This window comes from Callithrix jacchus, chromosome 3 (assembly GCF_049354715.1).
Source record: "Callithrix jacchus isolate 240 chromosome 3, calJac240_pri, whole genome shotgun sequence".
NCBI classification, from domain to species: Eukaryota; Metazoa; Chordata; class Mammalia; order Primates; family Cebidae; genus Callithrix; species Callithrix jacchus.
This window is the reverse complement of record NC_133504.1, coordinates 143,025,041-144,178,473: the sequence shown is the minus strand read 5'-3', so window position 1 is coordinate 144,178,473 and position 1,153,433 is coordinate 143,025,041. Positions and strand designations below refer to the sequence as shown.

Below are 1,153,433 nucleotides of genomic sequence, written 5' to 3'. Positions count from 1 at the left end.
CTTCAAAACAGTCAAGGTTATCAAAAACAAGGTAAATCTGAGAAACTGCTATAGTCAAGAAAAGCCTGAAGAGACAATGCAATTACATGTAATGTGGTAGCTTGCGTAGGGTCCTGGTCAAGAAAAAGAACAGTAGGTAAGAGCTAAGGACATCTAAATAAACTATGGGCTTTGGTTACTAATAATGTATCAGTATAGGTTTATCAATTGTGACCAATGTCACATACTAATGTAAAATGTTACTAATAAAAGAAATGGGGCACATGGTATATGGGAACTCTCTGTACTGTCTTTTCAATGTTTTGATAAATCTAAAACTGTTCAAAAAAATAAAGTCTGTTTTAAAAATGTGATTACAGAATTCAGAAAGTTGATAGACAAGCTGAAAGATAAAGCTGAGAAATTTTTCCAAACCATAGAACGAGAAGCGGAGGAATAAGGAGATAGCAGTGAAAAGGTCAGCAATAGAAATGATTAATTTAGTTGATTCGCCTTTCCACTAAGATAGGTTCTAAGAAAGCAAAAATAAGAAAAAATTGAGGGGAAGAAATTGTCAGAGAAAGACTACAGGAACATGTATGAAATAAGTCTTCAAAGTAAAAGTCTATTCACAAGAAGAAAAAATGAAAAAAAGATTAATAACCAGAATGTCCAGTTGCATTGTTTGAAAAGATGCATTTCTGCTACAGGAGAAAAGAAAACAAATGGGATGGGAATGAACCACTTAAGAGATCTTAAGTACAGATTATGTAGTAAGTGAAGTATGTCTACGTTAAACACAGAAGGGGTGGAAGAACCAAAAGATAACTAATATTCATGAGGCATTAAATATACATAAGGCATTAAATATACATGAAATAGTCATGATATGTTGAATATTCATCATGCTCAGTGAATACTCAGAATATTCTGAATATACATGAGACAAGATTTACGTAGTATTCAGAGGCCTAATCCAACCACCCATTAGCAATATCATTTTGGCTCCATGTGTCCTCTGCTCAAGAAACAGTACTAAAACCCACAGCTACTAAGCGGGCTAATTGGCTAGCGATAGCTGTGGCCAGGTGCACCTGTCTTGCATGTCTCCAACAGGACAAGTCTGTGCCATGGCCCTGGCGGGGGGACTTCCATCTATGGGCCCCCTGGCCTAAACACTATCCAACTTTGGTCCTGCTAACCTACCATCAGTGGGGAAGGCTGACGTGGTAGAGAGGGAGAGACAGAGAAGAGACACATGTAGATTGTGTACCCAGGGCGAGTAGTGTGGTTCTTCTACCCTGCTTGCAACTTTTCTTAAGGATTAACTTACATAATTGCTTTCCCTTAGCTTTAGTCTTTATGCATTATGTTTTAATTGATTTTATAAGCTGTGTGATCTGCACATTTTTATTTGGTCTGCAAGTCTATCTGTTCTGTGAGCTGTGGAAGAAGAAATACTCTGATGCTCCCTCTGGTAGGAAGTATGTTTGGAGGCTACATTGCATCTGAGCAGTTATTGACGGGACAACCCCCAGGCACATCATTGTGGAGTTTCAGAACATTAGACATAAAGGAAAAATTGTAATGCTTTCAGAAAGATGAAAGAGTTTGCTTACAAATGAACAAGAATTAGGCAAAAGGCTTCTCATTAACTACAACTGAGGCTAAAAGACAAATGAGAAATGCCTCCAAAGAACTGAAATAAAATCATTTACAATCTGAAATTTTATACGCTACCAAAATATCAGTAAAGTGACATAATAAAATTATTGTCAGGTATGCAAGAATCCTTAAAGTTTGCCTCCTCCACATTCTTGATCAGACTATACTTGAGGAATGCGTTCCAGCAAAATGGAGTAAATAAAAAGTCAGGAAGACATGGGGCACAGGAAACCAGAAAACAAAAGGGGCAAGGTTGCTTCCAGAGATGTGATACTAGGTATGAGGCTTAAAAAAGGCCATAAACCCAAAAAGCAGGGGGAGAAAAGGCAATCAGAACAACAGAAAAAATAAAACCTATGTAATGTAGAAAAATGTAATCCAAGCAAACTATTTGACCCTGTAATGAACAATCTTTATGTACTCATAACAATGTAATGATGATTTACTAACGTTGTATGGTTAGAATGAATCCACAGACAAACCTTCATTATGCTCAAAGAAAGCAACCTAAATGTTTTGGCCATGATGCAAAACTACAAATGACAAAGGTAGGTGTGGGAAGTAAAAAATTTCCTCTTCAAAGTTTCCTCTTGTTAAAGAATAAATTTACTAATAACTCTTTGTTAAGCTCTTTCCTATGTAGCCATGCTTACAGGCATGTAGTATATTCTATGTCCTTGTACTTTAACCAAAATATCTTTGCTGGACGTGCTCACAGGCATGTCCCAGCTCACAGCCTATGCCCCTTACCTGTTTAAAAAAGTTTTAAGTTATTAGCCAATCGGGTTTTAGTTTAGATTGTGAGGTCTGGCTCCAACCAACGAAAGTCAGACACGGCAGTAAGGACAACGGCAAATGCATAAGGGATAAATATGTCTGCTTTTTCTTTGTTCCTTGTACTCTCGTGACAAGATGTTTAGTGAGGGTGCCCCTCCTGCAGTGCAAGAAGTAAAAATTGCTTTGCTAAGAGATCCTTTGTCTCAGTGCTAATTTTTCTTTGTGCCACCAAGAATCGGTTTCCAAACGTAGGGGATAAAGTGAGAGATAGATCCTGCAGTAAGGAGTGAGGAGACTAATATTTTCATCTTATAAAGAGCAAAGTTGAGAAACAATTCCTGTACTTGATAACTCAAAAATAATGACATAAAGCTTCAAAGGTAACCAACATAGGAAAGAAAAAAGAATATTGTAACTATTTGGGAATGAATGGCAGAAGAACTGTATCAGGTGAGCTATCACTCATCTGTCAGAGCAGAATATTAGTAGATAATTTCTAAAATTGATAAGGAGTATAGTCGTATACTTACTGACATGGAGGAACCATGAGAAGAATTCAAAACAGATACTGTTAAATAAGTTACAAATAATTATCTTGTCTTCCCAAGCGGAACTTGGGAAGATGTTGGCCAGAAACTGGTTCATTGTATTCCAAGTCCTTGTATATGATATTTCTTTTCTTTCTTTTCTTTTTCTTGGGGACAGAGTTTTGTTCTATCACCCAGGTTGGAGAGAGGGGTGCAATCACAGCTCACTGCAGCCTCAACCTCCCAGGCTCAAGTGATTCTCCCACCCCAGCCTCCTGAGTAATTGGGATTATAGGCATATGCCACCAGGCCTTGCTAATTTTTGTATTTTTGTAGAGATGGAATCTCATCATGTTGCCAAGGCTGGACTCAAACTCCTGTGCTCAAGTGATCCACCCACCTAGGCCTCCCAAGGTGCTGAGATTATAGGCGTGAGTCACTGCATCCAACCCCTTGTATATGATTTTTATGCAGCAATGTGCTCATGTTGCTTTGTTAAATATTTGTATCTTCCTTCCTCTAGGCTTGTACCAGACACCTCACTCAGCATCTTCCCATTAAGCCAGTCACAAGGACTGGAGCTTAGATATGGTGCATGCCCTCACATATTAAGCAAGCCTTGCTTAAGTTTAAACGCATAGCACAAAAACAATTTTCTAGCTGTCAGGATTTTACACTTATAACTTCAGTCCCACAAGACACCAAAAAATAAAATAGAAAAAATTAATCTTGTTCAACCCCTTCATCACACATCACAAGTTCTTTCCTCTCCTGAATGTCCTCTTCTATCCACACCCAGCCCCACCACCTCCACTACCTCAGACACACACACAGTCAATCTGTTCACCTTTCCAAACCTTTTCACACTGTTCTCCCTCTCCAAGGGCTTTCTCACACTCATGCCCACCAAACTCTCACACATACACACTCACATACACACACACATACACTTACGAACTTCTAGTCCTCTTACCAGCGTTCTTATGGCAATTGGCCCATGATAGAGTCATGAAAAAACGTTTATTGTATAAATGTGTCAGGGCATGCCCTGGTGTACATGTCTGTTTCCCCACCACGAGTGACCTCCTCAAAGCAGGGCCTGTGTCTTTTCAGCTGGGACTGCATGGCAGAGTGATGTAAGACTCACTAGCAATGAATGAAAATCTGAAAATACATTTATTACATTGAAAACTGGTAAATATTAAATGCAATTACGTAAATCAAAAAGATTTAGAGTTCAACAAAAATTTCATAAATGCCAACTTCTAACCCACTATTAATTCATCCATTTTGAGTGTCATTGAGTCTTAAGTCAAATTTAATACTTCTGAATGGAAAACAATTTTTTTTCAAAATTACCTTTGCCACATTTACACTTTGAAATAAGTTTGCTTCCTCCATAATTTAATCAGGGTGTATGTGTGTGTGTGTGCATTTTTGGTTTGATGGTGTAAGCCCAAGCAAAACTACAGAGTTGCTAAGAACTTGGGGTCTTGACTGAGATGACCTGGGATCAAATCCTTACTTTGACCATTTAATAACGAATGTTTGGGGGTAGATGACTTGCCCTCCTTGTGCCTCCATTTTCTGTCTTTTAAATGGGAATGACATTTATAAGACCTAATGTGATTATTGAGTAGATTAAATTAACTAGCGTGTGTATTAGTCTTCTCAGGATGCCATAAAAAACATCATAACAGAAAATGACTGGGTAGCTTAAATGATAGAAATTTATTCTCTCATAGTCCTTGAGACAGGAAGTCCAAACTTAAGGTGCCAGTAGGGTGGGTGTCTGGTGAGTGTTCTGCCCTAGGTTTGCAGATAGCCACCTGCTTGCTTTTCTTGGTGTCTATCTCTTCATATAAGGACACTAATCCTGTGGGATCAGAATCCTCTTCCTTATGGTGTCATTTAACCTTAATTACTTCCTTAGAAGCCCCACCTCCAAATATAGCCACATTGGGCACCAGAGCTTCAACATATGAATCCTGAGGAAACACAGACTCTCATTCCATAATGCATGTAAGGCAGCTGGCAGAATACCTGGTGTACAGAGCCAATACCTGTTAACTGTTTTTGTAAGCTACTTTCTATCCATGTAAACATTCATGCTTGAAGCTCTTAGGAACAGAATATGACAGCAGAGCCAGTAGGAACCAGAAAAAGTAGAGACTTGGCGTGGCTTCTGCCTGACCTGAGAAGGCTCAGGAAACCGAGTAGGGTACATGCTGCACCTGTGCGGACCAGCCTCCAGCTGAGGGTCAGCCTCCATGTGCAGGTCAGCCTCTAGGAGAGAGTCAGCCTCCAAGTGCAGGTTAGCCACCAAGTGAGGGCCAGCCTTCAGGTGAGACCAGTCTCTGGGTGAAGGCCAGCCTGCAAGAAAGGGCCAGCCTCCAGATGCAGGTCAGCCTCTGGGTGAGGTCCAGCTTCTGGGTGGTGGCCAGCCTCTAGGTAAGTCTTGGGGAGTCCTGAGGCACGCTCTGGAGCACCACACCTACTGCTTGACCTCTCAGGTTCCGTCCTGCAAATATTTGTTGTGTGTCTCACCTTGTTGCTGCCTTAAATTGGACTTGTAGTCTGGAAAAAAACATTGGAAGTTGAAGCAAGGAGGTGGTGCAAGATGATGATGGTGAGGGAAAAGCAGGAGACAGGAGCCATGCAGTACAGCAAAACAGAGCAAAGCCGAGAACCTGAAAAGAGCCGAGAGAGAAAGGAAAGAACCAGATGACAGGGAGAGTGGTAAGCACTGACAGGTCAGTGGACAGAGAGAGGAGAACAGGCTCTCTGCTATCTCAGAAGGGCCTTGTGCCTCTCTTGGTGTTTCCCATCAGAAAATGTACTCAGCAAGCAAAATATCAGGTCAAAGAATGGTCTAGAAGTGTATTTCACAAGGAAGCGCAGTGGGATTACAGAACAGTCCTCACTTACTTCCAGCATACTCAGAATGTTCCTGTAGGGTTTCTTCCTCACTTTTCTTGCTCATCGTCTCTCAGGCAGAAGAACTAAGGCTCTACATCTAATAAAATGGAAAGTGTGCTTCAGTCTCCTGGAGGTAAGACCAGATAGGCATTTTTAAAAAGTCAGAATCCTGTCTAGAGATTTTTAAAGGAATGAAAGGAATCAGCGTATATTTACATATATATGTCTTAAGCACTCTGCTGTGTGTTTAAAGTATTTTATATTTAATTCTGACAATACAATTTATAATCCTCTAATTTTTAGATGAGGAAGTTAAGCTCATAGACATTGTTTGTGACCTTAGCAAGACCACACATTAGGACGGAATTTTAAAGTAGGTCTAACTGTGAAACATAATAGTTGGAGACTTCTGCACACAAAGATGTGCAAATATTAAAATCCCTCTGTCACCATGGGAATTTTGTGTTTGCAGCATGTATAGATGGAATAGACTTATCTGCATTTTAACAAATATTATTAATAATCATGGACTCCAATTTTAGTGCAGTCTTGAAGTTTCTTATATTTGAACTCTGAGATGTAATGAAAACCTCAGTGATTTGCCATAAGGCAAAAGGCAGTTATGATTTAAAGATTATTAATAATGTAGACTGTGTCTCTGTGATAAAGTTAAGGGGACTCAGCTGATTCAAAATAGATGTCTTCTAATTAAAAACAAATGCTACTCTGACAAACATGATTAGTACAAGTTACACTCAATAGAAAAAAAGATAGTCCAAGATTCTGTAATGGCAAACATCTGGATTTGGGAGAATGGATGACTGACTGAGTTGAGTTGCCCGTGTTTGGACAGCTGGATTACATCATATTTAAAGCAGTGTCTTCTCACCAGCCTTGCCCTCTTTCCCACCAAAGAAAAACAACTTATTTCTCCAAACCAGTCCCGGACAGGCCTCTAATCTCCACTGGTGTACAGATATTTGGGGCTAGAGGCTGTCACTTCATCAGGCCATTGACCTGCAGCCTGAGGTTGCTGGGGTTATGCAGGAAGCTGAAAGACTTCCAATCACAATTTCGGCATTTGTGAGACTTGGGCAATAAATATCTCTGTTAGCCTCTGTAAGGGCAAAGCCATGTCATCTTGCTGCTGTTCTTCTCTTTGCTCAGAACATGAAGTAAGATCATCAGATCCAAAGACATTTTGTTATTTTCAGCAGTTCAAGATTCTTGTTTAAACGGACATTTCAGAATGTCCTTGTTTCCCCTTAAGCTTTACTTAATCAGTAATTATTTGTTTGGCTTCCTGCAAGATAAGGAAGTAAGAAAGAGATAAAAGGTGTGATCCTTGTTTATATACAATAATGTTCACGGTAGCATTGTTCATTATAATGAGAAGATGAAAATAGTGAAAATATCCAATAGTAAAGGGTTAAACAGATTGTAGAACATTCATACTTCAGAGCTATTCAAAATTGTGCTTTTAGAGAAACAGTTAATGGCATAGAAAAATGTTCACAAGAAAATTATGGTGACCTAAATGAGCAAGGGGAGTCATTCTAGAGAGAAAACAGAAGAGAGATGGGGGAGCTGTGAAAGGTAGGCAGAAGAATTTAGATTTGATTAAGTAGTTCAGTGGGAAGGACTGTCAGTTCCACAGTAAGAAACCAGTGGAATGAAAGGGGGATTGTATGTATGTATGGGTGAGCTGGAAGTAAGAAAGACTGAAGTATGGACCCAGGCAGGGGGTTGCTGCAGCAACAGAGGCTTGTGGTTGTAAGAACCTGGGCTATAGCAGTGTGGGGGACAGAGGGATGGTGAGAAAGGTGGTAAGATGTTGACACAGTACATAGTTGAATGTAGATGATAATGGAGGCGGGTGATGGAGGTGATGATGGACGGACTGGTGATGGTCATGGTGATGAGGATGATAATGGTGGTGAGTATCGGTGGAAAAGAAAGAGGAATAAATGGCTTCCGTGTTTGCTACCTGTCCAGAGTAGCACCCATCTGCCTTCCTGCCATGTTTTGCATCTGTCAATGGCCTTGAACTAACAGACCAACTTCAGCCATCTAAGTACCACCCTTGCAGTTTTAACATATTCGGGTACTACCCGTACTATCGTTTGCTTCTTCAAGTCACCTACTTTTTGAATTCAAGGAATATTATTTTAAAAGGAGATTTCCATTTATTATTACTAATGAGAAATTTATTTTTGAAAGGGAGCTCAATTTTTTTTCCCATTTTCAAGTCTTATTATTTCAGAAATATATCTCCTAATGCCATAGCTGCCATAGATAGTGATTCCTTTGATGTACTGGAGCAAAGTAAATTGAAAACTGTAGAAAATTTTCACCACTCTCGATGCCATTAAGAACATTCATGATTCACCTGGCACTGTGGCTCACACCTGTAATCCCAGCAAATTGATTTTCTTTTTTTTGAGACAGAATCTCGCTCTATCTCCCAGGCTGGAGTACAGTGACATCATGATCTCGGCTCACTGCAACCCCCGCCTCCCAGGTTCAAGCGATTCTCCTGTCTCAGCCTCCCAAGTAGCTGGGACTACAGGCACACACCACCACGCCCGGCCAATTTTTGGGGAGCTCAATTGTTTATTATAGTAAATGGAAAATGATATATCACGTGGCATACATTGAAAATGCTAGTAAAAATTTAAAACAGTAAAAACAAAACTTCATTTTGAAATTCTTCTGTGCTGAAGACTCTGATGCTGACATCTGCTCTTTCTTTGTTAAAAGTGAAGATTGAGAGTGTTAGAGAAGCATTCATGGCATAATAGTACTAAACCAAAACTTTCCCTTTCATGAAATCTAAAGGACTAGAAGAAAACTAAAAGGGAATGGCTTTTTCAGTATGCAGCAAAATGCCATCTAAAGGCACATTTGTGTCACCTAAAATCAACTAGAATCATGTACCATGGTTGGGAAACACTCTTCTAGGGAAAGATTGTTTTCTCTATCTGGAACCTTGGGGACTCCTTTATCTTAGGACTGATGAACCCATGAGGGAAGAGTCCATGGGCAGAGAAAGGAGTGGAAAGAGGGAGACTGGGAGAGAAGAGGGCAGGCTTTGTCCAAGAAGCAAAGGCACTGGGAGCCAGTAAACATGTCCCTGTTTATAATTTTTATATCACAAAAAATTAGCAAGAAAGAAACCATAAATAATCACATAAGTATGTTAAGGAACTTAAAGAGAAAAAGAATTTCAATACCACAACCTTTGTGAGATGCCCACATAAATAGATGAATGGGCACAGGCAGGCTCACAGAAGGCCATCTGGAAGTGGTGGCGTGGCTGAGATGTTGTCATTTGTGGAAATGTAAAAGTGTGGTATTTCTTTTCAATCTGGAAAAAAAAATGCTGAAAAAACAAAACCAAAATCTTGACACATGTCTCCCAAATTATGTGGTCAATTTCCTACACTCTCAAAAATGTTTGTCCTCTGGGAAGTTGGTAAAAGCATGCTCCAGTCTTTTAGCATCCTCCCTACTCTCCACAGATGTTTACATAAACTCACTTTTATCCTCACAACAGCTCTAAGACTTGGGAATACTATCCCACTCTTACAGAGATCTGAGGCTCTTAGAGATAAAGTAACACAGCCAGTGAGCACTTCTCTGAGATTCAACTGTGACACCACATTTCTTTTTATTTTTTAAGTTCCAGGATACATGTGCAGAATGTGCAGGTTTGTTACATAGATATGTATGTACCATGGTGGTTTGCTACACCTGTCAACCTGTCATCTAGGTTTTAAGCCCTGCATGCATTAGGTATTTGTCTTAATGCTCTCCCTCTCCTCTCTCCCCGCTATCCCCGACAGGCCCCGGTGTGATGTTCCCCTCCCTGGGTCCATGTGTTCTCATTGTTCAACTCCCACTTAGCAGTGAGAACATGCAGTGTTTGGTTTTCTGTTCCTGTGTTAGTTTGCTAAGAATGATGGCTTCCAGCTTCATCCATGTCCCTTCAAAGGACATGAACTCATTCTGTTTTACGGTTGCGTAGTATTCCACGGTATATGTGCCACAGTTGTTTATCCAGTCTATCATTGATGGACATTTGGGTTGGTTCCAAGTCTTTGCTATTTATAAATAGTGCTTCAATATGACACCCCATTTCATGCCTTCACCATTATCCCTCTTGCTCCTAGGTAGAGTAGAATGAACTTTGGAGTTTTAAAAAAAACTTTTTTCCCTACTTTGTACTCACAAAACTCCTATTCTTTGCTCAGCATTACCATCAGGTGAAAAGAAAAAGCAGCCCTCTTCAATGTAGTGGTTATGCTGTACCCAGTTATGAAGCTGCCATGGACTCTGCTCAGCACACAATCTTGGATAAGTGGAAAGAAAGCACATGCCCACTACCAGGTCCAAATAAGATCCAGAAAACCTACTGAGCCCTTGGCTTCTTAGTACTAGAGTTTCCACACTCAATATACACTTTTCTGTAAAGAAGTTGTTATTCAGGAACTGGAAAATGTTTTTTTGGTTTGATAGATATTAGCATCCTCTGATCACATTTATCAAGTGCCCACACAAGCCTATGAAAACTGCAGTACTGTTTAATATGCATGAAATTAATTAGTGGCTTAAATGTTAATAAATACTTTAGGAGTGCCTCAAAAGAATATGCCAAATTAATGTCTGGGGTTGATTCAAGAGGAAGTCCTTTCAGCTCAGAGGGATTCAGCCGCTTCCTGTGTGGCAGAGTAATTTTTACTCTCCCAGGAGCCCTATTTAAAATACTCATGAAGCAACTCTAATGTCACAGAATGATCCGCCTGCTGTCCATCCACACAGCCCTACTAGAAGACTTTTCCTCTTACTCCTGAAGGTACCACACAACGTGAGGGTTCAGTCGATGAGCCAATGTTTAGGGACATTTAGTCAGTCAGTGAGTCAAGGTTCAAGGACTGGCCATGTGCCCAGATCTGTTTTCACAGAGGCTCCAGCTTTCCCAGTTTGGATGAATGAGTAGATGATCACAGATGATTATTCGGGGTGCTGTGTGAATGGGGACCAAGAGGAAAGATTTCTTTTTCCACTTTTGCTAACATGCTGGGTCTTATGAGGTCTTACAGTTTTCCTCTATCAAATGAGAAAGTTGGTTAGGGTCCCTCCGCTTAGAATGCAAACTATCAACCTTTTTTTAAAAAAAACAACTTTTGAGTCTGTTTTCTGGAGCTTGAATGTTGATATAGAAAGATCTGTAAAGTGCATTGTTTTTCCATGTGAACTACCATAGTGAAGCTGAAATGATACAGAGACTTTGAGACTCATCTGATCTACAGTAAGCTGGAGAAATGTCATTGCCAAGCATTCACTGAGCATGGTCATTGCCTGTTTCACTACAAGGTTCATAGAAGTAGGAGGAGCTAAGTGGCAAGTTCCTCACTGGATTCTGGTCCCTCCAACTCCACCTTAGACTCAGCCTCATGGAGTCATCTTAGGTTTACTTCATGAGCTGATCTGTTGGTCAGTTTACAAATGAGCCTTGGGAAGCAGGTTATCTTATAAACTGATGCTCCCTGCTGAATTTGGAGTTATGAAAACATGTTCCTGAATCAGCACATCCTCACCAGACTGCGGTGTCCACCACCATTGTTAAGCTGGACACCAAGATTAAGTTCTATCTAGGTGTCAAATATATGAGGACAGAAGGGTATTCATTAGAACTAGGTGTGGTCAAAAGACACCACACACACACACACACACACACACACACACGTGTTGCCTTAAACAAGATTAAAGTACATTTCTCTATCAGGTAAATAGACAGTCCATGTGCAGAAGAGTTAACATAGCAAGCCTCAGGCTGCTCTCCTTAGAGAGGGTAGCTTGTAAGGCCAGCCTTGACTGGCATCTGGGAATATAGCTCCTGGGTGATCCTAGTCAACAATTAGCTGGTACTGGGAAACAACTAGCAGTCTGCCACAACATACACTCTTTCCTAATAGACAAGGTGATTTTTAAAAAAATTGAGATCAAAGATCTTGTAACATTAAACCCAGTACCGAGACTGTCTGCTTTCTTTGCGGCAGTCTGGAATTTTGGTACATGGCTAGACAGAGGGTATCTAACATGACCCCAGCTCCTGCCTGGGTTTCCTGCACAGAAACATCACACACAAGCTGCTGCATTTTTGTTACCAGTGAAAGAGTGAGCTCCTCACGGGAGTCAGTATAAGAAATCCTGCACATGGATTTCTCCAGACCCTGCTTACGTGTGTCTTCCCCGGTGATCTAGCCATATATCCTTACCACATTGCTGTATAAATCTTAGGCATGAGCGCAATGAACTGCTGAGTCCTTCTAACAAAACCTTGAATGCGGGGTGGTCTTGGGGAGCCTAAAACAGTTTAGGACCAATGTGGCAGCTCCACCATGACAGGTACCCAGGTTCCTGCCACCTTTTGGTCTGCTATCTTCAAATGCATTTGGACCTTATAATCTAGGATGAATCATTTTTATACTCTATATTCTCACTAACAGAGACAAGGGAAGGAAGAAGAAAAGGGAAGCCCTCTTTCCGCACCCTGTTTAAGTACAATTCCTAATTTTTTTTTTTTTTGAGACGGAGTTTCACTCTTGTTACCCAGGTTGGAGTGCAATGGTGCAATCTTGGCTCACCACAACCTCCGCCTCCTGGGTTCAGGCAATTCTCCTGCCTCAGCCTCCTGAGTAGCTGGGATTACAGGCACGCGCCACCATGCCCAGCTAATTTTTTGTATATTTTTTAGTAGAGACGGGGTTTCACCATGTTGACCAGGATGGTCTCGATCTCTTGACCGCGTGATCCACCGGCCTCAGCCTCCCAAAGTGCTGGGATTACAGGCTTGAGCCACCGCGCCTGGCCAATTCTTAATTTTTATTCAAAACAATTGCGTCCTATTGGCCAGAATTTAGTCAGATGACCACACCAAGCTGCAAGGGAGGCTGGGAAATGTCTTTATTCTGGGCAATCCTGTGTCCAGTCAACATCCTGGAGATCTCTACTGAGAAAGGAGAAAACAGGTCCTGGAGAACAACTAATAGTCTCTGCCAGAGAAGGCAGAAAATGGTGGGGAGTTATTTTTTTAACAGAATCAAGTTAAGGATCTTTGTGCCAGAAAGCAAAATTAATTAAACAGTATTACATCAGTTTTAGGCTGAATCTCCTAAATAGTGTAAAAGAGGCAGGCTTTTTGCCTATAAAAAGATTTATTCTGGGACCAGTGATGAACAGCTAAACCATTTACAAGCTGTTAAATGATTTACATATGGATGGAATTGAGAATTCCCGGACATCGAGTTCCTACCACTTTTCTCACTCTCCCTCTCACCTCATTTTCTAAATATTTCTAAAAATAAAGAATTTGAATGGAAATATTTAGGCCAAATGGAAAAATCAAGACTATGAGACTTAATTTTCTATCTGTCTCCTAAAACACCTTCTACACAGAACTGTACCAAGTTGACATACTATAACTCTTGTCCTCAAGGAATTTTTGACTTAGTTCATGATAATATTAAATATTGTGACATATTTTTATGCAAATACAATAGTTCCAACTAGACGCAGATGCACTGGTTATTAATCTGAAGATTTGTGGATGGGCTTCATGAAGTTGTGTAGACATTCCTGTAATAGTGTACAAAAATTGTGTAAACACTTTTTTTTGTCAATTTCATCAGTTGCTCAAAGGACTCTGGGACTCTTCAATGATTATAAATGTTTTGCATTCATAGTTTAACTTCTGATTATCTAGAGATAATATATATGCTATGATCCATTCATGCTGACTTCCCAGTGTCCTGGAAACTAATGGTGAGGGGAAATTTACCAGTCAGCCAGAGCCAGAGGGATAAGCTGGACAAAAAGCAGATCAAAATAGCAGGCGTCAGAGGGTTAGAATGAACTGAGTCTTAATTATAGAGTAGTTCTACCAAACAACACATTCTCTTAGAACAAGTCATACCTGAATAACATATCTTACTTTCATCCAAGATGGAAGTCACCCAAATCAGCAGTCAGTGCCAATCCGGGAACATCCATTTTCCATATAAATCCAATGCGTCTTTGCAGAGACCTCCTGTAGCAGTCTCATACCCTAAGTGTGACTTCTGCTGTGTCCTGGTGAGGGCTACAATGAATGATAGGGGCAATTAGAGCAAAATTCAGAAGCCCAAGTTCAAACAGGTAGTATACTACATCTACTTGGGTATCTTTCAGTAGCCAAGGTCAATGAGCCCCGATAACAAATAGTAAAATGTTGGTGTGTTTGGGAATATGGGTGATGAGATTTCTCACATTTGTTTTGCATATTTCCTTCACTTGATTGGAAGTTTGCAGGGCACATGTCATGGTGATAGGAGCCACTTTGCTCAGCCATGGGAAAACAGACTTCTTCTCAGAGATTAGCAGTTTGGATGTAAGAGTGATTAGGGACTCTAACAATGATGCTAGGTATATGCAGAATGCAGTCCGCATCTGAAGGATGCAGCAGACTTTCAAAGCAGCAGAGACAGCCGGGATCACACTGTTTAGAGATTAAACTTCATAATGCAGGAAGGCAAATAGGCTTTTTTCAAGAGGGCTATAGGAGGCAACCCATCACAATGTGCAGTTTTTATGTATCTGGAATTAGACAGCTCTGACACTCTAGGAAATGTTGACTAGTGCTCTTGAATTCTGGAAATTATATTAGTTAGTAAATAATTTGGGACTCCAAAAAATAACAGTGACTCCAATTGAGATAGCAGTTTTTCTCTCACTAACTGCTCAGTGGTAGATGGCTGGTCCAAACAGCATTCCACCAAATTATCCAAGGATCCAGGCTCTTTCTCCCTTGTTGCTCCATAATATCAGGGAAGACCACCAGCAGCAGCACCTTGTTCCAGCCTCCAGGAAGGGGAAAGGAGAGAAGGTAGAGAGTAGGCACTCTCTCTTTAAGGATGTGATGCCCAGGCAGCTCACAGCTACTCTGCTCACAGTCCATCCTGGAGAACAGCACAAGGTCACACCTAGCTGCAAAACAAGCTTAGAGATGGAAGCCATAGCCATGTGCTCTGCTGAAACCGTCCAGGGGTAAGAGGGAGTCTGCTCTGTTATTAGACTTTTTAAAAGGAGAGTGGATTCTGGGGAAGAAGGATCGAGGTTGATATGAGATGGTTAAATAACAAACATGCCAAAACTGCTCACGCCAGTTAATGCCAGGAAAAAAATCACCAACACAGTACTAGTGTTTCTTTGATCCTGTTGTATGCATTCTCCCAGGCAGAGCCTTCACCTTCAGGGAGTCACTCTGCCGCAGCATGATTCTCTTTCATAGAATGACCCTGAGGCAGCAGAGCATCCTAAAAAGAGCATGGATTTTTGAGTGAACCAGAAACCTCTCATTCCTGTGTCACTCATTTAGTATCTGTGTGATTTTGAACGTATTACTCTAACCTCAATAAACTTCAGTTTTCCTATTAAATAGGAATAATAATACCATAGGCCCATGGAGATTAAATCATTGTTACATATGTTCACAGTGCCTGATACATAGGGGAAAAAAAGTGTATGTGTGTGTCTGTATATGACTTTTACCAGTTTATACAGAAAGGAAGGAGACAGAAAAGATTAATGATCAAGGTTGCCTTGACCCTGAAAATTGAAATGAAAAATAACTTTCCCTTGTAAAAATTCCACTGTAAAAATTCCATTTGGTCTGTGACCTTAACTAGAGGACACACTCATTTCAGAGAAGGAAAAGACAAAATGCTTCCCTTCTATTAACAAGGCAGTGAACAGAAGGCCAAGGTGGGCAAATCCCTTGAGCTCAGGAGTTCAAGGCCAGCCTGGGCAACATGGCAAACCCCATCTCTAGAAAAGAGACACAAATTAGTCAGGCATGGTGGTGTGTGCTTGTAGTCCCAGCTACTCAGGATCCTGAAGTGGATCACATTTAATAGTTAGGAAAACTGAAGGTCAAGGCTTCAATGAGCCATGATCACACCACTGTACTCCCAGCCTGGGCAACAGAATGAGACTGTCTCATAAAGCACAAGAAAATGGCTGCAGTTCTGCCATCTAAGATGCTGTTTAATAAGGAATTGAGAGCACCTACGTTGATATTACACTGAAAACTTTGGCCGAGCTTCACTAGGAATATTAAGAGTCTGAGGTGAATGTTTCCTTCTTCTCTGTGATAAACTTCATCTTTTCAGTTTCTCCGATCCCTGCTCCTTCCAGGCTTGGTTTGTATGAAGATTCCCCCTCCGTGAAGACTTCTCCGTTCCCTCACAGGCAGAAGAAACTGCTTCTCTCACTGCAGTTCCCAAACTGTGTCTTCTGCTCTTTTCAAGCCCTGCTGCCTTATGTGACTGTTGGTGGCTTACCTGTGTCCTCTAAAAGATTATAAGCAATTTGAGAGCAGAGATCACATTTTATATCCTGTTCATCACTATCTCCCTTCCCTTCAACCTCAGTAAAACTTCACACACAGCACATGCCAAATAATCAGGTCGCTTAATGAATAGATGAAAGAATTCCTACCTAGCCACTCCAGCTCAAAGTTCCAGTGACTGTATATTCTGACTAAAAAGACTGACTCATTATCTGACAAAGGAACATATTGAGGATAAACAACAGATAGTTTTAAATCTTAATTGTCCTGGGGAAATCAGAAACATTTGGTTATATTCAAAAGTCATGCATCTCTCAGCGAATTAATATATCTCTAAGTTTTGTTAATGTTAAGTCACTTAACCTTTATAGCTTTGCATTCTTCCTTACCCCAATGTGGGCAATAATACTTGATCTGCCCGCTACACAGGGTCGCTGTGATGAGGGGCAAATGAAATCACAACGTGGGTGAAATCTCTCTGGGAAATTCTAAATCACTGTGAGATCTCAGGTCATAGTTACAGAAGTTGCTTTCCATGTCATGGAGCATAAAATGAAGCTCCCAGTTTTGACCTTCTGACACCACAACTACATAACCTTTCATGGCCCAGGCTAGCATTGCTTATTTGGAGCAGTAACCTCTCATCTCTAATGACTTAAAAGTTTCAAGACTTGGAGGTCATTTAATAAACAATTCCGAGTTAATCCAGCAAATCATAGAATTAGATGATCTGACTCGACCTCTCATTTCACCTCATAGAGATCAAACCTGCTATTTTTCCTTTTCTATCAGGGACAGACTCTGCTCTCTCACTTTCCGCCCCAGAATGTACGATCATCTACCCTCTTGAAAGGAAATTCTGCAAAAATAAAGTTTAACCGGAATGACAAATGAGGGCCACCCTCATTGTTAAGACGTTAGGTTTCCGGAAAAGCAGAGCCGACTGTAAATTTCAGCCTTAACAGGGGTAGCATCAATTTGAGATATGGTCTGGTTTCCTGAGGCTACAGTTTACTAACATTACAAAGAGAGTTTGACTAAGGACTGGTTATGTAGCTTTAGAATTATGCCAAAGAGGAGGGAGGAGGGAGAGCAAAGTTTTTCAAGAAATAGGCAGAGGCCTGGAAGATCAAAGGGTCTTGTCCCTGAAGTAAGCTTCATTATTCATACAGTCCTTCTTAAAAAAACCAAAAGGGTCCAGAGGAAGCACAGTAGATAAGTGATATCTGAGCAAGGGAGACCTCCTCTTGTGTCTAAGCAACACAGAATGCAAGAGAGTAATTTAGCAGGAGGATGTAGGATTGCTGCTGGTGGGGGAAGGAGGGCTGGGATCCTCCAACGCTGTGAAAGTCTATGGGTGTAATGCGTTTGTGGTGTTTTCACTTTTTTGGTGCAGGATTGTCAGCCTCAGCACTCTTGACATTTCCAGTTAGGTCATTCCTTGTAGTGGGGAGCTGCCCTGTGCATTATAAGCACCCCGGCTTCTGCCTGCTAGATGCGACATCTTCCAAGATGTAACAATAAAAAATGTTTCCAGACAGTGTCAAATGTCCTCTGGCAGCAAAATGTCCCCTCTTTTGAATCAGAGTTGAAAACTATATATATTGGCTGGGTGGCTCACACCTGTAATCCCAGCACTTTGGGAGGCCAAGGTGAGTGGATCATGAGGCCAAGAGTGCAAGACCATCCTGGTCAACATGGTGAATCCCCGTCTCTACAAAAAAAAAATAATGATACTATTACTCGGACGTGATGGCATGTGCTTGTAGTCCCAGCTACTCTGGAGGCTGAGGCCAGAGAACTGCTTGAAGCCAGGAGGCAGAGGCTACAGTGAGCTGAGATCGTGCCACTGCACTCCAACCTGGGTGACAGACCCAGACTTGATCTCAAAAAAAAGAAGAAGAATACATCTATTTGGCACTTGTTGGGTACAGTCTCCTATGCGTGCCAGTTAGGTATGGAAGATGATTCAGTTATTCAGATCTTTTATGTCTTTTTTGACTTCCCCCCAACTTTTCTATCAGTTGCTAAGAAAGCGGTGTTAAAATCTCTAACTGTGGAATTATCTGACTTGTCAAATTTTGGTTGACACATTTTTAAACTTTTTTTTTTTTTGAGACAGAGTCTCATTCTATCACCCAGGCTGGAGTGCAGTGGTGTAATCTCAGCTCACTGCAATCTCCACCTCCCAGGTTCAAGCGATTCTTGTGCCTCAGCGTCCCAAATAGCTGGGATTACAGGCATGTGCCACCACACCCAGGTAATTTTTGTATTTTTAGTAGAGATGGGGTTTCACCATGTTGGCCAGACTGGTCTTGAACTCCTGACCTCAGGTGATTCACCTGCCTCGGCCTCCCAAAGTACTGAGATTATAGGCTTGAGCCACTACACCCAGACTTAACTTTTTAAAAACAATATTGTTGAGGTATAATTTACTTTTTAGGATGCTAAGCAGCCTCTCTTAGAGTCTCCCTGTGAAATCAGTAGCATCCCCCAATTGTGACAAGCCAAAATATCTCCAGACATTGCCACATCTCCTCTTGGGAACAAAAGGCCCCTCCCTATAAGAATCATTGTTCCAGAGCCTGTGACTCCTGGGAGGTATGAGGGTCAGTTTGCAGCTCCTCATACTCGTGAAATGTGGCTCAAGAACGTAATAGGCCTCCTTAGTTTTACACAGACATAAGTAGAGTAGGCAAAGCGGAGCATATGGAATTGGGAGAAGGGCACCACTGTTCTGGAATCAACTATAGCAGATGAGGATGAAATTCTGGGGCAGGGTGGGCTGGGGGTGGGAGAGAAGAGGTCCCACTGGTTACTCTGCAGAGAAGTGCTTGGGCAGGGAAGATTGCTTAGGTGAAGTCAGCTCAGGTAGGAAGGATTTGATCATTACTCTAGGCCAAGACAGGCAAGATTCAACAGGAGTCTCAAAACTAACAGCTGGGCATAGTGGCATGCACCTGTAGTCCCAGCTACTCGGGAGGCTGAGGCAGGAGCATCGCTTGAACCCAGGAGGTCAAGGCTGCAATGAGCCATAATGGCACCAGAGTATTCCAGCCTGGGTGACAGAGTGAGACTCCACCCCAAAAAGGAAGAGCCCTGAGGGTGAGAGAACCAATACCAGTGACAGTAATGAGCAATAGCCAATGAAACCAATTTCTGGCCCAGGAGCTGGCACGAGAGCTGTGTCTCCTGCCTCCACATCTTATTCATTGTCCCCGGCTCTGCTTTACAATTACATCTTTACTATACACTAACTGCTTTCTGTGCTGGCAATCCCAGAGGGATGCTTTGGGCTGCAAAGTTACCGAAAACCCGACTTAGACTGACCTAGACAACAAGGACATGTATTATCTCAGATTACAAAAAGTCCAAAGGAAAACCGGCTTCAGGTTTGGCTAATTCAGGCACTAACTGATGTCGCTGGGCATGCAGATTCTCCTCTCCTTTCTGCTCTGCTGTGCTTGGCAGGTGGGCTTGCTTCTGCCCAATTCCGTTTATGGCTCTAGAATGTCTACCACAGCTCCCATCAGCACACATGGAGACAACATCTGGCAACAGCAGAAGGAATGAGTTCCTGTATATCTCTAGCAAAAGAAGGGACCTCCTGTAATTGACCTCCCTGGGCCTGGAGCTGGAGCTCAGCTACCCTGAGCTTGGGTTCTGCAGATCTCCAAACAAAAATATGTCCGTCAGCAAGGAACAAATGTAGAACTGCTATTGTGTAGGCATCCAAGGATGTGACTAAATTTAATTTAAACACTACAGTTCTATGGGGAGGTACTATTTTTTCCTTTTTTATTATACTTAAGTTCTGGGATACATTTTCAGAACGTTCAGGTTTGTTACATAAGTATACACATGCCATGGCGGTTTGCTGCACCCATCAACCTGCCATCTACATTAGGTATTTCTCCTAATCCTATTCCTTTCCTAGCCCTCCACCCCCCAACAGGCGCCAGTGTATGATGTTCCCCTCCCTCTGTCCATGCGTTCCCATTGTTCTCACCCACTTATGAGTGAGAACATGTGGTGTTTGGTTTTCTGTTTCTGTGTTAGTTTGCTGAGAACGATGGTTTCCAGCTTCATCCATGTCCCTGCAGAAAACATGAACTCATTCTTTTTTATGGCTGCATAGTATTCCATAGTGTATATGTGCCACATTTTCTCTATCCAGTCTATCATTGAAAGGCATTTGGGTTGGGTCCAAGTCTTTGCTACTGTGAATAGTGCTGCAATAAATGTATATGAGCATGTGTCTTTATAGAATTATTTATTATCCTTTGGGTAAATGCCCAGTAATGGGATTGCTGGGTCAAATGGTATTTCTGGTTCTGGATCCTTGAGGAATCTCCCCACTGTCTTCACAATGGTTGAACTAATTTACATTCATGGAGAGGTACTATTATTAACTTTGTTTTATAGACAAAAAATGTTGGCTAACTTAGATGTCTCACCCATGGTCAAGGTCAGCAGGCAAGTGGTAAGATAAAGATTCAGATAAGTGGTCTGACTTCAGACCCCTGTCTCATAGGAGTCATTCTGGCTGGGCACGGTGGCTCATGCCTGTAATCCCAGCACTTTGGGAGGTCAAGATGGGTGGATCGCCTGAGGTCAGGAGTTCGAGACTAGCCTAACCAACATAGTGAAAGCCCATCTTTACTAAAAATACAAAAAATTAGCTGGGCGTGGTGGCAGGCACCTGTAATCCCAGCTACTCAGGAGGCTGAGACAGGAGAATCACTTGAACCTGGAAGGCGGAGGTTGTGGTGAGCCGAGATTACACCATTACAGTCCAGCCTGGGCAACAAGAGTGAGACTCGTCTCAAAAAAAAAAAGAGAGAGACATTCTATGCAATAATGATTTACTCCCAACCGCCTCATCACATTATTTGTACCAGACTGGGCTATGCTAGCACCCTGTCCCATTAGTTTCCAGAAATAAACCATACTTCAAGGTCCTATCTGAATAAGTTTTCACAAGTTTTTAAAAAAATAAACACAAAAGCTACCAGAGAGTTTTTCCTTTTTTCTTTCTTTCTTCCCTGTCTCCCTACATGTCTCCTGACTTACTCCTTCTTGTACTCTCTTTCCTTAAGCACCTAAGTCAACAAAACAGATCATTATGAGGATATCACTTCTCTTGTCTTAACCCCCCACACAGAAATCTGTGGAAATAACTCCTAGACCACCCAAGAAACTGATTCCATTTCTCCAAGGTGCAAATAGTTTGATCATGATGTGTTAAAAAGGAGTTGCATTAAGCAAAAAAGAAAACCCAATAGACATATATTCTGCAAACAACACAGTAATGTAAAATCCTGCTGTCCTTGATATTATTTATTTATTTAAAAAGAGCTTTAGTTTCTGCACATTTAAAAAAGAAGCAGACCAATTCAACAAAGCCGATTCAACAGAAGCCAATTCATTGAGTTTACTTGCTTCCGTGAAGTTTACAGAATGTGCAATGCCATTTCTTAATCTGAGGCAGCTTTGGACAAATTAAGTTTTTAAGGCTTGTCTTTCCTGTCTGAACTCAACAACAACGATGCCTAGCCCTGTGACCAAAGCTCATGTTCGATGCTAAAGGAGATTATGCAAACTGAGTATGTACACAGACTATATGGGCCAGACTGTCTGTATACATTGCATATGCAGTATAGTCTACTGTGCAACAATGGGGCCCTTGCATAGTGCATATGCCATGTGTGTAGTGCTGTCTAGCCCATGTAGAAATTCAGTTTGCTTCAGTTCTCGTCATTCTCCAGGTTGGTAATAAGTTACCCATCAGGGATTCTCTTCTCTTGAGTTTCACCTCTACCTCTGTCCCTGATTTATGCTGCAGATGTCTGGGAATACCAGCTTTCAGTTCTGCCATACTTCTTCCTGAAAGCCTGTGATCATGCTACCCTTTGTGTGTGGACCGCCTTCCCACCACTCACTCCTAAGTCCCTTTCTCTTAAACAACTTTTGCTTATCCTCCATGTTTGGCTTAAATCACCTTTTTTTTTTTTGAGATGGAATCTCACTTTGTCACCCAGGCTGGAGTACAGTGGTGTGGTCTCAGCTCACTGCAACCTCCACCTCCCAGGTTCAAGCAATTCTGCCTTAGCCTCCCAAGGGGCTAGGATGACAGGCACCCGCCACCACGCCTGGCTAATTTTTGTGTGTGTGTGTATTCCTAGTAGAGAGAAGGGACTATGTCTGTCTTGTTTGCAGTTGTATTGGCAGCATATACAACAACTCAATGACTGAGCCCCATGGAGTGCCCTGCCAACTCTGTCATTTCTGTAAGATGTGAGCTTCAGTTTAAAATACATGAGCATTCTTGTAAAACTGCCTTGGGCCAGGTATGAGGGCGCTATGCTTAGAGCGCCCTGCTCTGACCAACATCTGGTTGCATCCCTGCCCACTAGGCAAGGAATCTGTGGGCCAAGAGGATGTGCCTCCAGGAGTCTGTGCTCTCAGAAGGGACTAAGCTGCAGTATCCATGCAGCCCTAGACTGGGGAACCATCAAGGAGCAGCTGCTTGCAGTGTGGTGATTGGAGCTTGGACAGAAAGGCTGGGGTTGTAGGGTAAGATTGGGGCTGGAGAAAAAGCAGGTTAGACTTCAGTATGTGGCTAGGAATTGATCTTCCTGTGCTGCCATGTCCAGGTTCAACCCTCCGGGGAGTCCAGAAATTCTAATTCACACCTGGCCTTCCAGACCTTAATACAAATCTATCTGTCAAGGTCAGAGGATGTGACCTTTTATTTAATAGTTCGTTAGGTTGATTTGTAACTTTTAAATTTGTAACTTTTAGACTGAAGGTATACAAACTTCCACCTGTACCTTGCCCTAGTCCTGCAAATGTTGAAGCATGCCTGTCTAGCAGGAGATGGAAGGTTTCTGGGTCCCTTTCTTATGTCCCCATTGATCTGGATGGTCCTCTGTTGGCCCCATGCTTGCTTGGGCAGTGGTTGGCAACGTCCCCAATGTCTGTGTACGGTTGCCTCTGAGGTGAAGGGTCCCCTTTCAGAGCCAGGTTGCGATGGAAAGCCTCTATCTTTCCTAAACCAGGTCTTCATTAGTAGCTAAAGTCCTCACCATGGCAGTGGGATAGGAAGGTGGGAGGAGGTAGGAGGCTATTTCAGTGAACACCAGGAGGCAGGAACCGCTGCTCAGAATCCTCAGCTGCAATAGAGCTCAGGGGTCTAATAGAGCCCTCTGTCTTGCCTTGACACAGAAAAAGGCAAGACCTTATTTGTATAAATTAAGACAAATATAAATTAAGTTAGATCAAACACAGGATTAGCAAAATGGACACCAAGACGATTTGCATTCTCAAGGCTTCTTAAATATTTTCTCATAAAAGTAGACTTATTCTGATGTGTTCAGAATGCCAAGGGACCAAATTAACTAATTCCTCATCACATGGCCACTTGGTTGTTATATTTTGTTAGTGGGAGTGCTAAGAGCTTTACTCTCTCTGGCACTTGGATTTCTAGAAATTACTAGAAATAGCCTGTGATAGCCTTTCACTTACTGGGGAGGTAATTGGCTGGTTAGTGAATTATCCAGCCTGCGGAGATGACAGGCAGGCCAGCTGAAGAACTTCTGTCTTTGTAGATTAAAAGCTCTCTTCCACTTCTTCTGCCTTTGTCAAGATTTAACTACAGGGAGAGACAGAAGGAGAGAGATAGAGAGAGGTGACCCAATACAGGAGCACCCAGATATATAAGGCAAGTTCTTAATGACTTACAAAGAGACATAGACTCCCACACAATAATAGTGGGAGACTTTAATACTCCACTGTCAATATTAGACAGATCAACCAGACAGAAAATTAACAAGAATATCCAGGGCTTGAACTCAGACCTGGAACAAGCAAATCTGATAGACATTTACAGAACTCTCCACCCCAAATCCACAGAATATGCATTCTTCTCAGCACCACATCACACCTACTCTAAAATTGACCACATAATTGGAAGTAAAGCACTCCTCAGCAAATGCAAAACAACTGAAATCATAACAAACAGTCTCTCAGACCATAGTGCAATCAAGTTAGAACTCAGAATTCAGAAACTAACTCAGAACCACACAGCTTCATGGAAACTGAACAACTGGCTCTTGAATGTTGACTGGATAAACAATGAAATGAAGGCAGAAATAAAGAAGTTCTTCAAAACCAACGAGAATGAAGACACAACATACCAGAAAGGGACACAGTTAAAGCAGTCTCCAGAGGAAAATATATAGCAATAGGTGCCCATATTCGAAGAGTAGAGAGATCCAAAATTGACACCCTATCATCAAAACTGAAAGAGCTAGAGGAGCAAGATAAAAAAACTCAAAACCTAGCAGAAGACAAAAAATAACTAAGATCAGAGAAGAACTGAAGGAGAGAGAGACACGAAAAACCCTTCAAAAAATCAATAAATCCAAGAGTTGGTTTTTTGAAAAGATCAACAAAATAGACAGACCACTAGCCAGACTGATAAAAAAGAAAAGAGAGAACAACCAAATAGATACAATAAAAAACGATAAAGGGGAAATCACCGCAGATTCCACAGAAATTCAAATCATCATCAGAGAATATTACAAACAACTCTATGCACATAAACTAGTAAACCTGGAAGAAATGGAAAAATTCCTGGACACCTGTGCCCTCCCAAGCCTTAAACAGGAGGAAGCCAAAACTATGAATAGACCAATAACAAGGTCTGAAGTCGAGGCAGCAATTAAGAGCCTACCACACAAAAAAAGCCCAGGTCCAGATGGGTTCACAGCCGAATTCTACCAGACACAAAAAGAGGAGCTGGTACCATTCCTTCTGAAACTATTCCAAATAATCCAAAAAGAGGGAATCCTTCCCAAATCATTTTATGAGACCAAAATCATCCTGATACCAAAACCCGGCAAAAACTCAACAAGAAAAGAAAACTTCAGGCCAATATCCATGATGAACATAGATTCAAAAATCTTCAATAAAATACTGGCAAACCGATTGCAACAGCACATCAAAAACCTTATCCATCATGATCAAGTAGGATTCATCCCGGGGATGCAAGGCTGGTTCAACATATGCAAGTCTATAAACGTAATTCACCACATAAACAGAACCAAAAACAAAAACCACATGATTATCTCAATTGGCGCAGAGAAGGCCTTTGACAAAATTCAACAGCCCTTTTTGCTAAAAACCCTCAATAAACTCAGTATTGATGGAACGTATCTCAAAATAATAAAGCTATTTACGACAAACCAACAGCTGATATCATACCGAATGGGCAAAAACTGGAAGCATTCCCTTTGAAATCTGGCACTAGACAAGGATGAGAGAGAGGCATTCAAACAGTCACTGTATTTGAATAGTCACTATATTCAAAATAGTACTGGAAGTTCTAGCCAAAGCAATCAGGCAAGAAAAAGAAATAAAGCATATTCAAATAGGAAAGGAGGAAGCCAAGTTGTCTCTATTTGCAGACAATATGATAGTATATCTAGAAGACCCCATCATCTCAGACCAAAAACTCCTGAAACTGATAACCAACTTCAGCAAAGTCTCAGGATATAAAATCGATGTCCAAAAATCACAAGCATTCCTGTACACCAATAACAGACTTAAAGAGAGCAAATCAAGAATGAACTGCCATTCACAATTGCTATGAAGAGAATAAAATACCTAGGAATACAACTTACAAGGAACATAAGGGACCTCTTCAAGGAAAACTACAAACCACTGCTCAACGAAATAAGAGAGGACAAACAGATGGAGAAACATTCCATGCTCATGGTTAGGAAGAATCAATATCGTGAAAATGGCCATACTGCCCAAAGTAATTTACAGAATCAATGCTATCCCCATCAAGCTACCATTGACTTTCTTCACAGAACTGGAAAAAACCACCTTGAACTTCGTATGGAACCAAAAGAGAGCCCGCATAACCAAGTCAATTCTAAGCAAAAAAAAACACAGAAGGAGGCATCGCATTACCAGACTTCAAACTATACTACAAGGCTACAGTAATCAAAACAGCATGGTACTGGTACCAAAACAGAGATATGGACCAATGGAACAGAACAGAGGCATTGGAGGCAACACAACATATCTACAACCATACAATCTTTGATAAACCTGAAAAAAACAAGCAATGGGGAAAGGATTCCCTGTTTAATAAGTGGTATTGGGAAAACTGGCTAGCCATGTGCAGAAGGCAGAAACTGGATCCCTTCCTGACACCTTACACTAAAATTAACTCTAGATGGATTAAAGACTTAAACATAAGACCTGGCACCATAAAAACCCTAGAAGAAAATCTAGGCAAAGCCATTCAGGACATAGGAGTAGGCAAGGAATTCATGACCAAAACACCAAAAGCATTGGCAACAAAAGCCAAAATAGACAAATGGGACCTAATCAAACTCCACAGCTTCTGCACGGCAAAAGAAACAGTCACTAGAGTGAATTAGCAACCAACAGAATGGGAAAAAATGTTTGCAGTTTATCCATCTGACAAAGGGCTGATATCCAGAATTTACAAAGAACTCAAACAGATTTACAAGAAAAAAAAACAAACAAGCCCATTCAAAAATGGGCAAAGGATATGAATAAACACTTTACAAAAGAAGACATACATGAGGCCAACAAACATATGAAATAATGCTCATCATCACTGGTCATTAGAGAAATGCAAATCAAAACCACATTGAGATACCATCTCATGCCAGCTAGAATGGTGATCATTAAAAAATCTGGAGACAACAGATGCTGGAGAGGATGTGGAGAAATAGGAACACTTTTACTCTGTTGGTGGGAGTGTAAATTAGTTCAACCATTGTGGAAGACAGTGTGGCGATTCCTCAAGGACATAGAAACAGAAATTCCATTTGACCCAGAAATCCCATTACTGGGTATATATCCAAAGGACTATAAATCATTCTACTATAAGGACACATGCACACGAATGTTCATGGCAGCCCTGTTTACAATAGCAAAGATTTGGAACCAACCCAAATGCCCATTGATGATATACTGGACTGGGAAAATGTGGCACATATATACCATGGAATATTATGCAGCAATCAAAAACGATGAGTTTGTGTCCTTGGTAGGGACATAGATGAATCTAGAGAACATCATTCTCAGCAAACTGACACAAGAACAGAAAATGAAATACCGCATATTCTCACTCATAGGCGGGTGATGAACAATGAGAACACATGGACACAGGGAAGGGAGCACTACACACTGGGGTCTGTTGGGGGGAATAGGGGCGGGACAGCGGTGGGGGGAAGCTGGGGAGGGATAGCCTGGGGAGAAATGCCAAATGTGGGTGAACGGGAGGAAGGCAGCAAAACACACTGCCACGTGTGTACCTATGCAACTATCTTGCATGTTCTGCTCATGTACCCCAAAACCTAAAATGCAATTTTAAAAAATGGGTAGTGATTTCACACCTTTGAATGATGTCCTCAAAGTTACAGTATTGTGTAATATCTTAAAAGCAAGAATTGCTGTAGCAGTAATGTTTCATCTTATATACACAGTTGTCTTATATTAGTAACCTGTATAGATTTCCAAAATAGTAGCCTCAAGAATGTAAATCCAGAGAAGTGACGGCCTACATTTCTTCATACATTTCCTTTTCCAATATCTAGCCTGCTTTTAATACTTTAATATTTTAAAGCTTATATTAAATTAAGATTTATAATCATTTATCATTTTATTATTAAATTTATTATATGTCTGTGAAAGATGAAGACTTTATAGACAAACCACCTTATATTTTTTATTTCATTAGCATGATTCTTTCAATTCTCTCAGCCTAAAAATCATAATAATCTAAATTCAACTGAGACATATAAAAGGGAAATTATTTTCAATTCCCCACACGCTTTCAAAGTAAAACTTAAGACATAGAAAAACTAAAAACGATACTATGTGCTCAGCAAAATGAATTTCTATTTTATTAAATAAATAATTACTCAATTTTTTTTCTTAAGATGGTCTTAAATTAATTCAGTGGCCTATTGAAAGTTTGATTAATGGGGTGAAAAACAAACACTTAAAAATAAAAGAATATATTTTCTTTGGCTCACAGTTATTAAGATAGAATGGATGTATTTTTTTAAATAACCAAGGCCATTTCCTCCTCCATTTTAAAAATATGTCTTTTGCTCATTGAAAGAAAGATTCGGACTTGACAATTTTGTCTGGTGAAGAGAAAATTACACCTATTGAAAAATTTGATTCAATTAATTTAGCCAAGAAGAGTTAGTCAACTAAAACAATACCTCCTTCTCACAGTGTCTGTATCTTTAAGTGAATAGCTTTAGAATACTGAGGAGTTTGAGAAAGAGTTCATATGAGAATGGAAGCAGACCCAACACATGCACATATAAAAAATCACATGTGTATCTTGAGGGCACTACATGCATCCTGAGAAAGGGAGTATATACAGCCTGCAGATTAGCACTAATCTAATGTTAATTCATACACTGTGCAGACACTAAGTACATACAAATTAATAAAAGTGATATAACAGGAAAAGAGATTTGTTGTTTAATACTTGTTCCATCTTTATAGCATGAAAGCAGTTCAATCAAAAGGGTTTTTTTCTTTTTTGCAGTAAGCCCTTATCAATGATTCAGAATTTCTATGAAGGGCATAAAAATGGCTTGCATTTCTACTCGTCATTCAACTGGCTCTAACAGGTACTTTGCCTGAAGTTCAGTTTCCTTGGCTTTGACATTCACTACAAATGCAGACCTTTCCTGCTTTTCATATTGCCTCATGCTCTCCGAGGAAGTTTTACCTGAAAATAGGTGAAGTTCCTTCTCCGAGGAAGTTTTACCTGAAAATAGGTGAAGTTAAGAGCACAAAGTAGGCTTGGTGCTTATGAGACCTCCAGGAACACAGCTAGTCTTCCATCCATGATTAAAACCACATCTTCCAACAGAAGGGCACTTGCAGAGAGAGCATTCTGTGAGTGTCATCCTGCCCATGATGAGGCTAGGGCTGTTTCTCTTCCTCCGAGTAGAAGACTAAGAGCTGTTGACCTCTAGGAAAGACTTTACAGATGCTGTGCATGTGGCCACTCAGGATCAGGTGAGACTGAAACCACCCAGTAACTTCTGTAAAGCCTCGAGAAAGCACATCACAGTTATCCTTAAGCCATCGGAATCTTCCCCACAACATTGTCACTTCTCCAATACAGTGGGTCAGGCTGCAGGACTGGGCTGCAGCTAGCAGTTATGGCTTATGTCAACACTGGCTGAAATGTTCCTGCTGGTGGGAAAAATTCAGTGTGTGAGAAATTTCAAGTTCAGCTAATATGTCAGAGCAGTTGCTGCAACCATCCCCTTCCAGTACAAGGCTTGTCATTATGGCATAGCCCTTTATGAGAAAACAGCATTTTAGAGTTGAAAACATTCTCAAATCATCTTACTTTGCACGTCTTCCTCTGATAGTGGAAGCCAATGTCATGGCTGCCAGTAGCTACCTGGAGCTGCACATGTGGTAAATGGTTGAACACTGTGACATCATGCCACATCATCTGTCAACATGGCGGAAACACCATCTTCCTGCTTCCACGGCAACTCTTGCAGTAAAGACCCTTTCAGGCTGCAGCCATGAATAATATCGAAGACTCTTTCCATTTGCCATGTTCTTCATAATCTGTCCATGCAGCCACTTCATTTTGCTGTCAGCCGGAAACATGACCTTCAGCACAGGTTCTAGACACCCCTGTTCTCAGACCCACTGTGTTGAAAAATCACTAAGTAATGATTAGCCATTCACAAAATGGAAGAGCTGAAAAGAGAACATCTATGAGGTTCAGTTGCAAATAGCTCTTCAACAGAAAAAAAAGTGTTAAAAGTTCTGCCTTCTATGTTCTAATCTGATTGGAGCTTTCCTCCTGCCTGTGTCTTCCAATGGTAACCTACTAAATGCAGTAAGAGCTTGCCATGAGAAATACTTGGAAATGCCAAGCAAGATGGATATGTCCAGGTCTCAGCTAAATACCCAGTACATAGACTCCAAGTTGGCACATATGCACCAGAAAAGACTATGTTTACATATGCTTTATATTTCTTCAATTGTCAAATGTTTTACCATTTTTCATTTTTAAAAACTGTTTCTATCTTCTTTGGTTTTAGCAATACCTTCTTTCTTCTTTGGTCACTTATTATGGAAGACACAGAAAGTTTCTTTTACTTCTTGTTCTTGAACAAGAAGGTAAAAAACAAAGAAATTGGGAACGCAGCTTGAATTTCACATTTATGGGACAGCCTGGAATTGGCTTAGAGATTATTTCAGGGTTTAATTGTCAAAACCAGACTTAGAGATCCTTTGGCAGGAGTGTTCCCTCAAAACTTCATCACTGTCTGCTCTGTTTCTATCAAAGTGCTTTGTAGTCATCACAGCCAGTGATTCTTGTCTTTTACTTTAATAAATTTAAAAGAATAATTTTTGAAATTTATTTTGTTAATTTAAATATAGTAAAATTAACTTTTTTCTGTACAACTCTGTGAGTTTTGAAAAATGCATAGATTTATGAAACCACCTCCACAATCTGGATACAGACTACTTCCCTCACCTGAAGAGATCTGCATATGCTGTTCCCTGGTGGTCAAAAGTTCTCACCTCTAACCCCTGACAAACAGCTCAGCTGATCTGTTTTTCATCTCTATAGTTTTGCATTTTCTAGAACAGAATGCAAATGAAATAACACTGTATATATTTTGAGTCTGGCTTCTTTCACTTAGCATAGTGCATTTGAGATTCATCTATGCTGTTGCAAGTTCATTCTGTTTCATGGTTGAATAGTATTCCATTGTATGGATGTACTGCATTCTGTTTATCCATTTCCCAATTAAAGAATGTTCATATTACTTTCAGTTTTTAGTGAAAGTGTGAGAAGCATCACCATGAACATTTGCTTACAGATTTTTGTGAACATAAGTTTCCAATTTTCCTTGCTGGGTCATAGGTGTATGTTTAAATTTTTAAGAAGCTGCCAAACACTTTTCCAGAGTAGCAATACTATTTTGCATTCTCAGTAGCTATGTACAAGAGTTCTGGTTGTCTCACCCCTGCCAGTGCCTCCTAGTCTCAGTTTGTTCTTATTTGTGCCATTTTGATAAGTATACCTTGATGTCTCATTATGGATTCAGTTGTATTCCCCTAATGACTAATCACATCAAGCATCTCTTTGCATGTTATTTGCCGTCCACATATCTTCTTTGGTGAAATGAATGTTCAAATATTTTGCTCTTTTTAGAAATTGGGTTGTTTGACTTTTTCTTCTCAATTTTGAGTTTTGTTTTGGATACAAGTCCTTTGTCAGATACTTGATTTGCAAATATTTCCCCCAGTCTTGTCTTTTTGTTCTCCAACAATATCTTTTGCAGAGAATATCTGAATTTTGATTACATCAATTTATCTTTTTTAATTTTATAGATTGTGCTTGCCATGTCATATCTAAAAATGTTTTGCTTACCTGGGGTCAAGAACAACTTATCCTATGTTTTCCTCTAAAAATTTTAGTTTTGCATTCTACATTTAACTGACAATCCATTTTAAAAATTGTTGTATAAAGTGTGAGAGATATAGATTAAGATTTATTGTTTTATTTATGTTTGTCCAATGATTCAAGAATTAGTCACAGAAAAGGGCAATTCTCCAGTGAATTGCTTTTACGCCTCTGTCAAAAATCAGTTGACTATATATCACCATTTCTGGACTCTCTATTCTGTTCTATTGAGATCTGTGTGGATCCCTTCGCCAGTACCACAATCTTGATTCCTGTAGCTTTACAAAATTAGTTGGAATCCTCTAACTTCCTTCTTCTTTCCTAAAATTATTGTAGCTATTCTGATTACTTTGTATTATGTATACATTTTAGAAAAGCTTTGATATCTCAAAAATAAAAGTCTGCTGAGATTTTTATTGGGATTGCAATAAATCTATAGCTCAATTTGGGACGAACTGACATCTTAATAATACTGAGTCTGCAAATCCATGAACACAATGTATTTCTTCATTTATTTAGGTCTTCTTTGATTTCTCTCATCAGAATTTTGTATTTTTTAGCATATAAAGCCTGGATGTTCTCCTGGATTTGTACCTAAGCACTTCATTGAGGGAATTATTACAAAGGATACTTAGAAAAATTTCTGTTACTTTAGAAAAAATTCAATGCTATATGGAAAGAAATACATTTGATTTTTGTGTATTAATCTAGTATCCAGCAACCATGCTAAATTTACTTAGGTCTAAAAGCTTTTTTGTAGAATGCTTGGGATTGTCTATGTAGACAATCAGGTCATGCACATAGAGAAAGTTTTATTTATTTCTTCCTAGTCTATTTTTTTAAATGTATTTTTCTTGTCGTATTACACTAGCTAGGATGTCTGCTGTGATATTAAATAGAAATGGTAAAAAAAAGATAAGTTTACCTTGTTCCCAATCTGTGAGGGAAATCATTTAGTCTTTCACCATTAAATATGATGCTAGCTGAGTTTTCTGTAGATGCTCTTTACCCATTTATCAATGAATGTACATTGAATTTTGTAAAAAAAAAATTGCATCTACTGAAACAATTTTGGGTTTTTTTCCTTTTTTAGTGTGTTAACATAATAAGGTAAGTTACACTGATTGATTTTAGAATGCTGAACCAGCCTTACATTGCTGGGATAACCCACTTCCCTTTGGTAGTAATATACTTTTAACATTTTTTTGCCATTTAATGAATTTGCACCATTAATATTTTATTGGAGGTTTTGGAGCCTATGTTGCGATGTTTATGAGAGATTTTGAACTGTTCCATTGATGTCTGTGTCTATTCTTTCACCAATATCATACTCTTTTGACTATTGTAGCTTTACAGTAAGTCTTAAAATCAGGTATTCTGAGTCCTCCAACATTTTTCTTCTTTTTAAAAATTATTTTAGCTATTCTAATTACTTTATATTTCATACAAAAACTTCTCTTCCTTTTCTTCCTCCTTTTTCTTCTTCTTTCCTATTTCCCTAATTTTGCATACACATTATGCTGGTCTCATAGGATAAGTAGAGATCATGTAGAACTGGCATTATGTCCTCCTTATGTATTTGGTAGAACTCACATGTAAAGACACTTAGGTTTGAAGTTCTCCTTGCTGGAAGGTTTTCAACTATAAATTCTGTTTCTTTGATAAAGATAAAAGTACTCAGGCTTTCTATTTCTTTTTGTGTAACTTTTAGCAACTTGTATCTTTCAAATAATTGGTCTATTTAATCTAAAGTGTAAATTTATTGGCATAGAGTTTTTTATTGCATTCCCTTGTTAAATTTTTAATGTCTGTGGAGTCTATTGAGATATCTTCTCTTTTGTTCCTGTTACTGGTAATTCTTGTGGGTTTTCACTCTCTCTCTCTCTCTCTCTCTCTCTCTCTCTCTCTCTCTCTCTCTCTCTCTCTCTCTCTCTCTCTCTCTCTCTCTCTCTCTCTCTCTTCTTTCTCTCTCCCCTCTCTCCTCAGTCTGGATATTACTGGTCTTTCCGATGAACCAGCTTTTGGGTTTTATTATTTTTTCATTATTTTTCTGTTTTAAATTTCATTGATTTCTGCCCTTTATTGTTTCCTTCATTCTACATACTTTGGGTTTAACTCTTTCTGGCTTCTTAAGGTATAATATTATATTTTGATTTGAGACCTTCTTTTCTAATATGAGCATTTAATGTTCCAAATTTTCCTATTAGCATTGCCTTGGTTGCATCCCACAAATTTTGATATGTTCAAAATGTTTTAAAATTTTCCTTGGGTAATTTCCATTTATCTATTTTCTTTTTCTTTTATTTTATTTTATTGCATTTTAGGTTTTGGGGTACCTTACACTAAAATTAACTCCATTTATCTATTTTCAAGCTTCTCAACTCCTCTGATATCTCCATTCTGCTACTGAATAATTCCAGGGAACTTTTTGTTTCAGTTGTTGTAAAGTTTGAGGTCTAAAATACTCATTTGGTTCTCTCTTTTAGTTTATATTTATTTGCTGAAAATGTGTATCTTTCCCTTCAAGAGTATGTGCCTTTACTTTGTGAAACATAGCTGCAATAATTGCTTTATAGTCTTTGTCTGATAACTCCAACATCTGGGTCATCTGGGGTTGGAATCTGTTGATTCTTATTTTTTCATGAGAATTACAGAGATTTTGTTCTGGTCCTTTGTATGTTGAGTAATTTCAGGTTATTTCCTAGATATTTTAAATTTTGTTTTGAGTCTCTGACTCCTGTTTAAGTGCTCTGGTAAATATCTATTTTTATTTTAATAATCAATCTGATTAGGTTTGGAGGACAAGTTACCACCCACCTTTTGCATGTTTTTGTTTCAATGTTGGTTTTGTTTTCAAAACTTTTGCTTTGATATGTGGGTCTGCTCCATGTGAGCACCACTCAGGTCTAGGACATAGGAAGTGTTCTACACTGTGGTTCAGTTCTCCAAGCCTTTGCTGTGCTGCTTCAGATCAGTTTTATGCATGTGTAACTCAGAGTTTAAGATTTGATACACAGATTCAAGGGATTTTTTTGTCAATTCCCTTCTCTCTGTGATATTTTCCCCACACTTTCCAGCACCCAGAGCCCCTTTTTCCTGTTACTATAACTTAAAAATTGGGTTTTTATCCGCCCTGCACTGTTACACACATCAAGGACTGAGTCCATCTTAAGGGCAGAGCAACAAGACCACTGGGTCCACCGATCAGAGAAAAAGACTTTCAGAGAGTGAAGTGCCCTTACATCCTCCACTGCTGCTACAGAAGTACAGCTTCATGACTGGGGCTTGCCTCAAAGCAGGACTGGGAGAGTAAAAAGAGAGAAAATAAAGACAGGAGGTATTTCTACGGAACAATTTATCCTGTAAGAAACCCACTTCCTGCTCTTTCCTCTGTCCAAAGAGTAAGAGTTTTTCCTGGAGCTTTTTCTATCCATAACTGCTGCAGAGTTCCAACATTCAGGCTCTTGAGTATAAGCCAGAATAGATGTTAAATTTTTTTAAAGGTGGGGGAGCAGGAGGGATGGGGAGTAGGCATGGTAGCTCGTGCTTGAAATCCTAGCACTTTAGGATGCTGCTGTGGGAGAATTGCTTGAAGTTTGAAAACAACTTGGGTAACAAAGTGAGACCTCCATCTCTACTTTTTTAAATAAAAATAAAAGTAATGTGAAACTTACTCCTTATCAGTCACTATCATCAGGATTTTATTTCCCTCCTCAATATGCCTACTATTACTTACTCTTCAAAGTTCTCAGATAGTTGCTTTATGTATTCTGTCTGGTTTTTAGTTGTAAGCAAAGAGATGGGTAGACTGTGCTTAGTCTATCACAGCTACTCAGAATTATTTTTGTCTATTTTCATTTTATTCACTAACTTTAGAATCTAAATCTTAGTTTAAGATGTTTACTGTCTTTGTTTTCAGAATCTCTTACCATAGCAACTTTGATCAAAGTATCATCAGATTTTGCAAGTTATTCTTGCTCATATGAAAGCACTTAAAGCTGTAAAGGGACTCACAAATTATAGGAACATTGTGTTATGTTACCTGCGTGTGATTTGGTGTCAGAAGTGCTTGGGTCAGGTCCAGTTCTGTCCTTATCAGCTAGAAGATCTCGAATCAGTTATCAAAACTCTCTGATCTGCAGTTTCCCCCATCTTTAAAATAAAGATCATCATACAAACCTTGCAAGGTTGTTGTAAGAATTAAATAGGACATTAGGAGTGCTAAGTCTGCCTATACTAGGTACTCAATAAATGGTAACTATTTTTTATCATTAGGAAGAGTTTGTATTGTTGATGTTTATTTGACCAGTTTTATGCAAAGAATACTTTTCTTTGCTTTATATCCTTGTTTCAGTGTTATGGTAACAGTAATCATTAGATTTCAATCAAGATAATTGCAAACTATGGATGAAATCAGTCAGAAGTATCTCAATAATGAAGATCCATAGGGGATCTGTTTGCTTGTACAGTAGCCCCCTTTGTCCTTCATTCCACCTTCCTTGGGTTCAGTTACCTGTGGTCAACCACAGTCTAAGAATATTATGTACAGTAAGACATTCTGAGAGAGAGACCATAGTCACATATTATAGGGTACTAGTTATTGGTGTTAATCTCTTACTATGCTGATTATGAATTAAACACCATCATAGGTATATATGTATCAGAAAAAAACATGGTATATATAGGCTTCTGTACTATCTACAGTTTCAGTCATTCACTTGGGATTTTGGAATGTATTCTCCATGGATAAGGGAATACTATTTTACTCTTGGTAAAAATAGTATATTTTGGCTAGGTGCGGTGGCTAACACCTGTAATCTCAGCACTTTGGGAGGCAGAGGCAGGTGAATCAAGAGGTCAGGAATTGAGACCAGCCTGGCCAACATGGTGAAACCCCATCTCTACGAAAAATCCAAAAAATTAGGTGTGCATGGTGGCAGGCACCTGTAATCTCTGCTACTCAGGAAGCTGAGGCAGGAGAATCACTTGAACCCAGGAGGTGGAGACTGCAGTGAGCCGAGATCACACCACTGCACTGCAGCTCGGGTAGCAGTACAAGACTCTGGCTCAAAAAAAAAGTGTATTTTTTGAAGAGATGATTATAGAAGATGGCAGTGCCCAATGACCAGAAAAAAACAGCACCTTCTGGAGAAACATTTCTCAGGAATCTGACAATACAGAAAATAAGAATCAGGTGGTTGTAGAAACACAAAGAAGAATATGAGAGGATAGTAATATATCCTGTCTTTGGTAGAAAACTTCCTTCAGTACCTTTTTTTTCTTTAAACTGTAGCTTCAACTCATGTATTTCTTTATTTCCTGAAATATCCTGGTACCAATTCTCTTCTATTCATCAATCCTCATGATAAATTCAAAATCTTGTCACTGCCTGGAATTTCTTTGTTGAAATGGAGGTCACATTTTTAATAATCCAGCTTCCCTGTGGCCCTCTGATTATCTTTTTCCATATGGTAATTAATGGTCATGCTTTTTTCTCTTTCTGATTCTCTATTGTCTTTCTCACGTCTGGCAGGTTATAACTTGTTTCAAGATTTGCTTCTTGGTTTTTTTCTTCTTGCTAGCTCTCCTGTTTATGAGCTTATAATGCTTGCCTGGGACTTTTTAATTGCATTCTATTTGAACACAAATGGCTTCTGAACTTTTTATGCTTCACACTTCTAGAATGATAATAAGTAATAGAGTCAAATTTAACTAAAGAATATCAAAGTTCGCTAGAGCAGAACACAGAATAATACAGCATTTCATTAGTTTTCAACACCCACACTAGAAAGCTCACTAGTGATCATTTTTTCCCATGCTGCTGCCGTTGCTCCTGCATTCACAGTGTCTGCTATCACTTCAAAAGTGCCAAAATACAGTGAAGATTTCTTCCACAGGGCAATGTAGGACTGAAAATGAGCTGGTCATTATTAAAGGGAAAGTGTCAGTTCTGCTGAATATGAAATCCCACATCAACTAATAACCAAGTATCTATAAAGTGCCTACTGTACACCTAGCAGTGAATGAACATGACCTATGTCAAAAGCTCCTTCTTTTTCTATTCCACCTCCTTTGATGCTCCCTGGTGGTCTTCAGTGCTCTCCCTGTATACCCTCCTGTTCCCCTCATTCTAATCAGCAATTTTTATCCCAAGTATTCTTTCTTGAAAAACATAAACCTTAAAAACTTCACAGGTTTGACTTGCCAGCCCCTCAGATCATATGGGTGCAAAAACTACTGACAGTCTGCTATAGACTGAATGTTTGTGTGCCCTTAAAATTCATAGATTGAATCCTAACCCCAAGGTGATGGTATGAGGAGGTGAAGCCATTGAGAGGTATTAGGTCTTGAAGGCGGAGCCCTCATGAATGGGATTAGTGCCCTTATAAAGAAGCCTGAGAGAGCTCCATTGCCACTTCTATGCGAAGACACAACAAGAAGACAATGATCTTTGAAATAGGAAGTGACTCCTCACCATTCACCGAATCTGCCGGCACCTTGATCTAGACCTTGCAGCCTCCAGAACTGTAAAAAAAAAAATGTTTGTAATTTAAACCACCCAGTCTATGTTATTTTTGTTATAGCAGCCCAAATGGACTGAGACACAGTCCAAAGGTGGAGGTAACAGGAGCACCCACTATTACAAATATGGTAATGCCACTCGGGTTTGGGAGGGTTCCTGCTGAAATGGCCCAGGAGTAGAGCTGAATTGCAAAGGGAGGTAGAGTGGGGCTCTTCTGTTTTGGCTGAGGACTCTGGAAACCTGCCATTAAGAAGTGCTTTTGTGATTAATTTTATTTTTAAAAAAGGAATATGGTTATGGTGACAGGTGAGGAGAATGGACATCTGAGAAGGAGTCTACATTAGCAAAATAATCTAAGCTAAGAGTTTTAAAACTCTTCTAGTCAGCTAAAGAAAAATCTGTCTTAAAATTATAATGCTCTCTCAAAAATGAATTCCTAATAAAGTTAATAAAAATAAATGTCTACATAACTGGCTGACAAAAGCTGAACTAAGATTTTTTTCTTTCCACCATGATGGAGTAATTAGTCCTGGACCAGCCCTTCTATTGAAAACAACTATAAAACTGAAATATATGAAATGATATATGAAAAGACTACTTTTTCAGTATAGACAGCACAGAACTATGATCCATGAGTGAAGTGAAGCAAATATGAGACCTACAGCCAGTGCAGATCTTTCGGGACTTCGGCATGGAAAGGGAGAACCCTCTTGATAATTGGCTATCTTGGTGAGCTGAGAGACAGAGATTAGAACTCAGATACTAAGTTCACTAAGATTGGTGGCGCCACCTCCACTACAGAGTGCTGTCTCCTCCATTGTCACAGGCTTTCTGAAGTGACTCACATGTAAGGACTGAGCATGGCAAACTGTGAAGGCTGTACCTGATTCTACTGGGCAATACTTACTCCAGAGTACCCTGCTGGGTTGGCCCACACTCATTGGGCCTTCACTGAAGTTTATTTTCTACCTTTACACAATCTTCTTTCCTTTCCCTTCATACCTGTTGATTCCTTCTTTTTTTTTTTTTTTTTTTTTTTGAGACGGAGTTTCACTCTTCTTACCGAGGCTGGAGTGCAATGACGGCGCTATCTCAGCTCACCACAACCTCTGCCTCCTGGGTTCAGGCAATTCTCCTGCCTCAGCATCCTTAGTAGCTGGAATTACAGGCACGCACCACCGTGCCCAGCTAATTTTTGTATTTTTAGTAGAGACAGGGTTTCACCATATTGACCAGGATGGTCTCAATCTCTTGACCTCATGATCCACCCGCCTCGGCCTCCCAAAGTGCTGGGATTACAGGCTTAAGCCACCGCGCCCGGCCCTGTTGATTCCTAATAAACATCTTTCACCCTTAAATTCTACCTCAGCCTTTGCTTCTAGAGAATCCAACTTGCTGTACTGGTTCTGCTGTATTGAATTCTATCAAACATTGAAGGAAAAATTAATACCATTTAATACATACTCAGAAAACAGAGGAGACAAGAATACTCCTAACTCATATTATATGACAGAATAATCTAATACCAACATCTGAAAAGGACATTACAAGAAAACTAAAGATCAATATCGTTTATAAACATAGATATAAAAAGGCTTAACAAAATCATTGGTAAAACAAATCCAACAATTTGTAAAAATGAAAATATTGAAATGTCATGACAAATGAGGGTTTATACTAGGAATGCAAGATAGAATTACCTGAAGATCAATCAGTGTAATTTACTGCATTAACAAAATAGAAGAGGAAAGTAATATGATTATCGCAATGGATACAGAAAAGGTATTTAACAAATTTCAGCATTCCTTCATGATTATAAACTCTCAACAAAATGAAAATAGAAAGCAATATTCTCAATTTGATAAAGGGCATCTATAAAAACTCTACAGATAATGTGATATTTAATGGTAAAAGAATGAATATTTTCTTCCTAAAGTCAGGAATGAGGCAAGGATACCTAATCTCACTACCTCTATTCAACATCATACTGCATGTTCTAGCCATGGTATAAGCAACAAAAATAAATAAAAAGCAAAATGACCAGAAGGACAAAAGTATATTTGTCTTTATTCACAGACAACATGTTTAAATGTGTAGAAAATCATAATATAATTAAGTGAATTTAGCAAATTTGTAGGATATAAGTTCAATATGTTTAAATCAAATATATCTATATCAGCAACAAAAAGTGAAAGATAAATATAAAAATATTATTTATAATAACATTTAAGAAAACAAAATACATGAGGATAGATGTAATAAAAAATACATTATCTCTATATTGAAAACAGATAAATTAGAAGAGACTGAAATAATTGGTAAGTTATTCCATGTTCATGGATTGGAAGATTTTACACTGTTAAGATCTTATTTCTCTCCAAGTTGATCTGTAGATTGAAAGCAATCTCAATCAGAATCCCAGAAGGTTTCTTTTGTAGTAACTGATGAGATAATTCTAAAATTTATATATAAATACTAAAAGCACAGAATATCCAGAGCATTGTTGAAAACTTATATCAAAGTTTGAAGACTTTACTTGATTTTATGGCTTACTATAAAACTTCAGAAACCAAGACAATAGGCTATTGGTGAAAGGCTAAGCAGATAGATCAATATAGATCAATGGAAGAGTATAGAGAATTCAGAAATAGACATATATGGCCAGTGTATTTTGATTAAATTGTCAAGGAAATTAAGTGAGGAAATAATAGTTTTCGTGTAGTTTTGAAACAATTGGATATGTGTGGGGATAAAAATCTCAACTTTTAACTCATACCATGCAGAAAAGTTAACTTGAAATGCATCATGAACTTACACATGAAAGCCAAAACTCTTAAGCCTCTAAAAAAAAAAAGTAGGGATGTTTTCACTACCTTGGAATAGAAAAACATAGCATAGACAAAACATCAAAACTACAAATCATTTTAAAAAATTATAAATTAAACTTGCATCAAAATTTAAATTTCTTTCTCTTTGAAAGACATCATTAAGAAAATTTAAAAAGCAAGCTACATACTGCAATAAATGTGTAACATCTGACAAAGAAATTATTTAAAGAACCTCAGAATTCAGTATTTTATTTTATTTTCTCATTTATTTTTATTAATATAGTAAGTTACATTAATTGGTTTTCAAATATTAAACCAAACTTGCATTCCTAGAATAAATTTCTTTTTATATATACATATATATATTATTGTACTTTAATGTGTATATATATATTTTTTTTTAATTATACTTTAGGTTCTGGGGTACATGTGCAGATCATGCAGGATTGCTGCACAGATACATCCATGGCAAGCTGGTTTGTGTTTTCCATCCCCCCATCACCTATATCTGATATTTCTCCCCATTTTATCCCTTTCTAACATCCTCACACCCCACTATCCCTAGCCTATTCCACCCCCAATGATCCCAGTGTGTGATGCTCCCCTTCCTGTGTCCATGTGTTCTCATTGTTCAACACCCACCTATGAGTCAGAACATGCAGTGTTTGATTTTCTGTTCTTGTGTCAGTTTGCTGAGAATGATGGTTTTCAGATTCATCTATGTCCCTACAAAGGACACGAACTCATCATTTCTTATGGCTGCATAGTATTCCATGGTGTATATATTCCACATTTTCCTTGTCCAGTCTATCATCAATGGGCATTTGGGTTGGTTCCAGGTCTATGCTATTGTAAACAGTGCTGCAACGAACATGTGTTTGCCTATGTCTTTATAATAGGATGATTTATAATCCTTTGGATATATACCCTGTAATGGGATTGCTGGGTCAAATGGAATTTCTATTTCTAGGTCCTTGAGGAATTGCCACACTGTCTTCCACAATGGTTGAACTCATTTACACTCCCACCAACTGTGTAAAAGTGTTCCTATTTCTCCACAACCTCTCTAGCATCTGTTGTCTCCTGATTTTTTAATGATAGCCATTCTAACTGGCATGAGATGGCATCTCAATGTGGTTTTGATTTGCATTTCTCTAATGACCAGTATTTTTTCATATGTTTGTAGGCTGCATAAATGTCTTCTTTTGAAAAGTGTCTGTTCATATCCTTCACCCACTTTTTAACGGGTTTGTTTGTTTTGTTCTTGTAAATCTGTTTTAGTTCTTTGTAGATTCTGGATATTAGCCCTTTGTCAGATGGGTAGATTGCAAAAATTTTTCCCCATTCTGTTGGTTGCTGTTTCATTCTAATGATTATTTCTTTTGCAGTACAGAAGCTGTGTAGTTTAATTAGGTCCCATTTGTCTATTTTGGCTTTTGTTGCCAAAGCTTTTGATGTTTTAGTCATGAAGTCCTTCCTTATGCCTATGTCCTGAATGGTTTTGCCTAGGTTTTCTTCTAGGGTTTGTATGGTGTTAGGTCTTGTGTTTAAGTCTTTAATCCATTTGGAGTTAATTTTAGTGTAAGGTGTCAGGAAGGGGTCCAGTTTATGCTTTCTGCACATGGCTAGCAAGTTTTCCCAACATCATTTATTTAACAGGAAATCCTTTCCCCATTGCTTGTTTTTTTCAGGTTTCTCAAAGATCAGATAGTTGTAGATGTGTGGCATTGCCTCTGAGGCCTCTGTTCTGTTCCATTGTTCTATATATCTGTTTTGATACCAGTAGCCTTGTAGTATAGTTTGAAGTCAGGTAGCATGATGCCTCCAGCTTTGTTATTTTTGCTTAGGATTGTCTTGGCTATGTGGGCTCTCTTTTGGTTCCATATGAAGTTTAAGGCGATTTTTTCCAGTTCCGTGAAGAGTCATAGGTAGCTTGATGGGGATAGTGTTGAATCTGTAAATTACTTTGGGCAGTATGGCCATTTTCATGATATTGATTCTTCCTAACCATGAACATGGAATATTTTTCCATCTGTTTGTGTCCTCTCTTATTTCCTTGAGCAGTGGTTCATAGTTCTCCTCGAAGAGGTCCTTTACATCCTTTATTAGTTGTATTCCTAGATATTTCATTCTCTTTGTAGCAATTGTGAATGGGAGTTTGCTCTTTATTTGGCTCTCTTTTAGTCTATTACTGGTGTATAAGAATGCCTGTGATTTCTGCACATTGATTTTGTATCCTGAGACTTTGCTGAAGTTGCTTATCAGTTAAAAGAGATTTTGGGCTGAGATGATGGAGTCTTCTAAATATACAATCATGTCATCTACAAATAGAAACAATTTGAGTTCCTTCTTTCCTAATTGAATACTCTTTATTTCTTTTTCTTGCCTGATTGCTCTGGCTAGAACTTCTAATACTATATTTAATCGGAGTGGTGAGAGAGGGCATCCTTGTCTAGTGCCAGATTTCAAAGGGAATGCTTCTAGTTTTTGCCCACTCAGTATGATACTGACTGTGGGTTTGTCGTAAATGGCTTTTATTATTTTGAGATACATTCCATTGATACCTAGTTTATTGAGAGTTTTTAGCATAAAGGGTTGTTGAATTTTGTTGAAGGCCTTCTCTGCATCTATTGAGATAATCATGTGGTTTTTGTCTTTGGTTCTGTTTATGTGGTGAATTACGTTTATAGACTTGAGTATGTTGGACCAGCCTTGCATCCCCAGGATGAAGCCTACTTTATCATGAGGGATAAGCTTTTTGATGTACTGTTGCAATTGGTTTGCCAGTATTTCGTTGAAGATTTTTGCATCTGTGTTCACCATGAATATTGGCCTGAAGTTTTCTTTTTTTGTTGAGTCTCTGACAGGTTTTGGTATCAGGATGGTTTTGGTCTCATAAAATGATTTGGGAAGGATTCCCTCTTTTTGGATTGTTTGGAATCGTTTCAGAAGGAGTGGTACCAGCTCCTGTTTTTATGTCTGGTAGAATTCGACTGTGAGCCCATCTGGACCTGGGATTTTTTGGTTGGTAAGCGATCAATTGCTACCTCAACTTCAGCCTTTGTTTTTTGTCTATTCAGGGTTTCAAATTCTTCCTGGTTTAGGCTTGGGAGGGTGCAAGTATCCAGGAATTTATCCATTTCTTGCAGGTTTACTAGTTTATGTGCATAGAGTTGTTTGTAGTAATCTCTCATGGTAGTTTGTATTTCTGTGGAATCAGTGGTGATATCTCCTTTATCGTTTTTTATTGCATCTATTTGATTCTTTTCTCTTTTCTTTTTTGTTAATCTGGCTAGTGGTCTATTTTGTTGATCTTTTCAAAAACTATCTCCCATGTTTATTGATTTTTTGAAGGGTTTTTCGTGTCTCTATCTCCTTCAGTTCTGCTCTGATCTTAGTTATTTCTTGTCTTCTGCTAGTTATTGAGTTTATTTTTATCTTGCTCCACTAGCTCTTTCAATTTTCATGATAGGGTGTCGATTTTAGATCTTTCCTTGCTTCTCATGTGGGCATTTATTGCTATAAATTTCCCTCTAGATACTGCTTTAAATGTGTCCCAGAGATTCTGGTACATTGTGCATTAGTTCTCGTAGGTTTCGAAGAACATCTTTATTTCTGCCTTTATTTCCTTGTTTATCCAGTCAACATTCAAGAGCCAGTTGTTCAGTTTCCATGAAGTTGTGCAGTTCTGAGTTAGTTTCTTAATCCTGAGTTTTAATTTGATTGCGCTGTGGTCTGAGAGACTGTTTATTATGATTTCCATTCTTTTGCATTTGCTGACAAGTGATTTACTTCCAATTATGTGGTCAATTTTAGAGTAGGTGTGATGTGGTACTAAGAATGTATATTCTGTGGATTTGGGGTGGAGAGTTCTATAGATGTCTATTAGGTTTGCTTGATCTGGATCTGAGTTTAAGCCCTGGATATCCTTATTAATTTTCTCTCTCATTGATCTGCCTAATATTGACAGTGGAGCATTAAAGTCTCCCACTATTACTGTGTGGGAGTCTAAGTCTCTTTGTACATCATTAAGAACTTGCTTTATGTATCTGGGTGCTCCTGTATTGGATGTGTATATATTTAGGATCATTAGCTCTTCTTGTTGCACTGATCCTTTTACCATTATGTAATGCCTTTGTCTCTTTTGATCTTTGTTGATTTAAAGTCTATTTTATCAGAGACTAGGATTGCAACTCCTGCCTTTTCTTTGCTCTCCATTTGCTTGGTAAATCTTCCTCCATGCCTTTATTTTGAGCCTATGTGTGTCCTTGCACATGAGATGGGTTTCCTGGATACAGCATACCAATGAGTTTTGACTTTTTATCCAATTTTCCAGTCTGTGTCTTTTGATTGGGGCATTTAGCCCATTTACATTCAAGGTTAATATTGTTATGTGTGAATTTGATCCTGCCATTTTGATGCTGGCTGGTTGTTTTGCCCATTAGTTGATGCAGTTTCTTCATTGTGTCAATGGTCTTTACCATTTGGTACATTTTTGTCGTGGCTGGTTCTGGTTGTTCCTTTCTATGTTTAGAGCTTCTTTCAGGAGCTCTTTCTTGTAAGGCAGGCCTGGTGGTGACAAAGGAACAAGCAATTGCTTGTTTGTAAAAGATTTTCTTTCTCCTTCACTTATGAAGCTTAGTTTGGCTGGATATGAAATTCTAGGTTAAAAGTTCTTTTCTTTAAGGATGTTGAATATTGGCTGCCACTCTCTTCTGGCTTTTAGGGTTTCTGCTGAGAGATCCACTATAAGTCTGATGGGCTTCCCTTTGTAGGTAACCCGACTTTTCTCTCTGGACACTCTTAGCATTTTTTCCTTAATTTCAACCCTGATTAATCTGATGATTAGTGCCTTGGGGTTGCTCTTTTTGAGGAATATCTTTGTGGTGTTCTCTGTATTTCCTGGACTTGAATGTTGGGCTGCATTGCTAGGTTGGGGAAGTTCTCTTGGATCATATCCTGAAGAGTGTTTTCCAGCTTGGATTCATTCTGTCCATCACATTCAGGTACACCTGTCAAATGTTGATTAGGTCTTTTCACATAATTCCATATTTCTTGGGGGCTTTGTTCATTTCTTTTCCCTCTTTTTTCTCTGATCTTGCCTTCTCACTTTATTTCATTTAGTTGATCTTCAACATCTGATATCCTTTCTTCCACTTGATCAATTTGGCTACTGAAACTTGTGTATGCTTTGCGAAGTTCTTGTGTTGTGTTTTTCAGCTCCATCAAGTCATTTGTATTCTTCTCTAAGCTGATTATTCTCATTAGCAATTTGTCTAACCTTTTTTCAAGGTTCTTAGTTTCTTTGCATTTGGTTAGAACATGCTCTTTTAGCTCAGAGAAGTTTGTTATTACCCCCCTTCTGAAGCCTTTTTCTGTCAGTTCATCAGATTCATTCTCCATCCAGCTTTGTTCCCTTGCTGGTGAGTTTTTGTGATCCCTTGGAGGAGGAGAAGCATTTGGTTTTTGGTGTTTTCATCCTTTTTCACTGGTTTCTTCCCATCTTCATGTATTTATCTACCTGTGGTCTTTGTAGTTGGTGACTTTTTGATGGGGTCTCTCAGTGAACATGTTTTTGTTGATGTTGAAGTTATTTCTTTTTGTTTTTTAGTTTTCCTTTTAACAGTCAGTCTCCTCTGCTGCAGGACTGCTGGAGGTCCTCTCCAGACTCTGCTTGCCTCAGGATCACCTGTGGTGGCTGCAGAACAATAAGGGCTGCTACTGGTTTCTTATTCTGTTACATCCCAGAAAGGTACCTGCCAGATGTCAGCCTGAATTCTATGAGGTATCTCTTTTGATATATGAGGGCCGGGGAGCTGGTTCAGGAGACAGTCTGTCCCTTATAGGAGCTCAAATGCTGAGCTGGGAGCTCCACTGTTCTGTTCAGAGCTGCTGGGCAGGTAAGTTTAAGTCTGCTGCAGCAGAACTCATAACCACCTTTTTTCCAAGGTGCTCTGTCCTGGGAAGGTGAGGCTTTATTTATAAGTTCCTGATGTGCTGCTGCCTTTCTTCGGAGATGCCCTGCCCAGCAAGGAGGTAGTCTCATCACTGTTTGCCAGCAGAGGTATTGCTAAGCTGCCATAGGTTCTACCCAGCTGCTGTGTGAACTTAATTGTGGCTTTGTTTACAAAGGTACATTTAGAACTGCCTCAGTAATGGTGGTCTGCCTCACTAACGGCAGACTGCCTTGGTAATGGCAGACTGCGCTGGTAGTGGCGAACCACCCTGGTAGTGGCAGACTGCCTTGGTAATGGCTGATGCCCTTCCCCCCACCAAGCTGGACCCTGCCAGGTCCAGCTGTACTTGCTGCCACACTCTCAATCCAGAGCATTTCTGATTGCTGGTCTTTGTTGGGGTGGGACCCGCTGAGCCAGATCACCTGGCTCCCTGTTTCAGCACGCTTTTTTTCAATTGAATGGGTGGCTCTGTCTCCCAGTCATTCCAGGTGCCTGTTGTAATGGTCACCCAGATTTGTGTGAATTTTTGTGTGGTGATCCACAGCACTGGCTGAAACAGCTATGCTGGAAACTCATAGCGCTTTCATCCCAGGGATCTCCTGGTCTGTGGGCCATAAAATCTCATTTGGAAATGCCATGATCACTCGCCCTCTGCGTTGTTCTCTCTGGGAACTGCACTCCAGAGCTGTTCCTATTTGGCCATCTTGGATCTTCTCCAAGAATTCAGTATTTTAAAAGGCAGACAATGCATTTTTTTTAAAAGGACAAAATAATTGAACAGGCACTTCATAAGGGGATGGGAAAATGGTCAGGAAACAAGTTAAAAGATACTTGATATTATGAATGATAAGAGAAATAAAAAATAAAACCACAAGATATGGCTCATGTTTGTAATCCCAGCACTTTGGGAGACCAAGGCAGGGGATCACCTGAGGTCAGGAGTTTGAGACCAGCCTGGCCAACATAATGAAACCCTGTCTGTACAAAAAATACCAAAAAAAAATTAGCCAGGCATGTTGGCAGGTACCTGTAATCCCACCTACTCAGGAGGCTGAGGCAGTAGCATCGCTTGAACCCAGAAGGCAGTGGTTACAGTGAGCTGAGATCATGCCATTGCACTCCAGCCTGAATGACAGAGTGAGACTCTGCCTCACAAAAAAAAAAAAAAAAATACAAAAGAACAAAAACAAAAACCCACAAGATACTACTTCATGTGCACTAGGATAGCTATGATCAGACACACAATAACAAGTATTGGCAAGAATGTGGAGAATTGGAACCTTCACACATTGATGATGGGAATGTAAAATGAGGAAAAGTAATTTAACAGTCCTACAAATCTTAAACATACAGTTACTCTAGGACCCAGAAATTCTACTACTGGACATATACCCAAGAGAATTGAAAGTATATGCCCACACAAAAAATTGTGCATTAATGTTACCTTAAATAGCCAAAAAGTGGAAACAATTCAAATCATCAATTCATCATCTGGTGAATGGAGAAATAAAATGTGGTATAACCATGCAATGGAAGATAAAGTAGCCATAAAAAAGAATTCTCCTCTGATACATGCTGCAACATGGATGAACCTTGAAGACATTGTGACTTGCATGGTTTTGCTATTCTAGTGATCAGTTCACTAAAAGCCCTGATTTCATCATCATGCAAAATACCCATGTAACAAAATTACACTTATACCCCATAAATTTATACAAATAAATAATTCTTAGAGGAAATATGGTGTTAAGTGAAAGAAGCTAGTCAGAAAAGGTCACATATTATAAGTTACCATTTCTATGAAAAGTCCAGAATAGACAAATCCATATAGACAGAAAGTTGGTTATTTCCAGGGACTAGGGAGGGAGGGAAACGGGAATCCATGCTAATAAGTAAGGGACTTATTTTGGGGGTGATGAAGATTTCCTGGAATTAGAGAGTAGTGATTGTTTCACAGCATTGTGAATATACTAAAAACTATTAAATTGTATGCTTTAAATGAACTATCTGGCATCAAAAAAAGTTGGGTTTTGATAGTACAAAAATAAAATAATTGGTACAAATTTCTCAGTCATTATCGGGCTTTACATTATCTCCTTCCTAAAAGCTATTGCTGACTTGACCTAATTTTTGGTACAGAAAAATATTGTCATTGTTTGCACAGAAGTTATGATTCATCTCAATTCTGTTTCAGAGATACTAACAGCTCTCTCCTTCCACCCCCATGCAAGGGAGAATAGGGCACGGAATTACTTATATAAACTCTGGCACAGCAAGAGGCTAATTTATTTCTGAGCTTTGACAAATCAAATCTGAAGTCTGGTCTGCTTAATGCAGAGTGCTTACAGTGTTCCACTGTTTTAACATTGTGCTTTCACTTTGGTAATGTTGGCATTTGCTCATGGAATTCAATCACTAGTTCAGCTGCCAGACGGATTTTAAAGGATGTTTTGTTCCAGTACTGAGCACTAAAATAGCAAGATGGGTTTGTTTTCTGCATCTTTCCATCATTTTACTCTAGGAAAAAAAAAAAAACTTTCTATGAATAGTGAATTTGTATTTTAGTTTCTGTGGAGATTGTACAAATAATAGGAAGCCTAAGATCAACTGTGCTTGAGACGCAGTATGCGAATGTGCCTTTTGGTAAAACATGGTGCACTTCCATCTGTAATGTGACCTGCAAGGTAAGCAAATATTCTATGGAGTGAAGATTAGACTGATTATTAGAAGACCTGGATCTAGTACTGAATTTGTGGCCACCTAACCTGTGGGAGCTACTAGTAGCTCTGGGCCCCAATTCCACCATCTGTTACTTGGAGTAAATTAGTGGCTTTCAGTGTATTTATTTTTTAGTTGGCATATTAGTCAGGTGGATTAACCAGAGAAACAGAACCAACAGGGTGTGCGTGTGAGACTAGGGTGTCAGGAGCAATTGAGACAGGGAGAGACAGAGAGATTTATTAGACTTGTTATAAGACATCAGCTCATGTGATTATGGAGGCTGATGAGTCCCAAGATCTGCAGTCAGCAAGCTCCCTATCCCGGAAAGCCAATGGTGTAGTTCCATCTCAAAACTAGTGGACTCTAGGCACAAGAAGAGCCAATATCTCAGTTTAAGTCCAGAGGCAGGAAAAGTCAATGTCCCAGGTCAAGGCAGTCAGGCAAGAAGAGTTTCTTTTTAGTGAAAGGAGGCTCAGCCTTTTTGTTCTATTTAGGCCTTCAGTGTGGATGAGGCCCACCCACATTAGGAAGGACAATCTACTTTACCCAGTTTACCTGTTCAAATGTTCATTTCATCCAAAGCATCCTCGTAGACACACTCAAATAAATGCTTGACCAAATGTCGGAGTACCCTGTGATCCAGTCACGTTGACACACAAAATTACCCATCACAACTGGTGAACCTTTACTTTAAATATCATCTTGCTCAGAAGTCACGTAAGTGAAACAAATGAAAGAGATGCCACACTTATTGAAGATTTAATGTAGGGTCACCCCTGCACCTCCTCATTATCCCTGTAGTGATCCCAAGATGCAGAGAAAGAGACAGGCCAGCCACATGCCCAAGTGCTAATCTCTAAAAGAGCACTGGAAGCCTAAAACATCATAGGTAAGGTACTCAGTTGAATAAGAAGCTGCTGCTTTGGGTCCGTAGCCATCTTTCTGTCTTCCACAGTGATGTGTGTGTGCATGTGTGTGAGATTTGTTTTGAGCATAAGGCCACTCTGTATAAAGGCTATATTCCCTAGGCACCTTTGTGACTGACTGTGGGCAGGTGCTGGCCAAAGGGATGAGAATTTATACTTTAGTAATGTATGCAACTCTAGGTCCTGCCTGCCCCTGAAGGAAAGAGCACACCTACTCCTTTCTCTTTCCCCATTGCCACTGGCTGGAATAGCAACATGATGATGACTCATCTTGGGCTATATGGATGACAACATCACCACATAACGAGAGAGAAGGCGCCTGTGCCCCCAGTGATCTTACAGTACAAAGTTGCTATACCAGCACAGACTTCTGTGTGAGAGAGAAATACATTGTTTCATTTATGCCATTGTTATTTTGTCTCTGTTATATGGAGTTGAATTTATATCTTAACCAAAAATATGGATCTATCAAAATGTTTCTATGAGACAATAATATGTATGTTTAGAAGGAATATTTTGGCAAGCTACGTAAGAGTATAGAAGAAAAGTTCTGCATAAAGAGTATGATGTATAAAGGCGTTTTATATCCATGAGGTAAGCACATTGGCTCATTCCTAGATGACTTGGTTCAAAAGAGGGAAGTCTACTAATGAACATCAGTCATCCATCCTCCCACATACAGAACAGAGTTCAGTTTTTTTCTCCAAACAAAGTTAAACTAATGTTTTAAAAATATCATTATGAACAGGGTGAAAGTATTATGCTCAAAGTGACTATGCATCCTCATTTAATCCTATCCTGAGGGTCAGCCATATGGATTTTGTTAGAGCCCCTGTTAAAAACCACTGGAGAAGATGGTTCCTGTGTCTCTTTCAACATCCTCTTTCTCTGGTGTATTCTCCCTAAATAACAGTGTTCAAGGCCCACAGCATTGCTCAAATATAAGAAGCAATTATGTCATCTCATTTAAGCAGCATAAACACACATTTTCTTGAAAGAGTTTTCTATACTCATTGTCTCATCAGATATTTTTCTTACCCCAGTCCCATCAGGCTTGCATTCTGCTATTTTTATGTATCTTCTCTTATAAAGTCACCAGTGACTTCCATCTTGAAAAACTGAAAAAAATAAAAAAAGTTATTAGTACTCATCTGACTGTATTTCTCAACAGAATTTGACATAATCATTCTGTCATCTTCTTTGAAACACTTTCTTAATTTGACTTCTAGATTCCCCCAGTTTCACTTCTATATCACTAGCTGATCAATCTTAATGTTCTTTACTGATTCTCCTTATTGTCCCAAATTCTAAGAGTTGGCATGGCTTTTCAAGCCTTTGACCTCAGATGTCATCTCTGTTTCCAGTACCTAAGGGATACTTGAGTCCTCTGGATTTAAATACCATTTCTTTTTTTTTTTTTTTTTAAGGGAGAAAGAGAAAGAAAAAGAGAAAAAAAAGAGGGAAAAAGAAATATTACTTCATTCCTAAAATGGGTATCAATAATGGCCGATCAATATTTTGTGTGTTTAAAGTGGATAATGTATATTTTGTGTGTTTAAAATGGAGAGCTCTATTGAGTTTATTTGTTCTGGTTCTGAGTTCAAGTCCTGGATATCGTTATCAATTTTCTGTCTCGCTGAATCTAAATCTCATTATGGGTCTTATGTATCTGAGTGTTAAGATCTCTTATTATTACATTAATCCTGCTACCCTTGTATCCTTATAGCTTTGAAATCTATTTTATTAATTGTGAGAATTGCAACTCCTGCTTTTTATTTATTTGTTTTTGCTCTCCATTTGATTGGTAAGTTTTTTTCCAACCCTTTATTTTGAGTCTTTGTATATCTTTAGATATACCGTTAGATTTTGTCTGTATCTTTTGATTGGGGGATTTAGTCGATTTAAATTTAGGGTTACTGCCATTTGATGTTAACTGGTTATTTTATCCTTTCGTTGATGTAAATTTTTCTTTATGTTAATGCTCTTTACTTTTTGGTATATTTTTAGAAAGGCTCATACTGGTTGTTTCTTTCTATGTATAATACTTCTTTTAGAAGTTCTTGTAAAGCAGGCCTGGTGGTAATAAAATCTCTAAGTACTTGCTTGTTCCTGAAAGATTTTATTTTTCCTTCAATTGTAAAGCTTAAATTGGCAGGATATGAAATTCTGGGCTGAAAGTTCTGTTCTTTAAGTATATTGAATATTGGCCCCCACTCTCTTCTAGCTTGTAGGGTTTCCGCTGAGAGATCTGCTGTAAGCCTAATAGGCTTCCCTTTATGGGTAACCTGATCTTTCCCTCTGGCTGCCCTTAATATTTTCTCCTTCGTTTCAATCCTGGTGAATCTAACGATTATGTGCCTTGGGGTTGGTCTTCTTAAGGAATACCTTTGTGGTGTTCTCTGTATTGCCTGGGGTTGAATAGTGTCCTGCTTTGCTAAGTTGGGAAAATTTTCCTGCATAATGTCCTGAAAAGTATTTTCCAGCTTGAATTCATTCTCTCCGTCACATTCAGGTACACTGATCAAACATATATTAGGTCTTTTCACATAGTCCCATATTTCTTGGAGACTTTGCTCATTCCTTTTTATCCTTTTTTCTCTATTCTTGTCTTGTCGTTTTATTTCATTAAGTTGGTCTTCGACCTCTGATATCCTTTCTTCTGCTTGATCCATTCAGCTATTTAAGCTTGTACATATTTCACTAAGTTCTCGTGTTGTATTTTTCAACTCCATAAGTTCATTTGTATTCCTCTCTATATTGTCTATTCTTTTCATCATTTCATCGAACCTTTTTTCAAAGTTCTTAGTTTCTTTACATTGGGTTAGAACAAGTTCCTTTAACTCCCAGAAGTTTCTTATCATCCACCTTTTAAAGCCTACTTCAGATAATGGAACACAGTCCTTTTCCATCAGGACTTGTTCTGTTGCTGATGAGTCCTTTTCCATCAGGGCTTGTTCGGTTGCTGATGAGTCCTTTTCCATCAGGGCTTGTTCCGTTGCTGATGGGTTCTGATTTCGAGCATACTCGGCCTTCTTAGGCTGTTTTTTTCCCTTCATTGTAGATGAACCGCCTTTCTAATTAGGTTTCTGAGTCGACGTCCAATTTATTGATTCCCAGTGCTGGGATCCGAGCAACCCACTGTGGTGGCCTAAATAGCAGCGATAAGACTGATGGTGCTCTTCTGCCCTGGAATCTCTGGTCTGGCTTCCCTCTTGAGTCCGCAACAAGTGGTTCTGACTTCCCGGAGCTCTGAACTCCAGTCAGTAGGGGAAGCAGTCCCGTTGGCTCTGCATGAAGAGCTGCCGCGCCGAGGCACCAGCAAAACCGCTGCGGCAGCCACAAGAGTCGCGCTGGCGACCCGTGGGGCTCCTCCACTGGGAATCAGCTGATCCGTGAGTGATGAAAATTCGTCTAAAAGCGTGGCGTCGTCTTGTTCTCTGAGCTTTCACTGGGAGCTACAATCCCGAGCTGTTAGTGATCGGCCATCTTGGATCGATCTCCCTTAAATACCATTTCTATACTAATGACTTTCAAAATGTAACACCAGTACCAACCTCTCCCTTGAGCTCCAGATTCACATATCCAACTTTTTTTTCTTTTTAGATGGAGTCTCACTCTGTTTCCCAGGCTGGAGTGCAATGGTGCAATCTTGACTCACTGTGCAACCTCTGCCTCCTGGGTTCAAGCGATTTTCATGCCTCAACCTCCTGAGTAGCTGGAACTGCAGGCATGAGCCACTACACCCAGCTAATTTTTGTATTTTTAGTAGAGACAGGGTTTCACCATGTTGGTCAGGATAGTCTTGAACTCCTGACTTTATGATCTGCCTGCCTTGGCCTCCCAAAGTGCTGGGATTGCAGGTGTGAGCCACCGTGCCCAGTCCACATATCCAACTTACATATCATCATGATATCTCTACTTTGATATCTAACAAGAATTCCAAGCATAACATGTCTAAAACTAAATCTTACCAATTTATTTAAAATTTACAGAGTGAACATATTTGACCTACAGTAAAATGCATAGAAGTTTTAGTAAATTTTGAAGAATTTTGATAAATATCACCACCTGTCCATCAGTGATATCAACATATAGGACATATATATCACTCCAGGAAATTTCAACATATAGGATGTATATCAACATATAGGACATCTGTATCACTCCAGGAAATTTCCTTTTTCAGTCAGTCTCCTTCCCCTCAACCCTGCAGAAGTAACCACTGTTCTAATTACTCTTACCAAGAATTGGTTTTACTTATTCTGATAATTACTGAGAAACGGGTGTTAAAATCTCCAACTGCTGTTTGTGTGTTTTCTCATTTATTTCGGCTTGGCTTCATGTATTTTGAAATTGTCATGAAGCACACACACATTTAGTATTTATATGCCTTCTCATGTGTCGATTCTCTTATCATTATCTATATTTTGGTCCCCGGCTGGGTTAGAGTTGCGGTAGTCAAGTTTAAGTGCAAAGTGCATATGTTTTCAACTCTGCTCCACTTCTCAACGGTTTAGACAGGGATTATACTATTTCTCCAATTTGGCGATGTTTTCCTACATTTCAAAACAAGCCTAAATTAAATGCACCTCCTTTCACATTAACAGAATATATTACAATAACTCTCCTGGAGTTATAATAGTCTATTATCTTCTTTTGCCTGCTCTGTGAAAACATGCTATACTTTTGCTGGGAATATGCAGAAAAGGCCCACAGAAATCTGGCCATGCAGATCCAACGTTTCTGTCAACTTCAATAGAGTCTGTTTATTGTCTTAGTCACAGTAATTATGGAACAACAGCTTTTAACAATTCCAGTGGAAGAGGTGTCTTGTTTTGGTCTTTTAGTTTCTGCCTGTTTCTTCACTGATAAGAAAGACAAATTAGGTTTACAATTAAGCCAGACCTCTACTTCATTTGGAAAGGTCACATATCCCAGCCAAACCAAGGACCTGATGTTTAATTACAGAGCTGAGAAGCCAAAGGGCTTGCCACTCTTGTTTGCAACTCTGAAATTTACAGCTAACATTGGTGCAATGCCACAGTTAGTATAACTGTAGAAATATGTTGCCTTTTTGTGTGGCCTTAACACTACACCCTCATATTCTCCATTAGGGTAGAGTCCAGGTATGTTTAAAATGCAAACACACAGCAATCCTGCAAGATCTGCACATGTACCCCAGAACTTAAAGTAACATTTTAGAAAAAGACCTGAAAAAAAAATTCAAACACACATAATGTGTAGTTGTTTTGCTGGGTCAATGAATCAAGCACTGAAATTAAATTTTCTTGCCAGAAGTGCCTCCATTAATGATCTGAATGACCCCAGCTTCTCTCCCTTCTCCCATCCTTTGTCAACTCTCTACTCACAACAACAAGCCAAGCATCAGCAAAATCCTAAAATCTTAACTTCTCTCTCTAAAAGGGGTCAGCTTATACAGGCAAGCAAAGGCCTTCCTTTTTTTTTTACATGTTATACAGTGGCTTGTGAACATCTGCTATGGTTCAAATGTTTGTCCCCTCCAAAATCATATTGAAATGTGGTTGCATTGTGGTGGTGGGAACTTTGCGAGGAGATTGGGCTATGAGAGCTCCCCTCATGGTGGAATTAATGCTGCTATAAAAGGCCAGGTTTGCCCCTTTTGCCTTCATTTCTTTCTGCCTTCTGCCATGTAAGAACACAGCAAGAATGCCCTCATCAGATGCTGGTACCTTAACCTTGGACTTCCCAGGCTCCCAAGCTGTGAGAAAATATACGTCCACTCATTACAAATTATCCAGCATATGGTATTCCATGATAGCAGCACAAAACAGACTAAAACAACATCCTATATACAAAAACTCTAGTGTATGCTCATTAAGCTAGAAAATCTTGAATATTTATCCCAAATAAACAAAGTACAAAGGATGGGAAGAGGAAAGAGGGAGAAAGAAGGAAGAAAAAGAGACTGAGGAGAAATAGGCAGAGGAGGAAGAAAAGGACAAGGAAGGACTAGCCAGTCAGCCTCTGATAAGCCAAATGGAATAGTGTCCTGTTTCTTCCCCTCTTCTCCAAGTTAATTCCTCACCGTTTCCTCTTAGCTCTGAGTATAATTATCACTGCCATAGGGAAACCTTCCCTGACCTTTCCACCCAGGTCAAATCTTTCATTACAAGTTGCCTTGACACTGTATACCTTTCTTTTTTTGCATTTGGCCTAGTGATGATTTCAATTTTTTACCATTTGATTCATGTTTCCCTCCCCAAATAAACTGTAAGTTTCTCCAAGGCAACAACCATCTCTGGTTTTTCTCATCATTGTATGTCCTGTTCCTAGCACACATGTTCCATAGAGAAAAAATTCAATTAGCATTCACTGGATGAATCTGCTGAATAATCAGTAAAAGCATATGTGGGAATTGAAGCACAGAAAAACACTTTTGATCCTCTCCTGAGAGGTACTGTCCCTAGCTTAGTGGTCCTAAAGTATTTTGATTGTAACACCCTTTACACTCTCAAAACTATTGAAGATCACATGAATGTTTATAGCAGCTTCTGTTTACAACTGCAAAAACTTGTAAGCATTCAAGATATCCTTCAGTAGGTGAGGGATAAGTAAACTGTGATACAGCCATGTAATAAAGTATTATTCAATGATAAAAAGAGATGAGTCATGGAGCCATGAAAAGATAGAGGAAACTTAAATGCATATTTCTATGTTAAAGAAGCCAATCAAAAAGACTACTTACTGTATGATTCCAACTATGCAACATCTGGAAAAGACAAAACTATAGAGACTGTAAAAAGATTAGTGTTTGCCAGGGGGTTAGGGGAAGAGAGGAATAAATAGGAAGAACGCACGGAATTTTTAGGGGAGTGAAACTATTTTGTACAATACCATAATGGTGGATACATGTCATTACATGTTTGTAAAAATGCATACAATGTACAACACGAAAAGCAAACTCTAATGTAAATTATGTGCTTTACCGGATAATGTATCAGTGCTGTTCCATTGATTGTAACAAACGTGTCATACTGATGTTGACTGCAGGAGAGGCTGAGATGAGGGTGATGGGGAATATACAGGAAGTCTCTATACTTTCTACTCAATTTTTCTGGAAGACAAAAACTAATCTTAAAAATAATTTATATTAACTTTTTTCAAAAAGCCTATTGAAGATCTACAAAGTTCATGTGAGTTAGATCTATTGATGTTTGCCAGATTACAAACTACAATGAGAAATTTTAAAAAATATTTATTTTTAATTTATTTAACAAACCAATGAACCCACTACACGTTAACATTAAAATGCGTTTTATTAAATGTAATTATATTGGAGGCATTCACTTCCAGCCAAGATGAAGTAACAAAGATCAGATTTACCATCCCACATGAGGGCTTTTTTTTAAAAAAAGAAAAGGGACAGATAAAAGATATATATAAAACAATAGCTCTTGAGACATTAGACATAAGACAACAAAAAACAGTAAAACAATCCCCAAGAGAAGAGAAACAAATGAAGTGAGCCCTATACTTGCATCAGCTTACTATCATGGTCAGCTAACTTTTTTCATAGAGAGCCAGATAGCATATACTTTAGTCTTTCTGGGCTACATAAAGAGTCTAGGTAATGGAGCAAGGACTAAAACGTCCATGTATAGAGTGTCTCTGAATTGAGGAGATGGAGCTGGGAGTTTAGGTAAACCAAGGTTCACAGGGAAAAGTACTGTAGGGCAGTAGTCCCCATCATTTCTGCCACCGGGGACCAGTTTTGTGGAAGACTATTTTCCCACGAAGAGGGGTTTGGGTCGGGGGTGGGTTTTGGATGTGCAGTTCACAAGAGGCTGCATGCTGCTGTGAGACTCTAATGCTGCTGCTGCTGATCTGACAGCAGGCAGAGCTCAGATGGTAATATTTGCTCACCCACCCCTCCCCTCCTGCTGTGTGACCCAGCTCCTAAGAGGTCATGGATGAGCACCAGTCTGGGTACCAGGGGTTCTGGGCCTCTGCAGAGGACAGAGTAGCATGGGAAGTAAACTTCAGAGATCTTTCAGAGGCATTTTCAAGTATTCAGATGAATACTGAGGAGCTGTGTGTGTGAGTAAACTATCCAAGGCTAGGGGAAGAAAGAATTGAAAGCATTAGAGGAGGACAGCGCCCAGTGCTCACATAGGACCTGGATTAGCACCTCATTTCAACAACCAGAGCAGAAAACTGTATGATTTATGGGGCCCTGGATTGGGCACTAAGAAGGGCCTTGCCTCAATAATGGGGAAAATAATGCTAGACAAAATGCTGTTCTGATCCGGCTAAACAAATCTTAAATGCAAGACCCCAAAGAATCAAACTGTTGCTAAGCAACTTCTCTGCATTCCAAAACAAAGATCAAGAATATTTATAGGAATATAGAACTGGTGACTCCCTACAGGGCAAAATCCACACTATGTGGCATATAATAGAGAATTACCTGGAATACAACAAAGCAGGAACCTATAACACACAATAAGAAAAACCAACTAATTTACATTAACCTGGAAATGACAGGATGATAGAATTTGTACAAAAGCATTGGCAACAGAAGCCAAAATAGTCAAATGAGACCTAATCAAACTCCACAGCTTCTGCACAGCAAAAGAAACAGTCATTAGAGTGAATCGGCAACCAACAGAATGGGAAAAAGTTTTTGCAGTTTACCCATCTGAAAAAGGGCTGATATCCAGAATTTACAAAGAATTAAAACAGATTTGCAAGAAAAAAACAAACAAACCCATTCAAAAGTGGGCAAAGGATATGAACAGACACTTTACATAAGAAGACATACATGAGGCCAACAAACATATGAAAAAATGCTCATAATCACTGGTCATCAAAGAAATGTAAATCAAAACTGCATTGAGATACCATCTCACGCCAGTTAGAATGGCCATCATTAAAAAATCTGGAGACAACAGATGCTGGAGAGGATGTGGAGAAATAGGAAGACTTTCACACTGCTGGTGGGAGTGTAAATTAGTTCAACCATTGTGGAAGACAGTGTGGCGATTCCTCAAGGACCTAGAAATAGAAATTCCATTTGACCCAGCAATCCCATTACTGGGTATATATCCAAAGGACTATAAATCATTCTACTATAAGGACACATGCACACGAATGTTCATTGCAGCACTGTTTACAATAGCAAAGATTTGGAATCAACCCAAATGCCCATCAATGATAGACTGGACAGGGAAAATGTGGCACATATACACCATGGAATATTATGCAGCCATCAAAAACAATGAGTTTGTACCCTTTGTAGGGACATGGATGAACCTGGAGAACATCATTCTCAGCAAACTGACACAAGAACAGAAAATGACATACCGCATGTTCTCACTCATAGGCAGGTGTTGAACAATGGAATATGTGGACACAAAGAGGGGAGCACTACACACTGGGGTCTGTTGGGGGGAATAGGGGCGGGACAGTGGGGGATGGGGAGTTGGGGAGAGATAGCATGGGGAGAAATGCCAGATATAGGTGAAGGGGAGGAAGGCAGCAAATCACACTGCCACGTGTGTACCTATGCAACTATCTTGCATGTTCTTCACAGGTACCCCAAAACCTAAAATACAATAAAAAAAAAGAATTTGTACAAAAGGATACTAAAAATTTTCCAAATATGAAAACTACAAACCCACAGATCCAATAAGTTCAATGAATATCAAGCACAAGAAACATGAAGAAAACTACACCAAGATATCATAATCAAAGAACTAAAAGCCACTGATGAAGAGAAAACATTTAAGAAAAAACACCCAGGAAAAAGGACACATTATTTATAGAAGAACAAGGTAAAGATGTCTCATCAGAGACAATGCAACCTAGAAGATAATGGAGCAATATCTTGAATATATGGGAAGAGTAAATCTAGAATTCTTTGCCTAATAAAAATATCCTTTAATGAAGAAGGTAAAATAAAACTTTTTCAAGCATACAAAAGCTGGAAGAATTTTTCACTAGCAGACTTGCACTATAAAAAATTTTAAGAAATTCTCCTTTAAGCAGAAGAAGAAGAATACCAGATGGATACTTGGATCCTCACCAAATAAATAAATGATACCAGAAATTCTAACTAGGTAGTCAATTTTTTTATTATTTAAATCTTTAAAGTTAAAGAGATAATTGAAATTTAAAGCAAAATTAATATGAGCACATTGCGGGATTTATGTAAATTGTAGAAGTGAATTGTATGACAATAGCAGGGAAGCCTGACACTGCACATCGAGTGGTATTAAAGGTAGACTATCTTGTTAAAGATGAAACTCAAAAGCAACCATTTAAACAATGCAAGAAAGAATTAGAGTTAATGAGAAAGAAAGAAAGATACAATGAAATCATAACAAATCCTCAATTCATCTAAAAGCCATCAAAAGGAAGAAAATGAAAGAAAATTAGAACAAATTAAAAGCAAATCACAAGATGATAGATCTAAATGAAACTATATCGATGATCACATTTCGTATAAATAAACACCCCAATCAGAAGCAGAGGTTTTCAGATTAGAAAAAAACAAATGAACAAGATCCAATCCTATGCTGTCGAAAAGAAATCTGCTTTAACTGTAAAGATACAATAGATCAAAAGTAAACACTGGAGAAGGACATAAGTTGACAGTACTCAAAAGAAAGTAGGACTGAGGATCAGTATTAGATGGATAGATTTCAGACTAAGAATATTATCAGGGATAAAAAAATTATTTCATAATGATAAAGGGGTCAGTTGATCAAAAAGATGAATATTAATCCTAAGTAATTATGTATTAATAAAAGAGTTCCAAAATATATGAAACCAAAACTAACAGAACTGAAAGGCAAAATAGACAAACCTACAATCATGATCAGAAATTTTAACATTCCTATTTTAATAATTAGTAGAACAAGTAAGAGATAATCAGAAAGGATAAAGAAGATTTGAACAACATTAGTAATCCACTCACCCTAATTGATACAGAACACTCCAGCCAATTGTAAAATGCTTATACTTTTTCATGTATACATGGAACGTTTACCAAGATGAATTATATTTTGACCCATAACATAAATCTAAGTTTTAAATGACTTATGGCATACAAATATATTCTCCAAACACAAAAATAAGTTAAATTAGAAATTAATAAAAGTATCTAGAAATTCCTAAAGATTTTGGATATTAAATAACATATTTCAAAATAATCCATGGGTCAAAGAAAAAATCAAAGGGGAAATGAGAAAACATTTTGAACCAAATGAAAGTGAATGTACACGTATCAAAATTTTGGGGTTACCACTAAACCATTCTTTAAAAGGAAACTTGTGCATTAAGAAGAAACATAATTAAATAACCTTAACTTTCACCTTAAGGGAAAAAAATTGCGAACTAAACCAAAGCAGCAAAAGAAAGAAAATATAGTTCTTAATTCACACTGGTTCAATTGAACAACTTTTCGATTTTACAGTGGTGCAAAAGTGATATGCTTTTAGTAGGAACCATACTTGCAGTACTTATACGACCATTCCATTTTTCACTTTCAGTAGAATTTTCAATAAAGTACATGAGCTATTCAACACTTTATTATAAAATAGGCTGTGTGCTAGATGATTTTGCTCAGCTGTAGGCTCTATAAGTGTTCTGAGCATGTTTACAGTAGGCTAGGCTAAGCCAGGATGTTCAGAAGGTTGGGTATACTTAATGCATTTTCAACTTATGGTATTTTCAGTTTATGATGGGCTTATCAGAATGTAATCCCATTGTAAGTCTAGGAACACCTTTATTAAAGATCAGAACAAATATCAACAAACTGGAAAATGATGTCACTTCAAATGGGTGGAGAAGAAAACTCCAAAAGTGTGTTCCTCATAAAAGTCACACATAAATTGGCAAAACTGTCAGAATTAGTTTTGTCAGAACTCTGAATACTAATACAAAATTTACAGTAATCAGATGAATGCCTAATCAAATTAAAACAGAAAAACCTACCTCTCCAAAAGGGAGTTTTGCTGTGCTTTCATTTACTTCCGCCCCCATCTTCTCCTCTCTAGCTCTGCAGCCTCCCACACAATGTGGGGAGAAAGCAATAGCCCACATTACCAAGCTAGGTTCTTAATATGAAGGAAGCAGAACAAGCCTCATTCTTAAAGAACTGTAGTTGTTTGTTTTGACTTGTCTATGTCTCCCAGAATAAGTGGTTCAAGGGGCTTGTCTTTATTTCACTTAACTTGAAATTCTCCCAGAGCTAAGTCTACTCAGAGGGCATTAGTAGAAAATATTCCAAGGCAAATGTATGAGCTGCTGCCACCTGGGGCAAGGGATAAGAGTTGGGGCAAACCACTAACTATCCTGGCAGGAAAAGCCAGGGAATAAGATGCCTTGGGAAATAAGGGCTTTGAAAAGGTAGCATATATTTCTGGGAATTTAGAAGGCAACACTCATGCCCAAGAATGATGCATTATCAGAAAATGCCTGAGAACCTAACCTCTCATATATGACTGACCTGGAGATTCTGTGCAAGCCAGAAGTGAATGAAGGCAAAGGCAGAGCTGTAAACTGCCTGGCTGAGGAAGGTCTCTTCCAAAACACATACATAGCCCATCTGCGAATGCCAGGAGATTTTCGTTGTTGTTGTTATTTAAGGCATTTAAGGAAGTTTCTGTCAAATCACTACCTGACAACTAAGCTAACAGAATGGAGATTTCAGTGGCTAGATACGACAAAGAATAGACTTTACAAAATTTGTTCACAAAAGTCACTAACAAACAAGTGACAAAAACCGCAACAAGCAACAATGAAAGAGAAAGAGAAAGAAAGAAAGAAAAAGAAAGGAAGAAAGAGGGAAAGGGAGGAAGGAAAGAAGGAAAGGAGGGAGGGAGGGAGGGAGGGAGGGAGGGAGGGAGGGAGGGAGGGAGGGAGGGAGGGAGAAAGGAAGGCATCAGACTCCCTGATTTCAAAATATATTATGAGGCGATAGTAACCAAAACAGCATAGTATTGGTATAAAAATATAGACATATTGACCAATGGAGCAAAATGGGGAACCCAGAAATAAGCCCACTTATTAACAGCCACCTGATTTTTGACAAAGGTGCTAAGAAGATACACTGGGGGAAAAACATTCTGTTCAATAAACAATATTGGGAAAACTAGTATTCACTTGAATAAGAACGAAACTGGATCCCCATTTCTCACCACATATAAAAATAAGTCAAGATAGATTAAAGACTTAGATGGAAAATAGGAAACTAGAAAACCACGAGAAGAAAACATAGGGAAACACTTCAGGACATTGGTCTAGGCAAAAGTTCTATGGCTAAGCTCTCAAAAGCACAGAAAACTAAAACTATATAAAACAAAAATAGATAAATAATATTCCCACCCAATTCTCATCTTGAATTCCTACATGATGTGGGAGGGACCTGATGGGAGGTAACTTGATCACGGGGACAGGTATTTCACCTGGTGTTCTTGTGGTGACAGGTGGGTCTCACGAGATCTGATAGTATAATAAGAACAGTTTCCCTGCACAAGCTTCTTTTTCTTTGCCTGCTACCATCCATATAAGATGTTACTTGTTCCTCCTTACCTCTTGCCACGATTGTGAGGCTTCCCCAGCCACATGGAAATGTAAGTCCATATTAAACCTCTTTCTTTCATAAATTTTCTAGTCTTGGGTATGTCCTTATCAGCAGTGTGAAAACAGAAAAAATACAAATACAAACTAAAAAGCTTCTGCACAGCAAAGGAAACAATCAACAGAGGGAAGAGACAATCTGTTGAACGGGAGAAAATATTTGCAAACTATTCATTCAACAAGGGACTAATATCCAGAATATGCAAGGAACCCAAACAATTTAACAATTTTAAAAATCGCATTAAAAAGCGGACAAAAGACATGAATAGACAGCTCTCAAAAGAAGACATACAAATGGCATACAGCATATTTTTAAAATGTTCAGCATCACTAGTCATCGGGGAAACACAAATCAAAATCACAATGACTGCTAGCTTCAGCAGCACATACACTAAAATTGGAATGACACAGAGATTAGCATGGCCCCTTCAGAAGGATAACATGCAAATTCATGAAGCACTCACAACCACAATGAGATATCATATTACTCCAGTTAGAATAGCTATTGTTCTAAAAATTATATAACAGAATCTGATGAGGATTTGCAGAAAAGGGAACTCATACTATGTTGGTGGGAATGTAAATCAGTATAACCACAATGTAAAACAGTATGGAGATTTCTCAAAAAACTAAAAATAAAACTACCACTTGATTCAGCAATCTCACTATTTGGTATCTACCCAGAGGAAAAGAAAACAGTATGTGAAAGGGATACCTGCACTCGCATGCTTATCACAGCGCTATTCACAATAGCAAAGCTATGGAATCATCCTAAACGTCCATCAACTGATGAATAAATGAAGAAAGTGATATGTATGTATGTATGCAATGCAATGCTACTTGGCCACAAAAAAGAATGAAATTATGTTATTATCAGCAATATGGATGGAACTGGAGGTCATGATGTTCAGTGAAATAACCCACACACCAACAGACAAATATCACATGTTCTCACTCATGTGTGGGAGCTAAAAACTTGATCTCCTAAAGATAGAAGAGCAGAATGATAGACACTTGAAGCTGGGAAGGTTGCGTGCATGGGAAGGGAAATGAAGAGAGGTAAGTTAAGAGGTACAAACATATAGTTAGATAAAAGGTATAAGTTCTGTTGTTCAACAGCGGAGTAGAGTATCTACAGTTAACAACCGTGTATTGTATATTTCAAAGTAGCCAGAAGAGAGAACTTGAATTCCCAACACCTAGAAATGATAAATACTTGAAGTGATGAACACCTCAAATACCTGACTTGATCATTACACATTCCATGCTTGTAACAAAATATAAATGTACTCCATAAATATGTAAAATATTATGTATCAATTGTTCTTAAATGCCAACTTAAAATGGATAAAATATTTGAACAAACACTTCAACAAAACGTATACAGAGGGCAAAGAGACACATGAAAATATGCTCAACATTATTAGTCATGGGGACAAGTGTCACTCCATTTTAGATGCTAATCCACCATTTGACTCCTGACTAACCCCAAGTCCAGGAATGCCTCCAAGATGTCTAGTTGACATATTACCCCTTACACAGAAACACCTAGTTACTGGAGTTCACCTCTCCTCCAGAACAACTCTTGATATTGTTGCATGGATCATAGGCTGTGAGGCCCACAGCATTCTTTCAGTTCACCATTATTTCCAGAGCTCATAGACTTTCTCCCCAGTATAAAAGTGCTGGGTCTGGAGGGTATGGTGTGGAGATCTACCTGTCTGGCAGCCACCTAAGATCAGGCTTCTGCCTGCAAGTTCCCTGATAAATCGCCTTTTACCAACAAACTAGATTTGTCTGTGTCATTCTTTGGCTCCTGCATTTGGGGGCCACATTGCATATGTGGCCCTTTTATGGAATTTAGTAATTCAATTAGATGTTAATAAGATGTCAATACAATCTCAAAGGAGAGGTTCAGAGAGAGCAAGATCAATGTGTACCGAGGAGGCTTGGAGGTGTACTGTTTTATGTGTGTGCTCCATAAACAGACTGGATGAAATGAAGAAAATAAAAGATGTCAATATACACCTCTTGGAATGGCCAAGTGTTTGTGATGATGTGGAGGAAACTGAACCTTCATACATTGCTGATGGGAGTGTAAAATGGTACTACTTTGGAAGACTGTTTACAGTTTCTTAAAATGTTAAACATATGCCTAGCATATGGCCCAGGCATTTCTCTCCTAGGTATTTACAAAGAAAAAGGAAAGAATATACCTGTACAAAGATTTATACACCAATGTTCATAGCCACGTTACTTATAATAGCCAAAACCAGAAAACAACTCAAATGTCCATCATTAGGTGAAGGGAGACATAAATTATACTATAGCCACACAATGGAAGAGTACCCAGCAATAAAAATGAAGGAGCTTTTGATACAGGCAAAACCATGGGTAAGTCTCAAAGTAATTATGCTGCGAGAAAAGCCACACAAAAAGTATACATAGACTGTGATTCCATTTATATAAAGTCCTAGAAAATGAAAACTAAAATAGACTGACAGAAGATCAGTAATTTCCTAGAAATCAGGGAATCAGGAAGGGGAGAGAGGTAGGATGAAAAGGGGGCACACGGTCACTTTTGGGGGTAGCAGCTATGTTCATAATCTTGATTGAGGTGGTTATTTCATAGATGTATTCACATGTCAAAATTGATTAAATTGTTTATGTTAAGTATATGTTGTTTACTATGTTTTAATTATAACTTATTGAAGCCATTTAAAGAAACATCTATGTTTTCCTAAATAAATTAGTGAGAAAAGTGTCACTGCTTGATATTTTTGCACATGTGCTTTATGTCATACTTAATAAAAGGCAGCTGGATTCTCGTTATCTGCTTGCTACATTCAATATGTTACATTATGTTGTTTTAGTTTAAATATATAAAGAAAATCCATCTTCACACAAGTATGTAGTTGGACAGGGACAGATGTTTTAATAGCTTTTTTAGATAATTGTGGATACTCTTTTTTGATACCACACCAGAGCTTGACAAGTGGTCGTGTCCTAAAGTTGAGTTGCAGTATAGAATCTGACACAACAGGCTTTCCATGCTCTCTCATGTTAAAATCCATTGGTCCATTATATAATTGAAATGAATCTTTTTCCATGTACAGCATTATAAAAGCACGGTCATTTGGCAAATATTGGTTTGCTGAGTTATACAGATCTTCCAAATGTTGATACATAATGTTGTATATGTGTACACATATATATATATGTACACACACACACAATATGTATGTAAATAATATACTACTGATCTGATCAAAAAAAGTCACCAAGTATTGGAAAGCTATCAAACTTACTGTGGTGAACACGAGTTTTCCAAGATTCTAGTTGTCACTTGAAAATTCAAATTTTATAATTGGCAACAAATGCTGGCAGCTATTTTTCTTAAAATGACAGCTTCACTTTATTCATTTTCTAGAAAAGTCTGCCAAATATTCAAATCTAAAAATCACAATTTCTTTGTCAGTGCTATGGTCTAAACGTTTGTATCCCTCCAAAATTCATATGTTGACACCCAATCACCAATGTGATAATATTAGCAGATGGGGCCTTCAGGAGGTGATTAGATCGTGAGAGAAATGCCTTCATGAATGAAATTGTGCCCTTATAAAAGAGGCCCCAGAGAGCTGCCTTGTGCTCTTTCACCATGTAAGGATGCAGCAAGAAGGCATCATTCTATGAACTAGCAAATGGGCCCTCCCCAGACACTGAATCTGCAGCCTCTTGATCTGACACACCTGCCTCCAGAACCATAAGAAATAGATTTCCATTGTTTCTAAACTGCCCAGTTTATGGCATCTTGTTATAGCAGTCGGAACAGACTAAGATAGTCATTCAAAACAAAAAGTGGTTTTCCCTAAAGAAAGTGACAAGTTCGGCTTGCGGTTCAGTCTCACAAGAGCTTTTCTTTGAAAGAGCCATTAGGCTTTGGAATACAGCAAATGTGTTTTATGCATACTTACCATTTCATAACACCACATATTAAAGTTATTGATTAAAGGGTTCAGATTTAATATAGTTATTTTTACATCAAGAACTTTTTTTTGCTCTTGCTGCCCAGGCTGGTGTGCAATGGAACAATCTTGGATCACTACAACCTCCACTTCCCAGGTTCAAACGATTCTCCTGATTCAACCTCCCAAGTAGCTGGGATTACAGGCATGTGCCACCATACCCGGCTAATGTTGTACTTTTAGTAGAGTTGGGGTTTCTCCATATTGGCCAGGCTAGTTTCAAATTCCCGACCTCAGGTGATCCATCCACCTCAGGCTCCCAAAGTGCTGGGATTACAGGCATGAGCCACCACACTCAGCCATCAAGAACATTCTTAACTGAAACCAGTAAGATTTTTATATAAGCACATGGTGAATTAGGCATTGGGCACAATGCCTCATAGTTCAGTGTGATGCCAGTGCTTTCATTTGTGTTATGTTATCAGCAGTTTTACCCACCACTGTATGTGAACTATCAGTTCAAAGATCAACACAGTGGAAAAGGGTGTCTGGCATCCCTTGGTGCATGAACCATACTTCAGGGACGGTGGCCCTAGCCTGAAAGCACAACCCCTTGTGCATGACTCAAGTTATCCTGACAAGTTATCTAATCCCAAGAGATCAGAATGTGTCCGTAATAAGACCAGCCACACTTGCGAGTCCTATGTCATTCATTTCACGAGCATTTGCTGAGTGGTTTCTCCGGGTCAGGTCCAATTCTAGGTGCTGGACATTAGGGGGTATGATGGTTAATTTTATGTGTCAACTTGTCTAGAGCACAAGGTGCCCAAACATTTGGCTGAACATCATTTCTGCGTGTGTCTGTGGGTGTTTCCAGAGGAGATTAGCATTTGAATCTGTGGAGCTGGTAAAGCAGATTGCCCTCCCCAATGTGAGTGAGCATCATTCAATCTGTCGAGGGTTTGAATAAAATCAAAGGTGGTAGAAGGGAGAATTCTCTTTCTCTCTGCCTGGCTTCTTGAGGTAGGACATCAGGTTTCTTCTATCTTTGGACTGGAACTTACACCATCGGCATGCCTGGTTCTCAGGACTTTGGACTTTGACTAGAACTTCCACTACTGGTTCTTCTGGTTCTCAGGTCTTTAGACTCTGGTTTTCAGGTCTGTAGACTAGAACTACATCACTGACTTACCTGGGTCACCATCTTGGAGATGGCAGATCATGGGACTTTTCAGCCTCCATAATCACATAAGCCAGCTCCTTAAAATAAATCTCCTGTGTACTTATCTGTCTATCTATCTATCATATTGTTTCTGTTTCTCTGGACAAGCCTGCCTAATATGGGGCTAAGAAAAGAAGCATAAACATCAATGCAGAGGCTATTCCATAACCCCAAGCACCAGACCAGAACAGGATGTGCAGAAGAGGTGAGAAGTCATCAGATGTGCTACCGACGTATATGAGAGACAAGTGGCATTGAACTCCAAGATTTGGGCCTGTACAACTCTAAAAATCAGATTGCCGCTTACTGAGATGGGGAATCCTATCAAAGGAAAAGGTTTGAATGGTCAGGAAGATCAGGAGCTATGGTTTCGGACGTCTTGTGTGTGAGATATTTTGCTCTTCCCCTCCCTATTCACTTTGCAACTGTAGAGGCGCTTTATGTGCTGTGGCACCATGGCCAGTTACACAATCACTCAATCTAGGCAGCTGGAGAGGACTCCACTCTCAAGGGGATCCCATGCTTAGTTTAATGCTCTGCTGTTGCTGTCTTAAAATTCTTGATAATTTTATCTTCAAACTTGTGTTTTGTCAGTGAAATCCAATGGGACACTGGAGCATGCACGTGAGCAGCCAAGATGCAGCAGGCAGCAACACACACACTCACTCACCTAGAGGCAGCTCTGGTTCTGAGCAATTGGCTTTGCAGCCTGGAGCCCATGCATATGTCTCAGGGCAGTCTAGACTGCCAGACCCCAAAGTAGCCAGGCAGGACCTGGCAACACTGGCAGCTGGAACAACAGTGGCAGAAGCAACAGCAGCAATGGCAGCAGTGGACACAGTCAAGGGAGAAAGAAGGGGCTCTGTGTGGGAGCAACAGTGAGATCTTTGGTGGGAGGCTTGCTTGCCCATCCTTCTCCAGAGCCCACCTCTGCAACATGGGACAAATATTAATTTTCTGGACTAAGTACCGGGATCAAATTGCTGGCTCCCAAGCAATGACCTTTGTCAGCAAATTGTAACAAAATAGAAGCATATACGTGGACATTGCGATAAAATATCATGGAGTTGCTGTAATTCTTCATAAAATCTTTAGTTTTGAACACTGATGGAGTGTTGCAAAGCAAATATATGCAAGCTTAGAAACCAAAATTAAATATAAACATTACCACATTTGACAGAAAAAGCACTGTTTTCATCCAAAGCTTTGGACTAACCAGTTATTAATGAAGAAGATAATTTTAAAATAATGTTTTTCTTGTATTGAAAACACATCATAGAGTGAATAAATGGGGGATTTAAATTCTGCATCTTAAACTGCCTCCACAAGAATTTGAAGCAAGAATTGTCAGAGGAAACATTAAAAGGTTACCGTATGGATTTTCTTTCTTTTTTTCTTTTTTTGAGACGGAGTTTCGCTCTTGTTACCCAGGCTGGAGTGCAACGGCGTAATCTCGGTTCACTGTAACCTCCGCCTCCTGGGTTCAGGCAATTCTCCTGCGTTAGCCTCCTGAGTAGCTGGGATTACAGGCACATGTCACCATGCCCAGCTAATTTTTTGTATTTTTAATAGAGACGGGGTTTCACCATGTTGACCAGGATGGTCTCGGTCTCTTGACCTCATGATCCACCCTCCTCGGCCTCCCAAAGTGCTGGGATTACAGGCATGAGCCACCGCGCCCGGCCGCATTTTCAATTAAAATTAAATTTGAACTTAGATGAAACTGATTTGTATGAAGAGTTCAATCTTTTTAGAAAAATTGTTCTGAAAGTATCATCAGTTCTAGATGTACTAAGATTTATATTTTGAAATAACTTATTAATATGTATCCTAATATTGTCACAAATGGCAAAATAATCTTAACAGCTCTAGAAACAGTGTGTCAACAGAAAGATACTTTGCAAAACTAAAAATGTTCCCAAATTATTTATAATCTTGCATTTGCCAAGAGTAACTGACATCACTTTCAATTAGAGCAATTAAAAATGAAGTTATTAAATGTATACATTTTGATGAAATAACAAATTAATTTGCAGGGAAGTGAACCAGAATAATCTTATGAACAATAAAGATTTTATATTAGTTATTATTATGTGTTACATTACATAAAAATTACACCTTTTCAGAATTTGCAAGTTATATTGTTATTCATGTATCATTCTTATACCTTTTATAGGTAATGAAATATTACATTTTATAGATAATAAAATATTTTTAACAGAGAAAGCTTTTTCTTTTAGTAACTTTAACAGCACTTTCCCCCCATTTTTTTTTTTTAAAAAAGCCTCTACCTGACACTGTGGCAAAGAAGCCTGACAACCTTAGGTGGTCTCAGTGTACTCTAACCAGCAGCATACATCAGATTCTCCATGTTGTCCTCAAACCAACAATGCTTTGACCTGATCAGGACGTTCCCAACAGATGCCTGCCTAAATTAACAATGAGTCATGCACATTCACAGGGGCATCCTGGCTTCTTTTATTGTCAATGACAGGCACATTCAGAAACTACTTTTTAAGGGCACTGATTTGAGTATGGAGACTAAAAGTAACAAACCAATTATTACACATAATTTATTTAACTATGAACCATATTCTTCTCAGAGGATGGAAATCTTTTCCACATGAAAGTAATTTTACTCAAGATCATTATTAAATGTCATTTCCTGGGGTCAAAGTATAAGGAAGAAACTTATTCATAAGACTTATGGGTTCTAGTTGGACTCTCATACAGAGTCTATATAAGAGTCTGACTTGTCTGGATACATCTGCAAATAGGTGAGGTGGGTTTGCTGACCACTGGCTATAGAACTGAGGACCTCGAGAGAGCACTCATCTGGGGGAAGAAGATGCCAGATGAAACATGCTTGGCTCAACAAAACATCTGCAGCACCTGCAAAGTGAGGGCTGGGGAAGGGCGGTTCTGTTTAGAGCATGATGATTTTAACTCTGCTCCTTTTCTGTGTAGCCCCATTTCTGGGTCCTGAGGTTAAAGAGAGCAAAGGAAAAGCTATAAAAGCTATTCAACTAAACTGTACAATTGGAGCACAAGCTGCATTACAATAAGATAATTCTAACAGAATGTGGCACAAAGGAAATGCAGACAACCACATAGTGAGAGACGGGGATGGGGTATGGGTGTCTATGCACTTTCACCCATCTTCAGTCCATTCTACAACCAGCAGCTAAAGGAGTCTTTAAAAAAACGATCAAACACACTTGGGCTAGATCCTCTTAGATTGCTCTAAGGAGAACATGGTTTCTCCGTGATAAGATCTTGGGGATGGATACCAAGCTTAAGCCAAAAACATGTCCCTAAATTGCTATGAACAAGACAACAAGGAATTTTTTTTTTCTAGAAAAGATGGAGAAGAAAAGTGAAGAAATGAAGGCTCTATCCCAAATCATCAGTAGAGTCCAGGACACAAAGAATATTTGGTATAAAGGCACCATGGTTATGGATGAAGCTGGTGTCCAGGATACAGAGGAGGCCAGAAAAACCTAAGTCCCTGGAATTTGGAGGAAGGGCTTGGAAGATGCTGGACTTGCACACACCAGGGAAAGGGGCTGTTCAAATAAATCTCTGGATCTCAAGGAACAGGGAGTTGCTGGCTGACAGCTGAGCTACAGTTGAGTGGAATGAATAAGAGAGTGGATGAATGAGTGAGTAAATGAACAAACGAATGAATGAATGAATGTAAGGGCTGAAGGCATCAGGTACGGTGAAGCTAGACTGTAGGATGTTAGCACTGTACATTCTTCAGTACTTATAGAATAGATTAGGGGAATGATGTTTGAGTGTCAGAGACTCTAAAGTCTATTTGACTAAAAATACATTTTGATAATACATCTAGCCATTTTAGCCCTAGACTTCTAGTTGCTATGGGCCTAAAATCTTGAGGTCACCCTTGCCTCCTCTACTTCCAAGCTGTCAGTAGATCCTCATGATTCATCTACAAAACCTAGCTGGAATCCAACCACTTCTTACTCATCCACTGTTACCATCCCAGTCCAAGCCATCATCTCTTACCTAGATTACTGCAGTAGCCTCTTTGCTGAGCTTCCACTCTTTCCCCACTTTGAATTACTACCCACCCTATCATCAGGTCAAGTGGCTTTTCTGCTAAAACCTTCAATGGTCTGTCATTTCACTCATATCAAAGCCCAGTGCTTATGATGTTCTATAAAGACTGACATCGTTGCCTACCCCAGCCCTGCCTGCTGTCTCACCCCAGCTCTGCGGCTGTTTCCTGCTTCTGACATACCAGCTCCTTGCTTTCTGCATGTAACTCAGGACATTTGCACTAGGAAGCCCTCTGCCTGGAACACGCTTCCCCCAAATACCTCATGGCTTGCTTCCTCACTCTCTTCAAGACGCTACCCAAATGTCACTTTTTCAGTGACATCTTTCCTGACCACCCCAGACAACTGCACAGCTGCCCACCAACTGGGGCACTTCCTAGATCCCTTCTCTACCTTATTTTTCTCCATAATGTATGTCACCAACTGACAAAAGATGTATTCCACTTCATGGCTTTATGTATTGTCTGTCTCTGTCTGATAGACCGAAAGCTCTATGGGGGCAGGGACTTTTGTCTATTTTTTCTGAAGTGTATCTCTGACTCCATTAAGGGGTGCCTGATCCTATAGTAGGTGCTCAGTAAGTAAATAAATGCATTGATCATTCTAACTCTGATTCGAAGTCCTTGCTCCTTGTGAACCTCCACTTATTACTGTAATGTTTGGAGCAAATGTCTTAACCCCAGTTCTATTCAGGCAGTTGTCAGTTGCATGAGAAGTAAACTGTGCCTGGAAATGCAGAGTCCACCATCAGAAGCCCTAGAGGCATTACTAGGGCAACAAACATTATGTTTTATGCAGTGTACTGGTTCTGCAACTGTTTCCTCCCATCATTCATAAATTTGCTGCAGAGATTGGCAGAAAACAAATTGGCTCAGGCTACATGGCAGTTAGAGTTACAGGGGGTCTTTGATAAGTTCTCCTAAGAAGTCCAATGACCCAGTCCGACAACCAGCAGGACTCTGGCAGAATCCCCAGAATTCTAGGATGTCTCAGCACAAGAAACACTCATTCTCCTTTTCTAGGACTGCTGATTAGCCATTTCCCACAGAAAAGCCCCTCTTTGTAAACAACCACCACTGCAATGCCAATACCAGTCCAATACCCCTGCATTGTTTGGGACATTTATGTTCATCACCTATATTCCAGTTTTGAGATTAAAACAATGGTATCTTGGATTGTGCTGTGCCTCTGTCCATACAACCTAATGATTAAGTTGCATTTTCATAATGCTTTGTGTAAGAACAGTTGTTGCTGGGGGACATTCTACAGTGCAGAAGCTAACCTTGCCTGCCCAGTCTGGGTTCTAATGTTAGGTAAAAACAAACAAACAAACAAACCCAAAGCCCAGAGAATCTTCTTTCCTCTAACTCACCAAAACCATAGATAGTTTAGAAGAAGTCTTACTACCTTGACAGGACAGATTTCATAACCTATTTTAGGCTGAATTGTGCCCCCACCCCAAATTCATAGGTTGAAGTCCTAACCTACAATACATGAGCATATGATCTTATTTAGAAATAGGGCTTTTAAAGAGGTAATTACATTAAATGAAATCAATAGAGTGGGACCCTATGTTAGGAAAATCAGATATCCACATGCGGAAGAATGAACCTGAGCCCATATCTCTCACCATATACAAAAATTAACTCAAGATAGATTAAAGACGTAAATGTCAGACCTGAAACTATAAAAATCCTATAAGAAACGCTTAGGAAAAACTCTTCTGGACATTGGCCTAGGCTAAGAATTTACGACTAAGATCCCAAAGCTAATGCAACAAAACAAAAATAGACAAATGGGACGAAATGAAAGTAAAAAGCTTCTGTACCACAGAAGAAATAATCAGCAGAGTAAACAGACAACCTACAGAATATTTGCCAATGGTGCATTTCACAGAGGATTAATAGCCAGAATCTACAAGGGACTCAAACAACTCAGCAAGGAAAAACAAGTAATTCTGGTAAAACGTGAGCAAAGGGAGCGGATGGGGTGGCTCGTACCTGTAATCCAAGCTCTTTGGAAGGCCAAGGCAGGCAGATTACAAGATCAGGAGATCATGACCATTCTGGCTAGCATGTTGAAACCCAGTTGCTACTAAAAATACAAAAAAAAAATTAGCCGAGCACGGTGGCAGGTGCCTGTAGCCCCAGCTACTCAGGAAACTGAGGCAGGAGAATGGTTTGAACCTAGAGGCTTCAGTGAGCCGAGATCGTGCCACTGCACTCCAGCCTGGGTGACAGAATGAGACTCTGTCTCAAAAAAAAGGGGGAAGGACTTCTGCCAAGATGGCTCTGTAGGAATAGGGCAAGTGATCTCCACATTTCCAACCGAGGTACCAGGTTCATCTCAATGGGAATGGTTGGACAGTGAGCGTAGCCCAAGGAGGGCTAACCAAGGCACAGTGTGGTGTTGCCCCACCCAGGAAGTGCAAGGGACCAGAAAACTACCCCTCCTACCCAAGGGAGGCCATCAGGGACTCTTTTGGACACTCTGGCACTCCAGCTCAGATACTGCACTTTTCCCACGGTCTTTGCAGCCCACAGACCAGGAGATTCTTGCCAGTGCTGACAACACCAGCACCACGGGTTTCCAGCACAGAACTAGATGGCTACTTTAGCCAGTGCCTGGAACACCTGTGAGACAGAACCACTTATTGCCCTGAAAAAAAAAGAGGGCTGATCACAGGGAGCCAAGTGATCTGGTGTGGTGGGTCCCACCCGCATGAAGACCAGCAAGCTGAGATCCACGGGCATGAGGTTTTCACAGCCACCACAGCAGTTTGAGCTTGATCTGGGATGGCCCAGCTCTAGGAGGGAGGGTCTCTGCCATTACTGAGGCAGTTCTAACCTTGCCTGTGTAAATAAAATTGCAGGGAAGTTTCCACAACAGTTGGGCAGAGCCCCTGTCAGCTCAGCAATGCCCCTGCAGGCAGACTGTGACTACATTCCCTCCTTGCTAGGCAGGGAATCTCCAAAAAAAGGGCAGCAGCCTGTCAGGGACTTATAAATAAAGCACCACCTTCCCAGGACAGAGCATGGGGGAAAAGGGGTGCTTGTAAGTTCCACGTCAGCAGACTTAAATGCCCCTTCCTAGCAGCTCTGAAGGGAACAATGGAGCTCCCAGCACAGCACTTGAGCTCTAATAAGGGACAGAGTGCCTCCTCAAGTGGCTCCTTGATCCCCCATATATCCAAAGAGACACCTCATACAGGAGAGCTCTGGCTGATAACTGGCAGGTACCGTTCTGGGACAAAGGTACCAGAGGAAGGAACAGACAGCAATCCTTTCTGCAGCCCCCATGGGTGATTCCCAGGCAAGCAGGGTCTGAAGTGAACTTCCAGCAGTCCTGAAGCAGAGGGGCCTGACTGTTAAAAGGAAAACTAAAAAACAGAAAGAAATAGCTTCGACGTCAACAGAAAGGATGTCCACATAGAGACCCCATCTGGAAGTCATGAACTTCAAAGATCAAAGCTAGTTAAATCCACCAAGATGGTAAGAAACCAGTGCAAAAAAGGCTGAAATCACCAAAAAACAGGACATCTTTTCTCCTCCAAAGAATCACAATTCCTCACCAGCAAGGGAACAAAGCTGGATGGAGAATGAGTGTGACAAATTGACAGAAGCAGGCTTCAGAAGGTGGGTATTAACAAACTTACCTGAGCTAAAGGAGCATGTTCTAACACAATATGAAGAAACTAAGAACCTTGAATAAAGCTTAGACAAAATGCTAACTAGAAAAAACAGTTTAGAAAAGAACATAAATGACTTGATGGAGCTGAAAAGCACAATACGAGAACTTCATGAAGCATACAGAAGTTTCAATAGCCAAATCTATCAAGTAGAATAAAGCATATCAGAGATTGAAGTACAACTCAATGACATAAAACGAGAAGGCAAGATTAGAGAAAAAAGATTGAAAAGAAATGAACAAAGCCTCCAAAATAATATGTGAAAAGACCAAATCTACATTTGATCAGTGTACCTGAATGTGACAGAGAGAATGAAACCAAGTCGGAAAACACTCTTCAGGATATTATCCGGGAGAACTTCCCCAACCTAGCAAGACAGGCCACCATAAAAGTCCATGAAATACAGAGAACACCACAAAGATATTCCTCAAGAAGAACAACCCCAAGGCACATAATAATCAGATTCGCCAGGATTCAAGTGAATGAAAAAAATGTTAAGGGCAGCCAGAGAGAAAGTTCAGGTTACCCATAAAGGGAAGCCCATCAGACTCACAGTGGATCTCTCAGCAGAAACTCTACAAGCCAGAATAGAGTGGGGCCCAATATTCAACATCCTCAAAGAAAAGAACTTTCAACCTAGAATTTCATATTCAGTCAAACTAAGCTTCATAACTGAAGGAGAAATAAAATACTTTATGGACAAGCAATTGCTGAGAGATTTCATCACCACCAGGCCTGCCTTACAAGAGCTCCTGAAGGAAGCACTAAACATGGAAAGGAACAATCAGTAGCAGCCACTGCAAAAACATACCAAATGGTAAAGACCATCAACACAAGGAAGAAACTGTATCAACTAATGAGAAAAACAACAAGCTAGCATCAAAACGGCAGGATCAAATTTACACATAACAATATTAAACTTAAATGTAAATGGGCTAAATGCCCATTCAGGAGACCCATCTCACATGCAAAGACACACATAGACTCAAAATAAAGGGATGGAGGAAGATTTACCAAGCAAATGGAGAGCAAAAACAAAAAGCAAGGATTGCAATCCTAGCCTCTGATAAAACAGACTTTAAACCAACAAAGATCAAAAGAGACAAAGAAGGGCATTACTTAATGGTAAAGGGATCAATGCAACAAGAAGAGTTAAGGATCTCAAATATATGCACACCCAATACAGGAGCATCCAGATACATAAAGCAAGTTCTTAATGACCTGCAAAGAGACTTAGACTTCCACACAATAATAGTGGGAGACTTAGACACTCCACTGTCAGTATTAGACAGATCAAAAGACAGAGGATATCCAGGACTTGAACTCAGATCTGCACCAAGTGGACCTAATAGACATCTACAGAACTCTCCATTCAAAATCCACAGAATATACATACTACTCAGCACCACATCACACTTACTCTAAAATTGACCACATAATTGGAATTAAATCACTCCTCAGCAAATGCAAAAGAACAGAAATTCAAACAACTAGTCTCTCAGACCACAGTGCAATCAAATTAGAACTCAGGATTAAGAAACTCACTCAAAACTGCACAACTACATGGAAACTGAACAACCTACTCCTGAATAACTACTAGATAAATAATGAAATGAAGGCAGAAATAAAGGTGTTCTTCAAAACCAGTGGGAATGAAGATACAACATACAAGACTCTAGGGACACATTTAAAGCAGTGTCTAGAGAGAAATATAGCTCTAAATGTCCACATGAGAAGTGAGGAAAGGTTTAAAATTGACACTCTACTGTCAAAAATAAAAGAACTAGAGGAGCAAGATCAAACAAATTCAAAAGCTAACAGAGGACAAGAAATAACTAAGATCAGAGCAGAACTGAAGGAAATAGAGACACAAAAAAAAAAAAAACTTCAAAAAAAATCAATGTATCCCAAAGCTGGTTTTTTGAAAAGATAAAAAAAGAGATAGACTGCTAGCCAGACTAATAAAGAAGAAAAGAGAGAAGAATTGAATAGATGCAATAAAAAATGATAAAGGGGAGATCACCACCAATTGCACAGAAATACAAACCACCATCAGAGATTACTACCAACACCTCTATGCACATAAACCAGTAAATCTAGAAGAAACTGATAAATTCCTGGACACTTATGCCCTCCCAAGACTAAACCGAGAAGAAGTTGAAACCCTGAATAGACCAAAAACAAGTTCTAAAGTTGAGGCAGCAAATAATAGCCTACCAACCAAAACAAGTCCAGGACCAGATGGGTTCACAGCCACATTCTACCAGACATGCAAAGAGGAGCTGGTACCATTCCTTCTGAAACTATTCCAAACAATTCCAAAAGAGGGAATCCTCCCTAACTCATTCTATGAGACCAACATCATCCTGATACCAAAATCTGGCAGAGACACAACTTTTTAAACCAATATCCATGATGGACATTGATGTGAAAATCTTCAGTAAAATACTGGCAAACTGAATGCAACAGCACATCATAAAGCTCATCCATCACGATCAAGTCAGCTTCATCCCTAGGATGCAAGGCTGGTTCACCATATGCAAATCTATAAATGTAATCCATCACATAAACAGAACCAAAGACAAAAACCACACGATTATCTCAATAGATGCAGAGAAGGCCTTTGACAAAATTCAGCAGTGCTTTATGCCAAAAACTCTTAATAAACTAGGTAACAATGGAATGTATCTCAAAATAATAAAAGTTATTTATGACAAACCCACAACCAATATCACACTGAATAGGCAAAAACTGGAAGCTTTCCCTTTGAAATCTGGCACAAGACAAGGATGCCCTCTCTCACCACTCCTATTCAACGTAATATTAGAAGTTCTGGCCAGAGCAATCAGGCAAGAAAAAGAAATAAATGGTATTCAATTAGGAAAAGAGGAAGTCAAATTGTCTCTATTTGCAAACGACATGATTGTATATTTAGAAGACCCCATGGTCTCAGCCCAAAATCTCCTTAAGATATAAGCGACTTCAGCAAAATCTCAGGATACAAAATTAATGTGCAAAAATCACAAGCATTCCTATACACCAATAACAGACAAACAGAAAGCCAAATCATGAGCAAATTCCCATTCACAATTGCTACAAAGAGAATAAAATACCCAGGAATACAACTAACAAGGGACGTGAAGGGCCTCTTCAAGGAGAACTACACACCACTGCTCAGGGAAATAAGAGAGGATACAAACAGATGGAAAAACATTCCATGCTCATGGTCAGGAAGCATCAAATTGTGAAAATAGCCATACTGCCCAAAGTAATTTATAGTTTCAATGCTATCCCCATCAAGCTATTATTGACCTTCTTCACAGAACTGGAAAAAAACCACCTTAAACTTCATATGGAACCAAAAAAGAGCCCACATAGCCAAGACAATCCTAAGCAAAAACAAAACAAAACTGGAGGCATCATGCTACCTGACTTCAAACTATACTGCAATGCTACTGTAATCAAAACAGCATGGTACCGGTACCAAAACAGAAATATAGAACCATGGAACAGAACAGAGGCCTCAGAGGCAATGCCACACATCTACAACCATCTGATCTTTGACAAACCTGGAAAAAACAAGCAATGGAGAAAGGATTTCCTGTTTAATAAATGATGTTGGGAAAACCAGCTAGCCATGTGCAGAAAGCAGAAACTGGACCCCTTCCTGACACCTTACACTAAAATTAACTCCAGATGGATTAAAGATCTAAACATAAAACCTAATACCATAAAAATCCTAGAAGAAAACCTAGGCAAAACCATTCAGGCATAGGCATAGGCAAGGACTTTACGACTAAAACACCAAAAACAATGGTGTTTTAATTAACCATTAAATCTAATTAAACTTAAGAGTTTCTGCACAGCAAAAGAAACAATCATTAGAGTGAAACAGCAACCAACAGAATGAGAAACATTTTTGCAAGCTATCCATCTGACAAAGAGCTAATATCCAGAATCTATGAAGAACTTAAAAAAATTTACAAGACAAAAGCAAACAATCGCATCAAAAAGTGGGCTAAGGATATGAACAGACACTTTTCAAAAGAAGACATTTATGCAGCCAACAAACGTATGAAAAAATGCTCATCATCACTGGTCATTAGAGAAATGCAAATCAAAACCACATTGAGATACCATCTCACACAAGTTAGAATGGCGATCATTAAAAAATCTGGAGACAACAGATGCTGGAGAGGATGTGGAGAAATAGGAACACTTTTGCACTGTTGGTGGGAGTGTAAATTAGTTCAACCATTGTGGAAGACAGTGTGGCGATTCCTCAAGGATCTAGAAATAGAAATATCATTTGACCTAGTAATCCCATTACTGAGTATGTATACCCAAAGGATTATAAATCATTCTATTATAAAGACATATGCACACATATGTTCATTGTGGCACTGTCGTGGAATACTATGCAGCCATAAAAAAGGATGAGTTCATGTCCTTTGCAGGGATGTGGATGAATCTGGAAACCATCATTCTCAGCAAACTGACACAAGACCAGAAAACCAAACACCTCATGTTCTCACTCATAAGTGAGTGTTGAACAATGAGAACACATGGACACAAAGAGGGGAACACCACATACTGGGGCCTGTTGAGAGGTGGAAAAGCTAGCGGAGGGATAGCAGGGCATGGGGAATTGGGGAGGGATAACATTAGGAGAAATACCTTATGTAGGTGATGGGGTGATGGATGCAGCAAACCACCATGGCATGTGTATACCTATGTAACAAACCTACATGATATGCACATGTACCCCAGAACTTAAAATATAATAATAATAATAATAACCAGTAAGAAAAAAAAAGGTGAGCAAAGGGAAGGGTAGTGGGTGGAGGGGGGTGGAGGGGGAGAGATGAGGATAGTTAATGGATTAAAAAAATAGAAGAATGAATAAGGCCAGGCACAGTGGCTGACATCTATAATCCTAGCCTTTTGGGAGGCCAAGGAGGAGGAATCACTTGAGCCTAGTAGTTCAAGACCAGCCTGGGCAACATAGTGAGATCCTCTCTTTGCAAAAAATACAAAAACTAGCTGGGTGTGGTGACTCATGCCTGTGGTCCCAGCCACTTGGGAGGCTGAGGTGGGAGGCTCACCTGAGCCTCCCACCTCAACCAGGGAGGTTGAAGTTGCAGTAAGCTGTGATCCAACCCACTGCACTCCAGCCTGGGCAACAGAGTGAGGCCCTGTCTCAAAACAAGCAAACAACAAAAAGATTAAGACCTAGTGTTTGATAGCACAACAGGATGACTCCAATCAATAATAATTAAATTATACATTTAAAATAATTAAAAGAGCATAACTGGATTGTCTGTAATGCAAAAGATATATGCTTGAGGGGATGGATATCACATTCTCTATGATGTAATTATTATGCATTACATGCCTGTATCAAAACATTTCATGTACCCCATAAATATATACACTTATGTACCCACGTAATGGGCAAAAGGCATGAACATTTTCCAAAAGAAGACATAGCAAAAGTTAACAAACATATGAAAAAATGCTCAACATCGCTGATCATCAGACAAAAGCAAATAATACCACAGTGAGATATCATCTTACACCAGCGAGAATGGCTGTTACTAAAAAGTCGGAGAACGACACATGTTGGCAAGGATGCAGAGAAAATGAAACGCTTACACACTGTGGGTGGGAATGTAAATTAGTACCTCTGTGGAAAACAGTATGAAGATTTCCCAAAGAACTGAAAATAAAACTACCATTTGATCCAGCAATCCCACTACCAGAGATCTGTCCTAAGGAGAAGAAATAATTACATTAAAAAGATACCTGATGCTTTTGTAGTTCATGAGCGTGATGACTGGGTGTTCAAGTACATGCGTGAGATGTGTCACCCTCAAATTTGTTGCGAAGTTGGAATATTGCCTGTCTGACAGGAAGAAAATTTTAAGTTTAAAAGGATACCTGCACTTGTATGCTTATCACAGCACCGTTGAAAATGGCAACGATTCAGAATCAACCTGTGTCCATCAATGGATGACTGGATAAAGAAAATGTGGTGTATATATAGAACTCGGCCACAAAAAAGAATGAAATCATGTCTTCTCCAGCAACATGGATGGAATTGGAGGTCATTATTTTAAGTAAAATAACTTAGAAACAGAGAGTCAAATACTACATGCTATCACTTATAAGCAGGAGCTAAACAATGGGTCCACATGAACCGACCGAATGGAGTGATAGACACTGGTCTCCAAAAGGTGGGAAAGTGGTAAGGAATGAGAAGTTACCTAGTGGATACAATGTACACTATTCAGGTGATGGTTACACTAAAAGCCCCCAGACTTCACCACTACACAGTATGTCTGTGTAGCAAAATTGCACTTGTACCCCCTAAATCTGTTTTTTAAATAGGAAGGGGGGCAAACCCAATATGACTGGCATTCTTATAAGATGGGGCCTGCATGCACAGAGAGAAGACCAGTGAAGAGGCAGCAAGAGGCAAGCCATCTGTAAATCAAGGGTAGCCATCTACAGAATCCAGGATAGATGCCTCAGAGGAACCCAACCCTGCTGGCACCTTGATCTACAACAAGCTTGTCCAACCCATGGCCCGCCGGTGGCATGTGGCCCAGAATGGCTTTGAATGCGAGCCAACATGAATTGACAAACTTTCTTAAAACATTAGGAGAGTTTTTTGTGATTTTTTCTTTTCGTTTTTTTTTTTTTTAGCTCACCAGCTGTCGTGAGCATATTTTATGTGTGGCCCAAGACAATTCTTCTTCTTCCAATGTGGCCCAGAAAAGCCAAAAGATTGAACACCCCTAAATTATAGACCTTCCTGCAACCAGAACTGTGAGAAAAATAGAATGCCACCCATTCTGTGGTATTTTGTGAGGGCAGCCTTAGCAATCTAATGCACAACCTTATTTCTTATGTTCTACTTCTGTTCCTGTGTGCTGTCACCAGTGAAATGCTGGACATTCTGAAGATATGAATGCTTCCAGTGTAAATACATTTCTTAAGAACTTGATGCAAAGTCTGTGTAAATGCCTTTAGAAATTATGGCCCGCAAGATGATTCCTATGGCAATGGAGAGATGGTTTTTAAAATAAACTTCTATGGTAATATAGATGACTTAAGAGCAACCATGAAGTTGATTTGTGGGAGAATTCCAGCCAGGATCTTACACTTAGCTTTATTAGTGTACCAGAGTTGGCTGAAAACAAGAATGCTGACTTTTGCCACTCAAGCTCATTGAAATGTACAAAGCATACAGAAAATGTGTTACTTTTCAGTAAGGGGTATTTCTTTCTAGTGGCTAAAATACTCCTACTCCTTTCTGAGACATTTTCTTCTCACCAGCAAAATACTGAGGAAGACATATTGTCAAATTGGCCAGATGCAGTGACTCATGCCCATAATCCCAGCACTTTGGAAGGTCCAAGCGGGTGGGTCACCTGGGGCTAGAAATTGGAGACTAGCCTAAGCAACGTGGCAAAACCCCATCTCTACAAAAAATTTAAAAGTTAGCCAGACATGGTGGCATGTGCCTGTGGTCTCAGGTACTCTGGAGGCTGAGGTGGAAGGATCGTTTGAGCACAGGAAGTCAAGGCTTCAGTGAGCCATGATCACACCACTGCATGTGGACAACAGGCAAGAACTTGTCTCAAAAAAAAAAAAGGGACGGGAGTGTAGCATTAGAGCAAAGGAGGGTGATGGACAGTTGTAGAGGTGTTCCTCCAGTTCGCAGTCCCTGTCCCAGCAGAGCCACTCTCCAGGCACAGAAAGCTGGTGCTCTCCAGAGTAGCATCTCTCACCCGGACAGTGCCAGGTTGGCACTGCCAACTTTGCATGCTCCAAGGTGACCCTGCTTTTCCTGTTTGCTGTTTATCCAAAAAGGACACAATTTGACTTGTGTCAATTTGATCTGGAAAAGAAGGATTTGATTTCCCTTTTCTAATGACAAATCACATTTAGGTTGGCATTTTAGCTGTTCACAAATTCTCCTACTCCTTTCTGAGACATTTACAGGCAGTTTCTTGCTTTACACTGAGAGATCTCAATCATACCCACTATGTGTTGATTTTACTAAGCACTGTGAGTGGCTTTTCCTCCAGGTTTTTGAAAGGGTAAGATTAAAAATATTGAGCTACAAAGTTTTGGTCAGAATACAGAGCAACTGGAGCTCTTGTATGTACATTATTGCTGAGAGTTCAGCCATTTTAGAAAACAGTTTGACAATAACCACTAAAATTAAACATACCCTATCCTATGACCCAGCAATTCTGCTTCTGCACATACACCAAAGAGAAATTAGTGCTACTGCCAATCAAAAGACATACGCCAATGTATTGTTTTTTCTCTCTCTCTGAGACACAGTCTCTCACTCTGTTACCCAGGCTGGAATGCAGAGGTGCAATCTCAGCTCACTGCAATCTCTGCCTCCAGGATTCAAGCGATTCTCCTGCAGCGATTCTCCTGACTCTGCCTCTCAAGAGCTGGGATTACAGGTATGCACCACCACACCTGGTTAATTTTTGTATTTTTAGTAGAGAGGTTTAGTCAGGTTGATCTCAAACTCCTGCCTTGGTCTCTCAAAGTGCGGGGATTACAGGCATGAGCCAGTGCGCCCAGCCGACATAGGTATTCTTAACAGATTTATTTATAAGTCAGTACTGAAAATAATCTGGGTGCCCATCAACTGGAAACTGGATAAATTCTGATATATTCTGTTAATGGAATGCCATCCACAAATTTTAAGTCTACTGATACAAGCAACAACATGAATGAATCTCACAGACATGTGCAGTGAAAGAAACTAGACACAAAAGAGAAATCCTCTGTAATTCCATTGATAGGAAGTCCACAAAGAGATAAAACTCAGGGATTGTGCTAAAAATCAGAATGGTGGTCACTTCTGGCAAAGGCCAGGGGTAGACAAGGAAGGAGCATGAGGGAGCTTTCGCCAATGCCGTAAGTTTTTTTTTACCTTGATCTAGGTGGTAGCTACAGGAGTATATACATAGTAAAAATGTACTGAGCTGTATGCTTATATTTTGTGTACTTCAATGTGCACTTTGGTTTTGTAGCTAAATAGAAAACTAAGTAAATAAATAAGTAGATTCTAAGTAAGAGACTAAATGGGTGGAGGCAATGATCCTTCTCATTTTTTTGTCTTTTCTAGACAATGTTTAAAGCCATAATGAAATAAAGGAGTAGAAATTAGTAGTATTGACACAGTAATGAATAATCTTTAAAACAGCCACGGCATGCCAGGCGCAGTGGCTCAGGCCTGTAATCCCAGCACTGTGAGAGGCCAAGGTGGGAAGATCACTTGAGCCCCAGGAGTTCAAATCCAGCCTGGGCAACATAGCAAGACCCACCCCCATCTATGCTTTTTTAATTTAAAATATACATATATAACAAAACAAAATAAAATATCCATGACATCGCATTATTCCGATTTTTACAAATAATTTTTTAATAAATCCATGTATTTTCTCATATGGAAATGAAAAATACCATTCCATTTTAAATGCGCAGGGGTCTGGATTTTCCTCACAGTCTGCAGTTTGATTTTAACAATCAAACACACAGCACCATCTCTACCCTTAAACCAAGCTTGAAATCTCTGTTAGATTACGAAAAGTGATGCAGGGAAGTTTTTAACTTCTCAAATCTGAAAAAGACCAAATGGATTTCTGTAAAGAAAGAATAAAATAGAATTGATGCTTTTTAGCCGTGATCCTTCTCTGGTGGGAAATGCAACCTTAATACAAATACTTTCCACATTTGGCCTCCTGTTTGTTAGGAACACAAGAAACAAGAAGCTGACCTTGGGAGGACAAATCTTGGGCCAGAGCTCTGCTCCAGGCAAAAGATGTAGCAGGATCAGCAACCACTACAGAACTGAAGTGGGAGGAAGGGTGCTGGACACCTTGAGATAAAGTCTAGGAAACTCGGCTGTTGTCTGGGAGCAAAGTGCAGAAAAGTGGAGATGCACTTGAGGAGAGGGAGGCAGTGGAGTTTGAATGACAGCTTGTCTTCATCCTTAGTGCCCTCCTGCTGACCTTCTGGAAAATTAGATTTGCACCCAAGGGAAAAAGTCTGCATGCATTTCCTCAGCCATAATTTACTTATTTTAAAAAGATGGTATTAGACAAGAAAATAATTGGACTTTAAAAAGAAAAAAAATGTGGCATGATGAAATAGAAAGAACTATCCAAAACTTTCTAAGACTTCGTTCTTCCATGAGTGGGTTATGTGGCCTTGTGTGACACGCCCCCCCCAACTTTTCTGGGTCACAGATTCCTCATTTGTGAAATGGGGGGATTGAGTTGGATGATCTCTATCAGCCCTTCCTGCCCTAACACTAAGTTGTGTTCCATATTCTCTATTTAAAGAATCTGAAAAGGATGTGATAAAGTTTTAAAGAGAGTTTCATCAAATATGCTTTAAAAAGGAAAGTTGGTGCTTAGAGGGGTCCGCTTCCAGTAATGTGACATTTTACGCCTCTGAGAATCTCCTCTGAGCTGATCTCATTTTGGTACTTTTTCTCTCTCTGTATATGACTCTTCCAAATGCCAGTTCCTCTATTAACATCAGTCTCAATTCAGAATACTAACCACCCTCCTGTACCATCTTGGGAACTCCAAATAGAATGATACTAAAAGAACAATTGGTTTTTGTCTATTTATGGAGACAGAGAAAGGGATGAAGGCGATCATCAAAGCTTCAGCTCCCTTCCTCGAGCCCTGGAAGATGGAAATACACCAGCTTCACTGGGAGCAAAGCTCTGGCTCAGCAGCCTGGCCAGGATGTCTCTACTAAGAGCCATTTATACAGGTTCACTGGCCTGAGCAAGATTGAGGGTTCACTGTTCAATTTCAACAGAAATTTAAAAACAAACAAAAATAGAGTTCTCTGGAAAAGAATTTGAAATGACCATAGCATCAGTCCTATAATACAGGGTATAATTGCTTCTCGGTGCTTTTCATGTTCCTGATGCTACTACAGGTTTGAGTCACTGAGCCCAGCCAGGACTCCTTATAAGGATACACAACCTATGAGGAATTGAAGAATTTGAAATTGACAAGACCTTGTCACCTCGCAATCTTGTCAAAATGCAAATTCTGATTCAGAGGGTCTAGGGCGCGTCACGACCTCCTACAGCTCTGACAAGCTCATGGTGCTGCTGAAGTTGCCGATCTGTAATCTTACTTTGAGTAGGAAGGGTGTAGAGCCTTTCAGATTCATTCTGGATTCTGCATATTTCTCATAACTAATGGATCTAGTCTCTGGCATTCTATTAACCAAGACATCCTCTGATCAACAATCCTGCATCTGCAAGATTTTGGTAATTGACTTGAGACTGCATTTTCAGGTGCTGGTAGTATTCTAAAAACAGTGATTAGAGTTTGGAGGTTATAAGTTTGGTCCATGTCCTACCTTCGCCACCGATTTGTTGTGTATTACCTTGAGAAGAATAGTTAATAATCTGTGCCTCCATTTCTTAGTTTCTTTATCTCTGCAGTTTCTAGAATTCAACAGAGCCATCATCTTGAGACAGGGCTTCAGTTTCCTCATCTGCACAATAGACTTGTCTCAAGGCGATGTTAAGAGAATTAAGTCAGATAATGTGCCAGCACATAACTGATATTCGTTCAGTGTTAGCTAAGATAATTTACATTATTTTTTTGTTTCACTATCCCAGATGTTTTAATGCACTATAATTTTTTGGTAGAAAATATGTATATAGCCTGTAATTCCAGAAGAGGCAAGAGGATTGCTGGAGCCCAGGCTGGAGTTCAAGACAAGCCTAGGCAACAAAGTAAGGCCCTATCTCTACAAAAAATAAAATAAAATAAATAATCCAGGCATGGTGGCATGCACCTATAGTTTCAGTTACTCGTAAGGCTGAGGCAGAAGAACCCCTTGAGCACAGGAGTTTGAGGTTGCAGTGAGCCATGATTACACCACTGAACTCCAGACTTGGTGACAGAGAGAGACCTTGAAAAAGAAGGAGAGAGAGAGAAAGAGAGAGAGAGAGAGAGAGAGAGAGAGAGAGAGAGAGAGAAAAGAAAGAAGAAAAGAGAGAAAGGAAAGAAAGAAGAAAAGAGAGAAAAAGAAAATAAAAGAAACATACATTCATTATTCAGATTAGTTAACTTGGGCTCCTAACATACCAACATTCCCTGGATTTGCGTAATGTCTACACCTAGTTAAAATAGAAACCTGCTGGAAAAGATCATTAAGAAGGAATCAGTGGTGGGAACTAGGGGCAGAAAGGGTGTGATGGGCTAAATTGCTTTTCCCCCACCACCACCAAAATTTATGTGTTAAAACCCTAACTCCCAAGACCTCAGAATGTATCCATAGTTGGAAACGAGGTCTTTAAAAAGGTGATTCTGTTAACATTATCGTTAGGGCAAGGCCCTAATCCAACAGGACTGGTGTCCTTGTAAGAGAAAGAGATGCCAGGGGCGTGTGTGCACAGAGGCCATGTGAGTACAAACAGCAAGAATGTGGCCACGTGCAAGCCTAAGAAAGAGGCCTCAGAACCCCGCTGACACCCTGCTGATACCTGCCGATAGCTTCCAGGAGTGTGAGAAAACAAATCGTCACTGTTTAAGCTGCCCGTTCTGTGGTATTTGCTGCAGCAGCCCTAGCAGTGAAATACAGGAGAAAAACCCTGAAGCGAGAGCAGCTTTTTTCATGCACAAACCACACTCCACAGATATGCTGGCATTTTCCAGGAGAGCTTCCATTGCTCATCATATTTATTAGTTTCAATAAAATTATTTAATGCACAGCTTAAAAGTGCCATTTTCATACTTTCATGTGAATAACTTTTTATATGAATAGCTTTATGAATCGGGGGTGGAGGAAGTCCTTATTGCACTGCTGTATGAATTTTAATTCACTCTCTGGTCTTTTTTCCTGTAGCTGACAGGAAGACCTACACATGAAGCCTGGGGCAGGCACACATGGGATCAGCCTCTTATCTGGCAGGCCTGAGAAGCTGGGCAGTTTAACAAAGGTGGTAGGTCGAATAACAGTTCCCACCCCCAACCATCACCAGAGATGTCCACATTCTACTGCTTGGAACCTGTGAATGTGGATGAATTAAGGATCTTGAAATGGGGAGATTGTCCTGGATGCTCCAGGGAGGCCCAATGTAATCACAAGTGTCCTTGTAAGAGTAAAACAGGGAAGTCAGAGTGAGTAGCAGAAAATGTGATGATGGAAGCAAGAGCTAGGAATGAAGAGAAGAAGGCGCCATAAGGCACAGAGTGCTAGCAGTTTCCATGGGCTAAGAAAGGCAAGGAAACAGATTCTCTCCTGAAGTCTCCGGAAGGGACAGAGCCCCACAGATACCTTGATTTTACACTTCTGACCTCCAGAACTGTAAGAGAATAAATCTCTGTTGTTTTAAGTCATTGAATTTGTGGCAATTTGTTACAGCAGCCATAAGAAATGAGCACAATGAATATTCTGCTCCCTGTTTCCAGGGAGCAGGCTGTGATGGGTCTCTCAATGTAGTGCAGATTTAGGGTCTGGTGAAATTTTTTTTTTTTTGACAAGGTATCTCTCTGTCAACTGGTGGTGGATAATACAATAATGAAATACCATATGTTAGACTATTATTCTTTCCATTGTGCAGATATACTTTATATACTCTAGTATATGAAGTATGTTTTACAATAACATTTTAAAAATTAAAAAGTTATTAAGAACTTTAAGACAAAGAAATCTGTGAGTTGGCTCAAGCCCAAAATTCATGAAAGAACCAAGAACAAAACTAAGTCTTTTGATGCATGTAAATTACAATTGTTATGGACAATTCTTCCCTAAATATGCCCCATCAACATTAAACCATTAAATGAGAATTTCCAGGCTTTGCAGACTACTCAGTGCACATACCTTAATTCTGAAGGTACAAGAGCTTTGTATAATGGGCCTGTCTTTGAGGGTTAATGTGTCTTAAAAATGATAATACATATAAAGTGCTAAAAGTGGTTCCTAGTATAAAATAAAGATTCAATAATCATTAATTGTTATTACTGACCTAGAACTAAAGAATCATTTCAGAAAATTTAAATTTCAGGGTATTTAATGGAGTCGATGTTTTATACCTTTTAGTACTTTTATGTTGAGTACTTTTATGTTAGTACTGGATGTGGACTATGGTCTTTCTGAATAGAAACTTAATAAAAAGAGAAATCTGGATTCACGGCTATTGGAAGATTTGGCTGTGTTTATGAGCATTCAAATGGTAGAATCTGGAAATCATTAGGTTTCAAGTGTTCAACTGTCAGAGGTTCTGATGTATTTAACCTTCCACCTGCTTCCAGTCTCTTTTTGTGCTTGAATATTCAGGGATTCTATTGCCCTCAAGTTCCTTCCCAAATTGAGATGTCTCTTGGGATCTTCTCACATTAGGAGTTTTTATCCTTTCACTCAACTACCCTGAGACAGGGGTCTGCACGCTCCTGTTGATATTAACCTGGACAAGACAGAATTGGATAGACAAATCTGTTCCCCCACCAGAGCCTCCAACACCCACCCCCTTACTTCTTAAACTCCATCCTTATTTGGTTTCTCAGATGCCCAGAGAGCAAACTAACTAGGGATGAGAACAAAGACTCTGAAGTTCAACAAATCTGAGTTCAAGTACCGAGTTTGCCATAGGCTAACAACATGACCTTTGCTGAGTTACTTACTCTCCCTAAATCTCTATTTTCATATCCGTACCATGAGTCTAATATCAATTACATAACAATTTATGATAATTTCATTGTCATGAGCACAAATCATATTATGCACGATAAAGTATTTAGCGCAGTAGCAGGCATAGAATAAACATTCAATGAAATGTCAACTATTTTTATAGTCTCCTAGTTTCTATTCAGACCCTGCAATACCTCTGTTAGTTTCACTGCCTGTCTTCCCCTTCTCTTCCTGCACCTGTAATGTTACAGTTCCTTTTCTCCCCCAACTTTGCACACCTGCCCAAGGGGACCTCACCCAGTCTTTGGACTTTCACTGCCACCTGCTATGAACAACATTCTGGGTGACAGCACCCAGCGCTCTCTGTCCAACCCTGATCTCTTGTCCAAGCTCTAGATTTGCGTTTCTAACTATCTATTTATTATGTCACCTTAGATACCCCGGAGTCACCCAAAGAGAACCCACCATTATCCTCCTCTAATCTATTTCATTTCGTATCTTCTCAAGCACACTTAATGGGGTCAGTCTCCCACGGTAGAAATTGTGAAGACATTCACAACTACCCTCATCCCCACTCACCAAGCCCCGGGATTCAAAAATGTCTCCTGGCTCTAATGCTGTCCCAGTCCCTCCCCCCACCACTGTCTTGGTTCTGGTCCTCCTTATCACACACTAGACGAAGGAAACAGCCTCGTATTTGTTGCCTGTCAGCCCTCACACACTAACTCTCCCATATCTATTCATCCTCTGGTGCCCCACCCAATTCATCATCTTCAAAGACACACCAAGGACTACAAAGATACTCTGAATCTGGGGAAAAGGGAACGTCTTAACAAATATTTCACAGTAAAATATTGGGGGCAAAAACATTAAGTTCAAGAAACAATCAAAAAAGACACCCAGTGATATTATTATGATGTAACATGGTTCTGGTTTTTATTATTTACCATAGTATGTAACTATCACCCTGATAGAATTAGTTGCTCTGTCTGCTGGGGCCCCACTACATCTTCATCACACATTTGCTTTAGTCTTTAACATGTATGGCAATTCAACTGCCATAGAAGAGTTTTAGCCTACATCATTTTCATCTTTTTATTCCCAGAATATGGTATCATGCCTAAGATATAGTCAAAGCTTGCTAACCAGTAGAAAACAATCTAATAATTGACTTTTCATGCTGCCTATTAGAAACTAAGAAAAGTGACATTTTTCTTGAAATCACAGAATGATAGCATAGGTTTTTTTTTTTTTTTCTTTTAGTATCAAAGTACTGTCTTCTAGAGAATTCAGCATTTTTTATTTTGTCTTTATTTTGAGCTCTTCTTTCCCTTCTACCATTAAATCTAGGTCCAAGGAATAGAAGGCAGATTCCACCTATAACTTTGAGTTTCAAACTAGCCTTTTTATTAAGGTAAGTAGGAAGGAAGTCTTGAAGAAACCAGAGCTTAGAGGATTGACCGTGGAGTTTATCACAGAAGGAGACACTTGAGGGCAGTTCCTGCCTCACTAGAAGGGGAAAGCCTTTCTAGTGCTAAGAGAGAATTCGTTTTCTACTTTGTACATTCTAAAATTCAGTGTTATCAGTAGTCATGGAGCAATGAAGCTTAGGATATCAGGCTTCCTCCTAACTAAATTCATAAGAGAGCAGTGCAGAAAGGACAACATCACTCGTTTCATAACTGATTCACTCATTTAACAAGGAAATGCTGCACAAGATTAAGAATGCCAGCTCTGGAGTCAACAAGACTCAGTCAGATTTTTAATTTAGTCTTTAGCACACACCTAAGATTTTCCCTCCCACCTATAGGGTCTCAATCCTCTATTCTCTTTGTAATGTAACATCCTTAGATCCGCACCTAGAACACAGGAAGAGATCTAGAAATATCAGCCATACAAGCTGGGAGCCACATCACATATGAACTTCTATTCACAACCACTACAAAAAGAATAAAATACCTAGGAATACAGCTAACAGGGGAAGTGAAGGACCTCTTCAAGGGGAACTACAAAGCACTGCTCAAAGAAATTAGAGATGACGCAAAGGGAAAAACATTCCATGTTCTTGGATAGGAAGAATCAACATGGTGAAAATGACCATACTGCCCAAAGCAATCTATAGATTCAGTGTTATTCCCATTAAACTACCACTGACATTATTAACAGAATTAGAGAAAACTATTTTAAAATTTATACAGAACCAAAATGGAACCCAAATAGCAAAGGCAATTCTAAGCAAAAAGAACAAAGCTGGAGGCATCATGCTACTCAACTTCATACTATACTACAGGGCTACAGTAACCAAAACAGCATGGTACTGGTAGAAAAACAGACACATATACCAATGGAGCAGAATAGAAAACCCAGAAATAAGATGGCACACCTACAACCATCCAATCTTTAACAAACCTGACAAAAACAAGCAATGGGAAAAAGATTCCCTATTTAATAAATAGTGCTGGCTGGGTGCAGTGGCTCACACCTGTAATCCCAGCACTGTGGGAGGCTGAGGTGGGTGGATCATGATGTCAGAAGTTCGAAACCAACCTGATCAACATGATGAAACCCCATCTCTACTAAAAATACAAAAATTAGCCAGGCGTGGTGGTGCATGCTTGTAATCCCAACTACCCAGGAGGCTTAGGCAGGAGAATCACTTGAACCCAGGATGTGAGGGTTGCAGTGAGTCAAGATCATGCCACTGCCCTCCAGCCTGGGCAACAGAGAGAGACTCCATCTCCAAAATAAATAAATAAATAAATAAAGGTGCTGGAAGAACTGGCCAGCCATATGAAGAAAAATGAAACTGGGCCCTTTCCTTACACCATACACAAAAATCAACTCAAGATAGATTAAATATTTAAATGTAAAACTCAAAACTATAAAAACCCTACAAGAAAACCTAGGCAACACCATTTAGGACCTAGGCACAGGCAAAGATTTCATGACAAAGACACCAAAAGCAACTGCAGCAAAAGCCAAAATTGACAAATGGGATCTAATTAAACTAAAGAGCTTCTGCATAGCAACAGAAACTATCAGCAGAGTGAACAGGCACCCCACAGAATGGGAGAAAAATTTTGCAGTCCATGCATCTGACGAAGGTCTAATATCCAACATCTATAAGGGACTTAAACAAATTTACAAGAAAAAAACAAACAACCCCATTAAAAAGTGGGCAAAGGACATGGTATATATATATATAGATAGATATATAGATATATAGATATATATATATAGATAGATAGATAGATAGATAGATATAGATAGATAGATATATAGATATATATAGATATAGATATAGATGTAGATATAGATATAGATATAGATATAGATATAGATATAGATATAGATATAGATATAGATATAGATATAGATATAGATATAGATATCAGCCATGGTTATCATCGGGGCCAGGAGATAAGCTACAGCTGTGGACACCTGGTCCCTGTTCTCATTGTGCTTCCTGAAGGCTGAACTAGAGCTCTGCTACTCTTAGGCAATGTGTTTTTTCTTTGGGCTATCTGTGGAAGCCAAATCATTATTTGCTGTTTGCTTGGTAAACATCTTGGCAAATAGGATGAAAGGCCAGGATGTCTGTTGGCTCACTGAGTCCTCCTAATGGACCATTCTCAGGCTGTCTTACTCTGAAGTATCCTCTACTCCTTGAAATCACAGATGAATGCTTTTGGAAAAGTGGCATCTTGTTTATTTTACAGAAATGCCATATATGCATCAAACCCATTTCCCCTTCTGCCTGGGGACATACCTAACCTGTCTCCCAGCTTCCTTTGCAGGTAGGCCACATGACATGCATTGGCCAATGCCATTGGCTGGAAGCAATGTGCCCCCTTCCTGGTCTTGCTAATAAAGTCCCCACCGACCCCCCACCCCGGAAGGAAACCCTCTGTGTTCTACAGGGACTTTGGAAGCCACATGTTGAAGGCATCAGAGCCACCGGCAAAAGAAATCTGGGTCCTCACATATTATTTGGATAAGGCACCCACTCATCAGCAATGCCCACTGTGAACTCTACGTGAGGATAAACAAAATTCTATCACATTTGAACTATTACACATTCTTGAGTTTGTTTGTTACAAGTTCTAGGATTACCCTAACAAATACATCTGTCTCAATCATCATGAACCTATCATTCCTGTAGCAGTGCCTGGTACAATATAAGAACTCATGCCTGTGGAATCTCTATATTTTACTAGAAATTAGAGCCTGGTGTTTACACAGAGTAAGAGTAATCATTGACATGCAGGAGATAGACTGGAACTGTGCGGAAGACTTCAGTTGTCTACGTTTCTGAAACATGAGGATGCCACCAGGAGAGGAAAATGTAAAATATTTTTTCCCAATTTCTGTTCTCCTCAGATTTCATCAGTCTGGTCATCCAGACTCAGAATTATCTGAAGTTATTTTATTCAGAGTTGATAGAAACCAGGGCATTTAAGTATGCAGAGAGCAATTACCTTCTGAGAAGATTCTTCTGAATAGCACAATCACTGACAGCTATTTAAAGAGAATAGAAAATTGAGACTGCATAGGTGGGAGAAAGATCTTGGGTTTGATCTAAAGGGCTGAATAAAAATCCTGAAGGACACTTATGGCCGCAGAGCTGGTGCTTTCCGGGGGTGTGAGGCCCGCACAGTTGGAGAACCGGCAGTAATAACTAGAAAAGGACAGTGTTTGGACGGATGCCCGAGGTTATATTCCAAATTCCTTCCACCTCACCCCACTTCTCGCTCTCCAAAACTTCCTTCCCAAGGGAAGAGTCACAGTATATTGCAATTGCCCCTGGTGCCGCTAAGAGAGGTGTGTGTTGTTATAGATCAACAGAAAACATTTCCTTATTTCTCAAGGTCTCTTTTTGATTAAAGAAGCAAAATCATACCAGCTCTTCCCAAACTCACCTTTCACTCTCCATTAAAGAGAAAAGCAAGATTGTCAAGTATGGCAAACAGAAAACTACAAAATGAGATCTTGGACCACATGAGCAAGAAGCTGAGCAATGGACAGGAGAAGGCATTACAGGTGGGAGTTGGAGGTAGTATGTATATGGAACAGAAAAAGCCTTGGAATCTACCACCCTCACTGACCCATCATATGGGGTTATACTCAAAGCACTTCACCCAGCTTCCGCTCCATAAGCGTAAATAGCCATGGCCTGCAGCATGTGGACCCACCGCAGGCTATGACTGATTGAACCAGAGGCGGACACCCAACCCAAAGGCAGCCAATTTAGAATTGCCCAGTAGCCTGCGATAGCCTGGTAAGAAATCTGTGTCATACACAAATTATGATAATAAGAGCATCAAATTTTCTTTCTCTGGAATACAAAATGAAGACAAAATAATGATATAAAATGAAAATATGGAGAGATTCTCAGGAATACGAAGAAGAGATGGAGAAAATCCATCTTTGTTAGTTAGCAAGAGAGAATGAAAAAAAAAAAACAGAGAAAAGGCAGGCAAGATTAGAAAGAATAATGAAAAGTCAAGGGAAAGCAGAAATTATTAAAATTAGAGTAAGCAGAATCTGTGAGGAGAGAGAAGACAAAATGTGCATTAAGTAGAGCACGAGGGAGATGTTTAGAGAAAGTTCAAGATAAAGACGGAAAGGAGGTGGGCCCCATATGCTAGACCTCTTGAAGATCAACAAATGCCAGCTTCTGGTAGAAGCAGGGAGACAGGAGAGAGGGCCGGCAGCAAGATCATCAGTCTCTAGGATGTTTCACTGGACACTGAATGATCTTCCACATGGAGTGATTTATTCCGGCTCTCTGATGTTCTGCTGTCCTGTGGGTCTTACTCTTCTTTGGACATTATGTGGCTTTCCTCCAATTCCCAAGAGGCCTGGCAACAAGCTTGAGATTCCTGTTGTCCTTAGTCCCACAAATATGCTAGCAAACTGTGCCCCATTTTTACTCGAAGTAACACAAGTAAGTGTATTCCTTGCTACCAAGCAGTGGGATGTGTTAGCGTGTGTATTTGTACAGTGTGGATGTATGTGTTTGTCCAGTGTGTTGTACGCTGGGAGGATGCGATGAGAGGCCAAATGCAGAGGACAGAATGGCCTTGGTAAGTTTGGGAGGACAGGGAGGGATAAGGTAGGGAAGTCTGGAATGGGAGTGATAGGAGTGAGCAGACTTATTTGGGCTTCTTCACACTTAGGTCTTACACCTGGTCTGTGGTTTCCTGTGTCCATGAGATTCTCTTTCTCTTATATATACTGCATATCAAGAGAAAAGGGTACATGTCCCTTCTATGGACATTCCTAATCTATTGTTATATTCATTCAGACAGTCATCTCATCTCCCTCTAAAGAATGTGTTATGGGTCTGAAGTGGTGGCTCATTCCTGTAATCCCAGCACTTGGCAAGGCTGAGGCAAGAGGATTGCTTGAGCCCAGGAGTTCAAGACCAGCCTGGGCAACATAGTGGGATCCTGTTTCTACAAAAAAAAAAAAAAAAAAAAATTAGCCACGTGTGGTGATGCATGCCTGTACTCCCAGCTACTCACGAGGCCCAGGCAGATGATCATGTGAACCTAAAAGGTTGAGGCTACCTTGAGCTGTAATTGCACCACTGCACTCCAGCCTGGGCAACTCCAGCAGGACCCCGTCTTTTAAAAAAAAAATGCTTTATAGAGTGTAACTGGTCGGGACTCTTGGTCAAAAGGGGAAAAGATTCAGTTTGGACTAGCCTAAGCTAAGACTCTCCTCTTTTTCTGTCTGTCTTTGAGATAGGTTCTCCAGGCTGGAGTGCAATGATGTGACCACAGCTCACTACAGCCTCCAAGTCCTGGACTCAAGCGATCCTCCCACCTTGGCCTCCCCCCCACAGAGCAGCTAGGACCACAGGCTGTACTACCACACCCAGCCCCTCCTCTTGAGTCTGCTCCTCCTGGCTTGTCAGCACCTTCTCACAGGCCTGCTGTCTTTTTGAGGCTGAATCCTGAGAGCGCAGATCCTGTGTTCGCATCTCAGCTTCACCTGCCCAGATGGCAGACACTCATAGAGCAATTGCGATGACCAGAAGGGGACGGTCAACTCCTTTTTGAATCAAATGTTGAACTTTTGGCAAGAGATGCAGGGCAGATTGAGCAAGCCCACTAAAAGAATTCTTGGGGTCCCCCCGACTCACACTTTGCATCTGCTGCCAGAGCCGTTATTGCCCTCACTGTCTGGAATCTGCCCAGCACTTACTTTGGCGGCAGCTCCACAAGGACATCTCCCCTTGTAGACCTGCTGCTCCCCTTCAGCCCAGTAGGAGGAAGCATTGCCCCTCCTTGCCCTACGCCTCACCAAGTCTGTGACTCCAGACTTCCAGCTCAGCAGGAAGATGGGACTTCGAAAAGATTTTATCTTTGGAAAACCTTATCACCCCTCAAATGTCAAGACTTTCCAAAATTAATCCAGAGTTTTCTCCTTTTCAGGCCTCAAATGTCAAAACAGAATCATAAAATCCTAAAACCAGAAGGAGCCTCTGGAATCCTGTCACATCCAGCCCTCGGTTTTAAAGATGAATAGACCCACTGAGGCAGAGACTCCATTTGGTACCAGATTGCGAAGTCATTGGAACCAAGCATAAAAAGCAATCAAGGAGAGAGAAGAGATCTGAAGGAAATGTTTCTTATCCATTTCTGCAAAGCAGGACTAAACTTTTAATGGGAAAACAATTTATTTTTTTTAAAAACCCAAGTAACCTTTAAGAATAAACACTTGCAAATGATTTGGACAAGCATTGTGCAATAGAAATACAACATGAGTCACCAATGCAAGTCATAGATGAAATTTTAAAGTAGCTACTAGAAATTTTTTAAAAGGTAAAGAGAAAAATTAATTTAAAAATAAAAGGTAAAGAGAAGAGCCAAGTGTGGTGGCTCGCGCCTATAATCCCAGCACTTTGAGAGGCTGAGGCAGGTGGGATCACAAAGTCAGGAGATCGAGACCATCCTAGCTAACATGATGAAACCCCATCTCCACTAAAAATACAAAAAAATTAGCCTGCCGTGGTGGCAGGTGCCTGTAGTCCCAGCTACTTGGGAGGCTGAGGCAGGAGAATTGCTTGATCCTGGGAGGCAGAGGTTGCAGTGAACCAAGATTTCACCATTGCGCTCCAGCCTGGGCGACAGAGAGAGACTCCGTCTCAAAAAACAAACAAATAAACAAAAACCTGCAATAATATTTAACCTATATATCAAATATACTACTATCTCACCAGGTAGTCAGTAAAGACACCTAAGAATAAGATCTTTTGCATTCTTTTTCTGTACTAAATCTTTGAGATCTGGTGAGTGTTAACAGTTACAGCTCATCTCAATTTGGACAAGCCACGTCTCAAGTGCTTAGAAGCCACATGCAGCCAGTGGCTACTGTGTTGGATGGTGCAGAATTGAACAACAGGTTCATACAGAACCTTGTAGGATCCTCAGGACAAGCTGCACAGACATCTGAGCTCACCCAGGACACTCAGGGGAAATGTCTTATATCAGCAGAATGTGAAGGGCTGATCTATTTGATCAAAAAGAGCTTCGTGTTGGAAAAAAATATATAATTTTAACTCCATTTCCTCTGCTCGGATAAGCTCCAGAAGGATGCACAAGTATTGCCTCATTACTGTTCTTAAACAATAAACTAAAGTGGACCAGGCAAGTTAATGCCAACGGGAGTTTGATGGAAGAGGCTGTCCTGCTGTCACCCAGAGTGACCTCACAATCTGTGGCCCAGGAGGATTTTATAAGATATCAGCATGCCTGCCGAGAACAAATGAATAGTTTTTCCCTTAGTGCTCAAAACACCAGAGGCAATTTTCGCATACCCACCCTTCTTTTTTAGAGGACATGGTGGGGGAGTCAGGCTTTAATCAGTGTGTTAACTGAGGATAAAATAGAGAGCATCAGCCAGATTGCTCTTTCTTGACAACAACAGCCAAAAAAGAATAACAGCTTTCAGGATTTTGAGTTGCTTTGCATACTCAGGGAAGGATGGCATCAAGAAGAAGGACAAAGTTGAGCCCAACTGGACACCAGCAAGGAGTGGGGGCACCCATCCATGCCTCCAGGTTCCTTCCTCCACAGTGAAAATGGGGCTCCCGTCATTTTTGGGGTAGTGGATGTTTCATAGTCTGTTCTTGGCAGCTTTGAGATTCTGAGTTCTGAGCTCTGGTATTGTGGCCTGGCCCAGAGTTGCAGGGCCAAGCTTTGTTCACACCCTAACCTCTTACCACAGCCTGCTGTCTTACTGGCTGCCGCACAATCTGAAGTTAAGGGTTTCTCACTAAACAGTGAGCAGAGCTGCAGGCAGACCTTGACCTTGCCTCATGCATTCAAGTGAAATAAGCAACCACCCTAAAAAGAGGCCAAGTTTTCCCTTTGTTGATGGAGTCCTCCTTCTGTGGAAGAATCTGTGATAAGGATACTGTGATTCTGAACCACTGAGTCTTTCGTTCCAAAACTGGTGATTGATAGTCATTGATCACTTTCTGCCGGGTCCCTATAGTAACTCATTTAAAGCTCTGCATAATAAAAGTCCTTCCACAGTCAGGTGGGGTGGCTCACGCCTGTAATCCCAGCACTTTGGGAGGCCGATGCCGGCAGATCACTTGAAGTCAAGAGTTCAAGACCAGCGTGGCCAACATTGTGAAATCCCGTCTACTAAAAATACAAAAATTAGCTGGAGGTGGTGGCGGGCACCTGTAATCCCAGCTGCTCCAGAGGCTGAGGCAGGAGAGTCCCTTGAACCCAGGAGGCAGAGGTTCCCGTGAGCTGAGATTGGGCCAGTACCATCCATCCTGGGCAACAGGGAGAGATTCTGTCTAATAATAATAGTAATAGTCCCTTCTAACTATCCTAAGTGCTTTGTATACTGTATTAGAGTCCTAGGTCTACATAACAAAGTACCACAAACTGCGTGGCTTCAACAACAGAAAGTGTATTTTCTCACAGTTCTGGAGGCAGGAGGCCAAGATCTATGTGTCAGCAGCGTCCGCAGTGTTGGTTTCTTCTGAAGCTATGAAGGAGGCTCTGTTCCATGCCCCTCTCCTGGCTTCTGGGGGTTTGCTGGCAATCTTTGGTGTCTCTTGGCTTGTAGATGCAACACCCTAGTCTCTGCCTTCATCTTCTCATGGCATTTTCCCTTTGTATGTCTGTATCCAAATCTCTCCTTTTCAAAAGGACACTGGTCATGCTGGATTAGGGCACACACTAACGACTTCATTTTAAGGTGATCACTTCTGTGAAGACTCTGTTTACAAATAAGGTCACCTTCTGAGGTACTGGAGGTTAGGACTCCAGTATGTTTTGAGGGGGACACAATTGAACCTGTAACACACATATTAACTCGTTTATCTTTTGAGCAACCCTCCAAGGCAGCTTCCTGGATAATTTATCCCATTTGCAGAAGAGGCACCTGGGACACAGAGAGAGTAAATGACTTGCCAAGGTCACTGTATTCGTCAGTTTTCTCGCTGCTGATAAAGACATACCTGAGACTGGGTAATTTATAAAGAAAAAGAGGTTTAATGGACTCACAGTTCCACGTGGCTGGTGAGGCCTCACATTCACCGCAGAAGGCGAAAGGCACTTCTTACATGGCTGCAGCAAGAGAGAAAACTTATGCAGGGAAACTCCCCTTCATGAAACCATCAGACCTTGTGAGACTTATTCACTATCATGAGAACAGCACAGGAAAGACCCACCCCCATGATTCAGTTACCTCCCACCAGGTCCCTCCCAAGACATGTGAGAATTGTGTGAAGACGAGATCTGGGTAAGCACATAGCCACACCGTATCAGTCACGGAGCTGGCAGGTGGTGGAGTCCCACAGGCTGTCTAGCTCGACTGAGTCTGCCATGCAACCCTGTAGTATTGTTATTACTGTCTCAAAATTACACCTGAGGAAACCAAAATACACAGGTCACAAAACTCACCAGGATTATACAGAGAGTCACTGGCAGAGCTGGAGTTTGAACGCACTGCTGTTCAGCCTCAGCACCTAAGCTGGTAATCACTAAGCTATGTGACTTCTCTTACCTAAAATTGTCTTCCCAAAGTTCAGGAAAGGCTAATGTGCCACTCCACACTTTCCAAGGACTGCACAATTGTTTGGTGGTGATAGTTATGCATCATAGTTACCGTCAGAAGGGACTGGTGTTGATCATTGGCGTGGGCCATCAGGATGAGTATCAGGAAAGAGCAAAAGGACCCAGGGGGTCTGCAAGTGCTTGAGCCTTCACCCCTCGCACTGCTCTTAACCACCTCGGGCTCTGCCAGTTGGTAAAATAAGAAGGGGACAGGAAATAAAAGGATTCAGGCTGTCAAAAGAAGGGACTCAACTGATCCTGCCTTATCCTTTCTTCTTAACTGGAAGGAAGCAGGTCTGACAGCCATGTGAGGAAATGGGGGAGTCCGGCTCCTGAGCATTCAGGCCAGTCTTGCTTTGATTCATAATGTGATGATTTCTCTCTCTGAAAAATGTAAGTGTAGAGACACAAAAGCTGGGAGTTGAGAGCTGTGTCTCATGAATGTCACAACTGGGGTCCACACCTACCCTCCTCAGGATTAGCTGTTCAATTCCTCCTGGAATTTCAGGGGAAATCTATTGAGTCCACCCCCAACCCCCCCCACCCCACTCCCTGTTACTAGTCGTTGGTGGTGCTTAAGAGAGATTGAGTTGTTTTCTCTATTCACTTAAGAGTCCTGTACACTCATAAAAGTTATATCATTACCTTTCATTTCATTGATTCTAAACTACTTCTCCCCATTTGCCCAATTTAATGAATTTCCTCAATTTACTTCTTACAAATTAAACACCATACTCAGTATCTAAAATAAATTCATTTTATCTACACCCATAATGTAAAAGCTCCCTGAGGGTAGTGATTTTATCTTTTGTTTACTTCGATATCCTGAGCGCCTAGCAATATTGGTAACGAAAGAATGGCTGTTACTTTTTCTTCCCATTTTAAACACGTGCACGTGGTAACTTGCTATACATACTGTTCTGCATACGTGTTTCTTTACTTATCCATATATCATGGAGATGGTCAATATTTCATGGGTCAACAGGCAGGAGACAGGACTTTTACATTTATTAAAATTACCTGCTTAGAGTTCCAAGCAGAATAAAAGCAATTCTCTATCCATGCATGCACAGACTAATCCCAGGAAGTAGCCGTCACCCAGCGTGAATTAAATTCACTGTGCACGGCATGCCTGGTATGCGATAGAGCTCTCTTTTTTTGTTGTTTTTAATCTACGTGACAAACACCATAGCCACTGTTTCTTCATACACAGCATTCCTAATACAGCTGCATTTTAAAATATCTATTCCACTCCATGGAATCCTTTTACCTTGCAATCACACTAAACATGGGTGCCTTTCCGTGATAGGTATCCAGATGTGGGGAAGGGGTGTGAATGAAAAGTTAAGATATACTAAACAACAGAGTATAGTAACTTTGTTTTCAAGTTATGGTAGGAAAAGGGAGGAAATCAATACATTTTAGTTTCTTTAGATGAGGTAGCCTTTGAAATAAATATGGGATTTAACCCAATAAGCTATTGTAAAATCATTTTGGTAACTCGTGCCCGGTGCCTGCCCATCCATCTACTGCATGACTTAGCACCAAGCTTCTCGTCTGAATTCGGGTATGTACCATTTCTATAAGAAACAGCGAAGTCAAGAGTGTCATCCCCAGATTACAATGTCGAAGTTCTCATTTATGGCCTGTGGACAAAAACATTGTAGGATGAACAGAGGGGTATAGGCAGAATGATTGGAATTTCAAAACTGGAGCAATGTGAGATAAATGGGTCATCAGGGGTCAAAGGGGACTATTCATAAGGGTTACTCTTCTAGAATTTAATTCTCCAGAACACTTATATCACTCCCTGAAAGTGTCTTGCCTGTGAGTTTGTTGTTTATTCTCTATCCTCTCCCACTGGAAAGTACGTTTCATGAGAGCAGAGACTTCATCTTTGTTCACTACTATGTGTCTAGTTGCTGGCATGTGTTACATGCTCAGTATGTATTTGTTGAATATATGAATACACAAGAGAAAGATGAAGGTGGCTTTTGACTCCATACCATTTCTATTGCATAGGGCATTTTAAGAACACTTCTGGAAATTGCCAAAGAGTTTTCCATACAAATAAGTGGAAGTGAAGCAGTTTCACTGTGCGCTGATTACCAGTTTATCTGAGTGCAGTGAGACAGAACGCCCACACACAAGTTACATGAAGCAGGTTAATTACTCACAGATAGGCAGCCACGGATAACAGAAGCCAAGGCTTCGTCCTGAGCCAGTCCCCAAGGCTCACCAAAGCTGCCTAGGGCAGATCGCATCTCAAACGCGCATCCCCCACTTGCACTGCATCTGAGGGACCTGGAAAAGCAGCCCTCCCTGGGCTTCATACCCAGGGGTAATGAGAGTCTGGGTCAAAGCATTGAAGGACATCCTATTTCTAGAGTCGGCTGGAACAGAGTTCTGGCCAGTCCCGCACTATCTCAGGACACTGCATTCCTAGCACATTCTACAGTTATTCTTAAGAACTACAACTAAGAAAGCAGGAAGAACTGGGTCAGTCCAAGGCCACCTGGAGAACTGTCCTGCAGGAGTCATTGAGAAAGGAGTGGCCATCTGAACTTCAGTGAAAAATTTTCTCTTAAAACGTAACTACAGTGGAGCTTGACTTCAGTCTTACCAGTATTTTTAGCTTTTCACTAACCCCTTCCCAAAGTCCTTCTGCCCACCACCCAACTCCAAAGCCACATTCACACTTTCAGGCTTCCATTAACTCTTCCAGGTACCTACCTCTGGATTAGTTATCAATTACTGAGTGAAATATTACTTCAGCTTTAATGCCGTAAAATAAATGCAGTATAATGGGAAGTATATATTTGATCTTTATTCCCAATTAATGACCAACAATTCTGAAACCCTTGGAATTCCCATAGTGATATGAGTGTTTTTTTGTTTGTTTTTGTTTTTTTGAGATGGAGTCTCACTGTCGCCAGGCTGGAGTGCAGTGGCGCTATCTCGGCTCATTGCAACCTCCGCCTCCTGGGTTCAAGTGATTCTTTTGCCTCAGCCTCCTGAGTAGCAGGGATTACAAGTGCCCACCACCACGCTGGGCTAATTTTTAAATTATTATTAGAGACAACGTTTCACCGTGTAGGCCGGGATGGTCTCGATCTGCCGACCTGATGATTCCCCCACCTTGACCTCCCAAAGTGTTGGGACTACAAGCATGAGCCACCACGCCTAGCTGAGTGTCTTTTGTATGTTAATGGATGACTGATGGCTGGGGGCACCTAGAGGGCTTCAGGATGGAAACTGGCAGTATAAGAGTGAATAAAACAGATCAAATTTTCTGTCTTCTACAAATTCATTCTCTCTCTCTCTCTCTCCATGCATATAGTTGCCATTCACTGGCTTAAGTCCAGCTATGATGCTATTGTTCTGACCTGCAAAAAATACCATTTCCCACAAATGCCCCAGGCAATCTGTGGCTTCTTTTCAGAGCAGCCTAAGTGCTCTGGCTACAAACCTAGATTCCCTAGTGCACTGCATATTCTAATTTCCCATTTTTTTTTTTTTATGAAAATAAAGTTTGCCTTTCAAATGTAAATGCTCCAGGGCCCCAGTCATGCTTCCTGAACTCTGCACAGCAGTCCCTCTGGGTTTAGGGAAGAAAACAGATTTATTTTTACTTTCATATTGGTCTAACAGGGTTACAAAGCTATTAGACACTTTTGTCAATAAAGTCAAGATTACTACCACCCCTCTTTCCAAACTTTGAAAAAGACAAAGCTCATTACTCTCCAAAAGCCACATAAAAGCAAAAACATTCCACTGACAGTTTAATAAAAAACAGGACATGCCAAACAGGAAGCATACAGAGAATGACAACTGGAATTAAGCAAGGGGGCTGGAGAGGACAGATTAAGGTTTCTCAATGAACATAATCAACAACAGGAATGTTTAAGGGAGGGTTTCATTAAAGTGGATGAAAATGGTAACTGACTTCAGTAATATCTACAGCCTTTCAACACAGCTAATGACGTTAGTGTATGAGATACAGAATAGATATCCGAAGCTATTTTTCCAGATAGAAGACAAAACAAGAACAAAAAGCATTATATGTCAAGACTCACTGGATACAAAACAGTGAAATAAAAATAGAATGTAAATAGAAGGGGAACATTGCTGAAACCAGCAATTAAGAGCTGTCTCAGGAATTTAAAGGAGTGTTTTGGTGGGAGGATGGCGTGGGAAGGGACACAAAAATCTTTGTGACTTTGTTTCTTTTGCTGAGAAATGAAAGGCCAACAGTGGCTGGTCTTGTGAAGGAGGGACAGAATTGTCAAACCTGCGTTTCAAGGGCTACGCTGTTTAACCAGGTAGCCATTAGTCACATATGTCATTGAAAATTAGACTGAAATAAATTGAAATGAAATAAAGTGTAAAATTCAGTTTCTCAATCACACCAGGCACATTTCAAGCGCTAAGTAGCCACATGTGACACACTGGACCGCACAGGGCCAGAGCATTTGTTTTATCATCACAGAAAGTCCTCCAGGACAGCACTGCCGTGCAGCAGGACACATGGGAAAGCAAGTCTTGGTCAGTATCAACTCCAACTTTACCTATTTTTCTCTTACCCCCTAAAAAGGTATCCTAAAAAGTGTTAGAATCTGCAAGGACCATGCAACTGAAGTCAAAATTCTCATCACCCTTGAGGCTCCCCATCCACACACACAAATGAAGCTCGGAGCGGTGAGAATAAGGCATTTATTACACATACCTCGTAAAGGTACCAGAGATACTAAAGTCAATAAAACAGACTAAAACCTCCAGGTACTTGCATCCTTCAGTCAGTAGGGTAGACATGAAAGAGACTAATGGCATCAAGATGGTCAATATGAGAATAGAGTCATGTATGAGGCTCTGTAGCATCCTGGACTTTCAAAAACAAAAAATGACCATGGCAATATTTCCGGTTTCACATACCTTTCCAGATGCTTCCTTCTCCATCAAGATCGGGAATCCATTTCTTCTCCCTTTCCACCTAGGGGGCCTCATGACTGCTCTGACCTATACAGTAGGGCAGAAGTGATGCTATGTGACTTCTGAGGCTAGGTCATATAAAAGACACACATTCCTCCTGGCTTGCTTTCTCTCTCTGCCACGTGAAGGGCACACCTCCGTAGCCCTCAGCTACCCTGTAAAAAGTCTAGCTACTTTGAAGTTGCAATGCTAGAAAAACCATGTGGGAAAACAACAGAAATAGAGAGAGAGATACCCAAGGAGCCCCAGCTGTTCCATGCTCCAGAGATTTGGCCCTTCCCAGCATCAGCCAAGTGAGTGAATGTTCTCTTCAGTGATTCCAGCCCAGCCTTTAAGTCTTCCAGATGAGGTCCTGTCAACAGTCAGGGGATGGCTGGAGTGCACGCAGGTGTGGTAGAGGTAGGAGTTTCATGTATTCATTCTCTTATTCATTTATCCAATAAATATATATTGAACCCCATTGTGCCAGGCACTTGACTTGTGTATCATTTAAGACTGCTTTTGGCTGAAAATAGCTGCACTCCCATAATAGTGGTTTAAACACTAAGGACAAGCTGTTTATTTAATGAGAAAATCAGAGGGGAGCAGTCCCAGGAATGTGTTGCTGTTTCCAGCTAGTCTCTTGCTATCTTTCTCCTTCACTAACCTCAGAAGGTTGGCTTTTTATCTGAATGCCTCATGGTCACAGGATGGCTGTAATAGCTCCAGGCATCACACCCTCTCAAGTTTCTCATGCAACATCCAAAGGCAGGAAGAAGAACACCAAAGATTTCCTTTTGTTTGCTCTCCACTTTTATCACAGAGAAAATCATTTACCTGAAGTCCCCACCAGCCAAGTTCCCCTTATATCAAATCAACCAAAAGCAAATCACACAGCCATCCTAGCAAAGCGTGGATGAAGCATGGAGGGTGCTGGGAAATGGCTATCTGGCCTTTTCAGCTTCTGTAGCAGAAAACAGACAACGGAAAGGGGGACTGGAAAAATTAGGGGGAAGACAACCATCAGGGCCTGCCACAGCAAGGCTCAGCAAAGCAGTTGGGATACAATCCTGCCTTCAGAACGCCAGGGTAGGAAACATCCAATTATGCCATGCAGAACCATGAAGAGGTATGGGAAGTCTGCAAGCAGCACACTTGCAACGTGGCCAGTAGCACAATGGGAGGCCCAGGAGAGGAAAGGAAGGGAGATGAGACAGGAGTGATAGTTCTTCCCTCGTGGTGATACCTTGGGAACAGGCACCCCCTACACACACACACACACACACACACACACACACACACACATGCACACACACATGCACAGACACTACAATTACCATTTAATTCAACAAGAACAATAGTATATATTAAAAAACTCTGCTGCCATGTGGAAAGAGGTTGGATGGGACCAGGTCAGAGGCAGGAAGAAAGACTAAACTTTTCAAAAATATTCACCTTAGTTCCAAAACAGAAATGGGAATCTGAGTTTGAAGAGCCTACTTTGTTATTATGTATGTCTTAGTCCTTTGGGGCTGCCGTTAGCAAAGTATTATTAACTGGGTGGCTTACAGGCAACAGATATTTATTTCTCACAGTTCTGGAGACTGGGAAGTCCAAGATCAAGGCATCTGCAGATTTGGTGCCTAGTGAAGGTCCTGTTTCTGTGTTCTCACATGGTGGAAGGAGTGAGTGGTCTCTCTCTAGCTCTTTTATGAGGGTATTAATCCCACCCAAGAGGGCTCTTCTGCCCTCGTGATCTAATCAATGCCCAAAGGCCTCGCTTCCTCATGCCACCACCTTGGTAGTTAGGATTTCAATGTAGGAATTTGGGGAGACACAAACATTCCGTCTGTAACAACATAATCTACAGAAACATTAAAAATACCCTCCCCGGAATTCCTCTAAATTCAAATGCTTTATTTAATCAGATAAATAGAATAGAGGAGGAGAGGCAGAAATCAATTTCTTTAGATTAAAAAAGATTTGCGATACATTAAGAGGGAACAAAGGAACTTAATAACACAAAGGTAAGTGACAGTGGCAGACAAACCCCCAACCCCGACTCTCCCACAAACAGTACACCTTTCCCCATGCAGGAGGGAAAATGTTACTAATTTTTCATTGAACTATTTTCTCTTTTCTAATCCAGGCTGGGCTTGATAGATAGAAAGTATTCAAGCAAGAAATGGCTCTGAGATATTTTAAAACAGTAATTAAACCACATACACAATTAGTCTAGCTGAAAAGGTGTCTAAGCATCTTTCCGTGGATAAGAAATGCACATGCTTACCTGGAGGCTTCTGTGTGTTCATAGGATGTGGAGAGTGTGATGAAACTGGAAGGTAGGCTAAACATAAAAGGAAACTGGATTATTCTACCAGGAAAACTTACCTTTATGTTGAAAAATGAATCTACTGCTAGGTCTTGCTTTTGTCCCAAATAAGTGTTCAACCAGGAGATCTGAAGCTTCCACAGGATAAAAAAGGAAAATAAGAACATGCTATGTGTTTGGATTTTGACAGGGGTTTGGGTATAGGTCATTAGTTGAGGTAGGGGAGGAGAGGTGGAGGATTATAGCTGAGATGCTTAAATCACTCTTTGGGCTTCTTCTCTTCATCACTGAGTGGCCCCAGCCAGGGATAACCCAGGATGAACTGAGGAGACCTCCGGGTGCAGTGACAGTGGGGCCTGAAAAAAGACAGGCAAATAATCGTCTACTCAATTGCCTAAGTTGCTCAGTGCTCTGCAGAGGCCTGATGGAGCCATACTCTACTCTGCCTGAGAACCCCTCAGCCATTCCCCAGGTTTAAGTCATGCCCCTGTAACCAGTTGCCCAGTCCCAGCAGGGGCATGGTGCATGTGAGAGTGACACGTTTGGTCAGAAAATAGGAGAGAGAAGAGTGACAATGAAACTGCTTCCTCCTAGTCTCCCACAACCCAACTCCCCTACCGCTCTCTCATAGAAGTATTGATGGTTAATTTTATGTGTCAACTTGGCAAGGCCATGGTACCCAGATATTTGGTCAAACATTATTCAAGATGTATCTGTGAAGGTACTTTTTAGATAACATTAACATTTGAATCAACAGTGGTGTGTTATTCCCTTTTCACACTGCTATTAGGGTGGTGTTAAAATAATTACTTTTAATTATTAATTTTAATGGGAAAAATGTGATTACTTTTGCACAAACCTAATATAAAGATATTACCGGAGACTGGGTAAATTACACAGGAATTTATATTATATTAAAGGAAAGAGGTTTAATTGACTCACAGTTCCACATGGCTGGGGAGGCCTCCGGAAACTTACAATAATGGCAGAAGGTGAAGGGAAAGCAAGCACCTTCTTTACAAGGTGACAGGAGAAAGAGTGAGCAAAGGCAAGCACCTTCTTTACAAGGTGACAGGAGAAAGAGTGAGCAAAGGGGGAAAAGCCCCTTATAGAATTATCAGCTCTCATGAGAACTCACTATCATGAGAACAGCATGGGGGAAACTGCCTCCATGATCCAATCACCTCCCTCCCTCAACACATGGGGATTACAATTTGAGATAAGATTTGAGTGGGGACACAGTGCCAAACCATATCAAGAAGATGATGCTTCCTAGTGTGGGTATGGGTGGGCCTCATCCAATCAGTGGAGGCATTAACGCATTAACAGAACAAAGACTGACCTCCCCAAGAGAAAGTGGGAATTCTGCCGGCCCATGGCCTTTGGATCATGACTCTTCCCTAGGTCTCCAGCCTGCCCACTCACCCCACAGATACTGAACTTGCCAATCTAGTGCTTGAGACAATGCGTTAGTCTCTCTCCTCTCCCTCTTTCTCTCTTTCTCTCTCTCTCTCTCTCTCTCTCTCTCTCTCTCGTTACACACACACACACACACACACACACAGGCACCCACATGCACTCCTCCAAGGCATCAAATTCTTACTATTTAATTCAACAAGATAAACTTGGGGTTTCTTAGATGTATAATTCACAGGTTTGACTGTGAACTATCCTAATAGTCATGGCTCATGATTCAGGACAAAGAATCCTTGTTTCACAGTGTTCCTGTGATGATTAAACACCCCCTCCCCAGGAGAAAGCACTCCTTCCCGTAGTACCTGGGAGTGTAGCTGGCTGTTGAGAGCTCTCACCAGAAACTGTTCTTGGCTGAAGAGAATTATCTCAGCCAAGGTCACTCTCCCTCCCAGAGGCAGTCCCATGCAAGGCTGGGATGATGTGTGGTGTGGGGTTAGGTTTACCCACTTTGCCTCAATTTGGGATAAATCTGAAAGGTCCTCCAGCTCTAGAGCTCCCCTTGGGATGAGCTGTGGCCTTTGTTATACTGCACCTTGGTTCAACTTCTCTCTCTGCCCAAACTTGCGTCACTCACCACCACCCTCAGCCTCCACTCTTGCTGATAATTGAGACCACTCCCCAGTATACCTCCTGCATGCAAATCTCTGCCTCGGAGTTTACTTCCAGAATCCCTGCGCTGTGGGCCCAGCCCACCCCCAGACAGCCTTCTCCCTTTTAGTAGTGTCTCTTAAGTGAGGATTTGCCAAGATCTCAAACAATGCCAATGGCTTGCTGTGTCAATTACATACCCCTATATGGATGAAACCTAAGAGGTTGCTGTGGGTAGCACTGTCCTTAGACCTGTGCCTTATAGAGGGCCCTGCACCTTGGAGTACCTTCATCAAAATTTTTGAAGTCCGCCTCTGGTGCCTGAGAGCAGTCAGGGCCAGCAGTGCCATCCAGGTGGGCTGCCTCCTGCCCTGAGGTGGCTGCACCTGCATCTTCCGAGGGCATTCGAGCTACTACACTACATGATTAGGCTGATGGCAGTTTTTACAGCATGCCTAACAAACATGCTCTTATCTGTCTTCTGCTCTTAATAAAAAGTGAAATATAGGTTTTTGTTAGTATCAAGTTGGTGCAAAAATAATTGTAGTTTTGCCATTACTCTTGATGGCAAAACCATGATTACTTTTGCACCAACCTAATACATTGGCCAGTAAATTTGCATGGACTATTAGACTTAGAAGTGGTCTCTGGGAACTCCCACTTTTCCCCTGCCACCACTTTGGCTAGGCTGTGTTCTTTTCCTTTGGCTCTCAGCTTAGGAGTAACCTCCTCTGTGAAGCCTTCCATACTCCACGCTAGCCCATTAATTCTCCTGCCACATGTCATACCGTATGTGCTTGCCTGTGTACCTGCCTGTGTCTTTGAAGGCAGGATCTATGACTTACTCATTAGTAAATGCCTAGCACCCAGCAGACACTGAGCACGTGGTAGAGAGTTGTAGAATGAATCTGTTCCAACCCCTCATAACATCTGAATATCTTTTTATCATTGCTTTACTTGATGGAAACAAAGCACAAGACAATTAGGTATAGGTTTGGGAGTTCTAGATATCAAAAAAATGCCTTCATTCAAATGGGCTCACATCCGCTTTCTTGTGAATTCCACCCATCGGCCCTATCTTTGCCTTCCTGAGTTACTCAGAACAAGCCTGAATTCCTGCTCCATGAATTACTCCTTGAGTATTTGAAGTCACATCCTCCCTTCCCAGAATGGGGCAAATTATTTTCTCTTTAAGTGAAACATCTGGATACTTATCAAAAAACGTGAAGAATGTATTTCCCTAATGAATAGTGTTTATAGGAAACCAAATAGATTTCCGATGCAAAAAGAGTAACACATTTCTCAGGACCAAGAACTTTATAGCTCTTTATATGCACTGCCCAGCACTCAATAGATGTTCAGATGAAACTGCTTTTCACTATTCTTTTTCTTTTATTGTATAAATGAAAAAATAAGCATGGCTCCACTAGGTCTTCCACGACAACACTCTTCCTTGACCTGCCCCGAGTCATGTAGAATTAATTCAATGATCCTTTATGTATTTCTACATAAAATGATCCTTTATGTATTTCAAATTGTATAAACCAATTTGAAAGTATTGGCCAGGCATGGGGGCTCACGCCTGTAATCCCAGTGCTTTGGGAGGTTGAGGTGAGAGCATTGCTTAAAGCCTGGGCAACAAAAAAATAAAAAGTTAGCTGGGCATGGTCATACATGGCTTTAATCCCAGGTACTTAGGAGGCCGAGGTAGAAAGATCCTTCAAGCCCAGGACTTGGAAGCTGTAGTGAGCCATGATCTAACCACTGCACTCCATCCTGGGTGACAGAGAGATAGAGACAAAAAGAGAGGAAGGAAGGAAGGAAGGAAGGAAGGAAGGAAGGAAGGAAGGAAGGAAGGAAGGAGAGAGAAAGAAGGAAGGGAGGGAGGAAGGGAGGGAGGGAGGAAGGAAGGAGAGAGAGAGAAGGAAGGAAGGAGAGAGAGAGAAAGAAGGAGGGAAGGAAGGAAGGATGTTAGAGAGAGAGGGAGGGAAGAAGGGATGGAGGAAGGGAGGGAGGGAAGAGGAAGGGAGGAGAAAAAAGAAAAAGAAAGAAGGAAAGAAAGAGAGAGAGAAAAGGAAGAAAGAAGGAAAGGAAGGAAGGAAGGAAATAAAGAAGGAAAGAAAGAAAGGAAGGAAGAAAGAAAGGAAATAAAGAAAGAAAGGAAGAAAAAAGAAAGAACTGATCAACATGTGTTATTGTGAAGTGAGTATGTACACATCTGTTTCCAACTCGACTGGGAACCCCTTGAGGAGGGAAGGGTCTCATTTATTATTGCATCACTAGCACCTAGCACAGTGCCTGGTACATGATAGGTACTCAATATTTGTTCTGAGTGAGTGCAGTAGAGAGTCTGAACTGAAACTACCTTATTTGTGTACACAATTCTTCGTTGTATCAAGTTTTAATAAAGAGATAAAGTTCTGCTTTGCTGGGCCATTTTGCAGCAAGACAAGAGGTGCTATTGTACATAGTGAACCGTTTAGATATTTGAGAAACATCAGACAGGAGTCTACTCAGGTTTTCAGAAGAAAATATACATGCTTTATGCTTCCGTACAGTCACTTACAGTGCACAGGGTGTGCCCTGAGTTGAATTTAATCACATGATTGTTTCAGTGAGCGCACCCTGACGTTCCAAAACACGAGGCCTGGAGAGTGCAAATAACCCTTGCTCTTCACGGCAGCCTCCATGGCAAAGCAGGCATCTGAGCAATACCCGCTCCGGGGCAGGAAAGCTTTAGATGTCAACCCTTACGATGAATTGTTTTTTCTTTTTATAATTAATCTCCAACATCTCTTTAATCTTCTTTAGGGATGTAATGGATTTTTGGGTTAGAAGTCAAAACCCATGGCAGAATTTACCAAAGAGGTGTCTTCACCGGCTGAAATGGAAACGGAAATGTGTATGCTAATAGTAACAGACACATCAGAGCAATGCCAGTTAAAACAGAAGCAGAGCTTACTGGAATTTTGCTGAGGTATCCCCAAAGCCAGACACTAAATCTACAGAAGTGGAGTCCTGATGAAGATTCCATGGCAACCATCACTAGGGGAGATGAGAATAATAAGAGCAAAGACTAACTGGCCCTGTTCCCTCTTAGAATTATCCACGGAAAGAGTGAGCCAAATGTGTGCCCCCTTAGCAAGTGTGAGTCTACATTTTGTCAGCCTGTTTTCTGACACCATTTTACATCTCTATTGTATCTTTATTTTTTTATTTTTGTTTTTTGAGATGGAGTTTGGCTCCTGTTGCCCAGGCTGGAGTGCAGTGATGCAATCTCGGCTCACTGCAACCTCACCCTCCCAGGTTCAAGTGATTCTCCTGCCTCAGCCTCCTGAGTGGCTGGGATTACAGGCATGCACCACCATACTCGGCTAATTTTTTGCATTTTTAGTAGAGACGGGGCTTTGCCATGTTGGCCAGGCTGGTCTCAAACTTCTGAGCTCAGGTGATCAGCTCACCTTGGCCTTCCAAAGTGCTGGGATTACAGACATGAGCCACTGTGCCCGGCCTATTGTATCTTTATAAGTCCTCTTAAATTAGTTTGGGAACAAAATGAGGAATAATGGAAACAGTGTGCACAGGGCTTGTTGACTGGTGGGCTTTTCTGGTAGGATATCGAGCTAGAGATGCCTAATTTTTTGCATGATAGGGCTCCATACCACTAATTCTTTTCTTCTGGGCCATAGGTTTTGCCAGAGAGAAATACTCCAATTTCCCGCCTGGGATAGAGAAGGCTGTAAAGCCTCTTTTCTGTTTTCATGTGTTTTCAGAACCTAGTAGGGAAAGGAATTAGGAAAGAGGACACTAACTATTCAGTTGGTGTCGTCCTGTGATCTTGCCTTTGATTGTTCCTTTACTATACACTGATGATGGGAGTAGGGTGGTAGACTGAGGCAAGGGTGTGTTTTCAACCTGCCAGAATTAACTGTAAATCTTCCCAATGATCTCAGAAAGGGGTGGGTGCCTATAAGTTATTGCATGAGCCAGAACATCTAGTAACCATATGATATGGAGAAACACTCAACTGAACTTTCTTGGAAACAAAGCTGTTCTTCAGTTTACCTGAAGTTTCTTGGACCACATTAACCTAGTGTCTTTCTAGGGCCCTTAAAAGATTCATCACTGAAAGTTCCAGAAAAGGGCCACAGTCTGTGTCTGCCATTCTGGCTCTAATCCACCTTCACTCAGCAGGGACTCCACATCTTTGAAACCACTGGTTTTTTTTTAATTGCATTATAGGTTTTGGGGTACATGTGAAGAACATGCAAGATTGTTGCATAAGTACACACATGGCAGTGTGATTTGCTGCCTTCCTCCCCATCACCTATGTCTGGCATTTCTCCCCATGCTATCTTTCCCCAACTCCCCACCCCGCGCTGTCCCTTCCCCATTGCGCCCCGACAGGCCCCAGTGTGTGATGCTCCCCTCCCTGTGTCCATGTGTTCTCATTGTTCAACACCCACCTATGAGTGAGAACATGCGGTGTTTGATTTTCTGTTCTTGCGTCAGTTTGCTGAGAATGATGGTTTCCAGGTTCATCCATGTCCATACAAACCACTGTTAGAGAGGTGTGGGTACATGCCAGGATAGTCAGGGTTCACTTCCTCAACAGGGCCCCTCCAGATTTCATTACATGCTAGGGTCCTGCTGGGAGGCGCCTTGTCTCCTTCTCTGTGACTGTCAATTCTAGAGTCCTCCCAGGGTCCCTCCCAGTGACAAGCCTCCAGGTCCAAACCTGGGAAGATTGGAGAAGCTGGAGGATTTCGGGAGGCTGCCTATTTTACATGAGGCCCTCTCTTTTCTACATACCAAGGACACAACAGGGAAGAAAATAGGAAAACTCCTTGCTTTCAGAGTTTACATTCTCATGGGAATGACACTTAAAGGCAGCAATACCAATTTTAGGGAAAACCGACCCACTCATTCTAACTGTGAGCGAAAGATCACAAGTGATGCATTTAGGTCTCTAAATCTTAGGAAACACAAGGTCTGTATAAACTCAAAGAGAGTGAAGACAATGGCCACCCAGGAGCAGAGTGGCAAGTTGGTGAGTGGACAATGAGTCAGCAAGGATTCCTGACTCCAGTAATGTCTGGACTAGACATCCCTGGCCCATCCGCGGACTCTCATTTCTAACGTGTGGACTCTCTGCTGGACATAGAAAGACATGGATGTGCCAAGCACAGTGCCCAGGGACAAATGCTGGTATTACAGCTGCTGGAGTCAACAACTCTTCTTTCTACCCTTTCTCGTTCAAGGCTGTGAAGCTAAGTAGAATGGAAAAGCCATTGGAATCCCCAAGACACTTTAAGTCTTGACAAAAGATGTGACTGTGAGCTGAGTCAAATATGTTTACAAAGTCTGTTCTCAGATTATAGACTAACAGACCAGATGACAGAAAACTCATGACTGTTACATCCTCTGTTAAAAAAAAAAAGTTAAATAGTTAAATGTACCCTTTCCAAATAGAAAAACTGTGTATAACCAATTAAATTGCTGCAACTATGCACCAACCTTGTCTGAATAATGTCGTAATCCTGCTAAAAACCGCTCAGGCCCTGCCAATATAAATAAAGGAAACCTTAACTTTCCTGTTTGTGAACGCTTACTCCACTCCTTTGGAGTTGGTGTTTCTGGGTGGTCCATCCGCACACTTTGCACTTGAATAAACTCTCTTTAAATTTGATGCTGACCATTTCGATTATTTTAAGTTGACAAGGCTGACGGCGTATCCATATTTCCAGAAACATCCTTCTTCTCTGAAACTTTATTCCCCAAGAGTACTTGGATTTGCACTCTAGATAAAATTTCTCAAGCAAATCTGAGTAAAATTGTTGGGAAAATTGAGGTGTCCCTTTAATATTTAGGGCATTAAAGACTTCTGTTGTCTTAAAGCAGAGCACAGGCTTAGGCAGGAATAGAAATGGGCATTTGTTGATTTGGGGTCATTCAGTATCCATAACAGATCCTGTTCTCATTTTCTTTTGGAAATCCACGCTCACCTATTCTTACATCATGTGGTTCAGATGCACTCCAGCCCTCTCCTTGCTCCCAAGACATCACTCCATGAAGCATATTGATGAAGAAGCATGTGACCTCAGCCAAGTGGCTCATTCAAACTCACCACAGTGATTAATCTGAGGTAGCCACATGGGTTCTAATCAGAGCTAGCGAAATGCAATGGGACCTTTTGTGGAAATGCCAGCATAGAAGCAGGTGCTCCTTGATGAACTTGAACCTCAGACATTGGAAGACCTAGGACTACAGCCATCTTTCAACCAGCTGGGCACTTAGAGCTAACATTGAGGAAAGACAGCTGAAAGATGGGGAGAGAGAAAATAAAAGACGCAAAACGAGGCCGGGCGCGGTGGCTCACGCCTATAATCCCAGCACTTTGGGAGGCCGAGGTGGGTGGATCACGAGGTCAAGAGATCGAGACCATCCTGGTCAACAAGGTAAAACTCCGTCTCTACAAAAATTACAAAAATCAGCTGGGCATGGTGGCACGCGCCTATAATCCCAGCTACTTGGGAGGCTGAGGCAGGAGAATTGCGTGAACCCAGGAGGTGGAGGTTGCGGTGAGCTGAGATTGTGCCATTACACTCCAGTCTGGGTAATAACAGCGAAACTCCGTCTCAAAAAAGAAAAAAAAAAAGATACAAAAGAAAAAAGGGAAGACAGATTGGATCCTGGGGCTATTATTTGAGTCCTGAATCAAATTGTGCTTGAAACTGGATATAGAGCTCAAGTTTTCATCCAGATGAATCAAAAATCTCCTGTTTTTTACTTGAATGAGCTTGCATTACATTGCTGTTGTAAAGAAGCAGCCTAGTAAGCGGGGAAGGGACATCTCGCTGATGTGACTTGAAGGAAAACAGGCCCAGGACCAGCAGACTTGATTAGAGGACATGCAAACAACATGTCTTCTTCGTCCTCCTCCTAGAACTTAGGACTGCTGAGAGCTTGGGAAGAGAATGCCACTGTTTGTGTCAGGTAATACAGTGTCTATGTGTTTATAAATCTGGGAGGACAAGTGATTTGAATGATTGTAAATAAGGAAATAACAAACTACCTAATAAAGTAGATTTCCTACATCTCTCATATGCCAGAAAGCAATGTGATTCTCATAAGGTTCTACCATTTGGATTCACCTAAAAACTTCTGGAGCAAGAAAAAGAACCCAGTTCCTGCATGCTCAACCCAGAAAGTCTTATTAATCTAAAATATAAAGTAAACTACCATAATGCTGCAGAGATTCGGTGGGTTCCTGCCATATTTCTGCACTTTAAATTTCACGCTATGACAAACTCCTTCCAGTTGTTCAGAGGTTGCTGCGGTGACTTTGATAGCTGAGATTCTTGACCCCCAGTTTGGTCCTGCCTCCCAAAACCAAGGTGCCCTTGTTTTCATGGAGTGGGCAGGTTCCATTTTGTGTTTTTCTCCAGTTCCGAGTTTGAGCCTGGTGTCTAAAGTAGACATGCTGCCCTTTGCTGCTGATCATGGTGACCTTCTAAAGGGTTTAGCCAAGAAAGTAAATCCCTGTTCATATGAAATACTCCTGCTGTGAAAGCTTAACTTACACCACATTCCACAAATCACACACCCCCAGGAAAAACCGCCATCCTAAAGAGATGATTGCACATTTTGTTTTTCAAATAGAGCTCAAGCCCCTGTAAATTGCATCAGGGATTCTCCATGGGATAATGAGATTTGGGAATAGGATTAATACCAGAGCATGTATCCCCAAAGTTTCAAGAATTATTATTCTTTAAATCCTGTTTTTCATTTTGTTAGAAAGTGAAGTTAAAGGGGCAGCACATTATTTCTTGGCTTGCTTGTTAGTTAAAACAGTACAGAGCAAGAATTTCATCTTTGGTCAGTTTTTTTAAAAAAGGATTCTCTACCCAACTGATGTACTCTTGAATTCTAGAATGTGATTGCTAACGGGTCTGGGCAAAAAAGTAAAATAAAAGAAAACAACGCAAAACTAGGTATATATTGTCATCGGCTCTACTAAGTATGCTCACAAATAACCCCACTCTCAGTGGCTTCACAGACAACAATTGTATTTCTTGCTCATTTAAAGCTCAACCGGATGTTGAGGAGGCAGCCTAGAGGGCCCACTGCCTTCTAGCTGAGTTTTGGGGTTACTACATGGAACATCTACATCTGCCCAGCAGAAGAGGGAGGGAGCTAGAGCAAGGAGGAGCATGTGGGAGGATTTAGGAGCAGGCTGGAAGAAGTGAGCATCACTTACACGCCTCTGACCAGGACTCCTTACTAACTGCAAGGAAGGCTGGGAAATACAATCTTTCTCTATTCCCAGGAAGAGAAGGACACGGGTTTCGTGAGCCTCCCGCTGTTCTCTGTCACCTCTGCTATGCCCATCACTCAAGTCAGCATGCGGGCTTCTCTTTCTTCTGGGTCTTCTCTGTACTCTGAGGAGTACAGAGAAATTACAGTATTTGCATAGTACTTTGCAGTTTTCAAGTTTTTGCATGTCCATTTTTTCCATTAATCTTCACTCAGAAATTGCAATCATTAATCCCCACTTTAAAAATGAGCAAACGGAGGCAGGAGTAAGTGAACAGCAGAGCTGTCTTGAACCCAAGTTTTACTGCTCTACTCTCCCAGGGAGGCAGTGTAGTGAGGTGGCCAAGGGAACTGGCTCTGGTGCCAGACGGCCTGGGATGAAATCCCAGCCCTGCCACTGGTTGACCACACAACCCAGGGCATGTTGTGAAGAAGATCTGAGGGACTGTGTTAAAGCAACATCTCTTTCTGGTCCGCTAGGGGAAGGGCTTCAAATGCAGGAATTTCTAGGCTCCATCCAGAGACCAAAGGGGTTTGTCTGGTTTTCCCCACTGCCTGTGGGCTAGGTAGGGAAAGCCAGGTGGGGCTCTTTTGTCCCAAATTCCAGCCAAAAGCTCTGGGAGGAGGGGGCTCTGTAACTCAGCGTTGTAGAATAAGCAGCCAATCCTGTATCAGAGTCAAAGATCAATCACTCCAGAGGACGTTTCAAAGAACTCCTCTCATTGGATGAGAACATGAATGGGGAGGGAATAACTCAAGGGTTAAAACTTCAGCTGCTCCTACCTAAGCAGATTTCCCGCTGTGGGTTCCCCTCCCACAACAGCGTGGGAGCTGTTCTCCCTCTCTCCCTCCCTCTCTCTCTCTAATAAATCGCTCTTCCACAAAACTCTTTGGGTCCATGATATTTATCTGAATAGTAAGTTCGCTTTCCCCATTCTTTGGGGTTTAAGAGGCTAAGAGCCGCTGTGGTCCAGTGGTTGGGATTTGTGGCCTGGGTTTGACTCCCTGTGTGGGAACCAGGCAATCCAGTTGTAGTTTTGCTTCCCCCGTACAGACCCATCCCTGGGAACCCAGCCTGAGGTTGCGTTTGAAGTGGAGACTCACATGTACTTTATTTCATTTCAACACCATGAAGAATCTCTAAATATACAACTCCATACCAGGTTTCTGTGGACTGCGTATTTTACAAAGACATTTTCTCATTTCATCCTGGCTTCATATTCACAGGATGAAATGAATGAGGGAGGCATGGACGATATTATTCCCCATCTCTGAGGCTAAGGAGAGTTCTCAATTAAATGATCTTTCCAAGGTAATATGGCTATTAAATAGTCGTGTCTGCACTAGAATGTGCTACATTATGAAAGATTACTGTTTTTCTCAGTATGGAGTCTCCCAGAAGCAGACCTGAGACAAGGACTTGACGGCAAGTAGTTAATTTTAGAGGCAATACCAGGAAGTGAAGAAATAGGAGAAGAAGGGGAAGGAAGGCAGTGAAGCATGCACTGTTGAGCAGGTGACTCTTGTGCGCAACTGAGGCTCATCCTGCGGAGGTGGGGGGATCTCTGGGAGTTAGTGTAAGACACGCCCTTGAGGATATTTATTCTCTAGCCCCATCTCTGCTCTCATTGTCTAAGACCTTCTCCCAGAAGCATTCCCTCCCTGGCCCATTCATGCTCCCTTTAGCCAGGCTGAGAGCAAGCCTTTGTGTGGAGAATCTCCAGGACTTGCAGTAGGTGACTCTGACATGTGCCTGAACAGTGAGGGTGACTGGGATATGATTGGGCACCAACGCATCTACCAGGCTCCTGTGTTCGAACAGAGGCTCCCACCATGCCCCTTCCTTCACCTCTACCCTATTCCTGCTGCCTCCTCTACAGTGAGGCTCTTAGTAGAGACTGTGACTTTCCCAAGGGCTGCAAAGTGTCCTGAGTGGGAAGGAATTCTAAATACTAAATATCTAATAATGGGGTACAGATTAAATATTGAATTCAGCTTAGCCATTTCCTCGGGTAAATCAGCTTAACCTATTGAAGACTATTTTCCCACCTGTAGGATAGGGATAATACAGATTGTAATGGATTGTTAGGAGGATTAAAAATAAAAACTAAAGTGTAAGCCCATGACAGCAGGGAGCATGCAGGTCTCAATCATCAATGTATTCCCAGCACTTAACACAGTGCTTGAGACATATGAGTGAATGGTGAGCACATGAGAGGAAGAGAGGGAGGGAGGGAGAGAGGACAGACTGAGAAACTAATGAAAATAGGAAACTGCCTAGCACAGTACCTAGCCCACTGAAGGCTCTCACAAAGTGTTGATTCTCATCCTGCCTTCTGGTTTCTTGGCCTGCTGATATACAACCTTATGAGAACTGAATCAGGGAGAAAATGGAAACTTTAAGCACCACTAAATATCGTTTTCTTTCTCATGGAACTCAGGAGGTACAGAGTTAGAAAAGCATTTCCCCAAAACATGGGGTCCATGTCTCTACCCCTTGCAGACTCTCAAGCATCACGTGTCCCTGCCCTCTCTCCTTGCCCTGCCTCCGTCCTGCTGTTCCTTCTCTGACTGGTAGTTTACCCTCCCAGTTTGTCAAGTGCAAAGTGCAGGGGAAGCACAAAGCTGTACTTTTCTTTTTATTTTTTTTTTGAGACACAGTCTTGTTCTGTCGCCAGGCGCCAGGCTGTAGTGCCGTGGTGCAATCTCGGCTCACTGCAACCTCCGTCTCCCGGGTTCAAGCAATTCTCCTGCCTCAGCCTCCCAAGTAACTGGGACTACAGGCACGTGCCATCATGCCCAGCCAATTTTTGTATTTTTAGTAAAGAGGGGGTTTCACCATGTTGGCCAGGATGGTCTTGATCTCTTATGATCTGCCCACCTCAGCCTCCCAAAGTGCTGGAATTACAGGCGTGAGCCATCGTGCCCAGCCAGCTCTACTTTTCTTGCTGCTTTTGCACCTTTCTCCTCAGCATCCTGCCTGCCATGCACCACCTCTACCTGTCTCCTCCCCCAACCTCCAACATCTCCCAACTGTGTGTTCAGGGGAGAACACAGACTCTTCTACCAATCTTGGGTTTTAGTGAATGTTACTGTGAATGCCCGAAACCTAAATATCATGAAACTTAAAGCCAGAAAGCTCCACCCTTTTTTACAAAACATGTTCTGCATATTGATAGCCACAAAGCAATGCTGAGACACCACAGAGTAATTCACTCATTCCACCATTATTAAGCACCTCTCATGTACCAGGCACTGTGCTTGGCTCTGGGGATACAGTGGTGAATAAGTGATGAACAGAGGAGCCTGTCTCTCCTCTTCTGGAATTTGAAGTCTAGTAGGTGTGGGAGATAGTAAATAACTAATCACCAATATAATTACAAAGTTATGGGCAATGTGAAGGAAATGTACAAAGTCTTATGGGAGCCTATAGTAGGGACACGCCCTTCATCTGTGAAGTTTCACTAGGTGTCCTCGTAGTCTGTTCAGGGCCGTAATAAAATACCATAGACCAAGTGGCTTATAAACAACAGAAATCTATATCTTAAGTTCTGGAGACTGGGAAGTCCAAGATCCAGACAACAGCCAATTCATGTATGGGGAGGGCCTACTTTCTGGTTCTCAGATAGCACCTTCTCACTAAGTCGTTACATGGCAGAAGAGGCAAGCTAGCTCCCTCCGGCCTCATTTATATGGGTACTGACCCCATTCGTAAGGGATTCCACACTCATGACCTAATCGCCTCCCAACCACCCCACTTCCTAATAACATGACACTGGCGATTTGGAATCAACTTAAGAATTTTCAGGGAACGCAAACATTCAGACCATAGCACTGAGAAAGTGGCATTTGGTGTGTAGACGCCAGGGAAGAAGACAGGAGAAGGAAAAGAGAACTGCCTGGTAAAAACCCTTGAGAGAAAAACAGACCACACAGATGCAAAGACTCTAAAGCCCAGTGTGACTAACACACAGTGAATAGTCTAGGAGTGGGACCCTGGATGAGGCCTGAGAATTTCAGTGATTTTCGTAATGTCACACAGCCCATTCGCTGGGAACCAGACTAGATCCCAAGGTAGATTATGCAGAGCACTGTAGTTTAAGTCATTCATTAAAGTATTTATTGAGCACCTACTGTGTGCCATGCATTGTTTTGGGCACTGATGCCAAGGAAAGAAGAAAACAAGGCCTCATTTCTCAAGGAGTTTGGTTTTTCTCCAAGGAGCCCTAGGGGCCCCACTGAGAGAGAAAACACAATCAGACTTGTATCATCAAAAGACTGTGTTGCACTGCAGTTCGGTGAGTGGGATGGGGGACCATTCCAGAGACTGCTGCGGTTGTTAGAGGACAAATGGTGGCTTGAACCCAAGAGAGACAGAGGGACAGAAAGAAGTGGATGAATTCAAGAGATATTTAGAAGGTAATGTTTATTAGAATTTGGTGATTAATCAGATGTCAGGATGAGAATGATGAAGGCATCACAGGTGCTAGGATTTGGATATGTCCCCTCCAGAACCCAAGTGGTGCCAACGTGACACTATTAAGAGGTGGGGCCTTTAAGAGCCAATTAGGCCATGAGGGTTCCTCCTGCATGAATGGGATTAAGACTCTTCTAACTCTGCTTGCTCTTCCTTCCAGTGTGTGAGGGAATAGTGTTCTTTCCCACTGGAGAAGGCGGCAACCAGGTACCATCTTGAAAGCAGAGAGCAGCCTTCAGCAGACACCAAACCTGCTGGCACTTTGATCTAGGAATTCCCAGCCTCCAGAACTGTGAGAAAATTAATTTCTGTTCTTACTCAGCCTGTGGGATTTTGTTACATCTGCAGGAACAGACTAAGACAACAGGTAACTCCCTGATTTCTGAAGATGTGGAATCTCAGAATGATTAGTTTATGTGCAATGCAGTTTAAATATTCAGATTCCTTAAAAGCATAGAAATTGGTGTGTGACACGTCAGTGAACTAGAACTTGCCCTTTTCCCAAAAAATGCATTGAGTTTAGGATAAACAGATGTATGGGGGAGGTGGGTGTTTGTTCTGGCAGAAGTAGAATCTCTAGATTTGCCTCTAATTTCTTTAGCTTTGATTTTTCTTAAATGTTGAGAGTATCCTTTATATCATGAGGGTTATAATGGTTTCCCAGGGCTGCCATGACAAATTACCACAAACCTGGCAGCTTGAAACAACAGAAATGTATTCTCTCCCAGCTCTGGGAGAAGTTCAAAATCAAGGTGTTGGGAGGGTTGGCTCCTTCTGCGGGCTCTGCGGGAGAAGCTACTCCACACCACTCTCCTGGCTTCTGGAGGTTGCCAGCCTCTCGTCAGTCCTCGGCTTGCAGTATTATGCTTTCATCTCTACCTGGTTCACTGGCTTCCCCTCTGTGTCTGTTTCTCCTTTTCTGTCTCTCAGGCAGAGACCAGTCGTTGGATTTGGGATTCACCCTAAATATAGAATGATCTCATCTTGAGATCCTTAACTTAGCAGTGCCTGCTAAACCCTATTCCTAAATAAGTGAACCTTCCCACGTCTCAGGGGTTAGGACATGGATATATTGTTTTGAGGGATTCAATTCAACCCACTACAAGGGTATAACCACCTATGTATTAGAAAATATAATACAGACTTAGAGAGAGAGATTTCTGGGTTTTAAAGATGTGCATAGAAATGTATTTGTCTCTTCTTTGTTGCCAAATGATAATTACTATAGTCTTTTCTTTTTCTTCCCGAAATGCCTAGAGCAGAGCAGTGGTTTCAGTAGCTGCATTCTGAAGTTTATGTATAAACAGAGGAAACAAAGGATTTGTTCCATTGTGCATGGCCTTGGAGATATTTACAAATTCTTTCAAGCTGGGACTAATTGTTTAGTTTAAAGGCTGGTAATTTATTTGCCGAAGAGTCAGAAAATAGCCAGAGATTAAAGAACAGCTGTGGATGAATTAATTTTATCCCCATCACATGATTAAGGGCTGGAAATACACCAGGAGTAAAAGTGAATACGTGAATTGAAAACCCTGGGCATGTACATTGAACTTAAATTGACCATTTTCAATCTATTCTCCATTGCAAAGCGTAGTAACAGAAGTGTAAAATATTAAGCATTTACTTTGTGCTTGCCAACCACTTTTCAAAGCACTTTATATGTATTCTTTTATTTGGCACTCACAACAACCTTATGTCAATGGGTTATCACCCCCATATTACAGAAGAGAAAACTCAGGCAGCAAGAGGTTAAATAACTTGTCCAAGATCACAAATCCACTAAGAAATGGACAGGCCAGGATATAAACTCAGGCAGACCAACAGAGCACCTACCTTTAATTGGTATGCCACTTCTAAAGCCATCTTTGTTCAAAAACTAGATATATATAAAATACTAGAGTTTTTTCTGCTAAAGGCAAAAATATGGGTAAAATTCTGCTAGTCACTACCAAGTACCTACACTTCTCTTCAGCCTTCATCTTCCTACCTTCCCAAAACAATTTGACTGTTTACAGTATGTCATTCTCCAAAACACAAGAGGTGGAAGTATAAGAGAGTAGAATGACAGTTGCCTGAGGCTGGGAAGAGTTGGTAGGGAAGGGGTTAATGGTTAATGGTTAATGGGTATCAAAAAATAGAAAGAATAAGATCTAGTATTTGATAGCACAACAGGGTGACTATAGTCACTAATAATTTAACTGTACATTTAAAAACAATTTAAAAAGTATAATTGGATTGTTTGTAACACAAAGGATAAATGTTTGAGGTAATGGATGCCTCATTTACTCTGATGTAATTGTTATGCATTACATGCCTATATCAAAATATCTCATATCTCATAATTATGAGATATTATAAAATATATATAATATATATTATATGTATATATTATATATATGTTTCCCAGGGCAGGCAGTCTCTACTTGCATATCTAGGCAATGTATAAAAGACTCCAGGCATTAGGACAAGGTCACATAAAGGATACCTCCAAGATAAACACTAACAATATTCAAACTGTGGATTTTGTAAAGGAAGGGGAGGAGAGGGAAGGGGAAGGAAAGGGAGGGGAGGGAAGGGGAAGGAAAGGGAGGGGAGAGAAGGGGACGGGAAGGGGGGGAGGGGAGGGAAGGGAAAGGCAAAGGAATGAGAGATTGTGAGGAAAAGAAAGGGATGGAGAAGGAACCTATAGATTGAAAGATTCTTAAAAGAATAAAAATGTTTTTAAAAATTAGCCAGACATGGTAACATGCACCTGCAGTCCCAGGCTGCTCAGGAGGCTGAGGTGGGAGGATCCCCTGAGTCTGGGAAGTTGAGGCTGAAGTGAGCTGTGTGATTGTGCCACTGCACTCCAGCCTGGGCAACAGAGTGAGATTCTGTCTCAAAAAATAATAATAACATTTTTTTAAATGGTTAAGACTAAACAAACCATAGTGCTCAACAATGTACACTGGATAACAAAACTATTTTTAAAAGCACAAGACAGCTACAGCTATAAAAGTCAGGAGAGTGGCTAGATTAGAACCACTTCTGATTAGAACAGGGCAGGTGGAGAGGCTTCTAGCATGTTTGCCAACATTCTGTTTCTTGTCTTGGGTGGTAGTTACAAAAGTGCTCCACTCACAACATCCCATCAAATCATTCATTGGTTTTGTGTGGTGTTCTGTGTATCTTATTTTACCTCAAACATAGTTTTGCCTTTTTAATAGTAACTTAATTTCAAAGTACTTTAATACAAATTAGGTAATGTGTTATTTTTATAAATACAAAGGTAAACACCAGAAGTGGCCAAAACAGAGAAGGGTGGCTATTTCTAGGGTATTATGCATGATGAACTCCTATTTTGCATTGTAAATCTTTCGATGCTAGTTGAGTTTTTTAATTATATGTGTGTACCATGTTGATAAAAAATGACTTTTAAAATAAATTGTCCCAGACCAGGGAAGACTAAGAAGACATTTAAAAGTTACTAAATGCAGTGGAGTAACCTGGATTGGATATTCAGACAAAAAGAGAACATCCGAGGAAAACTAGTCAAATCTGAATAAAGTCTGAAGGTATATTAGTCCGTTCTCACTGCTGATGACGAAGTACCTGAAACTGGGTAATTATGAAGGAGAGTGGTTTAATTGACTCACAGTTCCACATGGCTGGGGAGGCTGCCACATAGCAGAAGGAGCAAGTCATATCCTACATGGCGGTAGAGAAGAGAGACAATGAGAGAGTCAAGCAAAAACAGAAACCCCTTATAAAAGTCATCAGATCTTATGACACTTATTCACTATCAGGAGAACATATGGGGAAAATGCCCCCATGATTCAATTATCTCCCCAGGTCCTCTCACAACACATAGGAATTATGGGAGCTACAATTCAAGACAAGATTTGGGTGGGGACACAGTCAAACCACATCAGAAGTTTAGTTAAAAATAATGTACCAATGTTGGTTTCCTAATTTTGACAAATGTACCAAAGTAACATAAGATATTAAAATTAGGGGAAACTGTGTGAAGAAAATGCAGGCACTATCTGTAATATCCTTGCAACTTTTCTGTAAATCTAAGTTATTCTAAAATTTAAAATGTATGTTTGCCCTTCTGCCATGTGAGGACACATAAAAGGTGCCATCTCCGAGGAATCAGCCCTCACCAGACATGGACTCTGCTGGCACCTTGATTTTGGACTTCTCAACCTCCAGAATTGCATCTTTGTAAACATCTTCACCCCATGATACCTCCACACCACTTCATCTCATAAAGCAACAGTAACACAAGGCTCTTCTTGGGAGACAGACTTCTGATGATGACTTGGAATGGAATTTGAGAAGACCTATCATAATTGCTTATGATTTCCCCAAGAATTCTAAATGGAATTATTTAACCAGATTACCCAACTTTATAAACATGAATACACTTACTTTTTATACCTAAGGTGCCAAAAGTATTTCAAGTAAAAACATCAAAAATATTTTAAAGTTATTTTGATGAACTGCCTTTAGATTGTCTTATTGCAAAAATCTTAGACACACACACATGTGCACATACACATACATGACAACCAACTAAACCTGTCACATGGGAGAGGGGTGAGTCATACTTGTGTGTATGCCAAGTAGCAGAATGGCTTATTCAGATACCAGATTCCATGTCTGGTGAGGACTGATTCCTTACAGATGGCACCTTTGATGAAGGGCAAACATGCATTTTGAATTTTAGAATAACTTAGATTTACAGAAAAGTTGCAAGGATATTACAGAGAGTTTCTACATTTTCTTCACATAGTTTTCCCTGTTTTTAATATCTTAAGCTGTAGGAGGGGTAAAAAAAAATTTAGCAAAATTCACCTTGCAGTTACTTCCATTTCAAGGTAATGACAATTTCTTACCCTATCTCTGTTCCATAGCTGAACTCCTGGAACATACAGGCCAACCAGTTGGAAGCAGAGCAGAGTGGGGAAGAGGGTTTAAAGCAGAGAGTTTGACCTGCTCAAGGAACTGGACAAAGCCCGGGCTCAGTGCAAGGAGGAAGCATGGCAGGCAGAACAGGGGCTGGAGTGTGTAGGACCTTGGTACGGAACAGCCGACTCCACAAGATGCCACCGGTGGATGGTATGCCCGGTGGGAGTACAGTCTGACCCACTGGATTCAAAGGTCCCTCTGCCCTTGATGTGATAACCTGAGAGGAATCCTGCCAAACATGCGTCAACTGGATTTACTCGTGAGGAAACCTCAGACAAACACAAGTGGAGGAGTGTATTATGAATTACCAGCCCGTACACTTCAGAAGTTTTAATGTCACAAAAGATGAAGAAAGCCTGAGATTCAAGAAGGCTGAAGACACATGACAACCAAGTATCTGTCCAGGATTGGATTCTGGAAAAAAATAAATAACTTTTTAGATAGGACATTTTGGGGACACTTGGCAAAATTTGAATTCGGACTCTACAATGACAATAGTATTAAATCAATGTCAAATTTCCTGATCATTGTAACTATGGTATGGAAGAAAATGTTTTGTTAGAGGATACAGACTGAAGCAATGAGGAGCAATGGGTTATGATGTTTCCACCATACTTGTAAACAAATCAGCAATGATAATATAATAACAGTAACTGTAATAATCAAGATATGTATAAAGAGAGAGAAAGAAGATATGAAAAATTGTTAAAATTGGTAAACCTAGATGGATAGTTGCTTGTTGTCCTATTCTTGCAACTTTTCTGTAGGTTTACAATTTTCAAAATAAAAAGATAAAGCTCTCAGGCTGCTATGCTATGAATGGATTGAGGAAACGAGACAGTATGGCGGCTTGGACTAGGGGGCTGGCAATAGACACGAAGTGATACCTCTGTGATTGACATATATGTTGGAGGTGAAGGAATGAACCTGGAGTAATGAAGGAAAGGAGGTGTACTATTTATACATGCCATCATCACAAATCTGCATGGTCAGTTTTTTTTCTGATTGGTCTATCAATGTAATATTTTTCAAGGTATGACAAGAATCATTAAAATCACTATAAGCATAAATGTAATAAGTATCATCATTCATGTTACTATCACAAACGCCATACCAATAACTTATTTCCATTGATCTACTAAATGCTTACGGGTGAGCTGGATCCATGCCAGAGTCTGGGATTCGGGAGACGTGGGATGAGACCTGAGAAACTACGTTATTGTTGCTGTTGTTTTCGTGGGTTTTTTTTTGTTGTTTTTTTGGTTTTTCTGAGAGACAAGGTCTCACTCTGTCACTCTGTTGACCAGGCTGGAGTGTAGTGGTACAATCACGACTAACTGCAGCCTCGACCTCCCCAGACTCAAGCAATACTCCAACCGCAGCCTCCTGAGTAGCTGGGGCTACGGGCATGTACCATCACATGAGGCTAGGAGTTTAGGATTTTTTTTTTCTGCATTTTTTGGCTAATTTTTATATTTTCTGTAGAGATAGGGTTTTGCCATATTGCCCAGGCTGGTCTTGAACTCTTGAGCTCAAGTGATCTATCTACCTTGGCCTCCCAAAGTGCTAGGATTATTATATACATGAGTCACTGTGCTTGGCCTTGCAAGGTTTTATATATATATATATATATATATATATATATATATATATATATATACACACACACATATATGGCTATAACTATAATACATATATCTTATGTAGATACATTCTATATATAGATTCTACATATACAATCTATATATGTGATCTATAAATAGAATCTATCTATACAATCTATTGTATAGATACAACTCCAGACTATCTATTCCATATATATTCTCTCTATATATAGATATATCTATATATAGAATATATATTATAGTTACATCTATATATAGAATAGATGTTCTCTCTATATATATAGCTATATATATATAGAGAGAGAGAGCTATGTAGGTATAAATCTAATATATAGATTATACACATGACCCACAATAATACAAGGTTCTTCATATATATGTGTGTGTGTGTGTGTATGTGTGTGTGTGTGTGTGTATATATATATATATATATATATATATATATATATATATATACAGTATCTATGGTACAGCTATATTATGGAATTACACAGTAATTGTTTTTGAGATGGAGTCTTACTCTGTCTCCCAGGCTGGACTGAAGTGGCACAATCAACGTCTGCCTCACAGGTTCCAGCAATTCTCCCGCCTCAGCCTCTGGAGTAGCTGGAATTATAGGCACGTGCCACCACGCCCAGCTAATCTTTTAGACTTTTAGTAAAGATGGAATTTCACCCTGTTGGCCAGGTCAGTCTTGAACACCTGACCTCAAGTGATATGCCCACCTCAGCCACCCAAACTGCTGGGATTACAGGCTTGAGCCACTGCGCCTGGCCCATTAATTAATTTTAAATGAAATCACTCTAGTTTAGAAAAATCTTTAACACTATTAAGTTGAAAGAAAGAGCAAGTTGCAGAGTAAAATTTAATAACCTTTGTTTTAAAAACGTAAACTAAAATCATGTATACATTTACCTATATATGTGCAAGTATACATGTGTTAATGCAAAAACAGGTGTGTAAGGGCCTACCAAACTTTCATTTGTAGTTATCTTTGGGGGGGAAAATGAAATTGGAATAAAGGGGAACTTTCAGTTTTTACTCTATTTAACTGAGTATTTTTGGTGAATTTTTAAATATGATCATGATTTGTGTGTCAAAATTACTGCATACAATTTCATATATGGATGTATCATTATTTCTTTAAGGAACATTTGGATCTTTTTGATATTATATGCAACTTTGCAATAAATACCTTCACACATATGTAAACGGCATTTTTAAACTTAAAACTTTTCTATGTAGGTCAGGAAGGACTTACGCTAGTAAGCTCAGAGGCTTAGCTATATCCATGTGCAAGTGTTGAATTAGTTAAGTAATTTTATTTTTTAAAATGCATATGGAAGTCAAACATACAAAAGTAATGAAAAAAAAGGCCTTGTGCAGATTCTTTTTTATTATGTTTTCCTAATTGTGGACAATAAGCATTTAGTACTTTTATCTTTTAAAAAATACAAACGTGTTTTAATAAAACCAAACATGATCTGACGGGAACTAGGGAAAGCCAGGGTGTTTCTGGGTTTCATTCAGAGAAGATCCCTGACTGAGTCAGGGAAGACTGCCAAATTGCCATGATTTGGAGCTGATCGTGTCACCACAGTCATCTTCAGGGGATGAACAGCAGCAGAGAAGGCTGCCTTCTCCATGGCCCAACTGACTTTAGGCTCTGGAGAGGTCCTAACAGCTGTGAATCTGGACCTCTGTGAGTACTGACTGCCCCTCTCTGAGCAAGTCCCTGGCATGCATGTGAGGAAGGCTTGTGTAAGGCAGGACCCTCCATCTTCAAGAAGTGCAGAAAGCACTTGTGAATAAAATGCTGACTTCACTGAGCACCGGCTGCATGACAAGCTCCTGAGGGCAAAAATTCTCTCAAAGCTAGTTATAGTAGTTTGCTCAAGGAACAAGAAATAAGACTTGATGGTATCAGCTCTTTCTGCCCTCTCTTTCATTGGCTGACCAAAACAGCATCCATCTATGTGCAAAGAACCCAATCTGCAGAGTTTGTTGCCCTCAAAGAAAAGAAGATAATAGAGCTAATTCTGGAACCAGACCACAGCAGAGACTGCATATGATCCAAAGAGGTGATCATACCTTCAAAGAATAAAGGAATTAAGCTAAATGGTGTTAGCACAGTCTAATTTTGTTTCTTAAATTACTCCAGGTAACTTATACTTATTCCCATTTTAAACATGTGATTCAGTGGAAGATTTGAGTGGTTATTCCATGTTCAGCTAGCTCAGGCCTAATAATGAGTTAATAATAACAAAAGAACAGCTAAGACTTTCTGACCACTTACTTTCCAGCATTGAATGTATTGAATGCACTGAACATAGTGACAGGCAGCATGTGATGTGTTTGAATCCTCACAACAACACGTAGACATAGGTACTATTATCTCCCATTTTACAGATGAGGAAACTGTGTTTCATACAGTTGGTAAGTGGCTGAACCAACATTTAAATTTGTATTATTTTTACTTTAAAGACTGTGCTCTTAAGAGCTGTGTTTTTGGGGGAAAGCTCTATTCTTTCAGATGAACAAAAGCTTGCTTCTAAACCACCTCATTATTTGTACCTGAAATTTGCACCAGGTAGCCTGGGTAGTCAGCAGAACAAACGGTTCCAAGAGGACTCTCAGAAAGAGCTTTCAAATCCCAGCCTCAGTGTTCTCATCCCTAGATGGGAATGATCATGAGAGAGAACCTATCACACAGGGTTGTTGTAAGAAAACAATGATCATGTAAAGTACTTAGCTTATTACTCAGCACATAGTAATTGCTTAATAAATGTGTGAGAAAAATAACTAATATTTACAAAAGATAGTAAACATATCGGCTGGATTAGCTTGCCAGTATACCTAGAAAACACCTAGCAGAAAGCAGGATCTGAGTCATGGGATACTTCCCATTCTGAAAGTTTTGATGGATGATAAGGCAGAAGAAAAATCAGGATTACAGCCCCTGGGGATTTCAGTATGTGTTGGAGGCACAGGGAGTACAGAAGGTGCAAATGGAGCAGCCTGCTACCTTGGCTTCCTAAAGGAAGGGCATGCCACAAACAGTTTGGCTCCAGGACTGAAGAAGCCGTGAGAAAGAAGTCCACCTACTTCACGATGCTTGATTCTGACTCAAAGCCACCCCTTTATGCCATGGGATGGAGAGAAAAGACGGAAGGGAGGTGGGAATGCAAGTTCCCAAGGCAACAGCGCCTTAATGAAATTTAGTTAAAATGAGTTAAACACCAACTCTAAAAAGGGATAGAAGCCATGGCAGTGGAAAAGGCTGAAAAACGTTTGGGGTGAGGAAATAAAGGAGGCTTTACTTCTTCAACATCAGATTGGTGGTTTTCAGACTATGTTCTATGGAACCTTGCTTCAGGGGTTCCACAATGTTTTCATTAAAATTTCACTTCTAAAATATAACTTGGCTTAAAAACAAACAGATATACTCAATTGTGTTTAAACCAAATTTGAACTCATCAGAGACTCTGAGGTAATCTCAGAGGTTAACTTATTTTCATGAAAAATCTTAAAAGTAAAAGTTTCCCCACGATTTTGGTTTTATTGAAAAGATCTTGGAAATCGCAAAGCAGCTGTTTTAAAAACAAAATGAAAAACACAGTATGCAACCATGTATCTATGCAAACTTGAATTTTTAAATTCTATGCAAGGGAAGTAAAAGTTCAGATGTAAATTGGGCACTGAGACCAATAAAAGAATACTCTTGTCATTGACAATCCTTGATTTCAAAATTTCATTTTCTTCAGACTGCCTCATTGTTTTCATTAACTTTCTAAAAATAACTTATAAAAGGAATGTACACTAATAAAATGCCATATAAAACACCATATATATGTACCAGTGGTCAACAGATAGATGAAAAGATGCTTAACGTCAGTAAGCATCAGACAAATGTAAATCCAAACCACAGTGAAACATCACTTCACGCCAGTCAGGGTGGTTATTTTCAAAAAGTTGAAAGCTAAGTGTTGGCAGGGTTGTGGAGAAAAGGAAACTTGCTATGGTCTGGATGTGTCCCTGAAAAAGCATGTGTTAGAAACTTTACCCACAATGCATCAGTGTTGGGAGGTGGGGCCTAACGAAAGGTGTTTAGGTCATACGGGCTCCACCCTTATGAATGGATTGATGCAGATAATAAAGTGCTTGAGGCCGTAATTGCGACCTCTCTGGTTCCCTCTTGCTTGCACTCTCTTCCCTTCCACCTTCTACTGTGTGATGGCACCACACTAAAGCCCAGGCCAGAGGTGGGCCCCTTGATCTTGGACTTCCCAGCCTTCAGAACTACAAGAAGTGAATCTCTTTATAAATTATCCAGTCTCAGCTATTTTGGTATAAGCAGCACAAAATGGACTAAGTTGGAACCCTTCTATACTGTTAGGAGGAATGTAAATTGGTACAGCCATTATACAGAAAAAAGTACGAAGGTTCCTCAAAAAATTAAAAACAGAAATACCATATGACCCAGCAGTGTCACTACTGGGTATACATCCAAAGTATATGAATTCAGTAACTCCAAGGCATATCTGTATTACCGTTTCATTGCACCATTATTTACAGTAGCCAAGATGCAAAACATCCTAAGTGCCCACTGACCGATGAATGGATAAAGAAGTGTACATATATGTACTATGAAATAGTATTCAGCCTTAGGAAATCCTGTCATCTACAAGAACATGAATGATCCTGGAGGACATTATGCTAAGTGAAATAAGCCAGGCATAGAAAGGCAAATACTGCATAATATCACTTATATGTGGCATCTAAAAAAACTGGAACTCATAAAAACAGAGTGGAATGGTGGTTACTAGGGCTAGAGAAGGAGACAATGAGGAGGTATTAGTCAAAGGTAACAAATTTCAGTTCAAGATGAGAAAATTCTGATAATCTAACATACAGCATGGTGACATAGTTAATAAGAATGGATAATATACATGAAATGTGCTAAGAGAGATCTTAAATGTTCTTATCACACATACACATAAAGAGTAACAATTTGCTAATTAACTGTAGTGGTCTCACAATGTACACATATGCTAAAACACCCTGTTGTACAATACACTTTAAATATATACAATTTTTCTTTGCCAATCATACCTCAATAAAGCTGAGGAAAAAATGCCACCTACACACCATATAATTGGACATTAGATTTTACTTTTCAAAAAGGTTGTGCTACTGAAAGAAAAACTTGAAAACAGCCATAGGTCATTTGGGCAATGGACTAGGGGAAGGGTGAAATTCTATATATAAGATCCTCAGGTTTCTGCTCTACCTTCTGATTGCTAAGACCAGCTCTTACTCTTTCCTCGCCTTGACCCTTGCAGCTCAGGCCCCCACATGCTCCTTTGCGCAGGCACCAGGGAGGGATGGAGATTTCAAGAGCTACAATTGAGCTCGCATTCCTTTCCTCCTGCAAGCGCCCACCACACGGAATAGTGACTCTGCTTCCACACTGGGGTCACCGTCACCAGTACCTCCTTTCTTACTTTAGGTAAAACCACCTTGGAAAGTGATGCAAGCAAGTCTTGATAAGAACTCAGGGCTTCTGTTTCCTTATCTTGACTTTGGAAAGTTCGGACTGTTTTCCAGGAACTCCCTTTCTGCTCTAGCATTCTTTGATTTAATGCATTGATGAGTAAATCTTCTAATGACATGCCGCAAGAGAAAACAACAGGAAAGGGGCAAGACAAACAGAAATATTGAATCTGGCCCCATCCCTTTGGGGAAATTCCAAAAAAGTAAGGGATAGATGGAAAAGTGAAAACCTAGAAGGCATGTAAAACAGCTGTGAGAAGTAGAAGCTTTTACTTTTGTATATATACATAGAATGATATTCTATAATCAACGTTAGTTATAACGTGCTATTGTTTCATTACAGTTTTCCAAATAAATGTGATTACTTCCTTATACTGCAGCTTCAGTTTCATTTTTATATTGTCTAGCCATTACAAAAGTTAAGGCCATTTCAACAATTAAATCTCTGCATCACAAAAATGTTTTTGCATTTATGCCAATGATGATGTTACTTCAAGTTAAAGGAATGAAAAAATACATAAAAAATCCCTTAGAGTTTGCTGTCAATCTAAACCTTATCAACCCCTCATACATTGTCCTTTCTGGGTTTAGAAATCCTGAATAGTTGAAGGCTTGTTCGTTTGGTAGCTTTCCAGTACCATCTGAAAATTCCAGCAGTCTGAAACAAGATGGGCTATAATTAACTGTTGAAGCTGAGTCGTGGGTTCATGGAGGTTCAGTATTCTATTCTCTCTACTTTTGTACGTGTTAAAAATTTCTCATGATAAAGTTTTAAAAATAAACTATATCTACTTTCCCTGAAACCTATTTTAAAATACATTCTATCAGGCAGCTTTCTTCAAATTTTAGTGTGACAGAAGTCCCTCACTCATTAGCCATGCCTAAGAAGAATGCATTAAATCTCTGTCCCTTCAGCTCTGCTTTGCAATTTTTCTTTATTGAATACTCTTCTTCTATTTCCGTCATCCACTTATTCACAGCACTTGGTCTCAGAATGTCGCTATAGACTTTTTATTTTTTTGAGACAGGGTCTTGCTCTGTCACCCAGGCTGGAGTACAGTGACACGATCATGGCTCACTGCAGCCTCTACGTCCCCAGGCTCAGGAGATCCTTCCATCTCAGCCTTCCAAGTAGCTGAACTTCAGGTGTACAGCAGGAACCCTGGCTCATTTTTCTAATTTTTTGTAGAGACAGAGTTTCGGCATGTTGCCCAGGCTGGTCTAAACTCCTGGGCTCAAGCGATCTGACCACCGTGGCCTCCCCAAGTTCTAGGATTACAGGCATGAGCTGCCATGCCTGGCTGACTTTCTCTCCAATACTTCATTCCTCCATAAATATAAATAGAGAAGAGAAAAAATCCTGTGCCTAATGTAATTAAAGTTCTATTATGTAATCTATAGTCTGGGGTCAGCAGACATAATTACAAATAAATGCCTCTAGCAAAAATAATGAAGGAAACTTCAAAATGCAAAACGGTTCCAGAAATTCTGAAACAGTAAATGAGTTCTATCCTACATCACTTGTTCTAAAACCATAAATGAGTCCCTATCCCATATCACTTTTGAGAGGTCTCAGTTTTTGCCTACAAAAATCAATAGCTTGCCAAAAATTGTGACCAAAACTTGAACAGCAGAACCAAAACAGGGTATTCGTTCTTGGGTAGGGAGGAATATAAGGATTAAAATTACGCTTTGCCACCTTAGTTGGCTTGCTGCGGGGCTCTTTTCCTGTACCTTCCAACGTCAGAATGTGGCTCTCAGATCTTTTATTTAAACCCTTACATCCATTTCTCAAAGATGTCTTTTTCTTTCCTTTCTTCTGCTTCGTTCTTCTGTGAAAAGAAAATAAAACTTCAGAAGCTTCCCAATTTATTATGCCATGGTCAAAAGTTAAGCCCTGGAAACTGAGTTACAGCTGTTTTTCTTCTCTGGTGAATGACTATTGCTTCCTCACATTTGTGTTGAGATGTTACACATTAACAAGATTTCCTATTCTTTATTCAAACCTAGGCCAAATGAGATAGAGACCCTCGTGATGTTTACCTCTTTTAAAATTGAATATTAAGCAATCCTTTAAAGTGTAATCAAATCTTCTGTGTGTTAGCCTTCGTATGGAGAATGTTGTGATTCTGTTCCACACCTGTTTTTGCCTATATAAAAATGATCTTTATTATCCCCATACTGGGAGCACTAATTATCATTCTCTGGTGTCCAGGTATGCCGGACAGCTACCCTTACTCTTTGCACTTTAACTCTTCTAATTGGATCCCGACTCTTTTAAATTATTTTAAGATGACCCTTCCTTTCCTGCTTTGTAAAATTAACAAGCTAAATAAGAATAAGAATCACCTCTCCTCTCTTCTTCTGTCTTAGATTTCTCCACATTAGCCCCACACCCCCTTGTAACACAGTTGTTTTAACTCGACAACCCTTTCTAGGCACCAGCTTCAGAGAGGGACAGGACACTGTCTTCACGAAGCCTGTCTTCTCTCCTTTCATGATCTTTTGTTCCACTGCCCTCTCTTGCAGAAAGGTAAGGGCTTGTTTAACTTTAGCCCTGGTTTGGATTCAAGATCACTGCTGCCACATTTAGGAATTTTTGTTTTATTTCGTTAAACAAAACACATAAGTAATGCATATAAAGTAAAGCAAGACTCACTCAGCAGCTCCTTTGAGGATGATCAGGAGGTTTGGGGGCCCCTTCCCACTAGAGGGCATGGGGCAATGTCCCTGTGGCTTCAATCATCTCTACTGCCACCTGCCCTTCCACACCAGGCTGACCCCTCCCTGCCCCAGCCCTATGATTCTAGAAAGCTCTTTAGCACACATAACAGGATCCAGACAGAACTTGGACCTTCTCTGTTAGCAAAAATTGAAATTCCTGAAATTGACTGAACTCTCCATACAGAGGGAGCTCAGCCCCCATCTCCTTGGTTTCAGACCCTTCCTCAAATAAGGGTTCTGACCCCTCAGGAAAGCAAGGGCTCTAGACACAGACACACCTGAGCCCGAGGGAGTCAGAGGGGAGGTTTGGAGGTGCCAGGAACTAGGAACAATGAGCAAAGCATGTCAGTCTTACCAGGCCATGCCCACCATCACACTACAGGTTTGCCAGCATTTCTATTCCTTACGAAACTGCTTTGACCTTGTTTTACAGGTTAGGAAAAACTGGTCCAGATTTCTCCAGTTACTTGTAAGAAGCCTCCTTTGGTGTCTGGGCCACCGCCACCAACCCCATGGGCAGGACAAGCTGGTGCAGATCAATGAGGCGCCAGCACAGCAGTAGCCACCCTGCTGGTGTGTATGATGCTCCTTTCCCCCTTGCCCTCACGAGAACAGCAGACCTTGGCAAGTGACTTCTATTTAGCACTCTCCAGTCAGACCACCAGAACACAACTGTGGTTGAACAAATTGTGTTTAATGCTCGATGCATTGAGAGGCCACACACACTCTGGGGTACTGTGGGCACCTCAGTAAGCGGCTGTCAGAAAGAACTTTGAGGATGGGGGCCTTGCTCAGGTCATTTGCGGGAGCGTTCCTCGGATAGGGGTGTGCTTTGAATTGGGTGCTGTCAGGAAGTGGAGGAGATTATCTGATTTAGATCCTAGTAAATCTCATGTAGCACAGATGAGAGCAAAGCTAAAATGGGAGCTGGTGAAGAGGAGCAGGCACTCGGATGAGGAGGGAGGGGAATGTTTGCGATTTCAGGGTTGACACAGTGACCTTGTGTTGTCTATGCTCATATGAAATGATGAAGCGGATTTGTTTTTTGTGTCACTTCATGACAGTTACAGCATGACCTTGTCTGAGAGTGGTGTTTTGGGATTTATGTCGAACAAGAGACATCGCATCCCAGCGATGAACGCCAGGATGGCTCCTGACAACAACAGAGGACAGCTGTCTCAGGCTAGACCCTGTGCTCCTGACATCAGAGGGCAGCTGTCTCAGGCTAGACCCTGCCTGTCAGGGGATGCTTGCTTTTCTCACGTCTTCAGCTTCCTCTTTCATGCTTAAGATGTTACAGGGAATAAATAAAGCAGTAGAGCCTAGTATCCCAGAACTACTTATGATTTAAGTAGCTAATATTATATACTTTCCATTGTTTTGCCAATTGGTCTCTCTCCCTAGAGGACTTCTGTGTAAAAGGGCCCCTTCACCAACTACCACTCCTCAGCACCCTACCCCAATACTAAGTCCAACATCTGACTTATGCAAACCAGGAAGCAAAGGCCTGAACTTGGATCTCATGCCTCCTGATCCTTTGCTTTCCCATACACTAGGTGGACTGCATCAACTGGTGACCAACCCACACTGGAACCTGAACTCTGAATTACTGAACTGAATCCAAAATTCCATGGGAGAGCAAGGTCAGGGAAGCAAAAGCAAGGGCAGAGAATGTATAGGTTTCCTATCAGCGAGGGACACCTGTGGGGTTTACCTGGGTCCCATCTAGCTTTGCAAAGCACACACACAGGTGTCGGGTAGGTACTGCAGCGAGACCCAAGGCTAGAAGCTAAGCAGTATTAGGCATCTTAACCTTATTCTCCTCCTCTTACCCCAAGAATCACAGCCCCTTATTCTACATTCTGTACAAATTTTCATCTGAGGGCAGGTTCTACGGTGAGTTCATTCTTCATAAACCTCCAGACTCCTCAGATGACATAAGTACTTAAAAAACCAAGTCAATTAATGGCCCCCAAGGAAGAGGGTTTTCTCTCCATTCTACAGCCTTCACCCTCCTGCTGAAGCCTCATACATCTGCGAAAGGAAAAGAACATCTTGAGACCCGAAACTCAGTATACCAAAGGGAAAAGTTAAGGTCGGAAGCTGAGTCACAAAACAACTGTCTTTCCTTTTGGTCCTAAACAGATAGCTACAAGAGGCCACATCTCCCCAGGAGGCCTCCCGGAATGTGGGACAGAGGAGAGTAGAAATCAATCCCACTGCCCACCCTCAGTTGAATGCAGATTTGAATTTTTCCTCTATTATGTCTATCTTTTATAAAGTGCAGTTTTGCTGAGAAGACATACTCGGCTGTTCTACCCACTCCTTTCCACGTGCAGCATGTGGATTCAGTGAGCGTTAATCAAAGCCTCCTAAGAATGTGACCATACTCTCCTCTTGTTTTTCTTTCCTCCTTTCTCTTCCTGCCCACTTTTCCACTTTAAATACTGAAGCCCTCCAAATCCTCTGAAGAAAGTGCAGTCCATTGATCCTACAGTGGCTTGTGTCCCTGGTGTGTTCTCACCCTTGGCAAAATATACCTGTACGTTGACCAAGACTTGGCTCCATCCTTTTCTTTGGTTTACATGTCAAAGCTGGAATATACAACATACCTAGCCGAGCAATTTCAACTTAATAGTTGTTCTCCGGGCTTTGGGATAGCAGAGATAGAAAAATATGCAGAAGCCGTTTCTCTTCAAAGAATTTTCAAACAATTTATTTCACAGGAGAGGTGGAGAAGGCCAATAGAATGAGTCTCTCCTTCACAAGTTTTATAACCCATTAAAAAAGTATCTTTCTAATCCCCTCGGAGTGGAAACAGGTAATTCTCAACCTGGAGACAAGCTCTAAGCACAGAGCTCTCACCTGCTGCAGGAGGCATGAAGGCTCACTCCTAAAGTTTTCTTGCATTTATTTTCCATTTTCTTAGCACAGAATATTCTCTCCAACAAGGTCCATTAAGAGAGACTGAAATGTAAATGCAGCTGCACTGGATTCCAGAGGAGGACTTGATCAAATACATAGATATGGTGGCTTCAGCCATCAAATTATTTTACTTCTAGCCAAGTTAGATACAAGTCTGTTTTCTTCTCAAAGCTCCCTTACACTTCGAGGAAATAAGAACAGAATTGGACTGCAACCCACAATGCAAGTGCCCGAACTCCTTTTCCATGAAGAGCTTCTACAGAATTCCACACTCCCTTAAAGTACAACCTCACTCTTTCTCTCACTCTTGGGAGAGAAAAAAGTGAAAGATGCCTCCAAGGAACTGACAACCTAAGTATGATCCCCCCAAGGCGGTAAATACATGTTTTATTATAATCATGTGGAAGATAAGCACACAATTATAAGTCTTTTCTGCACAATTTAATGTCATTTCTGACTCTGGTATCTCCTAACCAAAATGAAGTTATTTTTCCTTTGTAAGCTCCTAATGTCTTTTGTTCAACTCACTTTAAAACATAAAGGAACTGGTTGGGCACAGTGGCTCAGGCCTGTAATTCCAGCATTTTGGGAGGCCAAGGCAGGTGGATCACAAGGTCAGGAGATCAAGACCATCCTGGCCAACATTGTGAAACCCCATCTCTACTAAAAATACAAAAAATAGCTGTGCATGGTGGTGTGTGTCTGTAGTCCCAGCTGCTCGGGAGACTGAGGCAGGGGAATCGCTTGAACCTGGGAGGTGGAGGTTGCAGTGAGCCAAGATCAAGCCACTGCACTCAAGGCTGGAGACAGGGAGCCTCTCAAAAACAAACAAACAAACAACAAAAAAACAAACATAAAGGAACCTTAAAAAGCAAATGAAGGCTGATACACCAATAAAATCACTTATGCCCTATTGTATTTTGGTAACTCTAGATGGGCTCTGATTATTTGGTCCTAATGTGAAGAGATTGTTTAGAAATAATTTCATTCATAAAACCCACTGTTGAGGCTTTCACGATACTGGCTCTTAACATGAAAAGTAAGAGGCAAAATGTGATGCTGCAACGTAATCGATTTATTCTTTGTTTTTCAAAATGCGTTGTCCCTAGGAGCTAGCAGGCAGCCTGGGGCTGCCAGGAAAAAGGACGGGACAGCTTCATCCAACAGCGCCATCTGCCCAGTGAGGCTGGGGCTGAATACCAAACTGTGCTGAATTACAAGGTGTTCCCCCAACACGTGTTATTTCCATAACTTAAAAATTTTAATTTCTTTTTCACCCAGACTTGTCTTCTGAGGCAAAAAAATGAGTCTTTAAGACGGACCCAATCTGTGTCACCTTTTTATCCCTCAGCTCCTATCACAATTTCTAGAATGCAATAGTTGCCAAATAAATGACTAATTAAAAATCTCCCCATCTGGGACATCTTCTGGAAAAGTCTACGTGGGCTATCTTTAGTACTAACCCCACAACCAAAGTTTTCCCTCAGTTAAAAAAAAAGAAAAAGACTGATATGGTTTTTTTCTGTGTCTCCACCCAAACCCCCTGTTGAACTGTAATCCCCAGTGTTGGGAGATGGGGACTGGTGGGAGGTGATTGGATCACAGGTGGTCTAGCACCATCCTCCAGTACTGCCTCGTGACTGAGTTCTCACAAGGTCTGGTTGTTTAAGTGTGTAACCCCAGCAGAGCAAGGTGGCTCATGCCTATAATCCCAGTACTTTGGGAGGCTGAGGCAGATGGATCACCTGAGGTCAGGAGTTCAAGATCAGGCTGGCCAACATGGGGAAACTTCAAACACAAAAATTAGCCAGGTGTGGTAGCTCATGCCTGTAATCCCAGCTACTCAGGAGGCTGAGGCAGGAGAATCTGTTGAACCCAGGAGGCGGAGGTTGCAGTGAGCTGACATCGCATCACTGTACTCCAGCCTGGGTGACAGAGTGAGATGCCATCTTAAAAAAAAAAAAAAGTGTGTAACCCCTCCCACTTTGCTCTTCCTCCTGCTCCTGCCATGTAAGATGAGCTTGCTTCCCCCTCTGCCTTCTGCCATGATTGTAAGTTTCCTGAGGCCTCCCCAAAAAACAGAAGCCTATACAGCTCACAGAACCATGAGCCAATTAAATTTTTCTTCATAAATGACCCAGTCTTAGGTATGTCTTTACAGGACTGCTAGGATGGACAAATACAATGACTTAGCAAATATTTTTTGTTTGTTTTGAGACAGAGTCTCACTCTGTCACCTAGGCTGGAGTGCAGTGGCCCAATCTCAGCTCACTGCAATCTCTGCCTTTTGGATTCAAGTGATTTTCCTGCCTCAGCCTCCCAAGTAGCTGGGGTTACAGGCGCCTGCTACCATGCCTGGCTAATTTTTGTAATTTTAGTAGAGACGGGGTTTAATCATGTTGGTCAGGCTGGTCTCAAACTCCTGACCTCAAGTGATCCACCCACCCTGGCCTCCCAAAGTGCTGGGATTACAGGCATGAGTCACTGCACCCGGCCCCATATTTTTATCTTTATGTAAATATAAGGCAATGAAAATGGAAGGCTCCATTTTTTAGTAAAGGTATTTTAGGTATTGATAAAAAGAGAGGAAAGGAAACGAAGAAATGGGGAAATACCTTCTCTAGACATTGTGTCACCTTGCTTGTGACAGGCCTATCCTATAAATACCATTGACAATGTGAAGCCAAGGAAAGAAAAACACATTCTCAAGAAAGTCTTCTCTTCCTTTGGCATTCACGGCAGACAGATATGGCTTTCCCAACAGTCTCTGTTCCAGCTCAGTCCAGTTCAAATGAACTGCCTCAAAAGATGGACAGCAGCTGGGAGACTCAAGACTTACTGGCACATTCCCTGCTCTTGGTCTATGAGGTTCCCAATTATTCCCATAATTGGGCCCACGCATGTATTCAGATGACAATGCTGTCCACCCACAGGTGCCCTGGGTAGGCATCTGTGGGAAAAAGAAGCCCTACCCATGATGACTGTAGGCTTCACTGAGGCCAGCATGGACCTGTGCCTGCCACGCTTCTGGGGCAGAGAGTGGTGTGAACCCAGCTGAGGATTTCTGAAGCTGTGGGTCCCGCATGACTCAGAAACAGGCCCAGAAGTGGGCTGGCTATCCAGATACCAGAGACCAATCACATTCCTACTCCTTCCTAAAACCAGAGGCTGGAAGCCGTCTCCTTATTTGGGGAATGGATCTTTCATCTCATAGCTGGCTAAGAGGATTTTATATGCAAAGTCCTGAAAAAGAAATTCACTGTGATGCCCAATTATCCCTAACTTATTTTCACTGATATTCTCAATTTGCTATTGCCCAGATACCGTTTCCTGAATTAAATTCAGTTGATCTTTTTACTCAAAAAAGTGATGAGTTATCTCCAGAACACTGATTTTATCAACCTTGAGAGTAATGCTGCCTTTATATATTATAATGACCAGAATGTTCTGAACATTTTCATTGCTTCAAAATTAAGTTTGTAATAATTACTTGGACATAAGACCTGCCACTGACTCACACTTTATAAAAAGAATTTTAAGTCCACGTGTGTAGCATTACCCGGATATAATTCTCTAGGAAGAGAATTCCCATTTTATTCATTTATTTATTTTTTGCAAACAATTTTAGAGGAAGGGTGTTAAACCGATTAAAATTTCACAAGATTGACATTATTGCTTAAAGTGCTTGAATTGGTTACATTAAAAAAAATTAAGGTACAGATTATTTTAAATAAAAACTACAATACTTTTAGCAACAAAATAATAGGAATGCCACACAAATACAGTAACTATTTTGGTTATACAGAAATGGAAGCCAAAAATAAATTAATGTAATACTGGAAAACAGAAATTTAATTAGGCAGAAAAGTAGGAAATAATTTTCCCTGACCCATGCCATTTACATGAGTTCATCACAATAGTGCTGATAAATGCCTTGACCATATAACAGCAAATGAGGGCAAAACATTTAGTGCACAATATTTTAATACACATGAATATACAAAGTTGATCAAAATGCAATGTTGAAAGATAAAATCCATCTGTAATAAAGCTACACTCCAATATCTAAAATAAGCCCTAAGCTCCAGTTAGAACATAGTTCATTATCAGGCATGCCCATGAAATCAAGGGTATCCATGAAAATAAATGCATAGGGACCATTTCTGACATTTTTTCCCCATTTTATCTTAAGTTCAAAATATACCAGGCCATAAAACCAAATATGATTGACTTCCCATTCAAACTAATGCCCTGCTTGTGTTGTGCCTAGCTCTCTTCAGACCAGTCCATTTCCTATGACAATGACCTTAGAAGGGAAAATGCATCGATATAACAGGACCAGATGTGAGCATTTTACCAAGGTTTACTTTTAAACACATGACTTTTTAGCATACTATGCCATAACCTAGAGGCTAAACTAGTGAGTAATCAATAAAGCAAATGTTCCTTCTGTTTTTTTTTTTAAGTGTAAAAGATTGTAACTTATTTTTTAACACCCAGCACTTAAAAGAAATATAGCAGGCCTACTCACTCCTGCAGATGACACACAAAACCCTTGGCCACTGGAGGGAATACTGCGAAGCCTTTGTGCTACCGCTGACCTCAGATTGGTCTCCCATCTCCCACACCATTTCCTGCTTTACACTATGAATGAGGGATGAAAACTAAAAGTGTTTGCATGCTACTGTCTTTACACAGAGAGACATGATTGGGAGAAACATGTAGCTGCCTAGTGTTTGTTTCGTTTATTGAGGAGAAGGAAAGAAAAATTAGCAGATAGCTCTAAATTTTAAAAAACGAATGGAGTGTTGCTGGAGAAGTATGTTTTGGTCTTTTACCTATCTTTTTTTCCTGCACCATACAACTGTTTTAATGCCTTTGCAATATTTTCTTACACATATCCTTTTTCATTCCAAAAATGTATCCATGAATGCTAAATTTTAACTGACTCTTTCTATTAAAAGGAATTACTTTGCTTAAATCACTGGGAAAAACTTTTTGCACAACCAAATAGAAAAGAAATATCCTGAACTTATGACTTAGCATGTAAAAATTACTTCTATGGGTTTCCAATTGAAATCTTTTTTCTAATAAATTAGTTTCAAGAGTTGTTTCAAATATAATTTTAATAGTTCTTCTTAAGAATCAGTTCCAAATATATTAGAGACCAACCATCATTTTCTTAAAACTTTGTAACTTGCAGTCAAATATATGGATTCTGTATAGTACAAACATTTCCCTACATCAATCACCATCAGTTGGAAAGCGCCTCTCCTTAAAAAGAGAATAAAGACTCACCTTCCAGGTAGTGATCACTGCGTAAGTTTCATGGAGGATAAAAAGAAAATATTTATAAATATGAAATCGCCTCTAAACAAGGCAAGGTACATTTCCATCACATATATGAAACAATAACATGAAGATCACCCTGTTTTGTCTTCTCCAGTGAAAAGTAAAACATTTCACTTCAAGCATAAACAGATGAAATGTTGGCATGCTTACTTAAGTTCTGAGCAATAAACAGTTCAAGATATTCCAAAGACAAGAAATCCAGTTTTCATCTAGATAAAGTGCTATCCTCTTCATTGTTGTAAAATGGCCACTTACATTTTCCATTTCCATTTTAGTTCACATTATGCCCAAAGTTTGCATGTTCATCAGCGGATGCATTAGGTAACAAAAATATGTTCACAGTTTATTATAGTGTGTGGAAGTTAAGTGACTTCCAAAGGAAGCCAAGATCTATGACTCAAAAACCAGCTCAACGGCAAAACACCAAACGACCCTTTTAATTAAAGGTACCAGTACTCAAATGCTCTAATAAATACATATATAATAAAAGGGAAAAAAGTAACTACAGTGAGATGAGGTTCTTCCAAAAAAAATCTGTCTTCTCGAGCATTCTAGGAGTCTGACCCAAAGAAACAGCGCCATTCTGTTCATTCCTCCCCCTGCCCACAGACACTTCCTCTGAGCCACCTTCATACCCAGCTAACTCTGGTATTCCCTCTAGGGAAGGTTCTATATCAGCCCTGGGACTCGCCAGTGCCTCAGTAAACAGAAGGACTATGTTAAAAAGTTAAGTTGTACAATGTGCTGATAGCTGGAAAGATGCAGTGCCTTTGCTATTCCTGATAAGGAACAATGTCGATGCTGACTGGCTAAGGGGAGGTGTGCCAGCCCTGCAGCCACTGACTGCACACACCAACAGGAGTGGAAAGATACCTTGAAAAGCTTAGCAGTGCCGGATACAGAATAAACACAACTCACAGGGCCTTACAGAAGAAGTGTGACTGAAAATAAATAGCACAGAGTTATTTTCCTGAAACTTGGTTTTGGTAGAAACGTACAAAAAGTAACTTTTCATTGTCCACAAAAATTTCCTCCTTTTGGCTTTGCCTGCCCTGAGCCTTCTTAACCCCTGGAATTCTAACAGCAAGGTCAGCACAGCCCAGTGCCAATGCCAGCCAGCACCAGCCACCACGGACAGCTTCTCTTCACCCTGTTCCATGTCCAGGATGATTTTAGTATCGAGGTTACTCACTTTTCAACATTTTCACTTGCACAAACTTAAAGCTATAGTTGCAACCCTAAAAGGTGATTATCTACCCAATTCTTCTGTCCTTGTATGAGAAAAGAGGTGGAGAAGTTGAAAATGGGTAGCAATGCTTCCAGGGACAAGTTAAAGGAATGCATTGTCAGAAGACCCTGGAAGCCGTAGAAGTTTAGCAAACACTTAAAATAGACTGTAGACATTCATAGGAAATGTCACTCTAATACAGCCAGACATAACGAATGGCATAGCTTTCACCCAATCCTAAAATTAGCAACTGTTATTCATATAAATCTGACTACAATCTGATTGCAGTTAACTCTACCTCAGACCGAAATAAAACCAAGAGTAGTGTTGTATGTAAAAACAGAAAAGGAGAGAGTCTAACACAGCCAGACCATTGAGACTTGGAGTGATATCATAGTGGGCCACTAGGGAAGAAGAAAGACTGCAGAGAAACCAGGTAATAGTGCTTTGAACATTTCCCCCCACTTGAATTAGTCCCACAGTTCTTTTAAGTTACTCTCTTGACTGATAGAATAAAATATATCCAGATTCTGAATTTTTCGATATATCTGATGTCAGGCCATAGAATTCTTCAATAGCTTGAGCATCTATTTTCTGCAATAAAAAAGAAAGAAAACAATACAATTACTTAACATGATACCTGGGAAAAGGAAATAAAAAACTAATGGAACATACATTAAAATGCAAGGAACACAATTTCTTATAAAATCATGATTAGAGAACTGCGCGCAGTGGCTGATGCCTGTAATCCCAACACTTTGGGAGGCAGAAGCGGGCAGATCTCGAGGTCAAGAGATGGAGACCCTCCTGGCCAACATGGTGAAACCCCATCTCTACTAAAATACAAAATTTGTTGGGCTTGGTGATGCGTGCCTGTAGTCCCAGCTACTTGGGAGGCTGAGGCAGTTTAACCTGGGAGGCAGAGGTTACAGTGAGCCGAGATCATGTCACTGTACTCTGGCCTGGTGACAGAGGGAGACTTCGTCTCAAAAAAAAAAAAAAAAAAAATCGTGATTAGGAACTTTCACTGGCAAATGGAGAATTCCACTGACTTGGCTGAAGGTCATCATCACATAAATTGCACATCTCTAGGAAAAAAGGCAACGTCTCCATACATCAGCAACCCTGTGTGGGCATTCTTTGAAGAAACCAAGACATCTCCCAAATGGTAAACTGGTGGGTCCTGAAAATAGCCTTCAGTCTTTCCAGCCACCAGAGTTCATCTCTTTTAGTGTTATTCCACTACAACTGCTACCCTAGTGGGTTAAAATACATCATGTCTTTGAGTGTAGAATTCATTCCAGCTAGTATTCTCTTATAACAAAATCAATACATAGAATGCACTGGTGTAAGATAGATTTCCAGATCCAGCAGACTGAAAAAAAACTTTAAACAATAATCAATACAAGAAAAATTTGTTAAAATAAAATAATCTTAATAGAACTTTGAAGTCTATTGTTTGCCCTGTATCAGAGGGGGCTTTAGTCATGATGAGATAGAGAGATCCCATGTCTGTGGCTGAACTGTGGAGAACACAGAGTCGGTGAGTCCACGATCACACTCCTTCTCCCTTTCCACAGAGCATGGGGATCAGCAGAATTTGGTTTTGAATAGAAATGTAAGTGGTCTTCAAGTTACATTATGAGGAAACAGGCCTACTTTAAAAAACGTCTATATATACACATTCCCCGAAATACTATTGATGCCCTGTGACTACTGGAGAATAATCTGCAAACCAACCTCTACAATGTCATCATCAAACAAAAGCCAGAAGCCGTGACTTTTCACAATAGTGATATAATGCCCACGATTAGGACCACTGGAAAAGAACAAATAAAAGAAGTTAGCATGTTAACATTGATCTCTTTATAAAACACTACTGAGCTCTTTACAAGCAGTGATTCTCTGGGGGGAAAACTAAGTTATCAGGACAAAGATCTTGGCATAGAGCCCATGTCTATGTCCACAACACCATGCTGGATGTAGGGGAATACAAAAGTGCGCAGGAGAGGTATCTTCTAAGGACTCATAATCCAGCAGGAAAAACAGACACTCAGATTCAGCAAATATTAACAAAACATTACTCTCTACCTACTCTGTGTTGGGCCCTATTCTAGCTGTCAGGAGAAGAAGCAGTGAACAAAACAAAGACCTCACTTATTTGGGACTTGGGATAGGAGCTAGATTGGCAATACACAAACTAAGCTTATAAATCTAGGTCAAGTGGTGAGAAGTGTCATGGAGAAGGATGAAGCAGAGTAATGGGATCTGAGCGATGGCAGGAGGTGTTATTTGATAGACGGTGAAGGGAGGCCACTTGGATAATGTGGGCACAAGAAAATTTCCCTGAAGGAAATGGCAGGGATAGGAGTAGGGGTAGGGGTAGGGGGTCAGGGGGTAGGGGGAAGCCATGCGGCTCTGGATGGAAGTTTCAGAAATAGGGAATAACAAGTGGAAAGGCCTGGGGCAGGCGAGTAACACTTGGTGTGTTCACAAACAGCAGAGAGGCCAAAGGAGGCCAGAGCAGCAGAGTGAGCGGGGAGAGGAAGACCAGAGCGGACTGAGGGGCAGGTGCAGGAGAAATCGCAGGTAAGATTTTAGGCTTTGCTTCGAGCAAGCCAGGAAGATAAGGGAATTTTAAGGAGTTGTATGATCTGTTTTAGAAAAATATCAACAAACCAAGATGCTTAGTAACAAGTATTAAAATAAAAAGCCATACAGTATGCTATATGGAAAAAAGCAGAAAGAACAACTAAGCAACAGTTACTATGTAGTTAGGTTAGATTTGCACGAGTAAGGGGATTTTAATCCTAAACCTAGAACTGTTTTTTAATGCACTGTTAAAGTTGAGAAAACCTCCCCTTTTGTTTACCCTCTTTCAGCACAAGATGATGCCAATGATCTGTTTCTGCTCTTTCTCCAGCCTCCTCCAGCTACGTCTCCCTTTCCTCTGAGCTCCAGCTCCTCAGGCTCCTCTCACACATGCCCCCTTCACATTGTGGGCCTTTGCATTGCTGTAAACTCTGCCAGAGATGATCCTTCCCCAACTGCATTCTTTTTATGCCTCAGCTCAGATGTTACCTCCCCAGATAAATCTCTGCTGACCACTTCACCTGAAGAGGTATCTCCCACCACTCACTCATCTCCCTGTTTATTCCTGATAGCACTGATCAAAATCATAAAGTATCTTGCAGTGGTTTATTTTTGGTGATAATAGAGTGGTGTGGTTTTTTTTGTTCATTATCAGTATTTCCAGATAGATTGTAAGCTTTGTGATGGCAGGGCCCCTGTGCTGTGTGTCTTTTCGTTACTCTACCTTCAGATCCTGGCATGGAACCCAGAAAACATGAGCTTAAAAAAAAACCTGCAGCAGAAATCAATGCACAAGGTTGTGCACTTGCTGCAACTATGGGCCAGGAGCATGGAAGGTAAGGCAGGCCCAGCTCCCTAACCTCAAAGCTTTCCAGTGCCACCTGGAAGCCACCCAATCTCCATGCACAGGCCAGCCCCACTCCACATAGGAGAACGGCCCTACTTCTGCTGGGAGGAGTTTGAAGAATCCTAGTTAGTAGCATGCCTGATTTGGCACCAACTGATCTTTGCTGCCAGGGCCTTTCTTACCTTGTGCTCACATTACGGAAACTGACCTTAGAGAACCCAACCTCCCACTGGTCATTCAGTTCCCTCACATGGGTCTCTGCCAGTCCTCCCAAGGATTCAAATCAGATACTCACAGAGCCCCCCGTGCAAGGGGCACCTGTGTTTCTCCTTCGCCTAGCTTTCCCAGCAGGCCCTCCCATCCACACCACCCCTGCCACCCACTTTAGCTGCAATGCCTACCAGGTCCCAGGCTCTGCCTGCCCTAAGACCTTCTCCAACCCTGCACCAATGTGAGGCCTCACCCAGCGCTCAAGGCTAGGTTCCAGTGATCTGGAAACCTGTGCTCTTCAAAAGAGTAACACCTGTTCTTCAGGGAAGAACACCACAACACAGGTATACAACTAGCCCATACATACAATTTTACTGAGAATACAAGAAAATATCCAGTGACTTAAAGTCAATACACACAGGACAAAATATGGGGTGCTTCAGATATGAAGTTACAGTTTCGGATACATCCACCCTAGCACACAATTAAAAAACAAATTAATCCATCCCTCCACGTGGCAATGGTAGTCTTCTGGTAATGTGTTCACTATAATCCATCTCAGCAGATGGAGAAAAAGACTCTTTCTCTGTGATAGGCCCCAATCTAAAACCTAGGAGGGCAGGAGGAAAGCTGTGCCTACCCGCAAGGTAGCACATAAAGCTGTCCCAGCTGAGCAAAGAATAACAAACAGGTGAATTTTCAGTATATTCTTCTGCATTTATACCAAATTACGGAATAAAAAAATCTTCTCAAATTTCGGCAAAATGCTTTGCCTCTCCGTATCTAGAGGCCTTCTCTCTCTTACTTTCTTTTTTCTGATTATATACTTATTTTAGAATTTGGGGAAAGACCAAAAATAACAAAGAATATTTTTTAAGAATATGTTCTTAATCACTCAAGTGCCAAAGATTATTAAATTTGATCCATTGCTTCTAGTCTTTATTTACACATCTTAAAATGCTTTTGAGATCATACTGTAAATCTAACTTGGCTTTTTAAAAATTAAAATCATAGCATAGACATTTGTTTCTCCATGTTATTTCAAATTCCTCAGAACCATTATTTCTATGCAATGAAGATTTATTATTTCTCTCATAACAGAACATTTAGATGATCACTGTTGGAATGCTATTTTTTAAATGTGTCTGTAGGCATGTTTATGTATTTATTGAGATGATTAGTAAGAGTTTGGAAGAGATCCCAAAAACGCTTAGTGCCATGGCACAGGAAAGGTGCAGCTGGATATATTTCAGCCAAGGGTAACCTTACGCTTACCCTGTGCACCTGCTTCCGGTCGTGCCCTTACCTGCCACAGTGAACAACCACAGCAACCAGGTCATACATGCGGTCCAGGTTCACTGCATCACTGGAGGTGTTGAAGAGCCGGAGCTCCAGAGGGAAGACCACACGGTAAGACAGCTTGGTGTATCTGTGCAACTGTTCCATGTACTTGAACCGCTTTAGATGTAGGGCCAAGATCATGGGCAGCTTTTTTACTCTCATCCTAAGAAACCATGAAATAGAAAATCAGTTGTACCCAACACCCGTTAGGTGAAGAGAATACACTGCCATCTGCACAAACAGAACAGGAGGGGAGGTCTATGAAACTTCAAACCAGCAAACAACCAAATAGTTTGCAAGGATAAAAGTATGCTGGCTTATGTAGAGCTGACTTATCCTATATCCCTGGCTCCCAAGAGCATTCCAGCAGGAGAAATGTACAATGGTGTGACTCTGTTTGGTGAAAGGTGATGTTCCAGAATTTTCGCACAAATAAAAATAGGCCATGCAATTATTCTCCATCACTGCCCTGTGCCTTCCAGAGAGGAATGATATTTGGACAATCTTCCCTGAGATGATGGAAAGGAGGTTTAAGAGATTTTGAGAACAGGAGGCTGGGAAGAGGACAAGGTGGATAGTACCGACGGCTGGACTCATAGGTTCTGAGGACTGGCAGGGGGATGGATGCTTCTGACACACACTCTTGGGCATCAGGACACCAAGCGTGCCAGGCTCAATATCATTCTGACCCTTGTGATTTTGGGCAAGTCATTTCCTTCCTCTAGCTCTAGTTCCTCATTTATAAAATGCAGGGGTTGGTTTAGGGCTATATTTCCCAAACTGGGCTCATGAGAGCACTGGAAATGTTAACAGATGTGGTGTTTCTGTGGCCAAGTAAGTTTGGGCGATGCTACTTTCTGCTTTGAAGATCCTATGTGTACATTACCAGACTGAAGATTTTGAGAAATCCTCCAGTAAAGGGATTGTTCTGTTGTTTGATGTTGGATTTCCCAAATATATAAACATAGAAAGTTTTTTTTACTAGGTGACCATTAACACTCCTCAGTAAAAAGTCACAAAGGTAACAGTTTATGCAGAGCACACTGCTAGAATAGAGGTTCTTCCAGTTTCCTTCCAGCCCCCCATTCCATGAATGTACTGAATTAAGTGTACATGCTGTTTAGTTTGTGTACATTTTTAATGCATAGTATGTGAAAAGGACAAATTTTAAAAGAATAGTTTTAAGGAACCTATTAAGGAAAAGCCCTGGTCATAAAAATAAGCAAGTAAAACATCAGTAGAAAAATAAGAATTACAAGGAACCCCATATTTCATAGGAATACAAGACATTGTAATGTATAAACCCTCCAGGGCTGAACAAAAATGTCTAAGTGCCACAAAGAAAGACCCAAGGCCAGTCTTAGACAGACTGAGGTCGTAAGGATGGGGGGCAGATGTGAGTGACCTTCCTCACTAACAAAAGGTACCTGCCTACCTCCTTGACGCCTGCCTGCAATGTGACTAACTTTGTGTAAGTTTTGCAGCAAAGAAAGTAGTACATGTTTGGGGTGAAGGCCTGGGAAGGCTGGGCAGAGAAATGATCTCAATCTCAGGTCTAGACCCTTGAGGGTTTTAGACAGCAGTATTGAGCATCTGTCAGCTGCCCTGAATACTGCCAAGACAGATTTAACTCACAGGAAGCCTTCGCGGGAGACTGAAATGGCAACTTTCCTGGCTTGTAGGGTGGACTAATGGGGAACAACTGGTTATTTCAGATTTTCCAAAAGCTGTAACTGTCTGGTATGCAAAAAAGATGGAGAACATTGGGTCTTATTTCAATTCAGAATGCAGTAACTTTCAAACTTTCTTATCACCTGTTTTTTTTTCTTTTTTTGAGACAGAGTCTTACTCTGTCACCCAGGCTGGAGTGCAGTGGCACAATCTCAGCTCACTACAACCTCCGCCTCCAAGGCTCAAGAGATTCTCCTGCCTCAGCCTTCCGAGTAGCTGGGATTATAGGCGCAAGCCACCACACCTGGCTAATTTTTGTCTGTTTATTAGAGATAGGGTTTCACCATGTTGGCCAGAATGGTCTCAAACTCCTGACCTCAAGTGATTGGCCTGCCTTAGCTTCCCAAAGTATGCTGGGATTAAAGGTCACTGTGCCCCGCCTCTTATCACCTATTCTTACAACTGATGTGTTAATAATTTCCTCACAAGTCCTTATGAAATGATACATATATTTTAAACCTCTGTCTCTAAAAAAGAGGTCCCAATGTTTACGCAATACAAATGAAAATAATATTGGGTGTCTACTATTTGTTATATACTATTCTAAGTACTTTCTATAATTTACCCTTAATTCCAAGAGAATAGTGATTATATTTTATTACTACTTGTTTATCCAGCATAAAAAAGTATCTGGCACATGATAGCACTCAACAAGTATTTGCTGAATGACTGAATGAATGAACAAATGAGTAAACAATCGGACAGACAGCTCTCCAAGTTGTCCTCACCAAGGTCAGCGTTCTTGTCTCAGTTTCACTGGTGAGGAGGGTAACTGACTTCCCCAAGGCTCCATGGCTATGAGCCCAGGAAGCTGAGATTCAAAGCCAACCCTGCTGGGCCCCACGGTCTGGATCCCTCTCACTACACAAAGCCACCCCTGAGCTAAATCTTCACCTACCTTTTCTGGGCTTCCTGTTTGCTGCAGCATGTTTCACAATAATATTTTTGTTCACTACACAGTGTTTCTGTGTTGCTGAAGTCTCTGCAGAGGGAAGTATTTTCATCTTTAAAAAATGTTCAAATCTACTTGGCATACCATGTTTTAAATCCCTCAATTAACCTGTAGGGTCATTTTTAAGTAAAAATTAGAGAAGTAATCAGAAAAAAATCTTCCTTAAGATTAGAATGGCAGGAGAAACTACAGGATAATAAATACAAATAAAAGGTCTAGGTGCCATTATGCTGACAGACACTCTCTTTTCATTGAATCATAAATTTACTATGAGAGATTTTTCAAATATAGCTTTATTTAATGGAACACAGGCAGATATAAACTAGGGTTTCCAACTGCATTCAGAAAAAAACCTCGTGATTTAACGAAGAATACCTATAAGCTACAAATTAAAATCGTAATAGAAAAATACTATCAAGAGTAAAGGCTCATCATAAACACTAAAACTTAGGTCCAAAAAAGTCAATCACATAACGTGCAAGGTGACATTATTGTGTACTTAATGAAAAACAGCATTTCTCTGGTAGTCCAGATTTTCAAAGAGCATGAAAGTAGGAAGATAATGAAATTCAAACCATATACAAAACTGCCCTCTTCTTGAACTAAGGAAATCCTGAATTAATCAGATGACCACCTCCTACCAACCCCTGCTCCCACCACTCCCCTGACAGAGGATAAGAACTTCCGCCTGCCTTCTTTGGAGAACGAAAGTCATTGTGTTTGTCATATGTGTATCTGCCTTATCATGAGTTCTACTCTGCTACTTATGATTTTCATTTTTTAAATGTCATGGTTTTTCATTCTTTTCCAGCCATCAATATTCTACTTAACATTTCTGTGGTACTGCTTCAAAGGCTGAAAAGAACATCCAGACTAATACCCGACAGCTTTGAAAAATTCTGTGACATTTCCTTGTTCATAGAGAGTCCTAGTACCAGAATGACCAGATTTTATTAAACAGAAAATGTTAAATGATTCTACCATTTACACAGAACACATCAAAAGAAAACATAGATTCTTTCATTCATTAAGTCCCCAAATGTTTACTGTCAGTCCTCTGGGCTACGTTCTGGGGATCCAGCGAATAACTGCCCTCATATGGCTCACATTTTAACAGAGATACATGCAAATGAACCACTGAAACATAAAACGATCAGTACAGCTTCAACAGAAAGCATTACATGGTTCCTCCCCTACTGAAACCCTCCAGCAATTTCCGGTGCACTATCCACCCAGCTTCCTTCTCTCTGCTCCAGCTGCACTGGCCCTAGGATATCCTCTTCTTGCCTTACGATGTTTGCAGGTGCTATTTTCTCAGCAATGCGAGCTTCCTCCCACAGGCTTCCAAAGCTGGCTGAACTGGTTGTTTGGCACTAAGCCTACACATCCTCTTTTTGAAGAAGACTTCTCTGACCATTTTCTCCAAGCCTATCCAGCCCCTATCATATTGCTGCCTTGTTTCTCTCCAGCATCTGGAGAGAAAAAACCCATTCTTCTGTCATTCGATTACTTGCCTCCCCTCTATGTGGGCAGTGGCCTTGTCATTCCTATATGCCCAACATGACACACAATGGCACACATTAATATGTTGATTGAATGAATAAACAAACAAAGACAGAAGCAGGTGTAAAGTCCAGGAGAAAGCCCAAAGAGGGAAAGTATGCCAGGGGAACAAGTGAATAAGAGTCAAGGACTCCAGAGAGAGAACATAGCAGTGCAGAGGCCTGGAGGGAGGGGGTAGCAGCAGCGGTATATTAGTCCGTTCTCATGCTGCTAATGAAGACATACCTGAGACAGGATAATTTATAAAGAAAAAGAGGTTTAATGGACTCACAATTTCACATGGCTGGGGAAGCCTCACAATCATATGAGAAGGCAAAGGAGGAGCAAGTCACATCTCACATGGCAGCAGGCAAGAGAGTTTGTGCAGGGGAACTCCCATTTATAAACCATCAGATCTTGTGAGACTCATTCACTACCACGAGAACAGTATGGGAGAAACCTCTCCCATGATTCAATTATCTCCACCTGGCCCCACCCTTGACATGTGGGAATTATTACAATTCAAGTGAAATTCAGGAAGGGACACAGCCAAACAATATCAGGTGGCAAGTCACATAGCCTTGAGTATGCTACCAAGAAGCCAGCATGGACCCTAACCAACAGTCTCAACAAAGAAAAGACACAGATTGTGCTTTTTAAAAATTCCACTTCTGACAGCATGGTGGAGGGGGAAATGGAGAGGATCAAAAAGCAAGAAACCATCAACTTTCAGGTTTCAAGTACATGGTGCATAAAACAGAATACTTCGCTGAACGAATACTTCAACTGAGTAACAGCTGTGGAATCTTGTTTTGCCTACATGGGATTAACTGGAGTAGAATAGGGGAGCAGAGGGGGTGAGGTGAGTATCGGCATGGTGGAGCTTCATATCCTCCCAGTGTCTACCACAGACAAGCCACACTACCAAGCTATAGGGTCACAAGAGCCAAAGAAAGTCCAGCAATAAATAAAGAATCATGGAAACACAACAGAAGTTAGTACCTAATGTGAAGACCCATTTTACAAAGAAGCCGGTTGAACCAGTAATGCTCTTAGGGCATCCATGAGTTGAGAATTGTAAAACAAAGGTGAGTTAGGAGAAGAGGGGGGACCACAGCAGTAAATGTTGAGGCAGAGCAGCTGTCAGTTAATGCTCTATATTTGTTGGCTCAAAAGTGGGCAACAGTGGTGGAGGAAACTCTTCAAGTCAAGGGGGCACTTGCTCTTTCCAACACTTGGGATAAATTACCAAAGCACAGAGGAGAGGTTGAGAGAAAAACACAAAATGTTTTGTGTTGCTTTAAAAAGAGGCAGAGCAGCAATAAAATATGATTTAAAAATACACTTTTGGGCTTGATATGGTTTAGATCTGTGTCCCGACCCAAATCTCATATTCAATTGTAGCCGCTGATGTTGGAGGTAGGACCTGGTGGAAGGTGACTGGATCACGGGGGCAGAATTCTCATGAATGGTTTAGCATCATCCTCCTGGTGCTGTCCTCCCCATACATTGGGAGTGAATTCTTTCGAGATCTGGCCATTTAAAAGTGTTTAGCCCCTCCTCCAACCACTGGCTTCAGCTCCAGTTAAGTGATGTGCCTGCTCCCCCTTCACCTTCTGCCATAATTGCAAATGTCCTAAGGCTTCCCCAGAAGCCGAGCAGATGCCAGTGCCATGCTTTCTGTACAGGCTGCAGAACCATGAGCTAATTAAACCTCTTTTATTTATAAATTACTCGGTCTCAACAGAAATTCAGGAATGGACTAATACAAGACTAATACTAATGGACTAAAAGTAGTGAGTTATCTCAACTAATGATTCACAGTTAGCTATAGATCAAACTCCTCATTCTACTATTTCCCCCTTTCTCATATAGGAAGGAAAGAGGGAGGGAAAGAAGGAAGGAAGGGAGGGAGGGCGGAAGGGGAGTAAAGGAAAGGGAGAAAGAGAAGAAAGAAAATACACTTTGGGAACAAATCTAATAAGAAAATGCATACTTTTATAAAGGACACACTAAAGCCTTATGCAAATATTTTAAAAACTTGAAAAAAATGGAGAAAGACTTTTTCGATGGGAAGACTATCATTTATTGTAAACACAGCGACTGTTCAAGTTAATGTCTTTGATACATGTTCAATTAAAATTACTTTTTCACTCGCTACAATAATTCAAAATTGATACTAAAAATCCTTAAGCAGTGCTTCCTGATAATTTCCATGTCATGATCCACACAGATATACTACATGAGAAATATACTAGGATATACTGACAAGGCTGCTCCTAGAGCTGGCCATGGGGCTCTGGCACTGCCAGGCCCTCCCAGACTCCCAGGAGCTGAGGGGATGAATACATACCTCTAACCCATTTTCCCTGACTCACTAGTCAGGAAATTTTGTCCTAGAATCTAGTGAAGTGGTTTTCCTCCTGGCTGCTCATTAGAATCATCTGAGGAGCTTTAAAAACAATCCCATATGAAAAAATGCTCATCATCACTGGTCATTAGAGAAATGCAAATCAAAACCACATTGAGATACCATCTCATGCCAGTTAGAATGGCGATCATTAAAAAATCTGGAGACAACAGATGCTGGAGAGGATGTGGAGAAAAAGGAACACTTTTACACTGTTGGTGGGAGTGTAAACTAGTTCGGCCATTGTGGAAGACAGTGTGGCGATTCCTCAAGGCCTTAGAAATAGAAATTCCAGTTGACCCAGCAATCCCATTACTGGGTATATATCCAAAGGACTATAAATCATTCTACTATAAAGACACATGCACACGAATGTTCATTGCAGCACTGTTTACAATAGCAAAGACCTGGAACCAACCCAAATGCCCATCGATGATAGACTGGATTGGGAAAATGTGGCAAATATACACCATGGAATATTATGCAGCAATCAAAAATGATAAGTTCGTGTCATTTGTAGGGACATGGATGAATCTGGAGAACATCATTCTCAGCAAACTGACACAAGAACAGAAAATGAAATACTGCATATTCTCACTCATAGGTGGGTGATGAAAAATGAGAACACATGGACACAGGGAAGGGAGTACCAAACACTGGGGTCTATGGGTGGGAAGAGGAGAGGGACAGCGGAGGGGGGAACTGGGGAGGGATAGCCTGGGGAGAAATGCCAAATGTGGGTGAAGGGGAGGAAGGCAGCAAAACACACTGCCATGTGTGTACCTAGGCAAATGTCTTACATGTTCCGCACATGTACCCCAAAACCTAAAATGCAATAAAAATAAATAAATAAATAATAATTTCTTTTAAAATGTGCTATCATTGCCTTCAGAGTATTCACAATTTACATATGCACTCTAAGTTTTATTTGCACCTAAATTGCCAGGTACTATAGTGGGAATACAAGCTGGAACACCATGGTAGCATTGTAATTATCCTTAGGAGGATCATTGTATAAAGAAAACCAGCCTGACATTGTTCAATAAACTAACATATTTGTGTAGCAAAAAAATAAATAAATAAAAACAATCCCAAATGCCAATCCCGCACGCCTCCACTCCCCACTCTCCCTCCATTCAATTACATCAGAATCTCTCCAGGTGGAACCCAGGCATTGCTGTTCTTTTTTTTTTTTTTTTTCTTTTTGAGACAGAGTCTCACTCCATCACCAGGCACCAGGCTGGAGTGCAGTGGCGCAACCTCGGCTCACTGCAACCTCCGCCTCCTGGGTTCAAGCAATTCTCCTGCCTCAGCCTCCCGAGTAGCTGGGACTACAGGCACGTGCCACCATGCCCAGCTAATTTTTGTATTTTTAGTAGAGACAAGGTTTCACCGTGTTGGCCAGGATGGTCTTGATCTCTTGACCTCATGATCTGCCCACCTCGGCCTCCCAAAGTGCTGGGATTACAGGTGTGAGCCACCGTGCCCGGCGGTATTACTGTTCTTCAATCTTCCCGGGTTATTCCACAGGACAGAGAGCCTTTGCTCCAGAGCTTCCCAATAACCTGGGATCTGGTCGGCCCTGGGAGAATGGGAATTTAAAATGAGAGGAAGATAGAGGAAGGAGAAGGTGGTTCTAGAGCACTGAGCACTTGGAGAAGAAAGGGGAGGTTATGGGAAGGAGCACTCAAGTGGAAGACAAAAAAGGATAATTAAGATAAACTTCATGTAGTTTTAAAGTTTTTGCCTGAGGCCATCCCTGAACTTTTCACAAGGAAGTAACATCTTTCTCAGTATTCTCCTGTGACACAAATGGCGTGCTCTCCCTAAGACATAGTTACTGAGGTTTGAAATATTAGAATTATAACTCAACTGTTATACAAATTTAATGGCTTCTCCAGATCTGTATCCTGAATTTAAACACTATTTATGTCATTTCTCTGGAATAAAAGTTCAGTGAAAGTACATTACAATTCACCACCTAAAAATCTTCTGGAAGGTGGTAGAGATCTTACATTCAAATCCCACCATTTGAGCTTAGTTTTTTTTATTTTTTAAAGTTATTGAAATAATAAATGAAAGAAACATCATATCAGAGGAGATATGCAGACATAACATCAGAGAAGAAAATGGATAATTTATAAAACAAAACCTCAAAAACGCCATCCACTTAAACCATGAAAGAAGGCAAGCAAGAGTCCACCCTTTCCTTCTCTTTTGTCTCAGGGACAGAGAAAGCTGACTCCACTGACATCATCTGTTCCCTGCATCTTTCTCCCACACATCCTTCTCCCATCACAAAACTCTGAATGGTAAGTGGTAACACCTGGCAGGCTTCTCTTTCTGCTATAGAGGTGACATCACATGTGAGGGCAAGTATAGCTGAGCCAGTCAAGGTCTAGTTTAGGTGTGATGTAAAACAGGGGAGGAGGAGGCATTTCAGAGTTATCAGCCTGCACAGTCCAATAAGACAGAGTCGAATATGTTTAAAAGGCATTCAGAAGCTACTTCATACTCACCCACCCTAGCCTGAACATTTCCAAGTGCCTCTCGCCTACCTTAATCAGGTATGCATAACCAATATACACAACATTTCTCCAGGAAAAAAAAATTATGAAAACCTAAACCTCAGTTCTATTTCTTGTAACAAGGTTCCCCAAAGGTTGAAATTATCACCAATCACTTCACACTTTACCTGGCTGATCTCAAATCTACAGCCACTGCCACCTGCCCTTTTGAACAGTTCCAGTAATTCCTGGAACAGAGGAAAAGCAGCCAACCTCCCTAACTCCAAATTCTCACCAAGGAAGGGAATGAGCATATAATGGCTTTCTCCTCATTCCCGCATCAGCAACTAATGGTGGTACACCCTCAACTTTTTCCACGCCGTGATTATAAAACCTTAGGAAATCAAAAATGGCTTCTTTTCACAGGAATGTTAGGAACTGGGAATGGTTTGCCTCTGTGTTCCCACTCAAATCCTATAAGGAATTATAATCTCCAGTGTTGGGGGAGAGACCTCATGGGAGGTGATCTGATCATGGGGGCAGATTTCCCCGTACTGTTCTTGTGATAGTAAGTTCTCACTAAATCTGTCTGTTTAAAGGGGTGTAGCATTTCCCCCTTCACTTCTCTCTCTCTCTCTCCTGCCAACATACAAATACTGTGCCTGATCCTCTTCACCTTCTGCCATGAATGTAAGTTTCCTCTTGTACAGCCTGTGGAACTGTGAGTCAACTAAACCTTTCTTCTCCATAAATTGCCCAGTATCCAGTATGTCTTTACAGCAGTGTGAGAATGGACTAATACAGAAAATTGGTACCAAGAGTAGAGCACTGCTATAAAGATAACCTGAAAATGTAGAAGCAACTTTGAAACTGGGTAACAGGCAGAGGTTGAAACAGTTTGGAGGGCTCAGAAGAAGACAGAAAGATGTGGGAAAGTCTGGAACTTCCTAGAGACTTATTGAATAGTTGTGACCAAAATGCTGACAGTGATATGGACAGTGAATTCCAGGCTGAACAGGTCACAGATGGAAATGAGAAACTTACTGGGAATTGGAGTAAAGGTCACTCTTGCTATGCTTTACCAAAGAGACTGGCAGCATTGTGCCCCTGCTCAAGAGATATGTGGAACTCTGAGTTTAAGAGAGATGATTTAGGGTATCTGGTGGAAGAAATCTCTAAGCAGCAAAGTGTTGAAGATGTGTCTTGGCTGCCTCTATAAATCTATGCTCATTTGTATAAACAAATAAATTACCCAAAACTAGAACTTATATTTAAAAGGGAAGCAGAGAATAAAAGTTTGGAAAATTTGCAGCCCAACCATGTTGTAGAAAAGAAAAATCCATTTTCTGGGGAGGAATTTAAGGCTGCAGAAATTTGCATAAGTAAAGAAGAGCCAAATGTTAATAGCCAAGAAAATGGGGAAAATGCCTCCAGGGCATTTCAGAGACTTTTACAGCAGACCCTCTCATCACATGCCTGGAGGCCTAAAGAGGTTTGAGAAACACACTCACTCATCCAAATCTGAAGGATGGACTTAGAGACACAAAGAACAGTGGAAACAGGACTGTTAGTGACAATCTTGCAAGATCAGGTACTGGTAGGCAGACACACCTGGGGCAGTTACAGCAGGTAATTTCAGTAGGTAATTTATAGCATGCCAAGTCCCTCCCCCAGTTCCTCATTGGTTGAGTACTATGGGGTTACAATCTTCCCTAACGTTGCCTAAGTTTCATTATCCTTCCATAAAGTCATACCCCGGTCTCCTTCCCTACTTAAGTTTCGATTTCCCAATAACAAAACTTTCTTCCCTTTTATGTGCTGACCCCTCCTTGACATCCTGTTCACTTATCGTGACTTTCTAGGTGCATAGCCATGCAGTTTTTCACATCCACAGGCTGGCTGACAGTACTCAGATTTATTATGCCTTGCAAACAAATCATTAAAAATGTTTTCTCACAGAGGAAAAAATGGTTTCATGGGCCAGGCCTAGGGCCCTACTGCTCTATGCAGCCTCAGTACATGGTGCCCCACATCACAGCCACTCCAGCTTCAGCTATGGCTAAACAGCACCAAGGTACAGCTTGGGCTGTTGCTTCAGAGGGTGCAAACCCCAAGCCTTGGCAGCTTCCATGTGGTGTTAGGCTTGTGGGTAAGCAGAAGGCCAAAGTTGAGGTGTGGGAACCTCCACCTAGATTTCAGAGAATATGAAAATGTTTGGATGTCCAGGCATAAGTCTGCTGTAGGGGCAGAGCCCTCATGAAGAGCCTCTACTAGGGCAGTGCAGAGGAGAAATATGGGGTTGAAACCCCCCAGAGTCCCCACTTGGGCACTGTCTGGTGGAACTGTGGGAAGAGGGCCACCGCCCTTCAGACCCCAGAATGGTAGATCCACCAACAGCCTGTACTGTGCACCTGGAAAAGCTGCAGCCTGTGAAAGCAGCTACAGGGGCCATACCCTCCAGAGCCACAGGGGTGGAGCTGCTCAAGGCCTTAGAAGCCCACCTCTTGTGTCAGTGTGCCCTGGATGTGAGACATGGGATCAAAGGAGATTATTTTGGAGATTTAATATTTAATGACTGCCCTGCTGGGTCTCAGACCTGCATGGGGACTGTAGCCCCTTTGTTTTGGTCAATTTCTCCCTTTTGGAATGGGAGCACTTACTCGATGCCTGTAACCCCGTTGTATCTTGGAAGTAGCTAACTTATTTTTTTATTTTACAGGCTCATAGGCAGAAGGGACTTGCTTTGTCTCAGATGAGACTCTGGCCTTAGACTTTTGAGTTAATGCTGGTGTGGTTTGGTTCTGTGTCCTGACCCAAATCTCATGTTGAATTGTAATCTCCAATGTTGGGAGAGGTAACTGGTGGGAAGTGACTGGATCATGGGCAGATCTCCCTCTTGCTGTTCTCAAGATAGTGAGTGAGTTCTCATGAGATCTGGTGGTTTAAAAGTATGTAGCACTTCCCACTTTGCTCTCTCTCCTGCTTTGCCATGTGCAGATGTGCCTGCTTTCCCTTCACTTCCACCATGATTATAAGTTTTTTGAGACTTCACTAGCCATGGCTTCTGTACAGCCTACAGAACTTTAAGTCAATTAAACCTCTTTTCTCCATAAATTACCTAGTCTCAAGTATGTCTTTATAGCAGTGTGAGAATGGACTAATACAGAAATTCATATCCATTCAGAAGTAAAAAGAGGCCATTATGACCAAAAAATTCCTTACAAAGAAATTACAAACTTGTCTTAGACACACGGACACAAGCAGAAATGCCAAACCAGTAGGAAGTACTCAGGTAACTATCAGTGCCAGGGTGGGAAACCCTCAGAGCCCTGGGAAATGGGAAAGCAATCAGCCCCCAAATCACACAGTACATTACAACCAGATGAAACAAGAAGCTCTTTCAAGCTGTTGTTGGCGTCTTTGCCTTAAAAGATGGCCTTCTAACTGCAATCACCACAGCCAAATCACTTTAATCTATTCTTCTAAAAGGTTCCAAGTAACCTGAGCTCCTGTAATAAAAGGTCTGTCATCTGGTCCTTACTCATAAAAATTGTGATATTATACAATGTCTCTGACACCCAGGTGGGATACCCCAAGCCTTGGGGAAGCCGATCCTGACTGCCTGGTCTTCACAGGCACCTCCACTATCAGCCACTTTCAAGACCTGTTTTGTTTCCTTCGAAGCACTGATCATCATCTACACATGCCCACTAGAATGTAAGTGCTGTAAAAACACGGGCCTCGTCAGGTTCACTCCTCTATCCTCATCGTCTACAACACAACCAGGCAAATTATAAGCATTCATGACCTCTTGTTGAAAGAAAGACAGAAGGGAGTGAGTGGCTAAAAGGGAATTATGTCTTTACAGCAACTCTGAGCATGTTTTCAATGTGTAAGTCAATACACAATGTCTACAGTAATCCTGGAAATCAACATTGTTATACTCAGGGCTCCTCACCTTCTCTCCATCCTCATGAGGAAGAATTTCTTTCCATGCATGTTCTCCACAAAATGCTTAAAAGATGGAGTAACAGGCAACTCCCTCATTGGTTCTCAGCCCAAAGTGCATAATATTTAAAATAATAAAATAGATTGTCTTAGAAAAAGAGTAACGGTAGGCATCTGTAGCTTTTATTAACTTAATCATATGAAAAACAGAGAGAGAGGAGAGAGAGACAGAGAGAGCAGAGAGGAGAGAGAGACAGAGAGAGCAGAGAGGAGAGAGAGAGAGAGAGAGAGAGAGAGAGAGAGAGAGAGAGAGAGAGAAACACTGATGAAAGCCAAAGCCTACATCTTCATTAAAGATTAACATTTTATTTTTAAATTTAATGACTAATGACTTCTGCTTCATGCTCTCTTTTCTCAGTGGGACTCTTCTCCAGACCACATATATTATTTTTAATCTGTCTCAGGAAAGGAGATGTAGAAAATAATAGGATCATACTGGTTTAAGAGAAGGAAAGCTTATGTCCTGAAGAAATACAGGATTTTCTCTCCCACTTAGTTACAAGCCTGATCAAAAGCTCAAACCACCTCAGAGTTCATAAGGTTACCTTAGACAGTGCGTAATGGATGTATTCTGCTCCACATCAACAGAAAGGTCAAGGAAATCTTCATCTTTGCTACTAACCTGAAACAAAAAAAGGAAAAAATATATTAGGCATGAAATATGTAGTAGATAAAACTTTGAACATGTACAGGTAACTGCAATAAAAACCATAACTGCAGTTAAAGTCCTGTATGGACAGGTATACTCATTCGCACCAACTTACCTCAAAAACAACCCAATCTAGAGAAAATCTCAAATTCTCAACTTAACCTCCTCCCTATCCTAGTTTTGACTCACAGCTTTTAATAATTAAAACTCAACCAGATTTCTCTTCCTCTCCATTTATTTCTCCCGTTGTTTCAAAGTAGGAAGTATTAAATATCCATATAGCCCAGACTGCGGAGTGATAAATATGGAATGGAGAAAGGACAAGAGACTTACAAAACCTACCACCCAGATGAACATCCCTTGTTGAGTTGTTTCCACTTTTTGCCAGTCCCTTTTGCCCTTGCCCCATCATTCAAACTGTGCGGGGCGGGGGCCAGGGAGCCTGACATGCAAGGGCTGGAGTCGCATTGACCACACATAAAGCTGTCCTTTGGCCAGGAAGTGGTCATCACATACAGAGCGCAGTGCTGTCCATGACAACGATCAGACCTGTCTGGTCTCAAGCCTGGGCTCACACAGGCCCACCATACTGTGGACGGTTCTCAGCCGAGCTGGTTCAGTGGCCCCAGCTGTCTCTCAGCTTTCAACAGCTCACTCCTCACTAATTCTGGATCTCATGTATCTCAAGGCTCACTGAATAAGTGCTTACTTTCCACTAATTCACCAACAACCCTGGGGTTTTACTGTCTTGTTCCTGGAGTAGCAGGAACAGTTGGCAACAACCTTCAAAGTGCTCAGTCAATTGGCAGCAAAATGAAAACAACATTCCTTTAAAAGTGTGACAACTACCCTATGACCCAAAATTCCATAAATTACCTGAAGAAATATTCAGAGATGTGGATGCAATCTTTTATACTTTTAGAAGTACACACAGGGTCTGGGCATGGTGGCTCATGCCTGTAATCCCAGCACTTTGAGAGGCTGAGGTGGGTGGATCACTTGAGGTGAGGAGTTTGAGACCACCCTGGCCAACATGATGAAACCCCATCTCTAAAACTACAAAAAATTAGCCAGGTGTGGTGGCACGCGCCTGTAATCCCAGCTACTAGGAAGGCTAAGGCAGGAGAGTTGCTTGAACCTGTGAGGTGGAGGTTGCAGTGAGCTGAGATCATGCTACTGCACTCCAGCCTGGATGACAGAGCGAGATTCTGTCTCAAAAAAAAAAAAAGACGTACACACAGGAATGAATACTGAGACACAAGAATGGGTATCGCCCAGATGCATATCCTGTCTCTGCCATTTATAAAGTCAGTGGCTCCAGGCCAGATATTCAGCCTCTGTTTCCTCGTCTGTAAAGTGAGGACAGCAAGAATGTCTATCTCATAACGCTGTTGAAAGGAAGAAATAAGATAATACATATAAAGTGCTTTAAAAAGTAAGGACTCAATAAATTACAAAGGGGTAAAAAATTTTAAGTAGCCTAAAATGGCCAAAAAGTTGGAAGTGGCTTTCTCTATATTGTGGTTATCATACTAAATAACAAAGTAGGTTACAGGCTGGGCGCGGTTGCTCACACCTGTAATCCCAGCACTTTGGGGGGCTGAGGTGGGCGGATCACAAGGTCAATAGATCAAGACCATCCTGGCCAACATGGTGAAACCCCGTCTCTACTAAAAATACAAAAAAAAAAAAATTAGCTGGGTGTGGTGGCGCGTGCCTGTAATCCCAGCTACTGGGGAGGCTGAGGCAGGAGAATTGCTTGAACCCGGGAGGCGGAGGTTGCAGTGAGCCGAGGTCGTGCCACTGCACTCCAGCCTGGCGTCTGGTGACGGAGTGAGACTCTGTCTCAAAAAAAAAAAGTAGGTTGCACAACTATATATAAGTTCATTCCAATTTTGTATTAAAAAGGCATCTTTATACTTATACACACACATCTCCTTCCCTGGCATTCTCTACCATCCTGTTTTAATTTTTTAATGACATTTATTTTAATGGTGAGCCCCAAATCCTCACCATTGCTTCCACTGGCTTCTTTGTCATATGGCTTCACAGATACTCTCATCGAGAGGTGACTGTGTTTTGCCACTCTAGATTCTGAGTGTGACCACGTGACTTGCCTTGGCCAGTGGGATGCTAGAAGGCAGGTCACCAGCAAAGGCCAGAACAAGCATTTGTAAAACTGCTCTCTTGCATCACTGTAAAAAGGATAATCCCAGGTTAGCCTGCTATTCCCAGAGAGGAGAGATCCATGGAGGAGAGCTGTGCTAAGGCATTCCAGCCAAGCCCAATCTAGAGTAAAACCCCTCATGATCTTGCAGACATCTGAGTAGGCCTGCTGAACTACAAACACACGAGTTTAGCAGAGTCCAGCCTAGACCAGTCGACCCCTAGCCAACCCACCACTGCATGAGTTATGATAATAAATGATAGTTTAAGGCTCAGAGTTTTGATATAGATAGATAACTGACACAACCAATAGATAAATACAGATAACTGATAAACCCACTTATCCTTTTATAGGTTTTATTTCTGTATGTTTACTGTCTGTCTCCCCCTTACTAAAATGTAAGTTCAAAAGACTGGCTTCCATAGTAACTAAGATCCTAGCACACCAATACTCCTTCAGAAAACTAGAAACCTCTCCAGATAACTATCAACTCACATAACCAAAAACTGAAAGCAGCTAACTGAAGGCACTGGAGAGTAAACACAAAAAAGCACAGGGGAGTCCACACTTGGAGGAGGAGAGCTGTACAGCATGAGTCCATGGTTTCATGGTCTTTGGCTGGGGGTATTCAGGGGGAAATACACTCTTGCTGGTCTGCAAGCCAGACGACTAAATCTGGGAAACCATGTCCACTGGGAAGAAGGGAAAGTGTCTGAGAGGGTATCTCCAACTCTGCCTACATCTGGCTGACCCCTGAACCACCCATGCATGGAATATACACAAAGCAACTAGGCTATTAAAAAAATGGCTGCCACCAAAGATTCAAGCTGTCACCCAAGAAACAGTTTATAGTCTGGGTCCAACCAAGATAAATGCCTGTTAAAACTAAAGAAACTCAATATGTATTAAAGAAAAATAACAGAATCCAGAGTCTCTGCCGCTTAACATTGTCAATGTTCTAAATAAGATCCAAAGTTACAATATGTGACAAATGTCTTACCTAAGACATTCTTAAAAGAAAATAAACTGAGACCAATTGTGGGATGACCCAGATGTTGGAATTAGCAGACAAGGATTTTAAAGAGGCCATTGTAACTATCATCAGTAAAATAAAACATATTCACAACGCATCAAAAATATGAAATCCCAGTAGAGAAACAGAAACAACAAAAAAGAATCAAATAGAAATTCTGGAACTGAAAAACACAATGCATTGAATAAATTTAACAGCGAAGTGGAGATGACAGAGGAAAGAACTGACAAGTGAATCTGAAGACAGATCAATGGAAATTATCCAATGAGGACTAAAGAGAAAAGACTGACGTAAAAATTGACAGACCCTCAAGACTCTTTTAGATAATACTGTACATATAATCAGAGTCCCAGAAAGGGAGGAAAGGGAGAATAGGGCAGTAGAACTATTAGAGAAAATATGGCCGAATATTTCCCAAATTTCATGAAAGATATCCATTAATAGATTCAAGATACTCAACCAACACCAAGCAGCGTAAATACAAAGAAGGTGAGACAAGGTGCCTCACAGGCAAACTGTTGAAAACCAAAAATAAAAAGCAAAGCTGAAACATCTAGATCAAAAAAGTAGATAAAAGATACATTAGATTACAAGAGGATGATTCAATTGGTGGCTGACCTCTCATCAGAAACTATGGAGGTCAGAAGACAGTGAAACATCTTTCACATGCTGAAAGAAAAAAAATTATCATCTTGGAATCTTATATGCCATAACCAGATCATTCAAGAATGAAGACAAATGAAGAGAATTCATTGATATAACAGGCTTGCATCACAAGAAAGGTTAAAGGAGATTCAAGCCAAAGAAAAATTACACCAGTTTGAAATCCAGATCCTTAAGAATAAAATGCATCAACAATGATAAATATTTATGCAAACAGAAAACCTTTTTTTCCGCTTAATTTTTATATAATATTCATACCTCTTTAAAGGAAAAAGTATAACACTATCCTGTGGGGTTTTATATTCAACATAAATATAATACACATAACAACTACAGCATAAAGAAGAAGGTAGGGTAGGAGCAGAGGGAATATGCATCTATATATTTATACGCATTCTCTATTTTATGTGAAATAGTATCATTATTATATGTAAGGATACTGTGAAAAGTGAAGAATATCTATCAGTAATCTCTAGCAAAATCACTAAAAAGATACAGGCAGGCAGAAATGTACTCAGAAAAGATCAAGAGGAAAATTAAAATGGAATAATAAAAATATATATATTCAAATAATTCAAAAAGAAAATACACAAGAGGAACAGAAGAACAAAAAAAAAAAAGAGGACATAAATAGAAAACAAATAAAATGGCAGCCCCAATCCAACTGTATCAATAATACCATAAACATTAATAGACTAATAATTACAGATAAGAGACAAAGATTGAAGGAAGATTTTTTTTTAAAAGGCAAGACCAATTTGTATGCCATCCACATAAACTTTTTATGTAAAGACTCAAGTTGAAAGTAAATGGTTGGAAAGTGGCATACTATGCAAAAAGTTGGCATAAGTTTGCAGAGGGCTAATATCAGATAAAATAGACCTTAAGATAACATTATTAAGAAAAATAAAAGAGGACATTTCCTAATGATAAGAATGTCAACTCATCAGAAAAACACAACAATCAAATATGTAGCGCCCCCATCATAGATAGAGCCTCAAAAATACATGAAGGCGGAACACTATTTCACCAGTAAAAGGGAATGAACTCCTGATACATGCTACACCACCAGCAAACCTCAAAAACATTATGTAAGTGAAGGAAGTCAGACATAAAAGACCACATGTTATATGATTCCATTTACATGAAACATCCGGAAAAGGCAAATCTCTAAAGACAAAAAGCAGATTAGCAGTGACCTCAAACTGAGAACCAGAATTAACTGCCAGATATGAGGGATCTCACTGATGTGATGAAAATTTTCTAAAACTAGGTTACAGTGCTGGTTGCACAACTCAGCAAATTACTTTTTTAAAAAATCAGTAAATGGATAGATTTTATAGCATGTAAATTATACCTCACCAAAGTTGTTTTTGAAAAGTCAAAAAATTCATAAAACAAAAATGGACAGAAATTAAAAGGAAAAATAGGACAATCCCACAAAAACATTTTAACACTCCAGAAACTGGTAGAAAAGCTAGTGAGGGGCAAGTCAACAAAGATATAAAGGATCTGAATAACTTTATCAAACAACCTACCCACTAACAATTATAGAATGCTACACCCAACAACTGCCAAATGTTCTTTTCAATTCAGTAGTTCTCAACAGGGGAAATCTGGCTTCTAGGGAACATCTGACAATGTCTGAAAACATTTTTCAATGCTGTAGCTTGAGAGATGCTACTAACATCTAGCCGGTAGAAGCCAGAGATGCTGCTTAACATCCTATAATGCACAGGGCTGTCCCCAGCAACAAGGAATTATCTGATCCAAAATGTTAATAGTTCTGACATTGAGAGATCCTGTTTTCTTTTTCTTTTCTTTTCTTTTTTTTTTTTTTTTGAGAGGGAATGTCGCTCTGTCACCCAGGCTGGAGTGCTGTGGTCCCATCTCGGCTCACTGCAACCTCTGCTTCCTGGGTTCAAGTGAGTCTCATGCCTCAGCCTCCCAAGTAGCTGAGATTACAGGTGTGTGCCACCATGCCTGGCTAATTTTTGTATTTTTAGTAGATATAGGGTTTCACCATGTTGGGCAGACTGGTCTCAAACTCCCAACCTCAGGTGATCTGCCCATCTTAGCCTCCCAAAGTGCTGCCTGGCCTAGAGATCCTGTTTTCAAGGGCAGGTGGTACACTTACCAGGTTAGACCAATAATTCCAAATACTTGGAAATTAAACAGCATAATTCTAAACTAATACATGGATCAAATAAAAAAGATCACAGGAAAAATTAGAAAATATTTTAACTAATGCCAAAGAAAACATAATGTCAAAATTTGTAGCATGCAGCTAAACCAGTGCTTAAAAGGGAAATTTATAGCTTTATATCTGTATATTGGTAAACAAAAGAAAAGATCATTTTTCTACTTTAACTGCTATATCCTTAGTACCTAATTTCTAGCACTGAATAGAAAATAAGTATTTACTAAATAAATAATAACTGAACAGAAGACTGAACAAATGGAAAGACATCTAAATGATAACAGTGGCATCTGAGTGGTAGAATTATGGTTTTTTATTCATTTGTTTCTGATTTTTAAAAATAATCCACAGTATGTTCCTTAATTAGCAGAACCTTTTCCTTAACCTAAATGGCCCTTATCTGAAATAAGAGGATTACAGCCAACTGAAACCATAAATAAATTAGATAGCCAGGATCTCATTCTACTTAAGCTCTTATATGAAGAAGGGAATAAAAACAAAAACATTTTGTCCTGTTGGAAGCAAATCTTTTTTCTCAACTTAATGGTTTTGGACAGAGGGAGAAACAGGACAAATGTAATTCATTAACTGAAGAAAGTTACTGTACCTTTCTCAATTCCAAATGCAAACTGCTACTAGAATTAGAGTGTGTGAAAGCACTGCTCAGAGAAATCCACCCTGTGGGGGATATCAAACATGGTGCTAAACCTTTCCATTTGGATTTTTCTTTCTCCTTCCCCTAGACTGACATCGTCAAAAGCAATTAATGATCAAATAACGTTTTTGGAGGGGGGTGGAGAGGAAGGGTGTTGATTTGGGGGTTCTGTGGGGTGTTTTTTGTTGGTGGTGGTTTTTTTTTTGTTTTTTGTTTTTTTTGCTTCTCTTTCTTCTAAGAAAGCTGCCAGAAAAGAAAACCATTTTCTTCCCACACACAAGGATCTCATTCTGGTCTAACTGAAAATACAGCTTGTCTCCAAGGAAACATCTATCACTAAGAGACTCCAATACTCTTAGCAAGTGCAAGCTATATCTTATTCTCTTTTTTTCTCCCTCAATTTTCAGCATAGAGGTCTCCCACGAACTCTAGTTTAAAAAGTATAGAAGAGACCTCACTTAATCTTCTTTTTAAAGTAATTAACTACAAATCAATTAATGAAATAGTTTACTATATGGAGTATACATATAAATCATGAGCTTTGCTAAATTCTTAAGTGAATAAAATCATATTCAGGCTGGGCGCAGTAGTGGTTGACACCTGTGATCCCAGTGCTTTGGAGGGCCAAGGTAGGAGGATCACTTGAAGCCAGGAGTTCAAGACCAGCCTGGGCAACATAGTAAGGCCCAGACTCTACAAAAAATTTTAGACTAGGCACAGTGGCTCATGCCTGTAATCCCAACACTTTGGGAGGCTAAGGTGGGCAGGTCATGTGAGGTCGGGAGCTTGAGACCAGCCAGGCCAACATGGTGAAACCCTGACTCTACTAAAAAATGCAAAAATTAACCGGGTGTGGTGGCAGGTGCCTGTAATCCCAGCTACTCGGGAGGCTGAGGCAGAAGAAGCACTTGAACCCGGGAGCCTGAAGTTGCAGTGAGTGGAGATCATACCACTACACTCCAGCCTGGGTGACAGAACAAAACTCTGTCTCAAAAAAAAAAAAATATTTACTGAATAGCCAGGCACTGAGGTGTGCACCACTGCATTCTAGCCTGGGTAACAGAGAGAGGCCCTGACTCTAAATAAATAGATAAAGTCAGCTGCTAAATCTCCATATTCCTTGCTTGGGCTTAGTAGAAAAGGTGATGAGGTGGCAGTTCTGCACTGTTCAATCATGAGCTGAAAATGTGCTGGCTTAAAAAGGTACCCAATGGTGGGCTTGGGAAAAGTGCAACCTCAGCGAATTTGAAGGAATCTCTGGGACTCAGAATCTTCACTAAGTATGACACCTCCCTTTATCACCCAGCCCTACTACTGTCTGTGAAGGCCTGAGAAGCTCTATTGGATCAATCTGAACCTCTGCAAACAAAGCAATGGGGAGCTGCAAAATTGGTACTTGTTAAAGCAATTTTTAAAACAACCTTTTGGCTCCAGTAACAGATATAAATGTGTTAAAGCCATTGAGAAGCACAGAAAGAAAAAAAAAAAGAGATTTGTAGAGCAAAAGCTCAGCTTAAATGGAGAGAGAGAAAATTAAAATAAACAACAGCAAAATTAAGTTCCAACTGGCCTAACAAATCTTACAACCCAAACAAAAGAATAACCAAGGGAGCATGTGATGCTAGAGTGGAATATCCCCAAGCCCCAATACTGAAGTACCTTTATCAAGGTTATCTGGAAAAGTCAGCAATGAATTACCCCTTAAAATAGTCTCTCAAAGGCTATTGCAGAATAAAACTGTTTGTCTCCATAAATCTCTCTGTTGACATTTGTGCTGCAATCATAAGGAACTTTTACAAAGGGTGAGACCCAGGGGGGGAAAAAAATCATTATTTCCTGAAAGCATGAAGGCTGACAAAAAAGTTTTCCAGGAAGGAACTAGCAGCTGGGGCAGTGACAATGGCAAGGTGCCCCCAGGGGCTAATTTGCTGCTCAGGATCTAGTGCCATTTAATCCCACAGTGAGACTTCACAAACATGGGTCTTGGCAATTCTGACTGAAGCACCATCTAAAGGCTGTTTGCCCTAGGCAGAGGATGTTACTCAAAAGAGGCTCCCCTTTTCTCATCCTGTGAAGGAAACCTTTCCCAACAGGTCTTCTTGCACACTAAGTTCTCAACACTTTACAGTAACAGAAAAAGCCTGCAGGCTGTGTGTTTTCTTAGAAAGTACAGGGCTTTCTAACAATTAGATCTTTCTAAAAATGGAATGCAACACCTCGGGAGATTGAGTTCCCTGCCTCTGGATGGGGTCCATCAGATGCTGTTGACCAACTGGCTAGGATATCATAGAAGGACCTCAGCGTTGGTAGAGAAAAAAGATTAAATGACTACTAGGATCCCATCCAGTTGAAGGATCTAAGAAAATGCAGGTGATTATCCAAGTAGCTCCCGAGAAAAAACACTCTTGAACCATCTCATCATTTGGGGGGAGTGGGGGGAGTAGCTTTTTCAGATTGCCCCATTTTCTAGAAAGACATACCCAAACACTTGCATCTACTTCTACAAGGCAAGTATAAACAGCTGAAATCCCATTATAACAAATACTATAGTACCATACAAAATTTTCAATGGAATTTTTGGGCACAGGATTCCCACTCCTGATAACCCTCCAGGAAAGTAACAAGCTAGTTAAAAACTTCTGTAATATAAATACTTGAAAATGCAATATTTGCACTTATTGGGGTCAGCTGACCTGTTCATAGATAGAAAAAAGAAAAAACTCAGATGTGTCTGAGCCGATCATCTGAAACTTCCTGAAAATCCACACAGAGTAAAGATGGATTTAGCAACAGTGTTACTATAGAGTCTGGTGCACGTTTTCTGGCTGCAGATGTAGGAACTGAAGCCCCCTTGTTCTGGTTCCCATATCATAAACTCACGAGTACGCTGTTCTTCTTTACGGCATCTTGCAATTATAATTACGTAACTAATTATTCATTTGTCATTAAAGTTTGTCTCCAGGCTGGAAGTTCCAGAAAGCCAAGGCTCTCACTGCACCCTCAGTGTCTCAGGCTTTTATATAGCAAATGTGGAAAAAAAAAAACAACCCACATATTTACTGAATAAAAGAATACTGCACAGAGCCAATAGATTAGCAAAAGTGAAGATAACTGAGACTAGCAGGGATAGATGATGTAGAGAAATGAAAGCACTCATACACTGAATGTGTAAAGTGGTATAACCATTTTGAGAATTTGATGCTTTCTAATAATGTTAATAATAAGCATACCATATGACCTAACAAATTTATTTGATGTGCATATCCTAGAGAAACTGAGTTTATGCGCATTAGAGTATATGTATTAAAATGTTAATAGTGGCATTGTTCATATTGTCCCAAATTGGTAACAGCCAAATATCCATCAACAGAAAATGAATTAGTAAACTATATGGCATATCCATGCAATAGAATGCTATACAGCAATAAAAATGAATAAACTAAATAATCATGCAGCAACACAAATGAATCTCACAAGGGATACTGAGCAAAAGGCAAAACACAAAAAGATACATATTTACGATTCCATTCATACGAATATCAAAAACAAGCCAAACTGAACTATATATTTCAGATATGCAAAAACAGGTCATCAGTTCTAGCAAACATTCAAAGAACAAGCAGACAAAAACTTATAGAAGCTCTTCTAAAGAAAAGCAAGAACTAATTTTACACGAATGTTGATAGTAAAACCAGACAGTAGAGAAAGGAAAAGTTCAAGCCAATCTCAGTAATATACAGAGGCAAAAAATCCAAAACAAAATTTTAGATCTCACAATCCAACAATGTATATAAAAGATAAAGTACTAAAGATTTTGTAATAAACTGAATTGGGTTTATTACAATTCAGTTTATTACAAAAATACAAAGTGAAGGCAACATTAGAAACTCAATGTGGCTGGGTGTTAACTCATGCCTGTAATCCTAGCACTTTGGGAGGCTGAGGCGGGTGGATTACCTGAGGTCAGGTGTTCAAGACCAGCCAGGCCAACATGGTGAAACCCTGTCTACTAAAAATATAAAACTTAGCCAGGTGTGGTGGTGCATGCCTATAATCCCAGCTACCCCAGAAGCTGAGACAAGAGAATCACTTGAACCTGGGAGGCAGAGGTTGCAGTGAGCCAAGATTGCGCCACTGCACTCTACTCTAGCCTGGATAACAGAGTGAGACTCTGTCTAAAAAAAAAAAAAAAGGATTAAAGAAGTAAAAAAAAAAAAAACAAACCTCTATTAACATAACTAACTTACCACCACTTTAGAAACAATTTGGCATTACCCAGGAAATCTAAAGATGTACATGCCCTACAGCCAGCAATTGTGCGCCTAAAAGGATACCCAGACAGAATTTTGCCCATATGGCCTATGGTTTGTAGCAGCATTGTCTACAAGCCAAAAACTAGACACACCATAGAAGAACAGAAAAACAAACTGCAGTATATTCCTACAACGGGATACTACAAAATGATAACAATGAATGAACCACGCTACAAGGAAATAGCCAATTCTCAAAAATATTAATATAACCTTTGATAATAGCAAGTTTAGAAGAATACATGTATATGATTCCATCTATATAAAAGCCATGAACATGCAGAACTGAGTAAATGTCTAGAAACACGCATGCATGTGTGTGTAAAACTACAAAGAAAAAACTGTATTGACACACAAAATGGAAGACAGTGGTTACCTCTGGGGCAAAGGAAGAGATTGAGAGGAAAATTAAATTGTAAAGAAGTACACAGAGGGTTTCAAAGTTATTGATAATGTTCCATTTTTTAACAGGGTGTTGGGCATGTGGATTTTTTAAACTATTCTTTATATACACACATATACAGCTTATAAAAATGATATATTTCCTAATTGAAAATATACTTTCAGGATTTATCAGTCTAGACCAGGGTTAAGAATGAATCATTCCTCAATTCTAGCTCATGAAATACAGCAAAACATTTTCCCATAACATAGTTTTCTTCTTCAAGAAACATGACAAACAATTTCATTTATTTATTCACTCAACTATTCACTGAGTAATTATTACATGCCAAATATTCTTTGGGCACCAGAGAGAAAAGCAAAACCGACACTATCCCTTCCTCATCAATCTTATGGTTTAGCAAGAAAGATAGATTCTGCATTAAAAATACATCTAGATAAATATATAAATATAAGAAAGTACTATCACAGAAAAGTAGAGTACTGTAAAATTATATATACAAGGAGACTTCATTAAGTTGGAAGTTTAGAGAAGGCCTTTCTCAGGATTTAACACAAGTTGAAACCTGAAGAGGATTCAGTTAAGCAAAAGGAACAGGTGGTGTGCATTCTAGACAGAAAGTAGCATGTGCAAAGGGCCTGAAGCAGGAAGAGCTTTGAAAGGCTTGAGAAGCTGGCTAAAGCTAGAGTAAGAAACAGAATAGCAAAGATGACCCTGCAGAGACATAGAGCCAGATTACGTAAGAATTTGTAGGCAGTGGTATTTTCAATGAGACTGAAGGCCACTATTATACTTTAGGTAGGAGAGTAACATGGAGGAAGGCCAGAGGAAAAAAACAGAGAATCCAGTAGGAGTTACTACAGTAGTTTAGTTGAGACTGCCAGCCAAGAGTTGATGGGTGCCTGAGCCAGGATAGGAGCAGCGGAGAGGAAGAAAACTATATTAAGGGAGATACAGCAGACAGGGAGTGGCAACAAAATAGATGAAAGAGGTGGGGTAAGGATGGTGCCAAGGAGTATACCCTTATTAAATGAAAAAGACTGAAAATCTGTCAACTGTCATATTTACAGTATAGCCCTAATTTTGATGTTTGAAAGTATACAGAGTTATTCTGAAAATAAACTGAATATCAACAAGAATAAAAAACTATAATGGATTAAAACACATGAAATATGTAAAAATTCATACGCTCATCATAAAATGGTAACACAAAAGACAGAGAGGGAGATAAAGTATATTAAAGACTCTAACACTGTTGGAAAGTGGGAAAAAAATGAAGTAAGTCAAGGATACATGTTGTAATCTCTACAGTAACCTCTACACGAATTTGGAAATGCAATAAAATAGATGCCAAAATAATGAAAAATATTTCATTGATCCAAAAGAAGAGAGAAAAATGAATATAAAATAGATAGATTAACTAAAAACAAAGAGTAGGGGCTGGGCACAGTGGTTCACACCTATAATCCCAGCACTTCGGAAGGCTGAGGCAGGCAGATCACCTAGAGTCAGGAGTTCGAAACCAGCTTGACCAACATGGTAAAACCCCATCTCTACTAAAAATACAAAAATTAACCAGGTGTGGTGGAGGGCAGGTGTAATCCTAGCTACTTGGGAGGCTAAGGCAAGAGAATCACTTGAACCCAGGAGGCAGAGGTTGCAGTGAGCCAAGATTGAGCCACTGCACTTCAGCCTGGGTGATAGAACTAGACTCCATCTCAAAAATAAAATAAAATAAAATAAAAATGAAGAGTAGTGTGGTAGAAACATACTGCCATTTTACTGTACATGTTAAACTATACCACAAGAATGTTCCCAGAATATGGGAAATGCTGTAGGACAAACACTCTGATTTCTTCAAAAAATAAATTGCAAGGAAAAAAGGGTGGGGGTGGGGAGGAGGATGAGGATTGGCCAAAGTGTTAATCATTGATCCTGAATAATACACAAAGGGGATATACCATACTACTGCCTCTACTTTTGTACTCATGTGTATTTTACTGGAATATAAAGTAGAAAGGAACAGAGGGAAAATGGGAGGGAGAGAAGAAGAGAGAGCAATACAGAGACAGTGGCACGGAGGGAAGGTCTCTGGATACTTACTGGCATACTTACCTGCAGAAAATGTTTTGACAGGATATATTTTTAAATGTTCAAGTGGTTATCTCTGGGCTAATGTGATCACAATTTTTAGAATGTTACAAATTTATTGTCTCTGGGTGGGAAGATTACTGGTAACTTTTAGTCTCTTTTTGTTTAGCTATGTTTACTGGTTGTGTCTACAATGAGGAAAACAGAATGCTTGACTCAAAAATTGTTTAAAAAGATGGAAGAAAGACCGCCAAAACCCAAAAAGCTTCTCCCCTAACACAGACATTGATGCATTTCTTCAACATTTTTGGGTCATAGCTCACAGTGGACTGAATGACTATGTCCTCCCAAAATTCATACATTGAAACCCTGGTCTCTAATGTGGTGGTATTTGGAGATGAGTCTCTGGGTGGCAAACAGGTCATGAGGGTGGAGCCCTCATGATAGGAATTGTACCCTTATAAAAGGAGACCCAAGAGAGCTTGCTTCCTCTCTGTGTCGCCAAGTGAGGACACAGCCAGAAGGTGGCTGTCTGCAAGACAGAAAAAAGGTCCTCACTAAGAACCTGACCCTTCTAGCACCTTCATCTGGGACTTCCAGCCTCCAGAACTGTGAGAAATGAATTTCTGTTTAAGCAACCCCTGATGGATTGTGTTATAGCAGACCTGACTAAGACAAAGGCTCTTTGCAGAATCTGACAAAAGCTACTGCCTCTTCTTCCAGAAAAATGCACAATCCTATAGAATTTTTCATACAATGTCAAGAAACTCTGAGATCCCCAATGAACCCAGACTTTCTCTGTTGTCAGCAGTAGTTATAATAAATAATAGTAGCTGGCATTTACTGCCTACTTGCCAGGTGCCAAGCATGGCTCTAGGTGTCAACTCATTTAATCCTACCACCAACCCTCCAAGATGGGCACTCCCATCATCCTCATTTTATTGATGAGGAAAGTGAGGAGAGAGAAAATTAATAATTTGCTCAAGATCCACTAGCTATTAAGTGGAAAAGCCAGCATACAAACTTGGGCAGCCTGGCTCCAGGGCTCAGCTCTTAAGCAGCAAAATATGAGGCCACCCACAGGGTTGAAGTTAAACATGCCAAGCAAATATGACATCCTGAATCATGCTTTGGAGAACATGTCTTCAAATTCAATTAACATTAAGTGCCTACCACGTGCCAGACCCATCCAAACACATAAGCTCATTCAACCCTCAAGAGTGCTGTAAGTAACTTGCCCCAAATACCCAGTTAACTGCTACAGAAACAGGAGTGTAGCCTGTCTTCTGACTTCAACATACCACAGCTAACTGCCTCTGAACTGAGGTGATGGTCCCATTCTACACCACACATGACCTCCCTATGACCAAATTGCAAGATAACTGGTTGACATACAGTTCAATAGGTAAATCTGCAGACCCCAAAATTTGCCCATGGTGCAAAACAATTCAGCATATGAGGAGATTTTCCTTCATTACTCAGCTTCAGCCTGCTGAGACATCTTGGATGGATATATGCTTCCAAAAGTTTGCCCTTGAGTTTCACATGCACAAACAGGATCATTTACATACACTGCAAATAACTGCTAAATGCTCTAATACCACATTGCAATCACATGCAACACAGCCTACCTGAATATGAACATGTGAGTTACATGAGAGCTCCCCTAGCACTTACAGTTTCACAGTTCAAGCATCGAGTTTCATTGGTGAGTGTTCCCTGAAAAATCTCATGGACCCAGGTGAGTTCTGGTTTGTTATTTTCCGCAGGTTCGTTCATGTTGCCATTTTTTAATTTTCCGTTTTGTTTTTCCTGTTTCTTCTCCTCCTGCAGGATGTCCGCAATAGTGTTTAGCAAATAATTTAAAAATTCATGAGCATCCTGCTGCATGTAGTTATCAAAGAGATCTGGAAAGGAGAAGGTAGTTATTTCAGTCTTTGGTTCTTAAAAAGCAAATGGATCTACTCAAATGTTACATGCCAGACTTCAATTTTTTTTCTTTTTGAGACGGAGTCTGGCGACAGAGTCTCACACTGCACTGTCGCCAGGCTGCAGTGCAGTGGTGTGATCTTGGCTCACTGCAACCTCTGCCTCCCGGGTTCAAGGGATTCTCCTGCCTCAGCCTCTTGAGTAGCTGGGATTACAGGCACACACCACCACCTACAGCTAATTTTTGTATTTTTAGTAGAGACGGGGTTTCACAATGTTGGCCAGAATGGGCTCCATCTCTTGACCTCAGGATCCACCCACTTCAGCCTTTCAAAGTGCTGGGATTATAGGCTTGAGCCACCGTGCCCAGCCCATACTTCAATTTTTATACTGAAAGGCATGGAATATAAATATACTCTACCAGGCAGCTTCAATGAGTAAGCTTCCAAATAATTTTTAAATGTATTTCCATTTTCTGCCACCCATCAAGAACAAATTTGCCATATCTCCCTGGAGTCATCACATTTATATAAAACTACCAAGTTTTATTTGTTCTACAAAAGAACAGAAGTTACCAGACAAGTTCCCTGATAAAATACCAATTTTTAATATGATGTATTCACCAATGATCAATTAATTATTCATTGAGTAATTTATTCAGAGCAACTGGGGTCTCTTTTCAAAGACCATATTAAACCCTGGACCAGCCTGGAAGCAGCTTAGATGAAACACAGATGGGAGATGAGGGATATGTGTGAGCAGGCATCTATCTGATAATGTTCTGAAACTGAATACGAATGATTCCAGAAGCCTACTGCTGCTCCCTGCCATAAGGACAAACAATCAAGAGATGAATGCAGCTGTGAACCTTCATTATTAATCATGTTCACAACTAGACAGAGTGCTCTGCTTCCTTCTCCACTCAAATTAATTTTTATTCTGATATGTATAAACTGTAACTTCAAAAGACAGCAATCAAGTTAAACAACACTTTATAAAACAAATACCTGATTAACCAGGCACATCTGATGGAGTAAGGGTGGATATAAGTAAATAGTAATTGCCGTAACAAATACTTTTATAGTCATAAAAATTGCTCATACAAAACTTCTGGAATACACACCTAGTTTCTCCCAACAATCCCCTAAAAGCTAAGATAGAAAAACGAGGAAAATCCGGACTTTGAAAAATCACATAAAGCAATCAATTTGATATCCTTCAATTACCTTAGGCAAATGAAAATCAGGCATTATATTTAAAACAGCAGAAGCTCTGATTAGATAATAGGCACTTATTTTAATCACTTATGATAAGCTTTTAAGCCAGTACTATTTTATTCAATTATCACAATGAGTATCCCACTCGGAAGGCTGCCTTGGACACTCTTTTCTCTTACAATGATCCTGCCCAGAATGGAGCAAATAAAAAGTCATTCTAAACTGGGATGATAATTGTGCATGTTTAAGCGTGTTTCTAATCCAGTTTTGTTTTATGTCTACTGGGTAGAGAAGAATGTTGTTTCTTAAAAAATAACACTGAGTAATTGACCATGCTTATTTTCCCTTTTCAAAAAAATCCCAGCTTGTGCTTTTGAGGAGTAGAACCGTCAATTCTCTTTATTTCAGAGCCTTAAACGCATTATAATGCATACTACTCACCATTCTCTTTTCTCAGCCTTGAAATGAACTTCTTTGGTGGGATGACGCCAACCTTCTTCTTCTGCGTGGCAATGCTGTGGAAAAGGTCCGCCAGGCACGTCAGCAAGTTTTCCTTCTTCTTTTGCTGGGCCTTGTATGCCAAGACATTCTCCCGGAACGGCCGGCAGAAGTACAACGCCTGAAGCACGGAGTTACAGTAGCATGTGTTTCCAAACTGCCAAGGGACAAAAGGGATGGTTCAAGTCATCGCCTGGGGATGAGCCACCTCTGGAATAAGTAGTGAGGGTGAGCAGGTCCCTGCTCTAGGAACTGGCCCAGCTGTCCCTGTATTGAGTCCAGCTCACCATATTAGAAAACTAGTTAACTACTCTAAACACTAGTGGCCATCTGATCAAGAGAGAAGTGAAGAAAAATGCACATCATTCTGGTGCTTCTCTAGCCCATCAAAGTCTCTAAAATGATAATAAGCACTCTGTCTCAATAAAGAGTCTAATGAGACCTGCTGGTGCTTAAAAAAAGAGAAAGAAAAAAAAATCTACATAATGTGGAGACCCAGGAAAACAGCTGGCTAAATAAAAGATGCACATTGCAACACACCAAAACTCCCACGACAGGGAAAATAAAAATATGAATCAAAGAGAAATCCAGTAATTAGGAACCACTTGCTTGGCTGAAACAGCCAAAGCTGAACGGGGGCTGGTTTTCCCTTCTCAGTATTCCAGTGCTCCTGCCCACTGGCTCAGACCACATTTCCTCACTTAACCCTGAGCAACGCAGGCAAAAGAAATGCCTCCTCATGTCACTCTCCCAGCTTCCCACCCTCTGGACTTCTAAATGGCCCTTGATCTTGCTTCTGTCAAGGTAGAAATTGTGCCAATACAATACCACCTAAGTTCCTAGCCTGCAATCATACTAGGGCCCACCCATCACATTGTATACCTCTCACAGAGCATAGATACTGAGATTATGATTAAAGAGGAAAAAGGTCTCACTAATTTTCAACTGATTGTAAGACCACCTCTATAGAAGAATATAGCTGAGACTATCACTTTAGAATTTGTTGTGTGCAATAAAAAATTTAAAGAAAAAAATTCTAAGGAAATAACTAACAAGATTAATAACACAGATTACAAAATGCTATGTAAGATTAAAATAGAACATGAACACCTTCTCAACACTGGTTGTTGGCTTGTGTGTCGTTTACCCAAGAGCGAGACAGATGCTCTGCCATACTTAACATGACATTTCTATGTATGCTAAGATAGAAGGATTCCTATTTTTATATTTTAATCTACTTTGACACAATTATGTAACAGGAGACAAACCTCTTTGTACAGAGAAGCTGGAACTTTCATAACTTACCATTCAAAGGGAACATAAATGAAGCTATTAATAAACACAGATCTCACCATCCTTACACAAACTAGGAAACGGCCTTAATTCTTTTTTTTTCTTTTCTCCACAATCTGCATTTGTATTTTTCTTAGCCAGGGCAGAATTCCCATGCCTTGAATAACTCTCTTCACAGGGCTAATCAGAGGCCTGTGCACGATGGCTAAAAAGTTTGTTTTAAAATTGTAAGTCAGTATTTCACCAACACAATGCCCTATATCCCAGGACTTAGCTTTCCTCCTTCCATTCTTTTCTATCAGTATCTCGCCTTTCCCAGACACCCTTCAGTAACACTTGGCCCCAATTCAGTGGACAACTCCTAGGAAGGGAAAGGAACTAACATTTACTGAGTGTCCACAGGGTGCCTCAGCTTCATGCCAGGGTTTTAAAGAGGAGCTCTCAGCTGGGCATGGTGGCTCTTGCCTGTGGTCCCAGCACTTTGGGAGGCTGAGGCGGGTAGATCACCAGGTCAGGAGATTGAGACCATCTGGCTAACATGGTGAAACCCCATCTCTACTAAAATACACAAAAAAATTAGCCAGGCATGGTGGCACATGCCTATAGTCCAGCTACTCAGGAGGCTGAGGCAGGAGAATCACTTGAAGCCAGGAGGCGGAGGTTGTGGTGAGCCAAGATCACGCCACTGCACTCCAGCCTGGGAGACAGAGTGAGACTCCGTCTCAAAATAAATAAATAAATAGGAGCTCTCATTTACCCTTCATTATCACCCAAAGGGTAGAAACTATTATGATCTTACATAATGGGGAAATGGAGGCTCAGGGAGAGCAAGTAACTTGCCCAAGATCACACAAGCTAGGGAGTAGCACAGGCAGAATTCAAACCAAGTTCTGTATTACACTGAAGCCCATATTCTTCTCATTCTATCATGGACAGTGTTTACTCGCAGAGAATATTTCCAGCTTTCCCAGGGGAAATTACTGCTTACCACACCTGGGCACTGACAGACTATGCTCAGTATAATTATTCAGAAAACCAGTTGTTTATAAGTTAATATTTGATATCACTAACATCTATATCCCAGAGGAAAAGGATCAGGTGAGGAAGAAAGCTTATGAGGGTGAGGACGTACTGCCTCTACTGCCTTACTACTCCACTGTCATCAACCTACCAAGGAAGCAGGGCTGCTGGGTCCAGCCTTCGACAAGGAAGTTACCGCTGAGCACAAGAAAAATGAGGCCAGGAATTCTGAGATAAAATGGTCCCAGTTTTACCCCCACAGCCTGTCCAGCTTCAGGTATATCACCAAGTCACATTGTTAAAGAAAGATATTGGCAATGTGCTGGCAATGTTTTTAACACTCTGGTTGTACCGATGCATACTTAAACAAAGACTGGCTGGACTGTTCATCCAGACAACACAGAGAGAACATGTCAGAGCAGATTTGGGCCCTGGAACGATGGCTTATGCCTGTAATCCCCGCACTTTGTCAGGCTGAGGCAGGTGGATCACCTGAGGTCTGGAGTTTGAGATCAGCCTGGCAAACATGGCAAAACCCCGTCTCTACTAAAAATACAAAAAATTAGCTGGGCATGGTGGTGCATGCCTGTAATCCCAGCCACTCGGGAGGCTGAGGCAGGAGAATCACTTGAACCTGGGAGGTAGAGGTTGCAGTGAGTCAAGATTGCGCCACTGCACTCCAACCTGGGCAACAAAGCATGACTCCATCTCAAAAAAAAAGGCAGATTTGACTACAAAGACTAATGAAATTATTATGAAAGTTATGTGTCCAAAGGAAATTCCTTAAAGGATAGGGACGAAAATGTAAATTTGACCCAAAATGCAATAATTAAATGTTTTTTGCTGGGACAACTCATACTTTCAAAAATAGGTTAAATTGGCCCTCCCTAACACTGACATCCCATATACTAAGGAGCATGACTAATCATTCAAAAATTGGTAGTGATAAAAATGCACTTAAAGTGGAGTTGCTTCACATACTCTAAAACATTTGATGAAAATAACACATTTTATATACTTACATTGACCAATCCGAAATAGTGTTCATTGATTGGAAACTGCTCTGGACCAATGTCTTTTTCCAGAGCAGAGGCATTGGTGCCCTAAAAGAGAAAAACAGCAAAGTTCTGTTGCATATAAAACAGACAAGCAAGTAAAATTATACTTAAAAAAATCTACCATTGAGACAAGCATCTCCCTGGTCAACAGGTATTTGGTGATGTTCGTGCTGAAGGAAAAGGTGACAGAAGTAAAGCAGATGAGTAGTTAATAATGTCATTCTTAACTCCTTCTCCTCATTCAACTTATTCATCCCCTCAAACCTGTTCTACTTGGCTTCAATTATCTTCCAATTAGAAAAGGAAGTCTGAGATAGGCAAGTGAACAAATAATCCCCAAGAACGTCTGAATAAAACACAGGCATTTCAGACAGCTGCAGCAGCTTTTGTAATATTTGATGGCATATCGAATCATATGACCACTATCAAAGTCAATTTCTTCATTCTACTAAAGATTGACTGAGCACCCACTAAGCCAGACACTGTTCTCCAGGTCTGGGCATGGAAAGCAGAACAGTGAACTAAACACACATGAGGCCTGCTCTCATGAAGTTCACATTTTGGCAGATGAAGACAGACTGAAAGGAAAAGTAGTGTGCTGGACAGTCTATTTAAAAATAATAGTGCAGGAGCTGGGCACAGTGACTCACGCCTGTAATCTCAACACTTTGGGAGACCAAGGTGGGCAGATCACTTGAGGTCACGAGTTCAAAACCAGCATGGTCAACATGGTGAAATCCTGCCTCTACAAAAAATATAAAAATTAGCTGGGTGTGGTGGCAGGCATATGTAATCCTAGCCACTCGAGAGGCTGAGACTTGAGAATTGCTTGAACATGGGGGCCAGAGGTTGTAGTGAGCTGAGATTGTGCCACTGCACTCCAGCCTGGGTGACAGATGAGACTCCCCTCCCCTCCCCGCTCCTCTTCCCTCCTGTCCCCTCTCCTCTCCTCTCTTCTATTTTTGACACAGAGTCTTAATCACCCAGGCTGGAGTGCAATGGAGAGGAGACAGGAGGGGAGGGGGGGAGGGCGGAGGGGAGGGGGGAGGAGGGAGGAGGGAGGAGAAAGGAAGGAAGAAAGGAAGAAAGGAAGGAGGGAGGGAAGGAAGGAAGGTAGGAAGGAGGGAAGGAAGGAAGGAAAGATAAAAATAGTGTAATGGAGAAAAAGTAGGAAATGGGGATGGGGAAGACAAGAAGGATTGGGTAGAGGCATGCAGGCTGTAGAGGGTGGATAGGGGCACATTTATTATTTTATTTAATTATGTTTTTTGAGCCAGTCTTAATCACCCAGGCTGGAGTGCAGTGGTATGATTATGGCCTACTGTAATCTCAAATTCCTGGGCTCAAGTGCTCCTCCTACCTCAGTTTCCTGAGTAGCTGGGACTACGAGTGCACACCACTATGCCCAGCTAATTTTTTTTATTTTTGGTAGAGACAGGGTCTCATTATGTTGTCCAGTCTGGTCTCAAACTCTTGGCCTCAAGCAATCTTCCTACGTCAGCCTCCCAAAGTGCTGAGATTACAGGTGTGAGCCACCACGCCCAGCCTGCACCTTTAAATAGAGTGGTCAGGGAAGGCCTTACTGAGAAGGCAAATGTCCAAAAAATATTGTAAATAGTGATAGTGGAGAAATACAATCTAAAACCTAACCATTCCCAAATGCATCAAATTGGTAAGTGCATGACAATCCAACATAACAGCTACTGGGTACACTTACTATGTGCCACAGGCTGTACTATTTATGCTCACAACAATCCTGTGAGGTACGGACGAGGAACTTAAGACTCAGAAGCATTGACGAATCCACCCAAGATCCACTGTAAGTGGTAGAGCTAGGATCTGAACTCAAGAGGCAGACTTGAGAGTCCAGATCATAAGCAAAGGCTGCACAGAGCGATTCTACTATTAAACCTTCCATTAATCCCCACTATGGGTCAGTTACTGGCAACTGATTATCATCACTCCCTAAGACCTGGACAGTCTTCTCGAATTAGGAAAAGTGACCCAAGTTGAGTCCAATAAGGTAAGTAGTTTGTGAAGTGGGTAACATCAGGCTCCATTTGTACCATGGACTGTATCAACATTCCAGAGAAGTCTCTGTCTACCTTTGCAGGCTATCATGGAAGATTAACACCTCACAGAAACTCAAAGATTTGAGAGACAGGTATTTTTAAATGAATAAGAAAAAAGTTTTGGCTGGGCATGGTGGCTCACAGCTGTAATCCCAGCAGTTTGGGAAGCAGAGGTGTGTAGATCCCTTGAGCCCTAGGAGATCAAGACCAGCCTGGGCAACATGGTGAAACCCTGTCTCTACAAAAAATACAAAACTTAGTGGGATGTGGTGGCACAAACCTGTAATCCCAGCTCCTCCAGAGGCTGAGCTGGAAGGATCACCTGAGCCTGGGAAGGCAGAGGCTGCAGTGAACTGAGATGGCACCACTACCCTCCAGGGCAACAGAATGAGACCCTGTCTCAAAAAAAAGAGTTTTATTTAAAAATTGATCTGCTGTCACAACTGGCATCTCCTCTCACAGGAAGTAATGGCCAAAACATAACTGAGAACCAGTCAAAATGGCGCTTGTCCCTAAGCAAACATTAAATGCAAAATGACCCTACTTGGACCACAAAACCACAGTAGAAATGAAACGCGGCCTCCCTTCATCATAACATCCTTCACTCTCACTTGTTTCCTAGGGCCCTGATACTGTTTGACCAAACTAACAAGTCCCTTTGCTGTCATCTGAGACTTACAGTTCAGGATCATTTGTATAGGATAATTTCCATGTCTTTTCATTAGTACGGGGGAGCTGGGGAGTGCTCATTGCCTTCACAATAATGATACTATATAGAAGGCTGGATTTGTGAAATAACGCATCAAATTATGGCAAGACTTTATCGTATAGACAAAAATCACTAAAAATGTTCAATAGTTACATCTCAAGCATAAATCAATGTAAATAATGCATATTAAATATACCCCATAGCCGTTTTCAAGTAAAATTAGGATATATGGCTTAGAGCCCAGGAGGAATGTCAGATATAAAAGTACAGCACATGGAGACAGATCTCATTAATTCTTTCTTTATGAGGTAGGAACATATTCAAGTTAATCCACGATTTTTGCTATTTGAAAATTCTTAGGTTCAGTTTGCTTTTGTCTACCTATCTTAATATTTGCTACCTAGTCTTAATATTTTGGGAGGTGGGAACCTGGAAGTGGCTAAGAATGACAACCCAGGGGCCAGTGTTCTAGAGAAATACGCTGGAGACAGAGGTCAGGCCCACTCAGGCAGTAGGCTGGGTGCACCACAGCACAGCACTGCACAGTGAAAAATCAAAGTGAGTTTGCAGTGCCTTCGGTGAAACCTGGCTCTACTCTGAGGCCAATGCTTCCTCACCACCCCTCAGGTTGAGCTGGCTTGGGTCTGAAAGGGTCATGAGGAGAAGTTGGCTGGGCCCTGATCCTTGGTGCTGCTTCTAGACTATGACACACCCTCACCCTCCTGTAAAAACATAATCTCTCTTTTTTTTTCTTTTAAGACGCAGTCTTGCTGTCCCCAAGCTAAAATGCAGTGGCTTGATCTTGGCTCACTGTAACCTCCACCTCCTGGGTTCAAGCAATTCTCCTGCCTCAGCCTCCTGAGTAGCTGGGATTATGGGCGCCTGCCACCGTGCCCAGCTAATTGTTCTATTTTTAGTAGAGACAAGAGTTTCACCATGTTGGCCAGGCTGGTCTTGAACTCCTGACCTCAAGTGATCCACCTGTCTCAGCCTTCCAAAGTGCTGAGATTACAGGTGTGAGGCACTGTGCCTGGCCAAAACATCTCCCTTTCTGAGGCCTATGCCTTCCACCACTGCGAAGCTCCTTCCTTGCCCCTCATCTTGGCTGACCCAACTCATGGAAGTCCTACAACTATACTGCAACTCTTGCTATCACCTAAGTGGTTTCAACACCCATGTGGATGGATGAGCCATCCCACGCATGCTCTCGCAGCAACTTGATGTCCTATTTTTCGGTTGTCTTTTATTCCACTCCACTTTTTAAAATTCCATTCCACTTCAGCTACCCACTCTCATAGACATGCTGGATCTGGACATCACCCTGAATTCCTCAAATGCAGCTGCCCACAGTCTGCCCAAACTCAGCTATCAGCTGGTGGTTGCTGCTTCTTTTTGCACCCCACAGGCAATACTGTCACTGGCTTCTTTTAAGCCGCCATCACAGCCACACCGACACCTCTCCAGAACCACTAGTCCTCTACTTTCTTTTTCAGCTTTGAGTCTACAGATCACAGATCTAGCTGCTCTTCTAAATAGCCCTCACCCTATCTTTTGGCCATACCCAATCTGGCAAAAAAAGCCAAGCCAGTGTGAACCAATCATTTTCCTCTCTGAACATACATCCAGACAAATGTGTAATCCTAGAGGGAAAAAAAGTCCAACAACCAAGCTGACTCAATTCACTGGAATGCCCCATTTCAAGGGGCCCTCAACAGGTCCCATGTTCCAGTGTGTCTCCAATGCATTCACTCTCCACTCCACAGTGCTCACTTCCAACTGTCACCAAGATCCTCAAAACCTCACCATCCCCTTGATCCTTCTCATAAAAAAAAAAAAAAATTACCTATGAGACAGGGACTCCCTCAACTTCCTATGTGCCTCTCTCTTGCTAATGACAGAGATGTCTCTCTTGTCCAAGGGCAAGCTCTCCACGTCTATCAGATCCTTCCCATCAGCATTTAAATATGCTTCAGCATCTCCCATATCAAAAATACACACACCCACACTGCCCCAGACATCACCCCCAGTTAGTAGCTCTTCTTTACTTCCCCCTCAGAGCTAAACTTTCTTAAACAACTGTTTATTCTGAAACATTTGCAGAGGAATCAGATCATTTCTTAGATGTGTTCCAAACAATCTGGTGGTGAGGTGGGGAGAAGTAGGGGTGAGGGGATAAAGCTGTGTTGTTGAAGTTGAGTGATGGGTGTGTGGGGGCTCACTGTGCTATTCTGTTTATTTTTCACATATATGCATATAGGTGGAATCACAGTCCCCCTAATCTCCAGAACTAGAGAATACACAACCTGACATGGCAAAGGGAAATTCGGGCTGTAGATGGAATTGATTTGCTAATCCAGTGACCTTACAATAGGGAGACTGTCCTGGATTCTCCAGATAGGCCCAATAGGATCAATCACAAGGGTCCTTCAAAGTGGGAGACAGAAGCAGAAGAGATCAGAGTGAGGCAATGTGTGAGGTCTCAACTCGCCCCAGCTGGCTTTGAAGACAGAAGGAGAGGCCAGAGGCAAGCAAGGCAGGTAGCCTCTGGAAACCAGGAAAGGCAGGGAAATGGGTCTCCTTACAGCCTACCGGAAGAGCACAGCCTGGCACCACCTTGATTTTAGCCCAGTGAGACCCATTTCAGACTTCTGACCTCCAGAACCGTAAGATCATAAATGTATACTGTTTATGAGTATAAGACACTAAGGAAATGGTAATTTGTTACAGCAATAGGAAAGTAATACAAAATGTCTCATGCGTTCTATAATAAAATCATATTTTTCTTTTTTATCAGACAGGGTCTCACTTTCTTGCCCAGACTGCAGTGCCATGGCGTGATCTTAGGACACTGCGGTCTTGACCTCGCAGGCTCAAGCGATCCGCCCACCTCAGCATTCCAAGAAGCTGGGACTACAGGTGCATACCCTCACACCCAGATAATCTTTGTATTTTTTTGCAGAGACACGGTTTCACCATGTTGCCAATGCTCGTCTCAAACCGCTAGACTCAAGAGATCCGCCCACCTTGGCCTCCCAAAGTGCTAGGACAACAGATATGAGCTGCCGCACCCACCCTCACAATAAAATCTTAAGACTTGTCTCTACTTCCTCATCTCCAAAGCACTGCTCAAAAAGCCCCTTCTGGGCTCTACCCTCACTTCACCCCTGTTGAGTTTCAAATCTGGCAAACTCCATGGCACTTATAGGTGGCTGGCTTTTTCCAGAGGCTGTCTGGAAACACCCTGTCCCAGGCTCAGGCCCAGGCCAGGAACCACTCACGTGGCTCCAATCAGCCACTATGTGCCAATCATTTCCAACTTTTTCTTGGCAGCTTGCAAACCTCACTTCTGAGCTCCAGACTGAATGAATACTGGCAAATCCACTTACTTGTCTTACAGGATCTCAAAATCAATCTACCTAAAACAAGATTTTTCAGTTATCTGGTGTTTCCCTGCTCAGAAAAGGACAATACCCTCCCCTCTTCTTGCTCATGCCAGAAATCTACAGGTCATGCTGACATCATCCTCTGCACTCCCCGCCCACCCATCACTGTCCTGTTGCCTCCCCCTCCTTAAATCTCTCAATCCAATGTGCTTCTCTTTTACTCTACTGTCACCAGCTAGGCCAGACTGCCAGATCTCTCATCTGAATTACAACCACCTTCTGAATGGCCTCTACCACCCACCTTACCTACCTACCTCTAACCCAAATGTTAATGCTGCAGGGAAAAAAAGTGCTCATTTTAAATACAAATCTGCTTAAAATCCTCCAGTGGCCTTCACTGCTGTCTCCAACCTCATCTCCTGCCCCTCATTCCCTGCCCCAATGGCCTTCCTGCCGTTCTCCAGTACCTCAACTACCCTGAGCTCACCTTCTGAGTGCTCCTCCTCCCTTGCTTCTTCAGTTGCCTGTGTCCCAGCATCCTGCAAGGCCAGCTTAAAGTCAGCTCCCAGAGGAATTCTACACTGACACCCCTGCGTTAAATCAGCCTCTGTGACAGAGAGAATACTGCCCCTCCCAAAGGTGTCCAGGCGCTAATCCCTAAAACCCATGACGATGTTACCTTATGTGGCAAGAGGGACTTTGCAGATATGATTAAATAATTAAGAACCTTGAGATGGGGAGATTATCCTGGATTATCCCGGGAGACCCAGTGTAATCACAAGTGACTTCAAGAGAGGGAGGCAGGAGGGTCAGAGTCAGTGAGAGGCAGTGATGACAGACAGAAGTCAGACGGAGAGACTGAAGATGCCATGCTGCTGACCTTGAAGAGGGAAGGAGCCATGAGCCAAGGAATGCAGGCAGCCTCTACAAACTGGAAAAGGCAAGGAGATAGATTGTCCCCTAGAGCCTTGGGAAGGTGTACAGTCCTGCTGCACCTTGATTTTAAAACTTGCACCCTCCGGAACTGTGAGATAATATATTTGTGTCTTTTTTCTTTGAGACAGAGTCTCGCTCTGTCACCCAAGCTGGAATGCAATGGCGTGCTCTCGGCCCTTCACAACCTCCACCTCCTGGGTTCAAGCAATTCTCCTGCCTCAGCCTCCCAAGTAGCTGGGATTACAGGTGCCTGCCACCACACCCAGCTAATTTTTTTATTTTTAAGTACAAACAGGGTTTCACCATGTTGGTCAGGCTGGTCTCAAACCCCTGACCTCGTGGATCTGCCCACCTCAGCCTCCCAAAGTGCTGGGATTACAGGTATAAGCCACCATGCCCAGATTATATTTGTGTCTTTTAAGCTACTAAGTTTGTGGTAATTTTTACACCAGCAATAAGAAAGTATTATACCCCTCCCCAAGCTCCACTCCCCACTCATAGCATCTTGTATGTCTCCCTTATATATTCCAGTTGTTATTTACATGATTATTAACCCCTGTCCAATGCCCTAAATTATATAATTTACATAGAATTTATATATATATATATATAATTTTGTGTGTGTGTGTGTGTGTGTGTGTATTGCTCATGGGAGCAAAGAATGTGTCTGACCTGCTCAGTACTGCATTCTCAGTGGCTAGCACACAGTAGCCCCATAATATCTGCTGGATGGCTGGATGAATGCATGCATGGACAGGGGTGGATAGGGCTGTCTGGGTGTCTTCCATGTGCATAATTTGGAAACATATGTTCATGCTCTCCCTATGTACTGTTCAGTGAGGCATAAGCGGTACTCTCCACCACTTCCCCATTCTCCCTTCCCTTTTATAGAAACATCATCTAAGAATTGGTTTCCATGGATACAGAATGTCACTGATATTGACATTTGGAACCAAACTCTTCACATGCTAGCATTTTTCATTGGTAACGTGAATCTTTGTGCATCCTTAACAAATGGAGGGCTTAAATATGTTAAATGTAAATGTTTGCATAATGAAAGAACACAGATATGACAGGGAATGTTTCATGAGATGATGATCATGATCATAATGATAATAATTGCTTAAAGATTAACCAGTAGCATCAAAGTTTTAAAACCATATCCTTCAACCCTGCAATTTGCAATTTGGCTTTTTTTATTCAACTATATTTTCACACAGGTAGAAAAAGAGATCAAGGCCATAAAAGGACCCAAATAATATAAGTGTGGCTCAAACAAGACGGAAATTTATTTTTCTCTCATGTAAGTGTGCAGGAGGATGCAGCACGGGCCTGATACAGCAGCTCTGCAGTGATGGGAACTCGGGGTCCTTTTCTCTTGTTGCTCTGTCATCCTCAAAGGCCAGCTTCTATCTTTGGAACCAATATGGCTACTCTAGCTCCTACCATCAAATGACCTCTGCCAGGGGGAAGCAGAAAAAATGGGAAAGGATGGGTCCTCCCCTTTCAAGGATGCTCCTGCAAGCTGCACACATTACTTTTGCTCACAATTCCGCTAGCCAGAATCTCATCTGGTCGTGTGGACACACCTAGCTGCAAGGGAGCCTGGCAAAGGTGGTCTTTACCTGAGCACCCATGACCGGGAAAAATGTCTCCAGAAATGAAAAATTCATTTTTTAGACAAGTTCTCACTCTTTTACCCAGGCTAGAGTGCAGTGGTGCAAATAGAGTTCACTGCAGCCTCAATCTCTCAGGCTCAAGTGATCCTCCCACTTCAGCCTCACGAGTTGCTGGTACTACAGACATGTGCTACCATGTCTGCTTTTTTTTTTTTTTTTTTTTGGTAGAGTCAGGATCTTGCCATGTTGCCCAGGCTGGTCTCAAAATTTCTGGGCTCAAGCAATCCTCTCCCCCTGACCACCTAAAGTGCTGGGAATACAGGTGTGAGCCATTGTGCCTGGCTGAAAAATGGATACTGAGGGGATAATCAGCAGCCATATCCCTGCAGCAAGGTTTGTAACAGGAAAAAAAAAAAGAAAATAACTTGAATTGGTTAAATAATTATGGTAATCCATATGATGGAATACCTTGTAGCTATTTTAAAAAGTAAAGTTACCCTACAGGTACTGCTATGAAAATTTGCCTAAGATACAATGATATGTAAAAACATGTTACAGAATAACAACATGTATAGGACAATACTGTAAATGTGGTTCATTCCATCAACAGACACTGAGCCTGTGGTGTGCCTGGCTCTATTTGACATCTGAGGGACACAAGGTGAACAAAGCAGACCAGGCCACTGTATTTGACATTTACATTTTAATGGAAATTTCTGAAAGAACACTTGAGATATTATAACAGGGCCAGGCGCGGTGGCTCACGCCTGTAATCCCAGCATTTTGGGAGGCCAAGGCCGGTGGATCATGCGGTCAAAAGATCAAGACCATCCTGGTCAACATGGTGAAACCCCGTCTCTACTCAAAATACAAAAAATTACCTGGGTACGGTGGCGCGTGCCTATAATCCCAGCTACTCGGGAGGCTGAGGCAGAAGAATTGCTTGAACCCAGGAGGCGGAGGCTGTGGTGAGCCGAGATCGCACCATTGCACTCCAGCCTGGGTAGCAACAGCGAAACTCCGTCTCAAAAAAAAAAAGATATTATAACAGTGGTCCCCAGCATTGGGGAGTGGGCCTAGAAGAAGAGGAGGTCATGAAGGGGCTTTTCTTTTTATCTTAACTCTTTGAATTTTTTCCTAAAAGCAAATATTATTTATTACTTTATTTTTTGAGATGGAGTCTCACTCTGCCGCCTAGGCTGGAGTGCAGTGGTGTGATCTCAGCTCACTGCAACTTCCGCCTCCCAGGTTCAAGTGATTCTCCTGCCTCTCAGCCTTCCAAGTAGCTGGGACTACAGGTGTGCGCCACCATGCCCAGTTGATTTTTGTATTTTTAGCAAAGATGGGGTTTTACCACATTGGCCAGGATGGTGTCGATCTCTTGAACTTGTGATCTACCCGCCTAGTCCTCTCAAAGTGCTGGGATTACAGGTGTGAGCCACCACACCCTTGTGTCCCTCAGATGTAGAACAGAGCCAGGTACGCTGCAGGGCTCAGTATATATTATTTTTTATTAAAATTTTAACAAATGTAATGAAAATAAAATAATTTAGTAAACGAATGCCGGGCAGACCCGTTGCCTAAGACCCTCTGGAAATACCTCAGCGTTGTTATTTGGCCATTTGTTTTTCACCAGTATGAAATGCCTTTGATTTCAGTCACTTTACCTCTCTGTGGCCTTAGCTTCCTGGCTGAGAGGTTGGGCTGCTGATATCCATCCTGACTATTCCTCAGGGCAGCAGAGAGAATAAAGCAAAACTGGGAATGTAATCAGCACTGTATAAATTGTAGACTAGGTTACAAACCCAAGAGACTGCACTTCTATTGCTAGCACCCTCACAAGACATAAAAGGCAATGAGGGACACTGAAAAGTAATTGTTACATGACCAGATGCTGAACAGAGTACCTACCTGGGGGGTAAATCACAGGGTCTGGAAGTGTAAGAAACATAGGGTTCTTATTTCCATCAGTAAAAAATGTGGTAACCTTTGAAAAACAATACAGCCAACTTTATTAAAAATAGCATCTGAGCTGGGACAAGTTCCAACAAGACTATAATGTTACCTCATCAAAGCACCCCTGAAAGCAATTCTATGACTGCCAAGGGGTGCTACCAAAACACAACAATAACAAAATCCCAGGAAGGATGAATCATAAATGCATGCGATGGATAAAGAAAGAAATGTTTTTAAGCAATTTACAAGTTAGAATTTCTTCCTTGATGGGGGGGTAGAGGATGAAGACGGCCTTGCCCAGAAGGGAGGAAATAATATAAACAATGGCACTACAAGGTCTATAAAAACCAATGAGAACACTGTCAAAATACAGGGGAGCCTGAAACAAAAGCACAGGGACCTGGAAGGGTCCTTCAAGGAGAGCCAGACCATTCCACGGATTAAAACACGAAGGCCCAGAGAAATAAACATACTTGCCCAAGATCTTTCCGAGGCGGCTAATTTATCTACATCCTAGGACACACGGCCTTTCTTTCAAGTTTGTACAAGGATGGGGCACAAGAAAGGCCAAAGATAACATGTAAGGATTTCTAAGTACATAGAGAGTAAGTCATTAATTATAGGCCATGAATCAAAGTAGATGACAGGAGAGGTGAATGTTGCTGCTAAAACCACATTTGTAGATCTATGGTTCAAAAGGTTACTCTAATTATCAACTATGCTTTCAAAGTACAAAGTGCATAAAGGACCTATTTTCAAAAGGACTAGTGCGCCCACAATTCTGATGACAAAGATCATTCCTTAAAGTCTCATGGAGAAAGTGAAGCAAAAATGAAGTGACTCAGCCCAAGATTTCAGGATGAGTCAGAAGTCACCTGACAGAATTCAAGGGTGATTAGAAAGGAATTATGGCCACCAGTGTCTCTGATGTAATTAATAATAATAGAGAACTTATAAATAGCATACATAGAGTGCATACAATCACTGTTCTAAGGATTTTGTCTGCATTTCATTCATTTTAATCTTCACAATAACTCTACAAGGCAGATGCTGCTACTGGCCTTATTTTAAAGATAAGGAAACTGAGAGGACAGGGAACTATCCTAGTTCACACAACTAATAAGTACTGGAATTGTGTTTGAACTCACACAATCTGGCTCCACTGTGTGCACCCCCAACTGCTACATAATCCTGACTCTTGGGGAGGCAGAGTCTCCTTGGAACCAGGGAGCTGAAAGAACTGAAGAAACCGAAGAGGTCACAAAGTTGTTGGGGAGAACCCCCTTCCTTCTGAAGCACCCCTTGAAATTTTCTAGAATGAGAACACACAAGTTCTTTTCTGTGGAATCTCTACAAAGTACTGGCAACCTGTTTAAAGGAAACATAAAATTGAGGTTGGCAGTCAGGAGAGACATGAAATGTAGTCAAGAGAAAAGCAGCTTTCTTTCCAAAATCATTTCAAAAGACTGTGGACCTTTGATCTAGCTAAATAATAAGAGAAAATAATGTCAATTTTTAAAAGGCAAAAAGAGAAAACTGTATCAAAAGTCAAATATGAATTCTAGGGAGTAAATCACTTTATACCTAATAGTGAAATAATGTACAATCTTCTCTAACTTCTAAATACTTGGATACTGACAATTAATATAACAAAAACAACAGAAAAGGGAGAAAGAGAAAGTACCAAAATATGCAGAACAAAATGTGTTAATATATTAAGAAAGCTTATCTTTTGGTAACCTAGTTTATCTCTTGGGTTATTTCAGGGAGGGAGTAGGGGAGGAGAGAACTGGCAATGAATTAAACAGAGAAAAGAAATTATTTCTCTTAATCCAAAGAAAGCTGCAGAATATCTGTTACGCCTTTAAAAGATACGAACCACAGGGCAGCCAGGAGTACTCTCCATCTCCTCCTCCAGCTGCCTCTCCTCATCATTTGGTTTCAATGTCAGTTCTCCAAAGCTACCGTCCCTGACCCTTCCCTCTCAGAGAATCCTGTCTGTTCCTCCACAGCCCTTAGAACCATCTGTAACAGCATAATTGTAATTATTTAACATCTGTCTTCCCACTAGACCACAGGTCTGCAAATTACAGCCCATGTGCAAAATATGACCTGCCAATTGTCATAAATAAAGCTTTATTGCAACACAGCCATGATCATTCATTTACTTATGGTAACTACTGTCACAATATTAACAGAATTGCATAGCTGTGATAGAGACACTATGGCCCACAAAGCCTAAAACACTGACTGTCCAGATATTTACAGAAAAGCTCACCAACCCCTGTACTAGGCCATAAGCTTTATAAGGGCAGCAATTAGGTCTGATGCATTTGCCAGCACTTACTAGAATGTCTGGTGTATAGAAGGCACTTGATGAATTTGCTCATTAAATAAACTTGGGAAGCAAGGGGAAAATTAGCAGTAGGTGCCACTCATTCAGAGAACTTCACATTTGTTTAATCTTGCCTGCTAACCCAAGGCAGATTACCCTTAATAACCCCATTCTACACATGAAAAAACTGTAGGTAACCTCCCCAAGCTCACTCAGCCAATAAGAGCAGACTTGGGATTCAAACCTACATCAATTCAGTTCCTGAGTCTGAGCTCTGGACCACAAGCCAGGAGAGAAGATATTTTCATTCACATGTTTAGTAATTCATTAGCTACGACATAAGAATTGGGTAGACAGCCAGAACTGTCTCCGAGCATGTCCACTTTAGCTGCTGGCTGTCACACATTACCAAACCACCGGGCACTTACCCAGAGTGGCTACAAATGCCTGACCTGTTTAGTTAGCAACATGTCACCACAGAGCCTCTGACCCACTGAGCGATACTGAATGATACTCTCCCTGCCAGATAAATCACTGATGGGGACTCATTATCCCTGTGTCATGGCTGAAGGAAATGAGATTAACTAACTTGCCAAGGTCAAGTGTTAGTATGAGGCAGAGGTAAGTGGTGAACCTATGATCTTAATACCATTATTCTATAACCCCGGCTCCTGTTCCAACAGCCCATTCCTCTCCAGGCTCTACCAGGGAAAGCAATCATCAACAAGAAAGCAGTCAAAGGGCATTTTCATCCCACAGCATGACAGCATGTCACTACTATGTCTTGTATCAGGGGTCTCCAACCCCCAGGTACAGTTCCGTGACCTGTTAGGGACCAGGCGGCACAGCAGGTGAGCAAGCATTACCACCTGAGCTGCACCTCCTGTCAGATCAGCGGCAGCATTAGATTCTCACAGGAGCGTGAACCCTATTGTGAACGCGCATGCGAGGGATCTAGGTTGCATACTCCTTCTGAGAGTCTAATGCCTGATAATCTGAGGTGGAACTTTCATCCCAAAACCATCCCCAGCTCTGCCCAGGTTTGTGGAAAAACTATCATCCACATCTGTTCCTGGTGCCAAAAAGTTGGGGGACCACTATCTTATATGATCCTGAATAAAAAAATATTCTGAAAAACACCTCAATATGACTTCATTTAATAATTATACCCAGAAGCCAAAACATCTGCCACTGAAGAAAGCTGACTCTGAGATACCTGACTGCATAACCATCCCAAGTCATTCTAGCAAGGAGCATTAAAGAACATCTAGAAAGTAGTTGGGTGTGGTGGCATGTGCCTGTAGTCCCAGCTACTTGGGAGGCTGAGGCAGGGAAAATCGTTCAAACTCAAGAGGCGGAGATTGCAGCAAGCCAAGATTGCACCACTGCATTCCAGCCTGGGAGACAGAGCGAGACTTAATCTCCAAAAAAAAAAACATCTAGAAAACAGCTTTGGGCATGCAAAACAATTCTCCATATATTTAGAGATAATACAATGACATCCTCATGTAAAACTAAAACTTCAAATCAAAAGCAAAACAAAGAATCCTGAGACCATGTCTGTTTTCTAGCTGCAGGTGGAAGAGAAAGAAACAGCACTCAGTCACTGAAGTCGGTGAGCTAGAGGCAAGAAATTCATTCTCAATCCAATTTTTCTACAAAGCCACCAAGATGCTGCCTGAATTATGATATCTGCTAAGCTCCTACTTTACCATAAATATACTTCCCATCTCTTTTCAGAAAGGCAGCAGAGAAGGCTGGGGTCCTGGCAAAACCCCAGGTCAAAGAGGCCTTGATATTTGGATCTGTGTCACCACCCAAATCTCATCTAGAATTGTAATTCCCACATGTTGGGGGAAAGCCTGGTGGGAGGTGGTTGGATTATGGGGGTGGTCTTCCCCCTTGCTGTTCTCAGGTCAGTGAATGAGTTCTCACAAGATCCAGTTGTTTGAAAGTGTGTGGCACTTTCCTTTCTCTCTCTCCGTCTCACCTGCTCCATCAAGGTAAGAGGTGCCTGCTTCCCTGACACCATCCACCATGATCGTAAGTTTCCTGAAGCCTCCCAGTCATGCTTCCTGTTAAGCCTTGGAACTGTGAGTCAGTTCAACGTCTTTCCTTCATAAATTACCCAGTCTCAGGTAGTTCTTTATAGCAGTGTGAGAATGAACGAATACAGGCCTGCTCTGCAAATTTTGTTTATAAGATGGTTTCATCCTCCCATTTTCTCATCCAAGCTCAAGGTCTTCACCAGTGAAAATCACAACACCTGAATCCCACCTTACAGCATGGGGAGCACGGCATGAGTCAACGTGCCTGAATGCACTTGTGTAGGAACGCTGCCCTCGGGAACCAGGCCCTCCTGGGTCAGTACTGTACCATCAGAGATATTTTCAACTAATGTAACAAAAACATTCTGAAATGTACTGATGGTGAAATACAAAATATAAAATTCTGGGCTCTCCCACCCTCAAATAGGGTAGCAATGGGAGAAAAAATATGAGCAAGTCGTTCTTTACAGCAATGTGATTTACTCAAAATGCTCTGTGGTGAGCTACATCCAGAAACTGAAAACAAGGAGATAAAATGAGCGGATACGGTAATTTTGTATCTGTCAAGTTTAGTAACAAAATATTGAGGTTTACATTTTATTTCTCCTCGGGTTTTTTAATTCCATTTTGCTAGTTATCCCATTTTATTGTATTTTACAAAAATATTGGTCTGAGACAGATTGAAAATAACAATAAAACTGGTCCTTCCCTACAGACTCTGAAAATAATTACCAACAGCAAAGCACTTAAATAAAATTGAGTTTATTTTCCTAAATGTGTGAATAGCTGCTGAAGCTCACTTCTAATCAGAGAAATGCAAACTAAAAATATACTAAGACACCATCTTTCTTATGACTGGCAAAGATCAAAAGGTTTCTGGGTAGCTCACTTTTTGGTAAGACTGCAAGCAGCCAGAGTCACACATATTGCTGATAGAGGGCAATCTGGCAAAATCCATCACAGTTACAAATGCAAATCCATTTTTAGGAAGCTGGTCAACAGATATACTCCCACATACGAACAAAGTTGTTCCTTACAGCCTTGTTTGTAAAAATCAAAGGCTAGAAAACTACCTACAACATGTCCTGCTAGTTAGTGAGGACCTAGTTCAGTGAATTCAATACACTTAAGCAACTGGATACTCTGCAGCCATAAAAAAGAATGAGGACTCTCTTCCCATGGACCTTCCTACAAAACACAAACAGCAAGGAGCAGATGGGGACGGATCAGGGTATACTCTATGTACTCTGTGTTTTTAAAAACTAGGAGAGAAATATAAACACATTTCCTTTTATATGCATATAACTCTAAATGGAAGCATAAAAAACTGTAAATATTGACAGATGCCAGAGGTAAGAATTGAACAGTGGGTCTATTTTCAACATATAACCTTGTGCACATTTTGAAATTTCTGCCACATAAACTCATAGTACCTAGTCAGACACTTAACTTAAAAATTTAGAAAATAAACTGCTCTCAGCTACTTCATGTATTTCTTAGGAAGACCTGTGTGTGCCAAACGACCCAAAAGAGTGTGGTATAAGCTCATTCAAAGATGATATATCTTTTACTACACAGATGTGCCCTCATTCTCAGGAAAAGGAAAAACAGTGTTTCTTGACTAGTGACAACAAAAGCTTGGCCACACACCACCAGCACTGTGTCTTCCAATGGCATTTTGGTCGGAAATCATAGCTTCTTCCTCCTTTGTCCTGCAGCCCTTCCCTGGTTCTCCTTGACTGAAAGCCATAGGTTGTTTATAACACAAATGCTCTTTTCGCCACCGCTAACCAGCAGGAGTTTATAGCCCCAGAGAGGCCTCAGTGACCTGCCCAACATCACTAAAGCTAGAAAGCAATCAGAGCCCAGGGTTTCTAAGTCCTAGCTCAGGGCTCTTTCCACTACAGTGTTTGGTGAACTCTTTCAATAAGGGAAACAACAAGGGAACTGAAGAAAGTGGTAATGCAATAGCCAAGCACCAGGCTAAACACTAGTCATCAACGACTCCGGTTAAGCCCCCCAATGACCCAGGGAGGTAAGTTCTCTCATCACCCACAGGCTATGGATAAGAAGTGCATCTTTACAAGGGCAGAAAACATCAAGCTCTCATACCCAATCAACAGTAGTGTAGAAAGCCCAACCAGATCTCAGCCAGTGCTCACCTGCCTCCTAAATAAGCTCAATGCTCAGACCCGTCATTTACAAAGCAGTTCAACAAATGGTGCTCCTCAAGAGCCAGTTATTTGAGCCACTACAAAGAACCTCTTATCTGAGCCAATGTCACCCAAACTATGAGCCATGAATCCTAGAGGGAAGGGAGTTACTCTTAAGTGGCACCAGTATGAACAGTTTTAACTGTAGCGATGTTTTTGATAGGCATTAGAAAAGCATAAAACTAGTTCATCAAATCCATCATTTTGCAGATGTATTAGAATGAGGTCAAATTAAAACAAGGTGAACCGATTTAAATAACACTACTAAGTAAATAAGTTCAAGTGATACACAGATGTAGTGGAAACCATGAAGAATGATAGCAAAGTGACATTTGCGCATCACTGACCTAAGCAACTGGATGTATCCCAGTTTTTCTCTAGAGTAAGAAAAGCTTGGAAATAATAGGTTATCCACCCACACCCGCCAACCATACAATACACATTCATTCTGAAAGTTACTTTATTTATTTATTTATTTATATTTGTTTTCTCTCCCTTATCATATTATCCCTCTGATACATAAGGCAGGGAAACCCAGTTACCAAAGCCTCCTGAAACCTTGCATTTAAATAAGACTGCCCTGTGGTGGCTTAATCTTACAGTGACCTACCTCTAGCTTGCCCTGAATAGCTCAGATTATACATATAAATCAATTAATATTTTTTGTAATTACCCTGAGCATTATTTTTTTGCTTTGAAAAGTTATCTGACTTGGGAACCCAATTAGAGTCTCCTACTGTCCTGTCACCTGCTACAGTGCTGAGCTGATTAGAAGAGTCTTGTGGGCCTCTCTCTGCCCCCGTTTCTCCCAATACCACAGAAATAGGGAGACGGGGATCCTCACCAACACAGCATCCATAGTCAGAACCAAACCATGTGGTGAATTTGTCCTCTGCTTTTGCCAGCTTCCTTCCCCAAGGTCACTCCTCCCAAAGTGCCCCACTAAATGTTGATAGGGGGTCAAAATGGAAATAGAATTTCACTGGATCCTGAAATACCAACAGCTTTGCACTTTGAGCAAATAGAAGGGAAATAATGATTCACTAAAAGAATAAGAATAATTATGAAAACTAACATTCATGAGGGCATCACAACTCACAAAGTGCTTCCATGGGTAGGATCTCTTCTGATGCTCCCCAAAAAAGCTTTAAAGAAGGTATTTCTTTGACTACCTTTGTTGTAAAAAAATAAAGAAATAAACTCTGAGATTTACCAAACAGGATTCTGAATTCCAAACTCCTCCACTTTACAACTATATGGAAAATAAAAGTTGTTTTGTTTTTCCCAAAGCCTTGCTGTTCTAAAAATGTTCCCCAAACCAGCATTATCTATATTACCAGAGAGGTTGTTAGAAATGCAAAATCTCTGCCCTACCCCAGACCTGCTGAATCCAAACCTGCATTTTAACTAATGCAGCTAATGCCTATGCATAATAAAATTAGAGGCACACTGCTTTACTGCAAGGAAATTCTTCCATTCTACCAAATTACATCTCTTCAATCATTTATCAATATTTATTTATTGAGTATCAATCACATATGTGCTAGGCACTGTGCTAACAGCTGGGAAATCAACAGTGAATAAAACAAATAAATGTTCCTGCCCTCACAGTGTTGCCAGTCTAACATGGTGGTTTCTCAACTTTGGATGCTCATCGATATCAACTGTGGCACTTATAATACAATACACACACACACACACACGTCTAAAACTCACTCTAGACTACCTACATCTATATCCTGTCAGAAACACTTGAGACTGGGACCCTAGAGACTGAATGTCAAAAAAGCTGCAATTGGTGGAAGCACTTTGGAGAGCAATATGACATACCTAGCACATCCTAAAAGCAGCGTACTAACTTCCAGGATTATATCCTAAAGAAATGAAGGCACCTGAACAAAGAAGAGGTAAACAAGAACATTCGCTGAAGCACTGTTTCCAGAGAGAATATTTTGGAAACCATCAAACTGCCCCTAAGTTAAGAGAATGAATAAGTAAGCCACGGTTAAGTCAAAGAATCCCGTTATAGAGCAGTCAAAATGAATAAACTCAATCTCTATGTGTTGACATAATCCAAAAACACTTAGTAAGTGAAGAAAGTTGCAAAAAGCTACACGGTTTTATCCACACATAAACATTGCAATCCATTGCTTATGGATTCATAAATAGGAAGTAAAGTATAAGACATCTTTGGTAAACACCATACCAACTTCAGGAAAACAGTTTGCTCTGGGAGGATGAGAGAGGAAAGAGACAGGGGTGGTTAGTGTTATTTTTAAGGTAATTCATCTAAAAATAAAAGTAACCAAATATGGCTATATTTTAATATCTGTTAAATCTGAAAGGAAGGTAAACATATACAACATTTTTTTTCATACTTTTTTGTATGTTAATGTTTTGTGATTTAATTATTATTTTTAAAGTTTCTTTTAAAAGCTTCACAGGTGATGTGATATAAAGCCCAGTGCTGGAAATCTCTGTTCTGAAAACATAAACTGATAAAAACTTGACTGTTTAAAATAAAGAAATACATCTACAGAATGGCAACAATTTATAGCTTGTGAAGTTAGTAAGCTTAAATAATTTTACACTCATTTTATTTATTTATTTATTTATTTTGAGACGGAGTCTTGCTCTGTCACCAGGCTGGAGTGCAGTGGCGCAATCTCAGCTCACTGCAACCTCCACCTCCTGGGTTCAAGTGATTCTTCTTCCTCAGCCTCCCGAGTAGCTGGGACCTCAGGCGTGTGCCACCATGCCCAACTAATTTTTTTTGTATTTTTAGTAGAGATTGGGTTTCACCATGTTGGCCAGGATCGTCTCAATCTCTTGACCTCGTGATCAGCCTGCCTTGGTCTCCCAAAGTGCTGGGATTACAGGCGTGAGCCACCGTGCCCGGCTACATTCATTTTAAAAAAACTTTCACATGGCAAGTAATTTCTATAAGCAATATTTTCTAAGAGGCTAAGGTTATTACTCAAGGGAAGCAATACTTCTCCAAGCACGGTCCTCAGATCACTTGTAAGAATGTGGAGGGAGTGGGAAGGAGGGAACACTAATTTAAAATGTGGATTCCAGCGCTCTACCTAAGACCTTCTTAATCAAACTCTCTGGGTGTTGAACCCCAGAGTCTACATTTTTAGTAAGAGAATGCACGTGTGGGCACAATTCTTTGATACACCAAAAAACCTAAAAACCATACATTTCTTTGTGTAGTGAGGCAATATTCGTCATACTCTGAAAATTAAAATGAAGTGTAGAGAATACTTTCTAAAAATTTGAGACAGTAATTCTACCAGTATATATTCAAGCAGATCCGGATAAAAATTTTTCTGCACTGTATACCTAATCTGAAGGACAAAGAAATGTATTTTAGGATGACGACCATCATTTCACATTACCTTTCTAAAAGAACTTCAAAAAGCAACTGGGTAAACAGGAAAACTCTGCAAGTCCAGCCTTGCTGCTGTCCTCACCAGAACAGGCCCCCGACACGATTTTCACTAAAGCCAATTTCAGTTAAACAAAGCAAATGTGTCTTCAGGCCTGGCTGGCACAGGAACGTCTCCCAAATTTACTCTCAAAACTCGAGGTATCTTCTCAGTGCCACTCTATTATCTTTTTGTTACTAGTTTTCATCCCTCCACAGGGATTATTTTGTCATCGTTTTTTTCACCTGCATCTTCCAATCCATCCCTACCTTTCATGACTTTTGCTTTGTCTCCTTGATTTTCCTCCTCATTGTCCCTGTTTTCAGACAAAATCAAAACTACAAGGCTGACTTTCAAGCCCTGGAAAACTGCTCCCAAGCCTCCAGTTGAAAACAAACCAGCATAACAAACACATGAAAAGATATTCAACCTCCCCAAGCAAACAGGAAGAGTGCAAATTTTAAACCACAAAGACACAATTTCACACCCATCAGATTGGCAAAACATCAAGTCTATCAATATCAAATATCTGCAAACATGTGAAGCAACTGGAACCCCCAAATGCTGCTTGGTTGGAATGCAAATTGGTACAACTTCTTTGGAGGGCAATCTGGTAACTTATTAAAGAGGATCAAATTCCTTTGACCCAGCAATTCCCTTCCAGGTTTACACCACAGAGAAACTGTCAATTGTGTATACTATACACAGGGAGATGAGTTCACAACTGTTTGTTGCACTAAAACAGCACACGCACAAATTTGTAAACCTAAGGGCTTATAACATTAAAATGAATGAATATGTTGTAGCACATTTATATAATGAAATATTATACAGCAGTTAAAATAAACTAGGATTGTGTGTCTCTTAATGGATAAATAGCAAAATCAAAATTTAAGTAAAAGCAAACTGAGAAGAATGTTTAGTATTATAAAGCACGTTTGAAACATGAAAAAACACACTATATCTAGTTTATGAATGCATACAAATCTAGTAAAAATATAAACACACAAAATAAACATCAAATGTAGAAGAGTGATCACTTGGTGGGGAGGGGCAATGAGATCAGGAAGGCCTCATAGGTAGTTTTAAATATATATGCAATATTTTATTTCTTCACTGGAGGGAAGTACACAAGTGTTCACTCTATTATTTTACATACTTTTCTGTATGTCTAAAATTCACCATCACTCAGAAAAGAAGCCAAAGTCTGAGCTAATTTTGAAGTACTGGAGAGTTCTGAAAGTGGCATTGGAACTTGAGGAAGAAAAGGAAGGCTGTCCCTATGGGTGTAAAGTGAAGCTTTGGGGACCATAGAGTCTCATCACCATAATCATAAAACTATCCATAGCGAAGAATCACTCTCAGAATTGTGGAAAACTTCCATGTACAGCACTGACGACAACCCCCAAACTCTTAAGCCACAGTCCCAGTACAGAAATATTCCAAAAACCCTTTACTGTTCGGGTTGGTTGTTAATACAGGGTTTGTCTCAAGAATGTTTTCGCGACCTAGCACAGTGAGTCACATCTGTAATCCCAGCATGTTGAGGGGCTGAGGCAGGCAGATCACCTGAGGTCAGGAGTTCGAGACCAGCCTGGCCAACATGGTGAAACCCCATCTCTACTAAGAATACAAAATTAGCTGGGCATGGTGGCAGGCACCTGAAATCCCAGCTACTCGAGAGGCTGAGGCAGAATCACTTGAACCCAGGAGGCAGAGGTTGCAGTGGGCCAAGATTTGGCCACCACACTCCAGCCAAGGCAATAAGAGAAAAACTCCATCTCAAAAAAAAAAAAAAAAAGAAAGATTTTGCTGGTTCAGTTTTGAGTGGCCTTTTCTCTTAAAGACCAGCAAAGCCTTTCAAACCCTTAGACCAGCATTTAGTTCTACCACAACTGAAGGTTATAAGAAGCTACATTACAATAATTGGTCCATAAAAAGTTAACTAACTAAAAGACACCATCTTCTACATCTCTTCCAGTTAGTTAGCTTTGGGTGGTTTCATGGGTAGGCTACAGATAGAGACCGGGGATTGTCCTACAGAATTTAATACCATCATGGAACCCCAATCCACTCACACCAACTGGAAAGACCAGGAGGGGAGGAAAAGCGACATCTGAGCTAGAGAAATTTCTCTGAATGGCTAAGAGAATCAAAATTGAAAATGCCTTTCGATTATCATCCAAACATACCAAAATTCCACTTAGTGAAAACTAAATAAATAGGTTTTATGGTATGAGTGAACTGAAGCATATAAAGTTGCAATTCAGAAAAGGTATTATAATCTTTCACTCTAACTAAATACTGACATTCAATTTTGTTTTCTCTGAGGATTCCAAGAAAAACAGAAATATCCGAAGACTTAATTGTCAGGTCCCGACCTAACATAGACTCCTGCATATGAGACCAGTGGGGTGAGAAAAACAGAATTTCTTTTCTTTAAACATTAACCCACCTCACCTTAGACTGTATTTTCTAACTCCAAAAACTATCAGAGTATACTGTCACATGACTTTACGCCTAGCTGATACATTAACTAAACTTACAGTTGCCAACTATCTCTGAGAATGGAAAGCATGAATCACAGTAACGGAGGAAAAGGCAAGATATCTGTTCCCCCAAATCACAAGATTGACATTTTTTTTAATAATTTAAAAATTGTTTCCAACCATTTTCAAAATACTTGCCTCAGGTAAGTAGTTGACTTATCAAGATAAAACTATAAAAATTCTCTAGTTTTGTTTCAAAATTTTAATGTTTACTTTCCCTTTATTTCAAGATAACTTCATTTATTTATATGTATACATTTTTATTTACAATTTTATTGTTTGTTTGCTTTTGGTAGAGCTGGATCTCACTCTGTGGCCCAGACTGATCTTGAACTCCTGGGCTCAAATAATCCTGTTGCCTTGGCCTCCCAAAGTACTGGTATTACCAGTGAGCCACCATGCCCAGCCTACTTAATTAGTTTAAAATAACTCAAATCTGGCACTCAAACTGGTGTCAAAAATTTTCCCGAGGCTGTTCTACAAATGGTAAAATGCTAATATCTGGTAAGTTTAATGCAGTTTTAAACAAGGTAGTTAGGTAATGAAGTGGTGGCTAACTAATTAAGAGGTGCAGATTTTCATAAAGACTTTAAGAAATTCAACTAAGAAGCTTTTCACGACCAAAAAAAGAAAATCAGTTTTACAAGATGAGAAAAACTAAGGTCCCTGGAAATACAACAATTTGCCCAAAAGCACCATTAGATTCATGCTTAACTGGAGAGACACCCAATGGTGCAGCTTCCAATTCTCACTCACACTGACTATAATCATGTCCTCATATAAAATAAAAGCCAGAAGTAGAAAGTGTATCCAATTTTGGTCAAACAAGAACATATTCTGAAATGTCCTGTTGTGTTTCCACTGTACAGCTGCTGGGAGTTTGTTCAGCCTCTGTCTGTGCTGATTATCACACTGTATTGAAATTGTTTCATCTTTACCAATGTTATGCCAACAAGATAAGGAACAGCTGAGCCCCTTGGGGACCCACCTCATTCATTTATTAAGCACCTGAGTATAGTCTGTGCCAACACTAACATAGCAGGTCCTCAACAGATGGTCATTTACTGGAACGAAACTCGTGATCTATTTGATACATGGCATTTTCTCAGAGGTACATCTTACAGCACTATTAACAAATGAAATAAGGTCAGATGATCTGGACCAATTTGCATTGGTATGTCACATTTGGTTTCTTCTAACAAATGCTTCCTTTTTAGAAAATTCCTTAAGCTCTTCAAACAGGAAACTTAACCCAAAAACAAAAACCTTCCATTTGCAGGGCCATAAAAAATTATAGGAAGTTAAATTCATTAATCTGAAAAAAAAATCAGAGGATTATCAACAGAAGACATTTCCTCGTGCTTGGTAGCAGCTAGTGCATTACGAAAATTACAACACACCAGCCAAACAAGCTTTACTATCTCTGAACCAGACACTGCTGTGGGGCCAAGCTGACCTGCCCTGAGCAAGTTGATCAAGAATTACCATGGCAGGAATTCACACAGAAGAAAAATTTAAACAAATGGAAACTAGTACCAAAATTCCAATGGACAATAAAATTTCAGCAAGTGGGTAGGTAAGTGGAGGAGTGAAGATATTTTCCAAGTTTCCTATATCTAAAACTGGCGCAAGAAGTATGGGGAAAAGAAGGGACGTTTCGTTCTCAATCACACAAAGTATCTGCTACAAGTTTGGTTTCTGCTCTGCTGGGTCATTTCTTGTCTGGTGGAGGAAACAAATCCACCTTTCGATGATGGATCTTGGTTTTTTCCTATTACCCGGAAAAATGGTATCTTCTAACATCCTTTCTGGGCACATATCACCCTGTTCAAGATATGTCAAATGATCTGCTTTTGACAGATCATTTTGACAGATCAAAAAAAAAAAAAAAAATGCAATCCCCACTTACTCTACTCAAACCAGCTGGGACCAACTGAACTTAGGGGTGGGAAGAGTCAGTAAGAGGCCCACAGAGGAGCTAAGCAGTGAGGAGTGACCTGTAAGACACCTACCTGGAAACAATTCATTATTGAGTGAAGAATCTAAAGAGAGGTCCAATGAATATTTATGTCTGATCCGGTGAAAGACAGCAGTTTCCTTATACCTGGTCTTCTCTGAGAAGGAAGACTGGGAGGGGCAGGGGTGACCTGAGCAGGGGGCGGGGTTAAGGATTCCCACTCCAGCCTTCCTATACATGGGAGGTGTTTATATTAATGGTTGCTTCTACCAGGTCTGAAATGGCATAATCTCCACTGTTCCTTAAACACCTGGTAGATGACATAACAATAAGAAAGATGATGCTGACAATGACACTCACTGAGTTCCAGCCATGTACCAGGCCCCGTGCCTAAGTAATACAACAATATTAACATCTCCTTTTGGTAGATAAGGAAAGTTTAAGACCTGGCAACTTGTTCAAGGACACAAAGCCAACAAGCCAGGACCTGCCAGGCATGGTGGCTCACAGCAGTAATTAGGTGCTTCGGGAGGCTGAGGTGGGAGGACCCCTTGAGCCCAGGAATAAGAGATCAGCCTGGGTAACATAGAGAGATCCAGTCTCTACAGAAAATTCAAAAATTAGCCAGGCATGGTGGCACGTGCCTGTAGTCCCAGCTACTCAGAAGGTGGAGGTGGCGGAATTGCTTGAGCTTGGGAGTTGGAGGCTGCAGTGAGTCGCCATGTTCATGCCACTGCACTTCAGCCTGGGTGACATTGTGAGATCCTGTCAAAAAAAAAAAGGAACCAGGCCCTGAACTCAGGAAGTCTGACATTAGAACCCAAATTCTTTGTCACTCTCTTTAGACACAGCATCTAAATAAGAACATCAGACTCCTTATGAATTACTGGTTCCTCACTTCGTGTGGGTGATGGTCCTAAATCTGGTACCTATTTAGTTCTCCACCTGAGATATTAACCCTCAGGGCAGTATTGGCCTGCTCCTCTCAGGTCGTCCCCACACCCTGTCCCCACACCCTGGCTGAGTTTCACTGAAACACACTGTGACATTCAGCCCAGGTGTGCCAGAAAGCCCCAGCTGCACTGAGGGGGAGGGGAGGGAATAAAAGCTGGAGGCTGGCTTCCTCTTGGGACATGCTAGCTCTCAAGTTTCCAGCCTGCTTCTACACAGAGAGGTGTAACCACACACAAGCAGGACAAGAACACCACCAAGGACTGGAACCAGCCTCACTACCCAGTAGTACCCTTAGGCCTGAGGCCACCGCAGCAGACATGAGAGAGTATTCAAGCTGCTCCAGATTCACAGTTCCCTCAAGAGCTGGTCTTAGGAGAGAGAAACTGAGAAGGCATCACCTCTTCCCAAGCAGCCCCTCCACAGGAAGAAGAGGAAACCTGCCTCCTCGAAGAGAAAGGAAAAAAAGAAAAAACCAGAAAGGCTCCAGGATCCACTCCCTGTTTGGAATCGCCCTGCACCAATATCTGTGCAGCTATCACTCTGGGAGACCCCAGCATTTGCTCTGTTGGCCGTAGCAGTGGCACGTCCCGCTGTGCCAAAAGCTGAAGCCACAGGGTCTCAGTTCCACCCCTGAGCTAACACAAGGCTCCTGAATGCTCCTTTGCCATGTGTTGATCTTGCAGCAGAATGTGGGACAGAAGATTTAAAAAGCTATGTGATGGGGGAAGGGCAGCCAGATCACCTTACACCAAGGCTTCTCCATCAAGCCTCCTTGGATTCCCTTTAGGGGCAGCATTACCAGCTTCAAGAGAGGCTTTCCTCAAACTGGCACTATAAGAGCACGTGTTGCCTCCAGGGGTGCGCATGGGAGGGGGCTGCGGGGGGCACTGCAGTCTAAAGAATGGAGGCAAAGCACACATCATCTCACCCTGCACAGGACAGCAATGCCTTACTCCAATCTGAGTTCCCCAAATCTGACAAGTGGAGGTGCCAGCAGGGTCCACCCTGGGGACCCAAGGGCTGGAGGCTGTTCCTACAGAAAATGGGAAAGCAATGGGGGAAGCTCAAATTAAAGTGACCACCACGACATGGGCTCAGACTGCATCAGAACCCAGTGATGCCCCTCGCTGTATCCATGCCCACCTGCCTACTCTAGGTCTACAGCGGATCAGACAGGATAACCCTGGAGACTTCCTCCAAGCCCACAGCCGGCCCCACCCTTAGGGCCTGCAAATATTACTGCTACAGAGCCTTGTCCCTCTTTCGCAGATGAAGAAACTGAGGCATTCGGAGCAAATCACGTTACTTTTTCAAACCAGGTTGAAGTTCACTTCTCTAGCCACAATTCCGCACTTTTTTTTACAGCTTTATTACGTTTCCAATTTCTCCACATACACAACTGCTGTTGCAAAGTGAATTTTAAACACCTCTAAAGGACTGAACTCAGAATGAGATGAGGGCAGTCTGGGAGTCCAACGTGGCTGTCTTGACCGCAAGAAGAGGATGGGTGCCCCCACCTCCAGCTTGTCCCCCACCCCCTCCCGGGGGATGTCCAGGTTCCGTCGTCCCCTCCCCTCAAGCCACTTCCACCGCAACCCGAGGGCGGGGGCGCAGCAGCGCGGCCCCGGGATCGCCTGGCTGGCTCTGAGGTCCCGTGGCTGAGGCGGGCGCGGGGGGCTCGGGGGGCGCGGGGGGCTCGGGGACCCTCCCCGGCCGCTCCGGGGGCTGCGGCCGCGCGCCCAGCCCAGGGGCAGGGAACTTCTGGCTGCGCGGACCCCGCCGCCCCCGCCGACCCCGCCGCCCCCGCCGCCCCCGCCGCCCCCACCGCCCCCACCGCCCCCGCCGTCCGGCGCGTGTGCCGCTCGGGCTTCCCTTTCTTTGCCTCACAGCGCGTCGGGCGCGACCCCGAGGCGGCTTGGCCACTCACCATATTACAGATGGAGGCGATGTTTCGGACAGTCATTAGTCTAAAGGTTGCAGCGATCCCTCACCGCCATCTTTACAAGGGGAAACCGGGACTGCCCATGGTGGCGCGCTGGCGGGGAGGCCGGGCGGCGACGCGGCGGCCTGGGGTCCGGCTTTCAGTTTGGCTGGGAGAGGGAGGCCGGGAGGAGGAGGCGGTGGCGGCGCGGGGAGGGCGGGGAGGGAGCGCGGAGGGGCGGGGAGTGGCGGAGCGAGGGAGCCTGGGCCGCGGCCGGCGGCGCCGGGAGGAGGGGCGGCCCGGGCGCGCTGCGTGAGTCCGCGCCGGCCGCTCCGAGCGCTCCGGGCCGGGTTCCCGAGGCCCCGCCACGCCGCCCGGGCCTGGCCTCCTGCGTTTCCTTTGGATTCCCTGCCTCTCTTTATTCGGACTGGAACGCCGGGCCAGGCTGCGAAGCGCGCCGCTGCGGCAGCGGCACCCCGCGGGTCCCCCCGGCCGACCCCGACGCGGAGGTAGCGGCCCTCCTCGGCCCTCGTCGCCGTCGGGGAGCCGGGGACGCGGCGGGGAGCGTGGTAGGGTAGGCGGGCGGTCCTGGCCGCGACGAACGCGGGGCCGCCCTCCGTCCTCGCTTTTTCTTCGTCGCCTTCCTCCCACCGCGCCCCTCGGCAGCCCCCGGTGTTTATTTTTTGGTGAGGGGTAGGGGTGGCGACATCCAACTTTTAGTTCCTCCCTGGGTTCCAACCAGATGGCACCGGCAGGGACCCAAGGAGTAAAATGGGGCGAGGACACCGGAGCGGTCAGAGAGCCCACGCCAGCCGCGGGCCGGGCGTCCGAGAGAGGGCGCCGGGAGAGGAGAGGAATCCGGGTCTGGGCGGAGGCCAGCAGCGGCGCGCTCGGGCGGTTTGTGACATTAGCAGGTCCAAAGGAGACGTCCCGGTTCCGCGCAAGCACTAGGGACTGTCCAAGGAGCGGAAAGAACGAAAACAAAACTTTTACGCATCTTCAAGGTGGGCATACCCCTCTCAGGGGCACCCAGCCCCTAGTGTTGAGATGGGCGCTGTATAGGATTGTGCACGTTTCCCGCATTAAAGGTCGTGGCTACGGGCTCAAAGCGCGAGTCTGTGCACCACTTAGCAAATAGGTTCACGCGAATTGAAGGGGCCCCTTTCTGAATGTGTGAAACAGTTACACGTACAAGTTGCAATTCGATGCTTTCAAAGGAGAAGTGCAAGTGAGATGCGTGATAAATTCTTAGATCAATATATTTAATGACAAATTGAATCAAAAGAAAAATTAATTGAAAATATCTTTTATCTAACCAAGAGTAAAGATTTGAGAACCATTGACTGCCAATAACCCTAGGATCTGGGGAGGAAATCGAAGACAGACTTGATCACTGAAGGTTTTGGGAGTCATGTGACTGGGCTTTCTAGTTGACATGACATAATATTCCTGCTTAAGTCTTTAAACCTAAATCTTATTTCCAAATACATCCTGATGATAATTTCTTCCATTGTAAGTCATGACTGATTTTCTTTTCTCTCTCTCCCTCTCTTTGTTTTTTAAGAGACAGGATCTCACTAGGTTGCCCAGGCTGATCTCAAACTCCTGGGCTCAAGTGATCATTTCACCCTGGCCTTTGCACTGGGACAACAGGCGTGAACCACTGTGCCCAGTCTTTACGTTCGTGATCTTTAATCGCCACCATAACTATTAGGTGGTAGATGCTATTACCTCCTTTTTTGTAGATCAGTAACATAAGGCTTAGAGGATCAGGTATCCTGCCCAGATGCCTTTCCGAAGTGTTACAGATGAAGCTGGTGTGGTAACCTGGGCTGAGCACTCTGGGAGAGGAAGAGAAAAGAACAACTGAGCTATGACCAATCCCAACCCGGAGGCCCAGACAACTTTAAAGATTTGAGGATTAACGTCTCAAATTCAGGAGCAACCTCAAGTCTAAAACTCAGATCTCAGGACTCAATTTCAGAGAAGTTCCACTATAAAGGCATTAATCCAAAGCTTTAAATTATATGAAAATTTTATAACAGAGTTCAGTATTTCTGCCAGCTTTGGCACGTGGATTGCAAGGTCCACAGGATTGAAAACACCATCAACATAATGGAAATTGAACAGCATCTGATTACTGAGTGCTTTATCAGCAAGTTAAAACGATCTTTTGCATACCTTTTAATGGTGTATATCCTAAAACTGAAACGTTCAATATAGACATCCAGATTGAAACTCAGCCAGTGAATTACATACACAACAAATCAATTGAACATGGCAGACCTTTTCAGACTCATGAATGATTAAATATATTTTACACTTCCACAAGTGTGGTATTCACAGGTCTAAATTTGAAAATTCTTGGGTTGAAGAAGAATAATCATAATCTGAGCTCTCTTTGAGGAAACATTATTCAGGGATGATAAGAGGTAAAAACCTTAAATATATTGACAGGCTGATGAGAGAACTTTGAGATAAGCTGATATGCAGGTATAGTTAGGACTGGGAAAAGCAAGAAGATGGAAGGATAGGTTAGAGGATGGCACTAAATGGCTGATAGAGTTTGGATATCTGTCACCACCCAAATCTCATGGTAAGCTGGAATCCCCAATTCTGGAGGCAGGGCCTGGTGGAAAGTGTTTGGAACATGGAGAAGGATCCCTCATGGCTTGGTGCTGTCTTCACAATAATGAATGAGTTCTCCCAAGACCTAGTCATCTAAAAGTGTGTGGCACCTCCCCTCCCCAACCTCTCTTGCTCCTACTCTGCCATATGAGATGTCAGCTCCCCCTTTGCCTTCCATCATGATCAGAAGCTTCCTTAGGCCTTGTCAGAAGCATATGATGGTGCCATGCTTCCTATATAGCCTGTAGTACCATGAACCTCCTTGCTTTATAAATTACCTGGACTTCAAACCAAAATCCTGATAATGATGTGGACAGTGAAGTCCAGGCTGCTGAGGTCTCAGATGGAAATCAGGAGCTTACTGGGAACTAGAGCAAAGATTACGCCTATTATGCCTTAGCAGAGAGCTTGGTTGAATTCTGTACATGCCCTAGGAATCTGTGGAAGCTTGAACTTGAGAGTGCTGATTTAGGATACCCGGCAGAAAAAATGTCTAAGCAGCAAAGTGTTCAAGATATGGTGTGGCTGCTTCTAACAACCTATGCTCAGATGTGGGAGCAAAGACAAAAGATAGAACTTATATTGGAAAGGGAAGCAGAGCAAAAAAGTTTGGAAAATTTGCAGCCTGGCCATGTGGAAGAGAAAGAAAAAGCTTTTTGGAGAGTGGAATTCAAGCAGGCTGTAGAGCAATTATTTGCCAGAGATATTTGCATGATTAAAAAGGAGCCAAGTGTTACTATCCAAGACAATAGGGAAAAAGCCTTGAAGGCATTTCAAAGCAGTCCCTCCCATCACAGGCCCAGAGGCCTAGGAGGAGAGAATAGATTCATGGGCCATGGCCCTGTTGCCTTGTGCAGCCTTGGGACACTGCTTACCACATCCTGGCTGCTCCTGCTCCTGCTCCCACCCTCACTGTGGCTCAAAGGGACCTACAAACAGCTTGGACTGTTTGTAGTGGCAGTCCAAGCCACTTTGGAGAATGCAAACAGTAAACCTTGGTAGTTTTCATGTCATGTTAAGCCTGCAGGCACACAAAGTGCAAGAGTGATGGATTCTTGGCAGCCTCTGCCTAGATTTCAGAGGATATATGGAAAAGTCTCTTTGTCCAGGCAGAAGCCTGTTACAGGGGCAGAGCCCTTACAAAGAACCTCTACTAGGGCAGTGCAGAGGGGAAATGTGGAGTTGGAGGCTCCAACAGGGTCACTGCTGGGGTACTGCCTACTGGAACTATAGAAAGTAGGCCACTACCCTTCAGACCCAAGGCTGATAAATCCATCAGCAGCTTGTATCCTACACCTGGAAAAACCTCAGGCACTCAACTGCAGCCTATGAGGGCAGCCTTGGAGTCTTCACCCTGCAAAGCCATTAGGGCAGGACTACCCAAGGCCTTGGGACCCCACCCCTTGTACCAGTGTGGCCTGGATGTGGGACATGGTGTCAAAGAAGATTATTTTGGAACTTTAAGATTTAGTGACATCCCTCCTGGGTTTCGGACCTGTGTGGGGCCTGTAGCCTCTTTCTTCTGGCCAAGGTCCTCCTTTTGGAATGGGAACGTTTACCCAATGCCTATACCCCCATTGTAAACAAGTAAACAACTTGTTTTTTATTTTACAGGCTTATAGGTGAAAGGGGCTTCCCTTGTCTCATGAGACTTCAGACTTTTGAGTTAATGCTAGAATGAGTTATGATTTGGGGGGCCTATTTGTAAAGGCATGATAGTAGTTTGCAGTGTGAGAAGGACATGAGATTTGGAGGGGTCAGGGTGGGATGGTATAGTTCGGATATTTGACCCAATCCAAATCTCATGTTGAATTATAATCCCCAGTGCTGGAGATGGGGCCTGGTTTGATGTGTTTGGAACATGTAAGTGAATTCCTCATGGCTTAATGCTATCTTCATGATAGTGAGTGAGTTCTCCTGATATAGTCATTTAAAAGTGTTTGGCACCTCCCCCGGACTCTGTCTCTCTTGCTCCTGCTCTGTGATATGAGACACTTGCTCCCCCTTTGCCTTCCACCATGATTAGAAGCTTTGTGAGGCCTCCTCAGAACCCGAACAGATGCCAGTGCCATGCTGCCTGTACAGCCTGCAGAACCATGAGCCAATTAAACCTCTTTTCTTTATAAATTACCTAGTCTCAGATATTTCTTTACAGCAATGTAAGAATGGCCTAATACAATAGCCTAAACCAGTTTGAGGGAGGTAATGTGTCTTTTGCTACACAAAGTATGGTTCATGGACCAACAGCATTGGCATCACCAGGAGGTTGTCAGAAGTACAGACTTTCAGTTCCCATCCCAGACCTAATAAATCAGACTCTCCAAAAAGTCTGGGGAGCACTGCTCCAGCCAATCACCTGTGGTAGAATTCTGTCTGCCTGACCAGCATCCATTCTCCTTTAAGTAAGAACTCCTAGCTTCTACTCTAGGGAACTTTCCATCTCCCACACTCAGATCTAGGGTTCAGATGTGGTTAACCTAGCCCTCTGTGGCCAGAGGAAGGCACATGACCCAGGCTTGGCCAATGACAGCACCTCATGACCCAGCCAGAGTGACTGATTCAACAAAGAGGATGTAATATGAGCCAAGCCAATGAGATTTAGCCCTGGTACTTGTGGGAAAGAAATGCTCTCCTTCCTGAGTTTGCTGAGTTGGTAAGATACTCATCTAGAGCTGCCATCTTTTCACTACCTGAGAATGAAGCCAACATTGGAAAATGGAGCTGAGAAATGAAAGCAGTCCTAACGACTTCATTTATCCACTTGTTAACAGATCTAAATCCTCAGCTTTTTAGTAATTCAAGCCAGTATAGTCTTCATTTTCCTTGGCCAGTTCGAACTGGATGTCTACTAGTTACAATTGAAGGAATCCTGATATATCAGCATCTTTCTGTCCCTGAAGTTCATTAGGCTCAATCTGAATTTTTGATGTTTCCTTTTCCTCTCTTCTTTGCCTGTGTTTAATCCATTTTGCATTGCTATAAAGGAATACCTGAGACTCGGTAATTTATAAAGAAAAGAGGTTTATTTGGCTCATAGTTCTGCAGGCTATACAAGCATGGCACCAGCATCTGCTCAGCTTCTGGTGAGGCTGCAAGAAGCTTTAGCTCATGGCAAAACGCACAGGGAGAGCAGGTGTGCCATATGGTGAGAGAGGGAGTGAGAGAGGGAGCAAGAGAGAGGGGAGGGAGATTCTCTCTCTTTTTTTTTTTTAGCAATTAGATCTCGTGGTAACTAATAAAGTGAGAAAAGGACACCAAGCCATGCAGAAGGGATTTACCCCCATGACTCAAACACCTCCCACTAAGTCTCACCTCCAGTGTTGGAGAATACTTGGGGGACAAATATCCAAACTATATTGCTGCTTTGTAAACCAGTTTAGAGGGTTCACAGTTTGCCTCCTTCAGATTTGCCCTTCCTTGAGACCTTCCCAGCTAGCTTCCCACACATACTGCTCACCCGAGCCCACCAATGAATTTCTGCATCCAGGTGGCTAATGGTTCCATACTTACCCTTCAGCCATGACCAGTTTTGTGTCCATCTCTGTCCTCCCTCTTTTTGCCTAGGTGACAACCACTCAACCTCTAGATGTACCCTGCTACAAGTGGGATGCCCTTGTTATATATTCTTATAGCATCACCTGTCTTCCCTTCATGGCACTTATATTTGTAAATATATTCATGCTGAAGATCACTGCTTGAAGGCCGTGGAGTGGATGGTTCAAATGTACACCCCTGTGTCAGACTATCTGGGCAAGCTATATGACCTTGGGCAAGTTTCTCAAGCTCTCTGTACATCAATTTCCTTATTTATAAGGTGAAGCCACTAAGATTACCCCCTCAGGGTGTGATTTTGTTATTCTATATAAAGTACCAAGAACATGCCTGGCACATACTAGCCACCGTGTATGAGTGATAGCTATTATTATTGTACATGGGATTATTTGATGTTTGTATCCCACCCCCCATCAGACATGAAGAAATAGATGTGCTTTTCATCACCATTTTACACAAAGAAAAAGGCCAGGCTGGGCATGGTGGCTCACACTTGTAATTCCAGCTTTTTGAGAGGCCGAGGCAGGTGGATTTCCTGAGCTTAGGAATTCGAGACCAGCCTAAGCAGCATGACAAAACACCGTATCTACAAAGAAAGAAAATAACTAGCTGGGTGTGGTGGTGTGTGCCTGTGGTCCCAGCTACTAAAGAGGCTGAGGTGGGAGAATCACTTGAGCCCCGAAGGTCAAGGCTACAGTGAGCCATAATTGTGCCCCTGCACTCCAACTTAGGTGACAAAGTGAGACCCTGTCTCAAAAAAAAGAGGGCAGCCAGGCATGGTGGCTCATTCCTGTAACACTAGCACTTTAGGAGGCTGATGCAGGAGGATTGCTTGTGGCCAGGAGTTCAAGACCAGCCCGGACAACATAGCAAGACCCTATCTCTACAGAAAATTTTTAAAAATTAGCTAGAAATGGTGGTATGTGCCTGTAGTCCTAACTATTTTGGAGGCTGAGGTTGGAGGATTGCTTGAACCTGGGTTTGAGGCTGCAGTGAGCCATGATCATGCCACTGCACTCCAGCCTTGAGCAAAAAAGCAATACTCTGCCTCTAATAACTAAATAAAAAGGAAAGTAGTCTAGGCGTGGTGGTTGATACCTTTAACACTAGCACTTTGGGAGGCTGAGTCAGGCAGATCACCTAAGGCCAGGAGTTTGAGACCAGACTAGGCAGCATAGCAAAATTCCATCTCTACCAAACAAAAAACAAACAGGAACAAAAATTAGCTGGGTGTGTTGGTGCATGCCTGTAGTCCCAGATACTCTAGAGGCTGAGGTGGGAGGATTGCCTGAGCCCAGGAGGCAGAGGTTGCAAAGACCCTGTATCAGGAAGGGAGGAAGAAAGGGAGGGAGGGAAAAAAAGAAGGAAAGGATAGGAAGGAAGGAAAGAAAAGAGAAGCAGCTAATGAATACTGAATATTTTGACAGTTGCCTCTTAAGTGCTCTAGAAGCTTCTGGAAGGAAGGAATCTTGTGCATTAAAAAGAAAAAATCTTATCCAGTCTTCAGCACTGTGCCTGGCACATTAATTCCTTTCCTCTTTTCTACTCACTGCCAAATGGGCTATTGCCACTCACTTGATATGCAAACACTGGCTGTCTGGTATGGAAAAATATTTTTCTGGCTGTAGACTTGAGTTTGATTACCAAATTGATTTCTGTGAATTAGATTTCCATTCTGTGCAGAACTTTTTGACAGCCCTTTTCTTTAATCACCATGTATCCAATAAATATTTATTAAAGACATATTCTGTGCCAGACACTGTGTGAGGCACTTGTGATTCCGGGATAAAAGAAGGCGAAACTGGTGCTTACATAACTCAATTTCTAATGCAGCATTCATTGGCATTGTTAATTAATATCTTTGCTACTTTCTGTGTGTAATTAGTATAAAGATAAGATAACTGTGACATGAGTATCAAATTAGAATTCCTGCAACAGAAACTACAACTAAAACCATGGGTGTATTTATGGGTGGTTAAGATTCCCTAAGTTAGCCAGGCAGGGTGGCACATGCCTATAGTCCCATGTACTTGGGAGGCTGTGACGAGAGGATCACTTGAGCCTAGAAGTTTGGGTTCAGCCTAGCTGACATAGTGAGACACCATCTATTTAAAAAAAAAAAAAAAACTGGGGTGCTGAGGCGGGCAGATCACAAGATCAGGAGATCAAGACCATCCTGGCTGACATGGTAAAACCCCATCTCAACTAAAAATTCAAAAAAATTAGCCAGCTGTGGTGGCACACAACTGTAGTTCCAGCTACTTGGGAGGCTGAGGCAGGAGAATCACTTGAACCTGGGAAGCGGAGGTTGCAATGAGCTGAGATTGTGCCACTGCACTTCAGCCTGGTGACAGAGTGAGACTCCATCTCAAAAAAAAAAAAAGAAAAAAAGTTGTTTAAGCCTTTGAAACGATTGGCATATTTGGAACTGCCAAGTGAAATGCCATTGAGGATTTTTAAGTTGAGTTGGAACATGATTAGATTTTTATTTGGTAATACCTTTTAATCGACTGAAAGAATGGATTACTCTAGTTGGCTACAATCTGAGAAAAGAGGGTTAAAAGATAACAACATTTTCCTTGGTGAGGCCAGTTAGAAATCTGTGGTGGAAAGGCCCAGAATTGTTAATAGTCTGAATTTAGGGGAGTGGCAGTGGAAAAAGAGAGATGGACATACAACACTTTTTTGGCGGTAGTCAGCTGAATTTGTGATTGACAGGGATGAAAGACAAGGGTCAGTCCCAGATTCCTGAGATTTCTGACTGAAATGAAGAGAAACGTCATTTTGGGTTTTTTGTTTTGTTTTGCTGAAGGAGATGGTTCAGGTGAGGTAATGAAGGAGAAGTGAGTTTGGTTCGGAAGTGTCGACTTACAGACAACCATGGAACACCTGAATCATTCTATCAAGTAAGCCCTTCACTGTACAAGTGTAGGGCTCAGAAGAAAAGTCTGAACTGTAGAAATAAATCTAAGAGTGATTGATATATAGAAGATAATGGAGGACATGCAATTATGGATTGAAATGCCCAGAGAGAGTGTGCCAAGTGAGATATACACAAGCATGTAGTCATGAAGAGCTCCGCCATGCATAGAACAGGTGGCTAAAGAGTAGCCAATGAAAACCAAAGGAGAAATTCCAAAGTGGCAGAGAAAAAGAACAAATTGGCCAGGCACATTGGTTCATACCTATAATCCCAGCATCTCGGGGTGCTGAGACAGGAGAATCACTTGAGGCCAGGAGTTCAATACCAGCCTGGGCAACATAGAGAGATGCTCATCTCTACAATGGTGGCATTTGCCTGTAGATCTAGTTACTCAAGAGGCTGAGGACAGAGGATTGCTTGAGCTCAGGAGTTTCAGGCTGTAGTGAGCTATGCTTATACCACTGCACTCCGACCTGGGAGACAGAGTGAGACCCTGTGTCTAAAACTAAATAAATCAGTTAAAAAAAAAGAAAGAAAATCAAAATTAACACACAACATCACAAAAGTCAAAGAGTATTTCAAGATGGAGGGAGCAGTCAAATGTATCAAATACAGCCAAGTGATCAAGGAAGATAGTATTAACAATGATCACTTCTTGAACAAGACCTTAAGATGCATTTAATCCTTTCGATGAACCTGCGAAGGAGGTAATATTAAAATCCCTTTTGCAAGGATCTCTTGGGGCCAGGAGTTCAAGGCCAGCCTGGATAGCAAGACTCTATATCTTAACAAATAAAAAATAAGGCCGGCACAGTAGCTCACGCTGTAATCCCAGCACGTTGGGAGACCAAGGAGGGCAGGTCACCTGAGGTTGGGTGTTCGAGACCAGCCTGGCCTACATGGTGAAACCCCGTCTCTACTAAAAATACAAAAAATTAGCCAGGCACGGTGACGCGCACCTGTAATCCCGGCTACCTAGGAGACTGAGACAAAAGAATCACTTGAACCCAGGAGGCAGAGGTTGCAGTGAGCCAAAATTGTGGCACTGCACTCCAGCCTCCAGCCTGGGAAACAAGAGCAAAACTCCATCTCCATCTCAAAAAAAAAAAAAAATTAGCCAGTCATGGTGGCATACACCTATAGTCCTAGCTACTCAGGAGACTGAGGCTGGAGGATTGCTTGAGCGCATGAGTTAGAGGCTGTAGTGAGCTATGAACATACCACTGCACTCCAGCCTTGATGACTGGATAACCAGAGTGAGACTCCATTTCTAAAAAAGACTTTTTTTAGAAATTCCCATTGCAGAGAAGAGAAAACTGAAGCTGAGAACTTAAGTAATTTTCCCAGAGTCTGGTGAGTATTATCTCAGCAGAGCCTATTACTAAAGAGTTCTCTGAATTCTCTCAAGGGCAGCCTGGGTGGGATGGTTGGGAGATAATACATATGGGAATGGATTGAGCAGTGGAAAGCACACTAAAAGACAGACTCTAAAGATGTTTGGCTGTGAAGGAAATGAGAGACAGGTGGTAGACAATTGGAGTCCTCAAAAATGCCTTGAGTGGGCGGTTCTCTGCCTGGTCTGCAAAGGCCCCTTCTGATCTGGCTCTTCCCTGCCTCTTCCAACTTTTAAGCCAAAGACAGCACTCACTTCATGCTTCTAAGCCTGCAGGCTCACAATTCCTCCCATCATCTTCCTTTTGTTTCGACTCATTCCTCAAAACTCAGTTCAAAGTTTCCTTCTATAGAACGTCTTCTCAGCCTCATCTTTCTCAGTAAGTTTTCATCAAGTCACATTTTGTAATTCTTTAAAAATCGAAACTGCCAGGCTGGGCGATGTGGCTCACGCTTATAATCCCAGCACTTCGGGAGGCCAAGGCAGGTGGATCACCTGAGGTCAGGAGTTCAAGACCAGCATGGTGAAACCCTGTCTCTTCTAAAAATACAAAAAGTTAGCAGGAGTGTGGCAGCTGCCTGTAATCCCAGTTACTTGGGAGACTGAAGCAAGAGAATCGTTTGAAGCTGGGAGGCGGAGGTTGCAATGAGCTGAAATTATGCCACTGCACTCCAGCCTGATCAACAAGAGCAAAACTTCCTCTCAAAAAGAAAGAAAGAAAGAAAGACGAAACAAAAAAAAAACTGCCTAGCACAGTGCTAGGCACTGTACAGGTGGTTCTCAGATACTCAGCAGGTAATGAATGTTTTACCTGAAACGCGTGGCTCACTTGATCAGAACCAGCATACTAACCACCCTGCTTTTCCTGGTGGTTCTTGCTCTTCTCCGCATTCTGGTCTGAATTACATGGAGCTGAGAGCCCTTGAGTGTATGGGAGGATGGCATTTAGAAGGTAAGTGTGTGGTGAGGAAGTTGAAGCCAAGGAGCTTCCGTAGAAATGAGACTTCCTAGAGAGGTTTGGCCATAAAGAGAGATCTCAGGCAGCGGCTTGAGGGAGGCAAGAGAATAAATAGGTTTGTTGATTTATTTCTTCCTTTTATCAAAATAGTTCACGTGAAAAACCTTGAGTATGTTTGTCATCAAAAGGTGAGGGGCTTGTGAACAGGGAGGCTTGCTGGAGGAAGTTATTAGAAGGAGTAGGGGGTAGGGCAGAGCAAGAGCCAGGAAGCCTTAGAAAGGGGGAAGTCCTTCCACTAGTTGAGGAAATTAATCCCAGATGCCCTCCATCTTCTCCATAGACAGAAATATCTTCTCCTTCACTACCCCCAAGGAGTTCCCACTGCCTTGCTCACTTCTCAGTCCCTCAGAACAACAGACAACTAGTAGGGTTTAATAAATATTTGTTGAATGAGGTTATGATTGAATGAGGATAAGACTGGAAGAATACTAAGCATAGACTCTAGTATACGGTAAGTAGTATACAGTTCCCCAGTGGGTTGGTCTATGCAAACCTACCCCAAAGTCCAAGGCAGCTAAGACGGTGAAGAATGAGGCTAACAAATGTAGTTTCTTAGAAAGAAACATTTAGTAGGTATTTACAAACAGTAGCCTTGTGTGTGTCTCAGGTGGCTGAGGCAAAATGGTTACGACCCAGGGCTTAAATACTACAGGGAAAGGAGTGGCTCAGAAGGGATTTGTAGGACAATTGAAGTATTATAACATCAAGGTTATTTGACCTAAGGGCAGGACTGAGGGTCAGTATGTGCTCTTACACAAGGAACAGTAGATTAATTGGAAATCTCAAAGGCCTTCGAGAACCGGGATTGATCGGAAGCTAACATGGTGCATTAGCACCCAAGATAGAGTTACTTTGGACTCCTTGGACTCCAAGTATAGCCTGGCCTTATTTATAACAGGATTTCTGGCCGGGCGCGGCGGCTCACGCCTGTAATCCCAGCAGTTTGAGAGGCCAAGGCGGGCGGATCATGAGGCCAGGAGTTTGAGACCAGCCTGACCAACATGGTGAAACCCCGTCTCTGCTAAAAATACAAAAAATTAGCTGGGCATGGTGGTGGGCACCTGTCATCCCAACTACTCAGGAGGCTGAAGCAGGAGAATCACATGAACCTGGGAAACAGAGGTTGCAATGAGCTGAGATGGCGCCATTGCACTCCAGCCTGGGCAACAGAGCAAGACTCCGTCTCAAAATAAATAAATACAAGAACAGGATTTCTTTGGGGACGTTTATATTACTTCCATGTCCACAAACACTGTTCACAATAAAGGCAAAACGATTTTTTCTATCCCGATTATACCTCCATGTCCTCCTAGCCCCTCACTGTGGGTCACCTACACAGCTTTGACAATCCCTCTCCAGCTGGGGAGAGGGCAAGGATTCTAAGGCAGCACCTGCAATGAGACTTCTCTTAGAGGGGCAGCATCCTGTAACTCTCTTTGGTCCTGTCCTCCTAGAAAGCTGTAAACCATGTGGCCCATTGAAAACAAGTTGAGACTGTTCTAAATGCCCCTGCTGTACAGTTTTGTCCCCGGTCAGGGGTGAGGGTTTCACTCTTCTGTTCTTCTTGGAAAATTAGATAGCCAGATTAGGGTTTACACTGGCAGAGCAACAGACACAGTATCCTCCTAGTGGCGGCTGTGGTGCTCTGTACTGGGCAAGGCACTAAGCAAATGCCAGACATTGCTTACTGTCACCAGTGGCCAAAAAGAGGTAGGCTGTGAGGAAGTGAGCATTGCAAAATTCTATACTCAGTTGTTAAACCTTTCAAGAGCTACAGGAAGTCCATAAATGGATTCAAAAGTCTCAAGGGTACTAATTGATTCAGATGATCACAAATGTCTTGTGTTTTTTTAAACGGAATTCTGGTTCAACTGAAACCTTTGAAAAAGGCAACACTGTAGATATTTCCATTTTCTCATTGTATTCATTGCCATTTGGACTTTTTAAATAAAAGGGGAAACTCAGGGATAACTTAATTATCTTTGAGGGGCACTGTGATTATGACCATTTGACAGAAATCACTGATAAAATGAGTTTCCATTTATAGAGTAGATTCCTATGGGTTAGTACAAATTTTAAAAGAGCTATTGTTATTATGTCTAAGCACAAAGCATCATACTTTCTGTATGTTTTTAATATTTTTAATTAGATCATAACAGGCATACAGAAAAGGACATAAATCTTAAGTAAATTGTCACAAAGCAAATACACGTGTGTAATTACCTGACAGGTTGAAAGAACAGAACTTTCTCAGCATCACTAAACCCCCACCCTTTTCTGACTCTTCCAGTCACTATCCCCTCTTCCCCTTGGGTAACCCCTGTCCTGACTTCTAACAACATAGCTTACTTTTGCTTGGGTTTTTTTGTTTGTGTCTGTTTATACAACTAAAACCATGTGGTGTGAGGCGGGTGTAGTATGGGCTCCTGTAATCTCAGCTACTTGGGAGGCTGGGGAAGGAGGATACACTTGAGCCCATGTTTGAGTCTGGCCTGGGCAGCAAACAAAACTCATCTCTCTCTCTCTCTCTCTCTCTCTCTCTCTCTCTCTCTCTCTCTCTCCCCCCATATATATATATATATATATATATAGATGTATATAGGCTGGACATAGTGGCTCATGCCTGTAATTCCAGCATTTTGGAAGGCTGACGTAGTTAGATCACTTGAGGTCAAGAGTTCAAGACCAGCCTGGCCAATATAGTTAAACCACATCTCTACTAAAAATACAAAAATTAGGCCGGGCGCGGTAGCTCACGCCTGTAATCCCAGCACTTTGGGAGGCCGAGGTGGGTGGATCACAAGGTCAAGAGATCGAGACCATCCTGGCCATGGTGAAACCCCGTCTCTACTAAAAATACAAAAATTAGCTGGGCGTGGTGGCACGCTCCTGTGGTCCCAGCTGCTCGGGAGGCAGAGGCAGAAGAATCGCTTGAACCCAGGCAGAGGTTGCAGTGAGCCAAGATTGCGCCACTGCACTCCAGCCTGGCGACAGAGTAAGACTCCGTCTCAAAAAAAAAAAATACAAAAATTAGCCAGGTATGGTAGCAGACACCTGTAATCCTTGCTACTTAGGAGGCTGAGGCAGAAGAATCCTTTGAACCTGGAAAGCAGAGGTTACAGTGACCTGAGATCATACCACTGCACTCCAGCCTGGGCAACAGAGCAGAACTCCATCTTAAAAATAATAATAAAAGTAATAAATAAATTCCAAATGTAAAATAAAATCATGCAGCGTATACTCCTGTGTGTGGGTTCTTTTGCTTAATATATTTATGACATTCAGCCATGTTACTGAGAAAAGCTGTAGTCATTAGTTTTCATTGCTGTATGGTATTCTATTATATGAAGATGTTACAGTTTATTTACAAATTCAACACTGATGGATTTGGGCTTGTTTCTAGTTTAAGGCTATTATCAAAAATGCTACTATGAACATTCTTCTGTGTATCCTTTGGTATACATATTGTATATATGCACATGTATCGGTACCTAGGTAAAATTGCTAGATGTGCGTATGTTCAACTTTATAATGCCAAGCGGGTTTAAGGTCCTACTAACATTCCCACTAGCAGAGTATCAGAGTTCTGATCGTTTCACATTCTCCTCATACTTAGTTTTGTCAGCCTTTTTAACTTTAGCCATTTTGGTGAGTAGACAGCTGTATTTCATTGTATTAATTTAAGTACTATCTTTTAATAAACAACCAGTTGGGTTTCCTTTATAGCAGAACGGAACCATTTATAACTTGGTAATGCTCATAAAAATAGTTTTGGCAATGAGTCCACATCATCCTCTTTCCTTTTAGGACAGTGTCGATGATCAGTCCATGTCATGTCCCAACTAACAGAAAAATAACAACACAGAATGTGACAGGGCTGTCCAAACCATCTGTTAAGTAGAAGGACTCATTTAATATTTCCTTGAAACAAAGAATGATAGAAAAATGAATAGCAGCTGGGTACAGTGGCTCATGTCTGTAATCCCAGCACTTTGGGAGTCTAAGGCAGGAGGATTACTTGAGGCCAGGAGTTTGAAACCAACCCTGGCAACATAGCCAGGCTAAAGTTAGAAAGTCTGACAATATTAAGTATGAGGAGAATATAAAACATTCCTCAAACACTCATCTCTACAAAAAAAAAAAATTTAATTAGCCTCCACTTAGGAGGCTGAGGTGGTCAGGAGGTCAAGGCTGCACTGAAGCCTAGGAAACAGAGCAAGACCTTGTCTCAAAAAAAGAAAAAAGAAAGAAAGAAAAACGAATAGTCAAAAACTATAAGCAATAACAGAGAAGCGGCTTTTAAAAAATTAAATGTGGGGCCGGGCGCGGTGGCTCACGCCTGTAATTCCAGCACTTTGGGAGGCCGAGGTGGGTGGATCACGAGGTCGAGAGATTGAGACCATCCTGGTCAACATGGTGAAACCCCGTCTCTACTAAAAATACAAAAAAATTAGCTGGGCACAGTGGTGCGTGCCTGTAATCCCAGCTACTCAGGAGGCTGAGGCAGGAGAATTGCCTGAACCCAGGAGGCGGAGGTTGCGGTGAGCCGAGATCGCGCCATTGCACTCCAGCCTGGGTAAGAAGGGTGAAACTCCGTCTCAAAAAAAAAATTAAATGTGGCGCAGTGGCTCATGCCTGTAATCCCAGCACTTTGGGAGGGTGAGATGGGCAGATCATAAGGTCAGGAGATGGAGACTATCTTGGCCAACATGGTGATACCCCATCTCTACTAAAAATACAAAAAAAATAGCTGGGTGTAGTGGCTCACACCTGTAGTCCCAGCTGCTCCAGAGACTGAGACAGGAGAATTGTTTGAACCAGGGAAGTGGAGGTTGCAGTGAGCCGAGATCGTGCCTCTGCACTCCAGCTTGGCGACAGAGTGAGACTCTGTCTCAAATAATAATAATAATAATAATAATTAAATGTAAAATGTCAATCATTAAATAGTTCAATTTGGCTCATCTAACACAATCAAATGAAAGCCAAGAAATTAGATGATTAAGACCCTCACCAGTTGCAGACAGAGCCAGAACTAGACATCTAGTCCATACACCCACGGCTTTTTATACACTACCCAGAATTTTATTCAACATACTTAAGTCTAAAATTTCTCTTTAAACTCAATTTAATTGCCCAAAGTTCAGATTAATTTTGTAAATGCACTTAGCTAAGCGTGAAAAAGATCAGTATGTTCATATGCTGTAATTACATAGCATGCTTTGTCTCCCTGACTAATTAGGAGACATCCCAACACTGAAATCCAGTCTCGACAGAACCTGTTATCTGGCTATCACTCTGCAGAAAGACAAAAGCAGTCTATCTAAATTCCCACTACTTTCTTTGCCAGCAAGTCAAGACTTAGAGTTTTATAAAGCAATTCATGTATATGCTTAGCTTTCTTTTCCTCTGACAACTTGAGGGGGCTAGCTCCGTAATGTGAGAGCTTTCTTGTAGGAAGATGTCACTGCAGGCCAACCATCAGTATGGCATGGACTTTAAGACATGGCTCTGCACCAATCAAATACATTCATCCAGAACTTCTAGGTAACAGAATAGAGCTAATTTGTCCCTACGAGGTTTATGATTTGAGTCTCTGCTAACAGCATCAGCAAACCAGCTACAGACTCTTTCACTCACCTTGCTCTGGGAAATAGACATTCTTTTCTATTTCATTGTGGCATTCAGGTATTATACCCCCTAAATCAAAGGCCCCACAATGGTGGCTCACAGACATATTTGGTTTCACTATCACTGGTTTAAATTTGAATTAGAGCCAACACTTGAAATCTAGAGAGTTTAAATAAAATTTTAGATTATCATCTTCTCTTGAACCACGGCTTTAGCCATTCAGGGTCAAGATTCCTGTTCAGGGCCAGGTGCAACTGAAAGAGAGTGGCCTCCCTGCGCGGGCACAGGTCTCTAGCTCACCACAGTCTCCTGTCCAGGCCTCTTCACTCCTTTGTTCTACCTTCCCTGGCATCCACAGGCATTTGAGTTTACAACCCCTTCCCTAATCAAATGGCCTCAAGGTCAGGTTTCTGCCTGGAGAAAACAATGGTTGGGCATTGCCAGCAATTTTCTAAAGTCTCAAAACAAGCTGCAAATGATTGTCATACGTGCAGGGCCCTGGTGGATTGTCCAACCCTGTCCTAATTTATTCCCTTTCTATGGACTGGATATTGGCATCCTACGTAGCGTCACTGGCATACAACCCAGCCAGAGAGATCTGGAACTTCTGTCATGCCCCATGAACCCAACTCCCATTCCTTCTTCCCAAGTACTGCACACAGGCAGAAAAATGCTGAGAGATGTAGTTCAGTTTTCTCTAATCCGCAGGAAATTCAGTTGAGAAATTCAGGAGATCTGCGAGTCTGACTCTCCTTTTAAGCCTCTGTATGTTACCCCTGTGAATCAGTGCATTCAACAGTGCTATTTAAAATTCAATAATGACAAATGAAATTATAAAAACGGATCATCACTTTTATGGAAAACCAACTAAACAAATATTTTGCTCAGAATGGCAAGCGTTAGGGGACTTGAGTAAAATATTGAAAGTGCATTCCCTAGGGGAGGTGAACAATTCAAAAATAGAGCATATGGCAACAGTGCTAATTGATATTTCAAATACACATGGCACTCCATGTCCTAATGGAAGAGGAGCTGCGTTACCTGATGAGATGAAACAGATCATGCAGTGGGGGTCTCAAGGGCCCAGTGGACAGCAGCTGTGCAGATCTGAGGCTATGGATACGAGCAACACTGTGTCCCTTGCAATCCACAGGGGAAATTAGTTCACATATGGAACTATATTTTACAGGATTTACCGTGGCAAGAAGCTTAAGTTTCAATAACAATAGATAGGCCAGACACAGTGGCTCATATCTGTGATCTCAGCACTTTGGGAGGCTGAGGCAGGTGGATCACCTGAGGTCAGGAATTCGAGACCAGCCTAGCCAACATGGTGAAACCCTATCTCTACTAAAAATACAAAAATTACCTGGGCACCATGGTGGGTGCCTGTAATCCCTGCTACTCAGGAGGCCGAGGCAGGAAAATTGTTTGAACCCAGGAGGCAGAGATTGCTGTGAATTGAGATTGTGCCACTGCACTCCAGCCTGGGCTACAGAGAAAGACTCTGTCTCAAAACAAAACAAAACCAGCCAGAACCCAAACTATCTCAACCAAAATGCAGCACCACAAAGAGTTCAGTGCTGCATAGCACTGCTCTTGTCTGCTGGGCTCTTGTTGAAGGATCTAATTTATCTACCCTCCTTCTCTTGAATCACCAATAGTTGATCATGTGGTCTCATTTTGGAGTAACTGCTCAGGTGTGCATCCACTCAGTCATTTATTTCCAAGCTTTTTTTGGTGGATTTTTTTTTCAACATGTCTTATGGAGCTGACATTCCGAGGCCCTAATGAGATTGCCCCATAAGGCTATTCATTCCACAGCCATTTTAGAAATCTCTAGAGAAGTATGTTAGAAGTGAACATTATTTTTCTTCTTTTTTTTTGAGACAGAGTGTCACCCAAGCCAGAGTGCAGTGATGTGATCTCAGCTGACTGCAACCTCTGCCTCTTGGGTTCAAGCAATTCTGCCTCAGCCTCCTGAGTTCCTGAGTAGTTGGGACTACAGGTGTTTGCCACCATGCCTGGCTAATTTTTTCTATTTTTAGTAGAGATGGAGTTTACCATGTTGGCCAGGCTGGTTTCGAACTCCTGATCTCAAGTGACCACCCGCCTTAGCCTCCTAAAGTACTCGGATTATAGGAGTGAGCCACGGTGCCTGGCCCATAAATGCAGATTTTAGAGAGTCTACTTTAAAAGACTCTCACCCATTAGGTCTGGGTGGAGACCAGGAATTTACATATGAATCAGTACCTCCAGAGCATTCTGATTTACATGGTCTGTGGCCATACTTTGAGAAACTATCTCAGAAGGCTGATGCCAGCATTTCATAATTCCATTTCCAGCATCAATTTTTAAAATATGCATTTGATATAATGTCAGATATATAAAAGTCCTGAATTCATAGTAATGCAAAACCTGTCCCACCATTGTTGAAGATTGTTTCCTGTGAAATTTGATAAGTAAAGGCAAAGATAAACAATGAGCCCCGCCTTTGCAGTATGAACTGTTTTTCAGAGTAACCAAACAGGTGTATGAGGAAAAGTCCATCCTTATAGAAGCCTGGCTAATAAATACAGAAGGAAAGACTGAAACATTTTTAAATCACTATTTTACAACTACTAACATAAGAAGGTGTGAAAGGAATGAACATAAATGGATGTCAAAGCCATTTAGTGAAAGAGTGATGGCTAACTTTATACTGAAGGGATCAGACTGATACCACCTGAGCCCATTGATAAAGCCCAGAACAATGAGGCAAATGTGACAACAACATGTGCCTCGTGATATGATGCACTAGGAAGAATGAAGTTTTCTTGTGCAAAAAGTCAACCTGAATGTCATCAAGCCACTTTATAGGAAATACAGGAGAAAAAGAAATAAGTGAAATTATACTAAAATGATGTAATAAGACAAATCCAGAATGTGAATCATGTGTAAAATGTGGACAATTAATCCAGTTTCTACAACAAATCAGTGGTCAGATGAGGGAAGAGGACTGCCACAAACTAAAAGAGACTTATGGGCATAACTGAATGTTATGTGTAGGTCTTATTTGAATCCTGATTAGAAGAAACTGACTGTAAAAGACAGCTTTGACATGCTCAGACAAATCAAGTATTTTTGCAAAAACTTGAGCAAAAGTAAAGATAGATGGACAAATGAAATGAGACTGGCAAAATACTGCTCACTGCTGAAGCTTGATGCTGTGTATATGGTTTACTATGCTGTTTACTTTTGGGTATGCTTGACACTTTCCCCAATAAAAAGTTTTAAAAATATGCTTTAGCTGTAGGCACCTGTCCCTTCCAAGTCAGGCTAATGAAGTCAAGAAAACTTAACAAGAAGTTGAAGTTCTTACTAGTCAGGAATTAAACATTTCTTTCAGATGATAACTCCCCTAAAAGTGTCCTCCTAGATAATCAAAACTCAGTTTTCATATACTGAAATCTGTTTCTCAAAGCCCAAAAAAACCAGGTGTGGTGGCTGACACCTGTAATACCACTTTGGGAGACCGAGGCTGGCCCATCACTTGAGGCCAGGAGTTCGAGACCAGCCTAGCCAACCTGGTGAAACTCCATCTCTACTAAAAATACAAAAATTAGCCAGGTGTGGGTTGTGCACTTGTAATCCCAGCTACTTTGGAGGGGGAGGCAGAAGAATCGCTTAAACCCTGGAGATGGAGGTTGCAGTGAGTCAAGATCACACCATTGCACTCCAGCCTGAGCGACAGAGCAAGATTCTGTCTCAAAAAAAAGGAAAAAAGAAAAAATACTTGAATCAAAGCCTAAAAAAAACCACTGGTGGTTTTTCCCTGTACTGCATTACTGTCTTCTCTAATAGCTTAATGAGATGCATGGAGTAAGTCGAACTCCATTTATACAGCATTGGCTGCTTGAGAACCATTGAAAGACCCTAAAAAGCATCACGTAGCTATTAAGTGAAAGCAAATTCTTTTCATTAAATAAGGAGAAAACAGCTGTCCAGACTCAGGAGTTTTTGCTGTTGTAAAATGCATTATTTAAATAATAATAAAATGTTGAAGCAACAATGGTTGTACTTCATTGTCACATATTTCTAGAATAAAAGGATAGCTACCTTAGAATGCTACATCTACAACTTACTTTGTTCTTGTTCATCTTGAAGAAAATGGATTCAGATTCAGAATTTAAATTTCCTGAATGAAAGCTACTCTACTTAATTAATCTGAGTGCATTGGTATATTCTGAAGTCACTACTGTAAAAATGTGTGCAATAATTTAATTCTTAGAGACCATTTGGTTCTCATTGCCTTTAGTGTTAAATTGGCAGCTTCACTCACCCCCAGATAGTTAACATTCACAACACAATTCTCTTGTCCAACATTCTTTCAAATGTCTGTCTCCACTCCAGAAGACATCAGCCAAGATCCTTAGGCCTTTTTTAGTAATTCTGTAAGTAATATTTCTAACTTCATTTTTTAAAAAGTCTTAGTCAAAGCTGGGAGCAAGTCTCATGTCTGTAATCCCAGCATTTTGGGGAGAGGCCAAGGTAAGAGGATTGCTTGAGTGAAGGAGTTCGAGACCGGCCTGGGTAACATAGTGAGACCTTGTCTCTACGAAATATAAACAAAATTAGCTGGGCATGGTGATGCATGCCTGTAGTCCTAGCTACTCAGGAGGCTGAGGTGGGAGGATTATTTGAGCCTGTAAGGTTGAGGCTATAGTGAGCTATGATAGTGCCGCTGCACTCCAGCCTGGGCAACAGAGTGAGACCTGTTTCAAAACAAAAAAGTGTTAGTCAATAACCTCTTTGTGGCTTTCCTGTGAACTGCCAAGTGCCAGTCAAATAAAAATTTTGGACACCTACTAGTGTTGCTCACATTGTGGTCTGGGAATACCTACATCAAAATCAAGAGCTGTGTTAAAAATGGGCCAGGCAGTGGTGGCTCACACCTGTAATCCCAGCAGTTTGGTAGGCCAAGGTGGGTGGATTGCTTGAGCCCAGGAGTTTGAGACAACATAGGGAGAACCTGTTTCTATAAAAAGTAAACAAAATTAGCACTTGTAGTCCCAACTACTTGGGAGGCTGAGGGAGGATTGCTTGAGCCCAGAATGTCAGAGCTGCAGTGAGCTATGATTATGCCACTGAATTCCAGCCTGGGCAACAGACTGAGACCCTATCTTTTAAAAAAATAAAATCAGCCCAGCACAGTGGCTCATGCCTGTAATCCCAGCACTTTGGGAGATCGAGGTGGGCAGATCACAAGGTCAAGAGATCAAGACCAGCCTGAACAATATGGTGAAACCCCATCTCTCCTAAAAATATAAAAATTAGCTAGGTGTGGTGGTGTGCACCTGTAGTCCTAGCTACTCGGGAGGGTGAGGCAGGAGAATTGCTTGAACCTGGGTGGCAGAGGTTGCAGTAATCCAAGATAGCACCTCTGCACTCCAGCCAGGCAACAGAGAGAGATTCCATCTGAAAAAATAAATAAATAAATAAATTTTAAAAAGGCAAATCCTTGGGTACCCTCTTGAGCCTATGAAATCAGACTTGTGATGGGGCCTGGAATTCTTTACCTTGAGCAAGTATGCCAGGTGACTCACACACTAAAATTGGACAGCCAGGTTTCCAAGATAATGGGGTTTCTCTTGCATACAAGAGAAACAGGATAGAGAAACACTTGAATGGTACCATAAATAAGCAATCAGCCAAATCTGGCATGTGGAAAACTCTGCAGGAAAACTGACCTGCTTTATTCAAAAAGTCCAAGGCATATCCATCAACTCATGAATAAATAAACAAAATGTGGCATGTCCATACAATACAAGCCATGAAACAGAATGAGGTACTGATATCTCCTACAACCTAGCTAGACCTTGAAAACATTATGCTAAGTGAAAAAAGACAGACACAAAGTGCTACATCTTGTGTGGATTTCATTTGCATGAAATATCCTGAATGGGGCAAGTCCATAGATAGAGAAAGTAGGGTTGCTGAGGGGAAGAGAGATGGGGAAAAGTTGAACATAAAAATGTTCTGGGGCCGGGCGCTGTGGCTCAAGCCTGTAATCCCAGCACTTTGGGAGACCGAGGCAAGTGGATCACGAGGTCAAGAGATCAAGACCATCCTGGTCAACATGGTGAAACCCCGTCTCTACTAAAAATACAAAAAATTAGCTGGGCATGGTGGCGCATGCCTGTAATCCCAGCTACTCAGGAGGCTGAGGCAGGAGAATTGCCTGATCCCAGGAGGCGGAGGTTGCGGTGAGCCAAGATCGCGCCATTGCACTCCAGCTTGGGTAACAAGAGCGAAACTCCGTCTCAATAAAAAAAGTTCTGAAATTAGATCACGGTGGGTGATCACATAACTCTATGAATATACTAAAAACCACTGACTTGTGCGTTTAAAAGAATGACTTTTATGACACCTGAATTATATGTCACAAACTGTTATTAAAAAATTAAAGGCATAAAAAAGAGGGTTATTTTTTTCTAGACTAAAAAAGGCTTAAAAACACAGAGGAGGCATCATAACGAAATAAAGTGAATAGACTTTGTTTAAATCCTGATTCAAATAAACTTTAAAATGACATTTTTAGAAAATAGGGGAATTCGAATATGGACTTGGAGTTATGTTTAAATTTCTTGGTAATCATCTGGCATTGTTGTTACGTATGATTGTGTGGTTGTATTAGGGTTCTCTAGAGGGAAATGGCTAATAGGATAGATCTATCTATGAATAGGGAGTTTATTAAGGAGTAATGACTCACACGATCACAAGGTGAAGTCCCCCAATAGGCAGTCTGCAAGCTGAGGAGCAAGAAAGCCAGTCCCAGTCCCAAAACCTCAAAAGTAGTGCAGCCTTCAGTCTGTGGCTGAAGGCCCAGGAGACCCTGGCAAACCACCGGGGTAGGTCCAAGAGTCCAAAAGCTGAAGAACTTGGCGTCTGATATTCAAGGACAGGAAGCATCCAGCACGGAAGAAAAACGGCAACCAGAAGGCTTAGCCAGTCTAGTCCTCCCACGTTCCTCTGCCTGCTTTTATCCTAGCCATGCTGGCAGTGATTAGGTAGTGCCTAGTCTTTAAAAACTTTAAAATGACCTAGATTGAGAGTGTGTCTGCCTCTCCCCGTCCACTGACCCAAATGTTAATCTCCCTTGGCAGCATCCTCACAGGCACAAACACGATCAATCCTTTGTATTCTTCAATCCAATTAAGTTGACACTCAGTATTAACCATCACACTTTTATTTTGAGATGAATACTATAATATTTAGGAGTGAAATAATGTAATATCTTGGATTTGCTTTACAAATACTTTGATAAAAAGGGGTGAAAGATGGAACAAATATGCAAAGTAAATGTATTTGGTTGATGATTGTTGGCTGGAAAATAAATATATAAGGGCTCATTGAACTTTTTTGTATGTATGTTTGAAAATTTTCATAATAAAAAGTTCAGAATAGTCCAGAAGTTCAAGACCCACTTGGGTAACATGGTAAAACCCTGTTCCTACAAAAATTAATAAAATTAGCCAGATAATGATGGTATGCGCCTGTAGTCCCAGCTACTCAGTAGGCTAAGGTGGGATGATCACTTGAGCCTTCTTGTGGTTGAGGTTGCTTTGAGCTATGATTGCACCACTGCACTCCAGCCTGGGTGAGAGAGTGATACCCTGTCTAAAAATAAAAAAGTTAAGACTAAAGGAACTCAGGATTTCTTGATTGTCTTATTTTGCTGTGATTCAAAGAATTTCACTTGTACTATTGAACACCAAAGGTGTTAGGGTGAGATTGAAGGGCAAATATTAGAAGCTAGTTCTTACTTTTTAGCTCTACTGTAGGAAATGGCCAGAAGGACGAATTTTGAATATTTCCATTAACTGGGGGAAATTAACGAACAGAATAGAAAGGCATTGGGTTTAAAGTTTCTAGGTCATTTTTTTTTAAAGAAAGATTACTAAATGGAAATTTTAAGCCACTTGAAATTCTAAGAGCATGAAATTATTGTTTACTAAATATTCTGATACCCATGCTAAATAACAAATTAATTTTGCATAAAATAAACTTGTGTTGGATTTAACATTTAATTTTGGATGGCTTCCTATGGTGATATATTGCTTCTAGAACCTAGTTTTACTCTTATAATCTTATTAAAGATATTTACTTACCTTAAAAATATACTACTGTTTATATACATACACACATAAATATATGCACTGAGAAAAGAAAAATAGTTTAGGGCAAGTAATCCCATTAGTGGGTATATACCCAAAGGAATATAAATTACTCTATTATAAAGGTATATGCACATGTATGTTCACTGCAGCATTATTCACAATAGCAAAGACATGGAATCAACCCAACTGCCCATCAATGATAGACTGGATAAAGAAATGTGGTACATATACACCATGGGATACTATGCGGCCATAAAAAGGAACAAGATCGAGTCCTTTGCAGAGACATGGATGGAGCTAGAAGCCATTATCCTCAACAAACTAACACAGGAACAGAAAAACAAACACTGCATGTTCTCACTTAAAAGTGGGAGCTGAACAATGAGAATGCATGGCACAGGGAGGGGAACATCACACACTAGGGCTTCTCTGTGGGGGTTGGGGAATGGAGAGCATTAGGAAAAATAGCTAATGCATGCATGGCTTAATACCTAGTGATGGGTTGATAGGTATAGCAAACCACCATGACACATGTTTACTCATGTAACAAACCAACATGTCCTACACATGTATCCCAGAACTTAAAATAAAATAAAATTTTAACAAAAGAAAAAAATAGTTCAGGAGAGTCTGAGCTAGGTGAAGTATGCAAATTTATAATGCCCAGAGAGACATGAGTATGGAACTTCAGTCATATCCCCTGACCCAGTACCCATGCCTTTAAAGTCATTCTGTTCCTAAGTAGCTGCCTTACCCATTATCTTCATGTTCCTGGAATTTGTGACACAAAGAACTATTTGTAGCCAATCAACAGCTTATGTTATTTTAATGTAAATTACTGGTAAACAAGTGACAAACTGCCTCTTCTTTTTTCCTTTAAAAGGCCACTTGTTACTGTTGCTAATCAGAGTGTATATTCAGGGCAACTTGAACTTATTTGAGCTAAGAGCTTAAGGAGGCTATCCTCAAGCTCTGAGCTGAAATAAACTCTCTACTTAATCATATTTTCTGAACTTTATTATGTAAGGTTGACATTTTGGCATTCCAGCTGGGACCTGAAGCAGACCTCCAGTGATCCTATAGCCAGAGCCCTGATATCAGCACAAATGACTTTGTTCATCTGACCTTGCCAGAGTCACTAAGGATCTGTGGTAAGGCCCCTGGTGGATTTAAATCCTCTGTGATGGTTGAGGACTCAGGCTTGATTCAAGCTACACACATTTCTACCTGATGGGGCTGGAATTGAAGGTCTGCTGTAAGGTAGGTGGTACATTTGTGATTTTCTAGAGATTCTGCTGATTGCAGATTTGTAACTTTCATATTTCTCTGAGGTTAAGGGTTTGTTTCTAATTAATCCTTAGAGTTCTTCAAATTTTCTGTATTTGAAATTCTGGTCAGGAAGAAAACAATTTCCCTCTGAAAAAAGAAAGTGAGAGCTCTGTGGCTGAAGGAAAAAATTTATAATTTCAAAAACTGGCCAGATTCGGAAGCTCAGTTCAGTTGACAAATCTAAACTTTTGTCTTGAATGACCAGAATTTCTCCAAGTAGGTCCTTCAGAAGGAAAGCTAAATTATAGACATTAGTACTATGATAACCAAGTTGAGTTAGTCCATTCTTGCATTGCTATAAAGAAACATCTGAGGCTGGGTAATTTATAAAGAAAAGGGGTTTGTTTCAGTGCATCGTTCCACAGGTTGTACAGCAAGCATGGTACCAACATTTGCTTCTGGTGAGGGCCTCAAGAAACTTACAGTCATGGCGGAAGGTAAGCAGGGAGCAAGCATATCACATGGTAAGAGAGGAGGGTGGGGAGGTGTCACATTCTTTTCAACAACCAGCTCTCATGGGAACTACCAGAGCAAGAACTCACCCTTTACCATGGGAATGGCACCAAGCCATTCATGAGGGATCTGCCCCAATAACCCAAACACATCTCACCAGGACCCACCTCCAACATTGGGGATTACATTTCAACATTAGATTTGGTGGGGACAAACATCCAAACTGTATCATGAGACTTTATCTTTAAGAAGAAATCTACCACTAGAAACACTAGCTGGATTCATGTTTAATACTTACATTGCCACTTCATGCAAATATTTAGAAAAACATGGGTCTCCAGCAATCCCATTACTGGGTATAAATTGTTCTATTATAAAGACACATGCACACGTATGTTCACTGTGGCACTGTTTACAATAGCAAAGACTTGGAACCAACCCAAATGGCCATCAATGATAGACTGGATAAAGAAAATGTGGCACATATACACCATGGAATACTATGCAGCCATAAAAATGGATGAGTTCATGTCCTTTGCAGGGATATGGATGAATCTGGAAACCATCATTCTCAGCAGACTGACACAAGAACACAAAACCAAACACCGCATGTTCTCACTCATAGGTATGTGTTGAACAATGAGAACACATGGACACAGGGAGGGGAACATCACACACTGGGGTCTGTTGGGAGTTAGGGGGCTAGAGGAGGAATAGCAGGGGGTGGGAAGATTGGGGAGGGATAACATTGGGAGAAATACCTAATATAGGTGATGGGGGATGGAGGCAACAAACATCATGGCATGTGTATACCTATGTAACAATCCTGCAAGATCTGCACATGTACCCAAGAACTTAAAATATAATAATGATTAAAAAAATATATATATATATATGAAAAGCATGGGTCTCACATAACTTGAAATCACCCTGAGTTCCAGCAGTCAAAATGCAGTGCCTTTGAAATACCTAAACTAGTTTAGCTGCATGCTCAGTTAGAAAAAGCCAGCTCTAAAATAAAACAAAATAACTGGGTGTTAGAAACAGGTTTATAGCATTGGTAAAAATCCACACTGAGACAAGGGATTACTCAGCAAGAGTAGTTTTACTTCCTGCAGGAAGAGTGCAACTCGCTGGCAGTCTTGCCATAACACCACACCTGAACAAAGAGACAAGGCCATTTATAACTTTCATAACCTGATGCAATTGCCCTATTGCTGTGTCCAGTTTCCTTGACCAGAATGGAACCTTACATTCTATGCTTGACCAGATTCTTTAAAAACTTGGAAAGTTTCTAAAGAAATAAAGGCAGAGGCGTACAAAGGAAAAGAGGAAGTAATTTGAGGAATGCTTAGAGAAGCAATAACATTTTCAAATAAGAAAGGGAATAAGCCTTGGCCTAAGACTTACCTGGGCTTGTCCAGGCATATCAGAGCAAATATGCTAGGTTAAAGTGCAAATATCTAGGTTAAGATAGCTAGATATCAGAGCAAATATCTAGGTTAAGAACACAGGATGCACCCAGGGATGCAAGGCTGGTTCAACATCCACAAATCTATAAACATAATCCATCACATAAACAGAACCAAAGACAAAAACCACATGATTATCTCAATAGATGCAGAGAAGGCCTTCGACAAAATTCAACAGCACTTTATGTTAAAAACTCTCAATAAACTAGGTATTGATGGATCATATCTCAAAATAGTAAGAGCTATCTATGACAAACCCACAGCCAATATCATACTGAATAGGCAAAAACTGGAAGCATTCCTTTTGAAAACTGGCATAAAACAAGAATGTCCTCTCTTACCACTCCTATTCAACATAGTACTGGAAGTTCTGGCTAGAGCCATCAGGCAAGAGAAAGAAATAAAGGGTATTCAAATAGGAAGAAAGGATGTCAAATTGTCCCTGTTTGCAGATGACACCATTGTATATTTAGAAAACCCCATTGTCTCAGCCCAAAATCTCCTTAGGCTGATAAGCAACTTCAGCAAAATTGCAGGATACAAAATCAACGTGCAAAAATCACAAACATTCCTATACACCAATAATAGAGAGTCAAATAATGAGTGAACTCCCATTCACAATTGGTATGAAGAAAATAAAGTAACAAGGAATACAATCAACAAGGGATATGAAGGACCTCTTCAAGGAGAACTATAAACCACTGCTCAAGGAAATAAGAGAGGACACAAACAGATGGAAAAACATTCCATGCTCATGGTTAGGAAGAATCCATATCATGAAAATGGCCATATTGCCCAAAGCAATTTATAGAGTCAATGCTATCCCTATTAAGCTGCCAATGACTTTCTTCACAGAATTGGAAAAAAACACCTTAAACTTCATGTGGAACCAAAAAAGAGCCTGGATAGCCAAGACAATCCTAAGGAAAAAAACGAAGCTGGAAGCATCACACTACCTGACTTCAAACTATATCATAAGGCTACTGTAATCGAAATAGCATGGTACTGGTACCAAAACAAAGATATAGACCAATGGAACAGAACAGAGGCCTCAGACAGAATGCCGCACAACTACAACCATCTGATCTTTGACAAACCTGACAAAAACAAGCAATGGGGAAAGGATTCTCTATTTAATAAATGGTGTTGGGAAAACTGGCTAGCCATATGCAGAAAGCTGAAACTGGATTCCTTCCTTACACCTTATACAAAAATTAATTCTAGATGAATTTAAGATTTAAACATGAGACCTAACACCATTAAAAACTCTAGAAGAAAACCTAGGCAATACTATTCAGGACATAGGCATGGGCAAGGACTTCATGACTAATATACCAAAAGCAATGGCAACAAAAGTCAAAATAAACAAATGGGATCTAATTAAACTTAAGAGCTTCTGTACAGCAAAAGAAACAATCAATAGAGTGAATCAGCAAACGACAGAATGGGAAAAATTTTTTGCAATCTACCCATATGACAAAGGGCTAATATCCAGCATCTACAGAGAACTTAAACAAATTTACAAGAAAAATACAAACAACCCCATCAAAAAGTGGGTGAAGGATATGAACAGACACTTTTCAAAAGAAGACATTTATGCAGCCAACGAACATATGAAAAAAAGCTCATCATCACTGGTTATTAAGGAAATGCAAATCAAAACCATATTGAGATACCACCTCATGCCAGTTAGAATGGTGATCATTAAAAAATCAGGAGATAACAGATGCTGGAGAGAATGTGGAGAAATAGGAATGCTTTTATACTGTTGGTGGGAGTATAACTTTAATTCACCGTTGTGGAAGACAGTGTGGCGATTCCTCAAGGATCTAGAAACAGAAATACCATTTGACCCAGCAATCCCATTATTGGGTATATACCGAAAGGATTATAAATCGTTCTGGTATAAAGACACATGCACATGTATGTTTATTGCAGCACTGTTTACAATAACAAAGACTTGGAGCCAACCCAAATGTCCATCAAAGATAGACTGGATAAAGAAAATGTGGCCACATATACACCATGGAATACTATGTGGCCATAAAAAAGGATGAGTTCATGTCCTTTGCAGGGGCATGGATGATGCTGAAACCATCATTCGCAGCAAAGCCTGGGTGTGGTGGCTCACACCTGTAATCCCAGCACTTTGGAATGGGGTTTCACCATATTGGCCAGGTTGGTCTCCAATATGGCAAAACCCCATCTCTACTAAAAATACAAAAATTAGCCAGGTGTGGTGGTGGGCACCTATAATCCCAACTACTCAGAAGGCTGAGGCACAAGAATCGTTTGAACTTGGGAGGCAGAGGTTGCAGTAAGCTGAGAACGCACCACTGCACTGCAGCCTGCGCGACAGAGCAAGATTCAGTCTCAAAAACAAGCAAACAAACAAAAAACAAAAAAAGTGGGGAGAATAAAAATTAAGAAGGAGAGAGAAAGAGAGAGAAAGAAAGGGAAGGAAGGAGGGAGGGAGGGAAGGGAGGGAGGGAGGGAGGGAGGGAGGGAGGGAGGAAGGAAGGAAGGAAGGAAGGAAGGAAGGAAGGAAGGAGGGAAAAAAAATAAGGAAAATAAAATAAAATTTGGAATTCAGGCACAGCTGACTAGTATTAACATGAAAATAGAGATTTTAATACTGACAAAATAGACTTTTGTAGCAATAAGACACCAGCATGACAGACAGCAGGCCATGAAAGAAATGGAAGTATTTTACCCCAAAATGGATTTCTCTTTTTTTTTTTTTTTTGAGGCAGGTTCTCACTCTGTCACCCAGTTGGAGTGGAGTGGTACAATCTCAGCTCACTACAACGTCCACCTTCTGGGCTCAAGCAATCCTCCCACTTCAGGGAGGATTCAAGCAATCCTCCCAGCTATTAGAGCTGGGACCACAGACATTCTCCACCACACCTGGCTAATTTTGTTTGGTTTTTTTTTAGAGATAGGGTTTGCTGTGTTGCCCAGGCTGGTCTTGAACTCCTGAGCTCAGAAGATTCACCTGCCTCAACCTCCCAAAGTGCTGGGAGTACAGGCATGAGCCACGATACCCGGCTTCCCAAAATAAGTTTCTTTGACATATTTTGAAATGGCCCGGCAAAGCTGTCTCTTGTGAAAAAAAAAAACATCCCTTCTGTCGAGAACTCCTTTCCCTTTCCAGGTCTTCTTTCTGATCCAAGAGTGAATGAACAGAGTCTGGCGCCTTTTGAAGTCTGATAAGGAAACACTTATAATCTATTTATTCTGAAGCCTGCTACAAGGAGACTTCATCTGCATTTTAAGATCCTTGGTCTCTACAACCCCTTACCTTAGCCTAGATACTGTCTTCTATTTACCTCAGGTCTTTCATTAAGATCTTTCAACCAATTGCCAATCAGAAAATATTTGAATCCACATATGATCTGGAACCTCTGCTTTGAATTTCATGAGGGGCAATTTTATGTGTTCAAAATGACAATAGGGAAAAAAAGTAAATTTTTTCCTAAGGTGAGATGCCAATATAAAAAGAAAATACAGGACAAAATTGAAGCTTTAAACAACTTTTAGAAAATTTGTGGAAAACTCATCTTGTGAAAGGAATTCTGTTTGTAATCAAGTTGGCTAAAATTAGAAGAGAATTGTATCTAAATTCTTTTTCTAAAAATTGAGCCATAGAAGCATTCACGGGTATAGACTGCCAGCCCTGTACCCACTAGTGCCCTGTCCCCATACCAACATTGCCACCAGTGTGAAACTATGCGGGAGACCAGTGGACCCATCCCCACCCCCAGCAGCAGCTGTCAACCATGTGAAATATGCAGAGGGTGCACAGAGCTTCCTGCCCACCAGCACCCCACCCTCGTGCTAACACCAGCCCTGGAGCAAACACGTGCACAGACACTGGGGGGACACCTGGCTGCCCACACTGTCCTGACACCATCACCACTGTGGACACCCACACAGAAGTTGGGATCCCTGAATCTGCCTGCACCTTGCTGAAGCTAATGAGTGTGCACCCTGCCATGCTACCCATGCTGCTGGCACATGCAAACAAGGATGGGTCCCACTGCCACTTCCCTACAAAGTGCTGTGGCTGGCACCAGCCATCACACTGTTGTGAACACTGTTCCGGGAACAATTTGGCCCTTCCAGCACTGTAGTTTCTTTACTTCCAGGGACCACAGAACAAAGCCAGGGGTCTGAAATCAGCACCCTAGAGTTAGAATACACAGACCAGGAGGAGTTCTGAGCTGAGTCTTGGCTCCCTAAAATTCTCCAGAAACAAAGCCAGTCAACTGAACCCAACTTATACCATGATTAAATCTCTCAGGACATAAAGTGAAATAAAAGGAAAAAAACTTATCTAAAAGTCAGCAACTTCAAAGAGTGAAGGAATATTAGCCCATACAGATGAGAAAGAACCAGTGCAAAAACTCAGGCAAAACAAAAAGCCATAGTGTCTTGTTACCTCCAAAGGGTTGCACTAGTTCCTAAACAGGCTGAGACGGCCAAAATTACAGAAAAACAGAATTCAGAATCTGGACAGAGATAAAGATCCTTGATATACAGGAGGAAGTGGAAATCTAATCCAAGGAGTCTAAGGATTACAATAAAATGATACAGGAACTGATAGACAAAATGGCCATTAGAACAAAGAACCGAATTTGTCTGGCAGAGCTGTAAAGCACTCTATGAGAATTTCATAAGGCAATCCCAAGTATTAACAGTAGAACTGACCAGGCTGAGGAAAGAATCTCAGAGCTCGAAGACCAGCTCTCTGAAATAACTCCATCAGAGAAAAAGAAACAGAAAACAATAAACATCAAGGAACAAAACCTCTGAGTAATACGGGATTATATAAAGAAACCTAATATATAACTCACTGGTGTGCCTGAGAAACAGGGAGGGAAATCAAGCAACTTTGAAAACATATTTTAGGACCAGGTGTGATGACTCATGCCTGTAATTCCAGCACTTTGGGAGGCTGAGGTGGGTGGATCACTTGAGGTTAGAAGTTCAAGACCAGCCTGGCCAACATGGTGAAACCTTGTCTTTAGTAAAAATACAAAAATTAGCTGGGCATGGTGGTGCATGCCTGTAATCCCAGCTACTCGGAAGGCTGAGGCTGGAGAATCACTTGAACCCAAAAGGTGGAGGCTGCAGTGAGCCAAGATCGCGCCACAGTACTCCAGCCTGGGCAACAGAGTGAAACTCCGTCTCAAAAAAAAAAAAAAAGCCAAAAACATATTTCACAATATCGCCCATGAAAATGTCCCCAACCTCACTAGAGGCCAATATTCAAATTCAAGAAATACAGGGAACCCCTGCAAAACACTACATAAAAAGACCATCTGCAAGACACATAGCCATCAGATTCTCTAAGGTTGAAATGAAAGAAAAAAGGCAGCTGGACTGGGTGTGGTGGCTCATGCCCATAATCCCAGCACTTTGGGAGGCCGAGGCAGGCAGATCACAAGGTCAGGAGTTGGAGACCAATCTAACCCACATGATGAAACCCTGTCTTTACTAAAAATACAAAAATTAGCCAGGCGTGGTGGGACACGCCTTTAATCCCAGCTACTCAGGCGGCTGAGGCAGGAGAATCTCTTGAATTTAGGAGGTGGAGGTTGCAGTGAGCTGAGATTGCTCCACTGCACTCCAGCCTGGGCAACAGATCAAGACTCTGTTTACCTTTTGAGTAAACTGCAAAAAAAAGTGGAGAAACACTTTGCCTCATGCTATTTTTTTGTTGTTGACTGAAAACTGAGTCTCCTCTCTATCAAAGAGTAAACATTTTTGCGGTTTGAAATACTTTAATTATCATTTTGGGTAGATGATTATTATTTTACAGTGACCTGTGATTCTATTTCGACCATATGTTTTAAACTTTATTTTAATATCAAGTGTTTTAAACTTTTAATATTTGACATACTTCCCAAACATAAATTTTGAATTCTAAAATTAAGTCTTTTCGACCTGAACTAACTTGCACATAACAAACAGGAAGCCCTGTAAGTCCACGAGACACATATTATGCTTATTTGGCATGTTAAACTCATGCAGGAAGCATTGTTAAATAAGAAACGGTGTTTAACTCTCTTTGAGTTACATTTGCATAAATGTGTTATTAATGTGCTCCAAAATTATATGAGGTTCCTAAAATTCTGATGTCTTGATATATGTTATCAGTCATATTTATAAGCATGTTAAATTGTTGTATGCCATAGAAACAACAGAATTGCATTTTCTTTCTTTCTTCTTTTCTCTTTCTTTTTCTTTTTTTCTTTCTTTCTCTCTTTCTTTCTTCCTCTTCCTTTCTTCCTTTCTTTCTTGAGATGGAGTTTCGCTTTTGTCCCCCAGGCTGGAGTTCAATGGCACAATCTCAGCTCACCGCAATGCCTTGGCCTCCCAAAATGCTGGGATTATAGGCATCAGCTATGGCGCCCGGCCTAGAATTGCATTTTCAATTGCATCTTTAACCATGGCTACACTAAATCTTTTTTCATTCACAATCATTGCTTTACTTTTATTCTACTCAAGAAGTGGTTTATAATAGATAATATTCCAAAATTTGCTTCTTTTCACTGAAAGAAGCCCTGATAAGAGCCCTTGAGAACAGGCTTTGGATAACTTTAGAGATCATACCATTGGACCAAGTCAAAATTTCCAGAACTCTAATAAAAAGGTTATGTGTTCATGAAAATTGCTAACAAAACATCAAGCAGAAGAAGAATTATTACATGGTACTGACTTGATAGAGGACTAAAAGTATGTGTTCACAAAAATTGTTAACAAAACATCAAGCAAATAATAGGACTGAATTGATAGAAGACTAAAACTATTTTTATGACATTTTTTGTTTGAAACATTCCTGGTTCTTCTTATATTTTGTTTTCCATAGTCAAGAAAACATTTTTTTTTCTTTTTGGCTATTTGCAGCTCACAGCAATTCAGTAAATATACTTTTGTAAGCAAAATGGGAATATTTACCTTTCTGTCTACCTGATTTTTCCAAAATTTGGAAACTATTGGTGACTATTCCCATTTTATGAAAACATAATTATTTGCATAGGTTCAATAAGAATATGTTTTCTTTTGTAACAGGACATGTAAGATGAGCTGGTAATTTTGGAGTGCAGTGGTGGGATCTCAGCTCACTGCAATCTCCACTTCCCGGGTTCAAGCTATTCTCCTGCTTCAGCCTCCTGAGTAGCTGGGATTACAGGCACGCGCCACCATGCCTGGCTAATTTTTGTTTTTTGTTTTTTTGAGATGTAGTCTTGCTCTGTCGCCTAGACTGGTGTGCAGTGGCATGATCTCGGCTCACTGCAACTTCCTCCTCCTGGGTTTGAGCAATTCTCCTGCCCCAGCCTCCTAAGTAGCTGGGATTACAGGTGCATGCCAACATGCCTGCCTAATTTTTTTGTATTTTTAGTAGAGATGGGATTTCACCATGTTAGCCAGGCTGGTCTTGAACTCCTGACCTCGTGATCAGCCTGTGTTAGCCTCCCAAAGTGCTGGGATTACAGGTTTGAGCCACAGCTCTTGGCCTAATTTTTGTATTTTTAGTAGAGACGGGGTTTTACCATGTTGGCCAGGCTGGTCTTGAACTCCTGACCTCAGGTGATCTGCCTGTCTCAGCCTCCCAAAGTGCTGTGATTACAGGTATGAGCCACCACACCTGGCCCCCCTATCTTTGTGTTCCTGGAATTTGTGACACAAAGACCAATGTATAACCAATCAGTAGCTTGTGTTATCTTAATGTAAATTACTGTTTTACAATTTAGGAACTGCTTTTCTTTTTTCCCTCACAAACTCACTTTCAGAACAAGGATCATTGAACTACCAAAAAATAAAAATAAACCCACTATGGTCATAATCCCAGCACTTTGGGAGGCTGAGGCAGGATTACTTGAGGCTGGAAGTTTGAGACCAGACTGGCCAACATAAGAAGACCCCATCTCAACAAAAAGTGGTTGAAAAGTAGCTGGACATGGTGGCACTCGCCTATATTCTGGCTATTCAGGAGGCTAAGGTAGTAGGATAACTTGAGCCCAGGAGTTCAGGGTTACACCGCGCCATGATTATGCCACTGCACTCCAGCCTGGGCAAGACCCTGTCTTTAAAACAGCTAAAAATTAAAAGTAGGAGAGAGATCCAAGATGGCTGATTACTAGCAGCTCAGGATTGTAGCTCCCAGTGAAAGTGCAAAGAACAAGAGGGCGCCACACTTTCAGACGAATTTTTGTTGCTCATGGACCAGGAGATTCCCAGCGGAGAAGCCCCACGGGGCACGACTCTTGTGGCCAGCGTGGCAGTTTTCCCAGCACCCCAGCACGGTGGTTCTTCCTGCAGAGTAAAGGGGACTAGTTCCCCTTTTGGTCGATGTTTGGAGCTCCAGGAAGGCAGAGTCACCCATTCAGCTGATTGAAAAAGGGACTCAGGAGGGAAGCCAGACTGGAGATTCCCAGGCAGAAAAGCACCATGAATCTTAATGCCGCTGTTTTAGCCAGCGCAGTGGGTTGCTCAGATTCCAGCACTGGGAATCAACAAGTTGGACATCCACTCAGAGACCTAATTTGAAAGTCAGTAATTACAAAGACTACAGGTGGATAAATTTACAATGATGGGAAGAAACCAGCGTAAAAAGGCTGAGAATAACCAAAATCAGAATGCCTCTCCCTCTACAGGGGATCACAGTTCCTCATCAACAAGGGAACAAGGCCTGAAGGAGAACGAGTGCGTTCCAATAACAGAATTAGGCTTCAGAAAGTGGATAATAAGAAACTTCTGTGAGTTAAAAGAACATCTTGTAGCTCAATGTAAAGAAACTAAGAACATTGAAAAAAGGTTTGATGAAATTCTAATGAGAATAGACAATCTAGAAAGGAATATAAGTGAATTAATGGAACTGAATAATACAATACGAGAACTCCACGAAATATGCACAGGTTTTAACAGTCGAATTTGTCAAGCAGAAGAAAGGATATCAGAGGTTGAAGACCAACTTAATGAAATGAAACAAGAAGACAAGATTAGAGAAGAAAGAGTAAAAAGGAATGAGCAAAGTCTCCAAGAAATATGGGACTATGTGAAAAGACCTAATTTACATTTGATAGATGTACCTGAATGTCATGAAGAGACTGAATCCAGCCTGGAAAATATTCTTCAGGATATTATTCAGGAAAACTTTCCTAACCCAGTAAGGCAGGACAAGACTCAACTCCAGGTAATACAGAGAACACCATAAAGATATTCCTCAAATAGAGCAACCCCAAGACACATAATCGCTAGATTCACCAGGGTTGAAATAAAGGATTCTAAGGGCAGCTAGAGAGAAAGGTCAATGTGGTGTCAAAGTCTCCCACTGTTACCCATAAAGGGAAGCCTATCAGGCTCACATCAGATCTCTCAGCTGAAACCCTACAAACTAGAAGAGAGTGGGGTTTTAAACCCAGAATCTCATATCCAGCCAAATTAAGCTTCATAAATGAAGGGAAAATAAAATTTTTCATGAACAAGCAAGCACTCAGAGATTTCATCACCACCAGGCCTGCTTGACAAGAGCTTCTGAAAGAAGCACTATACAAAGAACAGAACAACCAGTATCAGTCATCCCAAAAACTTACCAAAAGGTAAAGAGTATCTCCATAATGAAGAATCTATATCAACTAATGGGCAAAATAGCCAGCTAGCATTAAACAACAATATTAAACTAAAAAATATCAATATTAATCCTGAATTTAAATGGATTAAATGCCCCAGTCAAAGACATAGACAGGCAAATTGAATGAGTCAAAACCCATCAGTATGCTGTATCCAGATCCATCTCATAAGCAAAGACACACAAAGACTCAAAGGGTTGGTGGAAGACTTACCAATCAAATGGAGAGCCAAAAAAAAAAAAACAAAAACAACAACAACAACAACAACAAAACTCAGGAGTTGTAGCTTTCATCTCTGACAAAATAGACTTTAATAGTAACAAAGACTAAAAGAAGCTGGGTGCGGTGGCTCACGCCTGTAATCCCAGCACTTTGGGAGGCCGGGGCGGGTGGATCACGAGGTCAAGAAATCGAGACCATCCTGGTCAACATGGTGAAACCCCGTCTCTACTAAAAATACAAAAAAATTAGCTGGGCACAGTGGTGCGTGCCTGTAATCCCAGCTACTCAGGAGGCTGAGGCAGGAGAATTGCCTGAACCCAGGAGGCGGAGGTTGCGGTGAGCCGAGATCGCGCCATTGCACTCCAGCCTGGATAACAAGAGCGAAACTCCATCTCAAAACAGAAAAAAAAAAAAACAAAGAATGATATTACATAATGGTAAAAGGATCAATGCAACAACAGGAGTCAATGATCATAAATATATATGCACCCAATATAGGAACACCCAGATACATAAGACAAGTTCTTAATGACTTATAAAGAGACTTGGACTCCCGCATAATAATAGCGGGAGACTTTGACACCACGTTGTTAATATTCGATGGATCAACGAGATAGAAAATTAACAGGGACATCTGTGATTTGAACTCAGACCTGGAACAAGTAAACTCAGTGAATATTTATAGAATTCTTCACCCCAGGTCCACAGAACATACGTTTTTCTCAGTATCACATTACACCCATTTTGAAAGTGACCACATAACCGGAAGTAAATCACTCTTCAGCATTTGCATAGCATTTCACAGACTTACATGAAATATTGGTTGGCTGTTTGTTATTTTCTTCCCTTATTCCTTCCTGTCTCTGCTGTTAAGCACAACTATCGGCATAAAAGAGGTTTTTAATACCTATTTTTAGATTGCACTCCAGCCTGGGAAATAGAGCAAGCCTCCTGTTCTCTCTCCCCCTTTCTCTTTCTTTCTTTCAAAAAAAAAAAGAAGAAGAAGAAGAAAAGAAATGGGGTTAATGGCCACGTGTGTCTGACAGTTCTTGGACTTCTTGGGATCCCACGCTGACAGCTCCCTCGAGAGTGTCTGAAAACCCCAGGTCACTGACAGAAATGGATATACGCTGTCCCCGAACCTGCACTTGTCTTTTCAAAGCCACCATTTCCTCTATTATGTGGGCTGTCACAAATCCTCCTACGTACCCCAAGAGCGCCCTTTGGACCCCGAGCCATCAGCATGGCCCACTACTGAGTCAGGCCTCGAACAGGGATGCTCCTGACACTCTAATAAAATGTAGAAAATGTCACAGCGAAAAGCCTGGCCCTGCTGCAGCCAGTCAGGAAAGAGCAACAGGGAAGGGAGCCTCTTAACCACTTTGGGAGCCACATCTACCACTCCTTTTCCCCCAACCCAGGCTGGTTCCCAGGCCTTGAGGTCCTAGTATGGATCTCCAATTAAAAAACAAAAAGAAAAAATTAAAAATAAACCCACTTGTAACTCCTGCTAATCAGAGTGTATATTTAGGACAAATTGAATCTATGCTCCTCGGTGGCCACCCTCAAACTTTGAGCTCAAATAAACTCTGTACTTAAAAATATTTTCTGAATCTTGCTATTTAAAGTTGAAAACACACACACACACATGCATATGTCTGGGACTAAATGTTGAATCTTTGGCCAGGGAACTATCCCAAATCACCACATCTTTCTTATGGGAACATGCCATCTGTTTGTAGCCATTAATTTTAGTATTACAGTAGAGTATAGCCTATCTGCTTCATAACCAGTTAAAAGTCCAATTTTTTCCCCGAGTGTCACCAGCATGACAGATAACTCTCTTGCCACATGATAATTGGGACTTGAAAAATATTTTGTTTTAATTGAGTTCAAGCAAGTAAATCATCTTGGCTAGACATCAAAAATCTTGGACACATGAAAACTGGAGAGATTAAAAATACTCTTTTTCTTTTTTTTTAATCACACCTATTTTCCAAGTAAAAAAACATTCTCTTTAGATTCTTGATATTGAGGAGGTTGCTTATAGTACCCTCTTTATAAAGATCCATGAAAGACATTTCTTTCAGGAATATTTGTGTTTCTCTTGAATTTAGAATTTTTTTTTTCCGTTTTCTGATGTTTTACATTGACTGTCAGGCAACTCAGAGCAAAATTCTTGGCCTTCCTCCAGCAAGTATTCCCCATGGGTTTTATTTTATGTACTAGTCCTGGACTTTATCATATTTTCCCTCCACTTCAACTTTCTCACTATTCTTTGAAAATCTCATTATAAGGTATTTGTGTAAATTACACTCAAATCCTTTTTGGACTAAACTGGGTTGTAAACAATGAATAAACAGCCGGGTCAGTGGCTTATACCTGTAATCCCAGCACTTTGGGAGACTAAGGCAGGTGAATTACTTGAGGTCAGGAGTTCAAGACCAGCCTGGCCAACATGGTGAAACCCTGTATCTACTAAAGATAGAAAAATTAGCCAGGCATGGTGGTGCCTGCCTGTAATCCCAGCTACTCAGGAGGCTGAGGCAGGAGATCACTTGAACCCAGGAGGCAGAGGTTGCAGTGAGCCGAGATGGCACTACTGCCCTCTAGCCTGGACAGAAGAAGACTCTGTCTCTATTAAATAAATAACTCACAAATAAATACAAAAACAATAGAAATTTAAAAGCTCAAAATAAATAGCAAATACAAGTTGTTTTCCAGTCCTTGGTTAACTCCATTTCACTCTTAACGTTTATTACTTCCTTTTCCCTTTATACAGGGATATATGTAGCTCCCTTCTGATAATGATCAACCACAAATGTGCTGGGTTTTTATCATGCAAATGAAATAAAAGGAGAGAGGGTAGAACTAATGGGGTTTTAGTTTTGTTATTAGGGTTTTCCAACATTGGGGGAAAAGAAGGACTTAAACGCTGGTCTGAGGAAGATATTGGGATTAATGTGTTTGTGTGCAAGACTAAAAAAGAAAAAGAGCATGATGTATATTTACCCCAAAGAGGGTGGAGAAAGGTGGCATTAGACTGTTCCTAGATGACTTCTCAGCAGGTTTATTGTCCAGAGAGTTTGGTGGCTGCTCAGAGTGTACAATTGGCCACTTTTATTTTGAGTTTGTGGATATCAGGGAATCTTTCACTCATCATCTCTGAGTCTCTAAAACCAATCTTCTGTTATATAATGGAGGTTCTGAGGCTCAGAACCAAGCTTTAACTCCCCATATTTGGCTGAGACCTTCTGTCCAGTTCTGGAAACTGGATCTTTCTCCTAGTGACCTATCGGGTCACTTATAGTCCTGCCTGCTCTCACCAAGTTCACCCCATAGCAGAGGTCAGGTCGTTGAATTTGTTTGGTGACTTGGGCCTTGCTTTCTGCTACTGTTCTTAGACAGCACTGCCCCAGGAATTTGACAGCTGGAAACCCATTCCCACCTCTGTTTGTGTTTCAGCACTCAGTGGGTACCTCTTCTTGGGCAAGTCATTTAACATCTCTGGGTCTCAGTTTCCTATCTGTAAAATGACGATCATCTAGTACATATATCTCAATGTTAGTATGAGGACTCAAGAGACAACGTACATAAAAAAATGCTTAGAACAGTGCCTGGCAAAAATAGTAGGTGTACAGTAAACTGGACCATTGCTCTGATGGTTAAGGAAGAAGCTTTTGTTTAAGCATGGAGTTTCCTCCTTAGCTGTGCTGTGCTAAGGATGATATTAAAGGAGAGCCAACAGTTCCCCTTTCTAGAGTGTCTGGAAGGCAAGACAGATTTATCTCTAAAACTGTTGAGTTTAGTTGTTGGTTCATTATTTGCATGGGCCTCATCTAGGCCCCAAGAAGAGCCCTAACAACATGTCTACGGGGCTGTATATTTTTGTAAAATTCCTGAAGGTATGATGTTTTTGCATTGTTTCTTTTAAGAAGGACCACCCACATTGTATAAGCCTCATACCTCACAAGTCTGGCTCCATCCTGGTATCCAAGTCAGATTACATCTCTGGAGCTGCCAATAATACATGATGAGGTGGGTGCTGTCAGTAGTAGATTGATAAATAGATAGAGAAGTATAAATATGATTATACATGTATAAAAGGATGATTTAAAACACCAAGTTTGTTACTTATTTAGATGAGCCACCTTTATTTTAAAATAAAGAATTTAAGTTTCCTTCTGTCTTTAGAATTGAATTAGAACTTGTACAATACCCTTAATAATAATTTGAACTATCTAAGCCCCTTCACCTTGCTGCTTCCTTCACCTTGCTGCTTAATCAGATTTCACAACATCCTGTTATTTTTGCAGATTAATTACTGTACAAAATATAAACCAGGTCTTGGCTCCAGGCTATGTTGTCTCCTATATTCATTCTGGTGGCTTTTTGGGCCTTAACCTATTACCATATTTACACATACACGCAGACACACACACACACACACACACTATACTTGTACATGTATATATATATACATAGAATGCTATATGTATATACATATTATACTATAAATATATATATAGTATATATGTGTGTGTATATGTATGTAAGATTACAAAATACAAGTGGTTTTTTTTTTTTTTTTGAGACAGAAAAAATAATCTTGCTCTGTTGCCCAGGCTGAAGTACAGTGGCATGATCTTGGCTTACTGCAACCTCCATCTCCCGGGTTCAAGCAATTCTCCTGCCTCAGCCTCCTGAGTAGTTGGGATTACAGGCACGTGCCACCACGCCCAGGTAATTTTTTGTATTTTTAGTAGAGATGGGGTTTCACCATGTTAGCCAGGATGGTCTCAATCTCCTGACCTCGTGATCCACCTGCCTTGGCCTCCCAAAGTGCTGGGATTACAGGCGTGAGCCACCGCACCTAGCCACAAGTGGTTTGATCATGGACACTTTCTCTTTCCCTCGCACTCCTTTCCCCCCATATCCTTCATCCCCTACCCTCTAGATTACTGTATTAACAGCAGGTTGTGAGTGTAGATGGGTCTCAAGGGATAAGTAGGAGTAGGGAAAAAGAACAGGTGACAGGCAGCCCAGACAAAGAACAGCACATCCAAGGGCAAGGAAGCAAGAGCTTAGAGCTGTGACTCTTGAAACTTTAATGTGCAGACAAATCACCTAAGGATCTTGTTGAACTGCAGATTATGAATCAGCAGATCTGGGATAAGGCCTGAGATTATGCATTTCTACAATTTTCCAGGGAATGCCCATGCTGATGGATTACACTTTGAGAAGCAAGGATATAAACTGCATGCAGTTCAATGTAGTAACTACCTGCCACATGTGACTTTTATTTTTATCTATTTATTTATCTTAGATGCAGGGTCTTCTGTCACCCAGGCTGGAGTGCAGTGGTACCATCATAGCTCACTGAAGCCTTGAACTCCTGGGCTCAAGCAATCCTCCTGCCTCAGCTGCCTGAGTAGCTGGGACTACAAGCCTGTTCTGCCATGCTTGGCTAAATTTTTTTTTTTTTTTACAGATGGGGTCTTGCTATGTGCCTGCAGCTGGAATGCAGTGGCTATTCACAGGCACTATCAGAGCACACTGCAACCTCAAACTTCTGGTCTTGAGGAACCCTCCCACCTTGACTTCTGCCCAAGTAGCTGGGATATAGGCATATCATCACCATGCCCAGAATGACTATTTAAATTTAAATTAGTTAAAAGTAAATAAAGTTTAAGATCCAGGTCTTGCATTGTGCTGGTCACATTTCAAGTACTCAATAGCCACATGTGACTACCATACTGTAGAGCAGATATATAGAACGTTTCCATCACTGCAGAAAGTTGTATGGGACAGTGCTGGACAGCATTCAGGGAACTGTGCTTAGTTTAGCATGATTGGATCATAATGGGTATGTGGGAAGTGGGGGGAGGAGGTAGATACAAGGGGGTTGGTTTTGTTCCTAGTGGCAGTGAAGAGCCATTTAAGGATTTCCAATGGAGATGACAGCAGTGCAGAGGAATTCATAGGGAAGCTTGAATGGAGGTGGAGGCTACTGCAGTGGATGATGCAGAAAGTAAATGATGGAACTAGAACTCCAAGCACAAGCAAGGGCTGGAGAGAAGAGGCAGACTTGTAGATGGTCAGTAGAAAGAACTGTCTTCATGGAAGATGAGGAAGTAGGAGGCTGAGAAAGGGAAGCATTTGCGCTAAGTCCTGGACAGCTGGGCTAAGGAATTGTTCCTTGTGTGTGTGTGTGTGTGTGTGTGTGTGTGTGAGCAGAGTCTCATTCTGTTGCCAGGCTGGAGTGCAGTGGCGCAATCTCAGCTCACCGCAATCTCCACCTCTTGGGTTCAAGCAATTCTGCCTTGGCCTCCCGAGTAGCTGGGACTACAGGTGCCTGCCACCATGCCCAGCTAATTTTTGTATTTTTAGTAGAGATGGAGTTTCATTATGTTGGCCAGGATGGTCTCCATCTCTTGACCTCGTGATCCATCTGCCTTGGCCTCCCAAAGTGCTGGGATTACAGGTGTGAGCCACTGTGCCCAGCCCCAAGGAATTGTAATTCTTCAAGGCAGAGGACACGAAAAGGAAGTAGAGGGGTGGAAGAAGAGAATGAACTCTGTTTGGGACAATAGCATGATTTTGTGGTGTCTCTGGTAAATCTAAATGAGAATATCTGGAAGGCTGGTGAGTATTCTTTTATGTCCCTTTATTCAATTAGACAGATTAAATTTGGACAGACTAAACCCCCTTAAATTGGACAGACTGGCCAGGTGTGGTGGTTTGTACCTGAAATGTTAATGCTTTGGGAGGCTGAGGCAGGGGGATCACTTAAGCCTAGGAGTTGGCACCTGCCCCATAGCTATGATTGTGCCACTGCACTCTAGCCTGAGTGACAGAGCAAGATCTTGTTGAAAGAAAAAGAGAGACTGGGCACGGTGGTTCACGGCTGTAATCCCAGCACTTTGGGAGGTCAAGGTGAGCAGATCACAAGGTCAAGAGATCAAGACCATCCTGCCCAACATGGTGAAACCCTATCTCTATTAAAAATACAAAAATTAGCTTGGCATGGTGATGCACGCCTGTAATCTCAGCTACTTGGGAGGCTGAGGCAGAAGAATCACTTGAACCCAGGAGGTGAAGGTTGCAGTGAGCCAAGATGGTGCCACTGTATTCCTGCCTGGTAACAGAGCGATACTCCGTCTCAAAAAAAAAAAGAAAGAAAGAAAAGAAAAAGAGAGGAAAGAGAGGCGAGAGACAGAGAGAAAGAAAAGGAAGGAAATGAAAGGAAGGAAGGAAGGGAAAAGAAAGAAAGAAAGAAGGAAGGAAAGAGGACAAAGAGGACATACTAATTTCTCTCAAAAAATCAGGCCCAATAATAAACCAAATTGAAACAATTCTTTTAAAACTGCATTATAAGCATTTTTAGTACCAAATATATATTATATTGAATTTAACTCAAAAGCAGTTATAAATCAGTTTATTTTGTTCTATCATCTCTATATTTAATAGACATCTAAGCCCAGAGAGCAATTTCACTATTTGTCTCCTCTAAGCCCAGAGAGCAGTTTCACTATTTGAAATGAAGTTTGTCATCTTCATTGAATTGAGGTATTTGGCCAGAAATGTGAAACCTTCAGATTGAGACGAATTTCTCTTAAATCAAACACAAATAGAATTTTCATAATTCCTTCCCATTTTTATCCCCTGATTTGGGGGAAAGACATTCTGCACAGCTACCCCCAGTCCCTGCTAGGTTGCTGCTGAATTCCTGCATTAGTCTTTTTACTGAGGAGATTTACTTCTCTTTTCAAACATTTTCCCATGTAGCTTAACCACATTCATTGCCATAGTTAAAGGAAAGGTAATATCTCTCAGCTATCCAAAGGGATTATAAAAAAGGGAAGATTCCAACTAGAGACATGTTTGGAAGACTCTTGAGAGAGGTGAAGGGACAATAAGCTGATATTCTCACTCAGATTTCAACAAGATTCTATGAATATCTCCAAGATGATGGCTGGCTGCTAGGGTTTATTGGAGATATATTGAGATGGAGTCTTGCTCTGTTGCCAGGTTCAAGCGATTCTCCTACCTCAGCCTCCCGAGTAGCTGGGAATATAGGGGTGCGCCACCACACACAGCTAATTTTTTGTATTTTTAGTAGAGATGGGGTTTCACCATGTTGGGCAGGATGGTCTGGATCTCCTGACCTCGTGATCCACCTGCCTCGTCCTCCCAAAATGCTGGGATTGTGAGCCACTGTGCCCGGCCTATTGGTAAATGTTATTCAATTTCTTCTTCCCACAAAAATCATCTCAATCACACCCAAAACCGCACCCTACATCAAATCCTGTCATTCCCCTGTTAAAAAGAAAAAAAAATAAAACAAACAACACTTGAACAGCTTTTCATCATTCTTAACACAAAATATAAACTCTTTCACACGTACAAAAATTAGCTGGTCATGGTGGTGTGTGTCTATAATCCCAGCTACCTGGGAGGCCAACGCAGGAGAATCATTTGAACCTGAGAGGTGGAGGCTGCAGTGAGCATGAACGTGCCACTGCACTCCAGTCTGGGCAACAGAGCTAGACTCGATCTCAAAAAACAACAAAAATTCTTCCAGGGTTTCCTGCATAGTCTGGCCCCAAGCCACTCTCATCTCAGACCACTCTGCTCCTATATCCCTAAGTTCCATTTCTGGGGATCCTTAAACAGGTAAAGCCTTTTCCTATTCTACCTTGGGGCTCTGGACAAGCTGTTCTTTCTGCCTGCAAAGCCACAACTCCTTCGCCAGGCGTGGTGTCTCACGCCTGAAATCCCAGCACTTTGGGAGCCCGAGGCAGGCAGATTACTAGGTCAGGAGTTCAAGATGAGCCTGGCCAGCATGGTGAAACCCAGACTTTACTAAAAATACAAAAATTATCCAGGTGTGGTGGTGCACGTCTGTAATCCCAGCTACTTGGGAGACTGAGGCAGGAGAATCACTTGAACCAGGCACTCCAGCCTGGGCGACAAAGCAAGACTCCGTTAAAAAAAAAAAAAAAAAGCCACGATCCTACTAGAGCTGCGTATCTTCACCAGTTAACCAAATATAGGCTGTTTTTTGGTTTTCCTTCCTGCTCCACCCTCAATATCTGGGGAAAGGCTAGGGAGCATGATGTGTGAGGGGCTCTGCTTTCACGCTGCTTGAGTTCAAATCCTGGATCTTACCTACCACTTGCTGGCTGCTCTGTGACTTTGGGCAAGTTATAACATAATTATTTCCCCATCTATAATTTGGAGATGACAAAAGATATTTTGAGGATTAGATTTGTTAGCAGATGGTAAGTACGTGAAACAGTAATAGAAGTTCTCCTTTTAGCATATACTCCAATTTTATTCTACTAATTTGTTTGCCAAGTTTGAGCCTGTTACTTTGAGATTGCTATGGTTGCCTTGTCACCCTCCCCCACTCCCACCTCCGACTGATTATGGACTACTTACGGGACACTGCATAAATGAATAAAGAGGGAGCATGAGGAGAAAGGAGGTAGTCCTTTTAGCTTTAGGAGGGGCCATGGGAGTGAGCTCGTTGAACAAGACATGGTCGTGGTTTCTCTTTAAGGTTACAGTTTAGGAGGACACAGATTATGAACACACACACCGGATGACTGTGGCTTTAGGAAAGGGTCCCTGGGCCGCAGCGCAGCCCTGGAGTAACCGCGATGGCCTCCCCGGAAGAGAACCCGAGGAAGGCCTGAGAACACTAGAATCACCAACACCGAGGACTGGTGGGGAGCCTGACGAATCTGATTCCGAGAACGATGTTCCGCGCAGAGCTGGCAGGTCCACGCGCCACTGCAGGAGCCAGACCTAGGCCGGCCCCGGACACCGATAGCCAATGGCCCTGCCCGGTCCCCCCTCCACCCCGCCGCGCCCAAGATTTGCGGGATTGGCTGTGCGTGCCGCGGCCCTCCACCCCGCCCCGCCCAGAGGCTTCCCGGGATTGGCTGAGCTCCCCGACCTCTCCAGGGATGGGCTGCGCGCCCCGCCCTAGCCCAGAGTCTTCCCAGGATTGGCTGCGCGCCCCGCGGCCCTCCCCTTTCCGCCCCGCCCCGCGCCGCCTCTCCGGTTTGTGCGCCGGGCTCAGGTCTCCCGCCTCTTTGTCCGCTGGAGTTGCGCGGTGAGTGAGTCTCCAGCTTTAGGCTTTCGGTTTCGGGCGGGGAGGGCGCCCGGTCGGCCCGCGGGCCCGGTCAGGGGCTGGGGTCACCCCGCGTCCCCTCGAGCTTTGCCCGCCCCGAGCTCCTCTGCTCCCGGCGGCCAGAATGGAGGGGTAGAGCAGTCCTCGTTGGCCCGGGGGGCGGGCAGCCGTGCCCGTCTCGGGGCCGCGCGAGGCACAGGCGCCGCGCCCAGCAGAGCAGCCGGAGGTTTCCGGGCAGGTCTGGGCACCAGAACAATTTTGCGCTTTTTCCCCAGGGCAGACACGCCACTGCTTTGTAGCAGATCTCAGGCGGGCCACATGTGCGGCGACAGAACCTAACCCCGGCCGACCTTGAGTTCCAGGAGTTCGTCTCCTACCTCTGCGGAAGTGCGGCGGCCTCATAGGTAGCAAAGGTGTGTTCTTAAGTGGAATGAAATGACCTAGCCCCGAGCACGTGGCCAGTATTTGTCGCCAAGGCCCGAATCCGGCTCTCCTTACCTGGAAAGAAACACCAAACCAAACAGTTGTTTCTAGTGGTGGTTTCAGACTTAGAGAAGCAGAGATCCACGGGCTATTGAGAGCAATGCGGGAAATAGTAGTGAACTCTAAAAATGAAAGAGAAAAAAAAATCCCAAAGTACCCTTTCCTGTGCCCTTTTAAGGTTGACCCAGTGCTTTAAGAGGCTAACACAGAAGGGTAAAGTAAATCTCCATAAAACCCAGAGAAGAGGCTGAAAATCTCCTCTTTGGATCCTGTCTGGAGTCACACCTGAAACAGAAAAAAAATTTGTTACAACTGAGCGCCTCTGTAATTTTCTTGACACAGTTTATAGAGCAAGTGATACATTTCAGTTGTTTTTAAAACGTCATTTTAAAACTTTTCTTTTTATAGGTTGACAACTACAGGTAAAAGCCATTGAAGCTGGGATGTCCTGATGCTGGTATTTGAATTGATTTAGACCAACTATCCCTTCAGTTACAGTAAGAAAATGCCTCTAATAGGATTACTAACTTGTAGCAACCACGTGTCCATGCAGTGCCACAGGAGCTACAGCAGCTGGACAAGGCTGGTGGCAACAGGGCAGTATAGCCGATGTTTCATGTTCATCTTTTAATTTAATTCTCATAATTTGGAGGTTGATTTTGTTCTCCCATTTCACATGTAAAAAAATGGATTAGGGGTAAATCCAGTGTTATGGAATGTGAGTATCTCTGAATGAGAGGCTTCACGTGACTTCTGGAAAGTCACTTGCCTCTTGAGATTTAGTTTCCTGGTATAACAGTTAAAAGACTTTAAGCAAACTAGGAAAGGACCATGGAAGAATATAAGCTCTTTGGCCGGGCACGGTGGCTCACTCCTATAATCCCAGCACTTTGGGAGGCTGAGGCGGGTGGATCACGAGATCAAGAGATCGAGACCATCCTGGTCAACATGGTGAACCTCCATCTCTACTAAAAATACAAAGATTAGCTGGGTATGGTGGCACGTGCCTGTAATCCCAGCTACTTAGGAGGCTGAGGCAGGAGAATCGCTTGAACCCAGGAGGCGGAGGTTGCGGTGAGCCGAGATCGCGCCATTGCACTCCAGCCTGGGTAACGAGTGAAACTCCGTCTCAAAAAAAAAAAACATTTATAAGCTCTTAGTATTCATTGCATTGAACTTAGAAGGTTCACAAAATTGGGCACAAAAGGATTTGTGTCAGCATATTCTGTTTGTGTGTGGCACAAGGAAGTGTAAAGGGATTTAAAAGGACACAGAGGTGCTACATTGTTAGAATAGGAAAGTTTTCATGTGGGAGAAAACTGTCAAGCAAGTTCACTCCTATTAACCAGTCTGCTGCGTGTCTAGCAATTGAGGTCTCATTACTCTGTAAGTCAGTTAAAAGCGACTCATTCTCCAGAACTTCTAAATAAAAGTATTTAATATTTATCTTGGAGTCATTCTTAATTCATAGCATTGTTCTTGCCTTTTTATCTAAACTTTTACATTCCACATTGCAAAGTCTAGCCTCATAAGTCTAGGTAAATTGCTCATAAATTTAGATACAATGTTGAATTATAATCTCAATGTTGGAGGAGGGGCATGGTGGGAGGTGATAGGATCAAAAGGGTGGGTTTTTCTTTTGCTGTTTTTGTGATAGTGACTTCTCACAAGATGTAGTTTAGATGTGAAGTGTGTCTGGGGCAGTGTCTCATGCCTGTAATCCCAGTACTTTTGAAGGCCAAGGTGGGAGGATCACTTGAGGCCAGGAGTTGAAGACTATCTTGGACAGCATAGTAACACCTTGTCTCTACAAAAAACGAGGCACGATTGCTTGAGCCCAAGTGATCAAGGCAGTGGTGAGCCGTGATCATGCCACTGCACTCCCACCTAAGTGACAGTGAGGCCCTGCCTCAAAAGCTAATGAAAGTAAAGGTTATGTAATTGTGCAACATGTTGTGGAAAGGCAGAGGCAGAAGAAAGGCCGAGTTAAGATTAAATGTGTGGCACCTCCCCCTACTTCCTCCTGCTCTGACCATGTGCGTCCTTAGTTATCCCTCATAAGTTTCCTGAAGCCTTCTGCAGCCATGCTCCCTGTACAGCCTGCTGAACCATGAGACAATTAAACGTTTACTTTATACATAACCCAGTCTCAGTTTTTTACAGCAATGTGAACACACGTACAAAAAATACATAAAGTGTTAACTAGCCAGAATTGCTAAGGGAGGAAGGAGGAAGAAAAGAGCGATAGTACACGTGTTTGCAGTGAATGGGAGGCATTTAAGAACATGGCCAGCAAGGGAGGCTTCACTCAACGTGGAAGAGCTGAGGGAGATGCCATGGCCTTACATCTAGTTGACGGAAGAGCATTCTAGGCAGACAGATGGAAAACAAGTGCAAAGGCCCTGAATTGTGTTTCAAGGTTTGGAGAAGCAAAGTGAAGCTGTAGAGAAGCACCCTTAAGGGGAGAAGGACACATCTGTATGTCGTGGTGGAGAGGTGGTTATTTTCAAATTACTGTAAAATGTTAACGTGCCTCTGGCCTTCGGGGCTCTGATTGTTTAACTGGAATGCTCCCTATTACCTTACACTTTGCTGCTCTTAACCTGACTTTTCTCTGACCACCATTAGCCCTTCCTAACTGCCCTTGACTTCAGCATCCCGTAATGGCCCTGTAACCTCAGAACTATATTATGCATTGCCTGTGAACTTGCCTAACTGCCTCTGCTTCTCCATTCTGTAAAGTCCACCTTGGTTCTCATCATTATGGTTTAGTCAGGTGCAATTCAGTTTGATAGCAGTAATTGCACTATTGAGTTGGGTTTATATAGCATTCAAGTAAATGGCTTACAGTCCCCTTCTAACGGCAGCATGTTGAACCTAGGTTCAAATCTCTATGTGTGATTTTTTTTTTTAAAGGCTGGGTTTTGCTCTTGTTCCCCAGGCTGGAGTGCAGTGGTGCAGTCTTGGCTCGCTGCAAACTCAGCCTCCCAAGTAGCTGGGATTACAGGCACTGGCTACCACGCCAGCTAATTTTTAGTAGAGACACGGTTTCACCATGTTGGCCAGGCTGGTCTCAAACTCATGACCTCAGGTGATCCGCCCTCCTCACCCTCCCAGTGCCGCCACCTACTCGTGGAGGGGACGGACTGAACAACAGAAGACCTTGGACAAGGTAAGGTCCAAGGACCCCACCCTAGGCAGGCCCGTCTCCAGATGGAAGGGGAGCCTGATCACCTCCCAGGGTCTCCACAGGGAGACCACAGGTAGACTCTCTGGGCTAGGGAGGGAATGTAATAAATTCTGTGTGAGTGAATGTGGAATTCAAGGGCTTGTGCTTGATTTTCCAGTCTGTGGCTCCACGGTGAAAATCGCAAGTGGGCCCTCACTTGTGATTCTGTGGTGACCTCATAAGGCTTAGGGCAGCATCAGGCCAGGCTGAATCCCAGTCGGGTGTTTATACCGACCTGCCTGCCAATGCTAAGAGGCTTCTAAAGTTCCCTCGAGGGACACAGCCAGGTGGGCACCTGAGTGATCCCTAATAGGACAACCCCTCTCTTCAGACTGTTTCACGCCACGGGTCAAGGAGAGGACATGAGCCATGGGGAAGGGCTTCTCTGGAGATTATGGGATAAAAATGACTCCGGGGAAACTAAAAACTATTTGTGGTAGAATGACTAACATTCAATGTTGGCTGGCCATCTGAGGGGACCTCAGATGTTCCCCACAGTACAAGCTGTTTGGAAGGCTGTCACCGGCAGTCCTGGACACCCAGACCAATTTCCTTACATTGACTCCTGGTTAGAAGTAGCTCAGCCTCTCCCATCCTGGGTTCGATTCTGCACTGGTAGAAAGGGACAATGTAAGGTTTTCGTGGCTCAAGTTACCAAAGGACCCAGAAAGCCCATCCACCAAGGCAACCCTGAAGAGGAGCTTCCACCACCACCCTAATCCCCCCCCCCGACAATCCCATTGGCCCCCACTCCCCCGAGCTTGCCTGAGACACCCCCATGTTTGTGGAAACCGCGGAAGCCAGTGCAGCCGGCCCAGAGTCCCAGTGCCCTGGGGCCCCCCTCGCCAGAGGCTTATGGTCTTCGCAACCGGCCCTTCAAATGCCTCTGTGGGAGATTCGAGGCCTCTCCACAGTAACAGAAGATGGGACGATTGAACCTGGGAGGCCCATTCTCTATTTCCAACCCTTCAGTATCACAGACCTCCTGAACTGGAAACACCATACTTCAGCATATTTGGAGAAGCCCCAAGCCCTAACTGACCTGAAATCCATCTTCCAGATGCATCAGCCCATTTGGGATGACTGCCACCAGCTCCTCCTCACACTCTTCAATACAGAGGAGTGAAGACATATTTTAACCGAGACACAAAAGTGGCTTGAAGAGCAGGCCCCAGTGAGAGCCCTTGACAGGCTGATGGGCAGTAGAAGCCCTGGCAGATATTAAGCCAAATTGGGACTTTAACAGTGAGTCAGGAAGGGCCTCCCTTCAATGCTACCGGGAGGCTCTCCTCAGAGGAGTCTGGGAAGGGGCAAGGGAGCCAACCAACATGTCAAAAACCGCAGCAGTCACTCAAAAGGCAGATGAGTCCCCCGGTGACTTCTGTGAGCGACTTTGGGAGGCCTTCCGGATATACAGCCTGTTTGACCCAGAGGTGCCGGAAAAAGTGTGGATGGTCAACGCTGCCTCTGTCACCCCGTCAGCTCCAGACATTTGACAGAAGCTACTGAAAGTGGAGGGCTTTGCAGGAGTGAATGCCACCCAACTGCTGGAAGTCACCAGCAAAGTTTATGTTAACCAAGATCTGCAGGCACAGATGGAGGCAGAGAAGCAGATGAAACAGTCACCCTCCTGGCAGCAGCTTTCGGCCGGCCAGTCCCACTCGAAGACCAGGTCCGCCTCATAAAGGGGGGAAGCCTGAGCACCCACCTCTTGCAGGCTGACCAGTGCACCTACTGCAAAGAGTTGGGACATTGGAAAAATGAGTCCCCCCAAGAGAACGGCCCTGAATAGGGCCCCACCCAAAGGGAAGGGGAAGTACCAGCCAGAGCCTAATGAAGCCCACCTGATCGCCTTGGCTGGCATGGATTCAGAGTAGGACAGGCTGGGCTCCATAAAACTTGGCCCCTGTGAGCCCATGGTCAAAATGAAAGTCGGGGGGCCATCTAATGACTTATGGTGGACACCGGTGCAGAGTATTCAGTTGTTACCACCCCAGTCACCCCATTTGTCGACAAAAAGGCCACCATAATTGGAGCAACAGGAAATCAAGTGGAGGCCCAGCCATTCTGTCAAACCCAGATGTGCCAACTAGGGGGGTCACCAGATATGTCATGAGTCCTCTACCTCCTGGAATGTCCTGTACCCCTCCTAGGGAGAGACTTACTAAGAAAACTGAACAAGGGGTATTGGTGAGCCTGACTTTAGGCTGGCCCAGGAAAGGTCTGGTTCTGACAGTCACAATCCCACATGAAGATGAGTGGAAGCTGCACACTGTTGAGGAATCAGAGAAAAACCCACTGGAATTACTGAATGCCTTTCCTGCAGCATGGGAAGAGGGAAACCCACTGAGAATGGCTAAGGTCCATGCACCACTGATAATTGACTTAAAGCCTGGGGTCCTTCCAGTGAGGCAGAGACAATACCTGATACACTGAAAGGCCCAATTCGGAATCCAGGAGCACATTTTGTGACTCAGAAAGGAAATGATATTAGTCGAATACCAGTCTCCTTGGAACACTCTCTCATTGACGGTAAAGAAACCTGGTGGGGGAGGGTACCGCCCAGTACAGGACCTGAGAGCAGTTAACAGTGCCACAGTCACTCTACACCCCGTGGTCCTTAACCCATACACCCTCTTGAGTCAACTTCCCCCTGAGGCAGAGTGGTTTACCTGACTAGACTTAAAAGATGCCTTCTTCTGCTTACGATTGGCACCAAAAAACCAACCACTCTGTCTTCAAATGGGAGGACCCCCAGACACGGAGAAGGATGCAACTGACCAGGATCCACCTGCTCCAGGGGTTCAGAAACTCCACCATGCTGTTTGGGGAGGTGCTCGCCTCAGATCTAGCTGCCTTCCCATGGGAAGCACTCAACAGTGCACTAATACAGTATATAGAAGACCTTGCCAGTGAAAAGCAAGAGACTGCCAAGAAGGAACCAAGGCACTGTTACAGCTTCTCACAGAGGCTCAAATTTGCAGGCAACAAGTACAGTACTTGGGATTTTTCATCATGCAAGGCCATTGGTCTTTGGGACCAGAAAGAAAGACGGTAATCTGTTCAGTGCCCACCCTGGATACTAAAAGAAAACTCCAGGAGTTCCTTGGGGTGGCAGGATTCTGCTGCATCTGGATCCCCGGCTTCTCAGAGATAGCCAGATCCATCTACGAAGCATTGACTGGACCAGAACATGAACCCCTTGTGTGGGGTGACAGCCAAGAGGCAGCCTACCAGAAAATCAAAATGCTACTCGGAAGTACCCCAGCCCTGGGATTCCCAGATGTCACCTGAGAATTCAATTTGTTCATTCAAGAAAAGAATAAAACAGCACTAGAGATCCTCACTCAGACTGTTGGGCCCTGGCAGAGGCCAGTGGCATATCTGTCCAAACAACTGGACTCAGTAGCAGCAGGGTGGCCCCCCTGCCTTCGAGGCCTAGCTACCACAGTAATCCTAATGAAGGAAGCTGACAAATTGATCTTGGGCCAAACCATCCACACTAAGGTGCCTCACTCAGTATCAACCCTCATTAACAGCCAGGGGCATTGGTGGCTCTCAAATGCCCATTTAATCCACTGCCAGGGACTGCTCTGCAAAAACCCCCAAGTCACCATTGAGACTGTGTGTGGCTTCAATCCAGTCACATTCCTGCCGACGGAAGAAGGAACCCTGGACCATGACTGTGAGGAGATAGTGAATGAGGTCTTTGCAAGCTGTCCTGACATCAGGGACTCGCCAATCCCAAAGGCTGACATGGACCTCTTCACCAATGGAAGTAGCTATGTCCAAGATAGAGAGTGGTATGCAGGATATGCGGTCACCACTGCTATCGAGGTGATCGAGGCTGCTTCCTTGCCCAGGGCTGGTGGGCACAGTGAGCTGAACTCTGTGCCCTCACCCAGGCCCTGTGTCATGCAGAAGGTAAAGCAGCCAACATATACACTGATTCCAAGTATGCCTTTGCAACCGTCCACATGTACAGAGCAATATACAAGGAGAGAGGGTTGTTAACAGCAGGAGGAAACGAAGTTAAAAACGAAGAAGAAACCCTCAAATTCTTAGAAACAGTTTGGAAACCCAAGAAAGTAGCCATTATACACTGCAAAGGCCACCACAAAGGAACGGACCTCATCTCCGAAGGAAACCGACTGGCTGACCAGGAGGCCAAAGCAGCTGCAATGCAAAAGGAACCAGTGCAGACCTCAGCCCAAGTCTGTACCAGCACCCCCTGGTCCCACGACAACTTGAGGAGACCAGAGTACTCTGAAGAGGAAAACAAATGGGCACAGCAAGAGGGAGCAGAGCAAAACGTGGATGGATGGTGGCTGCTTCCTGAGAGAAGACCTATAGTACCTAAAAACCTGGTGCACGCTGTTGTCACTCAGTGCCACACTCTTACTCACCTGAGTAAAACTGCCTTGGAAACCCTGCTCAACAGGTACTACTACATTACACACCTCCCTAAACTTTGTGCTGCAGTTAGCAACCAGTGCCTGACTTGTGCTAAAAATAACGCCTCACGGCGACCGAGACCTGCCGCTGGAATACAGCGAATGGGAAGTTATTCCTTCAAAGGTATAGAAGTGAACTTCACTAAAATCAAGCCCAGTAAAGGATACAAATACTTAGTAGTCCTTGTGTGTACTTACTCAGGTTGGGTCGAGGCTCTCCCAACAGAACTGAAAAAGCCCGAGAAGTGGTGAAGACTGTACTCCAGGAGATCATCCCTCAATATGGGTTTCCTCTCATCTTAGGCACAGTGACAATGGACCTGCCTTTGTCACAGAGATTATCCAAACTTTCACCGATGTGCTTAAGATCAGATGGAAGCCGAACCCTAAAGGCCTCGCTGGCAAAACTCTGCCAGGAGACTCAGGCTTCCTGGCTAGATATGCTTCCCTTGGCTCTAATGCAGTCAAGGTGTACACTGGGGCCCCACCGGCGACTCACCCTTAGAAATCCTCTTTGGGAGACCCCTTCCCCTTAGTCAACAGAGTACGTGGGGACCTTAGACAGTTGGAGAAACAGAAGTACCCTCCTAATTATAGGCATTGGGAAGGGTCCTAACCCAGGTCAATCGATTTGTCATGGAGAGAGCACACATCTCTCTGACCAATCCGGTACACCCCTTCCAACCCGGAGACCAGGTCTGGGTAAAAGATTGGAAAAAGGAGCCCCATCAGCCTATCTGAACAGGGCCCCACACTGTAATCCTAATCACCCCAACTGCTCTCAAAGTTGCAGGAGTCATCCTGTGGATCCACCACTCCAGGGCAAAGAGGGCTCACCCAGATGTGTCACCGGATCATGGACTGCACAACTGAATCCTCAACACTCCCTGAAAGTCACACTCCAACGAGCCCCAACTCCTCCAGAACTCGTTACCCAAGCCCCCATTAGAGACTCTATAATGCTTAGGCTGCTGCTTTTACTACTACCCCTCCTCCTCCCTCCAAGCAGTCTCTCACACGTAGTATGCCCAGGCTCATGCTGGATCAGAGGCATCTTCACTCCTTATTCCTATATGAAAGCCACCTGCTATGAAAAAGGCAGCCCTGTGCTCTGCACCAGTCCTGATTCTAAAACTTACTGGACTGATAAAATGGCGAACTCTGACTGCCTAGTTGCAGGTTACCACAGATGGGGTCAGGTCCAGTGCTAGACCTATTATACCTACTATGGAATGTCAGATGGCTCAGGGGTTCAAGACCAGGCCCGAAGAAAGCAGATCCAAGAGGTTAGGAATGAACTTATTAAACTAGCCAGGGCTACACCTGAGCCCTATAGAATCATAAATCTCTCAGCAGTTAGAAGGCTTACACAGCTCTGAGAAACTGGTGTCCAGTTGGCTCGAATTCTAAATAGACCTCAATATATACAAGGAGAAACTAATCTCACTAACCCTTGCTGGTTATATCTCCCCCTCTAGCAAGGAATATTTATGGCTACTCCAGTCTCTGATGGTTGGAGCCTCTCCTGGACTGAGGCCAACTGAGCAGCCTACTAGGACCAGTAGCCGAGAATGCACTCAGATATGTGTCCAAAGTCCTGAAGGGAACTTGCCAGTCGGCAACCTCTCAAACCTTCCTTGTACTACTACTGTTAACCTCTCCAACATGAAGGTCCAGTGTGCCCTGCTGCCCCAGGTATCTTCTTCGTTTATGGCAGACAGGCATACACCTGTTTAGACAGAAATCAGACCCAAGTAAGTGTCTGAGCATTCTTAACCCTGGGAATCTCAGTTGCCACAGAACAAGAAATTGAAATGGCTCTAAACCCTCACTATTGGTCCAAAAGGGCTGTATTGCTTTACCTCCTGGTAGGAACCGGCATAGCAGCCAGAATAGGCATCAACACTTCAGCCCACTTCTTTCATAAACTGTCCTGGGAACTCAATGGGGACATCGAAAGGGTGGCCGACTCCCTAATGTCCTTGCAGAACCAGTTAAATTCCCAAGCAGGCGTGATACTACAAAACCATAGGGCCTTGGACTTGCTCACAGCCGAAAAGGGGGGTACCTCCCTCTTTTTGCAGGAAGAATTCAACAGCCAAACTGCTAGACCCTCGGGGGTATCAGCCACTAAACTCAACTCAAAATTTAAAAGGTGATGCTCCATATAGTTCATAAAAGAGCATCAAAGTGGGGAATGAAGTGGAGAGTCTGTGGGAAATTCCCTGATTGCCCAACTAATCGCCACTGTCTGCTTCTGTACACTCGCTTCCTGCTTGCTGACTGGAAAGTCCTGTAGAAAATGACACGCGGCTAAAACCTGAGTCACTTGCCCTTGCCACATACCTGTAAAAACTATGGACTACTTCAAGCCGGGGTCTAGACTTCTCCGTGTGAACCCTTCTGGACCCACCATTGTAGTAAACTGTGTTCCTCCAACCCTCTGAGTGCCCTCTGGGTTTCTTGCCAAGCGAAATTTCTGCAACTTAGGTTCTATTAATGGGTAATTAAAATGAATTATATGTGGTACATCAGACTACTTGGTAAGTAGTAAGTACTCAGCAAATGATATATTAGTTGGTAGTACTGTTTAATCATTTTCATAATACCATATAGTCATAATGTTAGAACAAAATGATGATATTTAGTATTTACATAATATTAGAATAGCTCTAATGTTCATTTAAGGGAGCATTTAACTATGGGCTAAGTACGATTCTAGGTATTGTACGCAAGTCAGTGAACAAGTATACAAAAATCTGAATATGATTGCTTGTGGTCACATAACTCACTGGCCACGTTACAAACAGTCAATAGCTGCATGTGGCTAGGGGCAGCACAGATTAGAACCTCAATGTATAGAAAACCACCCCAGAGCCTTAATAGGTCCTAGCAAGTTCTGTCAGAAAAGGGAGTACATTAAAGAGTGGGCCAAGAGAATGGTGTTTTCTAGGTACTGTCATGATGAAAGGTGTAAAAACTAAGTGTTAAAAAAGCCTGAAGGCTCTAGCAAATATTGTCAAGAGTAACCATTGGTTTCACACAGCACTCCGCAGAGTCCCAATGGTGATCTTTTGCCCCTTGAGTGACTTGGGCAGAGGCCCTGCAAGACATCCATGGCTGCCACACATCCACGGCTCAACAGCCACATGTGTCTAGGGGCAGCACAGATAGAAAACATTTCCATTACTGCAAGGTTTTATTAGCTGTACTGTTGTAGACATTGGATGATGCACCCACCTTTTCAGGAGAGAAAACCTGTCCAAATCTGGGAAGACAGTGTAGTAGTCTGAATAACCACCTCCAGAGATAATCAGGCCTAATCTCTGGAACCTGTAAATGTTACCTTGTTTGCAGATATTAACTTAATTAGATTAAGGATCTCGAGATGGGGAGATTACCTTGGATAATCCTAGAGGGCTCTAAATGCGATCACAAGTTTCCTCATGAGAGGGAGCCGGAGGGAGATACACACAGCAGATTTGAAGGTGTTGGCCTTGAAGATCGGAGTGAGGCAGCCACCAGGAGCTGGGAGATGCCAAGGAACACACTCCCCCTCAGCGCCTCCTGAGGAGCATCATTTAATTTGGCTCAGTGAAACTGATTTCTGCCTTCTGGCCTTCAGAACTGAGAATAAGTTGCTGTTGTTTTAAGCCTCCAAGTTGTAATTTGTTACAGCAGCCTCTAAAATCACAAATGTAGCTGGGGCAGGAACCCCACCACCTCAGCCAGCCTCCACTATTTTTTTAAGTTTTATAGGTATGGCCATGAATTTAAAATTCATTTAGACTTTAATCTCAAGATATGTGAGCATATGGCTAAAATATTTGGGATCAGCAGATACCTCTTAATAAAGCATTGGCCAAAAGTACTATAAGGAATCTATTTATGGTTTATTGGAAAGTTATTTATGCACACTTTTATCTATACAGCATAAGATACCACATTTTAAAAGTTCAATAACTGAAGTAAATTAAGACCATAGAAAAAGCATTCTAATTATCATAATTTTTGCTCTGTGGGCTGTACAGCCTTGGCCAGCAGTGTCCTGGAGGGTATACAGACTGCTCAAGTGAGATAATGCTTTCATAACCCTCAGTTTTTGTTTGTGTTCTAAGAAATGTAAACTCGAATCTCTGGGCAAGAGAAGGTTCTCAAAATTTGGCACAAAGGGAGCATCTGTCAGCCTATTGGGTACTTTTGGTGTATGTAGCATGAAATGTAAAAGAGGACTTAAAAGGACATAATGGTACTAGTGTCCTTTTTAAAAAAAAGTCTATTGGCTAGGCACAGCCTGTAATCCCAGCTCTTTGGGAGGCTGAGGCAGGGGGATTGCTTGTTGCTTGAGCCCAGGAGTTTGAGACTAGCCTGAGCAACAAAGCAAGACCCCGTCTCTACAAAAAGCCAAAAGCTTAGCTGGGCACAGTTGTCTAATCTACTTGAAAGGCTGAGGAGGAAGGACTGCAGTGAGCCATCACTGTCACTGCACTCCAGCCTGGGCAAGAGCAAGACCCTGACTCCACAAAAGTAGTATAACTAATGAAACTAGTCTTCCTAGGGTTAACTACCACAAGGCTCTGACTTAAATCCTTGCAATTAGATTACAATAATACTAATTCTAAATTATGGGATACTAGACTGAAACAGCATTATACTAGAGACTGGGAAGGAAGTTGGGGCAAAGAGCCTAAGTTTTTTAATGAGAAGTTTATACTGAACTTAAAATTTGTTATGGGCTGGAATAACACATGGTTCACCTAGCTTCCTTAAACTAACATGTTAATTGACAAAAATACTATCTGAAATCCTTTACATTTTCCAGGTTTATCAAAATTTCTTCGTGAAATCATTTTTTACCTATTTTATGTAAGAATATCTATATCAACTGACACGAATTACTTATGCTTTTTTATTAAAATGTTTTAGCAAAACCACCATAAAGTGTTTGAGGCTATTCATGGGCTCACAAATATTCAAGTAATTCAGTCTTCCCTTTAACAAATGCTGTTAGAGCTGAAGCATAGGATATGAAGGTCAAAACTCAGTCACTTGAAACAAAGATTGTATATATTGTTTACTTGTTAATACCTTTTGAAACTTCTCAAACTATAGAATCTCATTCTCATGATAAAAGTTAAGATCAAAGTGAAGCCTATTTGTCTGCCCTTTATTCTAAATCCTAGAGATGAATAGTTTATATATAAAAATCCATTTAAAAGTGAAATTTAGATTATATAAAAGTATTGTGAGATTCTCAACATACTGAGGACCTCACTTTTAGGTGGGTATGAAGAGTGAAAGAGAACAATGTATTTTTATTTAACATAAACTGCCCACAATTCTTCATTGTTTCTTAATTGAATCCCTTTTTCCAACATCAGAGCTCCATCTCCCATTCCCAAAAGAAATTTCATTATTACAAGTTAAATATTTCTGTCCAAGTACGGCCAATCTCAGACTCCTTTTGAGATGTGTCCATACAGAAGAACAATTGCTAGCTCCCTGTTGAAGGTTTAACTGCTTTGCCTGCAGGTAACCTGACTATTCAAATGAGCTCACTTTGAAGAAATAAGGTAGAAATTCTCCTATGGTTAGTTCCTCACCATGAGATAACAATTTGTTCCTCCTAATAAACTTCTAGTTCCATCCTTTTTGTCATATCCAGCTCTACAGGTTTCACGCTGTTCAAATCATGTACCTACAAAGGCCTGTGAAAAATGTTTGAAGATGCTGAGCTTGTTTCAGCCTGAAATTTCTCCAGGACCAATGAAGCAAAACAGGATCCTGCCCTGAATACACACACAGGCTGCAGGCTCCCGCTTAGCCCTATTTTGGTTTGGCCTCCATGAGATCTTCAACCACAATAGCAGGAGATAAAATCTTCCAGAAGCTTTTATCAGCTGCAAGTTTTCTGACAGACAGAGCTTTCTGCTATTTTTCTCATAGTTAATTGGCTATTTGAGAAACCCAAATTTCTGGCCCTCAGTATTTAACTGGATTCTGCTGGTGACTGGATGACTGCCTTGCACATCACCATGGGTATCATCCATACCTTTAAAACTTTTGTGCCAGTCACAAATTCTTGCTCTTGCTATTTCATCATCACTGGAAACTACTTTTTTTCCTCTCTCACTCTCTCTTTTGAGACAGGGGCCCTCTGTCACCCAGGCTGGATGGAGTATAGTGGAGCAGTCATAGCTCACTGCAGCCTCGATACCTTGGACTCAAGTGATCCTCCCACCTCAGCCTCCTGAGTAGCTGGGACCACAGGTGTGCACCTGGCTAATTTGTTTTTGATTTTTATAGAGATTGTGGTCTCCCTGTGTTGCCTAGGCCTGTCTTGAATTCATGGGCTCAAGTGATCCTCCTGCCCCAGCCTCCCAAATTTCTGGGATTACAGGTGTGAGCCACCGGGCCCAGCTTTTAACTACTACTTTTAACAGTTCTAATTGCCACTTGTCTTGGCTGTATATTCAGAATGAGCCAGTTTGGAATTATGGTTTTTTGATTGCTGTTAGTTGATAGGGAGATTCAAATGCAATATACCAAAATAGTCTATTTCAAGTGTCTCACGGGCATATTTATTTAAATTTAAACGAAGTTTAATATAAATTCTTTGCTCTAAGAGTCACCAATTTTAGGGTCAACAAAAGAATAATTCTATTCACATCTAAGAAAGTTAGCTGACAACTTTAAAGCTCTGTTGTAGCCAGCTGAAACATAACCTATTCAGCGACACAGTGAAAAAATTGGTAAATATTTCAGCAGACGAGTACAAATAATATTTGGAGAAGCTGATAAAGATTTCAGTGCCATACCATCTTAGCCTTCTATTTTCCCACCTGCAAAAGGGGCAAAAATAAATCAACATTTTGTGAATAGGAAAATGATACATGAAATACTTTAATTATATGCAGTCAGCACTGTCTCACACCAAAAGAACCTAAGATTTAAAAATCTAACAGTAAGTCAAGATCGTGCCACTGCACTCCAGCCTAGGCAACAAAGCGAGGCCGTCTCAAAAAATAGTCAATACATATTGTCATGTTCCTTTACTAGGGGAATCTCCATTACCTTTCGGGGAGGCTGATAGGGCTGCTTAAAGTATTTGTATTAGAAAGGCACTTGAAGATGTAAACTTGAAGATGAAAACGTGATCTTATCCTATTTAAATTCTGTTTAGCAGAAAGAACAGCAGCTAGAAAATGGGCTGGGAACAACAGGAACCCACCATTTAACTAAGGCGGTTAATCCCCCAAAGCATAGTAACATACTGTACTGCACCCGCTAAAAGTGTGTTACCAACAGGACCACGAACAAGCTCGCCCACTGTTTTTAATGCAAATACCCCTTTCAAGATCGCAAACCCTGCAATACACACTGCCTAATCTAGTCGCGCTTTACTACTACGGGTTCCTCCCGCCAAGTGGCAGCAGAGCCGCCCGGGCCCGCGGAGAAGGCAGGTGCGCGTGAGGGAAAGCAAAGCTCGGGCCGCTACGTAAATCCAGCCCCTGGGCCGGGCCCACCTCTGCCCCGGGCACTGCGGGTCCCGCGGGTCCCGCGGGTCCCGGATTCCAGGCGAGGCAGCACTCAGCCTGCGGCTGTTCAGACCTCCTCACCGCGCCCACCTCCTCTCCACGCCCCTGGTTCCAGGTCCGGAGCAGGAGGAGGACTCCGGGGATTCCCGGCACGCTAGGAGCGGAAACACCTTGAGGGGCTGGACCAAGTGACCCAGGGCGGGACGAAGACCCGCACCCTCGTGGGAGTTTTGAGCGCCCTTTGGCAGGCTGCGGCCATGCTGGGAGCCATGTCTGCCAATCACCGGCTGGGGGCGGTCCTGGGCACTTGCAATTGACTAAGTACCGGGAAGCTCGCTTTCCATTGGCCATTTTTTCTGGTCCTAAACCCACCTCTCGACCTGAATCCGCGTCCCCTGCGGCGGGTCCAGGTGTCCACTGAGAGGCTGGGGAGGAGGAGAATAAACGCCCAGCTTAGCTTTGGTTCCTTCTGCTGGAGTTCGGGCTGCCAGAAGAGTCCTAGACCTTCACCCGTGGTCCCTTGGTACCGTTTCACGCCCAGGTTCTGACATGTCCTGTCGCATTCTTAACCTCTGCCTTCTACCCTGTGTCCCACGCTGACCCATCCTACGCAGGGAGAAGGCAGCGCTGCAGGGACACTGCCAAAATCAAGATATTTCTCTTGGAGCTTTCCAATCTTAATAAGCTTATGTCTAGGTCTGTATAGTATACAATGAGCATAAATATTTTTTAAACAGTCTCTAAACTCTCCCCCTCATTAAATCATCAAACTAGTCCCAGTGAAATAGGTACTGTTATTCCTTATTTTTCAAGCAAGGAAACATGAGCAAGAGGATTTGGTGATGGGCTCACGTCCTGTCATCTTTGCTTTCTTTTGTTTTGCTTTTTTGAGACTTAATTTGGCTGTTGTTGCCGAGGCTGGAGTTCCATGGTTCGATCTCAGCTCACCGCAACCTCCGCCCCCAGGGTTCAAGCAATTCTCCTGCCTCAGCCTCCTGAGTAGCTGGGATTACAGGCATGCGCCACCACGATCGGCTAATTTTGCATTTTTAGTAGAGACGGTGTTTCTCTGTGTTGGGCAGGCTGGTCTGGAACTCCCCACCTCAGGTCGGCCCACCTCAGCCTCCCAAAGTGCTGGGATTACAGGTGTGAGCCACGGGGCCCGGCCCCTGTCGTTTGCTTTCCAAACGTCAGTTGCACCCTGTCCTCATCCCTATTCCCTTGCTTTAATTCAGGCCTTCCTAATTGCTTGCCTTGATTAGTTCTACAAATAGCTCCCAACTCCTCTCCCAGTCATCCTCCGAAGTCAAGGATTAATCTTCCCAATGCAAATCTGATCATGTCTCTTAAACCCTTCTCAAGCCCCTCAAATGTCATCTCCTTCTGTGGCCCCTCATTCCCTATGGGTTCCGGCAGCAACTGCTTTTTCTTGAAATATGCCCACAGATGAGTACACAAAAATGCACGTTTGGCTGAAATTTCACAAACTAATCACACTCCTGTCATCAACTAACTTAAGAAACAGAACACGGTCCGGCGTGGTGGCTCACACTTGTAATCCCAGCACTTTGGGAGGCCGAGGTGGGCAGATCGCTTGAGGTCAGGAGTTCGAGACCAGCCTGGCCAACATGGTGAAACCCCCTGTCTACCAAAAATACAAAAATTAGCTGGACGTGGTGTGTGCCTAGAATCGTTTGAACCTGGGAGGTGGAGGTTGCAGTGAGCCACTGCACTCCAGCCTGGGGGGAGGGAGAGAGAGAGAGAGACAGACAGAGAGAGAGAGAGAGAGAGACACACACACACACAGAGAGAGAGAGAGAGAGAGAGAGGGAGGGAGAGAGCGAGAGAGAGAGAGGAGGGAGGGAGGAAGGGAGGGAGGAAAAAAAGAAACAACCAGCGCACCAGAAGTGTTTCCTTCCAGTTGCTAACCACTCCCTTCTGCCCAAAGGGAACCAGTAGGCTGACTTCCAACAGCATAGAGTAGTATACACGTGGGACTATTTCAGCATGTGCTTTTTTGTGTCAGGTTTCTTTAACTCACTATTATGGTAATGAGGTTCATCCATATTTTGAGTATAGTCACAGTTTGCTCATGAGAACGCTGCAGTGCATTTCATTTTGTGAATACACCACAATTTATTCAACCAATTGCTGATAGGCATTGAAGTAGTCTACATTCTGGAACTATTAAAAAATAGTGCTGCTATGAACGTTGTAATAAATGTCTTTTGATGAACATGATGAAAGATGATTCATTTCTATTCATTGTATACCTACAAATAGAATTCTTGGATCATAGGTTATACCACGTTCAAATTTAGTAGATATTAAATATTTTAAAACAGTTTTCTAAAGTATTTGAGCCAATTTATACTTATCAGCAATGTATGAGTACTCCAGTTGGTCCACATTCTCATCACCACTTGGTATTTTCATCCTGTCTCATTTTAGCCATTTTGGTGGGTGATAATTGTGTCTCAGGTGGTTTTAATTTGCAGCTCCCTGATGATTAATGAAGTTGAGCACCTTTTCATCTCTTCATTGGCTATTAAGAAATAACTTCATGGCATGTCTGTTAAAATTTGTCCCCATTTTTAGTGTCTTTTAAAGTTGTATTTTCCTAACATTTGATTACAAAAAATTTCAAATATTTAGCAAAGTTTAAAGAGTTTTACAATAGCACCTGTAAACCTACCACATAGATTCTACCATTAACATATAACACTCACTTTAGGATATTTCTACCTTTCCCTGTATCCATCTTAATGTTGTTGCATTTCAAAGTAAATTGCAAACAGTAATACATATTTGGTCATTTAAATATTAATATTTCAGCATGTATATCATTCAGTAGAATTTTGAATACTTCAAGTTTCTTTTGATATAAAATTTATATGAAATGAAATGCACAAATCTTTAGTGTATATTTGCTGAGTTTTGGACAAATGCATTCATTTGTATAACCCAAATGTCTTATCAAGTATAGAACATACTATCACCCTGGAAAGTTCTTCATGCTCCCTCCCATGTCCACTTTCCCAGGGACAACCAATGTTCTAATATTTTTCCCTGTTGGAGATTAGATTTGCCTGTTTCAGAAGATCATATAACTGGAATCACATAATATATTCTGACTAAGACTTCTTACACTCAGCATGCTGTATTTGACATTTATTAATATTGTTGCACGTGTCAATAATTCATTCCTCCTTATTTCTGAGTAATATTCCATTGGATGACTATGTCACAGCTTGTTTATCCACTGTAAGAAGATTTTTAAAAAATCACTTTATTTTTATGATTGGCATGCTAAAAACCTATACATATTAAATGTACACAACTTGATAAGTTTGGAGATAAGTTTATACCCTTAAAACCATCAGCACAATCTATGCCATGAATCTAGTCCATCACCTCCAAAAGTTTTCTCCTGACCCTTTATTATTATTATTGATCAGAACACCGAACGTGGGGGGAGGGAAAGAGAGGGAGAAAAGTTTGGAAAACTGACTGTTGGGTACTATGCTCAGTACCTGGCTGAAGAGATCATTTGTACCCCAAACCTCAGCATCACGCAATAAACCCAGGTAACAAGCCTGCACATGTGCCCCTGAATCTAAAATAAAATTTGATAAGATAAAATAAATTTAAAAGAACACAATGTAAGATATATCTTCTTAGCAAATGTTTAAGTATACAGTATTATTATTATTATTATTTTAGTATTCTGACTATTCATCCTTTGTCAAGTATATACGTTGCAAATATTTTCTCCCATTTGGTTCCTTTTCATTCTTTTAATGGTACCTTTTGAGGAAAACTTTAATTTTGAAATGTCCAATTCATTAGTTTTAACAGTTAGTGTCTTCTGGTTTTACTGAAGAAATCTCTGCCTACTCCAGGTTATAAAGTTTCCTCCTACGTTTTTCCCAAAAAGCTAAACTAAACTAATGGTTTCGTTTGCTGACTGAGATCTGCAGTCCATTTGGAATTGATTGTTGTGAATGGTGGTACCTAGAGGTAGGTCCAGATACCTTTTATTTCTATGTGGATTGATTGCTAATTGATCCAGCGTGTTTTTTCAAAAGATCAATTTTCCCACTTGCAACTGTCATAAGTCAAGTGACCACATATGTGTGGTCCTATCTCCTGACTGTTTTGTTCTATCAGTTGGTTTTTCTGTCTTTACAACACTGCCAAACTGACTTCGTTATGTAGGTAGCTTCATAGTAAGCCTTAATAGTGTATCAGTGAACGGAATTTTCAATGTAATTAAATTCAAATTTAAATAGCCATGTGGCTATTGGCTACTGTATTGGACAGCACAGATACAGAACATTTCTGTCTTCACAGAAAGTTCTATTGGATAACACTGTTCTAGAAAGCATCTAGAAGCCAATACCAGATGCTTCATTTCATAGCTGCATTCTGGGCTGCTCTTCATACATATACATAAAACCTTTCTTCAAAAACTCAGAACACAGCTTCCTATAATTAGGTAAGACACCAACTCTTTTGATCTTATACTTTTTGGAATAAAATTATGTCAGGCGTGAGAGAGCTTAGTGAGTTGGGAAACATTTTCTTTGATCAGACATCAAAAAATAGTAGCCCCCAAATCATAGGAAAAGATTCCTGCTGAAATACCATTACTTGTAGTTCATTATCTGCTCTCATCTGAGGTCACACTTAATTCTCTTACTTCTCCAGGAAAGCCCTGGGTTGTCACTAGCTGTGTTTGAGAGAGTTTGCCTTGAGGCTTGCAATCAGGGGTCTGACTCAGATCTGGCTCCTGTAAAGGTTTCTTCAAGCTGTACGGTCCTAGTCTATCAGTGACACTGTTGACTTGTGACTGTAAAATGATGCATTGTACTTATTTTATCCTTGAGATGTTACTTTAACTATTATGTGTAATTATTTTTCCCTATAATGTTTATATTCAATCCAGTTCTTTTCCAATGTTTTTTTTTTTACACTACTGTGATGGCTATTTTATCATCAACTTCAGTCTAGCCCAGGGCTTTATTTTTATTTTTAGAGACTGGGTCTTGCTGTGCTCCTCCCAGGCTGGAGTGCAGTGTTGCAATCATAGCTCACTGCAGCCTCAGCCTCCTGTAGCCTAGGGCTTTAGTCATGATCTAAATCTCCATTGGGCAACAAATATTTGTGGGTCGCTCTGTGAGAGGCACTATGCGAGGCCCTGGGGAGACAGATGACAAATACCAGATCACAGTTACCATTGAGCATCTACTATAGTCCAAGCTCTGGCATTTGTTATTTTTCATGATCATAACAACTCTGCAAAGGTAAATGTTGCTGCTTCATTTTCAAGACGATAAAGCTAAGGTTATGGAGTGGGGGGAGTCAAACTCCTGTAGATAAAAAGTGCTGGAGCTGAGAATTAAGCTATGAATCCACCCTTACAGAAATGGGCCCTTTGAGAAGACCCTGAATGTGCATGTGGTGGTTGGATCTCTAGCTGCTACCTTGGACCACAGGGATGAGGATCACATCCTAGACTTTATGGCCTGAGTTGCACCTCCCTCAGAGCTATAGGTTGAAGTCCTAACTCTCAGTACCTCAGGATGTGATCTTATTTGGAATGTGACCTTTCAGATGTAAATAGTTAAGATGAGGTCATTCCGGAGTAGGGTGGGCTCCTCATCCAACGTGACTGATTTCCTTATAAAAATGGGAAATGTGGACACAGAGATAAACACAGGAAGAACGTGATATGAACATGAAGATGAAGACAGAGATACTTCCACAAGCCAAGGAATGCCAAAGGTTCACAGAAAACTCCAAGAAGCTCGAGGGGAGTCAGCGAACAGATTAGTGCTCACAGCCTTAGGAGGAACCAACCCTATCAATAGCCAATCTCAGACTTCTAGCCCCTAGAACTGTGAGATGATGTATTTCTCTCACTGAAGACACTAGTTTGTGGTACATTTTATGGCAGCGTTAGAAAACTAACACACTAAGGGCCAGGTGCAGTGGCTAACGCCTGTAATCCCAGCACTTTGGGAGGCCAAGTCAGGTGAATCACCTGAGGGCAGGAGTTCGAGACCAGCCTGACCAACATGGTGAAACCCCATCTCTATTAAAAATACAAAAAATTAGCCGGGCATTGTGGTACCCATAATCCCAGCTACTTGGGAAGCTGAGGCAGGAGAATCGCTTGAACCCAGGAGGCAGAGGTGGCAGTGAGCCAAGACCAAGCCATTACACTCCAGCCTGGGCAACAAAGCAAGACTCTGTCTCAAAAAATAAAATAAATAAAAAGAAGAGAACTCACATACTAGGGATGGCTGAGAAACTCACACATTAGGAATGAAGTAGAAGGAACTTGAGACCCTGAGGATGCTGTGAAGCAGAGTCTCCACATTCAAAAATGAGTATCTGTCTTATTTAAAGGACTACTATTAGGGCCTCTGTTATTTGCATTCAAACCTAAACGACACTTAGGATAAAGTGCAAACACCTAATTATGACATACTAGGCCCATTGAGAGTTGGCCCTTGCCTTTTTTCTACCTTTCCCTTTCTGACCCTACCTACATACGCTGCCGCCCAATAAGACTACTCCTAAAGCTCTCTCCCCACTGCTTTCCTCCGTGCACATTTCTTTCCCCGCCTATAAATAATATCTTTCTTGTCTTTTTCCCTCTGCCTGTGTTTAGTTATTTATTATTTTTAAGCCTTCTTAGCTTGGTCACATCTTAACTTAGGTTTTATATCTTCCAGAATTGCTTCCCTGACCTCATCAAGCTAGATCTCTTATCTCATGGTAACAGTGTTTCCTGCCATCATAATGTTTCCCAATTACATTGTAGACTGTAATTTGTTTTAGAGCTCAGTGCCTGTTTCATCATAAATACTCATTAAATCTTTGCTCCGTGGTTGAAAGAGCACTACTGTTTTTCCTTGGGTTTCTATGAAAATATATTCTCTGAGTTTCTACAAAATAAGATCTTACAGACATTTTTAATGAGCAGTTCAAAAATAAACTCAAGATAGCAATAAAATTTAGCATCTGGTACTGGCTTCTAGATGTCTTCTAGAACACTGTTGTCAATAGACTTTCTGTGAGGAGGGAAACAGCCCTATGGCTAATTACAACAAAATAAAATAAAGTTAAATGAAAATTTTAGTTCTTTGGTATGAAAGGCTGAATAATGGCCTCCAGATATGTCCACATCCTAATCCTGGGAACCTGTCATTTATATGGCAAAAGGGACTTTGCAGATGTAAAGAAACTAAGGATCTTGACATGGAGAAATTATCCTGGGTTATTTGGGTGGGCCCTAAATGTAATTGCAGGTGTCCTTACACGAAGGACACAGGAGATTTTACTACAGACCAAAAGAAGGCAATGTAACAACTGAAGCAAGAGGCCACCTGCAGGCTTTAAAGATCTAGCTGGAGGCAAGACTACGTTGAAAATAAAACAAAACAAAGGAACGCATGAAATGCAACTCTAGAAGCTGGAAAACGTAAACTAAAACCAAACAACAACAAGAAAAAAACCCCAGATAGTCCTCTGGAGCCTCCAGAGAAAGTGACCCTGCTGGCACCTTGATGATGGCCCAGCAAAACTGATCTCAAACTTCTGACCTCCCGAACTGTGAAACAATAAATGTGTGTTGCTTTAAGCCACCAGACTTGTGGTAATTTGTTATAGCAGCCATAAGAAGTTAATACATTCAGGAGCACTGGCCACATTTCCAGAGCACATCCTAGATAGTACAGCTCTAGAGTTTTCTGCTTGCCACAGATGTGTATGCGGGATATCTCTTGGATGCTACATCCTTCAGACTTGAGACATTTTGAATATTAATTTGCTACATTCATATATGAATTTATGTATAATTGTTTTGCATATGGAAACCAAGCCTAAAAAGCTCACTTATCTTCTGCTAAAGCAAAACACCAGGGCTATAGTAAATCAAGGCCTTTCTTCAACATTGTGTAAAAAGTAATGGTACTTTTTACTACTCAAGAGCATTTATAAATGGCTTCATTTTTCTCATGAACATTGATACCAAAGAGGGCATTTCAGTTCAGTTCATCTTTCTCTTTGGAGCACCAGAAACATCAAGTCAAATGCAAATCACATTTCTTTGATATATGTCTCATTTAATAAAAAAATAATGACTGATGTCTTAGTTTTGCTTTGTGTGTACATGTGCAGTTCAGGCAGGAGCATATCTAAGATGTGGGGGTGAAGCAGACTCACCTGTAACCTCTGCTTCAAAAGGCTCCACACACAGTATCCCTCACAGCAGGACAGTAGTACCTTGCAGATTTCAGCTTTATGTCTCTACCTGTCTGCACACATGTGAAGGTTTTACAATGCCTAAGAGCTGTTAGCAAAATGTAAGTCCTGCTTTCCTTGGAGATAGTAACAGGAAAAAATAACCACTAAACAAATCCCATTAAAGCAGTTACTACAACGTATTATAATCCTTAACACTCTAGTTAATGTTAAGTAGTTGGGAAAGGACGTTCATAGCCTACCCACTGCCATTAAAACATTTTTTTTCCTTGTGGTAAACTACACATAACACAAAATCAATCTTTTTAACCATTTTCAAGTGTACAATTCCATGGCATTAAATAGACTCACAATGTTGTCCAACCACCACCACTTCCATTTCCAGAACTTCTTCATCATCTCAAACTGAAACTCTGTGCCTGTTAAATAACAACTCCCCATTTCCCGCTCCCCCCAGCCCTGGGGATCACTAATTCTACTTTCTGTTTCTATGAATTTGACCATTCCAGGTAACTTACATTAAGTGGAACCATATAGTATTTTCCTTTTATGTCTGGTTCATTTCACTCAGCATGATGTTTTCAAGGTACATCCATGTTGTAACATGTGTCAAACTGTTCCTCCTTTTAAAAGGCCGAATTATATTCCATTGTATATATTGACCATGTTTTGTTTATCCATTCATCTGTTGATGGACATTTGGGTTGTTTCCTCCTTCTGGCTATTGTGAATAATGTTTCTTTGAACACTGGTGTACATGCTGGTGTATTTTATTAGTGGGCTACACAAACCTATTAATCAGAATTTGAATGATATGAGAAATAGGTTTAAAGTCTCCCCTAAATAAATGGTTATAAAATTTGGCCATACATTAGAATTATCTAGGAGTTTTAAAAATTTCCCAGAATCTATGTTGCACTCCTGAAGAATTATGTCACCTTACCTGGGAGTGGGACCCAGGCATCACTGTCTTCTGTAAATCTTACCTGGTGATTCCAATGTGCAGCCCCACTTGAGAACTAGAACCCTAAACAATTGCCTTATAAGTATTGCTTCATCTAAAGCTCTCTTCCTTTCTCTACAATCTCTAAACCACACTTAGGTTTCCCATACTTACAATTCCAATTTAGCTGAATTAAATTCATTGTGATGTTTTCAAGGTCTTTCCACCAAAGCAGTTACTCATATAATTTAAGCTTAAGGGGGAAAATCTCAGCTTTGTCTAATATTATTAAGGAAAGTTTGCTCCTATCAGCAATAGGATGAATACAGTCAAATATGTTTTAAAAATTTAATCTAATAATGAAACTCTAAACACATTTTAATTGCAAGACTAAAAATTAACTTTTTTTTTTTGAGACAGTCTCGCTCTGTCACCCAGGCTGGAGTGCAGTGGCACTATCTTGGCTGACTGCAACCTTCACCTCTAGGGTTCAAGCAATTCTCCTTCTTCAGCCTCCCAAATAGCTGGGATTACAGGCACCCACCGCCAAGCCTGGCTAATTTTTGTATATTTAGTAGAGACAGGGTTTTGCCATGTTGACCAGGCTGGTCTTGAATTCATGACCTCAGGTGATCTGCCCACCTTGGCCTCCCAAAGTGCTGGAATTACAGGCATGAGCCACCATACCTGGCCACAAAATTAACTCTTAGTAATACAATTATTAAATATTGCCTTGGAAATGCCATGCTAATGCAATTTTATAGGAAAGAGAGAAAGCACCATTATTTGCAGGTGATTACAATTGAAATGCTTAGAAAATTCACAAGAATCCGCTTTTAAAAAGTCCTGGAGGTATACAAATAAGTTAATGGCAAGAAAAAGGGATAATCCTTATATAGGATCCTTGTATAGCCAATCATACCAACTGAAAAATAAGAGATCCAATGTATCATAGCCACAAAAATTAAAATACTTAAGGAAAAAGATGCAGTACACATTTATTTGTTTAATTTCAAACCATATTGGACAATGGTTCAGAAAGTGGCTTGAAGAACAGGCTGCTTGGGGGATAATCCTGGCTTCCAGCACTTAGTAGCTGTGGGAACTTGGGGAATTATTTAACCTCTCTGTGCCTAAGTTCGTCTATCTATAAAGTGGAGAAAATAATAGTACCTACTGCATAGTATTGGAAGGATTAGATGAGTTTAAAATCCATAGTGCTTAGAACATTCCCTGCTACAACAGCATCATTTCAGTGTTAGCTTTTAGGTTTATTATGGGAAGTCTTTTGAGAAAGGAAATGAATACATAAAGGGTCATAGCATATTATAGAATAGAATGAGTTCGTAGATGTGAAGGGAGACAGAAAATAAATACACGGTGATGACTGGGTGCATAAGAAACAAGCTCTGAAGCCTAAGACTAAACATTTCATGTATTTGTCTTCCCTATATAGTATGAAATTGCATGAATGTGTATAAGATTTCTACATCGATACAACTCCAGTTAAATACAGAGAATGCTAAATATAATTTAAAGAGAATTTACAAAAATTCACATGGAAAAATAAATGGATTTGCATATAAAAGGATATATGAATAAGAAGGGCTATTAGCAGCTTTGACAGCCTGTTATGCAGCACTTACAAAACAGTAGTGGCTTAGTAAACACTACTTTAAGAACTAAGACTCCAGAATCAACTCCAAGTTTAAAGAAAGCAAGAGGAAACATGGCTGTATAAGGTTTTTCAAAAATCAAGGGGATATACAAATATATCCTATGTATACACAATATGTATGTATACACACATATACATACACAATATGTACACACATATATTGTGTATGTATTGTGCCCAATTAATTTTTAAAAAGTGTTACTTTCTGTAGAGACAGACTCTTGCTACCTTGCCCAGCTGTTCTTGAACTCTTGGCCTCAAGTGATCCTCCCACTTTGACCTCCCAAAGTGCTGGGATTACAGGCATGAGCCAACATCCTTGGCCAATATATTTAAATAATTGTATAGAAATTTGAGAAATACTCCAAAGGCATTAAACCTTAAAAAATATGGGGAACTATTAGAAAACAATTTTTAAAACACAGCTATGAAAAAAATTAATTTCTTTCTGCTTCGAAAACGTCAGTGGAAACAGACTGCAATATCTGGAACATACTTGAATATATATTACAATTCTAAGTATCTGTAAAATAGAACACAAAATAACAGTATAGGAAGCTTTAGAAATTAAGTATGACCAAAACATCCATCCATTCATTTCCCTTCATCTTCACTTCTATCCTGAACATGGTAAGTCTTGGTTTAACTTCCAAAATAGCTCCTACTCAATTAGGTTTCTCTGCTTTTACCCTTGCCTTTCTAAAAGTCCACGCTCCAAATGGAAAGCTAATAATCCTTTAAAAGACCTTAATAAGACAGGGAACTCTCACACTTAATATTCTCCATTGCCTTCCCCATGCACTAAAATAAAATCCAAATCCCTACTCATGGTTCTTAAGGTTTCACACTCACTTTATGTCAGCCCACTTCAGCCATTGATATGTCCTGTGCTGGGTCCCATCTGAATCTTTGTACCAGCTGTTTCTTTTTTTTTCTTTTTGGAGATAGAGTTTCATTCCTCTTTCACCCAGGCTTGAGTGAAATGGCACAATCTCAGTTCACGGCAACCACCGCCCCACGGGTTGAAGCGATTCTCCTGCCTCAGCCTCCCAAGTAGCTGGGATTATAGGTGCCCACCACCATGTCCAGCTAATTTTTTTTGTATTTTTAGTAGAGACAGGGTTTTGACATGTTGACCAGGCTGGTCTCGAATTCCTGAGCTCAGGTCATGCACCTGCCTTGGCCTCCCAAAGTGCTGGGATTACAGGCATGAGCCACCATGCCCAGTCTGTACTAGCTGTTTCTTTTGTCTGAAATGCTCTTCCTAACCCCACATCTTCACAAGGCAGGATTCTTCACATGCTTTAGGGTCCAGCCTATATAGTTCTTCCTCTGAGAAGCTTTATCTGAGCCTTCAGTTTAAAGTAATAAAAACAAAACAAAAACTAGAGTTGGGTGTGGTAGCTCACACCTGTAATCCTACCACTTTGGGAGGCCATGGCAGGTGGATCACTTGAGCCCATTAGTTCAGGACCAGATTGGGCAACGTGGTGAAACCCCGTCTCTACTCCCAAAAATACAAAAATTAGCTGGGCATGCTGGTGGACACCTGTAGTCTCAGGTAGGAGGCAGATGTCAGAGTGAGCCATGGTGTACTTCAGACTAGGTGACAATGAGACCCCGTCTAAAAGAAACAACAACAACAAACCAAAAACAAAACCAACCCCCCCCCACACACACCCTAAAATCAAATGTATTTCTATATGCCAGGCACTCTCTAACACTTTACATGCAAAACTCAAAACACAATGAGAGAGATTCTATTATCATTCCCATCTTATAGCAAGAAAACTGAACCCCAGCAAAGTTGGGTAAAAATCTCAATGTACAGCAAGCAAGTAGCTTATAAGTGCCTTCATTTAATTGTTCTGCTCTGCTGCCTGTACAGGTAGCCTTCCAGCTACTCTCAACCATATCACTGCTTTTATTTTCACTATGGCACTTTTCAAAGTGCGATTTTTAAAATTTGTGAATTGTTCGTTCCCCATTGATAGAATGTCTGTCTTGTTCACTGCTATATGTCCAACACCTAGAACAATGACCAGCACATTGGAAATACTCAATATTCAATTAATATATATTATTATTAACATTATTTTCTTTGAGACAGAGTTACACTCTAGGCTGGAGGGCAATGGCATGATCTCGGCTCACTGCAACCTCCTCTTCCCAGTTCAAGTGATTCTCTTGCCTCAGCCTCCCGAGTAGTTGGGATTACAGGAGCCTGCCACCATACCCAGCTAATTTTCTTAGTTTTAGTAGAGACAGGCTTTTACCGTGTTGGCCAGCCCACTTTAGCCCACTTCAGCCATTGATATGTCCTGTGCTGGGTAGAAAAAGAAACAGCTGGTACAAAGACTCAGGTGGTCTTGAACTCCTGACCTCGGGTGATCCACCCACCATGGCCTCCCAAAGTTCTGGGATTACAGGTGTGAGCCAATGTGCCTGGCCAATTAATATTTTTTGAATGAATGGATGAATAAGTAAAAATTAAGAAATCATTCAACTTGTTAAAAATAAAGATTACGAAAGGACCAATTTTATTCCCACTCAAAAGTTCCTACTTTTTTAAATGCTATGCTGTCTGATGGTTATAGTACCTACTATCTCTCGTTTATTGTAGAGAGAAAAGATAAAATACCAGGTAATGTACCATGCCATTAAGTGAAGGACTACAGTATTTCTTCGGACTGGAAACTCAGATAAGGGAAGCCTCCCAAAGGTAATATTTAAACTGAGACATTAGTGACAGTAATTTAAGCCATGTGAAGATGGATACAGGGGAAGTATTCTAGGCAGAGGAAGGGCTAGAACAAAAGTCTCAAGACAAGAACAAACATGGGAAATCAAAGTATCTGATAACGTACAGGCTCATGGTCTGTGGAAAGTTTGGATTCTGTTCCACGATAAGCCCTTGAAGACTTTTCATCAAGGAAATTATGTGATGCTGGTTATGCTTTCTTTTCTTTTTCTTTCTTTCTTTTTTTTTTTTTTTGTTTTGAGACAGGATCTCACTCTATCACCCAGGCTGGAGTGAAGTGACATGATCTTGGCACAGTGCAACCTCGGCCTCCGTGTTTAAGTGATTCTCCTGACTCAGCCTCCTGAGTAGCTGGGACTACAGGAGCCTGCCATGCTTGGCTACTTTTTGTGTTTTTGTAGAGATGGGGTTTATTCATGTTGGCCAGGCTGGTCTTGAACTCCTGACCTCAAGCAATCCACCCACCTCAGCCTCCCAAAATGCTGGGATTATAGGCATGAGCTACTGTACCTGGCCAAGTGACACTGGTTATGTTTCTAAAGTCCTCATTTGCCTAAAGCATAGAGAATAGATTTTTAGGGGGATAAGATCAAACACAGTAGGTTTCAGAAGTGGCTAGAGGAAGTGGTGGTTTAAAGTGGGGTGATGCTGATAGATTATTCTGATTCTGTTGTGGAAATTGAGTTGAAAGAGCTTGCTGGTTGATTGGATGTTTTGGGCAAAAGGGAATGAAAGGCATAGTGAAAGACCATCTGAATGCTGCCATGAGCAACTGGGTAAATAGTGTCATTATTCATTGAGATAAGGGAAACTGAAGAGTAAGTTTGGGGGAGGTAGCTGAACGTGAAGTTTGTCCATGCTAAGGTTGAGATGCCTCTTCAGCATCTGAGGAGAGATTTGTACAGGTAAGTACAAAGACACATGAGTTTGGAGTTGAGTAGCAAAATTCAGTTTTGAGATACAGATTTGGAAATCATTGCTGGAGACTCAAGAAAGCCAATGGTGTAGCTCTTGTATAAGGGCTGATAGGCTTGAGACCCAGAAAGAGCTGAAGGAAAGGGGGAAAGGTCAAATTCATAGGCAGTCAAGCAGGAAGAATTCTCTTCCTCAGGGGAGAATCAGCTCTCTTACTCTCTTTAGACCTTCAGCTGATTGGATAAGGCACCCACATTAGGGAGAAAAATCTGCTTTACTCAGTATTCCCATATAAGTGTTAATCTCATCCCAAAACACCTTTACAGAAACACTCAGAATACTGTTTAATCAAATATATGGGTGCTCAGTAGCCCAGTCAAGTTAACCCAAAAATTAAACATCACAGTGTGATTCAGGGAAGGTGCTTAGAAAGAAGGAGTAGCCAAGCATTCAGGCTGGCACTACATGATGTGTTTAGAAATTTATAGACCATTGATTTGGCAAAATGGTTTTTTGAATATTTTTGTAGAAATTACTAGGAAAACAGAAGGTATGGAAGGGTAGAGTAATTCCTTAAGGTACATTTCCAGTGAAATTACTCAGCCAACAATAATGAAATTTTAAATATCCTATTATACATGGTCCAATTGCTTCAACCTTTCTGAAGGATAGTTTAATATAACAATACAGAAAAAAAAACCACTAAAAAAGACAACTAAGTTTAACATAAACTTTATATATATATATACATGTTTAATTTGAGGATATAAAATACTATTATTTTTTAAAGACTTTTACTCTGAATTACATATTCACAGAAAGTTACAAAAATAGTGCAGAGATTCCATGAAGCCTTCACCCAAATTCCCTCAGTGGAAATCACTATAGCACAAAAACAAAACTAGAAAATTGACATTGAGCTGTGTGTGCCAATATTACATCATTCTATGTCATTTTGTTGTGAGTAAATTCATGGAAAGCCATCACAATCCAGATACAGAATTATTATGTCACCACAAAGATCTCCCTCAGAAAGCATTATGTCCTAAGGCATTCAGTTTGGAAAACAGAAAAAAGAAAATCATCCACATTTTCCCCCAAACAATTCTTATTGTACATATTCCCTCAGTTATAATTACTGTATACCATGATATTTTCTTACTGTCGAATGCACACTTTCTTTGCCTTTGGTTTTGCACACCTCTAGGTTTTGAAAGCAAGTCATTCATGCTGCAGGATTATTGCAGGTTTGTTGCTACCCCCGAAATGTTTCATTTTGGTTAAGATTGCTGCATTTAAATACTCAATCTTCTGAAGCTTCTGTGGAGAATATATATTACAAAATAACTATCTTGTATAAAGTTACAGATAACAATCAGAGGAATAAAAAGTATCTGTTCTTCAGTAGTCTATCTGTGGAACTATCACTAGAATTATATGAGGAGCCTAGCCCACACGATTCCTTTTCATGATTTAAGTGAATTCAGTGTTTTCTCGTTTGTTTATACTTTGTACCTAGATTCTCTAGATGCCAATAATGATGGATCAACTTTTAAAGAAATATATATATATGTATATATATGTATCTCCATATATATATATGGAGAGAGAGAGAGAAAGAGAGAGAGAGGAGTTAAAATGATTTAACTTTTGAAAACAGTGTCTTGACTGGATATTGCAAAGCTAAAAAAACAAATGCTATACCGTAATTGGTTACTTTGTTTCTCATAGGAGTACAGGTTAGCAATTAGGTAACTACTTTATGTAACTAGTTTACACATAGAGTTTAACCAAGTAAATTAATCTTAGACAGTAGGACATGTTTCTCAGCAACAGAAAAGTTACGGATAAGCAAGGGGTAAAGTGAGGCTAGCATGAATCCTGTGGTGCTGAATGCGAGTTGGAGGTATCAGTATAAACTCATTTACTTCAATAAAGTCTAGGTATAGGTGTATAGGTATCTGTGTATACATACAAACGTTTCCTATCTGTGTCCACTTAGGGGGCCTACACAGTGGTAACCTAGTAGCAGTAGCAGTGAGCACAGCTTGTGCCCAGATCTTGGTTTCTAAAAACATTTTTCAGTACAGGGAACAATGGCTTTTTAGAAAAAAATGACTGATTCTAGGGCTGGTCAGGAAAAATAAAAGATGAGCTTGCAGCATATTGAAGGACCAGAAAGAAAGAAGTGCTAAAAAACAGAAGAAGCCCAAACAAACAAAAAACACACAGGGAGAGGCATGCCAAATGAAACAGGAACCCATTTTCCAAGAGCTCTCAGAGGCCAGGGTGCAACGCTTTGAAAAACAGTACAATAATATTGGATTACAACTCAAAGAACAATGTATATATACATGAGTCCACACTGGTAAAAAATATTGGATAACAATTTTCCTTAAGTAAGCTTCTAATTAATAAATGTATAAAGAAATACGAAAGTAAAACATCTGGTGAGCCTTTGAGCTGGCTAATAAACATTTTTGCCAACCGACCTATTTTGTGTTCCTTCTGCTGCATAACAATGGAAAGAGGACTTTTCCCCCTATGAGTTTTACATATCAAAAATATCTTTGTGTCCATCATTAGTAATGTTGAAACTATTTTCTATAACTTTTCATGCCCTACAAACCTTACTCTAACCCAGCATTGTGCAGCTTAACACACCTCAACATCACTCACGCTATTTGATAAATGAGACTTTATCCTTCCAAGAAGACATTTTCTAACATAAATAAGGAACATTATTTCACAGTTCCTCTTAACTTTGTATTACTACTTGACATGGTGAAATGAGGACCAAGTAGCACAAATACCCAGTACTGAACGTTGCATTATCTTTTAATGGCTTCTCATTTCAATGCATATTGCATAACAAACACAAGATGTCCTACATCTTTCAGCTCAAGTAACCTTTCTCTTGTGCCTTGTATTGCTGAAAGTTTTTCTTACCTTCTTTTGATATCAACATTACTATGAACAATAAACCTATCTCCAAGGGTTCTATTGTTCCAGAGTATGAGTTTTCTTTTCTTTTTCTTTTTGAGACTGGAGCTCACTGTCACCCAGGCTGGAGTGCAGCGGCACAATCCTGGCTCACAGCAGCCTCAACCTCCCAGCCTCCATGATCTTCCCACCTCAGCCTCCTGGGTAGCTAGGACTGTAGGCATGTGCCACCACACCTGGCTAATTTCTGTATTTTTTGTAGAGACAGGGTTTTGCCATGTTGCCTAGGCTGGTCTTATTCCTGGGCTCAAGAGATCTACCTGCCTCAGCCTCGCAAAGTGCTGAATTACAGGTATGAGCCACCACACCCAGTTTGTGATTTTTTTCTTTTTAGAGATGGAGTCTCGCTCTGTTGCCCAGGCTGGAGCGCAGTGGCACAATCTCAGCTCACTGCAACCTCCACCTCCAGGGTTCAAGCAATTTTCCTGTCTCAGCCTTCCAAGTAGCTGGGACTACAGGCATGCAACCATGCCCAGCTAATTTTTGTGTTTTTAATAGAGATGGGGTTTTACCATGTTGGCCAGGATGGTCTCAATCTCTTGACCTTGTGATCCGCCCACCTTGGCCTCCCAAAGTGCTGGGATTACAGGCATGAGCCACTGCACCCAGCCATGTTTTCTTAATGTAACTTGAAATGATTATTCTATTAATAAATGATCAATCTGCTATGTTCATAGAGTTGTTCATATGCAACCTTAAAAAGGAGGTAAGACTCTCACTGCCCATTCCTCTTATATGTAATCACTTTCATTTGCTAATGGCTTTTCCTTCCTGTTTTATTTGCAAATACATGCACATATACATACGTATTATCTCGACCCTTTTAAATGAAAAAGTAACATACTAGGTATTCTGTCCCACATCTTGCTCTTTTTCAGTAATGGTATAATCTTGAGCAAGCTATCTACCCTTTGAGATTATTCTGTAAACTGTGAACACTGTAAAGATTAATTAGAAAGCTACATGTGAGGAACTCACCACAGGACTGGACAGAGAAGCGTTTGATGCCACCTCAACACTCTACATCCTACTTCCACCTGCAGCCCGGGTCTTAAGATGGTTAAAACGCCCATCATACTAACATTCCATTAGACCACTAACATGCCCATGAGAAATCAGGAAAGCTCAGATCATCCCAGCCTAAATGATTTGTGGCTTTCTCCATAAAGTAAGTTTTCAGTCGGTTCTGATGACAACCCAACATTTATTCTTTGAGACAAATTCAAGGACAGTCTTGTGTATGTGTACATTGGATTCTTCTACCTTCAACCCTTCAACCAAAATCAAGGGAACAAAATTCCTTCATCTATTCAAACACTCTTTGGTCTATCCAGAAGTCTACAAAATGCTGTTGGGAGAAACTTTTCTGCTCCCAACTTAGTTCCATTATTTGGGGGCTTGCAAATTAACAGATTAATAGAAAAAAAAGAATATTATACATGCATGCAATAACACTATAAAGAGTGACTCTCTGAACAGCAAGGAGTAAGGGTTTACAGATTGATCAGCTTAATGGTGTGTCTTTTTTTTTTGAGAGTTTCGCTCACTGCCCAGGCTGGAGTGCAGTGGCGCAATCTTGGCTCACTGCAACCAGTCTCCTGGGCTCAAGTGATTCTCCCATCTCAGCCTCCCAAGTAGCTGGGATTACAGGGACCCACCATCATGCCTGGCAAATTTTTGTATTTTAGTAGACAGGGTTTCACCATATTGGCCAGGCGTCTTAAACTCCTGATGTCAGGTGACCCGCCAGCCTCTGCCTCCCAAAGTTCTAGGATTACAGGTGTGAGCCACCATGCCTAGCCAATGGTGTGTCTTAAGGCATAAGAGTGAAAGTATGGAAAGTTCTTATAAGGTTTATTTACAACACCTTGGGAGGTCCTAGTGCCAAGTACCCTTACATGAGGAACCCTCAGAGGAGGGTTTATGGCAGCTGAATTCTCAGTAAAGTCTGCTTTACTCATCAAAGTTTAGCTAAGGCTGTTTTTGTTTGTTTTTGAGACGGAGTCTCACTGTTGCCAGGCTGGAGTGCAGTGGCATGATCTTGGCTCACTGCAACTTCTGCCTCAGCCTCCCAAGCAGCTGGGACTACAGGCACAGGCTACCATGCCCAGCTAATTTTTGTATTTTCAGTAGAGACAGGGTTTCACCATGTTGGCCAGGATGGTCTCGATCTCTTTACCTTGTGATCCACCCTCCTCGGCCTCCCAAAGTGCTGGGATTACAGGTGTAAGCCACCACACCTGGCCTTAGCTAAGGCTTTTTGTCTGCAGCTGCTGTTTGTTCAGACGTTCTCAGATTAAAGTAGACTTGTGTCATACTGATGGGTTGTTAGTCCCTTCATTGCCCCATTTTAAACTTGACATGAAGTTTCATTGACAAGGAGCTATGCTGATTGCTGTGGAGATAAGACTGGGTACAGAGGTTGGGAGTTAAGGGATCTGCGAGATTTGTGAAAGAAACGAACATAGATTAGAACAAAGATGATTAAACAGAAAAAAACAATTAAAAGCACATAGCCCCATGATGTGAACCAGTCTCCCCAATCAAATAACGGTATATTCTTCATGTTCTTGGATATGTCTTTGATACGCTGTATATTAGCCATTATATCTTCCGAATTATTTATATAGAGGCAACACTGTTTGCCAACAGTTCCACAAGCCGTTTGCCGTTGGGTGGTCGGTATATCCAAGACACGATCATTTGGGGATGCAGAGGTTAAACTGCTAACGTTTGATTGGTGTCCTTCCAAGGTTGGCTGAGTGGCACCGAATTCCTGTTCTATTGCTTTGGAAAGGTTTAAAATTGCCTTTTCTAAATCAGAAGTTCCCAAACTTGGAAAAAGGGCCCTTACTGTTGAATTGTCCTTGGGGTTGTAATATAGAGGTGCACTGTCTGTGTCTCGTTTGGTGCGTCTACGTGGTGTTACTTTATGAATGAAGGATCTCAGGTTTGTAATTTGGCTAGTATTTAAGGTGAGATGTCTGGTGAGGGAAGGTACCAGATACCCAAGTCCACATCGCCCTGACCATTTCGGTGGAAACCCTTTGTATACCCCATTGCCACATAAAATAAAGAGACCAGAGTTATTCAGAGACAAGGTCAGATTGGCGCCTGTGAGCCACCAGGTGGGGGTCTGGTGTCCATCATGACCTTTGTCATTAGTTATGTTGGCATCTGCACATCTCCATTTCCCATGAGCCTCTTGTAGCCCATAAGAGCAAAATAAGTTGCGAAATAGCTGGTACAGAAGGCCTTTGGTTTGGTTTTGGCAGCTATATAGGCAGGTGTCATTACCTGACCAGGTCAATCCAGAATTTCGATCTACCCATTGGTAGTCTTGGGTACTGGGCAGACCAATCAAGGGAATCGTTGAGCTGTTCCAGGTCCAGTTAGTGCAATCTACAAACCAAGGACATTGTCTAGTGCGTAGGTAAACACTTGTGTCATCATAATCATTCCTGGATTCCTCTGTAACATCTATAGAGGGTGTGAAGGTGCCATCTGTAGAATCGAACCACAGTGTTTGAATACAATATTGTTTAGGTATGTTACCTAGGAAGGGTCCAGTGCCATTTTTATTTTCTACACAAAGAGAAAAATTTCCCTCCAATAACCTTACTTGAGCAAAGGATAGACCTTGAGCCTCCATGAAGGCTTCCCAGTGATGAGTCACTTTATCACAGGAGGAAGTAGAGTGATTCTGCACTTCCGCTTGTAGATGCCATACCCTTTCGTACATCCATCGCCCAGAAGAGGTCCACCAGGTGCTTGCACTGGCAGGAACAAAAACTAGTTCGGGTTCTTCTGCATTATCTAGATGTTCACATAACCAGCAATTAGACTGATTAGTCAAGATAGACAGTGTTTGGAAAACTGGTGCAAGCAGGTGTTGAGGTTGCACTTGAATTGTCAAAAGAGCAGTAAGCATTAGCGGAAGCAGACCGTAGTTCAAAAGGGAACCCATAGTGGAGGAACAGAGACAGAAGAGGTCAGGGCAAGACAAACAAACTCCAGACGACGGAGATTAAATGAAAGGGGAGAGTTTTGTTTAAATTTCTAAGTCAGAGAATTTTCCAGGTCGAGAAGGGGAGATGTTTCAGCTAGCTGGAGATGGAGATGAAGGTCTTGGTCTGAGATACTGTGTAAAGCTGTCTACTTCATCTGCTCATGGAGCCTGTGAGTAGGTGCTGAAAGTCCTCAATTTGAGATAACCCGTAGGCATGGACTTCCAGTTGTCATATGATGATCCTGATCTAGCTTGCTGTGGCTTGTATGAATTCAGGAATTTTATTTTGATGGCTGTATAGGTGGTTTCTTCTAAAAACTTTGAGATATATTTGGTCACCTGGTTGAAAAGATGGTAGGGTCTGTTAGTGAAAGCCACACATTTTTTTTTTATCTGTTGAAAATATGCTGCAGGTATACTAATTACTGTATATAACTAGTCATTGAATTATATTTAACTAGTCATTATATATAACTAGTATTGAATTGTTCACTGAAGTCCCCACAATGCTCACTTCATGCTAGAATGAAAGTTTTAGAGATCCCAGTAGGCACAGAGTAGCTAAAACTATTTCAAAAGCAGTCAATCCTCCTATTTGGATATTTGGAGTATTCCAGACATTTTTTGTTTGTCTTCTTATTTTTTGTAGAGATAGGACCTGGCTTTTTTTTTTTTAATGGAGTCTAGCTCTGTTGCCAGGCTGGAGTACAATGGCACAATCTTGGCTTACTGCAATCTCCATCTCCCAGGTTCAAGCAATTCTCTGCCTCAGCCTCCTGAGTAGCTGGAATTGCGCCCACCACCACATCCAGCTAATTTTCTGTATTTTTAGTAGAGATAGGGTTTTGCCATTTTGGCCAGGCTGGTCTTGAACTCCTGACCTCAAGATCCACCTGCCTCAGTCTCCCAAAGTGCTGGGATTATAGGCATGAGCCACTGCACTCAGCCAGACTGGGTCTCACTTTGTTGCCCAGGCTGGTCTTGAACCCCTAGCCTTAACTGATCATGCCATCTCAGCCTCCCAAAGTGTTGGGATTACAACCATGAGCCACTGCACCTGGCCAGTATTCCAGATCTTTATAAGGGCCAGGGTAATGCTTCTGGCTGTCTGAGTCCAGTTTATTGACAGATTTTTCCTAGAGTTCATTTTATGTTTAGATTTTTATACTTTACTTGCCTTGAGGATTGAGGATAGTAGGAGGTATAAAATTTTAATGAATATCCCAGAGTTTTGCAAGCAAGTGACTTAATTCTGCTGTAAAGTGAGTTCCTTGATCTCATTAAATTCATAAAGGAATGCCAAAACAAGAAATAATCTCAGTTGTTAGTTTCTTTTCCACTGTTACGGCCTTAGCACATCTAGTCGGATGGCGCAGTTCATCCATTAAACATGCAGTAAGAATAGTCTAAGGCTGGAGATAAATCTATAAAGTCCATTTAGAGTACCACAAAAGGTGGTGTGGGTCTTGGAGGACTCTTTGCAGTATGCTTACCACCTCCAGGATCTTGGTGAGATTTACAAGTAATGCACTGGGAAATAATTTGCTCAGAAATGCTATGGATACCAAGAGCCAATTGTCTTCCGGCAGTTTGATCATCGTTTTGCACATATGTAAATACCTTAAAATGTTCTGTATATTGATTATGTTCTGACATTTTTTGAGACAGAGTTTTGCTCTTATTGCCCAGGCTGGAGTGCAATGGTGCGATCTCAGCTCACCACAACCTCCGCTTCCCGGGTTCAAGAGATTCTCCTGCCTCCTGAGTAGCTGGGATTACAGGCACGTGCCACATGCCCGGCTAATTTTTTTTATTTTTAGTAGAGACAGGGTTTCTCCATGTTGGTCAGGCTCATCTCAAACTCCCAACCTCAGGTGATCCGCCTTCCTCAGCCTCCCAAAGTGCTGGGATTACAGACGTGAGCCACCATGCCTGGCCTATTCTGATGTTTTAGAAAACCTTTCCAGCTGAGGGTTGGGCATGGTGGGTCATGCCTGTAATCCCAGCAATTTGGGAAGCTGAGGCAGATGGATCACATGAGGCCAGGAGATCAAGACTAGCCTGGCCAACATGGCGAAACCCTGCCTCTACTAAAAATACAGAAATTAGCCAGGCATGGTGGTATGTGCCTACGGTCCCAGCTACTCGGGAGACTGAGGGAGGAAAAAATGCTTGAACCCCAGTGACCCAAGATTAGGCCACTGCACTCCATCCTGGACAACAAAGAGAGACTGTCTAAAATACAAAAAGAGGCCGGGTGCAGTGGCTCATGCCTGTAATCCCAGCACTTAGGGAGGCAGAGGTGGGCAGATCACGAGTTCAGGAGATCAAGACCATCCTGGCCAACATGGTGAAACTGGGTCCCTACTAAAATATAAAAAATTAGCTGGGCGTGGTGGTGCACACCTGTAATCCCAGCTACTTGGGAGGCTGAGGCTGGGGAATCACTTGAACCCGGGAGGTGGAGTTTGCAGTGAGCTGAGGTCGCACCATTGCACTCCAGTCTGGTGACAGAGCGAGACCCCATCTCAAACAAACAAACAAACAAAACCTTTCCAGCTGGGGAGAGACTACCTTTCTTGGGGGCTAGCCAATTCTCAGAGATAACAAGAGGCCAACCAGGAGCATGTCTTTGATATACCAACTAACCAACCCAGAGCCATATGTCCTCTATCTGGCCCCTACAAACAAAAGAAATTATTTGTCTGCCTTAATCATCCCAGGGCCAGGTGCTATGCAACTAGGGGACACACCTCTACAGTTTGAAATCCATTGAAATCATTCAAACTAGCCAATCCTAAGCTGTTCACCCTGCCCTGTCTCTTCTTTCCCATGGAGGTTAGCAGGTACATCCCTGGCCTTGAGTGGAATGAAATGACCCAGGCCCCAAGCACATGACCAGTGGGACTGAAGAGTTCCTTGGTGCCTGTTTTTCACCAAGCCCCAAATTTGGATCTCTTAACAGAAAGGCAATTGACACTCATGGGCTCACTTAGCAAAATAGCTGTTTCTAATTGGGATTGCAGACTTACAGAAACTGAGACACATGATGAACTGTGGACCAGAGAGCACGGCAGGAAGTAGTAGCAAACCCTTAAAAAAATCCTAAATCACCCTTTCTTGTACCCCATTTAAGGTTGACACAGTGCTTTAAGAGGCTAACACAGAAGGGTAAAGTAAGTCTCCACAGCTGGACTCCTGCCTGGAGTCACAGCTGAAGAATTTGCTTACAATTTAAGCACCTTTGTGATATTTTTACATATCACATATGATGCATTCAAACTTAACCTTAGCTTCGACGGGGCATTAAAACCAAGTGTTGGTATTTACTAGGCAGTAACAGCCCACCAGAATAGCATAAAGACTGCTTTCACCTGAGAATATCTGAAGTCTGGCTGACTCCAGTCATAATACCTCCCAGAACCAGATTTCAATGGGTACGGACATTGGAACTCTTACCTAATTAGGCCAAGGAATGTCTCAGGTTACTCAAACTCACCCGCAAATACCTTGCGTCACTTGCCTTCGTCTTGATCTCGAAGACAGGTGCGCACACTTAGCAGCTGCTGGTTGTTGCTACCAATGCATTCCCAATTTTGCTGCCTTTGCCTAACCTCTACATGCTCTCCCAGGCACAAACACAGAAACCTTTACTGAGATGTTGAAATTAGCATTATCCACCCCACACACCTGTTTTTACTTACTCAGTTTTGACAAGCCTTTCCATGTACATTGCTGTGAAAACAATGAGATAGCTATGGGTATTTTAGGACAACTTTCTTCCTGTCAGGTAAATTCCATAGCATTTTTTTCTTTATTATTATTACTTTTTTTTGCTTGGAAACAGGGTCTCAATTTATTGCTCAAGCTGGAATGCAGTAGTGCAAGCACGGCTCCCTGCAGTCTCGAACGCCTGGGCTCAAGAGATTCACCTCTGCCTTCCATGTAGCTGGGACTACAGACCTGCACCACCATACCTGGCTTTTTTTTTTTTTTTTTTAATTATTTTTAGTAGAGACAAGGTCTGGTCATGTTGCCTAAGGTGGTCTCTAACTCCTAAGCTCAAGCGATCCTCTCACCTTGGCATCCCAAAGTGCTAGCATTGCAGGCATGAGCCACCATGCCTGGCCTCATTGCACGCTTTTCACGTCAGTTGGATCCAGTGGCATCAGGCATGCTCCCATGCCTGTATAGTGGCCTCAGCTGCCACTCTAATTGACAAAGCCATTAACTTTACAATAGGTTATCCTGTTTACCTTTCCCATTCTGTGTCAACTCTTAAAATTCCATAAAAGAGGGCCTTTCATGCTCTAAACCTGTACCTCTCCCTGATGGAGTACCCCACTCCACATTGCCTTACGGCCACAGAGTTGGCTTCTAAATCACAAGAAAAACTCTTAAGACATTCCCGTGAGCCAACCAGACTTAACTCTGGGCCGGGCACGATGTCTCACGCCTGTAATCCCAGCACTTTGGGAGGCCGAGGTGGGCAGATTACCTGAGGTCAGGAGTTGGAGACCAGCCTGGCCAACATGGTGAAACCCTGGCTCTACTAAAAAAATACAAAAATTAGCCAGGCATGGTGGCTCATGCCTGTCTTCCCAACTACTCAGGGGATCATTTGAACCTGGGAGGGGAAGGATACAGTGAGGTGAGATTGCACCACTGCACTCCAGCCTGGTCGACAGAGCAAGGCTCCATCTTAAACCAAAAACAGACTTACTCTGTTCTGAGACAGTTTTTATAAACAAAAATCTCAGAAAGACAATAATTGGCTATGACATAGTGAGCTTGCACATTGGCAAAAGAGAAAATGAACACTACTTACACTGAGTAGCTATACCTTGGGATTCTGCCATCTCCTTGGCAGTTTGGAAACCCCATAGATGATGATTATTATTAATATTTGAGATGGAATTATTATTATTTTAGATGGAATATTACTCTGTGGCCCAGGCTAGAGTGCAGTGGCACGATCTCAGCTCACTGTAACCTCCACTTCCTGGATACAAGCAATTCTGCCTCAGCCTCCCAAGTAGCTGGGGATTACAGGCATGTACCACCATGCCTGGCTATTTTTTTTTTTTTTTTTTAGACGGAGTTTTGCTTTTGTTGCCCAAGCTGGACTGCAATGGCACGATCTTGGCTCACCAAAACCTCCACCCCCTGGGTTCAAGAGATTATCCTGCCTCAGCCTCCCAAGTAGCTGGGATTACAGGCATGTACCACCACGCCTGGCTATTTTTTTTTTTTTTTTTAGACGGAGTTTTGCTTTTGTTGCCCAAGCTGGACTGCAATGGCACGATCTTGGCTCACCAAAACCTCCACCCCCTGGGTTCAAGAGATTATCCTGCCTCAGCCTCCCAAGTAGCTGGGATTACAGGTATGCGCCACCATGCCCGGCTAATTTTTTTGTATTTTTAGTAGAGATGGGTTTCTCCATGTTGGTCAGGCTGGTCTTGAACTCCTGACATCAGGTAATCCACCCACCTTGGCCTCCCAAAGTGTTGGGATTACAGGCCTGAGCCACCGTGTCCGTCCCCCGCCCCTTCACCCCCCACCACAGATTCTCGACTTTAGCAGATACTCCCATCACCAATGGGCATATAATTGCTATTCTATTACGGGCTATGTATTTTCCTACAGAAATTGCTGTTGTTCACTGCTCAGCACTTAGGAAAACTGATGGAATATCTTTATGAAATTTTAGGGCTGAGAAAGCTGCTCCATGGGCAGACAAAAATGGACTCCCTCTCTCTACTCCACCCAGCTTTCGACCCTACCCTTATCCCTGACTCCTGTTCATTGTCGGGCAAATGCCCTACAACCTAAAAAAGACATTGCTACCAAGGGGGGCCAAGCAATTATGCGATGGATTAGATACGGGACCAAATGGACTTCTTTGGCCAGTCAAGAAAATAAAGTATTATACGCACAAGTCCTAAAGACAGGAGCCATACCAGCCATACAGGGCCACATGGGAAAGGCACCAGGATGGTCAGTGGGCAGAAGACCGTTGTGAGGTAAAGGTTTAGAACAAAGCAATTGCCTTCCTGTTAAAAGAGCCAGATTCAGGCACCGGAAACCCTTGGGTCCCACTGGCCACGTGTTCGGGGCTGGATCATTTCATCTTGCTCAAGGCTAGGAACACACCTGCACTTCGAAGTGAGTCCGCCGCACCTCCCGAGACGTAGGAGACGAATTCCTGGAGCCCAAGGTCGGCCGGGGTTGGGTTCCTGTCGCCGCACGCGTGGCCCGCCCGAAACCCGTTGCACAGAGTAGCGGCGCGTCTGCAGTGGGGAGGCAAAGTGCAAACTTGTTACCGCGCCGGGACCTGCCCCGGGATCCTCCCAGCGGCTCGGCAGGACGCAGCCCCTGTGCCGCGCGCGGCTCCTGGACAGGTACGGCCGTCCGCCCCCCGGGCCGCCGAGGGCTGCTCTAACCCCCCGGCTCTGGCCCCCGGGAGCAGAGGAGCTCCGGGCGGGCAAAGCTCGAGGGGACACCGCGCGAGCCCAGGCCCTGCCCGGGAGTCCTCCCTGCCGGAGACCAAAGGCCAGAGACGCACTCACCACGCAATAGCTCGGCGGGACAAAGTGGCCGACCCCCGCCTGGCCAGCAGACCAGAAGGCAAGCGCATGGCGGAAACCCGCATGGAGGAACGCTTTAGGGCTGAGAAGCGCATTTCAAATCCCCGGAAAATCCTGGGCGGGGGCGGGGGCGGGGCACCGCCGGAGGGACAGCCAATCCCCGGGAAGATTCTGGGCGGGGACGGGGCTGGGAGGAGGGCCGCGGGCAGGATCCCGGTGGAACAGGCCGGGCCCTAGGCCTCCGGTGTCCTCTGGTGGCCCAGGTCTGGCTCCCGCGGGGCGGGTGAGAGACTTGGCGACCTTCCACTAGGGTCCGCGGGGACCCTGGGCAGAACCGCCTTCTTCAGGCGCCCTGCTGGGCCTCGGCCCTTGTGGATCTGGTTCTATTTTTCACTGTATGATTGAATAAGGCCAGAGATGAGGAGAACAGTGATTGTGAAACAAAGTGAGATAAATACTCAATTCTTGGGAGCAATAGCCTTGTTGTTGGGATATGTTTATTCATTTTACAGAATCAATGAGAACCTACCATATGTCAAGCACTGTGATAGACCTGAGAGCAAATAGTGAAAAAAACAAAAAACAAACCCAAAACAAAGACCTTGCCCTTGTGGAACTTTTAGTGTAGTAGTGAGGGAGGAGATCTTTAATCACCGTTAAGCATCTAAGACCATCCCCACCTTGATTTCCACACTGCATTTCTATAGGAGAAGTAAAGGCTGGCAGACCGGTCACCTTAATCGCCCAGAATGCAAGCATGGAGTGGAGGAATCTCTCCAGAAGGCATTGTTTTTACTTAAACACGCTAAAACACCCACCTAAGTCACTATACCCCATACCTACTCCTAAGACCACGACCCTTTCACATGTAAATTCTGGAGTTGTAAGACCAAGACCGTTTCATATGTAATTTCTGAAACTGTAAGACCAACACCCTTTCACATGCAATTTCTAAAACTGTAAACCCAATTCCCTTTCACATGTAATATCTAGATTTGGAAGCCTATATAAAAGCAGAGGTTTTCTTTGTTGGACGAGCTTGGCTGTTAGGTAACTATGCCACCTTGCTCCCGGTGGAATAAATCGCCCTTTCCTTCCCAGTTCGGTGTTTGGTGTTCGAGAGGTCTGTTTCTCAGGGCCATTCCTGCTACAGTAGATAAAACAGACATTGACACACCAATCATGTAAAAATGTAAAATTACCACTTAATAAGAGCTGGAGTGATGGTGTCAGGGGCCTAGCTGTGAGTCTGAGGGAGGGAATAATTAAGCAGAAAATTGAAGATCCGTTTACAAAGCAAAGGAGTGGAGCTTGGGGTAGAGGTAGAAGAAAGAGGATGTATAGTGTGTGCACTCCAGGAAGGAGCTCAGTGCATCCATGGACATGTAGAAAGGCTGCTGTGACTTCTACACAAAAAGCCAAGGGGTGAGGTGGGGTGCAGAGAGATGCAGGATGAGGCACGATATAATCTGGGCTACAGAGGGGATGTGACTGGAGATGCTGGTGACTGCCAGACTAATGTGGGCCTTGTAGACCATAAATGATGCTCGTTAATAATGTGTTGTATAAATGCATGTCAGTAAAAGTTGATATTTGCAAGATTGGCATGTGTTCAGGCCAGCATGTTAACAGCTAATAATTGCTAACCATTATTGCACACTTATTTAATCCTCTGCACACTTAAATGTTTTCTTTTTTCTTTTTTGAGACAGACTCTTGCTTTGTCACTCAGGCTGCAGGCTGGAGTGTAGTGGCACGATCTTGGCTCATTGCAACCTCCGCCTCCCGGGTTCAAGCGATTCTCCTGCCCCAGCCTCCAGAGTAGCTGGGATTACAGGTGTATACACCATGCCCGGCTAATTTTTGTGTTTATTTAGTAGAGACCATGTTGGCCAGGCTGGTCTCAAGCTCCTGACCTCAGGTGATCCACCTGCCTTCAGCCTCCCAAAGTAGTGGGATTACAGACGTGAGCCACTGTGCCTGGCCATTCTCTGCACTCTTTTAACTGCTTTATATAGATTATCTCCTTGAATTTTTCCAGCTACTCTACCCAGTAGGCATGATTACATTCCTCATTTTGGGCAGGACATGGTGGTTTACACCTGTAATGTCAGTTCTGGAAGACTGATGTAGGAGGATCACTTGAGGGTTGGAGTTTAAGACAAGCCTGAGCAACCTCTTAAAATGCTCATCGCTGGTCATTAGAGAAGTACAAATCAAAAATAGGAACACTTTTACACTGTTGGTGGGAGTGTAAATTAGTTCAACCATTGTGGAAGACAGTGTGGCGATTCCTCAAGGACCTAGAAATAGAAATTCCATTTGACCCAGCAATCCCATTACTGGGTATACATCCAAAGGATTATAAATCGTTCTACTATAAGGACACATGCACACGAATGTTCATTGCAGCACTGTTTACAATAGCAAAGACCTGGAACCAACCCAAATGCCCATCGATGATAGACTGGACAGGGAAAATGTGGCACATACACGCCATGGAATATTATGCAGCAATCAAAAACAATGAGTTCGTGTCCTTTGTAGGGACATGGATGAATCTAGAGACCATCATTCTCAGCAAACTGACACAAGAACAGAAAATGAAATACTGCATGTTCTCACTCATAGGCGGGTGTTGAAAAATGAGAACACATGGACACAGGGAGGGGAGCACTACACACTGGGGTCTTTGGGGGGAATAGGCGAGGGACAGCAGGGGTGGGGAATTGGGGAGAGATAGCATGGGGAATTGGGGAGAGATAGCACCAGATATAGGGAGGAAGGCAGCAAATCACACTGCCTCGTGTGTACCTATGCAACTATCTTGCATGTTCTTCACATGTACCCCAAAACCTAAAATGCAATTTAAAAAAATTTAAAAATTAAAAAAAAATTATGAGGGGTGAAGTGGCTCATGCCTGTAATCCCAGCACTTTGAGAGGCTGAGGCAAGTGAATCACGAGGTCAAGAGATCAAGACCATCCTGGCCAACATGGTGAAACCCCATTTCTACTAAAAATATAAAAATTAGCTGGGCATGGTGGCATGTGCCTGTAGCTCCAGCTACTCGGGAGGCTAAGGCAGGAGAATTGCTTGAACCTGGGAGGCAGAGGTTGCAGAGAGCTGAGATCGTGCCACTCTACTCCAGCCTGGTGACAGAGTGAGACTCTGTCTCAAAAAAAAAAGAAAAAAAAAAAGGAAAGGAAAGAAGAAAGAAAAATTAGCCTGCTGTGGTGGCATGTGCCTGTAGTCTCAGCTACTTGGGAGGCTGATGTGAGAGACAGTGAGCTATGATAGTGCCACTGCATGCCTAGGTGACAGAGCAAGACCCCATCACTAAACTTTTTCTTTTCTTTTTTTTTTTTAGACGAAGTCTCACTCTGTGGCCAGTCTAAAGTGCAGTGGCACAATGTCAGCTCACTGCAATCTCCACCTCCCAGGTTCAAGCAATTCTCCTGCCTCAGCCTCACGCATAGCTGGGATTACAGGCTTGCGCCACCACGCCTGGCTAATTTTTGTATTTTTAGTAGGGACGGGGTTTCACCCTGTTGGCCAGAATAGTCTAGATCTGCTGACCTCATGATCCGCCTGCCTGGGCCTCTCAAAATGCTGAGACAACAGGCCTGGCCTCTAAAATTTTTGTTAAAAATCTTCATTTTGCCCTTGAGGATCCAGATATTGCTAATATTGTGTTGGTTTTTTTTGTATGTGTTCGTTTGTTGTTGTTGTTGTTTTGAGAGCTAGTCTATTCCCAGTCCAATAGTGTAGATGCTTAGTGAACGTATTAGGAATCCTGAGCACATCTAATCGGTGTAGCAGCTCATGACTCAAATGCCACTCTAACTCTTGAACACTTGTGTGCACAAACACAAATTTAGAAAATTGAAATTATAGCTGCAATGACAAGATGGTAGACACAGGATGGCAGCACGGAATTCTGAATTTCTGTAATATTGAAGTTGCTTTTCTTTAAAAGCATGTAGGGCTTAATTTGTAATGCTTTAAAATCCAGAACTATATTAAGGCGGTCATATGGGAAGCTGCATGTTGACCTTCTCAACCTAAATAATACAGCTTCCTCTCTTGTAGAATTTGATGATATTGAATATTGCTTTTTTAAAAAAGTTTCTTAAAATGATTACATATTACCCATTATGCTTAGCATCCAATGTATTCTATGAAATCACTATACAAATCAAAATAATAATTTATACAGTATGGTCAATCAGACTAATTAGTATAAGAAAAGCTAATTGGTCTAAATTAGAGTAGAGCTGAAAGTAGAGCTGAAATAAATGATTGAATTTTATTAAAGAAAATGAGTGAAGAGACAGACCAGCTTCTTCTGTAGCATAATTTTAATGAGACTGCTGAGTTGAGTTCTGTTCTACATCAAAAAGGGAGCACAAATCTCTTGAGGTTCTATTTCTGGCTCTACCAAAGGCTTTGCTGTTATACCCAGAGCACAATGAAACCCATTACTTTTTTTCCATCTGTAGAATGCAGGCAACATTTTTAGCCTTTTCACAGGAGTAGCAGGATTAATGAGCACCCACAAATGACTTTACCTATTTTGTAACTGCAAATGCATTCTTATTGCCATATTTTCATAAGAAACAAACTGCCGGTTTTTTCCGATAAGGCTAAAACTTTCAAATCTGGAATATGTAGGTTATCAGCAGTGGCTATTCACAGGCATGATCATAGCGCACTACAGCCTTGAACTGCTGGGCCTGGATGGTGGGCATGTCGTGCCAGATAGCAGTAACTCAAGCAAACCCTGAGAATTACCCTGTGTTTCTTGGTGAATGTTTGTTCAGGGTTCTGAAGTATGCACCCCAGGCATGGCTAAATCAGATGTTTATGCCATACCTGTAAGAACACGGGGACCCTGACTGGTTCCTTGGAACACAAGTCATACAAGGAATTGAAGGCCTTTGTTTTGAGCTGAGTGGAGGCTGCTAAGTAGAGGTTGCCAAGCAAAAGTTCCTTTATAACCTATGTGTTGTTTGCAAATGGCATGGTTTTCCTGTCCAGCATGCCACTCCTGGATGCGTGGTATATAAGTCCCCAGAATAAAACTGCATGTCACACCTGCTGTCTCCGGGTTTTTTTAATGGGCCTCTCGGTTACTGTACCCTCCCAGCTTGCCAGTCTGGTGGTCCAAAATGATGGGGCTCAAGCAATCCTCCTGCTTTGGCCTAGCTGGGACAGTCATATGCCACTATATAGGGTAATACACTTTAGAATGACTCTTGATAACTCTGAGATCTTTCCATCAATCCCAGTACTGGGCTGGATGTAGTGGCTCGGGCCTGTAATCCCAACACTATGGGAGGCCGAGGTGGGTAGATCTCTTGAGCTCAGGAGTTTGAGATCAGATAGCAGTAACTCAAGCAGACCCTGAGAATTACCCTATGTTCCTAGATAAATGTTTGCTTAGTGTTCTGAGCTATTAACCCCATGAATGGCAAAATCAGATGTTTATGCCATTTGTCTAAGAGCACCTGGACCCTAGCTTGTTCCTTGGAGTGCAAGTTGTACAAGGAAGCAAGGGCAACATGGAGAAACCCTATCTCTACAAAAAATACAAAAAGTTATCCGGGTGCGGTGGTACATGCCTGGGGTCCCAGCTACTCAGGAGGCTGAGGTGGAAGGCAGAAGTTGCAGTGAGCCAAAATCACGCTACTGCACTCCAGCCTGGGCAACAGAATGAGACTCTGTCTCAAAAAAAAAAAAAAAAAAATCCCAGTACTGCTGAGGGTCTGAGGGTCTGGGATTGATGTACGTGAAATGAGAAACATTCTTAAACTCTGTGATTACACAGATTTACAGCTAGTCAAAGATACTTTTATCCATCCTAGGTGACTGTTACTGGCTTGTACCACAGTGGGAGAGCTCAGCCCTTATTTCAGCAATTGGGTGAGACACACATTGTGATTGTGCTTGTTTTTGAAAGATAGGGTCCAGGTCAGAATCACAGGGAAGGAAATAAACTACTTCAAAATATTGAACTGCTTAGTGAGAAGCGCTTAACTTTTCACTCATAGATTCCAAGTGGAGGAATTGGCAGTAGAATAAAGTGCTTGGCTTGCCTCAGCTCCCTCCCTCACTTTTCTCCTGGGAAGGAGGAGTATTTTTTTTCTGATTGGTGAGTTTCAAGAAGGAATTGCACAGGAAATGGCAGCCTCTTCCTGCCTCCAGGTCTCTGAGATTACTGACCTGCAAGAGGTAGTGTAAATTAAAATAATATTTTGGTACATTTTTATGCATATCTATAGAAATCTTTTTTTTTTTTTCCTTGAGATGGAGTCTTGCTCTGTCACACAGGATAGAGTGTAGTGGCACAATCGTGACTCACTGCATCCTCAAACTCCTGGGTTCAGCTGATCCTTATGAGTTAGCCTCCCAAGTAGCAGAGACTACAGGTATGCACCACCATGCATGGGTATTATTAAAATTTTTTTTGTAGAGATCGGCAGTGGGGTGTGGGTCTCACTATATTCCCCAGGTGTCAAACTCCTGGACTCAAGCCATCCTCCCACCTGTGCCTCCCAAAGTGCTGGGTTTACAGGTGTGAGACACTGCACCTGGGTAGTGTGAATTCTGTTTTCTGCAGCTGAACCCATTCGACATACTTACTTGGTGCTTCTGGCTAAGCTGTTGTTAATGTTCATTATATGGACTCCAGGATGGATTTTGCATAAAGAATGAAGACAACATCTATTCATAAAATTCCTCCAAATAAACTATCACCTCATTTCAGTAACTTAGAGAAGAAATTGCCTTCTTCATATAAACTGATACTCAGATGAAGTTGGGCTTGCTAAATACTGTTTTTTGCTTTTGCTCACATTCTTCTATACTCTTGATGGCAGTGGCTGTGGACACCCAGAGTGAATGGAGGAAGTGTAGTGTTTTTACAATGGACCTTTCCTACTGTTACAGCACAGTAGCTAACACATGTTTGAAACTCAACAAATATTTGTTGACTGAATGAATTATTACATTCAGACTTAAACTGAAAATGTTTAATTTTTATTTATTTATTTTGAGACACAGTTTTGCTCTTGCTGCCCAGGCTGGAGTGCAATGGTGAGATCTTGACTCACTGCAACCTCTGCCTCCCGGATTCAAGTGATTCTCCTGCCTCAGCTTGCCTCAGCCCACCTCAGCCCGCCTCAGCCCGCCTCAGCCTCCCAAGTAGCTGGGACTTCAGACAGGTGCCACCATGCTTGGCTAATTTTTTGTATTTTTAGTAGAGACGGGATTTCACCATGTTGGCCAGGCTGATCTCGAACTCCTGACCTCAGGTGATCTGATCCACCCTCCTCGGCCTCCCAAAGTACTGTCATGACAGGCGTGTGCCACCGCACCTGGCCAAAAATGTTTAAAATCATTGTAAAGTATTTTATAATGCCTTTAATCAGAGTCTAGTAGCATGGTAGGTCACTTACTCACCCAGCCTGGGAGTCTTACCAAGTTCATTTTGAAACAGACCCATCATGGAAGTCATGGGTGTGGAGTACTGAGAAAGCTTTTAAGCATTTATCACAAGAAAGAGGCCACTACCACATTAGCCTAGATCTCATGTACACCTGTATTTCATAAATACAGGTTCTCAACCAATGTTTCCAGTTGCAAACAGTTAAAAAGGTTAGCATTCATCCAGGACACTGATTGCAAAGAAAATGATACCAGCTTTCTGCTCTCCGGGGTCCGAAGCTCTATCCTGTGTCCTATAATGGCTGTCATCTTGTCAGTCACTTCACCTTTAGCGTGTGTTTAATGAGCCCCTTTCTATGAAATATGTTTCCTGTCTTCTTGGACCTTCTTATATCACATGTTCTAACTGCCCATCCTTGCTCTAGCTGACCTGCTTACCAATTGTTCTCCGTCTTTCTTCCCAGACTCCTGAGAACTCTTGCTTTTAGCAACATGGGTGAAGGGCTGTCTGCACATTTATTCACACTCTTAATAACAACAGGTATTTTCGAGCACCAACTGTGTGCTGGGCAGTGGGCTATGTGCCAGGGATGCAAAGATGATTAAAACATGGTCCTAACTCTCAGAAAGCTTACAGATGGTGATAATTGTACAGTAAGTGATGAGGTCGAAGTAGCACTGGGCACTGTGGGAAACAGAGATGATGCATCAAACCAGGCTGGGAAGGGTTCCAGGAGCACGGCTGCCTTCCTCCAGTTGCCATGTTCCAGAAGAGCGTCTATTTATAAAGGTGAAATCGAGACTCCTGAACAGGTCCTAGAATAAGACTGGAAGGAAGGCTTTGTGTTTCTGGGAGAAAATGGATAGGTAGAGGAAGGAAAGTTCTGAAGAGGAAGGAAAGTTCTACGGACATTAGGGAAAATATTAAGTGTTCAGATTCCTGGGCTTAGAAGCAGCATTTGTACATCTTTGTGATGGGGCTTTATTGGCACTCTTTTAAAATTAGTCTTGGGGAACTGGATTAAGCAGAAAAAAATATTAACTAAAATTTGTTTGTAACACATAGGAAAAAATTGTGTGTGTGCGGTAGATATTTTTATTGCCATTTTAGGGGAGCTTTATGGTTTCCTAACAAGCTCTGATTATTATAAAGCACATACCTGTATAGACAAGTTGAGGGAAAGCCTGATTGACATCAACTTCAAACATGCTGCTGGGAAGAATTATTTTTTCCTCATTGTCTTTGAAGTGAAGATCAGAGGTGATTCTTTGTCACCCAAAAAACTTTGATGTTTTCCTGCACTACTGCTCAGAGCCAGGATGTAAACACTAACATCCACAGTCATTTTATGATTAGGTGAGAAATTTGTTCAGGAAAACGTAATTTGTTATTGCTCAGCTGTGACTTTAAAATGTCCCTGGGTGGGCTGGGCGCGGTGGCTCAAGCCTGTAATCCCAGCACCTTGGGAGGCCGAGGTGGGTGGATCACAAGGTCAAGAGATCGAGACCATCCTGGTCAACATGGTGAAACCCCATCTCTACTAAAAATATGAAAAATTAGCTGGGCATGGTGGCGCGTGCCTGTAATCCCAGCCACTCAGGAGGCTGAGGCAGGAGAATTGCCTGAACCCAGGAGGTGGAGGTTGCGGTGAGCCGAGATCGCGCCATTGCACTCCAGCCTGGGTAACAAGAGCAAAACTCCGTCTCAAAAAAAAAAAAAAAATGTCCCTGGGTGTCTTGAAGGGAAAGCTAGTTCTAGAACAGAAGAATTAACATCCATTAATGAAGTCTATTTAAAAATTTGTTTAGCTGACAGTGAATGCATCAAAGTGGCAACAGAAGAACTTGCTTTAGTATAGTTGGAGTGGGAGGGAGTCAGAATCCGTCAGACTGCTGAGCATGTGGGACTGAGCCTGAGGTTTTGGAGCTGGACAGGCTCAGCTTTGAATTCTGGCTCTGACATTTATTAGCTATATCTCCTAAAGCAACTTACATCCTCTTGGGTTCTTCATAAAGAAAATGAGCATAATAATACTGTTAGGATTCAGTACCTTTATATATTTAAGGTACCTAATATGAGTAGATGCTCAAAATGTTGATCTTGAACAAAATAGTCATTTCACAAAATTTTTACTCTGAAGTGTCAAATGATATGGCATGAGTTTTAAATGTACTAAATGCCCCAGATGTCTTACCTTGCCCAGCTCTTCCTAGTATGATATTGGCTTCTGTTTTTCCTGATTGACATAGAAGGCTGAAGGTGCTGGAATGTGACTCACCGAATGATGTGGGTGAGACCTGGTAGAGACCTTTTGGACCAGTCCCACATGTTGATATATATACTTGTGGTTTTCCATATGCTATATTAACAGATGTGCAGATGATTTCTGGTTATTGCTGCCTCTTTCTCACACATGCTATCTTCTCCTTAATTTATAACCTAATAGATACAGAAAGAGGTGAAGGTAGTGCCTATACATTAAACAACTGAATGGTCCTCCCATCTATGAGAAAGTCCTACTGTGCCACGAAACTTCAAGAGAAGATAATAGGGAATTGATGAAGGAGAGAAACCCCTTTCTGGCCCAGCAGCACAATCAAATCCATCCACCCAACCATTCATCCATTACCATGTGCTCAGTAATGGGGGACACAATGTGAAGCAGACACCAGCCCTCACAGAGTTGACAAGCAGTGGATCGAGGGGCTGACTGATTTGTTAGACAGAATGCCTTTGTATCAGGTGAGTAAAGGAGCATTCCATCCCAAATATGCACCCAGTATAGAAAACTTGAAAAAAAAAAACCCACACAAATAAATGAAGAAAATGGTAATCACCTTTAACTTACTTCCTAAAGCTAATCATCATTAGCATTTTGGTGTAGTTCCTCCTTTAAGTCCTTGTGTTTGTGTATGTGTGTCTAACACGCAATCCACATTTTCTATCTTGTTTTATTGTTCACTTAATATTATATCATGGGCAGTTTCCAATGCTGTTAAAAAATCTTTAAAAAAATGATTTTTAGTGGTTGCTTGATGTTCCATTTCATGGATGTACAAAATTAATTTTTGCCATTTAGACTGTTTTACTCCTTATTGTTTGCTATTGTGGTTAATATTAAAATAACATCTTTAAACCAAAAATTATGCCCAAATCTCCAGTTTTTCTTTAGGGTAGATTTCTAGAGGTGTAAATTTTTGGATCGCTGGATATGAAAGTTTTGCTGTTTTTGCCAAATTACTTTCCAGAATGGGAAATATTTCATTCTAGAACGTCTGGATAACTTAAGCAGTGGTTTGGTTTAGTGTTTACTGTCATGTAAATCACAATGACATACTTAGTTGAATGATGGTGTTTTTTTTTTTACAAGTCAGTATTTGGACAGAAGCTTTTTAAATAACGGGTTACAGATGGCAGCTTTGAAGACACATGCTGAACACAACGGTCCCTTTTTAGTGTTTTTCTTTTTCCATTTTCCCTTTCTTTCTATTCACCTCTCTCATTCCCTCTTCCGCTTTTATTTGTAGCAATTCAAACTTCCCCATCTCTACTCACGCTCTTCCACTTACACTGGTAACCCTTGTTCACAGCCTGGAGTGTCTCCTTCCATAATTTCCCTCCTGTACCTGTAATTTTTTTTTCTTTTTTTTTGAGGTGGAGTCTTGCTCTGTCACCGAGGCTGGAATGAAGTCACACAGTCTTGGCTCACTGCAACCTTGACCTCCTGGGTTCAAGCAATTCTCCTGCCTTAGGCTCCTGAGTAGCTGGAACTACAGGTGCCCACCACCACGCCCAGCTAATTTTTGTATTTTTAGTAGAGATGAGGGTTTCACCATGTTGGCCAGTCTGGTCTTAAGCTCCTGACCTCGTGATTTGCCTGCCTCGGCCTCCCAAAGTACTGGGATTACAGGCATGAGCCACCACGCCCAGTCACTGGATTTTTAACTATTTTAAACATGCACTAAGTTTGAGTTAAAAACCAACCACCAAAATGGATTTCAACACAGCTCTAAAGCCAAGAGCGTGCCCAGCTCTCCCAACACTGCAACTCCTGGAGGCCAGGTGCCCACAGGCTTACTACATCTCCCTCCTCTCAGCACTCAACAGTGAGTTGATTTTTCTTTTTACAATAAAAAAAGCTGAGTAATATTGCATAGGAGTACCAGAAACTGCCTCATTGGAAACAAAAACTATTTACATTAAATAAAAAGCCTGGCTGCAGGCTGTGTCTGCCACATTTACAGCACAGTGCCATGCACACAGTGACCAAACCATGGAGGCAGCTTCAGGTGCTCACACCACGCGCAGGCTTGCCACGGGAGCGTAAAGCAGAGGGCGGGAGGAGTGAGAGGGAGTGGGGTCGCGTTCACTTCTGGTTCCGGAGCTGATTGACAGCTAGTCCAGTCCTTCAGAGAGCCCGTCGCCGCTGGTGGCGCAGGTGGCCTGAATGTACCAGTTCCTGTGGCGTAGGGAATGCAGCCTCAGCTTGTCTGTGATCTCGGCCGCATTCATGGCATTGGGGAGGTCCTGCTTTTTGGCGGACACCAGGGGACAGCATCAAGGAGCTCGTCCTCGGCCAGCATCCTCAAGAGCGCCTCACTGGCCTCCCTCATGCACTCTCTTTCATTGTCATCCACCACGAAGATCAGGTCTTGTGTGTTTTGGAAATAGTGGCGTCACAGAGGCGGGATCTGGTCCTGGCCACCCACGTCCCACACAGTGAAGCCGATGTTCTTGTATTCCACGGTTTCCACGTTTAAGCCTATGGTGGGAATGGTGGTCACGATCTCGCGTAGTTTAAGCTTGTACAGGATGTGGTCTTCCCGCAGCATCCAGGCCCACCATGAGGATGCACATTTCTTTTTTGCCAAAAAGGCCCTTGAAGAGGTTGTCGAAGATGTTCCCCATGCTTGTGGACAGGTGGGAGGACACTGGCCAGGGACACCTCAGCGGCTGCTGCTCCGAGCCAGGCGTTGGTTTCGCTCCCGGCCTTACTCATTCTTTCTAACTACTTTTGGTACTCACTAACCATCACTGTTTCTCCCTCAGCTACCTGCCCGGTCCTGCTCATTACTCTTTCCAGACTCTGGAAACCAACTTTCTACTCTCTGTCTCCATGAGTTTAATTGTTTTAATTTTTAGCTCCAACAAATAAGTAAGAACACGTGAAGTTTGTCTTCCTTCCTTCCTTCCTTCCTTCCTTCCTTCCTTCCTTCCTTCCTTCCTTCCTTCCTTCCCTCCTTCCTTTCTTTCTTTCTTTCTTTCTTTCTTTCTTTCTTTCTTTCTTTCTTTCTTTCTTTCTTTCTTTCTTTCTTTCTTTTCTTCTTTCTCTCTTTCTTTCTGATGGAATCATTCAACCTCCACCTCCCAGGTTCAAGTGATTCTTCTGCCTCAGCCTCCTGAGTAGCTGGGACTACAGACGCCTGCCAACATGCCCAGCTAATTTTTTGTATTTTTAGTAGAGATGTAGTTTCACCATGTTGTCCAGGGTGGTCTTGAACTCCTGACCTAGTGATTCACCTGCCTTGGCTTCCCAAAGTCCTGGGATTACAGGTATGAGCCACCGCACCTGACCGAGTTTCTGTGCCTGGTTTATTTCCCTTAAGCATGATGACCTCCAGTTTCATCCATGTTATTGCAAATGACAGAATCTCATTCATTTTTTATGGCTGAATAGTACTCCTCTTTGTATATGTACCATAATTTCTTTATCCACTAATTTGTTGGTGAACACCTGCATTAGTTCCAATTCTTGGCTATTGTAAAAATGTTTCAACAAGCATGGGAGTGTAGATATGCCTTCGATATCTTGATTTCCTTTCTTTGGGGTATATACCCAGCAGCTGGATTGCTGCATCATTTGGTAGCTATATTTTTAGTTTTCGAAGAACCTCTAAACTATTCTGCATAATGGTCATACTAATTTATATTGCCACAAACAGTGTATGAGAGTTTCCTTTTTTCCACATCATTGCCAGCATTTATTATTGCCTGTATTTTGGATAAAAGTCATTTTAACTGGAGTGAGATGATATCTCATTGTAGTTTGGATTTGCATTTCTCTGATGGCCAGCGATGTTGAGCACTTTTTCATATGCCAGTTTGCCATTTATATGTCTTTTGAGAAGTGGCTATTTAGAGCTTTTGCCCTTTTTAATCAGATTATTAGATTTTTTCTTTTGAGTTCTTTGAGCTTCTTATATATGCTGGTTATTAATCCCTCGATAGATGGGTAGTTTGCAAATCCTTTCTCCCATTCTGTGGATTCTCTTTTCACTTCGTTGATTTTTTTCCTTTGCTGTGCAGAAGGTTTTTAACTTGATGTGATCCTACTTTTGCTTTGGTTGTCTGTGTTTATGGGGTATTATGGAAACATTTTTTTTTTTGCCCAGACCAATGTCCTGGAGAGTTCCCCCAGTGTTTCCATGTAATATTTGATAGTTTGAGGTGTTAGATTTAAGTATTTAATCAATTTTGATTTGGTTTTCATATATGATGAGAGGTATGGGTCTAGTTTTATTCTTTTACATGTGGATATCTGTTTTCCCAGCACCATTATTGAAGTGATTGTCTTTCTCCAGTATATGTTCTTGGCATCTTTGTCAAAACTGAGTTCACTGTAGATTATAGATTTGTTTCTGGCCCCTCTAATCTGTTCGATTGGTCCACATGTCCATTTTTTGTTTGTTTGTTTGTTTTTCAGTACCATGCTGTTTTGGGTACTATAGCTCTGTAGTGTGATTTGAAGTCAGGTAATGTGATTTCTCCAATTGATTTTTGCTTAGGGTAGATTTGTCTATTCTTGGTCTTTTATGGTTCCATACGAATTTTAAGATTTCTATTTCTGTGAAGAATATCATTGGTATTTTGACAAAGATTGCATTAAATCTGTAGATTCCTTTGGATAGTATAGACATTTTAACAATACTGATTGCTCCAATCCATGAACATGAACTATCTCTGCATTTTGTGTGTGTGTGTTCTCTTCAGTTTCTTTCATCAGTGCTTTACAGTTTTCGTCGTAGTGATCTTGCACTTCTTTGGTCATCTTCTAAGTGTTTGATTTTATTTGTGGCTATTGTAAATGGGTTACTTTTAAATATGTTTTTTCAGATTGTTCACTGTTGGCATATAGAAATGCTACTGACTTTTGTATGTTGATTTTGTATCCTGCAACTTTACTGTTGATCAATTCTAATAGTATTTCAGTGGAGTCTTTAGGTTTTTCTAAATATAAGATTATGTCAGCTGCAAATAAGGTTAATTTGACTTCTTCCTTACCATTTTGGATGCCTTATAGTTTTTTCTCTTGTCTGATTGTTCTAGCTAGAAATATCAGTACTGTGTTGAACAACAGTGGTAAAAGTGGGCGTCCTGTTGTGGTCCAGATCTTAGAGGAAAGACTTTCAGTTTTCCCCCATTTAGCATGATACTAGCTGTGAGTCTGTCATATGTGGCTTTTATTATGTTCAGATATGTTCCTTCCATGCCCACCAGCTGAGATTTTTTAAATGTCTTTAATATTTATTGGTTCGGTGGATTTTTATTTGTGTGTTTATTTTTTGCTGTCTAACATCTAAACTACCTTCCTGTTTGAAGAATTTGCTGTTCTATTAGTCTTGGCCAAACAGTGAACAAAGAGCCTGTATTCCATTATAATAGCTGAAATGATTAAACATATGCACTCCTCTACCTACTAACATCTAGGACCTGGGAAAATGCTATAGGTTCAGCTAAGGAGGGCCTCTTGCCTAGTATTTTAAACCTGGAGCAAATTAGCAAAGAATCAAGGACCGCATGGAGTTTCATTTTGTTTTTCCATATGTGGCAATGGTACAAGAAAGAGCATCAAGTGTTCAGGGACAGCAATGTCTAGTGAAATCATGGTGTCTTCTCCAGTTATAGCATCATTTTGTCTTTAGAGTATAAAAACATTCATTGCTGCATTAAATGAGCTAATCTTTTATAGTTGGCCCTTGCATAACATGAATTTGAACTACCTAGGTCCAACCAAACTTGGATTGAAAATACATTATGTGGCTGGGCACAGGGGCTCATGCCTGTAATCCCAGCACTTTGGGAGGCTGAGGTGGGCGGATCACCTCAGGTCAGGAGTTTGAGACCAGCCTGGCCAATGTGGTGAAACCTTGGTCTCTACTAAAAATGCAAAAATTAGCTGGGCTTGGTGGCAGGTGCCTGTAATCCCAGCTATTTGGGAGGCTTAGGTAGAAGAACTGCTTGAACCCAGGAGATGGAGGTTGCAGTGAGCTGAGATTGTGCCACTGCACTCCATCCTGGGCAACAGAGTGAGACTCTGTCTCAAAAACAAAACCAAATAAACAAAAAAGAAAAAACATTATTTGTGGGATGTGTAACCTGTGTATATGGAGAAAGTTTTCTTACATGTGAGTTCAGCAAAGCCCACTATTGGACCTGAGTGTGCAAGAATTTGGGTATATGGAGAAGGTCCTGGAACCAATCCCCATGTATAATGAGGGGTAACTGTATTTTGACTATTTGCATGTATATGCATAAGTGAGGTTGGCCGGTAACTCTTTTCTTTCCCTGTGGTTTTTCAGTTGTTGTAACTGATTTTGTAAGCCAAAATCATTTTCTGTTGCTTGAGCAAAGGAACCCTGGCTGACAAAGTGTTCTCTTCAGATCTTGTTTTTCATGTAATTTTGGTAATTCATAATTTTCTATTTGTTTCAAATAGGAGCAGGATTCTAGTGTTTTTTTTTTTTAATCTGTCATCTTGACTAGAGGTCACCTGTTTGATTGTGTGTGTGTGTGTGTGTGTGTTGCTAATACACCAAGTTCCTACCTTTGTTTTCATTTTTCAGATTATTTTGTTATAAAAACTTATTATTGACTTAGTCCTGAAAAGCAGATAGATATTCATAGGTAGTTAGCATCATCTCTAGTGACCTCCAGCTGTCCCACAACTACCCTTCAGGCAGAAATCCTCATCTCAGTGCAGAGAAAGTATCCATGCCCTTGGAAAGTGACTCTGTTCAGCATCTCCATTAATTCAGAGAGGACCGTGGAGATCTCCTCTGGGAGAAGACTGGGGGTTTGTGAGTGGACAAATATCCCTAATGACCATATGACTCAAGAGATTGTCACAGACAGGATTTAACAAAGTGGGGCTGTTCCCAGCCTTTCCCTGTTCCCTTCTTCTGTCCTTGTCTTGCCTTTGTCTGTTCAACTTTTCCCCTTCCCTGACTCCAGGTGCTGTCTTGGCTTGCTGATTTCTGGGAATTTTGGAACCAACATAGAGAGAATGATGCCAGGCACAGACCTAGCTACTCAGGAGACTGAAGCAGGAGGATACCTTGAGCCCAGGAGTTCAAGTCCAGCCTGGGCAACATGGTAGGATCCATCTCGGAAACAGAGAAAGAGAGAGAGAAACAGGGAGAGAGAAAGGTGGGGCTGGGGCGAGAGAGAGAGAGAATAAATAAAGAGAATGGGTATGAGTGACAGAGCAGAAAAGAAGGCAGGAAAGAGAAAAATAAGGCTTCCGAGAAAGAGAGGAGCATCAAGATTTAGAATAGAACCACCAGGTTCTAAGGCAGTGTTAGAATGCAAGCAATAGGAGCCCTGAGTTGATGGGAAAGTATTCCTGTGGGATATGAATTGGATTCCTTTATTGTTCTTCCAAAATACAATTAATGACTATAATTACCTTTTAATGACCCGATTTCTTGACTTTTTTCTTTAAATGTGCTTAATGTTTAATTCAGCAACATGAGCCCCAGGTTCATTTAGATTACACTTGGATAACCACCTTCTTTATTCACTTGGGTCATTAACTCTTATCTATGACTAGTTGGGTTATTCTCCTTCCCACACAGGGGAACTGCACAGTGTTTTTTGGGGAGGAGGGAAACACTTTTAAGGAGCTAAGCATAGATTGGCTTCTCCTTGGTTGACACTTTTCATTTTTCACTTGTGCTGGACTTTAGAGTGAGGCTCAAGAATTCCAAATACTATGCATTTAGTATTATTGAAACATTCTTTTTGTTGCTGTTGAAACAGGGTCTTCCTTTGTTCCCCAGGCTGGAGTGCAGTGGTAAGATCACAGGTCACTGTACCCTCAACCTCCTGCGCTCAAGCAATCCTCCCACCTTGCCCTCCCAAAGTGCTAGGATTACAGGCTTGAACCACCATACCTGGCTGTTGAATAATTCTTGAAATGTATTTTATCAGTGGTAATGGGGATTTTCAGAACTTGCATTTCGTTGTTTCTTTATTGATTTATATGTGGCATTGTTTCCTAACTACCCCCAATGTCCTTTCCTTCTTTCTTCCTTACTAATAAAATTCCTGACGATAGGTTGTATCAGTGGTGCAGAACAAGGATTCCATTTTCTAGCTTCCCTTAAAGCTAGGTGTAGCCATGTGAGTAAGTTGCAGCAATGAGATCTACGTGGAAGTTGTATGCTGTCCTTCCAGGATTTGTCTTTAAAAGGAGTATCCACCCTTCTTTAGATCTTCTCATCTTCCTCTTGGTTGAAATGCAGGCGTGATGGGTGGAGCTGAGCAGCCAACTTGGACCACAGAGTAAGGACCCTAATTTTGAGGACGGTGGAAGAACAAAGCGGAAGAAATCTGAATCCTTAATCATGGTGGAGTCACCCTGTCAGCTGGTCTGGTTTCCTATGGCCTTGTTACATATGCAAGAAAAAAATGTTTGTCTTTTCTTGGGTCCTCTGTTATATGCAGCCAAATCTAGCTCTAAATTATATATATATATATATATATATGCCAGGTATGCAACCATATATTGTTTGATATGACGAGAAAACATGCTTCATTTCTGTTTGTTTGTTATGCATATTGTCTAGTCCTTGGAAACCCCAAAGAATTTGGCATCATAGTTGCAGACTGAATAACTGGAGAACTGTTTAAGACTATAAGCGGCAAGACGATTATTGTTAACACTGATGGGGGCCTAACCAGCATCAGGAGGGTCCATTCTTCTAATAGAAACTTGACAGTTTTCAGATGTTTACCCACCCATGTCAACACAGTGCAGGGGACGCTGGCTGTGTTAGTCTGTATTTGCATTGCTATAAAGAAATATGTGAGACTGGGTAATTTGTAAGAAAAGAGGTTTTCAGGATCTAGAACCAGAAATATCATTTGACCCAGCAATCTCATTACCCAAAGGATATAAATCATTCTACTATAAAGACACATGCACATGTATGTTTATCGCAGCACTGTTCGCAATAGCAAGAGTTGGAACCAACCCAAATGTCTATCAATGATAGACTGGATAAAGAAAATGTGGCACCTATACACCATGGAATACTATGCAGCCATAACACAGAATGAGTTTATGTCCTTTTCAGGGACATGGATGAAGCTGGAAACCATCATTTTCAGCAAACTAAGACAGGAACAGAAAACCAAACATCGCATGTTCTCACTCATAAATGGAAGCTGAACAATAAGAACACATGGACACGCTGAGGGGAACATCACACACCGGGGCCTGTCAGGGGGTGGGGAGCAAGGGGAGGGAGAGCATTAGGACAAACACCTAATGCAGGCGGAGCTTAAAATCTAGATGACAGGTTGATAGGTGCAGCAAACCACCATGGCACATGTATATTTATGTAACAAACCTGCATGTTATGCACATGTATCCTAGAACTTAAAGTAAAATACAATTTCAAAAAACAGTGAAAAAAAAAGAGGTTTAATTGGCTCATGGTGGCAATGTTAGTTTGTACGTGCATTGCTATAAAGAAATATCTGAGATTGGATAGTTTATAAGAAAAGAGGTAGATTAACCTGCAGATGCTGTACAGGTAGCATAGCACTGGCATCTGCTTCTGGGAAGGCCTCATGGCAGAAGGTGAAGTGGGAGCAGGCACAGCACATGGCCAGAGCGGGTGCAAGAGAGAGTGAGGGTGGAGGTGCCACACACTTTTAAAGACCAGATCTTGTGAGACTCACTATTGTGAAGGCAACACCAAGCCATGAGGGATCCACCCCAATGACGCAAACACCTCTCACCAGGCCCCCCACCTCTAGCATGGGGGATTACAATTCAACATGAGATCTGGGCAGGGACAAATGTCCAAACTATGTTACCCACTTCATCCAAGTTCTTGGGATGATCCAAGTGTTAGCTCACATTTCTGGGAAGAATTTGGTTTATGAATGGCTATATGACTCAAGGTGGGCCACTTAGACTCAAGAAGCAGTTTTCTGAACTTTCTAGGAAAGTTGTTTCTCGTTTCCTTAGAGAGATTCTGAAAGTGATTCTGTCTCCCTTTTCTTGGCTATTGCTGTTCAGATCCAAGGTCCGACACTGCTGTAACATGCAGCACAAGCTTGAAGATGATGCTGACACAGAGGATGGAAAAGCCAGTCAAGCCACAAGCAAGTGGAGTCATAAGCACTGAATTCAATACTTTTGAAGCATGTTCTACTTCAGGACTTTCAGTGAAGTTATTGATCAATTTCCAGGTCATTGAAGTGATATCAAATTGGATTCTCTAGTGCTTGCAGTTAAAAACATTCTAAGCTAATATGATCATATGGTGGAAGCAAGCCTGCAACTTGGAGCTAAATGCTTGGAATCTGTTCCCAGCCACAACACCAACTGGCCGTGTCCTCATAAGCAAGTCACTCCACTTCTCTGAGACTTACCTTCCTTATCTGAAAAGGTGAAGCTTTGGGCTAGATCACTGGTTTTCATTCGGGGGTGGTTCTATTCCCATAGGATACTGGGAAAAATATGGGACATTTTTCATTTGGACAATAATTGTGGAGACACTACTGACATTTAGTGGACAGGAGACAGCAAGGCAGAATTTCTTCCATGCTTGGAATGATCCCATATGATGAGAATTTGTCACACCTAACATGCCTCTTGAGACACTGCATTAGATGTTCCTTTTATCTCTTTCTTCTCTTATGAATCTGGGGGAATCATTTATTAATTTCTCTTGATTTCTGCTCTCTTGCTTTTCTCAGTCTGGTGGCCTCTATTTGGCTGTCTAAATAGAAGCTAATAGAACAGGGTTTCCTAGTTTGGGTCCCAAGGATAATATGCATCAGAACTACCTTGGAGAATTGCTAAGAATTTAGATTCCTGGGCTCAATCTGAAACCTACTGAATCAGCATCAAGATCCCCAGGTTAGGCTGGGCGCCATGGCTCATACCTGTAATCCTAGCACTTTGGGAGTCCTAGGTGGGTGGATCATGAGGTCAGGAGTTTGAGACCAGCCTGGCCAATATGGTGAAATACTGTCTCTACTAAAAATACAAAAAATTAGCTGGGTGTGGTGGCACATGGCTGTAGTCCCAGCTACTCAGGAGGCTGAGGCAGGAGAATTGCTTGAATCTGGGAGGCAGAGGTTGCAGTGAGCCGAGATTGAGCCACTGCACTCCAGCCTGGGCGACAGAGCGAGACTCCATCTCAAAATAATAATAATAATTAAGATCCCCAGGTTAAGGGCAAGGTGGCATGTGTCTATAGTCCCAGCTACTTGGGAGGCTGACTGAGGAAAATCTCTTGATCCCAGGAGTTCAAGTCCAGCCTGGGTAATATAATGAGACCCTGTCCCTAAGAAAACCCAACAAACAACAACAAAAAAAGTCCCTATGTTACCTTTATGCAAGCCATAATTCACTTTACATTTTTGTCCACCCAGGCCACAATGCCAACAATATAAAAGGCTTTTTAAAAATAAAAGTCACTTACAAGATTTAAAAAATAAAATATCATTCATCTTGGTAGTATTTGAGTTCTTTACAGAAATTATTTTACTTACCCTCACAGCAACTTCATAAAATAAGCTACTATCCCCATTTTACAGAAAAGGAAAACTGAAGTTCCTACCTTCATTTTATGTGTTAAGGAAAGAGCAGTTCCATATTTACAAGTTAGCAAATGTTAAGGGCTGGGACTTGAGCCCAGGTTTGCTTGAGCCCAAAGCCTGACCCAAGCCATTACACTCTGGCAGCCCATGCTGTTCCCTGTGTTTGAGAGTGGCTAGCAAAGACACACACCAGAGAAATGCCCCAGCTGCTATTTCCAGCCACACTGTTCACACAAATGATGTACATTAAAAATATATGTGACATATGTTATTCAATACACTGTTATAAAAAAATCAGTTAATAAAACAACACGTACAGTATGATGCCATTTGTTAGCTATATTCCAAAATGTTAACAGTAGGAGGGATTACAGAATATATATTTTTAATGTGCTGATATAACTCAAGCATGGCAGAGATGGCTCGCTGAAACTCATGTTTCCCTCTTCCTTAGTTTAGAGTTATCACTTGGACACAGATCTCCAATCAGGGACTACATTTCCCAGCTTCCTTTGCATTCAGATCAGAACATATGGCTAATTCTCACCAATGCAAAAGTGAGAATTGAGCAAAAGTGATGTATCACTTCTGGGGTGGGGCTTTTCTGTCCTCCCTTCCACCCTCTGTTGGCTGGGTCCAGAGGACTCCAAGGAAACAGGAGCTATTAGACCCACACCTTGGAAGGAGTCTAGGTTCCTAAATGACAATGTGGAGGAACAGCCATTGTCTGAACTGAACTGTTCAGTTACCACCTGAACTGTTACCTGAATAAACTGTTACCTGAACTGTTACATGTGCAAGAAATAGACTGTTGTGCTATGTCATGGAAATTTGGGGTTTATTAGTTATAGCAGCTAGTGTTACCCTACCTAATATGAGTAATACATACTGACAATTACACTTTTAATTTTCTTCTTTTTATACATGTGTGATTTAAAAAATAATAATAATAATAAACATTTGTGGGATTCAAAGTTGTAGTTACAGCAAGGAGCATCTTTGCTGGTTTTTAACTCTCACAACGCTCATCATCTAAAAAAAACTGGAGGGATCTATGGAGGAAGGAATAAAAGGCTGGCAGCTTGACTAGCTGCCTCTGAGCATTTCTTTTTACATGGAAGCTGACCATATATAGAAAGCCATCTATATATCCTCCAGTTATTACTGCACTAGAGAAACAAATCTGTGTCAAAAATTTGGGAACTTGCTATGCAAAATTTTGCTTTTCCTTGAGTGGAATGGCATTCTCCATATAATAAGTATGCATAAACATGGGGTGACAGATTGCAAAGTGCTCTTAAGGGCATAAAGAAGAATGGATAAAAGATTTGCCTGTCCTTTGTCATGGTGCCTTGCATGGATGAAGCTTAATGTAATACCTACTTGGCTACATAGAATCACAGGGTTTTAGAAAAGCTGAATGGTGTCTTGGGTTTAATTTCCAGGGAGTTATGCTGCAGCATCTTATCTAACAACTCATAATGAATTGCAGTAACATAATCTAAAGGCATTGGACATCAAGCTGACTTCACTGTGAGGCTGCATGAGAATCCTGAAGAGTGTACGACAGCCACATTGTGGACGGGTTTTAATAGGTTTAAGATTTCATTAAAAATGAAAAGGATGATGAAAGAAAACTTTGTAATTTTTCAACAGAATAAACTAAAAGAGTTTAGTTACTTGGAATGAGAATTAAAGCACAAAATAAATATTTGGTGAGAGTTTACCTCTACATACAGGGGAATATTTATTTTCATGGGCAAGATCAAAGTAAAATGATCATATTTTATTTCTGATGGTTTAGTGATGACTGCGTTCTTTGCTTTTAGTGTCTGTGTGAGGACAGAGATAGATCTTTGTGGACAGAGGTTTTATTTCAAATGGATCATTCCCTCTTCCTGGCTGTGTCTGCACAAAACCAAAATATCTAGATAAGCGTTATCAAGCCATAAAAATCCTAAATGATGCCAGGGCTTCTGGTGTTTCCAAATATCTGAGTGTTTGTACAAATGTTTCCAAATATGTAGATGTAGCTGTTGGCAGTTTAGTTGACACAACTCAGATAAGTACTGGACTTTCTATGTTTAGCATACTTATTTTTAGTACGAGATTCTTTTTTTTTTTTTCCTCGTTTCAAGTTTTAATCAAAGCTTGTATATAAGATTACTTTATTCCTGCATCTTCTCAATTGTTTCTTCCTTGTATTTGCCCTTTTCCTTTCCTACTTGGCAAGATTTGGCTTTCCGTTCAAGGATCTTTTTGCGGTCTTTGTCCAGTTTTAGCCTAGTGATAACCGCCTTGCTGGGGTGAATGCCTACATGGACAGTTGTGCCATTAGCCTTTTCCCGCTGCACCCGTTCAATGTAGATTATGTATTTCTTCCTGTAAACCTGGACTACTTTGCCAATCTGCTGACCTTTATGGTGTCCTTGTACAACCTGAACTTCATCATCGTTTCGGATGGGCATGGATCGCACGTTGTACTTCTGTCTCAACTCTTTAGAAAGAGGGGAGGACATAATCTTCCTGCGAATGTGGGAAGGTGCTTTGAAATGCCTTTTGCGATTCTTGCTTCGGTCGGAAGTCACAAAGGGATTGAACTTCATTTCGGCAGCTCCCGCTTAGGTGATGGCCGCAGAAAGGAAGAGAGCTTTAGTACGAGATTCTACCTATGCCTTGTAATAGATGATAGAGTAACTGCTTCAAATTCTTGACCCCAGGAAAGGTCCACACATTCAGGGAGGTCTGTGAAAAGCCGCTTATCCCTTTGGGTTTTTATGGGTACCATTTCCCTGTCATATGAAACCTAGTGAGTCCTGCAAACGGTTCTGAGTTATTATTGTCCTAGAGAGGCAAAGGCATGCCAAAGATGTGGAGAACCTGTTGTGATGACCTAGTGGGCATCCTAGTGCTGGGCACCCAGTAAGGACCCGAGAAAATCTGGCCACAAAGAGAATGTTCACACACTGCCTTTACCACGTCTGTTCACTTATCAGCATCTGAAGCTACATCTTCATATGGATCAATTTCCTGTGTTTCTATTGACAACCAAACCTTCCACTTTGCACTAGAGCCCCTTCCCTCTTACCTTCGCAAGACATTGCTCTGGCAGTTCATCTCTCTCCTACACTGGAACGTTTTCTCTCCTTCTTCAGGTCCCTTCTCATCTGCAGACACACGTGCCATTCTTTCTCCTGCTCTTCAACATGCACAGGCATACAGGCAGGCATACACACTGTGCTTTCCTTTGATGAATACTTCCTCAGCTAGCGTTTTAGAGCAAAACGCTTTCCAGATGTGTCTGTACTCACTGTCTCCAAGCTTTATCCCCTCACTTTCTCTTAAACCTGCTCTTATCCAGCTTTTAGTTCTACCCATTTCATCATATCTGTCCTTGTTGGCTGAGGCTGCTGGATCCACCCACCTGTTCTCAGCCCTCCTTTTAACTTGATCCCTTAGCAGCATTTGATACTTTGGGTTACTCCCTTCTTGATTTTCTTTCTCTTTCACTTGGTTTCCAGGACACCAGATTCTTCTAGTTTTCTGCCTATATTAGTGCTTGCTTCTTCTCAGGCTCCTTTGCTGTTTCTTCCTTTCCCTCCAACCTTATTTTATTTTATATTTCATTTTTATAGATGAGGTCTCGCTTTGTCACCCAGGCTGGAGTACAGTAGCGCAATCACAGCTCACTGCAGTTTTGAACTCCTAGACTCAAGCAATCTCCCACCTCGGTCTCCCTAGTAGCTGGGACTACAGGCGTACACCCACTCCCAGCTAACTGTTTTATTTTTTTGGAGAGGTGGAGTCTCGTTTTGTTGTCCAGACTGGCCTTAAACTCCAGGCTTCAGGTGATCCTCCTCCCTTGGCCTCCCAAAGGACTGAGATCAAGGGTGTGAACCACTGCACCTGGCCCACAAAACCTGTTAAAGCTGGGGTATGTGAGGTTATAGTCATCGGACCTTTTCTTTGCTTGATTTAAATGCATTGTATTGGAGATTTTATTTCGTCTTTTGATGGTATATTCTGAATGTTTGTATCCCCCTCAAATTTAAATGTTAAAAATGTAATCATCAATGTGATAGTATTACATGGGGTATCATGAGACCAAAGCCCTCACTAACCCATTAGTGCCCTTTAAAAAAGAGGACCCGGAATGCTGCCTGGCCCCTTCTCCCTTGTGAGGACACAGAGACAAGACATCTGTCCATGAAGAAAGTGGGTCCTTGCCAGATCCTGAAGCCGCTGGTAACTTGATCTTGGACTTCCCAGCTTCCAGAACCGCGAGAAAGAAATTTCTCTTGTTTAGTCATATTATAAGATACTTTGTAATAGCAACCTGAATGAAGTAAGGTATATAGGGTTAAAAACCATGCTGATGACAATGACTTGTGAATTTATTTCATCATTCCAGCCCTTTCTCCCACACTCCAGAAGTAGACTATTAACATCTCCACTTGGGTGTCTAATAGACAAGCTCAACTTGCGATCTCCTCCCACCTCAGTTAAAGATGACTCCACCCCCAGGTGCTCGGGTCAAAAGCCAGGAGGGAATCCTGGACGTCTATTCTCCTAGCCCACATCCAGTTCTCTCTCCATGGAAATCCTATAGTTGCTACCTTCAGAACATATCCAGTGTCCAACTACTTCCGACTACTTTCACTACTTCCACCCCAGCTGGTGTCACCGTGACCTCGCTGCAGAGACCCCTTAAAGGGCTCCTGTTTCCACCAAGGTTCGCAACCCAACGGCCAGGATGATTTTTACAAAATGTGGGTCAGATCATGTTACTCCCCTGCTCAGAACCCTGCAGTGGTCCTCACTCCACACGGAGAAGGCCCTGTGTGATCGGATCCCCTAACCCCACCCACAGGATCTCCCTTACCTGCAAGGCCCTACAGAGTCCTCCCGGTGCCTCTCTGACATCACCTCCTCCTACCTCCCTCTGCATCCCTGGCTGCAGCCTTGCAGGCCCTGCCTGCCTCTGGGGCTCCAGGCTAACTCCTACTTAGAGCCATCCTCCTGTATCTGCCTGTCTCACACCTCACCCTCTTCAATTCTACTCAGCTCTCACCTTCTCTCCAGCTCCTATCCTGATTGCCCTTGTTAAAATTCCACCCTGTGCCTACTGAATTGCTGAAAATTCTCACTCTGCTCTGCTTTTTATTACTGTGTGTGTGTGTGTCTGTGTGTGTGTGTGTGTGTGTGTGTTTTGATACACTCTTGCTCTGTCACCCAGGCTGGAGTGCAGTGGCTCCATCATAGCTCACTGCAACCTTGAACTCCCGGGCTTGAACGATCCTGCTGCCTTGGCCTCCCAAAGCACTGGGCTCACAGGCATGAGCTCAGTTACTTGTTTTTTGATGCTCATTATCTATTGTCTGCCTCCTCTCTCCCCTCACTGGAATGTGAGTTCCCTGAGGGTCAGAGTCTTTGGCTGTTGTGTTTGCTGATGTACCCCAGGTGGAGAGAATTACTTGTTTTTGATGCTCATTATCCATTGTCTGTCTCCTCTCTCCAAGCACTGGAATGTGAGTTTCTTAGGGCCAGAGTCTTCATTTGTTTTGTTCACTGATGTACCTACCCCAGGTGGAGAGAACAGAGCCTGGGATACAGACGACACTCAATAAATATTTGTCACATGAATTGACTCAAAGAGTAGAAAACTCTGGTTGTAAGGTTCTCCTAGTGATGGTGATGATGATGATGATAGTTATCTTTTATTGAGCACCTACAATGTGCCATTGACAGGCTATGCACTTTATTTCATTTCATCTTCAAAACAACCACTTGGCATAGAACCCTTTATTTACCCTGTTTTTCAGATGGAGTCTGAGGCACAGAAAATTTCTAAAATGAGGCTGGTCCAAGTGCGGTGGTGTTTACAAGTAACAGATCACAACCAGTTACAGATCTCTTTGCTCCTTCTCCGTTCCCACTGCTTCACTTGACTACCCTTCAAAGAATTAAAAACATTTTTTTAAAAGAGAAAATGTTGTAGTTTGCCCCAGGTCACAATGACTGGAGGAGGCAGAGCCAAGATTAAACCCAGAGCTGTGTGCTCAACTTCCCCACTATTCTTATGCATTTCTAGTGTGAGTATTAATTGGTACTGCTTTTCTGGAGGGTAGTTTGACCTCGGCTCTAAAAGAATATGTTGGTAGCTTTTATTGCAGAGAACTAATGACAGATATGCATACCAATGTTATAACAACCAAACAAATAAAAAATCAGGAGGATCCCAAGTAATACATAGCAGGGTGCTGACATAAAACAAATTCATAGTACATTTATACAATGGAAAACTAGCCAATCATAAAACACTCTAAAAGAATGTAATGACATGGAAAAACCTTCACACGGTGTGGTAAACAGAAACCAAAGAATAACAAGCGGGGATACAAAACTGTGTACTTGTCATGGTCTCTTAATTTAAAAAATTTATTTATGCATAAAAAATAAATGGAAGGATGGCACCGCAATGTTAATGACGGCTCTCCTGATACTGTGACTACGGGTGCCTTTTATATTCTCCAAATAAACTTATGTGTAGCTTTTTATAAAAAATATTATTATTATTATTTTAGAGATGGGATCTGGCTCTGTTGTCCAGGCTGAAGTGCAGTGGTATGATGATAGCTCATGGCAGCCTCCAAACTCCTGGGCTCAATCAATCCTTCCACCTCAGCCTCCTAAGTAGCCCGGACTACAGGTGTGTGCCACTACACCTGGCAATTTAAAAATTTTTTTGTAAAGATGGCATCTCTCTTTGTTGACCAGGCTGGTCTCAAACTTTTGGCTTCAAGGGATCCTCCTGCCTTGGCCTCTCAAACTGCTGGGATTATAGGCATGAGCTTCCATGCCCAGCCAGAAAAAATATTTTTAAAAGGAGCCTCTGCTTCAACATTATAGTATGGTTTTCCATTTATAAAATATGTTAATAAAATTTATTACAAAATTGCACATATGTGAATAGCTGAAATAAAAGATTAGATATCCATGAAATATCAAAGGCCTCCAAAGATGTTAGAATGCAACAACTATATTTCATATATCCAAGACTAAAAGGGCTTCATTGTATTGCATATCCTTATCTGGATAAAATATTGAACCACTTCATTTAAGCTCACTAGGTTTTCAACATTTTAGTAAGGTTTAGCTACTCTTTAGCTTTCTTTTGGAGATAAATGCCTTAAAAAGATGTTAAATTCTTCTCTTTTGAGGAGTTGGTTCTCTTAACCAAGAGAGAAGTATCTCATTCCATAGCGGAATGCCTTGATAAGTTGTTTCAAGGACACTGCAAATAAAATTTATTTATACTGTGTCACCACATTAAGAAATTACCGTCTTAAGGGCTGGGTGCCCTTAATACAGGCGTCTCATGCCAGTAATTCTAGCACTTTGGGAGGCTGAGGCAGGCAGGTCACCTGAGGTTGGGAGTTCGAGACCAGCCTGGCCAACATGGCAAAACCCCATCTCTACTAAAAATACAAAAAAATTAACTGGGCATGATGGCAGGCTCCTGTAATCCCAGCTATTTGGGAAGCTGAGGCTGGAGGATCGCTTGAACCCAGGAGGCGGAGGTTGCAGTAAGCCAAGATCATGCCACTGTACTCCAGCCTAGGTGACAAGAACGAAACTCCATCTCAAAAAAAAAAGAAAGAAAAGAAAAGAAACCACATTCATAGGCAATACTTACATATAATCTCTCTTTTTACTCCATACCTGGAGAATTATCTTCTTTACTTGGAAAACATCACTTTTTTTTGTTTCTTTTCTGATTACAAGTTATTCTGAGAGCTGTCAGAAACTGTGAGTTATCTTAACGTAAAAAATAAGATCAACGCCTGAATGATTAGCTAACAAAGAAAGAAAAGAACACCTTTGACTTCTCTCACAGAACAACTTGAAAGATTAAAAAATGTTAATGTTTCTAGGTTAATAGTCATGCGATTCAAGTGACTTTTAAAATATATAATTACTGAAGCCAGATAGAATCTTAACATTCTTGTGGGTTTAAAGGTGAAATGTTTCAAAGGATTGGGAATGAACATATTAACAGAGAGGCTGTGAAGAAAATGAAAGAGCTGACAGGGGCCATAGATCCTGACTTTCTACGGCTGAATTCTGCTTTCAGCTCATAATAACTGTGGGCTCTTAGGCCTCAATTCCCTCATGTGTGAAATGGAACTGTGATTGGTAACCACCTCTTCAGAGTGTTGAGTGCTGAATGAGATAATTATCTTAAAAGTTTAGCCCAGAGCCTGCCTAGGAGCAGTTCTGTAGTGATTCATTAACAATATCTAATCTTACTGTAACATTAGGCAGAGAGCACTTTTCCGAGCAAGAGCAAATGGAGTCTAGTTCTGTCCCTCCCTTTGCCTTGAATCCAGATTTCAGAGAGTGATTCATCCTAAGTCCTGCTTCTCCCTGTATGGCATGTGAACCCATCCGGATTCCTGGAAACTGCATTCTAGTTGTTTATCTCAGCAGGCTGAGCCGTGACCAAAGGCTCATGACTACTATCTCAAAAACAGGTCAGTTTAACTTTGATATTTCTGAGGAAGCTGGTGACATCAGTCCGCTTCTGGCCATTTGAGGAGTTCCATCCAGTTGCTGTGTGTCTTAGTCCATTTTCTGTTGCAATAACAGAATATAATAGACTGATAATTTATAATAAACAGAAATTTATTTCTCACAGTTCCAGAAGCTGGGAAGTTCAAGATCCAAGTGCTGGCATCTGGTGAGAGCTTTTGTGCTACATCAGCTCACGGCAGAAGGTGGAAGGGCAGGTAAGTAAACAAGATAGAGAAAACTGGGCCCAATGCACCCTTTTTCAGGAGCCCTGTCCGGTGACAACTAACCCGCTCTGGTGATAATGGCATCAATCCACTCATGAGGACAGAGCCCTCAAGGCCTAATCACCTTTTAAAGGTCCCACCACTTAACACCATCACAATGGCAACTAAGTTTAACATGAGCTTTGAAGGCCACATTCAAACCACGGCACTAGGTTATAGGATGAACACTGGAAAGATGGAGCCATGTTTAGTTCCTTGGTGTTTTAAAATATTTAAATAGCTCACAGATTGGGTATTTCTCAAAATTAACATCCTCCTTAAAAATGAATACTCTCAACCTCTGCTAAGTCCTTTTATTATTATAACCTCATTAATTGTGGTAACACTTTTATGAGAAGGGCCATAGAGACTCCCTTTTGCAGATGAGGAATTAAATGCCAAGAGGAGTTAAATGCATTGTCAGGGTCACAAAGAGAACAGCAATATGTGTGAGATGTCAACCACCACCTACAGAAGTCTGCCCTGCAGACCCTGACTCAAGGATGGATGAATGAATGCAATCCCATACCACTGCAGTGATGCAAGTGGGCTAGGGATGGACGTCAGCTTTTTTCAGAGGGTGAAATGCAACCAATCGACCAAGACTCCCTCTCTATTATTACATTTATTCAGTCCGATTTTACATCGGAGGTTCTAAGTTTTCTTTCTAATGGTTTTACAAATGATAAAAGCTTTAGGTTTGGGCCCAGAGTAAACACTATTAGCAGGTAATTCCCTTTGATCTCCCCCTGAGAGGACCGTCCAGCACAAAGTTTACATGCGTAAGCAGAGTAGAGACAAAGGGATGTGGGATAAACAGACTTAAACTGGGAAAGCCTCTTATCATCATCGCTACCTCTTCCTTAGTGATGGACTGACTGGCCACCTTCAGCCTGCCCCAATAAAACCTTTCCACCTTCCAGAAGGCTTCAGGCTATAATCTATAACTTTCCCCAACATTCTCCTTAATATTTCGCCAGCCACCCCAAGTGAGTATCAACATGTGTGTGTTGTGGGGACACTATAGAACTCAGGATTCTCGACAAGGAGACCAGCTGACCCAGTTTGGATGCCTGTCTTTCCCAAATCTCATGTTGAAATTTGATCCCCCATGTTGGAGCTGGGTCCTGCTGGGAGGTGTTTGGGCCATGGGAGTAGATCCCTTATGACAGGCTACAGCTTCCAAAGATGGTGGCAATGATAGTTCTCATCCCACATCCCCGTCTGCAGGGAGACTTGCCACTCTCCCATCAAGAGTACAGTCTATTTCTCCTCGTCTTTGAATCTGGGTAGGCCCTGTGACAGCTGCACTCACAGACTATGGCAGAAGTGACTCGCCACCTGTTCCTGGTGTGACCCTTCACTGGCCCATACTTATCATAACACTTTGGCCTGGCAGCTTCTGTTTCAACCTTTGGAAGCCAGTTGTCAGGTAAGAAGTACAGGTACACCAAAGCCATCATGCTGCATGAAGCCCAGGTGAAGGAGGGAAGGCCTGGGGGCAAATCATTACATGAAAAGAGAAAGTCCAGAGGGCACTGAGGCACCAGCCATATGAGGGAGTCATCTTGAGTGCCCCGCCTGGATGAGGCTTGGATGGCCACAGCCCCAGCTGTGATCTGATTGTGATCTGATTGTGATCTTGAGACTCTAGACTAGAATCTCCTGGCTGATCCCAGCCAAAAGCACAATCCTGCTCACACTTCCTGTTGTGAGCAGGAATAATACATTTTGGTTTAAATCCGTTTGGTTTTGAGGTGGTTTGTTATGCAGCAATACAAAATGTGAACAGTGGCACAGAATAGGCAGTTGGTAAACACTTAGCAAATGAATAATTAATAGATTTTGTTCTTTCCATTCTTTGATTGCTGGAAGCTAAAGGCCCACTGTAGTTCTGAGCCAGAACTAGGATTAGAATGTCTTCGATGGCGGAAGTCTGGCCGTGTATCACAACGTCCTTACCGGAGGCCTGTGATTTAATCCTTGTGAGAATAAAGCAAAAAGAAAATGACTTCTGCAAGAGTGGACCTGGGAACTGAGGCTGCAGCATGGGAGACAAGACAGGGCAGTTTGCAGGCTGTTCCTGGCCTCTTTGCTTACTGCGGCACATGCCGTCTTTAAATTATCCTACACACAGCCGAGTGAGACAGGCAGAAGGTGAGGAGCTCCATGAGATGTGAAAGACAGTGATATGAAACCCTATGTAAGCAGTGGCTGTGACCGTCTCTGAGCCACGGAGTTAATGGAAATTTAAAATATGTCCTTCTTTTTGCTCATCTGTATTTTCTAAAACCTCAAAATATGTCTTACTAAAAATGATAATTTTTTTTTTGAGGCAGTCTTACTCTGTTGCCCAGGCTGGAGTACAGTGGTGTGATCTCAGCTCATTGCAACCTCTGCCTCCGGAGTTTAAGCAGTTCTCCTGCCTCAGCCTCCTGGGTAGCTGGGATTACAGATGTGTGCTGCCACAACTGGCTAATTTTTGGGCTTTTAATAGAGATAGGGTTTCACCATGTTGCCCAGGCTGGTCTCAAACTCCTGACCTCAAGTGATTCGCCTGCTTTTACCTCCCAAAGTGCTCAGGTTACAGATATGAGCCACCGCGCTCAGCCAAGAAACTTCTCTTTAAAGACTTCACTTGTGCTGTAAACTTTGCAGAAGGCCGAACAACCAAACCAAAATTGAAACAAGACAAAACAACCAAATAAAAACCCAGCTTCAAAATTACATTCTCTTGCTCAAAAAGATTAAAACTAGAACTACCGTATGATTCAGCAATCTCACTACTGAGTATATATCCAAGGAAAATGAAATCTGTATGTTCAAGATATCTTTATATTCCCATGTTCACTGCAGCATTCTTCAAGATAGCCAAGATATAAAATCAGCCTGATGTTCATGGATGGATAAGTCAAATGTGAGATATAGATATACACAAACACACACACACATACACACACACACTATTTAGCCTTAAAAAAGAAGGAGGCTAGGTGTGGTGGCTCACACCTGTAATCCTAGCATTTTGACAGGCTGAGGTGGAAGGATCACTTGAGATCAGGAGTTTGAGACCAGCCTGGGCAATAGAGTAAGACACCGTTTCTTGAAAAAAAATTTTTTTTTTTAAAGTTAGCCAGGTATGGTGGTATGCATCTGTAGTGCTAGCTACTTGGGAGGCAGAGGCAGGAAGATCACTTGAGCCCAGAAGCTTGAGGTTACAGTGAGCCATGATCATGCCACTGTACACCAGCCTGAGCCTCAGAGCAAGACAAGAAAGAAAAGAAGAGGAAGGAAGGAAGGAAGGAAGGAAGGAAGGAAGGAAGGAAGGAAGGAGAAAGAAAGAGAGAAAGGAAGAAAGAGAGGGAGGGAGGGAAGGAAGGAGGGAGGAAAGGAGAAAGAGAGAGAGAAAGAAAGGAAAGAAATAGAGAAAGGTGGCGAGGAAGAGAGAGGAAAGAAAAGAAGAAGGAAGGAAGGAAGGAAGGAAGGAAGGAAGGAAGGAAGGAAGGAAGGAAGGAAGGGGCTGGGCATGGCAGATCATACCTGTAATTTCAGCACTTTGGGAGCCCAAGGCAGGCTGATCACTTGAGGTAGGGAGTTCAAGACCAGCCTGACCAACATGGTGAAACCCTGTCTCTACTAAAAATACAAAATTAGCTGGACGTGGTGGCACCTGCCTGTAATCACAGCTACTTGGGAGCCTGAGGCAGGAGAATGGCCTGAACCTGGGAGGTGGAGGTTGTGGTGAGCTGAGATTGGCCATTGCACTCCAGCCTGGGCAACAAGAGTGAGACTCTGTCAAAAGAAGGAAAGATAGAAAGACAGAAAGAAGAAAGGAAAGAAGAAAGAAAGAAAGAAAGAAAGAAAGAAAGAAAGAAAGAAAGAAAGAAAGAAAGAAAGAAAGAAAGAAAGAAAGAAAGAGAGGGGAAGGGAGGGAGGGGAAAGAGAGAAAGAATCAGCTGATGTGATGGTGTGCACCTATAGTCTCAGCTACTCTAGGAGAAATTGAAGCAGGAGAAGGGAGGAAGAGAAAGAGAAAGAAAGAGAGAGAAAGAAGAAAGGAGAAAGAATGAAAAAAGAAAGAGAGGGAGGGAGGGAAGGAAGGAAGGGAGGGAGGGAAGGAGGGAGGGAAGGGGGGCGTAGATTCAGCTGGGCATGGTGGTGTGCACCTATAGTCCGTGCTACTCTAGGAGAGGCTGAAGCAGGAGAATGCCTTGAGTTTATAAGTTTAAGTCCAGCCTGGACAACATAGTGAAAGCCCATCTCTGAAACAAAACCAAAAAAAAAAAAAGAAGAAATGTCGTCACTTTGACAACACAGATGAACTTAGAGGACATTATGCTAAGTGAAATAAGCCAGCTGCAGAAAGACACATACTGCCTGAGCTCACATGGGGACTCTAAAGAAAGTCTCAAACTCACAGAAGCAGAGAGTAGAATGATGGTTACCAGGGGCTGGGGGAGGTGGGAGTGGATGGGGAAAGGGGAGATTGGTCAAAAGGCATGAAGTTTCAGTTAAACAGGAGGAATAAGTTCTAGTGATCTATTGTGCAGTGTGATGACTATAGTTAATAATAATGAATTACATATTTCAAAATTGCCAGAAGAGTAGATTTCAAATGTTCTCACTACAAACAAATGATAAGTATTTGAGGCGATGGATACGTTACGTGCTTGACTCAGTCATTCTGCTCTGTGTACCCACATGTATCATAACATCACATTGTATCCCATACATGTATAAAAATGTTTGTTAATAAAAAATAAAAATTAACTAAATATCATGGAAAATTGCATTCTCACCAGCTAATCATTTTGATTTTATTTTATTTTTCAGTCTTCAAGGGTATTATTTCAGGAAATAAAGAAATATGCCATCCTAAAGTAGCTTATAAAGGGCAAATGAGAGTGAGCCTCAGGTAGGGTGTGGTGAGGGGGTGGCAGGTGTCTGTCTGGAAACCAGGTGCAGAGGACGCTCACACCTATTTTACTCTATGGAAAAATAGAGAGTCCTCGACTCTCTATTTTTCCACAGAGTATTTGGTTTGCTCAGCTTGGGCCCTCAGTGTCCCATCTAGCAGCATCCTGGACTCATCACACACTCTGATTTATAATTATCCAGCATGAGGTTGCTCTTTGGAAACTATTTTTGGTCATTCTGTTCATTGGTGTGATTAATTACACCCTATTAAGAGAGCAGTATACATTCTGTGGAAGTGTAACCTTTTCTAATTTGTGGGGAGCGATTTTCAGCTCAGCCAGCTCAGGAACCATTTAACACTGAATCACCAGCAAAGAATCATTGCTTCTAAAGCAGGCAGCTCAGGGTTTGGAAATCTGATGAGGAAAAAATAAAATAAGATAAGTTAAATTAAAACTAGAAAAATTAGTATGGGAGGGGAACAACTCTACCTCTCCAGTTAAGTTTTCCCAGGGGTCCCCCAAGGGTAGGTTCCCTGCTATTTAATGTCAATTGATTCAGCTGATACTTATTGACTCCTGTTTTATGGGTTGAGCTGTTTGGGCCACTGGCTCCACATAACACACGGCATTCATCCATTCATTTAGTAATGATTTAGTGAGCCTCTATTATGTGCCAAGCATATTCTAGGTCTAGATTCTTTTGTTTCATCACACAGGATAGGAATTTCTGTCTGTTTTGTGTATTCATATAACACAGGACAGACAGAACATCTGGCTTCAAGAAGCTTTTAGTTTCTTTCTTTCTTTTGAGATAGTCTTGCTCTGTTGCCCAGGCTGGAGTGCAGTGGCACAATCTCGGCTCACTGCAACAACAACCTCCCAAGTTCAAGTGATTCTTGTGCCTCAGTCTCCTGAATAGCTGAGATCACAGGTGCTTGCCACCATGCCCAGCTAATTTTTGTATTTTTAGCAAAGATGGCATTTCACCATGTTGGTCAGGCTGGTCTCAAACTCCTAACCTCAAGTGATCCACCCACCTTGGCCTCCCAGACTGCTGGGATTACAGGCATGAGCCACCATGACCAGCTAAGAAGCTTTCAGTTTCGACTTTCACTTAAGAAAGGCAGCCACCATGTAAAGAACTGAAGGTTTTTCTGCTGGAAGGAAAAACATCTGAAAAGAAAGAACCTGGAGGGTGAGACAAAATGAATCCAGAGAGGATGCAGGAAGAAAAACTGAGGCATGTCAGTTGAAAGCCAGCACCCCAGCCCGACATTAGATGAGTGAGGCTGTCTTGGATCTCCTGCCCACTGAAATGCCAGCTGGACACAGCTGTTTGAGTGAACCAGCCAACACCATGTAAAGCAGTCTTTATGCTGAGCCTGGCAAAACTTCCTGACCCACAGAATCATGAACAATAAGAAATGGTTGTTGTTTAAGCCACTAAGTTTTAGGGTGGTTTGTCTTGTCACAATGCATAACAGATAAATTTGATCTCAATCCCCTCTCTATGTTCCTGAAAAGCAGTGTTAAAGTCAAGGAAGAGCCTTTTCTTTGACTCACAAATCTACAAGACCTTCAAGGCCTGGGTGAGACCCTCTTTACCCTGTCTCTACTTGACTTCGTGTACCCAATAAAGAAGACTGTGGTGTCCTCAGACACAAAGATGTCAGTGGATTTCTTTGGGTCACGTAGTTCTAGGTAATTTTCTGTATTTTTCAATTTTTCTAGAATTAGCAAAAATGATTTTAATCATGAGGAAACATGCCAAAGCGCTTTTTCATAACCACGGCAGCGTGGCAACCACTGTTTGTGGGTCGCACAGCAGCCACTCCCAGCCTTTGTCTTTCTTCCCAAAGAGCCTGAAAGAGCCAGATGCTCATCTTCCCAGTCTCCTTTGGTGCTAGAGGCAGCCACGCAAACAAATACCAACCAGATGCCAACAGGTACGAAGGAAAGTCTGCTGAGAGGCTTCTAACCAAGCGTTTTCCTTCTTGGGAAGGAAAGAAGGGAGGAAGGAGACCTTGTTTTGCTCTTTTTGTGCCCTGCCCTTGGTTGTGGTCACATACGATTGTGATGTTTGGAGCTCTGTAGCCATTTTGCAACCATAAGGCAATAGGTTTACAGTTTAAAAGACTAAAGAAAACAATCTACTCAAAAATAAAAAGGAGGAAAGAAACAGAGTTGAAAAGCACCTGGCTTCCTGCTGTCATCATGGTTGCTGAACCAACCCTGAGACTTCTGTCTCTTGACTATCTTGTTAACTAATTGACGAATGTCCATATGGTTTCTTTCCTTTCTTTCTTTTTTTCTTTTTTTCTTTCTTTCTTTCTTTCTTTCTTTCTTTCTTTCTTTCTTTCTTTCTTTTTCTTTCCTTCTTTCTTTTCTTTCGTTCTTTCTTCTCTCTCTCTCTCTCTCTCTCTGTTTCTTTCTTTTTTTTGTTGTTGTCGAGTTGGAGTTTTGCTCTTGTTGCCCAAGCCAGAGTGCAATGGTGCAATCTTGGCTCACAGCAACCTCCATTTCCCTGGTTCAAGCGATTCTCCTGCCTCAGCCTCCCAAGTAGCTAGGATAACAGGCATGTGCCACCACGCCTGGCTAATTTTTGGTATTTTCAGTAGAAATGGGGTTTCACCATGTTAGCCAGACTGGTCTCAAACTCCTGACCTCAGATGATCTGCCCACCTCAGCCTCCCAAAGTGTTGGGATTACAGGTGTGAGCCACTGTGCCCAGCTGAATGTCCATATAGTTTAAACCAATGCTTGACTTTTTAAAAAATTACGCACAGCTGAAGGCATCCTAGCTAATACAGCGGCTCTCCGGGTATTGAACACTCTCTTACTAGTACAATCGTCCCTTCAGTATATGTGGGGGATTGGTTTTAGGACCACCGCACATACCGAAATCTGCACATACCCAAGTCCTTCATTCAGCCCTGTGGAACCCATGCATGCCGAAAGGTAGCCCTCCATATACACAGCTTTCACATCCTGCCAGTATTGTATTTTTGATCCATGTTTGGTTGAAAAAAAAAAAAACCTATGTATATGTGGATGTACATGATTCAAACCTGTATTGTTCAGGGGTTAACTGAGCTTAGTTTTTCCATGCAGGTAAATTCAAGTCTTCCTGCTGTAAATGAATCCTTTTTCTTCTTTTGTCTCAGTGGAGACAAGACTTGCTGCTTATCAGTCTTTGCAGCAAAAGGAATTCTGCAGCAGGCAGTCATCAAACTTGAACTGCAATATTGGCTCTTCCTGGTTCTCTCGTTTGTGAGCCTGCCTTGCAGACTTTCAACTTGCCCACCTCCGTAATCATGTGAACCATTTCCTTAAAATCAATCACCACCCCCCCACCCCGCCGTGGCACACACATGCACACGCACTTACATATATACATATATGATCTGTTTCTCTGGGGAACCCTGACTGATACAATGATCTAAACCAATTTTCTGTTTTCATTTTAGCTTTGTATATGGCAATTTGTTATTATACAAAATAGACAAAACAGAATTAAAACTCCCATGCACCTCTCACTCAGCTTCAACAATGGTTAATTTGTGACCTTTCTTTCTCGTGCTATACTCCCATCCACTTAACTACTTCCCATATTATTTCCAGGCCAACCCGAGACATTGTATCAATTCACCCTTTTACCTTTCAGTATGCATCTCTAGAAGCTAATGACTTTTAAAAATATAGCCACAATATCATTTGCATGTTAAAAATAATTCCTTAATATCATCAAATATTCCATCATGTTTAAATTTCCACCAATTATGTATCTTTTAACAATTGGGGCTGAGCATGGTGGCTCACACTTGTAATCCCAGTACTTTGGGAAGCCAAGATGGGTGGCTCACTCGAGCCCAGGAGTTCATGATGAGCCTGTGCAACATGTTGAAACCCCATCTCTACTAAAAATACAAAAAATTTAGCTGGGGGAGTGATGGTGTGCACCAGCTACTTGGGAGGCTGAGGTGGGAGGATCACCTGAGCCCAGGAGGTTGAGGCTGCAGTGAACCAAGATTGTGCCACTACAGTCCAGCCTGGGTGACCACAGTGAGACCCTTTCTCAAAAAAAAAAAAAAATGGTTATACTATGCATCATTTTTTAAAATTAATACAGAAGTGGGACATACTCATTGAGGAAATTTTGGAAAACATGAGAAAGCACATAGAATAAAAATGAAAATCACCTGCAGCCCCCACCAGTCTATAAGGTGCCATTGTATACTTAGAAAAAGATGGACCTTTCGAGCAGGCACAGCCTGTGCCAAGAGGCCAGCCACCACTTATTGTCTGAAGTGGTACCTTCACATCCTGCACAGACTGGGCCATTGTACCCTCATGGCCCTGAGTATTCCACCTGTGTTTACATGTTGAAGTAGAGCCTTCCAGATTGTCTATGGATGTAGGCATCATTTTTGCATAATCAGTTCCACACTGTACATTCTGTCTTGTAAGCAGATTTTTATTTTTCATTTAATAAGAGACCATAAATATTTTCCTATGTCACGAAATTTGCTTCCCAAGCATGACTTTCTGTGGCTACCATAATTGGGGTCGGCAGTGACCAGTTGTTTAAACCTCTTCCCTTGGAGCGCAATGCCTGTCTTTGGTAGATAAAACACAGGCAAGAACATTATGTTCTTTTTAGGAGAAACATTAAAACATGCAGGGGAGTTTCTGCACATGCATTGCATGATTATGAGGTTTTAAATTGGTTCCACCCATTGGTTTGGGAAGACAGAGAAGGTATGCTTCCACTTAGTGCAACTCACGTCTTGCGGGGTGGAGACAACTGTCTCTTGACGCATTTAGATTTTTAGCTCTTTCATAGTAAACAAGAAGCTTCAGCAAGGGGCAGTGAGGTACAAAAATGGAACATATTTATTTGTGTGATTATTGCCAAAGTGACGCAACCAGGAGACCTGGGCTTGGGGAGCCAACCGCAGCTGATGTGTGAGGCTGGCAGAAGGCCACAGGTGTGAGGGTTCTCTTGGACTGGCATTGCTGGGTTCGGGGCAGGAACACAGCTCTCCCTGAATGTAAAACCAACTAATTGCCTTGTAAGAAACATCATCACAGACTCAAGGCGTTGACTAATGGATTCTCAGAAAATTGCCAGCTCATAATCTCCGTGTCTTGAGAATTGGGATAAACACTGAGGTCAATTGCAAAGCCCTGTTTGCCCAAACCCACAGCCCATAGTCAGCCCAAAGCCAGAGCCATAGTGTTTTCTATTCCAGCTTTTACCATTTTTTTCTGAATCCACAAAACTAAATGACTCAGTTTAATGAAGGCAACTGGACTGGGGAGGTTACAGGGCAATGCAAAGCAGGAATTCCTAAACTCAGAGGCCACTCCTAAGGGTCATGCATTTGGTAAATGTGTTGAAATCCCTCAGATGGGAAGGCCACATCCATACAAATCATCAGAGGGATGATTTCACATTAATCCACAAATTAAACTTTAAGAGGAGAGGAGTCCGTATCATGGGGCCTTGCTGGAGGGCTTTTCTCAGGTAACAGGAGGCACAGAACATCAGGTTCTTCTCAGAGATGACTCACACATTGAGTGTGACCTGGTAGGTGCTCTTGAATCTGAAACGCACAAGGAGCTATCTCTCATCATGTCGAAGAAACTGCATTTCCATCTAGAATTTCACCCAGTTCTTATATCAGAGATGCTATTGGATGGTATGGGTTTTCTAGGACTGCTGTAACAAAATGTCACAAACTCGGTGGCATAAAACAACAGAAATTCCTTCTCTTGCAGTTCTGGAGGTTACAAGTCTAAAATCAAGGTGTTGGGTGGGGCCCTGCTTCCTCCAAAGCCTCTAGGAGAGGATCCCTCCTTGCCTCTTCCAGTTCATGGAGGCTTCATCCAGGTGTTCCCTGGCTTCTGGCTGCATAGCCCTAATCGCTGCCTCCTTCTTCACATGGCTGTCTTCCCTCTGTGCATGTCTGTGTCCAAATTTTCCTCTTGTTATAAGGAAACTATTTATACTGGATTAGAGTCTACTCTAATGACTGCGTTTCAACTTGATTACATCATATTCACAAGTACCAGCAGTTAGGACTTCAACGTATCTTTTCAGGAGATACAATGCGACCCCTGACAGCCAGAAAGTCAAACGTCCAGAATTAGAAATCCAGCTGCATCACCAAGTGCTGTGTGATCCTAAGCAAACTGCTTTTCATTCCTGGGCCCAGGTTTCCTCATCTGTCCCCACAGTTACCCTCATGATCTGTAGATTCAATTTCTTTCTGATCAGTCAAAGGGGACAGACTCATGGTAGAAAGGGACTACCAAGTGGGAGCAGCATCACAAAGCTGGCAGGCAGTGCCAGGACTGGTGTGGAAGGGGCAGCGTGATGGCCCAGGTGTGCAGAGTGGAGAGTCAAGGGCACCAGGATCCCTCCCGCAGTCTCTGGCAAGGCCTTTCTTGGTGCCAGCAGCCAGGCCGTACACTAAAGAGCAACCAGCCAAATTGCCATGCTCCTTCCCCTAGGCCCCATAGGAAGCCAATCTCCGGGACAGCAGTCGTGATACACACTTCTAAGGCCCAACGAGCACAGTCAACAGCCTTTGGCTTTTAGAGCTCATTGTGAAACTGGCACTAGCAGGTGAGACCCAGTTGGCTTGGACACCTAGTGTAATCAGTCCAGATTAAATATACCTCCCTTGGCCCAGCTTAAATATTTAGACAGCCACAATGCCTGTGTGCAGAGGCAGTGAGTGGGTGAGACTGTTTTAGCTCTGGTGAGGCTGAAGGGACTTGACATGTTATTGAATCGAGGGCTGCAGAAGGTGAAGCTGGGGCCGCCGCATATTCCAGGAATGCGGATGTAGCACTCTCAGTGTGTATCTGAGGCTGACAGGGTTTGACAGTCCCCATCTGGGAACAATAACCATGAGCAGCAGGCCGGGCCACGCTGAGGGCTGTTCTGCCTCCCTCCTTGCTCTGCCCCTCATCTCTGGCTCTGCTCTCTGCACTCCGAGATGGATAGTGGATGGGAAGTCCGTGTCCCGTGGTCCCCTGCAGCCCTGGGCTGCTCACAGGAGCACTGGAGAAGGCAGGGTTGGGGGCCAGCCTCGCCGAATGCTTGCAATTCCAGGAGCAGCGGGCTGAGGACAGAATCCATTTCCCCGCTCTGGGAGATCTGAGTGGAATGCCACGGGGGAAGGCAATTTGGGATGCCGACTGATCGCCCAGCCGGCTACAAGTTCTCCTAGCATCAGTGGAGAAGCCAGGGGGGTGGCAATGTGTTTACGTCACGTTTAATACCTCAGGCTGTCTTTGTGTGAATGGGGGAAGGGAAGAGGCTTTCATCTGTGAAGTTCAAAGCACTGTTCACAGGCTACTTCTGCTAATCCTCACTCTGATCTGAATTTTGTTGTGTAACTAAACTGATTAAAAGAATTTGGTGGATTGGGCTAGGATGGGCCTCTGGGACAGGCTTCCCCATGCTTGGCTCCCACGTGGCCAGGCAGTGAGGTAGGGGAATGCTGGAATTTAGGATTCAGTGAGCGCTGGAGCAGGACGGAAGAGCTAAGACCACATCACACAGGCCGGCAGCGTCCTGCTTTATGTGGGTGCCACTGTGCAGGGAATGTGATGAGACATACTTTCCTGAGCTCCAGAATGACCGTCTCTGACTACCTTCTGGACGTGTCCCCAGGTCTTTCAAACACAGCCTGCCCAGAACTAAGCTGTGTCTTCCCCTATCCGGCTTTCCCCCTGCAGTACTGCCCTTAGTCTGGCCCCTGCCCTGGGGCACATATTTGTTCACTTCTGGCTATGTCCCTTTCCACAGGGACATCCCATCACAGCCCACACCAACCCCTCAACTATACTTACGCTCCAGGACCCCAGAATTCCCTGCCTAAACAGCTCCAGGCTTTTTCCACCGCCTGTGCAGGCCACTGGCCCTGGTTTGTCCTCTGGAGGGTCCCATCTGCTGCAAGGGCAGTCTTGGTGTGGATGGGGACATTGGCAGAGCTTGGCTATGCAGACTGGAGTGCAACTTGTTGGGCTCCTCATGGTGCAGGAAGAGGGGCAGGCTTTGGGTCACTGGCCTCCATAAATAGCATGGTCCCAGGTCCTGGCCTGTCCCCTTGTGCAATCCGGCTCTGTGACATATCACCATCATGTTTAAATCCTCCTGCCATCTTGACCAGATCCTCCTCATTAACCAGTTACCAACTTCTCTTAATGCCACCTCCACAACAGCTCTTGAGCACACTCCCTTCTCTCCACCACGCTGCCTCGGCCCCTCCACTGCTCTCCTGGGTGAAGCAAACAACAGCAGCCTCCTCTCTGGTCTCCCTGCCTCCACACCTGCCCCTCCCCAATTCATTCTCTGCACTGTGACCAGCTGATCTTTTGTCCTCTGATCTTGTGACTTCATTCTTATTCACAATCAGAATAACTTCTACTTGACCTTCAGCTCCCAACTTGGAGGTCGAGGACCTACCAGTGAGCTACTGGGGAGCCTCACACCCCACCCTCAGCACCCTACACCATGCATGTGAACTGTTTACGACCCCCCCACACACCCCACTGGACTGTGAGCCCATCAAGGCAGCGACATTGCTTGTGTTGGTTCTTGGGGTCACAGTGCCCCATGTAATGCCTTGGGCAGGTTAGATGTTGTGACGGTTATTGGAGGAACCAACTTCACTGAACTAAGGAATACCCAGAAACCTGCTAAAGCATAATTTTGGATGTGTCCATGGGGCTGTTTCCAGAGGAGAAACACGACGGTCTGAGCAGACCAAGTGGGGAAGATTTGCACTCACCGTGGAGGGCACGATCCAATTGTCTGGGGCCAGAGAGGACAAAAACAGAGACAAAGTATATGTGTCTGTCCATCTGCTGCAGCTGGGATACACCCTTCTCCTGTCCTTGGACAACAACTCCAGGCTCTCCAGGCTTTGGACTTCAGGACTTACAGTAGTGACCCCTGGGTTCTCATCCCTTTAGCCTCAAACTGAGAATTACACCATCTGCTTCTCTGGTTCTGAGACCTTTGAACTTAAACTTAGCCATAAGCTCAGCTTCCCAGCATCCAGTATCCAGGTTCTTCAGCTTACAGATGGCCTGTCATGGAGCTTCTTAGCCTCCATAATTATGTGAGCCAATTCCCCTAATAAATCCCCTCTCATTCCAGTGTAGTGACTCATCCCTGTAATCCCAACAATTTGGGAGGCCAAGGCAGGAGGATCACTTGTGGCAAGGAGTTTGAGACCCAGGGCAACAAAGGGAACTCCATTTCTAGAAAAAATTTAAAAATTAACTTTAAATTTAATTTAAAAGAGAGACAGATCCAAGATGGCTGATCACTAGCAGCTCGGGATTGCAGTTTCCAGTGAAAGCACAGAGAACGAGAGGACGCCACACTTTCAGACAAATTTTTGTTACTCATGGACCAGGAGATTCCCAGCGGAGGAGCCCCATGGGTTGCCAGCGCAACTCTAGCGGCCGGCACAGTGGTTTTGCCGGCACTTTGGCGCAGCAGTTCTTGGTGCAGAGTAAATGGGACTGGGTCCCCTTTTGACTGACATTTGGAGCTCTGGGAAGGCAGAGTCACCTATTCAGCTGATTGAAGGATGGACTCAAGAAGGAAGCCAGACTGGAGATTCTCGGGCAGAAAAGCACCATGCATCTTAATGCTGCTGTTTTAGCCAGTGCAGTGGGTTGCTCAGATTCTGGCACTGGGAATCAATAAATTGGACATCCACTCAGAAACCTAATTAGAAAGTCGGTAATTACAAAGATGACAGATGGATAAATTTATAACAAAGGGAAGAAACCAGCCTAAAAAGTCTGAGAATACCCAAAATCAGAATGCCTTTCCCTCTACAGGGAATCACAGTTCCTCATCAGCAATGGAACAAGGCCTGATGGAGAATGACTATGTTCCATTAACAGAAGTAGGCTTCAGAAGGTGGATAATAAGAAACCTCTGGGAGTTAAAAGAACATGTTCTAGTCAAAGCAAAGAAACTAAGAACTTTGAGAAAAGGTTTGACAAAATGCTAACGAGAATAGACAATTTAGAGAGGAATACAAGTGAATTAATGGAATTGAAAAACAAAACACGAGAACTTCACGAAGTATGCACAAGTTTTAACAGCTGAATTGATCAAGTAGAAGAAAGGATATCAGAGATCGAAGACCAACTTAGTGAAATAAAACGAGAAGACAAGATTAGAGAAAAAAAGATAAAAAGGAATGAGCAAAGTCTCCAATAAATATGGGACTATGTGAAAAGACCTAATCTATGCTTGGTAGGTGTACCTGAATACGACGAAGAGAATGAATCCAAGCTGGAAAATACTCTTCAGGATATTATTCAGGAAAACTTTCCCAACCTAGCAAGGCAGGACAATATTCAACTCCAGGTAATACAGAGAACACCACAAAGATATTCCTCAAGAAGAGCAACCCAAGGCACATAATCATCAGATTCACCAGGGTTGAAATGAAGGAGAAAATGCTAAGGGCAGCCAGAGAGAAAGGTCAGGTTACCCACAAAGGGAAGCCTATCAGACTCACAGCAGATCTCTCATCAGAAACCCTACAAGCCAGAAGAGAGTGGGGGCCAATATTCAACATCTTTAAAGAAAAGAACTTTCAACCCAGAATTTCATATCCAGCCAAACTAAGCTTCACAAGCGAAGGAAAAATAAAATCTTTTGTGAACATGAAGTACTCAGAGATTTCATCACCACCAGGCCTGCGTTACAAGAGCTTCTGAAAGAAGCACTACACGTAGAAAGGAACAACCAGTATTAGCCTTTCCAAAAATATACCAAAAAGTAAAGAGCATCAACATAATAAAGAATTTACATCAACTAATGGGCAAAACAGCCAGCAAACATCAAATGGCAGTAATAAACTCACATATATTATTATTAATCCTAAATTTAAATTGACTAAATCCTCCAGTCAAAAGATACAGCCAAAACCCACTGGTATGCTGCATCCAGACCCATCTCACATGCAAGGATACACACAGACTCAAAACAAAGGGATGGAGAAAGATTTACCAATCAAACGGAGAGCAAAAATAAATAAATAAATAAAAAGCAGGAGTTGCAATTCTCGCCTCTGATAAAATAGATTTTAAAGCCACAAAGATCAAAAGAGGCAAAGAAGGTCATTACATAACAATAAAAGAATCAATGCAACAAGAAGAGCTAACGATCCTAAATATATACGCACCCAATACAGGAACACCCAGATAAGTAAGACTTATAAAGAGACTTAGACTCCCACACAATAATAGTGGGAGACTTCAACATCAACATTAGATAGATCAATGAGACAGAAAATTAACAAGGATATCCAGGACTTGAACTCAGATCCGGAACAGGTGAACTTAATAAACATTTATAGAACTCTCCACTTTAAATACACAAAATATACACTCTTATCAATACCACATCACACCTACTCACAGGTTTAAATGAAATATTGGTTGGCTACTTGTTTGTTATTCTCTTCCCTCATTTTTTCCTGTCTCCATTGTTAAGCACAATTATAAAAGGCATAAAAGAGGTTTTCAATACCCATTTTTAGACTGCATTCTAGCCTGGGCAATAAAGCAACACTCCCGTTCTCTCTCTCTCTTTCTCTTCTCTTTCTTCCTCTCCTTCATTCTTTTTTTTCTTTCTTTCTCTCTTTCTTTCTTTTTTTCTTTCCAAAAAAAAAAAGGCATCTCCTGAAATTATATGAGCTTCAGGCTTCACAAAACCTGGCTCTATCTATGCCTATTACTCTATGTTGAGTAGCCACATGACTATGTAAGCTATTTTTAGGAAAATGTTGCTGTTTTCTGTGTTTCCAAAAATATCCTGACTTTGGTGTTTCTTGGAGGTGCATTCAAGAAGAAAAAACAAAGGTCTGCTTACTAGTTTGAAGGTTCTTTCCAAAAAGTTTGAGTTCAATTATCTCCTGAAACACTTTGTCCTGTATCTCACATTCCCCGGCCCCCGCAAAAAAAAAAAAAAAAAAAGAGAGAGAGAGAGAGATGGAGGGAGAGAGGCAAAGAGAGAAGCGGGAGGCGAGGGAGAGTTGGATTGCAATACAGGTATGCTGCTATCTGTTCCTATCTTAAACAATTAAATGCAGAAGTCATGTAGCCTGAAACCATCATTCTTTTGAAACTGAATACCATCAGTGTTAGTGCAAGCTAAATGTTGCTGAAAAAAAAAAAAGGAAAAAAAAATTAGCTGAGTGTGGTGGTGTATGCCTGTAGTCCTTGCCACTTGGGAGGCTGAGGTGGGAGGATTGCTTAAACCCAGGATTCAGGAGTTTGAGGCTTCAGTGAGCTATAGAGTGCCACTGCACTCCAGCCTGGGCAGCAGAGTGAGGTCAGTCTCTAGGTAAATAAACATGGACTGAGTGCAGTGGCTCACACCTGTAAGCCCAACATTTTGGGAGGTCAAAGTGGGCAGATTGCTTGAGCCTAAGAGTTCAAGACCTCCCTGGATAGGGAGATCCTGTCTCTAAGATAAATAAATAAATAAACAAACAAATAAATATTTTAAAAGCTTACCTGAGATATCTATATATTTATCCTATTGGTTCTGCCTTTCTGGGGAAACCTGACTATACAGATGTTTGACAAATGTTTGTTGAATGCATAAAGGATCCAGGCAGATGGTATCATTGCAAGAACTAGAATCTTCTGCTAGTAAGTGTCAGACATATGAGTGCATCAGCCAGGTAATTTCACAGGCTACCAATCTTTTTTCCTTCCAAATGCATTTACCTTATTAACAGCAACAATAATAATAATTTATGTATGTAATATATGTTATTATTGATAACTGAGTGATGAGGCAGTTTCCAAGATTCCTTAGACTGTTAATATTCTAAAATTGTGAAACTTCTCTTTATCTGAAAATGGAAGAATTCAGATGAGGGCTAACTTTGTGCAGAATTGCTATTAAAGAGCTGGAAACTTGAAAGTGTCGAAAATAGACGGTTCCTTTTTTATTGATACATAGTAATTGTACATGTTTACCAGATACAGTGATATTTTGATACATGCATAGAATGTGTAACAATCAGGTCACGGTAATTAGGATATCTGTCATCTCAAACTTTTATCATTTCTTTGTGTTGGATACATTTCACATCTCCTAGCTATTTTGAAATATGTGATAAATCACTGTTAACTATAGTCACCCTACTGTGCTATCCAACACTAGAACTTATTCCTTCTGTCTAACTTTATGTTTGTATCCATTAACCAAGCTTGCTTCATTTCCTCCTCCATACTTCCCAGCCTCTGGTAATGATCATTCTGCTCATGAGATCCACATTTTTAGCTTTCACACATGAGTGAGAACATGTGACATTTCTCTTTCTGTACCTAAACCACTAGTCTTTGAAGAGAGTCTAAACATTGCTGTGAAGCTAAAGCATCCTTGGAAATGTGCCAACATGGAACCAACTCTATTTACTAGAATGTCTCTCTAGGGCAACATAACATAATATGGCTGGAAAAAAATGTTCTGACATTCTCTGGGGAAGATTTGAGCAACAAGAGGTAGTAAATATGGTGCCTTACAAAGTGCTTCTTCGGGGTCCAAAGTGGCTCCCGCCAGAGGTCATGGCGCTCGCGAAGGCGAGGTCATCAGTTCAAGGCTAACCTGAGCAACCTCATAAAGCTCAAACTGATTGGCAAAACAAAAACAAAAACAAAAAAAAACAAAGTGCTTCTTTTTTTGCTAGGCAGGTATGCAAGTTGGGGGCCAGAGCAGAATTATTGAGGACAATAAAATGGAAGCTGTGCTGCTACGAATAGTCCCCATTCTTCTTATATGCCTCAAATCACTGTCAATGTCTCTTTACACAGCACAGCCTCCTCTGTAGGTAGGTGTGTTTGTGTGTCTCAGTTCTCACCACTGAGATGTAAGCAGAATTTTTGTACAGGACTTCTCAGAATGCTTTATAAAACATAGAGAATGTGAATACTTTTTTTGCCCTTCCTTGGTTCCTCCTTCATGCTTCCTGGAATGTGAATGCAACGGCTGGAGCTATTAGCAGCTGTATTGGATTATGAGGCAACCTTCAAAAAGGAAAGCAATGAACTAGGCTGGTGGACTGGAAAGCTGAAAGGAGCCTCAGTCCCTTTTGAGTTGATAGAGCCACTACAGAAATCCTCTAAATTTCTTTTATGTAGGAGCCTCTTACTGAAAATACCACAGTCAAGTTTCTGATGCTAGCAACTAAATCCAATTCCTAATTGAGTCAGGGACCAAATGATTAGTTTGCCTTAGGGTCCTATATGCCTCAGTTGAATTTATTCTGATTCTGGTCCCTAGCCAAGGACTCCCCTTCCTCCTTTTTCTCTTCCCACCTTGGCAAAGCCCCAGGCACCTGATGTCTCCCATGAGCAACCATGAACAATTCCCTTCCAACCTGGCAAGATGCACTCAGTCTTGCCAAAGGAGTGATCAGTAGGGGGAATTCAAACATAAGCCAGACTCTACAAATGTTGTAACAGGAAAATCTCTTTCTCAGAAGTTTGGGCCTTTTCATGGATTATGGAATCTGTTTCCTGGAATAAAGTTGATGAAATGTGATAGTATTCTTGAAATTGCAGACACAGGCAGCACCAGTCTAGGATGTTCAGAGTAGTTTGTACTGCTCTTCCAGGGATCCAGGGTGCAAGGGAGAAGTGTGGGGAAGTGACATTGTTCTTACAGTGTGAAAAGGTAGACAGAGAGTAAGAGGTGCAAGGGCAAACCTTTCCCATGGCAATCTTCCCCTTCTAATAGTACCATTGTATTTCCCATACATATGACTTCCTGAATGTGCACTGGTGGGGTTCTGCCTCATCCTGGAGCCCAGAATAATGGAGGGCTATTCATTGACTTTCATGGGAAGTGAGAGTGCCTCAACAGGCAGAGCTGGCCGGGTGAGGTGGCTCAAGCCTGTAATCCCAGCGCCTTGGGAGGCCGAGGCGGGTGGATCACGACGTCAAGAGATCGAGACCATCCTGGTCAACATGGTGAAACCCCGTCTCTACTAAAAAATACAAAAAATTAACTGGACATAGTGGCGTGTGCCTGTAATCCCAGCTACTCAGGAGACTGAGGCAGGAGAATTGCCTGAACCCAGGAGGTGGAGGTTGCGGTGAGCTGAGGTCGCGCCATTGCACTCCAGCCTGGGTAACAAGAGCGAAACTCCGTCTAAAAAAAAAAACAAAAAAACAGGCAGAGCTTTGAGAGGTGAGCTGACTTGCCTGAGGTCACAAAGCTCATTGACACAGAGTCCATTCAATAATAATAATTAATAATCATAATAGTAACTAAGAGTTATATTATTGCCATAACATAAAATATAATAACGTATTTTGTGACAGATATCCTTCTTTGTACTTTACACATTTCAACTCCTTTAATCTTCAAAACAACCCATGGGGCATTCAAATCTCCATTTTATAGTTGCAGGGATGAAGAATGAGTAAATTAAACATCACCCAATATTACCCCGCTGACTCATGGCAGAACTTAGGGTGGGGGCGGGGCCCTCGGTCCAGGGTTTTTGCTACCATAGCCCAGGTACTTTAGAAAAGGTTTCCAGATCAGAGACATTTTTAAAATTTTAACTTTTATTCTTTTAAAAAAACGTTTTATTTCCATAGGTATTTGGGGAACACGTGGTATTTGGTCACGAGTAAGTTGTGCTTGCATGTTTATAGCAGAACAATTTGCAATTGCAAAAATATAGAACCAGGCCAAATGCCCATCAATCAATGAGTGGATAAAGAAATTGTATATATGTTGGAATACTATACAGAGTCATTTTTGCAAGGGCACTTCTCTTCAGTGTCTTCCTGGGATGTTGCATCTCCATCTGCAGGTGACCAGGTTTCGGTAACAGGCTGGAGTCACACCTAGGGTTGGGGAACAGGATCCCAGAAGCAGAGAAAGCTTACTTTCTTCCTCCCTGCTCTCTTTGTCTTCCTCCCAGGCAGGGAGTGCCTTGATGGGCAACTTAGCAAATGACATTCCCTGGGGGTGGTCTGAATAGATAACAACTGAATATTTAGACCTGGGGGCAGGGGAATTTTTAAACAACAGGCAGACTGATAAAAAGCTGGTGTCTCATTTTTGCAAAGTGGATTCTGTTTGAAATGCATGAGAAAAATGTGTGTGAAGATGTCTGTTAGCACATCTGTGGTGACTCATTTATAAAACCTATTATCAACTATCATCCTCTATCTTTCTTGATAATGTAGGGTTTTGATACAGGTATTATTTAAATATCTCTGTATTTATGATTCTGAAATATAATCTGATGCTCTAAGAGTGGGGATCCTGGGAATTATGACACACCCTGTTTCCCCACCATAGGTGGAAACACCAAAGTGGATTTTGCTTAGGCCACTGGGAAGACACCCCTATGGCTGGTGGGGTGCCTCAAGCCCAGCCATGCTTCATTGGACAAATATTTTTGGATCTCTTTCTCTCGTTATAAAACATCTCTATCCCTATAGGATCATATATTTTTGAGTAACATCTTTTCACTTATGATTCCCACATTTTTATTAAAGTGTGTACTTGGCATTTCCTCTTGGATGTCCAAGGGATGTCTCGAACTCAACATATCTAAAACTGAACTTCTTATCAATCCCTTGAACATGGCTCAGTCCCAGCTTTTCCATCTCAGTAGATGAAAACTGTCTTCCTGGACTTCAGGTCTAAAACCTTGGAACCATTCTTGACTTTTCTTTCTCTCGTACCCAACATTTGGACTCTCAAAAAAACTCTTCTTGGCTCACCTGTGAAAATACTCCCAGAATTTGACCACCCATCACCCTGGTCCAAGTGCTAACTTCTCTCACTTGGATTATTGCAATAACCTCATCACTGGCCTCCCACTTCCACTCTTGGCGTCTTTGGTCTACTGTCAACATGGCAGCCAGAATAAACCTGCTAGATAAAAGTGAGATCATCTCAATCCTCTGCTAAGAATCTTCAAGTGGCTTCTTAACTCTCAGAAGGAATGTACAGTCCAGGCTCTGATCTACAAGTTTCATATGATTTTCTTGCCTTCTTCTTCATTACACTGCAGACTGCACCTTCTTGGCCTGCCTCTCGTTGCTCCACTCCAGCCTTCTTGCTTTTTCTTTAGCATGCCAAGACCACTGCCACGTCAGAGCCTTTGCACCTGCCATTCTCACTTCTGGACCCCACCCCCAGCCCCCCAACACAAAACCTCTTCCTGTTGGTCACACGATGGGTGCTCTCACTTCCTTTAGGCATTTCTCAGAAGCCACCTTCTCAGTGAGGTTCACTGACCATCCTATGTAAAATGTTACCTCCTATTGGTATGTTGTACCCCCTCCTCCTGAGGTAGACATAGCAGTTGCTCCAGCCAGAAGCTTTTTCTCCCAGTGCATCCACCCTGAGCTAGGAACACAAAGGTTGCTTCTTTCACCTTAAGGACAAAAGGGATAATTCTGCAGTGTTACTTGAATATTCCAGAGTGTCTGTGGATCATACCTAAGACCACATCTTGTTTGACTTCTCTCCAGTCTCTACTTGATTCCATCTTTCACTTGCTTTCATCTGCGAGCTCTCCCTCAAAATTAAATCAGGGCTGGGGATGGTGACTCATGCTTGTAATCCCAGCACTTTGGGAGGCTGAAGCAGGCGGATCACCTGAGGTCAGGAGTTTGAGACCAGCTTGGCCAACATGGTGAAACCCCAATCTCTACTGAAAATACAAAAAAAAGAAAATTAGCCTGGCATGATGGGAGGTGCCTGTAGCCCTAGCTGCTTGAGAGACTGAGGCAGGAGGATCACTCGAACCTAGGAGGCGGAGGTTTCAGTGAGCTGTGATTGTGCCATTGCATTCCGGCCTGGGTGACAAGAGTGAAATTCTGTCTCAAGAAACACAAAAACCAAAAAAAACTAAATCAGCTGAACTGAATCCCTGTCTCAGGCTCTGCTTCTAGGTACTCGACCTAAGACATTTCTGTTAGTCTTTTCTTCTTAATGATCACCTAACAAATTATATATTTAACTTTATCCATCTCTATCACTAAAATGTCACTCTGTGAGGACAGTCACTCTGCTTTGTTCACTGAGGCATCCTCAGTACCTAGCATAGTACCTGGCATATAGTAGACGCTCAGTAAATATATGTGGAAAGAAGGAATGAGTCCTTATATCCCTGTGAATCCTGGAACTTAAAAAATCCTGCTCTTGTTGATCAGGCGGGGAGCCTAGACTCTTAATACTGTTGCCCACTAACTCTTCCCACTTTCTCATGCATTTTCTCTGGCCTATTAAGGTGCCTTTGGATCCCAGTAGTCTACTCTGCCCTATCCTGGGTGACTTCCCAGTAACCTATATCACTTGCTTGTTTGTCTAAAGGCGCCGGTCAGCTCCTCTCTGGTCTACTTTCCTCAGTCAATCTGCCCATCCACTTCCAGTAAAATAACAGGGTAAGCAAGAGAAATCTATTCATCAGCATCCAGGTGTGGTATGAAAACTAGGTAGATGAAGGCAAGTAAGAAGTAGAAGGCAGCCAGGGGCTGTTCTTCACAGCTGGAGTGAGAGATCAGAATGCGTGATAAAGACGGGAATGGCCACAGGCAAGGGCAAAAGCTCCCTTTTTGGAGAGGAGGCAGGAGTGAGTATAACCTGCTAAGGCAAGCTGAGCCACTGCCTGACTCATGTTAGAAGTTAATTTTGGCGTAATGACAAGAGGATATGTTATCACTGTGCTCCAGCCAGGCTGTGCTGCTATTACCCAGGAGTGATTAAAGGCCTGGAGACATGAAGTCAGGCAATCCAGGCGGGGCTCAAATCTTAGAGGTTCTGCATTCTTGACTCGTCAGTGACCTCGGTACCTTCCTGGGCTCAGTTTCTGGTGAGTAGTGCGCATTGGCCGCAATAACAGCAAGTGCTTCCTGCTGCACGTTATGTGCCAGGCCATGTTCTGAGTGCTTGCTGTATACTAACTTATTGATCTTTCTTTTTTTGAGACAGAGTCTCACTCTGTCACCAGGCGCCAGGCTCGAGTGCAGTGGCGCAACCTCGGCTCACTGCAACCTCCGCCTCCTGGGTTCAAGCAATTCTCTTGCCTCAGCCTCCCGAGTAGCTGGGACTACAGGTGTGCACCACCATGACCAGCTAATTTTTTTGTATTTTTAGTAGAGACGGGTTTTCACCATGTTGACCAGACGGTCTTGATCTCTTGACCTCGTGATCCACCCGCCTCGGCCTCCGAAACTGCTGGGATTACAGGCCTGAGCCACCACCGCGCCTAGCTTATTGATCTTTCTGATAACCCTGTGAACCACATACCCGTATGTCCTATTATTTTACACACTTGTCGAAGAGGAGGCAATGGAAGTACGGAGAGCTCAAGCAACTTGTCCAAGACTTCAGTCAGTAGTAGAACTGGATTTGAACCCAGTTTTCTCACTCCACTGCTTGTGTTTAAATGAAGCAAATGAAAGTGCATTGAAGGATATTGGGTGCTTGCAGAATTAATGGGAAGCCAAGAGGACCGGCTCCAAAATAGGCAGATGTGAAGGTATTCTAGAGAACTAGGAGGCAAAAGCAATAAGGAAAAGTCTTTAGCAGAAAGAGTCTCATCAGGATGAATAAAGCCCAGCCGCTCTTACTCTGCTGAAATTCTAACAGGAAAGGGTGGGCTTGGTCTAGCTCAGGTCATGTGCCTCCCCTTTGGAGTTATTTACGAATAAAATAACTCTTTTAATGGGTACACAAATTACTTAGAATGAATGAATAATGCCTAGTATTTGATGGCACAACAGGGTGACCACAGACAACGGTAATTTAATTGTACATTCTAAAATAACTAAATGAAGCTGGGCGTAGGGGCTCAGGCCTATAATCCTAGCACTTTGGGAGGCTGAGGCACACAGATCACCCTAGGTCAGGAGTTGGAAACCAGCCTGGCCAACATAGCGAAACCCTGTCTCTACAAAAATACAAAAATTAGCTGGCTGTGGTGACACATGCCTGTAATTCTGGCTACCCAGGAGGCTGAGGCAGGAAAATCGACCCAGGAGGCAGAGGCTGCAGTGAGCCAAGACTGTGACACTACACTCCAGGCTTGGTGACAAAGTGAGACTCCATCTCAAATAAAATAAAATAACTAAAAGAATATAATTGAATTGGCCGGGAGCGGTGGCTCACGCCTATAATCCCAGCACTTTGGGAGACCGAGGCGGGTGTATCACGAGGTCAGGAGATCGAGACCATCCTGGTCAACAAGGTGAAACCCCGTCTCTACTAAAAATACAAAAATTAGTTGGGCATGGTGGTGCACGCCTGTAGTTCCAGCTACTCGGGAGGCTGAGACAGGAGAATTGCTTAAACCCAGGAGGCGGAGGTTGCGGTGAGCCGAGATCTTGCCATTGCACTCCAGTCTGGGTAACAAGAGTGAAACTCCGTCTCAAACAAAAAAAAGAATATAATTGAATTGATTGTAACTCAAAGGAAAAATGCTTGAGGGAATGGATACCCCATTCTCCATGATGTGCTTATTTCACATTGCATGCCTGGATCAAAACAGCTCCTGTACCCCATAAATAAACATATCTACTATGTACCCACAAAAATAAAAAATAAAAATTATTTTTAAATTTTAATTATTTTCTTTGTTTTACAAATAAAATAACGCCTTATTTTAAAAAATCTATTACTGCATAACCAATTACCCCAAAACTCAGCAGCCTAAGGAAACAACCAACACTTAACCGTCTTGCACGTTTTTGTGGGTCGGAAACTCAGGAGTGGCTTGAATGGGTGATTTTGGATTTCGGTCTCGCATGAGGTGGCAGTCAAACTGTCAGCCGGAGCTGCAGCCATCTGAGAGCTGAACTGGGGGCGGAGGGTCTGCTTCACACATGTCTCCCTCACATGGCTGGCAAGCTGGCGCTGGCTGTTGGCAGGAGGCCTCAGCTCCTCAGCATTTGGACCTCTCTGTGGGATATCTTGAGTTCTGCATAATGCAGCAGCTAGTTCCCAGGGTAAGTGATCCTAAAGAGGAAGGTGCATGCAACTTTGTCTTTTGTGACAGACACCAGTCTTTCTACAATCTCTTTTTGATTTCACAGATCATCCCCATGCAGTGTGGGTGGGGACTGTCAAGAGTGTGAATATGAGAAGGTGAAGTTCAGTGGCCGTCTCAGAAACCAGGTATGACTTTCCTCAAAAAGAACCCAGAGCATGGTTAGGAATGGAGAGAAGATGTTGCAAAGCCAAAACAACATCACACACACACACACACACACACACACACACACACACCCCTCTAGTTTCCTGTAAGTGAAATGGGGAAAGAATAGTATTTACTTTCCATACATTGGTGCTTAGCTGGATACACTGTCAGCAGTAAACAGATGCTGGTTATTATTGTGTGGTTGTTTGTTAGAATCATCAACTTGTTAGTCACCTTCTGGTTTAATAAAATTCATCCAGTCAAGCTTCAGTGGTGCTTTTGCCCTAACTGGCATTTGTTTTATTCTCTTCTCGTTGACTTTTGATCACAGAGCTCTCAGCATCCACTGCAGCTGTGGTTTCTAGTTCATTTCATTCCTCACACTGCCTTTGCCCCTCTTTTCCGGAAATGTGTAAGTTCCTCCACGCCGTCTTTTCTTTTCCCTATTTGAATATTTATCTCCACACGTCTCATCTTATCCTTCCTTATTTCTTCCTGTGACCAAATGGCTTAAATTGTCACCTGGAAAGTCCATCTGTGTCCCAGCATGAACAAGTCTTAAAAAGGAAAAACTCTAAAATTCTTCCTTGCCATTTTAAGCAGATATAGAACGTGGGCTTACCCATGCAAAGAGTAATAATTATTACTAAAATCTCTAACATTAAAGCATCATCTTACAGTTTATAAAATGTGATATTTATCAAGTAGCAAAATCCTGTCCTGGTAATGGAGTTTAATATATTTAGACTCTAAGATCTTGCTGAAGTTACATGAAGTAGAGCTCTCAGGAGTGCCACCGCAGGGGCTGGGTGATCTAGTCCTTCAGAGCTTGTGGTGAGTATAAGTGCTATTTCCACCACATCCAAAATTCCACAAGCCTACTCCAAGAATCAATTGCTTGCAAGATAGACAGTACACACTGATTCATTCACTCAATTATTTTTAAGCAACATTGTAAATGAATCTACCAGGGACTACTTACTGTGCTGGGTGCTGGAGATACAGCAATGAATAAAGCCGACTCCATCCCTGTCCTCATGGAGCCTAGAGTTTGCAGGGCTAGGGGGATGGCAAGGCCAAAGTGAAACAGACATTCAACTAATAATGGCACAAATATTTTGTTTTGTGGTTTAGTTCTAGTTATTGCGGAGGGAAAAGCAGCACATGCTGGGAGAGTATTCCACAGAATCTCTAACTCACTCACTCTGTCTCACTTGCCCCAACTTGCCCATGCCCTGGTCTGCACCAGAAGGCTGTTTCCCAGCCTCCATGGTGGTGTGATTCCTGCTTGGTTCAGCCAGGGGGAGGCACTGACCAGAGACTGGAGGACAGAGAAAAGCCGAGATAGTTGTGTTCCCTTCCCCTTTTTGTCTCCCCGTTGCTCCTCGGCAGCCCCAGCTGCAGTTGAGGTGGCTGTCCTTTGGTTATGGTTTCTTTCTGGGCCTCCTGCCTCGGCTCTGGCTACAGCATCTCCTGGCTTTGTTCCTCAAGCTGTGGGGTAGCCCCAGCTTCCTCCTGTTGCCACTTTCAGGTTGTCTCACCTTCCCATTTGGCTGCTGGGCTCTTCCCTCACCTGTGCGGCAAATTCCCTGGAATCAATTCCCTATTTTAAAGACAGAGTGGTTTCTGTTTTCCTAGTGAGACTCAGACTCATATAATTGCTCTCTGTATTTTTTAACCCCAGCGCCTGCATTTGCTGCAATGTCTGTTCCTGTCCTGGAGCTGGGCTGCGACTTTCTCACAGACGGTGTCTGTCTTAGGTCATGGTAAAAGAATGTGGCCCAGTGCTGCAGGCAGTAATGGCTGATAGCACTGAGCAGAAAGAACTCAGGTGGGATGGGAGCAGCACTAGCTTTATTAATTTTGCCACCTTTGAGATGAGAAACCTATCCCCAAACCTCAAGTCTCCTGATTCTCAGCCCGTTTCCTTATGGAACACACCTGTTGCCTCCAGAGTCCCACCCATTGCCCGAGCCCATGGAAACCATTCCACACCTACTCCCGAGTTCACCTGGCTTCAGGCCACCCAAGCAGGAATAGTTTGTCTGCCCACCCCATAACTTCCACACTGAAAGTGCTGAGGTTTCCGTGGTGTCCTGGGGGTGGGGGTGGGGCGAGGGGACAAAAGATGGGCTGTTATTTAAGCAGAACAGAGGTCTCAGGTCCAGGGGATCAGCTAGCAGCATGATCAGAATGCAAACTGGGACTGGAGATGAAAGGGCGCGAAGCAGGGGCAGGAGTGGGGAGACATCTCTGGAGGTGTGTCCTCCAGCAGTGGTGCTCTTCTATCTCTGAGCCCCAGACCCTCCCAGGCAACTGTCCATTGTGCCATGCAGTGGCAGCAGGTTTCAATCTACTAATAATAGATTGTCTTGGTCTGGAATTGCTGCTGGAGCCCAAGGGAGGATAAGGACCAGTCAGCATTTTCTACCGGATACAAATGTTTCTCTCATCTACCTCTTTATACAGAAAGCCTGACCTCCTCAGAAATGGCAGCCAGAAAAATCCACACTCCTCATAATCCTACAATTTCCCACTAATCAGATGTCTAGACAAGAATGGTCTCTGCCCCCTTTCCTGTTTGCAAATCTGCCTTGACAAGTTCTATCCTCCTGACAATACTGTTAAACTGTTCTTTATTTGCTCTGTGGGGCTTCTGAGACTTGGTTGCTGGAAATGCTATCAGTTCCTGGATCAATGCAATTCTCTTGAAATCATGCTTTGATATTCCTCTGCTTAAATTTCATTCTCCTGAGAGGAGTTCTGTTAACAAGGCAATTAGTACTGCTTTGAATATAAGTAGAGTACTGTGGGGTTTGCAGCCAGATGGCCCATGAGCCAAACTTGATTCAGGGTTACCGTGACTTTAGAGAGAAAGCTGTTCTCACTGTAGCTTGAACTCATTTAGAGAACACAATGTGCTCCTTTAATTTGGTACGAAAATGGTGGTGAGCGGTTTCAATTTCTATCCATCCATTAGAGATCAGGAGAAGCTATCATTTGATTTCTCCTCCTTGGTACACTACCCGTATCTAACAAGGGTTGCAAAATCACATAATGGAGGATTAAAGCAAATTTATATACAGTACATTGTTGAACACTTAGCAATAGGATGATGAGGATCCAAGGCTGTCAGAGAATGAAATTCCCAGCTTCTTCTTTGAGGAGCTGGGAATAGGGAATTGTGTTAAGTGATGAACCACCCTCACCTCCCCGCAAAATCCCACCCAAACCACTCCTTACTTGGCATCATTGGGGACCACACTGGCAATCACTGAGCCAGGGATGGCGTCACTCTCAGGGTCAAGGGTGGCTGCAAGCACTCCCTTCCACATTGAAAAACATAGTGTCTTCATTCTTTAAAAGCAGTACATGCATATGGTATTGGATTTTTAAGCCTCTCTGCTTGTGTTCAGATGTTAGAGGTATAACCTCTGCACCTCAGTTTTCTCATCTGCAGAATGGTCATCCTAATAGTTCCTACCTCTTGGGTGTGTTGCGGATTAAATGAGTCTAGTTATTAATGTGAAGCAATACAGAGTATGTAATATGTGCTAAACCAGGGTTGGCTATAGTAAAAATATTTTTTAAGTTTTAAAATTCAAACATTATAATGGGTGTCCAGTGAACAGTAAAAGTTTTTTTTTTAACCTGTGATCTACAGGCTCCTCATTTCCTCCCCAGAAACAACCACTGTTACCAGTTTATTACGTAACACTCTAGAGATATTCAAAGTGTATTTATTTATAGATTTACTTAGATAGATGAAGAAATGGAAAAAGAAAGCTATAGATGAAGATAACACCCAATGTAAAACAATAGTAAATACTATACCCTGGCCTGCATTAAAAAAAAATTACATTGAAAAGATTTGCTGTAAATAAAAAATATTACAATAAAAAGATTGTTCCTTATCAATCCCTACAAAGCCAGCCAATCTTCTCACCAACACCGCCTTCATCCGGATGTGCACGTGGAGTGATTCATTTAGCCAGGCCCCTGCTGATGGACAACTAGGGCGTTTCACTCCGTTTCCTTTGATTACTCTAGCCCCTACCCTGTGACTCTCTTCCTTTCCTTCATTCCAGCTAAGCGGGAGAGCCCTCCATGAGTCCCTTCATGAGGACGTTGATACAGATCCTTGTGACTTCTAAGATAATCAGGGCAACAGTTAGCTCCAGAAGGGACCAGGCAGCTTCTAGCAGAGGGTTCCATTACCAGCCTACTGCTCATATCATCCACAGAGAGAAATTTGGGGCCCCTGGGTCCTGTCAGACTTACAAAAGTTTATCAAGTTTCAAAATGTCTTCAAATTATCTTCAGGTTATTTTTCAGAAGCCATGCCAAGAAGATGTAGAACCGATGTGTATATAATTGTAAATTACAGGCAGATTACAGTCTGCAGATGTATTTGCATACCAAGCTTGTTTTTCTGGTCTTTGAGAACTCAAAGAACAAGTCATTATACTTGCACAGCCATTTATCTCACTTTTTGATTTTTTTTTTTAAGTTGCTTTAAAAGAGCATTTAATTTTAGCACCACAATAATGACGGCTCTAGAAAATAGTCTCCTCCACACCCAACAGGCTTTGAAATACAGGAATTTCAGGTATAAATAACAGTTGGCCTGTTACAGTATTGTCCAAAGATTCCATAACAAGTCATGGGAAAAAAAAGTTATGTCTTAATTTCTCTCTGGAACAGGAAACGTCTTTTCTTTTTCCTGAAAGCTAAGCCCTGAGGCAAAATTTTGAATGCTGGTAAATGTGTCTGAAATAATCAAAAGGTCATCTGGGAAGCAGCTCTGTAATCATCAAAGGTCAAGGTTTTCAGCCAGATGGGCCTGCATCTGAACCCCAGCTGGCTGCTCCACCATTTATTATGTAGAACCTGGGCTATGGGACCCCCAGAAACCTCAGCAACCTCATTTTTGAAATGGGACTAAGGTCTGCCGTGAAGATCACGTGAGCACTGAGAAGCACTGTGCATGGGCCTGGCCTGTAGCAACACCCTGTGTTCAGCACTCAGAGCACCTGACCTTACTCTGTTTCTAAGCCCTTCGAAGCACATGGATGAGAGAAAAGAGACTGGCTGCCTTGCTTGTTTCTGTTTTAATTCTGTCTTAGTAGAATGGGGGCGAGGGAGATGGGCCCCAACCTCACAAAGGGCCTGTGTCTGTGGGCTTGGAGATGTCTGGGAGGCACATTTGTCTGAAATGGGGCCCCGCCAAGTTTTCATATGGTTTTCATATCACCAGGCTTGTTTTGACTTCTGTGAGCTTTCTTGCCACAATCCCTCTGGAAGCAAGGAAGTACAGGGGATGTGATGCAAGGCTGCATGTGCAGAGGCAACCAGGGGTAGCAAGACAGAGAAGCACCTCCAGGGCCTTGCAGAATCCCTGAGAACTGCCTTCCCTGGTGACGGTCTCCTCCAGTGACTCTGTCCTTGCTCCTTTTCCAAGGCTCCCAGCCTCTGGCATGCATTAGCCTCTGAAGGACTCCGTCCTGTCTGCTCTTTCTTCCTAGAGGAGGATGGGCGGGAGAATTGGCAGACAAACAAAAGCCATTAGCAGCGTCTGGTCTGGTGGAGGCGGCAGCATTTGGGGCAGTCCTGGGCTCCACTGGGCTGAGGTGGGCTGGGCCCTCCATCAGCTGCATTTTGACAATTGCACCCCAGGTCCCTTCCAGCTTGGGCAACTGGTTGTCCAGAAATTAAGTTGAGTTAAATTAGGCTTTTCCTAGGTGCTGTGTAAATGGGGTAGGCTCTTGATGTAGCTTGTGGGTCCTTTGTGGCAACAATAATAATGATAATAATTAATAACGAATTCACAAACATTTATTGCACTCCAACTGTATACCTGGTATTGTACAAGTCCTGAACAAAACAAATAAAAACAGCCAAGGCTTGCTGTGTTGACACTGTTGCAAAGAACTTTTCAGGAATTATTTTAATTAATCTGCTCATTATCCTTGTGAAATGGGTATTGCAATTAGTCTTCTTCTGATGAGGAAACTGAGTCTCAGAAAGACTAAGCAACTTGCCCCAAATAACTTCATTAGAAAGGGGGCCACAGATAGGGTGGTGGGCAAAAAAATGAACCCAGCACCCTGACAACATTGTGCAGCTACTGTGACTGTGTGGCAGGAGCAGCCTGAGAGAGCTCCTCTAAAACTTTGATTCCAAGCTGCTGCATCTAACCTTAACCGATGCGCTGTGAAGACCTTTCCAGATGGGAAGTTCTGACTCTAAACATAAACACAGTGTCCTGCTTGCCTCTCAGCCCTTCGCCCTCTCACCTTTACAGCTCTCACTTCCACCTCAAATTGGGGGCTTTCTCCAGGCTAAGCAAAGGAGAGGGGTTCTCAGCCCCAGAGCAGGAGAGCCAGGCTCCGCTGATCTTGCCACCACTAACTACTAAGTCCTCCACTTGTTTTGAGACTAAGCTGCCTTTTCCACCATGCTGCGTCCTCCATCCCTCCCTCGCAAGGCCCTGTTTTGCTTCTCTGTCTGCTGCTGAGTTCCTCTTGAACAGTGCTCCAGTTTGGAGTTTGCTAATAGGGCTAAGAGGGAAGGAGAAAGGTTTGCAAATTCCAATAGGTCCTATTGTCTGCTACATGGAGAAAAGCTTCCAATGAATGGCTCAAACCAGTCAGTTTTGTGGGAGATGGGTGGATAACGCTTTTACATTTCCAGGCCTTAGGTCTGTTATCTAAATTCAAGGAAGTGAGAGAGCATAATCACTTCCACCCTCATTTTCTGCTCCAGACACTGCACTTTTATCATAATCTGGATGTGACCAAAGCTGCATCTCCTCGTTAATCTCAGTTTCAAACCTCCTCCCCTTTCCACTTCCCTTCCACTTCCTGCCCTTCCACTTCCACAGCTGGCTTCCTCCAGTAGCTCCACGCAAACCATTCTTCAGCCCCAGTGGGTAGAAGATCCTGTTAAGTTTACGGCCCTCACCTCCCTCCTTTCCTCATTTCTCCAGCTGCGCATCCACTGTCCATGTCTAGAGTCACTTTCCTGCAAAGACCCTCAGCCTCTTTACCGCTCTCTCTCTTCATTGTATTCTCCTGGCAGAACACAATCTAGTCAAATCCTATTCTGTGCCTGCATGCAGGCTAAAGAACGTGACCTGAGAACATACTCAGCCATGCTGGCTAGCCTCATTTTATGTTCCTGATCACCAGTCTCAAGTTGGTCCTGAGTCTGTCCAATAATCTTATCATGTATCCCTAGTTTGTTTACCTCCTTCTACCCTACGCTGTGACTGTTTCACACTTTCTCCTCCCTCCTCACCTCCACAATACCTTAGTGAAATTATACACTAAGCAATGATAGAAGAACAAAGGCTTGGCTAAAGGCTTAGCAATGAAGGTGTGAAAGAGTCATAGCAGAGTCATACCATCTTCATCTCAGCTGCTGGCCTTGCTTTCCGCTTCACTGAGAGGATGAAGTAGTCAGAGGAGAACTTCCACACTCTCTCCCCCATTCCCATCCACCCTTCTGCCGGCTTCAGCATCCACATCCTGATCCCCTCCTGTTACAAGAAAGGGGCAGTGCCAGCTGCATCAGAGCTTAAGGTTTTCCTGAAACTGTTGACAAAGTTCCACTTCCTCTATTTTGTTGGCCAGAACTGTGTTATGATCTTCCTCACTAGGCTGGGAAGATTGGGAAATGAGAATTTACCTTTCTTTGCTTCTGTAACAGAATCTACAAGGACCCAGGAGTTGGGATTGGCTGTTGGATTAGACAGGTAATCCTGTCTGCCACAAATACTCTTATTCCTCAAGACTCATTCGTGGCAGCAAGGTGGTTTCCTGTATTTAGGATGTTCTTTCTCCTGGAGCTTTCCTCCTTCATCAAAGTGTGGGGCCCTCACAGGCACTGTGGTCCTAAGTGAGGGAATGCTGTTCAGCTGTGCCAAGAAGAAGACGATAACTATTCCAAGCCTTTTGACATCCTAACTCTAACTCTTAACCTTATTCAACACTTTATTAAGTTGATTAGACTCACTTCCACAGCCAAAACATGAGTGTGTGGTTTATGTTTATATTCCTTTCTTCAGGATGCATAAGTATTTTCTTTTCACTCCCTCAACAACTCATTTATGTTGGGAATTGAGATTGGTTTCCAAAAACACAGGGACAGTGAAATTATACACTAAGCAATGATAGAAGAACAAAGGCTTGGCTAAAGGCTTAGCAGTGAAGGTGTGAAAGAGTCATACCAGAATATTCAAGATGAAGAATATGCATTCGGTTAAGCATCAATCTTAGGTCTGAGCTTCCTGGGGATTGTAACGAATAATGCATGATTGTCTTTAAGAATGAAAGGATGGTTTTATGAAGCATTTACTTGGTTCTTAAAATAAGTAATTTTTCTGTAATCCCAGCATTTTGGAAGCCCGAGGCGGGTGGATCACAAGGTCATGAGATCGAGACCATCCTGGTCAACATGGTGAAACCCCATCTCTACTAAAAATACAAAAAATTAGCTGGGCATGGAGGTGCGTGCCTGTAATCCCAGCTACTCAGGAGGCTGAGGCAGGAGAATTGTCTGAACCCAGGAGGCGGAGTTTACGGTGAGCTGAGATCGCGCCATTGCACTCCAGCCTGGGTAACGAGCGAAACTCCAACTCAAAAAAAAAATTAATAATAATAAGTAAGTTTTGGCCAGGTGAAGTGGCTCAGGCCTGTAATCCCAGCACTTTGGGAGGCCAAGGCATGAGGATCTCTTGAGCCCAGGATTTTGAGACCAGCCTGGGCAACATAGTGAGACTTTATTTCTACTAAAATTTACAAAAATAAACAGGTGGCTTGTGCCTGTAGTCCCAGCTACTTGGGAGGCTCAAGTGGGAGGACCGTTTGTGCCTGGGAGATTGAGGCTGCAGTGAGCTGTGATTGCACCACTGCACTCCAGCCTGGGTGACAAAGCAATACTCTGCTCCAAAAATTTAAAAGTTAAGTTTTGGCATCTGTGTCTTGGTCAGCTCCTTCATGGCACAGGTGCACATTGGAAAGGGTCATGGCAATGCCTGGATCTGCTGCTGCTGTGTGGAAATCAGTCAGTGGCAGAGACTCCTCATTAGAGATGAGCTTAGAGACAACCAAAGGAAGCCCTGTGAGCTGTTTTGAACAATGGTGAATGCTTACCAGGTGTGAGGTGCTGGGAGAGGCAAACACCGACCATGCCAGGGATATTGCATTTGTCACATATACCTCTGCGGAACGATTTCTTTTCATCTAGCTAGAAGGTGCTTTTCAAAAGCTCCTTCAGAATAATTCCTTTTACACCTCATTGGCCACTTCTGTGGTAAAGGAGGCTGGAAAAGGAAATAGCTAACAAAGGGAAGAGGGACAGTTATGGTGGGCTTAGACCAATCATGATGCATTCTTTTTTCTTTTTTTGAGACGGAGTTTCACTCTTGTTACCCAGGCTGGAGTGCAATGGCGTGATCTCGGCTCACCGCAACCTCTGCCTCCTGGGTTCAGGCAATTCTCCTGCCTCAGCTTCCTGAGTAACTGGAATTACAGGCATGCGCCACCATGCCCAGCTAATTTTTTGTATTTTTAGTAGAGATGGAGTTTCACCATGTTGACCAGGATGGTCTCGATCTCTTGACCTCGTGATCTACCTACCTCGGCCTCCCAAAGTCATGATGCATTCTTTAGGGCTGAGCACATTTCTGACCAGAACAAAACAGAATGAGAAAATCAACGAGATTTGGTTAGGAAGAAAGGATGGTTGGGGAAGAGTCTGGCTCCTCAAGGCCACCTACAGTGTCTGCCACAGAGGCTGTTTGGCATTGTGGAGGGAATGCAGGCTTTGGAGCTAAAGAGACCTGGGTTCAAATCCTAGCTCTACTGTTTTCTAGCCAGGCAACTGTGGTTCAGCTCTGTAGTCTCTCTAGGACTCACTTTTCTTAACTCTAAAATGTAAGTGATATGAATGGATAATGTATGCATTGCCTGGCACATAGCAGGGGCTCAGTGAATTGTAGACATTATGACTACTAATAATTCATCAAGTCCTTTCTTGAAAGTATTCACACCCTCACTTTGTTCATTGAGGTGGAACGTATATGGTAATTCCCATCTTGGCAAGAGTCTCGAACCTCAGAAAAGTTAACTAACCTAACTTCACCTGGGAAGCTGGTGGCAGAGCTGGAACTCAGATCTGGAGGTGCAGATTTCCACCTTCCCCACCTTCTGCCTCTCCATGAAGTTTTGATCCTCCAGTGCATGCATGTGGGCCAGCCACTGGGGACGAAAACCCTTTTTAGAAATGCCTTCTGAATTCCATTTTTCTGTATCCCAGAGAGACACACTAAAAGTGAGCAAGATAAGCAGAAAGCTTCAGAGGGCACCAGGACAGCATAGCCTGGTCTGTGCAGCGCCCTTTCTATTTCAAAATGTGAGCCAGGATCCAATGAGAATTAATTAAGACCCCAGAAGAGATTGTTTATTTACACATGGTGGGGAGCCTAAATTGGAGATCTGCTCTTTTACCTGTCTGGCATTCATTTCTCATTGATAACCATCCTGTTCTCATTCCTAACCCAAGTGGTTCAATGTGGCTGACCTCAACTTCTCTGCTCCAGGGCTGAGCATGTGGTCTAGGCTGGGCCAATCAACATTTTCTATCCTCTTGGCCAAGATAATTGGTTCTGGAATGAACATGTGACCCATGTCAGCCAATCAGGCTCAACTCTGGAACTTTTGCCAGGGGACAGGTCTTTTCTTTCAGTTGGGAGCTGCTAGCTGTGAGGTCAATATAAGCTTGGTGCTTCCAAGGACAACTGCCTGGCCAGAAACTGCTTAAGAATAAAGACAAGCAGGAAATGAGAAGCAGGCCTGAGACCTGTGGACCTGCAGAGATTGTTGGACACTATAAAATCCAGCCATGCCTAAACCTACCAAATCCACTTTTAGATTTTTCTATTAAACAAGCCTATACCTATTATTTTGATCCTTAAGACAGCTTGAATTGGGTTTCTGCTATTTTTTTTTCCCCAAGAAGTATCCTAATTTGAAAAGAAAGATTCTTTTCCTGTCCTCCCTGGAAATCCATTAATCAACACAGTAAAATGAAAACCGTCCCAGCCAGCGTTGTTACTCCTCTGCTCCTTAGCAGAGCCAGGTCCTTCTCTCAGCTAAAGGAATCATGAATTAAGTCTTGAGCATCAAAGGATGATGCCTTGCCTGACACTATCTGGAACAATAACCCAAAGATTGAAAGATTTCAGTTTAAGTGGGAGACAGTTATGAGAAGGGGGTCATTGTGGACTCTGCTTTTCTACAGAAATTTCATATTTTTAAGTAATTTGACATCTGCTGTAACATTATGACCAGCTTAATGCCAGGTAAGCCACCAATGTGGCATTACTATTGACTTCCTCAAAGCATTTGTACTCACCAAGTGCCAGGCTTGTGACAGGCATATTCAGTAAATCCTTCAGCTAATGAGAAGGAAAAGTCAAAGTTTTGCAGAAATTAGGACAAGACAGTCCATAAATTTTTACTGACTTCACCTTTCTCACTCAAGTAAGTGTTTAATGAGATAGAGAAAAAGGTGTGATTGCAGGTTTGAAATTATTCTCCACTATTAACCTTCCAGAGGGAATAAAGAAAGCCATTTATCCATCTAGTCCATAGCACAGGCTTGGAAATTCTATTTTCCAGCCATTTCAGATGTCCAGTCTGTCTCCTAAAGGGCTGACCTTTCATCACCGAAGGGAGGCAGCTCACCCAGGGGCTTTGTAGAGGATGCTTTATAAATCTAGTGTCTGTCTATAAATGCCCTTTCATTTTCACCTCCCTTTCTATGGGAAAAGCTGGCTTCAGCTTTCTTACACCTATTCTAAATGTGAGGACCAGAATGAGTGGGCGTGAAGAGCTGGCCCAGACACTGGCGTCTGGCAGGATTTGTCTGGGGCTTTGTGCTCACGTCTTGCTCTTCTTTCTGTGCACTTTCAACTTCCAGCCTTGGTTGTTGGCTGCTTCCTATTCCTGGACTCACCTCCTTCCACCTCCTCTGCAATGCCACTTCCATTCATCCTCATATGCACCCTCTCATCCAAATCTCATCCATCTTTCACATTTCTGCTCTATTTCCAGTTCCTCCAAGAAGCTTCCTACAGCCACTCCAGCACTTACTCGTCTTCCACTTTCTTCTTAGATACTATTTCGCGTTATTTTTGTAGATCGTAGTATATCATTCCCTCTTGCCTTTCTCAGCAGACTATAAATTCCTTGAAGGCAGGGTTCATGCCAAAGTATTTCAGTGACCTTCACATTGAACTCAAATGCACGTGGTGATTTAAACACATCAACTTGACTGACCCCGCATCATAAAAACTTAGTATTTTTGAGGTATCTTTCCTGGGAAGAATTCATTTTTTTGTTTTTAGCATTTGAAACAGCATCAGCTTTTCAACTTTTCAGCAACATGTTAATGAGGACAATTGAAAGTAAGTGTGTTTGCTGAGGAATTAGAATAAACTTTCTGTCCAAGACAGAAATAAAATCCTTTCTTGGAGATTCCTGCTGGGGCCTGTTACGTATACATAGTTGTCACATGGCAAGGCATACAAAGTAATCAAAGGTTCTGTTGATTGTTATGAACACAAGTGGAGCTGTGGCATTTGTCAACAGCCACCAGTGTTCAGCAAATGTGCTCCTCGTCATTGAATGCTGGCCCTGTTTTGAAGCATTATTCTTTTCCTGAATGGGGCTAGCATTATGTAACAGGACAGAAGGTAGAAAAAGCAAAACATACAAAAATAGACAAATGCCACTTTTCCTTTCTTAAGCACCTTGCAGAGAACCTTGCTTATGATTGGAGTTAAACTGAATTCTACTCCACAGATTCAATTCTGAGTGGCTTCTTTTTCAGGCCTTGGAACTTCTGGGTGAAATCAAGGGTGGTTTATTGAATGCTTAAGTTAAATTCAATAAGTCATGCTCTTTCCCCTTCTTTCATGGGTAACAGGCTGAAAGTCTTGGTTGGGTGTTGCTTGTCTGGGGAACCAGTCCTGACTTTTCTGTGCTCTGACTTTTCCTTGGCAGAGGTACCATCATGGTCAAATCACTGTTCTGTAGCTGTGATCCATGCAGCTTTAGGGGGAAATATATGAGAAGTCACTTTTAGCAACCGCAACCCCTATCACAACACACACACACACACACGCACACACATGCTTTGGACTCTAGTCTTCTCAAACTGCTTTCCCTTCTTCTTAGCATTTCACACATTCCATTCCAAATACAAACCTCCTCCACCTGTGAGTCACAGAAAAGATAAAAAGGGGAGATAAAGGCTGAGAATAAAGGGGACTTTGCCCTGGGTAACTAGACAGTAGAGCCTATTGAGAAGTGGGCAGCAGATTTAGAGTCGTGGGTCTCTGGAGCCAGACTGTCTGGGTTCAAATGGTGCCTTTCCCACTTTCTAACTATGTCATCTTGAGCAAACTGCCTAAATTTCCTGGGCCTGAATTCTGTGTCTCTAAACAGATGCCAACAGCATTGGCCTTGTCTTGTGGGTGTGTTGTGACAATTAAAACAATCAATACATCTGGAGCACTCAGAACGATGCCTGGGACATGGTACGTGCGTAATTCATATTAGTTGTCATTGTTGGGAAAGGGGTGCAAGTCCCTTAACAGGCCAGGAGACGATCCATATGAGACAGCAAACAATAGAAAACCTTATCTGCCAGTTCTTGTGTAGAACCTGCTCTTGCTCATTCCATTTTATTCAGCAGCTATTTACTGAGTGCTTAATATATGCCAGGCACATGACAGGTGCAGAGAATAAAGATGTGGAAAATAATCGCATAGTCCCTGCCCTTGTGAGCTTACAGTCAAACCCATGTGGCCATTCACAGCTGCTCTTGGCACGAGATGCTGTGCCAGGAGACACTAGGTGTGTGCCTGGCCCACAGGAGGGCTCCAGGATTACTCACCATCACAGGCTCCTGATGGACATCCCTGATTCACTTCCCACCTGGATTCCAGAATGAGCCATTCATCAAAATCCCAGATCAACTCACTTTCTTGGCTCTCTGAGATGCCTCCCCACCCCACCTCTCTGCCTTTCCTTTCCCATAGAGAATGCTGTGCCCCAACCACACCCTCCATACTCCTGTTTTCACATTTCAGCTGGTCCTTTGGTTCTTGCCAAAGCATTTTCAGTGGATGTCGCCTGCCTGTCCTGCTCTCCACCTGCCTTTTTCCACCTGCCATTCCTAAGGGATGCCTAAAATGCCCCTCACCCCTTTCTGGGCCAATGACCTAAATTCTACTTCCTTAAGACCTGAGTTGGCCACCGCAGCACCCTCTCACCCTCTCTATCCTCTCCTCTTCACAGTCACCTCAGCCTTCAGGCCCTTCCCTTTCATCCTTCCACTGGGGCCAATGGAAAAGTGAGCCAAGATTAAGCTGGTGTCTGTAGCACCCTGAGAGCTTGCCTCATCTCCAAAGGCAGCCTCTGTTTCTGTGTTCTCATCCCCACCACTCCCTCCCCACTCCAGCCCCAGCTCCCCAAATCATCCACTTCCACAATTCCAGCTTCCTCAGGCTTTTCCCACAGCCTCCTTTCTCACTGCATACAAAATGCACAGATTCATTCATTCATTTACAAATACCCATCAAGTGCTAGCATATGCTGTGTGTTAGCACTCTTCTAGGTTCTGGGGATCGAGTAGTGAGCAAAACAAAATCTCTACCCTCACAGAGCTTACACTCTAGTGTGGAGAGTTGGACAATAAACAACCCACCAAATAATGCAGGATGTCAAATAGTGAAGAATACAATCTTGAACCAAATGTCCAAGCGATGCTGGGCCTGTATGTGAACTGGAGAGAAAGGACGGAGGAAGAGAAAGAGGTCGGTCATGCCTCGAAAGGGCTTCTTGGCCGGGCACGGTGGCTCAAGCCTGTAATCCCAGCACTTTTAGAGGCTGAGGCGGGTGGATCACGAGGTCAAGAGATCAAGACCATCCTGGTCAACATGGTGAAACCCCGTCTCTACTAAAAATACAAAAAAATTAGCTGGGCATGGTGGCGCGTGCCTGTAATCCCAGCTACTCAGGAGGCTGAGGCAGAATTGCCTGAACCCAGGAGGCAGAGGTTGCGGTGCGCCAAGATCGTGCCATTGCACTCCAGCCTGGGTAACAAGAGCGAAACTCTGTCTCAAAAAAAAACAAAAAGAAAGGGCTCTTCTTATGGCTCAAACTATTTCATAGTGGTTGGGGAGGAGCTGTTAAGGTCCATATTGCTTCGCTGGTTTGCTGAGAAACTTCTGGAGCCTGCTGCTGGACAGGACCACAGTCTAGATATTGTTCTCTACAAGATTGGGAGGCCTGGCGTGAGCTGAAACCGCAAGGAGCCTGCCGTCTTCTGCCCTAAAATCACAGGAGGTCTGAGGCTGATAACACAGCGCACCAGCTCGTCCAAGAGAAACCATTCTGTCTCTTGCCTGGGGATAGAGAGCAGAGGAATGCCTTGGCTCTTGGCTGTACTGTGTATTTTGGCAAATGAATGTGAGAAAGGCTTCATCGTGGTCTTTCTTACCTGTCTCCTCATCTAAGCCCATGTAATGAGGAATTCGGGAGAAGATTTGACAAGGTTATGAATATACTCCCTCCCAGCAACTAATAAAAAGACAATCCAGGCTGGAAAAAGAGCTCTTTGTTTCACTTTTGTTGTGAACATATCAAAGTATTAAACTTTTATAATTTACTAGGCTATTTTATATGACACATTTTGTTGGGAATAACATGTTGTATGGCCCCAAATCTCTTGACTTTACTTGTCATCTAGCTGAATGTATTTCCCAGTTAGCAGGGGGGCACATATACTTTGCAAAAAAAATATTTTTTGTTGTTTTTTGCTTTTAGAGTTAGTTAAAATCATCTCAAATGACACTAGAGCTTTCCTATCTTACAACACTTTGGAGCAAATAGCTTTACATTCCAGCTGAATTAATAATAATTAACTACGGGCTTCACACAACATTCCCAGCAGAGATGTCCCAGCATACCAGCCTTCATACTCCTGATGCTTGGAATGTGTAGTTCTTCTGTGAGTTACAATCTGCTGTGCACAACTTCTATTTTGGGACTAAGTTGTTTCTTTATATAGAAACCAGTACCCTTGTCAAATCAAGTGAGTGCATGAGTCATTTGTGCATTTCCTAAAAACCATCACATCAAATTTTCCTCATCTGTTATCCATTTTCTTTTTTAATTAGAAGGGAAAAGCATAAACAATGCATGTATCTTGGTGAAAATCCTGACTGTTCATAGACTACTGTTACAGTAAAAATGTTTCTTGGCCAGGCGTGGTAGCTCACTTTTATCCCAGAACTTTGGGAGGCCAAGGCAGGTGGATCAACTGAGGTCAGGAGTTCGAGACTAGCCTGGCTAACAGGGTGAAAGCCCACCTCTACTAAAAAATACAAAACGTAGCTGGGCATGGTGGCATGCGCCTGTAGTCCCAGCTACTTGGGAGGCTGAGGCAGGAGAATCGCTTGAACTCAGGAGGCAGAGGTTGCAGTGAGCCAAGATCACACCACTGCACTGCAGCCTAGGTGACAGAGCAAGACTTTGTCTCAAAAAAAAAAAAAGTTTCTTGATGGTGACTGAATTTCGTGCTTGTTTAAGGGATGATCCATCTCCATTTGCATTTTCATCAACCATGTAACTTACATACCTCTGCTAACTTGGGGCTCAACTTTGATCATTCATACTGTGACCTGTGATATTTTAGACACTGTTGAATGGCTGGAGAAGATGGCACTAATTAGAGTTTAGAAAGTATTTGAAGGTTACTCTGATTTTTGAGAGTCAAAGCAACGAGAGCAGTATGACCCCAGACAAGACATAATTTCCCACTTTCCAGGTGTCTTGAGGTATGGGGGGGAAGTGAAGCTTGTTTTTTCCCCATATCATGGATAGATATTTATGAAAAAATTTGATTTCCTTTAGGTGTTAGTACATTGTGCTAAGGAGCTGAGGCTTTGGGGAGAGAATACTGCCTTCTACTTGAAGACAAACAAGGACACCTAAAATGTCCTTAGATAGCCTCTTCTGCACTCCAGGGGCAGTTAGAGGGCAAATATTAGGTGTGTCTAATCTACTTAGGAATTTGAACCCAAAGGGGTCTGTTAAACAATTGGTCCATTTGTCTGCATCTTTCTGAACTTTTTCAGCTGGTGCATATCTTCTGATCATAAAATCTTGTCAACTATCCCAAGAGTACTCACTCCTGTGAGGCCAAAGACAATACTCATTTCTTTTGCGCTTTTATCTTTTGAACCAACGAGTTGGAAGGCGAAGAGGCAGAGGGACATTCCTGTAAGATTCTTTCTGCTGGAAAAGAGAATGATCCCAAAGAATATTGCCGCAGTCGATTTGCAATATTATTAGACCTTACATTTAACTGAGGGAACTTCCACCAGTGGCTTCATTAATAATGTAGTGATGTTCGTTTCTAGTGTCATTCAATGTTCCAAAGGCTTTGTGGAGATGGGCACTGAGACTTTTCCTATTTCGAATTAACACAGTGGAAATTTACCAGTTGTTGCACGGGCTGTTTAATATTTGAATTTATTCTGACCTGTTGTCATGAGACTGCTTATCTAATAGGTGTTCTATGTTCCCAGAAAAATGACTGGGGCTATTAAGATTTACATCATTGAGAGGAGAAGAAAATCTCAGATTTTACCCTAAAGGAAAGAGAATTAATTTAACCTTTTATTTTATCTTTCTTTTATATATTACATTGAACTAGAGAAAGAGGGTGGAAGAAACCTTCCAGAATAAGGAAGATAAAATGTGACTGAGTAGCAGGGGAATGTCATTCTAGAACACTAGTTCTTCTTTCCTCCTGGGTGTGGAAGGGGGGGACATGTGGGCCATTTTGCTACCATGGAAACCAACCAAGGTACGTGAAGGGGGAAGGAAGGCCCCTTCAGGCCCATCCTTCCCTTCTTGGAACTTAAAGATCTTACTTTTCTCAGCGTTAAAGTGTCCTAGTCAAGAGGTGATATTTCTAATGACAAGAGATGTGTGTGTATTTTATTGAATTAAGTTACGATTTGCCTTCTTTCCTACTTCGCCTTTTAAATCTAGTAATTCTGGCTGTCTGTAGTCTAGGCTCACCCAGAAGGAAGGTTAACAGTTAAAAACAAAACAATCATTGAGCACACATAGGGTATCAGCACAGCCTTCTGTTGTGGGGATGCACGGACTGCAAGATATCTAACACATCGCATAGAGTCACTAGATACAAACTCACTGTGATGCTAAATTATATCTGTCCTGTTCCTATTTCCATACTCAGAGATCTCTTAGAAAATCAGCGGCTCAAAATGAACTTCCTCTCCTCTTTAATTCAGAGGATGTTTCTGAGCCACAGTTCTCCTTAATTTTTAAAACTGCATATTAAAAACTGTCATCCTTAACACAGATACAGAAGCCACTCTTCCCGGGTTTGCTGTTTCTTTACAATCCTATGTCACAGGCATCTACCTTTCCCTTTCTTCCTTCCCAGTCCTTTCTGAAATGCGGTGGAAGGCAAAGGAACCACAGACCAGGTATTTGGAAAGCTGGTGAGCATATCACAGTCTGTCTTTCTGGAAGGACGTGAGAGGAGAGAAGAGATCAGCTGGGTAGAAATGTGCTGCTGTGGATGGTAGGAAGTTCCCATTACAGGAAGTATCCTAGACTAGTTTGGACAATCTCTTAGCAGGGGCATTGTAAGAGGGATTTAAAAACTCAGAGGAGGAGTTAGATTAGATGCCCAGTAATATAATTTTTTTAAATTAAGCATTTTATTTTTTAGGGTAGTTTAAGATTCACAGCAAAACTGAGCAAAAGGTGTAAAGATTTCTCATATGCCCCTAGCCCTCTCCCCACCAGTCTCTCTATTATCAGCCTCCCACATCAGAACGGTACTTTTGTTACAATCCATGAATCTACACTGACATGTCACGGTCACTCAAAGACCACAGTCTACATGAGGGTTCACTCCTGCTGTATCTTCTAGGGGGTTGGACAAACGTATGACAAGGATTCACCACTGTTGTATCATACAGAGTATTTTCTCTGCCCTAAAAACCCCGTGTGCCCTGCCTGTTCTCCCCTCCTTCCCCAAATCCCCCAGCAACCACTGATCTTTCTACCACAGTTCTACCTTTTCCAAAATGTCGTATAGTTGGAATTAGACAGCATGCAGCCTTTTCAGATTGGCTTCTCTCACTTAGTGATATGCACTTAAGGTTCCTCCCCATCTTTTCCTAGCTTGATAGATCATTTCTTTTTAGTGCTAAATAATATTCTATTGTCTGGATGAACTAATATCCTCATGTTAGTTTCTAGAGATTGCAGGATGGCACTACTAGGGTATCCACAAAGATGAAATAAAAAGGATGTAACAGCCTGATGTCTGTGATTTCTACTGAGAATGAATGGCTGAGTTTCAGAGTTCTGAATGAGGGACATCACTGATGCTAGGGAGTCAACCTCAGGGTGGCTTGTGTGGAGCCCATGACTGTGCAAGCAGGATGTGGGAGGGCTTGTGCAGTCCAAGTGACAGAGATACAGCACAAAGCAGCTGAATCTAAACAGGTACTGTATTGACTCCTATCACTGGAGGTAAGTCTGCATTTTCAGGCATGGCTGAATGTAGGGTGGGAAAAGGTCCTATCAGGGTCCTGGCTGTCTCTGCCTCTCAATCGTCTTTTTTTCTAGGTTGGCTTCATTCTCAGCCGACTCTCCACGAGGTAGCCAAGATGGAGCTCCAGGCTCACTTTCTACCAGCTGGTTGACACCAGTGCAAATGAAGAACCTCTTTCCTGGCAAAACTCTCAGGGAGGGATTTCATTGGCCCAGCCATTTAGGAGTCCCTGTGGTGGATGCCCCTCCTTCCACAGAATTGGGGATTGGGATCATCATACCACCACCCCCTAGAAAACATTAAAGTGGGGCAGGAGAGATTTCTAAAGGAAAATTGGGGGTGCTCTTATTAAAAGAATGGAAAAGGACTCTGAGGAAGTGAAATCAACAGATATTCTTTGTAGCCAGACTATGGGAAAACAGTCCGAAAGAGTGGAGATGGGCGTTGATACAGTTTAGATGTGCTGATCAAATCTCATGTTGAACTGTAGTCTCCCCTTTGACACTGGGAATACAGTTCAACATGAGATTTGAGGGCTCATGAGGGCAGATCCATCATGAATGGTTTGGGTCAGTGCCTTGGTGATAAGTGATCTCTTGCTCTGAGTTCACACAAGATCTGTTTGTTCAAAACTGTCTGGCACCTCCCCTCCCACTCGCTCTATCTCTGTGGCTCCTGCCTTTGCCATGTGACATGCCTGCTCCCCACTCACTTTCGCCATGATTGTAAGTTTCCTGAGGCCTCACTGGAAGCCAAGAGATGCCAGCACTGTGTTTCCTGTCAAGCCTGTGGAAACATGCACCAACGAAATTTTTCTTTCTTTGTAAATTACCCAGTCTCGGGTATTTCTTTAGAGTGATGCAAGAACAGCCTAACACAGGTGTCAATACATACTACGTAAAAGCAATGAAAATAGTGGTCTTGAACATGGTCTCAAAGCAATCAGTTCAAAAAGAACCTCATTATACCCTTTTATAATTGAAAGTTAAATGTCTGCTGGGACATGATCTCTCCTTTTCTGCGCCTTTGTGTTGTTTGGGCTGCTGGAGAAGAGGGGAGGAAATGGTGAGTTCACGTTGAGTTCCTTTCCATCTGTTTCTAGTGTGTCTTCATGTACTGCCAGGACTAGAAAGCTAAACAAGACATTTCCTAGACTCCCTTGAAGCTAGGGTAATAGATACAAATGAATAATTAGATGTGCTCAGAGATTTGATAGGTAGACGCAAGGAGGAAAGATTCTTTCTGCTGCTTGGGTGCTTTCTGCTGCCAGGCACAATTGCGATATTGGACTTCTCTGCAACAACTTTCCAATGTCTGGTCTCCAGCTTTGCGAGTTTTGAGAGAGGACAACAGAGGCAGCCACTAGATTCCCCTGATTACGTAAGAGGCACCAGCTTCCTGCGTGGAACAGTTCTGCAGTGCTGCTCCGGGAGCCATTTCTGCAGGTCCAGCCCAGAGTCCAATATTCTAGGCCTTCCAATGACATTGAAAGCAGGTAATTTCCTGTATTAAATTGTCTTCTGCTTAAAATCACTAAAGAGTGTCTGTTTACTGGATCCAAACAGAGTTGATAAAAGTCTCGAGAAAAAGTAAAATCTGGTTCTTGCTCAAGGCCTGGATGTTCAAAGGGAGCTGATGTGGGAGCAACTCCTGGTGATGTGGGTAGAGGAACAGCTCATTTGGCTTCCATGTTCCCATGGAGGAAGGAAGCACTACGGCAACTTCTTGAGCTTTTCTCATCAATATGAATGCTCCTCCTTAGAAATCACCAGGGCTCTTCTCTCTGTTCACCCATCAGGAACTATCCCCCTTCTTTGAATTCATTTTCTCAGTGCAAGGCTTTTGCTGTATTCACTTATGCTTTCATTTACAATCCACAGCTATTTACTGAGCATCTACTGGCTACTGGCAGTAGCTATTCTCTTTGTGAACTAACTCATCTCACCACCCCCAACCTCTTGCTCAATACTCCCATGTACATACACACACATATATGCACACTGTACACAACACACAAACTTCTCAATTCCTTCGCCACCCGATCCTTGAAAACCTTGACTGCCACAGCCCAGGTTTTCAGTCCTGGTTTGTGTTCCTGTAATTCCTGAATTTGCCCTATCAAAGCATTTTCTCACACTGTATTGAAATTGCTCATTCACTTCTGTCTCTCATGCTAAATATAGCTGCAGAGACGGCCAAGGCTGTATCTCTTGTTCGCCACTGTAGATTCAAGACCTAGCATAATGCCTGGTATACACATAGCCCAGACATCCAATAAATATTTATTGAATTTATATTCTGGTATTCTAAGGGCTTCCAGGGACTAAATTGTCTGGGCCAAAGCACTTAAGATCAAAGGAAGTGATAGAAACTCCAGATGTTGAGGTAAAATTGAGCCTTGGCAAAAAACTTCTTTCTTTCCTTCCAAATCCCTCATGTTTCAATTCCCCATCCTCATCTCTTTTAGCTTGACAAAAAATAAAATAAAATAAAGAGAGAGAGAGAGGGAGAGGGAAAGGGAAAGAGAGAAGTTTAAACCACGTAGTAGTATTGCATCATAGGATATCATCTTATTGTGAACCCTCTGGCTATTTTTTCTTTTTTTTTTGAGACAAGTTATTGATCTTTTTCAGATTTTGGCTCTGTTCCTTACAGGATATATAACTTTGGAGGAGTTTTTTAACTTGAGACTTTGCTCTCTCACTTGCAAAATGGAAGTGTAGTGAATTAAAGATGGCCACGCAGTCTTTGACACCATTTCCATTTAAAGATGAGATCGATGTTCCTGCCCCTTGATCTTTAATCTGGGTGGGCTCTGTGACCACTTGACCAATAGAACAGAGTAAAAGTGATGCTGTGCTAATTTCCAAGCACAGATCTTAAGAGACTGGCAGCTTCTATTTTGTTTCTTAGACTGCTCCGTGGAAGGGAAGCCTGTCGCCATGCTGTGAGAGAGCCTGAGCTAGTCCCAGCTGTTCCACCCATTCCAGCTGACACGCAGAAACGTTAGCAAAGATACCATCTTGGATGTCCAGCCTACTTTAGCCTTCAGATGATACCAGACTCAGCTGCTCTCTGACTGCAACCTGAGAAACCCTAGGTGAGTACCCCCTAGCTAAGCTTAGTCAACACACAGAACTGCGAGCCACTAAAGATTGGGGCGGTGTACTAAGCAGCAACAGATAACAGCAACTAGAAGTAATGGGAACACCTACCTCACAGGACTGTTAAGACGGTAAAAAGAGATTTTTAAATGCAAAACCCATTGTGTACAACCTAGAAAGAAATAAGCACTTATTATGTATCATCACTTCTCTTGCCTTGTCTCCTTCCACTTTTTAAGTCTATGAATGTTCCAGAAGGAGAAGTAGGTAGAGTGGAGATGGGCTATATGCTAGATGTTTGGAATTTGAATAGGTCTCTTTTCTCCATCTTTCTCTTGCTTCTTTCTTTTGTGTTCTTTAAAGCATAGCCAGATCATTGAGATCTAAAATAAGAATACCAAAGCAAGCTTTTGAGTTGCAGATAGAAAAATCACAGGTTTTGTATGGGCTTATGGTAATAAAATCAAGCCCAAGAAGCTAAAATTATTCAAAGCAAAATTCCCCTTGACAGTTTTTGTCATGTCTATGTGTGTGTGTGTGTGTGTAGAAAGCCGTTAAACAAATACTTTAGCCTACATAATTATTTTGCCATGTAAGCATGATAGAATTGCAGGCTTTTTGGAGGGGAAGGATTTAAAGAACATGGTTACCTGTAATTATAGCCTTGCAAAGTCTGATTTTATAGAAGTGACATTCAAGTCTGATTTAAACCATGCAGAAAGACACGGTGTATATCGGAAATGCTCTTTTTCTTTCTGACTCAAATGGCTGTTTATTTTGTTCTAGTGATCGCCCTAGTAGTCAGCCTTTTATTATGTTTATTGTAAGATTGTGTTTCTTTCTAATCATGTGGCCCATCCTAGAAGACTTGCTACCTTGAGATTACCTTTCTATTTCTCCTTGCAAACACCTAAACCTCTGTAGACAAGAGGTTCATCTCAGAGTCTGAACTGGCTGAGGATCATAAATTTTGTCAAATACCTGGTCAATTAAGTTTAGGTTGGAAGAGGGGGTCAAATGAGATGCCTGACGTGTGGATAAGGACATTGGTTTATTTTATTGCGCATTTTAGCCTTTAATGTGAGTGGGTACACAAAGCCACAGAGTTTGTTGTCATACTCCAGCATTAAAGTCTCTGAGACTAGGTTGAAAGGGGAAAAGGACTTGGATGGGGGATGGGGTGGTTAACTTGCGTCTCTGGTGACATCTTGCCGTCAGTTGCAGCTACAGAATGTTGCTTTCAGGAGGAATTTGGCCTGCCGTTGAAGTGTTTCTCGGATGAGACTGTAAGGGACGGGAGCTTGGGATTTTAGGAGTGCAGGGCTCACATCTTCGTTGGCATCAAGCCACTTTCTAAACTCTTGAGGCGACTTATGACCACGGCCGAAGTGCGGGGCCCCTTCGTCGCAGCTGGGGTGACTGTTTTCTTTCCATTTCACAGCTGTTGGAGGAGGTGTGAGTGAGTGAGACGCTGGAAAGCTTGTTCTATAATTACTTCTTGATCCACTTCTGGGCATGCTGTGCATGCGCCGGACCGTGTGTGTTCGCGTTAGCTTGTGCCCTCGACAAGAGCCAGAGAAAACGTGAGCCTAGGACAAAACGTGGATGGTATTTTTGCTTCAAATGTCACATTTTAGGGAGTCTAAAGATCTTAGGCTGGGGTCTTTGTGGATGATTGCAACTGTAGCCGAATCTATGAGCCGGGATGTGCCCAATCGCTCCAAATTAGAGCATGGGGCACTAAGCCGGGCAGCAAAGGCCGCTCCCGGCCCGCCCCGAGCAGGCGCCCCACGTGGGAGCTGCAGGGAGTGCGCGCGTGGGCAGAGAGGCGCCGGCGGAGGTAGGGGTTCGGAACGGCCCCGCAGCCACAGCATTTGACCCGCGCTTGCGCGGCGGGACCTACCAGGAGCCCGCCATGGGCTGCACCGCCCCGGCCCACCCGCGGGTCCCCTCACCCGCCGCCCCATCTCCCAGAGCCTCACAGGGCTACGCACTGGCCCCGGGCGCCCCCGGGGGCGTCGCGCGCGCGGAGCGGCGCCGGGGGCGGGGCCTCGTGCAGGGCTTCCCGGGATTGGCCGCGGGGAGAGGAGGCGGGGCCGGCCAGGGAGAAAACAGCTCGTGCGCCACCCCGGTGCAGTCCGTCCGGAGTCTGAGCCCTGCGGAGCCCCAGTACCCGACCCCGCCCCTCCCGTACCTGCGCCTATTTATTGTTGTTGTTATTATTATTATTTTTTTACCTGGGGGGGGCCTCGCAGTCGGGTCCTCCCTGCAGCTCCCGCGCAGCGCGAGCCGCCTTCCGCCTTGCAGTCCCTTCCCGCGCTGTGCCCTACGGCCGAGGCGATGCGCCTCATTCAGAACATGTGCACCATCGCCGAGTACCCCGCGCCGGGCAGCGCCGCCGCCGCCGACTGCTGCTTGGGCGCCGCCGGCCGCCGCCTCGTCAAGATCGCCGTGGTGGGCGCCAGCGGCGTGGGCAAGACCGGTGAGTCCTAGCGCTTAGCCCCGGGGCGGGTCGAGGGCAACCCCCGACGGGAGTTGCGGCTGAGCGAGGCGTGGGGAGCGGTGGGAGCTGCAGCCCGACCGCTCGCAGCCTCTCGCCGGGAGCCACTGCCCCTCGGGAGGGGGCTTAGCCGTGGTCGACCCTCCCGCCTGCTTCCACGGAGGAGGGAAACCGGGATCCAGAATGGTCAGGCGGCTTTCCCGGCAGCACCGGCACCGCCGTGATCAGAACTTTGGGGTGTTTGAGCCTCTGGTAGTGCCTGGCACAGAAAGAAGAGTTAGTGAACCTGGCCCCTCTGGGAGGTCTCGAAGGTTAGGAAGACTTGGATCTACGGGAAGGTTTAGGTGTGGCTGAGCGGGGCTCAGAGGAAGGGGTGGGCCCAGTGACCCTTCCAGCTGCACAGAGCCGTAATTCACAAAGCCTTCTAGCCCCCTTCTTTTTGTCTGGAAGAAGGATCAAGGAGCTACAGTGTAGGAATTTCACTTGGTGGCCATCTATGGCTTTCTTTGGGAGAGCTGTTTTCCAGGTTGGGGGTGGGGTGGAGAACAATCTAACTTCCAGTTTAACACTTTTCCTTTCCTTTCCTGACCTGCAGCACTGGTGGTCCGGTTCCTCACCAAACGATTCATCGGTGACTATGAGAGAAATGCAGGTGAGGCGATGCATTTGAGAAAAATTCTGTCCCATTGCAGGAGGGCTGCGGTTCCCATTTTCCAGGCAGGTTCTTTCAGTGACAGTCCTGAGCTTGAGGATCCTGCCACTTACAACTTTCCCCAGTCCTCCAGCCCCCAACCCCCATAACTGCCATCTGGCCTCATTCCATTCCAAGCCCATTCATCATTTTATCAAGTGCCTGAAAGTATTCCCCTTGGTATGTTTTAACTATAGGGACCCCGGTTGGAAGCACCCTTTGTAGTCAAGAACCTCTCCCTTCAAAACACTCCTGCAAAAGTCATAAAAAAAGATGGCCAGCTCCTCCCCCCACCCTCTCCCTCTCTGCTGGCTGCCTTTCAGAGATGACCTTTTAAAGCAAAGGCCGAAGGAGAGCAGTTGTAAACCTAAAGTTCTCCTTTCTTAACAAAGACAAGTAACTGGATGGCAGAATTTTAGGAGAATTCCTGAATAAATGAGAGGACACAGTTTTCAATCCCTGTGATTAAGAATAGCCACTGAGGAGGCTTAAAAGCTTTCTACCCCTATACTCTGTTAGCAAATTGCTTAAATCTATAGACCATATGAGTATCTATGGGGGATTATGTGAAACGAGCTGTATAAGCCATCCCAAGATAAGACATGGCAGCCTTCTGCTTCGATGTAGAGCTGATTATCATCATGTCACATTTTTATTCCGACTGATAACGTTGGCTGAGTGTTTACTAACAGTATTTGTCTAGCAAGTCATTATATCGAACGGTCAAAATATAAAGTTATAGTCAAAGAATGATCAAGTACTCAAGAAAACAGAAACCTCACATAGGCAGAGCAAGATAATTTGCATCAAGGGAGTACTCTAAAAAATGGAAACTTTGTTTAAAATTAGATAAATAAGTTTTCAAAACCTTGCAAACTCTGCCCTGGTTTTAGTAAATCTAACATAGGGTTGAACTTGCTGTTGTTTAAAAAAAAAAATATGAAGCCCACTAAATAGAAATAAACTATAGCTTCCAAGTGTACATTTTTGTGTTGTGCATTTTTTTTCTAACTTAAAAAACTCACAATGTTTTAAAAGTTTTACAAGAAGGAAGCACATAGTCTTTTGTCTTTGCCTTCATAGGTAATCTCTATACCAGACAAGTTCAAATAGAGGGTGAAACCCTGGCTATTCAGGTTCAAGACACTCCAGGTATTCAGGTGAGAAGCTCTGAGACTCTGGGTGAAAGGGGGGCCTACCCGGCTGTGGAATCATTCACTTTTTCTCAAAGTCCCTCACCCTGCAGGAGCAGAGAAACTTGGGCATCACATCTAGACTTTTACACGTTGTTTGACAACTCAATTGTATCTGGCTGTTGGTCAATCTTAGCATGGTTTAGTTTGGGAGATTTGGCTAAGGGGCAGAAATCTTCCTTTAGAAGGATTCAACACAGCCAGAAAGCCCAAACCAGATGCAGTTGGAATTGGCGTTTTCCTTGCTGTGGTTAAAAAGTTCAATTTTAATAGATGTGTCTTTGGCATGAAAAACCAAGCTCCTGGGTATAGTCTGCAAATACTTGGAATCTCTTTTATACTGTGGAAAGTTGCTCTATAGACAAAAGCTCCATGTTAGGGTTTTTTCCCCGCCTCCTGAACTGGGCAGTTATCCAGGTTTAAATGCTTCCAGCTCCTATCTTTACTTCCCCAGACTTACTGTCTAGCCAGTTAATTTCCCATTTTGTGAAACTACAAAGTCTCTCTGCATGGAGTTCTCTGCAGGTCAATTTTCCACTTGAGTGTGGCGAGCTGCACTGTTATTTATTCCAACTCTGTGCAGCTGGATCAACATATTGTCAAGAAAGCCAAAGTGTGTGGGATAGAACTTGTTTATGGCCCGCAACCTGGCATTACCATGAAGGGCTCTTTTGAATTTGATATCCACCTAAGCCCAGGCTCTTTGCAGCACTGGCCAGCATTCACCTTGCCATCACCCCTCTCTTTCAGGTCCATGAGAACAGCCTGAGCTGCAGCGAACAGCTGAATAGGTGCATTCGTTGGGCAGATGCTGTGGTGATCGTTTTCTCCATCACTGACTACAAGAGCTATGAACTCATCAGCCAGCTCCACCAGCACGTGCAGCAGCTACACCTGGGTACCCGGCTACCTGTGGTGGTCGTGGCCAACAAAGCTGACCTGTTGCACATCAAACAGGTTGACCCTCAACTTGGACTGCAGCTGGCCGGCATGCTAGGCTGCTCATTCTATGAAGTGTCCGTCAGTGAAAATTATAATGATGTCTACAGCGCCTTCCATGTCCTCTGCAAAGAGGTCAGTCACAAACAGCAGCCTAGCAGCACACCAGAGAAGCGAAGAACCTCCCTCATTCCCAGGCCCAAGTCACCCAACATGCAGGACCTGAAGAGGAGGTTTAAGCAAGCTCTCTCTGCCAAAGTGAGGACTGTCACCTCCGTCTGAAGCAGGAGAGCACTCAGGGGGGTTTGGTCTTCCCAGGAAGAGGCCCTGAGGTTCTCCCAGTGCAGCAACATTGAATATTGGCGGTGATTCCTGGTTCCAGAAAGGGCTGGAGCAGGGGACCAAGAGGGCCTATAGAACTGCTACAGAAAATGAAGTGTTGTTCTGAGCAGGGGGGCAGGATTGATGAGGCTTGAGGGAACCCACCAAGCCACTCTCTGAATATGTGAAATGTATCTGTGTCTTTTCCTTTGGAGTGGGGAGGAGGCATAATTACTTTGGTTTCTGCTTTCAACTACCTTGTAAATGGTGGTCCGTTGCAGTTTCACCAAATGTATTAATGTGATTTACGGTGGAAATGAAAGAAACAGATGAAGCATTGATAGGGTTTCTCACCCCCCCCCGGCTTTTTTCCCCTTTTTTCTCTTTCTTTTCCTTTTTTCTCCCCCAAGAGCAAGAATTACCTTTCTCTTACCAGTATGATTTGTAGCTCTGGAACACTATTCTTACAGAATGCCTTTCTAACCTGAAGGATACCCAGATTTCTTTCTTTAGTAACAAGATGGAAAATCTGCCCCTCAGAAAAGGGTCAAGTTTATGGGCCAGAATATTCTGTGTACCAGACATCAGTAAGCAGGCATGGGTTGCAGGAGAGATGGTTCCCTCTCACAGGATGAGCATGCTCACTTGGGTGTGTGTCGAGTGGCTGTGAACGTCATACTCTTCAGGCTTTGTATAGCGTTTTTTGTTTTTAACTGTTCCATCAGGAAAAAAATGTGTTCATTGACTTTGGTGTGACTTGTGTAAATGGTTCATGGCAATGACGTTGGGTTGCTTCCTGGGCCTGGCTGAGTCGTACTGAAGGGTGGCTGAAATACAAAAACACTCTCTTACAGCAAGTGAACACATGCAGCGGCTACCTGCCAGATCCCCTCTACAGATGCACTTTAAAAAGCCACTCATGCTTTGGCTTAAACTGTAATTAATTTATTTTATGTACAATAAATCTCATTTTCAAAAGAGCAGACGTCTGATCTTGATCTCTATTGAAATGTTAGCCTTCTGCCCTTTAGACAAAGTATGGCCTGGTATCCTGTGATTACTGGGCACGTTGAATCTGGCATTGTGCCTTCCAGGGGTTATCTCTCAAGGCTCACAACAATCCAAGGAGGTGCATTCTAGTATTATCCCCATTATATAGATGAGGAAACAGGCTTGTAGAACAAGATCAGTAATTTATCAAAGGCCACAGCCTGTGAGCCTTGTAATTTGCTGCTTTATATTCCAGAGTAGCTTATTTCCTCTTTACTAACTTCATGGTCTCCCAGGTATAACTAAGACAGATGTCTGGCTCCACATACTCAGCATGGCCTCGAGGGTATTCATGCTTGGACACTAAGATGACTAAGACACATGCATTGTTTGGGAGACCTCTTCTTTGGGTATGCTGCTTTCAGGAGATGCACTTTATTCTCACTGTAGAAGTTTGCAGTCACGGATCTGGGCTGTGAAATCAGGAACCAGTCCCATGGCGCTTTGCCACACGTGTCTCACTAATGCTGCCAGCTCTCTTGTCAGTGCTACCTGGGCCTGGAAGATCTTTCCTGAAATCTAAGTGAGCCACCATCTACAGGGGAAAATGATCACAGCTGACATTTCTTTGAGTAGTGCTTTCACATACCTGATCTCACGTACGTTCCGAGAATCCAGGAGAATACTGTGGGGTATTGACACCATTTTACAGATGAAGAAGACAGGCTCTAACTTTTGAGTGATGTCTTCAAGCTCACACAAAGGAGCTAAATCAGTGCCACCTGCCTATATTTACTGTTCTGTAGTCCTTTATATAGTCCTTTAGAGCATTTCATAGGTAAGACCGCTGCAATGTGGGGTGATGGGGCCACTGTGAGCAGCAGGTGAGGGCTATAGCAGTGTTCCCACAGGGTACAGATCCTGATGGCTGACAGAGCTTCCAAGGATGCCCCAACCCTTCCTAATATGCAAGGTAACTTTGTATACTTTCAGCCTAACCTCATCTCTGAGAAGGGTGTGTGTGTTGGGGGTAGGCAGGGAAATGGAACTAACATGGGACTAATAACATGGCAAAGTATCTCCAACTGGATTCTATTCACTTTTATTTCTATTCAGCCTACGTGGTTGTGTTAACAACGTCCAGTGAGCGAGAGGTTGATCTTTATATACTTACTGAAGGTTCTTTCCCCATGTTCTGGTATTAAATAAGTTTTCCTGTGGGTGGCTTTATGCTCCAGTTTGGTGATCACTGCCACCGCCCCCTTTCCTTCTAAGGCTTCCAGGCTGCACGGCTCTGGCAGGCCTTGTCTGCAACCTTGCTGAGCTGTGAGCTCCACCCTGCCTTCTCCCTTCCAGGCCCCCGCACTAGTGATTGCCCCTCACTTCCTCACCCCTGCACTGGACTCAGTCTCTCCTACTGCACCTAAGACAGGTTGGAAAGGGGATCAGAGCTCTGGTCCACCCAGAGGGATAAAGTGGCTTGTGCAAGGCCATGCTAGGAGAAGAGGGTGAGAGAGAGACAGAGACAGAGAGAGACACACACAGAGGGACAGAGAGTTGCAGCTGGAAATCACTCAAGTTCCTGTTCTGTCCTCTCTCAGGCACACTTGTCTATTGATAGTTCTGGAAGACATTTTTCTCTCTTCTAATAAATCTAGCTTTATGTTTTATTACTTTTGTTCATCTCTTTCCTTGTTGGTTCACTCTTCACTGAATCCCTGTTTCTGTTTCTTTTGTTTTAAAATTTATGATCTACCACCTGCTGGCCCTGGGACAGGACCCTCTCCACCTAGGTAGGGGAATACCTCCTTTGCCAAATGGGAAAGGGAAGGCAGGGTTGTGTATGTGTCTGGGGTACAGGGGCGCAGAGAAAGGGAAGGAGTTAGAATTTACTGAACATTTACAACATGCCAGATTCTATGTTATCCCTGTTCATCTTTTGGAGAATCCTGTGGGGAAGGGTAATAATATTGCTTCCATTTTAAAGATGTAGAAACTGAGGCATGGAGAAATTAAATTTACCTGCTTAAGGCCATGTTGGTTATAACAATTACTGTTGCTATTTATGGTAAATCTGTGTGCCAGACCCCACAGGAGGATGTCTGAAATAATCGGTGTTTGTCGTGATATCTTCATAATCCATCTTTAGATTCCTCTTTGGAAAAGCAAAAGAAAGGCTGAGAAGGAATAAGTGGCTGGCCCAGGCCCTAGGTGGTTGATCCAGGACTCAACTCCACTCCAGGTCCGTCTGATGCCTAAGCGCTGGGTTGATGGCTCAGCAGAGCCCCACCTCAGAGCCCTCTTTTTCCCTCCCCTGGCCAGGTCTCCTGTCTTGCTGTTCTCATCTCCCCTTTGCTGCCGTGGACTCCTGGCTCCTGCCGGGCTCCAGGCCCCCCTGGCTGCCACAACACATCTGCTGTTGCCATCAGCCAGCTGCTCACTGGCCTCCAGCCCCGCTCAGAAGTCCAGGCTGGGAGCAGAAGGGGCGTGCAGCCCGGCTGTCTCAGAACCTAGCCCACTTCTGTCATGATGTCTGCCTTTGAGTTTCCTCCCTTGCCTCAAATCAAAAACATCTGCAACACTCTGCAGCCTGCCTGGCGCTGCGTGGTGTGCAGAGATGGCTCAACCCTCAGAGTCTTCCTGGCTGCTCCTGGCTCCAGCACTCACCAGGCGCCACAGATCTGGGTTCCCCTGCCCAGCTAGCTCTTAACCCCAGGTGTAGGAGCCATGGGTGGATTTATGGTAAGCTCCTCACTTTGGTGAAAAATGAGATTTTGACATTCATCTTATACTCTAAGAGTGAGAAAACAAATGTGTTTTCTGGACAAATGAACAAGCTTGTAGGCAAGTCCCTCAAAAATGAGCAGCTGATAATGTCTGGAGCTACCTCTGCACCCAGGGGAAAAGGGCACTGTCTTTGTGGGTAACTCAAGACAGGTCCCTTGGGGATGTCCCAGGAGAAATTAGAGAACTTGTCTGGTTATAATAACTAATCCAGGAAAACTGGTGTTGCACATATTCCCTTTCAAGTCTAAAGAGAGATGGTTCCGGAAAGTTTTTACTATCCTCCTTACTCTCCTGACTTTGAGATGAGAACAGGATTAGGGTTGTTACTGATTGTGGCAAGATCCCAGCCACCACCCTCCAAGCTTCCCTCTCAAATAGTTTGCAGACCCTCCATCATCCGGTTTTGTGTTTTTAAATTCCTAAGACAGAGATGGAGTCTCTCGATGTTTCTTGGGCTGGACAGCAGACTTCTATAATACTGGATTATTTGCTGTTGAGATTCTGTTTCTGGTAACCAGGGTAAAATAAATAATATCGACCTTGGAGGGAGTTCGATGGAATTCTTTGTTATTGGGATCCCATTGTAATGGAGGGGTGGCATAGACAGAGCCATCTGTATAGGCCCTGGCCCGCTGGGGACCGCTCTTGGCTGATGTAGCCTGGAGTGCTTCCAAGCACTTGGCCATGCCCGCTATGTCTGCCCTGAGGTTGACTCCAGAAGAGGGTTTACAAAGGCAGAAGTCAATTGCTACAAAGTATTTACACTTCTATCAGTTGTGTTTATAAGGAGTGTGGCCCGTGAGGTCTCTGGCAGAGGGTTTGCATTTGTATGCGCTTTGCTTGTTTAGGTGATACACACTCTGACCCAGGCCCCAGACAGGGGAAACCAGTCCTACCACTCAGCTCAGCCTTTTAAGTCACCTTCAGGTGGCTGACAGCTGCTGGATCCCTGTAGAATGAATACATTTGGAGAGGTGGAAATGGGAAATCAGCAAATCCGTTTCAGATTCTGCATGACTTTGTGGTTAACATTAGTGATGGAGAAAGTTCTATGAGAGACATACAGCCCTGCATGAGCAATCATCAGACACTTATTACTGATAAATTCTTATGTCCTCTGAATGAGCTTACCAAGTGCCATGTTCCAGATGCATTACACGTATTAACTCTTTTAATTCTCCCCAAGCCCAAGGTGTCAGGTCCTATTGTTATCCAACTGCATGATCGGTGAAGACCAGGAGAGGTGGACTACGAAGTGGAAGAGGTGGGATTGGAATCCAGCCAGTGGACTGGGCTCCTGACCTCTGGGCTATGCTATCTTGCATCTATGTTGACCCAAGGTGTTATTCCTTCTCCAATTTCTCATCTCCTTGTGGACCCCAGGAGTGCCTCCAAATTTCCTCCTCATTTAGTATTATTCTCCTGTTGATGTTTTATCATTTTGCGAGATAGCTTTCTTGGTCTCCTCAGTGTGAAAACCCACATTCCTTTAGAGTCACGTGCTGGCCACTGTGTTAGGAATGGCTCCATAGCAATCCTCCCATGAGGTAGGTGCCACAGTTATCATCTCTTACAGACACAGACATTGAAGCTTGGAGAGATCCACAGTGCTTGGAGGGGCAGAACTGGGACTCAGGCCCAGAGAAGACTTCAGAGCCCTGTCCTGCCTGCTCCTCCTTCCTGGGGGTAGAAGGCGTGACTTGTTTCTCCTCCAGCCCTTCCCATGCTAAGAAGTGTGCACGAGAGCAGGGCAGCAGCAGGGAGATTCTGGGAGACTCTGTCATGGTGAGAATCCTCCTTCTCCCAAGCTCCCCTCTTTTTCCTTATTTGTTGGAGGCCCTTTGTAGGGTTTATACTACATGTCTATTATGTTCCTGGTTTTTAATCAAGGAGCAGTGTACGTCCTGTGCCTCCTGCTTCATCTTAACCCAAACTCTGGTCACCAAAAAATTCTTCCAGCTCACTTTTCCTCCAAAGCCATCCACCACTTGACCTCCTGCCTGGCTCAGCTCCCCCAGCCAGCGTCCAGAGAAGAAAAAGACGACCATAAGCCAAACTTCTGACACTTCTCACACACTCACAGACTGCCTCTGACCATACTAATTACAGTATGGGGAGCATTTTCAAGACATAAGAACTGCTGAGTAACATTTAAAATCAATACCTTCCCCCTTTTATCATTTCAGATTAGAAGCTTTTGAATATATTTTTTAAACAAAAAATTAATTTATAAAAATACAGTTTTCTGCTATGGTCAATTAAAGTTGCAAAAGTAATATACAAATACACATTTGCTCAAAAAATAATAATAATACAGAAGTATACTGAGGGTGACACTCTTCCTTCTCTTAGCCCTCCCATTTGAGGTAATAACCATTATATATGTATTTCCAGAAAGTTTCCTTGGCATGTAGGCATGTGGTTTACAGCTTAGCCTTCAACATATGCTCACGTTGGGCCTGAGCAACAGAGAAGCGCCAGCTACTCATTCTGAGTAGGAACAGAGTCAGGAACGAGTCTTGTTCATTCACCCCAGTGGCCCAGAACCTAGCACAGCATCTGGAACACAGCGGGTGGTCAGTCAATCTTTAGGAATGAATGAATGAAGGGGTACAGATTTGAGTCACAGAATGGGTTACTTTCCATTTTTTTATTTTAGAAAAGAATAATCTCTGCTTGAACATTTCTAATGAATGTTTACCATTTCCTTTCTTATTCAAATTCAATACTTTAAGATTAGTAGAATGAGAAAAGCACCTGAGGTCTCCTCTTGAAAGAACTGATATTGTGTGGAAAACATACTTAGGCAAGAAAAAGCGTGTCTGTGTCTGCAAACATCCTGCTTTGCTTACATCTCAAAACAGTCTCCAACTTCACAGTTCTTTCAGAAAATGACAGTGTTTTGTAGAGAGCTAAAATCAGACACATGTGAGTGTTTGGTTTACATTTTATTTTCTCTACCTGTTTAATCCACAATAAAAACCTTTTCAGTTTTATCTCGTTATTACCAACATGGATCCCAGAAACTTCCATCGACCATATAGCTACAAATGTGTGAGTTGCAAGCGGTTCATTTTTCTCCTGGAGTTCTTATGTAACTTCACTAGGTGGGTCTATGTTTTTCTGCTATGCTCAGATGGAAAACTTACACTTACAGAAAAGAAAGCTTTATATTTCAATAGAAATTCATACCCGCAAAGTCCACAGGGGTTGCTGTTACAATTCAGACTCCCTGGGACCAGATAGCTTGTGTTGGGGCCTTTCTTTGGAGGGGAGGAAACCTTTTATACACAGATAGCCCTCGAATCAATCTCCTTCCCATTCCAGTTCTAAGTAGCCTGGCAGACCTGCCCAGTGGGCCAGCTGGAACAATGCCGTCCTTTGTTATGGCAGGATAATTTGCAACACACGCAGGCTACCAGCACTGTCCCAGACACTACCCCTCCCTTCTTTGCCTTTTCAGAAACGTTTCAGAGCAAGAGAGAAACAAAGCCTCAGACCCTATTTGCAATGTTACCTTCTCAGCTATATAATCCTAAGGAACACCAAACTTTCCTCACACTCATAATTCGAAAGCATGTCTAACTTCTCGAGCAACTTCAAATTAAAAGAGTTGTAATGGACCAACACGTGCCAACAGCCTTTTATTTAGAATTAATGAACTTGTAGGTGGAATCAGGAAGATCACAGAGGGTTAAGGATAAATGGAAATGATCACGAATTAGACTAGCTGAAAGACAGATTGTCACCTTCAGGAAAATTTAAAAAACCTTTTTTTTTTTTTTTTAAGAACGACAGCAATCCAAGCAAAGTACCTCGCTGTGTAGGTATCAGGACCCTTTAGGCAGAATTCGGTCATACTCGCAATCAGTGACAGGGACGCTGGTTGTGGAGGAGTACTTGGAATGGTGGCAGAAAACTGTATTGGCATTTCCAGCTTGAGTAGGTCTTATCTTCTAAGTGGATGCTCAGAAGCCAAGGTCTGGATGCAGTCGGTCAGTTGCAAATAACAGCTCAGGAATGTTAAGTGGCTTCAGGAGTCGTGTGGACAGCACGATTACCTAACAATAGGAGAGGGCAAACACACCACAGGCAATTACAGGGGCCAATCTCAGGGTATTGGATGATGAGAAACAGAATGTAACGAATGTCTTGGGGTAGGGCATGGAGTTCTGTGGAGGAAAGGTAGAAGGCAGCCAGTTGAATGGCAGGATCTGGTGCTAGTGCCCTGCCTGGAAGGAGGGGGGCACAGTCTGGGAGAGATGGCCTGTGGGACAGCTGGCCTGTGTCTACTGAACCTTTAGCCAATGGGCCACTCAGGATGACTGAGACTGGCACTAGGTGCATTCGAGAGGCAGAGCCCAGCCACTACCATGCTGTTAAATTGAACTGACTCATACTCTCTCTTTGTAATACAGTAATTTGACCTCAATATCAAGGTTTCTTTCCCTTTCAGGGAGCCTTTGCTCCTCCAGGGAGCATGAGAAGGCACAGCCAAGAGGTGGATGCCGTTAGTGACGATGGTAATTGTTAGTTTCCTAGTGCCACAAATGGGTGGCTTCAACCATGGAAACTTACTGTCTCATAGTTCTGGAGGTTACAAGTCCAGGATAGGGTTGGCACCTTCCAAGGGCTGTGAGGGAGGATCTGTCCGTGCCTTTGTCCTAGCTACCCTGAGTCTTCACATTGTCTCTCCCTATGCATGTCTGCTGCTGTGTCCAAATTTCCCCTTCTTATACACACTCAGTCATACTGGATTACAGCCCACATTAAAGACTCCATTTTAACTTGATCATCTGCAAAGATCCTATTTCCAAGTAAGGTCATATTCACAGGTACCAGTGGGGAAGTTAGGACTGCAACATAGTTTAAAGGGGACACACTTCAACCATAACAATGATGATGATAACTAATACTTGTTAATTTTTCTGATGTGCCAGGTTCTTAGGATTATCTCATTTAATATCCATTTGATCCTGATATCAAGCTTATGAAATAGGGACATTTATTCTTCCTGCTTTGCAGATGAAGAAAACAAAGTACAGAAAGGCTCAGCAACCTGTACAAAAACACACATACAGTCAGCAGCTGTGCCAGGATCAAAGCGCAGGCAGGCTGGCCCCGGCGCCCCCGTGCCTCCCTTCCCTGCATCAAGGGCCCTGGGCCCTTTCCTCCCTTACTCCACATGCACCTTTGGGCTCCTCTGGCTTCTTTCATGGTGACCCTTTCTGCTTCCCTCAGTCTGGATTTTATTCTGTGGCAGATTTGTCTCTGAAACACTGGGAGAGCCTGTTCCCTGGGTCTGGGCAGGGGGGATGATGTGCTTTGTAAGGGCCTGGGGAGGTTTTGCACAAGGAGTATTGTATGCACCCTAGATGAAGAGGTGACTCTGGGAAAGGCTACCCTGGAGGCTGAATGCCACAGCCCACAATCCCTTGGAAGGGGATTCCAAGGCCCACAGTGTGTCTACCTGGCGGCTCCTCTGGAGTGGTGCAAGTGGGCCCGCACACTTCACTATCCTCCTTGCCTGCCCCCAAAATTGTCCCAGGTATAATCAAATTAGTGAATTAACCAATCCCATGTCAACAAGCTCATTGGTGGAAAACAAAAGTCTATACTCCAATGAAGAGAAAATGTAGAAGGAGAGGAGAGAAGGAAGTATTTTATAGCTTTGTTCTTCTTGTTAAAGAAACAATTTTTTCAACAACTTTAAGAGAAAGTTTTCTGTTTAAAAATTTAGTCTTTGGAAGCATCTATGTTACTTCTTGAAAGAGGATTATCTTAAATATATATATATATAGTTAATGTCAGCCAATTCATATTTTTGGCAGAAATAAATTCTCTGAAATCTTGTGTTTCACGATTTTCCTTGAAAACCATGCAAGGAGACTTTGAGGACAGTGGGTGAAGAGTGGCTGCTTTATCATCTGCACACATGGTTTAGACACCATTCCATGTGTGTCTCCTGACAGGGTCTCTACTTATTTCAGGTCTTCTTCACCAAACCCAGTAGGTGATTGAGCCTGGCGGCTCCCAGGCCAGTGTCATCGGCAGACCCTGAGTAGATCCCAGCTCCACAGTGACAAGCCAGATGCCCTCCAGAAAGTCACAACTCACAGCCTCACTCACCTCATCATGTCTCTCAGAAAGAAAATAACAGTGCCAAGCTTGAAGCAGTATGGCAAGGATGACATGAGATCGTGTATGTGGAGCACAGGAAGTGCTCAGCAACTCTGAGCTGCTATTTTATTGTGGTTTTGCAATTCAGTCATAAACCTCCTTTTGAATCTTATGAAAGCTAAGAACTTTCTAGAAAAATATACACAGACATTCATACAAGATTTTGTATTATAGTTTTGGGGATGGTTCATGAACTCCTAGGAATTCATAGACCACAATTAAGAAGGCCTTTTTCAAGCTGGGTGCAGTGACTCATGCTTGTAATCCCAGTGCTTTGGGAGGCTGATTCGGGCAAATCACCTGAGGTCAGGAGTTCAAGACCAGCCTGGTCAACATGGATGAAACCCCATCTCTATAAAAATACAAAAAGTAGCTGGCTGTGGTGACGCACACCTGTAGTCGCAGCTATTTGGGAGGCTGAGGCAGAGAATCGCTTGAACTCAAGAGGTGGAGGTTGTAGTGAGCCAAGATTGTACCACTGCACTCCAGCCTGGGCAACAGAGTGAAACTCTATCTCCGAAAAAAAAAAAAAAAAAAAAAGGAGCCTCTTTTCAGAAATCTTTTTAAATACACACATAAAGACAAACATGGAGCAGCACTCTTGGAAGCAGGTTCTTCAAAGGTGGTAGAGGCCAGCAGTCATTCATGCAAAAGGCCCTCTCCGCCTGCTGTGACTTGCCAGTCTCCAGCACACTGCCAGCCTTTGGGGTCTCTAATTCTAAAGCAAAGATGATGGATTCCTCTCTGGCTGCGGTGAGGTGTGCCTGAGGGCTAGGGTATGTCTCCATCCCCATGGATGCTAAGTCTTGTTGGCAGGTTTGAGGAACTCGGAGTGAAAAGTCTAGAAGTGTTGACTTCCAGAGCAGCAATAACTGAGCCCAAAGAATCTGTCACTCTCGGGTCATGTGCTGGGCTTCCAGCCATGGCTGACAGAGACTGTGGATTTGGCTACCGCCATTGAGCTGGAACAGCAAGGCCAGAGCTGAATCCGCAAGGTCCTCACACCTGAACAAGCAGATATTTAACAGTAATCACCCTACAGCTTCATGAGGGCTTGGCCAGAGGCTGTCTGGGGCCTGCTCTATGGAGGGGTGAAAAGAAACAGATGGAAAAGAGGGGCTTTTCAAACAGTAGGTTAGGGGGCCTTTGTGGAGGGGAGGCAGCAGGGCTGAGGCCAGGAGGCTTTGGGATAGTGGTTAAGAGCCCAAGTTTAGGAGGGTCCAGTCTGTGTTGGACCCCAGCTGGGCCACTTACCAGACGAATGACCCTGGAGAAGTTGCTTAATCACACTCAGCCTCAACTTCTTCATCTGTAAAGTGGGAATGATACCCACCTCACATGATTATGTGAGAAGAAAATGTGGACATCTTTGTAAAATATCTGACACAATGACAGGCTCCAGAAGGGCTGAAAATGGCAGCTGTCATGACTGCCTTCATCATCGTCACTGTCCTCATTATGCACATCCCCGGCTGCAGCCTCCCAGCCAGCTCACAGCAGTCATGGGTCGGATGCAGGGGAGGTGGAGTTGCCAGAGCCAGTGACCCCAAGTGTGAATCTGATTGTATTACACACAGGCTTAAAATCCCAGCCTCCTCCTCTCTGCCGTCTAAGACCAGTCCTCCTGGAGATCATCACAGGACTTCAGAACCCGACTGCCACCAGCACTCCACACCTGGCCCTTGCCTCTACACCCCAAATCAGTCCCTCATTCCAGCCTCCCTAACTCCTTGCAATTTCGCACCTGGTACTTTGGGGACGATTCTTTGTCTGGAACAGGAGCTTCCCACTCTGCCCAAAGAGCCCTTCTCCATTGTCCTCCAACAATCAGCTCAGCCGTCACCTGCTCCAGAAAGCCTTCCCAGACCACCCCTCCCCCAAGCCTGATCGTGTCCCCCTTGCTGTTGGCATCTCGCTGTATTCCCTGTCACCTTAACTGAGTCTTTGTTTCTTAGCACAGTGCCTGATACACAGCAGTTCTTTGATTCAGTTAGTCCCTGATTGAGTGAATAAAAACCATATAGCAGTGAAGGAGGCAGGGAGCATAGCCAGGGTCAGTGGGAGGTTCTCGCTCACGGCAGCTCTAGTGGAAAATGCTCAGGCAGCTCTGGGTAAATGCGCTTCCTTTCCATTTGACAAAAAACCTACTTGTCTCTAATTCCTATTATGAAGAGCAAGCAGGATCATACTGCTGACATTTCACATAGAGCATGAAATATACTAGTTGGTGGACTTTAAGTATTTTCATATCTTAGGCATCTTTTGATATTGACTACTTTTGAGCATTTTCAGAATTTTTAAAGTGCTACATTATTTGGCTGAGATCACCCTAAAATTCTAAAAAGTGGGCCCCAAATGGGAACAAAGATGCCCAAAATGAAAAGGAAAACAGTCAAAAGAGTTTGAAATTGGGTGATCAGCTATGACATTTAACTTTTAACAAGATCATGAAACGTGGGCAAATTAAGCATTAGCGAGTTCCTTTTGGAGAACTGGTCTTAGACAGCCAAGGGCACTGAAGAACATTCCCATGGAATACTCTCGATCCTTGTCCATCATATGGCTACTTTTCTCTGCATCTTCTAAAATGCTTCTTTTAATTTTCTGTATTAGAAATCAGAGGTACATAGAACCTAAACCTGGTGCTCCCCGATTCCTCTCCCTCTCCCCTTTTCAGGGTTCCTGCCCTTTCTTCTTTTCCTCCTTCTCCTTTCCCTCCCTCTCTTTCCTCCTGTTCTTTTTTGGGGGTTGTTTTTGTTATTTCTTCTCAACTCAGGCCTGAGTGTCATTCAGGGCTGAGGAGTCAGCTGACTTTACCCCTGACCCATCGACTCTTAGCCACCACACCTTCACCTGCTAATAGCGAAGCAGGCCGACCAGCCTCCTCCTCAAACCAGAGGCATCCAGGACACTCAAGAGCACCCCGCAGTGCTCAGAGCTCGGCCCAGTCACCATACCTGCCCTGCACCATCCACCCACCGGAACACCTCCCACAAAAACAGCCAGTGGGGAGAGAATCTTTGATGATTATAGATAAATTTTACATTGAAATGTGAGAAATCGGGTATTTAATGAAAACAAAAGATTGTTTTTGAAGAGCCTGAATGACACTCCAGCTGCAGGGCAGCTATGACTTCAGTGTCAGCAAGTGTTGCTAACCACAGGCAGTTCTAGCAGGGACTGTTTGAAGATGCAGCTCATTCATCAACAACAAGCCTCTGTGTCAAAGAGGATACTTGAAACAGAAAAAATACACGCTGGCTGACTGTGAGATGGGGTGGAGAGCACCAGCCAGGGAACCAAGTCCCTCCAGCAGCCTTTGGCTGCACTGGCTCTCTACTCCAGCTGGAAGTGGGATGTTGATCTTTGTTCTCAGCCTGCCCTGAACTCCACATGGGCAGCCCAGCCCTTGGGCGTGACCCAGCCCTCTGGGATTCCCGCTGCTTCAGGCCATGGCTGTAATGTGTAGGTGCCAGCATCTTCCTGTTCTATTTTTGCTGAACAGAGAGGAAGCAGGGAAGTCCAGAATTGACGTTCCATATCCCCTGATTTCTGACACTCAGTATCAAAAGGAGCAAGGCATACATTTTTTTCTCCACTTTTCTTTCAAATTTGGGAGATTCTTCCCCAAAGTGACTCACATATGCACAAGCACCAACATGCATATTCATCCATTTGATAGGCAGCTTTTGGAGCATATATTGTATTCACACTACAGGCACAAACGCACACATACACACTCACACACCTGTGTTAAATCCAGAAGATCCGTACCGTTAAGCCAGTGGAACAGTGGCTTAGCCTTACTGAAACACCTGGGAACTGTCTGACCTGACTACCACTGCCTCAGAGTTGCTGTGCTGTGCTTCTAAGGCTCTCAGAAGACCTGGAGTGTGAGATTCAGATCTTTTTGTCTCCCTGGGGCTTCCTGTCAATTTTGGAATAACCTGGCGGCAGGTTTTGGAGCCACAATTAGGGATCCTTGAACCTCTTAAGTTGTGTGCAAAATTGTGTGTGAACATATTTCTAGGTCTACTGTTTTATTTTAAAAAATACTATGTCTTTACTAAATATTCAACTCTGGGTTGGGCGTGATGGCTCACACCTGTAATCCCAGAAATTTGGGAGGCCAAAGCGGGCAGATCACTTGAGGTCAGTGGTTTAAGGCTAGTCTGGCCAACACAGTGCAACCCTCTCTCTACTAAAACTACAAAAAAAAATTAGCCGACAGTTGTGGTGGGCACCTGTAATCCCAGCTACTCAGGAGGCTGAGGAAAGAGAATCACTTGAACCTGGGAGGTGGAAGTTGCTGTGAGCTGAGATCGCCACTGCACTCCAGCCTGGGCGACAGAGCAGACTCTGTCTCAAAAAAAAAAAAGCAAAACACTTCAGCCCTGGAAATGCAGAAGTACAGGAAGGTGTGGGTGCAGCATGCACGTGCCGGCTATGAAAAGCGGTGGATGGCAGGGTCACCTTGCTTGCTGGCCTTCCTCTTTTCCTGAGCTGGCCATCCCCTGTATTTTCTCAGAGGGTCCCTCCCTGTTATTTTCTTCTTACAATCACAGGCTTCTGCTAGCCTCTTGGCCACCATCCAGCTGCAAAGTTCATCCAGCCAGAGCTGTCTGGCATGGAGACCCACAGCAGGCATCGAGCCAGTGAGGAGAGAGGCTGGTGATGGGCACATGCGCATCAGAGCCGAGAAACCTGGAGTTTCCCACTTGGTGTTTGTGGCTGTTTGGGGTGGGGTTAGGCTGCTCTCTTGATCCCTTTTCTGTAGACAGGAAAGAGGACCTTTTCCAATGCACCCATTTTCTCTCATTAGCACATCTCCAACAGCCCCAGGTAGGAGAGTGGAGGAAACATGTCCCTTTCAGAGCAGAAGTCTTCGGAGGCTAGCAGGTGGGCATGTGGTTTCTCGTTTCCTATGTTTCCTGCTATTCTTGTCACTTTTTGTGAAAGAGAGTTCATTTCTGGAGGTGCTGTGAATGGAATCTATTCGTTTCCTTTGAACAGCTGATCCCTGAATGCTTTTCAAATCTCAGATCCAAAGCCTTCTCCATGGGAGTCTGAGCAATCTAAAGGAAGCTCTTCCTCCTGGTTTTTCTACACTAGCACCTGTCTGTGTCTGCTGTCCACTTGTCACGAGCTGGCGCTTCCATGTTTACTGTCAGTTACTACCCAGCAAAATGGGAGTTCCATGAAAGGAGGAATGTGTCTAGCTTGGTCACTGTTCTGTCCCTAGCATAAAGGACAATGCCTGGCCCAAAGCAGATCATGTTTTTGCTTTTTAGATGCTCAGTAAATGCCTGTTGAACTATTAGTTAATCCAGCTTAATAGGGACGATTGTAAGTTCCTGTACTTGGATCCAAAAAGCACCCACATAGTGGTAGAATAGGGAAGATTTGGAATAATAGCAACAGATGCAAAAACAGAGTGGTTTCAGTTGTCTATAATCTCAGTATCAGTCAATAGGTCAGTGTGGTTTGTGTGGTCTTTTCCAGAAAAGCTGCTTTTCTCTTACGCTGCAATGACACAAGTAGAGTCTCTAGTGTACAGTATTGGACATTCAATTAACATTCATGAATATCCACTAAGGGGCAGACTCTGTTTGTGGTGCTGAGCATATTATAGTTGAAAAATGCAGAGTCCTGAGGCTGGAGGGGCATAAGCAAAGAGAAGAGTGGTAGGAAAAGAAGCCCCAGAGGCAGACAGGGGTGAGATCATGTGGGCTTTGTATGCCATGGTAGGGAGGAGAAGGAGGTGATCCTAATTTTCTCTGAGCTGATCAGTCTACACCAAGGTTTGGCTTTTGATTCCAATCAAGTGTGAGAGAGGGAGACAAACTGGGGTTGAGGAGAGCTGCCACATCGTCAGGAGACTCAGGCCCATGTCACAGGGTAAGAGTGGGGTGGCTACAGGAACTGATGGTATTCAGTTTGGAAAAGAGAAGAATGGGGGAGGACATGGGAGCTATCTGCATGTGTCTGCAGAACTGTCATGTGGAAGAGGGAGGAACCTCATTTCCTTTTAAATTCTGTGTGGCTCAACAGCTAGAACCAGCACTGATGAGTGCCAGAGCCATAGATACAGATTTGGGCTTCACCTGGAGGAGATATTAGAACCAAGATATTAGCCCTCTGTGATGGTTAATAGTGAGTGTCAACTTAATTAGATTGAAGGATGTAAAGTATTGTTCCTGGGTGTGTCTGTTAAGGTGTTGCCAAAAAAGATTACATTTGAGTCAGTGGACTGGGAAAGACAGACCCACCCTCAATCACCTTGTGACTGTGTGAGTCAATACTCCTTAAAAACTCCCCTTTATATCTACATCTATCCTATTAGTTTTGTCCCTCTAGAGAACCCTGACTAATACACCCTCCAACACTCAAATAGGCTGCAGTGGGAGGGAACACATCTAGATTCTGGTCAAGTAGAGACCAGATGGTAAAGCTAGAATGGAAGCACTAGCTATGTATATTATCGCTGTTTACATCAATGATCTCCATTGCTTGCCCCATGGTCTTAGATGGTCTATTGGGTATAGATTCCATAGAACCTATCCCCTTTGAATAGGTCACATGCATTCTCCAACAGAAGTCTGAGTCTGAGCAGACAAGGGAACTAGCATGCATGCCACTCTGCGTATTGTTAGGGTAGCAAGGCTTGATTTCCGCTGTACTCTAAAAGCAGGAAGCGGGTTCTGTCTCAGATCTGCGGAGTTTGCTGTAGGGTCAGGGCAGCTGTGTGTCTGTCAAGGTCTAAGGAAGGGAGACCTGCCACAGCAGATGTCACTCTACAAACATCCAGGTAATTCGCCTCCTTTCAAAAATGTGGAGATGAAGGACTTCGTGCTAAAGAATACCTCTTCTGTTTCTGCTGCTGCCTGAGGAATCTTCCTAGGGCCTGCTAACTCTTCAGGGGAGCTTTTTGCACAAAGGACAAATAGCAGTCAAGGCTGATCCTTCAGCTCAAAATTCTTTGAGAAGCTCTCTCTGCAGATGACCGAGCACAGGGTCAGATTGCAGCAAAGCCACTGTAGATTCTGGGGCTCTGTTGTCAAACTCAGGTCACAGGACTTTGAAAACGTCTGCATTTTATCCTTTTAGAGGAAGGATTAACATGTCTGTCAGACTATTACAATGCATCACTGTTTCAAAGAGCTAAGAATTTGGTTCACCACGGTAAGGGCAGCAAAAAGTGTGCTTTCTGATTAAAAAAAAAAAAAGTCTTTCCCAAAAAGGTAATAATTCATTAAACAAAACCTTAACACTGCTAACAGGGAGGGTGTTAAATGAGGCAGAATTTATGAATTTATCAGAAATCTCACCAGCTATGACCATAACAGGTGATATTAACAGCAGAAATGGTCATAGCCAAAAACTGGCCACTCCCCTGCTCAAGAATCTCCTGTCGCTCTCTAGGTATTCAGGTCCCATTCCTCAGTTGGGTGCCTGCAGAACATCAGGGACCAGACCTTCTTGACTTAACCAGATAGCTCAGCCACTCCAACAACACAGACTGCTCCTACCAAGCCAGTTCTCTTGGAGTCAATAAAACCCTCAAACTACAAGGGTTACGGAGCCACTACCATGTGCTCAAGCCTGGAAACCTCAGCCTTTGTCCTCAAGGAATTTGCATTTGGTTGAGGAGACTAGGCCAGCAAATATGAGGTAGTCAGGGAAAAGTCTGGAGCTGTATTGCCCAGTATAGATGGTGGATGTGAGTAGAGATGCGGAAAAAGCCCGGAGCAGCAGCTTGGATGTCACAGACGGGAAGGACGCAGCTCCTGGGGCTGGCTGTGCAGACGTGGATGGTAGTGGGTAGAGGTGGGAGGTGGCACAAAGATGTAACCCGAAAGCACTGGGAAGATAATGCCCCCAGAGTCAAGACTCAACCTGGGGGGAATGAGAGTGGAAGGGAAGACAACCCAGGCTCCCTGACCTCTGGCAGGACAATGCTGAGCCATGTAATACCAGCTCTTCAGGGGCCATGGGAGGATCGAGCCCAGAGTGTACCCAGCTCGGCAGTGTGTCCTTTTGTGGCTTTTCTTCTTCACTGTCTTTCTTCTTTTTTTTTGAGATGAAGTTTCGTTGTTGTTACCCAGGCTGGAGTGCAATGGCGCAATCTCGGCTCACCACAACCTCCGCCTCATGGGTTCAAGCAATTCTCCTGTCTCAGCCTCCCAAGTAGCTGGGACTACAGGTGTGTACCACCACGCCTGCTAATTTTTTTGTATTTTTAGTAGAGATGGGGTTTCACCATGTTGCCCAGTATGGTCTTGATCTCTTGACCTCATGATCCACCTGCCTTGGCCTCCCAAAGTGCTGGGATTATAGGCATGAGCCACTGCGCCCGGCCCACTGTTTTTCTTTTCTGAGTTCTTCACTTCTGCTTCTTGGGATCATCTGCCAAGTAAACTACCTGCTCTCCCATCCCCGGCTCAGGGCCAGTTTGGAGTAACATGCTAAGGCAAGGGCTTTACATCTTAGTGATTTAACAGGCTGTGCATCCCCAGTCAGAGGAGAACTTCCAGAGGCAGGGGTTCTTTTCTTCCAGAAGTCTCTCTCCTTGGGCTCCAGCTGTCTCATGCTGTGAGCCTCAAACCCTCCCGCACAGTAGTGTGGTGACTGCTCAAACACAGCTGGGAAGAACTGCAGCCATCATTGACTGAGAGTTCTGAGCCAGGCACAGTGCAAAGAAGCATCTTCTCAAGCGTCTTCTGATTTAAGATTCAGAGCCATCCCGGCCCATTTCCTAAATGAGGAAACTCAGGGCTTTTCCCTCCCAGATCACCTGACTAGTCAAAGGCAGAGGCAGGATTGGAACTTGGGCCCATAAAACAGAAAGGTCTATGTTCTTCACCACTGGGCTGCAGAGCCAGCTTTCCTGTTTGGGGAATGGGATGAGGCCTGGCAGGAGGTATAGAGAGGAAAGCTATGACACTAGTCATTGTCTCGACAGTGCTCCTTCCCACACTCCTCTGGCCCTGCCCTCTAACTGCCACAGTTGGGAGCTGGTTCCTGGAGTCACCCCTCCGTTATCTACTCCTAAGCCATTCAACACTGATCAGGCACAAGAGAATATGGGCCCCTAAGGAACCAGGAATAGGGATAACAGTACCTTAGGCCTAGAACCACAGAGCTCTCCTCCCTCCCTTTACCCCTCATGTCTACACCCTACCCCAGTTTATTCTGCAAACAACAGAGTTTCCATTTAGGGTTCATTTGCTTGGTGTCAGAGAATTTAACCTGTCATGATGGACTTTATCAAAATGACCCAGTCCTCCACCACTGGGAGCAAATGCACTCCAGGGCATGCAGGGCTGGGTCTGGCTGCAGGAAGACATTGTGATGCAGGCAGCAGCAGGAGGGAGGGAACAAAACCAGGAGGGTGATGGGCAACCAGGCTAGGAGAGGGGCACTGGGATCCATGGGTGGAGGACCCCTCACTCACCCTTCCCACCCCTGCCTCTGGGTTCTTGTTCATATCACAGAGGACTCAGTACCTGGGTTCCTGGCTTCAACGACGCCACAAGATCTTTGACCATTTTGGCTTCAGAGACTGTGACCCCACCTACCACAAAGAGGATCAGGAGTGGGTGGTCACTAGGATGAGGCCGGCTCACCTGCAAAACAAAACACTGGGATATCAGCTGGATGGCAGTGGTGCAGGTGCAAAGCAGCTGGGTACCATCTTCACTGTCCCTCTGTAGAAATCCCAAGACTACTACTGGTAGAGGCAGAAGGCAGACAAATTCTAGGCAGACGGGGGTGGGTCCCTGGTGAAACCCAAAGACAATTTAAAGTCTAGCTACAAGTTGCAGGTAAATCTATGGACTGCATTAAGATCCTGTCTTCCCATTTGGCGTGCTTTCCTCTGATTGATCTCTACCCTCCACCTATTTTACATATACCTAGGCTTTCCTAATTGTTTTTTTATACTGTCATGTCCATCTTTGAGGGGTGCCTTTGTTTTAGCCTTTTTTTGCATACTGCAAACCAATCAGCATGCACTTCCCATTCTGAGCCCACAAAAGTCCTGGACTCAGCCACCCAGAGAGAGAAACCACTTAACTTTGGTTGGGGGACCACCCTTGCATCCCCTGTCTGCTGAGAGCTATTCCGTTGCTCAATAAAATTCTCCACTCTCCTCACTTTTCAATTGTCAGTGTGACCTTATTCTTCTTTGCTGCGGGACAAGAACTCGGGAACCGTCAACTGTGGGTACAATCTATAACACAGATGAGCTGGGGCACGCCTGCCCAGCCACAGGTTGAGCTAGTGTGCAAGCGAGGCATGGCTTGGTGGGTCGAGTAGGTGGGGCACTGCTGGTTGGAAGGCCCTGGCTGGCAAAGAGGCTGAGAATAATCCTGTGTCACTACCTCCATCATGTAGGCGTGATAAACAGCCATTAGAGAGATGATGACTCTTAGCTATCAGATGTGCCAGTGGTCTGTGAACTCATTGACCAGGAAAATGTATAACACAGTGCCTTGTTAGGTCTCTTTCTATAAAGATTTTAAAGAAAGAAAAGTTAAAGGAGCAGAAGCTACTAAAAACAAGAGAAAGCTGAGGGACAACTTCTTCCTTCCTTGTCAATCTTCAGGTCTCAGCATAAACGTGTCCCCTTCTTTGTTCCATGGCTCTGTTTATTTCCTTCAAAGCACCTACCACAGCCTGTGGTTAATATATTTGTTTGTTTATTTATTTGTCAGCCATCTTCTCTACTAGAACATAATTGGTTACAGGCATCTGTCACCATGCCAAGCTATTTTTTTTTTTTTATTTTTAGTAGAGACGGGGTTTCACTATGTTGGCCAGGCTGGTCTCCATGAGGCAAGAGCCTCATCCTCCTGGTTCATGCTACTTTCAGCTTATGTAGTACAATTTCTGGTACATAATAGTCATTCAATAAATGTTTGTGGAATTAATCAATAGTTAAAGCTCTAGGTAGGTGGAGGCAGAGGGTGTACAAAGATGAAGGAGACCAGGGGCTACCCTCAAGGTGCTTACAGTCCCAGTACAGACTTACAGCCCTTAACTTCTTCAAGCTAGCCTGAGCTAAGGGTCTATGCTGCATGGAACCTACAAGAGATGCTGCGGAGAATTCCTCCTGATTCCTTCATCAGTGAGGCAAAGATATTCTTTTTTTTTTTTTTTTTTTGAGACGGAGTTTTGCTCTTGTTTACCCAGGCTGGAGTGCAATGGCGCGATCTCGGCTCACTGCAACCTCCGCCTCCTGGGTTCAGGCAATTCTCCTGCCTCAGCCTCCTGAGTAGCTGGGATTACAGGCACACGCCACAGTGCCCAGCTAAGTTTTTGTATTTTTAGTAGAGACGGGGTTTCACCATGCTGACCAGTATGGTCTCGATCTCTTGACCTCGTGATCCACCCGCCTCGGCCTCCCAAAGTGCTGGGATTACAGGCGTGAGCCACCGCGCCCGGCCCTGGCAAAGATATTCTTAAACACTAAAATGAGAATAAATGAAATTAACTGCTCAGGAAATGCAAAAGGACCAGTAACTAGACTCTGTGATGGGGACACTGATGGGACAAGAAGGGATTCCTGAAGATAGTATGTTTTGAGCTGAATGTGGAAGCCAGAGTTGGTTTGATGGGAGTGGGCAGGAGAAATAGTGTGAGTCAAGTTCTGGAGACAAGCACTCACCAGCAGGGTGGAGCGGGACAGGGAGGCCCAGCCAGGATGGAGGGTGCATGGAGTCATTGCAGGAAAAAGTGTGCCAGCTGCCTGCATGGCCACCAAAGCCAGAAGGTGGGGAATGGGCTTCACCTCCAGCAAGGAGATGGGGAATGAAGATAGTAAGTGTACTTGCCCATCACAGTCATTCAGGCCCAAGGCATCTGTAGGTCACAGGCAGTCCCGAGGAGTGCCTGGGGGAGGAGCAGGACAAGAGGAAGTCCTTTCTTTTACCACCCCCCAACTCCTTTCTCAGCTGAGCTCTCTGGCTCCTTTGCCTGATTATACCCACGTCTCAACATCTTATTTTAAAAACCCTTGAAAGGATGATACATTAAGTGTTCCAAGTTATGTAAGTTATTCCTTGGCTTCTAAAGAGGAAATTCAGAATGCAAAGGCAGGCAGGCAGGAGGAAAGGAAGGACAGAGAGAAGAGAGAGGACTGGGGAACTAGCTAATAGCCTCAGAATAGGTGGTGGTGAACACTGGAAAAAGTTTCAAAACACTCTCATCTTCTTTTTTTTTTTTGAGACGCAGTCTCATGCTGTCGCCTGGGCCAGAGTGCAGTGGCGTGATCTGGGCTCACCTCAGCCTCCATCTCCTGGGTTCAAGGGATTCTCCTGCCTCAGCCTCCCAATAGCTGGGATTACAGGCATCTGTCACCACGCCTGGCTAATTTTTGTTATTGTTGTATTTTTAGTAGAGACGGGATTTCACTATGTTGGCCAGGCTGGTCTCAAATGCCTGACCTTGTGATCCACCTGCCTCAGCCTCCCAAAGTGCTGGGATTACAGGTGTGGGCCACCATGCCCAGCCCAAACACCCATCTTTAGAAAAAGACTCAACTCCACATTCTGCTCTGTACCTCTGTTTACCCCGACCATATTTGTCAACTGCTTTCTTTCAATCTGCACATCAGACGCCATAGCTGCCCTGCTTTTGTCCTGCTATACCCTGGAATTGCTCTCACGGAAGTCACCAATGGCTATCATATTGTAGGAGACAATGGACACTCCTTTGTCTTCATCTAACCTGACATTTCTATGGCATTTGTCACAGATGATGACACCCTTCTTAGGTACCATGACAGCACTTTCTCTAGGTGGCTCCTTCTACCCTTCTAATTGTTTCTTCTCAGATTTCTTAATAGGTTCCCTTTCTTGGTCTGCGCGTTTAAATGTTGTTACGTAAGGCTCCATTCTTGGCTCCTTGTCCTTTCACTTAATGCGACATCCCTGAAGGACCTCCTCTTCTCATGTGCCTTCAACATCTTTTACGCACCTCTCAAACCTATGCCTTTAGCTCAGTCATCTCTTCTGCGTTCCTGCGGATGATACCTCCTGGGATTTCTGAACTCAACAGGTTTCAGATGTGATGCGTGATGTTTACCCCAAAACCTTTCCTTCTCGTGAATTTCTAACAGCAGCACCACCTTCACAGTCACCCGAGGCAGACACATGAGAGACATCTTAGACTTTGCCGTCTCTTTCATCTACCAGATCAAGTTCTGTTTGTTTCACCTCCTTAAGGTTACCAACGTCTCCTGGACAGCTTCCACAGTAGATGGCTGCTACAGCCTTCTAGTTTGTCTCCCCATCGCAGTTTGGCCATAGCCCATCCATTAGCCTCATTTCTGCCAAGTACGTTTTCTAAAATACAAATATTTATTATTGAATATGGCAAACACTGTACTATTTTTGTGTATTATGTTATTTAATTTGAAAAATATCCTTAGAAGGCAAACACAATTATTAGCATATTTTGCAAATGCAGAGCTTGAGGTTCACATACAGTAACTAAATCACAGATCCAGGAGCAAAATGCCAGAGGCCACAATCTTAAACACCTTTTGGCTCCATCACACGCTCAGATTCTCTGCATAGAGTCTCACAGCTCTCAGGATAAAGTTCAAGCTCCGTAGTTTGGCATATAAAGCTTTTATAACATGGCTTTGGTTTATAACTCTATTTTCATCTCCTGCACACACATTATTTGCTGGAGCCATTCAAGGTGACTTGTGCCACGCCTGAATGCCTGGTATTTGTTTTTGGGAACATCTGTTAAACATATGATAATTTACTGAGTGTATGCGTATCACCAGCATGCTGCTCGATTAATTTTCACGAAGTAAACAGACCAGTGAAACCAGCTCCCAGACCAAGAAAGAGAAAACCAGCACCCTGGAGAGACCTTCTCATGCCCTACTCCTATCACTGCCTCCTCAAAGGTAATCATCATCTTGACCTCTAAACACTCTACCTTATACTTACTCAATTATACACCTTAGAGAGTTTCCATGTCAGTAAGAAAGGCCTGTAGCCCGTAGACACGGTGTGGACCACAGCAGAGTTTTGGCCTGTTTGTGCTTAGTACTGTTTCATGAATGAAATAGTTACATGAAGAAATGAATCATATCCACAGGTTAACAGGTGAGGCCCTTACTTTCCTAGAAACTCTTGCTTTGCTTTATGCATAGTTCTTCTGGCAGAGTAACTAACCCCAACCTTCCTTCAGCCCGACAAACAATTGGTGTTTCTTCACTTAACCCTGGGACAGAAATAAATTGGCTCCAGAACTTCAGTGTGCTACAATATGTTCCCAAAGACACATGCTTTCCATAAGAGAGCCTGGAATCAAAGTACATTGGGAGAATCTTAGAAGGAGGTATTGACAGATGAAAAGGGAAAATAAGAAACAAACTGTAACAAGAAAACAATACCCCGGGGCTAAGGAGTGGGGGAATGTTGGGTTTGGTACAAATAAATGGGTCCAATTAATGTATGTTGGTGTCTGCTATTTTGGTTTGTGTTTAGATTTATGTTTCAATACCATACTTCTCCTGTGGAGCTGTTCAGGTCAGCAGGCTGTTGGGAAGTGGAGTCTTTTCAGTCTTTTCCATCAGAATAACACATTCCTTATCATCGGTCATACATGACTGAGTCCCGTTTGCATGTTAGTTCATGGTATAAGGCACTTTGAAGATGAAAGACTGAAGCAAAAGCACTGCCATTGCAAATGCACACATTAGTAGAGTAAGTCTGAGTCACTGCTCTTGCTTTCATTTTCTAAATCTTTGCTGGCTGTGACTTGAAGACAGTTCTGGTCAGAGAAGACAGTTTCCTTCCACCATTTCATCCTAGCCTTTGCAGCAGAGGCTGCTGAGACCCCTTTTGAGGTGTGTGCCCCTAGAGAGCTCTTTGATGTGCTGAGTGTCTTCTGTCACTGGGATTGTCAAAAGAAGGGTTTCTGCTGCTGCTTCCAGTTTCTAGGTGCCGTCTGAGTCTGGGATCCTAATTCCCCCTCCACATGGTGCTCCTCTACTCAGTTTCTCTTTATTTGTGACTCATTTGTCCCTAGAACAGGCAAGGGGCAGGTCATTCTTCAACAATGGGCAGTGCCTCATAGAAGGAAGACAGTGCAATAGGAGTTTTGGCCTTAAGGGGTTCTAGGTCCAGGAAACACCCAGGTTGACATTGAAGCTGGCCCTTGGCAATGGCTTTTCTCCCACTGGGAATTAGTAAGAGCACTGCCACTCCTTCGGAACGCTTTGTGTCTCATGTTTTATTCACATACTCATCCATTCAACAAATATTTATTGAGCAACTACTGTGGGGCCAGATACCATTCTAAGAATCAGGGATTCCTCAGTGAACCAAAGAGAAAAGAACCCTTGCTGTTACAGAGCTTATATTTTAGTGGAGGGAGAGTGACAGCCCATAAAATAAGTAAGTCAATGGGTAAGTAAGGAAAGTGGTGAGTGCTATGCAGGAAAATCAGGTGGGGGAGGGTAAGTGACAAGCATCACTTTATGCAAGCCTTAGACTCTGTGAAGCAGGCAGAAGCCCCATTTCACACAGAGACACTGAGGCTTAATGAGGTGAAAGAACTTGATCACAGTGGCTGACCTAGTAAGCTGAGGGCTGAGGTTGAGATCCAAGTATCCATCTCGCTGCAGAGCTGTGACCGTTCTACCTTCCACTCCACATACCGCCATTTTTCAACAAATTTTTCAAACGAAAAACGTTTTTACTAGCATTCATCTTTTAAAACTCCGCACTTTTAGTTCTTTAGAAATATCAGCCAATCACCAGAGCCTTGTGGGACTTACTTTTATTTACACTTAATCCCACTGCAAAAGGTTTCCACGCTGCTAGAGCCCGTCGGCTGTTCAGGCTGACCTCCCTGCTTCACTTGCTGCAGTTGATGGCTTCCTTCTCCTGAAGCATCCCTCCTACCCTCTACTTTCTAAGCCCTCTTAGCTTCTCTCTCTCCTTCGAGGGCTCCTCTTGCTCGACTTCCTGCATGACATGCTGTGTTCCTGATCACTCTGGCTTCTGGCCCTGATCTTCTCCCAAACACCCTCCCTGGGTGTCCCTGTCCCTGTCCCTGTCCATAGTTCAATGCCTCACACATGCCAAAGTCCCCAGATTGCTACCATTGGCCCAGGCTCTGCTGAGGTGCAAGACTGTCTCTCAGGCCCCTAAATTCAACAAGTCTAAAATGCAAGTTTTCTTCTTCTCCAGTTCTGCTTCCCAGTCAGAAACTGTTAACACCGTCCATCCAGTCACCCAAACCAAGTGAATGGCCCTAGACAGCCTCCACTCATTTACCGCTGCATCTGGCCAATCCCCGGTCCTGTGGAATCCACCAGGCTTCATCCCTGCCCCCTCATCCCGTTGGCCCTACCTGACCTTAGACTTTCATTTCTTACCTTCCCTCCCCAAGCCAGTCAACTCTTGTTTCTGCCTCGTGCACTGCTCCCAGGGTGAACTTCATAAAATGTAAACTGTTATATATTCCTAGTAAACATCCAGTGGCACCTCAGTGTTTCTGGTCAAATGTGAAAACTCCAGCCCTCTGGGATATTGTTTCTGCTTATCTCTGTCTTCATATTCTTCCTCTCCCTGCATGTCACCCTTAGCTCCGGCCATTTGGAACTGCCTGCACTCACCTCAATGTATGATGGCATTTCATTACTTTGGAGTTCCTAACTCCTGCTGGTCTGGCAAAACCCAACTTCCCTGGGAAGCTTTCTCTGACTCCCTGACTGAACTATTCTTCTGTGCCCTCACATCCCATCCACCACACTTATCTCTCCTCCCCGCAATCCTCAATTTTCTTATCCATCTCCTTAACAAACTGTAAGCTACATGATATAGCTGTGCTTTGGCAGGTAGGGAATCTGGTTTGTCTCTGTATCTTCCTTAACCAGAACAATGGCTGGCATACAAAAGAGCCTCTCAATCGCTGCACATGTCAGACGCAACACACAGACTGCCAACATCAAGTGTGTGTTTTTGCTTTACAGTTCATACCAAATCTATCTCATTAGAACTTATGGATCATGTTTAGCTAATGTTATACAAAACCTGAACCCTATTTCGTAGCGTGGAGTATGATTAAGAAAAAGAAAACATAAACAGTGGTTTCAAATAGTGTTGTAGAGAGGAATTCCAGAACTTGTACTCATTTAATCAGCAAATGTGAATGCTGAGATATTTTCCTCTTCTCAGAAATGCCTATAAGTCCAATGGACCTAAGCCAATAGTTCAGCCCTCTGAGCCTTGTTTTTTCTTTTCTTTCTTTCTTTTTTTTGGAGACAGAGTCTGGCTATGTTGCCCAGGCTAGTTTCAAACTCCTGGGCTCATGCAATCCTCCTGCCTCAGCCGCCCCAGCAGCTGGAATTACAGGAGTACTACTGCGCCCTGTCTTGTTTTTCTTAGATGAACAATGTGGAGCTGGACTAGATGACCTCCAAGGCATGTTCAGCTCTCACCATCCAAGGATCCGATATCAGACTTTACTGATTAGCCCATCATTTTTGCTCTGTATTCCAAAGCATCTTTACCCCTGCTATAGATTCCTCTGCAGGTATCTGTCCAGTCCACAAGCCAACAATCTTCCCTGTCCACATGGTCATAGGAAGGGCTCCTAGAATCCATGCAGTTACCACATGATCCTGTCCTTCAACCACAGTTGATTGGTCATGAAATGGGCCCCTGACCCAGGGTGGCCCAACTGTAGGCCCTTCCCTGGGAATTGAGGCTTGACCTAAGATAGATGAGGTTCAGTCAAAGCTGTAGCATAGCTACTCAGTCATTTATTTATACTATTTACTGAACATCTACAAAATGCTGGGTACTGCTCTCATGCAGGGCAGAATGAGTCTCACAGAACTGCCTGGTATCCTGATGGCTTTCCAGGTCTTAGTTCCCTAGTCCTTCCTGAGGCCCCTCACATTGCTGCCCCTGGGTTCCCCAGGACATCCCATGGGCCTCATAATAAATTATCTTTTAGGTTATTGTAATTTGGCATCTTACTTCCAATTGAAAGAGTTTTAACTCTTACCCCTCACCACCAGCAGCTTTTCAAAGTCTGACTGAGCGATTGCTCTAGTTCTCCTTGTGGTCCTCTTTCTCTTGCCACCTAAGGCAATGGGGCACTCATACCCACTCAAATAAGGGGTCCAGAGGTAAGCACTGGGCTTTCTGTGAGTCTTTTTCATAGCTTTTAATTTTTTTCCCATTAGGCATGGCCACATATGAAATGAAAGTACAAAACAGAACTTCTTAAAAGAGCACACATAGAAGGAGATGAAGGGCTTCATGCAGTTTCACTAGATAAAACCCACCCTCCTCATGCCAATTCTGGCAGAGAAAACATCTTGACAAATCATGTCCTTTAGTCAAAACAAGCTGAGATCCAAACACATGGAGTAGATAGAAAAGAAATTATTTTCAGGAGACTGAGATCCAAACCACAAATTCCATAAATGCACTTTAAAAGTGCGGCCTATTAGACATGCTAGTTTTAAATTAAATTAATGTCATAGGGAGAGGGGTAAGGTATGTTTTGATTTATTTATTAGATCATTATCAAGCTTTCCTCTAAAGACCTCTAGGTATTCCATGCACAAGGATTTTAGAGAAAAGGCTGTTTGAAGAATGTCAGGCTCTGCCAAAGCTGTTTCTCCCTAGTTTGCTAGAACCACCCCCTAGTGGGCTTCACACACAGCCGTTTGAAGCTGACAGCTCCGTGTGGCTGACCACAAGTCTATCCTCTGGTTGAGAAGTACATCAAGTTACTTCAAACACTTTCTCAGAACTGTTGGAAGAATAATCTGGTGGGTATACTTACTCTTCTCCCCAGCTCATCTGGCTTCCTTTATGAGACTTGATGGAGCAAACTTGGGATAGGAAAGTTCCCCAGCTCAGTTTCTTATCAGGAAGTATTTAAAAAACATATTATATTATTTAAAAACATTATGGAAGAATAGCAAACAGGCCTTTCATTAACAAAGTCTTTCTAGGCTCATTTATTTTGAAACCAGCTTAGAAGCATGAGAGATTTTTCCCTCTAGACTGGAGGGAAAAGTCCTAGGATTAGCCAATGCTGCCTTGCCCAGCTGGACAGCCAATCATATTTAGGTGGAGTACAGACTGTATTTTCCAAAAGTGCCCATCACAGTATTTTCTGCTGCTGATGCTTTCAATCCCTTTGCAAGAGGAAGAGTGCACGTCCCCTCCCCGTGAGCCTGGGTGGACATTTGTACCTGTCTCGACAGAGTACAGTGCTGTGGAAGTGATGTTATGTAGTGCTTGAGGCTAGGTCATAAAATACAATACATCAGAATCCGGGCCCTCTCCTAGGATGCCTGCCCTTGGAATGCAGCTGCCATGCTGTGAGAAAGCTTGGCCACATGAAAAGGCCCACATGGAGAGAAACTGAGGCCTCTGGCTGCCAGCTGCCCCTCGGCGTCTACTTTCTGACTACGCGAATGAGCCATCTTGGAAGTGAATCCTTCCTTATTGAGCTCTACCCGGAGTGCAGATTCATGAACAAAATGAATGATCAATATTATTTTAAATCAGTGATTTGAGATGACTTTGCATGTAGCAATAGATAACCAGAACACGTGGAGATGAAAGACTTCTCTGGACAATGTGATTCCAACAGGAATGCATACAAAAGCACTGCAAAGAAAGTAACTTCAACCAGTTGCAATATGATGCAAATGAAATTCTGACTCTAGCAAAGGCAAAATCCAGCTACCCTGACTTTCCTATCACAGAGGATTTATTTGATGCAAAGAATCTTAGTCACACAGGTATTTTTCTTAACATTCACTGTCTGCAAAAATGTACCTAAATAAGATTGAGTTCTGTGAGCCATTTCCAAGTACCTGGAATGGAGGTCTCCATTTCCCTGTAGTGCTGAGGCTATCTGAGGAACAGCAGCAAACCCTCGCAGAGCAGAGCTCTTGCTCAATCCCCGTGCGTGGAGGCTGCACTGCTGAAGTGCTCCTGGCCGAGTTGGGCTCCCAAGCTGCTTGGGGCTACTGCCTCTGTGTTGGCCAGGGTCTAGCCCTGCTGGCCTCCATTCCCGTGAAACAGCTTATCATGACACGTGTCCAGAATTTCACTGACTCCCTACAGTTTGCCCCAAGAAGGACAGTCTATGTCTTCCAAGACTGAGGAGCTCAACAAGTTACTCGCAGTGGAGAAGAAAAAGAGGGGTCTGGAGAAATACATCACTGCCTTAGAAACATGGCTTCCCACGGGCACAGCAAAAGAAGAGCATTCAGCACTCCATGTCTTTCTGATAAGAGCAAATCAATGGTGAAATATGAAATGCTTGTGTCTTCTTTGGGGGACACTGTATCTATTCTCTTCTATTTAATCCACTTGTTCACCCAACAATTAGGCTTTGTACACCAAATGCTTGAGCACTGGCTACATACAGGCATACAAGGGTATTCAAGGTAGCTCTTTTCGGAAGTCGGTGTGGCAGGGATACAAACCCATCAAAATAATAATAGCAAATTCTTATGCTGGACACTGTTCTGAGTGCTTTATATGCATTTGTTGATTTAATTCTCATAATGGTCCCAGAAAGTAGATCTATTAGCATCCCTGTTCTATAAATGATGAAACTTAGGCATTAAGAGGTTAAGAGATGTGCCCAAGGTCACATAGCTAGTAAATGGTGGAGCTCGGGTTCTAACCCAGAGAGTGTGACTCCAGATGTGTTACCACTACTGCAGGCAACCTCTCTGTGGCCTCTTGTGAACAATAAAGGAGAATGAAGTGATTGCTGTTAGTACAGCTAATGGTGGATGGCATGAAGGAGGAATGCATCAAAGAGACAGCTGTCTATCATTTACAGAATCTAACTTAAAAAATAAAGACGTGAATAGGAAAGAGCCTCAAATCTCTCTTGGTGTCACTCATCCTCTTAAGTGGCCACTCTGTGAGGACATTTCTCCTCTCAATTCCTTGAATTTCTCAGTCTACAAAATAAACCCCTTTTACTTCTGCTCTGTTCTCCAGAGAAACAAAGAAGTTGGAAGAAACAGATTTGCGCACTGTCGGCGTGGAAAGGAGAAGAGAGCAACAGATTTCTCTGACAGAGGTAGAGGCAGGCTTCCCACCCTTTGTGCACATCAATGCATGGTGGGCGAGGCAACAGCGAGCGGGCTGCTGCTTCTTTGCGGTTACCTACGGATGAAACAGTGACCGGCTTTGCCTTGCTTAGTGGCTGCTGGAAAGGAGGGTCAGGGCCTCCTTTGAGGGTCACTGGAGTTGAGCGATGGGGCTGCTGCCTTGCATCCCCTGTGAAACTGAGATGGAAGTGGGCTTAACGGCAGTAGTTGGAAAGAGGAACCAGTGACTTGAAGCCGTGCTGTCTTCTAAATGAGGACTATAACAGGTCCATCCTGACCACCTCCCAGCTTTTAGCGTAAATCTGCTCTTTGCAAGGCCTATACAGGTGCTGAGTGCTGAGGATGCAGGAAAGAATAAGGCCTGGATCAACTTCCTGATTCTCACAGAGATAGCATTCACGTTCTATTGATAAGTAAGAAAACATTTAAATCATGCGTGTGTATCTATGTGCGACTGGGTTGTGTTATTTTACCTTGCTAGATGCAGCGAACTCTGATCTAGTCTGTTCTGTTCCTTCTCACTTAAAATGCTGATCAAAACTACTGAATTAATATTTCAATCCACTAATGTGCAGTGAATCAAGTTGTGCAGTTAGAGAAATGCTAGTCTGAAGAACGTTAGTCTGGAGAAAGGCACTTAATATGTATAGTTACAAAACAGTGCATGAGTGCAGCTACAAAAGAATGAACAAAATGTATAGAGGCTTGGAGAAACCACGTGGGGCCTGGACAACGCTCCCCTGTGTTCTTTCTACCGCCTGCTGTGAGGGCACACACTGCACACCCCACGGGAATAACGGCTGGCTCTGTTTCCAGGCGTATCTCTCACCAGCCTCTCAATCTGCTCTCATCCCTGCAGTCTATAGACACTGCTTCTGGGTGGCCCTGAGCCAACACCATCATGAAACCATCTATGAGTTTAGAGACAGCGCAGGGATGGATGAGCGGCTCAGCTAGAGCCTTTCCAGCTCTAGAATTCTCCCATTTGTCAACAGCACCCTGAGCATGGGAAAGCTTCCACAACGACAACTTTATTCATCAGGCTTTGCCCTTTAGTGTCTTTCTGGCTCAGCACTGGCAGGTTCTGAGTGAGAAGGGGAGGAGGAAGAAGATTTCAGAGGAACAGAGCAGGGCAGCAAGTGGCAAGAAATAAATAAGCAATAACTGTTGGTAGCTGATACAGAATGAAGATGCAATGTGTAGAGGCGATTCAACTCCAGTGCACACATTTATTCTCCTGGGGAGTGCTGCCAATGAGTCCCAGGGCCAAGTGCCAGAGAAGCAGAAGACCCCTGAGGGAGCTCACTCACACTGCTGTCTCAACAACAAGCCCAGGCATAGATTTTGTTCATGAGCTGGATAGATACTGGAAAGGGAGAGCATTTGTGCTGATGAGTAACCATGAAGAAAATCAGAAAGAATAACATAGGAGTATATGAATACTGAACTTCCAAGAAAATGCCTGGTAGCCTCCTGGAGCCAAGAAATGTGGTTAAGAGTTAGGCTTTGGAGTAAGGGCAACCTTGGGACAAATCCTGGTGTCACTATTTCCTGTGTGCTCTTAAAAAAATGCCTGAGAACAGAGGAGAGTAAGACCCAATCCCAGACTTCTGGAGGTTCTCATCTACTGCTTAATTTTCTGGGCCTCAGTTTCCTTATTGGTAAACAGGAATAATGATAGGACCTACCTGTTAAGGCTGTCATGGTGATTGATATCAGAATGAATGGAAAGAGCCTGGCTGAATCGTGGTATATGCTGGTCACAGTTTGTCTGTATAACTTTCGGTAGTAAGAGGTGATGGAAAACACGACAAAGGGGGCTGGAAAATGGTTATGACCATGTTAGACTCCATCTGTAAGTTGCATCCTCTGCTTCTGGAGGGCCTTAGAGCAGAGTGGTAGATACTAGAGGTGATGATGGTTTCACCTCTATCTCAAAGAAGTAGTTCTTTGGGAAATTATAGTCAGTGTCTCAAAGCCCTTCTGGGTGTTCCTCTGTAAGTTCATTCCAATTTTGTTCAAACCCCAACACATATGTCAGAGGTAACTCTGCTGAGCTGTGTGGAATGGAGGAGGCCCATTCAGAAACCAAACAAAATGACCCTCGTTTGGGGGCTGGAGTGGAGAAGGCTTTGTTGCCAGGCCACCAGGACTCTCCCCACCCCCTGTAGGCAGATGAGATGCCCTGGCAACTGAGAACTGAGGCCTCACAGCTGAAGGCTGAGGAATGGATCCTGACAGCTGTTGGGAATTCCTTTTTCTTAAATCCATTACTTGGAAACCTCCCTTTAAGATCAGTCTTAAGCTGGCAGAGCACTTTGTCAGGAGCCTTAACCCTGGGGGTTTGAAATGGAGAGAAACACAACTGCCCAGTGCTGGCCCAGGATGGTTCTAAACATCTTCCTAGGTGGGGCCTGCTTGAGGATGATGGAGCAGGAAGAGATATAGAAAACACTCCACAGAATTTGAAAGGGTCATTAAAAAATAAACTCCAAAATAAACATGATCAACAACAACAAAAAAAAGTGACACTCTTGATTCATGAAACTGACAGAAAATGCAGGTAGACAGTCCTTACACAACACGACTATGTTCTATAATAGGTTCTGTTATTATCCTCACGAAGAGTTGCAAAGTCATTAGCATATTAAAGGCACTGTAATGTTGGACTACGAAGAAACTAATATGTTGTTCAAGTCAGTGTTTCTGGAACATATTTAATCAAAGACCCCTTTGGCTAAGAAACAGTTATTTCTTGGAACATTTTTGGATGAAGAGCAGAGTTAGGGCCTCCTCTCACCTACACTGCAACTCTCAGAGTGCAGGTGGGTACAGCGTTCATTTGACCCTTGGCCAGACGCCCCTGTGCAGGGTCTGATTGCACCACAGACACAGCAGCCTATCTGGGAGAGGATAATTGGCAGTTGGGCCATCCTCACACCTTAGTAACCAGCCTCTGAAAGTCCACACTTGTTATTTTAGTTTCTCTTCAGGGTAAGGCCACGCCTGTGAATGAAGGAAGAGAATGCTCCAGTGGAAAAGGTTGGAAACTGTGTCTAGTCTGGAACTTTCTGTACCAAATAGCCACCATGATGGGCTACTCAGGACAGGGAGATACTGACCAACTCTGGGCCTACTTATACCAATTCAGAAGCCCCTAAATACTTTGAAGAAGCAGATTGAACTGCTTTATTAAAAAATATAGAAGGAAAATGTACCAGCCAGGCACTGCAACAGAAGTTGATGAAAACTGGGAACAGCAGGAAGGAAAGCTGCAGGTCCGTTCCAGCAGGTCTACTGCTTGGTTTAGAGTCTGATTGTCTGGCGTCTGTCCTCTGGCTTTTGGAGTGGAACAGTTTTCCTGGAATATGCATTTGTTGAACTCTGAAAGGCCAGATCTCTTACGTAGATTAATTCACAGTTTCAAAGGTGCTTTGATGCTGGCAAAACATTCTGTTACTTCCAAGAGTTATTACAAGTGAAATCCTGGCCTGGACTGAGAGGTCAGCCTGTAATCTTATTTAAATCTTTTCAGACTTAGAAACTCTACAGTAGGTTAAAAATAGATCACATTTGTATATTTCTTCCTCCTTTCATCCCCTCTTCAAGGGCTGTGCAGTCATTTTGACCCAGCACAGATGTTAGCCAGATAAATTCTAGCACTTGTCACCTAGGAGTCTGCCAGTCCAAAAGTCATTTCCAAATGGGTTTTGGGGTGACGTTAGCCATAGGACTGAGCAGAGCCATTAAGCATTCTACATAATCAGTTCTAGAATTAGGAACAAAGGGCTGTCACTAAGACTGGTGTGTACTCTGTGGATTCATTTTAAGAGAAAACATAGGCCACAAGGAGGAGAGTTTTCAATAGTGCTGTCCCAGGGAGCTTGTGTCCTCCACCTTAGACTACACGTCCTGACCAGAAAAGACCATAGTGCTCAGGTCAGAAGAAGCTGCATGAGGCTAACAGGTCGGGCTGCTTATAATCCAAAGATAAAAACTTGCCCTTGATTTCAGAAGAGCCAAATTACTAAACATTATGTGTATGGTGCTGGCTACGGTTAACCGGTAACAGCATTTCCATGCCCAGCAGAGAACACTACTACACTCAGGATTACCTCTTCATGGTTACTTTACCTTCATGAACATGCTGAATCCAGTTTTAAGGAGATCAGTGAGGCCTGAAGACACGTGTTCAATGTCAGCGGAATCTGGCCTCTCGGGATGAAATATCTCCTCCACAACTTGCTTCAACAATGGCTTATAAGATGCCTGGAAAGACAAAATACTGTGAGTAAAGAGTTTGTTCGGTTTGTTTGGAGAAGGGACAGCTTTACAATAAAGAAGGCAAAACAAGTTTATTTTGATACTGAGCAGTGGCTATGGGCTGTGTGTGTGTGTGTGACAGATAAACACAATATAACAACATTGGGTTTTTAAATAAACTTTCGCTCCAATGCTCTAGCATGCTTTTCTGCTTCTCACGTTCCCTTCTATAAGCAAATATATCTTAGTAGAGCTACAATCATAGTATGACTAATTTCTCTACTTAAAATGACAATTTTATGCATGGAGTATACTGAGAAACAAAGTACTGTCTGATACAGACACGAAGATGGTCTCCAGCTTTTCCTGAACATTCTCAGAATTATGCTCTCCTCTGCTAGGAACTCCAATGCTACTTACAATGTGCTGTCAATAACCAAGCTTAAAGTAATCCCTCTTCCTTCTACAGAGCTCAACTCCCAAGCATGACTTGGTCAGGAAAAGAAGCTAAGATGGCATAAAGGAATCTGACCGAGGCCAGAAGGTAGACTACATAGTACCGTAAAAATTTCAGTAGAATCAGGGAGATGTTAGTTTGCAGTAGCTTCTGCAGTTTGATAAATGCTGCTGAACGCTTTCCTTTTCTGTGACCTGAATAACTGATCCATGTTTATGTTATACTGGGAGGCAGCTGCTTTATTGATCCCACACTTTTCTTCACCCCTTTCCTTAGTTCTTGCTACCAAGGTCTTCCTGTTTTCTTTTCCCACTTGGTGGACCACCTTCCTCCCAATCTGCTAGTCAGATATGGCACCAAGTCTGGGGCGTGAAGGGAAAAGAGGAAGGACTATCTTCCCTCAATGCACTCTCTGATCTATTAGAGCTTCAGTAAAGCCAGGTTCTAACAGGGCACAGTTGAGGCCTATCCTGTAGTAAGGTCTTTCTCTCTTTGATTGGTTAACAGTGTGACCTGTCTGTAGCATCTGTCAAGGATATTTAGTGTACTGACCTCATCCCTGGCTTCATCTTGCTTTTCTTCCAGTCATTCTTTTTTTTACTCAAATTTTCCCTTTCCAATTTTCTTACTTAAAATAGCTTAGAAAAACAGCAAGGTATAAACCATCAAAATTGTCAATAACCATTCAGCAGGAATATAGCTGGCATCTTTCCCAGGGATAAGATGCAGGGAAAACTAGCATCTTCTCAGTTGGGGATACCAACTTTTTTATGTTTATTAGTCAAACAGACCACTGCTTGTCCAGAGATCTCATGGTTACATGATCATGAAGAGCAAAGCAATGAACAGAAACAAAGATCAGACAGGAATATTTTGAAAGCCATGGATCCACCTTGCTCATAAAGAAATTCCAATCAAAACTATGCCAAGATGGATTAAAAAAAAATCAGACTACCAAAAAGTCCAAAAGTTTGAAAATACACTCTTTTGATGAGGCCACGGGGTAACAGGCCCTCTTATACATTGTTGGTGGCTTAATTGTTACAATCAAGGCAGAGAGCAATTTGGCAATACCTCTCGACATCACAGATGCATTTGATACAGCAATCACACTCCTAGTTATGTATCCTTTGCATATGCTCATGTATGCAAATGAGATCCAGAAAGGAGGTTCATTGTTTGTAATACCAAGATTAGAAACCACCCAGCCACCATCAGTAGGGAGCTGCTTAATAAATGGGGTGCATCCATAGGGAGGAATGCTATGAAAGGGAGGAGGAAAGCTCTGTGCTTGTGTGGCAGAAACAAGGCGCAGAATAGAGTGTGAATGAAAAAAGCAAGGTGAGGAACACTGTGTATCATGGGCTAGCATTTGTGTAAAAAGGGGCAGGGGGAATATGAAAGTTTATATTTGCTGAAATATGCAAAAATAAACTCTGCTGTGAAACATAGGAACTATCAGCAGCAATGATTATGGGGTGGAGACCAAGCAAGGGAGAAAGGTGAGGAAGACAGGTCACACTGTATTGTTTATTTATTTATTTACGGCGCAGTCTAAAACACCACTACAAACAGCAAGAATGATCTCCTTCCTATTGTTAAAAATTAATAAATTATTAACAAATTATTAGAAATATTTTAGAATTATTAGATATTAGAAATTAGATATTAAAAATTATTAGAAACAACTTATTAATAAAATACATTAATAAGTTAAAAATTAAATACTTAATTTCATTAATAGAAATCAATAAATTTTAAAAATTAAATACTTAATTTCATTAATAGAAATCAATAAATTTTATTAAAATAAACTTAAATTGAAAATAATTTTATTAAAATAAATTAATAAAATTAATAAATATTAAAGCACACCAAAATATTAGTTAGGGTTATCTCTAGGTTCAGGAAGTAGAAGACATTTATTTTATTTTTCCAAATTTTACAAAATTAAGAGGACTACTTCCAGAATCATAGGATAATTTAATAAATATTATTTTAAATGTAAAAAAAGGGCACAGAATGGCCTCTGAATCCTGCAAATACTCTTCCCTGAGTAAGCTGTTTTGAATGCTCTTCTATCACCTTAGCCTTTCTGGACATTGACTCTCTTAAAGTTTAATCTCTTTAAAGCTCCTCCACAAGAAGTCCCTTGGCCAATAATCTGCTACCTTATCAGGATTATCATCAAATACTGATTGACCTCTTCCTTGGTAATAGACTTCAATCTTCAGCCATGCACAGCTGGCTGAAAGACTACATTCTCCAGCCTTCCTTACAGATGGGTGTAGCCATGTGATTAAGGTCTGGGCAGTAAGATATAAATAGAAGGGTAACGTGAGACTTTCAGAAGTCTCCTTTTTAAAATGGAAGGATATGCTTTTCTCCTTTCCTTTGCTCTGCTGCCTGCAATGTAGAAGTGATACCTGGAGCTCCTATAGCCATCTTGGAAGACAGGGCATTCCTTAGAGATGGTAAAGCAGAGAGCTGGAGAAACCTTGGTCAGTGATGACTTGTAGAGCCACTATAACCATAACATGGACAGGCTAAATTAGTACCTACTTTACATGACACTATAAAATCCTGTATGTTTAAGCCACTATTTTTCAGATCTCTGTTACTTGCAACTGAATGAAATTCTGATAAGAAAGCATGAAGGGAGCATAAAGATATAAAAGGGTATTTTCTCCTTCCAGAAGCTTACTGTTATTTATTTTATTCATCTATTAAACCTCATTATATAAAATAACTTTAAGCAGAATCACAGAGAAATACACATAGGCTGTCATATTTGAGAGAGAAGAAAATATACCCCTGATATGTGTCCCTACCCAAATCTCATCTTGAAGTATAACTCCCATAATCCCCACATGTAGCAGGAGGCACCTGGTGGGAGGTAATTTAGTCATGGGGGCGGTTATACTCATGATGTTCTCATTATAGTGGGTGAGTTCTCATGTGATTCAATGGTTTTACAAGAAGCATTTCCCCCTTTTGCTCAGCACTTGTTGATGCCTCTGTGAAGAAGAGCATGTTTGCTTTCCCTTCTGCCATGATTGTTAAGTTTCCTGAGGCCTCCCCATCCCGGTGGAACTGTGAGTCCATTGAACCTCTTTTCTTTATAAATTACCCAGTCTCGGGAATGTCTTTATTAGCAGTATGAGAACAGACCAATGCAACCCCTTAACCCATAAAAAATAAAAAGATTGCCATTCTTCATAAGATGTACTGTACAAAAAGGAAGAGTAGTGATTCTGAAAAAGAGCTCATACACAGCACAAAGGTGGCTTTGTAATTAAGCTAAAACACTATACTCTGTACCTCCTCTGTGCAAGGCACAGTGTACCTGGGGTGACAGGATTTGTTCTCAGGGCTCCAGAGGCCCCAGTGTAGACTGGGAGACAGGGGAAAGCAGGAGATAGAGGGACTGGGGAAAGTAGAACACGAGGATCTCTCTCTTTCCCTTGCTCCACTTTTGACTAAATTTTGGGGAATGAAACATCCAGGAGAAAATGATGAGCTGGGTTCCCCTTGGGGGTGGTGAGCAGAGATTTAGAAGTGCTGTTCTTTTAACCTCTTCATTCTTGAGACTTTGTGATTGCTCTGTGCTACACTGGGAATGTTGGAAATCATTTTTGTTTTTTATTTTCTTAAGGTATGAGGGTGAACATGTATTTAGCAGGAGAAAAGAAACTATGATTTAAAATACAGAAAAGTAACAGCAAACACATCACATAATCCAGAAAAATAACAAATGTTTTTATTAACTGCCTGATATCCTCTTTAATATTCATTTCTTACATTTTTTGGTTACATTCTCTCTGATCTTTTCATATAACCCCAATTTTGAAATGACATTTTCTGTGGAAATGTGATAGTTCTTAAGCTATTGTCTCTCAACTCCAAACCCTCTCTTCTATAGTCAATTCTCTGATGCTTTGCTGAGTCTCTGAGTCTCAGAGCGCTTTTGTGCTCTGCCAGCTAGGTCTGTTAGACTCTGCCAACAGGGGGCACTAGAGGGAGACTGGAAGATAGGAAGAACAGGCAGGAACTTGCTTCACTTGTATATTTGCAATTCCTGCCACCATCACCCTGGCAATGGCCTCTCGCCACTTGAAGCTGCCCTTCCTCTGGACTTTTAAGTCATTAGATTTAATAAATTACCTTTCTTTTTTTTTTCCCCAAGCTCAAGGTGGCATTTTATTTAGTAAGTAATCAGTATGCATAATTCTGTAATAGTCACAGAAGACGATTAAGTCTACAAACAAGACGAAACACAACAAATCTTGAACATTGGCAAAAACAGGTACAGATATTAACAGAAAAGATGAGATAATGAACATTGTAAAAATTTATTCTAAAATAATACTTTCCGTTAAAACAGTGCAGTAGAGGATGAGAGGGACACTCTGGTTTAATATTTTATCTAAAAGTATTAAGATTTTTTAAAAAGACATAAAATGAGAAAAAAAAAAAGGAGAGGGGCAAGAATCAGGGGCTAGAAAGGCAGAAAAAAATTACCTTTCTTGTTTAGGCTTTTGAGAGCTTTTTTCTTTACCTATTTTTAATTGTAACCAATAGCATAGTAAATGATGTAAATATTAATTTAAAGAGAAGTTGATAGGTTTTCCTACTTGAATAAGGGAAAAAAAACCCTCTAAATTTTCTACTGAAGAACTAAGTACAGAACAACTGGATAACATTGTGTGTTTAAAGAGCATAATTTGGTATAGACTTTCTCAAGCACGAAACAGTACTTGTGCCTTCTTAACAAAAAAAATTTCCAATTAAGGTTTTAATAAGGAGAACTTTTGGTTCCTGTCTCTTAGCCACTTAGTTTGGACCATTTTGTGCCCTAAATCGTGTCACTGAAATCCGGTTGGAAGAACTACTTGGCAATGGCTTCTTAGATGGGAACCCTCTGACTTTTGTGAAATTTTCTACTCAGCCAGGGATAACTCACTTCTCAGCAAAGGACCCTGTAGAAGGTGGTGATAGTGGAGACAGATGTGGTTTCTCTAGTACCCTACTCAAAGATTCTCTTGCATGCCTGGAAGGGCCAGAAGAGAGATTAGCCATACAGTTTGTCTCCATCTTAAGAGGGTAAATCATAGTAATTTAATTTTCCTGATCAAACACTCTCTGCCAGTTCACCTTTTTGGGAGGTTGGCAGAGGAATTAAAAACCCAGAAAAATTTGTTCTTTTCTTTTCTTGCTGGTCATTTATTTATTGCTTATATCAAATCCAATGTGGGTTGGCAATAGGAGATCTGTGCCCTGCCTAATCATTCAGAGACCCAGGTTCCTGCTACACCAGGGGTCCCAACCCCCAGGCATGGGCCACTAATGGTTTGAGGCCTGTTAGGAACCGGGCCACACAGCAGAAGGTGAGCAGTGGGTGAGTGAGAGAAGCTTCATCGGTATTTACAGCCACTCCACGTCATTTGCATTACTGCCTGAGCTCCGCCTCCTGTCAGAGCAGTGGTGGCATTAGATTCTCCTAGGAGCACGAACCCTATTGTGAACTGCGCATGTGAGGGTTCTAGGTTGCATTCTCCTTATGAAAATCTAATGTCTGATAATCTGTCACTGTCTCCCATCTCCCCTAAACAATGTCTAGCTATAGGAAAACAAGCTCATTTCTCCCACTGATTCTATATCATGGTGAGTCATATAATTATTTCATTATATATTACAATGTAATAATAGCAATAAGGTGCACAATAAATGCAATGTGTTTGAATAATCCTGAAACCAAACCCCCCACCCTGCACTCTGCACCACCTGGTCTATGGAAAAATTGCCTTCCATGAAACAGATCCCTGGTGACAAAAAGTTTGGGCACCACCATTTCCTAGAGCATTTGAATCCTACACTGAAGACTCTGCATCTCATCAGCAGATGACGAATGAGAGAGAGAGCATGAAGGATTTCCAGGGGATTTTATGGGTCCAGCCCTAAAGTGATGTGTATCGCATCCACCACAGTTCATTGGCCAGAACTAGTCACAATTCCACGAGGGAACCTGGAAGATGTCATCTGAAAGGTAATGGAGTTTTGGGAATACACAGCATGGCCTCTGCCACAGACACACTGTTAAGTTTTGATTGAAACATTAATGTAAATATTTCCTTAACAACTAGCAAGCTGCAGGTTGTGGGCAAAGGATTATTAAAGCTTTTTTCCCTTCTGCATAAGAATTTAACCTTTGGTTAACTTTTTATCTCTGTTTCCCTGGAAACCTGATAAAGGAAGAAGTCAAACTATGCAGCCAGGCAAGACTGCTTATGACAAGAATGACCCCTGGTTGGTAAATTGCATTAAACTGGAAGAACTATAAATATTTGGTAGAAAGCCAGAACTTTGGGCTTCTCTGAGTACGATGACTCTTGAATAGTAATTGGACATGTCCCTTGGAGGAATGCTGGAAGCTATGTCTGTGGAGTTCTTACACAGAAATTAGCTCCTATAGGAAATGAGATTTTAAAGCTAGGGGACTTGTGTACTCATCCCATGTGAATCTAGTTCTCTCACTCCTGAGCTGTCACCTTGAAACCAATTCAAATAGCTCCTCAATAGCTGTGTGAACCGCTTCATGCTTCATGGATGGTCACAAGGACTGCTCCATGGAAGAACAATGCCTGATGCTCCCCTCATGGGGAGCTACATTCCTGTCTTGGGCACGCTTGTGTCAAGTGGGAGCCATGACCACAGAGTTGACTTACTTGTTAGGTACAGAACATACGGTGTGTTGGGCCTACATTCCTTGAGGGCCCATGGAAATGCATTTTTTTTTAATCAGAAGAAAAAATATTTTAAGGTGAAAGTGATGTTTTGATATGTAATATTAATGCATTTATTTTTACATCAATGCAATTGTACCATATACTTTTTACTATTTTTTATTTTTACAAAAAAGAAGGGGCCCATGAAGGTCATATTGTGGCCCTGTATGAGGACCTCATGAGGCTGGCCTGAGAGCTTGGTAGAGCTTAAAGATATCCCCTGATGGCTGATACACAAGGAAGTTTCAAAAAGTGAATCTTAAATCTGAAATTCTCCTTTTTTCTTTCTTTAAATGGCAAGTATCTCTCCCAGAACAAACTGAGCTTTAAAAAAATACCACATTTAAGTAAAATATGATAACTAAAATACATGGGTCATTGTCTCTGGTTACTCTTTTGGGGTGAACATACTGTGTGGTGGGTCTGGAAGATTCTTTTGTTGACTTGAATGGTAGCTCTTGAGGAAAAGCAGTGAGAACAGCAGCAGTTCCTGACATAATGTATAATATGTCAGACACAATCTTGAGAAACTAGCGGAACTACATTTTCTTGAATTTGGTGCACCTTAAAGATAACCTAGGATAGCAGTTTCCAAGAAAACCCAATTGTGACCACAGTTACATCTCTGTCAGCTGGGGCTGCTGACTTTGTGTTTGCTGGTTGCTGTTGGGGTAGCTGGGTACTCCTCAGTTCTGCTAGTAAAGATGCTTGCTTCTCCTTTTTCTGCAAAATTGACTCTAAACAACCAACTTCTCAAGAAACCCAGGCTTACTGGGAGGGTTTTCATTTTGTTTCAATCCAAGACAGCACAGAAAAACATCTGTTCTAAATTGCTCAAGGCTTTGACCAATCCATGGCTCATTTATTTTTATTTTTTGCTAAACGATGACTATTTTTTCTCCTTTCATCTTCTTAAAGGAAACTATTTATTTGTAGACTTAAAAATGGTTCATTTGTCTATCTATTCATCTATCCATTCAGGCTTCAATCCAAGTTCAATCCAATTTTTTAAAAAAAAATTGAGTATAGCCCCTTCAACTTCAATTTGAGGAAGGTGAAGGCCACACCCATGAACACATTTACAGCCAATAAAAAGCACACTCAGGACAGAGCCAAGTTTTGTGGCCCTCAGTTTAGTCCTACACCGTGCTGATTCCTTCGGAAAGGATGCTGGCAGTTTTGTTAGAAAGAATCAGGAGGAGGACTAGAACTTAGCACTTGGCAAAGAACAACTGGAGGCCAGGGCTGGGAATTGTTGACAAAAGAGGCCAGGCCTAAAGCCTGTTCGGAGAGCCATATTTCACTGGCACAAGATGAATCAAGTCTCCTTGGGTTCTGTGTTCAACACGCTAGAGGCAGAAAGTACAGTATGCATCTCTGGAAGGTTTTCTCCAGCTCAGCCCTGCTCTTTGAGACCATGCCAAGACAAGTCATACAAGAGCCACATAGTATTTTGTCTGAAAGATCCACATAAGCTGCCTGCCCTGAGACATCTGCTTAATATCCTCTTGGTGTCCCAGCTGAGAAGTGGCATCGCATCATACACTGTGGCATTTAGGAGGGAGATTAAGCCTCTCCTTAAACTGAGCATTTGCAATAAGAAATGGAAGGGTAGGAAGACTTTCTGCAGCCAGGCGTGGCGGCTCCCTCCTGTGATCCCAGCACTGAGGAGGCTGAGGTGGGCGGATCAACTAAATCGGGAGTTCAAGATCAGCCTGGCCAACATAGTGAAACCTCATTTCTACAAAAAATACAAAAAAAAAAAAAAAAATAGCTGGGTGTGGTGGCATGCACCTATAGTCCCAGCTACTACGGAGTCTGAGGCATGAGAGTCGCTTGAACCTGGGAGGCAGAGGTTGCAGTGAGCCAAGATTGCACCACTGCACTCCAGCCTTGGTGACAGAGTGAGACCCGTCTCAAAAAAAAAAAAAAAAAAAGACTTTCTGCGCAGGCACAGTTGGGGGCTTAGGTTTCCAGTCAACAGCAGCAACCAATAAACCCAAACTTTTAAAACAAATGGGTGTCAGCAATAAACCTGCTGCACAGCAGCTAATAGGACATTCGGCTTTTGAAAGACACCCTTTCTGTGTAGCCCATGTCCTAACAAAGGAAAAGATGAAATGCTGCAAAGGAGGACAGAGAGAAGGCCTCTTTTGTTCTTTACTGTTACAACGGCTGTGATAGCAAATACTTACATCATGCTGTCTGGGTGTCAGATACTATTCTAAGAGGTTTTTTGTTTTTGAGAAGGGGATCACTCTCGCCCATGCTAGAGTACAGTAGCACAATAATAGTTCACCGCAGCCTAGAACTCCTGGGTGTAAGTGATCGTTTTGCCTTAGCCTCCCTAGTAGCTGGGATTACAGGTGCCTGGCATTATACCCAGCTAACTTTTTTCAAATTTAAAAAATTATTTTAGAGATGGAGTTTTCCAGGCGGTCTTGAACTCCTAGCCTTAAGTGATTCTTTCACCTCAGCCTCTCCAGTAGCTGTGATCCGGTGTGAACCACTGCACTCAACATGTTCTAAGAGTCTTATATGTATTAATTCACCAAATCATTAGAGCATTTTTATGAGAACGTTACTATTATTAGCTGCTTCTTACAGGGGAGGAACCAGGCACAGGGAAGTGAAGTCGCTTGCCTAAGGTCACACAGTTAGTAGGGGGGACAGCCGGGCTATAAACCCTGATGGCCTAGCTTCAAAATCTGTTCTGTTATCCTATGTGCTAACTTCCCTCTTACTAAGAATTAAAAATGTAAGAAATACCATTCTAGATAACATGCCCAGTCTACAATCCATCTAGTCATCCATCTACCCTCCCACTAGGTGGCAAGCACTGAGCTCGCCTGCAGATACTATGGTGATCAAAGACATGTGCAATCTCTAGCCTTGGTGACATGTTCTTTAAGTCAAGAGTTTCTGTGGTAGCCTCTTGATCCCCATTGCCTCCACTCTCCAGGTTGTGAAAAGGTCCTGGCTGCCCTGGAAGGCCAGGCCTGTGGTGATGTTCTGGGATTTATTTTTGGGGGTTCAGTCCAGATCCCACTCCTCTGACCCCTCTAGAGATTTCATATGCTGTATGTAATGCAGTTGGGACACATTCTCCTTAAAATGACTAGATGGTGTCTGCTTTCTGCATCTGAACTGTGACTGACACATTTTCCTAAAGGGGTAATGGATAAAGATGAAAATAAGAGGTACGTCTAGTGCTAGCAGGGAAAACAGGAGTGGCTCTGAGACTCAGTGCCTGTGCATCACAGCAGGAGGGAGGGCCGCTGGGGGCCGAGCCCTAGCACAGAGCCTAAATGTGCAGCATAGGTCAGACCTGGGACAGGAACCCAGGGCCAGGCCAGCTAGTGCCTCTCAGGTGTCTGGGGAGCCCAGGACATCTCAACCAGATTCTGTCTGAAGACAGGATGGAGCTGGGTAGACAGCACAGATTTCTCCTGGAGCCACAGGCTGAGGACCAAATTGGGAGAAGAGATGAATAGAACATGGTTCAGCCAAGGCCTATTTTTCAAAACCGGACACACAGCTGAACTCCAACTCTAGTCTGGACACTTGTACTTTCCTATGTATGCATATTTTGTGTCCCAGTAAATCCCCTGATCTGTAATAAAGATATATGTATTGTACTTAAGATGCACCTAACAAATATTTCTTAAGCATCCAGTGCGTGACAGATACCACTCTAGGGACTGGGGATATGGCAGTGAACAAAGCCTATAAAAATCCCTGTTCTCACAGGTTTACGTCTGTAATTTAAAATATTATAAATTTGAAAAACCCAAAGAGGTAAAAGTTACCCATAATCCCATCAAAAAGTGTCACATATATAGAATATGTAAAAATAAAGTAAGAGGTCAGTGTTTCTCCTTATCCATCAAATCCCGCCCACCCACCATAAGGTAACCATTATACATTTTAAAGACATTAAATATACATACCCATGAAATATTTATTTTATTTTATTTTTTTTGAGATGGAGTTTTGCTCTTGTTGCCCAGCTGGAGTACAATGGCATGATCTTGGCTCCACCTCCTGGGCTCAAGTGATTCTCCTGCCTCAGCCTCCCAAGTAGCTGGGATTACAGGCATATACCAGCACACCCGGCTAACTTTGTACTTTTAGTAGAGATGGGGTTCCTCCATGTTGGTCAGGCTGGTTTCAAACTCCTGACCTCAGGTGATCTGCCTGTCTTGGCCTCCCAAAGTGTTGGGATTGTGAGCCACTGCACCCAGCCTATTTTATTCTATTTTTACAAAAATAGAATAATGCCTTACAGAATGACCTACATGTCCCCCCACCCCCACCCAATTGATCATGGACCTCTGTTTCAGTTTGAGCTCCCCAAGAAGCGGACCCTGGGCCAAGGATTCAAGCATGGACCTTGCCCAGCATATTTGGGTCTATTCCATTCATTGTAATGGTTGCACAGCATCTCACCATGTGTCTGAATCATTATTTATTTAATCCCCCAAAACATACATACATTACCATACCCTCTCCCCACTTCCCACTCACTGACACTTAGGATTATGGGGAGTGTGCTGGCGTTACTGACTCACTGTAACGAGGAACATATGCAACAAAGGGAAACTCCATTTCCCAAAGGCCAAGGCCGCAGGACAGGGTTCTGAGGCCTGGAGAAGTGACAGTGTTGGCAACAGGGAGATGAGGTCTGAGAAAGTTATCAACATCCTTACCACGTGCAAGATTGATAGCTAATACATGTTTATGTGAAGTTTCCCAAATCAGTCACACAGAGGACCAGAAAATGGAAAAGGCCTCATGAATTTAGTGGTTTATTTTCTCTTTGCCAACTATAGCAGCCACTTGCTTCTTGACATTTTTGGTCTCAATTTCATTACATATCACTAGTTATAGCACATCTTTCGGAGTATTTAAGAGTGCTGATTTTTTTAAATAACAAAACTACATACGATTATCTGAGTGATTTTGTATTTTGTGGCAGTGGTATTCTCAGATCTTTGAGTAAAGGATGGGAATTTTTATGTTTCTAAGCAGGGTGAGTTTCTAAGTTCTCCAGCATCTTGGTAGGTGATTTCAGATGACCATCAGCACCATCAATCAACACTTTAGAATCTCCATGAGAACCATGGTATAGTCGAGGATGAGGTTTTGGGCTGGCAGCAAAGATCTGGCATCTGCCCCTGGCCACCTCAGTGTCTGTGGCATCTCACTTGGCCTTCCTGGATCTTGGAATAATAATGCCTCCCTGTCATAACTTGTGGTAATCAAAGGAAAAACCCAATGCAGAAGAGCTCTTCAGGTATCAGCTACCAAACAAATATGAGATACTGGAGGAAGAATCTGGATTGTCGTGGGCTGCACTGGGTAACATTAGCTCTTGTCTACAAATCTCCCTTAAAGAATCAGCACCTTGAAGCTGAACTCTTCACTATGTCATGATCACCAATAACAGCACATTCAGCTATCCAAAAAAACTTAACAAGTACAGTTGACTTATTAAAGGTTTTATGCAGAGATTGACAAGATTCCCCACAGCTAAACTTAGTCATCTCTTCCATCAGAAACATTTGTTCTTCCCTGAAAGCCCATCTTTGGCAACCTGGAACCTTAGTTCTGTCTCCTACCTTGTCCAACAGACACTCCCCAAACTCAATGGCTCCAGCCTTTCTTTATTCCTTAAGCTTCCCTTTCTATGTACTTTCCCCCTCTGAGTTTTTACACAGAAATTACCCCTTAAATCTTGGATCCTTATACATCTTCCTACTCAATGATCAAAAAACATTCTTCTTAGATCTTCCTGCCTTCCTTTGAAAGCAGTGGAGGAATTTTAAATAACACGTTTTCCTCACAAGCTTTTCTCCTTGTTATAACACTATTAGGTACTTTTCATTATTCTATTTGTTCAACATGTCTATGGACTGCTTAGATCCAGAAGCTTGGGAATCCTCTAAGGCCAGCCCCTCATGTGGTCTGTGTAGTCACTGGATCCTAGAGAAGAGAAGGGACTTGCAGAAGGCTATAGAGTCAGTCTGCCAACAGGCTGGGCATGGTGGCTCACGCCTATAATCCTAGCACTTTGGGAGGCTGAGGCGGGAGGATTGCCTGAGCTCAGGAGTTTGAGACCAGCCTTGGCAACACAGTGAAACCTCATCTCTACTAAAATACAAAAGAAATTAGCTGGATATTGTGGCAGGCGCCTGTAGTCCCAGCTACTTGGGAGGCTGAAGCAGGAGAACTGCTTGAACTGGGGAGGCAGAGGTCGCAGTGAGCTGAGATCGCGCCACTGCACTCTACTCCAGGCTGGGCAACAGAGCAAGATTCTATCTCAGAAAGAAAAAAGAATCAATCAGTCTATGAGAGACCCACAGTTAGAAAGTCATGACTGACTCCCAACTGAGTGCTCATCCCACCATATCCAGCCTGGGGCAAAAAAGAATTGAGAGGCTTTCAGATTCCATGGAACCCAACACTCTGAACTAAAAGAGAACTTGGAGTTCATCTAGAACAAACCTTTCATTTTACAGAGGTTAAAAGGGAACCTTATCTTGTAGTTATAATCTCTGAGTTCTAGAAATACAACCGATTAGAGGTTACTTTAAAATGTATATACTCGCCTGGTGGGTATGGTTTCCAGGAACATACACAGACTTGAACTGTTTCATGAGACTCCGAGCTCCGGCAATATCCCGAAGTGAAGTAAAGAGTTCATCCGTGGCAATTTTGGATTTGTGAAACGTCAGGTTAATTGAAGAGTCACAGTCTGAAAGAATCCAGAGATATTTTCTTGAGTGAGTAAACCTTTAAGTTTTCATCATGACAGCTTGAGCTCGATGTAATGTAGTTAGGTTTTTTTGTTTTGTTTTGTTTTTGTTTTTTAACCCTGTTTTCCCCTGGCTGTTCACCAACAGGGCTGTCGTAATCATCCATGAGCAATGAAGCATATTGAGTATAAATGCCTTTAACGGAAGTGGAACTCAAAATTGTCTGGGATTGCAGCCACTGGCTTACATCCCTAGACTGCAGACGTTTCACAGAAAGAAAGCTCCCAGGGCCCATAATCCTCGGAATACAGCTTTGGGAAAATACGAGGAGACACAAAGGAAAATATGAGACTGTCACAATCAAACTCAGTTGCCTGAATCCCATCAACAGTTTGCATAAAGCTGGACAGCAAGAATGAGAAAGAGCACAGTGTTGCTCCGGTGACAGAACTCGCTGCAGTGGGCATCTGTCTAATGTGCTAACGAAGCACGTGGCACATTTCAGAAGGTGGCCATTCAAAGCTGATCAAACACAGGAGGACGTAACAAGAAGACTGTTTTCTGAAATCATCTGCTTCTTTTTCAAACTTAGAAGAACTTATTCTCTGTTTTATAAGAAGCTCATTCAGAAGGGACATGATCATGGATAAGTTAAAAAATATAGGGAAAGATTAAAAATGTGTCTTCTTACATCTCCCAGATATCCTAAATACATTAGCTACATTAACTCATTAATTGTCACATCATCCGTATGAGGCAGGAACTACTGTCTTCTCCATTTTAAGGATAAGGGGATTGAGGTGCAGGTTAAGGAACACCCTGAAAGCAGGTGTGTTAAGGATTGCCAAGGCGCTGCCCATACGTGCTCCCTCACCCGGGGCGTCCCAGCAGGAGTGGTGAAGTTTCTGTGTGTTCTGACTGCTTCCTACTGCAGTACCTGCATGTCAGTCTGTCTGTCTCTGCCTCTGTCTCTTCTTGTCTAAGGGCTTCAACTGGCTGTAGGAGCACATTTGGCCTGTGTGTGGGGCAGACTGGGAGTGATGGAGAATCAACACTCATAGAAATAATCTCATATTCTCTTCCTGTGGAGGGGAAATTCTGAGTTGTGGTCTGCACAGTCTTTCTGAGGGGCCCAAGAGGGTTGGAACCCCTGCTGCCCATGACATCAACTCATCCATTAATACCCCCATTAGTGGCTTTTCTTCCTCCCCTGTCTCACTTCTCTACCTCCTGACTGCTTTGGGATATCTTTCCAAATGCAGTATTTGCACCCAAATCCTTGTCTGAAGACACTAGTAATTTGAACAGAGGTCTGGCTTTATTGTTTTAGTAACAGCTTTATTGAGATATAATTCATATTCTATACAGTTACCCACTTAAAGTATACAATTCAAAGCTCTAGTATATTAACAACCATTACCAGCACAATTTTAGAACACTGTGTCACCCCAACAAGAACCCCCATACCTGTTAGCAGTCACTCCCAATTTTTCCCCATCCCTAGCCCCTGGCAATCCCTAACATGCATTGTCTTTATGGATTTACCTATTCTGGATGGTTCATACAAATGGAACAATAGAATATGTAATCTTTTGTGACTGGCTTTTTTCACTTGCCATAATGTTTTCAGGTTCATCCAAATTGTAGCATTAGTACTTTATTTCTTATTGCCTACTGATATTTCACTGTATATAGAATATTCATGTATACGGAATATGGAAATAGCATATTTCATATATCCACTCATCACTTAATGGACATTTGGGTTGTTTCTGCCTTTTGGTTATCATGAATAATGCTGCTAGTTTTACACGTACATGTTTTTGTGTGGACACACATGTTCATTTCTCTTGAGTATATACCTAGGAGTACAACAGCGGGTCATATGGTAACTTTGTGTTTAACCTTTTGAGAAAGTGCTAGGCTGTTTTCCAAAATTATTGCACTATTTTACTTTCCCACCAGCAGTGTAAGAGGGTTTCAATTTCTGTACATTCTAACGAATACTTATTATTAGCTATCTTCTTAATTATAGCTATCCTAGTAGATGTAAAGTGAGGACATACATGTTGATTTTGATAATAAGAGAAATAGTTTTTAAGGAATACAGGTAGATTCAAATAAGCTTAAACTAAAATGGAAAGCATCCAAAAGAATCCAGCTGCATCAGACATAGTGAGGTGGCATGTGAAAAGCTGAGCCTGTACTCTCAGTTACTGTGTGACAGTGTATGTAATAACTCTTAAAAGATGGGCAAAGCCTCTGATTAGTCTTCATCTCCTAGTTTCTAGAAATGTCTAACCCATTGCCATTAAGAAAAAATCAGGGCAGGGATGGTGGCTCATGCCTGTAATCCCAATACTTTGGGAGGCTGAGGCGGGTGGATCACTTGAGGTCAGGAGCTCGAGACCAGCCTGGCCAACAAGGTGAAATCCTGTCTCTACAAAAAATACAAAAATTAGCTGGGCATGCTCGCAGACACCTATAATCCCAGCTACTTGGGAGGCTGAGGCATGAGAATTGCTTGAACCTGGGATGTGGAGGGTGCAGTGAGCTGATATCATGCCACAGCACTCCAGCCTGGGTGACACAGTGAGACTGCATATCAAAAATAAATAAATATATAGACAGATAGATAGATAGATAAATGTGTGGTTAAGCCCAATGAGTGGATGCCTCCTCACCTCAGTGGACCCCACACACGTGGAATTCATGGACTGCAGGGGGTTGCGGAAAAAGGGAGAATGAAGGAATTCAGGAAGTTCATGGGAACTTTCTGGAATTATGTGCCAAGCTTTGAGGAAAGGAAAAAATATGTAGTTTTGTGGGGAGCATGTCCATGATTCTCTGCCGATTCTAAAAGAGTTCACAACCAAGGCAAGTTCAGAGCCACAGGTACAGAGCATCGATTGATACCACACCGTGCTTCCTGTCGGCATCATGCTCCAGTTGAAACACACTAGCTTGTGCTTTAGGCAATCACCAGCCAGAAGAAACCCTGGGAGGTTATGGCTTCTCACTCAACATGTGGCTTCTTTCCTTCAAGAATCAATTATATCTAGGAGTTGTACACTATGTACTACTTTTTCAAATTTAAAAAGGCACTAAAACAAGGAGAAAAAAACACTACTAGATATAATATCATGCAAAGTGTTTCAATTTCTCTAAAAGTCAATCCAGCTAATAGACTATTTTTTTTTTATTTAAAGTAATTCATTTTCTTTAGGACAAAAAGATTCATCCAATTTTCCATATGGTCTATTGCAATTTTTTGGAACGTGAGAAGTATGATATTCATTCATTAGGCTGAGTGGAACAGAATCATCTATTAGCTTATAGAGTCTTTACTTAAAATTCTAGATTATGCATGAAAATTGTGGATTATACATTGACATTAATTAATCATAGGCTGTGTAATTAAAGAGATTTATGTCAAGTGTGGAGCAGGTTGTCTGATGCAAGTGTTTACAGGTTACTGCTGGTATACTGAACTCAAACGAACCCAACAGAAAAATAAGACTGCTAAAGAAACTGATGGAAGGAAAATAGAAAATCCTAAATTCACAAATAGAGTCAACCTTGCCTGAAAAATAGTCAATTACATCTATTTTTCAAGCCAATCACATGGGCAACTTCGGTCCAAACCATTAACCCTCTCCAATTTGTCTATCATCCTCAAGGTTCTGTGATTATATGTTTTAGGGATACTGGGCCAAAGGGGACTCATTTTTATCAATCTTTAAGTATTTTTCATAATCACATCAATCTTCACTGAAAGAGGAACTTACATTTATTTTCCCGAACCCTATAATGAAAGTTACACATACACACACACACACACACACACACACACACACACACCCTTTAGAAATATGGATAGGTCAGGATAAATGACTTATGCGAGATCACATCACTATTTCCAGCAGAGCCAAGGTTCAAAATATCCCCCTGATGGCAGACCTGAACTCCTCTATGTATGCTGCCTCCTACAATTCCAAATCTCATCTGTGAATGCAGCTCATTCCAAATATATGCTGAACTGATAGATAAGATGGAATATGGATACAAAAACTGTTAAAGGGGATGAATTATTTTCTGTGATAATAGTAGCATATAAGCACCAATTTCTCACAGTATACTAGAAACTATTCTAAGAAGTTTATACGTATTAGTTCATTTAATCTCCACAAATACCTAATGTGTTAGGTACTATTCTCATTCTCCTCTTGTGGATGGAGAAACTGAACCACAGAGAAGTTAAAACACAAACTCATTCAATCCGTACATGGTCAAGCTAAGATTCAAACCCTTGCCGTCTAACTTCAAAGTTGATCCTATTAAATACTACATTCTGCTGTCTTTCATATCTGCTGAGGCCACATATACATACATACATACATATATGTGGCCTCAGCAGATATGAAATATATATATATATGATCAACAAAACATTTCATTCACGTTTAAACCAAAGAGATACAAAAATGGAGGGAGTTGCAAATACCTTTATTTGTGGGAAGACCTGGGCCTGTCTCTGGGTTGGATGCTAACAGTGAGGTTTGTAGCTAGACCTTAGATCCTTCTCTTTTGGCCACATGAGGTGTGAGGATCCCGGGCCTGGTTGCATAGACTCCTTTGAATCTCTGCTCTGTAAGGTGCTGTATTCAGTTACTTCTGATAAGCCCCTGACAGGCTGTTCCATTAAGCCAGCTTATGAGATATCGGCCCCTTGTAAGGAAACTTTCAGTGTACAATTCCAGTCAATTCTCATTTAATCCACTTAGTTAAACAGATACTAAACCAGAAGCTTTAGCCAAGCACATTCTGTGTACTTCAGTTGCCTACTTCTTGAGAGGGGAGGCCCTCAATCCCCTAGGGTGCCCCCATGTTCTTCCATAACCAGGGGCTGACTCATGCCCCTGTAATCTGGAGGACCTCCTGGGCAGGAGTCTAGTTATCCCTAAGATCAACAAAATAGGGCTCCTATTCAGCACCTACACTTCCTCCATTCCCCCCTCACCCTTCTCAACTTACTGAAATTCCTCTCCTTCAGCCGAGAGGAATGGTTGCCATGGCTCTGTATACTGCAGGGACCCACAGTGTGGGTCCATTTTCAGCCCCAACATAATTAAAACGGAGAGAAAACAGAAGAGCTTGATGATCCTTCTGGGATGGCTGAAATGAAGCTCTACTCCTTACTCCCATCTACCTAGTTCTCTTCTGTTTGGTTCTCGGGAAACAGTCTTGAAGTTTGCTGGTGCTTGGCATGCCTTTTCATAAGAACCTGGTCTCCATAAGTTTGGTTTCATTACTTAGGTATTTAGGAAAATAAAGCATCTTTCATCAGAAAGGTGCTTTAGTCTGGATTCGAGCTGAAGTAGCCCTTATGTGAGGCCTTCAAAACACACACACACACACACACACATGCGTGTGCACACACACACGCGTGCACACGTACACATATGCATTTGTGCAAGTCAAGCATAAATCATGTACACATGTGGCTTGATAGGCTGGAGTAGGAGGGCAGAGCTAGAGTAGGATTTGATATGTCTCCCTATTTACTGATATCATTATCTACACAGTTCTCAAGGCCCCTCAGGCCCTTCACATCTGTTCACAAAGTCTAAAAAATAGACTTTAACCCTGGCCAAAAGGCCATTTTCTTGTCTGGGCCAAGGTTGGTCTCATTTTTCTACTGGCCTCAGTTTGAGAACCTCAGGCCCACTTCCTAGTTTGCACTCCTGCCTGCCTGCCTGCTTGCCTGCCTCTCAGCAAGCCCCGATGCAGCAGGGGCAACCTCCATGGGCTCCTGGGGCAGTTAGAGAAAGGGTTGGCTTGGGGGTGTGACACAGCCAGAGACGGCAGAGCACTGGGGGTCACGACCTCCCCCATCCATCCAGCAGTCTGACAACTCCTTTTCTCTCTTTTCAAATGATTGTTTTTAAAATGGAGTCTTTTCTCATGGCTTTCAAAAAATGTTTGACAAATGAAAACCAAACTAAACAAAATAAAAACCAAAGAAACTTAGCAAGTGGCATCACATCTGAAATTTTCTAGTGACGCTGACTGTATAAAACCCCTCTTAAGTAGAACAGTCCTGGAAAGTCCATGAGGCAAATAAACAGCAATAGAAGCCCTCTTTTCAAATATGCTTGGACTGATGTGTGATCAGAAAAGTCACTGAAAGAGGGGGATCATGGGAAATCAATCTCTCCCTTACAAACATTTCTAAATTAATCTATCCATACCTCCATATATGTAAGTACATGTACATATATGTAACCTTTAAATTAAAATATAAATGTGTTTTCATTCACTAATCCTTTGATGACAGACCAAGGTATTTTCTGCTGTTAGAGTTCTTTTTAAAAAAACTATTATTTACCGTGTAGGATTTCCGACATACCAGGAAATCCCATTTAAGGTGGAACCAGAAGTTAAAGATACCTGCAGCAATATCTGAGGACACAATTTTTCTAGATTTTAAATTGTTTTCTTCAATTTTTACATTTGTTCACACCTAATTCAAAAGCACTTTTTAAATGACCCATTTTTACTGAGTCATTCAAAAACATGCATTTCGGCTTTCACTGAAAGAGTTTTCTTTTTGAGTTCATACTTCATCAGTATGTGAGAACATTTAATTAAATCTTACAACTTAATAACAAGGTACAACTGGCACACACAGGTTTGAGAACAAACATAGTTGACTCTTGGGAACACACAAGTCAACTGGGAAGAGCAGGTATGAACAGATCATGGAGACAGCTTTAGAACTGTGATGGGTCAGGGTTTTGGCGTTAGTTCATTTTTATAAAAGGATTGTGAAGTGTGAGTGATTCTGGCGACTGGGTCAGGTGGAGGCTGGTTTAGAATATATGAATTATATATATTATATATACATTTATCCTTATTAGATGTATTATATATTTTTAATATAAATATATAAGTATAGATTTCTGAGGTTCCATATTTATACTACTCAGGCAGTTGTATCTAAGTCATCAATTTCATATTTAATGACCTAATGTGACTTAAAGTTCTAACATAAAAAAATTATACGCTGAGTGCAGTGGCTCATGCGTGTAATCCCAAAACTTTGGGAGACCGAGGTGGGAGGCTCACTTGAGGCCAGGAATTTAAGACTAGCCTGGGCAACACAGCAAGACTCTACAAAAAATTAAAAATAAAATTAGCCAGTGGGGTGGTGCATACCTGTAGTCTCAGCTGCTTGGGAGGCTGAGGTGGGAGGATCGCTTGAGCCCAGGAGTTCGAGGCTATAGTGAGCTATGATCACCACTGTCCTCAAGCCTGAGTGACAGAGTGAGGCTCTGTCTCAAAAAAATTATAATCCAGGTTGTCAGACCTCAGGCTTCATAGGGCCAATTTCCCCCTTCATTGTAGAGTCCTTGAGCTATTCCACATAGCTGGGCTCCTTAGCAGGTGTGGAGGTAATGATATACAGATGCCTGGATGAGTGAGGAAGGCGGACTAACAAAATTAGAGCTATAAATATCAAGGCGAGGTCACAAAAGACCAAAGACAAATAGGCATGCAAAAAGGGGGACCCCCTTCTTGAAGTCCTCCCGGAAGTCTTCCCTCTGACTCCCAGCCTTTGCTGATCCCATGACCTTTGGTGCACTGAATCCTGCTGGGTGTCCTGGAGTCTCTTAGCCTATAGTTATTGCTCCTTCAGTTATTGCAGTCTGCAGCCTATAGTTATTGCTCAAATGACAAAGGAAGACAGGCAAGAGGAGGCGTGAGGACATGTTCCAGTGGAACAGACACTCTGGACTCTCCCGGCATGACTGGCGTAGTGCTTACCTCACAGAAGACACTCACTACATAGCTCTTAAATAAATGAATGAAGAAAATAGAGAGGTTATATTGTTACATTTTTAAGATGACAGCCAATACATATAAAAGATTATATGATATATGTGGTATAAAACATACTTAGATAATAAACACCCATGAACCCACCACCGTATCCTGGCACTTTGCTTACCTACCTCCAGATGAGTCGGCCTTCCTCATTCATCCTTCTCTTTAAAACAGAGAAGGAGAATGATGAATAGTTAAATCAGACCAAAAAATGACATAAAACATCAGCACTGATTTTCTTGAGCGGCTGATAAACTGTCTCTGCATGAAATTTCAAACAAAGAGCTCCCAGATGGTTTTGAGCAATTGCAGTCTACATGGGTAAGTGGATAAACTCCCAAAAAGGCAACTTGAGCAGAGCAACCTCAACTGCCTGATAAATTCTGCTTGTCTATTTAACGAGCAAAACTAAACTATACATGGTTTAGGTATACATACACGTGACAAAAACTCTGAAGTTTGTGGTTATCATTCTCCTCTGTTTCAAAGAGGACGGGGGAGGAAGGTGGACTCATCTGGAGGTAGATAAGCCAAGTGCCAGCATTGGGCAGTGGGTTTGTTTATTATATAAGTATGTTTTATACCACATAGATTGCATAATTTTTTATATGTATCAGGGATCATTTAAAAAATATAACAAAACCAAAACCAGTTGCACTACTTTCTAAAACCTCCAGCAAACTCAGCTTTTTAAAACAGCTGATTGGGGGAAAAATGACAGCTGAAATCTAGTATTATTAGGCAGGTTTGGGATGTGTGATGGACATGGAAAGACTTGCACATTCAGGAGAGGATGTGACATGATTGCAAGTGGTTGCCCAGAATTCTAGCCCAAGCTCTGAGGCTTTTTGTGAGAAATCAAATGGTGGGAAGCCTGAAGGAGGGAAAGCCATCTGGAATATGCTTCAGAACTTGCTCAGTCTTAAAGGCAGGTTTGCCTGGCAGGGTGCAAAGTTGCCAGAGAGACCCAGAAAGTGGGAATCCTGGTGGGGATGCAGCCAGCGGGACAAGCAGCCCCTTGATCCTGAACATCTGTGCTGCTCCAGGAAGCATCGCTACAAAGCGAATAAAATACCTAGGAATAAAGCTAACAGGGGATGTGCCAGACCTCTTCAGGGAGAACTGCAAATCACTGCTTAAGGAAATAAGAGAGAACATAAACAAATGGAAAAACATTCCATGCTTGTGGATAGAATCAATATTGTGAAAATGGCCATACCCAAAGTATTACAGATTCACTGCTATTTCCATTAAACCACTATTGACATTCTTCACAGAATTAGAAAAAAACTACTTTAAAATTCATATGGAAACAAAAAAGAGCCTGTATAGCCAAGACAATCCTAAGCAAAAAGAACAAAGCTGGCAGCATCACACTACTTGACTTCAAACCATACTACAAGGCTACAGTAACTAAAACAGCATTGCACTGGTACAAAAACAGATGCACAGACCAATGGAACAGAGCGGAGATCTTAGAAATAAGACCACACATCTACAACCATCTGATCTTTGACAAACCTGACACAAACAAGCAATCACAAAAGGATTCCCTATTTAATAAATGGTGCTGGGAAAACTGGATAGCCATATGCAGAAAATTGAAACTGAACAACTTCCTAAAATATACCTTGTACAAAAATTAACTCAAGATGGATTAAATACTTATATGTAAAATCTAAAACTAGGAGAAATCGTAGGGGAAAATCTAGGCAATGCTATTCAGGACTTAGGCACGGGCAAAGATTTAATGACAAAAACAAAAGCGATTGCAGCAAAAGCAAAAATTGACAAATGGGAAGCGTCAAGGAGGCAGAAAAACAGACAATCCTAGATCATCATGAAAACAATGAAATAACCCCAACTATTTCTAAAAATTTTCTCTAAGCTGCCTATGTGAACAATCTCTGTAAAATGGCTCTCTTCTGACTGCTATAATTTTAAAAAAGCAGTTTATCTAAAGGTTTTATGTGTTAAATAAGGGAAGCGTGGAAGACTATAAAAGATCACGATACTGTATCACATAATTAATACAATTTCATATGTTGGTTATTGCGTTTATTAAATCAATCAAAATACACTGTAGACAAAGAGATCCTAAAGTTCAGCATTCAGACTAACTGAAATACAATGTTTGAAGTTATTTCTTTAAAAAGGTAGGCATGAGATTTTTGATCAGGTACCTAATGTTCTATTATCGGCTGTCACCATGAGAAAATCAGATCTCTCTCACAGTGTTTCGATTTTGCGCCCTTTTTCCAGCAATGAAACCTGCTGTCAGTGGGGGAAATGCCCATATACAGCCACTTCCACCAGGCTGAGGTTCACGAATCCTCCCATCTCCAAGGAAGGTGGCACGAAGGCTCCTACTGGGAATCACAGCCAAGTTCTCAAGCGGGTATATCTCACTAGGAGTACTTCCTAAAAGGTGGATAGTTTGTATTCCATTGAATTATTCTACTGAACTACAAACTTGCCATTTTCACTGTAAGTCCCTTGTCAAGGTGTGTTGACATTTCTGATGGTTCTGAAGAGCTCAAAATGGTTTGCTGAATTCTCCGAGCTGACTTGAGAGACTACTTGGATCTGGCTGTTCTCAAAAGCTGTCCGGCAGTAGAGCCTGGGGAGCTAGGCTGCACCTGACAGAACATGATGACATTATTCCCACTGCCTTCATCTCCTGAACTAGGAGAAAATAAGGTACACCGAAGAGTTACCACAACATGCCCACTAACGCACAGCTGGAAGTTTTCCTGTTAATATTTGCTTACATCTTGGTGTTTTTTTGTGGAGGAGTGGCGGGGGGGTGCGGGGTACTACAAAAGATGAAGCAGCAACAAAGAAAACACAGGACAGATGAAAACTTACGGTGGGGAAATTTTGATCTGTTTATTTTTCTTTGAATTGGGAAAAGATTGCCATAATTTGATTTTAGCGGGAAATAGTATTCCCCCAGTGAATAGTTTCAGAATGAATGGGCCAGTCCAGCATCTGAGAGAGAGGGATGTGGAAGCCCAGATGCATCTTCCAGGGATGGTCCTTCTGGGACCTGCTGGAGGCTGATCCCTCCTGCCCTCCAGGAAGCGTATCTGATGTGCCACTTCCTGCACAAGTCCCCAACTCTTACCCTCCACAATGCCTCTCCCTATATTTCCTCACAAAGATGTGTGGCTGTGTGTGGGCGGGGGATTCTACCTAATGCAGCTGCAGCAGAGGCCCTGGGGCTCCCCCAAAAAGACCACCTGGAAGGCTTCCTGGAGGTGCAGGCCAAGATGGAAGCTGTGAAGGATGATATCAAGTACACTATTTCTGCACTTTTCTGAATCTTAGTCCAAGACCAGTCTGGTTGCTGGTTTCAAAAGTAGTACCAAAGGCCCTTTGCACATGAAGATTTGTTTACAGAGATAAGGTTCTAGTTTATTTTAGAAATGCCAATAAAATTAGGGTAGAGTGTGAGAATCATACGGTGGCACTTCTGGCTGTGATGTGCCCTTGGAAAATGCTTTCCTTATTGAGTTACAAATAATACTGCACTTGGAGTTTAGCTTGTCTGGTCTGCTAATTACACAAACCTCTGTCACAGCGAATTGTCCATTTATAGAAAAGGATGGAATCAGAAGACCAAATCACAGCATACTTAAAAGCCTTTCAAATTTCTGTCTGCCTTCCCCCACCTCTTGTTCTCACTGACATTTAGAAGAGTTCTTTAATGTTTTCCTTTTTTCCATTATGTTTCTTGAGCTCCAGCCTCACTGAGCATGTTATCATAAGATTATGTAAGTATCAGGGAGAGAGTAGTGTCTTTTTTTCATATTTTTGGGGAAGGCAAGGTGGTTAATAATGTGGGGATTATTTTCTGATCTATTTGAGAAAAAGGCAAGAATAAAAGGGAAGCTTATTGGCCTAAAGTTTCTTTCATCCCTTTTGTTTCTTAGAAGAATAGAAGGGCAATTTGAGTTTATTTTTCCCCTAGTAGCAGACAGATCAAATGAGGCCCCCACTTTCTCCCCTCCCCCAACACACACACAAATCACTCTCTGCCCCAATCTAAGGTTCCACTGCACCTGTTGTTGTAAATCTCCATTGAACCGAGCCAGCATCGCTATGCCTGAAATTCAAGCTCCCACTAAATGAGGCCCCTTATCTATCACTTTTCTCTATTTTCTTTTGGAAGAAGCATGAATTAGTGTGTAGGTTAGCCATGCTTGATTCAGAGTTGGGACACAGCCCAGAGAGGGTTGCCAATGGACCGTAGCAAGGAGGGGAAGGGTAGAAATATTCCCCTTCTTCTCATCCCTTTCTGAGGCTAGGCTGAGCTTTGATGGCGGGTTCCAGAAACAAATGCAGAAAAATGAGGGAAGCTTATAGGAAGATGTCTGCCTCTTGCAACTCACTTAGGCTCAAAGCACATTCAAATCGCATTACAAGTAGGGTTAGGATCTGGAAGAGGCAGGACAGAAAGCAGCAGCTCTCTCTGTTTCCCTGACCCTGTGGACAGGGCCAGACCTCCTGCTGGGATACAGAGGCTGCTGTCTGCAGCCTTCTAGGTGCTCTCTACCTGGCCCACTCCAGTCCAGACTTAGGCTCCCATGGAGACGCTCACTCATTCCTTCAGCCTCTGGCAGAGATAACTAAAATGAATTGCATTGTCTTCAGGGTGATTTAAACTCTAAAGATTTAGGGCTTCTAGGCTTTCACTGGTTTTTGTGCAGGAACAGTTTGAAGCTCACAGCTGTTTCCACAGTTATTATGTCCACCATGTTCATGTAGGATGGGTTTGAGAGAGTGGGGCTTGGGCTCAGAGTGTAGCTCTTTCCCTCTGCAGGATGGGGATGGGGAGGGTTAAAGAACTGGTGGACTATAGGTGGCTCTAGGATCTGAAGGCAGAAAATGCGCTGAACAGCTGAGAAGGTCTTAGCTCCTCATTTCCCAGAAAGAACAAGGGATCTGAGTTAGTTTAGAAGTCAAAACTTGAAAGTAGTTAGAATTTCTTTTGGGTTCTGCTCTGGCTTGAATGTGTATCTCCAGTGTAACAATGTTGGGAAGTGAGGCCTAATAAGAGGCAACTGGGTCATGGGGAGGAGCCCTCCCAAATAGATTAATGTGTTATCATGGGACTGGGCTAGTTATCATGGGAATAGGTTGTCATAATGGAAGTCTGGAGCTAAGAGCCTCTGTCCTGTGTGCTTGCTTTCTGCTGCAATGGGATGGTTCTTGCCAGATGTTGGAGCCATGTCTTTGGAATTTCCTGTCTCCAGAACCGTAAATATCTATTGTCGATAATTTTCTGAGTCTGTGGTATTCTGCTGTAGCAACACAAAATGGACTAAGACCAAAAAGAATGAAAGAAAAACTGATCAACCTAGATGGCCCAAGTTGGTAACACTTGAGTTCTCTTTTCCCACGCTAGCATACAACCACCTTCATTACTGCAGCAAGTGCTTGCCTCCCTCCGAGTGGAAAAAAAAGTGTGAATAGTTCAGGACCAGGCAACAGCCATGTGTTGCCCCCCAAGTTGCCACAATGGTTTCATTGTGAGCTCATAAAATGAGACAGGTCTCAGGCCTGCAACCGCTTTGGCACCTCATGTAGGGTCAAGCATCCAGGAGGTGGTCAATAAATGTAACATGTGGCTAGATTCAAAACACATAATTATTCTGGAAAAAAAAACTTTATGGAAATTGTTGGCTGTGGCTTCAGGGCTCTACATTCCCAGAGGCAGGCTGTGGCTGTCTGGTTTGTTGGTTGTGAAAAGCCTTGGGGCCCCATGTAGGCAGGAAAGCTCTAGGAAGTGCAGCTCCTAGAAATACACCTCCAGGGACTTCTGCAAAGCCTTCCATCGTCAAGGTCAGCATGTACTGAGCTCTTACTGTGTTTTCAGCACATCACCTGTATTATCTGATTGCACTTTTCAAAATTTATGTTAAAAAAGAGTTGGAGAATTGCACAAGGATATAAGTTTCAAGGATGTTTGTGGCAATATTGTTTATAATAGTGAAAAGTTGGAATGAAATATTCATTAATAGGAGGACACAAATCAATGTTTGATCTATTTGTTGATAAAAGAAGATGCCCATGCTAGATGAAGTGACAAATATTGGTTGCTGAAGAGTATGAATAGACATGCAGTATAGCATAAATATTACCATATACACGCATATATATGTATGCATGCATTTCTGTATACAAGTACAGAATAATATATTACAAACTGTTGACAGTAATGATGCCCCGATTCCCCTGTGATGTCCTCTGTTCTATGGGACAAAATTATTGTCCCACAGAACTTTCTGCAATTATGAAAATAGTCTATATCTGTGTGGTCCTATACAGTAGGCGCTAGCTACATATGGCCACTGGGCACTTGAAATGTGGCCAGTGTGACTGGAGATCTCAATTTTAAATTGTATTTAACTTTATTAACTCTAAATAGCCACAGGTGGCTAGTGGCTACTGTACTGCATTGCACAGCAGTAGAATGTAAGCCCAGCGGAAATGAAGATCTTTAATTACCAATGAATTGGAACTTCCCAAAACTGTGCTTGTGCTTGGTATATGGAAGGAATTCAGTAAATAGTTGCTGAATGAAACAATTGCCTGTTAAGGGTTGTTGTGTCAGGAATTATGGGAGACTTCTACTTTCTACTTTATATGCTTCTGTTTTGATTTTTAAATAAGCATATAATTTAAGTGTTTAATCAGCAAGAAAAAAATATTCTACGTGGAGGCTGAAGCAATTCCATCTTGAAAGCTAGTCTAGCATGTTGGCTTCCGATCAACACCTGTTCCAGGAATACCTCTAAGATTTCCAGTTTATCGTTTGTTCCTTGTGTAAGAGCACATACTCACTGTAAATCCTGCCCTTCAGTGAAACACCCTTGATGTTATAAAACTTTGATTGTTCTACATATGCCTTCTGAACCAGCTCTCCCCTATGGTATATAAACCCTGCGTCTGGGGGGTAATGGCATGGGGATCCACCATCTCTTCTCACTGCTGCCCGAGACACAGACATGGCTTCTGTTAAACATTTAGAGTCCCTATTAAATGTTTCTTTCTAAGAAACTGGATATGTCAGCCTCTTCCTTTGGCATCTCAGCTTCCTCAGACTTTGGGGTAGGTTTGCATAGACCTGCCCAATGCAAAACAAATCCCAGTTCTGAGAAGCAACATACATCTATCTCATCCTTTCCTTTTTTGTGGCTGTCTAAATGATTGCTCACTTTGGCTGGTGGGGAGAAAGGCTGACCCCTGGGTAGTGATATAATTTATTGCTGGGTACCTGGGTTAACTTTCTCTAAATAAACATTACTGGGTACCACAGCTCCAACAGCTTAAACTTATCCTCCTGTCCTCGATGCCTGGAAAAAAACCATAGCCTCCATTTCATTTTTCATCAGTCAATGCAGTCTTCAGAATTTCCATATCTCTGAACAAGGTTAATAGCAGTGAGGGGAAAAAACCTGATCTATTGTCTCTGCCATTGAAATATAGGGTCAGGTACATTTCTTTTTGTAATTTACAAGGTCAGCCACAGTACTGATTTATAGCCTTTCTAAGTCAATGAGTGTCTTAGTAATAAGACTCTAAAATACCTCTTCTCTTCTCCTGAGCACCCATCAAGTCTATCTACTAACTCAGTTCTCTCTTTAAGCCTTGGTGAATATCAGTTAGGCTTCCAATGTCAGGCTGGCCCCTCCAGCTCTGCCTTACCTGTTCTTCTCCTTCAAAGCGTGATTCTAGAAGCCAACTCCAGGGCAGTCCTCTCCACTCCTCTGCCTTCTTCAACTCACAGACATTGTATCTGCTAGATCCATGTTTCCCAAACTCAACCATTCATTTATCACTTTCACTTCTGCAGCTTCTGTGTACTGTCTACTCCATTATTTACTCAGTCTTCTTTTGTAAGTTGACTTTAAACCAACTTGTAATTGTAATTGTATTTATTAATCGTAAGCCAATCTTCCTTCCTTTCAATCAGTATTTATTGAGTGCTGACTACCGCTAGGCACTGGAGGCATAGTGTCTGTGCTCCTGGAGCCTACACTTCAGTGGTGGGAAATAGATATATACAAGTAAATAAATTATGTGATATTAGAGGTACGTGCTTAGAAGAAAAATGGAGGTAGGGGATATTTTAGATATGGCCAAAAAGGGCCGCTTGGAGGAGTTTGCATTTTAGCAGAGACTTTTTGAAGTGAGTAGGCAAACACTACAGATACCTGGGGAAAAGCTTTCTGGGTAGAGGGCAGCAAGTGCAAAGGCCCTCAGGCAGGAATGTGCTTAGGAGGTTCTAGAAGAACAAGGAGGCCAATTGGCTGGCTGAGGGTTAAGGAATGCACAACAGGTGAGAGAGGCAGGGAGAGCCAGATCACACAGGGCCATGTACAGAGTCACAGACGAAGGAGCAAGAGAGACAAGCGCATGCACGTGGATGAAGACTGGAAAGGAAGGCACATTCACAAGCCTGAACACCTTCTTATGCTGATGAGGGGACTCACGTGGGGGCACCAGGAGGGAAGCAGCCATCTGCAAGGGGCTGCTGTAGAGAGCATACAAGCTCTGGTCCTCACATGCCCGTTTTCAATGTCTCCTCCATCCCTTCCATACAGGAAGAGCACAGTGAAATTCAGTGGGACAGAAAGCCACATTATGAAAAACAATAATCATCCAAATTGTTATAGGAGGAAGTTAGTATGTTAGCATGTCTTCACTGTCACTAGCCTCTGCTGTGAGAGGCTCAATAATGTAATGCCAGAGTCACCAACTGAGGGTGTGAAAAGCAGGAAGGAGAGTGCCAATCTCAGAAGCTCGACATTGGCACCTCTGCCAAATGTGATTGAATGTGAGGTGAAGGGAAAATGAAAATCTTTGGCCAGTGAGGTTAGGTACTGGTTCATTGTGGATCCTGAAAATTCAAGGTTGGTCAAGGTAGCTTTAAGAAAAGAAAATCTTATTATTATTCCAATAAAGGATACAAGGATTAAGCTGACGTTTAAATTTCACGAAGGTAGTGCCCATACATTGATTCACTCAACAAATATTTACTAAGTGCTTGCCATGTGACACTGTCCTAAACATGGGATAGAACAGCAAACAAAGCATAAAAATGTCTGCCTGCATCAAACTTCCTTGGCATTTCTCCACTGTGCCTAAAAATGATGAAAATAGTTAACATTTACTGAGCACTTACTATGTGCCAAGTACTGTTCTAAGTACTTCATATGTATGAATTCATTTACTCCTCAGAGCTGTTCTATGAAGCAGGTACTAGCATCATCCCCATTTCACAGATGAGAAAAATAAGGCAGACAGGTTGAGGAACTTGCCTACGGTCATGCAGCCAGTCAATGGCAGAACCATTAATTGAACCTAGGCAATCTGAACACAGAGCCCAGACTCCTAAATGTTATGTTTTTACTATTGCAGGAAATCAATAAACACTCAAATGACGATGACAAAAAGTTAGTACAAACACAGTAAAATACTTCCAATTTAAATGGCTAGGAGAAAGATCAGGTCACATTATGACAAACCTCTAAGTTACTTAGAAAGAAACTGCACTTTTATTACCTGCAAATACATAGCGATACCAGGGCTAATCTGTAATATACTAACAAGCAGAGGTCTCTGCTGCTTGTTGTGACGAACACTTACTTAGATTGCAACACAAGTGCCCCATAGTCAAAACTAACATTTAATGTCCTTAAAATAATTTTTTACTCTCTTAAGCAGGCTAAGCAGTTGCCATAACAATTTTATTGATTTTACTCTTTTGTTCAACAATCCTCATGCTCAATCTAGATCAAAGTAACCTAAATGAGTAAGGTTTCATTGTGCTTCAAAATCAGCTCATCTTAAATATTGCTGGGCTTGTCATCGGTGTTCAACAATATCCCAGTTCTCCTCTTCCTGGTGTGTGGTAGGATTTTGCCTTCTCTGAATGCGGATTGAGTAGTACAATATGAGTGGCAGGGACATGTGCCATTCTGAGCTGAAGCCTTTCAAAGCCAGTGTCCAATTCACTACTTCCCCTTTTACCTGCCTCAGTGATCATGGCAGCCAGGAGACCTCTGGCTGTCTGGCAGAAGCCCCATAGACCTGAGGTGGACCCATAGTACAGTAAAGAAACCAGCCATTGTTTGAACTACTGAGATTCTGGGGTTGTTATTAGCACAACCTAATTGATACAAATACCAACCCTCCACATTCCATGTGAAAAAGGAAATGAATAGAGAATCCACACAGTCAATTAGAAAGAAAATAGAAACAAACACTAATTGGCCATTATTATAATTTAGATATTTACATGTTACACACCTAATCTTCTTGGTATTGGTAACACTGAGAATTAGGTATTATTTACATTTTATTTCTATGGAAACTGATGTTCAGAATTGCTAGTAAGTGACAGAGATGAGTTTTCAACCCAGGTCTATCTGAATCTTGTGATTATGCTATGTACAGAAAGCATATGCAGCCAGATTACTCTAAAGGCCAAACATAGGAACACTAGGAGGGAAAGGCATTCAGTCACTGAGTCAGTCTCCAAAAGGGGTAGGATGTTTACTATGTGTCAGGCATTGTGCTAGGAATCTCAGAGCAAACAAGACAGTTCTGTTGATGAGCTGACAATCCAGTGTGGGCAACAGACAAGCAAACTGGCAATTTCATTATGGTGCAATAAGAGCTATTTGACTAGGGTAAGGATGGTGTTGGACTTAAGAGTACACTCAAAGGAATGGAAGGGAGAAAAAAATGGAAAAAAAAAGCAGAGGAAGGAAAGCTAGAAAAGTAAATGAGGAATAACGGCCAAATAAAGAAGTGCCATCAACGTCATCATCTCTTCCTGTCCAGATTTGCACACATTTGGTAAGAATATGCCATATGTTTCACCCTGGCACACATAACTATGGTGGCATGCTGCCACTGGCTGGCAACATCAAAATCACCTGTGGAAACCAAGAGAGGCAGCTCTGCTCTGCTGTTAACAGCAATCCCCAGCCCAGCTGGCTTAGGAATTCAAACCCTTGAACTCCTCCCTGCTTGGGAGCCTACATTCCCACTAGGGCAGCTGGCACCCCCAACTCAGGAGGATGGAAGGGCAATTTGCTCATTAGTCTTCCCTGCTGGGCTATGACTCTTGGTCACATTTATCAGAACTTCCTGGTGCCTGACCTGCAAGCCACTCAATAAATGTTGATTGGTCACCTGACAGAATCAACAGCTACTGGGGTAGAAAGGTGCCTAAGAAACCTCAGGTGCTGTAAAGCATCAGGAGGCCTGAGCCCCTTTATAATCCAAACAAGGACCCCAGAGTGGCTGGGGCTTGTTCCGACTACAGTCTGCATGTGCTAAGAGATCTGCATTCTCAGTGTCACAGGGGGATCCCTCCCACTCAGAAATTAACAAATAAATGGCTCTCCTGAGGGGAAATGTCAGAGTAGGGGCTGCTAGGCCACAGTGTAGGACCATGGGATCTAGAGAGAGAAATCTAAGTCTCATATTCGAAATTAAAGGCACAATCCGTAATTTGGGACTGTGTAATTTGTCCGTAATCTGGGCAGTTTGACAATCTAACTATAGAAGGGTTAATGCATCAGGTAGATTAGAAGATGACCTGGGGGAACTCTTGTAATCTAAGGATTCCAGTTGCAGCTGGAAAGAGGAAGGTAGCTGAAATGACAGGAAAATGAAACACTGCTTCTCTGAGTTAAGATTTCAGAAGGGTACCCACGTGTCCCTATTAAACTGATTTTTCTGAGGGCTAAGCCAGAAAACAAACTGTTTTGTGGTAATGGGCAAAGGGACTTCTTGTTGTAGGACTAAGCACATATAGGAGAATACACAGACCGATAGAAAGTCGAAAAGGGATGAGCATTTTAAGGTCGAAAGAGTAGACACTCCCCTGTGGGGGTAGGAATGGGCATGTTCTTTTGGGGAAGGCTTGTTAAGACCCTCGAGCATGCTCTTTCTGCTGTTGGAAATGCCCTTCTGATCCTGTGCCTGGTAAACTCTCCTTCTGCCTGATATACCCGCTCAGATGTCCCCTTTCCCATGACATCTCCCTTGATTCCCCAGGTCCTTGATAGCAGTTTTGCAGCCTAGGTGCCAAGACCCTCTATCCAAGCCATAAAAAAAAACCATGCTAAATCCTGGCATTTTTTTTTTCCTGCAGAAGAGGGTGTAGCCTCACACCCCTTTTCAACACAGTTTCAGAGAGATATTTTCAGCTGACTAAATTAATTAAGCACATATTAACTGAATACCTACTATGTGTCAGGTACGTTTCTAGGGGATGTAACTATGAACAAGATAATATACCTACCTGTTTCACGGCTCTTATATTCTACTGGAGGAGACAGATAATGAACAAATAGATATGTAAGTAAATGTTAGAATGTAATAAGTACTAAAAATATGAACAGAGCCGTGCTTGGCAGAGAGGATGGATAGCTTTTCTGACATTTATTTCCACTTCTTTTTGTGGGCCTTTCTATATAACAGAGGCTGGACAATTAAACACTCAACTCCTTGGACTCCTTTCCCAGGAGCTTAGATGCTCCCTTGGTTGTCTTAAAAAGATCCCAGAAATACAATGTTGAATCATCGCCCCACTGTGTTAAACCTAACTGTCTTCATCATTGGACAGGGAGTATTGGGAAGTCAGACACTCACTCCGGTTCACTTATCTGGCACATAGAAAGCACATGCCAAATGCTTGTTGAATGAATGGTTCCATCTGAAACAGCCTGCCTAGCTTAAACAGAGGGCCTGCCCTGATAGGGATGATGGAAATTTACAAAGTTAGGATGTGGGCACAAGCTACCCACTGCACAGTGCATGCGAGGAGGCCATGGTAATACCACAGGTCGAGTATCCCTTATCCAAAATGCTTGGGACCAGAAGTGTTTCAGATTGAAGATGTTTTGATTTGGGTTTTGGAATGTTTGCATGGTGCTTACTGGTTGAGCATCCTTAATCTGAAAATCTGAAATCTGAAATGTTCCGATGAGCCTTTCCTTTGAGTATCATGCCAGAGCTCAAAATGTTTCAGATTTTGGAGCATATTGAATTTAGGTTTGGGATGTTCTACCTGAGTATACTAATTAAAGAGAAGCTACTGCAGGTTCTTTTGGTACGGCCAAGAGTTAGATTAAAATGATATATGAGAGGAAAGGTTTATCTAGTGTCTATGTGTGATAGGATTGGAGTGTACAGAAAGTAGAGGAAAACTACTAATATCTTGACTCTAGATGGCAGAAAGCTGATGCCAAAAAAAAATAAAAGGGGCGGGCAGAAGCTACAGAACATTTGGGAAAAGCTTAGCTTCTTAGTTTTTAGCCAAGGGACAAGGGGGAGAGTGGGTTGTGGGACATAATGGAGAAGTTGGAAAGTGTGTGCTAGTTTGAAAGAAGTCGAGTGCTCTGATTCCAGCGCCAATGTTACGCTAGAGGAACTGGGAGCTGATCTGGAGACATGTGACTGTCTTAGCTGGAAGTGCTGACTTAGAAGAGGTGGAATCATGTGGCTGTTGGGAGCAAGGGCTCCAGAACCAGGGAGACTGTTATGAGTCCTGTTCTGCCATTCATTAGCTGTGGGGGCCTGAGCAAGTTACCTAACTTCTCTGGGCTTCATCCATTCAATACGGGTGATCAAGGTACCTCCTTCATATGGTTGTTGGGGGAATAAACGAGTTATTATATGGAAAGGCCTTGAAACAGTGCCTGACACTGGGAGAAAGGCAAAGCTACTTTTAGTTAGCACTCTCAATGAATGACATCTCAGGAGAAGTATAGAGGGGAGAGGGCCTAAGGTCCATGGAGAAAGTATGTCACTCAAGTTAATATAACTCAAAACAAGTGGGCTAGTGGCTTGGCCTTGGAAATATTCTGAGCATTTTGATATGAGAATATTCCTCATCAAAATGGGATTTGCCCATGGGAAAGTGTACAGATAGCTAAGGATATGACCTATATAAATCTTCCATGGAAAGTAAATGGCAAAAAAAAAGAGAAAATCATTAAGCAGAAGCGAATTTGGTACTATCTGAATTAGATTTTATCTTGATACTACTAAATAAAATCTTCTAAAGTGGTAAAAAATTAATTTAAACAAAACAAAGGTATGGGAGTAGCCCAACGATTCAAGATAGTATGCCTGACACGAGAAGGTCCGCTGCAGCCCCCAGCTTCTCTGGCACTGGTGTCCAGAGTACGCCTTATGGAATGTGCTGAATTCCAAACATCGCATATTAAAGAAACTCTGTCAGTAACTCATGTCTTTGAAGATAGGCATTAGGCTTATGCTAGGTATGTGTTTTACTTTGTTTTGTGCTGCTGTAACAGAATATCTCACACTGGGTAATTAATAAAGAACATAAATTTACTTCCTCACAGTGCTGGATGTGGGAAAGACCATTTCAAAGTGCCAGGTGACGGCCTTCGTGCTGCATCTTCACATGGCGGAACCAGCACTGGCTTCTCTTCAATTAATATATAGAATTAATCTGGCCTTCAGCACTCACCATGTAGTGAGTAACCTGTGCTCATATCCTAACTTATGAATTTCCTTTATCCCTAACAGGAAGGACAAGAGAAAACCAACTCCCTCCATAAAGCCCCTTTATGAGAGCACTTAATCCTCATTCATAGGGGAGGAATTTTATTGGTCTAATCACATCTTAAAGACCCCACCTCTGAATACTATCTTATTGGCAACACTTGAATTTTGGAGGGAACACACTCAAACCAAACCCTAGCATATTCGGCTGATGTGAAGAGACCGTGAGCTCACCATGCAATGGCTCTGTACAACCCAGACCAGACCCATGTGGCTTCCTTGTTCTCCCAGCCCTCCAATGTGCCTAAAATAGAACCATGTGGGAGGGCTGAATTCAGACACATGGTATACCTTTATTTTTAGCCCACTGGGCACATTTTATTTACCAAACAGTTACATGAAATGAAAGCTTAACTATAAGAGCTCCAAGATGTCAAAATGTGAAAAGTGCAAATAATTATTTCGCAGATAAAGCCTTAGAAACTGACAAGGATAATAAGCACTAAAAATATTCTCAATGGGCTTTATTGAATGATAGATAACACTTGTAATTTTAAACACATTCTGTCTCTTTTAGTGTTTCTGGATTAATATATCATAAGACCTCTCAATATTTTAAGTCAATGTGGACTAAGACTGAGAATTCTCTTATTTCTTTATTCATATAAATTACGTATTACTTATCTCATTTGAGAAAAGATTTCCATACTGCAACAATGTTATTGAGTTCTATACCAAAAGGTCTGTGGTTGTGGGAGAAGACATTGAAATCATATTGCTTTTATAACAACCATGTCTAGAAATGTTAAGTTCCTTCTTATGCCCAAATATCTGGGGCTTAAGAGAAGAACCGTGACAAGCAGGGTTAAGCACTAAAGGACAAAAAAGGATAATAGGAGACTATATTATTCAGTTCTTTAGAGCCAATGCCAGAGAACTGTGCAACATGTAAAGAGATAGATGTCAAGACTTTTATTTGAAAGACTGAATTACCTATGTCTGTTGTTCTAACAACAAACTTATCATCTAAATTTTGCTGTCAAGGACAAAAGTGGCTGGTCTCTGTTCTCACATGTTTACTTTGTAGATAAGCTATTTTGACTTTCTAACTTAGCTTTAAATATATTTCAGGAAAGTGCCTGGGCACTATTGCCTAATGCTTGATCAGAAACATCCCTCTGAGCAGAGCTACAGGTAGGTGAAGTGACCTCCAGGTCAACTGGTGGAAGCAGAATGTAGCCTCCTTCTGATGTCCCCGCTGCAGTCATTCAATGTCTGTGAGCTACTCAGAGATAATCAAACCTTCTCGTGTCCACCTAGCTGCAGGTACTTCTTGACCAACTCCTGTATCAATAAGTAATGACGAAATTAATAATATGGAGCATTGTGTGGCCACTAAAAAAGGTCTATAGAGACTGGAAAATAACTAAGACACATTAAGTGAAAGAAGCAAGCAGTGAAACAATATGCAGAATATGATGTTATATATGCTTTAAAAAGCCCTGTATACTTCTAAGCATTTCCTTGCAGATAAATTTATATGTGAATACTAACAAAAGAATGTAGAAGACTACATCAAAACTAATGAAAGGGGTTACATGTGGAAAGGGGTAAAATTAGAAAAAGAGACTCAAGAGGGACTTGTGCTTTTATCTCTATTACTTCAATCTCATTCGAGACCACATTCATACGCTATAAGCATTATGAATCTTACTTAACTATACATTTAAATTATTTTTCTTTAGAGGGCTAAAGGTGTAGCCCAGAAAGTCTGGTTGGGATGCCTTTTCATTGACCCAGCCCATACTTAAGATCTTCTCTCCCTAAATCCTCTCCCTCTCAACACATATATTTTAACTTAGCCAGGTAAAATAATTCCATATACTTGTTATGGCAATAAGTATGAGGATGTGAACACTGACCCTTTCATAGATGTCTCTTTTTGCATCAGTATCTAGTGTTCATCCATGGGAAAATGAGTTGTACTTCTGCTAATGTCAAGGGCAAGACTCAAATTCAAAAACATCACCACTACCAATAAGCCAAACCAAAGGGAAAGCATTCCTTATCAAGAGAAAGTTCCAGCTCCCACTGGGACACTGCCTTCTCAGAGGCTTCAGTTAGCAGATATTCCTGGCTATACTTTCCAAGCTGTGTAAAATAACGTAAGTTTCAAATGGAATGATTATTTTACTGACTTTACATTTAATTCTCTTTTTCTTTTTCTCTAACCTTTCAGTTATAGAAAGACTCATGAGAATGTTAACATTCTTTTCTCGTTTTTCAAGAGGGAAGAATGAGTTTGGAATTTATACATCAAACACTTTGGGGGGTTATATTCTTCTCTTTTTCCTAAATTAACTGATTTTAAAAAGCAAATGCTGCATCCTTTGAAAATAATCTTCTAACTCTTTTAGTTTTGGGAGAAAATAAAAGCATGTGAATTTGGATTAAATAACTATCATGGAAAAACGAAATAGGTTATTTGTAAAAAATTGAGAGAATAAGACGCTTCAAAAGCACAGAACATTATCACAGGTGGCTAATGAATCTCTTGGCAGAGTACCAGGGATCTGCATTTTTAATACCATAGTTAGTTCTGATGGTTTTCCAGCTGTGTTTCCCTTCTTGGTATAAAATGCATTTTCTAAAGCTGCGATTATCAGCCATGAACATCATAGGTGTATCTCAGAAGGCCAAAAAGATCCTCAAGATCTTATAGGAAAAGATTCTAAAACTTTACATTTTAAAAATAAGTATATTCCATTGACTACTTTCAGAAGGATGGGAAATGGCAGGTTTAAAAATTACCAAAGTATTCTAACTCTAGAAAGGTTAGGAATATTTGCCCTTTACTTCTAAAAAAAAGTTTGATGAAAATACCACAAATTCAGCGCTCCTTCTTAAACAAAGAGAAAGGAGTATCACAGTTCTGAGGAATCTTTCTATAATTGGAAATGTAAATGATTTACCACCATAACAACTATGATTAAGGTCATAACAATCACTGTCTCCTTAATATTAATTATGTTTCCATAGTTTACCATAATATAGCTACTTATTTTAATTTCTAGAAAATCTTAAGAGTTAAATAGGCTCTCATCTTTTAAAAATCCTCATTTATCAGGATTGAAACCTTCTAGAACAAAGGATTAGCATTATAACTATTCAGAACTCAGGGACTGTTTTTCTTTGAGTCTTAGGTATTTATGGCTAGAAAGCTGGTAGGATCAGGAAAGCAGACATCAGAAGAAAAGGGTAATAATCTTTGGAATGAAATTGGCTGGGCATGTCAACCTCAGCAGGCTTGAAGGCACTGTCCTAGTCTATTTTTGCATCTCTACCCTGCTGACAGTTTCCAGCCCATGCAGGCAACTCACTGTGCCCTGGTATATGTGAGTGCTCTCATTCAGGCCGTCTTGGGGACTCAGCTGTCAGCGCTGAGTTGGCTCCTGCACTGTTCTTACAGGCTTTCTTCTCCCTAATTACACATATTTGATCACTCAGCTAGAAAAAAGTCTTGGCAAATTGCACTGCAATAATCATTTCTCCTCTCAGCTCACCATGAAGAAAAATATCTGTTGTAATGAACTCAAGGTTCAGTGAAGGATGGCCATTCGGAAAGAGCTTCCCATTCATGGGAAACTGACAGACAGAAGCCAGAAGTCATTTCATTATTTAGAGGAAGCTCCAGCCTTCACAGGCTTATGGCAGGTGAAACTCAGGTTCTGTCAGGGATTAGTACTACAAAAATACCAATTCTCTATAAATTAATCTAGTAATTCAGTCCAATTTCAATGAAAATTGCAAGTGAGGTGTGCATGTATAATTTTAAAAACTGATTCTAAGATACCTATGAGAGCATACGGTTAAGAATAACCATGAAAAATCTGAAGAACAGATTCATTATACATACATAGTAATTAAGACAGGGTGGTATCGGCACAGGGATAGACAAATGAGATGAATAAAACAAAGCAGAGGGCCTACGAACAGCTCCACGCACACATGGAAACTTGATATACTACCAAGACGGCACTGAAATTCAGTAGGGGCAAGGATGAACTACTGAGCAAATGGTGTCTGCAAAAAACCAATAAGAAATTTCATCCCTAGATTACAAATTACACGGAAAAGAAAATCCAGGTATATTAAAGACATAAATGTGAAAAGGCCAAAACTTTGAAATTAAAAAAATGGAACGATACCACGAACAGACTGAAAGATGAACCTTAAACTAGTATAAGGTATTTGTAACGTAAAACCAACAGTGGATTACATAAGCAAACAAAGAAATCAATAAGAAAATCAGTTGGAAAAATACTAACAACGAAGTAGAAAAATAGACCAAAAAAAAAAAAAAAAAAAAAAAAAAAAGCAGGCAAATCCCAGAAAGAAATCATGTGAATCACACACACACACAAACATGTACAAAAAATTTTTTTACACAAGATCCAGGAAGAGAGAATGACACAAATTTAAAGGTCTGATACTACCCAGGTCCATCAGGGAAACAGCAGAGGCTGGAACCCTTAGGTGGGAGAGTGTATGTTGTAAGTGAAATAGAGGGATCCAATGAGATAAAGGCTATTACAAGCTCTGAACACAGCAAGTGCTCTGTTAATGCACCTTCTCTTCCCTCCTTTGTCCTCCTGGTGCATGGCTCTTAATCAGCAGAGCCACAGCTTTCCTAGCACTCTGACAAACGTCCATGAGCCCCCGAAGAATGGGAAGTCACGCTGATGCAGCTGCGGCGCCGTAGAAGCAGCAAGTGATGTCAGTCAAAGGACCCGGACTGACTAGCTGTGCAACTTTGGACAGATTCTTGAACTCTGAGCCTCAGTTTCCTCTTCTGTAATAAGAGGTAACTACAGTGACCTTAAGATTATCTTGAAGATACCAATGAGCTAGTGAAATTGCCATTTAATCTGTACAGAACTAAACAAATGTAAGTCAGTGCTAATATTCTGTTCCTAGTGGGGACACTCCAAGTCTCTTTACTGCAAGCAGTGGTTCACGTATGGAAACACGGTGATAATTTCCATTCCTACTTATATGTATAACTTGTTAACTCCAGAGGATGCAGCCATCAGCATAAGCAACCAACAGAAGACCATGCTGGCTCCTCTCCTTTTCCTGACAGTGTGTAGTCTTCATGGGGGTGGACAGGCTCGATTTAAAACGATGGGCGGATTCGTTCTTTTTCTGCATCTGTTTCCAGGGTTGCAATGTATATTCTTTCTCCCACATCCTGCTTTCTATTTCCTCTCCCCACACAGCTCTTTTAATACCAATTAATTAAAAGCAGGCATCTTACGAGATGGCTTAAGAAGACTCTTGCATCATCATAGGGAGTTAAAATTCTGAGCAAAAAGCCTTCTGGAGGAGAAACACAGGACGGGCAGCTCCAAAACTGGACTGGACAGATGTTGCCCATCCACCAACTCTCTGTGGGACCTGAGGCAAAGCCAGGTGACTTCATCAGTGTTCCATGTTCTCAGTATAAGTTCTTACAGGACACTCAATTACTCAAAGAACACCAGTTTACTATAACATGGACACATACATTTTTTTACATAAATATGTTACATGAATGCTTCTACTTATAAGTCCATATTTTAATGGTGGCATATTTTCCAATATATACATTATGGGAATCTGGTTAGGGTGCAGAGCCTAGGAGCTCAGGGACTGCACAGGCCTGTCCTTCATGGATGCCTCACGTTCATCTCCCACAACCATTTGTAGCTTCAGCTGTTTCAGAAAGCAGCCACTTTCCCTTTTGATGTCTGAGGTTCATTACTTTCATTTCTGACTTAACCAACAGGTGTTCCCTCTTGAACTCTTTCCTATAGGGGCTGTCTTCCCTCTGGATTCCCACGGACAGGGGAGTTTTTCCTATAGGGTTATGAGAAGCACAGAGAAATCAGTTCCTCCTGGTCCACTGGCTCTGCTCTCAGCACTGCAGTCTCTTGTGACCACACCGAAGTCTGGACGTTTCACCCTTCTGGGATCATGCAGGGACACAAGAGTGAACCACAAGGGCCAGACCTAATGCTCCAGGAAAGCAACGAGAGGACAATCTTCCATCCTCTTATTTAGGGCTTAAGTAGGCCAGACCCTTAATACCCTTAACACCAAATCATGAGAGTGTACAGGATGTTTTTGAACCTTGGTGCAGAATCCAGAAAGAAGTGCAGCCTCTGGGGAGAGGGTCTTGGGATAGGCATGTGAAGCCTGGCCTTACGTCTGGCCTCTCAAATGTGCTGTGTGAAGCTTCCTGTAGGTCTGCTCTAGGCAGAAGGGGTAGACTGATGGCCCCAACATACACATCTGTACACACAACAGTGCAGCAGACAGTACTGGACGGGGTACGAGACAAGATGAAGATGCCCTCAATTAAATCTGAGGAAAAAAGAAGACTTCCCAGGGAGTGGCACTAGCATAGCAATAAATCTTTCAAAATATTAATGGATTTTACATACATGCATAAAATCACATTTCTTCTGACCTTATAATTCATTTCAGTCATTTAGGTATTGAGTTCTTAATACTTGTGGATATGCGAAAAATGGAAAGAGGTAAAGTTAGGCTTCTTATCCCCAAGACTGGCAATATGTCCTCGGGTTAGGAGTTGGGTGGTGCTGAGTACAGTTGGGGTGGAAGGAGAGGAGAGCTGATGGGCAAACAAAGAATGAGCAAATGTTCTACATTCCTAAGAAAAGGGGCCCTGATCCCTAGTTATTTCTACAGCAAAGCCTTGCGGGAGAGAGAGAGAATGCTCAGACATGTTTGTAGGTTTCTAGAACAAAGGGAGTCTACGTTTTACCCTTTGAATGAAATATAGAAAAACAAAATTCCTAGAGCAGAAATGGCTATGTGGTATGTCAGACAAGGTCACAGAGTTTTCACTCTATGTGGCTCATGTGGCATGAGTGTAGGTACAATCTAGAATGACCTCTCAAGGTGCCCTGGGCTCCCCTTCCTCAAGGGCTGAAGAAGGCTTCTCTTGACCTAATGGAGTTCAAAGAGACTTGGGGATATAGTGAGCTGGACCACAAAAGCCTTTTGAACAGGAACTAGGAGGCACCCACCAGGACCTTGTGGACTGACAGTGGAGGACTAAGGAGATAAAGTGTGTCATGGAGGTGCCTTCAGGACGAACAGCACTGGGAAACAGACACCAGCTCCTTACAGTCGTGGCCTCCAGATTAGACATGGCCCTGGAAAAAGGTGGTGGGGGACCTGGACTTGCCAGACAGTGGCACCTAGTGGAATGGGAGGGCAACATGTAAATTAAAGGAATTAGAGAAAAACGTTTAAAGTTGCATTTGTCACACACCTAAACATTTATCCTGAGACTGGTGCCCACTACTCCGGTAAAATCAACTCATAAAAAATGTGTTTAGTTTGGGGCTAACATACTCTAAGAGGTGGCTTTCTTTGATTCATTCATTCATTCATTCATTCATTCTCTCCCTCCCTTCCTTCCTCCCTGACTCAACAAATAGCCAGCTATTCTGCTGAGTATTAGCAATATTTTTCTTTTAAAAAAACTCCAAACACCTATTTTCTGCCCTCAAAATTTAGAAGTTTGGCGAAGACAAGGAGAAGCACAGAGAGGCAGAAACATAAACACTGACAACTAAATGTAATGCGACATGGTAAGGTCTATAACCAACATGCATACTACATTGTCTAAGAGCACAGCGGAAGGCTTGTTAACCTGAGACTGGGGAGTCATTGAAAGCTGACAACTCCAATCTAATCAACCAGTACCCTTAAAAAGAGTAACTTATGACTGGAAAGCTGTAATCAACTCAAATATATTGAAACTTTGGGGGATGTGCTGTGGCAGAAGCATCATCTGCATACTATCTGTAGGATCTGCCTCATTTTCCAGCCCCCTTGCAGTAAGGAAGAGCCATGTGATTAGTTCTTGTGGCCAAGAGGCTGTAAGAAGTGAAATTCCAAAAGCTTACACGAGACCCTCCAGCTCAGCTCTTCTTTCCCCACCATGGCGTCTGTGGAGACCCCCCAGATGGTACAGCTTCAAGCTGTCTGAGCCTCCATCAGGCTGAATCTTTGAGAAAATATGTGAAACACAAATCTCACTGAGCGATATTGAACATGTAAACACAGTATGAAATAAGGTCTTAATTGAATTAAGTCATTGCACTTTTCAGGTTAATTTGTTACTGCAGCAAAACTTACACAATCCCAACTAATGATGATGATGGAGGATGAAAAAAGAGAGCTGGGTTACGAAAATGCATTTCAACACTGCAGAGGAGAAGGCGCTTTGCCCCCAGGTGACCAGTATCTTCAGAACAAACTCCTGAAAGAGATGGTGGAGTGGCAGGCCACAGTGATACCTGTGCATGGAGACAGTACCTAGAGAGGGGCTCAGATGCCAGTTGGTAAGAGAAGCCTGGACGAGGGGCAGAAGACAGGAGGAAAGCAGGAAAGCCACACTTCTACTTTCTCTCTGTTTACCTGTCTGAGTAACAGCCCAAAGCCACTCCCTACCCTATTCCCTCTCACACCCCTATCCCCTCTCACACACCCATCCCCTCTCACACCCCCCCTTATACCCCCATCTCCTCTCACACCCCAGATCCTCTCTCACACCCCCTCTCCCCTCTTATACCCCCATCTCCTCTCACACCCCCCCTCTTATACCCCCATCTCCTCTCACACCCCAGATCCTCTCTCACACCCCCTCTCCCCTGTCACACCCCCTCTCCCCTCTTATACCCCCATCCCCTTTCACACCTTTGTCCCAAATGGTCCCACATGAGGCCAAGACAATAACACGTTACTTTCAGGGGTCTCTCTGGGGGCAATCTAAAGGCAGCTGCCCTCCTCTCTGCAGGCCCCCATGGTCTACTCCAAGGGAATAGCTTCAGATTTGGCACCTTTGAAAGGCTGACAGCTCCTGAGAGAAAGCAAGTGAGTTAAACAAAACCAGTTTAATTACTCTGGAAAAGTTTATCTTCTCTCCCATAAATAGTAAACAGAAGCTTTAAAATGTTTCCATTATTAGTGTAATAGTTCATTTTAAAAGTTTAATTTCTTTTGAAATAGGCAGTAATCGCATATGGGCCACACCTAGGCGACCCCAGCAGCATGGAGCTGCTACACAGATTGCTGAAGGCCCTGTTCTTTCCTGCTACGTAACTCATGATTTAGTGTGGAACAGAAAGGTTTATAGCATTATAATCTGTTAGAGATAAGGGGACACATGCTGGAAACAGGTCCATTAGAAAAATGATGATCCTTTCATTCCCTAAATGTCACTCACCCTCTCCCCCACCTTTTCCCAGATAAAAATAGAAATCTTCATGTGACCGAACTATTGCCTTGGAAAGTCATCTATCAGTGGGGGAACCAGTGATAAAATGAAGGCTAATATCTTGAAATCTAGCAAAAGTATCTTTTTAGTAGCCACAGATAGCAGAAAAGTGTTTATAACTTTAAAATGTCCCATAGGGATAACTAATGATGACAATGATGGATTAAAAAGGGAGCTGAATTATGAAAATGTCCCATATTTTCTTTTGAAATAGGCAGTAATCTCACATGGGCAACATCTGGATTATAAAAATGTGGGTTATAGAAAAAGAAAGGTGCCAACTTTCTCTGCTGGGTAGGGTGAACATAAGGGCTTGTTGGAAAAGTAATAACAAACAAATAACAGTAACCACAACACCTACAGCACCTGGATGGCTCCATTATCTGAGTATTTCCAGAGTGCCTGGCAGTGCTCCGTGCATTACCTTCTTCGATCGTCACAGGGAGCCCTTGGGGGAGTGACTATCATTGCCTCCACATGGCCAATGAAACACTCTAAAAGCAGCCATTTAACTACAGTAGTTTCCAACTGTAAAGACCGTGCATCTAGGTTAGTTTGTTTTATACCCTGTAGACCTGCTGTCAGTTTATGCCAATGACCGTGACTTGGACTAACACAGGATAGCCAGGCTCAAGTAGACCAAAAAGGGAAGGGGCCTCTACTATGTCTACAAGACAGAGAAGTTCACAGACAGTGCTGGGCACCAATCCTTCCAGCTATCAATACTCCCGATCCAGGAATAAAGAAGCAAGCTCGGGAGCTCAGATCGCTCTCTAACGTCAGGCAGCCCCTAAAGGTGGGGAGGGGCATCAAGGCATCTTTTTAGCAATGCCCTGTGAATTCGGTTTCCTTATTCAGGAAACAGGGATTGCGAAGAATGAATGAGAAGATGAACCTGAAAATGCTTTGTAAAGTGCCAAGGGCTGCACAAGTGTGAAAAGGATGGTGGTAAAATAACGGGAGAATTAATCTTCGAGAACAGAATTACTGATGGACTTCTATTAGAGTTTATCCAGAAAAACTACTTCATCCAAGCCAGCAACAATGCCGAGACAGCTAAAAAATGAAAAGGCTAGGCAGGAATATTTGAAAAATAATAATATTAGCAGTGTACAATCAAGGACAGGTGAGCACTTGTTGATTCTTGTTTGGTTAAACACCATTTTGTAGTGGAGTGGCTGAGATCATGGGCTCCTGAGCCAGGCTGTCTGGGTTTGAATCCTGATTCAGCTATGTAATTGTGGGCGAGCTGCCTTACCTCTCTGTGCCTCTGCTCCCTCATGGCAGATGGGGACATTCCAAGTACCCATGTCATGGGGCCGGTGTGACTTTCACAGGCAGCACTGGGAACAGTGCCTGTCATAGAGTGCTGCAATGTCAGCATGAGCTGCTCCCCACCCATTTTCCATTCTTGGCAGTTAACCTGCTTCTGTCACTACAAGCTACTCTTCAGTGGCAGGTTGTCCCCAAGTCTTTGGTCTCTCACCTGTCTGTGGAGGACAGGGCTTGATGGGTGGGAAGCAGGCCCCCCATCAGGCCAGTCTGAGTGCCTGTCATCTTCTATCAAATGTATCTTTAGCCTCATTTTCCCATCCTCCTCAAATCTGCGGAAGGTGAGGAAGACGACTGAAGATTACAGGCACTCAGTTCTAAAGATGGAACACCTCTGGCAGGTGAGGAAGCCAGGCGGGTGGCTACAATCCAGCTCCCTTGGGAATTCACAGTTGTCATCTTAACTTGAAAATATTCAGTTGGGCCATATGAAATTGCTGTTTTGGTAGGTCAAAACGTGCTGAAAAGCAGGAATTTCATATACCTCCACCCAATCCGCATGGGCAAACAGATCAAAAGCTCAGAAAAGCAACAAGAGAAAGAAACAAGCAGTCTAGCAAAAATCATAAAGTGAGAGTCCAGAAAAAAGTAAATAAAATAACCATGGCTTACACAGCTGCTTCAGAATCAAAGAAATACATAAATTAAGTCCAGGATCTAATCATGTCCTTTAGCACAAACATTAGCTCGAGGGGCTGGCGGGTTTGCAGATCTACACATCTGACTAAGAAGTGGGAAGAGGAGGGATTCTTCCAGGCCACAAAAGAGATGTGGAAGGGGCTCTGTCTTCCCTCAAGGAGCAGCTCCTATCTGCACAAGTACACACTCCTCTTTCATCTGCTGCTTTTCTTCCCTGTCCTTTTGATCCACAAAGGAGAACCTCCACCCACCCCTCCTGCTCCTGACGTCAAGCCTTCTCCCACACAGTACCCCATTCTTGAGACTTTCCTCACTCCATCTGGCGGCTTCTTTCCTCCCACCTTCCAGCTTCACCTTTGTCCTCTCTCCCACAAGGGCAGCCCTGTTTAGGAGGAAATGGAGAGCAGACAGGGCTTGGCTGTCCGCAGTGGGCAGCTGTGGTTCCGGGATGCTCCCTTTACACTTGCATTGGACAGGAGGGCTTAGGGCAGTGGGTTTTCAGCATTGTTTTCTGTTCAGTGCTACGAGCAAGAGGTCACTCTCTTCCACCACACTTTGGTCTTCTTGCTACTAATTTTGCCGAGTGCCATTTCCCAGAAGAAAGAAAAAGACCATGGTATAGGAAACAGATCTCACAGGCTCCATGTGAAACAATGAATGCTATTGCTAATATTTGTTAAATGAGTTCTAATGTGGTAGAACCTATGGTAAGCCCTTCATGTCCTCTATAACATTGAACTTCTGTCAGTGGCTCTATGAAACAGGTGCTGCCACTAGCCCCAGTTTTCACGTGTGGGAACTGAGGCACAGAGGGGTTAAGTGATTTGTTTCAGGGAACACCACTGGTAAGTGACAGAGCTAGAAGTCCAACCAAGCAGTTGAACACTAGAGCCTCTGCGCTTAGTCTTCCTCTAAATACCCTGAAAACTGACTTTGTTTTTCCATAACCTTGTAGGACATTCATAAAAAGATCCTGTTGGTAGATTCTACTTCAGCAATTTGGAACAGAAAAAATAATGTATTTATACACAGAGAAATAAAAAACAATTAGCTTTTCCACGATGACTAAGGGACAAAGGCAGTGGTCAGTAATAATGATTTGGGGCTGAGAAAAATATCCCTTTTGTGCCCAAGTTAGCATGCTCCAATTCAAGGAAAGGCAGCTACTCGGCTGTGGAATACTTCCTGAGGACAGAAGATAATCAATTACACTAACCCGGTGTCCCACAGTAGGCTGAGATACCTATTGCTGTGGTCAGCAACGCCATGGAGACTTCACTGTGGGATTTCAGATTTGTTGGTGGAGAGAAAGCTATGGGGGCCCCCACTCTTCCTCCCAGCCTTGAGGTCTCTGAAATGCAACACAAGGGGCCTTGGAATGAATTTCTCCACAGCCAGAGCTCTAATGCTGGAAGAAGCCCAAGACTACTGCTGAAGCTCACGAAACGGTCATCCTTGGAGCAGCGGCTGTCTCCCCTATGTCCTACCGGCCTCCCCATCACACTTAGAAGGAAAACCCCCTTCCCACTGGAGACTGGAAGGGGAGCTATGGCTGAGGGACTGGAGGAAAGTGGAGAGGCTTCATAACAGAGGTCAAGGGGACTACGTTAGGTGGGACTCTTGATGGCAAGTGACAGAAACCCAGCTTAAATTATCTTAAGGAAAAGAGGAAAATTTACTGGCTCAAGTCATCAGGCTGAGGGAAGGGCAGGTGGCCAGTAGGGTCCTGGGACAGTGTAATGAGGCGTTGGACCCGCCAGGCCCTTGCTGTGCTTGTCCCTTCTCTCTAAGGCTCAGTTTAATTCCCTTGCAGATCGGTGGCTTCTCTGCAGTATAAAAGCAAGGCTGTCAGCTGCTCTCATAAGCACCTCTTTCCAACTTCTTTCTTTCATTCCAGTTAGTAAAGTCCAAGACAAGAAAGCCAAATGGCCCATCCTGTGGGCAAAAAGGTGAGGCACTATGCAAGACAGCCCCTGTGAACAGCAAGCGGGGGAAGAGGAAGAGTAGCTGCCAGTGAAGGATTCTCAGAAGGAGGGCTGGGTGCCTGAAAGGCAATAGCACAGATGTCCACCTTAGATAAGGATCCTTCAGTCCTGGGCCCCCAGGCCTCTGTAGTACTGTGGGAGCTACCCTGGGAGAGCAGCAGGGGAACAGACAACAGGGAAGAGACAGCAGGGCTGGAGTTGCTGAAATCCTGAAATTCCATCAGAGGTCAGAATGAAACATGCCTTCATAACTCAGGTCTTCAATGTTTTGGGGAACTCATGTGGCTTGGGGGGCTGAAGTCACACAAGGTGAGAAGGGCAAGGGTATCAGAGACACCCCACAATTACAGAAATTACCCTGGGCTTCAAAGGCAAATGTTGCTGCCATGCTGATAGAGTGGGGTTATAAACATGAGCCTTGGCAAACAAAAGGAACGCAGTCTGGGCACAGCGTCTCCACCTGAGCCCTGCAGAGCTGCTCTGCCAGACCGTCTGCGAAGCACGCACCTGGGGCTGCAAGAGCTGGGTGTGTGCTTCTATTTCATAAATAACCCTGGCACACTGTGTAAACATCAGATGAACATGAAAGCTGCAACATCTGGAGAACTGTCACCATCTGCCACTCTGAGGGGAGCATTTAAAGAATCAGCAGGATAGGAGCAGTATGTGGCCTGAGTTAAAAAAAAAAAATGTTGGCAGCTGCTGCCAGCTATCAGTCGCTGAGAATAGCAGTGGTTCTTCCTGACGTGGCCGTTTATGGACTTTCACAAATCCCGGGTGACCCCTCACATAGGTGGGGGCCAACATACCGAGCGGCTCCAATGGCCATCACTCACCAAATGCATTTACAAGGCTTTGTTCCTGTCTCTTCCGTGGCCTCACAATGGCAGATGCATACCAGGTCCCACAACCAGAGAAAAAGAGAGGGAGGTTACTTGTGGAGATGTCAGAAAAAGTACTCCCCTTGTGCCTGACTTCTTTGATGCAACCCTCGTTTGATTTTGTCCAGAGAGGCAAGACTTCAACACGTAGCTCTAAGTGCTGGACCAGGCACCCCAGTTTAGATGAAAAACTAACCCTGATAGAGGCATGTGTTTACATCAGACTGAGGTTATACGTATATTTTTCATTTGCTAATGTAAATCTAAGTTAACCACCCCAGTGGCACTCAGCAAGGCTGCTCTTTATAATGGGCTGGTAGTTGTTGTTTTTTTTGAGACGGAGTTTCGCTCTTATTACCCAGGCTGGAGCGCAATGGTGTGATCTCGGCTCACCGCAACCTCCGCCTCCTGGGTTCAGGCAATTCTCCTGCCTCAGCCTCCTGAGTAGCTGGGATTACAGGCACATGTCACCATGCCCAGCTAATTTTTTTGTATCTTTAATAGAGACGGGGTTTCACCATGTTGACCAGGATGGTCTCGATCTCTTGACTTCGTGATCCACCCGCCTTGGCCTCCCAAGGTTGCTGTTTTTAAGAGAGTGCCATTAACCCTCACATACGGGTTCCTTGTGCAATTGAACAGTAAATGTGATTATGACCCCAACTGCCATCTCCAGGCACACTCCTCGGAACACAAGTTCTTGTACACCAGAAATAAAGTCAGACATAAAGGAAAAAAGGTTCATTTTATCTTACTGTATCAAAATTGTTCCTTTAGACTAAGCAGGGCTATTCTTATTCCCCAAGGTGAGAAGCATAAACAAAGATACTTTAAGTCCAATTAGAAAAGGCACTCATGTGCAAACATTTGATCCCAGTCTTTATTACAAGGTTATGAACTTGTGCTTACATATTAAAATCTGACTGAGCTGTGAGGCCCTTTTGTTAATACTGTAAGGCAGGCTCCACGTGTTTGTTTATTTCTGGGAAGGAAAGGAATTAACTGGGCTCTTATCCCAGCTCTGTCTCGAACCAGGAACTTTCCTCACTTATTAATGGAGGAGGGGAGAGTGCCGGACAAGATGTTTTCTGAGGTTCCTCTCAGCAGTAACATTCCATAACATGGAGACATTTTTTATATGCTGAAGGAGTTGTCATGACTGACTTTTCATTAAGGTTTCACCCCACCCCCAACAAGTGACTTTCATTGGCTGGCCATCAGTTCCAACATCTCTGTGTCTACGGATCTCACAGGGACAAGGACAAAGGAACAGCTCTCAGAGGAGAGGCTCTAACTTGGAAGTAGTTGAGACCCACATCAGCCACCCACTGCCAGAACTGCGGGAAGAAATGTGTGGCTAGAGCAGAGAAACCATGTCTCCCTGCAGGTCTCCTGTTCCCCAGAGAAGTCTTTGCCATTCCATCTCAAATGGCTCTTGCGCTTTTCTGAAAGCTCTACGGGTAAATACAGATCAAGCAGGGAGATAATTTACCATAAATGAGAACAATAACCTGATAATCATATTTCAACAGTAACCTGAACTCATTATATATTAGGCATTATGCAAAGTGATTTACATGTGTAATCCTCCTAATAACTCTTGAAATCTGGTATTATTACACCTACCTCACTGAGTAGGAAACTAAGACTTGGAGAGGTAAAGTAGTTTGCAGAGGCCCTCGTGGTTCAGAGGTGGTCATGTTGGCATTTGAACCCAGACAGTCTGACTCTTGAGTCCATATGTTAACCACTATGCTGTGATGCCTCTTATAAGACAGGCACACGGGCAGTGCTCTGGACAGGGTGTCCAGAGGCTTCGGTTCTAGTCTTAGTCTGTCATGGCTGTGTGATGCTCACCAGGTCACTTTGCAACTATTGGCTGCAGTTTTTTCGGCCTGATAACAGGAGGTTGGGCTGGGTCAGTGCTCCTCAAAGTGGGGTGTATGGGCTGCTCTACCCAGAAGCAACTGGGGTGCTTATCTGGGCTCCATTGCAGATGTACAAAATCAGAATCCCCAGGGATAAGGCCCAGAAATCTATCTGTTGAATAAGAACCCCAGGTGATTCTTAAGCATATTAAAGTCTGAGAACCCGTGTATATGATTCCTAAATCTCATCTGGGCTCTATTATAATGGTCCATGGCTTCCTTTTGTCAGAGACTCTTCAAGAATGCAAGCCATTCTCTTTCAATGAGGCCCAAAGTTAACCCCCAAATATCCAGAACATCTTCAAGATCAGCTTTGTATGACACAAGCTCTTGCTTCAAGTATTTCACAGGCACATTCTTCCTTCTCCAAAATGTTTAAACCACGCCAAACAAATTTCTCCCATTTAAGAGGAATGCAAAAACAAGATGACATGGCCTTAGCTAAAATAATTTTCTTTAAATTGTTTTGCAAATAGATGTGAACAAACATATGGAACTAGTTACTGAGGAAAGGGTTACTGGATCACAGAACATTGACAGTACACACGAGGGAGGGAGGCAGGGAGGAAGGGAGACATTCCAAATTGAAACACACGCACACACACACACACACACACACACACACTTGAATCACGTAGAAGAAAACAGGTAAAATTAGGCTGGAAGTGAACACTGTGAGAGAAAATAGCCTGCATTTTTACTGAGAATAAGTAGGTTTTGCCACCTTGTCCACGGTCTTGACTTTTTCTCTGAATTTATGTTTCTATTTTCCCCTAAAATTGTCCCTCTAACCCCATTATCTTCATTCTTTCCTCTAACTTACCTTCTGACCTATTTTTGTTTGTCTGTTCCTGCTGAAAGTGAGGTCAGAATGACAAAATGACCCACACCCGGTACCTTACAATTTCATGATTGATTTTACTGCCCAACAGGTAAGGATGCAAAACTGCCTCAACCAAGGCCTCAGCCCTGGCCACCAAGATGGCCAATTACTGACATTAGTCACGTGGCCACTAGGCCCATGAGCTGCCTCCTGGTGTGCTTCTGCAGAAAGGTACATCTTCTTTACCATGCACCTCATTGCTTTGTCAGACACACACACACACACACACACACACACGCACACACACACGCACACACGCACACACACACGCACGCACACACGCACACGTTAACATTAGCAAAAGTAACTTGCAACAACAAAAACTTATTAGACATCAACTATGCAAAGTACAGTTCCAGTTGCTCTGAGGAAAACAAAGATGCAAAGATGTGTAATATAGTATGTGGTCTCTGCCTTTAGGGATCTTAGTGCCTAATTTTAGAGACTCGGAATGCTGCAGGAAGTGAGTACGGTAGGAGTTCAGGGTCATAGTGAGTAGTCTGGCTACAAAAAGGCCTCCCTGGGGAAGTGGGACCTGAGCTGGACCTTGGAGGAGAGGCTGAGGAGAGTTGGCAGAGCATTCTGGGCACAGAGAATGAGCGCTGTCTCCACAGCCACTTTGGATTCTGGCCTCCTGATTTTCCTTCCCCTTCCCCTCAGCTCCCGTGATTCAGAACTTTACCCTGCTCACCAAAGCACCCTATCCACCTGGCCACGGGGAGGGCTCAGCACGGCTCATCATCCAGAGCAGTCTGAGACAGATCTTGAGACTTTTGCTGGAACTGTAGGAAAGAGAAGCTCTCCTTCTTCGGGGGCTGCTTGATCAGAGGATGTAATCCTGGAGCTACTGCTGGCCATTTTGCTACTACCCAGAGAGGGGTGAGCTAAGAATAAAGCCAACATGGAGGAAGGCAGAGCCAAGACAGAGGCAGACTCCTGAGGATGAAGATTGAGGAACCCAAATCTATCCCTGGACCTTTTGTTTCATATGAGCTGTTTATTTTATCCTACTTTTTGAAAGCTAGCTTGAGTTGATTAGCTGTCATTTGTAAGCTGCAGGGAGAAATGCTGTCAGGGTGTTCATGGAATAGTGAGAAAACCAGCCTCCCTGGTTGATATTGATCAGCTGAAAGGGTGAGATCTGGTCAGACTGAGCAGAGGATGGGAGCGGGAGCATGAACGCAAAGCAATGGATTAAGAACTTAGTATCTTACTAGCAAAAGATGCCACTGAAGACTTATGAGTGAGAAAACACTGATGAAATGTTTCAGTAAGAGTTCATGCACAAGACAGGAAGGAGAGCAAGATGAGCTCTTAGGTCGGTTTCAGCCTTCAGGTTCTGTGTAGATGGTAGTAGCTGGTGACAGTCATGGCTTACAAGTGGTAAGAGTGGAATCAGGGATATTCAGAAGGCAGTTATTGACAGGCTGAGGGCAATATTGCCATGGTGATGGTAGGAATGCAGAAGGGAAGCTTGGAATGCCGTTGTGAAAGAACTGACCCCCACGTGGGTGACCGGTTGTGAGAGGCAAAGAGAAGATGTTGAGTCACCGCACCTCTGAATCCAGAGGACAGTGGTTCCACTGATGGAAATTAGCAGTGGAGTGGGGATGATTCTCAAAGAAGACTTTTGAAGAAATGCGACTGGAGCTTAAAGGTGGCCATGGTAATCCTTGAATCTCCCTGTGTATAGGTCGGACAAGACAAGCTTTGAGGTCCCAGCCAATTCTTTGGCTCTCTGATTCCAGGAAGCAGGTTAAGGTTGCAAATGCAGATTGGGCAGTGAGGGGAACTCTCGGTTCTAAGCATCCTCAGAGGGTACTTCACAGAAGCTCCAACGTAGAGCAGGAATCTCCTTTCCAGAAATTCTGTTAATTGGGCCTTCAACCTGAACATATTTTACTCCTGGTACCTTACAAACTCTTGAGTCATCACTTTTGCTGTTAGATAGCTTGAACATAAAATGATACCTTTCACTGAGTTGAAATAGTCTTCCCTATAAATGTGGTCTGCAGGTTGTAGCATTTTCTCCTGAAGATAGCACAGTTATGAAGAAGCATAGCTGCACTGGGAGTGGGGGGCAGAGGTCATTCTTCTTGGTCACATTCGCAAAATATGGTTGTCTTCCTATTTTTTTCTTTTTGAAGTAATACGTTAAAATGAGCATTGTGTTAATGCTACAGTGAGAGTAGTTTAGGAGAGGCAGCATGACTGTGAAACAGACTAAGAAAATAGACAGAAGTTGTAAGTTCTTCCCTCCCTGCCCCTGCTTTAATCAGCAGTAGGAAACCTGCCGTACCCCCAGACTGGCTCTCCCAGATGATGGAATCTGGCTTTCTTTGAAATGAAGTGTAATCCCTTTTACTCAAGACAGCTTATCCAATATCTTACTATCATGGTCCCTGTGAATCTTTCTTTTCCAAATTAATTATCTCTGTGGATGACGCAGCTGAAGGTTTTAGCTTGGATGAGATCCCAAAAGGAGAGGGACGAGAAAGAAGGGCCAAGGCCTCACAAATCCACACAAAAGTGACTTACTTGTTTATAAGCTCTTTGATTTCCTTATTTCTCCTCCCCCAGCACAACACACAAAAATCTGGCTTTGTTTAAATCAAGAATTACTAAAAAAACACAAGTTTTACCAAGGTGAGGTCTCCAGAAGTACTCCATTCCTATGAAGGCATTTAAATTAGCCGCCATTGAAAAAACTGTATTTTCCCAAGTTTGCAACTTCTTTTCAGTATGCCCTGATCAATGGTTAGTGAGATTACTATGGAGACCATTTAGGGTCATCTGTTTTCTGATTAAAAAAATAAAACCTCTCTCTGTTGTCATAATTTTGGTTGTTTTCTTTCGATGCAACATAAGGTTGGAGGAGAAGTGAGAATACTGGGGTCACTCACCCTACTGCTTTAAAAATGTTCACATAGTCATGAAATCCTTGCCCGTGTTCTCACTCATAAGTGGGTGTTGAACAATGAGTGGGGCCTGCTGGGAGGCAGGGGGCTAGGGGAGGGATAGCAGGGAGTGGGGGGATAGGGGAAGGATAGCATTAGAAATACCTGACCTAGATGATGGGGTGATGGATGCAGGAAACCACCATGACACGTGTATGCCTATGTAACAAACCTGCACATTCTGCACATGAACCCCAGAATTTAAAGTATAATTTAAAAGTGTTCACATATACTTAATTCTTTTGCATTAAGAATTTGCTGTAAGGTCCTTGGACTGTCTTCTCTTCCCCATTTCTTGAAGCCAGGTTCTAAAAGGCAATCTATCTTTCTGAGAGTACCCCTGTCTGTACAGAAAATGTTTTTAGCTTGACATTTTGTTTTTTTTTTAATCTACCCCCACCCCATTCCTTATCTAAAATTGAACTACTTCAAATATGAATATACAAGATACAGTTACAAACTCAACTGTCTGCAAAAGTCTCTCCATCAAATGAACTCAAATTCCCCTTTTCTAGCCATGAATATCTACTTGTGTTTTCTCAAGAATGAGGGAAAATAGCTTCTTTGAGATAGGAGTCTCTTCTGAAATCTGATGAGCAGCAGCCTGCATCTCTCCCTCAGCCTCAGTTCTGCCCTCCAAAAGATACACTATTGATAAAAACAGAGGTGAGGGGAAGAGAAAATGTTGCCTTTTGGTTTCATAAGTTGGACAAGAAGCAATAGCTATGCAACATTAAAGTTCCACATTGTGTCTTTATCTGTATAGTTAATCAAATACCTGAAAATCAGGAGATGCCTAAGAAAAATTAGACATGAGAATGAAGGACTAGTCGTACATTTGTCCTTGCCAAATTACATTTTCTCTTGTCATTAATTGGGAAAATGAATACGATAAAGATTGTATTCAATTATTTCCATTGAAAAGCTCAATGATGGATTAATTAAAACCAACACATCTTTCCCTGAAGCAGGCCACTTGGCAATGTTCTGGGCACCAATTTTAGAAATGGAAAGCCTCCAAGCGGTTATGTTCCAAGATTTTAAAGCTAATTAGTACAGAGAAATTGTTTTTATCTGTACATCATGTAGAGATACAAAAACGAAGTCAGGAATTTTTCTGCCTATTGTTAGTTGCTTAAGTTCTGGACTGGCTGAAGGCACAGGAGCTTGGCAGAAGGGTAACGATGCATATATCACAGGTTGAATCTCATCCAGTGTTAAGTCATTAGTAGTAACTGCTAATTGTTTCAGCCAACAGGTCCAACTTTTCCAAAATAGGAAAAGGAGACATTTTACTATACCAAAAGGGGCCTCACATATTCCCGAAATCAGTGTATATTTTCCAACAGCTCTTTCAGCACTTTAGTATCTCCATCCATGTTACAGGCACATTCTAGGAGTTGCAGGCTAAGTGGCTTGAGTTTTGATTTCACTAATTAATGGTTCAAGGTAAACAAAGTGGGTTTGCAATGTCAAGACAATATAGTCAACTACTATAATCCACCTCAGATTGTCCAAGTAATGTTGATGTTGCAGAATGTGAGGGACACACACACACACACAGACACATACACAGACACACACACACACACACACACACACACACACACACACACACACACAGAGGACTTAGAAGGGATCCTTGACTCTTTGGTCCCAAACACCCATCAAGTGTAGTTGGTTGTCCAGCCCTCGCTTGAATGCTTCTATGGGTGAGCCTGTGGAAAACAGGATGCTCTAAGATAAGCATCTGAGTTAAAATAACACCATGCTAACTTAGTCTATAATTTAGAAAATGGTATCAGTTAAGATCCCATCTTGAGATGGAAAAAGCCTTGCAGAAATGACATTAATTACATGATTCCTAATCTGAAAGGCACAATGTATAGTGGTGACTAAGTGAATAAAACAAAAGACAAACACACACACACACACACACACACAGTGCTGCTGCCATCCATTTCATAATGATCATTCATTCAGAAAGCAGGTACTAAACACCTTCATCATGACAGGTGGAGGCCAGGCTGGAAAATAACAGCTTTCGTGTCCTTTCTGCATTCTGGTACACATTTTTCCTTTTCTGGGAGTCATGCTAAAAACACCCCAATAAATTAAGTAGACTTTAAAAGCTAACAAAATATGACAGGACTAATAGTAACACCTTTCATGGTATATTATTAGATTTCTTCGATTCCTCACTTCATGGCACAGACACTATTTACGGATTTCAGCCCAGAGCCCTCATTCCTCTGGCACCCCTACGCAATGCCCATTTCCCCCAGCAGCTGAGCATACACTCCTTTTATTCTTCCCCTGCCATGCTAGTTTAGTGTTTATTCTATCCACATAGTGGTGTCCCATAACTTCCTTACTCTTCTCATGTTGATTGGTCAGAATCTGTGCATGCCTAATTTCCAGAGCACTGTGTAGTATTCAAAATGATGCCAATACTGCTGACATTTCTGCACCCAGAGAGTGGGGAGAGCACCCGCGGAGGCTGTGTGGTGCCCGCTTCTGATCTTCCAAGTTTCCTCTGGCACCTCCTGTGGTAGCCAGCCTGCCTGGCTGGATCAGGCCTTTAGGGAAACAGCTCAGGACCATACATGTGACCCAAACCTGCTATGACTTGTTTCATTTGGTTTGACAGTTGTTCTAGAAGCAGCCTAGAAACTCACAATTCATTCTTTCATAGTCATAATAGGAAGATCACGGTTGTGTTCCTTCTTCTATTATGTATTACTCCAAAGACTTGATTCTAGTATCTGCAAATAATACTCTATGGTAATAATGCAACTAGTTATTATGATAGTTCTAACAACATAGGCAAACATGCCAAATACAGACTTCATGGGTGCTAAATATGTGCTGAACTTGGATGCGATTCATAAAGACTTTCTTGGGAAAAGAATTTAAAATGGCACAATTCTATGAAAGTGACATCTGATTTATAGGATCAACCCTTGACATCCCAGTCCTGACATGCTGAAGTGCCCTCATTTATGGAGACACACCAGGCCACCTGGCTCTGGGGCCCATACCTCATGCCCTTCCCTGCACCATTCTTTTTGTTCATAATTGCCAGGGTTTTGTTTTGCTTTAAGGAAACATTCCAAGGATGCATGTTTAGTAATCTTCCACATCTGGAATTTGAAACACTCTCAACTGACTGTACGTGCGTTTTTATGACATTCTCCTACGCATGTGCAAAGCAGATCAGCGTGAGTACTTGATGACCAGAGTCCTCTCCCGGCCAGGGCCCGTGGTCATCTGCTGCTGTGGTCAATCTTGGGATTCCTCAGATTCCTTAAGTCCCTTTCCTCCTTCCCACATTATCTCCCAAATCTCCTTTATGATCTGTCTTTGGGATCGTAACAAATCTCTCCCTAAATCTCAACCATCCCATACTCTAGACCGAGCAGCTCTTTGTCTGGTTCTTCCCATTTTCTGCATCTAGTTTTTGAAAATGTACTTTATTCATTTGGTAGGACAGTTTTAGATTTACCAAAAAAGTGACAATAGTACAAAGATTTAAATATAATTTCTTCTATCTGAAGCCAGTTTCTCCTATTAGTGACATTTTACTTAAGCCTGCTACATTTTTTACTATTAGTGAACCAATATTGATACACTGATACTTTATCATAACCAAGGTATAAACTTTATACTGACTTTCTTTGTTTTTTTTTTTTTTTAAAACCGATGGTGAAGTTCATAAATATAACATAAAAGTTACCACTTTAGCCATTTTAAGCGTACAGTTCAGTGGCATCAAGCACATTCACACTGCTATGCAGCCAACACCACCATCCATCTCTGGAACTCCTTTCATTTGGCGAAGCTGAATTCCTGGGCTGTTAAACAGTAACTAGATTCTCCCTTCCCTCCAGGCCCTGGCAACCACCCTCCATTTTACTTTCTATCTCTATGAATTTGACTATTGGAGATACTTCATATTAGTAGAGTCATACAATATTTGTCCTTTTATTTTTGGCTTACTTCAGTTAGCATGATGTCTTCTAAGTTCACCCATGTCGTCCATCATCTGCATCTTTAACCAACCTCAAAGGCATGTTGCTGCACCTTCCATATCTTTCTACCATGATCTCATTCATACTTCTGGTTCTCCACCTTGGAGTTGGCTCTTTCCCACGTGGAACCTCAGTTTGCCTCTAGTTCTGGGACCTTGCCCTAAATCCCATTTTGCCTCTGGGACCCAAGAACATTTTCAAATCACTTACTACATGGCAGTCCTTGTTGTCCCTAAGTAACTTTACACATGTTATTTTGCTTAATCATTACAGCGTCCCCATGAAGTAGGTACTATTATTAATCCCATTTTACAGATGAGGAAACTCAAGCATAACTTGCCAAAGGAATACAGTTAACAAATGGCAGTCTGAGAATTAGAATCTAGGCAGACCCAAATGTCCTGAAATGTCTCTCAGTTCCTGCCAGTCCCGGTGTTCCTTCCATGGAGGAAGTGGTCCAGTTCTCTGTACCCCTGATAAGGCCAGAAACGCTGCACACATTTCCTCAGGAGACTACAGCTGCTGCTGATTCCTTTTGGAATCTCTCTCCATTGCCCTGTTTGCTGGTTTGGGCCTGGTGGTGCCAGTGTTGCCTGAGCTTGTGAGACCCTGTGTCTACACTCTGGGCTCTGGAGCCTGTGTCTTATGCCCTGCTCTACACAGTTCTGTCCCTTCCTTCTTCCCGTTCCCTACGTCATTCCCATCAGTGTTGAGTTCTTTCCCAGTTCCAATATAACTTCAGCTGGAGTCCTCTCAGTCATTAATTTGTTGTTGTTGTTGTTAAATTTAATTCTACAAATACAGGGAAGATGGCTCTAGTGTCCCACTAACATTTTATTTCATCATCTGGAAGGCTGGCAATACATAATAATTCAAATCAAAAGCCAGAATAGTCCTCTGACCTGTATTAATAGAGTCCATTTCATAGCTAGAAAATGCCACCACCCTTGCAGGGGAAGCGCAGCCATCAGTGTTTCCTCATTCCATTTCTAAAGTCATCTCTGGTCTCATTTAGACAGAGGCTACGGTATGCCAGGCACTGTGCTAGGGCTAAGCAGATAGGTTGCTGTTGCTCAACTGTGCAGAGAGCATTGCTGGGCACAAAAGCTATTCTTACTAAAAGGCACAAAGTCAGAGGCTGCAGCAGGGAGCAAAGTACTTAAAATGCAACACTGAGTTCAAATGGAAGCAAGTCGGAACATGTAGGCATACTTGGTTCTGTTTCAGGGCTGGGCTTTGTTAGTATCTAGTCTTTCAATCTGTGGCCATGGGGCAAATAGGTGATTGGGTGTAGGGGTGTGTGAGTGCAGGCATGAATGTGTGTTCAGCATTTATGTAGCCATAATTGGCTGACATGGAAGACAGATACTATTATAAATTCTTTACTGCAAGAAGGGAAGATTACACAGAGGTGGTCAAGAACCTAGCCACAGGGAAGTGGGTATGACAAAATCTCTGATTTATACTTCTCTCACTGCAAGATAGAATTAGACAGGGATGAGATGGATGCTGTTGGTGTGGGGACTGGCTGCTGTGTGTGTGTCTGGGTGCTTGTGTGTGTGCATGTGTGTATATGTGTGGGTTGTACTCAAGGATCTCATGTGGGGGCAGCCAAATGTTACCCGGGGATGGGGCCATGAAACACATTTAAATATATGACAGATTCTCTGCTTGGCCAAACATTAGTTAGGCTGCTGAATCCTCTGCTAGGCCCATATGTTCACGTCCTTGTAAAATCCAGTTTTAGCAAAGAATTCTGCCATATTAGGTTAGCATTTGCCAATCCTCAACATCTGATCATCCTTGATATCTGATTAGGTTTCTCACCCTCCACCATTCCCCAGGTGATGTCCAGTTACCTTGGCCTGTCTTTGCCAAGAATCCTGTTAGGCGGGCTTAGCCAGACTCTCCCTCACCCTGGATGTCTCTCCTCGGTAATTTTCCATCCGCCGACCCCCACACTCCTCCTTGTCTATAAATTCCTGCTTTCTTATGATGTGTTTGGAGTTGAGCTCAATCTCTTCTCCTGACTGCAAGACCCTGTTGTGGTGGTCTCTAGAGCTATCAGTACGGTTCTGAACAAAGCCTTCCTTACTGTTCTTTAATAAATATCATTGAATAATTTTTAATAACATGTTATACAATCATACATAAATATAAATCATTGCTCTTGGCCCAACTATCCAGTGGTAGGAAAATGGTTTAGGAAATTAGGTTCGTGATAGAATAGAATATACTTATAGAACTCTTAAGGGCCCTTCTCAAACATTCCATCTCTGTTGCTCTTCCAGGCATACAGTAGATAAACAGTTCATGCCCCCTGAAGTTGGCTTGGCCATGTGACTTGTGTTGGCTGGAGAAGAGTAAGCTGGGGTGATGGGTGTTACTTGCAGGCAGGACTTTTAGGAGGCTGTCTATAATCTGCTGTTTCTCCTTCCCCTGCCTCAGTGACTGTGGAGGTATGTGTCCTGATGGGGTCTGACCCCCTAGGCCTGAGGAGGAGGGACTATGATAAGCAGAGCCCTCTGCAAACCTGAGGCAGTAATACAGCATGAGTGAGGCATGAATTTGAGTTGTGTTAAGCCCCTGAGATTTGGGGATTATGTTAACTGAAGCAAAACCCAGCCTCTACTGCCTAATATGACCTGCAAAGACCATTATGGAAAACATGAATAGTGTGAGCCTGAACTGGAAGATGATGTGAAAATGAAAATCATTGTTAGTTTTTTGAAAATGGGCAGTTTTCTTCAATATAGTTGCAATTTTTTCGCTTATAAAAATGCTTAAAGAGGATAAAAAAGCTGGAGGAATATGAAAGACAACAATTGGTTGCTTCTAAGATTCTATTCATGTACAAATTTGAAGGCTTTGTAAAAAGAAAGCACTCAGTGAATTTTAGCTACTGCTGCAGAAGGCTGCTATTGTATTCAAATGAAGTCATATCTACCTGGCAGGTCAAATGTTACTTTGATAAGGGGAATTGGTAGGGGAGGCATTTCCCTTGTCTTCCAGAGTAAAGCAGAAAAGTATTTCCTCTTTTAAAGTCATGGGAGATTGTGGCTCTCCTCTCAGCCTTCTCTTTAATCAGAAGTATCATCTCCAGAATCAGAAATCTACCTCGCAGGACTTCACCTCCTCCTGAAATGGTTAAAATTCTGGTAGAGAGAAAGGGGAGCTACAGCACAAACTAGAAACACTAGGCTGGATGAACTATAGCCACGGGTGAGCTTGGTGAAGTCAGAATGCCAGCAGGCCCTGACCTTGAAGGAGCTGACATTCCCAGTGACCCACACACCTATGACATGGGACAATTTGCTACTTCACCGAGGCATTGATTTGAATGCTCCACTGTGGATGATAGGAGTGGGAGCTCTATTTATAGGTGAGCGAACACTACCATGTGCGCAGCACACCTCGTCCCAGCTTTTTTATTCACTCATATTGAGATGACAAAGTTGAGATTTTGGCCTAGGCTCTAAGGACAGGCAGCCTTGATAGGAATCCTGGTTCCACCATTTACTAGCTGGGTAGTGTTCGGCAAGTTATTTTACCTCCTTCTAGTTTTCTCATCTGAAAAAAGAGGACAATAATAGCACTTTGTGAGGTTGCTAGAAGATGTAAAGAGTCATGCATGCGGAGCTGTCAGCATGGAGCCTCACACACAGTGGGCTCGGTGTCAGGCCAGCTCACAGTCCTGTTATTACCGTTACCCAAATCGCTCTAACTTCCTTGAGGCGGCAAACTCTACTTTGAACCATTGCTCCCACAGGAGAGTTGACTCCTTGTACTGTCACTGGAGATGGAGAAAATCTTAAGAAGTTACATATAACTGTTGATTTTTATAAGAAATTCAATTATTTTTGCGCAATATTTACAGAATCATTAAGGATCTGAAGAGGTCACCTACATTTGACTGCACTTTATGGGGGAAATTATGTGTTACAGCACCATTTCCAAATCTGAACAATTGCTAAGCGCTTATTAGAAAGGACATCCTTTCTAAGAATACTAAGGGTCTACCTTATTCCACCCTAACAAAGGTGGAGGGGTCAGGGCTGGCAGTCATACTCCTTTCCTGTAGGTGGGAAGAGGGACAAAACAGTATTATCAGAGACTGGCTACAGCAGCAGGGGGTGTCTTGGGATCCTCTGAGCTCAAGGGGCCAGACTTCAGGCCAGAAGAAAGATACAGGCATATGGCAAGGAAGGACTAAAAAAGAGGGCATTAAGTTTCCTTCTAGATTATTCTATCCAGTTAAAAATGGAAGTATCTGAGGCAGACAGTATTCAGGAACAAAGACTGGATGGCTGGCTAGATTCTCTTGTGCTGTAGTTATCGGGAATGTGAACATGTAATAAAGAAGAAAATTGTTACAGAGGAGCGAGCAGTTCTACAGCCTTGCTCATTACTGACGTATATGAGTAAGAAACACGGAGGCCACGGCTCTTTTCTCAATGACTTCTTACAGCCTAAGAAGGATGAAGAGGCTGCCTATGGCAGATGAGAAAGAGCCCATCCACATTTTTGACATGTGTTTGGTTAGAAGCCTGGAGTCAAGTATGAGATTGAAAGGGTAAGATTCAGGGTGATTTTATTACTTGTTTATTTTCTGTCTGTGCCCAGTCGCTCCACAGAACAGAGATCTACACAAATAGACTGCTTTGTTCACTGCTCTATCTCCAGTCCTTGGAGCAGTGGCTGGCATGTAGAAAGTGCTCGATAATTACTTTTGGAGAGGGTGAAGCAGGGAATGAAAGGAGAATTGTGGAGAGGGCAGCAGGGTAAGCAAACAGTCATCATAAGTGAGGAAGATACAAAGTCCAGAGCTTCAAGGCAAGGCCCAACAGAGAAGCTGTGAGCACTGAAAGTCCCCCCCGGAACAGGCGGGTGTGCACACAGGCCCAAACAGAATTCTGCAGGACCCTAGCCCTGTGCTCCCGGCATTCCATGCTACTCTCTGATGACCCACTAGGCACTTCCAACAAACATTCTAATTAGCATCTGTTAGTAAGGCCTAAATTATGCATATCTGAGCCCAGCCTCCCCATGTATACAATTGAATTAATATATCTTTCAGGATTGTTGTGACAATCAAATTTCAGTAATATATGTGAAGTACACAGCACTTGGCAATGATTAGGACTCAATAAATAGTAGTTATTGTTGTTATAAAATAATACAGATGGTTTATTTATTTAAAGTTTGGTTTTAGATTGTTTTCTTAATTATTGGATGTTCGTTGTGATTAGTTGTTTTAGAAAAATTAAAAGGCATACTTTGCTTTAAAAAAATTAAAAAAAAAAAGAAGAAAGGAACAGCTTGTAGAGCAAGTCTTGGAATATAGAATCAAGGCATTGACAGCTCTGGCCCCTAAGAGTGAAGCAACACTAAAAACGTGGCATATTTGATAAGTATCACACATGAGGTAAAACAGGGAAAAAAAATTAAATCCCTAAAAAAATGTGTTTCTCCAGTGTAACCTGTTGGGCTGGGTTTGTTATTGTGGTTTTATAGAGGTGGGGTCTTGCTATCTTGTCCAGGGGTCTTGAACTCCTAGCTTCTAGTGACCCTCTCTCTCTTTAGCCTCTCAGGGTGTTGGGATTACAAGCATGAGCCAACACATCAGGCCTGGTATTTTTTGAGAGCAAGATAAAATAGAAAATAAATAATTGGACTCAAAACAGGCTAAGAAAATGATCCTGCCATACTCTACCTGCCTGTTCCTAGCAGACTTTTCCCAAGAGACTCCCAAGACTCCTAAGAGACCTCCACAAACAGCCAGGTGTGAATAATAAACCGGCAGTGCAGGCTTTCTCGGGGCTGATGCAATGACACAACCCACACTCTTCTTTGTCTCTTCTATTTGAGGGTGCTCTGAGCTTGTCTTTGCAAAAAGATGCATACACAAATATTTTTTTTCTGTGTCATTAAAATTTCACACTTACATGCCCTGTGGTAAGTGTTTCAAATATGTATTAATAAAATGAAGTGCTTTCTCATAACTATTAAGAGACTCCATTTTTATGTACCACATTTCACGAAAAGGTGTCTTGGGTGATTGAAATCATTAATTCAGAAATAACAAGGTCTGTCTTGCCAGACAGAAGACTGCTATAAGGCAAGATCAACATAGGGTTCTGACACTCATCCCCACACTGAATCGCACTGGAGTATGTTATTAAAAATACAGTTTGAGTTACTTGGGATTAACTCAGTGAATCCCAATTATTTACACTTATAAAAGGATGAAATACACTTAATAGAACAAAATCACTAATCTGAAATCATGTTCATTTTCCCTTTGGAAAGCAGTTAGAGACACATATTCAGAGGCCTAAAATAATCCGAGTTGATTCCCCCACCCCTCTTATTCCCCTCTGCACACATACCCAGGCCAGAAACCTTGCAGTTAATCAAGTCCCTCTCTATTGTCCTTACCCACAAGATCTCTTGTTCCCCAATATCTGTCACTGCTGTTTCTTCTCTGCTCCCCTCATGTAGGTTCTCATCACCTCTGGATTACCTCTTGTCTTGTTCTGCTCAGAGCTACTGCACAGCACAGGTCCAAGGGGCACCATTTATACTGACTACAAAGTGAATAGTGTTCCTTGGAGCTGGCAATGTAATGGCCTTGCCACCTGCCTTCATTCACTTGCACTCTTAGTCATCTGTTAATGCAAACATGGAAATGGTGCTCCATTTCTTGAAATCTTAAAAATTAATTGAAATAACGTTGAAGATGATCATAACGGCAGGTACATGTCCTGTGCCGTGCACAATGCTAACCAAGCATTTTACATTTCTTAACTTGTTTAGTTCTTACAGCAATCCTATGAGGCAGGCGCTATGATTATTCCTGGTTTACAGATGATAAAGGAGGTTCAGTGTTGAGTAATTTGCCCAGGGTCACACAATTCGATGGCTCCCTGTCACTTGGGGGAGGAACAACAGTGGTTCAGAGCATGACTCGAACGGTGGCTCCCTGTGCCGAAACTTCATCAGCGGTTGAGGATTACATGAGTTAGATCAACGCAAAGTGGATTTATTAAGGCCCCCAAGTTAGCTCATGTGTTTATTGGTATTTCAGGATACAGCTCAAATTGACGAGAGTACGACATATCCAAAGTGCCTGCATCTCTTTCCAGCTTTGTCTCTGTCCACAGACCCTTTTGTATTCCAGTTGTTTCCCCAAAGGACACTGCTGATGCACTTCCGGTTTCTCTGCATACCTGAATCCTCTTTCTGGGACTCTGTTTTCTTCTTTGATAGGTAAATATGATTCACTCATGACACCTTGTCTGATCCCTCCATGCTGACAGAAGCACTTTGTTACCCCAAAGCACACAGTGTCTTTTTCTATTACTTCACCAGGTTTCTGACAAGATATTTTTGCATACAGGTCTTCCTGCTAGACTGAGAGTTCTTAGAGAGCTGGGACCTCTAATAAGCAGAATCTGCTTCTTACATAGCCTGTACTGGTGTGGCGCCTGGCATCTGGAAGACACTCAGCAAAACATAGAGAACTGGATTGAACTGGCACAGAGTTGGCTCAGCTTGTAAATAAACATGTTTCCAAAATTCACCTTCATTTTCTGTGGTCCAGTGATTTAAGAGAATCTAATTTTTATTATCTGCTATAGGCAGTGGAACAATTCTGGTTTGGATGTCTGACAATCTGAAATTAAAAGCTTGACAACAGTGTTCTGCTGATGAGAATAACATTAACCTTAAGAATGCACTTATAATAAAGACTGTTTAGAATGCCAATTAACATACGGACCCTCATGTAGCTGCTACATTCAGATAGAAACTAGCAAGAGAACAGTAAATTTGCTTATTAAGAAAGATGAAGTCTCCTGCCCTGCTGTAATTTTAGGCTTTAAGGCTTCTCACAGGGTATACACATCCCTCTATTAATAGAAAACATTGCTGGTTAACATATATGTCTCAATTTCAAAGCATTTTATAGTCTTGTACTATACTTGGAAACTATTCTCCCATGGGCCTGTGGCTAACCTTTCATAGTGTTTCAGGGTCAGTGCTGAGTAGAGGGTTATCAGAAGATAAATTCAACAGAACTGCTATCTTTTCAAAGAAAACAGGAAGGTCACTGCTAGAAAGGTTCAAGGTTTTTATTTTAGAGGAGAAGAGTAAGGCCCAGAAAGTTAAGTGACTTCCTCAAATCACACAGCCTTCAGGCAGGTGCAACACCACATAGGAAGGCCCTGAGTCAGAATCTGGAGGGGGTACAAGGTGAGCCAGGAGAGATGGCCAGGGCTTGCAGAGCCACTACCAGGGCTTTAGATTATATTTCAAGATGAAAGGGCAGCAGTGTGAAGGATATCATGCAGGGAAATGCTGGAATCTGGTCTCTGTTATCACACATAAACATGCTACTATCCTGGGAGGAGAAAGACCAACTGGAGGTTCTTCCAGTGTACAGACATGTAATGATGGGAGCCCAGGTGAGAGTGTGACTGTGGAATTGGAAAGAAGAGAAGGGATTTGCGATGTATTTTAGAATTAGAATTTAGAGGACTTATGGGAGGTAAGGAAGAGGAATGGATCAAGGTGACTCTTATGTTTCTGATGTGGGTGGACAATGGTACTGTTTATGAGCGGGAAAGATATAAGAACAAGGAACCAAGAATCTGACTTTGGACATATGGCTATGGGAGGCTAGAAGTGGGAGCCATACAACAGTGACTGCATTGCATGGTGTCTGTCACAGAGTAAGCATGGTGCTGGTGGTTACTGTCACTGCAACTATCACCATCACCCAAGTAGAGTTACTATGGCCAAGGGGAAACAGACTGGAATATGATGTTTGTACAAGGGCTAGTTTGACTACATAATGAATGGTAGACACATTTATTGGTAAATTGATGCAGATGCCTTGGATGTTGGCTATACATAGGTATTCACTGAAAGAACACTGATTTTGATGACTCTTCTTCATAAGTAGTCAGAGACCTGCTTTGAGTGACAGCTATTACTGATGACCTAAATCTTATGCAGAATTTGTTACCAAATTTTTCTACTCCAAAGTACGTAGTTTTGACTTATAATAAACTGCTTATTAGTATAAATAGTAGCATTCCTATCGATAGCTTATTGTTTGGATGTTATTTACCTAATTTCTTAAAATTGATTCATTTATAACATAGTTCAAAGATGTCTTCCACTGTCAGTAAAAACTGAATAGCACCTTAAGAGAATATGCCTGATACTGTTTTGGAGCAGTTGATTTTTGGCCAGCTGTGTGCTCAGACACTCCTCTACTGCTCTCTACTGTCCACAGTTACTCAGCAGACCTTGAAGTTTGCACATGGAGCAAACCATTGGGGAAGAAACAGAAACATTCACTTTATCTAGACTTCACCCAATTTATCTTGGGAGATGCAAATACCATAAGTACAATCCATCTGGAGCAGTAAATATTTTTAGAAAATCCATTCTCAAGGATTTCCAGTGGGCATTATTCACAATCATCATTCTCTAACCTCTCAGAGAGGTTATTTTTAATGAGCTCCAACGTGAACTACTTGGTCCCTTGCTTTGTTGTGCTGGCTTTTGACAGTGTTATGGTTCGACCTACAGAAGGTATTGTTTCAATGCCTTCACAGTAAGACCTGATGCTTGCCAGACAACGTAATCTACAAAGCACGAATAAAGGAACAGAAGGTGACAATAACTCTTTGCCTCGTCTCATGAGAACACCAGATGCTATAAAACCAAATTCAATGTTTAGCGTATACATTTGTTATTTCCAACACCCACAGGATCAGAATTTAAGGGTGGATACAACTAAAAATCACAGTACAGCAGAGAAGTGCAGTGATATTTACGACTCTTGTGTTAAGTGTTTCCAAGAGAAGGAAAGCCAAATTTTAAAGCAGCCAAAATAATTAAAAACTGTAATTGCATGTGTGTATACATGTATGAACAAATGTTCAAAGGAGATGTATTTACCTTTAGTTTAGTGGGGATTTATCTCAAATACCAAGATCTAAATTAAGCTGCTTGTTGTAGCGGGTCTTACAATATACTAAATAAACAAATAAATAAATTGTTTGAACAGCCTACATTTTCTAGACAATTGCTATTTTTCTTTATCTACCAAAGAAAGTGGTCTCTTCACAGTTTCAGAAGCTGAGAGCTGAGTTTCCAGGGTAACTTCAATGACTTGTCTATTCTCATTTACGGAACCTAACAATTCCCATGTTTGACTTTAAACCCATCTAGATCATGAAAATAGTGCCCTCTGCTGGAAAAAAAATCAAGAGAAACTACACTCAGAATCCCTCTCCTTTTTTTTCTCTTTTTGGTTTCATTACCTGGAATACAGAAAAGAAACATTTATATTTGTTTTAGTAGTTAACCTAGTATCCTCGCCTACGCCCTTATTAAGACAGATGCTCCATCAATCTCTTCTATCCTGGAGTATTTAGGCCGTTTTGCTGAACATTTTTTTTCAAAGCAAAAGCCTCACCCCAAACATTGACTCCGTACAGCTTTTTGACGGAGTAAATAGGGTTATTAGATTACCACTTCTCTGCAAAGCAGCCAGAGTACCTGTGTACATGAAGGAGAATATAAGAGAATGGTGGATTGTTCAAAAAGCATCTGAGGCCTACTCATTGCCCCTGCCAGGTTCCCAAACAGGAAGCCGCGGGGGTGCTAAATACAACCCCAGTGAGTGAGTTACTCCAAAGGCACCTTTTGTAAAACTCTTCACTTTGGGAGAAATGGAGGCTGCATTGGATACATTCGTAGTGAAACAAAAGGGCTGAAGTTGAAGAACATTTATAATATTAAAATCACTGACATAACAAGGTGAAGAATGTGAGTTCTGTCTTTAATAGGAACTTTTTCTGCTGCTCTATAACATAACGACCTCAACACCGTGCCACAAAGCCACCATTGTCAAGGGTGCTCTATAAACACTGCTATGAGGATCCAACCCACTTTTAATTCTTTATCAGGGAAACAAGAGAGTCACAAGGTGATTGGCAGTGGAATCAAATGCTTTCCAATAGAACTAGACTCATAAAAGAGCTTACAAAGGTTTAGTTCCTCTGAAACCAGGGCCCCTTTGGTGTCTGTGTGACCTAAGAGTGACCATTCTATAATAGAATGAATGGGAAACTGCCTGTTCACTATGAATTTTAAACAAGTCTAAGTAGTTCTTGTTGAATCATCAATGACAAATCCTTAGGTCAGCAGAGGCCTGAAGTCATCTGTCATCCAAATATAAGAGGAGAGAGGCACATAAAGCCATGTGCAATGTTTAACCTCAGGTTCCAAGTATTTAATTTTGAGTCCTCTTTTCCTCATGGGCTGTCTTCAACTTTCCAAAACAACTTTAATGAAATGCAGCTGGACTCTGTACCCTTCTCAATAATGCAGGAGATGGGAAAAATGATCTTGCTTACTTGCCTATACCTTTTATACGCTCAAGTGTGAACGAACTATCAAAACCTTCTGAAACTTATGAAGCTGAATTCTGTCGCCAGTAACACATTTTATAGCTTTTAAAAGAAACGCTATGGGGAATTTTGAGCAGGACCTGGGGATTTAGAAACACAGTTCACTCATTTAATTGGGAGCTGTACAGCTAAGCTTCAGACAATTTAAGCCTTAAACTTTCTCTTGGGGTTTTAAGGGCATTGATCATAAAGTACCAGTTTAATCTTGTTCGACTCTGTGACCGCCTTTTGGCAGTAAGGTTCATCCCTGCCCTGCTGCCTCCAGGTCTGAAGAGTGGGACGTGGCATTCAGCATGTGTTAGTGAAAACACAGAAACAGCCAGCATTCTCCCAAGTACAGTTTTAGGACCTTTCTACTGCAGTGAAGCCATTTTGGCTATTTCTAGTAAATATTTATTTCATTTGGCACCGTGCATGTCTCCTTATTTTATTAATTAGCGATATATTTCATTCTAAAACTAAAATAGAAGTCTTTCAAGTTAGTGAGGATCCCAAATGCATTTATAATAAAATATCATCTTTGTAGCTTTGGGGATTTTGGTGTTGATAAATTTGAGGGTGTTTTGGAGAGATGTCTAGCACTGTAAGAGAGCAGTGGATTACAAAACCATGGCAGGTTTATTCTATTAAGAAGTCACGCCCCCAGACATATCTGAAAAACTTCCTTTGGAAGATTGCAAAAGGCCAGATGCAATTTTTTTTTTTTTTTTGCTTAAAAAATTAGTCTAGGAATATAAATATCAAGTGTTTATGATTTTAGAAAGTCCAACTATCTGTCTAGAATTCTGGGTCAAAATTAGCAGGTTAGGGTCAAGTTGTTTTTAAAATTTCTCTGAATATGCAACAGATGACACTTTACAATTCCAGCTATGTTCACCTATTCTAGAACAAAGCCCTAAATGTACTAGGAAATTTCCAATCAGGTAAGAAAAACACCAAAGAGAATGGGTGGATTCCTGAGGCGCGAGCATATGGACATTTTTCGTTAAGTGCTGAACAAGTCACCAAGAAATAATTTCTCCGAAGACACTGAGGGGACAGAAGTGGCATATAATTCCTATACATATTCTGTTTTTGCTCCTGTCCCCCTGAAACATCACAGTCAAGTGGATCTCACGCTAATCGGCTTCCTGGCTCTGGTAGGTATCTGGGGCTGGAAGCTGGCTTCCACCTCTTTGCACACTGAGAATTACCTCCCCACATTTCCTCCCTTCTTCCCTTCCCTGGGCAATTTAAAGGGGAGAAAAGTGTAAAGTTTTTTTAATAGTCATTGATTATGTGTAAGATTTTTAAGCTTCTTGTATCCTCCACTTTGGGTATCAAGGGAAAGCTCAATGATAAGAATCTAATTCTGCAAGGTTTGTGGCTAATCATGATGGTGCAAGTTCAAAAGGACTCTGAGCTTGTGATAGAAGTCAGTAAGTATTCTCTCAGCAACTGTTGTGGGCTGGGTGTTACAGTGGATGACGAGCAAAGACAGACATCATCCTTCATCTCAAGCTTTCTTTCTTGTAGTCTAGAAATTTAAGTAAGAACTTAAATTAGGTACTTTTAATCCCACGATTCTAAAAGTACCTAATTTAGTTCTTAAATTTCTAGACTACAAGAAAGAATTTAGTAGTTGTGATAAACGAGATTAAAATTCTAAGCCATATGATATTGACAATATTTGAACATTTTTATCTATAAAATGGGAGCTTCATGTGGTTCGACCTAATACTTTGTGAGAATTTAGAGCTTGATACATAATGTTCTGTAAGTTGTAGTAGCAAAATCACAGTAGTTTGAAAGGCTTTTAAAACAAATGACCTATGTATCACTCCTTTTCCCCCTTTGTTATAATTACTTCATATAATTTGTTTTTCTAAAATGTAAATGAGCAAACTTTCATTTTCAAATGGCCATTCCTTTCTTCACAAATTTTTCACCTCAAAATAATGCTTTTCTAGATCTTGCTTTCCTTTTTGCCTCCTTTTCCTTGAAGTCTCCAGAGTACAGGTTCCTTTGAAGTATCTCTTTAAACAGCGTTCGTGGAAAGGGGAGCCATCGCACCAAAGAAAGGAAAAAGTAGAGGACTGGCAATGTGCCATTATCCTAAGGCCTCTTGCAAATCAGAGTATGTGATAAGTTCTTCCCTGAACTAACTACATGCAGCAGTATTTCTGTTCAGATTCATTTATCTCTATTTTTCTATTTACTTGAATTATTTTTGTGCTTTTGACATTGTTAACTGAGATGGCAGTGGTACACACAACTATTCTGCAATCCACAAAAAATAAAACAACACATACAACACTGCAATGCAATTCTCTCTCATCAAACTGATCAACTGTAAGAGCTAGGGTGTCATTCCCCCATGTAGATGTGCTGCAGGTGAGACAGCACAAGCAATGGGCATCTCAGAAGATCCTACCAAAGTGCATATGAAGAGAAAGTGCCAGGTTGAAACGTCTGCCAACATCAGACAGTGTTTTGTACTACAGTATACTATAGTGTTTCCGTATTTGACATGTTATATTTCAGTGTCAGACAAGTAAGGACTTTCCGGTGCGTCCCCAAACTCTAACCTTGTAGGGGTCAGAATCTACAATTCATCAGCTGTGGGAGGAGAAGGAGAAACCTTATGTGAGGTAGAGAGAAGGAGCAGACACGCCTCCCATCATCAACTGCAGCACACAGAAGCTAGGAGAGAGAAAATACTGTAACCGTAAATCAAATTCTGACTTTTGACTATGACATGGAGTTGGATTTACAAATTAGCAAATTAAGACTGTATTTCTTAAGGAGAAAGAAGAGTTCTGGCCTCACCCAAATATTCATCCTGGATAGGGGAAGAACTGGATCCCATTGAGTAATTTAAAGAAACAGTGAAAATCAAAATAATGTTGCTTTAGGATCTGACCTTATGAACCATATTTGTCCAATGTCCTGGTTACACAGCTTAGAGGTCTCTGTCCTTGGGCTCGAGAAAGGCTTTAAGTGTCAGTGATGAAGTCTGAGGGAGAATGGGCGCTGCTCATTCTCGGGTTTTTGAATGTCAAAAACTCAGGCTTCAACCTTTGAGACTCTTCTTTTTATAGTCTGGATCCCCCTTAATTCGTTACCTCAATCGTGAGGTACAGATGAAGACATCTTCTGAGGATGCCTAATCTGCATTTTAATAGTACTTCATGAAGGCTGTGGTTGAATTTCTGCACTTGTTTTCCATGAGGTACACTGACTCAGAGGCAATACAGGAATACATTTCCATTTTACTATAGGATACAACCACTCTAGCAAGCTTTTTCATTGATTTTTTTCCTCTCCTGCTCTAATTTAATCTTGCTGTCTCCCCCCCCCTTTTTGATGAATACAATGATATTAATACTTCTTGACTATAAAGATATGTATGACTATTTGTTATTGCATGAAAATGATAATTGCCACAATGTGTTGACTATCTACCTGTTCCAAATGCTTCATATATTTTATCCCTGATAGTTACAATAATCCTGGGGGGAAAAGTAGCAGCATCTCCATCTTATAGAAAGAGAAACCTCAACAAAGAATGTCAGAGTTGCTCCAGTTTATAAAGTATCACATCAGGGAGTCCAGACTCTCACCTGGGTGTGTTTGATCCCTGGTTCATTTGTTTCTGTAGGATGAACAGAGGGGGCAATCATTGTACAAATGGAACCAGAAACTTGTTCCATTTGTCCCTAGTTATGTGACTAACTTGTGGATTATTTTATTAGTCCTTTAGCCATGTTGGGTAAAATAAAAATCATGCTGTGCCCATCAATTTCTCCTAACAGGATGTTATAAGACTGACCTGCAACCATGGATAAAGCATCCTAAGGAAAGGTGATGGAAACAGTCTTATTAGCTGGATAACTTCAGTTTCATCTCTATTATACATCATTTCCTTTAATATTATACTACAGTGTTTTGAAATGTTATAGCTTAGGAGTTCAGCTTATGATAAAGACATCTACAACTTTCCCCAGTGCTTCAATTTCAAATATAATGCAAAGAAAGAACAGAATGCCAGTGGAATGCTGATAGTAGTGACTTCAGAGGAGTTCAGAAATTTCTATCACACACAACCTTTGCTTCTTTGTTTACATAAAGTAGACATCACCTAATAATGTATGTGTTCCACTTTGGCATTCGATTCTATTCACCCTGATTCCTGTTTTCATTTCTTTCATTCTACTTTCTTCCCAACCTGCCCAATGCATTTTATTTTCTCAAAATTCTTCCTTTTCTACTGGTTGCTAATGAGTTTTCTCCCTCTGTTCCCTTCTTTCCTGCTACCTCCTGATGCCCCCTCCACCATCTCTGCTTACATGTTTCTAGTCCTGCTGTTCACCTCCCTTTATGTTTTCCTTCTTTGACTCTCTTCCCCTGTCTTCACTCTGCACTTTCTGGCACCATATCTCTCCTTCCCTCCCTCCCATCCTTCATGCCTCCTTCAACTTTTCCTCATTATTGCTGCATGTATAAACAGGCTCAAGGCAATCCATCATTTACGCACATGCTCTCAGATAATCTCCTGCTGCATCTCAGAGACAGTAGTTAACTGCAGCAGCAAATGTAACATGCTCATTTATTATCTTAGGAGGAGTGCTGAAGCAGGGGTCAAAAATGAAAGAGACATCTCACATGATTCAGTGGCTTCTGAAGAACGAGCTGGTGATAAGAAGAAAGCTGTTTTCTTACGTTTAAGATCGACTGCAAACATGTTCCTAATGAGAAAAGCTGCTGAAAAATATATAAGGCTCTGAATGACATTAATCTCTGTCTTTCCAATGTGTTCTCATTAGTCTCATTCTACTATTACAATTAATAATAAGTTATTGCTTGGAATTTACAATGTGCCAGCCTTTCAGTGTTACTTTTCAAGTATTTAAAGTGAATTATCTAATTCAGGGACCTTCCTATGGTTGTACCATTTGTGTATTACATTAAGGAGACCAGCTGGTGGGGAGAGCTGAGGCTGTTTGCTGAGCCATAGGTGCAGGCTATCATTATTCCCACTTTTTGGATGAGGAAAATGAGGTAAGCAACTTGCCCAAGTGAAAGAACCATTTAAATTACAAAGTTAAAACTGGGTATTTCGGAACTTGAAATGACAAATGTATAATATACTATCCAGTTTTGTATTCTCCTACTAAAGCATACACAAACTGAAGGCAGGTACTGTGCCTATCTTATTCATGGTGGTAGCTACTAGTTTTAGAATAAAGAAAAGAATAAGGGTAAGAGTCATGAAACATTTAGAGGATTGGTCTTTCTAACAAAAGAGAAATGTGGTGATCGTGAAGAAACTGTCCACTGTTGTAACTCTCACGCATCAGTACTATCTTCACTTCCATCAGACCCTGGGCTCAGGTGATGGTGGAGAATGTGGGAAAGTCTGGACTGACCCACCTGGATGTGGATCACACCTGGCTGCAGGTGGAAATGGAAGGCAGGCCTCCAGAGTGCAAGATCCGATCCTGTGATGAGAGGGAGGGAGACGGTCCACTAAGAGGTACTGGAGGGTATTCTGGGGGTAACAAGGGGGCTGAGTAGATCTAGCCTGCAAGGAAGCTTATTTTCAGGTTAATATGGTGAGTCATGGGACGTAGAGGGTTGGTGTTGAGTATGCTTGGAGAGAGGTAATTTTAATAACAATGTTGACATGCACTAAATATTATCCCCTGTCTGAAGCACTTTGTAAGTGTTACCTTATTTCCTCCTCACCAAAGTCTCTGGCATTGGTATTATTATTCCTCCCATTTAAAGAAAATTGAAGTAAGTTGTCAAAGTTTTAATGACAGTAAAAGGCACACTGTGGAGTCACTCCCAGCTATGTTGATTTCAAAGTCCACATTCTTGCCCTTCCACCTTAGGAGGGGGGATTGGGGTTCAGGGGAGAACCCCTACCAACAATTGGACTAGGGGGACAATGGAAGGTTTCAAAACCTGGAGGATCAGGGAAATTACACAGCTTTTGAGGATGAGCTTGGCCTTGGGGGACAAGACTAGTACCCAGAGAGAGAGTTCAGTGAAGGTTTGAGGAGAGGAGTTGGATTAAGGACCTGGTTACTAGCGCCCCACATCTGAGCAGAACAGCCTCAAGATGACTTGACATTGCTCCACCCAACTTCCAAATGAGGGAAGTGGCTTGAATTCTCTTTGGCTAAGAAGTGTATTGGTTCTGAACCGAGGCTGTAGCTATGGCTGTGGAAATGGGAGGCCTATATAGTAAGAAAGCGATTCTGCCATTAAATTTTGAGTTCAGCTTGTTTTATCTGCCAGTATCTGTCCCAAAGTGATCTCAAATCCTTTTGGAATGAGGTAGGGTATAAACTTAAAAAATGTACATGTCTACATAGTGAATACTTCTCCCCAAGCAGCCTTAAAAAGTGTGTGTATATTTTTCTTAAGTATTTTTTTTAATTTAATTGAATATTTTCTTTATGTGCAGCAACTAAATCATCAAAATACTTTCAGTGGCTCCAAGGGATGCATATCCAGGCGCAGCTCCGTGTTTTGGTCTCAAGTGTGTTTGCAGGGCCCATATAATTTTTTACTTATATTGTTTATCTCCTTAAAACCACTGCTTCAAGAAAACTGAAGACACAAAGACAGTGGCAAGGGGCTGGCACACAGGGTGAAATAAAAATGCCACTGCACTCATACCGGGAAAAGTTGGCAATATGGCTGGATTTCCACCCCAAGTTTCCAACTCTGACGATAAAAATGGTCATAAAATTAATTGGAATCATTTTAACTCTCTAGCATAGGTACTTTTCTTTTGACACAGAAATTATTTATAGACTGTTTTGTGCTTAGTAATAAATAGCCTCAGAAAAAGTCTCTGGAGACAGAAGGAAGTGTGGGAGATACTGGGTTGTCAAAACGATGACTGGGGGCATGAACTGCAGGTCTTGGCAGTGCCATGGCGAGGGGAACGAGGTGCAGACTGCTTTGCTTGGCCCCTAGCCCTCCTCCCACCCCTGAGGCTGGTCCAGCTCTAGACAGCTAGGTTTGGAGCTGCTCCTATTCGGGGGCAACTCCCCACAGGCTAGGAGTAGGGCTGCTCCTGGGGCATCCTCAGGCCAGCAGTTCCTCTGCATGGGTGGGGGAGAAATGAAAAGACACCTGGAGGGCTGTGGATCACAGCTGGGTGTTCCTGAGGGAGTCCAAGTATTCTAAACCAGTCCTGGATGAACTCCAACCAAACCTAGAAGATCTCCTGTTTTTCTTCACACTGCCTTGCTACTTCCGTTTTCTTCAAAACCCTAACATTTCACTAGCCTCTTATACTGCCTCTGACCACTCTGGAGTTATGAGAGGGGAAGTGGAAAGAGCAGGGGACTTGGTGCCAGAGAACTAGATTCTACTTCTAGCTCTCCTGATCTTGACTTTGGGCAAGTCAATTAAACTTTGCCCAATTCAGTGCCCTCATCTGTCAAAGAGAGGGTGGATGACAAGCCTCACTGGTCAGTGTGGGATCTGGTGATCATCTGGCCCATTGGACACAAGGACCTTGTTTTAGAGATGAGCAAACCAAGGTATCAAACAGCCTCATGCTCCCCTGGGCTCTCAGGTGGTGTGGGGACCACGCTTGAACTCCAGGGCTCCTGCCCTTCCTCTACTCCACTCGACATATATACCACACTGTCGGGATTAAAGTCCTGTCTGCTGTGAGACTCTATGGAGCAATTTAGACTGACACTGACACAGTTTCTGTCCTCACTGTGTGCAATGCAAAGAAATCCCCTCATTAACAATACGAAAGAATGAGAGTATCTGCATCTGCATAATATTACACACAATATTTATCATCATCATCATCATAAAAAAAAGCTTTACAAACACCTACTGTGTTAATGATCCCAACCAACATCTGTTGCTGGAGAGGAAATTAATTTACTTACAGGTAACAGCTTATGTAGGAAAGAAAGCAAACTGACACCACAGAGCAGCAGTCCCCAACCTTTTTGGCAGCAGGGACCAGTTTCATGGAAGACAATTTTTCCATGAATGGGGGTGGAGGGTGGGGTGGAGATGGTTTCAGGATGATTCAAGTGCATTACATTTATTGCAAACATTATTTCTATTATTATATTTTAATATATAATGAAATAACTATACAACTTACCATAATATAGAATCAGTGGGAGCCCTGAGCTTGTTTTCCTGCAACTAGATTGTCCCATCTAGAGTGATGGGAGACAGTGACAGACCAGCAGGCATTAGATTCTCACAAGGAGCGCGGAACCCAGATCCCTCCCACAGGCAGTTCATAATAGGGTTTGCACTCCTATGCTAATCTAATGCTGCTGCTGATCTGACAGGAGGTGGAGCTTAGGCTGTGATTCTCCTTGCCCACCACTCACCTCCTGCTGAGCAGCCTGGTTCCTAACAGGCCATGGACCAGTATCAGTCTGTCTCACAGGAATTAGGGACCCTTGCCATAGATCAACTATGGTGTCTTCTCTTATAGCTTAAGTTTCTTAAGAGCAAGAACTGAGTCATTCTCTTTGATCAGCATGTAGCATCATGCCTGGTCTGGGTAAGAGAAATGAAGATTATGGATAATCCAAAAACCTTAAATCTCCTTTCATGCCTTCCCCACCTTTCCCCATAAACCTTTGGTGAAGATTGCTGTGGAAGTAATGCCTGCTTTGAGGAACTAACACCTCTCTTGACACCATTACAAGGAAAGGGGCAAAGAAAGAATGGCAGAAGGAAAAGGAGACGGGGAGGGGTTGAAAATTCTAAATAGCAGGTTGGTTGTAAGTGGATCATCATGGTATTTCATATACATTCCACTGCTGTGTTATGTCCTGTGTACGAGGTCTGAGGGTGCCCTATTACCTCCTGGTCTAAAACCCAGTAAAGAACAAGAGTCCCGTATTAGCTTGTGAAGCCTCAGTGGTGGCAAAGAGGAAGACTGGTCCCACTGCTGGCAGTAAAGCTGGGCACTCAATGCCGGATCTAGCCAGCATCACTCTGTGTCTATACAACATTAAACAAATGACTGAAATCTTGGTACTGCCTTTTGAGTCACTTTCTTCCTCAATCTCTAGTTCAAAGAGAATAAAGCCTAAGCAAAAAGTCGCCTCAATTATGGAAGTGTTTCCTCACACACGTACACCCCCTGAGTCAGTCAGGGTCCAGACTTCCTTGAAATCCTACATATTGAAAGAGACAGGGGGATGCACAAGGTCATGATGACTTTCCAAGTCTCTCTAGCCATTAGGACCCACTGTCTCCCAGAGTTGGAGCAAGGAGGTCCTGGCGATTGCATGTGTAGATGATAACAGAGCAATGATAAAAACGCTCCAGCTGGAGCAGAGTTGCCTAACTGTCACTGCAGCCTCCAGCCCTGTTTCCTGTGTGGGGCACGTTGGAAACACACTGGTGTTGTTTTCCCTTTTTAAATGCTGTTTTATGTTTCAGCTTTCATGTTGTCCCAGTTACTGCACTGTGGCGTCTTCACATACAAACTCAATGTGTTTCGTGTTCATTTGGAGAGAATGTTCCCTCCCTTCTCCTTCTAAGACATAAAAAGGAAGATGCTGCTGTCGTGGATAAGCAGCATAGGAGTAGATGGGGCTTGGGGTGAGAAGAGGGAGAACAAACTGAGATTCTAACTAATCTGGCCCATCACATCTCAGAAAACCAGAACTCTATGAATGATTTATGATTCTCCTGACCCTCACAGCAATGCAGATTGTGGCTCCTGCCAAGAACAAATTAGGCTGTCTGCATCTGTTACTTTTCCCAACTGAGAAAATCTCCTTGTGTGAGGAAGGAGCAAGGTCAGCAGCCAGGACAAAGGATCAACCCAAGAGAAGGAAGCGGTAAGGCGGCACCCCAGTGCTCCTATTGGAAATGCTACTCAGTCAAGTCTGTTCAAAACTCAGAATGAGCACTTGGTTGCATGTGTGCATCTAACATACTCAGCAGAATAAACAACAAAATAAAATACTTGGAATAGCAGTGCCATCAGGCACATTCCAAATGTTTAACTCTTATCTTGCTTCAGGGGCATGCATGACTCCGGGCCAGCTATTGACCAGGTTTGGCTCAGTCTTATCCCCCCAGACTGAGGGTACCTGTCCATGCCACAGCCCTGGAAATCTTTAGGACTGAACCCTTCTGCCCTTGGGCTCCTGCTGTGTCCAGCGAGTTGTTATTGTTGGCTCCATGTGTAGCTTTTGAAGGGAGCTTGAGGTTCCCTCCTCCCATTCAACCCCCAAAAGAAAGGCCCTCTGCACTTGGATCAAGGAATCAAAGAGTTCTCGGGAAAACACAGGTGGGCCCTGGTGTTAGGGGTAACTGGAACTTTCCATGGCAGAAATAAAAAGGCGAAAGAGCCTATTGCCGTTTGTCTTCTCGTCCTTCTCAGGCACAGGTGCAGGAAGACAAGCCTCTTACTTGTGGGGGCCCACTTTGGAGTAGAACCAGAGGATGGGAGGTCTGGAGTGGATAAGGCCAACACTTGCTGGTCTAGTCTTCAGGGAAGGGCTTTTTAAGATCGCCTTTATATTTTACTGCTGGCCTGGGGAATGGTAAAGCATCAGAAAGGCCAACCTCAGGATTCAGGCCTGGGGAAAACAGGTCCCTTCACCAGGGGAAATAGACCTCAGGCAAAAACAGACCCAGAGGCTTCTATATCATACAACGCCCTCACCAATGTACACAGCCAGATGAGGAATTAGGGCCAAACCCCCACTATTTGAGGAAGAGTCTGTCTTTGCCCAGGTCTTCTATGACTGTATCCCTAGAAGCCCTTGGACTCTGGGATTTGGCATGGTGGTAAAAATCTTTTCTCAAGAGACACACAGTTAAAAGTTAAGATAGTCTGGCATGGTCTGACTACTAATCAAGAGTAGTAACATTATTTTCCTTATATTCTTCCTTATTAGATGATCTAATTCTTTCGAACACCTGGTAGAATATTGCTATAAATGCAACAGACTTTTGAGTTAATGAAATCTAACCCCTTCATTTTACAGATGCTTAAGTTAGGATCCCACAGAGACTACTTCTCTAGGCTCGGTCACCCTGCTAGTTAGTGGTGCAACTGAGACTACTGCACAAGGAAAGCTGTAGTCATTGGCAAGGCCTGGATAATTTAAAACAACACGTAACACTGAAGGGCTAAAATCTTAGCCATCATCCATTGGATACTGAGTAAGGTCCTACCATGAGCTAGGTACTACAGGCTCAAGTGTGAGGTCAGACAGACACAGACACTGACCTTGCAGGAAGTCAGTGGCTATGTCTGTCTGACCTCACACAATATATAAAATACTAAGTACCAAACAACAAGAAATGGAAGCAAGGCTAGTTTTACTTCGAAGAAGAATGAGTGCTTTGCATTATGAGAAAGTAGTAGGTACCTTGGCCAACTGTGTATTCAGTCATCAGAGTACCTCAAAGATAAGAGATTACATCCTTTCTCTTCATATATATGAATGTATTATTTCCACATTCATGAAAATGAAAGGGAATGTTAATTTCAAAAGAACTATGTCAGCCTTCCTAGTGCCAACCCCTTTAGCCCCAGCTGGAGAAACAGCTGGAGGTGTGCAGCCATGCTTCTCTATAGTCAGAAGGAATTCCTCCCTGGTAAGAGCACCCAAAAAGAAGACTGATGCTCAACCACAGCTGACATGAAGGACAGAGTCATAAATGTACTGTGCATTTACTCCTGACTCTACAAAAATGAGAAACCAGAGCGATGCTTCAAAACACTGGGGAAATACTTTTTAGTAATAATCAATAATAATAATATTAACAATAATGATATGGTATTCTATTAAAATACTGTGTAGACTGAAACACATTTTGGGATGTTGTGATCCATTCTAATAGGCCCTTCTTAGCTTTAGGGTGGGAAAACAAAGTTCCATGAAAATAAACCTTCATCTGGGGCAAAACCCACCTTATCCTCTTCTATAAATCCAACCAAATATACATTTCCTACTATTTCCCTCTGAAATTTAATTGAGGGCATTGTGAATTAGCAATAAGGGTTAATACATGGAGTTGACTTTTAAAGAATCAGATTATTACTTTGAAGAACTAAGATGAGCCTTCAAGATTGTTAGCAAGTAAAATTCCTGGAGATCTGCTTGAACAGATTGACAGGGACTTCATATAATTAGCATCCTGACTGCCTGTACCCTAAAACCTTGTTAATACCAATCAATTGCATTGACACCCTAATTTCACAGGACAAAAGAGACTTCAGTCCAATACTAGTGTGAATGACCACAGTGAGTCTACTCAAAATGAGTAGACTGTGAATGAATTCATTTGTAATTCATTTAATAACTCTCATTAGATTGCAATTCTGTTCCTCTTGCCCAGAGGTAGTGTATTACTAAATGGTTGGAGGCAGGAAGGAGGTGACACCAATCAGAGGGAACTGTGGGAGTTCGCAACCTGAGAGGGGCATTTGTTTTTCTTTGTTCTGGTTTCGGCCTTGATGAAAATTTGTAAAAACAAATTGTATTAAGACATTTCACATTCATCCCAGCTGATTGTGTGTCCAACAGGACCTGGGTGTGTGTGGAGGGCAGGGACATCAAGGTAAAATGGAGAAGGGTTATGTTTCCTCTGCCAACTCCTATTACATCTGTTTGACATTCTCATCCATCTGACAATCAGCTTTATACTTCATGCTTGCTTCTTCTATAATGTTGTTTTTGGGTAAACCACAACTTTTTTGAAATCACCAAAAGAAAGGACCACTTGTTGCATTATGATCAGCATGGTTCAATGTCAGGTCACTGTGAGAGTCTAAGGAGGTGTCAGAGACGAGTTCCTTGCTGTCCTCTGTGACCCTCCTGGACCGTTCTGAGCAGTGATAGGGATGGCGATCGCTGAGCTGCTGGGACACTGGGCAGCCTCCCCTGGTCGGCATTTTTCCCATGGTCTCTTTATTTAACTGTGTGTTCCACACAAGCCAGGTAGCTCCTCAGGGGCTGCATTTTCCGAATCTTTGTACTTCCTTCCGGCATCAAGACCCCAGCACAGTGCCTGGGACGTAGCAGATGCTCACTAAATGGTGGGACTGGATGGTGGGATGTTGGGGGAGGCAGGACCTGCAAACTCAAGTGTTTTCACAGGGCGCTCGCTGCCTTTGCTCCCTTTGGTATCCAGTCTGAGGGGAGCACAGGTTAACAAAGGCCAGAAGACCTCGTACCTGGAACGCCTATTAGGTGGCCAGGTGATGGTAGACACTTGAGTTCTATCAGAGGCCCCAAACAGATTTTGCTCTCAATATCTAAAAATCAAAAGATTGCATATACAAATAGGGACTTCCAGCTTCTCTTGAAAAACTAGATACTACAACATTTGGACCACATTCCAACTCAGCAACAAGTGGTTGGAGCTGAACAGCAGCTACTCCCTTTAGATGGGACACAGTCTCCTACCATCCAGCATTCATGTTTATGCTATCTGTGTGGCTCCTTGAGGCATTGACTTTGCACCAGTTCTACTGGAGGACAGGTTAGAAATCCAGCCAGATCATGTACAGAGGAGCTAGGGGAACCGTAAGCTAAGTCCCAAGTCCCAGAGTTCCCAAGCCATAGCACCAAGCATCATGTCTTGGCCAGAGTCTTGGCCTCTCTTCTAGGCCAGCCTGCTATCCCTGGTCCTTGCTGTGGGCATCTTTTGAACAGGTTTGGTAGATTTGTACCAGCAGAGAGAAGCAACAGTTCCTCATATGGGAAGGACAACCAGTTGTTACGGACCTGTTACACTAACATCCTAACCACTCAACATGTTCTTGTTGATTGACAGGAGGCAGAGCTCAGGCAGTAAAAAAGGGCCTGTGCCTACTCCTCACCTCCTGCTGTGCCACCTGGTTCCTAACAGGCAACTGACCTATACCAGTCCACAGCCCGGGGGTTTGGAAACCCCTGATCTGGAAGGATCTAGCATTCTTCTAGCACTGAGGACATTAATCAAGAACAATGAATTACATTATTGTAAACACTATGACACTGGCTGCTTTCTTTGTAAAACAACACTAGCAATTTTGATACTTCTCAAATACAAGTTTGCTCTATAGTAATCAAAAATAACTGCCGTTACGTACTACAGGGTAGCCACCTCCTTAGAACCAAGTTTGCTGAAGGGCTGTTGAGTGTTCATGTTGTCTTTGGGGAGGGTGAAGAGAACTGAAGACGTCTCCCACAAAGCGGGGTTCTACAGTGAGAACTTGTAAATTGTTGTCCTTTCTACCAGGACAATCAAGTGAGCACAGACCAGCATGAGAATTAGCCCTAATTACACTGAAGAATTTACACTAGAGGCACAGTACTTTCCTTTTAGCGTTACTGATTTGCTTTTTACCCAACTGTTTTTCCATTATTTTGTTTAGCTTTGTTTATTTGGCTTGATTAGGTGGTTTGCTTGATTTGCAATGCAAAAAAGATGAAAAATTGGCTTTTATTTACTTGTAAAAGGAATTTCTAACTATGTTGCATGGGGATCCTGCTTAGCTTTATTAATAATTAAAAGAAGCTAATTTTCCACATGAAAGGTAGACTAGTAAGATTACTATTTTAGTAGTTTAACAGTGAAATAGGTGAATAGGACGACACAAGAGGGTGACGTGCAATTAAAATTTGAACAATCCAAACTGACTACAAATTCCTATGTATATGTTTGGGAAAATGTATATGTAGATATATTCAACTAGAGAATAGAGCTTATATTTATTGTGCACCAAGCATTGTACTAGACACTTTACCTACAAGTCTCACTTAATCCTCAGAGTAAATTTATAAGAGATGCATTATTAGGCCATTTTACAGATGAGGACACTCAGGGTCTCAGAGTTTACATAATTGGCCCAAATTAATCTAAGTAGTAAACTGTAAAGCTTAGACTTGAATCCAAGGTATCTACCTACAAAGCCTATGTTTCTTCTACCATGTGCTATTAAGTAATCTTGTGGTTTACTGAACAATAAATATTCAATAACTATTGGATGTCCTGTAATAATCTGACAGCTTGGTCATAGTTGTCAAGAAGGGAAGAGGAAGGTCAGAATGATATGGTTCAAAAAAGGAAGCATCAGAGCAGAAAGAGGCACCAAGAGAGGCCTCTTATGAGAAATGCATGGATAAGGGGATGATGGAGACAGGGCTTAAAGGTGGTATAATAAATAACCATGACTATCTCCCTTTCCCTCTATAAAGGATTCTAGTGGTAAGTAGCTGGATTTCCAAGCCAAACAGGGAGCCAGAGATGAGGATATGTCAGAAAAGGCGGATTTGCTTGATAAATTTAGAAGGCCTGGAGAGGATACCACCACCAGACAGCACCAACATTGCTTGTCTGATATACAGCACTAGGTGGGTATCTTTCCTCCTCCTATTAACAACTGCGACCATGCTTAATATCACTGGGCAAGGGTCAGTCTTCTTCCTATAAACAACAAACACTACTGGGATTACTATCCCCAACACTACCAATCTTGCATTTAGTCAGTATTGGTTTCAACTCAACTAACATTTCCTGAGCCCCTCCTATGAATCTTGTTATGGTTTTAGGCATTGAGTATGAGGGGATGCTAAAGAAAGACAATCCCTGACTTCTGGAACTTAAAGATCTGTAAACAAATGTATAAATAAATAGGTCTCTGCTGCATTTAAGCTCTACAAGGTCAGAGACCTACTATACTAGTCTGTTCTCACACTGCTGCAAAGAAATAGCTGAGGCTGGGCAATTTATAAGGAAAAGAGGTTAAACTGGCTCGTGGTTCTGTAGGCTGTACAGGAAGCATGGTGGAATCTGCTTCTAGGGAGGCCTCAGGGAGCTTTTACTCATGGCAGAAGGAAAAACGGGAGCAGGTGTCCTACAGGGTGGGAGCAGGAGGAACAGAGAATGGTGAGAGGTGCTACACACTTTTAGACAACCAGATCTCATGACAGTTTACTCACTCACCATCAGAAGAACAGCACGGAGGGGATGGTGCTAACCGGTTCATGAGAACTCTGCACCCATGATCCAGTCACCTCCCATCAGGCCCCACCTCCAACACTGGGGATTACCGTTCAACAGAGATTTGGGTGGGGACACAGATCCAAACCAGATTCCCCATCTCTTTCTTTTCCCTCTCTCCCTCCCTTTAATCCTTCTTTTCTTTCATTCATATCAAATGGCAGGCACTGTTCTTGGTCCTGGGAGTAGAGTGATAAACAAAAGGCAAGGATCTTTGTCTTCATGAAGCTTACGTCCTAGAGCTGTGCTGTTAAATACAGTAGTCAGTAGCCACATGTAGCTATTTACATGTACATTTAAAGGAACAGAATAACACATTTGGTTCTCCAGTGGCACTAGCCACATTTCAAGTGCTCAGTAGCCATCATACTGGGTGGTGCAGATACAGGACATTTCCATCTTCACAGAATGTTCTACTAGATAGCACTGTCTTGAAGTTTTATTTGCCATTAGATTTTTAGAATCTACCACTGTGCCTGGCACATAGCAAGCAGTATTCAACTGTCATTAAATGTTAAAGTAGTGTGATATGGACAACAGTGAAGTTATGTCCCCGGACAGAAATTGAACAGAGGAGGAAGTACTTAATGGGATGGGGTTAGGGCATATCTCCCAGAGGAGAGAGGAAGATGTGAGAAGATTTGAACTTTGATAAACAGTTGTGATGTACATTTGGTCAATTAAGGCAGCTTGCTACAACTCTAAGGAGGGCAGTAGAAAAGGATTCCTTTCAAAGTTAAATCACAACCTTCATGCTAGCACTGGTCAGATGCTTCTTGGATGGGTAGGCTGAAACATGGGGGAAGACGAAAAGGGCACAATAACAGTTTTCAAAACCCTGAGGAATTCTCATTAGGAGGATGTAGACAAAAAGCATGCCCTCCTTCGTTTAGGAAATAAACAGTTTGCAATAAATGTCTGAAATAGTCCTGGTTGTTAAGTATTACTATGCTCTTCAAAATGAATGCTCTGTGAGGTCTTCCTTTTAATCAGCAAATATGCTAGTCAGAGCCTTCTATAAAAAGAAGCACTACTTAGGTGTCCATTCCTTAGCCACAAAAGGAAGCTGAATAACAACATGCACACGATATGTGGTCAGTGATGGAGACCTCTGAGGTTGGACTCAGAATAGCTCTTGTCTAGAGCTGCCCAATCCAGTGGGTATCTCAGCTACACAAGAACCAGAAGATTGGACAGCATGGAAAGGAACATAAACATGGGCCACGCGGAGGCCAGGGTAGGTCAACTTCCATTACCCATGTCTGTTTACCAGAGAAATAGAAAGGCAGTTATCTGCATAAAGGTGACCTGGTGGCTGGCCAGATACCCACTGTCATTGTAATCAGAATAAGTCCCATAGCTAACATTCAGATAGCCCTTACACATGCCCAGCATTTATTACATTTAATTCCTACAATGACCCTACAAGATAGGTACCATGATGATTCCTTTTGACAGAGGAAGGAACTGAGGCACATAGATGTTAAGTAGCTTGCCCAAGGTCACACAGCTATGTAGTAAGTGGTAGAGCTAGAATTTGAAAGCATTGATTATATGCCAAGTATGGATGGGGACAGATGGGCCAAAGGAGAATAGGTGGTGAGGGGGTTCAACACTTGCATATACTGTCAGAGGCATTCTAGACACTTCCTGTGGTAGATTCCCACCCTGACACCCTGAAGACAGGTGGTGCACCACTGGAAGTGAGGAAGAAAGTCGGGGAAACCACTTATGGTTGGTGGTATTTTTAGGGGTAAAGTATCCATTCCCTCAGCCCCCATGAAAGCTCACTGCTCTCAGGAAAGACAGGAATTTCTTTTCTTTTCTTTTTTCTCCTCCCCTCCCCTCCCCTTCCTTTCCTTCTTTTCTTTTCTTTCTTTTTTTTTTTTGGACAGAGTCTCGCTCTGTTGCCCAGGCTAGAGTGCCACTAGTGGTATGATCTTGGCTCACTGCAACCTCTGCCTCCTGGGTTTAGTGATCCTCCTGCCTCAGCCTTCTGGGTAGCTGGGACTACAGGCGTGTGACACCACACCTGGATAATTTTTGTATTTTTAGTAGAGATGGGGCTTCAGTATGTTGGCCAGGCTGGTCTTGAACTCCTGACCTCAAGTTATCCATTCATCCTTGGCCCCTCAATGTGCTAGGACTGTAGGTGTGAGCCATTGTGCCCGACCAGGATTTCTACTCTTAACTTTGGTCATGACTTCACTCCCCAAGTCTATGGACACAAAAGTAATAGATATTGACAAGAGCTGCAAATTCTGTACTTTTCCATAAAGTTCCAAGGGGAGTAAATAGCAGTAAGCCACCACTGCTGATCTCTGCTGATAGGAAAGCCCCTGGCCTGCCTCCCAGAGGTCAGGCATCTGACTTTGCTCAGCCAAGAACAAGAGCCCCAAGTCTTGGCCAACTCTGTACCCACAACCACTTACACTTTTTCACAAGGAGAAGTTTGTGAGGTTTCCCCCTCCTTATACACTAAACTAAAGAGAGAGCTGTAAGCGCTCTAAGACCTTCATGTTCCTTTATCGATAAGTAAGGCTGATTATTCCATTAAAACAGACTCCTGTTTTGGGAAAGATGATTCATTTTCTTAAATTTGCATCTATTTCCTGAAGTCCTTTGGCCCCTTAGAGAAGGGTCAAGCTATAATAAGATGGAACAATAAAACTTTCAATCAAGGAGACACAAAGAGTATTATATTCAAAAAAAGGATTATATGCTCTTACTCTGACGGAAGCAAGCTTCATGGCTGTGCTTTAGAGTAACATCTAGATTCTATTGAAACCTTCTACCTTGAGTGTGCATTCACAAATGTCAAGCCGTCATTCACCAACAGGACTTTCTGCCATATACGTCATTATACCAATCGGAGAACATGCCCTGGAATAAGCCCTCCCGAGTGTTAAGTCTTCCATCCACACTCCAGGAGAAAAGAGGAAGGAAGGGGACCCAGCACTATGTGAGTTTCTGGTGGAACCTTTCCCTCCCTGACTCCTGCCTCTCTTTCAACCCTCACTGCCTCATGACTGCCTTGGGAACCATCTGGACCATCACCAGCATGTCCCACATCCCTTTGGACATCTGTCGCTAGAAGGTCCCAGTCATTCCTCATCATTCCTGTTCCCAATATGCGCTCTGCAAATCCCTGCTCTCCCTCCATTTCCCCTGCCCAGCCCCCAATCACTGTGCCTTCTGAGACTCATGTCCATCACCAGCAAAAGGCTCTATGTTCTCAACTTTGAAACTTCCCTTCACCTTCTTGCTCTACCTAAAACTGGCTCTCCCTTCTCCCGTAGCTCTCTCAAGTAGTGGTTATTTTCTCTCCCACAAACGTCACACCATTAGGCCTGGGGGTGAAGTAGACATTTGTCTTTCATCAACAATAGGAGCAATATTGTCGACAGCAGCTGGGCTTCAGGAATACCCGCAGATTGTACTTGTTTGGCTTTAGAAGCAAACTACTTCCATGGATTGAGTCCAGTCCAAGAATAAGGATACCGCTCCTGTCCTTGCTGAGTTACCTTACCTAAGTTATTAATAGCTTACTTAGTTAACTGAAGCAGGTTGTTTTCTTCAAATTCACAGGCTTTTATTGAGTACGACCTGTTCTGTTTTAGGTGTTGAGGCAAGTTTAAAATATAGACTGTCCTCCCTAAACCTGATCTAGCTGGGGAAATATAAGTTCATGTGACTAAAGACATGTAAGCAGCTTCCAAAGACCACATGTAAAACTCATTCTCATGCAGAGATCCCCGACTCAAGGCCTCTGGAAGTCAGGAAGGAGCATGGATTCAGGAACACGCTGGGTAGAGGCCCTCACAAGTTTAGAGCATGGACCCCACCTGTGCAGGGCAGCTCCTGCTTGCTCTGGCCAACTGTGGCTGTGGACTAGGTTTCTCAACAACCAGATCTTCCATTTTTTTCAAGAGACACCAGAAGCGCAGATTTTAAAACAAAAATATGGGCTGGGCGTGGTGGCTCATGCCTATAATCCTATCACTTTGGGAGGCCAAAGTGAGAGAGCTGCCTGAGGCCAAGAGTTCGAGACCAACCTGGGCAATGTAATGAGACCCTGTCTCTACAAAAAAATTTAAAAATCAGCTGGGCATGGTGGTACACACCTGTAGTCCCAGCCACTCAGAAGGCTTGGGTAGGAGGATTGCTTGAGCCCAGGAGTTTCAGGTTATAGTGAGCCATGATTGAGCCAATGCTCTGTAGCCTTGACAACAGAGTAAGACCTTGTCTAATATATATAAATATATATGTGTGTGTGTGTGTGTGTGTGTGTGTGTATGTGTGTATATATGTGTGTATATATATACACACACACACATATACACACACACATACATATATATATATATATATATACACACATAAATTAATACAGAGTTAAGAGCATGGATTCTGGGGCCAGACTGCCTAGGTTCAAATCCTAGCTTAAGCACTTACTCTAAGTATGTTCTGAGGCAATCTACCTAACTTCTCTATGTGTCAGCATCTGCGCCTGTAAAATGGAGGTAATAATAGTATCCAGCTCTAAGTGTGGCTTACCAGCACCTGGAAGTACTCTATAAAACTTTGATAAATGCTCACTGGCTGCCAATTGGCAATCTCTACTCACTAGCCACCCTCCCTACATACCCACGAAACATCATTTATAAGCACGAGGAGCATTGGTCTCAGTGCACGTAAGTCAGTATACGAGAGAGCATTTTTAGGTGCTTACGAGTGTAGCAGACTGTAAGAGCTAAGAGATCTCAAGAAGAGCTTCACGCTGAACAGAGAGGCTTCCTTAAGAACATGAGCTGGGCTCTAATCAATGGTGTTCCTGGCTTGGCAGCAAAAAGGAGAGGAGGGTTACGGGAAGATGGGTATATCAGCCAAAGCCTCTGCAGAAAACAGATGATTCACTCAAACTAGGTAATCTGAGGAGAGTTTAGTAAAAAAACTATGTACAAACATGTGGGCGAGGGTAAAGGAAACTAATGAGTGGAGGGCTAGAACTCCAGGGCCATGAAGGAAGCACTGACTAGAATACAGAGAAAGGAGCTCCATGGAGAGGGTGGTCTCATTCTCCTCTTAAAACCTACAGCTGCCTCTGCATTAGCCAGTCCCAGCCAGAAACTGCAGGGCAAGAGAGCCCACTGGTGCAGTCCACGTAGAATGACACCCTCCCTTTCCCTCTCCCTGCCTACCCCAGCAGGGAGCAGCTTGGAGAAGGCAGAACAACCAGCACAATGGGAAAGGTGAAGTAAAAGGAGAAGCAACTAAAATGTGCTGGAGAGAAAGAAAACTGTACTGAGACTTGGTTTTTAAACATGTCATATTCATTTGCTCTCCCTAAAGTTCAATAAATAGCAGCAACAATAACAACAAAACACTTTGCAAGTTGGCAGGACATTGTAGCTATGCAGATTTGCTCAATGAAGTGGGGAAGAGAAAGGGTAAAAAGTCAGCCAGGGTCAGGGAATGGAGAGGTGCACGTACAAACACTCTTCAAAATAGCGTAAGGTTTCTAGAGAAAAAAAGCACAAGTCTACAAAACTGTTGAACTTGAATGCTTAGCCAGGGTTTCAGAGACAAGCTATAGAATCCAGCTGATGTTTTAATGGGCATGAACTCAATGGAATGTGACTGGCCTCAAAGTTCAAGAGAAGTACTTTCCAATTGTCTGTAATCTCACTATCATGCAGAACAATCTGCTTGATTCAGCCAACACTTCGATGTGTTTCTTCTATGTACTTTCTCTTTTGATGGTGCAGAAGAGATGTGTGATCCTGACATAACAACCTAAACCCTGATGTGCAGATCTGGCTCTTAGCGACCCCTCTAAATGCACTGTGGGGACTCTAATTGCTTTCTTTTGGATGGTCAGCCACACCTCCCAACTACTTTTGACGAACCTGCCATCTTCCATAAGTGGCTATAAATTCCTACTACCTGCAAGCTATTAGTCCTCTCACTAACAGCCCCTTTATTATTTTTGTTCAGTATTGGCTCTAGAAGTAATATATTTTACAGTGTTGGGAGCGGTTCCTCTGTTATGGATTCACTTCCTTCCAGGGACCTTAATAATCTTAGAGTCCTGTCTTTCCAAAAGCATTTTCCAAAGTTCGCATAGGCACTAAATGAATGAAGGATTACATGGTCAAATGAGTTTGGTAAATACTGGTTGAGATCTACACAGTTAAATAAGTTTTCCTGAAGAATGGCTTTTTGAGATCTTTTAATATCAAATGTAAATGGAGAATCTACTGGAAGAACACATGGTAAGTAGAGATTTTCAAACTTACTTGGCTAAAGAATACCTTTTTTAGCAAGCACCTTTTACGACAGACGTGCGGCTGAACACATTCTGGAATCTGGATTACAAAAGAAGACACTGGGGTCGAACCAAGTGACATGTCTTGCTCAAGCCTTCCCAGATGATTATGGCTTTCTCTTGGTTCTCGTAATTCCGAGACAGTGCTGATGTTATATATAACCTCCATTTATAGATACGCATAGTCTCGACCTCCATTTCTGCAGACTGAGGAATCCTAACCTTCTTGTTTTGTCCTAATACAGCATCTGTGCTCTCTCATTTTCACCGCCTGCTTCCTTTTATCACTTTAATTGCATTTCTCAAAACGCTGTCCAATTCTAAGCTATCTTTCTGGAGGAACAAGGTCAGAAGCAGCACACACATTCCAGGTGGGAACATGGATGGCCCTGTAAATGCCTTCAGTCTGGTTTCCTGCAACTTTCCCCAAAACCCTTGCACTTCACTGGCCCGCTGGCCTACTGAAGCTCTGCACTCACTGTACTTTCTCGGGCTGCACCAAGAGCTTGGAGCACATCATCCTCTAAGTCAAGGGCTTATGTTTCATTTCCTGTCTGAGATTAGATTAGAAACCATCTTATCCGACCTCATATCTCCCACAGCATCCAGCCTCCCACATGAGAACTGAGTCCTCAAAAGTCTTGCATTTGCTTTGCTGAATTGATATTTTAGAAGTTTCTTCCCGAGTTATTATCCTGCTCTGGCCTCAAAGAAAACACAGTCAACGCATTTCTGTAGCTTTACGAGATCTTGTTGGTTATTCCTGACAGCTTTACAATTATTCCAAATTAACAGTTATTTTCTTCAAATTACTTAAAATTATTTTCTATGAACTGTTTCTTAGGCTTTGTACTGCTTCTTCAAGATATGACAAAAATGTATATTCAAAACAAATGACTCGTACACAATAGTAAATACGTGGGCAATGACAAGAACAGTCTAGCAAACAGGTTTGTGCTTTTAGATGCAGACACAGTGAGTTCTGCTGAGTGTCAAGGCCGACTTGGGAATCCAGCTGCTTCTCACACTATGGCAATGAGGACAGAACATTCTTGGCAGAAATCCCTGTCCTTGTGGGCAAGCTGCCTTTATACTAGACCTCCCAGTACCTGGCACAGTTCTGGGCTCACAGGAGATAGTCAATAAACTTTACTGAAATGAATAAATGATTGAGTAAAGGAATGAACAAGTGAACAAAGAAACATTTTGGAAGAGAAACATCTTAGGTATGGTATTGGTCACCTCTCTCAAGCAAAAGTTTTCATTCCTTTTGCTTCTTTTCCCATTTCTGAGGGTGCAGCCTCTCCAACATACATCTTTATACTCTCAGGACATTCTTCAGATCCCATATAAAGCAGAAGGTAGTATGATCAGTCATGTCAGTAGAATCTTGGCAATTTAAAATTTCTGCTCCTCTTTTGTTCCAGTAAGAATTCATGCCTTAAAAACACCAATGACAAACTGTTCAAAATGCCTTCAGGAAATTAAGGTGACATTTGTTTCTATAGTGTACCTTGAAAAAGCATCCACTTCACTGTTCCAAAGCACTAGCTATGTCTGATTTCATATTTACATTTGGACTTTCTTTTCCCCCTAAAAAAGGCAGACAGCAGAATATAATGTTTGCCAATTCATGAAACAATTGTTACTTTTCAGTATTTATTTCGGTGAGGATATTATTATGAGGCTGTGCTTATAATAAAACCTTCATCCTAAATCTGTGCGCCTTATGAATTTCACTCCATCTTTGCTTTTTTTTTCTCCCGAAGAAGTCATTCAGGTTCCTTTAATAATACCAGTAAATAGCCCCAGCCTTCCACAGCTGCAGAGGTTTACCGTCCTGAGAGATTTTCAGTGTTACAAGTCATGCTTCCAATCAAAACAGTGACAGAGTTGACATGATTTAGTGAGAAGAAGGACTTGATGAGGAACTAGGACACTACTGAGCAAATATTAAACAACTACAGGGAATTTTTAATATGCAATGTTCTCTCTATTCACAACAAAAACAAACCAGAAACAATTTCCTGTGCTGCAGCTAAGTGAAATGGAAGTTTGTTTTTAAGGTTCCTTGTAGTGTGCTGTGTACATTTTAGCAAAGCCGACTTCACCTATGAGAGGCACTGGCTCCTTAAATAACTCCATCCTTCTCATTTCAAATAGAAACCAGCTGCACTTCTAAACTGTAACAGGAACACCTATCCAGGAGGTCAAAGCTGGAAGACACCTCACTGTGAAATGCTTCAAGCTTCTTTATCTGGGTTACGAGTTTGGTCTGCAGTGAATTGTCAGTGACAACCTGTGGCCTGGAATTTAATTCCTTGATGCCTTCATAACATTATTATTTCTTCCTCTCTAGAGGATAAACAAGCACATGATATACTATGAACTGGAGGCTGAAACAGACATTGATTTTGGGGAGAGGAAAAGGTTCTCGGAAGACAACTCGGGATTTTTCATCGAGAATAAGTAATTTTGAAAAAAACAGGGTTTAGGCTTTTTTAAAAAAATGGTTTAACTCCTTCTATGGGATAATTTGAGAGGCCACCACCCCCCTATTCTCTGCCCCGCAGATCTCCAAAAACAACAGCAAGAAAGATCCTGGCAGAAGTCACAGGGTCAATGGATCCTAAATAGTTTTCAGGTTCAAGTATGCACCATCAACAACGAGGAAAGCCCAGCCGTGTCATAATCACTCACCCCTTGACAAGAGATTCCAAACCGTGAAATCGAACAACTGCATGTTTATCCCTATGAACTCCATGACTTACAAGTCACAGAGGGGTACATTTGAAATAGGGAAAGACTGGGGTATCTTATTAGCATAAAATCACACACACAGACACACACACACACACACACACACACACACACAGAGCAAAAGCAGGGAAGTGGATGCAGGGGCCGCACTGTGATCCTGGATAGGTTGGCCCTCTGTGAAGTGCCCACAATTCCAGAAGAACCCAGGGCTTCTGAGGGCTTCTGTTTGGTCTGAGGAGCCACTCTCAGGGACTGCTGGAAATAGTTCTCCCTAAAGCAAGATTCGAAAAAGAGTATTCTTTTCTTTCTCTATTTTTCTTTTATTCCTTTGTTCATGTTGGATATGGTTTGTACCTTTCTCTACCCCACTTCATTTTCTTAGCATTTCAGGAGAGATGGACCAGTGCCTTTCTGGTACTGCTCACCAGCATGTTCTAGCCAGTCGGCAAAAAAGCCATCTGCATTTATGGAGTTAATTGACATCTTATTAATTTTGCTCAGATTCTTTCTTTTACCTCCCTCTCCCCTCCTTTCTGTTTTTTATTTTTTTTTTTTTTAAGAGAGAAAGCTAATGAAAACCATGTTTATGTGCTCAAAGGCACAGAGGAAATTCATTACTCTGAGGAATAGCACACTCCACAAGTGAAATGAAAGTAATCTTATTTATGACAGGAAGGGGCCCCAGCTAGACTGAACTCCACCACACTTCCACTGTTCCATCGAAAAGAAGCTGCAGAGCTCCCGCACCAATTCCAAACGGTGGCCTCGCTGACAACAAACACATTTGCACTCTGCATGGGAAAACTGTTAGAAGCTCCGGAAAAACAGCCATCTGATAGAGACAAGGAAAGAAAACCTGCCTAGAATAGATAGTTCTTCCTTCACACCTGCCAGCACTTTCCCAAGACTGCTTGTTATTAAGTGTTACAAAGATATCTCATCAAATCATTAGGCGATGACATTTACCAAGTACTGGTAAATACAGCTATGTTGGTTTCATAGTCTTAATTCTCTTATTAGAAGAGTTTTTCACTGTAAATTCCTGAGCCCGTTCCTGTGTAAATAAATAATGGAACAACTTAAATAATTCCTTTTCACTATAAATGTCAACTTGTGCCCTTGCAGAAAATTCTCCCTTTCCTTCTTGAAAATTCCATCAACTGTGAGTATATTTCCCTTTTTATTACTTGGGTTTCTGCCATGTGGCTTTTTTTCCTCATTCATTCAGTTAGTCAACAAAACTCACTTAGCTGTTATGTGCTAGAGGCCAGTGGGGAGAGAGATCGTCTCTACAATTTTCATCAAAACTACTCATGAGGACTCTTCAAAATTTTAATATTACATGAAATTTTGTCAGTAATAAGATGGTTTTATAATATTTATGATATGGCTTCTGAGAATAACTTTTGCTGGAAGGTCTTCTGAGATAATTAGGTCCATCTCTTCATTTATAGATGAAAAAAACCAAGCTCAAGGGCAGATCCCAAACTGTATATCTTCTTATAAAAAATATTTTTTTATATTCCAAGAAGCTCCACGTGTTTACCGCTGAGGGAAGGTATTATTGCTTGGATTCTGTGCAGTGGAGGGTTTTATACTCCTCCCGTCTTATGAAAACGTTCAGTATAAAATAAAAAGGGCTAACTGAAAAATATCTGGTATTTTGAAGCCACATACAGAGATGCTATACAAGACAGCGCCTGGGAATTTAATTAACTAATTTGAGTTAACACATCTTTATTAAGCCCTGAGGTGCTGAGCAAGTACTGGGTCTTGAAGAAAAACAGACCTGTCCCCTTTGCCATGTGTAGGGGATGCAGGGAGGTAAACGGCTGGACCTGTTTACACGATGGTATGGTAGGTGCTATGGTGCGGACGTGCAGGGCCCTATGAGACAGAGGAGGCTTCCTCCAGGGTGAGAGGAGTTGGTATGGAGATGGAGTGGCAGTGATTGTTCCAGGGAGAAGGAACAACTTGTATAAAAGCCTGGAAAAGAAAGTTTCAGAGTTTTTATAAAGACAGCGTCAGTTACCCACTGAAGGAGAGGTAAGAAAGGGATTATAGTCAGAGTCTCCGATTTTCACTGGCCACACCTTAAAGTGTCCTTTACTTGCCCTCTCCAAGTTAACATGTTTAAGTGTGATATCTAACAATATTTGTGCAGTTATTCTTCCCTGTCATCCAGGACACTATTCTTAGTTTTCCTTTGCAATACACAAAGGTGATCCACTCACCTTGAGAAGGCCCTGAGTTCAGTTCATTCAGCATTTCTCAAGAATCTCATGTGCATGACCCTCTCCATGTGCTGCCTCAGCCCTCTGTGTTGACAGTCCTTGCTACATGGCATGAGAGCCCCTCGGGCTCCCCCTGAGCTCCAGGAAGGACTGTCTTAGCCACCTCCATAACTCCAGCACAATGCCAAGCATATAGCAGGAGATGAATGCTGCTTGAATAAACACATGAGTTTGGTGGGAGATACCTCAATTCTTAAGATGTACTTAAATGCACCTTTAAAAAAAAAATGTAGCCTGCACAGCTTATTTTGGTACAGATGGTAAAGGGACAACTTAAAAAATGGTAAGGGAATCTCTATTTTGTGAAAACGCATTAACTCAGCATCTCCTGTTATAAGGGTATATAAAACTATTTTTGAATTTATAAGATTCACTAGGACATTTTGCTGGTGTAGTACTCAGTGGCAGTTGTTTTGAATAAAAAGTAGACATTACAAGGTAATGTTTAGCAAAACAAACCAAGAGTCAGCGAGTCAGGAGAAGAAAAGGCACTGTGTTAAAATGACCAGCTGTATTACAGGGTCTGCTATTTGCTACCTCAGTTTCTCATTAAGCAAAGCTCACTATATTTAAGGTAATTTTAACAGAGTAAATACAGAAAAACACAGTAATAAAGACTAACCATATACTTGGATGATCAGGACACAGGCCAGGATTATGGATTTTATTCCTCTGATCCACCAGTCAGTCCTTAAACACCTATCATTCATCCAGCATCTACTGGGGACCTGCTGTGTGCCAGGCAGTGTGCTGTGCATTGGAAATACAAAGGTAAGACAGCAGCTCTACCCGGAAGAATTTTATAGTAAGGAGTATGGGAAAATAAGTAAAAAAAACCAAAACAAACCTTTGGAAGAAGCAAAAGGAGAGTCAGGGCAATCTTCCCAGGAGAAGCAAAAGCTTTCAAATGCATGTTGTCAATCATCAGGCAGTTCAGATAAGACTTTGAAAACTGATCAGCACACTTCCATCACTGTTTGAAAAATCACTTGAATGTCCCCAACCCCAGCTTATCTTCCAAGTTGGCAACTCTGTGTGTTCCTGGAAGCTTTGTATTCATATGGCATGGTCAAATAATATATTTATTAAGATGCATTCTACCTTTAAAACGGATTTAGTTTGGGGAGGAGAGGAGGAATAGGGAGCAAAGTGATAAACAGTCTGGATACTGCTTTCTCCTTATGTAGTAACTTGTTTGGGCCACAAAGAGGCGCTCTGGATACAAGAATAAGTGGTTTTCTTTTCTCATTGTACAGTCTCTTCTCTATGAGGGGCTTTCAAAGAGCAAAATGCATTTATCTAACATCAGGAAGGCCGGCAGCTCTTGTAGGAAGGCAGATGTTTGTTCCATACAAAGTACAGATGTTTTTGACTGAAGTTCCAAAATAAATCTTATTGTGGAAGAAGAATTAAATGAAGGCAGAGACTACTTCTTAACAGAGGGGCTTCTAACATCTAAAATAACCATTTTCCTACCCGGTCGCCTGGGGTGAAGGAATAAATAAAACAAACAAGCACATAAAATTAAAATATTAACCACCAACAACAAACAATAAAAACCCTCACAAAATAAAACTCTCGGAGTAATGAGAACATTTGAAAGGACATACTGCTGGAGTTAGCTCTGATAATATTCCCCTTGGTGTTGGTTTTGGAGATTCTATCCAAAGAGGAATCTGCCTTAACCTTCATGCTGAACTAGCCAATAATCTCATGTTTGTAACAGGACAATCAGTAGCCATGGAAATAAAACTGATGTCACAAATTTCGCTTTTTTGGTTAACACTCCTGGATTGTATAGAAGCAGAAAGCAAGAAAATCACATCTGACCTGTGCTATTTCATTTTTTGTAGATTAAGAAAAACTGGACCAAAGGTAAACTGTTATAATATGAATCTTTAAAAACTCTTCAAAATCTTTATGCAGATTTCAAAACTCCAATGCTTCAAGATTCTCATTTAGCTCTTCAGTCATGCATATTCTAAAAGTCTTCTTTGTACTAGACAAAATAAATGACTGGTGCTAGAGATGAGTAAGAGGTTCTAATTAGAAGACAGCTGAAAGAAAACTTACCTTCTCACTGTTTAGAACATTTAGTTTTAAACTGAGTTTGTAGGGATTTTTTTTTTAAAGACTGCTAGAGAACTTGAAAAAATATGAATCTTTCAAGATTCCCCAAGTATTTCAGGACATTTAAAAATGATCACGCTCTTAAGCTTCTTCCTGTTCTTACCCTCGTTCCCTCCCCTAAAAAAGAAAAGAAGCCAGAGTAACCATATTTGGGTGGGTGCCAGTGGCTAATTATAACACAATAGGCTATTTTCTGCTTCCTAAAAATGAGGAGGACAGTCATCCAGGGGTGGAGGTAGTTATGCAATGGTACCATGTATTTCTTCACCCACTAGAAATAAACGTGTAAAACATTCAAATCACATATGAAGAACAGGGAGAGAGAAGATGAATAAAAAGTAAAACAAAAACATGCCATGTGAAATAGTGAGGTAACTGCTGCTGCTGCTGCTATCTGTTTTATATCTGTAGTAAAGATGACAGATGAAATAGGAGGTGCGATACTGGTTTTATAAACTTAAGGAAAAAAATTTTAAAGCATTTGACCCAACTATGTTTTGCCTTTTAAGTTTCAATTTCCATCTAGATTCCATGAGAAGAGGGACTTTAAAATATCCAACATTAATAAGATTAAGTTCTTTTAAAATTAATATTTGGGATAAATAATGAAGTTTGTTGTAGTATAAAGAGCACTGGGTTGGGGATCCAGAGACAAGATTTGAGATCAGCTCTATAACCCATGAGTTACATGACCCAAGCAGCTCATTTTATCTCACTGGTGGCTGTCTGACTCTTATCTGTAAAATGAAGTGGTTGAACTGGATTATTTCTAAGGTCCTTTCCAGTTCTCTCAGTCCAGGATCTTAGTTGTTATAATCAATAGAGTTGTAATGTACCAACACTGGCCAAGAAAATCAGCCAAGGGCTATGAGCTGAAGGTGGAGGAAGCAGCTGGCTAAAGAAAACGTTGAAAATAATTTCAAAAATAAATGTTATGCAACTAGTTTTTTACTGAAGTTACTGATAACCATTCATAACCGTATCAGTTCTTCCTCCTCCTATACATCTCCAGTCCATTCAGTGCCCTGTTCTCCCAGGCCACTACTTCACATCTTCACCTCTCCCCAGCCCTTTATCACTTCCTCCCCCAACCTCATTCCCGGCAGGTGGCCTGGATTTCTCTTCATTAAAACACAGAAGCCACCGAATGGGGCCTTCCAGGCATTCCCACCCCTCTCATCTCACAAACTTGGTGTCTTTGCCCGTGTACTCATCCTTTCCTCCTATGAGGATGGATAACATGACTCGGCAGCCACCGAAAATCCAAACCCAGTCATGTCCCATCTCTGCTCAAAATCCTCTGTGACACACTTCTCGTGCAGAGCCAAAATCCCCACGAAGGCAAACTAGGTCCTACCTGTGCTGAGCTCCGCCACCTCTCCTTCTCCTCCCACCTGCTCACTCCACCCTCCTGGGTATTGCGCCACTTGAGGGCCTCTGCATTTGCTATCCTCTCTAACCTGGCAGGTCATTCCCCAAAGTATCCAAATGGCTCACAGCCCAGTTCTCTGTAGGTCTGTTCAAATGGCTCCTTAAAGTAGGGCTTCTCTTGACCATCCTATATAGAACAGCATACCACTAAACCACTCTGTATCCATCCTGCCCTCTTTCTTGCTCTATTTTTCCCCAACGCCATCATCAGCACGTGACATACTATGCGTTTGTTCATTGTCTTCTCACACGATGTAGGGAAGCTCTAATGTAAGCCATCAGAGCTTCTGATAGCTATGGAACGCACTGCACCCCGGGAAATTTGCTGCAGAATGTAAACTCCATGATGGCTTATGCTAGAGCTTTGTTGGTTTTAATCGCCGTTTCAACCTCAAGGCCCGTGATAGGACCAGACACTCATATTTATTGAATGATTTAATTGATTTCTGTGACATTGTTAAGCAGTTAAGACAAAGTTGATGAAAATTTGATATTGTTACAGAATGAACCAAGCTTTATAAACCATAAGTATCACAAATCTATTGTTCATAGATGACTAAAATGGAAAAGAAATTGATAGAACATGTACACCCAGAAAAAGGGAGATCTGAATCTAAAGGTACAGCAAATCCAATAATATTACTCCAAATAACATGATATCTGAAATAAGGCAAAAATGCAATGTCCCGACAAGCATTGCTCCTGACGGCAGTAATCCAATGTCTCACACTTCACAGGCCAATTTCCTTCTGGTGATTTCTCTCCAATTCATCCTGAGTGGACAGAATCACTCAAGTCAGAGTGATTTATATTTAGTCAATCAATTCTATGTCAGTAGGAAAACTCCACTGGGCCCATGACGCGCAATTTTCACGCTTGGAGTTTCCTTTATTGCTAGACCAGACATTTCTGGGAAAGAGACCCAGCATATCAACCCTGAAGACCAAACACAACCCTCCCAAAGGATGCTTGGGACATCTAAATATAACAAAACTTACGCCAGCCTGACCTTGCTCATTAAGAACAAGGCAGTGCCTGTATTCACGCAGGATGCATCTTTAATGGTGTGTACACTCTTGTTAGCCTTTAGTCAAAGGACAGCCGTAATAAGGTTTGTTGTGATAGCCTCTCAGTGTATACTCAAGATAGCCAGTTAGGAAGCAGAGCAGCCAATAAAGCCGTAGAGGCCCTAGCATGTCCAATTTCTACCTGATGAGCAAAGAACAATAGTGTTGGAATGATTTTGGTCAGACGGGCCCTCTCCTACCCAGACGATAGGAATAAACTGCAGAAAATTTCCCAGGGTGCAATGTGTTCTGTAGCTATTAGGAGCCTTAAAAAGGATTATAACCTTGGACCTAGTAAGTCCATTTCTAGGACTTCCTCTTAAGGAAGTGATCAAAGATAAGGACAAAGATTTATGCACAAGGATGTTCAAAAGATGGAAACAGCTGAAATGTACAAAAATAGGAAAATGCTTAAATAAAAAATAGCAAACTTTATACTATATTTAAAAAAATTTTGAAAATGAGTAATTTAGGAAGTACCTTCCATCTAAAGGTTAATTTGTATGTAAAGCCCTGTTTATGTAGATATATATACATATGTATATATATAAAGATACTTATACATCTATACCTATGAATTAAAAGAAAGTTATCAGAATATTTACAGTGATTATCTGTAGGTGGTGAGAATTAAGTCTATCTAAAATGTTTATCTTCATAGTTTTCTACCATAAATAGATATTATTTAATAAAAAAATGCCATTGGCCTGATTATGGAAAGATACTTATTACTTCAACATCAGAAGAAGAAATTAGGAGTAAAAGTTCCTCTTAGATTCAAAGGGGTTGAACAACCCTGACCCTTGTAAATGTGTGATTGTATCAATGTCGCTGAAATTCTCTCTTTCCATGAGACATATCACTTAAAAAAAAACACCTCCAAACAGACTTACAAACAAACAATATACAAAGTTGCACAGCTGAGCTTCTCAGTTTCCTACCTCCATTTTCCCAGTGGGTTCTGCGGTGGTGACTTACTGATTTAATTTAGATTAATATGGTAGGTCTTAGGTGACTACTCTGCTTTAGATCCCAAGCAATGCTAATTATTTTCATAAAGGACAAGCTACTTGGAGGTTTAAAGTTCAGGCACAGAGACCCTGTCTACATTTCTGTTATTTGGCTCACCAAATTACAAGCGTCTGGTGAATCAATATGAAAGATTCCAAACACAAAGGTCAACGCTGGGCTACTGATCTTCCTGACCCTAACTCAGAGCCAAAAATTGCAATGCAGTTTTCTCCTCCCACGCTAAAACCATTAGCAACCAGCTTGTCTTGGCTGATTCTTTTCTTTTACAACTATTTTTGAATAGGTAATAGCTCTTCCGTTGCCCACATACTAAATTAGCATGCCATTTCATCACTTTTCTTCTCTGTAAAAGCCTTTAGTGTGTCCATAACAGTACTGTACTTGCTAACGTTAATTCACATTAATTAGATGATGCTCTTTCAAATCAAACTGTGGTCCCTCTGAAAATTCACAAGATCTAGAGGGGATGTGGAAAACCAGTTTGTACATATCTTGTGAGTTAATCAGTTACTGTTTCAGAACAGCTTTGCAAAAGACAACTATCCAGAGCCTTGTCCAGTTGTTTTTTAGAAATAATTTTCAGAGAGCCTCAAAAGGACAGAGACATGGAAAAGTTAAGAAACTGTCAGTCCTATTATCTGTCTTTCTACATCCCTATCTAGTCAGTCACTAAATCCTGATCATTCAAATAGCTCTAGTGGTGGTATATCCTACCAGTCAACTCCCACGACCCTATGCCTGAAACAAGGTCCTGTGAGATGCTTTCAGATCTCAGAGACTAGATAGTTTGTTCAGCACAGTCCTTTCTTTCCCATGCACACAGTAGCCCGTGTTTCCCAGCCTCTCCTGCAAACGGGAAGCACCATGTGATTGACTGAAGATGCAAGTGAAAGGCACCACTGCCACACATGGCAGATAAAGACTTCCCATGGATACTCCTAGGAACAACAGATTAAAGAACATGGGGCTAGGGTGCCCAGGTTGTGTTTAGATGAGAGCAAATTATGAATACCTGTTCCTGCCCTTTGATGAAGACTTGGTGTCTAGGGTCTTAATGCTAGGGTGGGTGGTTCTGTTTAAGCCAATTTTTTGCCCCCAACATTCTTCCTTCCAGAATTGCTCCTGTGGCCACCTCATCATGTATCTCTAAACAGTGCGAGCCATCATCGAAGTGGTAGAGTTTTAAAAAAATCTTAGATTCTTTTAGAAATCATTTCTACCATGAGTAGGCATATACATCTTTTAGATGACAATATACTAATAATGTGAAATTTTCAAGTAAAGCAGAAACCCATTTTAGAATAAGCACAAATTTTTTTTTTAAATAAGTACAAACTTACTGGGCCTTTTAATTCATGGCAAAGTTGTCAAATGTCTGAGGTCAAATCTAAATGACCTGAATAATTTTACATATCCTGTGAGTTTCAACAACAAAAAAATTGCAATTGTTTTAAAAATTTTATCTTTAAAAGGACAGCCTGAAACTCAAAACAATAAACTTCCTACTTCTTTTTATAGAAGGAAAAACATTTTAAAGCACTTCATTTTTAATAATAGCAACTTGCAACATAATTTATTCCTGTAGGTTCAGTTTAAAACTGACAGAGATTACTAATTTTTTTCTAAACTTGCAAATCATTTCCTCAACGGAAACATACTGCATGCTATGAACTCTAAAAGATACAGTGTCTACTCTCCTTTGAAGAGTTTACAGTCTAGTGGGAGACAGCAACGTACAGATAAATAATGGAGATGCAATGCGGTATGAATTCAGTTCTCTAGGGGCACGGGGGCAAGGCAGGGGTGAGGGTGTTGGGAAAAGCTCCTTAGAGAAGGTGACATTTGAGATCTATCAGGATTTGAAGATGTGGGAGAGAGGAAAGGAAGAGAGATGGTAGAAAAAAGCCTTTCTGAACTTTTAGACTAGACTTTTTTCCTCCAGTAAATTTCTTTTAGATACTTCAGCAAAATCTTGTTTTGTTCACATAAACAGTGGCGACAGAAGAAAATGTACTTGTTCTTCTGTAGTGCCTCTAACCTTGGCCCTGGAAACTGTGAGACGGAACCCAGGTGACACTCTATGATGACTGGTGCCAAGCCAGCAGATGGAAAACATTACTGAGCCAGTTCTACCCCAGTGACTGGATGCCAGCATCCTGGTGTGAAAAATGAGGAGGGGGTCACAGTTCCAGGTATCATTGAGCATGATGGGAAACACCACTGAGGATGTTGTCAACTGATTTGTGTTGTTGTCAGAAACCCTTCCACTATAGTTTCTTGTTCTTTAAGCTTTAGGAGTAGGGAAAATATTATCCCTGGTAGGTTGGAGAAGGAGGCTGAACTGCAAAAGGATGTCAAATGTTAACTATTGAGAGATGGGCAAAAAGGAACCAACATGGAAAAATGTGATTTTCTCTTGCTTGGGGACTTATTTTTAAATTAATGATGACAAAGAAGAAGAACACAGTCTCTTTCTATTCTCCTCCACCTATAAGTTGGCCCTGAGACTATACCTAAGCCCATATGGCTGGGGCCTCTAAGGTCATTGAAGGCTCACATTAAATCAGGCAGCAGTCTAAAAACAACCTGTGTTCTGATTATTCCTTTCTATTTGCTTGGTTTTCTGAGAAATCTGTATATCTGTATTTATAGTGTCATAAAGAGCTGCTTATCCTTTTCCATCTAGCAAATCGGAGGTTAGAAAATGAAATGAAAATGCCTAATTGGGAGAACAGTTTAATACAGAACATTTAGGCCTCAGAGTTAGGAGACCTGGTTTTGAATCCCTGCTCTGCATCGCCTTGGCAAGTTTTAAACTTTCTCCTGGTCTCTGAAGAGGGGATTAATTTCTGCCAGACTACTTCACAGAGTCATTTAGAAATCAAAATAGAAATGAAATAATACTTAAGAGACTGGTTGGTTGGCTAGAAGGAAATGCAACCAGAGTTAATTTTTTTTCCTTAATGTTAAGTAGCAATAACAAAATAATAATGATAACTTTAGGGGTGTGGAGATTTTGACATTTTTATTCATTGCTTTATCCCTGGTGTTTGGCACAGTGCCTGGCACAGAGCTGGAGTGTGAGAATTATTTATTGTATAAATGAATGAATGGAGCCAAGGTATATCTATAGATAAAGCAGTGCTTCTACAGGCATTTTGAAAATCATCCAAAAGGCTAAAAGAGCCACATTAAACGTCTTTAGTGCATCATAGGCATTTGGTTTAATTTATGGTGATCATGAGTAGCTGTATCTTCTTGAGACCTTTGTGCATAGAGAGCTTAATAAATACTTAGACTCATGGGTACATGGCTCTAAATGTAAAACTAGACTCCAGGGAGGAAAAATTCTTTCCTGTGATATTACATCTAATTTTGGAACTTCATCTGATTCCTTCATTCTGATTTGAATTTGCTCCCCAAAAGGTGAATACTGCTAAGAAGAGGAGTTGAAATCTCCAATAGGTTGTGACTCCAATTCAGTGAATTCTCTACTCCAACACTGCGCTTCGGAAAATTTAGGTATCAGATTCCAAAGGCACACTTTGGGAAAAGGAATCACGAACACATGTGAACCTGGCCCTAAAAATACTGGTGTGGCTGTAGGAGGTACCAAAAATCCAGGAGGCTTAGTCCCTACTCAGAGGGTGGGGTCTGGGTGGGCAGATTGCTGTGAGATTAGTCCCCTCCCTGTCTTCACAATCCCAAATTCTAACTACTCTTAGTTCTCACTTTTATTTGGCTGCCAGGAAGCTGTGCCAAATCTAGATCAATCTTAACTATATAGAACCTATGAATTTTATTTCATGAATTAAAGTCCATGAATTTCTTTATCATACCATTAGCTTAATTTTTTTCTATTCTCTTTTTCCCTGGTGTTATCACCATTTTTGTAATCTGTTTCTCTGCAAACTGCTTTGGATATCTTTTGGAATGAGGCACAGTATTAATAAATGCAAGTGCAAGGGCTAGCCTGAGAGATTTCTGGAGATGAACCTGAAGATGAACAGTAGCTATGCTGAGTATGAGCTCTGTCACCACTGGGTGACATATTCTTATCACGTGCAGTTAATCATTTGAGGGGAAACTTCATCTTGACATTGAGAACATCTCTGTTTGGGTGGGAGATTGCAGTGGTGGTCGGGGGAACCCCACTGATGACAAGCCAGAATTCTAGAAACACTGTAATTCAAATGAATCTGAGGCTGGCTTGGAACATAAACTCCAGAGTCAGCAGTGGCCATATTCTTGGGCATCTGGAAACAACCAACCAATGGAAACCTGCTAGTTTCAAGATGTCTGCTTTCATTAAATACTTGTGGCTGTGCTTCTAAAACCCTGATGGCAAATGCTATCCATGATAGGGAAACCTGAAGACTTGAAGATGAACTTACCTCCCCAATAAGAAGGATTCTAGGCTAACACTTGGCCCCAGAAAAGTCTTCGAAAGAGCTGGTGGCTCAATCTTTTCTTATTTAATTCAAACTGGCTAACAAACACTAAGACCAAAGGCTTTTAATCCACTTGTCCCCGTCATGGGTTGACAGATAAGATTTAAAGCCCTATTTTTAACATGGCATAATCGACTTGGAGGAAGATATTGAAGAAATGGTTGTAGGGATGAAAAGAAGGTTGAAGGGAAGTGACATAAAGTAGGCAGGCAATAAAGAGCTGAGGAATTAATAGTTGTATGAATAGATGGTAGGCGAAGACACTATTGGTTCTTTCCAGATACTTGGTTTCACTTCTTTTGAAGACTGGCCACCCAGTACCAAATTAAGACCACTACTTTCTGCCAAAATCCTAAAAGCTAAAAATAAAATATTCCATGAATTTTTCCCAGCAATCATTAGCGATAGCAGTTTTGTTAAAAGGTGTTTATGTCTCAGGTGATTTCCTCCCCCAACCCCGCAACCACCTCTGGCCACCCCACATAAGGTTTTTAGCTGACCCATGGAATGATGCTACTGTGAAAGGGGCTCTAGAGGCCCTTTATCTCTGGTCCCGTCACAACCTCAATCAGCACACATTGGCTCAGATTCTCCTAGGCCCCAAGCATTTTGAAGAAAGCAGTCCTTGGTAACCTGGAGACACTGACACAGCTTCTAAACCCCTCCTGACTCCCCCTCGAATACTAGCTTAGGCTCTGTGAGTATCCACTGCATTTGTCCCACTGGCTAAACTCTGCCTTCTCTATTCACAGATAAACAGGGCACATGTGATTAATCCAACCTGTGAGCATCTCCACAGCCCCTCTGCATCGCTCTGCTGAAAGCTTCCATTATTATAGTTAGGAATAAAAGGAATGGAATGAACAGAAGAAAGGGGAGGAAAAAATAGAGGGGAAGGTGGCTTAGCCCTTCTGGGTGGCCACGTCTGAAACAGAAATCTACAGTTGCTCATGTAATACAACACTCAGTTTTTCAAATTCTCAAATCACATTTATACAAATAAAAATATCTTTATTTCCAAGTTATCGTGAATGAAGCACAGATGGGGATATCCTTCTTACAACAAAATTAGAAAATCAACACTAAAACAAACATTCCTGTTAATCCATGAAAACATCTTTTAGTCTGTGATGCCAATTAACCTAGATACTTCCAAACCAAGAAACACATAGAAGAAAAGCATATATTCTCCATGCTGCTGATGGAGAATGCCTACTAAGTACCATTTAGAGATCACACAGTAGGCGGACAGTTCTTTCCCAATCTCTATCAGTTTATCAAAGCACAACTTTTCACTGCCAAAGTAGGACGTTTTAATTCTTATGTTATCTCAGCATGTTCTGTTGTGATCTACCCATTATCCAAGGGCAGAATATTTCCATTATAAATGCTAAAGACTTGAGTTAAAAAAAGAGATTTTAAAAAAGCTATTCAATTCATGCAGGAAAAACTACCACACCGTGAGCTCCTGGAGGACGAGCCCCTGTGGCCTGCTGCTGTGCGCCACAGCACACACACAACATTTATTTAACTGGAGTCATCTCAGGGGCCTTACAGACTGAATTTTTAAATAAAAGTTTGTCAAAATGTAACCTCTGTTAAGTACAAGTGTAAAACCAACAGACTTGATTTCCATAGAGGTAATTTCATACGTTAAAAGTTTCAAGAAATCTTTTTACTTAGACTGAATTATGTTCTTGTAATGGACTTTCATTAACATGGATGTATAAATGACTAAAGTTGTTCATTTTTTTTCTTTCCCCTTCTCAGGAAAAATTTCATACAATTTTCCAAAAAAAAAAAACAAGCTATTAGCACCAGAAAAATTATAACTATAACAAAATAAAGCACAAAAAAACTAAAATTCTTTTTATTAAACTGCTATTACAGAGTTTCTTCCACACTGTTTAAGCCATCCCTTAGTTCCACTCAGAGATTCTAGGAAACTCGTTGCTTTCAGGAATACAATATTCCCATTGTAAAAGACATTTCAAGAACATCCAGCTCAAGTTCTGCATTTATAAGAAAGGAAAACTTGTCCAGAGCCCACTGCTGATTAGAGATGTAACTGAAGTTCCACTGGGGCAGGAGTTATCACTGTCTTCCCATGCCGAACGCAACGCCTGGTACATGGTAGATATTCTGTAGATATTTGTTGGCTAAACAGATGACTTAACATGAGCTAAGAAAGCCGCCTCCAATTGCCTAGTCCAGTCTTGCTACAGCAACAGAGCCAAGCCACAAGGTCAGTTTTTAAATGATGCGCTAAATGGGAAATGAGGATATCAGGGCCATGTTTGAAGATGAGCATTTTCAGGGCTGAATTAATTTTGCCAGCTGGGGATATGCGGATAAAGTTACAGTGAGAACCCTGCAAATCCACACTGGCTTATTATCACGTAGCATTTTAGGCACTCACTAGGAGCCAGAGCCTTTTGGGTGTCTGAAATACTCTGTAACTTCTAGACAGCTCAAGTAGTAGTACTGCTACCACTTGAAGGTCATTGTAATAGGATACTGTGTGGGGTAAGCAGAAAAAACTTAACATGCAAGCTTTTAAATTCAAACCATTTTTTTTTTCTTAAAATGAAAAAGCAAGAAATGGAAAATTCCAAAGTTGACAACGGTTCCAGATTTTTCCCTACTAGTGAAAGTGTAAAGTTATCAACTAACTTCTGTGTATCCAAATGATATGGGTACAAAATTACTGTTTTGAAACAGCAACGAACTGCCTGTCACCCTAGTGACCTGATAGAGTTCATATACATCAAGGTAACAATCCCCTGAAGTTCCCAACTGACGACATTATCAGTGAGCAGACCTGTCTTTAGTAGAGCGAGCCTCATCCAGGACCATGGGCCTGTTTCCCTGAAGGGGTCTAAACTAGAGCTGTGCAAACACATCCTCTCAGCTTACCCTATTCTTCCCATCCTACCAGGCCTGTTTGTCCACCTTCTTCATGAGGTCTGCTCAGTTACGCAGCCCCACACACTTCTCTTTTTTGTGTGTGCCACAGTCTGAGGTACTTTCAGGAAAGAACTGGTCCAACTCTAAAGTGTCCTGGGCAGTGATGTAGGTAGAGTGGACTGACCTGCCCAGGGTTGGTTTTCCAACAGGCTTGGATAGGGTGACAGAGAAATCCCTCCCCAACCCCAGAGTCTATCATTCCATCTACTCTTGGCATTTGTTACTTTGGCAATTCTTTAAGTTCTTCACCTGGAAGGCTGGAAATAATCTGCAGAAGAGTATGAGCGATTACTATACAAGTATTTAATAAAAAGTAGGCTGGGTGTGGTGGCTCCCGCCTGTAATTCCAGCACTTTAGGAGGCCAAGGCAGGCAGATCACTTGGGACCAGGAGTTTGAGACCAGCTGGGGAACATGGCAAAACCCCACCTTTACAAAAAATACAAAAAGTTGCCGGGTATGGCGGTGCCCACTGGTGGTCCCAACTACTCGGCAGGCTGAGACTGCAGTGAGCTGTGTTCAAACCACCACGCTCTAGCCTGGGTAACAGTGAGAACTCATCTTTAAATAAATAAAAATAATAAAGAAAAAAAAAAAGTAAGTACATTTTGTACTAATTAAGATTCTATTATTTTTTTTCTTTATGGGACAGACTAGTGGTAGCAACATTAAAGTTTTAAGAAAAATATATGTGGCTGGACACGATGGTTCATGCCTGTAATCTCAGCACTTTGGGAGGTAGAGGTGGGCAGATCACTTGAGGTCAGGAGTTTGAGATCAGCCTGGAGAATATGGTGGAACCTAGTCTCTACTAAAAATACAAAAATGAGCTGGGCATGGTGGCAGGTACCTGTAGTCCCAGCTACTTAGGAGGCTGAAGAATCAGAATCACTTGAACCTGGGAGGCGGAGGTTGCAGTAAGCCGAGATCGCACCACTGCACTCCAGTCTGGATGACAGAGTGAGACCTTGTCACCCTGGGTGATAGAGCTGGAGGAAAGGAGAGGAGAGGAGAGAGAGGATAGAGGAGAGGAGGGGAGGGGAGGGGAGGGGAGGGGAGAGGGGGAAAGGGGGAAGGGGGAAGGGGAAAGGAAAAGGAAAAGGAAAGGAAGGGAAAGGAAAGGAGGAAGGAAAAGAAAGAAAGAGAAAGAAAGAAAAAATATATGAGAGAAATGCTTAAAATTTTATTCTTTAATTTCTTTTTGTTGGCAAATTAGACAAAAGACTGCCAATATTTTATTTTCTTTATAACAAATATCAATATACCTTGGAAAAACTAGGTAAAATTATTTGTAAGCTAATGCTTTGTGAATCATACTACAGTACTCTTTCTCTGTCCTGTGGATATGTGTTCTCTGTTCAACACAATCAGGGAGGAACTATGTCTCATTTTTTTTCTGTAATTTCCTCATATTATGGCTTATTGCTACTTATTCAATAGAGATGGAAGAAAAGAGAGAGAGGGAAGGATAGAGGGAGAGAGTAAGAGGAAAAAAAGAAGAGAAAGAAGCTCTTCCCCAGGGTTTTAAGTTTTCCATGGTCAAGTATTTTATGAGTTAAGTATAAAGAGGGAATGACTACCAGGCTCTTTTCAAGTCTGCTGAACTAACTTCTCTGAATTCTACCACAGAGTTGAATCAGTTACTTGATGACATGTTCTTAGGACTTCTGAGGGTTAGGTAAACCAGTGCATACTAAGTTGGCACACTGGAGATGAGAGACAAGTAGGCAAGCAGGTTATTTGCTGAACCATTTCACTGATAAATGCATGTTACACATATCTTATACCTTGCTTTGAAATCTTGCTGGTGGAAACCAAAAAGATGGCAGTTTCCAGTACTCCATTCCATACAAGAAGGCAAGCTTTTGGTAACAAAAATAATGCTCTTCCTTTGGCCTTAAACAAATATCAAATGCTTTTGAGCTGTAAAATGTTCCTTGTGATGTGTGGTATGTATGCATATTTAAGAGGAAACTATTCTGTAATGTTACACATCCCCTTTTAGGAAGAATCTGGAAAAGCTTATGCCAATCTTCATCTTTGGAAAAATCTTACCAAAAAGAAAATTTAAACCAAGGTGTGCAAAAATTGCTTTTCTTTAACTTTGTTCTTCCACCCCGTCCAACCCTGGTGAGCTCCACTTCCTACTAAACTGCTCCAAGAGGCAAGAGGGGAATGAGGCAAGGCCTTCTGGTCAACAGGTAGTCAGAGGCCCAGAAAGCAGGATAGAAGCTCTAATCGTTTCATTTTTTTCTTTCTTTAGATCGTCTTGTACATACACTCCACCTTGACGACCTGTGCCTTAAACAATTCAAGTTCTTATAACTTGAATTTAACTGTAAGATGTGTTCATTTTGACTTCATTAAGCTATAAACAAGAACATGATCTAAAGGTATTTGGTTACTTCATTTTTTGGGTAAATTTAGAAGTTATATGGTAGATCTTTAAAATTCATAACTCTGGATCAGAATACAGTGTTTAGAAACATATCCACACATTTATGATCAACTGATTTTGATAAATGTACAAAGGCAGTTCGATGGGGAAAAATAATCTTTTCATAAATGGTGATGAAACTACTGGACATTTGTAATCCAAAAAATAGACCTCGACTAACACTTTGTACCTTATATGAAAATTCTTTTTTTTTTTTTTTTTTGAGATGGAGTTTTACTCTTGTTACCCAGGCTGGAGTGCAATGGTGCGATCTCCGCTCACCGCAACCTCCCCCTCCTGAGTTCAGGCAATTCTCCTGCCTCAGCCTCCTGAGTAGCTGGGATTACAGGCACGCGCCACCATGCCCAGCTAATTTTTTGTATTTTTAGTAGAGACGGGGTTTCACCATGTTGACCAGCATGGTCTCCATCTCTTGACCTCGTGATCCACCCGCCTCGGCCTCCCAAAGTGCTGGGATTACAGGTGTGAGCCACCGCACCTGGCCTGAAAATTAATTCTAAATAAATCATAGTTCTGAATGTAAAAACTAACATTATACAACTTCTAGAAGAAATTGTCCAAGAGACCCCTTGAGGTGTTAGGTTAGGCCAAGATTTCTAAGACATAATACCAAAATCATAATTCCTTTTAAACTGGTAAGTTGAATATAAAAAAATTTAAAACTTCTGATTCATAAAAGACACATTTGAGTGAAGAAAATGAAAAAGACGATCTAGGTGAAAATATTTGCAAAATAAAACCAAATAGAGGAATTATATCTAGAAAACATAATGAACTCTCAAAACTCAATAATAAGAAACAACCCAATGAGAAAATGCTGGAAATGATACTTTACCTAAGAAGATTTACTAAATACAAAAAAAAATTAGCCGGGCATGGTGGCACATGCCTGTAATCCCAGCTACTTGCGAGGCTGAGACAGGAGAATCGTTTGAACCCAGGAGGCAGAGGTTGCGGTGAGCCGAGAATGCGCCATTGCACTCCAGCCTGGGTAACAAGAGCGAAACTCCGTCTCAAAAAAAAAAGAAGATATCTGAATGGCAAATAAGCACATGAAAAGATACTCAGTATCATTAATCACTAGGGAAATGAAAACGAAAACCACGAGTGGTAACTATACACCTATTGGAATGGTTCATGGTTCAAAAAATAGAAACGCAAAAGGAAATCTCGACTATACTAAGTGCTGGTAAGGATACGCAGAACTGGAACTCTCCTATATTGCTGTTGAGAATGTAGAATGGTACAGACCCTTTGGAAAAATATCTAGCAGGTTTTTTTTTTTTTGAGACCGAGTCTTGCTCTGTCACCCAGGCTGGTGTGCAGTGGTGCGATCTCTTCTCATTGCAACCTCCACCTCCCGGGTTCCAGCAATTCTCCTGCCTCAGCCTCCCAGATAGCTGGGACTAGAGGCATGTGCCACCATGTCTAGCTAATTTTGTATTTTTAGTAGAGACAAGGTTTCACCATGTTGGCCAGGCTGGCCTTGAACTCCTGACGTCAGGTGATCTGCCTGCCTTGGCCTCCCAAAGTGCTGGGATTATAGGCATGAACCACTGCACTCGGCCAATCTAGCAGTTTTTTATGAAGATAGACACATACTTATCTATATGACCCTGTAATTCTCATCCTGAGCATTCACCCAAGCGAAATTAAAGTTAATGGACTTATAAAAGCCAATACACAAATATTTATAATGGCTTTATTCATAATTTCAAAAACTGAAAATAATTCAAATATTCATCTGGCTAATGAATAAATACATTGGTACTTCCAGACAGTAGAAGACTTGTCAACAATAAAAATAATTAAGCTCTTGACACATGTAACATTGCTGGGTCTCAAGTGCATTATGCAATGTGAAAGAAGCTATGTTTAAAAAGCTGCATCCTACATTATTCCATTTTTATGATATTCTGGAAAAGGCGAGATTATTAGAGCAAAAACAGGTCAGTGATTACCAAGGGCTGCTGGTGGGGGAAAGGGTTCATTACAAAGGAACAGTAAGGGGAAACTTTTGGGCTAATGAGCAGTTCTGTATCTGAATTGTGGTGGATACGTGACTGCATTCATTTGTCAAAACTCATAGGACTTCACTTTAAAAAGCAAATACTACTGTATATATGTTTGAAAAGTAAACAAAAATGAACACCTAAGGCAAATATCTATCAACTAAGGACTCTTCAGATAAATCACGGGCCACTTCCCAAAGGAATATAATATTCCTGTCAAAGAAGAATCAAGTGGGTCATACAGGACAGCAAGAAAGGCAAGTTGTAGGAGTTCAGGCAGAGTGATTCCATTTTAAGGACCATATACACAAGCACGTTAGGAACTATATAGGAAAAATTATGAAGAAATGTTCCTCAAATACAAAGAGAAGTTACATAAGACTCATTTTCTGTGATTTGCGTCTTAAAACAATGTATGGAGTTTTTTAACAGATATTTTTCATAATATAAAATTTTAAAGATATAAAATCTTATGTCTCCAGCTGAAGACATGCATGTATTTTCCCAGAAAAGCATAGAATTTAAGTGATTTCATGAAAGCTTCTTAAAAAATGAGTTTTGGCAATAATTTGAAATGGAAGCTTGATTCTGAGTACATTATAGAAGCAGTTGTGCTGCCAATCAGTAACTGTCTGCCAAGTTAGAACATTTTATGTAACCAGTGAAAATAGCCAACCAATATGACGCATCCTGTAAACACAGGTGCATGTAAAAGCAAAGCTTTTATAGCCTCCAAACCTTAAGTCTTGTTGAACACCGTTTTCTCAGATCTGCAGTTGCCTTTTCACAGAAAAATGTCTAATCTCTTTAAAACCACATACATTTGTTATATTTATGATACCTGAGAACTCAACCTGGCAAAGCAAGGCCAAGGAAAAAAATCTATGATAAACATTACAACAATCCAAAAATGAATGCAATGTTGCAGTTCAACCAAACCCTTGGGAATTTGGATCTTGGATATCTGCTTGGAACATGACCCTTCATTGTAAGCCAGAATGTGGAAATTTTTTATTAAGTCTGCGTTCAGTGAAGAAAAAATAGTCATGCTCTGGATCTTTCTAAGAGGGTTGGGCAATGTTAAGCTGTGAGCATAATACTTTTTGAAAATTAATTGGTAACACAAATTGACTCTTGAAGTACCACATGGCTCCCAGAATTTTCCTTAATAAGAGCAACATGTTAGAAAGATAATTCTGAAAAGAAAAATTAATACATGTCTAGAAGAAGCCATGTTTTCTGATTTACTGAGGCCTTTACTGGCATTTACTAAACTCCAATAGAACTCCAGTCTCCTGGAGTTGGCAAAGCCTTTCATGAGTCTGAAGAGGGTTCCATAGAGCAGGAAGTCTGCCAAAAAGAAATCACCATTCGTTGGCCCATCCTCAACTGTAAAGACAACTGGATTGTCCTGGATATAACTCTTAAGATTGATAACTGGGCTCCTGTATATTTCCTTACAGATTTTGGAATGTTCACAGAAGAGTTTGTTTTAAACAGTTTTCACTGTAAGACAGTTTGGTTTTAATTAAAACAGACTTGCATGCAGAGTTTTATGAACCAATCATGCCTTATGTCTGAAGCCTCTGAGCCTTGTCCATTAAGAATTTTACTCTAAGTTCAAAAGGATAGGGAAAAAGAACACAGAAAAGAAAATGCCGGGTTGTTAACAGAAAAAAGAAGACATTTAAAGTTTTGTGGGGTTTTTTTTTTGACAGGTGTTGCTCTGCCTTTCATTGTGGAATACAGTGGTATGAGGCTCACTACAGCCTCAACCTCCTGGGCTCAAGCAATCCTCCCATCTTTGCCTTCTGAGTAGCTGGGACTACAGACATGTACTGCCATGCCCAGCTAATTTGTTTTCTTTTTTAAGAGATGCGGTCTCACTTTGCTGCCCAGGCTGGCCTCGAACTCTTGGCTTAAGTGATTCTCCTGTCTCAGTCTCTCAAAGTGTTTGAATTACAGGTGTGAGTCACCATGTCTAGCCTATCATATTTTAATGCTGACAAAAGTATTTCCTCGAACAAAATTTGAATATCTGAGATTTCCTTCTACCAGCACTTTACATTCTCTTTCTAGATAGTAGTTTGGCTATTCTAGCCTAGTGCCTTCAGAATTCTGAAAAGCTCTTCTGGGCTTTCACTTTCCATTTCATCAAAGAGAAAAAGATATCGAGTCTTCCTCTGTGGGAACCCCATTTGGAATTAGAGTTTGGCTCTTAGGCCATGGTCTAAAACATATACACACCATACCATATGTGTCCAATAAATGTTCACATTTTCTTTCTCATCCTTTATTCTCAACTCTCATTTCCAATCCAGTTTGCACGTCCAATTATCAAGTCTATCAGAATAAGCCTTAAAATACCAACTTCATTAGGTGACTTTCTTGCTCAAAATCTTCCAGTGACTCCCAACTGCTCATAGAATGTAGGCTGAACATCTCTTCCTGGCATTCAAGGCCGTCTGTAATCTGACTGCAATATACTTTAACATTCTCCAGCACACTTCACTTTCTAGTGGATCAACCTTCTTATTAATTCCTGCCTTTAAGTGCCAGGCCCTAACTGAATCTTTCACTGTGCTCAAGTTTAGGCATACCTTTTGCAAGTGGCTGCTCCACTCCTGCCCTGATAGATCACAATAGCCATAGGATAGCTACCAGGTAGTTGGTGCCTTCTGTACATCATGCACTTCCCAGTTTTATCTCTGCCATCACTTATTGGACACTTACGCTCCTTCTGTCTTGAACTGCTAATTACATGATCCACTTGTGCTTATCTTCCCAACATGGCTGTTAGAGGGCAGTGACTTCATGCTATTAACAAACACCTCATTAGCATTGAGCACAGTACTATGCGCATAGCAAGGATGCAGTGGGTGAATACATTCTGAAATCCTACTTACAAACTTCTTTTTTGAGTTTAATTCTCCCTCCAACCTCCTGTTTTTGTTTAGAGCACTGTTGCTGTTTGCTCAGTTAATGTTGTCGAATGAAGCTTAGCTGAACCCATGTAACTACCGAAGGGAGTAACTTGATATGAAAGAGGGAGGTGAGCTTGACTCCAACGTCAGTTTTCTAAAATTAACAAAGTATTAATGAATGAATGAAGTTACATGAATCATCTGAAGAAGGACCTTTATTTATAAATAATCCACACTGGAGTTTGATTTTTTTTCTCTAACCATATCTCAATTTCATAAGATGGGGTTCATTCAAACCAAAATTTAATTTCCTACAATGCAATAAATATAAAACAATGTGAGATTCCGTATGTTTCATCATGGAAGCGTGCTGGTGTGTAAAATGGGAAGTATCTAGCCATGTTTAACATAGATACTTTGCTTTTCTCTATTTGGCTACAAGTCTCTGAGGAATGCTCTGAATTGTGCAATTATACACATCTCTGCTCTTTGGTTTTCCTATCTTTTCTGCAAACTCCAACCACATTAAGTTCTTCCACTGCACGCTTCTTACTCATTGGCTTTCAGTAGTGGGTTCATTATGGAACTTCCAGCATTGTTGATAAGAAATGCACTTTTTTGATGGCTCGTGCCTTACTGATAAATTTGTGAAAGACCTTTATCAAGAGTGAAAATGATAACTAATTTTGAAAACAAAGATTAAAAGATTTTAAACATGTTGATACAAAATCTCTCATGAATGGGATAAAACCCTTGTTGAACTTAAATAATTGCTCAGGGTTTAGATGTTTATTCGTTTTCCTTATTTGGTGAAAAAAAAAAAAAGAAAACCACAGGGATGATTCAGTCTATAAATCTGATACTAGTCATATGCTACGCATATTTTCATAAAGACTTTGATTATGTGGTCCGTAAGCAGCATATCCGTGCCATATGGGTAGACTGGAATATAAAACACATCTCTCAGAAGAAGCTATTATTGGGACAATAATATGCTAATTAAAAGGGTTTATGCAACCATCTGTGGGATCCCCAGTGGCAGAGGTTTGTTTCTAGAATCCCTGGTGCTGCGGCATCTTATGGTGCCTCCTACAGTGTTATGGATGCTTCAGACCTTCTCACGGTTGGTGATGGGAAAAGGTGTTGGTAAACCTGGCGAATTCATAAGGTATGTTTTACACTTAACAGAGATTTGCAATCACTGCATATAACTTGGTAGATTTAAAGGGTTTCTGTGGAGTCAAGTTGCCTTTCTATTCAAAATACTTCCACATTACATCTATTGACCATACTTGCACACAGTAAATCAACATTTAAATCAGGATATGAGATGTCCAGTCGGAGTAACTAAGTGAATAACTATGCACTCCAGTTCCCAGCTTTTGGGAAGGGTAAAAATTTAGTTTTGTAAAAGTACTGGGTAAGGACGAGAGAACAAAAGAAAAATAGAGAATGAGCTACATGGTTTCTTCGAAATGCCATTGAAAATGGAAGTGTTCACTTTGTACATGTGGTTTAAGGATGGGTTGATGTAGCCCTTAAGAAATTAACAAATTATTGCTTCAAAAATTGCTTCATTATTTCAATGGTAATGTAATTACTTGAACCTGTTGGTGTTAAAATACTTGAGTTTTATTCTCGTCGGGCATTCCACAGCACAGCTCTATTTCCCAGGGCTTATCCACTTCTTCATTTCTGTCATTTGCTACCCTCAAGAGTTTCCTTATTTCACATTCATCCTCCTTTCAGTAGTAACAGCACGGAGCATAAATGTTCCCCTTTGTTAAGACAAGCTGAGGGACAAACAGGCTATGTCAAAAGGATAAAACATATCTCAAATACACTTAAGAGGCAAGACCTGGTCTCATGGGTCAAATGAAGACACACACATACTTCTCTCGGAGAGCTGAATAATGCTTCTGATGACTTCTGGGCCCTTTAGTAATCAACAACTCTGATGCGGTTTACAAAGCTGGTCTTGTCGGAGACTGTTACATGGATTTCTCTCATTCCCTACACACTGCGTGGTGGATTTGCTATCTATTCCTTAATCTAAATATGGAAATGCATAAAATCATTTGCCTGTTTTCAACTACCTGATATTATAGACATTTATTTCTATGTAAGTAGTATAAGGTTTCCCCTAAAAAATGTATGTATATATCAAAAGCTCCAAGAATACTGAGCCTTCATTCCCACATGGCTGCAATCAGCTAAGGCTGAGCAAAGGTATCCCTTCCCGGTGGTATGATTTAGCATGGTTCAACATGCCATGTTCTTGCCTTTCTCAATCCAATGGACAAAAAGCAAATATATTCTGGATGTCCTGGAAATTGGAACTTTAAGGCTGGATCGAAATATTACAATCAATCAATCAATAAAATATATGTTTTCTTGAGACACATCCAGGAAAATGTACATGAAGGATCTGGCATAAGACAAAATATTAAAAAAAAAAAAAAAAAAAACCAAACAAAAACCCCTCTACATGTTAGTTTCCTCCTTTTTTTCCCCAACCTATGTTTTTTTTTTCAGTGAATTCAGCCATTTTATCCCAATGTCCTCCACGTAATGCATGTTAGATTGCCAAGTGAAGTAACAAAACAGAGCCTCAGAATCCCCTGGAGCTGTCCACCTTTCTTGGAGCAGCAGCCCCTTCTAGTTTCTTCTTGGGACTATGGATTGTCATCTAAATGCTATCCCTGGTTTGTCTTGGGGCAAGGTTGGCCTGAATCTTCACAGCTGGAGGTATTAGGACTTTACTTACTCTGTTTTTTTGGGAAAGAGAAACCAGAAAGCACATAAAACTTTTTAAGTTAGAAAAATAATGGAGCCACAGACACTACTTCTAAAAATAAATACCTCCTCACCATTTCTGACCATGGCAGTGGGTTTAGCTATCAATAAAATCCAATTATATTATGTATTAATCAAGCGGGTTTCTACCAAGGGAAGCAAGAGTGAGAAGGAAGGAGGTTAGGAAAACATCTTCAATAAAGCTGAGCTTCACGAAGCTGAAGGCGACAGATCAGATGGAACAAGGAAAGGCACTGTGAGGAATCTGATGAAGCCCACATCAGTGACAAGTGAAGGAGAAGTGATGGCTTCGAGCCAAAAGGAGGAAGGAAACAGATGGCAGCAAAATTAAAGCGTCTTATTAGGCTGGAGGTCTTAGATGACTGTCAACTAACAAACATAAATAAATTAGGGAGACATGACATGTGAGAAACAGTGTTGAGAAAAGAAACCAGCCATGCTTAATTTTAAATAATTGGTGACCACCTTGCTGTGAAATCCCATGCATTTGTCAACAAAGATTAATTAAATTGAAGAAATAAAAAGTGAAAAGATAATTATCTGGAACAAAATTTCTAGGTAATTATAGCAAAACATAAGGGTCAGAGCAGTGAAAAGTGTTAAAGTGTGCTAAAAATCCTATCTTGTTGAATAAAAAAAGCAATTTGCAAAACAGTGTTCCTTTTAATATTGTTCCACTTTTGTATGTACTGTAAGAAAAGGCTGTGTGAGGATACACGCCAGATTTTTCAAGTGGTAACTGGAAATAGCGGGAGAATATTTGGGTACTTCTGTATAATTTAGAATTTGTTAAAAAATAAACTCCTTTTAAAAAATATTCTTTTAAAATAAATGCTTTAAAAATCTTAAAAAATAATATATTTCCCAAAGAATATTTTCAATATATGAAATCTCTCATTTTTTGATATTGATGTGCTGATTATTTGCTTCCTGCATTTCAATAGCAAAACATATCACAGTTAATGTTAGATACTATGGCAGCCCTGGAGTTCACTGTTCAAACTGTTTCAAGAAAGAACTTGCCTTTGAGCTGCAAGGAGTGCAATTACTAGACAGCCACCAGCTGTTATCCCATTGGCATCCTCCTTACCTTTTAAATGGAGGCTACAGTCCTCCTGGGCAGTACCAGCCAATGACTGAAGATGATGAGGGCACTAGAACCTGGCCATTTTCCCCTAATGAAGCGTGCCCTTTAATAATCGATCTTTACTCCCCAGATCCCCCTGGGGTTGGTATACTTGTCAGTCCTGCATCAGAGTCTGAGGCTCTCCCTCCCCAACCCTGCTTCCCATTCTGTCCTTTCACAGTTTTGTCAGATTTACATCACAGCCCAAGGCTTTCCCTGCTCAATCTGCTCCCTCCTGCCCCTTTTATTTTTCAAAGACTTTATCCCCGCCTCCCACCTCCCATAAAGCTCTTGCACTTCTAACTCTGTTTCAGCACCTGATTTCTTGAGGACCCAATCAACAGACACCTTTCGGGTCTCCTTATACTTTACAGAAACTTCTCCTTTCTTTTCCGTCCTCCTTTCTTTCTTCCTTTTTCCTCCTCCTCCTTCAAGGGAGAACTCTCTCCACCCCAACCCTGTAATTCCTTGCCAAGCCTTTTTAAAAAAAATCATATAACTCTGTCCTAAGATTATTAGCAGTGTAGAAAGCAGACACATAATCTGTCTCCATCTTTACATAGTGAGTCTATTAGGAGGCAAAAGTAGTTTTCTTTTTTTTTCCTTTTTGCCGGCACACAAACTGTATTCACTTACCTCCCTACCCCAAGTCCCACCTCCATCCCCGACCCCTACCACCCAAAAGAACTTGCTTTGAGTCTGGGGTGAGCCCTGGTAACTTACAGTCACTTAGTAGCTACTAAAAATATTCTAAAAATAAGCAATACTACTGCAATAGAAAATTCAACTAACAAATCTGCCATCTGCATTCAGTGGACAATAGTAGGAGAATAGCAATGTTGCCTTGATGACAAAGTGTGATCATAGCACACAGGTGAGTTTCATAAATGTTCAGGTTACTGGAGGAGAATTCAGCTACACTCATAGAATTTTACTGTTTCCTTTGTACGAGGTTTTACTAATATTGTTGCTTTGAGTTTCACTCTACTGGAATTCATTTATATATGTTTTATAGTATGGATTTTTAGTTATTAGCATTCAATAAAATATAGTACTGGTATTCGCTTTTCTAACCCCATAGATATGGTATGGGCACTTCATTTATAAATGCAACTTGTTGTTTATTGCCTGCTGTGTTCTGGTATTCTCTAGCCAATGTATATCTTTTTGGATATGTAATTTAGCTTTGAAAGCATAATTCTAAAGGTTTGAATACTACTATATATCCAGAACTTATGATTTCATATACTATTCAAATAAATTTTATTATAATAAATATATATTATATAAATTTTATAAATTTATAAATTATAAACTTATAAATATATATTATATAAATATATATTATAATAAATATGCATAATATATAGTATTCTAAAATGTATATATTTTATATATAGTTTATAGATATTCTAAAATACATAGAGACATATATATGTGTGTGTGCATATATGTGTGTGCGTGTATATATGTGTGTGTGTATATATATATATATAATAGATGTTCTAAAATGCTTATTTGATAACTGAATTAACCTACCAATTATTTACATATTTTGGAAAACAGAAAATAGTCTGTGGCTATCTCAACTTAAGTTCCTGTCAACTAAGAAAAATTTTCATATGCCATGAAATGTTCTTCATATACTAATTATCTCATAGTTAATTTAAACTTCTTAAAATATAAATGTTTACTCTTTGTGAAATGAAAAAGCTCTATAGCTCTAGATGGGAAAACTGAAGATCAGAGGTCACTTATCTATCCAGAGGCTACACACAGCTACTAAGGTGCAGAAGTGGGCCCAGAATGTAGCTCTCTAATATTTTCAGCTTAGTTTTCATTTTTGTTCTACCACAAAGTTGAAAACTTCATAGTAAAACATCTTTTCAAAACAAATCTTCAGTACCTATGATGATGGAGTTAGCAGTGGTATAAATTACTCTAAAGTATATTCATTTTAAATTTTATTTTTATTTTTATTTAGAGATGAGGTCTCACCTGTCAGTCAGTCTAGAGTGCAGTGGTGTGAATATGGCTCACTGCAGCCTCGATCTTCCATGCTCAAGCAGTCCTCGCCTTTCAGCCCCCCAAGTAGCTGGGACTACAGGTGTGTGCCACTATACTCAGCTAATTTCTGTACTTTTTGTAGAGACAGGGTCTCACTATGTTGCCTAGGCTGGTCTCAAACTCCTGAGCCTAGCAATCTACCTGCCTTGGCTTCTCAAAGTGTTGGAATTATAGGCGTGAGCCACTGTGCCTGGCCTATAACATTTTTTCAAAGAGCAAAGATTTTTTGTGTATGTGATAGCCAGAAAATCATAAAATAAGCAGCAATGTAGCTTGAAAAATCCTTTAATTAAATACTGTCGGTTGGGTACAGTGGTTTACGCCTGTAATCCCATCACTTTGAAGATGTACTGAGGTGGGTGGATCACCTTAGGTCAAGAGTTCAAAAACCAGTCTCTACTAAAAATACAAAAATGAGTTCAGCATGATGGTGCATGCCTGTAGTCTCAGCTACTTGAGAAGCTGAGGCACGAGAACAGCTTGAACTGGGAGGCAGAGAATGCAATGAACGGAGATCATGCCACTGCACTCCAGCCTGGATGACAGAGAGAGACTGTCCCAAAATAAATAAATAAATACATACATACGTACATACATACATACATACATACTCTAAAACCTAGTGAGTCACTTTAACCTCTGCAGTATTGTCTTGACCTAAAAAATACAGAGAATAGGCCTGGTGCGGTGGCTCACGCCTGTAATCTCAGCACTTTGGGAGGCCGAGGTGGGCGGATCATGAGGCCAAGAGATCGAGCCCATCCTGGCCAACATGAAACCCTGCCTCTACTAAAAATACAAAAATTAGCTGGGTGTGGTGGCGGGTGCCTATAGTCCCAGCTACTTGGGAGGCTGAGGCAGGAGAATTGCTTGAACTCTGGAGGTGGAGGTTGCAGTCAGCCGAGATCGGGCCACTGCACTCCAGCCTCGGGACAGAGTGAGACTCCGTCTCAAAAAAAAAAAAGACTAGGTGTGGTGGCTTATGCCTGTAACTCCAATACTTTTGGAGGCTGAGGCAGGAAGATCTCTTGAGCCCAGGAGTTTGAGATCAGTCTGGGAAACATAGGGAGACTCTGTCTCTACAGAAAATAAAAATAAAAAATTAGCCAAGGGTAGTGGTGCACACCTGTGGTCCCAGCTACACAGGAGGTTGAAATGGGAGGATTGCTTAAGCCTTCAAGTTTGGAGTTGCAGGGAGTTGTGATCACACCACCGCACTCCAGCCTGGGTGACAGAGTGAGACCTAGTCTCAAATAAATGAATAAATAATAAAAATAAGCCATCAAAACATTAATCTTAGTGATCTTTTTCAGTTTGCGGAGTGAATCAGATGAACAGTGAGAGTTAGAAAACATGTCCCAGAGAATAAGCACAACAGAATGGTGTACCTTCTTTCAACCCAGTTCTCTTTAATGCAAGAGACTTCACATGGCTAATTCCATGTGGGAAGGACATTTTCTTGCTAGAAACAAATTTTAATCTTTGTGAGTCTGGAATTCACTAGGAAGAACACAAGTGTATATATGATGCCAAGAATGTCTGCCCAGCCTTGCCATTAGAAGTCTTGTGACAAGGAACTCTGTCTGGCACACTCATAACCTTAATAAGGGGATGATGAAGAGGAATGTTTAATGACCTGAATGTAGAGTACTGGCACTATTAGTAATAACCACAGTAACAACACTCACTGGCAGAGGTCACACCATGTGCCATTTACTGTGCTATGCACTCTTCAAAACTGTATTAGTGTATTTAATCCTCATAGCAGCCCTGAGGGTCAGTCTACAGAAGCTAAATCACTTGTGCGAGTTTACATAGCAGAAGTAGGATTCAAACCCAGGCAGTCTGCATTTCTTGTGCTCTAAACTACAATGCTTCACTGCCCTTAGCTATCCCTTCCTCCTTGTTTTGTTCGCAAATGACAGAGGAACGATGAAGAGTGAGCAGAGAGGCAACGGGGCATAGTGAATGGAAGGCATGCATCAGCTGGAATCATGAATCTTGCCTGATTTAGCCTCCTGCACCAAGCTGCCTAATCTGAGTCAGAGTTTATCTCTTTAAAAAATTTCTGATAATGACAATGACTATCTTATGTCAGAAAAGAAGATAAAATGCATGGGCAAAATGCTCTCTCTCAGTGGAGGGGTTATAGGTCATTTTGTTGATGTTTTTGTTTTATTTGAGGTCATTTTAATTTTCTTCTTTTGGCTTTTCAGTATTTTAAAAAATTCTTTGACATGTATTTGTATTCATTCATATATTCAGCATTCAGCAAATGTTTATAGGCTATAGAGGCTAAACAAAAAAAAACCACAGTAGAACATATTTTGATAGGTGTACATGAGTCCACCAACACTCTCATGTCATATGCAAAGGTTGTCATATAATGGGAGGTAAGAAATTATTTTCTTTAAAATTTGATCTTTAATGTTTCTATGGCCACTTTTGAAATAAACAAATAAAAAGAAGTCTTAAAAACACCTTTAAGGACTTAAGAGAAGCAAGACCTTACCAGGGATAGCTTATTCCCCCAATAATGGTGGGCAAATGAGGTGCTGATTAGACATTTTCAAAATGGCACATGAGGCAGACATGGGCACTGCTTTCTAACAGCTCCAGATTAAGTGGCGGCAAACCTCACCAGTAACAGTCTGGCTAAATAGTTGCTGCGATTAAAAGAATCAAGATAGGTTGTAGAGGAGGCCATGAGGAATATTTCAAGATGACAAAGAGCTCAGAATTGGATTAGATTATTCTAGTTCAATAAAACAGATAACATCTCATGTCTGGAACTGAAAATTACAGCCCTCCCCTTGGAGCCCAAGAGTTTTACACACAGTGGTGGGAGGCTATGAAGAAAGAACAAAAGCCAGGAAAAAGCCAGGCAGATAATGCACCTGACTGCCGACACCATCTCTGGCCTCACTCCAACCCATTCTCCACATTGAGGTCAGTGTCTTATGAAACACAGATAGGATCAAGTTACTCAGAGGCTGAAAACCCTTCCATGGATTCTCACTGCTTTGTTCCCTCAAATGTTAAATTTCAATGGCCCTCCAGGCCCTGGGTCATCTGGCTCCAGCCTCCCTTCTCTTTGGGCTTCAGCCATGCTTCCTGCATTCCTCCAGCTCCCAGTGCCCCTTCTTGCTTCCTCTAAAGCTGCCCACATCTTCTGTCTCCCCATTCCCCGTTATCTATCAGGAGGAAGCTTAGGGAGGCCTTCCCTGGACACATCTTGATTAGGTCAGATCTCTTAATAATGAATAAACATAATGTATAAAAGGCAATGAAAGTTTGAGCACATCTTCTATCACTGTGGCAGACTGGTTAGACTCTGACCCCTTACATTCTTTTCTTCCTGGTACTCTGGCAAACACTGGTTAGCCTCCTTTCCAGCCAGGTTCTGGGGGCATGCAACTGTGCCCTGGCCAATGGAATGTATGCAGAAGTGACATAACCCCTTCCAGGATCAGCAACAGAGCATCCCTAAGCTTTTATACCACTTTTTTCCCCAGGAGTATGTTCAGAAGCTAAAGATCTTGAGCTATGGAACCACCTAGCGGAAGGAATCCAGGCCCCTGAGTTACCTGTTGGTTAAGTGGGCCACTTAAACCATACTATGTTTGCCTTGAGTGAGAAAATAAAATTTTATTAGGTAAAGCCATTTTATAATTTCAAATTTTTATTACAGTGGTTAGAGTTAATTACTTTGGTTAATACAACTGCTTATTTCACTAATTTGTTTCTCCATCTGGATATAAAGTGAAGCTAACTGCACTGAGGTGGACTAGCAGTGTGTTCACTCATCGGAAGTTAAAGGCCAGAAGTTTACCACCAATAAAAGAAGGCTCTGATAAAAGAAGAAAGTAAGGATTTTAAAATTAGTTATACTGAGTACTTCTCCCCATCTTTTAATCAAAGACAAGGAAGTTCTGAAAGTCACGGATGTAATAAACAGAGAAGATACAAAAAAGACCTCAACATGTAAAAAATGAAATAAGACCATTAAAGCGTAATGACTGGCCCTTCAATTAGATCAAATTTTTCTAAAGACCCCAAACCTGTAGGTCAGATATTTAGCACCAGGCCTCCTTTCTTTTAAGAAAAGCATAATAGGGAATCAAATTATTTTTTAAATGCAAACATATGACATTATTCCCCTTCTTAAAACCTTTCAGAGGCTTTCCATTGCTTTTATTAACAAAATCTAAGTTCCTTTGTGCTGCAAGCCGCACATGATTAGGTCACTGCCCACAACTCCAGCTTCAACTCTGCTTCTCTCTCCCCTTCCTCTTTTCACTCCAGATACACTCACTTTCTTTTCGTGTCTGGAGCTTTGAGCGTTTCCTCCACCTTATGGCCTCTGCACATGCTGTTTTCCCTATTTAATTCCTGCTTATCTTTCAGTTCTCAGCTCAACTGTCACTTTTTCCAGAAAAAAAAAAAAACAAAAACCTTTCTCAGTCCTCTAAGTTAGGGCAGGATCTTGATTGCTCGTTACAAACTTGTCACATGTCCCAGTGACTGGCATCTAGTACATTCTCAACAATCATTCATTCACTGATGAGTTAAAAGCCCATGGGATCCTAAAGAATAACAAGAAAATAAAGACTGCGTTATCAACTGCAATACTCTTGAATTGATCTTCCCTTGAGACATTTGCGATCTTAAATTTTCCAGCTACTGACAGATCCTTGATCCTTTAGGTAGAACAGTGGGACAGTCTTCGACTTAAAGCTCAAATGGTAATTGAGATTTATACAATGAGCATTTTGTAAAGATGGCTAAAATGAAAGTGGAGAAGTCTGTTCTTGGTCCACTTTCAGGTGATTTTGGGTCAACAATTGAAAAAAAAATTAGTTACAAGTGACCCAAAAGATCCCCTCCAGACAACACAATACTATACAACAAACAAAGCTACTGTTGCATGCAACAACATGATGGATCTGACTGACAAAATGTGGAATGAAAGAAGCCAGACACAAAAGAGCACACACTGTATGATTCAGTTATATGAAGCTCAGAACTGGCAAAACAGTCCAGGCGCCGTGGCTCACTCCTGTAATCCCAGCACTTTGGGAGGCCGAGGTGAGTGGATCACTTGAGATCAGGAGTTCGAGACCAGCCTGTTTACCAACATGGTGAAACTTTGTCTCCACAAAAAATACAAAAATTAGCCAGGTGTGGCGGTGCATGCTTGTAATCCCAGCTACTTGGGAGGCGAGGCAGAAGGATCCCTTGAACCCAGGAGGCAGAGGCTGCAGTGAGCCAACATCATGCCACTGTACTCCAGCCTGAGCAACAGAGTAAGATGCTGTCTTAGAAAAGAAAAGAAAAAAAACCTGGCAAAACAAATATATAGTAACAGAGGTCAGAATGCTCGTTACCTCTGGGGGGACTGATGGGAGGATGATATACAAGAGGGCTGCTCCGGTGCTGGGAATATTGTTTATAGTACTGGGTACAGACATATGAAAATTTCATTAGGCTGTAAATTTATGGTTTGTCCACCTTAATAGATGAGTGATACCTTAATAAAAAAGAAAACAGAGACTCCACTGCTCCACACCCTGCAATGAATCTATCACAGCCTATAGAATAAGGTCTAAATTCTCAGCAAGGCATACAAAGCTCTTTGTAATCTACTCCCCATCCAGATGCTCTCATCTCAACTCGCAATGCTCGTCACTTACACACTGTGCTCCGATCACATGGCTCTCCCTAAAGTTCTCCAGAAATGCCATCCCATTGCTCACCTCCATGCTTCTGCATCTGCGCTTCCTCTGCCTAGAGAGGACTCGGCCTGCCATCCGCCTGACGCTCTCGTGTTCCTCAGGGAGTGGCTCCACTGTGCCCCCTCCCCCACTTCTCTGGGGCTGAGTCAGGAGCATCTTCCCCTTGTTTCCCTGTATATTTTCTTTTTAAAAAAATTTTAAATTAACTCATAATAAATGTATACATTTTCAGGGTACATGTGATAATTTAATAGAGTCCAATAATTTTTAAAGATCAAATCAGTATAAATGGAATATTTACCACCATAAATATTTGTCTTTTCTTTAAGCTAGAAACATTAGAATTACTCTTAGCAGAGATTTTGAAATAGGCAGTAGAGTATAATAAACTATGGTCACCCTTCTGGTCTATCAAACACTAAGGCTTATTTCTTCTTTCAAACTGTGTATTTGTATCCATTCATTAATATCTCTTCCTCCTCCCCCCCTCATTACCCTTCCTGGCCTCTGGTAACCACCCATCTATTCTCTGTCTTGATGAGATCCACATTAGCTCCCATGTATGAGTGAGAACATGGGATATTTGTCTTTCTGTACTTGGCTTATTTTACCTAGTAACTGGCAGCTCCCTCCATGCAAATGACAGGATTTCATTCTCTTTTATGACTGAATAATATTGCCCTGCATACTTTTTATACGTCTTATAATTTATGACCAGTATTAGCATTCTACATTTTGGTTGACTTTTTTTTTTTTTGAGATGGAGTTTCGCTCTTGTTACCCAGGCTGGAGTGCAATGGTGCGATCTCGGCTCACCGCAACCTCCGCCTCCTGGGTTCAGGCAATTTATCCTGCCTCAGCCTCCCGTGTAGCTGGGATTACAGGCACTTGCCACCATGCCCAGCTAATTTTTTGTATTTTTAGAGACGGGGTTTCACCATGTTGACCAGGATGGTCTCGATCTCTTGACCTCGTGATCTACCCGCCTTGGCCTCCCTTAGTTTAGTTGACTTTTTACATGTCTGCTTCTCCGCCTAGACTTAAGGCTTCTAGAGGGTAGAATTTTGTATTAATCAGCTCTATACCTTTAGGTGCTGGCATGATGCCTATCACACAGAAGGTACCTGATAAATAGTTTTGCTAGTTCGAATTGAAAAATATGCAGTAAGACATATAACAGGTAGCAAAGAACGAGAGCACATTTTAATTAATGTTTAGTTTAAAGAAACTAAATCCCTTTAGAATAGAAGAAGCCAGAGATAGATGAAGTAAAGGAAGAAAATGAACAGCTTAGTTAAAAAAAAAAGAGTTTTTTTCGGAGTCTGATTTTTTTTGTGGGGTCGGGGACAGAGTCTCACTTTGTCACCCAGGCTGGAGTTCAATGGCACAATCACGGCTCAGCAGCCTTGACCTCCTGGGCTTAAGCGATCCTTCTACCTCAGCCTACCCAGTAGCTGGGACTTCAGGCATGCATCACCATGGCTGGTTAATTTTTGTATTTTTTTTAGAGACAAGGTCTTCCTATGTTGCCTAGGCAGGTTTCGAACTCCTGGGTTCAGGTTCAAGCAATCTGTCTACCTCGGCCTCCCAAAATGCTGGGATTACAGGTGTGAGCACCACCTCTGGCCTGAAGTCTAACTTTTAAAATTTAACAGATCAAGGGGAGAGACACAGCAATGATAAAAATAAAGGGGTTTGTGTTTCTGGGTTGTAGGACTTGAGCTAGGCCAGGGTATTCGCCATAATATCAGTAGTAATACCTAATTGTGGGACTTAATATTTATTAGGTGCTTCCTATCTACTAGGCAATTTGTATTCATTATTAGATTTAATCTTCACAGCAACCCTCTGAATCCATTTTACATATCAGAAAACTGATGTTCCCAAAGGGTAACTTGCCAGGGGTCACAAAGACAGGATGTGGCTCAGCTCAGATTCTAATCCAGACTCATGAGACTCCAGTGGGATAGTGACAGTGGAACTGTGATCAGTGACACTCTCCAAAGAGCACCTTGGAAGCCCATGACAGTGGATGACAGGCAGAAAAGTGGCATGGCTTCTCTCCCCTGTGTCCACTTATGGCATTTAAACGTTCACAGCTGGAGAGCTACCCTTGGGAAATGATGCCTGGGAGTCCTAGGGATTTGGAACGTTGCCTAAAAACAGGCCCTTTACAAAACCACATATGAAGCTGTGTGGTGATTTCCTGTAAGGCATCCATCCCAGCACCTATTAGGATAAAACAGAACCACCCTGGAGGAACCCACAGGTTGACAGATCTGAGGGAACAGCTACCAGTGTCCACATGCCAGAAATAAAAATAAAAAGGAGAGAGAGAAAAGAATAAAACAGGACTCACCAGAGTCTTATGATGGACACGTGGCTCCCGCAGTAACCCACAAAAAACAGCATAAACGCGCTGGCACACCAAATGCCATCTGGTTTATTTTAGGCTATCTTGGGCACAGTATATTTCGTGTGGCTTCCTAGGGTTCTGGGTATTGGAGTGTGTGCCCACTTGCTTGGTCTCTCTCCTGACCGGCTGCAGTGAAAATGAGCTCGCTGGCCAGAGCAGACCACTGTAAGAAGAACCACCCGCCTCTTAGAGAGGCTTCATGTGGTTCTCTCCTAACCCCAGCACTTAACCGTAAAGGAAGGAAAATAAAGCACCCCAAAATGAACATGTCTATCCCGGGCACTTTTACCAAATTATTCTGCCAGATTTTCTCTATGTTATTCTTCAAGATACCTTCCAAAACTAACATTTCCAGGGAGTCCTGTGACTCTGTAACGTAGCTTTTTTTTTTTTTTTAGGTCATAGGGAAAGGCAAACAGACACATTTTTTACATTGACAGGACCAGAAAAATAACAATGACTGCCTGTATTATACAATGGGGCCTTGTATTTTTACAGCTAAGCTGCATTAAAATACAGCCAGTGGACCTAGACTAAATCAATTTAATGACCTCAGGTGAGGACCCGGGGGAATGTCCATTCTCATAGTAAATCCCAAACATTCTGCCTCGGCCTCAGACACAGTTTAGCACTGGGCCTCATCAAGTCTCAAAAATGTTAATGTGAAATGTATATGTTTTGCCTCTTGAAGAAAGGACCACTCCTAGAATTAAGGAAAGAGTAGGTTTTATAGGGAAATGCTAATTATATTTTATCCACAACAAATGCATTTATATCTGACTTTTTTTCTAAGTATTATTCAGTCAGATTACACAATCATAAATGAACACTAATTTGGACAATAACTACTAGAGAAGGGTCAACTGTCATGACTGCATTCTAGAGACAGATTTTCCATAATATATTGTACATTTCTTGCTAATTGTTCAGTTTCTCTAGTAAAGGAACACACCACTTTTAGCCACCGATAACTTATGTTTTGACATCCCCTACCTTCAGTTTTAGATCCTTATATAAATTGGAACACAGTGATGAAACAGGAAGGGGAAGGAGGCACTGAGTGTGGAGACGAAAGGATGAAGAAGGAAGAGTAATAATGAGGACATGGAAGGAGATACTGGGAAAAGGAGGAAAGTCTGACAAAGACAAAAATATCACGTGCTGAGCACCACGGCTCATGCCCGTAATCCCAGCACTTTGGGAAGCCCAGGTGGGTGGATCACTTGAGGTCAGGAGTTGAAGATCAGTCTGGCCAACATGGTGAAACCCTGTCTCTACTAAAAAATTACAAAAATTAGCTGGGCGTGGTAGTGCATGCCTGTAATCCCAGTTACTCTGGAGGCTGAGGCAGGAGAATTGCTTGAATTCAGATCGCTTGAACTCGGGAGGTAGAGGTTGCAGTGAGCCGAGATCGTGCCACTACACTACAGCCTGGGTATGTATATACATACATATATATATATATACCCAAAGGAATATAAATCATTCTACTATAAAGACATGTGGAAAAGTGTGTTTATTGCAGCACTCTTTACACTAGCAAAGACATGGAACCAACCCAAATGCCCATCAATGATAGACTGGATAAAGAAAATGTGGTACATATATACTGTGGAATACTATGCAGCCATAAAAAGGAATGAGATCATGTCCTTTGCAGGGACATGGATAAAGCTGGAAGCCATCATCCTCAGCAAACTAACACAGGGACAGAAAATCAAACACTGCATGTTCTCACTCGTAAGTGGGAGTTGAGCAATGAGAACTCATGGACACAGAGAAGGGAACAACACACATCATGGACTCTTGGGGTGTGGAGGGTAACGGGAGTGCACTCAGAGGATGAGTCAATAGGAGGAGCAAACCACAATGGCACACGTATCCTATGTTATAAACCTGCACATTCTGCACGTGTGAAATGTATATGTTTGGCACATGTGCAGGTTTGTTACATAGGTATATGTGTGCCATATTGGTTTTCTTTTTTTAAAGAAGAAATAAAGGGAAAAAAGACAAATATCAGGAACAGGGTACTTCCTTATAAAAGAAAGAAGAAGGTATGTGCCATTCAAAATAGGAAGGTAGGGTAATTGGAGGCCTTTCATTCCTTTTCCAAATGTGGTAGAGCATAAAAATAAAGCCATGCACACCATAGGCTGTGTTAGCAGCCCAAATGTGAAGTTACCAACACCAGCATCTGGCAGGGAAAGGGCAATGCAGAGATCAGCAGGACCTTGTTGGCAGCTTACAAACGAAGAGTGCTTAGACAGTAGGAAAGTACTGAGCACTCTCAAAAAAAGCCATTTCAGGAAGTCAAGCAAAAGGGAATCTCCCCTTCATCCTCAGCAAACAACTTCCATTGTAAGTAAGGCAGATAAAAGCTGACCATTCAATAGACAGCTGCATTTATTACTAACTTAGCTAATTACAAATATGATTAATGTTAACATTCTATCTTAAATAATGTTAAGGTGATAATTTTATTATATGCTATTATAGGATTATTACTGTTTTGCTAAATATAACATTAATCAAATATTTTCTTTTTTTCTGCCTATAAGTTGGGGAATTAGTGTATTCCCAACTCAAATAGGCAGAAAATAATTTGAATTAATGTTATATTTAGAAAACAAAAATAAGATATGTTTGAATATATCAGACAGTCAGACAACTACATAGTTAACTGTATAATCAGCTTCAAATACATACGATGTCTCAGGGAAAGTAGCCATTTTAAGTATAGGCAGAATTTTAGGAACAAAGTCCATACAGCAGTGGGCGGGCTGCACATTGGCATCACCTGGAAAGCTTTAAAAACTGCTATTTTCTAGGCCAACCCCAGTCCACTGATACCAGAATCTCTGAAGGTGGGACGTAGACACTGATAGTTTTAAAGATTGATAGGAAATTCCAATTTAGAGTCAAAATTCAAATCTATTGTTAAAAAGGAAAGCAAAATTGCCCTTAACAAGCTGCTCCTTAACTGAATCTTTTCCTTTAGATCTCTGTGTTTGGGTCCTTTATCAATTGCTTAAGACACAATGGTTGTGAACTCTCAGATAAGTGTGGAAGATTGAATACCCAAGATTATATCTGCCTTTCCCCAGAACCTCTATAACTGACAGTAAAGAACTAAAAAGGTACCACAAAAAAAAATATGACAGGAGATGTACTTGATGCAAGATAAAATGAGCCTTCTGGAAGATGAAAAGCACGCAGACAAGTGGCAAGTAACCTGGAGCTGAGAAAAGCATCAAGTAGCACGCCACTCAGTGCTACGGCATCTCAGAATTGCTCAGGAATCAGGGTACCAGGAGCTGATGGTGAGGGTGTGAGTAGAGCCAAGTAAGAGAAATGATGGAAAGTTTCTACTACGAGCAGTTCAGAATATAAAATTTCTTCCCCAGATGAACTCTAGCCAGGTGACTGATCTCTCCACAGCCTCAAAGGAAATAGGAAATTAATCCCGAATAAAATAAAACAGAGACTCCAAAACTAATGACACCAGAAACAGTAAAGGCTTGTGCTGGTTAAATCCCCCACAACTGTGAAAGAGAGGTGTCATTGGCCCCATTTTGCAGGTGAAGAACTGTAGTGAGGGGCAAAGCCAGCATTTAAGACTCATTCAATCTTCAAAGCAACCATAAGAAGTAGATGCTTTTAGCTCCATGTTAGGAGTCATCGTTTAGAGATGTTAAGTATCCTAGGCTCTGTATGTACCAAATGGCACATCTGGAACATGGGTCTTGGTTGTGTCTGATTTCAGAGCCAAATATTTAAACACGAACCTAAAAACATAAAGCAGAGCCTGGTTTAGTGATACAGTATTTATATTGCAAATGTCTTTTGGTAAAATCTCCTTTCTCTTTTTTTCCTGACTGGCTAGGAAGAGGCAATCTGCTTTCCCCTTCTTCCATATAGACAACTTTCAAAAATTTTAATTAGTGCAATTTACCTCAATTCAGGACTCCTTGATATGTCAGGAGATTGACTGGGATGGACTTCAGTACTTCTCAGAACAGAAATATAAGTACATTATATTTTTGTAAAAAGCATTAACCAAGTACTTTTCTATAAATAGCAATGTAATATATTGCTCCTTGCAATTTTGTAGTCTGAAATTGTATGCAGTAAGAAATCTCCAGCGCTACTGTAACTAGATATATAAAGCAAGTTCTTCCTTCTTTTTTAATGATACTCTTCTCACTCTAAGTGGCAGGAATAGAATCTCACACTGAAAAGATTCTTGGGCTCATTGGTCCAGCTTTCTTATGTGCTTACTATCAGGGACACTTGGTTCCAGAAAAATGATTCTCTCAAATGAGCAAATAATTTTCCATAACACTACGTCTTGCTCATTGAATGCAGATTGAATAAAGAACAGTCAGGGTTTAAAAAGAAAAGAAAAAACTTGTAGCATTAGGTTAGAATGCTAAGGAACTAGAATTAATTCTACTTTCTCTATGAAAAAAGTACTATTCTTCGTGTTACTCTGATTATGGAGGTAACTGGGCTGGGGTGGGTTGGGGGGTGGATATTTGGCCCAGGCCTCTGATCCATGAAGAACCTCAAAATGTGGATATGTGGCATCATCTCCAAGTGAGGTTTACATGTAAGTTGACACAGAAATGTCCTCAAGAGATTGAAAGATGCTTATTATACACATGAAACTTAGGTCTCTGTACTGAAAAGTTTTCAAAGTGTGGTCTGGCTGTCCACAAGGTTAATGCTATTTTCATTATAATACTAATACATTATTTGCCTTTTTCATTCTCTTTTTCTCATAAGTACATAACGGCTACCTTTGGTGTGATATCTCAACATACTGAATGCAAAAGGAGATAAGAGAATCTACCTGTCTTCCATTGAGTGAGACATCAAAGAAACCTGGAAAAATATAGAATAATGCCACTCATTCTCTCTCTATATATTTTTGTTGTTTTTGAAAATATAATTTTTTTTTCTTTTGAGAAGGAGTTTTTCTCTTGTCTCCCAGGCTAGAGTGCAATGGGGTAATCTTGTCTCACTGCAACCTCTGCCTCCCAGGTTCAAGCAATTCTCCTGCCTCAGCCTCCCAAGTAGCTGGGATTACAGGCACCTGCCACCACACCTGTCTATTTTTGTATTTTTAGTGGAGATGGGGTTTCACCTGTTGGCTAAGCGGGTCTCAAACTCCTGACCTCAGATGATCCACCCACTTGGCCTCCCAAAGTGCTGGGATTACAAGCGTGAGCCATCACACCCAGCTGAAAATGTAGTTAAAAAAAATAAAGATATGTTACTTTGTTAGCATGTAATGGATTTATTATTTTCAGGTTTAATTTCTAATAAATAAACAGCAGTAGATAAACTGATATAAACAAAAGCTTTTGAGAGTTATTGCTATTTATAAAAATATAGAGTCTAGACGATCACAAAGTCCGAGAGCTGCTGCTTTACTGGGTCATAACACCTACAGTGAGCCGTGAATTTAGGATTCATCCTGTACTTTTCTTGTGAACAGCAAAAATACAGTGCATAATATTTTGTTAAAAGCATTAAGCAAGTGCTCATCTATAAATAGCAATATAATATACATATAAATAATAGGACTGTAACTCTTTAAAATATGCCACAATTTTTATAAACTGCTTTGATATCTCTTTAATTTAAAATATGCTAAGAGTTTAAAAACCATCAGGTCTTTCTTGAGTTCGAACATCCATTAGCGAAGAAAATGCAAGAGTGAACTTATATTTTCGCATGGCAAATACTAATGCTCATATTCATGGAGCTCTTCCTCTGTGCCAGATGCATTTTTCAGTGCTTTCCCCTGGCTCTCCTCACAGAGTCCTCACAACAGTGCTCAGAGATGGTATCGAAGCCCAGAGAAGTTCAATAATTTGCCCAAGGTCAGGCTGCTGGTAAATAGGAAAGCTAGGATTTGGACCCAGGTAGCCTGTTTCCACAGCTCCTGCTCTAAATCATATGGACCACCATGATTCATCCAGTCTATTCCTGTCTTAGGAATCTTCCTCTCTTACTTGTCAGAAGGCACTTTAGTACAGATGAGGAGGGGGGACTACAAGTCAGCAGGGCTTTTAAGAGTATGGCAGGCCCTTAATGTAGATGGAGGTACACGGTTCTGCCTTCTGTTAAATTTACATTGTGAGTTCCTTTAGGGCAGAGTTCTGCTTACTCTGTGTTATTTATTCATGTGGAAAACATCACCCTATGTGTGAAGCGCTTCAGGGCTGGGAGATCAGATGGTAGTTTTACAGGACTTTTTCCCTGGGGAGTTGTGTCACAAGAAATTCTCATAATGGCAGTATGTCCCCCTATTTCCATTATGCAAATCTGATTGCCTTAATCAGTCCTCCTTCAGCACCTGAAAAAGAAATGTGATACTAGAACACAAACTGGTGCAAGAGAAACCAAGCCCATGATTAGACAGAGGGTGAGCGAGCTAGCTGCCTGATGTTATTACATCCAGATGTGGTGGCAGCCTTTAGGGAGGTAACAAAATGCTATTAGGTGACTTAAAATACATATAATTATTATTGTAATTATATAACATAATATGTAACATAATAATAGTAATATAGGCTGGGTACAGTGGCTCATGCCTGTAATCCCAGCACTTTGGGAGGTTGAGGTGGGCAGATCACTTGAGGTGAGGAGTTCGTGACCAGCCTGGCCAATAGGGCAAAACCCCGGCTCTACTAAAAATACAAAAATTAGCCAGGCAAGGTGGCAGGTGCCTGTAATCCCTGCTACTTGAGAGGCTGAAGCAGGAGAATTAGTTGAACCCGGGAGGCTCAGGTTGCAGTGAGCCAAGATCAGATCGTGCCACTGCACTCCAGCCTGGGGGACAGACTCCATTTCAAATAAATAAATAAATAAAATAATAATAATAGTAACAGTCTCCATTAAAGAGTTTTGTTTGCTTTCATCAGGCCCCTTACTTCCTTGTACTCAAGAGCTGATTTAGAAATTTTCCTCTGCATTTCTGTTCAAATGTGAATTCTAGTTGTCAGAGAGCCAAAGGAAGAATGACAGGTATTTTTGTTTAAGTATGACGATTTACATACCTACTAGCAGAAAGTGATTTCTTGTCAGTTGGGGAGCCTGGGGGTGGGGATAACAGTGCTCTAATGGAAAACCAAAATCAGGTGTTCTTCCTACCTGTGTAAATGTTTAATAATTTACTCAGCTCTGATGACTTTTATCCCATCGTGATATAAATTTAACATCAGGATAAACTGTGACTGAAGAGTGACATACAAAAAGAGTGTTTTCATTTCAGATGAGAGGAAATGCAAATCACATCTGTGATTAGACATTTTAAAAACTGGTTTTTGAGCAGCGTCCAGGGACTTAGTCTCTTGAGTGACAAACCTGGCATTATTACACAGAACCCATATAATTTAATAGGTGCACAGTGATACAAAAACACTATTACAAATGTGAAATGACCTGGCCCGACCAAAATAAAAAACCATTCACCTAGTAATTTCTTGAGTTCTTTTCACATTCAGATGACAAAATAGACGCTTCAATTATAAATATATGTTTATATTTAAAATATCTAAGACAAGGTCTTACACATAAGAATAGGAGCTTAGCATATGCTTGTTAATACATGGTGAAGATTAATTTAACAATTTCATCTTCTTCACAATTGGAAATAGTATTTGGAATAATGCCCTTGTCAGACTTTATTCAAAATGTATTTATGTATAGTGATCTTATGACTTTCACCTTTCAACGTGTAAAACTGGGTAATTAATCTTTATATGAGGAGTTTTAATTTTAAAAACCCATAGTAATTATTCTGTATATAACTTATGCCCCAATGTAACAATTCTTCAACTCTAATAAAAGAAGCATAGTTCTTTAGAAGAAAGGTATAATAAATACTTTTAAAATAATAATTCCCATTTTAAAAGGAGATAAAAAGGGGAGAAAGGAGAAAGGCCTGATTTCACTTTCATAAATTCATTTAATGATCCTAGTGAACAGATAAATACTATCATCCCCTTTAAGAGATAAGGAAAATAAAGCCCAGATGCTGCTGCTGCTTGCCCAGTCTCAAGTCAGATAAACAGGGAAGTTAGCCTTCAAACCCAAATCCGTCTGACTCTAGGACAACAGTGCTTATCTCTACTCAATGAGAAGAGTGAAAAGACTACTATGTAACTTGAATAAGCTTCACTGTTATTTGATGGAGGTCCCCAGAATTTATTCAAGCCCTCTCCATGATAAATGACCTTAATCACTGAAAGTAGATTAACTTGATTAAAGTATCCCTCTAGAACCACTTCAGACGAACATGACCAGCTCTTGGAAGAGGGTACCAATGGCAGAGTCTATGCTTATCAGATTTTTTTTCTAGCTAAGCTCAAGGCATCAACTGTCTAGCCCAGATTTACTATCATTTGTGGCTAATTTTGAGGCAAATTGCAGTCTCCGCCCTCCCCCTCCTTCTCTCCCACCCTTCTTTCCTTCTTCCCTTCCTATTTACATAAAAATCAGTATTATCTCAAATTTGCCTTAATTTTTTTGGTAATGGCTCCCAACGGATCCATTTCCTAAAAATTTTTTCTTTTTAAATTTTTATTTCAACTTTTATTTTAAATTCAAGGGGTACATGTGCAGGTTTATTATGTGGGTATGTTACATGATGCTGAGGTTTGGGGTACAAGCAATCCCCTCACTCAGGTAGTGAGCACAGTGCCCAGGAGGGAGTCTTTTAACCCTTGCTCCCCTCCCACCTTCCCCTCTAGTTGTCCCCGGTGTCAACTGTTCCCATCTGTATATCAACCAACACATACCATTTTGATTAAATACTTGGGTGCAATAGGACAACTGCCATTTACAGAAATGTCTAAGAATATCCTGGTAATGCAAATGATCTTTTGGCAATTGGAAATGGAAGGGGGAGATTTATTACTTGGGTAACTGTCCTGAAGACACGATAGAGCCCAATTATGCCTCATTTTCAAAACTACAGGCAGCATTACTTACTTTCGATAACAATGTCTTGGAAACTCTGAGGACAATCCAAGTAACAGTCCTAGGTCACTAAAGGTGTTTGAAAGAGAAGAGACAGTAAGACATAATGGTTGAGGGGAAAGGCTCTGTTATTGAATAAGCTCACTTTCAGAAGTAACCTAAGGCAATTAAGTGTGACATTGTTTATCTTAAACAATCACAGTCTTAAAATATTTCCTTATGAGGTCCACATTCCAGCTCCACCAATTTATGATATTTTGGACAAGTTTCACAACTTACTCGAGCTTCAGTTTCCTCGTCTGAAAAAACAGGCATAAAAAGGCAGTGACTTCACAGGGTTCCATGATGTAACACATGGAAAGTACTTAGCTCAGTGCCTGGCACACTGAAAGTACTCAATCAATTGTGATTTATAATTAATCATGTTCTTAATATTTTCTTTTGGGATATCTCTAGTTTTTTACTAGAATGTGTGCTTCCAGAAGTTTATTTATGAAAGCATGTTCCTTTTTAGAAAAGAGCCAAAGTTTTTCCAGTAGTTACAGAAGGCAAAAAAATATATATTTTAGTCAGAAAAATATAGAAAAGAGATGGGAAAGAACTCCCATCATGGCAACAGATACCTTGAGAGTGACAGGAAAACTTTCAGCAGATCATCTCAGTAGAATAATAATTGCACAAATGACAGGCATATAACCAGCAGTGGTCATAGATCACTTATAGCAGTCAGCACAATGAATTCAATATGGCTTATGAGTTAATAATATTTATACCATATATAAATTACTTCAAGGATACAGACCAGGGAAGTAGCCTGGGGGAAAGGATAACAGAAACGAACTTTAGTCTAAATACGAAAGGAAATCTGGAAAGAAAATGAATACTTCTACTGTAAGAACACTTACAATACAAATAGTAAGTCAGATGTCAGATTACGAGAAAGCAAGGAAAATCTGTGCAATCCTGCTGAGAAACTAGCATAGCAAACCATCAGTAACACTCTGGTCCACCTACAAGAATTTATTATTTTTCTTAAACTGTAGTCATAAAGCCATTAATTGTTATTCTGTTTTAATATTAATAATATCACACTTCAAAGTATGTCACAGTATCTTTTAGGTCAACATTATTCAAGAGCATTACTATTCTGTTCCAAAAGTTTTAACTTATAAAAAAATTTTATAATGATTTTTTTTTCCATTTGGTTTCTGTTACCATGCCTTATAATAATAAGAGTTTAGCTTTTTCAACTTAAAAAATTAAATAAACATAGTGCTTCTGATGCCATTACACTACCATACTATAAGTTTGTTATTTTTCAACAGTTTTAACACATGCAAGTACAATCCTCTATTTTGGAGAAATAAGTAAGATTACTGACTGAAGGTTTATGAAAGAAAATGATCAACTGAGCTCTTGAATAAAAATACCACGTTTTTCATCCATTTTCTTACTACTGTATTCACTGAACAGTTCTTATAAGAATAAAACATTAAGGAATATGAACTTGTGGCAAGACCAGAAAGAATATTCTGGAACTACACTTTGAAGTAAAATCATTCCCTTAACATCAGGAGACTTAATACTACAATTTCACCGTGAAAATAATCGCAGATGAATGTTCTGACCAGGACTAATTGTCTTTGAAGTTCTCCAAATTCAAACATTAAAAACAGTGCTTGACAAAACTCTTTGCCTTATCAAAAAGTTACAAAGAAAACAACTTGTGGGCAAGACTCAATCTACTTTGGCTTGACTGTATAATCAAACCTGTAACATTAAAGTGAAATTAAAAACTGTAGGAGAATCACATTACTAAGGCAATGTAAATTTGAGAGCCTGACCTTTGGTCCTTATTTCATAGTTATCAAGGTGACAAAATAACTTCTGGGTGACAGTAGCCACTTAGCAATCCAAATCAGAACAGTCAATGTGTGTGCTCTTTCCCTGTGATTGTTTTATGATATGTGTTCAAATTTTGTACCAAAAAGTACAGCTGTAAAAACAGATTTTATGGTTGAAACAAAATACACAAAAAATAAATACTGTAGGTCCAGCAGGACATTCACTGGCACCTGGATGGGTCCTATGAGATGTTTGGGAGTTGAAATATTAAAGACGAAAGGCTTTTTTCAGTAATCTGGGCCCCCACCCACCCAAACAATGTTTGGGATTGAAATATTAAAGATTGAAGGCTTTTTTTCAGTAATCTGGGCCCCCACCCACCCAACTAGGCAGATGGAACAAATTTAGCACATTCTGTTCCGTCTGCCTAGAAAACCTTTCACTCTTCCTGCCTAGTTCATGCCAACTCATCCTTCAGATCTCAGCTGAAGTGTTATTTCCCTGAGGATGTCTTTCCTGACTCCCTAGATTCAAACCCTCTCCCAAATACGTGGAGATATGTTCTTTCCTCTCCTCCATAGCACTCTTCACAGCTGCAATTTTACATTTTTAGGTGTGGCGGTTATTCAATCTGTGCTCTCCCATTAGAATGCAGGCCTCATGAGGAAAAGGGGCTGATAATGCTCATTCCTGCCATTATAGCCCTAGACCCTAGCACAGAGCTGGGCATGCACTTATGCCTATTTACGGAGAGATGAAAGGAAGAGGAGAATTAATTATATTTAATTGGTTAGCTAGTTCTTACTGGTTGGTTAGGCAATGATGACTAGCATTCTATTCCAGGCCAAACACAGTAGAATGCTACCTCCTCCACCAGTCTTACTTGATTTCCTTCTACCTTCTCTCTTCTTTCTCCTTGTACCATCCTGCTCTAGGGACCATGGAGCAGGAGGTAAAGGATTGGGATGGAGATCTCAACCCTGTGTATCATGGCCTTGTAGTTCCTATACTCATTTCAAACATGTTTTACTTATCCTGGGCCTCACACCTTTCTTTTGGGGAATGTGGTTAATGCTCATGCATACATTTTAATCAGGACTCTCTGGGGTCAAGATCCTAACCTAAAGTGTGGCTGTGATGTCACTGTGGCAGCCTTTCGGAATGGGCATGTGCATTTGATATGGTTTGGCTCTGTCACCACCCAAATCTCACCTTGAATTGTAATAATCCCCATGTGTCAAGGGTGGGACTAGGTGGAGATAATTGAATCAAGGGGGTGGTTTCCCCCATGTTGTTTTTTGTGATAGTGAGTACGTTTTCCTGAGATCTGATGGTTTTATAAGGGACTTCCCCCTTCTCTCGGTTTCATTCTTCTCTCTCCTGCCACCACATGAAGAAGGACATGTTTGCTTCCCTTTCTGCCATGATTGTAAGTTTCCTAAGACCTCCCTAGCATATGCTGAACTGTGAGTCAATTAAACCTCTATTCTTTATAAATTACACAGTCTTGGGTGCGTCTTTATCAGCAGCATGAGAACAGACTAACACAGCACTGAACACAACAAAGGCTCTGAGAACAGAGGTCATAGCCAACAAATACAGGAATCCAGGGGGTGAACAGTCTGCCTGGTCTGTGACTACGAGAGGGATGAAGGCTGACAGAGTTTGGGGTTCAAGAGGCAGGAGGAGTCAGCCAGAAGGAGAAATCTACAATATCAGATACAAGAGTTCAGAGTTCTTAGCAAGTCTTTGCTTCTTTCTAGACTGCAGACAGAATGATCTTGCTCATAAGCACTGTCTTTATGACTTATTAAACTCAAGTGTAAACATAACATGTTAACCGACATTACCTGTGATCATGAGACAGTAAAAGATGGCCAACTAGTGCAAATGTACAGGGTCTTTCACAATTTTTATTACTATACTGTAGAGATCTAGGTTTATAGAAATATTAAGAAGAAAGCACAGAGTTCCTGTATACCATCACCCGGCCCCTCTCCATGGTTTCTAAAGAGTCTTTTAAAAAAATATATAAATTTAACTGTCAGAAATAAACTGCTCCAAAATCTGTTCCTTTTGTTTCAAATTAATTGGCAAATTTTCTTTTTTTTTTTTCCTTTTTTATAACCTGTGTACCTGATGCATGTGATCTCTGGTGACTTTTCTTTCTTTTTTTTTTTTTTGAAAGAAAGAAAGAGAAAGAGAAAGGGGGAGAGAGAACAGGAGTCTTGCTCTATTGCCCAGGCTGAAATGCAATCTAAAAATAGGTATTAAAAACCTCTTTTATGCCAATAGTTGTGCTTAACAGCAGAGACAGGAAGGAATAAGGGAAAAAAATAACAAACAGCCAACCAATATTTCATATAAGTCTGTGAAATGCTATGCAAATGCTGAAGAGTGATTTACTTCCAGTTATGTGGTCACTTTCAAAATAGGTGTAATGTGATACTGAGAAAAACATATGTTCTGTGGACCTGGGGTGAAGAATTCTATAAATATTCACTGAGTTTACTTGTTCCAGGTCTGAGTTCAAATCACAGATGTCCCTGTTAATTTTCTATCTCGTTGATCCTTTGAATATAAACAATGTGGTGTCAAAGTCTCCTGCTATTATTGTGCGGGAGTCCAAGTCTCTTTATAAGTCATTAAGAGCTTGTCTTATGTATCTGGGTGTTCCTCTATTGGGTGCATATATATTTATGATCATTGACGCCTGTTGTTGCATTGATCCTTTTACCATTATGTAATATCATTCTTTGTTTCATTTAGTCTTTGTTACTATAAAGTCTATTTTGTCAGAGATGAGAGTTACAAATCCTGTTTTGTTTTTGTTTTTGTTTTTGCTCTCCATTTGATTGGTAAGTCTTCCACCAACCCTTTGTTTGAGTCTTTGTGTGTCTTTGCTTATGAGATGAATCCGGATACAGCATACCAATGGGTTTTGACTTTTTATTCAATTTGCCTGTCTGTGTCTTTGAGTGCGGCATTTAATCCATTTAAATTTAGGATTAATATTGATATTTTTGAGTTTAATATTGTCATTTAATGCTAGCTGGCTATTTTGCCCATTAGTTTATATAGATTCTTCATCATGGAGATACTCTTTACCTTTTGGTAAGTTTTTGGGATGACTGATACTGGTTGTTCCTTTCTGTATATAGTGCTTCTTTTAGAAGCTCTTGTAAAGCAGGCCTGGTGGTGATGAAATCTCTGAGTGCTTGCTTGTTCACGAAAAATTTTATTTTTCCTTCATTTATGAAGCTTAGTTTGGCTGGATATAAGATTCTGGGTTGAAAATTCTTTTCTTTGAGGATATTGAATATTGACCCCCACCCTCTTCTAGTTTGTGGGGTTTCTGCTGAGAGATCTGCTGTTAGTCTGATAGGCTTCCCTTTATGGGTAACCTGACCTTTCTCTCTAGCTGCCCTTAGAATTTTCTCCTTTATTTCAACTCTGGTGAATCTAATGATTATGTGTCTTGGGGTTGCCTTACTTGAGGAATATCTTTGTGGTGTTCTCTGTATTACCTGAAGTTGAGTATTGTCCTGTGTTACTAGGTTAGGAAAGTTTTCCTGAATAATGTCCTGAAGAATATTTTCCAGCTTGGATTCATTCTCTTCATGACATTCAGGTACACCTATCAAACGTAAATTAGGTCTTTTCACATAGCCCCACATTTCTTGGAGACTTTGCTCATTCCTTTTTACTCTTTCTTCTCTAATCTTGTCTTCTCATTTTATTTCATTAAGTTGGTCTTGGACCTCTGATATCCTTTCTTCTGCATGATCAATTCAACTGTTAAAACCTGTGCATACTTCACGGAGTTCTTGTATTGTATTCTTCAGTTCCATTAATTCACTTATATTCCTCTCTAAATTGTCTATTCTCATTAGAATTTCATCAAACGTTTTATTCAGTGTTCTTAGTTTCTTTATATTGGGTTAGAACATGTTCTTTTAACTTACAGAAGTTTCTTATTATCCACCTTCTGAAGCCTAATTCTGTTATTGGAACACACTAGCTCTCCATCAGGCCCTTTTTCTTTATTGATGAGGAACTGTGATACCCTGTAGAGGGAGAGGCATTCTGATTTTGGGTATTCTCAGCCTTTTTACGCTGGTTTCTTCCCGTCATTGTAAATTTATCCACCTGTCGTCTTTGTAATTACTGACTTTCAAATTAGGTCTCTGAGTGGATGTCCAACTTGTTGATTCCCAGCACCAGAATCTGAGCAACCCACTGCGCCAGCTAAAACAGCTGCATTAAGATTCATGGTGCTTTTCTGCCTGGGAATCTCCGGTCTGGTTTCCTTCTTGAGTCCCTTTTTCAATCAGCTGAATAGGCAACTCTGCCTTCCCAGAGCTCCAAACGTTGACCAAAAGGGGACCCAGTCCAGTTCACTCTGCACCGAGAACCGCCGTGCCGGGGCACCGGCAAGACTGCTGAGCCGGCCACAAGAGTCGCACTGGCGACCCATGGGGCTCCTCCACTGGGAATCTCCTGGTCCGTGAGCAACAAAAATTCATCTGAAAGTGTGGCGTCCTCTCATTCTTTTCACTTTCACTGGGAGGTACAATCCTGAGCTCTAATTGGCAAATTTTCTATTTTAGATAAGCATTAGCACCAGTTAATTTATTTAAATGACTTAATGTTTAATTTTTTTTTTAAAGAAAATTTAGTATTGATGAAGGAAAGAGAGAGAGGGAATAAGATAGACAGGAAAATTCAGACCTAGTCTTTGTACTCAAAGGTAACTACAAAAAATGTGTTAGTGCATTCCTTTCAATATGTTTTCCTGTGTATATATTTTTAATTTTTAATATTCTACATAGTAAACCAAATATTATGCATATTATTTTGGTTAGATGATAATTATCCATATAATAGAATATCCTGGCCATAGTGTACTTTCTTAAGTATTTCTTCAGCCTTATATTTAAAGGCAGCATAATATTCCATTTTATGAATAACTATATTTAACCAACATCTCCTAGCTTTGGACATTCAATATTTATTTGGAAAATTTCAAGGATCTGTCTTCCCAATTCATTCTTTTACATATATTTAAAAAACAGCACTTTGTAGGGATGAAAAACTCTGCAGTGAAACACCAGATAATTCATTTTAATCTTTATACAAGATACTAGTGTTGGCAAGGCGGGAGAGAAGAAAAGCTCTTCCTATGACCCTTGTTTAACTTTAGACGGATGTGCAAAGTCCAAGGCCAGCAAAGTGATAAATGGGTTTTGGCAGCTCATTCTCCCTACCTTAAGTAGTATTACAGTGTGTCATTGGAGTGGGTCATTTAGAACAGGAAGCCAGGGACAGTGTGTGGTATTCTCCCAGGGTAAATTCACAGATACCTCATAGAAGGCTTTGGCAGGATTCTCAGTAAGCACAGAGAAGCATAGAAAGTGGCTTTATTTTTAAGGCTCGGATTCAGCTGAAGGGTCCGCTAAGGAATCCAGAGAAGGGAATGCCCGGTCTTGGGTTAAAATAGCTGGTTTATTCTTGCCTACACAGTGCACAAAAGCTTTACTGATTTGCCCAGCAGTCATCTGCTAATCTCACACCTTGGGATAAGTAACACACACACATCCTCATTAAGAGTGAGTCCACGACTCTGAAGGGAAGGATATCCAGGAGACTGAATTTCTAATTCACATTGATTTACTATATTTTCATATCTTATTGCAATTCAGTGTAGATATTGCAATTCAGCCCACCGCAAGCTGCATAAAAACTTCATCAGCAAAAGCAGCAAAATTTCAAATTTCCTGTGAAATTTCCTAAATGCTCTGCTTCAAAATCACAGTAGTCAGTCATGAGGTATACAATTTTACATTCAAAGTTGCTCTTTTATTTTTAGATAATAAAACTCTATGGTGGAAAAAAAAAAAAGAAAGCTACTTTTGTTTATCAATTTTCTTATAACTTAACTTGTTTCCAAAATGGAAAAAAATGTGCCAGTTTGTTTTTTCCACCAGTAATAAAAGCAATGCAACATGGTACTATAAAAATCTATACAATATACAAAAGAAACTCCAGACAGTAAAAATCACCTTTAATCCCATCATCCCAAAATAGCTGCTACTATTCAGCTGGATAACTGGTGTATATTGCTAGAGATTGTTTTCTCTCTGATACTTAAATATTTTAAAAATCATATTAGACATTCTTGCTTTGTAACCTTTCTTCCACTTTAATATATATACATGTTTCTGTATCGATCAATATTTTTACAGCTTATAATTAACTATTTTTAAAATTTTTTAAAGTCCTGACATGTTTTTTATGTTGACAAATTAGTAAGACCCTTTTGGGAGAAAGGGTCATGTGTTTCAATGTTGACATCTGGCTTTCTTCCAAAGAGAGAAACTTCTTAGTGGTCATTAATTAAAATAAATAACCCAACCATTTATAGCTACAAATTTCTGCATCAGCAAAGAAAACTATGCACAATAAAAACAAAAATAAGACTATTAAAATGTCTAAAAACAAGTTACTTTTTTAGAGTTGGTTTTATCAGTTGTTGACTTTGGAAATGAATTAAATTAGGATTTTTGACATTTCATGTGCTGCTCAACATGTGCTACTTAAAACTAGGTAAAAATTAAGAGATCAGATGATTTGTACAAAGCAAAAGCATTAAAAGCAGAAATTCAATTAAACTAAAAAATATGTTCACTAGGCTTTATTAAATTGAAATTAAATTAATTATAAAAAGTCAATTTTAAATTCTCAAAAAGAATCTTAATTAGTATCTAAAATGATGAAGGAAAAGGGTAGATAAATTGAAATTATTTAGCAATTATTTAAGTAACAGATCATAAGTAGATGCATAGAAAGAAGTCATTACTTATGATGTGTAAACTGATTGATTTAAGAGGGCAAATTAAAATGATAAACAATCATCAACTGGTGTCTATGCTGTTGACATGACAGCACCAAATCTGCACTTATGGATTGGCTGATTATCTTCTACTTTTCTGTTCACAGCAGATAGAAGATGATCTAGAAAGATGCTTTAGTCGATAGGTTTACAGAATAAAATGCCTGATTCCACTTTGAAACAGTGTTTTCTTAGGTTTATACATTAAATAATATGTCTCTTTGAGATTCTGATGAAAGCCATAGATTCCTTCTCTCTATAAAAAATATATATCCTTGGCCAGTATGGGCCTGAAACAAAACAAAACAAAACAAAATATATATATATATATATCCATGTTTTCATAGACATAGAAGACTCTCTCATTAGACACTCTTCTTTCTTGCTCAGTAATGAAACTCTGAGAATCAAGATTACATTTTCTAGTTGCTATATCCATGTTTTCATAGACATAGAAGACTCTCTCATTAGACACTCTTCTTTCTTGCTCAGTAATGAAACTCTGAGAATCAAGATTACATTTTCTAGTTGCTCTGTTAGCTAGATGTGCCATGTGACTAAGTTTTGGCCAGTGAGATATAAGCATAAGCGTCACGTTCAGCTTCCTAAGAGTGTCCTTAAAAGTCAGTGGCATGGCCTTCTTCCACTCCTTCCTCCACTTCATCTTTATTGTTGGCTCGAATGTAGATCTGACAAGTTGGAGCTTGAGCTGTCATGCTGAACTAAGCCATAGGCTTAGTGAAGCAAAACTGCAAGAGAGGAGGAGTTTCGGTTTTTGATGATTATGGAATTATCGTACCCATCCTGGATGAGTTTTCTCTGGAGTCTGTATATTTGAGAGGGAAATGAACTTATATTTTGCTAAGCCGCACTTCCTTGTAGGTGCTCTGTCACTCACAGCTGAGCCTAAAGTCAGCTGATACAGGTATAAACACATACAAGTTTACATATAATTTTTTGTGGGGGAGGTGGTCCATAGACCCCAAATTAATAGTATAACTTCAGAAATACATATAAAGGGATAACCATTTCATGTCTGTACTCTGTAATTAACAAATGTTTCTTCACATCCATTATGTTTCTTAATCTTCATAATCACCAGCAAAATAAATATCATTTTTAATCCCACCTGTTTATTAAGAAACAAAAAAATCCTGAGGCTCAAGGTATATGTCTTGCCCAAAGTTAACAATGCAGTAAAAATTATAACCAAAGTGAATGATTTCAAATCCCATGTTCTTATCACTATTCCAATGATTGTAGTACATGTACAGGTATCCCCCAGTTTTGTTAAAAAAAATTCTTAAAAAACATGTAAGAAAGGCAAATGTATGCAACTTAAATGTAAGAATTACATCCTAGAAGGTGGATTCTACTTCCATATAACTATAAACCTTTTAGATATTATAAAATCATGATACTAAAATTGCTTCTACTTTTTGATACCAGATAATAATATAATTTGCACTTAATTATTTAAAATACGAAAGGCAAAAAAGGTCCTTGTTTAACGTGCAATGCTTCACTACCACCACCATCCTTTCTTCTGGTGACAGATCCTATTATACCCTGAGTGATGTAATAACCCATGTGCTTCCATAACAACTTTACAACTAGAGCCAGTGGAACAAAATTTCTTCTCTGGTGAATGATATGAATCCAGAATCTCAGATACTTAAAGAAAATCGCATGTACAGCAGATCATCACCCACACCTAAGAAGAGGCCCAGAGGAGAGACAGAGATGGAGACAGAATGGGTACTGTTAGCAAGGCAGGCTCTGGTGATAGTGACAGAGGAGCTAGAAAGAAATTATTTAGGGAGATAGTGAGGATAAAAGAGACCTCAGCGGAATTTATTTTTTTTAACAAAAAGCAGCCCAAATAATTTCTTTCCTAACAAAGAACAACCTAAAAAAATCGAGCTGCAGACAAAGATAAGCAAGCTGGAAGCTTGCATCAGTGAAGGCTGGCGGCTGTGCCAATAGAAAAGGGCAACTTGGGGGTCAAGTATGTTCAGCATGGAGGCTCCATCTCACCTTTTCTTTGCCACCCTGTGTACAGTGAAGAAACAGGAAACATGGCACCAGACAGGGAAACAACCCAGAAAATAATTAAAGATTAGGGTGGGGAAAGCCAGGTTTTCACACCCTATGCAAACAGCACACCTAGCCTTAAATAGTGTTTTGTGCCATATGCAAATGACATACCTGGTCCAACCAATCTTTTGCACCCTATGTAAATCACACACCACCTCCTTAAGCTCACCTGTAAAACTCACTGCATTTCACCAGGAAAGCATCAACTCATTTCTCTGGGACCCATCTCTGTAGAAAGAGGGCTCTTCTCTTTTTTTCACCTATTAAACTTCTGCTCCTATACTCATTCCTTGTGTGTCTGCATCCTAGTTTTCTGTGGCCACGAGACAATGAATCTCTGCTATTTACCCCAGACAATGATGCCACTTCATTAGTCCCTGAGATGTCCAGGGCTACTCTCACTTTTATATCCTTTGATTAGACTCAGTCTTCTAATAAAACCATCATCCATGGGTTCTGCATCCATGGATTCAAACAACTGCAGAACAAAAATATTTAAAAAAACAGTGTCTGTTCTGAATATGCACACACTTTTTTCCTTTTCATTCCCCAAACAATATAGTATAACTATTTATATGACATTTTCATTATATTAGGTGTTATTAGAAACCTAGAGATGATTTAAAGTATACAGGACGATGTGCATGAGTTGTATGCAAATACTATGCCATTTTATGTAAGGAACTTGAGCAGCCACAAATTTTGGTATTCATAGAAGGTCCTGGAACCAATTCCTGAGGGATGATTGTATGTGTTATTTTTCCCTGTGGAAATGCACAAAGCTTTGAAACTTTTTCACTTTCTCTTGCTTGGATAAAGCTAATTTTATGAGCCCCATACAACTGATCTGGTCGCTACAATTTACTTGAATCATGTTGAGCCCCCAGCAGAAAATACCACCTAAATGTGGCTAGCATACCAAGCATTCCAAGCCCTGCTGACCCTCTCAACACTGCATTTGGACTGCCTCTGTAAATGAGATCAAGATGCTGAAAAGAAAAGGTGGAAGACCTTAGTTTCCCTGCCAAAAGATCTGTAGACACGAGTGGTCTTAATGACATAAAGACATACTTCAGAGACACTGTGGGTTTGGTTCCAGACCACTGCAATAAAGCGAATATTGCAATAAAGTAACTTGCGTGAATTTTTTTGATATAAAATTATATTCATAGTATGTTTTAGTGTATTACATATGCAATAGGATTATGTCAAAAAACAATGTACATACCTCAATTAAAAATATTTATTGCTAAAAAATGCTAATGATTATCTGAACTTTCACTGAGTTGTAATTTTTTGTTGGGAGGGACTTGCATTGACGTTGATGGTCATTGACTGATCAGGGTAGTGGCTGCTGAAAGTTGGGGTAGTTGTGGCAGTTTCTTAAAATAAAACAAGAAAGTCTGCCTTATTGACTAACTTCCTTTCATAAAAGATTTCTCTGTAGCATGTAAGAATTACAGTAGAACTTTTTTCAAAATTGGAATCAATCCTCTCAAACACTGCTGCTACTTTATCAACTAAGTTGATGTGATATTCTAAATCCTTTGTTGTCATTTCAACAATGTTCATAGCATCTTTGCCAGAATTAGATTCTATCTCAAGAAACAACTTTCTTAGCTTATCCATAAGAAGCAGCTCCTTATTTGTGCAAGTTTTATAGAATTGTAGCAATTCAGTCACATCTTCAGGCTCTGCTTCTAATTCTAGTTCTCTTGCTGTTTCTGCTACATCTGCAGTTACTTCCTCTGCTGAAGTCTTGAACTCTTCAAAGACATCGATGAGGCTTGAAATGAACTTCTTCCAAAGTGCTGTTAATGATATTTTCACCTCCTCCCATGAATCACAAATGTTCTTAATGGCATCTAGAATACTGAATCCTTTCCAGAGGTTTGCAATGTACTTTTCCGAGATGCATCAGAGAAATAACTACCTCTGTAAGCTATAGCTTTATAAAATGTATTTCTCAAATAATAAACTTAAAAGTCAAAATTACTCCTTAATCCATGAGCTACAGAATGGATGTCGTGTTAGCAGGCATAAGAATAACATTCATCTCTTTGTACATTTCTATCAGAGCTCTTGGGTTACTAACTGCATTGTTAATAAGCAGAAAAAAGGAACTTTTTTTTCTGAGTAGTGGGTCTCAACAGTGGGTTTAAAATATTCAGTAAACCAATGCAACTATCCTGCATGTTCTGTACATGTACCCCAAAACCTAAAACGCAATAAAAAAAATGTTCAGTAAACCAAGCTGCTGTCATCCAGGCTTTGTTGTTCCATTGATAGAACACAGGCAGAAAAGATTTTGCATAATCCTTATGGGACTGAAACTTTTCAGAATGGTAAATGAGCATTCACTTCAACTGAAAGTCACAGCTGCATTAGCCTCAGCAAAAGAGCCACCCTGTCCTTAAAAGCTTTGAGGCCAGGCATTGACTTCTCTCTACCTATGAGAAGTCCTAGATGGCATCTTCTTCCAATAGAAAGCTGTATCATCTTTTATTATTATTATTTTATTTTTTATTGCATTTTAGGTTTTGGGGTACATGTGCAGAACATGCAAGATAGTTGCATAGGTACACACGTGGCAGTGTGTTTTGCTGCCTTCCTCCCCTTCACCCACATTTTACATTGAAAGTCTGCCATTTAGTGTAGCACCTTCTACAACAGTATTTGCTGTTTCACCGTTCATTTTATGTTAGAGAGACAGCTTTTTTCCTTAAACCTCATGAAACAATCCCTGCTAGCTTCCAACCTGTCTTCTGTAGCTTCCTCACCTCTCTCAGCCTTCACAGAATTGAAAAGATTTAGGATTTGCTCTGGATTAGTCTTTGGCTTAAGGGAATGTGTGGCTGGTTTGATTTTCTATTTAGACCACTCAAACTTTCTCCATATTAGCAATAAGGCTGTTACACTTTCTTATTGTTTGTGTGTTTACTGAAGGAGCCTTTTCAATTTCCTTCAAGAACTTTCCTTTTGCATTCACAGCTTGGCTAACTGTTAGGTGCAAGAGGCCTAGCTTTCCACCTGTCTCAGCTTTTGACATGCGTTCTTTATGAAGCTTAATCATCATTTATAGCTTTTGATTTAAAGTAAGAGACATGTCATCTTTTCACTTGAACACTCAGAGGCCACTGTAGGGTTATTAATTGGATTAGTTTTAATATTACTGTGTCCCAGGGAAGAGGAAAGTCCGAGGACAGGGCGAGAGATACAGGAACAGCCAATTGAATAAATTTTCTGTCTTACATAGGGGTAGTTCATGGTGTCCCCAAACAATTACAACAGTAACGATAAAGATGACTGGTCACAGATCACAGTGACAGATATAAAAATAATGACTAACTTTGAAATATCGTGAGAATTACCAAAATGTGACACAGACTTGCAGTGAGCATATGCTGTTGGGAAAATGGTGCTGATGGACTTGCTAGACACAGGATTGTCAGAAATCTTTAACTTGTAAAAACAAAACCATACAAAAAAATAAATGTAATATGTGCACAGTGCAATAAAGTGAAGCTCAATAAGACAAAGTATGCCTGTATATGTGTAGGGATTATTTATAAAAAAATAAAAAAAAGAAAGAAAGTAGTTTTATAGCAAAAGGTAGAATTTCTTAATGACATTTAATGAAATCTGAGCCTGGAAAGGATTGCTCTTCTCAGTCCTAACAGTCACATATTACAAGAAAAAATTTCTATCCAAGTTACAGCTTTTTACTTGGACATCTGGACTGGGTTTTCCACCCCTCTTGGTCTTTTCTAAAAAACCTTTTAGACACAAAAACATTGTTATTTTCTTTTTGCAAAAAAAAAAATTCAATCTTATAAAGTAGGTGTTCTCTACAGCATCAAGGTTGATGAAAACCATACCCTTGAACAGGAAGTTCAAAAGACAGAATGGCAGGCAAGAGCTGACCCATCTGCTATGGAAACATGTTACCATCCTGCGAGGCACAGAACCCCTGACAAGACTGCACCATTATTTATGAAAAGCCTCTGCTCCCTGGCTCTTGTCAGACTCATTCCCAAGCCACTCCAGGGCTGAGCAAGCGTGCTGATATCTAGCTGGCCTTGTGTCCTCGTAACTGTCAAGAGCAGAGGTGTTGGTGAAATATTAAGAGGGAAATGAGGTGGACGGACCAATCAGTGGCAAAAGAAGCAATTTTAAAAGCTGTGAGGAAAAAAGGACCTGCCAGGTCTGAGCACTGAAATATAATTCTCCATCAAATTTAATGAACCTTTAAATGGTGATGAGCAGGAGCTCCCCAGCAGCCTTTCTCTACACGGGCTCAGAGTAGGCTGCCAGCCACACTTGCATCTATCCAACATGGTCTGCTTCCCCTTCCTGCTTCTCTGAGAACAAAGTATTTCTTTATTCAACAGCAGAGTAGAACTTGGAGAAAATAGGCTTGGTAGTTGTCCTAATTTAAATGCACTAGAAGTCATTTTATATATTGCTCACCCAAAGTATGCCAAGTAAAGGTCTAGGAATACAGTTTAGGTACAAGACGTACATCCTTTATATCCTTTAAGCACCCAATGATATAATCATAGAACATACATTGTAGTTTCTTCCTTTAAGGAAGAACACTTCTTGTTCTCTGGAAAAATATCTAGCTTTGGGAGATACATATGTAGGTTATGAGCCTAAGTGTGATCACATTTAATTTTAAGGTCTCACAGTGTGACAGGAAAAATAACAACATAGAAATAGAAGTTTTCCATTTGATCAGTGCATTCAAAACTTTATTAATATATTTCCTTTAAGTGCTTTTTTATGGGTCACATTTCAGTTTTAAGATCAATTTTTACTTCTCAGTTTTGCATATACACAAGTTTTCTGGAAAATTCATGGGACATTCCAATAATATTTATACCCTAGTTTGACAAATGCTCAATCATCTTTACTTTATTAAAAGCTTATTATATCTTTCCTAGACTCACAAACATTTATTTTTTATTTATTATTGTTTGAGATGTGGTCTCACTCTTGTCACCCAGGCTGCAGTGCAGTGGCATGACCTTGGCTCATTGCAACCTCCACTTCCTGGGTTCAAGTAATTTTCCTGCCTCAGCCTCCCAAGTAGTTGGGATTACAGGTGCGCACCACCACACCCAGCTAATTTTTGTATTTTTAGTAAAGATAGGGTTTCACCTTGTCAGCCAGGCTGGTCTTGAACTCCCGACTTCAGGTGATCCACCTGTCTCAGCCCCACAAAGTGCTGGGATTAAAGGCGTGAGCCACGGCACCAGGCTTCATGAACATTTATTTCTAATAATAATAAGTAAACATTTACTAGGTCATCTTGTCCAATCCTTCTGTATCAAGAATGAGTGACAGAACAATTCAGTAACTTGCAGTAGATCACATAAGCTGTTGCTATTTGTTTACTGGATTTTACATCTAAAATACATAGCACTTTTCTTGGTGGTGATAAACTGTCAAGTTTTTCTCTTCAGGCCAAAATTCTACATGAGAGCTTAGTGTGGCATGATTAATGTTAAGCTCCAGCATATTTTAGAGCACTGAAAGATCAAGACCACTGGACCATCATAAGACTTTGTTGATTTTTTGAAATCCTCTGGCATGGTCGATAGGAACTAGTTATTGGTTAAATTATAGAGGCAATTTTTTTAGCATCGTCATTTGCCTTTTACCATGATGGAACTATTGCCTTACTAGTCTTACTTTATAGACAAGAAACTGAGGCCCAGGGAAGTGAAATACTTGCCTGGGATCAGAGAGCAGTAGACAATGGGATAAAATTTAAAAACCCAGTCCATATGTCCCAAGTTCATGTTCTTTCAACTATAGCAAATCGACTTTAATCTCCATTTGTTGCAGCAAATATTCAAATTACTAAAGCATTCGTAGGCAAGAAATCCATTTTAGTTCTAAAATGGAAAGAGTATAGCCATAATTAATTAATTAATGACCAAATTTTGGCAAAGTTCAATTTTAAACATTTCATTTTGACAAAGATACAATCTATAATTTAAAATCTGTGTATTGTGTGCCTTTCTAAACAATAGGGGCTAAATTAGAAGTCTTACCTTCTATGACAAATCAAGAGGCATTTCCTTGGGCATCAACTCTATGTGCTGGTAACATTCTAAGTGGTTCCAATATATAATTTCACTTAATTACGATGATAATGCTAATAAGGCAGGTGTGACTGCTAGCTACACATGACAAGTAAGAACCCAAAGGTACAGAGGTTAAATAACTTGCCCAGTCACACAGCTAGTAAACCACAGAATTAGAAATGAACCCATGTGATCTGATTCCAATATCCATGGTCTTATCCACAATGCTTTACTTACTAACATAACAACAAAAGAAATCAATCTGTTAAATGGTTATGTCTTGTTCTTTTTCTTGCACTTAGTGTATTAGTCAGGTTTCCCAGAGGAACAAAACCAATAGTCTATGTGTAGATATATGTAAGAGGAGATCTATTACAAGAAGTGGCCCACAGAACTATTGAAGCGGAGAGGTCCCATGATCTTCCATCTACAACATGGAGAATGAGGAAAGCTGGTGGTGTCATTCAATTTGAGTCTGAAAGCCTGAGAATTGAGGTTGGAAGGGGAGGGGAGGCGATGAGGGGCAGGGCTAATGGTGTAAGTAGTGATCTGAATCTGAAAGCCCAAGAACCAGGAGCACTGAAGTCTGGTGGGCAGAGAAGATGGATGTCCCAGCTGAAACACACAACAATTCTGTATTCAGGCCCTTGAAGGATAATGCCCACTCGCATTGGTGATGGTGATTTCTCAGTCTACCATTTCAAATGCTAATTCCTTCTGCAAACAACTTCACAGACAAACCCAGAAATAATGCTTTACCAGCTCTCTGGGCATCCGTTAGCCCAGTCAAGTTGACACATATAATTAATCATCACACAGAGTTAAGATGAAACAGAATGAGATGTAAATCAAGGAAGAACACAGCATTCTCTTGGATCCTATTTTTTTTTCCATAGAATATTCTGCAATTAGTCTATGTGCGCCATCTCTGGCTATAACGTGTAGGCAGAGGGAACTAGGTAGATACAGCATTGACGGCTTATTGACCTCTTGTGGCTGTCCAAACTAAAAAGTAACAGTGTTAAAGCACCTAATAATTACCATTATATGGTTCCTGGCACAGTGATTAGACGCTTAATAAATGCTTACATTCCTCTCACATTGTGCCTTATAACCTGAACACACTATCCAATTTCAAATCCTCAACCAAAAGCATGAGAAAGTCACTCTCTCTATCATAAATCACCATTGAGCTAAGACCCTAGGGGATGTTTGATAACTATATGGCATATACAGATACATATCTGGGCGATACAGAAAACATATATAAGATTTATGTGCATAAATATACACTTTAATATATACATGAAGAAATTCCTTTCTTCACTGTGGGAATAGTTAGGTATTCCTGTGTATAACACATACAGACAGATGGTAAGGATTCATATATTTGTTTAAAGGTAATGCCAGTAAAGCTTTGCTTTTGTAAAATGATATCATCATATAGAACCAAGTGTTCTAACAACAAAACATTCCCCTCTGCCTCCACTCCCCTTAACAATTGCTTCTTAGCCTAAGAATGATGAGTTTCCATCTCATGTTTAGATTTGTACAAAATATCACTATTTGTAATTACCAGGATCACTCTGTGTTTAGGAGTAAAATAAACATTTTATAGGTTATGGTTTAATAATGTCTTTCCAAACTTCACTCAGTAATCTAAGACTTTCTGGTTAAAAAGCCTTAGAGAAGGTACTTGGGCAAAACTTTAACTTTGTTGTTTTATAGGATATTTTAGTATAATTAGAATGGGTCATAGCAATAAAAAAACTGTTAAATTATGTCCTGTAATATAAACATTGAAGACTTTAAACTAAAAGTTTCAAGTGAAAATAACATATATAGAAACAGGATTTTTAAAATGCCTGATTATTTCCAGGTTCCACTTACTCCTGAAACGACCCAGAGTGACGAACAGGGACAAGCAGGGAGAAAACCTTGATAGGCCTTTCTCTCTCTGGCCCAACAAGAAGTAAAGGAAGGCAATTATTTTTATACTCACAATACAACAAACAGGGAGGGGTTGTGGGAAATCTTCATGTAGCCTCCAAGAACTATTTTTCATGCAATTAGGAGATACATCAACAATTAGGTTTCAAAACCTCAAAATAAACATAGCACTGGGGCACACTGGAAATGATGCTTTAATATAAATAGCTCCTTAGGGAATAGTAAAATTAACTTCACATAGTAACCACTGTAGAAAGGCATCAAAAGCAAACACATATGATACAAAACTGCCATATTTCATAAAATCTAAGACATCATTAATTATGAAATACATCACAAAGATGTGAAAATTTCAAAAAAATGTGCATCTTAAAGTAGATGAAATACATTAAGTATATAATAATTCTGGCTTCAAGAACCATCCAGTATATTATTTGGATTACTTGTTGCAAACTACGATTCACCTTCTAACACCCCATAAATGCAACACATGATTAACTCTATACTTGAGCACAAGTGAAGCAGAATTTCAGGCAATTATCTTTGTGTGTGTGTTTGCAAAATCTATGTAACTGTTATATAATCTATCCTTTATATCCTGGGAGAAATATTTGCTGTCATAAATAACTCATTTTCTTTTTCAAAGTTCTTTATTTCAACATTTATTTTAGCTACAAGGGGTACATGTACAGATTTGTTGCATGGGAATATTATGTGATGCTGAGGTTTGGAGTATGGATCCTATCACCCAGACAGTGAGTATAATACCCAGTAGGCAGTTTTTCAACCCACCTCCCTCCACCTTCTGGTAGTTTCTAATGTCCATTATTCCCATATTTATGTCCATGTATGCTCAATGTTTAGCTCCCACTTATAAGTGAGAACATGTGATATTTGGTTTCCTGCTCCTATGAACAACTCATATTCTTAAGCACTTTCACTTTTTAATAATAACTTGGGGGAAAATCAGAACTCTGGATAATTGTTACATTGTTTTATCAGGATGATTTAATTTGTTCATTGATTTTTATAGGTTCTCTGTGTTGATTTTTAAAAATTGACACACAATTCACATATCATAAAATTTATCACTCTAAAGTGTGCAATTCAGTGGATTATATCATATTCACAAGGTTGTACAACTGTTAACACTATCTAATTTCAGAACATTGAAATCATCCCTTAAAGAAACTCACTTTGGGAGGCTGAGGCGGGTGGATCACAAGGTCAAGAGATTGAGACCATCCTGGTCAACATGGTGAAACCCCATCTCTACTAAAAGTACAAAAAATTAGCTGGGCACGGTGGCGCGTGCCTGTAATCCCAGCTACTCAGGAGGCTGAGGCAGGAGAATTGCCTGAACCCAGGAGGCGGAGGTTGCGGTGAGCCGATCACGCCAGTGCACTCCAGCCTGGGTAACAAGAGCGAAACTCCGCCTCAAAAAAAAAAAGAAACTCAGACCCATTAGTAGTCATTCCCCATCACCCCTGCCCCCTCCCCACGCTACCGCCAGCCCCAGGCAATACTAATCTTCTCTCGAATCTATTTAGATTTGACTACTCTGGACATTTCATATAAATGGAATCATACTATAAGTGGCCTTTTGTGTCTGGCTTCTTTAACGTAGCATAATGTTTTTAAGGTTCATCCATGTTGCAGCACAGGTCACTACTTCATTTATTTTCATAACTGAATATTGTATGAATATAACACATTTTGTTAAATCATTCTTCAGTTGCTTAACATCTGGGTTGTTTCTATTGAGTTACTATGAATAATGTTGCTACGAACATTCATATACAAGGTTTTGTGCATGAAAACAGAATCTTAATTCTCTTCGGTATAGGAGTGCCATTGCTGGGTCATATGGCAACTCTATGTTCCACTTTCTGAGGAGCTGCCAAACCATTTTCCAGTCTGGATCCACCATTTTACATTCCTATCAGCAATGTATGAAGGTTCCACTTTTCCCAAATCTTCATCAATATTTGTTATTGCCCTTTTTAGATTATTATGATTATAGCGATGCTAATGAGTGTAAAGTGGTATCTCATTGTGGATTTAATTTGCATTTCCCTAGTGGCTAATGAATCTGAGCTTCTTTTCATGTGCTTAATGGTTATCTTCTATGGAAAATGGCTAGTTAATTTTATGTGTCAACCTGACTGGGCTAAGGGATGACCAGAGAGTTAGTAGAACATTATTTCTATGTTTGTCTGTGAGAGTGTTTTCAGAAAAGATTAGCATTTGAATTGGCAGACTGAGGAAAGAAGATCTACCCTTACACATAGGGGTGACCAAGATTTAATTCACTGAGGTCCCAAACAGAACAAAAGGCAGCAGACAATAACCAAATTTTCAGGTCTCGGAGAGCAGAGAGCAAATTTAAGATGTCCATCTTCTTTGGCTCCTAGACATCAGTGGTCCTGATTCTTAGGCCTTCACCATTGACCTTCCTGGTCCGGGGCCTTCAGGTTTTGACTGGAATGATACCACTGGCTTTACTGGGCCTCCAGTTTAAGACAGCAGATTATATTTCTCGGCCTCTATAATTACATAAGCCAATCCATTATAATAAATCTCTGTCTCTCCTTCTCTCTCTATTTCTATCTATTGGTTCTATTTCTCTGAAGAACCCTGACTAATGCAGATTTTGGTATTGGGAGTGGGGTGCTACTATCACCAATACCTAAAAATGTGGGAGCACCTTGAAACTGGATAATGGGTGAAGGCTGGAAACGTTTTGAGGTGCATTCTAGAAAAAGGCTATATTGCTGTGAACAATATTTCAAAGGCAGTTCTGTTGAGGGAACAGAAAGAAAGAAGAACTATAGAGAGTGCCTCAGTCTTCTTAGAGAACACTTAATTATGAACAGAATCTTGGTAGAAACATGGATGGTAAGAGCCATTCTGATGAGATCACACATGGAAATGAGAAACATGTTATTAAAAATTGGAGGACAAACATTTAAAGAAAAACTAATAACAGTCCTACTCAAGCTATTATTAAAAAAAAAAAATTAGGAGGGATTACTCTCAATCTTATTCTATGAGGCCACTATTACCCTAATACCAAAACCACACAAAGACACATCAAAAAAGGAAAACTATAGGCCAGTATCTCTGATGAATATTGATGTAAAAATCTTCAACAAAGCTACTAGCAAACCAAATTCAACAATATATTAAAAAGATCATTCATTATGACCAAATAGGATTTATCCCGGAGATGCAAGGATGGTTCAACATATGCAAATCAATAAATGTGATATGTCATATCAACATAATGAAGGGAAAAAAACCATATGATTATTTCAACTAATGCTGAAAAATCATTTAATAAAGTTCAACATTCTTTCATGATAAAATACCTCAAAAAACTCAGTATGGAAGGAACATACCTTGACATAATAAAAGTCAGATATGACAGATCCACAGCTGGTATCATGCTGAATGGGGAAAAACTGAAAGCCTTTCCTCTAAGATCTAGAACACAACAAGGATTATTTGCTTTCGCCAATGTTATTCAATGTTGTATTGGAAGTCCTCGCTAGAGCAATCAGACAAGAGAAAGAAATAAAGGACAACTGGAAAGAAAGAAGTCAAATTATCCTTGTTTGCAGATGATATAATCTTACATTTCGAAGAACCCAAAGACTCCACCAAAAACTATTAGGACTGATAAACAAATTCGGTAAAGTTTCAGGATACAAAACCAACATACAAATAGCATTTCTATATACAACAGTGAACAATCTGAAAAAGAGATCAAAAAGTAATCCCATTTACAAAGGCCACAAATACACTTAAATAACTAGGAATTAACTTAACCAAAGAACAGAAAAGTCTCTACAATGAAAACTATAAAATGCTGATGAAGGAAATTGAAGAAGAAACATAAAAATGGAAAGATGCTTCCTGTTCATGGACTAGAAGAATCAATATTGTTAATATGTCCATACTACCAAAAGCAATCTACATATTCAATGTGGACTCTATCAAAATATGAATCTCATTCTTTACAGAAATATAACAAACAATTCTAAAACTTAAATGAACCCACAAAAGACCCAGAATAGCCAAAGCTACCCAGTGCAAAAATAACACAACTGGAGGAATCACATTACCCGACTTCAAATTATATTGCAGAGCTATATTAACCAAAATAACATGGTGCTGGCATAAAAACAGACCATTGAAACAGAATAGAGAATCAGAAACAAATCCATACACCTACAGTGAACTCATTTTTGACACAGGTGCCAAGAATACACATTGGACAAAAAGCAATCTCTTCAATAAATCGTGTGGGAAAAACTGGATATCCACATGCAGAAGAATGAAACTTGACCCCTCCCATCTCTTGTCATATGCAAAAATCGAAATGTATTAAAGACATAAGTAGAAGATCTCAAACTATGAAACCATTACAAGAAAATACTGGGACACTCTCCAGGAAATTGATTTGGGCAAAACTTTCTTGAGTAAAATATCCCACAAACACAAGCAACCAAAGCAAAAATGGACAAATAGGATTGCATCAAGTTTAAAAGCCTATGGACAGCAAAGGGAACAATCAACAAAGTGAAGAGATAACCTATGAAATGGGAGAAACTATTTGTAAATTACCCTTCTGACAAGGGATTAATAATCAGAATATACGAGGAGCTTGAACAACTCTATAGGAAAAAAATCTAATAACCTGATTTAAAAAGTAGGTACTGCTGGGTATATACACAAAAGAAAGGAAATCAGTATGTCGAAGAGCTATCTGCATTTGCATGTTTGTTGCAGCACTGTTCACAATATCCAACCTTTGGAAGCAATCTAAATGTCCATCAACAGATAACTGGATAAAGCAAATGTGGCAAATATACACAATGGAGTGCTATTCAGCCAGAAAAAAAGAATGAGATTCTGTCATTTGCAACAACACGGTTGGAACTGGAGGTCATTATGTTGGGTGAAATAAGTCAGGCACAGAAAGACAAACTTTGTAGGCTCTCACTTATTTGTGGATGCTAAAAATAAAAACAATTGCACTCATGGAGATAGAAAGTAGATGGATGGTCACCAGAGGCTGGGAAGGGTAATGGGGGATTGGGGGTTGGGGGAGATGGTTAATATGTACAAAAAAAAGATGGAAAAAGAATGAATAAGACCTGGTGCCCAGTACCACAACCAGGTGACTATAGTCAACAATAATGTAGACAGCTGGAAAAGTAAGACTGGCTTGTTTGTAACACAAAGAATAAATGCTTGAGGAGATGGATACCCCATTTTCCATGATGTGATTGTTGTTGCATGTCTATGTTGAAGTATCTCATTTACCTCATAAACATATACACCAACTATATACCCACAAAAATAAAATTCTCTTTAAAGTTGAAGGAAAAGTAATCTTTGTTATAAAGAGGCAAAGAATCTGGCTGAACTGTGTTCATGTTTTAGTGTTTTGTAGAAGGTAGAACTTGTGAGCAAATAAATTAAATACTTAAATAAAGCTATTTCTTTTTCTTTCTCCTTTTTCTTTTCTTTCTTTCCTTTTTTGTTTTTGAGATGAAGTCTTACTCTGTCACCCAGACTAGAGTGTAGTGGTGTGATCTCAGCTCACTGCAACCTCACCTCCCGGGTTCAAGTGATTCTCTTGCCTCAGCCTTCAAAGTAGCTGGGATTACAAGCATGTACCACCATGCCTGGCTAATTTTTGTACATTTAGTAGAGACAGGGTTTCACTATGTTGGCCAGGCTGGTCTTGAACTCCTGACCTCAGGTGATCTGCCCACCTTGGCCTCCCCAGAGTGCTGAGATTACAGACATGAGCCACTGTGCCTGGCCAAAGCTATTTCTAAGAGAAGTGTTGAAAGTGAGGCTTGGCTCCTTCCAACTGCTTATAGTAAAATGGCAGAGGAGAGAAATAACTTAAAGATGAAACTGTTAGGTAAAAAAGAAGCAAAACATAAAAATTTAGAAAATTCTTAGCCTATCCATATTGCAAAACTAGATAATAACAAAGGTTTGGCCAAGCAAGCATTTGCTATGAAATTAGTATGGATCAACCATCTCAACAGAAGCCAGGTATGATCCTCTAGGACAATAGAAAAATGACCCCAAAGATGATTCGGAAATCATTAGGGCTGCCTTCCTTGGTTTCAAAAGGGAAGACCATCATTGCACAATTAGCCAGATCATCTCCACCCAAATAGTGAGAGCAGGACTGCCCAAAGGCTTGGAGCCCAAGCCCTGCCTGACAGAGCTGCAGGAGCAGAGCCTCCAACGCAGCAGTTCTCGAAGGCAGGAGACCCACTGTAGTGGGCCTGGAAGGAGCATCAAGCCAAAGAAGATTTATCTCAAGCCTTAAGATCTCATGGAATTTGGCTTGTAGTCTGGACTTACATGGGATTTGTTACCCCTTTCTTCTTTGCTATTTCTCCCTTTTGGAATGGATATGTCTATTCTGTGCCTGTCCCACCAATGTATTTTGGAAGCATATGGCTTATTTAGTTTCACGGGGTCACAGCTAGACAGCAATTTGCCTCAAGATGAATCATATCTTGAGTCTCACCCATATCTGATTTAGATGATATTTAGATGAGACTGTGGGTTTTAAATTTTAGGGTTGATGCTGGAATGAATCAAGATTTTGAGGACCGTTGGGATGTAATGTCTTTTGCTTGTGAGAAAAACATAAATTTTGGGAGGCAAAGGGTGGGATACTATGGACTGAATATGTGTCCCCCAAAATTCATATGTTGAGATACTAATCCCCAGTGTGCTGGCATTAGGAAGCGGGCACTTTGGTAGGTGATTAGGCCATGAGGGCAGAGCCCTTATGAATGGAACTAGTGCTGTTATAAAAGAGACTCTGGATAGCATCCCTACTTCTTATATTATGTGAAAACTTAGCAAGAAGTCACTACTGTGAACCTGGAAGTAAGCCCTCGCCAGATTCCCAATCTCCAGAACTGTGAGAAGTAAATTTCTATTATTATAAGCTACCCAGCCGTAGTATGTAATAGCAGTTCCAATGGACTAAGGCAAATGTCTATTAAATTCTTTGCTCATTTTCAAATGATTTATCTTTTTATTGTTGAGCTGTAAGAGTTTCTTATCTATTCTGAATACTAGACTGTTACCTGATATATGGTTTACAAATATTTTTCCAGCTCTTTTAATTACCTTTTCACTTTTTATTGCTAGTGTCCTTTGAAGCAAAAAAACTTCCTAATTTTGATGAAGTTCAATTATGCTGAACTATTTTTAATCACAAAATTTCTTTATGAACATTTTCATTATGATACAAGTAACTAAAATTAAAATGCAGGGCTTTTTACAGTTATGCATTTGACAAATAACTGAACATGGAATCAGCTTACAATTTCTCTACTTGTACAAAAATCAAATTTCTTTGTTTAATTTGTAAAAGAGACAAGTAACTATAAGGTAGGCAAATTAAATATTTAGTAGTCAAAGGATACAAATTAATTTCATCATGAGGCATTCATAATGAGAGTTTTTTTCTATACAAGTTAGGAAAAAGTTGCTTGAAAAGGCATCAAAATAAATATAATCAATTTCTTGCCAATGGATAGAAGTTAAGGCCATCTCTAGATGTCCCGTTTGTAGAACGTCTATATTTTTAAATTTGTTTTGGAATCTACATCTGGACTAAATGCTATTATTAATTCACAGAACATCTTTGCTTGCCATCACTTCTTATGATGTGAAGTTATACAAACATATTTTCCCTGCAACATTTCAAAACATACTCAACCATCAAAAGAAAATTAATTTTAAAGACATCTGTGCCAATATGCATGATATATTTGCTTCTTCTGCAGAGAGCTACAAAAGCCAGAACTTCGCTTTGGTAATAATAAAATATGTTGACTTCCAAGCACTCTATAGTTTTGCAATGGAAAACAAGCTGGAGACACTTTTGAAGGTTTGTCAGAAACTGTAATGTCTGGGTGGCAAGTGGGATTGCACTAGTCCCAGGGGACATTGCAAAACTGTCTTCCCAACCATCTGTTGCCTGTTGCTTTGTATCTGCAGTTCTACTGGACTCTAGTCAAAAAGAGGATGACAAGTGAAAACTATTTTGGCAACAGAACAAAAAATAAGAAATCCAAAACAAACATCTCACAAACAGTTGGGCTTTCTATTAGATTCAAATCACACATGACCACATTTTTAGAAAATGCACATATTCAACTCACTGAAAATGCCAAAAGAGACAGAATGGAAAAGGAAAGGTAACCAGGAAGGAACACCTCTTCTGGAAGCAATTTGTCTATTAATACTTGTTAATATGACAGAAAAGTTCCTTGAGGGCAGACACTAAGCCTTCTTTACTGTGTATCCTTAGAATGTCAGTGCTAGCGAAATAAATACGTGAAGACAGGGTACAAGAATGGATCATAAGATCCAGACAGTAAAGAAATGAGCTTGAAAATGTCTACAGTATGTGACTTGGGATAAGAAAAGGATACTGAGTGTGACAGTGGTATTCTCAAGTCGGATCTTTAGTGACCATTCATTCACTGAATAAATATTTGTGAAACTGCAATGGTACCATCTTAGGTACTAGAGATGCAGCTATAAACAAAACAGACCAGATCCCTGCTTCATGGTGCTTACAGTTAAAAGCTAATCATTATGGAGCACTGAAGTGTGCCAAGTACTGTGTTCGAGCATCATATGTATTCTCTCCTTTGGTCTTCACACCAACCCTATGGAATAAGCACTATCATTATTCCTATTTTACAGAGGAGACAATTGAAATTTAGATAAAGGGACTTGTTTAGGTCCAAGAATTGATGACAAACACAGGTCTGCCTAACCACTGAAACTCTCATCTTCACCACTGCACAGGTCCATCAATGACTCTAAGATCATACTTTTAAATTAATAACTGCTATGTCATGTTGTTTAATTTTGATGGCAATTATGCAAATGGGTGTTACACCATTTGACACTACAGTATGCTATCACAATCATTCACAGATGAGAGAAAAATCTTCCAGATTGGTCGAATTTAAATCCATGGGATCAAGAAAGGAAACTTTTTTTGTCTCTGAAGATTGCTGCAAGAGGAGTCACTGAGGAGATACAAAGTTAAAATAGATGCACATAGCAGAAAGGAACAATGCTATGAGTTTTTCTAAGATGGAAAAGAGCTGCTTCCCACTAGGGATAAAGAATTAACTCTCAGCACCCAGGCAAAAGAGAAAATTAGATTAAAAAAAAAAAAAAAAAAAAAAAGAACTCCGAGATCGATCCAAGATGACCAACCACTAACAGCTCAGGATTGTAGCTCCCAGTGAAAGCTCAGAGAACGAGACGACGCCACATCTTTAGACGAATTTTCGTCACTCACTGATTAGCCGATTCCCAGTGGAGGAGCCCCACGGGTCGCCAGCGCGACTCTTGTGGCCGCCGCAGTGGTTTTGCCGGCGTCTAGGCGCAGCAGCTCTTCATGCAGAGCCAACGGGACTGCTTCCCCTACTGACCGGAGTTTGGAGCTCCGGGAAGTCAGAGCTGCTTGTTGCGGACTCAAGAGGGAAGCCAGACCAGAGATTCCCGGGCAGAAGAGCACCATCAGTCTTATCGCTGCTATTTAGGCTGCCACAGTGGGTTGCTCGGATCCCAGCACTGGGAATCAATAAGTCGGATGTCGACTCAGAAACCTAATTAGAAAGGCGGTTCATCTACAATGAAGGGAAAAAAACAGCCTAAGAAGGCCGAGTATACTCAAAATCAGAACCCATCAGCAACGGAACAAGCCCTGATGGAAAAGGACTCATCAGCAACCGAACAAGCCCTGATGGAAAAGGACTCATCAGTAACGGAACAAGCCCTGATGGAAAAGGACTGTGTTCCATTACCTGAAGTAGGCTTTAAAAGGTGGATGATAAGAAACTTCTGGGAGTTAAAGGAACTTGTTCTAACCCAATGTAAAGAAACTAAGAACTTGGAAAAAAGGTTAGATGAAATGTTGAAAAGAATAGACAATATAGAGAGGAATACAAATGAACTTATGGAGTTGAAAAATACAACACGAGAACTTAGTGAAATATGTACAAGCTTAAACAGCCGAAAGGATCAAGCAGAAGAAAGGGTATCAGAGGTCGAAGACCAACTTAATGAAACAAAACGACAAGACAAGAATAGAGAAAAAAGGATAAAAAGGAATGAGCAAAGTCTCCAGACATTATTCAACCCCAGGCAATACAGAGAACACCACAAAGATATTCCTCAAGAAGACCAACCCCAAGGCACATAATCGTTAGATTCAACAAGATCGAAACGAAGGAGAAAATATTAAGGGCAGCCAGAGAGAAAGATCAAGTTACCCATAAAGGTAAGCCTATTAGGCTTACAGCAGATCTCTCAACGGAAACCCCACAAGCTAGAAGAGAGCGGGGGCCAATATTCAATATACTTAATCAACAGAACTTTCAGCCCAGAATTTCATATCCTGCCAATTTAAGCTTTACATTTGAAGGAAAAATAAAATCTTTTAGGAACAAGCAAGTACTCAGAGATTTTATTACCACCAGGCCTGCTTTACAAGAACTTCTAAAAGAAGCATTATACACAGAAAGGAACAACCAGTATGACCCTTTCTAAAAATACACCAAAAAGTAAAGAGCATTAACATAAAGAAGAATTTTTATCAACGAAAGGACAAAATAGCCAGTTAATATCAAATGGCAGCAACCCTAAATTTAAATCGACCAAATCTCCCAATCAAAAGATACAGACAAAATCTAATGGTATATCCAAAGATATACATAGACTCAAAATAAAGGGTTGGAAAAAAAAAACGTACCAACCAAATGGAGAGCAAAAATAAATAAATAAAAAGCAGGAGTTGCAATTTTCACATTTGACAAAATAGATTTCAAAGCTACAAGGATACAAGGGTAAAAGGATTAATGTAATAATAAGAGATCTTAACACCCAGATACATAAGACCCATAATGAGATTTAGATTCAACGAGACAGAAAATTGATAACGATATCCGGGACAGGAACTAAGATCCAGAACAAATAAACTCAATAGAGCTCTCCATTTTAAACACACAAAATATACATTATCCACAAAATCTAATGATATATCTAAAGATATACAAAGACTCAAAACAAGGGGATGGAAAAAAACTCACCAACCAAATGGAGAGCAAAAATAAATAAATAAAAAGCAGGAGTTGCAATTCTCACACTTAATAAAATAGATTTCAAAGCTACAAGGATGCAAGGGTAAAAGGATTAATGTAACAATAAGAGATCTTAACACCCAGATACATAAGACACATAATGAGATTTAGATTCAACGAGACAACAAATTGATAACGATATCCAGGACTTGAACTCAGAGCCAGAACAAATAAACACAATATAGGTCTCCATTTTAAACACATAAAATATGCATGAACCACTTTAAACACTCAAAATATTGATCGGCCATTATTGAAACCCATTTTAGGAATGAAGTAATATTTCTTTTTCCCTCTTTTTCTTTTTTTCCCCTTCTTTTCCTCAAAAAAAAAAAAAAAAAAAAGAACTCCACTGTGCACTACATTCCACCCTCTCTCCTCTACTCAATTATGTGGCTTATATTAGTTTGCTAGGGATGCCATAACAAATTCACAGACAGGTTCCCTAAGCAACAGAAATTTATTTCCTTACAATTCTGGAGTACTGAAGTCCAAAATCAAGGTATTGACAGGATTGTTTCTCTAAGTCTGTGTCTCTTTGGCTTGTAGATGGCCATGTGTCTTCCTATGATCTTTCCTCTGTGTATATCTGTGCCTTTATCTCCTAAGGATGGTATGAGATACCAATCTCATTGGATTATGGCCCACCTAATGACCTCATTAACCTCTTTAATGACCCTATCTCCAAATATAGTTCCATTTTGAGGTACTGGGGTTTAGGACTTCAACATATGACATCAGGAGGATCACAATTCAGCCCATAACAAAGTTTCAGCAACTCTGCTCTTTTTTTCCCAATGTCATCAATTTCTCTACTCTCTGTTGGACCATTTTCATCGGAGGACAAATATGCTTTTATTTCTTCTTTCTTAAAAAAAAAAATCTCTGACTCCATTTGTCCCTTCAGCAACCACACTATTTTCTGGGTCTCCTTTACAGCATAAGTCTTCCAAAGAGTTGTCCACAGTCGCTGTCTCAAATTCCTCTTTTATTCTCTTACACTCACTCCAACAAAGCTTTCACTCCTTCACTCCACTGAAGCTGCTATTGCATTTGTCATGAATAAATTCTATGTCACAAAATACAATGGCCAAAACTCAGTCCTCATCTTACTTGTCCTATTAGCATTGTTGATATACTTTTACTTGGTTTTTGAGATACATATTTTGGCCAGGTGCGGTGGCTCATGCCTGTAATTCAAACACTTTGGGAGGCCAAGATGGGCAGATCATTTGAGGTCAGAAGTTTGAGACCTGGTGAAATCCCATCTCTACTAAAAATACAAAAATTAGCCAGGCGTGGTGGCAGGCACCTGTAATCCCAGCTACTTGGAAGGCTGAGGGAGGAGAATCACTTGAACCTGGGAGGCAGAGGTTGCAGTGAGCCGAGATCGCACCACTACACTCCAGGCTGGGTGACAGAGTGAGAATTTGTCTCAAAAAAAAAAAAAAAAAAGAAAAAGATACATATTCTATCAATTTTCCTCCAACTTCATTGGTTGCTCCTTCTCAATTTCCATTCCTGGTTTCTTTCTTCTTTCCCGCTATTGAACGTTAGTTCTGGATCTTGTTTCCTTCTCTAACTCTATTCAATCCCTTAGTGATATCATTGTCTCATGGTGTTGAATAATGTCTACATTCCAACAGCTCTTGAATTTTTGCCTTGGATGTTCGATAGATGTGTTAAAGTCAGCATGCCTTGAAGTGAACTTAGGTTCTTCCCTTAAAAACCAGCTCGCACATAGCCTCCCCCATTCCAGCTGACTGACTTTAACTCCAATCCCTCTAGCTGCTCAAGTCAAAAATCTTAAAGAGTAGTCTTTGATACCATTCTTTCCTTATATCTCACATCTAATCCTCCAGAGAATCCCTAGGGCATAATCTGCAGTATATATATAGAATCTGATCTCTTTTTACTTCTTTCACCACTACCATCCTGGTTCAAGCTTCTGTCCCCTCTCACTTCCATTAATCTAAAAGCCTCCCAGCAGGAGTTCATGCTCCCAGACTTGCTCCCCTCTTCAGTGTCTTCTGGACAGGGTAGACAGTGTGATCCTTTAAAAATGTATGATAGCCAATGTCACTCCTTTGCTAAACACACTCCAGTGGCTCTACATTTCATTCAGGGTTAAAACCTAAGTGCTTAAAATAACCTAAGACTCTTCATGACCTGCTACTACATTTTCCTCTCTTGTTCATTTTGTTCTTTAAACATTCCAGACTCGCGACTGCTCTAACTCTTCCCTCTCTCTGGAAAGCTCTTCTCCCAGGTAGCCACTTAGTTATCTCCTCACTACTTTAAGATCATTTTTCAAATCCCACCTTCTCAATGAGCTTCTTCTCTGACATCGCTGTTTAGCACTGCCTACATGCACATGTGTGTGCACTAACAAGTACACATACTCTCTGACTCCCTTAACCACTATATGATTACTTACACACACACACACACAATCTCACTCCCTTAACCACTATATGATTACTTATACACACAAACACTCACACATGCACACAATCTCACTCCCTTAACCACTATATGATTACTTATACATACAAACACTCACACATGCACACAATCTAACTCCCTTAACTACTATATGATTGCTTTTTTTTAGTCTCATCAACTCCCTTAAACTACTGTAATATTACTTGTTTCCAAAGACCTATTCTTCTAACATACCCTATCATTCATTAGCTTTGTATGGACCTATCTATCCATCATGTTTATTGTTTATTGGCTGTCTCCTCCAGCTAAACTCTAAGCTCTATAAGGGTAACAAATCATTGTCTGCTTTGTTCACTGGCTTATCTCAAACACCCAGAACAGTGTCTGGTACTCAGTAACTATTCAAAAACTATTTGTTAAGTGAATGAATACAACAAGTACCACTACTATTGCTTCTATCACTTCTACCACCACCATTCATGCTAGAAATATACAAACAGTAAACAATTACAAGACTTCACCAGTTTTCCAACTCACTAAGGATATCTATAGAACTACTTCTACAGTCTCTTTTTCCCACATGAGATCATAAAATTTCACAAAGCTGAGAGCTGAAAGAGAAAAGAGTAAGTTATCACTACATTCCTCTTAACCTGTGCCCACCAAGCACACAATGATTAGCCCATTTCCTCATGAACTATCCTCTAATGAGTAGTAATCTTTTAAGGGCATCTTAGTCCACTTTGTGTTGCTATAAAGGAATATCTGCGGCTGGGTAATTTATCAAGAAAAGAGGCTTATTTTGCTCACGGTTCTGCAGGTTGTACAAGATGCATGGCGCCAGCATCTGCTTGGCTTCTAGTGAGGGCCTCATGCTGCTTCCATTAATGTGGGAAGGGGAAGGGGAGCCAGCATATGCAGAAATTACATTGCAAGAGAGGAAGTAAGAGAGCCTGAGGAGAGGTGCCAGCCTCTTTTTAACAAGTAGCTCTAGAAGGAACTATTAGAGCAAGAGTTACTCCTCTTACCCACTGAGGGAGAGCATTAGTCTCTTCATGAGGTATCTGCCCCCGTGCCTCAAACAAACACCTCCCATTAGGCACCACCTCCAACACTGGGGATCAAATTTCAACATGAGGTTTGGAGGAGTCAAACATCCAAACTCTAGCAGAGGGTTTTTGTCCTTAATTTGTTAAAAAATGAGTATTTATGGGTAAGAGGTATGTGAAAGTTTATAAAATACTGGAAAAGACACTGAATTGAACCTCATTCTTGTTCAGTGGACACAGAAAGCATAAAGAAAAAACTAGTCCGGAAGCCTCATCAATACCAATAAATAACGGTATAAGCAAACTAAAAGGAAATCAGAATGGACATCAGGAAACTGACGAAAAAAACAATAGTCATGATAATAATAGTGCTCTATTGCTTGTCATGTTAGTAATCTGAGCCTTCGCTTCTGCTAATTGTTACTCATGTGGTAGTTCGGAACTCAGGAATTAAATTGCCAATATTTACTACCTGGCTGAACTTGGGGCAAGTTATTTAACGTGTCTCAGTTCCCTCATCCGTTTAATGTAGGATAATAATAACAACTACTTACTAGGGCTTCTAAGAAGAATAAATACATTGATTAAAATAGTGTCTGGCATAGAAATGCACAACAAATATTATTTAGTATTATTATTTATTACATCATAAAAATATCAGCATTTCTGATGATGGTCCTGAGGTCATTAATCAGAAGTACCATCATAGTTATGAAATACCAAGTATTTATACAAACAAAAAATAAATGTGTACACATGCATGTGTGCATATGTGAATGAAGGGATAGAAATGGTTTCATAATGCGATTATTTAATTAGCCATAAGAACCACTTCCTATCCATGCTAGATAGCAAAATTTCATTATTTTATTAAATTAGGTATTGAAAGGTCATTAGGACTACATTACAAATTCCTATTATTAAAAGGTTGCTTTTATAACTATTCCAACAAAGCATACTATGAGAATAAAATCTGGATGAGGAAAGAATGAACAGAGAGAGACATAAGGCTCCCTATGGAATCAGCCCAAACTCAGTAAGCGGTCAAGATTATAGAAACTGAATTTCTGGCTTTACTTCAGCATTATTCTGGGTCCTGAAATTTTTCTTCAAGTATTTTTCAGTGTCTCTTTTGTAGTGAATGTAAGATCTAACCAATGTTACAAGTAAATTGTAAAAAACGGTTTTAATTTCATTATAATCTCATGACTATGCAGATACCAAGAACTTTTGTATAAATAATCACCATGACCCCCAATGTTTTTGAATGAATCATGCAAAACCACAGCTGAGAGATTAAGTATAAAACAAACAGATATCCATTTCTGGCACCACTTCAAATGCCTCGATAGAGACAGAAAATGTCAAACACAAAGACTATATGAAGCACTGCAGCTCTCGTGGACAGAGAAGAAACTGCCAACACTTTCTATATGGTAGCACACATAACACACTTCAGCTTTCATGCATTATAAGGAGAATTGGCTCATAGATACTCAGGACCGGTGGCTTTATGGATCTGCAACAGGCACTCCTGTGCTGTGCACAAACCTAGTCAAAGAGCTGCACTTCCAAATGCTGATGTACTGCTAAGGAGATTGGGGCCTCTCTCTGGTCCTGTTCTTTGCCTCTTTGACTCTCTTTGATTCAAAGAGCACCTCAGAGTTTTCAGAATGATATTCTCATGTGATAATAGCCGACCTTTTAAATTCTAGATCATGAAGGGTTCCAGTAGATTCTAGATAAACAGTACATGTGTGATGGTTAAAATTTATCTACTGATACAGAGGAAATTACTCATGGAAGAAATATCTTTGATGCATAACACACAGTCTGGCTGTACTGAGATAGTTGTTTCAAATGGAAAAAAAAATGCAGTAGGTAGTGCTTTTAATCAGAACTTTGAAAACCACTGGTCGAAGTTGCAAGATATAATGTTAGAGAAAACGTCATTTGCAATAACAATGGAAAAAAGAGATAATGGAAATAAACTCTAAATGTTTCAAACCTATAGGAGCAACACTTTAATAAAACTCTCCTGCAAAACACAAATGTAGACTTGAACAAATAAAAAGATATTCTTGGTTCTTGATTAGGATGTCTCAACATCATCAAAGATGTTTGTACTCACTAAGTCAATTTATAAATTTTGTGACATACAAATAAAAAAACCGATAAGCATTTTCTCCCCTGGGAAATAAACAAACTTTACTATACATGAATTTCACATTAAACAATAGCCAAACATGAATATCAAGAAAAAAAATGAAAAGAAAGAGTTGTGAGGAGATAACAGCCATATCAGATATTAAAACCTACCACAAAATTTGTATAACTAAAATGGTGTGGTCCTGGAACAAGAGTACACATGCAAAACAATGAAACAGAACAGCAAGTCCGTAAAACCCCTGACCACAGAAGGAAATTATTCTAGTATATGATACAGGTGCAACTCAAAATGTACAGTAGTGAAACCTGAAAAGTGCTTTTTTAGCCTGGTGATAAACATCAACATGTTGACGATATGTACTCTTGATACAATGCGATGAAAATGACGATTTACCTTTGTAGTCTTCCTCCCTAAAATTTATACTACCAATCTAATAATGAGAAAAACATCAGACTCACCCTAGCTAAGAGCCTACAAAATGCTGAATACTGCCCCTCAATACTGTCACAGTCACCAAAAATAAGTAAAGTCTAAGAATGTGACATAGCCATGAGAAGCCTAAGGTGACATGATGAATAAATGTAATATGGCATCCTGAATGGAATCCTAGAACAGAATGAGGATATTAGGTAGAAACTAAGGAAATCTTTAAAAAGTCCACACTTTAGATAATAATATTGTATTGTTACTTGTAAATGTACCATATCAATGTAAGATGTTAATAACAGGGAAAATTGGAGACACAATATATGGAAATTCTGGATTAGCTTTGAATTATTCTGTAAATGTAAAAGCATTCTAAAAAACAAAGTTTATTTAAAGAAAACAAAATCCATGCCAGCTGCAGAGCTTGTGCTAATTGTTACTGCAGAATATCATCACATAACACAGATGACCTGACATTTCCTCACAGTTCCATTCTCCACAGCTCGTGGAGTCATAAGCACAGCCTAATTAAGAGATCTGGTGCTAAAAGAAGAATTAGAGTGGCTGGCAAGATGTCCAAATAGTAAGAGCTGTGGTCTGCAGCTCCCAGTGAGATCAATACAGGTGGGTGATTTCTGCATTTCCAACTGAGGTACCCTGCTCATCTCATTGGGACTGGTTAGATGGTGGGTGCAGCCCGTGGAGGACAGGCCAAAGCAGGGTGGGGCACCACCTCACTAAGGAACCACAAGGAATCAGGAACTTCCTTCCCTAGCCAAGGGAAGCTGAGAGGGACTGTGCCATGAGAAACAGTGTACTATAGCCAAGATACTACACTTTTCTATGGTCTTCACAACCGGTGGACCAGGAGATTCCCCTGGGTACCTACACCACCAGGGCCCTGGGTTTCAAGCACAAAACTGGGTGGCCATTTGGGCAGATACTGAGCTAGCTGCAGGAGGTTTTTTTTTTTTTTTTTTCATACCCCAGTGGCACCTGGAATGCCAGCAAGACAGAACAGTTAACTCCCCTGGAAAGGGGGGTGAAGCCAGGGAGCCAAGTGGTCTAGCTCAGCAGATCCCACCCCTATGGAGCCCAGCAAGCTAAGATCCACTGGCTTGAAATTCTCAATGCCAGCATAGCAGTCTGAAGTTGACCAGGGATGCTCAAACTTGGTGGAAAGAGGGGCATCACAATTACTTAGGCTTGAGTAGGCAGTTTTCTCCTCACAGTGTAAATGAAGTCACCAGGAAGTTCGAACTGGGTGGAGTCCACTGCAGGGCCCCAAAGCCACTGTAATGAGACTGTCTCTCTAGATTCCTCCTCTCTGGGAAGGGCATCTCCGAAAGAAAGGCAGCAGCCCCAGTCAGGGCCTTATAGATCAAACTCCAATCTCCCTGGGACAGAGCACCTGGAGGAGAGAGTGGCTGTGGGTACAGCTTCAGCAGACTTAAACATTCCTGCCTGCTGGTTCTGAAGAGAGCAGTAGATCTCCCAGCACAGTGCTCGAGCTCTGCTAAGGGACGGACTGCCTCCTCAAGTGGATCCCTGACCCCCATGCCTCCTGGCTGGGAGACACCTCCCAGCAGGGGTCAATGGGTACCTCATTCAGAAGAGCTCCATCTCGCATCTGGCAGGTGATCCTCTGGGATGAAGCTTCCAGAGGAAGGAACAAGCAGCAATCTTTGCTGTTCTGCAGCCTCCACTGGTGATACCCAGGCAAATAGGGCCTGGAGTAGCCCTCCAGCAAACTCTGGCATACCTGTAGCAGAGGTCCCTAACGGTTAAGAAGGAAAACTAACAAACAGAAAAAAATAGCATCAATGTCAACAAAAAGGATATCCATACAAAAATCCCATCTGAAGGTTATTAATATCAAAGACCAAAGGTATATAAATCCATGAAGATGAAGACAAACCAGTGCAAAAAGGCTGAAAATTCCAAAAACCAGAACACCTCTTCTCCTCCAGACAATCACAACTCCTTGCCAGCAAGGAAACAAAACTGGATGGAGAGTGAGTTTGATGAACTGACAGAAGTAGACTTCAAAAGGTAAGTAATAACAAACTCCTCTGAGCTAAAGGAGCATGTTCTAACCCAATGCAAGGAAGCTAAGAACCTTGAAAAATGGTTAGAGGAATTGCTAACTAGATAACCAGTTTAGAGAAGAATATAAATGACCTGATAGTGCTGAAAAACACAGCATGAGAACTTCATGAAACATACACAAGGATCAATAGCCAAATTGTTCAAGGGGTAGAAAGGATATCAGAGACTGAAGAACAACTTAATGAAATAAAGCATGAAGACAAGATTAGAGAAAAAAGAATAAAATAAAAAGAAATGAAGAAAGTCTTCAAGAAATATAAGACTATGTGAAAAGACAAAACCTACATTTGACTGGTATACCTGAAAGTGACGGGGAGAATGGAACCAAGTTGGAAAACACGTTTCAGGATATTATCCAGGAGAACTTCCCCAACCAAGCAAGGCAGGCCAACATCCAAATTAAGGAAATACAGAAAACACCACAAAGATACTCCTCAAGAAGAGCCACCCCAATACACATAATCATCAGATTCACCAAGGTTGAAATGAAGGAAAAAATGTTAAGGACAGCCAGAGAGAAAGGTCGATTACCCATCAAGGGAAGCCCATCAGATTCACAGTGAATCTCTTGGCAGAAGCCTTACAGGGAGAAGAGAATGGGGGCCAATATTTGACATTCTTAAAGAAAAGAATTTTCAGCTCAGAATTTCATATCTAGCCAAACTAAGCTTCATAAGAAAAGGAGGAATAAAATATTTACAGACAAGTAAATGCTGAGAGATTTTTGTCACCACAAGACCTGCCTTATAAGAAGCTCCTGAAGGAAGCACTAAATATGTAAAGGAAAAAGCAATACAAGCCACTGCAAAAATATACCAAATTGTAAAGATGATCAATACTATGAAGAAACTGCATCAATTAACAGACAAAATAACCAGCTAGCATCATGATGACAGGATCAAATTCACACATAACAATATTATCCTTAAATGTAAATGAGCTAAATGCCCCAATGAAAAGACGGTCTGGCAAATTGGATAAAGAGTCAAGACCCATTGGTGTGCTGTATTCAGGAGACCCAGCTCACGTGCAAAGACACACATAGGATCAAAATAAAGGGATGGAGGAATATTTGCCAAGCAAATGGAAAACAAAAAATGCAGGGGTTACAATCCTAGTCTCTGATAAAACAGAATTTAAACCAACAAAGATCAAAAAGGACAAAGAAGGGCATTACATAATGGTAAAGGGATCAACACAACAAGAAGAGTTTACTATCCTAAATATGTATGCACCCAATATAGGAGCACCCAGATTCATAAAACAAATCCTTACAAACCTATAGAGAGACTTAGACTCCCACACAATAATAGTGGGAGATGTTAACATCCCACTGTCAATATTAGAGAGATCAATGTGACAGAAAATTAACAAGGATATTCAGGACTTGAACTCAGATCTGGACCAAGCAGACCTAACAGACATCTATAGAACTCTCCACCCCAAATCCACAGAGTATACATTCTTCTCAGTATCACACCACACTTACACTAAAATTGACCACATAATTGGAAGTAAAACACTCCTCAGCAAATGCAAAAGAATGGAAATCATAGTGAACAGTCTCTCAGACCAAAGTGCAATCAAATTAGAACTCAGGATTAAGAAATTCACTCAAGGCACTTTCTAAGGCAACATGGCGGGTGTGGAGGAGGTGGCAGCCTCCAGAGACACCTGAATGGCCACCTGGCAGAAGACAGGAAAGAGGGAGCTGCCTCAATGGCTGAGGAAGCAGCCAAGACAAAAAGATGGAAGAAGAAGAGCTAAGGGGCTCCTGCAGAAAGGCAACAGGAACCTGATAAAGAATCAGGAGCCTCAGTGGACGAAGTACCAAGAGAGCTGGAAAGACAAGCATTGAAAGATAAACAAAGAGATGAAGATGATAAATGGTGATGGAGATGAAGCAATTGGAAAGAAGAAGAAAAATAATAAGAGAGGACCAAAAGTTCAGACAGACTCTCCCTCAGTTCTAGTATGTGACCTGTAGCCTGACGGTGTATTTCCCAAAGGACAAGAATGCAAATGTCACCCACACAAGATGGGCAAACAGCTGCTTAGAAAACTAGAAGTGAAGAAAAGAAAGCATTAGATCAGGCTAGTGAACAGATTTGGAATGATTTTCAAGAAGCTGCAGAAGCACATTAACAACTTAGAAAATATGTACTGAGCTGGATCAAGCCTGGGATGACAATGATAGAAATCTGTGAAAATTTGGAATAATGTTCACACAATGTATTTACTTTTTACAAAATGCATTCCAGACAAACTAATAAAAGAGAATGGATTAAATTCAGGCCTAGCATTTCCTACTGGATGCTCTCTAATAACTGTGCTGCCCATTATACTCCCAATGCTGGTGACATCAACAGTATGATGACATTTGTAAAACAGACTTTGGAACACATATAAGTGGTAGGATTGTTGACTGTGCTTTTAATGTCACATGGACACAGGGAAGGGAACATTACACACTGGGGTCTGTTGGGGAGTGGGGGACTAGGGGAGGGATAGCATTAGGAGAACTACCTACTGTAGATGATGGGTTGATGGGTGCAGGAAACCACCATGGCACATGTATACCTATGTAGCAAACCTGCACGTTCTGCACATGTACCCCATAACTTAAAGTATAATAATATAAAAAGAATTAGAGTGAAATACTAATAATAAGACATACTACTACAGAACTTTCTGGCACATATAATTTCACTTCTTTCAATGTCATAACTTTGTTTTGAATTATTCTGAGTTATATTTATCTTCAAGTTGGTCATCTTTCAAGCAAAATGTTGTGATACTTCAGTAGAAATTACAACAAACAGCAGCCTAAATATTGCTTGATTAGGAAGGCTATTCTGGAGCACATGTTCCTGGAAACTAAGACAGTTTCTGGACATGTAATTGAGGAGTGAAAGGGTAATTAATTGTGTAAGCTGAATTTTTGCATTTCTTCTTCCCAAAGCACACAGCAACATTGCTAATTTTGCCATTTAAAAATTTTCATGTTTGAATATACTGTTTCTGATTGTATTATCTGAAAATTTTATTACTAACTATATCTCAAGAGCACTTATGATTCATAGCTTATGCTGAAATATCAATGCTATACAAAGACTTAGATAAAATATCATTTGTTCTTCCATTACTGAGTGTATTTGGGAATAACTGCATTCTTGGCACCATGAAAAATAAGTGCATTTGAGAACAGCAAAAGAAGTATGAAGAATGAGTTCTTCATTCTCAAGGAGGACAGACTACAAAGAGGAGGAGGGAGTTAGTCAAAGATAAATGTGCTTAAAACAACAACAAATGAAGGTCATTTAGGACTGATAGAAAAAGGGTGAGAAGTTTCCCAGATCTGTGGATACAGAGCTAGGCCTGGATTTTTTATGTCAATAAATGGAATGGAAAAGAGTTTTACAGAAGGACTTTGTAATCCACATTCTGAATCACTCTGATACATTGCTTGAAATAAATGTCACTCAAATGAAGCTTGACCAAATGAATGCCAGGAAGAAAACAAAGGGAAAAGAGAATGAAAGGTAGAGTGTTGTGAGGAAGGAATCAGGATAAACTAAGGTACCTTAACTAAATCTAAACATCTTATGTTACAAAAGGCTCTAAACTCAATGCATAAATTAATTTAAATGAAAGCATTTACATACAATTTTGAACTTTGACTTTGATAGCTCATCAATATAAACTCAACTGGGATTTATTGTGTAGCTGGTATGGTCCTAAGGTAAGCAGAGAACAGTAAGTCATGACATCCGCCATCAAAGGTCTATCTGCAAGATATATTTGCACCAAGTAGAAGCCCTAAAACTTTGCATCCTTTCTCCATTACAGGGACATAAAATAATGCTTCTCAAAACATTTGACTGAATAATGTGGCCATGAGAGTTAAGAACACAGGTTTTAGAACCAGGCTCAGGTCTGAATCACTGGTTTGCCACTCAACAGCTGAGCTCTATTATTTCTCTAAGCCCTACTTTCCTCACTGAGAAAATGGGGATGATAATAATAGATTCCTCAGAGGATCTTGCAGGATTATCCCAACAATCTCAAAGCCCTGTTTCTTCACTCTACCCACTTCTCTCAACTGTTACAGACTAAATCAAGCCTCCATCTTTTCTAGCCTACATGAGGACAATGGCTTCCTCACTGGCTTCTCCTCATGCATTCTCTACCACCATTCCCACCCTGTCTATTCTCAACACTAGTCAGCTAAAATACAAATCTGGTTATGATTCCCACTTAATACCTTTTGCTGGCTTCTCATAGCTCTTCTGATAAATACTAAAATCTTTGAACTGGCATGCAAGGCCTTGAGTTACTGTTTTCTCTACCATATTCGTCACATTTTATATTTCATCTATTCCCCATCCCAATCTCTTTGCCTTTTGCTTTGGAATTCAATTCACACATTGCCTCCTAAGGAACCCTTCCCTGACTTTAAGACCAGCCTGACAGATCTTAGTGCCACCCCTCAAATATATCTGGTTTTCTTCTTTCAGGCACATGGTAGAACTGGACTTTTCCTAGCCCCTGTAAGTTAGAAGGGACCATGACCCTTAGTTTGGCCAGTGAAATATGAGCAGAAGCTACTCTGTTACTTCTTTTCCTGTTCTGAAAATGGCCATGTGCTTGTTAGTGGCAGCTCTGTTAGCCTGTAGTAAGAAGGACAAAAATACTGATAGAAAACAGAACCCTCAGCCTACTTCTCATGGACATGTAGCATAAGCAAGAAATACATTTTCATTGTTTTAAGCCACTGAAATTTCAAGGTTGTTTGTTATTTCAAAATAATCTGTCCTAACCTGACTGGGAGACTTAAGTTAGAAACTCCACTAGAGGCTGGGCATGGTGGCTCATACCTATAATCCCAGCACTTTAGGAGGCCAAGGCGGGTGGATCATGAGGTCAAGAGATTGAGACCATCCTGGCCAACATGGTGAAACCCTGTCTCTAGTAAAAATACAAAAATCAGCCGGGCATTGTGGCATGCACCTGTAGTCCCAGCTACTTGGGAGCCTGAGGCAGGATAATTGCTTGAACTTGGGAGGTGGAGGTTACAATGAGCCAAGATCGTGTCACTACACTCCAGCCTGGTGACAGAGTGAGACTTCATTAAGAGAGGAAGGAAGGAAGGAAGTTATTCAGATAGAAGAGAAATTATATCAGAAGGAAATGGAGAACATCAGAAATAAAGGAAGGAAAACAGAAATAGTTTTAAAAATTGAAATTGAAAATTATCACATTATCTAATGGAGTTTTTAATGTATATAAATGTAGTATATGAGAGAACTACAGTATAAAGAGAGTTATATATATATATGAGTAATGTTTCCATATTCCACTTGAAGTAGTAAAATATTGACTGTAAATAGACCATGTTGAGTATGTATATTCTAATCCCTAGCGCAACCTCTAACAACAACACTATACAACAGAAATAGGCAAACATGATATTTTTAAAATGGAGTATTAAAAAAATGTTTAAATAACCCCAAAGAAGGCAGGAAAAGGAAAACAGAATAATGAAAAAGTAGAAAGAATAATCAGAAAACAAATTATAAAATGGTAGATCTAAATCCAAACATTTCAATAGTTACAATAAATGTAAATGGTCTACACACACAGAAGACAGAGATTATAGACTGAATTTTTACAAATGAAAGCAAATTAGATACACAGACAAATTGGAGCACAAGAAGGAGAAAACAGTACAGTTAGGAGATTTAGAAACACGATATTCAAGAAAAAAACTGAAAGAACATGATAAGATTAACCCAAAGAAGAAAAGACTGGGTCAGGGTATCTTTAGATTTTAAAAAAATATACAGTGAAGACCTGTTCTTTACTTAGTTCCAGGTCCATCCTAGAAGCTTCCACATACATGGAACTGGTACAAAATTTGCTTTCATCTTGAGTCCTAGAAGGCAGAATTAATGCCAGTTGGAGATAGATCAACTGCTGTAAGAACACAAAGAGAGAGAGGGCATACCTGTCTTCTCATTGGAGGTATCTTCCCTAAAGCTGAATAAAGGCTGAAATTTGGGTGATATGGAAGAAACTTGAGAAAAGGAAAGACAGTCACATTAGTATTTTAATCTTTTACTTTATTACTGACAATTGGATTTGGGCTGATATGGTTTTTCTACTTTAGGTTTCAAATTTATAATTTTTTCCTGACATATCTATTTATAGTATGGCAATAAAGAAGACCATAAAACTCTCTTCTTCAATAGACATGGAAAGACACCAACCTTCTAAAAGGGCTAACAATGGGATGCCTGTTCCAGAATAAAAATAAAATGCTGCAGAAATTGTTCCTTACTTCTTATTGTATAGAAGACATATGCTGTTTTAATCTGCCTAGCACTCATTCTCTATTTTTCTGGTATCACTTTTTCTTTTGGGTACCTACATCTCTTTTACTCTGTCCATGATCACTGGATGGGCTGATTTCCCCTCTGCCTCAAGGATAAAGATGTGACCTTGACCTGGCCAATCAGAACACAAGATTGGTTCAGAGATGGGAACATCATTAACCATAGCTGTTCAGAGTTAATACTAGGACACTTATTTGAGCAACCAGAAGAGAAATTCCTTTTGTTTTCACTTGCATATGAACATGAAGGATGTATATTAGTCAGGATAGAAAGGATTATAATAAAATGTTAAAACCTCTGTGACTTAGTGAAACAAAAATTCTCCTTTACATTAAATGAGCATAATGGACAAGCAGGGAAGCTCTGTTCATTGAAGTCACCCATGCATCTAAGCTGGTGAAGGCCCACCCCACCTTGATACATGCTTCAATTTTTGCCATGGTAGGAAGAGGGGGACATAATAAATAATGTTTGCAAAAGTAAAAATCACATTGCCACACCTTCTTCAATTACATAAGACATAACAGGACATATTGCACAGAAGAACACTTGCAGAGGTAAAGGAATATGGGTCTTGATAACACTGTTTGAGCTTCTGAATCCAATTATACCTGAAGCTGGATGGCCTTGGATGGTTGGGTTTTGTGAACCAATGAATATGATTAATTCAGCTAGATTTTCTTTTATAAATGACAATTAAAATAACCTTGAGTCACATACTTCTCAACAAATAACAGAGCTAGCACAATAATTTGAGGTTTTGAGGGAGACTGAAGAAGGCAGATGGATGTTAACATAACCTTGAGACGCCAGCAGGTCTCCAAGCAACCACAGAGCCTCGAGGTACCATTACCTTGTCACAGACACCCTGGAATTCTGTATGCAATAAAAGTTGAAGAAGCTGATGAAGAAAGAAAACCAAAGATGCATGATTACTAACTGGACCTAGACAAAACTTCTGCATCTTATCTAACAGACCCTGGGAAATAGACCCAGGAGAGGAGTGTTTGTCATTTTCTACAGGAGGAGAGTAGCACTCTGTGTACTGGAACAGAAACCATGGAACCTTGAGGGAATCCCAGACCACACTGACTCCTACCAAGTATGCCCCAGCCCCAGGAGAGCTGAACACAGGAGTAGCACAAGAGGGGCTACATTTTAACCTACTACTTCCTGTTCTGTCTCACCTGCCCCAGAGCAGCTTGGAGTAAGAGTTTCCACTGTTGCAAGACTTAGCCAAGAATATCTATTAGATAGAGAAGAGGTACATTCTTGTTTCCGTATACAGCAGCTTTGGGTTGGCAAACCTGGGCTCAAATCCTAACTCTGCTGTCTCTCTACTGAGTGTTCTTGGGAAAGTTTCCTAACCTCTGAGCCTTAGGTTCCTTATCTGTACAGGTGGTCAAAACTATCTATCTCAAAGGTAAGAGGTGATTTACACATACACACACACACAAACACACACACACACACACGTCAAATGTTCCCTACAAAGCCAAGCACCTAATATGTCTTCCACTCATCACCTCCTTCCCATCCCACCACCCACTGTCTTTCTTCTTTATCTGAAGGTGTAAAAGGGAAGGCTGCTGCTTGCAGACGAGAGTTTTTGCACACTAGAGAAGGAATTCCTCATGCTTCAAAGTCCAGTAAAGTTCAAGAGCAAGTCCCCAACCTTGGTTTGTATTTTGGAAAAATCTTCTTTTAAACATGTCTTGATATACCAAAACACCACATGCAATTTTATGAAAACAAAGTCACAGCAAAGGGCTTCTTTAAAAAGGAAGAAAACAGTCACCAGCTAGATTAATTTTCCATCCAATCAGATTGATGGAGATTATTAATAAATAAAACATGAAGACAAGGTAGTCTTTTCATGGAAAAATCTTATTTTTTCAAAGAAAGTTCCAGAGAAAGCACACTGAACTTCCATTTCAGGTAAGCTGCACTCAATTCACCCAAAACAATCCCACATTAACTGAGCATTAGTTCTGTGTGCCAGGCACTATGCAAAGTGAGAAGGACAAAAACACGAGTAAGAAGTAATGTTTCCATTAAAGCACAGTCTCTTTGAGGGCTGGGGAGTTTTCTTATTTGCCATTGTTTTCCCAGAACTCATTCCTGTCTGGCACATAGTAGGTACTCAGTAAACAAGGGACAACTGATCAAATGACCAGCTCAAGCAGTTCATGGTCTCCTGGTAGTTAAAAGTGACACAAGTCATATTGGTGACTGCATTTCTCCATCTCTGAGTAGTTATTAATAAAATAAAGAGGTTGTGGTGGTCGATAAAATTTGAAATAAGACACAATCACAAAGAGAGATGAATCAAATATTTCTATCAGAAAGAAAGTATTTTGAAAATGCTTTGAACACATGACGTCTCATAATTGCAGTAAATAGAATTTTCTTGCAGGTTCAGTTTAGAGCAAGGTGCAGTAACAGTAAAGCAGTAATAAAGGTAACATATTAGTGACTGAGTGCTTACTATGGGTGGGCTGAGCATCACTCAGAGGGTGGGACACAAATGACTCCTGATACACAAAGGACAAAACTGAGAAGTAAGAACTAGCCAAGGTCGCAGGCATAATTAGCAGGAATACATTCGATTCTGACTCTAGAAGCCTTCCTTCCCTGCTTCTGCCTTTTAACTGCCACACCATATCTACTCCCTCTCATAATCTACAAGGCATCTATGTGAAAAAATAAAAATAAAATGCTTTTGATTCAGTGGTATCCATATCACATGGGGGAACAAAAGCCACTTTGGGAAACAACTCTGATAGAATTCACTGTTATTTGGTAGAGACTTGAAATGAATTTTTAAGTAACTGGAAAAAAAAAGTCCAACACAAACATTTATTATTTTGCTACTAAAATCAAGTTTCCAGCTGGGCACAGTGGCTCATCCCTGTATTCCCAGCAGTTTGGGAAGCCAAGAAGGATGGATCATTTGAAGTCAGTAGTTCGAGACCAGCCAACACAGTGAAACCCTGTCTCTACTAAAAAATACAAAAATCAGCCAGGTGTGATGGTGCATGCCTGTTATCCCAGCTATTCGAGAGGCTGAGGCAGAAGAATTACTTGAACCCTGGAGGCAGAGGTTGCAGTAAGCCGAGATCACGCCATTGCACTCCAGCCTGGGCGACAGAGAGAAGCTCCGTCTAAAAAAAAAAAAAAATTAGCCGGGCATAGTGGGAGATGCCTGTGGTCCCAGCTACCCTGAGAGGCTGAGGCACAAGCATCACTGAACCCAGGAGGCAGAGGCTACGGTGCACAACAGCACTCCAGCCTAAGTGACAGAACGAGACTGTTTCAAAAAATAAATAAGTAAAAATAAAATAAAGTTTCTGCCCAAAGTAAGGGAGTAGATTAGAGAAAGAGATGCTAATAAAGCCAGCTTAAAAACCCTGTGGTTTGATGGTTAAGAAAAAAATAGTCTCCACGAGGTTAGCATATACCGCAAGCCCTGTGAGGAGTGCCAGTGTTTGGTAAAGGCATGTGTTACCCCTGAAGTATGCTTTCATTTCAGAACTTTCCGAACCCCCGAAGAGAGCTGTAATCCCCTGTAGAAAACAGATAAATTGAGGTATTCCAACAACACAGATGAAACCCAGAACCCCAGGGTCAATCAGCAGTGACATCACACCACATTCCAACACTGGGCTCTCGCTACAAGGAGTGCACAGAGAAACCACAGCTTTGTTTTCCTTCAGTAATCAGGGGTGAGAGAGTGTTGGATTTTTATAGAAAAAAAATTATTGCAGGAAGATAATTACCTTCCCTCAAGCAGGCCTCCTCCGCCTGTCATAACCAGGAAGGCAATGGGCCCCTTCTATGCATACCTGAAAGGTTCTTGTCTCACCAGCTCCAACTCAATCATACACTAACGGGGGAAAATGTAGTCAATATTTCTACAGTCTAGTGACAAATGGCCTGTGCAATTCTCAAAGTAATAAATGCATTTAACAAAAACTATATCTTATGTCTATAGATTTTATTTGTCAGTTATACTTCAATTAAGCTGTGGGAAAAGAGACAAAAAACTAAATTAAAAAAAAGGTTCTTAGTGGCTACTACCACCAGAGTGGCAGCTGTCATTTACTGAGAGGTTACATTTAAGGTGTTGTTCTAATGACGGTACGATCTTACTACTAGGTTACCCATTTTGCAGATGAGAAAATTAAGGCACAGCAATGAGATATAACTCACTCAGGGTCACATGATGAACAAATAGTAGAATCAAGATTTAAACCCTATCAATCTGCGAAGCCCTTGTCCTAAACCACTGTGATAGGAGCATTACTAACTTGTATCTTGCCTTGTAGGACAGAGCCTAAATGTTATTAACAGTATAAGTATTCACGGTTAACACCAAATGTCTCTGGGGCACAGAGGCACAGAGGTCCCTGTTTTACAGCCCACACTGGAAGAAATAGTATCAGGTTAGAGAGACTGCCAGGCGTCACACCCAACTGTACCCAAGAGGACATTTTGCTTGGATGAGAAGAAGAAAATTTATTGAAATTTTATAAGGTCACCAGAGTTTAATGTCCCCCAGAAGGGTGTCAGTATAATGTAGCCAAGGTATCCCATCACAAAATAAAAAACAAAATCCTGTATTTTATGGAAATGAAAAAATTGCTAGCTGTCATCCCAATTCCTTGTGTATTTAAAGAGTGTCATTAATGTTCCTAAACTGCCCTGTCAGGTCTCTTCTTCCAGCCAAATAAATAATCCTGAGTCCCTACACACTCAGGAGTTCTATTTGTAGATTCATTCAACAGAGGCTTGCCGAGTGGCTACTATGTGCCATATCCTGTACTTGATACATTTCTGGGCCTCTAAGGACACTTATAACTGTGTGGATCTTGAGTTCCTGTTTACAAAAAATTGACGCAATGATAAGTGAACCATTTCCAATTTGATCAGAACTGTCACTCATTATAATCTTTTATTCCACCAACAAGGAGGTGGAGGGAAAGCAGAGGCCATAGACAACCACTGCGCCTCAGGGCCCACAGGTAATACAAGAGAATGAAGCACGGGATGGGTTCTGGGGTGGCTGGGAGCACAGGCCCCTTCTCAGGGGCAACTATGACTCAACTCCAACCAATTCCTGCTTTTCCTTGCATTTTTCAAAAAGCAACACACAAAATCCCGCTATTCAGGTGAAGGGTCTATTGTTCAAGTTTGGGCTCCAAATGAAAGTTATCACAAACACTGAGTAGGCCAAACAAAACAGGGCCCCAGAACAGCCGGGGCTTGCTGGTTATGAGTCTGCCATCCAGTTTCTCTTCTGAGGCGTACAAAGACAGAGGCTGATTGAACTGGGAGAATGCTGTTATGGACAGTTCTTTCAGGTCCCTTTCAAGTCCACAAAAGAAGTGACTTTGTGAATTACTGGCAGGGCAGACTGAGTGCAGTGCTTACATAACAGACCTGGTCACAATCAGAACAGTGTCCTGTAAAGGCAAGGCACAGACAGCAGCAGTAAGCTATGTGATCTTGACTCCCTCTGTGGAAGAAGTGGGATTCCTGGCAGCCCTGCCTGCATATTGTTTCATATTATATAAACATAGCTAATTGGTTATGACTGGTACGATGATTACAGCTGCATTGGTTATGACTGGTACAGTGATTACAGCTGCATTACCAATGTGATTTTTTTAAAAGAAGGTTTTAATCAAGAATGCTAATATAAGCAGCTACCAAGGTCACTCTAATTTTTCTTATCTTTTTTGTCCTCCATAATATAATAAATTATGGCTTATGCATACAAAAAATTAGGGCTTATTTCTGAACTGTGAGATTATTCAGCATATACCTATAATTCCTGTCCAATACTCCCTTCCTGCTCCTATTAAATGGCTATAGAAGCACTACTTGCTTTTAATATTTCAGCTGCCATCATCACATCACATTATCCATTTGAACCCAATTCTGACCTAATAGAATGACCTAAGGAATACAATTCCCAAGATTCACTCACTTTGGTGCCAAGTAAAAGAATCCTGAACTCTAGTCCAGGCACTGTGTGGCTCATGCCTATAATCCCAGCACTTTGGGAGGCTGAGGTGGGTGGATCACTTTAGGTCGGGAGTTTGAGAACAGCCTGGCCAAATAAGACAAAACCCTGTCTCTACTAAAAATACAAAAATTAGCCGGGCATGGTGTCAGGCACCTGTAAACCCAGCTACTGGGAGGCTTGGGAAGAAGAATTGCTTGAACCCAGGAGGCGAAAGATGCTGTGAGCTGAGAACGTGCCACTACACTTCAGCCTGGGTGACAGAGAGAGACTCTGTCTCAAAAAAAAAAAAAAAAAAAAAAATCCTGAACTCTGACCTCCGAACCCTGACATGTTGACAAGCCCCAGCTAACTCCCCGTGAGAGGGAAAGAAGAGCCTCAGCATAAGCCCTGTCCTGGCAAGAACTTCAGCCACTAAATGGCACAGCTGTGTCACAATGAACAATGAGACATAAGCAGAATAAATAGGTGGGGAGGGAAGATGGAGCCTCTCAGTCCAGAATTAGTAGGCCAAAAACGCAGACATAAAGAACTCAGGCTTTGACCCAGATGGGCCTACATTTAAACTGTAATTCTTTCACCTAATGGCTTTGTGATGTTACATAAGTCAATTCGCCTCTCTAAGCCCAGCCTTCCTCATCTGTAAAACTGGGTGGCAACACCTACTTCATAGGGTTGCTATGAGGATTAACTGAGGGAAAGTATGCAAGGCATTTTATAGGCACTCAAAAAATGGCAGCTGTATTTATTCTAAACGTTTTCATTTTTAATGGTATTATGGCAAACTTATTTTTACATTATTTTCATGTTTTTTATTTTTAATTTTATATTATTTTATATTTAATATAATACATTATGACTTATTCATACAAAAAAATTAGGGCTTATTTCTGAACTGTGAGATTATTTGGAATACGCCTGTAATTCCTGTCCAACACTCCCTTACTGCTCCTATTAAATGGCTATAGAAGCACTACTTTGTCGACCCACTCTCTCCAGCCAAAATTTTCATTACAGATTCACATTTTCAATGAAGAACAGCATGCTGGATATTTACACTTTTCATTTTCATTTCTCTAACTTATATTGCAAGGTATGTTTCTATACCCCCATTTCCACCCTAACCTAGCCGATAGCCAGACATGAATCATTTTCTGCAGAAACAGAAAGCAAGATTTGCAAATACTTAAACATTGATTTTAAACAACATAAGTCTAAGCAAAGGGCAAAAAGATGAGGCTGTGTACCTATAGAGATTCCTTACTCCCAGACTTGGTTTTTAAATGTTTTGGATTTGGCCAAGGAAATGGGAAGAGAGACGGAATGTGTGGCTAGGTGATCATGAGACCATGGAAATCTACAGTGGGCACTGTCCAGTGTCAGAGAGAGCTGAGGAAGCAGCCGAACCAGTGCCCTAAGGGTTACCTCGCTGTTAACATTGGGCACGGGGGCCACTGACAAACATCACTTTCAAGTAGCCAGTTGTGTGTCTATAAGAAGTGATGCCACCGATGCCCAAAATGCTACTAAGACCCAAAACCTCAACTGATCCCCTTCAAGAACACAACTCTCACCCCATTCAATGACCTAGGACCTTGTCTAAGTGCTCCAGAAGAAAGGACAAGGTCCTGGGTAGCTCAAATGGGATGATGTCTCAAAGGAAAGCCATTCCTCATGCTTGATCAAGGGAGCTCCAGATAGAACACACTGCTGCAGTTCCACAGATCTTCAGATAGTCCTCAGCTTTCTGATTCAGTAGGTCTAGGGTAGGACCTGTAAAGCTGTATTTTTAACCATCTCAGGTGATTCCGGCTTGCAGAATGATGCTTGGAAACCACTCTATCTAGAGGAGACTAGAAATGGATTTTCACAGGTACCTCTCTGGTAACAACAGTCCCATACTAGGAAGCAAGAGTTCAAAGGCTTTGTGTACCCTAGTGATGAGTCTACAGAAATCGAATTTTTGGGGGCAAGGCTTTTCCTATTGGAGGATCCAATATATTGCTTTCCTGCTTTATACTATGGGAACAGTGAGATAGGTCATCCCACAGGATGGCTTGGTGCTGTATCTGGTCATTTTTGATGTAGAATAAATACTAATTCCTATTAGTGTTGTTTGGCATACTTATGAACATATGACCAAGTATTTGAGAAACAGAAACCAAATCTTTCTCTTATATAGGCAAACTAATAGTGTCTGATAACCAAACTTCACATGGTTGGGCCAGAGAAAGCTGAGGGTCAACCTATAAAATTTTCTTCTGAAAAAAGAAGCATAAGAAAGTAAGTTCATCTTTATGCATAGGTTAAGTGTCCTTCTCTTGTGAAGTTACTATAAAATATAATATTTCAGTTCTAAATATGTAGGTGTGAAAGAAATTGAGACTCAATTCTAGATGAACAAAGTAGTTTGGGGGAAGAATAATTAGATTCACTGTCAAGAAGATATATTGTTATATTTCGCTTATCAGGATTAGAGGAAAAAGTCCATGATAGTGCAAGCAAAGTTTTTCTAGAAAATACCAATCATTATCAAATACTTCCCTCACTAGCTAACATCCCAGAACAGTGTCTAGACCCCAAAAGTTCACTATCAATTTAGCCTCCATTGAGTTTAAACCAAATCAGAAGAGAAAAGTGAAGAGCATCATAAACATGTCAAAACACAGTATTTATTCCTTCCTTTATTCAGCACCACCATTTTCAGATGGGAGCTAGAAATGCAAAGGTGGAGAACACAGTCACCATCCTCAAGGAACTTAATTAATAGAAGAGAGAACAACAGGAATAACGGCATCCGGCAATCCCATGAGATAGGTACTATTACATCTCCGTTTCAGAGACCGAGTAACAGAAGTCAAGACAGATAAAGTGATTTTCCCAAGATCACCTAGGGAGAAGGAACACAGGTGTACAAATTTCAGCTCCACTTGGCAATACAAACATAAGCCCATAGGATTCACACAAATTGATACCGAGGCACAGGGGTCATTTTGAGCTGGGATGATTAGGGAAGGAATAATAAAGGCAGTGACATACAAGTTGCATCTTAAAGAATGAGTGAGAGTGTTATAGGTAAAAATAGGGAGCAGGGAATTTATTTTAGGACTAGGAAATGGTATTAAAATATAATACAGTTGGAAAATAACTTATGATAGAGATGGACTAAAATTATTTAAATCCTGAGGAGAGAATACAGAAGGGATCTTCTTCTTCCAGCATATTACAACATGTCAGATAAGAAGATCATTTCGGTTATAATAAGAATAACATATCATTTATCTTGACCTAAAGCTTTTCTTATTCTTATTCTCCTTTACTAGCATTTTGAAATTTTCCCATTTACCCCAGTCAACATAAATTTATCAGATATTCTCCTGTATGTAGGAAAAAAGGTAGCAAATGCTCAGACAAGCCAGTCAGTTTCCTCTGACAAGTAGCTAAACTCAGAAGCTGGGACACACGCTCATGTTTCTGTCAATGGACACACATGCCTGATGGTAGGGCCCAGAGTTCGTCTACACAGGCAAACAGATACTTGGGGCTGGGAGCAAATACACTCTTGCCACTTCATATTAAACATTATATATTCTTAGCTTCTCCATTATGATGAAAGACTACCCAATAGGACGCTGTAATTTAGGACTGCCAATTTCATGACTGACTGGCAGGGTTTAAGGCCTGATTACTAAAGGGAGGAGGCAGATATTGTGCAAATAGAAGTTGTTTGAGAAAATGTTTTGGGAGTGATGGTTCCATCCATGTTGGGAAGGGTTTAGGAGTGCATCCAGAAAGGACTACAGAAGCTGGCTGAAGACAGATGTGTCAAGGAACGTTAGCACACCAAGAGGCTGCAGATGGATAATACTGACAGGCACTTCTCCCATAAAGGACGAAGGAAAGCGAACCAGGCTGAGGGGGTTCAAGGGAAAACCAGACAGACTAAGCTAAAATGAAGGGATATCTGTGGCATCATTGAGAGACACTTCCCCCTTAAAAGTAAGCTCCATGGCAACGTATACCTTGCCTGCTCCACTACTGACCCTTTGCCAGTACCTCCTTACCTACATAGTTGTTCTTCCATAATAATCGGTTGAAAAGAGAGAAAGAAGGTAAAAGAACAGCTACTTTTGCCACTTTAAAATGGCAGATTGTGTTAAGTTACATCACACTGTTTTTTGTTTGTTTATATGTGTGTCTGTTTGAGACAGAGTCTTGCTCTGTCACCCAGGCTGGAGTGCAGTGGTGTGATCTCGGCTCACTGCAACCTCCGCCTCCTGGGTTCAAGTAATTCTCTTGCCTCAGCTTCCTAAGTGGCTGGGATTACAGGCATGCACCACCATACCAAGATTATTTCTGTATTTTTGGTAAAGATATGATTTTGCCATGTTGGCCAGGCTGGCCTCCAACTCCTGGCCTCAAGTGATCTGCCTGCCTTGGCCTCCCAAAGTACTAGTATTATAGGTGTGAACCACCGCGCCCATCCTCAAACCTCTTTTTAAATGATGGTGTACACATGAAATTTACCTTCCTTCATATAACTGGGTACCTTGTAGGTCCCTCACACATGGCACAAATAATTTGCCCACCTAACTATAGAGTACAAGCTGTGTGGATGAGCCACGCCTGCAGGGAAAGCAGGATCCCCAAGAATCACCTACTTGGCAGAAAGCATTCCTCTTTCTTCCTGAGTTCCTCCCAAAAAATTATTTGTCCTTTTTCACCCCCATAATAATCAGGTTGGAAAGAACTTTCGGAGGATGAGAGGATTAAAAGATGGGTTTAAAAAAAAAAAATTTTGCATTCCATTTGTTGGCTGAATGGAGTGTTCAGTACCTGACCAGGAAAACAAGATGAGGAGACAAAAGGAAAGAAGAGAAAAGCAATAAAGATGAAAAAAATCTGAAGAAATAGAGAAAGAAACAGCTAATTGAACCCCAAACTCCAGAATTTAAAAATCTGGTCATGTAAAAATATTTAAACACAAAGCAACACTTCCACCAACAGCTGACATGATTTGTTTTCATTTCATGAAATATTTTCTCAACTCTATTTCAGACAATGAGATTTTAAAACTCTCATTCAAAACTCATGGTTTCCTTTGATGTTCCATTTCCTTCTTCAACCAAACCTTCCATTCTCCAAAGATAAGTTCATCTGGTAAACTTGCAGAATATTTGCCCTGTTAGGCAGTGTCAGAGGAAACTCTGAAATGCAATCAGCTTCTTATTCCTTCATTCATGCAATAAATATTTATTAAGAGTCTTCTATGTGCCCCAGAGCACAACTGGTGCTTGAGATACAATGTTGAGCAAAACTCATAGGGTTTATGATCCTGGAGGGAAGGCGGACACTAATCAAAGTAACACACAAATATGTAACAAACTGTGCTCACTTTATAACACACAATGGGGTCGGGAGGCATTGAGCTGGTCCGGAGCATCAGAGAAGGCTTACCTCAGGAGTTGTCTGAGCTGAGATCAGAAAAGGTTAGCTGGGCTGGGCTGGGGAATCATTTGGAGAGAACTGCTCTTGGAAAAAACTAGTCTCAAGCAGTAAAATACATTTAAGAACTGCAAGGCCTGTATCTGGGACAAAGGAAATGAAAGAAGAAAATGGCCTCCAGAGTAAGAAACTGGCCATGGAAAAATGACCGTCTGCTGCTCTGAAAAGTCCAGTGTGGAGGGTGTGTCACTTTGGTCCCGACACAGACGACATGGTAGGTGTAGCACACTATTTGGTAACCGTTTCTACCTCCTCCCTACCCTGGAGAGTAATAACCCAGATTCATTTTTTTGTCAGCCCAATCACGTGCATTTTTGCTATTCTGTTATTTTAAGCAAAATACCGATTTTTTCACCATCAGACTGCAAAACAAGAACCATGTCCTAAAAAACAAAGCCGATACAAAATCCAATAGATGCATGTTCCCAGAATTGTTTTCACTTGTTGACTCTGACATTAAAATAAATTTAGACATAAGTTGGCTCAAGAAAGAATTGTAAAGATAATATCAATAAGGAAGTAATTAAGAATTTGATAGTTTGATTTTTATTTGCACATACTCCATCAAAATATTCCAGCAAATATATCCTGATGGCTTTTGTTCTGTTCTAAATTCTGTGTATAGCTGACCTGATATATAACAGCTTCAACTTCCATTCTAATATCTGGAAGGGCTGCTGCTCTGAAATGCTATCATCACCCCAAAGTCAAAAGCCATTAAATGTTCATTTCTAAAATAAAAGGCATGTATTCATCTCAAATGATGTCATTTTGTCTGGGCTTCTGCGTTTCCAAAAAGAACAACTTAAAATAATCAAGAATATAATGTGCAGACTCCCAAGGTGACCAGTTATAAGGCATAATATGTGCATGTTCTCTGAGTTCTCTCAGAGAGCTGCAAGGTTAGGAAGGGAGGAAGGGTGAAGGGGAATTGTAAGCAAGAGATTAAAGTTTAAAAAAATAATAAAAATACAATTACAGAATAAATTGGTGTCTTGAAATCTGCTTCTGGGGACAAAATTTAAAGCATTCTACATTTTAAAAATATATGAAAATACGTGCTTCACTTCTTATCCATGAAAGAGATGGCCAAAATACTATGAACGATAACTACCGTGTTTACATGGTGCACTGTTATTGTTTACATGGTGCATTGTTTCTGTGTTTTTGCAGAAAGGCTGTGCATTCCCAGTTAGGATGTATCCAATCACATTTTAACCATGAAGAACACTTATGGCCAAAGATTGAATTCCTTGCAAGGTGGTGATTTGTATGGAAAAGAACCCTCAAATTCAACATCACTATGTGAAAAGAACAGTAGAGATTTCACTGTTTTTCTTAACTACCACAACACAAATAAGGAAATAAAGAGTTGAGTCATTTTACGGTATAATTTGGCTTTAAAAGAGCTTCAAAAATTAAAACCCTAAAGCATGTTGCATGTTGGGAAATGTAAATTGCTAATGAACCCTGCACCACATCAGTTTCCTCTGCCAGTTGGCTCTCTGTCGACTCAAGAGCCGGGCAGGAAAGTTCAGGCGTATAACTTGGGCTTAAAAAAAAAAAAAAATGAAAAGAAAAATATGGAGAAAGGGGCTTGATTTTATAAACACTTCAGTGAAAATTATCATTCCATTTGGGACCAATTCAGTCCAGGTGCTAAGGAAAGAATAAACAGGCAGCACATGAAGGCAGAATATGTCAGGCTTCTATGGGAATTACATTCCTGGTTACATTTAAAACTAACTTTTAAAATACAAATCAGTATCAGCATGGTTGCTCGCATACATTCTCCTTCTGGCTTTAAAAATGCTAATCTTCCATTCTCACATCATAAAATAAGGTAAGTCAAAGCCTAGAGCCTGTTGCATCTCTTTCTATATTTTTTCTGCTACAATTTTAGGCTGAAATGGTTGTACCTAAATGTTTTTCCTCCCATTCAAGATCCTAATCAATCTCATTTTGAAATTAGAGGATCCTTTTTACATTCTGATTAAGGGTAGATTTACTTTTATGCAATAATACCTCCTAGAATGTTGGACATAAATTCAGCACCAACATTTTCAACAACTTCCTTTCCAATGTTAGTTTTAATATCTTTATGTTGACAATATATCCATGCCTTCTTTATTCTAGGCACTATGACCTTAATACACCAACTGCAAAAGACATGTAAAAAAAAATGCCACCTGATACCTTCACCTGGACAGCATATATGAGATCAGACTTTCTATTTACCAACAGACTTTGTGCCAAATATATATCAAAATACTAACAGTGGTTTTCTCTGGGTAGTGGGTTTATAAATTATTTTAAATTTTATTCTGTGTTTATCAAAGAGCAAAAGATCACACTAAAAATCCTGACTTCACCACTATATAATATATCCATGAAACAAAATTAGACTTGTACCCTACAAATTTATAAAAAATTTAAAAAAGAACTAAAAGATCTTTGTATTCTAAACTGAAAAGTATGACTTCTGTAATCAGGAAAAATCCAATTGTAAATAATCCATTGTAAAAGAAATTATAAACATCAAGGAAGAAGCAAATTTCATTCACATAACAATCCCTGCCCTTCTAAAGCTTCTATTTACAGAATTGTATATAATTACACAGCCACACATGACAGGCACAATTACCACTACTTGAGAGTAGAAGGGCAATCATATGGTGAAAGTAGCTAAGAGTTCTAAGAATTATTTTAGTCAATAGTTGCTCTGAAGCTGTTTTTAGGACACTAGAGAAAATTCCATACAATTATTGTTAGGCATACAAAAATCTTGAAGCAATTGTTCAGGTGTCAGTGACATTTTCATCTATTTATAAGTAAAATATTAAATTTACTGTGACAGAAGACAAGATACCACTATTTTTAGAATATAGATACATAAACCTGGTTTATTAATAAATGTTCTTATGGTAGACATATCTAGTTTTTGTATATCAGTGCCCTTTCCTTTGTGAAATCACTCCAACTCTCAATCTAAGTGGCAATTGTGGGACTGCCAATTGCAGTACTAATGCACTGACCATTTCATCAAATCCCTTCCTCCACCTCCCCTCGCCCTCTACACACATACAGTTATGGCCACATGACTTGGTTTGGCCAAAGAGTATCCCAACCCTCTGGCAAGTGACTGAAGGTCAATCAGCTTTCTTTCCTGGGACTGAACTATAACCTCTGGAAGAAAAAAACCCTCTTTTTTCATGGGTTGCTATTCTAGAATGACGTAAACCAAAAGTGGCTGGGGGTGATGAGGGGTTACACAGAGGCAATTGTGATAGGAAAGGATGAGGCCAATAATGAAAAGGAAGAAAATCTTAGAAGATGCAGAGAATACTGATCACACTGTTGGGCTCCTCCCCCAATCCTCGTAAATATGGCTCTATCTCTGGACTTCTCATTTAGGCAAATATAAAAGGCAAACACCAACCAGAAAAGCATATTAGCAAAATATATGACTAAGAATTAATAACTATAATAATAATAATCCAAGTGCTCTGATTTTAAATCATTAAGCATAAAATGAAAGATTCAGCAAAAACAAAAGAAAAAAGGCAGTCATCAACAAAATGAAATTTATATGTGGATTCTACCTTGTTCTTTATGATTCCAAATTTTCTACAATGAGAATTAATGACTGTAATAATAGAGTAAAAAGCTTAAAGGTATTAAAATATAAAATTAAATTTATGAATGTTGCCTGGGATCAGTACGCAGGACGAATGGGTGGGTATACATGGAATCAGGGATGTCAAAGAGAAGGCCATGGGCCAAGGGATGTCTGGGAATAAAGAGGCATCTTTGAAAAGGTGTGAAAAGCATAACAAAGGAAACAGAAATGGGCTACAGGGAGGAGCTGACTACCACGGGGGTAAAGGTGAGTCAATGATTCCACTGCTTCCCTCCTGAGATGACGGGGTGATCCTGAAAACGACAGATAGTACTGAGGAAGAGCTGATTTAGAAGTGAATGAGGGAGTATATTGATTCAGACAAAAATCAAAAGCATGTGAAGCTAGAAACATGGAATGGCAGAGAAAGAAGAGAACTTAGATTCGTCTAAAGCAAGATTCTCATTTTCTGATGAGGATACTGAGTCTGCAGCAAGCTGAGTGACTTGCAGGCTACACACCTGAGGGCATACTTTGAGTGAAAATTAGGCCTGCTCCCTACTGGGCTCTTTTCAATCACACCATGTCATCTCTCCAGTTTGATCCATAGCTATGTGTTCAAGAAAACGACTCTTGTGTTCCATGCATTCCATCTCTTCTCTTTCATGATTGAAAACTATATCTCATATCTAATGTATTGTTAACAAGAATCAGTAATAGCTAATCTCTTAAACAATTCATTGTGTAATTACAAATACAATTATTACTGCCAGTATTGTCATAAAAATTGGTACATGGACAGTATGTGTCATGCATCTGTACATGTTTAATATCAGTGCAAGAAGATTCATTCCAGTGTCTTAGATAAGAATAATCATTTTTATGATGTGGCATGGAAAAATTAAGTACTTGAGAAGGTAATTTGTAGTGATCCTTTAATATGTTAGCAAAATTACATAACTAGTTAACTACCTCAATAGGAAGCTCTAAGTATCTTTCTATACAGCTTGTGATATATTTTAAATATATACTAAACAACTTCACTTAATACAGTGTTTAGTAATATGTGCTATGGGTAACTATTTTAATATGTTGGATAGTGAAACTAAATGTAACGGTTCCAACATTTCTCCTGGGAGTGATTTTGGCAGACATATGCTCTTCATCAGAGTTTCCAGCAGAAATCTTAGAAATCAAGAGGAAAAATAGACCCTATTATACCAAACAGCATTGCAAACCACAATAGAAAACAAGTGTTTAATGCTGTTTTTTGTTTTGTTTTGTTTTGGCAGCTCTGAAATAACAAACCTGAAACACTAGAAATGAAGGTGCATTCTGTAATGGAAAAGTCTAATACTGGCATAGCACAACAAATGAGAATATTTAAATTAGAAATAAGAGTTTAGGCAAAATCATTTCTGAAATGAGTGTTTCCTACCTCCTGACGTTTTCCTTTAGCTGAGTGGGGAAACATGACAGTCATTGTTTTGCACACTCTCACTTATTGTAATGAGCTAAAATTTTCATTCAAGTGTAGGTGACATGAAAGCTGGTGATGGACATGCAGAATCATTCTTCCAGTTACCATAGCAACATCCTTGTCATCACCAAGCCAGGAGGTATGCTCAAGGTTTAAGTGACAATTTCTCAAGGAAAAGATTTTTGAAATCTTGAAAACTGTTTTTCAATTGAAATAGTGTCCTGAGGAGCAGAAATATGCAGCTGTATATATCCTGAAATTTGATAAATTACTGAGGGAAAACTGTGGGATGAAAGAAGACAGTAAAGGAGACATAAGAGAAAAAAAATCTTATTAGCTCCTCATCTTCTACAATTCTCTGTTTGGAAGTACTTCATATGTAATAAAGAAGACTCACTTTCTACAAGGCTGGAGAAATTACTTGGCTAAGTATGAAAAATACTTTGTTTGAAAGACATAACTTCTCAAACATAATAAACAAAATGTCAATGGCTTGTACTAATGGAGATGAAAGCTTCTGTAATTAAGTGGTAGCCATGAATAGCAATAAGAATTTAATATGGTCTACATCTACCCAAACTTTTCCAAAGAGGAAAGATAACATAAACAAATCATTGCAAATAGATTTTTACTGCTGGTTGTAGAATGTGGCCTTGTTTTACTATGGGTAAGAGTACATATGTGCTTTCCTTTGGAAACTAGAGCTGAAGGCAGTACCATGAGCTGCCTTCCACAACCCAAGGAAAAACAAGTACCAAACTCCTTTCACATTCACAGTTGATGAGACTCTGCTCTGTTAGATTTCTAGTGGAAAATGTAGGAGAACCCCAAATGAGAGCTCGCTAGACTATGCTTACCTTCCCAGTGTCCTTAAGAATACTGCTTTCCATTTGTCTGTCAATGATCATTTAGGTTGTTTCCATATCTTGACTATTATGAATAGTGTTGCAGTGAATACTAGAAAGCTAATAACTCTTTGAAACAATGGAAATTATTCAACTTTAAAAAAGAAGAAAGTTCTGTAATATGAGGCAACATGGATGAACCTTGAGGACATTACACTAAGTGAAAGAAGCCAGTCACAGAAGGATACATACTGCATGATTCCATTCATATGGTATAGGCAAATTCATAGAATCAAAGAGTGGAATGATGGTTGTCCAGGGCTGGGGAGAGGGGAACTGGGGAGTTGTTTGCTAATCAATGGAGGACAAGATGAAAGAGTAGAACTTATTCTACTTATTCTGCTCTGTAACATGGTATCTATGGTTAACAATACTGTATTGTACACTTTAAAACTGTTAAAAGGGTAAATCTCATGTTAAGTGTTCTTATTACAACAAAATAAAATTTTAAAAAAGAACAGTGCTTTTTAAACCAGTCCTGTCTTTCCTCATTTGTTATACATGGTTGGTCTTAAACAAGGTAATGGACAGGCGAGAAAAATAGAGAAGAAAAAATGTAGAAAACTCCTAAAATCAAAACTTTCAAAAAGTTGAAGATAGTTTTTAAAAAGCATGGTCCACTATAAAGGTAATTTATGCATTTTATGAAAATCAATGTGAAGCTTTTGGTTATTCTAATTAGAGTAACAGGAGTTTCTATACCATTATTTTATGTCAAAGTTTTGGGAATTAAATAGCAAAGGAAGCCAGACATAGATGTAGCTGGAAAAAGTACCATCTTGAACGGAACATGAGGAGAGCTTCGAACCTTTCCATAAAACTTACTTTTCACATTCTAGTTTCTTAAAGTCCTAGAACTCAATTAACACAATTCCTACCAATGCACAACTCCCAGTGTCAGATCCTCATGCCAGGAAGCTTTTCTCATGGAGTAAATCAGACTTTCTGGCTGGCTTTAGTTTCCAGAGATTCTGCCTTGTACTGAATCCAAGACTGCCTCTCAGCCTTTTCTGTTCAATAGACAGAGTTCTACGAGAAGTCTACTTCCACTTAAATGCTAACTTTATAGAATCTACTTGAAAGAAAAGCCTATTCTACATCACTAGTAAATTTAAGTCAGATTAAAATGTAAACAAACTTAATTTTTTTGTTTTAGTTAAAAGCAGTCAAAAAAGAAGACCACTGGGTACTTTCCATTGCCTTCTGATGAAAGTACAGTGCGTCATTTTATCCATCTGGAAATCTTTTAGATTTCTAGTAATTTCTAGAGTTAGATTCAAAAGCATTCCTCTGTAATCAATGCCTAAGACCAGGGCTCTAGTATAAAGATTGGAAATTGTAAGTTTGTGTACAAGCCAAATTCTGTCCTCCAATAAGATTTCTTTGATTCATGTAATATTTTGCAAAATAAGCCAATTTCTTTAACTTTGGTGATTTCAAATTTTTAAAACTCCAGATTCCTGGTTTCCTGAGAGATTGGCAATATCAGATTTATGCTTCCCTGGCAAAAATAAGAGGATCTCCAGTTTGACACAGTCTCCACCACTGCCTATTGCCCCTTTTTGTAAGATTGTATATCCCTGCCATTTATCATTGCATTTTCACTGTTGTTTTTCCAAAAGCTAAACTTCTTTACTTATTTATATTTCTAGCTAGCCCCTGTAAATATCTGAGTTTGAGACTATTGTGCTAACCCATGGTTTCAACCATTTTTAAAGTATGAAGACACACTATAATTATGCTTTTGGTATCTGTTAACTGAAAAATGGAAAAAATTCTATAACTTCAGCACTATCTTTAAATAAACTTATTTTTTTATAAATTACAACTGTATCTATAAATATTTATATATTTATATGTGAAGAGTAATATTTAGTTCATGGATGATACATAAAGCATTCATGAAGCAGTGAACATTTGCACTAAGTCTTATGTCATCCCAGGGATTCATGAGGCAAAGGTTGAGAATCACTGGTCTGGCAAAAGGAATTCTGGACTGGGAACTGGGAGCCACTAACCCTAGTCCTATCCCCTCATTGAAGAGGTTATGATTGGTGATTTGAGGCAAGTCAAATCTTTTGTGGCCTCAGTTAACTTTGATATCCTCCCTAGCAAAGTGAATAGACTAGGTGATTGCTGAGAACATTTCCATCAATAAAACACAATAATACCATGCCTTATGAGTCCTTTTACCTACCATAAAAACACAGGAATCTACAAAACTCCCAAAAAGTATTCTTTGATGGATTAAAGAAAGAAATCCATGGAAAACGTGAAAACTAACTCTACCATTTCCAGATTTAGACACAATATCATATTTTCTATCCCAAACCATGTTTGAAAAACTAGTAGTGTATTTGCAAATAAATTCTCCCAAAGAGAAGTTAGTATTACAGATATATTTCACTTGAATTCAGATATCTAGGATATATTTATTAGATGTGCAAGGTTATGAAAATGAGCACACAACTACTAAGAGTGGGAGTCAAAACCAGAACCCAGACCCACTTGACTCCAAATCCTGTGCTCAGAGCTTCTACATTCTATTACCACTGTCCCAGGGTTTCGAAGCATTATTACACTAATGCTAGGTACATAAATGTGGTCAATAGATACTGATAATTTGAGAATGTCTGTGATATAAGCCCAGTGATACAGCACACAATAGATCATTATTTCAGTATATACTGTAAAAAATGTTAATACTATAACTCTAATATTAGAACACTGGGCATCACTCCAACTCACAGTATCTTGTCTTAGAATTTCCTCTGTCAGAGAAGTCTATAATTGTGGCAAATACAAGTTTCCAACCTAATGTACATTCTCACCATCTATCTTCTAACAGAATTCTTACTTTGCTTATGACAAATATACACCCAGTTAAAATATACGCTCATCAAATTCTCTTGCAGCCAGAGGTTGCCATGAAACCCAGATCTAGCAAAGAATGCAAGACTTCTGAGTGTGGTTTTCAAGAAAGCTATTGTTTTCCTAATAAAAAAGGACAGACTCAGCTAGTATATGCCTTCTACCTTTATTCTTCCTCACTTCTTTTCCTAAGCATGGATACTTCTCCCAGGAGGAGAAGCGCCCAGCTCATGACGATGATAATAAAAACCACACCCAAGACAGTAAAGAAGGAAGTCAGAAAGAGCAGAATTCTGCCTGGACTTCTTGCTTAGAAAAATCAACCCCAGTTGTTATGATAATATGGGAAATTTTTCATTGCATACATCTGAGTATCCTAATATATGTAAAGATATAGTAACTGATAATCCCAAATTATCAACATTAAAAGAAGAGTTTGATAAGTGTAAATTACAGTTCTTAGGGTATTATCATGCCTCTATAATGAACCACTGCATTTTTAGATACTTTGAGTCATTCATTCTCTAGCTTTACACTAAACCTAAACAGACGAATCCCTTGTTGATCTGGACTTTAATGATACTATAGAAATACAGGGAAAATCAATGAGTAATAACAAAACATGTTTAGCAAAAGAAATTTTTCTAAGGTAGTTTTGTGTGTCAAAAATAATTTTAAAGTTTTGTTTTCCTTTGTTTCCTGATTCAGACCTTTGTGACCAACACACCCTAAAGCACTGGTTTGGTCCTAATAGGTCAGAGGTGTGCCAAGCTGCTGCTTCGCTTCAGTCCACAGGTCAACTGGGTAGGACCCAGACTGGCCAGAGCCCCCAGGGCTGCTTTTCTTTCTTTTTTTTTGACGAGAGTCTCGTCCAGTTACCTTAATCTACTATGCAAATATTCTCATTGTTACATGATGAGAAAGGTGTGGGGAAGCACTGCCCTATAAGTCAGCTAGATGCTACCAAAATAATAATGGTGGTGGGAGAAAAGTAACCTATTTATAGTACTAGAGGGACCAAACATTAGTTAATATTCATAACATCATTTAATTCTCAGCAAAATCATGAATGGTCAACTGGGCAGTTAAGTTTATATCAAGGTTTAAGGATGGGTGATTTGCCCACTAACACTCACTGCTGAAAAAAAGCAGAGCCCAGACTTTCAAATCAAGAATTTCTACATCCAAACACTATGCTTTTTTTGATACATCTCTCTATATAATGACATTCCAAGTTTACACAGATCTTTAAAAATAGTGTTTTGATTTCACTCTCTGAAGAAAATTCCAACGGTTTTCTTTGTTTTCTCTTGTGACTGCCATGCAAACACTAACGTATGTGGAAACTGATACTCTCTTTGAACTTAGCAGGACTGAGAAAGCATAACACTAATCAACATATTGGGCTGTACAATTTTCTATTTTACAGCTCCCTACCCTCAAAAAGCAGAGAGCCAACCCTTGTTATTTTGTGTGAGTAGAAAAAGTGAGTTTTTGCCCACCACTCTAGAAATCTCCCCAAAAGTATCTATTAAAAAGAGAACAGAATAAAAATTAAATAGTATGCTGCCATTGAGTATGCTTAAGTTTTTGTTTTGTTTTGCTTCATTTTGTCAGAGTTTCTTATGCCTTTCCATACAAGGGAACAATATAAAGAAATAAAAGAAACTGTCAAAAGTAAACCACATATTTAAGAGATTAAAAAAAGGATAAATTTTAATCTACAGGGCAATCACTGTCAAGACATATTATTGAAATAAACAGAATTTAAGTTTCCTATCCTTGTTTTAGAAAGCTGAAAAACCAATAGATTGCAATGGCTAGAAATAATACTTTAATTTCTTTATAACAATGCAGAAACAAAGAGGATACATGAATAAAAATAGGTAGGTATGGCAAAATCCTGTAAGTAGCTAATCTAGACACATTAAAAAGCACAGGCACTATCTAAAATATTAACCAGGATGTTAATTCTCTTTTCAGAGAATAGGAACATAACGGGATGGTTGAGCATGCATGGTACAAAATGTTATATGTAAGCAAACATGAGTTACAGAATACAGTACGTGAAATGGTTACAGAGGTGGGCTTGTGGCAGGTTTGGAATATCGTGTTTAAAGACATGGGCTGCATACCCAGAATATATGGGCTCAATTCCGGGCTCTACGTTTATCCATCGGGTGACGAGAGCACACTCAGATTTTCAGTATACAAAAAGGGCTACTTTCTTAATCCTACCAACAGTTAAGATGGTAACGCAGGGTAGCCAGTCATGTTCCCAAAAGATGCAATCCTGAACTCCCTACTCCTGAATGTTGAAATCCTAAAAGATCAGAATCCCTAAAGCTAAAATCCTAAAAATTGCAATCCTAAAAGATCAAAATCCTAAAAATATAATTCTGTAATTTTTTTTTTAAATCTTTAAAGATATTTACATTTTTAAAAGGTGATTTATGATAGAACACTCCATACGCCAGTTTACACAATAAAACAGGCAATATTTATATATATTTTTATAAGCATAAATACTCAGGTATACTTATGACAGCCATGAGGGTAAAATAGTTAAGATGAGAGGAACCGTATTTATAGAGAAAAAGAGTCAAAAAGGGAAATATATAAATACATATGTCCTCTAGTTGGTAATCATGTGCACCCAGCTTTATATAAATGCATTCATCTGAATTTAAAATGATAAACAACTTATGTCTTTTAACAAGGTTGATCAAAAACCATGATGGCTGAGAGAGAGAAAACAAAAACAAAAACGCAATGAGTCACCACCCACAAGAGCCAAGATTTCAAGAAATTCTGTCTTTCACAAGTGCAGATGTACAAAAAGGACACCTCTTCATTTATCAGGGAAGTTTCAATGTTTTTATATAGACGCACAATGCTTACACACAAAGTCAATGTTGTGATAATGTACTTTTATTGAGTCCGATTTGCAAAAAAAGAAAAAAAGCATTAAATGAGTTTGAACTCTTTGAAAGTCTCCACACGATTTATACCTCCAATTTATACTGGATGTTGGTAACATGGCTGAGGCTGAAGAAGCCTCAGGACTGGGGATCAGTGGTGGAAGTTCTGGAATCTAAAGTCCAGCAAGGCTAGAGTTCTGATGTCCAAGGCAGCAAAAGAAAAGTCTGTCCCAGCTCTCAGAGAGGGACCAGTTTGCCTTCTGTACTGCTATAGTTCTATCCTGGCCCCAGCTGTTTGGATGGTGCCTCCCAGCATGGAAGGGAAGATCTTCCCCACCTAATCAACTCAGGCTCACACATTAATTTCCTCTGTAAACACCTTCACAGACACACCCAAAATAATGTCTCACCAGATTTCTAGGTATTCTTTAATACAATCAAGTTGACAACTAAAATTAAGTCCACAAGTCCACACCTTGTTAACTTCACAACCAGGCACATCTTCTTAAACCATACTAAATTTCCAAATCAAGACAATAACAGGATAATAGTTCCACCAAACATGATGCAACTATTCTGTGTTTGTAATTTTCAGGATTTTAGATGTTAGGAACTTAGGCTTTAGGAATTTTGATCTTTCAGATATTGGATTCCAAATTGGTGTTCAGAAATGTGTCTTTCAGGATTATCCAAACCTGTAAAACTAAAGCACTATATAAGAAGTCTAAGCAAAAAGAACACAGCGGGGGGCATCACACTACCGGATTTCAAACAATATTACAAGGTTACAGTAATCAAAACAGCATGGTACTGGTACCAAAACAGAGATATAGACCAATGGAACAGAACAGAGGCATCGGAGGCAACACAACATATCTACAATCATACAATCTTTGATAAACATGACAAAAACAAGCAATGGGGAAAGGATTCCTTGTTTAATAAATGGTGTTGGGAAAACTGGCTAGCCATGTGCAGAAAGCAGAAACTGGACCCCTTCCTGACACCTTACACTAAAATTAGCTCCAGATGGATTAAAGACTTAAACATAAGACCTGGCACCATAAAAACCCTAGAAGAAAATCTAGGCAAAACCATCCAGGACATAGGAGTAGGCAAGGGCTTCATGACCAAAACACCAAAAGCATTGGCAACAAAAGCCAAAATAGACAAATGGGACCTAATCAAACTCCACAGCTTCTGCACAAAGAAACAGTCACTAGAATGAATCGGCAACCAACAGAATAGGAAAAAATTTTCGCAGTCTACCCATCTGACAAAGGGCTGATATCCAGAATTTACAAAGAACTCAAACAGATTTACAGGAAAAAAACAAGCCCATTCAAAAATGGGCAAAGGATATGAACAGACACTTTACAAAAGAAGACATACATGAGGCCAAAAAAATATGAAAAAATGCTCATCATCACTGGTCATTAGAGAGATGCAAATCAAAACCACATTGAGATACCATCTCACGCCAGTTAGAATGGCGATCATTAAAAAATCTGGAGACGACAGATGCTGGAGAGGATGTGGAGAAATAGAAACACTTTTACACTGTTGGTGGGAGTGTAAATTAGTTCAACCATTGTGGAAGACAGTGTGGCGATTCCTCAAGGCATTAGAAACAGAAATTCCATTTGACCCAGCAATCCCATTACTGGGTATATATCCAAAGGACTATAAATTGTTCTACTATAAGGACACATGCACACGAATGTTCATTGCAGCACTGTTTACAATAGCAAAGACCTGGAACCAACCCAAATGCCCATCGATGATAGACTGGATTGGGAAAATGTGGCACATATACACCATGGAATATTATGCAGCAATCAAAAATGATGAGTTTGTGTTGTTTGTAGGGCATGGATGAATCTGGAGAACATCATTCTCAGCAAACTGACACAAGAACAGAAAATGAAATACCGCATATTCTCACCCATAGGAGGGTGATGAAAAATGAGAACACATGGACACAGGGAAGGGAGTACTAAACACTATTGGGCTCTACTGGGGGGAATAGGGGAGGGACAGTGGGTGGGGGGAGCTGGGGAAGGATAGCCTGGGGAGAAATGCCAAATGTGGGTGAAGGGGAGGAAGGCAGCAAAACACAATGCCATGTGTGTACCTATGCAACTGTCTTGCATGTTCTGCACATGTACCCCAAAACCTAAAATGCAATTAAAAAAAAAGTTGAATTGTTATTCAATTTTTAATCAATTGCTTATTTTCAATAATTCTTTTTACCAAATTTCATCAACCACAAAATGTGCACGAAGCATAAAATAAATTTTGCCACTCAGTAACAAGAAAGCCAAAACTATACTTCAGAATAACATGAGTGCAACACCTTATGCCAACGTCCAACAGCAAACTGAAGGCAAGTTCACTGGAAAAGCCAGGCTAACCTAGTTTCACCACACGCAAAGCACATTTGGAAAGCAATTCAAATTCTTCCAATACGTACTGGAATATCCTTTCCTACTCTACAAGACTAAGTCAGAGTCACCACTGTCCCAATACCATGCTATTACTTTTTATCTTGAGACGTAAATCAATAATCATTTCAGCAGCTAACTGAAAACATAAACCCTTCTTTTAAGGACATTTGGTTTCTTGACATACTTAGCAAGGGTCTATATACTTGGTCTATAATGGCCAAGTAAAAGTCTATCTCCAGAAATAAAGTCCTTTTGGTCTTCACAAAGGCTGAAAAATATGTGTGTGTGTGTGTGTGTGTGTGTGTGTGTGTGTGTTCTAGTGGAAAGTTCACATGTCAAATTTAAGTAACACATCTTCTTTACCCTGTTTAAAGTGTATATCCAAAGTTAATCCAGGCAGCAATGTGTACTTAGCAATGTGTACTAAAAATTTTTAAATACACTAAAATTTCCACATATTCTTAGTTTTAATCTTTAATCTCTGAGTTTACAAATTTTCCTAATATTAGTATGAATGCACAGAAGTATTTTAAAAGCAAGAAAATGTAATATCCTAAGCAACCATAAATAGAGAAACTAATTAAAAAATGAAGTGCTTGGCCAATGAACACCTTGAATGAATATCAAATGAATATTCTTATGGCATGATTTCAGTTCCAAAAGTACCATAGCAACATATGAATGTGAAAAAAAGCTATCCAAATAACCTTGGTTAAAACATGTCCTCTTGTTACCTGTCTCTGAAATTATGCTTCTTAGGAATAACTTTTAATTAAATTCTCCCAGCATTCAAATTTACTTTGAATCCTAGCACTCTTCCAAGCATTATATAAATCATATTAACACTTTCTAAGTTGATATTTATCTAGGGCCAAACAAACTCCGAATCACATATAGTGTTATACTTAATGAAATGGCAACAAATTCCACAAGTTTTTCTCAAATGGATTTAAAGTTGGCAGACAGGTTTTATGCTAAGCAAGAAAATGTTTCATTTCTGTGGAAACTTCATTCAATTTCCATGTTGTCAGAGTTTCTTTTTCCATAACCAATTATAAGAAAGATCAGCAGTGTGCACAAAGTGAAGTTCACATGCATGGGAGACTAATGTTTATACCTGCACAGTCTGCTCCTGAGAAGTCTGGACACTCTTCCCAGAGAGGCCCAGCACAGGACAAGAGGAAAAGATGGAGGATATATAAACTGCCTCAGTTGCAGCTTCCTTAATAGAGAGGTCTTCATACACCTAAACCTACACACATACCACACATACCACACACACACCCACACACGTACACACACCAGCAAATGAATGGAAATTTGGTACATTTTTTAAGTACTCATGTTTTACATAGAAATTCTAATAGCTTCTTACTTTCAGGTAGACATAGGCTCAATCCATACTCATGGAAATTAGCTTTACACAAAATATAAATAATACTATTGAATTTGATACAAAATAACACGATTGCCTTCATGAGTTATAGCAGTTAGATTTTATAACTTTCAATTATATTTCCCTAAAATTAGCAGAACCTACTTTACTGGGATATTTAGGTATTATTCTGGATAATACCAATTAATTCAAATTCAAAATAAAATAAAAGAAGTTGATATATAAGGCTGGGCATGATGGTTCACACTTGTAATCTCAGCATTTTGGGAGGCAAAGAGAGAGGACTTCTTAAGCCCAGGAGTTTGAGACCAGCCTGAACAACATAGTGAGACTCTGTCTCTATGTAATTTTAAAAAATACACACACACACAGACACACCTATGTTATATATGTATATATGTTATAGGTGTGTGTATATAAGTATATATATGTCATATATACACACACATGTCTGTGTGCATGTGTATATATATATTCACTGGAAATTAGAATTTATATATATTTATATATAAATGTATCAAATAAAGACTAAATAAAATAATATATTTATATAAATATAAAACTTACATATTTATATATGGAATGTATATATACATATATTACACTACTCCTGAAAATGGCAATTTCCAATCCTATAATATTGTGTAACATCTCAAAGAAACAGTTTTTAAAGCTTGAAACGACAATCTCACAAAGAATATATCAACAGAAACTCTTTGAATAGGATGTACTACATTTTTTTTTCCTTTTACAGATAATATGCTCTGTATTTTGCTACTTTAACAAGGTCTTGGCTCTAAGGAATATTAATTCTGACAAGCAATTAGAAGGGTGGTCATGTCACTACTATGCCATTGCAGAAAAATACTTCAGTAGAAACTTCTAATCCCCTAGGCCAGGGGTCCCCAACCCGGGCTACAGACAGGTAGGGTCTGTGGCCTGTTAGGAATGGGGCTGCGCAGCAGGAGGTGAGCAGTGGGTGAGCAAGCATTACCACCTGAGCTCCGCCTCCTGTCAGATCAGTGGCAACATTAGATTCTCATAGGAGTGTGAAGCCTACTGTGAACTGCACATGTAAGGGATCTAGGTTGCATGCTCCTTATGAGACTCTAACTAATGCCCGATGATCTGAAACAGAACAGTTTCATCATGAAACCATGCACCTCCACCCCCCTCCCCTGACTGCCGCCTTTGGTGCCCAAAATGTTGGGGATCATTGCTATAGGCTGGCGGGCATCCCTCAGGCCTCATGAAATTCCAAACAACTCCAATGAAGTCGATTACCTCCTCTTCCCGAAACAGTGTTTATTTTTAAACCTGTTTTGTATTATCAGTGATGTTTGGACACTCACCTGTGATTTTTTGCAGCAAAGGTGACAATTCAGACTCCTCACAAAAGACCTGAGCCAATGCTTTCTTGACTTTTTCTTCTGCTTCACCCAGGTCTTTGTCTGCTGTGAGCTCTTCAGTGACAGAATAAATATATATGAGAAGGATCAGCAGTTCCTCAGGGCTGTAGTCCTCATTGGTTCTCTGGGTTACAGGCTTAATCATGGGCAACAGCTGATTTAACACCACAGACATTGCTGACTCCCCAATGCTCTGAAATAAGAAGTGAAATGAATATATGTCAATCTTCTACAAAGACATAATTTATGTACCATATTAGTCTAAAGATAGCTTGCACATAAGTCTATAGATGATATTTACTGACTGCATCACATTTTTTTTTTTTTTGAAAGGGAGTCTTGCTCTGTGGCCAGGCTGGAGTGCAGTGGTGTGATCTTGGCTCACTGCAACCTCCCCCTCCTGGGTTCAAGTGATTCTCCTGCCTCAGCCTCCCAAGTAGCTGGGACTACAGGCATGCACCACCATGCTCAGCTAATTTTTTGTATTTTTAGTAAAGATGAGGTTTCACCATGTTGGCCAAGATGGTCTTGATCTCTTGACATTGTGATCTGCCTGCTTTAGCTTCCCAAAGTGCTAGAATTACAGGTGTGAACCACTGCGCTCGCCCCGCATTCCTTTTTATTTGTGTGTTTCCTGTCCTGAAGAGAATACTATAAGAAGTTTAGCATTGGAGTTTTTGTTCTGAAACTCCTAATCTGTAAAATGGCTAAGTCAAGTTGTAGGTTCCATTATATCATCTTCATATTGCTTAAACAAAAGAGTCCATTAATTTTAAAGAAAAAAATGTAAGTGCTTCAGATACTTTTAAATTTTAAAGAAAAATAGTATATTTGTAAGATGTTATCAAATAAATTTTAAGGAAAAATAGTATGTATGTAAGATAATATTATTTAACAAACAAACAAAAGAGGCAGCATCTATATCCAAACGAAAGCTGACACTACTTCAAAGGAATCACCGCAGATTTTGCAGCATATTATTTGTAATGGTCTCTACATCAGCAAATATTAGCCAGAATGCTTCTAACAATACAAAGTCAATTACTGCTAAATCTGGCAAATACAATATGGGGTCAAACTGTGTAATGTTACTCAGGATTCAAAATTTCTTTGAGTGAGTCAGTAGATAATTCACATTAAATTTTTTTTTAAAAATTGCCTTTACCTCTTCCACAACTTCTTGAGTGATACTTAGCAGAGAAATTCAAAATTCTTTGAATGTGATAATAGCACTGTATCACTGGAGTAAGTGTGTAAGTTCCCAGAAACTATACATATACATACTATTTCATAAATTCTGAGATTTTTGGTGAATACAGAACTCATCTTAAATAATATAATTCAATTCCTCTTAAAATATAAAATAACCCTATAAGATAACTCTACGATTTGTATTTATATTCAAATCATGGGTCAAATTAACACAACTTGTAACTTACGTTATTCATTCAGAAGCATTCACTGAGCACCTACTATGTTCCAGGTATTAGTCTAGGAACACAGCAGTGAACAAAACAAATTCCCTGCTTTCATAGTTTATATTCCAGTTAGAGGAAACAACTCAAAAACAAAAGAAGCAAAACATAAACATCAGTCCACCCTTGTCCATGGTTTCCATGGTTTCACTTACCTGGGTCCAAAAATATTACATACAGTAAGTTATTTTGAGAGAGAGAAAGAGAGAGAGAGAGAGAGAGAGTTCACATTCCCATAACTTTTATTATAGTATACGATTATAACTGTTCTAATTTTTATTAGTTATTGTTAGTCTCTTATTGTGCTTGTTATTATGACAAATTAAACTTTGTCATAGCTATGTTAAAAAAAACACAGTATATATAGGATTCAGGACTATGCATAGTTTCCGGCATCTACTGGTGTTCTTGGGAAGAAAAATAAAGCAGGAAAGGAAACTCACTTTAGGACGTGTGCCTGTGTGTGTGAATGTGCACTAGATTACATAGGAAAAGCCACGTTAAAAGGAAATATTAGAATAAAGAAATACCAATAGAAATTCTTCCTTTTTTTGAAGGGAAAGTCAACAGCAAACAGCTCAATGTTGTTCTGTGCTGAAATGATTACCCAAAATGAGCTTTTCTAGTCATCTCCACACCTGGAAAAATTTGGACAGATCATCTCAAGGTGGAGTTTCACAATCACATTTCATATACAAAAAACAGGTGTTACCATTTATTTCCACTAAAAATCCTGGATGTTCACAATGTACTATACAAAAATAAAATGCTCAGTCCTTGGAATGAACAAAGGAAAACTGGAAAAGAACAGAATGGCGATTTTACTGTCACATGGTGGACAAGACACAGTTTACCAAGTGTAAACACACACATGCTTCCAAAGGATCAGAGGACTGAAAGTTTTGAAGACACCTAGGACTTCCCCACAGCTTCAGGTGTCTCTTTAGAGCAGGAGTGTCTAAACTTTTGGCTTCCCTAGGCCACACTGGAAGAAGAATAACTGTCTTGAGCCACACATAAAATACACAACCACTAACGAAAGCTGACAAGCTAAAAAAAAAAATTGCAAAACAATTTCATAATGTTTTAAGAGAATCTATGAATTCCTGTTCGGCTGCTGCATTCAAAGCCATCCTGGATCACGTGCAGCCCGTGGACTGTGGGTTGGACAAACTTACTCTAGAGGAACCTCAAGTGTTTCTTTGCTTTATAAGCTGCCAAAAGTAATTTAAAAGTAAAGAGTCCTGTGGTTGACCTGTTAAAAGAAGGTCATGAAGGCTGCAGCTTTCATTTTTGTGTTTGTTTACTCTATCACTAACTCCTTGGATGACAATAAACAGACTCCTTCATTGCTTTATGTCCCATTTCTAGACACCAGGTGTACACATAAAACATCTATCCTATAGGAGCCCTCTGGGTCTCTCCCCAGAGCAAATGGATTTTCTAAAATATAGTTATAAAAAGTTTGTATAGTTATAAAATAGAATAGAATAATCACCATGATCATTTGTAAAGATTCATTCACTAACATCTGGCCTTCAGAGCTTCATTTTTAAGTCATTGGTCTATAATATGTGCTAGAGAACAAAATTCCTCATTAGTGATACCCTATCAGAATTCTGTTGTACATACCAATTTCTAAAATTACATTCTAAACCTGTTTAATGCATCCCAAGAATTCAATAACTGAGCTGAATACAAAGTCAGGAATACTGACCAGTCATAAGAACCAGGGGAGATGATGGAAATAAAGAGATTCGATTTCAAAAAAGCTGAATTCCAACTCTGATTGTTCCTCTAACTACTTAACTTCTCAGGATCTCTTCCTTCTAAACTAACATGATCTGACCAGAGGTTGGCTGGGCAATAAGTCATGTTATGCCCAGATCTCCATTTTTCCTTTCTCCCCCACCGCCTTAAAAAAAAAAAAAAACAAAAACTTTACCATTGTTGTGAAGGCAGCAATTCATACTCTCACTGCTGGATACTTAGCAAAACATAAATGCCCAAAAAAGGCCAGGTGTGGTGGCTCATGCCTATAATCCCAGTACTTTGGGAGGCCAATAAGGGAGGATCACTTGAGGCCAGGAGTTTGAGACCAGCCTGGGCAAAATAGCAAGACTCCTGTCTCTACATAAAATAAAAAATTAGCTGAGCATGGTGGCATGTGCCTGAAGTCCCAGCTACTCAAGAGGCTGCGGTAGAAGGATCGCTTGAACTCAGAAGTTTGGGGCTGCAGTGAGCTATGATTGTACCACTGCACTCCAGCCTGGACAACAGAGCAAGATCCTGTCTCTATAAAAAGGTTTTTTTAATGCTCCAAAGAGAAAAGCTTTTTTGTGGATACAGACAGACAAATCCAGAAATAATTGCAGACATGCATGTAACATAGGCTGGCATTCACACATATATTTCCTACTCTGTCCACTGAGAAGTAGTGCTGCCTCAGTAGCAATGAGCACACCCAGCGGCCAGATCTTACTTTCTAATATCATTCTCCAATAAAAGGAACCAGGAATCCTTAGAGAAATGATTCTAGGGACGGAGAAGGGAAAATTCAAGATGAGTCTGAAAGATCTTTTCAAAAAGTAATAAAGTGGAAACAAACCAAAATGATAACCACATGTCAAAAGGATACACAAGCCAAATGTAAGACTTCCCAGTGACCAAAGCTGGGACAATGTGAACCACAAAATAAAGTAGTGTTTGATTTTAACCCAAAGTACACAATAAATATATATCAGTCCATATTGATATAAATGAGTGATTGGATTAATAAATATAAACATAGGAGAAGAGACAAATCTTCCTTAAGGAATTCCAAATAACTCAATGTAGATACTTCTACCTTCAGGAGATGGAGCTGAATTCTCCCTATCCCTTGAATATGGGCTGCATGTAGTGACCTGCTTCAAAAAATGGAGTATTTTTGGAAGGGAGAGTGAAGGAATATCTTTACCTTAGCATAATCAGTGATAAAACATATTGCTCTCATGTCCTTAAGATGACACCATCTTCCCTAATGTGATCTGATGAGAACGGTACTTCACCTTTCCAGTATTCTTCCCCCAAAACTCATAACCATGACAAAAACATCAGACAAATCCCCACTGAACAACGTTCTACAAAATGCTGGTCAGTACTCCTCAAAACTATGAAGATCATGAATAATAAGGAGAGACCCAAAAACTGTCCCATGACAGTTGAAACTAAAAAAAAATCTACTAAATGTAATTGTCATATCCTGGATGGGCTCTTCAGATAGAAAAAGGACTTTAGGGAAACATTAATGAAATCTGAATCATGTCTGCAGTTTATAGTTAATGTGCCCATGTTAGTTTCTCATATTTGAAAAATGCACCACAGTAATACAAGATTCTAACCATAAGGTGAGGAATAGACAGAAATTTTCTGTACTATCTTGGGAATTTTTCTGTAATCTAAAGCTATTCTAAAACGCAATGTTTATATGGAAAGTAAAGAAGGGAGAAGGGGGAAAAGAAAAAAGGGAGGGGAAGGGAGGACAGGGATGAGAAATAAAGACTTCCTGGTAAGAAAATTCCTCACAACCAGAGCCATCTGCCGAAGTAAAGGACTGACCCAGGAAGCAGTGAACTCTCCATCAATGGCAAAGAGAGGCAGGGTGCTCATCTGCCCAAGATGAAGCAAAGAGAACCCTGTGCCACTTTGGCTTGGAGGGTAAACTAGACTAGACCCTCCTAGTGCTAGCCATAAAAACATGGTTCCAAACTGAATGTTTATACATTGTCTGCTCTTCTCTATTCTTAGAATGGAACTTTAATAATAGGGAAGGAAAAAAAAAAGTGATTCCATAGACTGAAAACTTTTTAAAGGCAGAAGAAATAATTTCAAGAAGATTAATAATAAGGATATGGGAATAAGATAATATGCTTGGGTTTCAATCCAGGCTGTACCATTTACTAGCTGTATGATCTTGGGCAAATTATTTAACTTCTCCAAGTCTCAATTTCCTCATCTGCAAAATGGAAACAATATCATAAATGCCTGAGTATTAGGCAATCTTGTATCAGGGCCATCCATGTGCGTAAGTAACGTTGGGACAACTGCTTAAACTACTTTGTGGTTTCAAATGATGTAATCCCTACGATAGGGTAGTCTTTGTCAAGTCTCAAATATTAGGTAATGCACTATTTTCTGAGGGCTAATTTGGGGAAAGTACTTTACCTGATTTAGGAATATATAATCATAGCTTTTGCTTCATCAGGTTGTTCTGAAGATTTAACATTAGAAGTGAATCACGCAGCACAGTACCGGGCACATACCCTCCAGTATACAAACTATTACTACCACGACTCCCACCTACTACTCAGTAGAACTGATTAAGATGGTTGGAAAGAGAATTAGACTGTCTAAGAAGAGGAAGTTAGTAGTCTCAAAGGAGGGAGGGACAGCCTACAAATACTGGGTTTGAAATCACATCTTGGAACTTAACTGCAACAGTCAGTGAAAGGTCAAAGGCAATATAAACATTATTATACACTGCCATTTAAAAAGAACACGCACAGCAGCCCAAATCCAAGGCCAAAAGAAAAAGGCTTCTTTACGAAGTACTGAGATTAAGTTTCTCATTTGTTTTGATATAAATGGGCTTACTAGTAGGAGGCAGAAAACTGAAGCTGTGTCTAGAGTGACAAAACCTTTTGTTTATCTGAAGTCTGGGGCTCCTGTTATTCTTGAATGAGTCCTCAGTAACTCTGCAAAAAAAAAAAAAGGCCCTCTGTAGAATATGTGTTTTCTTTAGAGAAGCTGACCTTTTTGGGTGAATTAAAATGCCACTGCAAAGTCAGAGTTTGTCTCTGTACTGGCTACCTTGGCAGGCATGAAGAGCAAACAGGCTTTTTTCCGAGTGGCTGCAGAGCAGGCCAGGCTGGCTGTACACCTGCTCTTCTGTGGTGAACAACCTGAAGACACTCAGTAAAACTCCAAATCATGCTGAGCTGCTGCTGGAGAACCCATCTCTGCAACTCATTGTGTTAGTCTGTTTGTGTTGCTATGAAGGAATGCCTGAGGCTTGGTCCTTTAAGAAGAAAAGAGGTTTATTTGGCTCATGGTTCTGCAGGCTGTACAAGCATGGTGCTAGCATCTGCTTGGCTTCTGGTAAGGCCCCAGGAATCTTCTATCATAAAGGAAGGCAAAGGGGATGCTCAGCACATCACATAATGAGAGAGAGCAAGAGAGAAGGGGGGAGGTACCACGCTCTTTTTAAACAACCAGATCTTCTGTGAACTTAGAGCAAGAACTCACTTGTTACCATGAAGAGGGCATCAAGCCATTCACAAGGGATCTACTCCAATAACCCAAACATCTCCCACCAGGCCCCACCTCCAACACATTTTTGTTATTTTTTAGTTAGTTTTCACAAACCAAACATTACTAAAATTTTGTTCATCAGAAGTAATTAATAAGGGGGAAAAATACATCCAGTCTCCAATATACACAAAGAACTTCAAAAAATAAGTACAAATTATACTAAAGATTGAGACTTCATGAAAGAGGATATTCAAATACCATTAGGCACATACACATGCACTCAGCATCATTAGTCAACAGAAAAATGGAAGTTAAATTCACAGTAAATCCGTATCACACCAACTGGAACGGCTAAGCGGAAAAATAATTAAAAAGGAACTTTCCAATATCAAATGTAGGCAAGAATGTGAAGCCACTAAACCTCTCATACATTGCTACAAGGAGTGAATACTGGCATAAATGCTACTAACACCTGTTTTGTGACATCTACTAACAACACAAGAATTTCTGATGAAGCAGAAACTTTATTCTTTGGTATAGGGGATCACATTTCAATATGAGATTTGGAGGGGGCAAATATCCAAATGTCATTCCATCCATGGCCTCCTCAAATCTCATGTCCTTCTCACAATAAAAAAATACAGTCAACCCTTCCGAATAGTCCCCCAAGGTCTTGACTCATTCCAGCATCAACTCAAAAAGTCTAAAGTCTCATCATAGACTCTAAGTTCCTTTCACTTATGAGCCTGAAAAATCAGAACAAGTTATTTACTTCCAAGATACAATGGTGGCATCAAAATTGGGTAGACGTTCCCATTCCAAAAGGGAGGAATCAGCCAAAAGAAAAAAGCAACAGACCCCACACAAGTCTGAAACCCAGTAGAGCAGACATTAAACCTTAATGCTCCAAAACAAAGATCTTTGACTCCATGTCTCACGTCTGCATACTGGTGTGGGAAGTAGGCTTCCAAGGCCTTCGACAGCCCTGTCCCTGGCTTTGAAGGGTGCAGCCACCAAGGTTGCTCTTATGGGTCAGAGGTCAGTCAGTGTCTGTTGCTGTTCCAGGCTCAGGATGCAAGCTGCAAATGGCTCAATCATCCTGGGGTCTGGAGGATGGTGGCCTCCTTCCTACAGAGCTCATCTTGAGAGTGTCCCAGTGTGGAATCTGTGTGGGGACACCAACCTCACATTTTCCCTCCATACCGCCTTTGTAGGGTCTCTCTGCAGGGGCTCCACCTTTTCAACAGGTTTCTGGCTGGGCATCCAGCCTTTCCAATACATCTTCTGGGTGGAAGCTGCCAAGCCAGCTTAACACATGCATTCTATGTGCCTATGGGTTTAACACCATGTGAAACATGTTAAGGCTTAAGGATTGTGCCCTCCAGAGAAGCAACTAGAGTAGTATCTGGGGCCCTTTGAGCCACAATCAGACCTGGAGTGGCTGGGATCCTGGGAGCAGTGTCCTGGGGCTGCATAGAGCAGCAGGGCCCCTGAAACTATTCTTTCCTCCTTCACCTCTGGGCCTGTAATTGGAGGGGCTGCATAGGAGATTTCTGAAAGGCTTTCAGGGCTATTTTCTCTCTATATTGGATACTTTGGATCCCTTTTAGTTATGTAAAATCTCTCTAGTAAGTCATTGCTCCACAGTCTGCTTGTATTCCTCTCTTGAAAATGTTCTTTCCATCTCTACTATGTGGCCAGGTTGTGACTCTTCCAAATTTTTATACGTTACTTCCCTTTTAAATATAAATTCCAACTTTAAGTCATTTCTTTGCTCCTATATCTGGTCATAGGTTGTTAGTAGCAGCCACATCACATCTGAATGTTTTGCTGCTTAGAAATTTGTTCTGCCAGAAACTATAAGTCATCTTGCATAACATGAGTGACCATCACTCCAATTCTCAATAACTTTCTCATTTCCTTCTGAGACTTCATCAGCCTGGGTGATCACTGTCCATATTTCTATCAGCATTTTGGTCACAGCTATTGAACCACTTTCTAATACGCTCCAAACTTTCCCTCATCTTCCTCTTTTCTTCTGAGCTCTCCAAACTCTTCCAGCTTCTGCCCATTTCCAAGTTCCAAATCCACTTCCACATTCTCAAGTATTTTTATAGCAACACCTCATTCCTGGTATCAATTTTCTGTGTTAGCTTGTTTGTGTTGCTATAAAGGAATATCTGAGGCTGGGTAATTTATAAAGAAAAGAGGTTAATTTGGCTCACAGTTCTGCAGGCTGTGCAAGCACGGCACAAGTATCTGCTCAGCTTCTGGTAAGGTCGCAGGAAGCTTTACAATCGTGGTAGAAGGCAAAAAGTGAGCTGGCATATCACATGGTGAAAAAGAATGGAGGTCGGGGGAGCAGAGCAGGTGACAGGCTCTTTTAAACAACCAGAACTCATGTAAACGCTAAGCAAGAACTTACTCCCCACTGTGAGGAGGGCACCTAGTAGTCAAGAGGGATCTGTCCCCATGACCAAACATCTCCCACCAGGCCCTGTCTCCAACAAAGAGAATCACATTTCAACATGAGATTTGGAGGAGACAAATATCCAAACTATCATCCTCCAAACTTCAGCCTAAGCCATGGTGTGTGCAGGCTCATAGGATGTTGCCAGTGGGAGCCTGACAGAGTGCCCAAGTCTATTCTGATCAAAACATCACTTGCCATCACTGTAAGTCCTCCTACAAGGGTTCAAATTCTCATAATTAAAGTTACTCTCTTTCTTTGGGAAATGGGCTTTTCATATGTCCTAGACAAAGTGCCAAAAGGTAACTTAGCATGTGTAAGAATCATTCATTGATGTATTCATGCATCAACGAATGCATGAACGAATATTTATTGTGTGCATGCTATGTTTCAGACACTATACTCTGGGCACATGAAAACAAAGCAACACACAAGATTCAAGGAGTTTGCAGCTGAGTAGGGATAGGAGTAAAGATTTGTGACAATGTAGTAAATAAGTTCTTTAGTAGAAGTATTTATTCACTTTGGAAACAGTTAAGGAACACCTAAATCCTGGAAGAGGTATACATCAACTGAGTCTTAAACAGTCAGCATCTAATATCAGGAAGGAGCAAAGCTTTGAGACATGAAGAATAGAATAGGATCTTTATTCTTTCAACAAATACTTAATGTACATTTACTAAGACTGTATGGTAAACAGAATACTGGCCTCCCAAAGGAGCCTACATCCTAGTCCCTGGAATCTGTGACTGTGGTACTCTATATGCCAAAAGGGACTTTGCAGATGTGATGAAGTTGCAGATCTTCAGATGGGAGGATTAACCTACATTATCTGGGTGAGCCCAATCTAATTATATGAGTGCTTAAAAGTAGAGGACCTTTCCTGGCTGTGCTGAGAGAGAGTTGTGTTGATGAAGAATCAGAGAGATTCAACACTGCTGACTTTGAAGATAGAAAAAGGAGGCCCCGAGCCATGGAATGCAGGAGGCCTGTGGAAGCTGGAAAGAGCAAAGAAACAAATTCTCTCCTAGAGCTTCCAGAAAGAGAGAAACCCTGATGACATCTTTATGTTAATCCAGTGAGACGTTCTGAATGGTAAGAGAAAAAAATTCATGTTGTGCTAAGCCACTAAATTTGTGGCTTAATTAATTTGCTATAGCAGCAATAGAAAATTAATACAAGTGGTTGATGTGAGGTGGGACCTGAGAAGTTCTGCATCAGGGTTCACAACTCAGGCAGATAATCTGGTACATGAAGGTAGGATCCTGTGGTTTGAATGTTTGTCTCCTCCAAAATTCAAGATGAAATTTAATTGCTATTGTAATAGTATTAAGAAGTGGGACCTTTTGCTGTGCAGAGCTCTTAACTTTAATTAGAACCCACTTGTCTAATTTGGCTTTTATTGCAATTGCTTTTGTGGTTTAGTCATGAAGTCCTCGCCTATGCCTATGTCCTGGATGTATTGCCTAGGTTTTCTTCTAGCGTTTTCATGGTGTTACGCCTCGTGTTTAACTCTTTAATCCATCTAGAGTTAATTTTTGCATAAGCTGCATGGAACAAATCTGGTTTTCAGCTTTCTATATATGACTAGCCAGTTTTCCCAATACCATTTATTAAATAGGGAATCCTTTCCCCATTGCTTGTTTTTGTCAGGTTTGTCAAAGATCAGATGGTTGTAGTTCTGTGGTGTTCCTTCTGAGGCCTCTGTTCTGTTCCATTGGTTTATATCTCTGTTTTGGTACCAGTACCATGATGTTTTGAATATAGTAGCCTTGTAATATAGTTTGAAGTCATATAGCTTTATGCGTTCAGCATTTTTTGTTTTTGTTTTTTGCTTAGGATTGTCTTGGTTATATGGGCTCTTTTTTAGTTCCATGTGAAATTTAAGGTGGTTTTTTCCAATTATGTGAAGAAAGTCATTGGTAGCTTGATGGGCATAGCATTGAATCTATAAATTACTTTGGGCAGTATGGCCATTTTCACAATATTGATTCTTCCTAACCATGAACATGGAATGTTTTTCCATCTCTTTGTGCCCTCTCTTATTTCCTTGCACAGTGGTTTGTAGTTCTCCTTGAAAAGGTCTTTCACATCCCTTGTTAGTTGTATTCCTATGTATTTTATTCTCTTTGTAGCAATTGTAAGTGGGAGTTCACTCTGAACTGGCAACCAACAGAATGGGAAAAAATTTTTGCAATCTACCCATCTGACAAAAGGCTAATATACAGAATGTATGGAGAACTTAAACAAATTTACAAGAAAAAAACAATGACCCCATCAAAAAGTGGGCAAAGGATATGAACAGACACTTTTCAAAATTATTTTTGTAATAATGTTAATACATTCTTTACCTTTTTTACTGTGTTGTCACTTGCACTAATAGTGCAAAAGCATGGTAGGTAAATTTGCTGGTAACAACACAGATAAAGGCAGTGGCTCCAAAGTAATAGTCATTGAATTCTTTACCACTAGGCTATGTACTCACAGTTGAATTTTGCAAAAGTCAGTTTCACTTAAGAGCTCTTGATATAGCTGGGTATGGTGGCTCATACCTGTAATCCTAGCACTTTGGGAGGCTGAGGCAGGCAGATCACGAGGTCAGGAGTTTGAGACCAGCCTGGCCAAGAGACCAGTCTAGCCAATATGGTGAAACCTTGTGTCTACTAAAAACACATAAATTAGCCGGGTATGGTGGCGGGTGCCTGTAATCCCAGCTACTTGGGAGGCTGAAGCAGGAGAATTGCTTGAACCTGGGAGGCAGAGGTTGCAGTGAGCTGAAGATTGCACCATTGCACTCCAGCCTGGGCAACAGAGTGAGACTCCGATTAAAAAAAGAGCTCTTGACAAAGTGGTCAAAATTATGAATCTTAATGACTTTCAGTCCTAAATGTTTAATACTGTGCATGACAAAACGGGAATATGTATGGAGCATTTCTGCTACATACTAAGGACAATGGTTATCTCTAGAAAAAGCATTTGTGCAATTGTTTAAGTTGTGTACTAAAGTAATTGCTTCTTTCATGCAATGGCATTGTTACTTGAAAGAATGACAGAGAAGTTACAATTTTTAAGACTTGGCTACTTGGCACATATTTTCTCCAAAATGAACAAAATGAGCCTGTTCCTTCAAGGAAAACAACTGACATACTTACTATCAATGTCAAAATTCTGGCAAAAAATCGAATTCTGGAAAACTTATATATGCCACTGCCAGATGATCTATTCTTTAAAACTTTTATGATGAGATCAGTGGTGACATTAAATGTGATTTTTTTGAATTGCATAATAAAATATGTCAACATTTGGAACATCTGTATAATTTGGTGAATCACTATTTTCCAAATGACCAATGCATGATGTAAGAATATCAAGCATAGAAAAAGGATTCATCCAAAATACAAGGTAGACCAGTGAATTTTAATGTAAAAGGAGACAAAAAGCTCATTGATAGGGTTTCCAATGACACATTACAACTTCCCCTCAAGAAATCACTACTTGTAGAATTCAGGTACAGTATCAAAAAAGGATACCCACAAACATATAAAAAGCCATAACAGTATTGCTTTTTAATATTTTCCAACTACAAGTCTGCATGAGGCTTGATATTTTTCATATTTTTCAACCAAAACAATATATAGTAGCCTACTGAATAAGGAAGCAAACATAAGACTCCAGCTGTTTTCTACTCAGTAAAATAGTAAAAATATTTTCAAAAATATAAACAAATGTCATTCTGATGTATGTTTTTGTTTTGAAAATATGATTACTCTTCATAAAATATTTTATATTATGAAGCAAACACTGTTGGAGGGAGTGTAAATTAGTTCAGCCATTGTGGAAGACAGTGTGGTGATTCCTCAAGGACCTAGAAATAGAAATTCCATTTGACCCAGCAATCCCATTACTGGGTATATATCCAAAGGACTATAAATCATTCTGTTATAAGGACACATGTACACGAATGTTCATTACGGCACTGTTTACAATAGCAAAGACCTGGAACCAAGCCAAATGCCCATTGATGACAGACTGGACAGAGAAAATGTGGCACATATACACCATGGAATACTATGCAGCCATAAAAAAACAATGAGTTCATGTCCTTTGTAGGGACATGGAAAAACCTGGAAACCATCATTATCAGCAAACTGACACAAGAACAGAAAATCAAACACTGCATGTTCTCATTCATAGGCAGGTGTTGAACACATGGACATAGGGAGGGGAGCATCACACACAGGGGTCTGCAGCAGGGGAACTAGGGGAGGAACAGTGGGGGATGGGGAGTTAGGGAGGGATAACTTGGGGAGAAATTCCAGATATAGGTGATGGGGAGAAAGGCAGCAAACCACATTGCTATGTGTGTACCTATGCAACAATCTTGCATGTTTTTCACATGTACCCCAAAACCTAAAATGCAATAAAACAAATATATATATATATATATATATAAACAAGAATAAATATTTTTAAATTTTCTCATTATCAATTTGTAGCACAGTAAATATGAATATTTATTGATTTAAGGATATCAAATCCTACAAAGAAAGCTCATTATTTCCTATTCTCTTTTCCTCTTTCCACAGCTAAAATACAGATAAAGTGGCTATAATCACCTTCAACTACAAGAGGAAGGCTGAGAAACAAGATAGAGGAAGATTAGTTCCCTGTGTGCTCATTTAAATTCATTAGGCATTTCCTCAAGGACCTAGAAATAGAAATTCCATTTGACCCAGCAATCCCATTACTGGGTATATATCCAAAGGATTATAAATCATTCTATTATAAAGACACATGCACATGTATGTTCATTGCAGCACTGTTTACAATAGCAAAGACCTGGAACCAACCCAAATGCCCATCAACGATAGACTGAACAGGGAAAATGTGGCACATATACACCATGAAATACTATGCAGCCATAAAAAATGATGAGTTCGTGTCCTTTATAGGGACATGAATGAACCTGGAAACCATCATTCTCAGCAAACTGACACAAGAACAGAAAATCAAACACCACATGTTCTCACTAATAGGAGGGTGTTGAACAATGAGAACACATGGACACAGGAAGGGGAGCATCACACACTGGGGTCTATTGAGGGGGGCAAGGGAGGGACAGAAGGGGGAGTGGGAAGGGATAACATGGGGAGAAATGCCAGATGTAGGTGATAAGGAGACGGAGTCAGCAAACCACATTGCCATGTGTGTACCTATGCAACAATCCTGCATGATCTACACATGTACCCCAGAACCTAAAGTACAATAAAAATAAAAATAAAATAAATTCATTAGGTCTGGGATGGAGCCTAAAGATTCTGCACTTCTAACAAATTTCCAGGTTGATGTCAACGCTTCTGATCTTGTAGCTCCTTTGAGTCCCCTGGTAAGGTATATGACCGGCCCCAGAACCTCAGTTCAGGTTAAAACCTCCAGTGGAAGGACAGGTAGGTAGTTCTAGCACAAATAATGAAGACCACATTTTGAATGGCATGTGGACTGGCCCATCCAACTAGTTCTAGACTGCAGTGTGAAAGTGAAATAAGCTGCCTTGTTCGAGTCCCTGTGTTGCTTCTTGTGGTACAGCACTTTAATCTTCATACTAACGTAACACATAAATACATATCTCCAGCCAAATTTCTCTTCTTTGCTCTAAACCCAGCCAACTACCTGCTGGACTTCTCCACTTGTGTATCTCACCTTAAATTTGATTCAATGTGTCTAAAGCTGAAATCAGTACTTGTACCCCCAAATTTCCTCTTATTCCTCTATATCCTATACAGTTGTTTGGTGCCATCACTATTCCAGTTGACTGAGTCAGAAACTTGAACTCTACCAGAATTCTCCCCTGCCCCTGCCATAACAATTAGCCAAGTCCTGATGATTTTTATATATCCATCTCCACTTATCCATTTCCTCTTCTGCCACTTAAGTTGTAACTACCATCATCTCTAGCCACAATATATCTCATTCTAAAACAAAAAATTGATCCACTTAAAAGTTATTTAATGTTGAATAAAGGCCTCTAGACAAAGCCCTTAACATGAGATATGCATTGCTTTTATCTTCTTGGCCCCAATTAACTGCTTAGCCTCAACAGTCAGGACTTCTTTCCTCATTGATTACAATTAAACTTTGATGAACTACTGCATTTGCCTCTGTGCTTTTGTTCATGCAAAGCTTCCTGCCTAGAATGTTCTTTTCCCTCTTCACTTTCTCTTGAGATTCAACCTAAGCATTATCTTCTCTGACCTTCCCTACATGGGTTAAATGTACCTATTTTGCAATCCCAAAGGAGTCTCTATTTCTGTTTACCATGGCTTTTATCACCCTAAATTTAATGATCTATTCATATCTAGCTCTCTTCTGGGAATGAAAAATCCTTGATAACAAGAACCTCATCTTATTCCTCATTCCATCTCCAGGACCTAGCTCTGCCCTTTAAATACAGTTGGTATTGAAATCATACTTGTCTCTACAATGAAGTAGCTGACATTAGAAAATAAGAAAAAGATAAACATTTATAAAGATATAATTGTAGATTATCTCATTTAACCCTCCTCATTACCCTGTAATATGGGTATTACTACTACAGAGGAAGAAATTGAGTTTGAAAAGGTTACTTGTCAAAGATATCAGCTGGTGAATGTTTGAGCTGGAATCCAACCCAACGCCATTTTTCTTCAAAATATACATCTGGTCTACTACACAATTTCCTCTCCAATGCTTCCCAGTCAGAGGAAAGCTAGAGTTTGCGGGGAAGAGGAATCCAAATCCTTGGGACAAGGATGATTATGATGAGGATTCTGACTAGGACAAATAGTTAAGGAACCTAGCTTATAAGATGATAGATAAATTACATGAGAGCAGAAGCAGTAGCAGGGAAACTTCACACATCGAGGTAATCTACTGACTTGTGACTACCTAGACTTCCCTGGTAAGCTACATGACTGGCCCAAAGTCTCAGTCAAGGTTAAAACCTCCAGTGGAGGGAAACCAGATGTCCCCCCCAACCCCTTGACACATAAATACTATGTGCCACAAATATTAAGGCACATTTTCCCATCTAGGATAACACCATGCCATGCCCACGCCCTTCCCAAACCCTAGTGACAGCTGGCTAGGGCCTAGGACAGCCAGTGCCCCTGGGCCAGTGGCCACAAGTTCTGTGAAACCAGTATATGCCGTGCAAGCGCAGAATTTTTTTTTTTTTGGTGGGGGGGGAAAGGGAGGAGCCAAATGCAGAATTTCTTATGTGAACCTACCACTATGTGAAAAAGGATGGGATGCACGTAAGAAATATGCACACAAAAAAAATGCATGAAAAGAATCAGATTCTGCAGTCATCTAACAGGGAAGAAGTGATTTCCATGAGCACTTGATTTAAAGATGGTAGACTGGAAATATGGCATTAGCTTCAGATGGGAGAGGGTGCTAGATCAATGTTATGGAAGTTGTCAAGATAGATTTAGTTCCTTTAGCAATGGAAATGGAAGAGTAGTAAGACACAAGGCAGAAGGGGCCAGATCATTCAGAGCGGTGTAGCCGGCCCATTGTTAGAACTTCCGCATTTCTTCTGACGTGGAAGTCAAAGCGTATGCTTTTGTTTTAAAAGGCTTCTCATTTGGGCTATGGTGAAGAGAATAAACTAGAGGGACAAGGGAGACAGGAAGTAATTTCAATTAACAAAGTGAGAACAAGGGGGCTTGGATCAAGGAAGGAGCACTGAACATAATGTGAACTGGTAAATTTGCAAAGATTTTGAAGTTAAAGGCAGTGGTTTGTTGATGGACTGAATATGGAGTACAAGCAAAAGAGTCTAGAATTACTCCAAGATTTTTAGATGGAGGTTCCGAAAAGGAGGGGGTGTTTCAAAGGAAAAAACAGAGAGGACAAAATTGGTGTAAAATGTGAGAATGGGACAGATACAAATATTTCAGAAAGGAGGATGTCTAAGCCCAGGACAATAAAGGATAACGGAATTAATCGAAGGATTCTGGAATGAGGAGCAAAATAAACAAGTGTGAGAGGCAGGAAAGGTAGAAGAATGCACCAAAAAGACTTAATGGAGAGAATAAGCAGATGTAAACAAATGCAAAGGTTAAGCTCCAAGTATCAGCGTTTTTCCCAAAATATATCCCTGTAAGGGGCACCAGCTGACATTCCAGGTCTGTGGAGTATACGATTCTCTGGTAGTGAGAAATAGTGAAGTCCTTGAGGAAGTGAAAACATTCTACAAACTTTCTCTTCCATTAAAAATGCCACTGGAGAAAAAAACTGTGGTATATTCACACAATGAAATACTACATAACAATGAGAATAAATGCTCTGTCATTGAATAAAACAATAATACAGATGAAATTCACAAACATAATGTATAATGGTAGAAGCCAGAAAAAATATATAATCATATCCATGTAAAATACAAAAGCCAGGGAAATGTATCTAGGTTTTCAGAAGTCCTTAGAGGGAGGCAGTAACCAGGAGAGAGCAAAAGAGGGGCTTCCAGGGTTGCTGGGAACCTTCCAGGTTGAGCTGGGTGCTGATTACACAGCTGTCTTCAGTTAGTAAAAATTCATTGAGCTGTACTTTTCTATATTATATTTACTTCTATAAAAAGTTTTTAAAATGCCATTAAACCTGGCCATATTTCCTGTATCCGGGGAAGAACAGAGCTATCTACTTAGAGTTCTTATTACAGATTAGCATTTATCCAAAGTAAGAGCAGGAAAACATAAGAAGCTTACAGGATTCATCAAATAATCTCATTCAGCTACAGGTACCTTTGGCTAGGGAGATAGGAAGAGGCCTTGATTTCAGAGGATGGAAAGAACAATTTTCAATGGATGCTAGGTTTAAAACACACATATGTTTTAGGGGAGATATAAACTTTTTTGTAATGTTTTTTCCCATCTCTCGGGAAATGATGTTATGCTGTGCTTCAAACAGAACTGCCAAGTTTAAGAGGCTGTTTTCTGTATACAGGCCAGCTGGGCCATAAGTTGCACGAAACGAGGGACAAGTGACTTCTTCAGAGAGCAGAACAGAACACCACAGGGGATTGGGAACGATGCATCCAATAAAACCGCCAGCCATTCGTCTTTATCTGGCCACGTTTAATGATTTAAGAACTCTTGTTGTCATGTTATCATCAATCAATTACGATGATTGAGCAACCTCTAAAAACCCAGAGTTTTTAAAATGCAACTATCCATGACCTAAATTTCCTGCTGATTCTGTGGGCCCTAGGTTAGGCCTGTTTGTCTATCATCAAGGGAGACAATAAAAATAATAAAAACAGGTCAATACTGGGCTTTCCAAAGCTTTTGTAAAAATCTTCACACTTCTCCAACCAGTGCCAACTCAGCATGTCCACTCTTTGCTTGAGCTCTTGGTAAACACTGCCCCTAATTACAAATATTTCACAAAATGTATATATTATCTAAAAACCTGGGAGTTTTTTCTCTCTCCCTTGCTTGCTTTCTTTTTCGTCTGGGTAAGCAACAATTTTGCAACTCTGAGCAGGTAACATAAATGATGTCATTTTGCTGTATTCAGCAAAGGAACTATATTTTGGCAAATTAGGGGATCTATGAGAAGATGAGAATCTAAATTGTAGCTACCTGAATGGAGAATGTGATACCGTACTCCCAAGCCTGTGCTAGAATCTGACTTCCAAGATCCACAGAACAAGCAGAGACTACTGAATGTTTAAGGAGGAAGAAAATGGCCAGTAAAAAAGGCCAGTTTAAAAGTAGTCTGTAGAAATCATGGCAGTTGTCTTAAGCGCTATTTCAACATATTTCCTACCACTTGTTTGGGAAGTAGGAGAAGGGCATCTCAATGGCTGAGGCCTCCAGGTCCCTTATAAGAGTGACCAGCAACACGGAAATTCTATTCAGTGACAAAGCACCATTCCTCGCAAGTAGAAACCTGCCGGCCCAGTGCAGCCAGGACAAGGCCCTGGAGTCCTCTTCTACAAGCATCCCAGCCAGAAGCTCTGCAAGTTAGATCAGCATATTCAAAAGCAACTCTGAAATGTTCTCTGCTTGAACGGGGAAGTCTGGACAAACACCAGAAAAGGCTTGAGTGCTGGAATCAGGGCCCAAAGTCAAAATCATGAAGGTAGGAAATTGCCTTTAGGGGTTTCTATTTTCCTTTCTCTCACTTTGGTCCTCCCATGTCCCCACCCAGAACTCACTGGATTCTTCCCAGCACCAGAAATGAACCATCCCTCCTCTAAGAAACGAATGACTGAGCTTTGCGCAGTGGCAGTATCACAGCCAATGAGGTTTATCCGAGGCACGATTACTGCTCATTGAAAACTTTTCCCAACACCCCGCCATGACGACTTGAATATAGTCGGCATTGGCAATTTTTGGCAGTCTCTATGGGGCTGAATTAAAAAAAAGAGAGAGAAGAAGAAATGAATGACTGGATGGCTGCATTTAAAAAGAGGAGAAGAGGTCAGGCCCAGTGGCTCACACCTATAATTCCAGCACTTAAGGAGGCTGAGGCAGGAGGATCACTTGGGGTCAAGAGTTTGAGACCAGCATGGCCAACATGGCAAAACAGCATCTGTAGTAAAAATACAAAAAAAATTAGCTGGGCGTGATGGCAGACACCTGTAATCCCAGCTACTTAAAAGGCTGAGACAGGAGAATTCCTTGAATCCAGGAGGTGGAGGTTGTAGGGAGCCAAGATCACACCACTGGACTCCAGCCTGGGTAACAGAGCAAGACTCTGTCTTGGTGGGGTTGGAGGGGAGGGGAGAGGAGAAGAGAGAACCAAAGAGGAAGTGAGATGATGCTTTAATGGTTAAATTTCTGGCTTGTTGGTAGTTCAGCAGAATTTGGCATCAGAAGCCTTTCTGGATCTCTTGAAATAACATATTATGGAAATTAACTGAAAGGTACTTCATCTTCTCCTTCTCTTTTAAAAATGCACAAGTGTAGATTCAGAAGGAACATCTCATTTCCTTAAAGGAATAATATGAAAGGCTGTAATTGAAGACTGCTATTCCTCTTAACCATAGCAAGGCATTCAGCATCTCTGGGTCTCAAGTTCTTGATAAAAAGGAAGATAATACCATGCACCTCACCAGGCTTTCATGGAATAGAATTGAGATGAACATTTTATTAAGTATTGCATATTTGTTTTACTACTACTATTTTATTACCTTCTCCAAAAGGGTGCTTCTATTTATTTAGAGAGAGGCCTGGTGTGCGAGGTGTATTTGTGTTCCTCTACAGATTCACCTGTCCACTGCCCCCAAATGCTGAGTCTTCCCCACTTGTTCCATGGAGATCCTGAGTGACCACTGCACTGCCTCACTCCACACCACCAACTCCTTCAGACTTCCCTCAGGACCACCATGACACGGTCACATCACCCCCTTATGGTGTGCGCCACAGTAGCTCCGTGCGCCTAGGTCCAACCCAGCTACTCCCACGGAGGCTCTGGCTTCCCTTGTAGCCACCTAGAAAACCTGGAGAACACCATCTAGAAGTAAGGACAGTATCAGCAGGGCATGGTGGCTTATGCCTGCAATCCCAGCACTGTGGGAGGCCGAGGCAGGCAGATAACTTGAGGTCAAGAGTTCAAGACCAGACTGGTCAACATGGCGAAAACCTGTTTCTATTAAAAATACAAAAATTAGCCAGGTGTGCTGGCATGCCTGTAATTCCAGTTACTCAGGAGGCTGAGGCAGGAGAATTACTTGAACCTGGAGGTGGAAGTTGCAGTGAGCCGAGATCATACCACTGCACTCCAGCCCGGACAACAGAGCAAGAGTCCAAAGTCTCAAAAAAAAAAGACAAAAAAACAAAAAACGAAGGGCAGTGTAGTCATTCCTTATTTCCTTATGAGAGACTTTAAGATCAATGAGAAAGAAGAAGACTAGAAAGAACTGACAGATAAATTCCTCACCAGCTTCTCCCTTACAAACTATTGCAAGTAGCAACAATGCTAGAATAAGTTGGGTTTTGTGGCACACTGGCCGGCTCAGTAGTGCAGCCCCCGGAGTGTGCTTTTCTTCCTTCCCTAACTCACTCTCCTTGTTCCCTCACTCCTGCTGCTCCTAGATTCCACCTACCTTTCCTTTTAAGCATTACCATGAAAATTTTGCCTCAACTCTGTTTCCTAGGAAAACACGATGAAGATACTTAGAGGACAGCACAAGGGTGAATTAGGTAAATAGCAGCTTCCTGAGTTAGGCAAACAGAAACTGAACTGTTTGAGTTTGAGTGGGTTTGTGTACGTGTGCATGCACTGTCTCTTCAAATGTATAGTTGCATAAATTTTGAAATAGAAAATCCTTGAAGAAAGGGAAAGAAAATCCTTGCCTATCTTTACATGATTAATGAAAAACAAACACTAACTGGAGTGATTTTTTTAAAAAAGAATCACCTTGTTGTTTCACAGCTGATGGGTGTCTAGTGGAATCTCCACTCCCTGCGCTGACTTGCACAGCCCTAAGTGACCAGCTCTGCCTTCCTCTCCTTTTATCCATTACTACTCCTGCTCCCATCCCCACTCTTCCTTTCTGTTTGCTCCAGCCACTTGGGCCTCCATTCACCCAATTACTCTTCTCTGCTTTATATTTCTCTATAAACCTTTTCATCATCCTACTTACTATAGGTTTTACTTACTTATTTTGGTTATTGTCTGTCTTATTTCACTAAAACACTCAGGGAGACCAGGATTGTTGAGTGTTTTGCTCATTGCTCTTGCCGCAGTATCTAACACACACTTGATATACAGCAGGAAATCAAAATTTATTGAATGACTGGATGACTGAATAAATGAGTCTCTAAATACTGACCCCTACAAGATATGATTTTCTCCAAGTCATCTTTTCTCACAAGTAGTCTTTTAAGTTGTTGCAATAAAATATAAGTAACATAGAATTTGCCATCTTTATCATTTTAAGTGTACTTTCTGTCTGTATAAATTTGACTATTCTAGGTACTGCATAGACGTGGTAACGTATAATATTCATCCTTTTGTATCTGGCTTATGTTATTCAGCATGTCTTTAAGATTCATCCATGTTGTAGCATGTGTCAGAACTTCACTCCTGTTTAAGGCTGAATAATATTCCACTTTGTATATATACCACATTTTGTTTATCGATTCATTTGTCAACTAATATTTAGTCTCTACTTTTCAGATATTGTGAATAATGCTGCTATAAACACTGATGTTATCTTTATAAAGATACAAAGATGTATGTTTACATCTTTTTGATATAAAAAAAGGAGGAGACCACATAGGTCATGACATTGAATCTTTGTCAATATACAATCTTTCTTTTTGTTGCAAAAAGAAAAAAATCTGTGAAACAAACTGGCTGCTTGCTAGGTAGGAGTCATTCACTCTGCATTGGTAATGACGGATATACCTTTAATTCATGCTTTTGAAATGGACCTGCCTTATAAGAAGGTACATAGAGAGAACGGAGGGCTGAAAGCATACCGAAAAGAGATAAATTTGGAAGTTACAAGAAAAAAAGTGAGACAAACATAAATGAATTCTCTAGCTTAAAAAAAAGATAAAGTTATTGAAAATGAGGAAGAAAGATTATGGTAACCTGAAATAAAATAAAGTATTTTCCTTACTCCTGCTGCAAGTAGTAATATATGAACACAGAAGGCAATGTGGCACCTGTCCACAACCACAGCAGCCAGCAATCAACACTTGGATTGAAGATAACACAAAGACCAGAGACCACATTCAGAGGATCAAAAGATGCTGTAATATCAAAAATGCCCACAAAAAAAAAAAAAGACTCCACAAACCAAATTCTTTGTAATCTAGGTCCACATAACAAGACAAAGCATTTTTCTACTCATTTTATGGTTTCAGGGCTAACATTTAGTCTTTAACTCATTTTCAGTTGATTTTTGTATATGGGGTGAGATATACAAAAGTATTCAATTTAATTCTTTTGCATGTGATACACAGTTTCCCAACACCTTTTATTGAAGAGACCATCCTTTTCCCACTGTGTAGTTTGGGCATCTTTGGCAAATATCAATTTTCTGAAAATTCATGCGTTCATTTCTAGATTCTCTATTCTGTTTCATTGATCACTGAATGCTATTTAGGCCACTATCATGCTATCGTAATTACTGTAGATTTGTAAAATAGTTTGAAAGCAAGTAGTGCAGTGCCTCCAGCTTTGTTCTTTTTTGCTCAAGATTTCCTTGGCTAGCTACATAGTAAAGGAATGAATGGTATTTCATTGTGTACATATATACCACATTTTCTTTATCTGTCAATCTATTGATATACACGCAGGCTGATTCTGTAACTTGGCTACTGTGAATAACCCTGCCTGAACATGAGAGTGCAGATATCTCCTCAGCATAGCAATGTCATTTCCTACGGATATATGCCCAAAGTGGTATTGTTAGATAAAGGATAATTCAAAGTTTTTTGAGGAGCCTTCGCAGAGTTTTCTAAAATGGCTGTATGAATTTATGTTCCCACCAACAGTATGTAAGAATTTCCTTTTCTCCACATCCTCACCAACACATATTTTTCTGTTGCTTTGATAACAGACATTCTAATACAATGATATCTCATCGTGGTTTTAATTTGTATTTTCCTAATAATCAGTGATTTGGGGCATGTTTTTCATTTTCTTTGTTGGTCATTTGTATACCTTCTTTTGAGAAGTATCTTTACAGGCCTGTTCCCATTTGTGGCCCAATATATTATCTATTCTGAAGAATATTCCATGTGCAGTTGAAAAGAATGTGCATTCTGTTGCTGTTGCATGTAATGTCCTGTATACGTTTGTTAGGTCTATTTGGTCTAAAATGTAGTTCAAGTTCAATGTTTGCTGATTAATTTCCTCTCTGGATAATCTGTCCCTTGTTGAAAGTCAGGTATTGAGGTCTCTACTATGAGTATACTGCAATTTATTATATCTCTCCCTTCATATCCTTTACTGTTTACTTTATATGTTTAGGTGCTTCAGTTTTGGTACAATATACTTATAACAGTTATATTCTCTTGATGAATCTACCTTTTTAGCATTGTATAATTTACTTCTTTGTCTTTTTATAGTTTTTGACTTGAAGTCTATTTTGTCTAATATAAGTACAGATGCCCCTTAACTTATAATAGGGTTATATCCTGATAAATCCATCATAAGTTGAAAATACTGTAAACAATGTAAATCAAAAGTTCATTTTTGACTTAACAATATTTTCAACTTACCATGGGTTTCTCAGGATGTGCCCATCCTAAGTTGAGAAGTATACTGAACATGCATTGCCTTTGCCCCATGATAACGTCAAAAAATCGTAAGTAAATCAAAAGCCAGGAACCACTTGTATAACTACCTCTGTGGTTCTTTGATTTCCATTTGTGTGGAATATCTTTTTCCGTCCCTTCACTATCAGTCTATGTGTGTCCTTAAAAGTGAGGTAGTCTCTTATAGGCAGCATATAGTTGGGTCTTATTTCTTACTCCATTCAACTACTCTGTGTCTTTTTATTGGAAAATCTAATCAATTTACATTCAAAGTAATTATTGATCACTAAGGACTTAATATTGCCATTTTATAATTTGTTGTCTGGTTGTATTGTAGATACTTTATTTCTTTCTTCCTCTGTTCCTGTCTTCCTTTGTGGCTTACAGTCTCCTCTAGTGGTATGCTTTGAATCCTATTTCAGTTTTGTGCTTCTTCTATACATTTTTGCTTTGTGGTTACCATGAGGCTTAAGTAAAATGTAACAAGCTACTAACTCTGATCACATACAACTCATACTTTTACTCCCCACGCTCATACCGTGTAGACACACACATATCATATAGCAGGTTCAGATCCCTGTGACTTCGATAGAATTATCAACTAAAGAATACAAACTATATATAAAATGTTTAAAGAAATAAAAGATGAAAGCAAAATAATTAAGGTACAAATAAGGAACTATCAAAAATTACCTGATATTTAAAAAAAAGAAGAGTTTTTAAAAGTGAAAAACATATTTGAAATTAAAAACTCAAATACTGACTTCAAATACTTAAGAGGAAAATAGTAAAATGGGATACATTTGAAGATATCAACAAAACCATGGCAAAGAAATAAAAGACAAAAATATGGAAATAATATTGAATGTGAAGGTCTAAAACATGTTTAATTAGAGTTCCTAAATAAAAAAAGGAAGAAGAGACATAATACTAAATGCGATAATATATGAGAATTTTCTAAAATTGAAGAAAAACAAAATCACAGAAACAGGAAATACAATGTGGACCAAGGAGGGAAAATTTAAAGATATCCAGAATTAGACATTATAAGATTATAATGAAATTGTAAAAAATATATACATACACATCTGAAAAGCAGCCAAAGAAAAATGGGTCACATACAAAGAAACTGACATTATAGTGACTGCAGATGTATCAATAGCAACAATCCAAGCTGAAAATAGTAAACTAAATAATATCATCAAAGTGTTAGTCGTCTTTGTGCATTTAGCTTCTATTATAGTGCCAAGTACACCCCAAAATGATCCAAAAATGCTGGTCTAATAAACCAACTACTTCAATAAAATGATTAAATTGGGCACTGGGAAGAATGGAATGAGAGTTACATTAATGAAATCTGAAATCGGCTTATTTCCTCATTTGTTAGCATCATGAAGTGAAGGAGGGTGCAGCAGTAAATTCACCATAAAGTGGGAAACATCTGCTAATATGAAACAGTCAGTCTTCATACCCCCACACCTCACCCCTTGTCGTCAGTCAAAAGAAATGCCATTTATTCAGTATAGTTAGCATGGGATGTTTTTGTTTATAATAAAGATTTGTATCATCCATATAAATGTTTCTGCGTATGCAGTGCAGCATAGATGACTGCATGTTTGTGACAGACCACTGTTCCATATTGACTATAGAAAGTCTTACTCAGCTCTAATTTCAGTTTACTCTGGGGTTTCAGATTCTGCTGACTACAGATAAAAGTTTTCTCCCCCAACAATGGCTGCTTACTTTAACTATCCCCATAGAATTCCACAGGAGTCTGAATTGAAATATAGAACTAACAAGGTACCCTAACAAATAGAAAAACTTCAAATCACTTTTAGAGTTAATAACTTCTCCACTTAGTTAAAAAGCAAATATTAGTACAGAAATATGTTTTATTTCTTAAAACAAAGCTGTGTAATATGATATATTTTAGTTTTGGTTTAAATTTTGTTTTCAGGGACTGGGAAATCGGATGTTCAAATTCACTTGAGACAAAACTGAAATGTTTTCCAAATAGTTAAAATATAATAAAAAATCCTACTAAATTCAAAATTGTATTTGTCCATGGAGTGAGGCTAAAAATTATTTTAATCTGCAAGTAATTCAATGAGTTCATATCAAAACTCTATACTTCTGAAATTTTTTCATTTTCTTTAGCATTCATTATACAGTAAAATTAATTCCTAATTGGAAATTGAAACTCCTAATGAAATATCACCATAAATCAGATTTATATCTGTCATTAGTTTATTTATGCCTTATCTTTTTTTTTCAAAAAAAGATTTAAAGCAAAAAGATCAATGACTAATTTGGGACTCTTTGGCATCTTTAAATTTGTCTTCATGAATATTTTATTAAGTCTCATGGCTATAAGCCATGACAATTTCAAAAATGGAAAAGCACACTAACAGATAAGACAGCTGCGGCTTTCAGTGACCTTGGATATATCACTTAGGCCCTCTTTTCATCTACAAAATGTGAACACTGCAAAGAGGATTCCAAAGGTCCCTGGTTCTAGCTTTGCAATCCCATAATACATATGGAATCTTTGTATCTCCTCAGTCCCTGACTTCCTTAATTATTCATTAAGGCTCTAGCCTCAAAACTGTGTGAATTTATAACCATTGTGATGGTTTTTCTCCCATTCCATTCTTCGCACCTCTCTACCTGCCACGTAGTTGCCCATTTTCAATTATTTTCTATCTATTCAAATGATATTTTTTACTTTATTTCACAGAACAGTCTCATTCCATTGAGGAAGCATTCTCAATTGTGAAGATAATAATGGAATGCATCATGATAAAAATGTATCATTGAATACTTAGATTTCAATTAAATAACATAGTCAAACTAGAATCATTGTAGTCTACCTAAAAACAACTTTTTTCAAAAGTCTGCAAATTAAAGCATAAGTAAAATATATGTTGCCAAGTCTAAAAACACTGGATAGATTTTTAAGTTAGTAATACAGACAATACCCAAAGGAAATTTGTTTTTGTAATCTGGTAGAATATAATACATAGTTGAAACACATAACGGAAACCCTTCTTAAGCCTCTTAGCGCTCTTTGGGAGTGAGCTGATGAGATACCTTGGGGAGGAAATGGAACTATTACCTTGGCCAGACAACTTAGCCAACACAGAAACACTCTCACTCTCACCACACCCTGAAATTGCCTCTGCTTTCCACTATGAGCTTAAAGAAGGGACCTAAATAGAAAGGAATAATTACCATGCTAAGCAAGTGGCAGCTGAGAGACAAAGCCTTCCAGACTACTGTTCTGACTGCACTGTGAGAAAACTGATGGTTGGGTGGATCAGACAGAAAAGGTTTTGGCCAGGTGCACTGGCTCACGCCTGTAATCCCAGCACTTTGGGAGGTTGAGGCGGGCAGATCAGCTGAGCTTGGGAGTTTGAGACCAGTTTGGCCAGCATGGTGAAACCCCATCTCTACTAAAAATACAAAAATCGACTGGGCGTGGTGGTGGGCACCTGTAATCCCAGCTACTCAGGAGGCTGAGGCAGAAGAACCGCTTGAACCTGGGAGGCAGAGGCTGCAGTGAGCCGAGATCATGCCACTGCACTCCGGCCTGGGTGAGAGAATAAGATTTTTGTCTCAAAAAAAAGAGAGAGAGAGAAACAAGTTTTAAACAGGTAGACATAATGTACTTCTTCCTCATTTGTTTTCTGTTCCCTTTTTGTTAGTTTTCCTTCCTCCTCATCCTTTTCTTCACCCATTCATTTTTACATTTGTTTAACAAATGTGTGTTCAGGCACTGAGTGCTACATAGAAGAGATACATTGGTGAATAAACAACATAGTTCATCCCATTATAAAGCCTAGAGTCTAGTGGGGGATAGAAGCATATAAGCAGACAAGGGCAAAACAGAGTCAGTCAAAGAAAGTAAATAGCATCCCTGCTGTTACAGGAGTATATGCTTGGGGCACCCAATCCACAATTAAGGTAACAGGTAAAGAAAGCTTCCTGGAGGAAGTAAAGACCATGCGAAACCTGAAGGAGAGAGGGCCAAGGAGTGGGCTAAGAGAAGGGAGAGGGGATTAAGGTTTGTTTCATAATTTAAATTGAGCAAAAAAGTAAAAATTAAAAAAATAAGATATGAAAACTAATATTTAACAGGATTAAAATAAGAACATGCCTAAACTTCGGGACCCTTAAGAAATCTTCTATCTTTCTTACATTTTGGCTACTAGGAAGATGGAAACAACTTAATAGTTATAAAGCAACACCTTTCAGAACAAAGTTGTATTAGCTTCTATTTCTTCATTCAGAAGTGGCCTGAATATGTAACAGGCTGCATGTTCTTGGCTTCATATCTGCATAATCTGAGCAAGCACATACAACAGCTAATCCAAGCAAGGACAATGACATAGCCAGTTTCATCAGCATTACCTAACAAATGCCTTTCAGAGACTACAAAATTGACTAGAAAATGTAAGCTACTCCTAGAAACATACCCCATTTAAAAATGTAATTTATGTCACTGACTTTCAGTACTATAATTAGTGGTAAAGGCCATTTTATTGGAGATTGTTTTTTGTGCCCAAATATTCTATTTTCCTTATATCATTTAGTAACATAACCACCTGTTTAGCTTGGTACATGGCTACCTAGGGAAAAAGACTACATTTGCCATCAGTCCTTACAACTAGATGTCATGGAAGTGAGATCTAGCCAATGGGAGGGTAAGAGATGTAGTGAAATGTACAATTTCTGGGTCATCACCTTAAAGGGAACATGCTGTACCCATGTGTTCCTCTCTCTCTCTATCTTTGATCTCTGGCATCAGGAAATAATTGCAAGAGCTGAAACAGCTATTTGGGACCACAAAATAGAAATAGCATAGGCAGCAGAACAACAGTAACTGGAACCCTCACGCCAAGAAACTGCATTGCCAGCTCTAGACCACTGATGGAGATTTTTACATGAGAAAGAATAAAATTTCTATCTTGCCTTTATCTACTGTATTTTAGGGTCTTTTTACTTGCTTTAATATATCCTGGCTGTTCATGAAACAATCTTTCTACCAGCTACAAGAGATTAACTTTCCTGGTGAGCAAGCATTCTTCGTAGTTGGAATTGTGATGAATTTGATGCATCTCTTTGCTAGAGAGAAAAAGCATTTAGAAAAAAACAAATGAAATATAAAAATACCTTTCCTAAATAGGAGCCAGTGAACATTACCAATAGTTAATTGACTCTCATACATTACAGACTGACAAGAGAGAAAAATATTCTTCACTTACTTTAGGCCACAGGGGCTGACTCAGTGGAACATGAAATCCAAAGAGAAAAAGAGAGTAACAAAATTCTTTTAAAATGATAATCATTTGTGATATTAAATTTAAAATAAGTAAACTGTATAGCAACCATATCACAAAACACCTTATCTTATGCCCTTAGGTTCTAGTAAGGGCATGGTAATTTTAATCTAAAATAATACTTTGCATCAGCAAACCAACAGAATGGCATCCTTGAAAATGCTTCTCTGAATAGGAAACATTTTAGGTATATTACAGAATTAAGTAACTCTCATCTGCTTTGAATTATAATAATAATTATAATGCATTTGTTTCATTTCAAGTGGCACTCCATTATGCAAATGTTTTCACAAATTAAAATATGTTTCTGAGATTTAAAAAACTCAGTTGACCTTGTTGAGAAAGGGGAGAAAAGCTTCCCAGGAAGATCCAGGGACTGTGCTAGACTCTGTGGATACCAGGAAGATATTATCCTCAACTTCAAAGAGTTCAAAGTCTAATGGGGGAAAGAATGATAGAGGACAGGCCCTGAGACACAACCGTAATGCAGTACAGATTTTCCCTAGCAGGTACTATGTACGAGCACAGAGGAGAAACTGATCCTGTCTAGAGATAAGACTGGAAATCTTTACAGAGCAGGTAACATGGAAGATAGGTCTGAAAAATAACGCTTTTTACATGGCATCTTCAGGAGTGAAGGGTCAGCACTGGGAGGCCGGGAAAGAGGTTCACAACCTGAGTGATACATCCCTCTAGATGCTATCCCTCTAGAGGGCATCTAGAAATGGGAGTGGGGTACATCCTGTTGACACTAGAACTAGGAACACTATGAAGGTGGCAAGTAGGGCCGGGACACTAAATATTCTTCAATTATCAAGACAGCACTGCACAACAAAGAATTGTGCGGTTTAAAATGTCAATTGCCTCTTTACAGGAGAATTAAGGTAGTTGAAGTTATGTGATAAAAGACTACAAAGGTAAAACCCCTTCAAAATGGCATCTATAATTTTTCCTCCCCTCTTTCCAGTAAGCAGCCTTTACTTCCAGAGCAGAACCATATTGATTGCACATTCTACATCTAAGGGAGCAGAGTTCAAATAATAGATAGCATAGATTTTTATATTTATTATGACAATTTTCTAGCAGATGCAATGGAGTATCTTGAGGAAGGGAAGCTTTTCTTATTCCTATAAAGGTGCCATATGAACTAGAAGCAGTCCTGTGTGTTTTCTAACTCCTAAACCGTACAAGGAAAACTGGTTCTAGTGAGGGAGGAAGTGGTGGTTCTGACGGATATGGATAGAAAGAAGACAAGAATAGGAGAGATGGTCTCAAGAATGGGGGAGACGGTCTAATGTTTCATTGTGTCCCACTCCAGTTTATGAAAAGTGCTAAAGATCAAGAGCTGCAACTAGCCTTTAGTCTACGAACATTCATCCACATGGACATGCTCTCTCCCAAGCCCCTTTAGTCTACCAACATTCATCTGCGTGGACATGCTCTCTCCCAAGCCCCGGTGACTGGCTTCTGCTCTCAAGGTTAAGTGGAGAAGGGCGTGGCAGTCATCATCTATTGTACCTAGTCCTGGTCCCAGGTTTCAGACCTTATATAGTACTGCTCTTAACATTTTATTATAGGCTCCAAGCTTCCTGCTTCCTAGTCTCTCATGTTGAGTGTTGTTCCCTGGAAGAGTCCTACCTCCAACCAAAGGAATCTTGCAAGTACCCCAAATAGCAAAGGTATCAAATAAAATTTTTTAAAACTCTTTTTATTATCTAAGTTAAACTGGAATTATTCTAATATATTATTTTAAGCTACTGTTTTAGTTACTAGGAGTAAAAAAGGTATACATATAGACATATATGTCACTTTGAAGATATTTAAATTTAATTACAATCTTTAACTAAGACTCTCAGACTTTCTTAAGCCTCTTTCTAAGGTTAATTAGTAACCAATAAACAGTCTTGAAAATAAAAGCATAATATATAAAAGTTAATAAAACTGGCTCCAAGTTAATTAAATTTATTTTCCTTCAGAAATAGCCTGCCCTCCTTCAGATGCAACATGGATAACTTTGTGAAAACAAGGCAGAAAACAGTGAAATGTGCAATCCAGCAACTACTAACACAAAAAAATCAGAGGGATATTCTGCTCGATAAAAAAATCTACACGGTAGGTCTCATTCTACAGTCAGCACTTTTCTAACTTTTGTTCAAGTTGTGATCATGAAAACAGTGCTTAGCATTGACTTAGCTCTTGACTGCGTGCCAGGTAGCATTTCACACGCTTTACATGTAGGAACGCATTTGATATTTACAACAGTCCTCTAAGATGGTGCTATTATTATCCCAGTTTTATAGTCTGAGTCTTTCCCCCACTTCAATATCTGGTTTAAATTTCACTTCCTCACAAATACTTCCTTAATTGTTTCTACCAATTCATATTATTTTCTACCTCCCCCCTTTTCCACTATATTATGTATATCTCTTACAGGACTTACCATAGTTCACCCTAAAGCTCTTTATGCATGCTTCTCTTTCTTGTCATTACATCACAAGTTTCTGGGGAGGCAGACTTTGTCTTATTCACTTTTGTATCCCTACAATGCCTAGCAGAGATTCTTGCACAAAGAACATGCCCAGAAAATGTTTGTTGAAGTTACTTATACTAGCATTAATATGGGAAAAAAGGAAGAAAGGAATTTAGCAGCAACTCTAAAAACAAAGAGTCATGAATAAAAAGTAACAAGCAATTATTCTGTTTCTGCAGATGACAGAACAAAAGAGATCACAGAGATTATGAGATAAAACATTTAATTATTAGGTAAACATGAAACCATAATTATACAGAAAGAAAATACAGGTGAATGGTTACATAATCTTTAGAGGTAGAAGACCTATACCAGATGCCAAGTGCAAAATCAACCAAGAGAACAGAAGAGAAGAATTAAATGAATGCTCAAGGGAGCTAGCTTTGACTTAGACTATATGGTTTCCATTCCCAATTTGCTGTTTGTAGAGTCAGTTTATTCATGTGTAATGGGGATGATAACAATACCTGATTGACACAGTTGTACAGTAGAATAAAGAAGATAATGACTACAAGGATCTCAACCCAGTGCATGACATAACGTCTTCCACAAACATTTCAAAACAAACCAGTTAAAGAAAAGACGGAGTTGACTGTAAAAAGAAAAAGTATTTATGCTATAAAAGTATCAATCAATAAATCAATCAGTATCAAATGACAAACAGAAACAAAAAAAATGCTATCATAAATATATGAAAAGCTTGTACAAATTAACAAGAAGATTAAAACTCCAATTGAAAAAAAAAAGGATATCCAAGATGGCTGGATAGGAACAGCTCTGGAGTGCAGTTCCCAGCAAGAACGCAGAGGGTGAGTGATTATTACATTTCCAAAACCAGGAGATTCCTGGGCTGAAAAATGCCATGAGTCTCCAGCATGGCTGTTTCAGCTGGTGCAGTGGATCTCTACACAAAAACTCACACAAATCTGGGCGGCTGTTTCAACTGGTGCCTGGAATGCCCAGGAGACAGAGTTGCCCATTCAAGTGAAGAAAAGAAGGCTGAAACAGGGAGCCAGGTGATCTGGCTTAGCAGGTCCCACCCCCACAATGACCAGCAATCTGATATGCTCTGGATTGAGAGTTTCAAAGCAAGCACAGCTGGACCTAGGACAGTCCAGCCAGCTCTGGGGTAGGAAGGGCATCCACCATTACCGAGGCAGTCCGCCATTACCAAGGCAGTCCACCACTACCAGGCAGTCCACCATTACTGAGGCAGTCCACCATTACCAAGGCAGTCCGCCATTACTGAGGCAATCCGCCATTACCAAGGCAGTCTGCAATTATAGAGACACTCAACTGTTACTGAGGAATTTCTAACTATACCTCTATAAAGAAAACTTCAAGGAAGCTCACACAGCAGCTAGGCAGAGCCCACAGCAGCTCAGCAATGCTTTTGCTGGCAGACTGTGACAAGGCTGCCTTCTCACTGGGCAGGGCATCTCTGAAAAAAGGCAGCAGCATGTCAGGAACTTATAAATAAAGCCCCACCTTCCTGGGACAGAGCACCTGGGAAAAAAAGGTGGTTATGAGTTCTGCTGCAGCATACTTAAAGGTACCTGCCCAACAGCTCTGATCAGAACAACGGACCTCACAGCTCAGCACTTGAGCTCCTATAACAGACAGACTGTCTTCTCAAGCAGCTCCCAGACACCCATACAACCAAACATACACCTCATAAGGAGCGTTCAGGCTGACATCTGGCAGGTATCCTTCTGGGACAAAGATAACAGAAGAAGAAACTGGCAGCAACCCTTACTGTTCTGCAGCCACTGCAGGTGATCCCCAGGCAAGCAGGGTCTGGAGTGGACCTCCAGCAGTCCTACAGCAGGGGGGCCTGACTGTTAGAAGGAAAACTAAAAAACAGAAAGAAATAACTTTAGCATCAACAGAAAGGATGTCCATGTAGAGACCCCATCTGAAAGTCACCAACTACAAAGATCACAGGTAGATGAACCCACAAAGATGGGAAGAAACCAGTGCAAAAAGGAGGAAAACACTCAAAACCAGAATGCCTCTCCTCCTCCAAAGGATCACAACTCCTCACCAGGAAAGGAACAAGGCTGGATGGAGAATGAGTCTGATGAATTGACAGAAACAGGCCTCAGAAAGTGGGTAATAACAAACTTCTCTGAGGTAAAAGAACATGTTCTAACCCCATGCAAAGGAACTAGAAACCTTGAAAAAACGATTGATGAAATGCTAACAAGAATCAACAGCTTAGAGAAGAATATAAATGAATTGATGGAGCTGAAAAACACAACACAAGAACTTTGCAAAGCATACACAAGTTTCAGTAGCTGAATTGACCAAGCAGAAGAAAGGATATCAGAGATTGAAGATCAACTCAATGACATAAAACAAGAAGGCAAGATTAGAGAAAAAAGAGTAAAAAGAAATGAACAGTCTCCAAGAAATATAGGATTATGTGAAAACACCTAATCTACGTTTGATAGATGTACCTGAATGTAATGGAGAGAATGAATCCAAGCTGGAAAACACTCTTCCAGATATTATCCAGGAGAACTTCCCCAACCTAGCAAGGCAGGCCAATATTCAAGTCCAGGAAATACAGAGAACACCACAAAGACATTGCTCATGAAGAGCAACCACAAAGCACATAAACGTCAGATTCACCAGGGTTGAAATGAAGAAAAAAATGCTAAGGGCAGCCAGAGAGAAAGGTTGGGTTACCCACAAAGGGAAGCCCATCAGACTCACAGTGGATCTTTTGGCAGAAAACCAACAAGCCAGAAGAGAGTGGGGGCCAATGTTCAACATCCTTAAAGAAAAGAACTCTCAACCTAGAGTTTCATATCCAGCCAAACTAAGCTTCATAAGCGAGGGAGAAATAAAATCCTTTACGAACAAGCAATTGCTGAGAGATTTCATCACCACAAGGCCTGCCTTACAAGAGCTCCTGAAAGAAGCACTAAACATAGAAAGGAATAACCAGTACCAGCCACTCCAAAAATGTTCGAAATGGTAAAGGGCATTGACACAATGAAGAAATGGCATCAACTAATGGGCAAAACAACCAGCTAGCATCAAAATGGCAGGATCAAATTCACACATAACAATATTAACCTTAAATGTAAATGGGCTAAATGCCCCAGTCAAAAAACACAGACTGGCAAATTGGATAAAAAGTCGAAACCCATCGGTGTGCTGTATCCAGGAAACTCATCACATATGCAAGGATACACATAGGCTCAAAATAAAGGGATGGAGGAAGATTTACCAAGCAAATGGAGAGCAAAAAAAAGAAGCAGGAGTTGCATCCTAGTCTCTGATAAAATAGACTTTAAACCAACAAAGATCAAAAGAGACAAAGAAAGGCATTACATAATAGTAAAAGGATCAATGCAACAAGAAGAGCTAATGATCCTAAATATATATGCACCCAATACAGGAGCACCCAGATACATAAAGCAAGTTCTTAATGACTCACAAAGAGACTTAGACTCCCATACAATAATCATGGGAGACTTTAACACTCCACTGTCAACATTAGACAGATCAATGAGACAGAAAATTAACAAGGATATCCAGGACTTGAACTCAGATCTGGACCAAGCAAACCTAATAGACATTTACAGAACTCTCCACCCCAAATTCACAGAATATACATTCTTCTCAGCACATCACACCTACTCTAAAATTGACAACATAATTGGAGGTAAATCACTCCTCAGCAAATGCAAAAGAATGGAAATCATAATAAACAGTCTCTCAGACCAGAGTGCAATCAAATTAGAACTCAGGATTAAGATTAACTCAGAACCACACAACTTCATGGAAACTGAACAACTGGCTCTTGAATGCTGACTGGATAAACAATGAAATGAAGGCAGAAATAAAGATGTTCTTTGAAACCAACAAGAACAAAGACAAAATGTACCAGAATCTCTGGAACACGTTTAGTGTCTAGAGGTAAATTTATAGCAATAAATGCCCACATGAGAAGTGAGAAAATATCTGAAATTGACATTCTATCATCAAAATTGAAAAAGCTAGAGGAGCAAGATCAAAAAACTAAAAAGCTAGCAGAAGACAAGAAATAGCTAAGATCAGAGCAGAACTGAAGGAGATAGAGACAAAAAAAAAAACCTTCAAAAAATCAATAAATCCATGAGCTGTTCTTTGGTTTTTTTTTTTTTTTTTTCTTTCTGAGACGGAGTTTTGTTTTTGTTACCCAGGCTGGAGTGCAATGGTGTGATCTCGGCTCACTGCAACCTCCGCCTCCTGGGTTCAGGCAATTCTCCTGCCTCAGACTCCCAAGTAGTTGGGACCACAGGCACACGCCACCATGCCCAGCTAATTTTTTTTTGTATGTTTAGTACAGACAGGGTTGCACCATGTTGACCAGGATGGTCTCAACCTCTTGACCTCATGATCCACCCACCTTGGCCTCCCAAAGTGCTGAGACTGCAGGCTTGAGCCACCGCACCTGGCCAAGGAGCTGTTTTTTTTAAAGATCAACAAAATAGACAGAACGCTAGCCAGATTAATAAAGAAAGAAAGAAAGAAAGAAAGAAGAATCAAATAGATGTAATAAAAAAACAGTAAAGAAGATATGACCACCAATTCCACAGAAATACAAACTACCATCAGAGATTACTACAAACAACTCTATACCCATAAACTAGTAAACCTGGAAGAAATGGATAAATTCCTGGACACTTGCACCCTCCCAAGCCTAAACCAGGAAGAAATTGAAACCCCGAAGAGACCAATAACAAGGGCTGAAGTTGAGGCAGGAATTAATAGCCTACCAACCAAAAAAAAGCCCAGGTCCAAATGGGTTCACAGCCTAATTCTACCAGACATACAAATAAGAGCTAGTACCACTCCTTCTGAAACTATTCCAAACCATCCAAAAAGAAGAAATCCTTCCCAAATCATTTTATGAGACCAACATCATTCTGATACCAAAACCCGGCAGAGACTTAACAAGAAAAGAAAACTTCAGGCCAATATTCATGATGAACGTAGATGCAAAAATCTTCAATAGAATACTGGCAAACCGACTGCAACAGCACATCAAAAAGCTTACCCATCATGACCAAGTAGGCTTCATCCTGGGGATGCAAGGCTGGTTCAACATATGCAAGTCTATAAACATAATTCACCACATAAACAGAATCAAAGACAAAAACCACTTGATTGTCTCAATAGATGCAGAGAAGGTCTTCGACAAAATTCAACAATCCTTTATGCTAAAAACTCTCAATAAACTAGGTATCAATGGAACGTATCTCAAAATAATAAAAGCAATTAATGACAAACCCACAGCCAACATTATACTGAATGGGCAAAAACTGGAAGCCTTCCCTTTGAAATCTGGCACTAGACAAGGATGCCCTCTCTCACCACTCTTATTCAACATAGTTTTGGAAGTTCTAGCCAGAGCAATAAGGCAAGAAAAAGAAATAAAGGGTATTTGATTAGGAAAGAAGGAAGTCAAATTGTCTCTATTTGCAGACAACATGATTGTATATCTAGAAGACCCCATGATCTCAGCCAAAAATGTTCTCAAACTGATAAGCAACTTCAGCAAAGTCTCAGAATACAAAATCAATGTGCAAAAATCACAAGTATTCCTATACACCAATAACAGACTTAAAGAGAGCCAAATCAAGAGCGAACACCCATTCACAATTGCTACAAAGAGAATAAAATACCTAGGAATACACCAACAAAGGATGTAAAGGACCTCTTCAAGGAGAACTACAAACCACTGCTCAGGGAAATAAGAGAGGCCACAAACAGATGAAAAAACATTCTATGCTCATGGTTAGAAAGAATCAGTATGATGAAAATGGCCACATTGCCCAAAGTAATTTACAGATTCAACGCTATCCCCATCAAGCTACCTATGACCCTCTTCACAGAACTGAAAAAAAACCACCTTAAACTTCATATGGAACCAAAAGAGAGCCCACATAGCCAAGTCAATTCTAAGCCAAAAGAACAAAGCTGGAGGCATCAGCTACCTGATTTTAAACTAAACTACAATGCTACAGTTATCAAAACAGCATGGTACTGGTACCAAAACAGAGACATAGAGCAATGGAACAGAACAGAGGCCTCAGAGGCAATGCCACACACCTAAAACCATCTGATCTTTGACAAACCTGACAAAACAAACAATGAGAAACGGATTTTCTATTTAATAAATGGTGTTGGGAAAACTGGCTAGCCATGTGCAGAAAGCAGAAACTGGACCCTTTCCTCACACCCTACACTAAAATTAACTCCAGATGGATTAAGGACTTAAACATAAGACCTAACACCATAAAAACCCTAGAAGAAAACCTAGGCAAAACCATTCAGGACATGGGCATAGGCAAGGACTTCATGACCAAAACACCAAAAGCATTGGCAACAAAAGCCAAAATAGACAAATGAGATCTAATTAAACTCCAGAGCTTCTGCACAGCAAAAGAAACAATCATTAGAGTGAATGGGCAACCAACAAAATGGGAAAAAAATTTGCAATCTACCCATCTGACAAAGGGCTAATATCCACAATCTGCAAAGAACTAAAACAGATTTACAAGAAAAAACCAAACAAACCGATTCAAAAGTGGGCAAAGGATATGAACAAACACTTTTCAAATGAAGACATATATGAGGTCAACAAACATACAAAAATGCTCATCATCACTGGTCATTAGAGAAATGCAAATCAACACCACATTGAGATACCATCTCACGCCAGTTACAATGGTGATCATTAAAAAGCTGGAGACAACAGATGCTGGAGAGGATGTGGAGAAATAAGAACACTTTTACACTGATCATGGGAGCATAAATCAGTTCAACCATTGTGGAAGACAGTGTGGTGATTCCTCAAGGACCTAGAAATAGAAATTCCATTTGACCCAGCATTCTCATTACTGGGTATATATCCAAAGGACTATAAATCATTCTATTATAAAGACACATGCACACGTATGTTCACCGTCACACTGTTTACAATAGCAAAGACCTGGAACCAACCCAAATACCCATTGATGATAGACTGGACAAGGAAAATGTGGCACATATACACCATGGAATACTATGCAGCCATAAAAACAATGAGTTTGTATCCTTCAAAGGGACATGGATGAACCTGGAAACCATCATTCTCAGCAAACTGACACAATAACAGAAAATCAAACACTGCATGTTCTCACTCATAGGCAGGTGTTGAACAATGGGAACACATGGACACAGGGAGGGGAGCATCACACACTGGGGCCTGTTGGGGGTGACTAGAGGAGGGACAGTGGAGGGTAGGTAGTTGGGGAGGGATAACATGGGGAGAAATGCCAGCTGTAGGTGATGGTTGGGATGGAGGCAGCAAACCACATTTCCATGTGTGTACCTATGCAACAATCCTGCATGTTCTGCACATGTATCCCAGAACCTAAAGTGCAATAAATATATATATATATATATATATATATATATATATATATATATATATATATATAAAGGAAAGCCGAGCTCGGTTTTTCACAAAACATTAATATATACAAGTGAGATAACAAACATGAAAAATAACACACCTTAAGAAATTAGAAAGTGTTAAATTTTTCTTCTTGTTAAATCAGCAATATTGACAATGCTGTGAACAAATGGGCAGTATATAGAGTCTTGTGGAGAGCTTAAATTGGCCTATTTCTGAGGGCACTTTGTCAAAACCAACAAAAGCCTTAAACTGTGCATATCTTCCTGAAAAATGTGCAGTTATTATACATCCATGAAAATCTACAAAAAAGAAAAACAAGTACATGTTTTATGACCTAGGAAATCTAGGTGTTTATACCAAGGAAATAATCATTAATATGCAACCTTGTTTACAAGAGTGAAAAACTAGACATAACCTAGTGATCTAACATTGAGAATAGTTAGTAAACTAAACACCTTTACAAAACTGTGGCTGCTGTGATCTCGTGGGAGACATTTAATGCCATAAATGAAAAAATGATAATATAACAGTTTATTATATGATCCTATTTTCTCTAAAACAACAACAACAAAATGTGTGTAGGTACAGGGTGTGTACACACAAACATAAGAAAGATCTGAAAGAAAACATACCAAAATGCTAACATTGATTATCTCTAGATAATGAAATTCTAGATGACTTTGGAAAACCACAACATTTTCTAAATTCTTTTTTTTTTTGAGACGGAGTTTTGCGCTTGTTACCCAGGCTGGAGTGCAATGGTGCAATCTCGGCTCACGGCAACCTCCGCCTCCTGGGTTCAGGCAATTCTCCTGCCTCAGCCTCCTGAGTAGCTGGGATTATAGGCACGCGCCACCATGCCCAGCTAATTTTTTGTATATTTTTTAGTAGAGACGGGGTTTCACCATGTTGACCAGGATGTTCTCGATCTTCTGACCTCGTGATCCACCCGCCTCGGCCTCCCAAAGTGCTGGGATTACAGGCTTGAGCCACTGCGTCTGGCCTCTAAATTCTTTATAATAAACATATATTTGTAATTAAGAAAATAAAAATTTTTCCAAAAGGAAAAATTAAACATTAAGAGATATTCTTGGCCATTGTTCGGATACCTCTGATGGTAGAATGTATCTTCAACGGCAGCCGCACTGTACTCCTTAGAAAAATCACACAGTAATGAGCTTCAGCCCACAGGTTCTATGGGTATAGAAGCAGCTAGAGCAGTTTAACAGCAAAGTTCAAACAAATACAAAAAACAACTCAAGGGAACATCATATACTTAATAGTTAAATGGCAATAGAAAAAAAGATAAATAACTAAGCAGTACTGGATAAAGCTAACCTTAATCTCATGCTTACTCAGCAGCAAAAAGAAAAAGCAAAACAAACATTAATTATGGAAGATTTAGTGATTTGTACAGTTATACTCATAGAAACACTTCCAATCTGTGTTTATCCATGCTGTAACTCATTGCTTTCTGCAAATTTAAAGAAACATTTTGCCTGACAGTTCAAATGCTTAGTTATAGCTAAGGGAAAAACAGTTCTACCACTTTGAAAATAGGCAAGAAAAGGTCCTCATGCTTCAAAACTGGTGTGTGTGTGTGTGTGTGTGTGTGTGTGTGTGTGTGTGTGTGTGTCTAGTGGCTTTCCAACTTCATAATAAATCTAAGAAAGGCCCAACTTGATAAGGAAGCCATGTGCCTGCCTGCTCTTTCCTTGCCATGTGGAAGGAAAGAATATTATATATATTTATATTATAATTTATGTTATAGTATATTTAAATTTATATATTATATAAATATTATATATAATATAAATACTTATATTTATATAAATATTCAGCCCCATCCTCCCCACATAGCAAGGAAGAAGCAGGCACATCACTGTGTAACTAGTGTGCACATTCATTCATTCTTACAATTATTACCAAAGATCCCCAAAGTAAACAGCAGTGAAAGCCATGGTATTACATAAATATTATATAAATATTCATCCCTATCCTTACCACATGGAAAGGAAGGAGCAGGCACATCACTTTGTAACTAGATTACACATTTATTCATTCTTACGACTATTACCAAAGATCCCCAAAGTAAATGGTAGTGAAAGCCATGGCATTATAGTATTAACAGCAATCCATTAACTCATTCCTTTTCAAAACCATTAAGAGAATAGATCTAGTTGAAAATTCTTAATTTCATCTAGTAAGATAAATCTTGAACACAAAATGCTGGAAAAAAGGGGGGGCGGTCTAAGTATATAACTGCTCAAATTGTCTATCCAGTCTATCCCAAATGTAGTGCTCACTTTTTTCTTCCTGCCCAGTATCTATTGTCCCTTCTCTGAATAATAGCACCCAGTTTTTATTTAGGGGATTATCTCTCATATTTTGCTTCATATGGTCTCATATTTTGCTCTATTTCCTGACTTAAGAAATTGACAGGTAACCATCATGCAATGTATTCATTCCCTTAGACAGAATAAATATTCATCAAGTGTAGCCAAATCTAGTCCCACTGGTGACAAGAATCAACAACCTTAAAACTTTTCTCTAAGCTCCCGCGAAAGAGGTACATGCCTTCTGCTGGAATTTCATGCTGAATGAATACAAGCCTATTGCTGCTGGGCACAGCTCTGCCATCACTTGGAAAGAGTATGTCTAAAAACGAAACAGTAAAAAAGTAAGTAGAATTTAAAAACAAAGATAAACTATTTTTGAAAGCTGGATCCAACAATGCCTGAAGCTATTTATCACCATTTGATTTAGATTCTGTCAATAATTATGGGAGGGAGGAAAGTTAGATAATTGTCTCTTCCCTCCCCAATTGATCGACCTGTCTTGGTTAGCTTGGATTACTATAACAAAATACCATGGACTGGGAAGCTTAAACAATAGACATTTCTTAGCTTGCAAACTTTGTTTCCTTCTTGCTGTATCCTCGTATCTTCTCATGGCAGAGACTGAGAGAACAGTAAGGAATTCTCTAATCTCTTCTTATAAGGGTACTAATCCCATTATGAGAACCCCACCCTGATGACCTCATCTAAACTTAATTACCTCTCAAAGGCCCCACTTCCACATACCATCGCATTGGAGCTTAGGGCTTCAACATGTGAATTTGGGAGAGATACATTCAGTTCATAGCACCACCTACATTACTTTTAGACACACACAAAATAGATTGGAGAAGGTTACTCAAGCAGATCTGTGTGACTGTCATTGTACTAAAACACATCACCAGAATATTGGCTATATCCTTAAGTGTATATCACTGCTTACTACAAAGCCTAACCCAGTGCCTAGAACCTAACATCACTCAATAAATTTTTGCTGAAAAATGAATATGTGAATTAACTAATCTTTTGGCACTTATTTTCAATACAAACTAAACAATAACATGAATGCTATAATAAAAATATCAGCAACATGAAATGAAAATACACAGAAAGGTCTAGGCCAGGCGTGGTGGCTCATGCCTGTAATCCCAGCACTTTGGGAGGCCGAGGAGGGCAAATAACCTGAGATCGGGAGTTCAAGACCAGCCTGACCAACATGAAGAAACCTGTCTCTACTAAAAATACAAAATTAGCTGGGCGTGGTGGTGCATGCCTGTAATCCCAGCTACTCAGGAGACTGAGGCAAGAGAATTGCTTGAACTTGGGAGGTAGAGGTTGTGGTGAGCCGAGATCATGCCATTGTACTCCAGCCTGGGCAATAAGAGCAAAACTGTGTCTCAAAAAACAAACAAACAAACAAAAAACAGTTAGCACACTGACACACTGGTTAGGTGGAAAAAAAAGACAAAAAAGAAAATACACAGAAAGGTCTAACTGTATATTGGAAACCAGATAATCTGGAATCACATTCCAATATTCAACTGATCTGAATCCCTCCTGAAACAGTCACCCTATCTCCTCGTCTTGTCCTTAGCCTTATCTTCAACAGGCACAAGATACTTTAATAGTAAAAAATTATCTGCAATCACTGGCAACTTCTACTTGACTAACTGAGAAACAGCTCCGAAACTGAAGTGGAGACAGATGCCTACATATATGTTTCGTGTCCTTATTGTGGTCACAGGCTCTGTCCGACCTCGGCTCTCTCATTGCCTTCTATGCTCCAGCCACACAGTCCTCCTTGCTCTTTGAAAGCACCTGGCACTTCTCACCTTGGGATCTTTGCTTTTGCTACAACCTCTGCCCACAGATGATCTAAAAACCTTAATCCCTTATCTCTCTTCAGGTTTTTGTCCAAATGTCACCTTCTCAGTAAGGCTTTCTTGACGCTCCTTTTTACAACTGCAAACTTCTCTGCCTCTCATACTTCCTATTCCATGGCATTTATCACCTTCTACTACATGATTCACTTATTCATTTTCTTCATCATCTGTCTGTCTTCCCACACTAACAGATAAACTCCATGAAAGCAGAGATTTCAGTCTGTTTTTTGTTCTCTGTTGAATCCTCAGGGCCAGGGAAACAAGAGATGCTGAATAAATGAACAAAGAAACGTAAAACAAGAAAATACAACTAGATCATTAAGTACTCTGATTTAAATCAAATATGAAGATTCCCCAGTCCAATAAACTACAGAAAATTATGTCTGTGTACTTATTCAGAAGTTAAACCAGAGAATTGCTATAAGTATATTTAAAACCATAATCACTATAAAACATTCCATCATATTAGAAATTAAAGCATACAAAATGATTTAAGAACTGAAATACGTTATCACAAAAAAACTATACCCATAACCAAGAAAGTATAAGGTTTGCATTTACTTTCCTTTAGATCTAAAACAGTATAAAATTTGAGGGCTGAGTGCTGTTGCTCGTGCCTATAATCCTAGCACTTTGGGAGGCCGAGAAGGGCAGACCGTTTGAGGTCAGGAGTTCAAGATGACCTGGCCAATGTGGTGAAACCCGTATATATTAAAAAGACAAAAAATTAGCTGGCTGTGGTGGCAGGTGTCTGTAATCCCAGCTACTTGGGAGGCTGAGGCAGGAGAATTGCTAGAACTTGGGAGCTGGAGGTTGCAGTGAGCTGAGATCACACCACTACACTCCAGCTTGGATGACAGAGCGAGACTCCATCTCAAAATAAGTAAATAAACACAAAATTTGAGCGATATTCATTAGCAAAAAAATCAAGCATGAAAGTATTCATAAATTATTGCTATATGCTCTTTGTTTTTGAGATGCAGTGCCTAGGCTAGAGTGCAGGGGCGCAATCTTGGTTCACTGCAACCTCCGCTGCCCAGTTCAAGTTATTCTCCTGCCTTGGCCTCCCAAGTAGCTGGGATTACAGACACCTGTCACCTCACTGGCTAATTTTTGTATTTTTAGTAAAGAAGGGATTTCACCATCTTGGCCAGGCTGGTCTTGAACTCCTGACCTTGTGATCCACCCAGCTTGGCCTCCCAGAGTGCTGAGATTACAGGCGTTAGCCACCGTGCCCAGCAGGTTATATGTTCTGTTATAGAAATTAAATAAGGCACTGCCATAAAAAACAATAGGAACAAACTTTGTGACTCCAAAAAGATTTGTCTATTGGAAACACAGAAAGCACGATTAGAAAGGGGCTTTCTGGATGCAAAGAGTCTCACATCTTCTGCTTGTAACAGTCCCTGTCCCTGAAGCACTGTTTTCCCGATCTCCTTTCCAGTAGAGACCACCCTAGATGAATGGAAAGATAAGTTTAGCCCTGGCTGCCTGGGTCCCTAAACAGAAGAACAGTAATATTAACATTTAATGTCAGGAATCCCCAGTTCTCGACTCCGGGAGTCAAATGTTTTGTTTAGCAAAAAGAGTATCTTGAAAATTCATGAATTTCCCATTCAAAACTGAAACCTCTAACTTCTCTTAAAAATCTGCAACTTTAAGCAATACTGAGGTTGAACTACTTAATAAAAAGAGGAACTAAAGAGTAGTTACCCCTTGACACTGGTCACCTGCTTTCAGGTTCCCCACTGTCCCCATGACTCCCTATTGTCTTACATCTTGTTGCTACTGCCTGCCTGGCCAGGGAAGGTTTGAAAGCCCTGCACTATATAGTCCAGTATCTTTCCTTATTGTTTGTGAGTATAAACCCTGAACTTCCTGCATTCTGTTGTTTGATTCATTAAGCCCTTAGCTCCTTCTGCACTGGATTTAAATTCTACTGTAGAGTAACATGAAATCAAGGTCAGAACCGAATTGTCTAGAGGAAACTGAGTGACGAATATATAGGAACTCTCCACACTATCTATGCAACTTTTCTGTAAACATAAACTACTGTATTCTACATAAAATGTTTATTTAAAAAAGCCAGAGGGGAAAGCATGGAGTATTCAATAAATGGCAACAAGACAAAACAAAACCCATTCTTCACCCACACAATGTACGACTGTGTGCAAGTCACTCATCCTCTTTTATCTACAAAATGGGAATGGTAATTCCTTTGCCTTCCTCACAGTTTTGCTGTGATGATTAAATGAGATAACAGATGTAAAAGGTCATAGAAGAGCTGTCACTATATAGTAAATGGTAATCTTACTATAGTAAGTGTACTAATAGGATATTAGTAATATAAATGTGCTAATAGGTTAGCATATCTTAAAATACTAAAAAACAATAGCATCTTATAATAATCTTTAAGGATGGTACACCAAGAAGCTTTGATTGTCTATACATGGTTAATGGCACAAAAGAAATTATGAAGCCTAAGATTTACATACTTAGAAAATGTAAAAATATACACATTAAAAACAACCTCCCTATTATAAACAAGTTGTAAGCATAAATTACATCTGACTGGTGAGAGTGCTAAACCAACACATACACAGACAACTTACATTTATATAACAACTTCAGTTTATCTATTGATTACCTTCTTCATTTAAAATACTGTAGTATTTTAAATACTGAGAAATGACTACATTTCCTGAAAACTAGGTTTAACATCAGCCAAATAAGGATTTTAGGAGTAATATATATGACCAAAACAAGTCTATCTAGGAATGACAATGTAAGAAGTGAACAAAAATCATCTGCAAAGGAAACTAAGACAAATGCTGATATTAAACTGTATGTAATGAGCTAAGATTACCACTACCTCCACAGAGAATATAACAGGATTTCTTAAGTGGTTAACCAGCTTTAAGATTCCAGACAGTCAAGGTTGCTGTGATTATCTGTTACAAGGAAACAGGCCTACAGAATACAAGTATATTCTCGTAACAGTAACCAAAAGACAAAAAATAATTTAAGAAGTCCTTCAGGCATTGTGTCAGTACATCCATCACTCGAATCTATGGATTTCAGTAATTTGCTGTTGAAAATTAATCAAAATGGTCCACAGGTCATTGGTCAGGTTTATTTAGTCATCCAAAAACCTGGCCTAATTAACCAAATAGATTATGAAAAATGTCTTCTCTGGAAACCTTCACCTGACCAACAAAGGAAACTTCTGAGACTAAACAAAGCCAAGAGCAGTTACTTAGATGCCAAATTAATTAAGACCTCTGTTTAAGGGAGAAAAGCATAACGAGGTACATGAAGAAACATTTTTTTCTTGTAGTTTTTTAAAATGTAGAACTTTGAGTGTTCTTTGTTTCTATCACTGTTTTTTTTTAAATTTTTTATTCTTATCAAAGTAAAATATAAACATGGTTCATAAGATTTGATTCAAATAGTCAAGAATAATTTATTATGAAAAGCAGCAGCCTCCTACCTCACCCCTTCCCAAGTCTGTGCCTACTTCTTGGTGAAAATCACTTTGGATTGATTTTTGCTTTTGGTTGCTCTGGCAATCAGCATAAAGACATAAAAGAGAGTGTTATAATTACACCACTTCTTTTAAAAATCACGTTTTTTTCACACTTTCTGTTGGCTTCCTACTATGACACATTAGAATTTAGCTTACTTGCGTCCCCACCCAACGTACAAACCACCACATACACAGACAACATACATTTATATAACAACTTTGGTTTCTCTACTGATTACCTTCTCCATTTAAAATACTATAGTTACCCTTTTGTCTCTTCCATCAACTATAGAGCACGCTTTTTGTCTTGCGTGTAAACATACTAACAAGCAGAGTTTTCTTCTTCTCCTTCTCACGCCTCCTCTCACTACTACTACCACCAGGTTAGCTTATACCTCTGAGATTCTCTTTCTTTTGGTCAATGCTTATTCCAATTATGTAAAGAAAAAATTCACTATTATCTATTAAAACCTCTTTAGAACCTATAATTACATAAGTTATTTCTAGTAGTACATTTGTGCCTCAATGTTGACGACTATTATTCACAATGAAAATCCATTCTAGTAGCACATACATTCTTCATATTACAGATGAACATAGATCAAATTTCTTACAGAACTAAATTTTACTCAACCAAGAAGTACCAGTCGTTTCCATTTATTGTTGAAACTAGAGGCTTTCCACAGGAAAATTCCATCATTAGAAAATAATATAGATTTAGGATAACTTAATGGTTTGAAGGAAATCATAGAGTAACTGAAATGAACTCAAACCATCCTTTATCTTAATCCTTCTGTGCAGAGTAACGGCCTCCTTAACCAAAGATTTCTTTTCATCACTACCTGATGACCTCTGGCACAAATCACCCTGTATCCCTTCTGTCTCCAACCCAGTCTCCATCTCAAAAAATAAAAAAAGATTTTATTCTCTCTTCAGGGCCAGACATATGAGCATCATGGCTGTAGATACAGATATAGCTGCTGATAAAAAGTCAACAGATCTGAACTGGACGGGTTGGACATTAACAGGATTATAGGTTACAGATGTCATGTAAAAATCCTAAGTGGCCTTAAAAACAGGAAAATCAGTATGTATCATGTAGTGTTTAAGCAGACTAAGAGATTGGGCTCTACAGTCAGAATGGCTGGTTACAAGGACCAGCTCTGCCACTGCCAGTGATGAGACCTGAACCTGTTACTCAAGTCTCTGTATCCCAGCTTCCTTGTTCTAAAAATTGAGGGCTGCAAGAATTAAAAGTGATGATATATGTAAAGAACTTAGCATTGGCATGGCATATAAGAACTTAACAGTTGAGGCCCACTAAAATTATTATTAGTGGTAGTAATAGTATGTTATTGGTCAGAGAGACAACTTCACCAATTTTTTTATGTTGGACCTAATCACATCTTTCACTTCTGCACATCTGGTGAAATCAAATAAATGACTTTCCTTTTCAGAGACCTGCCTTTACCTCTAATCGTAGTCAAGGCAAATAGGCCTGATGGGCAAATAGCCCACAGGTGACCCTTCTGGTCTGGGCTCACTGAGATATTAACCCCACATTCCTACAGTCCTGGTTTCACATCGTGTCCTTCAAATGCTTTCACCATGCCACTTCTTATAGCCAGCCCCAGTTTTTAAGGTGATTTAAAATAAGCTTCCATTTGGAACCAGCTAAGAATTCTAAAAACAGATGAGCTAATTTCCAGACAGATTGAAGAAATCCTACAAACAACTGATTCAGTACTACTTAGATTGTGACTAAAACCTATCAAATTATAGCTCCTGATAAGAAGCCTGAAGAAAAACATTAATTTAGTCTTAGTGCCCTGTTAGACACATTTAGGGCAAAGAAAAGTACATTTCTATGGCAATTTCCAAGATATTAAACATGAGATAAAACCAAATGAGAGGAAAACAGAAATCTAGCTCATGGACTTAACATCACCATATGTGAAATATCAAATAAATAGCTACCCTAATCTCAAATGGTAATCTTTCCTCTCAGCCTTTCTCATTTTATTGGACCAAATATTTCAAGCCTCATCTGTGTTCTATTACAATCCTAAAGACAACATGATATCTAGGATGGTGTTTATATATAAAAATCATTTTAAATCAGGAGGTGACATAAACTGATGTCCAGATTCCATTACCCTAAGACTTCATGTAATTACATTGTCTTTTTAAAAATCCTTAAATGATAATCTTCTCCTTTGGCACAGTGTTTTGACTCCACTTTTGATGCCAACGTAGTCTCATCATGAAAATAAATTAAAAGTAGGAGGTCTGGTTAGTCTTCACAATGCTACATTTTAATCAGGCAAAGCAGTGAAAAACATGATTGTCGAAATGCTGGCGTGCCTTCAAACAACAGTGCATGCTGTCCATTTTACTCTCCATGAAAAACCTCTTCAAGAGATTTTGATAAAGGTTTCCTTCCTACTTGCAGTCCACATTTGTAATGTTTATATAAGTGGGGGATATAAATCTTTCTCCAATGAACCCCACGGTTTTTAAAGCAGACTTCTTGTTATAAACTGCCTGTTTCCGTTTTGCCTGCCTAAGCAAGCCAGGCAAAGCCCATTCGTGAGAGACTGGAACTAATTTAATGTGCTCCAGGTTTAAGCCCCTAGCCTCTGCGCCTTTGCAGGGAGATTTTACACAGTGGATTACTGCTGACTTTAACAATGATTCATATGATAAGTGGCTTTTGATTTGTTTTTTAGTGTCAGAAAATATGCATTGGCAAAAGAAATGTCATCAAAATCATTTTGTTAAAGCAATATCCATAAAAAGAAGTGAGGGAAAGAGAATTCAACTTTTCACCAAAAAAAAAAAAAAAAAGACAGTCTAAATCATGCCAGTGTCTTGTTCACATAAATTTATAGTTTTACTCAATGCAAAAGAATACAAAGCTGTTTAGAGACAGTTAGATTTAAGACTGGAGGAACTCCAAGATATGATTGGTTGAATCGATATACTTTACCACAAGATTGGTACTTATTACTAAAATACCAAAGCCACACTGAAAGACAAAAGTATCATTCTTTATCCAGCCTCAAAGACACACTGTGTGCTTTTTTCAAAGATGCAAAATTCCTTGAAACCAACACTAATTAAAACAAAAACATGTTCACAAAACCCGGAGTAAGATCCATCATCCCAAAGCATGTCGGGGGAGAAAAGTACTCTGTTTAACTCAAAGGAATGAAGAAGCAACAACATTAATTCAAAAGGAAACAAACAGAAACAAAAGAATGTATTATACTATTATTCTGGAGTTCTGCATTTCAGGGGCCTAAACCGTTCATCAAAACATGCTTTTAAAATGCCAAATATCATAAGATATGCTTGTCCCCAGTCGTCTGTTAGTTTTTTCTTTGTTTTTTTTTTTTCTTTAAGTTCCTTTGAAAGGGCCAAGCAAAGTCTTACAGTAGGGGGCAGTATTGTAACATCATGCTCACACTTAAAAGGACTCCAGGTCAGACCAAAAGAGGAAAAGGGCCATTATTCTTCATAAAGACTTAACTGTGTTGGCATAATTACCCTACTTATTACAAAATTTCAGATTTTTTTCCCCAAAGCCCAACCTGCTTTCTTACCACCTACCTATAATATTAAGATGTCTTAAACAATAGAAAAAGCAAATGCTTTTTACTGAAAGCCTGTCCAGTGATCTGATACATGCTGATCGCTGCTTAGCAGTGAAGAACTATATATTGAACATCATATTTCAAAAGCATGAAGACTTCTCCAATTGCAAATATCCAGATGTTCTTTATTGTAAATATAATATGACATTAGAAGATGGCAAAAAAAAAAAGAAATGAATATTTCATCTTGCTCCAAAATGAAATGCAGAGCTGGTTTATAAACACAAGTCAATGTGACCTATGCTAATTAGATGTTAATTTCAAAAATATGGGGTAAAAAAATATTTACAAGTATAAGAATGTCTTCATATTTTCCAGAAATAAACTTTTTCTTTCCATCTGCCTAGGATGGCTCTTGGCTGGCCTGCTAGAAAATGTGGAAACTGAAACTGTACTGAATGCTTGACTTCCAATGACTTATAAAATTCTGGGAGTTTGTGGAGATGAAAACGCAAAGTCCTCACCAGGTCCCAAGATAAAACATGTAGATAAACATGTAGATATATAATGATAATTTTTTCCCATGCATAATGGTGATCCATATGGATTTCTCTTAATTCTATAAATACAAGTGATTGCAACTTTTATTTAGTACTTGAAAGGCTTAAGGTCACTAAACAAAACAATAATTACTGTATTTGACTTTAAAAGAATCAAACCTCATACAGTCTTAGGCAAGTATTTTTGTTTATCTTTGTCTTCAGTTTCAACTCAAATTGAGTTGCTTGTTTGCTTACTTGTGCACTTTAAGGGGATGGGCTGCTATAAATTCAAAAAGGATTTTTAAAAATCTAATAAGTCCAAAAAATTCAATATTAAAAGAATTGCTTTATATATAATCTAATATTTTAAATGTATTTTTAAAATCCTAAGAATACTAAAACCTATGAAATATCATAAGAAGCCAGCAATTATTGTAATCATGTTTAAATTCTATAAATTTTCAGTCTCAGTACTTCAAGTTATAGTGTATTATACTCTTATTATTATAATGTTATACTCTGTCTACTTGTCCATTTTTGTTTAAGTTGTTTTGGAGTTGGGGATGTTTTGGATTTATGCTGTGTGAGTGTGTGAGTGTGTGTGTGAGTGTGTGTGTGTGTGTGTGCATGCACATGTATGCATGCATTCTTTTAAAGACCCTATAAGACCCTCCTATGTATGCTTCTTGGAGAATATGGACTGCTCCTATGCCTTATCACCAAGGTTTTCTTAATTGTGTTGTGATAGGTTCCTTTTTTGAGACTTAACTGAAAAACTGTGCCTATAATTACCATCAAATTTCCCTCAAATTGAGCTAAACAGTGTACATTTGAGTTGCCAGATGGGACATAATTCTTCATAATTACTGTCCAAAAGAGCTTGTGACAGTTACAACAAAGTAATTCGCTAATGGAAGAGCACCAGGTATGCATTTTCCTGAAACATCTGTTTGAAACTCTGGGTCATTTGAAGAGTATGTAAAATGCTTCCATCTTCTAATTAGTTTCTCACCAACCAAAATATCATTGCCAAAGTTGTTTGAAGTCGTTTGAGAGGCCAAGGTTCTTCTGCAGCAAAGCCAGTATAACTACTCAGTCCCTCTAAAGGCAAGCACTTGTTTCATCGCTGAGTGATGGCATTTGTGATGGAAAAGCAAGCAGCATTTCCTTCTAATAATAATTTTTTTCCCTATTATTTCATTTCTCCATCACCTGTAGTCAAAAAGCATCCTGACATACTACATAAAATGCTTGCTGACTTTCTTGCCTCTCTCCCTTCTTTATCTATCTGATAGAATGAGTGGGGAGATGATTACAAACAACAGAGTATGAACTTTGGGTTGTGTGGTATGTGAACCTCATTTGTTTTTTGTTCCTGGTTCCTGGCAAAGAGTGTCAAAAACCTTTAGAATTTCCTGAGTGATAAGACTATCGTTGGTTATTCATAACTAGGTCCTTTTGGGTCATAACTAGCTGAGTTTATGCTAATAAGGTAACTTAGGGTAGGATCCCTAGATAGCCTCAGGATGGGGCTGGTCATCAGAAAGATCAAGTAATTAGAAGGTTGAAGGGGGTGGGACTATAGGTTGAGCTTTACAAAATCTCCCTAGCAACAAGACTTGATAAGCTTCCCATCTGGCAAACACATCAACATGCTGGAAAGGTGGCATGATCAGAAAGGGCATGAAAGCTCCCTGCCCCCCATACCTCGCCCTATTCATCTCTTCCACTTAGCTGTTCCTGAGTTGTGTTCTTTACAATAAAGCTCGTGGATTCTGTAAGTTAGGCTAGCAATTTATTGAACCTAAGGAAAGGATTGTGGGAATCCCTGGTGGTCAGAAATGGTGGGGAGAGGCCAGAACTTGCAACAGGCATCTGAATTAGAGGCAGTCTGTGGGGCTGAGTCCCCTTAGCTTGCGAGATCTGACACTAATGTTAGGCAATGTCAGAAATAAATTAGGTGAATGGACACCCAGTTGGTGTTTGGAGAGTTAGAGAATTGATGGGCATATTATCTCCCCAAGATATATATCCAGAGTACCATCGGGTTGAAGGCAGGCTGTCTCCCACACAACCAATAACAGAATATTCAAGTATATTAGTCAATTCAGGCTGCCGTAACAAAGTGTATGCACATGGCCAAGAGAAGGAGGGAGGGGGGAAGAAGACAGAGACAGAGAGAGAGAGAGAGAGAGAGAGAGAGAGAGAGCGCGAGCATGCAAGTTCTCTCGTGTCTCTTTTTATAAAGGCATTAATCCTATCAGAAGGGTCCCACCCTGGTGACCTCAAGTAATTATGTCCCAAAGGCCTCATCTCTAATTACTATCACAATCACATTGGAGGTTAGGACTTCAACATATGGGTTTTGGCAGAACACAATTCAGTCCATAGCACTGAGATCATTGGCCAAAGTCAGATGTACAGCTTGCACTCATGTAATAATAGTTCTTCCTAAGAGTGAGTGATTATTCTGCACTGATCCTTTAAGCCAGGATATAAGAAATGGAGTCAACCCTAGAGTCATTACAATAGACGCTTGCCTTAATCCCTACCTAGCAGCCTCTCCTGTTCTCCCCTGTACCTCCAAACTCATCCTCAACAAAAACAAAAAAAAACCACTGTAGAATTTAAGTAGCACTATGAAAACGAATCTCCAAAAACTTTAAACTATTAAAGTAGATTTAAAATGAAAAAAAATTACTATGGTATCCTGATATAATCAGATTTGAAAGGAAAATGTAAGCACTGTCTCTATGAATAATGACAGAGTTTTTCCTCTACTTAAGGTGAAAGCAATAATCTGTTCTGGAAAGAAGACTGGGCTTGCTGTTGAAAAGTCAGGATATAGGATAAGCACTTGTCTAATAACTGAAAAAAAAGGTTTCCTCTATGAGGTAAAGTCTCTGGTTTAGAAAAAAAATGTGTTCAGATAAAACCCTGACTATTTATTGTTGAAGGATAAATATATATTAAAGTATACTCTGTCTTAATGGTATCAATTTAACCTACATTTTTACCTATGTAGCTTCTAGAAGCCTCAACTTCATGACACATATACACATGCATTCAATGGATTCAGTTCAGTCATTCATCTCTGTGCACATTCAATTTTTTTACAAATTCATCAGAAATACATAAATCCACTCTCAAAAGTTTGAGAGTTTAGTAAAGTTCAAATATTTCATGGAAAATAAGGTTGATATAATTTATAAATAATACAAACGTGAATTTTAAAAAGAGAAAGTATCATCAGATATTCTTGTTAGCTTGTATTTGATTCTAGTAAGACCATGAGGCATAATTGAAGATCTGTAAGTTGGATTTTCAATTTTAGATCAAAGAAAGTAAGATCAAATGGAACACAGACAAATAAATAACACTCCCCCACAAAACCCGACTGAATTTACTTAAAAAGAAAAACAAAATTAAAAAAGTTTTGTTCTTTTATTTTTTAATAAACCCACAAATGCAAAAAAAAAAATTGAAGGAGATAGGAACAACATTTTAGGAACTTGAAAGCCAATGAGTCAGTGTTAAAGGACTTAGGAAAATCAAGTCAAAAAAGCCAAATCCCAACTGGTGGAAAAGGTGAGAAACAGACCTATTTATATTATAGAATCCTCAAAAGGCTCAAGAAATGGCAGCAAGAGATTATTCTAAAATTGGGAGGGAACTGGGTAAATTAATAACACATGGGATAAAGTTTGTCAAGAAGTAGCTGGATCCCTAAGCGTCCCTACCAACACTCCATCCAGATCAGTCAGCAGGAGGTTTAGTCTCTGGAGAGAGTAAAATAGCATTTTGGTCTAGGAACTAACTGAATGTATACCAAAAGCTGAGTGCTGACACTACCCACTCTTTTTCTATGTGGCTCCCAGAAGATGCATCCAGACCTTTTCTATTCTATGCAGGAAACTGGAAAGGTACTCTTTGTGGGAATATGTCTGTTTCAAGAAGAAAGATCGAATACTGATTCTGATGGCTCTCCAACAAACCCACCTGATCATTCCATAGTAAACCTCAAAGCCACAAACCCACCATAAACTCAGCCTGTTCAATTGGCTTTTTAGATCTCCATTCTTAATCCTTACAACCTGGGACTATCCAATAACTGCAGAAAGTTTCTAACGTAGAAGATAGAGGATCAAACAACTTTTTTAAAATAAGCAATTTGGAAAAATCCATGCAGGGAGAAGAAAATGTTCAAAAAAATTTATATCCTTTAAAAATTAGAGAAAACATTGTATCCATAAAAAAGAGTGTTAAAAATATTTAGAATACAGACACATATACATATAAACACACTCAGAAAGATTGAAATTAAAAATATGACAAAAATAGAAATTCGATAAAAAGCTTTGAAGATAAAGTTGAGAATATCTCCCAGAAGAAGAAGAAAAAGAGACAAAAGAAATAAAAAACAAGAGGAAAAAGGTTCAAAAGCTTTTCAAATCTTCTCAAAAATAGAATAGGGATTTCAGAAAGGGAAAACAGAGAAAATAAAGAAAAGGAATTTTAAAAATAAAGAAAATTTTCCAGAGTTGAGGCTGTGTGATTCCATACTAAAAGAGTACCCAGCAAACTAGATGAAAATAGACCCACAGCACAGCTCACAATTATGAAATTTCAGAATATTGGCAACAAGGTAAGATCCTTTAAGCTTCCATAGTGAGGAAAAACATGTATTACATATACTACAAAAGATTAGGAATCAGAACAGGTTTAGACATCTCAAAAGTAATGCTGGAAGCAAGAAAACATAAAGAAATGCCTTCAAAATTTCAAAAGAAAATTATTTCTAAACTGGAATAGTATATTCAACCATATTACTAATATAATAGAAAGATAACCTATAGCCATTTTCAGCTTTTCAAGGTGCAAAGGATATATCCCCTATGTCCTTTTTCTCTGGAAATTACTAGACAATGTCCTCTATAAAAACAGGAAGGGGAAAATCAAAAGAGAGGAAAATATGGCATGAAGAAAACAGGGGATCCAACAGAGGGTAGAGGAAAAGGGAATCTGCAGAATGACAGTGAAAAACTCTGGATCACAACTGTGCACTACTCACATATGATAAGCAGTCCAGACTGGACCAGTGTCCAAGTCAGGAGACAGGCACACTGAAAGCGATCATCACCACTGTCCCATTTACCTTGGTACCACCTTTTTTACCTGGATGTGCTCTATCAAATCAAGGAAGTAAACCAGGAAATTTAAAAATAAGAGATCCAAGAAAAACTGACTCCATCCCAGGAAGAAAGCAAACAAAATTTGAAAAATGACAGCAAAGAATAATAATGCCTACAATGAGAACTGGACTTCCTAAGGTAAAAAGAGAATAGAACAGAGGTTAAAGCAAACAAACAGGAACAACAAGCCACAGAACTGCTTGAAACCTTTACACCAACATGATTCATCTTATGAAAAATTCAAGAACCAAAGAAGAAAAACACTCTTAAAAAATGGGCAAAAAATGAGTAATGGGTAAAAAATAAGCTTAATGAATTAAAAAAAACAGTTATCAACTTAAAGAAAAAAGTAAATATTATGATAGAACTTTACAAGTCTCAGCTATGAACAATTTTTGCCTGGGCATTATCAGCACTAAATTATTATTATACTAGTGCCCTGAAATGCAGCTAAAATTTTAGTTAACTTGGTATATTAGTGGTGAGTAATTTTATAGAGTGCAAGTTCCACTGTTAGCTCTGCAATCTACAAATCATTACACAAGTAGCAGATGTGCATCTTGATCAATGACTAATAATGTCTCTTCTTTGAAAGTCTGTATGCAATAGTTACCGCGTATCTCTTATTCTGGTCACACACAGACAGCAAAGTTTGTAGTGGTGTTGCCTCCTTGTCTACCAATAATTAGCCCATATGACATTTAATTAAAAAAATGAATAACTGAAGGTAGAAATTAACCAACAAGAAGATGAAGATGTTCCAGAGAAAGTGATGCAAGCAAAACTCCTCATATTAAAGGAACGCTGAGATATTCATGACTTTGAAAGTACAAAGCATAAAATGCTGAAAGTTAACCCAAACTTAGAAAGAACTATGACTGTTTACCAAATTATATATGTGTGTGTGTGTATGTGTATCCATATATATACACATACATATATATATATATATATATGGAGATGTATATATATAATTCTAAATGAAAAGCCTGACTAATATGGTTTGAGTCTGTGTCTCCACCCAAATCTCATGTCAAATTTTAGTCCCCAGCATTGGAGGTGGGGTCTGGTGGGAGGTGACTGAATCATGCATTGGGGGAGGATTTCCCCTTTGATGCTGTGAGAGAGTTATCATGAGGTCTGATTGTTTAAAAGTGTGTAGCACCTTCCCCTTCTCTCTTCTTTCTCTGGCCATATGTAAACATGTCTGCTTCCCCTTTGCAATCCACCATGATTGTAAGTTTCTTGAGGCCTCCCTAAGCCATGCTTCCTGTACAGCCTGTGGAACCATCAGCCAATTAAACCTCTTTTCTTTAAAAATTACCAAGTCTCAGGTACTTCTTTCTTCTTTTCTTTCTTTTTCTTTTCCTTTTTTTTCCATACAGGGTCTGGCTCAATCACCAGGCTGGAGTACAGTGGTGAGATCTCAGTTCACTGCAACCTCCACCTCCCAGGCTCAAGCCATCCTCCTACCTCAGCCTCCTGAGTAGCTGGAACTATAGGCATGCACCACCATGCTCAGCTAATTTTTCTTTTCTTTTTCTTTTTTTGCAGAGACAAAGTTTTCCCATGTTGTCCAGGCTGGTCTCAAACTCATGAGCTCATGCAATCTGCCCACTTTGGCCTCCCAAAGTGCTGGGATTACACACATGAGTCACCACACCTGGCCAGATATTTCTTTATAACAGTACAAGAATGGACTGACATTGAAAACAATAAGCAAGTTTATTCAGTGAGGTAACAACTGAGTAATTCAGATACATCAACAACGATATATAGACATTTACTGAATAATCCTGTACATGTCATGCATACTTTCCTGTATGTTATTTCTTAATACTCAGAACAATCTGTGAAATTATACTTTCTCCTATTATAGTTATAATAGTTTATAGTTATTCCCATTTTGTAGAAAATAACTCAGAGCTCAGCAAAGATAGGTCCTATCCAAGGTCCCCACAGATGGGTTTGTGGCAAAACTGGTGTGCCTACCCAAGCTCCTGACTCCTAGTCATGTGTTCTATGCTGCACCATGGTAGTGAAGGCTAAGGCAGTGGCCTCACCTCCCAATCAAAGCCATATCCATCTTTCATAATTACAAAGAAATGAAAGCATGTACATTTTCAGAATTGGACAAAGAAGGAACTGGAAAAATCTTTTAAGTTAAATATCTTGCCAAAAGTAAGTCTCAGATTAAATGATAAATTAATAAACTAAATGAGCAATGTTACTGTAATTTTAAGCAAAAATAAAAATATTCCCGTGAAAGAGACTAATCTCATGAGTAGTAGACCAATCTCAAGACTAAGCTTGGCCCTTTGAGAGTTTGCTTGCCTCACTTTAGGCAACAAAGAGACTCTTGGCCACAGAAATGTACCCAATATTTTCATTCCTAACAAAGCCTAATTTGAATTCACTGCTCCTGTGCACAGACTTAGGGTGGAGAATTAGGACCAACCCTCTCAGTTTGCCTGAGTTTGAGGGAGTTACCAGGACTTGGGACATTCAGTTAGAAATCCAGGAAAGTTCCAGGCAAACTGAGATGAATCCTATGGAGGCTGTATGACAATAAGGGATATGCAGCCAAGAGTATACAGCCTTCCTGCTTTCACTCTCCAAGGTCGAAGTCTATATAGATATTAACATAATAGCAACAATCCAAAAACTTAGTGCTTAATGCATCCTACTATGCTCTTGATAAAAGTAAATAAAATGATACTCTAGAAGAAGATCCAAGATGGCCCTTTAGGAGTAACTCAGGATTGCGGCTCCCAGTGAAAGCACAGAGGGTGAGTGTGGATGCCACATTTCCAGATGGATGTTTATTGCCCACAGACCAGGAGATTCCCAGGCAGAGGAGCCCCACGGGTCGCCAGCACGACTGTTTTGGCCAGCACGGCTGTTTTGGCTGGTGCGGCTGTTTTGCTGGCACCCAGGCACGGTGGCTCTCCATACAAAATACACTGGTCTGGTTGACTTTTTAAGCTGGCAATTGGAGCTCCGGGAAGGCAGATTCGCCCATTCATCTGATTAAACAGGTCTGAAACAGGGAGCCAGGCCAGGAGATTCCTGGACAGCACCGTTGTTTCAGCCAGCACAGTGGGTTGCCACATGGGAAATCACACATATCCTTGTGCCCTTTCAGCATGCAACTGGAATACCTGGGAGAGAGTCAACCGTTCAACTTAAAAAAAAAAGGTTCTGCAGCAGGGAGCAGGTGATCAGGCTTGGCGGGTCCCACCCCCACAAAAACAAACAAACAAACAAAAAACAATTAGAAACACTCGGGGTTGAGACTGTCACAGCAAGTACAGATGAACCCAGGATGGTGCAGCTCAGTGGGGGTGGGGCGTCTGCCATTACAGAGGCACTCCACCCCTACGGAGGTAGTCTGCCATTGCTGAGGCAACCCACCATAACAGAGAGAGTCTGCCATTACAGAGATGGGCCACCATTGCCGAGGCAGTTCTAACCACACCCATATAAACAGGAATACAGAGAAGTTCACACAGCAGCAGAGCAGAGCACAAAGCAGCTCAGCAAAGCCTCTGCAGGCAGACAGTCACTAGGCTGCCTCCTTGCTGGGCAGGGCAGCCCTAAAAAAAAAAAAAAGGGAGTAGCACAACGGATACTCATAAATAAAGCCCTAACTCCCCGTGACAGAGCACCTGGGGGAAAAAAAGAGGGTTTATGAGTTCTGTTGCAGCAGACTTAAATGTACCTGCCTAGCAGCTCTGAATGAACAATGGAGCTCACAGCTCAGCACTTGAGCTCCTGTACAGAACAGACTGTCTCCTCAAGCAGCCACCTGACCCCTGTATATCCAAAGAGTCACCTCACAAAGGACTGATCAGACTGACATTTGGGGGGCATCATTCTGAAACAAAGATAGCAATAGAAGGAACTGGTAGCAACCCTTACTGTTCTGCAGCTGCTGCAGGTGATCGCCAGGCAAGCAGGGCCTGGAGTGGACCTCAGCAGTCCTACAGCAGAGGGGCTAGACTGTTAGAAGGAAAACTAAGAAACAGAAATAACTTCTTCATCGACAATCTGGACATCCACTCAGAGACCCAATCTGAAAATCAGCAACTACACAGATGACAGGAGGATAAACCCACAAAGATGGGAAGAAACCAGCGCAGAAAGGAGGAAAATACCCAAAACCAGAACACCTCTCCTCTTACAAGGAATCACAACTCCTCACCAGTAAGGGAACAAAGATGGATGGAGAATGGGTGTGATGAAATGACAGAATCAGACTTCAGAAGGTGGGTAATAAGAAACTTCTGTGAGCTAAAAGAACATGTTCTAACTCAATGCAAAGAAACTAAGAACCTTGAAAAAAGATTTGATGAAACGATAACAAGAATGGACAACTTAGAGAGGAATATGAGTGAATTGATGGAGCTGAAAAACACAACATGAGAACTTTGTGAAGCATACACAAGTTTCAACAGCCGAATTGACCAAGCAGAAGAAAGGATACCAGAGGTCGAAGATAACTCAATGAAATAAAACGAGAAGGCAAGACTAGAGAAAAAAGTGCAAAAAGGAATGAACAGTCTCCAAGAAATGTGGGACTATGTGAAGAGACCTAACCTACGTTTGATAGGTGTACCTGAATGTGACGAAGAGAATGAATCCAAACTGGAAAATACTCTTCAGGATATTATCCAGGAAAACTTCCTCAACCTAGCAAGGCAGGCCAATATTCAAGTCCAGGAAATACAGAGAACACCACAAAGATATTCCTCAAGAAGAGCAACCCCAAGGCACATAATCATCAGATTCACCAGGGTTGAAATGAAGGGGAAAATGCTAAGGGAAGCCAGAAAGAAAGGTCAGGTTACTCACAAAGGGAAGCCAATCACACTCACAGGAGATCTCTCAGCAGAAACCCTACAAGCCAGAAGAGAATGGGGGCCAATTTTCAACATCCTTAAAGAAAAGAACTTTCAACCCAAAATTTCATATCCAGCCAAACTGAGCTTCAGAAGTGAAGGAAAAATAAAATCCTTTGCGAACAAGCAAGTACTCAGAGATTTTGTCACCACCAGGCCTGCTTTACAAGAGCTCCTGAAAGAGGCACTACACATAGAAAGGAACAACCAGTACCAGCCATTCCAAAAACATACCAAATGGTAAAGAGCATCAACACAATGAAGAATCTGCATCAACTAATGGGAAAAACAGCCAGCTAGCATCAAAATGGCAGTATCAAATTCACACATGACAGTATTAACCTTAAATGTAAATGGGCTAAATGCACCAATCAAAAGACACAGACTGGCAAATTGGATAAAAATCCAAAACCCATTGGTGTGCTGTATCCTGGAAACCCATCTCACATGCAAGGATACACAAAGGCTCAAAATAAAGGGATGGAGGAAGATTTACCAAGCAAATGGAGAGCAAAAGAAAGCAGAAGTTGCAATTCTCGTCTCTGATAAAATAGACTTTAAAGCAACAAAGATCAAAAGAGACAAAGAAGGTCATTACATAATGGTAAAAGGATCGATACAACAAGAAGAGCTAACAATCCTAAATATATACGGACCAATACAGGAGCACCCAGATACATAAGGCAAGTTCTTAATGACTTACAAAGAGACTAAGACGCCCACACAATAATAGTGGGAGACTTTAACACTCCACTGTCAATATTAGACAGATCAACCAAACAGAAAATTAACAAGGATACCCAGGGCTTGAACTCAGACCTGGAACAAGCAAACTTGATAGACATTTACAGAACTCTCCACACCAAATCCACAGAATATACATTCTTCTCAGCACCACAACACACCTACTCTAAAACTGACTACATAATTGGAAGTAAATCACTCCTCAGCAAATGCAAAAGAACAGAAATCATAACAAACAGTCTCTCAGACCACAGTGCAATCAAGTTAGAACTGAGAATTCAGAAACTAACTCAGAACTGCACAGCTTCACGGAAACTGAACAATTGGCTCTTGGATGTTGTCTGGATAAACAATGAAATGAAGGCAGAAAGAAAGAAGTTCTTCAAAACCAATGAGAACGAAGACATAACATACCAGAATCTCTGGGACACATTTAAAGCAGTCTCTAGAGGAAAATATATAGCAGTAAGTGCCCACATGAGAAGAGTGAAGAGATCCAAAATTGACATCCTATCATCAAAATTGAAAGAGCTAGAGGAGCAAGATCAAAAAAACTCAAAACCTAGCAGAAGACAAGAAATAACTAAGATCAGAGCAGAACTGAAGGAGATAGAGACACTAAAAACCCTTCAAAAAAATCAATAAATCCAGGAGCTGGTTTTTTGAAAAGATCAACAAAATAGACCATTAGCCAGAGTAATAAAAAAGAAAAGAGAGAATAACCAAATAGATGCAATAAAAAACAATAAAGGGAAAATCACCACAGATCCCACAGAAATTCAAACCATCATCACAGAATATTACAAACAACTCTATGCACATAAACTAGTAAACCTGGAAGAAATGGAAAAATTCCTGGACACCTGTGTCCTCCCAAGCCTAAACCAGGAAGAAGTCGAAGCCATGAATAGACCAATAACAAGATCTGAAGTTGAGGCAGCAATTAAGAGCCTACCACACAAAAAAAACCTGGGTCCAGATGGGTTCACAGCCGAATTCTACCAGACACACAAAGAGGAACTGTTACCATTCCTTCTGAAACTATTCCAAATAATTCAAAGAGAGGGAATCCTTCCCATATCATTTTATGAGACCAACATCATCCTGATACCAAAACCCGGCAGAGACTCAACAAGGAAAGAAAACTTCAGGCCAATATCCATGATGAACATAGATGCAAAAATCTTCAATAAAATACTGGCAAGCCAATTACAACAGCACATCAAAAAGCTTATCCACCATGATCAAGTAGGATTCATCCCGGGGATGCAAGGCTGGTTCAACATATGCAAGTCTATAAACGTAACTCACCACATAAACAGAACCAAAGACAAAATCCACATGATTATCTCAATTGATGCAGAGAAGGCCTTTGACAATATTCAACAGACCTTTATGCTAAAAATCCTCAATAAACTCGGTATTGACGGAATGTATCTCAAAAAAATAAAAGCTATTTATGACAAACCAACAGCCAATATCATACTGAATGGGCAAAAACTGGAAGCATTCCCTTTGAAATCTGGCACTAGACAAGGATGCCCTCTCTCACCACTCTTATTCAATATAGTACCGGAAATTCTAGCACGAGCAATCAGGCAAGAAAAAGAAATAAAGGGTATTCAAATAGAAAAGAAGAAAGCCAAATTGTCTCTATTTGCAGACGACATGATAGTGTATCTAGAAGACCCCAAAAAACGATAGTGTATCATTTCAGCCCAAAATCTCCTGAAACTGATAAGCAACTTCAGCAGTCTCAGGATACAAAAATCAATGTGCAACAATCACAAGCACTTCTATACACCAATAACAGACAAACAGAGAGCCAAATCAAGAGCGAACACCCATTCACAATTGCTACAAAGAGAATAAAATACCTAGGAATACAAGTAAGAAAGGATGTAAAGGATCTCTTCAAGGAGAACTACAAACCACTGCTCAATGAAATAAGAGAGGACACAAACAGATGGAGAAACATTCCATGTTCATGGTTAGGAAGAATCAATATCATGAAAATGGCCATACAGCCCAAAGTAATTTACAGATTCAGTGCTATCCCCATGAAGCTACCAATGACCTTCTTCACAGAACTGGAAAAAACCACCATGAACTTCACATGGAACCAAAAGAGAGCCCGCATTGCCAAGTCAATTCTAAGCAAAAAGAACACAGTGGGAGGCATCACACTACCAGACTTCAAATTATACTACAAGGCTACAGTAATCAAAACAGCATGGTACTGGTACCAAAACAGAGATATAGACCAATGGAACAGAACAGAGGCATCGAAGGCAACACAACATACCTACAACCACACAATCTTTGATAAACCTGATAAAAACAAGCAATGGGGAAAGGATTCCCTGTTTCATAAATGGTGTTGGGAAAACTGGCTAGCCACGTGCAGAAAGTAGAAACTGGACCGCTTCCTCACACCTTACACTAAAATTAACTCCAGATGGATTCAAGGCTTAAACATAAGACCTAACACAATAAAAACCCTAGAAGAAAATCTAGGCAAAACCATTCAGGACATAGGAGTAGGCAAGGACTTCATGATCAAAACACCAAAAGCATTGGCAACAAAAGCCAAAATAGACAAATGGGACCTAACCAAACTCCACAGCTTCTGCACGGCAAAAGAAACAGTCATTAGAGGGAATCGGCAACCAACAGAATGGGAAAACATTTTTGCAGTTTACCCATCTGACAAAGGGCTGATAACCAGAATTTACAAAGAACTAATACAGATTTACAAGAAAAAAACAAATAAGCCCATTCAAAAGTGGGCAAAGGATATGAACAGACACTTTTCAAAAGAAGACATACATGAGGCCAACAAACATGAAAAAATGCTCATCATCACTGGTCATTAGAGAAATGCAAATCAAAACTACATTGAGATACCATCTTACGCCAGTTACAATGGTGCTCATTAAAAAATCTGGAGACAACAGATGCTGGAGAGGATGTGGAGAAACAGGAACACTTTTACACTGCTGGTGGGAATGTAAATTAGTTCAACCATTGTGGAAAACAGTGTGGCGATTCCTCAAGGACCTAGAAATAGAAATTCCATTTGACCCAGCAATCCCATTACTGGGTATATATCCAAAGGATTATAAATCGTTCTACTATAAGGACACATGCACACAAATGTTCATTGCAGCACTGTTTACAATAGCAAAGACCTGGAATCAACCCAAATGCCCATTGATGATAGACTGCACAGGGAAAATGTGGCACATATACACCAGGGAATATTATGCAGCCATCAAAAACAATGAGTTCGTGTCCTTTGTAGGGACATGTATGAACCTGGAGACCATCATCCTCAGCAAACTGACACAAGAACAGAAAATGAAATACCACATGTTCTCACTCATAGGCAGGTGTTGAACAATGAGAACACGTGGACATAGGGATGGGAGCACTACACACTGGGGTCTGTTGGGGGAAATAGGGGAGGGACAGCGGGGGGTGGGGAGTTGGGGAGAGATAGCATGGGGAGAAATGCTAGATATAGGTGATGGGGAGGAAGGCAGCAAATCACACTGCCACATGTGTACCTATGCAACAATCTTCCATGTTCTTCACATGTACCCTAAAACCTAAAATGCAATAAAAAGAACAATTAGCAGGCTATGTGAGGGGAATAGAGAGTGACCAGAGTGATATTTTACAACTGGTTTTAACTGAATTTCACAATAATGCTCTAAAGCAAATAAAGAGGTTTCATTTGAGTCTGATCGAGAAAAACTAAAGCTCAGAGATGATTATAGGAAGTAGCAGACTCAAGACTAAGTCCCACGGTTCCCAGGGTTCCCAAATCAATCTGATTTCATTTTATTTTATCACCCTGCCTCTGATTGGGAAATTATTCTTATTTGCAGAGTTTTTCTTAACAAAGCAAAATGTGGGAGAAGCCAAAGCTGTAGGCCACCACTTTTTAAAAAAACTAGACAGCAACAAAACAAAACAAAACAACTTAACTCATAAATTCTCACTAATGAAAATGTTGCTACGTGCCCTGATAATTGCACAGATGTGCCAATCCACTCTTCTAGCCATTCATGGTCCAGCTTTTCATCTATTATATTCTAAAGACCACTCTTGAAGCTTATCAATATCTTCTCTTGTTCTTTTTTAAATTCTTGTAAAATATAGTAAAAGCATTTCACACAAGCATAATAAACATAATAGCAATCTGTTCTCTGAAAAAATAAAATAAAATGATACTGCAGATGAGGGGGTGGCAGCCAGGAAAGCTTCCCCTTTGAGTAACAGTCAGACTTTTGGTTAATATTTGTGCTCAATGTATCCTTAAGGAACTGGGAGCTGAGGTTGGAAAAATGTGATGACTCTCTTCAAAGAGCAAGTGGAAGCTCAGCACTAATGATCAGTTCCTCTTTGAATATAAGAATGTCCATTTGGCTATTCCTTCCTGTAGTGCTAACAGTGGGTCAGAAATTATTTACAGTGAACATAATTTCATTATACCATATAGCTTCCGCTTCATTCTTCCATGGATACGTGCCCTCACTGTGGATTCAACTAACAAGCAACTCAGGGAATATCAACTATTGCTAGACCCTATGTTAAGAGTAGAAAAACGATGACATGGTCTCTGTCCTCGAGAAACTATAGTATAAAGAAGTGACAGACCAGTGTTCTTACAGTCCTTAGATTGTTTTGCTAGTGACTTTAAGGTCTTTCTCCATTAAAAAAATACAAAATTGGAAATAGTAGATGATACATTTTGAGTGTGATTTAGGCAAAAAAGAGGATGGGGAACTCCAATCAGCAAACCCTTCCTCAAAGAAAAGGCACTACACTAAAATTCTGGAGAATAAATAGATACACTTTACTCATTGTAAGTTAAAAAAAAAAAGTTGATGTATGTATGAATCTTTCTATGATTCCCTCTTTTGAACTGCTTTTTCAATTAACTAATCATCTTTTGGCCCTTATCACCGTAGATAAAAAGACTTCCAACTATAGTTTTAATTTCAGAAAGTAGGTTCTCTCACTCTCAGTGAACTCTTTTGATATTTTCATCAGACCGTGAGTCAAAGAACCCTTCAATAATAGACGTCTGTGCTGGAGGCAGACTCTACTTGACCCTAATGCTTAAGATTCTGGGTGCTAAACTGGGGGATGCTAGAACAGGTAGGTAGGGGTGGGAAGAGGAGCAGGCTGAAGTGTTGATACAAAGAGGCTCAGAGGGGCTTAACACAAGAGTGTGGCTGGAAAGATGTGTGCAGGCCAATGGTTCTCAAACTGTGGTCAGGCAAGTCCTGAGGGACCTTTCCAGGGGTTCCATGAGGTCAAAATTATTTTCATAATAATGCTAAGTAATTATTTTCCTTTTTCACTCTCATTCTCTCAGGAGCATACAGTGAAGTTTTCCAGAAGCTATGTGATGTGTGATATGACAACAGATTGAACGCAGGAGCAGAGACAAGAATCCAGCTGTCTTCTATTAAACCAGACATTAAAGAGATTTGCAGAATGTAAAACAATACCACTCATCTCACTAAGTATCTCTGTTTTCAAAAATATATTAGGTTATCATACACATTTGTTTTTATTTTTATTAATAACATGAATTATTATTCTTTTTAATAAATTAATAAGTATGGTGTTATGATAGATACTGGTTTTTGTCCATGGTTCCTGGCTCTTAACTCCCATGGCCTTTGTTACAATGTGGAATGTGCTAGGACTCAGGGGCAGGCCTCTGACCTCCTGCTCTCCTTTCGCCTGCCCAGAGGCAGTACTCTGATCTTCCCCTGCCTTTCTGACTGTGGGTCTTAAGACCCTCCCAGAGATAGTCCACCTCATACTCTGGAAGAAATGCTGAGGTTGGGAAGCCTCCATAAAACCCAAGAGAAGTGTGTTCAGAGAGGCTCCAGATAGCTGAACACTTGGAGGTTCCTGGAGGGTGACATGGAAGCTCTGTGCCCCTTCCCCCATACCTTGCCTTACACATCTCTTCATCTGTATCCTTTGTAATATCCTTTATAATAACCTGGTAAATGTGAGTGTTTTCTTGAGTGCGGTGAGCCACTCCAGCAAATTAATCAAATTCAAAGGGGAGTTGTGGGAATCACAACTTGAAGCTGGTCAGTTACAAGTTCCGAGAGCCAAGACTTGAGACTGATGTGTTTGGGATGGAAGTCAGTCTTGGGGACTGAGCCCTCAGACTGGGATCTGATGCCGTATCTCTGGGTAGATAGTGTTGGAACCAAATTGGAGGATGCCTAGTTGGTGTCTGTTGCTTTGTGTCACAAATCCCCACACATTTGGTCACAAAAGTCTTCTGTGTTGATGATCATTGTAGTGTGAAAGTAGAGGAAAAACATGGTTTGAGTTTTCCTCCATACAACCAGTACTTTAAAATTTTTTCATTTTAATTTCTAAGATGATTGATACCAATAAATATAACTCATTTAAACAAAAGCTCTATAACAACATTCAAGAATATAAACGGGTCCTCTGACCAAAAAGTTTGGGAACCACTGGCTTAGACCATACACAGGAAAACCAAAACTGTCAGCTAATGAGTTTGAATTTTAGGCTTAACAAGACTAATTTCTGCCTAGCATTTTACTCCTCCTCCTTTACTTCTTCCCTTCCTCAGTTACCTTATAACATTGGGTGGATAGAATACCCCCAACCCAAATTTTCTCCAGCTGAATGTTAAATCACTCAGGCATGGCACCCCTATTCCTTCTGCTGGGGGGTAAAAACATCAGAACTTAATAGAATTTACGGATAGAAAAACATTCTCCACCCCTCAAAACCAAATGCTCCTTTCCTACACCAAAGTTGGTAAAGTTAACCATACATTATAGCTTATAAAGGAACAGGACTTCCAAAAATCCAAACAATATCAAATGGGGAAAGTATGTTTAGCTTAGTGTAACCTTCGGTGCACCCAAGCTGACATACCTACAATGAAATCAGTTACCTAATCAGCAGCTATTTGTCCAGGTCACTTCCCAAATCAATAACACAGTCCAGAAGAAGAAAGAAAGAATATCCAAATTAAAGAAAGCAAAAAAAAAAAAAAAAAAACCAATTTGCACATGCATAAAGAACCCAAACAATATAGTACTAAGGAGATGGTGAGAGAGAGAGGGAGAAAGTCAGTGTGTGTGTGTGTGTGTGTGTGTGTGTGTGTAGTGCGTGTGTTGATGTGGAGGGGATAAAAATTATAAACAAATGACTAAAAGACTAAAATTCATTAAGGTACAAGAAAAACTTTATATTAGAAATAAAATTTTAGAGTAGTTGTTTTTATATAATTGCTATGGGATCATTTTTTTCTCTTGAAGTAATGGTAGCTTTTAAAAGGAAACCAAATGAATCATTCAAATTCTGCTTCACAAGTGAACTCTAACTCATCACAATGATGATATTGTTATTTTTTTTAACCAGCACACTTTGCTTCTTCTATCTTATTAATGAATATAGTTGATTTTAAAAAATTCTACATGAGAGAAGGGCCAAACAGTTAACTACGTGCAGGTAGACAGGTGGCCAAGGAAAATATTCAGCCTGTATGTATCAGTGAGCTGTTCTATATGTTAAAATGTGGAAACACCTCTGTAATCATGATAAATGAAGTGTGTGTAAACGCATCTGGTACACATAAACAATTTCTAGCAATGATGATTACACTAAAATTATTTAGTAGGTGTAATGTGAAAAGGACTACCTTTTTACAAAGTTTAATGTCTAAAGACAGCCCAGTTGCCTATAAAACTTTAAGTACGATTGTTTCTAGTATGAGCAAAAAAGAGATGATGAGTAAAGGTAGAACTCAAGATCACAATCCCCTTATGTTTTATTGCTGCAGGTGTGTAGAAAAAAGACATTCCTCGTTGGAGATGCGTAGTGCCAAAACAAGAACTCCAAAAGCTTCCTTGGAATAGAGTAGGAAAAAAATGCCTCTCACTTGATTCATTTCTCTTCAGGGATTTGACGTTTGATACAAAAAAGGGTCTGAAATTAAAACCAGACTGAGTATGATCTCCGAAGTCTACCTGCTTTTAGTCAGGCTCTGTAAAAAGGCTGTTTTGTAAAAACTCTTAAGAGTCATACAAAAAAAACTTCACGCTAGTTCAAGCTAAAAGTAAATTCAGGAATTAAGACTTGTAGGCAAATACAGGATATAAAAGTATCAGTGGAATTCTGCTTCAAAGAGTTCTTCAAATTTTCTCATTCATCCAACTAATAATACCATATGGTTCTTTTAATGCTTAGCATTATTTTAAGATACACTAAGATAAAAAATATAAAGGATAATAATAATAATGGTTATTGCTATCACCACCATGACTGCCAAGGTCTACGCGGCCTAAGAATCCGCTCAGTCATCCTCCCGTCCACACCGCTGAGTTCATCCCCTCCACTTGCCAGCATACACACCCTCCAGCCTGCTGGAGTATGAACATTGGGTAGTGGAGGTATTTTTGCCCTTTCTGCTACCTCCACCTAAAACACTCTTCACAGATGGCCTCATGGCTCACTCCCTCTCTTCACTCAAGACTCCACTCAAATGTCACTTCTTCATTAATGCCCAACCCAGACCACACTGTACCTGATACCTTTCTCAATTCTTGCTGCTTATTATCCCATGACACAGCTTCATTTTTCGTTATAGCACTCATCACCAAAAGTGATATTCAAATTATTGAAGAGCCAGTACAGCAAGGGCACCGACCAATGGAACACATACTATAGAATAATGAATTAGCTTATACGTTTATTATCATATACACCTATTACTCCTGACATGCTTTATACATTTTTTGGTTTCTTTACTGTCTGTTTTCTTAACTAGAATGTAAGTTTTTGTGAAGGCAGGGACTCTGTAAGATTCACTGCTCTATTCCTACCATACAGAACTATGACTATTAGTCATATAATATAATTATTCAACAACTAATAATTATTTGTTGAAGTAAGTAACTCAGTAATTTTGTGTGTCTATGTCTTACTACATTCTAACAATTTATCAGAAATGCAAAGAATATTCTTATATGAAATCAAGTTAGGTATTTAGTTACTCAAAGACCGTATAAATGTACACATACACATACACACACAGGACACATGAGTTTTATAGCATTAGATACAATAAAGCAATTAATAATAATATATTAATATCTATAACAATATCTTTGATGCTTCAGAAGTCATGTGCAAGTCTTCATATATAGAGTTCCAAAGACTCCATCCAGTTATCACTGATTCTGCAGCTAAGAATGGTCTAGGGGAAGAAGAATTCCTCTAAGAAAATAAATATACTTTACTGAAAAATAAAATGTGAAGCCTTAATTCAAATTACATGCAGGGATATTTGAAATGTTATCTTCTCTTTCCTTCCAATAAAGCTAAACAAAGTTTGCTATGCAGGAAGTGGGAGAAATTAATCTCACCTGCATCATATGCTTATTTTAATCACAGAAAAAAATAAGTATTAAGAAAAGACTGGCAGATAAGAAGGTAATAAGCAGCAGAGTAGCAGGAGTATCAGGAGCCAACTGCAATGGTCAAATCGGTATTTTAAGTACCCACAACTAGCCAGGCACTGTGTCGAGTGCAGTATATACATTATCACTAATGCCCAGAATCAACCAACAGCTACCTCAGCTACACAAATGAGGAAAACAGGGTTCAGGAAGGCCAAACAACTCTTCCTGGAGATTTGACAGTAAGGTAATATTGATCATTACAGAATCTCCTCAAGGAAAGGAAAAAAAATAATCTCTTATTTTACTGATAAGGAAACCAAGGAGCAAAAGATCTAAAGACTGAAAATCAAATCCTTTGACTCCTATTCACAAGCATCCTCCTCTATTGAGGCTAAACTAGTCCATGTGTTTTTAATTTCACCAACATCTTGCCTTGTAATAAAAATTGTAATATTAAATTAAAACCCCACTCAGTTCAAATTTATAAATTTAATCCTTGCTAATAACTATTTATCCTTGACAATACTACATCAGTTTGGAACAATGCCTCCCCATCTGTAAGTCTGTCTGCAATAGTGATTTGTGATATGAATTCCCATCTAATGGATGCTGTCCAGATTTTGAATACAATTTTTAGAATATGATTGCTTGCTTACTTTTTAACTTACTATCTATATAAATTTCAAATCAAGGCTACTGTAGTAGAAAAGAAAAATCAGGTTAAAATTAAAATGTCATTGACAGGAGACAAATTGGAAGAAAGCAGACCAAGATTAATATTGCTGGAAGATGGAGATTAGGAAATGAGAAATAGGGAGATGGAGCAGCTCTACTACAGCTGGTGACATTTTCAGTCCTTGAACACCATCAAGCACCACGGGAGCCTACAAGAGGAGGCAGCAGAGGAACCATAACAACAAAATACTATGTCAGCAACACATGACACTGATTCTGTGAACTAAGTCCCTTGGTTCCTAGTGTACCTGACATTACTTTGAATGAGTCAAATTTCAGTACCAGAGAGTTTCCTGACAACATTGTTTTCCCATCAGGCTTATTACTAAAACAGCTTTTCACAACATCAGCTAACACTTTGAAAATCTGTTCCTATACAACCATCTCATCTGGATTATGTCTTTCCTTTTCACCCACCCACCCTAATCTATGTTTTTTTAACACAAGTGAACAGTAAAAAATTTAATCATGTTCTAAAAAAGTGAGAGAAGCATCAATGGCTCAATGAGTTAAGAAGAGAATAAAAATCTTGGTTTTGAAACATGGAATCCTGGTGTGTCACCATCACAGTATTTAACCTGGAGAAAACCAGTGTTCATGTTTGTGCTCTGACACTCTTCCTGAAGCTTGAAGTTTAACCGGCATTTTTATCCATGGGACAGTGGATATCTGTGTATCATACATTTAGAAAACATTAAGTGATAAACATTGGCTAATAATATCCTGAATTTACTATTTGAAATTTTTATTGGTTTAATAGCTTATCATGAGAACTACTTTAATGACAGTCCTAGGGAAAAAAAGACTTGGGACTTCAACACCAATTAAATTCATTAAAAGTGGGAGAACTACTCCAAATAGCATTTTTTTCCCACTATAATATTGATTCCAAATGACTTGCCCAGAATAAGTCAGTACTAGTTCTGGTTACCATATTTAATCATGATTTCAGAGATATGTTGAAACTTCAAAGGGATATCATTGCAAGTAATATGCTGGAAGAAAGAACTGGCACCAGAACGTTTAAAGATCTAATTTGTATTGTGTCCTATCTAGTTACTGTTATCTTTGAAAAGTCATATAACTTCAGCTTTATGCATTTAATTTGGTACCAATATTTGCAGGCATAGGCAGTAGCAGATTCTACAGAAATGTATTTCTGTAGTCCCTCAAAGGAAGTTTTGTTTTTTTTCTTTTTTCCAAAAGAGCATGGACTGGTCACCAGATGTGGAAGCCATATGGCACACAAACACGAGAGCCCGGGGACAGCAAGAATGGAGCTAATAAGCTCAGCAGGCAGGAGCACCCATTCCGAGATGATGGACAAATGTTCAGTTCTGTTGGCTCTCTGAAAAAAATATATAAATCACTCTATTTTTAAACCAAAACTATGGCTTGGCCAGTCATTTTCTTCAATTCTTCTCATTTTTTAGTTTGAAAGGAAATTTATCCATATGTAATCTATTACTTGGTCTTAATTCTGTCATTTTCACATATAATTCATGTTGAGAATAAAAGAAAGAAAACTAAATCAGGAATAGATAGGAAGATTGCTTTAACTAGTGAAAAGTTAAATTTGTTTGCTGTAACTCTGAAGGAACTGTTATAGTTCATCAGTCACTAGGACATGTATATTCTGTTTCTTGGTTATCTCTTGAATGTAATTCTTCCTCTCTAGGTGTCAGCCCTTTCTCCACAAACACATGCCTTACATTCACACTCTGCCACGTGAGATCCTGCAACATGCTATGCACTATCAGAACTCTGTGCCTTTGCATATACAGTTCCCCTTGCTTTGCATGTCTTTCCTGCCCTTCCCTAACTGGCAAATCCCTTTCATCCTTCAAAACACAGTCTAAGTATCAACTGCTCATGGAATCTTGTTTGGCTTGCCTAGACAAAATTATGACTTTTTAATGCCTTTGAAAATTAACCACTGCAAATAAATCCACCAATATGTTTCTTTTCTAACATGAAAGAAATAAAAGACAATACTGATGGCAGTTGACATTCATGCCAGACACAATGTTAGCTACTTTATGCAAATCTCATGCAAGGTTATAAGCTTAACATATAAAAAGCTCTTACAAATTACAAAAATAATATATCTGCATTATAGATACTACAGAAACACAAAGAAAATAAAAATCTCACAATCTACCCGAGACAGCATAAAGGTGGTCATAAATTCTTTGCTTCTCCAACCCTTGGGAGGTGCAGTCTAATTCTTTTTTCTTTAATCTGGGCTAGTCAATTAAGTTCTGGAACTTTCAAGGCTAGATTAAAAAAAGTCATAATTTCTCTGGGTACCTCCGCCCCCATGTAAGTAGTCTGACTACCCTGAGACTGCCATGATGGAGAGGCCATGCGTAGGCACTGCAGCTCAGTCCATCCTTCTACCTAGTCCCTACAAAGCCCAGACACGCGACTGAGGCCATCTTGGATCCTCCCTCTATAAGCTGAATATCCCCAAATAACTTCAGTCGATGCCATGGAGAGTCAAAGAATTGCTCAGCTCAGCTCTGCCTGATTCCTGCTCCACAAACCTGTCAGCTCCAATAAAATGTTGGCTTTAAGCCACTAAGTTTTGGGGTAATTTGCTATGTAGCAACTGAACAGATTACTGAAAAACCTACTCCTTAGAAAACTATGATAATAATTGTGATGCATTTTCTAGTATTTCTTCTACTTTATGTATCTAATCTCCCTCTACTTTCTTCACTTTTGTTTATTATTTAACAGAGTTAGTTTCATAGTATATGTGTAGTTTTGTTTTTCACGTGAATAAACTCTCTTCTATTTACATTACATGAATAACATTTCCCAACTCATTAAAAATATTCTTCAGACTGGGCGTGGTGGCTCACACCTGTAATCCAAGCACTTTGGAGGCCAAGGCAGGTGGATCATCTGAGGTCAGGAGTTCAAGACCAGCCTGACCAACATAGTGAAACCCGGTCTTTATTAAAAAAAAAAGAAAAAAATATTCTTCAATAACCTACTTTTTAACAACTATATCATGCATTCCAACAAGCTCACTATAAAGCATCTAGGTTGTTCCTAATTTGTCATTCTTATTAATAAAAACCATAATGAAAATATTACAACATATATCATATCAGCATATTTGATTATATTTTTAAGATTAACTATTAGAAACGAAATTACCCAAATGTGCATCAATGATAGACTGGATAAAGAAAATGTGGCACATATACACCATAGAATACTACACAGACATAAAAAAGGATGAGTTCATGAGGGATATGGATGAATCTGGAAACCATCATTCTCAGCAAACTGACACAAGAACAGAAAACCAAACACTGCATGTTCTGACTCATAGGCAGGTGTTGAACAATGAGAAAACATGGACACAGGGAAGGGACCGTCACACACTGGGGTCTGTTGGGAGGTGGGGGTTAGAGGAGGGACAGCAGGGTGGAGGGAGGAAAAAAAAGAAACTTAAATCTTTACCTACAATAAAAAGTCAATATGATACATGGAAAAAAAAATTTACATGAAAAAAAAGAAATGAAATTACCAGGAAAAATATAAACCTTTTCAAGGTTGATTGCCAAAGTGCTTTGACAAAATTCACTCTACCAATAGTAATGTTTCTGAATGAACATGTTACTGAACCCTACCCAACACTAATTATTATTTGGTACTCCTTGATAACTTAAAGTGGTAAATTACATCTCAGGATTGTTTGGGGTTTTTTTTACTACTAGGAAAAGTGAACATTTGTTTCATATGCTTATTAGCCAATATTATTTCTTCATCTATAAAACGGCTGGCCATATTTTCAATTCATGTTTTCTGCTGAATGATGTTTTCCTTATCCATACAAATAAATTTTTCACATGTAATGTACAGCAATCTTTGTCTTATGGGAAATACTTTTCCTATTTTGTTTGCTTTTGTCAAGGTGATTTGTTAGTACATTAGATGAAAATTTTTAGAGTGAATCATAATGGCTTAAATCTGTTGTGTTTTTTTTAATGTAACTGGCAAAGGGCAATTACCTTACATAAATTTTTGTATTATAAAGGCTTAATGAATTTGCTACTATGATTATCCCTTCTAATTTAAAAATGAGGAAACTGTAGCTTAATGAGGTAGATAATTTCCACCAAGATCACTCAGTAAGTATCAGCAGAATTTAATTCCAGAACCCTCTAATCTTAAGGCCCTTTCTCTTAACCACTAAGCCATACTATGATAAAATCTGGTGCTCTCCCCTTTGTGATTAATATCATGGCTTTTAGGTTCTTCTCTACTCCAAAATAAACCCAATGTTTACCAATATTTTCTGGTAGTTTACTTTTGATTGTGGGTATTTTTAATTTTTTTTAACTTTAAGAATATAGAAATGTGATCTTGCTATATTGCCCAGGTTGGTCTCAAACTCCAAGCCTCAAGAGATCACCTTGGCTTCCCAAAGTGCTGGAATTACAGGTATGAGCCACTGCATCTAACCTGGTTTTGGTTTTCTAATTTACCTTTTAATATAGCGATAATCACTCACCCCATCAATTTTTCTTGGTCACATATTAAATATTTCCCACTGGTTTGTGATACCACCTTTATCAAATAAAAAGGTTACTAAAATACTCCTGCATCTGTTTCTGAATTACCTTCCAGCAATACCACATTATTGCTAATAATTTTAAAGGAAGGGAGGGGATTAATTGCTGAATTAAAAGGTAAGCCAAAACAAAAAAAAAGACTACTAGAAAATGCTGATAAACATTACTGACATATAATGGATATCTATTGATGTTTAATATTGACATATATTATCATATGGGCTGAGACAAGTCTTTTTATCCAACATTATTGTTAGCCTTTTTTGGCTGTTTTTAAGAATAACTTAATCAAATTACTTAAAAAATTATTCACTGACATTCTGATAAGCAATGAAGTAAATTCATAAAATAAATTGAGAGGAAATTTTTTTTTTTTTTTGAGACAGAGTTGTTACCCAGACCGAGTGCAATGGTACAATCTCAGCTCACCGCAACCTCTGCCTTCTGGGTTCAAGCAATTCTCCTGCCTCAGCCTCCCGAGTAGCTGGGAGTACAGGTGCCCACCACCATGCCCATCTAATTTTTTTGTATTTTTAGTAGAGACGGGGTTTCACCTTGTTGACCTGGATGGTCTCAATCTCTTGACCTTGTGATCCACCTGCCTCGGCCTCCCAAAGTGCTGGGATTATAGGCATTAGCCACTGTGCCTGGCCAAGAGGAAATTTTTAATGAACACCTACTATCTGCCAGGTGGAACAACAACAATAAACAAAACATATGGGATCCCTGCCTTCAGAGAGCTAAGGAGATACAGATAAGTTAGGCAGTATTTAAATTAATTGAATTATTTAAATTAGGGTAATCAGTGCAAGAGGATGGGCAGCACCAAAAAAGGCAGCTAACTTGGACTTGAAGGATGAGGTAACACATAAAGGTAAAGAAATGACCCAGTAAAAGAAAAGATCACTGTGACTATCTCTTTAAAAACAGTTGCCTCTACCACCAGAAATCAACCAACCTCAAAAAACCTGTCTATAACTAATTAAATTATTTTTGATGCTCTTGTACAGTTATCAGGGTATTATGTCTTCCTGTGGATAATTTACCCCTGATCTAAAGAAGGTATCCCTAAAGAGGGTACACTTCAGTGATCGCCTTGCTGTTGACGATGTCCTGGACCTTCTCATGCTTTCCTGTCATACTGTCTTCCTGCAAAAGAAGATGGAGCCTGTGGCTGACAGATGGAAAATGGCCAGTATGTGTGACCTCTATGAGTGTCTCCTCTGGCCTCTGATCTGAGCATCGCGTGACCTTCGGTGATGAAAATCTCTCCTATCACTACTTCAAAATTTTGTATAAAAGGGCACCCATTACAATTTCAGCCTTAGAAAGGTAACAAAATTAAGTGTAACATGAGAAAAAGATACTGTATATGAGAGATGCGAATATACATTTTGATGTAAAGAGAAAAAAAGGAAATTCTTTTGTGTAGCCAATGTTTAGAAAGAAATCTAGATCTTAAAAAACCCACATAAGCCCTCTATAGAGGGATGAACCATAGAGTGGATTCTTATAAGACGACTGCCAAAATTCTTCCCAAAAATGCGAATCTTGGTACAAACAGGGCTGAGATTTCTGAAGTAAATACAAACAACAACACAAAGTCTTTGCACGAACTCAAAAACTATTTGTTGTTTGGATCACACCTCACTACAGCAGAAAATCTCAGCCTTTGGGGCTGAACACTGGGGAGTCTAAACCCTTTAGCCCCATATGCATCATCTATCAGTTAATATATGGCTAGAAAATGCCAAATAAGATGAATTACATGTACTGGAGGGGAGTGCTCCAAAAGAAATTCCAGGGTATATTATTTATTCATAAAGTAAAAACAAGGAATTGTTTCTGCAAAAAATCAAAAATTGTGAGTCTGACTTTATTTGTATTTTCTGATAAATGTACATACAGGTGATTTGCTTACAAAAATACAGAGCTGTACTTCTACTAGAAGTGTAGTTTAACAATTATATTCTTTAATTTATATTTTCAAATAAGCCCTTCAAGGTAGTGTGGAAGAGTTGTTGAAAGCACAGATTTTGGAGTCAGGCAAAGCCAGGACAAAATCCAGGCTCTACCACTTATTAACTATGGAACCTAGGCAGATACTTAACTTACCTGTTTCTGTTTCTTCCGCTATAAAACAGGAGCAAGGATAATTCCTAGAACTGTAAGGTTTGAATAAGACAATGCATGTAAAGCATTTAAGCCTGGTTCCTATCACTGGGCAAGAGCTCAATGGTGGTAGACAGTTTGGTAGTGAGGATCAACTATCTCATAATTTCAGTACAAACATCTTGTAAAGACTTCAGAATGATTTCACTAAGAACAGGGTAAAAATGGGAGTCGTGTGGTGAAACAAAAGTGATAAGGGTTTCTGGCAAGATTCACACATTTGACAAGATTAGACCAAGTTATAGACGAGCAGCTATAATCATCCTTCTTCTATGACTCTTGGCAAAAACCCTCATGTATAAGTTGTCACTTAAACTGTGTCTTCTGCTGCTTCAACAATAACATTACCTCTTTTATGAGTTTGATGAAGACAAATAGATGCAAATGTTAAGATATTTTCTATATCTCAGATACTGAAATCAGATATATGATATCTGAATCAAGTAATAAAATCAGATATTCAATATCTCATATATATGAAGTATAATTTGAAATAAAATTAGATGAAAATATCTCATTATCATAAAGAACTATACCTTCATCAAACCAATACATATAGTGTATCATGCACTTCTTAGAGGTTAGGCATATTCCAAGTGAAGGGAAAGCAAGAATAAATAAGTTATAAAATGCCAGTCTAACAGTATGGGTGTGGCTGTGGCAGAGTGAGATGGACGTAAATATGCCATGCTCTAACTGATATGTATTATTATAGGTGTATGTATAAGGGACTATGGTATACTAAGAAAGGAACCATTTATGTGTTAAGTGGGATATATATCCCTTATAAGTTGAAAACTAATTTAAAAGAAAACCCTTCTTAACACTGAACAATGTGGTTTAGACCTAACAGATGCTCCAAACCTGTACTGATCATAATCCTTATGATTTAATTTGCTTGTCTTGACTCTCCAGATAATACAAGCCATACAACAGCACAGATCTTGTTTTTCTTGTTCATTGATTCAGCCTTGCTGTCAAAGCATGGTGTCTGGTGTCTAATAGGTGGCTCAATAAATATTAGTTGGTTGAATGAATGGATTTTATGTTTTGGTTACATAAGAAATCATCTCCATTTGGAGGTCATTTTATTAGCTCTCCTACAAAAGCAAAATATCTTAGCTTCTAAATTTTAGTCTATATTTTCTCTTTTTTTACTGTGTTATTTTATCATGCTAACCAGAAATACACTGAATTATTCCTACACCCAATCAGTATATGAATTATTCTTAAGGAGAATTTAAATCAGGTGAGTGCCATTAAAAACTATTCTTATCAGTAGAGAAGACTGCTGATGATGCATGCCTTGGTTGATAAATTCATCATGTTTAAATAGGCAGCTTTCCTCTAAAATGTTATGTTTATGAGATTACTTCTAATCCACTTTTTAAATTTCTTTTTCTCACAAAGGCTATAATCTCTTTAAAAATGTAAGAGCAAAAAAAACAAATCCATCAAATAAAAGTGACTTTACAAATTTTATGTCTTTGTACTTTATAATGCTTTTTACCATCAAAACTAAAGTTAAACAATACAAAATAAAAAATAGTGACGATCATGTATGCAACAGGACAAAAGATAAATTCTATATTTCTCAGTAAAATTAATAACAAGACATACCAAATCCAAAATTTTCCAATTTAATTCCCTACTTTTTTCTGTTTAAAAATTATGAATCCAGAATGTTGCAAGGAAAACAAACTTTAAATACTTACTGATATATCAAACAAAACAGCAACACTAACCAAAACAAAACAGTTCACTTACAAAAAAGAAAAAAGGCTACGCCATCCCTACATGGACAAACTACTTAAAGGAATCTTCTATACTCTCTAGCAAAACTACAATAAAGGTTTTTTTTTTAATCACATGGATGGATAACAACAGAAAGCTCCACATGGAAGGGTGATAATCTATCAATTTTTATCATATATTTTCCCCTGGAATAAGCTTTTTGGCAATTTTGTTTTGCTCATTTACAAAATCAGGAGATAAAAAACCAAGACTAGTATTCTTGCATTTTGTGTCAGGAAAGACTCCTGTTAAAAACATACATCACAACTAGTATGTAATCGCCCAGCTGTGGATTTCTTTTTCTGCACAGGACATGAAATGACATAAATTACTCTAGAAGAAGTATTTCCAGAATGTTTGTAAAATTACACTGCAACACAACACTGCAAGTTATAAGCCAATACTGCTCCCACTGGACAGTCCTGAGTAAAGAAAGCACTGAGGAGAGCCACATACTCCTCAAGTATGTCCGTCTTCAGGAGATTTGGATCATCTGACATTCATCACTTCAAGCATCAACACATTCTCAAAAAAAAAACCAGACTTATCAGCTGTCTGATACTCAACATTCTTCCACTTATTCCACCCATCCACTTCTGCTGTGAGTCCTTTAACTTAAAGAACGAGAAGAACAGAGGGAGATGGCAAGGCATAGACCTTCCAGAGATCATGGAGAAATCCATGCACCAGCCCAACTCTCCTATTGAGTCTCAGCACCCACTAATGTTAAGCTAACCTCTAGCACTCTCAGAACCCTTAAGTCAGAAATATTCTAGATATTCTGCCAGCTTAGGCACAGGCATCCCTTAGGAAAGCACACCTTTAGGTATGTTAGACACAAAACACCCTGTGAACGGACATAAGCAAGACTTGGTTTCTCTAAGGCTAACACTTAAAAGATAAAAGAAAAAAAATCAGTTAGACAATGTTATTTCCCTTTATTCTTTAGAACCCGGATGTTTAACAGAAAAAAAGAATCCTAGCACCACTGCAGTGGTTGGCCTGGTACAAACAGCTAGAAGGAGTGGCTCAGGATGGAAGATTCAGTTAGTGTAGGGAAGCAAAAACCATTGTTATTTCCATTTTGGTCATGCAAGAATAACCAGAATGGTTGTACCCTCCTTGTTTTTCACAAAATGGAGACCCACCCATATGCGCCTTCAGTCACTGCCATAAGGTCTGCATTTGAAACTTTTGGGTAGACCCATAAAATGGTAAGAACCAAAATTGTTAGCCTTGAACTTACTTTGCCTGATTACTAACTCCGGTTTCAGCTGGAATAACATATGATATCATTGCTTCTAAGCCAAGGCCAGTTAAAAAGCACTAGTTTGCATAGCCTATATATTCCACTCTCATTTTCTGATCAGATGCTTGGCACAGATTCACCTAACTCACAATCTGAAAATGTGCCTTCCCTGGGCAAAGGAACAAAAGTTCATGCATGTCATTTTCATTTTTCTATTTGTCTCTTTCTCATTATTTAAAAATACAGTGCTTTAATGTGATAGCAGAGAAGAACAACACTAAAATAACTATTCTCCAAGAAAAAAATGAAATCGAGATGATATATCCTTATGGAGAAATGTGTAGGTCTCATAAGGTTCCAATTAAAAGCTTACTGAGGAGTAAAACTCAAGATAAAAATCTAATGTGAATGCCAAATTTATAGATATAGCAAAGAAAAACAAATTAGTGGGAAATACTGCATTTCAGTAATCCCAGTACCCACAGACAAAGTTATCAATTTAAATGCAGAATCTAGGACTTACTTTTCTCACAGAGGCAGTACTAGAAAAGCAGGACTCAGATACTCATGCCAGGCTACAAATCCTACTTGGTCCTTTATCCCTGAAAATGGCATGAGTAATAGTAGTGCACTATAAATCCACATTACAAAACAAATTGTATGCATATCCAAAAAACCATGCTTGTTTCAGTTTGACAGCGTCACCGTCTAGCAGACAGCATGTGCTCGATAGACTGTTATTACATAGATGAAACAGATTACTTTGAAAAAGGCTTTTCAGCTTTTCCCCTCCACTATTGGAAGTGACACCTCTCTTGACAAAAAACTACAAGGGAGGAGCTTTTCTGGAAAGGAGAGAAGGTGAGGAAGAGAAGATTTATATTTCTTGGAACTAGTAAAGTTTATTAATTCTCTCTATCTATAAATAATACAGTGTCCCCCAGGTGTTCTGAATGATTAAAAAAAAAAAAAAAGAATGGGGGTAGCAGAGCAGAGGTTTGTCAATTAAATAAAAATGTCTAATCAAATAAATGCCTGAGAACCCAACAGGTTAAGCAGCTCAGATCTCTTTAATTCCTAATGTTATTTATCTGGGACTTTTTCCATAAAGTTCTTTGGAAAATTTTAAAATTCTAAAAATTCAGGGTTCCACTAAAATAAGTTAAATCTTCGTACACTACTTCCAAACACCCAGAATCTGGTCATGTTTAAGAACACAAGCATCAAGAGAATTCATTATTTTGATCACTTCCTTAGCAGGTCATAAAATGATCAGAATTACAAGGCTCACAGCACAAACTCTTGTGATGACTATTGCAGCAAAAGGTGACCATATTAACTGAAATCTAGTTTGGCTGTTGTCACAGAGACTCAAATTATGGTGGCTTAAATCAGACAGGAATGTATGTCTTACTTACAAAAAGTGAAAATAGGTGGTCCTGGGTTGGTATGGTGTTTCCACCATTATGAGAGAACCCATCATGCTCTTTCCAACCTTTGCTCAATCATCCCCAACACACAGCTTCCTCTAGGATCTAAAATGACCACTCCTGCTCCTGCCATTCTGGCTGCATTTCAGCATGCAAGAAGAAAGGGGATAAAGGAAGACATGTGCCTACACTTTAAATGCACAGCCTGAACCTGGCCCACATTACCTCTCCATAGGTCTCATTTGCCAGAACCTGGTCTGGTCTAGTTGCAAGGGTAACTGGGAAGCACAGTCATTATTTGGGGTGGCCATGTGCTATGTAAAAGGGTGAGAAGAAGTGCTAAGAACATAAAGAAGCCTCTCTGTCCTAAAAGCCACAACAAAATATCTCTCTGAACTCTGGTAAACCAGGTAAAAATTTATCAATTTATTGCAGGTACCAATCTGTGGCAAGTAAATTCCAACAAACTTCCCCAGTTCCCATGAGTAGGAAGTTACGTCTGCTACTGCAAGTGTGAACATGAAGATTCTTCATTTGAGGACATACTAACGAAAAAGGTGCACGAGGTCCCTATTCTCACTTATCTTATAATCTAGCAGAGAGAGATAAGGTAAACAAAATAATGTCAATAAATGAGAAATAAATAGAAAACAAAAGTAGCTCCAAGCTATTCAGGGAAGGCCTCCCTGAGGAGTCCACACCTGAGTTTTGATCTGAGCCAGCTATGTGAGGAGAAATTAGCAATTGTAAAAGCTCTGAGATTCTCCATTTGTCAAGACCAAAGTTACCTCAGTTCTAGTTTTATGTAAGCCAGTTACATGTGGAAGGGAGAATGAACGTATGAGCATGTATGTATGCATACGTGTGTGTGTGCACATACATACGTGTGTGTATAAGGACAAAAAGGGAAATCTATAACATTAGCATTGAAGTTAATACTGAACAACCAAAAATAACCTAGAACACTCTAAAGCCTGGGGCAATCTATGGAAAGAGGAGAATAAAAAAGCAAATGGTTAGAGAGAGGCACAGTAGAACTTTGTATTCTGTGATAGTTAATACTGAGTATCAACTTGATGGGACTGAAGGATACAAAGTATTGATTCTGGGTGTGTCTGTGAGGGTGTTGCCAAATGAGATTAACATTTGAGTCAGTGGGCTGGGGAAGGTAGAGCCACCCTTAATCTGGTGGGCAAAATCTAATCAGCTGTCAGTGAATATAAAGCAGGTAGAAAAACATTAAAAAAGAGAGATGGCCCCAGCCTCCCAGCCTACATCTTTCTCCCGTGCTGGATGCTTCCTGCCCTTGAACATCAAACTCCAAGTTCTTCAGTTTTGAGACTCAGACTAGCTCTCCTCACTCCTCAGCTTACAGACAGCCTATTGTGGGAACTTACGATCATGTAAGTTAATACTTAATAAACTCCCCTTTATATAACACACACACACACACACACACATATGCACATGTGTGTGTGCATGTGCATGTGTGTGTAAATATATTTTTATATATCCTATAAGAGAACCCTAATACATATTTAAAAGTTGTTTTTCCTAGTTGCTTTAAATGGTGCTACTTGTTACATAAAGTTAATTAACTTTGAGTATATTGTTTTAACTAAATTGTAGTTCAAAATGAATAATCAGCAGTTATGAATAAAATGTCAACTGGTTTCATCTCTGGAAGATTTTAGGGAGTCAGTAGCAATCTGCTACTTAGGTAGCATGTTTTTGCTCCACTGGCTTTGCCAATACAGCAGAAGCAGAAAGATACCATGTCAGGCCCAGGTCTGAGGGAATATTCATCTACCTCTTACTTTCAAAAATCCCAATGTCATTTTTATGACTGATCGTAACACACACCATTATTTTATGTGCTTCCAAGCTGGAAAAAATAGTTTCAACTAAAATATGCTACCAATTTCAGGATGTACCCAAATTTCAGAAATGTGAAAAAATAATCATATCAAAATCAATGAAAAAGGGTAAGTAGTATTCTTCTAGCCAAATCTGCCCCTCTACCTAAGTAGCAGACTTTTGAAAGTATCAGGTAGATGAAAATCCCCTCAGACCTGTGCCTGACTCGATATCTTTCTGGCTCTTCTGTATTTGCAAAGCCATTGGAGTAAAAACATGGTACCTAAGTAGCAGTTTGCCTTCACTGGCCATGAGTATGACAAAAAGTTGTTCACTTGTTATAGTCAACTCATTGTAGCACCTTTCATAAGTTAAGGAGGGTGATATTTTAGCAGGTAACTGTGCGACTACTTGAATATCCTGAGAATATATCATGATTATTTCAGCAACATTGGACTTTCACCTGCTTTGGGATGCTTTGGGAATGACCTTTCAGGCTAACACTATGAGATCTTAGGCTAGGAAGACTTTTATTAGGGGTTACTGATAGCTCAAGAAGGTCTTGATTTAGCTTAGGTCTATATAGTGAAATATAAGTAGCATAATATTTTAAGTATTAACACAGCGATTTTAAATAGAAATCACGACAGATTGTCCTAGTTAAAACAAACCTGTAATTAGCATTTTAAAACAATAGAAATATATAAATATTTATTTACTGTATTTGCTTAATTTTAAACCTTTTTGTATAGAACTCATTTTGATAAAAAACATGCAAGCCATTTTATTTATAACTGGCTACTTTGTCAGCTCCTGTATCATTTTATTGCTATCTTAGCTTCCATAGATTTTCAACATTCTCCTGAATCTTGCTGATCTTCATTTCTATTCATATTCTGAATTCCATTTCTGTTATTTCAGCCATCTCAGCCTGATTAAGAACCTTTGCTCTCCAGCTAGTGCAGTCATATAGAGGAAAGAAGACACTCTGGCTTTTTGAGTTGTCCAAGTTCTTGCACTGGTTCCTTCTCATCTTTGTGGGCAGATGTTCTTTCAGTCTTTGAAGTTGCTGTCCTTTGGATGGCTTATTTTCTTTTATTCTATTTGATAACCTTGGGGCTTTATTTGTAGTATAAGGTGAGTTCAGTCAACTGGTTTCAGCTCTGGAAGATTTTAGGGAGTCAGGACTCTGCTCAGGAGTCCTAGCCTGTGTGCTCTAACTCTGGGTGGCTGGTATTGGCACTGGCTTTGTTCTCTGGCTCCTCAAGGTTAGGAACCTGCCGCACCTGGAGGACTGAGGTGCTCCCATACTGCTGGCCACAACACTCTAGTGGGTGGTACCAGCCAAAGCACTTCATAGGCTGGTGCAGCAGGGCTTGTTTTTGTTTGCACATACTAGCAGCACTGGTAGCAGCAGTACAGCAGGGTGCATGCGTGTTGGGGGCTGCAGGATGCTAGTGGGTGCCAGGGTGCTAGCCTCTGTTTTGGCATTCACAACTGCAGCAATGGCAGCACAGCTCTTGGGGGCTGGGAGCCCCTGTCCAGAAATTGTGCCCTTTTGCACTAGTGATGGTGTTACCATGGGGGTGGGGCACTGGTAGGTGTAGGACTGTGTATATCCTCTGTGCTACTCACAGTGGGGGCATGTCCACTGTTTTCCATGTTTAGTTTCACAGCCACAACAGTGTTGACACAGGGGTGAGGTGCTGGCAGAAGTGGGGCTGATGAGCTCAGTGCCCACTAATGCTCCAACAACAATGGTGGTGCAACAGTGGGAGGGGGAGGGAGGGGACTCTCACTGGCAGCAGTGGCATGGCAGAGTGCACACACACTTACGTGCTGGCATGTGAGGGAAGGCAAGGTTCACCTGCACACGCACATATGCTGGCAAAGCAATGTCGGGGTGGTCCTGGCTGGGTGTGTGCCAGCAAAGTGACACGTGGAGTCTGCAGCAGTGGGAGGACATGAGTGGGCTGGTGTGTGTCCATGGGGCTGCTCTACTGGAGCACTCTGCTGTTATGTATGGTCCACCAGCACAGGAGCTATGATGTGGGCCCCCAGGAAGTACATGGGGGCTGGACTGTAAACAGGCACAGCCAGGCTGGGGTCCCGGGAGAGACCAGTAGACTGAGGGGTGCTTAGGTTGGACTGGCCCTGTCTTATGGGGAAGACTGCCTTGCAGGGTTCAGGTCTGACAGTTCCCCTAGAGCTAACGTCTCCTATGGCAGCAAGTTGAGCCTAGGGAATGGGTATGTCTGTCCATGCTCCAATGTAGTCACCACCGCCCCAAACCCTCTGGGATTTGCACTAGCTGAAATTCTGCTCCTACTACTTCTCTGAGCATCTCTCCCTGCCAACTCATTTATCTTTGGTGGTTGAGGGATCTCCTCCTGCCAGGATTCTAGAAGCTTATGGTGAGAGCAGGTTCCTCCTTGCCTGTTGAACTCACCCCTTCTGCAGAAATTTCTGGGGGCTAGAAATGAGTTCTGGTGCATAGTAGCACCATACAGGGTTCCCAGCCTTCTTCCCCTTTCGTCTAGCATCTGTGTTTTTCATCTGTCCACTCTCAATGTCTTCCCTCTGGAGATTTGCTAGGAGTGTGCCACTCTTCATGATGTCCTGGTCCCTTGGTGGGAGATGCTCCTCCTGGCTGCATCTAGTTGATCATCTTGGAGTGGTCCATCCAATGTTCTTTTCTTCAGCTCAAACTGTTTCTAAGAAATCAAACTCAAGGTACTAGATAGCAGAATACATTGACCATTGCCCTGTGGCTGAGGCAGCTACTTCCAGATGCCTGGCTGCATGTCTTTTCCAAACTTTGCTTTATTTCTTAACTTGTTTAGAACCAGAGCTGGGAAGAGGTTTTAGTTTTATTTTGTTTTCTATAGCTCTTTTAGAGACCCAAACAGTAATCAGAAGCTGTTTTGAATGAAATGTTTTAAATAATTTTGGACAACAATCAAATGGAAAAGTATTAGTTGCCCCTTTGTCATTTGTATTTAACGTTTGTATGCAAAAAGAGGTTGGAATCAATGAAATGGTAGTATAATACAGGCAACCTTCCTTTTTTGAGGATTAAGTTGAAAATAGTGAAGGTCACTTTCTATTCTGAAAACAAGAGGGGCAGATTGCTTCATAAGCAAAAAAGAAATAAGATCCTTTTCAGACCAGCAAATGCTGAGAGAATTAGTTATTATCAGACCTGCCTTATGAGAACCAGAAACACTAAATATAAAAAGGAAAGACTATTACCAGCCATTACAAAAACACACATAAGTACACAGATCAGTGACACTATAAAGCAACCAAACAAACAAGTCGGCAAAATGACTATCTATGAACATGAAGACAGAATTAAATCCATACACATCATTTTAACCTTCCAAGTAAATGAGCTAAATGTCCCAATTAAAAATCATAGAGTGGCAAGGTGGATAAAAAACAAGAACCAATGGTATGCTGTCTCCAAGAGACCCAACTCATATGCAATGACACCCATAAGCTCAAAATAAAGGGATGGGGAAAAATCTAACAAACAAATGGAAAACAGAGAAAAGCAAGGAAGGGTTTCAATCCCAGTTTCAAACATAACAGACTTCATTTGTTTGTTTGTTTGTTTGGTATTTTCTTTGTGGTTTTTTTTTTCATTTTTAAATTTATTTACAGCTTTACTCAATAAAGAGACAGACTGTAAGCCAACAAAGATCAAAAAAGACAAAGAAGGACGCTACATAATAGAAAGGGTTCAACTCAACAAGAAGATCTAACTGTCCTGAATAGATGTGCACCTAACACAGGAGCACCTAGATTCATAAAACAAGATCTTAAAGACCTTCAAAGAGACTTAGACTCCCATACAGTAATACTGGAAGACTTCAACACCCAACTGACAGTATTAGATAGATCATTAAGGCAGAAAATTAACAAAGACATTCAGGACCTGAACTCGACACTGAACCAAATGGACCTGATAGACATATATAGAACTCTCCACCCCAAAACAACAGAATACACATTCTACTCATCACCACATGACACATACTCTAATATTGGCCACAGAATCGAATATAAAACAATCCTCGGCAAATGCTAAAGCACTAAAATCATACTAACCACTCTCTAAGACCACAGTATTATAAAAGTAGAATTCAAGACCAAGAAAATCACTGGAAACCATACAATTACATGGAAATTAAACAATGTGCTCCTGAAATATTGGGGTAAATAATGAAATTAAGGCAAAAATCAAGAAGTTCTTTGAAACTAATGAGAAAGATACAACATACCAGAATCTCTGGGTCAAAGCTAAGGCACTGTTAGGAGGGAAATTTATAGCACTAAATACCCACATCAAAAAGTTAGAAAGGTCTTAAATTAACAACTTAAATCACAACTAAAAGTACTAGACAAGCCAGAGCAAACCAACTCCAAAGCTAGCAGAAGACAAGAAATAAGCAAAATCAAAGATGAACTGAAAGAGATTGATAAGTAAAAAAACATTCAAAAGATCAACAAATCCAAGAGTTTTTTTTTAATTAGTAAGATAGACCAGTAGCTAGACAAATAAAGAGAAGAGAGAAGATCCAAATACACATAATTAGATAGAACAAAGGGGATATTACCACTCATGCCACAGAAATTCAAATAACCATTAGATTCTACTAACAATACCTTTATATACACAAACTAGAAAATCCAGACGAAATGGAAAATTTCTGGACACATACACCCTTCCAAGACTGAACCAGAAAGAAATGGAATCCCTGAATAGACCAATTACAAGCTCCAAAATTGAATCAGTGACAAATAGCCTACCAACCAAAAAAGCTCATTACCAGATAAATTCACAGCTGAATTCTACCAGATGTGCAAGAAGAGCTGGTACAGTTGCTACTAAAACCATTCAAAAAATTGAGGAGGAGGGACTCTTCCCCATCTCAGTCCATGAGGCCAGCATTATTCTGATATAAAAACCTGGCTGAGACAACAAAAATAGGAAAACTTCAGGACAATATCCTTGATGAACATTGATACAAAAATCCTCAACAAAATACTAGCAAACTGAATCCAGAATCACATTAAAAAGCTAATCCAGACTGCTTGCTAGTGGTGAATTCTCTCAGCATTTGTCTGGAAAAGACTGTATCTTTCCTTCATTTAGGAAGCTTGGTTTTGTTGGATACAAAATTCTTGGCTAATAATTGTTTTGCTTATAGAGGCTAAAAATAGAACCCCAATCACTTCTAGCTTATAGGATTTCTGCTGAGAAATCTGCTGTTACTCTGATAGGTTTTCCTTTATATGTGATCTTATGCTTTTACCTCACAGCTGTTAAGAGTCTTTCCTTTGTCTTGACTTTAGATAACCTGATGATTGTGTGTCTAGGTAATTATCTTTTTGTGATGAATTTCCCAGGTGTTCTTTGAGCTTCTGGTATTTGAATGTCTAGATCTCTATCAAGGTCAGGGAAGTTTTCCTCAATGATTCCCTCAAATATGTTTTCTACACTTTAAGATTTCTCTTCTTCCTTGGGAACACCAATTATTCTTAGGTTTGGATGGATGCTTAACATAGTCCCAAGTTTCTTGGAGGCCTTGTTCGTTATTCAAAATTCCTTTTTCTTTGTCTTTGATGGATTGGGTTAATTCAAAAGCCTTTTCCATGAGCTCCGAAGTTCTTTCTTCTGCTTGCTCAATTTTATCTGAGATTTTCCAATGCATTTTTCATTTCTCTAAGTGTGCCTTTGATTTCCAGAAGTTGTGATTATTTTTATTTATGCTATTTCATTGAATATTTTTCCTTTCATATCCTGTATCATGTTTTTGATTTCTTTAAGTTGGACTTCACCTTTCTCTGATGTCTCTTTGATTAGCTTAATAATGACCTTCTGAATTCTTTTTCTGGAAATTCAGAGATTTTATCTTGGTTTGGATTGCTGGTGAGCTAATGTAATTTTTGGGTGGTGTTTAAAAACCTTGTTCTGTCATTTTACCAGAATTGTTTCCCTGGTTCCTTCTCATCTGGGTAGACTATGTCTGAGGGAAGATCTGGGACTCAGGGCTGCTGTTCAGATTCTTTCATCTCATGGGGTGCTCCCTTAATGTAGTGTTCTCCCCACTTCTCCAAGGAATGGGGCTTCTTGAGAGTCATACTGCCGTGATCATTTTTGCTCTTCTGGGTCTAGCCAACCAGTGGAACTACCAGGTTCCAGGCTGGTACTGGGAAGTGTCTTCAAAGAATCCTGTGATGTGATCCATCTTCAGGTCTTTCAGCCATGGATACCAGCACCTGTTCCAGTGGAGGTTTCAGGGGAGTGAAGTGGACTCTGTGAGGGTCCTTGGTTGTATTTTTGTTTAGTGTGCTGGTTTTTTGTTGGTTGGCCTCCAGCCAGGAGGTGGCTTCAAGAGTGCATCAGCTGCAGTACTATAGGAGGATGCAAACTTGCCTTAGGGTTGCTGGTTAAATATTCAGATTTTTCAGGCAGTGGGCAGGGCCATAGAGCTCCCAAGAGATAATATCTTCTGTCTTTGGCAACCAGGGCTGGTAGAGAAAGACCACCAGGTGGGAGCAGGAATAAGTGTGTCTGAGCTCGGACTCTCCTTAGGCAGGGCTTGCTGCAGCTACTGTGGGAGATGGAGAAGTGGTACCCAGGCCAAAGGAGTTATGTTCCCAGGGGGATTATGGCTGCCTCTGCTGAATCACACAGAGTACCAAGGAAGTAGGGTAGAGCTGGCAGTAACAGGCCTCACCCTGCTCCCATGTAGCCCATAGTCCTAAAGGCTAGTCTCATGCCCACTGTGCCCTGAAACATAACTGAGTTTATTTCCAGGCAGCCAGTGACCAAGGCTGAGAACTTACCCCAGACCACCAGCCTCCCCACTGAGAAAGCAAGCTGACTCTTAGTTTTTCAGCATCTCAGGGAGCCTGCAGTGGTGATCCAGTTCCTTCAAATGTTCTGTGCATTCTCTCAGCTCTCCTACATGTTCTTGTGGTAGTTGTTGAAGCAGAAGTTCATGATGTGAGTCTCCACACACTGCTCTGTCTGTCTGAGTGGGAGATGCAGGCTAGTCCTGCCTCCTATCCACCATCTTAATCCGAATATCCATAGATGCTTTTGCAAGTGACAAAATGCCATGCTGCCAAATGACTCTGAAGAGCAAGACCCACAGAGAAGCAGAGTGGTCTTCCCAGAAAAACTCAATCCTAATTACAAATGGCTAAAAAGAAGGTATTATATTGCATATTCTCACTCATAGGTGGGTGTCGATCAATGAGAACACATGAAACAGGGAGGAGAGCATCACACACTGGGGTCTGTTGGGGGAGGCTAAGTGAGGGACAGCACAGGGTGGGGTTGTTGGGGAGGGATAACATGGGAAGAAATGCCAGATACAGGTGATGGGGGTTGGAGGCAGCAAACCACATTGCCATGTATGTACCTATGCATGATCTGAACATGTACCCCAGAACCTAAAGTACAATTTAAAAAAAAAAAAAGAAGGTATTATAAAACAGAACGTCCCAGGGTATTGTTGAAGTCAGAAACACCACTAAAATGAGCCATCATATTTCCAAGTCAAGCCATATGATGTGAGAGCTAATAGATGTACTAGAGGACTGAGAAGTTAAAAATCTGCCAATTTATTGTAGAATTAGCAGACATACTATTATTTAGCTTAGATAAACTTTATTTGTTATAGAAAGATACTGTCTAACATTCAATATATTTTTTAAAAACCAATCCTACCTATTAAAAATTACTTTGGCAGCCAATAAAATAGATGGCTATTTTTTATTGCAAAGGATAAAATTTAAAACTAAAGCTATATTTCACCTCAATTTTCTTGAGTGGATTTATAACTCATTTATATTTTATTTAAAAACCAGTTTCCAAGCTGGATTGTTCTAATTTAAAGTATAAATTCTACCTAAAGAAATAATTGGAAATGGATATAATACACATATATTTATAAAGTATATGTTCAGGAAGTGGGAATTTTAACCACAGCTGCTTCCTTAATACAGTTTGTTAATCATTTTATAACTATAATAAGTTATAGTCAATAAAAGATTTTTTTAACTTTAAACAAATTTTTATTACACAAAGGTTGTCACATAATTGGATATTTCTCTACTTTGTACACAATTATTCTCACTCTCCACAGAAAGTCTGCCTAATTTCTCATCTGGCGATGGCAAGCACTAAAATCCTGATTTTAACAGAATAGTAGTAAAAATGCCTCAGTGTTTTAAGTTGAAAGCAATACATTGGTACATGGCTCTTGTACTCAGTATCAGGAATGCACAAAGGTCTTGTTATTCAAAAATACAAAATAAATTATCTGTAGGCCTGGACAATGACAGCAATAAACCATGATGTATTTTGTCAACTGAAACCAGTAACTGATGGTTATAGTGATGTCTTAAACATCAGCCAGCCTTTTCTTCATTTTCTCCAATGGACTTCTCTGAAGTTACTGGTGAGGAACACTGCCTGGGCTTCTTGTCATAGTTCATTAATAAAGGTAAAGCACTATTCTAGAAGTTAGAACATGCCACCTCCCATACCGCCTCCCATTCCACCCATTGCACCCATTCCAGGGTCCTTCTCTTCTTTAGGAATTTCTGTGACAACAACTTCTGCTGTAGTTAACAGAGAGGCCACACCAGCAGCATCCAATGAAGCAGTTGTCACAACCTTTGTTGGGTCAGTAATTCTTTTTTCCACCATATTCACAAAATCTCCAGCCATAGCATCATAACCAACTTCTGAGGAACTCTGCATAATTTTCTCAACTATCAAAGATCCTTCAACACCTGCATTCTTAGCAATGGTCATTGCTGGAATTTTGAGTGTTCTTTTAATAATTTCTATACCAATTTTTTGATCTTCATTAGCTGGAGTCAATGAGTCTAAGGCTGGAATGCACCAAAACAGGGCACAACCCCCTCCCAAAACAATGCCTTCTTCACCAGCAGCTCTTGTAGCATTAAGGGCATCTGTACCTCTGTCTTTCTTTTGTCTCACCAACCTTCAGCACAGCTACTCCATCTGAAAGTTTCGCCAGCCGTTCATTCCGTTTTTCCTTTTCATATTCACTAGTTGTGACATCTAGCTTCTCAGTGATTTCTTGAATACGTTTTTCAATTTGAGCCTAGTCACCTTTTCCTTTTAAAAGCATGACATCATCTTTGGTCACAATGACCTCTCCAACTTTTCCTGTCATGAGGCTGAATGTCTTGAAGTTTTAGGGTCAATCCCTCTTCTCCAAACACTGAACCACCACCAGTCACAATAGCCATACTTTTTTTCTTTTTTTTTTTTTATTGCATTTTAGGTTTGGGGGTACATGTGCAGAACATGCAATACAGTTGCATAGGTACACACATGACAGTGTGTTTTGCTTCCTTTCTCCCCTTCACCCACATTTGGCATTTCTCCCCAGGCTATCCCTCCCCACCGCCCCCTCCCACTGGCCCTCCCCTTTTCCCCCCAATAGACCCCAGTGTTTAGTACTCCCCTCCCTGTGTCCATGTGTTCTCATTTTTCATCACCCGTCTATGAGTGAAAATATGCAGTGTTTCATTTTCTGTTCTTGTGTCAGTTTGCTGAGAATGATATTCTCCAGCTACATCCATGTCCCTATAAACGACACGAACTCATCATTTCTGATTGCTGCATAATATTCCATGGTGTATATGTGCCACATTTTTCCAATCCAGCCTATCATCAATGGGCATTTGGGTTGATTCCAGGTCTTTGTTATTGTAAACAGTGCTGCAATGAACATTAGTGTGCATGTGTCCTTATAGTAGAACGATTTATAGTCCTTTGGATATATACCCAGTAATGGAATTGCTGGGTCAAATGGAATTTGTATTTCTAAGGCCTTGAGGAATCGCCACACTGTCTTCCACAATGGTTGAACTAATTTACACTCCCATCAACAGTGTAAAAGTGTTCCTTTTTCTCCACATCCTCTCCAGCATCTGTTGTCTCCAGATTTTTTAATGATCGCCATTCTAACTGGCGTGAGATGGTATCTCAATGTGGTTTTGATTTGCATCTCTCTGATGACCAGTGACGATGAGCATTTTTTCATATGACTGTTGCCCTCATATATGTCTTCTTTCGTAAAGTGTCTGTTCATATCCTTTGCCCACTTTTGAATGGGCTTGTTTTTTTCCTGTAAATCTGTTTGAGTTCTTTGTAAATTCTGGATATCAGCCCTTTGTCAGATGGGTAAACTGCAAAAATTTTTTCCCATTCTGTTGGTTGCTGATTCACTCTAGTGACTGTTTCTTTTGCCGTGCAGAAGCTGTGGAGTTTCATTAGGTCCCATTTGTCTATTTTGGCTTTTGTTGCCAATGCTTTTGGTGTTTTGGTCATGAAGTCCTTGCGTACTCCTATGTACTGGATAGTTTTGCCTAGATTTGCTTCTAGGGTTTTTATTGTGCCAGGTCTTATGTTTAAGTCTTTAATCCATCTGGAGTTAATTTTAGTGTAAGGTGTCAGGAAGGGGTCCAGTTTCTGCTTTCTGCACATGGCTAGCCAGTTTTCCCAATACCATTTGTTAAACAGGGAATCCTTTCCCCATTGCTTGTTTTTGTCAGGTTTATCAAAGATTGTATGGTTGTAGATATGTTGTATTGCCATATCTTTAAGTTGGTTCTTTCTATTGTCACCAAACCCTGGAGCCTTGACTGCCGCAACCTGAAGACCAACTTTTAGCCTATTCAAGACAAGTGTACTTAGAGCGTCTCCATCAACATCTTCAGCAATTATGAGTATAAAAGATTTTTTTCCTTGTATTGCTCTTCAGTGGTTTTATAGAGGGGAAATCAGATGTTGGACAGTGTTTGAGAATACATATTGCTTTTCAGGGTTCTCACTCTATGATACCTTGATTTTATCCTACAAATCTTTTCTGGGGTTTCAAAGTTTTCTGGATCCAATGAGAATTATGTTTATTATTATGATTACCACACACCAACACACCATACCATTTTTTAAGACAAGCAGAAAAAGTACAAGGCTTAAAAAATCATAATGAATTTGCTGATGCACAATTTTTCTTTAATATCTACTTTTATTTTAGATTTTTAAAATGTGAAATGCTTCACGAATTTGCATGTTATCCTTGTGCAGGGGCCATGCTAATCTTTTCTGTATCATTCCAATTCTAGTACATGTGCTGCCAAAGTGAGCACCAAATGCACAATTTAAAGGGTCATTTACTTGCTACGTAATTTTAACAAAAAGGTCAATGGTTTCATTTTCTTTGAAGTTCAAGCACTAGTTATTGTTATAACTATAGTAATTACATTGTACCTATAAAGTAACTGTTTTCTTTTTCCTTGTTTTTTTCTTTTCTTGTTTTTTTTTTTTTTTTGAGATAGGGTCACTCAGTCTGGAATGCAGTGATTACCACTTAGGCTCAAGTTATCCTCTTGCCTCAGACTCCTGAGTAGCTGAGACCACAGGCATACACCACCACACCCAGCTGATTTTTTTTAAATTTTGAGTACAGACAGGGTCTCACTATGTTGCCCAGACTGGTCTTGAACTGCTGGCCTCAAGTGATCCTTCTCTATCAGGATTGCAGGTGTGACTCACAATGCCTGGCCAATAAATTTTTAATGGGGAGGGAAAAAAATTTCTTTTTTCTTTCTCTTTTTTTTTTTTTGAGATGGAGTCTCGCTCTGCTGCCCAGGCTAGAGTGCAATGGTGTGATCTTGGCTCACCGCAACCTGTGCCTCCTGGATTCAAGTGATTGTCCTACCTCAGTCTCCAAAGTAGCTGGGACTACAGGCACGCACCATCATGCCTAGCTAATTTTTTTGTAGTTTTAGTAGAGATGGGGTTTCACCATGTTGGCCAGGTTGGGGATCCTGACCTTGTGATCCACCTGCCTTGGCCTCCCAAAGCGCTGGGATTACAGGCATGAGCCACCATGCCCAGCCAAAAAAAAATAAAAAGCTTTTTTCTTGTGATAATTAGCTTAAAAACATTAGTCATCCATTGTAGAAAAAGTGTGTTTAAATCAAGATTTAAAGAAAAATACTGTCAAACATTATCAAACAGTAAATATAAAAAGATGGTAACATTTTTCTAAGTGACAAACTCATTCTTCCTTAATAAATTTTAATTTAGGAAACCAAAATCTAGGTGAGAATATATTAAAGGCATTACTCGCATAAAATAAGTTGGCATTTGTAATATTTTTGATCCAGCTGAAATAATAAATATCAATGATTATTTATTGAGCATTTACTGTACTTAGTTTTGTATTAATACACATATAATCTCAATCCTAACGATAACACTATGAGGTAGATACTTTATTCCTCTTTAGATAAGGAAACTAAGCCAAACTCTCTTGGTATACTATAAGAAAGGGATTCTTCATATTTCATACCCTTTCACCAAATTAAATAAATTTGTACTTTAATTAAAAGAAGGCAAAGCTACTTTGTGAAAACACTCACTAATTGAATCATAAAAATATCCATAATCAGTTTAAACTTGTTCTTTTCTACACTTCAAATTTGAAGCAAAATCAGAATTATTTTACAACTAGCACATATGTATTCAATGGCTAAAACACTGACTATGATATTGGACCTTGGAGATGAGAGAGAGAAAAAAGGAGTCATGAAGATGCTTTGTCTCCTTCGGTTTTTAAATTGTACTCACTGCTAACAAATATTAGATTTTCCCCAACAATACTCAAAAAAGTTTCTCTTTTGAGCACATAATAATATCATTAGAAATTAAATTTATAAATCGGTCGTTTCCAGGAGCCTAAGTTCAACACAAATCTTACAAACAGTCCTCAGTCTGTTGCTGACTAGGCATTAGATCACCAAAACCACTGTAAGTAGCAGAACTGCAGTAACCTATTTTTAACTGTAGATGATTTCTAAGGCCAATTTCTTTTTTTTTAACTAAGGTTGTCTATAACGTTACTTAGGCCATAAAGTAAACACTGAGGTTTCAGTGATGGAGGCCTGGTAGAAAGTGGTGGAAATGAGTCTTCCAATAAATAAACAATTCTTAACATTAGCTGAAATTTCTTGGTGGCTCTCAAGCCCTTGGGAGAAACGAAATGTCCTCATGCTCAAAATAAACTCAAATGCTCTACTTTCAAACCAAAGTCTGTAAAAGGGGCAGCTGCCCATATATTATGACTTGTTAAACTAATGGATGAGTGTATACTATATAAGTAGGCATGTCCATAAACAAAGAGCAATTACCATGGTCAGTTTATACATTCGCCTATGCTAAAACCCTAACTTATAGAAACCCAGAAGTGACTGAGAACACAGTACTGGCCAGGGTGATATGCAATTATGATAAAAGTAGGGTCTTAGTATTTGAAATGTTTACTTCTTTTCCCAGTCTTTTTTTTTTTTTTTTAATTTAAGAGATTGGGCAGAGGCGAGGGGGTCTCTCTATGTTGCCAGGCTGCAGCACAGTGGTTCTTCACAGGCACGACCATAGCTCACTGCAGCCTCAAACTCCTGACTTCGAGCAATCCTCCCACTTCAGCTCCCTGAGCAGTTGAAGCTATAGATGCCTGGCTTTCCTTAGTCTTTCCTTTCTTTTTTTTTTTCTTTAGACGGAGTCCTGCTCTGTCACCCAGGCTGGAGTGCAGTGGCACAATTTTGGCTCACTGTAACCTCTGGCTCCCAGGATCAAGTGGTCCTCTTGCCTCAGCCTACTGAGTAGCTGGGACTAGAGGAGCCTGCGACCACACCCAGCTGATTTTTGTATTTTTAGTAGAGGTGGAGTTTCACCATGTGGGTCAGACTGGTCTCAAACTCCTGACCTCATGATCCGCCCACCTCAGCCTCCCAAAGTGCTAGGATTATAGGTGTGAGCCATGGTGCCTGGCCTGTAATTCTTTCTTTAGTTTTGAAAGAACCACACCAACTACCATGATCACATCTAATAGTCTAAGAGTTTAATATAGAACAAAAGATTTCAAAAATTCATCACAAATGTAAAATAGGTTAGACTTAATATGTCAAGTTTCTTCAGAAACCTCTAGTAAGCTTAGCTAGAAAGATTATCATTCTCAAGAGAAAAATCTCTGTATAGCCTTGTTTTGAACCAATTTTATGAGATTTTGGAGTTGGGCTCACTTTAGAGGACATGTGATGGTGGGCAGCAGCAGGGTGAAGAGATTGTCCATAAGGGAGAGCAGGGGGAATGAAGAAGGTCACGAGTGTGAAGGGGCTGTCCACGGGGAAGGCAGAGGTTGTTGGAACCAAAAGGGTATCCAGGTGGAAGTTGGCAGAAGTGAGGGTCCAGGGCAGGGAATCAGAACCTGAGCAAGGTAAGGATGGTAGAGGTCTACATGACTCCTGGGCCCAAGTGCAGTGAAGAAGTTATCTGGAAGGGGAATGGGGAGACTGAAGGAAAGGGGAGAAGGCAGCAGCAGCCCTGCATGGGTTGTCAGAAGCAAAGGGTATCCACATGGAGGTTGGGGGACAGCAACATCCCAGGATGCAGGGTAGGATGTGGAGCACGGTGGTGAGGGCAGCCAAAAAGGACAGTAGCAATGGCAGTGACTCAGCACGGAGTGTCAGAGCCTGCAGAATGAGGAGGGCATCTGTGCCACAGGAGCCACAGTGTGGGTTTGGTGTGGGGTGCTGGAACCTGAGAGGAGTGAGGAAGGTATCTATGAAGAAGGCAGAGGCAGGGGAAGCACAGGGTGAGATGTCAGAGCTCAATCGAGGTAGAAAAGCAACCCTATGGGGAGGTTTCTATAGGGGTGCCTCTGTATGAAGCGAGAAAGAACATCCATGGGGGCTTGGCCATGGCCTGGAGCAGGAAGAGAGAGCCCAGGTGAGATGAGGAGGCATCCCAGCCTCCTCAGTGGGGACTGATAAAGTAATTAAATATGTTGAGGATAATGGGAGACAAGTTCCTCACTGTCAGAGAAGGGAGATACAATTATGGAAAGGGAGAAAACTAAAATGAACCCTGTGGTATTAGTTTAGAACTATGATATTAGGCCAGGTGCAGTGGTTCACGCCTGTAATCCCAACATTTTGGGAGGCCGAGGAGAGAGGATCACTTGAGTCCAGGACCTTGAGACTGGCCTGGGCAACACAGAAAGATCCTGTTTCTACACAAAATAAAAAATAAAAATGAGCCAGGAGTGCTGGTGCATTCCTGCAGTCCCGGCTACTCAGGAGGCTGAGGTGGGAGGATCACTTGAGCACAGGATGTTGAGGCTATACTGAGTGGTAATCATACCACTACACTCAATCTGGGTGACAGAGTGAGACCCTATTTCAAAAAAAAAGAAAAAAAAGAACTATGAAAGAATATGAGCTCATAGTTTTTAATAAAGACAGATAAAAAGACAGTGATAGAGAAAGAAATATTTTTTAAAAAGGAATGATTGGTAAATTCACAATTATTGGGAGTAATTTAAAATCACCTCTGACAGAAGATAAATCAAAGCAATAAGGAACTGAAGAAATTATAGTTTTGAATCACTTGATTATTAATTATTACTTATATTATTATAATTAAAAATACAACAAAGCAGTATGTCCAGATTATTCTTCGGAAGTATTTTACTTTTAAGCAACTGACAATTCCTTTCTTAAACAAATAGAGAATAGAAGAAGTGAAACTAACCCTAACTGATTTTACCACACCATTATAGCATAACCTTTTTTGGAAAACCAGACAATGGTAGAACATAAAGAAAAAATATAGGCCAGGTGCGGTGGCCCATGTCTGTAACCCCAACACTTTGGCAGGCCAAGGTGGGCAGATCACTTGCAGTCAGAAGTCTGAGACCACCATGGCCAACATAGTGAAACCCCATCTCTACAAAAAAATACAAAAATTAGCCAAGTGTGGTAGCATGTACCTGTAATCCCAGCTATTTGGGAGGCTGACATGGGAACATCACTGGAACCCCAGAGGTGGAGATTGCTGTGAGCTGAAATTGTGCCACTGCACTCCAGCCTGGCAAGAGTGCAAGACTCTGCCTTAAAATTAAAAAGAAGAAGAAGAAGAAGAAGAAGAAGAAGAAGAAGAAGAAGAAGAAGAAGAAGGGGAAAGAAATTTTTAAAAAGATTCATTTCACCTATGAGCATAAGTGCAAATTTCTGTGGAAAATATTAATAAACTAAATCCAGCAATTTGTATGCATGTGTATGCATATGTTCATGCATGTATGAGTGTGTGTGTGTGAAAGAATAAGTTGAACTTATCCTAGAAATGCAATGATGATTATTTAGCATTTTTAAAATTATAAATACAATTCACCACAGTAACAGATTAAGGGAGAAAAATGAGATAGTCATTTAAAAAATTAACAATCTGCATTGAACAAAATTCAATACTAATGCATCACAAAAAAAAAAATAATAACAGCCAACTAGGATAAGGAAGAAACTTCCTTAGTCTGATTAAAAACAAACAAAACCTCACCAAACATAATACTAATGGTAACATTTTGGAACACTTTCTTGAAAGTCAGGAATAAGCTGAAGATGCCTGTTAGTGAGTCTTATTCAAAAGGGGCCTAGTATGGATCCAAGATGGCCAATTAGGAGCAGCTCGGGATTGCAGCTCCCAGCAAAAGTGCAGAGGGTGAGTGGATGCTGCATTTCCAGACGGATTTTTATTGCCCACAGACCAGGAGATTCCCAGGCGGAGGAGCCCCACAGGTTGCCAGCGTAGCTGTTTTGGCCAGCACCCCAGCACTGCAGGTCTCCGCACAAAATACATGGGTCTGGGCACTGTTTTAGCTGGCGATTGGAGCTCCTGGGAGACACAGTCGCCCATTCAACTGATAAAAAAGAAGACTGAAACAGGGAGCCAGGCCAGGAGATTCTCAGGCAAAAAAGCGCCATGAATCTCAGGGCAGCTGTTTCAGCCGGTGCAGTGGGTTGCCACATGGGATATCACACAGATCACGGTGCCTTTTCAACAGGTGACTGGAATACCTGGGAGACAGAGTCACCCATTCAACTTAAAAAAAAAAAAAGGCTCTGAGGCAGGGAGCCAGGTGATCAGGCTCAACTGGTCCCATCCCCACAAGAAAACAGCAATCTGAAACGCTCTGGACTGAGAGTTTCACAGCAAGCACAGTGGAACCTGGGATGATCCAGCTCTGTGGGGGAGGGGCATCCGCCATTACCAAGGCAGTCCACCACTACAGAGGTAGTCTGCCATTGCTGAGGCAGCATGCCATTACAGAGAGAGTCTGCCATTATAGAGGTGGGCTGCCATTGCCGAGGGGAGTGCAGGGAAGTTCACACGGCAGCTGAGTGAAGCCCACAGCAGCTCAGCAAAGCCTCTTCAGGCAGACAGTGACTAGGCTGCCTCCTCACTGACCAGGGCAGTTTTGAAAAAAGGCAGCAGCACAACAGAAACTCATAAATAAAGCCCTAACTCCCTGGGACAGTGCGCCTCAGAAAAAAAAGAGGGGGTTTATGAGTTCTGCTCCAGCAGACTTAAACGTACCTGCCCAGCAGCTCTGAATGAACAGAGCTCATAGTTCAGCACTTGAGCTCCTATAAAGGACAGACTATCTCCTCAAACAGCTCCCTGACCCCCATATACCCAAAGTCACCTCATAAAGGACAGCTCAGACTGACATCTGGTGGGTATCCTTCTGGAACAAAGATAGTAGAAGAAGAAACTGGCAGCAACCCTTACTGTTCTGCAGGCACTGCAGTGATCCCCAGGCAAGCAGGGCCTTGAGTGGACCTCCAGCAGTCCTACAGCAGAGGGGCCTGACTGTTAGAAGGAAAACTAAAAAACAGAAAGAAATAATTTCAGCATCAACAGAAAGAACGTCCACTCTGAGACCCCATCCAAAAGTCACCAACTACAAAGATGCGGGTGGATAAATCCACAAAGATGGGAAGAAACCAGTAAAAAGACAATGAAAACAACTGAAATCAGAACACCTCTCCTCCTACAAGGTATTGCAACTCCTCAGCAGCAAGGCAAAAAGGCTAGATGAAGAATTAGGCTGATGAATTGACAGAATCAAACTTCAGAAGGTGGGTAATAAGAAACTTCTGTGAGCTAAAAGAACATGTTCTAACAAAATGCAAAGAAACAAAGAACCTCAAAAAAAGATTTGACAAAATGCTAATGAGAATAGACAACTTAGAGAGGAATGTAAGTGAATTGATGGGGCTGAAAAACATAACATGTGAACTTCATGAAGCATACACAAGTTTCAACAGCCAAAATGACCAAGAAGAAGAAAGGATATCAGAGGTCGAAGGTCAGCTCAATGAAATAAAACGAGAAGGCAAGATTAGAGAAAAAAGAGTAAAAAAGGAATGAACAAAGGTCTCCAAGAAATATGGGACTATGTGAAAAAACCTAATCTACATTTGATAGGTGTACCTGAATGTGACGGAGAGAATGAATCCAAACGGGAAAATACTCTTCAGGATACTATCCAGGAAAACATCCCCAACCTAGCAAGGCAAGCCAATATTCAAGTTCAGGAAATACAGAGAACACCACAAACATATTCCTCAAGAAGAGCAACCCCAAGAAACATAATCATCAGATTCGTGAGGGTAGAAATGAAGGAGAAAATGTTAAGGACAGCCAGAGAGAAAGGTCGGGTCACCCACAAAGGGAAGCCCATCAGACTCACAGTAAATCTTTTGGCAGAAAACCAACAAGCCAGAAGAGAGTGAGGGCCAATATTCAACATCCTTAAAGAAAAGAACTTTCAACTCAGAATTCCATATCCAGCCAAACTAAGCTTCATAAGTGAAGGAAAAATAAAATCCTTTGCAAACAAGCAAGTACTCAGAGATTTCATCACCACCAGACCTGCTTTACAAGAGCTCGTGAAAGAGGCACTAAACATAGAAAGGAAAAACCAGTACCAGCCACTCCAAAAACATACCAGATGGTAAAGAGCATCAACACAATGAAGAAACTGCATCAACTAACGGGCAAAACAGCCAGCTAGCATCAAAATGGCAGGAACAAATTCACACAAAACAATATTAACCCTAAATGTAAATGGGCTAAACATCCAACCAAAAGACACAGACTGACAAATTGGATAAAAAGCCAAAACCCATCGGTGTGCTGTATCCAGGAAACCCATCTCACATGCAAGGATACACAAGGCTCAAAATAAACGGATGGGGGAAGATTTACCAAGCAAATGGAGAGCAAAAAAAAAAAAAAAGCAGAAGCTACAATTCTCGTCTCTGATAAAATAGACTTTAAACCAACAAAGATCAAAAGAGACAAAGATGGACATTACATAATAGTAAAAGGATCAATGCAACAAGAAGAGCTAACAATGCTAAATATATATGCACCCAATACAGGAGCACCCAGATACATAAAGCAAGTTCTTAATGACTTACAAAGAGACTTAGACTCCCACACGATAATAGTGGGAGGTTGTAACACCCCATTGTCAATATTAGACAGATCAACCAGACAGAAAATTAACAAGGATATCTAGTACTTGAACTCAGATCTGGACCAAGAAAACCTATTGGACATTTACAGAACTCTCCACCCCAAATCCACAGAATATATATTCTTCTCAGCACCACATCACACCTTCTCTAAAATTGACCACATAATTAGAAGTAAATCACTTCTCAGCTAATGCAAAAGAACGGAAGTCATAACAAACAGTCTCTCAGACCACAGTGCAATCAAGTTAGAACTCAGAGTTGAGAAACTAACTCAGAATCACACAGCTTCATGGAAACTGAACAACTGGCTCTCGAATGTTGACTGGATAAACCATGAAATGAAGGCAGAAATAAAGATGTTCTTCGAAACCAATGAGAACAAAGACACAACATACCAGTATCTCTGGGACACATTTAAAGCAGTGTCCAGAGGAAAATATATAGAAATAAATGCCCAGATGAGAAGCAAAGAAAGATCTAAAATCAACACCCTATCATGAAAACGGAAAGAGCTAGAGCAGCAAGATCAAAAAAACTCAAAACCTAGCAGAAGACAAGAAATAACTAAGATCAGAGCAGAACTGAAGGAGACAGAGACACAAAAAACCCTTCAAAAAATCAATAAATCCAGGAGCTGGTTTTTTGAAAAGATCAACAAAATAGACCACTAGCCAGATTAATAAAAAAGAAAAGAGAGAATAATCAAATAGTTGCAATAAAAAAATGATAAAGGAGATATCACCACAGATTCCACAGAAATACAAACCATCATCAGAGATTATTACAAACAACTCTATGCACATAAACTAGTAAACCTGGAAGAAATGGATAAATTCCTGGACACTTGCATCCTCCCAAGCCTAAACCAGGAAGAAGTCGAAACCCTGAATAGACCAATAATTAGGTCTGAAGTTCAGACAGCAATTAAGAGCCTACCACCCAAAAAAAAGCCCAGGTCCAGATGGGTTCACAGCCGAATTCTATCAGACATACAAAGAGGAGCTGGTACCATTCCTTCTGAAACTATTCCAAACAATCCAAAAAGAGGGAATCCTTCCCAAATCTTTTATGAGACCAATAAAATCCAGATACCAAAACCTGGCAGAGACTCAGCAAAAAAAGAAATCTTCAGGCCAATATCCATCATGAACATAGATGAATAAATCTTCAATAAAATACTGGCAAACCAACTGAAACAGCACATCAAAAAGCTTATTCACCGTGACCAAGTAGGATTTATCCTGGGGATGCAAGGCTGGTTCAACATACGCAAGTCTATAAACGTAATTCACCACATAAACAGAACCAAAAACAAAAACCACATCATTATCTCAATTGATGCAGAGAAGGCCTTTGACAAAATTCAACAGCTTTTATGCTAAAAACCCTCAATAAACTAGGTATTAATGGAATGTATCTCAAATAATAAAATCAATTTATGACAAACCAACAGCCAATATCATACTGAATGGGCAAAAACTGGAAGCATTCCCTTTGAAATCTGACACTAGACAAGGATGCCCTCTCTCACCACTCCTATTCAATATAGTATTGGAAGTTCTAGCCAGAGCAATCAGGCAAGAAAAAGAAATAAAGGGTATTCAAATAAGAAAAAAGGAAGTCAAATTGTCTCTATTTGCAAACGACATGATTGTATATCTACAAGACCCCATCATCTCAGCCCCAAATCTCCTGAAACTGATAAATAACTTCAGCAAAATCTCAGGATACAATATCAATGTACAAAAATCACAAGCATTCCTATATACCAATAACAGATTTAAAGAGAGCCAAATCAAGAATGAACTGCCATTCACAATTGCTACAAAGAGAATAAAATACCTAGGAATACAACTAACAAGGAACGTAAAGGACCTCTTCAAGGAGAACTACAAACAACTGCTCAACGATATAAGAGAGGACACAAACAGATGGAGAACCATTCCATGCTCATGGTTAGGAAGAATCAATATAGTCAAAATGGCCATACTGCCCAAAGTAATTTAAAGATTCAATGCTATCCCCACCAAGCTTCCAATGACCTTCTTCACAGAACTGGAAAAAAACATCTTAAACTTCATATGGAACCAAAAGAGAACCCACATAGCCAAGTCAATTCTAAGCAGAAAGAACAAAGCTGGAGGCCTCACACTACCAGACTTCAAACTATACTACAAGGCTGCATTAATCAAAACAGCATGGTAATGGTACCAAAACAGAGATATAGACCAATGGAAAAGAACAGAGGCATTGGAGGCAACACCACACATCTACAATCATCCAATCTTTGACAAACCTGACAAAAACAAGTAATGGGGAAAGGATTCCCTGTTTAATAAATGGTGTTAAGAAAACTGGCTAGCCATGTGCAGAAAGCAGAAACCGGACCCCTTCCTGACACCTTACACTAAAATTAACTCCAGATGAATTAAAGACTTAAACATAAGAACTAACACAATAAAAACCCTAGAAGAAAACCTAGGCAAAACCATCCAGGACATAGGCATAGGCAAGGACTTCATGACTAAAACACCAAAAGCATTGGCAACAAAAGTCAAAATAAACAAATGGAACTTAATCAAACTCCACAGCTTCCACACAGCAAAAGAAACAGTCACTAGAGTGAATTGGAAACCAACAGAATGGCAAAAAGTTTTTGCAATCTACCCATCTGACAAAGGGCTGATATCCAGAATCTACAAAGAACTAATACAGATTTACAAGAAAAAAACAAATAAGCCCATTCAAAGGATATGAACAGACACTTTACAAAAGAAGACATACATGAGGCCAACAAACATATGAAAAAATGCTCATCATCACTGGTCATTAGAGAAATGCAAATCAAAACTACATTGAGATACCACCTCATGCCAGTTAGAATGGTGATCATTAAAAAATCTGGAGACAACAGATGCTGGAGAGGATGTGGAGAAATAGGAACACTTTTATACTGTTGGTGGGAGTGTAAATTAGTTCAATCATTGTGGAAGACAGTGTGGTGATTCCTCAAGGACCTAGAAATAGAAATTCCATTTGACCCAGCAATCCCATTAGAGGGTATATATCCAAAGGATTATAAATTGTTCTAGTATAAGGACACATGCACACTAATGTTCATTGCAGCACAATTTACAATAGCAAAGACATGGAACCAACCCAAATGCCCATCGATGATAGACTGGACAGAGAAAATGTGGCACATATATACCATGGAATACTATGCAGCCATCAAAAACAATGAGTTCATGTCCTTTGTAGGGACATGGAAACCATCATTCTCAGCAAACTGATACAAGAACAGAAAATCAAACACCACACGTTCTCACTCATAGGTGGATGTTGAAAAATGAGGACACATGGACAGGGAGGGGATCATCACACACTGGGGTCTGTCGGGGGGAAATATGGGAGGGACAGCGGCGGGTGGGGAGTTGGGGAGAGATAGCATGGGGAAAAATGCCAGATATAGGTGAAGGGGAGGAAGGCAGCAAATCACACTGCCATGTGTGTACCTACGCAACAATCTTGCATGTTCTTCACATATATCCCAAAACCTAAAATGCAATAAAAGAAAAGAAAAGGGGCCTAGTATGCCTGGTCAATGCACTATGAAGGATGGTTGATATCAAGTGTGCAAACAAAGAAACAAAACCAATTTTATTCACAGATGATATTCTTGCCCACACAGAAGATCCAAGACAATCAATGAATAACAACAACAAGAAGAAAACAAATATAATTACAAAATGCAAGGTGTTGGATCATGATCACTATTCAAAGTCAAGATACTCCTACATGCCATCAATAAACAACTGGAATACTGAATTCTAAACATTCAGTTTATGATGGCATTAAAATTCTTAAAATACCCATGAATAAAAGCATAAAATTGAAGATATGGATTTAAAAACACTGTGATGGATAAACTGAGAACTAGAACAGATTAATACTTTCATATGGGATCTTAGTATATCACATATTAATGGGAAAAGATGAGTGTATTTTTGCTCCAAATAACAGAAAACCAACCACCTTAAACAACAAAAATTATCATCTCACAAAACGAGCCATTTTGAGGTAAGTCTCATAGCCATCATTGAGGACTCAGAAAGTTTTGATTTTTTCTTTTGCCTTAACAGAAAAAATACATAATGAAGAAATAAGCTCCTTTTTCTGCCTCTTGATGTATGTTTGTGACACTTTAAACATTTCGTGATAATGAAGAGAGCTCACTGACATCCTGAAGAGGACATAGCTTGGCAGCTTACCTGGTTCTACATTTTTGGCGATATTTGGAAAACTCAACAATGTATAACAGGAGACATATTCCAGGGTATTCACTGCATAATTCTTTCTAGTCTCACATACATACACACACACAACACACACATGGGCACAAATGCAACAGCCTAACCAAACGTCGGTATAGATTGCATAAATGAATTGTATACTTATGAGATGGTTAAAAGGAATGAGCTAGATCTACATACACCACTTTTATTTATTTATTTATTTATTTATTTTTTGAGGTGGAGTCTCCCTCTGTCACCCAGGCTAAAGTGCAGTGGCACGATCTCAGCTCACTGCAACCTCCACCTTCTGAGTTAAAGCAATTCTCCTGCCTCAGCCTCCCAAGTAGCTGGGACTACAGATGCCCGTCACCATACCCCACCTAATTTTTATATTTTCAGTAGAGACAGGAATTTGCTGTGTTGGCCAGGTTGGTCTTGAACTCCTGACCTCGATTGATCCACCCACCTCAGCCTCCCAAAGTGCTGGAATTATAGGTGTGAGCCACCACACCCAGCCCATCACTTTGGATTATCTTAAAAATAGAACCTTGGGGCCAGGCACATTGGCTCACATTGACCAGCCTGGTCAATATGGCAAAATCTTGTCTACCAAAAATACAAAAATTAGCTGGGCATGGTGGTGCATGCCTGTAGTCCCAGTTACTTGGGAGGCTGACACAGAAGAATCTCTTAAAACCGGGAGGCAGAGGTTGCAGTGAGCCAAGATTGTGCCATTACACTCCAGCCTGGTGACAAAGCAAGACTCTATCTCAAAATAATAATAATAATCTTAAGAGGAAAAAAACAAGCTATTTACGGATATTTACGGTGTAATATCACTTACGTAAAATTAAAACCCAGAGCATAATGCTCTGCATTATTTATGAAAAAGTAAATACTTAATAAAAATATAAAAACAATGAATTGAGCTTGTAATTATCTCTAGGGAAAGCAAAAGGAGAATCAGATTAGGGATGGTTACATAGCATCAAGAATGCTTCAACTTTATCTCTAGTTTTATTTCTTTAATGAAAAAGGATCCATGATAAATATGAAAAGAATGATAAATCATATTGAGTCTATGTGGAAAGAACGGATACCTGTCATTTTATGTACATTTATGCTTTATAATCCTCTATCATTTTTAAAGTACTATATATCTTTTTAAATACTTTATAATTTAAAAAAAATACATCTTTTTAAAAAAGTTTCCCATGGAAATATTTCATCAGTCATGAAAAGTTTCTATCCCACACACAAATCTCTGTATAAACACTACAAATAGAGTTCACTTCCTTCATCTTTACTAAACATCAGTTTAAGGCACAGGCCACATATTGTTTAAGGTTTAGAAACTAGGTAGTATCAGAAGAAATGTAAATAGCAATAATACTTGACAGAAAAAGTAGCGAGGATCAAATAAAGATGCCATGAAGAGCAAAAAATTTCCAAATGGCATAAAATTCGAGGTTTCCAGAGGTTAGTCCAATGCTCAAAAAACATCCTTAGTACTGAATGAGAAGCCAAAGATGTTACTGTTAAAATATTTTTTTAAACAGGTATGAAAAAAGATTCTACTTGAATTTTAACTTGGTGGCACTTAGAGAATATGAGGCAGGGTGTGTGTCAACAATATGATTTATTACTAAGGCTATCAGGGTTTTCCCCTGGAAGTCAAAACGTTGATTATTAAGACCCCAGAAAGTTCCTATAGCAACATACCTGAAGAAGAAGCCTTTCAAAAGCCAGAAAGTTGTCCCACTTGGCAGTCTGCGGGTGTTTCAGCATTTGAGCTGTGGCCAGCCCAAGCTGGAGGAGTCCACAATGATTCATTAGAGCTTTGAGGTTGTTCTTGAAGAGCTGAATATAGGACATGAGCTGTCCCGGCGTGACTCTCCCTGGAAAAACATAATAATTTATCAGTGTGTCTGGGAGTAATACACAAATAATGAGAATTCCATTAATAATACCACTATCATATTTGCACAGAACTTCAGAATTTACTGCAAGCTGTCCTAAGCTATTGTGATTCTTACAACAATACAGTGACAAGAGCAAAATTGGCACTATTATTTATACTTGCATTTTGCAAGTCACGAAACAGGGATAATAGTTAAGGGATCTGGCCAAGGTCATATTGCTAGTAGAATTCATTTTACCAACATGTAATATTCTGTAAATAAGTTTTCAAATATAATCATACAAATAAATATTTGTTGAGCTCAATTTGGAGTACCTCTTTATGACATATGACATCTCAATCTAAGAGGGAAAAAGGAATGATTTCTAATAGTGTGTATATGTACATAAAATAAGATGAGAAATCGGTTATGACTATACCCAAAACTTAACCATTGATGTCAGTGAGTTCATGACAATATTCATGAGGATAAAAGCTGTTATATGGAACAAAAATGCATTGAGAACTAGGGTGTCAAAGCCACTGGAAGAGGAGGTATCAGAAGAAAGGGCTGTTGTATATAACAGCACATGCTGTTACACAGACATTGCTACAATGGTTGCCTACATTTAGAAAAAGAGAGCCTATAAAAGGAGAGAGATTGTACAAAACACATGGATATCTACCAACACACGAGCTGTTGAGGATTCACTGCTTTAGAGCCCCTAACTCCAAGTTTTGCTGATAGCAGTCTTTCCACTGAGTCTCCTCCCACTCTCTAGTCTGTGAAATTTCATTCCTGCCATTCCTCCATGCTATGCACAAAGATCCTGGACACCAGATTATCCCCACCAGGCAAGAAGGCAATGGGGCCAAACACAGATGCAAGTCAAGTAGTTCATTGCTATACATTTCACCCATGCCATGTTTATGGGTTGTTCTTTGATACTGAAATCCAAGTTTATTTGCTTGTTATATCTAGGTTTTTAAATGTTTGGTGATGAAACCACCTCCATTTATTTAGAAATTTACACAGTGCTTACACAAACACGCCCTTTTCTGATTCTCATGGCAATTCCTTGAGATAGCAAATGAGGTTTGTGCTGCATCTGTTAGCCCTCCCTGTCATGCTGAGAATGTAATGTCTTACCCAATGCTAAATGGCAGATATCACTTAATAAATGGTTTTTGCTAAAGATCATAATACACTAAAAATAAAGACTCTGCCACACAAAACTTAAAAGCATGCAACATATCTTTCTATCTTTTCATTAAATTTTTTTAAGAGATTAAGAATTTTTAAGTTATTCACTACCAGTTTATCAGGGTAAGCGTTTAAAAAAAAAAAAAAGAAGATTGGGAATGGTAAGTAGGAGGGTGAATCTCATGAGTTTCTTTAGTCCCGTGGTAAAGCATGGGTTTGTTCCTGAGTCTCAAAGCAGCAAGCTAACAATTTGCTTGCTCAAATACTCATAGGAAAAAGTCTCATTAATACTTTGATTTCTTTATCAGGTTTATTAAGGCATTTTCTATATACAGTAAAATTCACCCTTTTCTAGTATACAGTTCCATGAATTCTGACAAGTGCAGATGGTTGGATAACCACTGTCAGAATCGAAATATAGAATATTCCCATTATTCCATCAGTAGCTGAGCATGGCGGTGCTCACCTATAATCCCAGCTACTCAGGAAGCTGAGGCAGGAGAATTACTTGAACCCAGGAAGTGGCAGTTGCAGTGAGCTGAGATCATGTCACTGCACTCCAGCCTGGGTGACAGAGTGAGACTCCATCTCAAAAAAATATATATCAAATTTTTTATCCAATCAGCATTTCTTAGCTGAAACCTAGACTCAGCCACCATATTTGTGTAATGTCACCTTCTCATATAAGGCAAATGATCTAAAGGAACAATAAGTATCTCCTAACAGAAAATATCAATACCACATTACCATGAATTTAGTAGTTATTCACCTTTTCTACTCTGTTATATTCCCCTTTGTATATCCTATTTTACACATGCATGCACTAATCCTTTGTTAGGCATAAATCATGACAGCAGATTTTTTTTCCCTAAAAATCCCTAAGAGGTTAACTGGAATTTAAGTAAAAAAGTACTTCAAACAGATGCTCTAAAACAAAAAGGCCAGTGACATTTTTTAAAATTTTAAATTTAACCATAACCTTAAAGAAAACAATATTGAATTCAACTGAATTCAAATGTACTATGAAGCTATATTAGTCCATTCTCACAACATTATAAAGACATAACCAAGACTGGGTAATTTATGAAGGAAAGAGATTTAATGGCCTCACAGTTCTGCATGACTGGGGAGGCCTCAGGAAACTTACAATCATGGCAGAAGTGGAAGCAAACATGTCCATCTTCACAAGGTGGCAGGAGACAGAAAAATTAGTAGCAAAAAGGGAACAGCCCTTTATAAGACCATCAGACCTTGTGAGAACTCACTCATTAACAAGAGAACAGCATGGGGGAAACTGCCCCCATTATACAATTACCTCCACCTGGTCTCTCCCTGGGGATCATGGAGACTACAATTCAACATGAGATTTCGGTGGGGACACAGAGCCTAACCACATCAGAAGCTATTCTTCCAATTACCGCATATACCTGACAAATTATAGCTTTCTCTGTTTTCTGGCTGGTAAAATACACTTAAAATATTTACATATATATAATTCTTTATTGGCACTCTTAAAACACAGACTATTTTATCATAGTCATTCTGTCAGATTTGATTTAATGGCAAAACTGTTATGATGGGAAACAGCAACCACCATCAGAAATTTTCTCTAGAGGCTGTGAGTGGTGGTTCATGCCTATAATCTCAGAGCTTTGGAAGGCCAAGGCAGGCAGACTGCTTGAGGCCAGGAGTTTGAGACAAGCCTGGCCAACATGGGGAAACCCCATCTCTACTGTAAGTGCAAAAATTAGCCAGGCATAGCATCATATGCCTGTAATCCAAGCTACTCAGGAGGCTGAGGCACGAGAATTGCCTGAGCCCAGGAGACTCAGGTTGCAGTGAGCCAAGATCACAGCATTGCACTCCAGCCTGAGTGACAGAGGGAAACATTGTCAGGAAGGAAGGAAGGAAGGAAGGAAGGAAGGAAGGAAGGAAGGAAGGAAGGAAGGAAGGAAGGAAGGAAGGAGGGAGGGAGGGAGGGAGGGAGGGAGGGAGGGAGGGAGGGAGGGAGGGAGGGAAAGAGAGAAAGAGGGAGGGGGAGAGAGAAAGAGAGAGAGGGAGGGAGGGAGGAAAAGAGAGAAAGAGGGAGGGGGAGAGAGAGAAAGAGAGAGAGGGAGGGAGGGAAGAGCGGGATGAAGGAAGGAAGGAAGGAAGGAAAGTTTGTCTAGAATAGCACATTTAGCAAAGGAAAAAGTGTAAAACCCTTGATATAAGTCATATTGTCATTGCATGTGTTTTATTCACTCAATTCTGCAAACACGGATGAAAATCCAGTGTGTAGAATTTGAATGAACAGATAATATATGTTTTAAGACTTGCATTCTTAGAAATCTAATGTCAGCATTTCATTTTTCTCTTTTTCAATCATTTTCTAATATAGCAAAGGCAATGTATATTAGAATATTTAAATATAATATATTTGGCTGAAACTCTGGTTTATTATTTTATATGCAACTGCCAAAAAGGAATTATGTCAATATTATACAAAAGTCACATGTGTTCATTTGTAACTTGTTCCCCATTATTTTACCATTTTGTGCTACCAAAGACAGCAGCTAAACACAAAGTAAGTGAAGCACAGCTGAACACAGCAAGCTACGAGAGGAACGAGCACCCTATGAAGTGGCCATTCACCCTTGCTTTTCCTCTTTGCTCTGCTGGCGGTGTGCCCTGTTTTGGAGTTGCTTCCTGTTTTATTCAACCTGATCTCCAATGCATTTTGCTTTTGACTTCCTAACCAAACAACCTCAACTCCTCTTACACCTTCCAACAAGCTACTGTAAACTCTTTTGCTCACAGAAATTCCTATATATGCTGTAACATTGATTTATAGAAATTTAGCATGTCTTTTTAACTGGGCTAATATTTTTATCAAGAGTCTTAATGTCTTTGTAAGTGCTCCGATTACAAAGTTGCATGGATTTTTGAATGGGCTCTTGCTAATACACCCGTTCTGATTCCTAGTATACGTTGCAAAACTCAAGTTTTTCAGGAATGCATATATATATTGTACCAAAAAACCCATACTGATATATAGACAGGCGTGGCAACTTTTCTAAGATTGATTAAATTTTTGGTTGGTAGACAGCACCATGAAAGAAAACCTCAAATGTTAATTCAACAGTTGGCACAAGAGAGCCTAGAATCTTGAGTATGCCAGATGGCTTCGGAGTTTTGTAAATAATAATGTGCAAAAGACTCAAGAGGCTACATTGAGCACATGTGTCTATATCAGCTCCTCAGGAGATCCATCAGAATGATAAAAACAAATAAAACGGGGTAGAAATGCACTCAAGAAGATCACCGAGATAGTCTATAAGCAGACAAAAGATTTCAACACCTTTTCCCCTCACGTGTTTGTTACATCTGGAACTTACATTATATATGTTAGTTTTCTTTTTTGCTCTGTCAACTAAGCAGTATCTTATAGCTGTTCATGTTCTAAGCAGAGGATACTACGTCTCTTGCCCTTCTCTTTGTTTCTTCTTTTCCCCTTGCATCTTTTAAATCATCTGTGTCTTTATTTTTACTTGGTCAAGATTTATAGCACTTATATTTTTTTCCATAACCATAATAAATTATGGTTTTACTAAAGTATTTTGTGGTTTTTCTGCAGTTTGATTCTAAAAGTTCAAAATCAATCAATAGCATTTACAACAATCAATTATATATCATAAACTGTATAACAATTCCATTCTCCTCTACTTTGAAGACTCACGGTGATTGGGTCTAATTTAGAGTTTTTTCAAACTTTTATTTTAGGTTCAGGGTTACAGGTGCAGGTTTGTTATGAGGTTTTTTTTAATTCTTTCTACTTGCTTCTCAGTAAGCCTATTTAATCTGAATACAGTTTTCTCTCATTTTTTGAGAAAGTTTCACATTCTTTCTTGCTAATTTATCTCTCTCTTTGAAACTACTATAGTACATGGGTCTCCTAGATTGCTTCTGCATTTTTGTCTTTTCTCAGACCTTTTCTTCTTTATTTCTTCCTATATTCTCTTCTCTCTCCTTTTTTCCTACATTTTAGATTTTCTTGATTTATCTTTAAACTGTTTTCTGAAGTTTTTGGCTAAATATTTTATTTTCACAATGATATCTTTAATATCCTAGGGCCTTTTTAAAAATAACAGTTTTATTGAGATATAAATCACATACTATAAAATCCACCCCCTTAAAGTATACAATTCAGTGGTTTTTGGTATATTCACAGAGTTGTACAACCATCAGTGTGATATAATTTCAAAATATTTTTATTAGCCTAAAAAGAAACCTCATAGCCAAATAAAAAAGATTTTATGTATCTCTATGTATTAGAATTTCACCTGAACAAAATTTCCAGCTATAAGACATAACTGTACTTAGCTATATCAGGAAATGAAAAAAAAAACCAACAGAAACGATACTACTTAAGTAAATTCAGCAATAATTGAACTCCTTTTTTATATAGTAAACTATCATCATGTATTTTTTTAATTTAATGAAGTATAAATTTCTATATGATGCAAGCACAATGGATGAGTACTAATGGAAGGAGGAAACCAAACAATAAAAATCAATTCCCACCTCCATAAGAGGTTTTGCTTACAATATCTGAAAAGGCTCTGCAGCACAGAAGGAGCTACCTGCCCAGAAGAAAGAGCATGAGTGACTCCATGACTCCAGCCTCAGAAGCTTCAGGAATAACAGAGGTGGAAAGTGAAGAGTATAATCTACATAAAGCACATGAACCTTAAGTACACAGTTCAAATAATTTTTACATATGATATACCCACGTATTCACCAACCAGAGCAAGGTGTAGGATATATCAAGCACTCTAGAAGACTCCCTTGTACATTTACCCAGTAGATAATCTCCTTCTAAAGGTAAACCCAACAGACCATTTTTTGTCTAGTTTTAAACAATATAAATGGAATCCGACATATATATTTCTTCTTGTCTGGCTTCTTCTGTCCAAAAATCTCATTTTTGTTTGTTTGTTTGTTTCTGTGTTTTACTGCTCTACATGACCATACCAGTTTTTTAATCAATTATACTATTAAAGCATATTTAGATTTTATAGTCTAGGACCATCATAAATACTGATGCTATGAAAATTCAAAGATGTGACTTCCAGTAGACATAATTCCTTGTTGTTGTTGGATACATACACAGGTATGAAACTGCTCGGTGGGTGAACACCAGTTTAACTAAATACTGTCAAAGAGTTTTCCATGGTTATACCGATATCCTCACATATATTCCTTTTTTTTTTTTATTTTTAAGACAGAGTCTCATTTTGTAGCCCAGGCTAGAGTGCAGTGGTGCAATCTCGGCTCACTGCAACCTCCACCTTCCAGGTTCAAGTGATTCTCATGCCTCAGCTTCCCGAGAAGCTAGGATTACAGGTGCCCACCACCACACTCAGCTAATTTTTGTATTTTTTTTCCCTTTCATACAGACAGTGTTTCACCATGTTGGCCAGTTATATTTCCTTTAACATAATTTTAAAATACACATATAATGAGGCATTACATGCATAATATAATGTATGATAAGTTTCCTTCATGGTATTTTATGCTGGGTAGCCAAAAGTCTAATGAGTAAAAGAAAAAAAAAATCACAACAGAAACTACATTGTCATACTATTGATATGCAGTTTTATTTTTCTTGTTTTTTATCTGTTTATTTACTTACTTTTTTACCTTATTACATAGAAAAAAGTTGGAAAGGCAAGACACCAATTAAAGAAAAAACGTTACACTAAAGAACAGGATGGTGGGGATAGGAAAGAAAGGAAGCATACATTTATTTTTTATTTTACATATGCTGTCATTTTAATCTTCTAGAAGCTTGTGCTAGTATCACTTTGAAATATTGCCTAGGTTCTGAAACAAAATAATATGTCTCATGTAGAAAGGACATATGTGTATTTTTCTCTGGGAAATTTGACTTCATTACTATCACTAATTTGTATAATGCATAAAGCATTGTCTTTCAACAGATGAAGAAATTGAAGGGAAATAATAACTGCCTACTTCCTACCTCAATGGGGTTGAAGTGAGAAAGAAATGTGGTCAGACATAAGAATAAAAAATCCTGCTCATGATGACTATTAGATACTGAAACAATTTATTAAAGGGGAAAGAGGGAAGAATTTATAAATCTTCTCCCACAGGAGTTTGAAGGACTATATATACAGCTATCTGTATAGTGAATGTTGGATAAAGCCCATCTGGAAACTGATACTCACTTTTATAGCACCATAAATACTGAAGGTTTTCTGGAACATATTTTAAGTAGTATAGGTTTCTTGTTACACACATTTTTTAGCTCTGCAACATTACAAAGGTAGAATAAGAAACTAATGTGAAATGAACACATTAATTATATGAATCAATTCAATCAAATGGATTTCAAATTCATAAATCTGCTGCAAGATCTATTTCAAGGCTACTGTGAATAAAGTATAACTCTGCAGAATCCAGAGTCACAAACAGAAAATAAACAGCTCTCTCTGAAGTTATACAAAACAGTGAAAAATAAAACCACTAGGAATATTTATGGTTTAGCTTTCTTTGGAAATGCAGCCATCCTGAGGCTAACTTAAACAATGCCTCAACATTTATAAACTCAGCAGATAGCATGTCAGATAGATGACCTCTGTTATCCTGGGGCAAATTACCAGGCTGCCAGGGAAAGCATTTTCCTGTTGGATCCACTCTGACTTAGAAAGGAATTTCTGCTCTTAAGGGAGCCTCTAAATAAACTCCCACCTACAGCCATGGGCCTTCTCCATATAACATTCTCTCGAGGTTTTTAAACTGCTAGCCATATTATCATGTTGAGGATCCCTTATATTAAGAAAATAAAAGAAGACTGATAAGCAAGATGGCTGACTAGAATTGTCTAATAGTCATCTCCCCAATAAAAAGGAACCAAAACAATAAAAAACAACTAAATTTCAACCAGAGTGACTAAGGAGAGCAATGGAGTATAGTACAACAAGGGAATGGTGGAAACTATGTGAGCCACAAAATCTCAGAGGATGGCACATAAAGAAACACCTTGCTTTCACCTCCCCATTCCCCTAGTTGGGATCTGCTCAGAACCAGAATGGACTTCTCCTTGTGTGGAAAGGGTAATCTGGAAGCCTCCAACAGCCCCCATCACCACTGCAGATATCTGCAATCTTTGCTACTAGAGAACACAGCAGTCCTCACAGCTCATAAGCCCAGTTAGGGAGCTGCCTGGAGTTCACATGGCTGTATTACTTCAGAAAAGGAACCCTCATTCTGTCCCACTACCTACCACATCCTCCCAAGCCCAAGCTGCTTTGCACAGCCCCATATCGAAACTAGAGCCTCTGCTAGACTGCATCCTTCTCTGGGGGAAGAGTAGTTACTGCATTCCATCATCCCTGAAACTCTGCCATCATTGCACCACATTCACATATGCAGCAGCAGACCATTCCCTAGCCAAGCCACTGAAGCTTGTACCCCATGGAGGTGAAGATCCCTAAGGGACATTCCATCTCCCAGATCCCAGTTGCTGCTGTGTGTGCCCCATCCCCAGGCTACTAAGAGCCTAGCCCAGGGGAATACCTGCACCCCTGGCACCTGAACCAATCTGGTGCCTTGACCCCCCTGGGAAATCTAAGCTTCAGTCTAGTGGAGCAGCTATGCACCCTGGTGCCTCAGCTGATGCAGCACCCAGCCCCTCAGGGATGCAAAGCCCTAGCCCATCAGAGTAGCTATATGTTCTAACCCCCAGGGACCTGAATCTAGAGTTCAGCAAAACCACAGGGCTCCCCAGCATTCCAGCCTCTGGGACCTAGAACTTAGGCCCAGTAGAACTGCACCATCTCCCAGTACCTCACTCCCCAGGGACCTGGAGCCCCAGCACAGCAGAGCAGCCAAATACCCCATGCTTCCTAGCTGATAAAGGAAACCAGGGCCCTGGCCCAGCAGAGCAGCTATGCCCCCAGGCACCTGAGATAATGTGATACCCAAGAGAAACAGAGATTTGGCTGAGCTGTGGCACCCTGCTCTGGGCCAAACAGTCACAGCATCCCACCTCCCTGGACCTGAACTAGCCTTTTAGTCTGAGCTGTTGAGGTACCCTGCCTCTCTGGGAAGTTGAGTAACTGTTGCACTGCTCCCTGCCCCCTGAAACACAGCCACAGATGTGTGCCCCCTACTATGTGGTATCTCTTCTTCTAGTGTCTGGGTACTTACTGTGCCCTGTTGGCTCTGGAACCCAAATTGCAGCTGTGCTGTTCCTCAGGACCTGATCTTCTAAAACACTCCTTCTTCCCTGGAGCCATGCCAGTTCTGTGCCCTAACCTCTAGGACCAGAGTCACAGATATAAACCTGTCACTGGGTCTAAGCTACTGGGGAGTGCCCCAGACTCACCATCCCAGCTTCGTGGGAGAGCTTCATAAACCTGTACTTTAGTTATTGAAACTGTGCCCACATCACAGGTGTCACAGTAGTTCAGCAAAACACTGAGCTCTGGACCCCAGCTCCATAGCCACTCCAAGCACCTGTACCCACACAGCACCACTATCACTGCCTGTGTACCATGTCAGACCTGGCATCAAGAAGGATACTCTCAGCTAAGTCTCTCAACTGTGGGGAAAAAGAGAATAGAAAAAACCCTACCCTTACCACGAAGACCCCTAACCCCTGCCATCACTGTTGCCAAAACTCCTGCAGCCTAGGCCACTGAGGCACTGATAATCATCACTGACATTGATCATAGCTGAAGTAGCTGCACAGAGATTATACTACTGTACCCGCCCAGAATCAGAGCAATGCACCCTGCACAAGTAACACCCTAAGAATCACCTGCAGGTGAAAGTCTTTCCCCACAAAAGCCACTCTATAAATTGGGAAGAGACAACCATTCTACCCAATACAGAGACATCATCACAGGGACACAAAAATATTTAAAAAGCAAGTAAACATGCCACCACCAAAAGAATACAATTGTTCTCCAGTGACGACTCCAAAAAAATGGAAATTTATGAATTGCCTGAAAAGAAATTTAAAATAATAACCTTAAAAAAACTTAGCAAGATAAAAGAGAATACAAATAGGCAATTCAATTAAACCAGAAAATAATTCATGATCTGAATGAAAAATTCAACAAAGAGATAATAATCATTAAAAAAGACGAAACAAAACTCTTAGAGCTACAGAATTCAATGAATTAAAAATATAATAGGGCTGGGCATGGTAGGTCATGCCTGTAATCCCACCACATTGGGAGACCAGGACAGGAGGACTGCTTCAGCCTAGGAGTTCAAGACCACCCTGGGCAACACAGCAAGACCCTGTCTCTAAAATAATAATAAAATATAAAAAAAAAATTAAAAATAATTGAGAGCTTTAACAGAAGACCAGATCAAGCAGAAGAAAGAATCTATGAACTTGAAGACAGTTCTTTTGAACTAAATCAGTGATAGGAAACAAAAGAAAAAATATAGAAAATGAGTTTAGAAAGCCTGCGGGATTTATAGAGTAGCATTAAGCATATAAATATTTTCAGTATGGTAGTTCTAGAAGGGTAAGGGATGTAGAAAAGCATAGAAGCTTATGTAATGAAATAATTACTGAAATCGTCTCAAGTCTTAGGAAAGATGTGGACATAAAACTATAAAGTCCCCAAACAGGTTCAATCTAAAAAGGACCTAAAAAAGGCACACTGCAAAAACAAAAACAATTGTAAAAGCAGCAAAAGAAAAGAATCAAGTGGCATACAAGGGAATACCCATTAGATTACCAGTGACTTTCTAAACAGAAACCTTGCATGCAAGGAGATAATGGGATGACATGTTCAAAGTGCTGACAGGACTGTTTACAATAGCAAAGATCTGGAACCAACCCAAATGCCCATCAATGATAGACTGGACAGGGGAAATGTGGCACATATACACCATAAAATATTATACAGCCATCAAAAACGATGAGTTCGTGTCATTTGTAGGGACATGGATGAACCTGGAGAACATCATTCTCAGCAAACTGACACAAGAACAGAAAATGAAATACCGAATGTTCTCACTCATAGGTGGGTGTTGAACAATGAGAACACATGGACACAGGGAGGGGAGCACTATGCACTGGGGTCTGTTTGGGGGAATAGGGGAGGGACAGTGGGGGGTGGGAAGTTGGGGAGAGATAGCATGGGGAGAAATGCCAGATATAGGTGATGGGGAGGAAGGCAGCAAATCACGCTGCCGTACCTATGCAACTATCTTGCATGTTCTTCACATGTACCCCAAAACCTAAAATGCAATAAAAAAAAGTGCTGAAAGGAAAAGAAAAATGGAGAAAAAAAAACGTTAGCAAAGAATACTACATCCAGCAAAGCTTTCCTTCAGGAATAAAGGAGAAATAATTTTTTTTTCCAGGTAAGCAAAAGCTGAGGGAATTTATCATTCCTAAACCAGCCTCACAAGAAATGCCTAGGGAAGTTCTCCAACTGGACTGAAAGGATGATAACTACCATCATAAAACATATGAAAGTACAAAACTCACTGCTGAGGTAAATACTTCAAATTCAGAATACTCCATTACTACAATGGTGGTGTGTAAATATTGCAAATTTCTAGTATGAAAGTTAAAAGTCAAAATATTCAAAAACAAAATTAGCAACTTGTTAAGAAATACACAATACTAAAGGATGCAAATTCTGACATCAAACATATAAATTGTGGGGGTGGGGAGTAAAAGTCCACACTACTTTTATGTGACCAAAGTTAAGCTATTATCAAGTTAAAACAAATGGTCTATTATGACAGCAAAATGTTTTATGTAAGCATCAAGATAAAAGATAACTACAGAGCAGAAAACTATGGCAGATACACAAATGAGAAAAAGAAAAGAATCAAAGCTTAGCACTAAAAAAAACTGCTAAATAACAGAAGCAAACAGTAAGAGAGGAAGAAAGGAAAAAAGGATCTAAAACACAACCAGAAAACAATTAAAAAATGACAATAGTAAACCTTTGCCTATCAATAATAATCTTAACTATAAATGGCTTAAAGCCACCAATCAAAAGTGGCTGAATGGAAAACAACAACAACAGAAACAAGGTCAAACTCTATGCTGCCCACAAGAGACCCATTTTAGCTTTAAGGACATACTTAGGCTGAAAGTAAAGGTAAGTAAGAAGAAGATATTTCTGTAGAAAGTAACAACAACAACAAAAAAGCAGAGGTAGCTATACTTAGATAAAATAGACTTCAAGTCAAAAAGGCTAATATTTAATGTTAAAGAAGTCCATTCATCAAGGGGACATAACAATTGTAAATATAGATGCAGCCAAAATTGGAGCACCTTAATATATAAAACAAATATTAACAGTCATAAAATAAATAAATAGCAATACAGTAATAAGAGAGTACTTCAATATCCCAGTTTGAACAATGGGTAAGTCAATCACATCAAAAATTAATAAGAAAATACTGGATTTGAACTGCTCTTTAGATCAAATGGACCTAACAGACTTATATACAACTTTCCATCCAACAGCAATGCAATACATATTCTTTAGCACACATAAAACATTCTCCAGGATACACTATATGTGAGGCCACAGTAGAGGTCTTAACAAATTTTAGGTCACAATCATATCAAGTACTGTTTCAACCACAGTGGCAAGATACTAGAAATCAGTAATAGAAGTATTGGGAAAAAAATCACAAATATGTGGAAATTACATGATATGCTCCTGAACAAACATGGGTCAAAAAAGAAATCAAAAAAAAAATTTAAAAGTATCTTCATACAAACAACAATGGGAACAAAATATATCATACCCTACAGGCGCAGCAATAGCAGTTCTAAGAGGAGAGTTTATAGCAATAAATACTTACGTTAAAAAGAAGATTCCAAATAAATAGCCTAACATTACACTTCAAATAACTAGTTAAAAAACAAACTGAATCCAAAGTTAGCAGAAAATAAGGAAATAATAAAGATCAGAATAGAAATAAATACAGAACAGAAAAACCACACACAAAAAAAATAAAACAAAAAGATGGCAAATAAATAAAGTTGACAAATGCCTAGCCAGATTAACTCAGAAACTAAAAAAGACAAAAAATAAATGAAATCAGAAATGAAAGTAGAAACATTACTACAGACACTTCAGCATCTAAAGGAATCATAGGGTACTGTTATGAACAATAGTATGCCAACAAGTTGCATAACCTAGAGAAAATTGATAAGTTTCTTAAACAATGTAACATAGCAAGATTAAAAATAAGCAACAGAAAGTTTGAACCGATCAATAACAAATAAAGAGATTCAAACAGAAATTTTAAACCTTGCAACAAAGAAAAGCCCAGAACCAGATGGCTTCATGGCTGAATTCTACTAGTCAAAAAAGAATTATTACCCATACCTTTTAAGCCCTTCTAAAAAAATTAGAGCTAAAGGGAATACTTCCCAACACATTTTGTAAGGCCACTATCTCCTTGATATCTAAGCTAGACAAAGACACTGCAAGAAAAGAAAACTGCTGGTCAATATCTCTGATACACATTGATACAAAAATCCTCAATAAAATATCAGCAAACAAATTCAACAATATACCATAAAGATTATACTACATGACCAAGTGAGATTTATCCCAGGCATGTAAGGCTAGCTTAACATCTGCAAATCAAAAATCACAGGCATTTCTATACACCAACAACAGACAAGCAGAAAGGCAAATCATAAATGAACTCCCATTCACAACTGCTACAAAGAGAATAAAATACCTAGAAATACAGCTAACAACAGAAATGAAGGACCTCTTCAAGGAGAACTACAAACCACTGTCAAGGAAATCAGACAGAACACAAACAAATGGAAAAACATTCCATGCTCATGGATAGGAAAAATCAATATCATGAAAATGACCATACTACCCAAAGTAATCTACAGATTCAATGTTATTCCCATTAAACTACCACTGATATTTTTCACAGAATTAGAAAAAAACTATTTTAAAATTCATATGGAACCAAAAAAAGCCCATATAGCCAAGATAATTCTAAGCAAAAAGAACAAAGCTGGAAGTATCATGCTACCCAACTTCAAACTATTCTACAAGGCCACAGTAACCGAAATTAGTGTGGTACCAGTATGAAAACAGACACATAAACCAATAGAAAGTAATAGATAACTCAGATATAAGACTGCACATCTACAACCATCTAGTCTTTGACAAATCTGATAAAAACAGGCAATAGGGAAAGGACTCCCTTTTAGTAAATGGTGCTGGGAGAACTGGCCAGCCGCCATATGCAGAAAATTGAAACTAGACCCCTTCCTTACACTTTATACAAAAATTAATTCAAAATAGATTAAAAATTTAAATGTAAAACCCAAAAGTATAAAAACCCTAGAAAAAAATCTAGGCAATATCATTCAGGACATAGGCATGGGCAAAGATTTCATGACAAAAATGTCAAAAGCAACTGCAACAAAAGTAAAAATTGACAAATGGGATCTAATTAAACTAAAGAGCTTCTGCACAGCAAAAGTAACTATTATGAGAGTAAATAGATAATCTACAGAAAGAGAGAAAATTTTTGCAATCTATCTATCTGACAAAGGTCTAATATCCAGAGTCTAGGAGGAACTTAAACAAATTTACACACACAACAAAAGCCCCAATAAAAGGTGGCCAAAACACATGAACAGACATTTCTCAAAAGAAGATACATGCAGCCAACGAACATATGAAAAAAACTCATCATCACTGATCATTAGAGAAATGCAAATCAAAACCAAAATGAGATACGATCTCATGCCAGTACAACGGCAATTATTAAAAAGTCAAGAAACAACAGATGTTGGCGAAGCTGCAGAGAAAAAGGAACACTTTTACATTGTTAGTGGGAGTGTAAGTTAGTTCAATCATTGTGGAAGACAGTGTGGCAATTCCTCACAGACCTAGAACCAGAAATACCATTTGACCCAACAATCATATTACTGAGGAATAAAAATCATTCTATCATAAAGATACATGCAAGTGTATATTCACTGCAGCACTATTCACAATAGCAAAGAAACAAAATCAACCTAAATGTCCATCAGTGACGGTCTGAATAAAGAAAATGTGGTGTGGAACATCATACACCAGGGCCTGTCAGGGGTTGAGGGGCAAGGGTAGGGAGAGCATTAGGACAAATACCTAATGCATGTGGGACTTAAAACCTAGATGACAGGTTGCTAGGTGCAGCAAACCACCACGGCACATGTATGCCTATATAGCAAAGCTGCACATGCTGCACATGTATCCCAGAACTTAAAGTAAAATAAAAAACATATATAAACATATTAAGCCAAAAAAAAAAAAAAAGAAAGACAGAAAATGTGGTACATACACACCATGGAATACTATGCAGCCATAAAAAGGAATTAGATCATGTCATTTGAAGGGATATGGTGGAGTTGGAAGATATTATCCACAGCAATCTAATGCAGGAACAGAAAAACAAACACTGCATGTTCTCACTTATAAGTGGGAGAAGAATAATGAGAACACATGGACACAGCAAAGTGACCAACACATACTGGGGCCAGTCAGGAAGGTAATGCAGGGGGAGGGAGAATATCAGAAAAAACAGCTAATGCATGCTGAGCATAATACCTAGGTGATAGGTTGACAAATTCAGCAAACCACCATGGCACAAGTTTACCTATGTAATAAATCTGCATTCTTAAAATTTACCCTGGACCTTAAAATAAAATAAAATATGCAAATCAATTAATATATCACAGTAACAGAATAAAAGATAAAAAACCCATGATTATCTCAATTGATGCAGAAAAAGCATTTGCTAAAGTTCAACATCCTTTCTTGATAAAACTTCTTAACTGTTTAGGTACAGAAGGAAAGTTCCTCAACCTAACAAAGACTACTTATGAAAAACTCACTGCTAACATCATAATCAATGGTGAACAACTGAAAGTCTTTTCCCTAAAATCTGAAAGCTTTTTCCCTAAAATCAGGAAAGCCCACTTTCACCACTTCTGTTCAACACATTACCAGAGGTACTAGCAAGAGAAATCAGCTGAGAAAAAGGCCTCCAAATCAGAAAGAAAGAAAACAAAGTTATCTCTATTTGCAGATGACATGATCTTATATGCAAAAAAAAATCCTAAATATTCCATGAAAAAACTATTAGAACTAATAAATGAATTTGGTAAAGTTGCAGCATACAAAACCAACATACAAAAGTCAGCAGCCTTTCCATACAGAAACAATGATGAAGCTGAAAAAAAGAAATTAGAAAAACATCCCATTAGTGATAGCATCAAAAAATAAAATAAAATATTAGAAAATAATTTAAATAAGGAAGTATTTGTATGCTAACAATTATAAAACATGATGAATAAAATTGAAAAACACAAAAATAAATAGAAAAATACCCCATGCTCATGGATCAGAAGAAATAACATTGTTAAAATGTTCATGCTACTCAAATAGATTCACTACAAACTCTTTCAAAATTTTTCAAAAAAACTGAGAAAACAACACTAAAATTCATCTGGAACCACACACACAAAAAAAAATCCCAATAGCCAAAGTATTACTAAGAAAGATAAAATTAGAGGCATTATATTTCCTCTTTTAAAATTATGTTACAAAGCTATATTAATCAAAACAGTATGGTACTGACACAAAAACAGAAACATACACCAATGGAATATAATAGAGTATAAATCCAAAAATATATGTTCAACTAATTTCTGACAAGGGCATCAAGATGACACAATGGGAAATAATAGTCTCAATAAATGGTTCTGGGAAAATTGGATGTCCACATAGAAGGAATGAAATTGGACCTTTATTTTATACCATACACAAAAATAAACTCAAAATGGATAAAAGACCTAAATGTAAGACTTGAAACCATAATACTATTAGAAGAGAACATCAGGAAAAGGCTCCCTGACATTGACCTTGGCAATAATTTTTTGAAATAAATATAGATAAATAAATACATATATATGTATATATATAGATGTATATAAAATGGATTAATATATAATGAAATATTCAGCCTTTAAAAAGGATATCCTGTCATTTGCCACAAAATGGATGGACTTTAAGGACATAATGTCCAGTGAAATAAGCTAGAAATAGAAAGAAAAATACTGCATTATCTTGCTTATAACCATTACTGGAGATAGTAAATAAAAAAAAAAAGAAAGAAAGAAAAGAAAAATACTGCATTATCTCACTTATATGTGGAATCCTTAAAAATAAAAAAATAGGGGTACTGAGTATGATAGCTCATGCCTGTAATCCCAACACTTTGGGACGCCAAAGTGGGTAGATTGCTTGAGCTCAGGAGCTTGAAACCAACCTGGGTAACATAGCGAAACCCTGTCTCTACAAAAAATAAAAAAATTAGCCAAGCATGGTGGCACATGCCTACAGTTCCAGCTATTCAGGAGACTGAGGTGAGAAGATTGCCTGAGCCCAGGAGGTTGAGGTTGCAGTGAACTGTGATTACACCACTGCACTCCAGCCTGAGCAACAGAGTGAGATTCTGTCTCAAAAAAAAAAAAATATATATATATATATATATATGTATATATATGTGTGTATATACACATGTATATATGTGTATACATAATATATATATATATATATATATGTGTGCGTATATATGCACACACACACAGAAGATAGAGAATAAATAGTGGTTACTCACAAGAGGTAGGGGGAGAGGAAATGGGGAGAGGTCAGTCACAGGATACAAAGTAGCAGATATGTATGATGAATTCATCTAAAATTTTAAGGTACCATGAGGACAAGAGTTAAAAAAATTGAATTGCATTAGAAATGTGTGTCAAATAAGTAAATTTTAACCACTCTTGTCACAAAAACAAGTAACTACGTGAGATGACAGATGTGTTCATTTGCTGTACTATAATAACAATTTTACCAGCTATATGTTCCTATAATATCAGGTTGCCTCAAGCCTCAAATATATAAAATAAACTTTATTTTAAAAAAAGAATGATAAGAGAAAGAAGAAAACGAGGAGAAGGTGGGAGAGGAGGAGAAGGAAGAAGAAAGAAGGAACACCAATTTAAGTCGAAAGTATAGAGCCAGAGAGGAAATGCTTGAAGAGACATAAGAAATTCTGATTCCCATTTTGCAGATGAGGAAATAGAGAAACAGATGCAAAACAAGCGCTGTTGTAGGTGATTGAGTGTAAGAGGGAAGTATTTGTTTAGTGATCTTAAGGTTTTCAAACATTATTAATTATTAATTCAATAAAAACTCTTTCTGCTCTTTCTTTAGATTCTCTTTTTCCTCATACCTGCTAAATGGATGTATTACTTAGGGCTCTGCCTTCAACCCTCTCCTCATTTCATCCTCTCTCCTTGAATGATCAACCTTACATTATTTCCTTTAAAAAATTCACTACTTAGGTTGAGTGTAGTCGCTCACTATAATCCCAGTGACTAGGGAGGCTAAGGCAGGAGGAGGATCATTTGAGGCCAAGAGTTCAAGACCAGTCTGGGTAACATAGCAAGCCCTATCTCTAAAAACAAGTAAATTAAAAAAATAAAATTTTGTAAAAAGAAGGAAGTTCACTATTTAGTTCACAGCATAATCACTAGGCAATTGAATTCTAAATCTCGGCTTCCACTTCTGGAAACCATTATTCTCTTTACACATTTCCTAACCAAGATGATCCAGGAACAAATTCTACAGACAGAGTAGTTCCACTCCTAGACCTGGTAGAGTCCTCTTCACATGCAGCTGTATAACTACTGGTCATCACTTTTTAATAAGTATTATTCACCTAGGCAATAGCAATTTTATCATGCTATAGACTTCCTTCACAGAACTCCCTGAATTTCACAGTAAATTTCGTATCAGTCATCGTTAATTGACAGATTTGTTAAGTAACAGAATTCTCATTTTGCATATAGAGAAAGAGAATCAAAAAAGTTAAATAATGTCTTCATTTGAAAGCAAAATATTTTATGTGTAATACCTAATACATAATAAGCATACATACTAATTACCTTTTAAATGAATGAAAACTGTCTATTGCTTCTAAGTCTGAATGACGTCCAGAAGAAAATTTCAATGAGCTTTCCCACCTTTATTGACACAAATTTTAATTCCAATGATCTCTAGGAAAGTATGCCAATCTTAAGCCCCAGAGAATATGGGATGCTTCTAAACAATGGTTCTTAAAGATGTTCCACAAACCCCTGGGTCCCTAGGATGCTTTCAGGTAGTCAGCAAAATCAAAATCATTTTTATAATAAAACAAAGATGTTACATGACTTTCTTACTATGCTGTATTTGCACTGATGATACAAAAACCATGGTGGGTAAATCTAAATTTAGGACAAATCATGGTAGTACTCCCAAATCATACAAATAGTTTCACTTCAGAAAAACCACGATGAAACTACAATATTATTAATGTTATCAAATCTCAACCCTTAAGAAAACATCAATATTCTGTGTAAAGAGGTGGGAAATATGCAAAACGCACTTTCTGATATATATGGAAATACTGGTGTGAGTGCATGAGTTATAAACCAGACTAGTCACTTTTGCCATGGTACACAATTTTTCCTAGACGAGACAACTGAAAAATTATGGTTCTTCAGATATTCTTTTCAAATAATTGAAAAAGTGAAACTGATACTTCAAAAACAGCTGTTGACAGTTTGTACTGCCATAACAAAACTCAACTTTTTATTTGCAACTTAGAATTTTAGAAAGCTTGTTATCTACTGTTATGTCTTTATACTCCCAATACTTAGATTTTCTAATGATATCACTGGTGATATCACCAAGTGTGGTTTTATTATATTGTATAATATATATCAACATTTGGAAGATCAGTATAATTTAAAGGACCAATATTTTTTAAGAGAGTAATGTATGATGGTATAAAATATTGCATGTAAAAGGTTTAAAGTGTAGAAGACACCAATGGATTTTAATGTAATAGAGAATGAAAAATTCAATAAGTTTTTATATTCCACACTGAAACTAACCTGTAAGAAAATATCTCTTGTAAAGTTGAGGTAGTATCACAAAAGAGTATGTGCAGTTTTCTGAAAAGGCTATTAAAATATTTCCCCCTTTCCAACTATGCATATTTGTAAGGATAGCTTTTCTTCATATACTTCAACCAAAACAATATATCACAACAGACTGCATGGAGAAGCAGATCATAAGAAAACAGCTCTTCACATGCAGTTGCACTATTTTTGCAGATAGAGAAATAGATTCAAAAAAGTTAAACTTGCAGATAAACAGATGCAAGAAGGTTAAATAACTTATTTATTTGAAAGCAGAATATTTTATCTATGGGATCTAATACATAATAAGCACATATACTAATTATCTTTTAAATACAAAACAGCTGTTTTGTATGAAGTCAGACATTAGATGTGCAAAAATGTAAAATAACACCACTCTTTTCACTATCTTATTTTATTTGGAAAATATAGTTTATTTATTTTTTGTAAAAATGTTACTTTTGTTAACATATAATGGGTTTATTATTGTCATCTTAATATAAATTAATAAATATTTTTTGGCCGGGAGTGGTGGCTCATGCCTGTAATCCCAGCACTTTGGGAGGCCAAGGCAGGCAGATCACGAGGTCAACAGATGGAGACTATCCTGGCCACATGGTGAACCCTGTCTCTACTAAAATATACAAAAATTAGCTAGGTGTGGTGGCACATACCTGTAGTCCCAGCTACTCGGGAGGCTGAGGCAGGAGAATTGCTTGAACCCGGGAGGCAGAGGTTGCAGTGAACCAAGATCGTACCACTGCACTCCAGCCTGGCGACAGAGTGAGACTCCATCTCAATAAATGAATAAATAAATAAATATTTTTAAATACTGTTTGTTTTCTTTACTAATATGTTGTTTTCTAATTATCCATCTATCCATTCATCTATCCCACATGTATCAATAGACATAATTCAAATAAACAAAAATTACTGAGGAACTCTTTGGGTTTTTAAGATTGTAAAGGGGTTGTAAGACCAAGAACTTTGAGAACTGATACTCTAAATCGGTGTCACTCTTAGATTCCACAGGACAGTGTAAGAAAAGTAGCCCATTAAATAAATATGTAACAAATACCACTGACACTATTCAATAATTTGATTATTCCATGAACATTTTTTGGGTATATAGTAAGTTCAAGGTCCTGCATTAGGTGCAAAGAATACTAAGAAGCATAAGTAAGAGTTTTCAGCTCCAATTACTCTGAGTCTGGTGGTAACTGCTGTAATATAATAATAGTACGAACAAAGGGATGAGATCTGTGATAATGAAAATGTTGGGAGCGAGGTGGAAACCCAGGAGACTGAACCATAGGAAATGGGCTTTTATGTATTTATTTATTTCAGAGTGGAGAGTGGAAGTAGAATAAGGCTCTAACATTGGTGGCAGTCATTAAGTAGCATCTATGTGCAAGATACAACAGGAGATACAAAGATATCTACAGTCTTCTAGGAAATGAGAAATAACAGAAGGCATGAAACAATTATCAGAAAGAGGGAGAGATCAGAAGAGCAGAGTGGCACGAAGACAAAGGGAAAAGAGCCCAAGAAAGAAGACGTAATCAGATGTTAGAGGGACATCAAGAGGAACACTAAGTGTCAGAAAAGAAATTTGTAAATAGAATTAATAATTATTAATTATTAATTCAATGAAAACTCTTTCTGCCTCTTTCAATTGAAAATAAAAATATTCATTGTCTCTCTGTTACTCATCCATACTCATCAGGCAATCTATTCTTTCAAACTCTAAGTACTAAGCCACTCACTGTGTACCAAGCCAATGGCCAATGAAGGACATGACATGGACACTATCTAGCAAGGTTTTTGATCCACACACACTTAACTATATCACACCATGGTAAGTGCTGAAAATGCAACCAGAAAAAGAGCTGTGTGTCCTTAGAAGCCAGAGCAATTAATTCAGCCAGCTGAGGGAGTGAAAAGCAGGGAAGCAGATATGGTTCCACAGAGACAGTACATCTGTATTTGGTCATGAAGAATCCAATGGATTTTGACAGAAAAGATATACATTTGTGTGTGTGAATGAATGTGTTGGAAGGTGAGTGGTTATATTAATCAAGGTATTTGCAGGAAAAAGATGGCATACCAATTGCATCCTGGCAGGAAGAAGCCAGGCAAACAATATCCTAAATACACTCTCCTCTCACCCTCTAAATCTCCTGCCCATGTCTCTCACAGGTCAAACTCAAATGAGAGGCAAAGCCCAGAAGAGTCAGTCCATGACAGTCAGTCTCCAGAGGCACAGGTAGAGAGGGGCAGAGAGTGATCTAGAGAAAAAACCGAATGAAAGTATTTCAGACAGACAACAAAGACCTGGATCTGCAAAAGTTCATGTGGGGGAGTGGATAATAGAGAGGGAAAGCAATGAGAATAGGTGGGTGAAGCATGAGGCTAGAGGCAGAAATGTCTTTTTTTTTTTTTTTGAGACAGAGTTTCGCTCGTTACCCAGGCTGGAGTGCAATGGCGCCATCTCGGCTCACCACAACCACCGCCTCCTGGGTTCAGGCAATTCTCCTGCCTCAGCCTCCTGAGTAGCTGGGATTACAGGCATGTGCCACCATGCCCAGCTAATTTTTTTTTGTATTTTTAGTAGAGGCAAGGTTTCACCATGTTGACCAGGATGGTCTTGATCTCTTGACCTCGTGATCCACCCGCCTCGGCCTCCCAAAGTGCTGGGATTACAGGCATGAGCCACCATGCCCAGCCCAGAAACGTCTTTATAAATAGCATGCTTAGACGTTCAGATACTATCCTGAGGCAATGGGGAACCACCAAAGGGTTTTAAGCAGGGGCATGGTATAATCATACCTGAGCTTGTATCTCTATAGATGCTACCTCCCCTAACCCCCAGTTGTTTGACTTCTCTCTCTAAAAAGAGGCCTGATACAGAAGTCAGACAGATTCAGCTTGTATCCTGGCTTACTTGCTATGTAACCCATCAGTCAGGACTCAGTCAGAAGACATTAAACACACCAGCAACGTGAACAGAGAAAACTTAACATACAGAATTGTTATCTGAGTAACTGAAAGGATAAAGAGAACACCAAGGTACCAGGGAGGTAACAACTACACAGAGGTAGCTCCCATCACTAGGGTGGAGGAAACAAAAGCAGGAGATTGAAGTTATTAAAACTTACAAGCTTAGGGACTGAAATGCACACCTCTGACAATGGAGCGCTACTTGGCTGGGCTGGTACCTCTGAAGAACCGGTAGCCTGAAGCTGGTTCTTCAAGTGTTAAAAGAACTGCACACTGGATTCAGCTGCTACCACAGCAAAACTTGCTACTGCTGTGGTGAAGGAGCATATTGTTGGCAAGACACTCACAAGCAGAAGGAAAGTCCACAGAAAGCAGAAAGTCCACAGAAAGCGCGACTCTTGTGGCAGGCGCAGTGGTTTTGCCGGCACCTCGGTGCGGCAGCTCTTCGTGTAGAGTAAACGGGACTGGTTCCCCTACTGACCAATGTTTGGAGCTCCGGGAAGGCAGAGCCGCTTATTACAGACTCAAGAAGAAAGCCAGACCGGAGAATCCCGGGCAGAAGAGCACCATCAGTCTTATCGCTGCTGTTTTGACCGGCGCAGTGGGTTGCTCGGAATCCATCGCTGGGAATCAATAAACTGGAGGTCCACTCAGAAACCTAATTAGAAAGGCAGTAATTGTAAGGATGAAAGATGGACAAATTTCTAACAAAGGGAAGAAACCAGCCTAAAAAGTCTGAGAATACCCAAAATCAGAACCCCTCTTCCTCTACAGGGGATTACAGTTCCTCATCAGTAACGGAACAAGCCCTGATGGAGAAAGACTGTGTTCCATTAACAGAAGTAGGCTTCAGAAGGTGGATGATAAGAAACTTCTGGGAGTTAAAAGAACTTGTTCTAACCCAATGTAAAGAAACTAAGAACTTTGAAAGGTTTGACAAAATGCTAACAAGAATAGACAATATAGAGAGGAATATAAATGAACTAACGGAGTTGTAAACACAACACACAGATCTTAGCGAAATAGGCACAAGTTTCTTCTGCTTGAAGAAGCAGAAGAAAGGATATCAGAGGTCAAAGACCAACTTAATGAAATAAAATGAGAAGACAAGAATAGAGAAAAAAGGATAAAAAGGAATGAGCGAAGTCTCCAAGAAATATGGGACTATGTGAAAAGACCTAATTTACGTTTGATAGGTGTACCCGAATGTGATGGAGAGAATGAATCCAAGCTGGAAAATACTCTTTAGGATATTATTCAGGAAAACTTTCCCAATCTAGCAAAGCAGCACAATATTCAACCCCAGGTGATACACAGAACACCACAAAGATATTCCTCAAGAAGAGCAACCCCAAGGCACATAATCATCAGATTCACCAGGGTTGAAACGAAGGAGAAAATACTAAGGGCAGCCAGAGAGAAAGGTCAGGTTACCCACAAAGGGAAGCCTATTAGACTTACAGCAGATCTCTCAGAAGAAACCCTACAAGCCAGAAGAGAGTGGGGGCCAATATTCAACATCCTTAAAGAACAGAACTTTCAGCCCAGAATTTCATATCCAGCCAAACTAAGCTTCACAATTGAAGGAAAAATAAAATCTTTTATGAACAAGCAAGTACTCAGAGATTTTATTACCACCAGGCCTGCTTTACAAGAGCTTCTGAAAGAAGCATTATACATAAAAAGGAACAACCAGTATTAGCCTTTCTAAAAATATACCAAAAAGTAAAGAGCATCAACATAAAGAAGAATTATATCTACGAATGGATAAAATAGCCAGTTAATATCAAATGGCAGTAATCCTAAATTTAAATCAACTAAATCCCCCAATCAAAAGATACAGACAAAACCTAATGGTATGCTGCATCCAGACCCATTGCACATCCAAAGATACACAAAGACTCAAAACAAAGGGATGGAGAAAGACTTACCAACCAAAAGGAGAGCAAAAATAAATAAATAAATAAATAAAAAGCAGAGTTGCAATTCTCGCATCTGATAAAATGGATTTCAAAGCAACAAAGATGTAATGGTAAAAGGATCAATGCAACAATAAAAGCTAATGATCCTAACACCCAGATACATAAGACCCATAAAGAGATTTAGACTCAACGAGACAGAAAATTAATAAGGACATCCAGGACTTGAACTCAGAACCGGAACAAGTAAACTTAATAAATATTTATAGAACTCTCCATTTTAAATATACAAAATATACATTCTCCACTTTAAATACACGAAATATTGATCGGCCATTATTAATACCCATTTTTAGAATAAAGCAATATTCCCGTCCTCTCTCCCTCTTTCTTCCTCTTTCTTCCTTTCCTTCACTCCTTTTTTTTCTTTCTTTCCTTCTCTCCTTTCAAAAAAAAAAAAAAAAAGAAAGCAGAAAGGAAGGAGCAGGCTGCTTCTTCCCCTCAGCCTTTCAGTTTTCCTCTAGTGCCCCTTATCAGCACAGGCTGACGGGGAGCCAGCTGGGCAAGCAGAATTGTGATCTGAGAGTCCCAGCCCCAGCATCACAAAGCGGGAGTTTAGATCTGAGAGACAAGAACTTAACAACTGGCACAGTAATCCTGGGAAAAAAAACAACACCTCACCTTTGTATCTTTGTGGTCTCAGTTTTCCTTGTCTGTGAAATGGGAGTTTTAAAAAATTACCAAATTTATACTATTGGGAGCATTCAATGAAACAAACTATGCAAATCTTGTTATGGTACCCAGAATAAAATAACTATTTAATAAAAGTTAATGCCCTTTACCATTCTTCAAATTGTGGTATCAACTAATTTATGAAAACAAAGATGTGTGAGAGTCAATAATCAGTATACGTCTCTTATGAGGCAGCCAGATGCTCTCATCCTTTATAAATGACTATATATCACATGGTGTGTTGGTCTTACTAGGTTTTAGCTCATCCTTTTCACAAAGTTTGGCAATGAATCCCCCTCTTCCACCCATTTCTCCCTCTTTCTTCCCCATCCCTCTCCCTCTCCCTCTCTCTCTCTCTCTCTCTCTCTCTCTCTCTCACACACACACACACACACACACACACATAACACACAGATGTGCATTCCTCTTAATCTCAGAGAACATTTTCCCCATGAAGGCAAAAGATATAAATGTGATCAAAAGACAGCTGCTATTCAGCCAGAACTGGATGAACTCAAGTCTCAAAAACAGGAAGTGGAACACTCTCAATGATGTTTTCAAAAGTACATATCAAATAAAATTTTAAAGTATATTGATGTTATGCTGTTTTTCAAAGCCGATATTGCTAAATGCTGAAATTCAGAAATGACAGTCAGTGTGGCATTGATGGAAAACAAAAATCACAAACCTTTTCTAGGATTAAGAGAAGCACAGTGCAGCGTTCAAAATAGGGGAAAAACAAGACAACATCTTTATTCAGTTCTCAGTTCTGGAATTCACATTTTAGGAGGGATGCTAACAAACTAGAGCTCTGCCAGTGACTCAAAGCTAGAAGCAAAACGTGGGAAAGGCTTGTCTTTTCACAAACAGTCGAAAGAACTCATCATATTTAATTTGGAAAAGAGACAATGGTGGTGAGTTTATAGGGCTGACACTAAGATGCCCCAGAACTAGGAGAGCAAATTAAGAAGTATCACATTATACTGGATCAGATTATCATCTAGAAACACAACTACAGAAATCTTTCCATAGAAGTGTGACCACAGAGGATTGGGAATCCCAAATACAGTCAAGGGGATGTTGGTGGTGTGGGGAGAAGGGGTCAGGAGGAATTAACAGAGTCAGGAAAGAGGGAATGGAATGGAATTATAACCAGGCTGAACATGAAAAAACTATTTAGAATTCTGCTTTAAAAAAAGACAGGGTTATGAGAAGGGAGCTATTTAGCATAATGCCTAGAAAAAGATGAGTGAAGTGGAAAGAATAAATTAGTACATTTCCAAAAAGGAAGGGGGAAATCATCTAACGATCTGTTTGCTTTGCATTCACTCTCGTCAAATACCCTTCTCATAATTTAGTTTCCTATGTAGATTTTCCCATAGACAGAGAATACAACGACAGCTTACTCATTCCATTTTGCTTGATAGTCATAACTTCACTCTGCTCAGAGCTTTTATTCTCCTTCCAAATTCCAAAAAATAGCTATTTCCCCTATTTAATGGACAAAGAAATTGAAGTTTGGCTAATAAGTGGCAGAACTGTGATTCACCCTCAGATATAATTGACTTTGTACTCCATCACAATCAGAAGAGGCTAAAGTCACAGAAAACACAAAGAGACATGTAAGAAAGTGGCATGAGTCTAGCAGTGAATGCTGCAAAGAAGTCGAGAAGGGTGCTGACTGGCAAAAATATCCTTATATTTAGTGGTCTGGGAGACTTCCCAGTAAAAAAGTGTCATGAGCCAGACTGCACTACATTAGGAAGAAAATAATAAAGAAACAGAGGCTAAATCGTTCTACTATAAGGACACATGTACACGAATGTTCATTGCAGCACTGTTTACAATAGCAAAGACCTGGAATCAACCCAAATGCCCATTGATAATAGACTGGATTGGAAAAATGTGGCACATATACACCATGGAATATTATGCAGCAATCAGAAATGATGAGTTTGTGTCGTTTGTAGGGACATGGATGAATCTGGAGAACATCATCCTCAGCAAACTGACACAAGAACAGAAAATGAAACACCGCATATTCTCACTCATAGGCAGGTGATGAAAAATGAGAACACATGGACACAGAAAGGGGAGTACTAAACACTTGGGTCTATTGGGGGAAAAGGGGAGGGCTAGTGGGAGGGGGGAGGTGGGGAGGGATAGCCTGGGGAGAAATGCCAAATGTGGGTGAAGGGGAGAAGAAAAGCAAAGCACACTGCCATGTGTGTACCTACGCAACTGTCTTGCATGCTATGCTCATGTACCCCAAAACCTAAAATCCAATAAAAAATTTAAAAAAAAAAACGTTTCTTCAGACATGCACACACACACACCCCTGATACAAAAGAGATAAATGAAGATTAAAAATTGCATCAAATTCAGAAAAAAAAAGAAACAGAGGCATCAAGCATAGAAAACTCAAGAAATCTGGCTACAAGAAAAGACAGTATCTTAAAGATACTGTTTCACTTCAGCTCTAGTATAATAGGATAGTTCTGCATCCATTAAACACTGGAGAACATGTCCATTTGGTAGAGAACTATGACACAAATAAGTGAAGTTCCTCAACCACAATCATATTCCAGTGAAAGATTCTCCATAAAATGTACCAGAGTTTGAGATGAGCATCATTTACTCATTTCTTCTGTGAGGGGCCATTTTAGATTCAAACAAATGGATTTCTTATGGTCTATTTGTCTTGTTACTATCAGAATACATTTTTCATTATGAAAGCCAGTGGGAAAAATGCAATTCCATTTCAGTGTTTTAAAAGTCACTTTTCTGGAACATGTCTATTTAGTTAACTGACAATTTAATAACAAGCTCTCAGAAAGATGACATGTTTATATGTGCAATGATAAAATGAATTTTTTTCTGTGTTTTAGCAATTAAACTTTTTTCCTTTAAGTGGACGATGTTTATTTCTCTTGGTGCTCATAATGCTTTAACATGAACTTACCTTGTTCCGAGAAATTTTCTATTTAAGATCTGAGGTTTCAATTACGGGATCCCTCTCCATAAATTTAAATACAAGAGAATCCTGAGTCTAGAATTAAAATCTGTTTAACATCTTAAAAATACTAGAAGCCTTTATTATAGCCAGAAAAAATTTATACTTCAGTAGAAACTATAGCAAGGATGGGAGAATTGTGCTTTTATAAAATCCACTTTATAGTTTTAAATGCTCTGTGATAAGCTATATGATAGGCAGTTTTCAAAAATCAATGTTTTACTACGGTTACAAGTTCCAGCTCTTTTCCTTACTATTCATAGTTATGTATCTGTTTATATATGAAAATGAGACACAAGAAACTCTGGCTAGTGATATGAAGCAAAAATGGGCAGCCACACTGTGTTATCTGTTACTAAACTGTAGTTGGCACATGAATAGAGTATGCTTTAAATCAATTGTTTTGGTCCTTCTTACAACAGAATTCTGCTAACAATCCTCTGTTTCTTTCCTTCTTTCTTCCTCTTACTCCCACCCCAACCCCTATCTGGAGTTTTGAGATAAAGCAAACCATTCCATCTAAAAAAAAAATTTTTTTTTTGGTTGACAGAAAACTCAAACATTTAACTGTGATTTCCTTATGGGATTGCCTGTCATTTTTATAAATTTCTGGCTCTGATTCTTTTTCAAAGATACAGCCCTTTAGAAAAGTAGTTTGTTGATCTTTCGAGAGTCGTGAATCAAGCAATAAAAATTGATTTATGCTCTGTAACAGCATCATAATGTTGTATCACTGAAACACAATATAAATTAACCATATTATCAAGACCCTTTGTGCATTCCTACTTGCCTTGATTCACGAAAAAAAATTTTTTTTTTTTTTGAGATAGAGTCTCACTCTGTCACCCAGGGTGGAGTACAATGGTGGGATCTCACCTCACTGCAACCTCTGCCTCCTGGGGTCAAATGATTCTCCTGCCTCAGCCTCCTGTGTAACTGGGACTACAGGAACGTGCCACTACACCCAGCTAATTTTTGTATTTTTAGAGGAGGGTTCACCATGTTAGCCAAGATGGTCTCAATATCTTGACCTCATCTGCCCACCTTGGCCCCCCAAAGTGCTGGGATTACAGGCATGAGCCAAAGCGCCCAGCTGATTTACAATATTAATTAGTTCTTGTTTTAACATGCTTATGAATAAGACACTTGATAAGGTAAAAACACTTGTTCCTAATGTGTACCTAGGGCTATGGAAAGGAAAGGAGAGAGGGGGTTGGGGGATGGAGGGAGAGAAGGAAGGGAAAAAGGAGGAAGAAAGGAAAGAGAATTAATAGTCAAATGCCCGGAAGTCTCAGTGCAGCAACTTTGAGACCCACTCTAAGGGTAAGGGGCCAGGCTAGGACATGTCTGTCTGCTCAACTGTTTTTAGTAAAGCAGTTCATGTATTAATTCAAAACTAATAAAAGACCTCTCACCCTTCAAAACCACATGTAGGACTTCTGGTATTGGTTCTATGAATTAGCATGATTTTATAAATAAAGTATACATTATCTGGCATCAAAATTCTTGGATTTGAATTCCAGTCCTACTACTTATCAGGTATATGGCCTTGGGAAACTTACTTTTCTCCATTTCAGTTTCCTTATCTAAGAAATGAAATACTAATAGTATCTGTCTCATAGAATTGCTCAAAGAATGAAATAAGATAACACATGTAAAGAGTCCAAAGACCTAGCATACTGTAAGCTCTCAATTATGGTTAGTTATTTCACTTTTCTTAACATCATTATGCTCCTTGAAGCCCTCAAATATGGTCACCTAATACACTAAAAGTCACATTTTTTTCATGTTATAATCCTATAACTTTTTCCTTCCTAGGTTCATCCATATTTTTCTACTTCCAAATTTTGTTCTGTTTCACCTTACTTTTATTTTTGCCACCATAAGCAATCAAGAACTTGGGCTATGACTCTCAGCGAAGAGAAAGTTTCCCATCCAGTAAAATGTACTAATATTTACTGAATACCTAAGAACAGATTATAAGAGAGAAACCTTATTTTTAAAAGAAAAAATAAAATTTTGCAAGCTTCCAGAAACAAAGTCTACCTATTAACTAGATTCAATATCCATATTTAAATATTTCTGTATCAATAAAATTATTTAATATTTTGATAAGCCAAATTTCTTTTCTAAAATCAAAACAGTTCTGTGGTTCTCTGACTTTTTGATTTAAAAAAAGCCATTTAAAACTTAAATTCCATTGCACTTATATTCGTCTAATACCAAAGACAAAGCTGGATGTGAAAAAAAATGAGAAATCGAAAAATTAGGTGTGTAATATTAGTGAAAAAGAAATAACACTTATGTGACTTGACAATTAGCACTGTAAGGATGAGGGACCAGGCCAGAGAATGTCTGCCTGCTCAATTGTTTTCTCAGTATAATTTCATTCATTAATTCTAAAGTAATAAAAGAATTTTCACCCACCATAAGTGGGGGAATGAGGGCAGACTGGGAAAAAAAAGGGAGTGGGGTAGAAGAGAATTAAGGAGAGGTGGTCCAGGCCAATTTTGATAGTTCTAGAATAGATCAACAAGAAACTAAAGTAATTATTCTTTGTAAGCAAAATCTCTCCTAGAATTCCCAAAGCTAACTCTAAGAAAAGTGGTCATTGCTGAACCCAAGGGCAGCGTGCACATATTCCTTCCCTATTCTTTCAACAGTATGCAAAAGTTGTTAATACTTTGACCTAGATTCTATGTTGGCTAGGTTGGCCCACAATTCAGAGCAGGTTTAAATAAGCTTCCCCAGAGTCTGCCTGTGTCCTAGGTTTAGGCTTACCCATACTCATCTTGATTGGCAGGTTCTCTCTGCTTGCTGCTTCCACTAGATGTCTCCGAACCTCCATCACTGCCTCTTTGTGCTTGGTGTTCAGTAAAGCTTCCCACAGGGCTTTGGCTGTGGTGTCACTGCAGGAAACCCACAAAAAGAGCTTTAGAATAAATTTCTACTGGATACTGGAAAGGGTTGGAAGCAAAATACTTTTTTAAATGTATTTTCTGAGCATTAATGTAGTCTTTCCTACTGAGAGGCTAAGCATTAGGATTAAATAATGTCTAATTCACATAATCAGCACAAAATATTGAGAAATTAAGAGAACAATAAAATCAACCCAAAAAAGGGAAGAAAAGCTATACTGTGTCATGAAAAATGTGGGAAAACTATGTGCTAAATTTTTTTTTCAAGATTTTGCACTTAAGTCTTTCAGAGTGCAACTCAACATCACTAGAGTAAGCCAAAATTAAATGTAAGCCAAAATTAAATGACTGTCTCAAAATGATTTGCCAGTGATTATAAGCAATATATCAATTTGAGATTAAATACTTGTCTGAGAAACACAGCAATCAGCAATGAGCATTTCATTCAAAAATTACTCTATAGACTTCCTAATTAATAGGCTTCCTACTTACTGAAAATCAGGAATTATGCTAAATAACCATGGCCTGAAGTATCCCACTTTGGTCCTTAGGTTGGAAGGATGGTACTTACTAAAACCTTTACAATTAACCGTTGATAACAGCACGAAGCACTGCATTATATGCAAGGTCTCATCTGGGCTCACTTCCCCAATAGCCCTCTGTCTCACCCAACATGCCATGTCCAAGTTATAAATGAAGGCAGTGTTCTCTCCGGAAGATCTCTGCCATATAGCCAAGTATACACATTTGTAGTAACGTTTTAAAAACTGAATGCAAAGAAACAAGGATGGCTTCTGTCCCTTTCTAAAGACTTTTTCCTCTACTTAAAGCCTCACTCACCCTCCTACTATCCTCTTAGTCATAGTTCAAAAATAAATACATATTCAATTTAGTTTTAAAGTTATATCTATTAAGATTTTAATTTAATTTTAAAGTTATACCTAATAAGATATATCTTACAGGTTTGAATTTGATCTGGAATAACAGAATGATATATTTTTACACTGAGTTTAATGCCTGACACATCATACTCTTTCACTGAATAGATTTTATCATCTATTTTTCCATAATGAACTAACATTACTGCTCAACATACTCCACTTGTTTTAATCTGATCAAATCTGTCACCATTATAATTCTGCATCTAATATTCTTCAGTTAAATTTAAGTAAGCAGGTAAACCAATGCCAAACCCTATATTTGGTTGCGAAATAGATTTTTTTTAAAGCTTTGAATGGCATAGTTTGGAAGACAAGGCAGATACAAAAGCAAAGAAATTACTGAAAAAGTTTGGTAATAAAATCCATGGTTGATGCTTGCAGAGGTTTTTATGCAAGTATAATCCCAGCAGGGAGGATAGGGACTGAAGAAATGATTTCTACTGGAAATGATGAGCAAGTAAAAAGACACATAAGCTCTAAACGCAGCCTGGGAAGAAGTTAAAACTCAACCTGGGAAGGAAAATGGTAAAAACAAACAAAAAAAATCGAGAAAAATATAAAATGTTGGTCACAAAACAAGAGAAACAAGAGAAAAGAGGACATTTCAGAATGCACAAAATCCTAGGAACATGACCCTGAGGAGCACTATTCTGTTGCATGCCAAGGCGCACAGGGAGGGACAGTGGAAGGAGGGCATAAAACAAGGTGCAGTCACACTCTGGGGATTCTGCATTCCTTGCCAAGTCATGTCGACTTTGATAGGAAGTGACAGGAAGCCAAGGAGCGTGTGATTGGTTTCACTTTGAGAAGGAAAGCACAGATCAGTAGTTATGAATACAGTCTTTATCATAATTCAAAAGTAGGTCTGTTTGCTATGGGGCTTTCAGAAAGTTACTTAATTTCTCTAAAGCTCTGGAGGCAGTCGAAGAACCATCAGAGAATTCTGAGCATGGGAGTTACAATCTGTTTCCCAAACTTATCCTCCATAATTGTTCTCTAATTTTAGTCTCAAAAACACCTCTCCACAAACCACAGGGATTTCTCACATAGTCTCAATGCAACCCAGAACTTTCAGAGTAGATTGTCACTACCCTTCTCTTTTCCATGAGAATATGTATCTAGCTAATACGTCTCTAAGATCGCAGTAGGTTGGGTAACGTTGTGGTTGCCCTATCAGATTGGTGCAGTGGTTTATAAACTCTGGAGTCAGATAAATCTGGGTTCAAACTCCAACCATGCTCCTCCTCACCCACTCCAAATACATGGCCTCCTAGATCATGCTCCTCTCCAATTCCAAGCACAGGGATCTCTTTCTCTCCTTTGCCAGGAATACTCTTCCTAGAAATCTCGCTCTCTCCCTCTAGGTATCTGCTAAAATGTCACCTTATCAGAGAGGTCTCCCTTACTGCCCTGCATAAAAGAGTGACAATGCCTATTGCAGTACCTTATGTTAGCACTCTTTTGTCTCCATCCTGGGGTTTACTGTTCTGCATAATCCTAATTACCAGCTGGCTTATTATGTTTCCATGTTTATTTGTTTGTTGTCTGTCTCTCTCATAAAAAGTGGGGTCCTTCTATGAAGGCAGGGACATTGTTCTACTCATTGCTAATTCTTCACTACCCAGAACAGTATAGATCTGTGGTAGGTACATTCAGTAAATATCGAATAAATGACACTTGTTAATTGTGTAACTGTATACATAATTAATGCTCTCTTTTTCCTATCTGTGGAGTTGGAAGTAATAATAGTGAATTCACAGGGTTGTTGTAGGATTAAATAACATAACTCATTTAAAGCACTTTCCCGATTCACAATAAATGTAAGTTGTGTGGTAGTTTTTGTAGTTGTTACTAGTATTACTATTGTTATAAGTGGTATTATCTTATATTCATAGTCTTTAATTCAGCCTGTTCAAGAGTTAGTGATATATTGGATGAATTCATTTACTTAATTTCACTACGTTTATTCATATAGATGTACTAAAGTCATTTGAAGTTTGTACACTCTTGTCTATTCCAACAGTTTAGAAGAAATACATAGTTTCCATGATCTCTAACAGGTCATGTTTTCTTGAAAATTGTTTTACTGATATTGACAAATTCTGAATATCTAGATACTTGTGAGAGTTCCTAATGTCTACTTCCGGTCCTAAACAGTTTTAACACATCATACTAACTTCACATTATACATGGTCATTTTAAGTTTATCAAGGGTACATTTACAAGTTAATTAAGGTTCTCTGAATAATTGGCACTGAAGAAAGTCTAAGTCATACTTACTGGTATCTCTTTTGTCTCCTGTACCCACTTCTTCACCAAGTCACTCTATTACTGCAATGTGGTAATTCACACATGTACACCTGTATCACCATCTGAGTTGAGTATGGCAGTTAAGTCACTGCCTTTCTCTAATATGCTCATAAAAGTTGATCGAGTAGGCAATATTTCACACAACTGAAGTTTCACATGAAATCAACTTCCTGATATTAAATTTTATGTCAAGAAAAGTTCATGAAAATCCACTCTATAACTGCAATAGCAGATTGTATGTAATTCTTTATCATTTCCAACTGTGTAAAACTTTGTTTTCCTACTGGGGAAGTAAGCAATACAGAGAGGACGATATGCAATCGCCAGTGTGGTAGATTAGTAGTAGACAGGACTGCAGAGTAGCAGGGGCACAGGTTCTGGACCAAACAACACAAGGTGCTGGTTTTGCCACCTACTAGCTCTAATTCCCTAGGAGGACTTCTCTCTATACGTTTTCTCCTCTGTTAAATGGGGACGGTAATAGCACATATTCAGTAAGTTGTTATAAGACTCGAATGGGCTAATACGTCTAAAGCACCTAGAACGAAGCCTGGCGCATAACTGCCACAGTCGTAGGAGCAGCAGCAGTAGTAGTAATAAAAGAAAAATCAAGGGGCAGACTTTTCCTGTAAGATATAGAAGAAAGCCTTCTGTAGAACTGCAGTAGTCTTCCCCCGCCACTTGTATACATATATGTACAATCACTGTCAGCAGCTTCATTTGCTAATATGAAAAGGTCAACAATAGATAATGTAGAATTCATACACACTGAAAACTCCAACTCGAACCATCTCCCTATATATGACAAGTTGATATAAAGAACTTTTATTTTTCAGGAATAAAATTAAGAACCTTACTATAGCTTACTTTGAAACTGACAGCTATAGGAAGTTAGTGTTTTTCTTACAAAGATTTTTTTTTGAGACGGAGTCTCGCTCTTGTTACCCAGGCTGGAGTGCAATGGCGCGATCTCGGCTCACCGCAACCTCCGCCTCCTGGGTTCAGGCAATTCTCCCGCCTCAGCCTCCTGAGTAGCTGGGATTACAGGCACGCGCCACCATGCCCAGCTAAATTTTTGTATTTTCAGTAGAGGCGGGGTTTCACCATGTTGACCAGGATGGTCTCGATCTCATGATCTCGTGATCCACCCGCCTCGGGCTCCTGAAGTGCTGGGATTACAGGCTTGAGTCACCGCACCCGGCCGTCTTACAAAGATTTTTGGAGCTCTTTCATTTCGCTGCTGCGGCCACATCCTTGAGTATGCCAGGCTTCAGAAGAGGCTCGCCTTTAGTGTCCTCCGCTGTGGCAAAAAGAAGGTCTGGTTGGACCCGAATAAGACCTATGAAATGGCCAATGCTAACTCGAGTCAACAGATCCGTAAACTAATCAAAGATGGGCTGATCATCCGCAAGCCTATGACGGTCCATTCCCGGGCTCACTGCAGGAAAAACACCTTGGCCGACCGGAAGGGCAGGCACATGGGCATAGGTAAGCGTAAGGGTACAGCCAATGCCCGAATGCCAGAGAAGGTTACGTGGATGGGGAGAATGAGGATTCTGCTCCGGCTGCTCAGAAGATACCGGGAATCTAAGAAAATTGATCGCCACATGTATCACAGCCTGTACCTGAAGGTGAAGGGGAATGTGTTCAAAAACAAGCGGATTCTCACGGAACACATCCACAAGCTGAAGGCAGACAAGGCTCGCAAGAAGCTCCTGGCTGACCAGGCGGAGGCTGGCAGGTCTAAGACCAAGGAAGCAAGCAAGCCCCTTGAAGAGCGCCTCCAGGCCAAAAAGGAGGAGATCATCAAGATTTTGTCCAAGGAGGAAGAGACCAAGAAATAAAAGCTCCTCCTTTGTCTGTACATACTGGCCTCCGTGATTACATAGATCAGCCATTAAAATAAAACAAGCCTTTAAAAAAAAAAAAGATTTTTTAAAGCAATGACTTTCATTTCAGCTTATCTCTTCAATTTAGTTACTGTGAAATACTGTAGGACCTTTTAAAATTACAATTATTACATATACAAGGAGTTCAAATTCTATATTCTATTTCCAGACTGACTTATTAAATGGTTGTACAACTCTTGGGTCAGAAGCAAACATTAGAGGTAATATTAATCATCTTTATATCTTCAGCAGGACTCTACCTAACCCAGTAGAGACAGATTTAAAAATCCATTTTTAGTTTTTGAAAGCACCTAAAGAAAATTTTATAATATGCCTGAGAAAAACGCTACAGCTTCAAACAAATCAAAACTGCAATTAGACTTATTTATGCCTAATCTAAACCCTTTGTGTTCTACTATAAACCTCCTTCATCTTGCTTAATCTTTTATCTTAAGTTCAGGAACAGCTGGTCAGCATCTTTTTAATAACCAGGACCACCCAAAAAGAGTTGCTGGGTTTTTTTTCCTAATGGCCAAATTAAGAAAAATTTTTGAAAGGTAAATAAAATATAATGTTAAATGTAGTTTCAAAACCATGACTCCATACTACATCAAAAGTATTTCAGAATGTACAAAACTTCTTATACCTCATTTGATCCTTGCCTCCTGAGCTAAACTATTCTCTGAGGCTCCTTAAATCCATTCCAAAGAGCCTCAGAGAAGGCAATTGACTGACTTAAGTATACTCAACTTGTAAATGGCAAACTCACAACTCATCCTAAGGCAAATGGCTTCTTCCTCAAAGAGAATCAATTATGCAGAATGTCAATTTTTTTTCACTTTTCATGTTGGTTTTCTTTTTGAATTCTTAATAGCCTTTAAGTTCACATGTAGGTCCCACAAAGGACAGGATGGAATGGAGTGAAAAGTAAAATTAGATCCACATGAGTTCCTGAAGCAGGTAAAGCTCTAAGAATTCTGCTCGCTTTTGTTTTAAGCAATATCATATTATTCCCCTTGTGGGTCACCAAAGCCATTGACAGTCACTTGGCTACACAATGCTAACTTTCCATTTTTATTCAGCCTTTTTCTTTAAATGTTTCCCTCCAAGAAGACTTTGATAAATGTTTAATCATTCTACATATATATCATTCATATAACTGAAAAGGCAAAAAGTAAACTGCCTTACAGGTATTATTTCCAGTCTAGCTCTAACTCTATGTATAACATGTCCTTGCGAAAGAAAGAAGGGGAAATAAAGTAGCCTCTACTTTTTTTGTTGTTGGTTTTTGAGACAAAGTCTGGCTCTGTCACCCAGGCTCAAGTACAGAGGCATGATCTAAGCTCACTGCAGCCTCCACCTTCTGGGTACCAGTGATTCTCCTGTCTCAGCCTCCCAGGTAGCTGGGATTACAGGCACGTGCCACCTTGCCAGGCTAATTTTTGTATTTTTAGTAGAGATCGGGTTTCACTATATTGGCCAGGCTGGTCTCAAACTCCTGACCTCAGATGATCCACCCACCTTGGCCTCCCAAAATGCTTTTATTACAGGCATGAGCCACCGCACCCAGCTGTCTCTACTTATTTTAACACTGATAAAATTGAGACAAAATGAAACCACTTGCCAAACATCTCATTATATTACAAAAATTTAAAAGGAGGGTTAGAGCTCAGGTCCCCCACTGGAAGTGCCAATGGGCTGCTTCTGTAACTTGGTTAATTCAGTTAGTCTTTTTTGGTGCTGTATCCCCTTACAGGTATTACTTAATGTTATCATTTTCATTTATTGAAAACTGAACTATGTCATAGACAGTATGACTATATTGTCTCAGTTAATAATGACCACCTTTCAGGATAAGTATCACTGACCCCATTTCACAAGTGAAAAAAGTATTCTAAATGAGATAAAATAGTTTACTCAAATTACATGTCTAGTAAATTAGGATTTGAACTCAGGTTTCTATGAACTCCAAAATCCATCTATTAACCACAGTTCTACACAATTCTATAAAATAAAAGGATTGAACTAAAATGCCAATTTCTAAGATTCCTTAGGGTCTCCTACAAGCTATATTTATAAGGTTTCCAGGCCAGGCATGGTGGCTCCCACCTATAATCCCAGCAGTTTCGGAGGCCAAGGTGGGCAGATCAACTGAAGTCAGGAGTTTGAGACCAGCCTGGCCAATATGATGAAACCCTGTCTCTGCTAAAAACAAAAATTAGCTGGGCATGGTGGCACACACCTGTAATCCCAGCTACTCAAGAGGCTGAGGTAGGAGAATCACTTAAACAGGGGAGGCAGAGGTTGTAGTGATCTGAGATCACACCACTGCACTCCAGCCTGGGCAACAAGAGTAAAATTCTGTCTCAAAAAAACAATAAAAAACAAAAATAAGGTTTCCACTATGCTACTCAAACCTCATGTTTCCATCATGGTACTCAAACTTCACATGTACAAATCTGATTAACTTTCCAAAGGTCAGCAAAAGATGAGTGAATATCTCATGCTGCTATTTCTTTTATTAAGCCCCTTTTTCTCTTTCATAAGTCCAGTGATAGCAATCAAAAGAATTAACAACAACAAAAAATTGCCAACAGCTCGTGAAATATAAATTGAACAATTTTCTTCCCTTTTTTCTGTTTCTAAATCATGGTTTCAAAGAGATAAATTTGAATTCATTGTAGCTACTAGAATACAATTTCATTTGTTAAAATAGATTCCTTGAAACATATAGCATGAAAGTAGAATATTTGGTTTATGAAATATAAGTAATTTCTATATTGTCAGTAACTACATAAAATGCCAATACATACTAATTGTCATTTGTTGATAAATTATCCCGAATCCTTGAAAATCTAACTATTTTTACAAATTGTCATGTTTGAAGTAGACCAATAATAACCTGCTACAAAGAGCTCTTTAAGGTCTTTCAAAACTTTTGTACATGAAAATATGGTCATTTCAGTTCATTCCTGGCTCTTTATTCACCAGAATTACTCATTTCTGAATGAAATCTTAGAAACTGCCTTAAGTTGGCATGTATGAAATGTGAAACGCAATCTGCTAGAAACTAACAGGAAATATTCATCACCAAATAAAATAGAAGACAGCAATAATTTTTAAAAAGTGATTGAATGTTGAATCATGGTGGTACTCCATCAAGTAGAAGGCATGCAATTAAGAGAAATGAGAAATGTGAATGTGCACCATTATCTTGTGACTAAACTTAGAGAAATAGTTTCTTCATGGCATGCACAGGAAGTTAAGCTTAATCACAGGATATGCAATAAAAGTCACAGTATTCCAACAGAAATACAATGACAGCAAAAACAAAACAAAACAAAACAAAAACATTTCCAACTAATTTTAAAAAGAGTGCAAGCTGAGTCAGTTTTCACAGCAGGGAATGATGGCTTCCATGAGGGGTGATCTTAATGAGCTCTGAAGGTAGTTTGCTAATTAAATTATTCACAGAGGCTTCAATAGTCATCTTTCCTTTTGACTACCTTTTAAAACAATTACCTCATTTTTAACAAATGTACCAATTAACCTTGATCTCAATAGAAGCAAAAACAGCTAAGCACAAGGTATGTGTGACAAGAGTCCCTTGGTATTGGAAAGCAGCCCTTTGTTCATTCTTTCTTTCAAAACATAAGCACTTCCTGTGAGCTGGGCATGATGCTAGACCCATGGCTTTGAGCAGCCTCCCACACCCTGCCTGCATGGAGCTAGCCATCCAGCAGCGAAGGTCAAGCTGAGCACACTCCAGCAGGGTGATAAAAACAGAGACTGGAGCTCTGGGAGAGAGTAACACTGAACTTGGGCGTGTCAGAGGCATTTGAACCAGAGCAACTCCATCTTGAATAAGGACTGGGTAAAATAAGGCTAAGACCTGCTGGGCTGCATTCCCACATGGCTCGGCATTCTAAGTCACAGGATGAGATAGGAGGTCAGCACAAGATACAGATCATAAAGACCTTGCTGATAAAACAGCTTGCAGTAAAGAAGCCTGCCAAAACCCACCAAAACCAAAATGGTGATGAGAGTTTATAATTATAATGCATTAGCATGCTAAAAGACACTCCCACAAGCACCATGACTGTTTACAAATGCCATGGCAACATCAGAAAGTTACCCTATATGGTGGCACAAATAATTCACCCTTGAAAAAACAGACAAGATAACATATTAACTGGTTAACCACCATATAAAATAGAGAGTATTTGAGCTTCATCTCAGTATAAACATTTTTTATTCCTACTCTCCATCAGCCCATTAATGGTAATACTATAATCAAGACAAACTTAATAATTTCCTCTTAGAAACCACTAAAGCATAAGAAAGACTTTTTCATATGGATTCCTAATGCATAAATGAATTAACTCATTGTGAGGATTTTAAATTAATAACACAATTTGATTACTTAAAAATCAAACACATATCCCTTCTCTGCCACATTTTTCTGATGCTAAAGGATATACTTTGAGTTCCTATAGGTTACGTACATGACCCAGTCCATAAGCCAGCACTTGCTCCACTGGGGAACTCTAGGCTGGATTGATTACATCTGTTTTGGCTCAAATTTAAGCCATGGAAAGTTAAGGATTAGTTCATGTGTCGAGAAACTTTAAGACAAAGAGTTAGTGACAGTTTTATAGAGGCCCTTAGAAACAAAGGCATCTGCCTGCTTTACCCTTCTGTCACTCACCTCCATAAACAGGTTCATTTCAATCAGCATAATCTCATAGGCAATGATTATTCAGTGACTCCAGTATCTATCACTTTGGTGGTGACACCATTGTGTCTACATGCACATTTGTATGAAGCTTCAAACATACTAGCTTGGGAAAACTTGTTGTGTCGAAAATTAATATAATTTGTCTTTTCTTCATTGGTTTTTGCTTGAGTTTTCGTTCAACTGAAATAGGAATTTATGTTGCTTCTGTTATTAACTATCTTAACTCCCATAGATTTTTAAAATATGTTTTGTACCATCTCCTTTGATACCCTAGAAATATAGAACAGTGTTACAGTGTTGAAGTGTTCCAACTCTGAGAAGAGAAAACTAGTTAGTTGTTTATTTGTTTTAAACAGGGTCTCCCTGTGTAGCCCAGGTTGGAGTATAGTGGCACAATCACAGCTCACTACAGCCTAGACTTCCTGGACCTAAGTGATCCTGCCACCTGAGTAGCCAGGACTGCAAGACTACCATGCTGAGCTCATTTTTTTTTTTTTTTACTTTTTGTGGACATGAGTTTTCACTACGTTGCCCAGGCTGATCTGGAACTCATGGGCTCAAGCCATCCTCCTACCTCAGCCTCCCAACATACTGGGATAACATCCACGAGCCAATGTGGATTCATTTTTCATTATAGTCAACCTGTAAAAAATATTATATTTATAGCATTTTCAACGTTATAAGATAAATAATTCCATGTGTGTGTGTGTGTGTGTATTGTGTGACAAAGGTAGAGCTCTATGTTGTTGCTTAATTTCTGTGTTCCATGATATCCAAAAACCTGGGGAACCACTTCAAAAAGCTCTGAACAGGGTAAAGAGGGAATCTTCAGGTTTCCTTCTAAATTTTTGTAGCCACAATTACCTTATTAATAAAGAAGACAGAATTTCCTAGTAAAAACACCAAATAAAGGGATAACAAGCACACAGGTCTTGAATATCTCCCATAAGGAATAGTAACGTTAGGAAAGTGTTGAACAACTTGAACTCACATTCTACCTTCTGACCTAGAAGCATATCATCCCTGATAAATGTCTTCAATACCAGTTAAAAATGTACCCAGGGGCCAGGCACAATGCCTTAAACTTGTAATCCTAGCCCTTTGGGGGGGGCCAAGGTGGGAGGATCGCTTGAGGGTAAAAGTTCAAGACCAGCCTGGGCAACCTAGCAAGATCCCATCTCTACAAAATTTTAAAAGGTAGCTGGGCCTGACAGCACACACCTGTAGTCCTAGCTACTCAAAAGGCTGAGACAAGAGGATCACTTGAGCCCAGGAATTTGAGGCTACAATGAGCTATGATCACACCAGTTCACTCCAGCCTAGGTGACAGAGTGAGACCCTGTCTCTTAAGAAAAAAAATGTATCTACGATACACAGGAACGGAAATGACTGTCAAGAAGGAAGAAGTTCTTACACTCACAGATGCCTTGAAACAGGAGGCATGGCATGCCACACAGGGCCACAGGGGGAAGCATCAGGGTTGGTCAGGAGGCAGAGGGAACAAGGGAAAAACATAGGGGCATGCCTTTATTGTGGTTTCTGTGGGAAGGAATGGCCAAGGCAGGGTAAGCAGGCTGAGCAGGCTTAGGATTTGCTGCTCTAAATCATTTCTGTGGGCTCTGGTTGTCTGGAACCTGGCCCTGGGGTGACAAGGGCAAGGGAACATTGGCTGGTAGCATGAGAGCCCAGCAGAGGGAAAAGGGGTGAGCTCTGGATTGATAAGTTTACGTATGAGAGGCTCATTCCCTGGCTAGTTGTTTGCTAGTTCTAGACTCCAGGTGCCAGAGCATCAAAGAAACAGAAAATAAGAGAATACTGTTAATACAAATATTGATACAGTTAACTATGTCTTAGTCAAATAAGGCCTAGGAAAGCAGATTAAATAAAATTGTGGCAGATGGAAAGTTTCTTGAGGCTTGCCTCACCAAGAGAAGATACATATGACCCCCAACGAACAATCACGCCCTCTATCTCCAACCCTAACCCACCTCCCAAAACCTCTTTTCTCACCACAAAAACTCTAACTACCCTCTTACTTTTTGTTTCTGATATTCACTCTCCTTAAGAACACAATTTAACCTAGCAACTTACTGCAGGTGTGTGTGTGTGTGTGTGTACGCACACGCACGCTTATATATTTGGGACAGTAAAGAAAAAAGAGCAGACTCACCACCTTTCTAGGGGACATAGATGACAATAATTTTAATAACAATTTCCTAGACGCTTTCTCATTCTTGAAAGTAAAATGCACTTGAGAGCCATGACCCACCAAAACATAAATGATTAACAAAAATAATGAATGCACAGTTCAATCAAATCACAAAGAATTGGCCCAGCGGGGGAAAAAAAAACAAAGAGAAATGAAGGAGTAAAAAATAGAAGAAAAGACACAGGATTGAACTTCAAGTACAGTCTAGACCAGCAATAAACAAAGAAGGTTCTAGATACCACATTTTATCAATTGTAAATGATCTGAATAAGTTAATTAATTAAAAGGAGTAATTGGAAGGTACTTTGTAGATTCGCTGATAGCAGCTTTCTACAAAAAATAGAATCAAAATAAGTAGGTAAATCTGAAATCCCAAAGGGAAATCACTATACAAGACTTTTGACTTATTTTTATCTCCTTTGAATCTACAAGCCTATTTGGAAGACATTATTATAACCAAATTTTCAGATTAGGGGCTAAGGTTCAGAGAGCATACACCAACATTAACCCTTCAGTGCAAACAATATTTAACAGAAGTCTTTTTTTAAGCCACTTTGTCTAGTTTCTTTAAGCATACTAAAGGGGTATGACTGCTAATTCTCCCCAAAAATCAAACCTGAAGGATCTAAAGAAGAAAACACTGCCAAGCATGGTGGCTCACGCCTGTAATCCCAGCACTTTAGGGGGCCGAGGTGGGCGGAAACACAAGGTCAGGAGTTCAAGACCAGCCTGGCCAACATGGTGAAACCTGTCTCTACTAAAAATACAAAAATTAGCCTGGTGTGGTGGCAGGTGCCTGTAATTCCAGCTACTCAGGAGGCTGAGGCAGGGGCATCACTTGAAACTGGAAGACAGAGGTTGCAGTGAGCTGACATCACATCACTGCACTACCGCCTGGGCAACAGAGAGAGACTCCATCTCAAATTAAAAAGAAAAGAAAAAGGGAAACACCAAGACACAGAAAAGTATATGAGAAAATGGCAAACCATGACAAAGCTGAGTTTCAACAAAATATGCTAGAATGATTGAGTCTTAGGCTATCTATAAATACAACTTGGCACATTAACAGATGAAAAGAAAACATACAATCTTTTAAATAGATTCAGGAAAAACATTTCACAGATTTCAATACCAATTCATGATTTAAAATGTTATTTATTTTTATTTTATTTTATTTTTTTGAGACAGCGCCTCTCTCTATCACCCAGGCCAGGTACAGTGGCATGATCACAATTCTCTGCAGCCTCGACCTCGTGGGCTCAAGCAATCCTTTCACCTGAGACTTCTGAATAGATGGGACAACAGGCGCATCCCACCAAACCTAGCTAACTTTTGTATTTTTTGTAGTGACAGGGTTTCACCATGTTGCCCAGTCTGGTCTTGAACTCCTGGGCTCAAGTGATCCACCTGCCTCAGCCTCCCAAAGTGTTGGGATTACAGGAATGAGCCACTGTGCCCAGCCCATAATGAAAACATTTCTAAAAATCTTAGTAAAGCAGGATGAGAGCTTCCTTAACCTGATTTTAAAAATCTACAAAATGTCTACTGTGAACATGATTATAAATGGGGAAACATTAGAAATATTCCCCTTAAAAACAGAAACAAGACGAGAATAGCCACCATCACCACTCCTATTTAAAATCACGTGCAAGACAAAAAAGAAAAAAAATTTTCTCATTCCTAGAAGGTATGCAGTCTTGCTATCAGTATTGTCAAGTACCAAGACCAAAAGAATCAAAATACAAACCAACCTATAATGTCATTAAATGAATCATCTAAACCACAGTTTCCTAAAGATGCGGTTAGCAAGTTGATTTTTATAGATCAACAGATGAACATCTGTAGTTGTCATTAATCTGTATTTATGTAGATTACAGAATTTAACTAGCACATCAAACCCATGACTATTCAAGTATACAGACATTATTTTAGAATGAGGCTGTAAGCAGGAACAGATCACTTAAGTTTTAAAACAGCCAAACAAAACCTTTCATTATAATAAAGTCCAAATAATTTTTTTTAAAAACTTCATATTTTAGTCCAAATGCCATTAGTTGGTGCCTAGAGGGGAGTTGTCTTGATACAGCAGCAGAGTTCCTTTAATGAACAGGCTGGAAACATGTTTGCACAGAGTGTCAGAGCCTGAGAGGGGCGAGAAGGTATTGTCTTGGGGAGGTAGTAGACAAATACAGGCTGCTAGGATCCAAGCAGGAAGAGGAAGATGTCTGCACGAAGAGCCCAAGAGGGCTGGTGGGAACATCAGAGTACAGCCTGAATAAGGGGGCATCCACATGGGATGAAGGGTGGCAGAGCCAAAGTGGGATAAGAAAGGTATCTGTGTAGAGGCAGGCAGCTGCAGCCTGGCTCAGGATGTCAAAGGCCAAGTAGAGTGAGAAGGATACCGACACCAGGACTATTGGCAGCCCAGAGGAGCTGAGCAGACTGAGAGCAGTGAAGAGGAGTCCAATGCAGAAGCAGGCCAAACCAAAATATCAGAGCCTAAATGGTACATGGAGTCTCCATGCAGAGCATGGGGCGGGGTGCTGTGTATGTTGGAGACCAGGAGGGATGGAGGCAGCATCTACATAGAAGAGGAGGAAAAGGCAGCAATGGTGACCCTATATTGGTTAAATACAGGAGACTGAGCAAAATAAGTAAATCTATTGAGGGATAAGAAGGCTAGATTACTCACTGTTCAAGAAGTAATTATAAATATGCAAAAGGAAAAACCTAGAATGAATCCTTGTGAGGCTGGCTTAGAATTGTAAGTATTGATGGGAACTCATAGTTTTCAATATACAGAGATTAGCATAGAAATAAAGATGGGTGTGTGTGTGTGTGTGTGTGTGTGTTTGTATAAATTCCTTAGCTGTGTCCACTGTGAGGGCTTGGGAACAGTGATATACCAAAAGCAGCAAGCACACTGAGAGCCCAGATCTTGGTTTCCAAATATAATTCTCCACCAAAAAGAATCAGTGCTCTTAGAGAAATGACTGATTTCAGGACTAACTAGAACAGGTAAAAGATGTATTTGAAATAGACCAGAAAGTATTAAAATGCTCAAAGAGGCCAGGCATGGTGGCTCATGCCTGTAATCTTAGCACTTTTGGAGGCCAAAGTGGGCAGATCACAAGGTCAGGAGTTCTAGACCAGCCTGGCCAGATTGGTGAAACTCTGTCTCTACTAAAAATTAAAAAGAAAAAATGTTCAAAGAATGATAGTTATATATCAAAAAGACAGGAAAGTCTGGGGATCTCATTGACCAAATATGGGACAATATTAACATCAAATTAAATAATAAAAAATGAGTTATAACCCATTGAATAAAATATGCATCTATTAGGTTATGCTAATATATTCAAATAAAAAATACATACACACATACATGTGGAGAACAGAGAGCTTTATCTTACCATAAAACGTCAATTAAGAAATGTAAAGAAAATGACAGAATTAGAAAAATCACTATTTCAGCCATCACAGAAGTAATTCAGCCAGGAAATAATAGATGCTAAAGCAGTGGGTTAAAGTTTGATGAGGAAGAGACTTTTTACATAATCTCAAAATGCCTCCTTTATTCACGTGATCAAAGCTAACATCACCGTAAGTGGACAAATTTAAATTATGTTCCACCTGATGGGATGCAATAAAAAGAACACAGGCCAGGCACAGTGGCTCATGCCTGCAATCCCAGCCCTTTGGGAGGCCAAGGCAGATGGATCACTTGAGGCCAGGAGTTCAAGACCAGCCTGGCCAACATGATGAAACCACATCTCAAAAAAAAATACAAAAATTAGTCAGATGTGGTGGCATTCACCTGTAATGTCAGTTCCTCAATGGCTGAGGCACAAGAATTACTAAAACCTGAAAGGCACAGGTTGCAGTGAGCCAAGATTGTGCCACTGCACTCCAACCTGGGTGACAAAGCAAGACTCTGTCTCAAAAAAAAAAAAAAAAAAAAAACCCACGGTTTGACTTCTGTGATATTCTTGCCAAAAATACATAACCTGAATCTAATTGTGAGGAAATATCAGACAAACATAAACTGAGAAACATTCTCCAAAATAACTGGTCCATATTCTTCAAAACTTTCAAGATCGTGAATGTTAAGGAAAGACTGAAGACTGAGGGGGCATGACAAGTGAATGCAGCATGTGCTTCTGACTGACATCCTTTTGCTTTTAGAGGACAGTATTAAGACAAATAGTGGAACTTGTCTAATCTACAATCTATATCTACATTCTAATGAGGATAGTAGTCTGTTATTTTTTTAATTATGATTATGTTAGAAAATATCCCTTTGAGAGAAATAAACATTAAAATATTTGGGAGTGATGGGCATCATGTTGGCAAATTACCTTCAAATGGTTTAGGGGAGGAGAAAGTCTCTTACACTATTTCTGAAACTTTTTGTATGGTTAGAATTATTAATACATTTTTTATAAAGGAATCAATCAATTCAAAAAATACCAAGCAGCTAAAAGATAAAAGTTGAGCATGTGAATGATGTATTCTCCAATCAAGTTTAGAAATACTACTCTAAGTAAATGTAAAGAGAAAACGAAGCCATACCAAGCACCTAAATGCTCACAACCCTTCTTCTAGGTTAAAAATTATGCTGGGTATTGTTAAAACAATTTAAATTAAAAATGCTCTGAGTAATCTCTTTGTATAAAATATAAGCTCTGAGGATCTGAGATTTCTTCCTTAGGGAACCTAATATATTTAAAGCACGGGAATCCCTGAAACAAAGAAAATTCTAAATTACAAGTAAAGCCAAATTCTAGATTATGTAAAGTCCCCAGAGACTCATGTATTGTACTCCTCATAGAAATAGAGCAATATAGTCATGGACTAGTGTTGGATAATACAGGTCTTGGCTATATTCTAAAATTCCCTTTTCTCATTTTACGATTAATATGGTCCATAAAACAATTACCAAAATTGAACCCTAATATTGGAAAAGTCATAATTGAAATAGTTATGCTATGTAGTACCCAGTGATAAAAATCCCACAGAAAACAAAAAGAGAAACAAATGGTAAAGATAATCCAGAAAGAAAAAGAAAGTGATATTATTCTATTTATCGAGTGATGGCTTTCTATAAATAAAGTAAAAATCTAGAAACCGCTTTTAGAGTAAAAGCAAAAACGATGAATTCTGTAATCAGAAGCTGAGCTCAAAATCAATTTTGCTAGCTCTATCACCTTCAACAAGGTATACTACTATAAATCCCAATTTTCTCATTTCTTTTTTCCTTTCTTCCTTTTTTTTTTTTTTTTTTTTTTGAGTTGGGGTTCTGCTCTGTCACCCAGACTGGAATACAGTGGTGCAATCATGGCTTACTGCAGCCTCAAATTCCTGGGCTCAAACAATCTTCCCACATTAGCCTTCTGAGTAGCTAGGACTCTAAGCACTACATGCAATTAACTTTTTTCTTTTTTAGAGATGGAGTCTTGTTATGTTGCCCAACCTGATTTTGAACTGGCCTCAGTGATCCTACTATCTTGGACTCCCAAAGTTCTGGAATTACAACCATGAGCCACTGTACCCAGCCAGTTTTCTCATTTCCAAAAGCAGAAATGAATGAGGGCTCTGGCTTCCCCATACAATAAGTACAGGAAAATGTGCTCAGTATCCTCGAAGCCTATGTATTTGGAGGAAAAAAATAAAGAGAAAATGTGCTCAGTATCATTAGCCATGCGTAAAATGCAAATTCAAACCACAAAGAGCTACCGCTTCACACCCACAAGAAGAACTAAAATTAAAATATTGGATATATTAGTCTTCTCAGGTTGCCATAAAAAATTACCATAAACAAATAATTTTAATTTAACTACCTCTTTAATGGGCCTATCTCAAAACACAGTCACATTCTGAGATACAAGGCATTAAATTTTCAACATATGAACTTGGGAGGACATTCAGTTCATCATAACGGAAAATATCAAACGTTGGCAAGAATGAGAATCAACCAGAACTCATAGGTATTGTTGGTCAGAATAAAACGACGTGTACCAACCCATTTCTACTAAAATGAAAGGAAAGCCCAGAAATTCTATGGAAAGGAAAAGGAAGTCATAGTATAGCCCCCCTCCACAAAAACATTTGTTTAACAATGTTTATAACAGCAAAAAACTGGACACATTGCAGGTTTCCATCAACAGGAAAATGGGAAGGCAAATTGAGGTAGATTCATGCAATGAAATATTACTATGTAGCAAAGGAGATAAAAGCAATGTGGAAATATTTCAAAACCCTTATGTCTAGTGAAAGACTTCCAACACAAGAGTATACACTATATGATTCAATTTGTGCATTTCACAATTTTATGAATATTATACATTTTGCTTCAGTAAAAAACTCATAAACAGACTATTTAATAATATGCCTTTCAGATTATCCAGATGGGTCCAATGTAATTACAATAGCCTGTATAGGAGGAATACAAGAGGATTCAGAATTAGAGGAAAAGGCAATGTGAAAACGGAAGTTCAGATTGAAATGATGTGGCTATAAGCAAAGTAATACCAAGTTAGCCCCAAGAAGCTATTAGAGGCAAAGAATAGATTCTACTCTAAAGTCCAGAATGAACCAGCCCTGCTGAAACTCTGATTTTAGAGCTGTGTGACTGATTTCAGACTTCTGACTTCCCAAACACTAAAATAATAAATTTGTATTGTTTTAAGCCACTAATTTATGGCAATTTGGCATAGCAGCAATGAGAAACTCGTAAGCCTATTATTGGCTTCCCAGAAGAAGAAAAGAAAGAGGATAAGACTAAAAAAGTACTAGAAGAAATAATAGCTGAAAACTTCTCAAATTTGCAAGTCATAAACCTACAGATGCAATACGCTAAATGAACTTCAAACAGAATAAACCCAAGGAAATACAAACCAAGACACATTATACTTCAGCTTTTGAAAACTAAAGGCCAAGGAAAAATTCTGAAAGCAATAAGAGAGAAAAGATACCTTAACTGTAAGAGAAAAACAGTTTAAATGACATCAGGGTTCTCATAAAAGAGATGGAGACCAGAAGAAAGTAGTACATTTTTCAAGTGCTGAAAGAGAAAAACTGCCAACCCAGACTCCTACACCCAGTGAAAATATCAAAATATTCTCAGATGAATGAAAACTGAAAGATTTTGTTGCCAGCACATCTACTCTAAAAGAATGGCTAAAGGAAGTTCCCTAAACAGGGGAAAAAAAGAATTCTTTAAACATGAGGGGAAAAAAAACACAGTGAGCAAAAATATAGGTAAATACAATATACTTTCCTTCTTTGCTAGAGGTTTCTAAACTGTTTGATGGTGGAAACAAAACTTATACTCCTATGTGATTCTAAATATAAGTAGCAGAAATATTAAAATGATTACATGACATGTATGAGAGGGTAAAGGGAAGTTAGGACAGCTGTTTCTATACTTCCCTCAAACAGTTAAAATTACATCAGTAGATTGAGATAAGTTATTATATGTTATCATATATAAATGTGTATGTATTATAATGTATATATAATAAGTGTTACATAATATATATGTATACAATATATTATATATAAGTTGTTATGCATAATAGCTAGTGTAACTACTGAAAAACTATATTAAAAGATACACACAAAAACACTGTTAGGGCTGGAAATGGTGGCTCACACCTAATCCCAGTACTTTGGGAGGCCAAGGCGAGTGGATCACCTGAGGCCAGGAGTTCAAGACCAGCCCGGTCAACATGGTGAAACCTGTCTCTACTAAAAATACAAAAATTAGCCAGGCATGGTGGCACACACCTGTAGTCCCAGCTACTCAGGATGCTGAGGCAGGGGAATCACTTGAACACAGGAGGCAGAGGTTGCAGTAAGCCAAGATCATGCCATGGCACTCCAACTTGGGCAACAGAGCGAGACTCCGTCTCAAAAGAGAGAAAGAGAAAAAAAACAATTAGATAAACAGAATTCTAAAAAAATGTTCAAGTAACTCACAGAAAGGCTGGATAAAAGAAACAGATAAATGAAAAATGAAACTACAAACAGAAAACAAAAACTAAAATGGAAGGTTGGAGTACTAATATATCAAAGATTTTGTTAAATAGTCTAAATGCCAATTAAAAACAGATAGGCAGACTGGATTAAAATACATCACCCAACCACATGAATTTTATGACAGACTGGATCAAATACAATGACACTGGCAGGTTGAAAAATAAAAGGAAGTAAAAAGATATACTGTGCAAACATTAATCAAAATAAAGCAGAAGTAGCTATCAATATCAAATAGACTTCAGAGCAGAGAAAATTACCAGAGATAGAAAGAGACATCTTATAATGATAAAAACTTCACTAATCCAGGAAGACATAATGATCCTGAAGTGCATGCATCAAACAACAGATCTGAAAAATATGAGAAGCAAAAACTGACAGAAGTGAAAGGAAAAATAGAGAGATTCACAATTATAGTTAGAGATTTCATTATCCCTCTCTCAACAATTGATAGAACAACTAGATAGAAAATCAACAGCAAAACAGAAGAACTCAAAAATAACATCAACAATAACATTATATATACTTTTCAAGGGTCTGTGGAACACATATCAAGGTAGGCTATATACTTCCATAAAACAAATCTCAACAAATTTAAAATACCTGAAATCATATAGTATGTATTCTTCAACTGCAGTGGAAATAAACTTAAAATAAATAACAGAAGCATAACAAGAAAAAAATCTCCAAACCCTTGGAAACTAAATTACACACTTCTAAATAACCCATCAATGAGAAAGTCTGAAGAAATAAAAAATAGAACAGAATAAAAATGAAACTAAAACATACAAAATTTGTGAGACACAGTTAAAGCAGTGCTGAGAGGAAATTTTATAGTACTAAATGCATACATTAGAAAAGAGAAAAAAATCTCAAACCAACAATCTAACTTTCTCTTAATAACCTAGAAAAAGACAATCAAAATCAACTCAAAACCAGCATAGGGAAAAAATTAAAAAGATAAAAGTAGAAACCAATGAAACTGAAAACAGAAAACAATATAGAAAATCATTGGAACAAAGAATTGTTTCCTTGAAAAAAAAAATCAATAAAATTGACAAACTACTAGCAAGACTGACAAAGAAAAGATAATCCATAAATTACTGATATCAAGAATAAAACAGGAGAGATCAATACAAAACCTACATACACCAAAGGAGTAATAAAGGAATGCAAGGAGCAACTCTACATACATACATATGATGTTAGGTTAAGTGGACCAATTCCTTGAAAAATACATATTGGGTGAATCACAATTTGCCCAATATGAAATAGATCATTAAAAGTCTTACAACTATTGAGGAAATTAAATTCATAATTTGAAACTCCCAAAATAGACATTTCCAATTCTAGGTGATTTCCCAAAGAATTCTACCAAGTACTTCAAAAGAATTAACACCTTCCCACACAACCTCTTCCAGAAAATAGAAGAGAAGGAAATACTATGAAACTAATATTACTGTAATACAAAAACCAGACAAAGACAGCAAAAAACGAAGACAATTTCCCTCCTCATTATAGATCCAAAAACCCTTTAAAAAATATTAGCAAATAGTATTCAACACACATACAAAGAAATTGTACACCAAGACCAACTAGAGTTGATTCCAGGGATGAATAACTGGTTAATAGTTTTAAATCCATCAATGTATCCCATCATATTAGCAGGTTAAAGAAGAACAACCACATGATCATACAAATCAATGTTTAAAAAAGCATTTCACAGAATTCATGATAAAAACTCTCAGCAAAATAAAAATAGAGGGACACTTACTCCACCTGACAAAAAGGATATTCAAAAAACTCCCACAGGTAACATTATACTTGATGGGAAAAGACTGAATGCTTTCCCCTTGATATCATAAACAAGGATAGGATGTTCAGGCTTACCATTCTTATTCAACAGAATTCTAGTCAGGGCAATAAGGCAGACAAGGAAATATAATACACACAGGTCATAAAACAACAAGTAAAACTGTCTCTATTTGCAGATGAAATGACAATCTAATAGAAAAATTCATAGTTAGGGTTAGGGTTAGGGACTATGAAGAGATTCTGTTAAGAGGATGAAAAGATAAGCTATAGACTAGGAGCAAATATTTCCAAACTATTTATCTGACAAAAGCTTATACAAAGAACTCAGGCTGGGCTTGGTGGTCACACCTGTAACACCAGCACTTTGGGAGGCCGAGGCAGGTGGACCACTTGAGGTCAGGAGCTGGAGATCAGCCTGGCTAACAATGGTGAAAACCTGTCCTACAAAAAATACAATAATTAGCTGGGTGTGGTGGCACACACCTATAGTCCCAGCTATCTGGGAGGCTGAGGCGGGAGACAGAGGTTGCAGTGAGTCAGTATCTTGCCATTGCACTCCAGCTTGGGCTATAGAGCAACACTCTGTCTCAAAAAACAAACAAACAAAAAATCTCTCAAAGCTCAAAAGGAAAAACAAAATTCAATTAGAAAATGGGCCAAAGATGTGAAGAGAGATTTTTATGAACAGTATATGCAGATGGAAAATGAACACGTGAAAAATGTTCAATATCATTAGCCAGTAGAAAAATGCAAGTCAACACCAAAATGAGTCATCTTTGAATACGTAATTCTTTCCCAAGGCCGCAGTGTTCTAGCCCCAGACATCCAGAAGAATCTCAGCTTACTTTACTGAGGTCTATGCTTAAAAGACATCTTGGAATGGCTTTTTCTATCTCTCCACACTCCACCTCAATACCACAAATGCCTACTCACTCTTGATTCCCTTACTTGGTTTTATTTGCTTATCTCCAGGTGACATTAGATTACATATTCACTTGTTTATCTGTTTGTTAACTCTCTCCCCTATTAGATTAAGTTCCATGAGGGCAGAGGTCTTATCTTCATCAAGTGCCTGGCACACAGTAGTCAATTAATAAATATTTTGAAAAACAAATTCCAACACACATTTCCATGCTTGGAGGGTTTGCTTCTGTATTTCCATCCATGATGCGTCACCTAAATAGGCTTCCTGGATTTCTGACCTTGCCTGCCTTGGGCCCCAAAAATGCCTCCTTGTATTGTTCAAACCCTTGGAATTACTTTGTTCTCCTTCCAGCTGTGCTAGAAGGGCACCTATCTGTACCCTGTTGATCCCATCTACCCCACTGACAGCCACTGTCCCAGTGTGACACCATTATTAAAAGGCAGAGATAAAAGAAAAAAAGGAAATGGGCCCTCAGGCAAGAACAGCAATAGATGTTAGAGGAGAGCTAGAGCTGTGGGAACAATCTGGGCAATGCTGTTGAACACACTCTGGTCTATATAATGTAAGATTTAGAAACATTACAATAAAGGTTGTGATTGGTTAACTGACCAGAAATTACCTTTTTAAATTGTTATTCACTTTTACTTGGCAGTAAAGATCAACCTAATTAGGAACTGCAATAAATTACTGTACTTGTCATTCAGATGTAATGAACCTTTCCATTCCTCCTCTTCCATTTTAACTAACTTCAGAAGGTTCTTGTCTTTGTTGAAAGGAGTAATATTTCCATTTAGATTATGAATTCCCAAGCCACAGTGACCCGAGTTGAGTCTTCCTACAACACACATACCACAAACCATTTTAAACTTTCAATATGAAAAAGATTCAGCGGTCTGAATGCACATTCCTTAACTAACAAATACCATGACAGAGTAGCAATACATCAGCAATTACAGAACAGGAATTTCTACCTTCAAACCTTCTTTTCTTAATATGCATTTTAAAAGGGAGAATTCTGGAAGATATATCTATTAAACATAATTATTTATCAAGAAATATAACTTAAAATGTCTCTGGTACATTAAAATGTTTAAATATTTCTTAGTAGACATGTTTATCTCTTGATTTTCATTTTCAGAAAAGAATCCTGCTTTACTTCACCACACCATTCACAAATTGTTCATTAATTCTATTTTTTAAAGCTGTAACTGAGCCCAGATGATCTTTAGGAGAAAAAGTTAAACACAGCAAGCTGCATGATGAGAAGAAATAGGCCTTTCTCCTTCCAAATTTGCAATGTTTACTTGAAGAGTACAAAAACAAAAAATGTCATTTTTGTAAGGACGTCAAAAAAGTTAAACATAGCAAGCTGCATGCGGAGAAGAAATAGGCCTTTCTACTTCCAAATATGCAATGTTTACTTGAAGAGTACAAAAACAAAAAAAAAGTCATTTTTGTAAGGACGTCAGGTGGGGAAGAAGAGATACCCATGGCCTGTACCAACAGCAAGTTCCTAACACTGCTATGTGAAGATACACCCTCTGTGTGCTGGTTATCCAACTTAAAGCCAACACTTAATATGTAGTTACTTAACATGTTCATTCAAGTTCAATAATTCTATCAGAAGCATTTGAACCAGAGAAACTCCATCCTAAATAGGGGCTGGTAAAATGAGGCTGAAACCTACTAGGCTGCAGTCCCAGACAGATAAGGCATTCTAAGTCACATGATGAGATCGAAGGTCATCAGAAGATACAGGTCATAAAGACCTTGCTGATAAAACAGGTTCCAGTAAAGAAGCCGGCTAAATCCCACCAAAACCAAGAATGAACTCTGGTTATCCTCACTGCTACACTCCCATCAGCACCATGACAGTTCACAAATGGCCGGAAGTTATCTTATATGGTCTAAAAAGGGGAGGCATGAAAAATCCACCCTTTGTTTAGTATATCAAGAAATAAACATAAAAATAGCAACCAGCAGCCCTCGGGGCTGCTCTGTCTATGGAATAGCCATTTTTTATTCCTCTACTTTCCTAATAAACTTGTTTCACTTTTGGACTCCCCCTGAATTCTTTCTTACATGAGATCCAAGAACCCTCTCTTGGGATCTGGATCAGGATCCCTTTCCTGCAGCGCCATCCCTATAAAAATCTTCACCGCTACACATTCGAGGCCAGCCTGGGCAACACAGAAATCTCTCATCCATTAAAACGACAACAAAAATTAGCCAGGTGTGGTTGGTGGTGCATGCCTGTAGTAGCAGCTACTTGGGAGGCTGAGATAGGATGATTGCTTGAGCCCAGGAGGTCAAGACTGCAGTCAGCTGTGATTGTGTCACTGCACTCCAGCCTGTCTCAAAAATAAAAGAAAAAAAAAGGAAAAATGGAAATCCATCAGAATCATGAAAAACCCTCCAGATCCCAAGGAGGAGAAAACAGGCAAACAGCCCTCAGGATAGCATCCAGCTGATAAGGGTGAAGCGCCATACATGAGAGTGGCAGAGAGCCTCCCTCCATGACTCACTTTTCCACTGGGGATCCAAGTACCCCATGCCAAGGAAGGGTACTTCATTTCTCCCAAGCCCTGGAGCTAACTTGAGAAGAGGCGTGGAGATACTGTGAGGGAAAGACACCAGGAGAAGCTGCAGGCATTTTCCCAGATATGGAACTAAGAGCAGGAGGTGAAATTTTTAAAATTTATCTATCTGTCTATTTTAATTTGAGACACGGTCTTGCTCTGTCACCCAGGCTGAATTGCAGTACATTAACACAGCTCACTGCAGCCTCAGCATCCTGGGCTCAAATGATCCTCCCACCTCAGCCTCTTGAGTAGCTGGGACCACAGGCATGCACCACACCCAGTTAATTTTTTATTTTTTATAGAGACAGTGTCTCATCATATTGCCCAGGATGGCCTCAAACTCCTGGGCTCAGGTAATCCTCCCACCCTGGCCTCCCAAAGTGCCAAAATTACAGGCATGAGCCACCATACCTAGCCGATGACACCATTTTAAATCTAGGTGCATACAAAGTCAGCCATTCTTTGGGGACCCACTAGCATGGTCATAAAGGCATTTTAGTCTTGGCCCAGAGATTGGAGTGCTTGCTCTAGAGATCTTGCTCCAGTGGGGTAGGGGCCTCACAGTCAAAACTATAGAAAGTGTAGGCACTGGAATTATGCTCTCTCCCATTGCAGGCCAGGGATGGGAGGAGAGCTGCTCTACTTAGTTTCTCCTGGGTAAGGAGACTTGTGGCCAGGGCCACCTTGGTAACCTGGAATTGGTCAGTGTGTGCCATTTCTAGATGTTCCAGCCTACTCCTGAGATTACCACGCAGCAGGCCCTATCCACTGTACCTCCATGCAGAAATCCAGGTATTTGGAGCATCCCCTTGCCTACATTAGTGGCCTGAGCCACTCCACTCCTCCTGTGCAGAGATCAAGGTACAATGAAGACCTCACTACTCCTCATGTAGGCAGAACTCCTGGCATTTGAAGTACTAATTCATAAAGACTAGCAGTGTGAGTTGTCTCACCCCTGCTGTGCAGAGATCCTGGTGCAGGAGGAGCCTATCTGCTCCACACCCAGGCAGATCTCCAGGCATTCAGAGCACCTGTTTGTCTGGATTAGCAGGCTGAATCACTCCATCCTTCCTGTGCAGAGATTGTAGTAAAGTAGGGCCCTGTCCACCCCATGCCCGGGCTGATCTTCAGGCATTTGGAGCACCCATTCACCTGGATTAGCAACCTGAGTTACTAACCCTTCCTGTGCAGAGACTGCGGTGCAGTGGGGCCCTCTACAGTCTATGCCAGGCAGATCTCCAGGCATCTGGGGCACCCAACTATCCTAGATTAGGAGTCTGGGCTATCTCCTATCCTTGTGCAGAGAACTTGGGGCTGAGGAGGTTTCCTAGCTTCAAGCCTAGGCACACCTCTGGAGAACTGGTAGCCACCTACTGGATTCTCCCGCAGTACAGGTGCCTGTGTCTGCCATCAGGGGACCTATAGGCAGGCCTGCCCAGTCTGGCCCTGCTCATCTTTCCCCTTTCCCCCCAGGCTGAGCAGGGATCTCAGACTACTGCACGATTCTAGGAATGAGCCTATTACCTGAGGCAACAGAAAGCTTCTCCCAGTAAACAAAAAACAAGTATGTTGGCCACAGTCAGCTCTCACCTGTAAAGTGACATCTACTAGCTTATAGGTTGAACGCAACAGTCTAATATAAAACCCATCAAAAGACGTGGATAGGGCTATAGAAGCAAGGTCAAAAGACCCTATCCAGAACTCCCTACAGTCACATCCCTAGGGAGGAGGAGAAAGGGAAAGAAAATAATAATAATAATAATAATAATAATACAGAAAATGAAAAATTCCAATCTGCAAAAAATAATTACAAAAATTAGAAATGCCAGTGTCTCCAAATGAGGAGGATCCAGCACAATAATTCTGGCATCATAAAAAATCATAATATTGTGACATGACCAAAGTATTAGATTTACTCTAGCAATGGTCCCTAACCAAAATGGAAACTCAGAAATGATAAAGAATTAAGCATGGATTACAAGGAAGCTCAACAAGATCCAAAATAAGATTAAAAATCAATATAAAAGAACTTCAAAAGCAATCCAGCAAATAAAGAGATAAACATATTTAAAAGAAACCAATCAGAACTTTTGGAATCAAAAAGCTCACTTAAGGAACTTCAAAATACAATTGAAAGTTTTATCAATAGACTGGACCAAACAGAAGAAAGAATTGAAGATTGATCTTTTGAACTAAATCCAACAAAAGTAAAGTAAAAAGAATTTTTAAAAGTGAATAAAGTCTTTGAGAAATATGGGATTGTGTAAAGTGAACAAATCTATGAATTACTGACATTCCTGAGAGAGAAGGAGAAAAAGTAAACAACATGGAAAACATATCCCCTAATCTTGCTAGAGAGGTAGACATCAATATATTAAACATCTATAGAACATCTGTGAGATAGCATAAAAAATAAACATCACCAAGGCATAGAGTCACCAGACTATGCAAAGTCAAAGGTAAAGTAAAAAATCTTAAAGGCAGCTACAGAAAGAGGTCAGATCATGTTCAAAGGGAACCTTACCAGGCTAACAGCTGACTCCTCTATGGAAACCTTATAACCCAGGATAGATTGGGGGCCTATTTTCAGCACTCTAAAAGAAAAGAAAAACCAACCAAGAATTTCATATCTCACCAAACTATGCTTTATAAGTGAAGGAGTAATAAAATCTTTTCCAGAAAAGTAAACACTAAACATTTGTTACCACTAGACCATCCTTACAAAAGATCCATAAGAGAGTTTGAAACATGGAAATGTAAAAACAATATCTGCTATCAGAAAAACATACTTAATGACATAGCCCACAGACCCTATAATGCAACCACACCAGAGAAACTACAAAGCAACTAGCTAGCAGCTTCACGATATGATCAAAACCCCATATATCAATATTAACCTTGAAGGCTGGCACAGTGACTCATGCCTGTAATCCTAACACTTTGGGAGCCTGAGACATTGGACTGCTTGAACCCAGGAGTTTGAGACCAGCTTGGGCAACATAGTGAAACCCTATTTCTACTAAAAATACAAAAGCTGAGGTGAGAGAATCACATGAGCCTGGAGAGGTTAAGGCTGCAGTGAGCCATGAATGCACCACTGCACTCTAGCCTTGGTAAAAGAATGAGACCCTGTCTCAAAACAGACAAACAAACAAACAAACAAAAATTAACCTTGAATGTAAATGGTATAAACAGCCCCACTTAACCAGCACATAGTGGCAAGTTGGATTAAAAAAAAAAAAAAAAAAAAAACACCAAGAAGACCCATCCATCTGCTCTCTTCAAGAGACCCATATGACATGTAACAACACCCATCGGCTGAAAGTAAAGAGTTGGAGAAAGATCTATCACAAAAATGGAAAACGAAAAAGAACAGAGGTCACTATAATTATATTAGCTAAAACAGACTTTAAACAAACCACTGTAAAAAAGGGCAAAGAAGGACATTACATAAAGATAAAGGGTTCAATTTAACAAAAAGATGTAATTATCCTAAATATGTATGCATCCAAAATTGGAGCACCCAGATTAATAAAACAAGTACTTCTAGACCTATGAAAAGACTTAGATACCACACAATTATAGGGGAAAACTTCAACACCCACTGACAGAGTTAGACAGATCATCAAAGCATAAAGAAATTCTGGACTTAAATTTGACATTTAACCAATTGGATTTAATAAACATCTACTGAATACTCATCCATCGACCACAGAATATACATTCTTCTCAACTGCTCGTGGAACATACTTCAAGATCAACCAATATGCTGGGCCATAAAGCAAGTCTCAATAAATTCAAAAAATTCAAAATCATACCGACTATACTCTTTGACCACAGTGGAATAAAAATAGAATCCAACACCAAGAGGAGCTCTCAAAACCAGACAATTACATGAAAATTAAACAACTTGCTCCTGAATGACTTTTGAGCCAACAACAAAATTAAGGCAGAAATCAAAGAAGTCTTTGAAATAAATGAAAACAGAGATACAACTTACCAAAATCTCTGAGATGCAGCAAGAACAGTACTAACAGGAAAATTTATAGTGCTAAGCATCTACCTCAAATAGTTAGAAATATTTCAAGCTAACAATTTAACATCACACCTAGAGAAACCAGAAAAACAAGAACAAACTGACTCAAAGCTACCAGAAGAAAATAAATAACTAAAATAGAGCAGAACTGAATGAAAGTGAGACCCAAAAATCTATACAAAGAACCCATGAAACCAAAAGTTGGTTCTTTAAAAGGATAAGCAAGATCAATAGACTATTAGCTAGATAAACAAAGAGGAAAACAAGAGAAGATCCAAATAAACACAATCAGAAACAGCAAAGGTGACATCACAACAGATCCCAAAGAAATACAAAGGATCTTCAGAGACTATTATGAACACCTCGATATACACAGAAACTAGAAAATCTAGAGGAAACGAATAAATTCCTGGAAACACACAATCTCCCAAGATTGAATCAGGAAGAAATTGAAACCTTGAACAGACTAATATTACTTCTGAAATTGAATCAGTAATAAAAATAATAATAATAAACCTACCAATCAAAAGCCCTGAACCAGAGAGATTCACAGCCAAATTATGTCAGACATACAAAGAAGAACTGGTAATACTCTTGAAACTATTCCAAAAAACCAAGAAGGAAAGACTTCTCCCTAATTCATTCTACAAAGCTAGCATCATGTGGATACCAGAATTTGGCAAAGACACAGAAAAAAAAAAAAAACTACAGGCCAATATCCCTGATGAACACAGATGCAAAAATTGTCAACAAAATGCTAGCAAAACAAATCCAACAGTACATCAAAAAGTTAATCCACCATGGTCGAGTAGTCTTCATTCTTGGAAAGCAAGATTGTTTTAACATATGCAAACTAATAAATGTGATTCATTACATAGACGGAATTAGAAACAAAACCATGAGATCATCTCAATAGATACAGAAGAAGCTTTCAATAAAATTAAACATCCCTTCATGATAAAAACCCTCATAAAGCAAGGCATCAAAGGAACATACCTCAAAATAATAAAAGCTATATATAACAAACCCACAGCCAGCATCATACTGAATGGGCAAAAAGCATTCCTCTTTAGAACTAGAACAAGACAAGGATGCCCACTCTCATAACTCCTATTAAATATAGTACTGGAATTCTTAGCCAGAGCAATTGAGCAAAAGAAAGAAATAAAACGTACCCAAATAGGAAAGAAAGAAGTCAAACTATCTCTCTTCACTGGTGATATGATTCTATACTTAGAAAACCCTAGAGACTCCACCAAAAGGCTCCTCGAACTAACAAATGACTTCAGTGAAATTTCAGAATACAAAATCAATGTACAAAAATCAGTAGCTTTTCTATACACCAATAATGTTCAAGCCAAGAGTAAAATCAAGAATGCAGTCCCATCTACAATATCAACAAATTAAATAAAATATCTAGGAATACATATAACCAGGGAAGTAAAAGATCTCTATGAGAAAAATTACAAAACACTGCTGAAAGAAACCATAGATGACACAAAGAAATGAAAAAACATTCCATGCTCTCAGATTGGAAGAATATTGTGTAAATGACTGTAAAACCCAAAGCAATTCCAGTGTTGATAGGAATTCAACACTATTCCTATCAAACTGCAAACATCATTTTTCTAAGAACTATAAAAAACTATTCTAAAATTCACTTGGAACCGAAAAAGAGTCTGAAGAGCCAAAGCAATCCTAAGCAAAAACAACAAAGCTGAAGGTATCCGATTTCCAACTTCAAACTATACTAACCATAACAGCATGTTACTGGTACAAAAACAGACTCACAGACCAACAGAACAGAACACAGAACCCAGAAATACAATAGCCATCTGATCTTTGACAAAGCTGACAAAAATAACCAATGGGAAAAGGATTCCCTATTCAATAAATGGTGCGGGGATAGCTGGCTAGCCATTTGCAGAAGAATGAAACTGGATCCCTATCATTTACCATATACAAAAATTAACTCAAGATAGATTAAAGATTGACATGTAAGACCTCAAACTATATGGCTCCTGGAAGAAAGCATAGGAAATAGCATTCAGGACACTGGATTTGGGAAAAAAATTGACTAAGCCCTCAAAAGCAATTGTAACAAAAACAAAAATTGATAAGTGAGGCCTAATTAAACTAAAGAGCTTCTGCACAGCAAAAGAAACAATCAACAGAGTAAAGAGACAATCCACAAAACGGGAGAAAATACTTACAAACTATGCATCTAACAAAGGTCTAATATCCAGAATATATAAGAAACAAACAATTGAACAAGCAAAAAACAAATAATCCCATTAAAAAATGAGCAAAGGGCATGAACAGACACTTCTCAAAAGAAGACATACAGGCTGGGTGTGGTGGCTCACACCTACAATCCCAGCACTTTGGGGGACTGAGGTGGGTGGATCACCTGAGGTCTAGAGCCAAGACCCACCTGGCCAACATGGTGAAACACTGTCTCCACTAAAAATACAAAAAAAAAAAAAAATTAGCTGGGCATGGCAGTGTACACCTGTAATCCTAGCTACTTGGGAGGCTGAGGTGGGAGGATTGCTCAAATCCAGGAGGCAGAGGTTACAGTGAGCCAAGATCACACTATTGCACCTTCTAGCCTGGGTGACAGAGCAAGACTCCATCTCAAAAAAAAAAAGAAGACATACACATGGCCAACAAACATGAAAAAATGCTCAACATCATTAGTCATTAGAGAAAAGCAAACCAAAACCACAGTGAGATACTATCTCACACCACTCAGAATGGCTATTATTTAAAAAAATTAAAAAAAAAAAAAATGCTGGTGAGGCTGCAGAGAAGAGGGGATGCTTATATGCTGTCGGCAGGAATGTAAATTAGTTCAGCCACTATGGAAAGTAGTTTGGAGATTTCTCAAAGAACTCAAAAAAGAACTACTATTTGACCCAGCAATCCTATTATGGGCATATACCCAAAATAAAATGAACCATTCTACCCAAAAGACTCATGCACTTGCATGCTCATTGCAGGACTATTCACAATGGTGAAGACATGGAATCAACCTAGGTATCCATCAGTGGTGGGTTAGATAAAGACAATGTGGTACACATATGCCATGGAACACCATGCACCCATGAAAAACAATGAAATCACATCCTTTGCAGCAACATTAATGCAGTTGGAAGCCATTATCCTAAGCAAATTAACACAGGAACAGAAAACCAAATACCACAGATTCTCACTTATAACTGATAGCTAAACATTGAGTACTCACGAACATAAAGATGGCAACTATAGACACTGGTGACTACCAGAGAGAGAAGAGAGGGAGAGAAGCAAGGGTTGAAAAACTAATTATTAGGTGCTATGCTCGGTATGTGGGTGATGGGATAAAACCTCAAAACTTAGCATCATGCAATGTACCCAGGTAACAAACTTATACTTGTACCCCCTGAATCTAAAATAAAAGTTGAAAATAAAATATATTATAATAAATAAAAATAATCCAAATTAATAATACACTCTACCAAAAGCTGAACATCCAAAAAAAAAAAAATACTGGACTTAAAACATGATTTTTTACAAACCAGAGTATCCACAATTTCTGAATTTATTGGTTTAATTGTACATGCTGTGTAATTAAATAATTCAGATTTAAAACTGTGGAAGTTTAAATTATTTTGAGCCTGAGGGGAATGTGGCTATGCAACCTGAGTCATGCAGCTGCAATCTCTGTTTTTTCCTATAAATGATTAGGAAAGACCAAATGGAACCAGAGGTAAGATCCCTCAAGATTATTACTCCACTTTATGGAATGTTACGGCAATCGTCCTTGGCATGTGGCAATCAAATCACTATAATATGTGTACTGACCTTGTACAGAAAATGTTGTAACCCTGCTAAATGCCCCTGTCTCTGCCTGTATATGTGACACTTTAACTTCTCCCCTTTGGAGCATGAATTCCATTCCTTTAGAGTCTGTATTTCCCAGGTGGTACTCTCAAAGCTTAAGCTCAAATAAACTCTATATTTAATCATATTTTCTGAATCTCATTATTGAAAGTTGAGAATGCATTCAACTAAGCATGTGTCACAGAGTTGCTGTGGTATAGTAGAAAGGAAGTGTGCCTTAGAATTTAAAAATAATGTTTTTTCAAAAAATGAAAGAATTGACTCAATTACTTATGGAAAATTTGGCTTAGGACAAGTTACTTAAGTGTTTTTCTCTAAACTTCTATAGAAACAAAAAGACAATACAATCCACCTTGAAGAGTTGTTTTTAAAATTATGTATAATAATGCATTTTAAAATACCTAGCACAATGCTTGACAAAATTCAATTACTTGATGTTACCGTCTTTCTTTCTCACTGACCTAGACAATAAGGTGCATTTTAGGAAAAAGTACATACAAAAAAAAAATAAACAAATAAAAGAAATAAGATTTGTATTTATATATGGTTATATGTATGGCATATAAAAACCAATCAACAATACTAGACAATGACTTAAGTACTAAAATGAAGTAGGTAAGGCTTTTCATGGATTTATGTCATCATTTTTATACTTGGCCCCAAATCTTTTTCTTTCTTTCTTTTTTCTGAGACTGAGTTTCAGTCTTGTTGCTGAGGCTAGAATACAATGGCACAATCTCTGTTTACTGCAACCTCTACCTCCTGGGTTCAAGTGATTCTCCTACCTCAGCCTCCCAAGTAGCTGGGATGACAAGTGTACACCACCACACCTGGCTAATTTTGTATTTTTAGTAGAGATGGGTTTTACCATGCTGGTCAGGCTGGTCTCGAACTCTTGACCTCAAGTGATCCACCCATCGTGGCCTCCCAAAGTGCTAGGATTACAGGTGTGAACCACTGTGCACAGCCTTGGCTTCAAATCTAATGTTACAACTTATTCAACAATTTATTGATTGCTCTACTCAGTTCACTATTATGTCTTAAAAGTGGCAAGGCACATCTACTCTCAAGAAATTTACAGACTAGTGAAGGAGAGAGACATGTAAACAATTTCAGTATAACGTTCTGGCATTTTACTAGAAGTTGTAGAGTAGGTTAGTGAGAATGGAGGATGATATAGGAAAGAGAAGCTTTGTAGCGGTTCCAAAGTAAGAGCCAGCAACTTTCTTTCCTAGAAGTGAGAACCCTATCTTAAGCTAGCTTAAGAAAAAGTCATTTTCATTTAAACCTAATATATATTTATTTTTCATAACAGATAACATTCACATGATTGAAATTTCAAAATAATCAAACTGATATTTGTAGTAAGACATCTCCCTCCTCCCTCTGTCCTATTCATTTCACTAATTTCTCATTGTGTCTCCAGTCACCCAACACTCCACTATAGAGGCAGCTAATGTCATCAGTGTCATAAACATTCTCCAGGTATATTTAATGTATCATAAAGCAAATGTGAATATATATTTTTGCAAATATTTTTACTAACCCAATGACAGTGTTTGAAATATTCCACAGAGCCTAAAGATCCCCATGCTCTCATCTGGCTTCACCCTCTCTGTCTTAGTCAAGTAGCTTTGCTTCACTCATGGATCCTGTCCTGGCAGCATCCATTGCCATGTGTTCATTCAACAAATATCTCTTGAATGCCTGGTGTGCCTGGCAATGGGGGCACAGCGATTAATAAATCAGATAAATATCCCTGCTCTTGTGGAACTCTCCAGTGAAGTTCTCTCCATAGCTCTCTAGTAGAGGAAGAGACCAAAATACAACACAAATAACAATATATTAGAAAGTGATAAGTGCTATGGAGAAAAAAAATGAATAGTGAAGGGAAACATGAAGTGCTAAGATGGACAGGAAAGGCCTCACTAAGAAGGAAGAAAGGAAACGAGGCCAAGTGTATATCTGCAGGAAAAATGATCTGAGTGGACAGAACTTCAATAGCCAAACCCTGAGGCAGGACCCAGTCCATCCTATTGGAAGAAGAGCAAGGAAGCTTATGTTGCTGGAAAGAAGAAAGGAAGAGACTCAGTCAGAGAGAACCAGGAAGCCAGGTGGGATACTGTATTGCAGGTCATTGTGAGGTCTTGGCTTTCACCGGGAGGCATGCAGGGAGCAATGGGAGAAGCGGATACTGGATCCAACAGAACCAGCAGCTCTGCAGGTGCAGGGTTAGCCCGGAGCCGGGAGCACCAAGCACAGATGTAGTAAATGCAAGTAGGGCATCAGGTGAAGGTTGTTTAAGAACTTAAAAACACTGAGTGGGACTGGGACACAGAATAAAAACCCATTTCAACAGGATGAAAACATAAGAGCAGAAAAGATTCTGCCTCCTTCTTGTTGAAATATTCCACATAATCCAGAGAACAATAGACAAGGACTGGAAAGACACATTAAAATGCATTTAAGTCCTCAATTTCTCATTTGCATTGGCAGTAACTTCAATTGCTATAATTATAAACAGGCTTTTATAAAAATTATCTTAGCAATAAATTTTGATTAAGGCTTATTGCTGTTAAAGATTTTTCCATTGCAGGTACATTTGTTGCCAAGCACTCATTTGTTTTGCCTTTTAGTACTAACTTTTTTATCCTCACTCTCACTTCATTGAAAAGTTTCTGGTAGGTATGGTTGAAGGTAGTCATTACTATTGCTTTGATAGACATATAAACTATGCGAGGAAAGCTGTGATTTGTTTCAATTCTTCTTTTGAAGAGAAATTAATCAACATAATTCCCTCAGTCTTCTAAGCAATTGAAAAAGACTACCATTTTTCTTCCAATTATTGCTTTAGACTTCTCTTTGTTTATAATTTTCTCACTACCTATCTCATTATCTTTTACTATCTGACTTTCGGTTTCACAATTTCAGCAAACCTGCTATCTCTAAAGCTTTCTTCTTATTTGTATCCCTCTAGACTCATCTTCGACACTTATTTATTTCTTTCTTTTTAGTGGTCAGCCACAAACCCTCAGAGCGGAGGGCGCAGCTCACCAACACTTATAATTATACTTTTTTTTTTTTTGAGACAGGGTCTCACTCTATTGCCCAGGCTGGAGTACAGTGGCCCAATCTCAACTCACTGCAACCTCCACCTCTCAGGTTCAAGTGATTCTTCTGCCTCAGCCTCTTGAGTAGTTGGGATTACAGGTGTGTGCCACCACACCTGACTAATTTATATATATTTTTTTTAAGTAGAGATGGGGTTTTACCACGTTGGCCAGACTGGTCTTGAACTCCTGACCTCAAATGATCCAACAACCTTGGCCTCTCAAAATGCTGGGATTATAAAAATGTGATTTTTGAATGGCACTCAAAGCTCATATTCTGAGGCCAGGCACGGTGGCTCACACCTGGAATCCCCATGCTTTGGGAGGCCGAGGCAGGGGGATCACCTGAGGTTAGGAGTTTGAGACCATCCTGGCCAACATAGTGAAACCCTGTCTCTACTAAAAATACAAAAAATTAGCTGAGTGTGGTGGCAGGTGCCTGTAATCCCAGCTATTTGGGAGGCTGAGGCAGGAGAATCACTTGAACCTGGGAGGCAGAGATTGCAATGTACAGAGATCACACCATTGTACTCTAGCCTGGGCAACAAGAGCAAAACGCCATCTCCAAGAAAGAGCTCATTAATCTACGATAACACTCACTCATAATCCAAGGAGAAGAAAAAGACAACCAATGAAGGCAAAAGCCATGGAGACAAAATATGTACACATGAACATAGCCTAAGTGAGAGGCAGAGCCAAGTCACAGCAGGGGCTCAGTTAGCAAGGATTTTCATTTTAAACCCAACAAGAGCCTTAGAAGTCATTTAGGCCAATGCCCTCATTTTACAAGCTGAAATAATGAGGTGTAGAAAATATGTCACGATGACTTTGCAAATGATAGAAAACAGCAACTAAATTTGGCTTAAACAATAGGAAATATATTCTCTTGTACAACATAACATCCAAACATCGTGCATCCTGGAGCTTATAGCTGCTCCTCTCTGCAGTTCTCTTGGCTAGGCCACCTTCCAAATGTCAGCATTAACTTCCAGATGTGAGCAAGATCGCTGCAGCAGTTATCAGACTCAACATGTCTGACACTGGTCACATCTGGAAGAATAGACACATTTATATTGCATCTCTTGTCAGTAGCAAAGAAACCTGACCAAGAAGCCCTAAGACTTTCTCTCTTGTCACTCGCCCATTTCTAAAGCATCACTGCCAAGGAAAATGCGATTCCAAGACTGGCTTAGCCTTGGTCTAGGCTTGTAGTGGAATCAGGGCTGGGGAGTTAACGTTAAGGAAAGTGACTATAATCAAAACATTACTTATAGGACCAAGAGAGACTTTTACAGCTATCTTTGTACTACTATGCTAAGAATTTGCTTCTTTGTCTGCTGTCCAATGATGGATTCAACTCTTCTCTCTTTTTTCAAACTCCTCTGGGGTGCTTACTTATTCTTTTTTAACTTTCTTGGGTTTCTGTGGAAGTGGCATAGGTTAATGGGAAACACTAACTTTAGAGCCAGACTGCCTGGGTTCAAATACAGGTCTCCACCATATCTAACTGTGTGTGTTACCTTAGGCATATTATTTAACTTCCTTTGTCTTCTATAAAGGGGGATAAAAGAATCTACCTCATCGAGATACTGTGGGAAGTATGTAAGCTAATACATGTTAAGTGCTCAGAACACTGCCTGTTATACAAAAAGTCTTCTACCAGGCTCCCTGTTACACAAAAAGTCTTCTATAAGAATGCCTGTAATCCCAGCACTTTGGGAGGCCAAGGCAGGTGGATCATCTGAAGTCAGAAGTTCAAGACTAGACTGACCAACTTGGTGAAACCTCATCTCTACTAAAAATACAAAAGAAATTAGCTGGGCATGGTGGCACATGTCTGTAGTCCCATCAACTTGGGAGGCTGAGGTAGGAGAATTGCTTGAACCCAGGAAATAGAGGTTGCAGTATGCCAAGATCATGCCACTGCACTCCAGGAAGATAGAGCAAGACTCTATCTCAAAAAAAAAAAAAAGTCCTCTATAAGTGTGTGCTATTACTAAGGAGCATCTATTATTTTTGCATGTCCAGCATCTGTTCCCCTATCTTGTGATAGGAGTTCATTTTCCTTTGAAGAACCACCCCTCTGTCATGCCATATGATATTAGCATAATTCTTGATCAGTATAAAGAGCTCCCAACCCATATTGGGCAAAAGGTGGGCACAAAGGCCAAGAAAAGCCATTCTTACCATTTCCCCCAGAATCTGAATCTTGAGCAGTAGGACTCAAAAAAATAGTTAAAATTCAGTCTCTCTAAGGTCAAGGCCTTAAAGAAGCTTTTCCTGAGCTCTGCTCCCTAAATTCCTAGAACTATTTTGTCCTTTCAAAACTCTGCTTAATAATCCTTTCTTTGATTCTTTTAGCCACCCAATACCCTTTAATAATCTTTTATTGCTGAAATTAGTCAAAATTTATTTCCATTGTTTGTATAATCACTATGTTGAAAAAAACAGGACTCCCAAATTAAGTCACAGAGTAACTTTATTTTTGTCTCTCATCTCTTTAAATCTATTCAAGAGCCTAGCTCTTCTCTGGCCCCTGCATATAGATAGCATAGAAGCTAAGACCGTGTCTCTGGGCCAGGCACGTTGGTTCACGCCTGTAATCCAAGCACTGTGGAGGCTAAGGCGGCAGATCACCTGAGGTCAGGAGTTCAAGACCAACCTAACCAACATGGTGAAACCCCATTTAAAAAAAAAAAAAAAAGACTGTGGCTCTAAAGTCAAATTTTTTTTTTTTTTTTTCTGAGATGGAGTCTCACTCTGTCGCCCAGGCTGGAGTGCTGTGTTACAATCTCGGCTCACGGCAACCTCTGCCTCCTGGGTTTAAAATATTCTCATGCCTCAGTCTCCCAAGTAGCTAGGATTACAGGCACCTGCCACCATGCCTGGCTAATTTTTGTATTTTTAGTAGAGACAGGGTTTCACCATGTTGGCCAGTCCAGTCTCGAACTCCTGACCTCAGGTAATCCACCAGCCTCAGTCTCCCAAAGTGCTGGGATTATAAGTATGAGCCATTGCAGCTGGCCTAAAGTCAAACATTCTGGACTCATTTCTAGCTCTACCTCCCATTAGCTCTGTTACTTAATGTCTCTTTGCCTCAGTTTCCTTACATACAAAATAGGGGAATAACAATATCTACCTCTTTAGGATACTGTCAAACTTAAAATGATTTCCAAATGTAAATGCTTGGAAGTGTACCTGCCTCATAATAACTCCCAAAACATATGAACAAAGCAGATGACAGAAGTGGTCCAAAGAGGTTATCTCTCTGTTTCAAACCCATCACATCAGGTCCTGACTATTTTTTGTTTCTATACTTTGGTTCACACCAACCCCCTCCTCTTTTCTAAGTCATTCAAGACATAGTTAAAGCACTACCACTTCCTCAAGGTCTACATTGATCTACAAAGAACACATTAACCTGATACTTTACTTATAGAAATCATACTCCATAGCAGATACATTGCTCTTAATTTCACATCATTTCTACTGTTTTCACATTGTCCTGGGGTATAAATCATGACTCCTCAACAAAGAGTGTTTGAAGAATGATGTATTATTTTATGTCCTTCTTGTTACTTAACCTAGAGTAAGGTTCCCAGTAAGCTCTTAATTATTAACTTCAGAATGGCCCTCTGAACAGCTAAAAGGGTTTCCAATCACATAACTTCCGGGGTTGTAGAACTGCAAGACTTTAGGCCTATGTTTTTATTGTATGCGTAAACACATAAAATAGACAAAAGTCTAGAACTTCCCATTTTCTTCCCACATTGACTTGTAACCATTGGGTATCCAATAAGTACTATTAATTATCTACAAAAGGCTAAAAACTTCAGGAGCTACACACTAATTCTATTAATGAATATGGAAGGAAATTCCAAATGCATCTGCTATGGTTAAGATTTAAAACTATAATACTAAAAGATCCTATTTTATTTAAAAATGTAATACATGAAAATAAAAGAAACAGACATACTTATATATTTTTTTCCCTTCTAATACTTTTTTTCAAATAAGAGTAATTCCCATAGAAATTGTTAATGAAGGACAAAGTTGAGAGGGTGACTACCATATATTTTTATTGTCATTTCTGGAGAAATTTTTATTTTTAAACTCTGCATAACTTAAAGTATACAATCTTCTTTCTGATTTCTCTAATCATTTGAAAAAATATACTTAGAAATAAAAATTCTGTTGATATCCATATCATCTAACATCAAAAAAAAAATGGCATGATTTCATTGCTGTTTGAGTTGTTCTTTAGTGAGACAAAAAAGTCAACTGTGAAAAAGAAACTAAGGAAGTCTAGACTCAATTCCATGTGAAACTATCTGTGAAATGGAGATACATAAACTGACTCACTTAACCGATCCTGGGAACAAGCTTATATTACATGTAAATGACACTTCTATAAAATTCCATACTTTCTGGATTATTGTTATGTTTAGTGGATATGGTTATTTCAAAGTTAAGAAAAAATGCTTTTTGCTAAATACTACCCACTGTGAATTTTTCAACCCGATCAACTCTTCATTGCTTTTACTTCCATGGGACTACTCAGTCTAGGAGAAAAAGAAAGGGAAAGATAGAGAAAGATAAGGGGAAAAAAACTACATATCTTACTTGGATTGTGCAAGACAGCCTGGTGCAACCACATTATAATTTTCCTCCTCAGTTTGGAGTGAAGTGAGCTCTATCATGTTAACCATCACATCATTTGTGTGGCCTGGGAGCTGGGGAAGTGCTGATATGATCTTCTCTACTAAGTTGTCTCCATGATGTCCAACTGCTCCTGTTTAAGCAGACAAGACTGTGTAAACTCATAAAATGGAAGGAAAAAGCAAGCTTGATAAATGTTTTATCACACCCCTTCTATCAAAAATAACATACATTTTTAGTTTCCATTCGACAAATTTCACACCCCTTCTATCAAAAATAACACACATTTTTAAGTTTCCGTTCGACAAAACTAGCATTTTGCCCTTCATACAACTAATCACATTCACAATCACCTAGTCAACATATACCTCACAGGTTTTAAGTAATGCTCCATGAGGTCAGACCTCATGTCTGCTCTGGCTACTACTATATCTCTAGCACCTAGCATAGTGCCTACATATAGTAAGCATCAATACGCATTTGCTGAATTAATAAATAAATCAATGATCTGCAACTAGTCAGCCAGGTAAACAGTGTCATAGGATGATACTATCCTGAAATTTTAAAGCTGAATTTTTTTTTATTCTTTTCTTTTATTTTTAAAGACAGAGTCTTGCTCTGTTGCCCAGGCTGGAGTGAAATCATAGCTCACTGCAGCCTTGAACTCCTGGGCTCAAGCAATTCTCCCTCCTTAGTTTCCCAGATAGTTGGAAAATTAGCCACCACACCTGGCTAATTTTTTTTTTGTTTTTAAGTGTCTCACTATGTTGTACAGGATGGTTTTGAACTCCTGGTCTCAAGAGAGCCTCCTACCTTGGCCTCCTAGCTGGGATTATAGCTGTGAGCTACCATACCTGGCCTGAACTTCATTTTTATTTTACTGATGAAGATACTAAAACCCAAAAGGGTTTAAGGACCTGACAAAGAACCAGATCTCCCCTCCACTAGAACCATGTCTTCACAGTGGATAAGGTCCCGTTTGCCCACCAAGTCTAGCATGGAAACTGGCAGCTAGTGGGCTCTCACTAAATATTTGTTAGATGAAGAAAAGAATAAATGAATAGCTCGGGAGGATCCAAGATGGTGGATTAGACACAACTCCAGCGCACAACACCCAGCAAAAGAGACGCAGAAACCCAGAGATCTCCTAGCTCCAACCGAGGTACCAGGTGCATTTCAACGGGTCTGGTCTGAGGGTGAGCAAAGCCCACTCAGGGCAGACTGAGGTGGGGAGGGGTGCTACTTCACCCAGAAAGTGCATCTGACCGGCGAGTTGGAAGCTCCACCTCTGGTGCTCAGGTCCAGATACAGTGCTTCTCCCAAAGCCTCAGCAATACACAGAACAGGGGATCTTTGCCAGTCAAGTGCCAGGAATTACAAGTGTGGAGTTGAATAAGAGTCTGCAGACTGAGTTATCGCCCCCTCCCCCCGTCAGGAGAGAGAGGGAGCTGTAAGTGGGAGCAGCTGGGCAGCCCCTACCCCATGACCAGAGAGAAAGAAAGCTGAAAGAGGGAGACTGCCGGGTGCAGCTGGGCGGGTCCCCAACCTCCCCCACAAACCCCAGAGGGCTGAAGCACTGACTCTAGTTGGTTGCATAGCCAATGCCACAGTCTGAGATGAACCCTGAATGATCCAGCCCAGTGGAGAAAGGGCACAACCCACCACTAGAGGGGTGGGACTGGGCTACATGTTTTAACAAAAAACACAGGAAGCCTACGTAGCAACCAGAGGCGTTCTTGACAATCCAGCAGCGCCTATAGGTCAGCAGAAGAGGCGGGCCTAACCTCCCAGCATAAACAAAAAAGACACAGGAAGCTTCCCTAGTAACCTGAAGGAGTCCCTAGAAATCCAGTATCGCCCCCACAGGCAGACAAGCGACTTCATCAAGCAGCTCTCTGATACCACCACCAGGTAAATCCACAAAGATGGAAAAAAAACAGCACAAAAAAGGTGAAACCATCAAAGACCAGAACACCTCTTCTCCTTCAAGGGACCACAACTCCTCAACAACACAGGATCACAACTTGACCGAGAAGGAGTGTGAAGAATTGACAGAAACAGGATTCAGAAGGTGGATAATAACAAACTTTTCAGCACTAAAGAAACACATTCTAACTCAATTCAAAGAAACCAAAAACCTTGAAAAATGGTTAGACGAAATGCTAACTAGAATAACCAGCTTAGAGAAGAACATAAATAACTCAGTGGAGTTGAAGAACACAGCACAAGAACTACGTGAAGCAAACACAAGTTTTAATAGCCGAATCAATCAGCAGAAGAAAGAATATCAGAGATTGAAGATCAACTCAATGAAATAAAAAGAGAAGGCAACACAAGAGAAAAAAGAGTGAAAAGAAATGAACAAAGCCTCCAAGAAATATGGGATTATGTGAAAAAAACTAATCTACACTTGATTGGTGTACCTGAATATGATGGGAAGAATGAATCCAAGCTGGAAAACACACTCCAGGATATTATCCAGGAGAATTTCCCAAGCCTAGCAAGGCAGTCCAAATTTCAAATTCAAGAAATACAGAGAACTCCACAAAGATATTCCTCAAGAAGAGCAACCCCAAGGCACATAATCTTCAGATTCAACAGGGTAGAAATGAAGGAAGAAATGCTAAGGGCAGCCAGAGAGAAAGGTCAGGTCACCCACAGAGGGAAGCCAATCAGACTCACAGCGATCTCTCGGCAGAAACCCTACAAGCCAAAAGAGAGTGGGGGCCAATATTCAACATCCTTAAAGAAAAGAACTTTCAACTCAGAATCTCATATCCAGCCAAACTAAACTTTGTAAGTGAAGGAGAAATAAAATCCTTTATGGACAAGCAATTACTGAGAGATTTTGTCACCACCAGACCCCCTACAAGAGTTCCTGAAAGAAACACTAAGCATGGAAAGGAACAAGTACCAGTCACTGCAAAAGCAAACCAGTTAGCAAAGGCCAAAAATGCAATGAAAAAAATGAGTTAACTAATGAGAAAGGAAACCAGCCAGTAACAAAATGGCAGGATCAAATTCACACATAACAATATTAACATTGAATGTAAATGACCTAAACGCCCCAATCAAAAGACACAGACTGGCAAACTGGGTAAAAAGTCAGAACCCATCCATGTGCTGTATTCAAGAAACCCATCTCACATACAAAGACACACAGAGACTCAAAATAAAGCGATGGAAGAAGATTTACCAAGCAAATGGCGAACAAATAAAAGCAGGGGTTGCAATCTTAGTCTCTGATAAAATGGACTTCAAATCAACAAAGATCAAAAGAGACAAAGAAGGACATTACATAATGGTAAAGATTAATCCAACAGGAAGAGCTAACTATCCTAAATATATACACCCCCAACACAGGAGCACCTAAAGCAAGTTCTTACTGACCTAAAACAAGATTTGGACTCCCAAACAATAATAGTGGGAGACTTCAATACTCCACGGTCAATATTAGACAGAACAATGAGACAGAAAATTAACAAGGATATCCAGGACTTGAATGCCGAGCTGAACCAAGCAGATCTAATAGACATATACAGAACACTCCACCCAAAATCCATAAAATATACATTTTTCTCAGCATCACATTGAACTTACTCTAAAATTGACCACATCATTGGAAGCAAATCACTCCTCTCAGCAAATGCAAAAGGACAGAAATCATAACAAATAGTCTATCAGACCACAGCGCAATCAGACTAGAACTCAGGATCAAGAAACACACTCAAACCTGCACAACCAGTTGGAAACTGAACAACTTGCTTCTAAATGTTGACTGGATAAACAATGAAATGAAGGCAGAAATAAAGATATTATTTGAAACCAACCAGAATGAAGACACAACTTACTAGAATCTCTGGGACACCTATAAAGCAGTATCAAGAGGGAAATTTATAGCAATAATTGCCCACCAGAGAAGAGGGGAAAGATCTAAAATCGACACCCTGTCATCAAAATTGAAAGAACTAGAGGAGCAACATTTTTTAAAAATCTCAAAAACTAGCAGAAGACAAGAGATAACTAAGATCAGAGCAGAACTGAAGGAGATAGAGACACAAAAAACCCTTCAAAAAGATCAATAAATCCAGGAGCTGGTTTTTTGAAAAGATCAACAAAATAGATTGACTGCTAGCTAGATTAATAAAAAAGAAAAGGGAGAAGAATCAAATAGATGCAATAAAAAACAATAAAGGGGATATCACCACTGATACCATAGAAATATAAACTACCATCAGAGATTACTACAAACAGCTCTACTCACATAAACCAGTAAGCCAGGAAGAAATGAATAAATTTCTAGACACTTGTACTCTACCAAAACTAAACCAGGAGGAAGCTGAAACCCTGAATAGACCAATAACCAGGGCTGAAGTAGAGGCAGCAATCAATAGCCTACCAACCAAAAAAAGGCCAGGTCCAGACGGGTTCACAGCCGAATTCTACCAGACAGAGAGGAGTTGATTCCATTCATTCTGAAACTGTATCAAACAATACAAAAGGAGGGAATTCTCCCTAATTCATTTTAGAGACCAACATCATCCTGATACCAAAACCTGGCAGAGACTCAACTAAAAAAGAAAACTTCAGCCCAATATCCATGATAAAAATTGATGCAAAAATCTTCAATAAAATACTGGCAAACAGATTGCAACAGCACATCAAGAAGCTTATCCATCACGACCAAGTAGGCTTTATCCTGGGGATGCAAGGCTGGTTCAACATACGCAAATCCATAAATGTAATCCATCACATAAATGGAACCAAAGACAAAAACCACATCATTATCTCAATAGATGCCCAGAAGGCCTTTGATAAAATTCAACAGCCCTTCATGCTAAAAACTCTCAATAAACTAGGTATTGATGAAACGTATCATAAAATGGTAAAAGCTATATATGGCAAACCTACAGCCAATATCATACTGAACGGGCAAAAGCTGGAAGAATTCCCTTTGAAATCAGGCACTAGACAAGGATGCCCTCTCTCACCACTCCTATTCAACACAGTATGGGAAGTTCTAGCCAGAGCAATCAGGCAAGAAAAAGAAATAAAGGGTATCAGATTAGGAAAGGAGGAAGTCAAACTGTCTCTATTTGCAGATGACATGATTGTATATCTAGAAGACCCCATCATCTCAGCCCAAAATCTTCTCAAACTGACAAGCAACTTCAGCAAAGTCTCTGGATACAACAGAATCAATGTGCAAAAATCACAAGCATTCTCATATACCAATAACAGACAAACAGAGAGCCAAATCAAGAGCAAACACCCATTCACAATTGCTACAAAGAGAATAAAATACCTAGGAATACAACTAACAAAGGATGTAAAGGACCTCTTCAAGGAGAACTACAAACCACTGCTCAAGGAAATAAGAGAGGACACAAACAGATGGAGAAACATTCCATGCTCGTGGTTAGGAAGAATCAATATCATGAAAATGGCCATACTGCCCAAAGCAATCTATAGATTCAATGTTATCCCCATCAAGCTACCAATCACCTTCTTCACAGAACTGGAAAAAACCACTTTAAACTTCATATGGAATCACAAGAGACCCCACGTAGCCAAGACAATCCTAAACAAAAAGAACAAAGCCGGAAGCATCACACTGCCAGACTTGAAACTATACTACAAGGCTACAGTAATCAAAACAGCATGGTACTGGTACCAAAACAGAGACATAGACCAAGGGAACAGAACAGAGACCCCCAGAAGAAACACCACACATCTACAACCATCTGATCTTTGACAAACCCAGCAAAAACAAGCAATGGGGAAAGGACTCCATGTTTAATAAATGGTGTTGGGAAAACTGGCTAGCAATGTGCAGAAAGCAGAAACTGGACCCCTACCTGTCATCTTACACTAAAATTAACTCCAGATGGATCCAAAATTTAAACATAAAACCTAACACCATAAAAACACTAGAAGAAAATGTAAGCAAAACCATCCAGGACATAGGCATAGGCAAGGGCTTCATGACTAAAACACTGAAAACAATGGCAATAAAAGTCAAGATAGACAAATGCGATCTAATTAAACTCCAGAGCTTCTGTACAGCAAAAGAAACCATCATTAGAGTGAATCGGCCATCAACAGAATGGGCAAAAATTTTTGCAATCTACCCATCTGACAAAGGGCTAATATCCAGAATCTACAAAGAACTAAAACAGATATACAAGAAAAAAACAAACAACCCCATTCAAAAGTGGGCAAAGGATATGAACAGACACTTTTCAAAAGAGGACATATATGAGGCCAACAAACATATGAAAAAATGCTCATCATCACTAGTCATTAGAGAAATGCAAATCAAAACCACACTGAGATATCATCTCATGCCAGTTAGAATGGCGATCATTAAAAATTGAGAGACAACAGATGCTGGAGAGGATGTGGAGAAATAGGAACACTCTTTCACAGTTGGTGGGAGTGTAAATTAGTTCAACCATTGTGGAAGACAGTGTGGCAATTTCTCAAGGATCTAGAAATAGAAATTCTACTTGACCCATAAATCCCACTATTGGGTATATACCCAAAGAACTACAAATCGTTCTACTATAAAGACACATGTACACGTATGTTCATTGCAGCCCTGTGTACAATAGCAAAGAACTGGAACCGACCCAAATGCCCATCGATGATAGACTAGACAAAGAAAATGTGGCACATATACACCATGGAATACTAAGCAGCCATAAAAAACGATGAGTTCGTGTCCTTTGTAGGGACTTGGATGAATCTGGAAACCATCATTCTCAGCAAACTGACCCAAGAACAGAAAGTCAAGCACCATATGTTCTCACTCATAGTGGGTGTTGAACAACGAGAACACGTGGACTCAGGGAGAGGAGCATCACACACAGGGGACAGTTGGGGGGCGGGTAGGGGAGAGACAATGTGGGGGTAGGGAGGGAGGGGAGGGGAGGGAGGGATAACATGGGGAGAAATGCCAGATATAGTATTCACCTAAAGTAAAATAAATAAATTATTTTTAAAAAAAAGAATAAATGAATAAATGGTAATAGCCTACAATGACACAAACATTTATTGAGTGCTTTCTGTGTACTAGGCACTGTTTTAGGCATTTTATTTTAATTAATGAACTCAAATTAAAATTTAAGACTAATGACACAGTTCAAGGCTTTTTCAATAAAACCAAGTTCTCTCGGCAAAAGCCATGACGGCTTGGAAGACATCATGCCAACACTGTGTGGGACTTGCCACATCTATTTGCTATGAACCCATCAACTTCCTATCAATTAAGTTTTGCTTCTAATCTTTTCTGAATTCTATCTCTCTGTTGTTTTTGCCATGTCATATTAATGGGAAAGAAGAATCGGGAAAGAAAGGCTGAACCAGGAACCCAAGGAATCGTCATTATCACCATCATCATTTTCATCAAAATAGCTAATATTCATCGAGAGCTACTGTTATATCAGGTTCTAAGTTCCATACTGTTCATTCATTATCCACTTAATTCTTACAGCAACCTTAATATGTAGGTATTATTATGCTCAACTTGCTCAAGATCAAGTAAATAATTGACTTGTACATCACAGAGTAAGAATTCAAACCCAGGAACCAGATAACTCTGAAAACCATGCTCTTAGTTAAACAAACAAACAAAAAAAATCAGGCTCACAAAAGTGATTTATTACAGAGCCAGCATGGGTGCTTTTAACGTGACTGTTAATGTTAAAGAAAGGGGTTCTTGGCTGGGCACAGTGGCTCACGCCTGTAATCCCAGCACTTAGTGAGGCCAAGGTGGGCAGATCACAAGGTCTGGAGACGGCCACCATCCTGACTAACACGGTGAAACCCCGTCTCTACTGAAAATAAAAAAAAAAAAAATTAGCTAGGCGTAGTGGCATGCACCTGTAGTCCCAGCTACTTGGGAGGCTGAGGCAGGAGAATCACTTGAACCTGGGAGGCGAAGGTTGCAGTGAGCCAAGATCACACCACTGTATTCCAGCCAGGCGACAGAGCAAGAGTCTGTCTCAAAAAAAGAAAAGGAAAGAAAAGAGAGAAAGAGAGAAGGAGAGAAAGAAAGAAAGAAAGAAAGAAAGAAAGAAAGAAAGAAAGAAAGAAAGAAAGAAAGAAAGAAAGAAAGAAAGGAAGGAAGGAAGGAAGGGAAGGGAAGGGAAAGGAAGAGAAGGGAAGAAGAAAGGGAAAAAGGAAGGGAAGAAGGAAAAAAAGAAGGAAGGGAAAGAAAGAAAGAGAGAAAGAAAGAAAAAGGAAGGAAGGAAGGAAGGAAGGTTTCCTGTTCTATCAGTAGAATATTCATTTATTAGGTCTAGAAAAAACTGAGTCTTATTTATGTCGTCTGTGATTTATAGTTATCTCTCCAGCACTCAGACTAGAAATTGCTTGGTAAATACTTGCTGAATGAATGCCTAGTGACTATATATGGCCCTGGTATCCAGTGAGGGATCAGAAATCTCTATATGAATCATGTCTTTAAAATAAGGCTGAAATGGAGATACTAGGACTACCTCATAGCATCATGAATTTCTTTGTCTCTCTACTATTTCCCTCCTGACTAATTAAAAATTTTAACAATCTCCATTTATCATCAAAATAACTTTTCTCTGAATCTGATGCCCAAATTCTAGTCCTTACCCCAAGCTATTCCCATTTTTTGTCTGCCTTCCCTGGACACATGGCACAAACCAGTGTTCTATGTGTGCTGTCTTTCTTCCCCAACTTCCTTAGCCTCTGCAGTCTAGCTGTTGCTCACTCCTCCTTTGGATCCCAAACTCAGGGATGTTCAGCAAGTCTCACTTCATGAAACCCTCTGCAAATTGAAACTGTTGACAATCCTCTCAAAAATTTCTGAATATGAGAAGTCAAGACATAAAATCCTTATTCCCTTCAGGTGTAATGGCCAAGTTATTTTTATAGAACCAAAGTATAATTTATGTGACCAAAATATTGTATAACAACGTCCTAAATGTTCAAAAGCAGAGGAATCCATTTTTTAATTATAGTGTATTTATTAAACAGTTCTCAAACTGAGATTTTTATTTTCTGCTATTTATATGCACTTCTAAACTTACTATGGTGAACATATATCCCTGTTGTAATAATTTAAAAATCACATACACACACCCCAAGGTTTTATGAAGGGTTATCTTTGGATAGTAGGATTATGGTTGATATTAACTCTACAAACACTTCATTTTACCCAATGTTTGCTACAAGAGCACATGAGACTTACCCAATTAGCAAAATAATTCACATCCCATCAGAAACTGTTTAGACTATTACATTAGAGAAATAACAAAATGCCAATTTTTCATGGCCATGATTATTCAGCTTCTCAGATTTGGTAAAATGAATATATATTCTAATTATCCTGTCTTCTGTGAATACATTTTATGACGTATCCAGCTTTAGAGGATTCAATATTGACCTTTTAAATTTAATTAACGCCATTCACATGACTCAAATATAAACTTAAGTATTTAGGGTCTATCGATGTCACAATAACTTCAGATTCTTTTTTATAAAATACATAAAATGCCAAGATTTGTGTCACATTTTAGTTTTCAAAAAGCTTAATTTTTCTTTTATTATAGAAAATTTTTAAGTATTATTTGAGATGCTCTAGGGTGGAAGGCAATCAGAGCCCAGTTATTTCTTCCCTGCCCAACTTTTAACCTGACTAACAGCAATGTGGTCCTTAGTCTGGGCAAAGAATAATTTAATTCCCAATGACATCTCTTCCAACGAGGTGTAGGAAAAATAAAACAAAATGGAGACATGGGCTCTAGGGTTCCTTCCTCTACTAGTTTCTTGTGTAATCTGAGACAACTTCCATAAACGTGGTGCTGTTCTACTGATCTAAAAACTCAAAGTTGGTCCAACTGACATCTAAGTATCCTTCAACCTCAGGATTTGAGATCCTAAATTAAGCCAATTGCTTCAAGGGCTAAACTTTTCAAGTTACCAGGACGAGAAAATACCAATTCTGTATGAACCTGTGGGTGATGTACGTTAGTGTCATTATCATAAGGCATGTAACAACTTCACTTGTCTCTAAGTCTTACATGAAATAAAATGAGAAGCAAGCATTGAGAAGTCTTCATAAGAGCTCAATCCACATAATCCATTAATTCTGTCCTTCTAGAGAACCCTAATACGCTTATAAAATGAACAGAGATCATCCATATCATTTTTTTTTTTTTGAGACGGACTCTCACTCTGTCACCCAGGCTGGAATGCAGTGGCATGATTTCAGCTCACTGCAACCTCTGCCTCCCAGGTTCAAGCGATTCTCCTGCCTCAGCCTCCTGAGCAGTTAGGACTACAGGCATGTACCACCACACACAGCTAATTTTTGTATTTTTAGTAGAAACGGGGTTTCACCATATTGGCCAGGGTGGTCTCAAACTTCTGACCTCGTGATCCACCCACCTTGGCCTCCCAACGTGCTGGGATTACAGGCATGAGTCACCATACCTGGCCTCATCCATACCATTTTTAACACGATCTTGAGTAACCAGAATTGTAGTGATCTTGTGGGATCACATAGGGGGAACCTTTCACTTACTCTACTTTATTTTTTTCTCTAGCTGTTGTAGAAGATAGATATATGAACTTATTTTATCCTCTCAATTATCCTCTGAGGTCCTTATTTTACAGATCAGGAAGCTGAGATGCAGGAGTTGGGCAACTTGCCCAAGGACTTTTGACTAGGAAAGGGCAGAGCTAAGATCACTATAAGCAAGATCTGGTCATCTCTATAGTAACAGTAGCTACCATATATTGAGGATCTACCTCAATACCCACACTCCTTACATAAATGATCCTATATAATATAAATATGATCATGTCACATCATGGCTCAAAATCCTCCAACTGACTTCCCACTATACTTTGGCTAGTATCCTAAGTCCTTATTTTAACCTACAAAGCATTCCTCTACCTACCCCTCCAACTGATGTCCTATCGGTGTTCCCTCTCGCTCACAACGCTTTAGCCAAACTGGCCTCCTGCTGGTCCTCAAGCATGTCACATATGCTCCCACCTTAGGCCCACTGCACTTGCCTTTTCCTGGGTCTTATATGTTCCATCCTTAGGTAGCCACATGGCATGTTTCCTCCCTTCTTTCAGCCTCTGGTCAAATGTCACATCCTCAAAGAGGTCTTCCCTAGCTATGCTATTCAAAATGGAAATTCCATCACCTTTTTAGTATCCATCTAAACTATTACCCAGTATATTAGTTGTATGTTGCTGCATAACAAATTATCTCAAAACTTACTGTCTTAAAACAACATGTATTAATCTCACTGTTTCTATGTGTCTAGGAATTCAGTGGCTTAACTGGGTCTGACTCAGAGACTCTCATGAAATTGCAGTCAATATGTCAGCTGGGGCTACAGTTATCTGAATGTTTGGGCTCAAGGATCCATTTCTCAGATGGCTCTCTCACAAAGCTATTGACAGGAGGTCTCAGTTCCTCATTGGCTGTTGGAAGGAACCCCAATTCCTCACTTTATGGGCCTCCCATAGGGCTGCTTGAGTCTCTTCCCTATCTAACCTCCCTCAGAGTCAGTGAGAACCACAAATAAAACTTGGTTCCATAAACCAGTAGATAGGCAAACATATTGGGTCCTGGCGACATTTCCTAATCCCACTGTGGCTTTATCACCCTACCAGGCTATTGCTGCTGTCACCTACCACCACTAAGCAGGTGACCTCGCCCCACTCAGATCTCACCCCACTTGGGATCCAACACCCTGGGCCAAGCCAAGGTCTTCCTCCCTGCCAGACACCTACCTCATAGAGCCCCACCTAAATGTTTTTGAACTGAATTATTCAAGAAGGTAAGAAGAAAGTAGGGTCTTTATCATTTTTAATGTATTTGAGAAATAGCTCAAGTAACTTTAGGTGGTTCAATTTCATTGCTTTATCATTGTGCCTTGTGTTAGAATGTCCATAGCATCCCACTGAGACTAATATTTTCATGGTTCCTCCGAGGCTCTTGACGGAGGGCTGAATTTTTCTTACTCTTTTTATATGTTGCCTTGAATCTACCCAGAGAAATCTCCTATTTGTTCCCTTTGAGTAATGCCCCTTTCAACATTAAATATTGTTTCACTGATCTCGTGTACCTAAAATGTCCCCTCCCACACAAACCTAGTACTTAGTACCTTCCCTAACTTAACCATCACCCTGGAAGACCACCTATGGAGGGACTCTTAACAAATGTAAAGAAAGTAAATAACAATATAATATTAACTCTCCCTTTGACAATTCAAAAAACAAAAGATGTTGAACTCTGACATTCATAGAAATGTCAAATGTTATGCAATGCCATCACACCTGGCTAGCCATTATGCTTTTTTCAGTAAAGAACAACTTTTGAGCCTCAATTTCTTTATTCTTAAAATGATAAAGAACACTTAACTCACTTAATTCATTGAGATAAAATAAGGTAATATAAAAGTGGGGTTTTTATTTTAACTTTTTTGAGACAGGGTCTTGCTCGGTCACCCGGACTGGAGTGCAATGGGCATGATCATAGTTCGCTGCAGCTTCAAACTCCCAGGTTCAAGCAATCCTCCCACCTCAACCCCCAAGTAACCGAGACCATAGGCATGAGCCACTGTGCCTGGCTAATTTTTGTATTTTTTGTAAAGGCAGGGTCTTCCTATGTTGCCTAGGATGTTCTTGAACTTTTAGGCTCCTGTGATTCACCAGCCTCAGCCTGGAATTACAGGCATGAGCCACCACACTCAGTGTTGGGATCACAGGCATGAGCCACTGCACCCAGTCAGAAGTGGTTTTTATCCATAAAATATTCATATAAATATAACTAGTTAATATCATTATTTTCTTTCTTAAGTTTTGCTGTGAGCCCAAGCTGCAAAATCTTAGACTATTCAGAAAAGTGTCCATCATTTTTTCTACATTTGTATATTACTAATGATACAATTTAAGAACCTCAGAAACATGGCACGTGTCTGCCCATGTAACAAACCTGCACAATCCGCACATGCACTCCAGAACTTAAAGTATAATAAACAATTTTTTTAAAAAAAAGTAAGTGTGTTAACCTCAATGAATGTCTAGTATCTACAACCTATAATCTACTCATGTATCCATTTATTCAATAAATGTATATCGAATACCTACTGTTTTCAGGGTACACTTGCTGATGAATAAACAGTAAACTAAACAGAGTCCCTCCTCTCAAGAGCTTCCATTCAAGTGGGAGGAAACATGTAATAAATCAGGGAATACTGAAGGTTATGACAAATAAAGCCAGGTAAAGGGTAAGAGAGTGTCAAAGAAGGTTACCTAGGAAGGCCTCTCTGAGGAGCAGGAATGATGTGAGGGAGAAAGCCATGTGGATACCTCAAGGAAGAACATCCCAAGCAGAGTTGCAGAGGAATGCAAAGGCCCTGAGACAGAAACATATTTACCACGTCTGACAATGGCAAGGTAGCCAATGCTGTAAGAGAGGAGATCAGTCAGAGATCAGGTGGAAGAGATAGACACAGGCAGATCATGCATGGCTTTGAAAATAACAGTAAGAAACTTGGTGCAAGGTATGATGAGAGGCCACTGGAACACTGAGCAAGCATGTCATTGTTACGCTTTGAGGGACTATACAAGAAGCTAGCCTAAGGGGTTGCTTGTCTGTATATGTTTTATACTTCTTTAATTGTTTTTTAACTATTTGCATGCTTTACTGTGTCAAATGCTGCTTTGAAGTTCAGAAGAATGAATGTGGTAATAAAACAAAGAAAATTTCTGGGAAGTAGTGGAAAATAAAAAGCCTAATTGAAGTGGAGTCAAGAGAAAATTGGAGCAGATGTTTGTGGAGGCAACAAGTATACACAATTCTTTCAAGTTTGCTATAAAATAAAGCAAAAATAAAATTGAAGTTGGAAGAGTGTGAGAGGTCAAGAAAGAAGATGTTCCGTACTGTTTGTATGTTGGGGGAAAACCCAGGGAAAAGGGAAAAAATGATTATCTAAGAAAGGAAGAGAGTATTTGAAAAACAGTAAATCTATGAGAGAAGTGAAAAGAGAGGATTTAGTCTACATAGGTGAAAAAGTTGGCATTAGATAGTGGCAGGGACAGTATATCTCTTTTCAATGTGAAGGAAGGAAGGAAAAAGACATGGGTACAGATGTAGAAAGGGTGGTAGATTTGGCTATGGGAAAATATAAATTTTTCTAGTGGCTAATATTTTCTCAGTGATACTAGAAGCAAGAAAGCTAAGGAGTATGGGGAAAGAAATCTGGAGGCTTAACAGGAAAGAGCCTATGAAATGACTGCTGCTGAATGGCAACTTTGTCTTTCTTCTTGCTATTACTATACTTTAAGTTGTGGGATGCATGTGCAGAACGTGCAGGTTTGTTACATAGGTATACACGTGCCATGGTGGTTTGCGGCACCCATGAACCCATCATCTACATTAGGTATTTCTCCTAATGCTATCTCTTCCCTTGACCCCACCACTCCATCAAGACCCAGTGTGTGATGTTCCCCTCCCTGTTTCCATGTGTTCTCATTGTTCAACACCCACTTGTGAGTGAGAACACGCAGTGTTTGGTTTTCTGTTCTTGTGTTAGTTTGCTGAGAATAATGGTTTCAAGCTTCATCCATGTCCCTGCAAAGGACATGAACTCATCCTTTTTTATGGCTGCATAGTATTCCATGGTGTATATGTGCCACATTTTCTTTAACCAGTCTATCACTGGTGTTTGAGTTGGTTCCAAATCTTTGCTATTGTGAATACTGCCACAATAAACATACCTGTGCATGTGTCTTTACAGCAAAATGATTTGCAACTTTGTCTTTCTATGTGCCCTTATTTTGTAAATAATTCTTTTTTTTTTTTCTTTTCAAGACAGAGTCTGGCTCTGTCATCCAGGCTACAGTGTGCAGTGATGTGATCGCAGCTCACTGCAACCTCTGCCTTCTGGGCTCAATTTATCCTCCACCTCAGCCTCTTGAGCTCCTGAGTGGGAATACAGGCCCCCATGCCTGGCTAATTCTTTAAATTTTTTTTTTAATTTTTATTTAATTTTTAAATGTTTAATAGAGATGGAGTTTTGCTGTGTTGCCCAGGCTGGTCTCAAACTCCTGAGCTCAAGCAGTCTGCCCACCTTAGTCTTCCAAAGTACTGGGATTACAGGCGCTAGCCACTGTGCCTGGCTCTAAATCATACTTGACTATGTTATATTGTAAACTTTTAGAGGGCAGAAGTTATGCTCCCCTCATTGATTCTGTATGTTTAAAAAACATATTAGATACTGAAGATGTAGAGGAGCTGTTACTATGATGCTGGACAGTGGGACATTAAATTTTGCCTAACTGAAGTCTTGGGGGAGAGTACAAAATTATGTGAACTTCCCAACTGATTATGAAACACCTTTACATGTTTGGCGTAAAGAGACAGAAGTAAAAGTAATATATAGCATCCACTAAAAAACGCTACAAGCATCTACTCAAAGGTTTTATCTTTTAATCCCATATGGACTTTTCGATGCTACAGTTATTACTTATATATTGAAATTACAGATTGGACACCTGGCTTTTCCAGTCATATAATTAAGTCTACATCTCAGTACTACCATTTAGCTTACTTTCCATTTTTTATTTGAAAATTAATCTTATTAAGATTAAAAACTCAAATACACCTATTTTAGTTTATGTAACTTAATTCAACTTTTCTTCTGGCCTATTAAAGGGAATGTCTACCAATGTCAGTTTTTTTATTATTCTCCCAAGACTTGGAAGTGGCCAGCCTATATTACTAACAGTATTTACACCTAATTATAAAACAATAAAGTTGACCTTTGAAAATAACTATCAAGCATCAGAAAGTGCCTTTTCTTCATCTGCTTTAAGGATTACATTTGTTTCTTTTGTGTAAATAATATATTATTACAATTTGACATTATCTACTTCATCTTTAATACACTGAGAACTAAAAATAAATCAATAAACATTTGAAAATGTTTTCTACAATTATATTTCATCTCATATACCAGTGACATTTAAGTTCAGCCTCTTTCTTTAACACTCATTTTCTAAACCTCAACTGTAATAATTTTATGTTTTATTATACAATAGTTTTCCTTCCACTGGGTCATCTGTTAATACTTCTCCAACAAACAGAGTCTTCTTATGAAGGGCTGTTGTGAATACCAGCATTCATAAATTCCTATAAAAAAATAAAAATAAAAATTCCCAGGTGTACAGTTTTCCTCCAGGTCAGCATAATTCCACTTTCCAACATCTGGGGCTAGGGAAAGTTGTTGTTTAACAAGGCAATGAGCATTTATAACATTTCTACCCATTACAGCATTTAACAAATGTTATTGAAATTGCTAATTCACTTGTCTATATCCCACTGTAGACTATAAACTCTGTGAGATTAGAGATTGTGCCCATCTAGTTCTTTGTATCCTCAATCTGGTACATAATAAAAGGTCAACAATATACATGCTGAATCAATGAAAGTCCCAGCAATGTGGAGAATGGATATGAAGAACTCCACAGCAAGGCACTTACCTGTGAGATCCAGGGTTCTGTCCACAAAAATCACTGATGCCCTGCCCGCAGCAGTCTTCCTCCTGTTCTTGGCAGGGGCATAATTGGCCAGATCCGCAGCGATGACCCGACTTAAGGAACCTACAGCAAAACACTCCTCCCGTACTCCTAAATGTTCACACAGAGAACTGAGGCCTGACACCAGGCACCTGATCTGCAGGAGCAGCTCCGGGGTTAGGGCAGTGGCGTCCACATCACCCAGGCTGCCCAGCTTCCTTTTATCCGGTCGGGCACTATTAAGGAGATGCACATCCTGGGGTAGCAGTGGGAAAAGGGATGCAAAGGCTGGAGTCAACGCCAGGTGGGGAGCGACAGGGGCAAGCAATAACGGGGCATAGAACACCTCAGCGGTGTAATTAATGTTGCCCATCCATTCACACAGCTTCTCCTCCAGCTGCTCGAACACCGGCTGCTGCCCCTCCATCTCGGCCGCTGCCGCCGCTGGGACATGATTAGCTGTGAGGTGGACAGCATGGCTCACGGCTGTGACCACCACACAATACTGGAAGTGACTGCGGCAGATGATGTCCCGTAGGATCTCCACGGTCCGGCCTTTCAGCAGGCGGCTCAACACAAACACCGCCTTGGGCTGCTTGGCTCCACCACCAACTGCGTCGGGCTCGAACTCTCGAAGGTGACACTCAGGACTCCCCACAGCCTCTAGGAGACGGGTGGATCCGCAGCCCCAGTGCAGGCTTTCGACGCAGATGGCGTCCAAGTAAACCACAGCCCGTTTCACTTTGGCCAGCACCTGCTCCCATCCTTGCTGGGTAAAGGACAGTACTCCTGAGGCGCTCATAGTTGGAGACTCGCAGACTTGGGGAACTATGGTGCAGGAACTTCTCTCAGAACTCACCGCTTCCGGAAATGGGGCTCCCAGAGACTTTGACAGTCAACACAGTACACGTGGTCCGGCCTCTGACGCGCTCCCTGACGGCGCGCGGTAATGACGTTTAACTGAGCGGTGATTGGCTAGGGAGGAGGCCAGGCCTGAGGAAGGATGGTCTGGTCTGGAAAGAAGTGGGCGGGGTCCTGTGGCTCTGGGCGTCCTCAAACGCTCGCGGAGAGAAGGCGTTGCCTGGGAAGGAGCTGAACTGAGTTTTTTCTGTCACTCGGCCTGTCTGCGCAGATAATCTTTTCTCGCTCCTTGAAAATTCTCCGAAATAAAACCTTATCCAAAATTTGATATCTTCCTTAGATGTGAACACGTCTCTAAAAGTACAGCCACCTTCCCAATCTAAACTCGGAGCAACTAGAAAAAGATAACAACTGTGTGCAATGTTTTGACTTTATAGATTGTGGTCACATTGCCTCATAACAAACACATCTGTTGTTCTCATTTTCACTTTCTCCATCTTTCCTCCCTCATCTCATCGTCACTAAATCTTGATGGCCTTTAAAACTCCTAGAATCGAGCACTTCCTCTCCATTTTTGCTATCACAAAAACACAACATCATTACTCACCCGGACAACGATCTCCCAACGTTTTCTGGCTTTTGATCTCTTCCCCCTCAAATTCTGTTTTCTTCCTAATAAACAAAGTTGGTCCTACAATTTTTCTGCTTAAAAGTTTCTCCTAGTCCAGTTGCTGACAGGATACATACACACTCTTTAAAAAGCATCAACATGATTTCTCAATTTCTCTCTAGCTACTCCCAATCCGGTGAAAAATTGTACCTTTGCAATGAATGCAGTGGGCTGAACCCCAAATGTTTCATGGGTTCTGTTTGTTCCACCCATATGCTTGCATTACCTACCAACAATAATCATTCAAAGGTACTGGCTATGTGAGAGTTTTTCTAACACCACCACTATCTCCCTATCGCCTTCCTCTTTCCCCACCCTCCAAAACCACTCAACTGATACATTTGCTAAGTACTTGCTATACATTTGCTAAGTACTCTGGTATATAATACCAGGGTAAGTATTAACACCTATTTTACTTAAGCTATCTGTTTTACTAAATTATGCACTAAATGCTTGGTATCCCCAACACTTATAACAGGCGTTCAATAAATGTTTGTTGAATGAATGTTCAATTAATATCCATGGCGAGGCTCGGTGGCTCATGCCTGAGAGGCCACGGTAGGTGGACCCTCTGAAGTCAGGGGCTCGAGACCAGCTTGGCCAACATGGTGAAACCCCGTCTCTACTAAAAATACAAAAATTAGCTGGACGTGGTGGCAGGAGTCTGTAATCCCAGCTATTCAAGAGGCTGAGGCAGGAGAATTGCTTGAACTCAGTAGGTGGAGGTTGCAGTGAGCCGAGATCATGCCACTGCACTTCAGCTTCGGCGACAGAGCAAGACACCATAATAAATAAATAAATAAATAAATAAATACACCTGGCGCGGTGGCTCACGCCTGTAATCCCAGCATTTTGGAAGGTCGAGGTGAGTGGATCACCTGAAGTCAGGAGGTCAAGACTAGCCTGGCCAACATGACAAAAGCTCATATCTACTAAAAATACAAAAATTAGCTAGGCATGGTGATGCACACCTGTAATCCTAGCTGCTCCAGAGGCTGAGGCAGGAGAACTGCTTGAACACAGGAGGTGGAGATTGCAGTGAGCCAAGATCGCTCCACTGCTCTCCAGCCTGCAAGATGGGAGTGAGACTCCATCTCAGAAAAAAAAATACATAAATAAAATAAAAATAAAAAATTAATAGCCATTTAATAATGTATCCAGTCAATTTTTAATAAACATGTACAATATTCCAAACACTGTCTGGGGTATTAAGAATATAAAGAAAAATTAGCCACAGCCCTGATTTCAAAATAATTGTAATGAAATGAAGGGAACCACACATGTAAAACAAATGCAATAAAATGTTACAGAGGCAAAGAGTTTTTAAAAAATATTTTGCATAGGAGTTATGAAGGAGGAAAGATAAATTCTGACTAAGGGAAAAAGGAAGTAGTCAGAAAAAGTTTCATATAGAGAACGAGTTTTGACTTGCCTTCAAAGAAACCCAGGTGTTCACCAGGTGGACAGGATGGGGAGGAAGATTCCTAGCAGTCCAGGCACAGAGTGCAGCATAAACAAAGTCCTAGAGGCATAAGACAATACAACATGTTCTCTGGAACTACAGTTTACTATAGCTGGAGTGCATTGTATGAAAAAAGGCACAAGAAGAAATAGAAGCAAGAAATTAGAAAAGAAAGAAATGGACTAGATCAGCAAGAGTCTTGTTTTCCATTCTAAATAGTAGCAGCCAGTGGGGAACTATTAATGTATTTTGGGATATGGAAACAATTTGTTCACATCTGGCTTTTAGAAAAAAAAGATTTTAGTTGAGACATGGAAAATAATTTGAAATGGAGCAATTTAGGGCAGAGAGAGCAGTTAAGAAAATAACAGTATCAGCAGCAATTCTGGGTGAGAGAGTTGAGAGCATAGCAAGCAGACAGACAGAGTGAGGAATGTGAAGAGCTGTTAAGAATATAGAGTCAAAGGGCTTGCTTATTAGTTTTGCAGAGAGGTTGACATGAAAGGAAAATTTCAGGTTAGTACCCGGCTTTCTGACTGGTAAATGCCAGTCACTGAGATTTGAAAAACCATAAGAGAAGCAGACTGGGCAATAAATACACAGTTCAGCGGGGACATGTTTTTATTTGTGTGTTTCCTTATGGTAAGATAAGCATAACATAAGTCACCATCTTAACCATTGTAAAACATGCAGTTTGGAGGCTTTAAGTACATTCACGTTGTTATATAATCAATCTCTGAACTTTTTGTCTCACAAAACTGAAACTCTGTACCCATTAAATAACAACTCCTCCATTTCCCCTCTCCCCAACCCATTCTACTTCCATTCTACTTTCTGTTTCTGAGTTGACTACTCTAGTTGTTGGCAATGTAGTAGTTGACTACTCTAAATAGCTCATATAAGTGGGACAATACAGTATTTGTTTTGTTGTGATTGACTTACTTCACTTAGCATAAAGTCCTCCAAGTTCATCTATATTGTGACATGCATCAGAATTTTCTTTTTGAAGCTGAATAATATTCCATTGTATGTTACACCATTTTGTTTATCCATTCATCTGCCTATGGACATTTGGTCTACTTCCACCTTTCAACTATTGTGTATAAAGCCACTCTGAACATGCCCAGAAGAGTCATAAACTCGGTAGAACCCAGTTGGTAAACAGGCCAACGATAGACCCAAGTTCACATGTTGAACCAGCGAAGAACATATTCCTACATGTTTGTATCCTTGTCAGCACAAAAATTGTTTTAAGAAGCTTAAGTTGAATAACTTGATGGATGACAGTCCTTGCTCTTCAATTTAAACTTAAGTCAGTGACTAGTTACTAGCATCTGCATTAACCCTGATGTCAAAATCACTTTTTGTTTCTACCCCTTGCATCTCATGCTGAACCATATCTTCATGAGACGAGTCTGAGTGAATTAATACTTCATCTTCTCTGAAAGGAAAAGGCACTCATGAAGTCAGGGTTGAGTACTGTGTCAGCAACTGCTAGTGGTTGCCTCAATATTTATTCGTCTCTTCTTCTGTAGTGATAGGTTTCTTCTGAACACATAGACACACAGCTAATGACTACTTTTCCAAGCCTCTTGCAGCTAGCTATGGACACATGATGAGACACAGGTGAATAAGATGGTTGGAAGTGACATATACAAATTTCAAGTCATTTCCTAATGGTGTATGCTTTTCTTTCCCTACAAATCTTGCTTTCAGTTATTTTGTACATGTACCTAGAATGGAATTTTTGGATCATATGGAAATTTTCTTTTTAACTTCTTGACAGACTTCAGTTTCTGTTTTGTTTTGTTTTTTACAGAGGCTGCAACATTTTATATTCCTACTAACAATGCACAAGGGTTCAGATATCTCCACATCTGGACTTGTTATTGCCAACACTTGATATTTCCTGGATGTTTTGATAATGGCCATCCTAATATGTGTCACGACATGTTTTAAATATACTTGTGGGACATCTGGGCAGAAATATCTAGCATGCTGTTGGATGTATGATTCCAGAATAAGCACAGAGACTGTCTTAGTTTGGGGTGTGATAACAAAAATACTCTAGACTGGGTGATGTAAACAAAGTTTATTTCTCACTCTTCTGGAGACTGGGAAGTCCAAGATCAAGGTGCTCACCTGATTCATTTCTAGTGAAAGATCTCTGGCTCACAGATGGCTGTCCATCTTTGGCTGTATTTTCACTTGGTGAAGAGCAGACAGAGAGGAAGCAAGCCCTCCTGTCTCTTCGTCTGAGGGCTCAAACCCCTCTCCATTAGGGAGGACCTAATTACCTCACAACGTCCCCACTTCCAAACACCATCACATTGAGGATTAAGGTTTTAGCATATGAACTTGGGAGGAACACAAACATTTAGAGTACGGCAGTGATATGAGGGAAGACACTAAAAGATGTGACAAACAATGACTAAGAATGAGGTGATATAGAGAACGCCTAAAAGCTGTGCAATCCAGAGCCTGTATAGCCACATGCAACTGGAGGGACTGACTGTAAGATCATGAAGAAGGTTGTAGCTCATGTGGTAGGAAGTTTAAATTTCACTTCATATTTAAGAGAAGGCCATGGAAGAGTTTTGTGTTCCTGGAATTTCAGTGTGGCAGTGCAGATGGAAAGAAGTAGATAGATTTGGGATACGTTTTAACAAGAAGCACTAACAGATCTTGCTAATGATTTGCATAATTGTGAGAAGAGTAGATGTGCAAGAGAGAAAAATCAAGGATAATTCTTTGATTTTTGGCTAAAACAACTAGTTAAATGATGGTTACTGATACTAAGATGAAGAAATCTTTAAGAGTATGGGAGTGGGACAAGATTCCCAGACTGGACTCTCCTATATGGGAGAGAAATTCACAAATTGTCTTTTGGACATAAGTTTGAAAGGCCTATCCAATATCCAAGAGAGGCATCAAGTGAAGCATTTGAGTCTGATCGAGTGTACTGAGCTCAAAGAGAGGTTAAGACTGCAGAGAGAAACATGGATGTCATTGGTTCTCAACGACATGACATCAAAAGTAATGGAGGCCAGGCGCAGGGCTCACACCTGTAATCTCAGCATTTTGGGAGGCTGAGGTGGGCAGAACACTTGAGGTCAGGAGTTCGAGACCAGCCTGCACAACATGCTGAAACCTCATCTCTACTAAAAATACAAAAATTAGCAGGGCCTGGTGGTTTGTGCCTGTAATCCCAGCTACTGGGGAGGCCAAGGGAGGAGAATTGCTTGAACCTGAGAAGTGGAGGTTGCAGTGAGGTGAGATAGTGCCACTGCACTCCAGCCTGGGCAACAGTGCGAGACTATCTCAATAACTAACTAACTAAATAAATAAATGTCACGGAGCTTGAGGAAATGACTTGGGAGACAGGGTAGACAGAAAAGAGAGGAGAGCTCAGGGCAAAGGCACTTCTTCTTTCAGATGTTATGGCAGAGTAAAATGAATTCCTATTAAAATGACAACCTTAAGACTGTCATATTTATTTTACTAAAATGTGATTTGTATTTCTCTGCTCAAAATGGTCAGCTATTATTTCCCTTCTGATCCAAAATCCAACATATCTCTCTTCACCTCATTTCTAGGTCATCCATATGCATAACAGCTTAAGGATTTACTGAGCACTTTGCATGTACTTCACGTTGTAAGAGAGGACCTGGCAAATACAGAAATAAAATGATTTCATTCTCACCCTTAAAAAGAACGTGTGAAGTTTACTGACAGCACAGCCATGAATAGGAAATAATACAATTCTCCAGAAACAACTAGCAATAGAAAATTTATTTTTTTCTTTTTTTATGAGCTAAACTTAGGACTGGGTAAAGTTTATTGTTAAAAGATGTCAGGATGCAGAGGAAGATGGCTAATTGGGGTTTAATTTATCATGGAAGTACATAGAGATGAAGGAAACTCTACACATGTACATTTACTCTGCTTGTTCAAAGAAGAAATGGCCTAAACAACACATTAACTGCTTGCCAATAACTTGTCAAATGCTTTGACTTTTTTTTTTGTGGGGGGCGGGGACAAAGTCTTAATCTGTCGCCCAGGCTGGAGTGCAGTGGTGTGATCTTGGCTCTCTGCAACCACCTCCTCCTGGGTTCAAGTGATTCTTCTGCCTCAGCCTCCTGAGTACTTGGAATCACAGGTGTGTGCCACCACACCCAGCTAATTTTTGTATTTTTAGTAGAGACAGTGTTTCATCATGTTGACCATACCGGTCTTCAGCTCCTGACCTCAGGTGATCCACCTGCCTTGGCCTCCCAAAGTGCTAGGATTACAAACATAAGCCACCATGCCTGGCCAGATGCTTTGACATTCGAAACCTCAATTTAGCTTTGTTATCCTTCCCCAATATGGGTACAAAATGTTATTTTAACATACCAATTTACTGCTGAGGAAACTTAAGAACATTGAGAATTTAAAAACATTAAAATTTAAGTGACAGAAGAGAGCACAGTTGGGCCTAAATGTCATATGCATGCCACACACATATATATGTACTTGCTATATATACTGGATACTGAGCAAATGATTTTTATTTGATCTCCAACTCTTGTCATCATTTAATTCATCATCACCTACTAAACACTCTCAATGCTTCTCAGAGATAGGTACATTAAAATATATTTTTTATTTTTTTTTGCTAGAAACCAACAGACTACAAAACAACAATAAAATGGAAAATAAATAGAATATATGAAGCATTGTAGTTTGATAAGGTCATAATATAAGAAATGGAAGGAGGAATATATAATATCTTTAAACTATCTACTTTTGATGTCTCCCCTGGTGAGTAGGGAAAGACACCTTTAACTAAGAAAACAAGAAACTCAGTTTAGAAGCAAGGAAGAAGAGGTCTTTTCAGAGTGGTTATTAGTGATTTATATGCTTCTCTGCTTGCGGACACCTTCATTTTCAAAGCTTAGCTCAAATGCTACCTCTGCCACGAAAGCGATTCTAATGCATCAAGCATGATTCATCATTTCTTCAGTTCTGTTTAAGCAGTGCCTTGAAAGTCAGCTGAAAAGAGAAAAAGGTCGCTTAACAACAGGCAATTGGTTTTCTCATGAAACCAATTAAATCAGTAGAAAGATAAATAGACAGGACTGTGAGTGATTGCCTTACGATACTCACAGTCTGTAAAACTTCATTCTGTTACTTTCAACAGTGACCAAGAAGATTTACTTAGTGTTAAGTCCTATACTAGGAATGGAAGTGATAGCTATGGGATCTCCTGTTTGAAGGTGGACTTGGTCTAGTGAAGAGTCTGAGGAAAACAGAAATGTAGTCAAATAATTACTATACAGTGTGATAGGCACATGGAATAGAAAGCAGAAGTGGCGAGTTGCTCTTTCCCACTCAGCCCCCCATATACCTCTGACCTCATCTACATTCTCTCCCTCACTCACTATACTCTAGCTACATTTTGGGTTTCTTGAACATTCCAAGTATGCTTCTGCCTCAGGGTTTTTGCATTTCTTATTCCTCTGCCTGAGTCTATTCACCCTGAAATCCATGGGGCTTATGTCCTATCTCCATTCAGGTCTTTTACATTACTTCATCAGAGTAGCTTTCCCTGACCACTTTGTATAAAATCACACCCCATCACTTCATTTTATATTGCTTACTCTTTTAATAATTCTTACCATCATGACATTTCATACATTCATATGTTATTATCTGACTCTTTTATTAGAATCAAAGCTCCATAAAAGGAAGGACTTTGTTTTATTCACTAGTGAATCTACATAGCTGGAAGAGTTCCTGGCAAAACAAATGGGAAGAGATAAAATGGGATTCAGGAAAGATTTCACAGAGGTGATTATACCCTCATACCCTCAGAGAGTTTAGAAAGATGCAAAAGATTATCCTCAAAAGATAAGGGAGCTGGGAATAGCAGGTAGAAGCATGTTCAAAGGTAAGAAAGATTAAAACCACATGGTTTGTTCAACTAATGTGAGATGGTGTGATGTTGGTTGGCTGTAAACCTTTCATTTGTGCTTCCATTATGGTACATTCACCTTTTCTCTTGGTAGAAGAGTTGTTTACCACCCCTGTGTCTTTCTCAATAACTTGAGAGCTCTTTAAGGGCTAGGACTCTTTCACTCCTGTCTTTATTTTCCAATTTCTTAAATAGCAGATATTCTGTAAGTGCTAAATAAATAAATGATGAAACAATATTTATTCATTAAAGCAAGAAAACCCATTTATTTGTTCAATTAAAATGGATTTCTTTCTATTGACAAGTGAATGCCCTGTTTGTAAACTTTAGAACCGAAAGGGACCTTAGAGATAATCTAATTTGGCCCTTCCATTTCATATATAGATGAGAAAACTGAAGGATAGAAAGGTTGACTGCCTATGTAAGCTGCTAGGTATAAGGAAGAACTGAGGCCAGGCCTGGAGGCTCATACCTGTAATCCCAGCACTGTGGGAGGCCTTGGTAGAAGGACTGCTAGAGATAACGAGTTCCAGACAAGACTGGGTAACATGGTGAGACATTGTCTCTACAAAAAAAAAAATGAAAAAATTAGCTGGTGTGGTGGCACCTGCTTCTCTGTAGTCCCAGGTACTCAGGAGGCTGAAGTGGGAGGACTGCTTGAGCCTGGGAGGTCAAGGCTACAGTGACCAGTGATCCTGCCACTGCACTCCAGTCTGGGTTACAGAGCAACACAATTTCAAAAGAAAAAGAAAACAGGCCGAGCGTGTAGTGGTTCATGTCTGTAATCCCAGCATTTTGGGAGGTTGAGGTGGGCAGATCATCTGATGTCAGGAGTTTGAAACCAGCTCGGCCAAATGGTGAAACCCCTTCTCTACTAAAAATACAAAAATTAGCCGGGTATGGTGGCACATGCCTTTAATTCCAGCTACTTGGAAGGCTGAGGCAGGAGAATCGCTTGAGCCCAGGAGGCGGAGGTTGCAGTGAGCAGAGATCGCACCACTGTACTCCAGCCTGAACAACAGAGCCAGACTACCTCAGATGACTGAATAAATAAGAAACAAAAAAAACCCTGGAGCTCTAGTTTGAACCATGGTGTGCCATCTTTTCACTGGAAGATGTGCTTTCAGAAGTGGCCTAAACATTTGGTTTACCTATTAAAATAAAAACGGTACATTTTTATGATCTATCTTTGAGAAACGGACAAATCAGCAAGGAGCTGTGTGGATCTCCTTTTTTTTTTTTTTTTTTGCTGTAGTTAAAAGTGTAAAGTCGAAAGCAATCTGGGTGTATAGCAATAGAGAAATAGCCATAGTCACTCTGTGATAGCCATATATGCAGTTTTATGAAGCACTTACATTTTGATAAATACTAAAATGAAAAAGATGTTTAAAAAAAAGGGAAGTCATAGGATGATGCTATACTATTTAAGACTTGTCAGTCTCAGGTTCTCGCACCAAAACAGCACAACGCACGAAGTAAGTAGGAAATTTCAGAATGATGAACTGCAAACAGGTTATGCATCTGTAGTAAGGGCTTCCTCTGCAAAGAAGGGTAGAGGAATGAGGCGGTCTTTGACCTTAACTGTAATTTATGGTTTTTAACAAGGAGGATGCATTCTTCATCTACTAGTTTTGCTTTTGTTGACTGTGAAAATCAATTTTTCAAGAAATAGTACGGATTATGATTTCTTCTCTATTCAGTTAGGAAAGGGAGTGACAGGTAACGATTCTGTATCAAGGCTGATTAAAGAATAAAAGAGGGCCTTTCAGAAGATTAAAAAATAAAGAAATAAAAGGTTGAGGAGAAAAAGCACGAAGAGTACAAGGAAACAATGGTGTACTCGCCAGCAATGGCAATACGGGTTATTAGAGGGTAGGATGGGGGCGGGGAAGCCTGGCCGACGCAGGACGCCACTGGCGGAAGCCAAGCTAAAAAGCGAAGCGGGATCCTGGAGGGGCGGGGACCCACCTCAGCGCGCACGCGCAACCAGGCCCAGGTGGCCGCCGCCGCGGAAGCGAAGCCACCTAGAGACGCCGCGCCGATTGGGTTTGCTGCGCATGCGCAGGCGGACCTCCTCAGGAGTCTTCATCTTTGCCGCCTCAGCAGCCTTCCTGGGATTTGAGTCTCGCGCTTTCTTCGTTCGCTCGCTGGCGCGTTCGCGCCTTTCTCGCGCCCCGGGGCAGCGAGGCTGGGGAAGGGTTGGAGGGGGCTGTTGATCGCCGCGTTTAAGTTGCGCTCGGGGCGGCCATGTCGGCCGGCGAGGTCGAGCGCCTAGTGTCGGAGCTGAGCGGCGGGACCGGAGGGGATGAGGAGGAAGAGTGGCTCTATGGCGGTACGGAACTTCCTGTCCCTGTCTCTTTCTCGGGTTCTCTCAGACCTCCCCTCTCGGCCCGCAAACGGCCGGCGTCCCGGGTCCCTCGCGCAGCCGCTTCAGGCCTCTGGTTGGGAGCCCTGTCCGGCCTGACTTAGGCCGAGGTTGGCGTGCGCGTGTCCCCTGCCCCCGCGGCCACCTCCCGCCAGGCCCACGCCCACCACGCTCCCCCACCCTGCGGCGGCCGGGCCGGGCTAGGGGGCTGTGACGGGTCCCGGCCCACAGTTTCGCCTTGCTCTCCTCCGCGGTGTCTCGGCCGCCTCGCTGCCGCGCTCTTTACCCTTGTTTTTTCTATCGATTCTGAAGTGGTGTTTTTTTGTGTCTCTTCTTGCCCGTGGCCTTAGGGTGCCCTCCTGTCTCTTCTTTCAGAAACAGTCATTCTGTAATAATAGCTAAATAAAGTTAATGCTGTACAACTAACGTCTTGTTTCTTGATGGTCAGTTTGTATGGAATGCACCTGCAAGGGTACCTCCTTGTCTGAAAGTCGTGCTTTAAAAATAATTAATTAAGAGAGAGAGAGAGAGAAAGATGGCCCATAAAGAAAACCCTGAATGTCTCCTGTATGAAGGTGAAATTTTTCTTTTTTAAGAGACTGCCGTTTAACCTACATCATAGAAGTATCTCATGACCCTTCGGCTTATAGTTTTCAGTGTCATCTCATGTATTGCTTTTTCTCAAAATTAATGCATTATGCACTTCTCTCTTGAAAGGTACTTGTTTGACATCTCGTTTTTAATTTTAAGTCGCAATCCCTTGTCTGTTACACCAGATTTGAAAGTTAATGTTTGTTCCTTGCCTAAAACATAAATTCTTGATTGTCTTTACAATAGAATAGTAAAAGTGCACGTTGGGCACCATGCAGGTCCTTGATGATGTAACTTTGATAAACTTGTAAAAAAACAATTCGTTATCTTTGGTGGCAAGATTTAGCATTAGTTACTACCCTTTGAAATGTGAATGTGTAGGATTTCTTTTACAAAGATTTGAAAATCTTTAGTACCTCTTTAAGCTTGTTTTTATAGCAGTAAAGTCTGATTTTTTTTTTTCCATAAAAGACGTATCTTGTTAAATAATTATAAGGTGATCTAACTTTGGATGTGCTTATAGGCCCATGGGACGTGCATGTGCACAGTGATTTGGCAAAGGACCTAGGTTAGTGCTTGTGATGATCACTTCAGATTTTCCTAATACTAGTTTCTTTAAGAGTGGTATCTTTATTTTGTTTGTTTATTTATTTATTTGTTTATTTTACTTGGTAGATGAAAATGAAGTTGAAAGGCCAGAAGAAGAAAATGCCAGGTTAGTGAAATTTTCTGATGATGCTTATACAGATCATGTGATACAATAGGGATGTGAGTTGTCAAAGTTATTTCCTTATAATCATAGGCTTAATTATAACACTGACTTACAACATTTTGGAGGACGTTGAATCTTTTAAGGATTATTCCAGTTTCAGCACCGCATCTTATGCCAGTTCTATTTGTTGGTAGTTTACAGGACAAACTTTATGAACTCAGGATTTGACTGATTTTACACTATTAAGTAACTTGTTACTCTTAAATGAATTCAGTAGTGAAGTATACAGTATAATCATTAAGCTTCTAATAAAAATATTTTAACTTATTTGAAAATGTTTTTAAGTAAATGAACCCCCAAATGACTGCTTTTTCAATTTGTTAACATTTTTGATGGGATAATGGCACTTTGGTTATAATTTCAATGCTATATATTTATTTACATTCAAATATAATTAGCTGATTTGTTATAAGGTTGATTTCCTTTGTTAGATTATTAGAAAGATGTAAGTATTCATTTATAGAACATATACAGAGAGTCAGAATGTTACCCTGAATTTCAAAAAACAACCCATGCAAAGAAGTATATGGAGATGCTGACTTGACCCCCACCATGTGTGTTAGTGTCTGTAATGGAGGGAGAGATAGTTAAAAGATTCTAAAGAATATTTGGGTTTAAAAAGTGGAAGACATGCCACTTCAAACCCAGTAGGCTGTAATCAAAAAGATAAAACAGGTGTTGATGTGGATATGGAGAAAAAAAATCCCTCATATACTGCTGGTTGAATCGTAAAATGGTGCAGCTACTTTGAAGAACAGCCTGACCATTTTCTCAAGTGGTGAAACATGGAGTTACCATATGAGCCCTCCACCAAGAGAAATGAAAAGATATATTCACAAAAAAACTCGTATGTGAATATTCATAGCAGCATTATTCTTAATAGTAAATGTGAAAGACCTCGCACCTGTATCAACTGAGGAAAGGACAGATTAAATGTGTTATATCCATACAGTGGAATATTATTTGGTAGGGAAAATAAAATGAAGTACTGTTAGGTGTTCCAACATGGATGAACCTTGCAAAGGTGCTAAGCAAAAGACAATCCATAGAGACAGATTAGTGGTTGCTAAAAGAGTTGGGTAATTGCTAATATATGCAAAGTTCATTTTTGGAGTGATGCATACATTCTCGCATTAGATAATTGTGGTTGTTGGACTCTGTGAACATTAAAATTCAACTGTCCTGTTTGAATGGATAGATTGTGTAATATGTGAATTGCATCTCAGTAAGTTGTTTAAACAAAAAAATTGATAGAGGGAAAAAGTGAGAAATGGAAGAAGAAATGGCTTACGAGGAGCTGAAATTACTGTTCAACTTCCTCACCCAAAAAATCCCCTGTAGTCTTTTCACTCATTGGTATATTATATGAAATGTTATTTCATTTTGAAATTTATGTATTCAATTCAGTTCCTAATTCTAATCTCAATCACAAAATAGTTAATCAGAAAGTTATTAAATATTTCTTTATACCCTTTCCTTCAGTTGGTCAAGCAGTTAATTACAGGGTATAAATTTACAATCAAATATAATTCTTTATATGATAATCTTTATCCCATTGATTTTTATCTTTATTGGTTACAATTTTAAAAGCTTACTTTCTGATGAAACATTCTTTAATTTTAATTCCCCAATACACAACTTGCTAAAATTTATTGGAGAGAGGCCTTTTACATTCCCTGAGTGTCACTGTCAACATAACTTTATATTCCTTTTCAGATCATTTGGGGAGCAGTTGAGTTGATTTCATCCTATGGGGAAAAAACAACTTCCTTTACAATGTTATTTTTCTAGAAAAAGCTTATAATTTTATCGTGTTTCTAACCTTTTAATGGTAATAGAAAATTAAAACTTCAATAGTAGGCCTATTGAAGAAAGGAGCTCTGCCAAACCTACTGCTATCTGGTTTGGTACATCATTGCATTGCTCTACCTAGGTTCCTGCTATTAGAATTTGCCCCAGTTTCCTGCTGACTGGCTCATTGCAGAGGCTGCTGTTTTTCTTAACCATTGCATTGCTGTCTCCAATTGTGTTATGTCTATCCAAGTTTTGGCTAAAAAAAGGATACTGTTTTGTGACATATAGAAAGCAAATGGGACTTGTTTCTGGCTACCTAGAAGCTTATTTCAGCAGGAGGAAAATTGTACTGAACACTTATAGCTGCGTATTTGTTTTTTTTGAAGGAAGCAGGATAATGAAAGTTTAACAGTTATGTTTTCACTTTTTATCTTTCATTTTGCTTTGTTGGGTGATTGTGTTGTAAAATGCCACTGTAAAGATTAAATTGATTTATGTAGAAACTACCTGACAGAAAGTGAAGTTTAGAAGAGATTAGTAGAAATCTAATGTAAAGTGCTCTGAACTGTGTCAACATCTGGACATTTTTTTTAAGAATGCTACTAAATAACTCAGAAAGTTGAGCCAAATCAGCTACTTGCTTTGTACTTCAGTTTTCTTATCTGTAAAATGAGGTGATGGTTAATTCCCACTGTTGAAATTATGATTACTAACAAATTTAAGAAACCAATTACACCATGGTACCGTTTTGCTGATAAATGACCATATGCTTGAGTTTCATGAGAACGTGAATGTTTTATTGTTACATATCAGTTTTGTTATGAAAGGACAAGTTCAAGTATTAACTGACCTTAAAAAAGTAATTAGTTTTGCCGGGCGCGGTGGCTCACGCCTATAATCCCAGAACTTTGGGAGGCTGAGGCAGGTGGATCATGAGGTCAAGAGATCGAGACCATCCTGGTCAACAAGGTGAAACCCTATCTCTACTAAAAATACAAAAATTAGCTGGGCATGGTGGTGCGGACCTGTAGTCCCAGCTACTCGGGAGGCTGCGGCAGTAGAATTGCTTGAACCCAGGAGGCGGAGGTTGCGGTGAGCCGAGATCGCGCCATTGCACTCCAGCCTGGGTAACAAGAGCAAAACTCTGTCTCAAAAAAAAAAAAAAAAAGGTAATTAGTTTTAACATTCAGGAGAATTAGCTCCTTATTAATATCAAATTGGAGAACAGTCTTGAATGAAGATACTTTTTTTTTAGTCTTAAATTTTTTTGTTTTATTCAACAAAGGACATATCTCTGATAAGATTGATAAAACAGAGAACCAAGAAGAAGCATGTTTATGTTAACTGAATACTGAGGTCGTTAATGTGATTATACCACCAATCTTGAGTTCTTGCGCACCAAGGAAAAGAGGAAACTATACTACATAGGTCTAGGCAGTTACAGTAGTAGTAGCTGGTATACAGTGGATGTTCAGTAAAGATTTAGGATAATGAAAATTGATTATGTTTGTCATATGTTTTTAAAATGTGTAAAAAGCTTGAGTTAGAGCCTACTATCAAATTGTAAATCATTAATAAATTATGAAGGCATTTGCATTCTACTTAAAATATTCAGTACTTGTTTTATGCAAGTTACAAGAAATAACAGGGAATAAGACAGTCAAATTTTACTATTACTGTCTCCATAGAAATAATTTTAGGAACCTTATCAGACGTAGCTTAGAAATACCAATATAATCTATCTCTACTTCTGAAAAGTAATGCCTGACATGTATACTTATTGTTGTTTGTAGTGCTAATCCTCCATCTGGAATTGAAGATGAAACTGCTGAAAATGGTGTACCAAAACCGGTAACATAAGGCTTTGAAATTCAGTTACTTTCCTGATTCAAATTTTTATCAGTCACTTCACAGTTTATTTAGAAAGCAAGCTAGCATTTTATATCACCTTCAGCATTCTATGTTATCTGGCCCTTTCTTACATCTACTTCATCTGGTCCCATCTAAAACATGTATAGGAATTAGCAAGGAGGAGAAGAAAGACTTCAGAGGACAAATAGCATATGCAAAGACTTGATGCTTATTGCTTTCAAGGAACTGAATGCTTTTAAATCTATCAAATATAGTGAGTCTGGTGTTCTGAGCAAATTTTGAGTCCCACAACCTTTGAATGTTACAATTTTTTACAGTGCTTTTTAACGTGTGTGACAGTCCCTGACCCTGTCAGATTGATACTTTGCAAGGTGAACATATCATTGGTCCTATGAATATTTGTACATTTTAAGTTATTGTTATGCAAATTTGAAGTTGTATACAAAAAAGTATTTTGCCTGTGTGATCTACTTATTTACTATGATGTGACTAAGCACAAAATAGCCTTTGAAAGCCAATGTAAAATCTTCATAAATGTAGAATTTGCATGTAGGGTCTCTTCTGGGTGTGCATGAATACCAAGAATAATTGAGCTTCTGCTTAACTATTTGGTCCTTTTTATGTTTTGGGTTTTTTTTTAAAATTTAATTCTTAGTTTATTTGGTACTTTTTATTTGTGACTCTGAATCTTAAAATTGTTTTCCTCTTAGATTCTTGTTTCTAAGAATTCCTCAAATACTTAATTTTTATAATTTTATCTTGGAGATAACTTAGTAAATTGCTTTAAATCCTTTTTGCAAGAGAGGCAGATATGATAGTTAAAAAAAAAAAAAAATGGGGTGATCTTTACCAAAAGAAGATGATTCCAAAAAAAGATTTTATTTCTTTATTTATAGTCTTGGCCTTCTTATCATGTAGAACATCAAAATTATGAGTTGAAATAGGTGGCAGCTTATAACTTTTCTTTTTAAACTGTATCTCAAAAATATAGAGTGGGGCTGGGCACAAAGGCTCACACCTGTAATCCCAGCACTTTGTGAGGCCGAGGCTGGTGGATCACCTGAGGTCAGGAGTTCAAGACCAGTCTGGCCAGCATGGCGGAACCCTGTCTCTACTAAAAATACAGAAATTAGTTGGGTATGCTGGCATGCGCCTGTAGTCCCAGCTAGTCTGGAGGCTGAGACAGGAGAATCACTTGAACCTAGGAGGCGGAGGTTGCTGTAAGCCGAGATCATGCCATTGCACTTAAGCCTGGGTGACAAAGTGACACTCTGTCTCAAGAAAGAAGAAAAAAAAAAGCCAGGGTGGTTATTTTTTAGTTATTAGTATTAGATGTTGAAATGGATTATTGAATGTATTTTCTAATTTGTTTATGTTCATGTAGAAAGTGACTGAGACTGAAGATGATAGTGATAGTGACAGTGATGATGATGAAGATGATGTTCATGTCACTATAGGAGACATTAAAACAGGAGCACCACAGTATGGGTAAGTTATTTTTTAGTAAGTAGCAATTGTGTAACTGCTATATAGCAAAGGTAGTGTGCCTATATCAAACTCTCAGTGGTTGATTCCATTGTTTTTACATTTTCCTATTTTAACATAAAAGAGCTCTTGTTAAAGTGTCATCCTGAAGATACTTCTTTACTAAAATAAAGTTAACTAATTAGGCAAAGGTACATGGAAGCAGCAGTTTTTTTATCCTGAATTTAAAGTGTTTTTATAAAAGAATTGAGCACTAGGCCAGATGTGGTAGTTCATGCCTATAATCTCAGTACTTTGGGAAGCTGAGGTGGGCGAATCACCTGAGGTCAGGAGTTCGAGACCAGCCTGACCAGCGTGGTGAAACTGTCTCTACTAAAAATGCAAAAATTATCCAGACATGGTGGTGGGCACCTGTAATCTCAGCTACTCTGGAGGCTGAGGCAAGAGAATCACTTTAACTCGGGAGGCAGAGATTGCAGTGAGTCCAGCTGGTGCCACTGCATTCCAGCCTGGGTGACAGGGTGAGACTCTGTCTCAAGAAAAAGAAAAGAATTGTGTGCTATAAAATCTTTGGTTAGAATTAGAAATCCTTAAATTGTAATTTATATCTGTACTTATTATAACTTCACTTTATTACTTATCCAAACCTGAGTTTAGGTTTTAATTTTCTGTTGTTTAATAAAAACAATATCAAAAGTATTTCTTTTCATTCTTAATAGTTTTTTCAGGTTTTTAATTCTCCTATAGGCACTTTAGACCAATGTTTGTCTCAACTTTTATATTCTATAAACTGGACAAAGTGAATGGACTGTCATTGACTCATTGAGCACATAAAGAATCTTACAGAAGATTGGAAGGGAAAGGCATTGAAGTACGAATTGGGATTCAGTTATGATAGAATAAGAGTCAATGTTTTTTATTTTTCAAATTGGCTGTATAATGTGATTATTATAGCTTATGCATTGGAAACAAAATAAGTTCATTAATTTCACTAGTTCTGCATTATGCAAAAGGAACACTTATAAAATTGTAACAATTGTATGTTCATTAACTACTATATATAAAATTATTTGTATTTATAAGTTATAGAACAATTTGAAGCAAATGACAATTTTTTTGGATTGTGAATGGGACTATTTTTTTGGTAGAAATTGCACTCAAATATTAAATGTACATGGACTTTCATAGTAGCTTACTGAGCTTTATTTCTTATAGCGATTTTCAGTTTTATGCATTGTAATTATGTTTATACATATTTACTACCTTTAGACTCTTTAGATTCCTATAGAGTAGAAACTGTTATATTCAAAACCCTTCAAAAAGCAAGAAACCGTGATTTATGAAGTTTTATCTTTCTCACATTGCCTTAAATATAGTAAGTGTTCAGTAAATGTTTATTAACTAAATAAATTGAATGTTATTTAGTTACAGTTGTTTCTGAAGGTTTTTTCCCCTTAGACATTTGATTATGAAAATTTCCAAATGCTCACAAAAGTTGAAGGAATTGACCTGTGAATGCTCATTTACCCATAATCAGATTAAACAATCTACATTTTGCTTTATTTGCTTGAACTCATATTCCTGTATCCATGCCTTTAACCATTTATCTGTTGATTTTTTTTTATGCATTTTGAAAGTAAATTACAAGTGTTTGTGAAGAGTGTAAATTTGTTTTACCTCTGTATTTCAAGATATATCCCTTGAAAACAAAGTTAGTGCGAAGATGAAATTTGATAAACATTTACTATGCACAGCATTTTCAGAAGCAAATTTAAAGAACACACTGTGTTCAAGGAACAGTACTGGATTGATTTATTGTAAATTGTTAGGAAATACAAAATAGCCTTTTTTATTTTAGGTAACATGCCTTTATTACAAAATTCATTTTATATGAAAGTAAAGTGTGAAGTTTTAAGCTAGTCTTAAAGTAGGAATAATTATCTTGGAAAGTAGTTTGTTACCTATTTCTGAGATTCATCTATTTATGTACTCAGTAAATTTTTTTTTTTTTTGAGATGGAGTTTTGCTCTTGTTACCCAGGCTGGAGTGCAATGGCGTGATCTCAGCTCACCACAACCTCCGCCTCCTGGGTTCAGGCAGTTCTCCTGCCTCAGCCTCCTGAGTAGCTGGGATTACAGGCACCCGACACCACACCTGGCTAATTTTTTTATTTTTATTTTTGGTAGTGATGGGGTTTAACTATGTTGCCCAGGCTGGTCGCGAACTCCTGATATCAGGTGATCCACTCACCTCCGCCTCCCAAAGTGCTAGGATTACATGTGTGAGCCACTGTACCCAGCCATAAATACTATTTAGAGACATAATTTCTCTGACATTTTGTTGAGTAGTAAAGATAATGTGCCTTTATCAAGCCATCTGTGGTCAGTTTCATTATTTTATTTTATTTTTTTACATTTACCATGCTACAAAAGAACTCTTGGTAAAATCACCATTTCCTGGAGTTAACTAGTTAGATAAAGTTATATGAAAACAGTAACTTTTTATTTGTAAATGTATTAACTAATGATGAGAATACAAGAAGTTATAACATAGTTCTTATTTTCTAGAAGTAGTGAGGAAGACAGACATGTGAGTAACTATTTTCAGTGCAACATAAGTGCTAGAGTAGAAACGTGTACAAAGTGATTTGAAAGGTTTGAGAAGAGAGTTGCTAAAAGCCTGCAAGTTTTGAAGGGAGGATCCCAGAGGTAACATCTGAACTTGTTTAAATAATGTTTGAGATGGGAGACAGTGGTTTTTAGATGGAGGACACTGCTTAACAGTAAATGTAGTAGACGCAAGGCCTAAAAATACATGGCTGGAGGATAAGGTAGATGAAAAGAGATCGTTGAAATCACTTATGGAACGAGTTAGGATGCTTTTGCTATGTCTTTGTAGAACCCTACAACCTTGTCCAACCTTCCTTATTTTGTTGTTGTTGTGTTTTGCTTTGTTTTAGGCTTTTAGCCGCCCAAAGCCATGGTTTTTAGTGTCTGTGTCCCATGATAAGTGGGAAAAAAGGGGGTGATGAAGGGGCTTTACTGGCCTAATCAGAAACAGAAACTAAGGACCCAAGATGGTATTCTCTCCCTTGGACACCTGGTTAGATTTTTAAACTGGTCATATTATTTGAAAAGATAACTAGCAGCAGTAGTTGAGATGGATTAGATGGAGAGACATTGACTAATAGATGTGAAGTACTTGTCCAGGTGAGATGATAATCTAGACTTAAGGCAGCAGCATTAGTAGATAGATGAATGGGAAAATGGTATATTTGTGTAATTGAGAAATAGAAATACAGTCAGGCATGTGGTACACACCTGTAGTCCCTTGGACTTGGGAGGCTGAGGTAGGAGGATTGCATGAGCCTAGGAGTTTAAGGCCAGCCTAGGCAATATAGTAAGATCCTGACTCAAAGAATAAAGAGAAAGAAATGCAAATAACATGGTAACTGGTTGGTTGTGGATGGAGGAGGAGCTAAAGGGCTCAATGACTTAAAGATTTCTAGAGCAGTTAATTGTATACAGGTGGGCGCTGCTCCACCTACCTCCCACAAAATAGATTCATTTGGCATGTTTATTTTGAAGTTCCTGTAGGAAATCCAAGTGTGGGATCTAGCATATAGAATGGTGTCAGACTTTGTGGGGATCTATTGGACATTATATCAAATTGGCGTATGTGCAATTTTTCATACCACTAAGCTTTTCTACACAGAATGAATACAAAGGCTTGTGGCTTAAAAAAGAAAAATCATGTTTTAAAAGGCAGAATGGGAAATAGAAAGTAGCTGGTTGGAAAGCAACGAAGCTCATTTATTGAACACTTACAGCTAAGCCTTTTATAAAAATACTATTTTATTCTGTAGCGGTCCTGTAAGAACAATTTAGAGACAATCCTTGATTTTTGTACATTTGATTTTCAAGTTAGAAATGTACATCATATGTAGATACCTCTCAGTCACTTTTGCTGAATTTGGATTGCAAAATGTAAACATCATGAAGACAGAAACCATATTTATGCAGCTTCTCATACTTTTTCCTTAACCTAGAACCTGACATGGTTTTGGTGCTCAGTAAGCATTACGTGAATTAATCAGTCTATAAAATGATTAAACAGTTCAAGTTGGTACTTGATAGTACTTGATAGTACTGCTTGACAGTAATGTTTGGTCCCCTTTATCATTTTTGCATTTCTAGCTGTGGAGCTACAGGTATTTGATACAATTACTTGAACATTTTATTGCATTTATATTTTTCTTTTTTAAGTAGAAAAGAAAAATGACAGTGCAAACGTAACTAAACCTAAGTCTTCTATATTTAGTACATTCAAGACAAAAGATGGAAGTAATCATTATTAGACCAAAAGCAGTGAATATGAAGTCCAGTTGGCTGAACTTCTGAGAGAAAAGAACCAAATATATAACATGAATATAATGTGAGAAATTTATTGTTGAAAACATCTATGACTTGAGGTCTTAGTGATATCTTTTTGTTAGTGGGAATTGGTTCTTCTTTGCCCGTTTCGATTTTCTTCTTTCTAACTTCCCCAGAAAAGTCTATTTTAATTAAGATATTTGATAATACTACTCGTATATAAGTCCATTATATAAAAATGTAAAGAACTATCTGTAGCCCCATATTACAGAAAATTACACAAGGCTTATTTATACAAGTGTAAATGCAATGAAATATTCAAATACTTTTATATAAGTCTAAGTGTCTTGGCCAAGATTACACAGCTAACAGTTGACAAAACATTTGAATGTGGGTTGGTCCAACTTCAGATTTTTTTTTTCTTTTTCACTGTGTGTTACATCTAAAAAGGTGCAGCTCAATTTTTTTTTTTCAAATGTATGCATTCATGTAACTACAACCCAGATCAAGATATGAAACATAACTAGCATCCTAGAAGCTTCCCTCGTTTTTCCTCTTGGTCATTAACCACGCTACCACCAGCAAACACTGTTCTGCTTTCATGCTAGACTTATTTTAGAGTTTCATGTCAATAAATTCCTATTATGGACTAAGCACTTCATGAATAGTTGAAAAAGGATTTATTAACAATATCAAATGCAGGAAGAACTGAAAGACCACTGGATTTGGCAACAAGTTGGAGGAATTTTACTTATGCTTAGGATTGCTGTACGTTTAATAACTGGGAGGCAAGGGGTTGAATGAAGACAATGGGTGTAAACTGTTTTTCCCTTCTTAACCTTATTTCTTGTGAAGTTTGTTACAGTGGAATATTGAGTTAATGGCAAAGAAACAAGTCAGACTTTTAAAAAATGTTTTTGTCTTTTATTCAGCAAGTGACAGACTTTAGATATTAGTTTAAAAAAAAAATTTTTTTTAATGTCTTGGCTGGCTGCTGTGGCATACTCTTGTAATCTCAGCATTTTGGGAGGCCAAGGTGGGAGGATTGCTTGCGTACAGGAATTTAAGACCAGCCTGGACAACATGGCATGAGATCTCCTCTTTACAAAATTTAAAAATTAAAAATAGAAATGAAACGTGTCACTCTATCCACTTACTATGAGTGTATAATTTATTTGTACAAATGTAATATATTACTCTTTTGTTTAAGGTTTTTAGGATAATTTTTGTGTTTATATTTTTAGGAGTTATGGTACAGCACCTGTAAATCTTAACATTAAGACAGGAGGAAGAGTTTATGGAACCACAGGTAAAATTTGTATTTTCTGTTGCATCAATAGGGAAATAAGACACATTTCTTAAATAGGTCATAATCACTTTTTGATTTTTTTTGAGGGGAGTGGGGGACAGAGTCTGGCTCTGTCACCCAGGCTGGAGTGCCGTGGCACAATCTTAACTCACTGCAACCTCCTCCTGGGCTCAAAGCATCTTCCCACTTCATCGTGCCAAGTAGCTGGGACTATGGGCGTGCACCACCATGCCCGGCCAATTTTTTGCATTTTTGTGTAGCGACAGGGTCTCACCATATTGTTCTGGCTGATCTTGAACTTATGAGCTTAAGTGATCTGCCTGCCTCGGCCTCCCAAAGTGTTGGGATTCCAAGTGTGATCCACTGTGCCTGGCCAAGGTGGTAATAGCTCTCTCTCTTTTTTTTTTTTTTTTTTTTTTGAGATAGAGTCTCTGTGTCACCTATGTATGCAAGCTTGGCTCACTGCAGCCTCTGCCTCCTGGATTCGAGCAGTTCTCCCTGTCTCAGCCTCCCAAGTAGCTGGAATTAAAGGCACCCACCAGCATGCCTGACTAATTTTTGTATTTTTAGTAGAGACGGGATTTTGCCATGTTGACCAGGCTAATGTCAAACTCTTGAGATAATACTCTTTTTAAAGAGTAATCTTTGACCATACATCACAAAGATTGGCAAACCTTTATTGTAGAGTCCAGTAGCTGGCCAGGCATGGTGGCTCATGCCTGTAATCACAGCACTTTGGGAGGCTGAGGTGGGCGGATCACCTGAGATCAGGAGTTCAAGACCAGCCTGGCCAACATGGTGAAACCCTGTCTCTACTAAAAATACAAAAATTAGCAGGGCATGGTGGCGGGCGCCTGTAATCCCAGCTGCTTGGGAGGCTGAGGCAGGAGGATTGCTTGACTCCGGGAAGCGGATGTTGCAGTGAGCTGAGATCACACTTTTGTACTCCAGCCTGGCAGATAAGACTGAGACTGAGTCTTTAAAAAAAAAAAACAAAAACAAAAAGTCCAGTAGCACATATTTTAGACTCTGCTTTGCTTGGAGCCCTTGCTGTGTTTTTTGCCAGGAATAGTAAAAAGGTGTGTGTTTTCTGTTTGTGTGTTTGTGTGCCAGGAATAGTAAACAGGTGTTTCTATCTTCTGTTTGTCAGTGGTATCTCCTAGCTTCTTGCAAGTGTAGCTTCTTCATTTTGTAATTTATAAAACAGGAACAAAAGTCAAAGGAGTAGACCTTGATGCACCTGGAAGCATTAATGGAGTTCCACTTTTAGAGGTAGATTTGGATTCTTTTGAAGATAAACCATGGCGTAAACCGGGTAAGATTATTGTGGATTATATGAATTTCAATATTTTTAGCTTGAAGTCATCAGAAAATATTTTTGAATATCAATTTAGAATTTTATTTTTTATTATAATTTTAATTGTCTTAAGCAAATGATGAATAAGAATGACTTGGATTACTAATACTGGTGGCCTTGTATTACTTAAAATGTAGACTTACATATTGTTTATTATAGTGGTGTTTCTAAAGGAAATAATTTGATAAAAAATTTTATAGTCTTTTTGTCACCACAAATGATGGCGTGATAACTAATAGAACTCTAAATTCGTATTTTTATAGTCTATTTTTGATGCTACATAAAAATGGAACTGAAATATTCGTACACTAAAGGTGTGTTTTATCTTTAGGTGCTGATCTTTCTGATTATTTTAATTATGGGTTTAATGAAGATACTTGGAAAGCTTACTGTGAAAAACAAAAGAGGATACGAATGGGACTTGAAGTTATACCAGTAACCTCTACTACAAATAAAATTACGGTAATTAATAAATATTCCGGAATACCCTTGGCTTGTCTACTGTCCCACTTTTACTCCCCAGATAAATCTCTTTCCTATAAAGATGGTTAAATGTTATATGATAGTTTAAAAATTCCATTTTGTTTACCATGTTTGTTTTTCCCTTCCCTCCCTTTTAGAGTTTTATATTAATAATTATCTGATGTTCTTACTTTCAAATCACAGACTAGCCACAGCTAGTTTGTCTTTATATGGCCTATTAATTAAATATTATGTGGTATCTTAATGGGGAATATGTTATTTAACTTAGGCCGAAGACTGTACTATGGAAGTTACACCAGGTGCAGAGATCCAAGATGGCAGATTCAATCTTTTTAAGGTGAATTTTAGTAAATTATCCTTGGTTGCTCTCATTTTTTTGTTCTTGAGTCTGCTCCCATACCACTACTCAAGGGGCAAAATTAAAGTGGAAATAGCTACCTTTTTTCCAAACCTTCAGCTTCCTGGTGACTTACAAATTTGCTGATTGTTGTTTTATCTCCACTTTTGCAAGCATGTGAATTTATAGCCTATTGTACTAACAAATGCCAAGTAAAACTATTCTTTGCTATATGTTATGCTTTCAAGTCATAAAACATGTTTGTAGGATAGAAAAGTTAGTGGCAACAGATTAAGTTCTTATTGTAGATAATACTTTATCAATAGAATTGGGGACTTTTTTATTTTTAAAAAAACGGTAAGGAAGGTGGCATGCTGTTTAGCTATATAACACTGATATCATTGTTGTAATGCCTTTATAGTTCAAGATAACCTTCACAAATCTTTGACATTCTCTGAGAGTCTTTAAGAACTCAAAGCCATTGATTTTAAATGTTGGTATTTAAAAGGAGTAGGTTTATGTGAGAGACTTTGAGGTTGATAGTACAACTTTTGTATATCAAGTCTGATTTCTGCCTTCTCCATTTCATGGTATGATCACAGACCCAGTCCAAAGAAAAATACTGTATTGTCATTGTTCTTTTATGGAAACCTGATTGTGTACTCTTTTTTCTTTACCTTAGTAGTTGATTCTTGTATTGAATGACACTGGGATGAAGATTGGGAGTGGCTTTTAGATTGGGTTGTGTACTCAGGGAACTTTTGTGGGCTGAAAAGACACCTCTGCTTCCCTTTTGGGTTTGTAGCCCTGTCCACCAGAATACCCAGCATACTGCCTTATGCACTGTGTGTGCTGTGACTACAGATACAACCACTCTACTGTACCCAGTTTTGTATAGATAATTTTAATTTGCATCCTACTTTGCATAAGTATTTGGTTCTTCTTTCGCAAATATTTTGAAAGTATGTGATGATGTCTGTTGTATTTTAAAGGGTCATCAGGTTCTTTTAGGTTATATTGTCCATGTAGGCATTGAATATATTAAACTTGATTACAGTGAGTAGAGAAGTTGTCTTAGTGAACTAGTTCATTAGCAGCAGTGCTTTTTATTTTCTTCTAACAGAAATGAGAACTGCCATCATAAGCTGTTAGCTTCTGTATACTTCATTTTTTGTGGTAGACTTTTAAAAAGAGAATAAAAAGAAACTCCTAGGGGTCAGTCTTATTGAAGGTAGCTATTGTGAATATGTATTTTATATACATACTGTGTACTGAAGAATTTATTTTGAAGTTTCTTTCGGTTATGTGAGAGGAACTCATAGAGTGTTCCATTCTGATTGGATTCTGAACGAAGGATTTTAATTTGATGGGTGCAGTCTTCATGGTTTTCTTGCCTTGATAATGTATTTAAATGCTAATGTGTTTCGTAGAAATACTGACTTGGGAATGGGGTGGATATTAATAATGTGTGTGACAAACATTTTTTTTTAATGTATATTGTAGTCTGTAGGAAATGGTGGAAATAGAGCCATCATAAGCAGGACATTGATTTCAAACAGCCTGCAAACATTTGTGTAGCCAGTAGGAAGCTGCTTGAAAGTTCCTGAGCAGTAGAATAAAGTGCCGATCTTGTTTTTAGAAAAGAAACTGGCAACACGGTGGACTGTAGAATAAAAGGGGTATGAAACAGGTAGGGAGCTGTTGCCATACTGTAGGAATGAAAATGAAGTAGGGCCTGAACTCATTCATGAGGGTGAATGGGCAAAGGAATGGATTTAAGAATTAAATTTTATTTTCATATCTACTGCAAATAGAATCTTTTCATTCTTAAGTGTGAGACAACCCATCAGCCTCTTTAAGATAACTTTATTTACTTTTCATTAAAAAATTTTCAAACACAGTAACAAGTAGAATAGTACACATGAACCCTTAGGTGCTTATCATACAGCTTCAACACTTAACAGTGTTTTAACACTCTTGAGGCCTTTTATATACTTCAATATGGATAAAGTTTTTTTAAAAAGCAAAATAAGACATTTAATAGGTATAAAAATAAAGTCACTCAATTGGGTGCAAAAACAATTATGTAGTTAGAGTGAAGGGCAAGAGAGAAGTGACTGGTGGGAATAGGTAGCATGTATATTAACAAAAACTTCACTAAAACATTTTCTTAAAATATTTTTTATTCATTTGTACGCACTGCATAGATCTTTCCCATGTATGAGCTTTGTCATCAGTGTTCTGAAATTTTACAGTTATGTGTGTTGGTCTGTTTTCATCCATTATACCAAGCACTCAGTTGCGCCTTCTTGATTTGGAAGCACTCATTCTTCATGTATGGGACACTTACTTTTTTCTCTGCTTTCTTTTCTTTTGTAGATAAATGTTGGATATCTTTGAATGGTCTTCTAATTTTTTTTTCTCTTTATTTGTATTGCTTCCATTATCTGGGAGATAGGTCTTTTTCATTCTTATAATATTTCTACCTTGTTTTAATTTCTACTGTTAATTTCAAAGAAAATTTTTCTTTATTATTTACTTGTAGCGTCTTATTATTTATGCCTACAGTAATACAGTATCTTTTCCCCCCTCTTTCAAAGGATATTAATAATAGGCTATTTGTTTCTGTTAGATTTTCTTTTCCTGTGTAGTCTGTTTTCAATTTGATTATTTAAGTTGGTTATTTTTAGCTTCTCACCTTGACTTTTCTGAAATTTTTGTTGATTGTTGGCCTTACACTCATGTAAGGGTGGGCTGCTAAAATTGATTGGAAGCGCTGTGCATCTGAATAGAACTTGCTGACTGTAGGCTTCACTGGAGGACTTTTTTTTTTTTTCACATTCTCTGATGTCAGTATCTTTAGGTGTTTTTCTTTTTGTGGTAATCTGATTTTTTCAGATAAAATATTCCAGTATTCTGTCTCGAGGGTATATACTTGGCTGATTCAGATGTTCTGGTAGCCGGATCTTTCAATTCCTGAATTTTTCGGGTGCCTACCATGACATTGTCTTTGCTTTCTCATTGCTGACTTAGGATTTGGATTTTTCTTTTTTTTTATATCTGCTCAGTTGCTATTTTTTAATCTAATTTCAAAGTTCTGAATTTTGTTGCTTTCTTAATTTTTTTCTTGTGGGTTGAAACAAAATTGTGACAGTTAAACAAAGTTGTCTGTTTTTCCTTTTTTGAACTTAACATGTAGTAATGTTTTCCTAAGTTGTTAAATTTTTAAAATAAATATAATTTAAAATTGTTGCATAGTTTGTTATTTAGATATAACACAGTTTACTTAATAGTTTGTTTGTTTGTTTTTTTTTTTTGAGACCCACATCCTGGGTTCAAGTGATTCTCCTCCCTCAGCCTCCCGAGTAGCTGGGACTACAGGAACCCACCACCATACCCGGCTAATTTTTTATTTTTAGTAAAGATGGGGTTTCACCATGTTGGCCAGGCTGGTCTCAAACTCCTGACCTCAGGGGTTCTGCCCGCCTTGGCCTCCCAAAGTGCTGGAATTGCAGGCATGAGCCAACGTGCCTGGCTGTTTTTTTTTTTTTGTTTTTAAGATATTGTTTGTAATGTTAAATTTTTATAATGAAGCTATGATAGGCAGCCAAAGGAAATTTCAAAATTAATTTTAAAACTTTTAGTACAGTGGTAGCATAATTTGGGTATTTAGCTTCTCAAGTTTATAGACTGAAGTTTTGTTTGGATTTGTCAGATCTAACATAAATTTGTTTTTAGGAAATGAGTCATAATGTCTTTGATCATTTCTTAAGCTATTAGGTTCTGTGAAATAATCTCATTATGTTCTAATTAGACAAATTTTGAGTCTGTAATCTTGAGTGTAACATCTGAAGACAAACAAATGGATAATAATGCAAGTTGACTAGAAAGCTGGAATAGTGAAGATTTTCAGGATTGTTTAATATAATGAGTATATTATGAAGAAATTAAGGGAAAACAGGTAGGAAACACGAGCAACTTTTGCGTGTATGAAAATCTGCCCCATTTTCCTAATATCTTCTCTGACCTTTCCCCTATTATAAATACTCTTCCCACCATACTCGCCGCCTCTCTTTCTTTTACTGTCTTTCCCATGTCTCTTCCCTAATCCTTTCCTCTTCTTCCTTCCTGGTTTTTAATTGAGCATTGAGTGTGCCAGGAAGCATATTAGGCTTTGGTGGAGAGGTCAGCATAATAGACATGGAGGCTATAGTCCAGAAGTTTGTTTTACTTAATGGGAAAATTTAGGTATTAATTAAATAACCATGCCAAAGATGATATAGTTATAAACTACATGTTCTGTGGAGTTTCAAGAAGTGACATTTCAATTGATACTCAAAGTCAGTCAAAGAACAAATATTTATTGAGTACTTATTGCATGCCAGGTACTGTTTTAGGATGGGACATAATGTGTTGGAATTCTGTGTGTGTATGTTTTTTTTTGATTTTTTTATTTATATATATCAGCATCACAAAGTGAAAAGCACCTCAACATATCCTGTTATAATAATGAGCACTCGTCTTGTGTATAAGTATCACCCTGAGTGGGACTGCATTGTCGTAACTGTATTTTATGATTTTTTTTTTTTGAGACAGAGTTTTGCTCTTGTTGCCCAGGCTGGAGTACAGTGACACGATCTTGGCTCACTGCAATCTCCGCCTCCTGGGTTCGAGTGATCCCCCTGCCTCAGCCTTCCAAGTAGCTGGTATTTTAGGTGCACACCACCATGCCTGGCTGTTTTTTGTATTTCTAGTAGAGACGGGGTTTTGCCATTTTGATCAAGCTGGTCTTGAGCTCCTGACCTCAGATAATCCACCTGCCTCAGCTTCCCAAAGTGCTAGGATTACAGGTGTGAGCCACAGCACCCAGACATAACTGTATTTTAGACATTAAGTAGGCCTTTTAAAGGGTTTACCTATACAAAATAATCAAGGTTATAACAGAACTTCAAAGGAAATAAAACATTAGCCTCTTAAAATTACGTGGTGAGAAAAAGCTTCAAAAACGAATGTTTCCATGTTGAGATGAAATGAACTACAATTAGAATCTTATGCTTTCTTTTACAATCTTAAATGGATATTGCTTATAAAATTTAAAAAATCATGCTTTTATAAACATTATAGCTGTCATAAAATTCGTGGCAATTAATAGCTTCTTTCTTAGTCTCTTTATACAAATAACTAGTGAACCGTTTATTTTCTCTTCGTTGTGCAAACCAAATGGTCGGTGCAATTGATTTCAATTTTTCTTAACAAAATTACTGAAGCATACGCAAACTTAATACTTTTAGAGAATTATGGGAGTATGAAAGGGAAATTTTGAGTTTTGAAGTATTTACCATTAGAAAGTTCTAAGACATTAAAAGGTATATTTTTTTTAAACTGATGCAAAAATGTTTATGTGCAGAAAAAGATATTTTTGTTGTGGAGGCAAGTAATTGTTCTTCATACTGGAATCCTTTTGAATTTATGTTATTTTTCCTGTAAAGAGAAACCAGGAAGAAGAAAATCCTATGACACTAATGTATCATCCCAGGTGCTTTCAAATGATTTCTTTTTGTGTGGGAACTTCTAAGCAATCACACTATTGCCATGATAAAATTCTTTTGGGTGGTTGAGTATCTTTCCTTCATTCCTCTTCTGGTAGACTCAGTAAAGTTAGCTAGAGGGATCAGTGATCACCAGAGAGTGAGCTGTGCAACTAGAGCTTGAATCCAGGTGTTCCAAACACGGTTTATTCTTATCTCCTCTGAGGGGAAGGGTACTCATGAATGGAGTGGCATGCATCTTCTCTGAAGGCAGTTATGTCCATGCTGTTTTCATATCATGGCCAAATTAGGTAGTCTGTATCTGTTCATAAGAAGATTCATAATAAAAATAAAAAATTCAAAAAGGAATTAATGAAATCTCATTTCTCTGCCACACAAAAGTGAAGTGATAGCTCTCAGTGTAAACCAAATGATCTGTAAATAGTCTGGAATGTCTGTGTGACTCTCTTTACAAATGACAAACCTCAGAGAACTGCTAGCTGTGTTTTCCACGAAAGTTACTGATCACAGATTGAAATTTGGCATATGTTGTAAAGGTAAAGTTGACATATTGGGTGTTGACATGTGTTAGATAATTTCTACAGTTCTTTGTTTTCCTTGAGCAGCTCAGTAGATCATGGTGCCATTTATTTATATGGGGAAGACGTGGAGAGGATCAGATTAGGGAAAATTGGTAGTTTTGTTTTGGCCATGGTAACTTTGAGATGTCTGTTAGATGTGAAAGAAGTTATATTGAAATTACTGGTGGCCAAGGGAGCACTTGGGACAACAGTGCCAACTCTGAATATTCCTGACATCCCCAGGCAGAGCAATGCATTTCTTTTTGTGTTATTATAACATCTTTTATCCCTTAGATTTTTTTCATAATATTTATTATATTGCTCTGATTGTTGGTGTTTTTTTTTTTTCCCTAAGGTCCAGGATCCTGTTGTGTTTCTCTGTCAGCTTCTGGTACATAATAAACACTCAATAAATGATAAATGATTTATGTTTACATTCTCTCACCAGATCCTCTCTGTTTTACCCATCAAGTCTATTTCTTTCTGTTCCCATTGCCTTAGTGCTGATTCTCATTAGAATCAGGGCATTTAAATTGATTTTTTTTTTAAGCAGCAGAACTCATATTCAAATAAACTAAATGTAAAACGCTCATTATATGAGGGTATCAATTAGGAATTGGACTGGGCACTATTAATAAGAGATCTATCTGACTATAATGGCTTAAATGTAAAAGAGTTTTTTTTTCCTCGCATAATGATTAGTTGGGAGGTAGATGATTTTGGAATTGAATCGGTGGTTCAAATATATCAGTCAGAATGTCTTGAGACATGGGTTCTTTACCTCCTGGGAAAGGAGGGTGATGCTGAATTTAAATAGAATTTAAATAGCATATAAAATATGGTGTGATATTATTTAAGTGTAAGGAAACTTAAACTTTGTTTAAATTGAATAGATTGGTAATAATTTTAAGATAAAAAGGTGAGTATAAAGGTAAAAGAGCATAAAGAAGTCATTTCAACAGTCAAGAGGAATGTGACTGGACTACACGCCAAGGATCTAGGAAGAGCAGAAAAGATAGGCAAATCTTAGAGGAGTTATGGAATAAGTAGATAACTGGTTTTAAAATTAATATAAAGAGAAGGCTGGGCGTGGTGGCTCACGCCTATAATCCCAGTACTTTGGGAGGCTGAGGTGGGCAGATCACTTGAGGACTAAAGTTTGAGACCAGCGTGGCCAACTCGGCGAAATCCTGTCTGTACTAAAAATATGAAAATTAGCCAGGCATGGTGGTGCATATCTGTAATCCCAGCTACCCGGGAGGCTGAGGCAAGAGAATCACTTGAACCCAGGAGGTGGAGACTGGAGTAAGAGCCAAGATTGCACCACTGTACTCTCGTGGCGCAATCTGCCTGGATGACAGAGTGAGACCCTGTCTCCAAAAAAAAAAAAAAAAAAAAGAAAAAGAAAAAAGAGGTATTAAATTAAGACGGATGATTGACTTCAAGCTTTTAAGCCTTCTGAACTGGCAGGATGGAGGTATTGTTAATGGTGATGGGAAAATGGGAGAAATTGTATGGATGTACAGTAGCAGATTATTGACATTTGTGTTACAGGAAATCAGTCTGAATAGAAAATGGTCAGAATGGCTAAAATAGTTACCTATTGTTTTCTTAGAATAAGGGTAGTAAACACAGAATGGGAAAATTCTTCAAGGCCTTTCTTGAAGAATATGACTTCGTGTTGAAACATAAAGTCATGATCAATTATCTGGGACTTAATTTGTGGTGATCTGGGGGAATTTATGAAGGTGCCAAAGAATTACAGTTTATTCCGCTTTTAAGTGTTATTAATGTGAACTTTTTGATAGTTGGAACATTTTGATCCGATTTTTCTCTTTGGTGCCTTTCACCTAATACTATTCTAAAATAGGCTAATTTTAATAAATATTTAGCAGTGAAATATTCATTGTGTTTAACTTCAAATTATATGTTATAAACTTATTTTAACATCTAAAGTCCATTATATTTGAGTATTCTGGTAAATTAAACAAGCTAATAACCTTTTTTTTTTAAGGTACAGCAGGGAAGAACTGGAAATTCAGAGAAAGAAACAGCACTTCCCTCTACAAAAGCTGAGTTTACTTCTCCTCCTTCTTTGTTCAAGACTGGGCTCCCACCAAGCAGGTTAGTTATGTAGTTGTAACTCAATTATTATAAGACATTGGTATCTTTACATTGTATTTGTGCTATATTAAGTATAAAAGCTCTGAATGTTCTACCAAAAAACTGGAACATTCTACCTTGTTTTAGTACAAAATGAATTCTTCATGAGAAACTTCTTGATGTTCTTCCATCTAAAAAAGTCTAGGTAAGCAAGAAATGAAGTGTGATATATAGTTATGTGTGTGTGTTAAGAGACAATCTTTCATTCAAGAGAGGTGGTAATAGTAGTATTGGCTGTTTCCTGTTCCTTTATTATTCTTACATAATAAAGAATTATTCAACTTCTAAGTCTAGATCTATTGGCTTAAAAGTGTTTTGCTGATTTTAGTGAAAGGCTATTGAAATTTTGGCTTGGAAAAACCTTTAAAATTGAAACTATTTTTTGTTGTTTGGTTTGATGTGATAATACCTAATATATTCCATAAGGTATCAGATGTAAGAGGCAAATATGCTAGAAATTGTCCTTTTTACTTAAATGTGACAAATAGTTACCTTATTATGTCATTACGACGAAATCGCTAAAGGCTGCTAGGCTCAGACTAGCGAAATTTGAGGTCAGTAGTTTAATATTGGACTAGATAAAATAACTTAAGTCTGGGCCTGAAACAAATTAATAACCCACCTATTACTAGTCCTCGGCCAGATCACTTATCTTTTGGGTTACTTGGTTAAACTCTTTCTGTTTTTGTTATTCTGCAGTTTTATATTGTTATAAGAGCTATTTTAGAATAATCTAATACAGGAAGATACCTTATAGTAGCATCTAGTCTAACTCTAAGACAAAGATTTTTGAAGCTTTCAGCTAAAATTAAATGTCATAAAGTAATCCAGTATTTTTGCGAATAGTCATAGATAAAATGAAATGTGATTATTTGAACTAAATATATCATAAAATGTTTGGTTAAAGAATGATAGCTAAGATTTTAATACATAGTAATATATTATATTTTAATATTTAGTATTCTTTTGGCATGTCCATTTTTTTAAGAGGTTAACATTCATTCAGTTTATGGTATTCTACAGTATAGAGTGATGGTAACAGCTTGGACTCTAGAGTCAGATTTCTGGAGTTCAAATGCTGGCTCTGCAGCTTAATAGCTCTGCTGTCATTGGGCAAATTCCCTAATCTTGTTATGCCTTGATTTCTTCATCTGTAAAATGTAATAGTACTTCCCTCACAGTGTAGTTATATATATTCAGTGGACTCATTTATATAAAGTGTTTTAGAACAGTGTCTGGTACCTAGAAAATACTCTAGATGTTTGCTTTTATACTTAAACTCTTTAAAAATCAGTAGTTTTTCTGTACTTTACCTTTTATTTTTTTGTTGTTGATTGGCTTTTCAGAATTTGGGCCAGATTATATAGGGTTGTGAGTGCCATTATAAAGGCTTTGGCTTTTCCTATAAATTAAATAAATGGGGACTCACTGGTGGATTTTGAGCAGAGCAATGAAATAATCTGATTTAGGTTTTTAAAGTTTCAAGTTAGTCGCTTTTCTAAAAACAGACTACAGAATTACTTAGGGTGGGTGAAAACAGGGAGGACAATTCGGAGGTTGCAGCAATTATCTAGGAAGAGATAATGGTGACTTGGACCAAGATGATAGTGGTAGAGATGCTGAGAAGTAGTCAGATACCAGATATATTTCAGAAGGTAAGCCAATAAGCTATCTTGATGGATTTGGGTATAGATTGTAGAGGAAAAAGCAGACAAGGATGAATCCAAGGTTTTTTTTTTTCTAATCACCTGAACCAGAATGAGGGATTTGTCATTTACAGAGATGGAAAAGAGAGAGCATAAGGAGGAGTGATTATTGGAGGAAGAAGAATTCAGTGTAGAACCTAATAAAAATGAGATGCCTATTGAACATGCAAGTGGGAAATTTGAGTAGGAAGTTGGCTATATGGATCTGGAATTGAGGGGAAGAGTATGGGCTGGAGATAATCAATTTGGTATAATAAGTGTTTAAATATTATTTAAATGAAATTATAAGATGGAATTAGTCCATATAAGAGGTAAGTATTGATAGAGAAGTGGTAAGAGACAGCCTTGGAGCACTCCCTTGTATGTCAGCAAAATAAGGATGAACTAGTAAGAGCAGCCCAATAAGGTCAAGTAATGAATGAAATAGGAAGAAAACCCACTGTATGTTTTGAAAACGATGTGTTTCAAGAAGGAGAAATGTCAACTATCAAATATTAAATCCAGTTGATTGGTCAAGAAGTTGGAAGACTAAGAATGACGATTGGATTTTATTGATGCTCATTGGTGATCCTGACCAGGATCATTTTCATTTGTATAAAGGGAAGATAAAAGACTTTGGAATAGATTCAAGAGAGAATGGGAGGAAAAGAATTAGAGAAAATATGGGCACTTTTTGGCAGACTATTTTCTTTCTTTGGGGGCCAGAGAAATGAGACAGTATCTGGAGGGAAATATGGGGTCAGGAAAAGATTTTTTTCAAAACAAACCCCAGCATTTTGGCCAGGCACTGTGGCTCATGCCTGTTATTTCAGCACTTTGGGAGGCTGAGATGGGCAGATCAGTTGAGGTCTGGAGTTTGAGACCACCCTGGCCAACATGGCAGAACCCCCTTTCTACTAAAAATACAAACATTAGCTGTGCATGGCAACGCACACCTGTAGTTCAAGCTACTCAGGAGGCTGAGGCAGGAGAGTTGGTTGAACCCAGGAGGTGGAGGTTGCAGTGAGCCAAGATTACGCCACTGCACTCCAGCCTTGGTGAGAGAGCAAGACACTGTCTAAATAATAATTATTACAACATTTTGTATATTTATGGGAATGAGTTACTAGAGGAGAAATTGATGATGTGAGACAGGGGAGTTGTAGAACAATGTCCTTTAATAAGGCCAGAGGGATGAGATGTAATGTGCAAGTAGAGGGGTTGCCCTTAAGTAGAAGCATGGACAATTCATTCATAAGAACAGGAAGGAAGGCAGGATACAGGGCACCGGTGCAGATGGGTAGGTGGATAAGGGAATGGGAATAATTGAAAGTTCTCTTCTGATTGCTTCCATTTTTTCCCAGCAAAATAATATGCAGACTTACCTAGTAAGAGTGAGCCTGTTGGAAATAAGAGGCCTTTGAAAGGTAGCATTGAGTGTTTGAGAAGAAAATAGGTCTGAAATAGTCTTTTGGAGCTGTGTGAATAAACTAGGTGAAAGGAGTAGCTTGACAGCTAGAGTGAAGTGTGGATCCAAGAGAAGGCTTTTTTTTTCCAAGATGAGAGGAATTACAGTATTTTTATATGCTGATGGGAATGAGTTAGAGTACAAAATTGATGATGCAGGGAGAGAAACTGTACAGCACTATTCCGTATCTGGGTTTTTCTTTCCTTGGATTCAGTCACTTGTAGTATGGTACAATGAGATATTTGGAGAGAGAGAGAGAGAGACCACATTCATATAACTTTTATTACAGCATATTGTTATTAGGTTGGTGCAAAAGTAATTGCAGTTTTGGATTGTGAAATTGAAATCATAACTACGCTCAAACACATCTTTATTAATCAAAATAGCAACTATTACAATCAACACATTTTGCATGAGAAATAAGTTTGTTTATTCCTGTAGTGTAAAAATCCATGCTTTGGGATTTGACGAACTCATGGAAAGCATTCTCTGTATGCTGCTGATTGTGGAAGCGTTTTCCCTGCAAAAAGTTGTTGAGATGCTTGAAGAAATGTTAGTTGGCAAGAGATCAGATGAATATGGTAGATGAGGCAAAACTTTGTTGTCCAATTTGTTCAGCTTTTGAAGCATTGGTTGTGCAACCTGGAGTCAGGTGTTGAGGTAGAGGAGAATTGGGCCCATTCTGTAGACCAGTGCTGGGTGCAGGAATTGCAGTTTGGGGTGCATCTCATCTGTTTGCTGCGAATACTTCTTAGATGTAATAATGGTTTTGCTGGTATTCCGAAAGCTATAGTGATTAGACCAGCAACAGACCACCAAACAGTGACCATGACCTTTTTCTGGTGCAAGTTTGGCTTTGGGAAGTGCTTTGGAGCTGCATCACTGTCCAGCCACTGAGCTAGTCATCTCCAGCTGTCATATAACACCCACTTTTTGTCTCACATCACAATCTGATAGAGAAATGGTTCATTGTTGTTGCTTAGAGTAAGAGAAGACAACTCTTCATGGTGGTTTTTTTTTTGATTTTCAGTCAGCTTATGAGGCACCCATACTGACCTTTTTCACCTTTCTGATTTGCTTCAAATGCTGAATGAGTGTAAAATGGTTGTTGCTGAGTTCTTTGACAACTTCTCGTGTAGTTTTAAGAGGATCAGCTTTGATGATTACTGTCAGTTGGTTGTCAACTTCCAGTGGCCAGTCAAGGGTCTTGTCTCCTTTGTAAAACTTCTGTTAACTACCACTGTACTGTATGTTCATTAGCAGTTCCTGAGCCAAATATGTTGTTGATGTAGCAAGTTGTCTCCACTGCTTTATGGCCCATTTTGAACTCAAATAAGAAAATCGTTCGAATTTGCTTTTTGTCTAACATCATTTCCATAGTCTAAAATAAACATAAACGGCAAGTAAGTCATTAGCAATAAATAAAAATAAAGCGAGAAATGCCCATTAAAGTGATAAATAACATATAACCACATTTATTTAAGAATATATTCCAATAGCAAACTGCAGATTCCAATAATGCAAAAACCACAGTTACTTTGCACTCACATAATATAATTGTTCTCTTTTATTATTGTTGTTAATCTCTTACTGTGTTTAAATTAAATTCTATCATAGGTATGTATGTATAGAAAAAATATGTACATATTAAGTTCAGTGTCATCCTTAGCTTCAGGCATCCACTGGAGGTCTTAGAATATGTCCTCCACTGAGGGTCTTAGAATGTATCCCCAAGGATAAGGGGGCAGACTGCTGTATATTTTCAGCTTTTCTTGAGATTGATAGTCATGGATTTAAAATGAGACAAATCAGCTGCTTTTTGGGTGTTTCTCTGACTCTCGTCAGGTATATGAGTGTTCATGAAGATTAGCTAGAATTGGATTTAACAGAAGTTGATATATCAGGCAATTATAAAAAAGGGATAAAGGGGACAGGAACATGAGTGTTTACCCAAGGGAGTTATAATGATGGGCCATTGGCTAAGAAGAGATGGAGAGCAAATATAGGTAAGTCACAGCTGAAAGAAAGTAAAGAAAGAATGAAAGTACTAGCAGGGCTATCACTATTAAAAAAACCAAAAATGAATAATTACCACTGTTACCTGTAGAAATTACCTAAGTTGTCAACACTGTTACTTTTGTACTTAAAGGACAGCAGCCACAACTCATTAGGCAAGTTTGTTTTTTTTTGTTTTATTTATCATATTTATGGAGATTGGATAGACATCTTTAAAAGTAAAATTGTATTGACCTTAAGGAGAAAACAGTAAATGTTATTTATTAAGGCATAATGCAGGGTGCATAATAGATATTTAAGGCTTAGCTGTACTACTGACCTAAGCACTGTATTTCCGTTGTTTAAAATCTTAGATTGCCATATTAATGTATAGATAAGTGTTGATATGCTTGCACAGAACTTTTAAAAATATTTTTTCGTACTTTATCAATAGAATACTGGGTTTCCAACTTTCTGTACTGCCCAGCAAATTGGCATTGTTAAGTAAAATTTTATATTTAATACATCAGAATGTTTTGCTTAACCTTTGAAAGTTTTCATTTTAACTTTTTGTGAAATATATGCATACAGAAAAGTGGCATATCGGAATGTACAGCTTGATTAAATTTTTACAAACTAAACATACTTATGTAAACCAGGATGTAGACTGATAAAGAATGTCTTCATTACCCCTAGAAGCCCCCATTATGCCTCCTTCATTTGTTGTTGTCATTTAAAAAAAAAGTTTTATTTTGACAAAAATTTAAACTTACAAAGAATTGTAAAAAAAAAAAAAAAAAAAAGTACAGAGAACTTTCATATACTGTTATCCAGATTTGCCAGTAATAACATTTTGTCATATTTGCTTTATAATTTCTCAAAAACATTTACTGAGCGATTTGAATGTTAATTGTAGGCATCATGCCCCTTTACCTTTAAGTACGTAAGCATGTATTTCCTCAGAACCAGGACATTCTGTTAGATAATCATAGGGCACAGTTATCAAAGTCAGAAAATCAAATAGTAAATCAGTACTTTCATCTAATTGCAGGCTATAAATTTTGCAAATTATCTCAATACCTTTTATGGCAATCTTTTCTCTCTGCATGGATTTAGTATTCAATCCAGGATTACTCATTAAATTTAACTATGTTATCTTTTTCTTTTTCTTAAATCTGGATCAGCTTCTTAGCTTTTCTTTGTATTTCTCGACATTGAAGCTTAGAAGAGTACAACCTAGTTGTTTAATAGATTGTTTTTGGGTTTGCCTGATATTTTCTCATGATTAGATTAAGGTTTTGCTTTTTGGGCAGGAAGACTATGTAAGTGATGATGTTTCCTTCTCAGTGCATTGGCTTGGAGATACATGATGTCAGTGTGTAACATTATTTTATGAGTAATGATAATTCTAATGACTTAGTTGTGGTGGTGTCCTTTGGGTTTCTGCAAAGTTACTATTTTTTCCTTTGTATTTAATAAGTAATTTGTGGAAAGACTAAATACCCTGTTCCTCTTCAAACTTTTTAGAGATTTTAGCTCCAGTGATAATTTTTCCTTTAATCAGTTATTACTGTAATGGCTTCAAAGTAGTGATTATCTAACTATTATTTCTCTTAACTTTTATTAGTTGGCATTCTACTTTAAAAATGAGCTTTCACACTTCACCATTTACCACTTCAAGTCATAAATTCTTATTTAAGGTGTGAGAAACTGTATGTGTGACTTACAAATTTAGCCTTTTTTGGTATCCATGGTGTTTAACCCATACGTATGATTTATATATACTGTAATTCATTTTGATATTCATATTATTCTTCTTTGAACTTGCTCCTGTGACCTTTTCATAGGTCTCCATTGTGTGTGTGTGTGGTTTTTTTTTTTTTTTTTTTTTTTTGAGACGGCGTTTCGCTCTTGTTTCCCAGGCTGGAGTGCAATGGCGCAATCTCGGCTCACCGCAACCTCCACCTCCTGGGTTCAGGCAATTCTCCTGCCTCAGCCTCCTGAGTAGCTGGGATTACAGGCACGTGCCACCATGCCCAGCTAATTTTTTGTATTTTTAGTAGAGACGGGGTTTCACCATGTTGACCAGGATGGTCTCAATCTCTTGACCTCGTGATCCACCCGCCTCGGCTTCCCAAAGTGCTGGGATTGCAGGCTTGAGCCACCGTGCCTGGCCTGTGTGTGTGTGTTTTTTTTAGGTTGTCTTTATAGTTTGGAATTACCAGGATATTCCAGGTTTATCTTGTAGTTTCCCTGTTTCTTCCTTGGCAGCCATTTGCAAAGGCACTCTGATTATTTTAGCGAGGAATGGTAAACAAAGCAAGATCAGGGTTCTAGCTGTGCTCATTATACTGGGGCATCGTTATATCCAGGCCTTTTCAGCACTCAGAGGTGGGAAAGAAGTGGCAGTTTCAAGATGAAATTGCCATGTGTGTTTTTTAAAATACATTTTAATCATGAAATACTAATGTTTCTTTTACTTCCGTATGAACATCACAGGATTGTTACTCCTATTTCCCTTTCCCTATTTCATATTGTATCTCCTTTTTTTTTCCACAATGAAAACCTGGCTCCCAGAATCTTGAAATGCATATGTAACAGATTCAGAACTTTTACCATTAGAAGAAAACCTATTTAATAGTGTTTAAGATTTGTTTACAGTTTTTTGTCTCTTTTTAGACTGAGGGTATATAGTTTAAATATTGAGTTCAAAAGTTTCCTGAAGAGTTGTTATGTTAATAATTTAAAATATAATTTAGTTCATCATGTCTATATACAGTTTTAGCTTTTATTTTCCTTCCATGTTTACTGGATATATTATTTTTGGCATATGTAAAACATCTAACAGTTCCAAAGGCAAGAGTATCCAAAGGTTTTACCATACCTTTCTCTGTTTCGTTCATTTTCTGTCAGACAGATTTCATTTAATTTCTGGTCTATTTTTTCTGTGTTTCTTTTTACAGAAACAGACACATAAATATGTATATATTTCCTATTGCTTTGAAAGACCATCTTACTAGTTTTTTAAAGTATTAGCAATAGTGCAGATATCTGAACTTTTTAGGAAGTATGTCACCAGGGATAAAATTAACTTTTTTTGGAAACTTTACTTTGAAAGAGTTAAGTTATTTTGAAATGGAATTTTTATAAAATATTTAGTATATGTTTTTATGAAACCCATCAGAGTGTTACTGATAACTGGTTGCACTAACAATATCTAAATCTGTTGTTGAAGAATACAGGGAACAAAATACCAAAATTTGGAATAAGATTTTACAAAACTGAAAAATTAATGTTAAGAATTTGTACAGACACATAAATGTATTTTTTAAATAACGTATTGTAACCTGATGTAAACCCTTAGTTCTAAGTTCTTTTCTCCTTACTGCATTGACATCATACTATATTGAAGAATATTTCTAAAAATATTCTAGAGTTAATACAGTGTTGATAGCACATCTATGTTTAAATAGTACCACAGCAAGTAGTTTCTATGACTTGAGAATGATACTGTAGGAACATACTAAGGGACTTTAGAAAAAGCATGTCAAGGAAAAAAAAAACAAAACAAGGGGGGTCAGAGACAAGAAACAATATGTAAGAAAAAACATAGAAAATTTATCTCACCAGAAACAGCACCTCTTCTCAGTCTCAGACAAGTACTGCCTCCAGAAAAGCCAATTCAAGCGTTGGGAAATGGCAGGATCGATATGGGAGGGCCGAATCACCTGATCTAAGGTAAGGCTATTTTTAAACATTGGATACTCCCTGATGTTTAGATCATCAATGTTGTTTTGTCTTACTAATAAGATAATAAATTTTGACTGTACCATATTTTTAACCCTCCAAATTATGCTTTCTCAGGGTACAGTTGTGGGTTTTTTAGTTACTTTATGCTAATGGATGCTCAGTAAATTTTTTTATTCCTCCCCCTTGCTGTAGGTTAATTGTTTCTCATACCACATCCCATTAAAAAAATATATTTCCAGGTGCTTTTTACTACTTATTGAATAAAACCTAACATTCAGAGCCAGCATTTAGGACCTGTAAAATTTGATTCTACTGAATCTTTGCAATCTTATACGCTACTACAGTGATGTGCAAAAACCTGTGGTTTCATTAAGTGGATATAGTAGCTGCCCTGGAATATGCTATTTAGCTTTTTGTTGTTATGCTTTTGTTAATGATCTACCCTCCTTTGAATTTTTGTTTGTGTTCTGAATCTTAAATTTATAAAGCATACAACCTTGAATGGATATTATAATTTCTCTGAGCCTGAAAATTGAAATAATAACTTCATCTTTAAGAGATGCGATGAGAAGCAACTATTTTCCAGCATGAAAGTGCATTGCCCACAGTGATCAGTCTGAGAGAGTATGCTTTGATAACCTGACTTCAAAATACAGATAAATATTTTCCTAATTTATCATTTAAGGTTTTAAAAAATTATGGTATACAATGGGTAATTTTGTTTTTCTTTTTCTTTTGTTAGAGAATTTTTAGCAATTTACTTGGTTAGCTCAATGCTGTATTAATATGTTTTAAATTATTTTAATTTAAAATCTTAAAAAATATAAATGTAAATTATGATCAGATACCTTTGATCATAGCACCTAAAAGAAAAGCAAAGGGAGGAAACACTATCACAATTTGATTTTCTTACATTTCATTTTCTATATAGTCTTAATTGTATATTCCACATGAGTTTAAGAATTCCTTGTTAGGGAAGAAGCTTAGTCATTCTTAAAAGTGGATATACATCTCAAAGTAAGGATGTCTAAACTGTAAGTTTAGTAACTAATGTAGATAAAAATATATTACCTATATTCTTACAATAGTGTCAGTTGCATGTGTTGCTTTAATAGGTTGAAGAAAGTTTTCATTGTATTATTTTGAAAGTACTCATTTTTTTCTATGTATTAAATAATATTGATCTTTGTTTTTGAACACTAAAATTCTGTTTGAAAAACAGAAATTTTCAAGAGTTATTTTAAATAAAGAAAAGTTAAATCTGACAAACGTAGAATGAAATGTATGAGTCTTTGCACATTAGACATTTCTGTGGAACCTAAAAGTTCATAATTGTACTAATAATACATTTTCTATACAACAACTAACTCGATTATTGCATAGAAAAACACTTGGATTTATATTTAACCTGGCAGTTTGGAGAGCCTGTTTACTGATCCTAAAAGGGCCAGACAAAATAAGAACTTTTAATTGTAAACTTATCATGCTACTATTGATAGAATCTTAAACTTAGAACTTTTTTTATTGCGTAAGTATTGGACTTGGATTTTGCGTTTAGTTTTTTCAGTAACTACCTGTGTGAATTAAGGAAACTTTCCTAACATGTTTATGCATACATTTGTAACATGGTGGAGCTAGACTGGGTAATTTGGAAAGCCTCTTCAAACCTGAAATTCTTTATTTTCTGACTAATCCCATGGTTTACAGTGGAAAAAGATTTGAGAGATTAGAGAATTTGCCTGAATTCACAGCTAGTTAAGAGGCAAACCCAGGACTAGAATACCTGCTTTTCTGCCTGTAGGACCAATACTTCGGGCAAGTTGACTTTCATAAACAAAGGCATAGAAATATTTAAAATAGGCTGGGTGTGGTGGCTCATTTCTGTAATCTCATCACTTTAGGAAGCCAAGTCAGGTGGATGACTTGAGGTCAGGAGTTCGAGACCAGCCTGGCCAACATAGTGAAACCCTGTCTCTACTAAAAATACAAAAATTAGCCAAGTGTGGTGGCAGGCACCTTTAATCCCAGCTACTTGGAAGGCTGAGGCATGAGAATTACTTGAACCGGGGAGGTGGAGGTTGCAATAAGCCAAGATTGCACCACTGCACTCCAGCCTGGACGACAGAGTGAGATCCTGTTTAACAAAAAAAAAAAAAAAAAAAAAAAAGAAGAAGAAGAAATGCTTAAAATATGTTATTTTCTATGTAATTTTAAACTTTGTATTTGTTTCTTTGGCTTTATTGTTTTAACATCTGAAATTCCTTTTATATCTGTTATTTGACTTCTAATTTTTTACTTAAAATTATTTTACTTTAGATATAATACTTTATTTTTGGACACCAGATGGCTAATTTTTAGGGAGACTATTTGTTCCCATAGCTGAAAGAGATACATCTCAGAGCTTTATCTATCTCAACTCCATCCATACCTGCTTCTCTCTAAAAAAGATGCTTTGGAAACAAAACTCTTCACTTTGACTTTGTGATTAGTCTCAGGAGATAAATGTAGAAGGAAATTTGAGGCTGTGTTTTCATTGTGAGTTTTGTTCTTTAGGAAATTCCAAAAACAAATACCTTGGATAAAAGCTACTTTTTTCTCTTTTTAAACAGAAATATGCACATGTACACGCACATATACTCACAGCTTTGTCTCTTTTAAAACATACACATGCTCTCTCCAGAGGTGTAAAAAAACTAGATTTCAAAAGCTCTTGTAGTTAAAAGTAACTGCCAAGTGTGGAGTTTGAGGCACTGCATAGATGGCACTGCAAAGAGCAAGTAAATAATGATTAAGATATTTTTCATAAATTGTTATATTTGGGCTGGGTACTGTGGCTCCTGCCTCTAATCCCAGCACTTTGGGAGGCTGAGGCGGGTGGATCACTTGTGCTCAGGATTTTGAGACCAACCTAGGCAACATGGCAAAACACCAACTCTACCAAAAAATACAAAAATTAGCCAGGCATGGTGGTGTGCACCTGTGGTCCTAATTACTTGGGAAGATTACTGGACAGGTGAGGCTGCAGTTAGCTGTGATCATGCCACTGCATTCCATTCTGGGTGATGGTGCAAGACCTATTCTCTAAATAAATAAACAACTATTATTATATTTGAAATTGTGGCCTTATCATATGCTAGTTACTATTAATATGTACAATACCGTGTTTTCCAATTTAAGTATTCTTCAAGCTAAATCTCTATGTATAACAATCGCATTTTATTGGTTTAAGTTTGCTTTGTAAATTCAAATTTTAACTCTTATGATACAAATTAGAAGAATGAAACAGTTTTAGTGAGTGCAGGAAATTGAAACTGGTAATAACGGATGATTGGTGTAAACTTACCCTAATGCACAGTTTATTTTTTAATTTTGTTTCCATTTTATGTTACCAAGTTCTGTTCCTCTTAGATAATTAAGTTTCAAGTGATAGTTTATTTTTCTTAAGTTTATGTTCCTATATAAAAATGCTTTTTAACTGATTCATACTCTTGAATGAATAGTAAAAATTGCTTTTCAATGTTAAATTACAAATACATTTAAATGTGTGTATTTCTTATATTAAACACAATACTTAAAATAAAACTGGATGTTAAATGAACATTATATCTAAGAATGACCTCGTCCTCTGTTCTTGGACTATCTACTTTTATGTCTTGATGAGACACTGTACTGAAAAGATGTGCCTGTACCTTGGGGCATTTGATCAAGGGCTCTGAATGCATGTTGCTATAATATGTAGCTTGTAAGATTTTATGTTATTGGACATATGAAGGCCTTTGGAGTTTTTTTTTTTTTTTTTTGAGTTTCTTGTAGAGCTGTGTTTTTTCTTATCATTGATACGTTTAAAAACAAGCATAAATATGGAAGGTAGAACTTTATTCCAAGCTCTGTACAGAAGTGAGTAAACTTATTTACACTATTGAACACATTTGTGTCCTCCATTGAGTGAAATTTGAGCTTATTTCACCTTTAGGCACTCAAGGATTTTAGTTTCGTTTTAAATAGTGCTTAAAAAGTAATTGACATTTAAAAAAATGCAGCACCTAGAAAATTAGTGTGAAAAACATTATCGAAGAAGGAAAGGGGTTTGAAGTTGGTTATGCTGAGCCTGAATCCTAGTGCTGCCACTTTATAGTGCAAAACAGCCTCTTTTCACATCTGTGAAAATGAAACTGATTGGACAGGTACTTCACTTTTTATTTTTTCAAGACAGAGTCTCACTCTGTTTCCCAGGCTGGGCGCAGTGGCGGGATAATGGCTCACTGCAGACTCAAGCTACCAGTCTCAAGCAGTCCTCCCACCCCAGCCTCCTGACTAGCTGAGACTACAGGCATGCCTACCATGCTTGGCTAATTGTTTATTTTTTTGTAGAGATGGGGTCTCACTACGTTGCGCAGGCTGGTCTTGATCTCCTAAACTCAGGTGATTCTCCAGCCTCAGCCTCCCAAACTACTGAGATTACAGGTGAGAGCCACCATGCTTGGCCCATTTACCTTAAATGTGATGTACTTGGATTGAATAAGTTCTAAGGTTGTGAAAACACCTATTTCAGGGCTTGAAAGATTAATCAGACACTCAGTGAGTGTCAGATCTCCTTTTTGATTATGGGCTTTATCAGTCTCTCTAAATGTAGTACTGATTGAAAATAAATTATATGTCCAGAAGATGATGGTTTGAATTCTGTGATTTTTATTTTAGATTAGGTTCTTTTTTCTAGACAGGATTTTTTATTAATAATAAGTTACTTGAACATTAGAATATATTAAATTTTCTTTATAAATTGTATATTATACAGAAAGTTATTCTTGTGCTTGTGAAAGTAAAACATACACACGGTATAGAAACAGTACCGTGTCAGACCAGCCATGTTGCCCAGGCTGACCTCGAATTTCTGGGCTCAAATACCACAAAATTAAAAGATCAATAGAAAAATATGTAATCAATGATATTCTTACCTTGGTGGGTATGACTTAAAATTTTTTACACAATAAAGAGTTAAATGTTAATTTTTTATTGGCTACTTTATTTCTAGAGGGAACAAAATGTCTGCCAGTTTCTTGAATATGCCCTTAGATTTGTAGTCTTCAACTTTGACTACGTTGGAATTACCTAGGAAGCTTCAGTAAAGTATTGATGCTTGGGTCCCAGAAATGCTGATTTAAATAGTCTGGTGTACACCCTGTGCATCAGGATTCTGATATGTAGGCAAGGTTGAGAACCAGTGATTTAGAGACTTGATTCTGGTTTGGAATAAAGATTAAAATCAAATGATAGCTGGGTACCTGCAGTTTTGAAATAAAGTGATAGATGGAGTTATAATGGGAGGTGATATTTGCATAGCATTTTGCAGCCTCACAGTCTTTTTCTTTACATGATTCTCATTTAATTCATATTCTCTGCCTCTTTGAATGTCTTTTGGTTGGTAACCACTATCAAAGTTGCATGATGCTTCTATTGCAAGCAGATTGATAGGTAGTATATTTGCTAAGCAGAAATTCTGCACATAATATCTGCCCCCCTCCATCTTTTCTCTCTACTCATAGTCTTCCCTCCATTGAAATGTTCTACCTTCTCATCCTGTGTGCTTAAATCAATCCAACATGTTTTGTAAGGCTCATCTCTTTCCTAAAGTAGCTTAAAAGATGCTACACAGTTTCCATGGGTGACCTGAATTAAATGTCATAACATGTGCATCGCTTTTCAAGTTATCAGATAGCCACATTCTAGGCTTTTTTTTCTTAGAGAATGGACCTTTGAACTGTGTGCTACCCAGTTTTTATTAGAAGCTCTTCTGTGAGAAAACATTCACAGATTTCTACATCAATATGTGATTCATCTAGTCTTTTAAAATGTGGTTATGTCTGAATGTCCTTTCTGTGGTGAAAAAAAAATAAGGTTATGAACTTTTCTTTCAAGCAATAACCCATTTGAAAATTTGCTATAAACTCTGGACTCTTGCCTGAAAATTACTCTATACATTAGGCATTTATTTAGAATCAGGGACTTCCTGATTCCTCTTTAGAGAACCATGTTGCTAGTTAAGAACTTGAACTGTTCTCAAAAGCACAGTTAAATTATTAAATCAAGCCTATTAAGAGTGCTAGATACGAGGACCACGTTGTTTTGCTTCTCCTAAATTAAATTGCTTTTATTGAATTGTGCGCTATTGTGCTTCATTCAGCATTAAAGAGCATTTTGAGAAACAGCTCAGTAAAATTAAATTTATTTTTAGTAGGAATATTGGAGACTTTATTTAAATAGTTTTGAAAGCACGAGATTGCAGTCTATTAGTGAGTTGTGAAACAATTTGGTGGTCCCAACCAGTATTTCTTGGTTTTGTATTGTTTATTTTGCTTTTTTCTATGTAATATTTAAATATTAACAAAATTACATTTTATCTTAATGTCCTTTTTTAAGTATTGTTTTTCCTTTTTAAGTATTGTTTCATGAACCTTTTTAGTTTTGAATGTAATGTGAGTACTGGATTGCTATGTAAAATGTCTTCCTTACTGTGTTTTGTAGTCAGTAAAGTTTAAAAAATATTGTATTCATATTTTCTCTTAGACTCAAAGGAGAAATTTTTTCTCTTTATTCTCATCAAATGACAGGAGTAAGAGCTGCTGCCTTATGGGTTTATCATGAAGACTAAATATATATAAAGTATTTAGAACAGTGCTTACCTTGCACATAGTAGGTGCTCCATAAATACTGGCTGTCATTACTGGGAAAAACAATCTTCAGAGCAAATGCTTTATTTTAATCTTATGCACATTAAAGACATTCGTTATTAATGATAACCTTTGCTTTGGCTGCCAAGAAAATGCAGCTGAGATTTATTTATTTATTTATTTATTTATTATTTATTTATTTATTTTCTTGAGAACGGCTCTTGCTCTGTTGCCCATTCTGAAGTACAGTGGCATAATCACAGTTCACTGCATCCTTCATCTCCCGGGCTCAAGCAGTGCTCTCGCCTAAGCCATCTGAATAGCTGGAACCACGGGTGTGTCCCACTATGCCTGGCTAATTTTTAAAATTATTTGTACACACAAAGTCTCGCCATGTTGACTAGACTGTTCTTGAATTCCTTGGCCCAAGTAATCCTCCTGTTTCAGGCTTCCAAAGTGTTGGGATTACATGTGTGAGCCTGACCTTCAAAGATAAATGTATAGCCTTTTGTCCATCTTCTATTAGCCCTGATTTGTCATTTTAAACTTTCTGTTGCATTTCTGCAGGGAGGGCCCTCAAATCCTTTCTGGGACATCAGAATCATCAAAATATGATAATTTAATTCCATTGTAACTTCAGAGATATTTTTATATTCGTCTGTGCCAGGAGGGGAGGTAGAGGATCTTGGGAACATTTATTGCCTGTTTAAACTGTACATTAATTCAGACACCCAGGATGGTTAGTTTCTTCCTTAGCTTTTTACTAGATGATTGAGTCCAATATGGAGAAGAGAATTTTGGTAATAGCATTAGCTGTCTACTTACTGAACAAGTTTGTTGTCCTAATTTAACCTATGATTTGTGGAACTCTAGTTATAGTTGATTTCCTCATAGAGAAACTCTACTAAATCATTTTATGCAATGAAAGAAAAAGCTTTTCATTAAGAACTTTCATGGAATAATATGGTTCAATATTTTTTCCATAATAATGGCATCAGAATAACATTAGATTTTTAAATTATTTGTCAGTGTTAGATATTAACGTGCTTTTTGTTACTGTGGTACATACTATGTGTCTATCATAAAACATTTCTGAACAAAATAGTAAACTTAATGTTTTTTATTAAAGTAACTCAGTTTATGTGGTTAAAAAATACCTGCATAAGGAGATGTTATGAAAATGTAGAGAATTGTAATTTTCTAATCTCCCTTTAGGGATATATATTGTTAAGGCTGATTTCTCTGTTACATGTTTTTAGAAACATAGTATTTGCCATTTTGAATCTTTAGTGATTCAAAAAAAATCAATTTAAAGCTGAAAACAACTAATTAGACTTCTGTCCATATTTAAGGTACATTTTAAGAGATGAATAGAGATCCTTAGAAATAAATGGTAAAAGACAGGTTATAGAAATTTTTCCCCTCAACAGGAAAGTTAGTCTTATATCTAGATCTAATTTTTACCACTTTTAATGATTTGGAGAGTTTGCTATCTGACTTGCAAGTCCAAACAAATTTTGTGGAATTTGTTCTTTATGGGAATAAATTTAAAAATGCAAAGGAGAGAATCGAGTGATTGGCAGTAGAAAATGGTAGAAAAGGAAATAGAGTCAAAGTAAAAATTTTGGCAATGAAGTCTAGGCAGCAATAAACGGAGTAGAAACTATAGCCTCAGAATACACACCTGTATTTATAGGATGTTGGAATATGAAATGTTTGTATATCAGAGGGCTGATGGCATGTGCTTTGATAATGCAGTTACAGTGAACATAGCTTTATAATTTAAGTTACAGGGAAGAAATTGAAGCAATGTTTGTTTTATCGTCAAGATATTTGGATTTTTGTAATGTGTATATATTAATGTCTTTCCCCAGCGGTATTGGAGGATATGTTAGTCTTCCAATTAAATCATTCTTGATCTTTGAGACCATGAGGAAACCTGGGAAGTCAGTGACCCAGGCATAAAGTTAGAAAGGCATGAACATTTTTAAATTGTATTAAAATTATAGAGAAGGGAAGTCTTAAGTGGGCAAGAGATGGTAGGTGGGAACTGACTATGTACTTGAAGAAATTTCAGATGTCATGATATACTTCTAATAGGGCTGACTTTGTTAGCATACAGTTAATTTTGGAGTGTTTCAATGTCTACTTAAGATAAAACTCTTACTAACCTATGATTTTCAGAAAAGTCTTAAATTCCTCAAAGGTGAATCGTCTTGCTGGAAGAAAACCTAGCTCAAGGGAAGGGGAGGTCGATAGGCTTTGCGATCAGAAAAACTCAGGTTTGAAAGTTAGTTTTGCCATTTAATTCATACTTAGGTCAGTGATTTCACTTTGGACCCTGACTTGTCTTTAACAGGTATACAATAATTTTTAAGTTTTTGTGAGGTTTAAATGTAATGGGTTTGGCATCCAGCCAATGGTAGCTGCTGTTATTTGTCATTTCAGGAGCCTAATCTAGTGACTGGAAGGATCTGTGATATTTTAGTTGTTTTACTTCTATAAAGTTTTAAAGGCAGAATTGTTGAGAACTGAAATATAGATGAAGGGAAATTCATCTAATTTGCATTCACTTTTCATTTCCTGTTTTTCCAATTGGCTTCTATATCATCTTGGGCATGTATACTTTTATAAAGTCCTTCGTCTGCATAATAGCTTTTAACATTATTTTAATTATTTAAAATACAGTTTACTAAGTTTTTCTGTTAAATTGGTAGCATTGTTTTTTGGTAGACTATTTTTCCATATCCTCAAGAACTTTAAAGCGATTGTAAACGAAGTTAGGGCAAGTATTTAAATATTTCAACTTTTCTATCTAAATTCAAGTTATCAGAAATGGAAAACTGGTTCCCTTTTAGTTTTTTAATACTTGGACTATATCACAAGGAAAATATCCTGTGTGTGTCAAAATGAGCATTATTTTCAAGCCTTTTTGGGAAATATTTAAAGTTTTTATAATAGAGCTATAGTGTGTGTTAAAATTGTAGTGGCCCCAAAATTTCCATTTGTCTGGTATTTGCTGTCTCATTTTATTTCACAAAAGATAAATTCATTTGGAGACCACTAAAAATGGTAAGTTTAGAAGAAGAGGTCTACAGAGACTTAAAATTTAATGTTATGATCATTGTTGGGTATGTTAATTGTAGTTAATTTCTTAATGAAAGTTTTTATAACAGTGCAAAAGTAGTGAGCTTAAACACCGGAATATTTTTCAAAGTGTATTATGATCTGATTTTATTTTAAAATTTATTGCAGACAGTTTTTGTGTTTTTTTTAATGATTTTATCTTTTAAGCATCTGATTAGGTAAAATTGAATTGATTCAATTTTTATGTTACAGGAGATTACCTGGGGCAATTGATGTTATTGGTCAGACTATAACTATCAGCCGAGTAGAAGGACGGCGACGGGCAAATGAGAACAGCAACATACAGGTTTAGTATTTTAAAATAAATTATTTTCTTTAACTGAAGGATTATATCAACAAATAGTCATAGTGCTATGCTCTGTTTTAGGTGATACAAAGAGATTTAAAATGTGGAACCAGTCATCCTTTATATAGGCATTTCTAGTTAGAATTTATAACCTCTGATTCTTTTTTAATTGGGTTTTTTCTTTTCCTTGTTAGATGCATAATACAGGTTGAGTATCTCGTATCTAAAATGCTTGAGACTAGAAGTGTATTGGATTTGGGAAATTTTTGGATTTTGAAATGTTTGTATGTATGTAATCTTAGGGATGAGACCCAAGGCTAAACCTGAAATTCATTTATGTTTCATAAATAAGTTATTTAATTTATTATAATGATTTGTTAATCTATGATAATGTTTTTTCTTTTGGCAACCCTGAGTAAAATGTAGTGGGCCTGAGTTTTGATTGTGAACCATCATATATGAGGTTGCATATATTTTACTGCAATTTTTTACTTGCAGTAAAATATTGGTGCTCAAAACATTTTGGATCTTGGAGCATTTTAGATTTCAGATTTTTGGATTAGGAATGCTCAATTTGCATATAAGTTCACTGAATAAAAAATAAAAGATTACCAGTGATTTTACCACCTAAGGATAACCACATCTGGTACATCTCTTTTTACTAAGCAAAATTGGGATACTATTACAATTAAATTTCTGTATATCCTTTTTTTCTCATCTAAAATTATTTGTATATTTTCATATTCTTAAAATATTATTAAAATATCTCCATGATAGCTTCTTTGGACAAATATACCATAATTTATTTAATGTGACATTTCTGGGTGAGGTAGAGTTCCTTTGTTTTTAGGTGAAAAAATGAGGGGAGATGAGTTATCAGTAAGTTGGATAATTAATGTTAGAACTGTAACAACTGAAATTTCCAGCTATTCAGCTTGGCTATACTTTTTTCATTATTTATTTCTCTTTTCTGAATACTTTTAAAAATGTCCAGAGCACTTTATTCTTACCTTAGATAAGTTGATCATGTGAAATGTTCCTTTTAGCATCTTTAAAGGCAAATCATTTCTACAGTGAAAGATATTAATCCTTTTTTTCTTTCCTCTTACCATTAAAATGCCATGATTTCTCAAAATAAATACTTTTAAGAAATAGCTTATTGGCATAAACCCTACAAAAAACACTATACTTAAATGTAGGAAAAGTTAATTGTAAAGTGGGATTGTATGTTTAAAATATTGCTTTAGTCAGCAAGGATTTGAGCAGTATGAATTAAATGTACAACATTATGTTGTCTGTTTTTGGTCTTTGCCAAATTTGTTTACCATCCTTGGGGAGCTTTTCAAAAATCCAGATTTTGAGGTGCCAGTTTGCTTTCAGTAACTTTGGTGCTTCTCATGTTGCCTGTTCCTTAACCTGTTCACACAGATAAGCATTTTGCAAACATTGCTTTATTTTATTTTTCAAGTATAAGCCCTGTTCTTAAAGTTACATGGCTGACATGAAAAAATTACTTACATATTTTGCTGCCTATTGCTTGCATCTGTTGATGCATGCGTGACAGTCTCTTATTTTGCAACCTGGTGATGACAGACCCTGGGAACAGTGAATGTCTCATCTCCTGCTCTATTAATTTCTAAAAGCTAATATCTGTGATTAATGATTACATTGCCTTAATTGAATACTTTAACTTTGGTTGGGTAACAAAGATAATACTTGTTAAATGATCTTTATAAAGTAATTTTTTCTTGTGTGGAGTGTTTTTATTTCTTAATTACTTTTTATTAAGAATTTTTTGGTAATGATCCAGTTTTTTCTAAAGATTTGAATATGCACATTTTAAAAAGTATATGTGTGTGTATACTCACATAAGTATACACACATATTGCATATGTAGAATTACTATTCTCCCACTGAAAATACATAGGTGAATTAAATTACCTTTTACTTTGTTTCTTAAAATTAAATGAAACTAATTTACTAAGATTAATCTTAGATAAAAATATTTATGCATCTGTTTAACTATGCTCTAATTTTAGGTCCTTTCTGAAAGATCTGCTACTGAAGTAGACAACAATTTCAGCAAACCACCTCCATTTTTCCCTCCAGGAGCTCCTCCCACTCACCTTCCACCTCCTCCATTTCTTCCACCTCCTCCGACTGTCAGCACTGCTCCACCTCTGATTCCACCACCGGGTAAATAGTAAATAAGACATTTGACTTTGAAAGAAAAATAACTTGCAAGTGTTTTAAAAAAGTTTTTTACAAATAAAATAGTATCTTGATTGCATTGCATTAAAAGTAATAGATATAATACTTTTTATATCTTCAACAAATTTGGACTGAAACAGATATTTGTGTGTCTTGCTGTTTGAATATAGGAAAGAGACATTGTTCTAAAATTGAGAAGAATATACAGAAACTAATCTTGTGATCCAAAAATATGATCATGATTCCCAAACAAGTTGCTAATAGTATATGTATAAATTCATACTCAGTTATAAACATTACCAGTATTAACTTGTTTTGAAAAAATAAAAAATAAATACTTTTAGGATGGGAGTAGATCAAAATAATTATATCTTGTGAAGAGATTGAAGTTAATATTTCAGTCTGGTCTTCTTTTGTATACTGGTTTCCTTTCAGGAGACTGCTACTGGGTGCCAGGTACCTGGTATTTACTTCTTTTAAACAAAAGTAATATAAGTGTTTATCATACTATGTGATTGAAAAGTAGCTGTACTTTTAGCTACTTTTGATTATTAAATAAAAACCAGGGTATTGGTAATTGAGAAAAAATTCACGATTTCCAAATTTTATTTTTTATTTGAATTTTTCATCTGGGTGCCTTTTTTACTTTGTTTTTGATCTTTATCTGCCTTAACCAAGTTTTTATGAAACAAGATTGATTGAGATAATAATTACTTCTTCCCAGAAAGAAAGCTAGTAGTAAATGATAAAAAAAATAGCTGCTTGTCCTCATCAGGGCAGCATGAAAGACATGTATTAGACATTACTTCCTATTAATAAAATCAGCTTATATTGGACAGCCATGTGCTCTCACTGACTCTTATTTGCAAGAGAGCTATCTTTAAGGTGCCAGTTGTGATTACTGAGCCAAATGCAGGGTCTGAATAGTCCTTCCCTAACATTCATCCTTGACCTCTAAATGTCAGCTACTGCATCCTCAATGCCTTTGATTTCTTTCCACTGTCACCTCTACTCTCAAAAAGTATAAGAAAAATATGAAAAAATAACTTGTGGCTTTAGAGGATCTGTTCTCTCAAAAATAGAGGAAAGAGGAGGTTGGAATAGGTAAGACGTCCTTATTCCAGACGACAATAGTATTTCTAACTTCAGTGAATTTCTTGTTCCAACAAGTAGATTGAGCAGAAACCACCCGTTAGTTGGGATTAGATTTGTGGTTCTTGGGCCTTTAATATGCTGAGTATTAACCAAATGAAAGGGGACTTACGTGATTCAAAAGGAGGACTTTTGTGATTTCTATATGAATCCTTTGTCCTCTTAAAAAGAATTACATAAAAGGTAGGAATAATTAATATTTTAACAAATTTGATTAACAATACTAAAAAAGTATTAATGTTTGTGGTAATAATCCTGTTGGATTCTTTTGTAATATCACTTAAACTTTACTAGGTAGTAAATGATTTGACATAATTTTCTTTTTTTAATTTTTAAAAATCTTTTTTAAAATGTTATTTTTAATTGGTGGTTATACTTGTATATGTTTATGGAGTATAATATGATGTTTTGATTATGTCTACATTGTAGACTTAGTAAATCAAGTTAACATATTCATTACCTCACATACTTATTTTTTTTGGAGTGAGAACATTCTGAAATCTCTTGTAGCAGTTTTGAAATGTACAGTTATTATTAATTATAGTCACCAAAATGTACAGTGGATCTCCAAAACTTGTTTTTCCCATTTTACTGAAACTTTCGTACCCTTTGAAAATCATTTCCCCTACCTTGCTCATGGCCCCCAGCCTCTGGTAACCACCATTTTACTCTCTGCTTCTATGAGTTGGATCGTATCAGTGAGATTGTGTGTAGCAGTATTTGTCTTTCTGTTCCTGGTTTATTTCACTTAGCACAGTGTCCTCCAGGCTCATGCATGTTGTCACAAATGACAGAATGAAAGGATTTCCTTATTTACTAATATAGTACCCCCAGATGGCTAACATTTTATATGTTCGGTACTAATTATTTATTAAAGTAACTGGGACAGAGGTGGTATGAACTAATGACAATAAGTACTTAGCTTGTATAAGAATATTCAGAAACTCTGTAGAATATTGCTGCAGAGGTAATTGCTACAGGTAGGCAGTGGCATTATCTGGAAGTTTAGTTTTTTTCCAAACTGATAATATTACACCTTTTTTTTTTTTTGAGACAGGGTCTCTGTTGCCCAGGCTGGAGTTGCAGTGGTGTGACCTCAGCTCACTGCAGTCTTCACCTCCCAAGCTCAAGTGATCTTCCTGCCTCAGAGTAGCTGGTACTACAGGCGTATGCCACCATAACTGGCATTTTTGTTTTTGTAGAGATGGTGTTTTGCCATGTTGCCCAGGCTGGTCTTGAACTCCTGACCGCAAGCGATCCACCCTCCTCACCCTCCCAAAGTATTGGGATTACAGGCGTGAACCACTATCCCAGACCATTTTTTATTCATGTAACCTTTGTTAATAAGAATAACAAATCTTTGAACAATGTTTAGATGATTAATGGCATTATACTGTAGAGTGCTGCTAATTATTTTTCTGTTGCTTAATCTATTTATCTACTTCATGTTAATTCTTAGCTACATGCGTTCCATATTTTAAAATCCAGATTTCCTTGGATGCTTGTTTTTGGTTTATACTTTCATACTGTTCTATAACATTTAATGAGTACAGATTCAAGTGAATTCTAATGCTGATTTAAGCAATACCTAACTGGTATACATGCGGAGCAGGATACCAAATTCATTAAAACCAAATACTTGAAGTTGAGACTCTCTGAATTGCTCCTTGTTTTTAGTAGAATGTGAGCTGTTGGGGAGAGCATAAGCTGTGTATTTCTATCTGTTTTCTTGCAGTTTTAGTCACAGTGGTTTTGTATGTACTTGGCATTCCCTAATGTGTTAGCTAATTGAGTTAACAACATTTATGTATATATAACACCAAAGATGATTTTCAGATTTATAACTGGTACATTCAATCAGGATGGGCTCTGGCTCTAATAACAGTATGGCTGCATAGATATATGCCAGCTGCCATGCTTAAAGCTGTAGTTTTCAGTTACTGTTTACCACAGAACCACATGAGTATACTGTGTTTTTTGTAATTTAAATCACCATAAGAATCATAAGCAGCTAATGAAAGAAAGCTATGATTCAGGAGTCTTTTTAAAGTATTACCTTAAAAGATATCCCATTTTTCTTAGACGAACTGTCTTTTTTGCTCTCTTCAGAAATAATCAAAAGAAAATAGAAAAAAAAATTTTTTAAGAATTAAATGTACTTTAATGTTGCCTTTTTTAACATTAGACTTCTAATGTTTTTAAAACTCAAGTCCAGAATATGATGAGATAAATATAGTAATGATATCTTATTCCCATATTTTAGGTTGCTACCTAAAAAGATTTTTTTAAGTAGAGTGACCATACACCCAGATTTGCCTGGAACAGTCCTACTTTCTACCTTCTGTCCCAGCATAATTATTATTCATTCTCAGAAATTCTCTAGTTTAGATCATAAAATTTATGATTGACTCTTGGAAATTTGCAAATGGGGCTTATTGCATAAGTAGATAGTTACTGTTTAACAATTATAAGGTGTTAAAGACAACTCTCATTTGAAGGACTTTTACTTTTAAATAGTTGACAGAAGAGGAGAAATGTATTGCCTCCTCTCTCCCTTAAACACATAAACACATACCTGCAACATTTATGAAACTTGGCTAGTAACACAGAGAGGACAAAGTATTTCTGGCCATAATAGATTTGTATGAAGAGTAGAAGAGATTTTTGTATTAGGATACAATAAAGCAGGAAGAGACTTCGGGAAATGCAAAAGTATTTATAGTGGTTCCCTGCAGCCATACTAATAGTAGCTTTAAAACAAATACTGGACCTGGCGTGGTGGCTCATACCCGTAATCCCAGTACTTTGGGAGGCTGAGGTGGGAGGATCACCTGAGGTCAGGAGTTCGAGACCAGCCTTGCCAACATGGTGAAACCCCATCTCTAATAAAAATACAAAAAAATAGCCGGACGGGGGGGTGGTGGCACACACCTATAGTCCCAGCTATTCGGGCAGCTGAGGCAGGAGAATCACTTGAACCCAGGAGGTCGAGGTTGCAATGAGCTGAAATCACACCATTGCAGTCCAGCCTGGTCAACAAGAGCAAAACTCCCATCTCGTCGGGTGGGTGTGGGGGGATGGGGGGAAAGATGGCTAATTTAGTTCTGTAATTTTCAGAAATCTGTTATTTCAATTTCATTTTCTAGTGAATCAGAAAATAGTTTCCAGTGTATTAAATTTTTTCAGAAATACATTAGAGTGGTCTCATGCTTTTTCTGAGTATTAATAGATATAATAGCTAATACTTATTGAATGCTTACTTTTTAGGGTACTAATCTGAGCGCATTCCATGTGTTTGATTCTTGAACAACGTCTGAAATAGATATTATCCTAATTTGCAGTGAGGAAGCGGGGACCTAAGGCATCTAAGTAATAGCTAGAAAATAGTAAAACTAGAATTCTAACCCAGGCAGTTTTGCTTGAAAGCCTATTTTCTTTATTAACTATGTTGAAATGAATCAGTACCTATATCTAGAAAATTGTATTATTGGATTATGTATATTTGTCACAGTAACACGTCTTAGAAACTTCTTTTGTTAAAGCATTTCTCTGATGTTGAAGTACATGCATGGGTATTTGTGGGTAGGAAAGTTAGGGAGATTATAAGGAGCAGTTATCACATTTTTTAAAAATCTCATTAAGGTTTTACTCTGCCTGGCTTGTATTAAGAACTCTTTCTTTAGCTAAAGAAGTCAGTTTTGAAATACTTTGAATAATTTGAATCGTGTATTTTATTGGAAGAAAACCCATAAAATTGGAAGTATTAATGTTACAGGGTAGGTGATTTTGTGTGTTTGTTTATTGTGGTAAAATACAATATATTTGTCATTTTAGCCGTTTGTAAATGTGTAGTTCATTGTCATTAAATATATTCACAATGTTACATAACCATCACCATATGTACATAAAACTTTTTCATAAGTATCTGTACCCACTAAACTCCTTCCCTCCTCCTTAGCCCCTGTACCTCTATTCTCCTTTTTGTCTCTGTGAGTTTACATATTCTAGGTACCTCATATAAGTAGAATCCTGTATTTGTCTATCTGTGCCTGACTGACTTTGTTTCTCAAATAATAGAATTTAATTAATGATAGTGAGTAACTTTATGATAGGCTTTTAGTTTGGGCTTTTAAATGTTCATTTACTTTAGTGTCATCATATTTGATCTTCATTTTTTGTAGTGGAGTTTACTGAAGAGTAAAAGGTAAATTCCATTAGTTCTATGGGTCTTGGGAACAATTGAAATGTAGTCTAGTAGCGGAATTCTGCTGAGTTGAAAAAGGGTCTTTGCTTTACTGCGATATATCCCAGCTACTCTGGACCACAAACCAGGCATCCCTGCTCTTAAAGTTAGCTATATGGTTTAACTGTTTATCTATATATCAGATGTGTAGAATTCTGCATTTTAGAAAGAAGTAGATTTCTTCTTAAAAGACTGTTGTCTTATAGATCAGTGTCTGACTAGTAATCTAGTACTACTAATTGCATGAACTTTTTTTTTTTTTTGAGATAGAGTCTTGCTCTGTCACCCAGGCTGGAGTGCAGTGGCATGATCTTGGTTCACTGCAAACTCCGCCCCCCAGGTTCAAGCAATTCTCCTGCCTCAGCCTCCTGAGTAGCTGGGATTACAGGTGTGTGACACCATGCCTGGCTATATTTTGTATTTTTAGTAGAGACAGGATTTCACCATATTGGCCAGGCTGATCTCAAACTCCTGACCTCTTGATCCTTCTGCCTCAGCCTCCCAAAGTGCTGGGATTACAGGCGTGAGCCACCATTCCCAGCCTAATTGCATGAACTTTAAAATCTTGTTCATTCTTTAAATATGTTAATTTTGGGTTAGGGATGATATATAGGATTTGAGTTGGGAGTGTGAGCTACTCACATCTAGGGTCATTCTGCATTTACTCTAAGTCCTGCATTTTCATTAGATTATTTTTCTGTTAGCAATCTGGTTCTTTAGCACAGCAGCTCTTAAAACTTTTCCATTACAGGCTTCTTTAAACTCTTAAAAATTACTGCAGATCCCAAAGAGCTTCTACTTATGTCTGTTTTATGTGTGTTTTAATATTAGAAATTAAAACTGAGAAATTAAAATATTTATTAGTTTAGGGATATGCATAATAAACTCATTACATGTTAACATAGTAAAATTTCTTATGAAAAATAACTGTACTTTTCCTAGAATAATTTTAAAAATTTAGTGGGAAGTAGCCTTATTTTTTACACTTTTGGAAGTCTTTTTTACTACGTGGCGTAGTAGAAAAATCTCATTTCTCCTGTTTGTTTTTTCGTTAAATCTATTGTGATATCACTAGTTATGTAGCCTCCGGAAAACTCCACTGTAAGAAAATGGACATGAAAAAGGCAAATGACATCTCAGTAAATTTATGATAGTAGTTTTGACCTTGCATATTCCCTAGTACGGTCTCAAGGACCCTAGGGTCCTGGACAAAACATTCAGAACATTGCTTTGGCAGAAGCTCGGCCTCTATTGGATGAATATTATCAGTGCCCTTGAGGATGTACAATTTTATCTCTTTAATTGAGAAACGATTTTATAAATGTAACAGTTATTAAGCTAATTTTATAATACCATGCATTTTTGGTCTTACTCAACAGATTACCTCCTAATTAATTGGCACTGTTTGCCAGAAATGTAAGCATTATCCATAGATACCATTAAAAAAGAATTCCTTAAAGTTTTTGAAAACTATTCATTCTTGAGTTTTTCTATATTTATTTCATAAAGCCTGCCTCTCAGTGTTTTCAGTAAATTCAAAATAGAGTGCAGTGCTAATTATCTGTAATAAATATAATTTTCTGGCATAATTAAAATTTATTTAGATGTAAATTTAACAGAGATTAAAAGCTTTCTTAGGATGTTGATTTTGAATGTGTTTTCTCCTCCATGATGCACCCATTATAATAGTTACATTTTTAATACACCATTGACACATTTTGTTGAATCAAATTACAGTTTAATTTCTGCCTTCTGTTTACACTGCTCTTTCAATCATTTCATGATTATATGTAAGCTGGTAGAGATAATTTCTTTACAAGTTCTCTATTAGAAACATTGGTATTTCTATCAAAAATGGTTTTTCTAAGATAAAAGTTTATTTTCTGTAGACTTTAAATTTTATAAATTAGAACAATAAGAGATCCTAATAAAGACAACATAGTTTGTCCCTTTTATAGTTGATGTAAGATTATCTTTTTTACCTTTTAGACATGCAGTATGCTGGTTTATTTTGGTTACTTTATGTGTGACCATACCACTTTTTAACACCTTTTTTTTCCCTAAAGATAATTTAAATCCTTTTTTGCACCTTGTAATTGTTTTAATTATGAAGTAATGGTTTTGCAGTATTCTTTCTACATTCTGGTTTGTATTTAAGGGTGGGTGGTAGATGAGATGATACGTGTGTGCGCGCGCATATGTTTTTGCTTGTGTTTAATTTAAAAAAATCCTGATACATAGATAAGCATTTCTATGTGATATTTAAAGATTTTTGTAAACGTTGGCTTTCTGTATTCTATTTTTTTGATTAAAACTTACTCTGAGTTTGACGGCTTTGAAATACAAATCGTGAGACTTAAGGAAAGTGATCAGGTTTTTCTATTTCATAGTGCTGATGGAACTTGGAATTATACTAGCGAGAAAAGGGAATCGTGGTTTACAGATTCTGCCATTTTCTTCTTTCATGTGAATTAAATAGAGTAAAGATAGATGATTATTGCATGTATTGGTTTTCACTGCTGTATAACAAATTACTCCAGAATGTAGTGGCTTTAAAACAACATACATTTATTATTGAACAATTTTTATGGATCAGGAATCTGGAAAAGCATAGCTGGGTCCTCTGCTTTATGGTCTCTCTCAGACCTCCGTCTTCTCTAGAGGCTTGACTAAGGAAGTATTTGTCTCCAAGCTCATTCACCTCTTTGTTAAAAGGATTCTGGTGGGTTTTTTTTTTTTTTTCTAGACTGTTGGATTGATAGGGCTTCAGTTCCTCACTGGTGTAGGCCTCTAATATGTCAGCTTGCTTAATCAAAGCACATAAGCTGAGAAGGCAACAGAGAGACTGCCAGTGAAATAGAAATCACTGTCTTTTCTAACCTAGTCATGGAAGTAACATACTTTGATTTTATGTGTATTTTAGACATAAGTCACAATGTCCAGCCCCCACACAGGGCAGGACATAAATACCAGAGGTATGTAAAGGCATAAATACCAGCAGGTGGGGATTATTGAACGCCATGTTAGATGCTATTTTGTCTTAGTTATAGAAAATGATGACGGACTACACTGAGAATGAGTTTATAGACAATCTTTGTTTAGTTTTTTTTGTGTGTGAATGCAAGGCCCACTATTAATTTTGTGGGAATTTTTAGTATGGATAAATTCTTTTTAATATGATGTTTAACAGGAATGCTGCCTTTCTGTTCTTTTGTCTCAGTTCCTTCAATCTCCCAAATAGGATTTCTGGTCTTACCCCCACCTCCTTTTACATTTAAGTGTATGCATTATATACTGGAAAAATAAAGCTGGGTATAGTGGCTCACTCCTATAATCCCAGCACTTTGGGAGGCAAAGGCAGGTGGATTGCTTGAGTTCAGGAGTTCGAGACTAGCCTGGGCGACATGAAGAAACCCCATCCTTATAAAAAATACAAAAATTAAGGCCAAGTGTGGTTGCTCGAACCTGTAATTACAGCACTTGGAGAGGCCGAGGCGGGTGGATCACTTGAGCCTAGAGTTTGAGACCTGCCTGGGCAAATAGCAAAACCTTGCCTCTACAAAAGAATGCAAAAAATTAGCTCAGCATGGTGGTACACATTTGTAGTCCCAACTACTTGGGAGACTGAGGTGGGAGAATTGCTTCAGCCTGTGAGCAGAGGTTGCAGTGAGCCATGATCATGCCACTCACAGTGGAGTGAGATCCTGTCTCAACCAAAGAGAAAAAAAAAAAAAGAAATCATCTTCTCTTTTGAAAATGCCAGATGATGTAAGCTCTCATAGTACTTTAAGTGTCATAAATGCTTTGTTTCATAAAAATTTGGAATGGGATTTATTCAGTCTGTATTGAATATTAAATTGCTCAGCAGTGAAATTAGGAGAGAAGTTTAGAAACTGATGCAGTTATCCTCAAGTATAGTCTTGGGTCAGCAACATCATCTGGGAAATTTTGGGGAATGCAGATTTTCTGGTCCCACCCAAGACTTATCAAATCAGAAATTCTAGGGGAAGGGCCTAGCAGTCTGTGTTTTAAGAGACTCTCCAGGTGATTCCTATGAATGTTCAAGTTTTAATACCACTAATCTGTTCAGTTTGTTATAGTTTGAGTATTACTTTTCCAAAAGCTTTTAGCCAAGTCTAGAAATTTACTTTTACTACTGTTACATATAGCTTTCCAGGAAAATAAACATTTTTTTAAACTCATTTTTCAGATGGGGGATGCAGAAAAGAAACAAAATACTTGTCTTATTTAAGTCCTGTTTGCCAGGAAGATGGAGGTGTTGGGAGGGGAAAAGAGGGGGACTTTTGAGATGAATTTTCTCTTCCCTTATACTGTTTCTCTTTTATTAAGAAAGGTCAAATACTAAATAGTGATTTTTAAATGAGAATGATGTTGGCCTTCTATGATATCACGTATTAGTTTGAAACTATATAGAATAATTTTCAAAGAATTGGTTGTATAGTGTTTCATCAACTTTATAGTCATGTTTTAGTGAACGTTTACTAATAAAGATTTGCATTGAAATAATATCTAGATGAAATGGAGGTCTCACAGGAAGGTCCCTTCCTTGTTGCCATGCCAACTTTCTGGTATATAGGTATTGATTAGAAAGACATCTTTAAATGACATGGTTTTTTCTTTGATTATGTGTTCAATTACAGTAGCTTATTTTTGTCCTATGTAGTAAGATTAACATTAAAGGCAGATAGTAATTTTAACTACTTTTGTAATGTAATTAATTTGAATTCTTTAGTATTGTCTTTTATCTCTATGTTTTGTGGAAGTTTCATAACTTAAATGTTTTTGAGGACTAAAGTTTGAAGGGACTGACTAGTAATTTTTTTAGTTTTTTGCATGAATTTACATTCTAGTAAGCTGTGGTAAGCAGTAGCTAAAGTGGTACATCCTGCTTACATATTCATTTAGGTAAAGTTATTAGGATTACAGTATATGGGTGGATGATTGTGGTATATTCTTTTATCTTATAAATCTTATCTTACAGGTCTCTATCTTTTAAATCTAAGAAAATAATCATTTATTTAAATATGAAAATAGATCAAATAGTGAAGTTAAGTAGTATTTCTATTATTCTAAAGAAAATTAGGTTATAGTATTTATTAGGAACATTTACTGCTCTGCTTTCCTTACTTTTCTCATTTACTTGGGAGTCTGGGACTCTGCTAACTTGTATTGTTTGCTGGATTCTTTTAGTTTAGTAATTTGGGAAACAGGGAAGGTAACCTCAGGATGGATGAGAGTTTCCATTAGCTATGGGTCACTTTAGCAGACTTGTGGATTCCTAATGATTTTTGAAAGTTCATGGCTGCTTTATGTATCTTTTTTAGTCTTGTTGGTTTTGTAAGTTTGGAATATGTTTTTATTGTATGGGTGGTTAAAATCAGGTGTTTCGGTGTCTTTTTAAAGACCCATATGCTAACTTCAGATTTTTTAAATCTAAGTCTCTTACTCTGATAAAACATGCATGTCAGAACATTTTAAAATAGTGTTAGCATATGTTTCTTTTGACTTGAAAACAATTTTGTTTTCTTTTTACATACATTTAGCTAATGAATTAGATTATTTTTTGGACTAATTTTGATGCAGTTTTTAAGATAGGATTTAGGAAACCATGCCAACTGTTTTAGTTATTTATGGTATAAAAGTTTTCATGAAAAAGTTATTCTTAATTGTCTTAAATTTTTTTTATTTTCCTGCTTAGAAATCTCTCATTTTTCCTCGACTGGATATAGTTAAAATTTGCATGCCACATAAATTGCTTTCATGTATCTCTTAAATTTAAAATGCTGAATTTAATTTTAGTATTTAGTAAATATATTTTATGTTAGGCTTTAAGGGCACATTTGGTCCCTGTAAAATGAGAATGTACACAGTTTATTTCTCAGAGTTTATAATGTATACAAATAGTGAGAGTCACTCAATATTTGCTAATACCTATAAAAGTAAATCATTTACATTTATGTTAATGTGCCCTGGGGGTGTATATATGAATTGATTATTCCCCCTTTCTCTCCTTCTACAAATCAAAGGAAATGTTAGCCTTTCCTCACTTCTGCCAGCGATAGTAAAACAGTCAACACTTGAATGAACCACAACATATTGAGCTTTACAAAAGTCAGTAATATCCATCATTTTGAGTTATCCTTGTACTACCTGCAGTATTAGAGAAAGAACCCCACAGATCAGTTTTCCTATTAAAATAACAGCCTCAGGCATTGATTATCATTTTAGTTAGGATTAACTTCATGGCATTTGATAATTGTGTGTGCATAAGTGTGCTTTTTAACTGATGTCTAACTTGTGATTACAACTAGTGGGGGAAACCTTGTTATCAAGTTGTTAGACTCAAGGAGGTTGTTGTATATTATACTTGAATTGTTAGTCCTTTGCAAGAAAACAGAATGCTTCTCTTGAGTGAATAAGCCAGGATAATGAGGCGAGGGGTTTTATTTCAAAGTTCATTTTGGTGATGGCATAAATACATAACAGGTTCTGAAATCCAGTTACTATATTAAATTTCATCACTTGTTTTTTAGGTATTCCAATAACTGTACCACCTCCAGGTAAAACTTTTTTCATGTTTTCTCCATCATTGTTAATAAACATGAAATTTTAAGCTTACAGTTACAGGAAGGACGGTGTTGATGTGGTTAGAATATGGAATAGGCTATTGGGATTTCAAGGTCCTATTTTCAGCTCTGCCTTTGCTTCATTCTAGTTTTGATTAAGATACTTAGTATTCTTATACCTGTCTTACCCATTTCTGTAGAAATAGAGATTCTGAGAAAATTCTTACCTATTCAATTTGCGAGGAAAACAGTATAGGGTATAAAATAAAAATTTTCTTTAAAATGTCTTTACAGACTAATGAATTTTTTGATATAATGTAGTGACTGCAAGAGAAGAGAAAGATAATTTATTTTGACTTTATCATTATTTCTGATTTTTAAATTTTAATCCTGCTAGCTTAACTTAGTATCCTGAGAAAATGCGTTCTAAACCACATAGCAACTAGACAGACAGCTGGTCAGGTGGTGGTTCTTAGAGTGGTGATGGTTTATTGTTGTAATGTTATGATCAATAGGAGTTTATATGTGGCCCAGTGTTTTTGTTTTTGTTTTTTTTTTTTTAAACATTTTTGTCAGTTATTTCTTTTTATAGTGTGATGCTACACCTGGTAGCAAGTGTGTTTTACTGAGTTCACTGTTACAAGCCAAAGTATATGAAGAGAATGAGAGGTGATAATGCTTGCAAGGGTGGGTCTCAGTTGGAAAAAGTAAAGTTTAGGTAGCATAGGACAGTATACATACTTAGATGTGGAATAGAGACATTGATTATGTGTGAATGTGTCTGAAAAAGACTCATCAGGGAAAGTCAAAGGAACCATTGGTGTGTCTTTTTAGTTTAAAAAACAAATGTGGCTGTGAAGTTGTGTGAAATAGGATTGTGGACTGTAGGACTAACATGGTAATTGCCAGATTTTGTACTTTTAAGATGTTTAATAGAGGAATTATAGATCATAAACCTGAAAACAGTGAAGAGCATGGTAAACATGAAAACAGTTTGAAGCGGGACTAAAAATTGATTTAAGTGGATCTTTGAGAAGGATTCAGACAACTGAGATTTATTTTTTCATAGAATTACTAAAACGGAGGCTTAGTGGAAGTGTTTTCACATAACTACAAGGTGATAGAAAATATGACAGTGGAATACCTCTTGTTCTCATTTAGGACAGTGTTTGAATTGTATTGTGAGAGATTTAAGTTATATAATTTGGTGCATTTATAGTACTGAGAGTTGTTAAACTTGGAAGGAATCGGTATCATAAGGAATTGACATCATAAGTTTTGGAATCAATCCTTTTCTTTTGGGATGATTTATAGCTAATCTGAATTTGAAAGTATAGTGTAGATTAACTGTTCAGGTCCCTTTTAGTCCTATTATTCTGTGGTATTCCATTTAGGTATTGTGAATTTATTGAGAATGCAGACCCATGATGTAGAGGTACAAATTATATTCATTACAAACTAATCCACAAACTATATTATGTGCCTTTCTTTGTAAAATAGTTTGTTAGGGTTGTGCTATTTGAACATATTTTATGGTGGATATTCTCAGCTTTGAGCACTATACATTTACTGGTAAGACTATAAATTACACATTTCAAGGAAATTTCTATACTTCTGTTACACATTTTAAGGAAATTTCTATACTTCTAAAACTTGAAATATTTTTTGAAAGAGGTAATTACTATTTTATCTGCTTTTCTTCTAAAATATTTCAAATATATCTGGTGGCTACTGTTTTATGTATGGAAAAGGTAAGGCATTGAGATTAACTTTCTCATACTTACAAAATGGGCTGTGTGTGGTGCTGAAAATAAGACCGGTGTCCTGACTCCCAGTTTGTGCTCTGTGTATTAGACCAGACTGCTTATTTAAAGTTTTATTGTGCTAAAAATCTGTTTATAAGTTTGAGCTCCATTTTTCTGTCCATTCTTACAACATAGAGAAGCACATTCATATCCCCAGAGAAATTTAGTGATATGCAGCAACTTTGTTTCACTCCTGACATTAAGTGTACATTCTGTTAACATTTTTTATCTTATGATTGAATGTTTCAGGTTTTCCTCCTCCACCAGGCGCTCCACCTCCATCTCTTATACCAACAATAGAAAGGTAAATCAGTTATGGATGCTGACTTTTGATCATTGATAGCCTTTTGACAGAAGAACCATATACATATCTTGGAAATATTTTCAGAGATTTAATTTTGTAAACACAGCATCTGTCTTGTAATTTGTAAATCTAGATCTATGTTAGTTTTATATAAGATGTTGGACCTGTAGCCTGATATCAAAACAGGGCAAAGAAAACTAGAATTATAATATTTTGAAATAATATTTTGCTTTGATTTATGACACATTTGATTAGACAAACTCCTAGACTGTTAAAAACCCAGCTACAGTCAGTTTTATGGGAAATACCAGCATAAATTACTGGAAATTATGGATAATACATGTCTCTTCTGGGATAAAATAGGGAAAACTATTACAGGACCATAGTCAAGAAAAGCTGTCTTATTCATTGATACTCTGCTCCATCTCAACTTCCACAAAGAAGGACTGGATACATTCTGTGAGGCAGTAGCCATATTTCTGTATCGTGTACTTATGGCTTATGTTAACCAGAATGCTGTATGAAAGAATATTTCCCTCATGGGTGGCAGCATGGTGTTTAACAGCATAGAAATCACACAGTGTTGCTAGGCAAGGTTCGTAAGCCCTTTGAGACTAAGTTTTCTTTTTAATCAAAAGGGTTGGTAGAGTTGTGTATATTTTAAAAGCTAGTAAATATAAAGTGCAAGTATAATTCTTGGCAGATAGAAATCACTAATAAGAGCTATTGTTATTTCCTTTTAAGTAGCAAACTATTAAAAATAGTGTGTTTCTGAAAAAAATAATTCAAATGATGTAAAAAGACAAAATTTGTGAGAACTTTACATTAGTAGCATCAAACCCTGCATATGATTTTCAAAGGAAATGATAAAATAAGAAAGTATGAATTGTAAGAACATAAGGGTTTAGGTTTATTAAGTCTCTATTAGACACATTTGTTTTCTCAGTCAAAATGTTAAAAAGTATTCTTTGTTGATCCTGTCAGTGGGGCTGAATTACTGATTTATAATCATTAAAACCAATTATTTAAGACTAAATTTTTAATCTGTAATATTCTGATAGCCTGAAAGTTTCTGTTACTTTACTTGTGACTCAAGCTAAATTGATTGGATTATTTATGTAAAATAGTTTTAGCACATTCTATTTTTCTGTAAAATTAGGTATTTTAATACTTTTTAGGTCCAAAAAACCACCATGTTTTAGTATTAATTATATAGCTAAGCTGTCATTAAATTGGTGGTTGGATAAAATTTGTAATTTTGCCCTAAGTTTTTCTTTTTGCACTACATTATGAAAATTCAGAACTTATTTGTACCAGACATAAAAATATATCTTTTTCTTCAACAGTGGACATTCCTCTGGTTATGATAGTCGTTCTGCACGTGCATTTCCATATGGCAATGGTAAGTAGTAGTATTAGACACCTAGATTCAGTTTGAATCAGTAAAGTACTTAAACATTTTTAAAGCAATAAAAACATGTTCATGATTTAATATCTTACAGAGCAATTGAAAAATATTAACTGAAGGAATTAATGGTCTGTGTATCTGCTGGTTTAGCAAACAATAAATTTCATGTATTTATCAACTATATTTTTAAAAATTAATCTGTGGTGACACAGTAGGGATATTTGTACTTTGCCTTTTCTAAAAGGATTTAGGATTTGTCACCAGTTTGTCTCAATTTTCATTGTTTATAATATTTCTATTTTTTGATTTGTTACATACATCTAACCTTATTTCTATCTTTCTCCCTCACTGGTTTAGTTTTTTTCCTGTATCATGTTCATTCTTGGCCACTTTATCCATTCCAAGCTCTTCTGATACCACTGTCTGCATCTCTTGATCAGTACTTTATTTCAAAAATGTTTGCATTATACCAATTTTTTTTTTTTTGAGACACAGTCTCATCTGTTGCCTAGGCTGGTGTGCAGTGGTACTCTCATGGTTGACTGTAGCTTTGACCTTTTGAACTAAAGTGATCCTCTCACCTCAGCCTCCCAAGTAGCTGGGACTACGGTCATGCATCTCCATGCCCAGCTAGGCTGGGTCAAGCAGTTCTCCTGTCTCAGCCTCCCAAAGTGCTGGTATTACAGGTGTGAGCTACTACACCTGACCTGTACTAAGTTTTAAGGATAGTAAGCTGTATAGAGCACTTGCCCTCTTAAAAGTTTTAGGCTTATGGAGAAATAGCTGGGCAACAGAAGTTGGTGGGTGTCATGGGAGCCCAGCAGAGGGGTCTACTCCAGAGAGATGGAAGGGTAGATAATTTGACTTCCAGACTATTCAAAGATAAGGGGGTGAGAGGGAACATGGTAGGTATTATGAATTGGAAAAAGTGTGTTATGGCTGGAATGTAGAGACTGTGATTATGTGGGTCATTACAGCCATGCTGTGGAGTTTGGATCTTATTCAGAGTGCTGTGTGGAACCAGTTAGTTTTATTCCGAGTTGTGAAATTGCTACATTTGCATTTGAAAAAATCTTCATTCTGGCCAGTAACCATGAGGAATTTATGAATTTAGAGGGTGAGTAGAAAGGTGGGGTTGGCCTTCTTGGATTGGAACAAAAATAAGAAGCTGTAGAACATGTAGGGGAGTGAAAAATAATTTTCTCTCTACTCTTCCTAGTTCTTAGGATGGACCCTGTGTTAAAAGTCACCTTAACAAGAGAGAAAAGAACATGTATACGTCATATATATATATATACACACATATATATGAAATAGCAAGGGAATAAGTAGTTCTCAAAGAGATGGCTTAGAAATCCAGGTTACATAGCATCTTCAGTACAGAACAGTGAATTTTTAGAGAAGAGACAAGAAAAAGGAAAAGGGCCTTGAAAGGGCCTTGAGTCTTCATGAGCAGCCAATTGTGGAAAGGCAATATATAGAAATACATACTAAATAAAGGCTAGTTGGTAAACGTTCTCATGCAGTTTCCTCTGGTACCTTGTCCAGGCTGATAAGGGGCTACATTTGTCTTCAGTGATCAACTTTTGGCCTTTCTGGTAGAGAGAGAAGGAGGGACGCCTTTGTGTTTGTAAACTTATGTCATGCTTTTAGGTAAATTGGGGAGGATCGGGAGCTTTTCTTGTATCTGCATCTTCTCAGTTACCTTCAGCTCAAAATAATCCTTATGTTAAAGAGGCATGCTTTGGGGTGACGCATTCTGGTCTCCTACAGAAGTAATCCATGGTAAAAAATTAGGATGTTATGTATTTAGTAATGTTGACAATGTAGATAGAGAAAATTGAATGGACTTGAAAGGACAGAATGGACTTTTTTGATAGAATCTATAAGTCTTAGTGATAAATTGGAAACAGCAGTCATACACTTATAGGTATCTCTATCAGGGTATTGTACTGTGCTTCAGACTCTACCTGTTCAAAACTCTACTTGCCATTCATTCACTACAAAAGATGGTATTTATGTTGACTTACTTGTTTCAGTGACTGTATTCCTTCTCCTCCCCTTTTTTTGCTAGATATTTAGGTAATCATAGTCCTTGGATTGTAGTCTTGCTTCGACCTTTACTATTTATGTGACTTGAAGATTTTCAGTTATTAAATGGACAGTTCAATTGTTTCTTTTAATGTGGAGTTCATTGAAATACATTTAAGCACCTTAGTCCTGCCATTTAGTAAACCATCAAATGTTAGCTCTTATTTTTATAATTATCACCCCCATCTCCAACAAGCTCCAAACCCCTCCCCCCGCCTCCTTTTCTGCACTCTTGAGACAGTGTAGCATCATTGTTAAAGCATAGGCCCTGCATTTACACAGCTTAGGTTTGGGTCCTGGGTTCATCTCATCTTAGTGACTTTGAATAATAACGTACATCCTTTTTTTTCCCCATCTGTAAAATGAACTTTGGTTATTAAGTACTTGGCATGGTGCCTTTAATATGTAAGCATTTGGTGAGCATCACTTATTAAAGTTTGATTTTTACTTTTTTAATGAGACTTGCCAGTTTCTATTTTGTTATTCAGTTCCTTGTATATTTGTTTCAATACAGATAAACATGAGGAATAGTTCATATTAGAAAGAGAGAGTAATTCTTGAGATTACCTATTCAGTTTCATTATGGAATATTTTTTTAAATTTTTATTTATTATTATACTTTAAGTTCTGTGGTACACATGCAGAACGTGCAGGTTTGTTATGTAGGTATATATGTGCCATGGTGGTTTGCTGCATCTATCACCCCATCATCTACATAAGGTATTTTTCCTAATGCTATCCCTCCCCTAGCCTCCCGTCCCCTGCTATCCCTCCCCTAGCCCCCCACCTTCCAACAGATCCTGGTATGTAATGTTCCCCTCCCTGTGTCCATGTGTTCTCATTGTTCAACACCCACTTACGAGTGAGAATACGTGGTATTTGTTTTTCTGTTCTTGTGTCAGTTTGATGAGAATGATGGTTTCCGGCTTCATCCGTGTCCCTGCAAAGGACATGAACTCATATTTTTTAAGGCTACATAGTATTCCATAGTATATATATGTGCCAACTTTTCTTTATCCAGTCTATCATTGATGGGCATTTGGGTTGGTTCCAAGTCTTTGCTATTGTGAACAGTGCCACAGTAAACATACATGTGCATGTGTTTTTATAATAGAATGATTTGTAATCCTTTGAGTATATAACCAGTAATGGGATTGCTGGGTCAAATGGTATTTCTAGTTCTAGATCCTTGAGGAATCGCCATACTGTCTTCCACAATGGTTGAACTAATTTACATTCCCACCAACAGTGTAAAAGTGTTCTGTTTCTCCACATCCTCTCCAGAAGCTGTTGTCTCCTGATTTTTTAATGATTGCTATTGTAACTGTCATGAGATGGTATCTCAAGGTGGTTTTGATTTGCATTTCCTTAATAACCAGTGATGATGAGCTTTTTTTTCATGTTCTTTTAGCTACATAAATGTCTTCTTTTGAGAAGTGTATGTTCATATCCTTGACCCACTTTTTGATGGGGTTGTTTTTTTCTTAAAAATTTGTTTAAGTTGTTTGTAGATTTTTGATAGTAGCCCTTTGTCAGATGGATAGACTGCAAAAATTTTTTCCCATTCCATTGATTGCCGGTTCACTCTAATGATAGTTTCTTTTGCTGTGCAGAAACTCTTTATTTTAATTAGATTCCATTTGTCTATTTTGGCTTTTGTTGCCATTGCTTTTGAAGTCCTTGCCCGTGCCTATGTCTGAATGGTATTGCCTAGGTTTTCTTCTAGGGTTTTTATGGTGTTAGGTCTTATGTTTAAATCTTTAATCCATCTTGAGTTAATTTTTGTATAAGGTGTAAGAAAGGGATCTAGTTTCAGCTTTCTGCATATGGCTAGCTAGTTTTCCCAACCCATTTATTAAATAGGGAATCCTTTCCCCATTGGTTGTTTTTGTCAGGTTTGTCAAAGATCAGATGGATGTAGATGTGTAGAGTTATTTCTGAGACCTCTGTTCTGTTCCATTGGTCTATATCTCTGTTTTGGTACCAGTGCCATGCTCTTTTGATTACTGTAGCCTTTTAGTATAGTTTGAAGTCAGGCTGCGTGATGCCTCCAGCTTTATTTTTTTTGCTTAGGATTGTCTTGTTTATGTGGGCTCTTTTTTGGTTCCATATGAAGCTTAAGGTAGTTTTTTTCACCTTAACTCTTCTCTCAGAGGAAAGGTCTTGTTTTTTTAATGGAAAGCTTCTTTAGTAATAACAATCATAAACCATATTGCAAGAATTAAATAGAGGAAAGTTACAGGTTTTCTAGTAAAACAGGGCTTTAGAATGTATTTGAAAAATACAGCTTTTATGTTGGTGATTCTTTTTTACCTTTGTTTTCTTTTACTTATTTTGGAATTTTATAATTCAGTCTTACGCGATAGTAATTATAGATGGAGATACTAATATTTCCTCATTTGCATGGGCAGACTGCTTATGAAATAAAACCTCGTTAAAAAATAGATTTTGCAGGAATATTAAACAACTACAGAGACCAGCATTTTTGATGGTTTGTTTTTAGTTCTCTCAGTGGTCTCCATAGAATTTCTACATATGCTTATCACCTCATTTCTTGACTATATAACTTTAGATACCATCTGTTATCTTTCTGTTATGATGGATGTGTATTTTGCTCAGTTGTCATTACTACCCTTCTTTTTTCTCCCACCAGTAAAATTATATTACTATTTTTGCACCTCTTTTATATGCTTGCTCTCTGTTTCATGTACCATTCGACTGTGATAAAATGAGAATATTAGTATATCTTTCTAAGCCTTTACTGAACTCTTCTTCCCCCACCACCCAGCTTTGCTCAATTATACTTTTTCTTACATTTACATTTTGTCTTGTAACAAAATGTTTTTGTGTTCTGACAGATTTTTTATTCTAAAAGCTAAACAATAAATAGCAGTTACATTATTGTAAATAATGTGCATTGCAGAGATAATTATATATCTTAGCTCCTCAAGGGAGAAAGTTACATGGCAAATAATTCAAATTACAAGTTGAGTATCCCTTATCAGAAATGCTTGGGAGATGTGTTTTGGAGTTCGGATGTTTATTTTGGAATATTTGCATATACATAATGAGATATCTTGGGGATGAAACCCAAGTCTAAATATGAAATTAATTCTTTTGTTTCATGTACAGCTTATATCTATAGCCTGAAGGTAATTTTACTCAATATTTTACTTTAGAAACAAAGTTTTGACTCTATTTTGACTGATAACCATCACATTAGAGCAGGTGTGCAATTTTCTACTTGTGGCATTGTGTTGGCTCTCAGAAAATTCTGAATTTTGGAGTATTTTGGATTTTCAGATTAGGAAATCTCAACCTGTACCATTTTTGTTCCTTGTGTCATCAGTTATGTAAAGTCTAACCACATTTTAGTGGAGTTTATATTTAGAACATGCCTTTCTTTGCCTCAAGTACATAAAGATACTCTTTAATACTTTTTTTCTCCCAGGAAAAGTTTCCAAGTTTTGCTTTTCACATTTAAGTCATTTGCCCATCTGAAATTAATTTTTTGATATAAAGATCTAACAGTTCTCAAATCATTTATTGAATAGTCTGTCTTTCCTGAGGAAGCTACAGTTGTCATCTCTGTCATCTACTGCATTTTCATATGTGTATGAATCTGGCTTTGAGCTTTCTAGATATTCAGTTGGTTAACTATCCCTGTGCTAATAACTTCCATAGTATCTTTAAATATGAGTTTTATAGTAAATGTTATCTTGTACAGCCAAATCAATTGTTGCTTTTACATATGTATTTTAGACTCAACTTTGCAAGTTCCATGAAAAACTGTTGAGATTTTGATTAATAACATTTATATAGTGCTCTTTGGAGCAATTTATGTAATCCTGAGAGAGTTTTAAAATAGGTATATAGTTACTATCTCCATTTTATAGATGAGGAAATAGAAGTATTAATTTCCACTTATCACACAGTAAGTGGCAGAGTCAGGATTTGAACCTATGTTGCCAGGCTTCAGAGCCCTTGCTTTTATTTACTATACCATATTAAAATTGTATTGATGCTCTAGATCAGTCTGTGTGGAATTCATACCTTTACAGCATTGAGTTTATCAGTGCCCAAGGACTTTCTCTGCATTTACAGAGGTGTTCTTTGTTTTCAATAAACTGCTATAGTTATCTCCATATACCTCTTGAATGTCTTTGGTTAGATTTAGTCCTTAGGTACCTAATATTTTTGTTGCTGTTATAAGTGGTATAAATATATGAACTATGTGTTCTGTTTATATTTCTTGTATTCAGAAATAGTTGTTTGGTTGGTTGTTTTTTATAGCCATTTACCTTGCTGAACTCTCACTATAATTTGTTGTCTATTTAGGAAATATGCTTGCAGATAACGACAGTTTTGTTCCTTTTTTGAGATCCTTGTTCATCCCTTTTTATTGTTTTATTTGTTGTGGCACAAACCTCGAGTATAAATAACAATATTATATTATAACAAATTAAATTATAACAACATTATAATGTGGAAGTTCTCAAAGTGGAATTCTTGTATGATTCCTTTTTTCTTTATAAAGGAAATGCTTCTAGATATTTACTGTTAGGTTTCTGATAGAACCATCAGATTAAGGAAATTCTGTTCCTCTCCTAATTTTCCAAAGGCTTATAAACCGTGAATAGATACTGAGTTGTATGAAATGCATTCTGAAATGATCATAATTGTTTTTCTTCTCTAATCTGTTAATGTGACAAATTACATTTCTACATTCTTCTAATGTTGAGCTACTGTTGATTTGCCAAAATAAACCTAACTTGCTCATGATAATCTTTTTTTTTCTAGATAAATACTGATAATATGTTTCTTATTTAGGATTTTGACATCAAAGTTTATATGTATAAGATTGGCTTAGGATTTCTCTTTATTTATACTTCCCTTACCTGATTTTGGCACCAAGATTATACCAGCCACTTGGGATAAGTCAGGGAATAATCTCTCTCTCTCTCTCTCTCTCTCTCTGCTGGGAGTTTGTATGATATTGGAATGGTTTGTACCTTCACTCAACCATAAAAGGCATCTGGCCTTGTAGGAAGATTTTAAATTACTGATTTAATTTGTTTAATAGTTGTGAGACTGTTTAAGACTTCTTTTCATTTTTGAGTCAGTTTTGTTTGGTGAATTTTTATTTTTAGGAGTTAATCCATTTCAGCTAAGTTTTTAAGTGCGTTAGTATAAGGTGCACAATATTCTCTTTATTGTTTAATCTGCGTTGTCTGTAGTTGTGATCCCTTTTTGCTTCTGATACTGTTCATATGTTCTCTTTTTTCTTAATTTTTTCATAAAATTGTCATGTTTAATTTCATGTCTAGTCTTCAAAAACCAACTTTCTGCTTTTTTCTGTCATATGGTAGTTCTCTATGTACTTGATTTCCATTCTTTGTTATTCCCCTTTTGTTGGATTATTCTGTTTTTCTGAGTTCTTTTATTGGAGACTTAGCACATTAATTTTTACTCTTTTCTAATGTGGTGTTTGAAGACTAAATTTCTTTCTGAAACAATTTGTATCCCTAAACTTTTGATATGTCTTATTTTTAGTCTATGTTTAGTTCCTAATGATTTAAATTTATGATATTTTTGTCCCATGAATTATCAGAAGTGTGTTTTTAATTTGAAATGGTTAGGGATTATTTTCTCAAAACTTTTGAATTTGACTTCTAACTTGAATTGCATGGGGGTTATCTGTTGTATTCATCTGTGCTTGAGAAGAATAGTATTCTTTGTTATGGGCAGTATCCTATGTGATGTCCATTAAATTAACCATGCTAAGAACATGTAGCTCAAGTCTTTATTTACATGGTGGTTTGTGCCTGTAATCCTAGCTATTTGGGAGGCTGAGCCTGAGAGTTCAAGGCTGCAGTGAGCTATGAATACACCACTGTACTCTAGCTTGGGTGACAGCAAGACCTCGTCTCTTAAAACAAAAACAAACCACTTCTATGTTTGTACTGATTTTTTTGTCCACTTAATCTACCAATAATTGAGAGAAGTATGTTAATCTCCCATGATCATGATGGGATTCTCTATTTCTACCTGTATTTCTATTAGTTTTTACTTTCTCAAAGTTACGATGATGTTATCTACCTGGAAGTTTAAATTTGTTCTGTTTCCTTGGTAAATTGCATGGTCCATCTTTATGTGATCATCCTTTCTTTCCTAGGTAATGCTTTTTGTATGAGTCTGTTCTGTCATTAATGAAGCTACTTATTTTTGATCAGGGGTTATAGATTTTTTTCCTCATCTTTTTTCTTTCAACCTTTCTGTGTGTTTTTATGTTGTTTGTATTCAGATTATAGTTAGGTTTTTAAAAAGTACAAATCAACACCTTTGTTTTGTAACTGATGAATTAGTCCCTTTTTATGACTGAGATTATTTAGCTATTTGAAGTTAACTTTCCATCTATATCTTTCTCAAGTCTTCTTGAATTGACTTTCTCACTGATTTTTTAAAAATTCTATTTTACTCTAAATTGTTTTGAAACTATACATTTTGTTTTTCCTGTGGTTACACTTGAAAGTTATTATTCATGCTTAACAATATGTAGTTTCATATAATTTGAACATCTTTCTCCATCAATACAGAGACCTTAATCTTTCTCTCCTAACTTATATTTGCTTGTATTTTGGTTTATTATAGTTTTATTGTTTAAAAAAAATTATATTATTGAATAGCATATATTATTTGTTTGGATTTGTATATATGATTACCATTTGTTCAATCATTACTTCTTTTTAACTTAGATCTTCTAGGATAATTTTTCTTTTTCTTTAAGGATGTCTGATCTTTTGGTGAAGTCTGTTGGTTGTAAATTTTGCTTATTTTTGTTTACACTGGCTGTTTTATTCTTGAAATAAAATGCTGAGTACACTTTTCTAGGTTGATATTTTTTTCTCAAGACTTTTTTTTCCTTTTTTCTGAGACAGAGTCTTGCTGTGTCACCCAGGCTGGAGTGCAGTGACACAATCTCTGCTCACTGTAACCTCTGCCTCCCAGGTTCAAGTAACTCTCCTGCCGCAGCCTCCCAAATAGCTGAGATTACAGGTGTGCACCACCACATCTGGCTAATTTTTATATTTTTAGTAGAGACGGGGTTTCACCATGTTGACCAGGCTAGTCTGCCCACCTTGGCCTCCCAGTGTTGGGATTACAGGCGTGAGCCATCATGCCTGGCCTCCTCTCAACACTGTCCTGGTGTATTTCTCTTCTCAACACTGAAGATGTCCCAGTGTATTCTGGTTTCCATTTTTTATGTTGGGAAGTTTGTGGTCAACCTAATTCTGATTCGTATTTACCTTGCATAATGAAGGGTCTGTATATGTTAGGTCTTTTAAGATTTGTTTCTGGATCTTCTCCTGATACTGTGGGTATTCATTCACCATGTGATATTTCTCTTTTCTATTTATAAAATTAATTTGTATTATAATCTAATGACACATTTTTGGTGGGCATTTCCTTTGTTTCTTTCAAGTACCATAATACTTGTTTTTAATTGTATTTTTTCTTTAGTTGCCTTTCCCCATCTTCCTGGTTCTGCTCCTTCATGGCCTAGTCTTGTGGACACCAGCAAGCAGTGGGACTATTATGCCAGAAGAGAGAAAGACCGAGATAGAGAAAGAGACAGAGACCGAGAGCGAGACCGTGATCGGGATAGAGAACGAGAACGCACCAGAGAGAGAGAGAGGGAGCGTGATCACAGTCCTACACCGAGTGTTTTCAACAGGTTTGTTGGGTGTGCAAGAGTTTATACTATTTATTTTATAACGACTCTCAATTTTATTTTTGTTACCAGGAGGTGAATTTCAATTCATTTGGAAAAGAGATGCTGAGGGCGTACTTAGGACAGGCTATCTTAAAATGATTAGGGATTAGAGGCTTTCCATTACCTTGAACAGCAGTCTTTAAATTTGTTTGTTCACTATCTTTTAAAAGAATTTTCCACACCTTCACTTGCTTTTATCTTGCCATCTAAGGTTTTCATCTTAAGCTTAGTTGACCATATAGATATTTCCAGTGTTGACCATATAGATATTTCCAATATTAATATTAATATTAAAAATAAAATTATCGCCACTTTTATTATTATTCAGTTTTTAGAGACAGGATCTTGCTTTGTCACTTAGCCTGCCTGGATTGCATTCAGTGGCATGATCATAGTTCACTGCAGTCTTATATGGGAAGAAGATGCCATCTAAGACTTTAATAGCTAGAGAAGACAAGTCAGTGCCTGGCTTCAAAGTTTCAAAGGACAGGCTGACTCTCTTGTTTCCTAGTGCATTGCTCTCTAATGTAGAAAATCCTGGGCTTAAGTGATCCTCCTGGCTTAGCCTCTCAAGAAGCTAAGACTTCAGGCATGCATCACCATGCATGGCTCATTTTTAAAATTTTTTTGTAGCGACAGGGTCTTGCTATGTTGCCGAGGCTAACTCTTTTAATCTATCCAGTGGATTAAAAACATGATAGTGATTTTCCAAACACCATTAAGCATTGAAGAAAATGCATAAATAGTATCTCTTTTAAGAGTTAGAAATTTTACATTTCTTTTCGTGTTCAAATTTTTACTTCTATACCACTTCCCCCAAAGAATTTAGTTCTAATATAAAAGTTTCATAATCTTAAAACTTTTAAAATGGGTTTTCCTATCAGTCTTTCCTGTAGCACACTTATTATATAAGTTTAAATGTTTAAAGACATTTGTCTTATAAGTGTTTTAAAAATTTTTATCCTGATTTTAGCTATTTTTATATTCAATTTTTATATTCTGTCAATGCAAACCACATGTACATTAGTTTCATAAGATTACAATACTATTTTTATTGTATCTTTTCTTTAGATATGTTTAGATAAACAATGTAAACATTTTGTGTTACAATTTTCTACAGAATGCAGTGCAATAATATGCTGTACAGATTTGAAGCCCAGGAGCAATAGGCTATAACATATAACCTAGTGTATAATAGGCTATACTATCAAAGTTTGTATAATGACACTCTGGTGTTTGCACAACAATGAAGTCACCTCGTAATGCATTTCTCAGAACACATCCCTGTCATTAACTGACACATGACTATATACATATACTGTAAATTTTGAAAATAATATAATAGAACCACATCCTTTAATGAGACGGAGGAGCTTTCCTCCATCTCCCTTGAGTATTACTATTGTTAGGAAAAAACAGTTTGTTCAGAATACTTAAAATATGCAGTAAACCATCCTGTAAACAGATGTGCTGCCATTTAGGCTTTGGTTTTCCATTGATAGAGACAGGCAGAGTCCATTTAGCCTAAGGACTAAGGACTCTGGGAGTTTCAGAATGGCAAATTAGTACCAACTTCAACTTACAAACACCAGCTACATTAAGGAACAATGCGCTGGGAAACAAGAGTCAGCCTGTCCCTTGAAACTTCAAAGCCAGGCATTGACTTCTCCTCTCCAGCCATGAAAGTCACGATGGCATCTTCTTCCAGTATAAGGCTATTTAATCTACACTGAAAATGTGTTGTTTAGTGGAGCCACTTATCAGTGATTTTAGTTAGATCTTCTGGATAACTTGTAGCTTCTATATCAGAACTTCCTGCTTCACCTTGTACCTTTATGTTTCATAGACAGCATCTGTCCTTAATCCTTATAAACCAACCAACCTCTGCTACCTTCCATTTGTTTCTGCAGCTCCGTCACCTCTCTCTGCCTTCATATAATTGAAGAGATTTGGGCCTTGCTCTGGATTAGGCTTTGGTTTAAGGGAATGCTGTGTGGCTGGTTTGTTCTTCTATCCAGACACTTAAACTTTCTCCATATCAGCAATAAGACTTTTCACTTTCTTGACCATTCATGTGTTCACCGAAGTAGCACTTTTAATTTTCTTCAGCTTTTTCTTTGGCTTGACAACTTGGCTGTTTGGTGTTTGAGGCCTAGACTTTAGCCTATCATTACTTTTGACATGCCTTCCTCTCCAAGCTTCATCATGCTTAGCTTACTCATTTTTAGCTGTTGATTTAAAATGAGAGATGTGCCACTCTTCCTTTCACTTGAACACACAGAGGCCATTGTAGGTTTATTAATTGACCTCATTTCAACATTGTTGTTTCTCAGGGAGTAGGGAGACCTAAGGATAGTGAAAGGGAGGAACTAAAAAGTGGATCAGTCAAGAACATGTACATTTATTAAGTTTGCTGACTTATATGGATGTGGCTCATGGAACTCCAAACCGTTACCTTAGTGCCTCAAACTAGGTCCTTTTCAGAGATACTGTAACAAATTACTGAGTTTATTTTGTTGCAAAAAAAGGAAATCACGCATAATTTTTTCATAAGATGCATTTCCATGAACTTATGAAGAGCCCTCATATTTTCAAGCTGACTAGGTTTGGTTGGTAGCTTAAAACGTTACATTAAAAAAATGCATAAGAAGGAACTTATAAGGATTTATTAATCTTTTTTCTTTCCTTTGGCTCCTACTAATATGACTTACACATTGTAGGTACTTAATAAAATTTTATTAACCAAATAAGTAAACACTATGATAAGTGTGTGTGCATGAGTATATTGTTCGTGTTTGCTTGGTGGGAAATGTGCTGTTGACTTTAGCTTATTTAAGTACATGATTTTTCAAGTTTAAGGGCATTACTTTCCAGAGAGTCAAATTGTTTCTATTGTAGAAATGAGTATATTTGAGATAGCATTGATATCTCTAGAATGTACATGTTTATAGGTAAGGAGCTTAATGCAAAACTTGACAGGAAATAAGAGTAAGATAAATTGCCAGAGCTCATAAATTTTTGCATAAATAATACATTGTAGAAGATTTGGCTAAATCCTCTAATTCTACTTTAAATATATCACAGATATTACTGAGTTCTTATTGAAACTTAAAACTGTTAATGACATTCAGGTTGCTGAGCTGTAGGGCATTAGCAGTCAATGTTTACCTAAATTTGACTAAAATGTTTAAGGCCAGAGAGGCAAAAAGTAGAGGAATTTTGGGTTGCTCTGAATTATCCAAGGAAAAACTTATACCTGGGAAAATTCAAGTGTAGTATAAGTAAAGGTTTCCGAAGGCTGATATTTTAGCAGTATGACATGTAGTATATGTTGCTTTACAAATTATAGGGCCATTGTTTTGAAAATTATAGACCAGTTTCAACATCTGTTTTTTAGGCAGCTTAATTATGGGCCAGAAAGAAGGCTGGTCATTTTAGGATGTTTGAAATGAGCTTTAATGATTTCCAGGTCCAGAAAAACCTTTGTGGTTCAGCCACTTATCAGAAAAGGGGATGGAAGGAGGAAGGTCTTTATATTTTGTGTGTAGGACTCAATCTTCTACCATCTGTTATAAGGTTCCCATCACAGGGCTGCTTTCAGAATCTAAAGGCTCCAAAGCCAACAGAGGTTGGTTTTAGGGTAAGTGGAAAAAGAGAGGGTTATAAATGATGCATTATGAGATAATTGACTTTAATTATTTCTATGTAAATCTAGTTGGAGTCATTGAAAAGCCTCACTTTTGGAGAGGAGTTAACTATATTTCCTATGAAGCTAGTTTATTCTACTTCAAGACATGGTAATAAAAAGTTCTGCTTCTGAAAAAATTAAGCACTAAATTCACCAAAGACTACCATTTATTGAGTGTCTGCTCTCATACCAAGCACTTTATAAATGTCAGTTCTACAGAAACCTTTAAAAAGACTGTTGGCAATTTTACAGATGAGAAAACTGAGGTTTAGAGAGGATAAATAATAGCCTGGGTCACTCAGTAAGTGACGAGATCAGGATGTGATTCTGTGTGTACTCTGCTTATACTCTTTTCTGCTGCTCTCTACTGACTGGCATGGCTATTACCTTTCAGGCAACATGCTTCCACACTCCAAGTACAAAGTTAATATTTATGGTGAGGAAAAATAGTGGAAATACATATACACATATGTGCAAATGGATATATTAATACATTCTGTTTTTTAAATAAGATTCTAAAATTTTAATATACCACATATAATAACTTGGTTAGCAGTACCATTGGGCATTAAGCATAGCATTACTGAATCATTACTTTTGCTAAAACACAGGCTGACATGTCTTTTAAAACATGGCTTATAATTGTCACCTATGTTAAACCCTGAGATTCCTTACCATCTTGATGTTTCATACAAATTACTAGTTTAATAATTCATATTAAACATTTCTAGAAATCAAAGCTCTTCAGCATACTCTTCTGAAAGATTTTATTCTAAGTGAATTTACTGTTAGGTTGTACAAGGTGTTGATTTCTATGCTAGACAAAGAGAAGAGAAGAAATAAGAGACTTGAAGGATAAGGAAAAAGATGGAAAGAGAATGTCAGTTAAGTGACATGAAAGGAAAACCGGTCTAGGGAAAGGAAAGACCACCCTCTAACACTAGCCATTAGTCTCAGTTTTACCAGTCTGTGTAATTCAATCTAAAATCAGAAAATGGAGATGCAGCTTACGCAGTTGAAGTTATTAGCCATGTGGTGCATGCACATGCGCGCGCACACACGTACACACGTAATTAGGGTGTCAGAATGCAGGTACGTCCAGTCTGCATTTTGTATGGATACTGTAGAAGTTGCTTTGATGTCTCTTCTCTATTTGAATATTTTTTAATGATAAACCTAAAGTTTAAAAACTTCGTTTGCTTTCTGCTTTGTAGTCATTGGGAGTTGTATATTTTTATAATGTTTTATGTGTGTCCAAGACTCTAAGAATGTTGGTTAGAAATCTGAGATATACAGATAATCTAAAAGGAGCAAAAATTTTAAAAGCTGATAATTTAAATCAGTTGCAGATCTCATTTTCAAGAAACGAAAAAACAAAAGCATTGTTAAATCTTTTTAACAGCAATGAAAGCACAGAATGAAATTGGCCATTTAACATGGGTAATTATTATATATTTATATTCTTAGCTCTAGTGCTATTTTGAGAACAAGCATTGTTTTCCTCTCAATTCAACAAATATTTATTCCTCACCAATGTTGTAAAAGATGCTAATGTAGGGATTTTTGGTTTGGACTTCAGATCATATTTTCTTTTACAGTTTGAATCCATTCAGAATTAATGGTCCAGTTGTCAAGAAAACATTTCTATTTCTGTTTCAGTGATGAAGAACGCTACAGATACAGGGAGTATGCAGAAAGAGGTTATGAGCGTCACAGAGCAAGTCGAGAGAAAGAAGAACGACATAGAGAAAGACGACACCGGGAGAAAGAGGAAACCAGACATAAGTCTTCTCGAAGGTTTGCTCTTTAATAAATAGTGAACCAGTAGTATGTGAGAGATTTTGACTTACTACATTATCACATTGGAAGAGGGGAAATTTTGGCCTATGAACCAATCTTTAATAAGTTATGAATCAAAGCAGTGCTTGGTTTCATTAAAGAAAAATTCAGGGCTTTGTTGCACATTTTTTTAAAAGCATTAAAATAACTATTGTTTGCCAGAAATCAACCCTATACAGTATTCCCAGTAGTGCTTGTTTCTGTTACTGTAAATTATAATATGCATTTAGAATAAGCTGTATAGACACTGGGAATCTGAGATATCAGTGAAGATGACCCTATAATATAATCACTACATAAAAGTCACATAAAAACTGATTATTCCCCACACTGCATTTATGAGAAAATGCATTATTTTAAACTCAGTGTTGTTTTCAGAATTTCCTTAGAGTGGTTTTGTCACCGATTGTGCATTTAAACAGAACACGTTTTGTTTTTTTTCAGTAATAGTAGACGTCGCCATGAAAGTGAAGAAGGAGATAGTCACAGGAGACACAAACACAAAAAATCTAAAAGAAGCAAAGAAGGAAAAGAAGCTGGCAGTGAGCCTGCCCCTGAACAGGAGAGCACCGAAGCTACACCTGCAGAATAGGCGTGGTTTTGGCCTTTTGTGTCTATTCGTACCAGAAGTAGATACTATAAATCTTGTTATTTTTCTGGATAATGTTTAAGAAATTTACGTTAAATCTTGTTCTGTTAGTATGAAAAGTTAACCTTTTTTTCCAAAATAAAAGAGTGAATTTTTCATGTTAAGTTAAAAATCTTTGTCTTGTAATATTTAAAAAATAAAAAGACAGCAATGACTTTATATCCAAGAAAGGAATGTGAATGAGTCACTTAACAGGGAATCCAAAGAGCCTGTGTTAGCTTTGTACCTATACAATATCTGATAAAAGGTCAAGGTTCCACCTTAACCAGTTTTTGTTGTTGTTAACCAAATACCAGTCTTGTAAGAGGCTGTACAAGAGGCAACAAAGGGTCCCTCTAAGGCTTGAGATTAAAACTAGTCTTTATCATTACTGCTGTGACACTCTTGCTTAGTATCTTAAGAGAATTTTACTTACTTACACATTTTCGATATCACAACTTTTTGATGACAGCTTTTCAATGTTCTAAATTTGGGTTCCTGGTGAAGCTAAATGGGGTACACTTTCATATCCAGATTAATAAAACCTATAAGGCATTTGGGTGGCCTCTATGAAATAAATTGCCCTTAGCGTAGTTTCTAGGAGGCACATGTACAAACACTCTTTATTGTGACACACACAAATTATTTGAATCGCCTCATGACCATCTATAAAAGCCAGGGTCAAGCTGGTTTGGCCTTTGTGATGCGTTTTCCAAAGCCCATTGGTAGAGGAGCACAAGTTTTTATGCAGTTACTAACTATTGTGGAAAAAAATAAGAGCTTTAGCCATTTCGTATTAAAACTAAGAAAACAAGTTTCTAATTCTCTGAGCATTTTTAGGGATAACCCTAGGAGATATTTGTCAGTGATGGTAACAACATGATATTTGAAAGAATAAATTACTAGGATCTTTTAAATGGTACTATAGGTAACCTTAATTAGTATCACATACTAAAAGACAAGTATAATTTTTGAAAAATATTTATTTCTTGTTTGATGAAAACAACGTTTCTCAGCAATGCATTTAAAAAAATCTTTTGGCTTTAAATTAAAAATGCCCATAATGTACCCTTGGCAGACTTCAGCCTATACCAAATTTTAAATTTAAATCAGTTTGAATTCAGTGGGTTATACAAATCATTTTAGCTGTTTTAGGGCTTTTTATTGAATAAAAAATATAAACAGAGTTGTGGAGTAATGAGAAATCTTCCACACTGAAAAAAGAAAAACTAGTAGTTTTTTTTTTTTTTTGGAATCTAATTTTCTCAGGTGTAACTGGCTTTCATTAGATCATACTTTTCCTGAAATTTGTACAATGTGTTCATTAAATATAAAAACTGACAAGATAAATACAGTGTTTCAACTTAGCTTGTGATTTTTCTGTTTTTCTCTGACCCATCATTGATTCTATAAAAAAGTGCCAGGCCAAGAAACAATAGTTAGAGTAACTCTTCCTTTAAGTTCTTTCAGCATTCTTGCCAAGCACGCATGTGTCATTCCTGATGTACTTCTGCCATTGACAGCAAGAAGAATATCACCACATCTAGAAAAACAAAGAGATGATTAATATTTTAATTCATTGCTGAAGCTAATCAAAGTTTATTTTAGTGGTCCTAGCTTTTCCTACATCTGACCATTTTAATTATATGAACTTCTAATTTAGATATTTCTTGCCTCTTATTTACATTCTTCAATCTCAATATCCATTCAGCCTATGTTAGAGGAGAATGTATGGGAAGTTGTAATATGGTGCCAAGAACATGTATAATTATTTTGGATTTCTCAGAAGTTGAATGCTATATAAATAGTTTAAATCCCCACAAAGTATAATAAATACATGCCTTATCTCAAATAGGCCAAACTTTCGCATTTATGAAACAACATTTAAGTTTTTTTTTTTTTTTGTTAGTCATTATTACCTAATTCTTCCATCATGGTATGCTGGTGTTCCTTCAACAATGGATTTGATGAAAAAAGGTTTGTTTCCATTGTATTCTTCATAACCTCCTACAATGCAGAAGCCCAGACTTCCAGCTGTGTTTCTTCGTAATATAATATCTTTACAGTTATACAAGTACCTGAAATAGAATGTAATCAGTGTACATCCACATTGAAGTTTCACAGTTAAGGGAATACTTTCTGTGATTCATCCCCCATTCCTTTTGTTGGTATTTTAAAGGCCAAGTAGCACTGCATAGGTCCCAGTCAAAATTGTATCATAACTTGGTGACTTGTGCTAACTGGCTTTTTGTAATTGAACCTCTGTTTTCCATAATTTTTAACATCCTTAAAAAAGTGACACCCCTATTGTATTGTTACACATTTATTGGGAAAGATAACCATTTTTAGCTTAAAAGAAGACATTGCTCGAATTTGTATTAGCAAAAAGTTGGATAGGCCTAAACCCTTATTGATGAACAAACATGGATGTCATATTTTTGAAATAATTTTTAATGAAGGCAAAAATCCTTTGAATAATCTCGATGAAAGCAATTTAGACCTAATCTTAATAAATGAATTTGTATACTTTGGCCTTTGAAAAACACCAGTTTACACCCATTTCTACACATTTGATAAATCATAGGGAAGCATTTAGGCATAAAGTGAATGGAAACAGATACATTTAAAGATTATGAGAACATATAGGAGGAAAAACGCAGTAAACTGGATCAGAAGTTATAAAAGGAATAGGAGAAGGAAAGGCTCAGCTCTTCTGTAAATTAGTAGAATACTCAATAAAATAGCAAATGAGATTGAAGACGTTTTTATTCAGTGGCCTCCAATGGATCAGTGTTCACCTAGGTACAGGACAAGTGTTAACTGTTACAGTCGCCACAGAAGTGTGTGTCACGAGCTGAATTTTACTCCAAGATGACCTTGTGTCGTTGTAGTTGTAGTCCAGGAACTGGTTTGAAAGGAAATTAGCATTTTCATGTTGGAAAAAATCAAGATATGGCTATTTTGTTTATATACTGTATCTTAAAATATTAACTGCTTTTTAAAAACCAATAAAAAGTCTTGTGAAATGTTAAGTGATAAAGTTGATCATTACATATGTCACTGACCTTGTTAGCCAATGTAATGTGACTTTTTTCATGATGTTTTCACTTGAAATAAAATGAGCTTTAGGGTTTGTTTGGCAAATAGCTTGAAAATGTAATGCTCAAGTTCAACTCTAACCAGTTCTGAATCTATTGTCATACATCATCTATAACAGTCAATTTCTTTACTGAAATGATTGCTTAAAAGTATGAATTTCATTAAATATCATATTTTGTAAAATGTCTGCTGACAGTAATCCTTGATGTCAGTGGTAAATTCATTCTTTGGGAGCTGCGGTGTGTCAGATACACATTTTATATAATGGTTCACTGACTCATGTACAAAGCAGGTAACTGGCTATTCTGTAAATACCAAAGCATTATATTCCCACCTGGGAAGAAATATGCCCAATTTTTTGGAGAAAGGTAAGAATTAGATAATTGTTATCCAAGGTCATGATCAAATATCAGTTTTAACATTTCCCAGTTTTGATTCTTTAAAATATATAAATGAGTATAAAATATATACATCATAGAACAGTATTTGAAACTGTTTCTCCTTCTTTTGACCATTGTGTTTTTTTCCATTACATATCTCCTCAGACCTTACACTCTTACTGAATATTTAATTTCATATAGAGAAGCTGTAAACATAACCATCTAAAACTTTGTGTTCTACTTCAAAGCTTTGAACCCAATAAGTCAGTGTGTCTATTTTCCTAGCCTCTAGATACTGGAAAGAACATAACTACTTTGATCATCTTTCTGCAGATGTTTAAACAAAACACAAAATGCTCTGTCCTCCTGAAGCATTCATTCAAGTAGATATCAGGGTTACTAGTTTTATTTCATTAAAAAGTTAAGTATTTTCCTTTAGTGGTGTTGAGTAGTTAACTTTATTGCAGCAGTGCGAACATGTTAACCCGTTTCAAAGTCAGACTTTGGTTAGTTGGGTCTGACTTTGTGGGCATGTTTTTCTTAAGTTGGGTTATTTCACTCACCACTGGGAAATGTGGCAGCTGTTTTTGGTCAGTGACCTCAGATATTAGGTGGCTTTAAACTCTGAATGTAAATGTGGGCTTCTTATTCTGAACTCAGTCTGTAAATTTAGGCCTATCAAAGATTTGGCATAGTGTGAGGAATAGCAAGGAGTTTGGTAATTTTTCCCAATGAGAAAATTAACTTCAAGAACAAATTTAACGAAATGAGTTAATGAGTATGGTGACTCATTTGATTTCCACTGAAATTAATTAATGAGTATGGTGAAGTCTTGAGCTCTCAAGAAGCTAAGGTTTTTCTAATTTTTATATATTTCCTTTATTACTAATTGAGTCAATACATATTTGAGAATACTGCCTGACCTTGAACAAAGTCTACAGACTAGCAAGAATACTAAGGCAGAGGCTCTTCCCTAAGAAAAACACTGTTTAGAAAATAAACCGAGTACATCAACCAAAGCCAGTTGTGGGAACCTATTTCTTTCTGATTTAAGTTCTATTCAATTTTTCATTGCTAAGTGGTGTTAGAATAGCAGAGGTTGGAAAGACAGTGGATGTAGGATGTTTTGAGCTCTTTGTGAGAGCAGAAAATTGGAAATTGAATCTATAGAAACAATCCTTTCACAAAATGCCTTATTATTTTGCTAGCCCTGTGTTCAGAAAGGTTTAACTTCTTGGCCCCAGTTTTTTTGTAACTGACCACTAATTTAATGGATTCCAGTGAGGAATGCAGAGCCTCCTGCTATGATTAACCTAGCATTTACTCTCTTTTCTGGATCAGGTGCCTCTCAGTCTGTGGTGAAGGGACCACCTTTTATTTATTTTTCTTAAGTTTATTGTAGACTAATACTTTCATTAAATAAAATAAAAAATGAATTTCTAGAAAAATGAAATCTTTAACCCCAATTTTTAATTGTACCTAACAAACATTAAATGTTTTAATATAATCAACATACAAGGAAAAAATTATAAAAACTATGTGTTGTTCATTTAAGATGTTTATGGGAGATTAATATGGACAATTGCTGTTACAGCTCTGTGTTCCTCAATTTTTCTAAAGTTATGAAAGAAATGCTTAGTCCTGGTTTTAATGTCTATATGCATACTTTGAACAAACAGGTATAGCAATGTTTAATATAAGTGAGGTTGCTTGCTACAAGGATAAAGGATATCTAAACCATTTTCTTCTACATTATCAGCAGAAAACCCAGTCTCACGTAGATATGTTCAGAACAGAAGATTTTAAAGCAATTTTAGTAAGCTCAGGTAAGTAATGATTTAACTTCAAATTTTGTCTTTAATTATTCCTCAATGATAGCCAATTACAATAATTTATGCTATAAAGCTATAGTCACATTTAAATGATCTCTCAATGACATCAATTCTGAATTCATGAATTTCTTCTGTGTTGGTTTTCTGTTCTGAAAATCAACATTCTATAAAATCTGTAAGATGTCTGATAACTTTTTGCAGCTGTGCAATATCAAATTTATCACCTACTTTATTGATAATTGTTATCAAGTTACATCAGAACAATTTATGGAAGCTATTCTTCCAGGCGTCTTTCATTTTGCCCTTTGGTGTTATTGGCCATTGAAAAAATCTTGCATTTTTTTTCCTTGCAGGAAATATTAACCTCAGTAAAAATATTGAAGATAATCTGGCAAATAAGCAAGTTTGGGTATCCATTTCACATCTTTAAAAAGTTGGGACCAAACTGGCTTCCTATCTTGCAGAAAAAATAAGGGTTTGATCTTTGGTTCAAACATTTTTGACAGAATTTTTCTTTATAAGCCTGTTAGCATGCAATAATAGTTTGTTATAATTAGCGTCCTTATTATTACATAATGAAGAGAATAAATTAGAATTTAATGCACTAGCCTTTATGTAGCCACAATTTTCACTATGTCACTAAACACATTATTTAGCTGACATCACAGCAAAATCTTCTGAAGGAGGCACTGTATTTACATTCATTCTCTGGCAGGTTCTTTAATTTGGGGAGCCGGTACTCCAGAAAGTTGTACAATCAATGCAACTGCACCAGCAAAACATATTCCTATCTAAAATTTAAACTTCCAATTCACTGACAATGTAAAACTTCCTTAGTTTTGTATGATTCAGAGCTAGTTGTGTTTATTGCCAAATAACTTTTTAAAAATTCTGATATCACATGTTTAAATCGTACATATACTATAAAAAGATTTGCCTGTGTATTCAAGTTAAAATGAAAAATATGTTGCTGACTTTTTTTGAAGTTGGTTTTCATATCATCAGTCATGAAACATAGTATCCTTTTTGCCACAGATTCACCCAGTGTTTCCAAGCAAATTATAGTTTTTACTAAATGCCTTGGGAATGTGTATATACATCTTTAATCTAACTCAAAATGCTACTCTATTATAGGAAGTCCATAAAGCATATAGTTTGTACATGGTATATTGGCATCTACTTCTGGTGACTCTTTAAATACTCTTCCAAAAAATTATTTTGGTGTTGAACTTCTTTGTAAGAGGCATTTGCAATTCCATTGCCCACACCTCTCCACATTACTTCGTTCAGCAATCACCCATTAAGCAGTCATTTAAAGGCCTTCAGAAACACCAGATATTCTTTTCTTTTGGAGGTTCCACTCATTATTATAGCAAACATATAATGCCAGTGTGGGAGAGTGGAGGAAGAGAGACAATGCATTGTGAAAGGATCTGCCAGGCTGGTCTTAGTCAGCTGGGGAGAAATAAACACTCATGACCCAGTGCCATAAGGAGAAATGTCTACTATCTGGAATATGGCTCTGGTTCTTTCCCCATGTTATGAACCTCCAGCAGATAGCTTCTCAGAAAATTTTACCTCACTCAAAGTTTCAAAAAAAAAAAAAAAAAAGCAGAGATGCACTACAAAAGACAGGAGGAGAGAGGAAGGAACAGGAAAAACAGGAATGGACAAAACCACTCACCAGAAAAAGTCTGCATAGAAACGAAGTGCTACTATAAAATAAAATGTATATCCAACCATACATATTACTATGAATTTAAAATAGTTCTGAAGCAACTGCTCTATGGATGCAGAGATAAGACTTCAAGGAAGATATGGTGAGACAACACAAGAAATGAGCTGTGGAACAATGTAAAAGGGGAAGAGAAAAATACCACCACAGCAATGAATGTGGTTACAAGCAAACAGAAATAATACTAAAAACACAGTGAGCACTGAAGGGCAGATGCAAATAAGCCAAGAAAACATGCAACACTATTTACAATAGCAAAGACATTGATAACAGAAATGTGGTACATATACACCATGGAATACTATGCAGTCATAAAGAAGAACAAGATAATGTCTTTTGTGGGAATATGGATGGATTTGGAGGCCATTATCCTTAGCAAACTAACTCAGGAACAGAAAACAAAAATACCTCGTGCTAAATGATGAGAACACATGGACACAATGAAGGGAACAACAGACACCAGGGCCTACTGGAGGATGGAGGGTTGGAGGAGGAAGAGGATCAGAAAAAATAACTAATGAGTACTAGGCTCAGTACCTGGGTGATGAACTCATCTCTACAACATATCTGACATTAAATGTAGGTAGGTTTGAGGTAGGTATAAAAGAAAGGAATACTTAAAAAAAATAATGTTGCTTTTGAAATGATTTGGCCATGAGTAACTAATTTCATTTCTGATTGACTGTGACTTATCAGCAATCGTCATATAGGAAAAATAATGGGGGAAAATTACAAGAAATTTGAGGCCTAAGAATTGAAGGCAATGAAAGAAGCTGGACATCCTATGATGGTGGCTACATGAAAAACCCAGTGAATAACAAAAGTCTGCTTCATTTGGACTCTTCTAAACTTGCTTTATGGTCGAGAGAAAACAAATTGTATAGCTCACATTATTAAAGCCAAGTGTAGGTTTAGCATCCTCTTGAGGGTGCTTACCAAACGTACACTGCAAAAATCATAGACTCTGAGACCAGACAGCCTGTTTCAAATTCCAGCTCTGCCTATTAACTGGCCATCTAACCTTGGACAAGTGAGCCATTCTGGGATTTAGTTTCCTACCTTTAATGTGAGGATACCATTAGTACCAAAACACAGAGTCGACATGAGTTTTTAAATGAGTGCAATATGCCAAGAACACATAAAGCTCTTACAAAATGCCAGGCACACAGAAAGGGCTTTATAAGTATTAGCTACAGCTGCCTCTTTTGCTATTACTGCATAATGTGAATGTACCTGATAGTGTCCCTGTCTTATAATTAAAATGTGAAAGTTTTTTGACTTTCAAAGGAGAAGACATGAGATCTGCTTCCTTGCTATTCAATATAAACCATGTTCATTAAGACATTTTAAGAGTTTCAGGAGAGTAAAAGGTTAAATTCTTAGGCAAGAGGAGAAACGAGTCAATGTGTATTACTATCATACTAGTCCAGATGAGAGCATGTTTGAAAAGACTTCCAGATGTGGAATGTGAGCCCTGAGAGCCAACAATGAAGCAGAAAGCCTTCAGTGTTTCCTGAATCACCTCAACTGAATGGCAGATGACAATTTGTAGAGCTGAGGGGCAATGTCTGGAGCTGTTACCCAGGAGTCACCCTTGGCACACGATGCACTGCCAGTAATGCACATTTGCATTGTCTTTTATAGACTACTTTTACTGTCTCCTCCATTAGTTCAGAACAAGCACAGCTTACCAATGCTACTCCCTTCACATATATTCTGTGTTGTATTGCACGTAAGGACATAATTACAATGGATTTCCTGTTTCTAGACCTGCTGACATGAAATATCATTTTTCTTCCTTGTAGTGCACCTTAGCTAATGGATGGATCATAAATTATGGCAAATAGTTTCCTCAAAATTTGTTAAGTGAAAGGAAAAAAATGTTTGGCCAAGTAGATTTGTAACTTGAAGGGAAATTTCTATGGATTCAAAAATATCCATTTACAGCTTAACTCTATTAATTCAAGTAACATGACTTTTGCTGAGATATGACAAATGGCCTGAAATTCTTAGGATGAATGATATGCATGCTAAATGGCCAGAGACATTTAAGCCAGTGGTATTGTATCAGTCAGGGAGAAACTGGTTCCTTGAGGCTCTGAGCAGTTGTGATTAGAGATGGAAGCAGATGCCCCCTCTCATGAAAACTGAAGGGGGCTCATAGCCTGGGACTATCTGATGCCATCTAGGGGCATGACTGACTACTGATGTTTCTGAGAAACGCCAGGAGGACACACTTCTAGTTGCAAAATGGCAGAGTGAAGCTTGGGTTTCCTCTTCTTTTAAACAACACCACAAAAGCAACTTGGAGACTTGGAAACAGAAATGCAAATTCCATCTTAAACAAAACAAACAGTTACCACATACGAGAGAGGTGCCAAAGGCAGTAAAAGAGGAAAGATGGAAGAGAAGACACCCACAGCTGGAGAGGACAGACCAAGCCAGTAGAGCCTTGAGGTCTTAGCAAATGGCCATTCTGATGGGCAAAACACCCATTCTACATGGGAACACCAGACACAGGAGGGCTGCTGGCTGCTAGCAGGCTTCCCTGGGCCAAGATTGGCAGAAAAGAGAGGGATGGCGAAGCCAATGAGAACCCAAGATATGATGCACAGGTATGGGATGCAGTTGGCCAGTGTGGGAAACTGGAGGAAGAGAGTCTACGCATGTGAAAGGCTCTGCCATACTGGTCTTAGTCAGCTGGGGAGAAATAAACACACTCATGAGCTGGTACCATGAGGAGAAATGTCTACTATCTGGAATATGGCCCTGGTTCTTTCCCCATGTTATGAACCTCCAGCAGATAGCATCTCAGAAAAATTTACCTCACTCAAAGATTATTTTTAAAAAAAAGCAGAGATGCACTACAAAAGACAGGAGGAGAGAGGAAGGAACAGGAAAAACAGGAATGGACAAAACCACTCACCAGAAAAAGGCTGCACAGAAACGACATGCTACTATAGAAAATAAAATGTATATCCAACCATACTACTATGAATTTAAAATAGTTCTGAAGCAACTGCTCTATGGATGCAGAGATAAGACTTCAAGGAAGATATGGTGAGACAACACAAGAAATGAGCTGTGGAACAATGTAAAAGGGGAAGAGAAAAATACCACCACAGCAATGAATGTGGTTACAAGCAAACAGAAATAATATTAAAAACACAGTGAGCACTGAAGGGCAGATGCAAATAAGCCAAGAAAACATGCAACACTATTTACAATAGCAAAGACACAGAATCAACCTAAATGCCCATCAATGGTAGACTGGATAAAGGAAATGTGGCGGATATACACCATGGAATACTATGCAGTCACAATGAAGAACAAGATCATATCTTTTGTGAAAATATGGATGGATTTGGAGGCTATTACCCTTAGCAAACTAACTCAGGAACAGAAAACTAAATACCTCATGTTCTCACTTAAATGGGAGCTAAGTGATGAGAACACACGGACACAATGAGGGAAACACACAATGGGGCCTACTTGAGCGGGGAGGGTGTGAGGAGGGAGAGAATCAGAAGAAATAACTGATGAGTACTAGGCTTAGTACCTGGGTGATGAACTCATCTGTACAACAAACCCGTGTGACATGAGTTTACCTATATAACAAACCTGCACATGTACCCTGACACTAAAATAAAAGTTAAATGCCAAGAAAACAAAACAGAAAAAAAAAAGAGGTGAAAAGTATCCACGAGTATATGAAATATAAAAGATATCAAAGAAACAGGCCGGGCACGGTGGCTCACGCCTGTAATCCTAGCACTTTGAGAGGCCAAGGTGGGTGGATCATGAGGTCAAGAGATCAAGATCATCCTGGCCAACATGGTGAAACCCCATCTCAAGTAAAAATACAAAAATTAGCTGGGTGTGGTGGCACATGTCTGTAATCCCAGCTACTCCAGAGGCTAGGCAGGAGAATTGCTTGAACCCAGGAGGCAGCAGTTGCAGTGAGCCGAGATCGCACCACTGCACTCCAGCCTGGCGACAGAGCGGGACTCTGTCTCAAAAAGAAAAAGAAACAAATATCTAGAGTCCCTGAAAAGCAGCAACAAAATAATAGAACAGTTATTTTGAACGTTAGGTGAAAAGACCAAGCCACATATGGAGGGAAAGACATGACATGAGCCTCCCACTTCTCCGCACCATTCAGTGCTACTTAGCAGTGATGCAATGCCTCTGTAGTCCTATAGGAATGAAGTGCAATAATTTGACATGCAGGCAATCTGGCTCATGGCTGTACAGATGTACCATAACTTATTTAACCAGTCCCTGTCGGCAGTGGACACGACGATGGTGCAATGCCTATTATGATAATCGAGATACATCAGGTTTGTTTTTAAATAAAATGCATGGTACATAGGAGTGTGTATGCTACCAGTGCGTCTGTTTGTATGTGTGTGTATACATACAAACACAGGCCAGGGGTGAGTAAATTGCAGCCCAGCCCACCACCTGGTTTTATGTCAAATTTTACTGGAACGCAACCATCCCCATTCATTCACATATTGTCTGTGGCTGCACTCACACCACAGCAGTAGAAATGAGTAGTTGTCACAGAGACCGTGTGGCCCTCAAATCCTAAACTATCAGGCCCTTTTTAGAAAAAGTTTGCCAACCTCTGACATAGAATACACAAGAAATTGATAATGGTGATCACCTCTATTGAATGGATCTGCCGGGAGGGAGGCTTACTTTTTGTTTTCTTTACACTCTTTGGTGCACTCTGAATTTTCTACCATGTTTATTCTATTACTGCAGGGAGAGGATGGAATGAAGGAAACTAGGAATCTCCAGGGTTCTGAAACTCAGTGTTGTCTATGCCAGGATATCAAGCTTCCTTACTACTATCCATTTAGAGGAAATGGACAAAGTGCAGACTCTACTTTTTCTTTTTGAGACAGAGTCTCTCTCTGTTGCCTAGGCTGGAGTACAGTGGCACGATCTCAGCTCCCTGCAACCTCCGCCTCCCAGGTTCAAGCCATTCTCATGCTTCAGCCTCCCGAGTAGCTGGGATTACCGGCACATGCAACCACACCTGGCTAATTTTTTGTATTTTTAGTAGAGATGGGGTTTTGCCATGTTGGCCAGGCTGGTCTCGAACTCCTGGTCTTACATGATCTGCCCCCCTAAGCCTCCCAAAGTACTGGGATTACAGGCATGAGCCACCACACCCAGCCCAGACTCTACTTCTGGCAAAAGCAGAGAAGTGCCATGACCCAGGGCAAATGACAAAAGGTAGAGGGAAAGAAAGCCATTCACTTTGTTGTATTTGGAGCAAAACACACCATGCATTGTCCTCTCTTATACCTATGAATAATGAGGAACTTTGATTATATAACAGAATAGCTTTCAGACACAAAAAACAAAATGATTTTAATAGATCCTAGTTTCAGAAACATTTAAAAAAATAAACCTTTGAAGTAACACTCTCTACTTTCACTCAGGCTCAGTTCCAAAATGTCTAAAGATTTTTAAACTGATTCAATGCTCAGATTTTAACTGCTTAAGAACTTTTGAAAATATACTGATTTAGAAAATAATTTATCAACTAGTGAAAGCTCAAAAAGGAATATAGGTCACTTTGTATTTGAGATGGAGTTTTGTTTTTCATGAAAATTTCATTTGCAATTTAAAAAGACCCAGAGACTCATCTCCACCCTCAAGAAAAAGGTACCAAAACTAAATGTACTAAAACTCATTTTCATTTTTCCATATTTAGTCCTATGCGAGTATATCTTCTTCAGTGATGCTGATATTTAGCATTAAGTCACACACTGGAATTAGCAAGATAATCATCTGATGGCCAATAGTTTATGCTCTGATGCAGGTGAGCAAACATCAACTTATCTGTTCTTTGAATATTTCTGTATCTAGCTATTTTGTAGGGCTGACCCCAAATTCTTCCCTGAAGTAATTGAGACAAGTAATGACTTCATGTAAGGCTCTAAAATGTCACTAAAATGACAACCCAGGTACTTCCAGAAGTTTTACACAAGAACGTCTCAGGGGTAGGCACTAAGGAGAGATGATCGAAGGAATGTCCCCAAACAACAGGTGCTTCAACATCTTAGCAAAGGCAAAATGTTCTATGGCATTGTTTAATGCGCAGGCAAGGCCACTCAAAAGGTAAAACTGGCCGGACACAGTGGCTCACACCTGTAATCCCAGCACATTGGGAGGCCGAGGCAGGCAGATCGCTTGAAATCAGGAGTTTGAGACCAGCCAGGCCAACATGGCAAAACCCCATCTCTACTAAAAATACAAATATGAGCTGGGCATGGTGACATGCTCTTGTAGTCCTAGCTACTCAGGGAGGCTGAGGCAGGAGAACTGCTTGAACCCAGGAGGCCGAGGTTGCAGTGAGCTCAGATCGTGCCACTGCACTCTAGCCTGGGTGACAGAGCAAGACTCTATATCAAAAAAAAAAAAAAAAATAGTAAAGCCACAGGAGTCAGTCAGCCTCCCTGCCCTGCAAGGTCCCAGCAGATTAGGCAAAGGTGAATGTTCTCCTAGGTGGCGCAGCTCAGCACCAGGGTGTGTAAAAACAGGCTGGGTCTCTGCCTCCTCTGCCTGTCTAGGAAGTTCCCTGCTGCATGAGCAACCTACACTCTAGCCGTACATGGCAGCCCTGTGAGCGCCTCAACCTGAACACCTAACAGTGTTTCCACATCCAGGCTTTCATCCTTGCCCCAGAATGCCCACATGCATTTTCTGTTACGAATAGGAAGAGAGACTTATTTTACAGTCCCACAACCAAGATTGGGTCTCATTAAGATGCTAGTGCCATGAATCAGCCCTAGAAAGTAAAAGTGTGGTTTAAGAAATGTAACTGTTTCCTCTCACGCCCCTAACAGGGATGTTGCATTGGGACTTACCGTGGTAATTCCAGCCACATGACCCAGGATGGGGACCAGTCACTGGGTGGGGCCATGTTGTGGTTAGAATCCAGGGCTGCTGGGCTGCCGCAGTCCTCGTGGGGCTCACGCTCTTTGACTTCCAAAGCTTTGAGTACTATCGAGGAGGATGTTCTTTTCAACAATCCCACTGCCTCACTCCGGCTGACCTCTGTCAGTTCGACCCCATTCACATTCAACAAAATGTCACCTGATGGCCAGAGAAGTAGAAGCTACCTTTAGTGAGAGCATGAACAAGGACTTCCGCTTAAAGTGCAAGGAGGTAGGGGCCGACTGGGATGCAGGGATACAGGGATGCAGAGAGGGCAAAGGTTTTCTTTGCTGATGGGAGGCTGGGTGCTCACATAGCAAATGGTAAACACTGTGTGCATTCCGAAGTGCTTTAAGACTTGTTTGGGGTTTTCTAAAACACACCTATCAGTGTTTAGCTCTTGCTGAAGGAAGGAAGGGAGAGAGGAAAATTAGCCCTGTTCACTATTTAATGAAAGAAAACCTACTTTTTCACTCCTTTGTTTCTTGTTTTTAGCATAAAAACATTTGGCAAAAGCTCCAGCATTTGCACAGAGCTTGGCAGGTAGAAAGCATCCAGTAAATATGGATTGAATGAATAAGAAACTACCCATGAGAGTGTGTGGCAGAGGAGTCTTGGAGCTGCACTCTTAAAGGAGAACATTTTCATTGTCAAGGTGAAACAGCTACTACTGGTTAAGCACCTACCAAGTGGGGGATCATTTCCATACAGATCATATAATCCTCTAGCTCATGTTTTGCTAACAAGTCATTCTGACAAGCAACTTTGTTTGGCTTCATCATTCTCCACCCAGGTGTTTTGCAGAAAAAACTAAAATATACATCTCCCCTATTTCCACTTTCTAATCTTTTGTCTCCATCTTGTTTTCTGTGTCCCCCTTTGCTTATCATCTTTCTAATACAGAATAATCGTAGCAAGAGCAAAAAGACAGGAGGAGAGAAAGGCCTTGAGTCCTTTCTGACCCAAAAGAAGCATCTTTCAGCCAGCTGACTAAATCTCTTAAGATACCATCTCCCGATAGCTCCTCAGACTCAGCTACTGTACTTGGGAAACTACAGTTTCTCTCTTGAATCTGGACTTTTAAATGGTATAATTCCTCATTAATCTGAGCTACCCTCTTGTATGAATGGACAATATTATTAAGGATACATATTTGTAGAGGCAAATTTGATATCACCTTCCTTTATTTACTCAAAGTAGGCCAGAACACGTGAGCTTAAAGTAGTGAAATCTAGCATGATACTTTCACTTATGAGTATTCATTGAATCAAATCTATCAAATGGCGTTCTCTATCTATCCCATATAATGGAATAATTCATGTTTGATCACTGGATCAACCCACCAAAGAACCACTTAGAATGAATGGAACTAAATTATGCCATTTAATAGAGGCAACTTGCTCATAACCGTAGAGTTCTCTATTAATTCCTGGAACAGTTTGGAGATTCTAGCTTTACTTGCAAGTAATAATTGAGTTCCACTCATTCTAAGTGGTTCTTTGGTGGGTTGACTGAGAAGAGTGGAACCTGGTCTCGTAAGTATACTCAAACCAATCATGGTCAATGGGTAGCAAAAGTCCTGGCTGATCACTCCCACATTCTCTCATTAATTTTGAAAATGGTTGCCTAACACAATGAGCTATTAATTTCTCTTAATACCCTGACACCCCGGTGCCTTTAAAACCCCTTTACTTTTTACCTGTTTTTATTCTTCCATCTCTGCTTATGACTCCTCCAGGCTCAACACTGATGACATAGATGGGCAAATCCCATTCTCTGTGTGATGCTCCCCCTGCGACGGTCATGCCGAGAGATTCGCTGGGATCTTTTCGGATATCTACCACCTTCTCGTGACAAGTAATTGTAGGATGGAGGGGCTGAAGGCACAGACAGAAAAACCGCACATGAATACACAACTTTGGTAGTTTTTGCATGTAGAAAATGCAAAGTGGGTATTTTTTCTACATGCAAAACTACCAAAGCTGCATAAATATGATGGTGGTTCTTGAAATGACAGAGAAAGACACGTGGAAAGAACCCTCACCTTATCCACACCCCAAAAATAATAGGGTTACATGGTCACAAATTCTATAGCTTAACTCAGATAAAGTTTACATTTCAAAAGGAAAGAGTTAAAATGGAGGGAGGAACAGGTTGGAAACCCCTGGAAAAAGAGATTTCTAAAAATTTTTTTGGTAGAGACAAAGTCATGCTTTGTTGTCCAGGCTGGTCATGAACTCCTGGCGCCTTGGCCTCCCAAAGTGCTGGGATTACAAGTGTGAGCCCTGCACCTGGCCATGGAGGAATCTTAAACACACAGAGTGAACTGCACCCAAAATTTCTCAAGTCAGCCATTTATTTCTGATAGTAGTGAGTCAGCATTTCAAAAACATTTATGAGTATCGAGAACTTTTCTAAGTTAAAAAAAGTAACCATATTTTATAGAGTCTTCTTTCACACCTGCTCAGTGCTTACCAGACAGCCTTGCCTGTAGTGCAAGAGATGTGTAGTTGTGCACTGAGGGGCTGCATGCAGTGGCTGAAATGCCACGAATACGACACATGCCCATGTGTCCTGTGTCTCATGAACCAAAGTCCATAACCATTTTCTTTCTCAACCAGAAAGAGACCAACATTGGCAATGGGGAAAAACCATCTGTGAAAGCCTCAGACACCCAGGGTTGCCTGACTTTGGCTGGAGAGAAGAAGAGTTATGTATGATAGAGATGACTTTTCTATTTATCTGTTGTTGTTGTTGTTTGAGACAAAGTTTTGCTCTTGTTGCCCAGGCTGGAGTGCAATGGCACAATCTCAGCTCACTGCAACCTCTGCCTCCTGGGTTCAAGTGATTCTTCTGCCTCAGCCTCCCAAGTAGCTGGGATTACAGGCATGCGCCACCATGCCGGGCAAAATTTGTATTTTTTTACTAGAGATGGAGTTTCTCCATGTCGGTCAGGTTGGTCTTGAACTCCCGACCCCAGGTGATCCACCCACCTCAGCCTCCCAAAGTGTTGGGATTACAGGCATGAGCCGCTGTGCCCAGCCTATCTATCTTTTCTCTCCACTCTCCTCACCTTACTTTGGACACCTTAGAATGTTCCCCAATGTTCAAAAACATAATTTATGATAAAATAGCTTAGGCTAATTAAAAACACCATGGGTACCTGAGTATTTGTCAAACTATAAGACATATTTCTATTTTATAATATTTGCTTTAGATTTTTAGAATAAAACATTTTAGACAAGCATAAAGAATAACAAAATCACCTACCCATGTACCTCAAGACTCTCCATTAGAAATAAACATTCTAAGTGCACTTAGTACCTCTCTCCCTCTTTCTGCTCAGAGTCTTCCTCCCCACAGAGGTAAACCACACAAAATTTGAGGCCTATCATTCCTTAACTTTTCTAATTGGCTAAACGTTTTCTGTCCCACAAATCCTGCTGTCTTTGGTATTTCTTTGAATTGTTTAAGCTCTTATTTTATTTTTTTATTTTTTATTGTATTTGAGGCAGAGTTTCGTTCTTGTTACCCAGGCTGGAGTGCAATGGCGCGATCTCGGCTCACTGCAACCTCCGCCTCCTGGGTTCAGGCAATTCTCCTACCTCCGCCTCCTGAGTAGCTGGGATTACAGGCACGCGCCACCATGCCCAGCTAATTTTTTGTATTTTTAGTAGAGATGGGGTTTCACCATGTTGACCAGGATGGTCTCGATCTCTTGACCTCGTGATCCACCCGCCTCAGCCTCCCAAAGTGCTGGGATTACAGGCTTGAGCCACCGTGCCTGGCCTAAGCTCTTATTTTTAAAAAGCTTCCTGGTTTCCTAAACCAAACAAAATTTTAGTAAGAATATAAAAACTGCAATCATCTAACAGCCATATATGTCTTAGTTTTATTTTAAATCTATTACTTTTTTGTGAGGATATTTCAGAAGGCAGATAGCATGTAAGTTAAAATAGAAATAATTACAATTCCCACTAAGTCAGTTTGTACCTTTCGTGGAATTACGACTCATGACAGAGGGTTACAGCAGAAATGTGATCAGATCCTCCCAGCTCTTTCATGATGAAGAGGTGGAAGGAATGATAAAACCACAGTGCAGTGGAGGCTACCTTCTCTACAATTTGATAATTTAGAATATGACATTCTAGCTAATTGAACTAAAATTAGTTAACTGGATAAAAACTTCAATTAATTAAGCTAATAAACCAGTTTTTCACTAATAAAGACTATCCATTAAATTTAAACATTAGGTATTTACTAGCAAAAATACATCAGGGAGTCCTTATCCATAAAATGTTTTAGTTGGACGTATTTGGAGTGTCTAGACTCCTCATTGTAAATCAACATGGAATTTACGGATTTATGAGGCTTGGCTGGCTGGAGAACCAGGAGGGGTGTATAACCTTGTTGGCGCTGTAATTAACACAGTATAAAGCAGAGATGTTCCAAAATAAAACATCTGAACACTGTTTCTGTATATGTTACTCAGAAACTAAATCTGTAAGCTATTCCAACCAACACACAGATGGACGCGGAAAGAACAGGGCATTCCCTACTCTCTGTTGCAAGAAGAATGAGCTACCTTTAAGAATTTTTTTCAATTATGAGTGATGCAATTAAACCAGAACTCAGGAGAAATGACTGAAAGAAGCTCATTAGCATCACAACAGGATGCCAAGCCAAAGCTATAGGACTAAACAAGGTTTGTGCTGCTTAAACACACATCCAAATGGAAACGTTAAAGCATTGCCTCTAACAGAGGCCACAGAGAGAAGTACAAATTGGGCTGAGTCACTTCATTTAAAGAGAGGCTGCAAACTGTTGGCCTGAAGAATGAATTCCACCCACAGATCCACAGTGTTTTAGAGGTTTCTGGATTTGAATGCCATGTAACATGTGCTCTCTGGTTTACCCCAATCTCCACCACTCTCTAACGTTACATGAGCTTGAAGTGTTTAAATTATCTTCCTGGGCCCTTTGGGAAACACAAACAAAAACTAAAAATAATGGGGAAATCATTATTTTAATTTCTAGTCAGATTGAAACATTCAAAAGCCCAAAACCAAGCAAACTGCTTGCTTCACTTCAAAGTGAATAAAATACAGTCCTTAAACAAGGTAACTCTTGGTAAAAACATGCCATTTATTTGGGTTAGACTAGAAATCAGGTCCCTGTATGAGGTCTGCATGATCAGGTTTCAAAAATGTCCTGGAACTTCCTCTCTCCTGCTTGGATAGGAGACACCTATTATCTCTTCAAGTCTTAAATATGGGACTTCGGGCTTATAGTTTTACAAGTCAAAGTGTTTAAGTGAAAAAGTCCAGAGGCGACGCTTAGAAATATTAAAGCAAGCAGCCTTCCCAAGAAATCGCTCCTCAGGAGCAGGATCCCTGCCCTGGGGGTCTCACCTTGGGAGTGTTGCTCCTCTCCCCTGGCCCTGGGGACCGGTTGCCATTGCCATTCCAGCCGACTTCCTGAAAGATGTCAGGGCTCCGCTGCCGAACCCGGCGGGACACGACGAGGTGGACACGCCTCTCACTGGCCTGGGCAAGAAGACACAGGCATTACCCACTGTCAGCCTCCATCCACTGCATCCAGCACCAGGGGCTTACAAAGACGTCATTTTGGTTACACCATTTTTTATGGAAAAACATGGTTTCTAGTTTGTCGGGATTTTTTTGTTAATACTCATCTTGTAATTTGTCAAGAGCATGAGAGTTCTGTCCTTTATCCTTAAACCAGGTAGTGAATGTTGCTCCAAGGGAAAACCTAGGAAAGGTTTGGTTCCTTCCAATCTTTGAAAAGGCATCATTAGACTCTAATTTTTTTTTTTTTTTTGAAAGAGTCTCACTCTGTCACCCAGGCTGGATCAGCCCACTGCAACCTCCACCCCTCCGCCCCGGGTTCAAGCAATTTTCCTTCCTCAGCCTCCCGAGTAGCTAGGATTACAGGTGCCTGCCACCTCACTCGGCTAATTTTTGGATTTTTACCATCTTGGCCAGGCTGGTCTTGAACTCCTGACCTCATGATCCACCCACCTCAGCCTCCCAAAGTGCTGGGATTACAGGCGTGAGCCACCACACCCAGCTGCTAATTCATTTTTAATTAATGGTTCTATCACATACAAGCCATGTCCTAAAGTCTCCCGAATAGAATTAGCTGCACAATGTAAAGTAGCAGCCCAAGGCAAAGGTCTAAGATCAATGGTACACGTAAAGAAAAAGAGATGGATTAATGGCAGTAACCTGCCACTGCAGGAAGAGAAATCCCGAGCCTGAGACTTTCAAATATTTGGGCACAGAAAAGGTTTAGCACTTTAGAAATATGGGGATGACTTCACACATTAATACAGCCTAATCAAAATCCTTTACCTTCAATTTGTAATCAGAAAGACATGGAATCAACTTAAGTGCCCATCAACTGATGGGTAGATAAAGAAAATGTGTAGTGCGCATGCATATACCATGCAATACTAGTCAGCCACAGAAAAGAATGAAATAATGGCTTTTGCAGCAACTTGGATGGAACTGGAGGCCGCTATTCCAAGCGAAGTAACACACGAATGGAAAAACCAAATACTGCATGTTCTCACTTGTAAGTGGGAACTAACTTTTGGGTATGAGAAGGCATACAGAGTGATGTAGTGGACTTTGGAGACTCAGAAGAGGGGAGGAGAGGGTGAGTGGGTTGAGGGATAGAAAGCTGCCTATTGGGTTAAATGTACACCACTCAGGTGACAGGTACACTAAAATCTCAGACTTCACCACTACACCATGCATCCATGTAACCAAACACCACTTGTATCCCTAAAGCTAATAAAATATAAAATATTTTTAAAACTGCTAAAGAGTCCTTTGCCTTGATTCTTTATTTTTTATGTGACTACCACTTATGCTGACTGCCAGTTCTCTCTGCTCTGTACATTGACATTTAGACAGGCATTCAGAACAGCAAATATAGTGCTTATTGGAAAGGTCCACTCCACACGACTGATATGGTTTGTATGTGTCCCCAGCCAAACCTCACCTTGAATTGTAGCTCCGATAATTCCCACGTGTTGACAGAGGGATATGGTGGGAGGTAACTGATTCATGGGAGCGGGTCTTTCCCATGCTGTTCTCATGATAGTAAGTCTCCCAAGATCTGATGGTTTTATAAATGGGAGTTCCCCTGCACAAGTTCTCTTACCTGCCACCAGGTAAGACATACCTTTGCTCTTCCTTCATCTTTCACCATGATTATGAGGTCTCCTCAGCCATGTAAAACTGAGTTCATTAAACCTCCTTCCTTTATAAATGACCCACTCTCTGGCATGTCTTTATTAGCAGCATGAGAACAGATTAATACAATGATACATTTACAAACTGTCTTTCTGCCACAGATGATTTCATATGTGTCTGATAGTGTGGGTCATTATTCCAGAATTGCTGACCATTGAGACTTCAGAGCTGCAGGTCGTTCAGTCTAAATCTTAGACTTAAATCTTAAACTCACATAAACAGGGCTCTCTGGTGGCCTAGGCTGAAATAGCCAGGATCTCTATCATTTCAGTAAAAGTTGAAAATGAATGAGGCCTGGAAGATTTGATTTGAAAGGTTCCCAAGACAAACCTGGTTTAGGGACAAGGGAGATGGAAGAGAGAGGAGTAAGGTTTGGTGGTTCCTGTCTTCATCCCATCCCTTGCCCACTCACCACCACAACAGAGCAGGGGCAGTGACCTGCTAGCCTTCTTCCTACACAGCGATGGTTATTGGGCTTGAGGGAAAGTCAGGTCATGAAGTGAGGGCGCTGAAATTCCATACTCTTTTCCATTGACTCAGACAATGGGGGTGGAGATATTTGCTTCCTGCCTGTTACAGTCTGAACATGTTTTCCCAAAATTCACATGTTAAAATCCTAACCCAAAACATGGTGGCATCTGGAGGTAAGGCCTTTAGGAGGTGATTAGGTCATGAAGGCAGGTCCCTCCTAAGGGGATTAGTGCCCTTAAGAAAGGGGCTGGAGGGAGCTTGTTTGCCTTCTACCATGTAAGGACAAAGTGAGACAGCACCGTCTGTGAAAAAGCAGCTGTCCCCACCACCAAACTTGCTGGTGTCTTGATCTTTGACTTCTCAACCTCCAGAACTGTGAGAAATAAATTTCTATTATTTATAAGCCACTTAGTTTACTGTATTTTGCTACAGCAGCCCAAATGGATTAAGACACTGCCGTTTCTACATCTTCCTTCCCAGAGCACACAACTCACTTTACCTCTCAGGAACCAGAATCTTGTTTTAAAAATCTCACGCAAACATGTTGGGAGGCCGAGGCAGGTGGCTCACTTGAGGTCAGGAGTCTAAGACCAGCCTGGCCAACATGGGGAAACCCTTTCTTGGGATGCAAAAACCATCCTTGGGATGCAAGGCTTGTTCAACATACACAAATCAATAAAGGTAATCCATCACAGAAGCAGAACCAAAGACAAAGACCACGATTATCTTAATAGATGCAGAGAAGGCCTTAGACAAAATTCAACAGCATTTCTGCTAAAAACTCTCCATAAACTAGGTATTAAGGGAACGTATCTCAAAATAATAAGAGCTATTTATGACAAACCCACAGTCAATATCATACTGAATGGGCAAAAACTGGAAGCATTCCCTTTGAAAGCCAGCACAAGAAAAGGATGCCCTCTCTCACCCCTCCTATTCAACATGGTATTGGAAGTTCTGGCCAGGGCAATCAGGCAAGAAGGAAATAAAGGGTATTCAATTAGGAAAAGAGGAAGTCAAATTGTCTCTATTTGCAGAGGACATGACTGTATAATTAGAAGACTCCATCATCTCAGCCCAAAATCTCCTTAAGCTGATAAGCAACTTCAGCAAAGTCTCAGGATACAAAAATCAATGTGCAAAAATCACAAGCATTTCTATATACCAACAACAGAGAGAGAGCCAAATCATGCGTGAACTCCCATTCACAATTGCTACAAAGAGAATAAACTACATAGGAATATAACTAACAAGCGATGTGAATAATCTCTTCAAAGAGAACTGCAAACCACTGCTCAAGAAAATATGAGTGGACACAAACAGTTGGGAAAACATTCCATGCTCATGGTTAGGAAGACTCAATATTGTGAATATGACCATACTGCTCAAAGTAATTTGTAGATTCAATGCTATCCCCATCAAGCTACCATTGACTTTCTTCACAGAATTGGAAAAAAACTCCTTAAATTTCATATGGAACAAAAAAGAGCCCACATAGCCAAGACAATCCTAAGCAAAAAAAAAAAAAAAAAAAACGAAGCTGGAGGCATCATGCTACCTGACTTCAAACTATACTACAAGGCTACAGTAATCAAAACAGCATGGCACTGGTACCAAAACAGAGATACAGACCAATGGAACAGAACAGAGGCCTCAGAAATAATGCCACACATCTACAACCATCTGATTTTTGATAAACCTGACAGAAACAAGCAATGGGGAAAAGGATTCCCTGTTTAATAAATGGTGTGGGAAAACTGGCTAGCCATATGCAGAAAGCTGAAACTAGATCCCTTTCTTACACCTTATATAAAAATTAACTCAAGATGGATTAAAGATTTAAATGTAAGACCTAAAACCATAAAAAGACTAGGAGAAAACCTAGGCAGTACCACTCAGGACACAGGCATGGGCAAGGACTTTATGACTAAAACACCAAAAGCAATGGCAACAAAAGCAAAAATTGACAAGTGGGATCTACTTAAATTAAAGAACTTCTGTACAGAAAAAAAAGTATCTATATCTATAGATCTCTCTCTCTATCTCTATTTAGCTATCTCATCAGAATGAATAGGCAACCTACAGAATGGGAGTAAATTTTTGCAATCTACCCATCTGACAAAGGGCTACTAACCAGAATCTATGAAGAACTTAAACAAATTTACAAGAAAAAAAAACTCCATCGAAAAGTGGGCCAAGGATATGAACAGACACTTCTCAAAAGAAGACATTTATGCAGCCAAAAGCATATGAAAAAAAAAGCTCATCATCACAGGTCATTAGAGAAATGCAAATCAAAACCACATGGAGATACCATCTCACACCAGTTAGTATGGTGATCATTAAAAAAAGACAACAGATGCTGGAGAGGATGTGGAGAAACAGAAACGCTTTTACACTGTTGGTGGGAGTATAAATTAGTTCAACCATTGTGGAATACAGCATGGCAATTCCTCAGGGATCTAGAACTAGAAATACCATCTGACCCAGCAATCCCATTACTGGTATATACTCAAAGGATTATAAATAATTCTGTTATAAAGACACAAGCTCACGTATATTCATTGCGGCACTGTTCACAATAGCAAAGACCTGGAACCAACCCAAATGCCCATCAATGATAGACTGAATAAAGAAAAGGTGGCACATATATACCATGGAATACTATGCAGCCATAAAAAAGGATGAGCTCATGTTCTTTGCAGGGACATGGATGATGTTAGAAACCACCATTCTCGGCAAACACAAGAACTGAAAACCAAACACCACATGTTCTCATTCATAAGCGGGTGTTGAATAATGAGTGTGGACAGAGAGAAGGGGAACATCACACATCAGGGCTGTCAGGTGATAGGGATTTAGGGGAGGGATAGCAGGGGGTGGAGGGCTAGGGAAGGGATGGTATTAGGAGAAATACCTAATGTAGATGACGGGATGATGGATGCAGCAAACCACCATGGCACGTGTATGCCTATGTAACAAACCTGCATGTTCTGCACATGTACCCCAGAACTTAAAGTCTAATTAAAAAATAGATGAATAAAATAAAAATACAAAAATCAGCTGGGCATGGTGGCAGGCACCTGTAATCCCAGCTACTTTGGAGGCTGCAGCAGGAAAACTGCTTGAACCTGGGGTGTAGGTTGCAGTGAGCTGAGATTGTGCCACTGCACTCCAGCCTGAGTAACAGAGCAAGACTGTCTCAAAAAACAAAAACAAAAATGAAGCAAAACAAAACAAACTTAAATAAAAACCACCCACCAATGAAACCAAATCCCTATGGTTGTCTGACACTGACCAGTCCAAATCTTCATGTCTTTGCATACTTATGATAACACTTCTTCTCAGGGCTCTTTCAAAACTTAGTCATGATTTGGGTGGCTGTGAATTAAATGGACTTTTAGATTCAACTGCTAGGGCACAGTAAGAATGTCCACTGTAACATCATAATAGACAATTGACCAGGTAAGTTGATTCATTTCACAAACACTAGAAAATCCTACTGAAAAGAACCTAAAAAAGAAGTTGGAGTCCTCTGCCCATGCCCTTCACATAAAGCCCGGCCATCACTTCTGATCTCCCCAGCCAAGGCTAATGTGTTCTGCCTTTGTTCTCCTGTCTATCTTGAATTCCCTGGTGTTTCTCATCACATATAAAGCCTGTGTCTGAACAGAACAAAAACAAAAAGCCCAGGAAACAATGGTGAAGAAAGCTGACATGAAGAACGACGCAATTAGCCAACTAAATCCATTTCTTGGAGGAGTATTTTGTAATAGCTGTGTCCTTCTTTGTACTATAAGCCTCCCTTCTTCTAAATAAGATTATCTTTGGGAACTCTCTAAAGCAGAAATTACTAAAATATAAGAAGTGGTGAATATTCAGGTCAAAACCTCAATTCCTGAGTTCGAATCTGCTCTCTTAGGGGAAATTCCGATGTTTTGAAGGATCCCAGCAGCATGTCCATGGGCCTGCAAATTGCATCACGTTCATTTTGGATGAGGAGCAGCCATATGATCTAAGCACCTCATAAGAATTGAGAAAATGTAAGACTTACCGAATCAACTTGCCAGGAAAATCCAAATTGCCAAGGAGAGCCCTGGAAGAACTATTTAATTCACATTTTTGAGCACAAATTTCTCACTCGGTTTTCAAATGCTGGCTTTGGTATTAAGTTGTTGGCAGGAATATCACAACAATAAATAACTCTGGTATCAATTTACTTGGAGAGAAATGATTTGTAAGAGTGGATCTGTGGCTCTTACCAGCCACCTTGTAAACTGCTCCCAGGAAGACTGTTTGATGCACTTTTGTAGCGTTTGAAGATTTAAGGTAGAAATGGGCTAATATGCTTGTCCTGGCTTTAACTCCTATCAGCAGCAGCTGGATTCAGTGTAGAAAAATAGCCCCTAGCACCTGAGAATCTTTCCACCGGCTCGAATGTGATGTGACTGTGAGGAGGGGGAACATGGGGGAGACATGGAAAGATGAATGAGAAAATGGCAGACGCTTGTTTATTTCACACCCACGTGATACGTGCCAAGAAAGTGGATACGGTAGATCTGTCATTCCAGCAAGCAAGAAATAGCTTACTGCAAGAAAGAGGTAAGATGGCTTCTTTTTTGCATCTCTTAGGATGTTGCAATTTGGGCAAAAGGATGGTTTAACAATTGTGGCTACCTTCATTAGAAGACATAGCTTTAAGTTTCCTCTCCCTTAGGCATCCTAGACTGTGATCTAGGCAAATTCTGGACACATTGGTTACAAGCTGCATAGCTTGGCAGCTGTATCATATTATCCTTTTTCTCCCAAGAGCCCAAGCATGAGACTCCCTCTTTCTTTTCTGCCCTGGGCCGGTTCGCCCCTCTTTAGGAAACTTAGTGGTCCCCTGCTCCTGAGAGGGCACCATATTGATGCCAAACTTAGTGAAGACACCTGATTGGCAGAGCACCCTACAACCCAGAGCTCCTGGGCTCAAATGACCCTCCAGCCTCAGCCTCCTGAGTAGCTGGGACTACAGGCATGCCACAGTGCCCGGCATCCCTCTCTCTTTTCTACAGGTTAAGGGGAAGGGGTTCTGATGCCATCCATATTCTCCCCTGTGGATGTTAGCTTATTGGCAGCCTCCTAACAAGCACTCTGTCCCCAAGGCTGATCTATGCCTGCCCTGGGCCAGACACCACACTGGGAACCTTGAGGACATGATTCCTGCCCTCCCGGAATGTTTCCTACTTCAGGGACAATCAAGGTGGGAGTGCCATTAAAGAGAACTAGGGACTACACTGAAGGGTCTCCAGAGGTAGGACCAATAAAAAACATCTAATAGAGAAAAAGAGAGAATTAAAACTGAGTAACATTTGTATAGAAAGACTTGCCATCTGTTGTTTTGTTTAATGACTGCTTTTCTCTTTTCTTTTGAGATTTGACTCAAAATAGCCTATCGTATTCATATGATAGAACTAAGTATTTTGCAGAGCTATACACTGGAGCACAGGGCATCTTTCTTTTTTTCCTTTTTTTTTTTTTTTTTTTGAGACAAGAGTCTTGCTCTGTCACCCAGGCTGGAGTGCAATGGTGTGATCTCAGCTCACTGCGACTTCCGCCTCTCAGGTTCAAGTGATTCTTCTGCCTCAGCCTCCCAAGTAGCTGGGACTCCAGGCAAGCGCCACCACACCAGGCTAATTTTTGCATTTTTAGTAGAGACAGGGTTTCACCATATTGGCCAGGCTGGTCTCAAACCCCTGACCTCAGGCGATCCACTCACCTTGGCTTCCTAAAAAGTGCTGGGATTACAGGAGTGAGCCACCAAGCCCAGCCAGCACAGGGCATCTTTCTACTGTCCTGGCATTGCATGAACACATACAATGGCTAAACAAAGGAAAACATAGTCCAGCAGCCTCATTTATATCTACCCATCTTTAAATAACAAAGCCTATCTCTTATAGCTGGAAGGAGTCTGGGAGCGTTGCACTGTGACCTCTTGCCAAGCAAGCATCTTCCTTTGTGTTTAGCCTGCAACTCTTTCCCCTCCAAAATCCACTATGGCTCATGAAAACTGCCCATACCATCAGGGCGAAACATAGACCAAGAACTGTGCGGAGCAGAGAGATGGGAGTCAAACGCGCCACCACCAAGGAGCAGCATTTTGCAGAGCTGTACACTGGAGCACAGGGCATCTTTCTACTAACCGGGCATCGCATGAGTCCATACAGTGACTACGAGGGCCAGTGATACCTACAGGGCGAGCACGAGTTGGCCAAGTACCTGTTCTCATCCAGCCAAAGGCTTCACCTGCTCATTGGCAGAGAACAATCAGAGTCAAGCCAAATGCATAATATTTGCTGCCTTTTTGACATATAGGTATATGCTTAAGTAAAATGTATTACGAACTATATAAAATTCACTGGGTTCATTTATTATTGTGTTTCTTGTATTAGTTTTATAAAGTTTCAAGTTAAGAAAGTTGAGTTGGCTGGGCACGGTGGCTCACGCCTGTAATCCCAGCACTTTGGGAGGCCAATGCAGGCAGATTACCTGAGGTTGGGAGTTTGAATCCAGCCCGATCAACATGGAGAAACCCCGTCTCTACTAAAAATACAAACTTAGGCAGGTATGGTGGCTCATGCCTGTAATCCCAGCTACTTGGGAGGCTGAGACAGGAGAATCGCTTGAACCCGGGAGGTGGAGGTTGCAATGAGCCAAGATTGCACCATTGTACTGTGCAATAAGAGTGAAACTCTCTCAAAAAATAAAAATAAATAGAGTTGCCACCCTCTCCCCACAATGCTGCAGGGTATTATTCTATACATATACTTGGAAGGAGACTCCAAACTGACTGCTGGGCATGAGGACTGTGTTGTTCAGCATAGGCAGACCATGTACATAGCTCCCAGCACAGCCTAGCCTTGGTCCACAGGAGACTCATGCCTGATTGCACAGGCCCCTTGTTACAGAGACAGGCAAGAGCTGTAATGCTACTGATAACTATTTAAGCTGCTTATAGAGCTCAACTTCTAGGGTTTCATCATCAACATATTTTACATTAACATGATATTTGAATAATCACCTCTTTAGGAAAAATCATCCTGCGTTCTTCACTGGTTTCTTTTCCAAGTATCTTAGAATGAGACAGTTTGGCTTTAAATGATTTTCATCATATACTTGTGGGGATGGCTCTTTCTAAACTGTCTGTGGTTGCCCCATTTTAGAATCCCTTCCAGCAACTGTTCAAGTATCATTCTCAGTGAATCCCATCTTGTGCACACAAAGCCATGAGAAATTGTAAAGGCACTGGTTCCATAAAATTAGAAAGTCACAGACACACGAGAGATGTGAGACATCATCTCATCCAACATTTTCTCTATAACCTATAAAATAATCCTATTTCCCTACACATTCCTGCCATGTTGTCACACAGCTCATGCTTCAATACCCTCAATGACAGGGAGCTCATTGTGTCCCAAGGCAGCACAGGCCATTTTTAGACAACACTAATCACAATGTTTGTCCTTAGGGTGAACTTAAATTTGCCATCCTATTGCCTGCCCATGTGTCTAGTTATGCCCAGTAGGGCAACCCCACATCAATTTCCCCACAACAGCCCTATTTGAAGATCAATTTTATTGTCCTGTCTTAGCTATTTCCCTTTCCAGGTCAACTATTCCTAGTTTTTTCAACATTTAATATGTTTTCAAGTCATCTCAAAAACAGGGTAAGTTCTGGACTCGCTGTAATAAAGTCGTGTGTGTGCACATGCAGAATAGGGCCCAGAAGATGAGTCCTGGTCTGCCCAGTACAGAGCAGGGTCTTTCTGTTGATGAACCAACTGCACTGAGGACCTCATTAGTGGCGTTTCCATTTCGCCATTCGTACAAGCCTAGGGAATTGTCTCTATGCTCTATGAATCCAAAAACTCAGTAGATACCTGTCTTTACCTACGGATTAATTGAAAGGTGACAAGGAGGTATTCAGGACTACACTATCAAACAAATTATAGCAGAGCAGCCTACCCGAGACCACATGATGGCACACAGACCTTACATGACAATACCGACAACTGGAAGTATCAGAGAACCCAATGACACACTAGAAAAATATCAAAGTCATCGGTCATTCCTGTCGATGTCTCAATGTATTTCACAATAAGGTATGAAAACAGAATCCTGGAGGACTCAAGATGGCACTGTGAGAACAACCCAGGATTGGAGCTCGCATTGTGTCCGCGGAAAGGTGAGTCTGAGCTGCATTTCCAGACTGATCTTTGTTGCCCACGGAACGGGGAAATTCCCAAGTGAAGAGGAGACGCGGGACGCCAGGCAGAACCTCCGCCTGGCGAAGCCGGCAGCCGGGGTGGCGGCGGCCGGCCCTACCCAGCGCTCCCCACAGGGCGTGCTTGTCCGGGTGCCCCGTTGAACCGGCAACCGGAGACGTGAGAGGGCTGGACTTGAGACTGAGCTAGACTTGGACAGTGGGCCAGCCAGGGGATCGCAGGGACAGAGCGTTAGGGTTGGCCCAGTGGGACGAACAAAACCGCAATTTCAAACAAGCCCTGGGCAGACGGCCCGAGACACTCTGAGGGGGAGGGGCGTCCACCATTACCGAGGCAACCCGCCCCAACTGAGATACACGCCCATTGCTGACGCAGCCAGCCGGTGCCGAGGGAACCTGTCCCTACTGAGATACACGCCCACTGCTGACGCAGCCTGCCGTTGCCGAGGCAACCCGTCCCTACTGAGATACATGCCCACTGCTGACGCAGCCTGCCGTTGCCGAGGCAACCCGCTACAACAGAGAGACTCCGCCGCAGGGCGTGGCGGAGAACACAGCAGAGCCTGCAGGAACAGGGCGAATCACACAACAGCAGGGCAGAGCCTCGGCAGCCAAACAGTGGCTAGTCTGCGTCCTAGCTGGGCAGGACCTCAAGGACATCCAAAAATAAAGCCCAAACCCCTCAACACAGAGCATTTGAGAAAAAAAAAGGGTTTTTTAATGATCTCTGTTGCTGCAGAATCAAACATAGCAGCCTAACAGCCCTGAATGAACAACAGAGCTCACAGCTCAGCAATTAAGCCCCTATAAAGTACAAACTGTCTCCTCAAGCAACTCCCTGACCCCTCTATATACAAAAGACTGACATTAGGCAGGCATCATCCTGGGACAAAGATAGCAGAAAAAGAAACTGGTAGCATCCCTCGCTGTGACACAGCTGCTAGAGGTGCACCCCAGACAAGCAGGGTCTGGAGCGGACCTCAGCAGTCGTACAGCGAAGGGGCTAGACTGGTAGAAGGAAAACCAAGTAACAGAAATACTTCATCATCAACATTCTGGGTGTCCACTCAGAGACCCAATCGAAAAGTCAGCAACTACGCAGTCGACCAGCGGACAAATCCACAAAGATGGGAAGAAACCAGCGCAAAAAGGAGGAAAACACCCGAAACCAGAACACCTCGCCTCCTAGAAAGGACCAAAACTCCTCACCAGCAAGGGAACAAAGCTGGACGGAGAATGACTGTGACGAAATGACGGAATTAGACTTCAGAAGATGGATAATGAGAAACTTTTGTGAGCTAAAAGATCATGTATTAAATCAATGCAAAGAAACTAAGAACCTTGAAAAAAGATTTGAAAAAAGATTCGAGGAAATGATAACAAGAATGGATAACTTAGAGAGGAATATGAATGAATTAAAGGAGCTGAAAAACACAATACGAGAACTTCGCGAAGCAAACGCAAGTTTCAATAGCCGAATTGACCAAGCAGAAGAAAGAATATCTGAAGTCGAAGACCAACTCAATGAAATAAAACAAGAAACCAAGATCAGAGAAAAAAGCGCAAAAAGGAATGAACAAAGTCTCCAAGAAATGTGGGACTATGTGAAAAGACCTAACCTACGTTTGATAGGTGTACCAGAAGGGGACGAAGAGAATGAATCCAAGCTGGAAAATACTCTTCAGGACATCATCCAGGAAAATTTCCCCCACCTAGCAAGACAGGCCAACACTCAATTGCAGGAAATACAGAGACCACCACAAAGATATTCTGCAAGAAGAGCAACCCCAAGGCACATAATCGTCAGATTCAACAGGGTTGAAATAAAGGAGAGAATACTAAGGGCAGCCAGAGAGAAAGGTCGGGTCACCCACAAAGGGAAGCCCGTCAGACTCACAGCAGATCTCTCGGCAGAAACACTACAAGCCAGAAGAGAGTGGGGGCCAATATTCAACATTCTTAAAGAAAAGAACTTTCAACCCAGAATTTCATATCCAGCCAAACTGAGCTTCAGAAGTGAAGGAAGAATAAAATCCTTTGCGAACAAGCAAGTACTCAGAGATTCTGTCACCACCAGGCCTGCTTTACAAGAGCTCCTAAAAGAGGCACTACAAATAGAAAGGATCAACCAGTACCAGCCATTCCAAAATCACACTGAATGCTAAAGAGCATCAACATAATGAAGAATCTACAACAACTAACAGGCAAAACAGCCACTTAGCATCAAAATGGCAGTATCAAATTCACACATAACAATATTAACCCTAAATGTAAATGGACTAAACGCACCAATCAAAAGACACAGACTGGCAAATTGGATAAAAATCCAAAACCCATCAGTGTGCTGTATCCAGGAAACCCATCTCACATGCAAGGATACACAAAGGCTCAAAATAAAGGGATGGAGGAAGATTTACCAAGCTAATGGAAAGCAAAAAAAAGCAGGAGTTGCAATTCTCATCTCTGATAAAATAGACTTTAAAGCAACAAAGATCAAAAGAGACAAAGAAGGACATTACATAATGGTAAAAGGATCGATACAACAAGAAGAGCTAATGATCCTAAACATATATGGACCCAATGCAGGAGCACCCAGATACATAAGGCAAGTTCTTAATGACTTACGAAAGGACTTAGACTCCCACACAATAATAGTGGGAGACTTTAACACTCCACTGTCAATACTAGACAGATCAACCAGACAGAAAATCAACAAGGATATCCAGGGCTTGAACTCAGACCTGGAGCAAGCAAACCTGGTGGACATTTACAGAACTCTCCACCCCAAATCCACAGAATACACATTCTTCTCAGCACCACATCACACCTACTCTAAAATTGACCACATAATTGGAAGTAAAGCACTGCTCAACAAATGCAAAACAACTGAAATCATAACAAACAGCCTCTCAGACCATAGTGCAATCAAGTTAGAACACAGAATTCAGAAACCCACCCAGAACCGCACAGCTTCATGGAAACTGAACAACTGGCTCTTGAATGTTGACGGGGTAAACAACGAAATGAAGGCAGAAATAAAGAAGTTCTTCGAAACCAATGAAAACGAAGACACAACATGCCAGAACCTCTGGGACACATTTAAAGCAGTCTCTAGAGGAAAGTATATAGCAATAAGTGCCCATATGAGGAGAATGGAGAGATCCAAAATTGACAGCCTATCGTCAAAATTGAAAGAGCTAGAGGAGCAAGATCAAAAAAAACTCAAAACCCAGCAGAAAACAAGAAATAACTAAGATCAGAGCTGAGCTGAAGGAGATTGAGACACGAAAAACCCTTCAAAAAATCAATAAATCCAAGAGCTGGTTTTTTGAAAAGATCAACAAAATAGACAGACCACTAGCCAGACTGATTAAAAATAAAAGAGAGAACAACCAAATAGATGCAATAAAAAATGACAAAGGGGAAATCACCACAGATTCCACAGAAATTCAAACCATCATCAGAGAATATTACAAACAACTATATGCGCATAAACTCGTAAACCTGGAAGAAATGGATAAATTCCTGGACTCCTGTGTCCTCCCAAGCCTAAACCAGGAGGAAGCTGAAACTATGAATAGACCAATAACAAGGTCTGAAGTTGAGGCAGCAATTAAGAGCCTACCACACAAAAAAAGCCCAGGTCCAGACGGGTTCACAGCCGAATTCTACCAGACACACAAGGAGGAGCTGGTACCATTCCTTCTAAAACTATTTCAAACAATCCAAAAAGAGGGAATCCTTCCCAAATCATTTTATGAGACCAACATCATCCTGATACCAAAACCCGGCAGAGACCCAACGAGAAAAGAAAACTTCAGGCCAATATCCATGATGAACATAGATGCAAAAATCTTCAATAAAATATTGGCAAGCCGATTGCAAGAGCAAATCAAAAAACTTATTCATCATGATCAAGTAGGATTCATCCCAGGGATGCAAGGCTGCTTCAACATACGCAAGTCTATCAACGTAATTCACCACATAAACAGAACCAAAAACAAAAACCACATGATTATCTCAATTGACGCAGAGAAGGCATTTGACAAAATTCAACAGCCCTTTATGCTAAAAACCCTCAATAAACTCGGTATCGATGGAACGTATCTCAAAGTAATAAAAGCTATTTACGACAAACCAACAGCCAATATCATACTGAATGGGCAAAAACTGGAAGCATTCCCTTTGAAATCTGGCACTAGACAAGGATGCCCTCTCTCACCACTCCTATTCAATATAGTACTGGAAGTTCTAGCCAGAGCAATCAGGCAAGAAAAAGAAATAAAGGGTATTCAAATAGGAAAGGTGGAAGCCAAATTGTCTCTATTTGCAGACGACATGATAGTATACCTAGAAGACCCCATCGCCTCAGCCCAAAAACTCCTGAAACTGATAAGCAACTTCAGCAAAGTCTCAGGATATAAAATCAATGTGCAAAAATCACAAGCATTCGTCTACACCAATAACAGACTTAAAGAAAGACAAATCAAGAGCAAACTGCCATTCGCAATTGCTACAAAAAGAATAAAATACCTTGGAATACAACTCACAAGGAACGTAAGGGACCTCTTCAAGGAGAACTACAAACCACTGCTCAACGAAATCAGAGAGGACACAAACAGATGGAGAAACATTCCATGTTCATGGTTAGGAAGAATTAATATCGTGAAAATGGCTATACTGCCCAAAGTAATTTACAGAATCAACGCTATCCCCATCAAGCTACCATCGACTTTCTTCACAGAACTGGAAAAAACCACCATGAACTTCATATGGAACCAAAAGAGAGCCCGCATAGCCAAGTCAATTCTAAGCAAAAAGAACACAGTGGGGGGCATCACACTACCAGATTTCAAACTATACTACAAGGCTACAGTAATCAAAACAGCATGGTACTGGTACCAAAACAGAGATATAGACCAATGGAACAAAACAGAGGCACCGGAGGCAACACAACATACATACAACTATACAATCTTTGATAAACCTGACAAAAACAAGCAATGGGGCAAGGATTCCATGTTTAACAAATGGTGTTGGGAAAACTGGTTAGCCATGTGCAGAAAGCAGAAACTGGACCCCTTCCTGACACCTTACACTAAAATTAACTCCAGATGGATTAAAGACTTAAACATAAGACCTGGCACCATAAAAACCCTAGAAGGAAATCTAGGCAAAACTATCCAGGACATAGGAGTAGGCAAGGACTTCATGAACAAAACACCAAAAGCATTGGCAACAAAAGCCAAAATAGACAAAGGGGACCTAATGAAACTCCACAGCTTCTGCACGGCAAAAGAAACAGTCACTAGAGTGGATCAGCAACCAACAGAATGGGAAAAAATTTTCGCAGTCTACTCATCTGACAAAGGGCTGATATCCAGAATTACAAAGAACTCAAACAGATTTACAGGAAAAAAACAAACAAGCCCATTCAAAAGTGGGCAAAGGATATAAACAGACACTTTACAAAAGAAGACATATATGAGGCCAACAATCATATGAAAAAATGCTCATCGTCACTGGTCATCAGAGAGATGCAAATCAAAACCACATTGAGATACCATCTCACGCCAGTTAGAATGGCAATCATTAAAAAATCTGGAGACAACAGATGCTGGAGAGGATGTGGAAAAAAAGGAACACTTTTACACTGTTGGTGGGAGTGTAAATTAGTTCAACCATTGTGGAAGACAGTGTGGCGATTCCTCAAGGCCTTAGAAATAGAAATTCCATTTGACCCAGCAATCCCATTACTGGGTATATATCCAAAAGTCTGTAAATCGTTCTACTATAAGGACACATGTACACGAATGTTCATTGCAGCACTGTTTACAATAGCAAAGACCTGGAATCAACCCAAATGCCCATTGATAATAGACTGGATTGGAAAAATGTGGCACATATACACCATGGAATATTATGCAGCAATCAGAAATGATGAGTTTGTGTCGTTTGTAGGGACATGGATGAATCTGGAGAACATCATCCTCAGCAAACTGACACAAGAACAGAAAATGAAACACCGCATATTCTCACTCATAGGTGGGTGATGAAAAATGAGAACACATGGACACAGAAAGGGGAGTACTAAACACTGGGGTCTATTGGGGGGAAAAGGGGAGGGCCAGTGGGAGGGGGAGGTGGGGAGGGATAGCCTGGGGAGAAATGCCAAATGTGGGTGAAGGGGAGAAGAAAAGCAAAGCACACTGCCATGTGTGTACCTACGCAACTGTCTTGCATGCTCTGCTCATGTATCCCAAAACCTAAAATCCAGTAAAAATTAAAAAAAAAAAGAAAACAGAATCCTGATCCTTCCCCTCGTTCAGGTGAACAAAAGAACTTCCAGGGAAAAAAATTCCTCCCACTGAGCAACAAGTTGGAGGCTCCAGAAACATAACTGTAGAATGAATGAATGAATGGTGTACTCTAAGTTGATATTTTGTATAAAATGAGTTTGGTCAGAGCAAATCTCATCTGTGTTGATTTGTTTGCCATTGAAACTTTGGACCCCAGCACAGTGCCTGGTATATTAAAAAGCTTGTGAGTATCTTCTGCTGGAGAGGTGCTACCTCCCTCCAGACTGAGCTAAAAGCCACCAGTCTGGTCAAGGACAGAAGAAATTAAGGAGGATCTGAAGAAACATAGTAAACAGGATCTTAAGATTTGATCAGGGTAGAAAAGGAGAATTAGGGCAGCAAAATGGTTTATTTTCCCCAGTAGACTATATAGCTCCATGCCCACCCTTATGTTCCCAGAAGCATATATCTTTAGATGCAAAGACATTAATGATAATACAGATGGTGACTTATGTGGGGTCATAAAGATGTCAGTGACGACGTCAAGACAAGGATTTAGTTCTTGATTCTCTGAATCTGCTGGTAGCCGAGTCAGTAAAATGACTCAACGTCCTTGCCTCAGACACCATTTCTTTTACAGTATCTCGAAGTTACTCTCATGATTATGTTCTATAAAAATATGTATTTTGGGGGGGATATTTGGGTTAGAGGAAGGGTAGTGAACTTTCAAAATCCCCTAATATTTGCAGTGTATAGCTGCACATAATGTTCACTCATGAAATTCTAAGTTGAAAAGCTGCACAGTTTACCAAGTTTTACACTTTATCAAGAATGCATAAAATTTACAGCCCTGTATAAAAATCATTTGGACTTAGAGAATTCAGCTCAAGGAGATTAAAAAAGAATCGATGTATAATCAAATCTATGTGCATTCAATTTACCACAAGACCATGGTAAGACAATTTAAGTAGAGATTTAATTCCAGATTAGGTGTACTTATCTATTAAAAAAAATAGATCTATCAGGTTTTATTTCACTGGCGATTCTTACTGCCTCTGGAGGACTTGAATGTTTATAGTAACACAAAAGTTCTATCTTTTTTGCAGGTATACAGCAGAATTCATGAGCTGAAATTATGTATTTAAAATACATGTAGGTAATGTGGGTAGTCCATTATTTATTTGCTTTGTGGTTCTGTCTGAAGGTCTATCTCATTTACAAAATAAAAAGTTTAGGCCGGGTGTGGTGGCTCAAGCCTGTAATCCCAGCACTCTGGGAGGCCGAGGCGGGTGGATCATGAGGTCAAGAGATAGAGACCATCCTGGTCAACATGGTGAAACCCCGTCTCTACTAAAAATACAAAAAATTAGCTGGGCATGGTGGTGCGTGCCTATAATCCCAGCTACTCAGGAGGCTGAGGCAGGAGAATTGCCTGAACCCAGGAGGCGGAGGTTGCGGTGAGCCGAGATCACACCATTGCACTCCAGCCTGGGTAACAAGAGCGAAACTCCGTCTCAAAAAAAAAAAAATAAAATAAAAATAAAAAGTTTGAAGAGCCTGTTGTCAAATGTTCTTTGATGAAATTAATTTTCATTTAAATATTGATTCATATAAGGAAAAAACAATTACACATATGCCAGTATTGATGAAAACCCCTACTATCATCATCTCTACAAATGGCTTTGAATATTTTCAGTTTTTGCATCAAGTCTGGAATAGCCTAAGGAGAAAAGTCTTAAGAGGGACATTCAATTTTGAATCTTTGGTCCATTATTTCTTTGTCCTGTTATCTTAGCTGTGACATCAGACAGTTCCAAAAAGCTGTCTCTTTCATACAGTTATTCCAGTCATGATGCCCAGAACACTTGAGAAACTGACAATGGAGAAAAATAAGATTGTACTTAGTCACTACAAAAGTCACTGGCACCGTATTTGAGGCTTCCATCTCCATAAGGACTTTCTTCTTAAAAGGGCCTGGCAAACCCAGGCTTCTGCTGAGTAAGCGGAGGTTAGAGCTGAACATATGTAAAGCCGGTCAAATATAAAACAGTTGCGGCTTCTCTGTAATAACTCTTCCCTGAAATAACGCAGAAAGAAGCTGAATGTGTGGTACTGTGGGAGAGAACATGACCAAAACAACATGTTGTCTGGGAATTTCTTTGTAAGGCAGATGTGAGACATACAAAGGCAACATAGCCAAGGATTGGTTAGAAATTTGAATCTCAACCTTTGAAGGATACGTAGTTTAAAACCCTCAGCCTGGTGTGTGTTACAAATATCACATAAATAAAATCCACTCTTCAGAAACAACATGTGATTGCTTAGCTGGGTTTTTCCAGCATTCCGTGTTTTCTATTTCTTTTTCAACCAGCTTTGCTCCCATTTTTTTTTAAAAGCGTTTTCCTGCTTATAAAGCATGTTGGCTTTGTTTAGTAAGCAAAAGAAACTTTTAGGAAGTCCCAGTGTTAGGCAAGATTTTATTTCATAAATTAACTTTCTTAGGGAAAAAATGATTTTTGCTCCTCTTATTAATCCACAAAAGCAGAGTGCCATATGTAGTCAAAACTTTTCCAAATGACATAGTAAGTGTTTTTCTTTTGCCTATTGTGAAGTATAGTTGGCAAACATTATCTCCAAAATGTGAGCTGCACTGATTGACCTCCAGAGGGAGTCAACAAGCGTAACATGAAAAATACTCGTGGTCACCTAAAAGGCTAGTTTTCAAAGTGAGGAAAAAAAATTATGCTAAGAATGCAGTTTCTTCGTAAAGAAATACAATGGACTCTCCCTTTTCCATGTGTAAATGTTTTCATAAACATGGTCTATTTTCTCTTCTCATCCATTGGCTGGCTAATGCCACTGCCTAATACTGACTCAGTTGTTTAGATCAAAGGTAGGAATACAGTCCAAGCTCTACGAGGCCAGGAGCTGTGCCAACCTAGTTCACCATGGTACCACATGCCTCTTGGCACAAAGAAGTTGCTCAGCCAATAATTACTGAACAAATTCAGGGGACAAAGAGCAGATATGATACGTGAAAGCAGATTTGGTGCTTCTTTGATAAACAGTTTGATAACCAATCCCCAGGAGATAAAGTTACTGTATAAAATATATTTTTGATACACATAGACGTTCATAATTTGACTCCACTTACTTATTTGGCAAATATTTATTAAGTGCCTGCTACTGCCAGGCATTGCATTAAGTGCTGAGGATACTTTTATTCTTTTTTGAGACTGATTTCACTTTTTTTTGTACAATGGCATGATCTTGGTTCACTGCCATCTCTGCCTCCTGGTCAAGCAATTCTTCTGCCTCAGTCTCCCAAGTAGCTGGGATTATAGGCATGCACCATCACCCCGGCTAATTTTGTATTTCTAGTAGAGATGGGATTTCACCATGTTGGCCAGGTTGGTCTCAAACTCCTGATTTCAAGTGATCCACCCACCTTGGCCTCCCAAAGGGCTGGGATTACAGGCATGAGCCACTGTGCCTGGCTGAGGATACCACATTTTACTGTACTATCTGGCAGGTAATATTGGTTGGTAGGAATTGAAGCATATTCTAGGATAAAGTATATATGTGCAGAAGTGGACACAATTCTAAGTAGGACTGAGAGTGAAGAGCTCTCTGAGGAGGTGACAGTTGAGGGGAGACCTGAATGAATTATGGGAATGCGGCAAACAGATACTTAGAAGATTCTTCCAGGCAGAGGAACAGCAAGAATGTCAGCCCTGAGGCAGAAATGCTCTTCAGAGCAACAAGAAGGCAATGTGGCACATGGTTAAATGCAGGGAGAATACTGCGCATTCTCTTCTGTAACAAATGAGGTTGGAGAGAGAACAGAAGGCCAGGTGATGGCAGATCATGGTAAGGATGTCTCTGGAAGACTCAGAGGGCTGAGAGGAAGAGAGTGGCATCCTGACTGGAGGGGCCTGGTAAAGAGCTCATTCTCTCTGCTGTGTGGAGAGCAGGAGGGAGATGATTAAGTATGGAAGGCAGGAGGCCAGCAAAGATGCTCTGGCCATCACCCAGACCAGGCCAGAATGGATTGTGGGAGGGACGGTGAGGTGAGTCAAGGTTCTTTTTGGCTCAAGTCACTGGTTAAAGAGTGGTGCCATTGTTACAGATGGGGAATGACCTAGGGGGGAGAGCAGGTTGGGTGGGCAAGGGTGGAATGAAGAGGACCAAGGGTTCAGTTTTGTACAAGAAGTTTGAGATGCCTCTGCCATATCCACAGGAAGATATGAAGCAGGCATGTGGAGGTGCAAGTGTGGTTAGAGGAGAAGGTGGGGCAGTCACATGAACTTGGGAATAGATGGCATACACCTCAGAAAGAAAATGTATTTTTTTTTTTTTTTTTTTGAGATGAAGTCTTGCTCTGTTCCCATGCTGGAGTGCAATGGCACAATCTCGGCTCACTGCAACCTCCGCCTTCAAGCAATTCTCCTGTATCAGCCTCCCAAGTAGCTGGAATTACAGGTGCCTGCCACCATGCCCAGCTAATTTTGTATTTTTAGTAGAGATGGGGTTTCACCATGTTGGCCAGGCTGGTCTTAAACTACTGACCTCATGATCCACCCGCCTCATCCTCCCAAAGTGCTGGGATTACAGGCATGAGCCACTGCGCTTGGCCAGAAAATGCCTCTTCTAACTGGTTTTGTTTCCTACCTGCTCTGCGGGGCATGAGCTTGGGCCCTCTTGGGCAGATGAGCATCCATGGGGCCAGGTGCCACCTTGGAACTGGGACACCACCAAAGGCTACAGCTCAGGAGCTGAGGTACCATGTGTGCTTTCTGCCCTAGTGGGCAGAGGGAGAAGGATAAGTCCACGTGCACCCTCTGTCTCAGGCTGCCTCAGGCTGCCCAGGTCTACAACAGCAGTAATACCATCCAACACTTGGTCATCTTTCAGAAGAGGGATAAGCTACTGCACAGGACAGTGAAGAGAGTTGTCAGCACCTGGAAGAATCACATAACCAGATCTCAGGTGCAGGCAAATTTATCCGTGTTGAGATGATCAAGTCCTTGAGGGCAAGCAGGCTTTTGAATCACCCTGTGTGGAATTTGGTACAGGGCTCAGTCAGTTACTGCTGCTGATTTACTGCCTATTCTCCTGGTAGGAAGACTTCAGTCACTAAGTGGAAGCTGACATAGGCTTGCTGGATAATTGAGAATGCTTCTTAAGGTAAGTCCTCCGGACTTTGCCCTTCTCCTTTCAGCTCTCCACTGCCTTAAAGAGATCTTTCTAGAAGATCATGCCATTTCCTTTCCTCAACCCTTCCAAGGATGCCCCCATGGCTTTGGGATAAAGTCTGAGGTCCTTAGCATGACTCTCAATATTTCACATGATCTGTCTCTTGCCTCGTCCATGGCTGCTTTTTAAAATACACACCCCAGGCTCCAGGTATCATTTACTATTTCCCTAACAGGCCGATTTGGTTTGCCTGTGTCCCCACCCAACTCCCATAATTCCCACAAGTTGTGGGAGGGACCCAGTGGGAGATAATTGAACCATGGGGGTGTTTTCCCCCATACTGTTCTTGTGGTAGTGAGTAAGTCTCACGAGATCTGATGGTTTTGTAAGGGTTTCCCCTTTTGCTTGACCCTCATTCTCTCCTGCCTGTTGCCATGTAAGACTGACGTTTCACCTTCTGCCATGATTGTGAGGCCTCCCCAGCCAGGTGGAACTGTGGTTCCATTAAATCTCACTTTCTTTTTAAGTTACCCAGTCTTGGGTATGTCTTTATCAGTGGCATGAGAATGGACTAACACGTGGGCTATTAAGGAAATGCTCTTTTGTCTTGTGTCTCCGTAGAATGGCCCTTGCTGGCCTGTCCACCTGGAGAACTTTGGCTCATTCCTCAAGCCCCAAGTTCAAGCTCTTCTTCCTCTGAGGAATTCATAGGCCAGGCCAAGCAAAAGCCTCCCCTGCGCCTGCAGCACTGTCATACTGAATTTCTCCACTGCAGTAGTGTTAGCCTGCATGGGCAGTCATTTGGAAAAAGTCCAGCTTTCCCGCCACACTGGGGGTCCTTTGAGAGAATAATCCAAGTAGTCATCCCTCTATTCTCTGCATCTAACCCAGGGGCAGGTAAGCAGCAGAACTTAACAGACATTTGCTGGATGGAGTAAAAAATGCATTAGGACATAAGCACTCAGAACAAAGTCTGTTCCTCTAAGAATAAAGCTTACAGCTTATGAAAACTCATTGAGACACAGAAATATCAGAGCATTATTCCGGGTGAGAAAAGCCCGTCCCCTAAGTCTATATATGATTTCATTTATATAGCATTCTTGAAATGCAAAATTATAGGAACAGAAAACAGATTAGTGATTTCCAAGAGCTAAGGAGGAGGTGGGGTGGGAGGGAAGCGGATGTGGCAATAGAAGGCAACTTTTGTAGGGACCTCTGCGGTGATGGAAATATTCCGGTATGACTGTTAACGTCAACAGCATGCTTGTGATGTCATACAATGGTTTTGCAAGATGTCAGCACTAGGAAAAACAGTAACAAGACATGGGGTCTCTCTGTGTTATTTCTTACAATTGCATATTAATTGATAATTACCTCAAAATAAAAAGGTTAGTTACAATTGCCTATTAATTGATAATTACCTTAAAGTTCAAGCGAAGGAAAAAATATTTCAAGGATGATCCTGGCAAGATCAACAAAATATGTGCAAGTGCTTGATGACGTCATACTGGTCAGAGAAATGGATTCGTTTCAACATTGTCATGAACTCCACTTGCCGGAGTGATCAAGAATGTGTGTCCCTCTCTTATTAGGGGGCTTCCTCTCAGGTTCATACTTGGGTTTCCATGTGCTTTCCAAGTCACCTGGACTTAGCCATGGAGACTAACACTTACTCTGTCCAGAGGATCCCTGGTGCATGCATGGCACAGCTTTCTTTTTGTTTGGTAAGATGGGTCTTGCTCTATTGCCCAGGCTGGAGTGCAGTGGTATGATCTCAGCTCACTGCAACTTCCCCTTCCTGGTTTCAAGTGATTCTCCTGCCTCAGCCTCCTGAGTAGCTGGGATTACAGATGCCTGCCACCAAGCCTGGCTAATCTTTTGTATTTTTAGTAGAGATGAGGTTTCACGTTGGCCAGGCTGGTCTTGAATTCCTGACCTCAGGTGATCCACCTGCCTTGGCCTCCCGAGTAGCTGGGACTACAGGTATATGTCATAATGCCTGACTAATTTCTTGAATTTTGTAAGACAACATCTCACGATGGTGCTCAGGCTGGTCTTGAACTCCTGAGCTCAAGTCATCTTCCTGCGTTTGCTTCCCAAAGTGTTGGGATTAGGTGTGAACCTCCACACCTGGCTGAGCTGCCACATCCAGCATGCCACAGCTTCTTATGGGAGTTAGGACAAGTAGATGTCTTGGGTGTGCCCAGAATGTATCTACATGACCCCTGGGTCTATAATGAATATACTGGGAACAGGGATGACACAACCCTGCTGACCCTGAGTGATCCTAATTCTGTGAGATTGTAGCATACAACCCAATATGTTTATCTACAGTCAGACTGGATGGCTGGCAACACAACACCTAGGGAATGTCCATGGCCTTGAAACCCATCATCCACTCAAGTAATATTTTTTTTTTTTTTTTTGAGATGGAGTCTCAGTCTTGTTGCCCAGGCTGGAGTGCAATGGCACAATCTTGGCTGGCTGTAATCTCTGCCTCCCAGTTTCAAGCAATTCTCTTGCCTCAGCCTCCTGAGTAGCTGAGATTACAGGCATCTGCCAGCACGCCTGGGTAATTTTTAGCATTTTTAGTAGAGATGGGGTTTCACCACGTTGGCCAGGTTGGCCTTGAACTCCTGACTTCAGGTGATCCACCTGCCTCAGTCTCCCAAAGTGCTGGGATTACAGGCATGAGCCACCACGCCTGGCCAAGTAATGTTCTTACCTGGACAGAAGCTTTGAAAATGCTGGCCCTTACATCCCAGCTCCTGAAAGACAGGCAGTGCACGACACATGTGGTAGTGACAGGGTGCCTGGTTCACGGTGGATGTGTGTTCTTGCTCACATCCAGGGTTTCTGACTGGGATCCTGGAATGACCTGTGACTCACCTGAATCAGATGAGCCGCACTTTCTGGGCTGCCATATCGAAGGTCATGTCCGTTGATGGCTAACACACGGTCGTTCTCCTCGAGCTGACCGTGTCGATCTGCCACACCACCATTCAGCACGTTGAAGATGAACACCCCAGGCTCATCCACCTTGCGCACCAGTTTTATTCCAAGCTGCTCCTCGGGGCTACTTTTGTTGAGAATTACATGGAAGCTGTCATCCCGGGGTCCGTAGCCATCCGAGGCCTGTCCATTGTTCCTGCTGCGGAACTTCTGCTCACGCAGCACAGTCAGCCACAGCACCTGGCAGGGCTGCCGCAGGAGGCGCAGGGCGTAGTTGTGAGGAACGTTGCTGATGTCCATCCCATTGACCTGGGGGCAGATGCAACAATCATGCGGTCAGCTCCACCCACCACAACCCTTCCTGAAAGGTCCAGGCCCACAGCACAGCCAGGATCCTGTCTTTAAAGACTGCTCTGCCCTCCCCGCTCATCCTGTGTCCAATAACCGCATGTTCCAACCTCGTTTCTAACCCTGTTCTCTCCCAGTGTGCCTGCTGCACCTCTCCAGGCCTCTGGGAGTAGACGCCATCTTTCTTCACCTCATTCTTACCTGAGCCCACATACTTATTCAGAGAATCCTGGCCTTCATTCCTGTTGTCATTATTTTTTAGCCAGCAGAAAGAGAGGGAAGGAAGATAAGGTAGGAAAAAAGGCAAAAGAAAAGCATTTTTCACATTCACCTCATTCAAATGACTGCATTAAATGGCTGTTTAAGCCGAGTTGACATTTGCTTCCCAAAAATCTCCAACTGAATTTTTCTTCCTGGGTCAATGCATACGAGGACTTCCAGTCTGCACCACTGCATGTGTATGTGGATGTGGTAGTGTGCGACTGAGGGTCTGCGAGTATGTGAGCATGATGGAGTGTATGTGTGTGTACGCATGGGAACGTGTCAGGTTTCAGGGTGATCCTCTGCAAGGTTTTTTGCCTGTGTTCTCAGCAAAAGGAAGAAATCCTTGCACAGCTTGAAACAAACTAATATGAAAGGAAGTTTCTAGGCTCTTTTACTGAAAGGTCAGATCAGGAGCCTGAGGCAGGAGAATCACTTGAACCCGGGATGCAGAGGTTGCGGTGAGCTGAGATCCTGCCATTGCACTCCAGCCCGGGCAACGAGAGTGAAACTCTGGTTCAAAAAAAGAAAGGCTAGATCTCTTTATAAAGCTCCTTAAACAAGTTTAAGCTCAGCCCTCTCATTTGTGCCTCATAATGATGTGTAGGGCTGATACCGCACGAAGCTTTCTGGTTTTAACTTCCCGGGCTGCACAGGCCCAGCCTGGAGGCTGCAGGCCCCCCGTTAGTCCTCACCCTGGAAGAAAACAATTTCACAGCAAGCGCTGCACTCTGTGCTTGAGGAAGGAGGCCCAATGGAGGAGAAATACCTTTCTCGAATTTCTGTAGTTTGATAAGGTTTCTTGTATTTGCAGCCAGTGATGAAAGGAGGCTTAGAATGAGCTTTACAAAGGCCTTTCTTGAGGACACAATCTCCAGTGCAGCTCCGGAGGTTCCCTCATGCAAAGGCAAAACTCACCACCCTTGTCTAAGCACAGGTGAGTAGAACCCGAAGTAGCAGGGACGGGTTCCCCCATCACCTCCAGGCCCAGGAAGGTCAGGGGAGTCAGGGTTGCCTGCTAAATAGTCCTGGCAGCCCCTTTGCCTGTAAGCGCCAGTTGAAGGCCACAGAATCAAAATGTTTTATTATGCAACCCTCCCAGGCAGCATAGTTTCCACTAGAACTGGGAGGCAGCCATGCACAGTGTCGCTAATTGTACTGCTGACTGCTCCAGGGGCCCTGTCTTATGCTCCACCTCGGAGGTCAGCGGGAATTTCAGCATTTCTGTGAAAACTGCTTTAGGTTATTTCTCCTCTTATTCCAATCAGTTTGCCAAAGAAACAGCTCATAATGTGACAGAAGCCAGTCCCTCAGCAACCTAGAAGGGATAGGATGGGATAGAATTCTTATCCCAGAATCAGCTTGAAAATATATGAGCAGGGAAGGGTTTCTTGTCACTTTTGGCAAACACTGGACTTCTGTCTGATAAACAGCTCTTTATCCTTTCTGTTCTGGAAATTCCTCCTTAAAGTCCTTCCCCTTAACCAAGCCTCAGAGAACAGCACACCCAAAGCATTCTATTGCAACACCCGTCTCCCCTGGAATGTCTCTGGGTTGGTGGAACTAGCATAGAGATTACTTTTATTTTCACAGAGGACCATTAAGACTGCAGGAAATTGACTTTCAAAGCAGTGATTGTGATTAGATAAAATATAACATGTTCTATTCATCTGCTCTAACAACAATTTAAGAAGATATATACCCCAGTTTTATTTTATATTAATGCTCTTTAAAAAGAAGATAAAAGAAAGAGGAGGTGGAGAAAGGGAATGAAGAGAAACTGGAAAAAGCTAGAAGGGAGAAGGAAGAGGGGAGAAGAAGATACAGAGAAAGTGATATGGAGATAGAAGTATTTATATACAGAGAGAAAGCAGGGAGAGAGCAAAAGAGCAAGACAGAGAGGAACAAAGGTCTCAATCAAATGACAAATCTCAGCGAGAGTCATAAAACAGTGGAAGGTAACTGTCCACATTTATTTTACTATTTTCCCTCATTCATCTATCCACCTGTCTAATTATTTGCTCAGAAGTATTTTTTATATCAAGCCCCTAGCTGCAGCCCCACAGCCACAGTCTCTACCTTTAGAATGATGTCTCCTGGCAGTAGCCGGCCGTCTCTGGCAATCACCCCATCACGATAAATGTGTTGGATAATGATATGGACCAGTGGGGTTTCGCTACCTCCCACCAGCCTAATGGAGAGGCTTTCACTGGGGTCCATGCGATTGATCTTGATGCTGGTAATTTCGCCATCTGGAATCAGGTGGTACAACCGTGGAAAGACTGAAATAGACAAAGAGTGTTTATTTAAGACACCCACCCAATGGACCTTTCCAACTACTCCTCTTCTTGCCAAACTTCAGTTTCAGCCAAACTAAACTATTCGTTGTTCCTCATACATGTTTTCCATTTTCCTGCCTCTGTGCCAATATAAGTTTCTCTGCTTGGAATGTTTTTTATCCTGAGCAATTTTTCCTTCAAGGCCCTTCCAATTAAACCCTGATTCCTCCTTCCCTTGCTCGAAACAGCCCATTTCCTATAAAGATTTCTAGCTATTTCTCATGGCACTCAACCCATTATTGTTTTTGTTTTTGTTTTGAGACAGGGTCTCACTCTGTTGCCCAGGCTGGAGTACAGTGTCTCACAACTTCTGCCTCCTGAGCTCAAGCGATTCTCCCACCGCAGCCTCCCAAGTAGCTAGGACTACAGGCACATGCCACCACTCCTGGCTAATTTTTATATTTTTTTATAGAGACGGAGTTTTGCCATGCTGCCCAGGTGGGTCTTGAACTCCTGAGCTCAGGTTATCTGCCCACCTCAGCCTACTTAAATGCTGGGATTACAGGTGTGAGTCACTGCCCAGCTTATACTCACTTCTTGTATACCTCATATCATGCCCATAATAGCTTAGAGTATAACCTCTGGCTGTTCCATGGTTCTCTACACATATCACTGCATGCAGAGGCCTTCAGATGAAGTTTATTGAATTAATAGAAATGAATGAACGGTTTTTAGTGGAATGAACTGCAGTTTTATCACTTGCTGATTGAGAGGTAAAAAACAGAACCACTTTGCCATTTTGCCCTCTCAGATCATTTTGAAAATTTATTCCTTAAAGACTCTGCTTTTCAGGCTTAGGGAATCATCAGTCCTTTCTACCAGACATTGCTGCCAACAAATGGAAGAGGCCTGATTCGTGATCAAAAAGAGGCCAAGGTCTAGTTGGTTGCCTTGAGCAGTTCATCCCTGGTTGGCCGGAAATCACTGAATTCAGAGCAAAGAAATTCAAAGATCACAGGCTGGTGTTTTCAAACTTTCTCTCTCTCTCTCTCTCTCTCTCTCTATATATATATATATATATATATATACACACACATATATATATATACACATACATATACATATATAGAGAGAGAATTTATTTATTTATTTTTTGAGATGGAGGCTTGCTCTGTTGCCACGCTGGAGTGCAGTGGTGAGATCTTGGCTCACTGCAACCTCTGCCTCCTGGGTTCAAGCCATTCTACTGCCTCAGCCTCTTGAATAGCTGGGATTATAGGCATATGCCACCATGCCCAGCTAATTTTTGTATTTTTTAGTAGAGATGGGATTTCACCACATTGGCCAGGATTGTCTTGATCTCTTGACCTTGTGATCCACCCACCTCGGCCTTCTAAAGTGCTGGGATTACAGGCGTGAGCCACCACACCCGGCCCAAACTCTATTTTTTAATTGATGTATCTGCTTTCCCCGTAATATCTCTCCTAGCTCTCTTCTCATCTCTCATCCCATTGTGACCACACAGAAAACAGCTGCTCTAATTGTCCTGCTGCCTGACAGTGAGTGTCAAATTCTACAAGTGAGGAAGTTTAAGGCTGAGAGAAGGGGAGACAAGTAACTGGCTGGACATCCCAAAGTTAGGTGGCCCTGAGAGCCAGCTCAGAGCCCAGAGTTCCTGTGACCTCTATGCCAGGTTTCCCTGGAGCCAGGAGTTCACAGCCAGGCCAGAGCCCACAAGGGATTCTCTCTGTGGACTTATGAGCCAGCAGAACTGTCTGGCACTGTTTTTCTTCACTTCAGTTTGAATAGAAGTGTTCAGAGGGGACACCAACAAGTGATGGGAACAAGCCACGCCTAGCTTGGTGGAAAAAGTGGCTCCTCCAAGTGGCTAGAGGCTAAAGTTTGAATGTGAAGGGCTGAGATGCTTCTGTCTTCTGTAGGTGCTGACAGCTGCCTTGCTCTAAGAGTCTCCTGTCATTATGGCATCTGGAAAGATCTCACATGGCAGGCCTGCTTCTAGATAGTCTGCTCCTTGTGAGCATTTTTTAAATCCATGACCTTAGTACACTTTCCCTAATGAATTAGTGAGTACTCAACTCTCTAAGAACAATAAAGAATTAAAGTTATTTCTAAGTATTTGAGAGCAGGGTTAACAAAATGGCTTAGTGGCCAGAGGAAACTTGAGATGTTGCAAATGTGTATCTTTAATCTCTATACTGATGGAACTGAAGTGACTGCATAAGGCAGGGTTGCTGGCTTCATCAGGAACTTCCTGGTACTAACAGTACTTGGGTGATTGATTTCAACGAATGTTTAAGCTGCTTTGGTCACATTATGTAGGCTCCACCTCAGGCACTTGCTAGAACATGTCTGGTACAACAAGGGAATGAAAAAAAAATTCATTCTGAGCAAAGAAAGATTTGGAAATAATCACAAAAGCCAATTTTCCCTCCCTCATTCTCCCTCCCTTGTTACCTTCTTTTCCAACAGATACAGAAAACCATGCTACCAAACCTAAACCTCTAGGGAATGTTTGATTTGACAGCTTGAAAAGACATATCCATTCACACTTGTAAACGATGTTAGAGCAACAACCAATGAGATCCTAGTGACCTTAAAGAGATAAAAATGTTTAAACTGCAAAGTTATGTTGTTTTCTTTCTGGAAAGAAAAGAATTTGTTCAATATTATGTCCTTCCTCAAGGACTATGATACAGCAATCTTATTAGCTGGGTTTAGTAGAGGCTGACATCGAGCTAAGGTATCTGAACGCGTTTTTTGTTTAGCCCTCATAATAACCCTATGATATTGATTGTAATATGTGGTTTTTTCTTTTTGAGAGACAAGGTCTCACTCTGTCACCTAGGCTGGTGTGTAGTGGTACGATCTTGGCTCAATGCAGCCTTGACCTCATAGCCTCAGGCGATCCTCTCACCTCAGCCCAAGAAGCCAGGAGTACAGGTGTGTGCCACCTTGTCCCACTGATTTCGTTTTGTTTTTTTTTTTTTTTTTGTAGAGACAAAGTCTCACTATGTTGCCCAGGCTGATCTCAAACTTCTGGGCTCAAGGGATCCTCTCACCTTGGCTTCCAAGTGCTAGGATTACAGATGCAAGCCACCATGCCCAGAGTCAGCTCTGTTTTTTTAGATGAAGAAACACTGATGCTTAGAGCAGATAAGTAACCCAGCCAGGGTCACACAGTTGATAAACAGTGGCCCAGTCCCTTTATCAACATTAAAAAGATGGATGACTGTAGGCTGCTGGAGCAATGAGGCCCCCTGGCCATTTTTGAAAGCTTTGTTGCCTCATAATTTCTGTGAAGACGTTGATACCAGCCTAGCTAAGTCTTAACACCTCACTCCAGTCTGGAGTTATGGTTTCATGGTGTGTCTGAGGAAATCCAGTCTCTCCCATTCCAGCCCCACTGTACATGGAACATGGCTGCTATCTTTGTCTTCTGGAAACATGGCTCCAATCCTCTACACAATAACTCTACACAAGAGCTCCCAGGTGTATTCACTGCCCTGCCCCCAAATCAAGTACAGACTCCTAAATAATAATCAGGACACATTGTGATCTGACCTCCACATCATCTCTTGTATTGGTCTGGAAAGAAAGTGACGTGTTTTATATTATTTCCTCACTCAAGGACTAAAGAATATAATAATTATTAACTGAGAGTTTATCATATGCTGGCATTGAGCTAAGCTACTTGAATGCATTTTCCAACACACAGTCAGCATCCCAACATCCATCCAAGTCATAAGCCACTTCTTAAACATGGATTACACTGTCCCCTACGACAGTGTACATTAATGTATACTTCATTCTTCATAGCACAGGCATGCCTCAGAGACATTGTGGGTTTGGTTCCAGACTGCTATAAGAAAGTGAGTCACATCAATTTTTTGCTTTCCCTGTGCTTATAAGAGTTATGTTTAGACTGTACTGTAGTCCAGTAAGTGTACAACAGCAGGGTTTTAAAAACGTACATACCTTGATTTAAAAATACGTTACTGCTAAAACATGCGGTTTAGCGATCATCTGAGCCTTCGGCTAGTCATGGTCTTTTTGCTGTAGAGGATCTCGCCTTGATGTTGATGGCTGCTGACTGATCACAGTGGTGGTTGCTGAAGGTTGGGAGTGGCTTTGCAAATTTTTAAAAATAAGACAAAAATGAAGTTTGCCACATCAACTGACACTCATGAAAGATGTTTATGCAGATTCTCTGTAGATCGCAGTGCTGATAACATTTACCCTTCAGTAGAACTTCTTTCAAAACTGGAGTCAATCCTCTACTAACCTTGCTGCTGTTTTATCAACTATGTTTACGTAATGTTCTCAGTCCTTTGTAGTTTCAACAATATTCATGGCATCTTCAGCAGGAGTAGTTTCCATCTCAAGAAACCACTTTCTTTCCTCATCCGTAAGAGGCAATTCTACATTTGTTCAAGTTTTATTAGGAGATTGCAACAATTTGCTCATATCTTTAAGCTCCACTTCTAATTCTAGTTCTCTTGATTTTTCCACCACATGTATAGTTACTTTTCTCCACTGAAGTCTTGAAGCCCTCAAAGTCATCCACGAGAATTAGAATCAACTTCCTCCAAACTCCTGTTAAGGCTGATATTTTTAACCTCCTCCCACGGATCACGAATATTATCAGTGGCATCTAGAAGGATGAATTCTTTCCAGCAGGTTTTCAATTTTCCTTGCTCAGATCCATCAGAGGAACCTATCTATGGCAACTATAGCTTTTCAAAATCTATTTCTTAAATAATGAGACTTAAAAGTAGAAATTACTCTTTGATCCATGGTCTGAAGAATGGATATTGTGTTAGCAGACATGAAAACAACATCCCTCTTGTATGTCTTCATTGAAGTACTTGGGTACCTAGGGTGCATTATCAATGAGTAGTAATATTTTGAAAGGAATCTTTCTTTCTGAGCAGTAGGCCTCAACAGTGGGCTTAAAATATTCAGTAAACCATGCTGTAAACAGATGTGCTGCCATCCAGGCTTTGTTGTTCCATGGATAGAGTACAGGCACAGTAGATTTAGCATAACTCCTAAGGGCCCTAGGATTTTTGAAATAATAAATGGGCACTGGACTCCACTTTAAAGTCACCAGCTGCATTAGCACTGAACAAGAGAGCCAGCCTGTCCTTGGAAGCTTTGAAGCCAGGCATTGACTTCTCTCTAGTTAAGCAAGTCCCAGATGGAATCTTCTCCCAATATAAGGCTGTATCATCTACACTGAAAATCTGTTGGCCAGGCATGGTAACTCACACCTGTAATCTTAGCATGTGGGGAGGCCGAGGTGGGTGGATCACCTGAGGTCAGGAGTCCAAGACCAGCCTGACCAACATGGTGAAACCCCATCTCTACTAAAAATACCAAAAAATTAGCCAGGCATAATGGTGCATACCTGTAATCCCAGCTTCTTGGTAGGCTGAGGCAGGAGAATCACTCAAACCCTGGAGGCAGAGGTTGCAGTGAGCTGAGATAGCACCATTGCACTCCAACTTGGGCAACAGAGTGAGGCTCAAAAAAAAAAAAAAAAGATCTTTTCTAAAAAAAAATCTGTTTAGTGGTGCCACCTTCAATGATCTTAACAAGATATTCTGGATCACTTGCTGCAGTTTCTACAATCAGCATTTACTGCTTCGCCTTGCACTTTTATGTTATGGAGATGGCTTCCTTCCTTAAACCTCATGAACCAACCTCTGCTAGCTTCCAACTTTTCTCCTGCAGCTTCCTCACCACTCTCCTCCTTCACAGAATTAAAGGGAGTGCGGGCCTTCCTCTGGATGAGGCTTTGGCTTAAGGGAATGTTGTGGCTGGTTTGTTCCTCTATCCAGTTCATTCAAACTTTCTTCCTATCAGCAATAAGGCTGTTCGCTTTGTGAGTAATGTGTTCACTGGAAGCACTTTTAATTTTCTTCAAGAACTTTTCCTTTGCATTAATAACTTGGCTGTTTGACACAAGAGGCCTAGCTTTCAGCCTATCTTAGCTTTCAACATGCCTTCCTTACCAAGGTTCATTTCTAGCTTTGATTATAGCGAGAGACATATGGCTCTTCCTTTCACGTGAATACTCAGAGGCCATTGTAGGGTTACTAATTGGCTTAATTTCAATACTGTTGTGTCTCAGGGAGGCCCGCAAAGAAAAAGATGGGAAAGTGGCCAGTGAAGCAGTCAGAACACACAATGCTCACTGATCTATAAGGACGTGGTTCGTGGCATGCTAAAAACAATTACAATAGTAACACCAAAGTTCACTGATGACATATCACCATAACAGATATAAAAATAATGAAAAAAGTTTGAGATGCTGCAAGACTGACCAAAATGTGACATGGAGACATGAAGTGAGCACACGCTCTTGGAAAAATGATGCCAATAGACTGGTTCAATACAGAGTTACCACGAACTTTCAATTTGTAAAAATAAAAACGAGGTATGTTTTTATTTTCTTTCAATCTTGAATATGATCTTGATGCCAGAAACTACATTTTATATTCTTTATACAAAATGACAGCACATAGGCCAGTGCCTTACATATAATAATCTCTTTTACAAAGGTTTCTGTAATAAATATGAAAATAAATCTTATTCAAGATAACTTTTTTTTTTTCTTTTGAGATGGAGTCTCCCTCTGTCACCCAGGCTGGAGTGCAGTGGCACGATCTCAGCTGACTGCAGCCTCTGCCTCCCAGGTTCAAGTGATTCTCTTGCCTCAGCCTCCTGAGTAGCTGGGATTACAGGTGTCTGCCACCATGCTCTGGCTAATTTTTGTACTTTTAGTAGAGACAGGGTTTCACCATGTTGGCCAGGCTAGTCTTGAACACCTGACCTCAGCTGATACTACCGCCTCAACCTCCCAAAGTGCTGGGATTATAGGAGTGAGTCACCATTCCCAGCCCAAGTAGTAGAGAACTTTACATGAAGTCTTTACATGGAATTGAGGAGTCTTTAATAAGAGGAAGAGACTGGTGGAAACGAAGTTATAATCCTTTCATTTAGCCATTGCACAGACATTTAGTGGACACTTATGTGTCAGACACTGTGCTAGGCCTTAAGAATAAAGACTCAGAAAAGGAATCCCTGCACTTTGAGGTATAGTTACATGAAATGTGATCATCGCTGATATAGGTACTTTAAAAACACATAAGAAGGGGGCTGAGGGATTCAGTGCGGTTTCTAGGAGGAGGCAAAGCCTCCACTAAATCTGGAAGCAGGAATGTGAACGTCAGCTGAAAGGAGAGTGGGAGTGCAGGCTGGACAATAGAAGGGAGGTGAGAGAAAGACATATAGCATTTACAGGCCTGTATTAAGCTGAGCGCTGTTAGAGCAGCAGCGTGTACGTACAGGGTGAGAGGCGATCATGAATTAGTTTACCAGAAAAGGTCTTATAAGGCTGCTCATGAATTTTGAGGGCATAATACATACAGTGGTTTGGGCTCTGCCTCCCAACTCCCAAAAGTAGAGGGCAGTATAACCCAGGGGCTAAAATAGTCTTTGGAATCAGAGGACCTGAGTTAAAATGCTGGTTCTGCCATTTTCCACCTGGGTTCCTGGGCTGGTTACCTAATCCCTCTGGGTGTCCGTTTTCTCGCCTGTAAAATTGGAATGATAGTCCTATCCCCTTAACATTATTGTCACATCTAAATGGCTTAAAACACTATGTGCATATAGAAAGCTCGATTTTTTTTAAAGCTATTACTACTACTTTAAAGTTCTAACATAAAATGAAAAGACAGGACAGTGGGATTGTATTTCTTCAGCTCCATTTATATTGGGAAAAACATATGGGATCTAAGACTCAATAGCTTCCTTTGGATGCATTCTACAGCCATGTTACCTAGATTCAAAGTTCAGCAAGGTAATTTGGAACAAACTCAGTAACCTCTCTGTGCCTCAAGTTTCCTCATCTGTAAAACAGCGTGAAATAGTAGCGCTGGGCGCAGTGGCTCATGCTTGTAATCTCAGCACTTTGAGAGGCAGAGGTGGGTGGATCACCTGAGGTCAGGAGTTTGAGACCAGCCTGGCCACCATGGCAAAACCATCTCTTCTAAAAAATACAAAGAATAGCTGGGCGTGGTGGCGGGTGCCTGTAATTCCACCTATTCGGGAGGCTGAGGGAGGAGAATCTCTTGAACCCAGGAGGCAGAGGTTGCAGTGAGCAGAAATGGAGCCATTATACTCCAGCCAGGGTGACAAAAGCAAAACTCTGTCAAAAACAAAACACAACACAAAGACAGACAGGAAAGAACAGTAGCTGCACAGGGTCGCTGTGAAGCCTAAATGAGGAAATGCATGTTAAACCCTCAGCGCCACACCTCACATGTGGTTGAAAGAGTAAGAAGAGCAAATATATATTGCATTTATCACATGCCAGTCATTGTTTTAAATGCTTTTCACTCATTAACTATAATTATTCTTCTTCATATGCATAACACTAGCACCTGAAGGTAAGGGTTTCAATACTTTTTTCTTCCATCTATGTAAAAAGACAATAATTTCTGCCTTAGGCTGCTTATGTGAGAAGTGGGCTAATCAAAGTAAAAAATATTGTATACTCTTGGGAAGAGAGGGGTCACAGAAGGTGGGTGGTGATCAGATGGCATCATCCCTGAAGTCACCCTGGAAGCCCAGCCCGTATCCTTCCAGCCTTGTAGGGAGTTCATTTACCTTCAGGAGCAGTGGTGTTTTCAGAATGTTCCCTGCCCTGGTCAGCGTGATTGGCAACTGTACTCCCGCTCTTTGTCCTTCGAAGAACACTCAAGGCTCGATTTATTTTTTTAAAAGATCTGCTTCTAATAGAGGATCTTTCAAAAGGCCGTGCTGAGGAAAAGAGAGGAACAGTAGTTACGATTTAGTAGAAATCATCATTTACTTACATATCTGATAAGATATATACAATAAAACATTAACAGTGACTACCTCTAGGTGGTGGGACTGTAGAATTTGCTTACCTGTATTTTCTAAGTTTTCTACAGTGAAATATGTAGGACTTGTTTAAAATCCTGCTTTTCTTTTTTGTTTTCTGGGCTGAACTGAACACAATAGCACTTTTCTTGAGCAGAGTGGCTGAGAAATTACTGACACTGCAGGAGTGATGAATCATTAGGTCTCGTTTCAGCCCCTTTCACCAAGTCAGATTACACACAGTTGTAATGATCGGAGGTACTTGTGGTTCATTTCACTTTGGAGAATTGGACATTGGCTTCCTGCCAAAACTACCAGAATAATTTCCCCTTAAAAAAAAACATTTCTAGAACTTTCCACAGTAAGTATTCCACAGAGGGCAATCCCAAGCCAAGGAGCCCATTCCTGGACAACCACCCATTTGACTCACCCCTAGTTCGGTTGCTCCGGCCAGAGTCCACTGGGCTGATCGCTGGCTGACTGTCCTCCGCCGTGGACACGTAGGCAGGGTTGTCTAGGCCAGGCTCGTCTGTCATTAAGGGGATGGTGGCAGCTGAAGAAACCTCTGGGAAGGGAGCCGTGGCTGTGAGGCTCGCACAGCCGTCTGGACAGCCATCTTGTGAGCGCCTCTTCCTGTCTTTGGTCAGGCCGTAGTGGGAGGCACCTTTACAGCTGTAACAAAACCAGTGGGGAGGTGAGGAAGAGCTTTGGCTCTCCTGCCACACCTCAGTCAGACCTCTTCAAATACAATCAATGCGTAAAACGGGCTTGTTGGACTTGGAATCTGATTTGCCTGCCCCTGTATCCTCTCTTCCCTTTTCACAGGTTGGTACTCAACACACATTTGCCAACCAAGTGAATTCACAATTTGAGATTTTTTTTAAAGATGCCCACTGTATTCTCTTAAAGCATTCTCTGCATTAGCTGCTGGAATGCAAATATATTCAAGTCGCCATGGCATCTACATGACCAGCGCTTGAGGTTGGCGATGTTCAACTGTTCGGTAATTCCTGCTTGCTGGTGTTTATTTTGACCCTGAAAGCCCTTAGTCACACTCTCACTCCTTTCTTTTGGATTTTGTTCCCACAGCACAACATAAATATGAAGCTCCTCCCAGATTCCATATTTAACTGTCCATGGAAACACGACCACCCTCGCCACAAAGCCACAGGAGTGAGTTTGTTCAGCACTGCTATCCTCTGGCGGCAGCTCGGTGGCTTCCCTTCTCTTTCTCTAGGCTGGTCTGGGAGGGCCTCTCTGGTGCTAGGGGCTCCCGTGACCTGAAAAGTGTCATTCATTGCTATGCTGTCTAGCATTAAGAGAGTAAAACAGCTTTTGTGGTTTTTAGCAAAAGCATATTTGTCTCTACCCATTCACTGTCCATGTTATAAAAAAAAAACCAAAAACTGTGAGAAAGGCAACTTAATGGTACAATAGAGAGAAGCTGAAAAAGAACAATTCTTGAGGCTCAGGAGACAAGGTTTGAGCTGATCTAGGTCCATATTTTGCCTTGAACATGAACACTGCCACTGGGCAAGTCATTTCAGTGCACAGGCTAGGTTTGGGTCAGGAAATAGTGATTTAGCTATCTCACTGCACTGTGGTGGGGGTAGCTACAGGTAGTCACTCCAGTTCCCAAAGTTGTGAAGGCAAAAATCATACCATGAGCCCCTTTAAGAAGTGTCCATTTGCATATGATGAATGTGTTAATTATAAATTCTTATCAATTCATTAGGCAAAACCCCGTATGATTGAGCTATATTAAATAACCCTTTGATATCCTACTTGAGAGATGCTTCATGTTTTTCAAAATAGTTGAAATCAAAGGTCAATCTACAGTGATTTGCTCACATGATTTGTACTGCCCATAAAACCACAGAAATGGCAGAATGGAAGGTCCTATTGTCTAGATCCAAATCCTTGCTCTGAGATTTACGTAGCTGGGTGATCTGGGGAGATTTTATTTACCTGGTTAACCTTCCCAATTTGCATATACTTTCTGGATTGCTGTGAAGTTTGATCGACATTAAGTCTTATCAGGAATGTAGTGCTTTTTGCCAAAAGTACTAGAATGCAAATTCATTAAAGTCATCATGACTACATGACTACAATCAGATCTGATGAGACTGTAGCTATTTTTTAGACATGTTAAAGCATGAAAAGAACATCTTAGTCTAAGTCCCTTTTAGACCATTTCATCTTCATCTGCAGATGCTCTTTTCAGGCTTTAACATGTCTGAGATCAGGATGCATGTGTGATTGATGGGCCTGTGTGGTTTCTGTTGCCAGGCAGCAGTCATGGTGCAGATGCCACCATCCCAGCATGGCAAACCCAGTTTATATGTACCTCTTGTCACTTCCACTGAGTCAGCTACATGCTTGGTATTACACTAATGAGTTTAACTGCCATTTGAATGTTTTAGAAAAGATTATATCATGATTCAGTACTAGAATCAAAAATTATAGAAAGCCTCAAAACCAGAGCAATTGGATATCGATGAAGCACATATTCCTTGTTAGAAGCAGAATCACAATTCCTATTTTCTTGCAAAGGGACAAGTAAATGTTTTATTTTGGAAAGATCTTTAGAAAGATACCCCTAAGAGAATCAAAGTGGTGTTACATTTTGTTATTGAGAACACTCAAAGAATTGCCTATTTCATGCCAAGCAACACAACCGAGGGCAGAAGCTGCCGCCAAATTCATTTGAATGGATTTCAAAGCCACAAGAGTCTGGTGTGACCAATCTATGCCTCATGGGGATATCTCTGGTGTTTGGGGATTATTTAACTGATGGGACATTTTTAAATGTCCTCTTCTTTGCTGGCATATAAAACATGCTATCTCTTATCATGAATGGCATCTTAGATTAGATTAAATGTAGTTTTAATATTAGCAGAAAAGAAGTCTGGTTATACAACCCTGTGCCCTTATCTTCTAGATGAGAAAACAGGCCTCCAGCTTCCACTACTAGTGCTTGTCCTCAACTGGAGGAGTTCAAACTCCTTGCCTGAATTCGTGAGGTTTTACTGTACTGATTAGCTGCGTTGGCTTGGAATTGTTTTGCTTAAAATAGCAAAGGGGTTGATCTGGGAAACTCAGATTGGTGAAAAACTGTGTGATGGAAAAAATAAAAGCCAACTTGCACTTTAGCAGCTCCAAAGTCACGAACACGTGAATGAAACACTTCCAGGCCGGCTGGCAGTATTTGGTTAGCAGTGCATGGAAAGGAAGTTCCCAGCTGGTCTGGAAACTGTTTTGGAGGAGGCAGCAATGCCCTTGACCATGTGCCCTGCCAGAGTAGGAAGGTTATTTTCCAGTTGGACAAATGGCTGGCAAAGGCACAAACCATGGTTTTGTTGGGGGAACACAACATATCCTAATAAAAGAAAGTGGCACCTTCCTCTGCTGCCCCATCAATGAAGAGGGTTATGGTATTTTTAAAAATATCTCAATCCCAAGATTATGCCATAAAGAAACCATTACACTTTCAAATTCTTGGGGGTTCTAAAGATAAGTTTTTGAGTCCAGGAAAGGAAAACTTCATAAGGTAGGTAAGTACCTTTTCCTCTGGTCTCATATCACAGCTTTCTTACAAGAGCTGGGGAGGGTGCGGAGTCTTGTTTTACATATTCAGACTCATGCTTTGTGTAATAAACATTCTGCTGATACACCTCATACTTGTGTAATGTTAGCTTTCTCCAGCCTCTTGGCTTAGCCTGAGCCCGAGACAGCGTGATCTATGAAGGTAGCAGCTTGGACTTACTAATTATCATTTTGTGGTGACTGATACTGGGGCAGCCTGATTTACAAGCATGAAAGAGAGGGAAGAAGCGGGGGAAGAGCTGATTAGCATTGGCCCGGATAGGAACATACGGTGAATCCTGGGTTGTGTTCAAAGCAAGCAGGATTTATGCATCCTTTCAGTTACTCTGAGCACAAAGTACTCTCAGGTGGTGATGGGCGATGGCCATGAACTTGAAGGATGAATATAAGGAACACAAAAACCACTTTTCAACCAAACCACAAACTTTGGATGTGCTGTCCATTCAAATGAGCAACTCTGAAAAATCAGTTTTCTTGGGATATCTTTTATCAAAGTGAGTGGAGGTAAATCTTCTTAGTAGAACACTAATACTCAATGCCAGAATTTTTGTCTCTTTTAGGGTTGGAGTGGGGATAAGATGAGGAAATGAATCTCCTTCCTACAAAACTTCTAAGCCTGAGTTCACTGCTAATGAGAGTTGGAGACGAGACACGGGAGGGACCCCAGATGTAATGCACAGAGGTTCTGATGGGGTATCCTCTGCAGAGGTCACCCAATGGGGCAGTATGAGCTGGGTTCCCGTAAAGGGTTCCTTTCTGATATTGAACTTACCTACTTAGAATAAGAGTTGTTCACAAAGTGAGCCTCAATACTCATCATCATCGTTCAGCTATACAACCGCCCTTTGATCTCTCCAACTTTCTGTAAATTCTTTCTCTCGGTTCACTTCTGCATTAGCAAACATTGAGTCAACTCTCACTTTGGGTTCATTAATTGCCCAGTGTGAAATGACTTCGAACAAGAGCTTGCAAACTCATATGCTCATCAGGTGAGGAAACATGGGAAGGAAGGCCACTGGGGACCATGGTGAGCAGTGCTGCTCGACTTAAAAACACAGTGGCTGCCCCACCCTTCCCTGTTACAAAGGCTGGCCCAGTATTGCTGGTAGCTTGGAAGCAAAAATCTAGGTTTCAGTGTAAAACCTCTCAATTTGTTAAATGGTAGCAACGCATTCAAAATCTTAAAAACACTGTGTGGTCCAAATGAAACACATCTGCAAGCCAGCTCTAGCTCCAGAGATGGCACATTCCAATCTCTGGTAATAAAAAAAAACTGCCAATACGAGTAGATGGGACTCATTTTTCTTTATTCAGTCCTCCAGAAAGCAACATTACCCTCCTGTTCCTCCAATCTTCCCCGCTCCCCACCGTTTGTGTGTATGCGTCTGTGTGTATGTATGTCTCTGTGTGTGCATGCATGCAGAGGGAGATGACCCCTAAAGGGGACTTTCCTATAATTATTTGCCCTAGCCCCATTTCTGATCCAAGTCCAAAAATGAGACTAATTTTTCAACTGTATTTCTTTCACTCATGAGAGCACTAATAGCTGGCCCATGGCTATTATTTAATGAGAAAGGGAGACACTCAGCCATAATGAATGTATTCTTTCTTTCAGGCAGAGAGAATCAAGATTAGGGGACTCTGTAGGGAAGTGAGTCTCCTTGCCAACAGCTGGATTTTAGGCATTTTCTGCTCCACTGAATGGGATGAGTGATTCTGAAACCTTGCTCCGGGTGGGGTTCCTCGGGCCAGGCTGGGAGACTGTGCTGCCAGAAAGGAGATGGTCACTGGGAGACTATAATGGGCTCTCCCTGATCATTCGGATGAACCTAGAGGCTGAGTATGGACCTCGGTAATGTGTGATTAGCCCCCAGCTCCATCTCCACGGCCAAACCCTGGCACTGGTCCTCCGGATACCACATCTCCATGGCTTTGCAATGAACCCCAGCCTATCCCTCTGCCCTTGGTCTAGCCCTCCAGCTTCTACCCCACTGGATCTTACGACATCAACAATTTTTTTTTTTTTTTCTTACTCAAAAACTGCCCAAGGAAATGTTCTCATCACTTCAGGATCGAGTCCCAACTCTATATACTGACATTCCAGGCCTTCCCTGATCCATATTATCAATCATGGTCTCCTGCCTACAAATCTGGCAGCCCAGCAGGCAGTCTGGCAGAAGACAGCTCGTATCTGGTGATCTTTTTTAACGTATTATGCTTTATGGGATGTGGTTTCATTTAAGCTTCCCACTTGTCCTATGAGTAATACCACCTCACTTCACAGATGAAGATATGGACACTAGAAGGGAGAAATGCCTTCTCTGAGTTCTGAGTGGAGCTAGACTCTGAAGCCAGGCTGTGTGGGGTTCCATGCTTTCTCCCCTTACCTGGCTTCCTCTTATCCCTAGACTCATATCAAACTGCCCGTTCCATGTCATCACTCAGATGCCTAATGGGCAGCTCAAACTTAACACTTTCATCCTCCCTGCATCTTCCTGTGTTATTAAATAGCACCTTATCTGTCATTCAGGCCAAAAACCTCAGACCCATCCTTGATTTCTTTCTCTGGATACCCCAAATACAATCCAGCATGAAATATTCAGAATCCAACTACTTTTCATCACTGCCACTGCCACCACACTGGTCCAAGACACCATCAGTGCCTGGATTATCCCAACAGTTTCCCAAGAAAGCAGGGTCCCGCTTCCACACTTGTGTTGCCTGCCCATCTATTCTCAACAGAGCAGCCACAGTGATCTTTTCATAATGGCTCTCCATTTTACTAAAGCATGAGATCCTTACAATGGTCTACATGACCCTTTATTTTGTCTGTTGTGACTTCTGACTTCTGCTCCATCCCTTGCTCATACAGCCCCCGCCCTGCTAGTCCTCAAACTTGCCCACCATGTTCCTACTTCTTCAGGGCCTCTGTACTTTGCTGCTGCCTCAGATACTCAGATATACTGTCCCCAGATTCCCACCCAGTTTGCTCCTGCATCTGCTTCAGGCCTCTTATTAAAATCCGTCTTCTCTTACCACCTGATATAAACAGTAGCTTCTTTTCTGGCACATCCTATCTCTGCTTATTCTCTCTCAATGGAATGCAAGCTCCAAAAGGCAGGAATTTAGGTTCTGCTTTGTTAATTGTTTTATCTCCAGAGACAATGACTGGCACATAGGAATTTAGGTTCTGCTTTGTTAATTGTTTTATCTCCAGAGACAATGACTGGCACATAGAAGGTGCTCAATATATGACTTTTAAATGAAGAAACTACTTTTGCTGATGAAGGAGCATGTTCCTAAACCATGGGGTTGTATTAGTCCATCTTTACACTGCTGATGAAGACATACCCAAGATTGGGTAATTCATAAAGAAAGAGAGGTTTAATGGACTCACTGTTCCACGGGGCTGGGGAGGCCTCACAATCATGGTGGAAGGCAAGGAGGAGCAGTCACTTTCACAGGGCAGCAAGCAAGAGGGCTTGTACAGGGGAACTCCCCTTTATTAAACCAGCAGAGCTCATGAGACTTATTCACTACCATGAGAACAGCATGGGGGAACTGCCCCCTTAATTCAGTTATCTCCCACTGGGTCCCTCCCATGACATGTGGGAATTACGGGAGCTACAATTCAAGATGAGATTTGGGTGAGGACCCAGTGAAACCATATCAGGGATGAAATATCTAAATTGGCTATCTATACTAATCAAGTAATCTGTGTTTCTGCCCAGAAGAAGTACTCCCCACTTGGACTACATGGTCTCAGTGTAAAGACTGCACCGCACCACATCACCTTCAAGTTAAGGGCTCTGAAGCATGAACAAGACAGAGAACTACCCATGTTTAATGAGTTCTGGGATACTGACCTCAAGAGAACATTTCACTGACCAATTAAGCTAAACATTTTAATTTTAAAAATTATTTAATTGAAGGACAATATTTTAAAGCCTAAATACCCCATCCAAACAACATACTTAATCAATCTAAATCCAAATGCAGCAATATTTACTATATCAGAAACTACGATTCAAGGCTATTTCACATAGAGATGGGAATTAACTCCTTGGGGGAAAAAAAGTCTAGTTCTACAATCACACCAATAGAACCACACTTTGACATCGTAGGCTCTCTCTCTCTCCAGGACTGAGATGCCTTCCTCCCACTGGTGCCTGGGAAGTGTTGGCCCATTTATGGCCACTGGTCAAGACACATCAGCTCTGCCTTGGCTAACTGGTTAGCTGTGGGCAAGCTGTGGCCACAGAGCTATATAGTAAACATTTCTTGAATTGATCTGAGCAACTGTCACCCTTCTGGTTTTCTGTTAATTGAAATTACTGCATTGGGAATTGTGGGATTCACTCACACAGCCCTGATAATGCAAAATTACTTGTGGCCACTTGTGATACCAATGCTAGTCTCTTTTTTCTTCTAGCAAGCTCATGATCTCCCTTTCCATTTCCCTGCACTTCAATTTAAGACCAAGAAAACCAAACCAAAACAAAACAAAACAAAATGGGAAGGAAAGACTGACTTAAGAAATTCATCTTTTTTTCCTGTATTTCCTTGGTAATTTTGATGATTCTACTTGCTGAGTTGAAGAAGTATTATGCACGTCATAAAACTAATGGCCAATGACCATAACCTTCCTTTGATGGGTTATGCTGCTAAAGTAGGTTTTTAATCATAATATTGAAATACATTTGTCAATGAACACTCATGGGAAGGCCTCCTAAGAAAGATGGCACAGCACAGTGGAAAAAGCACGGGCTTTCACTTTGGAAGCATCTGGATGTGAATTCTAGGTTTGCCTTATGGGAGGGCCTCCTAAGAAGGCAGTTCTACTGGCTCTGCAATTTTGGACAAGTTCCTTAATTCCTCTGAGCCTTGTTTCTCATACATAAAATAGGCACAGTGTTTATTTACCATGAGGTTTAAAGATTCACACACAAGGCTGGGTGTGGGCTCACACTTATAATCCCAGAGCTTTGAGAGGCTGGGGTGGAAGGATCACTTGAGGCCAGGAGTTAGAGAACTATAGCAGGACCCATATTCTACAAAACAATTTTAAAAATTAGCGCTGGGCATGGTGGTGCATGCTTGTAGTGTTGGCTACTCAGGAGGCAGAGGCAGGATTGCTTGAGCCAAGAAGTTCAAGCCTACAGTGAGCTGAGCCATGAGCAGGCCACTGCACTCCAGCCTACACAACAGAGCAACACCCTATCCATTTCTTTTAAAAAAAGAATCATGCAAAATACCCAACAGTACCTGGAATATATAGTAGCAATTCAGTAACCAGCATAATTATTATGTAACATCAAGGCATGTTAGACACTGTTGATGCAAAGAAAACTACTTGGGACATGAACACACCTCGATGCCACACTATCAGAGAGAGATGGAGGTATAAGCCAAGTGTCAGGAGAACTCAGAGGAAAGGGTTACTAATTCTGCTTGGGGTAATTGGAGAAGACTTCTCAGAAGGGTGAAATTTGAGCTGAGTCTAGAAAAATGAGTGACATTGGCTTAGCAGACGAGGTATGAATGCTATATTCAAAAGCTCCAAGGATGCAGGTGCACAGCAGGTGCCAGGAATGGCAGATTCAGTTCAGGCTTTGTCCCATGTGACATAGAAAGGGGAAAGAGCAGAGCTGAAGTGAGATGCAAGAGGAGGAACATGGTGGTGGTGCTGCTGGGGATGAAACCCAGGACACCTGATGACCAGTCCATCTACCTATTTCTGGGGTTCAGTAAGCCTAAACCATGCCCATGGGGGTAGGAGACAACTGGGCATTGCCAAGTCAGGAGAGGGGAAGAGGGCTCATGAGGAATGAAGCTGACAACAGAGGGCCCAAAGTCAGCTCCTTGCAGAGACTCCTTGGCCATCAATCCAAAGTGGACTGCCACCCCTGCCTGCCAGTCACCCTCTTTGGAAATTATATCATTGGTTTTCTTCCAACAGAATATAGACAGCTTCCATGGGAGTAAACATCCTGCTTTTCTTGTTCAGCACCATGCGAAGAGCACTGGTGGACAGGGTCTTGGGGTGGGGTCCAGTGTGCTAAAGGAGCTGCTGAGATTCTGAAAGCAGCTAATTGTTTCCTCGTTCCTTTTATTAGAGTCTGTTTATGCTTTTGATTGTGTTAGCCCAGATGTTTTAATAGTTACAGGCCACCTTGATCTTTTTTCTTTTTTGAAAGAAGGCAGATACATATTTTAAATACATGATAACTAATTATTTCACGACTCCTTTAATGAAAAGCACTAGAAGTCTTTATTATGTGAGATAAAAATAGATGCATCAGTCAGCGCCTTCCAAAATGGTTCCACTTGCACTCCCTGAGCCCACCCTTGAATAGGTCCCATCCCTGCTAATTAAATCCTGATCATGCCGCTTGGAGGACACTCAACTAACAAAACACAACTTCTATTCATGGGGATTCCTCCAGTCCTCAGGCATCCTGGTCCTGAGCACAGAACTCCTGTAAGGGACTTTCCAAGTTCAGTTTGGGTCATTACGTTCTACATGTCACTCACCCTACCTACATCTTCTTAAATAATAGCTCTTTGGTCTAAAGACATTAGGCAAGGTCATTCTTCCTTGTTTGGATACTTTTTCTCCCCCTCTACATTAAAACCCTCGTTGCTTGGCTTTGAACTATATGGCCACTCACACAGCTACCAGAAACTGTACATAGAGAAAAGTCACGAGCATTTTTTGGGTAGTCAGAGGTGAATTGAACATCAGTTCAGCAGTAAAAGAGCTCATCAGCTGGGCAAGCCCACTGTCTGGCAGTCAGCATAGACCCCGAGTATGAACTTGAGCCTGAAGGGACGTTGCCCCAGAAGACGGATTTCTGACATCATTTACCACCAACCACATGTGGCTTCCCCTCATTAGCCCTTTCTTCTGCCTCCAAACTGCTGAGAAATGTCCTAGTTCTTCTAACCACCCCTATTTCACTTGTTAATGAACACCAAACAGGGAAAATTCAAAACAAGCTAGAAAGTGATATGAAAGTGCAGGCCACCATCATGGGCACCTGGAACCCATCTTGGCTTGTCAGGATGGGGCCAGGAGAGACACGATGTACCCTCAAGGTAGAGTCTGCTCCAGTGACAAACGGTTCAATGCCAACCTAAGCAAGCACACTGACTCAGTTTACCAAAGACGCTGACACGTTCCTATGGCATGGATCTCCCGGTGCTGAGCAGGCATGAAACACACTGGCCACTCTGCAGAGTGCCAATTTCGGGGTGGGAGGGAGGCAGGGAAAAGTGGACATTCTCCCACTTAACATTAATGGCTCTCCTTTTCTGCAGATTTTTTTCCTATTGGTTAACAGAGTTCGGGTCTGTAAGAATCTGTGGCTGCATCTTTTTATGCTTCAAATCTCAACTCACACATTCATAGTAACATAATTACAGCCAACACTTACAGTGCCTCCCATTGCTACCTAGAGACCAGGTACTGTTTTACACGCATCCTAAATGTTAACCCATCAATCCTCACATCGGCCCTATGAGGAGGGGCCTATTATACCCCCACTTTACTAATTAGAAATTAAGGCACAGAAAGATTAAGAACATTCCAAAAGTTGCACAGCTAGTAAGTGGAAGGGCTAGGATTTAAACCGAAAGCAGAGAGAACTTTAATTGAAGTGTGCACCTTAGGACTGTAATATGCCACGCACCCTGGTGGCTGATCATTTGGGGGATGACTGCAACATGGGATGTAGGGAAAAGCACAGAAGATTAGAAGGTTTTTATAACCTTATATTCTTTACAGATCTATAAATGCCAGCTACTGAATAACAGCCGTGAGGAATACGAATGGCACAGGCTGGCAAACAAGTCTGTCGTGACGGCGTTGGCATCCTCAACCGCAGTTGACAGGCAGGAGCATCACACTGCTAGGCCTCTGTCCTGCCCGGTCATCAGAGCTATTTGTCAGCGCCGCATGCCTGGTAGGTCCATGGGTGGGGGAGGTGGTTGCGGTGGTCCCCACCTGCCCTAAGGATGGCTGTCTTACTGCCCCTATTCCTCTCCAAAAACAATTAGCTCCAAGCACAGGCAGCAAGCATCTTAGAAGCAGAAACCTAAAAGGATCGTGTCTGAATGTGTGGGAGACTCCAGGTGATTTATTTCATCCTTTTCTAGAGAGCATGCCTTAGTCCAGCCACATATATTCATATTCATGGTCTAAACACATAGCATTTGAGGTGGGAAACAGGAGGCCGTCTTACCCATTCCACCATCCCACACTCCGAGTGGGGGGCTGTACCCCTTCTCTCCTGTTAATAACAGTGGTCATAACCACCTGAGCTATCATTTGTTCAGTGTGTTTTTTCTTTTAATTTTTGGAAGACAAGGCATGGCACTAGGGCTTATTAAAACTTCCCCGATGGTTGCATTAGGCACATCTTATATAGATGGGGAAAATGAGGCTCAAAGAGGTTAATTGATCCAAGCTGACAAACATTAAAGCAAAAGAGCTGAAAGATGTAGCTCTGTCTGGGATGTTGATTTAAGCCCTCTGGTCTGTCAAGGCATCTCTCTCTCTCTCTCTCTCTCTCTCTCTCTCACACACACACTCACTCCTTAACAGGAGTCAGGCCTCTCCATACTCTACCCTTTACTTATTTACTCCTCACAACGAACTCAAGAGATGGGCAGGATTATATTATATCCCCAGTTTGCAAATGTGGGAACTTAACACAAAGATTGACCTGCCCAGGGTTGCAGTTTGCATTCAGGGTGACCAACAGTCTCCATTTGCCCAGGACTGACTGGCTTCTTGAGAGGTGGGATTTTCAGTTTTAAAACTGGTCAGCCCCTGGCAAACCAGATGTCACCGTATAAGTGACAGAGGCAGAATTTAGAGTCACCAGTTGTGAATGCTTATAACCATGACATATGCTCTATCTTTGTGTGTTTTACCCCCACATTTAGTAGAAACAGAAGTTAGTTTTGAAGAAACTTTGAGCTTTCAGGTGCCTCCTAGTGTGTGCTCATCTGGTGCTAGATGGGTGTCCAGAATGTCACCCCCAAACTGCTGCTAAAGCACAGCCTCTCACAGCAACCCCTGCAGGTCCAACCCTCCTGCAGTTGCACAGCTTCCCAGGGACTGTAAGAACTGATTCCATTGTTTAGTTTAGGAAGAGCTGAGCTGATAGCCAGGAGCGCCTGATGAATACCAGTACTGCTCCCTGGGGTGACACCTCAGATTCCAAAGTCACAGCCAGATGTGGATTTGACAGTAGGTAATGAGGGATGGTCCAGGGCTTGGGCACAGTCCACATGCCAGGTCAATTCTTCAGAGATGCCAGAATCGTTTATCCATTCTGTGAGTCTCCAGCATCTGTGGGGTCACAGAGTTCTTTTCCTCCACACTCTGGAGAGAGGGAGAAGGCAATTCTCATATGACAGATGATTTGAGTTTTCTGCCATCTGTCTATGGATTCAAGTGTGTATGTGATGGGGTGGGGGTCTGGTTCTTCTTGGTTAACTTTTGATTCCTGTAATTCTTGGTTCAAAATTATTCTATTTACTTTTGACCGGTAAACAGATTAGAGGCTCATGCCTGTAATCCCAACACTTTGGGAGGCTGAGGTGGGCAGGACCACTTGAAGTCAGGAGTTGGAGACCAGCCTGGCCAACATGGTGAAACCCTGTCCTACTAAAAATACAAAAATTAGTTGGTCATGGTGGTGAGTGCCTATAATCCCAGGTATGTGGGAGGCTGAGGCAAGAGAATCGCTTGAAACTGGGAGGCAGAGGCTGCAGTGAGCCAAGATCGTGGCACTGCACTCCAGCCTGGGAAACAGTTCGAGACTCTGACTCAAAAACAAAACAAAAAACCCCAAATTATTCTATTTACTTGTAAAACACTTGGAGACAACCAAAGTCTAGCTTTTCGTTTTCAGGAAACTGGTCTATGGATCAACAGTGCTTTCTATTTCAGGACTGACTAGGAAGTGTTTTTAGGGTAACTGGAAAGGGCGGATTTCATAGTTCTGAGGGTTTCTAGGAGTCGGAACTGGCTGCCCAGTGAGGTTTCTGATGAGTTTTGAAAGCAGCCTAGCTTTCAGCTGACTGTGATGAATGCTTTGAGTCCTTGTGTTTTCGTGAAGTCTATGAAACCCTTGGAGCTATGCAGGGGTCTTCAGAGCTTGATATGGAGAGGGAGCTATGGGGGAAGGGAAAATCATTCCCAGACATTTAATAACATTTTTTTCCGTTCCTCAAAGTGCATTCCATCGCATTCTCAGGATGATCATGACATGTTAGAGTTCTGTCCAAGCCCCTCTGGGCTGGGTGTCGAGGTCGTCCTGACACTCAGTGGGAAATTGTGTTTCTTCCTTGCTCTGTGCTTGAGAATGTGCCATGCAAAGATACATGGCTTCTCATACCAAATATTTTTGCATGAAACAAAAATCCTATTTTTCCAGCCAGTTTATTTGCTAAATGAGCTTCCTCTTCCCTCCCAATATACTTAAAGGAAACAAAAATTGTGCTATGCAAATGAAGGAAGAGCAGAGTGGATGATTTTCCTGTTTGCAGGAAATGCTACTATATTAAAATACTTACTGGATAACTGCAAGCTCTTCTTCCTCTGTCACCCTTGGCCCAGGCCTACTTTTTGGGTACTGCTCTGCTGGATTCCTCTGTTGCTCAGGCTGGAGTACAGTGGCAACATCATAGCTTACCACAGCCTCAACCTCCTGGCTTCAAGGGATCCTCCCTCCTCAGCCTCCTGAGTAGCTAGGACTACAGGTGTACACCACCACACCTGGCTTTTTCATTAACTTTTTTGTAGAGACTCACTATATTGTCCCGGCTTATCTTGAATTTCTAGGTGCAAGTAATCCTTCTGCCTCAATCTCCCAACTAGCTGGACTACCAGTGAGGGCTACTACACCCAACTCTGCTCAGTTCCTTTTGTTTGGTAGACAAGATTTCTTTGGCTAGACAAGGCTTCTTGTAGTCAGACATACTGACAAACTGTCCCTCTTCACATCAAACCCATCTCTACCACAGGTCTTTGTCCAATCTGGCTTCTCACACAAAGTGGCCACCACTCAAACCAATCCTACTCTTTTTCCCCAAGGCCTCCCTCTCATCTCACTTTCTCCACTGATGCCTCAGAGTGATCGCTCCCCTCTCAATGCATCCATTCAGTCCACAAATACTTAAGTGATTACTAAAGTCTATCAGATGTAAGGCACCAGATTTACTGCTCCTATGACTATGCCTTTAGCAGTCAGAAATCCAACACAGAGATAAAGCAGACAGGCAAACAAGTTCAATGTGTCCATACCTGCTTGGGGGCAGGGCCACAGGGTTTTTATGCATATGGACACAGAGGGTTGCATGGATGTTGGTTGGGCCTGTTTGACTAGACTGCAAACTCCCTGAGGCCATGTCTCATGTCTTTTGAATTCTCCACTGTACACATTTTCCAGGGCTGAGGACACAACAGACTTTCATGAAATTCTTTACTTTTGTCAAGATCCAACAAGAATGGTCCTTTTTCTGATTTCAAAAGTAATTGAGGATCAGAGAAGAAACTTTGTAAAATATGGAAAATAAAATATTATCCAGCCTGGGCAAGAGAGCAGGGCCCTGTCTCAAAACCAAACCAAAACCAACCAAACTAAACCAAAACCCTGTGATTCCATCCCCAGAGAAAACTGCTAATGTGTTAGTATTTATTCTTTCAATCTTTTTCTATGCATAGACACATATACTTCTGTAGGTTTAGGTTTTTGTGTTGATTGTATTGTCAATATATTAATATGCATGTCCTCATATCCAGTGGTTCTTAACCTTGGCTGAGGAATAGACCCACTTGGGAAGATTTTTTTAAATCTAGCTTGTGAGGTACCTCAGGTCAATCAGTCTCTGGGGGTGGGTCTGCTAAACATCAGATACAGGCAAACAACTGCATAGATCTCCAACTAGATTGAAGAATAGGACCCTCCAGAGAGCTTCCAAGGAGACACCAACCTAGGCATGGCTTTATGTTCCTGAAAAGAGTAAGGATTGTTATAAGGAATTTTCTATTTTGAACTGTGAAAGTAAATCAAGCTGTATTTTTTTTTTTTTTTTTTTTTTGAGACAAGGTCTCACTATGTCACCCAGGCTGAAGTATAATAGCATGGTCTTAGGCTCACTGCAACCTCTGCCTCCTGGGTTCAAGTGATTCTCCTGCCTCAGCCTCCTGAGCAGCTGGGACTGTAGGTGCATACCAACATACCTGGCTTATTTTTGTATTTTTAGGGGAGACAAGGTTTTGCCATGTTGGCCAGGCTGCTCTTGAACTCCTGACCCCAAGTGATCCACCTGTCTTGGCCTCCCAAAGTGCTGGGATTACAGGTGTGAGCCACCATGTCTGGCCTCAAACTGTATGATTTTATATGAGATATGCACATCTCATATGATATCAGAAAGTGGCCTATTAGTAGAAGACTAGAGATTTTTCTGCTTCTTTGGTAAATTTGGAAATACAGTTTTGCATCTCCACACGCAGACAAACCCAGATGCATTGTAGAAATCACTCTGCACTTAGGTAGTTTTAGACATTGAAATAATTAAGTAGCCCTCTTTACTTTGCTAATTATCCTAAAATACCCAATGAGGGCTCCGTTCATATTTTCCTACCATCCTCCTGCTTCTCCTGCCAGTGATAGAGGATTTGGTTATTTATAGTAATGGAATAAGTTGATTAGGATACTAAGAACTTACATTCAGAAGACATCTTTCTTTTCTATTGACTTAATTATAATCTGGCTGGTCAGCCTAGTCTTAAATTGACCATCAATTGGATTACATAAAACTGACATTTTAGATAAGGGTCTTTGTTCTTCCAGAAAACCAGGAGATTTGGTTCATTGCTCTCTTACTGTTAATAGTATTAATATGTTTTGAGAAGATATGGTTTGATTAAGAAATCATTCTATGGTTCAAATTATAGTATTCTTTGTTTCTCTTCTAAAATTATAGTCAAAGCTTTCACTAGACCTTGATACACTGTGGTCATTATCTTGTCGAATCTGTGGTGGATTTGAAGAGCTGGTGATGAAGAACGGTGGTTTCCTGTCCTAGAAATAACCAAAGACCCAGGCTTGAAGGTGGCAGATAAAGTAGCACTTGGGGAACAAATGTTTGTCGAGACCTGCGCTACCCTTGCACACATGGTATCTATCACATGTAGTACTCACCTCCAAATCCAAGGACCAAGGTGGTACTGTCTTCATTTTACAGGTAATAGATTCAGAGAAGCTAAGTCATACAGTCAAGTAGGCCCAACTGATTTTTCTTAAACTGCATTCAATTCTAACACAACCAGTAAAATGACAGATCAAGAAATGGAAACAGGTCTGCAATGCTTTCAGCCTATGTTCTTTCCAGTACCAGTCAATGTTACCTCCAGGGCTGACTCAATTCCTAGAAAGTGAATTGGGTTTCTGAAAAGACTACCAATAAGGTTTAAGGGAAATAAACATAGTTGCAGCCATTTGGGTTCTGCACAAAGATGCCCAACTGAGGAACTGAAGGGCTGACATCCAGCTACCGCTCTGCTTTCCAAGAGGCATGCTAGCAGGAGATGCATTTGTCACGAGAAAGAAACCATTTCTTTGGAAAAAAAAAAAAAAAAAAAAAACTGTCCACTTGCCAAGGGGGTGCTTTCTTCTGGGGTGCTTTCTTCTGATTTTCACATGTTCTAGGGATGCTTTCTTCTAATTCACACATGATCTAAGACTTCCTCTTGTTGAGGGAGTCTTAGGGTGTAAAGATGGGGATTTGTGCTGGGCTTGGAAGATTCCAGGAAGCTCTGTGTATTGGACAAACAGTAGTGGTGTACAAGAGAGCCTCTTGGCCACAGGGCCTCACATGTGTCCTCTTTCACTCTCATTTGGAACTCCCCAAACTACTCATTGTGGGCTAGGATTCTCTTTTGTTACACATTAAAAAAAAAATTAATTAAAAGCTCTGACCAGGCCGGGTGCAGTGGCTCTCACCTGTAATCCCAGCACTTTGGGAGGCTAAGGCAGGCAGATCATTTGAGGTCAGGTTTGAGACCAGCCTGGCCAGCATGGTGAAACCTAGCTTCCCCTGAAAATATGGAAGTTAGCCAAGTATGGCAGCATACCCCTGTAATCCCAGCTACTCGGGAGGCTGAGGCAGGAGAATCACTTGAACCTGGGAGATGAAGGTTGCAGTGACAAGATCACACTACTTCACTGCAGACTGGGCGAGAGCATTCCGTGTGTATCTAGCTAACCAAACAGCTCAAAGACACTTGGCTTCCTGCCTGAAATTCCAGCTCTATTTTGACCTCAGCAGAGCTTAGAAATATTTCTGTGCCTCAGTCAAAGTTCACTGACCATCATCCCCCATATAGAGAGAATTATCAGGCCAGTGGATGAAAATATTAATTGCAAAAATCACAATTACTTTTGCACCAACCTAATACTCAAGGGTTCAATAATGCTTACAGGAAGCCTCAGTTATGAAAGGTTCTTCTTGGATCAATGCCATGGTAGGCAATCCTGTTATCCTGTGGCCAAAACAGCATCTCCCTTTCAGGGAGGCACTCTACTCTGAAGGCCAGGAAGGGGCTGTGTGGGGGTTTGCGTGAGGAGGCACTGGCAAGCTGGGGCTAGTGGTTAAGATAATGAAATTCTTTGTGAGGTCAGTCACATCTTTAGGAAATACTACCCTGTAATTTAATAAAATGGGTAAAGGGGTAATTTGCAAATTGGACTCTGTAAATTTCTAGTATCTAATTACTATTTAATCAAAATAATCACTTGGTTATTGACATTCAATTTTTTTTTAAATGCAAGCCATTGTGTGGAAGTCTTTGCTTAAAGGAAAAGCATCAAAGTATGTTTTAGGACTTTCTAGATAAGACAAAAATATTTAATGAAGATAACATGCACCACATTCAGCAGGAAACCTCTTCCAATCCGCAGTGATGTGAACAAACAGGATCCCATCACTGGGCACGGCACACGCTCCCTGAACACATTCCCGTGTCCATCCCATGACTATATCCAAAATTCAATTTGAAGAGCTTATGAAGGTTGAGGTAAAATGATGAGTACTGGTTACTCTATTAGTGAGACATAATAGCTACTTCTGAACCATTTTCACAATCTCAAATTCTAATGTCTGAATTACCAACTGATCAAGCCACCAACCCTGGCACAAAGTGGGGAAACCAAGTGCAGCTTAAATATCAGATGCCTCCTTTTTGGAAGAAATCTTAAAGCCTAGTGAAAACCCTTGGCCAAGCAGCTGGTAAAGATAAAGTAGGAACTAAGGCACAGCTTTTCACAATCACAGTGATGAGAGGCTTTTCCCTCCAGACCTCTGTGCTGCGGTGGATGCAAATAGTCCCTATCTCAACGCCTTTCCATCTAATCTAGTATCTGCTTGAAATTCCATTTCCCTTCTTTCTTTTAGCTCAACAAAACCCTACTCTGTCTTTCTGCCTTCACGACCCAGCTTAAAGGCATCTTTTAAGAGCCTTTCCTTCAGGCTCGTGGTAAAATTATTCTCCCTTCTCGAACTTTCGTAACTTCTGGAACTTACCAGTCATGAATTCCTTGACCTCTTCTGTTATATTGTGAGGACCTTAATGGTAGAAACTGTCTTTGAATCTTTGTATCTGCAAGCAGCTGGCTCCATAGAAGGCTCACGATGTTTATAAAATTAAAATATAGAATGAATTCCTCTTTGTAAGAGACACAATCATTATTCTAAAGTAATAGAAATGAAACTAAATGAATGGTGAGGAATACCTAAGAGGCTAAATATATGCTGGGTCAAATAAGGTTTTAGACCCTCCCCTTCAAAAACAAAAGCAAAAAACAAAAAACACCGAGAAAAAACCTGACCCAAGCTTGTGTGTATAAATAAACATTAGTTACAACCGAAATACACTATTGGGAACTTAAAAATTCAGTTCGATGTTCTCAGCGCCAACGCCAGTTTCTTCAGATATGAATTTCAGTGAATGGATATTGTTTTATGCCTACATGTTCAGTGAACTAGCATATGCAAAGTATAAGCTATTTTTCTAAGGATTATTTATCCATTGTAACTGACTTTCTTCTATTTTAGGAATTTACGTACTTAAATTTACCGTGCTTTCATAATGTGGTATGGTGCTCCCTATATGATGGCTTCAAAATCCTTTTGAGAGTGGGTCTGCATGAATCCCCCACACCCAGAATTAGTCTCTACAAGCCTGGGTCTGACTCCATTATTACAAAGGTTCTTAGCCCCAGGGCACTCCTTGGCTCCACTGGTTCTGAATGGCAGGCTCCAGCCTCCTTTCAAGCACTTCATTCATGCATAGGAAATGCTTTGACTCTTCTGTACATTTCCAGCATCTCTCTTCACATTCTTTAGCATTGTCACCTTCACTTAGTAAAAGCCTGAACTCTGTAGCCTCACTGGATCAATAGCAAAGCCCATACCCACACATCCAAATTACAGGGTGTACAGTCCAACAGTGAGCCTCAGCAGGGGCATGGGGGCTGCCAGGGCTGTCAGCTACTGGACTTTGTGAGGACAAAGACTTTGTGAAAGCTCCCCCCTCCCTCACAGATTCAGTATCTTCTCCAACAAATATTAAAGCGATTCTAGTTCTATTACAAAGGCAAAATGCCACCAGCAATTAGATGATGTTTATGGTCTAATAAAGTTTACTTTTTCTTCATTCACCCACAAAATACTTTTGAGCTTACTATGTGCTAGGTTAATGTTTTCAAAGTTTATTTAATACTTAGAATTCAGGAATGCCCATGTTCAAGTGTTTGTTTTCCAGTCTCCTAGAATTATTTGCAATAACACACAGGTTATTGCCTAACCCTTCGTCCGCTCAGTATATTTTCCATTTTAAAACTGCTCATTTGCCAGTTGGAGGAACTGCCAATCAATCATATGAGGTCATCCAGAGATGACAGCCAAAATATTTCAGAAGAACATAGTCCTCCCTTATCCATAGTTCTGCTTTCTGCAGTTTCACTTATCTGTGGTCAACTGCAGCTTCAAACTATTAAGTAGAAAATTCCTGAAACAATTCATAAGTTACAGTTCAATAGTAGCCATATTCTATGTCACAATGCCTGTGTCATTCACCTCATCTCATGTGGGCATTTTACCATCTCATCGCAAGTAGAAGGATGAGTACCGCACAATAAGACACTTTGAGAGAGACCACATTATGCAAAAGTGTGGTTGGTCTCTCTCAAAATGTCTTATTGTACGGTATCCATCCTTCTACTTGTTTATAATACAATACATAATTACAGTATATTGCTGTAATTATTTTATAGCATTGTCAATCCCTTCCTGTGCCTAATTTATTGATTTAGCTTTACCATGGGTATGTCCCTGTAGAAGAAAACAGTGTATACAGTGTTCAATACTATGTGTGGTTTCAGGCATCCACTGAGGGTTTTAGAACACATTCCCTGTGGACAAGGGGGGACGACTGTATAGCCTGGACAGCAACTAGAGAGAACAGAGAATTGACCAAACCTGGCCTAAACAAACTGGCTAAGTTTACCTACCTTGGCATCATCTCCATGGAAGGTGAGGACTAGCTGGGAGAAGCATGTGATCAAACCTAGCCAATCAGGACATCCACGGGCAAAGGGACTGGCTCTGGGATGGACACGTGACTCAAACACCAGATCATTCAGAGCTGAGACCACACATGTCTAGTTGGTGAGGCGACCCATAAAAAAAGTCATCACACAGGAAAGCAGAACAGCCCAATACAGAGAGAATGCACCATAACGATGTAGTTCCAAGATACAGGATGTCTGGAGTTTTCAGTTCATGAACCATTCTGGTCTTGCTGGCTTACTGGCATTTGCAGTTTGAGTCCTGACCAACACACACACACACACACACAAACACACACAGAAAATTTAGAAAACGTAGGCACTGAACTGACAATCTAGGAGTTAAGGGCACCGTAGCTGGACTGAAACACAATAGCCACCTTCCCCCGAGGCATTAACTCCAGAGACAGGAGGACAGAATCTGCCCAGGAGCAGGCAGTGGGGCAGGCAGCATAGTTGGGGAGACAAGGTACTTCTAAATTTCCCAACTCCAGAGACCTAGAGGCCATTACAACAGAAAAACTGAATAATGTGTATGCTGATTTTTAAGGCAACCAAGCTACCGCTTTACATTCACATATTTCTACATTCACATAGAGACTGTAATGCCTAGGGAATGAGAACAAAAGTCTAAAGGAGAAGGGACATCGGCGGCACACTGCATCCTGGAAGAGACAGTCCACTCAGTAAAGCATGAAGCTCTATTGGCAGGGACAGATGCAGGAGACCCCGGAAACAGAGCAAGCATGGCTTGACAGCTCCAGGCACATTGTGAGCTCCCAGAGTGTGACAGTCAGGAGGAGGTATACAAGCTACCACCAAAGGAGGATAGAGCCGCATTGGAAAGAACTTACACAGTGAAGGTAAGACTGAACTTACTCAGCATCTGTGGTTCAGAGACAGCATGTGCCTGGTTCCCAAACGCATGACAATTAGAGCCATGAGAAATGAACATACACCATCAAGGGGCAAACACAGCCCTGAAAGAGCTTCTCGACTCCAAGACAGGTAAAGAGAACATGTTAACACGGGGGCCTGCGGACAAAAATGCTATAGACTAGAGAAAATGTGGGCGAATACGTTTTAGACCTCAATATGGAAAAAAAACGTTCACACTTTCTACCATTTAAAGAAACAGACGTTTGATATGTTTAATCATGTTTAATCAAGTAAAAATTACTGTCTCCATCAAAAAGTGTTCTAAAGTGACTGCAATTATGTAAAAATCTTTGCCTTCACATGCAAGCCTAGCAAATAATAGTTGTGTTAGAGTGATTTGGTTATAGAGTTGTGCTCTCTACTTTCTCAAACATTCCTAAAGATTATTTTTAAGTAATGTTTTAAAATATACAGAATCATAAGTAAAAAAGACTAATAGAAAAAATAATTGTAACATCTGTAATCAAAGATTAACTGTAACCTATAAAAAGTATACAAAAGTCACCCAAAAAAGTCACCGAAAATGACTAATATTGAAAAAATGTACATGGTAAATTAAACATAAGAAAATTGTTCATTCTCACATATAATTAAAGAAGTGCAGCTGGGCGTGATGCCTCACGCCTGTAATCCCAGCACTTTGGGAGGCTGAGGTGGTTAGATCACCTCAGGTCAGGAGTTTGAGACCAGCCTGACTAACATGGTAAAACCCCACCTCTACTATAAATACAAAAATTAGCCAGGTATGGTAGCAGGCATCTGTAATCCCAGCTACTCAGGAGGCTGAGGCAGGAGAATCACTTGAACCCGCTAGGCGGAGGTTTTAGTGAGCTGTTATCGTGCCATTGCACTTCAGCCAGTATTTTTGAGACTCCGTCTCAAAAAAAAAAAGTGCAAAATTGTAATTAAAGAATACTGAGATTATATTTTCAGGTATAAAATCAGCAGTAACATTCATTGCATATAAAGATCTTAAGTGAACACTTCATAAAAGCTGATAGTAGGAATATAAAATTTTTAGAACGCAATTTGGAATATGTATAAAATATTTTTAAAATCTTACTTTAAATAAGTTATTTTACTTCTATGAATTCAGAGTTTAAAAAAAATGAAGATTGATGTTAAAGAATGTTCATCACAAGTTCTTTAGAATAGTTAAAACTTAAACTTAAGGATGTATGTAAGTAAATGTCCCCAGGACTAGGAATAGTTGCATTGACTATAGCATGCCAAAGGCAAGACTATACAGTCAGTTCAAACCATAATTTTTAAGTATTTCAGGGTAAAATTACATAGTATCTAGAATTTGCTTTAAAATGCTCCAGAAAAAAGGAGGCAAGACTGGGAATTAAAATTGTAAAATGAGGCCAGGCACACTGACTCATACCTGTAATCCCAGCACCATGGGAGGCTCAGACAGGAGGTACTGCTTGATCTCAGGGGTTTGGGACCAGCCTGGCCAACATGGTAAAACCCATCTCTACAAAAAACACAAAAAATTAGCCAGTCTGGTGGTGTGTGCTCATGGCCCAGCTACTCAGGAGGCTGAGGTGGGAGGATGGCTTGAGCCTGGTGAGGCAGAGGTTGCAATGAGCCAAATGCACACACAGACACACTGCGTTAGCCTCATACTTTCTTTCTTCCAGTAAGTTAAACTGAGCCGAGAGGTTTGTCTACTACTCTGTCTAACAGGAAGTGCCGTGGACATGAGGTGGGGAAAAAACACCTTATGGACAACAGCATTCTGTGATTAGCAGAAAACTGGGTCAGAAAAGAAGAGACCACCTGTTCTTTCCCTGCACCAGCTCACTGCATTCTCTTAAGGAAATTACTTTATTTTCCAGGGCTGCATTTTTCTCATCTGTAAAGTGAAACTCTTGGATTGGACAATCTCTAAGACCCCTAATAATTTTTAAATTCTGTGGCTCAGCCATTATCCATCTCATTCTATACCCACAGCTCCCTGGATGGGACACACAGAAATAGACAGTGGTTAGGACAATATTTAGTTTTCAAAATCTTTTCTGTATAAATAATTTTAGCTTGAAACTAGTTATTAGGTTTTTTCCTGCTCTGATGCTTTTCCGCCATGTAAACATATAAGCTTGGGGTGAATGTAAAGGGAGGTGGATGAACTCATCATCGCTGTGTAAACTGTGAATGAGGATTCAACGTGAGACTGAAATGCCCCACGTTTGTAATACGTTTGAACCAAGTTGCTGGTAAGCCACAATGTCTGCACTTCATTTTTCTAGACATTGGATCATAATGACTGCTCAGAGTTCTAAGAGAGATCTCAGGACAAGTTCTTCCAGGCACGGGTGTTGCTGCTCTTTGTTCTATCACAACACCAGCCTGGCGATGTATTTATTTCTCTCTCTAGAGGAATGTTTAGGGGACAGACACAGTGTGGCCTCTTTGAGGGCTGGAAACCACTTGCTACTTCAGTTGCTCTTTTTGCCAGAAATGAGCTAACAGGCTCTGGTACAGCTGTACGAAATACCCAAACCCAAAGCTGACACCCCAACCATCTATCAGTCTTTCAATGAGAAACAAGGACGACGTTGGCTTAAGTTCTTAAGAATGGAATGGACAAAGGACACAAATACTATCGCAATAGATTGAGTGTTTCCTTCAAGAAAGCACCTGGTGGCCAGGTGCGGTGGCTCACGCCTATAATCCCAGCACTTTGGGAGGCTGAGGCACATAAATCAGCTGGGGTCAGGAGTTTGAGACCAGCCTGGCCAACATGGTGAAATCCCGTCTCTACTAAAAATACAAAAATTAGCCTCCTACTGAGGAGGCTGAGGCAGGAGAATTGCTTGAACATGGGAGGCAGAGGTTGCAGTGAGCCAGATAGACTCTGTCTCAAAATAAACATAAATAAATATATTAAAGTACCTGGTGACACAAGACCATTAGCTACAAAATGTTTGCTTTCTATGAAGACCCCGCAAAAGGCCACTCCCTCTTGAACAGAGCAGCTCGTCTAGAACACTACTTTGATAGTCCCCATAGGAAATTCTCCTCATGCCAGTTGGAAAATAACATCCCCTATGTGACCATTTGGAGAGGAAGTTCCAACCACAGGAGACAGACTAAACAGAATTCCTGAGAGCATTCAAATCATTATGCTAGAAATGAAGACACCAGACCATACTTTACTGGTGCTCAGTTCTTGTGGGGTGGCAGGGTGACAGGTTTCTGCTAAAGGTGCCTCACCTGAGGGTGAATTCACGTTCATCCTTCTCTTAAGGAACACTGCTGGCTGCCCAGGAAGTTGCTGCCAGCATCATCTGTTTCAAATAGTTCCTCCTCCGAGAGCTTGCCAGGCTGATGCTCTCTGCCCCATTTGGGTCCGAAGATCCTGTCAGGGGAGCCCATGTATTGTTTTCCTGGGGTTACACAACAGCACAGACATTACCTCCAAAAATACCCCATTATTAAGCACATATGCTCTCTATGCATGGCATGATTTTGTTTATTTGGTTAGTTAATTGCCTTCTGGACAGCGGGGTAGGCCTGGCCTGGGAAGAGAACTGAGCTTTACCTTTGAAGACTGCTGTAAATCCTCTAGGCAGCAATGGAAGCAGGGGTTGAGGCACACCGGGTCTTGAAAACAAAGAGTTCCAATAGAACATACAAAGGAACCGGATTTGCTCAAGGAGCTGGCTAAAACTAGAATCCTGGGCCCCACTCTCCGTTTAGGAATTAGAATCCCTAAGACTGTTATTCTTAATTGGGGCAATTTTATCCCAAAGAGACATCTGACAATATGTGGAGACTTTTTTTTTTTTTTTTTTTTTTTTGAGATGGAGTCTCGCTCTGTCACCCAGGCTGGAGTGCAGTGTCGTGTTCTCAGCTCACTGTAACCTCTGCCTCCCAGGTCCAAGCAATTCTCCTGTCTCTGCCTCCTGAGTTGCTGGGACTATAGGTACATGCCACCACACCTGGCTAATTTTTATATATTTTTTTTGGTAGGGATGGGTTTTTATTGTGTTGGCCAGACTGGTCTTGAACTCCTGCCCTCAAGTGATCCGCCTGCCTCGGCCTCCCAAAGTGCTGGGATTACAGACATGAAACACCACACCCAGTCTGGAGACATTTATGATTGCCACATCTTGGGAGGGTGCTCCTGGCATGTAGTGGGTAGGGGACAGGGATGCCGCCAAATGTCCTACAAGGCCCAGGACAGCCCCCACAACCAAGAATTAGCTGGTCCAAAATGTCAGGGCTGGGAATGACTGCTTGATATGAGGGAGGGGTGCCAAGCACCTGTGTCGTTAACAAACTCTCCAGGCGATTCCAGGGCATGCTGAGGTTTGAGAAGCTCTGCCCATGCCCTGGCAGCCAACTGACACATCAAGGTGCCAGGGCAGTGAGGGCGGGCAGAGGTAGATGGGAGTAGACACACCAAAAGCATGAGCACTGACAGTCACAGCCTACTTTATGAGGGTATCCGAGTAAGATTCGTGGAAGACTTTCATGATAGGACCTATCAGAAACGGATGGTTCTCAGGGGAAGCCTAGGGCACTATTACCCCAAGCAGAAGTGGGCAGGGCAGGCTGAACAAGTGTGCCTCAGAAATAGCAACTTCACTATGAATGATCCCACCATCGCCTTTATTTTAAGGCTCTGTGAATTTGGCTCTTAAAGGGTGTCTGAGTCCTCTTCTCAAGGGCATATGCTTCTGGGTAGGAGCTCATCTTCAACCCTGAATGTCATAAGTTGATATGCAGAGAGCAGAAATTAATTCTGGGCCCTAGTGGGGTATAGTGGCTCACACCTCTAATCCCAACACTTTGAAAGGCTGAGGCAGGAGGATTTCTTGAGCCTGGGAGGTCCAGAGCATCCTAGGTAACATAACAAGACCTTGTCTCTAGAAAAAATAAAAAAATTAGCCAAGCATCGAGGGCATGCTTGTAGTCCCAGCTATTCAGAAGGCTGGGATAGGAGGATCACTTAACCCAGGAGTCTGAGGTTGCAAAGAGCTATGGTCAGACCACTGTACTCTAGTCTGGGTGACAGAGCAACAACCTGTCTCTAAAAAAATGTAGTAATCCTAGGCCCTGTATTTTGGTCACTTGGCGTAAAACAGAACCTATTTGTCTTTGGGGAAGGATGTAAATATTTTCACGGGAAATCTCTCAACTGTCTTCTTTACTCGAGAGAGTATCAAATCAAGAGTCAATGATTTGTGATCTTCCTCATCTCTATGCACCCATATTCACTGTCCAGGCTGCTATGTCTGGGGACCTCGGCATCTTTGCCCACAGTAATGCTTGATCTGTCTTAACAGCCTTGTTGTAAAAATCATTGAGGACCTTTAAGACAATTACAACAAAGAAATGACTGCTCATAAGCACAAAGAAACCAGCAGTATTAACCTGTTAAGATGAAGATGTTTTTCTATTAAGGCATGAAGCTGATGGGAGATGTTTGTCGTCTTGTGGGGAATAATTACAAATCCTCTTTGCTATAAGAAAAGAGGAGAAATAGCAAATATTTTCTCCCTGCATCATAATTTAAAGATTTAGAGTTTTTAAAGGAAAACATAGGACATAATCAAAGTCATATGAGACTCACCAATATTGCTGTTTCCATTACAAATGAAGTCTGTTTAATTAGGTTACGTAGACCCCATAAAACCACAGAGAACAGACTTTATTGTTTTGGATGCTTAAGCCATGACTCTTTTAGTCCTTTTTGCAAATTTTACCATAGTCATTATCTTTCTCCTTGAAATATTATTTCCATGACATAAAACCTACATTTTGATGTTGTCACAAATGAAGTCTCTCCCCTTTCGTCAAGAATAGCAAACTTTATTTCACTCTTACCTGCAAGGGTATATGGGGAAATCAATCCAATAAAACAAATTGGCTCATTATGTTGTAATGAAATTGAACATAAATTATTTTTATGGCTAGATTTTATCATTCTATTCTGCTAATGAATACTTTAAAACTCTGCATTAACGTTCTCAGAGGTAAATGTTACTATGAATTATAAACATCACTGCAACTCACTGATACAGATTGAAATAATATGTGGAAGGATGAGAGCCAGGAAAGGAGTTGTGTTTCTCAGCTCTATGTATAGCTGTGCCTTACGTATGCCACATACTTCCTAGTCAAGTCCCCCCTTTATGCCATCTCTCACTTCATTCATAGTAATTCAATAGATGAATTACTTGTCATTCATCTGTTGGCACAGTCCATGAGCATGCAGGGCTGGAACTAACTCTACATCTACATTTGATATGATACCTGACAAATGTTGACAAAAGCACCATCACCCCCATTTTACCAATGGGGAAGCTCAAATACCGAAGGATTGAACTTAGTTAAGGTCAGTTCTTCTGAGAGGTCTTAAGGGACCACACCAGAAACCTTCTGGGTTAATCACTTGACCCTGCCCCCAAGTCTTCCTGTTTTTAATAAGCATTTTTACAGTACCCTGTAGCTGCTTTGCCATTGTTTTGTTATTCCACGTCACAAGGATGCCTGGTTTTCCTTACATAACCAGGAAGAACTGGGTAGACACCAAGACTACTTCTACGTAAACACAATACTCTCCATCGGTGAATGTACCTCCTACATTCTCAAGTCAATCTCAGTAGAAATCCCACGAGAAATGCCTAACAATTTCTTCCAGTGCTCAAAGTCACCTACTCCCCGGTGCAAATGAACAGATTCTCACTCCACACCTTCTTCAAGAGGGGACTCTTACACAAAGGTCACACACAGTCAAAGTCGCTCCCTAAGGAACTCTTACAAAAATGGTCCCAGTAAAATACCTAGAAATGTATCTAGGAATGGTGCCTAGATCACCAGCAACTCCTGACCTAAAAAGGTTTCCTCTTCCTCCTCAACGTTTGTCCTAGGAACAGTGTGTTCTACAAAATCACGTTAGACAAAAATGGTTCTGACAGTCCTGACTTAGCGACTCTGGACTAGATCTCAGGGCCTCTGTGTCCCTGGGTTGGCGCTTCCATCTCCACACTGCTTCTTCATAGAGTTTTGCAAATACTGATGTGACGCAGCTTCCTTAAATGGATGCTTTAAATGCCTCTAAAGATACTTTGATTACACTAAGAAGCAGAAAATGTTCTTGACAAACCACTCCTTTGTTTTTCTATAATTAGTTGGTTCTCTTCCTCTTCTCAATTCTACACCTAATGATGCATCTTGTGTTATTAAAATAACACAAAAGACATGGTAGACTGAATTTATTACACTACGATATAAACATTTTAGCATCGACGTAGAATTGCTGCTCCAACTCCAGAATTTTTATTTTCTGTTTTTAGCAAAATCCAAATATCTCTGACATGGTGTTAACAGTGATCATTTCTAATTACTTAGGAAAATCTACCTTTGGGTTTGCTGCTTTATAACCAGAGCCAGTAGGCAGGCGATTAGGTGAGAAGACTCACCTCTAGGTTTGTTCCCTTTGCATTTTATAGTGGTGGTGGGGACGGTATGAGTACTGATTTTCATGTCAAAGTTAATTTGCCTTAAGACATAATAAAAGTGTGTGTATTAATAAAAAAGGCAGCTAACTTGCACGAGCATCTGATGCTTCTCAGGGAGTCAAACGCCAAACAAGTTATAAAGGAATTACAAGCATTCCTGTAAATGCTTTGAAAGGGTAAACACCACCCTCGAAGTCCTATGTGTACAATAGCTTTGGGTCCACCCTTTCTTAATTGACAATGTTTTGTTTGAGGGCCAAGTTTAGTCCTTCTTCTGTCTAACCTTGTGCATGTGTGGAGAAGGGAGGAAGGTTATTGGGTTTCTTTTACCAACAGGTGGCCAGAGGCAGGTTCTTTGGAAAACACTGATTAGCTTTCTTCCTTTTATAGCAATACACAATGAATAGTTACAAAGGATCAGAAAGTGACCATTTTTTATGTTCTTTCAGCATTTTCTCACTCTCTCCATCTCTTACTCTAGCGTGACTCTGCATCAAACATGGGGCTCTCCTGCCAGGCTTGTGAGACTCAGTACTGCCAGGAGCCGTACACAGGTGGACAGCCCTGGGCACCTTCTTTGCACCATATTTCCCCATCTGTCATTAGGCTGTGCCCCGAGTTCCACAGGAGCCTACCCAAACCACACCCTGTAACACAGTCAAGGAAGAGAATGTCTTTGTCACTGACAACGAAAGAACAGCTTTCAGTGAGCAGCACTCCTTCCTCATGAAACATACTCTGGTCCAGCCAGTTTCCTTCCTTTCAGGAGACTGGTGTGGGGAGGGTCAGTGACCTGAGTGAGTTGCATCTGTGCCTCTCTGAGGTCAGAATATCCTAAAGCTGGGGGAGAGCGCCTTGAGTCCTGTCAATAATTGCTTCTCTAATTATTCTCTCTCATTCTGAATACTAAAGATCAGGGTACATAAAGTATGTGATGAAATTTACACAGCAATTGGTTTCAACCAACCATTGGCTAGATATGTTTCATTTAAAAAAAAAATCACAAACTCACTCCCAAGCACAGAATCCAGAGGAAAGGAGCACATGAAACAAACGTGGCTTGAAGGATGGGCATGTGGATTGCTCCTGCGGATGGGACACCATAGCATCCGGGTTTTATCTGCTCCCCTTTCCACTTGACTGCCTACTGAACAGTCTGTCAAGACTCTTCTTTCAGGCTAAGGGCCAGATCAGCAGCCATAGAAAAATGCCTTCTGGCATCAGGGTCTTCTGGTATCTAGAACAGCTTTCCCTGTGGAGGTCTGCTGCATGTGGGGCTCCCACTGACTCCAGGGGAAAGCAGCGGAGGAGGCAAGCATATAATATGAGGGTTGGCATGAGACTGGGACCCCTGCTTTTCTGAATGCATTAGAATTCATTGCTGAAAAAAAGCATTCCATTGCACTTCAGGTACAATTAATCTGAATAAGCCCTATATTTTTGAAAAATGAGAGTCAATTCACTTGCTCTGTCAGATTACTTAAACATAGCATCATGGCATGCATTTGGTTAAAACCTCTTCCCCACGTAGCCTGAGTCTCACTTGATTCATCCGTGATTCAAAAGCTGTGATTGAAAGGGCCTTCAAACTCACAGGTGTTCAGGTCACTGGGGACGCTGCACAGAAATTTGAAATGCAGCAGCTATTAGCGTCCAGTCTCATTATTTTCATGGCCAGGAAAGGCTGGCCATGAACATGCTGGAATGAGAGCCCTTTCAGGGGAAAAAAAATAAAATAAAGGTAACTGAAGACCCTCAGTAGGGACAAGATGTTCTGTAATTTCTGGAAGTAATCAGAGGGAACAAGCCAAATGGCCGATTAACAGTCATGCACAGACAGTCTTCCGCGGCCAAGTCCAGGAGATCTGACGGGTTGAAGGGGATCCAGAAAGAAGACTAAATCGACCTGGTCCCACTGAAAGTGAAGTGGGTTCCAAGGGCTGAATGTGTTTTAAAGGTTTGCTTTTGTTTTTTACTTTAGGCTAAATTTCCTGGATAAAAACAGATCAGCCGTGTTATCACCCTGCTACAATAAAAGCAGCTCAGGGTGCTTTATGGCAACCACACCAGTCAAGGGCTCTCTCCGGCACCAAGGGGGCCACAAGGGCCCCCTGCCGCATGGAGCTGAGGGATAACTGAGGCCAGGGTCTGGATCTTCTCGCTATGAAAAGAATAGTGAAGTTTACAGATACTTACCTGCTAAGTTAGGTTTGGGCTGATAAAAATGCTCAGATGTCCTTTAGTTTCTCCTCTTTCTGTTAGTTCCTTTTTTTGAGACAGGGTCTCACTCTGTTGCCCAGGTTGGAGTGCAGTGGTGCAGTCTAAGCTCACTGCAGCCTCAGCCTCCCAGGGCTCAAGCAATCCTCCCACCTCAGCCTCCACAGTAGCTGGAACTACAGTCATGTGCCACCATTCCCAGCTAGTTTTTTTACTTTCTCCTTTAAATGACTATTTGTGTAAGAATTTTAGGACTTTGAAAAGATTTGAGCTTTGAAATTTCTCTAGTAACGGGAGCACGATACACATGAATATTCATTTGCAGAAAATGTTTCTGTTCTAACTTGTTTAATGTCTGCTCTGATCTCCTTAAAGCGATCTCCTTAACATGTATGTATACACAAGTCTCTAAATACCAGGACTGCTGTTACCCAAAACTCACACCATCAAAGATATTGCTTGCTGCGTATTTTCAAAGTATGCTTTCAGAGGACAGGGAACGATGGTTTCTTGTAATCTGCTGAAGGTGACCCCAGTGAGGCTGCTCCTCCTCTGTAACCAGCTGCCATTAGGATTTCTACTGTCCTTGCACGGGGTAACCATGGCAAAGGTTGACTTGGCCATGTGGTTAGAACTGGAAATTTAGTATTTTCAGTCGCTCCATTTGTTTTTGCTCAGGCTACCAATCAATACCATATCAAGTGCTATCTGAATAAAATAAAATGGCCTAGCAACTATAACATTCTTGCTAGCAACTCCAAAGGACAACAGGGGCCGGGCACGATGGCTCACGCCTGTAATCCCAGCACTTTGGGATTCCCAGGCTGGCGGATTGCTTGAGTTCAGGAGTTCGAGACCAGCCTGTGCAACGTGACAAAACCCTGTCTCTACAAAAAATACAAAAATTAGCCAGGCATAGAGGCATGCACCTGTAGTCCCAGCTACTCTGAAGGCTTAGAAGAGAGGATGGCTTGAGCCTAAGTGGTTGAGGCTGCAGTGAGTTGTGACTACGCCACTGCACTCCAGCCTGGGTGACAGAGTGAGACTCTGTCCCCACCTCTCTCCCCACAAAAAGATAGTGAGGCTTACTTCTGTATGCTCCAACTCAACCTCAAAGCCCAGTGCCATGCCGCCCGGTAAAAAAGCTTATTAAAAATAAGTGTCATTAGATCAGGCACAGTGGCTCATGCCTGTAATCTCAGCACTTTGGGAGGCCAAGTTGAATGGATCACAAGCTCAGGAGATCGAGACCATCCTGGCTAACACGGTGAAACCTTGTTTCTACTAAAAATACAAAAAAATTATCTGAGTGTGTTGGCACACACTTGTAATCCCAGGTACAGGGGAGGCTGAGGCAGGAGAATCACTTGAACCCAGGAGGTGGAGGCTGCAGTGAGCTGAGATCTTGTCCCTGCACTCTAGCCTGGGCAATAGAGTGAGACTCCGTCTCAAACAAACAAACAAACAAACAAACAGTGTTATTACCCTGGTCAACATGGTGAAACCCCGTCTCTACTAAAAATACAAAAAAATTAGCTGGCCATGATAGTAGGTGCCTTTAATCCCAGCTACTCAGAGGCTGAGAATCGCTTGAACCCAGGAGGTGGAGGTTGCAGTGAGCCAAGATCATGTCATGTCATTGCACTCCAGCCTTGGCATCAAATGAAACTCCATCTCAAAAAAATTTTTTTATTGTATTATAAACAGAGCTACAGACTGTAGACATGGACACAGTGCTGATTTAAGCTCACTTATTGGGATCAAACATTTGTCTTCAGTAAAATAAGGGCATTGGATTAGATTCTAAAAATAAATGGCAGGAGGGTTGGGCGTGGTGGCTCAGGCCTGTAATCCAAGCAGTTTGGGAGGATGAGTAGGGCAAAGAATCCCTTGAGGTTAGAAGTTTAAGACTAGCCTGGCCAACATGGTAAAACCCTATTAAAAATACAAAAATTAGCTGCATATGGTGGCACTTGCCTGAAATCCCAGCTTCCTGGGAGGATGAGGCAAGACAGTCACTTGAACCTGGGAGGTGAAGCTTGCGGTAAGCCAAGATCATGCCACTGCACTCCAGCCTAGGTGATAGAGCAAGACTCTGTCTTGGAAAAAAAATAAAAATAAATGGCAGGAATGCATTCTGTGATTTCAGGATTCTCTAGTGAGTGGGTGGAGGTAACGACCAAGTTAGGATACCATTAGCAACTGAATCAACTTCAGCAAGAGGCTCTCTAAAAACACATTGACTTGGCAAGGTTGTGTTAAAAAAAGGAGGTTGGGTCAAAAACAAATTATTTCTCTAAAGAAAAGTGTGAACAGTTAGTGCCAAACTATTCACATAGTAGAAGTTCTGTGCTTTTGGAAGATGACACACTTGGTAGTTTCTAAGAAGCTGATCTAATCAGCACATTTCATATATTTTTTTTTTCTAAAAGAGATTTAGAGTTCATCGTTTTTTTAGTCCAGATTCTAACCATTTATATCAAATGGAAAAAGCAGGGATCTATTCAGCTGTGTGTCAAATTCTTAGGATCACTGAATAGTTCTGACTTGAGGCAAGAACAATACAAGGCCAAGACAATGGGCTGTATCAATTAAGTTCAGCAGAAAAAAATACACATGAGCTGAAACAGAACGACTTAACACTTAGCCAGCACTTTAAAATCTGTAAGCTCAGTCTGAGTCATAAAAGAATAGGCCAAGAAGCTTGAGAGAACACAGATTTACAAGTAAAAGAGGCAAACACTAAAATAAAAATGATAAAACCCTGCTCTAACTCGACCTGCAGTGCTAGACTACTTTCAGATAGCTTTATAATAAGTAAAATTTGGAGAATTATATAAACTCACACAGATCAGCTTGGACAAAAAATAGGTGAAGGAATATTTGGCAAATGTAAGCATGCATAAATCAGCTGCTCCAGATGACACATGGCCCCGGGGAATAAAGGAATTTGACTAATATGCTTACTGAACAATGGTGCAGGAAAAATGAGTAATTATTTCTGAAAAATTACCTTGCACTCAGGGGGACGTCAGAAGATTGGAACAAGACCAACAACATGTGATAGTGATGCAGAGAGAAAACAGAAGGAAAGGGTAGTGAAAATATAGTGTCTGAGATATGCAACTGCCAGCTGGAAAAACTAACAGGAAAGTAAAATTAAGAGTCCAGAAAACCAGGAATAAATAAACAAAGGACAGTTTGCATTTAAATGAACACAGACAAGTTTATGAGATTGTCTTAATGACCGTAATACTGTTATTATAATTAAGAATATAAAGGGATGGGGAAGGGGGTAGACTGAGTTGAATATGCAATGTCTCAGGAAAGGTTTTATTTTCACTATTAGTCCAAAGAAAGCTGAAAATAATCAGAAATCACAAACTAAAGGGGTGTTAAGCTCAGCCATGGAAAGGTGTTTCAGAGGGTGTCCTAATAATCCACCATCACATTGATCTGAATCAATACCCTGACTGATGGCCTAGGAGCAAGTGTCACAAAATCTATAGATAACACCGCGATGGGGATTGCCACCGAGGACAGAAGCATGAGGAGGGAAAAACACAGGGTGGACATGGGTGCATCTGCAATTAGAGAAAATTCATGACAAAGACATGAACAGGCTGCAGTAATTTAGAAGGCAACACAATTTAGGAATGAGAAAATTCAACATGAATTTACAGAGTAAGACTAGAGGGCAAGGTGGGGAAGGAGGCCATTGGCATTTGCAATTGTATTTAAATCTATATTCAGAGCTTGTGGCCCAGAGTGAGGTTTAACCAGGTAAGAACCCCTCTCTCCCATCAGGAATGAATCAGGGGGAAAGCAAGTAGAGGAAACTATCACGAGCCCACCCAGGTGCTGGCTCCTCTTACGTGGTTCTCACTTGCTACTGAGGAATAGGAATTGCTGTAGGAATCATTAGCACTTCATAGGTGTGGACTTGAAGTCAGATTGTCCCGTCTGCTACTTTTTTAGATAGAGATGGGGGTCTCACTATGTTGCCCAGGCTTGTCTCAAACTCCTGAGCTCAAACAATTCTGCCTTGGCCTCCCAAAGGGCTAGAATTACAGAAGTGGGCCACCACACCTGTCCCATCTGCTACTGCCATGCAAAGGTCAGCTGCCTTCATGGCTCCCTCCCTCACTTCTTTCTGGGTTCTACTCAATTCCACTTTCTTGGCAAGGTCTTCTTATGTAGAACAGCATCCCCTTACCTGCTTTATCTCATGCCACTTATTTCCATCTGATGCGCTATGTGTGTGCCTGTTTACTGCCCTTTCACTGGAAAGTCAGTTTACTGCAGAATCCCCATAGCCTAGAATGCGTGATATGCCATAGCCGTGAAGCCCAGCCATGGGAAGGTGTTTCAGAGCGCATCCTAACGGAGATTTTCTCCAACTCCTGAACTCCCATTTAATAAGCATTTGTTATGAAATTATAATCTTCCCAGGAATGAATGTTTTCTTTTTAGCTACCTAAGTGTAAACTCTTAATTCATCTACCAGAAGGCTACCTAGTTTAAAAAAAAAAAAAAAATCACAGTTACATAAAACACTAAAAAGAGAAGAACTTCCAAGAAGTAGGAAATGTCTTGCTCAATTTTTTTTTTCAGAACATTAATTTAATTCCACTGGTCAAGACAAATCTGTTTCTGTAAACCAGTATTTTTATTAATAGAAATTCTCTGCCTTTGCTAAATGGTAAACAAATGTTAAGAATTTGAAGGAAAATCAAATCACTAGACTCCTTTGGGGTCCATATGCCTCAATTCAACCCTGTCAACCATGTCAGGAAAGAGGAGAGGCTTATGTCCAAAGAAACTAACTGGGAAAGAAAAAAATCACCGGTGCTTTCTTTAGACGACAAAAAGTAACTGAATGGGGATTTTTTTAAAAACACCACCACCACCACCACAACAACACACACACACACACACACACCCCGACCACGTCCCCGGGTCTTTTGTAACTGAAGAAATAATGCCTGAGTTATACGGAACACTATATCTTAGTCTCACCTTTGTTGCCCTAGTGACCACACCTGCCCAGCTGTCATTGGGCTTTTTAATTCTCTGAAGCAGTCTATAGGTATTTGAGGGTAGTACATGGAAATTAGTAAGCAAGCACCTAAGGGGTGCTGGGTTTTTTTTTTTTTTTTTTTGGAGACAGAGTCTTACTCTGTCACCCAGGCTAGAGTGCAGTGGTGCAATCTCAGGAGGTCTCTGCAGCCTCTGCCTTTGGGGTCAAGTGATTTTCCTACTTCAGCCTCCCGAGTAGCTGGGACTACAGGCATGCGCTACCATGCTCGACTAATTTTTTGTATTTTTAGTACAGAAGGAGTTTCACTATGTTGGCCAGGCTGATCTTGAACTCCTGACCTCAGGTGATCCACCCACTTTGACCTCTCAAAGTGCTGGGATTACAGACCTGAGGCACCATGCCTGGCGGAGAGTTGATTTCTTTTGTGATGTTAAAGAAATTAGTTTCCTGATGAGGTTGAGCTGCTATCTGAGCAGAACCCAAGGAGGCCAAAAGGTGGGTACTTCAGGGAAGACCATGGAGTGATAAGACACCAGCACTGTTCCCCAGTACCATGCGAGTATCTTTTCTAAAGAGAAAATGTATGCAGGGAGCAAAGAAAGGAAGCTGGCTTGTACAGTAGCAGTGATGGACACATAAGTAGCTGATACCGATCAATAACACCTGTGTACCAGGCATTGCATTGGGGCTGCATGTGCATGATATAGTCTGTTAGTCCTCACAGTAGCTCCATGACGTTGATGCAACGATTATCATAACACAGAGAAGTTAAGGCAATTGCCCAAAGACACACAGCCAGCAAACAGCAGGGCCAGGCTCTAACTCTGGAGTCCTGCTTGTGATCAGAATGCACTCGACCAGCATGTCCCCCACAACACCTCATGCAGGGTTTGTATTGCAGGAAGGCAGAGGGACTGGTACCCAGATGCTTTTTTCTATTAAAAACTGCAGCAGCATCTAAGAGGAAAGGATTATTCCAGATGCATTTGCAATAAGATCCCTTTGATCCTTTATAATCTTTCATCAATTAGCTAATACAGCCAAAAATATTTCTGACTGAGCACTTTAAGGAATGACTTTGGGAACTCCTGTCGTCTGCTCTTACGCCTGCTTCAGTGAGAAAATAAATGTACAAGTGAGGAACTGCCATCTTCAGCATAATTTTAACTGGCCAGAGAAACTACCCAAACATTACCCAGAAAAGTTTAATCTGTAAAGCAATTGCTTTTCTGGTTCAGAATCCATCTCAGTCCCCCAGCCTGGCCGTAGTGAATTATAAAGGTGTGAAACAAGCTGACACATCCAAGCAAATCCATCTCCATGACAACACAGGAGTGATGCTGTGCTGGAATCAGGATGCCTGCACTCCAGGCTGGCAGGATACCTAGGGAAGGTTCCTCAGCCTCAGGACATCAGAGTTTTCTCATCAATGAGATGGGGACCCACTGCATTTGCTGCGAGGTTCCTAGGAGGTGATTTATTTCTCATCACCATTAATTTCTCATCTCTCATGCTTAAAGTACACTTAAAATGTTCCAGGCATCTAATGCTTCCTGTGTTTTGCATTTAATTCTTACTCCCATGAGGTAGGTGCTATCATCAAGACCAGATTTAAGGATGAGAAGCTTGAAGCTTAGCTGAGGTTACACAGCTCGTCATTGATGAGCCAAGATTTGTACTCAGATTTGAGTGACTTCAGAGCCCACTTCTTTTTCTTTTGAGACAGGATCTCACTATGTCGCCCAGGCTGGAGTGTATTCGTGCTATCTTGGCTCACTGCAACCTCCCTATCCCAGCTTCAAGTGATTCTCCTGCCTCCGCCTCCCGAATAGCTGGGAGTACAGGTGCACCGCACCATGCCTGGATGATTTTTGTATTTTTAGTAGAGACGGGGTTTCACCATGCAGGCCAGGCTGGTTTCAAACTCCTGGCTTCAAGTGATCTACCCACCTCAGCCTCCCAAAGTGCTGGGATTACAGGCATGAGCCACCACGTCCAGCCAAAGGCCACATTTTTAATCAACACAAGCTACAGCTTGTAACTGTTGCATGACTGAACTCTGTCCTGCCTTTCTGCTGCCATCCTTTGTATATGAAACTCTTAGAATTAGATAGAAATCCTTGGAATTGCATACTCAAATGTAGCCTTACTGCTGTCAATGGCCCCAGGCTGCATGTGTTCAAAATTGGTGGAGAAGGCCCAGGTACCATTCCAAGCAGGCCCAGGTGGTCAGACTGTATTAGAGGCTGCTCTGTTCATGATGGGTGCTGTGCAGGGTCACTTGCCACTGTGTAACCTCTATGTCATTGCTTTGCCTAGAGCTGGTGGTTTAAAATTTTAAGAACTAGCTCCAATTTTATTGCTTCCTGAGGACACATTTCATAAAATGATGAATGCTTTATCATTGTTTCCAAAAAAAATGTCATGACTTGTTCAAGGTCACATAGCTTGCTACTGGCAGGGCTGAGTCATTTGGGTAAATATTAGGCCTTAGTTTCTTCATCTATAAAATAGGGGAATTAGACTAAATCATCTCCAAGCTCTTCTTAGGCTCTAAAAAATCTATGATTCTGGGCCATAGACACCAGCAGCCAAGCAACATGCTGGATTCAGTCTTCCTCTTCAAACTGGGGAAGGAGGAAATAGGAAAGAGCTGCAGTGTGAGGGCAGAAAGGAGCTAAATTGCTGGGGAAGGAGTAGGGGGCAGAGGCAAGAGACTGGCAAATGTGGTAAAGACCCACCCACTTGTGGAGGCAGAGCTGCACGCGACGCCAGGCTTCAGTCACTGACAAGGAGCTCACGCCTCTCTCCATGGACTTCCCCCTAAGCTAGTTACCCCTTTCTCAGCCCAAGTTGGCCATTTCCCTGCCTCTTCAGTGAGAGAGGGAGGAAGAGACAGTATGGTTGCAGGAACTCCAGTTTATTGATCTCAGTCCACCTGTGCTCACTGTGGATGAAGTTAGCTGTTACCAAATTACATCATATTGAAGACTATGTCTATTGTAAGGCACACCATTATTTTTACAGATAACCAAGAAAGATAGACACTGCCCGCTATCTTCATGGTGTTGTGAATTCTAAGATGGAAGCTGCTTCCAGGAGACAATAAGAAGTATGTCTTAGAACTGATGAAATGTATTCTAACTCCCTCCATTACTCATAGTAAAATCCACAATTTAAGGGTTTCCTATGTACCAGGCACTGCATCAGATGCTTTACACAATTTCACAACAGCCTGTGAGGTAAGTGTTATTCCCATTTATAGGTAAGAAAAGTTCAGAGAAGCTAAGTTCCAAGTTTGCATGGCTGGTAGAGACTATGTAGGAACTGGGGCCAGTCTAACTCCAGACTTGAATTTCTAGGTCTTCTCACCTTCATCAGAGAGCCACTGGATTACAGTCCTCAGGATGACAAATGGACTTGCTTCTGGGGTCCCTGGCCTCTCCCTCTTATGTTCTGGGCAGAGCTGCTAATGAAGGAAGAAAGTGAGGAAAGGCTCACAGGCGCATTCTTGGCTCAAGGGGCAACCGGGAAGACAGCTCCATCTCTAGCTATATGAGACTTAAACACAGGAGAAATGGGCTAGAAGGGTACCAGAATTCCCAGAGCTGGTTCTGCAGGAGAAGGGAGTCAGAAAGAAAGGAAGGGGAAGTTGGTACTTCAGAGCTCTGCAGGAGGGAAGTGACTGTGAGGTTGATGAATATGGTTTGAGGTTCCTGGCATGCATGTGCCTTTCGAAGACCCTGATGGGAACCTACCAGTTGTGAATTCACAATTTTATCTTCCTTTTCAATAAAAGGGCTCAAATTCTGAACATCTCAAGTTTCACAAACCTGGATCCTCCAGTTCTACTCTTGATGTTGATGAAAGCAGGTGTGGTTGGGGGAGGTGGGCCTCAGAGAAAGCTGGACAGGAGTGGGGCCACATGGGCGAACAGAAGGAGTGATTGTTAAGGGAAAAAAAAAAAGGTGGGGAAACTAAGACTATGAGAAAAAGATGTCTGCTTCCCTGGCCCACCAAGTTTTATTTGGCCTGCAGAAGGAGACAATTTCCTGTCCCATTCCCTCAAAAATCAACCCCACAGACTGGCAGTGAGCAATTTTCCTCCATTGACTTTAAAGAATCTGTTTTATCAATGAGCCCTGAAAGTGAGCAGATTCTCATGGAACTCTTAGGTTTTTTTTTTATTTATTTATTCTTTAACAATGTTTTAGTGCCTGTTTTATCATGGACGTATTAATGTAGTAGTATATGTTTATAATTTATGAACAGATAACTATGCATTGACAGGCAATGAGAAATGTATTGATTGATAAAGGTCTGTGATCAAGAAGTTACGAGATTATTGCCCTATGGAGATATTTCTCCGTTCTCTTAAAGTTCTCCCATTAGAACACTTACACACTATTGGAAGAAGTGTAAATTAAGTCAACCTTTCTGGAAAGCAGTATGGCAATTCCTCAAAGAGCTAAAAAAAGAATTGCCATCCCACCCAGCAATCCCATTACTGGGTATAAACCCAGAGGAATATAGTTCTTCTATAAAGACATATACAAGCAAGTGTTTGTTGCAGCACTATTCACAATAGCAAAGATAAGGAATCAATTAACTGCCCATCAGTGACAGACTGGGTAATGAAAATGTGGTACAGATACACCATGGAATACTACGCAGCCATAAAAAAGAACAAGATCCTATCTTTTGCAGAAACATAGATGGAGCTGCAGGCTATTATCCTTAGCAAAGTAATGCAGGAACAGAAAACCAAATGGTGCAGGCTTAAGTGGAAGCTGAATGATAAGAACTTATGAACACAAAGAAGGAAACAACAGACACTGGGGTCTACTTGAAAAGGGACGGTAGGAGGAAGGAGAGCAGCAGAAAAGATAACTATGGGGTACTGGGTTTAATAACTATGTGATGAAATATGTACAAACCCCCATGACACGTGTTTACCTATGTAACCAACCTTGACATGTATTCCCCCAAACTTAAAAGTAAAAAAAAATAAGTTCTCCGCTTAAAACTTCTGGACAAGGTCATGGGTAAAACTGCAATTACATTCATAGACCTCAAGGCTCAGTGTTTTGGACCTTTGCTTTACATTTCTTTCAACTTGGACAGTAAATTAAAATCATTGTTTTATTTTTTCTCTTTTTCAGTTACTAGCCCAGTATTTGGAATTTGCCAAAGCTATATTCCTCAGAATTTACCTCGAGAACTCCTTTGTATCGGTGGAGGGTGAGGAACGGAGAAGAGGAGGAAAGGAGGAAGAGGAAAGAAACTTAAGAGATGTGGCGACTGATTGCAACGTGTAGATTGTATTTAGCTCATGATTCAAACAAACTAGATATCTGCTATTAAGGAATTATTGTTTTGGTGTGATATTAGTATTGTGGTCACATTTCTTAAGAATCTATCTTTAGAGATAGATGCTGAAATGTTTGCAGATGAAATGACACTTCATCTGAGATTTGCTTCAAAACAAAGGAGACATAGATGAGATGGCCTTAAATTCGTAATTGCTGAACATGGGTATAAGGCACATGGAGTTGTATTATACCCTTTTCTCTCCTTTTGTATGGTTTGTAGTTTTTCATTTTAAGTTAACATGAAGACAATAAGTCAATCAAGCATGAAGCAGTCAGTGAGATTCTTACAGGCATCCCAACTCTGCCTCTTATCCACCCGACAACCATGGAACTAGAAAGACAAGCACAATTTGCCAAGCATCAGAGTGGCATCTTGAAACTGCTGGGCTTTGTTTAAGGGTGACCTCCCTAGGAGGAGAACACTTTAGACCAGGGAGTGAACAGCTTGGAACTGGAGCGGCTTTAGGGCTGGCAAGAGAGAGTTTGCTAATTCTCAAAGAGGAAAAAAATAAGACCATGAAACAGGATCACAATGCTCTTTGGACATCAAAGAATCATTACAAAACAAGATTTTGATGAGTTCAGTGTAAATGAATGAGGGCCATGCGGCTTCAATTTCCTTCAAAATACACAAGTCTAAAAATTCAAGGAAAAATGCCCTGTTAAACATGTGCTGAACTGAAATGCTTCGAGAGTCATTGAGCCCAAATGGGCCCTGGCTTTGCCCCAAGACTGGAACTTGTTCCTGTTGGAATATGATTTCTCTACCTTACCCCATTTCCTCTATAAACTCTGCCTCCTTCCTTCCAGTTCCTAGTCCAAATCAGAGGCTCAAAACACAGGACAAGACAAATCCAGGGATCAGCAACAACTTCTTTCTCCCCTGTTCAGTTTCGATGAGAAACATTCTTGGAGACTAAATGTGGAAAATGTTTACTGGCAAATCATAAAGCTCACCCTGTTGGTTTGAACTTTGAAAGTGTTGGGAACGGTTAATACAGTGGAAATGAAGTGGGGAGGAAATGGATGCTACAGCAATCCTGTGTCCCACTCACCCGAGACTCATTCACCCCAGAAAGAATCCAACCACAATACTCTCGACCTTCCTGTGTGGATCTCCATTAGTACAAAGTTTAAAAAAAAAAAAAAATACTTCACCAGGTCATAGAGTTAATGGCTCAATACCTGGGCCATGTGTGACTGAAGTCAGCAGGCAGAGAAGGAACTACTAAGGCCAGTCTTGCCACACAGCCTTGACCCAGAGAAGGGGATACTGAAAAGCCAGACCAGGGTCTAATGGTTAGATGGAATCAGTTATAGAAAATGGGGATAAGCAACCTCCCGACCTGAAAGCTGGGAACGCCCAGCTGGGTTTGATTTAAGGCTCTCTTTGGGCCTGTGAGCCCAAAAATGACTGTTCTTGTTGCATTGAGTCCATGCAGTTTGTCAGACGTGTATGTTGCAGATTAGGTTCCAGTCAGTTAACCCAGGAGGTGGTGGGTGGTTGGAATCCTTGGTTCTAAGAGCTCGGTGTGTTCCTGGGGCCCACCACAGTTCGCAGGAAGGGCCTACACAAGGCTGCCCATAACTCCTACTGCCCTTGGCAGTTTCTCCAGGAGACCTCATCCTTCTGTTTTAGTTGGTAGGTAGGCAGACATGAGCAGGGAAGGCTACCCCTCCCACAACCAGGAATGTCAGGCAACCATCAGGTGATAGGCAGTTGCTAATTGTCTCTCTAAAATAATCATTGGTTGGAGCCAGGGCCAGGCAGTTTCCCAGTAAATAGAAAATGCCTGAAACTGGTGATGAGTTTCCTAATAAGATCTCAGGAGTTGGGTGAGTAGACTCAACCATGCGCACTAAGATGCAAAATGGCGTTTAAGTGGTATATGAATACGCAACCGGTAAGGAGAAAACTCCTCAAGTGAGCATCTGCACAACTTCAGTAAACACAGTGCGCATGCTCCCCTCCCAAGCGCTGGCAGGCCACTGCGCATGCGGACAGCCCACTTCCAAGGGAAGAAACAGGGCAGGAGAGATGCAACCGCCTGGAAACATGACCACGTATGAAACACCAAGCCAAAGGTCAGACCACCCACCTGATCTCAAGTCACCCGCTTGGCCCTGTTCTAAGTGGACTTCCTTTTGTTCCTGCTGTAAAGCTTTGTAATACACTTTTCCTTCCTGCTCTAAAACTTGCCTCAGCCTCTCACGCTGCCTTATGGCCCTCGGTTAAAAAGTCTTTCTGCTGAGGTAGCAAGAATTGAGGTTGCTACAGATTTGCCGCCAGTAACACTTCCATAGCCCTAGATGATTTAAGTTTCAGAACTGGAATTGCTCATTTTAATCTCCTGAGTCCAAAACTCCAGTGGGAATAAGCTATCCCCACTTAGTACTACTATCTCAACAGGGATAAGAAAATGAAGTATAATTTTCTCTCCAGATTCTAGCAGGAATGTGGTTCCTAGCGATTCTACTTACAGACCAAAGATATCTGACTCCAAGCTAGAAAGAGCACAGCATTTCCTGGCTTCCTGGGAAGTCAGTCACACAGCTAGCGACACTAGTTTCCAGGACTTGTCATCCTCCAGCGACCATGCCTGTCTTTTTGGTAACTATGTTCCTAAAATGAAGGTACTTTGAAAAGCGAGTCCCCAACTAACTGTGCTTCCGCTCAAAGCCCACTCAGACTTTGCACCATAGGCATGAGCAGGTCACACCATTGGAATATAGCACAAACAGAATAACTTTCAAGAATGATGGGAACTAAAAGTATTAAACGTGGGAAGGAGAAGAAAACACTTCAGTTTTCTATAAATAGCTCGAGGGTTTGCTGTGGGGAGTGCCAAATGCATCACCAGTACTAGCTCCACTCCGCCCAATTCTAAGTTTTTTTCTTGGATTTTTGTTAGACTTAAATATTTAAAGAAATGAAACAAAAGCCAGGTGATGACTGACCAGGGCAATGACAGTCCCAGTTATTCAAGTACAGTGCTGCAACCTGAAACATCTAAGATGAGCCTAGCTTGTATCATTAGGAGCAAGGTCAACATTCCCTTCCACGGAAACCAACCAGGGGCTTATTTATCATAGCTCGTAACATTTAGGGGTTGGCCAAGATACGAGGCAAATTCGTTTAATTTGATTTAACTTAATTGTGCCCTGAGCCGTGCAGAAGCTGGGCACACAAACATTACTACACCCCAGTATCTCCTCAGAACTCACCCGGTAAAAGTTCCTGATGATGCGCAGCACTGAGTAGGGACAGAGACGAGTGACACTTTTCCACAGCAGAAGTCGGCGGAAGTTGGCTTTCTAGCTGGAGTGAAGATTCTTAAATTCTAGGCCCATACAGATCACCTGGGGAGCTTATTTAGAATGAAAACGGGGAGGCCTCATGAGAATCACCTGAAAAACTTAAGCATGAAAATGGATGGACCCCACTAAGATTTACATTTTAGTAGGATTTCGAGCCCCCCCAAATATGCATTTAGAAAACAAACTCCGCCCTCACCTCTGATGTGAGTGGTCCCCAGAACCTATACTGTTCTAAGGTCTTCATCCGCAAGCCTCTCCATGTGCAGGCCTGTAAATAGAGGCCCAGAAAGATGAGAAGGCTGTTTCCATGCTCATGCCCATAATGCTGAAAGTTATTTCCCCAGGTTCCCTTTAGGGTCTAGGAAATTCAGGAAAAATGCTCATGGAGGTCTTCGGGTGAGGGCCTGTGGGGAAAGAAAGCACTGTCGTTCATCCTTAGGGCATGCTCTTTGCAGCCCAGGGGCTGTCCTAGATTCCCTGTGCCCTGATCTATGCATTGGGACTCCACACCAAAACTCTTGTTTTAGGGTTCTTCTGTCAAATTCACTCTCCTCGAGATCAAGGATCAGGTGGCAATGGACATATTTAAACAAGGGACTGCCCTGGTATAAACACACCAGATAGCAATAACTTAAGCATACCCTGAGGCTGACCCTGTGTAGCAGACACATGTGCGTGTGGTTTGGAGTTCCAAGCTAAGGAATCAGGGAGTCGCCAACCAGGAGGTGCATTCCTTATCTATGAGAAACAGCTGAAGCCCAGCCCAGCCCAGGGAATGTAGGCTGTATAGGAGACCGATGCCCTTTGTTTTGGGTTATGTCAAGGTTGCTGGGGGAGACTATTAGGCAAAGGGTCCTAAGTGAGTATAAAACGCGTGCCTTTTGCAAGTGGTTGGAGTTCTGTCCAGCTCACCGCCATTGGACTATATGCAAGGCGGTTCTCCTGTCTAGCCCGCTGTCACTGGACTCTCTCCCCTTTATGTAAGCCCCAGTAAAACCCCATGTCTCATTTGCCATTTCTGGATGGTCTGTTCATCCTTTTGAACCTGGTGTCTGCCAGTGGAGTCCAGAGGGGCCTGGCACAACATTCCGGATAGGTTTGGCCAATTCATCATACACTATTGGCCCTCAAGGCCAAACCAGGTGTGCCTAAGTGAGGTGCTAAATTGGACACAGGTTTTTTGTTTTGTTTTAAATTGAATTTGAATGCTTTCAGGCATTATGTATTCATTCTGCAGTAGCCAGAGGCCTCATTACCTCCTTTTGTCTTATGCCTGAATGAATGATGCACATTTTAAAATAATTTCTGCCTGGCTCCTGTAGGCATTTGAGTTTGAGAACCCTGGGCCTCATGCTACATTTGAATCCATTTACTGGATTAGTTCCAGTGTCTGGGCCGGGCATGAACTCAGGAAGACAAGAGTGTGTTGGAGTTAGAAAGGAAAATCCAGGAGGGTCTGTGCATCTGGAAGCACTAGGAATACAGGGCAAGCTTCTCCGAATGCCAGGAGTCCAAAGCTCAGACAAAGGGTGGAGGAAGCCTGGCAGATCCACCGAGCTCTTGCCTGCCTTTGGGATCCCACCGCCCAGAGTAGTTAAGGCCTCCATCTTAGACATGCAGCCATCACCCATCAGCCCTGCTCCCAAGGGTGCTACTGACCCAGCAGTCCTACTGTTCTTAATGATTGTTTTTCAAGCTTTGGCAACAACCACAGTCAGCCCCCAACCTTTTTGCTGGTGCTACTTACCATCCCTGAAATACTTCCTCTTTCCACCCCTGATTCTGCCTCATTCCTCTCTAAGCACTTCAAGATCCAGCTTAAACCCCCAACTTCTCTAGAAGCTTTCCCTGATCAATTTACCAACGTGGACAATCTCTGTCTCCTCTCAACTTACTACCTACTCTGCTTTTCAACGACTTATTTCCATCTGCCTTGAATCATTGCTTGCATCTCTTACATGTATAAATTTCAGCTCCTCAATTAGACTGTCAACTCCTAGGGGGTGGGTACCATGCCTCAATTCTTCTTGCTTGGATTCCTTAGAGAACACCACAGTACCTGAAATGTGTCACTAATTCAGCAATTAGTTAATAATCCCCAGTAGCATCAGGGAACAGCTGCACAGAATTCTCTCACAAAGCATACATGGCAACTGGAAGCTTCTAAGAAAGTCAGATAAATGTGGAAATGCCGTCCTGGCAATTCCCTGGCATCATACTTTCATAGATTGCTTGTGTCCACTCAGTTATTCAGCAGAAAAGTTGCCTTTGATTCGTGTACTTGTAGAAGAGAAAAGTATTAAGTGGTATTAGGGCCTTCCTTCAGTTAGGTTATAAAATTGAAAGCAAACAAATGTTAAGATTTGTCAATGGCAGGAATCCTTGTGTAGGAATAGCAGGAATCCGTAGTGGGTAGAGTGGTGGCCCCCAAAAGATGTCTACCCAGAACCTGTGAATGTGACCGTATCTGGAACAAGGGTCTTGTAGATGCAATTAAGGATCTCAAGATAAGATTACCATGGAATATCCAACTAGGCCCTAAATCCAATGATAAGCATCCTTATAAGAAGAGGAGAAGGCAAAGAGAATTGAAGAGAACACTGAGGAGAAGGCCATGTACAGACAGGTGGAGACAGAGGTAGAGTTATGCAGCCACAAGCCAAGGAACATCTGCAGCCCCCCAAAACTAAAAGAATGCAAGAAAGGATTCTCCCCTACAGCCTGCATAGGGAGCATGACCTTGCTGACACCTTGCTTTCAAGCTTCTGGATGCCGGAACTGTGGGAGAATAAATTTCTGTTGTTTTAAGACACCCAACTTGGGGTAATTCATGACAGCAGCCCTAGGAAACCAATATAGCAATGAACAAGGATAGCGGATGGGAGTGGGTGGGCAGGGAAGAATACCATGGCACTGGGTTCCAAAGATCGCAACCTTAGCATCCACAGAGGGAGGAAGGAGCCTTTTCATAATCTCTGCCATTGTCCATTTGTCTAGAAAAGCTTCCGCAGGGTCATTATGCCCTCTGAGATGCTCATGGTTCAGATTTAAGCCAGATACTTTCTCTTAGAGACTGGGGGTTACATTCTAATAAGATGGGACCAGATAATCCTGAAATGCAGAGTCCCCAGAACAAATGATCTGCTTTTAAGAACCTAGCTCTATTTATCAAAGATCACCTGCTGTATTAGACAAATTGGCTGGTCCAGCTAATTACAAAGGAGGCACAGGCTAACACCACATAGTCATGGGTGGTAACACAGTCTAAATGTGACCAGCCAAGCTTTTCTAATCTGGGCTCTATAAACTCTAGTTGAAGTCTCTGTTTTCATTTGCCTGCTGACTGCAATTTACACATAAGCCAACTCTTGCTATTTTTCCCATCTGGTTAGGTTCGTAAGAAGGAATATATTTTTGCAAATGTTCCAAACATGAGGCGCACACACAGCAACACTTTTCCTATGATTGCTAGAAGCCATTCACATCGGTCTGTAGTCCTTCTTCAAAGCTTACTAAGAAAAGGAGCCGGAAAAATATCACTAGAGTTGGTGATATGAGGCATTTCCTCACATAAAATGGACATGGGTCCTGTAGGAAATTGTCTTTATTTTTCAGAGATGCACAATGATGTATTCAGGGGTGAAATGTCACGATGGCTACGATTTGCTCCAAACCAATGCAACAAAAAAATAGATGAAGCAAATGGGGCAAAATGTTAACCATTAAATCAAGGCAATGGAAATACGTGTGCTCAGGGCATGTTTCTTGGTATCCCAGAGGCTTAAAGAGCATCAGAAATCAAAATAACATGAATATATATGTTTTATACATAGGGTTCTTTTTTTGATGATACTATACCTGTTTTTAGGTATAGACACTGATTGTCTCAATAACGGATGATGCCTGCTTGCAATTATAAATATCCAGCAGAGGCATACAAGATCTATGCATACAAGCTCTGTTCTTAACTGGTCTTCAGTATTTATGGAGGGAAGGGAAGATCCATGTATTGAGGAAAAAGAGTACGAAGAAAAAAGCAGCACTGTCACTGAAGCAAGAAAAAAAATGCCTTGTTAAGAAAGCCCTGCATCTGGTAATATGGGGCTTTTTTGTCAAGTCAGACAGCTAAGCACGCCGCTTTAAACTGCTGGCAGGGCGCTTTGTCCAAGTGCATCTAGTGTATGTGGAATTTCTTCCTCTAAATGGATATATCAGCTGGGGAACGGACTCGGGTCCCACCCCCAGCACACTAGGCACACAAACACACACAGGCACGGACAGAGAGGGGACTCACAGTTCCGAATACAGGAAGTGCAGGTTTCCCACATTGTCAATGTAGTTAGCAGGACTGAGCCAAGGCAAGACCAGCAACAGAAGCGCCTTCATTCTCCGAGCAGTGTGCTGCTTTCTCCCTGGCCACCTTCTGTCAGCTACAAGGGCCCAGACCAGCCAAGCTCCTTTAAGCAAACCTTGCCATGCGCCCACAATCAGTAGATCATAAAGAATTTGACTGAGAACCTTTAGATTAAGCCACGTTAATAAATCACGGGCCCGTAAGAAGATTATGCTCTCTGATTCTCAGATAAGAAGATGTAGAAACGCAGGGACCCACCATAGTTGGCAAGAGGGCTTAGGCTAAGAGCAGGCAGGCTGATGCCCAGGAAAGGAACCAGCCCCTCCTACAGGATGCGGACTGGTTCTTGGGAAGCAGCTGGTACATTTACATCACCGGCTGGGAGCAGACAGGCTGGGAGCTAAAGTGTGTTGGAAGAGGGCATGAGCATGGCACATTCAGGCCCCACGGTGTGAATGATTAAATCATCAAAAGCTGCCCTCCAGCTTGCTAGAATGACACTGTAAGAAATTCCCATCTTTGGAGCAGCTTGGAGATCTGAGCTTAAAGCGAGCCTTCAGATGTGATAACACAGGAGTGGCTGAAATATGAACCAACTCCACCTCCCCCCGCACTGTGTGTGTATTTAGAGTACGATGGAAAACATTTCACTGATCACTGTCTTGACTACACTGACATGTGCAAGAGATGTGACAGTGACAGCTTTCTTGCTAATTTTGGAAATTGGCTCTATAGAAGAACAGGCTGTGCCATTCTCTGTTGGAATAACAAAGAGCCCCAACAGACACAAAGTTCTGTCCAAATAATGGACAGGCTCTTGTTTGGTGAGGAGGGTGTCACTCCATTCTTCCTTCTCCCTGAGGGGGTTGAACTCAGACATGAGCTGTATGGCCCTTGCTGTTTCATTTAAGCTCCCAAGCCTCAGTCACCTTCCCTTGGAAATGGAGCTAATTATGCCTTATCTGCCTGGCCTGTCAGGGACTGGGCCATAGCCCCTCTTCCAGCTTTAATATCTGGGATTTTAGACTGCATCACCTGACTCAACAGTAGGACTTCTTTGCAGGCCTAAGCTCTGGAATGCCACAGAAGCCCCCAGGACTCCCCCTTATCCCATATTCAAGAAGATTAAAGTCCATTTTGCCAACTCAAGGCCAGAATCTTAGTAGACATCCTCAAAGGGATAATTACATTCATCGCATCAATGACAGCCAAGCAATGATAGCAAACTCCACTCCACAGGAAGACCAGAGAAAAGTCTACAGGATGAGACCAATTGTGATGAACTGAGTAGTAATTACGAATTTGGCATCAGAGGCAGGGTTACAAGCCTTTAAATATGAAGACTCTTAGAATGTGCAGATTTAAGGCCAGGCGTGGTGGCTCAAGCTTGTGATCCCAGCACTTTGGGGGGCCGAGGCGGGTGGATCAATTGAGGTCAGGAGTTTGAGACCAGCCTGGCCAACATGATGAAACCCCGTCTCTACTAAAAATACAAAAAATTAGCTGAGTGTGGTCACAGGCTCCTGTAATCCCAGCTACTTGGGAGGCTGAGGCATGAGAATCGCCTGAACCTGGGAGCCCGAGGTTGCAGTGAGCTGAGATTACACCACTATACTCCAGCCTGGGCAACAAGAGTGAAACTCCATCTCAAAAAAAAAAAAAAAAAAGAATATGCAGATTTAACTTCGACAGTTTACGGTGGGGATGAACGATCTTGATAAAACAGGGCATGTAATAATTCATAATTTTGTTGAGGTCTAAATTTGAATTCTATTCTCTGGAAGGCTGCTCTGCAAGAGTGAGTCAGAGCTCGTGGAAGGCTTTGGAAAGGAAGTTCGGTTTGATATTTAGGTGCTGGGGTTAGAGAAGCTTGAGGTTGGAGTTCTAGCTCTGCTGAATACTAGCTGTGTGACACTGGGCGTGTTTGCTTAAACTTTCTGAACCTTCGTATCCTCCCCTGTAAAAGAAAGACAATAGTAATTGGGCTTAACTCAGAGTGCTGGTAAGAAGGTGAAGTGAGACAATGCCCACAAAGAACAAAGCTATTAGCTTATCGTTTTTCATTTTGTTTTGTTTTTTAGAGACGGAGGTCTTGCTCTGTCTCCCAGGCTGGAGTGCTGTGGCACAATTATACCTCACTGCAGTGTGAACTCCTGGGCTCAAGCAATCCTCTTGCCTCAGCCTCCCAAGTAGCAGGGACTACAGGTACATGACACCATGCCTGGCTAATTAAAAAAAAAAAATTTAAATCTTTTTCAGAGATGAGGGCCTCTCTATGTTGCCCAGGCTGGTCTTGGACTTTTGGCCTCAAGCAACACTCCTGCCTCAACTTTCAAGTAGCTAGGATTATAGGTGCGAGTCACTGCATCTGGCTCTACTGTTGTTAGTAACCATTAGCCATAGTGAATGAACCTAGCTGGAAGCTTAGCATCTGTCTCCAAGAGGCGTTGTTATTCTTTTCTTATTCCTTCTTTCCGCCTATACTATTAGGGAAGTGACATGCTTAGTCTTTTCCTAAATATAGAGTTTCACTGAGTCCTGAAGCGTTCTCTTTTTTGATGTCCAGGCCCTTCTGTATAGATCAGAACACTTAAGTAGCATGATGTATTATAAAGGTTGTGGACTTCACATTGGTATTGGATTGTATTTCTGATGATCTTGGACATGTCAGATTGCTTCTGACATTTGCTACATCTTTATTAGAAAAGGATGACTGCCCATTCACCATCTTGCATTTAAAGGGGAGAAAATTAATTCATTAATGTGACTACAACATAAATATGAAGATATAGTTTTCTGTTGTTCCTTTATGGTCACCATTGCAACCACGGCTGGTGGCCTTGCAAATATTTAATCTCCCCTTCTTCTTTATAACAGAGCCTGGGTTTCGTTTATGCTGGTACTACACATAGACTCTCTCACAGATGGGCAGCTGTATAACACAATAGTGACTAATGAGGTATGAGCAGAAATTCCTGGGGAAGGCATCCCAGAAAGCTCTTTAAAGGGGGGGTGTCTCCATTGGCACAACAAGCTCTTTAAAGAGAGGTGTTGGCCGGGCACAGTGGCTCACACCTGTAATCTCAGCATTTTTGGAGGCTGAGGCAGGCGGATTACGAGGTAAGGAGATTGAGGCCATCCTGGCCAACATGGTGAAACCTTGTCTCCACTAAAATACAAAAAATTAGCTGGGTGTGTGGTGGAGCACACCTGTAGTCCCAGCTACTTGGGAGGCTGAGGCAGGGGAATTGCTTGAACCCGGGCAGCGGAGGTTGCAGTGAGCCAAGATGGCACCACTGCACTCCAGCTTGGCAACAGAGCAAGACTCTGTGAAAGAAAGGAAGAAAGGGAGGGACAGGGGAAAGGAGGGAGGGAGGGAGTAAGGGAGGGACGGAGATGTCTCCATTGGCTCATTGCACATTGTACTTTTCCCTGCCTGCCTAGTTCTTTTTGCCTGGAACTTGTATGTGATACTGGAGCAAGCAGCCATTTTGAGACTGTGAGGTGACAAACTTGAGGATGAAAGCTAAGCTGATTCCTGCTGGCATGATGACAACATCATAGTTATCCTGGGCTTCTACCTCTAGATTTTGTGTTACATGAGAACAAAATTTCTACCTGGTTATACCAATATAACATAATCTTCGATTACCTGCCACCTGATGTAATCCTAATTAATACAATCCCTTGGGGCTAAAATCTCACCCTCAAATGGACAGAGATTGCTCATTAACTTCCTTGCCAGTAACTAGCCCTAAGCCTATTCCTTGCCCTATTCTTTGCCTGGCTGTCCTATTTATCCTTAAATGTCATCTCAGATATCACTGACCATCTCCTATTTTCTTGTTTTTTGTTTTCACTAAGCAGGGTTTCTTTAGGGGCCAGGAGAAAGTTGGCTTCAGAGTTAGGTCACAGTATAGACGTATGTCAAAGCACAGTTATTATGAGATGCTTAGTCCGGCTGAAATGACCAGCAAGAGTAGTCCATGACAACTTTTTTTGTTTGTTTGTTTTTTGGAGACGGAGTTTCGCTCTTGTTACCCAGGCTGGAGTGCAATGGTGCGATCTCGGCTCACTGCAACCTCTGCCTCCTGGGTCAAAGCAATTCTTTTGCCTCAGCATCCTGAGTAGCTGGGATTACAGGCACGCGCCACCGTGGCCAGCTAATTTTTTGTATTTTTAGTAGAGATGAGGTTTCACCATGTTGACCAGGATGGTCTCAATCTCTTGACCTCGTGATCCACCCGCCTCGGCCTCCCAAAGTGCTGGGATTACAGGCTTGAGCCACCGCGCCTGGCCCATGACAACTTTTATAGGTAATAGTCCCCTGTATTTTTTCTTTCTGCAATAAAGTCTTCCCCACTTTGCAGACAGCTGGCTGTGTTGTCCTAAACACAATACCCTGGATGGAAGTAAAGGTCAACCGAGGTTCCATGGTAGACCTTTGGAGAAGAAGCTTCTAGGACATTGGATGTCAAGTTAATCAGGAAAATATTCCCAGCCAGCCTTCAGCCACGTGTGTCTTGGGCCAATTATATCACATTTTCATTCATGGCTCTTTTCAAATTATTGAACAATTAACTCTCTATTCATGGTAGTAAATACTTGAGAAGGGCCAGTTTTATTATCTTCCATTTTTAGAAAATAAGAGAGTAGATGCAGCAAACCACCGTGGCACACGTACACCTATATAACAAACCTGCATGTTCTGCACATGTATCCCAGAACTTAAAAACAAAAGAAAATAAGAGAGAAAGTAAAGGGCAAAGTGACTTGTCCTATGAAACAATTCATGTGTGTTTTCAACTTCTCTCTTTTATCTTTGAAAGGTCATTTCTTTAGAGGCAGAAATCACTACTTACTTTTCTTTCATTCAGTGCCTGACCTATTGTGAATCCTTGCTAAATGCTGTGTATGCAGATGCTGAGATTACACAAAGAAGAGGTGGTCTTGATCCTAAAGTAAGTCTCGCTCAGGATCAAGAAGTAAAAGCTTGGCATCCACACACGCTCTCATTGATGGTCTGGGTCAAGAGAGACGACCAGATGGGTCCTCTGCAAGGGCCCCACTACATACTGGTAATGGCTTTCACTCAGGAAGGCTGCCATTCAACTCATTAAGTTCATTACCCCCATGTGATGGGAGACTGTAAGCATTAAGAGGACAGTCAACAGAATTAGCCAGAAGATTCCAACCAAGAACTCTCTAGTCTGAAAGCAGAAACAGTTGTCCAAGGAATCAATGATTTAGCCAGTCATGCATACCCACAGCAGGTCCTGAATGTTTTACTCAAGTGTTTATATTTAGTAGTTAGACAAATATCATTTACAAATAAAATGAATTCCGGAGAAAACAGGTAGCATTTGTTTAAAGATGTGATGCTGCCTGCCTGCGCCCTGACTTCAGTCTCCCGTCGGGCAGCAGATGCAGAAGTTTCAGTTAGGCAGGATGTATAAACTCAGGAGATTACTGTACAACAAGGTGATTACAGTTAATGTATTGTGTACTTGAAAATTACTAAGCAAGTCGATTTTAAGTGTTTTCATCACAAAAAAATGGTACATATATGAGGTAACGCAGGTCAACTGGCTTGCTTTAGCTATTTCACAATATATACATATTCTAAAACATTGTGTTGTACATCATGTATACAATATGTATGTCGATTAAATTAAAAAATCTAAAACAATTTTAGCTAGATGCATATTTATTGAATAAAGTGATGTGAAAGATCAGGCAGACCAATACAAAATTTTATTTATTTATTTATTTATTTTGAGACGGAGTTTCACTTTTGCTGCCCAGGCTGGAGTGCAATGGTGTGATTTTGGCTCACTGCAACCTCCACCTCCCGGTTCAAGCGATTCTCCTGCCTCAGCCTCCTGAGTAGCTGGGATTACAGGCATGTGCCACCACACCCAGCTAATTTTGTACTTTTTTAGAAGAGACGTGGGTTTCTCCATGTTGGTCAGGCTAGTCTCGAACTCCCAACCTCAGGTGATCTGCCCCTCAGCTTCCTGAAGTGCTGGGATTACAGATGTGAGCCACCTTGCCAGCCCAACCAGTGCAAAATTTATAAACAGAAGCTATGACAGCACTCCCATACACGCAGCCACCAGCCCAGAGGCCTCATAGAGAAAAGTAAACACTTGCCTCCTAGCAACCTCTTAGTTTTCCAAATTCAAGGGCCTCCAGAGGTATTAACTACTTCTTAAGTTCTTCTTAATATCCCTCCTAAGGGGAGGAAGAGGAGACCTACTGGCTCATCACAGGCCCAAAGCCCAAGAGAGATCCACAGTCAGGTTCTAGGTTAGTTTCAAACTCTTAATTCTTGCCAATAAAACGTCCAGGGGGCAGGAGGCGAGGGAGTGTATATTAGGCATATGATGACTAATACATAGAATACATTTTTGGAAATGTTGGATTCAACCTACTTAGGAAGCAGAAGTGTGGAGGCTTGAGAGCATGTGTTGAGGCCCACGCCTCCCTGATGTGGGGGCGTCCTCTCCGGAGAGCTGCTGTGGGTGCCTGTGAAGGACTTACTCAGAGGCTGCAGCTTAAAAAGGTGACTCAGTTTCAGGTAATTTTGGGTTCTCTCTTCACTGCCGTTTTCCAAATGTGCATCTCATCAGCTGAGTGTTCATCAAGCCTCCATCTCGGGCTTCCTTGATGTATGTGTCAGTCACACAGGCTTCAGGGGTTGAGGGTGAATGGAATTCCCAGTCTGCTTCAGGCAGCCGAGGAACACTGTGTCATGTTTCTCCTGAAGACCTCACAGATTCCCAGCAGTCCCCTCCTAGCCCTTCCCCTTCCCCTTCCCCACCTCCCTTCTGGCCTCCCCCTCAGATCCACACACCAGCTCCCTGTTTTTAGAAACATTCTCAGGCCCAAAGCAGTCCTGGATGAGGGGATGAGGAGGAATGGCTGGTTTTCACTTGCTCCCCAGAGGATGCCTCCACTGCTGTCTTCTGTCTCCCCACTCTTACTCTTGGAGTGGGCAGAATAATTACCCCCAAAGATGTCCAGCTCCTAATCCTCAGAACCTCTGAATATGTCGCTTTATATGACAAGGGACTCTGCAGATGTAATTAAGAATCTTTTTTTTTTTTGAGGTGGAGTCTTGCTCTGTTGCCCAGGCTGGATTGCAGTGGTGCAATCTTGACTCACTACAGCCTCCACCTCCCAGGTTCAAGTGATTCTCTTGCCTCAGCCTCCCGAGCAGCTGGGCTTACGCACCACCATGCCCAGCTAATTTTTATATTTTTAGTAAAAACAGGATTTCACATGTTAGCCAAACTGATCTCAAACTCCTGACCTCAAGTGATCTGACCGCCCCAGCCTCTCAAAGTGCTGGGATTATAGGTGTGAGCCTCTATGCCCCACCTAAATTAAGAATCTTGAGATGAAGGCATCACCTTGGATTATCCAGGTGGGCCCAAGGTAATCACATGAGTCCTTATAGGAGGGAGGGAGGAGGGTCAGAGTCACAGAAGGAGATGCAAGGAAGCAGAGGCCAGAGAGAGCCTGGAAGATGCTATGTGGCTGGCTCTGAACATGGAAGAGGGAGCCACGAGCCAAGGAATGCAGGCAGCACTAGAAGCTGGAAGAGGCAAGGAAAGGGATTCTCCCCTGGAGCCAACAGGAATGCTGCCCTAGTCCACCAACAGGTGTGTTCGACTTCTGACCCTCTGAACTGTGTGATAACAAATTTTTTTTTTTTTCCTGTTTTTGAGAGTCTTGCTTTGTCACTTAGGCTGAAGTGCAGTGGTGCATCACAGCTCACTTTACCCTCCACCCCAGGCTCAAGCAGTCCTTCCCCATTGAATAGCTAAGACTGCAGGCACACATCACCAGGTCTGGCTAACTTTTAAATTTTTTGTAGAGGGGGGTCTCGTTATGGTGTCCAGGCTGGTCTCAAGCTTCTGGGCTCAAGTGATTCTCCTGCCTCAGCCTCTCAAAGTTCTGGGATTACAGGTGTGAGCCACTGCACCCAGCAATTTGGATTGTTTTAAGTTACTAAGTTTGTGATCATTCGCTATAGCAGCAACAAGAAATGAACACAGCTCCCCAGCATCAATGTATAATTGTAACACATTGGGAACACGGGACTGTGGTGAGTGTGAAGGGAGCTCCACTGAGCTCTTTCTCCTCCTCATGTTCTTCATCGCCCTGCCTAGTGTGGCCCCCACTCTTGAACCTGGCTCTGTGCCAACTCCTGTTGGCATCGACCTCATCTTTGACTCCAGACCCACTTCTTTCCCACCAACGCTTCTCACACCTGTGCAAAACTTTCAGCAAAGGTCACAAACAGACTCCCTTACCCACTCCTCCTTTAACCATCTCTACTTCTGTGGAATAAGGGAGGGAGGGCATCCTAGTTTAAACACCAGCAATAACAGCTGCAACCCCCAAAACCTGGGTTAGAAGCATCTGGCTCAACATCTTGGAGAGAAAAATGAATTCACTGACATAATGAGCATGGAAAACACGTGCTAAGCATTACACCCAGGCCATTGCTTTTGATGCAAACTTCCATGTTAGAGAATCCATGCATGTCCCAAAAGACAAAGACTCAGATTCATGACCTAAGGTATGTGAACTTTAAAAAAAAATACCTCCACTTGCTTCTTGCCCTTGTCATGACAGGAACCAGGATAAACACCAGCTTCCAAATTTCCTTACAAAATAATTGTGCATGACTGTTCACCCTTTATTAAGCACCTTAAATGTTCTCAATGTCCAGCAACACGACAATGTAAGTGGACAAAATAAGAGGCAGCCAGATGGGACAGGTGATGTCAGCCACCAGCAGTGGTAGTCACACTAGAATCCTGCCACTGGTGTGGGAGTGTGGGTGTGTGTGTGCATGCACAACTTAGTGACTTGGCCACAAAGTTAGGACAATACATTGCTTGGAGGACAAAATTTTCCTAAATTTCTCATTTTAAAACTTAATTGAGAACATCTCACACCTCCTCAAAGGACAGTTGTGCCTTGTCAATTCCAATACAGAGGAAATTCTAATAATCAAGGGTCAAACTGGGACACCTTTTTTGTGTGTGTTCTTCAGTGAGAAAGCAAGGAGTGCCCATCAGGAAATCCTTTTGGGGCCCATGAGCCTCTGAGAAGCTGCTCATATACCATCTCTGGTAGATTTCACATTTCAGTGCGCACGCACACACACACACACACACACGCGAGATGAGCTGGTCACAAAAGGGCAAATACTATATGATGTCATTTACATGAAGCATTTAGAGCAGTCATATTCATGGAGACAAAAAGTGGAATGGTGGTTGCCAGGGACTGGGGGAAGGTGGAATGGGGAGTTCATCTTTAATGGATATTGAGTTTCATCTTCCATAATGGAAGATGAAAAATTTCTAGAGATGGATGGTGGTGATGGTTGCACAATATGGGACGGTACTTACTACCATGGCACTGTACACTCATAGTGATTAAAAACGGTAAATTTCATATTCCAGTTTACTACAATTTTTAAAAATCCATAAACCACACATAAAACGCAACTCTGCCAAATGTTGTTTCCTCACACTGAACCATCAGTATAAATACCTTGCTGTTTTTTTATTTTGAATGGATCATTTCATTGGTTGTAACGAAAAAGAGAAATGAGCGTTCCACGGAGCCCCAGGATGCTAGAGGCCACGCAGCTCTCAGGAGACAGGGGGGTCCAGCTGTCCCCTTGGTACAGGGCTTTCTGGCTTGCTGAGGGGGACCTACCTGGTTTGAAAGTGGTGCTCGAGGTCGCAGCGTTGCAACACCTGGGTGCAGTGCTCCCTGAACGGGCAGGTCACCAGCAGCTTGTTGAGGAGCTTGTTGACCAGGATGCTGGACTTCTTGCAGTGCTGCAGAACCAGAGGCTTGCGGTCCATGGGGCAGAAGTCCTTCTCCACTAGGAAGTTGGTGAGGCAGAGGGTGCAGTAGGTGTGTCCACATGGAGTGTCCAGGGGGTCCAGCAAAGCCTGCAGGCAGATGTGGCAGATGAGGTCATCATCCACATCCTCTGGGTAGCTGTAGAAGTGGTTTTCCTCCAGGGAGTGGGCTTGGCCGCATATTGCACACAGGGGTTCAGGGTCACTGACAGGCTCTGGCTGGTTCATGGTCAACTGGGGAGCAGTATGACAGGAAACTCAGTCACACAATATTTCCTTGGGAGCAAGTCAAGATCTAGGAGCCATCCACACACCTAAAAGAGAACAAGAAAGCTCACCTTTGCTTCCAGCTCATGAAAGGTTTATGCTTACGGTAGATATGGGGAACTGAGCTTCGATTCAGAAGGCCAGGGTTGAGTGTCTACTCTGGAGTGACTGACATGCCCCATGGCCTCCTTGTGCCTCTATTTTTCCACGCAAGCCAGTGGGAATAATGTTCACCTTTAACATCCTCACATTGGTGTGGTAAGAATCATTTGGGTAATATCTGGGAAATAAAGTAACTCAAAAGCAAAATACCCTAACAAATGTAATTTGTAACTAAAGAACATAAAACTGTGATTAAAGTAACTCAAAGGTAATATGCTCTAAAAAATGTCATTTGTTAAGAAAATTAAATAGACCAGTGATTTATAAAATTCTCATCAGATCAGGACAAGAAGGAAGGAAAACAGTTAACGCAGTGATGGCTTTGTCTTACCTTTCTTCCCTACCTTTCTCCCAAACTCAGAAGATGTAGGAGATCAGAGCTTTCAACTAAGTCATCTGAGAGGAAATAGTGCCATTGAGCCTTTTGTATTTTCACTATGATAAATGCACTATTGTCTCCTGTAAGCATTTCACTCAGTTGGTCATTAGTGGCTAACTGGGCTCTGGACACACTGCCTGGGTTCAAATCCCACCACTATGGGGCAATGATTTCAGACTCTGTTTTCACATCTGTAAAATGGGAATAATCACAGCATACTTCATAGAACTCTTGTGAGGATGAAATGAGATATGATACATAAAGTTCTTTTTTTTTTTTTTTTTTGAGACGGAGTTACACTCTTGTTACCCAGGCTGGAGTGCAATGGCGCGATCTCGGCTCACCACAGCCTCCGCCTCCTGGGTTCAGGCAATTCTCCTGCCTCAGCCTCCCGAGTAGCTGGGATTACAGGCATGTGCCACCATGCCCAGCTAATTTTTTGTATTTTTAGTAGAGACGGGGTTTCACCATGTTGACCGGGATGGTCTCGATCTCTTGACCTCATGATCCACCCGCCTCGGCCTCCCAAAGTGCTGGGATTGATACATAAAGTTCTTAGATTTGCATCTACCACATATTAAGTGCTCAATAATTCTTACATGTATTTGTTGCTGAATTCACTGTCTCTAGTCTAGTTCTGTTGGCCAAGAAACTGAAAACTAGAGGTCCTATAAAGGGCTTTTGGCTTTGTTCTAATAGGACTCTTTTATTCCATTCGATATTTCTTTTTTTTTTCTGTTTTTTTTTTTTTTTTTTTTTTTCTATTTCTGTTTGAAGTGGAGTGCAGTGGCACAATCTCCACTCACTGCAACCACCACCTTCCAGGTTCAAGTGATTCTCCTGCCTCAGCCTCCTGAGTAGCTGGGATTACAGGCACATGCCACCATGCCTCGCTAATTTTTGTATTTTAAGTAGAGACAGGGTTTTGCCATGTTGGCCAGGCTGGTCTCGAACTCCTGGCCTCAAGCAATCCACCTGCCCTGGCCTCCCAAAGTGCTGGGATTACAGGTACAAGCCACCACATCCAGCCTAGATATTTCTTTTAAACAGTAGAATACTATCACAATAAGTGTTTTCCTTTAACATAGATAGGAGTCAGCGATAACCAAGTTTTTCAACATGCTTGCTTTGCATCTAGAAAGTCTCTTGGGTAAACAGTCAGTAGTTTTCAAGCATCACCTCTGGGCTAGGTCGTGAGTTGGATATGCAGACCTTTGAGAGAGACATAAAGGATATGCTTCTGCTCTTAGGGTGTCCCCAGTCCAGAGGGGACATGGACATGTACACAAGTAGGATCCCAGATCATCAGTGCAAACTAGGGCTCTGGGGCAACTTTCATGGTGATGAATCCTGCCTTGGCCAGGTGTGGTGGCTCACACCTGTAATCCCAGCATTTTGGGAGGCCAAGGCAGGTGGATCACCTGAGGTCTGGAGTTCAAGACAAGCCTGGCCAATATGGCAAAACCCTGCCTCTACTAAAAATACAAAAATTAGCCTCCCAGTTACTTGGGAGGCTGAGGCAGAAGAATTACTTGAACCCGGGAGGCAAAGGTTGCAGTGAGCAGAGATCGGGCCACTGTACTCTAGCCTGGACAACAGAATGAGACTCTCAAAAAAAAAAAAAAAAAAATGAATCCTGTCTTTTCCCTCAGCCCCAAGTCAACTTTCCTCTTTTCCAAAAGTCAATTAAAAGACCTTATGCTTTCCACAAGAACATAAAGACACATGAATAACCTAACAGGAAATTAGCCACATTTGGAAAGAGCCCAGCAGTCATAAACTGTATTATATCTCTTTTTTTTTCCAAATAAAGTTGGAGGTTGTTTGTAGAAACACAGCCTTATCTCAAAAAGAAAATACATTGGCTTCAGGCTTTCATTGAGTCAGCTTTGTTGTTTACATTTCCGTACTGCGGTAACATGCCTGAGAGGACACTCTAGTGAAGAGGTTGATGGAAAAATGCCCTGAATGTAAAAACATTTAGAAATTGTAGCATTTTATTTACCATCAGATAGGACCACAGAAGGCAAAGGTAGAGGGTGCAGGAGGGGGCAAAGCTGTTTCATGGAAATCTATGTTAGAGCTGCTAATTGTCCTCAAGGCTGTTAGAAGGTACCGGAATCTCACAGGAAATGTTTTAAGTGACACCAGAAACATTGAAAAATAAACATGAAAATGGAAATGAGCCACCCAAAAGATTATCATCTACCATCTACCATCTATAGGGGGAAAAAGGTTCACACAGGATGAACTAAAGCTCTAGGTCTTTTAAAGCTTCTCTGCAGTGTTCTGCCATATAGACCCACATGCTACAGTCTTGGTTATTCTTTCTCATGAAGATAAATTCAGGATGCACTGTGGCCAAACCAGTGAAAATACAACTTTACATTTCCGGGCCATTCACCTATTGGTGAAATGGTGGCACTGAACCAGATTTTCATTTTCAAAATGTAGAAGGCATCAGATGCTGCCAGATCTTCCAAAGGAGTGGAGATAGGAGGAAACCAAGGGGCAGCTTTGCCCACTCCTCCAGCTCTGCCGTTATTATTATTATTATTATTATTATTATTTTTAAAGATGGGGTCTCACTCTGTTGACCAGGCTGGTCTTGAACTCCCGGCTTCATGCAATCATCTCTTCCTCCCAAAGTTCTAGGGTTACAGACGTGGAGCCACCATACCCAGCCTGCCATTATTTCTTTAATGCATCTGTTTCTTCATATTCTGTCAAAGGATCCTAGCTTAAAAAAAAGTTGTGAACTGCCAGACTAGATTGTGTACAACAGGCCCTTCCAGAAATACAGTTCTATGATTCGGTGCTAATCAAGTGGGGATTTTCTGTTTTGTTCTGTTTTTGATGATTAGATGTTTGGGAAAAATCCTTTTTTCATCTAACAGCTCTTTGAACATTTATCGTGTGCCAGGCACTGTGCTAGGGGCCTTAGACTATGGTATACAATGTTATTCAATTCTCACAAATCCCCAGGGTTTTAGTTAGTTTCTTTTTTTTAACAGATGAAGAAACAGAAATGCAGTGTGTAAGTAACTTTTCAATCATGCCAAAAAAAGAAACAAAACAGGCAGGGGCTGTCTGACTCCAAGTTTCTGCTTCTACTTCCCTACTTTTTCTCCCAGCATCTTTCTTACTTTTTTTTTTTTTTTTGAGATGGAGTTTCACTCCTGTTACCCAGGCTGGAGTGCAATGGTGCGATCTCGGCTCACTGCAACCTCCACCTCCTGGGTTCAGGCAATTCCCCTGCCTCAGCCTCCCGAGTAGCTGGGATTACAGGTGCGTGCCACCATGCCCAGCTAACTTCCAGCATCTTTCTTGATTATGGCTAGTCAAAATCCCAATAACATAACGCATTAAAAACAGGAGACCCAGGAAATTCGAGGCTTTATATCTCTTCAGGCTCCATTGCAAGTAGAGTCACGTATCGTTTCATGATGAAGACATATTCTAAGAGGTGCACTGTTAGGCAATTCAGTCCTTGCGAGAACATCATAGAGTGCACTTACACAAACCTTCATGGTACAGCTGACTACACGCCATATAGGTGTGTAGTCTATGGCTCCTAGGCTGCAAGCCTGTTCAGCATGTAACTGTACTGAATACTGTAGGCAGCTGTAACACAATGGTAAGCATCTGTATATCTAAACATAGAAAAAGTACAGTAAAAATAGTATTTTAATCATATGGGACCACTGTCATATGTGGAGTCTGTCATTGACCGAAACATGATCATGTGGTCCATGGCTGTAGATTCATCAAAGATCTCTGGAGAAAAGATTCCTTGACGTGACCCAGTGCTGAGGCAGAACAATGGAATGGGGTAAGCAAAACAGCAGATTTCACTGACTCCAATTCTTTTATCTTTTCCCTTCCTCCTTTCCTTTCTTTTCCTTTCCGAGAGCAATTTGAATTCCCTGGCATCTACCCATGTGGATAAACCAAATTCTTCATATAATGTTAATGTAAACACTGCTGTATATATTTTCCGATTTCACTTTAGACTAAATAAAGCCTACATGAATAGAAACAGATTATGAGATAATTGACTGAACAAGCAGTTTTAGCTCTAAGGGAAACAACGAGGTAGACTTTAAAAATATGATTAATATCTATCTGGTGGTTCTGACTTTCAGTGTATAGCTTATAAACATGTATGATGTATCATGTTTTCAGACCTATTGGGGCCTTGCTGCTGGACAGAGAAGAAATTATCAAAAATCATTAAGTCTTAAAAAGTAAAGTATTTTCTCCCACCAAAAGTAACGGATAGGGCCTGTCGGTTTGTGTCCACATAAATTTACTAAATCTATCGGTCACCAGCACCTCTGGTCCTGGCTGAAGTAAGTAGACAGAGCTGTGATGCAGGGCTTTGGTATTTAGAGTAAGCAAGAGTAGCAGAGTGGATTGATTTCCTCCTTATGCACGTGTATGGGGGTAGGGTGGAAATCTTACACTTTTTTGGTATAACCCTGTGTGCCTCAGGAATCACCTTTTCCTTCTTCCTTTTGATCTGAAATAGGACAGAAGCTGGAGGTGACGTTTAGAGATATATGTAGCCAAAACAACCAATCTAGTGCTGAAAAGCACACAGAAAAATAAAAAAAAACCCGTCTCTCTTTGCTCCTAATCCCTGCTTTCTTTCCTACCATTTTATTGTCTAGCCTAAAACCTGTATAGAAGCTTCTCTGCCTAATTCTCAAATTCTGAACTTCCTGGATGACAGAATACCAGAGCAAAAGCCGGTCTGTGCTGCCTGCAACCAAGAGGGTCATTCGAGATCGTACGTCTACTATCACCTGCACTAGACAGATTTAAGAATAGCCTTTGGAATATAGCCTGTTTGGAAGTGGAAACATTTGCGCATCAGGTAACTCATTAGAACAATGGGATCCTTGGTGTGCTATTGTCCTGCTAATTCTCCTGCACCCTGACTTTGCTGAAGATGGTTATCAGATGTAGTTGCCAGAATAAACCACATACTCCACTAGAAAGACAATGGGTAAATATAACATTTGGCATGCGACATCGAGAGTTTTACATGTTCTTCCCATTGAAAGGACAAGATCTGACCCTAAAGCATCTCTGAAATTGTTGCCTGAGTCACAGTTTCCTAGCAATAGAGGAGGATTCCATATTATGAAAAAGAGTCCTTCTTTATAGTCAAATGGAGGTGTGTCCTGCATTGGCACTTTAATCTTGTCAAAGATGACACACTGTAGCCACAGACTCTGAGTTGAAAGGAAGCCCTGATGGATAAAAAGGGTCTTTATTACTTTATAAAATAGATAATTCTGCCTTTGGACAGCTTTGATTATTAGAGGAATAAGTCCCCATAACGAGCAAAAATTTCCCTTTTACTACCTCACTTGCCTTCTTCACAAGTGCCACTGTTACCTTAGGAGCTCTTTACAATGTGTCTTATATCTTAAGTTATTTAATTATTTGAAGACAAATCCCATGTTCTCCCCCCGGGCGAGTAGCCTCAGGTTCAGTGAGCATTTATTCAGCATCCAAATCTAATCTGCAAGCTCCCCATTTGTCAGTGTCTCTCCTACAATGTATGGTAGAATGAACTCCAGAACTCCAGGCCAGAGTGAAGTGGGGGGATCTGTTCCCTTGCTGTGACTGCCAGACAGTCTGAGACTGCATCCGCTTTCTTGTAGTAACAGCACACACCACTGCTGTTACTGGAGTGGGCACAGCAGGAGACACTGCCCTGAGGCCTGGAGAAAACAATTTTGGAGGTGGTGGAGGAGGTACATATCTTAAAAGTAAAAAGGTAGAAATGTAGAAGCTTTTAAAAACAGAAGCAATAGCTCTGAACGCAGTTCAGAACTTGCAAAAATATTTAGTGGCATTAGGTGGATTTATATAAACAGAAGATAGTTTTCAATGGCTAAACAGTTCAGTACTGAAACCCACAATGTATAATCCTTAGAACCATTGGTATCTGGGGAATTTAAGGCTCTCTTATTTGTTTATAAACATCCCTTTACTTTGATAAATCTCATTCCAAAATGTACTGACATAGTAAATAACACAAGAAAAGAGAAATGGGAAGCATTTAAACAAATGATGAAAGAGATAATTTTTCCCACCCAGACTACAAACACCGAAGAACTTCCACTGAAATTCACAATAAATGAAAGGGTGGCTCAAGCCTGTAATCCCAGCACTTTGGGAGGCTGAGGCAGGTGGATCACGAGGCTAAGAGATTGAGACCATCCTGGTCAACATGGTGAAACCCCGTCTCTACTAAAAATACAAAAAATTAGCTGGGCACGGTGGTGCGTGCCTGTAATCCCAGCTACTCGGGAAGCTGAGGCAGGAGAATTGCCTGAACCCAGGAGGCGGAGGTTGCAGTGAGCCGAGATCACGCCTTTGTACTCCAACCTGGGTAACAAGAGCAAAACTCCATCTCAAAAAAAATTAAATAAATAAATAAATAAATAAATAAAAGTTAAAACAGTAATAAGCCACAAGCAACTGATGGAGAAGCAATGGAAGAAACGAAGACTGCAGCTCCAGGTGCCCCATTTCCCCACCCCACCCCAAAAAGATGCACAAATACTTGAAAAAGGGAAGTATCCAAGGAGGTATACTGGTCACCCGGGACCATGACAGTTGTCCCCTTATCCAGGGGAAGGGTGTCTTGCTGAAGAACCTGGCTCATGAAAAATTCCTACTTTGCCACAGCATGTTCAGAGAAATCCACTGAATACATTCCTAAGTAATAGATCTAGTGCTATGCTGAGCCATGTTGCAGGCTGAGGCCAAAGGAAAAAAATGTATGTCCTGATATGTACATTTTTGTTTATTTTTTAATGGCTAATTTTTCAGATTCAAGAAGTTGAAAAATGTGGAAAACATGAAGAATAAGTATATCAAAACTTAAAACATCAATTTAAGTTTAAATATTTTATTTATTCTCAAAATAATTTCAAAAATAGTTTTGTTTTCCTGGCTTTAAAGGAAACATATTACCAATAGTATTTTCAAAAATCTTCCTGTTTGCTCAGTGTATTAGTCCATTTTCATGCTGCTATGAAAAAATACCCTAGACTCGGTAATTTATAAAGGTAAAGAGGCTTCATGGACTCACAGTACTACATGGCTAAGTAGGCCTCACAATCATGGTGGAAGGTGAAGGAGGAACAAAGGCATGTCTTACATGGTGGCAGGCAAGAGAGTGTGTGCAGAGGAACTGCCCTTTATAAAACCGTCAAATCTTGTGAGACTTATTCACTATCACAAGAACAGCATGGGAAAAACCCACCCCCATGATTCAATTACCTTCCACTGGGTCCCTCCCACAACAGGTGGGAATTATGGGAGCTACAGTTCAAGATGAGGTTTGGGTGCAGACACAGCCAAACCATATCACTCATCTTGTTTTTGATTGAGGAAATTGCCATGTTTGATCATTTCTTTTAACTAAGTAATAATCCTAAATAATTTCTAAATAACTTTAGATTACTGATCTTGTCTTTATTCAAATAAATTTTGATCTTCTATATATCACGGATTTTTTGCATTCATTTTGTATTTTTAAAAATATTACATGCACATTGGGATTACTGAATTTTTTTTGGCACCTTAAATTTTGCACCTGAAGGTGAGTTTCTCACTTCCCTCACCTTAATTATGACCTTGTCACTGTTATTTTTAGAAACCTAAGTAGGGAGAGTAGAATATCAAAACTGTGGTTTGGATGCAGCTGTGCTACCAACTACCTTTTTGGGTCTTGATATTTTCCTTTTACCTGACGTGGTTGCCAGCCAGGTGCAATGACAAAACAGCAGAAACACAAACTCTTCCCAAGTGTGCCACTAAACTTTACCCAAGGTCTGAATTGATTGTTGCTTCAGCTGATTATTACACTTAAGAGAGACACAGAGGAACCACTCACTTCATTGAAGAGAAAAATGTAACCTAGAGCCAGGTCTCACAAAAGATCATAAAATGACTGGCTCCTGTAGGAGCTTTGTTTCATGAGTACAGAGAGCCCAGTCAAGTAATAAAGAGTTCCCTCCAGCAGGGACACTCCGTGGAATGTGACATTTTACAAACAGTGTGAGGCTCTGCCCTACTGTATTAATGTTTGCTTTGCAAGTTTTGCTTATTCAAAAGTTGTTCAAAATCTGGTACTCCCTTCAGCGAACCCTCTTGTTTTATAGCATGTTTCAAACACACAAATGATAACTCTATATCAGCTGATTCCCGAGGTGACTTTTAGCTTCAAGAAAATGAGCTTAAGGGTTTTTTTTTAATTGTTGATGATGCTTTGAAATTTGGATGAAGCTCCATGTGGCAGAATGGTTGCTTAGTTTCAAACTGGTCACTGGGGTGACAGCTCAGCACAAAGATCACAATCACAGTCAGAAACACCATCCGGGACCATGAGGAGCAGAAATATACCCACAGAAAAACTGAAAGAACCAGTGCCTGCGACGTCTTCAAATGGTGGCCTCCTCTCTCTTTCTAAAACAATTCACCCAGCAGGCATGTTCGCCTAACTACTGCCCTGGCCCTAGCTGTAACTCCTAAATCGGGTTACAGGGAGTGGGGGAAAATAATTGACAAAGTTAAGGCAAAATTTACAATTACATTTAAATTTTAGATAAATTTAGTGAAACCTGACAGTATCAATAACGTACCATACATTATTTTCATAAATGCCAATTGTAAACAAACATACACAGAGGACGGGCACATGTTCTGTGGGCTATTCCCTGGCTCACAGACTCTTATGTCATAGGGAAGTATTAGGAGCATTAAAGACCTGGATAAAAATGGTCACACATGGAATAAAAATTATCTTCAAACTAAGAAACTGGGTTTGGAAGTTGGGGGTGATTTTTCTGTGTTTGCATGTTGCGGGGGCAGATAACACTGCAGAGGAAAGAGGGGAGGCAGGAGCTTAAAGGCTGCTGCAAAGGTTCTGGTTAGCTCTGCTTCTGCTTAACTTCTAAATCAGTGATCTCAAAGAGGGCCTAAGTCACTCATTAATGGAATCTGTGAATGACATTAGCCTGTACAGTATTGCAAACACCCGAAAATACAAAAGAAAAAACCTTTTAAATGGTCTTTAAAGAGGTCAGAAATATGTCAAGAAATTATAGGAGAATTGAACTAAAGGGAGACCTTGTAATACATCTGGAGTCAATAAGGAAGGACATAGATGTTCCAAATGTGGGGAAAACAAGGGAAGTGGTTAAGTGAAAAGAGTCCCGGGTGGCTAGCCAATTAGACAAGTTTTAGGAGCCAGGGAATGCCTTTCATAAGCAGGTTAGAGAAGAGTGTTTCTTCTCTTGATGAGATTTTACCACCTTTCCCCTGGGATGTCATACTTGGGTGTGTCTGCAAAAACTGTGTAAAAGAAAAGATGTCCTTTCTTTCCCTAGTCCATAAACATGATGCAATAGAACTGACCCCCTGCAAACAACAACAACAAAATGAAGGCAGAGTATTTTTGCATTGACTCAGAGCTCTGTTCATGTATGGAGTCACCAAGGATCCTGGGAAGAGCAGGTATCAGAAGGATGTGGAAAAGAAGCAAACTGTCATTCTTTCATCCAAAGCTGAAAAACAGTTTCAAAAAGTGGTTATGTAGTTAGTTTTTTAAAAACAGACAGCCAAGTTTTATGGAGGGAAGGACAAGCTAAGGAAAGATATTTGAATTCTCAACATTTTCCTGCTGTGTTTCAATTCTACAGGGGTCATGGATTTGCCTAATCCATGCATGGCACTGGTCTTAAACTCTGTGAGAGTTCCTATAGGGAATTCAATTTCATCTCGAATAAATTTAAGTCTAATTATGAAAATAGAGCTTATACATAGGAAAAAAATATAAAAACATTCTAGGAGAATACACAATAAAAGGCAACATGTATAGTGCCCCAAAACAGGAGCCATGGACAAGCTTTGGAGGAGAGACAACAGAGTGTGTGTGGCCAGAACAATCAAGGAAAGTTAATGGGATAGAGGGTCCTAGGGAAGGATCACGAAAGATAACTGGGATCTGGACACGTGGGATATAATCCAAGCGAGAAGAACCTAAGCAGATGTGTCAATCAAGGAAGAGTAGTGATCTCTTGATGTGATCCACATGACGACCTCTATGTGAGGTTTTAAAATGATTTATTTAGAAGTTATCGGATTTTGAGTTGGGTAAGGAACTGTAATTTTCACCAAGTAGAAAAATCCTCTTTTCAAGATCCCTACAGGATGACCTACAAGCTTTTACTTGAAACACTTCCACTGATGGAGAACTGGTCAGTTTTTCAAATAGCTGACTGCTTCCCATGTTACTTTAACCTTTGGCCTTCTTCTGGCTTTTGGTGTAACATACATCACATTTGCTTCCTCAAAACATGACACATACATCCCCAAATTAAAGACAGCATTGGTGGTTTCTCCCTTGTTTTCCTCTTTGTCTTTGGTTCTTCCAATTGTCTCCCTGGGTAGTCCAGGTGTTGGTAAAAGATCTACCCAGGATGCCTTCTAGTTTGAAAACATGTACCTGGAAGTGAACAGTTACCCGGTTTTGGTTTGGTGGACTCAGGATTCAGTGGAGTGATCACTTCCTTAATCAGGGTACTATGTGTCTACTAATGCAATCTAAGATGGCTTTTACTGTTTTGTCTTATTAGATATATCACACTGTTGACTGGAAGAACTCAGTAGGCCTTTAGAGTACCGAACACTCCAGTGGCATGAACATAGAAATCAATGAAGGTAGTGGTGATGGCTGCCAATTCTTAACTCTCCTTGCCTGTACTTTGCCCAGTATTTCAGCCTCCAAGTGGACAAGAAATCTCTCCATAAGTAGCTGGAAGAGCTTGTGTATATGGTTGTCAGCTGAGGTCCCTGCAAAAGATATATGCACGTCTTAACCCCAGAACCTGTGACTATGACCTTACAGGAGAATGATCTAAGAAAACGATCTTAGAAGATGTCATGAGGTTTGTGATCTTGAGATGAGATCATCCTGGATTATCTGAGTGGGTCCTAAATCCAATGGCAGATGTCCTTATACATTTACAAGACCAAAGGAGAAGACACAAACGCAGCAGAGAAGGTGATGTGAGGACAGAAGCAGAGATTGGAATTATGCAGCCACAAGCCAAGGAATCTCCAGAGCCACTAGAAACTGAAAGAGACCAGGGAAGACCCTCTCCTGGAGCCTTCAGAGGCATGTGGCACTGCTGATACCGTGATTTCCAATGTCCAGCCTCCAGAACTGTGAGAGAATAAATGTGAATTGTTTTAAGCCACCAAGTTTATGGAGATTTGTTATGGCAGCCCTAGAAATACTACACATTCTAGGGGTATTCCTGCAGGAATGGGGCGAACACTCCCAACAATCCATTCCAACACTTCTCCACATGGCTTAGAAATAGGGGAAACCGTCTGGAGATGGCAGCCACTTAGACTGCTACATACTTAACAACTCTACCCTAGTAAAAAAATGTATTAATTTCCCTTCAATCCATTAATGAATTAGAATACAGATGCCTTCAGAGATGACTGTTAGACTAAATTTGCAAAGGGCCTCAAGCAAAAAAAAAAAAAAAAAAAAAAGGCCACAGATAGAATGGCTGAGTGTGTGTATGTTGTGGAAGGTGTAATGTAAGTCTGACAATACATTTAATGAGGAGTCTGAAAACACATGATGACTCATGTATTAATGTGAGTATGCAGGAGCCTAAACATGCCGCGCTCTATTCAGAAAAGGCCACGAGACTCAAATGCAGTCATAAGGAAGTTATGCAAATCATCTCAGCAGATAGCAATGGCATATTTAGACCTCCCCATCATGCATGTGCTATTGTGCCAAGAAGCTATTAAAGAAAATTCTTGGAGAGTTTTGACTGCTGCTGGTGAAGTCTTTTGTGTGTCTGTGACAAATGCATCAAACACAAGCAGCAAATAAGAGTCACTTGAAAAACATGGTGGAGTCTAAGTCCACACATTCCAAGTCACGAATTAGTGACGTTACCAAAAATGTCCCTGGTTAATTGAGACAGAACTTGCTCCCACTGTTAGCAGTGTACTAGTGGACTTACCATGTCAAGGAACTTGGCTTTCTAGAGCAGAGAGAAGTTTTTTCAGATAGGTAGAGGAAGAAGGGCAGAGGTGAAGAGAAGAAAAGTAAACATGGTCATAAAAACTGCAAATCTCAAATTGGAGGATCATCTTGTCTACCTTCTACCTGAGGCAGAAATTCTCTTTAGAATATAAAATAAAGAATGATTGTTAATATTTAATGAGCAGTTTGTGATATGCAAGATACTGTGTTAGGTATTCAACGTGTTTTTTCATTTAATCTAAAATAATCCTATGAGATCATTAAGATGAGTGTACACTTTACAGATGAGTGTACGTGCAGCTGAAGAACATAAATCCTCTTTGTCGTTCATTTATGAACTCATCCACTCATCCAGCAAATAGACACCATGCACTAAATATGCCCCAAAATGATCATCTTTCGTGACAAGAAACTCAGTACCTCAAAAGGCAACCTACTACATTTTCGGACAACTCTCATTCATAGGAAGTTCTTCCTCTTACTGATCTGAAGTGTGGCTCTGTGTAACTAACCAAACGGGACACTGTGGTTTCCTCATGTCACACAGAACAAAGTGGAGAAATGGTAAACACAAAAAGTTTACAGACAACCGACATTTTCCTTCCTGATTTCAGCTCAGTGTTGTTTTCTACATTTTATGTATTTTTATTGTTTTCATGTCAACCCTATTCTTTGGGGGTAGTTGATGGTCGAATCGTATGAACCCAGGAACATTGATACAGTCTTCCTTCCAAATAGTTTTGAAAAGCCTTTGATACTTTGGAGGCACTGTCAGAGGACAATACATTTGCCAACCACATAAAAGTGAGTCTATGTAATATCAGTACATAACTATCAGGTATAGTTATATGCTACAGGGAAGTCCATGAATACTGAGGCAATGAGAAAGACACACTCTAGAGCATCTCTTATCTGTCCTCGCCTTGCCAGCATCTTACAGATGGCCTTTCGAGTAGTCAAGATTATATCCTGGTCAATAGGGTGAGAGGAATAAAAAGCAGTCAGGACCCCACCGGACTCCGTTTAATTCAAATACAGAAAGGAGGTCCTAGCCCAGATCATGGAGACAAGGGGCAGTGGCAGGTGAAGCCAGGAAATCACCGCTCCAGGAAGACCCACTATTTACTCACATCACAGAAGCCCACTGCCCACAGGTTTACAAAAGACCAGGCATTTGCACTGGCAGCCACCCTACCCTGGAACTCCAAGAGAAACAACACAATCTTTGTTATCAGGTTTTCCTCCTCTGCCTTTGGGAGCCTTTCAGGAAATCATTTTTGCTCAGTCTTTGGCCCTCAACTTACTCCTGTTTCCATCATTATTACATCCAGATAGTAGCAGGATTTAAGAAGTCTAACTGTAACCAACATAACACTTTTTAAAATACTATAACAATAGTTAACACTCACTGAACATTTATAATATGCCAGGCACTTTCCATGCAATTATTTCAGTTTTTCCTCCCAACAGCACTGAGTCTGATAAGCATTTCATTTTCCAGATGATGAAACCAAAGCAAAGAAATATTAAGTAACTTATTTAGGCAGCAATTACATGGTAGAACTGGGTCTGATACACAGACCTGTCTGATTCTACCAACTATGCCTTCCTTTCAAGAAAATAATACTAGTAACAGCGAACACTGTGGCAGGTACCATTCCAAGCACTTTACACATTTCAACCCATTTAATCTTCATGATAACCCTATTACACAGCTGATGAAAGCAGGTTAAAGAATCTGTCCTGAGTCACACAGGTAGCTCATGGTATATCTGGGTTTTGAAAACCCAGGTAGGTAGCCTGATGCCAGAGACCAGACCACCGTTCTAAAGCAATAGCACTGTCCCACCTAGAATGGAATGAATAAGATTGACATTTTCTAGTGAGGTGCTACCCAGTCTCCCCGGTCAGTCTGACCCATGCACCTAGGCATGCAGCCCACCTCGCTTCACTTGTAAGGACTGACGGGCCCTGTGAAGTACACCATTGTAGCATCCTTTGGGGAAAAATATAGCTAAGGAAACTGACAGGCAGGGAAGTTGAGGTTCTCCCCTAGGGTCCCGAAGGCAAGCTAGTCAGTAGAACCCACTGACCTCAATCCACTAATCCCTTACTCTTGAATGATGAAAATTTGTGTTATCCCTGAAGGGTGAGACCCAGAGAAGCAACCAGGGCCCTGGGCACACAGTGCTCTTATGCAATGACTCAAGGTCATCCAAGGGCACAGCGTATTCCATGACAGGGCCAATCACATCCAATGGGTCACAAGCCTCCCTTCCATGGTACAATGCAGGCTCCAAACCAGGAGCTTCCTCCTGCCAGCGACTCGGCGTGAACCCTCACTGTGGCCAGGGAGAAGGTTGTTTATCCGTGAGACTGGAGGAGACCAAACACCCAGTCTGCCCTGGAGATAGCATGATGATTCAAAGCAAAAAGAACTCCCTGCCAAGTCAGATGACAGCAACGACAACAGGACACTTCCCTGAAAGGCCCATGGAGAATCACATTTTGTAGGTCTGTTGCAAGATGAGAGCCTTAGGGTGGAAAAAGGAAGAAATCACAGCCAGCCAGCAACTCCTAAAAGCTTTGCCTGGGAGGCTAGCAGAGACACATCTGCCCAACTTGTTTAATGACATAGTTTAGGCATTCTCCTGCCTGTTTTCTTTTTCTAAACTGTTAACACTGAAGTTAATTACCTATGGTTAATTACAATAACAAGAACTATCAAGGTTCCTAACAATTGCAACCGCACAAGATCTTTATCTTGATAGGGTCAGGCTCTCTCCTCCAAGCAGCCTAGGAAAATTCCTTCCAAAAGAAGGACCTAGCCTCACTTTGGCACCAGTTATCACCAGGCATTGGTCACTGGATGCTAACATACATTAGCTACCTCATTAACTTCTCACAACCACATTAGATCATGGGGATTATTATCTCTCATCTTACTGATGAAGAAACCGAGGGTCAGAGAAGTAACTTGCTCAAGGACGTAGATGAAGGAGATTGTACATTTTTCCATCAGGCCCACGTCCACTTGAACCAATGGGTGGAGTTACTACAGGAACTCTGGACAGGACGTGTGTAAATTACCCAGCAGACCAACTGCATTCTAGACAATCTGACTCTGAATTCCAGTCTCTGTCATTTCTTTCCTTTCTTCTACCTGGAGGTACAGTGTCTACAGCATTTTTTCTTTAATACTCAGACATACTAACATACAGTGAGGAAATGATTTATTTAATCATAAACTACTGTGAAAAGAACTAATCAACCATGGCAAACCAGAGGCAACGTAATCTTGAGGAGAGGTTTTGATGCACTTTTATCCAGAAGATCCAAGCTTTGAATCAAGTGAGAACCTTAGTAAGGGACAAGTGGTAGCCAACCCCCATCCCTCAAACTCACAAGCTGTGGGAAAATAGCAGACAAAGGTCGGTTAAAGGAGAACAATACGAGCCTCCAACCAGTAAGACAGAAATTGGCAACAAGAAATAGGCAGATTCTTAGTGGTGAGAAGCAACTGTCTAAGGCAAAAATGATCTCAGCTTATTTCAGTTTATACCTTTGGAGAATTTTTATGTACTTTGTATTTCTAGGTGGATGAACAGGAGCATAATTCCAGATTATTCCCTTGTAAACATATTTGCTAACTTAAATCTCAAAAAACAGCTGATAATGAAATCTAGAATGAAGTGTCTCACAGATTTATTTCTTTTTCCAGCTCATCCCAGCAGGGAATTGGGCTTAAAAATGGTTTCCTTTCTCCAACAACAGTACTGGGGAAAGAGTATGACTAGTGGGCTGTCAAGAACAGAAGTGGAACAGGCTGTGTGATCAGAATTAAGAAAACAAAAATGGATCCTAGAGGTAAAATTACTTTAAAAGCCAGGTCCTGGCAGGACAACTTCTTTGGCATATTTACTATTAAATGAAAAAGAGACAGAAAAAGCCAAAGAGGTCTGAAAAATTAAAAATCAGACCCGAAGTCACATTCTTGTGGCAATGTGGGAATTAATCCTTACTGTAACCAAAGGTCAGCAGGCAGCCAGTCCGGGTCTGAATGTAAACACATTCGAGTGCAGACTGCAAAGTCGCATTTAAAAGGGTGTTCAACAAAGAGTAAAGAAAATGGTAGACTGTTTCAGAGAAGAAAACTGGAATGGACAGCTACTGAATGGAGGAACAGAATTTGCCCTGAGAAACAGGTTTTCAGGGAGAAAGAAAAAAAAAATATAGGGTTGCCTCTCAGGTTTTGATCGAAATCACCTCTGGTGAGATGAATGCAGAAAGTAAGGGAAAATACAGTGGAAAACGGCAAAAATAAGAACTCTAAATCCAGTCTGCACTGGCCTCCTAGCCCCCATTAAATGGGCTGAAATGTCTGTGCCTTGGAGCTAAGTTTCAAAAAAAGCCTTCACTCTACTTCTCTCTAGGTTGTTGTTGCTGAGGACAAGCAGAGGCTGGATTAACGATCAGAGAAACAAAAAGAATTAAATTCTGGCCTGGGAGAACTTTACTGTGCAACTAGGGTGTTAAAAGCATCTCTCTACTATTCCCTCTCGAAAAAAGCTTCTCCCTCTAGGGCAAACACCGCAAACACCTGAGACAAGCCATTCAGCTTGTATTTTTTTCATTCAAATTCCTTGTTCAGAGCCCTCAGGGGCCAGTGGTCTAATTGCCAAGAAAGAAAAATGGAGGGTTTCAACTCACCTCTTCAAGCGTCTGTCTGAGGCTCTCCAAGCAGCAGTGGGCAGGCAGCTCTCATCCCTTATGGGTGAACCGAGCAGCTCCTTGGGCTACCCAAGCTGTGACCAGCCTCAACTTCGGCGAACAGGTGCCTGGAGGAAGGAGGACGGCATTGGTCAGTTCAGAGCAGGAAATGGGTGACATCACGGAAGCCCCGACAGATAAAGCATTGCTGAGACGTTAGGGATTGAAACAGGAGGTCCCGCCCACCTGTCATTTACCTGAATACCTGCATGCAGGTAGGTGGCGTCTCTTTGTGGACAAATGAATCAGTTAGAGCAATTTGCCAGGTGGAATTCACTTTCTTTCCCGAGCACAGCACGTGTCCAGCCCCGTGTTCAGATCTGAAGTCAAATGCCTGGTTGTTTCCCAGGCCCTCCCCTTTCCCCATATCTACTCACAAAGGAGTTCAAAGGGAAGTTTAAACACCAAAACCAGACAGTAATTTAGCAGGCACAAAAAGGAAGAGTGTGAACATCGACTGCTTAGAAATATCTGAGATGCCTTTTTGAATGGCATCCATTTGAACACCAAGTGTTCCTCTAATTCCAGTATGACAAATTAAAGGTGACATGTCCAATTCATCTTTTAAACAAATTTAAATAGGATACTTGTCAGCAATTTCAAAGTGGTTTTCATACACGGCTATCCTACCCCCTCCACCGCCCAGCATTTTAATTCCATATTCAGAAATTTGCAAAACTTCACTCATTTGTACCTCGGCCGGCCAGCTTCGCAGTTAGAGTCATACAGCTGTTACAGGGCACTACAGGCCTGCAATTAGGAGCAATTTAAATGATTCAGATCGGAATGGTAGTACAGTCATTAGGCAATGCTGTCTGCTGTTAGAGCCAGAAAGAAGCGTCAGAGTTATTTCTGTCCCAAGCGTGGTGTGTGACCCTGGACAAGTCACTGGTTGCTTCACCTTTTCCATTAGGAAAGGAAGCATAAACTCATCCAGCACCAGAGCAGGCAGCTGGGAGGTATCCCAGGACTGTTAAACTCTTTGGCATCTTCCCAGGAGGGCTGTAAACATCTCCCATCAGCCCACTGAAACGCTGCGTATTTTTACCACCTGCATCCAGCATCCCTGGAATGTACTACCTGAGGAGACGGTGGATTCCTCCTCCCTGAGATGGCCTGCCTACCAGAGAGAAGCTTTTCCGCCCGCTTCAGGAAAATAAATGTTGACATTCCTGTTTTCCTCCTACTTTTGCCTCCCTGGTCTTCCTCTTTCCCTCCTCCTGATTTTGGGAATGCCTTGGTTCCACCTGTTTTAATATTGGACCACGCAGAGGTTTGAGGGTTTGGTTGAGGGGAGGGTGGAGGAAGAAGGAAACGTGGGAGAGGGACGAAAAGTCCGGATTCCCACGGCCTGGGCCTCGGCTGGCTGCAGCCAGTCAATAGCTCGTAAAGCTGCGGGGGGAGGGGAAGGAGGAGAAACTGTAGTGAGGGTGCGGGGTCGGGGCAGGCTCTGGTGCTTGGCATCAGGGGAGCTGGCTCCCGTCCCCGAGCGGCCCCGGACAGTTCTAAGCTACCTCTTTCCACCTGGGAACTTTGTGCGTTTTGAGAGTTGAAGGTTAAAAACAAAAACAAACTATTCACGTTTTTATTCAATAGAAACTAAGGTAGGTGTGGCTACTCCTTTGTTACTTAAAAGAAAAATAGGAGGTCACAAACCCTTTTACACCCAGGTGTTTCAGGAATATGTTTCACGCCACTAGTTTGAGAATTGAGAAACATCACTCACACAAAGGACTCCCCTTTATTCGGACAGGGTGTCCCCAGGGCCAGGGGGCGGGGAGGGCGAGCCCGGCGACCTGACGAATCATCTAGAAGGCCACGCCTTCAGCAGTCTCACATTTGGCGAAGGGCGGGATCCCACTTGGGAGGGGATCACAGGCTTCGGTTCTAGTCCTTGGGCGGTCAGGGGAAGGGGTGCAGGGGAAGTGGATTCGCAGAAAGCTTCACTGAACAGCCTGGAGACTGTGAGCTTTCACTTGCGTATTCACATACACACAGTCATCTGCATACATGGTCTGACGAAGTGTTGTAAAAAAGAAAATAGAGAATAAGAGTTAATCCAGGAGTGAAGCTAACTCCCAGATACAGTGTATAAAAGAGAGAAAAAAGTCTTTTACACAGTTAGCCTTCTCAGGTGAAAAAGCTTGTACCAAGAAGATCTCAGGTGAGGTTTTTCTTGGTACTCCTGCATTCTGAATAGTAGTCATGGGTTTTTAAAAAATTAAAATGGGCTTTTTTTGGCCATTAGGGCTGTTACATTATCATGGAAATGGTATTTCTAAACTACCAGAAAGAAAATGAAAACAATCATGAAAACCAAACATTGTGTTTACCAGGTGCTACTTACTGTACTAAGCACTTTATACAACAAGCCCATGTCAGGTATCATTGCTGTTTGCGTTCTACCGGACATGGGCTTGTTGTATGTTCCTGGTATGAGAAAACATACCAGGAAATCCATCACCCCTGGGTACATACTTGAAATCATCTTTTGAGAGCTTATCAAACCAATCCCAAGATGCAAGCCCAGCTTGAGGGACCCCCTCAAGAATGACCAGTTGTAACTCTCTATGACATCTTTCTGTAGCCTATCACTTTAAAATCTGAATATTTAATCTTAATGGTCATAAGAACATAGAACTGCATACATCTGGATAATAGGAGACATTCGAAAATTAAGTTTCATTATAAGCCACTGCTAAGTAGAATGTTTTAGACTAGGCTTGGCAAATTCTGGACACAGGGCTCCATTCCCTCCTCCCATACCATTTTCACTGTCATTGCTAAAGAGCCATGGCACTTTTCAGCTCAGAAGGAACTTTGGAATCTTGAAGCTATTACTCCAGGCACACTAGCAGTTGCTATTAACCCTCAAGATCAACCCCTTTTCTTTTCTTTTTTCTTTCTCTCTCTCTCTCTCTCTTTCTTTCTTTCTCTCTCCCTTTGTCAAGCTATAGTGCAGTGGTGCCATCATAGCTCACTGCAGCCTCGACCTCCTGGGCTCAAGTGATCCTCCTACTTCAGGCTCTCAAGTAGCTGGGAACACAGGCATGTGCCACCATGCCCAGCTAGTTTTTAAATTTTTTATAGAGATGAGGTCTCACTATGTTGCCCAGGCTGGTCTTGAACTACTGATCTCAAGTGATCCTCCTGCCTTGGCCTCCCAAAGTGCAAGGATTACAGGTACAAATCACCTGGTTCCCTTTTCTATCTCTTGTTGGACAGTAAGTGAGAGAGAGAAAAGGGTTGATCAGGAAGTGAAAATATCGGTGTTGGCTGGTGCCATTGGGGAGTATTTCGTGAAGAAAGGAACTTGAATTGAGTCTTGAAGCGTTTGGAGAGATGGTGAGAGGCCACGGACCATTTCAGAGAGGGCAGCCTCGTGAGTGAAACAGGAATGATCATAGCAGATGTCTGTTGGGGAGGAACATGTGCGTGGTGTGGGAGAAGAGGAATACAGGACAATGAAATACCCACCTTGCTGGGGCGAAGAGGATCCCCTGGTTTCTAAATTTTGATGGGTGAGATTGTAAAGAGCTTCGGAAACCTCAAGGGCTGACTGCCTCATGTCCTCACATGCCTGTTGACTACTTTTCTCATGATGATTAAACAGCTTAAGGGAAAGAAACTCATCATCTTAGGCATGGGGTAATTTCTTACGCATGGCAATAGCTTTCAGTGTTGAGCTAAACTTCCAGGATATGCCATATCGGCAACCATATAATCTTTCTCTTTAGGAGCAAGCCTTTCTTGCAGTCAACATATCCTGGAAACTTTGTTCTTTGGATAGGCACATGGAAAGCATTAGAAAGCTTTCTGAACTCAAAGTTGGGCCTGTCTTAGCTAACTAGCCAGCTCACTTCGGCTTTTTGATTAGTTTGAATTCCTTTATATATTTTGACAGGGAAATAAGCAGGAAGGAGGTCTGTCTTCAAAGCCCTTTCCTTGTAGATCCCCACAATGAAGGCTGGCGTTCTCAAGGACTCCTCCTGGCAATGAACCTACGGCGAAGACTGTGCCTTGTGATTCAGTTGAATTACGTTGCCCCTGTTTTGCTTCCTATTTTTTCCCACAATATATTTCTAGAGTTGTCTAAGATGACTGAATGCCACAACTAAAATGGACATAGTCCATTTGACTTTAATAAAAGTCATCTCTAGAAAAAGCCTCTTTGGCTATCTTCTGAAGGTATTTAACATTATGATTTGGACTTGCTTATTACGTTACATTCCATCATATTGGCGGTAATTATTTTTTTATACTGGCCCAGCTCCACATCTTTTATTGGCTCATTATATGTGCTTAGCATAATGCAGATGAGCAGATCCCAGAAGGACAATTATGAGAAATAATAGTAATAATCACAAACATCAGCTAATGTGTTAGATGCCATCTGGTGCTGTGTATATGGAAGAGATTCCATTTCTCTCCCAGACTCACAATCTTTGTGTCACCTGGTTTGCAGATGAGCTTCTAGGGTAACCTGTGGATCTACAGTTTAGGAGGAAACACTTCTCTGGTTTGTGTGCTTTTGGGGAGAGAGAGAGTATCTCAGGGAAATTAGCATTAAATCAGTTATTGAAGATGGTGCACATTTTATGGAAGTTTACCACACAGATCCGTGGCCATTCTTCTTTAGTAGGAAGAAGAAGGACTTCATGGTTACTGTCTTTATAATGGTCACAAGACCATCTTCTGACAAGTATACACATTTTTATGTTTCTGTGATCTCCATTCTTGCATACACAGGGTGGATTATTCTCAAGCAATTTTTTGGTGGCGGCTGTTGCTATTTTGATGGTTTCCATGTCTTTGTTTCTTTCTTGAATCCTTCATACATGGCACTTTAATTCACCCAGGTCCGTATACCAGATTTAAAATGTCTCTTCTCCTTGTGAAGTTTGACTTCATCTTAAGGCTTCCACATTCTTGTAGCTGACCCCTCCGTCATCCCTGACTTCCCTTTACTATAATGACAGTGACATTCTCCTCTACTTCTATAGAGTCACCCATTCTCAGGGCCACCCCTTGGATCTTGTTATCACCCCAAAATCTCCCATTTCAAAAGAAATATGAGAATTCAGTTCTCTACTATATTTTCTTATCCATTCAGATTTTTCTTTTCCTTCTTCAAATTTTACCTTCTTTCTGAATGGACTGTACTGTCTGGTTCCTGGACTCTGGGAGGCTGCCCAGGAATATCTTTTCCTTACTGGCTTCACTTTATGTCCATCTAGCCCAGACCCTACTTCCTTGCCAGCATCTTGAGCTTCCTAAGGATTTGGCAAAACCATGTTGCCGCCTTCTTTCCACAAGCTTGGAGATGAGTGCCACTACCTATGTACGCTTTGCAGTGCTGGCTGCACTTGTCACTCTCCTCGGGAACCTATTGATTGATATTCCTCATCAGTCCCTCTTCCTGTCCTTTCAGTACTCATTCACCCTCAGATCCTTTGCCTTGCCTGGCCTGTGAGGCTCTTTATGATCTGGCCTCTACCTGCCTTCAAACTTTATCTATATCTCTGATCTGGCCCCTATCTGCCTTCAAACTTTATCTATATCTCTGATCCTTTCCAAGTACAGAATGCCACCTCCTGCCAGTCACACCATGTTAGAGGGGTACACTGCCTTCGCCCCATTTTCACAGGGAACTGGTTTTCTAAGCACATACTGGCCATGTTCTACCCTTCATTCGCTCTGCCCCTGGGAGTCCTTAACTGGGAGAATGGAAATGAACAGCAGGGCAAACTTGAATTTGCACCTCCCTTTTCTGTCTTGAAAGTGAGCCAGAGCGTTGCTCTGTGGCTACACACTCCAAGACTCTCCAGGGAAGGCTTCTGTCCAGGAGGCTGCCGTGCCCACATCTGCCCAGTCTGAGTGCCTTCTAGCTCTGTTTCCCTTGTTCTAACCTTGTTCTCCAATTTAGCCATTGCCATTTCAAAGGTGATATTTTGGCATCCAGAATTACTCTTTTTAAATTTTCTCAAATTATCCTGAACCTAGGTGAGAAAAAGGGGTCCCCCTTGGATACTCCCCAAACCTGAGTGTCTCTGGTTCCCGTAACGACCAGGCTGGACATGTTTACAGTTATGTCTAACATTTGTTGTGCCATTGCTGCAGCATCCTAACATGTGCTGAACCATTGCCTGGATTGATGTTATGCTCTTTGCCCATGTTCTGAATCCTGGCAAAAAAATAAAAATCCCATGAGCTAACTACAAACAAGTGAAGAGACTGAGTCTCTGCATGGTAAAATAACTTGTCCAGGACGCCTGGTTGGTTATGGGCAGACTTGAGACTCAGTCCCAGGCAGGATTATTCCACCTTTAGCCTGAGGAATTCCTCCATCTGCAGGGCTCAGCTTAGATGCTCTCTCCTTTACAGAACCTTCCTGACTTCCCCGAGCAGAGACTGATGCCTGTTCTGCCCTCTTGACATACTCTACTTCAGCAGTTATTTGACTGACTATAATTTATTTTTTTTGGAGACAGGGTCTTGCTATGTTGCCCAGGCTGGAGTGCAGTGGCCACAATCATGGCTTACTGCAGCCTTGACCTCCTTGTGATCAAGGGATTCTCCACCTCAGCCTCCCAAGTACCTGGGACTACAGGCATGGATCACCATGCCCAGCTAATTTTTGTAGAGATGGGGTCTTGACATGTTGCCCAGGCTGGTCTTGAACTTCCGGGCCCAAGCGATCCTCCCACCTTGGCCTCCCAAAATGGTAGGACTATAGGTGTGAGCCACTGTGCCTGGCCCTGACTGTAATTTTTAAAGACTGTATCCTCCCTAGACTGCAAGGAAAGGAATGTGACTTTTCATATACTCTCAGGACTTAGCCTGGTGCCTGGAATAAACAAAGGAGGCCTTTGAAAAATAATAGTTAAGAGAACTAAAGATGACTGTAAGCCAAGGCAAGGAATGGAGGAAGGGAGGGATTATACATTGTTAAATTAATCTTGAGTCGTTTCTTCATTTTATTGAGAATCAAAGCCTGTACACTTTGGGAAGGGAGCTAACTTTATCACATTTAATTTTCACAATAATTCACAATAATGAAGACATGAATTCATTCACTCATTTATATAGCAGACTTATTAAGTACCTTCAATGTGACAAAGATGGAAAGAATCTCTGTGTTTGAGGCTTGAATCAATGTCCCCAGAGTTAAGGACAAACAAAGTGCAAGGTAGAAATTACTTAACAGCAGAGTGTTACAGATGTGGTTACATGAGACAGCAGACCAGCTTGTTTCTTCCAATTTTAAGGCTCCAAGTTATTATAAAGAATTTGCCAGAGTTTGCAGAGCTAACATTTGAGAGGCACGTGAACCAGGGCAATTCCATCTTGAATAGGGGGAGGGTAAAATCAGGCTGAGCCCTATTGGGCTGCATTCCCAGACAGCTATGGCATTCTAAGTCACGGGATGAGATAGGACGTTGGCCACAAGACACAGGTCATAAAGACTTTGCTGATATAACAGGTTGCAGTCAGAAGCCGGCTAAAACTGACCAAAACCAAGATGGCAATGAGAGTGACCTCTGGTCGTCCTCACTGCTACACTCCCATTAGCACCATGATGGTTTATAAATGCCATGGCAACATCAAGAAGTTACCCTATCTGGTCTAAAAAGGGGAGGCCTGAATCATCCAACGCTTATTTAGCATATAATCAAGAAATAACCATAAATGGGCAACCAGCAGTCCTTGGGTCTACCCTGTCTATGGAGTAGCCATTCTCTTATTCTTCTACTTCCTTAATAAACTTGCTTTCACTTTACTCTATGGACTCACCCTGAATTCTTTCTTGCACGAGATCCAAGAACCCTCTCTTGGGGTCTGGATCGGGACCCCTTTCCTGTAACAGTGCCACTTGACCATAGAGCCCATGATCTTCCCATGCCCCCCACAGCCTTGTCTTGGCTCTTAGCCAAGGGTAAGGCAGAGAAGGAGGCTCAGGGGATCCGAGACTGAAGCACGCTTTCAGATTCTATGTATGTCACCTGAGAAAACCCAAACCTCTTATAGCTTTAGAATTTGCACAAATGTAGGCAGCTGCTCTGAGTGGGTAGAAAGATGATGTATATTTCAGATATGGTCTCAGTTTCATGCCCACAGTCAGGGCTGGCTGGCATCTTGGGAAGAACTTGAAAAAGATCTGTGCTCTGCAGGTGACAGTAACATCTGTAGATATTTAGATGAATTTAAAACTCTTTTAAGGTAAGGTTGGCAGCTCAGTAACCTTTTTAAGAATGCCACTTTCCCCAATACCATAAGCTTTCAAAGTGTTCTATTATTTAAATCCCTGTAACTGTATTTTTATATATTCAGTACTCAGTGGATAAATGACTATTTTCTCACATCAACCCTCCACACATTTGCTGTTTTTTTGCTAATAGAGTACTGTGTCCTCTAGGAACCCAAATTCTTCAAACTTTTTCCCGAAGAAGTTGAAAATTCATAATAACTAGTAATATAAAGTGAGTCCAGGACACATGCACACAAAGAATGTCCTAGTAGGGAATAGAGTAGGACAGGCAAAAGCAAGAGGGGATTGTGTTGCTGGCCTCCTCAGGTACGAGAAGTGCAGGGGAAGCCAACTTTCTAGGTGGGGAGTGTTTTTCTTCCCATGAACTCCAAGAAAGGGCAGGCCCTCAAAAACATGGATTATGGCCAAGGAGCTCATCCCTTTAGTTCTCCTAAATTCAAGAACACAAGAAAGATACTATCATGAAAACCACTCACTATTACTGGAGAGAAGGACTCTTGGTCTGATTCCAACAGCAGGGTCTCAGTGAAGGGAAGTTCATCTGGTTTTTCTCAAATCAAGAGCACATGAAAGACACCCCTTTTTAACTTGGATGTTAAGCTGGATGGGTGACTTTTCTTTTTGTGAGACAGTCATGCTCTGTTGCCCAGGCTGGAGTGCAGTGGCAGGATCTCGGCTCACTGAAACCTCTGTCTCCTTGGTTTAAGTGATTCTCCTGTCTCAGCCTCCTGAGTAGCTGGCATTACAGGCATGTACCACCACGTCTGGCTAATTTTTGTATTTTTAGTAGAGTCAGGGTTTTACCATGTTGGTCAGGCTGGTCTTGAACCCCTGACCTCGTGATCCACCCACCTTGGCCTCCCTAAATGCTGGGATTACAGGCCTGAACCACTGTGCCCAGCCGACCTCTCTTTTTGGAGCTGAATTCCTCATGGACACTTGTCACTAATCTGTGATGAGTTGCCTGGAATAAACAGGATTAGACTTCTTGGGGCCATCAGCCACCTTGAGGTGGAGCAGCAGATGTGGAGTCAGCTGAGGTGGAGGGAGGCCTTGTCCGTGTCCATAGCGGGTAACTCTGGCCCCACAAGCAGCCGTCTCCTCCCAGGGTCATTGTGGATGCTGAACTTCCAGTCTAAAGTTTCGATTATCACGGAGTAATGAATACTTTCCCTGCTACTCTCCTTTGGGTATGTTGAGAGTGTGGGGAATTATGATCATAAACCATCTCAGGAGTCCACCATCTCTGGATAGCTCAACTGATCCTGATTTGGAAATGTTGTCTTTAACTGTAATCACAGGACCAAAGTAAACCTGAGGGAGCAGGGATATGACCGTGTCTGAGACCGCCAGGCACGGTGGTTCACACCTGTAATCCCAGCACTTTGGGAGGCCAAGGTGGGTGGATCACTTGAGGCCAACATGGCAAAACTCCATCTCTACTAAAAATACAAAAATTAGCCGGGTGTGGTGGCAGGTGCCTGTAATCCCAGCTTACTCAGGAAGCTGAAGCAGGAGAATTGCTTGAACCCGGGAGGCAGAGGTTTCAGTGAGCCAAGATCACACCACTGCACTCCAGCCTGGGTGATAGAGCAGATTCTGCCAAAGACAGAAGAAAAGAAAGAGAGAGAAGGAGGGAGAAGAAGAAAGAAAGGAAAAGAAAGAAAGAAGAAAGAGAAAGGAAGGAAGGAAGGAAGGGAGGGAGGGAGGGAGGGAGGGAGGGAGGGAGGGAAAGAAAGAAAGAAAAAAGAAAGAAAGAAAGAAAAAGAAAGAGAGAAAGAAAGAAAGAAAGAAAGAAAGAAAGAAAGAAAGAAAGAAAGAAAGAAAGAAAGAAAGAAAAACTGGGCACAGTGGCTCACGCCAGTAATCCCAGCACTTTGGGAGGTCAAAGTAGGCGGATCACGAGGTCAGAAGTTGGAGATCAGCTTGCAACATGGTGAAACCCTGTCTCTACTAAAAATACAAAAATTAGCCAGGCGTGGTTGTGGGTGCCTGTAATCCCAGCTACTCAGGAGGCTGAGGCAGGAGAATCATTTGAACCCGGGAGGTGGAGGTTGCATTGAGCTGAGATTGTGCCACTGCACTTCAGCCTGGGTGAGAGAGCAAGACTCCATGTAGAAAGAAAGAAAGAAAGAGAAAAGAAGGAGGGAAGGAAGGAGGGAGGGAGGGAAAAGGAAGCGGGGAAGGAAGGAAGGGAGGGAGGGAGAGAGGGTGGAAGGAGGGAGGGAAAGCAAGAAAAGAAAAAAGAAAAGGAAGGAAGGAAAGAAAGAGAAAGAAACAGAAGGAATGAAGGAAGGAAGGAAAGAAAGAAAGAAAGGAAAATAATCTGAGAAGAGGTTTGCATTTTGTATTCAGATCTATTCCACTGAATTTTATGAATATGGAGGTTTAGGAGTTAAGAGGAGTGTTATTAAGCAGACCAGGAATCTCTATGTTCCTTGTTTGAGATGCCATCATTTGATGCCATATCAATGCCAGCCATCAGCCCAGGTGGCCAGACTGGTCCTTCCAGTTGTGGCTATCCCCCTAAAGTGGCACAGTCCACCCTTCTCCCACTTTCGCTCAGTCTGCCCCAGAAGTGGCTTGGAAAGTCAGCTTTGACAAGTTCTGCCCTGGGTATACCTGCACCCCCACATTGGGTGACTCACTAAGTGTCTCACCGGGATGGCCAGTCCTTCTAAGTGATTAGGCTGCACCTGGACCAACGCTGTTCGTGTTCTGGCCACTGGCCCATCAACTTGCAGCAGCTGTGACGACTGTGTGAGCATGGCAGCAAGCCCAGTGTCCCCTGGGATGCTTACTCCTCAATGTCATGTGGCTGCAGGGGTTTGGCAGCTGTGCTAGGTATGTCCCCTCCTCATCTGTGCCCCCTAGGGGCAGCTGCACACACCAACTTGTCTGAATTTGAGGCTAGGAGGTCTGTGAGGCTCCTGTTCTACTTTCAATTCATCTCAAAATAGCATCTTCTCCAGGATAAAGGAGTAAGGAACCACATGCCAGGGGTTACCATAGGTCTGTGTGAAGGTGCCAGTTCTCTCAAAGTCAAACTTTACAAACTGGTTGCTGCTGTTTCTCCCTGCCCTGGATCCCCTCTTCTGCAAACCACCCCATTCTGTAGAATCTGTATACCACCAACCCTCCTCACCCCTGCTCACATGGCAGACTTCTCTGGTCAGCACCATTGTCCTCCCCTGGAAATGATCCCACAAAATTTCACAAAATAGCAAAAATAGCTCCTCATCAGAGAGCCTTACGGTTCTACTGGTATGATGGAAATGGGGACAGAGTGAGAACTAGAAACTAGGGTCTGTCTGTGCACAAACCCAAGGTAATGAAAATGAAGTTACTCTCTGCAGCGATTAGGGGATGGATCCAATCTGTGACCTTGACACCACCAGTGGGGTTGTTCCAGGTCCCACAAGCAACAGATGCCAAGACCAAATTAAAGAAGCAACGACTCGATGAGGAGAAAAGCTGTGTGAGCAACATGGGATGGGGGCTGAGAAAGGCTGGAGAGCTGTCAGACCGCCATCGACCTGACACCAGCGAAGGAGAGGAGGAAAGGTTAGGTGGAAATGTACTTGGGCCAACATCAGCTGTCAGAGTAATCCCAGCTCTCAGGAACAAGCCTGTCCTAGGATCTTGCAGCAGCCAGTCACTGGCCAGGAGCTGCCCGGGAAAGGTGGCTTGCTGCAAACGCAGGGGTGGCTTTCAGAGGGCAGTCACTTGCATCCTTTGTCAGTGACAGCTCCTGTAGTGGGGGGCTGGTGTCTATGAGGGCACTCTAATGGCCTTTACACATGATAACTAAACTAATGGAGTAGCTGACGAGATGGGGAATGGAGTCCCCGGGACCCGTGTCCAGGGAAGGCGATCAGGATATTGTTTAAAGGAACGAAAAACAAGTGTTGGGTGTTAGTTCATAAGGCTTCAGTCTAATCACCTGGGTGGGCTCAGTGTGAAGGAAACAGAAAGTCTGCGCATCCATGACATATCATTTTACTCTACTTAGAAACAAGTCAAATATACCTGAAAGCCTAGAAATTTGAAAGCCTTGAAAAAATTCTTCTGTTTTCAAGTTTGCCTTAGCACTGACAGTAGATACGAAGCTCTGAGACCACTTTGGAAGCTAGAAAAGCAAGGACAAAAGTACAGAGACATGAGTTTCATGGACATTTTATGACCTTTCTGGGCCTCAGTTTCTTCATTCATAAAAACATCCCTTTCAGGTCTAAAATTCTAAAACCAAATAATGCTCAGATTGGCAAAGTTTCTAATAATCAAGGAAAGCCATTTTCCAGGATCCAGAGTACCACAGTATCACTGTGTTAAGGAAGCAAATAAACCAGCCCTGGTTGTGGGGGCCGTGGGGCCATGGAGGACTCCAGGGTGGTTGCAGGTCCTCCTTGGGAGCAGACTCCTCACTGCATTTGAAGACCTACTCACTTTCAAACTCATGGTTCCTAACTCATGGGGAAATTCAATAACATCTTCATTAAATGAACACACAAATGAACAAAATACAATTTGGGAAAAGAAAGAGAAAAGGATTGGGTACAAAGTGATGTGAATTAGCAGAGCTGGGTTAGAGGCAGTGTGAATACGCAGCTGATGTCCATCATGGAGCTTGTGTTAGGCCATTCTTGCATTGGTATAAAGAAACATCTGCGGCTGGGCATGGTGGCTCAGGATCACTTGAGATCAGGAGTTCAAGGCCAGCCTGACCAACAAAGTGAAACTCCATCTCTACTAAAAATACGATAATTAGCTGGGTATGGTGGCAGGCGCTTATAGTCCCAGCTACTAGGGAGATAGGAGAATTGCTTGAATCCAGGAGACAGAGGTTGCAGTGACCCGAGATCATGCCACTGTACCCAGCCTGGGTGACAGAGTGAGACTCTGTCTAAAAAAAAATCTGCAACTGAGTAATTAATAAAGAAAAGAGGTTTAATTGGTGCAGGATTCTGCAGGCTGTAAAGGATGACGCTGAGCATCTCTGCTTGGCTTCTGGTGAGGCCTCAGGAAGCTTCTAATCATGGCAGAAGGCAAAGGGGAACCCATGTATCACATAGCAAGAGCCGGAGCAAGAGCGGGGTGGGAGGAGCCACACCTTTTAAACAAACACATCTTGCAAGAACTCACTATTGCGAGGACAGCACCTTGGGGATGGTGCTAAACCATTCATGAGAAATCTGCCCCCATGAGCCAATCACCTCCCACCAGGCCCCAACTCTGATCCTGGGGATTACATTTCAAGAAAAGAGGCTGCAGGGGCAGAAAACTGCAAACATGATGCTATGTATGTGTAGAATTCCAGGGCAAGTAAAATCTAAACAAGTGATGAAACAACGTCACTACCGACAACCCGAGTAATTTGCAAACTCACCAGGGAATCACAGGATGCCTGGATTATAAAACCACAGCAAGACTTGGCATCTCCATTAGCATAAAGGAAAGTGGAAGCTGCCAGCCCAGTTAAGGACTATGCCTAGTACTGGCCAGCATCACTTCTCCCATATTTTTGAGGTCAAAGGAGTCGCAAGGCCCACCCAGATGAAAAGGGAGGGAGAAATAGATTCTACCTCTGGATGGGGACTTGCAAGGTCACATTGAAGAGCATGTGGGATGGGAATTGTGTGGTGTGGTAGCCATTTTGGAAAATATAATCTACTGCAACAGACGATTAAAATACTTAAAAAGAAATTTTAATGTATTATCTTTTAAAACAGTGTACAGATTTAAGGTGTGTAGTGTGATGTTTTGATGTATATTTTAGTAAAGTGGTTACTAGTCAAGCAAATTAACATATGCATAATCTTACATAGTAACTACCTTGTGTATGCATGTATGTGGTGGGGGTGGAGGGTGGGTAAAGTACCTAAATATGTTTCCAGCAAATTTCCAGTATATAATACAATATTCAGAACTCTATCCTGCATACCGAACATTAGATCTCTAGACTCATTCGTGCTACATAACTACAACTTTGTATCATTTGAGCTTCATAACCCCATTCTCTCACTCCACACCTGGTAACCATCATTCTACTCTGTTTCTCTATATTCATGTATTTTTTAGTTCCACATATAAATGAGATCAGGCAGTATTTTTTTGTCTGACTCATTTCACCTACCACAATGTCCTCGAGGTTCATCCATGTTAAATGACAGGATCTACTTTACAACAGCTGAGTAATATTCCATCGTACATATAAACCATAATCTCTTTATTCATCTTCTATCAGCGGACACCTGGTTGTTTTCATAGCTTGGCTACTATGAATTGCGCTGCAATAAACAACATGGAAATGCAGCGAGCTGATATCTGTATCAGCTGGTGATTTTCTTTCCCAGAAGAAGGATTGCTGGGTCATATGATAGTTCTATTTTTATTTTTTTAAGGGATCATTATACTCTTGCCAATTCTTATCATTCCTTGTCTTCATCACAAGTAGAGGAACTAGGGAAACAAGAACAAACCACCCCAAAGCTAGCAGAAGACAAGAAATAACCAAAATCAGAGCTGAACCGAAGGACATTATCACTGACCCCACAGAAATATTTTTTTTAGGAAACCCTCAGAAATTACTATGAACACCGATATGCACACAAGCTAGGAAACCTAGAGGAAATGGCTGAACTCTTGGAAATATACAACCTCCCAAAATTGAACCAGGAAGAAATTCAATCCCTCAGTAGACCAATAATGAGTTCTGAAATTGAATCAGTAACAAAAGGCCTACCAACCAGAAAAACAAAACAAAACAAAAACAAAAACAAAAAACAGAACAAGACAGGTTCACAGCCAAATTCTACTGGATGTATAAAGAAAAGCTGGTACCATTCCTATGGAAACTATTCCAAAAAAATAAAAAGGAGGGACTCCCTAAGTCACATTATTTGGCATCATCCTGATATCAAAACCTGGCAGAGATGCAACAAAAAAAGAAAACTTCAGGCCAGTATCTTTGATGAACATTTATGCAAAAATCCTCAGTAAAATACTGGCAAATGGAGTCCAGCAGCATATCAAAAAACTTATCACCACGATCAAGTAGGCTTCATCCCCGGGAATGCAAGGTTGCCTCAACATACACAAATCAATAAATGTGATTCATCACATAAACAGAACTATAGACAAAAACCACATGATTATCTCAATAGGTGCAGAATAGTCTTCTGATAAAATCCAACATTGCTTCATGTTAAAAACCCTCAACAAACTGGGCATTGAAGGAATATACTTCAAAATAATAAAAGCCACCTATTACAAACACCTAGTCAACATCATACTGAATGGGCATAAGCTGGAAGCATTCCTTTTGAAAACCAGCACAAGACAAGGATGCCTTCTCTCACCACTCCTATTCAACACAGTACCCGAAATCCTGGCTAAAGCAGTCAGGTAAGAGAAAAAAAATAAAAGGCATCCAAATAGGAAGAGAGGAAGTTAAACTATCCCTGTTTGCAGATGACATGATTCTATACCTGGAAACCTCCATAGTCTTTGCCTAAAAGCTCATTGATCTGATAAATAAGTTAGCAAAGTTTTGGGATACAAAATCAATGTACAAAAATCAGTAGCATTTCTATACACTAATGACATCTAAGCTGAGAGCCAAATTGAGAATGCAATTTCATTCACAATAGCTATGAAAAGATAAAATACCTAAGAATATAGCAACCAGGGAGGGAAAAAATCTCTACAGTGAGAATTACAAAACATTCCTTCAAGAAATCAGAGGTGACACAAAATGGAAAAGCATTCCATGTCCATAGATAGGAAAAATCAATATTTTTAAAGTACCCATACTGCCCGAAGCAGTTTTACAGATTCAATGTTATTCCTATCAAACTACTAATGATATTCTTCACAGCATTACAAAAAGCTAATGGTAATTTATTTTAAAATTCACATGGAACTAAAAAAGAACCCAAATAGCCAAGTTAATCCTAAGCAAAAAGAACAAAGGCATCAAATTACTCAACTTCAAACTATACTACAAGGCTACAATAACCAAACAGCATGGTACTGGTACAAAAACAGACACAAAGACCAACAGAACAGAATAAAGAGCTCAGAAATAATGTTCCACACCTAAAACCATTTGATCTTCAACAAAGTCAACAAAAACAAGCAATGGGGAAAGAACTCCCTATTCAAAAAATGGTGCTGGGATAACTAACTAGCCAGATGTGGAAGACTGAAATAGTACCCACTCCTTACACCATATAAAAAAAAAATCAACTCAAGATAGATTAAGAACTTAAATGTAAAACCTAAAACTTTAAAAACCCTGGAAGATGACCTAGAAAATACCATTCTGGACAAAGGACATGGTGAAGAGTTCATGAAAAAGATGTCATGAGCAATTGCAACAAAAACAAAAATTGACAAATGGGACCTAGTTAAACTAATGGGCATCTGCACAGCCAAAGAAATGATCAACAGAGCAAACAGAGAACCTACAGAATGGGAGAAAATATTTGTAAACTGTGCATCCTACAAATGTTGAATATCCAGAATCTATGAGGAACTTTGACAAATCAACAAGTAAAAAACAACCCCATTAAAAAGTAGGCAAAGGACATGAACACGCACTTTTTAAAAGAAGACATACAAGCAGTCAACAACCACATGAAAAACTATTCAACATCACTGACCATAGAGTAATACAGATGAAAGCCACAATGTGATACCATCTCACACCAGTCAGAACGGCTATTAATAAAAAGTCAAAAATAGCAGATGCTGGTGAGGTTATGGAGAAAAGCAAATGCTTATACACTGCTGGTGGGAAGGTAAATTAGTTCAGCCACAGTGGAAGCAGTTTGGAGATTTCTCACAGAGTTCAAAGGAGAATTACCATTTGACCCAACAATCCCATTTTTGGGCATATACCAGAAGGAATATAAATGGTTCTACCAAAAAGATACGCACATGTATGTATGTGCATGAAACAACCTAAATGCCCGTCAATGGTAGATTGGATAAAGAAAACATGGTACATATTCACCACAGAATACTAGGCAGCCATAAAAAGAATGAGATCATGCCCTTTGCAACAACATGGATAGAGCTGGAAGCCATTATCTTAATTGAACTAATTCAGGAACAGAAAACCAAATACCACATGTTCTCACTTATAAGTAGAAGCTAAATATTGAGTGTGTGTAGACACAAAGAAGGGAACAACAGACACCAAGGCCTACATGAGGGTGGTGGAGGGTAAGAATCGAATATCCAACTTCAAACTATACTACAAGGCTGCAATAACCAAAACAGCATGATATTGATACAAAAACAGACATGTTGACCAACAGAACAGAATAGAGAGCCCAGAAATGATGCTGCACACCTACAAGCATCTGATGATCAACAAAGTCGACAAAAACAAGCAATGGTGAAAGGACTCCCTATGCTCATTACCTGGCTGGAAAAATAATCTGTATACAAAACTCCTGTGACATGCAATTTACCTATAAAACAAATATGCACGTGTATCCCTGAACCTAAACTAAAAGTAAAAAAAAAAAAAAATCTAAGGGGAAAAAAGCACTTAGGAAGTAAATTTTAAAATTTGTCACTTTAACAATTTAAAATTTAATTTAAAAGAAAATAGTACTAGAACAGTGTTTTAACCCATAAACCATTGGTAAAAACACCAAAAAACTTATGTTAGCTAAACATATTTATTTGAACTGTACTGGAAAGTTCTGTAGAAAGAAATAAGGAATTGACTGACTCTTTTCATTATATAGCAATTATATAGCATTTAAAATTCATAAATTTATAATTTACTATATAAATAGTAAATATAATAAATTTACTATATAATAAATTATATAGTAAAGTATTATATACATAATAAATAAATAGTAAATATAATAAATTTACTATATAAATTTATAATTTATATAAATAATATATAATGTATTGTTTACATATAATTATATATTATATATTATACTACTTATATAATATACTATTATATATTATTTAAATATATATAATAGTAAATATATAAATAGTAAATATATAATAAATTACTATATAATAAATTATATTTATTATATAATAAATAAATAAATATTATATAAATTTTTTATATAAATTTATATAAATTATATAAAATATAAAAATAAATAATATTTATATATTATATATAATAGTAATTTATTATATATAATAAATAAATAGTAAATATAATAAATTTACTGTATAAATTTATAATTTATTATATAAATAACATATAATGTATTGTTTATATATAATTATATATTATATATACTATTTATATAATATGCTATTATATATTATTATATATATTATTTAAATATATATATAAATAACATCAATATAAAATTTATACATAACACTGTCTAAATCATGTAATTTTGATAGCATTACATATAAATATATAGCATATAATTTTTATTCTAAATACTTTATGTCAAATCATTTAATGCTCACAACAACCCTATGAGTTAGACACTGTTATTGTTCACATTTTATAAGCGTGTTCAAGGTGAAATTGTAAAGTCAAGATTTGAAAATGGACATTATCTCTGAAGTCTTTACTTTTAACCTCTGTGTCACGCTGCTTCTCAACACAGTAAATAAATAAACCTCTGTGTTCCTGATATAGAGTATTTTTATTGTTTCTTATATGTCTGCAGAACATTTGTAGGGAATGATCAGGTACCACACTACAAAGAAAACGAGCAAATTCAGAGTAATGATTTTATAGTTAACATTATCTGATCATAACTCAATAAATACAAAATTATCAAAAGGTCACAAAAAGTTGACTACTTGAAAATTTAAAAATATTTAGAACATAATTAGTTCCCAAAGTTGAAAGGGAAATTATTGACCATCTTAAAAGCCATGAAAGGGCGAACTTTATAACGTACTCTAGGACTCTGGGAAAACTGTATCTGAAACATTTTGTAGCCAAAATGCTTTTCATGTGAAAAAAATTAGTATTAGAAACAAAGAAACCAAAGCTTCATTCTAACAAATTAGAATAAGTATAGATTAATAAAGGTAAAATAATAAATTACTGAAATAGAAAGCAAAATAATAGGACATATAAATAAATTTAAACTTGTTATATAAAACATCTAAACTCGATATACGCCTATAAAAATTTGATTTTTAAAAAGGAGGAAATGCAAAATTATAAAAGATCAGAAAGCAGAAGACTAAAGTGACTGAACGTATTACAAGAGAATACAATATGAAACTTGATGGTAGCAAATTTGAAAACTGGAATAAACTGAAAATTGGAAAAAAACAGATACAACTATCTATTTTTGCAAATAATATGATTATAAACCTAGAAACCCCAAAGGAATCTAATAAGTCTTCCAGAATTAAGAAAAGAATTTGGTAAATTAGGTGGATCCATAAATATATACAAATATCATTAGCTTTTTTCTACTCTAAAAATAAGAACAGGAATGGAAAAAAAAAAAAAGTCTAAAATATCAAAAAACCAGGCCCTATGAAATACTTAGGGTAACAAAAAAAGGAAATACAAAACAAAGTTATACTAAAATATGTAAAAGAAGAAATGAAGAAATGGAAAGATGCTCCATTTTCTTTGATGGGAAAATTCAATGCCATAAGGATGTTAAATTCTATGCGTTGTGCGTTGTGTGTTTTACTAAAAATCACAACGAAGTGGGTATTCTGGGTTTGTTTATTGTTTTTGTTTATTGGATAAAGTGATCTTAAAGTTTCTAAAGAAAAATAAATATCAAAGGAAAGACAAGTAACTTAGGAAAAATAAGTAGAGATGGGGTAAGAGACATCCTCACTAGTGACTAGAATCCTCTATAAAGCCATTGTATTAGGATGGGGCAAAAGTAATTGCTGTTTTTGCACTAAAATTGCAAAACAGCAATTACTTTTGCCCCAACCTAATATTCAAATCAGTGTCCTATTGGATCCCAGTTTTATTGTTCATTCAAGGATACACTAGAAATATATGAGTGAAAAATATAAAACATAAAGTAAAGCAAAGCGTCTACTAAAAAATCTAGTGGATTATATGTAGTTATATAATTGGGGCAGGAAAAACCCTCCCAATGAAAACTGAGAAGCCAAAAGCTATGAGAGAAAAGATAGCTGCATCTGACTGAAAACATTGTAACTTTCTAGGCAAAGATAATATAAAAATAGAATAGACCATGGTAGATTTGAAGAAATCTATATAATGTAGATACTAGTTATAATTTTCATAATATACAAAGAATCGTTATGATTTCACAAGAGAAACAGGAACAAACCAATAGGAAAATGGACAAAAGATATGAATGGGTAATATACAGAAAAGCACATTCAAAGGGTCGAGAAACTTGGAAATATGCTCAAATTCACCAAAAGTAAGGGGAGTACAAGTTGAACAAACAATAAGGTATGACTTTATACCCACCAGATTGTCTAAAATTTAAAAGATTTTTAACACTTACTGCTGGATTGCTGGCAGGATTGTATGTAAGGGAGAAGTATCCCTTCCTTCCTCCTTCCCTCTCTCCCTCCCTCCCTCCCTCTCCCTCTCTCTTTCTCTTTCTTTCTCTCTTTTTTCTTTCTCTTCTTTCTTTCTTTCTTTCTCTTTCTTTCTTTCTTTCTTTCTTTCTTTCTTTCTTTCTTTCTTTCTTTCTTTCTTTCTTTCTTTCTTTCTTTCCTTTCTCCTTCCTTCCATCTTTCTTTTCTTTTCTGAGGGAGGCTTTCTCCTCTCTCTCTCTCTCTCTCTCCCCTCTCTCTCTCTCTCTCTCTCTCTCTCTCTCTCTCTCTCTCTCTCTCTCTCTCTCTCTCTTTCTTGAGGGAGGCTTTTTCTTGACACCCATGCTGGAGAGCAATGGTGCAATCTCGGCTCACTGCAACCTCTGCCTCATGGGTTCAAGCTGTTCTGCCTCAGCCTCCCGGGAAGCTGGGATTACAGCTGCCTGCCACGATGCCAGGCTAATTTTTGTATTTTTAGTAGAGACAGGGTTTCATTATGATGGTCAGGCTGATCTTGAACTCCTGACACCATGATCCACCTGCCTTTGCCTCCCAAAGCACTGGGTTTACAGGCGTGAGCCACCATGTCTGTCGGGAGAACTTTCATAGAGCACAGGTGGAATAGGAAATGCTGTAGCCTCTTGCAGGAGCAGTAAGGCACTATTACAATGGAAAATACAGATACTCTTCAGGCCAGCAATCCCCTTCCTCCGACTCTGTCTCATAGAAGCAAAGCCACCAGAATATAAAGATTCATACACAAGGTTGTTTTTGCTTGCTTGTTTTATTTTGTTTTGTTTTTGCAAATTATAAAAGCTAAGTGTTTTCTATAATAGGGAGATGGCTGAATAAATTACAGCCTATCCATATGATGGAAAAATACAGTCCTTAAGAATAAATTAACGCTTGTAAGCCCAGCACTTTGGGAGGATGAGCCAGGAGGATTGCTTGAGCCCAGGAGTTTGAAACTGGCTTGGGCAATATAGCGAGACCCCATCACTACAAAAACATACAAAAATTAGCTGGGTATGGTTCGCCAGCTAATTTTTTATTTATTTTTTTCTTTTTTTGTGGACCAAGGCTTTTGCTATGTTGGATATGACAGTGCTAGCCTGTAGTCCCAGCTACTCAGGAGGCTGAGGTGGGAGGATTGCCTGAGTCCAGGAGTTTGCGGCTGCAGTGATCTGTGGTAGCATCACTGCACTCCAGCCTGGTTGACAGAATGAGACCCCATTTCAAAAAAGTGAAAAAGAAGAAATTAGTTGTGCTAGTTGACAGGAAGAATTTTAAAGGATATTGTTGAGTGAGTAAAGTGCACTGCAGTGAGAAGTGTACGCTATGGTCCTATTTTTGTAAAACAATTATCAAAAAGCACCTATGTGTGTATGTGCATGTGTCCGTCTGCCTATGATTACATAGCCTTGAGTAAATATAGGAAAGACATGTACTAGATTATTAATATGGGCTTTCTGGGTAAGTGGGTAGGCTGAGAACTTATATGTCTAGAAGAGAAGAGGAGGCCAAAAAAGAAAAATGAATAAAAAGACCACCTACACATAACTGCACACATGGACATATGTTTAAATTGATCCCACACATGCACTTACGAAAATGTATAAATGTGTGCTTCCATACATGAAGAAATCATCTGGCCAGTTTGAGGGACTCTGCTTCAAAGTAACTTCCTGCTTTCCAGGATTAAAAAAAAAGATGCTTTTACGTTCACAGGTACCTGGCAGGATGTGCAGGTTTGTTACACAGGTAAACATGTGTCATGGGGGTGTGTTGTACAGATTATTTCATCCCCAGGTATTAAGTCGAGTATCCATATTTGTGTTCGTCCTGATCCTCTCCCTCCTTCACCCCCTACCCTCCAGTAAGTCCCAGAGTGCATTGTTCCCCTTTATGTATCCATGTGTTCTCATCATTTAGCTCCCATTTATAAGTGAGAAAATGTGGTATTTTGTTTTCTGTTCCTGTGTTACTTTGCTAAGGATTATGGCCTCCAGCTCCAACCATATTCCCACAAAGAACATGATCTCATTCTTTTTTATGGCTGCATAGTATTCCATAGTGTATATGTGCCACGTTTTCTTTATCCAGTCTGTCACTGATGGGTATTTAGGTTGATTCCATGTCTTTGCTACTGTGAACAGTGCTGCACTGAACATATGGGTATATGTGTCTTTATAATAGAATAATTTATACTTCTTCAGGTATATACCCAGTAATGGGAATTCTGGGTTGAATGGTATTTTTGTCTCTAGGTCTTTGAAGAATTGCCACACTGTCTTCCACAATGGTTGAACTAATTTACATTGCCACCAATGGAGTATAAAAGCATTCCTCTTTTTCCACAACCTCGTCAGCATCTATTATTTTTTGACTTTTTCATAATAGCCATTCTGACTGGTGTGAGATGTTATCTTATTGTGGTTTTGATTTGCATTTCTCTAACTATCAGTGATACTGAACTTCTTTTCACATGATTATTAGCTGCATGCAGGTCTTCTTTTGAGAAGTGTCTGTTCATGTCCTTTGCCCACTTTTTAATGCGGTTGTCTTTTGTTTGTTGATTTAAGTTCCTTATAGATGCTTTTTCAGAAAAGTTTGCTGTTCCATTTGCAACCCTGTCCCTACAAATTCTCCAGGAAAGAATTAGTGACTCTGGGGCTTTCAGATTTACTTCCAGAATTACTGACTCTGGGGCTTTTTCTAAGACTTCCCTCCCATGATACATCATTTTATCTCACAAACAGCACTCAGAAAGGCTCCAGGATCCTTTTGGAAATGGATATCCCTTTGGGATCTCTATCTCTATCCCTTCTCATCCATACTTCCTTTTGTAAAGTGACCCCCACACTAACCTTTCTAGGCAAAGCAAATCAGACCTGCTAAGCAGATTTTCTAGGGGTGTCAGGTTCTTTTGCACCCACACTGGAAAAACCAGAAGGTGAAGAGTCCCAGGAAAATGACCAATTGCTCTTACGGTCATTTGTTTTAGAATTTTAGAGTTGCCTAAGTTGTGAAATTCTTTAGGGTCTAATAAAAGTAATAAGCAGCCAAGAATGTTAATTTGAGATATCTTTGGTCAGCCTACGCTGTTTATGGCTCACAAGTTCATCTCCTCCTTGATATCCACCGAATGTTTGCTAGTTTTACATTCCATGCTCACATCTGTCTGCCTCCTTCAGCCTCCTTGTGGTGGAGCAATTTCCTTCACTTCAAAGGAGGCTCCAGGTGCAGCGAAGACTCTGGGGGTGTGGCCTGACCTCAAAATCTGGCTCCTTTTTCTTTTACTAAAACATGTCTTCTCTTCATCTTATCCCAAGTTGACTTTTGGAGCTATTCCGAAATTTATTCATTGAACTCCAAAAGTGAGAATAAAATATATTTATCTTTTTCCCTCAAATCATTGACCCTAGTTTTGTCACAACACTTCAAATGAATTGACTGCTGAAAGAAACAGGAGAGAGAATTATGCATGCCCTAAAGGAGAAAAATGTCAGGATGGAAAGGGTAGGGAAGAGGCTGTTGGAGATTTAGTATAATAACGGCCTCTGATAAATCATGGAGTAACAAAAAGTCACTGCTGTAAGCCATTCACTCTTAGGGTGGTTTCTTATGCAGCAGTTAGTGAATGCTGTGTGTAGCTCCTTTGGCAAGGTGAGGCTGCTTCTCCCAACAAGAGGCAGGGAGTATTTCTTACTCCGGTGAATCTACCTAGGCTGGCTTTGGGGCACTGTGGGAGTTCAGAGCCTAGGCATTCAAGAGGCTTTGAAGCCTCCACCTTTGCCCTCTTGGAAGCTTGAGACTGCTATGCTGTAGAGCTTAGCCTAGCTTCCTCGTGTATTAGAGGCTTAAGGAAGAGGACTGAGGCTCTAGCCAATGGCCAGAGCAAACTCCCAGACCTGAGTGAGGCCATCTTGCACCTTCCAGCTAAAGGCAGCTAAAGGAAACTCACAGAGGAAGAGCTCAGCCAACCCACAGAATTGTGAACAATAATAAAGGTTGTTGTTTAAGTCCTTGGGTTTTGAAGTGGTTTGTAATACAGCAATCCCTGATCAATACAGAGGCTTGGATTTTTTTTACTACCTTAACATAAAATTATTTATTCATTTATTTTTAGGTTTAAACAACTTTTAGTGGGGATATAGTAGGTACATATATTTATGGGGTACATGAGATGTTTTGATACAGGTGTGTAATGTGTAATAATCATATCATGGAAAATGGGGTATACATCCCCTCAAGCATTTATCCTTTTCATTATAAACAGTCTAATTATGCTACTTTAGTTATATTAAAACGTACAATTATTACTGACCACAGTCAACCAATTGTGCTATCAATAGTAGGTCTTACTAATTCTTTCCAACTATTTTTTGTACCCATTAACCCTCCCCTTCCTCACCATCCCCATCCTTCCCAGACTCTTGTAACCATCCTTCTGTTCTCTGTGTCCACGAGTTCAACTGTTTTGATTTTTAGATCCCACAGATAAGTGAGAACATGTGATATTTGCCTTTCTGTGGGCTTGGATATTTTAGTTCAATATCTATCGTTTTTCTAGTTTTCTATGTATAATGAGACATCTTTTTTACTTTTTTTCTTAGAAACCTAGGAAGACACCTTCCCTACATAGATACAAATAACTCCTATATACCATACACTTAAAAGCTCATAGGAGACAGAAGTGCAAAGGGAGGGACCACATCTTATTTCTACTCTTCAGTGTCCTGCAGCTGGGCGGCAGCATATGATTGGTGAGAGGTCAGCATGTGTTGACCTAATTATCTCACGTGACACCTGCTGCTGCTTTTATCTCACTTTCTTAGTATTTGGATTTGTCACAGAATGAATGGTGTAATTCATTTGGCCTACCTGGCCAGCTCTGCGTGTGTCCCCTTGTTCTCTCACTTTTCCATGTAGATAGTTCTCAAGGGTCCCAGCCTGGAGGAAGAGAATGTCTTTCCAGTTGGTGGTGGCCTGAGCTTAACGGTCAGGAGTATTGCAGTTGTAGTAATAACAGTAGTAATAGCAGCAGCAGTCGCAGCTAATATTTATTGAAACCTTATCAATATGCCATTCACTTTAATGAATTAATTAGTTATTTATTATTTCTATAAGGAAATGGAGGCAAAGATGGGTTACTTGACTCTCCCAAGCTAACACAGTTGGGTACATGGCAGAGTCTTATCTTTTAGCAAACACCCTGGCTCAAAATGTGGCTAGCCGTGTGGTTACTGAGGTTAAAACTAAGAAGTATGAAGCAGAGTCATTTATAAAAGTTTCCTGACTACGAATCACCCATAAGCTACAATCGACAAAGCTTCTAAATTTCATTTGTATTTCTCATTAGCCAAGAAACAAGTGTCACTGAGAGCATCATATAGGCCTGCTTGTGCCAGTTACTATAGAAAGTTATGAAACATATAAACTGTAATACAAAAGCATTATGTAAGAATCTTGGCTCTAAAAGGGCTTATACTATTTTGAAAAGGCTAGACTTATACAATAAAATGACCAAAAAATAAGACCCAGTCTAATAATAATAATTTTGAAAGAGAGCAAAGTATATCTGAGACCTCACCTTTTGCAAGGTAGAATCTGAGTCATATTTCAAATCTCCTTTTCTCCTTCCCAGGGCAAAACCACAGCTCTCATTTTTGAACGTCACAGAACTAAAAGATGGTCCAGTAGGCCAGACTAACCTGTGTTAACAACTAGAATAATCTCCAGAAGAGAAAACTTACTTTGTGATTTAAGATGATCAAAACTGATTACTTCTCAAGAGGCTTAGAAACCCAAAGCTGTAAACACAGCTGGGGAAACACTTGAATGTGGTGCCATAAAAACTCCAGCGAATAATCCCTCCTTTTGCTTCATGACACACATACTACACCACATGCATGAATCCATAGGAAAGCAGTAAATATTTTTATACAACCTTGTTGGTGAAGAGGAAAGAAAAATGTGTAGAGACATGCCCACCCATATCATCTATGTGTGCAATATATATGTCTCTCTTGTTTTGTTGAAGTTAAGATAAAGGACTACATTCAGTCCAGCCACTAAATTGTAACACAGAGATGTTATATGACTAAACCTATAAAAGCTGAATTTGTCTTCTCAAAATTTAGAAAGCCAATAGAAGTATTTCTGATTGGATGATAAGTAAATGCTCTATTATTTGTTGACCAATAGTCAGCAACAGAGATTGAGCCAGTTTTCTCCACACAGAAAAATTTTGATTTATCAAGACCTCTGTTTTTCCCCAGGAAAGATAGATATCTTTATGTTAACAATTATTTTCTCTGGTAATGTGGTTAGGAGTTTATTTATTTTTCTCATTGGTGTTGTTGAAATTTTTCAAAATAACATCTATTGTTTTTATAATCAAAAAATGTTGTGATTTTTAAAAGCAGTCAGCCTACTTTCTTACTGATAGACATTCTTACACCATTTAAACAAATTTCCCTTAACTACTTTGCCTACCAAATAAATCCTTTTCTTTGGTTTATTTTAAAGCAGTTTTTCCTTTCAGCAGAGTTCTTACGATCAGTTTTCACTGAAATCTAGAAATAAATGTCAAGGTTAAGAATGTTATGATGTAGGACTGGAGCCTTGAGGAAAAAAAGTATCCTAAAGAGGAAAAATATGATGCCTTAAAAATTCCTTTTTCAGATGACTTGCTGTGTGGTTCATTAGGCAGAGACACAAAAAGTACTTTCTAAAATAATAATGGCCCAGAACCTTGCTCTTTGAGATAACAAGGCTCTGTTTTTGCAGGTGGCTTTCTACTCAAAGGACAAAAACTGGAAACATCCATTGAATTGCCCTGTTTACATGTGCTGAGTCTTGCTAATAGAACAGAGCTAATCAAGCCCCTGGGTACAGAGCCCTCTATGTAAAGGAAAACACCCATCTCACTAACCCTCAGATGTGCACACTTTTCATGTTCTTTACAAAGACGCTCAACCTACAGGGAAGGGCCCTGAGGGCAGTGCTGGCCAATAGGATGGCAATGCAAGCCATATACTGAGTTTTAAATTTTCCATTTGAAAAATAAAGATCACTTTACTTTACTTTGAAAAGTAAAGATCAACAAATCAGTTCATTTTAATGCTATATTTTAGTTAACTAAACATATAAAACACTGTCATTGCACTATTAAACATGTATTCACATATTTATGTCCCTTTTTTTAAAAAAACAAAAAAAAAACTAAGCCTTTGAATTCCAGAATATGTTTTATATGCACAGCACAGCTCCCTTTGTTTTTTTCATATGTATATGTATTTTTAATTTTTATAGATACAAGTTCTCATTACATTACCTAGGGTGGTCTCCAACTTCCGGGCTCAAAGCATCTTCCTGCCTTGGCCTTCCAAAGTGCTGGGATTACAGGCATGAGCCACTGCATTGGACCTCACTTTGGACGAGACACATTCAAGAGCTCAAGAGCCACATGTGTCTAGTGGCTACCTTATTAGACAGTGTAACTCTAAAATGAAAATGTTATCACCACCAAATAGGATTAGAGGGCCTTAATTTTTTTTACATTGAGATATAATTTATGTACTGTAAAATTCATGCTTTAAAATATACACTTCAGTGCTTCTTATTCACAAGACTACACTAAAATAGATATAAATACTATCTAATTTCAGAACATTTTCATTATCCCCCCAAAAAATCCCATACCTTTATCAGTCATACCCCATTCCCCCATTCCCTTCTTTCCCCAGCCGGGGCAATCACTAATCTGCTTTCTGTTTTGTGAATTTGCTTATTCTGGACATTTTATATAAATGGAGTCATGCAATTTGTGGTCTTTGCGTCGGACTTCTTTCACTCAGCATCATGTTTTCGAGTTTCACCCATGATGGTGCATGTTTATGGAGAAAAAAGTACTGCCTTCCTTTTTACAGTTGAGTGATGTTTCGTTGTAAGGATATACAGCACATGTTGTTTAGCTATTTATCATTTGATGGGCCTTTAGGTTCTTTCCACCTTTTTGGCTATTAGGAACAATGCTTCTGATATGCATGTGAACGTTTTCACAAGAACCAGTGTTTTCAATTCTATTGGACATAAACCTAGGAGTGACTTTGCTAGGTTACAAGTTAGTTCTATATTTAACTTTTTGATAGTTGCACCATTTTACACACCCACCACCAATGCATGAAGGTTCCGTTTTCTCCATATCCTTGCCAGTGCTTGTTATTATCTCTCTTTTTAGTTGTAATCATCCAAGTGGGTATGACAGATCGGAAGTCAGCTGGTATTCTCACCAATTAAGAACAAATAAAATCTGTGATTACAAAATGCAACAGGAGTTACAATACTCTTATAGATTTAAAAGATTAAAGGTTAAACTCACATTTGCCCGGTGTGTTTGTAAAGAAACACACTGTGGCTTTGTTAAACAACTGTTTTATTCTGTCTATGCCATTAGCAAGTGAGGCAAGTTCCTTTACTACAAATAATTAATATTTATTTGCAGTTACTGGGTGTTTTATCTATCTGTCATCTATCTATTTAATCAATGTATTCTCAAAATGTGGTCCCTATACCTGCAGAGTTTGCATTTCTAATATGTTCACAGGTTATAATTTTGCATTATATAATTTTGCGTTATAACGTGTGAACATATTAGAAATGCAAATGCTCAAGCCCCAACCAGATGTAGTGAATTACAAACTCTCTGAGTAGGATCCAGCCATCTGTGTTTTAGAAAGCCCTGCAGGTGATTCTGATGCAGGCTAACATTTGAGAACGACTAATCTAGAGCAAACATATAATGTGACCAAAGTTTATGGAAAAAACTATGGGTCAGACACAGTGTTACGTGTTGGTGCATTTGGGTGGAAGATTCAAACTGTAAAAGACATGACAGCAGAGTGTGGATGACAGGCGGTTGCTTAGTGGGTACGACGTGCATTGCTCCACTGATGGGTCCACTGAAGTCCCAGATTTCATCATAATGCAATACACCAATGCAGCAGAATTGCACTTGTACCCCATAAATATATACACATAAAAATAATAAGGGAAGAAAAATTAGATTAAATGTATGAAGGAAAGAAAAGACGTAACTTTTCTCCCAGTGCTTCGAGTCCAGTGGATTTGATGAGTGGGTGACTCATTGTTAACTTACAGTGCAGCATGCTCTAAATCAAGGTATGCACATGTTCGCCACTCAGGGAAGGCTGAGAAAGCTCTCCTGCAAAAATGACTTCTGAGCTTCGGATAAACTTAGAAAGCCAACATCAGTCTAAAGAAATTCAATTATATTTGTTACTCCTGTTACTTTCAAAGAGAATCCCAATTTCATAGCATGGCCTTCAAAACACTTTATTAACTGGCTTTTCCTGATGTCTCCACCTTCACCTCCCAGGGAGCTCTTTACTCAGTGTGGTACACAGGGCACGGTGATACCACCTGGGAGCTTGTTAGTGAAGCAGAATTTCAGAGCTCACTCCTGACCTGCAGCATCCACATTTCACCAAGATCCCCAGGTGACTGGTGTACATATGCAAGTTTCAGAAAACCTGCCCTCACTGCCGTGAGGGAATTGTATTTCTCCAAATCAGACAAATTATATTCTTTGTGCAGCACCCTCTGCCTGGCATGCCCTCTCCTGACATCCCTTTACATCCCTTTACGGTATCATGCTCACTGTGGGTTTCTATTTGCCTGTGCATCTTCAGTACTAGATGGTGAGCATCTCCAGGATAGGGAGACTTTTGTTTTTCTCTGTAATTTGCAGGATTCAAAACCTACTTACTGCCTTGTGTATAATGGATGCTCAGTCAGTATTTATTTAATGAAACAATGGATGGAGGAAACAATGGATGGATGAATGTCTACCTAATGTAGACAGTGCCTCGCAGTAAACTGTATCTAAAGATTTACAGTCCACTCTGTCACACTCATATACGTCTAGGCAGTTGCCTGGTTTGCTAGATTTAGAATCAGACAGAAAGTCAAGGTAGGAGGAGACTGGGCAGTGGCTAGGGGTCAAAATCTAGTTTCTACTTTTGAAATGTTTACATTATGGTTTCTCATTACGTTTTGGCTTCCCAGAGCCCGCCTCAGATGACAGAGGCAGCAACATGAACTGGGCACTGATTTGAGAGTTGGATTCTAAATGTGGTGCCAGCCAGTGGTAAATTGCTTTGGGCCTTTGATTTCACCCCTACTGGATTAGTTGTCTCATTAATAAATGAAGAAGTTGTAATAGGCAATCCTGGAGGTCTCCCCCACTACCCACCCCACCACCTACCAATAGGTCTTTTTAAGCACAAAACATTCTCATATATTGGTACAGAGGCCCCTTTGGAATGAAGGTTTTATTTAAAAAGGACTCTGAAGGTTAATCATCAATTTTCTTAACCTTTTTTATAGTCAAGTTACACTAAGTTATATGCTTCTGTTATTTCTAGATAAGAGACATGATCTAGATATTTTTAAAGACATGATCTATCGTATATTTAGTGTTTCCTAAGAAGGAAAGTGTTGAATCTGCTTTGGAAAGATGTAGGTATATCATATGCCAGGAAGAGTGGATTTTGATTAAGAAATTTGGCATTTGCAATAAATCCAACTTTTGTTCTGAGTGATTAAGTTCTTTAGAAAACCTATTGACTTTTCAAAGTGCGTGGACTAGAAAAACTGACAATTTTCAAACCACTAGCCTTGCATTTTAATGCCCCGGTGTCGCAGGAGTGAACAGTAAACCTCTGTTGACACACACTGGGCCACTCAGCACACATGAAGTGTGTCGACCTGATTGACATGCCGAGACCACAGCTCCCCTTGTTCCCTCCCTCACTCTCTTACCCCAGGGCTAGCAATGAACCATTATCTCCAGTTTTGACATCTGAAGAGAGAATCTGGATGCCAGGAAGGAAGTTTTTCCAAATTGGTATAAAAAACATCCCAAATCCTCTTATTACAACAGGATACAGTAAATACAACAAAGGAGGAAGTTCATGAGAGTGAAAAGGTTTAAAAGAGTAAATGAAAAATACTTCTAAAAAACACAAGATAGCCTTAACACAGTGCAGTTGCTTGTGTTTATTGGGAAAACACTCACTGCTGGAGAGAAGAGAATAAGAGAGGGAGGCTGACCCATGTGCTACCGGAGAGATGGTACGACACTGTCTGCCACAGGACTTGGAAATCCGATCTATGTAACTGGAAGTCAATAGCATTTTCTTTTACGATTTTCTTTCTCTTAGAAGTAAAATATTACTCTTTTGGAGGAGAGTTTTAATGAGTGAATACAGTTGCACAAGAAAGGTGGAAACAGTTTGTCCTTTACATCAGCCAGAGATTAGGGAAAATGTTGTAGATGATAATGAGTCATAAAGAGCTTTAATGACTTAACCTAGCTTGGTGCTGGAAGAGATTTTAAAAGGGTGGGCTGATCACTCAGGATTCATAATCCTAGAATGATCTCTTGCATACATTGTTTTGCTGGACTATATGTGGGCTAACATCTTCTTGGTTATACATGAGGATGAGCACATTTGACTCCTTAAATGAAAATGAGTTGAGAGTAATTCTTTTTTTTTTTTTTTTTTCAAGATGGAGTCTCACTCTATCACCCAGGCTGGAGTGCAGTGGCATGATCTCAACTCACTGCAACCTCCTCCTCCCAGGCTCAAGTGGTCCTCCCACCTCAGCTTCCCAAGTAGCTGTGACCACAGGTGTGTGCCACCAGGCCTGGCTAATTTTTTGTATTTTTTGGTAGAGATGAGATTTCACCATGTTGCCCAGGCTGGTCTCGAACGTCTGAGCTCAGGCGATCCACCTGTCTTGGCCTCCCAAAGTGTTAGGATTACAGATGTGAGCCACCACGCCCAGACTCAAGAACAGTTCTCATACAGACCATAAGTTCTTCCCAGATTTTTGTCAAGAGTATTGTGACTCATTGGTACAAAGAGGGTTATGATGGCATGAAATGTAATTTTAGCCAATCAAATTCTCAATCTGAAGTTATATGGCTATGTTTTATTTTTGTTAAAACTGCTGAGAATTTATAACTATCAAGAGATTTATATGTAGTCCTCATATAATCCTCATACTAACAACCTGATGAGGTAGGTCTATCATTGCTGCTATTTTATAGAAGAGGAAATTGAAGCCTAGAGCAATTAAATAGCTTGCTCAAGGCTGCACAGCAAACAAGTAGCAAAGCTAGAATTTAAGCCCAGGTCTGTCTGCACCTGAGCTCAAGTTCTAGGTTTTGAACATTTTTTAGCTTAAAATACAAACTTGCATTGAAAGATCTGTATATAGGTAGCTATTCCTCAAAGGAATATAGGTTTTTGTGACGTGGGGTTCTTTGTGGAACCTGAGCTCTTAACTCCATCCTTTTGCTTGCCTCTGAAAGTGGGGCCATCAACAATGCCTTTTCTTGAGTTCTTTCTGGCTGTCCTCCTTACTTGCTTCCTCTTCTCACCACCTACATGCATAGGTTTTCTTTGTTTAGAGTAACTCTTTACATGACTCTTTCGTACCTTTCCAATCATTAGCCTATTTCTCTCTGATATGATTTGGCTGTGTCCCCAACCAAATCTCACCTTGAATTGTAGCTCCCATAATTCCCACATGTTGTGGGAGGGACCCAGTGGGAGATAATTGGATCATGGGGGCAATTTCCACCATACTGTTCTTGTGGTAGTAAAAAAGTCTCATGAGATCTGATGGTTTTATAAGGGGAAGCCCGTTTTGCTTGGTTCTTATTTTCTCTCTTGCCTGCCACTGTGTAAGATGTGTCTTTCACCATCTGGTATGATTGTGAGTCTTCCCCAGCCATGTGGGACTATGAGTCCATTAAACCTCTTTTTCTTTATTAATTACCCAGTCTCAGGTATGTCTTTATCAGCAGTATGAAAATGGACTAATACGTCTCCTTTTCACAAAATAATCATCTCTTAGGTGAAACTTCATAGCCCTCACTGCCCACCCTCCCACCATGCTGAAATGATGCCCTCCCAGGGCTCTCAGGATCTACAACCGCCAAACCCTTGACCTTTCTGCAGCATTTGGCTCTGCAGACCATCTACCTCCTGGAGCACTGCATGTGCACAGTAGGCACACAAAAATTTATTCAATGATTTATTAAATAAAATATCCAAACATTTTCTGGATTTTTCACTACAATATATTGTTTTTAAGATCACAGACACTTTTTTTTTACATCTAAACATCCTCATAGTTTTAAAAGAATTCATTAGAAAATGATTTCAATTAAGGAAATGCTCAACATTGCAACGATAGTCCTCTTTTGCAGAGTAAAGAATAGATTCAATTGTTTTTAAGAGATTTATACATTTTTAAGGTAGATAGTCTTAAAACTTGTAGGTACATTGTACATACACATTAACTTGAAAGTGATCATTGGCCTAACTGTAAGACAAAAGGTTGTAAAACTCTTGGGGAAAAAAATAAGAGTCTATCTTCATGACCTTGGATTAGACAATGGTTTCTCAGCTATGACACCAAAAGCACAAACAAAACAAAAAAAAATTGTTTTTCATCACAACTAATTTTTTTTGAGCTTCAAAGGACACCATCAATAAATTAAAATGACAACCCATGGAATGTGAGAACATATTTGCAAATCAATATCAGATGAGGGACTTATGTCAACAATGTATACACAATTCTTGTAACTCAATAATAAAAACACAAGCCAATTAAAAAATAAGCAAAGGGTTTGAATAGATATTTATCCAAGGAAAGTGTACAAAGGGTCAATAAGCACATGAAAAGATGTTCAACATCATTAGTAGTTTGGGAAATACAGCATAAAACCAAAACAAGGCCAGGCATGGTGGCTCATGCCTATAATCTCAGCACTTTGGGAGGCCAAAGCAGAAGGATTGCTCGGGCCCAGGAGTTTGACACCAATCTGGGGAATATAGTGACACTCTGTATCTACAAAATAAAAAATAAAAATAGCTGGGTGTGATGGCATGCACTTGTGGTCCCAGCAACTTGGGAGGCTGAGGCTGGAGGATTGCTGGAGCATGAGAGGTTGAGGCTGTAGTAAGCCATGACTGCATCACTGCACTCCAGCCTAGGTGACAGAGCAAGGCCCTGTCTCAAAATATTAAAGAGTTACCATATGACCCAGCAATTCCGTGTGTGCATGTGTATCCAAGAAAACAAAATATGTGCCTATACAAAATGTGTGCACAAACCTTCATAACAACGTTCTTCACAATAGCCAAAACATGGGAACAGCCCAAATTTCTGCCAACTAGTAAATGAATAAATAAAACATTGTATATCCATGTAATAAAATGTTATTCACCAGTAAAAAGGAATGAATATTGATACATGTTGCAGCATGGATGGACCTTGAGAACATTATGCTAAGTAAAAGAAGTCTGACACAAAAGGCCAAATGCTACATGATTCCATTTAAAAGAAATGTCCAAAACAGGAACATCTATGGAGATAGAAAATATGTTAGTTTTCAAGGACTGAACAGAGGTGGGGTAGGAATAGAAAAAGATTGCAGGCCGGGAGCGGTGGCTCACGCCTGTAATCCCAGCACTTTGGGAGGCCGAGGCGGGTGGATCACGAGGTCAAGAGATCGAGACCATCCTGGTCAACATGGTGAAACCCCATCTCTACTAAAAATACAAAAAATTAGCTGGGCATGGTGGTGCACAGCTGTAATCCCAGCTACTCGGGAGGCTGAGGCAGGAGAATTGCTTAAACCCAGAGGCGGAGGTTGCAGGGAGTCGAGATCACGTCATTGCACTCCAGTCTGGGTAATAAGAGCGAAACTTCATCTCAAAAAAAAAAAAGAAAAAAAGAAAAAGAAAAAGATTGCAATGGGTCCAGGGTTTCTTTTTGGGGTCATGAAAATGTTCTGAAACTTGATGGTGGTGATGGTTGCATAACCCTTGTATAATAAATATACTAAAAAACAATGAATTGTATATACTTCAAAGGGTGAATTTTATGGTATGTGAATTATAACTCAATGAAGCTCTTTAAAAAGAAAAGGAATCGAGATTAGTTACCTGCAAACTAATGTTCATTTCCCCATTTCCTCATTTAGCAAGTCTTTGTTGAGCATGGCTTGAGCCAAGGACTGTGCTAGTGTTAGGCATAACAGCATTCTGAAGGATCACCCGGCTTTGGTGGAGACCAGCTTAGCAGGGCATCAGAAGCCTTACGAACGCTGACAAAATTGGGAGCTAGCCAATACAGAAAGTCTTATCTCTTCTCATTCAAAAGGTATTTCTTTATGTCGTTCTTTTTGCCATAAATAGACAAACCAAAGGAAAAAAAGGGAAATAAGCTCTTCTTCAGCTCTTTTACGATCCAAGGGAAGCTCCAGTGTTTCTTGGGGGTTTCAAAAAAGAGCTTCATAATAAAAAAAACCAAAGACTTGAGTTTAAGTTTACTTTTGAAATCTAATAAAAACCATACCATGCACCCATCTGTGCCAAGAGTCTGAAATGGAAATTGAAGCTAGAAGCACAGCAAGTAGCCTGAAAAGACTGAATCTTTACTCGTCATATGTCTTCAATGAAAAGCATTATTATAAAGATTGGCCAAAGATCCCAGGTGGGTTTGGTTGGGCAGGAGCCAGGTGTGGGAGCACCGCACGCTTCTGTGGGAGGCCCTCTTGTCCTCTGCAGCTTCCTGAAAACCCTAGGTACACTTACTGGGTTTTCAGAGGACATTTCAGGCTTTGTACCCAGGCTTTGTACCCAGGCTTTGTCTCACAGGATAATAGTAGCTTCAGGGAGAAGGAAAGCATGGCTGCCTTAAGGAGTCTTCCCTAGATTATGTAATAGGGACAGAGTTTAGAGTTTTTGATGACCTTGGAGGTTCCCTAACCACTTAATCTCTTTTCATGGCCTCTGAAGATACAGGGTGGTCCTCAGTATGTGTTTATCATTCTTCCCAATGTAAACTACTCATTAACATTTATAAGAAAAGCCCAGTCAAGTGTAGGTAAACTGATTCTAACAGGGTTGAGCAATCTTGAAAGTTTAATTCTCTTCCAAATAACTTGAGTTGACTCTCACATTATTTCCATGAGAATTCCTACTAATGGTGCGCTCTTATGTTGAAAGAAACTCAACTACAGATCAGCAAAACAAGATTTTCTACTCGGAATTAATGCCCCCTAACTTCAATAAAGTGAGATAATCCCAAGCTGAATCCTGTCAAATGAAAGCAAAGAAAATTCAAATTAGAAAAATAATCATTAAATAAATGCACAGGAAAGAGTAATTTTTCTCCTTTACATGTACTTAGAGGTAGGCCAGTCTTGAGTCAGCATATCTCTGAGGATGGACGTGCTATCTGTTCAGATTTAACTAAACAGTGCATTGAATCAGCACCTGCTAAGCCTCTGTTGGCCTTTCTACTCCTCAAAGAAGGTCTAGAAGTGCTTGGGGTGGAGCAGAAAGCCTCCTCATTAGCCAGTTGTCCTTCTGCATGCGTCTCCTGGAAATTTCAGTGGGATGAATGCTCGGCTCTGGGTTAAGTGGACCCTGAATTTATATCATTCTGACTTCACAAGTCTCTGAGAAAAAATGCATTTAGGAAAGAACCCAAGGAGTAAATCATGGATATCAGTTTACAACACTCCACCTTGAAGGCATTTTTCTTTAGTGCCTCTTCAAATTTTCAAGAAATTTAAATTCACTGAACACCAAATCATCTGGAGAATTTCTACTGGGCAGAGTTTGGCAGTAGACATTTGATTGGAAGAGTAGAGGCAGATTAAGACTCTTCTTGAAAATATATCAGGAGAAACAGACAACCCACAGTATAGGAGAAAATATTTACAAACTATGCATCCAACAAAGTATTAGTATTCAGAATCTACAAGGAACTTAAACAAATTAGTAAGAAAAAAATCCCATCAAAAAGTGGGCAAATGATATGAATAGACGTTTCTCAAAAGAAGATATACAAATAGCCAGCAAACATGAAAAAATGTTCAGCATCACTAATCATCAGAGAAACACAAATTAAAACCATGATGAGAAAGCACATGATTCCTGCAAGTACGGCCGTTATTAAAAAGTCAGAAAAGCAGTAGAAGCTGGTGTGGATGTGGCAAAAGGGAAACGCTGGTGGGAATGCAAAGCACAACCTCTCTGGAAAACAGTATGGAGATTCCTTAAGTAACTACAAGTAGATCTACCATTTGTTTCAGCAGTCCCATGATTGGGTATCTACCCAAAGGAAAAGAAGTCATTATGTGAAAAAGACACCTGCACATGTATGTTTAGAGTAGCACAATTCACAATTGTAAAGATATGGAACCAATCTAAGTGCCCATTGACCAATGCGTGGGTTAAAAAACTGCGGTACATGTTTACTCTGGAATACTACTCAGCCATGAAAAGAAATGAAACCATGTCTTTTATAATGACTTGGATGGAGCAGGAGGCCATTATTCTCAGTGAAGTAACTCAGGAATGGAAAACCAGATAGTGTATGTTCTCACTTAAAAATTGGAGCTAAGCTATGGACACCCAAGGGCATACAGAGCAAGATAATGAACTATGGAGGCTCAAATGGGAAAGTGTGGGGGGTATGAGATTAAAAACTACACATTAGGTACAGCATACACTACGTGGGTGATGGGTACACTAAAATCTCGGAATTCAGCATATATAATTCATCTATGTAACCATAAACCACTCGAACTCCCAAAGCTATTGAAATAAATATTAAAAACAGACAACCAACAAACAAAAAGACTCCTCTTGAGATACCAGCCACAGCAAATATACAAGTTTACAATGTTTGTCTGGGTTGATTAGGGGGCTACTGAAATAGAGGGCTGGCTAAAGGTTCCCCCTCCCTGTCTCCAGCCATTCCTGGGGGAATCCAGGAGCTGGAAACAGGACTGGAAACCATCCCCAGCAGAAGCCAGAATAATAGCTGCAAGGCCCTGACAACCAAGAAACAGAGCAGGTTCAGGCCGACTCCAGCAAACAGGCAGACTTGCAGTGTGAAGAGCTCACTCTGGGTCTTTCTGTCCTTGCTTTGTTTGGCCCATTCTTTTCAAAAGGTCCCAGGCCCTGCCAAAACTTGGCTTCACCCCAAGCCCTGGGGAGAAAGTGTGTTGTAAAAGACGCAGTCTGCCTTCCAAATGGCTTCTCTGCACCACAAACTGCGGCCCTGCCCAAAGCAGCTAGAAACCAGAGGCAAAGCCATTTGTGCCGTGGATGAGGCAACAGAGCTGAATGGGAGGTAAGGGACAGGCTCAGACCAGGAGGATGGGAAAAAAGACACTCCTGCTTTGTATTTGTCCAATTTTTAGGGTAATTAGAGGGGATAGGGTGGATGGCCTGCACCCCTTCCCAGCTGACGTCGCCTGGAAAATGCGGAGGCATTTCCAGGATAGAGCCCTTCAGTTTGGTTTTATTTTTTAAAACTACCACAGGTACACCTTGTTTTGATTTTCAAAATGAGTGATGCTGCTTTATCCTCTATACGGATGTACAATAAAGACCACCATACCTCGATTTTCTCATTCCTCCAAAATACTGTTCCATTGAAAAGCCGAAATCTCTACCTTGTACCTAAACGAATATTTTCTGCTATGTTTTACTGGTCCAGGAAAAAAGAAGACACTTAATCATTTTGAAAACATGAGTATTTTTCCATGAAAATAGTTTCTTGGTTAAAAAACGGTGGTGGGAATAACAACCATATAGGGTTTCCATTTACCCTGTGCTATAGAGTGTTCCAGCAGCTCCTGCTTAAAACGGACTTTCAAATAAAGAGCCAATCCTTGAAATTTTTGTTACTCAGAATTGGGTATTCATACAGTCGGGCCTCATTATTTGTGGATTTCATAGTTATGAATTTACCTACTTGCTAAAATTTTTTTGTAACCCCCAGATCAGAACTCACAGCGTTTTCAGTCATTTGTGGACATACTCAGAGCAGCAAAAATTGGAGTCAAAGGACACACACATTCTCAGCAGAGGTCAGACAAGGTGACTTTCTTGTTTCAGCTCTCATGCTGGAAGTAAGCATCCTTTCTGCGATCTACTAGTGCCTCTTTTTTCTATATTCTTGAGCTTTTTCTGGGTGATTTTGCTGTTTCAAATGGCCCCAAGCATGGTGTTGAAGTGCCGTCTGGGGTGAAGTGCAAGAGGGCTGTGATGTAACTTCCAGAGAGAAAATACATGCATTACAGGAACTGCCTTCAGGCCCACGTCACAGTGCCACTGGCTATGAGTTTCATGTTAGTGAATCAACATGTATTAGATAAGGTGTGTTTACATAGCAACACATATAAAACAAGCATATGTATTGACTGGCTGATAAAAATGTTGTCACCAGAGGCCCACAGGAAGCTAACTTGGTAGTTCCCCTAGGAGCAATGATTTACAACTTGCTAATTCAGTGTTTGAAGTGACTTCAAATAACTGAATTACCTCAAATGTCAAGAAATGATTGCATCAGCTTTTAGAATTTTAAAAAAGGGAACCAGGATAGGGTATGGGAACCATCCACCAGGGTGGATCAGGGCTTACCTGTTGCTGAGGTCAAGCTGGGCAAGCTGGTCAGGTAAACCAAGAGGGGAAATGAGCCAGAACTTTGCAATAAGTACCCTTGGGTCAGAAGTGCAGCTCTGTGGACCACTGGGTCAATACAGAGAAGCGTGTGCGGGCGGGGTAGGGGAGTAGGCAGCCATGGAGTTATGGGGTGCAGCTACTTGGAGACAATTTTAGTACCCAGTGATTTGTCTTCCCCAGTAAGACATTTGTGGACATACAAATGTCCACAAATGACTTGGTATAATTCCATAGCTGCTACATGTTTGAAAATTTTAAATAAAACCTACTGGAGAAAAGCAAAGAAAAGAGTGGAGAAAGAGTTGGGGATAAATGTGGAGAAGGGGAGGCCAAGGCTTCTGGGTCCTCTGGTTCTAATCCATTGAATCTTTACCTGGAGTGGAGGCAGGTGGGTCATTGAGGGGAGCAGAGTGGTACCAAGGGCAGATCTAGGGCTGCATTATCAGGAGGCCTGGCCCAGCATGAGGTCTGCTGCCTGAGGATGGCCATTGCAGTGGCCAGGCCTTTGGAACTGACAACCACACTTAGAGTGGGGATTTCAGGGACCCCCCCAGGACAGTGGTTCTTTCTCTTCTGCGCTCCTATCCTCTCTTTTCTCTCACAGTGGGAAGCTGGCAGCAGAATGTGTAGAGGCTGCTGTTGCCTTGCCCAGACTCCCCTGTCCTAGCTTCCGTGAGTGTGGCTGCTGATGGGTTACGGCTGCCTTCCTTCTCGGACACCTGCCTTCTGCTAAACAGCTGCTCCCTTGAGATGTTACCCCCTACACTCTCACTTCAGCCAAGAGGGTCAGCCCACAGACAGTGATCAATTGAGTGGGGTACAAAAGTCCAGCTCCTTTGCCTCACGGCAGGATGAATTCTGGGGTGTAATTCATGCTCCCTGACAGATCAGGCTAAAGCTAGGTAGTTGAGGCTGTATATTTGCTTAGAATTTTCCCAGCTCTATCTTGCTGCCCTCACTCCCCTCCTCCTGAGAACACTTCCTCAAGGCATATCCTATGTACAAGAATCCTTTCATAGGTTCTACTTTTAGACAAGCTGTCCTAAGACAAGCAGTCATTAGATAGTGTGTGAGTGGTGGGGAGCTCAGGGTGGAAAGACCGTAGACTTTGGAATCAGCTATTTCTGGGTTCAGCCTCTACTTCATCACTCACTTCTTAGCTGCATGAATCCATCACATTATATGGACTCTCTGATCCTCTACTGCCTCCTCTATATAATGTAGGATGGCTACACATCCCTTGCAAAGATGTTGTGATGATCACATTAAATTTGATGTGAAAACCTATAGCACATAACAGGGATTCAGCTGTGGCAGCTTCCCTTGCCTGCTGGAACTTGGCCACCACCCCCATCCACGCATGCTTCTGCACTATTCTCTTTGGTCCCCTGTGTATGATAATTTTCTTAGCCTCTATTCTCTTTCTCTTCTCCCTTTTCTATCTTCCTCTTATTATCTCTTCATCCCAGGATTTCTTCACCTCATTCTTTTTTAGTGTTTTTCACTTCTTCTGGCCATGATAAACTAAACAATATGCATGGCAGTTCTCAGAAATACTGATCCTTGTTCTGTGGGCTACAGACAGGGAAGCTGCCTTGAGGTTATCAGTTGTTCCCAGCTCAGCAGAGTTAGGTTGGGTTCATTTTTGTAAACAGGACTTGAGGGCTGGTTTGTGGTTTTCCCTGAACTAGTGTTTGGCTGGGGAAGGCTATGCTATTTTCCTCATGAGATGAAAATAAATGCCATTAAAAATGGATTAGGCTTGATGTGAGCTCTCTCATCCATCTTCCTCCACTGGGCCAAGTGGTGGCTCAGAAGAGAGCTGATCGCCACAGTCTTACCTAAAGACAAGAGTTTACAGGCTCAGCCACGAACTGTCTGTGGGACTTTGGGGAGATTGCATAACCTCCTTAGGGTCCTGCTTCTCCATCACCAGACAAGCCTGACAGTGAAATGTGTGCCAGCTACTTCACAAGAGGCCTCCTAGAGTTCCTAAAATATGATCTGGAAAGCACTGGAACCTGGTGCAGAAACTGATGGAAAACACTGTATTTTGTTACTAATATTCTTGGTAATAACACTCTGAAACCATTGCAAATCAGCTCACTAGGGCAGGAAGTATGCGATATATCACCTACTCCATATAACATTCTGTAAGGAAGACAAGAAATCTGAAAGTCACCAGGAGCCTTGTGCGCCCCATACCACCTGCTCAACAGGATTTGCGTTGTAATTATGATTTTCACAAGCCCAGTGGAATGGGCTGAGATGATTAACATTTTTTTTTCTGTCCAGCTCAGTTTTCTATTCTTCTTCTTGCATGGGTGCTCCCTTTCCTCTGGGAGTACCATTTCTACTGGTGGGGCTGTAATCATATTGTGGCATTGGCCAACTGACTCACCACCTCCCATGCAGGAAGGGTGGGCACATGACCCAGCCTCACTTCTCTCTGATCACAGGGACTGCTCCAAGGGGTGGTGGTTTATCAAGTCAATCAGGGTTCATCCCTGGTGTGTTTGCCATAGGAAGTAGAAGGGTAGCCCTCTCCGCCTTTTTTTTATTTCAAGAGAGGGACAGGATCTCACTCTGGCACCCAGGCTGGAGTGCAGTTGTGTGATCATAGCTCACTGCACGGGCATAAGTGATCCTCCTGCCTTAGCTTTCCACGTAGCTGGAACTACAGGTGCATGTTACCCCATACTGCTAATTTTTAGTTTTATTTTTTGTATAGATGAAGTCTCACTATGTTACCCAGGCTGGTCTCAAACTTCTGGCCTCAAGTGATCCTCCTGCCTCAGTCTTCCAAAGTGCTGAAGCAGCAGGCGTGAGCCATGGTGCCCAGCCCCTCTCTGCCTTTTTGAAAACAAGCCGTTCAGATGAGCCTCTCCCCACCACACCTCTTATCTTTCTCGTCACATGGGTGAGGATGGGCAGAATGATACCATTAGACTCTAAAGCTGAATAGTGTGCAGAGGCCAGATGTGGAGAGAGAAGAAAAGCACTGACATTGTTCAAACCAGATCCCTGCTTCCAGACTTCCCTGTCTTGTGAGCCAACAAATTCCTCTTTCTTTAATTAATTTGAATTGGGATTGTATCACATAACTCACTACAAAGTTTAAAAGAATCACATTTTAAAAAATATAAATTTCCATTTAGATTGAGATTCTTCTTCCCCAAGTATTTTATACTAATGAATATTTATAATTAGAATAGAATATATTAATTGCAATTAATATATTCTATTGCAGTTAATATATTGTAATTATTTCAATATTATAAAGAAAAATAGGACTACTCTGTTATTAGCCCTATTTTATGCTTTAATGTAAAAAATGTCTATTGGGGACCAAGCGCGGTGGTTCACGCCTATAATCCCAGCACTTTGGGAGGCCGAGGCGGGTGGATCACGAGGTCAAGAGATTGAGACCATCCTGGTCAACAAGGTGAAACCCCGTCTCTACTAAAAATACAAAAATTAGCTGGGCATGGTGGCGCGTGCCTGTAATCCCAGCTACTCAGGAGGCTGAGGCAGGAGAATTGCTTGAACCCAGGAGGCGGAGGTTGCGGTGAGCCGAGATCGCGCCATTGCACTCCAGTCTGGGTAACAACAGTGAAACTCTGTCTCAAAAAAAAAAGTCTATTGGGAAGTAGGGGTATGATTTGATCAATTAAATCTAGGGGTATGATTTGATCAATTAAATCTGTTTAATGATTCTATGCAACTCATGAAAAAAAGAAGCCATCTTATATACAAAACAGGAAAAAAACAACCAAGAGATTGAGAAGGACAAAATATTAGCCTATAATCTTGGCTCTACCCGGTTTTAACCTGGTGTCTTTAATATCAGCCCAGTAATTCAAGTTTGTTTTCTCACATCTGTTTTACAAATGCATACAAATATATGAGAGTACTTCCTGTCCTAACTGCAGCTGGGAAGATATGTAAAGCTGTAAATATTTACTGAGTGTGCATAAAATAGTAGCGTGGGCTGATAGGGCCAGTGATGGGGAGCTAAAAGCATGAGACGCCACTTCTGGCCCATTTGCTAATTCCTGTGTGACCTTGGGCAGGTGAGTTAAAATATCTGTGTTGCAGTACTACATTTACATAAAGGGGATGCTGATCTTTATCAATCGGCACTCCAATAATAATAACTACTGAGGATAATACCTGCAATTCAGAGTGGAAATCAAAGAAGGATCTCATAGAGACCACACATCTATTACTCTTTCTTTCTTTCTTTTGTGGGGGGAAAAAGAGTGGTGGAGAAAGAGGGATGCATGCTTGCCTGGCTCAAGGGAAAACAAAACTTCTTTGTCCCCCCAAAATTAGCATGCACCTGCTTCCACACGTCCCTGTGGCAAGAAGAACACGATGAGGATAGAGTGGGCAGGTTTGAAATGCCCTTCAGAGATCACAGGAGAAATGCCAGCAGAGGAATTGTGAGGCATCTTTGGGGCTCTGGTTGGACTTTTTTGTCCCTTAGGGTAGAAAAAGCAGAGCTCTGAGGCAGAAGGGGTTGAGTGACCTTAAGCAAATCATTTCACCTTCAAGCGTCAGGTCCTGGAACCATAGAATGGAGATGATAATGCCCATATCGAGGTGTGTCAAAACAATTATATGAAATGACCAGCACATAGCAGCAGCCTGATAGACCCTGGGTTTCTACACGCTTCCATATATTCACCAACTTTGATAGTAATTTGGCAGTAGGACAGCAGATAAAGCAGCCTCCGCATCTTCCTGTCAGGGAGCAAACCCTCAGCTGCCTTTGCATCTTATGTACCCAATTAGCCAATTCCATCCCATGTCTGTATTTAGACTCCAGTGAAATTTCTTGGATTCATATTTTCCCTTTACATCAAAAAGCAAATAAATGTGAACAAGGAGGCAGGGCCATGTTCTGTAGTTTAAAACATCTTTTTGGAGTGAAGGTGTTATAAACTTATCTTATACAGAGAACCCAGGTTCCCTTCCTCACTCCCCGAGAAAGCAAAAACAGCAACCGAGACGGTGGTCTGGATGACAGAGATGGAAGGATCTTGTGTTCTATTAGCCCAGTTTAGGACTGAATGACTGCCTCAGCTGTTTCACTCTCCTGTTACTGCTAAGAGGGTAGAGCATAGGCAGAAGCAGCTCTCTGAGAGGAAACCCAATTTGCACTGGCCAAAAATCTCATACTGTAAGTATAAGCGGATCCCAACAATGGGACCACAACACACCCTCGTGACTGCAGCATCATGGACATGAAAGAGAACTGCCTTGGCCCCTAAGAAACTTGTGTTTTGCTTTCTTCACGGCTGTGGTTCTCAAACCAGCTTATCTCTTTCCAGTGACACAAGATTTTACGACCCACTAAAGGAATCTCTTTATACCAACCATTGCTTAAAAAAAATCTAATTAGAATCGTAGCGGTGCAGCTCTTATATTTCCTAATAATGTCACAAGTGAAAGATTCACCGTTTCTAGGAGTAAGAAAATAAAGTCATGATAATAATTCCTTAATTCCAAATGCTTTGCACTACGCCTGTCATTCCACGTTATTTACTTTTTCACAATTACCCTGTGAAGTTGTGGCATTGCTCAATCCTCGCAACACTGTAAGGTAGGTTTGTTTCATTACTGCTGAATTTCATCACTTCTAAGACGCCAAAGGGTAGAATGTGCACCCTTATTTTGTGTACCCACCCAGAAAGAAAACAGAATGCTTCCAAGTAATCTGCAACACACCATCAATTGCAGAAAACAAAACAAAGCCAGTTTCTGAGATAGTCAAACATGAAAGACGGAGGATCTTAGAACTGATGAAATATGGACTTTCCCTGTTTTAGATGAGGACATTTCTGCTGTGTGAAAGACCAGGCTGCTGACGGAGATTGGCCCACCACTCAAAATCACCTTCTAACTTCAACTCAGTGGGCTTCACCCAGCCAGAACTAGTGATTTCCAAGTTGATCTTGGAAGCAAGAGAGAAGGCTCACACTGTGTATTCCTGAAACTCCCACTTTAGAAGAAATAATTTATCACTGATAGATGGCAGCCATGATGGTGGCATTTTAACAAGAAACTACAAACTAGTTTCAGAGGGAAATACGAATAATCACTTGCTCCCTGTCAACATGATATACCGTGTTAATACAATATAGGTACAGATCTTGTCATTGGGCATACTTTATGTCTAATTAATATGTTTACATACATATAACTCTTATTTCTCTGACTTGGCTTCTCTGCTGGGTTTGCGGTCATGAGACGTGACTGGCTGGTAAGTTGGCAGCAGAAGAAATAGACCTTTTGATACTTTAACAATGCAAAATAGTGCATTGTAGTTAGTAGGACTGTACCATGTAGGTGCAGTCAATTGGCCAGTCCTGTTTATTTGCAGATTCCATAGTTGTGAATTTGCCTGATAAATTGAATTGTTACCCCAAGTCAATGCTCATGGTGCTTTTGTGGTTATTTTGGACATGCTCAAAGCAGCAAAACTTTAAGTCACGGGATGAACACGTTCCCAGCTGAGGTGCGATGTGACACTCTGGCTTCTTGTGTCAGCTTTCACACTAACAGCTAGTGTTCTCCTTGCAGTCTACTTAGTGCCCCACTTTTCCTCATTTTTGTGCTCTTCATTGGTGATTTTGCTGTATAAATGGCCCCGAAACATAACACTGAAGTGCTGTCTAATGTTCCTAAGTTCCAGGAAGCTGTGATGTACCTTACAGAGAAAATACCTATGTTAGAGAAGCTTCATTCAGGCATGAGTTGACAATGAGCTCAAAATTGATGTATTAAATAAGGTGTCCCAGTCAGATGGCTATTATCAAAAAGCCAAAAAATAACAGAAGTTGGCGAGGTTGTAGAGAAAAGAGAACACTTATACACCATTGGTGGGCATGCAAATTAGTTCAGCCACTGTGGAAAGCAGTTTCGAGATTTCTCAGAGAACTTGAAACAGACCTACCATTTGACCCAGCAATCCCATTCCAGATATATATCCAAAAGAAAACAAAGTGTTCTACCCAAAAGACATACTTGCATGTTCACTGCAGCACTATTCACAATAACAAAGACATGGAACCAACCAAGGTGTCCATCAATGGTGATTGGATAAAGAAAATGTGGTACATACACACCATGAAATACTATGCAGCCATGAAAAAGAATGAAATCATGTCCTTTGCAGCAACATGGATGCAGCTGGAGGCCATTCTAAGCTAATTAACACAGGAACAGAAAACCAAATACTGCATGTTCTCACTCGTAAGTGGGAGTTAAACATTGGATACTCATGGACATAAAGATGGCAACAATAGACACTGGAGGCTACTACAGCAGGAAGGAGTGGTGGGCGGGGGAAAGGATTGAAAAACTATTGGGTACTATGCTCAGCACCTGGGTGACAGGATCATTTGTACCCCAAACCTAAAACAGAATTCTTCCTTATATTTATTTAAAATCCACTTTCTAATAAATTTTCTTTAATTAAAATAGTTAAGATCCCAGAAAAAATAAGGCGTCTTTAAACAGGAACATACATAAAACAAGATAATTTATTGATTGGCTGATAAAAATGGTGCTAAGAGAGGCTCGCAGGAACCCGACCTCATTCTTACTAAGTAGAACAGACTGTTTTGGGGTCCTAAGGAATCAAAAGGGCTGTTTCTTCTGTTGCAATTCATATCTCATGACTGCAAATCCAGTGGAGAAGCCAAATTAGAGGCACAATCAAGAGTGATTTAGGTCAGGTGTGGTGGCTCACACCTGTAATTCCAGCACTTTGGGAGGCTGAGGCAAGCGGATCACCTGAGGTTAGGGGTTTGAAACCCTGGGCAACATGGTAAAACCCTGTCTCTACTAAAAATACAAAACTTAGCCAGCTGTTGTGGTGCATGCCTGTAATCTCAGCTCCTTGGGAGGCTGAGGCATAAGAACTGCTTGAGCCCAGAAGGCAGAGGTTGCAGTGAGCCAAGATTGTACAACTGCACTGCACTCTAGCCTGGGCAACAGAGTGAGACTCTGTCTCAAAAAAAAAAAAAAAAAAAAGAGTTATTTATTTACATATACTAAGTAGACACGAAGTATGCCCAATGATCTGGAAGGAAACAGAAAACTAGAATGACAGTCGTGTTGGAAATATAGGTTTTTAACATTCTTTTGTTCACATTTTCAATTGTTGGCATTTCTTTGTAGATTTGGGTATTAAAAACAAGAGCATAGCTGGGCATGGTGGTGGGTGCCTGTAGTCCCAGCTACTCGGGAGGCTGAGGCAGGGGATTCTCTTGATCCTGGGAGGTGGAGGTTGCGGTGATCTGAGTTTTCACCACTGCACTCCAGCCTAGTGAGAGAGTGAGACTCCGTCTCAAAAAATAAAATAAAATAAAAATAAATAAATAAAAATAAAACAAGAGCTACTGTCAGGAAGGCAAGGAAGCACTTCCTAACAGAGCATGGTTGTGGCGGGGAAGCGGAGCAGGGAGCCCACGAGGAGAAACTATGGGAAGTGTTTGTTTAGGAGCACTTCCTTAGCTGTGGAACAGGCTGACATGCTTACCGAGGAAGCAGGGACCTCTATATAAGCTCTGCAGCCTTCTCTGTAAAAAGTAAACAGAAAAAAATGGGAGGAGAGAAGGAATGAAGGCAGCGAGTGTATGTCCTTAGTGCTTTGCTGCTGAGAATAGAGCACTGGCAAGCACATGAAAACGTGCACATCTCATTGCTGAAAATAAAGAATCAAAAGTGCGTTTGTTTAAGCCTGGACGTGATATTAACAATAAAGAGCCACCAGTTGCAGAAGAACCACAATGCATCCACAACCCCTCAAAATACATTAGTTTAGGGGAATTGTGGTCAATAGGAGAAACAACTAAGACTGTGTTGTTATAGAAATACTGTGCCTCGCTGGTTTGCAAAAGAAAACTCCCTATGATGACTTATGGAGGGTCTGGGGGGCCTTGGAAGGCAGTTTGTTTCCTGTGGCCAGTAATTGATTTTTCACAAAATTGTGCATTGACTAATTCTCACAAGAGGTTTTGAAAATGAAGCTGGGTTTCAGGTTCGACTCACATGAGCTACTTTTATTTGGACAGTCTTTGTTTTCCTCAGTCTAGTCGGCAGTCCTTCCGGGGCCTTCCTCAATCCCTGGCCGGGGCTGAGGCCTGGCGGTTGTTTGGGATGAAAAGGTATTGGAAGGCTGGCTGCTAATTGGAGCTTGCACCTGCAGACCCCAGCCTTGGAGGCGGCTCGGCACAGGGTACTGTTCTATGTGTGTGTGCTTGTGTGTGTGCATTTTATTTACTCAATGAACACTGGGATGTGGCACAGTGTTTTGGCCTGGGTGTGCTGGAGGAGAACCAAGATGCTTGGCCACTTTCTCTGTTCTGCGGAAGGGCAGGGTGGGGCGGGCACCCTCTTTACTCCCTAAGAAGGAGGGATTTCTAGCCATGCGAATATATCCAGTGTATTCTGATCTAATCTCTTCTGGCCCAAGAGGGGACTTACCCCGATAAGAAGTGCTCTTCAGAGACAGTGAGAGGGTCCCACAGCAGGGCTTTCACCCACCAATGAGCTGATGAATTTTTTATGAGTTGCTTGCACTTCACTCTAGTAACATTGTCCAGGCAGTGCTGAGGAGGGATAGCCACAACCTCTGTGCTCAGCCAGAGAAAAGAGAAATGGATAAACTACCCAAGTGGACCTAGCAACCATGCCCCTGCTCCCCCCACAATATCCAGGGGTTCATCCTAATGCACATATTTAATTTTGTGCATCCAATCAATTTTGGCCTACGGATATGCCCATGAAATCATCACCACAATCAGGGAACAAATTCATCACTCCCCAAAATTTCCTTCTGTCTCTTTGTAATCTCTCCCTCTCCCGCCCCATTCACCAGGCCCCCAGGCAAGTATTGATTTGCGTTCTATAACTACAGACTGCTTGCACATTCCAGAATTCCATGTAAATGAAATCAAACAGTGTGTATACTTTTTGGTGTGTGGCTTATTTCACTCACTTTTTTTCTGCTTAGTATTGCGTTGTGTGGACATAGCACAGTCTGTTATTCATTCATCTGTGGATGGGCATTTGGGTTGTTTCCATTTTGACGCTATTACCAATAAACCTGCCATGAAACTATGACAGGAGGATTACTTGAGGCAAAGAGTTGGAGACCAGCCTGCGCAACATAGTAGAGACCTCATCTCTACAAAAAATAAAAACATCAGCTGGGTTTGCTGCTGTACACCTGTGATCCCAGCTACTTGGGAGGCTAAGATGGGAGAATTGCTTGAGTTCAGAAGGTTGAGGCTGTAGTGAGCCATGGTCACAGTACTGTACTCCAGCCAGGGCAACGCAGAGTGAAATCCCATCTAAAAAAAAAAAGTTAAGACAGGCTTGGGCCACTTCCACTTTTAGAAACTCTTGGGATATTAAAAATGAAAAACAAAATCACAATATAGACCCATAAATATGCTATATTTAAAATGTATATATATGGAACATATATATATGCTTTTGAACATACTAAAAATTCAACATGTAGATATCATCGGAAATAATATCAAGATTCTGAACTTGAAACTCAACGTGGGGCCTAGGACAAAGAGCTCTCCTGGCCACTGACCACTTTGGGATGGGTCATGAGGGGCCAGCACCAGCTAGGGGTCCTTCCCACATATCCTGTACCCCCTAAAGTCATATCTGGTGTGGTTATCTTTTATATGGTTGGAGTCAAATGAACGCTACAGAGACGGCTCTGGAAAGAAAAAGCATTTCCTAGGTGTACACAGATTTTCTGCCAGAACTGGGAAGGCCAATCACAAGCACTGGCCTTTTGGAGAGACCCCTTGCTCTACTCAGCACCAGCAAGCCTGTGGGGCCTGAGGCTTCCTTTGGGTTGACTGTAGTCTTGGATGTTTCTGTTTACTTTGAGGTCAGGTTGCTGCCATGACCATGAGAGGGCCGCTGCACTTGAAGAATCTCCAGATCCCTCCCAGCCATGGCTTGGAAGCTCCCACCCTGCAGGGCCTGTTACCATCACCTCTGTGGAACTTTGGTCTCCCTTTGCCTCTGGGTGTGTCTAGTGTAATGGATCTCTGTGTGGGATGATTTTGCTTTCCAGAGGCCACTTAACATTGACTAGAGACATTTTTGGTTGTCACAACTTGGGGAGTGCTACGGGCATCCAGTAGGTTGAGTCTAGGGATATTACTGAACATTCTACAATGCACAAGGCAGCTGCCCACAGCAAAGAATTATTCAGTCTCAAATGCCAGTAGTGTTGAATCAAGAAACCTTGGTTTTTTTTTTTTTTTTTTTTTTTAAGGACAGGATCTTGCTCTGTTGTCCAGGCTGGAGTGCAATGGCATAATCATGGCTCACTGCAGCCTCCAACTCCCAGATTCAAGCAATCTTCCCACCTCAGCCTCCTGGGCAGCTGGGACCACAGGCACATGCCACTGTGCCAACTCATTTTTAAGATTTTTGTAGAGACAGGGTCTCCCTCTGTTGCCCAAGCTGGTCTCAAACTCCTGGGCTCAAGTGATCCTCCTACCTCGGCCTTCCAAAGTGCTGGGATTACAGAGGTGAGCCACCACCCCGATCAATAATTCTTGGTCTTTATGATCTAGTCAGGTGTCAAGTAGAATGGACAGAGGGTGGCTGATGTAGAGTCTGAGAAAAGGGTTCTTTGTTCATCAATCCAAAAAGGCCGCAGTATAGACATACAGATCAGGTAACAAAGTTCAGAGGACTGAAAAACTGGCTGCCCAAGACCTCTTGCCCTCTCTTTTCCCTTTCTCCTCATCTTCCTTCTCCCTCCTCTTACAAGCTTTGGAGTGTAACAGATCTGGTTTCAAACCCAGGTCCTGCTGCCTGGTAACCTTGGGCAACCTGCTAAAGCTCTTTGAACCTCAGCTTCTTCACCCAAAACATGGAAATAACAATAGGACTTTTCAGAATTATGAAAATTAAACAAGAGAAGCCAAACTACGTAAAATGCTTGTTGGGGCCTCACACGTGGGAAGAATTCAGTAAGTGACAGCGATTAGTATTATTCCACGAATGGAGTATGACCTAACACAAAGCACCTTGCCAGCTGCATTCTCTAGCCACTCAGCAACAGTTGGTGGCAAATTTTTATTAGTTTATAAAATCATCCACTCTAAAAGTTTTAACAATAGCCCCTACTCCTCAAAAGCAAAACCCAGTAGGTAGGTTGCACTTATTATGTTTTGTGCTTCATTTTAGTGATAAAAAAAAAAAAGTAAATGGAGGCCAGGCATGGTGGCTCACATTTGTAATCACAGCACTTTGGGATGGGGAGGCGGGTGGATCACTTGAGGCCAGGAGTTCGAAACCAGCCTGGCCAGCACGGTGAAACCCTACCTCTACTAAAAACACAAAAATTAGATGGGTGTGGTGGCATGCATCTATAGCCCCAGCTACTTGGGAAGGTGAGGTATGAGAATCACTTGAACCTGGGAGGTGGAGGGTGGCAGTAAGCCGAGATTGTGTCATTGCACTCCAGTCTGGGCAACAGAGTGAGGGTCTATCTCAATAAAAACCCCACAACAAGAACAACAAAAAAAACAAAAAAAAAAGCCCCCCAAAACAAGAAATAAATGGAAAGTGACTTAAGCTAGACTGATATATTATATATTGAAGTATTTTTGTACCTGTGTTGATATATGCCTATATGTTAGTTTACGGTCCATGAGAAGAAATTTACACAATGAAGTTTATCAGAAAACACACCACTAGCTGGGTCTCTCGTAGCAAATACCTGGGAACTCATTGGCTGCCCCATTCCAGGACAGAGTGGGATTCCATGTCAAGTGACTTGGATAGTGTCCCAGGTTGGGTAGGTTACCCCGGGCACCAGCAGGGCCTTCTTGCCAGATGGCCAGGCAGAGTCTGGGAGGTTCCTGCAAGAGGGAGCTCAGAGTATTTCTGGAAGGTCACTGTTACCAACTCAGAGAACCAGTTCTGTGAGTTTGGCTCAAAGGGCATATTTAGTCAGAGTAAGAGAGAGGTGTGGGAACAGGGAGGAGGATGTCTAGGTAAGGATTACAAGCAGCACAGTTAAAATGCGCCTCTCAGTTTTCAACAGAGTGAGGGAGAGGTAGTGCCTCGGCCCCAGCCTTGAGATCTAACTCCTCGATTCTTGCCAATAGCAGGAGACTGAACCCAGGAAATCTCCAGGGAGCTAAAAGATGATCCAGGTGATAAGGGCTCAGCCAGGCAGCATCCACGCCAAAAAAGAACAGAAAGTTTGGCTTAACTCTGTTTTTGCCTGTGTTTTTCTCCTGGGCAGGAGTGTACCTGAAAACACTCTGGGATACACAGCGGCACTTACACAAATTCAGAATCCAGGGAAGGGCTCCTGTGGCAAGGGAACTCTTGGGACGCTTAGGAGTGTGGAGCCATGACAGAGCTCCCCAGGAACATTCTAGAAGATAGGCTAGATTTCCTGGCCTTTTGTCACCAGCCTGGAGTGTGGCAGAGCCCTCTTATGCAGAGGGTGAACGAAGAGATTCGGTCATTTCTTTCCCTCTGGTGGGCTGTTCTCAGCATTAAGGTGTCAGTGCACTACCACTGGGGTTTCCCCATGGAGGCTCTTCCAGAAAAGGGAAGGAGGATTTGCCTACTCAAGCCCAAAGGGCAAGGGCCACTGAAATTGCCTTTTGAGTAATAGGAGTGGCAGACACTGAGGCATGTTGCAAAGAACTGTTCATTATAATCTTTACTCTCTCTAACCCAGCTCAGAAAAGAGCTTTATGGGAGGAATATAATTTGAATGAGAAGGATTCTGTTCATTCTCCTAAATACTCTGTGGATTGAGATCAGCAGGAACAAGGGGCCTATGCATGATCTTGGCCTCTCGCATGATCTTGGCCTCTCACATGATCACGTTTCCTGAATTTACTTTAGATGAAGTATGCCACTAGAAAAAAAATCAGTCATGTTTGCATCTCTAGAACTTGGGTCTCAATAAACATGTTTTGAACGAATACCTGAAACCATGTGAAATACCAGATTCCTGGGTATGTGTTGGTGAGAATATTGATTACTGTTGCATACTTTTATGAAACAGAATCAGGAACAAGGGAAATATGAAAATAGCATAAGACCAATGGAAATATAAACCAGGTATGGATGTCATGCGAGCCTTCGTGATTGGTACAGTTGGGCATCAGATTCCTCTGAGCTTCCTGGCAACCAAAGCAAAAGGAAAATATCCCCAATTACATCATTGTCATTTGCAGAAAGGAGGAAATGAAGCAATTCCTTTGTAAGTACCATAGTAATGTTTAGTATGAATGAATACTAAAAAGTATGAGAGCATTTAGTATGAATGAATATTCATCACTATTTCACTCAGCATTCCCTTATAAAGGCTGATATACTCAATTTCTACCCCAAGTCACATGAGGAAAGCTTGGTATTTACAAAAGAATTGCTTGATTTCTTCCTTTCTGAATATGACAATGATCTAATTGGGGATATTTCCCTTTTGCTTTGGTTGCCAGGAAGCTCAGTGTAATCTGATGCCCAACTATACCAATCATGAAGGCCCTTATGACATCCATACAGGTTCATATTTCCATTTGTCTTATCATCCTTATTCTCAAATTTCCCTTATTCCTGATTTAAATTCTTGTTTATATTTCCCATGATTGTATGGCAGAGCTCCAAACCTTAGATGCCTCTAATTGCCAGGCAGGTATTGGTAAATGACCGAAGTGGAGTAATAGCGCCTGGTGGGGACTGTGGCAAATGAAGAGAGATCCTCCCTGGCCACTCTGCTAAACTAACATGGCTCCCCTACCTCATTCTCAGTCTCTATCCTCTAACTCTGCTGTATTCATAGCACTTATAATTTCCCATAATTATCTCACTTAGCTGTCTACTTGGTTATTATGTCTCACCTGTGCTATATTCCCAGCACCCAGAACAGTGCCTGGCACAGAACTGTCACCCAATCTACATTTGTTTGCGGAGTGAATGAACAAATATAGGGCCAACGTGGCCAGAGTTCCTTCTGTTTTAAAGGAAATTTGAATTTTTGTATGAAATCTTCTGATTGTTAGAGGTTTAGTAGCTAATATAAAAAATGAAAAACACTATGGTGGCCAGAAATGAGCTACGCTAACGTGAGGCCATTGTTCTACTTTCTGGCCTCCAGTTGTAGCAACCAGTTTCTTTGTAGAATAAAGTGGTATATAAATAAATAAAAACACACATCTGTTTCACATTTTACAAAGCATTGCCACCCACTGTTAATTTTTCACTATTATTTCATTATTGTTCCAATTTAACATGAATAAGAAACCACTACTACCCTCTTGCCCGGGAGTTGAAATGAACCTGCACGTTTAGAAGTGGAGGAAGCTGTAAAAGCCAGGAAGTGGCCCGGCAGCCAGAGCTGGCCTCTTGGTTAGGCGTTCAGAAAAGAGAAAGGAAAGGTTCTCCGGGCTCCATTTTTTCTCTTTTTCCTGTCCTAGCACCAGAGGTTAGGCGGATGCTTCATCTGACACAGGCTGTGACCTTGAATTCATATGCAGCCTCACACTGGGTCTATTTTTATATGTTGTGTGCAGGACTAGACTATCAGTGTGCATGTTTATGACAATCCTTTCACATAAACCTTTGGCTCACTTGCCACCTGTCAAGAACTTTAATCCTAAAATGTTTTAGTAATGTGCACACACGAACACATACACACTGAATAATTAAGCACAATGCAGTGTCTCTTTCATTTCTGCACAGTCAGTGTGATATTGATCTTATTTGTTTTAGGAAACAATCTCTCTTGCTCTTCCTCTCTTTTTCTGTAATTGGTAGAGTTGTTAGTTCTTTGTGATTTAACAATGTCTTAGCCAATGATGGAGAATATGACCAATTTTAGCCAAGAGATGTTTTTCTGTATATATATATTTTTCCCAGACAAGAAGTCTGCTATTTTCCCAAGAATCATTGGTTCACCTTGCTAAGACAAAAAAGCCAGGATTCATTGGCATTTTTTACTTTTGGTAAAATACACATAACATGAAACTTGGCATCTTAATAATTTTTAAGGGTACAGGTCAGTCGCGTTAAGCACGTTCCCCCTGCTGCGTAACCATCACCGCCATCCATCTCTAGAACTCTTTTTGTCTTGCAAAACTCAAATTCTGCACCCATTAAACAGTAACTCCCCATTCTCCCTCTCCCTCAGCCCTCCACAACTGCCATTCAACTTACTGTCTCTATGAATTTGACTACTGTAGGTACCTCATGCAATACTGGAATTCTACAACATTTGTCCTTCTGAAATTAACTTTATTTCACTTAATATAACGTTCTTCAGTTTCAACCATGTTGTGGTGTGTGTCAGAATTTCCTTTTTATAAAAGGCTGAATTTATCCCATTGTATGTGTTTACTACATTTTGTTACCCATTCACTGGACACTTGGGTTGCATGTACCTTTGGACTATCGTGAATAATGCTGCCATAAATATGGGGGTACAAATATCTGTTTGAGTCCGTACTTTCAATTCTTTTGGGTATATACCTAGAAATGGAACTGTTGGGTCATTGACAATTCTATTTTTCATTTTTTGGTGAACCACCATACCATGTTACACAATAGCTGTACCATTCTACATTTCCATCAACAGTGCACAAGCATTCCAGTTTCTCCATGGCCTTCACAACATTTATTATTTTGTAACTTTTTTTGACTTCATAGTAGCCATGCTAAAGAGTGGGAAGTGGTATCTCATTTTTCAGTTTTTGATTTTCAAATCTCAGTTTTTGATTTTCATTTTCCTAACCATTAGTGATGAGGATCTTTTCCTGTGTTTCTTAGTCATTTATATATCTTCTTTGGAGAAATGTCTATTCAAGTCATTTGCCCATTTTTGAATTGGGTTGTTTCTTTTTGTTGTTGTTGAACTGTAGGGGTTCTTTACATATTCTGGATATTAACTCTTTCTCATATAGATGATCTGCAAATGTTTTCTCTCATTCTGTGACCTGTCTTTTCACTTGGTTGTTTGTGTCCTTTGATGCCCAGACATTTTTTATTCTGATGAATCGTTGGCATTTTTGTGCTTCCACTTTTGTCTCCTCTGGCTCTAAGGGAGGTGGACTATGGAGGAAGGAGGACTGCCTCACAGCTCCAACAACAGGGAGTTGAAAGGCCACTGGAGAAAGGCCACTAAATCCTACTGCAAATAGACTTTCAGAACAGTTTCAAAAACTCCCTCACTTTTGCTCTTCCATTCCCTGAAGACATTCAGGCTGCAGAATTGATTTAGTGATAATTGAATTTTAAGATGGTTTCCTTCCAGTTTTGAGGTTGCCAGGACAATCATGACAATTACTATTGGTGTGAAACCCATTCAGTGTGTAGTGGCCACTCCTAACAGATCATGGTGAATGGAAAACGAATAGAAGAGAGGAGTTCTCCTTAGCATGCAGGGCAAGGCTGAAACCTTTGGAGGCTGAAACGATAGAAAAATTATGGTGCCTCTAACCCAAAATGTGTCAAAAGATAAGCATCAGTAGGCCACAAAATGAATCCAAAATGAATACCCGATTTTGCTCAAGGTAAGAACTTAGAGTTTCTTTTAAAATGCCAAAATCTATTCTTTTAAATTTGTCTTTTAATTAATTCATTATATTTTGGGGTGCTTCTGATTCACCAGTGCCCTAACCCCTTTTCGATCCACCTATTAGAAAATAACATCTTTGTTATTGCTGTTTTTCTTATGCTATGCATTTTTGCATACACTATGTAAAAGAATAATTTAATTATGTCAATCCCACGAGGTGACTACTATTACAATCTCTAGTTTTACAGTGAAGGAAACTGAGGCAGAGAATAGTAACTTGCCAAAGATTCAACAGCTATAGATCCACAAATCCTAGGTCACAGAACCAGGATTTGAGCTTGGGAAGTCTGGCTCCAGAGCTCTTGTCCTAAAGTCTAAAATCCAACACCACCAGCTCACCTTCACAGCCTGCGCCTGCCTGGACGCTCCTCCTCTTGCCTCTGGTACTGTACCAGCCATCCTGAGGTAGCTCCTGAAATTTTCCACCCATTACACTCTTTCACCTTTCATGCACACCACTCCCTTTACCCCCGCTTCTAGCCAGTCTTTACCTTGTTAATCTCTGCCCATTTAGGATTCCCTTTTGGCATCTCTTCTGTGCCCACCCAGTCTGGGCTAGGTGCCCTCCCCTGGCAGGTTGTGTAGGCTCTCATTGCACTTGTCCACATGGAATTGAAATTTATTGCTTATTTGCTTCCCACAGTGGACTGGGAGTTCCTTGAGGGTAGCAATCAAGATTTAAATCTCTATGTCCCACCCTAGCCAAGCACCTCATACCTCGTAAGCGCTTTGTATCTGTTGTTGAGTAAAATGAATAATGGAGAACCTTGACAAGGACTTGGCAGAGAAGAAAAAGGAGAATTAACTGCCCCAGTAGTGGTTTTTACCCTGGAAATGTTGTTACTACCCTGAGCAGATAGTGAGCAGCTCACATCCATATAGATGAGCAGACCAAGTGGAATAGAATGAATGGCATAAGCCTGACTTCTTTAGGCCTGATGCTGAGGACATGTGCCCTGCCTATACGAAGGAGAAAGCTCTGTTCCCCATCAAAGACAGTGACAACACAGGTACATACACACATGCACAGCGCAGGTCACAGTCTTTAAAAATATTACACGTGGCTGAGCAAAGTAGGCACCTGTGCGGGGTGTGGAGGACATATCGTAGCTCCAGAATTCCAGGAGCCAGCTCAGGGAGGCCCAGAACAAAGCATCAGGGCCTAAGCAGGGTGCGGAGGGCATCTGAATGGGGCAGGGGACACTGGTCATGATGGCAGTTGGTGATATTTGGGGGACCGAACAAATAAACAAATAATATATTAAGGATAATGGGAGCCAGCCTCTGATCAATGTTAATGACGGCAGTTACAAATTCAGAAAGGGAGAAAACTCTGTGGTGTTGGAAGTGTGAATTTATGGTTTTCAATACATATGGATTAATATAGAAATAAATAGATACATAAATAGAGGAGGAAGCTGGGAATCAGAATTAGACCTGTCTAGCTCTTTTCACCATTCTTTACTAAGGCCCTACACATAGGCCCTCTGCTGTGAAACCTCTGCCCCCTTCGCTGTCCCCTAGAACCCCAACTGGAACTCACATAGACTTAGAAGATTCCACCCCCATAGTCTCAGAGCATGCATCACACCACATGGCACTAGTTGCACACAACTAACTCATGAGGTTTTGGTTACATGGAGGGTAGGCCTCCTCTTATCTGTATTCCCTGCATCTCCCTTGGAACCAGGCACATGGCCATCACGATAGTTAGTATTAATATTTACTGTGCACTTATTATGCATCAGCAAAGACTTCACATGCATAATCTCATTTACAGCTGAAGACAACCCTATGAGGGACATATTACCATCATTCCCATTTCACATATTGGCAAGGTGAGGTTAGAGGGGTTAACCGAGGTACGCCAAGATGTAGAGCTAGTGAGAGGTAGAACCAAGAGTCAAGGCCAGACGGTCTAATTCCTCAGACTGTGCTCCTCACCCCTCAGCTCTGCCACCATGGACTAGGTGTAAGTAAATGGTCACTCAACAGATTCCTCCCAGGGACTTGTGTTTCTAAACACTCTCCCTCAATCCAAGTCCACACTTTATGCTGAGCTCGTTTGAAGCTCACCTCTTTAGGGGAGCTCCCCATCCTGGTCTGAACTGCTGCCTCAGTTCTCCTTGGGCACAGGGCTTGCATCGCACCCTGACATATGACCCAGTCAGTGTTGGAGCAGGGAACATAGTTTGTCGACATTTGTTGAACTGAATTCAATGCCCAGGAATGGAAGTAAACAGGGATACATGACAAAGTGGTATATTGTACAGGATACTGTGGTTATCTATTTCTGGATTTTCCAGAAGAGTTCAATTTCTAAAATTCCATCCTCTCATCAGACCATTTGTCAGAATACATGGCCAAGAATGTAGTCTGGAATTTTGTTTAAAGAGTAAGGTCGCCATTCTATAGAAGAGAGGCGGGAGTGGGCACAGGGTGTGCTGCCGGGCACCCCAGCCCGACACACCCGTGGGCAGGTCACAGCTCTCTGAACCTCTTTATCTGTAGGTAAAACTGCAGTGCAATACCTACTCCTACTGCGGAGTGAAATGAAGTCTGTGTGTGATGTGTTTTAAATACTGATGAAGAATAATGTCATGTAAATCCAGTTACTGCTAGTGGGATTCCTCACGGTTTCACTGACCTGTCTGGCAAGTCATTTTCATCTGTGAAAGTAAAGAAGCTTTTAATGAAGACCACTGCAGGAAAATAGGTATAAAGAGAGCAAATGTCCTGAGGTCTTTCTAGTGTTTTGAAAAAGACACCCCTGGATATTTTCCATCTTTTAGACTCTCTTCAATTTGATGCGTGTGTGTGTGTGTGTGTGTGTGTGTGTGTGTGAGAGAGAGAGAGAGAGAGAGAGAGAGAGAGAGAGAGAGAGAGAGAGAGAAAGAGAGAGAGAGAGACAGAGAGAGGGGAGAGTTGGAGGCCGAGTGGGCAGAGGTGGAGTTGTTTTAAAAAACTGCATGAGATTCTAGCTGGTGGAGGGACAAGGCTATCTTACCTTTGCTGTATGAGGTCTCCCAGCTGTGTGAGGTCTCAGGAGATAGTTCTTTTGAGAGCTGAGCTTTTCTGGCTTAGCAGTAGCTCAGAAAACTTTTCTTTCTCTTTCCAGTGTTCTGTGCCCCAGCTGTGTATAAAAACTGCTCCGCCTTTTTCCATGCAGGGGTTAACCAGGGCATCTCCTGCCCCTTCTGCAAGGCTTTGGGTAGAAGAGATCCATAAATCTGACAGCAGCTATGGGGAGATTCAAGGAAGAGCAGTCTCCCGCAGAGCAGCATGCATTACCATCAGTGACAAATCTGTCTGGTTTGGATGGGGCTGAGACACCCCTGAACTTCCTTCTGCTCTTGCCAAAAGTCAAGATCCTTTTGTTCACCTTTAGGGTTGCCAAGTCAGGCCTACCTCTCCCCTAGATGTTGTTTCCTGCGGGCAATGGGAAAATGATCTTGGAGCCAGAGAAGGGAAATCAACAAGGAAATAAACACAGGGTCACCACACCTTCAGGCCATCAGTAGGTCTGGAACATTATCATGCTGGGACCAACTCCTTAATAGGCAGGGGCTGCTGACTGGACAGGCCCTAGAATCCTGGGCATCTTTTATTTTTCAATAAGTAAAGGGGCATGCACCAAAATCAGTATCAGGCAAATAAGTAGTTCTGACTTGTTCTAATACCTTGCCAAAACTTTCAAAGATTTTCCATAGGCAGTATTGCTCATAACTGAACATTGCCTAATGTTTGTAGACAAAAAAAAAGGAATGGGCATGTTTGTGGCTGATACTATTTAAGACTTTTAACTCCAAAGATATAGAATTATTGTTTAAATAAGTATTTCTTCTGCTCATTCTTCAGCATCATCACCATCATCACCATCGTCAGCGGCTGCAACATCTTTGCTAACATTTATTAAGTGCTTACTGTCTACCAGATTCTATAGTAATCACCCGACCTGCATTATTTCATTTAATTCTCAACAGAATCCTATCATTATCACTCCCATTATACAGATAAAGAAACTGAGGATTAGAGAGACTAAGTCATTCCTGCAGAGTGACCCAGCTAATTAAAAATGTAAACATTGTGATTCCAGAAGTGGGCTTTTCTGAGCTTTGCTTTTCCCACCAGTTGACCTAAGCACTAATGTGGGCTGACAGCTCCAGTAAGGACCAAAGATTTTGCTTAAATAAGTGATTAGCTCTGGGTATCAGATTCTAAATAGAAACATAAATAATTAGTGAGTTAAGTAGTCTCCTTCCAGAGATGTGAGTCGAGTCCTTGGTGTTACCTTATGTATATGCATCATGCAAGAAGGACACAGAGAGTTCAGGTACTTGTGGCCCCGTAATCACAGGTGGTGCTACTGGCTGCAGTGCCTTCAGCTCTCCACTGTGACTCTGATTTACAAACAAGGAAGTGCTCTGCAAGTCCCTTGGCCTCTGTGTGCATTTCGGTCATGGCCTGATTGCTACTTTGTCCTTTTGACTTTCAGAGTCAAACTGCTGCAAGTTTCTTTTAATCAATAATCCAGGGAATGAAGGAGGCAAAATGACCAGCCTGGAAACTTCTGCCTGGTGAGATGAAGCCAGCACATGTATTTTTGGTCCTAAGGTCACACTTCTCACTCATATTTACTCTACCCCTAATCTTTACTTTCAATTTGGCTCTACTCCTAACCTTTCCTTTGAAAGAGAGCTAGCAGTTAGCTCTTTTGTGTCATGGCAGTTACCCAGGGCAGCTGGCATCTGGTTCAAGGATGGTAAAACAGTTAGTTAGGAGACAAAAGGATGCCCTCCAGTGGGGCCCAAGCTGTCTGCTTTTATAAACGTAAGAGCTGTGACATCAGGGCAGCTGCACATACTTGTTGCCCTTGGATTTGTTTGGTGACACTTTAGGGGTATTTTGCCCTAAGGCTGCATGAGCCTTTATACTTGAGGTTCGTCAGTTTTTTGTTCTTAACAGAGACTAAAGACTTATTTACTGGAGTTATGGAAACAAAGGAAAAATGTCTGGGCATTCAGTTCTCATTTAATTTTTTTCTCCCAGTGATTTATAGCGAAGCACAGTCTACAGATATGTGTATGGACTCTGGTCTTGGAGTTCTTTGATGAGGAAGGGTAATTTCTAATAGTCAAATGAGTCTTTCAACCATATCACATGAAATGAAAAACCAAAATGTTGGAAAGGAGCTGATGTCATAGAGGCTTTCAAGCTCCTCATCTGCTTCATGGCTTTTCACCAATAGGAAACAATGACAGCAGATTTGGGGACTGTTGTAAGCTTTGGGGTTTTCCATTCAGGAAGGTAAGGTAAAGGGATTTTATTTCTCCTTTCTCATCTGTGAGCATCTGGATTAGCACTGATTGATTCAGTTCCAAGAACTGAGTCCATTCTGAGACTGACAGCACACACGCATACCTCCCAAACCTGTTTTTTTGCATGGTCATGTAACCAAGGCAGCTGACAGTTTAAAACTGGAAACAGAGAGAAGTCATGAATGAAAAGCAGGGTGTACAATGTGCCCTTTCCAAAGCCAGGATTACTCATTGCCTGGCGGCCTGCAGCACAGAGGCCTGAATCTGCTCACACTCCATGGCTTTAGAGAGTCACTTCCATTTGGTGTGGGATTTCCAGGTGAGAGACAGGCTCCAACTCAGGAGAAATTGTCCAGCTGTAATTAAAATCCTTGTCATTATGAAGCAAACACAGCTTCACCGTAGAGGGGAAGATGGCTTATTTTTAGTGTCCCAGAAGAGTCGCAAGTATCATACCCAGTTACATGCAGAGAAAGCTTCCTTATTGTTGGTGCATTTTGAGAAAGCATTAAAGGGACATTAAATCTGGGAAATGTGAAATGAGAGTGGAGACATTTTTGCCTCTAATTGTGATAAAGAAATCAGAACCTGAGCTAGCCTTCTCTCAGGTCCATTTTCACTTTTACGAGATGCTCAGGGTAAATATGAATTTATTTAACAGGAGGGAGAAAACAGTTTCTTTGAACCATTATAAACGAGTTGCTTTCCTTTCTCTCCTCTAACAGTAAACCTTAGTGTGCGCATGGATACCTACAAGTGAGGGAGGCAGTGAGGAATCCAAAGCCCCACCCCAAGGCTTCAGATATTATCTGTCTGCCAACGATCCTCATATTTGTGTCTCTGGCCCAGACTCTCTTCTGGGTTTCCAATGGCATTCTCAGCATCTCACAGCCACCTCAAACTCCACACAGCCAGAGCCACTCATCATCTTCTTTTCCTGCCTCGCCTTGTGTTTCCCCGTCTCACCCAACCAAACGCGGCAGCCTGGGCGTCACCTCTACAGGGCCCATCCCTCGAGTCCCATGAAGTACATTCCATCAGTTCCACCTTCAAAATTTATATCCATTTCAGTCACTGCCCTCTGTTTCCACTCCCACCATGGTCTGAGCCTTTGTTACTCTCACCTGAATTTCTGCAGTGCTCTCTTCATGAGTCTCCCTGCTTCCCTTCTTGTCCCTAGTCCCTCTAGCAAATCTGCACTCCACATTCCAGCTGGACTAGACTTTTAAGAGAATAGGTCAGATCATGCCATTAAGCTGTCTAGAGGCCTCAAGTTTCTCCACTGCACTCAGGACGAAACACAAAACCCCTGGCATGGCCACTAGGTTTGGCTGAATGTGCTCCCTGCTCCCTTCTCCAGCATTATCTCAGCGCTCTCCTTCTCCGTGTACTTGGACCACAGCATGCACCACTTCTGGCAGGGACTTTTACACACACAGCTTTTCTCCATCTCACAGGCTTTCCCGTTCCTGGACTGGTCTGTTCCAACCTCTACGCTTTCTCTCTCATACACAGACTCTATCTCTTCCTGCCTAACTCTCATCTTTCAGGTCACAGCTCAAAAGTCATTTCCAAGGGACAACCCCCGACCCTGCCCCTTCCCCTTTTTCCCTTTGTAGCACTTGATACTCCTTGTAAGTCTATGATTTATTTGCCTATTTTGCCTGATATTTATTTAACTTACAATTTACTCACTTATATGGGCCCCTCCCTCCAAAACGAGGTTTCTTTCCATGCAGTCAGGAGCTAGGTCTATTTTGTCCACGACTATATGTCCAAGGCCAGCGTGCTACATAATACATTCTAAAAAATAAAAAACAACAACAAAATGCTGAATGAAGAGGAGTAATTGAATGAGATCATCTTTTTTCTCTCAATTCAGGTAACTTAAGGAAGCTGAGTTTCTTAAATAGTTGTTGAGAAGTACTCACACGTTCTTACTTAGATACAGATCAGTTTTCCCTGTGCAGATGTAGAGAAGTAGCAAATAATGGTGGTCTAGAGAATGGAGTCCTCTCAGAGGAGTCACTTTCTGTTGCCTCTGGGAGCGCTGTTCCACAGCGCAGAGAAGGGGTGAGAACCAGAAAATAGAGGCTTCTGGCTTTGCACGTTAGATTTTGTAATTCATTTTCCGTGAAAACAATAGGGCCAAGTGGAAATTGTACTGTTATAAAAACTTCTGGTGGCCAGCTCTGGGAAACCAAACATCATTAGATTTAGAACATCAGTTGATGGGAAGAAATGTGTTCCAAATTCTAACAACCAACATACCCTCCAAAAATGACTCGGAACAAAAGCTCTAAGTGGGGAGTTTGCCTGTTTTGTGTTTTAGATGAATTTGCAAAAATACTGTGACTCATCACCAGCCACACCCTCCCCAGCTATCATCTTAATTTGGGTTCTGGTTAGCATGGGTTGGACAACATTGGGAATGCCTCCGAGATAATTTATTCACACAGGGATTGTATTTATTTGCACTGAGCAGAGCCAGGAAACACTTATTTTCTTGTCCATATTAGGAAGTAGCTTCCGATCCACCATAAAAGTGCACTATTGGACCATTCTCATGGCCTCCCCTAAGTTCCCAAGTTAATCCTCCTGTTAGGAATAATGACCAATCAGATTGGTGAGATCAGGAGTTCCTGACTAATCTTATTGGTGAGATCAGGAGTCTCTGACCAATCAGACTGGTGAGACAGGGTGGAGGACATCCTTTCCCGAGCCCCTCACCTGGGCACTGGGGGATTGCATTGAAAAAGCAAGGGCCTCCTTTTCTCCCCTGCTGGATTCTGTGTGCTGAGACTTGGAGGACATGAAGCAGGTGGATGTTCAGCCTCTAGTCATCCTGTTTTATTAATTAATTAATTAATTAATTAGATGGAGTTTTGCTCTTGTTGCCCAGGCTGGAGTGCAATGGCACAACCTCAGCGCACTGCAACCTCTGCTTCAGGAATTCAAGCAATTCTCCTGCCTCAGCCTCTGGAGTAGCGAGGATTCCAGGCACCTGCTATCACACCCAGCTAATTTTTGTGTTTTTAATAGAGATGGCGTTTCACCATGTTGGTCAACCTGGTCTCGAACTCCTGACCTAGTGATCCACCCACCTCGGCCTCCCAAATTGCTGGGATTACAGGCATGAGCCACTGTGTCCCGCTGTCACCCTGTTTTAAACAGGCTGAGTATACGTAGGGATGCCAGGCCAGCTGAGACATGTCTCTGCTCTCTTGCTTCCCTCTTCTTCCCTGTCACTCTTTGATTGGTTTAGTTGGATTCTTGCCTACCTTAGTTCAGGGAGGACGGGATAAACCTCTGAGTCATTTTTAATCCAGCTCCTCAGAAAGTTGATACAATATCCCCTATTGGCTCTTTATTTCTCTCCACAGCCAGAATAGAACTCTCCATCCTCAATCTCCAATTTTCAGTCATTTAGATTGTATTTTAAATTGTTTCTTCCACAAACAACTTTGCTATACTTATGTATAAAATGCTTGTGAAAATAAATCTAGTGCTCATATTAGAAAGTGTATAGATCAAGTGTTTGCCTAGTCTGCAAAACCAATGTTAAAACAAAATCTTCCTGCATTCTAGATTTTTCAGGGAAACAGGCAAACTGCCTAGGAATTTCTTATTAAGGGGCTTTGCCACGGAGTCAACTCAAGCAAAGGCATGCCCATGAATCTTGTCTCTGTAGCTAGCATTTCTGCTCTATACTTTTGTTATCACTTAGTTTTGCAATGCTTTGCTGACACAGAATTATTCTACCATGTCATTGAGGAGAACCAGGCCTAGAGAGATGTAGTTGCTTACCCAAAATCACAGTGAATCTTGGAGCTGGGCACACAAATCCAACATCCTGCTCTCAAATCTGCCCTCTACAAATCCCAAATTGCTTGCAGAGGCTAGAGTTTCCTTCTAAAAACAGTTCTCAGGAAAGTCCAGCTTGCAGTTTCTGGGGAAGTGCCATCTTTTTCCCATCTTTATGCGTCACGTCTCTCACTTGATCTTGTCTTGAAGGGATTTTTGGGCAGAGGTTGGGCTAAAAGTCACAAGGATAAATGAAATGAGTTGTTGTTTGCAATGCCTCTAAGTTTTTAATCAGGGTAGGAAGAACATATAGATTTGAACTCTTCATTAAGTTACAAATTTTAGCTATTTTGAGCAATCTGGTTCCTAGGGGTCAGGAAGATGTCATCTTTATGATACATTTCTTTATTCATGCCTTTTTAAAAGAGTTAAAGACATTTTCCTTTGAAGTGAAACTGCCTCCTCCAAGGCTCTGGGCAGTGCAGAGTATTGTACATTCTGGGACAGTCATGGTGAAGAGAACCAAGTTGTCATTTATTAGGCAAAGGCTGTAGCCACCTCTAGGATTTTGTTTCCAGCCCTGAGGACAGTCAACACTTAATAAATGAGGAAAAAAAGCAATAATAAATATCATGAATGGAAAGAACAATGTGAAAGGCACACTCCAGACTTCTTTTCTCCAGGAAGAAGTTTTTGAAGTTATCTTAGACTTTGGATAAAAAATTCCAAGATACTATTAATATAGGGGCACTTACCTCTATTTTCAGGGGACAAAAACCTTTAGACTTCTTATTTTGAGAAAGCCTGGTTAATTGCACTGATTATTAATTGGGTTGGTTGATTTTCAAAACCTCATTGCCACGGAAAAGCAACTTGAAAACATTTTCTTTTTAAATGCGGAGTTCTCTAAACTTGTTCAGACAGCAGGGACCCCATTTTGTGTTTGTTTTTCAAACAGATTCTTCGTGCTCTAAACCAGATCCAGCTCTATGTGCTAATTGCATTTCAGTGACTAGGTTGATGTTGTCTTTTTGAGAAAATTTCATTTAAAAGAAAAACGGATGCTTCAGCCTCACTGCAGTTGCATTATTGCTTTCGTCTTAATGTTAAACTTCGCCGGAGAGCAGTTGTCTTGGTAAACTGAGCCTGTGCTGGTGTTTTCAGCATGTCGTACTGTTACAGGCAGACAATTATGCCCAATGGCTTCTGAAGGCTCTCAAATGGGTTTGTACCTCCTTCCTCATACATACTATGCACACACAAATGCTTTTGAATATCAAGAGAAATTTGTTTTTAATTTAAAAATTATACAAGTAAAACATTCTCAGTGAAAAAGCTAAAAGCATGAAGAATAAAGATCTCAAGTGAATAGAGTAAATTTACCTGCTCCTGTAGCCCCCAATAACAACACACACATAGACACTCAAACACGCACACATCACACCCTTATCCTCAGTCTCTAGGGCTCGTCTGTGTCTGTCTATGCCACTGAGTATTCGCAGTTTGTATTTGTTATCTAAGGTTGCATAACAAATCACTCTAAAACTCAGTGGCTTAAAATAACACCACTTGTTTCTCATCTCTCACAGTGTTCTGTGGATCAGGAGGTAGGGAGTGGCGTTACTAAGTGGTTCTGGACCGGGGACTCTCATGAGGTTGTAGCCAGATGTGGGCTCAGGATGCAGTCATTTGTAGACATGACTGGGGCTGGAGGACCCACTTCCAAGATGACTCACTCCTATGGTTGGCATGTTGGTGCTGGCTATTAGTAGAGGCCTAGGTTTCTCTTCACGTGGGTTTACATAGCCTGCTTAATATCCTCATGGAATAATAAACATCCTCATGGAATGGTGGCTGACTTCCCATAAAGAGTGATCCAAGAGAACAGGTGGAAGGCGCAATCCCGGTTACGACCTACCCTGGGAAGTCACACATCACCATGTCTACTATATTCCATTGGTAAGTCAGGCTAGCCCTGATTCAGTGTGGGAGGTGACTACAGAGAAGTGCGCATTCCAGAAAATAAGCATAATTTGGGTCCATTTTAGATGACAGCTACCACAGAGCTCCCAATAAGAGGTGGGGTCTACTCCACTCCTTGAATCTAGGCATCCTGGCAACGTGCTTCGTTCCTAGAAGTTGGTAGAGATGACATGGAATACTATGTGGTCATAAAAAGGAATGAAATTATGTCCTTTGCAGCAACATAGATGAAGCTGGAGGCCATTATCCTGAGGGAATTAATGCAGGAACAGAAAACCAAATACTACATGTGCTCACTTACAAGTGGGGGCTAAGCTTTGGGTGCCTGTGGGCATAAAGATGGAAACAATAGACCATGGAGACTACTAGAGGGGTGCTAGGAGGGGTGGAGCAGGGAGAGCTGAAGACCTGCTTATTTGGTACTCTGCTCACTACATGGGTGACGGGATCATTTGTACCCCAAACCTCAGCCTCATGCAACGTACCCAGGTAACAAACTTGCTCATGTACAGCCGAATCTAAAATAGAAGTTGAAATTATTTTTTTATATAAAAAGAATGGAAATGTGCCAGAAAAAAATAAATAAAAAAGAAATTGGTAGAAATAAAATTGTGGCAATTCCAAGCCATGGCTCAAGATTTGCCTCTTCTGCTTTTCTCCTTGAGGATGAGAGAAAGGTGAGGTAGAAAGATTGTCCCAGCTGTCCTTGCTTTAGGGACATATATTAGTAAGCCCAGCCAACACCATGTCTAGCAGAGATGAGTTGTCTTAGTTGAGCTTAACCCAAATTGCCAACCCACAAAATCATAAACAAGTAAATGATTGTTGTTTTAAATCACTATAGTTTTGGGGATGGTTTGTTACACAGCAACAGAAAATTAATACAATACGATAAACAGTGGTCTGTATCTTGTTTTCATATCCAACAATATATTGTGGGTATCCTTTCATGTTGGTATGTACAGCTTTCCCTCGTATTTAAAAAATTCCAGTATGAACATTTTATAACACGGAAATGTCCTAATTTTGAACATATTTGCCTTTTGTGCACATTTAGGTTATCCACAAAATGTTTGCTACTGCAAGGAATGCTTTAGGAACATCACCTGTTCTGTTCCTTGTGCTTACATATGTAGCAGTGAAGTGGCTGGGAAAAGGGATTAGAGATGTCATCAAACATTCGAAGTGTCAAAAATAGCTGTGCCAATTTCCACCCCACTAACAACGTATCAGATTTTAAAGGAAAATCCTGAAAGCTCGTTGATGCCCTCTTCCTGAAATTCAAAGCCAGGCCTTCGTTCAAAGCCGGGAGGTTGGGAAACAGAGCTGAGAGCAGTAGAAGGCTGTGTGGGACTACTATTTTCTCTGAAGGTGCAGTGAGAACAGACCAAGAACTCAGGGTAAAAATACAAAAGGCAGGTATATGAGAGAGGAGTAGATGGAAGTGTGGAGGAGGTTGGCTTTTCTCATAGAATCCAGACCTTTTTCTATCTCTAAGACCTTTTTCAGAAATAAATGTAATACAAAGGCTGCCAACTAAGAGCTTTTTTAAAAACAGTATTACAATAATCAGCTGTAAGTCTGAAGTATTAAAGATAAAAGTAGTGGTTAGAGTCTTATACAAATTCAACATTAAGGCCTTCAATCAAACTTTTCAGTCAATTATTTTAGCCAGAGCATTTGGATGGATCCCAGGCCCCTGGAGCTCCTCCGTGACTCTAGAGGTTCAAATAATGATGCCTAACACCATGTGGCAGATAGGATCAAAAGGAATTTACATGTATTCCTACATGCATTTAATTCACACAGCAGATGAAGAAACTAAGGCATGGTGGAGTAGCTAGGTAATTTACTGAAATTTAAGGTGCTAATAAGTAGAGAAGCAGAGGTTCAAACACTTTGCTCCCAGAAGCTCTGATCATATAAACTGTGTGGCAGATCAGTTGGCTGCTTGCTTCCACCATTCTTCCTTTCTGCAAGAGGCTGGGGATGCAGTCACTTCCCAGCCTCCCTTGCAGCTAGAACATGCACATATGTGACCCAGTATTGGCCAATGGGACCTTAGGGGAAGTCAGCTGGGGGACTTCTGGGGAAGACTTTTCTTCCTAATAGAAGAAGATGCCTGCAAAGAAAGCTTTTTCCCTCTTCCAAATACTGTGGGAGTCTAAATGTGTCACTTAGAATGTGGCAGTACTTTTGCATCTATGCTATGAAGCTTGCAGAGTGGAGAGATGGAAAGAGGCTCTGTTCTTCATGATGCTATTGATCTGCTGATCCCATCTCAGCCTTGCCTGCCTATCTCTCAACTTCTTGTTTTGTAAGATTATTAAGTTTCATTTTTGTTTAAAACCAGATTTAGTGGAAGTGTTCTGTTACTTGTAGCTGAAAGCAACCTAACACATTATTACTTTACGCTGCCTTCCAGAACATGTAATTAATTGTAATCTCAGTATTTTGAGATTGATCTGAGCTTGCTGGGCTCTGTGGGGGTGGGATCTGCTTAGCGAGACCACTTGGCTCCCTGGCTTCAGCCCCTTTTCCAGAGGAGTGAAGGGTCCTGTCTCACTGGTGTTCCAGGCACCACTGGGTATGAAAAAAAAAAAAACAACTCCTACAGCTAGCTCAGTGTCTGCCCAAACAGCCACCCAGTTTTGTGCTTGAAACCCAGGGCCCTGGTGGCATAGGTACCGGAGGGAATCTCCTGTTTGTGGGTTGTGAAGACCATGGGAAAAGTGTAGTATCTGGGCCACAGTGCACCATTCCTCACGGCACAGTCCCTCACAGCCTCCCTTGGCTAGGGGAGGGAGTTCCCCAACTTCCTGGGTGAGGCATTGCCCCACCCTGCTTCGGCTTGCTCTCTGTGGGCTGAACCCACTGTCTAACCAGTCCCAATGACATGAGCCGGGTACCTCAGTTGGAAATGCAGAAATCACATGACTTCCACACTGGTCTTGCTGGGAGCTGCAGATGGGAGCTGTTCCTATTTGGCCATCTTGCCAGCCACTGGGTTTTGCCATTACTTTTATTGGCAAAAGCCACAATTACTTTTGCACCAACCTAATAGAATAATGTCTCCTTTCACCTTTTCCAGCTCCCTCCTCCTTTATCCTTCACAGGTAATATATACAAATATAGTTAGAGACATACATCCACTATCACAAATATTTTAAACTGGTAAATAGGTTTTCTGGCTAGTGTGTACCAGGAATTGGCTCACACAATTATAGAACATTAATAGTATGAAACATTGTAATTCATCAAAAGCCAAATGCAAATGAAAGTTGATGCATAGTTGAGAAAAAGTATTTCAGAATAGCATTTTCTGAGCTACACAATCCCATGGCTTCCGTTTAAGTAAGAAAAAAAACACGGATAACTAGATGAAGGGAATGATAAAACCTACTGGCACATTGCTAGAAGTTAGGGTTAAGTTCTTATTGGCCACAGAAAGGACCAGCTAAACTTAGCTTAGAACATTTCAATTTCTACTTGACTATATTTATAAAGAGCAAACTCAGTATCTCAGTGAATTTGACTTCTAAATAAGACCAAAAGTTAGTCCTTGAAAGCCACAAAGATTGCCAGGCCAAAGCAAATCTCTGCTCTTCCAGTGTTGAAGGTGAAGGAGGGAAAAGTTCCCAGCTAGCTGTGTGCTAATTTTAGAATTGCAAAGCCCAGTACAAGAAGCCAACCTAAGTCACGCAGACATTGTGGGTAAACAATGTCATGCCAGCTGCTTTGGAAAGACCAAACATACAGTAGGTGAAAGTAGACAAGATTTCCTCGGAAACATTCACTTACTATTCTTTATAATCTTTGTTCTCAGTGGGGGAAACAAGGAGATTGACCAGAATTTTGGAGTAATATGTTTATTTGCCTATTTATTTTTAAATCTCTTCATATTTGTTTTCTTGCATTAAAAGTGAAAGCATCCTCATCAAAGACAATATTTCAGCAATCCCCAAGTGGATACCATCTCCCCTGATTGTTCCCCTCCTGTTCTGTGACTTTCCTGTCCCCCCTCAGAAGTAAGCACTGTTAGTCATTTTGTGTATGTCTAAACATTTTTCTATATACACAAAAAGAGAATAGGCGATTTTAAAAGAAAAACCCCTTATCACGTGTCCTTGAGGCAATTGATACTTTTTGTTACCACCTCCAACATGGCTAAAAGATGCGATGAGGCAGACGGTCTGTGCTCAGGCCTCCCTGTTCCTGTTCCTGTTTCTCTAAGACTTCTGTACCCAATTTTAATTAATTTAAATTTACATAGTTACACATGGCTACTGGCTACTGCATTGGACAGCGCAAGTCTAGGAAAAGTAATCTTTCTCCAGAGAAGACCCCATGGAAGGATTTGGAGGAGGAGAGCAACATCCCCACACTCCTTCCACTTGGGTTTCCTTTTCAGTCCCTGAACCATTGGATAACTTGGACTCTGCAGACTGCAGCCTTTAGACACAGTCAGGAAATAGAAAACATACCACACTCACTGGAAGTAAGAGTAGAGGGGAAGAATCGGGTTGGTCATCAGTTGCTATTTCCTCTTGGAATAAAGTAAAATATAAACTCTCTGTAACCACAAATTGGAAATCAATTGAGTCTGTTTCTTTGTGTTTATGAGGACAATCACATAAACAAATCCTGCTCGATAGTCACGTATTTATTGCTAAGAGGCTTCCAGAGAAGGAAATTCCCAGTCTGCCTCCACACCCCAGGTCAACATTTAATTGGCCTCTCTCTACATTACTCAGAGGGCATTTTGGTTCTTGTCTACTTCCTGGTACTCACTATGGAGCAGCTGGTCATCATCTCTTCTTGGATTGTGATTTTAAAAAGCCTTGTTCCGTTTCCATATTTGCTCTGTGAGCTTCTCATACTAGATCCTGGGTAATCATAATCAGTCATAAATAGCTCCTTTTGCCCTGCAGGGCAGTGAGCAAATAGCTTGAAATGTTGAAGATGATACTGCTTGGAGACACGGGCTATCAGACAGCCTGTTCTTGGCACCTGAAAGGGTATGATCTGTAACTTGTACAACACAGACATACCTTCAGATTCAAAACTGAGTGTAGAGCTTCTTTTCTTCCATTTCTTCTTAACTTGCTTTGTGTGGCCAGAGGATATTATTTTGTATGCAGGGCCATGTTAAGACTTCCAAGCATCCTGGAGGCAGGAATCATATCTGAAGCTAGTAGATACATGTGGTGGTTTTTTTGTTTCCCAAATGAAAATGAAAAGTGAAACACAAATCCCATATTTTATGATTAAAAAATAGTTCAATTTCACTATTTAAAAAAACACAAAAAAAAGAAGAAAGAAGGGAGTAATAATCACCAAAACCTTCCACCCAAAAATGACAAATCATCACATTTTTTTGTGAATATTATTTCAAACTTTTTTTTCTCTGCATGAACATACAAATATGTACCTCCACTCTTAGGTCAGCAACATCTGGAAGGATGTAAAGGCAAAACCCATTTTCATAAAGAAAGTATGGAGGACAGCTCATTTACTTGGGTCAATAAGATGCTACAGAACATTGCCTTTTCCTTGGAATTACATTTCAGGGCAAACACAATCACCTCAGGTGGGCATCTGGCTCTGAGCCTCTTCTCTGGTCTATCGTTCTCTTCTACTCTTCCCCCTTTATTCTTACATGCAGTGGCGAGATCTTGGCTCATTGCAACCTCCGTCTCCTGGGTTCAAGCAGTTCTCCCGTCTCAGCCTCCTGAGTAGCTGGGATAGAGGCGCACACCATGCCTGACTAATTTTTTGAATTTTTTTGTAAAGATGGGGTTTCATCATGTTGGCCAGGCTGATCTTAAGCTCCTGACCTCAGGTGATCCACCAGCCTCAGCCTCCCAAAGTGTTGGGATTACAGGTGTGAGCCATTGTGCCTGGCTGATAATTCTTACACTTTCTTCTACTCCTGCTCACTCCCTAGAGGATCTAGTTCCATTCTAGATGTTCAGGGCCCTATCCTATGCCATCCTAAAAGGGCTCCCTTCCTTACTAAGCAGGGTAGAAGAGGCCTCAGTGTTGCACAGAGAAATTGGCTGTGAGGGCCAGCACTCACCATCAAGTTCATGTCGAGAACCAAATCTGTATAATACCGACCTAAGTGCCTCTGTACCACACACTTCCACCACTGGAAAGCTGTACAAAACGGGGAGAATGTGACTTATTCTAATGCTTTGAGGATAGGAAGAGGCATCGATAAAACCTGAATTCTATCACAAATTTTTGGCAATCAGACCAGACTCTCCCAAGACATTCCCTTTAAGCTTTGATGTTTTATCTGTAAAGTGAGAAGAGCGGTATCTTCTTCACTGGGGGCGGGGGGGGGGGGGTTGTTGGGAAAATAAAACGAGAAACGTGTAGCAGTTTGAAGAGGGCTAAGAGTAAGACAGACCCAGGCAGCTGCTCTCCAAGAGGTCTCTAAAAGCATCAGTGCTTGAGGTTCCAAGATAAGCTTCTTAGCTTTCTAAGTTCAGAATGTGGATTATTGGCTCAATTAGATAAGACCTTACAGTGAGTATTGGTGCTGCAGAATACACTCACATTACTACAACTCACCAGAGACTGAACTACAAACCAGAATGCAATTTAATAAACAATAAAAATTATAGCTTATCTTGCTGTTCAATATATCTGCAGAAAAAGTAAGTTGTAAACAGAATATTCCTGGGTGAACTGGAGCTGGATTTTTTTTGGGTAATCCTAGTGATTAATGTCTTCTAACCATGATAGCCTTGGGGCAACCGTCATCCAATGGGGATAGTACTGCTGCATGGACTGAATGCTAGAATGTGGAGATTAAGGCAGCCTCTTCTCTGCACAGCGTCTGGATGAACCAACCTTGTCTTTTTGGACCCCACAGCCCCACCCCTGACCTTCTTCCTGCCACAACAGTGCCCAGACTTGAGTAGTTAATATTTCTCATTAGGATGCAACAATGCTTCTACTTCAATTATCTTCGGAAGAGCACAGCATTCTATAGGAAGCTAATAGGCATTACTATAAAACAGGGTGCCATCGTCAAAAAAGTTCAGAAAACACTGAATTAAACAAGCTAAATACTTAAAAACAAAACAAAACAAAACCCTGTCTGATTTCTCAGAGGCTGAATGTGAACTGTGTTGACATTGTTCACCATTCCATTCTACCTCATTGAAAAAGAGAACTTACTAAATAAGTCTCTGTTGAGTGAATGAAAGAAACTCCTGCATGATCTTTCTTCTTCTTCTTTATTTTTCCCAGAGATGGAGTTTCGCTCTTGTTACCCAAGCTGGAGTGCGATGGCGCGATCTCGACTCACTGCAACCTCCTCCTCCTGGGTTTAAGCAATTCTCCTGCCTCAGCCTCTGGAGTAGCTGGGATTACAGGCACACGCCACCATGCCCAGCTAATTTTTGCATTTTTAGTAGAGATGGGGTTTCACCATGTTGACCAGGATGGTCTCGATCTCTTGACCTCGTGATCCACCCACCTTGGCCTCCCGAAGTGCTGGGATTATAGGCGTGAGCCACCGCGCCTGGCCCCTGGATGATCTTTCTATGTGACTTTGGGCAAGTTACTTCACCTCTCTGTTGATACTAAATAAGGATAAAGGATCTACTTTACACGGTTGTTATGAGGAACAAATGAGTTAATGTACAAAAAGTGCTTAAAACAGTGCCTGGCATATATTGAGCATGATGTGTTTCCTATCCATTACTTCTCACTTTCTCGTATTGTACCACACATGTTGACGGATGCACACATAAGTACTTTCACTACCTATGAGTCCATCTGTCAACATGTGTGGTACAATTTTGTGTTTTACAAGTTTGAATAAATTGAACTATACTAGATCTATCAATTTGCAACTTACGTTGTTTGTGAGATTCATCCATATTATGTATTTTTTATTCATTTTTATTGCTAATACTCCATTATATCAATAACTGCAACTTAACTGTCTCCTTTTCTTGGGCGTTTAGGTTGTTTCTAGTCTCTGCTATTATGAATAATTACATTGTAAATATCTTTATACATGTTGTCTTGTAAACTTTGTATATAACTGCCTAGATAAATTTTGTTTTTGGTTTTGGTTTTTTTTTTTTTTTTTTGGTCTCATTCTCACAAAGTAATTGTATTATTAAGTTCTTAGGGCCAATAATACCAATTACATAACATATGGAAAAGCTGATGCCTGGCTCAGAGAGGGTGCCCTAGTATTCTACATGCTTTCATCTTCCCAAAGCGTAAACTCTAAGGTGAACAGGAAATGGGAGAATACAGCAGGTTTTTCTTCAAAATAGCCTCATGACCCTGGGACAGATTGTTCTTTGGACCTCAGTTTCGTCACTTGGAAAATGAGTGGTTATCTCTTAAGTCCTTTCACACCTCTGAGTTTTTAATGTCTGTATTCTACATGATCTAGAACACCACTGAAGCAAAGAAAGCACTCAATAAATGCTTGTTGATTGACAAGTTGCACTTTGAAAAAGCTGTTCCACGAGTGCCAGAACAACATGTTCCCATAAAGGAGTGGAAGAGTGCAAGACTAACATAAAGCTTTTGGAAAACCTTAAGACAACTGGGGAAAGTCCCCCAAAGCAGAAATTGGCTAGACTACCACAGGAGAAAGATCAGGAAATTGCGCAATTTTGTAGGAACCAGATTAAAAATGCTAAGGAAAGGAGACATTCCGCTTTCAAGAGACGCGAAGCAAGAGGCAAGAGCCAGTTGTTGTTCAGAGTGAAATAACGTAGGAAGTCACAGCCTCTAAACATCCTCTCCCCCACAAAAGCTCTGCTCTTGCTGGAAATTTTTAAAAATAGAACAAAAGGTTATCATTCCCACCAGCAGACACAATGTCCTAATGTCTCCAACCAAAAGTTCTCTTCTTTGACCCTGCTTCCTTCTCTAATTACCATCATATGGCTAATGGCATCGCCCTTTACCCTATTATAGCTCCTCAACCCTGAAGAGAGAAGGAGAGGGACATTTTGATAAAATAATGCGTCCAAGTCTCCTTCCATTACAAGAATGCACCATGTTCCTCCCAGAATTCCCTGAATGGAACCAATAATCTGGAGGTAAAACAAAGGAGGACAAAAGGAAAGTCCACAGAGGAGAGGAAGGACAAAATTGAGATGCTGACATGTGACACCAGAAAATAGAACATTCCCAGCTGTGGCTGGTACTGCTGGTTATTTCCTGGCATGGTTTGGATCTGTGTCCCCACCCAAATTGCATGTCAAATTGTAATCTCCAGTGTTGGATGGGCGGGTCTGGGGGGAAGTCATTAGATTATGGGCATTTTCTTTACTTTGGTGCTGTTCTTGTGGTAAAATTTTCCTGAGATCTGGTTGTTTACAAGTGTGTAGCATCTCCTCCTCTCTTTCTCCTTCTCTAGCCGTGTGAAGTGTCTTGCTCCTCCTTCACCTTCCACCATGATTGAAAGTTTTCTGAGGCCTCCCCAGGAGCTGAGCAGATGCCAGCATGATTCCTAGACAAGCTGCAGAACTGTGAGCCAATTAAACCTCTTTTCTTTGTAAATTGGCCAGTCTCAGGTATTTCTTTATAGCAGTGTGAGAATAGACTAATGTATCTTCTAATATCTTTTCTCACCCTTTGATGGAAAGAGAAGTTGAAGCCAGGGATGTGGAAGTTCAGCCACAAAATCTACTTTCCAGCCTGCTTTGCAATTAGATATGTCCATGTGACTAGGATCTGGCCAATGTGATTTGAGTGAAAGAGATGTGTGTAAATTTCTCACACATTCTCTTATTGTAAGGGCATGTTAAAGGGAAGAATTGTGTCCTTCCCTTGCTTTCTGACTAGAATGTGGATGGTGGGGGTAGTTAAAGCAGGTCTCTTGGGCTCTCTTATGGACTGAATTGTGTCCCTGCCAAATTCATATATTGAAGCTCTAAGTCCCAGTGTGACTGTATTTGAAGATATGGCTTATAAGGAGATGATTAAGGCTAAATAAAGTTACAAGGGTGGGGCTCGAATCCAATTAGACTAGTATCCTTTAAGAAGAGGCACCCAGGCCGGGTATGGTGGCTCACGCCTGTAATCCCAGCACTTTGGGAGGCTGAGTCAGGCAGATCACAAGGTCAAGAGATCAAGACCATCCTGGCCAATATGGTGAAACCCTGTCTCTACTAAAAATACAAAAATTATCTGGGTATGGTGGTGTGCATCCGTAGTCCCAGCTACCCAGGAGGCTGAAGCAGGAGAATTGCTTAAAACCAGGAGGTGGAGGTTGCAGTGAGCTGATGTCACACCACTGCACTCCAGCGTGGTGACAGAGTGAGTCTCCATCTCAAACAAAAAAAAAAAAAAAAGAAGAGGCACCCAGAGGAAAGGTCATGTGAGGACACAGTGAGAAGGCATCCATTTGCAAGCCAAGAAGAGAGACCTCACCAGAAGCCAACCCTGCTGACACCTTGGTCTTGGACTTCAGGCTGCAGAACTCTGAGAAAATGAATTTCTGTTCTGTGGTATTCTGTTACGGCAGCCTAATACAGGCATGAGAGAGAAGTCACACATTGAGGATGACAGGACTACAAAAGAAGAAGGAACCTGTGAAGTTCCCATGCCAACCTTAGATTACCTTCCTGAAGTTCTACACGAGAGTACCCAGGCTTCTGTTATTTGGAGGGTCTTTATTAAAGCATCCAAGCCTGTAGCCAAATTAACACAGCAACCCTCCTGGGGAAGGAAGGATTGGCTCAAAGTGAAACATTCTCATGTTGTATGTTTGTAATTAGTTATGGCATTTAACTTACCGGATGGTAATGTTAGTTAATAATACATTCATAGTGAAATAAATCATTTTAAAACATAGTTTTTGGCTTGCAACCCAATTAACTGGATATTGATTACATAAACAATTATTTGAAATAAGGTGACGGCCACTAAATACATACTCTCCAAACTAGTACCCCTATCTTAGGGCTTTCTTGTAGCTAGGTGTTCCGTCATCTTCCTTTGGTAGAAAAGGAGATGGTACTGGGGATTAAGAAGGTCTACCTGGAAAAGGATGAGTATCCATTGTGTCTGTGATGCTTCCAATTTGTAATCTCACACACCTTCAAGAAACTAAGCAGAGACATGAAAATCATGATCCACAATTGTTATCCTCAGAAGCATAAAAAAAAGAATTTATGATGATGGAGAGAATTTTTGAAGTAGCTTAAATTTATTATACTAGTTGGTTGTCTTTGATAAGGATTAAGTCAGTTCTTCTCAGACTATGCAGACACAGATGGTAAAATGTATACTTAAAATGTCATAAAAGCCACAAAGTGAGTATTACTGAAATCATTTCTGAAGTTGATAGAAGGGATATGCTGAGACAATTTATGATTTGGTGCATGGAAACCTCTTCTGTATTACAATTCTGAAGAATGGCCTGGCGGCCCGTGAGCTATTTATACAGCACACATGTGTGTATATACAACTCACTTACAGACTTCGTGCATGGTTTGTCTTCCACCTCTCCAAAGTCCTCTTCAGACAGGGCTCTCGGCATTTGCTTATTTCCTGTGACATTTGCTATTTCTCTGCATCTGGCCCTGTTTCTTCTCTCACAGTTTATAATAACCATCCCACCTGTTAAAGATGTTTGGACAGCCACCCCCTCCAATTGTTAATACTGCTCTTAAAATGGATGGCAGAGTCTCTGCTGAGTATTTTAAGGATGCATAAAATCAAGTCTACACTTTCAATTTGTCAGTCTTGGAGTGTGGGAACCTGACCTCTGAAATACAGTCTATCTCTTATCCTTCCATCTCAATGTTTTCTTTCTTCAGTTTTCTTTTTTTAATAAACATGCAGTTATTGGTCACCTTGTGGCAGATGTGGTGTTAGACTCTTTTGCACACATTGTCTTACTTAAAACACACGAGTAGACTCTGTTGGTATTGTCTATCCAACATCACATGCTCCCTTATTTCTTACTAACACAACTTGAATTTTGCAGAAGAAATGGACCCAGATACATACTTGCTTTTCCCACCCTCTTTTGCTGGTAGACAAAACTGTGTCGCCAGCTGGCCAGTGAGTAGAAGTATACTGTTGTAGAGAGGTGATTCTGAAACTGCACTGGCTCTCTTGATAAAGAGAACAGAGACAGCTGGCATTACTGCATCTTCCTTCTGCCTAAAACCCAGATGTGATGGCCGGAGCTGTTGCAATCATCTTGCAGTGGTGAAGATGTCAGCCCTGACATCACTGAGCTGTTGAACTATGTCAGCAGCTGTCTGAGCTCACTGCCGAGTCTGACATCCTTGAACTTCTCAACCTGTGTCAGCAACTGCCAGGTTCCAAACTTCATATTATGAATAAATAAAACTAGCAAGTCCCGGTTTAAGCCCCTATAGTCAGATGTTGTGATTCACAGTTATCTTAATTGATACAACTTACAATGACACTGAAGTTGGTTTTAATTCTGCTCAGTCTGTCTTCTTTTCCTCACCTTTACCGTATTCTCAGTTCATTTGTTTCTCCTCTCAGCTCTGTTTATCCTGATCCCTTTCCCATCCAGTGTTTCTACTTGATTTCATTCTGAGTTTTTCCTCCTCCCTCTGTTTCTTCCTGCAGTTTATAGAGGCCTGTACATCTATTGTATGATGAAATCTGACTCTGTCTAGGAAAATCAGTGATGTGGCTTTGATGTCCTTGTGGCCAGTCTCTCCTATGTAACCATGATACACCCATACCCCTAGATGGTTGTGGTCAGATAAGAACAGAGTTTTCCTTAGGTCTTGGAAAAGTATCCTGTAAAGAGCAATGATTTCCATGCCCTGTGTGTACCCTCACAATACTGCTGCTAGTTGCCTACTTACTAGTCATTCTTGCATCCTTCCTTCCTAGTGGAACCCTGTTATTTTTCTCTGGTAAAACATCTTATATTTCTCTGATATTTCTCTGATAAAAACAGCTGAGGCTGTTTGTACGGATAGAATGAAGGCCCCTCCCCCAGCCCACAATAAATGGCCTATAGCTATTCAAAGAATAATGCTAATCCCATTTCCCTTGACTGAAATGGTCCATTTTCCATCCATTCATGCATGCAGTCTACCTTTTCTACATATGAATCCCAGTTATTTTAAAGTCCCTTTGTGATAATCCCAGCATCTCTAAGCTGTCTCTGCTAATTGATTTATCTCTTATCAATGGGCCTTCTTTCTCCCTTGCTTATGTCTCATAATTTCTACTGAATGCCACGCATTGTGTTTGAAGAACAGTAGGGCTGAAGTCCATGGTATTCATGCCCAGAAATGTCCATGCCTCTTCCTCTGTCAAGCTGTGAGTGTGGGGAGTTGAGATAGGTCTGGGTTTTGTTACTGCTATTATTACTAATAGTGTACCACAGACTTGGATTCCTCTGCTGGTTTGCTGTCTTTAGCTATTGCTCAGTGGGAAGCCTTGGGTATTAGAATAAGTTTTTCTGCTTTTGCTCCACCCTCAGATTCCAACTGTCCTCGCATGCTGCTTCCATGGAGGGATTCGCTTTCCCTGTTCTTGCCCCTTTTCTTGCAGTAGAATACTATCACTTTTCACTTGGTGCTGGGTTCTTGACTGGGTGGAGATAGTCCAGCCTCAGTCTCAGGTAGGAACTGGGCACCTTGGCTTTTGACGTAAGGCTTCAGCATACTGTTCTTCCTCTCCCTTTACTGCCCACGGCCCCAAACTCTGTCTCCTATTGGTGTGTACTCTTAGGCAGGAGAGATTTTTCTGTACCCTCCCCAGAAGCAGCAGAACACTGCCTGGTTTTGGTACAAGATTCTGGGGCCAAGAGGTTTTCTTGCTCCTTCTCTAGGGGCAGACTGTTTGTTTCTATTCTTGCCCTAGAAGCATTAGATCTTTGCCTGGTTCCAGAGGCCAGGAAGAAGGCTTTTATACTCCTTACCCACAGGCAGATGGGTTTTCCTTATACCCTTCCCCAGGAGCTGTTTGGAGAAGTCTTTGCTGCATTTCCCCCAGGGGCATAAGAGGAGCTTTGTATGACAGAAGGGTTAGGGGAAGTATGTAGTGCTTTTTACCTCTTCTGCAATGGCACTCGATCCCCTCCTACAAACCTCCGCCACTGAGAGGTACTGTCTCTGATCTTCTTCCCTGTCTATCTCCATGAGCCCCTGCTAGAGGCCCATGAAAAGCTTGAGAGAGAGAGAGCTTCCCGTGATCTACAGCTCCTGATACACAAGCCCACACTAAGTACTTAGGAATTTGTTAACATTTTAGCTTTCTTCTTACCAACTTCCATGGAAGCCACCTTTGCTCCTTATGTACTACCAAAAAAATGAAACAGTCTCTGTATCTCTTTTCTCCTGGAGAGTCTTGTCAATTTTTGGAATTCAATTTCTTTGGTTGACTTGAGACCTCAGCTCTCTGATGGGATTAAGAAAAGTTATGATTTTGTCAATTATCCAGATTTTTCTCACTGCTAGTAGGAGAGCAATGTACTCTTGCGGTTTGCTATATTCTAAGTAGAGCCAGAACTTTGAGAAATCTTAGCTGTTTTAAATCTAAAATCTGCCCACTTCTCACCATTTTTACCACCCTCATCCTGATCTCATCTAGCATCATCTCTCACTTGTTTTATTACAAAATCCTTCCAACTCAAATCCCTGCTTTTCCTCATGCTTTGAATGCAGTCTTTTCTTGACACAGTGGCCAGAGTGATCCTTTTAAAACATAAATCAGATCATGTCTTTTTTCCCAAAACCTTCCAAGGATACCCCACCTAAAATAAAAACCAAGGTCCTTCAAGGAGGACAGAGGGTACAAGGCAAGGCCTTCTCACTCGCTCCCTGTGCCCCAGTCATGTGGCTGCTTGCTGTGCTTTGCACGTCAGGCACATTCTAGCCTTAAGCCTTTGCAATGGCAGTTTCCCCCTCCCTGGAACTCCCTCTCCCCTGCACCATCACTCTCCTTTCACCTCCTTCACATCTATGCTCAAAAGACTCCCCTAGGCAATGCTATTTAAATTGCTGCCCACCCACTCCCCACAGCTCCAGTCTTGCTTATTCTGATCTACTTTTTTCTTTTCTGCATCACATTTATCATCTTTAACATATTATATAATTTACTTATTTTTAAGTCATTTTTGCTTATTTTCTATCTCCCTCCGCTAAACTGTCAACTCCAAAAGTAAAGGAATTCTTATCTGTTTTGTTTTATGGTGCATTTTAAGTACCTAGAACCACACCTGGAACATAGGCAGTACTCTCATAAATATTTGTACAATCAATGAATAAATGTTCATGGTGGTATTATTTGTGGATTGGGTTGCTGAGGCAATCTGTCTCCCAAGTTGGGACAGTGTTGGCTAAGAGTTGAGGATGTATATCATGAGATATGCAACATAATACAATATACAAAAGTTAAAAAGCATATGCACAAAAGTACATTATTCATTTTGCAAGCACACATACATGCAAAAATATGTATTAAACATATTAGGATAGATGGTGGTAGGGAAGGACAATGTGAGTGTGGAAGGGAGATAAGAAGAGAAACATAAGAAAGAAAGAAAAGTGGAAGGAAGGGAAAGAATGGAACAGACTTCCCAAGGACAAATGAAAATAATACATCGTAACCACCTTAAACTTCGTATGGAACCAAAAGAGAGCCTGCATAGCCAAGTCAATTCTAAGCAAAAAGAACAAATCTGGAGGCATCACACTATCTGACTTCAAACTATATTACAATGCTACAGTAATCAAAACAGCATGGTACTGTTACCAAAACAGAGACATAGACCAATGGAATAGAACAGAGGCCTCAGAGGCAACACCACACATCTACAACCAACTGATCTTTGACAAACCTCAAAAAAACAAGCAATGGGGAAAGGATTCCCTGTTAAATAAATGGTGTTGGGAAAACTGGTTAGCCATGTGCAGAAAGCAGAAACTGGACCCCTTCCTGACACCTTACACTAAAATTAACTCCAGATGGATTAAAGACTTAAACATAAGACCTAACACCATAAAAACCCTAGAAGAAAATCTAGGCAAGACCATCCAGGACATAGGCATAGGCAAGGACTTCATGACTAAAACACAAAAGCATTGGCAACAAAAGCCAAAATAGACAAATGAGACCTAATTAAACTCCAGAGCTTCTGCACAGCAAAAGAAACAATCATTAGAGTGAATTGGCAACCAACAGAATGGGAAAAAAATTTTGTAATCTACCCATCGGACAAAAGGCTCATATCCAGAATCTACAAAGAACTACAACAGATTTACAAGAAAAAAACAAACAACCCCATTCAAAAGTGGGTGAACAATATGAACAGACACCTTACAAAAGAAGACATATGTGAGGCCAACAAACATGAAAACATGCTCATCATCACTGGTCATTAAAGAAATGTAAATCAAAACTACATTGAGATACCATCTCATGCCAGTTAGAATGGGGATCATTAAAAAATCTAGAGACAACAGATGCTGGAGAGGATGTGGAGAAATAGGAACACTTTTACACTGTTGGTGGGAAGATTAATTCAACCATTGTGGAAGACAGTGTGGCGATTCCTCAAGGACCTAGAAATAGAAATTCCATTTGACCCAGCAATCCCATTACTGGGTATATACCCAAAGTATTATAAATCGTTCTATTATAAGGACACATGCACAGGAATGTTCATTGAGGCACTGTTTACAATAGCAAAGACTTGGAACCAATCCAAATGCCCATCAATGATAGACTGGACAGGGAAAATGTGGCACATATACACCATAGAATACTATGCAGTCATCAAAAATGATGAGTTTGTGTCCTTTGTAGGGACATGGATGAACCTGAAAACCATCATTCTCAGCAAACTGACACAAGAACAGAAAATCAAACACCACATGTTCTTATTCAAAGGCAGGTGTTGAACAATGAGAACACATGGACACAGGGAGGGGA

General features: G+C 40.5%; 7 protein-coding genes, 4 long non-coding RNA genes, 5 other non-coding genes and 6 pseudogenes across 71 annotated transcripts; 13 read left to right on the top strand and 9 right to left on the bottom strand.

Moving 5' to 3' along the window:
• Window positions 1-64,728: 64,728 nt before the first annotated feature.
• On the top strand, window positions 64,729-64,832 carry LOC118152535 (U6 spliceosomal RNA). The gene has a single exon (XR_004741291.2). It is a non-coding gene; the product is annotated as a U6 spliceosomal RNA (small nuclear RNA).
• An 18,294-nt stretch (window positions 64,833-83,126) lies between these two features.
• On the top strand, window positions 83,127-83,229 carry LOC118152627 (small nucleolar RNA U13). The gene has a single exon (XR_004741363.1). It is a non-coding gene; the product is annotated as a small nucleolar RNA U13 (small nucleolar RNA).
• Window positions 83,230-146,639: 63,410 nt separating this feature from the next.
• USP46 (ubiquitin specific peptidase 46) lies at window positions 146,640-217,231 on the bottom strand. Of its 3 annotated transcripts, none has more exons than XM_035293717.3 (9): window positions 217,050-217,231; window positions 188,925-189,005; window positions 185,533-185,746; window positions 183,623-183,852; window positions 168,320-168,396; window positions 157,254-157,337; window positions 154,590-154,787; window positions 151,375-151,453; window positions 146,640-150,228 (listed from the first exon to the last, which is right to left on the bottom strand). In XM_035293717.3, the coding sequence occupies exons 1-9, from the start codon at window positions 217,083-217,085 to the stop codon at window positions 150,127-150,129; spliced, it is 1,101 nt and encodes a 366-aa protein (XP_035149608.1). In that variant the 5' UTR covers window positions 217,086-217,231; the 3' UTR covers window positions 146,640-150,126. The 3 variants fall into 3 exon arrangements, with proteins under 3 accessions (XP_035149608.1, XP_035149609.1, XP_035149610.1); XM_035293718.3 differs by lacking the exon at window positions 217,050-217,231 and adding an exon at window positions 214,224-214,445; XM_035293719.3 differs by lacking the exon at window positions 157,254-157,337.
• A 100-nt stretch (window positions 217,232-217,331) lies between these two features.
• Window positions 217,332-218,320, top strand: LOC118152298 (uncharacterized). Its single transcript, XM_035293720.3, has 2 exons — window positions 217,332-217,552; window positions 217,786-218,320. Exon 2 carries the CDS (start codon window positions 217,786-217,788, stop codon window positions 218,179-218,181), a length of 396 nt encoding a protein of 131 aa, XP_035149611.1. The 5' UTR covers window positions 217,332-217,552; the 3' UTR covers window positions 218,182-218,320.
• Window positions 218,321-265,130: 46,810 nt separating this feature from the next.
• On the top strand, window positions 265,131-267,528 carry LOC103792044 (uncharacterized). 2 transcript variants are annotated; one of them, XR_618648.5, is made up of 3 exons: window positions 265,202-265,581; window positions 265,875-266,012; window positions 266,491-267,528. XR_618648.5 is itself a non-coding variant. In XM_035293716.3 (2 exons), the coding sequence occupies exons 1-2, from the start codon at window positions 265,223-265,225 to the stop codon at window positions 266,516-266,518; spliced, it is 387 nt and encodes a 128-aa protein (XP_035149607.1). In that variant the 5' UTR covers window positions 265,131-265,222; the 3' UTR covers window positions 266,519-267,528. The 2 variants fall into 2 exon arrangements, 1 of the variants encoding a protein (XP_035149607.1); XM_035293716.3 differs by lacking the exon at window positions 265,875-266,012 and having other exon boundaries at window positions 265,131-265,581.
• On the top strand, window positions 266,248-266,369 carry LOC118152609 (small nucleolar RNA SNORA26). Its single transcript, XR_004741350.1, has one exon. It is a non-coding gene; the product is annotated as a small nucleolar RNA SNORA26 (small nucleolar RNA).
• Window positions 267,529-300,064: 32,536 nt separating the features above from the next.
• On the bottom strand, window positions 300,065-309,546 carry LOC103792042 (endogenous retrovirus group MER34 member 1, envelope). Of its 2 annotated transcripts, none has more exons than XR_618647.5 (3): window positions 309,456-309,546; window positions 309,040-309,176; window positions 300,065-303,225 (listed from the first exon to the last, which is right to left on the bottom strand). It is a non-coding gene; the product is annotated as an endogenous retrovirus group MER34 member 1, envelope (long non-coding RNA). The 2 variants fall into 2 exon arrangements; XR_013533123.1 differs by having other exon boundaries at window positions 309,067-309,176.
• Window positions 306,009-306,102, top strand: LOC118152610 (small nucleolar RNA SNORA26; annotated as a pseudogene).
• Window positions 309,547-319,378: 9,832 nt separating the features above from the next.
• Window positions 319,379-331,086, top strand: LOC128931621 (uncharacterized). Its single transcript, XR_008480227.2, has 2 exons — window positions 319,379-319,665; window positions 329,234-331,086. It is a non-coding gene; the product is annotated as an uncharacterized LOC128931621 (long non-coding RNA).
• LOC100388785 (ADP-ribosylation factor 1 pseudogene) lies at window positions 321,290-321,910 on the bottom strand (annotated as a pseudogene).
• Window positions 331,087-332,834: 1,748 nt separating the features above from the next.
• On the bottom strand, window positions 332,835-333,413 carry LOC100388424 (large ribosomal subunit protein uL24 pseudogene; annotated as a pseudogene).
• A 57,263-nt stretch (window positions 333,414-390,676) lies between these two features.
• On the top strand, window positions 390,677-395,163 carry RASL11B (RAS like family 11 member B). Its single transcript, XM_002745848.6, has 4 exons — window positions 390,677-391,023; window positions 391,637-391,693; window positions 392,816-392,892; window positions 393,676-395,163. Exons 1-4 carry the CDS (start codon window positions 390,882-390,884, stop codon window positions 394,144-394,146), a joined length of 747 nt encoding a protein of 248 aa, XP_002745894.1. The 5' UTR covers window positions 390,677-390,881; the 3' UTR covers window positions 394,147-395,163.
• Window positions 395,164-401,595: 6,432 nt separating this feature from the next.
• SCFD2 (sec1 family domain containing 2) lies at window positions 401,596-847,760 on the bottom strand. Of its 2 annotated transcripts, XM_002745846.6 has the most exons (9): window positions 846,802-847,760; window positions 830,221-830,389; window positions 788,984-789,111; window positions 757,100-757,275; window positions 645,712-645,961; window positions 443,398-443,543; window positions 429,416-429,550; window positions 413,649-413,768; window positions 401,596-402,023 (listed from the first exon to the last, which is right to left on the bottom strand). In XM_002745846.6, exons 1-9 carry the CDS (start codon window positions 847,637-847,639, stop codon window positions 401,931-401,933), a joined length of 2,055 nt encoding a protein of 684 aa, XP_002745892.4. In that variant the 5' UTR covers window positions 847,640-847,760; the 3' UTR covers window positions 401,596-401,930. The 2 variants fall into 2 exon arrangements, with proteins under 2 accessions (XP_002745892.4, XP_008991594.4); XM_008993346.4 differs by lacking the exon at window positions 413,649-413,768.
• LOC144581821 (uncharacterized) lies at window positions 568,787-572,563 on the bottom strand. The gene is made up of 2 exons (XR_013533122.1): window positions 572,505-572,563; window positions 568,787-569,865 (listed from the first exon to the last, which is right to left on the bottom strand). It is a non-coding gene; the product is annotated as an uncharacterized LOC144581821 (long non-coding RNA).
• On the top strand, window positions 612,429-613,012 carry LOC144581889 (methionine aminopeptidase 2 pseudogene; annotated as a pseudogene).
• On the top strand, window positions 665,263-665,402 carry LOC118152441 (U4 spliceosomal RNA). The gene has a single exon (XR_013533552.1). It is a non-coding gene; the product is annotated as a U4 spliceosomal RNA (small nuclear RNA).
• On the bottom strand, window positions 740,070-741,047 carry LOC144581820 (60 kDa heat shock protein, mitochondrial pseudogene; annotated as a pseudogene).
• LOC118152493 (U6 spliceosomal RNA) lies at window positions 742,735-742,841 on the bottom strand. Its single transcript, XR_004741254.1, has one exon. It is a non-coding gene; the product is annotated as a U6 spliceosomal RNA (small nuclear RNA).
• On the top strand, window positions 793,594-794,287 carry LOC108590731 (large ribosomal subunit protein eL19 pseudogene; annotated as a pseudogene).
• A 10,079-nt stretch (window positions 847,761-857,839) lies between the features above and the next one.
• Window positions 857,840-936,807, top strand: FIP1L1 (factor interacting with PAPOLA and CPSF1). 50 transcript variants are annotated; one of them, XM_035292349.3, is made up of 19 exons: window positions 857,840-858,118; window positions 859,266-859,310; window positions 859,418-859,457; window positions 863,102-863,159; window positions 864,565-864,668; window positions 870,283-870,347; window positions 871,555-871,662; window positions 872,036-872,166; window positions 872,456-872,524; window positions 880,654-880,757; window positions 889,575-889,682; window positions 899,702-899,795; window positions 901,835-901,991; window positions 913,956-913,982; window positions 916,043-916,097; window positions 917,444-917,499; window positions 927,118-927,331; window positions 932,718-932,855; window positions 933,342-936,807. In XM_035292349.3, exons 1-19 carry the CDS (start codon window positions 858,034-858,036, stop codon window positions 933,487-933,489), a joined length of 1,806 nt encoding a protein of 601 aa, XP_035148240.1. In that variant the 5' UTR covers window positions 857,840-858,033; the 3' UTR covers window positions 933,490-936,807.
• LNX1 (ligand of numb-protein X 1) lies at window positions 932,845-1,128,710 on the bottom strand. 2 transcript variants are annotated; one of them, XM_002745839.7, is made up of 12 exons: window positions 1,128,407-1,128,710; window positions 1,067,301-1,067,428; window positions 1,049,528-1,049,993; window positions 990,244-990,485; window positions 989,577-989,729; window positions 980,683-980,885; window positions 977,932-978,303; window positions 952,940-953,074; window positions 949,228-949,405; window positions 947,459-947,687; window positions 935,445-935,603; window positions 932,845-935,068 (listed from the first exon to the last, which is right to left on the bottom strand). In XM_002745839.7, the coding sequence occupies exons 3-12, from the start codon at window positions 1,049,905-1,049,907 to the stop codon at window positions 934,933-934,935; spliced, it is 2,187 nt and encodes a 728-aa protein (XP_002745885.1). In that variant the 5' UTR covers window positions 1,049,908-1,049,993; window positions 1,067,301-1,067,428; window positions 1,128,407-1,128,710; the 3' UTR covers window positions 932,845-934,932. The 2 variants fall into 2 exon arrangements, with proteins under 2 accessions (XP_002745885.1, XP_002745886.1); XM_002745840.7 differs by lacking the exons at window positions 1,049,528-1,049,993; window positions 1,067,301-1,067,428; window positions 1,128,407-1,128,710 and adding an exon at window positions 1,039,724-1,040,072.
• Window positions 1,034,111-1,061,628, top strand: LOC118152295 (uncharacterized). Its single transcript, XR_004740926.3, has 3 exons — window positions 1,034,111-1,034,196; window positions 1,055,161-1,055,366; window positions 1,061,152-1,061,628. It is a non-coding gene; the product is annotated as an uncharacterized LOC118152295 (long non-coding RNA).
• Window positions 1,128,711-1,153,433: the final 24,723 nt, after the last annotated feature.

Excerpts from the sequence above, each read along its gene's own strand:
- USP46 (XM_035293717.3), bottom strand. The coding sequence starts at position 217,085 with ATGACTGTCCGAAACATCGCCTCCATCTGTAATATG. Across the intron at positions 189,006-217,049 it reads TCGCCTCCATCTGTAATATG|GGCACCAATGCCTCTGCTCT; the intron begins GTGAGTGGCCAA and ends TTTCTCTTTTAG. Across the intron at positions 151,454-154,589 it reads GTGGTTGTTCACTGTGGCAG|TGGTCCTAATCGTGGGCATT; the intron begins GTAAGGGCACGA and ends GTTCTTTTCCAG.
- LOC118152298 (XM_035293720.3), top strand. The coding sequence starts at position 217,786 with ATGGCACCGGCAGGGACCCAAGGAGTAAAATGGGGCGAGGACACCGGA.
- LOC103792044 (XM_035293716.3), top strand. The coding sequence starts at position 265,223 with ATGTTCCGCGCAGAGCTGGCAGGTCCACGCGCCACTGCAGGAGCCAGA. Across the intron at positions 265,582-266,490 it reads TTGTCCGCTGGAGTTGCGCG|GTTGACAACTACAGGTAAAA; the intron begins GTGAGTGAGTCT and ends TTCTTTTTATAG.
- RASL11B (XM_002745848.6), top strand. The coding sequence starts at position 390,882 with ATGCGCCTCATTCAGAACATGTGCACCATCGCCGAGTACCCCGCGCCG. Across the intron at positions 391,694-392,815 it reads TGACTATGAGAGAAATGCAG|GTAATCTCTATACCAGACAA; the intron begins GTGAGGCGATGC and ends TTGCCTTCATAG. Across the intron at positions 392,893-393,675 it reads AAGACACTCCAGGTATTCAG|GTCCATGAGAACAGCCTGAG; the intron begins GTGAGAAGCTCT and ends CCTCTCTTTCAG.
- SCFD2 (XM_002745846.6), bottom strand. The coding sequence starts at position 847,639 with ATGAGCGCCTCAGGAGTACTGTCCTTTACCCAGCAAGGATGGGAGCAG. Across the intron at positions 830,390-846,801 it reads CAGAACCCTGGATCTCACAG|GAGCAGTTGGACATCATGGA; the intron begins GTAAGTGCCTTG and ends CTGCTTAAACAG. Across the intron at positions 429,551-443,397 it reads CTGGAAACCATACCCACCAG|GCATCTTATAAGCCATTGTT; the intron begins GCGAGTATATAC and ends TTGTCTTTCCAG.
- FIP1L1 (XM_008993287.5), top strand. The coding sequence starts at position 858,034 with ATGTCGGCCGGCGAGGTCGAGCGCCTAGTGTCGGAGCTGAGCGGCGGG. Across the intron at positions 880,758-889,574 it reads ACTGGGCTCCCACCAAGCAG|AAACAGCACCTCTTCTCAGT; the intron begins GTTAGTTATGTA and ends TTATCTCACCAG. Across the intron at positions 927,341-932,717 it reads GTTTTCAACAGGTTTGTTGG|TGATGAAGAACGCTACAGAT; the intron begins GTGTGCAAGAGT and ends TTTCTGTTTCAG.
- LNX1 (XM_002745839.7), bottom strand. The coding sequence starts at position 1,049,907 with ATGAACCAGCCAGAGCCTGTCAGTGACCCTGAACCCCTGTGTGCAATA. Across the intron at positions 989,730-990,243 it reads CCGGAGCAACCGAACTAGGG|CACGGCCTTTTGAAAGATCC; the intron begins GTGAGTCAAATG and ends TCTTTTCCTCAG. Across the intron at positions 980,886-989,576 it reads AAACACCACTGCTCCTGAAG|TCTTTCCACGGTTGTACCAC; the intron begins GTAAATGAACTC and ends TGTCTATTTCAG.